At 55.9% G+C, this 1,136,253-nt stretch overlaps 8 protein-coding genes and 4 long non-coding RNA genes across 35 annotated transcripts; 7 read left to right on the forward strand and 5 right to left on the reverse strand.

Moving 5' to 3' along the window:
- Positions 1-323: 323 nt before the first annotated feature.
- Positions 324-37,262, reverse strand: OSBPL2 (oxysterol binding protein like 2). 6 transcript variants are annotated; one of them, XR_006215331.1, is made up of 15 exons: positions 37,181-37,260; positions 24,141-24,313; positions 20,706-20,850; positions 18,898-18,973; positions 15,231-15,365; positions 14,693-14,790; positions 11,798-11,980; positions 10,085-10,192; positions 9,388-9,477; positions 6,901-7,024; positions 5,369-5,497; positions 4,227-4,350; positions 3,293-3,383; positions 1,139-1,530; positions 324-491 (listed from the first exon to the last, which is right to left on the reverse strand). XR_006215331.1 is itself a non-coding variant. In XM_042979982.1 (14 exons), the coding sequence occupies exons 2-14, from the start codon at positions 24,175-24,177 to the stop codon at positions 1,428-1,430; spliced, it is 1,407 nt and encodes a 468-aa protein (XP_042835916.1). In that variant the 5' UTR covers positions 24,178-24,313; positions 37,181-37,262; the 3' UTR covers positions 324-1,427. The 6 variants fall into 6 exon arrangements, 5 of the variants coding, with proteins under 5 accessions (XP_042835916.1, XP_042835913.1, XP_042835914.1 ...); XM_042979982.1 differs by having other exon boundaries at positions 324-1,530; positions 20,706-20,814; positions 37,181-37,262; XM_042979979.1 differs by having other exon boundaries at positions 324-1,530.
- A 17,511-nt stretch (positions 37,263-54,773) lies between these two features.
- Positions 54,774-59,354, forward strand: HRH3 (histamine receptor H3). 2 transcript variants are annotated; one of them, XM_042979685.1, is made up of 4 exons: positions 54,774-55,023; positions 56,096-56,262; positions 57,382-58,298; positions 58,939-59,354. In XM_042979685.1, exons 1-4 carry the CDS (start codon positions 54,774-54,776, stop codon positions 58,964-58,966), a joined length of 1,362 nt encoding a protein of 453 aa, XP_042835619.1. In that variant the 3' UTR covers positions 58,967-59,354. The 2 variants fall into 2 exon arrangements, with proteins under 2 accessions (XP_042835619.1, XP_042835620.1); XM_042979686.1 differs by lacking the exon at positions 58,939-59,354 and having other exon boundaries at positions 57,382-58,302.
- A 10,588-nt stretch (positions 59,355-69,942) lies between these two features.
- Positions 69,943-84,607, reverse strand: MTG2 (mitochondrial ribosome associated GTPase 2). Of its 3 annotated transcripts, none has more exons than XM_042979995.1 (7): positions 83,627-84,607; positions 76,319-76,509; positions 74,252-74,399; positions 73,250-73,365; positions 72,298-72,516; positions 72,035-72,173; positions 69,943-71,442 (listed from the first exon to the last, which is right to left on the reverse strand). In XM_042979995.1, exons 2-7 carry the CDS (start codon positions 76,502-76,504, stop codon positions 71,048-71,050), a joined length of 1,203 nt encoding a protein of 400 aa, XP_042835929.1. In that variant the 5' UTR covers positions 76,505-76,509; positions 83,627-84,607; the 3' UTR covers positions 69,943-71,047. The 3 variants fall into 3 exon arrangements, with proteins under 3 accessions (XP_042835929.1, XP_042835931.1, XP_042835930.1); XM_042979997.1 differs by lacking the exon at positions 83,627-84,607 and adding an exon at positions 83,422-83,436; XM_042979996.1 differs by lacking the exon at positions 83,627-84,607 and adding an exon at positions 82,734-82,764.
- A 597-nt stretch (positions 84,608-85,204) lies between these two features.
- Positions 85,205-117,797, reverse strand: SS18L1 (SS18L1 subunit of BAF chromatin remodeling complex). 10 transcript variants are annotated; one of them, XM_042979989.1, is made up of 13 exons: positions 117,664-117,797; positions 105,458-105,534; positions 104,859-104,948; positions 104,671-104,755; positions 103,203-103,347; positions 102,504-102,701; positions 101,183-101,347; positions 100,746-100,850; positions 99,725-99,814; positions 91,650-91,769; positions 88,610-88,737; positions 88,043-88,065; positions 85,205-87,927 (listed from the first exon to the last, which is right to left on the reverse strand). In XM_042979989.1, exons 1-13 carry the CDS (start codon positions 117,730-117,732, stop codon positions 87,915-87,917), a joined length of 1,308 nt encoding a protein of 435 aa, XP_042835923.1. In that variant the 5' UTR covers positions 117,733-117,797; the 3' UTR covers positions 85,205-87,914. The 10 variants fall into 10 exon arrangements, with proteins under 10 accessions (XP_042835923.1, XP_042835925.1, XP_042835924.1 ...); XM_042979991.1 differs by having other exon boundaries at positions 88,023-88,065; XM_042979990.1 differs by having other exon boundaries at positions 85,205-88,065.
- A 325-nt stretch (positions 117,798-118,122) lies between these two features.
- PSMA7 (proteasome 20S subunit alpha 7) lies at positions 118,123-123,951 on the forward strand. The gene is made up of 7 exons (XM_042979998.1): positions 118,123-118,348; positions 120,525-120,651; positions 121,204-121,328; positions 122,001-122,123; positions 122,583-122,702; positions 123,264-123,326; positions 123,736-123,951. The coding sequence occupies exons 1-7, from the start codon at positions 118,253-118,255 to the stop codon at positions 123,826-123,828; spliced, it is 747 nt and encodes a 248-aa protein (XP_042835932.1). The 5' UTR covers positions 118,123-118,252; the 3' UTR covers positions 123,829-123,951.
- Positions 123,952-126,188: 2,237 nt separating this feature from the next.
- LSM14B (LSM family member 14B) lies at positions 126,189-136,883 on the reverse strand. Of its 3 annotated transcripts, XM_042979999.1 has the most exons (10): positions 136,609-136,883; positions 134,716-134,879; positions 133,479-133,614; positions 132,603-132,719; positions 130,469-130,636; positions 130,142-130,219; positions 129,758-129,919; positions 129,285-129,435; positions 127,352-127,537; positions 126,190-126,770 (listed from the first exon to the last, which is right to left on the reverse strand). In XM_042979999.1, the coding sequence occupies exons 1-9, from the start codon at positions 136,733-136,735 to the stop codon at positions 127,366-127,368; spliced, it is 1,275 nt and encodes a 424-aa protein (XP_042835933.1). In that variant the 5' UTR covers positions 136,736-136,883; the 3' UTR covers positions 126,190-126,770; positions 127,352-127,365. The 3 variants fall into 3 exon arrangements, with proteins under 3 accessions (XP_042835934.1, XP_042835933.1, XP_042835935.1); XM_042980000.1 differs by lacking the exon at positions 130,142-130,219 and having other exon boundaries at positions 126,189-126,770; XM_042980001.1 differs by lacking the exon at positions 132,603-132,719.
- Positions 136,611-140,472, forward strand: LOC122237133. Of its 2 annotated transcripts, none has more exons than XR_006215333.1 (3): positions 136,611-136,708; positions 138,404-138,797; positions 139,565-140,472. It is a non-coding gene; the product is annotated as an uncharacterized LOC122237133 (long non-coding RNA). The 2 variants fall into 2 exon arrangements; XR_006215332.1 differs by lacking the exon at positions 136,611-136,708 and adding an exon at positions 137,298-137,373.
- A 22,855-nt stretch (positions 140,473-163,327) lies between these two features.
- On the forward strand, positions 163,328-228,882 carry TAF4 (TATA-box binding protein associated factor 4). Its single transcript, XM_042980002.1, has 15 exons — positions 163,328-164,701; positions 199,629-199,795; positions 201,005-201,124; positions 204,175-204,294; positions 205,060-205,182; positions 206,601-206,690; positions 207,260-207,505; positions 209,750-209,897; positions 210,286-210,400; positions 212,527-212,696; positions 213,020-213,150; positions 213,816-213,941; positions 214,377-214,433; positions 214,858-214,977; positions 227,511-228,882. The coding sequence occupies exons 1-15, from the start codon at positions 163,381-163,383 to the stop codon at positions 227,676-227,678; spliced, it is 3,222 nt and encodes a 1,073-aa protein (XP_042835936.1). The 5' UTR covers positions 163,328-163,380; the 3' UTR covers positions 227,679-228,882.
- A 12,622-nt stretch (positions 228,883-241,504) lies between these two features.
- CDH4 (cadherin 4) lies at positions 241,505-777,593 on the reverse strand. Of its 4 annotated transcripts, none has more exons than XM_042980003.1 (17): positions 777,537-777,593; positions 774,907-775,018; positions 395,353-395,579; positions 374,058-374,231; positions 310,247-310,402; positions 302,694-302,838; positions 292,292-292,464; positions 273,084-273,221; positions 260,342-260,527; positions 252,870-253,123; positions 252,261-252,403; positions 248,954-249,187; positions 247,629-247,862; positions 247,406-247,545; positions 246,649-246,813; positions 245,049-245,230; positions 241,505-244,259 (listed from the first exon to the last, which is right to left on the reverse strand). In XM_042980003.1, the coding sequence occupies exons 1-17, from the start codon at positions 777,591-777,593 to the stop codon at positions 244,067-244,069; spliced, it is 2,913 nt and encodes a 970-aa protein (XP_042835937.1). In that variant the 3' UTR covers positions 241,505-244,066. The 4 variants fall into 4 exon arrangements, 3 of the variants coding, with proteins under 3 accessions (XP_042835937.1, XP_042835938.1, XP_042835939.1); XR_006215334.1 differs by having other exon boundaries at positions 244,185-244,259; positions 244,961-245,230; XM_042980004.1 differs by lacking the exon at positions 246,649-246,813.
- On the forward strand, positions 270,699-271,542 carry LOC122237134. Its single transcript, XR_006215335.1, has 3 exons — positions 270,699-270,775; positions 270,926-271,140; positions 271,388-271,542. It is a non-coding gene; the product is annotated as an uncharacterized LOC122237134 (long non-coding RNA).
- Positions 777,594-998,164: 220,571 nt separating the features above from the next.
- LOC122236926 lies at positions 998,165-1,000,984 on the forward strand. The gene is made up of 3 exons (XR_006215103.1): positions 998,165-998,276; positions 999,388-999,508; positions 1,000,896-1,000,984. It is a non-coding gene; the product is annotated as an uncharacterized LOC122236926 (long non-coding RNA).
- A 26,414-nt stretch (positions 1,000,985-1,027,398) lies between these two features.
- LOC122236927 lies at positions 1,027,399-1,030,352 on the forward strand. The gene is made up of 3 exons (XR_006215104.1): positions 1,027,399-1,027,572; positions 1,029,240-1,029,336; positions 1,029,706-1,030,352. It is a non-coding gene; the product is annotated as an uncharacterized LOC122236927 (long non-coding RNA).
- The last annotated feature ends 105,901 nt before the right edge of the window (positions 1,030,353-1,136,253 follow it).

Here is a 1,136,253-nt window from a genome sequence, read left to right on the forward strand (position 1 = left end):
GGATTCATCTGCAAGAAGCTCTTAAACTGCCCGAAATACTGTCCTTTTAAACGTGTCCTAGGACTGTGCCCTTCGACGTTTTCAGCTCGCCCGCCCTCGTGGACAGCGAACCCGCCTACGGCCACAGGTGCATGAGGTCCCCATTCGGACGACCAGATGCGCCACGACCCCGTCTCAGAACAGCGTCAGAACCGTAAAGCCTCGCACACCTCTGCCCGTGGCCAGTGGCTCCGCTCCCGTCTCCGTGGGGCAGACGCTCGGTTCCACCCAACACCTTGACTTCCGGTTTCCAAAGCTACAGAATCAAGGCTGCAGAACAAGTATTCGCTTTTAAAAGTGTTTTAATGACAGATGTGACGTCGAAGCCCGGACACACAATGACGGCAGCCTGCCACCGAGAGCCCAGCACTCCATACGGCCGCGTGAGTGCGTGCACGCTCAGCAGACGCTCTCCGTTCAGAGCTCCGCTGAGGCCTGCGGTGTTGACACTTCTACAGAAAGACAAGAGCCACCAGAAGGGATGTTTCTAGGATGGACACGCACCTATTTTTTGTTAAGTAACTTTAATGACACGGCCGTAGCGGCTGCTGCTTCGGAGCCTCCCGCAGGGCGCACCTGCCGTAGGCACGGCGACCCTCTGTGACGTGGGCCTGGCCTGCAGAGGCCACGAAGCCCCGGTGACAGAGGCGGGGCCCCTTTCGAGGCTGGCAGCAGCCTGGGGAGGTCCGTCATGAGTCTCGAGGTTTCCGGCCACCCCAGGCTGTCACGGTAATGCTTCGTTTCGGACAGTATACGATTGGTGATTAATGCAAACCTTGCTCTCCGGCAAAATACTATTCAAGTAGTTTTAACTTAAATATTTTAAAAGAAATCTTTACATTATTGAAGACTGGTAAAAAATACAGAATCTGACAGCTTTCATTTCATTCCATCTGGCGCTCTGAAAGTCTTCACTTTTGCATTACCGTAATCTAGGAAGCAACCCCTGGCCCCGTAAAGCTCCTCGAAGGGTTACTTTCAAGATCCGTCTTCCCCTGTTACTGGTTCAAATGCACAACAGTCTCAGAAACCCTTTGCCACTGAGTTAAGAGGAGGGACACGGGGGGACTTAGAACTAAGACCCTTCCTGGTTACTTACTTCCGTTATGAACTTTACAATGAAGAGGGCGCTGTAACAAGCCGGGCTGATTCCCGTCACGTGAAGGGACGGCAGAGGATTGTCCTTTTCCGCCCTTAATGAAAACATGATGATCCCATGTGAAGCTTGATGAACAGTAGTAAAATGTTTGGCGATCAGAAGTTAATTAGCATCAGATCCTTGACCGGGGATGGTGCTGTCTCCACGGACACAGTCGCTGGAAAAGCTGGTTTCTGCCGTGACCACTTGACGGAGTCCGGTCTCCGGTCCTGGGGGCCACTCCGGCCCCTCAGTAGATATCTGGGCAGCGGGAGAAATTCCGCTCAAAGTAGCCCCCCGCATACAACCAGTCGGGAGCCCCCGTGTGTGGGTTGCTGCCTTGATGAAACCACCTGGAACACAGAGGACATGGTCAGGAAGCACGTGGACACAACCTGGCTCGTGTTCCCTGCAGGGAGGCCTCACCGCATCAGCACGCGGCTTTAGATGCAGCCCAGGGCAGCAGCCGCGGCTGAGAGTTATCGACCACATTTTCTCTCGAATGCTGTCCCCGCGAACAGCCCAGAGTGGGCTTCGCCAGCAGACCCTCAAGGCCTTCACGGAAACACGCTAGGCTGTTAGCGGAGAACGGCCACTATCCCTTCCGAGGGAAGGACGGGCACAGTGCTGGTTCCTTCCCTGGAAGTAGGCCCGGCGTGTCTAACTGGGGAAGGGGACGACCTGTGGGCAGGGAGGCAACGGGGCCGCCACCGCGGGCACGTGTGTGGGCACGTGCCCTGGGAAGCCCCCCGGGACCCTCGACTGCTGGCGCACATCCTGAAGACAACTAAGGACCTGGGGCTCACAAAGTAGAAGGAGTCATCTGAGGACCAAATACCGCTACTTCTGCAATGTATTTTTTAAATCGATTCCTTAAAGACAATGAAGGAGGGTGGATGCTTTTCAAGCTTTTTCTGGAATGAAGCCAGTTCCAAATATCGGAAAGACTGAAAGCGCAAACTTAAATCAGGTCGGAAGCCCGAGCACAAAGAAATGGTTTTAAAAATGTTAGTCACAAAACAGCCACAGGAGGCGATCGTGACCAGGCCTAGAAAACAATGCCTACAGCGCATCAAGCTTGATTGGAAAAAACACTCAGTGAACAGCTCAAGGCCACCCCAAGATTTTTTTTAATTGTTTATGGTTTTTTTTAAATTTATTTTTGAGACAGAGAGAGACAGAGCATGAGTGGGGATGGGGCAGAGAGAGGGGGAGACACAGAGTCAGAAGCAGGTTCCAGGCTCTGAGCTGGCAGCACAGAGCCCGACGTGGGGCTTGAACTCAGAGTGTGAGATCATGACCTGGGCCGAAGTCAGATGCTCCACCGACTGAGCCACCCAGGTGCCCCATGCACCCCAAGATTTTGCTAGGACTAACATTTTAACGGACATATGTTTTTAATTATGCTCAAGTATTACGGTACTTACCCGACTGAATCCTCACCGAATGGGCTGTTTTCACGTAATTACGACCACTGACAAACCAACCGCGCTTTTCCGGTGAGACAGCAGGAGGCCCCGGGCCCACAGGGTCTGCTCCCTGTCTCTATCTGTCTCTATCTATCTGTCTCTGTGTGTCTGTGACCCTCTCACCTGGTCTGAACACAGGTGTGTCCCCACCTGCGATGCCCCTGGGCACCGCTCTCCACACCCTCCCTCCTATCCACACTACCACGTGGGGCCGGCCGGGACCTATCCGGCCACCTGTGCCACGTGGCAGGTGACGTGGACAAGAGCAGCCTGCAGCAATGTCAAAGGGCGATGGCTGAACACACCATTCCTTCCAAAGCACTGCCTTTCCACAAGCTGTGTCGTCCTCCAGCTGGTGGCCTGGTTCAGACTACGGTTTGTTTTAAACTGTGTCCTATTTGAGAGGGATGCTCAGGGTCAGATGCGCTGTGGGCAGGACTGCCAGGCCCGGGTCGGAGGGGACCTGTCCCTGCACTGGCAGGGTACCTACTCACCTTCGGGGACGCTCGGCCCGTCTGTGTCCCGGGACCCACGCCAGACCCGGGGCTGCGGCCCCGCGTTAATGGGACCCCAAAATAGCTTCTGCTCAGCCACAGGTGCACGTGGGGCCCTGGCCACTGCCCTCTCCCAGCCACCGAGGCCTCACCTGGTCTGCCACTCGGCCTCCTGCTTGGCCCGTTCCCTCCGGGCCTCCCGCTGCTTCTCTTCCAGCCGCTCCTTCTCCTGGCTCGCCAGATCTGGGGGCCAAGCACACGGCGTGGGTAAGGACTCAGAGTCGACGGTGAGGCTCCCGGCTTACAACCAACGGAGGCGAGGGTGGAAGGAAGCAGACAGACGCGGCAGCGCCCCCACCCCCAGACCCTAGGTGAGAAGTCACGCTGGTCAGAAACGTCGTCGTCTGCAAACCACACCCGGTCACGAGGCTACAGCAGCGCCCCGACCCCAGTGTGGCTGCGGGGAGAGGCAGGCCTTTCCCCCGTACCGCAGGAGGGCGCAGCAGGGCTCGGCCGGGGCCAGCGGGGGCTGCTTCCCACAGAGGACCGTCCCGCGTAACCTGACCCTCGGGCTCTGCGGCCCGGTCCCGGGTGCGGGTGCAGACACTGGTCCTGGAGAGTGAGGGTCTCCCTGCCCCGTGCAGTCCCTCCACTCGACAACGACTGTGTCCACAAAACCCAGGACCGCTTGGGACGGCCCTCTGGCCAGCGGCCCACCGCACGGCCGACGTGGATGGGTGAGCCGGCGTGCGGCCGCTCCCTCGTCACGCGGAGACACCCACGGTGCGCGAGCAGCCTGGGCCCGGGATGCGGTCCTACACTGACTTTGGATGGAGAACACGTCCAACCTTGGAAACGTTACCCCAATTTCGCTGATAAGAACTGGGGGACTCGTGTTCCGCACCCGTTGTCCTTCATTTTTCTAGTAACTTAATCGTATCCTATCCACAAGGGGACTGGTCTGCAGCAGGCTGGGATTTCTAAACCTCTTCCACCACGGAGAGTGCGAGAGGCACTGTCCTCAGTCTCCCTGTCTGTCCACCTGCAGCACGGGCGCCCCCCGCCCCCACCGGCCCGCGAGCGCACCCATGTCGCCGTTCTCCATGCCGCGGATGTCGGGGCGCAGGCGGCAGTCCGTGGGAGCCAGGGTCTTCTCCATGCCGCTCTGCAGCTCGTTGAGACTGACGGTGAAGCTGGTAAAATTGTACATCTGGGGGGAGAGGCGCGGAAACCCGTCACCACGCTGGCATGTTTCCGCGCTCCGCTCGGCTAGGCCGCTCGGGGCGGCCGGGTCCTGGCCACTCCTGCCGGTCCACGCTCTGCCCCACAGTCCGTGCGGACGCAGCCCCACAGCTGCCCCGCCCGCCCCCCCCCCGCCCCCCCGGCCGGTCCTGGGAAGGCCCCCAGCACCTCCTCACTGTCCCGCACCTGCCGGCCCTCCAGCTCCACTCCTGGGTCCACAGACACGAACCACAGGGAGGAGGAACAAGTGTTGTTTTTAAGAGGAATTCCTGGCAAGAAGTACACCTTTGCCCTGTTGGGTCGAACTATTTTACACTCTGCTGGGAGCCAGCAGTGGCTGTGTCGAGGTGACGTCCGTGTAGGTGGGGGTTCTGTCTCCTTTTTACTGTGGTCTGGTAGGGTGATAGGAGTGAAGTAGACTTCACATGTAGTCCGTATGTTTTACGTATGAACGAGATAAGTAATGATAGATACTAAAATAACAGTTACTACACAAAATTATTACATTTATACAGTCACCCTCTATACTGCACCCTATCATACGGATGTAATAAGCTTATCATGTGCAATATAAATTATAAGCGTGATTTTCAAACATAAGTACCAAAATGCATTTAAGCATCTAAACCGACAAGTCGGGAAAATAATCTCTCAAAAGCAGTCTGGAAGCCCCTTTCAGTGAGACCCAGTCGGTGCAGGCCGCCTAGAGAAGGCACCGTGTGCACGCGGGGCACCTGTCTCACCGCGTGTCAGGGGCACGGCAGCACACCCACGCGACATGTTGGCGGAGCACTGCCTTTGCCCCGGGGAGGCCAGGCCGTGGCCGAGGCTTGACTGGGGCTCCGGGAGGGCGGGGAGCCCTCGGAGGCTCACTCTGAGGAAGCAAGGTCCTAGGCGGTGTGGACACGGGGCCGGGGAACGGCTGAGGGGTCTGGCCTGGCCAGGGGTCAGGGGTGCGGAGAGGGGCGGGGGTCGGGGGTACGGACCTGGGCAGAGTTGGGGGGCCGAGTGTTGACCCTCCAGAGTAGCTTGCTGCCTGGAATGACCTGCACAGTCTCCTGAACCTCGGGCACGGCATCCGCCACATCGCCGTCAGCTTTCTGGGAGCTGTCGTCCTGAAACACAGAACACTGTGGGCCGGCCGGCCGGGTGGGACAGCTACTCTCGGAGCGACTGTCAGGCAGGGCAAGATGGGCTCTCTGGTAAGGGAGAAGATGCCGTGATGTTCTCTTTGCAGGGGCTCCCCGTGCTGGGGCTCCCCCAGAGGGCAGGAAGTCAGCAGCACAGGAGTGCACCACCCCCCCGCCCTCCCGGGGAGACCACACACCAACACCTAGGGAGCCACCGGCTGGCAGGTGGGGCTGGGGGGCTGGGGGGCTGGGCCTTCTACAGCAGCGGCCAGGCGGGGTGCGGCCCTCCCCGGCCGGAGCCAGTCCCCACACGCCGCAGCTCGGCCCTCCGCCAGAACCGCTCACGCCGGGCGACCTCATGGACCCTTAGCACCTCTAGACTGAACCCCGCCTGCAAACCACATCTGAAGACAAAACGCAACCACCCTCACATTTCCCAAGCAGCGGGACCCGGAGAAGGAAGCAGTGGCCACCCCCGCGGCTGCTGCGGGAGAACGCGGGGACATGACGACGCGGCCTCGGGACCCTCCCGGCCGACGTCCAACGGGGCTCGGTACCGCTGGCTGCGGGCCACGGGGTTCGGTGCCAGGAGCTACAGAAGGCTGCTCCCGGGCAAGTGCTCACACAAGTCTGTCTCATGTCGAGTCACCCAGAGGACAGCGAAGCTAAACTAAGGCACCAAAAGCCACCCCTTCGGGCATTTCACATTCCAAGTCTGTGTGGTCTTCACATGGAACGTTCCTTTTGCGTTTTAAAGTCAAAGAGCACGTTGGAAGGTGTCCAGCAGCACTCAGGCGATGCCACAGGGTCGGACCACTGAAACCCTGGGGGAGGCTGAACGCCTTGGGCCTGGCCCCCTCTCTCTTCTTACCTCGAACAACCTGACCCTTCCTTTGAGCTACCCCTTCTAGTTTTAGCCCTGAGATCATCAGTATTCCAAAGCTCTGGGGGGAGAGTATCCTTGCCAAAACTTCCCAACTGTGGAATATATTACCTGGTGCTCAGAACTGAAAACACAGACATGACAGTCTTGATTTTTTAATAGGTCTAAGCTAACGAGGTGCTGGGAGACAGGAGGTTTACAAAGAAGAACCCGGAGCACGGCGTTCCCAGAAAGAAACGTAGGTGCACTTGGGCTCTGCCAGGCTTGGGGGACATGGCGTACCAAGTGGCCCCCGAGCCCGGCTGACGGCAGCAGCCTCTGCACACAGAGATGCAGGTAAACCGAGGCCCCGAGCAGCACACAGACGGACGGGCGGATTCCAGGCCTTCATCCTCTCCAGCTGGGACCCCACAGGCCCAGCAGAGGGAAGGCAGACTCCCCCCGCACTCGACTCTGAAGCCCTCCCCCCCTCGCGCCCCCCCCCCCCCCGGGGGCAGCACCTTACCGGCTGTGGCTTGCTCAGGTGGTCGCCTCTCCTCTCCCGCTTCTTGAAGGACTCGTACGCAGCAGGGTCTATTCCCCACAAACACTCTGTCCATTTTCCATAGATCATAAAGAGCTTCTTTTTGCTGTAGTCAAAGGGAATTTTAATTTTGCTTAAGTTTATTTATTTATCTTTAGTAATCTCTACACCCAACGTGGGCTCAGACTCACGACCTGGAGATTAAGAGCCGTGTGCTCTTCTGAGCCAGCCAGGCGCCCCATCAAAGGGAATTTTTAAAACCGTGTTTATAGCAATTATAAACCCTTCATCTAAACAGGCAGCACCTCGATTGTGACCGTGACCGTGGAGTACATTCCCATTCTGGTTTGTCTCCTTGTAAATTTGAGAACCTCTCTGGACAGAGGTGCGAAGAGGAAAATCTGCCTTTGAGGGTCCCCCCTCGGGCCTAATTTGCCAAAGCAGAAAGAAGATAAGGGCACAAGCCCCCACGAGTGTGGACAAGAAAAGGTGAGAAAAAGGGAAGGTTTCGCTGGAACCCACGTGCTGGTCTGGCCACTGCCCTTGAAATACATGAACCTCCAAGACTGTGTCCTTCCCTTTCCTACAAATCACATCAACAGCCCTCGCAATTTCAGCTGGCATTGTCTGCTTTATCTTCATATCCACAGATCGGATGCCCACATCAGTACCCGTCTGCTTGCTTCATTTCCTAACGACCTCTGGAAACTGTCCAGATCAACCACCAGAGCGCTTTGCCGGACTCCAAAAGGAACAACGCCAACAGCGCTGGACTGTTTTTTGTTTTTTCTTTTTGTCTTTTTTGTGTCTTCCTGCAGGGAAAGCACGGTGGCCACGCACCGCCTGGAGATGCTGTTCTGCCAGGCGTGTGACATTTCTGGGAGGGCGGGCACCCCTGCCTCGGGCTCAGCCCGGAAAGTGGCCACGCGGGGACTGGTGGGGGACACTCGGCCAGTCCTCACTCAGGACTTAGTCACCTTGGCCGACATATTCTGTCCCCAAGAGGCACGGCGTTAGGCAAGAGCTCACTCCAGTTTGGGATGGAAAATCAAAAAATCAGAACAGGGTTTGCAGACCCTCCAGGACGGTGCGCGTGGCAGTGAGGAGTGGCCCGTTTCTGCAGGCCCGTTTCACGCTGACCACGGTCTCTCTCTGGGTTGTTTCCACCACCAGGGACAGGCTACTCGGGGCAATGGCCGGTGCCCTTGTCCTGAAGAGGGCTGCTGTCCTGCAAGGTCTCTGAGCTGAGCCCCGGCTCACTTCAGTGGGCACGGCGGTCAGAGTCTAAAGTCTAAAAGCATCTGACAGGCTGTTTGAACAGGTGACTTTCTGGTACTCAGCAGCAGAAGAAACAGCACCCACCGTTTTACCCTGGAAACTTGTTTCTAATTAAAACATAGGTGGGGCACCTGACTAGCTCAGTGGGTGGGGCACCTGACTCTCGATGTCAGGGTGGTGAGTTCAAGCCCCATGTTCGCATGGAGGCTACTTCAAAAAAAGGAAAAAAAGAAGAAAGAAAAGAAAGAAAAGAAAGAAAAAGAAAGAAAGAAAGAAAGAAAGAAAGAAAGAAAGAAAGAAAGAAAGAAAGAAAGAAAGAAAGAAAGAAAAAGAAAATGTCTAGTTTTTAGGAGGTGGAAGGGGTTTCATGACATTATACAAATCCCAATTTCCTGACTGCGGAATAAAAAGTGAGAAATCGGAGGCCAAAAACATAAGATAAAATAACCCAAAGGTCGGGGCGCCTGGGCGGCTCGGTCAGTCAAGCGTCCAACTTCGGCTCAGGTCACGGTCTCGCAGCCCCGAGTCGGGCTCTGTGCTGACAGCTCGCAGCCTGGAGCCTGCTTCGAATTCTGTGTCCCCGCCCGACCCTCCGCCTCTCTCTGCCCCTCCCCTACTCACGCTCTGTCTCTCTCTCTCAAAAATAAGTAAACATTACAAAAAATGTTTTTTTAAATAACCCAAAGGAGAGAGAACCCCGGGAAATCTATTGGGAACTTCTGACCGTTTCTCTGGTCCAACATGTAAAAAGTCTCTAACTCCCAGAGTGCCACGAGCCGGCCCGTGGAACTGAGGCTCCCACTACGGTCTGAGTTGTGCCCGGCAACACGTGGCAGACACCGCTCCGGAGGAGACGCGTGGTCACGTCTTCAACCTCAGCTCTGTTCGCAAAAACGCAGCGTTTCCTCTCAGTGAGAGCACCTCATCTCCTCACGTCCATTTGATCAAAAGGAGTCAGACCCAGACCTCTCCTCCTCAGGAGAGGGCGAGACAGACCCCGGTCACTCACCGCCCGGAAACGACACTTAAAACTAACCCTTCGTCTCTCTGTAGACCCAGTGAGGGAGTGTCTTCTCTAGACCAAACAGAGTCATAATCTTTTCTAGCGTGAGCGAACGTCACTGGCACGCCCACATCGCCATCAAGGGGCGCACGCGCCGCCCACGGTGAGCCACCCGGACGCAGACCTACTTTTTGTCCTGGATGTGCCCCTCCACTTTGTGAAGTTCTTTTCCAAACAGTCCACACGGTTTAAAATGAAGCACACACTTATCTCCAGTTCTGCGGGAAAAACAAACACAGGCTTCCGTTGTACGACGCGAAATGTCTGGGAAAGGTGAACCGAGACACCCGGGTGGCCGGGGCTGGGGCGTCGGGCAGTGACCGCGATGGGCGCGGGGCACCTTTCTGGGGTGACGGAGATGCTCTGACACTGCCTGGTGGCAACGGTACAGTTCAGTAGATACGCCGAAACTCACTTAAATGCGTGAATTTTACGGTATGCAAACTGTATCTCAATAAAGCTGCTGAAAGACAAAGCCGCTATGTCACGAACTTCCAGGAGGAAGGTTCGCGGGTGGACAGAGGTCAGTATTTGAGGATGTTTCACGTGGGAATCCCATCATTCTTTAGTGTCATTTAAAATCTCAAAATCAATTCGCTACTGCGAGTGAAACCAAAACAAGAGGTGAGCAGGGGCACGAAGATGATGCCACCACCGAGCAGCACCATGGCGGCCACCCCCAGGCCTGGCTCTTCCCGCAGGCGCGCCGAACCCCGACGGCCTGAATGGCAGCCGGGAGCAGGCCGGAAGCGTGTCCCCGAGCTCACGGCAAGCGCGTCTGGGGCTCGGCGCGGTCTCCGACTGGCGCGCGACCGGTGCCATTACCTGTGGTTCAGAATCTCCACCGTCCCGTACTGCTCTATCCAGAGCTTCCCGATAATCACGTTGTGCACACAGCAGGTAGGGTTGGTCCAGGTGTAAGCCTCATTGTGTCTGTGAAAGATGCCAGAAAACACGCGAGTCAGACGCCAGCAAACAAAAGACACTGCGTGACCCTAAAAAGCAAAATACCAGACAGAATTAAGCCATAATTGCCTTAAAACCTGTGCCAGGGTAGAATACCGCTTTGAACTCCCTCAAACGGCGGCTATTTATTTAGCATTTGTTTGAAATTTATTTCTGCTTTCCTTTGTAGCATCAACAAAGCTTTCTACTTAAATGTCGAGACAAGTTAATAAGCAACAGGAGACCACCGAGACAAAGAGAAAAGGCCGTCCCGGGAAGCTGTCCACACGACGGCCTCTTCAGCCGGCGCCTGCGGGAGCCGCACGGCCCACACCCCGCCCGAGGTCCAGGGAGCAGCTCCGTGTGGAGCGCCTTCCCAGACGCCTTTGCTCGTATCCCTCATCCTCCCCCAGTGGCCTGACCCAAGGAGAAAAGAACCCCCACGGATGTGATGCAAGTTCGTGAGACCCGTGTCTGGAGGGAGGCCGTGTCAAAGAGCCATGATCAAGGGCAGAGACTAGCTCAAAGCAGAAGTATTTCAGGACAAGTATTCGGGGCCCCTCAAATTTCCAGGGGAAACTCAAATGCGTTCATCAGTAAGATTTGCCACTTTTCAGTTCTGCATGCCCCGCCCCAAGAAAGCACGGACCGCCGCAAGACGCACATGCTTCCCAGAAGTGGGGTGCCCTCACTGCACCTGGTGACCCCATCAGCCCTGGGTACACGGGGGTCAGGGGCTGGTATTCTCCGGCAACCAGCCAGGCTGGGCCAACGTGAAACAAAAATCATACCCCATGCTTCATCACGGCGGGCCACGGTTAGCAAGACGCGCATCTCAGGGAGCCTGCGGCACGCCGTGGCCTAGACTGGGTCTACGCTGGTTTTGCAACGTCCACGCGACTGCTAGAGATGGGCTTTTGCTTTGCGAGGTGTCCGAACAAACACCGGGGAGCGTTTGGACTGAGATTTCATGGGTGTGCGGGCAGCCTCCACGACGCCCCTCAAAGTCCCCCACCTCCCAGGTTTCATCCGTGTCTCCCTCCCACCCTCAAGCAGCGTGGTCCTCGTGACCAACGAGGGTTTAAGGTCAGGGTGAGGCCACCTCTGCGATGAGGTCCTAAGAGACACCGTGGCTCCATCCCCCTTGGGTCCCCAGCTCTGGTGGATGCCAGCACCCCGCTGTGAGCACCCCCCGGCCTCCCGCCAACGGCCACGGAAGGGGGCCTACAAGCAGATGTCCCACCAGCCGCCTTCGGCCCGCGTCCTGCCCGCCACCTCACGGGACCCCGAGCCAGAGCGCCTGCCACGCTGCCCCCCCCACCCCGGCCCTAGCCCTCAGAAACCACGTGGCAGAGGAGAGAGCGGCTGTTGTAAGGTGCTACGTGCGGCTCATCACCAAGCGGAAGGACTACCACAGGCAGTGACTAAAGCCATCCAGGTCCTCGGTGGGCTGTCCCAGACGCCCACATCACACCCAGTCCCGATGAGGGGTCTGGGGGGCGTTGCCTGTTCGAAGGAGTGTCTGCCGGGGGAAAGACCCTTCCGCTGGAACTCAAGAAAGGCGCCCGCCCGGCCCCCGGCCCCCGCACTCACTTGAGCAGCTCCAGCGTGATGGTGCCCCGGGGCTCGGCCTCCACGCTCTTGCCCCAGAACTTCAGCTTCGGGTAGATGGAGCCGTGAAACAAGAAGTCCTGGTGGAGGCCTTCTGAATAAAATGCACTGATGGGGGGGTGGTGGCTCACCTGCTCGGATATGAATCTGAATCCTAAATCCTCCCTAGGCACAAAAACAAGAGGGAGAGAGCACATCAGTGACAGCGAAATCCGACAAAGGTTGGCTCGGCACACCTCTTGGGGGAGCCCCGCAGCCCCTGGCCACCCTGAGTGACAGAAATATTCAACACTCGCTCTCTGACGCCACCCTTGGCCTGACACTGACCGCCCCCCCGCCCCCCCGACACTTGCACGTGCGCCCACCGCCTCTGGGCAAATCTGAACCCCGCATGGAAGGAGAAAGAGTGTGAGGGGCCTCCACCCACGCTGCCCCCAGCACGTGCAGGTCTAGAAGAAAACTCCTAGAGCCGGTGATTTAGACGCGGCCACCTCAGCCCTCGAGGGGCACCCAGCGCCCAAGAACCGCAAGAGCGGGGAGCTCGCGGCCTTCCCGAAGGGGGCCCTCCTCTAGTCCCTGCTAGGGCTCCTGGAAGTTCTGTGACGTGCCATGTCTGATGCCCCAAGATACTCCTGGGCCAGGAAATGGGATTTTCAGTACATGCTCTTTTTCAATAAAAATGTCAGTTTTTAATTGTTCCGGAACTGTGAATACACCTACAGTTGTAGTCGTTAAAAATTATAAAAGCTAAACCACATAATTACTAACTTAACTGGAATCAGAATTTCCAATCGTTACAGAGGAAGGAAAGTTGAAAAATTAGATTTTAAAAGGTTGCCAACCAAGGTATGTAATTTACAAAATGAATACTTGTCTAAGAAAAGAAAGTGCTATTTTTAGCCGCTGAGGAGCAATCTGTAGGGAAGAAGACACTGGAGAACGACTCGGTTTAGTTACAAAGCTCCTCAGACCGGAAGGGCCCTCGGGGCCCCGCGTGCAGCAGACGCGGCCGCAGTGCGACCTGGACCCGAAGACGGGCCTGCACGCCCAGGAAGATGCTCGTTTCTCGGTCAGTCCGGGGCTTCGCCTCAACCCCTCAGCCGAATCCTGGAAGTGACTGATGATCAGGGGTGGCCGTCAGCACCACGGGTCGTGGATAGTGGGTCATGCTGTCTCTGAACCCACGTGCTCACTTCCCGTCGTCTGGAACTTCTTTCGTATCAGCTTTAATTCCTCTTTTCAAGATATGTTAATGGTGCTTTTTAATAACGAAAACGCCAATAATTTCCTGGTGGCTAGACAAGGTCAGAGCCACCCACCCGGGCACCAGGACACATGCACCGTGGGGAGGCAGCAGAGGCGTGGCTGATAAAGAAAGCGCTCTCTGGGAACTCACAACAAAAGTTCCTCTGAACAGTGAGTCTCGGGGCGGGTCTTTCCCTCACCTGGGCCTCAGGTCCCCCGTTTCTGGACTGAAGAAGCAGGGACTTGCCACGGTCACCCAGGGTCGCCTGCACAGACCCCCACGGCAGCACCGTGCCTCTAACACGCCCGGCTGCCTCCAAGGCAGCGGGGTTCCGAAAGCAGGTGCCCGCGCACCGAGCGGCAGCCAACATCTCCGTCCGTGAGAAAACCAGGCCAGCGGCACGCAGAGGGGCCAGCGGCACGCAGAGGGGCCAGCGGCAGGGCCGCCCCGGGTGGCCAGAAACGGGTCAGAGCCTGGACCCGGACATCTGTGCCACCGTCCGAGTGGGAGGTGATTTATGCCTGTGTTGCTAACACTGCCGACTCCTCCCGCAAAGGTGTGAAAGCAGTGCTGACACACACACACCCTGGCACACGCTTCCCTGAGCCGCACGCGCCCGGAGCGCCGACTCAAGCAGACCCACCCCCCACCGCCCGTCCACAGCCACTTACTCACCTTTGAGAAACTCTCATCATGAACAACTCGGCCATTAAGGGCAATAAACGGCCCGAGAAGCACAACCCGCAGGGCTCCCTGAGATCTAGACGCCGTGACGACACAGCGCGCCGCCACGACTCCGCGGCGCAAGGGGGCGGTGCGTGCGTCAAGCTGGGGCGCACGCAGACGCCAGACACAAAACGTGGCAGCGTAACTTAGCAAAAGCCTGTGACACCGTGGGGAAATGACGATGGCACGATGCTAAATGACAGACCACACACGTGCTCGCACTCAAGGAAATCGACCACAACCTTCACGGTTTCCTGTGGGATGACGTCTCCCTTTTCGCTTTTCTCAACTCACGCGTCTTCTAAAAAGGGTGTGCTCTTATCGTTGAAGTTACGCTTTCATTCACTAAGACACCCCCACAGACTCTCTACAGGACCCGGAGGGAGCCCCAAACGGCCCCACAGAGGAGCCCCAGCCGGGCTGAGCAGATGGCGGGGAGCACAGCGCCACCGTCCGCTGATTTACTTGCTGGTCTGGGTGGGCACCTCACGCGGGCAGCGGGGTCGGGAAAGAGCACCCCAAACAGGCCCGGTCCACCCTCGTGGGGCCCCCGCCAGGACCGCCACAGGCCGTGCCGTTTCTGGGGCGTGCGCCTGGCTCAAAGACCAGGTCAGAAGACCAGGTCGGGGGGGCGGCATGGGGAGCCACCCGGCGGGGAGCCACCCGGCAGAGACCCCACCCGGCCCCTGGCCAGCACACGGGAGCTACTGCCCGCAGCTGCACCTGCCCTGGTGACAGTCACCAGATGCCCTGCTGACGTGGGCCGGGCCCGTGTCCACGTCGGTTCCAGGCGAGCCAGCGCCCCTCCGTCGCCTGTCGCCTCCCCTCCTCTCTGGAGCCCGGCGCTCCGCTTCACCCCCGCGCAGCCGTGCCGGGCGCCCGCGGCCCCGGCCCCGACCCCTTACCTGATCAGCTCGTACGTCTCTCCCAGGAGCGGGTTGAAGGGCTTGCCGGTCCTCTCCCACTGGGAAGCCACCGCCGACACCGCGAAGGCAGCAACGCACTGGGAACAGTGCACAGGACGGTGAGTGGGGGGCCACGGGGGGGACGCGCAGCCTCTCCGCGCCAGATGTGCTCCCGCTGGCACGGGTCTCCCTCGTCACGTGTTTTGAGATTACGGAACTTCCGGGGAAACGCCCGTCAGCGCGAGCACTTCCTCAAACCACACAGGCAGGAATCGTGTGCCCCCCTCCCCCAGCCCGGGCGGCCCTGAGGCCCCGTGCCAGGTCGGCGGGGTGGCCGCACCCACACACGGTGGCGGGGGGGGGGGGGGGGGGGGCCCAGTCCCGAGCGGACCCAGGAGGAGCCGAGGTGCAGGGCAGGACGGCACCCGGGAGCCAGCGGGAGCCACGCGGGCCGACCACCGCGGGGCCACTCACGTGGCGTCACACTCACTGGACACCAGGCTCGTGGCTGGCGCCCCCGGAGGGGCCCACCGCCCACCTGCATCCTTTCCAGGGCCTGGGACTGGCAGGAGGCTCTGTGAATGAGGTCCACGTGCTCCATGTACTCCGTGATCCGCTGGAGGAAACTCAGAGGCTCATTGAAGGCGATGGGCATGGTGATCTTGGACAGCTCCTGGAAGGAGCCGGTGAAGACCCGTCACCACGGGACGGTCCCCAGGAACCCGAGCCCACGCCCGCCCCGCTCTGAGCGCGGGGAAGATGCCCATCCAGCTCGTCAGGAGAAAGGAAGTCAACCCCGTGGAGACCCGGCCTGCTCGCCTGCTCGAGCAGCAGCGCCGCCCACGGGCCACGGGCAGGGCAGGGCAGGGCAGGGCAGGACGGAGAGAGGCCCCCACGGCCAGTGGGGGTGCAGAACGGGGCCGCCTGGAGACGGGGCACCGCGGCAGAAGCGCGGGCGCACCTGCCCTTCGGTCCCGCGGCCGTTTCCGGGAGCCCGCCCCACAGATGCTCTGGCAAACACACAGCAGACATGTGACAGGGATAGGCGGCCAGAAGGCACGGCACCGCGGGGTGACCGTAAGCCTAAGCAGTGGCTCTACGTGGCTGTGGCACCACGCAGCGAAACAGAGGCGGAAAAGCCTCTAGTTCATCTGAAGAAGGAGGGAGGATGTGACACACGGTCCCCTCACGAGGCACGGGAAGACAGACCACGGAGGGTGGAAACGGTCTCCTCGAGGGGAAGGGCCAGTGCAGCGCGAGGGCAGGGACAGGAAGGGAAATTCTTGGAACCTCAGCCCAGATATCGGACTTTAAGGTTTACGATTTTGAACAAAAGTGATTTAGAAAAGCAACGTCCAAACATCGAGAACAAAAGAAGCAGATGAGCGCACGCAAGCTCTGGGGGCCCAGCCACGTGGACGGGGACCACGGCAGGTAACTCCAAGCACGGTGACCGGAGACACGCCCTCCGGACAAAACGACCCACAAAAGGCAACCAACACCCACGTGTCAGCACACACGCTGGTGGCGGCAGAAGTGGTCCTGTCCTCCGGAACTGTCGTGTGTGTGGGATAGAGCAGGTGAGTCATTAATTGAGTGCTGGTCTAAATCGGTCACCTGCACTGTGGTTAGAAACTGGGATCGTTGGTGTGGGGGGACGAGGCGCAGACATTCGACCGAGGGGGCTGGAGTAATCCCGTCATCCCAGATTTCAACCGTCGTTGAAACAAATCCAAACAGCTCCTAGCTCTCCCCCTGGAAAGACCTAGAACAGCAATTCATAGCCCACCCCCCTACCCCTAGGGCCCAGCTGTGGTCCTGAGTCCTCTCTCTCCCTGCACAAGCGGCTGACTCCAGATCCTGGACGAGAAAGGGACAGAATGAGCCAGAGCTTCGTCTATAAGGGATCACGGCCAAGCCGAAGAGGCTATTAACAGCCAAAGAGGGAGTGGCTCGGGGGCTGGAATGGACCGGGGAGGTCTGACTCCGTGAGTTTGAAAAAAAACAAACACAGACAAGCTAGTTGGTTACACTGGCCATGCTGGGTCATGCTAGTGAACCACATCACGTGGCGACCGTGATAAAGTGAGAATCACTCACTGACCCTGACTTTCTTCTGCAAACCGCACTGGCGGCCGCAGAAGGGCACGTTCTCGGCACAAAAACGTCCCAGGAAATAAAGGAAGAGTGACAGCACCGGCCCGAGCGCCAGGAGCTCTTAGTCGGGAGGGAGGTAACACCACAGACGGCAGAAGCACAGACAGAACGGTGCTCCGACAGCCGGGGACCGGACCCGGCGGGTAGCGGACGGTGTTAACGCGTGGCCTTCTGAAGTGTGAGGGTGGCCGTGCTGGTGGTAAAGAGAATCTGTATCCTTCAGCAACACGAAAGCATTCACAAGTGGGGTCTGCTTCAAAATACGAGGAGAGGCGGGAAGCGGCGAGGCGTGGCGGTGTTCCCCGGCCCTGCCTGCCTCGGCGGCCCGTTGGCCAGCCTGGGGCCGCCGTCCCAGTGGGCGAAGGAGGAAGGGGGCCGTGTGCCACCCCAGAGGCGAAGCCCGTGGGTGCTGAGCCGGTGTAGCCCGGGGACGCGCCGACCCACGCGTTAATCCGATCCATCCTACGGTGGGTCCCTGGGGAATGCAACGTGATGGTGTCGCTTTATGACAAGAAGCTGCAGGACCAAGGAGCTAGTCAGTGTTTCTTATTTATTTTTGAGAGAGAAAGACAGACAGACAGACAGAACCCGAGCCGGGGAGGGGCAGAGACAGAGGGAGGCACAGAATCTGAAGAAGGCTCCGGGCTCCGAGCTGTCAGCACAGAGCCCGACGCGGGGCTCGAACCCACAGACCATGAGATCGTGACCTGAGCCGAGGTCGGACGCTTCGCCGACAGAGCCCCCCCAGGTGCCCGACCAAGGAGCTAGTCAAGTTCAACACCTATCTTCAGACACATATACCCACCTAGACCTGACCTGCTCACACAGCCAGAAACATAGGGGAAAACACCGCTAAGAGAAAAGAATCCCAAGCGTGCCATTTTAGAAGACAAGGGACGTGCGGGGCGCCTAACTGGAGTGACTCTTAGTCTCGGGTTGTGAGTTGGAGCCCCATTGCTGGGTACAGAGGTTACTTGAAAATAAAAATCTTAAAAAATTAAAACATAAAAAAAGCCAAACAGGTGCCTACACAAATACGTGTGTGCAGAAGCAGGGTCAGAAGGCACGCCTGGGTTTTCCAGCTCTGTCTGCCGAGAGGCCTGGGGCAGGGTCACCCCAGGAGCGTCAAGCACATCCCGCGCCAGCCCTTGGTGCCCAAACACCAGCCGCCAGTACGAAGACAGCAGGGGGTACTAGGAAAGCCAAGTCAAGTGCGTGGTGAGCAGTGACGCTCCGACAGGAACGCTGGCATCTCGCTCACCGAGCCCCGGCTGCTACATGAGACGTCACCACGACGGGAAGCCGGGTGAAGGGCAAACGGCTCAATGTACCACCCGCAACCGTCTAGAAGTCCAAGGTTACTTCAAAATAAAAAGTGGGAGAAAAGAAGCAGTTTCCTCTGGGAAAGGGGCTGAAAGAGACGAGGGCAGAAATAAACGGCGGTGGCAGCACGCGTGGGAGGCACGGGGGACAGGGCCGCATGCCTGTCGGTACAACGCTGTTGGTACAACCCATGGCCTGCGGTGCGCCCTGCCCTCCCGGGGGGGGGCACAGCTCACATTCCCACAGACGGTGACAGTCCCGTCATGCAGGACCACGAGAAAAGAAGCCTGCGGCCCCGGGACACCGATTATCCAACCACCTCCTCTGAGCAAACCCTGAGCATCTGAGCTGTGCCCCAGGTCCCGTACTTCTGCCCGTGGCTCGCCCTCAGCCTGTGTCGAGCAGCCCACAGAAGCTCCCCACGTCGTGCGGACTGTCCAAAGCCGACTGTGAGCCCGTCACAGAACGTCAGGGTCAACGTAAACCGCTGTGATGCGTCTCACATCAGGAGGCTTGCCTGTGGGATCACGTTCCCGCTGGCTGTGAACACCTTAGCCTTCGCGCCTTTTCTCTCCCCCACCCCACGTCCGTCCCTGTCCTATCTTATCGTCCTCGTGCTACAAATGTGCAGAGCACGTCTCCCTAAACTATCAGCAGTGCAACAGATACCCAGGAATTGAAAACGTTTCAGCTTCAGGCCCTGAAATGAGTCCCCCTGAACTTACCAGGCCGATGCATTTCTTTAATATACTCCACACGCTGAAGTCGCTTCTGGTAAACATCGGGGCAGGCAATGACGTCCTATGAAGGAACGACCAGAGTGACGCGGGTTGGTCCCTCCAGCACCAGGTTCACTTACAACTGATGATTTTGCCCAGTGACCATTTCTTTTTTAGTCTTTAGATGCAAACACCGGCAATGTGTCTGCTCTGGCAGCCCGAGTGCTGTTACGTCCTAAAGAAAGGTCTCTGCACAGGCATCCTGGAGGGTCTCCCGGGAAAGGACGGGGACCACGGCAGAGGCCGGGCCAGGAAGGCACAAGACAGAGCCGCGTTAACAAAACCTTTCGGAAGTCTGCCGGGAGCCTGCCGGGAGTCCCTTTCAAACACAAGTTTGTTCTCCCGAGGCTCATTCCTTTCTAGGCTCTCTTCCTGCCAGCTTCCCGGGGAGGCCTGGCAGTCTCCCTCCCACGAATCGGGCTGGGATGAGACACTATTCCACCTGGGAAAGAGGGGTGCCTGAGCGGGCTGTGAAGCTAGAGTTGGGGGGAGGTGTGCTGGACCCATTGGCAAGGGTCAGGAGGGAAGAGCAGGAGGAGGGGGCCGGGGGCCAAGGTAGCAGGGCAGATGGGGCTCTGCTGTGGGAACGGGCTGGCTGCACCTGAGGACTCCAAAGAGGCCCCTGTCGGCTGGGACCAGTGACAACGGGCCCGGGGCCGGAGCCAGAGGAACACAGAGGGCCGGCCCTCATCCCAAGAGGAGAGTGACCCTGCGGTCCCCTCTCCCAGCCAAGGCGCTCTGTTCACCATCGCTGGGGACCACGCAGACACTGGCCAAGAGGCAGAGGCAGTGCATTCAGATCTGTCTAGTGCCCGCAGGGTGGAGAGGAGACGGGAGGGTGTGGAGGCAGTTACGGGCGCTACAGGGGCACAGGAGAGGCGGCCGGACTGGGATGTGACACAGGAGCCGGGAGGGCTGAGGAGCCCAGACGTGCGTAACGGGACCACGTGTCAGAGCTGGGTGACAATGCGCGGGGGCAGGAGGACGGTGTTAGGCCGACGCGCGAACCAGATTCATGGGGCGCTGAGCGGAGGACAGCAGAGCATGACCCACTCTAGGACCGGCCATTGGAGCACACGTGCAGAGGTGCTCCGACGCCTGCCGGGAGAACGAGCCGACAGGCAGGGGCGGGACGCCCGAGTCCCCTCCTGCATGCATCTAGCAGGCGCTGGGGTCTAGGGCCCAGAGCAGGGGCTGCGGTGAGGCTGCAGGGCTCCCTCAAGCTGCAAAGCAAGTCAGCGTGGGGGGGGACAGAGGCCGCCTGCCCACCGCCACTGCCTCGCGGGGCCTGTCTTGCCCTTGTCCTCGCTTCTGCTGGGGAAGACTTAGGTCACCGTCTCCAGAATCTAACTCGGAAGGAAAAGGAAATGTGGGGAAAAGGAAAGGGGGACTTGCTGCTCTAAACACCCATTTCCAAACTGTAGGGCAGACAGGCAGTGCAGCATTGAGAGGCAGGCGGTCTGCAGGGGGCAGCAGGAGGGCGGCCCTCCCGCCGGTCCACCCCGCAAGTCCTGGGGCGGGGACCGCAATCAGCAGTCAAGGAAGTGCCATCACTGACCTCCGGGAGCCAAGGACAGTGGCGTCGGGTCTCAGAATCTGTGGCTGAACAGGGCACCAGGGGATGCTGTCCGGGGGCACCATGGCTGGGTCACCCCTGCGCTCGGGACTCAGGAGAGCTGAAGGAGCGCCCTGTGGCACGGCCAGGGCGTCACAGATACAGCGGAAGATTCTAAAACGCGCGCACGATGACGTACCTGTGCTTCTGAATTCCATTTTCTCGAGGGGGCCTCTCCCCGGCCTTTCCGACCCCATTACTTCTGCCGGAGTCCACACACATCACCGCAGCAACTCTCTGACTTGCCTCTGAAAATCCCCCGGAAGAGCTCTCAGAATCAAAGCCTGCACACAAGCAGAGTGGTAGTTTTTGCGGGGCCGGGGGGACACGGAAGCCCAGCTCCGAGAGCTCTGACCGCGGAATACCGGAAGCTCTACTTCATTCGTAACGGGCGCATCTTGCCACAATTCGCTCTGGTCCCCAAGAACCCGAGGCAGAGGCAGACGTAGGAACGCTTCTGGGGGCTTCCCCAGGAGCTCAGACAGCACGGGTGCCCTGTGCACCCGGTGCAGCCTGGCCGCCACCTGAGGTCTGGCTGGGAGGCCGGGGAGCGCGGTGTGCCCGTGTCTCAGGCCGGGCTCACGCCCTTCGGGGCAGGTGACCTCTCCAGCACTCAGACCCGCCTCTAGGCTGCAGAATGTCCTGTCTCTGCACAAGGTCTGCAGTCAGCCCCGCCTCTTCTAAATGCAAGCCGTGGGGGCGCCTGAGGGGCTCAGTTGGTTAAATGTCCCACTCTTGATTTCAGATCAGGTCACGATCTCATGGTTCCGTTCATGAGATCGAGCCTCCCACGGGACTCCATCCTGGCAGTGCAGAGCCCGCTTGGGATTCTCTCTCCCTCTTCCTCTGCCCTTGTCCAGCTTGTGAGCCACCGCCCCCCGCCAAAATAAATTAAAAATAAAATAAAATACAAGCCACAGCACTGATGCTACAAGAACCTGCACCACACAAACACAGCGCCAGACTCTCATACCCATGAGCAAGAGCCCAAGCACGGAACCAGCCGGAGCTCAGAGCACACGCCACGTCCACAAAGAGCCACAAAGAGCCACAAAGAGCTCGGGGAGCCGCAGCCACCAGGGAGGGGCTCCCGGACCACGGCGCTTGGCCATGACAGTGACCGTTTCCGGGAGGACGCGGGCTCACAGGGAGCTCGGCGCTCGCGCTGGCCCCTCACTTCACAGACCAGGGGAGGCCCAGGGCATAAGGCCAGGCGGGTTGAGCGCGCCGTCAGGCCCGAAAAATAAAGAAACCTGCTGTGACACTTTCTTGAGGATACACAAAAAAGTCCTGTCTCGTACTTTTCCATATTGACAGGTTCCCAAGATGGAGTGTCCACACTTATCACATGGCGGCTTTGAGAGGATACGTTAAAAACAAGCCTCTTTAACGATCAACATTTTCTGAAACAGCCGGTCACCTCTGATCTCACTGAGACAAAAGCAACATCTACTTAATCCCCAGTCCAAACTTGGCTTCCTAAGGAGACCCCCGTGCTGCAGGGCCTGCCCGCCCTCCTCTGTGTGTCCCTGTCCCCACGGACCCCCCGTCAACGCTAAGAGGCTGCAGGCGGCAGCTGTGAAGGAAAACGTTCACCTAAATCACTGCCCGAACCTGCGCCCGGGAAAACAGGGCGACACATCACTGAGAACCCTGCTGAAGTCTTTTCTCACATTAAGCCGGCGCAACATAAACGGTTTAAACATTTTAACGTACAACACGTGTTTATTACAGAAAAAAATACAGATAAACAAAGGAGAAACTTGAAATCACCTGTAATCTGATCACTCAGAGGTACACGCTGTTAACAGGTCTGTTTCCGTAGCCCTTAATCTGTACAAGTTTTTCATGTACTTTGAAAACTTTCCTGTTAATAGTGCCGGTTCTCGGAGGAAGTAACTGCCCACGAAGCCATTCCTCTAATAACTGCTGGGCGTAGACACTTCCCCTTAGATTACACAGGAAGGTGAGTCCCGTGGCGAAGTGATCGGGATTCTGCGTCCTCCACGGTGCCTCCCTGGGGCCCTGCTGCTTGTCTCCCACTATTTGGTTTAGACCAAAGAGCTGAGGTGAGCCATCATTTCCGTGGACAGCTGCGTCCCGGGTCTCAGAGACGTGCAGAGAAGTGCAGCCGTGCGGGGAGGCGGGGGCAGGGGGAGGGGGGGCGCTTCTCTAAACGGCGGGCTACACAAAGCTCAGGTCCCATCCGAGGAAAAGTCTCCAGGCAGAGTCTGGAGACACTCAGGGGTCCAGGTCCACTGGTCCCAAGCAGAAGGAAGCTGCCCACAAGAGTCCTAAGGGAAGGGCACGCCAAGGCCGGCTCTCTTGGTTAGAGGCCTGGTCGCCCCGCAAGGGCCGGGAGGTCCACAGAGCACGTCTCGAACGACGCACGCGGTCACTGAGGACCATGCAGGTTAGGCGGGCAAGCGCACAGTCGCAAGGAAGACCGCAGCTACGAGACCAGGAAAGACGACTCAAGTAACTGAGCTCAGCCCCTCCTGCTGCCTGCACCTCAAACAAGAATAAGTCAACAGTCGGGCTGTCGGTCCATCAACCTGGTCTGGGAGGAGGGGCCGGTCTGGCCGGTGAGTGACGAACGCCCCGGGCACACTGACCGGGCTCCAGGAGACAGACATTCACACAGCAAAGCGTGTCCAGAGGGGACAGTCACAGCAGTCACTACGGAAGTAGCCCCTTTGGCCACACCTGAAAGACCATCACTAAAAACCTGGTCTGGAGAAATATTTCAAAGTTGCTATTTTTATACTCCTCCACCTAAGGAGGAGGGAATTGGACTAGAATAGTTTCTCGAGGTCCCTTTCCACCAGTAAGAGTCCTCAACAGATGACAAAGGACGTTCCAATTGTTGACCACAGAGAATGGAGGGCCGTCTTGAACTTGAAGAGTCTTCGGGCCCATACGGCTACTTGTCACTTTCCTGCAGGTGCTCAGGGCTCCTTCCCGGGGATGGCGAGCAGCCAAGCTGAGCCAGTGCGGGCTGACCCAGCCCAGCCTCCCCTCCCCTGCCCCTCCCGCCCCCCGCACCCGCACAGATCCCCATGCCCTCAACACACTGTTTTCCGTCAGGCATACACTATCGTCTTTCGGACTACAGGCTGCGCAGCAGTCCTTAAAATGGTCACAGGAAAAGCGAAACGTAGCTGAACTCTGAAACGGTAAGAGGCGTCGCGGAAGCACACACACTCACGAACCTTGGAACACTTTACGCAGCACTAAACAAGATCCGGTTAGAACAGAGGACAGCGAGGCTTTGATCGTGACGTCTAAATAACATAAGAGAACTGCCCGTCTCGCTTAGGATCCAAATAACAGTATTTACGCTCCAGGGCAACTCTTTTAAAGACTAAAACCCAGTTGCCCCTTCTTGTTATCACCTGTGGCCCAAAGCTGAGCTTCTCCCCCGCAGCTGGGATAGGGTACATGCGAGTCAACGCCGGGGGACACGTCGCGTCTCTCTCCTGCATGGCCTCGCCTCCCAAGGCCAAGTCCAGGACCCGGACCCAAGCTCCTGCGCCCACACCGTGGCCTCTGAGTCACTTTCTGCCCCGCTCACCTGTGACAGCATCAAAGAATTCCTCCTCGCCGTTCATCCTGCCGTAGCCCGGCTCCCTCGCCACCCAGTCTTGGCTCTTCTACTGAACCATTGTACTGGACCTACATCGACAGCGTAAGTAATCGTGCGCCGTGAACTTTCCTTCTGGTAAAAACCCAACAGGCACTGGAAATCTAAGGGGAGAAAACATTTCAGTACACTTAGCTTTCAGAAGTTTTATGGTTCAGAAACATTTAGAAAATACCCATTCACCATTCTTGAAATCAATCTCAATTACAACGTAAGCAAAGAAAATGAGTGATCTAACAAATGCAGGATTTCAAAAAGTATGAAAACATCCATAATATAAATATCCATCAATGAATAATAGATCAAGAAGTAATCATTATTTGAAGTTATTAGTGTTTTTTTAATGTTTATTTATTTTTGAGAGAGAGACAGAGTAAGAGCGGGCAGGGGAGGGGCAGAGAGAGAGGGAGACGCAGGATCCGAAGCAGGCTCCAGGCTCCGAGCTGTCAGCCCAGAGCCTGACATGGGGCTCGAACTCACGAACTGTGAGATCGTGACCTGAGCCGAGATCAAGAGTCACACACTTAACCAACTGAGCCACCCAGGCGCCCTTATACAGTACTTCCATTTTTTAAAGATAATTACAAATTTTTAAAAAGAAAACAATGAAATGATAGATTCGGAGAGAGTTACTGTACAGGTGGAAAGGCGGGTCAGTTTCAGTGGGTGTTCACTCACATGTCTGGGGCTCAAACCTGCCCCCAGACGTCCCACTGAAGGTCACCACATACCCACACGGAAGCTACAACAGGTGGTTGTAGGCAAATGTGCAGAATAATTTTCAAGTATTTGTTTCATGCCAACTTAAACAATTTTTTTAATGTTTATTTATTTTTGAGAGGAGGGGGAGGGGCAGAGAGAGAGGGAGACACAGAATCCGGAGCAGGCTCCAGGCTCCGAGCTGTCAGCACAGAGCCCGACGCGAGGCTGGAACTCACGAACCGCGAGATCGTGACCTGAGCCGAAGTCAGACGCTCAACTGACTGAGCCCCCCAGGCGCCCGGAAGAACAGGATTTTATAAATGGAAGAGACTGAGCAAAAGATTAGCCTTGTCCCAGAAGGTTTGACTTTTTACAAAAACAAGCTGAGTCTATCTCACTGTGTTAGTAACACAGATCTGGGCCCCCAGAGCCCTCCTGCGAGTCCTGAGGGTGGTGAAGGAGCAGCCGGTCCCGAGGGAGGGACGTGCCCTCTGTCCTTGGAGTGGAGACACAGCACTGGGTGACGTCCCCAGAGCGACTCATCTCTGGCTCCGTCCGGTGCTACATGAGCTCCCACACTAGAAAACAAACTGGCATTAAGTTCCTCCATTCTTCCTGCCTTGAAAGGCTCTCTCAGAGACGCCTTTTCCCTTCCCACCGGCGGAACCAGGCACCAGGCGGCTTCTGGAAACACCCATACAAAGCCTCGCTCACAAGTCCGGGATTCGTTGCCTGTGCACATTAGAGAAGTTATTACTTACTTCCAGTTCCTCGGGGACACAATGTGTCCCCTCTACAACACGTAGCAACTTGCTCTGCCCCGCTAGAAGCCACCCAAAGGACCCAGGGTCCCTGGAGGAGAAATGGCTGAATCCAGGACTGGGAACCAACCCTCCAGGGCAGCAAGAAGCTGGGGGTCCCGGCACAAGATGCAGGATGGGCCTGCAGAGGCTCCCTCTGCAACAGGAGAACCGTCTGAGCACCAGGATGCTGCAAGACACTGAGACACATCGGGTACAGCTGGGTCCTCGCTCGCAAAGATGCCGGAAGGAGACGGGGCGGCCGTCCCGGATGATGCCGGCACACCCGGTCGTCCTGGAGCAGCGGCCACGCCGATCTCCTCGGTGTCGCTCTGATGTCGTGCCCGTGCTGCCGCAGCGAGCACAGCCGACTTGCTCTGAAAAACCAGTCAACGACGGGAGCACCAGGAGTCCTCCTGTCTCCTCTTGGGCGCAGCCTCTCTGCACCGCTGGCGGGGGGGGGGGGGGGGGCAGGTAACCAGGGTGGGCGCTGCTTCAGAGCAGTTTCCGGCGGGTCCATGGGATGGGATGAGGGTGTGTGAGAGGCGAAGGGGCCGGGAGTCCTGACCCGTCCGTGCGGCGATCCCCCACCACAGGCTGCAGTGGATACTCACTCCCGGCCTCTCCGGGGGGACACCAGCCCAGGAGACACCGCCAGTCCTCCCGGCTTGCCACAAAACGCCTCCCCTCATTGAGAGGAGTCTCATCCAGCTCTCTCCGAGGGGTGCCCTCTGACTGCCGTCCGTGCGTCCAGGACCCCGGCTCAAAACGCAAAGTGTTCCTCCACCACTTGTACAAGTACCTGTGCCTAAGCCTTACACATCCATCTGTACGATTCTCTCAGAAAAACAGATCTACTCGTCTAGGACTGAGTGAGTGGCTAAGGGACCCTGGAGGTTACTCTCCAGGGTCGACTCAAGAGGAGAACTGTGAGTTATCTCTCTTTATAAACACCAGGCAAGGCCACCCAGAGGTGATCTTCACGAGGAAAGACAGGGACACGAGTAAATGAAAGTGTTGAATCTACTTTTGCAGTTAAATTACCAATTCTGGATTTTTAGATTGTTCAAACTAACATAAATCCTATCTAACACTTTAAAAACGGGCTGGCAGGCACCAACCAGATGGAAGGGAAGGAAGGAAACAGAGGACCTGCCTGACACAGTAAACCAAGCAAAAATACGGCACACACCTGGAACACGCCCCAACAGCAGCAACAGGACACGCGGTCTCCAGCAGCGACCGGATGTCAGGCCACAGATTACATCTCAACAGATTTTACCAAAAACTCTCGCGCAAATCACCTCCTCTGCCCATAAGGCAACGAGTTAGAAATCAATAACAGAAGGAAAACTGGAATACTCACAAACTGTGGAAATCCAACAGCAGGCTCTTAAGCAAGCAACGGGTCAAAGAAGAAATCTCAAGGGAAATGAGAAAATACTTAGAAACAAACGAAGATGAAGACACAATATACCCACACGTAGGAGACTCCGTGAAAGCAAATGCTGAGGTGAGGGAAACCTACAGCTACCAACACCAGCATCAAAACTCAACCTAACTCACATCAACAACCCGACTTTACAAGATGAGGAAAAAGAACAAATACCAGGGTTAGCAGAAAGAAGGAAATAAGGACAGAAAAACAGAGAAAATCAATGAAACTAAAAGTTGGTTCCCTGACAACATCAACAAAATGATCACCTTCAGCTGGGTAGACTAAGAAAAAGAGAGAGAATACGCAACTAAGATTGGACATTCTTACCGACTCGATATAAATACAAAGGACTCGTAAGAGCCTGCGAACTATGAGCAATGATCCACCAACCACCTGGATACCCTAGATTGAAACGGACAAATTCCCAGAAACACAAGACTCACCAAGACGAACTCACAAAGAAACAGAAAATCTCTGACTAGTAAGGAGACTGAACCAAGGATCGACTCTCACAGCAGGGGCGCCTGGGTGGCTCAGTCAGTCAGTCGTGCGTCCAACTCTTGATTTTGGCCCAGGTGACGATCTCACGGTTCGTGAGATCAAGGCCCGCATCAGGCTCCTCACGGACAGCATGGAGGCTGCTCGGGATTCTCTCTCTCTCTGCCCCTCTCCCTGCTCACATTCTCTGTCTCTCTCAAAATAAACAAAAAAATTTCACTTAAAAAAATCTCACAGCCAAGAAAAGCCCTGGGCCTGGTGTATTGTACCAAACATCCAAGGAAGAACTAAGACCAATTCTTCTCAAACTTTTCCAAAAACTGAAGAGGAGGGAGCATTTCCTAACTCATTCTATGAGGTCAGCATGACCCTGAACCAAGGCCAAACAAAGACACTGCAAGGAGAAAACTACACTGCAATGTCCCTTAAGAACACAGAGGCAAAAGTCCTCAACAAAATAACGGTAAAATAAACACATTAAAACACGTTCAGCAACACATTAAACGGACCATACACAACGACCAGATGGGATTTCTTCCTGGAGCGCAAGGATGGTTCAACATATGAAAACTGATTGATACAACAGGTCACATCAACAGAATCATGGGGAAAACGCACATGACCTTCTCGGTCGATGCATAAAAATCATCTGAGAAAATTCAACACATTTTCGTGATAAAAACTCTAAAAGCTAGCAATAGAAGGACAGTACCACCCCCTAGGCAGAGCCAAATATGAAAAACAACGGCAAATACAGTCAAAGGCGAAAGACTGAAAGCTTTTCCTCTAAGATCAGGAACAAGGCAAGGATAGCAGTTTCTCAAAAATTAAACACAGAATTATCACATGACCCAGCAATCCCACCTACAGGCATTTGCCCAAAAGGATGGAACGCAAGGTCCTGGAGAGATGTTTGCACACCCAGGCTGACAGCAGAATTATGCACAACAGCTAAAACGTGGAAGCGAGCCGGTACTCGCTGGCGGGTGAACAGAGAGACCAAACGTGGTTTATACGTGCAGTGGACCATCCCGGCCTCGGAAAGGAGGGAAAGGCTGATACCCGCCACCATGTGGAGGGACCTTGAGGACACTGTGCTCAGTGAAGTGAGCCAGGCACAAAAAGACAAATACTGTCTGATTCCACTTACATGAGGACTTAAGGAGTGGTTACATTCATAGACACAGATGATGGCTGCCAGGAGCCGGGGGCAGGGGAATGGGGATTAGTGTTTAATGGGGACAGAGTTTCAATTTTACAAGATAACAACGGTGGCAGCGAGGGGTGACAATCAGGGTTCCACACGGTTATGAATGATTTACTACCACTGAAACGCACACTTAAAAACGGTTAAGATGGGGGCGCCTGGCTGGCTCAGTCAGTGGGACGCGTGACTTTTAATCTTGGGGTTGTGAGTTCCAGCCCCACCGTGGGTACAGAGATTATTTTTTTTAATGGTTAGGATGGTAAATTTTATGTTATTCTACCACAACTGTAAAAATTGGAAAAAGTACATAAGCACTGCAAACAAAAAATAAACGATTACGGACAGAGCTCAAACGCACTGGCTGCTAAGCTTACTCAGCTTTACGCTGAAAGGGAAAAGCTGCCATTATCACCAGTGATGGGATTGTTGCTAAGGAGGGACCCCAAAACCTCATCTCACACTCCAACCTCGGGGAATGTTTCTCCTTCTGACGGCTCAGAGTGGTGGCTCATTCTCACCAGGAAACCGTGTGGCCGTGTGAAATCGGGGACCTGCAGAGCAAGGTCGGGCGCTGGCACGGGGAGGGAGGCGGACGCGGACCCCAGGACGGAACGCAGGGCGGTCCCAGAAGAAGCGGGCCCAGGGCGATCGCCAGGGCGACTCAGGAGGCCCTGCACGGAGAGCAGCCTCGGGAACTGGGCCCGCGCTCAAGGCGCCGACTGCCTACGGCTGGGTTTCCATCCAGCACAAGTCCGAAGCTGTACCTTCTAGAGCACAGTTCGTGGCAAGGCTCTCATGGCCCCAGCTCTTAAGGTCAAGGCCAAACGATCTAGAAACAGATGCCCCGTCCACAGTGCAGAGAACTCGGTGAGCCTCAGGCTAGGGAGGCGACAAACCAAAGCCCCCCCCCCCCCGGGTCCCCGCGGGCACGAGACCCCTGGAGAGACGTTACAGTAACACTGAAAGTTACCAGAGTGCTCGGCGGTTCCCCAGGAGCCCCGGAGCAGGAAACACCGCCACTTCGGAGCGTGGAAGCCGCACGGCTCAGCACACGCTGGACAATGAGCCGTGGGCGGGAAGTGAAGAACACGATGGCAGAGATGGGAGCGAGAAATCAGGAACAGGGAAGCCGAGGCTTCTCGGTGACGCTGACGCGTGGCAAGGGGGACGCTGGCCCTGACGGAGGGGCGGCCCCCGGCTCGCGGGCTCTCTCCACCGGGCAGCTCCACAGGCTCGAGTGAGGGGCCCCGAGCCACCCCGTCCTGTGCCTCTGGAGACCTCGCCCCTGCGGGGGGACACCGTGCTTGGGGCCGCCCTTACTTTTTGTGCCTCGAAGCCCACTTTGTGCACGAGGCCCACCTGTCACCGGATGCCTGCAGACCCTTGCCCTACGGATGCCCACTATGCCACAGCCCCGCTTCCCTCCTTCGTAAAGCCTCAAAAATTCATGCAGGCACACACCCCACCCGCACAGGCTCCAGCCCGCCAGAAACGCACTCGCGGGCTCCGTCGGGCGCGGGGCCGCTGGCTGCCGGGGACTCTGAGCCCCCGGAATGGGGCTGAGACCACGGGGCGGGGGCCTTTCCCGCTGCCCACCCGGCAGCCCTGGCCAGCTCCCGGGATCCCGCCACACACAAGGAGGCGTTCGGCAGAGCGGGGAGGCGCCGAAGCACCGGGGCCGGTCGGAGCGGCAGGACCTTCCCAAGACCCAGCCGCCGGGTGCGACCCAGTAAGGATATCAGGCCAAGCCCGCCGTTCGCTCTCCTTTCCAAAACCGCCTGCACTTGCTCAACTCGCAGTCACGGAAACACGCCTCGGGCCACCCGCTGAGGGACCCTCCGGCCCGCCCGTTCCCACAGCCGCACGGCCGGGGCGGTCAGCGACCTGCTCGGGCGCACACAGCCTGTGTCACAAGGTGAGCCGCACGGACTGTCTGCCTCCCTCCCGGAGAGCACCGCGCACTCGGGCCTCCGGGACCAGGGGCGGGAGCAGGGACTGACCGCTGGGCTCTGCGTCCTTCCACCCGTGCGGGATGTGATGCCATCCGGTTGTACGCGACGCTCCATCGAGTGCCGTTTCCAGGCCACGGCGGGTGAGCCGTGTCTCCCTGTGTGTGTCCCTGCCCGGGTCTGCGTCATCTTCATCGCAAAAACCGGCCTCCTGACACTGCAGAATTTACAGCTTCTCCCCCGACGGGCAGCTGTGGGCTCTTTCCAACACACTGGCGCTGACGCCGCGCCACCCTCAGAAGGCACCACCTCGCTTCCAGACCGGCCAAGCCGGTTTACCAGCCACTGTGCAAAGGCTGGTGGGTGGGGTTAGGAGTCCACTCAAGAAACGGAGGGCTTCTGGGCTTGAGGAAGGGACACGAACCTCTCATGCTCTGTCAGTCGCTACTGTTTACCACTCTCTGGGCCAACAGGGTGGCCTTGAAAGGCAGGCAGAGGGTGAAGCTCCCTGGCCCGCAGGAGGAGAGCGGGGGAGCCACACTTCCTGGTGGGACTGGGCCGGCCGGCTGGCTCGGCAAGTGGGAGTGAAGCACTCCACCACCCAGGCCCACCTCCTTCTAGCTCCCTGTGCCCCCTCCAGCTCCCTGTGTCCCCTCCAGCTCCCTGTGTCCCCTCCAGCTCCCTGTGTCCCCTCCAGCTCCCCGCCTCCATTGAACCAAACTCCTTCTCATTCAAAGAGTGCCAGGAATACATCACACACTTCAAGGAACAAGAGCTTAGAACCCAGCACCAAGTGTTTCCAAACATGCGCGAGATGAACGCAAGCTTTTTCACGTACACACGTTTGTTTTAATCGACCTCGTCACTGCAAAACAGAAAAAAGCGGTTCCAACGCAGCTCGAGAGAATGCGTGAGAACACTCGGGAATTCTGTCCACGGCCTGTGGTCTGTGTTCACAGAAGACCGCCGAGCAGCCACCACGCCAGAGGGTGCCGTGCAGAGCCCTGAGAGTCCGCAGGGCCAGCCCCCCGCGCTGCCTGGTAGCCTTTGATGAGCAGAACCAAATGCCGCGGACCAGCAAGCAGCGACCGGGGCAGCTGGGATGCGGGGTGCGGTGCGGGAGCAGCGAAAGGGGGTGCCCCGGCCACCCTCAGGGCACCCCACTCCCACGGAGCCTGCTGCCAGCCTCCGTCCGGCAGGATGCTTCAGATGCCATCTCCGTCACGGCACAGAGGCCCGTCTGCCATACCTGCCCTTCCGTCTGCCTGCTGCCCTTCCCTGTCCCACGTCCTTCCCGCTCATCTCCAGGTACGCCCTTCTCACTGCGCGAATATCAGACCTGCTGGTTACTCCCAGCTACACTTCCTGAACACTGATGGTGGGGACGGGCGGTGTCAGGGATGAACTTGTAACCAACGTCCCAAATACGAGAGAGAAACAAAAAGGGGAAAAATCCTAAAACTCTGTATTCGTTGTTTTTCTTCAGGAAGGTAACTAGGTTCTCCACTAAGTTCTCCAAAGGGCTCTGGATCCAAAACTGGGCTATGACCCCACGTGTGGGCCCCACGTGCCAGTGAGCACACCAGGCACCTGAGAACAATGGGAGCGGGCCACACACACATCCCGGAAGCCCAGATCCAGTAGATCTGGGGCTGGGCCTGGAACCTGCACTTCTCAGAAAATTCCCCAGGTTTTTCTGATGAGAAGCCAGGGTTAAAATCCCTCCGTCGCTAACCGAAGAGCCTTCCGCCCTGACAGGCATCGGCATCCAACCCAAAGCACAGCTAGCGCAGACAAGCACCTACAGCACCACTGAGAGGCTGGCTCCCCGCACGGGGACCCCTCGCACCCTGCTCTGTCCTGGGGACCTGCCCCGCTCCCCCACCCCGGTCAAGGACTCTGGAAGACAGGTCCTTGGTCCTAACTTATACAGGATTATACAGCATGGCTCCGGCCCTTCTCTCCGCTGTCCAGTGTGTGACAGTGTGGCATCTGTCACCACTGTCCTTTTTCCTGGTGCTTCTCTACACACCAAAGGGTTCCAGTGTGGACATCAAATCATACGGTCACCCTGGTTTTAAGGCAATGGCGGAAGTCACTTTCTGGCCAACACAGTGGCTCAACGTGTCAGACTTCAGCTGATCTTTTCTCGCGATCAGCCTTTTGTTTGTCCAATAAAACTCACAGCCTTCCCTGCCCCGTGGCTGCCACAGTTTTTTCCAGAATCTGGATTCAGTACAGTTTCCCTACAGACCATTCTTGTGTATGTCATGCTCTCTCCCAAGAACCTCTGCACCAGCCTGGACCAAGATTTTCTCCGGGCACCTTTTAAGGCCAGTGCCCGTCCACCGCTCACCATCAGACAGGCCTGGCCACCCAGGAGCGGCCCAGATGGTTTCCACCGCTGACAGGCCTCAACCCTGGGGACAGCCCCAGACCCTAGCACCCAGGCACCCAGGGTTTCTTGAACAGACTCCCAGGCACGGTGGGATGAGGCCCAGAAGAGCGCCACGCACATGCCCACCCCCCACCCCCATCAGGCCCCAAGGCTGTGGAGCCAGGGGCCGCTCAGCCAGGATTGATCCCAAAGTCTGGGTCTCCAAACAGCGTCTGCAGGCAGTGCCGCCCGGATCTCAGACGTCTGCTTCTTCAAGACAATCCTTGTTATTTTTTTACTTGTAAGTCTTCTCCACCCCCAATGTGGGGCTCAAACTTACAACCCAAGATGAAGAGTCGCACGCCCTACTGGCTGGCTCAGTCCAGCCGGGCGCCCCAAGACAGCCCTCTGTAAAGGCTTACTTCTACTCTGGCTCAACACAAAGATCACGACATTTGCATAACCTGAAGGTCCAGGTGAAAGACCTGGTTTGGGGTTCTGCCCAACGGCCCCAAGTTCTTTTCTGAGTTTGGGAGGGAGAGGAAGAAATGCCATCAAGTTCACAGGCCTGTCCGAGTGACCATTGATCACACAGTCCCCAAGGAGAGCTGCGGGTACGGGCCGCACTCCACACCGCGTCTCCCAGTCCGGGCTCGACCCAACCCGGGTGTGACGCGGCTGTCACACCAAGCACTTTGAGAAAAAGAAATGACGGCAGGGACACAAGTTAATCACCGCGCGCGGAAAGCACATTTAAAGTATCCAAGTGCGACCCAAGATACTAATGCTTTTTATTGATCAGTCAAGTTCACATACTAACTTCCTTTCGGTCTCACTCCGCTACGACTCAACTGTAAAGTGCGCCAAGCTCAGGGGGAAGCTGCACACGTGACAGCGTGCCGAGCACTAAGTCAGGAGTCAGCCTCCACCGGGAGGACACGGCGGTGGCCCGGACCACGCGCTGGCTGTCCCCGCGCCCAGGGCCCTCGGCTGAGGTACGGTGTGTCCGTAAGCACCGGACAACCCCATGCGAACGGTCGGAACTTGAAGGCATCCCCGTGACTCATCTCAGCAGAAGGCAGAGCTGCCCACCAAAGATGTCCTGGCTTCGCTTCGAAGCCGCATCTGCGCCTGTGTGTGTCACGGCCAACTTCAACGCTCTCTGGCCGGGACGGAAGGGGCAGCCGAGGGGCACCCGGCACCCGTCATGATACTGGACCCTCTCCGTTACATTTTCACAGACAGTCCTCCCAGGAGCCTGTGCTGCAGCCACAGACCCCGGAAGCGAGAAGAGAGAAGTAACTCTGCCCCCATCGAAGTCAAGGGGCTGCGGCCCGCGCTCTCCCTGCTGCCCCCACCGCCTGCCTGCGGAATGATTCTTCAACTCTGGAGCACCTCAGCCACCTGGAGCACCGTCCTCCCGGCTCTCACTCCATGTAAGCCCTACGTGCCTCATATCCGCCGCAGCCAAACTCCCAGGAAAAGACGAGGCCGTGGCTTTTCAAAGAAATACTAAAGAGACAACTAGCCCCGTTTGAAGACAGTACTGAGTGCCTAAAAGGTTGGAAAACTTCCCCACTAAAAAACCAAATGTCCTTTTGTAATCAGCTGAATGTAACAAAATGTTAAAAGTCCAGCCAGCTTTAAGTGCACGTCCAAGCCTCATTTGCTCGCATTTCCTGGAGGGCATGGCTGAGGGCACTAGCGTGAAAGTCAAGTGGCACTTTTTAAACACTACAATAACCCCGTTGGTCAAAACGCTAGACAAAACGGGAGTCTGATGCCCCGAAACGCCTCTGAGACAAGGAATGCCCTGGGCGTGCTTCGCGGTAATGCAGCGAGTCTGCTCAGAACTGAATTGCGAGCCACAACGTCAGACCTGCATGGACCTCCATCATCGCCCCGCTCCTACAATTCAGCCTTCCGCACAGTGAACGTCAACCACCTTGCTGCCAACGAAGCAACTGGACAGCAGGTGGGATATTTCAGGAAAAGCTGGGATAGCCAGATGGAGAATTCCTTTATTTCAGTAGGAATAAAATGGTTCTATAAACACCATGCTCACAAAAAAATGAAAATCTCTCAGGTGCCTATGCTGTAAGAAATACAATTCTGACACATTACGATGTGTTACTACATGTGATACAGCACATGTAGAATGTTCCAGAAGAAAACGTTAAGGGGCTATTGTAAACAATAATTTTGGTTATAAAAGGCCATAGGGAGGGGCGCCTGGGTGGCTCAGTCGTTTGAGCGTCCGACTTCGGCTCAGGTCATGATCTCACGGTTGATGAGTTCGAGCCCGAGTCAGGCTCTGTGCTGACAGCTCAGAGCCTGGAGCCTGTTTCAGATTCTGTGTGTGCCTCTCTGTCTGCCCCTCCCCTGCTCATGCTCTGTCTCTCTGTCAAAAATAAACATTAAAAAAAATTTTTTTTTTCAAAAGGCCATAGGGAGAGGCACTTTAAGAGTGTAAACTCTGAAGCCAGCCTACTTGGGTTCAAATCCCTGCTCTATCATCCACTACTGTGTGACTCAGAGTAAGTTCCCCACCTCTCCGCTCCTCGGCTCACTCATGAACACATTAAGGATGTCAAACACAGGAATAAAGTGAATATAATAGGCTCGCTGCAGTCCTGGGAAGACAACTGTTACACAGTATCACCACCCGGGGTAGGAGCTGTTATTAACATTAAGGGCATGTGACGCAGACAGGAAAAGCAAATCTACCCAGGAGAGTCAGTCCATGCGTGGTCATGTTTTCAGTGACAACACCATGCCAGGCCCCGCGCTGGACAAGGAGGAAGTGGAGCCGGTAAGGTTCCTGTTCTCAACAAGAGGAAAGGGAACTAATAATCCGGAGCACCTACTATGTGCCGGGGACTTGGGGGTGATGGGGTCGTCTGCTCCTCAGCCCTGCAGGTAAATGACATATGGCACAGAGGAAGGAGCTGAGGCTGGGGGAGATGGGAAAACACCACCCAGCAGACGGTCAGCAAGAGCCTTCTACTTGCAGGGACGCCCTCGGGGACACCGTCCTTGCACCAGCCCCCAGGGCTGTGTCCCTCCCGCATCCCCAGTGGGTTGGAGGGGTCAGGCAGCTTGCTGCCTGAATTCCAGAAATGAACGAAGCGAGCGAGGCCAGGTCTCCAGATGTGCCCAAGCAGGCAGTCCCAGAAAAGGGGGCTAATGCTGCCGCAGCTGCGGGCCCAGGTGGGCAGCTGGTCCCGGACTGACACTCAGGATACAGACCCGGGACATGAGCACGGCTTCCCGGGAGGTGACCCTCACACTCAGGAGCACCGGGAACACGGGCCAGCACCTGGTTTCTCCTCCCGCACACGTGGGGGTACCGACTGGAGACCGCCCCAGGCCCCGTTCTGCGAGGCTGCGCTCGGTAAGTCCGACGGCTTGCGCGGGAGCGGGGAAAGAGGAAACACGTCCGACCTGTGCGACATCAGAGTCCGGTCCAGGGCGCCCCACGGCACGACGGGCAGCGAAGGCTGACACACGGACGGCGAGCCAGGCGCGGGCGCACCAGCCCTCCCACAGGTGGTCGCCCGGGGCGGCCGGGTCCCCGGCGGGGACGCTGCCCCTCCGCGCGGCCCGCGTGTGCGACCCCGGGCCGCAGCCCAGCCCGCCCCGGCCCGCAGCCCGCGCCCCCGGCCCTCCCGCCGCCCGGCGGGGCGGGCAGGCGAGCCCAGGCCTCCCAGCCCACCCGACTTCCGGCGCCGCGGTTGCCCGGCGACGCGGGGCCTCCGCCGCCGCCCCCCGCCCGCCGCCGCCAACTTTCCTCCCAAGTTTCCCCGGGGCCGCAGGGCTGACGGGCGGGCGGGCGGGCGGCGGGGGTCGGGCCGGGGTCGGGCCGGGTCCAGGCCTGGCCGGCGGGTCGGTGAGCACGGGGCTCCCGCTCCCCACCAACACCCCGCCCCGCCGGGCCTCCCGCCCGCCCGACGCCCGCCCGAGCCCCCGGCGACGCGGGGCCGGGGTCCGGGCCGCTCACCTGGACCGCGGTCGCTCCGGCGCCGGCCGAGCCTCGCCGCCCACCCCGCCCCCGCCCCACAGGCCCGCGACCCGCTGACACCGAGGCGGAAGTGCGGCCGGCCGCCAGGCAGACTGACAGCCGGCGCTCTCCACTCGCCGCGCCCGGCGCCGGAGCGTCAGCGGCCGTCCGCCCAATCCGCGCCCGGCCCGAGGGCCGCGCCGGGAGGCGGGACTATGCTAATCATTTGCGGGAGCGGCAACCCCCGTTGCCCCTCGGGAGTCCCGCCCGCGCGGAGGAGTGACGCCACGGACAGCCAGTCACAGCAGGTAGAGGCGGGGTTATGCAGATATTGACCCTAGGTGGGTGGGAGAGAGGGAGGAAGGGGCGTGGCTGGACGGGTTGAGTTTACAAACAGCGAGTCAGGTGGCGGGGGTGCTGGGCGGTTGGTGGCTCTGCGCTCCGCTGTTCCCGACCCCCAGGGGACGGGCGGCGGCTGGAGTCCTCCTCTCAAAGCTGTCTTCCTCAGTTCAAACATGTTGCGGGCTCCCCCTTGTCCACCCTCCTTGGCATACCATTGATCGCTCACCAGAATCCTGCGCCAATTTACCCTCCGGCCGTATCCCTGGCAGTTAATTCCCCTGTTTAAAACTCACTGATCTGGGGGCGCCTGGGTGGCTCAGTCGGTTAAGTGTCCAACTTCAGCTCAGGTCACGATCTCGCGGTCCGTGAGTTCGAGCCCCGCGTCGGGCTCTAGGCTGACCGCTCAGAGCCTGGAACCTGCTTCAGATTCTGTGTCTCCCTCTCTCTCTGCCTCTCCTCATTCATGCTCGCTCTCTCTCTCTCTCTCTCTCTCTCTGTCTCAAAAATAAATAAAACGTTTAAAAATAAATAAATAAAACTCACTGATCTGTAGTGGCTCCGCGATTGAGCCCAGAAGCTCTGGAGTCAGACCCCGAGCTTGCATCCTTATCAGCTGTGTGGCCCTGGGCAAGTCAACTAACCTCTCTGAGCCTATGAGCACCCAGATGTCCCTTTGCAAACTAGGTTTCTCCCACCCTCATCCCATTTGAATCGCAGGGCCGGGTTTGGGTTTGGGTGAGTGGAGTAACAGGAACCAGGCTGGTTGCTCAGAAAGTGATTGATTCAGGAGTGAGCAAGTGACCCTGTCCTGGCCAATGAGGGTCCGCCCTGAGACTTCCGCTGGGGGTCGGAGAGCTCAGGCGAGAGCGAGAGGGAAAGGCCGAGGCCAAATGACTCTCCCATCTGCCCACAGACCTCTCCAGAACTGGGCCGGCTGAGAGAAAGACGCTGTCTGGAGCTACTTACCGGGCGTCTCGCCACCGTGAGGGCTGTGGCGCCCGGGAATGAGGCCAGCCCGGAGGGAAGCAAGAGCACACGTCCTGGGTCTCCTGGAACAGCTACACCCTAAGCAAGCTCTGTCCTAGACTTTTCGGTTACAGGAGCTACTGTATTTTCTTTTCTGCTGAAGCCAGTTTGAGTACAAAGGAATACTGGGTCTTGCACCCCCAACAGTACTGACAGAGTAGTCGTGGCCACATGGCACATGGAGACAGTCCCGCTCAGGGCCGCCTCTTCCACAAAGCCGGACACCGCCCCCACCGTGCCCCACCCGGCCTCCTGTCCCCCAAGGCTGGTCTCCGCGCTGCCGCCTCAGAATGTGATTCCCCATCTCTAGCAAGGAGGAGGTACTGATAGGTCACCCCCAGCAGGACTAAGGGTGCCTTGAGGGCAGGGGCCGGCCTCGACTGAGTGGATGGGGTCTCCGGCAGGGGTGGGGCCCAGAGATCCCGTCATCCCCCATCCTAGAGACTGGCCCAGCTCACTGGTGGGCCCTGTCACTGCAGCCCGCCGACGTGCTGGGACTGAAAAGGAGCTCTCCCAACCTCTGCTGTAGAGAGAAACCAGGAGGGGGTGGGGCCAAGCCTCCGAAACAAAGGCGTTGCCATGGTTACCCCTGAAGAAACCGACCCCAGCAGAAGAGGGAGGTGTGTGCAGGCCCCCAAGCCAGGACAAGGACAAGGCCTGTTGCCATGGAGATGCTCCAAAGCTTCCCTTGTGGGCCTGGCCAAAGTCCGGTGCAGGGTCCCCAAACCACCACCCCTCATTCTGACGGGGTTTTGCGATTCTGACCTAGGGCAAAGGACACGCCCCGAGGGATTCAACCTACCGGCCCACCCCGTGGCCATGACCTCTGCGGTGAACGCGGTATCGGGGAGCTAGGGCCAGAGGAGAGGCTGGAGTGGACAGAGTCTCCTGTCTGCCCACGGGCCACACCAGGGCTGAGCTTGACCACCTCTGCCCTGGCCTTGGAGTGGGGTAGGGTCTGACCCCAGTTGGGCCCTGCGGCTGGGATATCAGTTTACCCCCTTTTAACAGATGCAATAAACTGAGTTCCAAGGATCAGGTGCTGGTCCTTCCTGGTCCCCGAGGCCAGGACTGAGTGAGAATCCCCTCTTGGCTGATGGCTGGGAGGACGGCACCTGGGACCCAACGCAGGAGCATTTTTCCTGATCTTCAGTAGGTCAAGAGGCCGATTCCAGAGGCAAAATTCTCTAAGAATGGGACAGAAGATGGGAGCGGAAAAGGAGACAGAGGGGTTGGGGCCATGCGATGATGGTGGTGGTGGCCGACATCATCCAGTGGGTGACATGTCTTGTCCAGTTTCATGCCTGCGACGGCCAACCGAGTAGATACTATGTGTGATTCCCACTGTGCAGATGAGCAGACTGAGCCTGTGCTGAGTCAGCGGCCCAGGAACTTGTCAGAAAGACAGAGACCTGCCCAGACCTCTCCACCGGGTCTGCCCCTGAACCAGATGCCCAGCTGTTCCTGGGTGGCTGGGGCCCTGTGGGACTCCATATGGGTCACCATATCAACTACTGATGACCTACCCACTGGCGGGGGATTGTCACAGAGTGTCCTCCATCCCGAGCGCTCAGGCCTGGCTTGGCTCCCAGAGTCCCCTCGGGATCCCGGGGGTCCATCCACGTGTGCTGGGCTGGTACGTAACTTTCAGGGTGCCTGCTCCTGCAGGAACTGCTCTCCGACCGAGCCAACCCCAAGAGTGTCTGTGTGTCCCTCACCGCCCCAGAATTAGAACCTCCCTGTCCCACGTCCCGCACGAGGCTCAGTTGATATCGTGACCCAGCAGCCCTGTGGGTGGCTGCCCGGCCTCCCCTCAGCAGCTGGCCGACCTGTGGGCCCGGTGCCCGGAAGCCCCAAATGTGTGGGAACGCGTGCCCTTGCCGTGCCGTCAGGAGGCACATTCACACGTACTACCCTCCCGGCTGTCTCCCCGTGAGGACGCAGAACACGGATGATGCCTCCTTCAGATGGGGAAACTGAGGCTCAGGCAGCAGAGCAGGCTGTCTGCTCGCTGCAGAGCCGGCCGGCAGCCAGAGCCACCCCGTAAGCCCAACAGGGCTGGGCGTCCAGGAGTGCCGATGCCCACACTGCTGGCCTCGCCTTTGCCTTGGAAGGGGGCGGGGCGGGGCCCGAGGCTCAGCCCTCTCCCTGCCACCCACAGGCCTTTGCAGAGACACTTTCCGCTCTCTTCTGTGGGATGCTGGGGCGTCTCCTCTGAGGATGCCACCTGGGTGGCCGGAGAGCGCTGGCCACCGCGGCCTGGCCCTGGCCCTCACGTGGCCCAAGCGGATCCTTCCCCATGCAACCTTCTCGTCTCCTCTGCAACGTGACAGCGCTCGGCTTCCCCGTCGTCGGAGGAGGGTATTTTTAGTTTTGAACCCACCACGTGAAGAGAGACAAGTTATCAATAGCAGCGGCAAAGGGCTTTTTCTTTTTTTTCCCCATGGCTTTGGGGCCTGAGCAATCTGCACCCGTTAAATTCTGCCAAAGAAAAAGCAGTGCCTTCCTCTTACCCACTTTCCACCCCGCTGCGGCTCTGCCAGCCAGCTCCTCCCGGCGCGACCCCGCCTGACTCAGCGGCACCCCCATCCCTGGGGGAGGGAGTTGACCCTGAGGTCAGTGTGTCCCCTGAAGGAACGGGCGGGGGTGAGCCGACCCCGGGGGCCGAGAGAGAGGGCAAGGCAGGCACGCGGGGGTTGGCGGGGCCCCGCCTTCCACGCCCACAGAGGTCACTTAGGCCCCACTTCTAGCTTCAGTAGCAGCCCTAGCATTTATTGAGCACTTACTGTGTACCCAGCAGTGGGCTGAGCATCTTTGAGGGCACTTTCCCAAACCAGGTGCCATGCAATCCCCAGTCCCTTGTGGCTGTTATTAGGTGTTTCTGGAAGAAAGGGTTTCGTGGCCAAGTAGGTTTGGGAAAGCCACGTAAATGAAGCCGACGAGGGGGCACCCAGGTGGCTCAGTCAGTTAAGCGTCTTGATCTCTGCTCAGGTCATGATCTCACGGTCCGTGAGCCCTAAGACCCATGTGGAGTTCAGTGCAGAGAGCAGAGCACAGAGCGTGGAGCCTGCTGGGAACTCTCTCTCTCTCCCTCCCTCCCTCTCTCTGCCCCTCCCCCGCTCGTTCGTGCGTGCGTGCGCACACACGCGCTCTCTCTCTCTCAAAATAAATAAATAAATGAAATCATAACTAAATAAATAAACTAGGCCAACAAGTGTCCTCTCCGATGCAGGGCTTCCTAGCACCCTGCTCACTCTGGTATATGTGGGAGCCTCTGGGATACGGAGGACCCACCTGCAGAGCCAGGATTTGCTGCAACTGGGAGCTTTTCTTCCATGGAGTGTCCTGCAAGGTGCTGGAGGGACCCCTACCTTGCTGGGGGCAGGGACGTTCGGACCAATGCAGCTGCCTTCCCTTCAGGGTCAGCTGAAGCTGCATATATAGAAACTCAGAACAACAGAGCCTTCTGCAAGGCAGAAGTGTCCTATCTCACGGGACACAACCCGAGCTGTCCAGGGCTGGCGGGGAGCCGTGGGTCATCGAGGACCACGCCCCAGCCTATCGTGTCGCCGTTCTAGAGTCAGCCTCCATTCTCAGGTTCACCTCATGGCCCAAGATGGCTGCTGCTACTCCAGGCATCTCATGCATATCTGGCCAGGAAGAAGGAGGCAGAGAAGGGCAGAAGTGCTGCCCCACAGTGAGTCGGCCCCATTTGAGGATCGGCCCCTGAAAGTTCCAGGCACTTCTGCTCACTCTTCACTGGCCAGAACTGCGTCCCACGCCATTCTTGGTGGGACAGCAGCATTTTAGCGGAGGGCATGGCCAGCCTGAACGAAACAGAGGACCCATGGCCTGTGCCTGTGCCTGGCGGGATGCTCGGCGTCCCCGGACACTGACGCGCTCAGCGTGGGCCTGTGGGTTCCCCCTTCCTGGCCGTGCCCTGACTTCAGGCCGGTGGTTCCTTGTGGTACCTGTCGACCACCTGCTGTGCTGGCTGGTGCCACTGGGAGGCCCTGATTCCAGGAGGCCAGAGGGGACCGCGGGCAAGGGGAGGGGCGGCTGGGCCCTGCCCCTTCTCTCTCCACCCCTCCTAGGGGCCCACGTGGGGCAGGAGGGGTGTGGTGCGTCTGCGTGCGGGCCATCAGCAGGGTGGGCAGAAGCAGGAGAAAGGGGCACCAGCAGCAGGTGGGGTGGGGGTGTTGGGTAGGAAGCACTGGGGCATTTGAGGTTCTTCTGGGGGTCAGCGTGCCCCCTCCATGCCATCCCGGGAGGTGAAGGCAGGGGAGGGGAGAGGAGGGGACAGCTGGCCACAGTGTGCCAGGCACGCCCCAGGCCTGCCTTCGTGGCTCATGGAGGACTGTGCCCTGTGCGACCTGTGCAGTCAGGCGAGGCTCCGTGCTCAGTTCACTGCCCCGCTGTTGCCGCCTTGAAATTCTTCATTGCTGGGGAGGGGCCCGCATTTTTCTCTTGCGCGAGGCCCCACAAATTCTGCAGCTGCCCTAGATAAGGTACAGGCATCAGGGCCCACAGGTGCTGTCTCTCCAGGCCATGCACAGCAGGCTGGGTGGCTCTGTCCCCTCCAGGCAGGGTGGCAGGCTGGGTGAGCAGGTCGGGCTTGTTCTGGGGAGGAGGCAAAGGCGCTGAGAAGAGGCTTCATGCTGGGGACTTAGCCAGACCTGCCCCAGCTCCGGGAAGGCGATCTGCCCGCGAGTCCCACAGCCGGAGCACCACCAGAGACGAAGCCATCGGGCACCTCCAGCCACTCACTGGCTACAGGAGTAACATTGCTTTCTGGGCTCCTAGCCGAGCTACACACAGTAGGTGCTCAATAAATGCCCCTGGATGCTGGCAGGAGGTGGGTGCAGGTGGTCTTGGCAGGCAGCCAGGGTTGCGATGGAGCCTGGAGCCCCCCGCAGTTTGCAAACAGGGGTTCTTTCCAAGCCCGCTTCCCCAGGGCTGGGTGGAGCCCAGAGGAGACAGAATCGTGGGAAAAGCACCTGTGAAGGCAGGACACAGGCGTGGCCCCAGAGCCGAGCAGCCAGCGCTCTCCCCAGCGGCCACCCCTCCCTCCTAGGAGTGGCCAGATTCTCCTGAGGGACCTCCACCCCGAGGCTGGCCCCATCCGTGGCAGGGCACGGGATGGGACCTGGGGCATCACTGCATCACTCTGGGGTAATCAGGCAGGCGGGGGGCTTGGTCTCAAGGGCATACATTGTGCCACGGGGAGGGGAGCAGAGCCGAACCTGGGGCGGGGAACGCGGGTTCTGATGAGAAGCCTCCAAGCCCACTTCTCCACACGGAGAGTCCAGGCCTCTGGAGCGCGCCTCTCCCCATCAGGGCATCGCAGGCTGGAACCACCCTTCCGGATGGTGCACTGGTGAGTCAGTCAAGACAGACCCCAAGGAGCTCCAAATGTTTCCGGGGGCATTTAGCCACTGGCTTCTCCAATACTGCACCATTGTACAGATGGGAAAACAGAGCCCAGGGAAGGGATCATTACTTGTCATATGGGTGTTTCCGGCTCTGCATGAGTCAGCAGAGCAAATCTGGAAATGTGAGAGGACTATGTGATGCCAGGGAAAGGTAGATCCAGGCTGAATCTGGCAGGGGCATGGGGAGAGGGCAGGGGCATGGGGGAGAGGGCAGGGACTGTGGAATGGGCAGGGGTATGGGGGAGAGGACAGGAGCATGGGGAGAGGGCAGGGTGTGGGGGAGAGGGCAGGGGCGTGGTGGAGAGAGCAGGGGCGTGGTGGAGAGGGCAGGGGCATGGGAAGAGGGCAGGGGCATGGGGAGAGAGCAGGGGCTGGGGGAGAGGGCAGGGGCTGGGGGAGAGGGCAGGGGTATGGGGGAGAGGGCAGGGACTGTGGAATGGGCAGGCATATAGGGGAGAGGGCAGGAGCATGGGGAGAGGGCAAGGGCTGGGGGAGAGGGCAGGGTGTGGGGGAGAAGGCAGGGGCGTGGTGGAGAGAGCAGGGGCGTGGGGGAGAGGGCAGGGGCATGGGGAAAGGGCAGGGGCATGGGGGAGAGGGCAGGGGCGTGGGGGAGAGGGCAGGGGCATGGGGAGAGGGCAGGAGCATGGGGGAGAGGGCAGGGGCTGGGGGAGAGGGCAGGGGCATGGGGAAAGGGCAGGGGCATGGGGGAGAGGGCAAGAGCATGGGGGAGAGGGCAGGGGCTGGGGGAGAGGGCAGGGGCATGGGGAGAGGGCAGGAGCATGGGGGAGAGGGCAGGGTGTGGGGGAGAGGGCAGGGGCATGGTGGAGAGAGCAGGGGCGTGGTGGAAAGGGCAGGGGCATGGGAAGAGGGCAGGGGCATGGGGGAGAGGGCAGGGACTGTGGAATGGGCAGGGGTGTGGGGGAGAGGACAGGAGCATGGGGGAGAGGGCAGGGTGTGGGGGAGAGGGCAGGGGCATGGTGGAGAGAGCAGGGGCGTGGTGGAGAGGGCAGGGGCATGGGGAGAGGGCAGGGGCATGGGGGAGAGGGCAGGGACTGTGGAATGGGCAGGGGTATGGGGGAGAGGGCAGGAACATGGGGGAGAGGGCAGGGTGTGGGGGAGAGGGCAGGGGCGTGGTGGAGAGAGCAGGGGCGTGGTGGAGAGGGCAGGGGCATGGGGAGAGGGCAGGGGCATGGGGGAGAGGGCAGGGACTGTGGAATGGGCAGGGGTATGGGGGAGAGGGCAGGAACATGGGGGAGAGGGCAGGGTGTGGGGGAGAGGGCAGGGGCGTGGTGGAGAGAGCAGGGGCGTGGTGGAGAGGGCAGGGGCATGGGGAGAGGGCAGGGGCATGGGGGAGAGGGCAGGGACTGTGGAATGGGCAGGCATATAGGGGAGAGGGCAGGAGCATGGGGAGAGGGCAGGGGCTGGCGGAGAGGGCAGGGCATCTCCCCGGGTAAGAAGCAGCCCTTCCCCCAGGGCCCTGGGGAGAACCCAGGTGCCCCGTGTGTCCCTGCAGAAGGCAAGTCTCTGGTCTGGGTCTGGGCACTGGGACTTCATTGTCCTCAGTCAAAGCTGAGCCGGCCTCTTTCTGCTGTAGCCTGGGTCACGCCGCTGTTGGAAGCAATCTCCCTCAAGGACTTGGGGACGTCTCCCTTATTGGGTCCGGCGCCCCGGCACTGAAGGGACATTGCTGTTATTGGGTCCAGCGCCCCCAGCACCGCAGTTGGCTCGCTGGCTATCTTCCTGACAGACACAGGCCCCACAAGGAGCCCCCCTGAGCCCCGGGGTTCCCAGAGCACACAGAGGCGCCTCGCCAGGGCCGGGCCCCGTCTCCTCCTGCAGGAGGCAGCTCCGGGCGGTGCGGGCCCCGCGTGCAGGCCCCGTGGGGCCCCCCTGAAGCCCGGCCACCTCAGGGGGGAAGCGGGGCCCGGGGCTGCAGGCAGGGGCAGGGTGACGCTGGTGTGCCGGGGGCTGGGACCGGGCTCACGCGTGCTTGCACCCTCGGGGCCCAGCACCCGCATAGGCAAGATGAGGGCTTCGGGGTGGGGAGGGGGGCACGGGGACCCGTGGGGGAAGGTGATGGGTCAGGTGTGGGGGTAGGAACAGAAGTTCAGCCAGGCTTCAGGCTCCAGGGCCAGGGCTCGGCCTTGGGGGCCCTCACGAGGCCCGAGGCCCGAGATGGGGACCGTTGACCTCTCGGCCTCACCCCTGGAGCAGAGCAGGGCAGCAGCCAGTCAGGGGGAGTGGCCTGCACACGGCAATCAATGTCCCAGGACAGCCCCCGGTGTGCCCAGCCCAGAGGTCACCCCGTCCCCTACCCTCGACAGACTCCTCTACCTGTACCGTGCTGACCTCAATGGTGCCGTCCAGGGGCAAGGGCACTGTCGGCCCGTGTGCGGAGCACGTGGCCCCTGCCCAGCCTCAAACCCCAGGCCTGGGGGTCTGCAAATGGACTGCGGTCACCAGGCCCACCCCGCCTGATCATCATAGGAGGGGCCCAGTGGGGGACAGGCACATCGAAGGGAGGGGAAGGTCAGCCCCGGATGACGCACTGGGGAGCTAAGGCGCTGTGGCCGTGCTGCTGCTGGGCAGAGGGCACCAAGCAGAAACACGCTCCGGTCAGGGCAGGGCCTCCAAGGGCAGGCAGCAACTGGCCAGCTGCCAGCCAGGAGTCCAGACAAAGGAGCGGCTCAGGGCAGGGAGTGTTGGGGCCGGAGCGCGGCTTTCAGCGTGGGACAGGACCCTGGGCACCGCCCCCCGCTCACGCAGGCCCACCCCTCCCCACTAGCCCACTGCCACAAGCCCTGGGACTGGGCCCCGGGTCAGCGTGGCCTGTCCCCACCTCTGTCCGGGCTGACGACCCCCCAAGTTTTGACATTTACAGGAAAGAGGGAGCTCTGGTCGGTCCGAAGGCCCCAGAGCAGTGGCGGCTGGGGAACCGCGGAGTATGCTCAGCCCAGGTCCCCAGGCCCAGGTGACCTGTGGCAGGGCTGGGTCACCCAACCAAATACTCTTGGGGATGGCCGGGTCCCGTCCCCCACAAGCCGGATTCAGGTTCAGAGCCCTCCAGCCTCTCACCAGGCCCCGCGACAGCCCCCACGCAGCCTGACCCAGGGCCCTGGAGGAGACACAGCGGATGAGAGCAGAGTTCTCAGTTTTCTCCATGGAGCGTCCAGGCTTTGCCCACGGGGGGAAGCTGCACAGATAAAACACGCCCCATTCTGGGGCGACTGGGGGCTCAGTCGGCTGAGCGTCCGACTTCGGCTCAGGTCGTGATCTCACGGTTTGTGGGTTCGAGCCCCGTGTCAGGCTCTGTGCTGACAGCTCGGAGCCCGGAGCCTGCTTCCGAATCTGTGTCTCCTTTTCTCTCTGCCCCTCCCCTGCTACCGTTCTGTCCGTCTCTCTCAAAAATAAACATTAAAAAAATTAAAAAACAGGCCTCGTTCACTCAGGGAGTACTCGCCAGCCAGCCGGGGGGTGGGCACAACCAGAGAGAGAGCCTGGGTCTTGCAGAGGGACTTTCTGGAGGTACAGCTGCCTCTTTCCTCAGAGAAGGGCATTTGTTACCCCTCTGGCCCCTCAGCTGTCCCCGCCCCTCCCCCAGGCAGCTGTCCCCATGCCCCTCAGACCACACCTCTCCCAGGCTGCGCCTCTTCCGGGGAGCCCACCAGAGATTACCCTTCTTTTGTGTTTGATAACTGCGCCCAGCCCCACCCTTGGGGGAAAGAACCCAAGGTGAGGACATTTCAGACCCAAGTCAGGTGCCGACTCCCTCTCCACACTCACCGTGCTCTTGGCAGCCTCAGCCTCTGCCCTCGGCCTCTCGTTCCCCCCAGTGGAGACCAAGGCCCCGGAGGGGGTCTCTCCAGCAGGGACGAGGCGGGAGGGGCTGAAGTGGGGTGTGAGCTTTCCTGGGGCCCGCCGACCGGGCTGTGGGCCGGGCTGACCCAGCCTCCGAGCCTGCAGCACCGGCTCCCGGCAAGCAAGAAGTAGGCCAGGAAGGGCTGCGGGCTTCCTTCCCGCCGGGCGGGCCCGAGGCGGCCTCCAGAGCCGCCCTGCCCGGGCTCTTTGCGGTCTGCCGGGCCTGCCGTGGGACAGAGCCGCCCTCGCCCCTCACGCCCCTGCACGCTCTTCTCCCTCTGTGCCCCGTGCTCGCAGCGGACGCTCGGGAAGAAGGCGGTCTCGCAGTCCCAGCTGCCCCCAGGGACCCCCACCCAGGGGCTTTGTCCCAGGGGCCTCCCACCGAGCTCTCGGGGCCCAGGCCCACCCCCAGGAGCGTGCCCGGGCTCCCTGGGCCCTGCCGACGAAGGCCGTGCTGGGGGAAGGGCCAGGGGCCCCCCACGGGACCCCCCACCACCCCGTGGCGGGTGCGGGGGGCGACCTCGGCTTCCCCCCTACCGCCCTTCCCCCTCCATCCTTCCTCTACCCTCCACAGGGGTGGGGTTCTAAGGATGTCAGCCCACGCTGCCGCAAGCTCAGGCACGGCTGCCAGCCACCAGGATTAGGTCTGAGCCAGGCCAGTGGCGCTAATTCTGGGTTTCTGTTGGCAGCCCCTCCTTCCTCCCGGGGAGTGAATGAGAGCACAGGAGGGCAGCCCAGCCGTAGGCAGCGATCTCAGGGACACATCCCCTGCTGGGAATGGTGAATACAGGGAAAAGACAGATGGCAAGAAGCTGCTGTTCTTTGAGCTCCTGGATACAGCCGTGTCTGAAACCTACCCCCTGGACCTTTCAGCCACAGGCCACAATCAGTACCCCCTCCCTTAGGGGTATCGAGTCGGTTTTGTCATTTGCAGCCACACTACAGCCACTATATCCCTGGTCCTCCCGTCCCCTCTCTCCTTCCTGCCACCTGGGCCCTGGGCCCAATTCAGCTCTGTCCCTAAAGGCAGGGAAATCAGACCCAGCTTTTATTCCAAATTGGTGGCGTCCAGAGCCATTCTGGTCACACCCGGACCCTGAACTCATCAGGACGCACCAGGAGCTGGCTCAGAATGTCACCAAGAGAAAAAAAAAAAAAAAAAAAGACAAGGAACAAAAAAAGAAAACTCTGCATTCCCGTATTCAAATGAGCTCCTGCAGAAAGAGAGAAAGCAAACAGCAGTGGTTCCTCTGAAGAAGTGTCACCGTGCTGGACCCAGAGGCCTGACGAGTGCTCTGGCAAATGTGCCGGGGCCGTCACCAGCAGGACAATCGCCCCGCAGCTGGGCCTGGGCAGTTCCACGCCTCCATTATTCCTCATTAGTGGGCACGTCCCACGCGGCAGGGCAGCGCGCTGCGGGAACAGCCGCGGGCACGCGGTTGGTTGAAGGAGAAAGGTTTTTCCAGCACAACGCGGGTGGCTAATGGCAGAGCCTGGTGACAGCGTAGGACGCAAGGGACGGCGGCCTGCTGGTCTGACACGGGCAACACCCAACTTTGTTTCTCCAGCGCGGAGCTCCTCTAACCCAGGACCCAGGAGGAATGGGGCGGGCTGCCGCGGGGCCCGGCTTCTGATCCCAGAGCTGGGGCTGGGCCCTGGGGGCTTGTCGACGTCTGTTCCAGAACGTCCAACGGGCAGTTGAATCTCAGGCACCCCATTGGCCCCAGTCTGCCCCTCCTGCATGCTCCCTGCCCACCCGTGCCACACCCTCCTCCGAGCCACTTGAACCCAAAGCCTGAAGTCAGCCTTGACCTCTGCCTTTGTGTCACACGCCTCACGGGTCAGCTTCAAAAGACACCCAGAATCCGGCCAGGTCTTCCGCCCGCACTGCCATGCAGGGCGGGGCCACATCACCCTCACCGGGGGCACCTCCCCCGGCCCTGGGCCTCTGCCCTCCACCCCGCCAGACTCTGTGCACCGAGGAGGGGGGCCCGGCACAGCCCACAGCCCTGCGGGGCCTCCCCCTCCAGGCAGCACGTCTGCCCTCTCCCACGCCGTCCCCTTGCTCTGTGCCCCAGCCACAGACACACGCTCCCACGTCCTGGTCCTCTGCTCCCGCAGTTCCCCCTCCCTCCAGACACCAACCGGGCTGCCCCCTCCCTCCTCAGTCCTCGGTGGGAGGGACAGCTGAGCCCCTCTGAGTGCTGCAGGTGCTGTCCCCTGCACGTGGGGCCCCCCCCGGGGCTGCCCCAGCCTCTCTCCTGGGGGGACAATTGGAGGACAGGGATGGCGGGCGAGCCCCTTTGCTACGGCCGGTCTCGGGGCTCAGCTGGGGCTCAGCCCCTCCCTCCTCCACCGTCCAGCCTACCCGGCCAGCCTCATCCCACCTCGATGTCACTCTGCAGGTCTTGGGGGCCTGCCTGGGAGGGTGACCCACACCCTCACCCCTGAGGGTCTGAGTCCCTGGTTGCTGTGCCTTCTCAGGCAGGGACAGCTGCACTGTCCACGCACGTGATAGTCACACGGGGGCCCCACGGTGCCAGGAGGGCCCTGCACTCCACACGTCTCCCCACGGCCGCTTTAGGTCCCAGCAGCCCCACCCCTCCTGCTGATGGAGCCCTGACTGCTCCTCCTGTCTGGGCCCAAGGGGCTCGAAATGCCGGGGAGGCAGTCGAGGCTGAGTTCACCAGGCCCTTGCCCGTGTGTCCGGGTGCCAGTGTGCCTGTGGGAGGGGGCCTGTGACCCTGCAGAGCCCCGGGGGCGGGGGTAAAATTCCTCCGTGGGCCACGGCGTCCGGGGCGTTCGTTCTCCTCCCGCCGGGCATGCAGTGCCGCGTACAGACCGGTTCGTTCCGCTGGGTCCCATGGGGCGGCGCCCGCCCTCTCGGCCATTGCCCTGCTGTGGTGCCTTGGAAGGCTGTCCCCGTCTGCGTCCTGCGAAGCGACCCAGTCCAGCTGGTGCGGCAGGCCGAGCAGGCAGCGGACTCCACGCTGATGGGCCCTGACAGGGCGCCGCCCGGCATGGGTTTCCCTGTCCTCGGGTCAGGCTTCCATGAGGCCCTGGGTCACGGTGCCGCGCCCACACCCGAGCCCGTGTGTGAAGACCGGCCAGTGTGGAAGGGGCCCAACGTATCCAATTCGCCACCAGGTGGCGATTTGTTCTCCAGAAGAATGTGCCATTTTGGGGACTCGGCGTTTGGTCTCTGTTGCCGGCGGGTCGGACGTTCAGAGGAGGCGGTAGCCAGGTCGTCCTGGGCAGGTGGGAGCCCGTGCTCCTGGCTCACGCGTGGCCCCTGGCGTGACCGCTCTGTGCCATCACGCCATTCCCGGGGAACACCGGGGCCCATAGTCACACGTCCATCCACACGGCCCCAGCCCAGAGTCCTTGTCCCCACCTCTGACCTGACGGGTCAGGCCCCCGGACCAGCCCCGCAGGCTTTGGACCCTGCCCCTGAACCCACGGATGTTGTCACCTGGGCCGTGTTCTGACTCACGCGGCACCTGCCACCAGGGGCTGGGAGTCGCCTCAGCTCCAGTTCAGCAGCAGACCCCTGTGCCCCACTCTCCTGAAAGGAGAGCTGAGTGGCACACGCCGTGGCTACCCCAGGCCTGTGCCCTGACACCGTCTGTCCCCTGCTTTGCTTCATTTCCTACAACCGTCGGACGGAGGCATTTACTCAGTCACGGCCTTATGCCGGCCTCCCTCCGTTAGGAGAACTTGGCGCGATGCCTGATATGTAGTAGGTGCTCAGGAAAACCTTGTTGCATGGATGAATGAACGAACCGATCGATCCGTCGGTGGGTGAATGATCTCCTCTGTGTGGGGTTTGCAGGAGATTCTGGCTGGAGTTTGTGTGAATGGGGTGCTTGCTCTACGGCCCCTTTATGAGACTGGACGTTTGGCACACCAAATGGAGAAACTGGGGCACGAGCCACTCTGCGAGGGTCTCGGTGAGCCAGAGTAGGGCCCTGCTCCTGTCCCCCAACCATCAACCCGACTGTCCCAGGGTCTTGGAGGGTCCATGCCATCCAGAGACCTGGATACTCACTTCTTGGGACAGAACCCCCAGGGCAAGATGTCCTGTGCACAGCCATATGAGGACCTGCCTCATTCACCCCAAATTGCCTTGGCCCAGTTGGGCCCAGCCCAGCGGACATCAGGCTTCTGTCCAACCAAGGTCAAAACTGGCCTCAAGGGCCTTGAGGTCAGAGCCGGGCCAAGAGTGTGGCTGTTAAATGAGGGGCCTCTGGCCTCGTGTGACCTTGGGCAGGTGGCTTTCCCACTCTGCACAGGGACCTTCGGTCCTATCCACCTTTGAGGGCAAATGGGAGTTAATGAGGTCATGCATGTAAATGCCAGGAGGAGGTGCTCACCAGTCTTGGCCATGGTCACCCTCAAACTTGTGGGTCAGCCCTGGCCCTCCCTCTCCTGATGGCCTCAACTTACAGAGGCCATCTCCACCTCAGGAAAACACATGACTCCTTTGAGTCATATAGCTGGCCCCCCAGTGCCAGGGTCTAACTGAGTCCATGACCCCTCCAGCTGCTGTGGGGACAAAGACTGCCAGGGAAGGCTCCAGAATATTGATAGCCACAAGGACAACCACGGCCAGCTTCACCGAGACTTCAGAGTTGCTGCCCTCTACACAGACTTCCCCTTGACTTGTCCCTCCATCCCATACAGTAAGCAACACGTAGTCCTCATCCCAGGGGGGACACCGAGGCTGGAAAAGGGGCTCCCAGCTAGTGAGAGAGAGCCAAAGCCCCCCTCCAGTCCCCCATCAAACTCCATCTCCCAAGGCCAGGGGTGAAGGGCACCCACACAGCACCATCCGGCCAAGGCCAGCCTTGGGCGACTGGGAAAGAGCAGGGCCTGGGGGACCCGCTCAGCAGGGAGCTGCTGGCAGACAGAGCGTGGGGCGCAGAGTCCCGACCCAGGACCAAAGGTGCAGGACAACTTGGGGGATGGCAGTGATGGGGTCCAGCGGCTCTCTGCTGCTCCAGAAACTCTCTGCGTGGCTCGCCTCACCACCAACTAGCTGCCTGGTCCTGGCAAAGCCCTGCCCACCAGGCACACTGGGGTACGGTGAGGAGAAGCCGGGGAGCCTGCAAGAGGGACAGGGCTCGCTGGTGGAGGGGAGTATAGCCAGGTGCTCAGAGAGGGCTTCTGGGAGCAGGAGCTGGAGCCCCGCCCTCCTCCTCCAGCACGGGCCCGGCCGCGAGAGGCCACGGAACAGTGGGCCCCCTGGGGCGAAGGTCCGGGGTCTCCTGCTGCACAGCCAGCTCCGAGGAAGGGTTAGAGGGAGCCTAGCCTCCTCCACTTCCCAAAGTTTCTGAAGTGTCTCTTGGGGCTAGGGCAAGAGACGGTCCCCGCGTGCTGAGGAAGCCACGGCAAGTGTGGGAGCGCCTGTGTGTGCCGGCGGGACAGCAGCCCCTCCCCCCAGCCTCGCTGCCCCCACCCCCCACATGCAGACTCGCCCATTTCTGTCCTCCTGGAGGCTTCCGCAGATGCGCGCCGCTGGAGACAGAGCAGAGAGAGTCGCTGCTTTTCTCTCCCTCGGGCGCTGTTCCCTGGCTGTCTGCTGTCTGCTGTGTGTGTGTCTAACTGCCGTTCGTGGGTCCCCAGCCTGACGCTGGGTGGCTGTTTCCTTGGTCTGTGGGTGTCTGTGTGTCTGAGTGTGGGCGCATCTGTCTGTCTCGCTGTGTCTCCTGCCGAATCTGTCCTTGACCCTGTCTATCTGAGCATGTGTGTCTGGGGGGGAGGGGGTGCTCCTTCCCGCCGCCTCTCCTCCCCACCCCCCCCCTCCTGCAGGCGCTAACGCAGCCGCGGCAGCTGCTGCCTTGGCTGCGCCCTAAGCGCAGTGACCTCGCCTGTCCCTGCAGCGGTGACCGCCTCACTCTGCTGTCAGCAGGGGGAGGGGGCCATGGCCAGGCTCTGAACCTCTGGCCTCTCCCTGCTCAACCTGGGGCCGCCGGAGCCCCGGGGGGGTGTGCTCCCTTCCCGGCTGGGCCCACTGGCCCCCCATCTTCCCTTATGTAACTCCACAACCGTCTGCGCCTTGCAGGTCACCCTAGACCCTGCGCTGGGCTCTGCCCAGAGTCCCACGCATATGGGGGCTGGAGCGGACCCCCGGTCGGGGCCCCTGCTCTCGGAGACCCCTCCCCCTCCTTTCTCCTTGGGACGTTCCTTCCCCTGAGACCCGCCTGCCTGAAGCATGACAGGAGGAGGGGTCCCGCGGGGCAAGTTCCCCTGGGCGCAGGAGCAGTTGCACCCCTCCCCGCATTTCAGGTCCCCACAATCGTCCCGACTCCCGACGAGGGCCCGCCAGGGTCGCCGGGGAGCCCGGCGGCGCAGGTACCGGCTCCTGTGCGCGCGGGCCGGCTGGCAGCAGGCGCGCCCCCGCCCCGGCGCCCGCCTGCTCGGGCCGGGCTCTCCGCCAGCCGCCGAGCGCTCCTGGCTGGGGCTCCGGCGGCCCGGCGGGCACGCGGCGCTGTCCGTGGTGCTGCCGGCGCCGGGCGGGGCGGGGGCGGGGCGGGGGCGGGGCGCGGGCGGCAGCCAATGGCGGGGGCGCTGCGCGGGGCGCGGGGGGCGGCGGGCTGCGCGCGGGGCGCACTCGGCTGCGCGCTGCACTCGGGGCGCACCGGCGCTCTGGCGGCGGCTCGGGCTCCCGCTCCGCTCCGGGTCCGCCCGGGCTGCAGCGGTCGTGCCGCTGGCCCCATTCGGCTCGGATTCCGGCCCGAGCCCCCTCGGCGCCGCCAGCCCCGGCCCCGTCCCGGGTCTCGGCGCCCGCGGACCATGCGCCGGGCACCCCCCGGGGAAGCCGGCCGGGCCGAGAGCCCGCAGACACCAGGCTCCCGGGCCGGGGCCCCTCCCGGCCGCCCGGCCGGCGGTCCGCGCCCTGCCCCGCGCCCCGGCGCCGCCTGAGCCGGCGGGTCATGGAGCGCACGCCGCCCGACGGGCCGCTGAACGCGTCGGGGGCGCTGGCGGGCGAGGCGGCGGCTGCGGGCGGGGCGCGCGGCTTCTCCGCCGCCTGGACCGCGGTGCTGGCCGCGCTCATGGCGCTGCTTATCGTGGCCACGGTGCTCGGCAACGCGCTGGTCATGCTCGCCTTCGTGGCCGACTCGAGCCTCCGCACCCAGAACAACTTCTTTCTGCTCAACCTCGCCATCTCCGACTTCCTCGTGGGTAAAGCCCCCAGCCCCCGCCCGAGCCCAGGAGTGTCCAGCCTGGCCCGGCCAGCAGGGATTGGAGCGTGGACCTAGGGCGCCTTTCTGTTCGGGCACACGGCCCCGCCAGGGAGCCCTGTTTGGGGAGGGGGCGTCCGGGACCCGGGGGGGGGGCGGGGGGGCGCGGGCGAAGTTCCTTGCCTCCCCCACCCGGGACCGGGGCTGGGGGTGGGGGGGGATGTTCCTCGGGAAGGGGCCCCGGCGGGCGGGCGGGCGCTTGGCCAGGCGCAAGGCGCAGCGGCCGCGAGTGCACCGCTGGCTCCTGCGCCGTAGCCAAACAAAGGCTGCTGGCGGACTCAGGACGTGCGGAGGGCGCTGGGAGAGGTTTGGGGGAGGGGACATGGAAGGGAGTTTTTAGAGCCCTGTTGGGGGAGGGGGGCGTGGGGGAAGCGGGGTGGGGGTGGGGGAGATGCTCGGAGGAGCGCGCTCTCACGTGTCCGTGCACTGCTGCCGGCTTGGGGGCGGGGCGCGCGGAGGGGGCCCGAGCGCCAGACACCTGTTGGGGCTGCTAAGTGCGTCTGCCAGACCCTGGGCCGTGGGAGCGGCTGGCGTGGTGGCAGCCAATGCCCTTTGGGTCGGGAGAAAGGCGTTCTCTCTTTCTGAGCTGAGGAGGAAGGCTGTCCAAAGGCTGGGTTAGGGGCTGGGGTCCAGCAGGTGGAAGAGGGGGGAGGAAATTTTCCTGCCTCCCTCTGGGGCCTGGGAGGACTGCACAGAAATGTGGACGTACCGAATCAAGGCTTGGGGGGGGGGGGTCTCATCATGCCCGGAGGTCCCCACCCCTGGATCTTCCCTCCTACCTCCAAGTCCAGGGGACGCCAGTAGGACTGGAAGCTAGGCAGGGGCTGAAGGCCAGTCGCAGGGTAGAGGGTGTGCCTAAGAGACAGGGCGGAGGCAAGGGCAAGGTCAGGGTTGCCGGTCCCGGTAAAGCGGCCGTTGCGCCACCCCCAGGTCCTGCCTGTCTCTCCACTGTGGTGGGTTTGACCCCAGGCCCCTGTCCAGCCATGGCCCACCGTGGCCCTACTCTCCTACAGGGGCCTTCTGCATCCCACTATATGTGCCCTATGTGCTGACTGGCCGCTGGCCCTTTAGCCGTGGTCTCTGCAAGCTGTGGCTGGTGGTGGACTACCTACTCTGCACCTCGTCCGTTTTCAACATCGTGCTCATCAGCTATGACCGCTTCCTGTCAGTCACCCGCGCCGTGAGTCTGGGAAGCCGGTGCCCCATGTTCGCTCCTGGGAGGGGGTGGTCAGGACGTGGCCACAGCAGAGGATGGCCACTTCCAAGCTGTGGGCAGTACCGGGTGGGCTTGGTCTCTGCTGGCCTCACCCCTGACGTACTGGGTACCCTATGGCCAGCCGCCCACTCAGTAGCCATTTGCTGCCAGTAGGACGGGTCCTGGGACAGGCAGGAGGCACGTCTGGACCCGGCATCGGGTATTCCTGAAGGAACGGGGGCAGTTCAGCCTCCGCCCTGGAGCAGGTGCAAAGTCTGGAGGGCTGAGGGAGGATCTGGGCCAGAGGTCGTCGGTGGTACCCTCCCCACCGTGCGCTCGTGTGTGTGTGTGTGTGTGTGTGTGTATGTGCGCACAAGCGTGCGTGCATGTGTGCACGAGTGTGCCCCCAGAAGTCAGTCATCAGCTTCTGGCTCCACAAGCTTTTCCTGGTGTGAGTAGTCACCGTGAGCCAGGGACGCTGGACGCTGGCCCGCATCAGGGCCAGGCGGGCACAGGGGCAGCAGCCGGAGTCCCGGTTGGCCCTCTTCTTTGAGATGACTCTGCCAGTCACTCTGAGCGCCCTCTGCTGGGGGCCCCACGTGTCCCCGCCTGGAGAGGCCACGAGACAGTGCAGAGCAGGGGCTCAGGGTCCCCTTGAGCCAATCCACCTGTGGTCTCCGCCGCTCTCCCTGAGCCACCAGGGAAGGGAGGACAACTTCCACCGTGAAGATTGCACGAGACACCCAGCAGGTGCCGGGCACGGAGCCCGGCACGGGGGACGCCTGGTGGCCAGGGGAGGGTGACAGGACCTCCCCCACCCCCTGGGTGCCCACGGCCAGCAGGGGTGGCACGCAAGCAGCCTGGCACGAAGTTAGCGTTTGGGGTCGATCTGAGGGAGGTTGCATGACCGCGGGAGAGTGTGCTGGGGCCTCAGCCGGCCAGACCCACGTGGGGAGCGGGCAGGGGAGGGAGGCCACGCGCAGAGGCCCCAGAGGCTGCGGCGGTGGCGGCGGGGGGGGGGGGCGCGGGGTGTTGGGGGAGCTCCCAGTCCCCTGTTGCTGCTGCCCGGGCCCCTTCCCTCCTGACCCGGCGTGTCCCGGGCAGGTCTCCTACCGGGCCCAGCAGGGCGACACGCGGCGGGCGGTGCAGAAGATGGTGATGGTGTGGGTGCTGGCCTTCCTCCTGTACGGGCCGGCCATCCTGAGCTGGGAGTACCTGTCCGGCGGCAGCTCCATCCCGGAGGGCCACTGCTACGCCGAGTTCTTCTACAACTGGTACTTCCTCATCACGGCCTCCACACTCGAGTTCTTCACGCCCTTCCTCAGCGTCACCTTCTTCAACCTCAGCATCTACCTGAACATCCAGAGGCGCACCCGCGTCCGGCTGGACGGGGCGCGTGACCCCGAGCCCCCGCCCGAGGCCCAGCCCTCCCCGCCGCCCGCCGCGCCCGGCTGCTGGGGCTGCCGGCAGAAGGGGCGCGGGGAGGCCGTGCCGCTGCACAGGTACGGGGTCGGGGTGGGCGAGGCGGCCCCGGGCGCCGAGGCGGGGGAGGCGGCCCTCGCGGGCGGCAGCGGCGGGGGCGCCGCGGCCTCGCCCACCTCCAGCTCCGGCAGCTCCTCGCGGGGCACCGAGCGGCCTCGCTCGCTCAAGCGGGGCTCCAAGCCCTCGGCGTCCTCCGCGTCGCTGGAGAAGCGCATGAAGATGGCGTCCCAGAGCATCACCCAGCGCTTCCGGCTGTCTCGGGACAAGAAGGTGGCCAAGTCGCTGGCCGTCATCGTGAGCATCTTCGGGCTCTGCTGGGCCCCGTACACACTCTTGATGATCATCCGGGCCGCCTGCCACGGCCACTGCGTCCCTGACTACTGGTACGAGACGTCCTTCTGGCTGCTGTGGGCCAACTCGGCCGTCAACCCCGTCCTGTACCCGCTGTGCCACTACAGTTTCCGCCGAGCCTTCACCAAGCTGCTCTGCCCCCAGAAGCTCAAGATCCAGCCGCACAGCTCCCTGGAGCACTGCTGGAAGTGAGCCGGCCCTTGGCGGGCACCCGGGGTGCCGGGGGGGGGGGGGGCCTCCCACCGCCGCCCCCGCCAGGCTCCGGTTTCCTGGGCAGCCGGCCACACCGCCCCCGACCTGGCCGCCCCCGGGGCGTGAGCCACGCCTCGTCTCCAGCCCGCCCAAAATGCCATGGCAGAATCTCTCAGACCGTCCGCCTGCCGCGGGGGCAGCTCGCTGGGCCGGCCAGAGCGGCCCCTGCTGCCTGAACCGGAGCCTGGTCGCCCACCCCGCCGCTCAAACCCTAGCTTCACCCCGGGAGGAACAATCCCAGCCACGCCGCCCGCGCCCCACAGACGGTCCGGTGGCCGGTGGTGTCCACCCTTTTGCACAAGTGCTGCTTGGTGTCCTTCCCAAAGCGAGTGATCGGCGTGCGCTCCGGGCCTCGTGAGCAGTCTGCCCTGCACGTGCACACATCTGCGCACACCTGCACACGCCCCCCCGCCCCTCCCCCGCCCTCCCCACAAGCCAGGGCCATGGGCTCTGCTGCTGTCTGTCCCCTGCTTGAGCCCAGGCCCCGGCCCCCTCCAAGTCCCTACGCCCCCAAAGTGCCAAGTGCCCCCCAGGAACCCGCGGCCGTCCTCTGCCCTTCCATTCTGGGTGTTTCAGGAAGACGAAGAAGAAAACACGTCCGTGAACTCCATGTTCCTTGGCTGTTTAATCAAGAGAGACAAAATTGCTGAGGAGCTCAGGGCTGGATTGGCAGGTGTGGGCTCCCACGCCCTCCTTCCTCGCGCTGCTGCTTCCGGCTGAGCTGCGCCAGCTGCTTCTGCCCACCCCGCCCCCGGGCTCGGGGTGCTGGGCCCTGCCTGGCGGCTCCGAGCGCGGCCGGGGCCCCGGACGCCTGCTCGTCGGGAAGGCCGCCTCTCTTGCTTCATCCGCTCCGGCTGAGGGGCGGGAGGGGGCCCCCGGGGCTCGCAGGGGCAGCCCCAGGACACCGGGGCCGTCGGCCACGTCCCGTGCACCCCGTCGGCGCTGTGCATGCCCCGCTCCCCGCCTGCCCACTGCCCTGCAGAGTTCGAGGTCCACAGTAAAGTGTATTTTTTTATTGGTGCTGATTCCTGAGGCCTTCCTGGGGGCGGGCTGAGCCACCGTACTTTGGTCGGGACCCCAGGGAGACACAAGGCCACTCAGCAGGGGATGAGGGTCAGGGGGGAGATAAGGCTGGTCTGGCCTGTCCTACAGGTCCGATCCCGATCAGAGACACCGTGCCCTCAGCCACGCACCCCTGTTCAGGAAGGCGGCATGGAGCTAGGAGGGCCTCACTCCAGCCTCAAGAATATGACCCACAGCCCCGCCCCCTGTGCCACCTGCCCACCACCCAGGACCGGAGTTCTCCTGTGTCACAGGATCTTCCACCTGGGGAGCTGCCAGGGGACCAGCTGAACTCCAGGGGTGGAGGGGAAGGGATGGGCCTGAGGAGGGGAGCCACCTTGGATAGAAGAGGGGTCCCGGGCAAAGGCGTGGAGGCGGGACTGAGGGTGGCAGATGGGGACGGGGAGAAGAAGAGGGTGGTGCTGGGTGAGCCTGGGTCCAATGAACAATCAGTCCCTGCGTGCTCCACGGAGGGGGCAGGCCTTGTTCCCGCCCCAGGGGCTCAGAGTCCACTGGGAAAGGGGGCGAGGCCAGCACAGCTTAGGGGAGATACAAACTTGGGCGGTCGGAAGCCACCTCCTCCAGGAAGCCTGCCTTCCTTTCCAGCCACTAGAGCGCTCCCTCCCCTGACCTCATGCTCTCTCCCCGCCACGTGGGTTCTACTTGCACAGCACTTCTGACCCCTTCCTTCCTTCCCCACTGCAGACACAGCCTGTCTCTTACGGCCACATGCCACCGGGCCCTCGGCACCGGTCAGCAAGCTCTGATTCTCTCCACTGCAGAGCGAGGTTTTTCATAGCAACATTTCAAAGCCTTCCTCCCCCAGACACCTCTCACCCCACAGCTATACCTGCAACTTCATTTCCCAAATGCCCCAGAAAACTTTCCCAGAGCCCTAAGCTGGCGCCCCTTTCCTCCACACTCTCAAGAGACCCCCTCCGCCCAGGCAGGATGCTCTTCTTTCGCCCCCTCCTTGGTGCCAGAGGGAGGGCCGAGCCTGGGGGCTGGGCGTTGTCTTGAGCAGAGGTCGCAGCAGGGGCTGCAGGGGGAGGGGTGGCAGAGACGGTAGGCGCCACCCTCTGCGGGGCCCGGAGCTCAGGGAAGCCCTCGTGCTCTGGGGGCCCCGTGCACTGCCAGCCAAGTGGCCTCCCTGCTGGCCCCGCGGGACCTGCCTGCCAACCCCCCACGGCGGGGGTCTGTCCCTGCAGCCCAGAGCCGTCCAGGGAAAGACAAAGAACCTGTCCTCTGCAGCGGTGGGCGCCTCCGTGCCAGCAGCACAGCCAGAGCCCTCGCTGCCCCTCCGCCCAGCCCTGCTAAATGGCTACAAATTGGAGGATAAAAGCGCAGGCTTTCAAGCAATTTTGTCTTCAATCTCTGGAAACTGCTGCTCCCCGAGCTCCTGCGTGAGGCTGGAGGAGGAGAGAAGAAAGACACCGACTTTATTGGGCCTGAGTCCCGCAGCAAACAAACACGCCAAGGGGGCCTTTCTCCTTGGAAGCAGGCGCGCCGGGAGGGGACACAAAGCCGGCGGGCCCGGGGCGGGAGCGGCAGCCTCTGCAGGGGCTCGCCCACGCCAGCAGCTGTTGTTTATTGAGTACCTACTGTGTGCCAGGCACCGTAAGGGGTGCTGGTCAGCTGGGAGGCGGACAACCAACTAATGGCCATTTCCACGGGGACTGAGGACTGCAGGGGACATCAACAGGGCAGGGGCTGGACAGGAGGGGCCGCCAGCTCACTAGCCAGGGGCTGGGAGCCTGTGTGAAGGGTGGCGGTTCACGCGCTCACAACATTGACCCCGGTGGCGGGGCGCTCCAAGACGCCGCAGGGGCCAAGCCTGGGGCCCGAAAGAAGGGCGTGCAGGCAAAGGGGTGCCCCTGGGAACAGGTTCCAGGCACCGTGCCGGGGGAGGGTCCCTCCCAGGCTGGTGCGGACCCTATGTTTTCAGGGTGCCACGCGGGCACCCCCCACCTTTCTACAAAAGGGCAAGTTACCCAGTGTTTCCTCTGGGGAGCCGGGGCCACGGCAGGGACGGCTGGGGCCTCTCCGGCTCTGGAGCCCTGCCGTTTGGGGGAGCCACGTGGCCGTCTGTCCTCCGCCCCCACCCATCCTCGCACCCACGGCTGGACTTGTGGGTGCAAAGAACCTTTGCCAGCAACACAGCCAGCCCACGAGGGGTGCTCACACTCTCCACTCTGCAGATGAGGGAGCCAGGGCTCTGGGTTCTGGGAGACTCACCCCACATCACAAACCCAGTACACATCGGGGGCCAGGACTCCACCCTCCCATTCCACTGGGGTCTCCCCTGTGCTCCCCTGAGCACCAGGGGCCTCCGTGTTGTCCAGGAGGGGGCTCCGGGGAGCTTTGGAACCGGAGCTCAGCGCTGTTGATCTTAACACAAGCACGTGTTGAGTATCGGCTGCTTGTGCTCTGTTGTGTTGCGACAAGGAGCCGGGAAAACTCACCCCTCCTGAGCCAGCAAGTGGAGGAGAGAAGGGGGAAGAGGCAAGGTGGGCTATGGAGTGGGAAGCCCCAATATCCGATGCCCAGGTCAGGCAGGGAGTGTGTTTGGAGAGGAAACTGAGGCCTGGGAGAGGGGACTGCCCCACCTGCCCAGCGGGTCTGTGGGGAGGCTGCGACTGAAGCCAGGTATCCTAAGGGAACATCTAGCCCTTTCTGCTTCCTGTCCCAGTAAGTCTCAGGGGCCAGCCAGGGGCTCCTGGGCCTCAGTTTCTTCCTCCACAGAATGCGGTCCTGGCTCGGCAGGGTGATGCGGGGGCAGGGATCCCTGAGGCTCTCTCCTGGGCCCCCAGGGGCCAGGGGGCTCTGGCTCTGCCCGCCCATCATTACAGAAATGGCCCCATCGTCCATGCTGTCTGCCCTGTACCCAGCGGGTAGCTCTGTGCTGACCTGTGCCTCCCGCCTGGCAGCAGGCAGGCTGGCTGGAGGGGCTCCACGAGTCCCCTCTGCACTGGCACCTAGAGGGCTCACCTCTGCCCCCTGCTTTCCTTCCTTTCTGTGGAAATGAGCACGGGATCTGGGCGTGGCTGGACGGGCAGGTGGTCTGGGCTGTGCCACCTTCCAGCCTGGGCCCCTGCAGATCTAACAGCGTCCTCCTCACAGGGGCTGCGGGTGGCAAAGGACACCTTGTGCCTGATACTTGGGGGACCGGGCCCGGCCCTCCAGTCCTCAGGGCACATCCGGTGATGGTGACCCACACTGGCGGGGGCCATCCGGGAGCTGGGGATCCTACAGGAGGGGTCGGGGGCAGGGCTCAGGGTCAAGCCCCACAGGAAGAAGGCAGGGACTCGGGTCCAGCAGGTCAGGACCAGGGAAGGGGCGAGGAAGCATGGCCGTGGAACCTGGCACAGGGAATGCTCCCCGGGCGGGAACAGCTCCCGGTGTCTAACACTCACTGAGCCCCAGGCCCCATCGTGAACCCGCTTCCCATCTACGCTCATCTGGTCGTCAGACAGATGAGGTGCTTCTGTTCCGTTTGACAGGTGAGGACACTGAGGCACAGAGGTTGAATAATGACCTGCTCAAGGTCCCACAGCTAATGAGTGGCTGAATTGGTGCTGGTTCCTCCTGTGACCACTTTCCCAGCACCCCAGCCCCCAGGGGCCACCTTCTCCGTCTGGTCCCGAGCCCGACAGCCCGGGCACCTGGAGCCCCTCGGAAATGCACACAGGCGTCTGGCCCCCCTGCCCCTTCTTTGGGGAACCACTCCCCCTTCACTCCAGCGGGTCCCGGGGGCCGGCCCCACCCACAGGCTTCAGGACCGGTGCGGGTCCCAGGCGTGGCTGGCCAGAATCCCCGTGACAGGTTGGGGTAGCGCACACCCCGGGCCCAGCCGGAGAGCAGCAGTGCTGGGACCTTGGCTGGGACTCTGGGAAGCCCGTGTTGCCCTGCAACTGGTGGCCCCCAGCGCCGTCCTCACTGAGGCTGCCCCCTGGCGGGAGCACAGCTCTGAGGCCAAGGCAGAGGAAGGCCTGTCAAACCCTGGGAAGAGGCAGCTTCCTGGTGCCATTGTCCGAGCGCCTGGATGCAGCCCTGCCTAAAGCTAGCGTCTGGATCTTTCTGTTTCATGAGTCACCAAATACCCTTTTCTTCCTACAGCTGACACAAGATGGGGTTTTGCAGTGTGAGGTGCTGAAAATGTCCTATCCAGCAATACTTGGCCTGGGCTGGCATCCCTCTGTCTCGGGGGGCAACAGAGCCTTCCTGCCCATGGGAGGTCTGTGTCTTTGATTAAGAAAAAATGGGGAAGTGAATCAGTTATTTAGTAAAATAATAATTAGCTGTTTGTAATGGTCATGGGTAGGAAAGCAATCTTTTCTTTTTTTTTTCTTTTTGGGGAGAGAGAGAGAGAGAGAGGGCGCACAAGTGGAAAGAAGGGCAGACAGAGAGTGAGAATCCCAAGCCCTGACTTGGGGCTCAATCCCATGTCCGTGGGATCATGACCCGAGCTGAAATCAAGAGTCTGATGCTCAACCGACCACCCGAGCCACCCAGGCAGGCGCTCCAGAAAGCAATCTTTTAACGCATTAGACTCTGAGGGTAGAAAAGTCAGGAGGCTGAGGCCACATGCCTGTGACATCTGTCCTGTCCACAGGGTGCCATGGAGGGACCTGACCAGGGCATCCAGTCCATCCCCCCCCCCCCAGGGAAACAGGCAGCTTGCTGTGAAATCTGCTCAGAAGGGCCCCAAAATACAAGAGCCCCCCCTTACCTGTGGGGACCCCGCTTCAAGACCCCCACGGAAGCCCGAAGGCGTGGGGGCACCCAGCCCTACACGCACCAAGTGTTTTCCTCGACACACACCCCGCCCTTGGTCGAGCGAGGTTTATAAACCCTAACCGGGCGCAGCGGGAGATTAACAATAACGGTGAAACAGAACGGTTGTGACAATGTGCTGTGACACACGTCGTGTGACTGTGGTCTCTCTCCGGGGCACCTTCTTGTCCTGGACTCACCCTCCTCGTGCCCAGGTGACGGGACGAGATGCCCGCGCCAGGGGATGGACGTCCCGTGAAGGACGCGGCACGTGACGCAGCGCCAGGCTGCACCTGACCTTCCGGCCTCGAGTCAAGGGGAGGGTCCTCTGCTTCCCATGGGGAGCCCGACGGTGGGTTAGGAGGGACTACTGTCTCCTTCAAAAGAAAAAGAGAAGGGAGAGAGGAGATGCTTTTGGGCGTAAGGAGGGGAGGTGACGAACTGGGCTGGGCTGCAAACGCATCTGTGACACACCAAAGTCACACCAGTTTCCAAATTCAAACATGACAAATTTCATGATCTTTAAATGCTTCTACTTTAAATGCTGATGATCTTTAAAGAGTCCAGCAAACCCTGGTTCCTAGCTGCGGTGTAGGAGTTGGGGCAACTCAGTGCATGGGGAAGAGCCTGCCTTTTGCCCTCCTTCCCAGGCCCCCGGCCTCGGCTGGCTCCCCAGCTTGGCAGAACCCCGTGCTCCTGGGAAGCCAGGGGGCTGGGCAGGTGGGCAAGCTCCCCCTGGTGCCCCCAGGGCCCACAGGCTTTCTTTGTCAGCTGAGGTTCTGCTCGGTCCTGCTCCTAGGCCCACCAATCTATTAATGCATGCTAAAGTGTGATGGACTACTCAGGGAAAGATGGAGATTTCCACTTGAACAGAGGGCATTCTTTAAGTCCAAGTGAGTCACAGTCTAATGCAGGGATTTCAGAGAGGGACATACCATGAGTGGATGCTGGGATGGCATCAGTGAACCTTCTCGAGCCCCTGCTACCTGCTGGGCCTTATGCTACACACCGATTTGGTCAAGGGTTCCAGATCTATCCAGCTGGGAGGTCAGAGCCCTTGGACAAAGCTCCTCTGGTGGTGCAGTGGTTCTGTGGGGTCACCAGGCTACGGGAACCTACCGGGGTCACAAGGATATTTCCTGGGATCAGAACTGGGCCTTTTGAGATGCCCCCTTTGGTCATCTGTGGATCCCAGACATTCCTCAGTGGTCCCCGTGAGCCAGCTGGCACTGGGGCAGGCCCAGGCTGGCTCCTCTGAGTCACTTGGGAAGGCGTCCACTATTTCTGGGAGGGGGTGGCTTCTGCTGGGGCCACCCCGAGTACACCAGGGGGAAGCTGGTTAGAAGTGGTCAGTTAGGGCTGTCCTAACACAGGTGGAGTGCGGAAGTGACTTAGAACACGCGCTTTTGGGGTGGGGGTCCGGGCTGCTGGGGGAATTTTCTGACGCTACCCTCCCAACCGGGGGGCCTCCCCTGGACTTTGTCAGCTGAAGGCCTGCCCCCGGGGCTGCAGGGGGCCTCCCTGGAGGACAGTGGGACAGCAGGGTGTGAGCCAGGCAGGCCTGGGGCAGCATGGGAGGGGCAGAGGCCCGGGGCAGGGTGGGTGGGGGTGGAGTAGGTGGGGGAATCACATGGGGGCGTGGGGTTTGCACCTGCCTCTGGCCCTGGCTGCAAGCCTGTAGCCTCCCTCCGCCTGCCAGGGGCTTCCCTCTAAGGGGTTGGAAGAAGGCGGTGCCCTAGGCCAGAGGGTGCCCCCGCTCCCCTCCAGCCCTCCCTCCAGGCACTGAGCTTTGTGTTTCCCCGACCCCTCTTCCCACACCTCCTCACTTGAGGCAGGCAGATAAAAGAAGGAGCCCATGCTATCTGGATTTCAGATTTGCAACAGCTAATGCTTTAGCGTAAGTGTGCAGAGCTCTTTGTTGTGGATCTGAAATTCAAATCAACACATCCGGCAACCCTCCCTGTCCCTTCTCAGGGACATGACTCTGTGGGGGAGGGGGTCCAGGGGAGGGCCCAGCGCTAAGAAGCCACCCAGCTGTGTGGAAAGGACAGGGTGGCTGGGTGGGGGCGCTGGAGGGGTGTCGGCCCGAGGCCTGGACCGCTGGGTGTGCTCCCTGGAGTATCCTGGGTGGGGCCGACGTGAACAAGCGTAAGACGCCCGGGCCAGGCCAGGGGTGACCCTGCTCCCCCGGCCTTACCGTCCCCACCGTACAGATGACGGAGACCAGGCTGGAGGCGGGGTTAGCACAACTCCCAGTGCTGAATGTAACAGGCATAGCATACGGGTGTAGTAATGGACCATGGCCAAGGCAGAAATCGGAATGATTTCCCGGCTCTGGGGGAAATGTTGAGCCATTGGTACCCATCAATTTTTTGCAAAGACTTTTTCTTTAAGGAACCAAATGATCACAGGACGGACACTACCCCTCAGTGCCCCATCTGTGGCCCCCATGGCCCCCAGGCAGCCCTGGCTGTGCCCCGGAAGTTTAGAGGCCTGTGGACTGTGGGAATCACTAGGTACCGCGACTCCCCTTAGCCTGTGTGGCACTGTGCACTCTGGGCCAGGTGGCCTGGGGGTCCCCCTGCCCCATCTGGCCTTTCAGAAGCCTGGAGCGATGCTGACATCAGAGCCCCAGTGCAGGCCGTGAGGAGCAGACCGTGCCCGGCGGGTCTCGAGGAATTTCTGCCCACACCCATTCACCCCCATGGTGCCCTGGACTCAGGAAGGATATTCCCTGCAGAAGCCTGATGCCCAGGGGTTGCTTTGTGTCCTTTCAACCTTATGTGTCTGCTTTTAACATTTATCAGGAACGCCAGGCTCGGTGACAGAGGGGACGACGCAGGCCCGATCTCCCCGTCTCCACGGAGGTCATCCCAGAGCAGCGGCTTCTCCGGTGTCTTTTCTGCTTTTCTTTCTCTTTGGAGGCTGTCATGGATTCACACGCAATCGTAAGAGACAACGCGGACCCCACGCTCCTCACCCAGTTTCCCCGTGGGAGCCGCGTACAGGACCGCCCAGCGGGACCACAGCACGAGGGCCGCCTGCACTCGCGTGCGAGCGTGGGGCGGGTGCCTAGCTAACGCTCTCATCGCAGTCAAATACACAGAATCTCCCCTTTGACCTTAAGTGACACCAGGCACGGTCACGCTGTGCACCTGTCACTGCCGTCCAGCTCCACCCCTTCACCTTCCCAAACTGAGCTGTGCAACCCGAGAAACACGAAGTTCTAGGAGATTTTACCACCTGTGCAGATCGTGTCACCACAGTCAAGACACAGGACAGCTGTCACGGGGGCCCCTCGTGATGCCCCCAGAGCCCTGAGCACCACACATCCACCACGCATCTGGGCAGGTCTTCAGGAGTACCGTTGAAACGCAACCCCACGTGTGGCCTCGGGGGTGGGGTGCGGTGTCCGGTCCGCTCCCGCGTGTCGCTGAGCAGAGCTCTCGGCTCGGTGGCCTTCCGTGGTACGCCCCGACACACATACGTGGTCCTCAAGGGCACCGTCCTGGCACAGCGCACATCACAGGTGCCTGTTGTCAGCGAACCCCGTGGGGGCAGGAGTCGCTGCACAAGCCAGGTGGCCGCAGGAGCCGAGACAGGCTGACAAGGCCCACGGTGGGCCCCGCGGGGAGGCCTCCCCAATTTCACGGGGTACCTGGGGAAGGGCACGCGGACCACAGGGAGCGCTTGGTGTGGCCCAGAAACAGCTGGCGCGGGGGAGGGGCAGCGCGAGCGGCCAGGCCAGGGGAGGAGGGGCCTTTGCTCCAAGGCAGCAGGTGGCCCGGAGCGGGGAGGGAGGATCTGGGATGTGCAGGGGCCACACCACGCGTGCTGCTGGCTGGAGAGAGGAGGGGACTGGCACCCTGCAACACATACATGATGTCGAGGTAAAAAGGGGGCTATCCTGGCTTGACTGGCCACTCCCCCGTTCATATACAGCAGAACCTCAGGATGTGACCTTGTTTCGATTTGGAAATAGGTCCTTTGCAGATAGAATTAAAGATCTCAGAATGAGGTCGTCCTGGCTCAGCGTGGGCCCGAAGTCCAGTGACTGGTGTCCTCGTAGGATGAGGGGATGCACAGAGAAGCCACGTGACCGTGGAGGCAGACCGGAGGGGCATGGTGCGAGCCCAGGACCCCTGGGGGGGGCACAGGATCCCCCGGCGCCTCCCGAGGGAGCACTGCCCTGCCCGCGCCGTGATGCTGGACTTGGGGCCTCCAGAGCTGGGACGGAATGAGGTTCTCGTTGTAAGCCCCCAGCGTATGGACTTTGTCACGGGAACCAACTCCCCCCACCACGTCCTTGGCCTGCTCCCCTCAGGAGGGCGCTCGTGTCCGGGTGGAGCAGGTCTGCTGTGCGGCTGCAGGGCCACAGGGAGGGCCTCCGGGCCCCACCACACCTGGGCTGCCTGCCAAGGAGCCCGAGGCCGTTGTCCCCAGATAGCTGAGCTGGGCGCACGGGAGAGATCAGGGTCTCAAGGCGCCCGGATGGAGAAGCCCCACCCCCAGCTCACTCTGCACCTGAGCTACACACCGATGTGGACCCCAGCCTCACATTCCTGGCTTGAACCCACGGTGTGGCCCGGACCCCGTGCGGACAGCGTGGACAGCGTGTTTTTGCCTCACCCAGGCCTGGGGAGCTGCAGGCCGGAGGCCTGTCGGTCCCCACCCTACATTCTGCAGGTTAGGACAGGTCACCGGTCAGCCCGGGCTAAAGGCAGGGACAGAGTCACCTCTAGCGGGACAGGACGGGACAGGACAGGCAGCACAAAGCTGTGGTCATCTGCAGTTACCCTCGCATCTCGGGGCAGGTGGCCGACCTCCCCATCCTTCTCCTGGAACTGCCACGTCCACTCGCACCCACCAGGCTGGGAAAGGCGTGGGGGACAGACGGGCCTCTGCAAAGACAAAGGGAGGGCAGCCAGCTTCCCCAGAGGCCAGCAGAGCAGGGCAACCTCTTGGGGTCGGGTGGGGACAGAGCCGAGGGCAGGGGTGCTGAAGGCACCCTCAGGAGCCATGCCGGAGCCTGGAGGTTTGTTCTTGGGAGCCAGTGGGTGCAGGCGCTCTGGAAATGGGGGTGCCAGGCCTTAGGGCCCAAAGTGGGCGGATTTGGGGAGCGCAGCATCCTGAGGCTCAGGCCCCCGTTGTCACAGCCACTTCCAGAAAGGCCATGAGGAACCAAGTGACAGCCACCTCGACGGGAGGGACTGAAGCAAGGGGCAGAGCCTGGGGGGCAGCTTGCACAGGCCACATGGGAACCGCAGGCGGAGAGCACGGGAGAGGGAATCCTCAGGGCAGAGGAGGACCGGGGGCTAGAGCATCTGGGGAAAGAACCGACAGGGAGGGACAGGAATTAGTTAGGACAGACAAGGGCAAGTGGCCCAAGGCAGAGGTCAGCTCCAAGGAAAGGATGGGCCACACAGAGGGCTGGACGCCTCGTGTAGGTCCCAGACGGCACGCATGTCCCCTATCCACAATCATGAGAGGTGGCCCTGGTGTGGGGCTGGGACGGGAGGGGGGGTGGCACCGGGGCCTTGGCCACTCAGCGAGTCCTCCCGCCAACCACGTGTCTTTACAAGATCTATTTTTCTTAAACGTCCATTTATTTTGAGAGTGTGCGCACATGGGAAGGGGAGGGGCAGAGACAGAAGGAGAGAGAACCTCGAGCAGGCTCCTTGCTGTCAATGCAGAGCCCGATGCTAGGCTCGATCTCGTGACTGTGAGATCGTGACCTGAGCCGAGATCAAGTCAGATGCTCAACCCATCGAGCCACCCAGGAGCCCCTCAAGATATTTTCAAACTAAAAGAAACTGAAATGTACCTATCAGACACCATTCCTTTCTTCGTTCCATAAATATTTATCAGAGCGTCTTCTGGGTCAGGCCCTGAGGCTGCCGGGGGCCCGGCCGAGAGCAGGGCAGAAGCGGGGAGGCAGCCAGTGTCGCCCCTGTGCAGAGTACCGCGTGCCGGGGCCCAGCCAGAGATGAAAGGCCACGATAATTAATGCCACTCTACCAAAGCCTTTGTGGTGGCCCCAGAGAGAGCAAAGAGATCGCAAAACCCATCTGTGTTTCCAGAACACAAGGACCTCGGAAATTATCAGACATTAAAATAAAGCTGCAGGCAAAGGACTCTGGTTCCAGCGCAGATGTGACGGTAGTTCAGAACGGAGCTGTTCCTGAGGGCTCAGGTCAAGTTTATCATCTGAGGGGACGCCCGGCACCCAGCCCCCCAGCGCCCAGCAGCGGGGACCCCCGTGGCTAGTCCCCACAGGATCCAGGGCCCCCCGCTCCCCATCCACTTTGTCCCTAAAGGGCCCTCAGGGCCGTGCCCCCAGCGTCGGACTTTATCTGGGGGGCACACAAGTCTGCGCCCTGAGTTAATAAGCCGCACGCGGCCGGGAGCCAGCCGTCCCCGGGTCGGATATTGGGTGCATTGAGTCGTGACGCAAGCGGCTCCGCGCAGCGCCGCTCCGTCTGGGAACAACCGGGGAGGCGTCGCCCTTCCTGCTTCTCTCAGACGGGGGCATTCGAGAAGAGCCTCGCGCCTGCGGGCGCACCCGGTCCCCGCGGGCGGCTGCCGGCACTGACGGTTCCGGTGTGGGGGCTCCTGGGCCCGCGCCTCCCGCTCGGCTCATCCAAGTCCGGGCCGCTCGGCCGCATGTGACGGCCGCGGGGCCCTCGCCGATGAGGGCGCCGAGCGACACGGACGAGACCCCCTCCGCCCGCCGGCGGGTACGGGAGGCGCGGAGTCTGCCGGAGGGGGAGCCCCGGCTGGCGGCGGAGGGCGCGGCACCCACGCTGCCGATCTTCGTAAGCGACTCGTCTCCGCGCCGAGGGGGGGGGGGCTACCACCTGAGCGGCTGGCGGCCGCGCTGCAGCTCGGTGGCCACGTGCTGGCGGTGCAGCTCCTGCAGACGCAGCAGCAGCGCCTCCACGTTCTCCCCGGTGGCCGCCGACAGGGCGACGGCGCTCGGGCCCAGGCGCGCCCGCAGCCGGGGCACGGCAGCCCTGGCCTCGGGGAGGTCGACCTTATTTGCCACGACCACGTGGGGTCGCCGGGACAGGCCGGCCTCGTGCTGCTCCAGCTCCCACTTCAGGTCCTCAAGCTGAGTCCACGGCTCTGGCTCCGAGAGATCCACCACGAACAGGAGGAGGCGGCAGCGCTCGATGTGCCTGAGGAAGGCGCTCCCCAGGCCCCTGTTCCGGTGCGCGCCCCGGACGATGCCCGGGATGTCCGCCACTGCAGGGGGAGACAGAGCAGGGGGGCTGCCTGCGGAACCCCGGACACGGATGCCGCCGGATTTCCCGCCGGAGCGACCCATCGGGCCGGCTGCCGTCCCGGGCACCGTGGCTCTGAGCTGCCAGAGGCTGAGGTATGCGGGGGGGCTGCCCAGTAAGGAACAGTGAACACAAGCCAGCCTCTGGCTGTAAAAATGATTCAGAAAAGGGGAAAACGGCCTCCTGTAAACTGTTAGGAACCGGATTGCCGACAGAAATTATTATAGAGCACTCTGCAAACGCAAAGTGCTATACAAGTAACGTGAGCGGCAGGCTCACTGCTTTTAACGGGTACCTTCCCTCCCGGGGAAAAAGTTTTCTTCCCTCGAAATGGCACGGGGAAAGCTCTGAGGTCACGTGTCACCTCTGCGACAAGTGCTGAGGGGGGGAGGCAGGCCTTCCTCGGGCCCGAAAGGAGCACACGACTCCCGAGCGCACTTCGACGGGGGCTGCAGCAAGGCCGCATCTGGGGGGGCGGCTCTGAAGGCCGACAGAAGCACGGCTCCGAAGGACACTGTCTACACCCAACCTCGGAGAGGACTATGAAGTTCCACCTGCTATCTGTTGGTGATCGTCACAGCGAACAATCCCAACGTGGGGCTTTAAGGTGGTGAACGGGTAGGACGCCACGGCAGGCCTCGCGTTCGAAATGGCCCGGAGAAGCGAGGACTTCCCGGCATTGGGGAACCCGACCTGGAAGAGAGGCAGAGATGGGGTGTCACCGCGGGGCGCCTGTGGCAGCACCGGGGACAGAGCGTCTATCGGTCGGCAGTGCCCACACCCCCTCCTCCTGTCTGGGGCCCCACACGATACTCACCATCCCGGCGTGGGCCACCGTCTTGAGCTCCAGGAAGAGGACACGTTCCTGACCGGGCTGCCCGGGGGTACAGGTCACCGGTGCACGGTTGTCATTGGCCAGGAAAAAGCGGTTGCCTTTTCCTCCCGCACCTCCCCGAGCGGCGACATACTCCGCGCCCGGGCAGGACAGGTCAGCCACGACTTCACTGCCCTCCTTCACTAAGGTGCCCACAGGGACCTGAAAATAATGAAGCACTTGCGGGGCTGGAGGGCAGACACGTGAGTGGACAGACCCCATGCATCTGTCCGTGTCTAGAAAAGGGGGGTGTAGCAGAGGGAGGGGGCACCACTAGGTCCCCCTTCACAGAGCTACGAAGCACCAAGAGAAAGGTCCCAACCTTCACAGGGACTTTATGGGGCTGTCATAATCCCTGCATGGCATTCAGATAGCTTCTTCAAACAGTGTTTCTAAAACATTAGGGTGGATGGAAGCATCTGGAAAACACTGGGATAATCTGAGAGAGAGATGGCTTGAGAGGGTCAGGACAGAGGAAGAGCGGACCCCTGGAGTCCCGCTTTTTATTAAAAAAAAAAAAAAAAAATTTTTTTTTTAACGTTTATTTATTTTTGAGACAGAGAGAGACAGAGCATGAACGGGGGAGGGTCAGAGAGAGGGAGACACAGAATCCAAAACAGGCTCCAGGCTCCAAGCTGTTAGCACAGAGCGCGACACGGGGCTCGAACTCATGGACTGTGAGATCATGACCTGAGCCGAAGTCGGCCGCTCAACCGACTGAGCCACCCAGGCGCCCCTGGAGTCCCGCTTTTTAAATACAATTATTTTGTGATTTTTGAAAACGGGTCATACACACGTGTGGGATAAAATTAGGACCAAGTCTCGGTCTGGGACAGCTGTGTGTCCGAGCCAAGGGGACCCCTGTGAGGCACCCCTGAGGCCACGACAGGCTTACCCGGATGTAGAGGACAGCGCCGCCTCGCCCGGAGCAGTTCTTCCGGCCGCCGGCTTGCCCATGGAAACCCTGGTACCGCGACAACACAGAGGACAGCGACTTGACTTGCTGGTCAGCTACAAGTTAGAGCAACGACCTTCACCATTGTTGGCTTAAAAGCAGAATTCTGTGCACACTGTCCACTTCCTCTGGTTGGGTTTAAGGACATTAAAAATGCTCGCGCACAGAAACATGGAATGAAGTCATGGCACAAGTTACCGAGCGAGCAATGGGATATTTTAATTTTTTTTTTTAAACGTTTCTTTTTGAGAGACAGAGTGCAAGCAGGGGAGGGGCAGAGAGAGACAGAGACACAGAATCGGAAGCAGGCTCCAGGCTCTGAGCTGTCAGCACAGAGCCCGATGTAGGGCTTGAACTCACGAACCGTGAGATCATGACCTGAGCCGAAGTTGGACGCCCAACCGACTGAGCCACCCAGGCGCCCGGCAATGTGACATTTTAAAAAGCTAAATTCTCACTTCCTTTCAAAAAAATACAATTTCTGAAAATTCAAAATCACCTATAATACCATCATCAATGTAAAAATAGTTCCACTTTCGGGTTTGCCTGGGCGGCTCCGTCAGTTAAGTGTCTGACCCTTGGTATCGGCTCAGGTCACGATCTCAAGGATTCATGAGCTCGAGCCCCACAATGTGGTCAACGTAGTCCACAGCCTTCCGGCACGTACCGAGACAGCAACACCGACCTTGTTGTTACGTGCTGGACTAGAACGTTACACTCCCTGAGAGTAAACGCACTTTGTACTCCTCAAATTTAGAAAAACCCACCACTGAAGTTGGTTCAGGGGCATTAAGTACGAACACACATATAATTTAATAAAAATGATGTCCATACGTCAACATTTGAATTCAAATTCCCACGCGGATAAGAAGCTGGAGACGCTCCACCCCAAAGAGGAGCAGACACCCCGATCCTTCCCACACGGCTCCCGGGGACACGTGCCTTTCAGGATGACATGGCCACCGTCACCTCCATCACCACCGTCGGGGCCTCCGAACTCCTTCCGGGGCTCACTGTGGAAACAGCTCACCCCGTCGCCTCCACATCCCCCTCGGATGAGCACTCGGCGATGGTCCACAAAATGCCTCTTCTGCAGAGAGCACAGCGAGCCCACTCGTTACTCCCTCCGCGATCCTCGCGAGGACCAGGCAGCCATGTGGAATGTGCCTTTTGTATCTATGACAGGTTTTAAGACTAGAGGTAAATGACGCTAAGGTTACTAATCTCGCCCCCAGTGCAAAAATAGGAAAAGGTTCCCACGAGCCCCTACTACTTGTAGGCCCACGTCAGTCAACAAGGCACATGTAAAAAGTGGTCAGCACGGAACTCAGTTGGATAACGAAGTCAACATTCCCAAACTAAAAAAAATGAGAGTTGTTTAGAGAACATTCCTTAAACAAAGCATCTTTCCATGTTTTTTCAAATAGAAATACGTTACTGAAATAATAGGTCTTTACTAATGGAAAGACACCATAATGAATGCGAGAGTCCTTGGTGGATTACCAGGCTTCTAACTTTAAAGAAAGAATGTTTTCTGCAGCCCAACTGAAAAGGGCTTATGTTTGTTTATTTATTTTTTAATTTTTAAAAAAAAATCTTTATTTTTGAGAGAGAGAGAGAGAGAGAGAGACAGAGACAGAGTGCGAGCGGGGGAGAAAGAGAGAGAGGGAGACACAGAATCTGAAGCAGGCTCCAGGCTGTCAGCACAGAGCCCGATGCGGGGCTCGAACTCAAGGACTGCAAGATCATGGCGTGAGCTGATGTCGGACACTTGACCGACTGAGCCACCCAGGCGCCCCTGAAGAGGGCTTAGGTTTAAATGTAGCAATACAAACAGAACTCCTGACCTGAGAGTAAGTGTTGCTCTAGGCCCCTAAGGGAGGCACAATCTAGGAGAAGAACTAGAACTAACTAGGTTCACATTTGATAAACATTAGCTCATCCTGGCCAGCTCTCCGAGGTGCCAGGGCACAGTGCCAGTGTCCCGCTAGCGGGGAACCCGCCGCCCTCCTGCACGCGTGTGCAGGTGGACGTGGCCATCCACAAGGCCCCTCCACCAGGACCCAGGGCATCTGCATTTCTGTCCACTACTGCATAAGCAGATCTTTTTTTTTTTTTTTTTTTTTTTTAATACCCAAGTATTTTAAGATTCTCTGGCACCACCACGTGGAAAAACCACGAATTACTATTTCAAAAACTTTGCTGTAGGCCAACATAATCAAGATCAACATGATGGGAAAAAAGCACAACTGATGAACGTTCTAGGGAAAATAAAACTTAGATTCGATTTGTACGTTCAGCTAAGACCATGCAAAGCTGAGGCACGTGGTAAGTTGTCCACAGAAAACACTCTTGGCCCAGGTGATGCTTATCTGCCCACACCCATTTAGGAGGAATGATAGATAGGGTCGGAAGCACCTATCTGCTTAAATTTAATCAAAGGTCATTCACGTTCTTAGTAGGTCTTGGTGAATTTAGAACAAAAACCAGGTAAGGCTTAAAGAAGTATAAAGCTAAAGGCAGGCCCCTTCCCCCCACAGATGTTTTAAATGAAGAACGACTCGTACATACTTAAGAACATACCTAGTACACACGTCCCAGGGGCGCCTGGGGGCCCAGTCTGTGGAGCGTCCGACTCTTGACTTCGGCTCAGGTATTGAGCTCACGGTGGGGGAGTTTGAGCCCCACGTCGGGCTCCGTGCTGGCCTGCCTGGAATTCTCTCTCCCTCTCTCTGCCCCTCCCCTGCTAGTGTGCACCCTCCCTCCCGGCTGCAGGGAAGGAGCACGGCGCTCCGGCGGCACCCACGCGCCTTCCCCGCTCTTCGTAGTTTCCACGAGCACAGGACTCGGCACACAGACCTTCTTTCCATCTCATCGCGTTCAAGATGCCACACGTGTAGCATCACACACATCAGAATGAATGAACAGGAAAATGAGATCTCAAAACAGTGTGCCTTGCTTCTGAGAGAGGGAACTGCAGGCAACCTCCTTCAAGGTCAGAAATCTCACCAGCTTCTTCTCGGAGAGCGGTTTCTTTCCGGGGGGCTCCTGGTGCTTGGAGAGGTCCGCACAGCTGGCCGAGAGCAGCCTGGGGGCAGCGTGCCATGGGAGCTGGCCGGGCGCGACCCGAGTCCAGCGCCCCATGCCCCCAAACACGGTCCGCGGTCCTACTGAGAGAAGCCTCGAAGGCACCATGGCTCCTTAACAAAAATCAAATTGGCAAAATCAGACGCCTGGTTTAAACCTGCAAACCGAGGGGCGCCCGGGGGGCTCAGTCGGTTAAGCATCTGACTCTTGATTTCGGTCATGGTCTCATACTTGTGGGATGGAGCCCCAAGTCGGGTTCTGCGCGGACAGAGTGGAGCCTGCTTGGGACTCTCTCTCTCAAAATAAATAAACTTAAAAAAAAAAAAAAAAACAACCCACAACCCTGCAAACTGAAACTAAAGAAAAGGCCTGTGCACAGCAGTATCTCCATGTGTGGTTTTGAAACATGTAAACAAACTCACTAACAGGACTGTCTTCCATCACCACTCTCAGCTCCGAGCCAGGAAGGGTCACCTGCCCTTCTCAGCCTCTGTCTTACTTGGGAGCAAGATGTGTGTACAAAGGATTTAAATCGTTAAACCTCCCGCAGCACTGGATGCACTCCTCTACAGGTTATCAAATATCTGCTCAGTGAGAACATTAAGAAGAAAACCCGAGCCTCAAAAAAAAGTTCTTAAAACACCCAGGGGGGCCTGGGTGGCTCAGTCAGTTGATTTCAGCTCAGGTCACAGTGTCACGGTTTGTGGGATCGAGCCCTACGTCAGCACGGGGTCTGCTTGGGACTCTCTCTTCCTGCCCCTTCCCCACTTGTGTGTGCACCCTCTCAAAATAAATATTAAAAAATACATTAAAACACTCAATTACTCAAATATTAGTGGGTTATCCTGTGCAGTACAAAAATAGCCAAACTGGACCAGTGAGAATACGGGCTATGGAGCGCGGTGGTTACGCCCCCAGACTGGAAGCAAATGTCCCCTCTGCCCCTTGTCCCCAGTGTGGACCCGGAAGCACTCTTCCCTGTGCGGCCTCACTCTGTGCATCTGTCAATGGGACGGGGCTGGCAGGACAGGCCGAGTTAATCCCCGTGAACAGGCCGCCCACGTTCGTGCTCAGTGTGAGCCACCTGTCCCTAACTGGGGGCTGCTCACACCCTTACCAGTGCCCACACATCTGTAGGCGCCAAGGCCACATGTGAGGCAGCCTGGGACCTGGCACTCTAGGGGTGACAGCCCCTTCTCCCTTTGCTGTGAGGGCCTGATACCCACCCACTCTCAGATGTCCCTGATGCGTGGGCACACGTGTGCCACGTAAAAGAAAACTCAGAAAGTTTCCCTCCCGTTTCTAAGTATGAAATATACACGCAAATAGGAAAAGAAACGTACACGTAATGTTTAAAATATAATTAGAGGGGCGCCTGGGGGGCTCAGTCGGTTAAGCATCCGACTTCAGCTCAGGTCATGATCTCACAGCTCGTGGGTTCTAGCCCCGCGTCGGGCTCTGTGCTGACAGCTCAGAGCCTGGAGCCTGCTTGGGATTCTGTGTCTTCCTCTCTCTCTGCCCCTCCCCTGCTCACTCTCTGTCTCAAAACTAAATAAATATTAAAAAAAAAAAAAAAAAAATTAGAAAGCCACCAAGTGTGTAACACAGCAGGAGAGGAGACAGAATTTGCTTGGACCTTAGAAGCCCCTCCCGTGAGCCTCCAGCTCCACATTCGGGTTCCACAGGGAAGGGATACATTCTTTGTGGGAATTCTTCTCCTAGCAAGGCACTGAAGAGTTTTGCTTCTCATTTGGAAACTGTCACAGTCATGGAAAAGGCAGAGTCGGGGGTGAAGGACCCTTTCCTTCCTGAATCGCCTGCGGGGAAGCTGCCGACCTGACGCCCCACGCCCCGGATCACCCCACGCGTGCCCCCCCCCGTGGAGCCGGCGTCCCCCGCGAGCAGGCCTCCGGCCACACGCACGGCCCTCCCTTCAGCCTCCCTAGCCTGGGACGCTCCTCAGCCTCGCCTTGGCTCTCGTGCCAGTGACGCTTCGAGGCCACGGGCCAGGTGTCCTGCAGCAGGTGTGTGTCCCCCGTCTGACGTCCCCTCCCCTCGTGACAAGAATGTCACACAAGCCCCGCAGAGGGCCGGGTCTCCTTGGTCCTTTCCTGATGCACTCTGAGCTCCAGCCCTCTGGGGTCCCTGCCGGCTTCCCCCTCCTCATCAGCTCCCCATTTATTCACCGTCGTGGGCTCGTGCTTTTCTGTTTTAGTGAGCTACACTTGGATATGCATGCGTTTAGTTATTTATGATCTATTTACATATTTATTTATCTATCTACATATCTATCTATCATGTTCAAACGGTCCCCAGTTTGGCCAGTGGCGGCCCATCAATCTTTGAGGACTTCCCTGCTTCTGGGTACAAAATGTTCCGGGCTCACTTCGTATTCTCCCCAGACGACCCTGAGATCAGCCTTTACTCAAGAAGCCCCAGTTGCTGTGAGTGGAGAATGGGATTCAGAAGCCCCTGTGCCCGCTGGGCAGGCTGGGGTTTCGCAGCTTGCGGGCTCTCAGGGGGGGCCCGGAGGGCAGACAGAGGTACGCACACCCACCTGTGCGTCACTGCTACGCCTGTCCACCCACAGCCAGCGAGCCAGGAATTCACACCTACGTGCCCAATTGCACACCGCAGGACGCACGCTCATCTCCTCTTTCTGTCTCGACAACTCCACTCTCTGACTGCCAGGTCCCCGCTTCCAGCGTCCTGGACATGTTTGTTCACTGGCTCAATCCTCATAGCAGCCAAACCCTCCCCTCCTCCACCCCCCGTGCTGGGCTGAACCCCAATCCCCCCGCCCCGGGGATACCCTCCCGTTACCTTTCTGTAAGTGCATACTGTTTCTACAAGGAACTTTTATTTGGGAATGATTTTAGACTTACAAAAAAAAGGTGAAAGATATTCCCAAATACCTCTTGGCCGGTCTCCCCTAACGTTAGCGTCTTACGTGACCGGGATACGTTTGCCAAAACTAAGAACCCGACTTGGGTTAAACTCCAGATGGCATTCGGAGTGCACCAGTTTTTCCACCAACAGCTCTCTCTCTCTTCCAGGGCCAGAGCCAGGGTCCCACACCGCGTTAAGCCATCCTGGAGTGCTATCTCTAAGACAAGGGCTGTCCGCCCAGCATCACAGGCCCGGCAAGGACGCCCTTCAGGAGGGGAGATGGAACGAGACGGTCTCAGACGGTGAAAAAGCATCTCTGCAAGAGATGCTCGAGAGTTCCCGAGGTGAAGGAAAACGGCCCCAGAGGGACACCCAGATCTTCAGCAACGGGAGGCAGCAACAGAAAAGGTAAATGACTTAAAAGCACTGCCAATTTTCCTGGTGAGATTAGACACGTAAGATCACAGCAAGAAAGACTTATTTATAATACCGTCCAGTGGGTTTTCGACGCAGGCAGAGGTCCTCCACCTGACAGCGTCAGATCGCGGGGAGATGAAAGGGACCGTGGGCGGCAAGCGGCCCGCACCAGCCTCAGCGCCGAGCAGGCGAGGACAGGCTGGGCATGTGCACCGTGTCCCCCAGAGCAGCCGCTGACACGCAACACAGAGACGGCCCAAGAGCCAACCGACAGGGACAGGGGACGCTTCAAAACACGCCAACGGTTCAGAAGAACAGGGCTAACGGAAGCAGAGAGGACACACAGAAAATAAACAATAGAAGAGTTTAGTTTAACCTAACCAGACGCGTAACTGAGGTAAGACAGACGTCCAGAAACAGCATCACCGGACGCGAGGGAAGACATCTGATAGTGACCCAAGGGCACCGAGCAGCTACAGATGTGCACAATGACAACTTCGAAACACATGAAGCAAAATCTGAAAGAACTGAAGGGAGAAACAGACCGCTGCACAGCCATCGCGGGGAATTTTAAAAATAAAAAAAAGTAGCTGAAGAGAAAACAAGCAAACAACCGAAAACAGCGACGAAGATGCAGAAAATCTGAGCCATCTTATCAACAGGGTCGATCTGACATGCACAGAGCAGTTCATCCAACGACTGCAGAGCAGATGCTATTTTCAGGCGTCTGGAACACTCACTAGACAGACCATCGGACGGGACGCAAAGCTTCGAGCATTGATTCAAGAGGATGGAAACCACGGAGGGTGTGGTGTGTTCTCTGGCTACAAGAAGACCGAAGTCAGTAAGCGTACAGTACTAAGGAAACCCCGATTACCCGGAAGTTATACGGCACGCTTCCATTTTGAAAGGAACGGCAAGGACAGCACAACATGCCCAGTTCAGGGGACCCTCGGGGCTCTGCGTGCTCACCCTGGCAAAGAAGAACAATCTAAAACCAGCTAAGATCAAGAAACCAGAAAGTGCAAAGTGGAAGGAAGGAAATAATAAAGAGTAGAAATAAACCCTAGCAGACGACAGAAAAACACCACAGCCACTGAAAAGATACACTGAAAAGATTCATGGTGCTAACAAAGCTCTCATCAGACTGATCAAGAGTGAACACAGATCCCCAATGTCAGGAATTTAAAAGGGGTTCTCAGCACCAACTGTCCAGATACGAAAAGGGTAAGAGAATGCTATGAACAAGTTTTTGCCAGCAAATTCAGCAACTTACGTGAAATGGACAATTTCTTGAAAAATGCAACTCACCCAACTAATACAACAAGTAGAAAATCTAAATAGCTGTGTCTACTAAAAAAAGTTAAACTGCTCATAAGAAACATCCCCCAAAAGACTCTAGACTCAGACGATTTTACTGGGAGATTCTAAAGAACATTCAAGGAAGACATAACAGCAATCTTACAGAAACTTTCTCAGAAAAAGGAAGTGAGATCACTACCTAACTCATTTTACAAGACCAGTGAAACTCTAGTACCAAAGCCTCGTATTACAGAGAAAATTACAGTCCAACATCCCTCATGAACATAGACACAAAGAATCCCTAACAACACAGGGTCCAGTTGAGCCTACCGCGTACCAGGGCCAAGCGGGATGACTCCTGGAACACAGGCTTTATTAGCAGTTACAACCCCACCCCCGCTTCCCACTGGCAATCACACACACCTGACCCAAGTCAACAGCCATGTGTGATCAGGAAAAGGAAACGCTGCAGCAAATGAGGAACGGGAGGGTACATCTCCAAGCTGACAAAAGGGCATCTGGCCCATCACACGGGATGGAGAAAGACTGGACTGTTACCCACGATGGAGAAAAAGCCGCTATGCTCACCACTTCTACGCAACACTGTGTTTCAAACGCTGCAATAAAGAATGAAAACAAGGGGCGCCTGGGTGGCGCAGTCGGTTAAGCGTCCGACTTCAGCCAGGTCACGATCTCGCGGTCCGTGAGTTCGAGCCCCGCTTCAGGCTCTGGGCTGATGGCTCGGAGCCTGGAGCCTGTTTCCGATTCTGTGTCTCCCTCTCTCTCTGCCCCTCCCCCGTTCATGCTCTGTCTCTTTCTGTCCCAAAAAAAAAAAAAAAAAAAAGAATGAAAACAAAACAAAAAAGGAGAGGTGACAGTGCAGAAGATATGATTGTTTCCACAGAGAGTCCCAGGAAAACCTATAAAACAATGACTAAAATTAATAAAACGATTAACCAAGTTTGCAGATTACAAGGTTAACGCACAAAAACCAATTGTACTCATACACTAGCGGCAAACAACTGGAAAATGAAGAAAACAGTCTCAGCCACGGTAGCGCCATACATAAAAAGTGCCTAGAAATAAGCGTAACTATCAACATTCAAGACGTCTACCGCGTTGCAAAATACTGAGCTGAGTATTTTTAAGGATCGCCTTATCTGGGCCTCTGTAAGCAAAGTACTTTCAGTCCCCCGACTGGCAGATGAAGAGGGAAAGTGGCTCACCCGAGGTCTGAGTGGTCGGGTGGCAGCAGCGGAGCGAGGAAACTGGTAAAGGGACAAGTCCTCCAGCATTGCTACCAGCACATCCACGGCAAAGCCCGCTGCAGGGCTGTACCGTGCACCCAGCCCCGGCCGACACCAGGTACAGGGCACCGGTGACACGAAACCCGGAGACCTGTCGCAGAGGTCAGCGGCTACAGGGCCAGCCAGAGAGCTGCGCTCTGAACCTTGCCTACTGGGCTTACTTCCTCCTTCCGGCCCTTCCAGCACCGGTTGGAAAAGCCTGCTGATTGCATGCCTGAGTGACAGGGCTTCCCTCGATAAGTAACAATTTCAACTTTGTGTCACGCTGCTGTTTGCTGTTTTCCTTCTAATGCCATCCCTGCACCGCCCAATGAGCCGACCACATGGGGCTATTCAATTTAAATTAGTTAAAAATTTAAAAACGGGGCACCTGGGTGGCTCGGTCAGCTGCACATCCGACTTTGACTCAGATCATGACTCACCCTTTGTGAGTTCAGGTCCTGCATCGGGCTCCGTGCTGACGGCGCAGAACCGGCTTCAGATCCTCTGTCCCCGTCTCTGCCCCTCCTTTGCTCTCTCTCTCAAAAACAACATTTAAAATAAATAAATAAAAATGTAAAAATACTGTCCCTCAGTTACACAAGGCACATTTCAAGTGCTGACAGCCACGTGTGGTCAGCGGGCCCCATACTGGACATCACACTTCCACTATTACAGAGAGTCCTTCTGGAGAGTGCTGGTCTCTACTGTGGGAACTCAGGAAGTGAGCTCAGATTCCTCCTGGGAGCATCTGTCTACTGGGCCCGTTCAGCAGGTAAAGGCCAGACAGTGATGAAACCCAGGGTCCGGAGTCCAGTCGATGTTATGATTACAGGATGGGGCTTTTACAATTGCTGGAAAGGTACTCAGCACATGGCAAGGGCTCCACTTTACTATTTTTTTAATATTTACTTTTGAGAGAGAAAGAGAGCGCGCACGCCGCAGGGTAGGAGGAGAGACAGAAAGGGAGACACGGAATCCGAAGCAGGCTCCAGGCTCTGAGCTACCAGCACAGAGCCCGACGTGGGGCTGGAACCCAGGAGCCTTGAGATCGTGACCTGGGCCGAAGTCGGACGCTCAACCGACTGAGCCACCCAGGCGTCCCTCCAGTTTGTTTCTTAAATTACTTACTATTGTTTTTCTTCAAGTAGGCTCCCCACCCCCAGATCAAGAGTCGGATCCTCTACCGACCAACCGAGCCAGCAGGGCCTTGGACACTATTACTTCGCTCTATAAAGCGTTAAGCTCAGTTGTACTGCTGCGCAGAAGTTATTCTTTGCCAGGAACCTCTTCTAAACCTTCCACAGAAATTTCAAAATTCATTCCTTACAACCACCTAAGAGCGTGCGTGCTGTTTGCAGAGCCGGCCCGGAGGCACTTGCTCTCCCTGCCGTCGAGGAAGCTGGTTCCGGGCCGCTCCCGTCTGGTTCTGGTGGCGGCACCCTCCCCACTAAATCCTCTGGGTCCAGGGGCAGAAGCAACTCCACCGTCGCAGCTCCAGGTCGGCGTCCCGACTGCACGGTCTCCGCACACGTTCGCTCCTCGACGGCGCCGTGGCGGTGCCGCCCGCCCCGGACCCGGGAGCACGCCCGCTCGGGGGCCGCAGAGACACCCGCCACACCGGGAGCGCCCGGCGCGGGAAAGCGGAGCAGGGAGCCGCGTTTGCAGCAGCGCTCCGTCTACACGCGCTCCGAAATGTTTCGCAGGACGTGTGAGCGCTCGCGCCCTTTCGCGCGGCCGTGCGTCCCCGGCGGTTACGCAGACACGCACGGAAGGACGCGGGGGCGCCCGGGACCCAAGGCCGCTCTCACGAGGCGTGCCCGCCGTCGCCGACCCCGCGCCCCGGTCCCCGGGGCCGCCCCGACGCCCGCCTGCGCCCGCACTCACCGCTCCGGGACACGTCACTTCCGGGGCCCGGACCCGGGCTGCAGATCACTTCCGGGGCCGGACCCGCCCCCGGCAGGCCGCGCCTGCGCAGGGCCTGCCCAGCGAGCGTGAGCGGAAGATAGGACCTACTCCGGCCCGCGTCCTTGGGCGCAGTCCGCGTTGGCTGTGTCGCGGTTGGAGGGGCGCCGGCTGGCGGGCACCCGGCCACCGCGTCAGACACCCGGAGCCCCGTCCGACTGACGCGGGTCATCCCCATCAGAGACCCGCCTCCTCCGTCAGGCACCGACTGCCCCCTTCGGACAGACATCTGTCTTCCCCGTCATGCAGACATCTGCCTCCGCCTTCAGACGCCGGCCACCCCCATCAGAGACCCGTCTCCCCCGTCAGACACCTGCCTCCCCCGACAGCCACGGGCCGCTCCTGTTAGACCCCTGCCTCCCCCGTCAGACATCTGCCTCCCCCGACAGCCCCGCCCCGCCCCCGGTGACACCTGGCAGTCCTGTCAGACACCGGCCTCCCCCGTCAGGCACCGGCTTCCCCGGTCAGACATCCGCCTCCCTCTTCAGACACTGGCTGCCCCCATCAGACACTGCCACCCCGTCCAACTGATGGCTGTCTGCATCAGAGACCTGCCTCCCCCACCAGACACCCGCTGCCTCTATCAGGCACCGGCTTCCCCGGTCAGACATCTGCCTGCCTCCCTCTTCAGACACTGGCTGCCCGTCAGACACCATCGCCCCGTCCAACTGACGTCAGCAGTCTGCATCAGAGATCCACCTCCCCCACCCGACACCAGCCTCCCCCGTCAGACACCCGCCGCCCCTGTCAGACACCTGCCGCCCCCAACGGCCATGGGCCGCTCCTGCCGGACAGACACTTGCCTCCCTCATCAGACACCAGCTAGCCGGGTCAGACGCCTGTTTCCCCTGTCAGACACACACCCGCCTCCCCCCGCAGTTACCCACTGCCCCTCCCCCACGACCAGGTGCTGGTCCACTGGGTCCGAACACAGAGAGAAACCGCCCTGTTAGGGTGGTTTTGAAGAACCAGTTTATTCATACATTACACCAAATCATAAGCAATTTATACGCGCCAAACTCCCGACTGGAAAAAACTGAACTGATAGGATGTTTTTCAGAAAATGTACCGTGCTCACAAATAAGACGAATTTGACCTGTTCCGTTACTAGAAATGAAGTAACAGCGCAACAAATCGAAAGGGGAACAGAAGCATCTTCCTCCTGTGCAGCTCTGAACAGACGCCCGCACTCAGACCACCTGTTCCCGCAAACACCGGCGGCCCTGAGGCTTGGGCCCTCGCAGCCCAGCGGTCCTGAGGCTGCCCCGCCCCCCGCCCCCGGAACCTTCCGGCAGCCCAGGTCCCCACCAGCCAGTGGCTGCACGGCAAACTCTGACGGGGGTGAGGTTCTGCGTGCCGCCGTGTCCACGTGCACTTCTGGACGCTGCGGGCGTCTCTCGGGTCCGAGACCTGCTGTGGCTCGGGGACAATTGGGAGGAAGAATGAGCGTCACGTTCCAAGCGTCCTTTGCATCGTCACTGGCCTTCTGTGGAAGGAGTCATAAAAAACAAAGCACCATCGACCACACTGCACGAACAACTCACTTTAGCCTAAGCTTTGCAAACATGTTACAGAAGAGAAGATGTAATACGTTTAATAAAAACAGAACTGCTGGCACCACCTCTTCCCCACAACAGCACATAAAAGCGGACGAGACATTAAATAAACGTTCCGTGATTAATCATTAAATATATTAATACCCCAAATCATGTATAAATTAGGAAATAAATGTACAAACTATTTCACAAAGTGCTTTTTAAAATATATACACAACATTCAAGAAATTCTTAATGTAAGACATTTCAGATTGAAGTTCTGGGATAAGTGTAAGTGTCCTTTCCTTTCAAAAAGTATTAACACGGCACTTAAAAAAACACACACACATAAAAGGCATATTCGCAGATTGGCAAGGAATAAAAATGGAACCACTTTCACAGTTCTCTAAAATGTGTCACGTTTTCAGTGGGAAATTTTAGTTCCCGATTGAGTTTGCAAATTAGTTCTATGAAAACCGTCAGGAAAGAACAGGACAAAATCGAGGGAGACACCTCCCTAAATGAAATTACTAATGTCTGTGTCATTTAGCAACTAAGAACTCTCTTTCAGTAATTTCATAGAGTACGTATCTTTAAGCCCTTACCAGCGTTAAGAGTTTTTAAAACCCATATGCCTATAAAAGAGACACTCCTATCCCAATGTACGTGTGATTCTGTCCCCACAGAAGAGGGGAAAATATGCTAGAACAGGACTGGTACTCATCTGGGGCAATCTTTAATCTGCACCTCAGTTCTTCATCCGTAAAACGGGAGCAGTAATTGCCTCCGTATTTCCCAGTGTGGACTGTCACGATTCATTCAAGCAACGAAACAAAAGAAAACAAAACAAAAACAGCATAAAATGCCTTGTAAACTGTAAGCCATTCAACACCTCCGGATGAAGGACTGTTGTCGACTTTTAAAATGCGAAACTTATCAATTTAAAAACACCATCTTCGGTAGGCCTGGTATGGAAAGAATTGGATATTTTTTTGGATTTTCTTGGTTGTTCTTGGAAGTATGTCAGCATTTATCCAAATATGGTTTTAAAGTATTCACGTGGATGCTATTATCCAGGTAAAAGCTGACAGAATGTTTGTATTACTAATTAGTGAAACAGAAGGTTTCCTTTTACTATGCTTTTCCAAGTGAGCTGTCTATAATGCTTGAGAACTTAAATGGGATTTGATGTTCTAGGAATGTAAAATTTACTCAAATTCCCCTATATAAATCCTTTTCCTTGGGAAGAACACAGTCAAATTTGTGGGGTTCTTTCTGAAAATAAGGTGTGAATTTCAGATATCTCTAAAAGAAAAGGAACACTTGCTTAGAGACCTGGAGAAGCAGGTCCTGGAAGAAAAGAATAGAAAAGAAAATACTTGCCAACTGTTTGGAAATTCTGGTATAAATATTTTAAATTCTCAATTCAGAATAGGGCAATACCAAATATCCAAATCCCAGAACTGACCGTCAGATAAATAAGGGCCAAGGCCGGTCATTTTAAAGAACTACCCTCTTTCCTTCCCTGGGTCAGGCTAATCGTACGTTTATCTGGAATATACTCGTTGATCCCTCTCTATTCTTTATACAAAAACATAAAACATTTTGGATAAACACAATTGGCGAGAGACACAGGGAGCGCACGAGCCTGGAAAGGACTATTCGCAGCCTCCCCAAACGAAGCATGTTTACACTTTCCGCCGTGTACCAGAAACTGACCCAAAACACAGAAGATGCCCTCCCCCGCCATCGAGGCACAGGGAGAGGCTGCCACCCAGGGGCTGTGCGCGCGTGTCCAGCTGCGGTGTGGCCAGTGAAAGACAAGTTTACAACCCACATTACGACAACTGCGTGAGGAGGAGCAGACCCGAGGCCTGCTTATGTGAACACGTGGACTATGGCATCTGATAGATGTGTCCCATCGCTGGGCACAGAATACTCTGGTGACAACAGGACCCCTAAAGCTAGCTAGAAACATCAAGGGGGAGAGGGACAAAAGAGACAACCTCCCCGTCGTATGGACGTACAATACTATACACAGCACCGAATATGTCACACCATCGAAGCGCCGTCTCTCGCCAGCGGTGCACCCTTGGCATCGTACCCAGATGAAATGTGCACGCTTCACATGCAGACACTGCGTGGGGCGGAGGGGCAGTCAAGAGGTCAGAGTTCACCAGAACTGCCACCGGCCCAACCATCCCCAGGGGACATGCCACCACAAGGCTCTACCAAGAACGCTTGTCCCTTACTGCTGGTAATTTCCATACTGGCCCTGTAAGAGACCGAGACACGTGTTACACTTCCGTAGTTGAGACAGACCTCCCACCCCGCGCCCCGCAGCCCACACCCAGGACTAGGGACGGAAACAGGGATGGGAAGCAGGCAAGCAAACAGCTCTCTGCCTAGATCTCGGGCGGGCAACACGATCCTGGCTTTCTGAAGGCCGTCCATCCAAGCCTGCGGCCAATGATTTAGATCAGAGGGTCAGCGAGGCTCACCCTTACCAGCTGCCCCCAGTAAGACCCCCCCAAGGGGCCAAGCTCCCACAGGGGACTGGTCAGCAGCAGGGCTGGCTGCAGACTTGGGCTGGGACCCTGACGCAGAGCCACTCGGCCAGCTGTGTCTGACCGAGTGAGGGTATGCTATGCGTACAGTAATTTGCAAAAGCCTTAGCGGATCAGAGAATTCACATTCTGGAAGAGACCCTGGCAGCCAATTCCTTCCTCTCCTTATTCCTCACGACCATAAGAGAAACCTTTGTCACGTTTCCACAGACACGACGGATCTGCGCGTCTGAAGGCATCCCCAAATCTTGCCTGCTCGTAGCCATAAGGCCGCTGCTGCTGGGCGGACGGGCCCGTCTGAGATGCCCTGTAGCTTCCGTACTGCTGGCCTTGTCCTTGCTGGTACCCGGAGTACTGCGAGGCGGCTCCCTGGGCAGGCCCTGTGAGGACACACACCCGAGCCATGAGAACGACCCAACACCCTCCCCAGCCCTCCGGAAGTGTCTGCCGCACCGCTGGACCCAGCGGTGGAAGCTCAGCCGAGTGCTCGAGCAAGGCTGCCGTCGGCTCCTGTGCGGCCCCCCCGCCAGGGCTAGCGGGCCGCTCCCCGGCGCACCTGCACCGGCTTCCCGGCAGCAGCGTGTCCGCCAGGGTGGTCGCCACAAACCCACGAATTAAGCACCACAGCAGCTGTTGAAGACTCGCGTGCGAGAGGAAGGAGGTAGGCGTTCCCGTGGAAACTAAGGCAAAAGCTTTGGAAAGAACCGATAAAGGCCAAGGGGGCACCTGGGTGGTTCAGTCCGTTAAGCGCCAACTTCGGCTCGGGTCATGATCTCTCAGTTCGTGAGTTTGAACCCTGAGTCAGGCTCTGTGCTTTCAGCAGGGAGCCCGCTTTGGATCTTCTGTCTCTGCCCCTCTCCCCACTCGCGTGTGCTCTCTCTCTCAAAGATAAACCCTTAACAAAAAAATAGATTTTAAGGCCAAATAATTTTTCAAAAAATTGTTTAGTCAGTCATGGCTATAAAAGGTTGAACAAAAATCTTGAACTGGGGCTTACCTTCCTCACCGTGTGCCACGGTCACCTGTGAGCTCAGGAAGACACCTCACGCAAGGGCCCCGCCTGGCAGGTGATCCTGAGGTGCAGTGAAGGCCGAGTCCCGCGGCCTGGACGGGTTCCCTCAGGGAGGCACACGGTTTATGGAGGGGACGGGGCCCAGCTCTGGCTGGATGAGCGAGTGGGGGCTCCTGACTACAGTAAACGAAGACATTTCGGAACAGACAGATGGAGGTTTTATAAAGACTCACAGACTCACTCTTAAGGAGATAATCACCCACTCATTCAGGTGGCAAGGCCGGCTTTCACTGTATTTTATCTCATTGTATGTATTTACTTATTTAAATGTTTATTTTTGAGAGAGACAGAGCGTGAGCAGGGGAGGGTCAGAGAGACAAGGAGACACAGGATGTGAAGCAGGCTCCAGGCTCCGAGCTGTCAGCACAGAGCCCGACACGGGGCTCGAACTCACGAACTGCGAGATCACGACCTGAGCCGAAGTCGGACGCCCAACCAACGCAGCCACCCAGGTGTCCCTCGCAGTGTATTTTAAATACTGACGGTTCGCCGGGCCATCATGTGGTGGCCACGTCAGGCAGCGGTCCTCCTGTGACAGCAGAACCTGGGCTCTGGGGAGGGTGGCCCAGATGCGCCTCGGGAGCAGGCGGGGACCCTGGGAGAGCGTCGTGCGGCCTCGGGCTCTTGGCAGACATGACCCGCAGGCAAGAGGCCAGGCCTGCCCTGTTTCAGGTGTACCTGCCTCAGGGGCCGAGGCCCATAGAGGGCTGGGCAGATGGGCAGGCTATGCTCCCGGCAGGACGCTCTGCTGTGCCGGACGGCCTGACCTCGGGGAGACTCCGCTGACCTCCAGTGGACGGGGTGTCTCCCCTTTGTGGCTGCTGCAGCTCAAAAAGCCCACGTTTCTGTCCGACGGGCCTGGAGACCAATGCTTGCCGGTGGGCTCCAAGGCAGAGCGCCCCACCCGGGCCTTCGCCGTCTGGGGAACGCTCGTGGGGCGAGCAAAAGCTGACGAACGGGCGAGCCCCTCCAGGAGCTGCTGCCGGACTGACCCACACGTGGAGAGGCCCAGAAGATGCCCATGTGCCCCTGGCTCTCAGTCCCTAACAACGTTCTCTCGTCAGGGAACCAGAGCTCCCGTGAGACCTGGCTACGTCTAGGGCTAGTGCAGGGAGAGCATCACGGTCCCAGAGAATAAGGAAATGCTCAGAAACAAAAGGACGGGGACGTGTCAAAGGGACTGGAAGAGCTCCCACGAGGCAAACTGGACATGCTGAACAAAACAGAGAAGTACTGGAATACAACCCAGCGTATAAAACGAATATCCACAGACACATACTAATAAATGATTAAAAGTGGAGTGCGCCTTATAGAGGAACTCCAAACAGTCTACGGTAGACAATCCCCCCCTTGAGTATGGGCTGGACTCAGGGGCTCGCTTCCAATGATTGGGGGAAGGAGAGGAAGATGGGACAGCTCGATGGTGGGGGCACCGGGTGGATGCCTCTAACCAAGCGACCACACGCTTGGCACATCACGAGGCACATCACGTTGATGTGGGATGAGAAGGGTCTTTCGCCCCTGCGAGCTTTCCGAATCCCACAGCCCACGGACATCCTGAGAAAAAGCTCAGACAAAGCCGACCAACGCTGTCCAACAAAGCGCCCGTCCAGTCTCCCTCACAACTGTCAAGGTCCAGAAAGACCGGGATTTCTGAGACTCTGTCCCAGCCCAGGGGAGCCTAAGGAGCCGTGAGACTCAATGTCCTGTGGGACCCCAGAGGGGTCCCGGGACAGAATAGGATACTGGGGGAAACCCCGTGAGATCTGGATAAGCCGGGAGTTCCGTCCACAGCAACGCGCCAGCGGAGTTTCTTAGTCGTGACGATCACGCTGTGCTCGGACGAGGTGAACAACAGAGGAACTCTGTGCGCTAGCCACACAGCTTCGCTGGAAATCTGAAACTATTCCAAAATGGGGGCGCCTGGGAGGCTCAGCCGGTTGAGCGTCAGCCTTCGGCTCAGGTCGTGATCTCACGGATCACGGGTCCGAGCCCCACATTGGGCTCTCTGCTGACAGCGTGGAGCCTGCTTTGGATCCCACGTTCCCCTCGTTCTCTGCCCCTCCCCTGCTTGCGCTCTCTCTCTCAGAAATAAATAAAACATTAAAACATAGATAAAACTATTCCCGAACGAGCGTACTAAGTGTCACCGAACGAACCGCAGCGTTACCGCGTGTGGGGCCCGGGTGGGAAGGCGTGCCCTCCCCCCGACCCCCTTACCGTAGCCCGGCTGCTGCCCGGGATAGCTCTGCTGGTTGGGGTACTGCTGCTGGTACCCGGCCTGCTGCTGGGCCGCGCCCTGCTGGTACCCCGCCTGCTGCTGGCTGTACTGCGAGTTCCCTGTGGGGGGAAGGAGACACGCGGTTCATTCCCAGGGACAAAGGCAGCCCTTCCCGCCACTCAGGACGTGGACGCCTCGGAAAACCCTGGGCCACCTCGACTACCTCGGGATCTTCTCTTTCCCACAAATCTTTTATGACATTTTCTCTTCTTGTTTTAGAAGATTACGAATCAACACCCAAAACGAAAGTGAACCGAAAGCAAAGGTTAATGCAAGTGTTTTGGGTTGAACCGCGTCCCCCCAAAAGGTACGTTGGAGTCCTTACCCACACACCTGTGCACGTGGTCTTATCTGGAATTAGGGTCTCTGCAGATGTGATCAGTGAGGGGCAGGCTGGCTGGACTAGAACGAGCCCTAATCCAAGGACGGGTGCTGTCGTAAGAGGGAGCGTGGACACAGACGCAGGGAGAGCCACGTGCTGACAGCACCGTGGAGTGACATGCCTACAAGCAAGGACACCCGGGACGGCCGGAGCCACCGCAAGCGGGGACCGAGGCCGGGGACACACCCCGCGTCGGCTCTCGGACCCCTGGCCCGTTTCGGCAGCACCTGGTCACGGCGGCCCTGGGCCACCACGACAGCCAGAGGCGGCGAGTCGGGACAGTCCATCCCGGCAGCCGCTCGGCTGTGGTGCCGGTCGTGGGAAGGACAAAGCGCGAGGACTCGCACAGGCAACTGAAAGCACCGCTGCCGACGCAGCCACACGGCGGCCAGTGGGGGAGGCAGCGGGGAAACTAACGGTCTTGGGCGGAGAATCAGTATCGGTCAGTGAGCCTTCGGAATGTTCTACACACGTCCCCCCCCTTGCTGTCTCTTCTCAGCAGTAAGAGTGGGACGGGGCCGCGGGCCAGAGTGGGTCCCAAGCAGGCTACACGGACTACCCCGCGTGCTTCCCGTGACACTGGGAGGGGGACACCACCACACCCCCATTTCACACACGGGGCGCAGAGAAGGGAGATCCGGAGACGGCCGGTCCTGCGGCTGATGGGAGACGCTGAGGTGAGCGGCAGCTCTAAGGCTGTGTCTCCACGCGGCTCGGAAGGAGCCCTGATGTTTCGGGACACCTTCAGCGTGGAGGCGCACGTGTAGGCAGAGTCCGCGGTGCTGGCTCAGACCCACGTCGGGTTTTTCCTTTGACGTTAGGAAATCAGTGCCACAGAGAATTTTTTTTAAGGCAAATATATACCTATATATATTTTTTTAACGTTTTTTTTATTTATTCTTGAGACAGAGAGCATGAAAGGGGGAGGGGCAGAGAGAGAGGGAGACACAGAATCTGAAACAGGATCCAGGCTCTGAGCTGTCAGCACAGAGCCCGACGCGGGGCTCGAACTCACGGACCGCGAGATCATGACCTGAGCCAAAGTCGGATGCTTAACTGACTGAGCCACCCAGGTACCCCAATATACCTATATATTTTTAAACGTTTATTTATTTAAGTAATCTACGCCCGATGTGGGGCTCGAAGTCACCGCCCCGAGATCACGAGCTGCACACTCCCCCGACCGAGCCGGCCTGTATGTTTTTATCTTCACGTTGGTAAAGTCCAACCACTATTTCAGATCCACTTTTTCTGTTTTTCAGAGAAAATGCCTTAACTCTCATTTTCAAGATCTCACCAGGCAGTGTCCACGCTAAAAGCCTCGTTTCAGAAGGAAGCTTGCAGTGAGAAAAGTGAGGGTCCCAGTGAGCGCCTCGCCGGACGTGGGCTAAGAGTTAGATGGAAATCTTCCTAGAGCCTTCCCACCGCAGGGTCTCCAGAGCTGCCCGTTCAGATTCAGGCTGGAGACGAAATTCCATTCACGGGTCTCCGAACGCTTTTATAAAAAGACCAGCATAAGCGCGGTTCTGTCGTGTTCTTTTGAGTTAGGGCTTCGCTCTTCAAAACCACGCAGAGCGTGCAGCCTTCGTAGTGCGTTCGGTCCTGAGTCTGCAGCGGGGGCTCAGGAGACCCCGGTCCTCACTCGCCAGTGACACCTGCCAGCAGACGAATGGCTGGCCCGGAGAGGATGTGGCAGCCCCCACCTACCCGTGGGGACCCCACTCCAAGACCCCCATGGAAGCCCGAAGGCGTGGGGGCGCCAAGCTCTACACACCCCAAGCGTTTTCCTCGACACACACCCCAAGTGCGGTTTATGAACTCGGCACAATGGGAGATTAACGGCAACGATGAAACAGACTGAGCATCAGGGAGGGGATCCTCTGCTTCCCTCGAGGGGCCCCGTCACTGAGACGGCAGGGAGACTGTGGGTGGGGGGAGGGAGGGACTACTGTAGTTGCCTGTTCTTTTCTTTATAAGCAAAACATGTCCCAGAAAGAAGAAAACAGAGGCCAGATTATGAAAACCCGTATTTGTCAAATCTTTTTTTCTACTTTATTTTCCCAATTAAAAGTAAGTTTTCCTTTTCTAGGAGCCGTAAAATACAAGTATTTAAAAACCAGATCCTGGGGCACCTGGGTGGCGCAGTCGGTTAAGCGTCCGACTTCAGCCAGGTCACGATCTCGCGGTCCGTGAGTTCGAGCCCCGCGTCGGGCTCTGGGCTGATGGCTCGGAGCCTGGAGCCTGTTTCCGATTCTGTGTCTCCCTCTCTCTCTGCCCCTCCCCCGTTCATGCTCTGTCTCTCTCTGTCCCAAAAATAAATTAAAAACGTTGAAAAAAAAAATTAAAAAAAAAAAAAAAAAATAAAATAAATAAATAAATAAATAAAAACCAGATCCTGGTGGCGTATTTTTCTAAGCAGCAGCTTTACCGAGAGCCAATTCACCCCGTGAGGGCGTAAAACTGTCCGCGGGGACGTCAACAGCAGCCACCAAAGCAGCGTGCTCCAACCCCAGGGCAAGTCCCCCCTACAGGGGCCCTGCAAACCCACCGCATCTGCTCTGACAGCTCCTACCCTGAGGCCGGCAGGCTGGACAGCCACGGGTGGGCAGCCACGGGGCAGATGCAGGGCAGGACGTGGGGCGGGACGTGGCGGGCTCCACACCTCGCCTCGCTCACCCTGGAAGCACATCTGAGACACGGCGGGTCCTCCTCAGGGCTTGAAGTTTTTGCTCAGTCTGCGTACCTCAGCCTCACAGCCCCTTCTTACTGGATGGTAACGGAGGAGCTCACTCACAGGCTATCTGGCTGCGGCCTGGCACCCAGTAGGTGCGCCACAAACGTTAGCAGGGACGCCTCTGGGAAGCACACATCCGCCCTCCCACGCCCGGAAAACCTTCCCTCCACCGGAGTCAAGCCCAGTAGGAAAGGGGCCTGGCTGAGCGTCATGGACACAAAACCACCACCAGGAATCAGTGACCCATCAGCTCAGTGACGCAGTCTATAAAAACTACGGAGCAGGGGCGCCTGGGTGGCTCAGTCGGTTAAGCGTCCGACCTCGGCTCAGGTCATGATCTCGCAGTCCCTGAGTTCGAGCCCCACGTCAGGCTCTGTGCTGACAGCTCGGAGCCCGGAGCCTGCTTCCGATTCTGTGTCTCCCTCTCTCTGACCCTCCCCTATTCATGCTGTCTCAAAAATAAATAAACATTAAAAGCAACAACAACAAAAACCAGGGAGCAAGGGTGTGCCTCGGGGACACGCATGGGCCACACTCCGGGTCTCCTCGGGGCAAGACCCTGAGGACACCCAGGATAACAGCGCCATGACCATGGGACCAGGGGTGCGATGGGTCTGGACGGCCACAGGGTCGGGCTGCTTTGATTTTAGGAGATAGTAACGTTTAATATTTGTAAATTTACCTTCCGCACAGGCAGATACGTTCGCGAGATCCACAAATGTGAACACGAAGCCAGCCCACCTTCAAGAGGTTCAGGGAAAAAGGACACCCGCAGCCTGCCCGGTCCCCACCCGGTCCCCTCGCAGCCACTTCTATCGGTGTCCTGACCGTCTTTCCAGAGTTTGTCCGTGGGGTGTGTGTGCATGTGCAAACACGTACCGTGTCCCGCAGAAGGCGGCACCCCAGACACCCTGGTCCTCGGCACCCGGCCTGAGCACCCGGCACCACCCGGATTTTCCACCACGGCAGCCACAGAGGCTTTGCTTCCTTTAACAGACACTGTTTAACAGACACATGGACCGGTCACAGGGCCACAGACCCCGGCTCTGTCTGCTCTCCGCCAGTGCAGGTCTCAGTGACAGGGTGCAGCAGGACTTCGAGGCTTCCGTGGACTGCTCGGCGGGGGCCCTGATGGCGCTGTGTCCACCTGGCTTGGCGGGTCCCACATCCCCTCATCCCGCTTGGCCCGGAACCAGCCCTCTGCACGTTAGCGCCCTCTCATTCTACGGGACCACCCGGGGCTCCTGTCCCATGCCACCTCCTGTGAACCCCAGGACCAGCTGCCGCGCCCCACAAGGCTCCCCATCACACTGTGGAATAACGTAATGACTGGAAGACTCTTTATTTTGGCTTCAACCTACCCCCTCCTTGCTTCCACTCGGTGCCCTCCGCCTGCACGGGGCCACGGGCCACTCACGCACATCCAGTCTCCTCAGAGCAGAACACCGCCTGCCTCTCACACCACACCCGGCACCGCCACCCACCGTGGGGTGACCTGGGCCCTGTGACACAAGTGCGGGTAGTGCCGGGTCGAGGTCCAGTTAACGAGACGGAACAAAACGCTTCCAGATTCAGGAGGAAACCATTCCGTCTGCCACACCTGCCTTAAAAAAAGTGACCGTTTTAGCAAACGTCCCGCGGGTTATGGGAGGCGAGAACGCGTGAGCCAAACGTAAGGGTATAAAAATGTGCGCTTCGAAGTTCCAAAGGCTGAGCGGCACGTCCTGAACTTGTCTTTGGAGCAGTCGTTTCTGCCGGAAGGTTCTTTCCTGAGCACTCTCACCGGGACGCCGCACAGCTGGCGGTGAGCAGAGGGCCCCCCCAGTGGAGAGGGCTGAGCGCCGGCGTCCCGGGAGGCGGACGGAGGGCCCACGGCTGCGGCCTCCGCGGACAGGCCCCAGTGCTGGCGGAGGAGCGCGTGCAGGGATGAGCCCCAGGTGGCCCCGAGAGCTCACCTCTTCCCGGCAGGCGGAGACCCAGCGGCGCAGACACCTGAGTGCGCCAAACTCGACTTTTTACGCGTCGGGTTGTTTCTATAATGGCGCAAACACGCAGAGTTTTAGCCGTGTAGAGCCCACCAGCTGGTGTACCCTGGGAAGTGTCACCAGCGGCTGCTGCCTGGAGGCAGGTCAGTGCTCCACAGCTGTCGGCCCCTGGCCCGGAGCCGTGCTGCTGGGCACAGGAACCCTCTCCCCGGGACCCCCGTCTGCAGTGTGGCCTCTGGCCGCGGCCTCTCGGCGGGTCTCCCGCTGCGAGGGGCTCCCCCTCCAGCACCCTGTCCAAGTGCCTCCCGGCGAGGCTGTGTGGGCGCGACTGCCCGGCGTGGGCCCATCTGTTCCCCCATCAGCCCGCGATCCCTCCACCCTCCCATACCCGTGCCAGTGACACGGGCCGGCCGCCACGGTCAGGAGCCCGCAGAGCTGTCGCTGGGCCAGCGTGCGTCTCGGAAACGTCCAAGGTGAGGGGCGTGTGGTGCGCCCCGAGAACGCTCGCTCACACCCGCCTTCAACTGGAAGCGAAGAGAAGCAGCTGAGCTTCCGCTGCAGAACAGCGCTTGGGGCGACCGTGTGGACGAGGGGACCGCCTCGGTGGTCTCGGGTGGCGAGTTTCCTGTGGTCGTAACGGAAGGCACGACCAAGCGCGACATAGGAACCACCTGAGTCGTGGTGAGGAGGCAGGATAAAGGTGTTGCCGCAGGCGCCCTGCGTGGCTCAGCCAGCTAAGCGTGCGGCTCAGGTTGGTGAGTTCGAGCCCTGCGTCAGGTCCGCTGCTGTCAGCGCAGAGCCTGCTTTGGATCCCGTCTCCCCCCTCTCTCGGCCCCTCCCCCATTCTCTCTCTCTCCCAAAAATAAACAAACATTAAAACAAATTTTTTTAAAAAAAAGCGTCACCCTTTCCCCATCAACGGCCAACACTCAATCACTTGACTGGTTCGTAAAAACAACGGGGAACATGAAGTTGTCCATAAATAATTTTACTTCAAGGTGGTTGGGATGTTTTGTTCTCTTGTTCTACACCCGTCATCAGGTTTCAGATCCAGCCAGGGGTGATGGCCAGGTCACGGCACCTGCTTTGGGAACAGGTGGGGCACCTGCCAGGGAAGGGGTGAGGACCTGCCTGGCTGCGTGACTGCACAGGCACGGGCCATCACGGGGCCTGGGGAGCCAGACTCGCCAGGACAAGAAGGCTGGGTCTGAGCCGTGTTCGCAAGCAACACCCAAACGTGGGGACAGGGGGAATCGCTGCGGGGAAGTCCTTCTAACTGGGCGATTCTCCCGTATTCTCCACATGTCCTATAATCTCCTACCGCCGTAACTAAGAAACAAGACCGCGCCACAGAAGACAGAATGCAGTTCTTCAAAAAATTAAACACAGAATTACCAGACCCCCCCCAATTCTACTTCTGGGTATAAATGCAAAGGAAACGAAAGCAGGGACTCGAAGAGACATCTGCACGCTGACGTTCACAGCAGCGTTATTCACGACAGCTGAGAGACAGAGACAACTCAAAAGTGTCCATCGATCGGGGCGTCTGGGGGGTCAGTCGGTTAAGTGGCTGATTTCGGCCCAGGTCACGATCTCACCGTCGGTGGGTTCGAGTCCCGCGTCGGGCTCTGGGCTGACAGCTCAGAGCCTGGAGCCCGCTTGGGATTCTGTGTCTCCCTCACTCTCCGCCCCTCCCCCACTCGTGTGGTGTCTTTCTCTCCCCCTCTCTCTCAAAAATAGATGTAAAAAAATTTTAAAACATCGACCGTGGAATGGACGAACAACATGCTGTGCCCACACTAGAAAACGATTCCGTCTTTAAAAGGAAGGACGCTCCGATAGCTGCTAACACACGTATGAACCCTGAGGACATTATGCTGACCGAAGCGAGCCAGTCACAGAAGGACGAGTGCTGTATGATCCTGCATGATGGACGCAGTCACACACAGAGACAGAAAGCGGGCGCCGGGGGCTGGGGGCAGGAGGTGGGAACCAGTGTCTGACGGGGGCAGAAAATCAGTCCGGAAAACGAACAAGTTCGGGGACGGACGGTCGGGACGGCCGCCCAATGTAAATGTGCTGAACGTCACTGAACTACGCTCAGAAATGGTTCAGGCGGTAAATGTTGTTGTGTTTCTAGCTTAATTCTTTTAAAAAGCCACCGTAAACACCTGGATTTGCAAACTGCCTGTTTCATGGTTCTATCTGTGTTTCCTTCCCCAGGGGCCCTGCTACGAAACCTCACGCTGTCTCCCCTTCTGATGTCCTGACCGGGAAGCCTAGGCTATAAACGGGCCGATGTCCCAGTGCCCTGTGGCCTCACGGTTTTCTCTTCTCCTGGGGTCTCGCAAGGGCAGCGAGGTACCTTCACTCTATAGGGGCCCCATCTGAGAGGTTAACGTGCACGTTTCTTCCTAGTGGTGTTTGGTGACATCACGTTGGTGGCTGGAAGTCAGTGTGAGTGCGAGTATTCACAGCAGGAAAACGGGTGCGTGCCGCTACTTGGCTCTGTGTTGTCAGTCTGCTTCTAGAACGTCACCGCCTCACCCCACCTCTGCGGACAGCTCCCGGCCCAAGCTGCACTTGATCTGGCCAGCAGGTGTTTCAAGAAACGCCCAGGCCAAACCCAAGGAAGCCACGCACCCCAGGAGCATCGCCTGCCTGGCTCGGGAGGGACACGGGGCGCCCGGACCCCCCCACCGAGTCGGGAACTCTTAAGGGAGCCCGTCTGAGCTCCCCCTGCACAGATGGGAGGGTCTGTGCCCCCACGACTCCAGAGCGGCCACTCCAACCACCCCGCCCGCGTCATGAGCGCAGCGCCCGCAGCGGCCACGGGGACCCATGGCCTCACGGAGTGCGGCGCCACCCGGCACAGCGCGTGTCTGACTGAAGCGTGGGCCCCGCGCGGCTTACCGCCCTCGTAGTAGTGCTGCGTGGACTCCTCGAAGGACCGGTCGTAGCTCTGCTCCGTGTACGACTGCTGGTAGGCATAGTCTCCGTGTCCTGCAGGAAAACCCACATGGACCACAGTCAGTGGGGGGGGGGGGGGGGGTCCAGGCCGCCTGGGCTCGGGGTTCAGTCGTGAACTGAACGGGCAACACGTGGGGTCAGGAGTGCCCGGAGTCAGGCCCGATCCGTCTTTTTCCCGCAGGTTAAGTCTGTGAAGCAGCTTCCCGCCACCTCCTGGCCTCCGTTCCCTTGAGACGCAGGCAGCCACCCTGCTTGGGGGTGAGCGTGAGGAGTCCGTCTGTCACAGTTGACAGAGGAGACCGTGTACTCAGTGCCCAACACGTGACAAGGCCCGGCGGCCCCTCATCCCGGGCACCGTGAGCCCTCAGGAGGCCTTGTCACCATCACGTGGCGGCGACACAGCTCGCCCTGCCCTGGCCTCGGCCGCCTCCCCACCGCCCACCCGACGCGTGCTCCGTGCAGGAGCACGCGTCCTTTGCGGGGTCCTTCCCCCTCCAAATCCCACCGATCCTAGGTGACCGCTTTCCACACCACCTCCACAGATCCTGAGACTGTTTAAAACGTGACCGAAAGGCGGCACCAAGGGAAAAGAATCCGCAGAAACTGAGCAGCAGATACAAACCGCCGCCTTCGGAAGGCATTTCATAAGGGCTCCCGTGTCCACCTTCCAAAACAGTTACGTGCCCTGACTCAGGGGACGGCACATCTCAGCCTCAACCCGCTGCTGCCGTTTGGGAAGGGAGAGAGGAGCCTCAAGTAGGTGAGTGGCTGTGGCCTGAACTGGAAGCTTCTCTCAGCAGAGACCAGACGTGCCCTCACCCCGTTCCCAAAGGCACAAGGGCGAGGGGGACTCCGGGTGCCCTGCCGGCAGAGGCCGGGGGCGACGGGTCTGCACTGGGGGCGACCGGAGCACGGCGGTGGGCAGCCACCCCACGGCCGGTGCTGGGGCGGGCGCGGGCCTCACCGTCAGGGTAGTACTGCTGGCTCATGGGCTCCGAGGCGGCCTGGCCGTGTCCGTACTGCTCGCCTCCGTAGTACTCCTCCTGGCCCAGGTACTGCTGGGACGAGCCTGGGGGCAGGACGGTAACTCAGCAACGGTTCTCCCGTGACGTGACAGCCTCCTCGATGGCCTGGTCGGGACCCCCTGCATCCAGCCCCCAGTCCCCGGGACCACACTTACAAACCTGACCGGCCCGGCACCTGCTGTGGACCCTGCGCCTGACTTAACCCCCTACAGCCCCTCAAGCCTGTCCGCCTCCAGGAGCGGCACCGGCCCTTGTCCTTCCGTATTTCGTTAGCCCCACGAGGCTCCGGACCATCCACGATCCTTGCTCAATACTAAAGAACTAAAGCCTCACGCCCCCCAGCTTCCCAGGCGGAAAGACGCGGTGCGGGCATTACCTTGCTGGGAGGGCCGGTAGGGCGCCAGGGGCCGCTGCCCCATCATGCTGCTCCCCTGCCCGCTCTGGCCCATCATGGCGATGGACGACTGGCCCTGGTAGTGCTGGCTCCCGCCCTGCGCCGAGTTGTAGTGGGACGAGGCCGCCTGCTGGTGCATCATGGACACTGGGCGACACGACAGACCCGAATAACCCCAAGAAGCTCCCCAGGCGGGCGTCCTCACCCTCACCCCAGACCCCGGCCGCATCCCTGTCTGACTCCAGCTCCCGGGCCACCTCCACGCACAGAGAAACACGAGTCCTGTCCTGTCATCCCTCGTCCCCCAGGCTGGTTGCGAAGGAGCCACGCCCGTGCCCCCGGATGCTCAGGCCTGTGCCCTCTGGCCTGTCCAGTCGTGCCGCCCCTGCTCAGAGCCCGCTAGAGCAGCACTGCCCAGGAGGACGGGAAGTGAGCCATGCCATGACAGTAAAACAAACAGGTGAGATCTATTTTAGTAATATATCTTGGCTCGATATGTCTAGAATATCCTCATCTTGGGGCACCTGGGTGGCTCAGTTAAGTGTCTGTTGATTTTGGCTCCGATCATGATCTCACCGTTTGTAGGTCCGAGCCCCGTGTTGGGCTCCGCGCTGACAGCGTGGAGCCTGCTTAGGTTTCTCTTTCTCTGCCCCTCCCCTGCTTGCTCATTCTCTCTCGCAAAAAAAAAAAAAAAAAAAAAAGGTGCCCGGATGGCTCAGTTGGTTGAGCATCTGACCGGCTCAGGTCGTGATCTCACGGTTTGTGAATTTGAGCCCTGCGTCGGGCTCTGCTCCCCCACCCCCACCCCTCCCCCTGCTCATGCTCTCTCCCTCCCAAAAAAGCCAGACATTACAAGACGTAAAAGTAAACTAGGGAGAGAGCTCATGATCTCCCTGTCCGTACCAAGCCTCTGAAATTCAGTGTCTGACACTCTGGGACGGCTCGATGGGGACCCGACGTTTCCCAGTGCTTGGCACCCCGCTCCCAGCCCACAGGGCTCCCTTGGCCCAGCGTCTGTGGCCCTGCACGCTGCCCACTTCTGCGCTCTGGCCACACCACCCCCGACCCCGCGTGAGCCTGGCCCCGTCCTCAGATAGGGCACGGACCGCCCCTCGGCACGGCCTCGCCTGACGCTCCCGCGGGGACTGGTGGAAACCCCCTCTCCACAGAGCCAGACCTCACGTGGTCTGTTCCCACGGCCCCCACCCCTTCAGAAGCCCCACAGGACCGCGTGCACGGTCTGCACATATTTCGAAGGGTCACGGGGGCCGGCAGGGCGTCCCAGGGCCGAGCAGGGCGGTACCTGGGTTGGACTGCATGTTGATGTTGGCCCGGGACACGTAGTTGCCGATGGCGCCCTGGCCCTGCAGGGGCACGCTCTGAGAGGCAGGTCCCGAGTGGCTGTAGCCGGGCCCCGTGCCGTGGCCGCTGCCCGACATACTCATGGAGGTGGTGGGCAGCGTGCTCTGCGCCGTCTGCTGCATGGACACGTGGTTCGGACCTGCCAGGAGCACAGGGAGGGGGCCTTAAACCCACCAGAGACCGCGTCCGATGGCAGGCCTGGCCCTGCCGCTAGACACCCCACGTTTCCTTCGAGCGATCGCGCGGAGGGAGGCCAGCCCGTGGTCGGCAGCGCCACCGATGAAGGAAACGAACCGAGCGCGGGAATCGCACGTTCGCTGTGACAGGGACGGTTCCCGGTGGCTAGAGATCTAGCTCTTGATCCGAAGATAACCTTTTTGCTCTTGTTTAAAAAACCCACCCGGAACCCCACGCGTGGATGTGAAGTCAAAGCAGAGCAGGGGACCTGAAGCGCTTTATCCCCTTTGCACGTTACCCCTGCGCACGTGCGCCCGGGCACAGCAGCGCCCCCGCAGCCGGGGCCTCTGGGAGGAGGGACGCCCCACGCTCAGCTCTGCAGGGCACGGGGTGCTCTGCCGAGACAGCCAGGCACCGGGGAGCCCGAGGCGGTGACCCTGTCGCCAGTGCTCCGGGTACTCACCGTTGCCGATCTGGCCCTGCATGAGGGAGGACGGGGGCAGGCCCGTGCCGATGGCATCACTGAGGCTGCCCTGGGAGTGCAGGCCCTGGCTGGAGCCGCTCTGGGACAGCGCTCCGGGGCCCAGGTTCATGTTCTGGGTGGGCGGCTGCAGGCGACAAGAAAGTAACGGGAGGCTGGTTAACCCAGAGACGAAGCACCCGAAGCCCTCCGGGGACTCGGAGGTTCGAGAGAGCTACCTCGACGGCTCACGGCCACCTGGCAGATGTCTGTGACCAACTGCCGCTCACACACGTGATCGCTGACTGCGGACTACGAGGCCCAAACGCCTCAGGCCAGGAGACGGTACACCGAGCATTCTTGTGAGCGTTCAGACCTTAAGCGAGTACCAAGCTAACCAGCACATACCAGAGGTTCAAAGATGGGCCCTCCTCACTGGGGATGCAAGGGACCACCTCACCGGTCCACCGCACTGCCCCTGCCCCTGCACCCTGGCCTCAGCTGGCCAGGATTCGCTGTGTCCCTCATCCACACCACCCCATGCCCCGGGGCCTTTGCACAGACTGCCCTGTGCCCTAGCCCTGGCCCTCTCATTGCTCCTCCCGTGCGTGTGCCCTGCCCTGCAGCAAGCCCAACCGTGATCAGGATGTAGAAGGCGACGGGACGCACGAGGGACCCCTGCACCCTCACCTCCCGGATCCAGACCAAACAGCAGCTCCGAAGGTTCGGAGGCAGATGCTGTCTACACCTGGCCAAGAAAATGAAGTTCCCCGCAGGATCCTCTGCTGTCTCCATTGCAAGGAATCCCGATTTCATAGGCCAATCAATGTCCGTTTAACAATTTCGTCGGCAAGACACCTTGGCACCTATGACATCACTTTCCAGGGCACCAGGGGGCATCGCGTGTGTCCCAGAACGTCCCTGCCCACCACGGTCTACACGGGCCGGTCCTTCTCGCGGCTCTGCCTTCCGGTCCACCTGCGGGAGGCGGCCACTGCTGGACCTTGCCTTGGCAGCAATTATTTGATTTGGGGAAAACGGATTTTAAAAAGTTAAGCAGAAAACAAAGTATGTTGACACTTAAAACTTCACTGCACCGGTGGCATCTCACAGTCCTGTTGCCGAATCGGAGCGCCGTTTATTCCCGGGCAGCATCTTCAGACTCGCTCAGAAGGGCTCGCGATAAAGAGCGAGAATCCCCTGCACCACCTCCTGTTCCCCGCGGAGACCTGCCGCCCACCGTTTCTAGGTTTGCTTCCTCGGGGTCTCCTCCCTTTGCTACAGAAACTGATGTCATGATTCTGACCGGTCCACTTCCGACTCGGGCCGACTGGCCTCCTGCCCCCTTTGCGGGCTCCTGTCTGTTCCTTGGCACGTAACACGCTCCGACGGCTGCTCCCCGGATCGCACCGGGCAACTGCACTGGGCGAGGGTGGCCCACTGTCCCCCCCTGCCCCCCGCGGGCACTCACGGCGGGCAGCAGGGACTGCATGTTCTGGTTAGAATCCGCGATCGTGGCCAGGTAGACCAGGTTCCGGTGCAGGATCTGCTGGTACCTGCAGGGGAGGGGCACACAGTGAGGCAGCGCCCCCGGGCCAGTCGGAAGAAGCGAAGTCCACCCGGGACAGCCTCGCAGCCGGGCCCCAGGGGGACACTGACCTTCGGGGACGGGGCAGGCAACACAGCGCTCTGTGCTCTAGCACAGGGCCGGGCAGGGAACAGGACCCGGCCTGAGTCGTGAGCGGGATCCTGTCTGACGAAAACATGCTGAAAGGCCCCGAGGCGGTGGCCCGAAGGCACGCGCCACCAGGTCTGTTCAGAGCGGTGGGAGGAGGCAGAAGACTGAGGGAGACACCTGAGCGGACGCCAGAGGACAAGCCCTCCTCCATCTGACCGTGACACGCGGCGGACTCGATCTCTCTGCCCCCTGGAAGCGGCCCCCCCGGACAGGCCGGGAGGACGTGGGGAAGCCCGGTTCAACCCGGGAAAGCCCCCAGGCGCGTGGCGGCCGCTCACACACGCCAGGCCTCCGGGTGGCTCTGACAGCCAGCTCCTGCACCTACTCCGCGTCCAGCCCCGGGGGTCACGCGAGGTCCCGCCCGGGGGCGCTCATCGTCCCCTGGTGTGTCCCCCCAGCAGCCCCCTCCGCCCACACTTCATTTCCCTCCACATCGTCTCCCCCTCCTCGGGGAGCGCCCTGGGGTGGGGGGACGAGGCCGTCCTCTGAGGGCGACCTCCGCAGCCCGACGGCCACTTACTGGGTGCACTCGGCCGTCTTGCCCTTGCTCTGGTAGTCCAGGATACACTGGATCAGGTGGTGGTTCTCGTCCAGCATCTGAAGGGGAAGCGGATGTGAACAGGGACACAGATGCGTCTCCGGCACCCGGCTGGAGGGTCACGGGGCGGAGCCGGAGTCGCTCCATTAGGTGCGTGACAGTAACCGTCACCCGCGTGCAGGCGTTCTACACGCAGAACTGCCACTCTTGCTCATCGCGCCGCTCGGCAGAACCGAACACTCTCCACGTCCCTGTGCTAAGCATGTGGCCCTCCATGTGCCAGGGTCAACCCCGCGCCCCCCCGCCCACCAAACCCAGGGGCGGGTCCCAGGACCTCTCACCCGGCAGATGAAGACCCACAGCCGCCAGCTCACCATTTTCTAGGGCCCGTGACCACAGCGCATCTGTCCAGCTAGGGCGGGCCCAGAGTCTACGTTAGGGATGCTGGGCCGCCGGGTCTCTGTCTGGAGAGGCCAGGCAGGCAGTCCCGCCCGGGCGGGGCAGCTCGCAGCCCTGCGGGGCACCACAAAGGCCTACCGGAGCCAGCTTTTCAGGACGGCCACGTCGGGGGCAGCGCCCGGCAGGGTCTGGGGAGACCCGGGAGGAGGCGATGGAAGGGAGCACAAGGGGGAGGAGGGCCTAGTGGGAGCAGGGAGGGGTGAGCCGGAGCCGCTGGGGAGGGGAGGGCAGGGCAATGTGCACGGGGCGGTGCCCACCAAGGTGAGCCCTCCTCCAGCCAGCTGTGAAGAGAAGATCCCGGCTCATTCACCACCCGTGCCCGCGAGCACCCTCTGGAAGGAGGGGCAGGACCGCGCCCAAGGCCAACGCTGCTTTCCACGGAAAGGTCTTTACTCGGAAACTCGGGCCGAAAGAAAGCTCTGTGACTTTTGTCCTCAACGACTACCGGTCACCACGGTGCGGGCTCTTCTGGGAGGGCTCAGCGCCACAGGCCCCTGAGCCAGAGGAGGCGCCCCCTGATCGCCACCGCCCAGAAGGCAGCTCACCCTTCCTCCCTGTGCAACGTGGGCTCCTCCCTGCACTCTGACCACGGAGTCCTCCTCCAGAGCTCGGGGCCCGAGCCCGTCCACGGAGGGGAGGCCAAGGCGGCACAAAGGGCCTGACTGGGCCACGCCACAAGGCCGAGTCTGCCCCGCGGCCCTGCGGCCCTGCAGGCGACCGTCCCCCAGCCTCTGCGACCTCGGGGTCGGTCTCTCCTGCTCGGCCTTAGTTCACAGCTCTGTCCTGTCTACACTCCGCCGTTTTCTCCCACGTGGGGGCAGTGGAGGCAGGCACTGCGGGCCCAGGAGCCGCCGGGGGGCTTGCTGAGGGCAGGTGGCAGCGGCTGGGCCCACCCTGAGGGCAATCGGGACTCGGCGTCCAGGTTGATTAAGGTAAACGACTAGAATGACCTTCCTCTCCCTCTGCGAGCCACCCCTCTACGGCTTCAGCTTCCTGCCTGAAACTGCCGGGCAGGGATTCTCTCCCAAGGACACACGCCACAGAGCTGAAGTGCTATCAGGAGGTCCGTTTTAGCCTCGTCCTTTTTTTTAAATTTACTTCTTTTGAGACAGGCAGTGACGGAGAGAATACCCCAAGAAGGCTACGTGCTGACAGTGCAGAGCCCGACGCAGAACCCGATGTGGGACTTGAGCTGACGAACCGGGAGATCGTGACCTGAGCCGAAACCAAGAGTCGGAGGCTTAGCCGACTGAGCCGCCCAGGTGCCCCACCACATCGTCCTTAACGTTCCAAAAGGGACAGAAGCTAAAGAGTCAAGGCCAGCAACACTTCAGCAGACCGTAGCGTAAGCAGCCATCGCGAACAGTTCGCAGTTTTCCTGCGCACGAGGAAACGTACCTACCGTAAGGGGATCGAGGAAAAGGACACGAAATGGAGCACCATCTCAGTTAAGTTATGAACACTTGGGAAAAAAGGCCAGGCCGGAGTGGGTGCCAGATGGCGGACTGGAGGCCCCTGACCTCTAAACCCGGACGACCCGGTGAGCACGGGACGTGAACAGAGCAGAGCTGAGACAGCAGTGCCAGAGTTCTAGAACCGGAGGGCAGATCCTGGGGTGCCGGATGCGACACAGCCACACCGGGAGCCCAGAGAGCAGGAAGGCGGAGGCCCCAGGACCTTCCCCACTGCTCACCGGTAGGCTGGGAGGCGGAGAAGGAGGGCGAGGCAGAGGGGTAGCACCAGGGCACCGGAGGCAGGGGCGCACCCCCCAGTGTCACCACAGACCAACCCGTCCCGGGCCCTGGCCCTGAGCAAGAGTACTCCCGGGAAGCCTGCCACCTAGAAAGATCTGGACGATCTAGACAATCTAGACAAGCCGAGGCCAGCTGCAGACGCCGAACCTGGGGGAGACGAACACCATGCAAAAAGGAAGCTTGGAAAAACAAAAGGAGAGAAAAGCGCAACTGTTACTCATATCCCCAAAAGACAAAAAAAACGTATCCGTTAAAATATTTTTTTATGTTTGTTTATTTTTGAAAGAGACAAAGCACGAGCAGGGGAGGGGCAGAGAGAGGGAGACAGAATCTGAAGCAGGCTCCAGGCTCTGAGCTGTCAGCACAGAATCCGACGTGGGGCTCAACCTCACAGACTGCAAAATCACGACCTGAGCCGAAGTCGGATGCTCGACCGACTGAGCCACCCACGTGCCCCAAAAGACTGTACTCGTTAATAAAAGATGCCCTTAAACAAAGCAAAACGAGCTCTGGAATATTTCTGTATTGACCAGAGCAAAAAACAATTAACACAAGGTTGGAACATAAAGTTGAGAAAAACTCCTAGAAAGCAGATTAAAAACACCAAGGTAGAAAACAGAAAAGATGACAAAATTAGAAAAATGATCTGACTGGCAAGAAACAATTCTTCAAGGACTTCCAGAAAGAACACACAGGGAGAAAAATCATCTAAAAATTTGTTCAAAGTATTTTCTCAGAATTGAAGGATGTGAATTTCCATATCAGAAGGTTCTCCAAGGGGCCAACTTGCCAAAAACATCAAGGACAACACAGAGATCCTAAAAATGAACCAACTGAAAAACTACGGCATTGAGTTTCTCCACACAGGCCAGAAGTTGGTGGACAGTGGAGAACAACTACCTGATCCCGAGTGAGGCTTCCTGAGGCGGGGCGACCGGATCCCGAGTGAGGCTGAAGAGGGATGACCAGATCCGGAGACTTTCTGAGGAGGGACGACCGGATCCCGAGTGAGACTTTCTGAGGAGAGATGATCGGATCCTGAGGGGAGACTTCCGGAGGAGGGACAACCGGATCCTGAGTGAGACTTTTTGAGGAGAGATGATCAGATCCTGAGGGGAGACTTCCTGAGGAGAGACGACCTTATCCCGAGTGAGACTTTCCGAGGAGAGATGATCGGATCCTGAGGGGAGACTTCCTGAGGAGGGACGACCGGATCCCAAGTGAGACTTTCCGAGGAGAGATGATCGGATCCTGAGGGGAGACTTCCTGAGGAGGGACGACCGGATCCCGAGTGAGACTTTCTGAGGAGAGATGATCGGATCCTGAGGGAAGACTTCCTGAGGAGGGACAACCAGATCCCAAGTGAGACTTTCCGAGGAGAGATGATCGGATCCTGAGGGGAGACTTCCTGAGGAGGGACGACCGGATCCCGAGTGAGACTTTCTGAGGAGAGATGATCAGATCCTGAGGGGAGACTTCCTGAGGAGGGACAACCAGATCCCAAGTGAGACTTTTCGAGGAGAGATGATCGGATCCTGAGGGGAGACTTCCTGAGGAGGGACGACCGGATCCCGAGTGAGACTTTCTGAGGAGAGATGATCGGATCCTGAGGGAAGACTTCCTGAGGCGGGGTGACCGGGTCCCGAGTGAGGCTGAAGAGGGATGACCAGATCTGGAGACTTTCTGAGGAGGGACGACCAGATTCCCAAGTGAGGCTTCCTGAGGAGAAATGACCAGATCCCGAGTGAGGCTTCCTGAGGAGGGATGACGAGATCTGGAGACTTCCTGAGGAGGGACGACCGGATCCCGAGTGAGACTTTCTGAGGAGAGATGATCGGATCCTGAGGGGAGACTTCCTGAGGAGGGACGACCGGATCCCAAGTGAGACTTTCTGAGGAGAGATGATCGGATCCTGAGGGGAGACTTCCTGAGGAGGGACGACCGGATCCCGAGTGAGACTTTCTGAGGAGACATGATCGGATCCTGAGGGGAGACTTCCGGAGGAGAAACGACTAGATCTGAAGACTTCCTGAGGAGGGATGACCAGATCCAAGTGAGACTTTCTGAAGGGGGATGATTGGATCCCGAGGGGAGGCTTCCCGAGGAGGGATGACCGGATCCCGAGTGAGACTTTTTGAGGAGAGATGATCGGATCCTGAGGGGAGACTTCCTGAGGCGGGGTGACCGGATCCCAAGTGAGGCTGAAGAGGGATGACCAGATCCGGAGACTTTCTGAGGAGGGACGACCAGATCCCAAGTGAGGCTTCCTGAGGAGGAATGACCAGATCCCGAGTGAGGCTTCCTAAGGAGGGGGTGACCGGATCCCGAGTGAGGCTTCCCGAGGAGGGACAACCAGATCCGAAGACTTCCTGAGGAGGGATGACCAGATCCAAGTGAGACTTTCTGAGGAGAGATGATCGGATCCTGAGGGGAGACTTCCTGAGGAGGGACGACCGGATCCCGAGTGAGACTTTCCGAGGAGAGATGATCGGATCCTGAGGGGAGACTTCCTGAGGAGGGACAACCGGATCCCGAGTGAGACTTTCCGAGGAGAGATGATCGGATCCTGAGGGGAGACTTCCTGAGGAGGGAGGACTGGATCCGGAGTGAGACTTTCCGAGGAGAGATGATCGGATCCTGAGGGGAGACTTCCTGAGGAGGGACGACCGGATCCGGAGTGAGACTTTCCGAGGAGAGATGATCGGATCCTGAGGGGAGACTTCCTGAGGAGGGACGACCGGATCCCGAGTGAGACTTTCTGAGGAGAGATGATCGGATCCTGAGGGGAGACTTCCTGAGGAGGGACGACCGGATCCCGAGTGAGACTTTCTGAGGAGAGATGATCGGATCCTGAGGGAAGACTTCCTGAGGCGGGGCGACCGGATCCCGAGTGAGGCTGAAGAGGGAGGACCAGATCCGGAGACTTTCTGAGGAGGGACGACCAGATTCCCAAGTGAGGCTTCCTAAGGAGGGGTGACCGGATCCCAAGTGAGGCTTCCCGAGGAGGGACAACCAGAAATGAAGACTTCCTGAGGAGGGACGACCAGATCCCGAGTGAGACTTTCTGAGGAGAGATGATCGGATCCTGAGGGGAGACTTCCTGAGGAGGGACGACCGGATCCCGAGTGAGGCTGAAGAGGGAGGACCAGATCCGGAGACTTTCTGAGGAGGGACGACCAGATTCCCAAGTGAGGCTTCCTAAGGAGGGGTGACCGGATCCCAAGTGAGGCTTCCCGAGGAGGGACAACCAGAAATGAAGACTTCCTGAGGAGGGACGACCGGATCCCGAGTGAGACTTTCCAAGGAGAGATGATCGGATCCTGAGTGAGACTTTCTGAGGAGAGATGATCGGATCCTGAGGGGAGACTTCCTGAGGAGGAACGACTAGATCTGAAGACTTCCTGAGGAGGGATGACCAGATCCAAGTGAGACTTTCTGAAGGGGGATGATCGGATCCCGAGGGGAGGCTTCCCGAGGAGGGACGACCGGATCCCGAGTGAGACTTTCTGAGGAGAGATGATCAGATCCTGAGGGGAGACTTCCTGAGGAGGGACGACCGGATCCCGAGTGAGACTTTCCAAGGAGAGATGATCGGATCCTGAGTGAGACTTTCTGAGGAGAGATGATCGGATCCTGAGGGGAGACTTCCTGAGGAGGAACGACTAGATCTGAAGACTTCCTGAGGAGGGATGACCAGATCCAAGTGAGACTTTCTGAAGGGGGATGATCGGATCCGAGGGGAGGCTTCCCGAGGAGGGACGACCGGATCCCGAGTGAGACTTTCCGAGGAGAGATGATCGGATCCTGAGGGGAGACTTCCTGAGGAGGGACAACCGGATCCCGAGTGAGACTTTCCGAGGAGAGATGATCGGATCCTGAGGGGAGACTTCCTGAGGAGGATGACCGGATCCCGAGTGAGACTTTCCGAGGAGAGATGATCGGATCCTGAGGGGAGACTTCCTGAGGAGGGAGGACTGGATCCGGAGTGAGACTTTCCGAGGAGAGATGATCGGATCCTGAGGGGAGACTTCCTGAGGAGGGACGACCGGATCCCGAGTGAGACTTTCCGAGGAGAGATGATCGGATCCTGAGGGGAGACTTCCTGAGGCGGGGTGACCGGGTCCCGAGTGAGGCTGAAGAGGGATGACCAGATCCGGAGACTTTCTATGGAGGGACGACCAGATTCCCAAGTGAGGCTTCCTGAGGAGAAATGACCTGATCCCGAGTGAGGCTTCCTGAGGAGGGACGACGAGATCTGGAGACTTCCTGAGGAGGGACGACCAGATCCCGAGTGAGGCTTCCTAAGGAGGGGTAACCGGATCCCGAGTGAGGCTTCCCGAGGAGGGACAACCAGATCCGAAGACTTCCTGAGGAGGGACGACCGGATCCCGAGTGAGACTTTCTGAGGAGAGATGATCGGATCCTGAGGGAAGACTTCCTGAGGCGGGGTGACCGGGTCCCGAGTGAGGCTGAAGAGGGATGACCAGATCTGGAGACTTTCTGAGGAGGGACGACCAGATTCCCAAGTGAGGCTTCCTGAGGAGAAATGACCAGATCCCGAGTGAGGCTTCCTGAGGAGGGATGACGAGATCTGGAGACTTCCTGAGGAGGGACGACCGGATCCCGAGTGAGACTTTCTGAGGAGAGATGATCGGATCCTGAGGGGAGACTTCCTGAGGAGGGACGACCGGATCCCAAGTGAGACTTTCTGAGGAGAGATGATCGGATCCTGAGGGGAGACTTCCTGAGGAGGGACGACCGGATCCCGAGTGAGACTTTCTGAGGAGACATGATCGGATCCTGAGGGGAGACTTCCGGAGGAGAAACGACTAGATCTGAAGACTTCCTGAGGAGGGATGACCAGATCCAAGTGAGACTTTCTGAAGGGGGATGATTGGATCCCGAGGGGAGGCTTCCCGAGGAGGGATGACCGGATCCCGAGTGAGACTTTTTGAGGAGAGATGATCGGATCCTGAGGGGAGACTTCCTGAGGCGGGGTGACCGGATCCCAAGTGAGGCTGAAGAGGGATGACCAGATCCGGAGACTTTCTGAGGAGGGACGACCAGATTCCCAAGTGAGGCTTCCTGAGGAGGAATGACCAGATCCCGAGTGAGGCTTCCTAAGGAGGGGGTGACCGGATCCCGAGTGAGGCTTCCCGAGGAGGGACAACCAGATCCGAAGACTTCCTGAGGAGGGATGACCAGATCCAAGTGAGACTTTCTGAGGAGAGATGATCGGATCCTGAGGGGAGACTTCCTGAGGAGGGACGACCGGATCCCGAGTGAGACTTTCCGAGGAGAGATGATCGGATCCTGAGGGGAGACTTCCTGAGGAGGGACGACCGGATCCCAAGTGAGACTTTCCGAGGAGAGATGATCGGATCCTGAGGCGAAGCTTCCTGAGGAGGGACGACCAGACCCAAGCGAGGCTTCCCCAGGAGGGACGACTCGAAAGGCTGGCAATACCATCGGGACGAGCCAGAGGTCAAGGTGGAGCCGTGGCGGGCGAGTCGTGGCGAGACCCTCCCGAGCCGCTCTCCACCCCCCCTCCCCACCCCCGAGGCCAGCAGGGTGACCGGCCCCCCGCTGTGCGCGCACGGGGGGACACCCGCCTCCTGCCGGCCTCCGCGGTCCCTCCGCACCCCTCTCCGCGGCTCCCGGCTTCCTGAGGCCTCCGCCGGAGCCGCAGCCGGGCCCGCACGCACCGAGCGCCCGCAGCAGGCCGGCCCGTTGTGGGGGAAGGGCCCTGGCTCCCCGGACGGGAGCCGAGCCGGTGCCCGGTCCGCCGCCGCCTCCCGCTCCGGCCTCGGGGGGGGGGGGGGGGGGGGGGGGGCCGCCGGGGAGCGCGGTCACTCTCCGCACCGACATCCGTCACCTCCTCCCCGGAGCCTCTGGCTTCTGTCACGTCGGCGCCGCAAACGTCACGGTGCCCGCCGCGGCTCGGGCGGGAAAAGACCGGCCCGATCTCTTCACGGGCCCTGAGGGACTCGGGGACATCAGCGCCGGGTCCCCCCGCTCCCGCACCTCGGGCGGGGGGCGGCGCTGCCTCGGTCACAGCCCGGGGATCCCGGGACAACCGGCCTCTGACTCCACGCACGCGGGCCAGGTGCTCGGGCCCCGGCCCGCCGGCCGGGGGACAGGTCAGGGGCACAGGGCCAGGGCCACCAGAACGTCAGTGGAGACACCTGTTGGTGTCACGTGGCAGACCCCGGCTGCTGCCCCGTCCCCGGGTCCCGGGCTGCACCGCGAGGGTGGGAGGCCGGCGCGTGCCGGGGGAGCGCCCGGATGCTTCCTCGAGGACCCTCCGGCCCGAGGGGGCCCCGTGGCCTCGTGTCACGGGGCAGAGGGCCCGGGCCCGGCTCTTCCCTCCGGAGACGGTGCTTCCTCACACTTCCCCCACGGGGGCGGCACTCAGGGCCTCACGAGCAGACCCACGGCACCCCGCGCCCCGGCCGCCCGCAGCCCCCCGGGGTCCACCGGCCCCAGGACCGGCCCCCCCGGGACCAGAGGCGGGAGGCATCGCCCCCTCCCGTCCCCGGGGATGGAAAGAGAGACAGGTTCGGTGCCTCCCTTGCCTGGGACCGTGCTCACCGGGGAGAAGGCTTTCGGTGACAACTGCCCAAGACAGTCAATTAGGCAAGTTGGGGGTGGGGGGCTCGGCATCCGCAAGCCGCTGGCGGCGGTAGGACGGCGAATTGTTGAAAAGAGCAGTTTTACCTTCTTCACCGAGTCAGCTCGCGTTCTTGAAGACGAGTTCCGGGCCTGAGAACGTACGGCACCCGCCCCCAGCCCAGACGGCCGTCCTTCACCTCTGTGCCCCTGCCCCCCAGCCCCCGGGGCACGAAGGGCGGTGGCGCAGGGCTGGTCTGATGCCGCCCCCTCCCTGACGCGCAGATCCCGAGCCCGGCACCTGCCCTCGGGGGTCTCGCTCGTCTGCACTGGACCCGCGCTGGCAGACACGCCAGGTGCCCAGCTCCCGCAGAGCCTGTCTCCCCCCGGACAACGTGCCGGGGGCACACGGGGACAAGACCCCGTTCCCACCCTCCGGCCAAGAAAACGAATTAAGGAGAACGACACCAGCAGGGACGGTAAAACTCACGTTTATTAAGCGACTACCGTGTGCCAAGAAACTAAGAGGTGCCTGGCCAGCAGCCAAGGCCTGGTGTCCGGGGCCCCCTCCGATGTGCCCAAGCCCAGCCACACGGCCCACGGACGCGACCGCCACGCCACCCTGCGAGCGCAGTGGGAGCGCGGCACTGGGCGGCGGGGATCCCCTGGTCCCGAACCAGCAGAGAGCAGCCCACGCAGGTCCCAGCCTGCAGGCCAGCTAGCCAGCTGCGGGGACACTGCCCGTCTCCACCTCAGGGTCCCTGGCAAAGTCACATTCCCTACGGTCCCCCCCAAGTGCCGTGCTGCCCTCTGCCCCGGCACCGAAACGGTTTGGTCACCACCGGAGAAACCTCCCGAGCGCTCAGCGCAGGCTTCCCCCAGGCTGGCTCTCCCCGCCCTTCCGGTTTGGGACCACCGGCAGGACCACCCTCGACTCCTTCAATCTCCCGCATCCTTCTGTGCAGACCACGTGCGGGACCGCCGCAACTCCCTGGATCTTCCAGAGCCTTCCTAGCCTCGCTCCTTGGTTTTCCTTGTCTGGAATCTCTCTCCCAGACACGTCTTCTGTTACGAGTTAAACCGTGTTCCTCAAAATAGTAGGTTCGAGTCCCAACCCCCGGAGACTGCCAACGCGGCCAGGTTTGAAAACGACGTCTTTACAGCGTATTCGAGTCCAGGCGAGGTCAGACTGAGGTCGAGGGAGCCCTAAATCCTACGAACGGCGTCCTTAAGAGAAAAGGGCGATTTGGACACAAAGATACACGCGGAGAAGAACACCCCGGGAAGGCTGAGGCAGGGGTGGGGTGAGGCGTCGACAAGCCCGCAGCAGCAGCAGCTCAGAGAAAAACAGCAGAGCCTCCCCGAGAGCCCCCAGAAAGTCACCAGCCCTGCCCACGGCTTCATTTTGGACCTTCTGGCCTCCAGAGGATGAAAAGTAAATTTCTACCGAGTCTACGACAACGTCACGGCAGCCACAGGAAATGAACACGTCTGCTTCTCCCCGATGCTTCCACTGGTGGAACCAGGGTCACAGACGCTCTAGTACGTACCGAGCAGTAGCTGTGCCAGGCAGCGTGCCAGGCTAGGGACACAGCGAAGAATAATTCGGTAACGTGCAAACTCAGGAGCCCCAGCAACCTGTCAAAGCGCTGCAGTTACCACAGGACTGCCAAGAGAGAATGGGGGAGGGGATGTCTGAGTGGGCCTTGAAGGCCGAGCAGAAGTTTGCCGGGCAAAGTCCTGCTCAAATAGATGCTGAGGACAAGCCGTGTACTTCCTGCTCTCTCGCCTCCCTCAACGCTCCGAGCGTGGGTGTAAGACCCGCACCTCTCAGCCCCTCGCAGCCAGCCAGCAAGACGCCCACCTGTTCCCTGCCACAGCGCCAAGGTAATACGCGGACTGCCAATCCCGTCAGTACAAATCAGGCGAGGGCCTAAACGGAAGGCCCGTTTTCCACGGTCAGCGAGTTTCCCTCTTTGCGACCTGATGCCTGGGGACATCGGGCGCTCCGGCACGCGGTTTTGCCCAAAGACTTCCGGGAGCTTTAACGGGGCGTGAGCGCAAAGTGCAGATAGCTAGATGGGTGCTGAGCCAAAAGAGGCTTTGGAAACAGTGTCTGCGCTCATCACATTCGAGCTCCAAAAAGGCAAGGTGCCAGGAAACCCCCCTGGATTGCCCGAGGGTGCCTCTGAGCCAATCGTTTGACCCTGTGTTTAGCCAGGCGCTCCCAGGGCGACAATCACTGGCGACAGGTGACCCTAGAGCCACTGTGCGGGTCTGTCTCCCCGCAAGCCTCTTAACAGCAACCACGCTTGTCTTCACTATGCCTCAGTTTCCCTATCTGTAAAACGAACACAGTACCTGCCTGCCACAAAGAGTTAAGATCCGCAAAGCCCGGCGAGCAGAGCCAGGCAATGCAGAAAGTGCTCGGTGTTTACTAAACAAACGCAAACGTCGCACTTCTGCGCACTTCTGCCCCTTCTCGGGTGCTCTCTTTCCCGTTCGCAGCTCGCTGACGTCCACTCGCCAAAACCGGCCGCAGCAAAGGCAGTCTGCAGACAGGCAAGAGGCAGAGGACAAGGTCCACAAGGTCCTGGCGAGCCCCTAAGCAAGAGGGGCCGCGGTCGTGAAGGCCAACCCCGCCGGCGAGAAGCAGCTAGTGGGGAACCGAGGCGCACCGCTGACCCGAGACTCCCCAGGGCGAAAAAGAAACCAGGGCAGCTGCCACAGACGCCGAGAAAATGCAAACGGGAATGGCTAACACCGATTTTCTTCTGAACTTGCCTTCTACGGAGAAACAGAAGTCTTAAAATCCCAGACCCAAAGCGCAAGGCTTCTGGTAAAGGTGCCCCCACACCCACGTGAGCGTGATCTCGGTAAAACCACAAGGCCAAACTTACAGGACGCGGGGAAAGGCTGTAAAGCGAATCGGTAAAGTTTCTGTTAGGTGAGGAGGCTGGCCGGGGTGTCAGGCTGAAAAACAATGTGACACGCGAGTAAGGGCCGCGGCGCGCGGCGGGCGGGTCGGCCCCGGGGCTGCCGCGCTCCGGGCCGGGCTCCGGGCCGGGCTCCGGGGCCGCGCGGGCTCGGCGCCCCGCGCTCCACGCGCCCCCCGCGGGCCTCGCAGGGCCGGGCCCCCGTGCGCCCGGGGCCCCGCCGCCGCCCGCGCCGCCCCGGCCGCCGCCGGCCCGGCCCAGCCGGGCGGGCCCGGGCCCCCGTCCCCCCGCCGAGCGGGGCGCGGGCGGCGCGGGGGGCGGCGGGGTCGCGGCCGTCGGCTGCGCCCCGGCTTTGTTCGCGCCCCGCGCCCGCCGGCAGCCCGCGCCTCGGCCCCGCGCGCCCCGGCCCCGCGCGCCCGCCCCGGCCCACCTTCTGGATGGTTTGCTGCGTGACCTCCCCTTTGCCGCGCGGCCGGGCGGACGCGAAGGCCACCGACATGGTCGCGCGCGGGATCTGCCCGAGCTCCTCGGGGCTTCTGCTCCGGCGGCGCTCGGCGGCCCCGGGCGCTCATTCTCCGCAGTCGCTGGGGGGGGGGGGGGGGGGGGGGGCGGGGGCCGCGGGGGGCGCCGCGCCGTGGACTCGCCCGCCCCGCCGGCCCCTGCGTCGCCCCCGGGCCCGCCGCGCCGCCGCCCCCGCGCGCCGTCCGCCCCCCCAGGCCGAGCCCCCGGCGGCGCCCCGCGTCGGCCGCTCTGCGCCCCGCGCCCGGCCCTCCACCACCGGGCCGCCCCCCGCTCTCGGTCGCCGGTGGTTCGGCCCGGCCCCGCCCCGACGCGCGCGCACGTCAGCCCGACGCCGCCTGACGCCGCCCGACGCCGCCGTAAGGCGCCGGACGCCAGCAGCGCAGTGCGCGGCGGCGGGGGCGGGCAGGCGCGCGACGCGGGAGCAGAGGCGTCGTGAATCGCGGGCCGCGCGGCCGTGAGTGTGCGCTTTTCCCCGGCTCCGCCGCCGCGCCGCCGGCATGAGCTACGACCGCGCCATCACCGTCTTCTCGCCCGACGGCCACCTTTTCCAAGTGGAGTACGCGCAGGAGGCCGTGAAGAAGGGCTCGACCGCGGTGAGCGGCGGCCGGCGGGGCCTGGCGTGCGGGGCGGGTGGCGAGAGCGGGGCGGCGGACGCTGGTGCGCGCCGGGCTCCCGGGGTCGGCCCGGGTTCGCCCCGGGTTCGCCCGTGCTCACGGCCTCCGCCGTAGGGATGCGCTTTGTTCGGGCGGCTCTCGTGGAGCCCCGGGATCGTTGGTGTCGCTGAAGGAAGCGGGGCGGGGGCCCGTTTGGGACCTGCGGATGCTGGGACGGCCGCGCAGGCGGGCGCAGGAGAGTCTGGGGCCACTGCCCTCCTGCCGGTGGGTTCTCACCGAAGGGTGGCAGTGCTACCTGTGTGCCAGTGACTGCGCACGGGCGCTCGCGAGGCCGGCGCGCTCGGTGTGAGCGCTGAGCCTTGGAGTACCGGTTTCTCTTTCCCTCGGGCGTCTCCAGGGTGTGTGAGCGGCCGTGGGACGGCCATTTTGGCGGGTCACCCTTGCAGGGCCCTGCTTGGGCCCTGGGCCGTGGGCGCGGGCACCTAGCAGCAGGGCTGGGTCGTTGTTGGCTCGGTGACTCCCTCACGTCCGTGAGCAACTTAGGTGAGCCGCACCCCTGCGGTCCCGGCCAGGGGACTTCCCCACGGGGGACGGCAGTGGTCCTGGAAGCCCAGGTGCGCTTCAGGAACAAAGGGAAGCAGGCTCTCCGGGGCGGCGGTGCCACCGGGAGCCCTCCACCGGGTCGGGCAGCGTGGCGATCATTCTCCTGCTGCCATCTGAGCACAGATCTGAAGTTTGGGCCACCATTTGAATTTTGGATGGGGGATGCGTTTGAGACGCCTGTGGGTCTTTCCTGGTGTTACTGGTTTTCCTCTTACCTGCTGCCTGTCTCGGAGGTTCGCGCGCACAGAGAAAAAGGACACAGCTCTGGGCGATGAAGTGCTTTCGTTTCCTGAATCTCTTCTGAAATTGAGGTCCAAAATCCATTTTCTGGCCCAACTCGGGTTAAAGAGCACTGGGAGAGGAGCTGCTTGGACACTCCCCGGCCCCCGTACTCCCTCGGGCCAGCCAGGGTGACTTTGCTTAATCCTCCCAGCATCTCTGAGCCTGGCTCCCTTTTCCCAGGGGAACCTGGAGGGCCACCTAAGAGCATGAAGAGCCTTGAAGTCAGAAACACAGATCAGTGTTTTTCCACCATGGCCTGGGGCTGGGGGTGGGGGTGGGGGGCGCGGGCTGCAATTTTGCGCCCCAAGGGGTGTTTGCCAACGGGTGCAGACCTGTTTCTTTGCCTGTGAAGTGCTGCCCGCTGACATCTAGGGGTAGAGGTGGGCAGGGCAGCCCCAGGGCCGGCAGTGCCTCGGCTGAGAGATCTCTGGGCTGAGACGTGTTGCTCCTTGGAGCGTTGCCCCATTTCTATCCGCTCCTGCCCTGACGGGGTGGAGGGATCACTTGGCCAGTGGGAGATTTTTCCATGTTTCCGATACGCCCTCCTCCCCTCTACGGTATCTGCTATATGCAGAGAGCAAGCTAATTCCCGGGAATAGTTGTTAAGAGTTGTCCTTCCACTTGAGGGCAAACCAGGCCTTCCCCAGAGCTGTGCACAGGTGTGCCGCGGGGGGGGGGGGGGGGGGGGGGGGGGTTGATATTGTTGTTTCAATGTTTTTTTACTTTGAGAGAGAGGGAGTGTGTGCACACGTGAGCAGGGCAAGGGCAGAATCTCAAGCAGGCTCTGCACTGCCAGCGCAGAGCCCGACTCGGGGGCTCGATCTCACAAGCCACTGGGAGATCATGACCTGAGTGGAAACCAAGAACTGGATGCTTGACTGACCGAGCCACCCAGGTGCCCCCAGCATGGGTTTGAATATGTTTCACAACTACAGAAACAGTGCTCTCGGGGCACTTGTCTCAAATGTCAGGATCTCAGGCTTCAAAGCCTTGCATGTGTCTGATTCTCCCGGTTGAAGCCGTATACACAACAGTTATTGTGTTGTAATTGAGACTTCGTATCAGTACGTTCAGTGCACAGGAGTGGGCGCCCAGGTCGTGACACTTGGGCCAGCTCTGCCAGAAATGGGTCAGTATCTGTGATCTGCGAAGCGTGGGGCCCCCACCCCCAGGGTGTTCGCAGGTCCCGGTTACCATCTGCTAAGCGCCCTGAGCCTGATGGCAAAACCTCTCGTTGCTTTCTTAAGCACCGTGTTGATTTTTATCGAAGGTCGGTGTGCGAGGGAAGGACATCGTTGTTCTGGGCGTGGAGAAGAAATCAGTGGCCAAACTGCAGGATGAGAGAACCGTCCGCAAGATCTGCGCGTTGGATGACAACGTCTGCATGGCGTTCGCAGGTGAGTGGGGCCGGTGCCCTGGTCCTCAGAGGCCCTTATTAGCACTTTGGAGGCCGTCTCAGTGGGTTGGCTCTTGGAAGATCTAGAAAGTGGGGAAACTAAAGTCATTGAAAAGGAGTCGATTGGGACCTTTGCCAGCCTCACCAAAGCTTTCGGGGGTGGGAGGCTTTGCTGTTGCTGGCGCATGACTGGATCACAGTTACAGTCTGGAGACGGGCCTGGCGAGCCTGGTTTTCCCCGACCACAGTTCCCTGCTGTGGGGCATGCTGTGTGCCCCGGGCACTCTCGTGGCTTCCCGAGCTCCTGCGTGCAGGTCCACTCTAGCAAGATCCCAATTTACGTAAACTAACCTAGGGACTGACGTGTCTTGTCCGAGGCCTCTGTGCACAGCCAGGGGATGATCACCCCGGCGTCCATCACCCAGATGACCTGAGAGCTGGGTTTCAGAGGACTGGCTGGAGTATGTAACTGCCGTGTGGTCGTGTGACCCGTGCCATCCCCGATGGGAGCCGATGAGGCGTGGCTCCGGTGGCAGTCTTTCTGCTGTTGCAGGGCTCACTGCGGACGCGAGGATAGTCATCAACAGGGCTCGGGTGGAGTGCCAGAGCCACCGGCTGACCGTGGAGGACCCAGTCACCGTGGAGTACATCACCCGCTACATCGCCAGTCTGAAGCAGGTGGGCATCCCGCCACAGTAGTTCATGGTACCTGTGTGTACCTGTTTGCAGAGGTCCCTTCAGGGGAATCAGAAAACTGCTCTAATTCCACGCACAGTCCCGATCTTTGTGCAAATGTAACTTACCGTAGGTTATCCACTTTGGTGGCATCGTTTGCGTTTAGTGGCGTGGGACGGTCCACGTTCACGTTTCTGAAGGGACATGATAGTCTCTGTCTTGATGTCCTGAATGGTTGGGTTCCAAGCATTTGGGAGGAGCTGAGAGCGACCTCCACCCTCTGGTGACGTGCCGGTCATTTTAAAGTCAAGTGTGTAGCCAAAGCGCGTGTGTTGTCAGAGTGGTTCCAGCGGCCTCGGTTGTGCTCTACGATGCGTTCGGTCGTGGGCAGGTCTTGCACACCTTTCTGAGCCAAACTGCACAAGAGAAGGAGGACCGCTGAGCAGTCCGGGCTCACGTCCCTCATCGTTGGAACTGCAGATAACTTGAATGTCTCCATCCCTTCAGCGAAGGCTCAGCTGTTGAGAACGCTGTGTGCGTGTGCGTGTGTGTGTGTGAGAGAGAGAGAGAGAGAGAGAGAGAGAGAGAGAGAGAGAGAGAGGGAGAGAGAGGACTTAGGGTGGGTTCCCCGGGGCCTTTCGTGCTGAGGCATTAACATGTTCCTTCTCCCGCCAGCGCTACACGCAGAGCAATGGGCGCAGGCCGTTCGGCATCTCCGCCCTCATTGTGGGTTTCGACTTTGACGGCACCCCCAGACTCTATCAGACGGACCCCTCGGGGACGTACCATGCCTGGAAGGTGAGGCCCTGACAAAACAGAGGGTCTTCGGGCGGTCTTGCCAGTAAAAACTTGCAGAGGCCACTGGAAGGTACCGGGTCTCCTGCTGGTGTAAGGAGGCCGTGTCCTGCTGGTGCGCGTGCACGCGTACTCACTACCCGTTTGTTCTGTGACGCTCCTGCCGATAGAGCGAAGAAGTCATTAGACGTTGCTGTTCGAGACCATGTCCAAGGATAGGGAGCGATGGGGGTATGTGGCACGCAGTACAGTCACCCACGTGTCTTTCAGTAACAAAGAAGAATCCCACTCGTGGCTAAGGATCAGCACCGGTTCCAAGTAGCTCTTGGGGAAAGGAGTCCATAGGGCAGGACCAAGGGGCCAGGCTGCCTCTGACACGGCCGGCCCAGGCAGCTGCGGTCTTGTCCTCGGGCTGGTTCTGGGTTGTCGTGCCCTGCACCGTAGAACACGTTCCTCTTTCAGGCTAATGCTATAGGCCGGGGCGCCAAGTCCGTGCGTGAGTTTCTGGAGAAGAATTACACTGACGAAGCCATCGAGACAGACGACCTGACCATTAAGTTGGTTATCAAGGCCCTCCTGGAAGTACGTTTGCATTTGAAATCTGGTGCTTGGGCTGGGCGGAATGGACAGCACAGAAGTGGGTGGCTGTGTGCAGGCAGCGGGAGCGGGGGCGGTGAGGCCGCCGGCGGTAATGCTGGGCGCCCCAGGGCTTGCTCGGCCGGGCCCTGCCCCGCTGCTGTCAGCTCCCTCATGCGGCTGGGGCAATCAAGGACCGAGTGGCTGGTCCGGGGGCACGCTCAGGTGAGGAGCGGCAGAGGCAGGACGAGAGCCAGCAGGTGTGGAACTTTCCACTCAGAGCACACCGCTGCTAAGATTGGGGGATGAGAATGGGGACTAGTGGCTGGGAGCTGTGGCCTTGGGCTTCGTCAGCACTTGGGAGATGCTGGCAGGTAAAGCCAAAGAGGCAGGGGAGTGGCCAGAAGGCCAGGCTGGCGTCCAGCTGTTGGGCTTGGGCGGGGGGGGGAGGGGGGGGGAGGGCCAAGGGGGCTGGGAGCCTAGCTGCTGTGTGGAAGCGGGGGTGGCGGGGCGGGTGGTGCTGGTGCCATGCAGGTAGGCGCCTGGCCTTATTCTTCGCTTTCCAAGGTGGTTCAGTCTGGCGGCAAAAACATTGAATTGGCTGTCATGAGACGTGATCAACCCCTCAAGGTAATCACCGAGGTCGTCTGGTGTCCTTCGCTCTGGAGCATCCCCAGGGATGGTGCGGGGGCGGGGGGGAGGCGGTGGTGGGAACGGGGACCCTACTCCTGTGGCGCTTGTGCTCCAGGAGATTTCTTCCCGAGGCTCCCCACAAACAAGTGGAAGAGTAAGCATCATCGCGTGGGTCTCCGGGGGAGGCTGGGGCTCGCGTGGCTGCTGGGCACGTTGAAAAGCTGCCGCGGGCCTGCGGCAAGCTGACTGGCGTCACCCGGATCAGGCGCGCACACCCTAGTTTTTCTGTTAGAAGCTGCTGTGAGGTGCACGTGGCCGGAGCCCCAGAGCTTTCCTCCCCGGAGGGGGTGCTGGTTCCCTGGTGCCTTGTGTGCTTTGGAGGCTAACCGTAAACTTTCTTTGGTAGATTTTAAATCCCGAAGAAATTGAGAAGTATGTTGCTGAAATCGAGAAAGAGAAGGAGGAAAACGAAAAGAAGAAACAGAAGAAAGCATCATGATGATGAAATCTTGAATTGATTTTTAAATTCAAATCATGGATTTTCAAAGTGATACATAGGCATTTCCCAACACTCATCTACTGTCCAAGCGTCCTGCAATAAACTTCCTATTTGTTAACCTTTTCTTCAGAGCGTGTGTCTCTTGGGTGCAATCAGGACGGCTCTGTAGAAAGGGGGTCTTCCCCTCGCCGCGTCCGAGCGCTCTCCTTAGTGTGCGCTCTCGTCTGTGCTCTTGTCGCCAGTCTCGAAGTCGCCAGGCTACTGGTGGCGGGCCAGGGGCGTCCAGCTTTCTGGTTTGGGAGTCCAGCAGTGCTAGGAGCGCACGCCAAGCGTGACGGCTGCTGTAGACAGGCGCGCGGCATTAGAGACCGACGCCGAGACTCCCGAGTTTCTCTTCCCAGAGGGGCTAGCAGACGGACCTTGTTCCTTCCTGACGGACACACATCAGGGAACACGCGGCGCCCAGTTGGTTTTCACTCAGAATCCCACAGAGCAGCAGCCGTGTTCAGAACGAGTCGTTTCTGGTTTCCCTAGATCGAGTCTTCGCGCTTGTGTGCTCTCCCTTGAGTTCCTGGTGCTGATTGTCCCCTGTGCTTGCTCTCCAGCCAGAGATGGCCCTTCCAGGTTCCAGCCAGCAGCAGCCTCGCCCTCGCCCCCGCAGCTCCGCAGCTTCACAGGAAGCTCTGCCACCAGTCCCGGTGACAGGACCACCGTCGGGCGTCCCTGCCCCACCGGGCGATGGCACAAAGGGCTCTTTGAGTCCTTGGGCCGGCTGCCCTGCCGGCTGTGCCCTTGGGATTCCAGGGCGCTGCTCCCACCTCCGTCTACAGTTTCCCTCACTGGGTTCTCACTGAATGGCACGTATATATTCAATCTAGAAAGGAGTAAAAACGCCCAGATACGTTTTGAGCTCAGTGTAAAATGTAGAATTGTCAAAACGTCAGCATAGAGCGTCAGTAGCGAAGTTAGTCATTGTGGTAAACGGTGACGGGACTGTATCTAGATCGCCTGAAGGAAATACCTGCCTAGTGCGACCGCTGAGTCACCTACTTCGTGGAGTTTTCGTGTTACGGCTACCTGCACCTGACTATGGAAGATTTTAACTTTTTATTGGCCAAGGATGTTAGTTGTTTCCCCCAAAAAGGAAGGTTGCTGAGAGCTTGTTGAAATTGTGAAACTGACCGCGGTGCCGTGCCGTTGCAGGCCAGCCCCCTGCTGCTTGGGCCTGCTCCGGGCCCAGCGGAACCACAGGCAGGCACCGAGGGAGCGGTGACACGGTGGATGGGGCGGGCCTTTCAAAGACCCCCGGAAACCCATTTCAGTGATGCGGGGCGCTTTCGGTCCAAACAGCCACATCTGCTGTTCTGGATGGTGCGGGGTCCAGCCCTGGAACAGGCCACAGGGCACAGAGGACACGGGAGCTCCAGCCTGGGGTGGAGGGGCGGGGCGGGGCGGGCATCTCCCAAGCAGGTTTACTGCGGACAGAGCTTTTAGAACCAGCCCTTGTCCCACGTCTGGAGAGCAGAGCCCCTTGTTTTGGGAAGCTGGCCCGCTGCACACTCGGGCTGGCTCATGCCCTTTACCCAGACCAGCCGGGTCAATGTCACTCGAGAGCAGATGTCGCCAAGGAGCCTACTAGCGCGAGGCCTGAACAGCTCCTGCCTCGGGACGGGCACGGCAGACAGGATAGGACTCCAGCAGCACAACCGACAGATCGATTTTACTCTCAGAGCAGAGAAGAAAGTTTTAAAGGTTTGCACGTTTATTTATAATTACAATTTACATTACTCCAACAGAGCAACCCATTGCTAGGTTCTAATTCTTAGCCATTAAGTCCTACAAAAATAAACCCAAGCTTTTACGGTAACTGAATCAATACAGAACTAAAACCTTTATAGCTATTTAAAGGGGTTTAGTTACCAAGGTGCTTATGTTCAACACAATGCCCTGTCCATCAGAAGGGCGCATGCTTATACTAAAGGTCTGACCCATTTACTCATGCAACAAATTTATATTCCCCACCCTCCCTCCACCCACCTGTAAAACAAAAACACAGAACTATTTACAATCAAGAAGAAATATGTTCTCGGTCAACCGACCTTGCAAAAAAGACTGGCTCATTTCCAAGTGGATGAGACACTGAACGGTGGCCAGAGTCCAACAGTGACTGGCCTGGGTCAGGGGATGGCAGGGACGGGGCAGGAAGGGTGGGGACACCACAGGGCTTTGGTCCCCAACCCTGGTTCCTATGGAAGCCGGGCTCTGAGCAACAGTTCCTAGCTCACGTTCAGGACCCCTTCCTAAGCCTCCAGGACTTAGCCCCCCCACACCCCGCCCCCACCACCCACCAGCCCTCAACCTTGACATCACGGCTCTGGATGTAAGGGTTGTCTGGTTTGTTTCTACAACATGATCCGTGGGACACCCCCACTCTCCCTGCCCAGGCCCACCCACCCCCGCACGTCCCCAGGCTGGCCCTGCCTGACTCCTGAGACCCCAACCTACGGCACTGGGGGGTGCCAGGCCAGCAGCACCAGAGGCCAGTTGGGTTATAAAGATGCAACTGGCTGCCACATTTGCCAAATGAGATTTGGTTCCACTTTAAAAAAGTCAAAGCTGTCACACAAAAAAGTCACAAAGTGAGGATCAAGCTTTTGCTCTAGAAACCTTTTTCCAAAATACCAAAACCTTAGAATTAGGCTGTGTGCAACTAAAGAGGAAAGACAGGCCAAGATACCTCAAAGAGGTTACCCACGAATACTTCCCCCAAACAAGTGGTTCTAACTCAGACCACGTCCAAGTCCAATTAAGTCCAAAACATAAGTAGTAGTACGGGAATTTTCCAAACTCGGTAAACAAAGTGACCCACGTCTCCCAATTAAGTGCAGCGTTTTCCGATAACCTCAGACACAGCTTCGTTTCTGTGCTGCTTCCGCAGGCACCTGCAAGAAAGGGACAAGACACTACGTGAGCACGCTCAGCACGTCCCACTCGGCAGCCCCCGCCCCCCCCAGCAGGAGCCAGGCACACAGGGTCCTGGGGAGAACGAGGGTGCTCAACCTCCCTCCCACCCCAGTCAGGCCAGGGCTCCCCAGACTTTCCAGTCCCAATCAACGATGAAAATCACCTTTGTACACACTGGGCACACCTGCAGCCCACTGCCCGCCCAGACCCACGGGGCACACAGGTGGATGGGACCTTGTTCGTGCGCACCTGGGGGTCCCTGCGGGGCAGGGAGGCCAGCTGGTGACGGCAGTCCTTGCCGACCCCACTGCAGTAGCACGCGCCCGGCCCCCACACCCGGACCCGCACTTCGGGGGCCTGCCGTCCCTAGAGCCCCCCAGGTGATTCAGAGGGCCGGGGCCCGCATCTTGGCCCCAATTCCCGCAGGCTCCTCCTCTTGCTGGAAGCCAGGGCCGCCGGCTCCAGGGCTCCTAAGCTCTTCCCGAGGAGGGTGCCCACAGGCAGTGCCCCCCCAACGCCCTCCCACCACCGGATCCGGAAGCCCCCTTCCGTCACTCACCTGCGGCCCCATCCTTACACCCTGCCGGTCCCAGCTCTGTGGGAAGTTGGGTTGCGGCGGGTTGTACCGTTGCCCCTGCCCCCTCGAAATCCACCCCTGAAGCTACGGCCACGAAGAAACCTTCCCGATACCCCGAAAGTCTCCGTGTTGAGCTTCCGCTCTTCGGCCCACGTAGTCCGCCTAGAACTGGACCACAGACAGGTGCGTGAGACCGACTGCAGCCGGCATCTGCTCACAGCTTCCTGAGCCAGCACAGGGAGGGGGTGCGGGGGAAGGACCGGCAGGCGGAGCCATCAGAGGGGGTGACCCAGTCAGGACCCCGCAGCCGGAGAGCCCACCCTGCGGGTGCTCCCGGCCACACTGCCAACGGGGTCTGCTGCTCACCGGGCGGGGCTGCCCAGCATGAACTCTCCTGCCTTTATCGACAGGTGAGTGCGTGACACTAGGCAGTGCCCGTGCAGGTTCCGAGACCCGAAGCGTACCACAGACCCCTCCAGAGAAGTTTCTAGTATGTGAGGAGAGGGCTGGGCTAGATGGAGCGGGATCTCCAAGAATATGAGGCTTACACCCTGGGGACGGTGGGGCCATGGCAAGGACACCACATACCACCCAGCGCCCTTCGTACGGAGGATGCGGCCAGCACCCACCTGTGTCCCAGGTGAGGGCCCCACGTCCGCTTACAGGCACAGAGCTCCCGCTCCACTGACCCCCCGGCCTCGCTTAGAGAGCCAGCAGCTGCACCCTCCACCCGCCCAGCCCGACAACCCCGACGGTCGCCGTGGTTCCCCTCACAACCTGTCAGCAAACCCGGTCCGCACCCCCTGCAAAGCAGAGTCAGCAGCCGAGCTCTCCTCCGCCGCCGCCACCACCCGATTCCGAGGCCCCAGGACTGCTGCACAGGCCTCCGGGTGGGCCACCGGCCCCTCTGCCCGCCTTCGGCATCCTCAGCAGAGACGGGGGAGAGGTCAACCGGCACCGCCCCCGGCTCCAACCTGGACAGCCGCCCACAGCTCCCGGCACGCAAGCTGGTCGTCGCCGTGGCCTACTCGCCCTGCTCGCACGCGCCCCCTTCATCCCTGGCCGCCTCTCTTGGGGCTCTGCTCCGGCGTGCGGCGGACGCCTGGCAGGCGGCCCGTGTGCGGAAGCTTCCTCCGTCCACCCACGAGCGCTCCCAGCACCACACGGTGTGACACCTCCGTACTCGGTTTACCTTTACCTTCCCCCCGCCCCCAGGCCCTGCCCAGCCTCCTCCTGCCCGTGCCCGGACGCGTTTCTACCCTACTCACACACGTACTCTCTACTTTCCCTGCCGGGATAGAAACACGGGACGGCAGGGCCCCAGCGTGTGCTGTGCCCTCGATGCCCAGCAGCGTGTCTGGCACTCCGTTCGCAGAATGAGTGCGCACGGGTTTCTGTGCCTGTCCCTTCTATACCGTCTAGCTTGCTCGCAGGGTAACCTTTGAGCACCAGTCTCCAGGGGCTCTAACTGCACGCCCAGGTCCCCAGCCTCAAGCAGTCGGGAGCCGAACACGCAGGCCAGCTGCTGCAGGCAGCAAGGGCCTCAGGCCACCGGGTCGGCTGCCAGGACAAGGCGGCGTGTGACCGAACGACCCATCACTCAGCTGGGGAGCATGGCGCCGAACTCAGCCGCAGTGGACACGAGAGGAGCAGAGCCAAGATGGAAGCGGAGGCCGGACCTCGGTCCGACCCTCAGGCGCCTGTGACTGTCAGGGGTTCCGCGCTGCCACCTGCTGGCGCCACCGAGACCGAAACAGGAGGAGGATCTTAGGTTTGTCCTGAACTTAGACGGGAGTCTGGTCTTCAAGAGAGCATGGCCCAGGCTCCGGAGTTTTGAGGCAGAATGAGTGTCTTCCTGCCAGCTCATCCAGGCCTCGCCAGCCCCGAGCCCGGCCCCCTCACCAGGCCCCCTGACCTGGTCTTGAGCTCAGAAGAGATGTTGTCGAAGAAGGACTTGGACTTGTCATAGTAGCAGTTGGGCCCCAGGTGGTCTTCCTCAGCAGGAGCCTCGTCACTCTGGGTCACCACCGCTGGGTCCTTCTCGTCCCCCTTCTCAGCTTTGTCATCTGCAGAGAGAAGCAGAGTAAACGGTGATGCCTCCCTCTGCCAGGGCGGGCCCCTGGGCAGCTGTCCTCAGGCCAAGCACATGGGGTGGGGGATGGCTCGTCGTCGTCTGTGTCAGAAGAAGGGCCCCCCCCCCCCCCCCCAGCCGTGTAGCTTGCTCCTCACCCACGAGCAGTCTGCGCATTACCCCAAGCCTCGTCCTCACTCAGGAATTCCTTAGACGGCGCCGCTTCCACACCTTCCCCGCCCCCACCCATCTGTCTTGCACCTGCAGCTACAGACACTCCCTGGTGGGGAGGGCACCCTCTGCATAACGCCAAACACCTTTAAAATTCAGTTTCTTCTTAAACTCTTTGTCCAGCTCCTCTCTGTTGAACTGGGCGTTTGCACTCTCAAAATCAAAGTCGCCTTCAAACTTGATCGTGTTCTCTTTGACGTTAGTCGGGCGGTTTTGCCCTCTGGAGCGATTCCTCGTTCGTCTGTTCCCTGGGGGAAGGAAGGAAAGCCGTGACCGGTGAGCCGCCGAGCTGACATTACTCCAGTGAGATGGGTGACAAAGAGGGGACACGGCACACGGAAGCGGACACTGAGCCCCAGCACCCCAAAGCCGTCACCCACAGAGACCAAGCGGAGGGGCGAGCAGGGAAGCGGAGCACAGCCGGGTGGCCCGCGGCTCCCCGGAACTCAGGTGGCAACGACAGCGGTTACCTGATCTCCTCCTCTGAGGTCTTCTGTTCTCGTCGTTCACCTGCCCTTGACTCTGCACAGCTGTCGGCTGAACTACATCTAAGGCGCAAAAGGAAAGAGTAAGGCAAGCGCCCACCGAAGCAGAGCCCAGCGACGGAAGCGGGGTGGCGCGAGCACGGGGGCCACGCGGCAAGGGCAGGCCCTGCGAGAACACGCGGTGTTTACGATGGGGGGCAGGGGGTGCGGGCTTTTGAATGCAACAGAAAGAAGACAGAAAAGAGAACCCCAGGAAGCAGGGCGCCACTCTGAGGCGGTGAAGCGGACACCAGGACGGGAAGGGACAAGTACCGCTGGTGGCCTTGCCGCCTGGCTGGGCCGGGCGCCCGTTCAGCTGCATCCCCACGGTGGCCTTGCCAGGTAACAGCTTTTTGGCATTCAGGTTATCGACGGAACCAGTCTGGACGGCCTGCTCCACCATGGGGCTCTTGCCGACTGGGACGGACGGAAAACCAGCTCCTGAGACGGGAAGGGAAGGAGCGCTGAAGACCAGAGAGGAGAAAACCTCACGGCCCTCCAGCCCCTCCCTCGGGGTGGCGGGCCGGGCAGTTGAAGGCACCACCTCGAGACTCTCCCAAGTCTGGCAGAGCTTCCCGGACCATCCCCTCCCGTGACTAGCCCGCCGGCCACAAGGCCAGCTCACCAGGGAGCCCTGAGCCCCCGATCCCCAACCTAGGTAACCCCGAGGAGACAAAAACACTCTGCCAGAAACGAACACCTCCCAGGTGGTTTAGAAAACAGCTTTCCAAAAACCACACAAGGTCTAAGCCCGAGGGGGCTCCCTGGTTCCAAAGTGCTGGCAAATTCACGGTCGGGGAATTTGTTTTGTTCTGGTCCACGCTGGACAAGAACCATCCCAGTCTGGGATCTTCTAGTAAACGGTCATCCTTTAAAGTTAAGCTCTAGAACACGGTCGTTTCTGCTTGAGGCATTAACAAAACCAAAAAGAATGATGCGATAAGACCCGACTACAGAAAAGCAGCGCATCTTGAGGAGACCAAGGCTCCCAGGCTGCCCTTGGTGGTGGGGCCGCACCAGAGTCTGTCCCTACGACGCTGCAGTCTCAGCCCTCGGCGGAGGTCCCAGCTCCCGAGGTGTCCTCTGAGGCAGGAAGGGGGAGAGGGCACGCCACCCACACTGGTCCGTCCCCCTCCCCCCCTCCCCGTACCGTCTAAACAGGGCACTGTGGGGCTGGGCGGAGGCATACGGAGCTCTGAGGCACAAAACCTGGGCCCTGAGCGCGGAGGTCGCCTTCAGGAGAGACGGCCCATTACGCGTGAAAACTGGCTATTTCAGCTTTCTGGTTTTTCACGTGAGACAGAAACTAAGGCAGTTACTGTGAAACCTTCCTCACGACCAGATCAAGAGAAGAGCTCCCCAGGCAAGCCGGACGGCCTCGCACACTGGCGCGCGCAGGTGTCCTGTGACAGGACCACGCTGGAGCCCCCTCCCCGGCCTGCCACCTTGCCCAGCAGGGCCCTCCGGGAACGCAGCCCGCTGCTCCTGCCACACTCCAACTCGATGGGGGAGAGACTCAGGCTCACCCGTCCTTGATAAAACGAAAACCATCAACAAACTACCCTCCCCTGAGAGCAGCTTTACACCAACAGTTCAGAGAACAAACCGTCTAACGTAAACCCTAACTGGGCAAAAACACCACTGCTGCTACGTCAGGGACACGCTGGCATCCGTGCGGGAACGGAAAGCAACACGTGCAAAATAACAGACTGGCACGGATGCTCTGGGTGCGACCCTGGACTGAGCCTCCGCAGCGGGGAGGGCAGGGCATGGCGCTCTACCCAGACAGTCAGGCACGTGAACCTCGGCTCTCAGAGAAACGAGAAGAACATCGAGAAAGACCGAGAAGCCCCAACAGGTGCCACGGCCCAGCTGAGACAGGCAGTGCACCCCGGCATTAACAAGCTGGTCACTTGGCCCACGCCGTTCACCTGCTCGAGCGAGTCTCCCAACTCTAACGGGGCTTCACGTTAGAAAGACACCCGAGGCCTCTCGGAAGGGTGACGAATATGCCACGCGGCTCCCAGAACAGCATGTGAGTTTCTTAGGGACGCTCCCCTGCAGTGTCACCCGGCAATCTAGAACACATTCTGGGCCAGCTGAAACCCCAGGGAAAGGCTTTCTGTGCAAAGCTTCCCACATCTGGTAGTCTCGATCCAGGTCCAAGCGGACCCTGGACCCAGCGGGGAGTGAACAAGTTCCGGGTCAGTTCTTTCTAACGCCTTCTTTAAAACCGTGCGAGCTCGTTAGTAAGTCACGACTACGTATTGAACCACATGGAAGCAGCTGAACTGACCCTCGGGCTTGGCAAAGTATCTACTACAGCCCCTGTCGCTCTGGGCTACTGGTTTACCCCCTTGCTCTCAGGACGGCAAGACAGCATGCAGCTCTCCCCGACTGCGGTTACCCTTGGAGGTGAGCTGATGTGGCTCTGAGGACACGTCAAGCTCTGAGGCGGGCTGTGGAGACGGAGAAGAGCTAGGGCTGGAAGCTGCGGCCGAGGCTGGAGGGCTCACCAGCTTCTCTAAAGGAAGACAGAGGAGAGCAAAAGAGAAAGTACGCAAGTAAGTAACGAGACACCGGCCCCGTGGCCAGCAAGCTCGGAAGAGCCAAGCAACCTCTCAGGGGACACGTGGCTCACACAAACCTATTCTAGAAACACCGTGAGCCAGGCAGAGCAGCAGTCCGGACAGCGTGACTCAGGAGCGGCCCAAGAGCAGGTCTGCAGGGCCTGCCCACAGCCCCGGGCTGGGGTAGGAGCCTGCCGACTCCAGGGTTCGAACGCCTCGCAAAGCTGCGTCCGGGGCCAGGCAGACCGTCACGCTACACGTGCAGCAGAGAACCTCATTCCAGGATCGATCCACCTCGGGGGACGGAACTTTTGAGCAAAGCAGGGACAGCAAAATGCCTAACGGATGGGTATCGATTCAGCTTTTTGCGTTTACGGGCTTCCAAAGGTGTCAATAGTTAGAGCCCATCCGTAATCACAAAACCAGTTGTTTCTTATTGAAGCAAACATGCCGTGACTTCCACCCAGACCCAGGCTGACGTTTCAAATGAATTTTGATTTGACTCATCTGTCCCCAAAGTCAGACGAACTCTTTTACTCTCAATTGAAGAGTTAGCCGGCGTTCTAACTGGTTCAAGTTGCACTGAGTGCCGTGCTGAGCGTGCGGGAACAAGCAGAACAGGCCAGGAACAGGGTGTCCCCACGATCAGGGTCTGCGGCCCCGCCTCCTGGAGATCACAGCGTGAGTTTAGCAGACAGAAACAGGTTACTCACCTAGACCCAAGGAAGCGGCGTACTGCTGGCTGAGCAGAGAGCTGGCAGCCAGCTGGCTGTAGGGCGGCATCCCTCTGAAGGGGCTGTAAGGCACGTGTGGCTGGAAGGAGGAGGCCGAGCCCGAGCCCAGGGAAGACTGACCAACGAGACACACAGATGAGAGCAGCGCAGAGCAGTCAGACTTGTCTGCCTGTGTTCCTGGAGGCCCGGGGTCGCGGGGCAAAGCCTCCAGAACCACCTAAGGGAGCTCAGAGCTGCCTTGCCCACATCCCGTAGCCAGGTCCGCCCGTCCGGGTCACTCTAACCGGAATTTCCCCTAACTCAGTTAACCCCTCAGATGGCTCCCCACCGACTGTCGTTCCCTAGTTTAGCCTCTGTAAGAGGGCAGACTTGCCATCCGAGATTTGGCCCTGCCCCCAACACGCAGCAGCCCAGCCACACAGTTCCCACACGTGCGACACCTCTCCGGTCCCCATACCCTCAGGGACGCTGCTGCCTGTTGCTCCCCAAAGACCTCTTTGTGCCCCGAGGCCTGACTCAGGTACTTGCCTCTTCTGAAGTCTCTGAGAAGTCTCCCTCCAGACCTTTCATAGGTCTGGCCCGGGGCTTCTCCACATGTCCCCAGAGCCCCCCCAAGCATGCTACCTTCCAGGGAGCGCCCTCAGTCCCAGAGCCTCCCGCAGAAGCAGCCTCGGAGCGACCAATGAATGTTCACATGTGCAAGTCAAGAAAATATTAAGCTAGGCTCCCCCGTAATCCTGGGCAAATTCTGCCCTAACGCAGGAGGCACGTATACGGCCTAAGAACCGCAAGGTCCATGTCCCACGACACTGGGGTTTAAAATCCAGACGACGTCAGGAGAGCAAGTCCTGCTGTCTCGACCCAACAGTAAGGACAAACGTGATTCCCCAAGCCTCCCCGGAAGACTAGAAGCACCACCCCCTTCTCTCTCTCTCTCTCTCTCTCTCTCTCTCTCTCTCTCTCTCACACACACACACACACACACACACACACACACACTCGCACACACGGAGAGCCTCTCTCTACAACACACGACACCGCAAGCTGAGGTTAAGACTTTCTGCAGCAACAGCCTGCGCAGAAATTAAACCACTTTTCATTGAAAGGCTATTCCTCGAGTCGAGCGCTCCCGCCAGACAGAGGACACCAAGTTCCACTTGGAAAGCGGCACCTCTCGGAAAGCGTGCCCACGTCGGGAGCAGGGCAGCACACTTACTTGGACGATAGCAGGGTCCTGCGGGAGCGTGTGCTGGGCTTTCGGAGGCTCACACACGGTGATATCTTTGATATCACTTCCCCGGAAAATGATGTACTCATAGATCTCCTCTCGCGGGGGGGCCGGCCTATCTGTGGGACGGTCTTCGGTACCGAAAGACCTCACTTGGGAGTTGAGAGAGAGAAGGGTTAGGTTGTCGTCCTCGGCCAAGGGCGTTCAATCATCCTCCTGCACTGCAGCCCTCGGGCACTCTGTGCCCGGCCCTGCCCTGCACACCACCCTCGGTCCACCTCCCAACGGCTACTCCACCCCCCAGTTTCCAGAGCACAATGCCTACAAGACCCCGGCTGGCAACGCTCCAGAAGGTTCTGGGGCCCAAAGACAAGTTAACAAGTTCTGAGGCCCACAGTCCCCCGAAGTTGACGGTTCTCAAGTGTGAGCACAGGAGGGCCAGCGCCCTGAGCAAACAGTCCACTTTGCAGAACACCCCTCTACACCCGACTTCTGAGATTAAACAGCCCGCCAGCTGCTTTTTGCCTGAAACCTCGCCGCACGTCACCCCTGGGAGTTTGTTTTGTTAGGCGAGAAGCCTGTGGGCTTGTTACCCGCACCCTCTCCGGGAGGGGCTCTCACAGAAACAACGGGAGAAGTGGGCTCAGAGCCTGGACCCACACCACCGCCAGCCTGGGTCTGCCCGAAGGCCTTCTTGGGGTATGCACCCTTCCCAGCAGGGTTCAGGCTCTGCGGGCAGAGCCGGGCTCGAAGCAGCCTCTATCTAATCTGAGCACAACTCCTGCTAAGGACCAGAGGCTCTGGGCCTCAGTTTCTCCAACGGGGATGGCATGCCAGATACACTCAAGTGCCAAGGGTATACGTCAACACATAACCTTGCAACTCTGGATTCTCTCCTGGAGCCACGCAATTGGTCTCTCCTAGAACTCGAGCGCCAGACTTTAGGAGGTATGCCCGGAGTTTGGAATGACTGCGTCCTGAAGGCCCAAGGCTCCCTCTGACGTGGGAAACAGGGACGCCGTGCCCTGACCCTCACAGGCCCAACGACACCCATCAAACACACACCCAGGGTTTCTGCAGCCCTGGCTGCACCCGGCACTCCTCTCCAAGAGGCAAGGGAAGGACACTCGCCATCTTCCCCCGGAGGATGAAGACAAAGAAACTTTGAGCCACCTCCTCCTGCCTCTACAAGCCTGGAAAAGATTCTGGACTCCCCTAGAGCCACATTCCAGCCTCCTGCCTCTACGTCTGGCGGGGGCTTCAGGGTGCTCACGGCGCCTCCAGGGAAGGGTCGGCCACAAAAGGGGAAAGCCACAGACTGAACGTCTGCATTAGGGCAGGAGAGCGCTTTAAGTGGGGGCACCTAGCAGTCGACCGATGCTCCTCTCCCGGCAGGAGGCTCCATTAAGACGTGGTGTTTGTTCAGGCTCAAGGCCCCAGCTGCTTAATAGGTTCCAGAAGGGCTCACAGGAGTAGCGTTCTGGGGAGGCCCCGGGGAGCCTCAGGCCCCTCGCCCCGCCCCTCCTCCGCAGGGACCGGGATCTCGGCGCCCGCCGCCCCCTCCGCCCAGCCCAGCAGCACCGGCCAGCCACCTGCAGAGGTGGGCTGCGCGGAGGAGGGGGCGGCGCAGTGGGAGCTGGACCCGCCCCCACCTCCCCTCCCCACCCTCGGGCTGGGCGGGCCGGCCGCGCACAATAACCCGCCGCCGGGGCCGGGGGAGACCATTGTGCCGGCCGAGCCCGGCGGGGGAGGGGGGGGCTTCGCGGGGGAGGAAGCGTCCGAGGAGGTGGGGGGCGCCCGGAGGGGATGGGGGGGCGACGGCGCCCACCGGCTGTTGGCGCCCGGGGGCCGGGGCGGTTGGGGCGGCCGCGGGGCCGCTACCTTTGGCGAGCGCCACGGTGGAGTTGTCCGTGTCGATGGTGTAGAGGATGCCCTCGTAGCGGATCTGCGCCTTGGAGATGAGGCTGATCTTGCTGCCCAGGTACGGGGTGCCCGAGGAGCCGCTCATGGCGGCGGCCGCCCGGCTGGGCCTGGCCCGCTCGCCTCCGCGCGGTCGCCTCGCCGCCGCCGCCCGCTCCTCCGCCTCGGCGCCCCCTCACCGTCGCCCGACGGGCCTGCGCGGGGACCAGCAAGCAAGCGGCGGCGCGCGGCCGGGGGCTCTGAGGGGAGCGCGGGGGAGGAGGGGCCGCAGCAGCCACATCCGGGGCCTCGCGCCGCCACGCCCCGCCCCCGCACGCTCGCCGCCCATTGGATAGCCGCGCCTGCCTCCCTTTAAATATGGCCGCGCCGCTTGCCTGGGGGCGGGCCCGCTCTCCGCGCCTGCGCAGCACGCGCCGTGAGCCCGGGCGGGCTTCCCCCGGCTCTCCGCCCCCTCCTCGGCCAACTCCCGGCGGGCCCCGCGCGGGGTGGGAGCACGAGACCTGGCTGGCAGGCTCGGGGGGAGGGGTGGGAATCGGGAGGGGCGGAGCGCGCGTGCGCAGGCAGGGGGCGGGGGGCCATGCTGGAGGGGCGGGGCCGGGGGGGCGGAGCGTGGCGCCGAAGCCCTGCGCGCCAGTTCCTGAGAGCAGTCCCCGAGCTCCATAGCGTCTCCGCGGAAGAGACCAGAAGAGCTTCCCCTGTGCTGGGCTGGAAGGCCGCCCGGCCGGGGTGTGTCCCGTTCCTCCCGTTCTAAAGCACCGGCGGGCCGGAGTCCCTGCCCGGGGCAGGGGGGGGGGGGCGGGCGGAGGCGAGGGCTGCGGGTTTCTGCCCGCGACGTGGAGGCGGGGTGCGGGGGCCGAGGTCCCCAACCGTGGCGTGGAGGCAGGGGCCAGGTCTCCCTGTCCAGCGAGGTGAAGGCGGGGTTCAGGGTCCCTGCCCGGGAGGCGAAGGCGAGGTTTGGGTCCCTGCCTACGAGTGGAGGCGGGGAGACGGGAGTCCCTGTCTCGGAAGGTGAAGGCGGAGTTCAGGGTGTCTGACCCGCGGGGTGAAGGGGGGGTTCGGGGTCCCTGCCTGCGACGTGGAGGCGGGGGCTCGGGAGTCCCTGCCCAGGGAGTTGAAGGCGGGGTTCGGGGTCCCTGCCTGCGACGTGGAGGCGGGGGCTCGGGAGTCCCTGCTCAGGGAGTTGAAGGCGGGGTTCGGGGTCCCTGCCCCAGACGCGGAGGCGGGGGCTGCCCTCTGGGCGCAGTGGCAGCTGCGGGTAACGAGCGCTTCCGGCGCGTCAGCCGCTAAATATAAAGTGCTGAGCGCATCTTCTCTTTTAATCCCTCCCCTCCCCCAAACCTGCGGTAGCTTCGTGTCCCTTAAAATAAATCCCAGCCCGCTACCAGCGCCTCAAAGCCCCGCCTGGCTTGGCCTGGCCCGCCCGGCTCCAGCCCGGAGGCCTCCTGGGCGTCCTCGGTGAGAGGCGGAGAGGGGGGCTCCGACTGTCCCTGCGTGGTCAGCCACTAAGAGCGCGCACGTGTGCGCTGGCTTTTTGTCCGTCTCTCCCTCTGGCCCGGCCCATCAGATCAGGGATTAGTGCTGGGCCCTGGAAGAAACTTGGTGCATGGTGACCAGTATTTTATAAAAATGAAACAGAATAAAACGGAAAATATCAGGGCATCCCACATAGTGAGAATATTGTTTTGCGTTGAGGCCGTTTATATGTGTGAATACTTACGTGGGTACTGGGTCAAATGTGGGATGTGTTTCTTACCAGAGTGCCAAACAAACGAATGAAAGCCACTGCAGGGAACAACTTGAGCCACCCCACAGACTAGGCGTTCTGACTCCCCTGGTCTTACAGAGGAGGACTGAGATCCAGCACAGGACAGAGGAGCTGCTGGCAGGACAGGTGCCTGCCCGTCACAGAACACTCTGGTCCCACCGGCACTCAGCCATGGCCAGTACCAGAATTTGAGAAAAGGGAGCAGAAGAGATGGAAAAGTCTTCAAGATGTATCTGCCAAGAGCTACCTGTACATTTTAGACCTGGTTCTTGACTCGTGGAAAATTGCAGTGGTGAGGAGAGCAAGGACAGGACGGCCATGGGATTGGTGTAGCCCCACTGAGAGAGATCTCTGGGGATCCGGGCATCCTGCTCCTGGAACAGAGGTAGGGCTCTCCCTCACTGTGGCACAGCCTTTCCCTGGGAGCGCACCTGTCTGGAGTAGCTGTCGTCCCCTGTCCCCTGATCATCTCTGCAACCATCTGGCCTGGTTGTCCCCCGTGCAGCCACAGCCCTCCTTCCCTCCACTTTCCAGCTCTAGAACATGACTTGCCCAATGTTACAGATTCTGTGCCTCCCAGATCCTGGTTTCTGGGCCACAGGCCTCTGTGTTGGAGGTGGGGAAGGACTCTTCACTAACAGGAGTTGGTTCTGTCTTGGAAAAGAGAATTAGACCCGAAGCCTCAGGACCAGGGTGTGGTGTCATTCCTGGAGACCTCCAAGAGCCTGCTAGGCTTCTTGGTGTGCAGCTAGGTGGTTCCCTGAGGACATTAGCCACGGGGCAAATGCCCAGGCAGGGCAGAGGCTAAAAATATATGGGGCACACAGGCCCAGGAATGCCAGTCCTACCACCCATTCCTTGGTGTCCTGCCCAGAGCGGAGGGTACTTTGCAAAAGGTTTGAGAAGGGGAACGGTTGTGGCAGTACCTAAACTTGACTCTGGAGGTCATCGGCGTGGTCTGTGTCCCAAGCTGGGGCACACCCATCCAGCACGTCCACCCTAGACAGCTCTTCACGGAGCCTATTGCCAAGCCTTAGACTCCTGGGGTGTGTGTGTGTGGGGGGGGGGGGGGTGGACGGAGAGACCGCTGAGGAGCTGGGAAACCCTGAGCAGTTCGGATTCCCTCTCTCAGTTTCTCCGTTTGTCCGACAGAGATTATAGCTGTGCTGCCCATCTCGTCAGTGCTGGTGAGGAGCCTGGAAGACCGTGCCCGTGGGGGCCTTGGCAGGGGCCAGGAGCCCACCGCCTGGGCCCACCCAATGGGAAGCTGGCTGTGCCGAGGACCACCCACTGCAGACGTGAGCCGCTTACCTAAGCACCTGCTGTGTGTATGGAGAAGAGTGAAGCGGGCCCTCATAAGGACAGGTGTGAATGTGTGGACGTGGGACGCCGCCCTGGGTCCCATCACAGGCTGGCAGCGTCACACGGCCAGCGTCCTGCAAGAGGAGGGCACGTTGCCGCAGCCTATCACTGTGACTCTGATGTCCCCCTGAGGAAGTATGGGCCATGGGTATGCTAGGTATCACTGCTTGCTGGGAGCAAAACGTAACAGGTGAGTTGATTCAAAGACACGTCAGTGATGGGTGATCTACAGAGCAAGTCAAGTCAGTGGCCTGAAGCGTGGGAGCATGCCAGCGGGGCAGGACCTCACCCGTCTCCTGAGGCTGGCACAAGGGAGGCGGGTGCTCGCCTCTGGGGAAGCCCTGGCCCCGCTGCAGGTAGCGCCGCCCGGAGGCAGCCGAGAGTACAGGCGGGCTGGGCGCGGAGATCAGGGCTGGCTTTGAAGGTGCCACCTACTAGGCCTTCCCAGCAGGGAAAGGGGCTGGAGGCCCGGGGTGTTCGGTGGCCGAGGAGCCGGGAGGGAAAAGACCGGAAGGGGATCTTGTTGTTCTTCCGGAGCCAAGAATTCTGAGGTCTGACCTGCTCTCTGTGAATCCTGTTGAAATCCATTTCCTCCTGCCCGGGGCCCTACAGGGCTGTTTTCCTTAGAGACACGAGGAGCACCAGTAGGTGAGGGCCTGAGGTTCACGCATCTTGTTCCCCCTCTCCCCTCCCCTCCCCCTGCCCTCTCCCCTCCCCTCCCTCTCCACCCTTTCCCAGTTAAGCACTCTGGTGTGAGGGAGCTAGGGAGTGAGAAGTCCAAGAAAAACATTAGGGCCCCGACCCCAGCAAGCCACAGCCACCTTTCCCGGCTTCCCGCTGGGCAGAGCGCTGAGCAGAGTTGGCTCCCCAAGGGGAGCTGCCCCTCAGAAGTTCAGAGGGAAACCGTTCGAGATTCTGGAAATAGGAGAGGGCACCAGAGGAGGCCCGAGAGGCTTCTCTCCTGATGGCGGTCAACTCCGCTGCTGCTCCCCAAGGCTTGAAGAGTGGCGACAGTGTGGGGGGACATGTTCCTGGGCCTCACTGCTGGAACCTGGCCCGGGGCCTCCTGGCTGTGGGCTCTCCCAGCGTCCGAGACATCTGGACCCCACCTCAGAGAGACGAGCACTGAATGTGCAAGGAGCTGCTCACGCGGGACTAGCGCACAGAAGAACCCAGTCATGCCCCGTCCCGGATCCCTGCCTGCGGGGCCCTGGCGGTGAGGGTGACAGCCTGGGTGGGGTACGGGCGGCCTCAGGACCGCCGCCGGAGCCATCCTCAGCCACAGGACCCTGCCACCTCTTCCCTCTGCCTGGGGCCCCTCTCGGCCTTTTCCAGGGAAGAAGAGACATCCAGGCCAAGAGGGGCCCGGAGGGACAGCCTCCCGGCAGGTGAGGGGGTGGTTGGGGGTGGCCTGCTGAGGACAGAGCTGGACAGCAAAGTGGAGATGGCCTGGGGGTGGCTCCTGGTTCCCCCTCCCCTGCTAGTTGGTGGGGGCCCCTGATGGTGCCACCCTGCCCCCCATCAGCCTGAGAGCCCTTGCACAGCCGGCCTGGCTCGAGGGGAGCGTGCCATTGTTGTCTGTCAGGCTCAGCTTACAGGGGCCGTGAGAGCGGCCAGCACGGCGAGTCGGTCTGGGCCGCCTGCCGGCCACCTGGACCTTGTCCCCTGACAGTTCCCGAGGGAAGAGGGAAAGGACGACCAAGTGACCAAGGCCACAGCTGAGGGTGAGGAGAGGGGATGTGACGAGCAGGGAAGGGGAGTGTATGGCCCCGTGCCCCTAAAAGATGGCTCTGAGGACCCAGCGACGGTGTGTCTGCTCACCAGTAGTTGTGCCCCAGAACGCTTTCGCAGTGAAACCGGAAACCCCCGGGCCCGCTGGCAGCAGATTGGACCTTTGATGGCAGCGTGTGCCCTGCTGGAAGATTCTGGGGCACTGAGTGTGAGTGGAACTCGGCTGCAGGGACAGGGTGGCAAGAGAAAGAGACGGAAAACGATGGCCTGACCCCCTGCACGTAGGCTCCCAGGGAAGCACGCCCGCGCTGTTACGGTGGCGGTCACTGGGAGCCTAAGGGCTCGAAGGAGCCCGCGTGGCTTTGGGAGCCAGCCATGCATGGGTACTGGTTACACAGGTGCATTACATTTGTGGATATCCGTGGAGCTGAACACACGTGACCTGAGCACTTTTGTGCGCATGTCTATCACACTTGGAAAGAAAGTAAACGGAGAGCCTGGTTCCAGGGCAACCCACCGTGCTTTTACTAAGTGCCCACAACGGCCAGTGTTTACTGAGCTGCTCCGTGCCGGCACCGGTGCCCGCCTGGTCGTGTGTTCCCCTCCCCTGACCCGGTCCCGGGCCTTGGAGGTGTGACACCGCACCTTCGGAGGGGAGGCGGCCAGCCAGGTGCTCGGCCAGAGCCACACAACCAGCAGATAGCGGGGCCGGGATTCCCTTTGGAGCGTCGGGCCGCTGGCCTGCGCGCCGTGCCCCACAGCCCTCAGCCCTGGGGGCCAGGGACCAGAAGTGACTTTTGTGCTCAAGGAGCTCACCCTTCAAAGGTGTCCCGGATGGGGGCTGCCCTGAGGCTGGAGCTGGGCATTTGGGGAAGCAGTTACTTCTTCAAGGCTCTGTCCTCACCACACATCCTCGGCAGTTGCCATGGAAACCCACAGGCTGACCCGGAGCGTCCTAGGATGCCTGCTCCAAGTCGACTCCAAGGCTGGGCCCTGTGTGCCGGTGGGGCAGGACTGCAGCCCCAAGAACGAAGTAAAGAGGGAGTGGGAGAGACCGCCCAGGCTCCCAAAGCCTGGACTCCGCTGACAGCGCTCCGTAAGCCAACCTGAGTGCCCCTTGTACACTTACTAAGACATTCTCACGGCCCAGTGAAAGGCTGGAGCACGCGGATGAGCCAGGCACACGGGTATTTTCGCTGCGTTAAGGTCTGGGGTGTTAACCCAATAAACCTTCCCTTCTGCTGCTGCCTTAAACATCCTGAACGCAAAGGCTGGATTCATGCACCGGGTGGAAAGAAATAATGTGCATGAGGAGCCTGTAGGTGCCCAGGTGGACACAAGGCAGCACGTGGGCCGGGCTGGGAAGAGGGCTCGTACCCCAGGAAGATGACTCCTCAGTACAAGACCGCTTCCAGCTTTTCCAGTGGGTACCAGCGGCTACACACAGAGGACGGCGCCCGAAACCACAGCCCGTGGCCCATCTTGTTCCTACAGGCCATCACAGACCTACGTGAATACATACTTGCCTTTCTCAAGCTCTGGGCCAGGAGAGCCACGTTTGCCTTGGGACTCTTGCTGGGTTTGGGGGCAGAGTGTTTTCACAGACAGCATTCAGCATGAACTGCGGGACCTCGGGATGATCACTCCAGAGTCTGGTGTCTCCACCATGGGCTGGACTGGAATTCATGCCTTATTCACTTCCTTATTTGTTTAAAAGTTTTATGGACGGGCATCTGGGTAGCTCAGTGGTTGAGCGTCCGTTTTGGCTCAGGTCATGATCTCACGGTTCGTGAGTTCAAGCCCCACATTGGGCTCGCTGCTGTCAGCACAGAGCGTGCTTGGGATCTTCTGTCCCTCTCTCTCTCTCTCTGCCCCTCCCCTGCGTGTGCATGCACGTGTGCTCGCTCGCTCTCAAAATAAATCAACTTTAAAAAAATGAAACTATAAAAATAAATAAAAATTTTGAGATATTACATATCATAATATTCACCCATTTACAGCATACAGTTTAGGGGCGCTCGGGTGGCTCAGTCGGTTAAGAGTCTGACTTAGGCTCAGGTCATGATCTCACAGTTTGTGAATTCTACTCCCATGTTGGATTCTGTGCTGACAGCTCAGAGCCTGGCACCCGCTTTGGATTGTGTCTTCCTCTCTACCCTCCCCCACTTGTTCTCTCTTTCTCTCTCTCTCTCAAAAATAAACAAACATAAAAAAAATTTTTTTAACGTACAGTTTAGGGACACGAGGGTGGCTCAGTCAGTTAAGCATCCAACTTCAACCTGGGTTGTGATCTCACGGTCCATGGATTTGAGCCCCACGTCTGGCTCTGTGCTGACAGCTCGGAGCCTGGAGCCTGCTTCGGATTCTGTGTCTCCCTCCCTCTCTGCCCCTCCCCCACTCATGCTCTGTCTCTCTCTCAAAAATAAATAAACGTTAAGAAAATTCAAAGCGTACAGTTTAGTGGGGTTTAGCATAGCACCAGAGGCGTAAAGCCACCTCCAGTGAATTCCTGGATCACTTCATCCAAAACCTGTAGCCACTAGTAATCACTCTACGCTCCACTCTCCCTGAGACTTAGGCAACTACTGTGGGTTTGCCTGTTCTAGAAATTTCACTGCAATGAGATTCTATACTATGTGGTCCTTTTTTTTTGTTTTGTTTTTGGCTTTTATTTCAGAGAGCGAGAGAGAGAGAGAGCATGCACGTGTGCATGAGCGGGGGAGGGGAGAAAGAATATCAAGCAGGCTCCGTGTTCAGCATAGACCCCAATGCAGGGCTCGATCCCACAACCCTAGGATCATGACCTGAGCCAAAATCAAGAGTTGGACTCTCAACCGACTGAGCCAACTGGGTGCCCCTACACTACGTGGTCTTATGTGACGGCTTCTTTCACCTGGCATCCTTTATACACGTTTTCAAGGCTTATCCACATTGCAGTGTTGATTGGTGCTTCCTTGTTATGGCTGAGTCACATTCCACTGTACGAAGTTGCTTGTGTTTTCTCAGGTGATGGCCGTTTGGGTCGTTTCTAATTTTCAGCTACCACGAATGACACGGCTGTGAACATTTGTGTGCAAGTTTTTGTGTGGACTTACGTTTTTATCTCTCCCAGGTATATACCTAGGAGTAGAATTGCCTGGGCACGTCGTCATTCCATATTTAACATTGTGAGAAACGGCCAGACTGTTTTCCAAAGTGGCCGTCCCACGCTATATTCCCACAGCAGCATGTGAGGTCAACCGGCCCCGGCCCGATGTTATCTGGGGACAGGGTGTCCGCGTGTCAGTGGTGCTGCTGCTCCATCCGGGAAGGAGACTCACTTCCCTGCTTGGGCGAGTGCCTCGGCACCAAGTGTCCACTCCCTGCCAGCATTTGCCCGAGGGGCAGACTTCTGTGCTCAGATGAGCAGGGCAGATAGAACTGTCTTCAAAGCTTGGCATTGGGAGGGGACTGGCCACCCCTGGGAGGAGCCTCTTAGCCTGGCTGGTCACGCAGCACAGTGGACGCGGGCATGCAGCCCAGAGACCCTGATCTCCAGTTCCAGGCCTTCAAGCCTGTTGTTTCCATCCCCATCCTGATGCACGCAGACCACGCGTTTTCATTTCTCGGAAAAATAAGGCCCACACGGTAAATACTTTGCAGCGAGTGCTCGAAGGAGAAACCATAGCAGTTGAGATTTGTAATTGTTGAGCGTGTTCCGGGCATCGTGCTAAGCAGCCTGACGGGCACGGCAACGCTCCAGAGTGGTCTCACAAACAGGAGACTGAGGACAAGGACAGGTGGGGAGCGTGCCCACCGTCCGAGCAGAGCCCGAGTGCACACCCAGGCTGGGAAAGCCACGGTCTCCAGTGTGCCGTTACACATCCACCCCACACGTTTGCTGAGTGAATAGATGAGCTGTCCCGGCTGCCCTGCCTGTCATCACACAAAGTCCAAGCGAGAGGGTCCCAGGCTGGCTTCTCCGGCAAGCAGGTGCCGAGACGAGGGATGGTATGGATTATTGGGAGTAACACCCATGGGGGAGGTCGGGGAAGTCAGGCTGGGCTGGGAGCTGTCAGCCACTCTGCAGGCCTGGCCAAGTCTCTGCCCACCCAGCGGGAGCTGCTGCTGAGGAGAGAAAGTCTGGGGGAGGAGCCCCACACGGGGCAGAAATGGCCAGGCCCTGGTGCCACTGCCTCCCACCATCTCTGCTGGGCTCAACAAAGGCTGAGTCAGAGCCTCAGGCCACAGGTGCTCAGCCTCTCACAGTTGGACTGCAAGTCCCTTTAGGAAAGGAGATCTGTGTGGCCGCAGTTCCCTCCTTGTGCCCACAGGTGCCGTCCCCTTGCACGTGGCCGTTCCTCCAGGGCTGCCCCAGCCTCTCTTCCTGGAGGGAGGTCTCATAGAGGAGGTAGGCAAACCAGCCTAGTTGGTACATCTGGTCTCGGGGCTCAGCTGGTGCTCACCCCCTCCCTCCTCCGCTGTCCAGCCTTCCCGGCCAGGCCAGCCTCACCCCACCTCTGCTGTCACCTCTGCAGGTCTTGGGGGCCTACCTGGGGCTGTGACCCACATCCTCATTCCTGAGGGGCTCGAAATGCCAGGGAGGTCGGTCTTCCACTTCCTTGATGCTCTTCCTCTGGGCTTCCTATGGGCCAGCCCTCCCTTCTCTTTCTGATGTCATCCAAACAGATGGGCCACCTGCAGCCACCAGCCACCCTGTGAAAATGGCCAAGCAGCCCCGCCCCGCATCCCCTGCATCCCTCCCTACTTTACCCCCCACATCCTATCCCTATAGGTGCCCTTGGCTCTGCCCCCTAGGATGCCAGCCCTGTGAGGGCAGCCTTGGTCCCCAGTGCCTGCAGCAGGTGTGAGCACCTAGTCCAGATGTGCAGGGCAGACTGCTGCCAGGTGGGTGGAGGAGACAGGCCAAGGCCCTGGTCCCGCCCACTGCTGCCCTACTCTCCAGGCCCGGGGCTCGCACACTCACTGGTGGGGAGAGCTGTGTCGTGGCGGGCGGGGTTTGGACGTCATGTTTCTTGGGGGGGAGGGACGGCCATCGCCCCAGGTGGTTTGTCAGAAGTTTAAAGTCAATTTTTATTTGACAGATAAATACATAGAAACTCAGGAAAATTAAGTGGCCTGTCAAGCACACTTGGCTTTAAGTGCCCGACGCAGTGCTGTCTCCAGAGCTTCCAGGCCCGCCGGTTTTCAAGAGGAGTTAGAAATCTAGATTTTTAAAAATGTTTGTTTATTTTTGAGAGAGAGGGAGCGTGCGAGCAGGGTCGGAGGTCAGAAAGATGGGGGAGAGAGAATCCCTCCCTCCAGCAGGGCTGGAACTCACAAACCGTGAGATCATGACCTGAGCTGAGATCAAGAGTCAGATGCTTCATCGACTGAGCCACCCAGGCACCCCTAGAAATCTGGATTTCATGAGAAACCTGGTTTTATTTATCAGCAACTCATGTAATTGTCCTATGACACTGTGCCCAGATTCTTCCTGAAGCGGTGGGGGTGGGGGGACCTGGCAGGTGCTCTTGGCCCCTTCACCACAACCCCCCAGCTTTCAGCCCTTGGGTCAGACACAGCTTTTCTTCCTTCTCTTGCAGACAGGCATTCAAGTGACATTTCTTGATGTTTCCAGAAGACTTCCCCCGCCCTCCCCACCTCTGGCCAGTGTTTCTACTGAGTAGTTGGAGGTACGTATGGTGGTAGCGGGAGATGAGGGACAGCAACAGTGAGAGCTTCCAAAAGTGCCTTTCAGACAAATCCAAATGTAAGGGGGTGACTTCCGGTTCAACCTAGCTTAGCGGGCACACGTACTGCTATCCCCTCCCAGGACCCAGCAGGGACCACAGAGGGACGCTGTGGCACCTCCTCTCCCTCATTTGGAAGACAGGTGCCGCGGAGGCCCTGGCAGTCGGACCAGGGGAAACCACAGAGGCTCCAGCACGCCAGGGGGCTCTGAGGGTGGGGCGTGGAGGGGGGTTTAGAACAAGCACGAGCAGTTATGACCCCAGACCCAGGCTGCAGAGGCTGGCAGAAGACTGGAGGCCCCGGGTTCTCTCTCGGGGCTCAGGGGGGCCCAGGCACAACCACATGCACCGGCCAGGGAGGAACAGGGAGATGAGTTCACAGGCACATCTTGAGAGGCGACCTTGGCCCTGACTCTGCTAATTCCCAGAGTTCTGGCAGCCAGGCTTGCCTCCCGTGCAGGAGATGGGGGGATTCTGCAGAATTGGCCTGGCTTCCCAAGACTTCTGGCCGAGTGTCTGGACCCTGCTGCTTAACTTTAGTAGTCTACCCTCACCCCACCCAGCCACACTGCTCGTATTAACACCTAGTGCCTCTCATGAAGACCAGCAAACCTCCAGGATCACCACCAGCCCCTCGAGGTAAGAGCATCTAACACGAAAGACAGATTCCATACCTACCAAAATAAAGGAGCCCTAAGGAAACAGAAACAATAAGAGTAGCAAAAGATCATATAAAAAAGAAAAAAATCTCTAAGAGAAAATACCACACCCATGACCTGAGAACAAGATGTTATGAAAAAGGAACAGGCAGAGAATAAGTAAGAGCTCATTTGGGGGGCACCTGGGTGGCTCAGTTGGTTAAGTGTCCAGCTTTTGATTTCAGCTCACGTTGTGATCTCAGGGTTTGTGAGATCGAGCCCTGAATTGGGCTCTGTGCTGACACCATGGAGCCTGCTTGGGAGTCTCTCTCTCCCTCTCTGCCCTTTCCCTGCTTGTGCATGTGTGCTCTCTTTCTCTCTCTCAAAATAAATAAATTTTTAAAAAGAGCTCTTTTTTTAATTAAAATATAAATAGCAAAAGTGAAAACTCAAGATAAGTTTCCCACAAATTAGAAAAAAGCAATATGAAAAAATACAAGAGAAAATATAAAATTAGACCACTGGTTTAGGCACAATCTAACGTATAATTAGTGAATTAGGAGAACACAGAAGGGAGAGCTTCATCAAGGCAGTCATCCACCAGAAAATGTCCTAGAACAGGAGGACGTGAGGCTCTAGGCCAAAGGAATGAAAACCCACCCCAGCCAGGGTGTTGCAACATTTCTAGAACCAGGGCACATCAAACTGACTCTTAAATCTTCCAGAGAGCAGGCCAGGTCCCCCGTGAAGAGCCCCGGATCTGACTGGCCCTGGATCTGGCGGCCATCACACGTGGGCCCAGGTGACAGCAGCACGGCCTTCGAAGTTCTGAAGAAGCTGCATTTGGAATCCCAGAAGCTCTACGCAGTGAATCTTGAAAGAGGGCTGCATAAGGCCACCTGCAGGTGACAAGGGGCCCCACGCACCTGTCCCAGGGACCTGCCAGAGGATGCACGAAGAGTGGGCAGGGGGCCCGTGGAGGGGTGCATGGAAGCCAAGCATGGCTCGCTGACACCGGGAGAGCTGGGGCATGGGGTCCCCTTCCAACATAGGGACATGCACCCCTGGGTGGCCAGTGGAGGAAATGGGGGGTGGAGGGCCCTGGAAAGGGGCAGAGCCCCCACACTCTTGTGTCGACTCCGTAAGTAGACGTTAGGAAATTGCCACAGGCAGGCCGCAGATGGGGGTTCTGCCGGGGTGGGAAGGAGGGGGAGGTGGGCTATGCTTCCTTAAGACCGACTTTGCTCCGATGCTAAGTCCGTCCTAAGAGAACTGGGAAGACGGCCTTCTGCCCGCGCCCTGCCCCCATCCAGGAGAGCAGTCAGTGCGTCTGAGGGGAGGCAGTGCTGACGGGACACGCAGGGATGGGTGGGCTGTGCCGTCCAGACATGGCCAGGTGGTGAGAATGGGCCCTCCCGAGGCTGTCACAACCGGTGGCCCTGGACCCTCGGGTCACCACACCATCCATTCTTTCATTAACTGCTTGATTGATTAATCCCCTGGTCACTGATGCATTTATGCCACCGACGTCCGCTGGGGGCCTTCCACATGTGAGACCCTTGCTGGGTGCCAGGATGGAGCCAGGATCGACACCGGACAGCCACAGGCTGGCCAGAAGGTGGCCTTGGGGGCAGAAGCTGGGAAGCGGGCCAGTGTCCCCAGCAGGGTGTCAGGTCGGTGAGGAAGCCCAGAGAGGCCTTGCGGCAACCGTGCTTTTTGCTCAGGCTCCGAGAGATGCCCATTGCTTCCCCTCCCCCGGGTGGCACGGGTGGGGACGCATGCCATGCCACCGCTGCCGGCGGGCCTGGGCCTAGCAGTGTCCTTGTTGCTGGGACGTTCTCGCCCTCCTGACAGGAGGGCGGATTGAGGGCCCTGCTGTCTGCCGGTCGGCCTGGGGGGCCCCGACTCCACACGCCGCTGGGACTGTGTGCCCCGAGGCACCTCGTCCTTGGCCGTGCCACCCAGGACATTTGCACAGCCGTCCCGCACAGGCTCTGTGTCTCTTTTCACGTGTCCCTCCCGCTCTGTGGATCAGGCCAGGCTGGCTCCTCCCCACGCCCTGGTCCTTGCACACAGAGTGAAGGGCACAGAGGTGACAAACTTGAGCCCCAGGCCAGCCTGAGGCCATGCAGCAGGAGGGGACAGAGGAGGGACCAAAGCCATTCTGGGTGACCATTACCTGCCTGGCCCTGTGTCTACACCACTAGTCAGTGGGACAGTGAGGAGACCAGCCCAGCACAGGTAATACCTAGTGCCCAGCTGCCCTGCCTTTGCAGGAGAACCCCTTGCTGGGCCCTCACCTTGCCATGCCTGAGTAGGCCTGCTCCCACGACACTGCCTCCTGGAAGCCCTCCTGGCTCCCTTCCAAAGCAACACTTCTGTATCACCCTGCTGACTGTCCTTGTGCTACTCTGGCTGTGACTCCCTGACTCACGGCCTTTCTGATTTCCTGTCACCCTCCCGTGCCGGCACGTGTCCCCGGAGCCCAGCACAGGCCTGGAGCACAGTGGTGTCCAGGAGGCGTCGGCCAAGGAATCGAGGAACACGCTCCCCTCCCCACATCGTGGAAGGAGATGCCTGCGTGTGGAGTCCCTGCCCTGTGGAAGTCTGTCCCTGGACCCATTTCTCTCCTCCCCCCACGTCTGCCTGGGAGGCCCCTGGTGGCCCCTGCCGCAGGCCCCCAGGGCACGGGCTGCGCGCCTGTGTGCCAACGTCCACAGCTAGCCGTGTTCCCGGGAGAAACGTGCGTTTCTGTCCCCGCTGTCCGGCAGGGAATGTTTGCGGCAGCTTTCTTCACTGTGGCCCTGCCACCTGAAGGGCGGGTACACAGGCAGCGGGTATCCAGCCGGTGGAGAACCGTCTGTGAGAGCTTGCCCGCGCACGCGGGCCTCACCTGCCCCGGGAAGGGTTCCCAACACAAAAGAGAAGTCTGGGGCTCCGTGAGCCTGGCCCAGCGTCGCCCCACGACCCCGGTGCTCCTCTCTGAGGGGGGTGCCCAAGACAGGCGACAACCTGTGTCCGCCCACAAGTACACACAGCAGCACCGTTCCAGAGATAGAACAACCCAACATCCGCCAACCAACGGACGGGTCCACCAAACGCGGTCTCTCCACCGGCGGAGTGTCACTCGGTCTCAATAAGGACCGAGGCATGGACACTGCCGCGTGGACGAGCCTTAAAAACACAGTGCAGGGGCGCCTGGGTGGCGCAGTCGGTTAAGCGTCCGACTTCAGCCAGGTCACGATCTCGCGGTCCATGAGTTCGAGCCCCGCGTCGGGCTCTGGGCTGATGGCTCAGAGCCTGGAGCCTGTTTCCGATTCTGTGTCTCCCTCTCTCTGCCCCTCCCCGTTCATGCTCTGTCTGTCTCTCTCTGTCCCCAAAATAAATAAAAAACGTTGAAAAAAAAAATTAAAAAAAAACAAAACACAGTGCAGAGTGAGAGAGGCCGGGCCCGGGAGGACACACGTCGTGTGATCCCATTTGCAGGAAAATCCGCAGGGACAGAAAGCGGCCTCATGGTTGCCAGAGACTGGGGAGACAGTGGGGTAAGGACTGACTTGTTTCCAAGTCTCCTTTGGAATGATGGAATGTTCCGGACTGAGAGGGGACAGCTGCACAACAGTGCCAATGTACTCACTGCCACTAAGTCGTATACTTTGACGTGGTTACGGTGGTGGATTTTATGTGGCGTGCGTTGTATCACAATACAAATCAACCCCTCACAAAAATAAAACATTGGGAGTGGAAGAGCGTGAACTCTGCCTAGTTCCACTGACGAAGTTTCTGTATGAACTCTAAAAACAGCATATGGGTTCTCAGGGCAGGACCTTAATTTTGCAAACTGTTTCCGAGTTGAACAACCCCCTTTGATAGACTGGGAATATCAAAACGCCTATTGGCATGGATTTGGGGAAAGGTTTTAACGTGTGAGAAGACAAGCCTTCTCCCCTAAAGAAGAGATCCACTGGCTTGTCCATGACTTCCAACCTCATACTTTGGACACATGCTACTCTCTTTGGCTTCCCGAGAGAAGGGCACGTGACTCATCCCAACCATTCCCCCACTTCAGGAATCCTGACGGAAAAGATCGGGAGTGTGGGCATCTCTTGTGTTAGAGCATAGAGTCTTAACCTCAGGGGATGGGCGACTCATCTGAATGAGCTTTTCAGAATGCAGGTAACTGGGTCCCTCTGAAACCTGTGGGTAGAACTCCGAGAGAGGCTGGGTGCACCTGCGTGCCTACCTGTGCGGGTACACACAGCACCTGAGTCTGTGTGTGTTTTTATTTGACTTCTTAGGTGCTTAATGTCTCATGTATATACAAGAATGTATACATCATGGTGTGCCTTTCATAATAAGGAAGCAGGAGCCCACGTGCCCACCTCCCAACCCAAGAAGTAGAGTTGAACCAGCACCTCCGAGCCCTAGAAACCTTCCTTAATGGTGTCCTTCAATGGAGAGACCATCGCTCAGTCCACTTCCACTGCCGCCTTGCTTGGCTCCTGCCGTTGAGTCTGGGTGTCTTTGGTTTATGCTCTCCAGGGGTGGGGGTAGTGTTGCCTGGCTGTGTGGGATGGGGCTTGGGTAGCAACACAGGGTCCAGGTACACTGGAGACTTCCAGTGCCTTCTTGGCCCGTACACCAAGGAAACTGGCAAATGTTATAAATCAAGGCTCCCCCACCCACTTAGGAAGACAGTTATCAAACATTCACCAACGCCTAACTGGGTAGTTGATCCCTGACTTCTAGGACCTCAAGTTCAGCGGAAGCGGTAAAACCTACAAGCATAAGATAACTTAAGAATGTTGACGAGAACCCCTCTGGGTATATCCCCTAAAGAACCGAGATCGGGGTCTCGAAGAGACATCTGCACACCCACGTTCACAGCAGCATTATTTACAATGGCCAAGAGAGGGGAGTAACCCAGGTACCCATTGACAGATGAATGGATAAATAAAATGTAGTCCATCCATACACTGGAGTATGATTCAGCCTTAAAAAGGAAGGACGTTCTGACACCTGCTACAACATGAATGAACTTGAGGACATTATGCTCAGTGAAGTAAGCCCGTCACAAAAAACACAAACCCTGTATGATTCTACTCACATGAGCGACGCAGAGTCAAGATCATGAAGACAGAACGCAGACTGGTGGTTGCTGGGGGCCAGGGGGAGGGGAAACGGGAAGCTGTTTAATGGGTGTAGAGTTTCAGTTTGAAAAGATGAAAAAGTTCTGGAGATCTGTTGCACAACAATGCAAATAATTCATTTTTTAATTTTAATGTTTATTTATTTTTGAGAGAGAGATAGAGAGAGAGGAAGGGAGGGAGGGAGGGTGAGCAGGGGAGGGGCAGAGAGAGAGGGAGACAGAGGATACGAAGCAGGCTCCAGGCTCTGAGCTGGCAGCACGGAGCCCGACACGGGGCTCGAACTCACCAGCAGTGAGATCATGACCCGAGCCCAAGCTGGATGCTTAACCGACTGAGCCACCCAGGCGCCCCAACAGTGCAAATAATTCTTAACAGCACTGAACGGTACAGTTAAAAATGGTGACGATGGCAAATTTTATGTTGTTGTCGTTGTTATTGTTTAACCACGACCAGAGAGGAGGAAAGAAGGCATTTTGATGGCAGCAGATTGCTGGTGGGGACAGCCCTGGCTGGGGACGCAGGACACTTGGGTTTGGGTCCGTGTTCTCCTATTTCCTGGTGGCCTTACGCAAGTCACTCACCATCTCCGAGCCCTGACGTCCTTGTCTTACGGGATGAGGGGTTTGTTTTAGGCTTTCCAGCTTAGAAAGCTGAGCATGCACAAATGAGTCTGACACGTTCCCTCATTGACTTTCACTCAAGTGTGACATTTACAAAAAAACTACACGCATCAACACATTCTCTCAAACCGAACACACCCGTTTAATGCCATTGTGTGAATAGACTGCCGTTTATTTACCCATTTTACTGTTGATGGAAATTTGGGTTGTTTCCAGCTTGGGGTGACCATGAACAGTGCCGCTTGGGCCCCTGCAGCACCTTCCGCTGGTGCACACGGGGCCCTGCTGTGGGGCACGTGTGCGGGAGGCCTGCTGGGGGGGCTGAGGCTGCTCAAAGCTCTGTAGAAGTTGCCCAGGATCTTCGCATCGGCCGTGCTCCTTCTCCTGGCCAACTAGGTGGCGTCAGCCCCTCCGAGTTTGGTCTCTCGGGGTGGGGGAGGTCTGTGGCGGGCCTAACTTGCATTTCCCTGGCGACCGATGAGGCTGAGCACCTCTCACGCCCCAGTTATCCTCTCTGTCTGTCAGAGGTGATGTCTTCTGTCCATTTTCCCGTGTTGTTCAGATCTTCTCCCATTCGGTGGGCCACTTCCCGTTCTTCTGGTGGTGCCTTTTCGTGAGAAATTCTTAATGTGGTCCAATTTATCATTTTTTTCCTTTATAGGGTTTAGTGCTTTTTGCACTTATTAAAAAAAACCAAAACCTTACTCCAAGATCATAAATATGTTTCCTTCTTTTTAGAATTAAAAGCAATATTTAGAGAGAGAGAGAGAGAGAGCGCACACATGAGCAGGGGAGGGGCGGAGAGAGAGGGACAGGATCCCAAGCAGGCTCCCAGCTGTCAGCACAGAGCACAACTGGGGGCTCGAACTCAGGAACCCTGAGATCGTGACCTTAGCCAAAGTTGGACACTTACCCGACTGAGCCCCTCAGGCGCCCCCTAAACATGTTTCATTCTAGAAGTTTTATTTTACCTTTTACATGTAGCTCTTCCAGTTCAGCTGGACTTGATTTTTCTGTATGGTGTGAGGTTTGGATCAAAATTTTTGGATCAAAATTTAAAAAAAAATTCATTTTTCTTGCTTGTGGGTAGCCAACTGACGAAGTGCTAATTATTGGAAACCAAAAACCATCGTTTCCTCACTGCAGGTGGTTGTCCATTTTGTTGTGAGTAGGCTGACTACGTGCGAGGGTTTTCCTGGACCGTCTGTTCCATTCAGTTGGCCTGTTCAGCCATTGTACCAATACCCCACTGTCTTAAATACTCCAGTTACAGTGGTTGAATATGTGGTGGGGTAACCCTCCAGCTTTGCTCTTTTTTTTATAATGATTTTTTTAATGTTTTTATTTATTTTTGAGACATAGACAGAGCATGAGCAGGGAAGGAGCAGAGAGAGAGGGAGACACAGAATCTGAAGCAGGCTCCAGGCCCTGAGCTGTCGGCACAGAGCCCGACGTGGGGCTCAAACTCACAGACTGTGAGATCATGACCTGAGCTGAAGTCGGATACTTAACCAACTGAGCCACCCAGGTGCCCCCCCCCGCCTTTTTTTTCAGCTTTTCTCTTTTTTGCAATTATCTTAGCTATGTTTGACCTTTTGCATTTCTGCATGAATTTTAGAACTAATGTGTCCGTTTCTTTTTTTTATGTTTATTTATTTATTTTTTGAGAGAGAGAGAGAGAGAGAGAGAGAGAGAGAGAGCGCGCAGGGGAGGGGCAGAGAGGACACAGAGGATCTGAGCCTGATGAGGGGCTCGAACTCATGCAAAGTCAGCCACTCAGGCAACTGAGCTACCCATATTTGAGAGAGAGAGAGAGAGAGTGAGAGAGAGAGACAGTGTCTGAGTGGAGGAAAGTCAGAGAGAGAGGGAGACAGAATCTGAAGCAGGCTCCAGGCTCTGAGCTGTCAGCACAGAGCCTGACACAGGACTCGGACTCACGAGCTGTGAGATCGTGACCTGAGCTGAACTGGGAGCTTAACCAACTGAGTCACCCAGGTGTCCCTAACGTGTCAATTTCTAATACGAGGATATTATAAATGAAAACCCCCTCTGTGCTTTGCTTTTGTTTGCAACCCACACACTTTGGTAGGTGGTATTTTCAGTAGCATTCAGTTCAAAATATTTTCAAATTTCCCTTGTGATTTTTTTTTTTTGACCCTGGGATTAGTTGGATATTTCCAAATATTTGGGGGTTTTATAGCTATCTTGTTGTTATTGGTTTTAATTTAATTCCAGTACAATCAGAGAACATATTCTGTATGATTTGAGTCCTTTTATATTTATTGAGACTTGTCTTATAGCTCAGCATTTGGTTTATCTTGCTAAACATACTGTATACACGAGAAAAGAATGTGTTAGGTGTGTTTGAAAAATACTAGCTCAAGATAGTTTATATAGTGTTCAGATCAGTTGTGTCCTTCACGAGTTTTTTAGTTCATTTGTTCTATGCAGTGCTGCGAGCCCCATGTTAAAATCTGCAACAACGATTGCTGAATTATCTGTTCTCTTCTTAATTTTGTCAATTTTTTCTTTATGTATTTTGAAGCTGTTATGAGGTACATACCGATTTATGATTTTTGTCTTTTTGATGAAGTAACCATTTTTCACGAGGCAGCCTCTCCGTTTATCTCTGACAGTATTCTGTGAAAGCCCATTTTATGTGATGTTAACACGGCTCCTCCAGAGTTGGCAGGCTTACCGTTGGCATGATAGATTTTTAAATTTATGCCTCCTGTGAAAATAGCATATGGTAGAGTCTTGCTTTTATATCCTTTTCATCGAGGTGCTTAATGCCTTACACTTAATATGATTGATTTGGTGGGCTTTAGGTCTCTAATCTATTTGTTTTGTTTGTTTCTTCTAAAATGTCCTCTTCTGCTTTCTTTTGGATGACCTGAATATTTTTTTTACCTTTCTGCTTTAGTTATTTGTTGGATTTCGAGGTGTACTCCTTTGTGGTTTGTTTGGTTTTTTTAGTAATGGCTTTGGCGATTGCAGTGCACAGTGTCTGGGAGCCGATATAGCAGAATGTACCCCAGATGTAGAGCCTTCCAATGTCACAGGCCCATTGTCTGCGGTCGTTGTGTGCCTCACAGCTACATACAGTAAGATCCCCACAATGCAATGTTACAATTGTTGCTTTACACAGACGTATGGATTTTAGAGGAATGAAGAGGAAAGTACTCTTGTATGTGTATTCAGTTATGTATCCTTTTCATTCTTTCCTGATGATCGAGTTTCTAGCTGGTATCATTTTCCTTCAGCCCGAAGAATTTCCTGTTTAGCATGTCCGGTAATACACGTCTGCTGGTGAGGATTTCTTTTAATATTCTTTTATGTTAAAATATATTTACGTACTCTCATTCTTGAAAGCTGGTTTGACGTCCTGCAAATGTGTTGACAGGCTTTCTTTCAGCTCTTTGTACATGTAGTTCCACTCTCTTCTGGCATCCATAGTTTCTGATGAGAAGTCATTAGACTCCACGTGTCGTTCCCTGGATGGCTGTGACCGCGTGGCTACTTGTAAGAGTTTTCTCTTTACATGTGCCTTCCAGCAATTTGGCTATGATGGGCCTGTGCATGGTTTTCTCTGTGTTTATCTTGGTTGGGGACCATGGAACTTCAAGTATGTAGATTCATGTCTTTTACCACGTATAGAAGATTCTAGAAATTATTTTTTTCAAATACTTTTTCCTGCCCCATTCTTTCTCTCCTCTCGTTTTGTAATTTCAATTACATGTACGTAGACCTTTTGAAATGGTCTCACAGATCCTTGGTCTCTTTTATTTATTCCCCACTCTTTCAGATTGAATAAAGTCTATGGATAGATCTTCAAGCTCACTGATTATTCCTCTGTCATTCACTCTTCTGTTAGGCCCATTTAGTTAACTTTATATTTATGATATTTTAATTTTCAGTTCTACAATTTCCATTTTCTAAAAATAGTTTCTAAGGGCACCAGGGAGGCTCAGTTGGTTAGGCGTCCAACTTTGGCTCAGGTCGTGATCTTGCAGTCTGTGGGTTCAAGCCCCGCGTCGGGCTCTGTGCTGACAGCTCAGAGCCTGGAGCCTGCTTCAGATTCTGTGTCACCCCCCTGCCCCTCCCCCACCCGCACTCGGTCTCTCTCTCACAAATAAACATTAAAACAAATAAAAATAAATAAACAAAAATATACATATAGTTTCTAGTTCTCACTTGTGGTTTTTAAAAAATATTTTCCCCCATTAAAAGCATATTTTTCTTTACATCAGTGATTACAGTTATAACAGTCACTTTAAAATCCTTGTTTGCTAATTCCGCAATACGGGTCACATCAGGGATCAATCTCCATTACTTACCCTTTTTGGTTTGAGAATGGTTCTGACATTCTCCTTTTCTTTGTATATCAAGTAAATTTGGATTGTATCCTAGACACATTGTTATTTTCTGTTGACTTTGGAGTCATACGTACACATCCCCAGAGTTGGTTTTATTTTGTGTTCGTGTTGTTGTGACGCTAAGACTCGGCAGTGCTCGGGCTACAAACAACGACCCGTGGACAGCAGCTCTGATCTCATGTTAGACCTCATCTTGGTTCTTTTGTTCTCAGCCTACCTGCCTGGAGTCGGCCCCATGCGTGTGGTCCAGTGTCACCTGGGGATTTAGGCCCTATTTATAAACAGAACTCAGGCCCCTGTTTCTCTTACTCCTTCCCTTCTGGGATGTCCCTGCATCTCCCAGAGGGTGTCATTGGCCCGGCTCCGTCTCCTAGCCCCTTAGGCAGAAGGACTATAGGTGTTTTGTTGGTGCTTTTTTTTTTTAATTTTTAATTTCTTAAAATTTACATCCAAATTAGTTAGTGTATAGTGCAACAGCGATTTCAGGAGTATGTTGGTGCTTTATCTGGTCGGTGTGCAGCCTGGCCTTAGGTCAGGAGTGTTGAGACAGGCAGCCCCCCTCCCCAGCATTTGCCTGCCTTTGCTCACTCTGGCGACTCCAGGAAAAGGTGTTTTGTATTTTGTCCCGAGCTCAGAGTGCCGTCTGTGGGAAGGTGAGTTCAATAGGAGGTTACTATTCTACCACACTGTAAATGGAAGCCCAGCTTTCAATTTCTGTGAAAAGAAACCCTGCTGGGATCTTAAAACCTGTTTTGTATTGAATCTGTAGATCACGTTGGGAAGAAAGGACAGGCTCCTAATTCTTCAACTTTGTATATCCCTCCACATACTTATTTTTTCTGTAATTTCTCTCAATCGTGTTTTACAGTTTCCTCTCGTTTTTTTGTTTGTTTTGTTTTGAGAGAGAGAGAGTGAAAGAGAGCGAGAGAGAGCACGTGTGCGTGCATGAGCGGAGGAGGGTCCAGGGGGAGGCGAAGAGAGAGAAAGAATCTTAAAACAGGCTCCAAACCCAGCTCGGAGCCTGACATGGGGCTTGATCTTACAACCGTGAGATCTCATAACCGTGATATCAAGACCTGAGCTGAAATCAAGAGTTGGATGCTGAACTGACTGAGTCACCCAGGTGCCCCCCCGTCAGTCTTTTGCTTTGTTTTGTTAGTTTTACGTTGAGGTGTTTGGTTGGTTGATGCTTTTGTAAATGGTCTAACTTTCAAAGTTTAAATTTTTACATTCTCACTGACATTTAATGGTCGGTGCCTAAAACCTTAGCTTTACGTATCTAGTGCAGTTAATGCTAATAACACAGGTTCCAGCGACAAAACCTACGGTTTGGTCTGTCTCCCAGAGCACCTGCAATGAAGTTTTCAAGAAGGTAACTTTTCAGGAATGGAGGCTGGGGCTTTACAAATTGAGCATTTAAGCTGAATGAGGGGCAAGCTGTGTTAGGAATTAACCAAAGCAATAGGCAGTTCTACCTGAAAAAACCCTCTGAGGGGCCTCATACTCAGAAAATGGAGTTCGGCAGCCTCACCTTTCCAGGGAACGGGGACTCAAGACACCAGCGGGCTCCTCGGACTTGATAGGAAGGCTGTTTCTTGCTCGTACTCTGACGTGGCAAGGGAGACGGCCCAGGAAGGCTGACCTATCGGAGTTCCCACCTAAACTTTGAAATAAGCCCCTCCCTGAGCTAAACTAGTAAAATCCATCCGTGACAGCTGTAGTTAGCTATTTGTGGGAGTCAGCCAAGACACCGTCGTAAATGAGTCACCCGAGAGCTTGTAGACAGCCTGCATCCAGCAGATCCAGGTCAAGCTCCGAGAGGAGGCAGGCCTGACTCTAACTTTGGAGCAGACATCTAATCAGTGTACCGAGGGCTCAGTCCACCTTGCCAGTCTAAAAGGAGCATTGCCGGTGTCTGTCAGCTCTGCGGTCCGAGTCCCAGGTTTCTGTCTCCACCGGGAGAGACCTTGGGCTACTAATGACATCCTTCCTGAGCGTCAGTCCCCTCATCTGCCACACAGGCTTGGCCTGGCGTGCAGGGAGGGCTCAGTGTGTCGGTGTCGCTTACCTGCGGCACCACACTTTGTTTCCGAGGCAGAACAGGGAGGGGTGGCCTTGGCTACTGGGTTCCACTCCAAATGCACCAACTCTCAGGCTACTGTTCTGGGGCAAAGGGGCCGATCGGGCTGATGACGGCCTTCTGATTGATCTGAAATTTCCATCTTCTTTCCATAAGCGAACAAACCAGTCATGTGTTATATTGGGTTGAAGTGTCCCCCCCAAATTCACACCCACCCAGAACCTCAGCACATGACAATCTGGAAATGGGGTCTTTGCATATGGAATTGCTTAACAGTGTTGAGATGAAACCATTTTGAATTTATGGTGGGCCCTAAATTCAGTTAGTAGTATCCTCTAAAGATGAAAGGAGGGGCACCTGGGTGGCTCAGTCAGTTGGGCGTCCAACTTTGACTCAGGTCACGAGCTCACGGTTTGTGAGTTCAAGCCCCGCGTTGGGCTCTGTGCTGACATCTTAGAGCCGGGAGTCTGCTTCGGATTCTGTCTCCCTCTCTCTCTGCTCCTCTCCTGCTCATGCTGTCTCTCTCAAAAATAAATAAAAATGTTAAAAAATTAAAAACTAAAAAAGATGAAAGAATACACAGGTGCCTGAATGGCTCAGTTGGGTGAGTGTCCAACTTTGGCTCAGGTCATAATCTCACGGTTTGTGAGTTTGAGCCCCACTTCTGGCTCTCCGCTGTCAGAACAGAGCCTGCTTAAGACCCTCTGACCCCCCCCCCAATCAAAAACAAATAAACATAAAAAAAAAAAAAAGATGAGAAGACACAGAGATGCAGAGAAGCCGTGTGACCACAGAGGCACAGATTGGTGCAAGCCCGGGGGCCACCAGAAGCAGGAGGTGGGAAGGACCCTGCGCACGTTAATGTTGGACTCCTGGCTTCTGGAACTGTGAGAATGAATTTCTGTCGTTTCTGTAAGTCCCTGTTTATGATGATGCTGACAGCCCTAAGAAGCGGATGTGTCTACATCTATGGATCAGTTAGGTGTTCCTGCACTCGACCCCGGGTCAGGGATCCATTCTTGATGACCGGCACACCCTGCCAGATCCACGGGGCTGAGGAGCACCATCCGCTGGGGTGGGGAGGTCCCCCAGGTGAATGGGACTCTGGTAGCCTAGGCCTGGGTCTTTAAAAAATGTTTTCTTATGTAGTATTGCAGGTAGACAACAGAAGCAAAGGGAATACAACCAACATGGCGTACCTTTCACACGGCCAGAGCAGGGCGGAAATGACTTACTCTTGGATTTGAGTGTGTCTGATGCTTTCTCTATTTTATTGAAGAGACACTGAAAAGGCGCACATGGTGGCCCCATGGCTTCCTCACTGCCCCTGTTCACTCTCAAGGTGGGCAGTGCTCCAGGGAGCACTGTGGCTCCCATCTTCCCTGGGGTGGGGGCAGGGGACGGGGACTCCCCTGGCAGGGAAATGGGACCACAGGGGGTGAGGTGGGGTGCAGACTTAACCGCCCACACTTCCTGCAGGACAGTGCCCTGGAGCAGTCTGCGGGTGAGATCGGCGCCCCTGCAGGGAGCAGGCCAGATGCAGAGGAGAGCAGCGATGCTGGCCTGCGTCCAAGAGTGCAGGCTGACCGGAGGCTGGGGGAGGGGGGTCCCCGTCAGAGAACGCAGGAAGCCACCGCTGTGTGGAGAAGCAGGGGTGCCCTGAGATGGCACCACCAACCTTCCTTCAGGGAAGACGACAGTAATGTAGCAGGGGCGACCTGAGAGTGGGGATCCCCCCTCCCCCGCAGTCACACCGGCCCTCCAGGGTGCAGCGGAACAGAACAGTGGGCTTCACTTTCTACCCCCACCCCAATCGCAATGCTTTGAGGGTGTGGACGATGGCTCACATCTGTTTCCCGGTACAGATGTCATCACACGGGGCCTGAAATCAGCCTGCCAATGCTGTTGCTTGGCCTAACTGTAAGCTTTTCTAATTATTTGTAAGCGTTTAGAGATTACGATTTTATACAGAATTCCACATTTCCGCTATTTGAAAGCCAGACCCCGGGCCGGGCTCCAGGGGCTGGAGGAGATGGGCACGGGAGCCGCGGGTCCCAGCCCCCCGCCCCCACACCCGGCGCGTCCCGTTCCTCCTGCGCGCGGAGGTGCAGGTGCACGGGTCCCCCGCCCCCAGGCGCGCGGGGCTGGGTCACGCTGCCCGGAGACCGCGGTTGTCCTCGCCAAGCGTCCCGGAACACCGTCTGGTGGTAAAAAGCAAACAAGCAAAACCCGGCACGAAGAGCACTGTACCTGAGCTAGTCAGTTCTACAGCGGAGATGCTCGTGCACAGTGTTTAGGTCACGCACTTTGTCAAAGAGAACAGAGCAAACAGGAAGAGGCCGTCCACACAGGACCGCTCCCGACTCGGGACTGCCGGTCGCCACCAGCGCTGTCGGCTCCCCCAGTGATTTATGGATACCCGTGTGCGGGAGCCGTGCCGCCCCAGGCCGGGCGCCACTCCCTCCGGGGAAGCTCGGGCCGCGGCGGGGGGACGGGGACGGGGACGGGGTCGGGGACGCGCGGGGCCCAGGACGCACCGCCTCGCCCGGCAGTCGCGCACCGACGCCGCGAGGCCAGTCCTCGGCCAGGCCCGGCCCGCCCGCAGCCGTGGCGCCGCCGCCGCCCGCCTGTCCCGGCTCCGGCCCCGCGAAGGCAGCGGCGGACGGGCCTCGGGAGCACGGCCTCCCTCCCATCCTCCCTCCCTCCCTCGACCGCCCGGCGCTCCCGTCAGCTCCGGCCGCAGCCATTTTGGAACGAGCGCAGACAAAGAGCGAGTCACCGTCGTTGCCCCCAGCAGGCCCGGGGTGCGGACCCCGCCTGCCGCGCCTAGCCGTCCGTCTGCCCCAGCCCGTGGCCCTCCCGGCCGCCCGCACCCCCACAGCCCGCCGGCCCGATGCCGCCCGCTCGCCCACCGAGCCCAGGCCGCCCGCCCGCGCCCCGGCCTCTGCCGCTAGCAGCCATTGGCCGCGCCTTTTAAGCGCGCGCCGCGGCCAATGACGAGGCGCCGAGCGGCCGGGCGGGGGGCGCCGTGACCAATGGCAACGCGCCGGGCGGCGGGCGGGGGCGGGCGCGCCGCCGCGCCTGCGCACCGCGCCGTCACCGCCCTCTACACCCCCCCTTACGCCGGCCGCCCCCCGCCCGCCCGGCCGCCGCCCCCGCCCCGCAGGCGCGCGCCGCCCCCCGCCCGCGCCTGCCCGCCCGCCCGCCCGCCCGCCCGCGCGGAGCCTCCTCCCCGCCCAGCGCCGGCGAGCGGCGGCGGCGGCGGGCCGAGGAGGAAAGATGGCGGCGGGCTCGGATCTGCTGGACGAGGTCTTCTTCAACAGCGAGGTGGACGAGAAAGTGGTGAGCGACCTGGTGGGCTCGCTCGAGTCGCAGCTGGCGGCCAGCGCGGCCCACCACCACCACCTCGCGCCCCGCGCGCCCGAGGCGCGGGCCGCGGCCGCCGGCGCGCTCGGGAACCATGTCGGAGCCGGAGCGGCCGTGCCGGCCGAGGGCGCGCCCGCAGCGGCGCCGGAGCCGCCCCCCGCAGGTAGAGCGCGGCGCGGCCTGAGCGCGGGCGGGCGCCGGCCGGGCCCGCGTCCTCACCGCGCCATCCCGCTTGTCCCCGCAGGGCCCGCCGCGAAGCTGAGCGCGCTCGAGGCCGGCGCCGGCGCCGGGGCCGGGCCCGGGGCCGGGGCCTGCGCGCCGGGGGCCGCGGCCGCGCCCGCCGCCCAGCCCGCCGCCCGCAACGGCCCGCCCGGCGGCCCCGGCGCCGCGCAAACTTTGAATGGGAGCGCCGCGCTGGGGACCTCGCTCCGCGCCGCCGCCGCACCTGCTGTCAGCCTGCTCCACAACGGGCCCGCGCCCGCGCCGCCGCCCAAGCCCGCCGCTGCCGCCGCCACTGTCATCCAGACGCCGCCCTTCCTCGGCGCCCCCGCCGCGCCCGCGCCCCGCGCCCCCTCGCCGCCCGCGCCCCCCGCGCCCGCCGCGCCCCCCGCCGCCGCCGCCGCCCCGCCGCCTCCGCCGCCGCCGGCCGCCGCCAGCCTGGCCCGGCCGCCCGGCCCCCCGGCCGGAGCCCCGGCGGCGGCGCAGAACGGGGGCAGCGCCGCGCCCGCGCCCGCCCTCGCGCCCGCCCCGGCCCCCGCGCCCGCCCCGGCCCCTGCCCCGGCCCCGGCCCCCGCGCCCGCCCCGACCCCTGCGCCCGCGCCCGCCCCGCCGCCCGCCGCCAACAGTCAGCCCGGGCCCGCCGCCGCCGCCGCCGCGCCCGCGCAGGTGGCCAAGGCCGACTCGCCCAAGACGGCGGTGCAGCCGGCGCCCGCGCCGCCGCAGGCCCTGGCGGCCAGCTGCCCGGCCGGCGCGGGGGCCGGCATGATCCTCGGGCCAACTATGCAAGGGGCGCTGCCCGCCGCCGCCGCCGCCGGACTGCCGCCGCCGCCGGCCCCCGGCACCCCCACCGGGCTGCCCAAAGGCTCGGCCAGCGCGGGGCCCCAGAGCCTGCCCAGGACGCCCTCGGCCACCACCGGCGGGATCCGGGCCACGCTGACGCCCACGGTCCTCGCCCCCCGCCTGCCGCAGCCGCCTCAGAACCCGACCAACATCCAGAACTTCCAGCTGCCCCCAGGTGAGTGGCCGCGCCGGGCGGGCCTGGCTGCCCCCGCGGGGAGTCCAGGAAGTTGTGGGGCTGGCAGGGCGCTGAGGTCACGGGTCTTGCGCGGGCCTGCAGCGAATGAGCCGGGGCGCTCCCCTGCCGGGTGCGGGAGAGCTCTCTGCCATGCGTGTGTGTGTTTGTGTGTGTGTGTATGTATGTGTGTGTGTGTGTCTGCGGGCACGGCCCGGGGTGCTGTGGCAGCAGGGGTTCCCTTTCCTGGGGCAGCGCTTGGCCTCAGCTCGCTGTTTGCATTGCAAAGTTTCTGGGCTCCCACCGTGCAGCAGCGGCTCTTCTGCTCTCCCGGCTCCCTGTGCCCCTGTCCCGCTCCTCCCCTCCCCCCGCCGTGCAGCGCTCTGGCTGCCGGCCTCCGCTGGAACGGCTTACTGGGTTATGCAGCCTGGGTCCATGGCTTTCCTGGGTCTGCTGCTTTCCCCTTCTGGTTTTGGGGATCGGTTGTGTTAGGGCCTGTGAACGGAACTCGTCTGCTCCTCTGTTACTCTGGGCTGTGATGGAGGGCTGGGCACTCCCCCCAGCTGGTGAGGTCAGGCAGAGTAGGGACGCCCCTTCCTTGTGGCCGGGCAAGCGTGCATGGAAAGCTTCCGCTTCCCTGCTAGCGGCAGGATGGCAGAGATCCCAGGTGAGCCCTGGAGGGATCCTTGGGCACACACACCCTTCCTGGTCCACGTCCCTGCCTCCCACTGTGTCGTGCACTGCTTCGGCCACGGCGTCCAGCAGTGCCGTGCTGCGGGTTAAAGGATGCTCAGCCGCTCTGGTTAGTGCCATCCGGTGAGATCAGCGGGTCTCTCAGAGGTGCAGACGGCGGTGCGTAGTGAGGGGGAGCAGTCGCGGCCACAGCCTGTGCGTTTCCCCGGTCTCTTGGGTCATCCCTGGCAGTCGGTTGGGGTTCTTCAGGTCTGACGGTGAAAGGTACCCCACAGCGTCCCAGGTCATGCTGCTGTGTTTTGGGATTCTTGAGCAGAGAGAAACTCGAGCACTGAGAAGCCCCGTCTCCTCTCGCATCCCCTCCGCCTCGCCCGCGGGGACCGGGAGCTTCTGGAGAGCTCCTCCCTGGCTGTGTAGTAACATGTGCTGCTGTAGCGGCCAACGCGGTGGCGGGAGCGGAAACAGCACCTCCCGTGTCCCCGCGTGCTTTCTGGGAAAGAGCCGTTGGTCACCTTGACAGAATTTCAGCGTCTTAACAAGGGAGGGTTTTCTTGTCAGAGCCCGTGAGGGTGTTCTTAGGCCGGCAGGGGCGGGGGAGGTGGGCAGCCCAGACCCACGTCTCCGGGGTGGGAGTGGGGCTTGCCGTGCTCGGAGGGGAAAAGGTGACGCAGAAGAAGTTGCTGGAGAGGTGTCGAGATGCCCCTTAGGACGCGTCTGGTTTGTTTTTTGAGTTTGTAGTGGGCGCTTTATTGAAGGTTCTGTTTTGCTCGTTATGTGTTTTGACCTTTCGGTGGAGAATAGGGCTGATCTTTTAGTAACTTTTGAAAAAGGGAATTCGGGGTTGTGGTACGTTATGTAAAACGTGGGAATATCCTTTCCCTGTGTATAAAACTCCCTTCCTGGGGGTCCTGCACAGCTCAGCACCTGCCTTACTCCTGCCAGAGAGCGTTCCCGTGCCGCACTCGTGTTGTTGGAAACTGGCGTGAGCTGGTCAGTAGTTGGCGAGGCAGGCGCTTGGCCTGACCGGCAGGGCCCGTGTGACGCCTGCAGGCGCGGTGGTCTGGGGGATGGCTGGGTCTCCTTGGTCTGCGCCTTAGCGCAGGTGAAACCCCTTCCTTATTTTTGTGCCGGGGGAGGAAGCCATGGTTGGGAAAGGGCGTCTCTGACATGTTTGTCACGAGTGACCCCGGGCTCACTTTCATCTTTGGTCTTAACGTCGCCGTCAGAGAGGTCTTCGCGTGCAAGTAGACCACTGCTTGAAAAAAGCTGTAAGAGTTGTCATGAGTGTTTGCGTTAAGTCCCCGGGATGTGAGAGCAGAGAGCAGCCCGTGTTGACATTGGGGTGACAGATGTCTTCTAGAATGTAAAAGACGTGTGTCCGTGTTTTCTTTGACGCTCCCCACACCCCGGCCCCCACCGATTGGGAACTCTGAATACTTACATCGCCTCCTTTTTACAACAGCGGGAGCAAAAAAAGTATTACCCCGAAACAAAGTTCTCGCACTTTTGTAAACCAAAATGACAGGTTATGAATATTCTAGTTACATAATCGATCAGGAAATACTAAACTCTCTTCCTTGACGTTCCTTCTTCATTGAAATTTCTCATCCCAAAGACGTATACAGCGGAGGTAGAAGTGACTTATAAAAATAACCGTGCTTGGCTAATAGCTCGTTCTTGCTACAACTCAGAGACGCAGACACTTGGGAAGGGATCAGGGGCGGGAGGCCTTTCCAGGCTGCACACAGGTGTCAGGTGAGCGCGTATGAACGAGGCCGGCCCCTCGGCTCCTCTCCTTCCTGCAGGTCGAGCTCCAGATGGGGAGAGGAGGTACGGGGGTCTCACCGGGGCCCCAGGCCTTCTCATCGTGCGCTGGAACCCATGTGGATTTTGGCTTTAGCGAGTTCCATTTTGATCTTCTTTGTTAGGACAATTCTGTAAAGAAACGCTTACGTTATTGTAACCGATTTGCTCGTTTGAAGGTACCAGAGTGTCAGTTGTGTCCGCTATGGGGAAAGCGAGAACAGATGAGAGATTTTTGCCGCAAAGGCACTTCTCCAAGAACTGCGAAAAGCGCTCGTTTCGTACAGCTTATTAGTAACATCCCGGTAATATTATGATCGTCACTGAGAGAAAAAAAAGTGACGTGACACCAAAATTAGCGTGTGCGTAAATGGTTTTAAAAGATCTTTTCAGGTAGATGCTACGTTAAAGATGCTCATTTCCAAAGGTTATCTCTTGGCGTGGCAAGTTACTGTTTTTTTTGCAGTGGACGTCTGTTTGTCCTGCTTTTGCAGAGAATGCTCTCCTGTCACCTGAAGGTTTGGCCAGGGCGTAGGTTCTCAGTCCGGGACGGAGCACCGTTTCCTCTGGATGGGCGTAGATGCCTTGGCCTGGGAACATTTGCATGCTCCTTATTGGAAGCGAATATTATCACTGTTAACATTCTTGCTCGTAAAAACATGGCTCCCACCATGATGAACGAAGTTATTTGCTGGTAGGCAAGGGAAGAACCCAGTGGTAGCCGACTGGGCTGTTGGGCCGGGTTATTTCCCGGAGGGCTGACCCTGAGCCGGGCAGTAGGGTGTGGAGAGCCCAGCACTGAAGTTTAAAGGAACTGGACATTCTGGTGGCCGGTCTTGCCAGCAAGTGCTGTGGCCCGAGGGGTGTGTTTGCACGTTTAGATTTTGTTACTTGAGGGCACTCTTGCCTTCTCTGCTTGGAGTCCCAGTTGCCCCAGCTAGAAAGTGCCGCTGACCATTTTGCAAAGCATTGTGGAATCCTGTCGGGACGAATGGGACGCACCTCTGTCGTGTAACGTCTGTTATTTACGTGCTGTCTCAGTGACGTTACGGTTTTCGCGGGTCTTAAGTGTTATGTTGCTGTAGATGGTGCCAGGTCTAAAGACAGCTTTGTTCTCATCAAAACCATAGCAGCCTTGGACGCGTTTTCAGTCACCGGGGAACCTGGTGCGATGGCTGACTCTGGTTGTGTGAGTGGGAAAGTTGCCGGGGCTGTCACAGGCCGGTCACAGACCCGGCGGACGTGTCCTGCTGCCATGGGGGCAGTGGGTGCGGCTGCCTGCTCGGCTTTGGCACGGGGTTTGCTTTAGCCCAAAGGCCTTGGGGTTTTGCTTTTGATGTACTTGTGTAATGGTGACGTTCATTAAGAGAAAGGGAAAAGAACTCCCGGAGAGCCACACACGGCCGGCACTGGACAGCTCTGCTTGGCGGGGACAGAGGTAGCTTCTCTGAGCTTCCACACCGTGGGCTTGGAGGGGAGGCCATCCTCTGTCCGCACCTCGCCCCTGACTGTCACCACTACCTTAAGGGAGGACAAAGCCGTCTTGGCGCCTGGGGGTGGGGTGGCGTTTCAGGCGTACGTGGGGGTCTTTTGGAGCTGGTGGTTCTCACCTTTTGGCAATAACCAGGAAAGGGGTCCCTTAGACCCTCCTGGGGTATCCGTTCTCTCCTGCTGCCTACTGTGCCGGAGGGCAACGCGTGCTGTGCGCATGTGGCACAATTACTGGAGTTTGGAAAGTCGAGACTTCCCGAGTCCTTTGTGTTTGCTGGTCCAGGGTAGATCCGTATTTCTTAGCGCCCCACGAGGAAGTGGTTAGCAAGCGGGATCTTGCTACCTGGGGGGCCGATGAACCCAGGGGCCAAAGGGCCCGACTCCCAGGAGTTCTGTCACCTCTGGGCCATGGCGAGTGAGTGCCCTCACTTGTGCTGTAGGAGTTGCTGACAAGTGGGCACTGGGTCCCCTCGGGCAGCGGTGTTTGATCAGAACGGGACTGACCCAGTTCAGACCCTGCCCTAGAAACGAAGCAGGTTGGTGGGGCAGAGCAGCCGGGCGCGCACGTGGCTGTTTCCTTGAAATCAAAATAAAGGTAGTTCCTGGTGTGCTCCTAACCCTGGCTCGCTTCGGTGTGTAAATGTAAGTTTCCTCATCTGAAATGACACATTTGAAGAAAGCTTTTCGAGAAATAGCTGGTCGTGTGTGAGTTGATCAAGACGTAATTAACAACTGGTTTTAAAAATCTTGAAGCAGAGATTTAAAAGGACTCTGGAGCAACTTGCCTTAGGTGTGGGGAGTTTGCAAAGTTCTCAAAAGCACTTTTACTTTTTCTCATGTTGATGATAAGCAGGAGTCTCAGGTTTTCTCGATCGTCCTGGGAAATAGTTACTGTTTAGGGCTCTCGTCTCTGGAACTTGTCTTCGACTGGAGGCTGGCAGTCTTTTTTGTGATCAGGTCTTTGATCGTAAGAAGACTGAAGGAGAGAGGTACTTTCTCGCCCCTGGAGCCTCTGTCCTGGGTGCTGTGCACCAGCGTGTGAGGGACAGTTGTTTCCAGCTGGGTGTGAGATTGCCACTGCGTGGGGCACTGTAAGTTACAAACATGCGGACTTCAGAGCCGTAGATTTACGACCAGTGCCTCTTAACGCCCTGAGTAGATCAAGTGCCGTAGCGTCGTTTGGAAATTGAGAACTTTGTTTCTATGCTAGAACCGGGAGCCCTTTCAAGTACAATTTTTGATTCTTACACATCCTTAGATGTCTGCACTAAGGGAATGAAATCTTCAAAACACAAAGAGGTATAAACATTGTCCACAATTTAGGCACCCACCCCCACATTTGAAAAGTGCATGGATACCCCCTCCTTTTTTTTTTTTTTTTAAGAGAGAGAGTGCAGATGAGCGAGGGGGGAGAGAGAGAGAGAGAGAGAAAGAGAAAGAGAGAAGCGGGGCTCACCTGAAGCAGGTCTTGAGCTCACCCGAAGCGGGGCTCAAACTCATGAACTGTGAGATCATGACTTGAGTCAGAGTCCGATGCTTCACCGACTGAGCCACCCAGCCGCCTGCCCCCTTCTTGTCCAGCTTTCCTCTGTGGCCACTTGCCTGGCCACATCCCCCTGCATGTGAGTGGATGGAGGCCCTCCCAGTGTGGGCGTCTGAGCGAGTGTAGATTGGGCTGGAGGCTCAGAGCCCCTCTGCAGGCCTTCTCAGCTGGGTCGTCTTTTTTTTTAGTTTTTTTTTTTTTTTTAACGTTTATTTATTTTTGAGACAGAGAGAGAGCATGAACGGGGGAGGGTCAGAGAAAGAGGGAGTCACAGAATCCGAAACAGGCTCCAGGCTCTGAGCCGCCAGCACAGAGCCCGATGCGGGGCTCGAACCCACGGACCGCGAGATCATGACCTGAGCCGAAGTCGGACGCTTAACCGACCGAGCCACCCAGGCGCCCCTCAGCTGGGTCTTTTATCCCGAAGTTGGAGTCTAATGGGACCTCTCTGCCTCTTGCATGTGGCCTGGGAAGGGGGTGATGGACGTGTGTGGTTCTTTGACCACTGAGCTCCTGAGGAGGGTGTGACCAGGTGGTATGGGACCTCCTCGCTGACATTGGGGAACTTGTATCCCGAGGGCATATTTTGAAATGTTTTCCAGCTCTTGAGGTTGGGGAAATCCTAAAACAGGTCTTTATGACCGCGTCGCATTGGACAGCAGATTTTAGCTAAGGAGCAAGCAGTGAGAAGGTTCTGTCGCTGTGCAGTGACTTGTTTTGGGCAGTCAGCGGTCAGAGTGGACACGGAGTGGACAGAGCAGGAGGACACTCGGAGCCAGAGCAGCAAGGCCCTCGTCCTCAGTGCTGCGCCCTCTGCACTCAGAGTGGCCGGCGTTGGCCTGGACGCTGCAGAGGGCAGAGAGGGGCCTTGTGGGGTCAGGGATGAGGCCCAGCGCTTTGGGGAGGGGGGAGGTGCTGGGGCGTGGGGTGGCCATACTGTGTGGACCGTCTTGTGTTGCCACCGCAGCTGGAAGGGGACGGAAGGCAGCGTTTCCACCTCAATCTTTGTGCCACGGTGTGGGGGGCAAGTGCGTCAGGGGAGCTCTCCAAGGGGCCGTCACGCCTTTCACAGAGGAGCTTTGTCGAGTGCTTTTTAATATAATCTGTGTACGGATATGTGTAGACCGACGCCGTGGGTTAGTGAACACAGCAGGTCACGGGCCAGGCCTGGCGTGGTTTGATCTTGTCAGGGCGCCCCCGGCGCCCCCACGTCGGGGAAGGGGAGAGGCGGCTGCTGCTGGTGGGTGTTGTAACAGAACCACAGCGTCGTAACACAACTAGTCCTTTGAAAGGGACGCCTTTCCCACGTTTTCCCTCCTGATACAAAGTTTTATTCATTATGGGAAGTGTGGGCAGAAAAGAAAACCGTGAGGGAGAAAATAAAGTTCCTCATAATCTCGCCTTGCCTGGCTGGTCACCACCTGTATCCGCCTGCATGAAGCACGTGCAGAGGGAGACCTTCGGTCACCGAGGTCCTGGTCACCGAGGTCCTGCCGCGCCTCCTGCCTTAGCCTGTGTGGGGAGTGCCCCCGCCCTGGTGGCCTTTGAAGTCCCCTCCTTCGGAGCTTCCCCACAGGCCCCTGGGAGGGGCTGCTGTGGCTCACGTCCCCTGGTCGGCTGTGAATGACCCTCAGGTGAATGTCTTTGTGCACAGCTCTGCGGGCGTCTGATGGGTCGAGCATTCATGAGTCTTTGATACAAATTGCCTTCTTGAGGACTCGACCATTTACGCTTTTAAAACCACGGTTTTGAGAGCCATGGCCAAAATGATGACTTTTTAGAAATTGCTACCATTCTACAGGTTTCGTTTAGAAGGTTGTGTCTGGTTCTAGGGTGTATTTCTTTGACCAAGCGAAGGTGAGCCTTTTCCCGTGGATGTGGATGGAGACCGAGGTCCTTTGCTCTAGGATGTACGTCGGCCGGGGAGCCGATCCACGGCGCTGCGAGGACAGGGCATCATGGGGTGGCTGAGACCGAGGACTGCAGTGAAGGGGGACGGGGGCTGAGGGCCGTGGGCCTGTCTGGAACGTGAAGCGTGTGGTGCCGTTTCTGAGGAGGCATCAGGGGTAGTTGAGCGTAAGGTGTGGGCTGGGGGCAGAGGCCGCGAGGGGTCAGAATTTGGGAGTCCCGTGGCATTTGATGGAAGTTTTGGCCGTGAGGGTGAGGCCGCCTCCTGGGGGACTGTCTTGGAGCAGGGGGAGGGCGGCCGGGAGAGCAGGCGGGCCCCCCTGCTGCAGGTAGGGGGGGCGGAGGAGGCCTAGGAAGGAGGGGCCACCCTGAACGCCACCTGCCTTTCACCTGCCCTTCGGGGAAGTGGACACGGGCAGTTGTTGTTTTAAGAGCTTTTTATGAAGTAGGAGTGTTTGTCATTAAGGCAGCAAATTCCTCCCGGCTTCTTTGCCTTTTTATGTGTGGAAATGGCTGGGGAGGGACATTAGCACTTCCGATGAGGTGACGAGGTGCTGCGGTCGAGCAGCCCACGTGGTTTTGCACTTGTGTGCCCGCCCCGGGCTTCCTGCCGTGTGCCGATGGACAGACTCGTGAGTCTGAGGATTCTAGAGCCGGGTGGTCCCAGTGAAGATGCTGAGACCCAAGGAGGTGAGTGGCTTTTCAGAGACTCCTCAGCCCCTTACCCGAGGGGCTGGGCCCAGAGAGAGGCCAGCCAGGTGGGAGGCCTGGGGCGATCACTCCTTCCTGCTGCATCTCTTGTCTTCGTGCCTACTTGAGGCAGCTGACACAGGGCCGGGCCTTCTCGCGAGAAGATCCGCAGCCCGGCGAGTCCCGAGCACACGGCAAGAGGGTGGCTGACCCCAGGGGCCGACACGCTGGTGCTGTCTGTTCCAGAGACCCGGCTGTAGGAAGGCAGGGGTGTGTCCAGCCGCCGCTGGACTCCTGGGGTCAGCGGGGGTTTGTGCCTCGTGCTACCAGACGGTCCCCCGGCCTCCTCTCCGAGTGGCTGCGGGCATTAAGGTTGGGGCCATCCCGACGGCAGGAAGGGGTGAGTGGTCGGGAGGTCCCCTGGTCTCCAGGTGCAAGGCCCTTTCTCCTGACTGCAGAGCTGTGCCCGGGCGGCCACCCATCAGCCCTGCTCGTGGCCTCGAAGGGCAGAGCCACGCTTTGTGAGTTTGATTAGTCGGTCGATGAGCAGACATTGGGCACCAACCAAATTCAGATCAGACTTGTGCTAGAGTAGGGCAGTCCCCGTCCTCAGGAATTACTTTCTGATGGGGCTGTTGGTGAGCCACGGAAGATGGGTTTGCAAGGGGAGGAGGTGGGGATAAATGCAGCATCGTTTCTGAAATGGAATCTCATTAGCCGCTCCTTTTCCTGCAGTAATTGCTGAAAATAAGCTTTCTGTCTGTTATAGTCCATTTTGGACACTCCAGCATTTTCTCTGCTGCTCTGGATTGATTAGATAACAAGTCAGGGTTGCTGCCACTTTGGTACGTATTTAACAGTTGAGAAACTTTGTTCAGAGCGTCTCCCAAGCTCTAGGTGACATAGTAAAGACAGCCTCCAAGTGGGCCGTGGGAGCCCGGCGCGGAGCTCACTGGGAGTCCTGCGAGTCTGGGCCAGGGTCCCGACCGCTCTGGGCCGGGTGCCCGGTGGGCCAGCCCTGGCTTGCGTTTCATGCCGAGTGGTTTGGACACCGCTCTCTGGGGTCCCGATCCTGGAACTGATGGTGGAGCCAGCCCCTCTCCGACTCCGGGGGCTCCACGGTCCAGACACACCTCCGTAGGGGTCTCTGACCGTACTTGGCTTGGTGACAGCCAGGACAGCTGGCTGTCTCCCGGCGCGGGTAGGGCTGCCGACCTGCTGGGGACACGCCACCCTCGAGGAGACCGTTGTGCCGTCAGCTCGGGGAGTTTGCTGGCCTGGCCTTCTTGAGACCGTCAGCCTCAGTCCCTCGGAGGCCCGGTCACGAGCAGCTGCGTGTGACCGTGTGCGGCGGGGGCAGAAGCACGCTCCGTGCTCAGTGCTGGCATGTTGGACGGCAGAGGTGCGCTGTGCACGGAAGGCAGGTTAGGGGTGGCGGAAGGGGGCGCACGCTCTTCAGGTCTGCGTGTCGCGGGCACGTGTGTGTCCAAGTGTGGGAGGTGGCCGGAGGGTGTCCCCTCGTTCCCTGCGGGTGGCTGCTTCTGGGGCGGTGGGGGTACGGGCCTGCGCCTGGGACCTCCACTTTTCTCTGTGATGTCGTATTTCTCTTAAAGAGACCTGAGGCCGCTATGAGAGTTTTTAGTAACTGTTCTGGGGGGTGGACCCCTAGAGCGTTTCCTCTTGCAGTTGTGTGTAGTTTAGAACTTTCCAGGCAGCTCCTGGATGTCCTCACCAGTAGATGCCCAGTGTGGGGTCGTGGGCAGGCGCCAGGTGGGGCTGCAGGCACGGGAGGGTGTAGTGTCGGTCACTTGGGTGCCTCACTGTCCCCGCCCCGTCGCACTGCCTGTCAGTCGCGCCTCGTCATTCCTCACTACGTCCCCTCTGCTTGGGCTGCTGCACACAAGGACCTCCACGGGTCCCTCGTTACTTCTAGAACAAAGCCGGACTCCTGACGGTGGTCTGGCCTTGGGGCGTTCACGACCTCCCCGCCTGCTCTGGCCTCCCCCCCCCCCCCCCCGGCTCGCTTCCACAGTGGGCAGCGTGCCAGGTCGCGGCTGCACCTCACAGTATTATTTTCTGGGTGCTTCTGCGTGTCGTTCAGGCCCAGGCTGCCGCAGTGCTTCTGGGCGCCGGCCTCATGGCCCCCGTGGTAGAGCGGGGCGCTTCCTCGGGACTGGCGTGTCCCACCGAGGCCCGTCTCCGCGGGGCCTGGCAGCGGGCGGGTGGCCGTGAGTCGGTCCAGGCGAGGCTCTACCTGCCGGCGAAGCGGGAGCACCTGAGGTCAGAGAGCGTGGCTTGTGCCGCGTTCATTTTTGAAGCTCGGCATCAGCGTGGCGCTCGTGTGGCGGGGATGCCTGTGGCGTGAGTCAGGGAGTCTTCTGGAGGCGTTTGTGGTCTGTCCGCTTGGTGGACGGGCCATGACTTTGAAAAGCCATTAACTGAGAAGACTAGTGCGGGACAGGATGTTTTGGATCTTAGACGCGCGGAGTTGAGTTAGTCACGGTCTCCAGTCCCCGCGTGACCTGCTGTATGTGACGAGCACCTGCAAACTCCACCCCACGGAACAGCTGGGAGCCTGCCAGCATCCCACGGGACCATCCAACCCCCGCCGCCCCCAGCCTGTGGCCGCCGTCGTCCTGACCCCACGGCCTCCACGCCTTTGCTTCTCTTTTCCTAACTGCCGTGGCCTCCCTGAGCATTGTTAAGTGTGTGGGGTTTTTCAGCTTCAAGCGTGTGGAAAGGGTACCGTGCTGTGAGGCGTCCTTTGGGACCTTGGCCGTAAGTGATGCTTCCGTCCTGTGCTGTGTGGTATTTTGTCACGTGGAGGCAAGCAGGACTCCTTCATCCCGTCTTGTGTTGTTTGTGAGAAGGGCCCTCACACGGCGCCTGGGTCTCCTGCCTGGGGAGGGGTGGCCAGCCCGGGGGGCACTGGCAGACTCTCGTCTACAGAGCCGCACACAGGAGAGATCTTGAGAACAGGCCGGGTCTCTTTACGGAGACCCACGTTCTTGGTTCTACATGTGTACGCGGGGGTCGTGCACCGGGTGTCCGGGAGGGGGTCAGGGAGACCTGAGATTTGCGTCTGAAATTCAGAGGTGGGTTCAGGGCTGGGGATCGGGGGCAGGGGCCCTGATGATATTTCAGGAGACGTGTCTGGCTCAGCTGGTGGGACTCTTGATCTCGGGGTCGTGAGTTCAAGCCCCACATTGGGTGTAGAGTTTACTTTGAAAAAAAAAAAAAAAAGAAAAAAGGACTGATGTCATGTTAAACCACGAGGGTGGTGTGCTCACTGGGTTTGGAGGAGGGACAGTACAGCCCAGAGAAGAGAAGACAGGCCAGAGACCTGTTGGGGGACATCTGACACCTAGAGGTGGAACAGAGGAGGAACCAGCAGAGGGGAGCAGGCCCAAGCAGGGGGCCCATGGGGGGCCCGCGGCGGGGTGGGGCACAGGGTGCCAGGTCATGGGGTCAGGGGCGTGTCAGGGCGGTGAGTGTCTGTACCTGTTGTGTGTCGGTGGCCAGCTTAGGAGGTTAAGGGACAGACCTGCTTTTGGATCTGCCCCTGGAGGCCGGGACAGGCCGGGCCCCGGGGGGGAAGGTGGGGAGGGGACAGCGTTTGGGGATGCTGGTTTCGGAGGGGGAACAGAGCCATGTGCTTGGAGTGTGGGGCCAGTTCCTTTTGTTGTTTCTGGACTTGTTTCCCGAAGACGGGAGATTGGGAGCCGTGCTCTCCAGGAGGAGTGTGATGCGGGCCACACGCAGAGTGTGAAGTTTCTGGTAGCGCCTTCAAAAGGACAAGGGATGTGAAAGCGCAACAAGGTGAGGAATGTTGATCCGTGTTAACGCATCGGGTTCGACCCCGCCTCCCAGGTGTTGCGGGGTCGACATGCTGCCCCCGTGCACGGTGTCCAGAGCCGCTGGCGTCCCGCCTCCTCTGGCTGCTGTGCCTGCGCGTTGGCTCGCTCAGGTGCCTGCTGGCCGCCCGGGGCTCGTGGCTGCTCTGTATGTACCTGCACACGGGTCAGCGGTTGCCACAGAGAGAGAAAGTGGGGGGCAGGGCCCAGGGGGCAGCCAGCAGGCTGCAGAGAAGGGGGCCGGTGCCAGCCGCTGGGGGATGCCAGGTGTCCGGTCAGGCATCCGGGGAGGTGGCCGAATGAGAGGACAGGAGCTGGGGAGGAGGGACGCTGAGCCAGCCTCTCGGATGAGGGAGGGTGAGGGGCTGAAGTGGCCCAGCCCCACCTCCACTGGGGGGTGAGAGGGAGAGCTTGCCCTGGTGGGGCAGCAGGTACAGGTGGGGGCCGCTGGGTGGCAGGGAGGGGACACGACAGAGGTGGCCTTCCTGCCTCCTTCCTCCGGAGGGCCGGGGGCGCGCGGGAGGTTGTCCCCGGGCTTTGTGCTGGGCGGTGTGCCCTGTGGCCCGACCGCCACACGGCACTGCGTGCTCCTGAGAAATCGGCGTCCCATATCAAACCAGAAGTGGAGTTCTCTTGGAAGAGGGGCACCCTGGCGGGAGGGTGGGTCGCCTGCAGGGCTGGAGGGTCAGGTGTACACTTGCCTGGGCTGAAGGTGGCTGATCGGCAGGGGTGGCTGGAGGGTGAAGGGCGGATGTGGGATCGCGGAGCCGGACGGCGTGTAAATGGCTTGTTCTGGCAGCGTGGCCCGGGGGCCAGAGAGTGCAGCCGGCAGGCTGGGGAGGCTTCCCGCGGCGCCCCCAAGCCTCCCGCGGCCTGCCTTCCGGGTGCCGACGTGTGCCTGAGCGCTGTCCGTGCGTGGCGAGCACGTGTCCCCATGCCCGAGACACCTGCACCGGCTGGAAAGGAGGCACCTGCGGAGCCCGGCGTTGCCGGGTCCGGTCTGTGCCAGAGGTCCTTTCCTCACCTGACGTTCCAGGTCCCCTCTGGGGGGGTTTCCTCCCTTCTAAGTAATGTCCTGCTGTTCTCTTTCTGAAATTCCTTTGAGTTTGTCAATTTTCTTGTGTCTGGGGGCTTGTTTGCATGCCCCCCCCCCCATCTTGGCACTTCAGCTCTTCCCCAGGCTGCTTCCTGAGGGAGGAGCCCCACGGATGCCTGGTGCCCAGGATGGGTGCCGGTCACACAGTAGTGTGCAGGTCTCTGTCTTGTTGGAGCCTGTTATGAAGGGTCTGCCATTTCTGGCTCATGTGAGCGCTGTACGGATGGAGAGCCTTCGTGGTGCCCTGGCTCCCCTCGTAGCGGTCAGGTGGGACTGGACAGGGGACCCTTGACGCAGGGATGTCCTCTGTTTCTGAGGAAAGGACCTCGTGGCCATAAATTCTTCTGCCTAGAGCGTGGACATCCTGCCCTGAGCCCTGGGGGTGCCAGAAAGACCCCTCCCGTTCTCTCAGAGTCTGCTGCTCTCTTTCTGCCTCTGCGGGCATCTCGTCCTTCTGTTGGCTCCTCCTGTCGGGGGCGTGGGGCCACGTCCATTCCTCGACTCTCGGCTTAGTGGGCTCTTGGCGGGGGAAGAGGTGTGGCAGATGGGAGAGTTCTGCTGGTCAGCCAGCTGTCCACAGGCCGCTTCTTAGGGGGTTTGGGGTACCGCCCTCCAGTGTCCAGGTACCAACAAAAGCAGATGACGTGTTTTTTGGGTTTCGTTTTGTTTTTGGTAAAGAGCTTAATTTTTTTTTTTTTTAGCGCAGTTTAAAGTTCACAGCAAAATTAGGAGGAAAGTACAGAGATTTCCCATATGTCCCCTCCTCCCCCCAGCACAGCCTCCCCACTGTGGCCATCTCCCACCGGAGGGTACCTTTGTCACAGGGCATGAGCCGCGCTGACACGCCATCCCTTAGGGAGCTTACATTCGCTTCATCTCCGAGGTTTGGACACACGGAGAAAGGCACGTATCCGCCTTTATAGTGTCAAACGGTATTTTCACTGCCCTTAGAATCTTTTGTGCTCCACCTGTTCACCCCTCCCCACCTCCCGACCCCATCTTTTTAATGTCTGTAGTCGTGCCTTTTCCAGAAGGCCCTACAGTTGGTATCACACAGTGCGGAGCCTTTCAGATTAGTGTCTCTCACTTAGTGATGTGCATTTATGATTCTCCTCCATCTTTTCATGGTTTGAGAGCTCGTTTCTTCCTATCACTGACTGACAGTCCATATTCTGGATCTACCACAGTTTATTTATCTGTCACCTTTGAGGGACGCCGTGGTCGCTTCCAAGTTCTGGCAGTCGCGAGCACAGCCGCTATACAAATCCGTGGGCAGGTTTTTGTGTGGACACGAGTTTTCGACTCGTGTAGATAAATCGCAAGGAACGCGATGGCCGGCTCGTCCGGTCAGAGTATGATTCGTTTTGTAGCCAAACACCAAACTCTCCTCCAAAGCGGCCGCGCCATCCTGCGTTCCCGCCGGCAACGGCCGAGCGCTCCTGCCGCTCCGCGCCCTCGCCAGCGTCTGGGGTCGTCAGGGTCGTGGGTTTGGGCCCTGGTGACAGGCGTGCGTGGTGCCTCGCTGTTGTGGTTTGCGTTTCCCTGACGACCTGTGATGCGGAGCGTCTGTCCCCGCGCCCGTCTGCATCTGTGCGTCTTCTCCGGTGAGGGGCCTGCTCGGGTCACCGGCCCGTTTCTAATCGGGTTGTTTTCTTACTGTGGAGTTTTAAGAGCTCTTTGTATATTTAGGACGACTGTCTTTTATCAAATGTCGTTTGTACCTATTTTCTCCAAGTCTGTGGCTCCTGACAGTCTTTCCGAGAGCAGACGTCTTTAATTCTACCGCAGTCCAGCTTGCCAGCTTTCCTTCTTGGATCCTGTCTGGGCGTTGTGTCTGAAAGCTCATTGCCATCCCCAGGGTCACCGAGACTTTCTCCTGGGTTGTCATCGAGGAGATCAGGGTTCGCATTTTACATTAAGTCTGTGACCCACTTTGAGTGAATTTTCGTGAAGAGGGTGAGGTCCGTGTCTAGATGCGTTCTTCTGCAGGTGGACGGCCGGGGGGTTCGGCCCCGGTTGTCGAAGAGACGGTCTCTGCTCCGTCGTGTCGCCTCCGCTCCTTTGTCAGACGTCCGTCGACTGGGTTTCTGGGGCCTGTTTCTGGGCTCTGTTCTGTCCCACGGTCTGTGCCTTCTTCCGCCGGGACACGGCGGCGTGATTGCTGTGGCTTCGCGGTGGGCTTGACGTCGGGTAGTCCCCCTCCGGCTCTCGCGTTGGCTCCTCTGGGTCCGTGGCCTCCCGTCCATTGTCAATATCCATGAAGTGACTTCCTGAGATTTGAGTGGGGTTGCAGTGAAGCTACTGACCAAACTGGCAAGAACTGACATCCCGACGATATCGAGTCTTCCTGTCTGTGAACATGGACTGTCCCTCCATTTATCTGGTTCTTTGATTTAATTCATCAGAGTTTTTAGTTGGTTTTATTTGGTCTTGTATTTTGTTAGATTTATAACTAAGTATTTCATGTTTTTTGGGTGTTAATGTAAATGATAACGTGTTTTAATTCTACTCGTTGTTGGTTTATGAGAAAGTGATTGGCTTTTGTAAGTTAACTTTATATCTGGCAACTTTATTGTAATCATTTTTAGTTCCAGGAGTTTATTTTGTCATTAAAAAGAAAAAGCTTACTTAGTTTTTGAGAGAGAGAGCGTGCGGGAGAGAGCAAGCACGTGCAAGTGGGGAGGTGCGGGGGGGGGGGGGGGCAGAGGATCTGAAGCAGGCTCCGCGCTGACAGCAGGATGCCCAGTGTGGGCTCGAACTCCCAAACCAGAAGATGGTGACCTGAGCCGAAGTCAGGTGCTCAACCAAGTGAGCCATCCAGGCGCCCCTTCTGTCATTTTGGGGGGGGGGGGTTCTACGTAGATGATCCTGTGAACAAAGACAGTTTTTTATTTTTTCCTTCCCAATCTGTGTACCTTTTATCTCGTCTTCTGTGTTGCACCAGCTGGGATGCCTGGTGCCGTGTTGACGTGCAGCAGTGAGAAGAGAGACCTCCTTGCCTTGTTCCTCTTTTTAGGGAAGCTTTGAGTCTCTCATCGTGAAGTAGGATGTTAGCTGTAGGTTTTTTGCGGACAGTCTTTATCGGGGTGGGGGAGTTGCCTTTATTCCTAGTTTACTAAGAGTTTTTCTCACGAATGGAGGTATTTTGGGAAGAGTTGTCAGTGAGCATCTTCCCTGGGAGGTCAAAGGGGGAGTCAGGCAGGGAGACCTTAGGAGGTTCCTGCCATAGCCCGGTCTCAGGAAATGCGTCTTGGTCTAGCCAGGTGGGAACGGGGGCAGTAAGAGACATTACCTTCGTGAGGGCAGGCGACAGACAAGGGGACAGGGCACAGGAGGAGGATAGGATCGACCCAGAAGGGCACCCATGAGTTCTCTGCCCACCGGGGGCGGGACGTAGAAGTCAGACACTGTGCACGTCTCCTGCACCCCCACTGCCCTCTTGCAGATGGGTGGCTGAGGCTCGGGTTGGTGAGGCACGCTGCCCGGGGCATCTCTGATCCTGAGCCCGCTTGCCCCTCCCTGGCCTGGGGACCGGTCATGATGGTGGCCCGGTGGGGGCATGCGTTAGCCCTGCTGTGTCCAGAGGAGCAGCAGCTGTGTCCGGCCTGGTGGGTGGCACAGGTGCGGAGGTGGAGGTCAGAACTGCCGTAGCGGGAGCCGGTGCGATGAGTGTGTGCGGGGCCGAAGAGCTGGCTGCCTGGGGAAGGGGCGTGCGGGAGGGGGACGAGCCCTGGGTGGGGGGAAGTCCCCTTTGACTCTGCAGGTGGTTCTGGATGTTGCTGTCCTCCTGAGCCAGGGTCAGACGGGCCCACACAGCGACAACCAGTAGTGGGACTCTGTGCAGCCAGGCTCCACTGCTGACTGGCTGTGCAGGTCCCCTCGACCCTTGAGTGCCAGCTCTCGGAGCCATGACACGGATGGTTAGCAGTGCCCCTCAGGGGGACAAGGAGGTGTGCCCCAGGGAGTCTTGGTACGGCAACAGATGTCACTCTGCTCAGCCCCCACGCACGATTCAGTGTTTCTACAAAAGCATTTTTGGTACATCAGACTTCTCAAAGGCAAGCCCCCTCTTTGGTCTGGGGTTCAGGTGAACAGGCCCCCATGTGCTCCAGTACCTGGGAGGAGTTGGCCATGTTACCGCAGGAGGGAACCCACTCAGCCCAAGACCTCCTGGGGCTTTAGGGGACTTTCAGGGGTGATTTTTCGTACTTGTGTTGGAAAGCAGCCTGCCGCAGTGAGGGGGCACCTTGGTGGTGGGACAGAGTGGGCGTGGTGATGAGTGCACGTCGGGGTGGACGGGAGACCAGCCTTGGCAGAAGGGCGCATGTAGGAGGGAAAAAGGTTTGGGGGCCGCCCTGGCCGTGGGGGATCCCGAGGGAACAGCGTCCTAGCTGATGCTTGCTCGCCAGGCAGCCCCTCTGTCTGAGTGTCCTGGCAGGGAGAGGTCTGGGAGCCGGCATTGACACAGGAGATCTCAGGCTCCCTCGGCTGTGTCGTCTTCTACATGATTGAAACGGGGCAGCGTGGGTTTGTAGGTTGTAGGGTACTGCGTTCGTACCGTGGGAACCAGGGGTCGCTTTTCTCACGGCGAAGCCGGACTTGTTCTAAAGCAGAGTGAAGCACTCTGGGGGCGGCTGGCGTGCTCCGTTTTCAGCACAGGATTTAAGATTTTACCCCCCACACTTGTGAGTCAGTTCCCTTAGAACGAGACTGGCCCCGGCGCTCTGTGGGTGTGGCTTCAGACCGAGTCCGGCAAAGACTTGGCCCTGCTTTGCTTTGGTTGGTCCTCACTGTTCTTGCTTCCAGCTTCCACCCGCCCCCTTGCGCTTGAAGGGCGCCCGTTTCGCGGGTGGCGGGGGAAGTAAGGCGAAGCACAGTGGGTCTCTGCCGAGCAGTCTCACAGACGGACTGTCAGGTGGGAGCGAATAGCGCCCAGCTTCCGTGCGCGCTCCATCACACCTGGTGTGCCGCTCCGGAGAGAAAGGATGTCAGCAGAAGTGGATCATGCATTCTGGGATCGTCCTCTGTCGGGTGCAGACGCTGGCCGCAGAGTTCCCAGAAGTGGCAGTGTGGCCCTCTGGCCGTGACACTGAAATCTCAGGTGGTGATCTTTATGACCGCGGGTTAATAAGTTAGTACGAGATTTCCTAGGACACAGGTAGCCCGAACCGCAGCGGGAAAGATCGATACACCAGACTTCAGAATCAGAAGGAAACTTTTGCTAGGTGATAGTCGTCGTTAATAAACTGGAAGGCAGGCTTTGGAGTGGGGTGATGCATCTGACGGAGAACTTATGTAGAGCACAGGGAGGCAGGTCAGAGCAGTGGTCAGAAGACCGTTAAGAATGGGCAGAAGAGGGGCGCCTGAGTGGCTCAGTCGGTTAAGCGTCCGACTTCAGCTCAGGTCACGATCTCACGGTTTGTGGGTTCAAGCCCTGCCATCGGGCTCCGTGCTGACAGCTCAGAGCCTGGAGCCTGCTTTAGATTCTGTGTCTCCCTCTCTCTCTGTCCCTCCCCCACTCGTGCTCTGTCTCTCTCTCAAAAATAAATAAAAATATTTAAAATAAAAAAAAAAGAATGGGCAGAAGGTCTGAACAGACACAATAGAAGGTATAAAAATGGCCCCGAAGCATATGAGAAGATGCTCACATCATTGGTTATCAGAGAAGGACGCGTTAGAGTCCAGTGGGTACCCCGTCGCTTCCACGCCCACTAACAGGCTGCACCCCAGCCGGTGGGTGTGGGGGTCACGGAGCCCGCAGGTTGCCGGGGGTGAGTGCCCAGTAGGAGGAAACAGCATGTGGCAGGTGCTCGAACAGCACTGGGTCCTTGCTGTGTCCAGCAGCCTGTCCAGGAGGAGTGAGGTGAACGTCCGCGAGGGACTCCCTGGCAGCGTTTGCAGCGGCCCTACTCACCAGAGGCCAACTTGGAAATGACCTAAATGTCCGTGAGGTGCACGGCGTGTGGCCCGTCCGCACTCGGTACTTGGTGACGTGGAGGAAAGGGTGCTGACACCTGCAGCCTTGTGGAGGGGCTCACAGCACTCTGCCGGGTGCAAGAAACCAGGCCCCGGGGACCGGCCGTTGCACCATCCCAGGTCTCTGAGACCCCAGGAGAAGCCGCGCGGTGCCCACAGCGGTGGCCTGCTCTGGGGAGCCTGCCACGTGGTGCCGGGGCGCTTTGTAACTTGATGGAAATGTTTCAGGTCTCGACTGCAGGAGTGACTACTCAAGTGTGTTTGTTTGCTCGAGCTCCCAGATTGTGCACTTCAAACAATTCTTTGTAAACTAGATTTCAGTAAAGCTGCACCTAAAAGGTTATGGTGCCTCTTCTTCTGTCTGCCTCGGTGCTGCATCATGTTCCGGAAGGGAGGGTAGTTGTCATTTGTGTGAAGTGCCAGCGTCTGCGGTCTCCTGAGGCCAAGAAGCTGGCACTGGTGTTCAGGGGCTTGTTTGAAATGGCTTCGTTAATGGTCGATCGGGTCTGATACGGGTATGCACTTTTCTTATGGCTAAAATAGAGCGCTTGGAAGCGTCTGCGTGCGGTGAGGAGAGGTTTGTTGGCTGTCCCTGGAGAAGGGCCACTGCCCCCCCCCGGGCACCTGCGTGAGCAGTCACGTGCTGGGGGCCGTGGGCACCACCCGAGTCGGGTCCACCTTGGCTTCGTTCAAACGGAAGCGTCGCCTGGTCTTCGTTAGAGAAAGTTGAGTGTCCGTCAGGGGCTGGCTGTGCACTGAACCCCACGGCTGCGTCTGGGGCTTCCCTCCAGGCCTGGCCGTTTCCGTAGTGGCCGCTAGAAGGTGCAGCTCCCTTGTCCGTAGTTACAAACAACATCTGGTTTTTAAACAGATGTAAATACAGCACGTATTTCCACGTAAATACAGCAGCCCCCTCCCCCCCTTATTTGCAGGGGGATCCGCTCCAAGACCCCCACGGAAGCCCGAAGGCGTGGGGGCACCCAGCCCTACACGCACCAAGTGTTTTCCTCGACACACACCTCGCCCTTGGTCGAGCGCGGTTTATAAACCCTAACCGGGCGCAGCGGGAGATTAACAATAACGGTGAAACAGAACGGTTGTGACAATGTGCTGTGACACACGTCGTGTGACTGTGGTCTCTCTCCGGGGCACCTTCTTGTCCTGGGCTCACCCTCCTCGTGCCCAGGTGACGGGACGAGATGCCCGCGCCAGGGGATGGACGTCCCGTGAAGGACGCGGCACGTGACGCAGCGCCAGGCTGCACCTGACCTTCCGGCCTTGAGTCAAGGGGAGGGTCCTCTGCTTCCCACGCGGAAGCGGCGGGAGCCCAGCGTGGATGAGGGGGTAACTGCCGTGATGTATGCTCATCCTGCAAGATTTGATAAGGACAAAAAAATACGGGAAAGACGTGAAGGGTGATCCCTATTCTTGTCCCCAGGCGATCATCGTGGCTGTCCCTGACGCACCGTTTCCTTTCTAAAAGTTCCCCGGTCCTCCACTACTGTGGGGAGTTACAGACTCCGTGGTTTTAATGGCCGTGTCCTTACCGAGTGCCAGCTCTGTGCCGGCACGTTACATGTGATGGGGGTCCTTCCGGAAGGGGTGACGGGCCGCGTGCGCCACCCGAAGTTCCAGCACGCGCACATCGGGGTCTGCTGCACAAGTGAGGCGGGGTAGGAGGTGCTGTTCAGACGGGTGCTCAGGGAGGCCACTCCGAGGAGGGACAGGACAGGGGGCCCCTAGAGTGCCTGCGGAACTTTCCAGACAGCGGGCTGAGCCTGCATTCTGGGAGCAGCCAGTGGGGAGTGGGGTCCCAGGGGTGTGGCTGTGGCAGGTGGCGGGCGCGAGCATGCGGGGTCGCTTGCACGGCGGGCTTACGTGTCGTCCGCGCTGCTCTGCGGTCTCTGTGCCTGTGTGGCTGGGCTTGGTCCCCGCCTGCCTGTCCCCAGGTGCTCTCTTGTGTCTTCCTCCGCGTGCCCCGAGCATCCTTTTCCTCCCGGCCTCTGCCTGAACCTGGAGTTAACTTCTGTGTGCCGGCGGCGTGGCTGTCAGCGTGCGGGGTTTGTGGACGTGGGAGGAGGCGTTGGGGGATGGCCCCGCGCTGTCGCTCTGTCCCCGTTGGCAGTGAGCGCCCCCTTCCTTCAGCCCGAGAAGTGTCAGCACGTGGCTTGGGCAGGGCCCCGCATCTGGGGTCAGGGAGCCAGCCACACGTACTTCCCATTCAGGTTGCTAACCCAGCAGGGGTCCCTTAAATTCTTTGAAATTGTGTTTGTAGCTCTTCCCTGGCTCGGAAAATCATGGGTCTGATAATGCAATCCTGTTTACTCACTTGGCGTATCCTACCATATACTTAGAGTTTCACAATTAAACAGTGAAAGTGGAGTTTAAGGTTTCTTGCAGTTCCTGTGTGTTCAAACTCCATTGAAATAATTCTTTTTTCCGTGTGTTTTGTTACCAGTTTGATGATACACGCTTTAGTTCTCTGCCCGCGGCAGGAGAGCTGGGTCTGCAGAAGCCTTTCCTCTGTCCCCTCTCTCTTGCCTGTCCCCAGAGACAGTTTAAAGTTTTTATTTTCATTGGTTTCTGGGCCATTCATTCAGTTTCTTTCTTTCTCTCTCTTTCTTTCTTTCTTTCTTTCTTTCTTTCTTTCTTTCTTTCTTTCTTTCTTTCTTCCTTTTTCAACCGGCTTTTTTATGGGGAAGGGACTGAAGAAAGGGAATTGGATGAGAACTGATTTATTTTTATTTATTTTACAGCTTTTTATTTTTATTTTGTTTTTTAATGTTTATTTATTTTTTGAGAGGCAGAGAGACACAGAGCATGAGCAGGGGAGGGACAGAGAGAGAGGGAGACACAGAATCCGAAGCAGGCTCCAGGCTCCGAGCGGTCAGCACAGAGAGTCCCGTGTGAGGCTTGAATCCACAAACTGCGAGATCATGACCTGAGCCAAAGTCAGACACTTAACTGACTGAGCCCCCCGGGCGCCCCCAGTATTTCTTTTTGTAAGAATAAGCATGTTCATGTTCACACCTGAAGTGCATGTGTGCGGAGTTGCACCCTGTTTTCCTTGATGATGTACCCTGGAGATCATCTTGTGCTGGCATTCTGTGTTAACTGAGAAACGGACTTTTATATCTGGTCCACTCAGAGAAAAATTACTTTTCCTAGCGACACCTTCCTGCACGGTGCAGGCACTAAAACCTTCAGAATACCTCTGGAAGGAATGGTCCAGAAGGACACCTGAGCTCCTCCTGCCACAGCGACGAGGCCCAGCAGCCCACGCCGGCCGAGCCGGGGAGCTCCGGGCTGCAGGTGGGGGCCTGCCGGGCGGTCCCGCCGGCCGAGGTGAGAGGCAGCTCCCCCCGGGCTGCTGTGCTGTCGCCAGCGGGTGACTCAGCCTTCTGGCCACGCGCCAGCCGGGTGTGAGGAGGCTCGCCTTTAAATAGAGCTCAGCACGCGTAAGGCTTTTCTTGGGGGTTAGACGCCCATAAGACACATGCAGCACAGTGCACCCGCTTTGAGAAGTGCGTGCATCTGTCCGGCCCCCTCACGCTCCGGACGCACATGCTCCGTTCACCCCCAAGGGCCTCTCCTGCCCTCTCGTTGACAGGCACGCGCCCCGCTTCGCGTCTCTGTAGTTTTGTTTGCCGTGTCACAATTCGCGGAAACGTACTTGCACGTCGTGATCGTGTCTGGCTGCTTCACGCGGGGTGTTCGGGGTTCGCCCCGGTCGCGCACACACTGTGTCCGTCAGTCCACCGGACGCCGGCGGTTCGGTTTCCTGGGCAGTAATGAATGGAGCGTCTCTGAGCGTTCGTGGACAGGGCTCGGTGTGGACGTACGCGTGCGTGTTCTTTTCTCCAGGGTAAATGCTGGGAGCGGAATTGCTGAGTCACTGGGGAAACCTGTGTTCAGGCTCCTCAGGCTCAGGCCAGGCTTTTCCTAAGTGGTTGTGGGAATGTGCTGTTCATCCAACAGGAGAGTTCCTGTCCCCGCACGCCTGTGCCAGCACGTGGCAGGGTCGGCCTCTTGCATTCTAACTGCCAGTGGGTGTGCTGTGGCGCCCCACCCATCTAGCTTCACGATCCTTTCTTGAGACTTAGTCTGCATATCGTGACGTCGACCCCGTTGAGCGTCTGACTTTGTGAGTTTTAACAAACACGTACGTTACGTGTGACTGCCACCACGGTCAAGGTGTGGACTCCTCCCCAGGCCTGTTGGCGGTTACCCCCGGCCCTGGCACCCCGTCACTATGATTTGCCTCGTCCGGAGTTCCGTAAACGTGAGCTTGCACAGTGGTGCTCTTGTGTGTCTGGCCTCCTGCACTTAGTGGGACGCTCCTGAGGCTTAGCGGGGTGTCGCACGCACCCCTTTCATCGTGGACGACTGTTCCATGCCGTGGATTTGCTGCATTCTAGCCGTGCTCTGAATCGTCTCTCTCTAATTTGTAAGAGTTAATCTCTATCCCGGTTACGATTCCTTGGAGGTCACGTATGTGGCCAGTGTGCTCCTCAGCTGACGGCCAGCCTTTGCACTTCTCTTCATGGCGACGAGTGGGTTTCTTGGTTTTCCCGTAGCAGCATTTGTCTGTCTTGTCTTTGTGGTAAACACCTTTGAGTCATGTTTAATACCTTCTTCCTAGCCCCAAGGTCCCAGGGATATTCTCCTCTATTTTCTTCTGACATCTTGACATTGGCTTCCGTCCCGCAGGTTCAGCTGTGTGTGTGTGTGTGGTGCAGTAGAGCTCGGGGTCACTCTCTCCTCTTTCTCCAGCAGACAGTTGCCCCAGCACTGTTTCTTTGAATGGGCCTTCCTTACCCCACTGGTCTGCACGTCCCTCTGCAGTATTTCAAGTTTGTATTACATAGGGGTCAGTTTCTGGGCTCTCGGTGGCTCTCGCTTGGTTTATCTGCCTTTTCCTCGGTAGCATCGTGTCCATAGTGTAGCTCTGTGCTGACACTGGGGCAGTACCTCACTCGCTTCTTCCAGAGAATTGTCTGTTTTTTGGTATTTTGATCTTGCTTATACATTTTTCAGCCAAATCTTTGAAGCTTGTGAAAGTCCCCATAGTTGCTTTGATTGGGATTGTATTGGTCCGTGGGTCAGTTCGGGGAGGATTGACATCTACGGTACGGTGCCTATGTATTCACGAATTTGGTTTATCACTCTATTTAGATCTTCTGTAAGATCTTTCATTCAAGTGTACGTATTTTTTTCCATGTAGGTCTTGTTAGATTCATTCTAGGATTCTCTAAATAGTAGTTTTTAAGAATTGCATTTTCTAATTTTTGGTGATGGTACATTGAATTGTAGTTGAGATTTGCACATTGACCTTATGTCTGCCAATCTTATCAAATGCTTTCATTAAAAAATGTGTGTGCCATTAAAAAAATGTATTTATTTTGAGATAGAGAGAGTGTGTGGAAGGATCAGAGAGAGAGAGAGGGGAAGAGAGAGAATCCCAAGCAGGCTCTGCTCTATCAGTGTGGCGCGTGATGTGGGGCTTGAACCCATGAGAACTGTGAGATCATGACCTGAGCCGAAGTCGGATGCTCAACCGACTGAGCCACACAGGCGCCCCTGTGGGTGCTGGGTTTTTTTGGGTGTTATATGTGAAGAATCCTGTTCTGTACAATTAATGACAATCTCATTTCATTCAGAGCCTTATGCTCCCACTCCCTGACCTGTCCTCTGGGCTGTCGGCTTGCTGGGACCTTGGGTACGGTGTTGGGTAAGAGAGGTGATGGCTGGCCTCTTTGAATTATTCCTGATTTCAAAGGAAATGCTTCTAAAGATCTGCAATTGGAGATGATAGTTTGTAGATTCCCTTCATCAAGTTAAGGAAGCTCCTTCCCACTGCTAATTCTCCGAAGTTGTTTGCTTTTTTTGGCGGGGATATTTATTCTGTAGTCATGAGTGGATGTTGAGTTTATCAGATGCTTTTTCTGCCAACTGTGGGAATTGCCTTCATGTTACTGAAAACTGAACAGTGTCTCTTGTCAGCACCTTCTTCCTCCCACCTGCGCTCTCCTTCCTCGTTCTCCGGCTTTTCCAGCCGCACCCCCACACCCACACTTCCGGAGAGTTCTGAAGCCACCAGCTAGGAGCCCCCGCCTTCTCCTTCCCGAGTGCCGGCCCCTCCTGCCTGGGCCCCTGGGGCCTCGCTCTCCTGTGCTTGGACCTCAGCCTCCTAGGTCCCCTCTCTGTGCCCTTCCCAGCTGACCCTCGTGGTGTCCTCGCCTGCGTCTCTGGGACAAGGTGTGTTCTCCCTCACCCTCCCGGCAGCGAGGCCCCACTCCTTCCCGCGTCTTTACCGTGTCGCTTCCTCCGTGAAGCCCGTTAGGCCCCTCAGATGAGGTGCGGAGGCCCCCTGGCTACGGGCTCCTGCAGTGCTGCGTGGCCCCCCTCCACGGCCTGGGTGGACGCGCGGGTCTGCTGCTCGGCTCGTGCCCTCCCCCCACCACGCGGGAGGCCCCAGGAGCGGGTGCCGCCTTGTGCTCCTGGTTTTCGTTGGTGCGTGTTGCGTGCTGGCACGTAGTAGGTCCTCCGTGGGTGAGTTGCTGGCTGACTGCGGGAAGGGATGGACTCGGGCCCCTGCTTTGCTTCCTCGACTCCAGTGTTCTGAGAAGCGGGGTTGCCTGGGGCTGACGTTCTGCCGTAAATCACGTAAAGTCACGGCCTCTGCCACCTGACCTCCATTTCCTTGAACTTGTGCAGTGTTTGCACGAAAACTTCCACAAGAGGCAGGGCGTCCAGTGTTCAGTGTAGCTGCTACGGCCCCAGGCGCTGGACGGGCCTGCAGCCTGGCTCCCCGAGTCCGGTCCTGCGGCACGGGCGGCTCTGACTGGCACGGCGCCTTTGACGCTTTGCGGTCAGTCCCTCTCCTGCGGCCTCTGTGGCTCACCAGCCAGCTGGACACGTGGGAGGGCACAGACGCTCACCTCAGGGTGGCCGAGTGTGCGGATTTGAGGGTACAGTAGATGATACTGACTGTGCGAGGACGTAGATGTTGCCGAGTAGAAGGCCATGGGGATGACCCTGCAAGGGAAAGTGCCTTTCTCTCTGCTTACTGATCCTGACAGAGACCCAGAATGTTCTTCCAGAGCATCCTGCGCATTCTCCGCCTCGGTGTTCGTGCGGAGCCACCTGTCCTATTTCCAGAGCTGCTCTTGGGACCCTGGACATCAGCACAGCTTCGTGAGAGAGGCGGTGCAGAGGCGGCTTCTTCGGCACCTGCCTGGGGCTGCTCTGCACGTCTGCTTTGGGACTGCGTTCCTGAGGCTTTGCCGGGAGCATGTGTGCGTTTACTCTTGTCTGCGCACGGTTTACGCCAGGAGGCACTTAGGGTGAAAAACAGCAGCATCCCTCACAGGAGAAGAGAAAGTCCAGAGAAAGGGGGTAGGGGGAACGAAGGAAAGGCAGGATGGACTGGGGGCGAGGGCACGAGGGGCCCCAGGCCGTTCCGCTGCTGTGGGTGCGCGGGGGGCACAGGTGGGGAGCAGAGCCTCCCCCCGGTCAAGGCTGAGGGAGCACCGGAGGAGCGAAGAGCGTGGTAACGTGTGTGTGCAGAGGCTCTCGGGTGGTGCAGGGCGTTCAGGATTTCAGCCTGAAGAGAAAGAGGTAACTGCGCTCCGTCTCGATCCTGAGAGTTCAGGGAGGTTGAGGGGTTGACCTGGGCCAGTGGGGGTGCTCGCTGCCCACACGGGGAGGCTGCCCGGAGCAGGAGCGCAGGCACGTCGCCGACGCCCCTGGATTTCAGGGGTTTTAGAGAAGTGAGAACACGAGAAGGTGGCGCTGGCCGAGCAGAGGAAGGGCCGGGGCGCAGAGCCCACGACTCCTCCGCCACGCGCCGTGCCCTCCCAGGCAGGGGCAGGGACGCCGGGTGAAGCGCGCTGGGCAGGTGCTTGTCCGCCGGCCGGGCAGGTCGGGCCGCCGGCCCCTTGAGAGCGGGGAGGCCTGGGGCCATGATGTTGGAGGGCAGCCTGGCCCTCGGTTAGGGAGGCTGTGTCCACCGTCCTGCCCTGTTGTCGGAGAGCCGGCCGTGTCTTTTCTGGGGACGGTGTCTTCTCTCCACCTTCCGGAAGAGCAGTGACACGTAGACACTGCTGGAGCCGCAGGGCGGGGCCGCCTGGACCCTGTGGCGCGTTGGTGTTTAGTAAGTGTCTGTTGAGTGCGAGGCCCCGGCCACCCCCGGACACGTGCAGCACGGAGCGTCCGGGACCGGGCTGGGCAGACGTCCATGGGAGAGAACGCCGTGGCTCCCAGGGTTGCGATGGGGCCACGGGGATGGGGACGGTGCGTGGGTCCCGGGGTGAAGTGGTGGTGGACCTTGAGGAGGAGCGGGGCAGAGGTGGCGGCAGGCAGCCCTCCTCACGGCCTGTCACCCAGCACTTGCTGGCCCTGTTTTTCTCGCTGTGGATTTAAGTGACGCGGGGACTGTAACACCGACGTAAAGGGCCGTAGACGGTGGGGCACCGTACAGACACCCTGAGCCGTGTGCAGACCGTGGTTTTCGGCTCTCAGCACACCGCTGAGCACGCCCGCGGCACTGTCACACGGGTCGGCCCCCTGTGTTGCCCCGCAGGTGTATTTTTACGTCACACATCAAGGACATGCGTCCCTCCCGGCACACAGTCGGAGCACATTCCTCTGGATGATGTGCGGTTCTCGGTGTGGACGTGGCCCGCTGGCTGCACCTGTGCCTCCCGGGCGAGGGACGCGCCTTCCAGCACTGGTGCTGTGAGAAGAGACCCTTGCCCAGAATTTAAGCCCCGCATCCACCCCAGGCTGTGGTAGATGTAGGTGAAGAGAGTCATCTAGTAATTTGCCCGTCTTCGTTAGTGAGGCTGAGCTCCTTGCTGCCTGGCCCTTTGTGTTGCTTTTGGGAATCACTTGATACGTTTTTTGGCCACTGATATTTACTTAAAAAATGTTTTTAGATTTTATTTTTAAGTAATCCCTATACCCACTGTGGGGCTCGAACTCACAACCCTAGATCAAGAGTCACATGCTGCATGGACTGAGCCAGCCAGGCGCCCCTTGGGCACTTTGTAAAGTAGATAAGACAGCTGTGATTACGACAACTTAGTCAAGATTTGGACAGAATTTTGTTTTCAGAAATTGTGCTTTAAACACATTCATTACAAAATTTCGACCTGTATGGAGATGTTTGATCCACCGCACCCCCCACCCACGGCCTCTTCCACCGGCCCAGCCCGTGGCAAATGGTTTTGCAGGGTGTGTGTGTGTGTGTCTGTGTGTGTGTGCACGCGCGTGTACACGTGTGTACATGTGGGTGAGGTCCCTAAAACACAGTGTCTGAAGAGTTCTGGGGACACGCTACTTTAAACCGTTAACGTCCTAAGTTTCATCAGGACTTGGAAAGTCCCAGGACGCTGTGAGGAGAGGGAAACGTGATGGGTTGTGGAGTCCTGACTCTGTCTCAGGCCGCCATCCGCTTTGAACCCTGAACTGGCGGGGGATCCACCTGCCCTGAGGCCTTTTTGTGTTTCTTTTTTATTGAAGTGCCGGGGACCCGCAGCGGTATGTTGGTTTCAGCGCACGATGCATGACGTACGACGTGGCGATTGGCATGTCTGTCACGGTCATCCCGAGTTTGGTGTTTTGTTTTCATCAAACATTTCAGATATTTTTTCTAATCTTTCGCATTTGAAAGCATTGACAGCATGGGAAAACGGTTCCCTTTTTTTTTAATATTTATTTTTGAGAGAGAGAGAGAGGGAGAGGGCATGAGCAGGGGAGGGGCAAAGAGAGAGGGGGACACAGAATCCGAAGCAGGCTCCAGGCTCCGAGCCGTCAGCACAGAGCCCGATGTGGGGCTTGAACCCATGGACCGCAAGACCATGACTTGAGCCGAAGTCGGAAACGTAACCCACTGAGCCACCCAGGTGCCCCAGGAAAACAGCTCTTCACATGCACGTCCACCAGATAGCACACTAGCCACTGGTTGTATTTTTCTTGGCTCATTGTCCTTACGATGGTTGGGCTTGTTTGCAGCTGGCCCGTGGAGTGCGGCTGGAGGTTGTGTTCGGTTTCTCTGCCTCTCCATGCAGATGTTTGAGGGTGTCAGTCCTGCCCCCAGGGAGCTTGTGCTGAGGGAGGCACCGTCCGGGAGCCACAGTCGCAGGATGTGGGCCTCGAGCTGGCTCTGGAGGCAGCAGAGCAGAAGGAATGTTCTAGAACAAGGCCCTATGGTAGGCGGGGGCTCTGTGGCTGGCATCTTCGAGGTGAGGCTGCAGAGGGAGGACCACCTTATCTCAAAAGCTGTGGGAAGCCCCTGCAAGCTCTTTGGTAGGAGGGTTTCCGAACCATCGCTCCATGGTGAAGGGAGGTTGACCATGCTGCTGGGTACCAGTAGCTCATCCCTGGTCATCTGTACTTTTCTGTTTTATGGATATTCCAGAGTCACTTGTCCTTTTACGTGCTGGTGTACTCTGGTTTGTTCCCACCTTGTTACACACAAAGCTGCTGCGGGTGATGTGTGTGTGGGTCTGCGTGTTGAGGTGTCGCCCTGGGGACCTGATGTGCGCTCTCTGATGACTGGTGTGGTACACCCTCACGTGTGCTCACTCGCCATCTGGTATCTTTGGTGAGTGGTCTCTTCAAATGTGTTGTTTCTTATGTGTTTTCTTGAATTCTGTATGTGTTGTGGATGCAGGCCTGTCCTTGGGTGTGGGCCCTGCGAGGACTCCATCCTGCGGCCTCTATTTTCATTCTGAGTGTGGTTTCCAAAGAGCAGAAGTGTTTAGTTTTGATAAAGTCCAGTTTACCAATTTGTTTTTATGGGCTGTGTTTCTGGTGTTGTATCTAGACTATCTTTGCCTAACTCAGGGTCACAAAGATTCCCCCTCTCCCCACATTGTCTTCCAGAAACTTAGAGTGTTAGGGCTCACGTTTAGGTCTGGGATCTGCTGGGAGTTGCTGTCGGTGTATGGTGTGAGGCATGGATCCAAGTCCATGCTTTTCGCGTGTGGATGTCCGCTGGTTCCCCATTTGTCGAAACGCTGCCCTTTTCCCATCCAGTTGCCTTTGTAGCCACCACCGGTCTGTGTTTGTGCAGGCCTGTTTCTGGACTGTTTTGTTCCTTGATCTGTTCGACTTTGCCTCAGTGACCGCGGCTTTCTGATGCCTTTGGAAACGGTCAGTGTTAGCCTCGACTCGGTCCTTACTCCCGCTTGTTTGGGTTACTCTAGGACCTTGTGTTTGTGGATCGTAGAATCAGCTTGTCTGTTTGCACACAAAAGCCTGCGGGGGTTCGGGTGGGTTTTGTGTTACATCTGCAGATGCGTTTGCGGGGAGTTGACATCCTAACCACGCTGGCCTGGCGAAGCTCTTCCCGTCACGTGTTCCTTAACGTTTCTCGGCCGTGTTTGTAGCTGGCGGTGTATGCTCAGATGAACTAAAGTTCATGATGATGGCATGTGTGTTGTGCAGGGAGCTGCACAAGCTGGAACACGAATCGGGTCAGAAGCTTCATCTCCAGCTAAATATTCGGAAATGCGGTAATGCCACTGCTCCCTGCCCCGGAGCAGCAGCGTCTCCTCCTGTGCTGCTCTTGGCTTCCAGCCTTGAACTGCCCCCCTGTGCAGGTGAAAAAGAAAATATTGAGCTTTGCAACAGTAAACAGGTCTTAAAAGAAAGGTGCCCTCGGTGCGCACTGTTAAACACCGATGCCCCCCGGAAGATGCAGGATGAGCCTTGACGAACAGGGCCCCGCGCTCTGGTGGGGACTTCTTCACCCCGAGCTGGCGCCCCAGCTCAGCTGGCCGGTGGGTCCTGCACCACTGTCTGCTGGCACTTCAGGAGCCCGGGGGGAGTTTTCCAGAAATGATTGTGCAGTTTATGGACGAGCGTGGTGAGATGTGACATTGACCAGCTGCTCGCGAAGGGGTGAAACCCTGGGACCAGGGCCACGTGTCTGGCCTCACGTGTGAGTCGGGTGTGGATTGGGCTCAGCAGCACCGTTTGGTACAGTTGGTGCGCTGTCCCCTCCCTGCTTAGGCCTGCGTGACGGGGTGTGGTGCCAGGACGCGGGAGCCCCGCCCACGCGCTTGTCTGACCCTGTGCCCCGAGTCCTCGTCCCTGTGCGTTTAAGAGGCGGACAGCCATGAGAGTAAAAGGAACACTTGGGCCTTAATTTCCACCAGCTTTCCCGGTGTCCCTGTTGGCATCTTGCTTGGTCTGCTGCTCCTCCCGGCGGGGCTGCGGGTGGCGGTGTGGTGGGAGGGCCCCAGGGACCGTCTCCCTTCTTCCCCGGCCCTCCCCCTCCGCGGTCTCCTCCTCTTGGCGCGGGAGCGTGGGGTGTGCGGCACTCAAGACTGAAGCGTCCAGCGAGGTGCAGACAGACTGCTCCCTTTTCTTGGGCACGTCCTGACTGCGGCTTCTTCAGCATCAGCGTCGGGGCTCGGGGCACGGTCTCATTCTGCACGTGTGTGATCGCGGACGGCTTTGCCTTTCCTGCCGCTGTCCGTGTTGACTCTCACCACGGCCCGGTGGAGACCTTGTGGCGGAAGTCTGGCCCCCCTGACCCCGGCTGCTGCTCCCTGCTCCTGTCACTCCAGCTCCCGCTGTTCCCTCGGGGAGGCGCCCCCGTCCCAGGCCCGCGTGTGAAGGGCCGTGGCCCGAGCCCCCTGGCTTCCCCAGAATTGAAACAGATTTGTTTTGCTTTTAAATTTCAGCATGGTTTATTATGAAAGGGACGTTTTGGAGGGAAGCTTACTTCATGGGCAGGTGGGGTTCCCGGCGGAATCCAAAAGTGCCTGTTTAATTTGTAGTGTAGCTTTGACCTACATTTTGGTTAAAAATACAATAAGGAATGTTGTAGGAGAGGGATCACGACAGCTAACATTGGGTGAAAACCTTGAGTTTATCCTGAACTCTGGTGCTCGAGGAGGGGTCGGATCCGTTCTCGGGAACTGGCGGTCCGCGCAATACTGGGATACTGTGTGTGCGCTCCGCTCTGCTGTGTGGGGCGCCCTGCCTCCCAGGGAGGGGCGGGGTCAGGGTCTCGTGCGGCGAGCACAGGGAGGCCGGTCACCGCTGCGTGGCACGGACCTTGGAAGTACCGGCAGGGTGTTCATGCCGTGCGCTGTCATTTTAAAATCCGAGCTTTCACAGCAGCAAAAGATAGAGAATAGTCCGGTATCCTCAATCATAAATACGTTTTGGATGGAATATTACGTAGCTGCTGAAAATTGTGTTTTTGAGGAATGTTCGATGACACGGAAACAACTTACGCTCCAACAGGTGAGAAGACGACGCGGGCTGAGCAGCAACGCCATAGCCTCAGTTGTGTTCGCAGTGGCCTTGGTGTGTTTTCCACGCACACGGTCACCAGAGGACGCGGGATTTCAGGAGATTTGTTTTCCGTGTGCGTCTCTGAGTTCCTCAAGTTTCCCGTACAAACTCTACTCTGGGAAAGATATTAAAATTGTTAAAGAAGAAAACCCAAGTTCTTTTCTGTCTGCCCGATCAGGGTTGTGGCTTCCGTGGACTGGCTGGTTTTGGCTTTAATGTGTCTGGAGTAGAGGGGAGGCGGCGGCTCCCGGGTGAGGGAGGGGCCGGGCTCCATCAGGAGGCCTGGAAGGCCGGTCCGGGGCTCCCGGCTTGCCTGGTGACTGCCTGTAGGGCTCGGCTGCACGGGCCAGACAGGCTCTGAAGGGTCTTCTGAAGTGGGCGTTGTGTTTTCCGTGTCAGGGCTTTGCCGGGTGGCCCGGGTGTGCAGGGGGCCTTTGGCGGCGTCTGGGGGTGGGGGAGGGGCCCACCTTGCACCTGCAGAGGGTGGGGAGGGGCGGCCTCCCGGTGTGACTGTGGGCCAGGCCTGTGTGTCTCAGCGTTGGCAGGAGTAGACGCTGTACAGCTGCTTATCTGTTTGAGATGAGTGGTCACAGCCAGAGTTGACAAGGTCCGGGGCTGCGGTAACGTCATTAAGACGGGGTGTTCGACGCAGCGGTCAGTGTGGTGACCGTCCTCGGGCTATTCTGCCTATTGCCCGATCAGTGACCATAGCTGGGGAGACCGGGCGTGAAGTGCGGCCCCAGGACAGCGCCTGCCCTCCTGTGCACGTAGCCTTCCCTCCGCCTCAGGAGCGAGTGGCTGTTCTCGGGTTCGCGGTCAGTGGGGGTCCTGGGGTCTACGAGCAGCCCGCCTCCCTCGTGTCCAGCTGTGTCCGTCAATCTCACTGCTCCATTTGCATACCCACTCGGACGTGTTTGCAATGCCCGAGTCCGGTTACGTTACCTGCTTAAAGTTACGTGGTCACTTCTCCAAATTTTGTTCAAACCACAGGCCTGCTGCGTGGCTCACGGCACCTTTTCTTACGGGTCTGTGGGGCCAGGGCACCACTTCTGTTTTGTTAGCATCTTAACCACGTCACTGGCTCATACATGTTTATCCTTTAAATATTCCTCTAAGTTTCTGTAGGTGTGATTTCTTAAGCAGAAAAGCAGCTGATACTCAAAGCACGTTCATGCACTGCCACGTTAACAGGCTTAAAGTTGGGGCACTAAGTCACGGGTGCTGCCGGGCCCTTTACGTGGCCGGGGGCCTGGCCATCCCCCCTCGCTGCTCGGCGACATCAGCAAGTGGCTTCCCAGAACCCTAAAGAGGGGGAGGGGGTCTCTGGTGACTAGTGACAGGGGATGGTGGGCTTGCGAGACTGGCATTGGGAGGAGGGCCAGGTTTCCTCTTTTGGGGTCCCCAGTGTGCTAACGGGCTCCGGGGTCTGGGAGAGTCCAGCAGAGTGTTATTTCAGCAGCCGGTTTTGGTTTTGTTTTTAAATTTCAGCATGGTTTATTATAACGGGGACGTTTTGGAAGGAAGCTTACTTAATGGGCATGGACGTGGTTCTTTTAAATGAGGGATTATAGCTGTGAGCCCGGGAGAGGCCTGTTACTTCTGGATGTCATGCTGGGTGTCGAAGGAGCCGGGACCCGGGGGTTCAGGGGCTCCTCTGGGAGTTACTGGGGTCGCTCGAGCTCCCGTTTGGTTCGGGAGGGAAAGCCCTGATGCTGCTCGTTGTGAGGCCGGCCGGCCATTTCTTCTCGGAGAGGCCACCTTGCGTGCAGCCTGGAAGAGGCCGGGCCGTGCCGGGGAGGCCTCCTGTCCCGGAGCGCCAGGCACCGGGCCTCGTGCGAAGCGGAGCGTTTCTTCCTTGCCCTGTCCCTCCAAGTGGGAGACTTATCCCCAGGTGGGGGTGGGCATAGGCTGCTGTTTTCTGGTGGAATCGACGACGTAGCTGCTTTGTGGTTCTTGAAGCTACAGTTAATGCCGCGTCTGGCTGATGGCACTTGCTTCCCGGTGATGGAGCTCTGGAGCTGCCAAGCGCGGGTGGCCGTCCCTGTCCCTGCGTGTGTGTCGCGGGCGTCCCAGGTTAGCCGCGGGCACGGCGTGGCCCCCGCACCCGAGAGCAGTCCCGGGAGTCGTGTTCCCGAGAGGAGTGCCTGCTTCGGGCCCCCAGGACCCCAGGCCTCCCTCCTCCGAGACGGCCGGTGGGGCTGGGGGCGGTGGCGAGCGCCGGGCCGCCTCGTGGGGCTGGCGTGTGGCCGTGCAGGCGGCCGCGAGGCAGGTGCTGTGGCCGCGGGAGCTTCGCCGCCTGGCTTCCTTCCCAAGACTCGGTTGCTGCTTGAATCCCACGAGGAAAAAACCTCGTACGTCTTTCTGTCCCGGACGCCGTCTTTCTGTCCCGGACGCCGTCTTCCCTGGCGAGCGTGCGACCCTGCACGTCTCGCAGCTTCTCCTTTTTCCTTCTCAGAGCCGACCGGCTCCCCTCTGGTAGGGTCAGCACCTTCCCCGGCTGTGGCGGAGGGGGGGCGGGGGCGGGCACGTCTCCTGACGCCAGGTCTCCTCTATCCCCAGGTATGGTCCTCGTGCGGAGCGAGAACGGGCAGTTGTTAATGATTCCTCAGCAGGCCTTGGCCCAGATGCAGGCCCAGGCCCACGTGCAGACCCAGCCTCAGACCACCATGGCGCCCCGCCCTGCAACCCCCACAAGTGCCCCTCCCGTCCAGATCTCTACCGTACAGGTGAGTGCACGCGCGCCAGGTGGCAGCAGCCCGAGGGACGTCCGTCCGGCAGGTGTCCTGCGAGGGCGGAGAGGGGCGGCCACGCGCGGCCACCCTCGGGAGGCTCAGGGGGGCCAGCTCCGCGTCCGTGCTCAGCGAAACTCTGCCTGGACTCCGTCCTGTCTGTTCCCTCCCCTCCCGTGACTCCACCCCCGGTGCCTCAGTCTCCTCTTCTGCAGAGTGAACCCTGCGTGCGTTAGTGTTATTGTCGGGGAGGCGCGTGAGAGCGTCAGGAGATTGCGTTGAACGGCACCCCCGCCCCACGTGCTTGGGGGTTAGCACCCTGGGCCCGGAGGTTGGGTGGAGGGGGGGCGGGACCCCCGTGCTGGCGTGTCTTGTCCGCCTCCTGACTTCCGTTCGGCGCGTGCCAGCCCGCTACCCGCGTCTTGTCTCCCGATGCCTTTCTGCCCGCTGCCGTGACCCTCCCGTCCTGACTGGCTGGCTGGTTAGTCACTCAAGTGGAGGCTGGAAGGGGCTTGAGGTCTCTTCCTCCTGTGATTTCAGCCGCGTTCCCTCGGGAGGTGAAGGCCTGCACTGTAGACGGAGGACTTGGCTGTGCAGGGAGACACCGTGCCCCTCATCGAATGTCCAGGGCGGCTCAGAGCGGTGTTGTCAAGGCCCGTGGGGCCGTGTGAAGCGAGACGCAGGCAGATGACACCCGTGCTGTCACTGTCACGTGTGTGTGTTACCGTCTGGCCGCCAGCGTGGCCGCTGTCAGCCCGCGTCTGCACCACTGCGCTCAGGACTGGCGCCGTCTTTCTATCCGGATTAGTGTCAGTGGGCCGCTTGGACCGCTGTCTCCTTTACTTCCTGTTCCGCAGCAACGTGACCCATCTTTAGACCCAGGGGACGCGCGCTTCTTACCGTTTTAGTGCTTACGAACAAGATGACTAGAAATCCACACAAGGACCGATTTCCCAGATACTCGCGTTCTTTAAAGTCCATGTTTGGTAGACTGGGGTGAAGGAGCCCGGTGGTGGTGTTACCACAGTACGCACAGATTCCGGTCACACGCTCCCCCCTTGAAGTGGGGTGGCTCTGTTGACTGTGGCTCGTGGCCCGATGCGCCCGAGCCCTCCCCTTCTGCAGTAGCGGGGCGATTCGGCTGTGCTGGGGCGGGGAACCGTGTCACTTGTTGCTCCTTTTAGATGATGCCTACTTACTTTTCAGGCACCTGGGACCCCTATTATTGCACGGCAGGTGACCCCAACAACCATAATCAAGCAAGTGTCTCAGGCCCAGACGACGGTACAGCCCGCCACGGCACTGCAGCGCTCGCCCGGAGTGCAGGTGAGGAGGCCGTGGGAGCAGCGCCCTCTGCGTGGAGGTCGGGCCTCGCGGGCTGGGAGGTCGGATGCAAAGGTGGGCTTCGGGAGGAAGTGTCCTGAGGACTGTTTTGTCTCTGATGGCCTACCCAGGCTAGGTCAGGCTTTTCTTTAAACCACATGGGATTGAACACCAGCGGTGGGTTTTTTGTTTTTTTTTTTTTAAATATTTATTTACTTTTGAGAGAGAAACAGAGCATGAGCAGGGGAGGAGCAGAGAGAGGGAGACACACACTCTGAAGCAGGCTCCAGGCTCTGAGCTCTCTGCACAGAGCCCGACGCGGGGCTCGAACTCGTCAATCGCGAAATCGTGACCTGAGCCGAAGTCGGTCGCTCAACCGAGCGAGCCGCTCAGGCGCCCCGACACCAGCAGTGTTTTTAAAATGTCCCCCTGGGGCGCCTGCCTGGGTAGCTCACTCGGCTGAGTGTCTGACTCTTGGTTTCAGCTTCGATTATGATCTTGTGGTTTACGGGATCGAGCCCTGTGTCGGGCTCTGTGTTGATAGTGTGGAGCCTACTTGGGATTCTCTCTCTCTCTTAAAATAAGTAAATAAACTTAAAAAAAAAAAAAAAAGCTTCTCTCTGTGCCAGAAGCATAATTACAAATAATCACCTTAATTAAAAAAAAAATTGTTTTTTAAATTGAGAGAGAGAGTGCATGTGAGCGGGGGAGGGCAGAGGGAGAGAGAGAATCCTACAACCTCTGGGATCACGACCTGAGCCGAAATCAAGAGTCAGAAGCTCAACCGACTGAACCACCCAGGTGCCCCCCCGCCTTGTTTTTTTAAAAAATGTTTATTTATTTTGGGGGAGGATGGGCAGAGAGAGAGAGGGAGAGAGAGAATCCCGAGCAGGCTCCGCACTGTCAGCACAGAGCCAGACACAGGCTCGAACTCACGATCTGTGAGATCATGACTTGAGCTGAAATTAAGAGTCAGCCGTTCGACTGACTGGGCCACACAGGCGCCCCAGAAACAACCGCCTTATTACTATTTGACCGTGAAGCAGAGGAATCTGTAGTGTGGACGGTTTGGGCGTGGTGCCCGCCGACCTGTAAGCGCAGGGGCGAGGAAGTGCGTCTCGTCTGGGAGCGGGGCTCCGGCTGCTCGTGTGTGCTGACGGGTGTGATCTCCACAACCCCCTCCTCCTGGTGAGGCACTGACAGGTGAGGGGTCGGGGGCTTCTGGAACGCACCCCTGGGCCCGTGTGCGGCTGCCCAGCCTCCCTGCGTCCCCGAGGCCCGTGCCCTTTGCCAGGAACCAAGCCCGGTCCCAGAAACGTTCCCCATCAGCCTGCTGGGGTTGGTGTGTGTGTGTGTTCTTTCCCGGGTGTCCGAGGCTGTGGCAGGGAGGGTGCCCTGGTGACCCTCCCCTGTCAGCCTGCCTCTGGTCAGTCAAGCCGAGGGCAGGCTGGCCCCTTCCGTCAGCCGGGAGGAGCCCCCCGGGCAGGGTGGCGGCTGGCGCTGGGCGGCCAGGCTGGGGAGCCCGAAGCGGAGGGGTTCAGGGCTGTTCGGTCCTGAGGTGTTCCGAGCGTCCGTCACGGTGCAGGTTGTGCGGCTTTGGCCACTTTGTGTCGGACGTCTGCCGCGTGCGGGGACCGCGCTTCGTCGTCGCTGGTTGTCGCGTGACTCCCCCCTGTGCCGCTGTGGGGCGGGCGCTGTTCCGGTTTCCCAGATGAGGAAGCCGAGGCAAGAGTGGTGTGGACGGTTGGCGGGGGGGGGGCCCAGGAGCCGCCTGGCGCCGGGCGCCCTGCCCTCTGGCTGTACCTCGTCGTCTTTCCTTCTGCGTCTGCGGCAGGGAGGTTGTTCCTCGAAGCAGCTGGACAGGTGGGAGCAGAGCGGCAGACTCGTGTCCTCGGAGCGCCCGTGAGAGGGTGGCTGTCCTGGGACTCACTCTCCGCCTGGGTTCAGTCCGGTGGGCGTGTTAGGGTTCTGCTCACAGTGAGCGGAGCTGTCCTGAGAAGGCCCTGAAGCTGGCGGGTCAGGTGGAAGGCAGACGCGGTGTCGGCACCACGGGGTGACCTATGCACGCGTCAGGCCCGCAGAAGGGAACGTGGGGAGTGTGGCTTGAGGTGCAGGGGACTTGCACGGGGTGACAAGTGCCCTGGCCGTTTCCGGGCGTCCGGAAGCCTCTGAGCGGTCCCCCCAGTGCCCCGAGACGGTGGCTCCGTGTGTCCGTCCCCGCGGCCTTCCTTCCAAGGGTGATGTGATGTTCTCAGTAATCCCTGCGAGCGAACCTTAGGAGTGAGCGAGACACTCGGGTTGTAAGGAGAGGGCCCGCCATGTCTAGCTCCGTCCCCTCGCGGGGTGGGGGGTGGGGGGTTGGGGGCTGAGCGAGCCACCGGCACAGCCGCAGGTGCTCAGGGCAGGCCTCCCGGCGCGCCGGGCCACAGACAGCAAGGTCTGGAAAACCGGAGAGGGAATGTCGAAGGCTAGACGCATCAACTGGGAGAATGTAATACACAGAGCGGTAACCGTTTGTCGTGACGGCTCGCGTGGAGCCAGGCTTCGGGAGCCCCCCGGGGCTGCCGTGGGGGTCGCCGGCCCCTCCCCACTCGCACCCACTCCCTATGGATTGCTCAAATCTGCTTGGAAAGCCCTCGTTTTGTGATGTTTCTCGATGAGGCTCGCTCGTGGAGAGCAGGGAGAGGCTGGCCTGGTGGCGGGGGCGTAGCTGGGGCCCCCGCCAGAGGTGATGTGGGTGGAGACCCGACCGGAGGACGGTCCTTTCCCGTCACTGGCTTCTGCACAAGCCAGGTGACACGTTTTCAGCTGTAGCTTCTCCGTTTTGCTTCTCATTTCTGGGAGGACAGATACTTCACACCGGTGGCCATGGGACTCCTGGCTCCGGCCTCCGTGGCCAGACTCTGCCCTGCCCGGGCTCCCTGTCCCGTTTTCGGCCAGGCTCGCTGTCCGCGGGGTCCAGGGCTCCGCCTGCTGTGGGTCTCGTTCTTTTTGGGGGATGTGAGGGCTGTCTCTGCAGACCCTCTGTTTACCTTGCCTTTGGACTCTCGTAGCCTCAGCTGGTTCTGGGTGGCGCTGCCCAGACCACTTCCCTCGGGACGGCCACGACTGTTCAGACGGGGACACCTCAGCGAACGGTGCCAGGGGCCACCACCACCTCCACGGCTGCCACGGTGAGTGCCACCTGTGGGTGGGAGACGGGAGCCTCGAGGGGCCCTCTGCCCGCCCGCAGCCCCCCTTCCTGCAGGGTAGAGCTGCGCGGGGCAAGCACGGCCCGGGGACCTCGGCCTCTCCCAGGCGGGCTGTGAGCCAGCGGGCTCTGCGGGGCGGCGGGAAGGCCCTGTCCCCCTGCTTGAGGCTCCAGGCCGCCCAGAGGTCCACGGTGACAGAAGCCCAAAAGGTGGCATTTGAGGCCGCGGCCCGTGCAGCATACAGGAGCGACTGTCCCCAGAGCGGAGCCACGTCCCTGCTAGGCTTCCAGTGGCTCCCTGCGCACGTGCGCATCGGTCACCTGCCGGGGTCCTGCTTTATTTAGACCCCCTCTCACGCTTCTCTGCTCAGGCTTTTCCGCACCTCTCGTAGCTGGGTCATAGTTTAATTCCTTTTGTCGCGTGTTTACGTAGACGCCAGCTTTTCTTTATGGTAAAGCCACGTCACGGGGGACGTGCCACAGGTTCCTCATGGTCATGCATATGGTTGTTCGCCCGGTTACGTCCCCGGGCGTTGAGCTGCTGGCTGAGTCAGGGTGAGCTCTGCTGTGCCCCTCGGTTGGCGTGGCCACGTGGCACACGTCCCGGCTTCCACCCCTCAGCAGCCCTGAGAGTCGCTGCATTTTCTGCAAAGGAGTTTCTTGTAGACGTTCCGGTGAACCCAGAGGCTCTGACAGAAACCTGCCTTTTTAAGACTTTTTCACTTGTATCTTTTTAACTTGAATCCAGGAAACCATGGAAAACGTGAAGAAATGTAAAAACTTTCTATCTACATTAATAAAACTGGCCTCATCTGGTAAACAGTCTACAGAGACAGCCGCTAACGTGAAAGAGCTGGTCCAGAACCTACTGGTAAGAGGATGCGGCTCTGAGCACTTGTTTGACACGCGGGGAGGCCGCACGCGCGGGGAGGTCCCGCCAGAGGCGCGCGCGGCCTGTGGCGGCCTCCTGGGGACTGACCTGCACCCGTCCTGCTTCCCACGGCACTCACACGAAGGCCACTTGAAAGTGTTCTGTCCACCTCAGGAGCATTTGTAAACACACCTGATTGAGAGCGTTTTCAAGGCTTTTTCTTGCACCTCTCTGCGGGCACGGCCGTCTTCTCTGTGTCTCCTTTGGTCTCAGGTCCCTCCTCCTTGCCCTTCGCTTTCCTTTTGGTTTCTTTGTTGACGAAGCCTGGTGGTCTGACATCTGGGCTTCTGGATGCTTTCCGTCTTTCTGCTGGAGGGATGTGTCTGCCCGGGGCCTCCGTTCTTGACTCAGGCAGCCGGGTGGGGGGTAGGGGGGGACCCCTCCCCCGGGGTGACGGGTGGCGGGACAGCCACTCTCAGAGCTGCCGTCTCCTCCCCAGGGGGCTGGCTCTTGCCCTGCCTGCAGGCCACCCTAGTTTTGGTCCGAAAAGGACACAAGTCGTGCTCCCGCAGGCGAGCAGTTGCTTGGACCACGCACTTAAGTATTTTCAGGGAGCGTAGAGATTGAAAAACGATCTCCCCTCTCACGGGAAGCAACAATTCCTAGCTTTTTGTTTTAATTGTAACAGTTCCGCCTTCTCGTGAAAATCGCCGACGAAGTAAATGCCTCTCCTGTCCATCCTTGTGGTCCCTTGTCTGTGGTCGGTCCCCTCTTGCCGAAGGAGCCACTCGGCACTACGTCCCTCGCTCCCCACGTGATCTGGCAATACCCCTGCCCCCACCTGGCTGTGCTCTCGGCAGGGCACCGGGGCCCCTGTTCCACCTTCTCATGGGCCCTCCTGGTACCCTGGACGCTGCTGCCGCTTCCTCCTTGAACCTGGCATTAGTTAGGGCCTGGCTGCTGGTAACGCCCCAAACAAGAGGGCACAGGTTGGACAGGTTGGGCGGAAGCTCGAGTTCCCCTGCGGGACCCCAGACGTCGGCAGCCCTGGCTGAGAGCGCTCCCTCTTAGGGCTTCCTCTCGAGGATGGCCCGTGACATCCCGTCCCTGCCCGCCTCTCTTAGCCTCCCCTACCCTGAGACCACACATGCTTCGGTTTCCAGAACAGGGTTGTGCCCGCCTCTTGTCTGGGTTCTCGCTTCCCACCCTGGGCTTCCTCCTGGAGGCTTGGGGGTCTCAATGTGGGTCGCCTCTTCTTGTAAAGGCGTCCCTGACTTGCCCCATGCTGTCACCTGTGCCCCATGCAAGACCTGGCGGAAAGGACGCTGATTCCCACGGGCACCAGAGCAGTGCTGAATAACCAGAGGAGTGTTAACTTGTGTTCACGAGAGAATTTTGTTGTGGTTTTCGTTTTTAAGGATGGAAAAATCGAAGCGGAAGATTTCACCAGTAGGTTATACCGAGAACTTAATTCTTCACCTCAACCTTACCTTGTGCCTTTCCTGAAGGTAAATGTGGAGACCCCCTGCGGCACTGCACGCCAGCAGCCTGCCGTGGGCCTGGGGGAGGGGAGAGGGGGGCGCCCAGGTGGCCCCGTGGGCTTGTGGGTTTCAGGTGCCCTGTGACGCTCCTCACGTTCCCCATCAGGGGGTTTTCTCTGAGCCCTGAGGCCCCTGGCCTGTGGCCTGGCCGCTGGCACAGAGCAGACAGAAGCACCGGCCGGAAGGCCGATGGGCGGGGCTCGCCCGTAGGCGGTGGAGTTCAAGGGCATCAGGCCGGCCCTCTTAAGTAACTTTTGCCGCCGTGACATTCTTAAGAGCCTTTCAGAAATACCGCCCTTTTCTTTTTTCTGAGCAAATTCTAGCCGGTTCTTTCGGAGAATCATCCTGCTCGGCGACGGTGGGGCTGCGGGTTAGTGCGCCCGGCTGCCCGCGCCGACGCCCAGAGGCGTGAAGGCGCTGAGACCCGCGCGGTTGAGCTTGAGGGGCTTGCTCCTCAGAGCGGGAGGTTTCTGGGTTTGTGAGGAGGGAGCCTGGCCGCGTGCCGCTGCCGACCCTGTGTCTGTCTTCCCGCCCAGAGAAGCTTGCCCGCCTTGAGACAGCTGACCCCCGACTCCGCGGCCTTCATCCAGCAGAGCCAGCAGCAGCCGCCGCCCGCCTCGCAGGCCACCACCGCGCTCACGGCCGTGGTGCTGAGCAGCTCGGTCCAGCGCACGGCCGGGAAGACGGCGGCCACCGTGACCAGCGCTCTCCAGCCCCCTGTCATCAGCCTCACGCAGCCCACACAGGTTGGCGTTGGCAAGCGGGGGCAGCCCACGCCGCTGGTATGAAGGCGAGAGCCTCGCCCGTCACCCCCGTGCCCACCTCTCACGCAGATCAGCCACGGCTCAGGGACGCGTCCCCGCAGGCAGGCGGCAGGGCTCCCGCCGGGGGAGGCCGGGGCACTAACAGAGTTCAGGCGTGAACTGGGGCCGAGGCCCCGCACGCGTGTTTCCTGGGAAGATGGGATAAGCCCGTTGGCTCTTACCCAGCGGCCTGTCCCTTCCCGGTATCGGCCGGGGGTGTTCGTGCCCCCAGTGAACACCGGGCATTTGTAGTGAATCTTCAGTGGGACGTTATCTTTGATCAGGAGCAGCGGCCCCGGGACAGGAAACCGTGTGCCTGGCGATGGACACATCAGGCAGGCGGTCGGTGGGCCTTTTGTCTCACGGCCTTGAGCCCAGCTCTGCAGCCCCAGTTTGGGTCTCGGTGACACAAAGCTGCAGGCTGCCGATTGTTGATTTAAGGTGTGGATCCAGTTTTCTGAGTTCCGTGGCTAGACGAGGGCTGTCTTTGCTGGGAAGGGTTGCATTTCAAATTTTTTTTTTTTCTTTAGTTAATTTTGAGAGTGAGACCACGTGAGCGGGAGAGGGGTAGAGAGGGAGAGAGAGAATCCCAAGCTGGCTCCGTGCTGTCAGTGCAGAGTCCGATGTGGGCTCAAACTCATGAACTGTGGGATCATGACCTGAGCTGAGATCATGAGTTGGACGCTTAACCGACTGAGTCACCCAGGCGCCCCAGGAGTTGCATTTTAAATGTGCTCCCCAAACCTGGAAGGGCAGTTGGCTTTTTTAATTTCAGAGGGATTTTGTTGCTTTACAGACCATTAAAGCTCCCCAACGGTGCAGGTTCCCTTGTCACCTGATAGCGGGTCGTAGAGTGTGTTTTGTCACAGCGGCCACATAGTAACTGAGTGAGCCACCGGTGAGCCACCAGAGTTCGTGGGGCTGTTTGCCCACCTGCTCAGGGAAGCCTTTGTCTCACGTTGACCGCCGGTGAGGAAGGTGTGCTGAGATGGTGGGTGAGAGCGTCTGGTCTTCCGGGCTGGGCGCTGTGCGGTGCTGCGGGCTGAGGGTGCGTGCGAGAGGAGGGCTTTTCGTGCCGAGGGTGCAGGTCTGTACGTACAGGGCCGTCCTACCCCCCTGGCCTAATTTGCGCTAAAGGGGCGTTCCCTTGAAGAGAACCTCGTGGGTTCCGGTCTTTCCTGGAAAGGTCTGACTTTTGGTGCGTAGTTGTGACCTGACCCGTGTTCCTGGTTTGTGGTCAGAGGCTGTGGTGACCCACGGGGTCACTTCTGCACTGCGTTTCCCAGTCCCGCCAGGGGTGGGGGATGTGTGGGGGAGCAGCAGTGGGGTTAGGCCTGAGTCCGGTCCATTCCTGGATCCTGGAAGCCTATGGAGATGAAAACCGTGGCTTTTCCCTTAGTTCGTGGCAAAACCTGACTCTGACTCTGACCACCCTGAGGCAGTTGTTGTCTTGACTCTTCCTTTAGAGGGTGAATTTTCATGGGTTTGTTGCAGAAACAGTTTGGTTGCAGGGCACCACCCCGTGTCCCCAGCAAGTGTCTCGTAATACCGGGCACGCCCATCAGGTCACCTACGTAATAACCTTCTGGGCCGGGCAGTGTGACTCTGGCATAGGGAGTGCCACTGTGCGTGGGGCGGGGCGCTGGGCTGGGCCCAGGGTTAGACGGGGCGGGGTGTGGGGGGCCCCTGGAGCAAAGGCAGAGGCAGGAGCTCGCTCTGGCTGATGGAGCTCCAGGCAGCACAGCCCCGAGCAGGCCTGGGGGCAGCAGGGGACACAGCTGGGGCTGGACTCAGCTCTGGGGTGTCTCCCCAGCTCAGCTTTGGGTGGTGGGCACGGGCAGGCCCCCACGGGGAGGCCGCAGGAGAGGCTCTTCCCTGAAGGCTGAGGGCTGAGTTCAGGGCAGGACGCGGGAAATCTGACCCCCCCCCCCCCCCCCCCACCCGGGGTAGAAGGCGGCCCATCTCTTAGAGACCCTGTGCGGGAGGGAAAACGGGGCCCTGCAGTGGCTAGCAGCCGTATCCCCTTCTGAGATTTGGGGGGAAGGCGCGTGTTCCAACGCCAGGCCGCCGGGTCAGCCTGCCTCGTCCTGGCACCGACCTCAGGCCCCACGTGCAGATCTGCCCCCAGAGCTCCCCTCTTTTGTGGCGCGGACGCGGGCGTCCAGGTCCCGGCAGGGCCCCCGGCTGGGCGTGGGTGCTCATGGGCCCGTGGCTCTGCCCCAGGTCATCCAGCAGCCGCCCAAGCCCGGAGCGCTGATCCGCCCGCCGCAGGTGACGTTGACGCAGACGCCCATGGTCGCTCTCCGGCAGCCTCACAGCCGCATCGTGCTCACCGCGCCTCAGCAGATCCAGCTGAACCAGCTGCAGCCAGGTGAGGGCCGTGGGCCGCACGCCCGGGGCTCCCCGCCACCGCCCCCCCAAACATCCGGTGCCCTTCGCTGCGTTCACAGCGCCGTGCGGCCATCGCCGCGTCGGGGTGATCTCGGGGGCAACGGGTCCAGTTGGCGCCGCTGGGTTCTCTGTCCCGAGCCCCTCCTGCACCTGACGGGTGCGCTCGTGCCTCTGCCCAGGATTTCGGGCGAGGGGTCCCCCGCGTGTTGACGGGCGTCACCGTGGTGGGTCGGCAGTGATGGCCTCCCCTCAGCCGCCAGGTTCCCGACCGTTTGGGCCCATGTGTGTGGCGGGGGAGCGGGGAGGGTGCGGTGGGGGGGCGCGGGGCACGCGTGCAGCGCGTGGACCTCTGCTGTCTTGTGTTGCAGTGCCCGTGGTGAAGCCCGCCGTGCTACCTGGAACCAAAGCGCTCTCTGCCGTCTCGGCTCAAGCAGCTGCCGCGCAGAAAAACAAACTCAAGGAGCCCGGGGGAGGCTCGTTTCGGTACGGGGCGCACTGTCCGCGCTGAGCAGGTGGCGGGGCCAAGGCCTGGGCCTGTGGCAGCCTCGCCCGCGGGGCACCGGCGCTGTGGTTTTGGGACCGCTTTCTTTCCGTGCCTTTGACCCCCGTGTACGCGTTTTCCCGCAAAGTTAGCGCAGGGAGATTTGCTGCAAACGCACAGCAGGAAGTAAATGAGCTGTATGCTCATTGAACTGTATGAACTGACGGAAAGGCCATCGTTGTGACGCTAGGTCTTGGTGTTGCGAGTGCGTCGTGACCATCACGTAGGACGCCTCACCTGCCCTTCTTTTAACTTCAAACTTTTGGAAACAAATGCCGTGGTTTGGGCTCTTGAGCAGCTGGGTAAAAAGCTGCGTGTCAGGGACGCGCAGCGGGAAGGCCGTGGCGCGGACGTGGATCACGATGAAGCAGCGGGGAAGGACACGCGTCCTCGGGGTGTTCACGGGCCCGCCCCCACCAGACTTCGTCCCTGACACCGTCGGCCGCTGGAGCAGGGCTGGCGTCAGCGGTGCCGAGCCGGGGTCGGCGCCCGAGCGGGGTGAGGAGGGCGCTGTGCCTGGATGGCCCGGTGTGGAGGGCCTGCACCCGGTGGGGGCGGGGAGGACCGCCCCGAGGGAGGGGTCCACCTGCACAGCAGAGAAGCGAGGGAATGAGGGCCACGGGGAATCCGGGTATGTCCCACGGAAGGAAATTTTAGTGCGGGCACGAGGCGAGCTAGAAAGGCCCCGTGGTGCCAGGTTAGCTCGTGGGGTCCGTGTCCGTGTCCACGCACAGATTGCGGGGGCTCCTTGCTGTGTGCACCAGAGGCACCTGGGAGTAGCGCCCGGATGGCAGGGAGCCCGCCCAGCGCTCGGACCACGGCTTTCAAAAACCGTTGTGGCGCCGTGACCCAGGTGCCTGAGAAAGGCTGGTTTCGGGGTCTTTGCAGGGCAAGCTAGCGCATCTCATCAGGTCAGAGAGCGGTGCTGGGGTGGATGGGCTCCCTCCCACTGTGCGTGTCTGTAGTGACAGGCTGTGTGCCCTGGGTGAGACAGGAACGCACGAGCCCGTGACGGTGAATAAATGGGGAGATAATGAGGAGGGGGAAGCCGGCAGGGACCCCAGAGGGCTGGAGCTCAGAGTGCATCAGGAAAGGACCAAGGAGACCCGGCCCTCTGCGGGGCTTGTGTGACATTCTTGTCACGAGGGGAGGGGACGTCAGTCAGACGGGGGACACACACCTGCTGCAGGACACCTGGCCCGTGGCCTCGAAGCGTCACTGGCACGAGAGCCAAGGCGAGGCTGAGGAGCGTCCCAGGCTAGGGAGGCTGAAGGGAGGGCCGTGCGTGTGGCCGGAGGCCTGCTCGCGGGGGACGCCGGCTCCACGGGGGGCACGCGTGGGGTGATCCGGGGCGTGGGGCGTCAGGTCGGCAGCTTCATTCGGGAAGGAAAGGGTCCTTCACCCCCGACTCTGCCTTTTCCACAATTGTGGGACCGTTTTAAGAAAAGAATGCTGTTTGATTTTCTTAGCCAAGTTTCACTGGGAACAGACTCCTTGAAGCTGTGGGTCCTGTGTGGCTGGGTTTGCTCTCTGAGCTTAGTCCTGACCGTGGGGGAGCCCTCTACATGCATCCTCGTGCTGGGACTCCTGTGCAGCTTTAACGCTTAGCTGGTCTTCCTTTAAAAGAACGGACTCCCAGGGCACCTGGGGGCTCAGTCGGTTGAGCGTCCTACTTTGGCTCCGGTCATGATCCACGGTTCATGGGTTCGAGCCCCGCTTCGGGCTCTGTGCTGACAGCTCGGAGCCTGGAGCCTGCTTCGGATTCCGTGTCTCCCTCTCTCTCTGCCCCTTCCCTGCTCGTGCTCTGTCTCTGTCTCTCTCAAAAAATAAACATTAAAAGAAATTAAAAGAAGAAAAAAAACCAGACTCTTTTTCAAAGAAGACCGCTGGGCTTCCTCGATCAGGTGACGGTGCAGGGCCGGAGGGCGCCGGCGGGACGCTCGCCTGGAGGGGCGTCCGTGCGCTCTCTGCACGGGGTCCCCTGCCCCGCTTGTGGACCGCTGGGTCAGGCCCCCCGAGCGTCTCCCGACGCGCCCCTCGCTCAGTCAGCTTATCTTCCTCTCTGAAGGGATGACGATGACATCAACGACGTGGCCTCGATGGCGGGAGTAAACCTGTCGGAAGAAAGTGCACGAATATTAGCCACGAACTCTGACTTAGTGGGCACCCTGACGCGATCCTGTAAGGATGAAACCTTTCTCCTACCAGCGCCTTTACAGAGAAGAATCCTAGAGATCGGTACGTGGGTGCCGCCGTCACTGGGGCCCCCGGTGCACATGCGACTCTAGCCCCGCATAGAGCCGTCTTCTGCCCAGCTCCCCGGCGGAGCGCACTCGGTACCTTGTCCTGCCTGTTACCGGTGCTGTACTTTCCCCGTGCTCGATGCCGGTGGTTCTCAGGTAGTTGCAGCGGGTGTAGACCGACCCCCCACCCCCACCCCTGCCCCGAGGGCCTGTCCAGGCCGCCCTCTGGTCGCTCTGAGCGGTGAGTCGAGGAAGACAGAACGGTGACTCGGAGAGGAGAGAAGGAGCTTCGGCGGCTAAAGCGTTGCCTACCCCCAGGTAAAAAACACGGCATCACGGAGTTGCATCCGGACGTTGTGAGTTACGTATCACATGCCACGCAGCAGAGGCTACAGAATCTCGTGGAGAAAATATCAGAGACGGCCCAGCAGAAGAACTTCTCGTACAAGGTAACACACTGCCGTCCTGAAGAGGCCGAGCTGGCCGTGGACTCCGGGTCGGTCCTGCCGGGAAGCCTCTTCCTGCACCGGGCGCGCGGGGCCGCATAGGCGTCGCGCTGGCTCCGAATTCTCCACGGAGCTGCCTCAGCGCCGTGCGCCCGGCCGGAGGAGGAGGGCAGGCCGGGCCTGCATGAGGCACGGGGCTGGGGCTGGGGTGGGGGTCCCGGAGCCCCTGCCAGTGCCACCGTGGCATGCCCACGGCCCCGAGCCAGCCCTGCTCCCGCGACTCGGGCCGCTGCCCCGTTTGTGTCGTGGAGGGTCACCTGCACCGAGGTCCTGCCTTCAGGGGCAGGTTGCAGGGTGGGATCTGCCTTCCTCTGTCCTCACGTGGGAGCTGTGCAGAGGGGCCCAGCCGCGTGAGGCCCGTGCCCTCGGAGTGGTAGTGAAAATCAAATGATACACGAGCGTTTGAGGTGGAAACCCCTCGTGAGCCCCAGCACGGCTCACCGAGACTCCGTCTGCCTGCTGGCCTGCAGACCCGTCCCACGCAGGCCATCCGGGCCGGGGGCGGGTGTGCGGGACTCCGTAGGACTCGCTTTGGGGAAGCGGGGTGTGCGCAGCCTGTCCAGCCCGGTCCCCAGGTTTATTATGACCGTGTTCTTGCCTTTCTGTAGGATGATGACAGATACGAGCAGGCAAGTGATGTCCGGGCTCAGCTCAAATTTTTTGAGCAGCTTGATCAAATTGAAAAGCAGAGGAAAGACGAGCAAGAGAGAGAGATCCTCATGCGGGCGGCCAAGGCAAGTGTGTGCGCTTCTCGCGGCCGGCCGCTCCCACCCCAGGCCCTGGGAGGCCAGCGTGCTGTTGGGGCCGGCCCGGGCCCGAAGGTGTGATGCATTTGATTTGGAAGGGGGCCTCGGGTGGGCTGCAGACCTGAGCCAGAGCCCCTTGGGCCGACCTGGCCCACCGTCTGTCAGAGCCCTTGACCGGCGGGCGTGGCGAAAGCCATGTGTGAGCTCTTCTCCAGGGGCACTGACCTTCATGGTGGCTGTTTTTTTCCCCATGGTGTGCAGCCTAAATTGTTACGTTTGGGCCGTAAAAAAGCATTGAAAAACGTAATATACGTCCCATCGTATGATCTGGATATTACTATATCATGAGTAAAATAGCGTGTTTGTTAGACGATGAACACTTAGGTCCGAGCTTATTTTTCTTTTTACCTCTTTAAAAAATAGTCTCGATCCAGACAAGAAGACCCAGAACAACTAAGGTTGAAACAGAAGGCAAAAGAGGTAAGCGTCTTTAGCCAGAAAATCTTTACTCTACACTTGAAAATAGACTCTCACGTAACCTGCTCGTGCCACACAAGAAAGGGTGAGGAAGGGGCGGTGTTTCTGTACGGTGGGCACCGACACAGCCGCCTGAGACGGCTGCAGACAGCCCGCGTCCCGCTCCCACATGTGGCGGCGTTTCCCCACTGGGTGCGCCGTAGTCTTTGTACTTTCAGTTCGTTACGTCCTCTGGGCTTTGAGAGGCGCGCATCTGCTTTTGCTTCGTGTTTCTGATTGTGGGATAAGCTTACCGTTGAAGCCAAACGTGAGAGAAGTTTCAACTTTGACGGTTTCCCAAGACCCGCAGCCGCCTCTGTTTGTTTCGTAGCAAAGCGAGAGCCACGCGTGTGACCTGACGGTCCTTGTTTTCCTTTTCTCAACAAAGATGCAGCAGCAGGAACTGGCGCAGATGAGGCAGCGGGACGCCAACCTCACCGCGCTCGCCGCCATCGGGCCCCGGAAGAAGCGGAAGGTGGACTCTCCGGGACCGGGGTCGGGGACCGAGGTACAGTACCGTGGCGGCGGCGGCGAGGAGGGCTGGAGGGGCCCCGGGGGCGTCTCCGCTCTGTGCCCCAGGTCGGGCAGGTGCCCAGGATCCTCGACCGCCCTGCGCGCGCCGCCCCCCCCCCGCGGGCCTCCCCGGAGTACTTGTGCGCCCCACACCTCACGCTCACGTCGGCTTGTCGTGGACGCTGCGGGAGCCCGGGTTCTCGCCGCACGGAGGCTTGGTCCGCGTGCGTGGACGCGGTGAGCGTCGGGCCGCCCGCGGAAGGAGCTGTTGGAAGAGGCCCGTGCGTGGGGCGGGCGAGGAGCCGGGCCGGGAGTCCGGGTGCCGGGGAGAGGGACCCGTGCCGCTTTCCGTGTGTCCAGATTTTGTTGGTTTCTCGTGTTGTTTGTTGTGATATCTTCACACACGGTTATAAACCCAGCCTTAGGGTTTTGTTATCTTGGTTTACCGTCCGTTGTGTTTTAAGTTACGGGAAGAAAGAGAGCCTGGCGTTTCCCGTTGGCGTGTGTAGTTTCTGCTTCTGGAGGCCGCGGTCCGGGCCTGCACGAGCAGCGTTTCCGTCGGCCCACAGGACCGTGTCCGGCATTTGTAGTGGGCGTTGCGCTGGTGGGGGCGGGGCAGGGCGGGGTTCGCTCAGCTTGTTTACTCGAAAGGGATGGCGTTCCCCCCCCTCAACTTTGAATAGTACTTTCTCTGAATGCAAAAGTCTGGGTTGACAGCCCTTTTTTTTGCATTGAAGATTTGGTCTCTTCTACGCTCCTGAAGGAGCTGAGCGTGTCCAGATGGGAGCTGTGTACTTTAGGTGAGGACGTGCTAAGAGGGATGTGGGAGCCCCACGACCAGGCACCCCTTATGCCCCTGCTCCCCGAGCCCCTCTGTTTCACGGCTGGAGTCCTTCACGCCGCGGAGGGCATCCCCGTCCCAATGCTGTGCTGTCTCGTTCCGGATCACAAAAAAGGTGGGAGGTTTCCTGGCGTGTTTTGCAAAATGGCAGAACCCTTTTTCCTAACCTGATCAGCAGCTGCGATGGATGTGTGACCGTCTCTCTCCCGTGGAAGACGTGGTTCCGGTGTCTTTGGGCCCCACGTGGTTTACGCTTGTGCCGCGCACCTGACGTATCTCCCTTCTCTGGCTGCTTTGACGTTTTCATTGTAAACTTGAGAAGTTTGTCTCGGTCCTTTTTAGACTTGGTTCTCTTGACATTTGGCCTGCTTGGGGTTCTTTGATCTGTAGAAGAAGTTCCTCAAATTGGGGACATGGTGGCCTTCAGTTCTTCAAAATTTTTTCTGGTTCCGGTTTGCTTTTCCTCTTGGACTTGCCAGCGACACGTACATGAGACCTGGTGACGTTGCCCTCAGGTGTCTGGCAGTGTTCATTTTTCTTTCGTCTTCAGGCAGGATGATTTCCCCTGTTTGTCCTCAGGTCCCCTGACCACACGGAGCCGTGTCACCCACAGGCAGCCGTGGAGCCCACGCACTGAAGCTCGCGCCCACCGATGTGTTCACAGTTCTGGGGTTTCCAGTCTTTCTTACGGTTTCTGATTCTTTGCTGAAGTTCCCTGTCTGCTCACGTGTTGAGAGAGATCACAGCCCCCGGGACATCCTGCCTTTGGCCTGTTCATAAAAGCTGCTTTATGGGGCTCCTGGGTGGCTCAGTCGGGTAAGCGTCCGACTTCGGCTCAGGTCACGATCTCGCGGTCCGTGAGTTCGAGCCCCGCGCCGGGCTCTGTGCTGACGGCTCAGGGCCTGGAGCCTGTTCGGATTCTGTGTCTCCCTCTCTCTGCCCCTCCCCCACTCGTGCTCTGTCTCTCTGTCTCAAAAGTAAATAAACGTTAAGAAAAAAAAAATTAAGAAAAAAAAAGGCTGCTTTAATGCCTGTGCGGGTCCAGGGTCTGGGCTCAGACCTTCTCTGCTGGCTGCTCTTCTCCTCACCTGCGGCTCCCACTTTCCTGTTTCTCTGCGTGTCTAGCGATTGCCACTCGGTGCTGGAGACTGTGGGCGGCAGATGGACTCCCTCCCAGGAGTGCGGGTTCTCGCTTAGCAGACGGTTCATCCTGACTCGGTCGGGCGCTTTGTTTTTCCCTTTGGCGTCAGTAAGGGTCTGTGGAACGCCCCTCTGACCTAGTGCGCCCCCCGTAGACACTGCCTCCCCCGTCCAGGTGGCTCCCGGGGAAGGGCAGGTGGCCTCGAGGCTGGGTGCTGGGGTGGGAGCAGGGTCTTCCCGCTCGGGCAGGCGGGGCTCTGGCCGGGAGCGTCCTGTCGTGCGTGTCGAGCATGTAGCGGCCTCGCTCGCTGCAGCAGTGCCTCGCCCCGCGGTCCCTCTCGTCCTCCCGCAGGGTTCCTCGAGGGACCGTGTGCGTCACGCGGATGATTCATCTTGATGTTGGTGTCTGTGTGGTCGTTTCGGTTTTCTGTGATTCCTCTGCCGGCTTGTTTTGGGATGGTTCGTGGGGAGGGCGTCTGCAGGTGCTTACACGCGGAAGCAGCTCGTGCCCTGTGTACTTGAAGGCCCGTTTGCGTAGCTGTGAAATCCTCGTCTCCCATTTGCTTCCCTCGAGAATCTTGAACGTGTTACTCCGGATATGTATTCCTGGCATAAAGTGTTGCTGTTCAGGCCTGATGATAGTCTAATTTTGTTTCTCTTATACGTCATGTGTTCTTTTAGCCCAAGTTCCCCAAAGAATTTGTTTTTTTTTCTTACGAGCCTTTAATTTTCCTTGGAACCGGTTGTCTGGGTTGGCGGTCTCGGGTATGGGTGGCGTTCACGCAGCTTCAAGTCTGTTTTCGTTCGGGAACATCTCTGGTGGCTTGTTTCCCCGGCTTCCTCCTTGGAGACCCCGACGGGGACCGTTGTGTCGTCCTTGCCTCTTGAACCCTCTGTCGGCCTCACTTGCGCTCACGTTCTTGTGCTCGCGGTTTCTTGAGTTTTCTGTCTAATGTTTTCCCAACTCTGGCGCCTCGTTTCTGAGTTTCGCTAATTCCGGCTTCTCTTGTTCTTTACGACTGTCGTCAGTGTCTCTTAGCTTGTTTTGAGGTAGACCGTTACAGTTTTGGTCTGTTTGTTGATTCTGTCTTCTCGGTGTTTTTCACTGTCTGCAAGGATGTTACCCGTCTTCGTTTTCTCTCTTCCCTGTAGCAACTTGGGGGGGAGGGGTTCAATCCTCGTGCCGTCCCGTTGGCTCTTTTCACGTGACTTTCGTTTCCTCGAACTCGATGGGCGTGTGTGTCTGAGGTAGCCTGCGAACCTGGCGGAGCCCCTCTCTCGTGGCCTTCGTGTGCTGGACGCTTGCTGTCAGCATGCACGGCTCCCCTCCCCGCCTCGCTCCTGGGCCGTCCCTGTCTCCACCGCCCCGTCCTGCCCACCTTGTTTCCTACCTCCCGATCTCGTCCGCGGGATGCTGCTCTGTGGCCGCTGCCCCCTGAGGCCTCCAGCCCGGCGGGAGCCCGTCCTGCACAGTTCTGGGGGTCCCGTTCGGGCTTGTGGCCGCCCGCGGCTCGTCTTCGCGGGGTTTGCTCTAAATAGCGGTTGCTGGTTTTGGGTTTGGCCGCTCAGTTGCCGTGAGTCATACACGGGCCTTTGGGAAGATGAAGAAACTGCTGCCCCCGTTGCTGTCTTCCCAGCAGACGGTGCTTATTTAAAAATACAGCTTTCTTTTCATTGAAAATAGTATCAAGCCTACAGAAGAGTTGTAGGAGTAGCGCGCACAGCTCTTTGTTGATGCTCTCAGTTCTGAGTGTTGCATGACCCCGACCCCGTCACGGTGTCTCGTGTGTGTGTGTGTGTGTGTGTGTGTGTGTGTGTTACACGTGTGTGTTACACGTGTGTGTGTATACGTTCCTCTGATGGAGCGTTTTGCACCCCTAGTGCTGCTACCTCCGGGCCCTGTCTGGCACGAGGCCGCACAGACTCCAGGCGGCATGTCTGCCTGTCCTCATGCCCCCGTGTCACCAGTGGCCCCAGTAGCATCTCCACGTCTGTGCAGGGACGTGGGGCATCCGGTTGGCTTGCACGTGAGCCTGTTACGAATCCCTCGTTCTCAACAGCGCTCAGGGGCCGGCACTTCCGTCCACGGGATGAGCCTCGGCCTGGGTCTGTGTGACTCTGGCAGAAATGCCTCCATCTCGATGGCACTGCGTCCAGTCTGTCACATGAGGAAGCACCCCGTGTGGTGACCTTCCTGCTGATACGGACCGTGGTCACCAGGTTTGGCCACACTGTCCGGCGTGTAGTCACCGCCGTTCGGTTAGTATTTGTTCGCCTTGAGCGAGGAGGTGTTCCAGGACTCCGCGGGCCACCCCAGCCTCCGCGCCATCGCGGCTGCAGGCCGTGACGTCTGTCCCCTTCACGCCTTCTGCTGCAGGAAGACCTTTCCCTCCGTCCTCCGTCCGCCCATTTGTTCGTGCGTTTGTGCGCCACCGTGGCCGGGGCCGTGGTCTCCCGTGGTATTCAGTGGGTTGTAATCAATCTCTCGTTATTTCTAGATTTGGGCAGTGGAAGCTCCTTCAAGCTGTTTCCATATCCTTTTGAAATGTCACCCTTGTTGACACGTCGCGGTTTTGCCGGCAGGAGAGGCATCCGGAGCCTCCGGTACTTCTGCGCCCTCGGGCTCCCGGCCAGGAGCCCCGGTCCCCCGCGGGGGGCGGCGTGTGGAGGCCGGTTCCGGGCCCCTCTGCAGTCCACGCGGGGGAAGGCGCGTGCAGGCACAGCCCTTCTGCGTCTGAAGCGGTCCCCGCGCTCCGGCGGGCACCCCGCTTCTGGGCCGCACCCAGGGGCGGCTTCCCGGCCTCCTCCCTGTCCTCGCCCGTGAGTCCGTCTCCGTGGGAGATCGAGTTCCGTCATTGCCGATGTGTTTGGTCTTTCGCTCAGCACACCCGGCCTCCCAGACGCTCTGGCTGCTGAGGCCCCGGCGCTGGGGGGAGGGGAGGGCAGGCGGGCAAGGCCCGTGGATGAAGGTCCGACTCGGTTCAGATGTGTCTGGAGGACAGGCCAAGGAGCGGGACGAGCGTGTGTTTCCAAACCCCACGGGGAGGGCCGGGCACGAGGTGGCTGCTTGCGGTGAGCGCGGGGACCCTGAGCGACACGGTGGAGAGACGCAGGTCGCCAAACACTGTTCTGGGAGGTTTTTCATGCGTTGTTGCTTTTGTCTGTTTTTGAACTTCAGAGGGAGGCTTATGTGTTACATATGTAACAATTAACATAAAATCCGTACTTTAAAAAGTTCTCCATATGCCTCTCCTCATCAGTGGTAATGCTTAGTTCTTTTTCTTTTTTAGTTTGGGATTATTTCCTTGGGATAGGTCTTTTTAAAGTAACTTTTTTTTAACTGATTTTGTTTATTCATTTATTTTAAATGTTTATTTTTGAGAGAGAGAGGGAGGGAGGGCAGGAGCATGTGAGCGGGGGAAGGGCAGAGGGAGAGCAGGACAGAGGCTCTGAGAGGGGCTCCACGCTGTCAGCACGAACTCACAAACCGTGAGATCATGACCTGAGCCGAAGTCAGATGCTTAACCGACTGAGCCCCACCGGCGCCCCTGAACTAATTTTAGACCCATGGAAAAGTTAGGTAAATATTGGAGTATTTCTATACACTCCTCACCCAGCTTCCTGTAGTGAGCCATCAGTGTGCTTAGATGGTTCATAAGACCTTATTTGATTTGGTTTTTCAGAATTTAATTTTTTAAATTATAATACAGCTTGTTTTTTGGAGGAGTTTTAGGTTCATAGCAAAACTGACTGAAAGTACAGAGATTTCCCGTGTGCCACCTGCCCCCGAACATGCACAGCCTCCCCACCGTCAATACCCACCGGAGGCTACATTTACGAAAACTGATGAGCCTCCACGGACGCGTCATCACCACCGAGTCCACGTGCGCCTTGGGGTCACTCTCGGCGTCGCGCGTTCTGCGGGTCTGGACAAACGTGCGGTGACGTGCGCCTACCTTCACAGCATCGCGCGCTCTAGTGTCACGGCCCCGAACCCCCCCGAGCTGCGCGTGTTCATCTCCCCGCTGCCGTCACCCCCACCTCCCGCCACCCCGACGGCCACTGACCCTTTACGTGTCCCCGGCTGTGCTTTTCCAGGAAGTCGTGTGGCCGGACTCACGTGTGGGGGCTCCTCAGATCGGCCTCCTGCCTCAGTGACGAGCGTCGGAGCCTCCTCCCTGCGTTTTCGCGACCGAGAGCTCGTTTCTCGCGAGCACAGAGTAATGGTCCACGTTGTGGATCTACCACAGTTTATCCGTCACCTTCTGAAGGACGCCGTGGTCGCTTCCAAGTTCTGGCAGTCGCGAGCACAGCCGCTATACAAATCCGTGGGCAGGTTTTTGTGTGGACACGAGTTTTCAACTCGTGGAGATAAATCGCAAGGAACGCGATGGCCGGCTCGTCCGGTCAGAGTATGATTCGTTTTGTAGCCAAACACCAAACTCTCCTCCAAAGCGGCCGCGCCATCCTGCGTTCCCGCCGGCAACGGCCGAGCGCTCCTGCCGCTCCGCGCCCTCGCCAGCGTCTGGGGTCGTCAGGGTCGTGGGTTTGGGCCCTGGTGACAGGCGAGCGTGGTGCCTCGCTGTTGTGATTTGCGTTTCCCTGACGACCTGTGATGCGGAGCGTCTGTCCCCGCGCCCGTCTGCATCTGTGCGTCTTCTCCGGTGAGGGGCCTGCTCGGGTCTCCGGCCCATTTTTCATTCAGGTTTATTGTTGAGTTTTGTGAGTTGTGTGCACAGTTTGTTTGGGGTGATGGTCCCTGACCAGATGTTTCTTTTGCAAATATTTTATCTGTGTTTGATTGTCCCCATCGTCCCCCTGGGGACCTTTTCCTGTTGTCACTCAGGACCCTCTTTGCTCCTTCCTCCGTCGCTCCTTGTTCCCTCCTGATCTCAATGCTCACAAAGTGTGGGGGTCACTTATTTGGTACAGAGTCCCTCAAGTTGGGTTCATCCTGGGTTTCCTCACGATTAAGTGCACGTTCCATAATTTTAGCTACAATTCACAAAAGGGATAAGGTGCCCTTCTGAGCGCGTCACGTTGTGGGGACTTGGATCCTCTGGCTAAAGTGGTGCCTGCCGGGCGATCACGCCGTGAGCTCCTGCTTTCTCATCAGGTGTCTCCCGCAGTGGCTGTGGTGCTGTCTGCCCTCCGTCCTCCCCCCCCCCCCCCCCCCGCTTATTCCTTCATTTAACGATGACTTGTGTGCCATTGTGCCACGCCAGATGACCTCGTGCCCGAGGGTCTTTGTGTTCTGGGGCGCACCGCTGAGGGTGCAGCAAAGTTGCCAGGAGGTCTTGTTAGGAACAGCCGGGCTCCCCTCCCGAAGATCGGGTCGCTTCGCCTTCCCCCGTCTCACCAGCACCGCGGGAGATTGTTCATGATTGTTTAAAATTGTGCCAGTCCGGTGGCGACACGGGGAATCTTGGTGACTGTGCTGTGGGTGCCTGAGAACGGGCCTATTTTCCCGAACGGCGTAGAGCTTAATAGATTTCCACAACACACACCTGCTGCTCATGCGGACCAGTCTTCTGAATCCTTGCTTATTCTTGTCCATTCGATGGGTCTCGTACGGACTGTGGCGATGTCAGTGGTGCGTTTCTGTCTTTATCTCCTGTGTCTTCTGCAGCTGATGCTTTGTAGCTGGGCTGTGTGTGCCACGTTGTTGGGTACGGAAGTATTCGGAAGTGTCACATCTTCTGTGAACTGGCACTTTTAGCGTTAAAAAATGTCTGCCGTTGTCCAGTGGGCTTGAGCTCTGCTGTGTCCTGAGTTAGGACCATCATTCACCCCGCTCTCTGCACTTCCCTCACCAGAGAGAATCTCTGTCCCTGCTTTGGTCTTATACTTCCTGATTTTAGGTGTGGCTCACATCTATAGCACGTGGCTACGTCTTGTTTTCTGAGCCGAATCGAAAAGCTTTCCCTCTATTAGGTGAATTGAGCCCATTCGCCTTCTTCTGATATGATCAACATGCTTGGTCTCTTCTGTCTCAGTGTTTTATAACTATGCCTATTTCTTACGTTTGCTATGATTCTCTTCCTCTGAAGTGCATATTCTTTGCTCTTTAATTAAAATGTTTGTATTCAGGAAGGCTTACGGTTGTATTCTGGTGGTTATTTTTGCACATAAACCTTGTTAAATGTCCCCTGGTTTTTCTTAGCTGTTCAGCTTCTTAGTTCCCATAGGGCTTGAGCCCCGCCCACTTTCTCTCAGCAGCCAGTGCACACGCCCCTTGCTCTCCGCCCTCCCGCCGGGCCCCTCCTCAGCTTCAGTAAGCGGTGTGGTTTCCTTACAAGTGCTTCCGCCCGCCCCAGCACTGCGCGTGTCCCTGCCCATTCCTGCCTTGGATGATGACTGCACTGTGGCCCAGCCTGCGGAGGCCTCCATGCAGAATCCCTGACACTTGCATGTTGCAAAAGGTCTTTCTGTGGCTTCGATAGGGAGGACGGTCTGGCTTGGATATAAGATCCTTGGCTCGCACTTTCAGTCCTTCTGTGAATGAGCATCCGTGGTCGTCCTGCTTTGGAAGCTGGTTTTGAAAAGCCCCGATGCCAGGCTGATTCACTTGCCTTTGTCATTTATTCTCTTTTACACGAGGCCTTGTCTTGATCTTTGAAAACTAGCAATTTCACGAGGAGATGTCAGAGTCGGTTTTCATGGGACCTTTCAGTGTGTAGATTTGGTCTTTCTGGTTCCTGGACTCTGGCTTCCGTGTCTGTTGTGTTCTGTCTGCTTCCTTCTTTGGAGGCTCTGTTAACACAGGCCTTTGCTTGCCCCCCACCTGCCCTTCCCCAGACCTTCCGTGGCTGCGCCCCTCACGAGCCTGCCTTTCCTCGCGGGTCTGCCCTCGGTGCCTTGCAGTTAATTTATGCACTTCTGAGAGATCTCTGTGTCTCCTTCCCATTTTTTTCTCGCATTTACTCCACTCTCATCCCTTCTGTTTTTTAATCTACTTCTCTTAACGTTAGGGATTTTTCATTCAGGGCACTTCTCATGTCGTCAAATGTTTCAGGACATCTTTTGGTTGTTGGAAGTGTTGTCTTAATGGTTTTCTTGTTTTTCCAGACAGTCTCTGATGTGCGTGGAATTCTGTTTTCTGATTTTTTGCGGTAGATCTTGACGGACTTGCTAATCTTGGGTCACTTTTGCCGGGTTTGGGTGTCTCATCAGACTTGCGGTCTGATGGTGCCCTCTTCTGACCGTGCTGAGCAGTCGGGTAGTGTGGCCGGTTTTCTGTTTGCGTTGCTTGTAGGAGGGTCCTGTGTCCTTGGCGGTGACGTCCCGGTCTTGCAGGAGCCTCAGTGTCCCTTTAGTTCCTTCCCTCGTCGGAGGCTCTGTGTTCTGAGGACTCTGCACGCTAGACTGGGGTGGACCGGCCATTCTGGGTGGCCTCTGTCAGACCGCGGCCCCTCGCTGTCTCCATCCTCTGCCTTTGCCACGTCACCTTGTGGGTTCAGGAGGACCTGCCAGGTGTCCTCATCTGGAGTCTTTCTGGAGCAGGGCGCTCCGTGCCGCCACGTCTGCCGATGGAGCGATGCCTGGGTAGATTGGTGCCTTCTTGTTCTGAGTTGGTTTTGGGGAGACGGAGGGAGGTGTCGGGGTGACTGGTATGTGTCCTCCTGAGGAGAGTACCTGCGTGTCTTTGCCGCCATGTGTACTCCCGGCCGCCTGTCTGCACCGGGTGCTCTGTTTCGTGGACAGGGAAGGCGCAGAGACGGGTGCAGGCGAGTTGGGGAACTGAGGGGAGCAGGGCGAGCCGGTCGGAGGCTGTGCCATTGGGTTCGCTGGAACCGGTTCGGCCCAGGCTCCTGGCTGTCCAGCTGAACGCGGGGCGGGGGCGCAGCCTTGAGGGGCCCCTCGCTCGGGAGCCGCTTGGCCGTGCTTCTGGGGGCCCGTGAGTGCAGGGCTCTTGGCTGCTGTGGCCCCGAGGTGGACATTTCCCTGAGACCGTGCCAAGGGCCCGTGGCACCGGGGCTCACGTGTCGGCACGCATGGCGAGCACCCGGCCATGCCGGGGGCTTCTCTCCCCGTGAGCATTGGCCCCCAACTGAGGTGGCCCCACGAGCCGGGATTTGGACGGAAAGTGGGGTTTTTCCCATTTGGTTTTACATCAGGTGCTCATTGCCTGTCAGATCGATTGTGGCATTTTGCCAATGGCAAGGTTGCCTTCAAAAGAAATAGCTCTTTTTTTTGTCTTGGACCAGCCCCGTGACCGGGCTGACAGGTGTGCGACGTGCTGTTTTCAGGGGAGGACCTGCTGTGTGCAAGCGATACATCCAGGGTCGCCTTGCTCTTAGCCCAGCGCCTGCAGAGACCGGGCAAGGCAGCCCTTTGATGGGGTGTGGGTGTCACCGCTCCCCCCGGGGGCCACCCCCCGCCCCCCCACCGGTTGTTCCGTGATTCTGGGCTGGGCGCGGTGTCGGTAGGCTGGGTGGTCACGGCTGTCCTCTCTCCCGGGCTCCGGGCCCCTGTGACCCCTCCCGCAGCCAGAATACCCGACGAGCAGTATGACCAGGACCCTGGCGGGGGGACGGTGAAGTGTGTCCTTCCGTTTTGGCGTGAGATGGGGAAACAGTGCTCGGCCCGTGTAATTAGGAGTAATGTGACTATTAAGTAGGATCTCTTTGAACATCGGCCTTTTACAACATGCAGAGAAACACCAGGAATTGAAGTTTCTCGCTGGCCCTCAGAGCATGCCGCCTGCACCTGGGGGCGGCCCTCCGCCGGCTCACTTGCCCGTTAACGCTTTGAGACCAGTTGTGGTTTCTAAGAAATATTGCAGTATTATTGCAGTAATATCGCCAAGTGTTATTTGTCTTGAGTTCTGACCCGGTAATTTCCACCTGAAGTGGGGGCCCTGTCCTTCCTGTTTTTGGCTGTTGGCTTTCTGTTTGGAAAGTAGAAACATCAGACGTGGTCCAGAATTGGTCACGCGTGTTGCAGAGATGTTTCGGTCCGTTAGGTAGGTAGTGCCTTTGCTCTCTGCGTGGCTGCGCCTGTCCCCATGAGTCTTGGCGTCTGCAGGGGAGGTGCAGAGGGCAGGCCACCGTCCGCGGGCAGCTGTCTTCCCAGAAACTGGCCTCTGGTTGGGCGTGCTGGGCTCTCCCCATGGTGTCTGGGGTGCAGAGCGGCGGGCCCCCGACGGGCCCCCAGGCTCCTGCCGCTCCAATGTCATCACAAGCCTCTGCGGGGGGAGGGGAGGGGGTGGGGTGGCGCGGTGTGTGTCTTGCACAAAATGCTCCTTTAGGGCTGTTACCGAGGCTCAGGAAAGCACGGAGAAACGAGAATTGTTCTTTCAAACAAGGAAAAGTAGCTGCCACGCCACCTGGCCTGGAGGAGGGACCTCAGCCGTGAAGGGTGGTGGAGGGGGTGCAAATTGTAATTGAGGTCAAAGACGGGTGCGTGTGCACAGGGACTCCCCTGGGGGAAAGGGCTCAGGTGGCAGAGGGACCTGGTGCTCGGAGCGTGCGTGGGCCTCGCCCGCCACCTGCTGGCCGGCTCCCGGAACTGCGGCCTGGTCAGAGCAGGGCTCTTCTTCAGCTGTCGGGGAACCCTTTCCTCCCACCTTCCTAAGCTGTGAGAACATGCGGTAAAAATACCCTGTGTTATGTTTGCACTTGAAATATGCACGAGCAACTTTAACCATCAGAACACAGATGCTTAGTTTTCATTCTGAACGGAGAACCAGGCACCACGCAGTTGGGAGTTGTGTGGTCGGACGGAGATGCGGTGCTGGAACCCCAGGACCCAACACGACGCATCCGGGAACACCGCCCCCAGTGACTCCTTGTCCACGTGCAGGCGTCAGAGACTCGCAGAAGCTCGGCTGTTCCCCAGCGGTGCAGGCCCTGAGCCCAGTTGCTGCTGTCGCCCGGAGGTGGCAGTGTCCCGCTGAGACTGGCTGGGAGCAGGGTGCCCCCTGTTGGCCGCGGACGACCGCGGTGACCCCAGAGCTCTGCGGTCCAGCCCGCTAACCGGCTGACCGCCCGCCCGCTCAGCCTGGGAGTTTAGACTTTGCAGCATTGGGAAAGTGCCTTTGCCGGCGACATGGGGACGACACGATTGCCCCGGGTGTGGCATCGGTCCCACCTGGCCGCCTGGACACATGGAGGTCGGGGACACCAGCTTCAAGCCCAGGAGCTGTCTTGCCATCCCCCTGGGGCAGGAGCCTCCGCCTGTGCCTTCTGCAGGCCCCGAGGGCCGGAGTCTGAGCCCTGGGAATTGCAGGGGTTAGTGCCCCTATGGGTGCTTGAGACCACCGGTCCCGGAGGTCAGCGTGGAGGCCGTGCCCCCTGCTCGCACCCCCTCCCTGTTAGGGACCCGTAAAGCACTTCAGCTCCAGGAGCAGGTCTGCAGGAAGGAGCCTGTCCCACACGTGGCTTCCTCCAGCTTCAGGGTTCCTTGGCACACCTGTAGGGACACTCGAGTGGCTGTGGGCACGTAGCCCTGGGGCCAGCACCTGGCCCTGCCCCTTCCTGCCAGCGCCTTGGGTCCCGCCCACCCGTGCACACCACTAACTCGGCTGTCTTCTTTCTCGTCACCAGGGGTCGGGCCCAGGCTCGGCGGTCCCAGGCAGCTCCGGCGTCGGAACCCCCAGACAGTTCACGCGACAAAGGATCACGCGGGTCAACCTCAGGGACCTCATATTTTGTTTAGAGAATGAGCGTGAGACAAGCCATTCACTGTTGCTCTACAAAGCATTCCTCAAGTAGCACAGGGCGGGCGCGGCGTCGCGGACGGAGACGCCTGGGACGCTTTTATATATTTGCAGATGACGCCTTTTGTAACAAGCAAATGGGATATTGTTTAAAAAACAGCCACCTCTTTACAACGGAACAGTTTTATATTCCTGTTTCTAAGTCAACTCTTCAGTGCGGAAGAAAACACGTTTCTGTAACAGAGAACACAGAGGCCCGTGGGCCCTCTTAAAGGACAATTAACTCTTAACTCATCTTTGATTGAGTGGCCTTCTTGCCAAACAAGCCATATATAAAAACTGATGGAATCGTTTAGCAAATAATTAGTTGCCCTCTGTCACCTCGTAGCGGTTTCTACATTATTTGTGCATTTTGGTTCATTCAACCCGACTTACTGCGTAGGTGTGTGTCTACAGCGATGACCTCATTTCATTTATTTTATTTTTGTATTAGTCAGTTGGCAAAGCAAACTGATTTTTTAGACTATTTATCTGCCCGTCCCCTCCCTCGCCAGAGTCCCCGAGGAGCCCGGAGCCCACGGCGCGCCCGCGCGGAGCGGAGCCACCTTCCTGCTCAGGAGAGGCCGTGCCGCCGGCTCCTCCCGAGCGCGTGGTCGGCACCTGTACAGACGCAGTTTATTTGCTGTAGTTTGTAAAGCTGTAAAGTTAAAAGAAATGAAAACCTTTTCAGCATAAATATATTTTACTTGCACTGTGTTTTTTAGCTAAAAGTGGAAACTTAGATGAAATAAAATCAAAGTTGAGAAGAATCATCAAAAGACTGTTTCTCAGTGTGAATCAAGTGTTGAAAAATGGTTGGTGTATTTTGTCAGTAATTGTACATAATTTTTGGCACATAACATAAAAATGGCTATGTAAACTATAATTATTTTGCTAAGAGACTGTAAGCAAGCTGTGGGCCAACTTTACAGATGTCCAGAGCGAAGCCCCTTCTTTGTACCTATTTTTTTATTACAAATATACTAATTGGTTCTTTATATTTTCAGAGGTTATTGTATTAAATTGTCTATTGATAGTACTTTTATGACTGTAAATACTTTGGCTTTCTCCGTGTGAATCCTCACGTCAGACTTTAATTCGCGCGAGTGTGAACCGAATGCTGATCAGTATTTTTTATCGACACCCGAAAACTGTTACGCCTTTTATTTTGTCTTTTAGGAAATCCCTGTCTTTCCATTTTTTCATGTAAATTTTGCACAGTTACTTGTTCATATGTAAATATTTTACTTTCAAAAATGAAGTTTTTAATTGCTATTGTTTTATATAGGATTGAAAGAAAATTAACTCCTTTATTAAAAACAAATTTATCTGTATCCGTTTTGCCCGTTCTTCCCGGTTTTCCAGTTTTAGATCTGCCGCCAGAGACTCAGCTCTGGTTCCGCGGAGGCGTTTGTTTAGGGGCTCCTTGTTAGAATCGGTGTGTAAACCCCAGCCACTCTGGGAGGAATAGCCTGACCTCCACAGACGGGACCTCCGCGCCGCACGGTGAGGCCTGGCGGGAGGGCCCGAAGCCGAGTTGCCTCCCCGCGTGCTCGGGCCGTCCGGGCCACCCCGCCTGCCTTCCGTTGCCGGACCGCCCCACCTTGACACAGGTACGCTGGGCACCTGTCCTCGCAGCTGGGGCACCTTGGGGAGAGGCGAGGCGAGGCCCTTGTGGGCCCGGGGGGGGGGGGGGGGGCGGTTCTGAGCACAGGCTCGTGCCCTGGAGAGCCTGGTGCGGACACAGAGTGGCGGAGCCGGATGGGGTCTCCAGGACGCCCGCCTCCTTTCTGCCAGCCAGCGTGGTGGACCGGCCAGCGCCCTGCCTCCCGAGCGCTGCTGGAGCTGGCCGTGGCGCACTCGGGGTTGGCGCCCAGTTTCCACGTCAAGTGTAACTAGTCTGACGACACGCAGCGACGTGTGGGCTTCCGTACAAGTTACGCTGGAGAACACCGCTCGCATCAGGGTGCCCGTTCCGTGGTCTCCGGGGGTTGCCAGCCGTGTCCCAGAGGCCCGTGTCCCCGTTCTGGAGGCCAGAAACGCGAGGTCAGGGTTCGGCAGTGTTGGGGTTCCCCCGAGGCCGCGAGGGAGTCCGTGCCGGGGCTCTCCCCCAGCTCTGGTCGTTGCTGGCACCTTGGCCGCCATCCCTTGTCGTTTGTGTGGCGGTTTCTCTGTGCGTGTCCCTCTTCGTGTCTGAGTCGCCCCTTGCCACGGGACCACGAGTGACCTCATTTTAACTTGACCTCCGTAAAGACCCTGCCTCCAAGTGAGGTCATGTTCTGAGGTGCCGGGGGTTAGCCTCCACTGATCTCTCTTGGGGGGACACACTTGCCCGTCACACCCGTGGTGGCCGAGGACAGAGCCTGTGCAGGAAGCACTTTCAGGGTTTCTAAGTCGCCCGCCCACGGGAACAGGCCCGAGGTGACTTAGCGGGCAGGTCACACTGGTACTTTCTAACCACGACCTCTTTGTTTTCGTGAAGCTGTTGGCCTGAAATAAATCCGGTCAGTCGGTGGAGGACGGTCGTGCTCAGATTTCTGTGGGTGTGACTGACTTCCAGCTTGTCTGCACGTCCTGCCGGGTCGGGGACGGTCGCAGCCACAGCCGTGACGCCAGCAGGAGGCCGCGCACGGCCGAGGTGCTGCCGGCAGCCACGAGGCACGGGTGTGCCCGTCATTTTCCCTCACCAGACCGGTAGCTGTGGGTCGGCGCCCACCATGACACGTTGTTAGTTGTCCGAGGTCGGGTTCGGGTACGTGGGCGGGCTCGGCCGCAGAGGGCTGGCTGGCGGCGTCTGGGACGCCGGCTCTCACCGCTCCGCTGCAGCAGAAAGGCAGGAAAAGGAAGTCAGGCATCACGTCTGGAAAGGAGGAAGATGGAGGAAGAATCCCAGATGGCGCCATTGTGCGCACGCAGAAAACTCGGGAAGCACGCTGCCCAGATTCGGATTTGGTGAGATTGTAGGAGGGGGGTCAGTGTCCTAAATGAACCGTGATTCTGCGTCCCAGCAACCGGCGGCCACCAACGACACGACCAAGGTCAGGATACCTAGGGATGCGTGCAAGGAACTACAGAGGAGACCCTCACACCCAGACGAGAGAGACGAAAGCAGGTCTGAGCGGAGAAAGTGCCACGTTTACGGAGCGCACGGGGTGTTGCGGGGAGGGCGGTGCTGCGGCGCTCAGAACCCCAGCGGATGGTCTGCCACGGGACGGTCTGAGTCTGGAGACCCGGACGGAGCTGTAGATGCCTTGGAATAGCCAAGGCGGTCTAGAGCGGAATCAAAATGCTCACGCTCCCAGGTCTCAAGACTTCGCGTGAAGCCGTGCTAATCGAGCCGGGGTGGTATTGGCGTGTGCGGGCAGACCCGGTCAGCGAACACCACAGGGTCCGGAAGTGGATCCGCGTGTTACAGCCACTGGGTTTTTGACAAAGACACCAACGCGGCGAAGGGAGGCCGGGCGTTAGTGCAACTGGGGGCCTGAGGGCGGAGGGTGAGTCTTGACCCCGTCCTCACGTGAGCACACGCAGCCTCATTTGAGATGGACCGTGGGCCTGAATGTGGAAGCTGAGACTCCAGAGCTTCTAGAAGACTGGAGTGGGCAAGGACCCTTACGGACACGGAAGGCACAAGCCATAAAGAGAAAAACGGCAAAGTGCACTTAAGTTCTGCCTGTCAGAAGATGCCCAGTGAAGGCAGACGGGAGGCCACAGGCCGGGAGAGAGCGTGCACGGGGTGTTAACCCGATAGGAACCCGCATGCAAAGTGTGTAAAGAGTTCCACAGCTCAGTAAGAAATGTACGAGACACTTGAATGGGTCCTTTATGAAAGACCTACAGGTGGCCGATGAGTGAAAGAAAAGTTGCCCGTCATGACCGGTCATCAGAGAAATGGAAACCAAAACCATGGCGAGACCTGCCACATGCCCACCGTGGTGGCTCAGACTGAAAGAGGCTGACACGAGGCCCCCCGGGGCCTCAGTCGGTTGAGCGTCGGAGACTTTGGCCAGGTCATGATCTCGCGGTTCGTGGGTTCGAGCCCTGCGTCGGGCTCTGTGCTGACAGCTCGGAGCCTGGATCCTGCTTTGTATTCTGTGTCTCCCTCTCTCTCTGCCCCTCCCCTGCTTGCACTCTCACTGTCTCAAAAATAAATAAATGTTAAAAAATTAAAACAAACAAATGGAATGGGGTGCCTGGGTGGCTCAGTCGGTTAAGCATCCGACTTCACAGTTCGTGAGTTCAAGCCCCGTGTAGGGCTCTGTACTGATGGCTCAGAGCCTGGAGCCTGCTTTGGATTCTGTGTCTCCCTCTCTCTCTGCCCCTCCCCCATCCACGCTCTGTCTCTGTGTCTCTCAAAAATGAATAAACATTAATAAAAGTTTTTTTTAAAAAGAAAGAGGCTGACAGAATCACGTTGAGGGGCAGGACGCCATTGTGAAACAGTCCAGCCACTTTGGAAAACTGTTGCCCATTTTTTTTTTAATGTTTATTTTTGAGAGAGCGAGCGTGAGTGGGGGAGGGGCAGAGATGGGTGGACAGAGGATGTGAAGCAGGCTCCGTGCTGTGAGGGCAGAGCCCCACGCGGGGCTCGAAGTCACCAACTGCGAGATAAGACCTGAGCCGAAATCAAGCGTCGGATGCTGATGTGACTGAGCCACAAATGGAGCGCGTGTCTCCCTGTGATCTCGCGGTTCCTGCCTCCGTCACATCTGTTTGAGAGAACTGAATGCCTTTGTCTGTCAGAGACCGAAGGCGAACGTTCATCGTGGCGCCGCTCGCTCACGGACTGAGGTGGAAACAAGCCGCCGTCCGTCAGGTGGTGAGTGGATCCCAACTGTAGTGTGATTGTCGATGCGATACTGCCCCGGAGGAAAGAGGGACAAACCGCTGATGCTCTCAGCAGTGGAGCTGAATCTCCAAAGAATCATGAAGAAAGAGGCCAGTCCCTCTGGTTCCACTCGTGGGAAGCTCAAGGCCAGGAGAATCCCCGAGGTGACAGGCGTCCGCGCGGTTACCCCTGGTGGCTGGCGCGAGGGGCACCGGGACCCTCTGGGCTGGTGGGAATGTTCTGTCTCCACCCGGGTAGCGGTCACGTAGGGGTGCGCAGATGTAAAAGGCTGACAGGTGAGGTCTGTGCGTCTTGGCACATGCAAAGTGCACCTCAGTGAAGCCTGGGGAAACCCCCCTGGGCCGGACCTCAGCTCCACCTGGACGGGTGACCTGGCCCCACGTGATCTGGTGCCGAGTGAAGAGGAAGGTGTGTGGATGTCTCGGGACAGGTGACGACTTGTGATCTTGTGGTTGTCCATAGTCATTGATCGACTAGTTGATCGTTAACTAGTTTATCCTCTCAGACTGTGCTCTCCAAATGTAAGTTTTATCTTAAAAAAAAAAAAAGTCTACCCGGCCTCCCCCCGTCCCCGAGCTCAGGGCCCCAGCTTGCCCCGAGCCTGAGCCTGCCCCTGCCCACGTCGCACAGGCGAGGCCGCCAGGCTGTTCTGGTCTCCTGCTGCGTCTGAGCTGCTTTGGGGACCCACCTGCCACCCGAAGCCTCTGTATCCTTCGTGCCTCGCATACAGCAAGCACACCACCAGTGCACGCTCTCAGGGTGGAGGCTATGCAGTTAGAAAGACCACAGTCCGCGGGGAGCCTTTCCAAACCCTCCTGTTCCAGCAACGGGCTGGCAGCCTCCTCTGGGCCGTTCTGGGCCATGCCCAGGGCGCGTTTGCCCCAGGAAGACCAGCCCAGGGAACCTGTCCCTTCTCCTTAAGAGATAAATGACGCCTATTTTCCAGGAATCTAATTGTCGGCGCAGGTTGCTTTATCGGGCTTTGTTGTAACTGCAGGATTTCTGTATTTTTGAGAATGGGCACTCACTTAACCTTTATTTCCTAAAACGTATTTAGCAAAGGGGAGCCTGGGTGGCTGAGGTCATGATCTCACGGTTGGTGGGTTTGAGCCCCACATAGAGGTCACTGCTGGGATTCTGTCTTCCTGTCTCCCTCCCTCTCTGACCCCCCCCCCCCCGTGTCTCTCTCAAAAATAAATAAATATTAAGAACAGAATAAAATGCGTTTGGCAGGTATCGAGCACGTCTCCCGCAAGGACGGCTTTTGCAGGGACTGGGGGGTGTGGTCGAGGCCCAGCCCGCAGGGGCGCTCACACAGGGCTCTGGCTGGGAGAAGTGGCCTGGGCACTGGTGGCCACCGAGCGCCATGGAGGAGTGGGGCTCTCTCCTGGACATGTCGGGGGAGGAAGGTGGGAGCGACTTTTCAGGCGCTTGCTTGGAAGTTAAGGCAGGAAGATGCCCGCACACGGCGTCGAACGGGGCGCACCTGCCCCCCCGCAGCAGGTCCCTGAGAGTGTGGGCGCCTCATCCTGTCCAGCCCCGTCATCCACGCGCTCCCGTACACACTCCTCCGGGAGACACGGGAGATTCGGCCACGCAAAGACGCGTGCACAGGTATTCACAGCCGTTTTACCTGAAGTCGCCAAGACCTGGAAAAGCCCCCGTCGTCCGAGTGCAGGTGACGGACACACCTCGGTCCGCTCGGCCTGCTCGCACGGCGCTCCCGGTGGCTGCGAGAAGCGCCGTACGTGGGCGCCCTGGGCACCGTGAGGGGGTCTCCGCGTGAGTGCGACAAGTCTGCGGACTGCGCCTGCGCAGGGGCGAGGAAGCTCGGGGTTATCTTGGTTGTGGGGACGGCTTCGTGCGCGCGTACCAATGCCGGAAGTTTCCAGATGGCACGCTGTAAGCATGTGCGGGGTGCCCGACATCAACGATAGCTCAGAGATGCCAAAATGAGTGGATGAGAATAAAAAGCAAATTGGCGTCCCAGTGCAGACTGGCTTGGCCAGGAAGTGGCCCAGAGGAAGGCGCAGGTGGGCGGCGGGTGGCCTTGGAGGGGGGAGTGGAGGTGGTCGAGCCTGGACGACAGGATGTGAGGCCGAGGGGCCCCCGTTCTGGGCCGGATGTGGGGGGGGGGCGAGGCAGAGGGGCTCCCCGCTTCCGGACCGGATGTGAGGCCGAGGGGCCCCTGGTTCTGGGCCGGATGTGGGGCGGGGGGGGGTGAGGCAGAGGGGCTCCCCGCTTCCGGACCGGATGTGAGGCCGAGGGGCCCCTGGTTCTGGGCCGGATGTGGGGGGGGTGAGGCAGAGGGGCTCCCCGGTTCCAGACCGGATGTGAGGCCGAGGGGCCCCTGGTTCTGGGCCGGATGTGGGGCGGGGGGGGGGTGAGGCAGAGGGGCTCCCCGGTTCCAGACCGGATGTGAGGCCAAGAGGCCCCTGATTCTGGGCTGGGTGTGTGTGGGGGGGTGGGGGGTGAGGCAGAGGGGCTCCCCGGTTCCAGACCGGATGTGAGGCCGAGGGGCCCCTGATTCTGGGCCGGATGTGGGGGGGGGGTGAGGCAGAGGGGCTCCCCGGTTCCAGACCGGATGTGAGGCCGAGGGGCCCCTGGTTCTGGGCCGGATGTGGGGCGGGGGGGGGGGGGTGAGGCAGAGGGGCTCCCCGGTTCCAGACCGGATGTGAGGCCAAGAGGCCCCTGATTCTGGGCTGGGTGTGTGTGTGTGTGGGGGGGGGGGTGAGGCAGAGGGGCTCTCTGGCTGTGGACCGGATGTGAGGGGGTGATGCGGAATGGTCCCCGGTTCTGGCGTTGGCACAGGGCGAACAAAAGGGGGTCTGTGGACTGAAGGGGGAGGTCTGCGGGGGAGGGAAGGTCCAGGCTGGGGCTGTGGCCATGGGGGTCTTTGGGGGTGCCAGGCAACAGGCAAGGGCCAGGACAAGGACTAATGGTGACAGATGGGGACCAGGAACCTGAGAGGTGGGAGGGAATCTGGGGGGCAGCTGCCCGGGGAAGCCAGGGGCACTAGGGTGTGGGAGGGTGGTGGGCGCGGCCAGGGCCTGAGGTTGTGGGCTGGGATGTGCCCCTGGTGAGGACCCAGTGGGCTGTTTGGAGGTGGAGATGCCGGAGTCCGTTTGCATCTCGGGGGACAGATCCCGGGATGTGGCAGGGAGTGGTAGCAGGGCAGGTGTGCTAGGAAGGAGCGCCGTGCGGGGCAGAGAGGGGGTGCAGGCATGGCTCAGAGGGAGCGCCTCATGGTTGGGGCTGGTAGGACCGGCTGTCTTGTGGGGAGCTGGACCGCGACTCAGCCGGTGCAGAGGCAGAGTGAAGAGTCTTTCTTGCTGGTGTTACTGGAGCACCTGACTGCAGCTGTGCCTGCAGGCCCAGCACTGATCCTTTTCTGGAGGCGCGGGGGCAGGCGGTGACTAGATTTTCATTTGTCATTTCACTTGGGCCTGCACATCCAGCCCAGTCCCGAGAGCCGGCCCCTAGCAGTTCCTCCACATGGCTCCCCCACATCCCTCTCTCTGGGAAGGGAACCTGCCCGAGTCCTGCTCACTGCCACCCCGGAAGAGCAGGGCCGATGCAGCCAGGCGGGCGGACCGCCACCGTGCGGGGAGGGCAGAGGGCAGGGCGCTGTCAGACATAAGAGACCGCGGGGAAGGAGGGAGATGCCGGGCCGTGCGGTCCGCGGCTGAGGTTACGTCTGCACGGCCCTGGGGGTGCCTGGGCTGAGGGGGACATGACCGGACTGAGGCCCCTCTTCTGGGCACCGGCAGGTGGGGAGGGGACCCTCAGCCTGCACCTACCCCTAAACACCTTGCCGGGTTCCTGCCCAGCTGCCCAGGGTCCCCTGTGCACCCAGGGCCGAATCAGGGCTCACACCCCCTCCTCTGGGCACGCGTGACCTCACCCTCGGAGCCTGTTTCCTCGTGTCTGAAACGGGGACAATGGCATCATCCCCCTCCCCAAACCCCACCGTGGCTTACAGGTTAACCAGAGCCTGCGCAGGGAGTCTGGCCCCGCCCACACTTGGGTGTCAGCCCGGGGATACGAGTGTGGGACTTGTGGCTTCCAGATCTGTGAGAAAATCAACCTGATGTCAGCCACCCAGTCTGTGGTCCTCTGTTACGGCAGCCACGGGACACTGGTGCGTCAGTTGAGCATTTTACAGCAAGCCGTGCGGGTCAAACCACGTCTGAAGCTGGGTCGACCTGGGTCTCAGTGCGGACCCTCCAGAGAAGGGGCTCGGGGGTCCTCACCACTGCCGGAGCCCCACTGCCCGAGCTGGCGTTTCCTCTCCGACACAGCCCCTCCCTCGCAGTGACCTCGGCTACAGGGACTTCCAAGGCCACCAAGGAGCAGGGCTTTGTGTGGCTGGTCGTGGCGCAGGCAGCCGGGACAGCAGAGGGGCGGGTGCCGAGAAGGATGTCCGCCGGTCTGTGACTGTCCCCACCTGACCCTCCCCGCAGGCCCCATGACCTGTGCCCCCGGCCTCTTCCGCCTGCTCCAGACCTGCTCCTGACCGCCAGCCTCTTGGTTTCCATGACAACCATCCCAGAGATTGAAAGGGAGGGAAAAGCAGGGTGGCGGCTGGCACAGGAGCCTGCTCCGGGTTCGGGGAGCTCACCCCTGCCTGGTCACTTGGCATGCTGCGCTGCCACACCCCTTCCTCGGGGGTCTGCCCTGCCCCTCCCTGGGGGCTGCTCTTCCAGGGCCCCTACCAGCTCCGGGTGGGTGTCCCCTCCAAGGGGGCCCGTCAGTCTTGCGCAGTGGGGGGGGGGGGGGGAGGCAAGGTCACTCTCCGTGGGGTGCGGGTCCGGGGGCCTTGGTGGCCGTACGAAGAGGGAGGGACGGTTTGGGTGGGTGGGTGTGGGCCGGCCGGGCTCAACACCGTGGGCAGAAGTCAACGCCAGCCTGCCCTCTGCTGAGCCAACGAAAGCCCTAACCATCCGAGCCAGTCGATGTGGCTTCTCTGCCTCCACCTCAGCCAGTTTCTGCCCCCGGAGAGCGGAGATCGATGCCTCCTTCCCGGTGGTGGTGGGTGGAGGTCTCGGCAAAGGAGACCAGCCCCTCCGCAGCTGCGCCCCGTGGCCCAGGAGCGACATGCCCGCTGGCTACCTGGGGGCTGGGGGCTGCGTGCCGTCTGCACACACACCTCACGCCGCGCACATGCTCTGCTCCTTTGGTAACAGGAGCACACGGCCCTGGACGACGGGCCATGCGGCTGGGCTCCCCGCCCCCACATACTCCCTGGGCTGTCCTGAGTGCTCGCGGGCGCTTGGCCTCTGTCGCATCTCACTTCGTCTCCCCACCTGCCCACAGTGCAGCTGGTGTGGCCCCGGAGACCTTCAGGGACCCGCCCAGGGTCACGAGCTTCAGGAAGGACAGAACTGGACGAAACCCCGGGTCTTAACTCCAGCCGGGCTCTGGCCACACTCCCGCTGCTGCCCCTGGGACTTCTCAGCTGGGCGGGGGGGGGGGGGGGGCGGGGGGGGGCTCCTCCCAGCCACGCCCTGACAGGTGCTGGGAACTTCGCAGGGACAGCCAGGGAGGTCGCTGCCCTGCTAACGTGGGGGGACAGACCACAGCATGTAAATGTTAAGTCACTAAGTTGTTGTAAAGACAGAAATACAGACCGTGAGGAGAGACTGAGGGCACAGGAGGAGGGTCCCGCGTGGGAGAGCTTTTCCCACAGAGAAGTCTGAAGATTCAGGGCCACGTGGGCCTTCCCGGGAGGCTGTGCAGACGGAGCCCCCGGGAGCCCACTGCCCGGCGCAGCAGTGTCCCTGTGGCTGCAGCCCAGGGGGCCGGACCTCACCCCTCCCTGTCCCCACGGTGGTCTCTGAGGTAAATGTCCAAGCAGACAGTTCGTTCCTAGAATGCGGAATTTCCTATGGACATTTCCAGAAGCCACGCAGCAGGAGCGCCGCCAGTCGGAGGGTCAGCACTGCGGACAGCGGACAGCGCCCTGCGGGACCCCGGGGGACGTGCCTATGCAGGTGAGGGTGTGAGCCTGGGGGCTCGGCCGGTGAGCTGGTGGGCGTTTGGGGGTGTATGAGGGAGAGTGCGTGTCGGGAGGGTGGAAGGAGAAGCCGGCGACTCAGGCCTGCATGAGCGACCCCTGCCACCCGGCCACATACCACTCCCTCTGCCCTTCAGTGGGCACCCAGAGCCCATGCTCCCTGTCGGTCCCGAGGACCCATATTTGGTGGGGCCTGATGCTGCTGTCCTGATGGCTCACGTGCCCCCCATTCCGATGTGACCCCTGAGGGTCAGGACCTCAGTCAGGACAAGGTTACTGCCACCCCAGCCTCAGGAGTCCACTGGTCAGGACAGCAGGTGCGGAGCTGTGGGCATTGTGGGACGGGCCCTCTGTGGGAGCCTCTGGGCCTAGGTCCCACTTAAGGAGGGACCCTGCCCCCCCCCCCCCCCCAGTGGCTGAGGCCCCTTCCGTCTCTGGTGAGGCTGCTGAAAGCCGCAGACTGGAGGGTGTTGAGCCACCACCGTTTGTGCCCACGCACTGGCCCTGGGTCTCAGGTGCCGCAGGGCTGTGCGCAGAGAGGGGCCCTGGGCGCCGAGGGGCGAGGCCCGGGTTAGCTGGCCAGCACTCCCGCTCACGGGGAGGTACCCGAGAAGGCAGTCGCCCAAGCCTTGGTGGCATGTGGGAGCAGGGCTCACAGCCCTTCAGGGCCGTTGTGGGGGCACAGGGGGCAGTGGGGTCTGTGCTCTGTATGTTCTTTGCTAACGGTAACAGGACTGAAGTGGCCTCATAAGTCAGCCATTGTCGTCCTCCCTGGAGTTGCGTGTCAGAGCGTTGCCTGCACTTCTCACCGTGAGACCCTGTGTCGAGGCATCTGGTGCCTTGTGAGAGCCCAGCGCCTTCCTCCCACCCCCAGCCTGGCCTTGGGCTGTCAGGGCACAGGGCAGCTCCTGGGGACACCAGCTTGGGCAGCATCAGGTGGGCGGATCGGGGGAGGAATGTGTGGGCGGAGAGAAGGGTGACCTTTCCCCGGGCTACTCAGGGTCTGGGGTCAGAGGGGAGAGGAGGTGGGGACACCTGCTCTGCACTCCCACGAGGCAGAGCCCAGTCTGTGTTTGTCTGTTAAAATCAGGTTCAGATTAGACGTCTATTTCTCAGGTAAAACAGCTCTAAGGTGGACGTTCCGGGACAGAGGTAATGGCGCCATCGGCCACTGGTCTGTCCATCAGTGGTATTGTCACTGGGAGGCGGGCAATGGCTTGTGGCACCTTGACCTGGAACGTGAGGGCTTCTCGTTTTGTCCTGCATCTCACGGGCTCTCCCTTCCCCCTTAGAACACACGCCCCGGGGTCCACTCGCAGCCCTGATTACACCCTAGACCCACTCCTGCTGGCCTCATCTTGAGCTCTAGGCTGTCCACGTGTGGCTGTGCCACGGGCACAGCCAGCAACATGGCCAGAGCCGAGAGCAAGTCCTCCCCACGCCTGGGGCAGATCCGGGATAGGGGCCCCCACGAGCCTTAGGCTCCTCAGTCCACCATCTGCTCCTGCCCCTCCCCCCCCCCCCCCCCCCCCCCCCCGCGTCCATCCTCAAGCCCTGGCCCTAATCGGATCAAGGAGCGTTTCTGCTGCCCTCCCCCAGGCCACAGCATTGACCTCTTGCCAGGAGGGCGGGCTTCGGGTCGGTGGCTGACCTGCCCCTGAGGCCGTGGCCCTGTGATGTCCTGGGGGAGGGGGCCTCTCATGGGGCCTCTGGGCAGCTGCCTGCGGCCCCTCTGCCCGTCCCAGGGTCCCCGGCCCTCAGGGTGGGTTGTCAGCGGGGGAGCCAAGACCCCTGGGGCTCTGCCAGTGCACCGTGTGAAGTGACCGAATGCCCCTCCTGGGCCTCCAGGGAAGGGGCCTCCTGGCTTCCCAGAGGCCCCAAGCTGGACTCCTCCGGGATGACCAGCCCTGTGCTGGGGAGCCGGGTGTGGGAGGCTGTTCTTTAGCACAGTCTCCCCCACCCCCACCCCCCAGGGCCTCACTCCGGGGGTCTGATGATAAGGAGTTTGTGCCCTCCCGCCCCCCACTGCCTGTCCCAGGCCCAAAACACTAGCCTAATTATGCATGTAATTAGCTGCTTGCTTGGCACCCTCAAAATTAGCAAGTGGCTAATTGTGCCTGTAATTATGAACTGCACCCGTAATTAACCGTGTGACTTTTTGTTATGCATGTTATTGTGGATGCAAATTTGTGCCTAAGTAAAGGCCGGAGGGAGGTCGGGAGAGTCAGCTCTGCGGGGGGCTGGGGTGCAGGGAGCAGCCCCCTTGGCTCAGGTCTGGCTGGACCACTTGGCAGCAGGCGAGCAGGGTGGCCCCTCGGGCTTTCTGAACTCCGTTTCCTTGAGGAGGGCGGGGCGTCTGCCGGCCCAGCCTGGTCGGGCTGGGGTGCGCGGCCTCTGCCAGCCAGCACTGCGCTAGAGGCCCGGCTGCGGGGCAGGGGAGGTGTGAGCCACCCCTGGGGCAGTGGCAAGCCAGGAGGCAAGGGGCAGGTCATGTGACTGAGCTGGGCCAATCAGAGCGCTTCTGAGGCCCACCCGGCCTGGCTGGGTTTCCAGCAGATGGAGAGCCTCCACGGCGGGGAGGTGGCCCGGGCCTTGAGACGACCCGTGGGGCATGAGGACTCTCAAGGTGACCCTGGCCGTCCGTGGCATCACGAAGGCAGGAGAACCTGCGGGCTCGACGTAGAACTTCTAGAACCTGGAAACGCTGGCACCTGCGGCCTGTGGGCTTTCGTTTGTATGCTTTTCCCGGCCTCACAGATGGGAGGATCGTGCCTGGTTTCGTTCACGCGCGTGCTCCCGGAGCCCAGAACCGTGCCTGGGACACAGCAGGGGCCCCAGAAACGTCTGCCGGATGAACAGACCCCGCTCTCGACACCGAAGCCCCGTATCCGGCCACCTGCTGTCCGGGGGCACCACTGGCTTCTCGAATGCTCGGAGAAACACAAGCCAGGTTGAGCCGACTATTTAAAACGGGGACTTTATTTACTCGTCTGGAGCAGTGCGCCAGGGCCCCGACTCCGCTCCAGCACAGGGCGGCTCCGCAAAGCCGCTCCTCAGTTTGGAACCAAGACTGCCGGGCACTAAAAACACATTGAGAAAACATCGACGCTCTTCCCTTTTTTTTTTTTTTTTTCCCTTGGCTTTTTTTGTTTTTGTTTTTGCTTTTTTGGTACAAAATGATACAAACAACAATACAAAATAGTTGTGCTGTTGACGGTTACAAAAAAAGTTGGGGCGTCTGCCTAACTCCACGGTGCTCAGAGTTGCAGTGGGGACACGTCATACTCCGGTATCTTTCCCCAAAACAACCACAGTCATGCGGGCTGCTACACATTTTGTCCATTTTCAAAAAGAAACATGCAAAAAACAAAAATCAGAATGGAAAAAGGAGAGAAAAGGAAAAGCAAAACGCGTTCCAATTATACACAGAGGAGGCTCCCCGCTGGGCAGAACCTGTCTTACGTGCGTGCCGTGCGTGCGGTGCGAGCGCTTCCGCAGGACGCGCTGGGTGTGGCGCTGCGTATGCGAGACCTTGCGGGTTTTTTGGTGCTTTTTCTAGCACTGACAGAGACTCCCCTCCCCTAACTTTGTACCTTGGAGAGGACAGAGGCGCCCCGTGCGTCAGCCGGTGCTCACGCTAGGGAAACTGAGGCATCGCGAGGCCCTGACGTTTGGCTGTCTGTCTGGGAGGCCCAGACTGACGCGGGGGTCCTCGGCCGGGGTGCCCGCCGACCACGGCCGCGTTCTCGCCTCCACCCTACGGTGCAGGTGTGTCCTGTTCCCAGAACGAAATTCCCTACAGAAACGAAACTATGCCCTGGCGCTTTGCCAGTGCCGAGTCTGGGCCTCCGTGGCCCCGATCACGGGCACGTGTTGTCTACAAGCCACGTGAGAGAGGCGTCTGACGCTGCTTGCACACTTAGCTAACGCTAGCTTGACCTCGGAACCTGTTCCGAGGCGGATGTGGGAGGGCATGGGAACCCCATCTTTCTCTGGCCCCCGAGGACTGCAGGGGCGAGCGAGAGGGGCAGCTGTCTAGACATTTGGAAGCAGGGATGGGTGTGAGAAGTCCCCCGTCAACACCCGCCCAGCTGGCGGCCACAGCCTCGGCCTGTAGGATTTAGGCAAACTGCATCAGGGGCCGGGCGGCAGTGAGGGGCAGGGGTGTGGGGCGAGGAGGCAGGGGAGACAGGCACCTGTGCTGGGGTCCACGGGATCGGTGTGCAGGAGGCCGGGTCCTGGGCCAGGCCTGGCACGTCCGTCCCTGAGGAAGCCCAGGGCCCCGGAAACCCGAGAGAGTCGGGATTTCAGAGGAGAATCCACAGCTGCCTCAGTGCCCGGACCGTGTTCACACTTAGAAGTTCAACAGGTGGATGAACTTTCCAAAAACAACAAAACACACAAGATTCCAACTCGCCTCCATCAGTCCTGACCCCACCAGCAATCCCTCGAATGGCCACGTCCGCAGACACAGGGACAGTCCTCGCCTGGCCCCGAGGCATCTGCATAGGTCGGCTTTGGACAGGGGTCCTAGTCCCCCTTTACAGCCCTCCCACCCCCCCCGAGATTGCCCCACGTCTGCATAGACGGGGCTTCCAGCGTGTGACACGGTGGCTGTCTTTGTCCCTCCCTTCCTCCCCAGGCAGGGGGAGGGGGTCAGGGGCAGAACCCACTTCAGCCTCACCAGCAGCCGGCCACACACCTGTGCTCACGGCCCCAGCTCAGCTCTGGGAGAACGGCGGAGTTGGCAAGGAGGTTGGCACGCGGAGGAAGCCTGCCGTCCGGTGGGGACAAACCCAGACCCACTGCACACACACACACACACACGTGCCCCACGTACACCTCTGAGGCCAAAGCTGTTTGGAAAAGAGGGTGACCACAGGCAGGGGGACAGGCCACAGGCTGAGACTGCATCAAAGACAACCAGACGGACAGCACGGACAGCAAGCTGAGCCCTAGCCCTCCCCACCTCCCCAAGCCCTTGAAGCTTTTCCTCAAGGCTCCAGGGCGGGAAACCGAGGCAAGCCAGCTTCCCCGAGGGCACCCCAGCGCCAAGTCCCGCCCACAGCCAGTGCACCCTTCGGCCCCTTTCTTGGGGAGCCTGTGAATAGACCAGGGTTCTCCTGCGAGGCTGTCTTCTCCCGCCGGGGACCAAGGAGCCTCTTCTCACCCAGAGAACAAACGCGGTGGGGTCTTCCCAGTGGGCCCCGGGGACACGGCGCCTTTCACGTCCTGCGGAACGGACTCTCGAGTCTGGTGTATGCGTCGGACCTGCCTGTGCAAAGGGCTGTTGCAACTCTCGGAGTCTGAGCAGCTGCTCGGGGCTGAGCTGGGTCCAAAGGAAAGGAGATGGGCTGCTGTTTCAGGTGGGTGCCGTCCAGACACATCTGTGGGACCCATGGCACAGCAACGTCAGGGCAGCCTGGCCACTTGGAGCAGGTCTTTGCTGCGCACGTGAACTCAGGAGCATCGGAGACTCCGATGCAGAAGGGCTGTGGCTTGTGCGGGTTCCCGGCCCTGCCTGCCGTCCGCACGGCCCTCACGGATGTGTCCGGTTCTCGGGGGCCGGGCCTCTGACGGGGTCCTTCGGGAATCCAGTCGCGAGGGGCGGAGGGCTCACGGCAGGGTTTTCGGGGATGCTGGCTGGTTCGGGCTGTGGCTTCTTGGGACGCTGTATTCTTCCGGACCAAAGGCAACGGGGACTTGGGTGGAGTTTGGGGTGACAGTTGTCTCTGGGGAGGGACCCGGGGACAGCCGAGGGAAGAGATGGTGAGCATCAGAGAAGCCCCTGGGAACCCCACCCGCCCCAGCTATTTACAGCGTCTAGAGTCGGAGGGCAGCCAAAGACGCGTTGAAAGCCAAGTGCACACAGCAGTGCGTCTGGTGGACAGGCCTGGCCCGCCCCCGGGGAGCTTTCTGCGGCTGGGTCTCCTGCAGCCCTCCAGCCTCAAGGACACCTGAGGGCCCAGGAGACCCCCACCGTGTAGAGCAACGCTGGAGGGCTCGGAAGGGCCGTTGGGATTTGGACCCCAAACTGGGCTTTCTTTGTAAATTTTGTGAAGCAAATCACCCACTTTAAAAAAAAAAAAAAAAAAAAAAAAAAAAAAAAAAAGGACACTTTCTCCCCGATTCCTTAATTGGTGCCTTCAGAGCTGGGACTGGCTGGGGCTGGGGGGGGGGGCGCTCAGGACTGGGGTTGGGGGGCCGTACGTGGTCTGTCTGCTTGCTTTTAGTCACTCCTGAGTTTGAGGGAATCTGATACATGTACCAAAAGGCACTTTTCTTTTTTTGTTTTTAAAAACAGTGCTTCTGTTCTAGGAAATTCAAGTTAAGACAGAGTGCCTCGCGCTCTCCTCCAGCGCCAGCCAGCTACTGCGGTGGGCGACGCGCGCCTGTTGGGGGGGCTGGGGCGGGGAGGGACCCCCTAACACACCACTAAAGGACACGTCCGCAGGGAGCCGGGCGGCCCGGCGCCTCCCACAGGCCCCTCTGCGGCTCAATCCTCCTCGCCGCCTCCGTACATGTCCGCCAGCTTCTTGAACCTGGGCCCCCAGTCGTTCAGGTAATCGTAGTCTTGGTCCCCGGAGCTGGACGAGTTGAGGGAGCTGACGGAGCCCGCGGTGGAGCCGCTGCCTTCGTAGTCGAAGACCAGCAGGGAGTCGTAGGGGGGAGCTGTGGGGTCATTGTCCGCGGCTCGGAGGCCCTGGGTCACAGAGACACGGGGTGAGGGGTGGGGGACACGGGGGCGCCCGGGAGCGTGGGGGGGGGCAGGCCAGGAGGCTGAGCTTTGCATACAGTAGGTTCTCCGTTAAGTGCGGCCTTGTCTAACCGAGGGGCCTCAGAGAACGGAGTAGGGCTGGGGTGTAGGGAAGGGGGAACAGGTGGCACACCAGATGCTGGAGGCCACACCGATACCGTGAGGCGAGAGGGCTGGGCGGGGCCTGCGCCTGGGAGCAGCCCCTCCCCAGGGGGCAGACGGGTCGCGATCCCGTGTCTCTGCCACTTGGAATGTGACCCTGAGGTGGCCACAAGTCAGAAGTCTCAAGTTGCCCCACGGTCACCGTCCCGTGAACAAAACCGGGGACGCAGCAGGTGTTGCCAGAGCCCCTCCCCGTGCGCCCTGGCCCTCTCTCCTCCCGCCAGCAGCTGCGCTCTCCGCCCGAGGGGTCCTGTGGCCTCCTCCGGGACCGTGGGGGTGGTGGGTGCACACCCCTGCTCCTGAGCCCGTGGGGAGGGGCTCCCGCTGGCCCCGGGGCGGTCCCCGTGGGGAGGGGCTCCCGCTGGCCCCGGGCTGTCCCCTCCCTATGGGGAGGGGCTCCCGCTGGCCCCGCCCCGGGCCGTCCCCGTGGGGAGGGGCTCCCGCTGGCCCCGGGCTGTCCCCTCCCCATGGGGAGGGGCTCCCACTGGCCCCGCCCCGGGCCGTCCCCGTGGGGAGGGGCTCCCGCTGGCCCCGCCCTGGGCCGTCCCCGTGGGGAGGGGCTCCCGCTGGCCCCGGGGCGGTCACTGCGGGGTGGCCTGGGTGCCCACAGCGACCGCTGGCTGCGACACACCTCACTGCCCAGCCCTGCCCTGGGAAGGGCACCCGTATCACCCCTCCGTAAGAATGGTTTGAAGTTTCCATGTTTACTTTTCTCTAAGAATTATCCGAAATGGGCTTTGAATCCCAGATTAAGGGTTTTGAAATTTCATCACGTCCCGGGGAGTAAGTGCCGCCTGAGGCAGATCAGCTCTGGGGCAGTTGAAGAACTCTGACCTGCGGCTGGTGACGCGTCTCAGGAGCGTCCTGAGACACCTTTGTGTCTCTGCGGAACCACCCCCTGGGCTGCGATCTGTGTAAGTCAGTTATTTTACGGTTAGATTCTGACACGGGCGGGGTACACACGTCGCCAGCCCCCCTTGAGGCGTCAGCGTTAGAGAGCAGACGGGGGGACACGCGGGGCCCCTGCGGTCACAGGGGCGCTGAGGACAGGGTGACCCCTGAGCCCCGGTCTGGATCTGTCCCCGCAGCCCGGCCTGGCCGCCCCACGCGGGGAGGGGCTGCGGCCTGTGCGCGGTACCGGGGCCTTTTGCTCAGCGGAGCGGCCCTGCTCGGGCGGCCTCGCCCCCGTGCGGAGCACCCACCTCGGTGATGAAGTCCCCGATGTCTCCCGGGTGCGGCACCACGGGCCTGACCGGGTACTGAGGCTCGGCGCCCACGGGCCGCTCGTCCACCCGCCGCACCCCCGGGGCCTTGCTCAGCACGTGCTCCATGGACTCCGGCTGCTGCAGCTGGCTGAGGTCGTAGTCCTGGGGAGGGGCCGGGCGGGGGTACCAGCGGGGGCCGCGGGCAGGGGCGCCCAGCGCGCCTGCCGCCCCGTCCCGTCACCCGGTCCGCCCTCCCCGCAAAGCCCAGTCCTGCCCGTGACCCCAGGCTGCCCTCGCCGGTCTGACGCTCCCCCAGGGCCCCGGGGACCGCACCCCGCCCCTGCCAGGACGCGCCTCCTTTGTTCCCGGGAACAGCCCGGGGCTGGGGCTCCCGTTCACCTGTCTTAAGCGGGCACTGAGCTCTAGTGGGGTGCACAGCCGCCCCAAGTCCCCCACGGCCACCTCAGACCCAGAGTCCAGCCAGGCAGCTCCCTGGAGTCCACGCTCCCAGGCGCCCCGTGCACGTCCCCGTTGTGCGCGCGGGCCGGGGGGGGGGACAGGGCTGGGGTCCCGGCTAAGGGGGGAGAGCGGGATGGGGGGCGCCGTGCCAGCCCCCGGGTGCGGGCGAGGGCGGGCAGGGAGGCCACGCCCATCTCTGCTGCCCTGGCAGGTGCGTGGGCCCCTCCGCACCGAGACGAAGGACAAAACGCCCTCCAGCTGCGAGCCTGGAGGGGGCCGCGGCCACGCGCCTCACCTGGTCCTCCTCGCCGCCCCCTTCCTCGTCGTACTTGAGGATGTTGTCACGCACGTCGTCCTCGGGGTCGATGAGCAGCTGCTTGGTGTGGCGCTCCTTCTCCCTCCGCTTCATCCACACCACGAACAGCAGGACCATGGCTGTGGGGGCAGGGGCCGCGCCGTGAGCAGCGGCGCATGCGCGTGTGAGCACGGGTGCGCATGCGTGGCTCAGCCGTACTCACTGAGCAGGATGACGACGCAGATGAGAATGGCCACGATGGCGCTGGTGCCCAGACCAGCCGCCGCCACGGCGCCAACCGTGGTGCAGTCGCCGTTCTCGTCGCACGGGCACACCTTGACCTTGATAACGGACGTGTTGGACAGCGGAGGGTTCCCGGAGTCTGTGACGATGATGGGGACATCGTACATTCCAGCCTCCAGGTAGAGGATACGCAGGCTCAGCTGAGCATAGTCACCTGGCAGAGGGGCAGGACAGGCTTCGTTCAGTCTGCAGCCAGCACTCCTTTACCCCAGGACTTCGAGGGGACAGAGAGTCTGACAGCACGAAAATCTAAACTATATTTGGTCCATGCACGCACGCACACACGCACGCGCTAGATCGTTCCGTAAAGTGAAAAGATACTGTCAGTTCAAGAAAAGAGCAATTGCAACGTGTAGGATGAAGAAGTCACTTCCTTAATATATAAAGAGTTCTGCCAAATCAATTACAAAAAAACCTCAAAGAAAATTAGGCAAGGGCATTGAACAATTAACGGAAGAAACAGCAAATGGCCAATGAATAGATGAAAAGAGGGCACTGGTAGTTAAGAGATGAAAATGGAGACAGTGATTTTGGCTAATATTGGGAAAATGCTCTTTAAAACTGACATTCAGGGCTCCTGGGCGGCTCAGTCAGTTAAGCGTTCGACTCTTGATTTCGGCTCAGGTCGTGATCTCATGGTTCGTGGGATTGAGCCCTGGATTGGGGTCCTTGCTGACAGCATGGAGCCTGCTTGGGATTCTCTCTCTCTCTCTCTCTCTCTCTCTGCCCCTCTCCCTATTCACACGCTCTCTCTTTCAAAATAAACATAAAACATTTTCTAAAAACCAGAAAATAATGACATTCAGTGTTGGTGAGGGCTTGGGTAAGCAGGTGTTCTCTTGTACTCCTGGTCAAACTACAAATTGGTGTGACCTTTCCGGATGCATCCTCGGTGCTAGAAAATTTCAGAATCTGGATGCCCTTTTATACAACAAATCCACACCTAGGAAACTGCCCTCAGAAATAGATTGGTCAGGGTCCCGCCAGTCAGTGCCGCGTGCAGGAAGCAGTCACAGACATGAGTGGCTGGGGCTGCAGGATGTTGATGGCCGTGCTCGTTCTAAGAGTGGGACTGCCTTCATGGCCCCCTCAGGGACGGACTGGAGCACGGCCAGCGTCCCCTGCCTCGTGGGGGTCCGGTGGGGGGGAAAGGGCTCCCGTCCCCACCGCTCACTCTTCCGTGGGCCCCCTCGGGGTGCTGCGCCCCAGACGTGTCCACTCTGCTGGTGCCGGAGGCGGGCTCACCGTTCAGGCGGGTGATGGTCCAGTTCTTCCGCACGGCGGCCGGGGCAAAGGGCAGCTCGAAGACGTAGGGGCCAATGTTGGGGTCAACGTCGGCATCGGCCGCGGTGATGTTGATGGCGTTCAGGCTGGGCTTCTCACAGATCTGTGCCTCCTTGGGCAGCAGCTCGGGGGCGTTGTCATTGATGTCGATTAGATAGATCTGGAGGGTTCCGGTGCCACTAGCCGGGGGGATCCCTGTGGGACAGGCACAGGGTGACTGTGCGGGGTTGCTCCTGATTCTCCACGACCACGGGCACACGATGATGCACGTGGGACCCGCCCCAGCCCCACCGCCCTACCCAGGGATGGATCCCCGGCCACGTCCACAGCCCTGAGCCTGCACCAACACCTGCTGTACAACACACACAACCACTCAGCTGTGGAGCTGCCAGTGTGTGCGCGCACACACGCATGCACACATGCAACACGTGTGTGCATGCACACACACGTGTGCACACATGCATGTGCACAGTCGCCCACAGCACACACGCGCACGCAACACAACGTGTACACATGCACACGCACACATGCGCACATGCACGCACGCACGTGCACACATGCAAACACACCCGTGCACACGCGCAACACGCACGCGCACACACGTGCACACATGCATGTGCACAGTCGCCCACAGCACACACGTGCACGCAACACACGTACACATGCACACATGCATGCACGTGCACACAGCAAACACACCGGTGCACACGTGCACGCACACATGCAACACGCATGCGCACACACACGTGTGCATGCATGCATGTGCAGTCTCCCACAGCACACAGGTGCATGCACACGCATCCATGCACGCAACACAATGTGTACACATGTGCACACACACGCATACACGTGCACTCATGGATGCGCACACATGCAAACACACGTGCCCATGCACACGTGCATGCATGCACACACACACATGCACACGCACACATGCACGCACACACACATGCACACATGTGCATGTACGCGCACACAAGTTGCCCACAGCACTCACGCGCACGCACATGTCTGCACGCGCACGCGTGCACGCACAGTTGCCCACGGCACTCACACAGTTGTCCACAGCACTCAACACGCATGCACACGCACACGCACAATGTGCACACACGCACATGCCCACCGTTGCCCACAGCACTCACGCAGAGCTCTACTGATGCACGGCTGCAGACGGCGCTCACCAGCCGGGACCCACCCCTTCCGGGCCCCGTGCCGCCGGCACCCGCCTTCCCTTTCCCGAGCCTGGGCTCCTTGCGGCAAAGCCCGTCCTCCGATCCTAGGAGGCTGGGTGCAGCCTCCCCTTTTCGGGCGGCCCTCTACCTTCTGCTGCTTGGGCACGGGTTCATTTAAAACCACTTTCTAATCCGGCAGCTTGAGCTGCTGGAGGAGGGGCACCACCCCCACCAGCGGGGCTGGCGCACCTCACGTCAGCTTCCAGGGCCGGGCTTTTGCAGACCCCGAGGGTCAGGGAAGCCAGGAGGGAGGCCAGCAGGTGGTGACCGGGCCCCAGCTTTCACTTGCTGTGGGACGAGCCTTTGTGCGAGGGCTACTCTTGCTCCTGAAGCCTCAGCGGCACCACTGTCCTAGAACCCACCGGGCGTAGGTCTGCCTCAGGACCTTTGCACATGCTGCTGCCTAACTCTGGGACTCCCCTGAGACCCCATCTTCCCTTGGCTTGTTCCTTCTGGTCCCACAGGTCTTGGCCGCACGGCTCGGGAGCACAGTGGAAGCCCCGGCCCCTCCCTCCCATGCCCTGCTTTGTTTTCTTCCAGACCTTGCTCCCTGAAATTATCTGGTTGACTTGTTTCTCATTCGTCTCGTGGGGCCAAGAGACTGCTAAGTTGTCCATTGATATCCATTTCCCTGTTTGTCTTTAAAAGACCTGGAGCCCCAGATTTTATCTGGGATCATCACTGCCCAGCCAGAAGACATATTTCTCAACATCCCTTGCAATGAAACGTGGCTTCGTGGCTAAGTCCTGGCCTTTACGAGCTGGGGGTGGAAGTCCTTAGAAGGGCAGAAATGTGTCCCTGCCCTTCTTGGTCTTCCTCCTGTCTGCCGGCATGTGGTCGTGACGGCTGGAGCACCGGCAGCCATTGTGGACCGTGCTGTAGCTCGCTGAAGACACACAGGTGGCCAGAGTGAGCCTGCTTTCTCAAACCAGACCCCAGACCCACGGCTGCCGGCCTGCCTCCAGTCTTCTTTCGCGTGGGAGAAAAGAAACCTCACTCACGCTGCGATTTCTATCACCGTTACGCGGCTGGACCTGGTTCTAGCTGACACACGGGCCCCTGGAATGTCAGCCTTGTCTTTTCGGTCGGCTGATGAGCGCCTGGCACACAGCAGGAGCTCGTGGCAATGACAGCACTCGCAGTGGCGCTGACCTGGGCTGGGCCCTGTTCCCAGTGCTTCAGGGGGCACTAGCTCATCAATTCTCAAAGCCCCAGGGGAGGCGGTAGGGTTATCCCCACTTTGCAGAGGAGGAAACTGGGGCACGGAGCGGTCAGGTCTCTCCCCACCACTAAGTGGTGCCGGGACTGATTCCTGGCTCTGGGATCTTTCCTCTCCCCTCCTGTGCAGAGTTGGGTAGACACCCTGGGCTCTGGGCCTTGCCGGCTCCTGGGTGCCCTGGATCCGGGGCGGGGTGGCCGTGGGGCCTGGAGTCCCAGCACCCATCTGTCCACATCCCTGGGAGGCCCCAGTGCGCGTGAACTTTCTTCCTGCCCCATCCTGGCTCCACTGCTGCCGCCTTTGCTCAGCCCTCCCTCCCTCATCCCTGCCCAGTTCACCTTCACCCCTACCCGAGGCTCCTTGGGGTTCCCCGGTCTGGCTCGGGGGCCTCGCCGTCACCCTCTCCGGGCTCCCAGGGCTCATGTGGTTGGCACGTGGCTTCTCACGGGTGTCTGCCCTGCCTCTGGGGCCCCTCGTGGGCCCCTGCTCGGACTGAGGCTGCCGGGGTCCGGGTCAGGGGTGGTCAGTCACAAGGGGTGGCAGCCCCAGCGCTGCTTGGAGGAGTCCCTTCCCCAGCCCCCTCTGGTGGTCAGGCAGCCCAGAGCTCTGAACGCGTGCAGAGAGGGGCCTGCCCGAGGGCACTGAAGGACGATGAGGTCCCCTCGCGGCTCCGCACAGGACACCTGGCGTGGCGGGTGCCCCCCTGCTCCCCTCCTCCACCTTCTCCGGGTGCTGGACGGGCCTCACTCGGTCTCCCTGCCATAAAGCGCACGGCAGGGGTGAGCACCCGACAGTCGCCCCCTGGAGTGGGACGCACCGTTGTCAGCTGCCAGGAAGGTGGCCTCGTAGACGTTGTTTTTGATGTAGAGGGATTCGCGGTCAAGGACGGCTGCCGTGGTGATCTGACCGTTGGTGGCATTAATGTGCAGCCAGTTTGCTGGGTCCGACAGTTTGGAGTATCTGAGGAGGGAGGAGGTGAGGAGGTGAAGGGGGAGTGACCCCGAGCCCCCGGCCTGCCCTGGCCACCGGACCCGCCAGCCTGCACTTGGCAGGACGCGGCCCTCGCGGGGCGCCCGCCTGGACCCCGGGGCTTTCCCTGCCGCCCCGGATGGGGTCCTCCCTCAACAGCGGCTCACGGTCGCCGTGGCGGACGGGTTCCCGATCCTCACAAGGACCCCAGGAGGCAGATACTCTCATTGCCCCCTCTTTACAGACGGGGAGACTGAGGAGCTAAGACGGAGAGGCCAAGGGACTCGCAGCGACCTGGACCAGGACCGACCTGACTCGAGATACTGCTGAACGTGTGGAAAACTTTCCACCTTCTTGGGTGAGCGCCTGTATCACACGGGCCGGGTGGTCCCCGCCGTCCCCAGCCCGGAGCTCCTGGTGCCCCCTGCCCGGACGCACAAGACGGGTCGGGACCCACCTCACGGCCTGCTGCATGAACCGGTCGGGGTCCACTGCCGAAAACGTGGTCAGTACGGTGCCGGTGGGCACGCCCTCCTCCAGGCGGATCAGCTTGTGGTTCGAGGGGAAGTAGGGCGCCTCGTTGATGTCCACGACGGAGATGGTCACCCCTGCCGTAGACTGGAAGGACATCTGGATCCCACTGGCCAGGGGCGCCTGGTTGGACACCATCACGGTCAGCATGAACGCTCTGTTCAGCTCGTAGTCGACTGCCTGGAACAAGGGAGGCCCCAGGGGGTGAGCCGGCACGGGCACCCACGCGGCCGGCTCAGAGGGTGGGGGCCGTGGGCTGGTTGGTCTGCACCCGCCGCCCCAGTCTGTGCCTGCGCCTCCCGCCCGCTCTGTGCCCAGGAGGCCGGTCCCTAGGGAGGCCGGCCCCTTGTCTCTGGCTTCCCGTGGAGTTTGCCAGAGGGGGGAGAAAGAGTTTGGGGAAAAGGGCCCCCGCCGCGCCTTCCCGTCATGCCGTGCGACGTCAGTGGCAGGGCTCCCGGGGGCTCCGGCTCCCGGTGGCGGCACCCCTCTGCGGCTCCCTCGTCAGGTGCCGCTCCCTCCAGCCTGGCTCGCTCAAGGCCCCCACTGCTGCCTGTCTAGGGGTGCCCTACTAGGTGCCACGGGGGGGGGGTCCTCTTCTGTTGTTCTGACCCGCCCAGCAGCCTCAGGACACTCACGCATCAGGTCTGTGGGTTCCCTTCCCTCTGGCGTGGCCCCTGCGCTAACATGATTTCCGGTTACGCCCTGTTGGGGCACCGGGAGCCTGACTGATAAATGCCAGAGCTCAGGGAGGGAGGGAGGCTGTACGGAGGCGCTGGGGCCCCGGCACACGTCACTGCACGTAACGGCTCAAAGGCGGGCTGCGGCAGTCTCACAGGAAGCAACGCGACACGACATGACACGACAGCCCAGGACGCGACGGGACCCCCTGTAGCAGCACCTCAGACTTCTGTTCAGACCCTTGCGGGGTAACCTACGCACGGACGGGTCCCCCCCCCCCCCCCCGCGGTATCTGGGTGGTTCACGGAGGGCGCGCGCCCGAGGCAGCCCGGATGCCCAGAGCGCCGGCTGGGCGAGCCGAGCGGACCGCACGGGCGCAGCGGGAGGTGTGGGGAATGAGGAAGACAGTGAACCGAGGCGGACGGAGCTCCGGGATCTGCCGGGGAGCAGGAGCAGGTGCACAGGAGGGGGAGGAGCTCGGGGTCGTGTGTGTAGCTGTTCGCATCTGTGGAAAGGAAGACCGCAGGGGTGAATCGCAAGAACGCGTGAAAGTGGTCCCCTGCCAGCTGGGGGACGGAACAGGGTGGAGGGAAGGGCCGGGGGCATGAGTTTGCTGGGCACACGCCGTCACAGAGCTTTGGCTCTGGAGCCGTATGGCACCTTACACAGCCACTGGTAAGACAGTACGAGTAATGTTAGGCGTGTAAAGCGATCCCCGAAAATTGCAAGCAAACTGAAATAAATGAAGTCAACTATATATCAACATGACTCTCAAGAGAATAATGATTTCAGGTGACCAGGGCAATATGTAGATGGTAGTTCTCTCTCTCTCTCTCTCTCTCTTTTTTAATGTTTACTTACTTTTGAGAGAGACAGAGGGAGAGAGAGAGAGAGAGGACAGTGAGGGAGGGGCAGAGAGGGAGGGAGACACAGAATCCAAAGCAGGCTCCAGGCTCCCAGCTGTCAGCACAGAGCCCGACACGGGCTTGAACCCATGAACCGTGAGATCATGACCTGAGCCGAAGTCAGACGCTCAACCGACTGAGACACCCAGGTGGCCCCTGGGCTTATTTTAAAAAAAATAAAGAGGCTTTTAAAAAAAAGCCTCTGATGCATATTCCAGGATAAGGTAAATAAACGCGTGTAATAACGTGGTTTAGGAAATAAGATTTTCCGGGTACGAGAAAGGAAAGACGAGTATGAAGTCACTGAAGTTAAGTAAAAATCCTCCAGTGTTAAATTCGAATAAAACGGCCATCTGAGTCAGTGAAGTGAATGGAGCCGGGCAGGGTGGGCACGTGAAGGGTTGCTTCCTCGCTCTGCCCCCTGGAACCCCGAGGAGAAACGGCAGGCAGGCAGCAGCGAGCCCCTCCGCCGTCTGGATGCTGGCTTCTAAGTACCCTTCTCACTAGACAAATGGCCGACCCAGACGGGAGGCAGGCCGGGCCTCGAGATGAACTGGGGGCATCCGGTTGGGCCACAGTGCAAGGAAGCACTCAGGAAGGGACCCAGGAACCAGCCAGGGGAGTTCCCACCGGCCAGAACCGATCATGACTGCAGCTGACCGAAGCACGGTGAATACATAAAAATCCACGCATTCTTAACCGTAGTGAGAAAATGAACACATGTGCGTACACACACACACACACACACATTTTGTTTATTGCTCTGGTGGGATGATGAGTGGTCTCCAAAGACGTCCAGGTCCTGATGTCTGGAATCTGTGACCACGTCGCCCCCCGTGGCACAGAGACTTTGTGGACATGATGAAGTTAGGGGTCTTGCGGTGAGAGATGGCCCAGGACTCCCCAGGGGGCCTGAAATGCCATCCGAGGGTCTTTACAAGGGGAGACAGAGGGACACAGCATCAGCTGTGTGAGCACCGAGGTTCTGGCTCTGAGGAGGCAGGAAGGGCCACAGTGTAGGGATGTGGTTTCCAAACTGGAAAAAGCAAATGGAATCCCCAGGGGGAGCCCAGCCTTGCCGGCTCCTTGGTTCCGGCCCAGTGGAGCTGATTTTGGACATCCGACTACCAGACGTGGGAGAGAATAGTGTGTGTGTTGAGCGCCTCCCTCAGGCTGGATGTGATTTGTTACGGCAGCAGCAGAAACTCGGAGGGACCGCGGCCAGCCGCCAGGCTGAGAACGGACGAAGAGAAGTAACGCGTACAGGATCGATCTCGCGTGTCCTGTCGGGCCCCGTCCTGGTTTCGTGTTCCTATTTAGTGGCTCAGGGCAACACAATTTGTTATCTTACAGTTCTGGAGGTCGGAAGTCAAAACTCAGCGTCGCCGGGCTGAGGTCAAGGTGTGGGCGGGGCCGCACCCTCCCGGACACTTGCCTTCTGCAGCCCCCGGGGCCCCCGTGCTCCTGGCCCCTCCTCCCCCTTCCGAGCAGCATCCTGCCCCGTGTGGTGCTGTCTGAGCTCTGCCTCTTCCCCACGGCTCCTCTGACACTCACCTCCTGCCCCTGTCTCGCAAAGAGGCTGAGTCCACGGGGCCCACCCGGACTTCCCGGGGTAGCGTCCTCTCCCAGAGCCCCTAGCTGACTGCTATGCACTGGCAGGTTCCGGGGACTCGGGCCCGGGCATCTCTGGGGGGCCGCTGCTCTGACCACCGCGACCTGCCTTTCACTTAAGTGCACAGCCCTTGCTGCCGAGGGCAAGCTCTTTAGTACTGACTCATCGCAGCCAGGGAACGACTGATTCTTAAAAGCACCGATTTGTACGAGTGGAGACACGTATCCGGACAAGGGCCACCAGCAGATGATAAGACCAGCGGAGGCGGACCGACGGAGGACTGCACGTTTGCGGGTACGAAGCGTCACGCCGCAGCCTGCGTGCTGGTCATAAGGGGGCGGGGGGAGTCAGGTCTACAAGGACGGAAGGGGCTGTCAGCGCCCGAGCTCAGTGGGCAGGCTTACGTGGCCAGAGAGGGACGGCCAGGGGCTTCCTGATGGGACTCCTCCGCTCCAGCCGCAAAGCTCGTCCCCACGGAGGGACCCTGCAGGTCTAAGTCCCAGGGCACGGGAATTGTGGGAGAAGAGGAGCAAGACACATCGTGACGAGGTGACTGGACAAATCCGGCACGTGGGGCCAGATTCCGTCGGCCATCTGCCGCTGTGTCTACGACAGGTGGATGGTGGACGGGACGGTGGGATCCTCTAGAGTACGAGAGGTTCGAGAGATGCTACGACCAAAGGGATGCAGGGACCCCGTTCAGATCCAGGTCTGAAAAACCACCGCAGACAGACACTTTCAGGAAGGTTAAGGGGAATGGAGCACAGATTTGGACCGGAGACTCTGAAGGAAACACGGCCCGGGTCCGGTACGTGGTTACGTAAGCGGAACGCGTGTCTGAGGGCGATGCATCCTGACATACTTAGGGGTGGAGAATCACGAGGCCGGGGACTGAAAAACGCATTTCAGGCACAAGTGTGGATGGCGGGGGATACGGAACAGGCTCACGGCCGTCCGACTCCTGCCAGTTTCCACGGAAAGTAGTCGAACGTGCTTCTGCTTGGAGAGGAATGTATCTGCTGTGTCAGTTTTCGCTGTGGACCCCCGACTTGCTGGTGGCGGGGCCGCCCCGCTGATCCGACCTGAGCCCCCTTTCCCCCCCACCCAGGTCCATCCCCAGCAGCTCGTCTGTGAGCATTAGAAACCTTACACGCACTGCATCAAAGCCACGCCTTCTCAGCTACCGCGACAGAGGGGGTATTAAGTAGGACACGAAGGAATGTAAGAGCAGTGAATAATATTAGGGGGTGGGCGCGGGGCTTCACGAGACCCCGGGGCCGGCCCCACGGCAGAGACCGGGGCTCTGGCCTGATGTCCCCATCGCCCTCTCCAGGCGTGGTCCCCGCGGGCCTCCGGGAGCCCCGCCCCACCCCCACCACGAGACGCCACGTCCTTCCGTGGCACAGGCCGTGTCACGACTGCCGTCTTCCCCTGCCCCTCACAGCCCTTTGAGGAGGGGCTTCACCTTGTGTCTCCGCACAGAGCCAGCGTGGGTCGGCCTGGGGCGGCGGGGGATGGTCTGACGCCTCCCTGGTCGCCCACCGCTGCCCATCACCTGGCACGCGATGCCGGGTGCTGCGAGGCGCGTGTTTGCGGGAGGGCCTTGATGTCACCCGGGCAGGACCCTCACCGGCCCCAGCGGGCGGCCAGTGTGGTGAGGCACGCTGGCCCGAACCATACCGGGGGACTTCAGGCCAGAGGCCACGAGCCCCTGTCCCTCCCAGGTGTGGGCTCGGTTCCTCTGTCCTGATGTCCGATCGCCTCCAGGCCCACAGCACACACCTGCACCCACGCTGTGTCCAGGGTCCCCCGGGGCCAAACGGCGGCTGGTGTCCCAGTGCCTCCCCCAGGACCCCCCGAGAGCCGGCTGGGGACGGGGCGACGCCACTTAAGTGTCATGGTTTTGTCCGCGAACCAGCCACCACAGGAAGTAATCTTTCTCCCTGTTTCTTGGTTCAAGTCCCCGGGGGACACGGACTAACGCTGCGTGTAATGCATTAAGATAGTGTCACCGGTCTGAGTGAGAACGCCTTCCAGAAACACTGTTACTGCCAGTAACCGTCTGTCGGAGGGCAAAATAAAACACGCTTGTAATGGGGAAATCGATAGGTAATCTGCCCCTCCAGCTTCCATCAGGGCGGCTGTGTGTGCTCCCTGGTCTCACCGTGGCTGCCTCCCCGGACGTGGCCAAGACCTTTCGCTGAGAGGCGAGGGGCTGGGGGCACCCTGCTGAGGGGGGATTCGGTTCTGGGTGGGAGCTGTCACCTGCAGGGCTGCGGGGCTGGTGGAGGGAGGGGCTTGTGGGGGCCGCATGCCCTGTTCCCCCCCGACCCCTGGTCCCCTGCCCCCCTGCGACCCCGCTTCGGCCTCTGGGAGCCTTACTGCTGCCGAGGGGGGGGGACAGAAGAGGCCAATTGTTGGCTTTTCTGCTTCAAAAGCTGAGGTCCAGGTGAGGCAGGAGAAAGGGCCTGTGATTGGTCTGCGCCTGTGGTTTTCTCCTTGGGAGAGATTGTGGTTTTGGGGTTGGAGGAGAGACAGGAGGGGGACGTGTGGGGAGAGGCAGGGGGCTCTCGAGGAGGCTGGGGATGGTGACAGATGCCCACCGGGGCTGGGGGCCTGGGAGCAGAGCGGCTGTGCCCCAGCTTGGCTAGAGCCTGAGAGATAGCAGGCCCAGTGGGGCTGGGGAGGAGGGGGCCGGGGGCGTGGGGGGCAGGGCAAGACCTGCCCGAGGGGACTGTGTATTTCCTCAGACTTCAGGGCCGAGGGACAACGCAGCCAGCCTGGGCCAGGGGGCCGAGGGCCAGGCTGGCCACACACATCTCTGCAGTGGCCCAGAGATGCTCTCCTCCCCTACCCGGCACCTGGTCAGCCCCGAAGGCAGAGGAGGTCCCAGGACTCTGGGGGGCACAGGGGCTGGAGACAGCAGCCGGGTGGTGTGACAGAAGGCAGGCACACCTCACGCACGCCTGCGGCGAGAACGTCTCCGTGGCTCCTTCTCACGCCCCCCTGCAGACTGTCAACTCCTGCAGGCCGGGCAGTGATGTGTACCCAACACAGGGCCCGATGCCTCCAAGGGACCTGGGGACCCTGGTGGGATTGAGGTGACCTTCCTTGAACACTGGGGGACGGGTGGGGAGGCAGCCAGTTGGTGTCATGACAGCAGCTGTTCCTGTCACGTGAGCTCTCACTGCCTTCCAGGCGCGGTTCCAGGCGCCGCCCTGCCCTTCTCTGTCCAGGATCTACTGCGGTGTCAGCGACAGCCCTGCGCGTCCGGGGCACAGCGAGGGCGACTGGCCCGTGCCCGCGGTAAGGGAGCCAAGAGCCGGCCGCCTCCCCGGACTGCCCCCCACCGCCCGTGCCCCCTCCTGGCCACCCTCCTCTGCAAGACAACGTCTGAAAGGATGCTGTCTTTACCAAAGAGCGCAAAATTAACCCGAACGTGCTTTCCAACACCCATCTTGCCTTAAAAAGACTTTGAACCGAGAGTCTGGAGGAAAGCCCCGGGTGGGTAACAACGCAAAGAAGGAAAAACGGAGAAGCGCGGTGCAGGTGACGGATGCCATCTGCACACGCGGTCCGGGCTCCGTGGGGAGGGTGTGGCCGCCTGTGCGCCCAGCGTTAAGGGCCGTGAAACTCAGTCTTAGGTGCACGTGTGGTAGGACTCACTTGTGACTTCTGACGAGCGCGCAGTCCTGTCTCCCGGACCGCGCTGGGGACGCAGGAGTCCCCCCAAGCCCCTCACCCTGTCCCCCCGTCATCACACCCCCATCCCCAACACCGTTCTTGACATTTGTCTATAAATTGCGACACCAAATCCTGGATCAACACAGCACCGGGAAGGGAAGGCACAGGCCTCAGCTGTTCAGAAAGGTACATGACAAATCTTCAGACGTTAGACAAACAAGTCCCGCCATGCCGGATGAGGAAACACTCCTTCGTGGCTGAGCTGGATTTATCTCCGGGATCCAGGGATGGGGTTCACCCATTCCTGGACTGAGGCAGCGATGTGGCCTTCAGGGAGGGGACAGGAGAGTGGTCTCTGGGGGGCGGGGGGGGGGGTGTGTGGCAGGTCAGGCCGCCCAGTCCCTGGAGGTCACACGGCCACGTCCTCGGGAGCCCGCCTCCGGTCCAGCAGGTGGGTCCCAGGGTCGCGGCCCGGGGCGGAGCTCGCCACGGCTGGCGGGAAGTGAGGAGGGCACCCACCTTAACCACGGTGACCATGCCCTCGTTGGTGACGGGGTCCGTGCGGATGCTGAAGTGCCCCGAGGGGTCCCCGCTGATGATGCGGTAGAAGGCGTTCCAGTTTGGCGAGTGGGGCTGATCTCGGTCCATCACGGTCAGGTTTGCAACCACCACCTCCACCTGGTTTTCGGGTACCTCCCCTGCGTACTGCAGAACACAAGGAGAGAGTGTTCTCACCCTGTGGGCCCCTCGACCAGCCCCAGGGATGCACCCCCTGTCGCCCGCAAGTGGGCCCATTTGGCGCGCACGGTGGCTGCTGAGAGCCCTCCGGGCCCTCCCCCACCGCCCCCGGCCGGCCCGGGGCTCAGAACCGTACCCACCACCTTCAGACCAAGGCTCACGGGCACCTGCACACACGTGCGTACCGGCCTCCCTCCTGAACCCCCTTCAGACCTTCCCCGTGTGCCCGGAAGCCCGTGTGACAGCTGGGCACACGAGACACCACAGCACGTGCTCGCAGCGTGCAGGGCTTCCCGGGAGAATCCTGCCCGGGCTCCCTGCCCCCCACCCCCGGTCCCGGCACCGTGCCGGGCGCTGCCCATGCCGTCTCCTCAGGGTAACCCTGTTCTCACCCCCATTTTACAGATGAAGCAAGAGAGGTTAAGAGACCCTGGGGCACCACAAAGTGGGGGGCAGAGTGCCAGTCCTGAGGACCAGCCCCCTGTCACCGTGGGCCGGGCCACCGGCCGGGCAGGAAGGAATCCAGAGACAGTCTTGGGAGTGGCCCCAGGCAGCCTGGCTCCCAGCCCTCGTCCTCCCGGGCCCCCTCCGTGCCTGCCTAGTTTCAGCAGAAGTGGCGCCCGAGCCTCACAGGACTCCCCGTCACCACCACCCGCGGCGCACAAGGCCTCCCAGTCACGCTGCCCTGTGCCCACCCGGGGGCCGCGGCCCCAAAACGCCCTTTCGCCCCCCAGGACAGGCATGGCGTTGCTTTACGCGGAGGACGGTCTTCCTGTGCACCCAGGGAGCGGCGGGCCTTGGCTTCTGCTCCAGAACGAACTCACCACCCCTGAGTGCGTTTCGAAACGCCCGGCGGGGGGTGTCAGGCAGCCGGTCATGCGTCCTCCACCACCGTGGAACCAGCCGTGCGTTCACGGCTCGGACGCTGCGGCTGCCATCTGGGTTCTTCGACACTCTGCGTCCGGGGCTGACGGCAGCCCAAGGGCCAGGCCCCTACACACGGGGCCCCCGTGCGGGGCTGGCTGGCTGGCTGGCTCTGAGGGGACCCCTCCCCCCGGGCGATGGACGCCAGCTGGTGGGTGTGGCATCCGGCCTCCGGTTCTCTCCCTCGGGAGCTTGGGTCATCCTGGGAGAGACCAGATCCCTCCAGCCCGGCTCTGGGCCTGGATTGCCGCACCGGTTTCTGCCCCGGGGCACTCGAAGATTCGGGCCTCAGCTGGTCGTTGGCGAGGGGGTTCTGGGTGCAAAGAACAGAAAATTGGGCCACGGTGGCTTGAACACAGGAGTTGACTTCCCAGAACCGGGAGCCTGAAGGCCGAGGGTGGCCATCGGTGGTTCTGTGGGTCAGTGACGTCGGGGCTGGTGGCTCTGCTCTTTCTGGCTTCCTGGAGGTCAGAACCCTGCAGCTCGGCCAGTGTGTGCTTGGTGTGCGGCTCCGGGGACCTGGGGCCTCAGGCCCAGCGAAGGAGGAACCCGAGCCCCGGCAAGGTCGGCTGCCTCCGGGGCTGCAAAGGGCTCTGTTCAACCCAAGGCAAGAGCACAGACCTTCACCTGCACTTCACAGGCTCAGGACAGGCTCCTGTGTCAGCCTCCTGGACTTTGGGCATCGACGTCCTGCCGGGAACACCACAGCCCAGCCGCTCAGGCGCGCACAAAGGGCCCTCGTCACCTGGACCTCGCAAGTCTTCAAACCCTGATAGCATCACCTGGTCAGCAAGAACAATCGTGAATTTATCCAAGAAGGATCTCTCCCACCAGGCCCTCAGACGCCGTCCCACGCAGCAGCACGAGATCCTATCGTGGGATTCGGGGGTGCTGGAGCCGGTGACCGTTCCGAGCTAATGGCCTGCGGCCGCTCCCGTTCCTCCAGCAGGTCCCGGTCGCCGCTGTCCTCCCGAGCCTGCCTCCACCAGCGGGAGCTGCGGCCCCAGAGGCCAGCCTCCGGGAGGCGCACTGGTGGGCGTTCTTCCCTCCATCCCCAGGGCCCCGGGGACTCAGCCGGGAGCAAGGGGGCCGGCCCCTACCCTCGTGGGACTGTGGGGTGCCACAGTGCACAGCATCAAGGTCCTGGCAAGGGACAGCAGGGCTATTCAGCCCAGTGGCCAGAGACCCAACGTGGAGGGGGGAGGCGGAGCCCTGCCTGACTGTGATCCCAGGCACTTGTTGTCGGGGAGGGAGCGGCCCTGCCATCGCTGTGGGTGGGGCGGGGTCCTGGGGCGGAGAGGCCTCAGGTAGAGGACCATGGGGGCAGGGCATTCAGAGGGCACTTTGCCGAGCCTTGGCCACGAGGCCTGGAGAGTACAAGGGAGGGTTGGGGGGCTGGGGGCCAGGAGGCGGGTCATCCTGGGGGGGGCACAGGGCTGCTTCGGACAGTGTGTGCGTGCGTGTATGCATGCGGGGTGCCCCGGTCCCTGGAGCTCTCGGGAGGAGCGCAGGTGTGGGGTGACGCCCCCCAGTGGTCCTCAGGGAGGTGGGAGCCGGGCAGAGGAAGCAGCGGAAGGCCTGGAGCCGGCACAGCGGCCCCCCTGCATTCGTGGGGGGGGCGGTGGGGGAAGGGAGACTCAGGGCCCCCTGTTGGAGCCAGTCTGCTAACCGCACTGAGCCAGCAAGCCTAGGTCCCACCGCCTGGTGTCGCTTGAGCCTCCGGGAGACACACCTCCTGCTGGTGGACGCTCGCCCGGGCCTCCCTGCCGCACCCAGGGCCACGCCCTCTGCCAGACGTCACCGTGTCCCCAGTGCCGGAGGTGCTCTTGGAAGCTGTGACCACCCGGGGGGCTGCTGACCTGGGCTGAATGAGAACCGAGTTTGTCATCCACAAAACGGGCACGCCGCCTCCCCCGAGGCTCGGGGATGGAGAATGGGCACGAAGGGCCTGGCACACTGCCCGGCCCGGCTCTGGGCCCTGAGCACAGCTCCCTGGCCGCAGAGGGAGGGCCCAGCTCCCCGGGAGCGGAAAAGAGCACCTACCACACCGGGCGAAGCCACCTGCCCGAGGGAGCCCGTCCAGGTGGGCGCAGGCCTGGCTTGGCCTCAAGCAGCCGTGGAAGCTTAAGGGGGTCCCTCGGCCCCTCTGAGCGGGTTTCCTCAACTGAAGACCAGGGCCAGGGACGCCCGCTGCCCACCTCCCAGGCGGCAGGGGGGAAGCCGGCGAGCAACGTGTGCCCTCCCCAGACCGTCTAGGAATTCAGAGGTAGGGATGACCCAGAGCATCTGTGGTCCTGGGGCCTCGGCGCCCGGACTCTCGTGAGGGGCTTGGTGGGAATGGAGGCCTGGCAAACGACAGGGCCAAGTTCAGGCCATAGCCCGTCTTGTTAATAAAGTTTGATCGGCACACAGCCACGTCCCTTCATTTACACGTTGCCTGTGGCGGAGTTCACTGATTGTGACCTGGAGCTCCCAGACTTGGAAGTGATGGCTTTACGCCCTTTACAGAAAAGATCGCGGACCCCTCTCCAGGCCGCGATGCTCCCCACCTCGGTGATTCAGAAATGGCACGTGGCCTCCACCAGCCAGCCGGGGCTCACCGAGTTCTGGTGCTGTCTCTGGCCTGGGTGTTGCACCCACACCTGCCTGAAAGCGTTGGGTGCGGTGGGGCCGCCATCCGAAGCCTGAGGATGCCAAGCCCAGAGGAGGCGTGTCCCGAGGGAGGCTCCCGGCGGCTCGTGGGGCCTGGGTCCAGCGGTGCCTGAAGTCAGTGCTTGGTTTTTGGCTTCTGAGACCCGAGGAGTTTTCTTTTTGGTTAAGTCGCCAGAGTCAGTAACTTTCTGGTTAAGTTTCTTTTTGGTTAAGACTGTTAGGCTGCCTGGCTGTCTGGCGCCTTCCGAATCCCTTTCTTTATTTTCTACAAACTTGCTTTCGCAGCTTCCTCTACGGCCACGAGCTGGTCAGGTGGCCTAGGACCTGCCGGTCGCATGCGCCTGCCTGATTCCGAAGCAAGACGGAGAGGCTCCGTGCTCTGGCCCCTACGGGGATGGCACCCAGTTCAGCGTGGGCAACAGGAGGGGCTGCTCCGGCTGGAGCCTCCATGCCCGACACGGCGGGCCCTCGGGTCTTGTGACCGCTCACAGCCTCTGGCAGCTTTCCTCCCTGTTTAGATGACTGGGGTGGGTCCGGGCAGTGTCACCTAAGAGCCGGGCTTTGGGTGTGCCCCCGTGGGTCACCACAGCTGGCCCGATGGGCACCTCTGTCTGCTCTGCTCTGTCTCTGTCTCCGGGGTGTGGGGTCCGTCCCAGAGCTTCACGGCACAGGCGAGACCTGTGTGTCCCGGAGCCCGATTCCTCCCAGACTCTGGGTGAAGTTTATTCCAAGAGTCTATTTTAATTCATGCGAGTTTAATAAAGGTTCACAAAGAAGGGCCTTAAGCTGATAAATCTGGCTTAGGATTTTCTTATTAACCTTCCCCTAGCCATAATGAGTTTTTAATTTAATTTTTTCAGGTTTTCGGGCACAGGGAAAGCCTCTCCCATGCCTCATGGGATGCGAAGGCAGATATTTGGGAAAGAAGGAATTTTAAGATCACCAGAACACAGTGTCTCGCCTAGATGGTAATCCAGAATTCAAATGTAGCCCCATCCCCGGGGGCAGGGAGGATTTCATCTAGCACAAACACAGCTCCGAGGCAGAAATCTGCAGGGCTCCCAGGGGAAGGTCACATTAGCATAGAGGAGGATTTGGGTGGGGACAGTGAAGCCCAGCAGGATTCAGAGAGGACGGAGAACGCCAGCCTGTCCACACCCCACAGCATAACCCGTGAGGCTGTGTTTTTGTTTCTGTTCCGATCACTTGGAACCATGGCTGGTCCTAAAAGTCCTAAAAGACGCGTGCGTGGGCCGGAGGACTTGACCCTCCCCCAGCTGCCTCTTGGGATGTAGGACACCCCCTCCTCTCCAGTCTGCACCCCCTCCTCTCCAGTCTGCACCCCCTGCACTGGTGGGGCATCTAACCGGGAAGGAGGGGTGCCCTCCCTGACCTGGAACTCAGGGACGTGCCACAGTCATTAGCAGAGCCTGGAGAGCCGGCCCCGGGAGTCCCCGTCTGGCCAGGATGGGGCTGTGGTGCTGGGTGGGCACCTGGGGAGGGGTCTCCGTGGAGCCCCCCCCCCCCCCCCCGGGCACACACCAGCACTGCCCCTCCATTTGTCCTTGGCTTCTGCTGGCATATGTAACTACAGATGCGCCTCTGGACATTCCAGTGGTTTTATTGTTTAGAATTTACTTTTGTATCTAGTAAAATCATGATGGTTTCTGCTGGGTTCTGAGTTCAGATCAGAATCAGATTGGAGGACCAGTGGCCCTGATCCAGAAGCAACCTGAAGGCTGTCTTTATTCACCCTGCACATCACAGGGGAGGGACTGAGGTCTGGGGGCCAGGATGCCCCCCTGAGCCTCTGTCCCCACCCCGAGGAGCTGTCCCCCACCTCACAGGTGAGGAAACAGGCACGGGGCCTCCCAGACTTGCCTGAGGTTAGCGACTGGTCTGTGTGGGAGACCGGTTAGCAGCCGGGACTCTGGCTCCAGCCTCTGACCCCCATGTCTGCCTGCAGTCCGGCTGGGTGGGGACCCAGGGGGTCGAAGAACGTGTCATCTTTGGGAAGTGGACACCGGCATGGCAGGAAGGGCTTGTGGTGGGATGTGATGTCGGGCGGGGACTGGCGCTCCGGCCTGCCGTCTCTCGGTGCTCGGAGGAGATCCGAGTAACTATTTATGGCAGAAGTTTGCACCGAGTGTCCGTGCGCAGTTAAGGGTGTTCAGTCCGTGCCCGTTTTGAGATGCCAAATTCTTATTCTCAGGAACTCATGCTGAGTTCAAATCTCTCCCTTCTCCTGGGTTTGTGGACGTTAAGTCGAAAAGCTGAGGAGACCTGGGATTCACAGGACCTGGGGGGCCAGAGCGGGCCCACTTTCAGGCGCTGCGGGCCCAGCCAGCCCCGGGGAGGGCTGAGTTCGCTGGGGGCCAAGTGCTGGCCTCCACACTCACTGTCGTCCTGTCCCATTTCCAGAGAACGGGGTGGGGGGGGGGGGCACCATGATCACATGCCCTTTTGTCTTTAACACTGACTTGAATTTAACTAAATTACTTAATTTAACCACATTAATTGTTTCCACATGTAATCTCATCCATGCTTCTCTGGGGACGGGAAGCAGGCCATGCGGTCACCACATACAGCGGGGGCGCCGGGGGGGCTCAGTCGGTTGAGCATCCGACTCCTGACTTCGGCTCAGGTCATGATATCCCAGGGTCATGGGATCGAGCCCCGAGTCAGGCTCTGTGCCAAGAATGTGGAGTCTGCTCAGGATTCTCTGTCTCTCCCGCTCTCTCTGCCCCTCTGCTGCTCTCTCTCTCAAAGAGACAAGAGGAAACGCGTCTTATCAGCTGCCAAGTTTTAAACTGCCATAATAATGCATCTTGATGGCTTCTATCCACCCCCCCCTCCCCCGCCAACAGATGAGGAAACTGGGCTGACAGGGAGAGTTCTAGTGACTTCGCTGTGAGTCCCTCGCCTGCAGAGTGAGAGCTGGGGCAGGACTCCAGTGTGTGAAGGCGGGGGCCTGCTTGTGCTGCTGCGACGGGCTGGCCGCCGCCCGTGGCACGTTCAGAGTGCAGCACGGTTCCAGGCGTAAACCTTCACGGACACCAGTGGACCCTCCTGACATCCCCTTGGGACCGATGACACTTTTGTGTAAAGTGGGGACATTGAGAGAGGTCCGGCTATCAGCCCAGGTTACAGGGCTAGGAGGGACCAGGCGGGGGGCTCGTGAGGGGCCTCCTGACTCCAGGCGAGTCAGAGGGAGGGTGGCTGAGCTGGTGGCAGGGGCCTGGGACCCCGGCTATCCAGGCTTCACTCCGGGACCCGAGGACGAAGCCAGCAGGAGGTCCTCGGGGCTGAGTGCGTCCTGGGGGCCACCAGCCCCCCCCCACCCAGCTGACCCCCACGTTCACCCTCGAGGGGTGCTGAGTGTCCAATGGCCGTACAACCCGCCAGCCCTGCGGCGGGGGCACCTCGCGGCAGCACACGCACAGGGGAAATGACTTTTAATTAACATTTAAGGGTAGGAATTGGATCATGCAAATCCCCCCATCTCCTCAGCTTCTGCTGATTGTTCTTGATTAAGCTCGATAAAAATAGCCTGGCTGTGCGGGGAGGCGGCCGGCCCTCGGCCCCGCCCACCACCCCTGTGCCAAGCAGCCTCCTGGGCCCCGCCTGTCACCCGTCTCCAGGGACACACCATGGGCCACCCTGACCCCCGAATCTAACCCACGACTGCCATGTGACTCAGTTACCAGGACGTTAGCACATGGGTGGGGGGGGCGCGCACACTCCTGCCCGGAAACTGGTCTCCCCCCCACCCCCCGCCGCAGCGGCCTTCGGGTCTGACCGTAGCGAGGCCGCCTCCCTGAGCGCTGTCCTGGCGGACGTCAGGATCCGAGGTACCGCCGAAGCACTCCTCCTTGACTCTCGGACCCTGAGCCCACTCCAGGCCTGGGGCCTGCCCGAGGCCGGCCGGGGCACAGGAGGAGCAGGCGGGACGTTCCAGGGAGCCAGGCTGTGCCCACCTGCCCTTTGCCTGGACGGGGGTCACGTCTGGGGTCAGATGCACCTTCTCTCCAGGATCTCCGTGCGCTTCTGTGGCGCCCGCTTCTCAGAGGTGTGTGCGGATCAAGGGTGCCCTCCTCCTGGTGCGTCCCCCCTCCTGGTGCCCCACACAGCGCTCCCTCCCCTCGCTCCCTCCCCGGCCCTCCCAGGACTGGCACTTGGGGGAGCCCGCGGGGGTTTCAGTGCGGCTGCGTGCGGAGGGGAAGACGGGGTTCGGGCTGGCAGAGCTGGGCTGGGGCTGGGCCGGGGGGCAGAGGTGGTCCCCCCGCAGGCCTGCCCGCAGGAGCGGGTGTGGGCAGCCGGGGGCCCTCGCTGTGGCTGCTGAACGTGCTCCGCCTCAGGAGGGGACAGGACAGCCACGTGGCAGAGGCGGGGCCCGAGGCAGCAGGCGCTCTGGGTTTGACAGTCTCGCTGTGTGACCTCGGGCAGCCCGGAACTAGCCCTCTGGGCCTCAGTCGTCTCTGGTGGAAAAAGGGGCAGTGGCCATGTATGTGATGACCACCGTGGCCACGTCAGGGAAAACCTCTCAGGAAACACAGAAGCTTCTAGGCGTGACCACCAAGGCCACATCGGGGGGAAAGTCCTCTTAGGAAACACAGAAGCTTCTAGGTGTGACCACCAAGGCCACGTCGGGGGGAAAAGTCCTCTTAGGAAACACAGAAGCTTCTAGGCGTGACCACCAAGGCCACATCGGGGGGAAAGTCCTCTTAGGAAACACAGAAGCTTCTAGGCGTGACCACTAAGGCCACGTCGGGGGGAAAAGTCCTCTTAGGAAACACAGAAGCTTCTAGGCGTGACCACCAAGGCCACATCGGGGGGAAAGTCCTCTTAGGAAACACAGAAGCTTCTAGGCGTGACCACCATGGCCACATCGGGGGCGGGGGGGAATCCTCTTAGGAAACACACAGAAGCTTCTAGGCGTGACAGCCATGATGCTACGGCTCCGTCCCCGGTCCGGGCGGCCATCTGCAGACACAGCAGTGGCACGGGGACACGGAGGACACGCGATGGTGGCCAGTGCACGTGGCTGTTCCGTTTCTCCTTCCCGCTCCGACGACTCTGTGTGAGCCTGACGTTATTCCCAAACGAGCACTGAAAACATCCCAAGGCCACTCAGAATCTACGGACACGGGAGGGTCTCAGACACATCGTGAGTGAAAGAACCCAAGTCGGAGAACACCAGGTACAGAGCGGGGCGCGAGGTGGAGGCGGCGTGGGGCGGAAGGGGACGCCTTCGTCACGGTGGCTCCCTTGGTACCTTTTCAGTTACGCTACCGTGTGTGCGAACTACCTGGTTGGAAGCTCAGCCGGGTCTCCACTCTGCCTAGAACTCGTCCGTGGGCCTTGTGCGTAGAGCCGCACACGCGGTCATGGCGGCTTGCTTGGCTCACGCTCCGTATCTGGACTTGGGATCAGAACGGGCCCCTCCGTTCCTGACGCCAAGAGGGATTAACTGGCTCACCCCCTGGAGCCGGACCGGGCTGGCCGCCTGGACTGCATCAGGGAGGGAAGAAGGATACCCAGCCGCCCAGGTTCCTGGGATAGTGATGCCGTGAGAGAAGCAGAGAAGACCCAGCTGGCTGGGGACGGCACCGAGACAAACTTCATGAGCAACCGGGGACCACACACGGGCGGTGTATCCGTCGCCCGGGCGGGAAGAGCTAGCTGGAAGCCTCCCCCGAGGGGAGGACGCTCTGCCCAGGACCCTCAATCGGGACCCCACCCGGGCCGTTCACCGTGGGGCCTCCCCAGCCGGGAGGCTGGATGTGGTGAGCGCCCGATCTGATGCATGAACCCTTCTCTCTCCTTCTCCGTACTCTCTCCCCCTTTATGTTTACTCTGTTTACTTCCATACATTCCTTTTCCCTTATAATCAATACAGTTTTCCTCTATGAAACAAAGTTTAGCTATCGTGAACTACTGTCATTCAGAACAATCTTTAAAACAGAGAAAGTGATTAAACGAAGGAGGGCATGCACGGACGGGGTGCTCACAGATGGTCCAAAGATCTGAGCTGGCCACGGGGGACCCCCAGGAACGCGGGAGATTGTCCGACCGCGCGGGTGCAACCACAGACGTGGGCTCCACGGGCGTTCTGTTGGATGAGAGAAGCCTGGCTCCGCAGAACTGTGCGGCCCGCGTGACTCCATCCACGTGATGTCGTAGGACAAGCAAAGGTCACCTTGGCGATGGACGCAGGGGTGGGGGCTGCCTCTGGGGACGGGCACGGGCTTGTGCTCCTGGCCGGTGGGAACGTTTCCCGGAAGGTCCGTGCGTTATGCCGCATTCCCGTCACACCTCAACAGCATCGGCAAGATCTCCATCCGACTCGAAGCCGGAGACCAAGAGGTCTCTCTGGGAGCTCTTGTCTGGAGCCGATGGGCTGTGTCTACTTTGGCTCCTGGTGTATTAGGCAGCGGCCGACCATCTTGGGCGTAAAAGAATCAGGCTGTTTGGGGGCAGGAGGGTGGGTGCAGGCTCTGGTCTGCCCCATGCCGGAGCCCTCTGCCTTTCCGCCTGTCGCTGCAGCCACCGGGGTCTGTGCCATCGCCTGCCCTCCCTGGGTGGCCACACCTTCTCCAGGGCACCTGGGTGCAAGTGCGGACCAGGATCTTGAGGCAGGTGGGGGCTCTGAGCATCCTGTCCGGTCTCTGGGAGCTTTTGCCAAACCCCGTGGTGGCTGGAGGTGACCAGGAGGGCTGGGCTGAGTCCTTGACTCCCCGGGTTGCTATGGTGGCCCATGCCCGGAAGCATATCCTTCACTACCAACAGGGACAGCTGGCTTGGTTTCCTTCTGCTCTGTTCCCGTGGCGACAGTGGAGGTCCCGAGGCTGTTTCCTGGGGATCCTGGCGGTCACGAGGGCTGGTGCCACCGCCCCAGCACACAAGGGCTCGCAGTTGGCACCAGGACACGAGCGTATCCCTGGGAACAGTGTCCTCTTGCCTGGGCACCCGCCCGAGACCACCTGAGACCCCTGAGGCGGAAGGTGGGTTCTGAGTGTCCAAGGTGCCCACCCACTCAGCGCAACCGCCAGGGTCGATGTCAGATGCCTGGCGTGGTGCTGGCTCCGCTCCTCACTGCAAGGTCACCTCTGGGAGGCGTCCTGCTCCCGAGGGTACTGTGGTCAGGCGCTAGCGCGGGCCTGGCGTGTCCGGAAGACAGCCAGGTCTGCCCGGCCAGGTGTGCGCCAGGCCCTGCTGGGGCCTGCAGCCTGGGCATTATTCTCCTTCCAGGGTCGCTCGGGGCCGCTTCACCCATGTCCAGACTCCCCGGGACATTGGCCCAGGGCCTTTCCTGCCATTGCCCACTGGCCCAGGAGAGCAGGTGGCCGCGGAAGCCAGCCCGCTCCTCGCCAGGTGGGCTGTGGATCAGCAGCTCCGCCCGCGTGCAAGCTACCGTCCGCCCGCTAGATGGCGCTGCGCCCCCACAGGCAAGGCCACCCCGCCGGGTTCCGGGATGTGGGAAGTTGGGGAGGGGGGTGGAGGTACAGGGCTGTGGGGTCTGGGGACTCTGTGATTCGGGGACAGGAGCGCTCGGGGCGTGGGGCGTGGGGAAGCAGGAGGAGAGGATGCTTGGACCCCAGGGAGGCTCTCGTCTCCCAGACTCTGGCCTGTGAGATGTCTTCCTGGCGCTGACCGGCCTTCTCGGGGAGAAGGAGGGGTCTCCTCTCTGTTTCCCCACCGCCTTCCCCTCCCCCCTCCCCCTTCCCCCCTCGCTGCACAGCAGGTGCAGCTTCTGGGCTCCAATCCCAGCCGCTGCCACTTACGGGCTAGCAGTGAGAGTCTGGGCAAGTGACTTCGTGTCTCTGAGCCTCTGTCACTGAGGGACTGTCGGGCGAGGGCCCTGACCCTCACAAGGTTGGGGGGACCAGAGCCTGGCAGGGGAAGGCTCCCAGCGCGGCTTGTGCTGTCGCCATTACTGTCACTGTTATTGCCGTGGCCCCCTCACCCAGTCGGCCCTCCGGGAGCCTGGACCCCAGCAGAGGCGGTGGCTCTGAGAGGCCATCCCGAGACCTTGGGGTGGCAGCCGCCAGCCAGCACCACTCCGGGGGCCCTTGCTGACCTGACCCTCCTCCGCCCATCCTGGCCCCTGCACCCGCCACACCTGAGGACAGGCGCCTGCCCTGGCGGGGGGGCACAGCGCTGCTCGCCAAGGACCTGGGCAGTCATCCGGGGAGGGTGTGGACCAGTGAGTGGGGAGAGAGCAGGGCCGGCCCCCCGAAGACGGCTGGGTGGCGCAGGAGGGGGTCACCAAACGTGCCGGGCACTGAGTGGGCCGTGAGGATTTCCTGGGGAGGGGCTCCTGGCGGGGCAGCGCTGTTGAATCTGTGACCCCGGGGCCCTGCCCCTGGGATGTGCCGGCATGAGCGCAGCTGGTCTCTGTGACTCGTGGGCTCTAGACTCAGAACGGAGGCGCATGAATGCCCACCAAGCGCACTTGGTCACTCCGGCCGGGAGCAGCCTGGTGTGGGCAGCTCTGCCTGAGGGGGAGGAACGCCCGGCGTGTCCCCACCCTCCACGACGTTCTGCTCACGGCAACGTTCTGCTCCTGCAGGAGCCCCCTCCCCCCACCCCCCCAGGAGGTCGCGTTGCACACACGGCCACACGCAGCCACACGCGTGCCTCCCAAAGCGACCGGGCCCCCAAACCACGGGTCAACTCCGGAGAGAGTGTCCAGCCCAGTCTGTCCCGGGCACTTCTCAGAGCGTCAGCTGCGGCTCAGCATCGGGCCTCGCGGTGCCGGACTGGAGCACACGTCCCCCCGCACCCACCCCCGGAGGCAGAGCCTTGGCAGGCCCTCCCGCCTGTCTCCCGCAGACCCCGGGGAGGCCCCCTCCGCGTCAGCCTCCCGCTGCCCGTCCCTCCATCACACTCAGGGAGGGGAGAAGCGGCACGAGCCGCACCCGACGGCCGTGAGCTGCGTACTCACCGTGCTCGTGGTGAACTCCGGCGGGTTGTCGTTCACGTCCGTCACCGAGATGATGGCCGTGGCCGTGTTCGACAGGCCGTAGTTGAGGTTCCCTTCCATGTCTGTGGCCTGGACAATGACTGTGTACTGCTGCACTTTCTGGAGGGACAGGGGCGGGAGGGAACAGGCATCAGTTTGGGTCTCGGCCCGTCCTTTCCATCAACACGCACGCTCCCCGCGGCCAGAGAGCACGGGGGGCCGAGAGCACCGTGTTGCGTGGGGTTCGGGAAACCAGGATGGACACTTTGCAGAGACAGGGGCAATCCCACGGACACGCCAGGGCTCCATGAGCCGCCCGCAGACCGGCCTCCACATCCGCGGCTCAGAACAGGGTTCTGAGTTTACGGTTTTGTGCCATCGTTTCCTCGTTGTCTGTGCTCACCAAACGGAGCTCCGGGAGGCCACGGCTGTCTTACTCACCACCGTGTCCCCAAAGCCGACTGCAGTGCCCAACACATAGAGCATTAAATGTTCCTAAGTGACCGTCGGTGACAACAGAGATGCTGAGGAATAGCGAGCTTGTCCACTGAGGTCCCTTGGTGCCCGATAAGGCGTCTGGATATTTGTGGACAGCTGGGAGCCGCTGAGGGGCCTGGAGAGAAATCATGTGACCCAACAAGCGTATACAAGGGGTCAGCAAACTACGGGCCTCGGGCCAAATCTCCCTACCACTGGTTCTTTAATCTGTAAATAAAGTTGTACTGACACAGGGCCACGTCCACTCATTAGCGTGCTGTCTGTGGCTTGTTTCTGCACGACAACAGCTGAGTGGCTGTGACAGAGATCACGTGGCCGGAAAAGCCTACAACGGTCACTGTCTGGCCCTTGACAGAAGACGTGCGTCAGCCCTGGGCTCTGACACCAGACAGCATGAGCCGGGTACCCCCGGGGCAGGCTGGGCAGGGACACCACAAGCTTCTCCGGGAGCCAGGGCGGGGGAAACCGGGGGAGGCTTCTGGAAGAGGAGGGATGTGCTGCCCGGAGGTGACAGCGTGGCAGCCCCTCCCCAAGCTGGGAGGAGCGTGTCTGGGCTCACGAAGTCCATCTGGCTGGGCCCTGGACTGGGGTGGGGGCCCTGGGGGCTCGGGAGCGTCCACACACTGTTTCCTAGAACCTGCCCTGTCCTCCCACCAGTCAAGGCCACTGTCCCATGTGACCGTGGCCCGGGGGCCCGGTGCAGCCCACTCCAGGGTCAGGACGCGTGTGGGGGTGGGGGGTGTGCTGGCTCCTGGCCCCCATCCTCCCCCCTCTTCCTCCCCCTGGCTGTCACTCCAGGCGGTGACAGGAGCCCCTGGAGGAGCAGGAAACCGCTCCTCTGTGCACGCCTGGGTCACTCCTTCTAGGGGACTGACTGATCCGCTGGATGGGGGGTGGGGAGGCACAGTCAGGGCTCCTCAACAGGCCTTCCAGGGCGACAGGCACGAGGGGAGGGGCCGAGAGGCGCGGCGGCACGGGGGCCGGCCTGCCAGGCTTCAGTCCCCATCTGTGAGAGGCTGTGTGCCTGGACTCCAGCCTAGTGCCTGGTACACAGTAGACCCTCGATCAGTGTTTGTTAAGTGAATTGAGTAAATGCCTAAAACAGCTGACACTTGTGAAAATGGATAGAACTTGCAACCAAGGAGACGTAAAAAAATAATAGAAATAGCTTCACTCTGGTGCTGTGCCACGTTCAAAAGTTTTCTCACAAAAGATAAACCTTTACTTCCTTCCCTTCTTCCTCTCTGTCATCCATTTACCCATCCATCCACCCACCCATCTCTCCATCATCCATCCACATATCCATCATCCATCCCTCCCTTCCTCCCTCCGTCCACCCATTCATCCCTCCATCCCCCTGTCCCTCTATCCACCTACCCATCCAGCCTTCCACCCATCTACTCACCCATCCATCCATCCACCCACCCATCCACCCACCCATCCCTCCATCCACCCACCCATCCCTCCATCATCCATCCCTCCCTCCCTCCCTCCCTCCCTCCATCCACATACCCCATCCTTCCATCCCCCTGTCCCTCTATCCTCCTATCCATCCAGCCTTCCACCCATCTACTCACCCATCCATCCATCCACCCACCCATCCACCCACCCATCCCTCCATCCACCCACCCATCCCTCCATCATCCATCCATCCATCCCTCCATCCCTCCCTCCCTCCCTCCCTCCATCCACATACCCCATCCCTCCATCCCCCTGTCCCACCATCCACCTATCCATCCAGCCCTCCACCCATCTACTCACCCATCCATCCATCTACTCATCCGTCCATCCACACCCCCATTCATCCCTCCACCCACCCATCCATCGATTCCCCATCATCCATCCTGCCTCCTTCCCTCTCTCCTGCTAACCACCCGTCATTTATGTCAGGAGAACCACAACCACCCCATGAGGTGGCTGACATCTTCTCCTCTGTGCCGGGCACAAGGGAACTCAGAAGGAGGTAGAGGCTTCCCCTTGGAGGTGCATCAGAGATGGCTCTTGAACGAGGAGTGTAGGGCTCACCGGAGAGGGAAGCTCGGACAGGCAGTGTGAACAGCAAATCAGCCCAGCACGTGGCCCTGCCCACGTGGCCCTGCGTCTTCTCACACCGGGACCACCGAGCGCACCAGGGGCAGGTGGTCGTGCCGGTGGGGATTCCGGACACCCGTCGTTCTTTCTGGCTTTTGTCGTGGACAAAATGCATATGGAGCCAACGGTGCCCACACGGCAACATCAGTGAAGACACCTAGCGGGTCTCTTTCCGAGCAGACGGTACACGGAGAGCGTGGCCGGCACCATCCTCGACGGACTGCCCGCGACAGCAGCACGGTCAGGATTCACCTTCACCAGCGCGGACAAGGCACACGCAGAAACCCGCCAGGCCTGGCCTCGTGGCCCTGCCCGCGGCAGAGGCCGCTTCCCCAGGGCAGAAGGAAGACGCCCTTCCTTCCCGTCCATCAGAGGGGCCACCTGTCTCAGGTCACAGCTCTGCCTTGGCGAGGACTAGGGCGCTGGTGCTGGAGGTGGTGCCCGTGCCGGGGGAAGACCGATCCTGAATCCCCACACGCCTGAGCCTCGGTCCCTCTGCACCCCACCCCGCGTGCGCCCTGCCCCACCAGGACGCGGGCGCAAAATCCGGTTTCCCGCAGCCTCGCTTTGGAAGGTTCTCTGGTTTAATCGGACTTTCTCCTCCCCCCGCCCCCGCAGGACCGACTTCCAAGCCGCACAGAATCCCGGCGGAATCCACCCGTGATGGGCAGGGGACACCTCGGGCCTTCCTGCACGCCGGTGTCCCTCATCACGGGGCACCCCGGCCACCCGGCTGGGTCGGCGTCCCTCTGCCAGTCCTGCCATGTGGCCACACGTGCCCAGGCTGGTGCACACTGACTGTCACATCGCCCCCCACGGCTGGCCTGGCGCTCGGGCTCCGTGGCGAGCACCCTGTGGGCGCCATCGGGGGGAGCAGTGAACGAGTAAGTGGGGCCTGGCAAGCCAGCGCCCGGCGCACGAGTGGGCAAGTGACGTGATGCCTGCAGGATGCGGGTGTGCAGGACCACACCCACCCCGCTCCCGGGTTGCTGGCTGCACTCTTCCCCTGGCGCATCACGGAGCCCTGGACTGTGAGACAGCCGGCACGTCCCCGCCCCTGTGCTGGCCTTGCTCAGGGCACACGGCAGCGTCCCCTTCAGTGAGGCTTCCCGCACGACCTCTGCCACTGGGGCTTTGACTGTCTGACCCCCGGGGTGGGAGGGAAGGGGGCCCGGTGGAGCAGACACGGAGCGACCAAACCTCCTGCCCCACCTTGCCTCCCAGGGCCACCACCACAAGGGGCCAGAGCAGAGGACCCGAGAGGGCACAGGCTGGAGGCCGAGGGACAGATCTGGCCAGAGAAGAGAGGAAAAAAGTCTGATTGGAATGTGAAGTCTCTTCCACACCGTCCTGTGTCCTCAGTCGTTGACTCACAAGCGACACGGGACCATCTGGGCTACTGGCCTCAGAGACACATGCATGTGCACGTACGTGTGTACGTGAACGTGTGTGCCTGGTACCTGTATGCGGACATATGTATGCACGTATATAGGTATGCGAATGTGTACAGTTGTGTGCAAGTGTATTTGTGTGTGCACGTGTGCACGTATCCATGTGTACATCCGTGTGTGCATATTTGTATATGCACATGCACACACACATATAGGTACATGTACACATATGTGCACACGTGCATGTATCCACGTGTACATCCATGTATGTTTGTGCACGCACACATGTGCACACACACAAGTATATGTATATGAGTATGCATGATGCACGTATCCACGTGTACATCTGCGTGTATGCACACACACGCATAGAGGTATGTGTACACGTATGTGCACACACGCATGTATCCACGTGTACATCCATGTGCGCACGTTTGTGTCTGCACACGCGTGCGCATATAGATATATGTGCACGCGTGTGCACGCGTGAAGGTATCCATGTGTACATCCACGTGTGTGTGCACGTGTGTGCAGCCCACCACCACTAGAGGGTGTGCTGGTCTTGCTTCTGGAGGGTGGGTGGGGGACTCTCTGGGCCCTGAGTGGGTGGGGGGGAAGACCACCCCCCACCAGGAAGAAATGTGGGCAAGGCCCCAGCAGAACTGGGCCTCGCCGTGGGCGGGGCTCTGAGACCCGGGCCAGCTCGGCCCTGATCAGGGTTTGCATCGCTGTGAGGCTCCCCGGCTTGCGGGGGGGTGGGAGGCGCTCAGCTCCCGTGCTGCTGCTTACACTTTAGAAAGTACATTCTCAGACCCAGGAATGTCATCTTTTTGCGGCACCAAATCCCCTTCTGGAACGGCATTCAGAGGCTGAGGAAGGCGGCCAGTCACCTGGCGTCCTTGGACAAGATGCCCTTACATAACCGTCCCATCGTTACTTACGGGAAGGCTCTGGCATGGTTAGCGGGTTGATGTATTCATTAAGTAAGGCTTCGTGTCATCGTTTCCGTGAGGCCTGGTGTGGGAGCCCTGACACGGCAAGGGACGTTTCTCAGGGCTGTTCTAGTGCCTCCGGCTGGCGACCCCACAGACCACATTTGCCGCGAGGCGCCTACATTCCAGCGGCCCTGGGGAGCAGGGGTGAAACCCTCCCTACTTTGCAGTGGATCAAACTGAGTCCCGGGAGGGGGGCGCACATGGCTGGTGGATGGTGTGTCCGGGGTCTGGCCGTCTGGAGCCCCCAAAACCTGCCGCCTGGGTCTCCTGGGACAAAGAGATGACCCTGGACCCACAGTGGTCCTTCTCCACGGGCTGAGCTGTGCAGCGGGCCTCTGATCTCCATATCAGCCCCTGATGGAGCTGCAGGGAGGTGGCCGGTGGGGAGTGGGCGGGCCTGGGCCTCCTGAGTCTCCCACCAACACCCTCCCCCCCCACTGCTGCCCAGGGGGACCCCTCCTCCTCCGGTGCAGTGAATTCGCTGAAATGTGATCTGGCCATTTTCAAGTTCGAGAGGAGGTAAGAAAATCGAAAGTGGGTGGTCCCGGGGGTTTTTGCTTAAGATCCCCATAGCTCAGCATTTAAATTTTGCAGAACATCCGTCAATAGTGCAGCTGGCTGACCTGCCCGAGAAACGCATCAAAGCTTCCTGCGGGCCCCGTGTTACCCACTCCCCGTGCCGGCCACCAGGACTGCACCCTGACCCACGTCAGGCCTTGGCTTGGACCCCCACGTGCCGGAGGGGCCCGGGCCGCCCCCGACCCGAGAATGGCCCGTGTCACCCCCCACGCTCGTGTCTGCTGCAGGTGCTTTGCAACGGGCTGGCAGCCGGGACGCAGGTGTAAGTCCAGGCTGAGAGCCCGGCGTCCACCGGGCAAGCCACAGACCCTCCCAGCATCCCTCCTCCCTGAATGAGGCTGGGGTTCTCCTGCTGTCTGGTCACCGCTGGTGCCCCGATGCTCCCACCCTGGGCCATAGGCCCCCTCGTGCTTCCCTGCCTATCACTGCAGTCACTGCTGGAACCGCCATCCCTCAGACGCTGACCTACAAGTACACTGGGGGCTTGGCCTCCCCCCTGCGCCTGGGGCTTACGTTGCTTAGCACCTGGGTGTCGGATCAGGCCCTGAGAACCAGGCAGGAGAGCTCACGGGACGGACACTGTGGGAGGAGGGCTCACGGGAGGGACACCGTGGGAGGAAGGCACACGGGAGGGACGCCGGGGAGGAGGGGACACGGGAGGGACGCCGGGGGAGGAGGGGACACGGGAGGGACGCCGGGGGAGAAGGGGACATGGAGGGACGCCGGGGGAGGAGGGGACACGGGAGGGACGCTGGGGGAGGAGGGGACATGGGAGGGACGCTGCAGGAGGTGGCACGGGAGGGACACCACGGGAGGAGGGGACACAGGAGGGACACTGCAGGAAGAGGGGGCACAGGAGGCGGGGGAGGGGGCACGGGCTGCTGCTCCTGTTCACTGGGACTCGTCCCAAGGGGTGTGGGGAGCGTGACCGCCAAGGAACATGGTCTACGGGTCCTTGAAAGCTCCGTTACCCCACGAGCAGCGATCTTGCGCCTCGGCACGTGCCCGGGGGGCTGGGAAAAGAGTCCAACACAAACGCTTGTCCAGGACTCGCAGCTGCACTGGCCACGCGGCCCCAGGTGGAAACAACCCGGACGCCCGTCCACCCGTGATGAATGACCGGCTGCGGTCCACGCACAGGCTGCAGTACGACTTGGCGGCTCCAGGAGGAACGGAGCGCGGACACGTGCTGCCCCAGGGGCGAACCTTGACGGCACGGCACTGGGCGAAGGGAGCAGACCCAGAGGCCACCTGCTCTCGGGCCCCGCTGACGTGACACGTCCTGCCAGGGCCAGCCAGTTGAGACAGACATCGGAAGAGTGGCCGCTCGGGGCTGGGGGGCAGGAGGGGCTGCCGGCGGGGACAGCGTTTTGGGGGGGATGACCAGGTGGGGGGGGGCGTCTCCACTGCCCTCCGCACCCTCGGGGTGTGTGGGGCCGGCCGCCTCCCCCCAGGGCTGCGGCGATGCTGCGGCCGCGACAAGCCTCACCCGGCCCCCATCTCCTCCCTCTGCACCGCCAGGTTACTCTCTGCAAACGAGAGAACGTTCCAGCACCTCAGGGACGGCGTCCTCCCTCGGCCGCATGGGGAGTGGCCGCGCAGTCCCCAGCAGCGGATGAGCAGGGTGCCTGGCTGTGTCCCCATCTCCCTCTGTGGGACCGAGGGGAGATGAGCTCTCAGGAACGACCACCGAGGATTTCGGGGGTCTGAGACCCTGGGAAGACACAAGCCAGTGGCAGGGGGCGGGGGGGGGGGCTGTCCCATCCTAGGAGATGCCTTGGTCCCTGAGTCCTGGAGTTTCTCCTCCTCGGGGCCCCTCCCGGCCACCCGCCTGGGTCACAGACACAAGCACCTGCACTGGCGGGAGGTGGGGCAGCCACGGCCACGCACGCACAGCTCACACCTGATCACGGAGGGGCCACGTGCCCTAGTTCCGCAAGTCCAGGATTCCGCGGGGCCCGCAGGGCCCGTGCCCTCCTGCACGGATGCTCTGGGCGTTTCCCGCTTGGTGTTGCTGCCCTCTGGGGCCACATCATTCTCTGAGGGGGGCCGTCCCCAAGTCGCGACGATCAGAACTGTTCGCAGACGTGGGGGAGGGAATCACCCTGGCTGGGAACCATCACTCCAGGGGAGGAGACAGCCGATACGTGAGCAAAACGTGCCACGTCAGGTAGTGACAAGGGCTGTAGGAGAATGAAGGAGAAGTGGGCCGAGAGTGGTGGGGTTCGTGGGGTGCTAGTTTACACGGGCTGGCCAGACAGGGCTTCTTTGTGAAGCAGTCACTCGATTGGCCAACTGGTGGGCATCCTGGGGAGGGATGTTTTAGGCAGCGGGAACAGCCAGTGCAAAGGCCCTGAGGCAGGCACTCTGGCGTGGCCGGGAAGGGAGGCCAGCGAGCAGGGGCAAGGTGGACCAGAGGGTGCAGAGGATACAGAAGCTACATTTGGATTTTACTCTGGGGGAGACAGGAAGCCACAGGAGGGTCTGAGAAGGCAGCGGTGGTCGGATCCGGTGTGGACTGGATCCCCTGGCTGTTGAGTGAGGACAGAAGGAGGGCAGGAGCAGAGGCCAGGAGACCAGCTGGGAAGGTGCCGTCGAGGTCTGGCGGGCGGAGCAAGCAGGGGTGGGTGAGACAGACTGGAGGGGCCGTGGGGGCAGGGGCCCTGGCGGCCGAGGGCGTGGGGACGCAGGCCAGGTGGGGGCGGGGAGGGGGCCGACATGCGTGACCACGTAGGGACATCCCTCCCTCTGCCTGGAGACGCTGGCTCTTCCCCCCTCTCGCTTGGGACGGGGTCGCTCTCCCTTCTGCCCCTCACCCTTGCTGGCGGCTTCGTGTGAGAGAACACAGGCGCCTGCCTGGGGCCTGTGGCTGCCGGACGATGGGGCTGCAGGGACCCCCGGGGCAGAGGCCAGCCTCCCGGCGCCTCGGGAGAGCAGGACCCAGGATCCAGAGCCTCCCAATTTTCAGAGAATCCAGAAACTGGGACTTTTGTACAAAACCCCCCCGCTTCAATGCCGTTTTAAAACAACAAACCCTCACTTCTGTGGCCGAACCTGTCTCTGGGCTGCTCGAGACCCTGGATTGGCTGACAAGGTGCCTCGAAGCCGAGGGCACGGGTGAGATCCCTGTTCCACCCCAAGGAACGCGCCAGCTAGGGTCACCTGAGGTGGGAGCAGCTTTGGGGCCGCCCGGAGTCTGCCATCGTCCTGGGAGGGCAGCCGCCTACGTAGACGAGTGAGCACGGCTGCCACGCCGGTGGAACTTCAATTACAAAGTTGGATTTATTCACAGGCTGGGTCTGGCCGAGCCCCCGCCAGCACCGCCCTGACATCGCCCTCCTCCGGAGCCCGGGCGAGGGCGGGCCCTGCCCCACCCCCCATTGCCATCCTGTCAAGCCGCACACCTACAGGAAGAGGGTGGCCTCCCTGCGCCCCTGCCCTCCAGCCAGCCTCTGAGGAGGAGGCAGAGATGGGAGACGCCGGTCAGGGCTGAGAAGGCGGGGAGGGCTTCCTGGAGGAGCTGGCAGGTGGTCCTGCCACGACTCCCCTCCCAGGGCTGGGACACGGGGCCCGGGCTGTTCCCGTGGGAGGCCCGGGTCCTTGACCTGCCTCCTCTTGCCCTGCACTCACATCTCGGCTCAACAGAAAGATCGAAACCAAGGAAAGGTCCACAGCGGGGGACAAGCCGCGCAGATCCCAACGACGGAAAGCGGGGAGGCCGTGGCGGTGACGCACCGCCAGGCGCCACCGGGGGCCACACCCTTCGACCCTCAGGACGGCTTCGCTGCAACTGAGGACACAGCGGCCATGGCGAGCGCAGGGAAGGGCACGCGGGTGTGCCCTGGAGTTCGCGTCTCTCCCAGAGCGAGGATAGCGGACCCCTCTTTTCTTCTTGGTGCTTCTTTGTGTTTCTTTAAAAACATGTTTCTAGGGGCGCCCGGTGGCTCCGTCGGTGGAGCGTCCGACTTCGGCTCAGGTCACGATCTCGCGGTCCGTGAGTTCGAGCCCCGCGTCGGGCCCTGGGCTGATGGCTCGGAGGCTGGAGCCTGCTTCCGATTCTGTGTCTCCCTCTCTCTCTGACCCTCCCCCGTTCATGCTCTGTGTCTCTCTGTCTCAAAAATAAATACACGTTAAAAAAAAAGTTTCTAAATACTTATTCATTTTGAGAGAGAGCGTGGGTGGGGAGGAGCAGAGAGCGAGGGAGAGAGAATCCCAAGCGGGCTCTGAGCTGCCAACAGAGAGCCGGACATGGGGCTCAAGCTCACAAACCGTCAGATCACGACCTGAGCCGAAAGCAAGAGTGGGACACATAACCGACTGGGCCCCCAGGGGCCCCCTTACTTGCGTTTTCTACCACGGACATGTTGCTTTTGTGATAAGAGAGACCACGAGGCATTATCGTGGAGAAAGGCTCCAAAGGCTCCAGCCTGGGCTCTGGGGCAGGAGTGGCTGTGACGTCCGGCGCTGGACCCCGTGGCTAGAAACACGGCTCTGAGGGTTCACAGCATGCGTGGACGGGCCACCGTGTAAGGAGCGGGCAGGGGCGGGCGGCAGGGTCTGGGGTGCAGATCAAAAGCCCCATGACGAGAGCACCTTTGGGTCTCCTCTCCTCCCCTTTCCGGCGAGGAGACTGGGAGGACTTCCCGGGGGACAACCAGGCCACACGTGGTGAACTTACACAGGGCTCCATAAACATGCCTGAACACCGGCCGGCGAGGAACGCCCACCTCCACCCTGCCCGGCCCCGCCACTGCCTCCCCTGCAGTGGGCGTCTTTGGAAGGCTTACAAGGGGCTCATTTTCTAGGAAAACACAGTTTTGGAATTTTCCGTGTGGCCTGCCGCTAGGCTTGTCATGAAGCAAAGGGACACGCCGACCCTGTGACCACAGGATGCTCCCCCCCGAATCCGAGTAACGGGACGGCGTGGACTGCGGTCGATGGCGGTGATCCACGAGGGTCATCACGCTGGAGCAAAGCTGCGTGGACCCTCCTCCATGAAATCTCTTCGTGGGCCGACAACGCAGGTGCGGCATCCCGGGAACCCCGGGCAGGCGCTGGCTTCGCGTCCCTGCAAGTCCCGTGAGGCCACGAGAGGACTTCCTGGGCCCACCCTCGTGCGGGGAGACACCGCGAATCGATGAAGGTGACCGGCGAGGGTCAGCACGCGTGGGGACGGAGAGCCTGGGTGGGGTCCGTGGTGACCGAGTGACCTCGCCCAGGGGTAGGTGAAAGCGAGTCCCAGGACGTCCGGGGCTCGGCACCAGCCGCACGACACAGCCGTCAGAACAGAAAGCCACCCTCGCCTTCGGAACGGGGCCCGAGTGTCACGTTCGCCGTCCCGTCCGGCCACGGACACTCTAACCGGGGAGGTTCAGGTGAGCGGTGCCTCCCGCTGGGCACAAGGGAGACGCTGGGGCCTCTCACACCTTACGAGGCCTCTGCTGACATTTTAATCATGTAAAAACGCTCAATTTACATAGCTCTGCCTAATTAGACACGGTGGCAATTATGTTTGTGGATTTTCCCGTCCATAAAGATGGCTCGCTCTGCCAGACGGGAAGCTGGCTCCGAGCAGCGTCTGTGGGGTTCTCTCCCCAGGATGCTGCCGTTCCCGGGGTGGGGGGACCAATACCCTCACGGAGAGAGAAGGAAAAGGCAGATTTGTGTAGGTGTCTCGTGGAGAAACCACGTCATGTGGCCCGCGTGCCGCCCAAGGGGCAGGGGGAGGGCGCCCTGGCCGGGCAGGGGCTCGGGAGTCACCTGGGGTCTCCGGCCCCTGCCAGCAGCTGCCCTCCGCTTTTACAAAAGCCTGGAAATGGAGCTGTGTTACTGTTTGCCACCGAGCGGCCCGGACCAGGGCGTCCGCTCGACCGCGGGCCTTTATTCACACTCTCCCGGAGGCCAGCGGGGGAAGCTCAGGGCAGCTGGGACCGAAGCACAAGCAGGAGCTGGGAACATCAGTGAGGGGAGGACCCTCCCGCGGCCACCCCCACCGCGTCCTCTACCCGGAGGCAAAGGCAGACCCCGCGGGGAGCGCCCGTGGGCAAAGCGGGAATGGGGATCTGGTGCGGGATCCGTAGCGGGTCACCTGCCACGTCTTGCCAAGCGGCTGACGGGAGCCAGGCAGAGCCACAGTCCTGGCATCTCCCCGGGGCACAGAGTCACAAACTCAGAGTGAGCTCCCCCAGGGGGACAGACACGGCGCCCTGAACCCTGACGGCTGGTATCTCACGGTCATCCTTGGAGCGTCCCTCTCTCGGCTCCAGGCCCTACTCTCTGATGAAGTGCAAATGCCACCTTGTCCTGCCTCTTATCAACCATTCCCACTTTAGTATAAAGCTCTGGGTACCATCTCTTGTGGACCGAGTCCGGTAAAAGAGGCCCCAAAGAGCGAGGACACTTAGGTTGGAGCGCTTGGTAGCTGAGAAACAAAAAAGTCCAGGCAAGTACTGATCTCCCCGAGCTTCAGTCAGAGGCAACAGGTAAGAGAGATGGGCTCGCACAGATCCAAGGTCTGACAGCAGGCAGGGATAAGGGTGGGCTGGCTGCAGCCCTGAGGGGTATGGGGCAGGCCGCACAGGGCTCAGGTGGCAGGGGTGACAGATTTCTCAGACCGAGTCGCCGTGGGTCTGCCTCCCTGCTGGTCCCGCCCTCGCCACGTCCACCCTGCTGATGCTTCTACACGTTTCTTGAGCAACCTCAGTGCCCGAGGCATCCAGCCGATCGCCAGGCGGTCAGACCGGGTCTGCCATCCAGAGCTCGTCGGGCAGGGGACTCGCTGTAAAGGAGCCAACAAGCTTGCACAGTCTCCCTCGGCGGGGGGGGGGGGGGGGGGGGGGGGGGGGGCCGCGAAGGAAACGCCTGGTTCAGGGGGAGGCAGAGGACGGGCGCCAGCCCTGTGCAGACTGGTCAGAGACGCCTCCCTGGGGGCGACGTCTGTGGAGACAGGAAGAACCGGGGCCTCAGGTCCCCAGGGACAGGGGAGGGCGTGGTGGGGGGTGAGCCATGAGGCGGCGGCGGCGGAGGGGTGGGCCAGCCCTCAGCACCTGGGGAGTGGGAAGCTAGGCGGGGGCTGTGGGCAGCATGGGCACAGAGGCGGCTCCTGGCACGTCTCAGGCACCGGCTCCTTCCTCCAGACCCCCTGACGTCCCTTCTGTCCGGGGACCTCCCCCTTTCCCCTACAGAGCTCCCGGGCTTGCCTGGCATCACCACGACGCCTCTCCCCGCGACGCTGAAGGAGGCAGGGAGTGTCCACCGGCCGCCTCAGGAGCATGGCAGCCTGCGGTCTGTGGATGTGCTAATCAGTGCAGACAGCTTGTGTCGAATTATTTCACTTGACTCACTTAAGATTCAGAGACCACCTGCCCTGGGCGGGAGGATGGGAAGGGCAGCCGGAGAGGGGCGCTCGGCCGCTGAGCGGACACCCGAGGTGGCCTCCCCAAAGGAGAGGCCCAGCCTCCCGGTGGGACAGGGCCGAGGGGCAGCGGAGGCCGGCGGACCCGGCACGGCCACACCCTATCCAGGCCGAGCGATGTGCGGGCTGGTGCGTTCCCAGCGTCTCCGAGAACACAGGGCAGAGGCCGGACGGCAGCGCCCTTGGCGGTCCCTACGCCAGGGGCACAGTGCCGGCAGCAGGCGCACGGCAAGGGTGTGGAGGACGGGGCCCACGCGGTGCAGGGGCTCAGACAGGACAGGAGGGTTCCTGGGTGGGCCGTCTCCACTCGGGTGCAGGGGCTCTCCCCGCTGGACAACACAGCCTTTCTGGGGGGACCTTTGAGGGGGCTTTGCATCTGCAAAGTCGGCTTGAAGGTCTGAAGCGTGAGGTCAGGTGGGGGAGGACTTGACTGCAGGGCTTTGTGCCGAAGGCCAGACGACCGTCCAGCACAGGATGTGGACGTGGCTGTAGTGTGTGGGGGTGGGGGGGTCAGGCCAGCACGTCACCGCACAGGACGCTTGTGGGAAGAGCTCGGCTGAGTGAACGGTGAAGACAGAGGGGCCCGGAGACCCTGGGAAAGACTGGATTTTGTCCCGAGAAAGGAGGCCATGGAGGGTGTTCATCTGGGCGACGGGTGACTGGAGACTCGGGGCAGAGGGTCACAGGGCACGGAGGCCATTGTGCTTCACGGTGTTGGGTCACCGGTCACTCTCTCACCAGGCCCCCTGCTCTGCACCCCTCGGCCGTGTCTGTCAAAGGGTGCCCTCCCGGCCTCTGGGCCCCGCGTACAAGGAGCCACCCCCGGTTCGGCCGGTGTCCCTTTAAGGGCAGGCGTGGGCTGTCACCGGCCGACGGACGGGGCATCTCACGTCTCCCAGGCCGCGGCGGTCTGCGGAGCTGGGAAGGCCCTGAGCCGCGGGGCACACGTCCAGCCCCACTCGAGGGTGCGTCCTGCCACCGGGCTGCCTGTGCCCTCAGAGGTCATGTCCTCTTCCTGTCCCGCCTCTCCTGATCGGCCAAACCCGACTCTCGAGGACCCTGTCGCCTGTCACGGCCGCTCCAGTTCCCCCTCTGTCAGATGTCACCGTGGTGCCCACTGAGGGGGGCAGGTGCGTGAGTGGGCTTCTCAGAGAGCCCTTCCCACGGACTCAACACCGGCCTGTTCAGCCCCCCACCTTGGGCCCAGAACAGGGGTTCGAGGGGGGATGGCCGGTTACTTCAGGGTGGGGTTGTTAGAAAAAGCAAATAAAAATACGGACACACCACCCACTTAAATTGGAACTTCAGACAAATGACTAACTTAGCATAAGTATGTCCCATGCGGTATTTGGGACATACTTACACTAAAAAGGACTTGTTTTTCTGGAGCTCAGGTCTAACTGGGTGTCCTGTGCTCCGTCTGGCAGGGTGGAGCACAGCCCCTCCGCTTGGCTCAGGAACGTCCCCTGGAAGGGCTGGGGGCCAGGCTGGGGTGGGCAGGCACCAGACAAAGACACGCACTTCAGGGGTACCGTCCTCCTTCAAGGCAGCACGAGCCCCCGCCCAGGGAGCCCTCACGTTCCCGTTTCTCAGGGGAGGAAAGCAAGGTCCTTGTGACCGGCAGCGCTGGCCGTCATGGAGCTGGGGTGCCCAGAGCTGCCCTAAGGCTGGACGTGGCCCGTACACGTGTTCCGTCTGCCTCGCCTGGGATTTTGAAAAAGGTCGAACCTGCGGCACCTGGTGGCTCCGCCCGTTAAGCGGCCGACTTCGGCTCAGGTCATGATCTCGCTGTTTGTGGGCTCGAGCCCCGCGTCGGGCTCTGTGCTGACAGCCCGGAGCCTGGCGCCTCCTTCGGATTCTGTGTCTCCCTCGCTCTCTGCCCCTCCCCCGCTTGCCATCTGTCTCTCAAAAATAAACATTAAAAAGCAAAAAGAAAAAAATCAAACCTGGAGCCTTCCCTGCTCGAGGTTCCAGTAAGGTCTGGGGTGTGGCAGGTCGTCCCCAGGCCTCTGGCACCCTCCCCCATGCCCCGTGTGACCTTCCAGCCCCCTGGGGCAGAGCCTGTCTCCTGCTCTTTGACCTGCGACCTGAGACCTCCCCCCCGGCCCCCAGGAACCGTGAGCCGCTCTAGCCTCGCCTCCCTCACTTGGGAAGAAGCACGACTGCTAGCACCCCTCCTTCTGCACCCCCACCCCAGGCTGTTTTGAGGACGAAGCGGTGCTGTGTGCACTGCCCGGCCGCATGCAGCTTCCGTGGGGCCCCCGGAGGGGCCCTGGTGTCCACAGCAGGTGCCGGGTATCTGTTTTCTGGAAGCAAGGACAGGGCCGGAAACGCCCACGCGTCTGCAGTTATCCCTAACTCCCGCCGTCAGGGGGCCTGGCCAGCGTGTCCTCTGTCCCTCCCTCCCCGAGCGGGCCTGTTGGTCCACACACAAATTAAAGCCGGGAACAGAGGCCCCGTTCCTCCAGCACGGCAAGGCTGGCCTGGGGAAACGGCAGCACGGTATCCAGAGCCTTCCTCGCACGGCCTCCGGGAAGGGTCCTCTGGAAAGAGGCTCCGTAGATGCCTCTTTCCTTCCAGAAGAGCCGACCCCACCAGCCGGAGCTCCCGGTAGGGCCTGTGGTGAGCAGCTCTTATTATCTGAGAAGGAGCTGAGGGCAGCTGGCTGACGCTCGGCTGGCTGGAAGGGCACCAGCCCTCCCGCCCCTCTGTCCCCTGTGCCTCAAGCCCACACCCATCAAATACTGAACAGAACTCCGTGGAGAAGGTCGTGGGACGGCGGGGCCGGGGTCTGCCCGTGTGAGAAACCGACGTGCCCCAGAGCGGGCGCCCCTCTGCCCCGTCGCGGTGGGGGTCTGGGGCGGGGGAGCGGATAGGGTCACCTGCACAGGAACCTGGGGAAAGCTCGCAGCAGCAGGGCTGAGGCCGTGCGGCCCGGAGCTCTGAGACACAGGGCTGGTGAGAGAGCCCACCCCCACCTCCCGCCCCCTGCAGGCCACGGACAACACCGAGATGGGGAGCGGGCCTCCTTCGGCCTCTGCGCCGTGGTTTAGGTCAGCTGACGGACGCCCATGTCTCTGGGGGACTGGATGAGGCAGAGGGGCCACGGTGTCTGCCCATGGACACAGGGAGGTCACGGGCGGGCATGAGGGCGGAGCCCGAGATGGGGCTGGCAGCAGTAAGGACCCGGATGCTGCATTCTATTTGGCGTTAAGGATGTCAGTTTCAACGCTGCATGTGGCTGGTGGCTACCTGCAGCCCGCCCTTGGAGGGCCACTTCCTTCCCGTCCTTGAGTTCAAAGGACACCTGTTAGGATTTAGGAATCCCAAGAAGAGCAGGTCAGGCCTCAAGAGTCTCTCCCCCAAATTCCTGTCCACCTGGAGGCTCAGAATGTGACCTTATTAGGAAGGAGGGTCTTTGTGGGTGTAACTGGTTCAGATGAGGTCACACTGGATTAGGGTGGGCCTCAAATCCAATGACGGTGTCCTCGTAAGAAGAGGAGACACAGAGAGGCACACACAGAAGCCATGTGACCCGGAGGCAGAGCCTGGAGCGATGGGGCCACCAGCCAAGCAGTGTCCGCGGCTGCCAGGGGCTGTGACAGGCAGGAAGGGTCCTCCCCTCGGGCCTCCAGAGGGGGCCATGGCCTGTCCACACTGTGGCCGTGGGCTCCTGGCCCCTAGAAGTGTGACACGGGAGTTTTCGGAACTTTGTTACAACATCCCTGGGAGACTCCTCCGATGCCCTTCCCGGAGGCAGCGATGGGGCAGGCCCTGGGGGGGCTTCCTGCCCTCGGCGGAGGCACATGGGGTTCTCCCTCTATAACCCGTGCCGCTTCCCGGACGTATTTGTTCACTTGGTGATTTCTTCCTGGCCGGCTTCTCCTTCCCGCAAAGCGAGCCCCACACGTGCTGGGAGGCCGCCTGCCCTGGTCACGGCTGTCTCCCCAGCGTCTCTGATAGTTTTTAGCACATACGAGGTACTCAAAGTTTTTGACCGAATGAAGGAACGTGCCTAGTGGGATCTATGATTTCTTGAGGCAAGTTAGCTGTGTGATGCGTAGCATTCAGGAGAAGTGAGTGCTGGTCATTTGTCCCAGAGAGCAGAAAATGTGATCGGTTCTACCAGACCCCAGGGTCCGAGCAAGGTCACCTCCTCTGAGAAGCCTCCCGGATTTCTCCATTGTGAGAGCACCTCATCCATACAAGATACTTTGTGCATGCGATCCCCGGCACCCCCCTGCAGCATACTCATTTATTTAGTCCCCCACTCCGCAACTCCCCCCCCCCCCCGCACACCTTTGGGGACAGGCCTAATGAGCTCTCCATCCCCTGCGCCTCACCCAGCACCTCTGTCCAAATCTGCTACACAAGAAAGGAAAAGACGGTGTGAATCTCTCCAATGGCCTTCCCATCGGGAACCACTGTCACAGCCTGAGGCTCCACCTCCCCGGCTAATGACAGCAGCCTCCTGGGGGCCGGGGAGCAGTCCCTCCTCCCGGTCCCTGACTCCAGGGCCTGGTGTGGACGGAGCCGGCGCCTGTCTTGGTCCCTGGGAGGGTGGTGGGGTCTTGACGGGTCCCCCAGTGCACACATCTCCGCCGACGCCGGGACAAGAAAACTCTGAACCCGTGCCTCTGCAGCCCCACGAGTCTCCCTGCCAGTTCTCGTCCTGCCGCCACGGCCCGCGCCTCCCCTCCCTGCCCACCAGGCTGGCGTCACTGTGTCCGTGTCTCAGAGGGAGGGCACTGTGGCTGGCGCTCAGGGCTGTCCGCTAACACGCTCACGGCCATGCGGCTGCGAGGGCCACCCTGCGTCCTGCTGAGCCCCGATGTTGCACAAATGACCTCTCGCGTGACCTCTCCGCCCCAGTCCCGCAACCCCACTACGAGTTAGGAATTCCAAGGAAAGCGCCTCATGCCTTCCCGGGAGAGGCGGGGGGCGCTTTCCATGCTACAACCTGGCGTTCACTGATTAGGAAGGCGCAGGTGGGGCTGCCCGGCTGGACAGGTTCTGGTAGCTTTGTCGGGAGGAGGTCTATCCTCTAGGTGTTAGGTGTCCCCTCTCCAAACCTGCAGGGGGTCAGTCTGGGATGGGAGAACCTGCTGGGAGAAGCTTGGCCCTGAAAATTGACACTTGGCAGGGCCCCGGCTCACTGTCCCAGTTCAAGATGAGGTCCCCCGGACCCAGAGAACAGGCCCGTGACACTTCCGGGGAGGGGGAGCCGTTGGCCACCGAGATGGATGTGGCCAGGAAGCCGTTGCTACAGGCAGCGAGCCAGGACCGAGGAGCACAGCCCTGTTTGCTCTGAGCTCAGCCAGGGTCTCCTCCCAGTCCTGGGAGCCGAATGCTTTAGAGGATAAACTGAGTCACGTATCCTTTAGAGGGCATGCCGGCCTGTGGTCACAGAGCGAACAGGAGGTTGTCATCGAGCCCAGAGGCGGGACAAGCAGGTGACGCTCCTCCGAGAAGCTTGGAGTACCCGCGGCTGCCACCTGGGGACTTTCAGCCAGGAGCAGCTGCCGAATCTGCCAGGGGCCCCAGAGCCAGGTGACTGGGGCAGTGCCGTCTGTCCACACGGGAACGTGCGGCCCAGCGCCTGCAGACGCACCCGAGTGTGGTGGGAAAATGCCTCTCCGGCGGCAGCAGCAGAGGCTCCTTTTCCCACCCTGTCCTGAGGTGGCCCCCCTCCGGGGTCCGGCCCTGGGTGGGGTCCACACAATGGGGTGAGGGAGTCTGGGTGTAACCCAGGTGCCAGCCTCGCGGGGTCCCGGGAGGGGCGGGGAAGGTGAGAAGTACCCAGCATCGGCTCTGATTGTGCCTGGCCTGCACGAAGGGTGCCGCCCCCTCTGTGCCCTCACTTCATCGCGGGGTACGGCGGATGGCCTGCCACCTGGACGCCAGGGTCAGACGCAAGAGGGAGTTCCAGGTGTGTACGTGCCAGTCCCCAGACCCGGGGACCCGCTGTGCGGCATCCTGAGACCCACAGAGCTTCGCCCCGCTTTTTGGAGCCTGGGCCCCTCGGCCCCACACATCCAGCTGGGCCTGTTCTGGAAACCGCACGTGGGACCAGCTCCGCGATCTACTGGAACTGCTTTGTGGAGACCCCGGTCCTCCCACCCCCCCACTGGGCACAGTAGGAGATGAGTCTTCTGGGGACACGACCTGGGCCAGGGCGGCCTCTCCCACACGGGCTCCCCAGCCCCGCGACGCCCATCTCACCTCTCGGTCCAGGCCAGCTGCCACCGTCACAATGTCCCCCGTCTCGCTGTTGATGGTGAACATGTTCTGGGATGGGCTTTGTGGGGTCTGGGTCACGATCCGGTACCGCACCATCCCGTTGGCCGTGGTGCTGTCGTCAGCGTCATTGGCCGTGACCGTCATCACGTAGGTGCCTGCGACAGAGAAAGCATCTCAGGTGGAAATTGCTGGCGACACGTGCGGATGCGCCCTCGCACACACCCAGGGCAGACATCACCAGCCGATCGCAGATCCGCGCGGAGGCCTCCGGAGCCGCCCATCCCCCCCGCCCCCGCCACGTGCCGGACGCCGGCCAATCGCGGGAGATGGTGCTAGAAGGAAACCTGCTCCCGCACTTCCGCACAGAGACCCTCTGCAGGATTTCTGCTCGAGCTCGGGGCTCAGCCCTTCCTTTTCTCAGCTGCGGGAGGGCCGGGGCCCAGAGACCACGCTTCTCATGCTCCGAGCCCAGCGCCCTCCGCCCGCTCGGCTCTCAGCCTCGCAGGGGCGCGGGGCGCGGTGCAGCGGGACGTGGGGGCGCAGAGTGGCGGGGACGGGGGCGCGGCGGGGACCTGCGGCACATAGAGAAGGAACGGGGTCTGGGCGGTCTGCGGAAGGCACGGAAAAGCGCTTGTGGGGCGCAGGGAAAGCGAGCCGAGGGGAGACCCCGCGGGGGGCTGTGCACACGGGGGTGGAGGTGGGGTGTACGTGCAGGGGTGCCTGCGGGACACGCGGCTGTCTGCGTTTCGGATCCAAGCGGCTGGGGAGCCGCCCCCGCGGCCCCGCGTCTCAGTGCTGGCGGGGGGGTGGCCCGACCCTGCCTCGTGACTGCAGGTCCTTTTGGTGTCCACCCTTCCCCGGGTTGGATCAGCGCATCCCGCCCCCTGGCCACTGCGATGGGTTCAGCCGTGGGCACCTTACCCATCAGAGCCAAAGGCAATAGTTTCCTTTGCTGGGGTTTCGGGGAAACCAAAAGTTGTCCCTGACCCTGGAGCTGCTGGCTCAGTGAGTGAGGTTGGGGGCTATGGGCACTTTGTGGCCACAGAAGGCCAGGGCCATCTCGGGTGACAACTCCTCCCTAGGAAGCCCCTGGATCAAGCTGCACCTGAACCTATCACCCAAAGACTTTTTAGACATCAAGACGTTAAGGAACAGTAGTTTTAGGTTCATAGCAAGACCTGACTAGAAGTACTCTCGTGTCACTGAGCACATGCATTTCCATTCTTGTGCCATTTCAGTTTGAGTCTGTGTCACGTGCAGCTGAGTTCTGAGTAGCACCACCCCCAGCCTCGTGCCTGCCACCGGAGCCCTGGGCCCGGTGGCCTCTGTCCTGAGCTGCACGTGTTGACTTCAGTTCCTCGCTCCCAGGTTGGGAACAGCGTGCTGTCCAGGGCCCTGCAGGGGTGCAGGGAGTGTGGGCACCTTCTTTGACAGGATCCTTTCTTGGGGGTTGTTGTCTTAAGCTGGGGCTGAACCGGGCTTGGGGTTTCAAGCTGTGCAGCTAGGCCTCCAGGCCTGAGGAAGGGCAAGGAGGAGGGGGGGAAGGGCAAGGAGAGAGGGGCTCTACACCCAGAAGCCCCGTCAGCCGGGCCTCCGTTTCCTCATGAGCTCCTTGACGAGGTCCCCGCTCCCAACACGGCCCCTGACTGGTGACCCGGGGAATCCGTTTCAGGGACCAAGGCGTTCCCAAACCTTTAAAATCCCAGGCTCAGAGTCAAATTTGGTGCCTCGTGAGAGAGAGTTCTGGAGGCAGAGTGTGTGCGGGCCGGATGCTGCTAAGGCTCTCGCTGTCTGGGACCCGCCCGGTCAGTCCGTGCCCTCTGGCTGCGCCCCGGCAGCCGCTGGGTGTGGAGCACCCGGTCTGGCTTGTCAGTAGCAAGAGCTGCCCTTCAGTTTGGGCTCGTTATAACACTGTGTTAATTCAGCAGCCGCATGTTTGCTAAACGCAGGAGCCTGCTCTTTAAACAGATGATCTGCTTCTGACAATTCTTCTCTGATTGCAGAAGGAAAGCCCATCCGGTAACCAGTGCATGTTCTCTGGAAGAGATCAGATGGTTCAAGGTAGGAAAAGCACACCCGTGACCCAGTCCCCGACACAACTGCCTACACCTGGCTTAGCGTGTCAGGTCAAGGAGCCTGAATTTCACATCTTCACCACCGAGAGCCTTTCTGCCCTTCCTTTTTTTTTTTTTTTTTTTTTTAAAGCAACTTTATTACTGATTAAAGAAATGAAAGGAAGGCATTTTTCACATACCAAAAAGGCAAACACTATTTAAAAATAACGATGATACAGGGACGCCTGGGTGGCTCAGTGGGTTAAGCGTCCGACTTCAGCTCAGGATCTCACGGTTTGTGAGTTTGAGCCCCGCCTTGGGCTCTGTGCCAACAGCTCCGAGCCTGGAGCCTGTTTTGGATTCTGTGTCTCCCTCTCTCTCTCTCTCTTCCAAAAATAAGTAAACATAAAAAAAATATAACGATGATACAGAATAGCAGTGATATATAGAGGACCTGGGACTCCTGCGTCCCCTTCTCTCCAGGGAGCAGACGGCCTCAGCTTCCAGCCTCAGCTTCCGGAGGCAGTTCCACTGTCTGTATGTATCCAAATGCCTTTAAAATGTGTCCAGTCAAGAAATCCACTGGTAGGAATTTGTTCCAAGGGAAAAATCACAGATGTACAAGAGATGATTGATCCGTGCCCTCGGCTGTCCGTGCGGACATGGCTCCTGATGGCCAAGTGTGAAAATCCTTGACAAAGACTTACCAAACACCCACTACATGCCAAGCACCGTTTTGGCATTGCATGTTAGTGAGCAAAACGGGACAAAATCCCTGATGCACAGGGGTGGGTGTGACTATCAAATCCCCCACATGAGGACCCTCATAGGGATGCAGTGTTCCATACCTTGACTGTATGGACCCCCAAGTCCTGGCTGTGATATTGTGCTGAGGTTCTGTGAGACTGAACACACAAGCATATGCCAGCCGACCAGACATGAAAATAGAGCTCTAACCCGCCACCTGCAGGGACCAGCGGGGTGTGGGGGACATGACCCGCCACCTGCAGGGACCAGCCCTGCAAGCACAGCTCTCTACAGGTCAGCTTGGAGGAGGTGAGACCCTCTATCTCTGGTGACAATCCAGGAAGCCACACATGAGCCCAGCAGCAAAGAGCCCAGAACGGCCGGGACTTGATCAATACCTGACAGCTTCCCCGTTTAAGTCCCCCTGCCTCTGACTCAGGGCTGACCAGGGTGTGTCCCCAGTGACACGGACCCCCCCCCCCCCATCCCCAGGCCCGCAGTCCCATCAGGGACACGCGGACGCTCTCTTAGGTGCACGTTGCACGTGGCTCTACAGCGATCTCCAGTAAAAGTCCAAGTGGAAAGACCCCTGACCCGTGAAGCTCACGTCCAGTGGTGCAGACAAGCAAAGAGCGTAATCGATACGTAAATGATATTAGCTGTAGGACAGCGGGGTGCTGGTTAAATAAATCATGATGTTCTTATAATAACATTCCTACGATGGACTAGCTCAGAGCCATTAAAATGTTGTAGAAGAATATTTAATGATATCTGAAATTTTCATGATACACGTACGGCTCCCTGGAGAAGAATGAGGTTTCTCAACTGTTCAGTACGACCCCGGTCTTTAAAATCTCGTGTTTACGCAAAGGAGGGAAGGCCAGAGGGCGTATGTCAAATGCTCTCGACAGCAATCTCTGAGTGCGGGACTGCATGCGTAATTTGATTTTTGCTTCCTGAGTTTCTCCGTATCTTCCAAGTTTCCTTCAAAGAGTTGATTATCAGAAAATAAAATGTTACTAAAAAAAGCAAAACAGAAAAAGAAATACTCAGCCGAGAAACAGAATATGGGACTTCTTTTTTTTTAAACCTAAATCACAATTTGGTTTCTCTCAAAAAAGAGAGATTCTGAAAATCTGCTGGGTCTGTGGTCACCACCGCACAGTCAGGTGACAGGCGCGTCACCGGAGAACCCTGTCAAAGGTCGGAAAGGGGCAGGGTCGCTGGGGAACAGAGGAGATGGGGGCCGCGGAGCTGAGCAGGGTCCAGGAGGTGGGAAGAGGCAGGAGGAAACCCTTTTCGACAGCTTGGAGGGCCCTCTGGGGGAGGCGGCCTCCCTCCCTGTCTGGGCGTGTTCTCCACCCCAGGTGAGCTTGCCCACCCGGTGGGCACCGGGACTCTGCTGACCCGGGGGCAGGCTCTGATCTGCTGGGTCCCTGTGCCACCGTCTACTCCCGACACACGAGGGCTTCTCCTTCCAAACCCTGCCTCCTACCTTGGTCTCGGCTTTCTTTCCCCGAGGCCTGCAGTGAACGCTGTGGCCTGTGGCCTCCTCCGTGTCCTTCTGTCCTGGGGTTTGGAGGGGTGAGCCCGACAGGCAGTGGCTAGTGGCCATGACCTCGCTCCTTCCTGCAAGCCTCTGGCAAGGTGGGTGGTCTGGCAAACCTCCGCCAGGCAGCTCGAGGCCTTTCCTCGGGCACAGACAAGGTGCTGGGGGGTGGGGGGCTGAGACAGTGCTCCGGCAAACTGGACGGTTTGAAGCAAGAGAACTTTATTATCCCCCAGAAGTGCAAAAACAAAGTGTCGGCAGGGCGGTGCCCCCTCTGAAGGTGCTGGGAGCGGAGGGGGTCCTTCCTGCCTCTGCCGGCTCTGGGGGCCGCCAGCCACCCTTGGCGTTGCTTGGCTCCAAGCTCTGGCCTGCCGTCACGTGGCCTCCTCCTCTGTGCCTCAGTCCTAATCTCCCCTTCTTACAAGGGACTCCAGCCCCAGTGGATCAGGACGCATCCTAATGAATTATGTCTGCAAAGATCGTGTTTCCCAATAAGGCCACATTCCGAGCTTCCGGGGTGACCCCGGTTTGGGGGGACACCATTCCATCCGGTGCAGGGACTGGGGTGGGGCTGAGGCGGGCAGTTAAGCCAGGCAGTCGGGCTGACCCCTGGGTAACAAGGCACTAGAAGAGAGACCTTTCCAACCAAACGCCTGTGGCCTCGGGCCAAGCTGGGCTCAGGGTCAGACTGTACTCCATCCGGATCAGACCCCGGCCCTGCCGCTCCCGGGGCCTGGTTCTGAACCTCACTGAGCCTCTTGGAGCCTGGGGGTCCTCTTCTGGAAGCTGGACATCCCTCGTGGGGTCCCGAGGGCATGCGCCGTGCCTGGGGCGTGAGCAGGGCCGTCCCCATGCGTCTGGAGGCTGTGGCTGCTGGCCTCCAGCCGGGCGGGCCTGAGTCCACGCACAACCACGAGCCCCAGCTACCCCAAGGACAGGCCACGGCCCCGGACATGCTCTCCGCTAAGGAAGCGCTTACACCAGCAGCATCTATGGTAACACGGGGAGATGGTGCATCCTTGTTCCCGGGGCCCAGAGGATGAGAAACGAAACATCCTTCCAGGATTTTCTGGGCGCCTCCTTGGGCCTCTCTCCCCAGTAGAAAGGCTTCCATTTTTCTTGGCGAATGAAACAGAACAACGGGATTATATTTTCATCTACATGGGACCGCTGCCTGCTGCCGGGGTGGGGAGCATCTCTTACTGATCGCACCGGCAGGGAAAGGGGAGAAAGCAGAGGGTCGGTTCTTGCAAGAAATTCGTGTACAAACGCGGCTGTCCGCCTTAAAGGATTAATTTCACAAGCCTTAAATTGAAGTTTAATTTGAAAACTAATTCAGCCCCATAATTGGCTTTCTGCTCAAATCACTGAGGCTAAAGATTTAAATTCTTAATATTCAGATGACTTTCAAGTATCTGGTACCATCTGTGCATTAGTCCATGGCATTAATCTCAGGGAGCCCTCCGCCGGCACAGAAATAAAATAAATAAATAAACGGGCCACTAATAGAATAATCTATTTAAGCAAAAACGCTGCGTTATCAAGATGAGGGTTTCTTTGACTTCATTGGCAGCATATAGATTTCTCTGCTATTTAATATTTTAAGGCGACATTAATTTCAAAATTTATAATATAGGCCTTCACACAGTTACGAGGGGTTAGGGAAATCAGGAATTCCAATTAAAGCCTTTTTTAGTTAAAAGATAATCACCGCGGAGGCATCTTTTCTTGTGAGGGTCTCGAAGCCTGCCTCACAGAACTGTCAGCCGAGCAGCTCCGAGCTCCAGGAAGGAGGCCCCGGGCGTGTCCTGAGCCCTGGGTAGCCTCCAGGGCTCCCGGGTAGGGGGGCTGTCGGGCTGGGGCTGGGGTTCACGGAGTCCCGCCCTCACCTGGGTGCACAGCGGTGAAGAGAACAGACAGGATCTCTGCCCAGCGCTGTAAGCTAGCAACAAACTAAGTAACTCCATGAGTAATGGAGTATTAATGGAAAGCAGGGGGGCAGACAAGCCCCCTCACGTGGGCTGAAGAGGCGCCATGTGAGCTGAGGGAGGAAAAGGGGCCAGTGTCACAGCGACTGGGGGCAGGACACCCAGGCTGAGGGCACAGCAGGTGCAAAGGCCCCGAGGGAGGAAAATGCTTCCTTTTCCCGAAGGCCTCGGCCCAGGTGAGCATCTCGTACCACTCATTAGCACGTACGTAGCATATAGATTTCGGGGTTCCTCAGCTGGACAATGGACACCTTGAGGGTGGGGTTTATATTTTCCTCTCCTGGAGAAAGGCGCTCTCACGTACAACATGTGTTTTCAGCAGGAGGTGGTGGGGTAGGGGGGTGGGTGGGGAAACTGCCCACGCTACATCCTGCCGTTCTCTTGTTTCTTTCTCGTCTTTTTGCCTGATAGTGGATGTGATGCTTAGAGGCATGGCAGCCATTTTGTGACCACGTGGCAAGAAACAAGAAGGGGAGGCAAATACTGTGTGCACGGATGGGTTCAAGCTCTCCCCCAAACCCCCACTGGTCCAAGCTGGGTTTTCTGTGACCTGTGGCCAAATGCGTTCCTGACAGAGACCTGGGGAGGGGAAGCAGTTTGTACAATGGTTAGCACTGTGGCTCAGGAGTCAGACTGCGTGGGTTTAAATCTTGCCTCTGCCCGCACTAGCTGTGTGTCCTTATTCACCTCATCTCAAAAGTGGGGAAAACGAAAGTGCCTGTCCCGTAGGGCTGTTGTGGGGAGGTCTTGGAGAGCTGCACGGAAACACGCACACGTTAGCCTGCGGACATGTGCGTGAGGTCCGTGCACTGCACAAGCGTCAACATCCTGGAGTGATCTCGCACGACAGTTCTGTGAACCGTTCCCCTGGGGGAGACGGCTGGAGGGTTTGTGGGGTGTCTCTGTATCCTTACAGCTGCGTAAACCATCTGTTTTTCCTTCGGGGATTCACGCCCGCCACCTGCTCAGACTCTATGACTTGAGGGCTCCAGAACCAGACCCTTCTGTGCCTGCAACACGCTCTCAGTGCACGCCCTGGCCGCGGGGGCTGCCTCAGGCCCGGCACACGACCCCAGCCAGGGCATGGGGATCTGCTGGGGCTCCTGCTGGACTCCCTCTCCCGGGGCTGCCCGAAGCTCAGAGACACCTGCAGCTGCTGGGGTGGCTTGTCCACAGGAAGACAGAGCCTCCCTGGGAGCACCGGGGAGGGGACAGTCGGACAGTGGCCAGCGGGGCTCTGGCCGGTCCCACTCTGGACACAGTACCTCGGCATCTGAGGCTGCTGCCCGTCTCTGGACTCTGCAGTTAGATGAGCTGGCGAATCCCCTTTTCCAGGGGGGCCTCTGAGGTGGGCTTTGGATACCCAGAGATCTAACAGCTGTGATCAGAGCAGAGGACCCTCTTGACCCCAAACCACGATAAGCGCTGCTCCAGCCTGCAGGACGGGCCATCCCAAGACCTCCACGCCCTCCCAGCCTGTCTGACCCAGCGATTCCAGGGAGCATTTCATGAATCGAGGGGGCGCCGGGGCTGGGGAAAGAACGCGGGGTGAACGTGGGGCCCGGCTGGGACCCTGGTCCGGAGTCAGCTTGCTAACGTCCCCAAGTGAACTACCCAAACCTTAAAAGGTTTTTACCTAGCTGAGTCAATATTTCATACATCCTTCCGTTTGTTTTCCCTGGCACGTACACCTGAAGCCCTTCATTAGCCCATCACGGCAGAGAATCGTGACTAATTTCCGGTGGTGGTTTTCCTTACCCCACAAAGGCACCGTGGGAAACCTGCCTGTCACCGTGATTCCCTGACGTAAGGGGAGGCATCGCAGAGGCCGTTTCCAAGTTCCGCCCGCCTCGGCGATGCCACGGCTTTGTTTGGTGTCAGCCTGCCCTTGACCAGGCGCGTGAGGGCGTCAAGCTGGTCCTTCGCATCGCGGCACCGCTCCGTCCCGGGCTTCGCTCTGGGACGCGGTGTCCCCGCTCCCCTCTGAGGGCTGTTCTGGGGTCAGGGACAGACGCTGGGTCCCCCAGGGACTCTGAAAGTCAGTCAACACCTCGTGTAGACAGACTGAGAGGCACCGGAGTGGCCAAAGAGGACCAGTCTTGGGATCCACACCGGCCTCCGGTCTTCCCGGCCACGCTGGGCACGCCACGTGGCCCCGTGGGGCTGGGCTGATGGAGGGGCTGCTCCAGTCTCCAGGCTTAAAGGGTTATTGCTCGTTTGTTACCCTAATGAGTAAAGCCGGTCACACGTTTGGGAAGAGACTGTCTCTATCGATTTAAAAGATGGCACGGGAGGTTTGAGCTGTGATATCCAGGCGCCTTTACAGAGCGTTCTGGGTCTTGGGGCGAGAGGCCCACCGTGTCTGTGGTAACGAGGAAGCCCCCCAAGCCCGGCACCCAGTCCCCTGCCTCCGGCTGCATAAGGAGCAGGCGGCTGGCGGCTTCCGTCCAGTCTCTCTGGCTGCTTGGAGCTGATGTGCCCGTCGGCCGCCTTCCCCTGCCTCTCCAGGGACTGTCCCCTGCCTCTCCAGGGGAGGAGCCGCCCCGGGTGCCGGCAGAAATGACGTCACACCCCGTCCCCTTCACTGACACCAGGCTGGCCTGCGTCTTGAGGTTCTGAGACAATCAATCGAAAATGGCATTCGCCTTGTGGAAACAGCAGCCCCCGGAGACGGAGCTACGACAACGTCCTCGGGCGGGGAAGGGATGATAAATGCTCGCCCTCGCCGCCCCGTGGTGGCATGCCACCGGCCCCTCCCGGGAGGCCGCCTCCGCTCCGGGCTCCTTGTGCCCGGGCTTCCGCTTGCCCAGGGCCAGGGGCCCCGGAAGGGCCCGGAAGCCCTCCCGGGACGGGGCGTCGCCCACTAACTTACAGACGCCAGTCACGCTGAAGTTCAGATGGGCAAGGCGGCCTCTGGCCCTGGAAGCATGTTCCGACGTTGCGTGGGGCGCACGCGTGACAATGGCTACCCTCACATGCAGCGGGGCGTCCTGTGTTTTCGTGGCTACTCCCGGCTCAGCTCCACCCGCCCCGACCCCGCAGGCAGGTGTCCCGGGGACGACACTCCATCCTCGGAGGAGGCAGCGGTTTAGGGCCCCGCCTCTCAAACTTGGGCCTGCGCACAAACCACCGGGGGGCGGGGCATCGTGCCCGGACTCCAGGCCCCACCTCCAGAGCCTGAATCAGGGGTGCGCGCTGAGAGGTTCTGCATTGCCAGCGTGTTCCCAGCGATGCCGCTGGTCCCCGGGCAAGGTTCCGGAGTCGGCTGGGGATTCCGGCCGGCTACGCTCAGGAGGGCTGCTCGCTTCACCTCCTCGGACCCTGAGCCGTGTCTTTGCTAAAGGGGAGCGGGAGGGCGCCCGCTTCCTGGGGGATGCGGATCCAGAGACATATCACGTGCTTCGCCAGGGGCCCGGCCCAGGATGAAGTCAACATCATTTACGCCAAACTGAAGTCTGTGGGAAGACCGGCTCTTGGGTCAACTCTGAGGGGTGCTGGGCCTCGGGCACGCAGGCTCACCTCTCGGGGCTGGGGGCGTCTGGCCTTCTCGTGGGTTTCCCGGGGGGCTTGGAATAAAATGCAAAGTGTGGTGTGGGAGACCTCGAATGGCAGGTCTCCTCTCTGAGCTCGCCTCCTGCCCCGGGACCTCTGCCCGTGCCTTTTCCCTCCCCAGGCCCCCTTTGCCCACACACAGACCGCAGACCTCCTGTCCAGGCGGCTCCTGCTCCTGCTTCAGCTCTCAGCCTGTAAGTCACCTCCACAGAGGGGCCCTCCCTGATCTGCAGCCACCTCCAGGACTCTCAGCGCCCCACGGCTTCCTTCTGAGCCTTATCATCGGTGCAGTGGCCATATTCACCTGTGGTAGCCTGTCTTGTCTGCACCCCTCTCTGGACCGCTCCCAGACGCACTGTGGGACACGCAGGAGGTGGTAAACGAACGCATCAGCAGAAGGGTCCCGTGGGCGCCGGACGGCCTCCCCGGAGCGCGGGGCCTCCTTGCCCACCGGCTCCTGCTGGCCCGCCGGTCGTCAGGGGCTGGGGGCTCACCTGGCTTGGAGCCTTCGTCCACAGAGCCGTTGTAGACCTGGTTGACGAACTCGGGACGGTTGTCATTCATGTCGATGACGTAGATGTACAGGTCGATGGGGTTCTCCACCTTGTTGCCGTTCATGTCCACGGCGTGGGCTCTGAGCTGGAAAGCAACACAGACACCGTCAGCCGTGGGGAACGGCCGGGAGCAGGTTCCCGCGGGCCCTCGGCAGCAGGCTGGGGGTGATGTGAGGGCCTGGGCCCCTCAAGGGAGGGTCTTGGCAGGGGTGTGAGATTGGGACGCGTCATGGAACTTCTCTGAGCCTCGGCTCTCGCCTCCGTGGAAACGGGGAAGGGTTGTCACCAACCCTTAGTTTTTGGATGAGTTCATTCATTCATTCACCGTTCACTCATTAATTTATTCACTCAACCAGTATCTGTCACGGGCCTCTGTGCACCAGGCACTGGCTGGACCCGAGATTATTGCCCAGTGGAACGGACGTGGCCCAGCCCCGGGGCTTCTCATCTGGAAGGGAGAGGGACGTCAAGAAGGAAGAGAAGACAGGTAACTTGGGTGTATGGTAGCAGCCGGCTGGGGTTGGGAGGAGGCCGGGCAGGCCTCCCAGAGGAGGTGACGTTGGAGCTGAGGCCTGACGAAGGAGATGGAGAGGAGAGCAAGGGTGGAGGTCCCCACGGGGGTCCCAGAGTGGCTGAGGCCAGCCGAGGGGGCTGGAGAGGGGCCGTGTGGGGCCTGGGATGTGGGGGAGAACCGGGTCTGCCCAAGGTCTCTCTTCACCAAGGCTGTGAGTGTCACACGTGTCTCTGTGGAAACCGCATCACCCTGCAAGCTGGACACGTCGGACCCCAACACCTTTGCAACAGGACAGCTCCAGGCCAAGGGCACGAGAAGAGCCGTGCTGGAAGCCTGTTGGGAGTGTGGGGGGGGTGTCCCCGAGCTGGGCGGGGGGCACACGATCCTCTCCACGGCCTCCTTGGGGCCCCGCGCCAGCTTCTGGGAAGGAGGAGGCCGTGTGCGTTCCACACCTGCCCCACGGAGGCTCGGTTCATCGCGACGGCCCCGAGTGGAATTTCACCCTTGAAGTGTTTAAGGAGCCGGGCGGTGGCCGCAGCCTCTGGGGCGGATGTGAGTCCCCAGCACCCTGGTTAAGGGACGTGAAGCCCCCTCGCCGTGTTAGCCCCTGGCCGGCCCATCCTGCTGCGGAAGCTCTGGGCGGCGGCCAGGTGACCCTCCGCCTCGTCGAACGTGGCCCTGAGCAGTGCAAGGGGTCAAGGGTCAGGAAGCCTCTGGACAAGGTAATCCTGAGCTCCGGTTAACGCTGGCATCTCCCAACGGAAGTGGCGGTGCCCGCTTTGGCGCGGCCCTGTAGCAGAAGTGGCCCCCGGCTATGAGGCCCGGGGTCCTCCTGGTCTCCCCCCATCCCGCCCCCCAAATGTCCGTCGCATCGCTAGCTTCTGCGGGGGTGTCCAAGGCCCCCTCACCGCTCGGGGGGCCCATCCTCCTGCGGAGACAGGGAAGCCGTCCGCGCCTTCGGCAACCTGCAACCCCAAGCGTCTTGTCTCGCGTGAAGGGAAGGTCCTGCTCCTGCGATGTCGTGTGCAGGACGTGTGTCTCTTCTCGCCATGGGAGGGGGACAGGGAGACGCCAACTTGTGAGCTTGGTCTTGGGCCCCAGAGGGGACGGGACGAGAGCACTGGGTATGACGGGCGCATGCTGCCTCTCCGGGGCTTGCGCTGCGTCTCCGGCTGGAGCACGGACCTTGGAGCACCCCACGTGGGCCCTGAGGCCGCCTGCGGGTGGGCGCTGGGGTGGCACTGGCCGCGCGCCTGCTCAGGGCCGGGCAGGGCCCCAGGAGCCCCACACGGGTCACTCACGCCTCGGGTTTCACAAGAACCCGAGAGACCACCTGGTTCCGACCTCTACTCGGGGAAAGCGGGGACGGGGAAAGCGAGGCTCAGGAAGATGGCGGTAGTGGCGGGACTCAGCAGTGGGTCTTACGTGCGGAGCCCTCGAAGGAATCTTCTGGAGAACCATCTTGCAAAGCAAACACGACCGCTCTTCGTTTCGTGCTCTTGAACGCTCGTGTCAGTGACCCGTGGCCATGGACGATCAGCGGCTCTCAGGTGGGAGGTGTGGCCGAAGGTGCCCGAGGATGGGGCGTGTGGATCCCCAGATGAGGGAGCGATGGCGGGTCGCCCCCCGACGGGGCGACATTTTGTGGCACGGCTGACCGCTACGAAGGGATGCCGTCTGGGCGGGACGTGGTGGCCTCATGGCTCTGGGATCACGGTGCTTCCCCGGCCGGTGGCCGCAAGGGAGCCGGACGCTAGACAGCGGGCGGATTCCGTGCACAGCTTGAAAGCGGAGGGGGCCACGTGCCGAGGGATGCAGGGGCCTTTAGAGGGCGAGAGGGGCCCCGGCTGCCAGCCAGAAGGAAGTGGGGACCTGGGCCCGGCACGGCCTGAACGGGCAGGAAGCAGACACTTGTAGGCCGGCTTCACCTCGACCTGCACCTGGTGAGACCCTGGGGCACAGCTGCCGACTTCTGACCTCCAGATTGTGAGCCAGGAAGCGGGTGTTATTTGAAGCCACCGAGTTTGTGCTCGCGCTGGGGGGCGCCCCGTAAGGTAGGAGTGCCGGGAGGGGCTCGTGCTGGAGCCTTATGGGGGTGTGAGGGCCGCCAGGGCCCTGACCTTGGGGGGGGACGGCAGAGGGCTTCACACGGTGGGACAGAGAGTTGAAAAACGAGACGTGAGGGTTCAGTCCAGAATTTGGCAAATGGATCTGGCCGCCCTCCGGTCCAGGTCCCGTTGTCTCCGGCCGACTTGTCACCCCGCAGGGGGCAGGGCCGACACTGCTGGAGGTGGCTGCCAGGGGTGGCCCTGGGAGCCCCAGGGCGAGGGCCCACATTGCCCACTTGTGAGATGGGGTCTGAGGAGACCGAAGTGAGCAGCCCCGTGGGGCACATTTCCTAGTTGATGACGAGCGGGAAACAATCATTTCTCCGTCTCCCAAGACGGGACGTCAGGGCCGTGGCAGGGGACGGAAGAGAATGTGGGCAAAGTGTCTGGAGGCGAGTGAGTCACCCAGAGACCCGGACACCGAGCCGAGTGTGCGGGGACGGGTGGATGGTGTCCCCCCAGAGCTGCCGGCTGCTCTCGGCCGGCTTCAGAGAGGAGGGGGTGTGGCCTGCCTGCAGGTGTCCTTGGAAAGGACCAGGGGCCCTCGGGGGCATCTCTGCTTCCTCTCGCCCAGCAGCCATCCCGGGGGCCCCGTGGCCGCAGGCAGTGGCACCAGCCACTGGGGCAGCAGCAGGAGGGCTGTGAACCGCAGGGGAGAAACGGTGAGCTGGAAACACCAAGAGCAGGTCTTCACTTTGAGCTCAAGGTTTCCAAAGTAATTAAAATAAAATGCAAGGGAGAGCCTCCCCGCACGGCGTGCGTTCTCCCAGGAGCGGCTGTGCAGTCAGCAGGCGCTGGGGCCCGCGTCCTCCGGAGCGGGCTTGGCGGACAGCCCCCGGCACAGTCCCCAAACCCCGCCCACTGCACCTGCTGGCCGAGCTGTGGTGAGAATCTGAGAGAGAGACGCGAGCTGTGCCCACGTTTGCATCTGCGGGGCTGGGGCTCTGCTGCTGGCAGGTCGCGCCCACCCCCCCCCCCCCGTCTCTCCCTCTCCCCCTTGTCTCTCTATTTCTGTGTCTCTGTTTCTCCCTCTTGCTCTGTCTCTGGGTCTAGCTGCGTTGTCGGCACGTGAGGGGAGCTGACTCTCCATCTCGAGTCGGGCCACAGATGTGTGTGGACGGCCCGTGCAGCCCGTGGGGGAGCCCACAGGCGCATGAAGGGGATGCGTCTCGGGCAGCATGGCTGCGTGAGCGCCCGTGCTGGCCGAGTGTCGGTTGGCGCTGAGGACCAGCGCGTAGCGAGCGGTGCACCAAGAACTCGAGAGGAGGTCCCAGGCCGTCGTCGGTCCACCTCCTTTCCCAGATCCCGCCGTCCCAGGGCCCGGCCTGGGGTGTCCACATGGGGGAGTGCGTGGGCTAAGGTGCTGGCAACACTCGGCCGCGGGAGAAACAGATGTCAACATGCAGGGGCTCTGGGGGCAGCTTGCACTGGGGCTGACAGGGCTCGGGAGGCCCAGACAACGACGGGCTGTGAGACCCACCCCTCACAAGCCTCAGTCTCCGTGAAATGGCCTCGCCGTCGATCCCGCCTCAGACAGGACCCCAAGCCTGTGGGCTGGCCACGCGGGGTGGGCTCCGTGGCCTGAGACCACGCAGCCCACGGGCCCCGAGCTCAGGAGGGCCCGCGGGCCGCTGAACGCCCTGCCATCACTGTCTTGAAATCCTTAGTCCAGATGAGGGTCCCCCATTTCATTCTGCACTGGGACCCGGAATGTGTGCCCATCCTGGACGTCAGAGCTGAGCAGGACCTTGCCCGGGGCGGCCCCTCCCCACCAGGCCAGCCAGGGCTGTGGTCACAGAGCAGCCGTGGGGGGCAGCCCGGCCCAGGGCCTATGACAAAGGCTTTCTTTCAGCGGTCTGGACGGTCCGGAAGAAACAGCCAGAGAAGACACCTGCACTGGGGACAGCAGGGGTCGCTGGAGCCCCAAGGAAGGCAGGAGAGGTGCCCCACCGGGAGCTCCCCCTCCCCAAACCACGAAGCAACCGCGGCCGATGGCTGCAGTACAGAGAGAGGAGTGACGTTTCAGGGGACACTGAAGAGCCACGTGGCGCCAGCCCTACGGTCAGGAGAGGGGTCGCCTGGGGCCAACCCTACCGTCAGGCCTCAAGAGAAGGGTCTGGCACCTCAGGCCCGGGGGAGGGGCTTTCTCTAAGCAACCGTGATAATGAAAGACCAATCTGTCTAATCTTGAAGGAGGTCAGCATGATCACCAGCACGTGGCCTCTTTGTGGGGCTGTTTGGAGACAAAGCTCTCCCATGTCGGCCGAGGCTCTGGATGTCATTGGCCAATCAGGGGCGAGGGCCGCAGGGCAGAGGGACACCTGACCAGGTGGGCGACGTAGCGAGCAAGCAGCAACCCCCTGCCTTCTCTTCTCACTCACTGGGAACGCTCAGCGGTCCCCGGCCACTGGCTGCACATCCCTTTAGACTCGGGGGCACAGACGCCTGGAACAGCGCATTCAGAAGGGCATGTGCCTCTGGGAGGGTGGACAGACCACAAGGGAGGTGGGAGGGGGGCAGGGAGGAGGGGTGGCACATCCCCAGTGTCCGGCCCCCGCTGAGTGTTGGGTGTGGGAACAACCACGCCTTATTTTACCAGGGCCTCGGGGAAGCCCCCTGCAAGCCCCTCCCGGGGGGAAGGCACCCCTGAAACGGCCTGCCTAGACGCCAGCAGCAAAATGGGCCCGAGTGTCAGCGGCCACCTGCTTCAGGGTTTTCAAGTCTGTGTTTCTCCCTCCACATTCCCTAGCCCTGGGAACGGAATCACCGGTCTGGCTCAGAAAAGATGTAGTGATTTTCCTTGTACCTGCTTCTTCTCCCTGACCCTGGCCCCCACCGTCCGAGGGGCAGTCAGGATGACACCCGGATGCCCATTTCCAGTGGCATCTCCAGGCAGGACACACCCACTCCGTCAAGACCTGTGGTCTGATTGCTGAAGAATCTGGGCACATGGTCTTTCTTAGGGGTTTCAGGCCAAAAGGCTTTGATGCCTTTTAATCCCAGTGGTATAAGCTCCCCCTGACCGGGGCCATGTTTGTTCATGTTATCACTGTAGGCCCACTGTCAACCACAAGGCCTAACATGTACTAGGCACTTGAGAACTGTTCCCTGGATGGATAGATGGATGGATGGAACGTATGTATATATGGATGGATGGATGGATGGATGGATGGATGGACAGATGGGTGGATGGATGGATGGATCAGTGGATAGATGGAAAGATGGATGGATGGATGGATGGATGGATGGATGGATATATCAGTGGATGGTTGGGTGGCTGAGTGGGTGTGTAGATGGATGGATGGGTGGATGGACAGATGCGTGGATGGATGGATGGATCAGTGGATAGATGAAAAGATGGATGGATGGATGGATGGATGGATGGATGGGGGATGAAGTGGTATACCCAAAGGGAAGAGTCTGGAAGTATGAGCCAAGGTTTCTCTTGGAAGCTTCTCTGAAAAGGGATGTCTGGGTCTAGTGAACTGGGGATTTCTGGAGCCAGGAGCCTGACTTTGATTCCACACCTGTCTCTACTCATGGGCGAAGACCCATGAGTAGAGAGGAACTTTCTCTTCCATGTTGACTAGCTCTGTGAAGCTGAACCCACCTGGGACTTGGGCAGCCAGTCTGAGACCGTGGCTAAGAAGGATGGACCAACCTCCCAACCCGGCTTCCCCAGGTCCAGTCAGCCTCGCACCCTACTTCTCATGGGGCGTCAGGGGTCCCTCGCGGGAGGCCACCATTGTCAACGGCAGAGTTAACCTCTCCCACCAATTCCTTCTCTCTGCAAATGGTTCCTGTGCATCCCCTGAGGGCCAGGCTCTGTTCTCGGGCCTGGCGACGTGGTGTGGATAGCTTGATGGCTCTTTGCCACGTGGAGCCTTCCTGCTAGTGCCAGGAGGTGGACAGTGGGCCCCAAGCAGATAACCAGAGAGTGGCGGCGGTGTTTGGCCATATTCGGCACTGGGGGCTGAAGCCAAGTGAAATCTGGGCTGATTACTTCCACATCAGGGCAAAAGGCTGAGAATACGATGCTCTCCAACGATGGTCTTCATTTCCAAGTTACAAGCGAGGACCTGGACATTCAGACATCGTTATGACAACTACAATGTGCACACCGGCCGTATCGTGCGTGGGGCTCTGTTCTCCGGGCTTCGCACATGTGAACCCTGCATCCTCCCACCTGGTGAGGGGCCTGGGGTCCTCACCTCTGCCTCTAGCTCACACTGCCTCCAGCTGGTGCAAACCTGCATCTTGCAGATGAGGAGGGGGTCCGGACGGGGGACTGGCCGTTAGGGTGGAGGCCACGAGATGCTGCTGCTTTCACCTGAGCTTCGGGGTCCCTCCCCTGAGCTACCACGTCAGGGAGGCCAAGCAGGAGAGGAGCCAACAGCCCCCAGAAGCCCGAGCCCTGCAACGTTTGTGGTCACGTCCGTTTCCCCTCTGCGTGCCCCGCTCCGAGGTGGCACCAGCACGGCACTCATCCCGGACCCGCTGCCGGCTCTCAGAGAAGCAGGTGTGTTATTCTAGGGCTGGACAGGATGGAGCTGCTCACAGGGGCGCTCCAGAAAAAGGGCCCCACGGTGCCCAGCAGCCACGTGTCCCCTCCCTCCACCAGAACTAATGAGCTCCTGGGAGCACACGTGGATCCAGAGCTTCTAGACCAGGGGTCCTTCCAAGGTGGTCCCAGACCTTCCTGTCTTCCCCCGGGAATGTGGCAGAGGTGTCCATCCCGGGCCCACTGAATGAGAAACCCCAGGGTGGTGCCCAGCGCCGTGGGCTTTACACAGCCCTGCGGGCAATTCCAGCACAGGCTCAGGCTGACATTCTCCTTCCCAAGTTAGGAACCCAAGGCCCGAGGTACTCACGTGGTAGGAGGCTCGCTCCTCCCGGTCCATGGGCCTAGTGACATACATGCGTCCAGACATGGAGTCGATGCTGAAGACCTCCATGGGGGGCTGGTCGGCACCCACCCCCGTGATGCTGTACCGGATGGGGATGTCGTTGTCTTTGTCGGACCGGATCTGGAAACAGGAGCAAAAGCAGAGGAGAGTCAGCCTGCGGCGGGGGGCAGGGGCCACGCTTCTTAAACGTCCGCTCATCCCACCCCTGATTTGCTTGCACTTGGCCAACTCGGGGAACATCAGGTATCCACTCTGGGAACTGGAAGGGCAGCCAGTGATGAGGGGGTCATGGAGTGCCACCGACCACACGTCCGGTGGCCCAGCGGGTGACGGGGAAAGACGAGACCACGGAGCAGCCGCTACAGAGTCCAGAGGGGAGAAAGGCTGGGACACAGCACACACACCCGCTACGTGTTCGTCCGTGTCCCAGTATCTTGCGCCTTTGACGGGGGCACCAGAGAACAGGGTCCGGTCCCCGAAGGTGGGAGGCTGTGAGGATGGGTCGGGGCAGAGAGGACCCGCAACCGGGAGGTAGACACAGATTTCACACTGAGGACTGTTGTCACAACGGCTACAGGCCTACATGTGAACGTGAAAGTATTTTCACGGAGAACTGTGAACTCTTTTATTTCGAGGACGCAAAAGCTCACCTGACGGAACGGGGGTGCCCACTGGAAGGTAACTGGTTTCTCTGAGCCCCCGAGACTGAAAAGGTATCATTGATAAGGTCAAAGTAACAGATTGGAATTCAACTTTGAATACAGTTGACTCTCGACCACGGGGTTGAACTGTGCTGGTCCATTTATATAGGGAATTCTTTTGGATAAATACAGTACAGGACTGTAGACGTATTTTCTGTTCCTACGGTTTTCCTAATAACGTTGTCTTTTTTCTGGCTTACTTTATTGTAAGCACACGGCACATAATACACTCAACATAGAAAATATGTGTTAACGGACTGTTTATGTTGTTGGTAAGGCTGCTGGTGGACGGTAGGCTATGAGTAGTTAAGTTTTTGGAGGTCAGAAGTTATATGTGGATTCCAGGCGGTGCCGGGGTGGGTGCTCCAATAACGCTTCATCGTTCACGGGTCCCCAGTATACCTTTACAAAATGCAGTTTTTTCCCTGTAAATCAAAGCTCAGGGATCATGACAACATTTTATAACGAAACAGACACGATGGAAACCTCCAGTTCTACAGAGCAGGGTCGGCTTTATTGCAAGACTGCAAATAAAATTCAATGCAGAAAAAAAACCAACCCCTGAGCTCATGGACACAGAGGACAGGCAGGTAGCTGCCAGAGGCGGGGGCGTAGGGCGGGCGGCATGAGCGAAGGCGTCCAGGGTGCACACTTCCTGGTCTAGAATAAGGCAGTCACGGGATGGGGCGGTAGTTAACGGTCCTCTCCCACCCTTGTGCCAGCTGCTATGTCTCCAAGTCCTCACGACAAGAGTCGTTTTTGTACCAGGTAGCGACAGATGTTAAGTAGATTTCTTGGGTGGTTGTTTGGGAATGTACCCCCCGCCCCAAATAGTCCTGTCCTCCACCCTGTACCCTCCCCCCTCCTCCACTCGCCTCCCCAGCCCCTCCCCCCTCCACAAACCCCTCCCCGACACCCCGCTCCTTCCCCCTCCACATACCTCTCCCCACCCCTCTCCTCTCCACATATCTCTCCCCCACCCTGCCCTCCCCTCCTCCCCTCCCCAAACCCCTATCCCACCCCCACTCCCATTCCTCCCCTCAGTCTACGAGGACTGTTTTTGTTTCCATCTCCCACCTCCTGGCTCTGCCCTGAGCAGCACACACCCAGCAGGGCTCAGGCCAGGCCACGGAAAGAACGGCTGGGGCCAGGGCTGGGGACGCATGTCACCCTGTGCCGTCCTTTGGGCCGTGGGGGTGTCGGAGCTCTGCTGTGCTCATCTTGGCCATAGCCACCCCTGCCTCCCTCCAGGGATGAACACATTGGGTCCCGGGCCTGCCGTCTTCTCCCCGCTCATCGCTCACAGCGCTGGGTGCCCCAGGACACGTGTGTACCCTGTGTTCATCATGGGCCCTCTGCCGCCCACCGAGTAACGTCCTTCAGCCAGGACAGCCGTGTGCGAGCAGCCCAGCGCGCAGCCGCGTCCAGGGAGATGAGTCTGTACGGAGGACAGAGGACGGGTGCCTTCCTGGCCACCTGGCTCCTTCCCCAGGGCTCCCTTCACAGGACAGCGGCCCTGGCCCTCCGTGGCCGTGAGCCACCTCTTCTCCCCTGAGGGAGTTTTCGCCAGGGAAATGGGGCGGCAGTTGCCAGTCTGGGTCCCAGAGAGGAAGACCCCTCTGGCCATCTGCACCTGCGCTGTTTGTCCACGTGTGGGGAACCCGTTAGAGCAGATCAGACCCCGTTTGGGAACTGTGTGATTAATGTAGAAAGCCCCAGGCTGGCTGCTTATGAAGCACAAGCTCTGTCTTCTGGGAGCCCGGAAAGTTCTAGAAAGTTCGGTGAGTTCGGCACTTGAGCACACAGAGGGCCCCAGAGAAGCGGCCGAGCTGCGCTGGATGGAGGGGTCGCTGGGTTCGGGCCAGGCAGTCCTCCAGAGGCAGGGGCTCTGGCAGCCGGCCGGCGAGCACAGCGGACGGCCTGGCACGCTTCTACCGCGTTCTCTGGGCCAGACTGCCCATCCTTCATGGGGAAATTTAATTATAAAACCACTGAAAAGAACCCACCACATATTTAAAGAGGTTTTATTTTTTGCAAAGGAATCTCATTACAGTTTGACCACTGGGTGCCTTTGCTTAATTCCCCAGCTGCTGCTCTGTGCGCGCGCCCGGGACTCAGTGCCGGCTCGGGGATGCTCCGCACAGTTTACCACATTAAGAAGAAATACTGTACGAATGAATTCACCAGATCAGGGGAGAGCAGTTTCCCCTTGATTTGTGTCTGGAAAATGAGAAAAACATCACGGCAGCATACGATAGGGCCATGAATAAAGAACACAGACAGGCGTTTCTATCACCCACCTCACTTTTACGACGCCACGGAGAATTAGGCTCTTTTGCATTTGTTATTAAAGGACAGAACAGATGGTAAAAGGTTAGTTTAAAGTGACGTCTACATTAAAATAACTTATGGTGCCGGGCGATTGTTTTCACCCAGGGACTTGTGCGTGGAAGGCCGGCTCGCGTCCTTAGGAAAGGCCGGATGAAATGAAGGATTCTGGCAGAATCTTCCCCAAGGAGGAGGTATTTGCCTAATCTCAAATGAACTTGAAACCGGAGAAAAGTCACCATGTGTGGGTTTGAATCGCAAACACCTCGGAGTTTATTCCCAAAGCATCGAACCGGAGAGAATCACGTCCAGACTTCAGCAGAGAAAGCCTCACCCCAGGAGAGGACGACACCCCAGCAAGGAGAGAGGACCTTCAGCTTCAGGCTGGTCCCCTGCTCCCGCCCCGCGTCACTTCAACACCTTCACGTGCCGTGGGCCGGGCCCTGCTCTGGGCGGACCCTGCCCTGCCCTCACGTGGCTCGCGTGCCCGGGGAATCAGACACACCTGAAAAAGTGACACCCTCTTAGTCCACAATTAAAAAGCGTGGTAACGACTGGCAGGGAAGGAACAGGGTCCTTGAGAGGCCCCAGGGGAAGAGCTCGGGGACAGGTTTGAACTCCACTGCCTTATATAGTTTCCCCACACGCACCACGCACGCTCGCACACACACGCACACACACGGCTGGATCTCCCCTCCCCTTTTGCACTCAGCGTCCTGGAAGGTGCGGGTTCCGTGTCCTCAGGGTTTCCTTGCCCACTGTGAGGTGTCCCTGGGACCTCCTGCCCTGACATTTGCAAGCTGCTCTCAGGTTCTGAGGACCAAGTTCTTCTGCGAGGACGTAAATAATTCTTCTGTGGCGCCTTCCGGGTGTTCCTCCTCGCCGGGTATTAAGCCTGGAGACCTTCCCAGCAAACAGACTACACACCCTCGTTTTTGTTGCCTCCTGGGACTGCTGAGGTGCAGCGGCCGCCGCTCGCCCCCCGCCCGGCCCGGGACCATCGGGACGCAGGAGGCGGGTGGACACGCGGCCGTGGCTGCAGCCGGCCAAGAGAGGCAATTTTCTTTCAAACCCTTGACTCCCAGCAGAGCCCAGAGGTAAGAGAAGGGTTTCACCGGACACATTTGTAGCTCCCCCGTGGCCGCAGCGGGGCCCCAGCTCTGACCGCTGGGGCTTCTTGGTTTTCTTAGGGTCACCTCAGGCTTTCTCTGTCTGCTGTCCTATCTGCGCGAATGCCCGCCTGTCCTCCCTTCTCCCTCCCGTGTGAGCACTAACATGCTCAGCTCCCTTTTCTGGGCCCCAGGAGCACAAGCACCACAGGCTGTGTCTGCAGGGATGGCAGTGCAGCTGTGGGTGAACACAGGAACCATGGACACATGGCCTGGGGACGGGAACCACGGACACACCGCCTGGGGACGGGAACCAAGGACACTCGGCCTGGGGAGAGGAGCCACGGACACACCGCCTGGGGACAGGAGCCACGGACACACCGCCTGGGGACGGGAACCAAGGACACTCGGCCTGGGGATGGGAACCACGGACACTTGGCCTGGGGACAGGAGCCACGGACACACCGCCTTGGGACGGGAGCCACGGACACATGGCCTGGGGACGGGAGCCACGGACACTCGGCCTGGGGACGGGAGCCACGGACACATGGCCTGGGGACGGGAGCCACGGACACTCGGCCTGGGGACGGGAGCCACGGACACATGGCCTGGGGACGGGAACCAAGGACACTCGGCCTGGGGACAGGAACCACGGACACACTGCCTGGGGATGGGAACCAAGGACACTCGGCCTGGGGACGGGAGCCATGGACACTCGGCCTGGGGACGGGAACCACGGACACACTGCCTGGGGACGGGAACCAAGGACACTCGGCCTGGGGACGGGAGCCACGGACACACGGCCTGGGGACGGGAGCCACGGACACTCGGCCTGGGGATGGGAACCACGGACACACCGCCGGAGGACGGGAACCAAGGACACTTGGCCTGGGGACAGGAGCCACGGACACACCGCCTGGGGATGGGAGCCATGGACACACAGCCTGGAGACGGGAACCACGGACACTCGGCCTGGGGCCGGAACGGGGGGCGGGGCAGGCAGACAGCAAGCAGATGGCCAGTGTCACTTCCACAGCCGCAGGGAAGCCTAAGGCAGCGGGGCTGGGGGGGGTGGGCGGCACCAAGCGCTTCTCTGAGCCCTGTGGGAGGAGGAAGTACACAGGGAGAGAAATGTGGGGAGCAGCCAGAGGTGGGAGGAAGCAGGTGCACTCAGAGCCTCACGGGCTGCTGTGTGAGTGAGGAAGTGAACAGAGAAATGAGAAAGGGGAGGGGAGTCAGGGAGAGAAGCAAGGTCTGGTCACCCCTCACCTCCCCCGACGTGGATCCCACAGCAGGAGAGGGGGAGGGGCTCCTGGGAAGTTCTGCTCCCACCTTTCCTGCCCTTGCAGAGACCTCTGAGGGTCAGAGTAAGGGAGTGGCCTTTGGCAGGAGAGGAAGGGACCGCGGAGGCTGGTGGGCCCTCTCCTCACACGCCAGCAGGCCGGACGGGACCCCCCCCGCCCCCCACGCACCGGACGGGGCTGGCAAAGGGAAGGCCGGTCCCCCACCCGTTCCGCCCCTGTTGGTCTTGGGCCTCTTTGTCCAAATTGGGGTTTCCTCCTATGTGTCCTCATGCCTCAGAAGCCTCTGTTAGCTCTGAAGGAATCTCCACCCCGTCCCGGAACTCCTTGGGGACCACTAAAGGGGAGCCCCAGAATGTCCAGCCCCACCCCACCACCTTGTCCAGTCCATCTGTATATACGGGCGTGGGGACCAGAGGGGCAAGGAGGGGACAAGTTGTACAAGTAACTGGGGACCGAGAGTGGAGTCACCTGTCTTCCCAAGAAGGCTTTTATACACAGACAGGGAGGCCGAGGACACGGGGCCCCTTGCACAGTCACACCGGGGACAGCCCAGAGGGTCTCTGTGTCCCCCAGAGCGGCTCCCTGGTCGCCACTGTCACTCGGTGTGCGGGGACTGTGGAAGCGCCATGTTTTAAAAAGCCACCACGACTCTGAGCTCTGGGACCAGAGCTTCAGTTCAGCTGCTTTTGAGAGCAGCTGTGACATCGTGACCAGTGTCTGCGTGCGTCCCTTCCCGCTTGCCGCACTCTGAGAGCCCTTTGCCACCGTGCTGAGAACAGCGAGACCCGGTGATGATCAAACTGCTCTCATCGAATTAACGGGCCCAAGTTGGGGCCGCGGGCGAGCCAGGGTTCTTCCCTCCCCCAACCCTCGCTGCTCTCTCCCACATCACCGCGAGGGGCTTGACGATGTTTGCCCGTCTTGCATTTTATCCCGTATTTTCCATGTGATAAAATCCAGCCCTCAATTATTTTCAATTAGGTTCTTGTAATGAACAGGAAACCCCAGAATGTGATAGGAAGAGGCATTTGTTGTGTAACATTGACAGTTACACATTACCATTCACAATTACTTTGAGTTTTAGAAATCATGAAAAAATCCTCAAAGTCCTATGAATACTAATGAAAGCCATGAATATGTTCTTCCAGAATTTGGCTGGTGGGGAAGAGTGAATTAGAGGCTTCTCAGAAATGGCCTTCGGGCTGCACCAAATTAACAAAGACAGGTAGCTACTTAATTTGTGGTCTGGGATTACAGGCCGCACTGCGGCTGGCGGTGGGGGTGACTCAGCACCCGTTCCTGGCTCTTCCAGTAACGGAGGCCCGATTTCCTTTGGGGGGGTCATCGTTCTCCATCGCGAGTGGTCTTGGGGAGACAGTCCACACCCCCTGCACCCCCCGCACCCCTACCAGCCATCAGGCAGGCCCACCGGCCAGGCTGGGCCAATCAGCTTCTCTTTCCCAAACGTGGATCTTGAATCAAGAATGAGTCAGGGCCTCAGCCGCAGCAATTTCTTACTCGACCCGGCTCCATAGGCAAGGGAATTAAAAGCAAAGATGAACTATTGGGACCTCATCGAGATAAAAAGCTTCTGCACTGCAAAGGAAACAATCAACAAAACTAAAAGGCGACCGACGGAACGGGAAAAGATATTTGCAACTGACATATCGGACAAAGGGCCAGTATCCAAAACTTATAAAGAACTCACCAAACTCCACACCCGATAAACAAATAATCCAGTGAAGAAATGGGCAGAAGACATGAATAGACACTTCTCCAAAGAAGACATCCAGATGGCCAACAGACACATGAAAAGATGCTCAACATCACTCCTCATCAGGGAAACACAAATCAAAACCACACCGAGGTACCACCTCACGCCGGTCAGAGTGGCCAAAACGAACAAATCAGGAGACTCTAGATGCTGGCGAGGATGTGGAGAAACGGGAACCCTCTCGCACTGCTGGTGGGAATGCAAACTGGTGCAGCCGCTCTGGAAAGCAGTGTGGAGGTTCCTCAAAAAATTAAAAATAGAACTACCCTACAACCTAGCAATAGCACTGCTAGGAATTGACCCAAGGGATACAGGAGTGCTGATGCATAGGGGTCCTTGTATCCCAACGTTTATAGCAGCACTTTCAACAATAGCCAAATTATGGAAAGAGCCTAAATGTCCATTGACTGATGAATGGATAAAGAAATTGTGGCTTATATACACAATGGAATACTACTTGGCAATGAGAAATCTGGCCATTTGTAGCAACGTGGATGGAACTGGAGGGTATTATGCTAAGTGAAATAAGTCAGAGAAAGATACCGCGTGTTTTCGCTCATATGTGGATCCTGAGAAACTTAACAGAAGACCATGGGGGAGGGGGAGGGGGAGGGGAGAAAACAGTTCCAGAGAGGGAGAGAGGCAAACCATGAGACTCTTAAATACCGAGAGCACACTGAGGGTTGATGGGGGTGGGGGAGAGGGGAAAGTGGGTGACGGGCACTGAGGAGGGCGCCTGTTGGGTTGAGCACTGGGTGTTGTATGGAAGCCGATTTGACAATAAATTATGTTACAAAAAGAAAAAGACTGAGTCAGGGTGGAAAGTCTGGCTGGGGTCCCTCCACTAGTACAGAGCCACCTCCTGGGCAAGACCCGGAGCCTGGGGGCACCCCCCCCTCTGGCTGGCCTGCCCTCCCCTTCCCGTCCGTGGGAGCCCAGGACCCTCCTGGGCAAGTTCTTTCCGCTTCAGTAGCTGGACAGCTTCCCACGGCCTTAGGTCAAACCTCCTGACCCCGTGCGGTCCGCAGAGCCCTAGCACAGCGCTGGGCAGGCACATGCTAAGCACAGGAGAGGTCACTGGGGTGCTCACGTATCAGCACCTGGCACCTCCCCGCAGAGGCCCCACCCCGACCTCTGGATCCCGGGGTCAGAGTGGCGCTCCCTGTGAGCAGAGCCCGACACAAAGATGCTTCTGGGGGGCGGGGCGGCTGAGTGGGAAAAGGAGAAGACACAAGAGGGAAAAGAGACGTGGTGCCCGGGGTCTGGCTTTAGTCTCATCCCACGGTGGCGGGGGGAGTCCTGGGGTGTGACCTGTGGCAGAGAAGTCCGGCCTTGGGGCGAGGAGGCTGGTTTTTGTGGGCCAGCCCAGGGCGAGGGGGGTCCTCCCGGGCACCTGCCACTGGGGCACGGTCAGCCCTCTGCGGGGGTGTCCGACTCTGAACCGCCAGCAAGACCCCGAGTGGGCGGGGATGGTGCGCCGGCCCCTGGGGATCTGACGGTACCAACGGCACCGGCTGCACCCCGCTTGTCTCCACGGTCCTTGTCACTGCCAGCTTTTTCTGGCTTTTTCTGTGTCGACTGCCTTCTTTCCATCCCCCACTGGGCTGCGCGCTCAGGAGAGAGGGGCACACGGTCACTCACACAGCACGCGGCCTCGAGCGGTGCTCGCTCGGCAGTAGGTGCCCGGGCAGCCTGCTGGAGGGACACGGGACCCTGAGCAGAGCAGCCTGGGGCAGCTGCGAGAACGTGGTCGCTAACGAGGGCCGTCGTCCGCAGACAAGCCAGAGCGGGTCCACTTCCCCTGTCCGGGACTCTAGCTAGGAATACCCGTGTCCCTCAGGGAGCCCCAGACGGGAAGCCGAGTCCACGGGTGCACTTCCTGCCTCGGTCTGATCAGGTAGGGATCAACGGACTGGATGACGTGACACGGGAGCTTGTGGGCTGAGCGTTCCCTCAGGGTTGTCGTCCACACCCTGGTGGCTGGCATCCTGCTCCTCCAGACGAACAGCGGGGGTCTGGCCGGGAGCTCTGCCTCGTCGGTGTTCGACACGCGTTCCCTGCCTGTGTCTGGAAGGCCCTGCCCACACGGCCTCGGTTTTAACACAACAGCTCGAGTCTGCCATTGCCGTGTGCTGGCCCGGGCTGGGGGTGAGGGATGACACCGGACGGGATCCAGTCCTTGGGAACGTGGAGCAGGGTGGGGGAGACAGAGGCTGTGGTGGCCAGGCCATAGCTCGGGCTGGGGGGGAGGCCGCGGGAGGGAGCCCCGAGGGGCAGGACCCGGCGCTGGGATGAGCCCCCAGCCCCTGAGGGACAGGAATGGTGGGGGTGAGGCTGCGAGCAGGCCGAAATGGGGCACCCAGGCAGCCACCAGCCCTGTGTCTGCTGAGGGCCCCCCACCCCGCCCACCTTCAGAAACCACTGCCCACCATGCTTTGCACGGGCCGGTGGGGAGGACCGTCCGTGGGCACCAGGAGCACGTCCCCCAGCCCAGTGACTGGCTCAGGGAGGGGCATGTGACCCAAGCTGGGCCCACGGGGGTGTTTCCTTTTGGGATGAAGGTCTCCTCCTCATTCTCTTGGGAAGGGCACCCCAGGGACTCAGGATAGGTGCCCTCACCTCCTCCTAGCTCCCCTCCTGTGTCAGGTCACCTGCCGTCATGCTTCCTCGTCACCACCTGGAAATGGGATCTAATGCCAGTCCCTCAGAGCTGTTGTCAAGAGCGTGGGACAGACTGCAGTGGATGGTCTGCAACATGTCTGAGGGCGGAGTCTTTGGTTTAGTCAGTACCAAGGGCTGAGCACTGTGCTTAGTCAGTACCGAGTACCGTGTTAGTACCAAGGAGTGAGTACTATGCTGAGTCAGTAATGAGTACTGTGCTTAGTACTATGCTGAGTACGTTGCTTAGTCAGCAACGAGGGATAAGTGCTGTGCTTTCTCAGTACTGAGTACTGTGCTTCGTCAGTATAAAGCAGTATGTTTAGTCAGTACTGAGGGATGAATAGCGAACTTTTTCAGTAAATGATAGCTGAGTATTGCGCTTTGTGAACTGCGGGCTGAGTATGACTTAGCGAGGGCCAAGGACTGAGCCTTGCTGAGTTTATGCATTGCCAATAGTGGGGACCGAATACTTTGCTTTGTCGTAAGTCTGAGCAGAGTATTCGACTCTGCAGTAACGATGCCTGGGTGCTTTGCTTTGACGTCTCCTCCAGAGAGCCCAGTGTTCCAGTAGATGCACGGAAAATGCTCTGCAAACCAGACGTGGATGACTGAACAAACCAAGGGACAGGAGGACACAGAAATACCAGATGAGGCTGAGGTTCCGGGCCACAGTGCAGGGGATACAGTCTGCCCCCTCGCTACCACAGGGCATTTGAACCCTGTCCTTTGTCAAGTGTCAGAAATCACGCTACCTGGCTCGAGCAAAGAGGCAACGTACCGGCTCTCGTGTGGGAACGGTGTGGGTTTCAGGCACAGCTGGATCATGGCTCAGGTGACGCGCTCAGCACGTGTTCTCTCCCTCTGTGGCCCTTCTCACTTCCGTGGTTACACCCTATCTGCCTAGCAACCCAGCAGCCACGGGGACAGACCGACAGTCACCGCAGCGCAGCAGTCACACAGCCGCTGTATCCGTGGCACGGACACAGGGGCAACGCAAATGTAATCACGGCCACGACAGCTCACGCATCTGTACCTGGTCTGCTGGTGCCACAGGTGTTATCGGCCCCCCGCACAGGCTCAGTTACCGCTCAAACTCTACAAGCAGCGTCAAAGCCCCATTACAGGCAAAGGAACCGAGGCACAGGGAATGCAGCCACTTTGCCAGGCCAGCTGGTTCCCAAGCACCCGAGCGGGGTCCACACCTAGGCGTCCTCCCCAGAGCCGGCGCTGGCGCCCTACGCGTTCCGACCCGGGAGGTGCCGCCCTCCCGGGGGCTCCAGGCAGCTGCCATCCCGTCCTGGACCCAGCAGCCGCGGCTGGAGACCGAACAGGTAGATTCGCTGGGTGCGGGGATGGTGGCCGAGCGCGGCCTCTCCGTCCGTGCCGCCGAGAGTGGGTGAGGAGGTCCCCCCAGCGAGGTCGAGGTGGGCGGAGGAGAGGGGTGCCAGGCGTGTTCCGGCCCCTGCTGCCAGGCCGGCGGCTCCCAGGCCGGCCCTGCCTGTCGGGGGCTGCATCTCAGTGACCGTCTGGAAGCCACCGCACCCCCAGCCTTCGTGGGGATCGTGATGGCAGAAGCCTGAGGGGCCACAGGGCTCGGAACGGGTGGCACCGTGCGCGTCGACACTCTGCTCCCGTTACTGGTGGAGTCCCAGCTACCGCTGTGGCACAGCAAAAGGATGGTTCTCCTTAGTTTTGCTTTGCTCCAGGAGTCTGGAGAGGGGCCATGCTGGGGAGCAGGGATGGGTGCCGGGTGAGCAGGTGGTCCTGAGGAGGGGGAGGGGAGAGGTGCGGAGTGGGCTGGGGTCCCGAGGAGGGAGGGAAGGTGGGGTGGGATATGGGTTGGGCTGGGGTCCCAAGGAGGGAGGGAAGGTGGGGGGTGCAGGGGTGGGCTGGGGTCCCGAGGAGGGAGGGAAGGTGGGGGGTGCAGGGGTGGGCTGGGGTCCCGAGGAGGGAGGGAAGGTGGGGGGTGCAGGGGTGGGCTGGGGTCCTGAGGAGGGAGGGGAGGTGGGGGGTGCAGGGGTGGGCTGGGGTCCCGAGGAGGGAGGGGAGGTGGGGGGTGCAGGGGTGGGCTGGGGTCCCGAGGAGGGAGGGGAGGTGGGGGGTGCAGGGGTGGGCTGGGGTCCCGAGGAGGGAGGGAAGGTGGGGGGTGCAGGGGTGGGCTGGGGTCCCGAGGAGGGAGGGAAGGTGGGGGGTGCAGGGGTGGGCTGGGGTCCCGAGGAGGGAGGGAAGGTGGGGGGTGCAGGGGTGGGCTGGGGTCCCGAGGAGGGAGGGAAGGTGGGGGGTGCAGGGGTGGGCTGGGGTCCCGAGGAGGGAGGGAAGGTGGGGGGCGATATGGGGTGGGCTGGGGTCCAGAGGCGGGGAGCCCGCTGCTGTGGGAGCCCCAGGGACGCCTGCTGTGCGGATGCCCCCAGTGTAAGCAGCAGTGACACGTGAGGTCATCGAGGCACAGGCTGGTAGGATGGGGGAGCAGGCGAGAAGCTGGTATCAGTAAAAGTTGCCACGCCGGGAGCCCTGCGACTCGGCTGGCACAGCCCGTTCGGGAGCGTCGGCCTGGCTGCAGGAATGGGGGCGGCCGTTTCTAGAAAGGGGGGGCGGCCTCCTCAGATCCAGGGATTTGAGCACGGGTGCTGGAAACAGGTGCCCTGGGACTCCACCCCCCCCCCCCGCAAGTTTTTCCTGCCCCCTGAGAGCTGCCAGCCTTTAAAAGAGATGCTTGTTACTGGGAATTCAGCCTGAAACGGACGCCAGATCTCCACTGTTCCTACAAGGGATCCATCACCACGATGCATCCTTTCAACTAAGTCCCACTTTCTCTCTACGTTCGGTTACAAGAGGGCAAACATTCCTTGGGGCCGCTGGGGCAGGCGATCAGGCCACGGGAAAGAAGTGGCCGGCAGACAGGTTTGTTCGGCGACGTGAGGCCCTGGCAGGGACGGGGAGGATGGGTGTGAAGCGAACCCCATCCACAGAGAGGTCCCCAGAAGAGTGACAGCTGCGTCTCTGGAAAGCTCGAGCCTCGATGTCCTTCCCAAGGCTCCTCCCCTCCTGCCCTTCGAAGCCTTCGGGTCTCCCATCAACGCCTTCTCCCCAAGCAGCCCTCCAGGACTGCCCTGCCTGAGTGGCCCTATTCAAGGACCGCTTTCAAAGTCCTCTCTCGACGCTCGCGTATGAGCTGGGGTGTGTGTTGGCACCGATGGCCGGTCTCCCCTCCGCTGGTGCCCAACGCGGCCTGGGCCGCAGCCCCTGGGGGAGCTCCCGAGGCAGCCGGAGCTCGGGGAACGCGCGCGGGCTGGGTGGGTGGGCAGTGCCGCAGAGACCCCCTTCCTCCCTCCTCTGGTCCCCAGAGACCCACTCTGTGGGCAGGAGCAGGTGCCGGTCCCCAAGGTGATCCTCCGTCCGCATATGCTGGTGCACCTGGGGTGGCGACTCTGTGCCCGGCCCCGCCCTGAGCACCCGGCCTCCCTGACTCCCGCTACAGCCCCCAGGGGGCCGGTGCCAGCCCCGTGTCAGGTGACGACACCGAGGGTCAGGGAGGCGGGGCTGGGCTGCGGGTCCAGGGCCAACCCCTTCTCCGCTTCGTCTCCACCTGACAACGCCTGGGCTCTCTGGGGCGCTGGACGAACGGGAAGCAATGACACTGGGTCTCGGGGATCCCGGGAAGGCTTTGTTCTACAGGCAGTTTCCAGGGCTTCGTCTCCTTGGGGCCGCACCCCGTAAGCAGACACGGGTTCTCTGATGTGTGCTCAGCAGGACCAACAGCGAGGAACCTGAGGGCCCCCAGGCGGGACGGCCGGGGTGGGTGACACAAACGGGCCCGTGCCCAGAGGAACACGTGGCCGAGAGCTCCTGGGGAACCGTCCTTCCTGCCGGAAGGGGCCCCCGGGAGCGTGGGAGTCTCCATCCTAGAGCAAAGGAGCCCCGTGTCCAAACACATTCTCAGGAGCAAGTGGCCTGCACGTTGGTGGCTGAGGAGTGGGGGTCCCCCAAGCCCCGGGGGACGCTTGTTCCTCTCTGGCCCAGTTAACGCTGCCGTGAGTCCCTGATCCACGTTCCGAGCCAGGGCCCATTAGGCATCTTTGTACGCCGTTCCCTGCACCGTGGGCCCTAGATCTGCTGATTCCTGCCAGCACACAGGAGAGGCTCAGGGGAGCACACGGGAGCTCAGGGGGAGCACACAGGAGAGGCTCAGGGGAGCACACGGGAGCTCAGGGGGAGCACACAGGAGAGGCTCAGGGGAGCACACGGGAGCTCAGGGGGAGCACACAGGAGAGGCTCAGGGGAGCACACAGGAGAGGCTCAGGGGAGCACACAGGAGCTCAGGGGGAGCACACAGGAGAGGCTCAGGGGAGCACACAGGAGCTCAGGGGGAGCACACAGGAGAGGCTCAGGGGAGCACACAGGAGCTCAGGGGGAGCACACAGGAGAGGCTCAGGGGAGCACACGGGAGCTCAGGGGGAGCACACAGGAGAGGCTCAGGGGAGCACACGGGAGCTCAGGGGGAGCACACAGGAGAGGCTCAGGGGAGCACACAGGAGAGGCTCAGGGGAGCACACAGGAGCTCAGGGGGAGCACACAGGAGAGGCTCAGGGGAGCACACAGGAGCTCAGGGGGAGCACACAGGAGAGGCTCAGGGGAGCACACAGGAGCTCAGGGGGAGCACACAGGAGAGGCTCAGGGGAGCACACGGGAGCTCAGGGGGAGCACACAGGAGAGGCTCAGGGGAGCACACGGGAGCTCAGGGGGAGCACACAGGAGAGGCTCAGGGGAGCACACGGGAGTGGCCCTCCTCCTGCCCTGCATGTGTGGGACAGAAGCTTTAGAGCCCAGGACTCAGGGCACCCAGGAGCATGTAGTGGGACTTGTGGTCTGTTTGCCCACCACATGGATCGCCCGGGTGCTTGCCACACCCCTGCCTCGTAGTCCAGGGCGCCCTGTCTCCCCCTCCCCAGCTGGAGCCTGCAGAGAAGGTGGGTTCTGCCCCTGGCCCGACAGAACCGGGTGCAGGGAGAAGGTCATGCTGAGCCCCTGAAGGGCAGAGCCATCAGTCCCCAAACCCGTGAGCATGGCCACTCTCACGGCAGGAGCAAGGCGCCCCTCTCATCCCGCAGCGCATCTGCCGATGGCTGTCCACACGGAGCCCGAGCCCTGCCCCGGCGGTTGGTTCACAGAACACGCTTGGTGGGGAAGCACTGACTCAAGTGCCATCTCAAGGGGATGCCCACGGACCACCTCCTCAAATGTGACGGTCACCATGGGACCCAGACTGCACTGGGCACGTGCCCCAGGGACCTAAAAACAGGTGGTCAAGGAGCACTTGGACACGGATGCTCACGGCAGCACCGTGCCCCGTGGCCCAGCAGACACAGCCCTGCTGCCCAAGCGCTGACGACAAGATTAACGAGGTGTGGCCTCCCCACACAAGGAATATTATTTGGCCATAGCAAGGAAGGACACGATTCCCGCTGTAACGCGATGAACCGCACAACCGTGGGGCTCAGGGGAAGACGCCAGACACGGGAGCCCACGTGCTGTGTGTGTCCGCTTCCACGAAACGTCCCGAATAGGCGAATCCATAGACACGGAAAGAGGCTTTGTGGTTCCCAGGGACTGGGGGAGGGGAGCGGGGACCGAGTGCTTGAAGAGCGATGGAATGTTCTGGAACTAGGTAGAGTGATGCCTGCATGACATTGTGAACGTGTGAGGGCCAGAGAGACCGTTAATGATTCAGAAGCGCTAGCACGGCTCCCTGATTATGTACAAGTCCCCAAACTTCGGGACACCCGGTGGCCTGAGAGCGGGACGGGGGAGGCCGACCTGTGAGGAAACCTCCTGTTCACGTACTGAGGGCCAGGGAGGCAGCACGGCCCGTGTCACCTGCCACGCCGTTGGCTGTGAGCACCTGGCGGATGATGGTGACAGGGACCCAGATTCCGGCTCGGCATCTCTAGGTTTAAGGCAAAGAGCAGAAGCTGTGCCTTGCCCCTCCAGGGACTGGGTGGTGAAAACTAAGGACCGTCCTGAGGTGCCCGCAGGACCTCCCATTTGGACCAGGACCTACCACCCAGGCACTGGATCATTCTCCATCGCAGGGCGGGGTGGGGGTGCGTCCTGGGCACTCAGGGTGCCGAGCAGCATCCCTGGCTTCCACCCACTAGATGCCGGTACCCACTCCCCCTCCCCCCTGAGGTGTGACAACCAAATGTGCCTCCAGATACAGCTCCGTGTCCCGGGGGACAGATCTGCCCCTGGTTAGCTCCTGACTTAGCTCATTTTGCACGAGGCTGTCCCACCCCTGAGCTCCCCTGCTCTGCCTGGAGGGGGAGAAGGAAGGGCTCAGGAGCGTCCCCTTTCTCATGTGAGTCGGGGACCCTGATGAGCTGGAGGTGAGGACCGGAGCTATCCCAAAGCCACCTCCGGAAGCCCTGAGAATGGCTTCTCTGTTCAGGGTGACACGGGGCGGAGACCAGGGTGTGAGCCAGGCTGAGCTCTTGTCTGGATGCTCTGGGAGAGTCGGCTTCCGAGCTCCTATTTTGCTGGTGGGACTCAGTTTCCCGAGGCTGGAGGACGGAGGTTCCCTTTCCCGGCTGACCATCCACCAGGGAAGCTGTCAGCTCCTGGGGGGCACTCGCACGCCCTCCCACCTGGCCGTCCCCATCTGTAAGCCAGCCGCCACATGTCCCGCCCCTCCCGCGCTCCGATTCTCGGACCTCCTCTCCTGCTGGAGAAGGGGCCCTCCTACCCGGTCTCCCTGTCCTAAAGCCGCTGGGCCGCGCAGAGTAACGTGACCAGGACGGTAAGTCACTATATTCACAGCAGTGTGCACAGCAGGGGGCAGGATCCCAGGTCACCTTAGCAGTCTGTCTACACCCACCTTTCACACACGTGTGATGGGCTGAAGGGTGACGGGTACTGATGCGGGAGGCAGCAGGGGCCGTACTGGGTGGACCCTGGGGCGGGGTAAATAGCAGAGGTTCTGAGGGCCCCAGCCTGAGGGCTACTTCAGCCCCAGGGCAGGCGACCCGGGGGACGGTCGTCCCAGGGCTCCACGTGGGGATGCAGCCCTTGCTGGGGAAGGACGGGAGTGGAGGGTAAGGCTTTGTGTTGAAGAAAAACTGGGCCAAGCTATCGTCACCTCGACAAGGGAGCCCAGTGAAGAAACCTGTCAGGGGACAAGAAAGAAAGGACAGATGTTCCCTTGAGGCGTAGGGGCCCGCACCCCCACAGCATCACCCGAGGGGGAGGTGTGTCCCCCAAGAAAGGACACTGCTGAGGTCCGCCACCCGTGAAGGGGCCCTAGAGCTGGGTGGGCATGATTTGGGAAGGGGGCAGGGCCGCGGTTTTCTGGCTGCTGGCTGCCAGGCACCGGCCCGCCCACGTGCGAGGGACAGATGGCCCGGGTGGCCGAGCTCAGGCCCTGGGGGTGCTCCCCTTCTGCAGACTAGTAAGCGGACAGCCCTTCTCTGTTCTCTTGATTCTCTTGCTTGAAGAATGCTAAGAAAGCAAAACAGAACTAAAGGATCCACAATGTCACCTGTACAAGGGTCCATGAACAGGGTGACTTCAAACAACGGTCATTTATCTTCTCACAGATCCGGAGGCCTGAAGTCCCCAACCAGCCCCGCTGGGCTCAGGTCAAGGTGCCGGCGGCTCATGGGGGTAGCTCTTCCTCACCTCCGCCTCTGCTGCCTGTGGCCACGAGGCCACGGGAGTGTCACCACCTTCCCTCCTGCTCTGCTCTGTAGCAAATCTCCTTCCTCCTCCCCCTGCTGAGGTGACAGCTGTGTTGAGGGCCCGCCCGGTGATGCTCTCATTCGTCCACATGGTCCCTCGTCACCGTGAAGGTGACCCTTTTGGGTCGGGGGATTGGGACAGGGAGGTTGTCTGGGGCACTCTTCTGGAGCCCATCGCGCCATCATTTATAAACAAGAAGCCAAAGTTTCCCTTTTACAATAAAAACTGTGTCTCCATTGTGGAAAAAAATCTTTAATGGCAAAGCCTGCCTTTTCCTGTCTGTCTTAAGCTGAAAAACCTACCCATGTTCATGGAAAACCTTAAAGCCGTGGGATCGGGACCAAGGCGAGTGGCGAAGAGTGCTTTGACTCCCTTTTTCCCTCTTAGCCCCTCTCCCAGAGACAGGTACAGGTACAGGTGTGAGCACACAGACAGGATGGGATGGGTACAGGTGTAAGTATATTACGGGCCGGGTATAGGCGAGGTGCGAGTGCACATACGGGTGGGGGTGTAGGTGGCCTCATTCTTTCAAGAGGCACACAGCATTTCATCGCACGATTACACTCTGATGTACGTAACCAGGCCGAGAGAACTTCTAAATACATTCTCTTCACGCCTTTCAGGAGACGTTTTGCCAGGTGAGAGGCAGGCATTCTGGCGGTGCCTTGTTTCCCACAGGGAGAAGCCCTGGCGGGGAGGGGCTGCTGCGACTCAGAGTTGGGGTCAGAGGGGGGGACATCAAAGTGCCTGGGAGGACTGGCACGCCGGATTTCACTGCGGAGCCCTCCGGGTGTTTCCCCCTTACTCTGAGTTTATTCTGAGCTCGGAAACAACCGTGGGCGATCAACAGAGGATTATTCTTAGTAGTGATAACGGCCTTGACCCAAATCGGGAGGAGGGAACGAAGTTCTAGAGAGTAACTGTCCTATTTCTGGATGGCTTCACAGGGTCTGCTAGGCCATGGAGAGGATGCTGACTCTGCCAGGAACCCGCCTGTGCTGCCCTTGCAGCGGGCCGGCCACCGCACTCAGGCCAGGACAGGACACGCCGGCTGTCCCCTGCCCCTGCAGGCACAGGGCAGTGCCCCTCACTGGCTGCCTCGGGCCAGCTTTGGCTCTAGGACTGGCCCCTGGCCCCGGCCAGGGGAGCTTGCGTCTTTCTCCGGGACTCTTGTTGGCTGTGAGAACCTAGTGCTGGCTGGGAGGAGGTGGGCAGACCTGAGATTGTCAACAAAGGTTTTCTCGCCCTGAACCTGACGCCAACCTGGTTCCGCTTCCTGGACTTGCCGTCCAGCCCGCACCGAGTAACTCTGCTCCCCGGCCTCTGCAGATGCCCCGCCAGGCCCTCTCGCCTCAGCCTTTCCCACACTCGCCTCCTTCACTCTTTCCGGACACACATCTCAGAGACGCACACTAGGCGGGGGCACGCTACAGGCCTGGAGAAGTCCCACGGGAGGGAGGCCGGCTTCACCGTGGTCAACCCGGCATCTGCCAAAGCCCTCTGACCAGCCAACATCCTGCCGACCCCACAAAAGCGCCAGTACCGTACCGAGCACTGGTGAGATACGCTTTCATAGAAAGTGGTCTGTTAGAAATCAGCACGATGCAGTCCCAAATCAAATGTCTACAAGCTGAGAATTGCTTGTACTTCCGTTCTACATAAGCTATTTTAAAAATTTTAATCTTTGTGCTGGCGGTTGTGCATGAAACAAGAAGGTAGACCAATTCCTTTTCCTCCAGACCATAAGAAGACTCATAGAAATGGTGCCTTGTTAAGCCTGTTTATTACTTATGGTGGTGATGACGGTGGTGAGGGTGAAAATCGTGGTGATGCTGGTCATGATGATGGTAATTGTGATGGCGGTGATGTTGGTGACGTTGGTGATGGTGCTGGTGATGGTGGGGACAGTGATAATGGTGGTGGTGATGATGGAGATAGTGGTACATCAGTATCACGATGATAGAAAAGGTATGTTTGAAAACCAAGTGGGCAGCTGACAATATAATGGGGATGCCACAGAGCGAGTTGGCTAAGAGTCAATTCTGGGTCCAGACCACTTGGGGTTAATTCCTGGGCCTACTATTTCCTCCCTTCTGATCTCGGCCTCGGTTTCCCCATTGGTAAAACAGAGATCCATGTAGTACCTACCACCAAAGTTTGGGTAAATTTTAAATGAGGTCTTGTATGTGAAGCACTGTGTCTCGTCCACAGTAAGTGCTCAATAAAATTCTTATGAGTGAGCCCGGAGTTGAGGTGAGAGTCAGAGGCTGGGTTCTACAAATTTTAATGTCCGTGTCATCAAAGAGAGAATTTGGGGGGTAAGTCATGGGGTAAAGGAATGAAAGAAGGAAGAAAGGAAAAAGGATTCACCAACTCTAGGATCTGCAGGTCAAGTGATAAAAATCAGCTGTTATGCCATAAACTCAAACATTGTAACTGTGGCTCCTGGGTAAGAAAATGGCCATGGGGTTCAAGGAGAGTGTGGGGCTTGGAGAGACCCAACCTTTATTTTTTTTCAATTTTTTTTTAACGTTTATTTATTTTTGAGACAGAGAGAGACAGAGCATGAACGGGGGAGGGTCAGAGAGAGGAGACACAGAATCTGAAACAGGCTCCAGGCTCCGAGCTGTCAGCACAGAGCCCGACGCGGGGCTCGAACTCACGGACCGCGAGATCATGACCCGGGCCGAAGTCGGCCGCTTAACCGACTGAGCCACCCAGGCGCCCCGAGACCCAACCTTTAAATGTCCTGTTCGAAGGAGCCTCATGGTTCAACTGCCAACACTCAGAAAATTTAACTCCGTCTTGTCACCTTAGGAGGACTAGGCCTGTTTTTATAACGCACGCGGTCCCAGTGACATCAGACGATGTAATGGTTCCTTTACAGAGTAAGTGGGAAAAAGGCGGCAGATGAAAGAAGTCTTCAAATGAAAGGGTTCTTTCCCCCTTCGAAATCTCCCTACGATTGGATTAAACATGACCTGATCCCTTGTTTGGCACTGGCTTACTATTTCTCATCAAGACCTCTTTTCTCCCAAGTTTTCATGCTGGCTAATTCCAAACACATTAACGAGGTCAGTATTAGAAATACGAACACGTGCACACACAGGCTCTCACAGCGGAGGCAGATAGCTCAGCGTCCGGAAGAAAACGATGGGACTTTCCCCTCCTCAGGTAGGACCTGTGGTCTATAATGATATTCCCCAGGAGTCTCTCTGTTTTAATGCCATCTGGCCTCTCCACCATCATCAATTCACTTAATGCACACGGTGGGAGGCGGGGGGGAGACGTCTTTTCTGTGTCTTTAGCCATCTCTGTAGGATTCAATGGCCACTACTCATGTCAAGCCGTACACGTTATGCACGAATCCAGTTACCCGCCAGCACCCGGTGTTTAGCAAGCTAGTAGCAGACATGCCTTTGGAGAGCCGGACTTGATGAGACCACCCTGAGGTCTGACGGAAAGCTGGTGTGGAGTAGAGCCGCGATCTTAGAGCCACGGAGGCCGGTGAGATTCTCTCCCTGGGGGAGTTGTTGCTCTAGATATCTGGTGGGAAATTACAATGAAAAGAGAAAAGGAGCCGATGTGTTTAACTATGGCAAACACAAGAGTGGTCCTTAGAGACTCGCCTTCCTCCAGCAATTTCTTCCCTACCCTAAAGACATTGTCTTTTGCAATCTTCTCAACAAAACACCCTTTTTACACCTAAGAAAGCTGGCCCACTACATGGCTTTACTGCAAAGTATTTATCGATTGAGCCATGCTCTGGTGTAAAATTTACTTAGCGGAGAAAAGCATGCCTTACTTTTAAAGACCTTACGTGAACTGGCAACGTAAGTGTGTTACGTTCATTTATTCTTTGCTGCCAAATATTTCAGTGGACAAGGGGTTTAGCAATTCAGTTGAGCGCAAACACACAAATGCACGGTGAAGATACCATGTCAGTGACCATGAGCATAGGTCTGGGAAGCAGACAGTTCTGGCTTCAAACCCTCCCCCTGTCACGTGTTAGTACACCATTGGATAACCTTGACCTGTCTAGCTCTCAGTCCCCTCGTCTATAAAGGGACGGTGACTCCTGCTGCATAAAAACCGTCAAGAGGATCGAAGCAAAGATGCTTGTAACTCGGAAGACTCGTAGAAAGTGCTCAAGACAGGGTGATTACACCTTCCTCCTCCTCTATGACCATCACTGTCACCATCATCATCAAGCTCACCACTGTCATCACCACCACGTTCCTCACTGCCGTCATTATCGTCACCGTCACCGTCACCACCACCACCGTCGCCATGAACACCGTCCCCAGCATCACCGCCGTCATCATCGCTTTCGTTAACACTGTCAGCGGTTGCATCGACATCACCATCAGATTCATCACTGCCATGGTCACCATCACGGTCACCGTCATCATTAGTCCACTGCCATCAGCACGGTCCAAGGGGCTCACTTGCCCAGAAGGAGGGAGAGCAAGAGACACGAAACACATGTCATGTACCCACACTGAAGAGACGGACGAACCCCGACACAGACACACCCAAGGGTACTTGCGGGGCAGCTCAGAGCATCTGCCCATTTCCAGGGCTTCAGCCGTTGCATCTCTCAAGGATTCTAGACGTCGTGCCTGACATCACAGGGGGTGCATGTGTGACCCTCCTGTGGTGAATTAAAATTTCCTTTATTTAGTACCCTGGGGCCAGCGTGTGTGCAACTAGGGGAGTGTCAGGTGGTCCAGAGGAGGACTCCCCCGGGTGCTCGGGGGGTCGGTTCAGCCAACTGGACTGGACGCCCAGCAGCTCCCTCTCACTTCACTAGGGTCTCACACAAGTGGCAACGGGCCCCAGGACGTGTCCCTGGATCCATCAGGAGGCCGCGTGGGCTGGGGTCCAAGGCCACGATGCTCACCCACTGACACCTGCCGGTGGCCTGGGCTCACCTTCCTGGCCCCTTCATTTCCTGGCCTGTAAAAGGAGGGTTTGGACCAAACAACCTCTGAACCGCCTCTCCTGCCTCGAAAGCCTGCTTTTATGACGACACAAAGTGCAAACGGCAAGTGCGTGTTTCTGAAGCAGGAAGTTTAAGACCTGCTTTATTTCTCCCGGTGTCCGAGTGACAGCGTAATCGGGAGTGACCTTCATCGGCTTTAACTCAGACGGCCCGGTCGTAAACCACGTGTGTCACAGAGAGAGACTCCACTCACCCTCTGGGGAGGTGGTGAGAAACAGGCCTCCTCGGGGAGGCGGAGGGACCGAAACCCTACAGAGGACGGCGGTGCGACCGTGCCGGGCTCTCGGCGCCTGCTGAGGGGAAGCTGGGCAGACGCTGGCTTCGGAGTCGGGGCGGGTCCGAGGGGAACGCGGTGCCGTGACTGTCCCGAGTGTGTGCCCTGTCTCCTGCCTCCAGGGGGGCAGAGCCGTGAAGGTCTCAACAGACCCAGCACTTGGGATGCTCCCGTTCCCTGTGGAGGGAAGCCCGGCGCAACACGGGGCCTTCCCACGGGTCTGGCTGCCCACCGCTTTCACCGAAGAATCCGGATTTTCAGCGCCTCTTTAAAAAACTGGGACATCCGGTCATGCCGGGCTCATGGTGACATTCAGGGGGCCTGAGACGGTACTCTCTTTATGGGGGCACCTGCTGTCTTGTCCACTGTGGTCCCCACCACGCGCTCTTGTCTCCTACCCTCACGTGACCTCACGACAGGAAGCCCGCAGCCACCTCGGAGCCCCCACGGCACCCGCTCAGGGTCTCGGGTCTTATGGTTCCATCCCAGACCGGTGGCTGCTTCTGTGTGGGAGGAGGGCCTTGCAGGAACTCGTCACACGGGGCCGGTTCCCCGCAAACGCAAAACCACCTCTGACCCAGCTCCGCTCCCTCTCAAGTTTGGAGGAGCCGTGGGACACCCCCCCACCCCCGCCCCCGGTGCTCTCGGCTGTGATGCGTCTGAGCCTCAGATGGGGAGGCAGAGAGTGTCTGCGCGGGGCGTCAGGATGGCCGGGTCGCGGCGGCCTTGGCAGGTGCGTCCGACCCCCTGCCCTGCACGCACACCCGTGGACGCTGTCCCTGCCCAGGGTGGCCTGCGTGCCCCACTTGGTCCCTAGAGACAGCCCTTTGCTTCTGCAGACAGCCCGGCCGTCAGGGCCTTGGTCTCCACTTCCTTCCTGCTGATAGCTTGTCAGATGGCGCAGGCGACACCCCGTGACCCCGCCTCCCTTCCACTTGGACCAGCGGCCTCTTTGGGGCTGTGCTGTCACGTTGACTCCATCCTGCCCGAGCCCTTCCAGACAGACACCCTCAGCTCACCAGGATCCCCCGACTTGGGCCGCACTTGTGTAGAGCCGGGCAGGCCAGGCCAGTCGTGGGCTGTCGGGCCAGACGAGGAGGGACGCTCGCCTCCCTCGTTCTAGACCTCATGCCTTTATTAAGGCGGTCTCTGGCGATGTTCCGTTTCCCCAGTACACCGCAGAGCTCGGGGTCAACCGAAACCTCGCGTGTGTTTTACGCCAAACTGGCAGGGCAGGGGTGAGCGACCCAGGGCGGGCTGCTGGAGCCAGCTTCCCGGAGCCTGGGACTCTGCTCCCCACCTGTGACGGTTGATTTCGTGCGTCAGCTGGCCTGGGCCACGGGGTGCCCAGTTACGTGGCCCCACATTCTTCTGGGTGAGACTGCCGTTTAAGTCAGTGGACTTCGGGCCGAGCAGACCGTCCTCCCTGAAGCGGGAGCCTTCCTCAAGCCAGCTGATCTCTGAATAGAGCAAAAGGGCCGGCCTTCCCCAGGCAAGGCAGAGTCCCCGCAGGTGGCCCTCAGACCGTGTCTGTGCCATGGAGTCCCCACCCTGCAGTCCTTATAATCCTGCTGTTTCTCTGGAGAAGCCCTGAAGGGGCACCGGAGTCTCTTCCCGCCCCCGTCCCCCCCCCCCCCCCCCCCCCCCACGGACGGTACATCGCACGGCGGTGCCGGCTGCCACGAGTGACATCCTCTGTGGGGGACTCAGGGGACACAACCTCTAGTGCTTCCTCAGAGATGTTTCCACTGACCAGCTCCTTCCTCGGGCCCCGCACAGAGGAGGCGCCACTGAATACCTCGGCGATGGCTGGCTGGGTCAGACCCCGGCAACTCCAGGGGCGTCAGCGACGTGCCCCCCTTATCAGTTTTCATTTTAGCACCCTAATAAAAATGCTGATAATCTAAACATGGCAATAACTCTGCTCTATAAAAATGACTGTCTCCTCGTGTTACCGCTGTCATCGGAGGCTCCATAACCCTCGCCACACGAGACAAGATGGTTATTGTATTAGAATGAATAAATGACAAAGGTTTTTATTACATGAGTGATTTTTCTAGGCATCAAGATGCTTTTTATGTTGTACTCGGGTAATGAACACATAATTCACCAACACATTAGAGGGCCGACCTTAGAGTCTGAAGGCACAGTCACTGCAAAGAAGTAAATTATTAATGAGATGATATCTAAAAATACAATCGCAAAGTCCCACCTTCCTCCCTAAAGAAAGAAAACCATCTAGTAACTACTGAAGCCCAAGGAGCTAGGAAGGGACCAACCCCCCCCCCCCCCCGCCCCCCAGGAGCTTCCTTTGTGGCATGATGGATGCCACGGCCAGTTCGAGCTCCCTTCTCCTGTCTCCCCCGACAGAGGCTAGAATTACGCCTCCCTTGGAGCTGGGGGAGGCCCGTGACCAACCTCTAAGGATGAGGCAAAAGGGAAAGTCTGTGGCAGCGAAGGGATCCTGGTGTGTTTTTGCGTTCCCGACAAGCATGAAAAGATAGTTACTACTGTCACTTCTTGAGGTGGGCAAGATGGCAGGAGCATCAGCAGCCCTCTTGCAACCATGAGGACCCAAAGCCAACCCTTAACAGTGCTGGGGTCAGGAAATAAAGTGTTCGAGTCCTTGAGCGTTGCCGAACCCCTGACCCGTCACCGACTTTCCCTTCTCTTCTCAGACGTGGAATAAAGAGCCGGTGCTCAGGCTGCTGTAGGCTGGGTGCTCTGTTTGCAAGGAAAGCGGCCTCAGGGATGCAGACCATGGGGTGTTCTTGCCACGAGGCGGGGGGCTCCCAAAGGGAAAGCAGGGGCTAGCCGGCCACAGGGCCTGCTTCCATGGCGGACAAGTGTCCCTGTGTAAGGAGACCCCCACGGGTCCCCTCAGAAAGCAAGAAGAGTGAGACTGAGCAGGGGGGTGAAGGGACGCGTCTGCTCCCATCTTGGGTGTGGGACTCGACGCGGGTGCCTTGGTGCCGCAGGCCCCGGGCGCTGGGACCTGGGGGTGCTGTGGGGAGCCCTCTAACACCTCGTGGCTGGAAACAGCCGTCTCCCACCTACAGCCTCTGGCCAACCCCACGCGACTTTTGCCGCGTCTTCTCCCAGCCCCCACACAAGCGTGGCTGGTGTGACAGAGGCGGCGGGGGTGGGGGTGCTGCAGAGGGCGGTGCTCACAGACCCCCCTTTCTCATCTCTCCCTCGCGGCACACAGGTGTGTGCATCCCCACCAGCCACTTCTTTTGTGCAAGAAATCAGAAAGGTTACAAGCAGGTGGATGGAGGGAGGTCTCCACGTTCCGTTTTGTACAACTTTACAGAAAATCGGAAGATCTTCTAGGTGTGTTCCTGTATCCTGCCTAATATAAAAGGCCAATGATGGTGATGTGGGTGAGGGTCTTTTCTTTGTTTTCTTTTTCCTTTCCTTTCCTCTCCTTCCCTTAGTTTGTTTTCCTGTATTTAAAAAGACCTAAGAAACCTGTCTATTTTTAGAAACACAACCCCTTTGCCAATAGCCTTGCCCCCCCCCCCCCCCCCCCACACACACTAGAGGCTCCGTGAGCTTCTCCCTCGTCAGCTTGAAGGTCAGGGGCCTGTAGCTTCAGGCAAACGTGCAGAGATTCGAGGGCAGTTGTGTTCACAGCATTCGAATCCAGTTCAGGCCAATCGAACAGGCACGCAAGTCAGGATGTGTGGGCTCTGTTTCCAGCCGTGTCATTAAGTGTGGCTCCAAGCAGTTCCAGGTGGGGTGGGCTTCGTCTGTCCCCTGGGCTGCGTCCGGGACCCCCGAGCTGAGCCCGGCCTACTCTGGGCAGCGTCCAGCCACCTTTATATCATGACCTCGGCTGTCCCCTGTCTGACCCTTGTGGGGACTGAGGCCAGTGTCACCTGCCCTCCATGCTGCTGTTGTGAGGACAGCACACGCTCTGTGCGGTGGCCCTATCCGCGTGAGGAGAGAACGAGGGTTGATGTGCGTAAGTCATCGGGCACACGGCCGATGAAGAGCCCAGGGCCACGTAGGTCTGGCCACCTTCCTCCACGTAGTCAGTCTGGCCCGGGACACTGGGCTTTGGCTCAAGGCACCATGGCTGGGGATAAATGCCCAACAACAGTTGGTGGAACCATTCCCTGGGGTGACCAAGGGGACAGGGGCAGGACGGGGGAGGCCAGAGACGGTCCCTCGAGAACGAGAGCAGGTTCCATAAGGACAAAGGAGAGGCGACCCCAGATTCCAAGAGGCTGTGCCTGAGGAGTCTGACCCGAGGCCTTTGAAAGCAACCTAGCTCAAGGTCACAGAGTGAAATCAGTCACTGGCTCCTCTGCCCTTCCCCCCACCCCCCTCTGTCTGGCCCGGCTTGTCCAGTCCCCGAGAACCTGGTCTGCCGCCCAATAACCGCTAAATACCCGAGTCCCCACCCCACCAAATGAATATGCATTTCATCCGTACAAGTAAAATAGCTCCTTTAGAAACGTCTTCCCTCCTCCCGGCACACAAAGCTAGAAGGGAGGGCTGGTAATTATACGGGTAATGCAGGTGGTCCCAGCCTGGCTGGGGGCTTAGAGCCTTCCTATAAATTATACCAATCGGCAGCACAGGGGAAAAACCCCACTAGGATATCGAAAGTGATGCTTTCTCCTGATGTACACAAGTCCTGGGTTGTGGCAAAACAGCATGTGTGTGTGTGTGTGTGGGGGGGGCAGACAGCACGTGGGGGGTGTCGTCGTAAAGTGAGTGTGGGGCCCCAGCTCAGCCGCCTTCACAAACACGTATGATCGTCTCGATGATGTATCGGGAGGAGACGTGATAAATCACAGAGTTAAGGGGTCTGCAGAATACAAATGCATCTGGAATTTTCCTCAGGAGAAATGAATGATGTGTTGTAAATGAATCTGAAAACCATCTGCGGATGCAAATATCGATATGCTCCCATCCTGACTCTGGGTCCCCCTCTCTTGGAAGGGGACAGTTTCAAGACCAACGCTGCTTCTGTTGCCCGGGAGTTGCCTCTGACGCTTCTTCATGTCTGTTTCTCTTAGTGCCTTCCCAGCCTGGCCACGATGCTCTCCCAAGCCAGGTGTCCCGGGAGACAGAGGATAAGGCATTGAGGGTCCAAGGTCCCTGGACCTTGGGGATGGGGCTGAGAACAGAGGAGAGAGCCCAGAGACCACCGGCTGGCGCCTCCTTTCTGACGAGGGTGTCCGGGGGCATCAGGCACAGCCATGGGGTTCCTGCCGCGAAGCTAATCTCAGAAAAACCCAGTGGGCCCCCCAATAAGCTCTGTGTCGCTTTGTAAGCAGCCCCCCAGGCCGGGGCCTGGAGAGTGACCAGAAGTTTACAGAACCCACTACAAGTTTGCATCGTTGATTTGAGTGACATGCAAAGCTTCTGTTGGATTTTTGGGGGTGGAGACGGGCAGGGAAGCTGCCCAGAGAGCCAGTGGTCCCCAAGAGACACCCCCAGGTCCACGCAGGACCTGCAGGCAACTTCCCAGAGCTTGCAATTCAGACCTGGGGCCCTGGAGGGTGGTCCTCACAGACTAAAGCCGGGAGATGGGGAGGGCTGGGGAAGGACAGGGGCCCTGGCCCCCCGGGGAAAGGCAGGCTACTTGGCTCTGGCCCGAGCCTGGAGTCAGGCAAGCCCTCCTCGCCATCTGAGTGAAGTTGGAAGGTGTTTGCAAATTATATAAAAATAATTATATAATGGTCAAACCTCCAATGGTTGAAGGCTGTGGGCTAAAGTCTGTGGGTTCCTGAAGGTCGTGAGTCCTGACCGGGAGCTCAGGTGAGCTCTTCGGCAGCTCAAGAGCCCTCGCTGGCTCCTTACGGCCCATTGGGAGATCGTCTGGGCATCCACGGCCGTGTCTCCCCTTTTGAACCTGACTTGCACTTCAAGCTCTCACTCTGAGTGGCCTTTTTTTTGTGGTCGAGCATGGACTGTCCAGCCAGGCAGCTCTGCCCGTGGCCATGGGTTGGGGCCTGATGAACTCTGTGGGTGGGTCTGTGACCTCTGAGAGCTCACCACCCAGCACAGGAGATAGTGAAAGAGGAAGTGACCAGCTGGGCACAGATGGCTGGTGACAGGCAGGTCGGGACGGGGACATGCCCAGACGGGCCCACTGATACAGGCAGGGGCTGGGGAGGCTTCCTGGATGCTGCTCAGCCCCAGTGGCAGCACCAGCAAAAGGTCTGGTGAGCAAAGTGGAGAGGGCACCCCAGGCAGAGGGATGGGCCCCTGACATGGCCGGAGGCACATGCGGGGGCCCTGGGGTGGGGAGGCGGGGCCCTGGGGTGTGGAGGCGGGGCCCTGCGGGTGTGGAGGTGGGGCCCCGGAGTATAGAGGCAGGGCCCTGTGGGTGGGGAGGCGGGGCCCCGGGGTATGGAGGCGGGGCCCTGTGGGTGGGGAGGCGGGGCCCCGGGGGCTCCGTACAGGCCCGCTGGTGATGTCTGCCCAGGACTTAGGCCTATTCTGGTTGAGGAGGGCTCACACGGTTCTGCCCCTAAGAGCAGCCTCCCCAGAGGACAGGCCATCCCGAGGGGGCTCATTACAGACCCTGGTATCTGCATCACCTACATTTTCCCTAAAATCCCTGGCACAGAACCTTTTGTTGAATAACACCCGTTGACATGTGGGGGGCACCTGCCTGCCCTGGGGTCCTAATCTTGCTCCCTCAAGAACTCACATGAATGAGAAATTCAGGGCTCAGAGTCAAGACTCAGGCTGCCTGGTCCCTCGCCACCTGTTTCGTGACCTCTCTGGGCCAACTTCCTCCCTCCCTGGAAGATCGGGAGAGTGACGGTCCTGACTGTCCAGGCTTCTTGTGAGGAGCGGAGGGCGTGACTCAGGAAACACACTCAGCGCAGGACCAGGGCAAGGACTGTCCACTCCTTTGGTTTTTGTTTTCATACTGCCTCTAGAGCCCTCCTCCCTCAAGAAGCCCACCCTGCTTGCTGTGCCCACACCAAGTTCTCCCCTTCCTAGCAACGCAGGCACCTGCACGGTTCTCTCCTTCTCGTTCCCATTGAACCACTGGCTCCCAGGGACACAGATAAGCCTCTCCATTTTTAAGGGTCTCCCAGGGCTTGGCAGGGGAGGAGGCCACTGCGGGCACGGGTGTCAACAGACTCCGCAGAAGCCTGGAAGGTGGCTGGTGAAACAACGGTCCAGGTGAAGAATCACCCGTGTGACTCAGCAGACCGCGAGCACCGCATTTTAACGCAGGACAGATGCTCTGCCGATGCACAGCAGCCTTTTCTTTAGGCACGAGCTGCAGTGTGGCGTTCTCTGTTCCTTTCTGGGACAAGCGGCTGCCAGAGCGTTGAAGTCAATATGGAAGCAGGTGCACGCGGCAGAAACGGGGCCGGGAGTGGGCACACGTGACCGCCGAGTGCCCAGACTCGGTGCGGGGACAGAGGGGCAGGGGAATCGCAGGGCAGCCTGTGGCTGGCGTGTCCCCCAGGAGACGGAGCGCACCTGCTGGTCCGCCGGGTGACCAAGTGCCGTCTGTTAGGAGAACTTCTGTCCCGGGGGCGAGCTGACGTGACCACAATCGTGCCTGAGATCCTTCCGGACTCCATCGGCCCCCATCGTCATTCCCACCCGCCTGGGGACAGATGGCCGGTTTCACCAACGGCTCACCAGTTGCAAGAAGCCAAGAGGTCCTGTTTGGGGCCCTGCACTCATCTGCCCCTAAGATAGGCAGCTACTTGCCATAACCAGTTTACGCCTCAGGTTGGCAAAACCACGGCCTCTCTTATTACAAAAGTGAACATCTCACAAGATAAGAGAAAAAAAATTTGGTGTTTAAAGAAGTGGAAAATAGAATTTTCCATGCTTTTTCCATAAGAATCTCGGCGGAACTCTGCCACCAGAGTCGTTACTTTTGTATTTAGAAGAATCAGGGAGCCGTTGAGAAAGCTGTTCAGTGTGAAAGCCCACAGCAGCGTGGGGTTTTAGGTTGGGACGGGTGGCCGCCCCTCCCCAAACGACCCCTCGTCTCCCTTGTTTCCTTTTGCCCGAGGCTGCTGCAAGGACAGGCGTCCAGCTCACAGCCAGGAACCCTGAGGGCCCTTTCGTGGCACATTCGCTCCAGAGCAGAGCCAGCATCTTGGGGGCCCCGCACAAGGGAGCCGCCTTCTAACGCCCCCAGTTTGCTCCCAGATGCAAGAGCCTGAGTTTAGGTGAGTTTAAGCTTCTCAGTGCCAAGTGAGATTGCTTCCTTAAGCCTCTTTTTGTAAACGGAGAGAAGTGGAGGGTTAATAAATAAATACAGGCATCTGAAGCAGCCGGGACAGCCAAGGACAGATAACCCAGCTCCTGGCCCCAAACCTCAGCTTGTCCTGAGCTTTTCATTTCTGGCTGGGGTGTATTTTGCATTTGATAATCTAGGATTAACAGTTTCTAAGATTTAACATCAGAAAACTGGTGTTCCCTGTGTTTATTTCCATTCTAGCTTGGAATTCCCCGGCTGTGGCCTCTGGGGGCCTGAGAACATAATCCCTACACTTTTAGGAGGTTCCCCTGCTGCCCGCCCCCTTGACAGGAAAGGTGGGTTATAGTCAAGTAGGTTTCCACTTCGGGGGGCAGCGGGGGGGGGGGGAGGCCCGAAGGGAATCTTCAGGGCTCCTGGGGGCCAAGGAGTTTAATTGCAGGCGGGTTAACCCTCCGGAGGTCTGAGTGCAAGGCTGTACCTTCCTGTGGTATCTCAGAGCCTTCCTGGACAAAGGCCGTCAAGGGTCAAGGCTACGCACGGCGCTCATACCGTTTGGAAGACAGCAAAAGGGCCACCCACCCTCCCAGCTCATGAGTACAGAAGTTGCCGCAACTCCCAAGCCATTACTGGGCTGGGACAAACGCTTCGTGGTCACAAAGCACAGGGACTGCGGTCCCAAGTGCCACGGCCCTGTGGCCTCTCCTGGGTAGACGTGGGCATCATGGTGCTTGGGTTAGGACTTCATGGGTCGCAGGGCACAGCCCCTCCTGGCCCGAGTCGTCCTCCCCACGCACGATACGTGCTTTAGCCATTCCAGGGAACTCAAGTGCACTCGGGGCGCAGAATTTTCCAGCATCCTCGTCAGTACTTTCTGAGGTCCTGGGTTCCTGCAAAGCCAGGCAGGGAACCCTCGGTTTACAGAGCGGAAGAAACGGAATTGCAGAAGCTTCCCCCCGGTGTCCACAAGGGAGCTTGAACAGGCACTAGAAAGCCTCGTGCACTGAGCAGAGCAAAGGGTCGGTGGGCCGCTGGGCTGGCGGGGGGCTGGGCAGGCGGGATTCCTGCCTGGGGGCCTAAGGGAGCATTGACCTTCATGGGGGGGGGGGATGGGCAGACTTAATGCAAAGAAAGGGCATTGTTAATACTGCCCCAACCCACCCCAGGGCTCCCGAGGTGGGAAGGTGCTCCCTTCTCAGTGCTCACGCCACAGCAGGTGCCTGGCAGCGAGGACGCTCGGAAGCTACCTTCTTAAACGCTCCCCGCCCTGACGTACGGGCAGTGTCAGTGCGGGGACGTGAAGGGCCAAGAGTTTATGAAGGTGCCAATTACAAACACTCCAGCATCTTAAATCTGTATTTACTGGATGCAGTCTTCTCGCGAGGGCTCGTCTTTGTATCACCACAAAGCAGGGTTTAACCGTGTGCTAGAAGCGTTTTCTCCGAACAGGAGCCCCGCATTTTGTCTCTTGCGCAAGTGAGTTTTCTGTGTGTTAGTCCAGGGCCTCCAGGGTGAGAGGTGAGGCAGGTTCCAGCTCACTGGCTGCGAGGAAGCGGCTTCCAGGGCGGACCAGCCAGCCTCGTTCCCCTGGGGTGGGACACCAGGACCTTTCAGACGGCTCGGGACCCAATCCTGCTCCTACATCCTAGCTGTGTGACCTCAGGCAAGTTACTTACAGTCTCTGTGCCTCACTTCGCTTGTCTATACAGTGAAGCGTAAGAGGGTGGGAATGAGAGGAGATCACTCCTGGGATGTTCTCCGGGGGTGTCAGTCATTACACCATCTACGAGGGGGGGCTGTATCATCCCCGACTCGGGTGAGGAAGTGGACCGCGGGAGGGACACAGTCACACAGCTGGGAGACAGGGGCCCGATCTGAACCCACAGCTCGGGCTCCCAAGGGTGGGCTCTTCTCGGCCGTGTGGCCCTGGCCCAGGTGCCAGAGTGTGTGGGGTCTGGAGCCCTGACAGGCACAGCTGCTCCTAACCTCTGTCGGGTCTATGTAGAGTCTAGGCCCTCTTGAGCCCACGTGGGCTCCTGCTTGAGCCTAGAGCCGTGGTCTGCGTGCTGGGAGTATGGACGGACCACACGTGCACTGAGCCCCGGCCACAGGCTGGCTTGGGTCCCGGGGCCGGGGAGGTGACTCACAGCCACGCCCGCGTGCACGTGCGGCAGGGGCTGTGACAGAGTGTCAGAAGTGACCGTCATCTGCCGTACTGGAGAGGGCAGTCAGCGAGGCTGTGGGGCCCCCAGGCAGCCGGGGCAGCTCCCCGGGGGCAGAGGAAGTCACACTGCTGTCCGGGTGGAGGGAACGAAACACGTGAAGGCCGGCAGCAGCTGCCAGAGGCCGAGCTCACCCATTCACCATTCTGGGGGTCCCACCAGAGTCTGGGCTGCCCTGTGCTGCCGGGGTGAGGGCGCTGGGTGCTCCCGAGGCCGTGTTCACACTAAACCTTTGGAAGCAGACAGGCCTGGGTCTGAGGCTGCTGCCTTCCGGCTGTGTGGCCTTGGGCCAGTGACTGAGCCTCTCTGAGCCTCCGTGTCCTCATCTGTGAAAAAAGGAAGATCACAGGGTCTGTGTAGAGATGCTCACTCGGCCCAACCTGGGGCGAGGGGGACGAGGCCAGAGGTACAGGTGAGGCCCAGCTCTAGCCACCTCGGTGCCCAGCCAAGGGCACTGTCGTCACCAACAAAGCTCCCTGGCTGAGAGAGGAACGCGGACTCCTGAGGGCACCTGGCCTGGGTGGCCAGGGAAGAATCCTGGCTCGTTAGCGGATGGGCGGGAACGAGGCGGGGGGCCTCGAAAGTGCTGGAGGGAGCTGGAACCACGTGTTAAACATCCCCTTGCAATGTTGTTTACACTGTTAATGCTCACAACTAAAGGGGTTTGCCAAGGACGTTAGAAATTCTGTTTGAAATCTGCGCAGGAATAATTTACGAGCTACTCTCTGGGAAGGCGGGAGGCAGCATGTGGGTCTCTGTGGCTCTCTGACTGCACGGGGACTTCCTGCCCTCGGGCCCGGCGCCGGCAGCCGTGGGCGGGTGTCCTCACTCCGGGTTGGGGCCTCAGAGCCGTCCCGCTGGGTCAGACCCCGGGTTCTGCTCGTGACCAGGAGGCTGTAATTTTTCCTGACCTGTTTCTGTGACTGAAGTCGACCGGTTCCAAGAGGCCCCTGTCTGTTGTCGCCGTCCGGGGAGCAAAGCAGCTGCTTAGAGATGAATCGCTCTTCCGAGATATTTGGGGGTACGCTAGTCGGGGTGGGTGCGGGAGGCTGCAGGCACCTGGCACAAATCCAAGTCCTGGAAAGTGCTCACATCCGAGTCCTAACTGCCTCGCCTCTCCCCAAGGGCCCGGGTCAGTAATGAGCCATTTTCTACATGAATTCACTCAGTATCTGTCGGTTGGTGACTGAACTGGGCACCAGGGCGGGACCATGTGGTCAAATTTCAAGGCTACGTTTGGGATGGTGTGACTTAAAATCTAGGCTACGTGGGGTCCGGCAAGGTCAGAGGACAAGGGGAGAGGCAGCCGGTGTCCTGCCCAGACCCGCTTCCCTGGGCAGTGAACCCTCGTCCAGCTGCCCCCTTCTTCGAGAGCTGCCCTCGGCCAGCGGGAGCCCCGCCACGTGGGAAGCCAGGCCCCACAGCCAGTGACTGTTAGGGGCACGAAGCGGGGCCACGACTCGGCCCCCAGCTCCGGGGACGAGCTGAGACCACATGCTTGCTTACCCTCTTCTTTTTCCTGCCCGCCCCCTCCCTCCCCTGACCCCAATCACAGCCACTGAAATCCCGGTCTCAGTTCTGCTTTCTGGAAAGGGGCGACATGCGGAGACAGCGACCCTTGAGAGCAGATGAACGTGTGGCCCCTGGTCCGAGATCCCCGGAAAATACAAAGGTGGGGTGGGTGCCTCGGGGTGACAGACCTCGGGCCCCACGGCTGCAGGGGAACGGCCCCTCGCGGGCTTGCAGTCGTGACCGTGGGCGCCGGCCAGCAAGGCCGGCGAGCGCGGGCACCAGAGACCCCAGCACCTCTCGGGCTGTGCAATGTCCAGCCCTCAGTTTGCTCTTGCATTGGCGAGCTTCCCTTTCCCATCGCAAAGGCACACAAGCGATTTACTGAGTTTTCCTCGCTTTGCGTCCTCAAACGTTTCCATCTTTCTTACGGGACAGTCACGGTCACCGCCCCCCCTGCGGAGGGCGTCGTGCGAGCCGAGCGGGCCGCGCAGTGCACAGCCTGGGTCGGGGCAAGCCTGAGACGCCAGCGTCTGGATCCGGTGTCTCGGGAGAATCTCGTTTCTTGAGCCCGAGTCACTTGGACCTTGCCCCAGCACTCTCTGGCCTCCACCTGGATCACGTCCACAGCGGAGCGTGTTTTTTCTCCTCCCTAAGAGCTTGGGATGCTTGTGTTTGTTAAAGATGTGGTTTCTGTTGTGTTCTTTCCAGAACAGCACGCCTGACAGGCGGCAACGAGGCTGCTGATGAAGCAGCTGTCAGCACATCCCGCCACGTCTGCAGGGGTGAGGCGCTGAGCTCACACGACGGACCCCCTTCTAGCTCCCGCTACAACCGCGCCTGGTTTGCAACAGCAGCATAATGTCAGGATGGCCCAGAGACTGCAAGGGCCACACCCTCGCCCCGCTCCTGCCCGGAGAAGCCCGTGGAAGGGTAGCCGCTCTGCCGAGAAGCTCCGAGACCCTGAGGGTGACCCAGGCACCCGGCGGGTCGGGACCTTCTCAAGGACGGTGGCCCCCCACTTGGTTCTGCCCTGGCTGCAGAGGACCGATTCTTTCGGATATGCTTATAGTTTTTGGTGTTGGCCTTGGCTTGTTGGGGGGCTGGTGGGGGCTTGGTGGAGGGGAAGGAGCGGGGGGGGCCACGGGGACCAGGCTGGGGGCACCCAGAGTCTCATCTCGGGTGGCTGTGGCTCAGTCTTTAGGATTCCAGATAAACCCCACACGGAGTGAGCAAAATGAGGGCTCCAAAACAGAAATGCAGCCAGCAACATGCCCCAGGGCAGGTTTTTTTTTGGGGGGGGGGGGGAAACAGGATAAAAAAATATTTATTAAATGTCTACTGGATTACAACCTCAACTAGCAGGATTGCGTCGTATGCCACTTTATCGTTTTCATTTAAAAAAATAGGTCCAGAGTAAAGGAAAGGCCGTCCGTCACTGAGCCACTATAATTCGGAGTCAGGGTGAGAGATACGTGCCAGATAAACTTGCAAGTTACAGAGAAAGCTTCGCGTCTGGCTCAGTGTTCCCTATTTAAGAGACAAATTCTTTTTTTTTTTAAATAAAGGGTTTTAGGTTTTATTTTGAGGCTAGCTAGCTTTGCATAGCAATGCTTTTTTTATTGTGCTAAAAAACATATAGTGTTAAATTTACCATGTTAACCATTTTTATGAGCACAGTTCAGCGGTGAGTGCATTTGCGTTTTGTGCAGTACAGCTCCAGAACTTTTTCATCTTGCAAAACTGGGCACGAACGAGCCACCCCCCCCCCAGCCCCCACTCTCGGCCGGGGCCAGGCCTGGCTGGAAGAGTGCCGTGAGCCGCGTGCCAGGAGAACCACACGACACACGCGGAGGGGCAGCAGTGGTGCTATTAACAGCAACGGCAGCTGCGACACGACCCAGTCCCCCACGCTGCAGGCCGGCGGTGAGATTCTGCGGACGCCCGAGACCCCTCCCTGCAGCCCCTGCCCTCCCCCCTTCCTCGGGGCCAGCGGTGCCTTGCGTGGCCGGGGGGATCGGCGTGACCGCCTTGCCTGCCCTCGTGGGTCTCTGCCTCCGTCTGGAAAAAAGCCTGGTTCCTGCGGGAGAACCTTCCTGCTGTGAGGTCCTTCGCTCAGGCCACGCCCGCCAAATCCCCGCGCACGGGCAATAAACCCCAGCATTTCGAGGTGTCTGTCCTCCAGGGCGGCCTCAGCAACGGACACGGTGCCCTTTCCAAAGGAGACCCAGGTCTCCTCCAGCAGCCCCGTCAGACTCAGAACGGCATCCCCACACCCCTGTGGCCGCCAGGCCCCGCACGCTCCGGCCCTGCCCAGGGCTCCCCATCACCACCTTTGCTGCCCTCGACCCTGGACACCTGTCCCGTCCTAGGTGTCTGTCAGTTGTAACACTGACGTGTGTCCCAGCTTCTGTCCGGTTCCCCAGCCGGCCGGCGACGAGCAATGTCCCCCAGGTTAGAGACCACGAGTTCTGGCTTTGGTTTCCTCATCCATCATCTGGAGCGGGATCCGGAGACTCCTCCCCACACGGCCTCCCCAAGTGCAAACGCTAATTAGGCCGGGTGTCACCTACGTGTGGGCACAATCGCACTTAATCACCGGCTTGCCGGCACCTCAATGTTTTAACGAGGTGTCACTTGTTTTCAGGTTCCTCGGAACTCGGGATTGGTTCTGGGAAGACGGCAGGTGGGTCCGCCTTCCTGGGTGTCATTTGCGAGTTGCGACAACATTAAACAGCACGGATTAACTTGATCTCTGAGTGCACTGAGGCTCCCAGCCGGCCTCCCCAGAAGCCCCGGGGCTGGTTAGGACAGCACTGGTCCCTAGAGACGCTTCTGCACAGTAACAGGTGGGAGGACCCGCCTCCCCCTGGGAGGAAGGCATCAGGGACGGATCAGTTCCGAGCGAAGGTCTCCAGCCCCCGGGACCACTCACCACACCGCTGCCATCACGGGCATTTTCCGATCTGTGACAGGTGCCTCCTTGCTGGGACCGGAGATGGTTTTCGGAGGTGGATGGATACACGGTTCCTTTAAACAATAACATCAGTTCTGCTGCCATTCGGGGCAGTTCCATTCTCTGTAGGTCTAGTCACCGGGTTTGTTTTTTATTAAACAAAGGTTACGTGGACTATGCTTTAAAATACACGTACTTAGTTTCAAAAGCGAGTTGACTTAACTAACACCATCGGGGAAAGAAACAGCAACATATGTGGTGTCCGAGCAGAGGCAGGAAGGGTAAAGGTGGGGCGGCAGGGGACTCGCCCCGGCGGCCTGACCCCGTCAGCGTGCAGACAGTAAACAGCGAGCGTGTACGGCCGCAGCTCACACATTTGAGAGGCAAACAGGAGGCTGAAAGCATCAGGAGGGAGAAGTGACAATTGCAGAAGCTGCTTGGAGGTGTTGGATCACTCTTCTGTTTCAAATCACATTAGGAATGAATTTTGCATATATTTCCCTTAATGTTCTGAGACGCCGTGAGATCGAGGAGGGAGGGGTAAAGCCGGGACTGGAGAAAAACCCTACGCATCATTAAGATCTAGAGTTGGCCCTTAATGTGTCCATAGCCTCAAAATGAGGTCTAAATGGAGGCTTTTTTTCCCCCTGACTGTAGGGTGTAGCGGTTATAAATGTGTCTTTGCACGGAGCCTTAGCTCTATTTTTTTGGCAGCTGGCATTGCTACATTTGAAACAAGTCCAAGAAAACAGATGATGTGTCCATTAGGTTCCAAATCAAAGTCCAGATTCTCGAAGTGCAGATTCCTCGGCGACTGGCAGAGGCAGTGTTCTCGCACCCAGAGCGTCGTGGTGAGAACCTTGCAGCTGGGTCCCCCGAGTTCCCGGCGTCGGCAGCTGTCTCCTCGCTCAGACGCGGGTTCTGGCCACTGCGGCTCACAGCCCGGCTGCAGACCCGGCGGCATGAAATCCGTGCGTCCCAAACACGGTGGGAGGACATCTCCCGGCACCCGCCAGGCTCGAGTTCACCAGGCCGGGACTGGGGTGTGCTGGCTTTCTGGCCATTTCCACGCCGGAGACGCGCCCAGGACAGGCTCGCTGCCTCCGTGGCAGGCTTGCCCGAGGCGGTCGGTGCCTGGCCCGAGCCCGCCCAGCCAGGCTCTGGAGCGCACCCTGGCCAGCCCGCGAGCCCACCCCTGGGTGGATGTGACTTAACATAATGACGGATGACGCCGCTGGCTGTGAGCTTTCCGGCTTTGCCGAGCAGCTCGAGACGTGCAGACAAGACTCCCTGTCACCTCCCTTCCTTCCTGTATCTCACAATCCCAGAGGTATGTGGCCACCCTCTCGACACCAGACGTCTCCCCAGGGCGTTTGCTCCGTTGCATCGTTGGAACCTGAAGAGCCATCGGTGGCTTCTCAGCTTGTCCTCTGGTGCCTGTTTATTTTCTCGAATGCTACTCGGTCCTTACTCTGTGGCTGCTTCACACAAATGATCCCAGCATGTGAGACCTGCCCGCAGCCGCCTCCCCCTGCCCCCCAGATGGCAGCATCGCCATGGCCAGACCTCAGACAGGGGACAGGGGACCGCGGACTCCCCAAGGGAGGACCGGGAGCAGACTGGGGAGGGCGAGGTCTGGATCCAATGGATTTAGCTCCAATAGCCTCACACACAGACGCCTGTCATCAGATGCTACGAGACTGGTCCACAGCCCACGTTAAGTCCGCCTGAAGACACCGGCTGGGCCTCCAGCAGCAGCCACTCTCTCGTCTAATGTCACTGACACATCCCCAGGGCTCGCCCCACCAGCTACTCCGCAGCCCTGCCGGCCGACCCCCCCAGACACCCCGTGAGCCCCTCCCAGGACGCCCCTCCCCCATCGGCGCTTCTGCTCCGGGCGGGTGGCGGGTGGTTTCCATGGCCCCGGGAACTCTTACACCGGGGACGAACGAGACGTTTTCAGAATCATCTACTGTGGCTGTTTCTTAGCAACCCATTATTAGAGGGCCTCTCCGTAGTTAAAAAAAGATCTCCCTCTCTTGAAAGTGGGGCTGTGGTTTCGAGAAGCCCAAATCGTTTCTGTGCCGGGCGTCGGGTTCACCAGGACAAAGACGGCTCTTCACCAGGTCCTTGGGGCCAGTGTGGTTGCCGCCCAGCCTGGCCTCGTTGAGCACGGGCTGACAAGGCGCTGGGCACACGCCTGGGACGGCACACGCGTGTCACGGATGATGGCCCCTCCCAGCGGCCTGCGCTGGACTAAGGTTTCCACCTGCATTTCCACACCTCTCGCCCCAGGAAATGAATGTCCTCCTGAGCAAAACGTGAAGGTGTTTTTCTACAGCAGCCCCCAAGTCTGATTTATATCCCAATGCTGTTACGGCATCGGACCCCCCACGGGAGCGCCCCGCGGCTCTGATGGCGTGTGTGTGCGTGTGTGTTTCTCTGGGGAGGGTGTCTGGAACTTTGCTCGGACTCTCGCCTCTCCCTGCACCCCTGTACCACAGCAGAGCACCCCCTGACCCTGTGGTGCCCCTTCTTCAGGGCAGCGTCCTCCTCCGGCTTTTCTAAACCTGTGGGAGGTGCTGGAACCTGGCTGGAGCTGGGCGTGAGATCTGGGGTGCCTTCCCTTGGCGTGGAAACCTCTGTCCTCATCTCTGGAACGGGAACAGGGATGCACCCCTCCTGGGGTCTTTGAAAGAACAAAGGGGGCCACCCCTGCAGAGGGGCCCGCATCACGCTGGTCCCCGAGGCACTCAGGACCCCGAGCCCACCTATCCCTTCAACAGAACCGCGGGCTGAGGACGGCAGAGGCAGGCGTGTGGAGCACCGGCCCCGGCCGGTTTATTTATTGAGCCGGATGGAGCCACAGCCCATCTGGCTGCTTCTCAGAAAAATATTGTCCAAGATATCCAAGCTTTCTTCTCCGATATGAAAAAAGAAACGAAACAGGGCTCAGTGGTTCCACATGGGCACCTGCTGGTTTCCGGTGGGAACGTCTTCTCATCCCACATGGGGTGGGTCCTGGCACATCTCGGCGGGGGGGCCCGGCCGTTGGCACACCTGCTCATTCACTCTCAGCCCCCTGGATGGCACGGGTCCGAGCCCTGACTACTCACGGCCACAGGTGGTCAGGGTGGGTGGGGAGCTTGCCCCGGCATCTATGCCTCCATACGGGGATCACACGGGCTTGGCGGGCACCGGGGGGCCCTACTCTCCAGGCCGGCGGTTCTCAAGCATGGCTGCACAATTAGAATCGCCTGGGCCGCTTCTAGGGGCCACCGGTGCTCGGGCCACCCTGAGACCCTGAGAGCAGCATGTATGGGGCAGGGCTCCAGGGTCTCCCCGAGGGGTTAGAGCAGGCAAGCGCACACCCCTCCCGCTGCCTTCACCGTCAACCCGCAGCTCCCAAAAGTGGCCTGAACCCGTGGGGTCTCCCCGTCCCGGCCCAGCCCCCTCAGCCCACCTGACGGCTCCCCTCCCCAGCACACGTGCCCTAGCGGGGCTCGTCCGCAGGTGCCTGTGCCTGGGGGGCTTCCTCGTGTCCTCCAGCCTCCCCGCCCGGTGGGACCTCTTCCTCCAAGTCCCGAAGATGCCCCCCCCCCCCCCATGCTCACACGCCCACCCGCCTGCTTGTTTTCCTGTGCGGTGTCTTCAGGGGCGAGATTCGAAAGACACAGGCGAGTACAAGGCTGCAAGATGAGCCCTCGCACTCCCGTCTCCGGGAAGGAAGCCTCTTGTCTGCCTGGCCGTGTCCCGCGGCTCCCAAGGGCCACAGGGGAGCTGCGCAGACAGGCTCCCTGGACGCCTCGTGTCGCCCCGTCCTCGTGTGCCCACGGTGTGGCGGGAACTGCCCGCCTGGCCGGGCCCCGGGAGGAGCCGCGTCCGGCTGCGCTGACACCCGCGTAAGGCAGCTGGGCGGAGAGCCAAGGCTCTGGCGTCTGGGAAGGTTCAGGGGCACTTCCGGCTCTGGAGGCCAGAGCTGCCCCGTCCCACACGTCAGCCCGTCGCACAGGACACAGGCCTGCACGTGGACGTCTTCCCCAAAGCAGCGGCGTCCCAGCCAGCCTAAATGCGCCCCACAGCCCCTGCCGCGTGCGCACCCGTGGCGCAGCCGAGGCGGGCCCCGAAGCAGGCTTCCTGCCTTCCCCGCCCCGGGCCGCCACGGCCCCCCTCCCAGCTCAGGGCAGCAGGAACTGCGGCAGACCCCTGGCGAACACGAGTGGCTTCGTCGTGGGCGTGCGCCCGCATAACCAGCCTCCCTGCACACTTTCCCACACGACCACCGAGCTGGAGCCTCTCTCCACACACCTGTTCATACGCCCAGGCCCGCCGGGTGGGGTTTAAACACACGACGACCCGCTGGTTGAGCGGCACTGGGCCCTGAAGCTCCCCCGGTGATTCTGGTGCACAGCTGGGTTCTCCCACGCTCCTCACGGGACGGCAGGTGCCTGGGTGCTGGGAGGAGGAGGCGGGTGCCTCCCAGGACCCTGGGACGGCCGTGCCTTCGGGGACGCTGGAGGATGGCTCCACGTGTGGCCCCGGTCCTTGCTGACCTCCCCACGCTTCCTATGCCCAGAGGACGTGGCCCACCTCCAGCCACCCCGTCCACAGACCGCCCATCCTGGTCACTTTGAAAGCACCCGTCTGTTTTGCTTGCCTATCACCTGTTTCCCTTCTGCTGGGGAGAGCGTCAGATCTGTCCTTCCACGCCGACCGGTTCTCCCGCTCGCGGGCACTCGTTCAGTTCCGTTCACTGCCGGCCTCCCAGCGTCAGCACAGACCCACGGTCAGGGGGCTCAGTCCCACGAGCCTGCCCGCACTTCACACACCAGTCGCCAGTCCCAGCTTGTCACCTGAGCTTCTCAACGAGGGCCATAAATCAGGGGTTCCCACAAACCCCCCTCATGTTTTACAGCTTGCTGCCCCAAGCTCAGATAACTTGGGGAAACGCTTTACTTAGGATCGCGGTTTACGGTGACGGTACACGTGGCTGAGCAGCCAGACCGCGTTGCACAGGGTGAGCTCCGGAAAGGTCCTGAGCGCGGGGGCTTCTGTCCCCACGGAGCTGGGGCGAGCCACCCTTCCCGCGAGTGTACTGGAAAGGTCCATGAACCCCGTCATATAGGGGTGTTTACGGAAGTTTCCTTATGTAGCCGCAGGTGATTAAATCATTGGTCCTTGATGACCCTGATGTCAAAGCTACGACCCACAAGTCACGTGGTTGGTCCTTCTGGTGACGGCCCTTCCTGAAGCTGTCAAGGGGGCGGGTGTGAGCGATGACCCTTCAGGGGCAGCGCCTGCCTCTGGATTCGCTGCTGCCTGCCTGGGTCCCGTCTCCTCGCCTGCACAGCACAGCTGGCCGGGACCAGACGGGACAAGGCGCGAGAGGCATCTTGGCAGGGCCATACCGCGGTCCCATCCTGTCCTCAGCATTGCCCTTGGGGCGGCTCGCACTCACACGCGGTTCGCAAGCCGTGGCTTTCACCTCCCGAACGACCCCCCCACCCCCTTGGTATCTGTTCCATCATCACCCCTGACGAAAATCGAATCTGTTTGGAGAGCACGTGCCTCTGTTTCAGCCAGATAATTCACAAGTCTGGCAACCTCCCTGGATGAGAGGCTTGTGTTACAGACAAAAGGTGTCAGTTGTTTGTAACCCCACGGACCCGGCTGCCTGTGTGACGTCTGCTGGAGACACAGGGCAGAGCGAAGCCCGCGGGCCCTTCCTCGTGGACACTGTCCCCACCGCATGCGGCCCTTTCTCTGGGCTTCCAGCTTTGAGCGCTCGCTAAGCTGCAGGGCCACTGGAAACGGAAGCTTTTCTTACAGTGGATTTTCGTTTTGACAGTTTAATAACCGAGGATTGGACAGAGGCTGGGACATTTGAGATGCACCTTCCTCGGGGACAAAGCAAGGGGCTGGCACGTCCCCCCATCTGGGGAAACCACGGCTGACAGGGCAGCGAAGCCGTGTTGTCGCCGGAGGATGTCGCCCCCCCCGGGAACGAGCAGAGCCAGCGCGGAGGGCGCCCCTGATTTGGGGGGATTCCATCCCCAGGGACAAGCGCCCTCTCGGAGGCAGAGATCACAGCCGCCACCTCCGGCCAAAGCTACTTCCTGTGTATCAAGTTGCGTTTCATGTTCCAAGTACCGTTGAACAGTTGGACGAAAAGGTCTCATTTGGGAATCGAACTTACATTAAAATACTGCCTGCCTCCCGGAATTAGGGGTTTTTAGACTCGGAAATAACCAGCCCAGGGAAACCGGTTTGGACGGAGGCATTGGCTGGGTGCGTCTGTCTGGGGCCCCATTAACTGCTGGCTTGGCTGGGTGCCCGTGAGCCAAGTGCCCATTGGCTCCTCGCTGGTCTAAAAGCATCGGGACGGAGGCCGGACGGGGCCTGTGCGGGGCCACCCGGAGGGGACCCGGAAGCCCTTCGTGGGCATGGGGTGAGGCCCGCGCCGACGGCTGCCTCACGGAGGAGCCGGGATGGCTCTCCCACAGGCAGCCACGTCGCGGATGGACGCGTGAGGCGTGTGCGGGGTGGGGGCGGAGGGCGTGGGCAGTGGAGGCAAGAGGAGGCTCTTTGCTGTCCGGGGACTTGGATTCCAGCCGTGACGACACAGCCCCTCCTCCCCAGCTGCCACACGCGAGGATGTCAGACTCAGACAGCCGGGGTGATGAAAAAATGCCTCTCGGCTGGAATTGGCCAGAATGTTACACAAAGATGACAACCGGGAGGGGACAGAGTGGGTGAGGAGGGCGCTCAGTGGCCCCCAGCCGCCCCCAGTGCTGGTGCTCGGAGCCCGGATGAGGGCAGGCCTGGGAGGTGGGCAGTGCAGTCACCAGTCCCGTCCCCCCTCCCCCCAGCAAGGCGGTATCTCTGTCCAGCCAGCTTCTCTCCCCCCACGCTGTCCCGGGTGCGAGGCGCCTCCGTGGACTTCACTTCACTCGTTCTCCGTCTCTGTCTCATTGGCAGCCGCTCTTGGAGCCGCCGTGGCCGATTAGCTTCGGGCAGCAAATGAAAGGCAGGAGCAGATTGCCAGTTCTCCTTCCCGGTCTTCTCCCCCAGGTAAGTTCTCATTCCCTCCCAAAGAGAAGGCTGGTCTTCTCCCCCAAGTAAGTTTTCTTTCAAATCAATCTTCTGCAGAAGAAATTAATTTCTTTCTTTTTTTTTAAAGCTTATTGAATTTGAGAGAGAGAGAACAAGTGGGGGAGGGACCGAGAGAGAGAGAGAGAGAGAGAGAGAGAGAGAATCCCAAGCAGGCTCTGAACTGCCAGCCCAGAGCCTGATGCGGGGGCTGGAACTCACGAACATGAGGTCACCACTGAGCTACCCAAGGGCCCAGAAATTCATCTCTTTATAACTAACTTGGAGACAGTAGAAGCAGGAATAATGGGGCCACACCCACGAATTTGGGGGACTTCGGTTCCCCCCCACAGTTAGCCAGGCATGACCAACCTGTATGAGGTTCTCGGTTACACTCAGAGGGGTGGCTGCAGGGTGGTTGTTTTTTTTTTTTAAGTTTATTTCTTTTGGGGGAGCAAACAGAGAGAGAGAACCCCGAGCAGGGTCAGCACTGTCAGTACAGACCCCGATGGGGGGCTCGATCCCATGAACCGTGAGATCATGACCTGAGTTGAAACCGAGAGCCAGATGCTTAATCGACTGAGCCCCCCAGGCGTCTCGGGGTTGGAAGCCCAGCTCTGTGCTTTGCGAGGGAAACTTGGGCTCTCTGGGCCGCTGCGGGGATCACAGGCAGGTCAGAGGGTGCCCCTCCTTCCGCAGGGGCTTGAACAGAGCAGGGGTGTGTCGGCAGGGGTCTGGCTCCTCAGAGGGCTAACAGACCTTAGCTCTTGTCGGCATCCTTCTTTTGGGAGGCAGGGTGAAGGGCGTCACCGGTGGGAACGGGGCAGAGACCAAATCTGAGCCTCTGTCTCGTTCCACTCAGAGGGGTCCCGCGGCATTCCGCTCTGGGCATTTGACGAGCCGCCTGTGGCCCTCACCCAGGCCCTAATCCCTGCCGGTCGCGAATGTCACCTTACATGGCAGAAACCAGTTTGCAGACAAGACACAGTTTAGGACCTTGAGAGAGGAGGTCATGCTGGGTCACCCGGTGGCCCCAGACGCAATCACAGGTCCTACAAAACAGGAAGAGGCAGGTCTGGCTCCAGCGGTGGGGAGATGTGGGGACCAAGCAGAGAAGGGAAGATGGCCTTGACCATGGAGGAGAGGCCACGAGTCGAGGCTCGACGGCGCCTCTAGAGGCTGGAGAAGATAGGGAAACAATTCCTCGAGACCCTGCAGGCACCCTGATTTTCACCCTTAGAGACGGGGTTCGGACTCCGACCTCCAGAGCTGCCAGAGGGTAAATGTGGGCTGTTTTAAGTCACTGATTTTGTGGTGGTTACAGCATCCATAGGAAACCAAGGCAGCCAGGGGGGGCCTCTTCTGTGTTTCAGAACCATGGGGGGGGGGTGGGCAGGGGAACAGGGTTAAGTCGTCAGGCCTCCGAGGGCCGTGGCTCTGACCGCACCCGCCATGGGTCGCAGCAGACACCCCCAACCCTCTACCAGGAGGATTGTCTGCCCGCTCCCCAATCTCTGGGTGCAGGGGTTCTGCTCTGCTCTCTGCCAGCACCTAGGCTGCAGCCTCTGGGGACTCAGAGCCCCAGAGAGCAAGGCCCTTGGCAGCCGCCATCTCCCCGGGGCAGGGGCTCCGAGGCCCGACCTCACACGGCAACGTGGGCTTTCCCAGCCCCCACGGACGACCAGGCCTAGCCCCACGATGCCCAAGTGCCTGGGTGAGAAGACACGGTCAGTGGCCCTCCCGGGTGTTCCAGCAACGATGCGTGGGGGCCGGAGCCGGGGCTGTGCTTACACCCAGGCACATGCAGGCCGGAGGCACAGATGGGCCCTGGAGAGGCCGCAGAGGGGACACTGGTGGTTCCCACCTGTGAGCAGTGAGGCCCCCACATGCCAGAAGGTTCTGAGGCCTGGGGTCCCTAAAGCGCTCATTGATCAGGCAAGGTGAGACAGGAAATTCCAGCAGACCTGTGCCCCGTGGGCACACCATGAAACTGTCCACACCCTCGGCCTGCTGAGCCCTTGCCTGGAGGCCCAAGGCTCTGCCAGAACCTTCCGAGCCCCTGCCCACAGGCTCCACTTACACCACAGCCCCAGATGTTCCGCTCGGATGGATGTGTGCTGGCCGGCCACCCTCCCGAAACCACAAAGGGCCACACACACCAAATGGAGATGCCGGATGGGGTCGCCGGGAGCCGGAAGGGAAATCCCCACAAGCCTCCAGAGAATTCTGACTCAGGAACACTGTAGTTCGCTCGAATCCTCCTGATATTCGTGGGAGTATTGAAAATAATCCTTTTACATTTGGACACAGATTTAACTCCACCCCCCACTCCTGAGTGAAACAGCTGTGGATGTCAACCGAATCCACGTGGAAACCAGCCCCGCACACGGACCTGCCTCTGTAAAGTTCCCCAGTCTGTAGCTATTTAAATGTGATTTCCAGATCAGAGCAACAAGGCCGTTACTGAGTTTATTTAAGGTATTCGAATATTATCTGATTATTTAGAAACATTTATAGGAGCTAAATATAAAGTAACAGTTGATCATAAATGTAGCAACTCTAAAATTAACCCTCAATCCCACAGCTCTGACAAGACGCTAGTATGCATGGAACATAAGGGAAAAACTTTAAAAATCTCCATTAAGAGGGCCTGGAGCCCGGCGGGATCCCCGGGGAGGGCCTGGAGCTTCAGTGCGATCTTAGGGGACCCTTGATTGTGATGGAGCGGTTGTCAGCTCTTGGCCTCTGGTTCCAAATGAGACAGGGTCAGCGGGGCTAATTGTCATTGGCTGCGGGCTTCACAAGGAAACGCTGACAGCAGTCAATGACACACAGAGCTGGGCCAGAGGGGGCGGCCCCAGCGCTGTGCAGCGGCCAGACCTGGGAAACACGGCCACTGCCCTGGGAGACTGCGGCCGGCACCCCAGGCCACAGGGGCCTTGCCTCCCTGTCCGGCTCAAGCCTGTCCTCTCCAGGGTCGTCCAGGGCCCCTGGTGTCCGGGCGGCTTACCCGGCCTGCTGTCCAGCCTGCCGGCATCCGCGAACACCCGCCCCCCGGAGCAAGGGGCCCGAGTCTGATTTCCAGGTGGTTCCCCTGAGCACCGCCACGCCAACATTGTCTGATGAGTCACTTTCTGTCCGGGGAACCCGCAGAGGGTCTCAGCACAGGGGATACTGGGAGCCTGGAGCCCTGTGACCTGTTGCTGTGGAATAGCACCGAGGCACCGGAGAAGGAGCCGTGGGGTCTGAGCAGGAGGAGCACCACCCCATTCCTGGCTGTCTGTGGTGAGAGGTGCTGGGACCCACGCATCCAGGGGAGGCTGAGGCCAGGGAGGGATGCGCCCCAGAGCAGGTGGCGGAGGGCGAGGGAGAGGCAGGATCACCTCAAGCGGAGGTGGAGGTTGGGCCGGTGCGGGAGGCGCCCGCGGGGCCCAGACTCTGGGCCGGCAGGTGCGTGCGGCTCGGCTGGTCCCAGCGGCCGGCCGGGAGCAGTGCTGCTTGAGCTCAGATCACAGGGGACATTTATGAACCATGTGTCCTGGGCATTCCAAGGGATAAAGGGGCGCTTTGCAGAGGACTCTGGCCGCGGCTGGCTGGGGACCGGCTGCTGGGGAGAACAGGGGAGCGGAGACACGGGCCGTGGACTCCCAAACGCTTTGTCCCCTCCGGCCTCCCGGGTGGACTGACACCCGCAGGGGACGAAGGCAGAGTGGGAGCCCCAGCGTCACCCGCATTCCTCCAGCACAGCCGCGGGGAGGGCACACCGTCCGTCTGGGAGCGAGGGGCCCGCCCGACCTTCCTGATCAGCCGGGGCTCTGTGAGGCCAGCACCTTTTCCTTCTTGTCCGGCCCCCGGCCTTTGGTTTTCAGTGCAGTCACAGCTCCGCAGAACTTGCTGGACTGAGAACCGGGCTGTGGAGAAGCAGCACAGACATGTACCTTCTGCCGCAAGGGTCAGACCTCTTTCCTGACCGCCCCCTGCCCCGGGCAACGGCCACACTCCGCGGGAAGAACCCCGTGTGCCGTGAACCCTTCTAATTGTCACGGTCATTGGCGGCCTTCCAGCGCATGGAGAAGGGACTCGTGTGGCCAACGGTCCGCCAGGGTGGCCGGGCCCTCGGGTCAGCCCTGCACAGGACACACGGGTGGCCCCCGCGGGCCCCTGCTGGGGCCCCACCCCCCCTGCAGCCGGGAGGGAGGGTGGCCCTCCCGTTGGGGACACGCGTTGAGTCGCAAAGCGGGTACCATATGGCGCTCTTGTGGCAAGCCGGAACAGGCGTGAGGCTCGTCACCGTTGGGAAAGCAGTGTGAAACTCAATTTCTCGGCGAGGCGGAACAGTTTCCACTTTAGCACAAGCCCCTGCAAACGGCGTCTGCTCGGCGGCCCTTTGTTCTCCCGTCCTGACTCAGCTCAGCAGTGGCTGCTGAGCCCCTGTGCAGCCCCCACACCCAGCCTGTAACTCAAGCGGTGCCCTCAAGGTCAGCGGCCCCGCCCGGGTTTGACCACCCAGGACTGAGGTTCCCCCCTGTGCCTCCCGACATGTTCCCTTCCCCCAAGCAGGGGCTGCGCGGGGCCCAGGGAGAGGGGGACCTGGTCTGTTCCTGCGGGATTTCCCTTCCAGGGCAACAGGAGGCAAGAATCTGGTGCAGGACGGGGAGCCGAGTGGAGAGCCCACACCAGGAGTCCTCCGGGGCAGCCCCAAGCTGCAGGCAAAGCATCAGGTGACAGTCGGCCGGGCCACCAACAGGGCCTTGTCCACAGGCCGGGACGGGGCGGCTTTGAGCTGTCAGTCAGTGCACAGGGGTGGGGCGGGTAGGCGTCCTGCTCTGTTGTCTCATGGCTGTGTGACCTTGGATGAGTCACTCAACCTCTCTGAGCCTCAGTCCCTGCCTCTGGGAGTAAATGGTATTGCTGCTTACTGCATGGTCTGAGGGTCACGTCATCGACGGCATCCCCTGGGGCAAAGTGGAAATCCAGGAGCGCCCGCGTGTATGCATGGACACGCCCACAAGTGCACTCGAGCGTGTGCACAGCAGGGCTTTGCTGGACACTTGGGGAGGCTCGTGACTGGAGTCAGGTCGGGGGGGGGCCGGGCTCAGCAGAGCTGGCGGGGTCCCGTCTTGGGGGCAGTCACCATTCACACCCGCTGGCCGGGTCCACCTAGGGAGGGAGGGGCCCGGAGGCCAAGTCCCATCAGGCCCATGGCCACCACTCCTTAGGAACAGGAGAAAACCAAAGTAGGGGACCCAGGCAGCCGCCAGGGCCTCAGTGCTCCAGGGCCTGAGCATGGGCTGAGTTAGGATGCGACAAGGGAATGTACCACCCACAGGGCATCCCGGGGCCCTCAGCTGCCCACTCAGAGCTTCGAGGCCCCTTGGGCCTGGGAGGGATGTAGGGGCAGCTCGTGGTGCTGGACTGCTGAGCCCCTGGTCTGGGTCTGTCTAACTGCTGGTCCTCGTAGGCACAGACCCCACCTGACATGCTCGGGAGTGCAGAGGCCTGAGCGGCTCACATTTCTTCCAGAACAGTGAGGACAGCGGGCCCGGGAGACTGCATGTAACACCCCCACCCCTTCCCCTGCCAAGTGACAGGGGTGTGCCCGGGTGGCTCAGCCTGAAACCCTGGGAACCAGAGAGTGTCCCTGTCTCCACCCCCAGTTCCTAATCAAGTCGTGTGGAGTCTTTCTTCCGGCCTGTCTGGGCTCCCTGGCTCCCCACTCCTCCCCAGGCACCTCCCCTGCCCTGCCTGGCCCACACCACCGCTCCCCTAGGCCGGCTCCCTCCTCCCGAGGCTCCGCTGCAGCTCTTGTCCTTAACCTTCCATCCCCCACCCAAAGGCACTTCCCAGACCACCGCGGGTGGGTTTTTACAGGCTTCTCAACATGTGGGGCAAGGGCTGGATCTCCTGCCTGGTCCAGAGGGCCCGAGGGGCTGCTGGGCTCCTGCTCTCCTCCCGGTCTGCCCTCCCACCTCTCCTCACTCACCATTCTAGCTGTAAAGACTTTTCCAGTCCTTGGGTATACCGGGCTTGTTCCTACCGCAGGACCTTTGCACTTGCTGTTTTCCCTGCCTGAGCTTGCCACAGCTGGCTCCTAGTCTTGCAGGAGCTCAACAGCGGCTTCTTGGAGAGGTGTTCACCAACGTGCCCCACCTAAAGCACCTGCTTCCTCCCCACCTTGCATGTCCCCACCTGTCTCATCCCTGCGTTTGATCTTCTCTGTGGTTCCGTCCATCTTCTGGCAGTTTCCTCTCCTCTTGTCTGTCTCCACCACCAGTGTGTTAGCTCTCGAGGACAGGACAGAACCATGACCATGGAGCTGCCGCTGTACCTCAGTGCTGACCAGAGCCGGTGCTCAGTGAATGCCCCCGTGTCCTCATGACGCGCTATGGGGAAAGGTGATCAGCACACGGTGGGGCGAGGCGGAGGGACCCTCCCTTCTCCAGCCTGGAGGGCCTGGAAGGCTCCGGACTCTTCTGAGATGCTGGCTAGTTGTCTGCTTAATTTTGCTTTTAACAGACCGAGGACGTAGTCCTTTTCTCGTCTTCATCACCTCACATTTTTGGGAAAATGAGATCAGCCTCTCAACTTGAGAATTACAGCCCGTGAAGCCTCTAAAAGCCAAAACCAAACAGGTAACTCAATCGAATAGCAGCCTGGAGGCCCAAAAACTTTGTGCAGGTGCTCAGAATGTGAGGCCTCTTCCGACGGCTGGTACGGAGATGTCCCTGAGTCCCGGGTGTGCGGCCGGAGACCCAGCCGCTGTGGGAAGGGACTGTCAGCCAGAGGCAAACAAAGCACAGAGGAATTGTGTCACAGCTGACTCGCCAGCACTGGCTCTTCCTCCGGCGTCATTTGGGGGCAGACGCTGTCTGCTCCGGCGTCATTTGGGGGCTGTCCCAGCGTCACTGGGGAGGCCAGAAAGCAGCGCACGGTTTTCCGTCGTCTTCTGTGGCCTGGAGTGGGTCTGGTTTCCCAAACACCACCCGTCCTTGGACCCTATCCGTTCCGACTGGCTTGGCTTTCGAGCCTGTGTCCCCACACCCTCCTTTCTGTGGGTGGCAGTTGGGTCTTTAAGCCGAGAGCTTGGTGAGGGCAGCTGTCTCCATGCTGGTTGTGTACAAGCCAGAGGAAGTTGCCAGGAAACACCAACAATCATCATGAGCGTGGGCGGGTCTCCCGCGGGAGAGAATGGCCCGGACCCCCAGGAGGGCACACGTGGCCTTCAGCCCGTCTCCTCCTTGGCTCTAGGGAGCACCTGTTCCAGGCACCCAGGCAGCTCCTGACCCCATGTCTGGGTGGCGCCTGGGACGCGGGAGAAGGATCCGGGGCCCGTGTTTTCACCTGCAGCCGTGCTCCTGTGCTGTCTGTTCCCTTCCGAGCACGTAGCCATCTTTGAAAGCAAAGCCTGTGTGCTACGCTGTCCCAGCTCCGTCCCTGCAAGGCCCATCCCTGGGGGCTTGGGCTTCTGGAGGGTGCTCTGCGGCTGCCTCCCAACCATGAGCACCGGGGCCCGAAGCCCCACGGCCCTGAGGCCACCGAGTGGACCCCGAGGCCCAAGGGAGGCTCTCACCCTTGTGGGTCACGAGTGTCTGGGCCAAGGCCCCCACTCCCACCCCCGCATCACCCCTGACATAGGGCCACTCGAGGAGCAGACGTGCCTTGCAGGCACTGGTCCCAAGGTGACTTTCAGGGAGCCAGCGGGGTGGGCCCCGAGCCGCCTTGGCCGAGCCGCCCTGCAGGGCAGACCACACAGCGTGAAGAGCCTGGCCTGTCTTGCACGCCCTGCCCAGAAGCAGGGGTCCCTGTGGGACCCTCCAGAACAGTCTCCTCTCCAGGCCCCGTCCTCACCCCTGCCCCCGCCCCCCCCCCCAAACCTAAAGCAGGGGTGCCTCGCCCCTGCTCGCCGGCCTCAGCCCCTCACGCTTCCCATTGTGCTATCCTCGTGCCCTGACCCCGGAGCCAGGCTCACCACATGGCCACGCGGGCCAATCCGCGGCTTGGTGGGGACGTCACTCCCTGGTGTTCGCAGGCGCTGGCCTGCCCAGGATGGGGGAGCGGCCCGGAGCCCCGGGTCAGACACAGAGCGGGTTGTTTCTCCTGCGGCTGCCGGGCGCTCCTGCCCACATCCCTGCCCCCCCCCCCACCCCAGCAGGAAGCAGAGCTGGGATCCACCCCGATGTGCTGGCTGGCCAGGGCCCCTGCCCACTTGTGTCCCGCCCGCACCTGCATGTCGCTCCGTGCCCACGGGCCTGCCCTGTCTTTCCCAGGAATGTGCTGGCTCCATCGGAGCTGCTCGGTGCACTCTGGCTTGGGGGACGCGACCCAGATGCTCACAGGGGCCCCACGGGACTGTCGGTGAGCCAAGCAGGGGCAGAGGCTCCCGGTCCCGCTGACGTTTGCACCCAGGACGGGCTCGTGGACGGCGGCTGTCCCGAGCGTTCAAGGAAATACTCTCACATGTGGTTTTTCTCTAGGGAACGGAAGCCCTACGTTCCACGGCGTAAATGCTGGGAACGAATTCACGTTTCCGCGGAACTCCGCTTACATCACACTACACGCATCTGCAAGGTGACCGGGTTCCGGCTGCTGGTCCACCCACCGTGGGCCAGGCCGGGGGCGCCCTCCGCTGCTCTGGGATCTCAGGGAAGGATGGGCGGGGGGTGGAGAGTCACACAGGGGTGGCCTCCTTCCCTTCAAGCCCAGGCTCAGATCGGGGAGAGCCCAAGGGTCTCGCTAGTCCCACAGCAGCAGCAGATCCCAAATCTTGAATTTCACTGAGATGGAAACGTAACAAAGAGGTTTTGTCGAGGTTTTCAACTCCGTTACCGTGCCAAGCAAGGGCAGTGGAACAACGCCCTTCGGTGCTGGCCGTTGCAGGGGCCCCCTCACCAGGCAGTCTCCTTCGGCCGCTGCCACTCTGCCTGGTCCCTGAGCGGCAGCCGGAGGGGTCTTGGCCAATCTAAGCCTCGTCCCATCACCCCTTGGGTCTCAGAGTAAAACAAGTCCCCCCCACAGTCACACGCCCCACTCAGGACCCGGACCTCTGGTTCTCCAAGCTGGCTGCTCACCCTCCCCCTGTCTCTGGCTGTCTCCGTTCAGCCACTCTGACCTCCTGGCTCTTCCTCTAAGACTTTGCTGTTCCCCCTGCTCAAATCTCTTCCCTTCTGCAGCACCATGGTTCTTCTGCTACCGTACCCCACACCCTCTGGCCCCTAATAGTTGGTTTACTTATCTCTCTCCCCTGAACATAGAGTCCCCTGGACTCTGTCCCATCCATTCTCTGTGTACCGTCTACACCTGAACAGCACAGAACGGGCGTTCAGGTTGTACGTAAAAGCTTAATGAGCGTGTGATGGATGAACAGACAACCTTCCCCACGACCTACTGTCACCATTTCACACCAGAATGAAGGACACCCTTTTCCAGGAGAGGGCCGCCAGCAGCCTTACCCCAATATACTCTGAGGACTCGACCCCCTCTTGGCACTTGTGGGAGGACCAGCCCCACCCTACGGTAGCCCCAGGGCAGCCAGAGGGGACAGGGGAGTTTCCCTGGTAACAACTAAATTGTCCTGGAGGTAAGTGAGAACAGGAACAGTGAACCAGACCCGCCAGCCAGGTGGGATGCAGCCCTCACCTGCCCAGCCACCTCCTCCCACCACTGCCGGACACTGCTCCTTGAGTTCCAGAATATTCTGAGCCCTGATCGGCCCGACCTCCTCTTTGGCCTCCACGGTGAGGCCCAACGGAACTCCCAGCTCGTGCCCACACTTGCAGATGATGTCTGGTCTGCAGACTCGAGCCTGGTGGCCATGGCAAAAGTCCTACTCGGCGGGAGCCCCGCTGTGACTATCCATTTGTGGCAGGTGCTCAGAGCGCCTGCCCTAAACAGCCACCCGCACAAGGCGCTACAGCAATTCAATGACTAAATCAAATCTCTGAATATTAAATTAATGGTGGAAGTCTAAAATATTAATATATTCTAATTAAATATTCTCCAATAAATTATCGGAGCATCTGCAGTGATTTGACTCTACTTTCGTTTCGTCAAGATCTTTCAGCTGCATAAATATAGCCATTAAAGCAATTCAAGAAAGGGAACGTTTTCTGCTCCGACGAGGGAACGGGAGACACAAAGGATCTGCACGGTTCTGTCGCGCGATTGATTAAATCACAGAACCCAAGGCCGCCGAGTCGGTGAACGGCTGCTTTCTTCACGTCCCTCGGGCTTTAGCAAGGACAGTGTGAATTCCCTTCAGGTCTCCACACGATGTGTAATTACAGGGAGGCTGGACGGCGGCTGCAGAAGGGTCTCGAGTGGTGTGTTTGTGTTGGGGCCGTGTTGTTGGAACCCGGGCTGGGCGGGGGGCAGGGCCTGAGCCCCCCCACGGGGTCCTGAGCCCCCCCACGTGAGTCCACCAGGACTCACGGCGGGACGAGTCACAGAGTTTCCAGGAGAACGTCACTCCAGGTCATTAAGAACTCCCCTGGAGTCACTTCTTTGGTCAACGGCTCCTTCCCTTCCGGGGACAAAGCAGTGGACGCCACTGTCTCTTTCGCTCTTACGAATTATAAACCCACAATACAGCACCACACCTGTGCTTTAAACAGTCAGCTGTCTTTTCAGTAAAATATTATCCCCCAAGTGTATCTTTTCCTGTTCTCCCCATCCCTTCCTGCAGATCTAAAAAATTTCCAGCCTTGTCCTTTCTTTTCAGCCTAAAGAACATTCTTTACCACTTCTCGTGGGTCTGCTGGTAATGAATTCCCTCAGTTTGCTTATCAGAAATGTCTTTATTCCACCTTTAACTTTGAAGGGCATTTTTTTTTTTCTGGATACAGAATTCTTGGTTGATAGTTTTCTTCATTCAGCATCTTGAAAATGGCCTCCCATTGCCCAGTGGCCTCCGAAAGAGAAGCCAACCTTCGCTGCCCCTGCCCTCTGACAGACTGTGTCTCTTCCTCTGCTTTCAAGATTTCTCTCGAGTTTTTGAATTTCATCAGTTTGACTATGATCAAGATTGGGTTTTCTCTGTATTCATCCTACCTGTGGTTCAATGGATTTCTTGGATCTGTAAGTTTGCTTCTCTTATCCAGCTGAAATTTTGTGTTTCAGTTTTCTACCATTCTTCAGATTAGGTGATTTTTACTGATCTATCTTTAATTATTTAATTATTTAAAATGTTTTATTTATTTTTGAGAAAGAGAGAGACTGCGAGTGGGGAGGGGCATAGTGAGACAGGGACAGAGGATCTGAAGCGGGCTGCACGTGGTGACAGCAGAAGGCCACATGTGGGCCTTAAACTCACAAACTGCGAGATCACGACCTGAGCCGAAGTTGGACGCTCAACCAATTGAGCCACCCAAGACCCCCTGGTGTATCTTTAAATGTAGTGACCCTTCTGCCATCTATGATCCACTTGGAAGCCCATCCAGCAAGTTTTTATTAGAGATGTTGTACTTTTCAGCTTTACCACTTCGATTTGGTTCTGTTTTTAGTTTTCATTTTTTCTGCTATGGTTCCACATGTATTCATTCGTCCTGACTGTGTTTTCCTTTGAGTCCTTGAACGTATCTGTACAAGATATTTCAAAAGTCTTGTTGGTAATTTTAACATAGTAATCCCAGAGTTAGATTCTGTGGGCAGTTTTCCCCTCTTAATTATGGGTTACATTTTGTCTTCTTTCTCTCTTTTCTTTCTATTTCCTGGGGATATGTCTAGTAATTTTTGTTTGCGTATTGGTCATTGTCGATGATACATTGTACAGACTGGTTCTGTTATCTTTCTCTGAAGGGTGTTCATTTCTGTTAAGGCAGGGAGTTAACTTGGCTGGACCTAAATCTAAATCTGTTTCCCTTGCAGGAGACAGCAGTTGAAACTTCTGCTCAGTTCTTTCAATCTTCTTGCTGTTGCTTTTTGCTGGGTTCTTTGGAGTCTCCCTCCCACACGCACAGCTCCCTGGCTAGGCAGAAGTTATAAGCAGATGTGAGAGTCTCCATCCGTGGCTACACGTCTTACAGGATTGATCCCCTCACATTCTGCTGCTTTGTCAGTTCTAAACCCCATCTTCCGACCCCTCTGACCAGCGAGATTGGTTTTCTGTGTGAGAGCTAGCTGCCTGTTGATGGCAGGATGAGAAGTGATCTCAGAGGGAAAGTCACAAAAACAAGATCTCGCCCAGTGCTGTTTCCTCCTTTCAGTTCCTGTCGCCTACTGACCACTGTCCAGCAACTTCAAATAGTTGCAGACTTTTTTTTGCCGAGTTTATAATTGTTATTTCAGAAGTGTTAGTCTGACATACGCTACTTTACCATCACCAGAAGCGGAACTTCCGAAGTAATTACTTTCAAGGATTGTATATTAAACCTAACAGTCTTCAAAATGATCATGAAAGGCTAACCAGTAGAGATGGGCACAACAGCTGTGTCATTCACTCATTTGATAAGTACTTAATGACACCTACTTTGTCCCCAAGGTTGTGCTTGACAGGCGGACTGTCCCTCAAGGACCTTTATGTCTAGTGGGAAAGACAGATCAATAATCATGACAAAACAGTGTCAAAAACTCTGCCACGGTGGCAGGCAATGGGGCTGCCATGCCCCCTGTGGGAGGGCCTGTGCCGGTCCTGGGAAGCGGGGTATTCTCAGAGGAGGCAGGGAGGGGCCAGGCTGGGGAGCGTCAGGTGCAGTGAGAAAGCCCTCCAGGCTGAGGGAAGGGCTCGTACGCAGGAGTCCAGGTAACCAAGGGTGTGACCAACCTGCACGTAGCCCAGCGTGGCTGTAGTTGGGTGTTCCAAGGAGCAGAGTCAGACCATGAGGTCCTGTGAGACATGCTAAGGAGTGAGACCCTGTCTTGGAGACTGAGGGAACAGAAGAAGGGGGTAAACACACACATGCCACATTTTAAAGGGCCACCTGACTTTCGTGAGACGGTGAATAATGATCTCTTGGTCATTCACACATGAACGGATGCCTTCCAAGAGCCAGAAACTAGGTTCCTAGGCGAACGCAGTGATGACCACACCACAAGGTTACCCAGCGGACGTTTCGCAGGATAACACGGAGTCAGACCTCAGCCGGTCCCATCAAATGCATTCATGCGTCTGATCAACATTTATGGAGGGTCTACCCTGGGTCAGATACGGGGTGACTCTCCGTGTCCCTGTCTCACACGTTCACAGTGCCGACCCCGGCCCAGGGCACATCGCTCACTGAGCTCCGCAGAGACCCCACCCATCTGCATCCACACAGGTCAGCAAATGTTTGTGGTTGGGTATGAAGCAATGTGGCACCTGTGCACAGAACGGGAGCCAAACTTATCCTGGAAAATGCGAACCGGTCCGGTCTGCTCAGCTCTCTTGGGCTGGTAGGTGGGAAGCGGATTCTGGCAGTCCTTCTGAGTCCCCTGCGGCCGTGCTCTCGTGAGCTCCCTGCTCTAGAAACGGCCTCCCGCTCATCTCTCACCTTCGCCACGTGGCTACCCTTTGTGCTAAGCGATTATGTGACGATCTCCTTTCCAGGCCTTGCTCCGAGGACAGGTTTGCACGAGCTGCTGTCTGTTAAAATACCGACTTCTGAAATTGAAGGACCCGTCTCCCGGTAGCACAGCCTTCTTCCTCATCATCTTGAGCGGGTTCCTACAGTTGCCCCGGACAACCTCTCAAGTTAACAAGTTCTGAATTTTTATTAGACTTCTTAGAAGTCTGATTTTATCCTCATTCCGAATCTTGCCAGAAGTCAAACCTAACACACAGGCTAGAAAAGCAAGTGGCTTTTCAGAACCCTCCACGAAGGTACACATGAAGGAATCCCAACCGTGGTAGCGAAGGGACCAAATTCTGAATGACGGGCAGCAGGCGGCCTGCCCGCAGGCCCTCGGAGCTGGAAAGCGCTCTAGTCCTCTCCCTCTGAATCTCCGGTGCCTGCACGGTGCTGGGCACCTCAGCTGGCCCCAAACCGTCCCTTCCAGAGCCGGGATACAGGAGCAGGGAAAATCCCCTCCTGCCCCTTCCCAGAACACAGGGTCTCCGGCTTCCCAGGGGATCAGCCGGCCTGCGAGTGTCTCGCCCCCTCGGCTCTGAAGCAGGGACAGCCCGGAGCTTCCGAGTGCTGCCTCTGTGATGTGGCTGCTCTCCCCTCCCCACTTAAATTTAGACGGCGGCCTAATTCCGGTGGGCACGCCCGCAGGAGCGCTTCCATACTGTGCCGCAGACACTCCCCGCTCCTGGCGGCCCAGCCCATCGTGGCCAGCCTTCCCTTTTCAGGGTTCTCCTCCACCCAAGTCGCTTATTCATTCTCCCTGCGTCGCAGAACTAATGCTAGTCCTTCCAAGGAAAAAGCCTGTAATTAACAGAGGCTTTGGGGAAGAACGTTCTGCCTGCTTCTCTCCTGCCCAGTTTTTCATTTAGCATATTTTATCAGAATGAAATGCCTTAATGAGCACACAACTGCAGCTGATCCCAGCTGAACCTCAAAGTGCTCCTCGCTTGGCTTCCCGGCCCCATCAAGCTGTATTCACATTTGCTGGGACTCGGGCTTCTTTCTGGAGCAGCTTCCCCCAAAACAGGGACAGGAAACTCATCAACGTCCTGCAGACAGAGAGGGGGGCAGGAAGCCTCCCCAAACCCCTGCCTGGGCTAGGTAAGAGCTGAACGGGGGGAAGGGAGGGAGCGAGAGGAGGAGGGAGGCAGGAAGTGAGCACATGAGAGTGTGGGGGTCGTACGCGTGGGCTATCACGTGGGATGGCACGGGTGCACACGTGTGTGCGTGCTTCTGCCCCGAGTTCTGACATGATCACTGGGCGTGCACTTGGGAAAGACAAATCTCTTACAGAAACTGTAAGGAGATTCTGTTTTCCATCTGCTGAGGATGCATCTCCCCATAAGATCCCAGCTCGGCTTGGGATTCCGTTCCACGGAAAGTACTCCACCATCGGGCAAGAAACTCTGAAGGCCCACCAGGAGGGGCCGAGATCTCTGCCGGGACCCTGGTGCCCCGGCCTCCAGGGTGTGTGAGCCGCTGGGCGCCCAGGCAGCGCCCCCCACTGGGCTTTGCTTCCATCACTCACTCAATGAACGTAATGCCTGCTGTTTACAACAGTAGAGGCGCGGGAGGCCTGTGCTTTGATGCGTCAGTAGCGATCATGAAGTCACGTGGTGCTAAGTGCTGTGGAGAAAGCAAAGGGGGCCGTGGGGCGAAGACCAGGCTTGGAGGGTCAGGTCTGACCTCTCGTCAGGCCACCCCTCGCCCCATCTCCCTGGCACAGGGGAGCCGTCACAGACGAAAGGACACACACGCTCTCACAGGGGAGCCTTCCGGGGGCAGAGACACACATCCCCTTCCCTCCCTGCACGGCTGGCCCACGTTTCTCCGTGTCCCTCGCGGTAAGGCACGGCCACACACCTGGTTTCGGCCAGTGGACCTCGGGCAAAATCAGTGCATGCCACGGCCAGGCCTAGCCAGTCCTGCAGCCCTCATTCTGGGGCCCCGAGTGACCGTGGTACAGAGCCCCCCTCCCCCAAACCACCTTCACAGGAGCAGGAAATAACCCGTCTTGTGTTCAGTTCTGAAATTCCGGGAATGCCCTTGATAGCAGTCAGCTAACACTAACCCACACCCTATCCTTCAGCTCCTGGCCTGTTTTGGAGTGGCCGCGCCCAGCATGGAGGTGGCCCTCCCTATGGGGGCTGCTGGACACGCCAGGGCGTCTGCGGAGCGGAGGACAAATTTGTTCAAAAGCACAGCCACGGGGCGGGCCAGGGGACAGCGAGGTTGAGCTGGTGGCACCGGTTCCCTGCTTTCCTCGGCGGACACCTGAGGCCCCGTTCCCGTTTCCTTCCTCGAGGTCCAGGTTAGACGTGTCAGCGGCAAGGGGGTCCTCGGGATGCTGCGTCCGCAGGGGCTCTGCAGCAACCGGAACTGCTCTGCGAAGCCAGCTCTGTAGCTGTGCAGTTGGAAGGCGGCACGGCCCCCATCGGAGCACACAGATGTCCTTGTGACCACCCACCTCCCCCATCAATGCATCCACGGGCCGTGTGGGAGCCGAAGGCTCGGCCGGCGGGGGAGACTTGGCTATTCTTGCCTCCAGCTACGACTGACTGGCCCCCGAGACCACGGCGGGTCCCTCGGGTAGAAAGTACAGAAGTGTCTTCTTCTCCATCATCCAGGAGGGGACAGGCCCTGGGAGTCCTCGCGGGTCGGGGGCTCCACCTACGGTACCTTTCACAGCCTGTGTAAGGATGGGCGCGGAGGAGGAAAGATTCGTGTGTCCCTACTAGGACCACTAACCTGAGAAACTCTGAAAGCCAGGGCAGCAGAACATTCCAGAAGTGCCAGGATGCACGCACAACACCACGCGTGCACCTGCGGTGCGTGAGCAGACCAGAGCCCTCGGTACCCATCACAAGGTCGCGCACTCACTACAATGTTCCCGCCAAGTGCCGGGGAGGTGGGCCAGGGTGCTTCCCAGATGCTGGGAGGTAAGCTGGATGTGCGCTTGGCAAACTGGGCTACATCTGGCCCAGTGCCTGTTTCTGTAAATAAGGTTTCATTGGAAGACGGACACGGGGATAGTTTACGCGTTGCCTACAGCAGCTTTCGTACCGCAAAGAGTTGAGTATTTGAACCCGAACCTGGTTGGCTGCTTAAAATGGCTACTATGTGGCCTTTACAGAAAAAGTCTGGCGACCCCTGAGTCACGGCAACTGCTTCCGACTAAGCGGAGTTTTGAGTAGTGCGAAGCCCGAGGCCCTAAGTAAGGCTGAACCCCCCCTTCCACTTGGCTTTGCATCCTGATGCCATTCAAGAGGAAGCTGCTGGTACTACCGCCTCTTCGGAAGGCTGATATTTGCTCTTCGCCTCCCTTAGAAACGAGTCCCAGGCAGCCTTCAGGCTCTGAGGGTGACAGTTACACAGCCAGACACCAACAGCTGTGTTTTCTCTGCCTCCTGCGAGTCTCGCGGTCAGCCTTCCTCGCAGCCAACAATGCCAGCTTTCCAACTGTGACCGCAAATAAAGTCTCCTCTTAGCCTAATTTACATTAGAAATGAATCCCTGACAAAAAACACCAGGTAGGCACATGACGAGTGCTAGTCAGATGCGGGTCCCTGAGGGCAGAGAGGGCGGAGAGGGCGCACACACGTGGGGGCCACAGAGCTACGTCATCAGCACCCTCATCCTGTCGGCGGCCGGGGGTTGGCACACTGACCTTGAACACGGGGTCCTGGGACTCTACCCCCAGGTTGGGGTTCACGTCTTGAGTGTTTCGCTCAAGCCTGTGCCTGCATCACAGGGACCTCCCAACAGTCAGGACACTCAAGGGCAGGAGGGGCTCTGGAAAGCACGAGCTCCCCGTCTCACGGGGGAGGGGGAACTGAGGTCAGAGGGTGGCTTCTCCCCACGAGTGGAGAGACTGTCCCGCGTCCCTCCTGCGCCCTCACGCGCCTGCAACACAGGCCACACTTCTGACCCCCGAGGGTGGGGGGCTCCCCCACCAAGCAATCCTGTGACACCGGCTGGGTGTCTGCAGTTTAAGAGACACAGTTTATTCTGACGCGGGCTGCGAAACAGCAGGTGTCCGTCCCACGGGAGGGGCTCAGTCCCGCATCGCGGCTCCCACCCAGAGGGCCTGCCACGACCCCCCCTCGTAGCCCAGAGCAAGTCTACTCGCTAGATTGTCATAACGAGTGTAACTCAGGAACCCCCGATGGGTAAGATGCGGACATGCCAGGCTCCCTGCCCCTCCCCGGGCCGCCAACAGGAGGCTCTCCACCCCCTGTCCCTCGGGGTTTTTATGGAAGCTGCATTACAGACTTGGTTGATTAAGTCACTGGCCACTGGCAACAGACTTGACCTCCAGCCCCTCCCCGTCCCAGGCTTTTTGGGGGGCAGGGCTGAAAGTAAGGTCTCCCCTCTCGGAGTCGGTTCCCCTGGCAATCGGCAATCAGTCCCCAGTCCTTAGGGGACTCTCCAAAAGTCACCATTAACATAACAAAAGACAGCCCCAGCGCTTTCAAGGGGCAGGAAATTCCGAGGGTTTTAGGGGCTTGGTGCTTGGGGGTGAACAAGGTTCTGTGGCCGGGGCACCGCGGCCGTGGCGTGTGTGGAGGGGCATCGGCTGCGGGGCCCGCTGCCTCGCTCTGCTCCGTGTCTGCATTTGAAACGCACAGCCCAGCTCCCTCCGTGGGTGCAGCGGAGACAGGACAGGCTCAGCAGCCCCCGGAAGGAAGGCCACCCGTGGCAACACCCCGCCCAGTGGGGTGAGGCGCTCCCCAACGATGGGGCGCTAAACGGGATCCTCGCCGTCGTTTTACCAAAGTATTGGCCGCACTGGGTTGCAATTTTCTCCAAAGGGAAGGAGGAAGTGCTAGTTGATGGCCTTGATTTTGAAACACAGATCTGTAGAACCGATTCTTCCCTTCTCCCAGGGAAACACCTTTGGGGAGGGGGCCGGGAGCTCGTGCACTGCAGGAGCCCCACCCCCCTCCAGGGATGCAAAAGCCCCGAATTTGGGGTCACGGTCTCCGTCCCAAGTTCCGGAACTTCCCACCGCCACCGTCATCCCCAGCACGGACACGCCGTCTTTCCACCGTCCAGTGTCTTAGTCGTCATTGGAAAAGAGTGTGAGCAAAGAAGCGTGTCAGAGGACAAAGGGCAAGTCGCCACCCCGCCTCCTTCCATCAGCAGAGGCGAGCCGACCCAAGTCCGGCCGGACCCCCCTTCCCTGGAGGACGAGGCTGCCCTTCTGATCTCTGTCTCGTGCAGTCTCATTACCATCTTGACCTTGGACACCGAGTGCAGCCCATCCCGTGCTCCCGCTCCAGGACAAGCCCGCCAGACTCACCTGCAAGATCCCGGAGGAGAGGACGCACTGAGCTAAGACCCTCCCCAGCCAGCAGGAGGGGTCTCCACTTACCCGCACCAGCTGCTGTGGGAAGGGCCCGCGGGAATTTTCCGGCACGTTGATGGGTGGGATGACCCAGTCTCGTTTCTGTCTCCTCAGCCCGTTGGCATTCTGGTGCTGGGGCCACGGCAACAGCGTGTCATTCGGAGGCTGAGAGGCGTCCAGACCGGCACTCGGCTTCCCTTTCTGCAGCATTAGTCGGAGGGGGGAGAGAAGAGTCAAAGAAGTCTGGTTAAGTTCTGCGCAGAGGAAAAGGCATCTGTTCAGAGAATCTGTTCTGTCCTAGATCAACACAGAGAGACTGGATGATGCTTGGGAAAGTGGCTAAGTGTTAGGGGGAAAAAATCAAGCAACGGAAGAATGGGGAAAAAAAATCACAAGGGAAAACACAGTTTATTTATTTATTTTTATTTTTTTAATATTATTTAATGTGTATTCATTTTTGAGAGAGAGAGAGACAGAGTTGGACCAGGGAAAGGGCAGACAGAGAGGGAGACCCAGAGTCGGAAGCAGGCTCCAGGCTCCGAGCTGTCAGCACAGAGCCCAGCATGGGGCTCCAATTCACAAACCGTGAGATAGTGACCTGAGTGAAGTTGGACGCTTACCTGACTGAGCCACCCAGGCGTCCTGGAAAACACAGTTTAATTTAAAGTTCTTGTTTATGAAAACACCCCCTAAACACAGTTGATAACCCCGGTAAACATGATTTACAACAAATCTGTCAAAGGATGGAGAGTCTCACTATATAAAGAGTTCCTACAAATCAATAAAAAATTTAAATCTTTTTGGTAACAGGAAAGGACATGAATAGAAAGTCATGGCAAAATAAAAAATCAGTAAGCTTATTAAAAATGTTCACATCTTCCGTTAATCAAATGAATGCAAACTGAAGTGACATACTCTCTTCACCTGTCAAACTGACAAGATTAAATGAATGGATCTTCAGTCCTGTGCACTGTGCCGTGTTAGTCGGCTCAAGCGATGTTTGAGGGTGTAGGAGGCGGCGTTAGGCAGACCCGGTGTCTCGTGTCGATGTGCATCCTAAGGTCCACTGACTCTGGGCGGGTCGCTCTGTCCCTCCAAACTCCAGCTGCTTTTATAAAACGGGGCTGGCAATAACAACACTGATTTCAGAGGGTTGCTATGGCAACTAAAGCCATCAGAGCCCCTGCCTATGGGGCAGCCACTGGGACTGGATGGTGGCTGAGCCCTGACCGGATGCTGCTGGGGGCTAACCACAGCCTTCTGCTGCTTTGTGCCAGTCCAACAACAGCCTCAAAAATGCTCCTTGCTGTCAGCTGTACATCAATTAAAAAAAATTAGGAAAAAAACCCCCAGTAGCTCCACAGCTGGAAATCTGTCCCCAAAACACTACATGCAAACAAACGTCTCCATATAAAATGTTCACTGCAGATGTTTTTGTAATAATATTATGGATATTATGTATACATCAAGTAATGAAAATAATCGGAAAAAAACCTCTGGAGATCTGATAGCCGCAAATAATAGGCAAAAAGATTTTTTTAATGTGTATTTATTTTTGAGAGAGAAAGAGAGAGACAGAGACAGAGCGCGTGTGGGGGAGGGGCAGAGAGAGGGGGAGAGAGAATCTGAAGCAGGCTCCAGGCTCCAAGCTGTGAGCACAGAGCCCGGCGCGGGGCTCGAACCCACATACCGTGAGATCATGAGCTGAGCCGAAGTTGGATGCTTAACCGACTGAGCCCCCCAGGCGCCCCTAAATTGTAGTTAAATGCAGAATGCTATGTTTGTATCTTGGGATATTACAGAGTCATTAAAAGCTACCCTTTGGAGACGGGGACATGATGAATGTCCATCAAATAATGTAAGTGGAGAATGGCAACAGAGTATACACGTAGCACAAGTCCCTATTTGTGTGTGTGTGTGTGTGTGTAAGGACACAGAGAAGACTGGAAGGAAACATCAAAATGTAAACTTGTTTTCTCTGCTCACCAGTGAGCTTTACCCAATTTTACTCTATTCCTTTTACCTTTCTGTATTTCTGAATATTGCAACATGTATGACTTTCTATAATTAAAGGAGCCACAGCAGAGCTTCGCATACACACGCGGTGTCCGCAGACCCTCACGCACGCGCCCGGCGTCTGTGCGGAGCTTCGAGTACGCACGGTGTCTGTGTGTGTGCCGCCTCCTTGCTCCTTTTCAAGGTGCCCCAGCACTGTTTTCATGGCTGCTGCTCGTTTGACTCTGCTTTGGAGCCAGCTGCACATCACGGCTCACGAGGCAAATACAGACCTGGAATAGGACAGCCCACGGCACCTGGCCACAGTCCACCCGCCTCTAGCCACGGCGGGTCCCACCCTCTGCCAGCAAGATGGGCCTGGGTGGTCTGAGCACGGCCGTCTGAGGACCCAGGACCTTGCCCACTTTTTTTTTTTTTTTCAAAAGAACTTCATAGAAATAAGTTAAGTACACGTGGACGAAACTGCCTACTTGATGAAAAGGTAAACTCTTCCCGCATCCACGGGCAATGCCACGTGGACAAGCCACAGGGGAAGGAGAGACCCCCTCTGGGACGCCCCCCAGGCCCCAGCGGACTCCCGGCCCGAGCTCCTGCAGTCGAGCGTTTGAGGCAACTAAAACCACAAGCCTTTCGTCCACCACTCCCCACCTTCATCGGAAAGGGGCCACGCGAGGTGTGCACGTCCCCGGGGGCCTTGACTTCTGTTCACGTCAAACCAATGGCTGCTGTGACTCATCTTCCGGCTCTCAGGATGACACAGCGATGGGGTCGCATCCTTACTTTCCTCCGTGAGCTTCACAGAGAACCACAGAAACGCTTTCAGAACGGTCCTGGCCACACACGGTCCCCTCACAGCCCGGGCACAGACAACTACCTTCCCTGCCCACATGAGTAGCTGACGCCTCGTGGGCCGTGAGCGTCCCCCGCGGTCTCTGCCTGAACTCCCCTCGCCGACTCAGCAGGACGTGTCCTCAAGCCCACTTTCCTAGGGAGGCACAGAGGGGGCCTCAGAGAGGCCGGGTCACTTCAGAAGGTCACACAGCTCAGTGGGCAGGGACAGGATCTGAACCTGGGAGTCAGACCTCAAGACCGGAGTCCCTGGATGAGTGCCACCCCTCACTCGTGGGTCTCGTTGCCTGGAGGTCACATCCCCTTTACCCGTCCTCAAGTCATGTGTGCGGAGGCCCGGCAGGAGTCAGCGTTCCCGGAGAACTGCCTGCAGTCTGTGTTAAGGAGCCCCCAGGTGACGGATGCGTTCCACAGCCCGGTCTGGGGGCTCCTCAGCTCGCAGCTAAATAGTTCGCCTGTCCCCGGGCACCTGCCCCGGGAGGAGGGACAGGGTGAGTGTTTGTTCTTAAGCGTGTCTGCTTGAGGGCAGCCTGCCGGACTTGGGAGCCTTGCACGAGATGCCAGGGAGCCCCGGCCACAAGCACAGCCCCGGGGGGGGGGGGATGCTGGCCATCTGTGGCTCCCCCGATGTCTCCCCCAGTGACGGTGCGGAGAACACAGGTCTGCCCCACCGGCAAGGCTTGGGCGCCAGCAGGCAGAACGCTCACCTGAGTCCTTTGTATTTCAGGCTCGGGGTTTTAAAGAGTTTTCATAAAGCTGCTTTTTTTTTTTTTTTTTTTTTTTGAACTGCTTTATCTTCATTTGCTGAGGACGAGCTTGCATGGCGTTAATTTCCCTAGTGTTGTTTAAATAAATTGCACATATTTGCTACTATTTTAAAGCTGTGAGACACATATAATAACAAAATCTGGCGAAAATCGATGCCAGACCCGTGCAGCCTCAGCCTGGAAGACACGCCCACGTCTCCGGGCAGAAACGTTAGTGCAGATGATCGGTTGCCCCCCTGGAACGAGCGTGCCGTTCTGACACGCGGTCACCCTGGGCCCACTGGGAACACGGCGCCTAAACACCGGTGCACAATTGCGCTAGTTATAAATAATGCTTCCAGTTACTCTCAAAAATATTTCCTAACGGATGACACCCGCGGATTTTCCCAACGTGCTCCCGAATTCTGTATTTCTGAGTAAATGATGGCCGGGTGTCGGACAGCGGAATGAACGTGACCTCTGTGCCACTGTTACTAGAAATTATACACGTGCGTGTGCACGTACAGGTGTCTATAGGTGCGTGCGTGTGTGTGCGTGTGTGTGCAATGCACGCAGGTACGTATGTGTGTGCACGAGTACGTGCATACACGTGTACGTGCGTGTGTGTTTGTATGCTGTGTGTGTGTCTATAACACTATAATTTTCCCCAAACCGACAGCCCGGCATCATGATAGGCTGGCCACACCCCATCACTGGGTCTTTACAGTCTCATCCAAGCTAGAAGGGTCATTACTGGCGGGGATGGGCGGGGGGTCCTCGCTGCTGAACTGACCTTTGGATCCGGCCAAGCTCACACCTGCACATCCAGAGAACAAAGAGCCCTGAGGAAATCACTTGGTCCTGCTGTCCTCTTACTGGATGCCCAAGAAGGTGTGGTGAAGAGGTTAACTTCCTGGAGGTGCGGACAGCTTGTGGACGCACCCCGCCCGCAGGGGGCCGAGGCATTATTTTGGCCCCACGCTGTGGGTGCTGCCCTGCCTGGGAGGTCGTTGGGCTTCACGGCCACTCACCCGGCACAGAGCAAACTCAGTGGACAGATGTAAACGTGGGGTTCCCCATGCTTCCTGAGCGCCGAGTAAGTGACCCTCAACCTCCACCCTCAAGTGCTCGTGTGGAGTGGCAGGCCAGGAGCCCTGATGACAGTGATGGCTGTCACGGGTCATGGGGGCGCCACGGGCCCCGGTAATCTCCGACTTAGTCCTCAGGACAGCCACACTCTCCATGGGACAGTGATCAGCACGGAGCCAGGAACAGGCGGGTTCGAGCTGGCACTGCAATTCAGGCCATCTTGGGAAGGCACAGATGCTTCAGGGGGATATTCTACCTGAGTGGGGTACTGAGGGGTGAATAGGAGTTTGTTGTCGGGAGAATGAACAGCCAAGAAAGGGGCAGGTGTGGAAGCAGGACGGTGTGGGTGCCTCAAAAATCAGGCAGATGCCCTCATGAAATTCAAGGGCTGTTTGGGGCCTAGAAATAAAGTAGAATGGGGGGGTGATGTTGCAGGCTTTCAGGGTCACAGGGCTGGTCTGACACGGGCTGCTCTTCACTGGCCCTGCCGGTATTTGTTTTGACCCCTGCACCCCCAAGCCTTGGTTCCTCTCCTGTGAAACGAGGAGGCCCTTACCGGGGGCAGTGTAGGTGACAAGGTGATACCGAGGGCATAGGGCAGATGGCGGGGTTTCAGCCCTACTGTCAGGCTCACGGTGGGGAGAAGAAACCCAAGAAGGGTCACGCCGGAGGGGGCTCTGCAGGCTGGACTGGACTCCCAGGGGTGCAGAGAGAACAGGGTAGGGGGGCTTTAGCCTGGACACCTGGGGGTGGTGGCTTGGCCTGGAATGAGCCCTGAGTGTTCAGAGGGGCAGGTGGGCTTAGGACTGTCCCATAACCTTACATCCCAGTTAAGGAAACTGAGGCACAAGGAGGAGAAGGAATGCGTCCAAATTGCCTAGTACTGAGGGCGGGGCTGAGCCAGGGGGCGGTGGTGGGAGGGGAGGGGGGGACAGCCCAGGGAGACTTCCTGGATGCTGGAGGCAGGGTTTGGTGTCCCTGGATGGGCCCATCCCAGAGCCCTGTCCGGACATGGGCAGGCGTGAGTGTCCACCTTGGCATCGAGCTTGGCACGCCATCTGCCACGGTGGCCTCCCCCCAGGCGGGCAGGGCACTACCCCCGGCTGCAGGATGGATGGGCTCCCTGCCCTGAATTAGGGTACGACGCGGGGGGGGGACCCCCCCACCCCTCACTACCTGGGCTGCTGGTCTCCCTGGCCACACGGGTAGAGCCCCACCTGCCTCCCGCCCCACCCTCCCCTCCCCTCCCCTCCAAACACCCCAGCCACACCCCTGCTCAAGGCTGCACACTCTTTGGTGCCCAGGTGCCCCAGGCACAGCCCACCCCGCCCCGAGCACGTACGGGCATTTCCCAGAAGGGGCAGATGAAGGGTGTGGAGCCCGGCCACCTGGGGAGACGTGTCTCGCGGTGCAGACACACAGAGCCACACTCTCACTCGTGAAACCCTAAATCCGCTATTTCTTAATTAGCTTTATTCACAAAGTGTTTCCCGTTTCCGATCGCCTCTCCCCGCGGAGTCTGAATCAGCAGTGCTCTGTACTGGATTCGTTCTGCTGACGTTGCTCTGGGACCGGGATTTAGGGGGACTTTCTCAGGCGGGCGTCCCAGTGCCGGGAGTGGGGCCTCGGGGGGGTCGCTTACAGCCTCTGGGCCTTGGTCTCCAGGCTCATGGGGCTGGATGAGCTCTGTGCTTTGGGGCCACCTGGACAGCTGGGGTGCAGGGTGTGGGCTGAGACCCTGACCTGGGGGGGTCAGCCTCACTCCTCGACTTGGGGAGGGGTCATCCCCCGCTGGGCTGGAGTCTGGACTCCCTGTGTCAGTGGACACCGACTTCAAGGAGACAGAATGCCATCCTGTGTTTGCACAGGCTGTGGGGCTGGTCCCTTTGCAGATGGTCTGTGGCACCTGGGGGCCTGGGGGACCCAGGACTGGTGGCCTTAAGGTCCCTCCAGGCCAACCTGTGTGGCCCTGGCAGGTCCCTCCCGGCAGGCTCTCTGGGCAAGTCCCAAAGGCAGGTGTCCTCTCTCCCTAGGGATAATGTGACCTGGCCCTTGCACTCAGCACCACGGTTGTTATTTTAGGGAGAGAGGTGGGAGGTAATGGACCTGAGAACAGAAGGACGGCCCGCCCAGGACAGCAGCCTTCCATTTCAGCGAGGCCGAGGCCCCCGAGTTCACGGGCAAGCTGCATGTTAGAAGAAACCATCCTTTCCAGCCCCGAGCCCTGCCCGTCCAAACCTGCACCCCAACAGCCACCTGCGAGGCCCTCTCCCCAGGCGGGCTTTCCCCCCACCGGCCCCTCAATCGGCACATTATTCTCCCACGCTCCCGGCAGCTCTGTGCCGCCCGGTCCTGCTCTCCGTGCACCACAGGGCTGTTCTCTGTGTCTGACTGTGAGTGTAATTGAGTGTGACCTCCAGGTGAAGTCTTCAGGGATTCCTCAATATGAGGAAGAAGCTGGGTCGTTTCCCTCCATCATCAATTCACCAGCGAAAGGTGAATAATGCAAAACTGACCTGAGGCAGGATTTAAATTATTGCCTTTTTTTTTTTTGAAAAAGGAGAAAAAAAAAAAAGAAAGAAAAATAGTGCCAGGGGAAGGCTATAATCATCCATACCTCCAATCGACATGCAAAAGGTTATAATTCATCACATTCTTCTATTATCTAACCATTCACCTGTTAGGGGCATAGAATTATTAAGCCGAGCGTGAGCACTGGCTGTAAGTAAACGGGCTGACTCATAACACATCAGAGGTGAAGGTAAACAGGGGGGATAAATAATCAAGCGTCCGCCTCCGGGACAGAATCTCCAGGTGTCTCCCTGGGGTGACTTCCCCGCCATCTTGGCTGGAGGTGGGCATTAAGTGGTGTAACAGCGTCCCTCTTTCCTTGCGACAGGGACGCAGACGGCAGGTCCCGCCACACCCCCTCCTGACCCAACACAGTGGGCTCTGCAGGGTGGGGTCCAGGGGTCTGCACGGTGGACACGCTCGGCAGGGGGAGGGGGGCATCGGAGCCAAGCACCAGCCCCACAGGGCGTAGACGTGATGCCCAGGGACACTAGAGAAACAGCAGTGTGTGGGCGAGGCCAAGAGAAGAGCCTCTTGAACAGACAGGCGGGGTGGGAGGAGCCCAGTGCAAAGCCCGGGCTCTGGAGCACAGCCGGGACTGCGCTCCCACGCACGGTCCTCAGGCGGGGACACTTGGCGCTTTTGCAAAGTGCGATGGGTACAGAGAGCGTGGGCCACTCTCCGGAGCCGTGGCTCAGAAGTCACTCCTCCCAGGAGGCGGCACAAACCCGGGAACGGCTTCAACATTCCCACATGCCAGATCCCAAGGGCTGTGTTTCTAAGGGGCGCCCAGCAGCCCCGACCCCTGAGCGTGGGGTCACAGACGACAGACAGCCTGACGTCCCTGACAGCCCAGCCCACCCCGTCCTCAGGTCCAGGCTGGATGCTCCCTTCACACCTCAAATTCCTTCCACTTTGAGACAAGAGCATGAGCACAAGTCCATCTGATTCGATGAAAGAATCCATGGAAACATTTTCAAGTTAGTTCCCTGTGGGACATGCCACGTGGGTGCAGTGTCTGATGTCCTAGAGACGTCTTCTTAACCAAGGGCGTCCTGGTCGGCATCCCGAGGCGTGCCCGCCCCCTCCCCCTTGGTCTGCATTCCCCGAGTCGGTGCCTCCTGGGGAAGGTCCCCGGGCCACCTGATGTCTCTGACCGGCAGTGCAGCCCTGCAGACAGACCCCTGTCACCCCCAGCCTCCCGGGACAGGAACATCTGCACTCACGGGACGGAAGGCTCTGGGGGCCCTGGTGAGGCCGCGAGCTTCTCTTTTTCCAAAAATAAACCAGCCCTTCCCTCCCATGACACTGAGCAGTCTCCAGAGAACGCAGCTGGTACGTCTTTCCTTTTAGCCAAGCTGCCTCCGCCGGGGTCCAGTATGGGCCCCCGGGGCACCTGTGACCTCTCACGCACACACAGAGTGACCACACGCCTCTTTGCACAAGCTCATCCGACCGCTCTCGGGTGGCCCTACTGTTTGGTAAACACGTGGCCAATCTCAGCCATAAACACGAGACTCAGGGGCAGGGGTTCCAAGGTGGCCGGTTACACAGGGGTCGGCGGTCGGGGGCTGAGTGGGGTGTGACATGCCATCCTGCGCCGTGAACTGGCCCTACCTCTGACGGCACGAGGGCGGTGAGGGTCTATCCCCTGAACCCGAGCGTCGTTTCTGCCTCTGCCTCTGGCTCACCGCCCCTCCTGATTTCACTGCCTCCCTGCGGCTCTGGGTTACAGGTGCGTCCATAAATAGCGTGCCCCCCACCCAAGTGTCACACGTGGCACTGACTTTCACTGAGAGCAATGAGATTCCTAACGAAAGAGGCACTTGAGTCTACACCAATCGTTCACTCCTCTCTTCCTACTCCCCTTTCGACGTGCATTTGAAAACCGGTACATGTCTGCCTGCAAGCGTGTATGTTTAAAATATTTAGGGTAGTGTCGGCACCCTTCTGGCTGGTTTCCATGGTAGCTGAGGATGGACAAAGTAAAGTGGTATTTACCAAACACAAAATGAAACAAGGGAGACGCATCCCCGTTCTCCAGCAAAGAGAACACGCAAGCCATTCTAAACACACATTTGCATGAGGTTGGTTCCGAGAGGTGCTTAGTGGAGTCTCTTTCCGCGACACTGCTGCGTGGAAGAAGGCGCTGTCTCCCCCATGCACCGCTATGGTATTTCTTACTTCCGATCTCTTCTAGGAAGGGGAGGGAGGTCGTTTTGAAAACTCCCACGGAGAGCGTACAAAGAGAGGTCTCCTGAACAGAACAGCATGGTTGCGCCTTCAAGTGTCTATTTGGGAGGAGAGTCTTAGTGACGGTGACAGTGGGGGGCCCCCTGGCCTCGCTCAGGCACGCCCAGGCCACTTAGGGAGGGAGGGGCTGGTGCGGCCCTCGCTCACACCTGGCCAGGTGGGGGTCCTGGCAGGTGCAGTGACCGGTCCCGTCATGCAGCTGCAGCTGGGCCTGGCCCTTGGCCCCTCTCTGCCCTGTGGCCGGTAGGGCGAGTGCAGACACCGAGGGCGGTCCTGACACCCCCTCCCACCGGGGTCAAGCAGGCCGCCGAGGTCGGGGAGTTGTGAGCGGCCCTGCGGGAAAGAGTTCAGTCACCGCTGCTCAGGGACTTTTCCCGTCGGCGCCATTTTGTTGGGAAGGTGTCATGTGAGATGGGCAGTCTGTGTGCAGACGTCATGCTCGCGGACCATGATGAGGATCCCCATCCGAGCACAGAAGAGCAGGACAGGAGACCCCACAACGTCCAGACAGGCCCCTGCGTGCGGGCGTGTGCGTGCGTGCCCTCGGCTCACTGCCGTGTGCCCGGCCAGCCGCTCACGGTCCCCGCCTCCCCAGCTGGCCCACGGCCCCCAGCGCCCGTCTCCAGACCGGGGCCTGCACACCTCGGCACTGCCGCCATCTGGAACTGGGTCATTCTCTGGGGTGTGGCCGTCCTGTGCATTTGTAGGGCGCTGGGTGGCAATCCTGCCCCACCCACTCGATGCCAGAAACACCCCCGTCCTCCCGCTGTGACAACCCAAAATGCCTCGAGTCTTCTCTGAACGCCCTGGTAGAGAACTTGCTCTAGAGAATCACGAAAAATGTTTGGTTACAAACATCTTACATGGGATTATTCTTCTGTTTATAGGAAAAAATACGATCGCGGTAAAAAAACCAAATGAAATTAAATCATCAAGTTAAGCCAAACTGTGTCACTTTTTCTGGGAGCTGTTAGCGGTGGAACCGAATGGACTCTCGCACACGGGCGTCAATTGGTGAGAAAAACGGTCAGTTTCGCCAGCGTCGATGATTCTGGAAGGCTTCGGTGAGGACCTGGGAAGGGTCTGACGGAGAGCCTTAACTCAAGCCGACTTCCCGTTATGTCCCCCCCGAAAGGCGCCTGGGGACTCTGGGCCTCCAGTCTATTCCCAGCGTCTACCGCGGACGTGGGGCCCACGGGACGGGCTCCAGGCCACGTCAGCGCCCCGCCGGCGGGTTTCAGGTTCACAGGTGTCCCTGTCCGTGCTGGGGGCTCTTGTCGTGGCGGAAGGTGCCCGTGACCCCGTCGCTGTTGTTTTCACAAACAACTTCAGGAGTAAGGATTGTGTATTTAACCAAATACCAAATGGGAGCCCAGGCCTTGGAAGGAACCAGAAACCTGTGCTGGTCTGGAAACCCGGTTCGATTTTCATCTGAAACAGCTACAGGAGGGCAGCGTGGACACCTCACGCCCCATACTTCCTGGGCGGGGATTCTCTGCAAGGCCCCCAACACGCTCACGCACGCACACTGGCCCCATCAAGAGCCACAGGCCCCGGGGTGAGGGTGAGCAGGGCACACACGGGCACACGCGTGTCTGCAGGGCTCACGGTCGCAGGCGTGCACGCCGTCTCCGCCCACCTGGTCCCCGGGGAGGCAGCGTGCGGAGAAGCGCCCCGAGTGCCGGCGGCCCCGCAGCCCAGGCCTGGTGGGGCCGAGACGGGATTCTGCCAGAGGACGGAGAAGCCGGGGTGGGAGGAGGCCTCGGTCTGGAGCGCCGGCTTCTTCTCGTGTTTTAGGGCTCAGCTCAGACGTCACCTTCCTGAGCCCCGGACACCGCAGCGGCCCCTGCCTGCTGCTCAGCCCCCACCCCCCCAATTCCCGGTGGTGTCCCCGCCTCACAGAACAGAGCCTGCGGCAGGGTGCTGTCTGGTGGGGACGCGGCAGCACTCCGTCGTCCTTCCCCCGGGAAGGGACGTGACCTGGGACCTTTCTGACTGCCTCCCAGGAAGCCTCCTTGCCTGGCCTGGCAGTGGCCCTCCGTGTGGGGTCCACGGTGCCGTGCGGATCAGCAGCGAGCCACCCGGACTTCTCCGGCTCACTCCCCATCAAGTCTCGTTGACACGGTGCCTGGGGCAGTGTCCCTGCTGGGTCTGGCCGGGCACATCATGGGGGTTCTCGCTGGCTCTGCGGAGGCCCTGTCACGACCGCCCCGCCCCCCCCCCCCCCACCCCTCTGCAAAAGGAAGGGTTGACTCGGGCACCTGTTCAGGGCCGTTCACAGCCTGAAACATCATCTACGTTTGACCTTCTCCCTGGTGCCTCCCGCTCACCGCAGGCTGGGAGAGGCAGGGTCGGGGACAAGTCACACTTGCCCCAAGGGCCCTTCTCCGAGACCACAGACAGACCAGGAAGCCGAGAGGCACCTTCCACCAATGAGAACAGTCGCTGCGTGCTTCATGCCAACAAACAGTTAAAATGCCATGAGTTTGAGAAGTTTTGCTCACCCCTGGAGACCCACGGGCGTGGGGGCGCTGACCGGGCTGTGGCCGCCAGCTCCGGCTCTGGACGGGGACCAGCCCAGCGGTTTGTGCGGGTCTCGGGTGTGGCGATACACGAGAATCTGCACGTGTGGCTTCCCCGGGGCGGTCCCGCCAGGAGCAGGCCCCGCGTGCGGCGACGTGGGCTGAACCCACGGGAGCGCGGGGCGCGTGAGCACTCGGCTCCCCACGGAGAACCGCGGACCCTGTCTGCACCTCGCTGACCACTGAGGCATCTCCTGGAAGGTTCTTTCTGAAGACACACACTCCATTCCCTGGGTGCTTTCCCAAGGCGACACCTTGCACGGAAAGCCTCATGTGGGCCCCCCTTCGGTTGAAACCGCCGAATCTGGGTGTCAGGGTTCAGGCAGGGGCACGACAGCCCTGTGGCGCTCACCTGGGGGCTCTCCTGACCCGGCCGGCCTTACCATCTCTCGGGTGGACGGCGGGAACCGGTTCTCCCCTCCACTCCACTGGGGACCAACCTGGGTGCCCTTGGTGATGCCGGTAATGGGTTCTGGCCCGCACTCAGGATGCAGGGGTGACAGACTGTGGGTCTGGGGGGCAGACCCTGAGACGGAGAAGTGATGGACCACAGAGAGGAAGGCTGCTGGACCGTGAGGCCTAAAGCACCAAGATCTTGGCCACACTTGTCCTCACTGTACTGGGGACCCAGGCGGCTGTATGAAGGGGACTGGAGGGCATCCGGAGCCCTGGGGGGTTACACGGGGTCTGTCTGCCCTCCGCTCGGCTGGCGGATGAGGCCACACACCTGCTGAAAGCCACTGAACCATGGCCTGGGGGGTGTCGACAGCAGACATTTACCGTCTGGGTTCTGGAGGCCGGTGGTCCGAGGTCAAAGTATCAGCAGGGGTTAGTTCTTCCCAGGGCCGAGGGGGAGAACGCGTCCGGGCCTCGCTCCTGGACTCTGACGCTCTGCCGGCGACCTCTGGCCCTCCTCGGCTCACAGAAACGTACTTGCTGTCCGTCTCCACCTCCAGAGAGCTCTGCCTGCGTGCGCATCTGTGTCCAGACGTCCCCTTTTCCCAAGGACGCCGGTCACTGGATTGGGGCCCCCTTGAAGGACCTCACCCCAACATACACTCCTCAGGGGGACGCTTTCAGCCCACACGCGTGGGGAAGCAGATACCTCGCGGCAAGATCCGCGCCAGCCTCTGGGCCCGGCTGGGTGTGGGCGCCGCTCGGCTGAGCGTGGCTTTCATAAACGCTGACGTGCGCGTTAAGAGCCAGGATTAGTTTCATAAACAACACTTTCTTTTTTGCAAACTATACCCACAGGTCCCATATTGCCGCCTCGAAGCGCCACCGCAGCCAGTCCGCTGACAGCCGCACGCGAAACTTTATCTTCAGTATTTACTGTTAGGCCAGAATATTGCTCTGGTTCCTCAGGGGCGATTCGGCACTCCGGTGGGAAATATGTGACCTCATTTGCATTTTCTAATTGAATTGCTATCAGCTTTCCTGCAAGACTGCACAGAAAAAAGTTCTTCCAGATTCCAGCACTGCTGGTATTACCCATAAAAAGGCCGCCTTTGAATAGTTGCTAAGAGAGGAGAGGAAAGGAGGAGAAGTGTTGCCAAATTCGTACGGTTCACGTAGCCGTCCGTGCTGTCCAGCCCCACCGAATCGCTCAGACACCGGGCACAGAGGGCGGGGCTCGGAGAGAGCGGGACGCGAGAGACTCGGGATTCACAGAACCGGGAAATTAGGGGGTCCCTGAGGGATGTGCTTCGGAGCTTTTGCAAGAGCTTCTCGGGACTTTGCAGCCTGTAGACTGCTCCCGGATAAAGGCGCTTTGTGTCTCTAGAACCTTCTGCCGGCCGCACCCCCCATTCACCTTGTCCCCATCCGAACTCCCCGCTGTACCCAAAACCGGGCAGGAAGCCCTCGGCACGCGCTGAAAACGTTCCACCTAGAGCTGGTTTTGGGGTGTGGGGTGGGGTAGGGGCCAGTTCACCTTTTTTCCTGAAGGGCACCCCATCAGTCCAGCATCATCTACTGGAAAGATGGTCCTTCCTCCATTACCCTAGGGAGGGCTTGGCAAACTTTGTGCTAAGGGGTCAGACAGTGACATATTTTAGACACTGCAGGCCAAGAAGTGAAATTGAAGGTATTAATATAGATACTCATACAACCATTTAAAAACACAGAAACCATTCTTAGCCTGCAGGCCATCAAAAGGCAGGCGGCAGGTCAGCTCTGGCCGCGGGCTGTGGTGCGCTGACCTTGGCCACAGAGCATTACTCTGCACCGTGCGCATATGACAAGGTTTATCAAGCTGGATACGTGAAGTGGGAGAATTCCGTTGCACGAAAGTGATACCTCCACGAGGATGAATTTTAAAAAAACATTACCTCTTTTTTTCTGTGCTATTCTGCTCCATTTGTGCATCTGATTGTTTTTGCTCCCAAACTACCCATTTTGATTACTGTAGTTTAGTGGTTCTCAAGTGGGGGCGATTAAAAAAAATTTTTTTTTAAGGTTTATTTATTTCTGAGGCAGACAGAGACAGAGCATGAGCGGGGAAGGAGCAGAGAGAGAGAGGGAGAGACAGAATCCGAAGCAGGCTCCGGGCTCCGAACTGCCAGCACAGAGCCCGACGCGGGGCTCGAACCCACGAACTGGGAGATCATGACCTGAGCTGTAGTCGGACGCTGAGCCGCCTGAGCCACCCTGGCGCCCCAGGTGTTTCTTCATCTATTTACGAGCAGCCTGGCATACAGCGACCCGCCCTTTCTGCTCCTCCGGGGTTCCGGCTGGTTTGGACGGGGTGCCTGCTTGGCTCTCTGGACAAGTTTATAGGGGTGAACTTCAACGCGTCCTTACGGCGGGTAGAACTTCCTGTGTGGCCACCGCGTGTGCGCGTGCCCTTGGGGTTAGGATTTGAGTGGAAATTGGCTTGTATTAACGAAACAGCTCAGATTTTCTTCTTACTTCAGTTTTGCTAAGCTGTGCACTTCTGTCATTTCAGGAAGATTCTCAAATATGTTGGTATAAACTGTAGGCAAGACACTGAAATGCTGGGCGAGATCGGTCGTGAGGCCGAGTTTTCACTTCTGACGTGGACTGCTCTGTCTGGTCAGCTGGGAGTCTGGAGTCAGCTGCTGTCTGGATTAATTCTACCATTTTCATTTCATCACTTTCTCCTCTTGCTTTGTTTCCTCCTTTCTATTTTGTTCCATTTCACTTCTTTGTCTAATTTCTTTTTTTTATTTTTTTATTTTTTTATTTTTATTTTTATTTTTTTTCAACGTTTTTTATTTATTTTTGGGACAGAGAGAGACAGAGCATGAACGGGGGAGGGGCAGAGAGAGAGGGAGACACAGAATCGGAAACAGGCTCCAGGCTCCGAGCCATCAGCCCAGAGCCTGACGCGGGGCTCGAACTCAGCCCAGAGCCTGACGCGGGGCTCGAACTCACGGACCGCGAGATCGTGACCTGGCTGAAGTCAGACGCTCAACCGACTGCGCCACCCAGGCGCCCCTTTGTCTAATTTCTTGAGATGAAGGTTCAGACTGCCGGCTTCCTCCCTCTTTCCGCTCTCACGGGCATGTCAGGCTGGACCCTGCATCCCGCGTGGCTGTGGCTCCAGCTGCCGCTTCCCGGGCTCAGCTCCAAATACTCTGTAACCGGCACGGGATTCCTTTCCTACCCGAGGCTCAGTCAGAAGTTCTGACTCAACTTCCACACCCGTGGGGACTTTTCCTTTCTTTCCTCGTGACGGATTTCTAGCTTCGCTGCTCGGATTTTCTACCTCTGGAGTGTGGGGCGACCTGGTTGGAGGTTCGGCCTCCGGCCACGTTTCACGCAGGTTTTACGTGTATTTGAAGGTCATGTGCACGCAGCCGTGGTTGGTTTCTGTTTCAGACCTGTCTCAGGGAGGTCAGGCTTGTTGAATCTGTGCGTCTAATCCTCTAGTTCCTTGCTGGCATTCTGTCTGCTTGCTCTAAATGTTCTCAGAGGTGTTCGCTGAATTTTGCCGTTAATTGAGTATTTGTTTACTTCTCCTTTCGGTGCCACTAACTTTTGCCTAAATATTTTGAAGCTGTATTATTAAGTGCACACAAATTTAGGATTCTTTTTTTAAAAGTTTATTTATTTTGAGAGAGACAATGGGGGAGGGGCAGAGAGAGAGAGGGAGAGAGAGAGAGAATCCCAAGCCCTCCGTGCAGAGCCCAATGCGGGGCTTGATCTCATGAACTTCGAGATCATGACCTGAGCCGAAATCAAGAGTCAGATGCTTAACCAGGCGCCCCTTTTTCTAAGTTAATTTATTTATTTTGAGAGAGAGAGAGAGAGAGCAAGAAAGAGGGTGAGCAGGGGAGGCAGACAGAGAGGGAGAGAGAGAGAATCCCAAGCAGGCTCTGTGTTTTCAGCGCAGAGCCAGATGCAGGGCTCCATCCCACGAATCACGAGATCATGACCTGAGCCGAAACCGACTGAGCCACCCAGGCGCCCCAGATTCGGGATTCTTATGTTAACAGAGCCCCCACTTTCCTCCTGATGAGTAACTCCAAGGCTTTTCCCCCACGTCTTTCCACTTGCAGCTTTTCTCCACCCTCACGCTTTTTAGATCTATCTTCTATGACCTGCATGTAGCTGGGGCTTTTCTTTAACCTGTCAATTTGTTTTCCTTTAATTACAGCAGCTTATCTATTTTCATTTGTTATAATGATCAACGTATCTGCAAACCCACCATTTTACTCACAGAGAAAAATGGGGTTCCTCTACTCTTTCCTTCCATTTCTTTGACGTTTTTTGGATTGATGTTTTAGTATTCCATTTTCCCATCTATTACGTTAGAACTTAAACTGTAGGACTCTTTTTTAAGAAAGACTTTTTAAAATTTATTGTTATTATTATTATTATTTTTTGAGAGAGTGCAAGTGAGCAAGGGGCAGAGAAAGAGGGAGAGACAGTGTGGAGCTAGATGTGGGGCTTGAACTCACAAACCGTGAGATCATGACCTGAGCCGAGGTCAGATATGTAACTGACTGAGCCACCCAGGCGCCCCAAGAAAGACCTTTATTTTTTTTAAAATTCACATTGATAATAGAGGTAAAGGACAAATTATATTTTTAAGGCATTTAAAAAAAGTGTTGCCTAAGTTTGCAGACTAGAAGAGGTGAAAATATATACACGGAAAATACCCAGGATGCTTTGCACAGAGCTGGTCATTAAGTTATCTGGCTACAGCCTAATGCTTTCATCTATAATCACGTTAGAATCCCATGAAAATCCCAAGGGAAAGTAACTATCTGTCACTACGATAGATATCTTTTTCTCAATTTGATACAAGGCAAGACTGACTCTACGTAGACTTTAGGTAACTCAAGTTAAGATATACTTTATGGCCCGAAATACTGTCTACCTTGGTCAGTGCCCCATGTGCCCACCACTGTGACCTTGCAGTGGTTTTCCCGGATCTTCTAACAGGGGTCTTTGTCTTATCCGAGTGTTGTATTAGTTTGATTTCCATCATCTTCCAGGATAGAGGGAGCATCCCAGACCCTCCAAGTCCGTGCACCCTGTCTGCAGGTTACCTGTCCTGTATCTTTCACCCCCGCGGTGTCACTCCCTCACTGCTCACAGCTATTTCCGCCTACTTAACCTCATGGCTTTTCATTCTGGGATTCCATCTCGAAGCGTCCTGTTTCTGCCTGTGTCAGAGTCTGTCGTGGCACTGCCTGAAAGGCAGTTTTCCTGGGTCACAGAATTGTCTCTGTTACCACCCGCCACCTTCCGGGCCCTACCGTCCCTGCGAGAAGCCAGCTTCTGTGTCACCACTCCACCTTCCATGGAGCTCTGTCTTCTGTCTGCTTTCGGATCTATGTGGCTCCAGTTTTCAGACATTTTACCATAAAATACCTGTTGGGACTGAAGGTGTGTGTCCCCCGAATTCATAGGCTGAATCCCGACCCTCAGGTGTGATGGCATCAGTAGGTGGGGCTCCCGGGGGGGGCTGTGATTAGGACCAGAGGAGGAGGTCATGAGGGCTGAGCCCCCGTGATGGGATTAGTGCCCATTAGTGACTTTCTAAAGGTCTTGAGCAAGGGTGTTTCCTCTATCCGCTCGCTGCCAGCTGAGGATACAAGATGTCCGGAGAAGCAGTCCAAGAGAGGGCCCTCCTGGGAACCTGAGCACGCAGCCACTCTGATCGCAGACCTCCAGCCTCCAGGACTGTGAGGAATACATCTCCGTTGTTTACGAGCTCCCCCGTCTACGCTCTTTCTTTACAGAGGCTTGAATGGACCAGGACTGTGCTAACCCACAATTTTCTTTGTGTTACCCCGCTTAGAGGTCACGGGGCTTCGAGTTGACGTGTGGATGTCTGCTGTCAGTTTTTGGAATATCTTCTGCCATTGTCTTTTCAAGTATTACTCCTGTTCCATTTTATCCCCCCTCGTATTCCGAGCGTGCACATGTCAGAACTCCGTGCTACCTCTCCCATGCCCATTACTGTTTACTCTCTTCCTTCTGATATTTTCTGCTTCACTAAACCTCTCTTCAGCTGTGTCTAATCTGCAGAAAGATGGACTCTTTGAACTCTTTCTTACATTTTTCAGTCATAAACGGCTCAGTTCTTTTTTATTCTTCTAATCCTCTGTCAAAAGCTTGTCTTCAATGTGCTTGAACACAGTGAGTGCAGTTATTATCATATCTGTCTGATAACTCCGTTACCTGGAGCCACTCTGTCACCTGGAGCCATTAAGGGTCATTACTGTCTTCTGTATCTGACTTTTGTGCACCTTGTCCTGTCCCCACGGGTGCCCAGTGACTTTTAGCCGAGCGCTAGACATTGCGTGTAAGAGAAGATGGGGATAATTTGAGGCTTACTGAGACACTTTTCACCAGAGAAGATTTACATTTGCTTCTTGCGGGTGGTGAGGGACATCAGCCACACGGCATGACCTTAATCCATGTATAGAGGGTGACCTTATTCAAAGGTTGGCATTGGTCTCTGTAGGGACTTACCAACTAAGTGACTCAGTGTCTCGCACAGACCCTCCTCCCTGCCCTAGGGCACCCCCCTGAGGAGGGTCCAGGGGCTGTGATGGGCACAGGACCACAGGACTCTGGGGGATGGGGCCATGCTGATGACAGCAATGAGCTCTGTCCTTGTGGCAGGGGCTCTCCAGAGTCTGCAATCTGCATGAACTCACATTATCTCACATAATACTCATGACAACCCTACTGTTATCCCATTTTCCAGAGTAGGAAACCTCACAGAGGTCATGTGACTCGTCCCAAAGCATCAGCCAGTAAGAGGAGCCTTGATTTAAACCTTAACCCAGGGCAGCCAGTCTCCTTATGATGCTGAGCTCAGCCGTGCCTAGGAAGCCAGTTTGCACTCCTTTCTGGAACATAATTCTCCCATGCAGCAAAGGGGCTGTGGTTGCACGGCTCTGCGTCCCTATCTGTAAAGTGGGGACAGTGACAGCACCTGCTTCCAGACGTTTTGAGGGTCAGAGGAGTGGCCACCTCTTAGGGCAGGGCCTGGGTAGGGTCCTAAAAAGTCAGGACAAGGTACCCTTGGTTTGAATGTGAGAGGAAGTGGGGCGCCATCAGGTGACGTGGAATAAATAGAGAAGGGCTGGGTTGGCTGAGCTGCAGGGACACTGCCTGCCACGTCTCACACACTCAGGGGTGCTGTCCCTACAGCACTTTGCAGCTGGACTCCCTAGGATGGTCTGAGCCTGGGACACGGATTCCCCGTCCCCCCTCTGGGCGCTTGTTGGGTGGGCCTGACGTGGGGCCGGAGGGGCTCTAGTGGCGGGGACTAATTGCAATCACCTTCCAAGAGGAATCGGGATTAATTGCATCAGAAATCGCTTCATTAACACGCCTAACAAAAGGTGTCATTATGTTTTCAATTAGCGCCTTTCATCTGAGGCCTTCCACAGGCTTTGAGGAACTCTACCCTCTGCTCACAGGCTCAGGGTTTCTGCACTGCGATCAGGGACGTGAACCTTGACCCTGCCAGCCCCTCGCCTAGAGGGAAGGGCCCCCCCCCCCGGGGCCCGCCTTGCTCACTCTTTTCTCATCGGCACTTTGTCATCATCACTCGGGAAAGAATGGAAAACCACGTCCGTCTGTCTTGGGGTCTGTAGCATCCACATGGCGAGGCTCGCGAGTCTCTAGGGCGCCTTTGTTAGAAACTCGTTTCCATGCCTGGTTCAGTATACCCATGAGGCATGAGGGCACCTGACCTCCTTCCCAGGCGGATCAGCCCATCACCGAGGAGGGAGAGCTATCTGCCCCGTCACCACTTTCTCTCTCGCTCTCTTTTAAGTTTATTTATTTTGAGAGAGACCGAGAGAGAGGGCGAGCAGGGGAGGGGCAGAGAGAGAGGGAGACAGAATCCGAAGCAGGCTCCAGGGTCCGAGCCGTCAGCACAGAGCCCGACGCGGGGCTCGAACCCACGGACCACGAGATCACGACCTGAACTGGAACCGAGTCAGACTCTTGACCGACAGACCACCCAGGTGCCCTGCCGCTTTCTCTTTTGAAACGTAAACCACCTCCAGTTTGTTTAAAAGCAGGATAAACAACACACAGGTCCCTGTTTTCCCAAAGTGGGTTCCTTGGCACACCCGTCTTGCAAGGTGTTCCAGGAAGAGGGTTCCCTGATCAGCCGGCCTGGGAAGCTCGAAGACCACCTGCCCCTGGGGCTCTGGGTAAATGTACAGAAAGTCATCTGACCAACTTGGTTTAACCCTCTGCTTCCCAGGGCCTTTTCCTGAGGGACTGCCTGGGAACGCAGTAGAAGGTATGTTCTTTTCTGCTAACCCGCCGCACACATTGACTGCATCAGGATAATTCGGGGGCCCTGTTAGCTGTGAGGGTCTCGGTCCACGTTCTCCCTCTGCTGGCTGATGCCTGGGTGTCACGGGCCTGTCCCAGGGGCCAAGCAAGCTGGAACTTCCCGCTCACCCAGCAGCCCCAGGCCTGAGGCCAATGCCGCGGGCAGGAGAATTTGGGGTGCCCGGCGAGACACGGAAATGTGGGGCCTCAGTTTTTAAGGCTGTCAGGAGGGCGAGAGCCACGTATCAAACCAGGCCTGTGCGCCTGCCCGCGAGGCCAGCGTCCCTCGGGAAGGCGGCCGTCCGATGGTCCTCTTGGGCAGACACAGCCGGCCGCGTGTCCCATGCTCAGGGGACTCTGCAGACGCTGTGCCACAGTGACCTCAAGGAGAGGAGGGAGGCCACTCGCCAAGCCCCGCGTGGGGCCACATCTTACCTTGTGTGCCGGGCGCGCAGACGAGGGCTGGGCCACCAACAGCCGCACCACGGCGTCCCATCGCTCGGCCGTCTGGCCGTCCCACGCGGTCACGGTGAAGGCCACCTGCTCGGAGGGGATCCGCAGCTCCCGGGTGGCAAAGACCGTCCCGTCCGCCCTCACTTTGAAGTCCACGCTGTTGGTCTCATACTGGGTCCCCTTGGTCCCCAGACAGCTGCTGAACGAGACTGCAAGCGGAAAGGAAGACAGGGTCAGGACCAGCCCGGTGCGCAGGGGGGCGTCACGGGCGCTCACGTGGCTGCACGTCAGCAGCGGGTCTCCTGATGTGCAACACGGGGAAAACAATGATTTAAAACCGACTTCTTGACCTTCAGGGAACGTGCTTTCTCTCTACCCCCAGGGAAGGGGCGGCCGGCCTCAGAAACACCACCTCCCCCGTCACCGTGTCTCAGTCCACCCCGAGTCCGGCCGTTAGAGGCGCCACGGGGATGCTCTGCCCGCAAACGCTCCCTCGTCCGACCCCACTCACTGCCTGCAAACCTCGTGCCCCCAGCACCCTCCGGAGCCCCGACGCGTCCGTCTCCTCAGCCCGAGGACTCTGGGTTTGGGGAAGGAGTGGGCCAAAGCGGTGTTCTGAGTGAGGCCGCGATCTGCTGTGGTCTCTGGTGCGTGTCTTTCCTCAGGGACCCCACCCGACCCCCGCGCGCTCTGTCAGGGCGGCTGGGCCGGGTCCGGGGCCGGCGGCGGCCTTCGGGTCACCCGGACGCCCGGCGGCTGAAGCAGCCGGCACGCTGACGCTGTGGCCCGTGCGCGGCTTTGCTTCCCGACCACGAATCAGGCACCGAGGTGCCCGCCCCTCCTAGTGACTCCGTTGCCGGTCATCGTAACTCCGCGCGGGAAAAGGCACCTCGGGAGCCGTGCGTTCGCTGGGACCACATCGGCGTGGTTTGTTTTTACACGACTGCTTCTGCCACCGCCACCACGGTAGGTAAGTTATGAGGCGCCAGCAGCCAGTGCCGCATTCTGCTGACAGAAACGATGGATAAAGTTACGTCGTATTTATAAAGATGTGGGTCTCTCAGCAGTTACGGCGGGAGAAGTGCTTTTTTAAGCAATCTCACTGTCACCGCTTACGTGATTTAATTACTATTTATTCCAGAAACTAAAAAAAGCATCTCACGGTTACGGTGGATAACGCGTTTCTCCCCTGCGTTCACCTTGTATTGTTGCTTTGCCTTGAAAGAATACATAACGTACTCGCTCCGTCATCTCACGTGCTTCACCTGAGACGTCCCCCCAGGCACCACACCTCCCACTTGTGGGGTGCGAATAAAGATGTTTTCAAACGGGAGGAAGCCAGGCGTTTGCACCCGGTCTGGCCCGAGGGCGGGAGGGTGTGCTTGGGCTCCGGGGGGGGGGGGGCACAGAAGGCGAGGGCGTCGGGGGCTTGGGTGGCTTGTGGCTCCCCGAAACATGTCCCCCAACGGGGGGGATAGCGGTATTTCATTCCAAATGACAAGAAAACTCCAGACTGCTCTTACGCTACCATTCGCAAGCAAATTAAAATCAGCCGCAAACTCGGCTGGATCAATCATTCCTGACACCCAATTGTCACTGACAAGGATACAAATGACAGCCCTGGGAATGTTGGGAGATTAGCACAAAATACATAAATAAGCCCCTTTGTTCTCTGAAAGCAGATTTGCAGCAACGCTAACGGAACTGGACAGCGACGGAGGGTCGGCATTTCTTCAAGACTGAAGGGCGACACCGTCAGAGAGTGTGGGTGAACTCAAGGGAGAGTTGGTGTGGCCCCAACGGGAAACGCAGAGTGCTGTCCCCAGGGGCCCTTCGGACGGCACGTGTCCCCAGGGGACGGGGGACCCTCCGGGACACCACAGGTGGCACCACACAAGGCCCTGTGACCTTATGCAGCTTGCCAGGGAGCAAGCCCGTGGGGTAAACGGAGGGCTGCCCCACACGGGCGGCCACGCGACGCTCGTGGGTGTTAAAAGCGGACGTGTTTCTGCTCTGACAGGGCCCCGGCCAGTCCCCACAGAGCGGTGCTGTGGGTCCTGGGGAGGGCGTCCCTTTCCCTGGGCACCCTTTTGGGCACACGGAGAAGCCTGGCTATAGCCATTCGTCACCTGGCTCGCCCTCTGGGAGGGGTCGCCCCCACGACCACGGTGCTTACGTGGGAAGGGGCACAGCCTGGAACCCCCGGACACCGGCACGCAGGGCCAGGAGCCGCAGGGGGTTCGGTCTCCAGACGTCAGGGTTCTGGAGAGGCAGCTCCTCGTGGCCCGGAGCATCTCTCCTGTCGACCCTCGGGTCAGGGTGCTGCCTGGCGCCTCGTGCCCGCGAGCTCCTGCGCAGGCCAGGCCAGCATGGGGGTCTGAGAATGGCCTCCACCCTGGCTGGGTTTCCAGGCTGGCTCGGGACAGACACCCAAGCCGCAGGTTTCTGGCGGGGTCCTCCCACACCCGCCCACCCCGAAGGCGCTGGACCCCAGGGCCGGGCCAGCCCTCGCCCACTGCCCCTTGCAGTGAACCACCCCACTCTGCCTGGGAGAAGCCTTGTGCTTCTTGCCTGTGTCCACCTGGACGGCCACGCATGTGAGGGCAGGGCCGCTGTCCTGGCTTCCCACTGTGTCCCTGGGGCTGAGGACAGTGCGGGCATAGAGTCGCTATGACAGGAGGCGAGGCCTCCCCACAACGCTCCCCGCCCCTGCCCCGGGCAGCGAGGGGAACGGCCAGGGTCAGTCCAGAAAAAATTTAAAGTCCCAGGAGATTCTGTCAGAAACGTTTCCCTCGATGTGGATACAACCAACAAACGCAGAGAAACTCCTGCTCGGAGTAGATTCGGGTTGCACGTCCATCCTGCTTCAGGCCGGGGCTTCCTGGGAAGGGCCCCCTGAGCTGGACGCCGAGTGGTCTGCTGGGCACGGCCGCTCCCGCTCCAGAGGAAGGCACGGCTGGCAGGCGGCATCGTCCCCATTCTGCAGATGGGGACACTGAGGCCCGGAGACGCTTCGCACCTTCTCGAAGCGGCAGGAGGGGGAGATGGGCTCTGTGGGCTCCCGGACGCCGCCCCAGGGAGACCCTCCTAGTCCGGCTCTGTGTGTATCTTGAGCACCAACTGTGCTGCTGGGGTGGTACCTGCACCTGTTCGCTGGGGCTGTGGCCCCCCAGGCCCCCAGGAGGCCTGGGATCTGCAGGTGGGAAGGGGGTCTACAGCACCAGCCCCTCTGGGACGGGCGGCCCAGCACTACCTGCGAGGGGAAAGTCGCCCCTGGGGAAAGGGCGCGTCCCCCCCCCCCCCGGAGCCCCCGGGACCCCTGGAGGAGGCCTGCTCTGGAGCTGCGTCCTCCTGTCCTGGGCGGCGACGCGGGATCGTCCTCCTCCAGCCCCGACCTGCTGCACGGGTCTCTCTAGGGCTTGTTAATTACTTCCATTAGTTTTAAACAAACCTGACAAGAGACAGGAGTCCTGAGAGACATGAAAACCAATAATCTAAGTACAGACAGCCACGGCCCCACGGCCGGCTCCCCCGGTGGCAGCCTGGCCTGCACAGCCAGCGTGGCGGGGGAGGCCGGGGAGTGGGCCCTGGGGGCAGGACTCGGGCGGGCTGCCTGCCCCTGGATCTTCCCCGGTGAGCGCCTGGCCGACCCTGTGCCACCAGAGATCACCAGTGCCACGTGTGCTGCAGAGAGGCTGTGTGCCACCGCCACGGCCACGCCCGTCCGGGCCCCTCTGGGGTAAGGGCCTGAACCCAGGTCTGTGCTTGACAAGCAGCGGCCTCTCTGAGCATCTGGCTCTGTCCCCGCTGTGGCCGGGATGCGCCTCACCAGGCACAGGACAGACCGGTAAGTGCCCGCTTGTCTTACGCGGTGGCCCAGGGGAGCAAAGGCTCTCAGCCAAGGACACGCAGGGTCGCCCATCCCATAAACATCCGTGGCCTCCTGGTGCCTGACACTGGGGCTACCCGGGCACAACAGAGCGGAGGCTCGTGCGCGGGTGGCCAGAAAATGACAGCTTGGCTGGTTGAGGCAACAGGCTGCTGTGCGGGCCACTAAGGGGGCCCCAGACCAGGCCGGGGGTCCCCAGGGTGCCGATGGGAGCCAGCAGGATGGGTGGGGTCAGCCAGCACTTGGGATTCTGACCCCGTGGATCTGCGTCCACACCCGGGGCCCCGCTGCCCCTCCCCAGCCGGAGGTGTGGACGCAGCAGCTCTTGGCGTCTGGCTGTGGAGGCAGGCGGGGCCTGGACAGGACGCATCTGCTCTTCAAGCCCATGTTCTGTCCCGGGAAGAGGCCCAGGGAAGAGCGTGAGCTGCTGCGTTCACCGCCCGCCAGCGTCCCCCCTGCTCCTGACGTGAGTGTCAACACTTAGCCGGCGGCAGCTGCGTCTGACCCCTGGCTGGACACCGGGGGCGGGCTGAGCACCAGAAAACGCACCGAGTGTCCTGAGGGATTTCATTGCTGTGGCCGCCTCCCTGCTCCCCTCCCCTCGCCAGGAGGTTGGCAACGCAGAGCGGAGTCCGATCGGCATTCCGGGCTCGTGGTCCCCCCGCTGGGACGCTGCCGGTCCACATAAAGGGCAGGGATGCACCTGCCCGGCCACCTGTCAGGGACGCAGGTTCCCGTGTGCCGTGGAAGTGTCTGTTTGAGTGGTTGGTGGAGGTTCCGTGGCCCCCCTGCCTGCCCTACCCTCCCAGGACCCGCGTGGAGTCTATGGGAAGGCGCCGCCCCACGCTAAAGGTGGCTCTGCGCACGCAGAGCTCACGACAGTAACCCCACTCACTCATTCTAGTACCAGAAACAATTCCCTTACAGATACAACAGGCACCAAAGCCAAACACAGTCGCTGCCAGGTAGAGGTTAGGGTGTGGGGTGGGTCAGAAACGAACCGAGTCATTACATCAGAAAGTTAACACTCCCAAGGGAAGCATGCCGGTGGAGAAGGAGAGCCTGACCCAGACTTGGTGGGGCGGGGAATGCTTCTCCTAAGATTTGAGGGATGAGACAGCTCCCGTGAGGCTTGGGCAGGCCACACCGGCAATATGTGCAAAGGTCCTGTGGCAGAGGCAGCGCGGGGTCTCGAGGACCCCAGAACTAGCATGACTGTAGCAGGGGCTGTTGCAGGGTGACCGGAATGAAAACAAGCGGGCAGAGACCAGCACAGGCTGAGGGAGGTGCTTGCAAAGGATGCCCAAAGCCTCTCAGAGTCGGCTGAACTAGGACACCCCCCCCCCCCCCGCCTCCATAATCCACGCAGGATCAGTAGAGCTCTGCCCCAGGAAGGAAGGGCCGCCTGCCACTCAGCAGCCTCTGGAGCTGAGGGAGTGTCCTGAGTGGACGAGACACCCCTTTTGGGGGCCAATGTGAAGACAGGGTCATAGTGTTTTCTGGCCATAAAAACGGCCCAGTGACTAGGCATCCGCCACTGTGACTTCAGAAGCATGTCCTCAAAATTTAGCCACAGAGTGGATCACAGGACCCCGAGCAGAAGGCCCCAGCACCCACTGCAGACACGAATGCTTGGGACAAGAACACCAAGAGCCAGGAACAGAAGGAGCGAAGGAAGAGGGAAAGAGCAAGGACTGTGGGCGAGGGTCCCTCCAGTGGGGACACACGAACCAGGGACACCGCGCAGGGAGGCGCCACAGGGGTGGGAAATGAGGTCGTCCCCACGGGACCTTAGGACCCACCCCACCCTGGTCCTGGGGCCCCCGAGGGGGCCTCTCATGGGTCATGCGACCAGCTTAAATAGCCTGCTGACTACGAGGCCACCTGGGGACCGTGACCACTGGCCTTGCCCGCGGAGGGCTGCCCGCAGAGCCAGAAGGCAGACTGGTGGCGCCCGGGGCTGGGGGAGGAGGGCGGGAGTGGCCGCTAACGGGAGCAGGGTCTCTTTCGGGGCGGTAGAAAGTGTTGGAACTACCTAGACGTGACGGCCACTCATCACCGTGACCATCCTGAGCGCCACTGTTCACTGTGAAATGGTGAGATTTATGGTCTATGAGTTCTGTGTCAATGAAAACCAGCTCCTGGGGCTCCCTGAGTCCCCAGGTCCTGGCTGCGGCACTGCCATGGAGAAAGACCTCCCTAGAGGGGCCCGTCCTTCTCCCACAGAGGCCTGAGGACCAGCCCGAGGCAGGTGGCCCTCGCCCACAGCCCTCCCCCTTCCTGGCCCCAGCTCTTACTTTCTTGGCCCCAGGGTGCTCATGGGGGTGCCGGGGGCAGGAGTGCTGAGAACTGTGCACGGTGTCACAACTGCACACAAAGTGCAGACACCCGGGTCCCAAGTGAGGGGCAGGGAGGGCACTCGGGGGTTCAGGGACGCTTCCCGAAGGAGGCCACGTCTGAGCTCGAGCTCCAGAAGCTCACTGGCATCGCTGCCTAAACAGACAGGAGTGAGCCGCGTGTGTCCGCGTGTGGGATGCCTGCACAACGCTGGGAGAGCTCAGGGCCCCAGGTGTTTCTAGAATTTCCTGGGAGTGTCACCGACCCACAGAATGTCCGCACCAGAAAAACGAACTACTCCGGGCCCTCACCGTAATGCGACGTGGCCTCTACGTGCCGGAAGACGGTTAATTATGTTTCAGAACGCATTCGTTTATTCGAGTGACCCCGCGAGCCCTACTGACCCCCTTACAAGATGCCCTTGTTCTGCACACGGGCCCCGGGCACTTTTAGTGCTCCGTTAATCGACGCCCCGACACTCGGTGTGCCGCCTCTCTCATCTCTCCAGGGAGGTGCAAAAACTTGAACGGCTCGTCCCGCCCCGGCCCCGGCCCCGCTGGCTCGCAGCAGACGTGTGCGGCCACGCTCGCCCGGCTGATGCAGGAAACGCGCCGGCGAAAGGAAGCCCGTCAGCCCCTCCTCGAGAGGCTCCACGTTTAACCCTTTACCCTCAACCCTTTTAACTGCTGCTCCGTGGGAAGAGGGGGGCACGCCGGGAACCGCGGGCGAGGGCGCGCGGTTCTGCCTCCTCTACGGCGGCGCCCGCCTGACATTTACGGAGAGGCCGTGGGCTGCGCCTCCACTGGAGAACTGCGTTGTGCTGATGAGACGGCCTTTTTGATTCTTCTTCTTGTTAGGTGAGCCGAGAGAGATCAAATGAGCCAGAGGCGAGCTCGTAGCTGGGACAGTGCTGAGGATAACTTCACCCGATAGAGTCGGCCTGCCTGCCTCCCTCCCTGCTCTCCTTCCCTCTGCCTACCCACCCACCCATCCTTCCGTCCCTCCATACCCCCTCTATCTATCCATCCCACACTCACTGCACCTCTATGGTCAGGTGCTGGGGAGCCAGAGGAGGTCAGGGCAGCCTGGGGCCACAGGAACTTGGAGGGGAAGATCAAGGTTGGAGAGGAGGTCGTGAGCAGGGGCCCTGGTGGGGGCCACTCTGTGTCGAGGGCCCCACGGATACCTCTTCTCCTGCCGATTCTCCCCAGCGAGCCCCCACCCCCCCCACCCAGAGACCCCTGCCTCAGGGATGTGAGCTGAGGCTGCAGCTAAGGGCTCGGCGAGGATGGCCAAGCAGTCACCCCCAGCCCCACTCGGGGCTCAGCTCCCACCACTTCCTCCAGGTGAAAGCCCTGCCCCACAGGTGCGGCACAGAGGTCAGCCGGCCGGATGCCCGGGGCTGTGCTCACCCCACCAGCCCCCCGGCCCCTGACAGAGGACCTCCTCCCTGCTGGCCAAACGCTCCAAGCACTGGGCCTTGGCACACAGGCTCCCCTTGCCCGGAACACCCTTCACCGCCACGTGAGCCTCCTCCAGGGAGTCTTCCCGGATTCATCTCAGCTGCTGACCCCTCTCTCTCAGAGCTTCATGCTCTCCAGTGGCTTCCCAGGGACAGAGGCCGTGCGATGTGCACCTGTCTGCCCCCACGGACATCTTTAGAGTTGCTGGGGCACAGGGATAGTAAAAAGCAGAGGGATGTTTGGTGGGTTTTGTTAATGTGGGTCATGCATGTTGGCGGTGCCCGAGCGGGACCCCCGCTAAGAAGGGGCTGCCTCACAGGCCTCACGTCTGCCGCTGCCCCTGCGGCCTCCGAACGCACGGGGGCCTCGCTGAAACCTCAGGCAACCGGGACCCTTGCACGTCCTTCCGGGCTGTTTTCTGACCCGTGTTTTTAAACACAGACACGATGCTGCACATGCCCCTTCCTCCGTGGGGCCTTCCGCTGGACACGGGCCCACGACCACGGTGCACAGCAGAAGCGGGGTTCCTGTTTGTGGGGTGCGGGAGGCCGGGTCGTGGAACCTGTGTGCCCACCACTTGCAGTCCGGGAAGCCTGCGCCCCACCGGGCTGACGCCCGGGAGCAATCGGCCTGCACGTGGCCACCCGCAGATGTCCCGGAAGCTGGCGAGGGTGCCTCGGGGCCAGGACGGAGTCCGGGGACTCGCGGCCGGTCGTCGTGTCCTCTGCCACCATCTTGCCCCGTCCAGATTCCCGAAGCAGCCATGCGTTCACAGAAATTGGAAAAGTGTCATTTGCAGCAAAGTGCGTGTGAACCTGCTGACCTTCTCCACAGCGGGTGCCCCGTGCCAAGCCCTGAACTGTGCGAGGGAGGAAGTGGGGAGACAGGCAGGCCCCCCGTGCAGGTGGCTGGCGCACGTCACCCGGGAGGACACGTTCTGGACACGTGAGCTAGGCGTTCATGGGCTAGGTCGTGCCCCTCTCCCTGCAGATGTCCTAGTGCCGGGAGTCCCCTGCTGCCCTCCACGATGCTACCTGCGACCTCACGAGCACCAGGAGAACCCACCCCTCGGAGGACACGTCCATGAGATGAGCACTGTTGGAATTTCGACGGGGCCTTTTGAACTTTAAAGTGATGTGAGGGGTGCCTGGGGGGCTCAGTCGGTTGAGCGTCCGACTTCGGCTCAGGTCATGATCTCACGATTCATGAGTTCAAGCCCCGCGTCGGGCTCTGTGCCGACCGCTCGGAGCCTGGACCCTGCTTCGGATTCTGTGCCTCCCTCTCTCTGCTCCTCCCCCGCTCACACTTTGTCTCTCTCTCTCTCTCTGTCTCTCGCTCATTCTCTCTCTCTCTCAAATACAAACAGAAACGTTATTTAAAAACAAAAACTTTGAATTCACGTGCCTTCAAACCAAGTGCGACCCTTCCTCCCTGGCCCTTGGCCGTCACAGCTGCAGGCCCCAGCTGGGTGACGCTCGACCCCTGCACCTGCCGCCCCGTCTGGGCTGCCCGCCCTCCGCTCCATTTGTAGGGTTCCGACGAGAGCCAGAGCCTCCGCCTGCTCAGAAGACCGTGGGCCCCTCCGCCCTCCCGACCCGTCTCGAAACCAGCAGCGTGACGACGCAAAGCCGAGCTGATTCATTCTAAACTGGCTCAGCGCGTTATTCGTGTCTGAGCGTGAAAAATAACAGCCAAGCTTCCTCCGGGCACAGGATGTGTACAAGCCTCTGCCTCCAGCTTCGTAGGGGGAAGTGGGGTGCGTGCTCTCAGGGGTCCTGTGTGGCGCAAGCGTCTCCACCATCGGCCACCCGAGCTGCCCCACCTGTCCCGCTCCGTGCCGTCCAGGGCTCGGCCACCCGGGCGTGTTTCTCCCCACAACACATACCACGTGTCTCCACACCGTACGCGGGGATGCTCCCTCCCGCCCAGCCTTGGCCACGCTCCCAGTCCCCCCCCCTCCCCTGCAGCTTGTGGGGGGCTGTCCTTTGTGTCCCCACAGCTGGCCACCCTGCTTGCTTCGTCTGGCTCCGGCCACGGCCGCCAGCCTGTGAGCTCGGGCTGCTGGGCACGGGGCCTGCACTCCTCACGGCGACCTCCAGGGCCGTGGCGCCCAGCAGGTGCTTGAGAGATGCTGGGGGATAAATGCACAAATCCCATTTCCAGGAGCTTCGGAAATGAATATCCAATGAACTAAGGAGCCAGGGGGAGACACATCACAAAGTGCAGGAAGCCAGCCGAACAGGCACCACGCCGTGTGACTCGGATTCCACGGCGTTCTGGAAGGGGCAAAATAAGGAGACCGTAAACAGATCAGCGGTTGCCAGGGCGGTGTGGAGGGTGGATTCGTGGCACTGTGCACTTGTCCAAACCCACGGCAAGTACAAGTTCAACCACGGGCTTCAGTTAACAATAACCCATCAACACTGCCTCACGCCCACTATAACGACACCCCCCACGAACGCAAGGTGTGAATCAGGGGGGACACTGTGCGGGGTGGGGGAGAGGGGTGGATGGGAACCCTCCGAGCTTTCTGCTCTATTTTCCCGTAAATCTAAAACTGCTTAAAAAAACCTATTAAAAATGGATATTCACTATCCATTAGACATACCTTCTCCAGAGAAAACACACCATCTCAGAAATGTTAAAAATCCCATTTGGAAGCAAAACACTGGAGCCTCTCATGCCGTTTCATTTACGGCTGGTAACATAAAACCTGCCTCTCCCGCTGGGTTTCCTCGTAATGAATCGAACGCCATGCCCCAGCCATCACTGACTGTGTCTCTTCTAGGACATTCTTTCTGCCCGAGAAAAACCAGCCAAAGTGGCCATGCACGTGTGCCCTAGTCCGAGTGACCTGTGTCCTCCAGCATGCCCCCAGGCTCCATATTGCCCTCAAGGACTCTTGACGACCTTATTTCGTATTTCTGGTGCCGCGTGGAAACTGGAGGCACTTTAGGGAGAGGCAGCAGGGTGTGCGTGCGGCCCTCGCGTGGGGACCCAGGGCGGGGGACCAGTCTCAGCACGGTCCTGAGCTCACGCACGGACAGCGAGTTCTCTAGGTCCAGGTACTAATTAACGGTCCTCTGTTCAAGAAAACAAAGGCGCAGGTGCGTTCGAGATGCCGAAACGGGGTGGCGGAGAAAGGTTCAAGGTCTCAGGGGGGTTATTTATGCCTCAGTGCTTTCCCGGGGAGCCGTCTGAGCTCCTCGTTAGTACCTCGCACTGATGCCCCGTCAGAACGAGCGTGGAGACGTCTCCAGCAAGGCGGCCCTCGCACCCTCGCAGGGGCCTGAGCAGAACGTGACGTCGGCCGGTCCCCCCACCCCCAGCCAAGCAGGGGACGCGACCGGGCCCCGTTAAAACACGCCGCAGGAGGCCCCCCGGAGGACATCGACCTTAATGGCTATGACCGCTGGTGGCGCCCAGCTAGGCAGGAGGGCTGGGGACGGGTGTTCTGTCCAGCGAGGGCCAGGACCGTTGCAGGGGCTCTGCCCAGGGTCACCGGAGGGAGGGAGGAGGGGCCGCTCGGTCCAAATCTCCACGTGCAGGGATGTGGGAGTCGTCCTAATGGCCCCAAATGTTGGGGGTGAGCTCCAGGAAATGGGGGTGCATCGAGAACCCGGGAGGGGTGGCTGTCCCCGTCTGGACCTCTGCTTTCTGGTCCAAGGTTCTGGGAGCCCATGTGGAGAAACAGCGGCAATGTTTTGACTATTAAGAAAAGAAGGGTATGTTTTATTGAACACGTGAAAGCAACGTTTCATGAACTGTCACGAAGGAACGTTTTGTGAATATTCATTCGTTCGTTCATTCACTCACTCAGGTCCCTGCCAGGCGCCAGGAGCACGTGACTTCGCCGAACCCTCACAAACCCGTAATGAGTCCTGGGATTTTCTGTTTCACAGGAGTGAAGCTCAGAAACACAGAGGTTCACTGGACCCCGAGGTCCACGGCCAGTGAGTGGCAGGGCCGGGGCTGAGGGGGGCCCCCGGCTTTGCTGCTCGCCTGACCCCCAGCCACCAGGAGCGCCCCTTCCCTGTCCTTCCGAACGTGATGGCGGTCATTACAACGTTAACGGCAGCTTCTGCCTACAGAGTTCTCACCACCTGCCAGGAAATGGGCCGAAGTCAACACCCAGACCACCCCCCTCACGCTGCAACTGCTGAGGCAGGGACAGTGGTCACCCCAGTTTACAGACAAGTTCCCCAGGGAACAGACACCGGTCATGGCGTCCGCCTTCAGGAGGCGTCCGCTGGGCTGGGTGTCCCGGGACGCGTGGCACAGCTGCCACAGCCCAGGCGGGGCTCGCCGGACAGCTTGGCCCCACCGACGGGAGCCCGGCACCCGGGGCCCACGCAGGCCTGCGGCTGTGAGAGGGGAGGGTTTGGGGCTGCACCCCTCCTCTGGGTTTACGAGCGCCCTTGTGCAGGGCCGGGGGCTGGGCTCTCGTCACACACCGAATGCCACATGCGTGAGGTGGTGAGGAAGACGCTGGAGTTGACAGCCAGGGCTCAGGGGAGCCAGGCCCGAGTTGACAGCCAGGGCTCAGGGGAGCCAGGCCCGGGGGTGCCCTTCACAGCCAGGAAACAGGACCGACTATTTTTAGAACCGGCAGCCTCCCTCTCATTAGCACCTTCACATCAGGACTGAGCTAATGAAATCACCCGGCCGCTAAGGCCCAGGTAGAGAGATGGCTCTCTTTCCTGTCCCCAGAGGCCACCTCCCCCGCCCCGCCCCGCCCCAAGTCCTCTGTGCAGAGGGGGGAGCCCGCCAGAGGGGGCGCAATTCCCGATGACCTCCAGACCCGCTTTATAATTTTACTGCCTTTCACCAAAAGGGCAGTTTGGGGCTGTGGGTTTTTTTTCTTTTTAATTTAAATTAAAAAAAAAAATTTTTAATGTTTATTTATTTGTGTGTGTGAGAGAGAGAGAATGTGTGCGTGAGCGGGGGAGGGGCAGAGACAGAGAGAGACCCAGAATCCGAAACAGGCTCCAGGCTCCGAGCTGTCAGCACAGAGCCCGACGCGGGGCTTGAACTCAAAAACCGCGAGATCAGGACCTGAGCCGAAGCCGGACACTGAACCGACTGAGCCACCCAGGCGCCCCTGGGGCTGCGTTTTAAAGGCATTCCTCTCTGGCTGACTCACCCATTCACAATTTAATTCCTTCTTCTTCTCAAAGCTCCCGCGGAGCTGTTCCAGACACCTGAGGAGGATGTGGTATCTGAGGCCACTGTGAGGTTTGGGGAGGTGGCCCCACTGACCAGTCATGAGGGGCTGTGATCCAGGGGAAAGTCCGGCTCTGAGTGTGGGGCCGGCGTCCTGCCAGGAAGGCCTGCGGCCACCACGGCCCCCGTGGGCCATCTGTGGGACGGGTCCTACCGTCTGTCCACCCTGCCCGTCTGCGTGCTGAGTGGCCTGGCTCGCCTTCCCATGCTGCCTCCTTCCAGGGCCTCTGTTCTCCAAAGTGGGGAGACAGTAGGCAAGGCCACGTCCGATCTCATAGTGCCCCCATTCTACTGGAGGGGACAGAAAACGGGATGTCGTGGGGCAGCTTAGGGGGCGCTCAGAGCTATAGAGAAGAGTAAGGCAGACAGGGCACCGAGGGGCGGGGACAGGCAGGAAGGCCCTGGGCTTGGAGACCAGGAGCGGGGGGCGGGGGGGCAGGGGGACACACACGCACAGGTGCACGTGCACACTTAGGGTTCACATGTGCATGCGTGTGCTCTCCCTGCAGACAGGGCCCCTCCCGAGCCGGATGTCTGCACGGGACGGATGGGACAGAAGAGAACACGGGACTACTCCCCAACTCATCCACACCCCAGATGCGCCAAAGAGCATTCTCTCCTGGGTCTCTTCACCCCTCTTTTTTTTACATTTATTTATTTGAGAGCAAGAGAGAGCGCGAGCAGGCTGGGCAGGGGCAGAGAGAGAGAGAGAGAGAGAGAGAGAGAGAGAGAATCCCAAGCAGGCTCTGGGCTGCCAGCGCAGAGCCCGATGCCTGGGCCTGAACCCACGAGCCATGAGATCATGACCTGAATCGAAATCAAGAGTCAAGAGTCAAGACAGTAAACAAAACGTGCTTAACCCTTTGCCCTTGGCTGCAGACGTTCACACCAGGAGGAGAATTTAGAGGCACAAGGGAACCCTCCAGGTCCTGGCCCCACTGTACACGGCACCAACCACACGCAGCCCCCGTGGCGTGGGATAAGCCCACTTGTTCGTCCTGTGATGTGTGGGACGCCGGACGTGTGCGTCAGGAAGGGCCACTGCGACTCAGAAACCAGGCTGTGAGGCTGCAGGGGGGCAAGGGCGTCCGGATTTCGCAGGGGTGCGCCCTCCCCCCACCGCCAAGAGCTGGAAGCCGGAGGACTTCTCCCAGTGGCTCTCAGCTCCCAAATCCTGAAGCCTTGGGGTTCCGAGCGGGGCCCCGACCGAGTCTGGGTGGGCCACGAGGGTCTGGGCTTCTCCGGGTGCTGGCGGCCGCACTTGCCCGGCACCTCCTGAGGTCGGGCTTGTCGGGGCTGAGTGTCACCATGGCCCTGAGCTTCACCGGCCTGCTCCCTCTATAAATACAGCTGGGCCGCTGGCCAACCATTTTCCTAAAGTAAATAAAAAGGAACTCAGGAAAGGCAAACACATTTCTCCCTTCTCTCAATCACGCAGACAGCCTAGACCTCCATCTCTGCGTCTCATGTCATCAGACCTTTGTGTCCCAGGTGTATTCACACCACGTGGGCTTTGACGCGTGTGGGGACCCCCTTGGGACGAGCACACCTTGGGGTGGCTGCAGGCCACGGGCGGAAACATCTGGTCTGTCCCCCGTGCCCATGCCTTCCGCGGGGCTGGGCAGGCCTTCAGAAAAGTGCCGACTTGCTCTCAGGAGCCTCAGGGTGCAGGGGAGGGAGCCGACCACCTCCCCTCAGGCCCACAAATACACTGAAAATGGTGGCCTGTTAGGGGTTCTGTGGTGCCAGGTACCAGGAGAGCCCCAGAAGGGGGCTGATGTCCTCATGGAGGGGGAGTCCGGACGGGAAAGCAGGAGCCAGTCCGACCCTGGGGCAGAGGGGGACAGCCCCGTAGAGGCCAAGGGTCCACCTTGCCCTGGGCCCATCTGGGGCCCCACCAGGCCCTGGGGGTGTCATGAAGGGGTTCTTCAGAAAAAATGGGGCTCCTTCCAGGATGGGCCTCTGACCACACCTGGGGCTCTGCGAGTGACTGGGACTTGGGGACATGTTCACCAGGCTCATGACCAGAACTGCTCAGTGGTGAGGGCTGAATTGCCCCCCAACACGGGCTCATGGAAGCATCCTCTTTGTCAGTCAAGAGTCACCCCCAAAGAAGCAAAGAGCTCGTGTAGCTCGTGGTCCTGATCCAAATCCTGTTTCTAAAGGAAGCAAAGGAAACTGCTGCACATTCTTTTTTTTTTTTTTTTTTTTTGCCTTTAAAAAAAAATATTTCTTTAAAGTAATCTCTACACCCAACGTGGGGCTGGAACTCAGGACCCCGAGATCAAGAGTCATACGCTCTACCGACTGAGCCAGCCGGGTGTCCGGCCACACACTTTTTATGTGTCACATCATTGCCCAAGGCAGGTCTGAGGAACATGGGCCCATGGCTAGTGGGGGAGGGGCAGGGACATAGTTTTGCATCTGTGACAGTGGTCACTCTGTGTCCGTCTGGGACATTTCCAGTGCAGGTTAGAGCAGGCGAGGGTCTGGGAAGTCCTGAAAGGCCAGGATATATGCATAATATGAGAGTTGGGGATTCGGGGTGCATCAGTCAGCAAGAGGCTCCGTTAAGCCGAAGTAACAAACATCTCCCAAATCACATGACATGGGCCATCTGGGAGGCCCCGCGCTGGGGAGTCCTCACTGGCTTTCAGGTCCCTACCAGGAGGGACGAACCTTCTTCTGCTCCCATCGCCACAGCAAATCCTGCGGCCGACCCCCACGCCAAAGTCACGAGGGAGTGAGACCCTGCCACGTGTCCTGAGGACCGAAGAGCAATGCCACGTTGGTAATATTTAATGTGGACACAGCAAGGTTGGCAACGGCTGCTCGTGTGACCGTCAGCTTTGACTGTGGTGCCTGCCACGACACGGAGAGGCATGGCTACTCTTTCCAATAAAGAAAATGGCGCTCGGGAAGATTAATGCCCAAAGGAAGTCCTGCATCTAAAGAAACGATTTTAGTGGCTGCCTCCAACTGCCTGCCACTCCATCCCAGCCAGGCGTCCACGCCTGTACGTGGCTCTCAAAGGCCCTCTAGGCTTCTCTGCCTTTCCAGTTCCTTCTCCCACGTTAGCTGCATGTTTCCCGAAGGGGGAGGTTCTGGTATTTCTCCTTTTCTATCCTCGAGCAGCAGTGACATTTGTGCAGCGGTGACCCACACTGTCACACACCCTGCTTCTCCGACAGGGGCCAGTTGGTAGCGATGGCCATTAAGTCCCACTGCCTGGGGAGACAGTCTTGCGCTGGGTGGGTCCCTGCCCATCTAAGCTCCACTTTGGTGACTTTATCCTGGCAGGAAAAACAGCCAGTTAACGAAGTCATTTTGGAGGTGATGGATCCTGGCCTCACACGGTCCTTGGCCCGATCCCCAGACCACATCTACGGTCCCTTACAGAGCAACACAGCAATGGCAGACCCTGTCCCTAAGGGAGCCCCGTGTGGAACGTCAGGCAAACGAAGAGTTTATCTCAAGGTAATTATCCCTTGTGCAAGTTCGACACGAAATCTTGATAAAGGATTGTTGTGTAATATGGTGGTGAGGCAGCTCAACCAGCTGCATAAAAATTATATGACATTTTACTCCTGAGTGTAAATTAAAATTTGCAGGAAGGTCAATGAAGCAGGAGTGATATTTTTCAGATGATTTAGGCAACAAGCACGGAGGAGGCTGGAGGCGGAGGGGAACCCCACCCACCTGGCCAAGCCGACCCGGCCCAAACTCAGTCTGTGCCCAGCGGGCCTCGCTCCCGCTGGGTGCACGCTCCAAGATGGCGAAAGAGGGTTTCCGGACTTTCCCTGGAAAGAAACGACAGCCTTTGGACCAGACTCTTCTGGCTGCTGAGAGAAGAGAGGTTTGTGCAGTCTGCCTCGCTGAGTCCCTACTATGTGATCAGCACCTACTACGTGCATCACAGTGCAAGAGCATGCAGCGTGCCGCCTTGCCAAGAGTTGAGGCCCGGAAGCCAGCAGGGCGAGCTGTGTGGCCTTGGAGAGCTTGCAAACGTCTCTGAGCATCGTATCTGACCCAGCGCCTGCACCCCAAAACCACGTGGCTTGAGCCCGGGGCCCACGGTCAGATTTCTGGACGCTCTGCCACGAAGAGGTTGCCAAGCTAATGGTTACTCTCTCAGAGCCAGCCCTGCCCGGCAGGACGTTTATTAATGATGATTAAATGAGATAAATCGGGAGAACAAGCCCAGCACAAAGCCCGGCATGCAGCCGGCTGCCTAGCCTGGAGGCAGCGGAAGCAAGTGGGGGGCGGGAATGTGGGGACTCACTGGGGGCAGGGGATGTGGGAGCACCTTCCAGCCCCCAGGGACCGCCCTGGCTCCCGGCCTCCTCCTCCTCGGCGACACAGGGAAGTGAAAAGAAGACGCTGACTTTCACGATAACAAGACGCAAAGTGGCAACGTGGATGTTTGAACTGCAAGTAAGCAACGTCTTATCACCTTCCTTCCTTTTAACAAAAGCAAGGTGCTCCCCCACCAGACGTGTCTTTATCTCAAGAGTCAGGGCTGCAAAGTGTAACTTAATTTAAAAAACAATTATGAGCGAAACACAAGCTCCCAGGAATTATCCATTCTTCAGAAGGAAAGAACAAAGGCGTCCACAGAAAGCCACGAGCCCCTCTTGTCTTACAACATTAGCACGGATGTTCACACGCTCTTCAGGGACGAGAGAACCCCGACTCCCTGCACCTTCCCGTGGTTTCTCTTCTGGGGGACCGGAGAGGGCGGCTTCGTAGGTGTGCACGGGCTAAATACAGCTCTGCGCGGTTTGCATTCACAACGCTCAAGGCTTTGTGATTTAAAGCAGCAATTACATAGGGAAAGAAGATAACGACTGGGAGAAATTATCTCTCTGCAAGGTTGGGAGGGAAGGAAGCGAAGGAAGGTTAATTCTTTGGTGAAACATTTCCAGTTTTTTCACGCGACCATTTTGCAATATCCCTAATGTTTTCGCACATTACATGCTCTTCCGGGGGAATAACAGCTTGTGTTTTTGAAAGCAGGGAATAAACACCTCACAGGCGTCCGTGGCTGAGTCGGACCCCGGAAGATTCTGCAGCCAGACTGCCCACCTTGGAGATGCACTTGTACATCCAGCCGCCAAACAGTGGGGCTGAGTCTTTCTCTGTGTCGGTAACGAAAAAAAACTGCCAAAGCTTAAAAAAAAATCTCTGATTAGAGCCCACCCAAGCTCACAATTACGCGCTGCTCTCAAATGCAAAGCCGTTGGCTGCAGGTAACGTCAGGGGGTTGGGTACGGTTTTGGTCACTCGCTCCTGCCAGTGCCCCCCGTGAGCACCGACACAGCGGGGAGGGTCCTCTCCGCACCAGGTTCCGAGGACTAAGAGCCACTCGTGACTGCCGAGTGCCGTGTTTCCGTGGCTCAGGGCAGCCAAGTCCCCGGGGCGGCTGTCACTTCACCTGCTGGCCAGTGCCCTGGGCATGGAGGTGTGTGAATGAGCAGGAGACGGCGTCCGTCATGGCGAATCACAAAGTCTGAGAGTTAGCCGCTGTTAACTGAGAGTTAACTGTTAGTCTGAGAGTTAGCATTCAGGGGACAATGGCCTCCAAGGCCAGAGTGCGGGTCCGAGTGTGGGGGCAGCAGGCCGTGTGGACTCACGGGCTTCACCAGGACTGTCCGCTGACCCTGGCAGTGGAGGGCATGCTGCTTGGCATTTTGCCACCCTTTGCACGAATGTAAACGCTCTGCTGGGGTCCTCGCATCTGGCTGTGCCCAGGGCAGGCTGCCGTGAGCGGTGGGGGGTGGGGCTTCCCACACGGCAGAGCAGGATGGGGGGGGGGGGTGAGGCAGCCGGGGCGCCACCCCCAACACGGGGTCTGGGTGTGGCGGAGATGTGCCACTTGCGACACTTGGTGTGACCCGAGTCCTGCCCTCCAACACCCAGAGGGGCCCCGTTTCACCGACCCTGCCTTGTAGGAAAGAACAAGGACAAGACTGTGGCTTGGTCTTAGGGAAGGGGACACACGAGGGATCTGGGGAAGGTGCCCCTTCCCCCTGCGCCCCAGACAGGGCAGCAGGACCTAGTGATTCTGCTCAGGCAGCACCTTCTTCTCTGTGACAGGTCAGTGGCCCCAGCTCTGAGAACCCCGCGAACGTCCAGGGGCAGGGACATGGGCCGTTCTGTCAGGTTGAGCACATGGAAAGCATCAGTTTTGCGTGTGCATATTTTGTTTATTTGCCCAGATAGTGTAAAGATCGGGCGCTTCTGAAATGTCGGGGTGAGAAAGGCTGGCTCCGAGAAAACAACTCTGTTCAACCGACCCTGGCTGCATGGAAGCTTCTAGAGCCTTCTCTCAGCCTTCACTGCCCAGTCTCAAGTCCCAGGGCCGTCCCTGGTGAGTCAGGGACAGTTCTGCTATTTGTTCCCACTGGCTCGTTAACAGGAATACATACAACTTCTGGGGCGCCCGGGTGGCTCAGGCGGTTGAGCATCTGACTCTTGATATCGGCTCAGGTCATGATCTCACCTTTCACGAGATCGAGCCTCACGTCACATTCTGTGCTGACAGTGTGGAGCCAGCTTGGAATTCTCTCTCTCTCCCTGTCTCTCTGCCCCTCCCAAGCTTATTGTCTCTCTCAAAATAAACGACATTAAAAAAACCATGACTTCCTACCCATTCAAGAAGGAACTCTGGCCACAGCCAAGCGGCTCACTCTGTTGGCGGCCTGGGGACGGATGCCTCGGGCAGCTGGTTATGGGTCGTCCCTGGGAGTGGACGCTCCTGCAGAGCCAGGGATATGCCGGCAGGATTGTTTTCCCCATACACGGATGTGTGACACAGGCTTTAGGCTGGTGAGGAGGGCGGGTGGGGAGAAGGGCGTGAGGAGTAGGGGCTGGGGAACTTGCCAGACACGAGGCCAGACACCCTGCACACAACCCCGGCTGCCATCCCGCCCTGTCCGGGCTGCCCTGGATCACTGCTGCCCTAGCCCGGGCCTGTGTGTGCTGCCAAGCACCCTCTCCCAGCACCCACCGCACCTCTCACCTACTCGCTGCCCTCCCACCAAGGCCGGGCAGACCCCCACCGTCCCCTGCCCCCCGGGCTCCAGGCTGATCCTCACTCCCCAAGGTCCAGGGTCCTTCTCAAACCTCAAGGCTCCCTCCCCTGCCCCTTGCCCTGTAGGCCCCTCGCCCTGGGACCAAGGTCGTACAGGCCACTCGGTCTCATCATCGGCCTCGCCCAGCCTCCCAGCCTGCTGTGCACCAAAGCCCCCTCCACCTTGTGCCTGCACCCCTGCAGCACCTCCTTTTGGCCTGCAGTGTCAGCCCTGTCTGGGCCTCGCCTGCCCTCCTGTGCACGCCCCTCACTGTGGGGCAGGTGTCTCTGTCGCTCATCTCGGTGTGTAAGTATCCACCTTGAGCATCCAGGACGTTGGCACTGGCCGGTCCCCACGTGTCCAAGGCTGGCTGTCTCTTTCCCCGAAGGTGGGATGTCGCTTCTGCAGAGACGCCTCTCCTCATCCTCCCTGCCATACCTCGCTGCGCTTTCTGGCCCAGCACACACGGGCTTTACCCAGGGCTCCACAAACCTGCGGGACGGTAGCTGTCTCCCTCCACGGGGGGGGGGGGGGCAGAACGATGGCCCCTCAAAGTGGTCCATCGGGACGTGGCAGATGTGACTCCATTACATGTCCTGAGATGGGGCCCTCGCGGTAGTCACAAGGGTCCTACAAGGGGGAGGCAGGCGGTCAGAGCTGGAGGCTCGGCGAGGGGAGCAGGTCAGAGAGAGGCGGGCAGGTGCCGAGCTGTGCAGGGGCCTCCAGGAGCTGGACGAGGCCGGGCGAAGACTCTCCCCCAGAGCCTCCCTTGGGAGCCAGCTCTGCCCACACCTTGGCTGTGGCCTCACTGTGGACTTCTGACCTCAGGACTGTAAGGTAATACGTTTCTATTCTTTGAAGCCACTAAAATCGTGGCTCTTTGCTCCAGCAGCCCAGGATACCCCCTCCCTGGCAGGCACACCCCCTGAGGGTGGGCCTGCCCTCCGGCTCTCCTAGGACGGGGCCCAGCACGTGCTGAGCGAACGAATGGGTGTGAGCCACAGCGGGTCACCTCGCCTGCAGCGCTGCGAGAAGGCGGCCCGCGCTGGTTCTGCACAGGGCCTGCCCCGTCCTCACCAGGGCCCGCCACCCCCCTACTCAGGCTGCCACCTCAGCAGCCTGCCGGGCCCAGAGTGGGGGGCTGTTCGGTTCACTGAGCAAGGTCCCTGCTCATCGATTTGCATCGCTTTAATTACGGATTGCATAAATACACACTTGAAGCTTGCCACGAGGGGTGTTCTGCCACGGAGAGATGACTCAGAAGCAGCATGAAGACGGAGGGCCTGTTGTGGCTGCAGACTCACCGTGCTGTGTGGTTCATCCTCCAGAACCTTCCATCAAAGCTAAGTGCCCTCATCATCGCTCCCTAGGACAGGGCGCCCTGAGAGCCCACGAGCCGAGCCGCAACTTCTCCAGGATGCTGGGGCTCAGAGAGGCGAGCTCACTTGCCTGAGGCTGCATAGCCAGCTGGCAGCAGAGCGGTTTCTGGCTACCAATTTTTCTGGAAAGTTCTCTGGCTTGGTTATCACGAGTCTGGGCTGGGGGAACCCGCTGAGTGGAGGGGAGCCAGCCGAGAAGCTCTGAGGCCCAGCCAGCAATGCCTTCTGCATCCCCCAGCCCCTCCCCCACCAACAGGCAGCCAGCAGACAGGTGAAACCCGCCCCCTCAGCTATTGTCTCAAAGTTCTAAACTCGCGGCTGGTGGCAAACTTTTCACTAAATACACAGATGGTCCTGCCCGATCCTGTTAATGAAAATCTCTCACATGGCTACAAAAACAGACGTGATCATCTGTTTTCCAACATTTTGAAAAGAATCTACAGAGGTGTAAGGTGCTACACAAATGAGAATAATTAGCTTGTGCCATCTGTGAAAAAGAGGAAAGGAGAAGCCGTCCCTGCCTGCTGCAGCCCCTATTTCTGGCTTTGTGGGCACGGAGAGCCGCCTCGGGGGTCCAGGGGCAACGACGGCTCTGTCCACGGCGTTCTCGTGCTCTCGCTTCCCCAGGAAGCGCACGGTGGCCCCCCCACCTCCCGGGGGCCCTGCTGGCCTGGGCCCAGGTCCACACGTTTGCTCATACGCTCCGGGCGGGAGGAGCAGGTGGTCTCTGGGCTCACTATCTGGGCAGCCGGCCACGTGGTCTGGTGCAGGGGTGGCGGGAGGTGGGGAGGCGGGGATCGGGGCCCTGGGGCTTCTCTGTGAACTCACTCCCGTGTCTACGCACTTGCTGGGCACCGACCACCAGGCAGGTGCGGTCCTGGGAGGGGTGCCAGCCCAGGCCCATCTGTCCCGTGGAGCCTGCGTTCGTGGAGGGGGCAGGCCCTGAGCTGTCCAGTCCATCCCCTGAAAGATGAGCATTTTACTTTTTAACCAAATCTCCATCATGCACGGATACTTTTTAAAAAATTTTTTTTCTTTTTAATATTTGTTTATTTTTGAGACAGAGAGGGAAAAAGAGAAAGAGAGAGAGAGCATGCAGGGGAGGGGCAGAGAGAGAGGGAGGCACAGAATCCGAAGCAGGCTCCAGGCTCTGAGCTGTCAGCACAGAGCCCGACGCGGGGCTGGAACTCACGAACCGCGAGATCATGACCTGGGTCGAAGTGCGACGCTTAACCGACTGAGCCAACCAGGCGCCCCAAATCCAATAATGTATTTAAAAACATATACCATGACTAAGTGGGTTTATCCCACGTATGTGTGGCTGGCTCAACATTTGAAAGTCAATGAATGTAACCCATCACCTCAACAGACTAACAAAGGAAAATCACAGGATCACACCAACAGGTGCAGAAAAAGCATTTAGCAAAATCCAACACCCGTTCATGATAACAACTCTCAGGAAACTAGGAGTGGAGATTATACTCTCAACTTGATAAAGACTATCCACAGAAGCCGTAAAGCTAACATCACACTTAATGGTAAGAAACTCAGAACTTTCCTCCTCAGACCAGGACCAAGGCAGGGATATCTCTTCTTGCCACTGCTTTTCAACAATACACATGAGGTCCTTGCTAATGCAATAAGGCAAGAAAATGAAGCAAAAGATACACTGATTGGGAAGGAAGAAAGAAGACTGTCTTTGCAAAACTAGAAGAAGTGATTATGGCAAAGTTACAGGATACAAAGTTAATACACAAAAGCTTATTGCTTTCCTATACACCGGGAACAAGTGGAATTTGAAATTAAAAACAGTACCATTGACATTAGTACCTCCCAAAGTGAATACTCAAGTACAAATCTAACACAGTACATTTCAGATCTCTACGAGGAGAACTCCCAAACTCTGATGAGTGAAATCACAGAAGAACTACATAATGTGGAGATAGTCCATGTTCATGGATAGGGAGGCTCAATATTGTCAGGATGTCGGTTCTTTGCAGCTTGATCTATAGATCCACTGCAGTCCCACTCAAAATCCCAGGAAGCTCCTCTGGGGATTTGCCCAAACTGATTCTAAAAAGTGTATATGGAAAGGAGGCAAAGGAGCCAGCATAACCACCACAGTATTAAAGAAGGACAAAGTCGGAGGGCTGATGCTACCTGACTACAGACTTGCTAGAAAGCTGCAGTAATCCAGACGGAGTGGACGGGCTCCCCTGGGCAGCAGCCAGTGCAAACCCCGCTGTCCACTCCCCAGGCCAGGGCCTGGGTCCATTACACAGCCAGCTTCGGTGCTGAGGCCCTCATCCAGGCGTCCTTTTGCATGATGTCAGGGGTCACCGTTGTGGAAGTCAACAGGGCCAACATGTCCTTGAACTGAGATCAGGGCGTGCGAGGTGATGGGGAGGGGGACTGAGGAGCGTGGATGGGACCCCCAGAGGAGGCGTGAAGGCAAAAGGGAACCTCCTACCTCACCGGTCCCCAGGACTGCTGGCAGACACATCCTTGGTTGCCTTCTCCTGATTCTCCTGCCCCACTGTAGCAGCCAATCCTGCAATGGCGGCCACTTCTCCCACACTGAGTAGGGCTGACCTGTGTAGCCACTAGGGATGTGGCAGAAATGAACACGTGGGACTTCTGAGGCTGGGCCATAAGCAGGCTGGCGCTTTCCTTCTGCTCTCTCTCTGGAGGCTACGTCTGGGGAACAGCAGCCATGTTGTAGGGATGCCCAAGCATCTGCCTGGAGTCCTGGAGGGAGTCCGCCTGGCAGGGAACGGAGCGCCAGCCAGCCCCACTGCAAGTGGGTCCCAGAACCCCACCAAGCCCCTGGAGACCAGCTTGGCTACAACCACACAAGGCATCTTGAGCTGGAACCACCCAATTAAGCTGCTCTCAAGTTCATGAGCCGACAAACCACACGGTGATCAGCATTCATTCACTCTTTTGGAAGCCACTAAGTTTGGAGCTGATTGGTTACTTTTGTTACGACACCACAGCACTACCCCACGGTCACTTCCCATGGAAAGGAGGAACGATGGCTGAGAAGGGGCCTTGTTGGGTCTGAGTAAGAGAGAGTAGGAAGCAGCCCCTCTACCTACTAGGGAAGGAGCTTTAATTCTCTGCTAAGGTGCTTGAAATACTCCATTCTGGGACCCTTTCTCCACCCAGACAGCACACCCCCTGCCTCTGACCTGGGCATCTGGGGCCAGACCCCTCCTCTACCCAGACAGCACGCCGCCTGCCTCTGACCTGGGCCTCTGGGGCAGGTGGAATGGGTCTTGGCATCCCTGAGGACTGTGCTGTGGGCCTGGCATGCAGCAGGCAGCAAGGGAGCATCCACAGAGCAGCGTGATGAGATGGCTTGACAAGCCCGGGTCTTATCCAAGACAGGCAGCACCCGCCAGTAGAGTCTGGGGGAGCAATCAGCCCCCCGACATCACCCGCGACAGTCCCAGAGCCACAGTCCCACTGAAGCACATCCTCTTCTCAACTTCTCCCTGGAAATCACCTCTGTTTAAGTCATTTCCATCTGTATTTTGGAGAAAGTTGCCAGAGCTGGGTGTGGGGGTGCTGTGGCCACCATCGAAGACGTGGTGGGGGCCCTGGGGACAGATCTGGCCACTGTGACCCTCAGAGGAAGAAGGGGAGTGTCCCCAGGGACAAGCCAGGCAGAGAAGTGCAACCACCCCAGGCAGGCTCATCCTCCCTGCACCCCCACAACCGAGGCCAACCCCAGGCCTGACGTTAGGGTCTCCTGCAGCCTGACCCCCTTCTGGACTCCCAACGCGCCCCTTCACAGACCACCTTCCACTGGGTGCTCCATAATGCAGTGACCTGTCTCACCCACATCTCCACATTGCCAGCATTTGAACACAAGTGTAGCCACTGCTAAACGGAACTATCTGGAATCTTACAGTGGTGAGCAGACCCTCTGACTTGAGGTGATACCATTTCAAGTGTTATCCATTAAAAACAACCACTCCTGGGGGAATAATCCATCTGTTCTATCAACCATTAACATCTTAGTGAGAATTAGTTTGCCTGATGAATGAAATCATCATTGTTACGCCTTCCTACTAGGCACAAGCGTGGCATTCCAGAAAGGTTAGAACCTTCTGTTATACACATGTCGTTTTCACTGGATTTACCTTTTCCCAGCTTCTGTGTACATAAGAATTACATGTTTAACTTCTGACTCTCCCGTAGAAAAGAACCAGGGCAGAGACCACACCTGTTCATCTGTGGCTGCATCCAGTATGCAGCCGTCAGGAGAACCTCTGCAGACGGGCCAGAGGAGCGAGCAGGAGGAGTGTTCCGGGCTGTGCTAATTCATCATTGTGACTTCCTCAGGGCGGCTGGCTGAAATGAAGACAGCGCTCGAGGAAGTCTTGGAAAAGACAAGAGAAGGTGGGGGAGGAGAACACGGTGCAGGGGGTTCAGCGCAGGGGGGGAGCTGTGTGCACGGGTGGAGGGTGGGGACCGTCGGGGCTCGGGTCTGGGGGCGGGTGCTGCTGAAGACAGGCCCGGACCCGTGTCCCGGGAGCCTGGTGGGGCCTGACCCCACGAACTACAGACAGCTGCACGCGCTTCACCTGAGAGGAGCCCAGTCCCTGCCCCACCCCCATGCCCCGGGATGCCCGCAGCTCTCAGGAACTGGGGGGCCCCGGGCAGTGTGCCCGCAGACAGAGTGGCAGAAGCAGGTGTTGTGAGGGAAGGCCTCGGCTTTTCCAAGGGAGCTGCCAGAGAGGGAGAGGGCCTTCCCACTCCTGGGGGGCTGGCTGGGGGCCACGGTGGTCTAGGAGCAGGAAGGCCACAACGGTCCCTGAACCCGTCCTGGGAGCTGACCAGGTCAGGCTGCCTTCTCCCCAGCCTTTTCTGCAATCCGAGTTCTAGGGTTTCAAAGCAGAGGCAGGTGATCTCTTGGGGTCCTCTCCCAGGGCCGATACCCCCTATGTGCCTGAAGGAGCACCCCAAGGGCAGCAGAAACACAGGAGAGCAGAACAGGTGCGCAGGAAACGCTGCCATGTCCCGAATGCGGCCGCAGAGCTGGGCACCCTGGGCTTGGGCCGGGCCTGGGTTCTGCCGCCTGCGGGGGCCACCCTGGCACCCCAGGGGAGCCGCCCGAGCTGACGTCGCTGTCGGAGCGAGGCTAGGCTTCGGGCGGGCGTGGGCGCGAAGAAGCCTCCACAGACGCTGACGAGGAACGTGGGCCGCTATTTCTGGATTCTGCGTCTGTCTCCTCGGGAGGAAGCGCGCACAGCCTGGCCTCCTCTCCACGGGCCGGCGCTGCCGGACTCACCGCCGGGCTCTTGGAGCCGCAGTGCGGATGTGCGCCAGGAAGGCTCCCCGCAGCCCTGCCAGACGGACGCCCTGAGAGGGGGCTGCCTTCCGCAAAGCCCCCAGCCCGGCACCCCGTGCGGCTGGACTCCATCCCGGCTCTGTCTGCTTGGTGGGTCCTAACCCCTCCCAGCACTGATCGGATGTTACCGACCCCTGCCTCCGGGTCCCCCTTTTACGAGGCCACCTTTTCACAACCCATCAGGATAGGATGCTGTGAGTGACAGGCTCAGGGGCGCCTGGGTGGCTCGGTCAGTTAAGCGTCCGACTCTTGATTTCGATTCAGGTCATGATCTCATGGTTTGTCCCTTCCCGATTTAATACTGTCCTATGGGGTGCCAGGCACATTCCAGCACGGCAGGAGCGCGCCGTGGCACAGGGCCGTGAGAGCTGCACGCGGCCCACCGTCTGGGTTCTGATGGCCTCTCTCTTTGTAAAAGGCCAGGCCGGGCTCCCTTTACCACCATTGAGCATGTGGCTCCAGGGATTGTCTGAGGCCGAGGGCCGAGATTTCTCTCCGAGGCTGAGTCTCGCCATTAACATCCTTCCGGAAGCCCGTTCGCTGAAGCTCACTGCTCAGGCCAAACCAAAAGCGTGGTGCACTGAGAAATCAGCCTTGTGCTTTCCAAACGTCAGGAAGTGTGCGGTTTATGTGGGATCGGAGGGAGAATGTGTCCCCCAGCCGATTTGACTGTGGAAACCCAGCTTCCGGCTGGGCCTGTCTTTCTGTTCGTCCTTCCTCCCTCAGGGTCTGCCTGTGGCCCAACTTTCTCTGCTCCTGAGACACCTTCCCCCTCGTCACATCTGTAAAACCCGAGTCCACATGTGTGGCTCTCTCACAAGCGAGGCCACCTGTCGGAGCCTCCGGTGTGGCGCCCCGGCGGCGGGCAGGGTCTCTGGGTCCCTCGTGATGCCCCTGGAATGTGCGGAGCCTCCTCGGTCAGCGGCCCACCTGCCTGTCTCCTTCCAGAGCCGTCGGCTCCATTGACGTATCCGTTTCTGTGCTGGTACCGTACCGTCCTGATGACTGCAGCTTTGTGATACAGCTTCAAGTCCGGGACTGTGATGCCTCCAGCTCTGGTTTTCTTTTTCAGGATTGCTTTGGCTGTTCGGGGGTCTTTTCTGGTTCCGTACAAATTTTAGGATTGCTCGTTCTAGCTCTGTGGAGAATGGCGGTGGCTAAATGGGCAAGGGGCCCTGAGGAAGACACTTGCTGGGATGATCGCTGGGTGTTATACGCAGGGGCTGAATCGCTGGAATCTACTCCCGAGATCATTCTAGCACTAGATGCTAACTTGGACGTAAATAAAAAAAAAAAAAGCGGTCTGCCTGGCTCCCTGGACACTGGGCCTCCCCCCCTCCCCCTCTCCCCATCACCCCCAGCTGTGAGCGGGGGTGGGGCACTCGGGCACTGCCCGAGCGGGAGGGGACTCTCAGACCTCAGCTGGGGGTGGGGGTGGGGGCCATCCAGCGCCTTTAAGGGGAGGAGGCGACACTACGGGTTTACGAGGAGCTCTGAGCTCTGCACATCACGTCTGGGAAACCTGACACAATGAGGGTATTTGATTTGGCCGTTAGTGATGCGATTTTTCACTGTTGACACGTGTGTGCAGAAGAACCCAGCAAACCCCTTGCAAATGGAGCCTCCGGGCCGTTCTGCAGGCTTCTGCCTAATTTACAGCTTCACTGAAGCCTCTGCGGTCAGAGGGGACCAGATGCCGGCCTCTGAGCCTGGTCGGGGTGGACAGCCGGGCGACACCATTACTCCTGCTCTCCCCGTCTTGACCCATGGGGGTCGGAGCAAGCCCCACGATGCTGTCTCCCGACGGAGGGTCCCTTTGAAGTGGCAGGAAAAGGACACGCCGTTGCTTCTATGAACGGCCACTGGCCCCAGGCACCGAGACTGGCAGAGGTGGTGCCAGGGAACATCTTCTGAGTGCCACAGTCCTTGCCTCGCCACAGGGTCAGCCCCGGGGTAGGATCCTTTTGCACACCTTAACCCAAATCTGAGGCCGGAGCTTCAGGGCTTAACGTTCTCCCCGTGGGGTGGGGTAAGCCTGGTCCTGCAGATGGCCGGTACCCACCATGTCCCCTGCTGGACTCCCTGGGGGCCGGATGACATTCTGTTCCTTTCAGGTAATTGGTTAACCCTCCTCCCCCCACGACCGTCTGCGGTGAGCTCAGGCCGGAGGCCGTCACAAAGATGAGAGCAAACATTTCCAAATGAAGCCACTTCCCAAAGCTTGCCGGCCAGTGTGGTTTACAGGGAGCTGGCATGGACCCATGTGGCACTGAGGAGGGGACGGGCCTTCAGGTGGCTGAGATGTGACCCAGGCAAAGGGGACAGAAACCCCAGGTGCTTAAGGGAGGCTGTGAGCCCCGCACGCACTTCTGGGCTTAGCTACTAACTCATCGCGGGTCTTCTGGACCTATTGCAAAACTCCCCAAACGAAGGCTCAGGGTCCAGATCCGAATTCTCACCCAGGGGTCACTGAGACCCCCCCAGGGGCGCCTGGCACTGTCTGGAGACACCTTCAGTTGTCACGCCGTGGGAGAAGAGCTACTGACTGGCATCTCGTGGGCGGAGGCCAGGAGGTTGCTCAACATCCTTCGACACCCAGGACAGGCCCTCGCCACGAGCCATTGACTGGGCCACACGCCAGCAGTGTGGAGACTCGGAACCCCCTGTCTAGGCTGTAGATACTACATATTGGCCAGTTTCACATTTAAAAAAATCCAGATTTTTAGCTTGTCAGGAAGATTCAGGAGATCTGGCGACATACAGCCCTCTTTATGGCAGCCGTCGGCGGGAGGTCGCATCTGCCCGGACGGCCGTGCGTTCACGGCCATGCCTGCTGCTGCCTGCTGCCTGCCGCCTGCCTCCCCACTTGACCTCACGAGCCCCGAACCCGAGGCTGCTGACCCCACGTGCCCTCGCCTTGTGTTCAGGTTGGCTGTGTCTGAGGGCAAGCTGCTACACTCTCGTGAGACGCATCAGCCAGGCATCCAGGAAGGTTGGCCCGGCTCTGGGATGGACGGGCATCCCAGCTTTAACAGAGGCATCCCATATGGCTGGTGGGCATGGTGGACACAGGGACCCTTCCTTGCAAACCCCCCCAGGAGTGAGGAAGCCCCCACTGAGACTCCTGTTGGAAAGGAGATTGGATCTTGTAGACTTAATACCCTTCCTGGCACCTGTCCAGGCCCGAAGGTGGCCCCAGGGAGAAGCCGAGGCCCAGGGACACCGTTCAAACGCTTCTGACCCCATGAAAATGAATTTCAGCCACTGACTCCTGTTCCCAGCTGGTTAATTCTCTTGCTTCCAGTGGGCTGAGCTGGGAGGGCTCACAGCTTGGCTTTGCAGGAGGCTGGGGGGAAGGGCCCCGGACTCTAGCCTTGCCATCCAAGGGCCGTCTTTTCTCCCCACTCGTGGCGGAGGCTGGGCTTCCCTGAGGTCAGAGCGTGGCCGCCTGCCTGGCCCCTCCCAGAGGCAGCGGCCCCCTGCTTCTGTCCCCACAGACATGCCCCGGCTCCGCCCAGATCTTCAACCTTTTCATTTTATTGGCAAAGTTTACTTGGGAGTTCTGAAAGGTCACAATTAATATTTCCAAATGAAAAATACAAGGTAAAGAGCTCTGAGTAAATACTGTTTAAACCCACAGCCAATCAGTGTGCTTAGAATCAAAACAAAGAGGACGAGACGAAGGGGAAGGGAGGCCATCGAGGACCCCACCTGCGGGAGGGAAGAAAGACCCCCCCCCAGAGCCTAGCGGAGCCCCATCTGGGGTCCAGAGGGGATGCTCTCTCGAGGTGGACCGGATGGACGTGCCTGCCGTGCTCTCTGCAGGTTCATGGGGACCCCAGGAAGAGGCGGCGTGGACGGAGAGGACGTAGGGGCTTTGATTCCCACGCCCCAACCTCGCTCCTTCCCCACCACTTCGTGGGTGCGGACAGATGACACCTTTTCAGGATTAGGTTAGTTAGCACTCCGCACAGCCGCGTCATAGCGCACTGCCCCCGCCGGCCGCAGCCCCTCCTTTATGGGATTCCCGGCCACGGACGCCCCCGTCGCGCTCAGACAGCGACCACGCCCACGCGTGCCACGTTCATCTCCGTCAACACCGCTGCCACCTTGCATCTGGCCTCCGTGCTTGGGTGTAGGGTCTCCCCCAACCAGGAAGGACACTCTGGTGCTGGGGTCCCCGCGTCTGCATGAAGGAGGGGCTCGTGCATGGGAAGGAGACAGGGGACCGAAGGCTGCCGCGCTCAGCTTGCTCAGGGGGCCCTGCTTCTGATCATCAGCTTGGCCTCTGCAGCGTTTATGGCGCCCGAGGGCCCCGGCAGTTCTGAGCCCTCGGCGCCATGTGACCGTGAATTCGGCAGAAGGGGTGACCTCCACCGTGTTCGTGCTCTACCCCCAAACAGGGCACCGCCACGGGACGAGGCACGTGACACACGCTGGTCTGCCGAGGGAGGACACTGAACACCGTCCTCACGGAACACGCGCACGCCTTCCCGTCTAGCACACATCTGTGGGACCCCCCTCCCTCACCACGGGGCAAGCAGGTGGCCGGGCACACCAGGCCCTGCTGGCTTTGTTGGAAAGTGACAGGTGTAGATGAAGAAATCTAAGTTTCCATCGAACGGAACAGCAGATGAGTTGCAAAGTCCTTTGAATCGCTTTGCAAAAACCAATCCGCTAAACCAGGCCCATACACCCTGTGCGTTTTCTACACCCTGTGCTGCCTGGGACTGGGTTGACAGAGCACTTGGGAGCCCGCAGCTCACGTACGAGGTCGTTGTGATTTTAAGATGCACACTCAGAGAAATAAAAAGCATATATTATTAGCAGTCGTTCGGACTTGCTTTAACTCCCACGGCCCTGAATCAAGGTCGCGATCAATTCCACGGACATGAGAGCCGTGAGCCGCATCAGTGAGATGCCCGCAAGGACTCGTAGCAAAACACAAAATGCAGAAACACTCTCACCCGCGTTGGCTTCTTCGCCTGCACGGGGGAGGGTGGCCCTTGCTTTCCCTTTGCAAGGCAAGCTCCCGTGGGCTTCTGTCTGGTACATTCCCGGAGGACAGAGCCGTCCATGTGCCCCCTTCCTGCCCTGCTAAATGCAGAGCCCCCGCCCTGGGCTGTGATCCCGCGAGGGTTACAGGAAGGGAATTACAAGCCACTCCGATGTGCCGTCTTTGCGTGGTTCTCCGTAAAACCTACGTTTCCAGGATCGGTGCCCACAAGAAGGCCACGGGGATTTTGCGGGAAGTGGCAGACGATTACGTGCTCCGTGGCAAACTCTCAGATCAGTGACGTCCAGACAGAGCCGAAGGGACAGGAGATGACAATAACAAGGACCGTTTCTTCCTGCTGTCCGACTCGTGTCCGGCAGAATTTGCCTCGCTCGGTGAAGACGGGATTTCTCCAGGCCTCGCCGTGGCCCGGTGCCACCTTCTGGCCGTCCACTGACCGGCCAACCCAGGCTGGAGGAGTTTCTGTTTCGCCTGAGCAACACTCATTCCCTTGGGATAGAGTCAAGCTTGCAGCCCAGGAAAGCAGGTTCCTTCCAGGTTCACTGACATATTCCCCATCTGGAAAAGCCTCGCCAGGCAGGGGTGGCCTGTCTGCATCTGCCAGGACAAGGCCAGCTCTGAGAAGGGCGATCCTTGGGTCGTGCAGGACCTGGGGTCCGTGTGCAGGAGGCCCGGCTTGTCTGTTCGCACATTCTGCTTCCGTTCTGTTTCTCCAGCTGAGCACGGCCGGAACGCGGCCGCCACGTGGGACCGCCGGAGAGGGCCCCACGTCGGATTCTCGACCGACCTGCCGGTGGGCCGGAGCTTACTGGTTTATCCGCACTCCGGCCTGAAACCGCTCCCTCCGGGACAGCCAGAGCGACGACACGCATCAGCTCCACGGACCCCTTTGTCATGGGCTGAGTTGGAGGAGGGTGGGTCCCAAATCCAATGCCACCGGGGTCCTTCGCGAACACAGGGGTGGACGTGCACAGAGGGAGCCTCGGGGAGAGCACTGCCTGCAGGCAGGTGGAGGACGGGCCGGAGCACGCGCCCCTCATGCCCTCAGAGGGAACCGACTCTGGGCCACAGCGGGACCTTGGACCTGCAGCCTCCAGAACCCAGACGGCGTAGTTCCGTTTAAGCCACTTGGGGTTCTTTGTTAGAGCAGATGCTTCCTCTGCCCAAGACGCTGGATCTCCCTCCGGCCACGCCAAGACAAGGAGCGTGTGGTGTGGCACGCATTCAGTGAGCGCCCGTGGCGCGGACACATGTGCTGCGCTGGGTCCAGGCACTACATCCACGGACGTGATGCCTGTGACCCCAGCAAGCGGAGCTCGCCGGGGCTGTGACGCTCTCATTCACACGCGCGTGGCGGGACCGTCCGCGGGGCAGGTCCTGTGCCGGCTGACAGCACTGAGCCCTCGGGAGCTCACGTTCCAGCAAGGGGCTCGGCTGGCAGACAGGAGTCAGGACCGGGGTCCCTGATCCCCGCTGTCATTTCCAGCAACACCTGACCCCAAGAGCCGAGGAGAAGCCCCGGGGCCAGACTGGGAGTGTGTTCCGGCCTCAGGAAGAGGTCGGAGAGCGCACGTCCTACGGGGAATTAGAATCCTTGCGGTAAAACTGCTTCCCTGCAGGTGCTGGGTGGTCTGGCGGGGGGCAGAGCGGGGCCCCTCCCGTCTGTGGGCGGAAACGGGGGCACGCAGCCCTGCGACTCGGACACCTGGCCAGGTGGAGCCTGGTGCTCAGGTCTGGGGGGAGCTCAGGTTTAACACGGCCCTTGGTGCGGCCAGAAGAAGAAAAGCCTCTGTGACCTCTTGGCGGAAGGACACGTCCTTCTCCCCAGGAAGGAGAGGGATGAGCGTCGGGCTCAGAACACTCGTCCCGCGGCAGGGGCTTTATCCCAAGGCCTCCCTCGTGCTGCCAGCCTGTGCTGGCTCCTTCCGCAGGGAGAAGGTGCGAGCCGGCCCTTCCGGGGCGCGTTCGGCAACGGTGCTCGTCCTCTGGATGCGAGGATCTTGTGACTTCACGAGAGACCCAGCAGGGAACCTCTCTGCAAGAGGAAGAGAAGTAAAAGCCCAGAAAGTAATTCTCAGGGCGGAGCTCAGCAGGAGCACCGGGTGATGGGATGGCTTCCCGTGGACTTGGTGCAGCGGCATCTCTGGGTCCCCGGCTCCGCCCCCTCGATGGCCTGGTGGCTGCGGGCTGAGCCGCTGGGCGATGCGCGGACGGATGTTTCTTTCTCCCCCAAGCACTGTAGTCAGTGAGAGCTGCCAGGCGAGTGCACATGGCCCCCAGCTTCCACGTGGCCTTGTGGCCTAGGACGCCGTGCCCACGTGTCGGGCGTGGTTCCTCAGCACCCCCACATCCACGTGGTTCTGCTCTCAGAGCAAACACTGGCTGCAGAGAAGTCCACGCAGTGGGCTGGTGGCGTGGGGACATCGGTCTAAATGACCGACGCTGGGCTAGCAGCCTCGCCCTTGGGCCTCCTCAGGACCAGGACGGACGCCGTGGGACCTCCTGGGCGCCATCACGTGGGACAAGAAGGGCCGAGCATCCTCGATCTGTCCAGCTGAGGGGCTCCTCCTCGGGGCGGCACTTGGGGGCCAACTATGACCCCCTGTCCACTTTAGCCTCCCTCCCTCCGCCCGCCCTCCCTCTGCCCCCCACCCGCCCTCCATCGCTCCTGCCTGTGTACTCCAGCCTTTCCCCGCAGGAATTTCCACAGGCTTCCTGCCTGCTCCCACGCGGTCTGCCTTCCGGAACCTTCTCTTCCACGCTAGTTTTTCAGCTCTGTGCTCACTGTGACGCCCAACGACGCGGTGACCTGCACTAAGCAAGTGGCATCGGTGACTTGGGATCTGTGGAAAGAACCCCTTCGTGAGGGGACAAAAGCGCCATGGAAGGCGGCCGTGTTATCCTAATTGGCTGCACGGGGCTTCTGAGTGGGGCGCGTGTCGCTCGTGGGCAGGCTGCGGCCAGACCCCCCGCGGTGTGTGTGACCCACACACAGGCTGTGTGTGTGAGGCACCGTCAGCCTCCGTGCCCCACCCCTCCCCGGGCCGGGCTGTGCTGCCCTGCGCGGGGCGTGCGGTGCTCGGGGACGCCGGTCTCAGCCATGGTGGCGGGGCTTGTGCGCAAACACGTTGTCCCCAGCAGGCATCTCCAGCCACGATGACCTTTACGCGAGGACGGCACGACCGGCCAACTAAACGGCAAAGAAGTTCAGAGCACCTGAAGGTCACCACGTGTTTCACAGTGAGGCTCTAATAAGTCATGCCCGTGGCCCAGGCTGCCATCTTCCTCCAGGTAAGGACCACGTCAACACGTGTTCCACGGTGGGGCGTGGTGGCCATTGTGCATAATGCGAAGTGGCCCTGGAAACCTCCAGAAAAACCAAAAGAAAAAAAATTTTACATAAACCGGACCACACTAGAACAAACGCGGGAAACCTCAACTCTCCGTCTTCAGTCGTACCCGCCAGAGCCGGGAGCAGAAGCTGGCCTGGCGGGGGTGTCAGCGCGGGCTCACCTGGCCTTGTGCTCGGCTCCCAGGGCAGCAGCGAGGGCCCCCGAGACACACGGGGGGAGTGCGAGAGAGGCTGAGGACGTCCAGACCCGCACCGCCCAGCACGGCAGCCACGGGCCACTTGTGATGTGGAGTGTAGCACCTGAATTGCCACATGTGGCTGAGGCCACGTCTTGGGCGGTGTGGCTCTAGACAACCCTGGTCATTTCACAGGAGGGAAACCGAGGCCGGGAGAGTGGCTGACTCGCACAAGGCCGCATAACCAGTCCACGGCGGGCCGGGCACCACCCTTGTCTCCCGGCGTGGTCTCGTGGCTCAGCTGCCCATCGCTGCCTCCCCAGGGAAGGCGCTCATTCGGCGAAAGAGAAAACCGACCTGGGCCCCGGGGAGGCGTGTCCCAGGCGGGTGGGCAGCAGGACCTCCCAGCCTGGGGCAGGGACGCAGCCTCGGACGTCCTGCGGGGACAGCGCAGGAGCTTAGTTTTCAGACGGCGGGTGGCAGGGTGCTGCGTGGGCTCCAGGACACAGGGAGGCTGCGACGGAAGCTCCTGCCAATGTTGGTGCCACCGGGCGTCCCTGGGGTGAGGCTCCCAGCCCCGACCCGGCTGTGAACCGGCGAACTGAGCTCTTCACCATCACACTGTGCCCTCCCCTCCCGGCCCCAGGAACCACCTGGAAGCCTTCAGCCACATGCCAGTGAATCTGAAATCAGGTATCACCCTGCATTTCACTCCTGTGGTTCCTGTGACAGATGACCCCAGACCCGTGGTTTACCACAACAGAGATTCATTCTCTCGACCTCCGGGAGACCAGAATCCGGAATCCAGGCGGGGCAGGGCCGCACCCCTGCGGGGGGCCCCAGGGAGGTGGCTGCGGGGGCTCCTGGGCTCGGGGCTGCCTCCCTCCCTCTCTGCCTCCGTGCGCGTCTGCAGGAGTCCCGGGTGCACCTGGCTCCTACACCGGCAGAGTAACCCCAGGACCACGCTGTCTCCCGCGACGCAGGCTCCCGTGGTCTCTGCAGGCTGGAGGCCCGTGTGTGTCTACAGCTAATCCTCTCCCTGCCGGCGACCCCCGTGCCTGTGGCGCACAGTGCTAATTACTCTAAGTAGGTATTAGTTCTGTATCAACATTCCCAATCTGGAGGCGTGGCTTCCGAGCATTAGAATTCTGCTCTCAGAAAACACGGCTGTTTTGATCTTTCTACGCAGCCAGGCAGGAAAAACGCTGCGCAGATTTTCTGCACCTATCCGAAGAAATCTATCTTTAACACCCTGCTTCATGCCATGTCAGTCTCTGAAGGCACGGGGGGGCCTGCTTCTGCCCCTCCGCGGTGCGGCGGATCTGAAAATATGACATTTCACTCCAGCTCCTGTCAGCACTACCCGCGGGTGTCGCTGTGCACGGCGGGGCCCTCTGTCGGGGGCTCCCGTGCAGAGGGGAAGACCGCGGGCTAATGTCCTCTTTACAGCGTCTCGGGTGGGGGTGGCTCACGGTCTGCAAGGGACGCAGACGACTGGAGGCGCAGGCGCGGGGCTCCCCGGGGGGCACGTCTCGGGGCTCCCCAGGGCGCTGCTCCGAGGGCCTCCGCCTGTGTCCCAGGGCTCCGGCTGAGTCCCTGCCCGGCAGCTCACCATCTCGGGGGCCCTTGGTGCCCCCGAGGAGCACAGCTGGTGGACAACATTCCCGGTCTCCACTTTGAAATCCCAATTCACATTTCATCCGGCAAGGGGGATTCAAACGCGTGTACCGCCTCATCTCCTTCCAAGGGTCATCTTCGTATTTTTACCTCGTCCTAAATAAGAACTGCGTTCTCCTCTGTGTCAAAGCTGGGGGGGTGAACAGGCAGGCAGGCTTGACACGGAGCAGACACGTTTAGCTCCCCGCTGAAGGAGACAGCGAAAGCCAGCATGACAGTCTCCAAAAATGCGAAACAAATGAGGCCGCCCCTCACTCTTGCCATCACAGCCGGCGAGTCTTTCCGACATCTTGCGGGCTCACAGAAGAATGTCGCCGTGGGTGTCGCGGAAGGGTTCTCGGTGGGAGGGTGACTTGGAGAAGCCGAGGCAATGCTGGCGTCTCGAGAACGGCAGCGGACCCCGCGTCCGCGTGCAGTTGGGGGACACCCGCCAGCGCGTGACTCCACCCGTGATCTGGAGGGCACCTCTGCCTGTCCGCCAGGCTCTAGGTGTGGCGGTACTGACACACAGGCAGAGCCGTTGCTCTAGAACATTCTAACTGGAGATACTGAAAATCCCAAGTAAAGAAACGACTGTGCAGTCCCGGGGAGTGGCATGCTATAAGAGAATGCAGGCGTGTGGACAGACGTGGCAGGTGTGACGTGGCAGGTGGCCGGGCCGGGGGTTTGCCACGGGGCAGGTGCTCTGAGGGGCAGAGAAGGAAAGTGATAGAGGCCTTCACGCTCGGGGGACCTGGGGACTTTGCGCGCGGCTTCTCGCCACCCTAGCGTCGTGACCCTTGCTCCAAGGGTCCCAAGCAGCTTCATCAGGACACCCAGAGAGCTTCCCTGAGCGCGGGGCGAGCCCCCCGCTTTGGCTGCCCCCTCCTGCTCACCCTCTGGGCCTCTGGCGAGTTTCCCCCCGTGTCCAGCATGTGACAGGCAATCGATGAAACGTGGGAACACAAGAATGATGGGGTGACAGACCCTGGTGGCCCGTGTGACCTGCCTTCCCTGTGGGAAACCTCCCACGACACTCGGCTGAGCCAGCACAGGACTCGCCCATCTGGGAGCGACCAGGTTAACAGCGGCTGGTCCATCGGGGGAAGGGTTAATAGAGTTCTTCGGGATCCCAAACCAGCCATTCAAAACCCCAGCTGCCATTCCTCCCAGGCTCCATCCTGTGGCCGGCTGTCCCCGTGGGTCATTTTAATTGGATAACTGAAAAAAAAAAAAAAAAATCCCTTCTTTCGTAACCCTCCTGACAATATTACCTTCAAGGCTTTCAGGAAAACGTGCTAACTTCTGACCAGTATCCCCAGAGGCATTTCTGAGGCCCCATCTAGCATTTGCAAGACAAAAGACAAAAAAAAGCAACAACGACAACAAAAAAAACCCCACTCCCTTGCTCGTAGAAAATGGAGCATTAAAATAGAAGCTAAATCCATTTTTCTGATCGATTGTTGCTGAAATGTGTAAAAGTGGCAGCAAATTGAGTCACACGGAGCACAGGTGGGCTCTTGCGATGGTGCGCACTTGTTAGAAATGTGCCCCCTGCCCCAGCCCAGCCCGGCGCTCGGGGATTTGCTGGCGCGGGTGCGTATCTGAGAAAATTTCCCGGTGCAGTCAATAGATGTGTACTAGGGAACGCGGCATAAAACACACCCACAGTGAGCCAATCTGTGTGATGTGGCACAGAGCGTCTCCCCCTCTTCTGGCTTTTCTCTCAAGCCTAAAGGGAGATTAGTGTGAGGTCGGTCTATCCATTTAAAACAGATCCTTTCAGGAATACGTTGACCAGAAGGAAAGGAAAATGCCTTTGATGCTTCTGGAAATAAATAAATATTCCTCTGATGAACTCCTGGATTAAACTTGAGGACACAGGTGGTGCAAACAAATGTAAGAAGTTTCACAGACACGTGCACACACGGGCACATCCTTATCCCCCCGTGGCCCTCATTTTCCCTCATGCCTAGAAATTTCTTTGCACCGAGACAAGGTGGAGAATTTTCCTTTCTTGGCAGAAACAAAGGGGCTTATTTCTTTGCAGATTCTCATGCTACTTAGAAATGTTAGGAAGGCCGTAATGGATGCAAATTTATTTTAATGATTCAAGAATTTCTATATTCACACACACACACACACACACACACTTCTCTTTCCTCTCTCTGACCTGGAGTGGTGGCAAAGCAGGCACTGGTGAGGTCGCAGGGCAGAGGGCAGAGGTGACGCTGCAGAGGGAGAGGAAGCCTGTGGGCCAGTCGGGACCTGGTCCCTTAAACCCCCCCCCGCAGCCGATGCAGGTGGAGTCGTCCTTGGGAGGAGAGGGTCACTCAGGAAGTTCATCTCGGGGGAGGGAGGGCTGGATTCCGGAAAGCCCGAGAGGTGGGGCCTGCACTGTGCAGAGCCAGCCGGGAAGGCCCTGGGAACCGTGTCCACTCCCAGAATGTGGGCAAACGCCGCCCCTGGGTCCCGGCTGCTCCCTGAGCCTCACAGACCCTGGGAGACCCGCAGCCAATTCTCTGGTCTCTCCTGCCAGACCAGACCTGACCCCGGGGCTCTGGCTGCAGCCATTCACCGCGGGAGCGGGGCCTGGGGACGGGTGGTCCCCTGGGGACGGGTGGCCTGTGGGGGTGATGTTGCTGTTATTCTCTCTGTGCACAGGTGCACCCGGGAACCCTGCCAGGCTCAGGCCCCAAGGTCTGGAACAAGTATAGGGAGCAATGGATACGCTCACTGAGACAGAGTGAGAGCCACTCAGAAAACCGGCTCAGGCATGTGGACGTGAGCAGCCAAGTGGACGCAGTGGTCCCTCCTCGGCCCTCCGCTGTCCCCACCTCTGTCCCTGGGGCTGATGCCACATGCTGGGAACCACTCCCCAGCAAGCCCGATCACACACAGCAGCACCTCCTCCAGGAAGCCTCCCAGGAATCAGCCATTACTGAGGCCCGGCCCCTGCACTGACCCACCCGCTCTCACGCTGCTCGCGCAGCCACCGGCCGCCGCCCTCGTCCAGTGGGGTTAGCACCACACCCCGCTGCCCCGAGCAGCTGTGCGGGTCAGCCATGGCCCCTTGCACGTGGGCCACCACACACGGGCTGGACTCAGGGAACACGGAGCGTGGGCGTCTGTCCAGACACCCCGGGGAGAAGCTCGTGGCAGAGTATGTCCCGTCGGGTTTTAATTTTGAGAGAATGAACGCGTCATCTTTATGTGTTTTTACCCTGTGCAAAAGCTAAGGTCTCAGAGGAACATCACTTAACTCATGGTGATTCTACTAAGTGGTTAAGGTTACAGGGACCTTCCCCACTGATGGCACACAGGCTCAGGTCTGAACTTCTGTGCAGCAGAAATGCAAGAGCAAGGACTCATTGATTCTTCGTGGAAGCCCATGGTCCTGTGGTCACTGCTAAGTTCTAGCTCACAACGGAGGCCCTTGGAAGGCATTTTGGGAGGAAGCAGAGCCGTGCAGTGGTTAGGTCGTGGGCCTGAAGCCAGGCAGTATGGGGCGGGGAGCAAATGAGAGGGAGAGAAGGGGCAGGGGGAGACAAGGAGGCTGGATGGAGAGGGAGGGAGGACAGAGAGGGGGAGACAAGGAGGCTGGGTGGAGAGGGAGGGAGGACAGGAGGGGGAGACAGGGAGGCTGGATGGAGAGGGAGGGAGGACAGGGAGGGGGGGAGGAGGGTCCAGTCAGCATAACTTGATTTGGTGACTATTTGCACAACAACACTTCACCTGGTGCCAGTGGAGACACAATGCACAGAATAAGGATACTCCAGACCATGTCAACCCTACAGGTTAAAGCAACGGTCCAGCTTAGGAGAGGGCATCACAGCTCCCAGGGCAGGTGCCGGGAGGGTGCAGGGTGGGAGGAGGGAAGGTACAGGGCGGGTGGAGATGGGTGCAGGGAGGGGGCATGGAGAGAGGAAGGAGGGTGCGGGGCCGGTACAGGGAGGGGGCCCCTGGGCTGCAGACCAGACCCCTGAGACTCGGGTCCACCTCAGAGGACCCTGGCCTGTTGAATTTAAATATTATGTAAGCAAACTGTTAACAATATCACGACTAAAATAATAGCCACACTAACAAATGGGATTTGATTTCCTCCTAGGAAGGGACTTAACACTGAAACCAAAAGACAAAGACCCCCCACCCCAGGACCCAAAAGCCTCACACCCCTGGGGTCTCTCCAGGAGCGCCAGGTTCCCTCCTGGAAAACACCTCTATGCTCTAGACACACGATAACCACAAGCCACATTTCCATTTTTTAAAATAAATGCGCGCCCCATCAGGTGCTTACTGACGAGCAGGTGCTCCTGGAGATAAATGCTACCTGTCAGGACCTCCCTCCGATCAGACTGTGAGGGAGAAAGGGTTTCCAAGTCACTGACTTGGGAACTTAAGAAAGCTGAAGTGAGTTTGCCCCGAAGGAAGCCTTTGCCTCCTCTGTCCTCAAACCGATTTCTGAAGAGTTCTTCTTTGTGCTTAAACGGCTCCTGCCTCGGTCTGTAGAATCAGAGCAAACTCACTGACGACAGGGACGCCTGAGTCGCGAGGACAGGACGCAGGTGCCTCGGGGACGTTCGCCGCACCTGCGCACCTGGGGGTCACGCCCACGGTTCTCGTGGCACGAGGGCCGCCTCCACGTGCGCACAATCACCCTGGGTTTTGGGAGAAACTATCTTTAAGGACTCACATCCGCAGGGGAAAAGCAGGGGAACAGCCGCTGTCCGGTGAATGGGCCGGGGGCAGGCAGGGGACCCTGTGTGTCCACCGTAGGGGTGGACCCTCTGAACAGGGGCTCCCGTGGAGGGCTTTGCCCCGCTGTGCGCTTGGGTCACAGGACTGTAGGACCAAGGGCGCCCTTGCTGGCGAGGGGGCAGAATGGCTGGTGGACCAGCTCTACGGAGCTTCAGGGTGACTTGAGGGGCATAGGGAGTGAACCACCCCTTGGTGTGAGCACACACGCACTCACGCTCACTGACCATCTCCTCCCTAAACCATTGGAACCCACGCTCTGTCTGGGTCTGTTCCGGCCGCTAGAGCTAATATTTCAGGCTGTGTGGCCTGTTTCTTGCAACTCAGAGGTGACGCCTTCCCACTGGGTCCTCACAGGACGGGGAGGGTGAGGGAGCTTTCTGGGGTCTCCTTCCACGGGGGCCCCGCTCTCAGGACCCCATCGCCTCCCAGGGTCCCCCTCCTAACACCGTCTCCCTGGGGGTTAGAATTCAGCACGCACATTCCGGGGGGCGGGGGAATGCTGTCTAGAGTGAGCTGGCGGGCGTCCTGGGCCAAGCAGGCGTAGGACAGGGGAACACTTAGCCGGGGACGGGGCCACGGCTCTGCGGCAAACCTACTGCCATCAAATTCACCAACGGTTTGTGCAGATCCAGGACTTTCACAGAAATCCCGATTCTTTTAGGAAAAGCTGGCAAGACCTCCATTCTCTTGGCAGAAAAATATGCAAAATGATGGGTACAGACGCCACTGGTCTATTTTCACTGGGAAAAAAAAAAAAAATCCCACCACCTCGGGTAGTGCTAGAACGGATCTTATTTTTGCCTTCTGTATTTATCAGAATTTTCAAGAACTGCAAAATGTCCTCCAGTAAAGGAGGGAGAGGGGTCTGGAAGGGAGAGCCTTTCCTTCCTGAATGTTGCCACCCAGAATGTCAAAGGCATGTGGGTGCCGTCCTGGAGGGATCCGTGGGCTGGTCTGTGCCGCCCGCGGTAACGTGTAGGTTCATGCACCGGGCACTTTCCGGTGGGTGGGGGAAGATATGGGATGAGGGTGTGGGACCCCTCTGAGGGCTGGGACCCTGGAACTCTGAGAGGTGCCCCAGGTGCCCAACGTCAGGACAGTGGAAGGGGCCCGAGGGCCAGCTGGCCTCATGCTAAGCGTGGAGAGCCCGAGCTAGGAAGGGAAGCAGACGATGTGCAGGGCACCATCAGGGCAGGTGCAGGGCTAAGGAGCGTCCTCTACAACGTGGAGATCTCCGGGGCCGGCAGAGGGGGCCTAGTTTGCCAGGAGAGCTAACACGTCCCCAGGTTTGTCTCCGGGCAGGCAGGTGAGACGGGGTGGGGAGGGGGGTGGTATCCAGACTTGTCATTCAATCCCCGTATTGCGCCAGCCGGAGATGGACCCCCAGTTCACCCACGGGGTGACCGAAGCTTTAACAGATGAGTAAGGGGAAGCAGGTTTGAAGCCGGGCCATATATGAATGGCTCTCAAGAAATGATAGAAGCTAAAAAATAGATTAAAACCCGTTGTACTGAGTGAAAGAAGCCAGGGATAACAGCCACGTGGCGGATGAGTCCGTTCATGTGAACCGTGCAGAGCGGGCGAAGCCACGGGAGAGAAAGACAGGGGGCATATTAGCGATGGTCACATCCCCTTTTGGGGTGATGAAATGTCTTGTATAAACTGTATTCTACGAACAGGTCTGAGACCCTGCCCTCCCCACCCAGCTCCACCCCTGCACCACACACATCATATCTGACCTACTTGATCCGCGTGAGTAAGACAGGGAGGCTCAGAGCCACAAGCTCTGGGTCCGCTCTTCCCCTAACTAGAAAGTTCCATCAGGCAGAGCCCTGTGGCCATATCTGTGGTGCTGCCTCCCTGGCCCCGCTTCTGGGCAATCCCCACCCTCACTGGCAGCATTCCTGATGGTATCCTTTTTTTCCAAAGCCAGTGGTTTCATTCATTTGTTTGGTGGTTTCTGGAATGTTCTGTGCCCTCAGGGCAGGGCCTCCTCTAGATGAACTCTACATCCCTGCCACCCAGTGGGTGCCAATCACCCTGGTTAAACAAATCCACAGACAGGGCCTGAAGCGTAAACATCCTGCTCTGGCCCCCACCTCCCCAGAGGTCCACCACCAGGAAAAACCTGTCTCCTGTCTGTCTGTCTGTCTCCACTGTCGATGGCTGAAAACAGGGCTTTAGATCAGGATGGTTCATGACCACAGGGCCTGGCTCAGAGCAAGAGGAGCTGGGACCACGTGATCAGTCTTCCCAAGACAGATTTATGGTGCGCAAGGAAACGCATTTAAATATTTGATCTGAAGATGAAATTTCATTCCGTAAAGCATGTGTTTCACTCCACCGGCAGCCGGTAAGCTACAAGCAAAGGTTCAGAACTGCTGGCCCATCTGCAGAGAAAGCTGACAGAGCTCATCGCGTGGGCCATCGTCCTGCTTGCTGGAAGCCAGGTGTCTGCCCCTCCCCAGCTGGCCCTCCCTCCTGAGGCACCTGCCCACTGGCTTCCCCTGGTGGGGTCCCAGGATGCGTGGGGAGAACCCCGAGAAAGCCAGCACACGCTGGTCATCACGGGGCCCGAGAGGAGATCTGCCAGGCCCGTCTTCTGTGTTGCGGAAACAGTGTCTGGAGCGGATTATTTCCTCTTGTCCTGGAGTCCCCTCCGCTGTCCTAGTGTCTACTGCTTACTACTTTCAAAGACCGGGATTTTATAAGACAAACATATGGATCTCAAGATTTATCATACGCCTTCCACCACATAGACGTGGGAAATACAGCTGTGTGTACTTATTCATATTCTGAACATTTATACGCGGCATATAAATTCACATAAACACATTCCGGGGAGAAAACAGCGTCAAAATCGTGTGAGGTGAGTCCAGCTGCCAGGCCTGAATGGCATGGTGACTTTGTATTTATTTTAATGGACTCTTGTCTGTCATTTCCAGCTTCATAAAAATACAGCCGATTTTTAGGAAACCAGCCAAGAGAGAACCATTCGCAATTTGTTCTTACGCATCTTTTCACTCGATGCATTTTCCTAAAGCAAGAGTAACGCTAGCTGAGTGAGCAGGTAATATACCTACTTGTAGTACGTTTGTTTATGGACATATTGCCTCACAGGTAAAAAAAGTTCCCACAACAAATGCCATAATCCTACAAACTTGAGAGGAATACAGTGCTACACAGATTAGAATCATCTGGAATTTTGCAAGATGCCTCTTCACTATACCAAAAATGTCAGGTGTTCCCTCGGGGGCTCAAATCCACACTTCTTTGAGCCATTGTTTTATCCTTAATGAAATTTTAATGCCTGATTCTCTCTTTTTCCTTCCATCCATTCAATCACTATCTATCCATCCATCCATCCATCATGTATCCATCACCCATCCATTCACCATCCATCCATCCATCCATCCATCCATCCAACCAACCATCCATCATGTATCCATCACACATCCATTCGCCATCCATCCATCCATACACCACCATCCATCATTATCCATCACCCATTCATTCATCCATCCACCCACCCACCCTTCCCTCCATCCACACATCCATCCATCCATCCATCCATGTATCCATCATCTATCCATCCACCATCCAACCATCCATCTATCCAACCATCCATCATGTATCCATCACCCATCCATTCACCATCCATTCACCATCCATCCATCCATCCATCCATCCATCCATCCAACCATCCATCATGTATCCATCACCCATCCATTCACCATCCATCCATCTATCCAACTATCTACCCATCCCTCCATCCATCCCTCTGTCCATCCATCCATCCATCCATCCACACATCCATCCATCCATCACCATCCATCATGTATCCATCACCCATCCATTCACCATCCATCCACCCACCACCCACCTATCCATCCATCCATCCAGCCACCTTCTTCTGCTCCCTGAAGGTAAGTGCTGTAAAGGTAGGGATGCCTGGCTGTCAGAGTGGAGGCAGATGCCCAGAAGTTGCATGTTTACTGGCAGTGCTGAAGCCACCAGTACTCTAGGAGCATCTCCGACGCACTGGACCACTTCCTGCCTCCCTATCCCCACTGTGCCTTTCATGCTCTGCTTTGAAACTGCCCTGATCCCTCATCTCTCCAGTGGGATTACACTGGATGACATGGGATTTGCTGAGGAGATGCCTCGGGATTTGAATCGCACTGGGAACCCTGAAGTGACAGAGACCCAGGAGGGTCGGGTTGGCTCAGGGACGTGCTCAAACCGGGAAGGGCACTGAGTGGTGCCATCAAAGCACAGGGTTAGGAGTGTGACCGACACCTTTCCATTCTGTACCCTTTGACCCGCCTTTGTCTTGCTGGGGGCTGGGGCATCCTCGCTTTCCTGCCGTGTGGGGGCCTGTGGCTCAGAGAGCGTTAGGGGTGGACCTGTTTGTGGCTGTCCTAATAATCTGGGCAGTCCCACACTGCTGCTGGTATGGTAAACACACCCCAGCACAGAGCCTTATCCAGAGACAGCACTGGCCTGGGGCAGCCAGAGCAGAATGCACCGCCTTATACCCCAAGGCCACAGAGTCTGTGTCTCAAGTGGATGAAAACAGCCCCTGGAGAGAAGGTGAGTGCCAAGGAAGAAGCAACTGTAGAGTCCCTGCTTCAGAGAGGGGGCCGACCGTGAACTTCTGGTGGTGGGAGGGGCCTGGATGCCCCGTTCGCATGGCCACCTGACCAGTGAACTGCACCACCCAGGATGGGACCAGTATCACATCAAGGGAATGTGACCTGAGTTTAGGTCCTCCTGATTCAGGAGCTCAATGTGTCCCCAGACCGGCAGCAGCAGCACCTGTTGGTGGGAGTGGCGGAATCCACAGGCCCTACAGAAATGTCAATGTTCTGAACCCCCAAACCTGTAAATCTATCGCCATCCACGGCCAGAGGGACTTCGGGGATGTGGTTGGTTAAGGGTCTGGAGATGGTCCTGGAGTATCAGGACGGCCCAATGTCATCATAGGGTTCTTCCAGGTGGAAGGAGGAGGTCAGAGTCAGAGAGATGGGCAGGTGCTAGCTTTGGAGGGGGAGGAAGGGCCAGGAGCCAAGGCATGCAGGGGCCTCTGGAAGCTGGGAGAGGCCGGGCAGAGCCTCCAGAACGAACACGTCCCTGCCGACAGGCTGACCTCAGCCCCGTGAGACCCGCTGTGGACTCCTGACCTCCAGCACTGTAAGAGGACGGCCTCTTAAGTCCCTGGTTTGTCATAGCAGCCACGGAAGGCTAACCCACCAGGGACTGTTTACAGGGAGAGTTCCCAGGCTCTACCTCAGACCTGCTAGACTGGCAACTGTAGGGACGGTGCCCCCAAATCTGTGTGCCCAGTGACCCTCATGCCCTTTCTCTGTCCCAGAACCCCACTGAGGCACGGCTGGCCAGATGGTTTCAGACAGGAACTCTGCCTCTCTCTCTCTCGTTTACCTATGGTTTGAGCCCCTGGGGTGGGTGGGTGCTGGTGGGGATTTGCAGGCCTGGTCCTCAGCCCCTCCATGCAGGGCACTGCAAACAGCTCACGGAGCTGGGGATGCTGAGTCGCCCCAAACAGCGGGGACACGAAGGACCCCTGTCACGCGGGGTCACTGGTGGCTCACACAGGGACATAGCCGTAGGCTTAATTAAGCATCACATTTTCTACTCCTGCCCCAATGCACCACATACACCCTGAAAAGACAAACTGTGAAGCACTGTGCCCGCTCCCTAACCAGGAAACCAAAGGTATCTTAACTCAGCAACCATTTGCAAACTCAGACACGGAGCTTGGTCCTGCGGGAGCTCCAAATGCACCCCTATGCCCAGCTGCAGAGGGCACCCCGACTTTCCATGTGCCCGGGAAGCTCTCTTTGGGGGTCTGCAAAGGCAACCACAGCCCTGTGCCTGGGCCTGATCTCTCCAGAAGGACTATGATTTCCTCCCGACCACTGGCTGGTGCCCCATTTTCTCACCGCCCCCTGGGAGCGAGGGCCGGGGGGAATAACAGATTCCTTCAAATGTATACGTAGTTATACAGTTCCAAGAATTTTCGAATGCATTTTTGTCGCCTTTTGGGTGATTTAAGCCTTATTTTTATGCATGGCAAAAAATCTTAACAATTCACAAAGAGTATTTTGTAGGATTTGGACAAAAGAGAAAATTCATACTGAGCCCTGCAAAAAGCTCCTTAGTGGCGAGGTACTGTGTACAATTTGCAGGTAATTCACATCAAATTACGTCTCCAATTTGCCGGTGTGTGGTTGGAAGACGCAGAGTCCTGAATGATGTTAGCGGGTCCACATCCTCTCCCTCTCGTCACACCGTCAAATCATTTGCTTAACAGATGCACAGACTGAGTGGGTGTCAGAGAAGCCACTTCACTGTGCACACAGTTTTTCCTTCTGGAAAGTGACCCGTCTGTCTTCCCAAAGAAGTGGGGTCAGACACAGAGGGCAGGAGAAAGGTCACCGTCCCTACTCCTCGCTTCCCAGCAGGCGAGGCCCCTCAGAAGTATCTGAACGGCCCCCGGGAGAGAGGTGACCTCCCCCCAGCTGGCCTGCAGAGGGTGCAGGGTAGTGAGGAGCTAGAGACAGGGCAGGGGCCCCAGGGCCTTTGCTGGCAGTGTCGGACACCCGGTGCGGGGCTGGGGGGGGGGGGGAGGATGGCCTCACCGGGGTGGTCGACGTCCTGCGACCCCACCAGGGATGCACTGACCACTGTTTTAGAAGCGAGACACTGCCACCATTTCTGGTGCCCTGACCGTCGCAGGCGTGAGCAGGCCTGGCGTGGGCTAGCGCTTCTCCATGCCTGCCCCCCCGGCCGCCTGCCCGTCCTCCCTCTCTGCCTTTCCTCCTGATTTCACGGCCTCCGCCTTCGGGGAGGCGATCTCCCCACAGCTGGCCTGCTCCAGCAGCCTGGAGTGACGGTCGCCGCTCTCCCCACACCCGGACCCGGGAGGTGGCTCCTGTGGGTGTTCCCTCCCATCCCCGGCCTTTGTCAGAGGAGGCCCTGACTTAGCTCAGTGCAGGACCGGGCACTGGCCTTGGCCTCACCAGGCCCCCACGTCTCCGGCCGAAGGAGGCCCCCAGCCCCGTTAGGTGCCCACGTCCCTCAGCCTGGCTCATGCACACGCCTGCACCCAGCACCCCTGCAGCCCCTTGGTCCATCTTGCTGTCAGCCTGGCCAGGCCCACCGCCCTCCCTCAAAGTCCAGGTCAAGGTCTGGCTCTGGCTATGCCACCTGACATTCCGTGGGCCCAGGAGGGGCCACGACCGGCCTGTGATGGGGAGGCCCCTCCTCCAGCCTCAGGCAGGGTAGGGGTGGCGGGGGCCTCCGGGAGGTGGCACTGAGCTCCCTGGGGGCCAGCTCAGCGTGGTGCTCCACAGCCAGCGTGACACAGTGCTGTCACCTGCTCACTCTCGGGGGCGGCCCTCGAGGGCAGGGGTCCTGCTTCTGTTTCCCTCCTCCCTCCGCCTCTCAGACGGGCACCGTGCGGTGCCCCAGCCAGGAGGGGGCTCCTCAGTGTCTTTCCTTCCCGCTCTTTTAGGGGCCCTACCCAGGGCCTCCCCCTGCTGTGCTTCCCTCCCGGCCACAGTATCGGCCTCCCCTGAGATCTGGATCTAAGTTGTTCAAACACCTGGGCTCTGCCCCCCGCAGGGGTCCCAGCAGCGTCTGTGAGGCACCCTCCCATCTGAGACGTGCCGGGGATGCACTTGGGGGGTGGAGAACGGCGTGTGGGTGGGGGGCGCCCCGAGGGGGCAGGAGTGCGAATCCAGCCCCTCCAGGGCGAGCACCAGGCAGGGGGCCCTCCCCTTAGGAGTCTTCAAGGACGCGTGTTCAACCCACAGGACAAGAGTTACGGACATGTGGGCTTGCTCCCTTGGGCACCAGCGTGGGCTGAATGGTGTCCCCCAGATTCGAGCCCGTGTGGAGCCTCAGAATGTGACCTTATTTGGAAACGGGACTTCGCAGGGCAGAATTAAGGTGGGGACAAACGTGTGCTTGCACTGGGACGCACCCGAGTGGCTCAGTCGGTTAAGCGTCCGACTCTTGATTTTGGCTCCAGGTCATGATCTCACGGCTCGTGGGTTCGGGCCGGCATCAGGCTCCGGGCTGACAGCCCGGAGCCCTCTTGGGGTTCTGTCTTTCTCTCTCTGCCCCTCCCCACTCATGCTCTCTCTGTCTCTCAAAATAAATAAATAAACTCAGAATTAAAAAAGAAAAAAGATGGGCTCCTACAGGATTAGGGTGGGCCCTAAAACCAACGGCAGGTCGCTCACGGGAGACAGTGAGCCCACACAGGGCTACGGAGAAGAGGCCACACGGCGGTGGAGAAGGAATCGGTGGCGTCCACGAGCTGAGGAACACAGAGGACCACTGGCCACCCCGGGAGGGGGGAGGGAGGAGCCGAGCGGACTCCCCCACAGAGCCCGCGAAGCAACCAGCCGCGCGGCACCTCGGTCCCAGACTTCCGGCCTCCAGAGCTGTGGCAGAAGAAACCTCTGCTGTGCAAGCATGACATCTGCAGTAATCTGCACGGCAGCCCAGAAACTCCTACGGACCCCAGACAAGCGCCCGGCTGAGCAGCTGGCTGTTGTGGCTCCTGACGTCCAGGCGCCTGCTGGCCACACTTCACTCCTGGGTGCTCACCTGCATTGTTTATGGCTCTGGTATCTACTTACTTTTTTTTTTTTTTTTAATTTTTTTTAATGTTTATTCATCTTTGAGAGATAGAGTGCAAGCATGGGAGGGGCAGAGAGAGAGGGAGAGAGAGACACAGAAGAGGAAGCAGGCTCCAGGCTCTGAGTTGTCAGCACAGAGCCCGACGCAGGGCTCGAACCCATGGACCGCGAGATCATGACCTGAGCCGAAGTCGGACGCTCCGCCGACCGAGCCACCCAGGCGCCCTACTTAACTTCTCATTTGAAGATTCTGAACTAATTAACCAGTTAACATCTTTAGAAAATACTGTGTCCGTCTGCCTGTCCGTCCATCTGTCGGTCCGTCGTCTTCCTCTGTTCTTAGGTGGTATCGAGCTAAGCCCGCTTCACTGAGGTCTGGCCGGGAGGGGATCCGTCAGGAAAGGAGGGTCCCACCTAGCGAAAGAGTGTGAAGCATGAAGTCCTGTTGATTTTTTTGGAACTAGATGGTTTTATTTCTTTCGAGTCTGAGCGTTCACGCGGACGGGAGCACGTTAGCGAGGACTGCAGTGAACTGGGCTCATCAAGCAGAGGCCGGGCTGGAAGCGTCCTAATGAGGGGGCACCCGTGTTTCTCTCTGCGCTTCGTGTCCGTGTCGTGCATTTAGCACGTCTGCTGCCCGCCAGTGGCGAGTGGTGCCGCTAACGTGTCTGATGTCGGTTGTCAGCCTCGGCAGGTTAAGTGCCGTCCCCGTAATTGATTCTCTCCCGGAGGTCGGCCCTCTTCCCCAGGCTCTGTGCCAGCGGCCTGATGGGCAGCCTGTCCCGCCCAGCAGCCGGGCCCCACCACACCGAGGGAGTCCGCAGTCCACCCTGGGGACAGAGCCGTGGGTGTGATGTGCCCCGTCAATGCCCCTCCTGTCCCAGGTCCCCCGGTCACCTGGTCTTGCTCTCCTCCTCCAACGGTGGGAGCTGGCACGAGGCTCCGCTCGGCTCCCGGGGGGCACAGGGGCACATTTGCTTGTCGTCTCAGGGTACGTGGAAGGATCTAGAATGCTGCCGGGCACGCTCCCTGCATCCCTTTAGAAGAACAGGCGGACTGCTGAGGACAGCGCAGCCCGAGCCTCCCGGCAGACCTTGGGGCTCAAGCGTCCTCTGCTTGCTTGTCTGCCCCCACCCCATGCCCTGCTCTGAAAGGGAGCCCATCCTGGGCTGGGGGAGCCCCAGGACCCCCACCATTTGTACTGCCCGCCCCACCCTCCTTCCGGGCCTCTGTGCGCCCTCCTTCTCAGGTGACGGGGGATTCCCCAGCAGACTCGAGTCAGAATGAGCTCCGCCTCCTTTCAGGGCCACATTAGCCCACGGCCTGCTTCCCGAGCCGACCCCACGGCCCCGCTTCTCCATCTGAGTTCTTGTACCGAGACTGTCTTGTGGTCGGCGAACGGACCGCGGTGAGGTACAGCCCAGCACCCCTGACTCCGGGCGACATGAGCCACACCAGCACCCCTGTGCTCGAGGGAGCCGTCACCCCCACCCACCCTGCCTGCACGGTACTGCGGCCTCCACCGTGTCCTGACACACGGGGGGCCGGTGCTTCTGGGTTCTGTGCGTGGGGAGGGGCAGGTGAGAGCCGGGCCAGCCCGGGTGTGCAGGGGGGCGGCATGCAAGGCACCGGCTCTGGGCCTTGTGGCACTGGGCCTGTCGTGAAGCGCTCTGATCTCAAACCCCGCGGGGCTCAGGCCTGTCCCCTCCCCCCCGAAGTGGGAGGGGGCCCGCTGCTGCCCGAACCTGTGTCAGAGCGGGCCCCCGGCCAGACCCCACACACAGCCCACGCGGCAGCCACAAGGATCCTGGCAAAGAGGCAGCAGGCCCCTCACGCTCAGACCCCTCACGGCCCCGCCTTTGCCCTTAGAGAGACCATCTCCGTCAGGAGCCAGTCAGCAACGTTTTCCACAAGGGGCTGCACAGCAAATCCTGGGCTTGGTGGGACGTACGGTCCCCTTTGACCACTCCCCTGGGTCATCCAAGTGCAAAAGCAGACACAGGCGATACATCAATGACGGGCGTGTGTACCAAGAAAACTTCACTTACAAACACAGGCAGGGGGCCCAGGTCTGGCTCAAGGACCCCAGTGCGCTGACCCGGGCCTAGGGTCCAGGGCCTCGCCGTCTGGTGAGACAGCCACCAGCCATGTGTGGCCGCAGCGCCCGCGAATCCCGGCCAGTGTTAACTGAGCTGAGCGGTCAATGTAAAATGCACACCGGACTTCGAAGCATTGGCGTGAAAAGAGAGAACGAAGTTTCTCATGAATAAACTCTTCCGCTGACCACGAGTTGAAATGCTAGTTTGGGTACATCGGGTGGAATAAAATACCGATTAAAATTCATTTCACTTGCTTATTTCTACTTTTTAAATGTAGCTCCTCGAAACTTAAAAACTTCAGAGACAACCTGCCTGTGCGGCTCTGGTTTGCTTCCAGTTCTGATGCCCCCGCCCCGAGGCCCCGAGGGGAGGGCTCCTCCCTGAGGATGGCTTCTCCTGTGCCCTGTGACTGTCACACGCTCCTCCCTGGCCGAAACGCGTGTCTGCCCCGTGTCTCCAGCTTCCTACTTGGCATCACTCTCTTTAGCTCAGCTCACTCTTCTGGAAGGCGGCCGTGTGGCTGCCCACTGAACGGCACAGCTGCCCTGCCACTCTTGCCCCTTGTGCTACACACCTCCCTTCTGCGCCCTTCTGCTTCCACGGGGTCCCCGAGCTCACGTGCGTCTGTCCCCAGCTGACCCTGGACAGCCCGAGGGTGGGGACCCTGTGCCAGGCCCGGAAAGAACGCCTGGGGAATCTCTGTGGGACAGATTCGGAGTCTGCAGAGGACAGCGCGAGAATCGGGCAGCGCTCACGTGCCCACCCGTGCTGGACGGTCCTTTCTAGGGGCTGGAGACACAGCTCTGTCCCTTTATCAAGCCCCTCCGAGGTCTTCCTTTCGTTCCTACTACGATAAACGTTACATTCGGAGCATGGGATCTTTCGGCCCGTGCCATTTGGAAGGGGACCCTCACATGACACAGAACGTAAGCACCTTCACTTCTTGAAGGACATCCTCCCTGACCGCTGTCTCATTCTGTCACATTGTCTGGAAGAGACACGAGACTTTGATTTCCCCCTTAGCAGCAAGGTAATTTGCGCATGTTATTTGCTCTGTGGGCATCTCCATAACCCGTTTGGAATTTATTTCATGATGTCTCTTGAAACCACTGTGGACCCAAGACACGCGGAATCAAACTAATGACCTCCGTGCGGACCGGCGGCCTCCCCCCTCCCGCGAGAGGCTGGGGGAAGACGGGTAAATATTAAGGAGCAGGGTTCTTCTGGGCCCTGGCCACGTGTTCTCGAGACAAAGAGGCCTTAACAGAGTTGCAGATGTTCGCATGCACTATGGGATTTGCCATTTCATCGGAGGCAGAATCGTCAAGCTCCGTAAGAGCCTCTTCTCTCCAGCTACACGGGGTAAAGAGACCCACGCGCTCAATCTCAGGTTTGCACGGTGGCGTTCAGGGTCCCCCACCCCCCTTCACTGGGGAGTTTTAAAAGGATATGGTGGAAAGATGGCTGGAGAAAGGGAGGCCGGTTTTGAGCTGTCTGTGCTCCTTTCTGCAAGGTTAGAGACCCCATCTGGAGCTGCGGGCCCGTGGCTGACAGGCGCGGAGGCCCCGGGGTGGCCGTGATCGACCACATCGTCCACAGCATTGTCCTACAGTTGTCCGGGGTGGGCAGGGCTGCATCCCCTCTGGACTCTCGGGAGGCTGCCTGCCTTCCTCGGCTCCTGGCCCCTCCCTCCATTTTCAAGGTCGGCAGCACGGCACCCGCCTCTCTGACCTCTGTCTCCTCTGCCTCTTTTTCCCATCCAGACCCTCCTGCCCCCCCCACCCCCGTACAAGGACATGTGCGGTTGCATTTAGGGCTCACCCAGGTCATCCCAGTCACTCCCCCCTCAGCGTCCTTTGCTCACGTCAGCAAAGTCCCCTTTACCATGTTAAGGTGACACTTCACAAACACTGGGGAGTGGGACGTGGATGTCTTTGAGGGCCACCCTTCTGTTCCCCACGTGTGGTTTCTCAGACCTGAAGAGTCTGGGTGCCATACTGAGGTGTCCCAACAGGGAAGCCCGTGTGCTCTGCAAAGTGGAGGACGGTAACCTCCCACTCTCTCAGAGCCCCCTGTGTTTCCCAAGCCCCTCCCTCCTCCTTCAGCACTGATGGCTGGCTGCAGACTCACAAGGGCCCCACCACACCTGAGCTTCCTCATTTCCCTTCTCGGCTCCCCTGCAAGGGCTGCTGTGTCCAGCTGGAGAAGACGGCCGGCTTGGTGGGGTCACTGGGCACCGTCTCTGAGCCGACCGGATTCTCAGGGGGCCCTGCCATCTTCTCGCTTGTCCTCCACTGGATCCTCTCCAGTTCCGCTCAAAAAATACCCCAGTCTTCACCACTGACCCCAGAGACCTGCTCTGGGCCACCCTCATCCTTGGCAGCTGGCCTTGCCGTTCACCTCCAGAGACCATCAGCTCTGAGCTTTCACCCCTCCCATAGTCTCATATGTTGCCTTGCCTATGGCTATTTTGAGCCATGACTCATTTTTTCCACAGAGCCCCTACTGCGGCGGGCATGGTACTAGATGCTGAAGTGACACCTGTGAAGACACTATGTAGATGTGTGTCACCCTCATGCAAAGTACAGATGCCTGACTGGGGACTGTGTCTGACTTGGAGAAGGGTGCATAAGGAACGGGCCTTTAATTCATCCTGGAATCCCAGTTCAGACACAGAGCATGGTACACATTCTTAGTACATACAGAGCACTTGGGAGGCTCTGGGATGGATATTCCACCCATCCTTCATCCATCCACCCAAGCCATATACCTATCCATCAATGTATCCATCATCCATCCATCCACTCATCCACCCACCTAACCAATCATCCACTACCCACCCATATACCTATCCATCAATCTACCCATCATCAACCCATCCATCCATCCATCCATCCATCATCCACTCATTCATCCACTGACCCACCCACCCATTCATTCACTGATTCATTCATCCATGCATCATTCATCCAGCCACCATCCATCCATCCATCCATCATCCATCCATCCATCCATCCACCCAAGCCATATACCTATCCATTAATGTATCCATCATCCATCCATCCACCTATCCAACTCTCCACTACCACCCATATACCTATCCATCAATCTACCCATCATCAATCTATCCATCCATACATTCACTTATCCACCCATCCATCATCCACTCATTCATCCATTGACCCACCCAACCATCCATCCATCCATCCATCCATCCATCATCCAGCCAGCCACCACATATCCACCCACCCATCCATCCATTCACCCATCCATCCACCCGCCATGCATCCATCCATCCATCCATCCACCCACTGTCCATCCATCCACCATCCACCCACCATCCATCCATCCACCCACCATCCATCCATCCATCCACACACCCACACACCCACACACCATCCATCATCCATCCATCATCCATTCACTAATCCATTAATCCATGTATTCATCCCTTCCTTAATTGAGTACTGACTGTGGGTCAGGATTTGATAAGTATACGTAATTCTTTAAGGGCAAGGACCACAGCTTAAACTTGGACCATCACAGGATTTTTCAGACTGGTCCATTTACTTCTGTCTAACCTTCCAGAGGCCCTTTGTTTGGTGGAGAGGGTCCCAGAGCTCAGTTGCTGTAAAACCCGCTTATAGGCCATTATCCTACTGACCCTCATCCCTTGTCCACTTTCTTTGTCCTCACTGGCACCCTGGGTCCACCTATTGGGAGTGGCTGAGAAGTCCTGGGAATCCCGACAAGCCATGCAGTTTTGTTCTTCCTGAGTGGATCCAGCAGCCTCCAAGTACTAAAGCAACCGTTTCCTTGGATAAACGTTCCCCCACCTTCTAGCAACAGTGCCTTGTTGTGCAGGGAATCACCCCTCCCTCTCCTGGTCCATTTCCGTGGTGGGAGTAACGGCCTCACCATAGGTCCAAAAGAGGGCATGTGATCCTGGTCCAACCCCACCGCTACATGTTCACGGCCTGGGTCAGGGACGGACACACCGCTGAGGCTGAGTCAATGACAGTCATTCCCAATATTTTCTTGGAAACACAGAGGGAAGGAGAAAGTCTGTCTCTTTATGCTGAAAACTTCCATCCTGAGCTACAAAGACGGAGACCCGGAGGGCGGCAGCCAGCCTGGGTGGGAACCTGCGTCGGGACGGAGGTCACCAAGAGAGAAGCACCAGTGAACACACGTCTAGCCGTTCCTGCGGCCGGATCTGCCCGATGTTGCTGCGGGAGCCACACTGTTTTGCCGCGTGCAGTTGAGCAGCCCTGCCTCCCGCCCGCGCCGTGTTCCGGCCACGCGCTCCTATCGTTAGGTCCGTTCCTTCTAGAAAGGGTGTTGCTGCGGTGGGGTGGGCAGAGTCCCCCCGAGCCTTCCCACGCTGAGCGGCGCTGGCCTCTTGAGTGCACAAGCCTGGCTCAGGCCACTCTGCTCCCGCTGCTCAGGTGCACCGGCGGCCTTGCCGTAGTGGGGCCCGGAGCCCCTGTTCTGCAGCCAGAGCCGCGTCCTGCATGCATTCATACGCTTTATTTATACTAAGATGTCACAACCATCCTACAGCAGGCGCTGGTAAACACAGCTGCCAGAAATTATTTTCATTAAAGCCTTTTGTGGCTGAGGGGGAAGGAGAGAGGGAGAACACTCTTTGCCATGCAAAAGGAAGGCCATTTAATGGGAAAATGATCACTTTGGCTAGCAGCGGATTCGAATTCCGGCAAAGAGCTTTTCTCCGGGAACCTGAGGCACACGGGGTGACTTTCTGGTGGGGACTTGGGGCTTCTGCTCTGCACTTTCTCACTGCTCTTTGATTCCTCTGGGCTTGAGAAGAGGCGCTACAGCATAGGACACTCAAGTTCTACCCAATCTATGTCCCAGCCTCCTGCTAGAGCCCTCAGTGGCTCCCCAGTGGCCTTGGAGTCAAACCGAAGTCTGCACCACGGCCTCTAAGGCCGGCGGTGGCCTGTGGCTCAACCGTGATTCTTGCTGAATGTCTCCTGCCATGGTGCCACCGGCCCCTCAGTGTGGGGACACGCCAAGCCTTGTCCTTCACTGGCCTCTGCACTCGCTGCACCTTCCACAAGAGCCACCAGCACGGCAGGGATCCACACGACCGGCTGACTCTCTGGCCTCCAGCCACACGTCCTGGGGATGCCTGTCCTAGGGCTATGGGGGGGGGGGGACTTGTCTGTGCTCCTTACCTTGTTGCCTGAGAACATGGGCTCTATGAGGCAGGGCCTGTGGCCGGTGCATAATTACCCCAGAACGAAGGAAGGGCCCGCCTGACGGTGTTGCCGGCTCTGGGGACCCGGGGGCGGCCCTGGACCTCGCAGGATAGGGCTCTTCCTGGAGCACCTACCCCAGCTTCCCAGCACGGCCTGCAGGGCAGGTGGGGGGAAGGGCTCGTGCGCAGTGCCGACGGGTCCGGGGGGGCTGCCGGCAGAAGGGACCCAGGTGTGCCGGTGGGCGACCCACATTCTGATTATGTGTTTTCCTCGAAGCCTTTACTTTCTCTCTGGAAGAAACGGCAATCGCAGCAGGCAGTTAGGGAGGGAAAAGTGGTCTGTTGAGGGCCAGCTTGGCCCGGAGACCAGTATCCTGCCTGGGGTATCCTGCCAGTATCGAGCCAGTGGGAGCTTCTCCGAAGCCCCGGGTTTTAACTGGGGCAGTGACACCTGCTTGACTGGGCCTCTCTGACCCCCGCTCTTCTCCCCGCTGTGGTGGGGAGACCGCACACGGCCTCGGGGGAGATTCCCCTGGACGCGGAGCCCTCAGTGTGCCGGCGGCCGGGGTACCCTGACATGATGCACATCACAGGACACGGGTGTGCCGGTGTGAGCCTGGCCCCGTGACAACCTCCAGGGCGGGGGTGCACGTTCCACATGGTGCCTCTGCTTCCAGAAGGTGAAGGCCCTCCCTGCCTCCCATGGCCACTTTCTGAGGATTATGTACTTTTCTTTCCAGGCTAGCACATCGTCCGCAGCTCCTGGGGCTTCCCGGGGCTGAACTCCACACGCCCGTACACACGTGTGCGTGGCTGTCTGTCGACACTGGGACAGACACGCACCTGCACGTCCACAGCCATTTGCACACTCGCACTGACAGCTGCTCTCCCTGCACACTCACACGCACGGCCCAGAAGTGAGGCTTCCCCAGGATGACAGCCAGCGCACAGCATCTTGAAGGACACGGGGCTTCCCCTCCCCCAGGGCTGGAGAACGTGAACACGGCAAGGACCCACCAGCCCAGGAACGCTGCTCTGGTCAGCACCTGTCTGGCACTAGAAGTTTCCCGTAAACCACCCGAGGCGATCAGCCGGCCGGTGCGCAAGGCAGAGGTGCTCCCGGTGCAGCCTCCAGAGAGCACACGGGGTGCACGGCAGCCCCCCCAGGCGGCGTCCCCCCTGCCCCCAGCCCTGCTCACCGCCGGGGCCTCCCTCCCGAGACACAGCTTCCTCCCACCGCCTTCCCACGCTCCTGCTCCTCACATGCCCTTTGAAGCACCTGCTTGGCCAGCAAACGTGTTCAGGACCCAGGGGGGTGAGGCCATGGGGCTGAGGGCAGGGGTACAGGGACGTAGAGCCGGCCCAGAGTCTCGTGCGTCATCCCGACCGTGTCACCCCTGAGCCTGGGCACGTTAGGTGCTGTGGCGGCCACCCCTGCTCCATTGGAGCCGACGGGCATCTCGGCGGAAGTCACGGGACCATGGCTCGCACACCCCAAACGTGACAGGTTGTACGTCTGAGGACAGAAGAGTTCCTCGGGGCTCATGCGGTGAGGCCCCCCCCCCGCCTGGGTGCGCTGGCTGCAGCCGCTGGTGCTCAGACAGTTGGCCCCCTCGGATGGATTCCAGGTCGGTCCGTGAAGTAGCCGCCAGCTCCCAGCCTCTGGTCCTCACCGGGGCACCGACTTCTGGGGACCGTGTGCCACCGCGACTGCCTTCTTTTTGGCCAAGGGCACCAAGAACAGCTTGGCTAGGAGGGCGGGAAGCTGGCCAGCCAGCCGAGGTTAGGAGAGGGCTCCTGGCTCCTGTCTGCACGGTTCGGGAAAAGGCGCCTGGTACGTAGGCCTGGCATCCACCTCGGACGGGCGGGTGCGGCTCCTGGACTAACAAGACTCCCCAGCCCTTCTGCCGTCTCAGCCTCCGCCCTGACTTGCGCGAACCGGCCTTGCAGGGTGCCACCTCAGTACGAGGCCACCGGGGACCCCTCACTGCCGTGTTCTCTGCTCCCCGCCGTCAGCCGAGACCAAGTAGATGTTCAGACAGTCCAGGGGAGCGGGGCCGCGGTCCGCGTCGGGAGGACTGTGTAAACCTTGCCCGCGGCTGTCGCCAGGCTGTTGCACATCAGACGCTCAAAGGTCAGGGATAAATGTGATGTTATGTGACCCGGGTGGACCATCGGAGAGCCCGGCTGCCCTCGGCTCCGCCCACACCTCATCAAAAACGAATACACAGGAAGCCGCCCGGGAGTGCCCGCTCGCTTCCTTACAACCGTGAGGAACTGTTTGCGGATCTTTCCAGACCCCCTCAGCCCTTGGAATGCACACTTCACGGGGGCATTTGTCACTCGGTGAGCAGACCCAACAGGGATCCTGCATCGCAGAGGACGGGGAGGCAGAGCCTGGGGGAAGGGGCCCACCGTACGCGCGCCGGCCAACACGCAACGTGAAATCGCCCTGGGCCGCTTGAGGACCGGCTTGTCGTTCAGACTCAGACCTAAAGACCCAGGCTGGGTTTTGGTCGGTTTTCCTTTAGCATCATCTAGCCGATCACAGATCAGATAGGCGCGTGCGCCATTTGGGGAGTGAGCATTCCCGCTCGGGCCCGGCCAGAAACAGCTGCCGGATCACAGGCGGTGATGCTGGCACTTGCTGGGCTTGGAGTCCAAGCCCACCACAAGCCATTGGGACGGCTCCTGCCTTCTTCACGATGTGCGAGCAAGACATTGTCATCAGCTCCACAGAGCACATGCCCCTCGGGCGCTCACACGGGCTGATTCCAGCACTCGGACCCCGCCAGGACTACCCCGAATGCGTTCCACCCCCCGACAGACTTGGCGAACGGCCACCCCCCTACGTCGGCGGCGTCTCTGCCTGGCGGTCCCCATCTCTTAGCAACCAGAGATTTGTATTTACTCAACCCCAGACTGATGGGCTGGCAGAAATAATTTCAATTATTGGGCTTGTTTTCTGGGGAGGAGTTCCGTTCACATATGATGGCGACTGTTAATCTCAAGAAACTTCATTTGACTCACGCTGCTGTGGTCTTCCGACCGAGTGCTGAAACGATGAGTCTTAATTGTGGAATCCAATATCCAATGTTGCAACAACAAAGATTCTGAGTTCATGGGTGTCTGCTGATCTCCTGGAAGGCAGTGCCCCCTGGAATGAAGGGACAGGAACCCGGATGTGGAGCTGAAAGCCTGGCCCCCGAGCAGATACCTTGTGGATCTCATGGGAAGATCCGAGGGAGATGCCCTTTCCCATCCGTGCACCAGGGTTGATCTGGGCAGGTATATTTCGGGGAGGGGTGTGCCAGTCAGATACAGGAAAAGCTGCTCTCTGGTTTCCTGCCTGGTGTGGCTTGGGGTTTAGCCACTCTCCACCTACACTCGCTGGCTTCCTGAATCACCTGGGCCTGGCCCTCTGCTCGTGCAGGCAGCTGCATGTTTAACAAGCTGGTTAGGGGAGACGCACAGACATGTGACATTCAGCCAGCACGGGGCGGCAGGTCAGCTCACCCTGTGGCTGTGGCCGGAGCTGTGGTCTCTGCCTCCCGGCTCCGTGCCCCGGCCTGGTGGACCCCTGGCCGCTCTCATCCTGCTTTTGACTCATCCAACAGGAATAAACACCTGGGATCAAGTCAATGGCCCAAGTGCCTGCTGGATCAAGAGGCAAGAGGAACACAGCTCCGGGAGGGAAGGCAGACAGATGAGGGTCCTTCCTGGGCCCTGCTCTCCCTAACGTGCGTCTGTGCGGGGAAGGCACCTCCATCGGGCAGAGGCCCCGTGCTGTGAGGCTGGGAGAAACCACTGCTCGGGCTCCGCACGGGCCCCTGCCGGCTCCCCGTCATCCGTGCCAGTTCACCAGGTGGGCACCACACCAGCACTCTGTGTCCACTGTCCCGCCTTGTCTCATGCATGGTGCGCCCCTGTGGTCTGTGCTCTGATAGGCCCGGTTCGCAGGTGAGGGCTGGCGATGCAGGGGGGCAGGGGCTTCCTGAGTCAGCAGTCACCCGGCAGAGCCCGGTCCTGGCTGTTAGGTCGGGAGGGGCCCCAAGGAGTCAAGGGGGAGCGTGTAGGGCTAAATTGCAAACTGGAGGCTCCAGGCGAGTGGGACTGGCCTCTCGGAAAAGGGGCTGGAGGGGAGGTCAGGGCCCCGTGGGCAGGGGGTGGGACCGCGGTTTCTGGGCCTCCCTGGCGTCAGTACCCCACTTTCCTGAGGCGGCGTCCTCCTGCCCTGGCCTTGGTGGAGGCGACACGGACCAGCCGGGCACAGGAAAGTGACAGTGTGTGGTCAGCAGTGAGGCAGGAGGGGGCGGGAGGGCTCAGGGTGGGAGTGATGTGTTTGCTCCTGGGTTCAGTGGCATACCGGCGCCCAGACGCTCAGCCGGGAGGGGTCCTCGCCTGACCCGACCCCCCCCGCCCCCGGGCCGTCAGCACGTCCTTCCAGCCTCACCATCTCCAGAGACACCAGCTTCGTCCAGGCCACCGTCGCCTCTGGCCTGGACGAAGGCCAGTCTCCCTGTTGGTCTCCCGGGGCGGCCAAGACAGCTCCCGACAAACATAAGCCTGGCCGGGCACCAGACACTTCCCCATTTGTGACACGTCCCCATAGTGACAGTTGGTCTGAGCCTCGTCTGCCTCTTCGGGCCGCACGTCCCCCGTTGTCCGGAGCCGGCCCTCCGGCTGGCCCGGTGGCCCCGCCTCTCGGGGTCTTAGTTCCCACGTGGCTCCTTCGTTAACTTTCGGTGCAATGTCACCTCCTTGGAGAGGCTGCCTCTGACCCCTGCGCCGGGAACCTCATTCCCCCCACGAGTTCACTCACTGTGTGTGCTGTCGTGCCCTCCCTGGAGACAGAGCCGGCCACGCGGCATTCACCCGTGCCTCATGGATGGAGGGTGGCATCCAGCGTCCCTTTGTCCCGAGTACACACTTCAGTAGCGAACCCGCCGTGTGTCTGTGGCATCTGTGCTGGCCTGTAGCAGTCAGTGTCACGTGAGCATGATAGGGGACAGGCTTCAACCGCAGGCTGGCTGGTGGCAGGCTTCCTGGAGGAGGAGGAGGATGGCAGGGCCCTGAAGGATGAGCAGAACCCCCAGACAGGTGGGTGTTTCTGGCTGAACATGGGAGGCGGAGAGGAGGCCTGAGGGGCTGCATGAGCATGTGATCCGGGGTGGCCACTGGAGAAAGCTGACACGCCTGAATCACAACACTGTCCCCCTCCCTCCGCACAGTTACGTGGTGGATGAACGGATGTTCTGCACAGGGAACGGCACCCTGTTCCCCCCCTCGTGCCCCCGCTAGGCCAGCCCCGGCCTGACTGTGCTCCCCTCCCTGTTGACCCTCCCCCAGGCCCCTCCGCGTGTGCATCTCTGTGTCACTTCACTGCGCTGGCTTCTGTCCCCAAGTCTTTGTGCAGCCCCAGCCCCAGTCGTCGGCCTCTCTTCCGAGCGTGAGGCCCACACTCGATGCTACGAACGTGGGCGACAGATTGTTTCATAATTAATTGAATAGCACAGCCTGGACGTTTTCAATCACCTGCTGACAACAGTTACTTTGTGCGGCTCCAGGACGCCGGCAGTGAGCTCCGGAAGGTTCCAGCGCACGCCTTAACCACCTGTCATTTCCACGTGCTCTAAACATGCAATTTGAATCAGGTCTGATTTGGAAGAACCGTTTCCACAGCTTCCCTAAAGGTGAGTGATGACAGTCGTAGGGTGGAAAGCAGCAGTTAGGTTGGCAGACGCACAGCGTGACGCCTGCCCGTGTGACCTCCTCCCACGGACGGCATGTGGCACGGACGCCTGGGGCCGGAGAGTGCCCGTCACCGGTCCCGGGGCCGAGAGAGACTCACTAGGACGTGGTCCGCCTGACCCAGCAGGAGCCCCGCCTCCGTACTTTCCCGATGGCCCACAGAAACAGGGGTGGCCACAGAAGTTTCTGGAAGGGTTTCCTGACCCCTCAGACGGCTCAGCTTTTTCTGCCGCCCTCAGCACTTCACCGTGCCAACACATCCAATGCCACCTGGGTGCTATTTTTCTTTAAACTGACCCACTTTATTATTGTCTACGCATATAGACACGTGACCCACGTGTGCACACACGTGTCTATACACGTGTGCATGTTTACACATCTGTGCACCCCCCCCACACAACCCTTTCCGTCACTTCCCCCCTTTCCACACCCCCCCTTTCCATCACTTCCTTAAATCTCCCTTAGGTGGAAAACCAGTCTCATCACTTGCTATGAAAAACAGGCCATTTTAGAAAGAAGAGAATGTCATACTGTTCTGGCCAGAGGGGCTCGGAGGCAGGGCGGCGTGACGGTCACACACAGCAGCTCCGGGGACAGACAGCCTGGCTGAAATTCCACTCTGGAGATTTGCTGCTGTGTGACCTTGTGCAAGTTACTTAACCTGTCTGAGTCTTGGTTTCGTCGTCTGTAATGAAAAAAAAAAACCCCGGGTCATCGAGTCCTGCAAATACATGGGTTTGTCCCCAAAGGACAGACAGTAAGGACATAAAAGTGTTGCTGATTATTTGAACTGCCCCCCCCCCCCATCATCTCCGGGCTGGAGCTCTGTGCCCGAGGCCGTCTTGAGAGGTGCCACGGGCATGTTTGTCAACAGCTGGCATTTTCTCCTTGAGGTTGTCAGAAAAGGCGGAGAGCCTTAAACAGAAAGCATTTTCTTCCCGGCGTGATTTGGCTTTTTCACGCAGCGTCCCTGTGCTGCTGTGTGCCCCGGAGTCCCCTCGGGTCCTTGTCCCTCCCCCTTCCCGCCCCCCACTGGGGGGCCATCTGCCTGGAGCCTGATGGCCGTGAGCTTCCTCGTGGGTCGGGGGAGGGGGGGTTCCAGAACTTCTGCCATTCTTGGAGCGCCTAGCAGTCAGCGCTCCCTGGACAGGGGCGGGCGGGGAAAGGCCCCTGCGCCTTGCCTTCCAGGCCCTGGTGCAGACGTGGGAGCCCGCAAATGGGGTTCTGCCTCCAGATGGTAATTCTCGCAGGGGCTGGAGCTCCAGCTTCAGGAGCCCCTGTGCGATGTCACGCGGAACGAAACGCCCAACGGGGTGGCTGTTGCAGGTGGGAGGTTCCACGACCTCGCCGTCGTCGGGTATTGTTCCCTGGGAGCCCGGGCGCTCGGTCTACCCAGAGGGAGGGGACCCTTTGCCCCAGCCTGGGGACCAAGGCTGCCTGGCCAAAAGGCCAGGATACAAAGACAGCTCAAGACTTAAGTTTTTTTTTTTTTTTTTGTTTAAGGTCTGTGACGGCTGCTTTTCATGCCTGCGTCCGGGGACCCCGCGGCAGAGTACGCGGAAGGAAACAAATTAAAACGGCTCGAACCGAGCAGGCGTCTCCTGAATGAAACATCAAAGCCAGCCCCGGGCGGGAGGCGGGTGCTGTTTTATTTATGGTGAGGCCCTATTTACAGACTCTGAGAACTTCCTCAGGCCATGGGCGTCCTCTCTGCGCGTGCACCCGCCGTGCCCTGCACCGAGCCCTCCGGTGTCTCCACACCGGCAGAGGGTGGATGTAGCCGCCCCTCCCTGGACCTGCTCAAGCCCCCGTTGGATGGGCAGTCACCGCAGTGGCAGACTTGGGAGGGGGGTGAGACGGGAATGCTGAGCACCTCTAAGTACTTGGACATGCCTGGGTACTAAGCACCGAGCACCCTAGCAAAGGACATAGGCACCCTTAAGTACTAAGTACTGAGCACCTATGCTAGTACTCAAGCACCCTAAGTACTAAGAACCACACACCTCTTCTCAGTACTCAGGCACCTCGAAGTGCCAAGTACAGATGGTCCCTGACCTACGATGGTTCAACTTACGATTTTTTGACTTTACGATGGTGCAAAAGCCATGTGCATTCAGTAGAAACTACTCTGAAGTTTGACTTTGGATCTTTTTGCGGGTCAGTGCTATGCGATCTGATGGTTTCTCATGACGCCAGGCAGCGGCAGCTCCCAGTCAGCCACGTGACCAGGAGGGGGAGCGGCCACCAGGGTACCTATGACCACCCTGCACCCAGACATCCCGTCTGCTTCTCACTCCAGGACGGTATTCAGTACGCTACACAGTCAGCACTTTATTATAACACAGGCCTGGTGTGAGAGGGTCCTGCCCAGCCATGGGCTCAGCTCACACGAGTGTTCTTGCACGGGGAAGGCAGGCAGGGCTGAGCTCTGACGTGCAGGAGGCCAGGCGTATGCCTGCATTTTCGACTGGACGATGTTTTCCACTTAGGACGGGTTTATCAGGACATCTCCCCATCGTGAGTCCGGGAAGATCTGTGCCAAGCATCTCTGTGAAGCGCTCAGGCTCCTGAGCAGACAGGTGGTCGGCAACCCGGCAGGACCCCGTTTCACCTCTGGGTGTGACTAATTGTCAGTGGTTGGCCCCAATCTCACTCCACGTGGCTCTGTGGGATGACCTTCCTTCCCCTTCAGACGTCTGTCCCCAGCTCCTGACGCGTGTGCGGACTCAGTCAACGGCCATCTGCCAGCATGGACCACAGCGGACTTAGGGTAAGGGTGGCGAATGGCCGGGGTCCTCCCGGGAGCTCTTGGTAGAAGACGCACAGAGACAGGGCACACAGACACGGCTCTGCACCGAGCAAGACGGGGAACAGGGGGACGTGGGAGAAGCAGGCTACGTGTGTGTGTGCTTGTGCCTGTGTGTATGTGCCCGTGCGTGTGTGTCGTGGGGGGGCTGTTCATGGAAGAAAATTTCCTGGAGGTAAGTCCCAGGGAACCAGCTTGGCGAGACAGGTAGGGTGGGACCTTCCAGCACACCTGGGTTTATCAGATTCAGTCTTATTTTTAAAAAGTTTTAATTTTGAAATAATTGTAGATTCACAGGAAGTTGCAAAGACAGTAGAGAGAGGTCCCAAGTGCCATTCACCCAATTTCCTACAAGAGTCGATCTTAGGGAACAGCGGGACAGTAGCAGACAAATCAGATCTGTTACGTGGGAATGACTACGAGGTGTATTTCCCCCCCTCGGTGCCTCGCCAAAGACCTGGCCTCTCCTAAGGGCTAAATCCGTGTCCCGTGAACAGCCTGCCGACGTCACACACGGTCAGTGCAGACGAGTTCTGTGACTGGGACGTCTCTGCCCTAACTTGCTGCAAGATCACTATCACAGAAGGCTCCCGAGACCCCTTTCGAAATAGGACATTGAGGGGCACCTGGGTGGCTCGTCGGGTAAGTGTCCAACTCTTGGTTTCAGCCCAGGTCATGATCTCACGGTTCATGGGTTCGAGCCTCGTGTCGGGCTCTGTGCTGCCAGCTCAGAGCTTGGAGCCTGCTTCGGCTTCTGTGTGTCTCTCTCTGCCCCTCCCCCACTCACGCTCTGTCTGTCTCTCAAAAATGAATAAATGTCAAAAAAAAATTAAGGAAAGACTCTGTCTCTCTCAAATAAATAAACTTAAAAAAATAAATTGGAAATTGATTTGGGGGCACATGTGGGACCACACTCCGTGATGTAGATGGTGCCACCCTGGTCCTTCTCTCCAGCTATTGAAAGAGAATTTCTTCCTAGACCCAACTCTAACATTCATGAAGGTATCACAGCACATCAGAAGCCAAGGTGATGTAAGGTCCCATGAAAGTGCGTCCTTTTGTCCTAAAACAGAACTTGGCTTTGTGTGGTGAATCTTTTTCTCCCTCTGGTTTGTGGGGCATGGCGGTGTCCTTGCTCCCACACACCGAACGGAAAACACGAGGCTTGTGAAGTCAGGCGTTCCTGCCCAGCTGCCCTGGCCCCCCAGAGGTGGCTCCCTGACCCCTGGGCCAGCCTGGACCCGGCCACCGAACCCTGGCTGTCCCTCTCCTCGGCTCCCCCCCAGCCCCGTCTTCTCTTTGGCAGCGGTCTCATAAAAAACACTCTCAGAGTTTTTAGAACTCACCTTCAGATTTTAGGAATCTGCTCTCAGGCAGTCTGAGGAGGACAGGACGGGGGGCCTACCAGGGCACTCACTGGTCTGGAGCGGGGTCACGAGGCCTTCCGGGCCCCGCACAGGGGCCTCCTGTGGTTGCCGCTGGCGAAAATCCAGGGGTTTTGTGAGACCCCTGATTCTTAAATGTTGGCGACTAGTTAAAAAAAACCAACTTTTCCAGGCAATCAAGAGTTACTGGTTGCTATTAATATTTTAAACAAAGTTTTCTCTTAAATCAGTCAAAACTGAGAACAGTCAGGGACTTTATTTGACCTTCATCGGTTCCTTCTCTGATCCGAGTCTCCGACCTACAAACCCTCTTCCTTTGCCGTGAAGAACTCGCCAGGCAGGCCTACCGCTGACAGGTTCTCCGGTTTTGTTCGAGAAAGTCTTCAATTTTCTTCACTCTCCAAGGATCCTTGTGCTGGATACAGAATGCCGGGGGTGGATTTCTCTTTCAAACCTCCAGTGCTGGCCCGGTTCCTGAGGGGATGGCCACTGTGGCTCTCACCTCATGCCTCTGTCCAGAAGGTGCGGACTTTCTCTCTACGGCTCTTCTGTCGCTCCTGATTCCTGTCCCAGGGGCCCCGTCGGCCCCTTCCTGGCTCGGCAGGTCCCACCCTGGGGGGCCACCCTGTCCCCGGGACTCTGCACGTGGAACCAGGACTCCAAGTGCCGTGCCGGAAGCTTCCGTGTGTTACCGTGCTCACCCTTCACTTGGCAAAGAGAGTCACACGCTCGTCCTCAAGGCAACGCCAAGGCCGGCCGCAGCCCCTGGGAACTTGTCACATGTGACACCTGCAGACTCAGAGGCCCGGGCGCGGGTGGGCGGGTGTCTCTCCCCTCGGCATGCCTGGAGATCACACGGGGCAAGCCACAGATGGGCACATCGGCATGATCTTTATAGCATTCGGGGCTCCGACCAGCACGGATTTCACACTATTGATTTTTGGTCTGTCTCAAATCCCACTCGGCGCCCCGTTTCACTACGAGGTGAATGCTGTGTTTACATTATTAAGTGTTCTGCAAATATCTTCATTTTGAGACCCTCTCTCTGATCAATGTTCCTCAGCAAAACCCAGAGCGTCAAGTAACCAGCCCGAGACGAGGTGGAGAAATCTTCCTGTGGTTCCCTCCCAGGAGTGGCTTCTGTTTCCTGTTTTCTGTGACCTTGAACAAGTCACAGAGTCCCTGCCCTGCGTGTTCCTAATCTGGGGACCTGGAAACCACCTCAACCTGCACCTGGTCACAGGTGCTTGAGAGGAGCTTTTTGATAAATAAGAAGAAAGGTCCTAAAACGGTAGTGTGAGACAGGCACTCACGAGCCACTTAAAAATGGTCTCGTGGGTGTGTGTTTATAGCCCCAACCCCCAGAAGCCACTGAAACGCACCCACGGGAAGTGCACCCATGGGGAACTTCCTTCTCATGGCTCAGGGCCTGCACGGGCACCGGCCTCGCGTTGGCAGCGCTGAGGTTGCGTTCACGCATCAAACACTCACACGGTCCGAGACAGAGACCGGAGGCCCTCCAGTTGGAGGCACGGACGCTCTCCCTACTCAGCCTGCTCGGATCCCCATGGACAACTCGCAGGTGAGACACGGGCCCTGTCATCAGATCCACGCAGACGCAGTCAGGTCCTGCTCGGGCCCGAGAACGTTCTAGGTGCTGGCGGCCTCAGCCACGGGCTCAGGAGAGGGGCTGCGGGCTCCCAAAGCCCTTGGAGGTCCAGGCTGGACAAACGTACCAGCACATAGGCCCAGCGCATGTGAGAGGAACCCACTCCCCGAGCCTGCCCGTCACCCGTGTTCGGCCGGGGGGTGACACCAGCAAGTTCTTCCTTCACGCACCTGCTCTCTCCCAACCTCCCAGACTCGTGTTCTCCGCGGCAGGGCTGAGCTCTGAGGGCTCACTCCTCCGGGCAGTCCGCCTTCCCGTCTTCTGTGACTGCCCATGAGGGCTGAAGCCTCGCCCTCGTCTCTCCACGCTTCCACAGCAGGGTCACCTCGAGGCTGCGTCTTGCCATCCTCAATGCCTGGTGGCTCTTCACCAGCCGACGGCATTCACCTGGGCAGTGCTGCGTACCCACTGCGTGCCGGGACTGAACCCGAGGCTGAACCCACTGTGCATCGAGACTGAGGCCGCGTACCCACTGTGCGCCAGGACTGAGCCCGTGTACCTGCTGTGTGCTGGGACTGAGCCAGCGTACCCACTGTGTGCCGGGACTGAACCCGAGGCTGAACCCCCTGTGCGTCGAGACTGAGTCCATGTACCTGCTGTGTGCTGGGACTGAGCCAGTGTACCCACTATGTGCTGGGACTGGACCCGAGACTGAACCCACTGTGCGTCGAGACTGAGGCCACGTACCCACTGTGCGCCAGGACTGAGCCCGTGTACCTGTTTTGCTGGGACTGAACTGGGGTGCGGGCCCCAGGGACCCGGGCTCCCTGTCGGGCGAGGCGCTCCAGTGTCTAGGACGAAGGCTGGTGCGTGAACGAGTGAGTGCACGAGTGAATGAGCACACGTGACCTGCCTTCGGAGCCGACGCGCTAGTGGAAAGGCCGTGATCTGCTTGGCTAGGGCGTTCCCATCTGCCAAAGCTGGGCCAGCGGGACGTGGCCTCCTCCCCAGAGAGGGGGACGAGCCCCTGGTCAGAGGAGCCGGGCGGGGCCTGGAACAGCGGCCGTGTCTCTGAACTGGATCCCATCTGCCATTTCATCCTCCAAAAGGCCAGACAAAAGAGGTGTGCGTGCGTGCATGCTTTTAAAACCGGTCACACGTATACATTTCTTCTGCTAGGGAAGTAACGTATCTATTAAGAAATGAAGGGCACATCCAGCTGTAAAGCAGACCAACCCCAGGAAGGAGCCTCAGGCGTATTTTCACATTTGCTTCCAACCCTTCCTCTGCGTTCATACACACGTAAGAACCTGCACGGGTCCGTATGCACACGGTTTCAACCAACTACAAATACAATCTATGGAATAAAAGTGACAGTCCCTCCTGGTGTCCCTGTCCCCTGCCTCCCCCCCCCCCCCCAACCGCCATCTTTCCCAAGGAGGCGGGGGGCGTATCTCTACACGGACCACGGCTGGGACGGCCCCCGTGGCGTGACCACCACTCTGCACATCCAGAGCCCCGTCCTCCGTGTGATGACCCCTCTTCTCAAGGTTCACCAAATGGTGAGATTGTGCCCCCCCAAACCGCACATACTGCTTTTAGTCTAACCCAATTTCACACCATTTCACGGCATTTCACTCTTCTGTAAACATTTTCAGTGTTATTAATGCCAAATGAACCTGAGAAATGGATTAAGACACATCCAGGGGCAGCTGGGTGGCTCAGTCGGTTAAGCATCCGACTTCGGCTCAGGTCATGATCTCACAGCTCGTGAGTTCGAGCCCCGCGTCGGGCTCTGTGCTGACAGCTTGGAGCCTGGAGCCTGTTCGGATTCTGTGCCTCCCTCTCTCTCTACCCCTCCCCTGCTTGCACTCTCTCTCTCTAAAAAAAATAAACATTAAAAAAAAAATTAAAAAAAAAACCAGAAATGGAGTGGAGAGCCTGGGTGGCTCAGTCGGTTAAGCATCAGAGTTCGGCTCAGGTCGTTCATGGGTTCGAGCCCCATGTCGGGCTCTGTGCTGACAGCTCAGAGTCTGGAGCCTGCTTCCGATTCTGTGTCTCCCTCTCTCTCTGTGCCCTGCCTCCTCCCCTCACCCCCCTGCTCACGCGCTCTCTCTCTCTCAAAATAATAAACATGAATAAAATAAAAAAATATTAAGAAGACCCATCCAATAAATAAAATGAAATAAATTATAAAAGTCAAAGTGAAAACATAAAACAATATTGCATATGGCTGTTTTGTTAAAAATTTACAGTTTCCCATACAATGTAAATACACAACTAATGAACAATTAAAGTTTCTTTTAAATTCTTGACACTTTCTCTGGCATAATTATAGGAAACGGAATTTTTTCCCAAATGAAAAATCACCCCACGAATTAATGTCCCAAGCATTACCCTGGGGGCCACAATCAGGTATAACTGTATTTCAAGGTTTTATGAATTTGAATGGATTTTGGATTTTTCCCAAATGCTAATGGTGGGGAAGCATATAGCGAACGTTTTTCTGAAGGATAATACAGCAGTATTTAATAAAAGCAGTACAGGTGACCCCCCACCCCATCATGACCTGATAACTCTGTTGTTTTACAGCGTATCCTAAGTAGTAAGCGAATGCAAAAATGATGAAGCGTGCTCATTACCATGCGGTTTATAACTTTGAAAATCGGAAGTGACCCAAACATCAGTCGTAAGTGCTGCTTAAATCACGGTTTCCCCATAATTGTGGAGTTACTCACTTAAAATGATGTAATTTACAACAGGGAGGGACGTGCGTGGTTTTGTAAGTAACCAGGCACCCTGCCCTTGACTGAGGGCAGCACAATCCCGCTGTGGTGAACGAGTCCGTCCACCGTGTGCACAGGTGTGAACAGGAGCGTGCACGGCGGGACCGTGTGAACTAGCATGGAATTCTGTGCGGATACTGCGGTTATGGAGTTTGCTTTTCTGCATTTTGTACTGTTTTCTACCACGAAGGTGTATTGTGTACCTCGAAAAGGTTGAAGAGATGTGACGTCGATTCGAACCCCGTCCTGTCCAGCCCGCTTTCCCTCCTTCCCATGACTACAGCTCTGGTCCCAGGCAGGGACGTCCTCGAAGGGCATCCAGGAGGACCAGCGGCTGTCTTTGCCCCCCAGAGCCCACCGCTCCTCCTTATGAGGGGTGTCCTCTCTCCGCACGGCGTCCTCTAGGCAGCAGGAGCTGCCTAGAGCTTCGGTAGAGCTATCGTGCTAGCCGTGCATAGAAATCAGTATGAGGACCATTTAAGAACATCATCATGTGGACAACCTACGTGTGGATGTGTTCATTAAAACCCTTGCCGATGTCTGAATCAAATGCATTTCACGCCAGTGAGGGAGGCTTAGCTAATTGTTAGGTCTCGGAAAAACTAACAAAGTACTACCGATTTCTGGATTAACAGCACTGAAGACCTGTAATTATTATTACCGTTGAGTATGGAAATAAATCACTTAAAATACAGTACAAATACACCATATAAGGGCTCATATGTTGATGCTAAAAGATAGTTTTCCTAAAGGTGAGAACTTGTCTTATTCAAAACTATATCCTGTTGCTTAGTACAGAGCCTGACATACGGTAGACGCTCGGTAAGTATTTTTGGGGGGTGAAAAGATGACATTTAATCATAGATAAGAAACACAGCATTCATTCGGCAAGTGTATATTGTATACATTGGCCGCTGAGTGTGTGCAAGGCGTCCTGGTGAGCGTTAGGAATTCAGCTTGAGCCAAACAGTCCCTATCCTCGTGTGGTGCACACTCTCCTGGGGAAATTCGTCTTGAATAAGTGTATAATTACAGAACAGGAAAGGGCCTGGAGAGAGAAGGACCAGGCTGCAAGAGAATAATGGATGTGAGGGGTCTCATCCCCACTGAGTGATGGGGCAAGGCTCTCAGAGGAGGTGAGCTCCCCAAAGGTAGGAGAGGACCTTTCCAGGTGAGGGACAGTGGCACTCGAGCAGCAAGGAGCTCTAGACTCTGAGGCTGGAGAGCACATGGCCCAGGGACACCAGGGAAGGTCTCCTGAGGCCCAGACGCGGGGCCCCAGTGGGAACGTAGCCCCAGGCGCAGAGGTCAGCAGCTGCCTGCTGACAGGGGGTCTCGGGGCCACGCCGAAGAGTTCTGATCATGCTACATGTGGCCTGTGATGGGTTCTAAGCAAAGCAGCAGCATGATCTAATTTTTGAGCAACCCAAGAGGACAGTGCTGGGGGGACCACTTCCTCTGGAACTAGTGGCCCCAAAGACCTGTGGCCGTTACTACCTGGAGTCTGGAGACAAACCCTGGGACTCTGCTGCCCCAGCACAGACAAGGAAGGAAACCGTCCCCCGCGGAGAGCTTCATGGGTGCAACTCAAAGAGCTTCCCCCGGATGCTGTGTGCCCTCCCTCAGCCCCACCGGCCGTCGCTCAGCATGTGGGGGATGAGGCCACCAAGCCAAGGTCCTCAGTCATCCAGGTGTCAAGGCTCCAGACGTAACAACAAGCGAGTCCGAAGCCAAGGGAGCGTCAAGGGAACAAGGGATCACAGCGGCTGCTTACGGCCTGCGTGCCTTCCCCGTAAACAAATCACAGACCCAGGTGCTTCCTTCGAGTGACCCTACATGTCGTTTCCAGATATCCAGTCTCCCCGCATCGACAGCGAGGCCCCCGTTCAGAGGCGCTGGCGGGGAGCTGAAGCCTGAGCCCTTCCTGGCAGGTGCCAAGCCAGCACGTCGCCTCTGCTGGCAGGAAGCAAAGCTTTGTCATGAATGCCGAACTCCCTGGTTCCTGGTTCCACTGCCGCAGAAAGTGTCAGCTCTTCACCTCCAAGGGAGGTTTTGTGACAACTTACACACTGGGACCCGGATGTACAACTTCTAGAATCTCAAAAATGAGTTCAATGAAGCGGCATGTGGGAGGAAGATTTTTACACAAGAAGTTAGAAAGGGAGCCAAAAATACAGAATGAAGTCTAGGCTGCACACCTCGCCTACAGGGCCGCGTCTCGGCCTCACCTCCCACCCGCCCCTGACCTTGGGCTCCGGCCGCGAGACGGAACGGCCAGTGCAACAGGTGAGCGCACGTGTCCTGTGGACTCTGCCAACAGCCAGTCTCGGGGACAGAAGGCTGCAGGTCCCAACGGCAGACAGACGCGTGTGAGCAGGGGGGCTACCTGGGGCGGGACCAGCCACGTCTGTGACTCTGGTTACAATGGGGCCGTCCTGGGGGGGAGGCGGGTTCCACACCCCAGTGTGAGCTCCTTCCGGGAAGACCCCTGAGTGGTAACACAGTGAACAGCAAATACGGGTCCGGCAATTACGGGGCAGGCAGGATGCAAGCACTTCGCACGTGAACTCGCCGGCCCTTCCCAACTCGTACGATCCCTCTTTGACACAGGTAGGAGCTGAGACACCGGTGCTGTGACCTTGGACCCTGGGAGCGTGGCCTGTAGCTACCTTTGTACAGGTGCTACAGGGGCCCTGCCCCTGGTTCCCTAGTTGTAAAGGGAAAATGAGATACTCGCCCGAATGGAGACTAAAGAAGGACTGGAAAACGTGAGCTTCTAGCAGCCCCCACGACACCCCCGCCTGGTGGGCGTCACCCTGTCTCTACCCTACAGACCAGGGAGCAGAGCGTCAGTGCTGGGATTCGAATGCAGGTCCGCCAGCCCGGGGGCCCGGGTCCTCAGGTTAGTGCCACATCGTGTCTGCAGAGGAGGGTCCTGTTATCACAGTGCCACCAGAGCAGGCTGTGACAATGCAGAGCGGTGGGCAGCCTGCTGACCCTGCTCCTCCCGCCCAGCGCCCATGGTTGGGGGGGGGCGGCACCTCCGTTCTGAAAGCCCACTCCTGCTCCCACACTGTCAGAAAGACCCAGATAATGAACAAGCACGTGGAACGTATCATCTCCCCTCTGTGCCACGTGAGCTGCTCAGCTAACAGGTGGTGTGGAGGTGGCCGGCGCTTCCCGTCCTCGTGTCCTCAGAAGGGATTACGGCGTCGGCTGGAGCCTGCAGAGCCTCGGCCGCCGTGAACGCAGGCTAATCGGGGTGCTTGTCCTCTGTACCCCGGTGGCCACCAACAGGCTTCCTGCTGGCCAACCTGTGCCCCTCCCGTGCACGCCCAGCAGGTGGCAGGGCCAGCACCCTCTGCGGGGGAGCTCGAGCGAAGCCCAGTGGGTGGTGCGGCCGAGGCAGTGACGGGGACATCCCTGGTTTCCCGTTTAACGGTGCACCAGGGCACTCGCCGCGGTTCTGGCCACGTGGCCGAGGTGTGTTGAGCGAAAGCCTCTCCAGGAACAACAGGCGGGGGGGGGGGCACTGGTGGCAGATTCCCCATGAAGCCCCGAGCGACGCCCGGCACTGTGTGCGTGTGCGCGTGCGTGTGGATGTCCGCACACACAGATGTGTGTGCACGGGTGTGCGTGTGCACGGGTTAGATGCCTCCACTCTGTCCCGTCGAGGTAAGCAGACGGAGTGTGCCCTTCTGGCATTTGACAGTTTATTCACTTAGCAAATCACCCCTCGCACTTGACTTTTCACAGTACCGGGTGAGTCATGTTTTCGGAGCCCTTGCTCTGCTGACACAGTGGATTTGGAATAAATATCTTGTGCTGGAGAAGGGAAGCTGTATTAGGGCTCAGCACAAGGACGTGGGTCGGCTGGGTGACCAAGGTGCCACTTGAAGCCAAGGGCACTACCAGGGCTGCTCTGGTGGCTCAGGATCTCGTCGCATGTGGAATCGAACCCTGGCCCTGCACCCCAAGGCTGAGCTGGACCAGCAGGGAGTTTATCGGGGCCCCTGCTTACAGGGGCGACACCCTGTAAGGGGGGACATATACCGGGGCTCTGCCAGAACTGGATGAAGCCCCTCCCTACCCACCCACCCCAGGGGACAGCAAGGGCAGGCTGGGCCGCAGCTGGAGTGTCATCCGCTGTCCCTCTCAGCCTCTCCGTGCCCAGTTTTGCATCGTCACCTAGATCAACAGGACGCTGCGGGAACTCATGGGAGGTCACAGCACGTGGGAGTCCTCATTTCCCAGGTTCCTTCAGTCACACCCGCAGTTTTGAGCCGGCATGAGTTAATACGCATTCCAGCGATTCAGAATCAGAGAACGTTCTAGCATCATGTGTAAGGCTGGATATGCCTTGAAATCTGTAGAAACGCATTTCTTCCTTAATTTAATTCACGGCCCTTGGCTGAAGCGCTGCTGCAGAATTTTATGATGCTCTGGGCCTTGGCGAATCCAGGGAGACCTGCCCGGGGACAGGCGGCGGCTGCCTCCCCCACCTTGGTGGGGCGGAGTAGGGAGGGGCCTCGCAGAGTGGGGACACTGAGGCTGGGCACACGCCTGCCGCCCTTGCCTGTGTGCACGTAGCGAGTGAACGGGCTCAGACGCCACCCCATTCCTCCGCTAGCCCCACGGTGAGACGCGGACAGACTGGGCGACTCTGCCTGTGGGCACAGCCGGGTGAGCCCAGGGGGGCCTGGTGCCCACGCCTGCACCCGTGAAGCACAGCCCGGCCCGCCGCATGGTGGCCTCACGGGATGGCCCGGCCATGGTGTGCAGACGCCTGACCAGGGCCCCACACGGGATGCTGAGTCCCTGCAGGCTGGCTGGACACACACACCCGGAGGGCCCTGTGGCCTGGGGACCCGAACGACCAGGGGGTTCAATCCCATCCGGGGCCAGGTGGGGGTGCAGCAGCGTGAGGACGACCCTGCCTTGGGTGACAGTTTCTCGAATGAGCCGACTTCTCAGCGCAAACACTGCAACTGTGCTGGGCCCTCTGGGGTCCTGAAAAGAAAGAAGATACAATCTGACCTTCCCAGGGGCGACGACACGGCCGCGGGAGGAGGTCCCGGCGCAGGGAAGGCCTGCCGTAGAACAGAGCTCCTCTGCCCAGCCTTGCCAGGACGGCCAAGCCGGCCTGGCAGCATTGCTTGAGAGGGGGAAAGAGGTACCCGTGCCATAAATACCAACCAGAAAGCACCAGTCACAAAATGGGAAAAAGCCAGAAATCTCCCCACAGCCATGGGTGGCGGGTTCCAGTGGGGCTCTGCCCTTCCCTGCCCCCGCGTCAAGCCACGTCCTTCTCAGGCGTCCCTTCTGATCCCAAAGAAGTCCCTGACCCCATGTAGGGCCTCGGACACAGAGAAGAGGCAGGCCTCCTGCTACGGCCTGTGCCCCGGGCATTTCTCTGGTCCTGACATCGCACCCGGGGCAAGAGGAGGGGCCTGGACCACGGGTGCAGAGCTAGGACAGCCATGGGTGGGGTTGGTCACCAACAACCTTCCTGTGGACACGGAGACACAGCCCAGACGCACTGCTGACTGCTCTGCCCGGCACCCAGCCTGGACGGTCGCTTGCGTCCCCCACGTCAGAGCTGAGCCTCACAGCCCTGAGGGGTTGTTGGTAGAAAGGGACCGAGAGTCACCCAGACATAGACCAACAGCGTAGCGCAAACTCCCACGTCGCTTCGAACATTAATCAGCGCCTCATGTTTAATTAATCTTTGCTGAGTTTGCTGAGTGATGAAACTAGAATTTTCCATCGGCAGGAACAACACGTATGTATTCAGGGCCCTTCTATCATTCTCTGCCAGAGAATTTCTGCCAACTCTTAAAGATCCATCTCCAATCTCCCCCTCTTTAATTTTTTTAAGTTTTATTTTAGACAGAGAGAGAGAGGGTGGGAGAGAAAAGCAGAGGAAGAGAGAGAATCTTTAAAAAAAATTTTTTTTTAATGTTTGTTTATTTTTGAGACAGAGAGAGACAGAGCATGAACGGGGGGAGGGTCAGAGAGAGGGAGACACAGAATCCGAAACAGGCTCCAGGCTCTGAGCTGTCAGCACAGAGCCCGACGCGGGGCTTGAACTCAGGGACTGCGAGATCGTGACCTGAGCCGAAGTCGGCCGCTTAACCGACGGAGCCACCCAGGTGCCCCGAGAGAGAGAATCGTAAGTAGGTCCCACAGTCAGGGTGGAGCCTGACTCAGGGCTCGGTCCCAAGACTTGAGCTGAAATCCAGAGTTGGACGCTCAACTGACTGAGCCACCCAGGTGCCCCATCCAATGCCACCCACCCCCACTTTTTTTTTATGTTTATTTTTGAGAGAGACGGACCCTGAGTGGGTACGGGCAGAGAGAGAGGGAGACACAGAATCTGAAGCAGGCTCCAGGCTGAGCTGTCAGCACAGAGCCCGACGCGGGGCTCAAACTCACGAACCGTGATATCATGACCTGAGCCGAAGTCGGATGCTTAACCGACTGAGCCCCCCAGGCACCCCAAACCCTCCCACTCTCGATGCCTCTCGCCTCGTCCCCATGGGGCGTGACCGGGACTCACAGGTAGAGACTTACTTTCATCTTTTGGCCATAGCAGCACCCCTGTGTTATACTGGCCAATACACCTGTCTACACTCACAGACAGGCCCCCTGGATGGTGACAGGTCTGCCCCACCAGTCAGGTCTGCCCCCAGTAAACACCTGGCTGACCGCATACTTGTCTTCTGAGTTGTATCTGCACCTGCCCAGGGCACGCTCCCACGCCACCCCCAGAGGCAGGCCCCCACGCACCCTGGACGGGAGCAGGGCCACGTGGGTCACGGGTGCTCGGCCACAGACACACGCACGAAGCCACTCTTGGTGCCCTCGATGAGCTGGTGTAAACTCTTCCGTGCAGGAAGGCTGACCTGGCTGTACTGTCTGAGCGTCACAAAAACCCAGCAGAGCAAACGATCTTGAGCACACGGCTTCCTTCAGCTAGAGAGAGATCTTGCTATTTTCTCTGGGATTCTCTCTCTGGATGTGCCACTAAACATCAAAGCGGCAAAGTTTCACGAGGAAGTGCGATCTCTGGCCTTCTTCCTCCCATCAGTTCTCCCCAGTGGACCATCCACGGAGAGAAAACAGTAAGACAGCCTAGAAGAAAGTAATCGCTTCAAAACAGAACAGAAGGCAACTGTGACAAAACAGAGCTGCGTCTGGGTTCAGCCTCTGCCAAAACAGTTCCGAGGTGACAAAGATGGGCATTTTCACTGCCAGAGAGCCAGACCGTTCTCTGCTCACGACGGTATTCTTAATGGAAAAAAAGGACATAAAATAATTGGCCATCTGACCTGAAGTCCACCAAGAAATAAAGACGCGGCTCACAGCCCTGAGAGTTACTGAAGCTCGTGCCTTCAGCTCTGCGTTCAGAATATAAATTGCCAGAGGAGACGGAGATGGATCTTTCCGGAAAACAGCCCTTCCTTTTAGAACTTTGCAGGGTCGTGACCCATTTGTGGACAAGCACAACCTTGATTTACCCTGGACTCCCAACCGCCATGTGAAAGTCCAGCACTAATCAGGGTGACCTATCGCTCAATGCCTCTCTCATGTCTTCAACGAGGTCATGTGTTGAAATTACTATCGTGAACGGTTTCTATTTCAGGTGGAGAAGAGCGGGCATGGTAGGAACAGTGAGCGAGCGCACGACAGAAACGACAGGGCAGCAACGCGACACGATCAGAGAAAGACGTCAATCAATTCAATGGCACTTGCCATGCTGAACGGCTGAGCTGGGGGAGGGGGGAAGCCCGACGCTGGCCCCCTCCGGAGCACGACAGAGGGGAATGCTCTGGGAGGCGGGCGAGAACTGTGGGCGCTTAACCACACAGACCGTAATTGCACTCATTACCACAATTGAAGCGGGTCAGGTACCTGCATTAGAAACTCATTCTCCCTGAGCATTTTCAGTTTACTGCCTGGCACGAGCTTCAGACGGCTGCCAAATACTGTAGAACATCACCTATCCTGGCCAGACACGTTTTCCAGGTGGACGCAGCTGTTTTCCTTCTCACCGTCATTCATTCATGATTGCGCTCATTCATTGGTTCCCGCGGCGGTAGGGACAGCGGCTGGTGTTTGACGAACACCATGCCATGTGCTGGGCTCCGCACGAGAGGCCATCCTACTGCCATGACAATGCCACGAGGCGCTTCCTGTCTCATGAACGTGAGGCATCTCTACGCGTCCCCCCGTCCTTCAGCCAACACCGTGGGAGCTACCAGGAGCCCTTCTCCCCGGACAGCCCACATCACCCCTGGCACCCCTCTCTGGCTCTCCATCACCACCTCCCTTCCAAATGCCCTCAAAGCTCAAACACTTCGTCATCTCACGGGCCCCAGTGGTTCCCCTGGCTTCTCACGCCAGGCCCACCCGCCATATGCAAACCCACTGGGTGCTCCACAGAATTCAAGGCTTCCTGTGTGCACGGACGCACTCTCCTTAGAAAGCATATCACAGACCGTGGGTCCTCACCGTGTAGTGGGGACTAAATATTCGGCACAGCACCGGGCACCGTGAGGTCAGCAGGCAGTCTGCACACCAACACCTTATACGGGAGGCTTGACCTTTCTATTCATCCGCGGGGGACATCGTTCTCTCCTCATGTCTCTGGCTGCCTTGCAAGCCCCCCAGCCTTGAGCCTCTGGCGGGACCCCCTCCCCTGTCCTTCCACCCATCCATCCCTACGTTCACGGTCTTTCTCCTTGCTCCACGGAGAGCTCCACGAGAGCGCCACGGAAGGGTCTTTGAGGCCATCAGTGATTAAGGCTCATGCAACCTCCACGGGTTCCTCTCTGTAACTGTGCCCTCCTGAAGGCTCTGGGTGTACCCAGCACACGCACCCAGACACCTTCTGCCCTGTCACCTGACTTCCAGTCCACTTTCCAAGAAGCCAGAGACACCCCACTCCCAGCTGGGACGCAGTAAGCTGTCTTCTGGAAGTTTCTGGAACCTTGATGCTCTCACACCCGTCTGAGGTCAGGCCTCCACGTGCCAACTTTCTGAGTGAAACCTCTTTGGGGTTTTTTTTTTTTGCTGCACTTGACCGTGCATCTTGAAGATCCTACTCAAATGCTGGCTACTAAGATGGCCATGCAGGGAGACGAGGAAGTTAGGGGAAAACCAAACACGACTGCCGCTGGCAGGGGGAGGCTGGCCCCCACGGGATGGAGGCAAGAGCTGCTGATGGGCACGTTCCAGAACTGTCTTCATAACCCAGCGAGCGGCGAGCTGAGTGGTTGGACAGCACTGTTACTTGGGCAACCGAGCCGCACGTACACGGAGCCGGCCAAGTCTGCGCGACAACGCTCCCATCGCCAAGTTGGCCTGTGAGCTCGGGCGCCTGGCTGGGAGCGCGATGGCGGGTCCGCGGTGAGCAGAGAGGGTGTGGCCAGAGCTGAAGCCACCCCACTGACAGCCTGAGAAACGATCCTCTCTCTGGGCCCCCCGCGTTTTCACGTGCCCTGTGGCCCCGAGGACTTACCAGAGGATAAACCAGAGAAGCACCTTACGGAGCCTTCCTAACTGTGCAAAGCAAACTTGATCCAGAATCCGTTTCAATGGCGAGCCTCAGAGGAAGCCAGGAAAGGCACGGACGGAGTGGGCCTGGAATTATAAACGGGTGGCAGAGTCCGGATCCTCAGCAGGACTCCCAGCTCCGAGGTGGGAAGGCTGTTCTGGCCAGACTTACAGAAACCAGTTTTAAGGGAAAAAACAAGCAAACAAAACTCTTCACGGTTCACACAGGGAAAAACAAACCTAACTGAAGCCAGATCCGCTGACGCTCAGCCTGAGACATCATTCTTGCCATGTACACGTTACAGGGGATTCAGGGTCAGCGAGGGACACGGCGGGGAGTTCGGAGACTCGGAGAAACGGTGAAGTGGACCACGCACTCCCGGGTTTTATAGCCCCAAATCCGGAGGGGACTACTCCCCCAGGGTCCGCCCCGTGTCCCCGTGCACAGGGCAGCCGACTTCTGCAACAGTGCAGGTCTCATCAACACGCAGGTTATTCTTATAAAGCCACAGATGCCTTGTGCTGGAGAACAAGGCTAATATTGTACAAGGCTGGCATGAGGGTGGAAAGGAGAAGGACGAGAAAACGAGGACAGGAAGACAAGTCCACACACAGCTGCGAGGGGGCAGGGTCTGAGTCACCACAAACCACTGAGAGTCAGGGCCGGGGAACCTCCGGGGACAGCCCAGCAGGGGCTTCCCCAGGGGACGAATCAGAGGCTGTGTGCCCACCACCCGCATGGCCCGCGTCAGCCCTGGGACGGAGCTGAGGCCCTGAGCTGAGCGGGAGGCCCCGGAACGGTCCAACGACCGGAGTCGAGATGAAGCTTCCGTTTCAGCTGGCAAAGGAGCAAACTGATTATTCAAACTAAGATCCTCCTTTAAAACCTCCTGCACTTGCCTTGTTAACGTAACATGAGTCCTAGCAAATCTCTCTTAAAAAGAAACTTTCTCATTTATTTCTGATGCTTGGAGTCAAATTCTCCTAGATTAAACAGAACTCTAGTTACTGCCTTTTCGCTAAGGTTCTGACTTCCCCACGTTTAATTTTGGGGCTTCCGGGGGCCATTTCTTACTTAGGGGACACACAACGCGAGGTCTAAAGAGAAGTGTGCAGGGGGAGTCTGAACGCCTGAAGAATCCTGCCACAACCACCAGCACGAGCTCTGCGAGGGGCCGCCGAGCTCCTCGTGCTGGGAACAGACGGGGCAAGACTCACGAGAGACACGGGGGTGCACGCCCACGGGCGAGAACGCAGCGCTGACCAGCGGGGACGGCGGGGGTCTTGTGGGCACGTCGGCCGCGCCGGGTCCGCCCACGGGAGCAGAGGGCTCCAGAGGGGGCTTCTCAGAGTGGGGGCCACCTGGGAGCACCCCCGAATGCAGACTCCCCTTGAAGCAGGCACCACACGCTACGGAACTTGGAAGCGGTTTCTTCCCCACACAGGGTCCGTCCCAGGTGCCAAAGCGCGGGTGGACGTCGATGCAAACGCCTGAACACCGTCACTACGGGAGAACCACGGGCGAGGGGCTGTCTTATGTGTCTGCTCATCCCCAGTCCCTGGCTGAGGGTCTTACACACAGCGGGTGTACAAGACAGAACTCCCACGACGTCAGAGCTCCTTCTCACTACTTGCTGTGGCTTGAATGTCACCTCCTCAGGGAGGGCTTCCGGGCTCTCCTGACCTCTGCCCCTCTCCCATTCCTGCTCATTTCCTTCTTAGCCCTGTCAACCTCACTGTGGGGCTCATGTGCCTGCCGCCCCACGGGCACGGACGTGTGAGAGGGACCAGTTCGGTGCTGTAGCCCCAACACCCGGCTCAATGCCCACCTGCTGGGGGAGCAGGCAGTGTTTTCTAGGAGAATAATGGGGCTTGGTTTTCCAGCCACTGCCACCCAGTCGTGCTTTAGCTGGGCTTCCAGGAGTACTCGGACCCGGCCACAGAACTGGGATCAAGAAGTGGGTTCTTGCCCATGCTAACCGGAGATCCTGGGAAGTGTCGTGGGGTCTCGAGGAACTTTAAATCAGAAAATAAACTTGTTTCCAGCCAAATGTGAATCCTCGCGCACGGAGATGGGAGAGCATTAAAGGCCCCATTAAGGGTAATGCCAAACGGAGGGCTTTGGGACCCACAGGCGGACACCCCGAGGTGTGAGCGGGGGCATCTTCGGGGACGTGAGGATCACCTCGAGGGCCAACACGAATCCACACCCGCCCTGACCGCATGGAGTTTCCCGTCTATGGATCCAGGCTGCCCAGTACTTTCCCTTCAACGGCAGCTCTGCTCACGGCGAGTCCGGAGCACAGCGGCTGGGTGGGTGGGCGTCTGGGCAAAGTGTCCAAGTTCCAACCTGCTCGGTGTACCGGTCACGGCCGCGATGCCCAAGCACATTAGGAGAACCCAGGGCACACCGCACCAATGCTGAGGTGTGACTGTGGCCAGCGGGGGCTGGAGAAAGTTCCGGGCTGGGGTTGGTGGCCAGGGTTCTCCAGGGTCTGTGGTGAATCCACCTTCAGAGCTCAGTTCTGGGGGGATGTCCCAGGGCTGGGGCTGCCCCCTTCTAGGCCTCTGGGGGCACCAGGAACTTTGCCAGAGCCTCTCACCCGCCTCAGAGCCCATATCCCTGATCCCGTGTCCCTGATTCCATGCCAGGGCAACCACTGGTGCCCCTGACCCTTACCCCCTGCCTCCGTCTGCCCAATAAGAGAGGCAGCGTCCCATCTAAAGACCTGAGGCCATCTAACAGAGAAGCTCGGGGGGCCCACTCGGCTGTGATGAGGAAGGGGACGCGGGGACACAGCACCTTCACCGGGCAGGGCCTGGGGGGTGGGCAGTGTGGCAGATTTTGGCAAGGCCGCGGCCCCCCGGTGCTCCCCCACGGCTCCCGCGGCCACCTCCAGTGATCATTATTAACAGGGCTCCCTGTAATTGGAAGATAAACCTTCCAAGTTCATAGCTGTCTCAAATTCATCTTTAACTTAAAAAGAAACATCAATAATTAAAGCCAACCGCATGTGCTGCGGCAGCACGTGTGGGGGACAGATAAGGACCCGCCAAGCCTTTGATTATGGCTCCTTCTGCCTCAGGGGATTTAGACCCTGGAGTCCAAGCTCTGAATTATTTGTTTTAATTTCATTTCTGGCATCGGTGAGTGCCTAGAGCCTCCTCTTTCCTATGCCCCCGGCGGCTGCTGGGAGGGACTCGGGCCAGAGGTCAGAGCCTCGGCCAGGCCGGGTGGCCGCAGCCAGAGGGTTCGTCACCTCTTGGTGGCCGCTGCTGTCCCGCTTCCCACGCTCCTGGGTACCGCACGTCTGCAAAGGAGCCCCGTGCCCCAGCATCTGCAGAGAAGCCGTTGGGGCCCCGAGGGACTCTGCCCACTGGGTCAGGAGCAGAGGCGCCCCAGACGGAGCCCCGACTCGTCTGTGAGATGCCTGAGCTGAGAAGCGCACGCAGGTGCACGCTCATTAAGCATTTATCAAGCCCCACTGTATGCAGTGCACCACCAGAGACAAGGCTGGGAGATGAAGGAAATCCCACCGCCCTGCCCTGCCGGACCGCGAGAGGGGAGCAGGGCCCCGCCGTCCGCTCAGCGGATGCCGTTACGGGCCAGCACCGAGGGTCAGGGCGTCTCTCCCAGCGTGCTCACTTGCCCCTGTGCTGTCAGGCGTGAGTGTGCTCAGTGTGGAGGTGGGGCCGGCCCTGCTGCCCCACGGACGGCTTCCCCTGTACGTGACGACTGGCCAGGCCCCAGGCAGGAGCACTCGCTGGAACTTTCCGCCGTAGCGAGCGCCACGACGCAGGAATTCCTGAAGGCCGCCTGATGCGTGGACGCACCCAGGCCTGATGTCCCAGGGAAGGCAGAACGCAGATGAGCCAGTCCCCAGGGCTCCGTGGTTGGGGGCGGGGCCCAATCTGGAGCACACCAGGGGCCCAGAACCTGCGGCATTTTCCGCCTGACACGTGGTCAGGGGTCACGGGCAGAGGGCACAGAGAGGGGCTGGGGGCCTGTGGGAGGGTCCTCGGCAGTATGGGAAGGAAGTCAGCCCCCCAGGGCTAGTGCCACGAGTCCCTGAACTACATACCAGCTGAGGACCATGGAAGGGTCCTGAAAATATCCAGTGACCTTGTGCTGCATGAGGAGGGGGGACTGAGACTCCTGGATGGGTGGGGTGAGGAGAAGCCTGGGAGGCTGTGGGCCTAAAGGTGACATGAGGGGAGAGGCGAGTCCACTGGGCGGGGCACTGATGGAAAAGGGAGAAAACTAGAATATCTTCCCCCACCCCCGCTCCCCGGCCGGCGGGGCTGCCCCAGTGTTCCCCTCCCCCCAGGGCCGGCGGGGCTGCCCCCACATTGGCTCCAAGAGCTGCTGTCCACACCTCTGTGTGACCACAGACACCTGGCTGCAAGCGTGGGCTCCATGGTCGACAGCCTGGGTGTTCCCCAAAGGCCACCACCCACAGATGACCTTCACGGGGTGGTGGCCCTCACGGATGTCAGCTTTCCCACTTGTAAAAAAACAAAGACAGCCGGAGGCGCCTGGTGCTCGCTGGGTTGGGCATCCAATCCTTGATCTCGGCTCAGGGCACGATCTCACGGTTCATGGGTTCAACCCCCACGCTGGGCTCTGTGCTGGTGGTATGGAACCTACTTGGGATTCTCTCTCCCCCTCTCTCTCCCCCTCCCCTGCTCTCTCTCTCTCTCAAAATAAATAAACATTAAAAAACACACAATAAAGAGAGATGGACATTATCTACCAATAGTTCTCCTCCACGGGGGAGATTCTGTCCCGGGAACATGTGCCAATGTTTGGGTACATTTGTGGTGTCACAGCTGGGAGAGGGCATAACTGGAATTTGGTGGGTGGAGGAGGGGAGGCTGTTGCACGCGCCCCCCCCCCCCCAGCCGCCCCCCATACTGCACCATGCCCAGGGCAGCCCACAGCTGTCAACGGTCCCCGGGCTGGAGGCCTAAGTGTTCCCCGAGGACCAGCACACCTGCTCACAGCACCAAGTCAGCGGGACCAGAGGGGGCCCAGCAGGTGCACGGGGCACAGGAACGACCCCACACCTTGGGCTCAGGGACACAGTGCACAGGAGCCACCATCAGCCTAGAGAGAGACGACCACCACGGCCACGCTTACAGGGGTCACGGCCCTGCTGTCCCCCTGGCGCGCGTCCTGAGGGAGGCGGTCACCCCCAGACCACAGAGTCAGCCTCTCCGAAGCTCCGTGACCGCCGGGCCAACGGGTGGGGGAAAGCGGCCCCGCTCCCGTCTCTGCTCCCGCCCTGGAGGCCGAGGACTTGGCTCTCACCCTTGTCTGAGATACACTTGCCTCTGAGCGGTCATGCCGCCCCCCAAACCCTCTGCTCACGTCATCGGGGGCTGTGTCAGCCTTGGCCCTTGCTGTGGGACGCTTTCCTCTCTGCTCCTCAGGCCAGTCAGGCCTCAGTGACCTTCGGAATGTTCACCACCCTCAGGGCACTCCGGCATCAATCCAATCTCCTCTGAAGGGCTCTGTAGGGGTTTACCGGGCTCCCCAAGGACCCACTAGAATTCCTGATGAACTCCTGGATGAAGAGCCCTCGTCGCCCCCACCCCCACCTCAGCGAGCAGCGTGTCCTCGGAACGGAGTCTGGGGCGAGAGGGAGGGGAGGCTCCCGACCAGGGCAACGGCATCGCCCCTGCACCCCTGCACCACACCATGGACTCTGCCCCTCGGCACCCAGGTGGGCAGCTGTCTCAGTGTCTCAGGGCAGTCGCAGACCTGATGCCCCAGGATCCCTGGAGGCTAAAGAAACAAGTGGGCAGAGCAGGGGACGCCCTGCTGGGATGGGGCAGCATCCGCGTCACCTGCGAGATGTGGGCTTGCGGGGCCCAGGCACGCCACAAACCTTGTGTGAGGGAGGCGGGGCGGAAGGAGGTGGGGAGGCAGGGAGCAGGAAGGAGGGGGCGCTGATAATTAATAAGGAAACCTCTGGGATCCTAAGAAGGAACCAGAATCCCAGAGGCCGGGCAAATCTCGAAACGGGGTCCAGACAGGACGTTCAAGTAACAAGACGTTACCCCTTCCCTGGGACTGGATCTGAAGCCAGCTCCCACAGGAGCAGGAGGTGGCATGGGGGGCTGTGGGACGCTTCGAAGTCTTGGGATACAAGGTGTCTAGATCGACTTGTTTCTCTTTTTAAAATTCGCTGCAGCAAATGAGGCAGTGTCGAACGGACGCCGGCAAGAGGAGGCAGGGAAAGGGAGTCGTCACAAAGCAGCAGAGGTTGGGAGGCACCGGGCAGACCCGGGCGCACAGTCGGGTTCTCCAGCCCAGCACATTCCCCCAGGTGTGCACCACCCTGAGAGGACACAGCCCTGTCACGGGCGCCGTGCCTGGCATCTTGGCAGAGTCAGTCCCCCTCCCTAACCGTGAGGGGCCGCCGCGTGGTGAGGCATCTCTTAGGAGCCGCTGACCCTCTGCCCGAAGCAACGAGCCGATCCGAACCGCTTTCCCCTGAGGTGTCCAGTTATGCCCACCGGTGCCGAGTCCCCCTGTGTGAGCCGCTGTAGGGGTGCAGTGACTTCTCTCCCCACGGGGTCATGAAGACGATTCAGAATCTGACTTCAGGGTTATCACCCACCCGTCTAGGAAGAGAGGTTTGCAAACGGCGTGTTTTTCTACTCATTTCCCGGCCTGCATTTAATTTTTCTGAACTGTTTTTCTTTTTTTAAAAATTAAAAAAAAATGTTTATTTATTACTGAGAGACAGACAGAGACAGAGCATGAGCATGGGAGGGGCAGAATCTGAAGCAGGCTCCAGGCTCTGAGCTGTCAGCACAGAGCCTGACGCGGGGCTGGAACTCACGAACCGTGAGATCATGAACTGAGCCGAACTCGGACGCTTAACCGACTGAGCCCCCCAGGCGCCCCTAATTTTTCTGAACTTTTAAATTTTTCTTCAAGTGCCCTTAAAAGAATTCAGGATGCTCTGAAAATACCTGACTCCCTATAGTTCTACACACAGGATAAGGGCAACGGGTTACACATTCTTTCCCACTCTCTGAATGAGAGCAACCAAAACGTCTATGGTTCACAGAGCCACCTGGGGGCGGGGCTAGCTTGGAGTCCCCTCCTTCCTGACCACACGGGGCGGGGCGGGGGGGGGGTGGATAGTCCAGCTGGCGAAGAACTGGAATGGCAGAGCTCTCAGCCAATCAGAATGGAGGGGCGTGGCCAGACACCTGCAAACCCCGGGAGCATCAGTCCTGGGGTTCCGGCTCCCCAGGGAGAGGGCGCTTCCCCGGTTCCATCACTGAGTGTTCAACCATGTGCACACGCCTCCAGAAAGCCCCTGTCCCCCTTCACTTTCCACACCTACGTGCTGACTTTGGGGACACGAGGGTTTCTCCTTCCCGTTAGTGAAACTCACCTGTGTGGTGCTCGCACCTGCTCATGAGCCCAGGTCGAATGTCAGTAATGCTCTCATGTCAAAGCAAAACAAAAAAAACATGAAGAGTGCGCTGAGTGAAGGCAGCTGGCATCTTCCAACCGAGATGGGCTTGAAAGGGAGCAGAGTTTTTCTCCTCTACTCCCACCTCTCCATTTAAAATTGAACCCCTCCCTGACCCACGCTACTTCCCACGGCCCTGCTTCCCTGAAACCCTAAGGTTTACTGATTGTGTCCAGCCCTCCCACCTCTACAATGGCCACTTCCTAAGGGGAGGGATCATCGGCTCCTTCTGTCTCCTGCCCCCCCCCCCCCACCTGCCACATGGCAAGTGCTCAAAACACAAGCTGAACGAAGGAATGTCCCTCAGGGTGCAGAGGCTCTGCAAGACCATCCTGCCCCCAGACAGCGTGTCGCCGGGCAGCGAATGGTTGACCCATGCGTAGCAGGTACACAAACACGTCACAGTGCTTTCTGGCCAGCCAAGCGCATTCACACACACAGTCCTCTGAATCCTCGCTACAAGGTGGGGACAGACATCAGGACCATGCGACTTAGGATCAGAAAACTTGGGGCCAAGACACGGCTCAGCCCCGGGACCACACAGGTCACGAGTCTCCTCTGAGAGGTGGGGGTGATGATCCGGAAGCCTCCCTACTCCGGGGAGGCTCACGAGGCACTCTGCAGTCTGTGACATCATCTGTTCTGAGGTACAAAGGCCCTGAGCCTCTCAACAGTGTCTGCCTCTGTGGCCAAGTCTAAAAAAAAAAATCCCCGAAAAGCAAACAAAATCCTTGTTTTTTTCCTCTTTAAAATGATGTTGTTTTCACTGCTTTCAGATTTGTTTTCGTTGATCTGCTGATACTTGGTTCTCACAATGAGTAGATGATCATTATTTCTGACCTTAATATAGCCTTGTGTTTCTCATGCTTCCTCCTCCCACACGGTCTTTTTGGAACAAACTATCACACAGGCTGCTCAAAACTGTGGACGCCTCACACACAAATCCTTAATAAAGATGCCAAGTTGGTTCAGCAAATGTCAGAGATTTCTGATGTCATGGGGGAGGAAAAAGTTCTCATTAAATATTTGAAAGTGGAATGAATGTATTAATTAAATACTCAGAGAAATGCGATCTTGTTCAAAATGGTCCTTTCCTCCCCACCACGGAGGGAGCAGAACATCACCACACCACCCCCGCCCGGTGTAGACGCCTGGGGTCCTGGGCACCATCACAGGAATCCTGACAGAGGCTCTGGGCGCCACTCGGGAGAGACACGCCCCCTGGCCCCGTCCCCGTGGGTCCCCTTACCGGCATTCGCGCTTCCTGTCAAGGACCTGCCACCCTCAAAAGGCAACGTGAGCGGCCCGGGAAGGCCTCCACGACTCAGGAACAAAAGCTCCCTCAACGTGGGTTCTGAGCCTCACAGCTGATTTACGATTACGGGGAGCGGGACTCAACTCGTCCACTCGGTCGTCGTGTGGCCCCGGCCACCGGGTCGACCCCCTGGGCCTCAGACGCGCGGGCTTGGCTCGCCCCCATCTTGCAGATGAGGAAATGCAGCCCCAGGAAGAACAGGCCGTGTCCCAGGACGCGGAGGAGGAGGCGTGGAGTCCGGGTGTGAGCCCTGGCCGTCCGCGCTGCGGTGGGGATGCCTTGGCGCCAGTCCCCCGGGGCCGGGTTTCTCCCAAGAGGGCGCAGGTGTCTCCGTCTCCGCTCAGATGCTGCGTGCGTGTTGTTTCCTGTTCGCAAAAATAACTTTATGCTCAGTGACTTGCTCAAACAGCACTTACTGTTGATGGCTGGTCCCCAGGGCCACACAGTGACAGGCCAGGGCCTCCGTAAAGATCAGCGCTGACGCACTCTCAACAAGTGACGCGGATGCCTGGCCGCTGGGGGTGCCCCTCGGATGGCGGAAGTAGGGCGCAGCCGCCTTGTTTTAGGTGTTTGCTTTGTTCTAAACCTGCTTCCGTTGAGGTGGTATTTCTGCAAGTTCTCACGGAGGCGTGGTCTGAACCGAGAAGACACAGGTGAACCCGGCACCTTCACTATCTGCCCCACAAGGTGTCTCCACCTGGGACAGGAGCACAAAATGGCCAGGTTTCTCCACGGCGGCGGCCGCAGAACACAGCTGCTGCCTGCTGACCGCAGGACATCCCCAGCGTCCCACTGCCCGCGGGACCACGTGGGCTCGGACAGACATGCTCCCACTGATCCCCACGTCGACTCGGCGAGGGGCTGCTCTCACCTCCATCCGACAGACGGAGAAACCGAGTCTCAGAAGGATGTTCACTCCCCTCCCCAGGGCCACCCAGCGGGCGCACCGTAGGCTCAGAGCTGGAGCACGGACCCATTTCACCCCGAGTCCAAGCTCTGACCTCGTCCTCCCCGCCCCTGCACTGTCATCACCTCGCGTGACGGTTGGCGTCAAAGGCTTCCCCAGGCTGTTTGACTGATTTCCTGAGTCACGCGCTGTGGTCCAGGTTCATCATGCAGGTTCATCCCAGGGGTTCACTGTGACAGCTTCCTGGGCCGAGGGGCACCGGCCCTGACGAACCCCACCCCCGCCGCTCGGCCCCTCATTTCTCCGACTTGCGGCGTCTGTGCAAGCAGCCGAGCCGACCGTCATGTCTGGGGCCCGTGTGTGAGACTGAGCAGGACCCACGCCTGAGACTGGTGGTTGCAGAACATGCTTTCCTTCCTGGCTTGGGAGGGGGGGGGTGGTGGAGCTTTGATGGGAAGCTGGTTTCAGTAATTACTAGTTTAAACACTTAACCTATTTTTATTTTTAAATTAAACACCTGTGTGTATTAGGGATCTTTAGACAGAAGCACACACATTTCATTTCAAAGTGGGTTTTCATCTGTGGCAAATTCAATAAAATATGAAATTAACAAATGTAAATAATATCAACAGTCCAAATTAAATATCAAAGCCATCTTGTACCTCAGTGACTAAATGTTACTTCCAAAACAAAGTCCCTGAACTATCAACCACCCGTACCAGTGCGACGCCCAGCTGTTGGGCGCTCCGCACTGGAATGACGTTGCCCCACGCGGCCGCCGGCGCGTGTGAGCCGGGGGAGGGCCGGGATGGAACCCCGTTTGACAGATGCGGGCGTCAACAACTTTGTTACTCTGATTGACTGCATGGTATTTTAGGCAAATTAACCTGTCCAAAAAAAATTCTTTATTACTGCGCTCATGCACAGATGGAAATATGAACTTGACAATTCTGGGTACCAGCTTAGCAATTAACTGAAATGTTTCAATAGACTAATGAACTTTCATTCGAGGCATGTTCCCTGTCAGCAGAGGAGACAGGCTGTTGTCTGGGCAGGAGCTGCGGAATGTCAAACAGAGCCCAGAAACCACGCTCTGCACAGAGGGGCAGGTGGGGCAAGTGCAGGAGGACCTGATGGGTAGGAGGTTCCGGAAGGCCCGGGAACCGAGCACCCCAGCCTGGGATGTGGTCATGTTCCAACTCCACCTGATGGTTGGGTTTTCTACAGAAACCTAGGTTCACGATGCTGACCTTTGATGGAAGAATGTGGATGGTGCCATTTTAAGAAACGCACAGGAGCAAATATTAACAGTATGGCTGGAAAACAGGAACAGAAGCTAAGGATTCCTTGAACTCTTGCAAACAAGTACATTTACAGATGTGATGGAGTGACCACCCTGAGCTGAGATGAACCCAGGGACGCAGGGAATGAACCCTCCTCTGTGGGACAAGGGCCTCCCACCAGCACATGGTTGGGGAACAGGTGTGAGGTTCCTGTTTGCTAAATCAAGACGGCACACCCAGGAAGGTGCTTTAATTTTGTATCTGGTCCTTATTACAACACTTAAGGCCACTCTCTGCAAAAGATAAACAAACACCTCTCTCCAGGGGGCCTAACAGAAAAGGAAAGAAGTTGGTATCAATTAAATGGACTAAAATTAAAATAACTTAAACATTTTTGTTAACAAATTATGGAACACATTGGTAAATAGCAACCTCATCTGTAGTCTTCCAGCTATACTTTGTGTGTGTACAAATCTTCAACAGATAAATCTGTGATAGATGCTGTATATGTGTTGAAGATTTGTACATCTGTCTATCCATCCGTCCATCTGTCCGTCCATCCATGTATCCATCCATCCACCCACCCACCTATCCACGTATTCATGTATTCATCCATCCGTCATCTATCTACCTATCATCTATCCATCCATCCGTCTGTGCATCCATCTGTCTATCCATCCATCCATCCACCCACCCACCCATGTATCCATCCATCTATCTATCCACCCGTCTGTCCATCCATTCATCCATCCGTCCATCTATCCATCCGTCCATTCATCTGTCTATCTATCCGTCCATCCATCCACCCACCCATGTATCCATCTATGTATCTATCTGTCCATCCATTCATCCATCTGTCATCCATCCATCCATCCATCCACATATCCATCCATTCACTCATCCGTTCATCTATCCATTCATCTATCTATCCATCCATCCATCCATCCACCCACCCATGTATCCATCTATCTATCTATCTGTCCATCCATTCATCCATCTGTCATCCATCTATCTATCCATCCATCCATCCACGTATCCATCCATCCACCCATCCATTCTAATGTGATCATGGCACAAAGCACTACATGCCCAAGCCCATGAGGATGCTCTACCTCTTGAGTATGCCCTCTTGACCCCACCTCTGAGTTGACTCAGCCACGAGGAAGCCCAGGAAGACACACACTGACAGCAGCTGGGATTCCCAGGCTGTCCCCTCTAGGATTCTGGACTAGAGATGCCACCCCCTGCAGTCTCCCTTCTACAGGCATCTCCCAGAAGCTCAGGGGCTGATGTACCCCACTTGGGAGCTGCCAGCAGGCTCCCCAGCAGCCACACCCCAGCACCTCACTGCCTGCTGTCATCCAGCACCTACAGCAGTGTCCTCCCTGGACACAGTCCTTGAGTGTCACTTGTTCTCCCTTGCCTGTGTGACATCAATGCCCTCGCGACATGCCTGAGCACTTTCCCATCCCGTGCACACTTGGAAACTCACGTGCAAGATCCCACCCTGTGCACCAATGCCCCAGTTGTGACACAGGTCGCAAATAGTGGACATGTTCACGGTAAAGACTAAAACCCGATGTGGGACTCTACGCCCTCTGAGATTCAAAGAGCCCCCGCAGGCTTCACGTGGATACCACCATGTTCTGGGGACCAGGGCAGAGCGCCACCCGAGTAGGTGTGAAGCGTGGTCCGGGACTGACAGTGAGTCGTCAGCATTCGGTAGAGCTTTTGCTCTGGGGTGAACCCGGAGTTACAATCATCATTTTGTTTTTAGAGACAGTTTTGGTAACGAAAAATAGCTCCGGGTTTGTACAAAAATAGATGGTACAAGCTGGACACAACTTCAAGAAAGCATTTACTTGACAGATACCGTCCTACTTTGGGAGAGTCCAAAGGCTACAGCAGGGAGTACGGCAGCCAGGGAGGTGCTGGGGGGGATGTGGAGGGGGAGGGAAAGGGGATCCTGGGGGGGGTCCGTTCTTGTCCCACGAGTGACGCTGCGGGTTAACCAGTACACATCTCCCCTCCTGCTCGGCAACAGCGCGAAGGCACAGACGTTTGTGTGCAGAAGTGTCAGTGACCACGCCTCGCACACGCTCGGCCAGGCCTGCTGGCTTGAGCCCACCGTAAGCCGAGGAGGGGCCACGGTGTGCACTTGCTACTCAGAAAGAAGAAGGTGTGTGAATCTGATCCCCCACCCTAACCTATGCTGTCCTCTGTTGAGTTAGCCCCACTCCTGCCTTGGTGATGTGTGTGCACTCCGAGCCCAGACCTCAGGGATGAAGGGAGGCTGGCATGCTATCTGGTCCCCTGGTCTCTGTCCCCTCCCTGCAGTTCACCACGTGCCCTCAAGCCTCAGTCCTCAGGAGAGAATGGACAATTTGCCCCAGTGGTGCCGGTCTAGTTGGGGCACCAGCAACTGCCCAGCACCCAGGATGCTCCCAGCACCCCAGATGCTCCCAGCTGCCCTGCCCCGGCCCTCCGCTGCAGCCAGCGCCTTCCCGTCCCTCCCGCCACCCGCCCTAAAGCCCCCTCCGTCCCAGGTGGACATTCCATTGCATGAGTGGGGCACGAGTGCCCCAGGACGAAGGTGGGTCACCACACGTGTGGGGAGGGAGCCCCTTCCGGGAGTTGCTAAGGCACACAGTGTGCACGGGTACAGACACACCCACCCTGGGTCACAGCAGTGGGAAACCGCAGTCCCCACTGGAGAGGTGGCAGGGCAGGATGACACCATCCAAGCCCTGAAGCCTCGTCTCAGGGCGGCTGGTGGGCTTGGTTTGAAGAAAATGAAGAAACAGATAGGTGTTAAGTCCTGAAGTTCACCTTCTCTGCTCTTGAGAAACGTAACAGTTTGCTAGTTCTGAGTCGCAGGTGGGGGGTTATCCAGCCTGCAGATGGCGGGAGGGCTCTGATGCACACACGTACCTCCCCCTGAAATGTCTTCACCTTGCTCCTTCTGTCCGCTCAGCCACTGGACACGGTCTGTTCCCTGCCCTCCGGCAGCTTCCCGAGGCCCACTGTGCCCCAAAGACAGGGAGGCATGTGGAGGATGCACAGTGGGGTCCCCACCCGCTCCGGATGCATGGCTTAGGCCGTCACAGAGGTGGGTTTCGGGTCTGGGTCTTTGTGCAGAGGCCCCCCAAAGGTCAGCCCCTCAACTGAGCACACTCCGGGCTGCGGGCGAGGACCACATGATCACCGTAGTTTTGGTCGCAAACACGCCGCGGCAGAACAGCAGGGGGAAGGAGCCCCCCGCGGGTCTGCACAGACGCCACCGGATGCTCTCTCTGTAACAGGGACATTTCTCTCATGTAACCTGCACACCTGCCTGTTGCTTTCTCTTACGCCGGAGGAAAACAGAGTTAAATACTCCTGATGACTATCTGGCCACCCCACCCCAAACCCCCGCAAGGTGGGTTTCTTCTGGGGAGATCCGAGAGCGGAAGCCACTCTCCTGTTACACGGTCTCTCTTCCAGCCTGGTTCATACTGGGGTTCCAAGACTCGCCCAAAGACAGGTGTGCCCGACTTCACGACACCGAGGGACTGAAGACGTGGGCTCACAGATAAAGTGTCCCACCCCTCGCCCGCCCAGCTGGCACAAAGGCAGGGTGGGGCACATGGCTACCTCCTCGTCCCACCTGATGGAAGGCTGCAAGTGACCAGCTGTCATTTTGGGGATGTTGAAGCCAGGGGGACTGCCCTCTCCTCCCAACCCATTACCTTCCCCATCAGAGATGACCGTGCAGACCCTTGGTGGCCAGGGAGGAAGTTCGTGGGCTCTGTGGCCTCTCTTGCCCTAGCTTTTCCTACTTTTAGGTTCGGCCCTGCACCTACTGGCTCAAGCCCATACGGCTAGAGGGTCCTCATCTGTACAGCAGGGTTGGTGTGAGTCCCCACCCGAAAGACCAGCAGGGCAGTGTGTGCGGGGCCGTGGCCGTGGGGGCAGTGTGTGCAGGGCCGTGGCCATGGAGAAGTGCGTGCAGGGCCGTGGCCCGGCAGTGTGTGCAGGGCCGTGGCCATGGGGCAGTGTGTGCAGGGCCGTGGCCGTGGGGGCAGTGTGTGCAGGGCCGTGGCCGTGGGGCAGTGTGGGCAGTGTGTTCAGGGCTGTGGCCGTGGGGCGGTGTGTGGTGGGCTCCCTTCCTCCCCGGTGGATGTGCACCAGAGACCAGCTCTGCATGGGTTCTTGAGAACTCCAATTCATCTGGAGAAGGGGGGGGGATTACCATGGAAACCGTGATACCAGCAGAAGAACTTACACAACCTGGTGAACTGTCCCTGTCTGCAATTGCCCTCGCCAGCGGCCTACATCTAGAAATGCAAGATTCAGTTGGCCCTGTTTTCGTACATGCTGGTTTTTACAGAAATTGCTAATTCTGCTCTGTCAAATCCCTCCATTAATAAATAATTATGAGGTCTGTTGGGAAACACAGAGCTAGCTGGGCCCAGATACATACGTTTTCCTTAAGACACTACAAAGAGAGAAGAGAAAAATGCCGAATCGCGAATCGTCAGAGTCAACAAGCAGAGTACTTAACACGAAGTTTCCAACCACCCGCTCTCTGTTAATTTATTTTTCTCTACCTGTTATTAAGGCCAAAGACTTAAAAGTTCGTAACTAACTTACACGGGATCACTTTGAGGTTTAACTGATTACAAATGTTTTTCATTATGGGAAGCTCAAGTTGGTCACTCAAAAAAAAAAAAAAAAAAAACAACCCAACAACAAAAACTCACATGAACTACAAGTCTACGTTTCAAGGGCGTAAATTCCAACACAGCTAGAAACGCAATCTTGCCGTGAGGGATGACCGCCGGTGCAACTTCTGGTCTTCTCTGGGTGGGCAGAGTCCACTGTTCTCCCGCCATGGGTGTCGTGCACACGAGGGGCTGCCGTGGTTCCTGCGGAAGGGCTGGGCTGGGGGCGGGATTGCGCCACGAGCTCCCTCGCTGACATGTGAGGGAGTAGGGGTTCGGCTCTGGTCACCCACAGAAACAAGAGGCACTCATTTTCCCGGTGCTCTTTGCTCACATCCTCTGGGGTGTTTTCTCTGGCACCGACCAGTTCTCGAATTCTCCGACACCCGGGTGTCCACCAGCTGGACCAAGGACACCAACCACGTGGAGTTGGTGCAGGCCCCACGGGTTAGGGGCTCAGTCCCACGAGACTGCGCCCACGTCAGACACCAGTCACCAGTCCCGGGTCGTCTCTGCCCTCCCTGCATGCCACCCCCACCCCCGTCCCCCAGCCCCGTACTTCTCATTGGCTGGGGTTTCCCACGATCCCCTCCTCGGGCTCAATAATTTGCCAGAATGGCTCACAGAACTCAGAGAACAGTCAGTTCACTTATGCTTATGGTTTATTATGACGGACAGAACTCGGGAACAGCCAGATGGAAGCTATGTGTGGGGTGAGGCTTCCTCGCCCTCCCTGGGTGCACGGTCGTCCAGCACCTCCTGTGCTCACAGCCCGGAAGCTCCCGGAATCTCACCGTCCAAGAGGGTTTATAGAGTTCCATCTGTAGCCCCATCATCTCCTCTTCCCAGAGGAGGGCAGGTGGGGCTGAAAGTTCCAGTCCTGCAGTCACTACATTGTTCTGGTGACCAGCAGCATCCCCAGGCTGCCGGGGGACCCAGGGGACCTCACTAGCTCAGGGGGGTGGCAGAGGCTCACGATGGGTAAGGGACACACAGGAAATTCCTGTCACACAGGAAATTTCAAGAGCGTTAGGAGCCCTGTGCCAGGAGACAGGGACAAAGACCAGATACATTTCTTACGGTACTGCCCATCCCTTCAGGCCACCTCAGCTGCCTCCACCTCCCTGCGCGTCCCGCCTCTGCAGGCTGAACAGCTGCACGGGAGGCTTGGTCACCTTGGCAATCACAGGGACCCTAGAACAGGCACACGCTTAAGCCGCGGCGCATCTGGAAACGCAAGCACCAGCAACTGCCGTGGGGAAACAAACGAGCTCCTGAAACCGCGAATCTGAGCTTCAAGGATGTTGGAAACAAACATCCTTGTACAGAGGGCACAAGGCTGCGGAGTCCGCTGCTCCCAGGAGCCCGCTGACCGCCAGCCCCAGGATGAGGCCCAAGATACACAGAGAGAAAGGGATGAAGGCAGACGCAGACGCCCCTCGTACAAGCTTTCCTCTCCTTCATTTAATCTCCTGGAGTTAATTATTTCCCTGGGGGTTTAGGTATCCAGCTCACTAGATTTATTTTCTTTTGAAGCCCTTTCTCCCAGACTTTTTTTTTAGTATCACATCCTGGATTCTGCTCAGAGAAGGACAGTTTATAAATGACTATTACCAACACCAATGTGGAGGTGATGAAAAGCAATGTGTGTTTAACACGGAGGCGAGCGTGTTTCTAGGGAATATTAAGGGGTGAGAACATCGCCACGTGGCACTGGAGGTTGCTCCCGCTGGCTGACACATGCAAACGGGTGTCTGGTCGGATCCGTCACGAAGGAGGAGGTCTGCACCACTCCTAGATGAGCTGCTCTGGAATAAAGCCTCTGGCTTGCTCTGCCTGGAGGCAAGTACAGGCTCCCTCTGCAGGCGCCTGTGTGCTTTCTGAAGCAGCGGGGCGGAGACAGGGGAGACAGAAAGAAGGAAAACCCCATTTTTTCCCCCAAGGAAGCACTGGGAGCTGAAGTGAGATGATAAAGAGATGTGAGAAGCTCCTCTCCCTGGGCCAGCAGGACCGGGAGCCACACCTTTACTCGCCCTCCTAGAGGTGTGACTGGCTGTTTCCAGGTCATTTTCCGCTCTACACACAACACAGAGATACAGGTAAAGCTCCTGGAGAACCGAGTTCTCTGCAGTAGCAATTAGGCAGAAAAGATGGCCCAGGGCCGGAGACTGAGGGGGAGAAGTGAGGCTCCAGAAACAGACCCATGTGGGTATAGTCCCTACCTCACACCAAATGCGAAAGCAGGGTTCTCACAAGTTACAGAGCTCTGTGAAACATGTAAAACCACAGCATTAACGGAAAATGTAGGGGGCTGTTAGTGATCTGGAGGTAGTGGGAGATTCCTTAAATAAGACCCAAGAGTCTAAACCATGGCATGAGAATGAAGGATTTCCCTTCCACTAAGTCTGTAACTGACAGAGTCAACCAACGAGTGCCCGCTTGGAGACATCTCACTTTGCAAAATCAGCAATGGGTATGATATCCCAAAAAACCTTTGCAAAACCACCAGAAAAAGTCAGGAAAAAAAATATATTTTTTAAAGACTGCAAAGGATATGTGTGGGCAGAATTCACGGGTGAGGCAACTCAAATGGCACTGAGGTATGTGAAAAGATGCGAACTCAGGAAAATGCTCAACAAAGCACAAAGAAGCCAACTTTAAGCCCGCTGGATTCGAGAACACAAGAGGTAACCAGCATGCCCACTGGTTTGCTTATTTCACATCCTGTTTGAACAGTAATCATTAAGACAGACAAAACGACACGTCATCCCTGTGAAGGCTCGATGCCACTGACGTTAAGTATGTTTGCCTGCCCCAGACACATGCCCTGAAGCCTGAGAAAGGAAGCCGGCCTGGGATTCAGGCTGGACACGGCTCTTGGGATTCAGCACTGCCCTGAGACATGTGCGGCACAGCCTGGCCCCACAGGAGCATCTTCATGGAGGGGCCACGGCGCAAATGCCACAGTGGTGGCCTGCGAGGAACGTGGACATCTGCTCTCTGAAGCAGGGGGTCATGCCTGTATCCCAGTTTGGTTGGGGGCATGACGACTTCATTGGCTAGTACTTCCAGGGGTAATCCTGGGACCTGCTGACCACACCCAGCAGCCACAGAACGATGATGATTAAGGGAACATGTTGGACCAGTGACTGGGAGAGCAGCTCATCTGGCACCCAGGTCTGCAGAATCAACTCTCCGAATAAAATAAGGGGAAGTGAGGAAAGCTTCAATGGACCATGTCAGTGGCTGGGTGGAACATTCCTAGACCACAAAGCAAAACTGTGAGCATAAAAGGCAAAGAACAATGTGCTCCAGAGTCAGGCCACAGCTCCAGTGCTGGGTGGGAGGGCAGGGGTTCTCCAGACAGGAGTCCAGAGACCCTGGCTCCAGGCCGGGGGCTCTGTCCAGGGTGCTGCTGGCTCCAGGCCGGGGGCTCTGTCCAGGGTGCTGCTGGTGACCACTGACCAGGGTTCATGGCAGCCCCATCTGGATGATCAAAGAGCCAGCATATTGGCCAGGGAGGGTGCCCCATGGGTTGCGTCCACTGACAGGCTTTCTCTGTTCTCAAAATGACAGCTGCAACTTCCCATTTGACAGAAACCACTGGGTAAATTTACTGTTAGCACTTTCCAGACGTGATCAAGACACCGCCCTGTCAACACGCGTGGCTTAAAAATAAACCCGCCCTCACCCAAATTATGTGTGCTTGTGGGACTGAGCATCCAGTGTTCTAGAAAGCTGAACACATCTGGGCTGGATGCCTGCAGCCCAGGACCCGGCCAGAACATAACACCCCACACTCCGGGGGTGGGGGGTGGGGGTGGACTGGGCCAGTGTGGGGGCAGGGGGACAGAGAGGTGCAGGAGGACAAGGCTCATTTTTGGGAAACTCAGTTTCAAGGTGGAGCTCAAAAACTTGCAAGGGAGGAAGACTTCCCTGAATGAGGAGCAGTAGGAGGAAAGGAAGGAAGGAGCAGGTGTCAATCCAGGTCTGGAGTTGACAGAGGGGGAGAGACCCAGCACGTCAGACCCAGGACAGAACCAGCCAGACTGTGGTCTCCGAGGTGAGATGAAAACTCGGCCAGGGGCTGCCTGGGTTCGAGGGCAACCTGTCCAGGTGAGGAGAACTCTGACCCCAGAGAGGGCCCATATGCTGATGTTCCCGTACCTCTAGCCTCACAGAGGCTGACAGGAGCCCACATGCCAGAAAAAGCCCTTTAAAAAAAGTCACACATTTCCGCTTGATCTTATTACATTAGCACCGACTTCACGGTTGCCAACCATTTTGTGTGTTCGCCCGCTTTTTCGCACTGCTGGGCTAGGTTTTATGTCCATTTTTAAAAAGTCCACAAGAAAAATAATTTATGAGAAAATCATAAATAATGGGTGTGGGCCATGAAATGTGTTTTCAAAATAGAGCTTTTTCTTCTTAAATGGAATCAAAAAGCTTTTTGGATTAAAAAAAAAATCTTTTCGCATTCCAGAAGGTCATGGTATTACTTAGCGCTTTTATGAAAGGAAAAAAAAAAAGCAAACAAACATTAAAAAGAAAACTATCTCAGTTCATGCATCCGGGGCCCAGGAGAAAATTCCACCTTTATATATGTGTGTATTAAAAGCCCATTTGGCCCTCACTTGAGGGGTGTGTTTGTTTTCCATCACGCTCGTATATTTAGCCGAGCATCTGGGTTTCAGTTCATGCGGTGGAGGCAGATTCAAACAGCAACGGCGTTAAGACAAGACCGCGAAGGTTAACAGACCAGGAAATGGACAAATCACTCCCGTGGCCACGCTAGGTTTCTGGCTCCACCTGGTCCTGGTCCCGCCTCGCGTGAGACCTCTGGCCCAGTTTCCCGTGGGCCAGTTAGTGGTTTCTGGACGCTGTGGCCCCCACAGAATCACAGCTGGGACCCTCAAGGCAATTTGGGGATGATGGCATCCGGGCGTGCCCTCTTTCCCACACAGCTCTTCAAATAAGGTCACCCGGGGTCACTCCACTGCAGTCCATTAGAAATCCATTTCTCCCCCTTCATGACGCGTGGGGCACAGGCATGACACTGGACACGTGCACGTGCGACGGGAGAGGAGGGGAAGCCCCCGGAGACAGCGGGCCCTCCCGCTCCTCGGTGCATCACGTCTCCTCCTCAGTAACAACCGTGAAGATACACAGGAGACTCAAAGGAGCAGAGACCCCTCAGCGAACACCCAGGACAGGATGCCTGTGAACTCCGTGAGCCGTGGAGGGAGAGCGTCAGGCTTTGCAAGAGGAGGTGAGCTCGGTGGAGAGGCTTGGATCCTGACTCAGACTTTTGCTGCTGTGTGACTCTGGGGGAACTGCTCAGTGTCTCTGTGTCACGGCCCCGCACAGGGTTGCTGAGGCAGCGTGCAGGCCGAGTAGCCACTCTCCACCCTCCATCTGCCCTGTGGTTGCATCACCTGGGCTTGTTTCTTCGTCTGTCAAGTGTCTGTGCAGGACCCTCACAGGGAGACACCACGTGGACGGGCTCTGGGCCAGGGAGGGCCACGCAGAGCTTTGGCAGTGCGTCGGATGTGAGGCTGGCCTCAGCCATCGGGGTCTCAGCTTTGGCTGGGGCGGGGGATGGGGCCATTCCTACCTTGCACATAGTGGCACCGGCCTCAGCGGGTTCCAAACAGCCCTCCTGTCCTGGTGCCAGCCCCCCTCCCCTAACAAGAGGTGCGTTTGGTCCCATACATGGTTCATCCTGGACGGACGGCAGATCATGCCCAAGTCCTCGGCAGCACTGGCTCCCTCTCCCCTCCCTGCACTTGCTGCTTCGTCTCCACAGAGTGGGGCGTGTGTTTTCACCTCCTGTGCTGACTCCCTCTGTACAGGGATCGTCAAGCTGTTACAACGATGCTTTATCTGTGTGCAAAAGCTGCATCCTGTGTGCAGAACCTGCCAGGTAATAGGTTCTAATGGCATCCTGCTGTTCCATGGGGCAGAGAAGTAAGGAGAAGGCAGCTGGGAGAGAAGTGTGCACATGTGTGTGCGTGTGTGCATCACTGTGCATGTTTGTATGTGTGTTCGTGTGTGCATGCATGGGTGGATGTGCGTGTGTGCACTGTGCATCTGTGTATGTGTTCGTGTGTGCATGTGTTCATGTGTGCATGTATGTGTGCACTGTGCATGTGTGTATGTGTTCATGTGTGCATGCATGGGAATGCACATGTGTGTGTGCGTGTGGGTCAGAGGGAGGGAGAGAGACAGAGAGAGGGAAGGAGAGGAGGAGCACACAGGAAGACAGGGACAAAGACGGAGAATTAACAACACAGTGCACCATCCAGGTGGCAGCAGAGGTTTGTGCCTTGCTTTGTGGAGGGGCCTTTGTGACCTGAGCCCCAGGGGCCTCCATCAAAAGCTGAATTTGCTCAGTAGCCAGCGCCTGGCTGCCTACCCATGCCCAGTGGCGGGCAGGACTCATTACTTCCAATAACAGTAACTCAAGCTCATCACCTGACCTGAAGGCTGACATCTTCCCGACCGTGTGGAATTGCATTTCACGGAGAAGTGCAAATAGGCAGGCACGCCCCGGCCTTCCACACGGTTCACACCAGAATTTCTAGCACAAAGCACTCTGGAACCTCACTCGGAACCGACAGGCCCGAGCCTGGCTCTGATTCACAGAAGTGAGGGTGCTGGGGAGCAGGACCTGCCCTGCCAGGGCCAGACCTCTCTCTTCCACTGCCCATTTCCCCCAAATTACCCAAGGACCCCTTGTTTATTTCCATTTCTCCCCAAGTGATGCCCAGAGCAACGCTCGCCAGGAGCTTGGTAATTAGGCCATTACTGCAAGCTGCTGGATTGAGAAGCAGCACATTTGTGAAATGCCTCATCTAGAAAAATGATAGTAAGGGACGCACACGTGTGCGCTGGGGGGTGGGGGGCGCACACGCGCTCTCAAGTACGCGCACTGTGGCTCCTCCCCCGCCACATGTACCCCAGGGCAGGGGGACGCTATTTCTACGGGACCCGAAGGCTGGCGATGCTGCACGAGAACCGTCACCGCTCCCGGCTGGCCTTTGGCCTGGGAGCGTGTCCACAGGAGAGGCCACAAAAGCACTTCTTCAGCTGCCAAATGTTCCCCATCCCAGGTCCTGTGCTCTCCCCACAGTTACTTAGGCTGCGTCGACGTCCAGGAAGGCTCATTAGGCACCAAGAGGAGCCGCCGCCGCCTGGGGAGACGCTACCATTAAGTCTGCATCGCATCCTCCACGCAGGGGCCTCTCTCCGAGTCTCAGGATGCTGCCTCCCGGCCCTACACATGCTGTGTTCTTGGCTTCAGACACAGAGGGCATTGGGAAGACAAGACATCAGCACAGGGCCTGGGAGTTAATTCTGTCTAAACATACAGTCTAGAATGTGCAGGTGCGGGGGGGGGGGGGTGGGGGGAGGGGTGCAACGGGACGTGTCCTGTCGGTTGTGGCTGGGTTTCAGGAAAGATTCTGACACACGTACGTGTGCACATACACATATGCACACGCGCACTGCACGCCCACAGGGATATATGAACATGTCCCGGGGCTTATTATGGGCCCAGTGCTTTTCCCGTGTTGTCTGTGGTCTGATTCAAGCGTCCAGGCAGTTAGGGAGCTGAGTTCTTCACTTCTCCCTCTGGAGAACTCGGCAGGCCTCCTGGCCCAGCTCAAATGTCCCCTGGACATTTGGGAAGTCTCATGGCGTCCTCTGCACCTTGCACTCAGAACTGCTCTGGGGGCATGGGGACATAGAGGGATCGTGGAGGGGAGAGGGAGGACAAACCCTGGGGGGCGTGGCCTCCTTGGGGAGGGGCTGGGGGAGGGATTTCTTGGAGGGAGGGGTGGGAGGCGGGACCTCCTGGGGGGAGGGAGCTGGTGGTTGGGACTTCTTGGGGGTAGGCGGTAGGACCTCCTGGGGGAGGGGCTGAGGGGATGGGAACTTCTGGGGGGAGGAACTGGGAAGGCCTTTCAGCTTGCAGTCCTTGGAGGCTCCCCCTTGTGTCCCTGCAGACACACATGTTCCCAGGACGGCCCTGCCGCCTCTTCGGTGCACGGCTGGCTTCTCTTGGCTCTTGCAACACCTGCCTCGGGGTTCTCCATATCCAACCGTGCCTCCCTCTCCGTGGGCTTCCTCGCCCAGGACTGGGCGTGGCCATTCCCTCCGGTGACCTCAGAGAGGGACCATCAGGAGTGGTGTGGGGCCTGGGGCTGCCTCACTCCAGGACTCTCTGCCCCTTTCTGTGGCTTGATTTTTTTCCCTGGCGCTCTTCACCACGGGATGGAAACACTTCCACGGCTGCCCGTGGTTTCCTCTTCTCTCTGTGCTCAATCCCAGACCCGTGGAATCAGGCGCTTGCCTGTCCCATTCAAGGTCACATCCAGTGCCCGGCAGGGTCTCAGGCACAGGAGGGCTCAGACAGTTCTCTGTTGCCTCAAAGAACGAAGAGGTGGATAGACCACACTGAGCTTTTAACTTATCTGTCCTTCACACCAGACAGGACTTCCCAGGAGCCCCGCTGGGCGCTTCTGGTCCCCGGTAACCACACAACCTGTGGTGAAAAATGGTTGGTCCGTCCAGAGCTTCCCTAGTGTCCATGCCCAAGGATCACCTGGGATGTGCAGGACCAGGGCGGGGCCCCGGAGTCTGCATTCCCAACAGGCCCCAGCTGCTGCTAAATCTGGGAACTGTACTTGGGCCTTGGAGGCTTCACATGTGCTGTTAAGTCAGTGAGCCCGCAGGGTCGGCGGGGGCCCCAGCAGCTCTCTGCACAAGTGCTCACCATGCCGGGCACAGTTTACCATCTGAACGCCGCCCCTGCCCCACCTCCGCACCCCAAATTTTCTGAATGACCGTATGAACGACACAGAGAATGGGGTGCTGCGCACCTCGGGGGATTTTCGTGTTAAAGCACGGGAACGAATCTCCCCTCCCCTCCTTCCTGCTCACCCAGAACGTCCATGAACACTGAAGCTTGCAAAGTCCAAAGGGTGGCTTCTGTTACCATTGGTGTTCATACTACTCACTTCGTTTTTTGCTAGGCCCCTTCCCCTGAGCATCTGTCCTGCCTGTCTGTCCATCCTCTGTCCGAGCCCAGGACCCAAGGTTCCGGGCTTCCTTCAGAGGACCCCGACATCCGCCCAGAGCGAGCTGCTTCTGGACAAGCGGGAACGTCCATTTTCCACTGGGGGCGGATCAGGGGTCTGTCTCTTGCTGCACAGGGGCCGTGCTTGAAAGGCAGCGAGGAGAAACCCTGTGATCCAACCAGTGCTTCAGCGTGTCACTGATGCCACTGGCCGCGTCCACAGCAACCTGCTTCTCCGCTAACCGGGAGGACTGCGGTCAGATGGCACCGGGAGTCACGGCCGTGATCCGGGCCCAAGGCTGTCAGGCGTGTTTACTCAGAGGCACCCCGTGTGGGCCGGGTGGCCGGGCCTGTGCCGTCTGCCTGCCGGGGAACCTCATTCTGGGGAGACGCGGTGAGGTGGGACAGGCAGGGCAGTCAGATGTCCTGCCACTGTCCCTCCCTTGACGCGCTCTTGTATCTAGTATTTAAGAAAGAGCTTTCTCGACAACTGTGCTTCCAGCCCAGGTTATGTGGCTGCTGTGGGCTTAGTGTGCACCGGGGCCGTGCCGCTGAACTTGGGCGTAGGCTCACCGAAAGGTGGGGGCGTCTGCCTCCTGCAAAGACTCAGTGGCCGTGAGTGGGACACCGGCAACACACCGGCGAAAATCAGCTACTGCCGGCGAGGTGCTCCGATGTCTGCTTTCAGCCCCGCCCCTGGCTTGGCTGGCTTTGTCGTGGGGACAGGCGTGGAGGGGGTGCCTGGGGAGGCACAGGGAGGCAGACAGCAGCGGGGGTGCCTCTGAACAGGCCACAGGAAGGGCACAGCCGAGGTGCTTCCCCTTCTGCACCGTTAGCACCAGGGGCCAGGCCACAGGCCCCGGGGGTGCGTCAGGAGGGCGAGACAGAGATCAGGGCCGCGTCAGGGCTGCGCAGGTACAGGGGCAGCAGAGCAGAGGGGGTCGGGAGACCTGCCTTGAGGAGGGACAAACGAGCAAGGTGTTGAAGGTAAGCGTCGGCTGACCGGAGAGCAAGCGGGGCTGAAAGAACAAAGCCCAGGACGTTATGCTGACTAACGGCTGAAGCTGGCCAAGTGCTTCTTCCGGGGGAACACCACGCCGGGGGCTTCCTGGCATTTGTGTGGCGGATTCTCACTGCAGCTCAGTGGTTCCCGTGACAGAGGCAGGGGAACGGAGGCTCAGCCCCGGCCCTGCAGCGAAGAGGCAGAAGATCTCTGCCTGGCGCCAGAGTCCTTCCTGCCCTAAGACACGCTGAGCCTTTGCAGTGTGGAAGCTGGCATCCAGGCACTGCCCGTCAAACCTGTCAGCTGCCTGCACCCTAACATCCTTCCCCAAAATTAAACGCCGTAATGCCTGTGGCTTCGAGCAACTCCTGCCTCTCACCACGCCCTCTGCTGTGCATGTCGGCTGTGCGTCCCCGGGCCTGGGCCGAATTCTACATCTTGTCCAATCGTTTTCTTCGTGGCATTCTGGGAGCCAGCCGGTTCTGAGAAGCATCTCGGCACAGTCAGACAGTCTGTTCACACAGAAAGCATTCTTAAATTATAATAAACCCTTCACGCTTTCCCCGTCATTAAAACGGTGTACCTGTCACTTCGACTCAGGAACCGGTGGCATCTCCTCGGAAAGGCTGCTTCTCTATCCTGTGGCTAAGACTCCTTCCTTTCTTTATTTTTGAAGCAAGAGCACAGCAGTGCAAGACTGCTCCTGTGTTATGCATGGTGAACTGAAGCAGGTTTCTGCTTCAACCAGGATCAGGGAAAGGAAGTGTCATCGACAGAAAAGGAGAAGACAGTGGCGGTGAGAGGGAGAGACAGAGCGCCTTTAGGAGCAAGACAAGCACAGAGAGGTTTCTAGATGCTTCTCCACTGCCATATTTGTCACCAGGACGGGGCGCACGTTCACAGAAGTCTATGGTCTTGCAGGGACACGTGGTCAGTAGTCATGCCCCGTGTGTCCTGTGGGCGCCTGGGTGAGGCTGCACCCCCGGTTTCCAGAAGCCCCTGCCCCGCGTGGGGGTGGAGGGGGCTGCAGGCTCTGGTCGTTTCCCAGTTAACACAGTGCAGCTCTCCACGGAAGAATCAGGAGGGGAGGCCTTTCAAAAGCACTCATCAAACACCTGTGGGGTGCACAGGGCAGGGCACTGATGCATTAACTCAAACGGTGGGTCTGCACAGTACCGGAGACAAGGGCAGAGCCCAGGGCCCGGCAGATATGCTCGCCCTCTGCCCCCTCTGCAGCGTGCGGGGCCCCCCAAGAGAAACGGAAGCCACAGCTCCACACGCAGCACCTCGGGCCCCTCACCGGGCACGTGAGGCTTCCCGGCCTTCCTCCAGCAGCCCCTGCCCCGGGCTCAGGAAGTGGCATCATCTCACGCTCCTGCTGGAGCTGGGGGACGTCCGAATACCCGACTCCGAAGTCTGTGGCTACTGCCGGGCGAGAACCCGGCGTAAGTGACGGCACGGGCCGCTAAGGTCCCCCCCTCCCTGGAAACACCTCAGCTCTTCCAACAGAAGACAGGAGCGAAGCTGGTCTCCGCACAGTACCTCTGAGGGCGCCAGGGGGTGGGTCACACTGGCCCGGAGGGTGGGTGCAGACAGAAAGAAAGGGGCTTCAGGTGATGCCACGCCGAACATGTCGGCACGGTCGCGTCGGCTGAAGTGGACACGGGGACACTGGGGCATCCCTCAGCTTCTCCTGTCCCCAGCCGCCTCTGAACGTGTGCTCAGTGGCCCCAAGATGCTTCGTAGCCTTTCCTGACGGCAACAGATGCTGGAACCACAGGTGCAGGGTCCCCCAGGAACAGCTGGTGCCAGGAGCTGGTATTAGCTGGTGACGCCAGAACCAATCCACCCAGCCGGGAAGGTGATGGCCACAGACAACCGGCTCAGGCCACTTTGCATCAGAGGTCATTGCGGGCCGGCACAGGACCCCCAGGGAACCAAGTACACATTGGGGCGAGTGGGGAAGAAATGCAGGAATGTGCCCAGATGTTCTGAGCTCCCCAGCCCCCTGCTCAGAGCAGCTCCTGTGCACCCGAGTCACGGATGTACAGACCCCACCCCAGGCTACGTGAAACCGAAGGCAGGGGCCAGCTGGGAGCCCCATGTCCTCCTGACCCAGGTTTCTGCATGAAAGCCCTTCTCACCCCACTGCCCAGTGGCTGCAGGGGCCATCCCACCCTTCGTGGCCACTCAGCTCACCCCTTCCCCTCTGAGGGGGTACGGGTCCAGCAGAAGGGAGATACGGAGGCTTCAGACAGGAGGCAGCCCGAGGTGGGAGGAATGGGGTCCTGGGGTGGGAGAGTCTTAGGGGTGCATGACCTCCAGAGGAGCTCCTGAGGGGACGGTGCCACATGTCAGTCGTGCGGGCACAAGGGGAGCCACGTGGCACAGCCCGTGATTCCCCATGGCACACCGCGGTTGAAGACCATCCGAAAGAGCATTGTGTCAGCGCCCCTGGGAGATCCAGCATTTCCTGGCCCACCGCCGGGTCTTGTTACTTGACCCGCTAATGAAAACATGCTTCTACGTCACAGATTTTTTTTCACGTGTCGATAACTACCTGCCAGTGTGATCGCTGGCCTTGTGATGCTGGCCTCAGGTTTTGCATGTGAAGGCACGGCTCCGCTGGGGGGAGAGGCACAGGCTGCACTAGCCGTCCAACAGGGTCAAGGGCAGAAAACGGCCTCAGAACGAGAGGCGCCGAGGCCGGAGAGCGTTGGCGATGCGGGCGGTGGGGGGCTGGGAGGGGGAAGCCTGGGTGGCCCCACGGAGAGTCACCGTCCCCGTCCACAGGGCCATTCTGCGTCACTATTACTAAGCATGGGAGGTCCTGGCACCTGCTCCATCCAGGTCACAACTGCGTCCCCAAACCCTGACCAGAGCTGGTGCTCGAGGCCCAAGAAATGTTTGTGACTTTAATGCTCTCAAGTTAAATGCTAAATGACTTTAATTAAATGTTAGCCACTGTTTTTATCACAGCAGCACTATTATGCTCTCTCCTCCTCCTCCCACCCCCTTCCCTGCTGACACTTGGGCAGAGTCGATCGATCAGCCCTCCTTCCCTTGATGAGACCCCGCCCGCAGCTCCCGAGACCGGTCGCTTCAACCCGCACCTCCCCGCACACCCCTCCTCTCTTCAGGCCAGGGGTCGGGGCCTGAAACCTCTCTGTCCTAGGCATAGGTGTCAGGCACCGTCGTAGCGAAGCGCCCCCCACCCCCACCCCACCTCCAGGAACGCATGAGCGCAGCACGTGCCCTGGACAAGCACCGAGCGCACTCTGCCCCCTGCTCCTGGGAAGCCCGCTCTCACGTGTCAGCACACAACCCTCTCTTTGCTTACGGTGCTGGAAGTAGTCCCAGGGGAAAAAACAAACAAACAAACAAAAAAAACCCATCATGGGGGCCGAGGTCAAAACTACTTTGTCCCGGTGCTTAATGCCATCTGTTCCCCAGAGACTGCCCAGCGCCACCCACTCAGACTTTCCCGTGCACACTGCAGGATTCGTTTGCTCTGGGGCTGAACTCTGTAATGGAGAGGCCATGGGCTCCCGGAGGACCATTCCCCTGCAAGCTCACACATTCCGGTCGGGAGCGCATGGCCTCTCCTTGCCCTGGGCCAGTGGAGATTGGATTTTTATGGGCAGACGTTATATGGGGGAGGGTTTTATGGGAAGCCATTATGGGGACATTCATAACAACCAAGCCCACGGTCGACTTCTCAAGTCAGAGGCTGGGCCAGGTCCTCGCACGTTCAATCTTTCTCACCAACGCGCTCCTCAAATGCAGTCCCCGGAGTTAATCCACATGGCGTGGTTTTGCTGTGTATAATACACCACGTAGGTTGGACGGACAGGGACGTCTTTGACATCTAAATGAGCCCCCGCGTCTTCCATTCTCCACGGTGCCTCTTCTAATGTTTTTAAACACTAAAGAAGAATCGACAGAAACATCTTCCTGAGAAAGAAAGGCTAACTCTCGGGTGGCCCCCATCATTTGCTCTACGGGAGATGCAAAGGAGGACTGGAGTTCCCACCACTCGGCAGGGTCACCATGGAGCCCCTTTATCCCTCCTACAGGCTTCTCTGTGGGGAAGGGGATCTGGACTCAATGCAGGCAGCGTGAGAAGCCTTGGGAAAGGCAGCCCGGCGCACACTCAATGTGAGCGCACCTGCTCGGGGAACCTCCTGGGGCTTTAAGGAGACCCAACACTGGGGTCTGGGCTGAGGCTACCCCTGAAGGCCGCCCCGAGTCTTGTCCTTCCCATGTGCATGGCGTGGAGGGCAGGTGAGCTTGTGGCACACAGCTGGGGGCACAGCCGGGTGGACGCTGGCACCAGGGTCAGTGAACACAGGAATGCTTTAAGGTTGATCATGACGTTGGGTCTAGGTGTGGCCAAGGTTCAGGGTGGTGGGCGGGCTCTCCCTGGAGAGGCAGGTGGGGCTCCAGCATCTCTCTCACACACCACCCCCCGTGCTCTGTGCTGCATCCGTGCTGTTCCAGGCCAGAGCGGCCGTAGGTGTGGGCTCCCTCCTCGCCACCATGCGGGGCACAGAAAGAAAATATCTGCACATGACGTATCTGATAAGGGATGTGTATCTAGAATGTACAAAGAATTCTTACAACCCAATAAGAAAAGATAAATAACCCAATTAAAACAGGGCCAAGGACTTGAATAGATATTTCTGCAAAGAAGAGATCCAAATGGCCACTAAGCACATGAAAAGATGCTCACTGTCCTTAGTCATTATGGATCCATCCAGAGCAAAGCAAATCAAAACCCGAGATACTATTCATACCTGTGAGGAATGGGTATGGTCATAATAACAATAAAAAACCCAGAAAATAACAAGTGTTGGTGACTGTGTGGAAGAGTTAGAATGCTCATATGTCCCTGGTGGGCTATAAAATGGTGCAGCTGGTTTGGAAAATATTTGGCAGTTCTTTGAAATGTTAAACACGGAGTTGCCATACACACCAGCAATTTCACTCCCAGGTATCTACCCCCAAGAGCTGAAAATGTATGCCCACACAAACACTTTGTACACGAATGTTCCTAATAGCACTACTCATAGTAGCCAAAAAATGGGAGCAACTTAAATGCTCATCCCCGGAATGGATTGGCAGGATGGGGTATATTCGTTCTGAATGGCTGTGTAACAAACGACCAGAAACTTATGGTTCTGTAGGTCAGAAGTCTGAACTAGGTCAGCAGATTCCTCATGGAGGCTCCAGGGGAGAATGTTTCCTTGCTTTCCCAGCTTCTAGGGGTCACCTGTGTCCATTAGCTTGTGGCCCTACATCCCTCTGGCCTCTGCTTCCAATGTCCTATTTCTCTCTCTGACTCTGACCTTCAGCTTCCTTCTTATATGAGGACACCTGTGGTCACACTGGCCCCACCTGGCTAGTCCCAGATAATCTCCCCATCTCAAGGCCCTCACTTGAATCTCATCTCTAAAGTCCCTTTCACCATGTAAGGTGACATAGACACAGCTCTGGGTGTTAGGCCGTGGACCTCACGGGGGGGCCGTTATTCTGTTTACTACACCATCCAATGAGTGTACAATGAAATACTCGTCTTCAGTAAAAAAACAATGAAGTATGGACACACTCTTCAATACACATGGACCTTGACAACAGTATGCTAACTGAAAGAAGCCAATCACAAAAGACCACATATTTTATGATTCTATTTACATAAGACATCCAGACTAGGCAAATATACCGAGACAGAAAATATACTGGTGGTTGTGTAGAGCGTGTGTGTGTGTGTGTGTGTGTGTGTGTGAACGGGCAGTGAGAGGGTGGTTAGAAGGAGGATGGGCAGTGGCTGCTAACAGGTGTGGGGTCTGCTTTGGGGTGATCAAAAGGTTCTGAAGTTATATTGATGATGATTGCCCAACTCTGCATACACCAAAAACTGTGAATTTTACATTTTGAAAAGGTAAATTTTTTGGTATGTGAATTTTATTATAACAAAGCTGACAAAAAAGAGGTTATTTGTCTTTTTCACCATGATGCCTTTGCACTGATGGTAGAATGGTGGATGCCATGGCAAAACCCAGGCTAGGGGCTCCAAACAGTAATCGGCACTCAGTATGTTCTTCATCACCGAGTCTTTACTGGGTTGGGGGGGGGGGCGGTGGATCATTTCACTAAAGAATGTCCTGGATGAAATAGACCAGCAGAAATTAGTTTTGTTAAATCTTGACTCAAACACATTCCTTTCCATTATTTACTGAGATGAATGGGGAAGCAGAGGTGAAGGACATACCAAAGTGTGGTGGGTCAAGGTGCAAAGCACTTGTGTGACTTTTGAGTTACAAGCTGAACTAGCCACTCTTCTCGCAGAAAATTATTTTTACTTAAAAGAACAACTGACAGACAAACCATAGTTAGTCACATTTGAATGTTTGGCAGACATTTGCTTGGAAATTAACAAAGTGAGTCTGTCACTTCAAGGAAAACAACTGACAATATTTATTGCCAATGATAAAATTAGAGCTTTCAAGCAAAAATGAGAGTTTTGGAAAACTGGTGTCTGCCATTGTGAGCCTGAACAGCTTCCCGGCAATTAAATATTTTTCTCATGATACTGATGGTGATATTAATGAGTGAATTTTAAAATATTATAAGATGGAAGATATGAGAACTCAGAAAACCAACAATTTCAGAAGACTAATCCATGATGTTATAAAATTATGCATGCCTTAGAGATCCATTCAAAGTACCAGATAAAACAAAGTAGGAAAAGTACTGTGTGATGGTTTTAGCTTCCATATTGTAGCTAAGCTTTAGGAAACTAACACTTGTTAACTTTTGGTGTAATATCAAAGAAAAGAACCCATCGTTATCTGAAAAGGGCATTAAAATACCTCTCCTTTTACACTTACGCATCTAAGGAAAGCTGCTGGTTTTTTTTTTTCCCCAACCCAAACAACATACCACAACAGAGTGGATACAGAAGCCAGACATTAAAGAGATTTGCAAAAATGTAAAATACTGCCACTTTTCTCACTAAAATGGTTTTGTTTTTCACAAAATGTGGTTAGTTTTCATAAAATACGCTGTTTATGTTAGCATATATGTGGTTTATTCTATGTTTAAAAAAATTTTTCATGTTTATTTAGATGGGAAGGGGCAGAGAGAGGGAGACACAGAATCCGAAGCAGGCTCCAGGCTCCGAGCTGTCAGCACAGAGTCTGACACAGGGCTTGAACCCACGAACCGCAAGATCATGACCTGAGCTGAAGTCGGATGCTTAACTGACTGAGCCACCCAGGCACCCCTATTCTTCTTACCTTTAAATGAATTAATTAATAACTATTTTTCAAATGTCTTAGTCTTAATGTCTACTATGGTAAATACCAAAAAATGTCACCCATATATGCAAAAGCTCTTTGGGCCTTCAATAATTTTTAAGACTATAAAGGAGCCCAGAGAACATGATGCTGGGGAGGCGCTGGCACGTCCTGCGGGATGTCAGCAGAGACGGAGCCAAGCAGGAAAGAGTAGAAGGAGAGCATCCGGAGCACCGGGCTGAGGAGATGGGCTGCCAGCCAAACGGGAGGTCAGCGTGGGCCTCAGAGGGAGTGCTGTGGGCTGAAGCGTGTCCCTCAAATCTGTACGTTAAAGCCCCGACCTCCAGCACACAGGACATGACTGTGTTTGGAAACGGGCCCTTTACAGAGGTGATTGAGGTTAAATGAGGTCATATGAGTCAGCCCTAGTCCAAATGACTGGTGTCCTCATAAGAAGCAGATATTAGGACACAGGTACACACACACAGAAGGATGACCACGTGAGGACACAGGGAGAAGATGGCTGTCTATATGCCAAGGAGAGGGGCCAGGAGGAACCAACCTGCTCACACCTTGATCTTGGACTTCCAGCCTCCTGACCATGAGAGAACTCCCCTCTGTCATTTAAGAACCCCATCTGTTAAGGGGACCTGAGCAGAGTGATATGGGGAGAGTCACAGAGTGTTCAAAGGGACTGAAGAAGTTAAGCAGGTAGATAGGAGGAGGAACGGTGTCTCAAGTGCTGGGAACAGTGAAGGCAAAGACCTTAACATGGGAACAGCACATGTGACTAAGCTCCAGAGAGGCGGTGGAACAGAGTGGTGGCAAGAGCAAGGGGCAGACTATGAGGTGAGTGGGAGCCGCTACAAAGACCACACTCTGCTTTGAGTTAAATGTGGACCCTCTGCATGACTGGAGCTGACCAGTGAGGTAACCTGGCTTGAGCTTTGGTAGGATCCCTCAGTCTGCCATGCTGGGCAAGGACCAGGTCAGCAAACTTCAGCATGCCCACCACCATCTGATTTTGTAAAGTTTTATTGGAACACAGCCACACCATTCATTTACATGTTGTCTGTGGGTGCTTCACACTCCAATGGCAGACCTGAGCAGCTGCAACGGAGCCTTATGGGCACCAAAGCTGAATATATTTATTATGGGCCTTTGATGGGACAAGTCTGCTGATCCCTGGTATTGACCATGGGGATGAGTGTGGAGTCTGGGAGATCTGTCAGAAGATGACTTTATCCCCCACGCATAGCGTGCTAAGAACTGCTTTTGGGGAGTGACCGCAGCAAAGTGGTAGAATAGGAAGCCCCACGTCCTTCTTTTCCTATGGTGACAATGACTTTACAACAGTACATAGATAAATCTCCTTTGAGAAAAATCCAAACACCAGTAGGGTAAGAGGTTCTTGCATCCCAGACGAGCCAAGAAGAACTACATCAAAAGTGGTAGGAAAATTCATGGTATTTATTCTTCACAATCCCTCTCCTAGCACAGAGCAATGTGATGGAGAGAAAACTGCCAACTCCTGGGTTGGGAGGGGAGAAGAAGAATGGAACATAATTCAAGATTCTGACTTTGGGGTGTGTGTGTGGCCGAGAGAATGGTTTTTGTCTTCCCTGAATCTAAACGCTGACATGTATGGGAGCCAGGTTGGAAGGCACTGAGAAGAAAAGAGATCCCAAGGCAGTCTGGCGCCAGAGAGGCTTAAGTGCTACAGACAGAATGTGTGTGTGTGTGGGGGGGGGGGGGGGCGCATGCTGAGTAGAAATAGACAAACCTCAACTAGGAAATTACATATAGCAGCCCAGAGAAGATGCCCTCCCAGAAAAGGCTTGAGAGGCCTCCAGAATCTCTCTAGCAACCTACACTGGTGAAAGTCTTCTATGTACTAAACAAGATTGCAAAGACTGAGGAAGGTGGTTTTTTCTCCAAATGCTGAAGTTCCAACAAATGATAACAAAATAAACAACAGAGGGAGGGAGGGAGGGAGGGAGGGAGGGAGGGAGAGAGGGAGAGAGAGAGAAATGTGGCTCAATAAAAGGAACAAGTTAAATCTCAGAAAATTAGCCTTAAAGAACTGAAAATACATAAATTACCAAAGAATGCAAGAAAAAAAAACCATCGTTATCAAGAACAGTCAACAAAGCAGAAGATAGTACAGAACAACAACTAAATGGAAGCAGGAAAATGATGCATGAGTAAAATGAAATATCAACAAAGAGACGAAAACAGGGAAGAAACAAACAGAAATTCTGGAGCTGAAGAATATGATAACCAAACTGGAAAATTCAATCGAGGAGTTCAGCATCAAACTTGAGAAGGACAGAAGAGTCAGTCAGTGAACTTAAAGACAGGGTATATTCAAAACTATCAACCAGGAGAATGGAAATAAAGCAGAATGCAGAAAAGTGAAGAAACCCAAAAAACTTGACACCATCAAGTGGACGATGACTTATGAGAGCCAGGAGGAGAAGCAAGAGGAAAAGGGTTAGAGAGCCGATCTGAAGAGACAATGTCTGAAAATCGTGAGGGGAGAAATGGACAGGCAAATTCAAGAAACTGAAAGAACTCCAACTAGGATGAATCCTGAAGAGCCCTACACTGAGGCACATTGTAATCAAACTCAAAAGCCACAAAGAATCTTGAAAGTAGCAAGAGAAAAGTGACTTGTTGCCTACAAGGGAGCTCCCATAAGATTACCAGTGATTTCTCCGCAGAAACCTTGCAGACTGGAAGGGAGGGATGTGATATATGTGAAGTGATAAAGGAAAGAACCTGCCAGTTTAATCAAGAAAACTGTTATTTGGCAAAACTGTCCTTCAACTATGAAGCAAAAACTAAGACTTTATCAGATAAAATTAAGCCTTTAGCAGATAAACAAAAGCTGAGGGAGTTCATCCCCACTGCAAGAAACACTAAAGGGAGTCTTTCCAATTAAAATAAAAAGATACAGTGATACAAATTCACACGAAAATACACAACTACCTGGTAACGGTGCATGTATAGACAAATGAAGAAACCCATATACTGTAACGTAGGAGCACAATTCTAGCATATTATTAAAAAAACCGAAAAGCATACAAGGTAACTATAAATCTATGTCAATGGGTATGCAATATTGAAAAGGGTAATTTGGGCCATGGTCACATAAATTGGGGGGTAGAGATTAAAAGAGCTTTTATATGTGGCTGAACTGTTAAGCTCTTATCAGTTTAAATTAGATTGTTACAACTTTGTGTTGTTTTATGCAATTGAGATAGTAACCACAAAGAAAACACCTATAGAATGAACCAACAGGCAAAGAAGAAGGCAATTTAAGCAGGTCACCACAAAAAACAGGCCCACGGGTGTCTCAGGTCCTATGTGAGTCTCCTAGGGACGGCATGCAGCTGGATTCTGGTGTTTTCTCTGGTTTCCTCACTCAGCCCATCTGTGTGTTCTCACTGGGGAGTTCCCACCTGATGTGGCTACTGATGGGAAAGGACTGATTAGCGCCATTTTGTGAACTGTTTTCTGAACATCTTGGAGCTTTTTTGTCTCGCCTTTCCTCCCTTGCTGCCTTCTTTTGTGTTTTCCTGATTTTTCTGTAGTGACACATCCTTAGCTAGGCCAAGAATAAAATGAGAAAAGACTCACATAACTAAAATTAGAAGTGGGAGGGGGCGTTACCACTCATGTGGCAGGATTGAAAAGGATAGTGAGAGAACATGATGAACAGCAAAGCGGATTACCTGGAGGAAATGAGCGTCTTCCTAGAAACAGCCAACCTACCGAAGCTGAATCACGAAGAGATCTTACGAGGCTCTGAACCGACCTACGACTAGTAAGCACAGATGTACTCAGGAGCGAGGCGGACCCCCGGCGCCGGCCCGAGGATCCCACTTGAACGCCGCCTTCTTCGAGCTGTTACTCTGACAGAGGAATGATCCCTCATCTCCCAGAGAAGGGCTGTGGGCACAGGTCTGTGCTCAGTCAGAAGGCATCACGTGATGCCAGCCTCCTCCAGGAGCCGGCTGTTGCCGGCGGCCCTGTGCCGTCTGGACGCACGCGCAGCAGTGAGGGGAGATCAAGTTTAGTGTGCTCCTCTCAGGGACTAGGTCTCCAGGCTGCAAGATCCATCCTTCCAGAACATTCCCTGCTCTGACACCGCCGGGGCCACCTGCTGCCAAGAGAATGACGCGACGGCTGCCCTCACTCTGACCCTGGGTTCTGGCCAGCGTGGGTACTTGCTGTCCCCTCCTGGCCTGCCCCCTTCAGCCCCTGAATTATAAGTGTTGGCTCAGACTCAGTTCCCCGTGGAGCTCCAGGGAATCTAAATGTGTAGCTTCCTGCTTCTGCCCCCTCCCCCCCAGCCACCCTCTCCCCTGGTTGCACCCCATCTCCCCCCCTCCCCCTGCAGCCCTGCTCTCTGGCTCCCACCTTCTGCCACAGAGAGAGTTCTCACTTCTTGGGTTTCCAGCCAGCTCCCTACTGGCACCCAGGGGCTCTGTCTGGTTCTTTCTGCTCCTGGAACCGGCCCCCTGCCTAAGTCAGTCCTCCCTCCAGGCTGTTTTCCTGGACGTGGAATGCTTTTTGCTTTGCGAAAGCCTCCCCTTCCTTCTGGTCTCAAATTCAATGCTGCTTCCCGTGGGTGCCTCCCCAGGACAGTCACCCCTTCGTCATGCCCTCCTTGCACTAATTTTCCCTGGAATTTGTCGAGTGGAGCCATTTGCTGAACAACCATCACAAGCGGCAGGCTCTGGGAAGGCAGGGAGCCACAGCAGAGTCCCGTACTGTGACCACCCCCCTCCCCCCAGCACCAGCACAGCAGCACAGGAAGACCCCACGTGGCCAACTGCTCCGACGGATTCTTCAGTGAGCAAGTGCTGGGTGCCGGGCAACCCCCTGGGGATAGGACACACAGCACACCCTCTTGCGGAAGGAGGGGCCAACCGCAAACACACAGGGTCGTCTAAACCTTCAGATCGTGCTGGGCAACACGAGACAGAGCAGGCTGGCGCAGGGGAGGGGGCACCCCCAGGACACAGCCCGGGGGCCCCGGGAGGACTCCAGCTTTTGTCCTCAGCAGAGGGAGATGCCGTGGAACCCTGGTCAGAGCCGGGCTTTCCGAGCGGACACCCTGCCCCACCTGCTCTGATGCGCACAGATGTGAACACACATCACGTGGGAGCAGGGCCACGGACGCGGCCCGGTGGAAAGGCAGAGGGGAACAGGGTCCCGGAAGGGCTGGGAGCAGGTCCGCTGAGTGTGTGAGTGTGGCGGGGTAAGTGAGGGACGGTCCCCCCAGAGCAGAAGGGCTGTGTCCCTGGGACTCTGGAGGACGCTGTCCAGGAGCACTTCTGTGTTCAACAGGGGCAGGGCAGACCTCGACGTTGGGGCGTCACAGAGCCGTGACCGGCCTCATTTCTCAGACTGGGGCCTGGAGACCCTGAGACCCTCAGCCGTCAGGCCTCGGACAGGCTCAGCACACACGGATTTGTTTAAAATGCCACATTTTTAAAGACAAAATACTGGAGACGTATCCCAACAACGTGACAGGACACCATCCGGACGGCGGATGGCGTGTTAACCAGAGTCTGCCCCTGACTCCGGCCCACTGAGCGGAATGTGGAACACGCTTCCCCGGCCCCTCCCCCATATATTAATGTGAACAGAGTCCCTTGGGTAAACGGTGGAGGGGCCGCCCCGAGTCGGCATGGGTCCGAACGACGCTGAGGAGCCTCTCCTCGGGGTGTGAGTGGATGTCCCTCGCCTTTCTGCCTGCACCCTCCTGCCCTGGGTGCTGGAAGGCCTGTGGGAACCAACCGCACTCCCCTGCCCATGGGCCGCACCCCTCCTGCCATCACACACAAAGCCAACCTAAACCAGCCTGCAGGACACCCCGCTCGGGACCACCTTCTGGCCTCCATGTTCGCCGTCGTGTCTGCCCACGTCCTTGAACATCGGCCGGCCTCCTCACTCCCCCCTAGTCCCCCCACACCAGTCTCCCGCAGCAGTCAGATGACCACAGTCACCAAAACCATCAGATCACCAAATTAAGTGTGCTCAAAGCCCCCACGCCTGTGCCTCACCCCGCTGTCCTCTGTCCATGGAGCCCACCGAGCTCCCGCCCGCCCCACTGCACCTGCCTCTCCCCTGCCTGACGCCCACGTTCTCAGCCCGCACGGCCAGCTCTCCCACCTGTAGGAATGTCTGGCCTCCCCTTCAGGGAGCCCTGTTCACCCCACTGGCCGTCTCAGCTCCCGGGAGCCCTCGGTGCCGTGGACCGAAGTTCCTGTTCATGGAGCTGGCTGGCCTGTGGCCCATTTCTCTCCCCCAAAGTTGTGGAGTCCCCAGGGCTGGAAGTTCCGTCTTTCCACTTGACCCCTGAATTCTTATGATCTAGCACTTGACCTGGCATCCCACAGACAGCCGTGAAAGAACAAAGTAAGTTCTGGATCATTCTGGTGGGCTCACCTCTGTTCCTGTACATTACCTACTGAATTACATACGCCACAGGCATATTGTCACCAAGAGAAATTTCCCAGCAGCACAAAAAGAATCTGAGAGTTTCTACATTGGAAACAGTTCAACGAACAGGATGAAAGGAGGCCAGCTACGTACGTCCCTTCCCCAAACATTTGAAAACTCAGATGAAGAAATCACTTTGGATTCTTAAATCCAACTTGAACCTCTTTGTTTTAACGTCCCTTGCTGCTCGGGCAGGAGGCTTTGTTCCTAAGACACGATTTGAGTCTTATGTATGCCTCCATGTGAGTACAGGTAACTCCAGGAAGCCTGTTCGGCAAAAGTTAATCGGAAATCGGAGATCACGTTTCCCTTTATGTTATGCACACATTTAAAGTCATGAAGGAAAATTCTAAGCAAATAAATCATGTTTTACAAATTACTAATACCCAAGGAACAGATTAAGATGTGCAATGAAATTACGTTCAAGTCTCAGACGTACCGGTACACACACATCTCTGATCTATTGTCAAACGCTCGAAATAAAACAATTATAGATGTTCGCGTATATTCATCTTCTCCTGTGTTTTCAGAGCCGAATGCCAAGAGTCTGCTCAGAGCCGCACAAAAGATGAAACAGGACGAGGTCTCAGCCCTCGGGGCGCACAATCAAAGTGAGACAGATAAAACAATTCAGACATGAAATACATCAGCTGAAAAGCCTGTTAAAATTTATGAGGTGCAAGGTTTTGTTGGCTTTTCCAGGGAAAGGCAGACCCGCGAGGGGAGCCAAATGACGGAAAGCCGCCGTGGACCAGGGTGATGCAGGGGAGGGCCTAGTGAGGGACGCCGGGCGCCTGGGGCCGTGGCAGAGAAAGGGCGCTGGGCCAGCGTGCGGGGCGGCCCGTGTCTGGAAGAGTGGGGACCCCAGGTCAGAGCGGATGACTCAGTTTCCCCGTGGGGAACGTGCCTTGCTCAGATTTATACACAGAGCCACTTGTACCTGGAACTGGCCGCTCCACGCTGAGTTAACGCTCTCCGCTCCTCGTGTCCCCTCCACAGGGCCTGAGTACAGGCTGGTGCTCCGCGTGGGTGCAGATGAACAGGGAAAGAGTCCCTGCTGCCTGGCCCCTCACCCTCACTCTCTGCCCAGACTCTGCTTCTGGCATTCCCGATCGTGGGGCCTGAGACCAAGGCGGCCGTAGGAAGAGGTCTGTCCTCCTCCCAATGGGTCAGCGTCAACGAGTTTAGACCATCTCCGAAAGCCACCTAAAAATCTGGAGTTTTCCCAGTTTCCTGGGTCAGCATCTCCCCCGATTGTGGCTGCAATTAATAGGAATAAAAGGCAGCACTTGCAGAACGGCCACGGCACGCACGACGCGTGGCAAAGCGCTTCCCCGTGCGTGTCCCGGAAGGATGCCCGGCGCGTACCGCCATGGACAAGCAAGTTCTGCGTGACAGCAGCACTTGGGTTTCTAAAATGAAAAACAAATCTGCACACTTTCACGTGTGTTTGTACCTGTACAGGAAAGCGAGCACACGAGACTGAAAACACCGGCCGACTCCAGGAGCAATCGATCGTGGGTTGGGTGGGTGTGTGGCGGGGCTTGTGGGTTGCTCAACAATGGGAAATCACTCATGTGTTACTTGTGCAATTAAAAACGAATTTAAAACAATAAATATCAATGAAAGCAGCTGCTTTCTGCTGCTTAATCTTCCTTCAGAAAAGGCGCTGAGCACCAGGTGGGCGGTAAGGCCGGGTCTCCCACGCCAGGCCCTGCTGGCAGGGGGGGAGGGGGGGGTCACAGAACCACCGCCCCCGCTGGCCCCCCCCCCCCCCCCCCCCCCCCCCGCTCTCTGCCAGCACTCACTTCTGACAAGATGACTTAAGACCAAGGGCTCGATGGGAAGACGGGAGCCCTCTTCCCAGGTCTCAGAGTCAGTGTTATCTTGGTTAAGCTGATTTGGAAATCAATACAAAACTCCAGCAGAGGAAGCACTGTGCCCAGTGGGGCAGGCGTCCCCGGGCCTCTGCAGGCGGGGACGTGAGCAGGAATGAAAGGGGCAGAGTTAGGTGCACCGGCCTGGGCTCTGCCGGTCGTTTGGTGCCCCCACTTCAGGCTGCCTGGCCTCCCTCACCTTCCCGGAGGATTGCTCACTCTGCCCTCGTCGGGGGACCTGCGTCCAGGTCTCCCCAGGGGCGCCTCTCCTCCCTGTCCCCCCTCCGCCCTCTCCCAATCTCAGTCTTCCTTCAGCAATCAGATGAAGACCCCTGATGCCCGGAAGCTGAGAAGCCATGTCTGCCTTCTCCAGTCCCCGGGGACACCCCTCCCTGCGCCTCCTTCCTTGGTCATGGGGCACGTGGAACGGAGGGAGAGTGGATTCTCCCTCCTGCACTCGAGTTCCTCGGAGGATGCCTGCTTTGTCCACTCTTATCCCTAGGGTTATTAGCACACAGTAGGCACTCAGGTCTGTTCAACAAATAAACTACTGCAGCACAGCAGATGATTTTAGAAGTAGTATTTAATCGCTTTGTCTGTTTCTTGTCTCCCATAACCTGGTGAGTTTCCCCGCGGTGGGGTGGTGGGGGACGGAACATGACCTGTGGTCCCAGGCAGCCTGGGTTCAGATTCCGGTGCTGCCCCTCACTGGCTGGGCAACTCTGGAAAAGTCACTCCGACTTCCCGTGCCCCTGGTTCCCTATCTCAGAAGGAAGATGCTTCATAGGGCTCATCTGTGAGGATCAAGCACATTCACGTGTGGGAAGGGCTTTGGATTGTGCCAAGGGACCCATCAGTTCTGAAGAGTGTTCGCTGTAGTCTTCATCACCGTCAATGCCATCATCAACATCGGCATCGTCACCGTCTTCCTCATCACCACCACCACCACCATCACCACCATCATCATCACCATCCCTAATGTTCCACCAAGTTCCAGAAGGACCCCACAGTTGATCTTCAATAAAATCCTATTGAGTTGAATTTGACCAATCAGAAAGACAAAACTTCCTCCGACTATGAAAACTGAAAATTAAGGAGGAAGCGATACCTAACTAACATATACTTTGCAAAATATAAATGACCTCGTATCAAAAAAGAAGCCGGCACCAAAACGAGACCCTGAAAAACAGAGGTGATTGACTGCTGGGTTTATCATCGAGACGACAGACAAAGAAGAAGCGGAGGGAAGGCAAGGGCAAGGGGTCTTTCTGCAAGGTCGAAGGCGAGCCGGCTAAAGGCACTCAGACCCGCGATCTGGGCCTCAGCTGCCCCACACAGCATTGGCTCGGGCAGACGGTGTTTTCCAGCAGAATCATTTTGTTGGAATGTTTCAGAGCAGACCCGTGGCTGGGTTCCAGCCCTGCTGCTTACCACACCGGTCACCCTGGGCCAAGATTCCCGAGCTCGGGGCCGTTTTCCTTATCTGAGCCGTGCAGGCAGAGCAGTGGAGGGAGCCCAGTGCCGGCACGTGACGAGCTCTCAGCTCTGGCACTGCTGTCCGCAGGTGAGGGAGGGGACAGAGGGCACTCAGAGGTGACCCCCCAGGGAGACACCATCACTCCTTCCAGGGAAGCTCTGGCCTCACTCAGTGCTCTTCTCACCAAATCTCGCGGTGACCCAAGGGCAGGCAAGTGCGAGAGCCGGAGGCTGGGACATAGCACCTCTGTGCCATTTGCCTTGGGACGCGGGGCCGTCTGGGGGCACGGCGGCCTGTACGGGCTCTGGGTCACTGCTGCCACTGTCTTGGGGTTGTGTTCCCAAACCCCTTCCCGCGGGCCCTGTCCCGATCCAAGAGGCCCACCTCTGCCCCCACACACATTCCCACAGGCATCTGTCTGGCTTAGCCCACGTTTCACTACTGTCTTAGTGAAAATCTACGAGTGCGTCTGTTTAAACGCAACACCTCACCACCTTCCCCTTACAGCGGCCAGGCCACGTGCTATCGCCGGAGACAGAACCACAGGTGACATAGGACCTGTCATTCCCCGAGTGGCCATTCTAGCAGGGGAAACAGACTATATCAATCTGCTAACAGGCCAGACAATTAGTGTGAGAAGAGCCTGGGACAAAACGGATGGTGTGACGGGGCCGGGGTGGGCCAGCAGGCATTCCAGCCTAGACCTGCAGGGTCTGGTGCAGCTTGGGTGCCCGGAGCCCAGGACAGAACATTCCAGGCCCCGGGAAGCCTAGCTAGAGGGCTGGCTGAGGCTGGACCATTTAGAGCCCTGACAAGGAGTTCACGGCTTTATACTGGGAGCACGGAGGACGCTGCTGGGAGGGCTGAAGCAGGGGCATGTTGTGAGCTGGTGCATATTTAAAAGGTCGCTCTATTATCCTGAAGGCCTCTGTGGTCATATGGTCATTCTGTGCTGCATGTGGGTCTGGAAAAACAAGGAGGGGGCGGACGTGTAAGGTGGGTATCACGGCAAGGAGGGGTCGGGCCACCAGGGAGGCAGAACCCCTCGAAAACCAATCCTCGTCTGCTCGTGTTGTTTGAGCGGAGGCTGTGGGTGCAGGCACCAGACCGGAAACGTGACGTGAGCATAAGGCCAGAGGACTAGGCCTGTGGGAGGGAGTGGCCCTGCGTCAGGCGAACCGCCCTGATTTGGACAGTAAAGTGCCAGGAGGGTCCGGGGGTCCCTGGGGGTCGGGTGTGGCCACGTTCCACTTGGGTATTTTTAAGGAACCCCAGAGCGTGCAAGACAAAGCCTGTACATGGGCAGATGTTTAAAGAAAGGAAACCGGATGCGAACAGCAGCCCCAGAGTTGATGCTGGCTGCAGGAAGATTCTAGAATACGTCACTGGCCAGATGGGATGGCCCAGAATGGAGACGCATTTGTTTGAAAAGAAAAATACTACACCATTCTACATACTTTTTGTTCTCTGTGAGATGTTTCCACTGACCTCCCCAGAGTCCCTGGAGACCAGGGTCCCGCAGGTGTGTGGGTTGGAAGCTGCCGCGTTAACATAAATGTCATGGGAGAAGGTCTGCGTCCCCAAGTGACCCCCGTACATGCAGACGTGCCCACAAGGGTCTTCCCCAGAGGGACCTCAGCGCTTTTTTTTTTAAGTTTACGTATTTGTTTTTAGATAGAGAGGGAGCACAGTGGGAGAGGCAGAGAGAGAACCCCAAGCAGGCTCCGTACTGTCAGCACAGAGCCTGATGTGGGGCTCAAACCCACCAACCGTGAGATCACGACCTGAGTGGAAATCAGGAGTCTGACGCCTAACTGACTGAGCCACCCAGGCGCTCCTGGTCTCAGCTTTTAATCCTGAGATCAGGAAGGTCCACAGAAAGGTTATCAGAGGGATGGTAAGGAGTCCAACATGATTCCCAAAGTAAGGAGTCACTGAAGCTCCGGGTCTCCTGCCCCAAGCTCGTTCCCCTGTCCTGCCAGGGTGCCCACGGGCCCAGCCTCCCAGCAGATGTCCACGGTGCTGCTGAACCCTACAGGGCAGGGCGGGGCGGGGCGGGGCAGGGCAGGGTGGGAATGAGGTCCGGACGGGGCACCTGCTGACTACTGCCCTGGGAAAGCTGACGTGCCCCGTCCTGATTTTCCAGGGAACAGGTATCATTTGTCACATGAGAGGCACCCTTCCCTCTTTGCAGGGATTTTTTTTTTACAGCAGGTGCGGTGGCCCACGTGCCCGTCACTCAGGTGCCACGCCTACTCATGAAGCGGTAACAACGCATGCAGGGTTTTTTTGTTTGCTTGTTTGTTTTTTTAATAGCATTTGCCTTGACTTCATACAGATTCCTTTCTTGCCGACATAAGAGGGCGTAAATCAAGGCCTTTACCCTGGGTCGTGTTCTAGCCCAAAAGGGTGCACTCCAGCAAATCAGCTGCTTTCTAGCTGATAACGACGCCGCGAGCACGGAAATTGCGGGATGAACGTCAAGAGCACAGATGCTCATTTCACAGTTTTCTTTATAATGAAAGTACATACAATTTAATTAGCCATTTTATTTTACCAAAAAAAAAAAAAAAGTACATTTTGGCTCTAAGAGCTTCTGAAGGTCTCCTAACGAGGAGGGACGCTTGCATTCAGGACGAGCCGCCAGCCTCACATCCAAATTTCCCCGTGAAGGCAAACGCCACCAGCTCGGCACCGAGGTCTGCAGCCCGGCCAGGCCGGCATCTCCAGGGGCCTGAGCTCTGCCTTGGGCACCCGGGGAGGAGGGTGTGGGGAGTAGGCCACACGCAGGGGACCTCGCACCTCTGGAAGGGTGGAGGTTACCACGTGATCCGGAAGACAAGGGAGGCAACGCCCGGCGCAGCTGGCCAGCCGTGGGTCCTCCCGGTGGGTCCGGTGGCCCGGGGTGGGGGTCCCGTAAGCATGAGCCTGAGGCCAGAAGGAGCGTGCTTTTCTCATTTTGTGGCCTCGCACCCCCTCTGGGAAGCCCCCACCCCTATTCTCAGGTGTGGGGTTTGAGCAGGAAAGACCCCTGTGTGGTTGGGCGGGGGGCTCAGACTGGTTCAGGGACCGGGCTCAGGCCTGGTCGGGGGATTCGGGGAAAGAGAACCAGCTGCTGGAGGTGATGTCCTGTCATCCCCTGTGTGGGCGGGACCACCACCTGCCCGGGGACAGGTGTGCGGAAGCCCAAACCCACGACCGGAAACCCACTATAACGGGGAGGATGAGGGAGACCGTGTCTGGTGACATCACCTGTTGTGCACGGACTTTGAGTTTGGTCTTGTGTCCCTCACACCGCAGACTTCCAGCTGCACGGCAAGTGCGAGCAGGGTGTGCAGAGAGAGGGGTCCCCGCAGGACCCTGGGACGGCCGGCACCGCCTCCTCGGGTCCTGGGCTGTGGTGGCAGGTCCAGAGCCACAGAAACGTCCTGCCCTCGATGAGCTACGTTCGCTCACTGCGCAAAGTTCAACCAGTGGGAAACGCGCAAATCCCCGGGTAGTTTGCATTAATTTACAGGGAGAGGGGCGCCCGGGTGGCTCAGTCGGTTAAGCGGCCGACTTCCGCTCAGGTCATGATCTCGCGGTCCGTGGGTTCGAGCCCCGCGTCGGGCTCTGGGCTGACAGCTCAGAGCCTGGAGCCTGCTTCAGATTCTGTGTCTCCCTCTCTCTCTACCCCTCCCCCTTTCATGCTCTGTCTCTCTCTGTCTCAAAAATAAATAAACGTTAAAAAAAATTAAAAAAAAAATTTACAGGGAGAGCTCGCGGCTACACCCAGTGCGCTCTCAGAATGCTGTGGCACAGAGAGCGTCTCACAAAGCCCAGCCTCAGATCATGTAGAAAACCCGGATCTGCTCGTTTCCGCACAGCGCCCACATTCACCCCGCCCGGACCGGCGCCCAGGACAGTGGGGACACGGTGTCTGTCTGGGGATGGGACCTCGGTCCTCCCCTGCGTGGGGTGTTCCATGTGGGGCGTCAGACTGGGAGTCGCTCGGCGGAGGGGCCGGGATGCGGAGGGAGGACCGGGGTCGCCGGGCTGGACAGGATGCCCCACGGTCCAGAGGGGCCCGTGCAGGGGGAGGCCCTGGGAGGACAAGAGCCGGAAGGGAGAGAGGCTGGAGGGAGGAAGGGAAATTACAGGGGAGGAGACGGGAGAGGAAGGAGGGCCTGCTTTGCAGGCTCCCAGCTTCGCCTCAGGCTAGCTTGCTGCTAAGACGATACTGGGAGGGAAGCCAGTGATCAGAAATGTTAATTATGTCAGGACGCAGGCCTCCTGTAGAGCAACTTCTCCTTCTCCTGGGGGCCGCCCAGAGCTACCACCAGGACGGTTTAATCAACCACGGTGGGCGCCTCCTCCCACCGACGTTGTAGGCTTCCCGAACCCGCTAGAACAATAGAACAATAGGCTGCTTTTTGGAAGGCTGCCTGCTGATTCTGTCCGCCCTCCCTGGGGACCCAGACCCCAGGCCCGTGGCTGCGTCCTAGGAGGCGAGAGTCCTCTCAGCTCCTGTAGACGATGGTAAAGTATTTTCCCGGCACAGGTCCGTCCACACCCAGGACACGGGTGTGGACGGCACAGGTAATGGTGTGCACCTGCTTCTCACGGCATCCACTGCATTTTTCGTGATGACTTTTAATTTCCTACCTCACTTTATGGCTCTTGCAATGATGTCCTTGTCTGGCATTAAAAGTAAATACACCTCAGGGTGCCTGGGTGGCTCAGTCGGTTAAGCGTCCGACTTCAGCTCAGGTCATGATCTCACGGTGCGTGGGTTCGAGCCCCGCGTCAGGCTCTGTGCGGACAGCTCGGAGCCTGGAGCCTGGAGCCTGCTTGGGATTCTGTGTCTCCCTCTCTCTCTGCCTCTCCCGTGCTCACACTCCGTCTCCGTCTCAAAATAAATAAACATTAACAAAAAAATACACCTCCCAAGACCCTAGAGTCCCCAGGCTGAACGAAGTTCATTGTGGATGCACATTTTCAAGCTTCCAGAGGGAGTGCTGAGGGGCACACTTGCTTCTACAGAGAAGTGGGTCCCCTCGGCACAAGCCGCCCTGTGCAGCCGGTCCTGGGGAGGCCCGTGGCCAGCGGGGTTCTCCTGGGTGCCGATGCTGGCTGCACTCCCCCGGCAGGGATGGATTAGTGATGCCTGCCTCAGGTGAGGGCTGGGGAGACGGCTTCCCCACTCGCAGCTCTGTCCAGGAGCCCGGCTGGTCCGCAGGAAGTAGGGAAGCCCAGAATGGGGGATTATGGTGGATGGCTGATGCGTTCTGGGCTCAGTACTGTCAGCACCGAGGGGTTCTTTATTCTCTCCCGACCCTGACCTGCCAGCTATGAACACTATCAGCCAGAAGAAGGACTGGGGTGGACAGAGTTAACACCACGGGCACACGACCCAGTGAGGACGAATCTGAGGCGCTGTCTTGTGGGAAGAAGCTGTGTTTTATGTCCACACACAAAATAAAAGCCAAAATAAAACCCACACCGAGGAGCCCAGCTCCCTCCGCAGCTTTGGTCGAGAGCCCGCACCCACCCACCCACCCTGGGCTGGGACCCACCAATCCTGGGGGTCCGCCTTTTATCTTCTCTCCCACTGTCGCTTCTCCTTCTGCCCTCCCTCCCTTTCTAGTCCTGACGGTGGTCCCAACACGGGCACCAATTCTCAGAGCCAAAACCCCTCACCAGAAGGGCGGGCCGCCCAGGGGTGGTGGCCCCCACCTGTCCTCCCAGCCCTGCCCCATGCCACCACCCCGCCCCTGCCCCACCTCTTTGTGGGAGTAAACCCCATTCCTTCCTGAGATCTCGGGTCAGGAGCCCCAGGGACGTGTGTACCAGTCTCCCGTCGGGGTCACTTCCTTTACCATATGCTCTACGGGAATCAGCAAACGCTTCCTGTAAAGGGCCAGACCGTACAGAGGGGCACGCGGTCACTATGGCAATCACTCCACTGTTGTCCTGTGAAGGCAGCTTAGCCAATGAGACCTGCACAAAACAGGCAGAGGAGCGTGATGTGCAGACCCCCTGCTCTGTAAAATCCATGGGGCTCTGTTCCTTCATTCCAACATTTTATTAATGGCAGAGTCTCTCAAAAACAGATTTAAACCCATGAGAACAAATTCATGTCTTTCTACCACCATTACAGTCCATCTGATAAATGCTGGTGCCATGTGGCCCTGAGCCTGGCACTAGAGCAGTGTGCAACCCAGAAGCATGTATGCTGGTTAACACTACCAGGGAAAACCTTTCTCCTTCGCCCTCTACTTAAAACTTGGGAATATGTAGGCTTGAATTGATCACTGCCAGCTTGCTTCCATGAGGGGAGAGACTGACTGAAAGGAGCCAACCTGGAGGTGGTGGACATAATCACGAGGACCGCTTCAGTCCCTGGATCAAGCCGTACCTGAAGCCGTCCCCAGGATTTCTCTGTTATACTTAAGATTTTGTGCCAGCCATTTGAGTGTGGCCACTTAAAATGGAAAGAGCCCTAAATGAAGAACTTGATTAGTAAAACACAGATCTTTGACCCCACTTCAATGCTTTTCCAGGGCCTCATTTTTTAACTTGTAGAACTCTCCATGAGCTCATTATTATGTTACAAGCTGCGAAGGTTGTCCCTACTCTGTCCTGAGAAGATCTTTGCCCAACAAACTCTCCGCCACGTTAGTTTATCCCTCGCTGGAAGGCTGCCCAGGGCGTTTAAGTAGCTACTGTTCGGGCATATGGCAGTTGACGCATCTATAAGAACCCTGGACTTGGTCCAAGGCCTTTATGGGTGAGGCCAGAGCCCGCAGAGAAGAGCATACAATCCAGTTCTAGAACAGGGATGTGAATACACCCCCCCAGGGGACAGCTGGGCCTTCATTCACAGATTCCTGGCCCCGGGAAAAACGAATGAGACTTTCTCACCTGACCAGAACTGACCGCTTCTCTTGTCTGGTTCAATGATTGGAGCTCTCGGAAATGCTTTTTTTTTGTTTTTTTACTTAAACTGAAAATTATTTTTCTCTCTAATTAAATAAGATGCACAGATTTCGGTGGCATTCTCAACTGGGAAGAAAGGCAGGAGAAGGGAAGGAGGGGGCGGTGGGGCCGGGCTGAACGCGACAGCGTGAACTGTGTATAAAATTTATCTCCCGGCAGCGATTTACCGGCTGTGGCTGCCGCTCCCGATGTGCTCCGTGGTTTCCCCCATTACATGAAAATACCTCCATCCATTTTCATTTCATTTGCTCCTCGGGGCTCACGTGCCTTCTCCCCAGCACATCCTCGCGTGCAGAAAGGCAGGCACATGCGTTTGCCGACTCAGAGGGTGAGCGCACAAGATCCCCACTGAAAATATTGACCTTGGCGTGGTTACAAGTGAGGAGATGCTCTTTTGAATCTAACGTGTGGGCTGGGCTCCTGCCACGAGGAGCAGGGCAGGCACCTTCGCGGCCGCTGCCAGGGCTCCGAGCCGGCGGGCGGCCGGCACGGGGCACCGGGCTGGAGAGAGGCGGATCCTGGAGCGCGGGCCCAGGGCGGTGGTGCTAATGGGCTGCGGGTCCAGCTGTAGCCGGCCGGCTCCCCGGGCCCCCCGACCCGTCAGGAGCTGCGGCAATTAAAGCCACGCCTGCTGCTTCTGCAGAGCGAGGGCGAGGCGGGGAGGCGGGCAGAGCAGCCGCGGGAGGGGAAGGGCTCCTGGCAGTGCGCGAGATGCTATGGGCACACAGCCTTCCCTCCCATCTGTGCGGGATGTGAGTTCCCCGAGATTGTGTCTGTGTGCAGTCTACCTACGTGCACAGCCGTGGTTGTGCTGTGAGGGGGCCTCTGCCTTACGAGGGCCCAGAACACACAGGCGGCTGCCGCTCCCCCTTTGCTAGTAACACAGGAATCGCACTAACGGCAGCGAACGAACGTGGGGCGTGCGGAGGGCTGGCTCCCGGCTGCCGGCTTGGGCTCATGCCGCTCAGCGAACACCAGCGGCCGGGGGGCCCCTTGAACAGTGCCCGCCAGAGGCTCCCTGCCTGGCCGTGGGGGTGCTCACCGCTGCTCACAGCGCCCGGGGCCCCACCCACCTGGCTCCGCATCTGTGATACGCGGGCCTGCGGGGTCGGGCTCGCATCCCGAGGACCCCTCGAGTGTGCCCACACGCTCTCCAGACCGAAGCCCCGGCCCTCCTCAGTGGTGTCGGGTCCAGCAGCAGCGATGACCTTCCTCTCCCAGAAGTGCCACGCCAGGGGACATGTCTTTGCACAGGGGTCTCCAGATGCTCAAACTTTTTTTGGTTTCTGAAATGAGCCAATCCCAAGGCAAATGGCAAAATGAGTCACGAGCACCGCCTGGGGTCAGGGGCTGCAGCGACGGGGACTTCTCACCCCTCCTCCGGGAGGCTAACAGGTGATGCTCCGTGGGCTCCTCTCTGGTGGTTTCCTGCTTCCTGGGGCCCAGGGCTCAGCTGGAACCGGAAACCCTCCCCTGGAGCAGCTCGCTCTCCCTGATTTCGCACAAAGTCAGGACCCGCAAAGGGCTCCCCCAGCGTGCTGTCTGCCCTGCCTGCCGACCTTCCTTCCTCCTCGGGGCTCTTTAGAAGGTGGTACCCCAGGCAGCGGCCCTCCACACTCACCGTGTTCAACTGCACGGGACTGTTGTGCTAACCGACGCGCACTGGTCTTCTAGCACCTTCTACTGTGCAAAACTGGGACTCGGTGCCCACCGGGCACTCCCACCCCACCTCCCAGGGCCTGGCACCCGCTCTGTTCTCTGTCGCTGTGGTTTGGGCTCCTCCGGGGACCTCGGACGAGTGGAATCACACGGTATTTGTCCTTCGATGTCTGGCTCATCTCGCTGAGCATAACATGAGCAAGGTTCACGTGTGTCGCAGCCCCTGTCAGAATCCCCTAACTTCTTAAGGCCGGGTAATACCACGTCGCGTGGAAACACCACACTTGGTCGATCTACTCGGTGGCCGACAGAGCAGCACTGTGCGTTTCTCTGCGAGGGATTTTCACCAGACCCACCCCTCCGGTTCACACGTGGTTTAGGCTCGATCTTCCCCGAGCTCCCGTTCGTGTCATGCACAGAAATGATTGCTCTTGGCTGTGTGATGCAGACTGAATAGGGACAAGGGACATACGCAGCCTTTACAGCTAAGAGCTGCCCCCCCCCCCCACCAGGCATCGTGTGTGAGAGGGGAGGGGCAGCACCCGCCAGGAACCGGCCACGAGTGGATGGATGCTTCCAACGGAGGCGGGCAGGACCCGGGGAGCCTCCTGCCCAGGGAGTGGGGGACAGGCTCACTCGGCCGCCCCTTCCGCCACAGCCCTCAGGCCGGGTCAGCGGCACCCATCCAGCCCAGGTGCCCATTCCCAGGTGTGCCCTGGAGGTGAGCCAGGTGCCCGCTCCCAGGTGCTCACTCCCAGGCACTTGCTTTTTCAGTCCCACGACAGCAATGCTAACACACGCTCCCATCTGAGAGGCTCAGCGTTACTCCACGTGGAGGAGACCCACAGATTTACCACTGCCCACCGTCCCCTTTACCTCTGGGGACTTGACTGTTTAATTCCAGGAGGGGCGCTGTGTCTGCCCTGGGCCTGCCTTCGATGCCTTTCTGGATCGCTCCGAGGGTCTCAAAGGTGAGTGTGCTTGCAGGGGGCTGCACACGGAAGGACGTGCGCTGTGCTCAACGGGCCTAAGGGGTGAAGAGTCCCCAGACTGTGTGCACATTTGGAACCTCAGAACGTGACTGGGGTAAGGGTCTTTGCAGAGGGACTTGAACCAAGGATCTCAGGACGAGGTCGCCTGGATCAGAACGGCCCTAAACCCAACGTCTGGAAAGTGGAGATCTGGAGCAGACACGGGCGCCCTCCTCCGAGGGCACTGGGGACAGGTGGCCACGCAAGGTGGGGGAATGGGATGTAGAAGGTGAGGGCAGAAGGAACGTCACCTTGGGCAGGTGGGGGGGCTGTGGAAGGAGCTGAGCTCGGTCCCCAACAGGTCGGGCTGCATGCAGGACCCGCATCGTCTTGACAGGTGCTGAACCTGTCTGGCTTCAGCTTCACATCTGCCCGATGCTACGACTGCAAAGTGCCTTAGACAGAGGACATTATGGGGCAGGAGCACACGATTCCACGGCGCCGAGGTGCCTGGGACACAGCTGGGGCTCGGCGAGTGCACTGCCATCGCTCCCCGAAGGAGAGCACTGCATTTGCTCTCAGGCGGGGGCGGCCTGGGCTGGGAACCACGGACATCCAGGTTCGTGGCAGTGAGACCGGGCCACGGTTACTCGACCCGCCAGGGCAGGGAGAGGACCTGTTTCGCGGGACGGATGTGAGGATGGAGTGTGGTGGCGCCCCTAAGGCCCCAGAGCAGACCCTCCAGCCTGCCCCGCTGTGCCCGAAAGGCAGAGAGCAACCAGGAGCGGATGTGTCCTAAGTGCTGACGGCAAGATCCGGGACAAGGCAGGGAGAGGCAGGAGGTACCGGCTGGAGCCTGGAGTCTGCAGACTTGCCCCTGTGGCCTCCCGCGCCCACGGGGACCCCCTTCCTACAGCGTGCCAAGGAACCGGAAGCTGACCCGTAACTCCACAAGCGTCTGCGTTTTGAATACGGCTGCTTCCCTGGAAGGAGCAAGGGGGCGTCGGGGGTAAAAACAGCTCCACGAGGCCACTAGACAGTGCCAGCCTTGGGTGCCCACAAGGTCACGCCCAGATGTCACAGGTAAGGAGAGGCTGTGCCTGGGGCAAGGGGGGCAGGGCTCTCAGCAAAGCAGGCTGGGCCTGGCCACCCCAGGGAAGGCATCACCGCCCGGAGCTGAGATGCCCACGCGTGGAGTTACGGCATCGGGCCACGGGGATTCGGCGACTGGGGTCCTGCCGGGAGAGTGTTATCTCCTCAGAACCTGCATCGGCCACTGTGTGATAACTCGCTCTGCCGCAATTTACATACAAAGACAGCTTATTTAACTTTTTAAATGAAAGCTTAAAAGCCCTTAATTAAAATAATAAATCACAGAACCATTCCCATGGCAAGGTGGGAGTAGCTGGGTGGATTCTAGATTTCTCTCATCAACCACGCAAGGTCTGGATCGCAGCATCATGTGGCCACTCTCCCCGCCCTGCAGGCTGGACCCCGAGTGCTGATCTGAGCTCAGGTCCCGCCGGGATGCCCCTGCTACACAGGGCGCACGTGGCCGGCTCCCCTCTGCCCCTCCGGGTTTCTCGGACAGCCACTGTCCTAATAGTCAAGAAGCCGCAGGACACTGCCCACGGCCAGGCACACCCGGTCTCTCTCCCCCGGCAGCCGGTGGGCCAGCACCTCGGGAGACGGCATTGCCACCACCCTGGTCCCGGCCACTTCCCAGAAAGAGGGAGCTTCAGCAGCCAGAACCCGGAGAAGGGCTGATTCTGGAGCACAGGGAAGGCAGTGTAAGCGTTTGTGGGGTTCTGTGTGTCTGCTCCTCTCTTCCCGCCCACGTTATACACAGGGCAGGCCCTAAAGTCTGTGTCACGATTCACCTCTGCTGTACTCGTGGCAGAGACGATGAGGACAGTCTGCTGTGCTCCAAGACCATTTTGTTTGTAAGAACAGACAGCAGGGCAGGTCTGGCTCCCGGGCCGCAGCCAGTGGGCAGAGCCCATCAGGATAAGGTGCACCTGCCCACCATTCGGTTTCGTGGGAAACACCCAAGGAACGGACCCCCTTCCATAATTCTGCTGCACACAGGACACGGGGGGATGGGGGTGTGTGGGGGCACCGGAGCCTGAAGCTCTGGGTTTGCGGCCCGGGGCAATTGCACACCTGAGCTGTGACTTAGCTTCTCAGCTGTAAGATGTGGGGCTGCGGAGGGGACCCCAGCGGGCTAAGCCCAGGGGAGCGCTTAGCATAGCTTCGGCTCAATCCCCACCGTACAGGAGTGGTTTCCGTACCGTCTCCGGGTCTTTCTCTCTGGTGTCACAGTACATACGGGGGATCAGGATGGGGAAGGGGATTGGTACGATTCCCCATATGTACTGTGACACCAGAGACAGAGAATTATTCGCTTATGAGTCCGAACGCACCCAGGGTCTCAGGGCAGAGGAACAACTGTGTCTGGAAGCAAAGGACAGTATTAGTCTTGAAATGCTCGGATCCTTCCAGCGACGAACCCCTCGGGGATCTGGGGAAGGGGACGGACAAGTGCCCACAAGTCCCACGGTCCCACAGGTGGGTGGCCTTGCCGTCCCCACCTTCCAAACCAGAAAGTTAAAGCACAGAAGCATTAGGACCGGCTAGCCAGGGGTGGGCAGCAGCGTGGACCCAGGCAGCGGGGGCTACCCCTTCTGGACCACTTGGACGGGCGACATCTAGAAACATCCACGGAACAACTTTTACTACAACGGCTACGTGCACTTACACATTTAAAAAAATGCCTGCATTGATTAAGCGTTGCTCCCAAAATACTATATTTTTTTTAAAAAGGCACCCGCTCTTAAAATTTTGTTTTTAGTTTACTTATTTTGAGAGAAAGACGGAGAGAGCGAGTGGGGGAGGGGTAGAGAGAAACAGAGAGAGAATCCCAAGCAGGCTCCGCACTGTCATCCGGGAGCCCAGGACGGGGCTCGAACCTACGAATTACAAGATCATGACCTGAGCCAAAACCAAGAGTCGATGCCTAACCGACTGAGCCCCCCACAGGTGCCCCAGGCACCTGTCCTTTAAACCTGTTACCCCAGACTTGGTAAAGCACCCGGGGGAGAAGGGGCCCTGTCTGCTGTGTGGATGCCCGTGGGCTCCCAGGCTGCAGCCACATGGAGGTCTTCTGCCGTCTGGGTGATGGGGTCACAAGCACACGGTGTGTGGGGCCGGGCACCTGTTCCCTCAGGCACCGCCGGGGGCTCGGCTGCCAACAGGTGACGGCAGTGCAGGTGAGTCAGGCTGGGAAGCCAGTCAGAAGACACCACCAGACGACAGGTGCGCTGGTTCAGATGTGCGGGGCCTGAGGGTCTCGGCACCTCCCAGGCGGGCCAGCATGTGCCCATCAGCACTGCTCTGGCAGGCGGGAGGATCCCAGGAGGCCAGCTACGCGGCCCACGCACGGCACGGATGACTATGGGGATCTTTAACTGTCCCGTGGGACAGCGACCACACCCCCCCCCCACACATGCTCCCTTGTGCCGGTGACACACAGGGGTCCTCCCTCCTCTCAGCTCAGGCTGTCAGTGCCCCAGTGCACAACCATGTTTTGTTTCCCTCTTGTTTCCAGGCTGCCCAACAGGGAGAAAAGGATTTAATCTTTAAAGCCACTTAGCACAGCTGGTGACTCATCAGTGAGAGGACTTGAGGCTGGGCCAGCTGGCAGCTGACACACCCATCCAGGCTGCGGCCACCCCCTCCACGGGTCCCCACGCCCCGTCCACATGCACCCCCGCCCTCTTCATGGGGACTCCCGTCCTCTCCACGGGTCCCCCACCCCGTCCACAGGGACCCCCACCCTCTCCACTGGGACCATCACCTTCTCCACAGGGGCCTCCGCTCCCCCCATGGGGACCCCCACCTTCTCCACGGGACCCCTGCCTTCTTCCCCGCCCCCATGGGGACCCTCCCACCCCCTTCATGGGGACCCCTGCCAGCAGGAGACCCTAGAGGTTAGAGGGCCGCTGCTGTGCGTGTGACAGGGAACCTCTATGGGGTGCAGGTCAGTGTGAGTTTCTCTAACCACCTTTACATAGTCAATACTGACTCCAGCTTTCTTCATGGTGGTCTTCCTTCTTTGTGCCTCAGTTTCCTCATTTGTGAAAGGGGAACAGTAATAGTATCTGCCTCCCAGGTGAGGTGAGGATTTGATGAGTTAATGCCACTCGTAGAATCATGAAAGACATTCAGCGCCGGCTGGCAATGACCTTTCATCATGAGGGAGTATTGACATCTGGTGAGGGAAGTGGGAGGGGGGCGTGACTCTGGGCCTGTGGCCATGGCACGCTCAGGGCTCCCCAGCGCACAAACGACGCAGGACCTTCATTCATCTGGCACAAGTTCCCGGACCACCTACCACACGGTGCACGGCACGGAGGGTGGAACAGACCAATCCCGGGGTTACAGCAATGAGGCCTCAGGGGACGGTCGTCCGGTCACAGAGCATACAGTGCCTGGTCCTGTGCCTTCGGCCTCAGAGCAAGAGAGAGGATCTAAGGGGGAACCTGATTCCCACACTCTGTCCCCCCCAGGGCCCTGTTTGCACTGAAAATGGGTACGGGGAACAGAAATCGGGCTTTGGGAGCAGGGCACGGCCAGTGTGACCACCTCTGAGAGATGGTCCTGGATTCGGGTCAACTCTTCTCAGGGACACGATTCCTGGCGGGAGTTACTGAGCATCCCTGTGAATCCTGGACACCGCGGAGAACTGGGTAATCGTATGTCAGAAACCACCACCAGCTAGACGGAGTGAGAGAGATTCCGTTTTGTTATTAGCCGATCATCACAGGTGGCCTGAGTATGCTATTACCACACTGGTAAAATTCTGTTCCGAATTTCACAAAAACAAAGATTCCAACCTGGAAACATAACTGTTCTCATCGAACCGGCAATTTCCGAACAAGCCCCAACCCACTGCAAGAGCCACTTTATGGTCACGGCTTGAAATCTGGTTGGAATTACCTTGATAATAATACAGCCATTCGTTTAGCAATGGTGCACCACGCAGCTAATGGATCTCGGAGGCCTAATTTCTAGAATCCGGTGCCGCACCGTTATCGTACGGCGGGAATTAGCGACGCTTCGCCAGAACGGAACGGCCCGAGTTTGTCTCTGCATGATTAAAACACAGGTAGTCGCGCATTAGTGTTGTTAACAAGACCGTCCATTCCAGCCGGGTGATCCGTCCAGGAAGGGCAATCCGCAAGAGCCCAGCGCTTCCCGCCACCTGGAAATCCACGCGCGTCCAGACGTGGGGAGGCTCGATCTGGAATAAGTCTCTACGCGGCGGCTGTCTGGCCCACGAATCCCCGCGAATGTGCCCTCTCCTGTGCTCCCGTGAGCTGCCGAGAAGCTCACCTCCAGCACCGAGCCGAAGTCTAGCGTAAGCAGGCCGCAGTCGCGGAGCACGTGAGCCTTGCATGACCCAGGGCCATCGTGCCGAAGTCACACAGGACCAAGGGGCTCGTAGACCAAACGTCGAACTGTAGCCCTCGAGCTGCATCAGACCGCCGCCCGGCCAGGGGGAAGGGGTCACGCCCGCTTGCGCGCTGCTGTCCCCGGCTGCCTCTGTGCCACAGGCCTGAAGTGCTTCCTGTCCGGCCCCTTTCAGAAAACATGCCTCGTCCCCTGTCTCAGACCGCAGGGCCCCCCCAGGGAGAGCTGCCTGGTGAAGGCAGAGCCGGGAAGGAAGGAGGGAAGGGCCTTCGCCGGCCCATCCGCTTGCCCTGTGAAGGCACAACTGTGACTTTTACGGATATTAGCTCACGGAGGGTGTCCGCTCACCCGTGAACACGACACCCAGAGACAGCCAACAGGAAGGTTGAGACTTGATAAAAATTCTCACCAACTCATCAAAGGACGACCTTACATTTGGAAAGACCCAGAAATAAATTTTGATTAAATGGAAAATGAATTTCCAGTGACATTTCTGTTCATCAGGCCCCAAATTGAGGCAGAGGGCATGAGGAGGGTGTGGCTGCCTGGTCGGGCCGGCCACGACTACCCCCCCCCCCCCCCACACACCGCTGCTCCGTGTCTGTGACCCCTGGCCGGCCGCGTGGAGCCACCACCCACCGTCCCAGGGCAGACGCACCCGAGGCACGTGCAACCGCGAAGACCGGTGCTCTGATGGGCAAGCTGCAGACTGCTTGTTCTCAGAGGGGGTGCTACCCACACGCGGGCCTGTCAGATGGCGGCAATGCCGTGTGCCGGACCAGGGGGCTCCCACGCCCGTTGGCTCGCAGTCGTGGCTCAGCTGAGAGAACATTCAAGTTCACGCTTGGACTCCGGCCGTTTCGCTGTAGGGGCCCTGCTCGTATCGAACAGAAGTCTGTGGGAGGAGTGCCCAGGTGCACTGGTGATGATGACGACAGTCTCCGCACGGAGGACTGCATCACACCCTGCCGCCCAGAGCCCCTCTCCAGGGCACCTTTCTTCCCCACCCTAAAAACATTTGGGTGATTCTCCACCTCCTTCTGGATCCTGCTGTCACAGGAACCTCTAAGAGACCAGGGCTGGCATCTGCCCAGATCTTTCTACACGTATTTATGGAAGAGACCCAGATTTCAAAGACTCAGTGATCCCCCAATACACGTTCTTGACCCCAAAGCTCAAGCCATCCCTGGTGACCCGCTGTGGTCCCCCGTCGAAAAGAGAGGGAGGAACATGCACTTCCCTCCGGGCAGGGGGGCCGGGGCGAACCCACCGCGGGCGGGACATCCGAGCGAGGGAGCGGGGGCCGCACGCAGAGCCACAGGCAGGAAGAGACACAGGCTGTGTCCCTCTCTAATACCATTTGTAATGTGTAATCAATCTTTACGGGCTGTCCCCACGGGGAAGGAATAATGGAATCAACTCACCACGCAACCGCAAGCCATGTGCATCCCGTTAAAATCGGGATTGGATCACATTTCCTGGAGCGGTACTGACGATTCCTTGAGGTGGGTGGGAATTGTTGCTAAAAACGAACGCTCTGTGTGATTTACAGAAACGTAATAGGATAAAGGGATGTGCCCTGCCACTCTAACGAGCCCATAACTCATCGTGCGGGCCCAATCCATCCCAAACGGCATGGCCGTTTATGTGGAGTTTTTGAATAAAGGGTGTGATTTTGTGATTCATCACATCAAACCCGCTTAAGTCTCTGCACAAATGGCTCCAGAGGTGAACATAATAGAGAGGTGGAGAGTGACAGGCTGCTGCCCCTCCAGGTGTGGGGCGGGGGTGGGCCCCGGAGGACCAGCCGAGCAGCCAGGGCGTCTGTTTGCCAGCAGCAGGGGCTCGTGCTGCCGGAGGTCACCGGGCAGGGGCGTGCCCAGCTACCTGCCCCAGGACCCGCAGCCAGGAGGGCGAGGCTCGCGTCACGTGCCCCATCGCTCTGGCTCCTACAGAAGGCAAAGCGGACTCAAGGCCCCGAGTTCCTCACCCCATGGAACATACGTACAGCTTCGTGGACTGACCCCCATTCATACTCATGGAGTCACTCGCCTGGGGACTGCCTGGGGCTGGGGAAACAGAGGAAGGAGCTGCTCACAATGTGCTCCGTGAGAGCCCTCCCCCATGCACGTGCCCTGTGCACACACACATGCACACACGCACAGCCCCCTCCATGTGTACGTCGCACGCACACGTGCACACACACGCATACACTCACAGCGCATGTTCGTACACCTGCATGTGAACCCACGTACATGTGTTTGCACACACAACTGCTCTTGGAAGAACAGCCCATGTGCATTGCTACACGCACACATTCTCACTTACACTTACACACACACACACACACACACACACACACACACACACACACACACTTCAGGCCCATGGTGGCTCCTCTGCTCTGCTGGGGGGCAGGTGCAGGACGGGTGACAGCTTCCAAGCCTCCCGCTTTCCAGGCAGTCGCGGCGGGAAGCTGGTTGGTCACCTGTTACCAGCCAGGGCTGGGTTCTTGCAAAATTCCCTGTTTTTTTTTGGCTGAGCATCCCCCCCCCCCTTCCGACGGCTGACCTCCGCACAGAAAGGTTCCTTCTGGGTCCATCTGACTTTAGGGGGAAGTCAGGACTGATTGGCAGTGGTGATGAGCACTGAGGTGCTGCCCTGTGGCTCTGTGTTCCTCACCACGCCATGCCCGTGTGACAGGGGTCACAGGACAGCTCATCCACTGGCCGCCATGGAAGGCGGGTGTCCAGCCAAGACGTGTGTCCGAAGGAGATGCAGGTCGGGGTTTCGTCCCGAGTAAACAGAGGACACCAGAAACGGGCAGGGGTGTGGTCTGGGGACAGACTCCAGTCTCTCCTGAAGGCCAAGCGGATACAGAGGATTCCATTCCTGGGACCCAAACGGAGATGGGCCGGGCTGCTCCGAGCGACGGACAGGGGAGAGCCCACCCTTGCGCTGGGGAGGGGACCCCTGGCCTGGGCGCGTGCAGGAGCGGCTTCAAAGACACAAGGCAACTGACCCCCCCAGCTGGCTGCCCCGGGACGGGGTTCCCTACACGCCGTGTCCGAGTCTGGCACTCATCTCGGAGGAACGCGTCTTGGGGCCCCGGCCGCCAGCACTGGCTGCACGTGTCCACACAGTGTGATGTGGCAACGGCAGCTCAGCCTGGGGGGCTGTGGCGAGGAGGGGGAGAGAATGTGAGAAATTCAGTCTCCGCCACAGTGGTTACAACGGAAAGGGAGGTGACACCGAGGGCTAGCGACGCTGTGAAGCAAGCAGGACGTGGATGGCGCTTGAGAACGTCCCTCCGGAGCCTGAGCGCGTCAGCCTCCGAGGAAGGGGCGCTTGTTACAGATGAGGGGCCGGGGTTCAGACAGGCTAGGCCACCGGCCCAGAACCACGCAGCAAATACGCAGAAAAGCCGTGACTTGAAGGTCCTCAGTGAACCAAGAGAGACCCGTGTGCGCCCTCCGTGTCCCCCGACACCATCCAGATGCCAGGGACGCGGACGACGTCTTTCCAGTGAGAAGGACGAAGGCGGGAATCAAAAGGCTGCCTTAAAATACACGATGGGAGTTCGGGATTTATAAGTTTGGGAAGAAATCAAGCTGCATTCGGCGTCTCCCTGGGAGCCTGCTGCACCCTCCCCCCCTCCTTCCTTCAAAGCACTGTAGCATTTTTGAAAAAGAATTGCCCACGTTTGCATTTCCAAAGGTTTTCAAAGAGCATTGCTTGAGCTGGGAGCTGGTTCTTGGAGGGACGCCAGGAAGAAGCCTGTGGTTTCAGAGAGTCTTCCTGACTCCTTTCCAGCCACCCAAGGCTGGAGATCCCCTGCCTGTGGTGGGGCGTTTGTGATGGGACAGGTGGGAGGGGTGCCGGGGCCCCGTCTGTCACCGACCGCCCTGCCCATTGGCTCAGCCTTGGGGTCCGAAACATGTTTTTCAAGACGGAAGGGAAACGACCTCCCATCGGGACCCTGGAAAGCAGGGAAGGACAGAGCTCATCTCTGAGCTGAGATGTCTCTGCAGAGTCGGGATCCGGCATAACCAAGGATGCTGCCTGAGCATATCTGTGAGCCTCGCTCTGGCCCCCAAATCTCCATCTGGCCATCGTGACCCCACGAAACGAGGCACGCAGCACCCTCCCGCGGTTTCAGCCCCGTGCTCTTACCAAAGAGCCGTCTCTTCCCGCCAGGTTGAGGATATTCCAACCACCTGCCCGTGGCTCCCCTCACCTCCTCATTGTGATGCTTCTCCCCAGAACAGGCTTCATGGGGTAAATCTTGCAGTCGGGCTGGGTAATCAGAAGGCACTAACTCTGCCCTTTGAATTGCTTAAAAACAGGCGCAATTTATTTGCTATACCGTAAGAATTTATTTTTTTTCCACCCTAAGAATTTAAATTTATGTAATCATGCTTTAATTTTTTTTAATAGACATTTCAAGCCACTAAAATGGAACCAATCTGAATAAAATGATGCCCCAAGAAGTTGGCCCAGCGGTTAAAAAAAATTAAATTTGAAAACATCCTAGAGCGGGTGACGGGGTGGGAATGATGTCAACATCTTAGGCAAACACCTTCGCCCCTCTCCTGGGGTCTCCTGGTGATTTATATACCGTTTCTCCTCCTCAGCCTGGAGCCTCGGCCTGTGGCCCTCCAGGAGCCCCCCACACCGAGTCCTCACGCTGTACCTCTGGCCGTCCACCCAGTGCACACCTGTCTCCCACCATTTTCTAACTTTACAAGTGCACGGGAGATCCGACCTGGCCTCCTCAGAAAATACGACTTTGCTACAAAACAAACGGTCTGTGAACCCGGCCAGAACAAAGCTGATCTGGGTCCCCTCCCCACGCCGGCCACGTCGGGGAGAGGAGCCCATCCAACCCCAGCCGGGTACCAGGTGCAAATCCGGGTGGGGGCCTTCGGGTCCGACCACCGTTTTCTGGCCAGCAAACCAGAGAAACAAAACAAGGGAAACCCACAGGTCAGCAGACCGGCCTGTAAGCATCCTCAAGGGGCCGAGACAGGAGAGACGCGAACCGGATGCTCTTTTGTTCCCACTGGGCCCCCTCTGGGCTCATCCTGTCTTGTCAGGGAGGGAGGGGGCAGTGCCCGGTGCCCCTCGTGTCGGCCCCCCTGCGTCTGAAGTCCAGCCAAGCAACAAGTTACCCCGGAGAGCTGAGTGTGACCTTCGAGGGGCCACGGTTTCTGGGTGCCAGCGTCGGGCCCGGGGCCCCTCACCCCGCCAAAGCCCAGCTGTTAACCGCAGTCTGGCTGGTCTCCTGCCAGTCTCGTTCGCAGATGCAATTCATCCACAAGCTGCATTCAAAGCCTTCGTCCTGTGTCCTGTATCTTCCCCGAGCGGCCCAGAGACGCCACTCTGCCAGCGCTGACACGGCCCCCCAGCCACACTCCAACAGCTTCCCTCCACGGCCACTGCCATCAGCCTGTGATACGGTTCTCGCCGCTCACCTGGCCGCGTGGGCCCGACCACAGGCTCCGCGAGGGGTGGCCGCCCTTGCCGTCTGCAGGCGCGTGAGCTGGGGTGCTCCTCTCACCTCCAGCGGCCTCTTCATCCCTGACGGCGGCCCCAGGACACAGACACAGGGGGGCTGTCCGACCCCAGGCCCCACAGCCGACACACACAGCCACACCATGTCCACTGGGTACATGCAGCGTGCGAGGAACTAACAGAATTCGGGCTGTCGGCGCTGGGGGTTCAGGATCTGGGGCGTCCGTCACCTACCCCGGCAGGGTCAGGGCTTGGGGCGGCGAGCACGTCTGTCCTGCCATGTCTGTGGCCAGGAGCCTCGGAGACGCCCGCCCACAGTGTCCGTGCAGTGAATCCATGAAAGAGTAAATGACAACACGGCCAAGCTAGGATGTGTGGGTGTGTTGGGGGGAGGGGCGGGGGGGACAGCTGGTTTCCCAGCAGCATCGCAGCAGGTGCCCGTCTGCCGTCCCCCAGGCCCGCCCCACCCGCCCCGTGTGCCCTGAGCTGGGACTGGGAAACGCCCGGCTCCGAGCTTCGGGGCGCGTCTCCGGCCCCCGAGCGCTCCCTGAGGGATGCCCGGCCAGCCCTCCCGTGGCACCTCTTCCTGCAGGGGCGCCTCCTCCGGAGAGGAAAGGCCTGGGTCCCGCAGTGGATTCATCGTCGGAGTTTCAGTCTTCTCGACAGGCCGACTTGTCACGTCCGGGACGGGTCTCCAGGCGGCACGCAAATCGCTCCCCCAGCTCGGCTTGCACACAGTTGGCGTCCTCCTCTTGGAGCCAAGAGAAACACACCGCCGCCCATTAGACTCCAGTGGGGAACATCACCCACGAAAGGAGGGGACCCGGAGCCCTCTACGGAACCGCCGAGCGGGTACTGGCCGAGACTGGAAAATGCCGCACACGTGGCAGGTCACGTGTGCTGGCGGCACTGGGAGGCCGAGGTTCTCTGGCATCTGGGCAGTGAGGGCTGATGGGAAAGGAGTTCGCACCGTGACTGCACAAAGCAAACCCTGGTCGCCAGCTGGGTCTTTCCGGAAAGCGGGGGCGGGGGAAAGCGTGGCCCCAGGAAGCCGGGGTGGGGAGTCCGTGTGGCGGTCGTCATCCCTCCCGTGCCGTGCCCGTGACAGACCAACGCCCGTGACCCCGAGGCGAGAGGACACTTCCCTGGCACCGGCTGTCACAGTTTAGGACACTTCCGGCAGCGTTCTGAAATGTTCATTGGCCTTTCGCGGAATTTACCGCCACTTCCCAAATGTACACTTTTTGGACACGGCCTCACTTTTCGCATTTTAAAGGTAATTTTCAACGTAACTTAAGGGAGAACTGCTTGGCCTTTCAGAAAGGCTGCGTTTGTCCCCAGGGTGGTCGGCAAAGTGTGAGGCTCGCGGGGGCGGGGCCTTCCACCTGGTGGCCCCGGGTGCCGCCCGCCAAGACGGGCCCTCAGAGGCGGGCCCGGGGTGGGGCAGGGGGCCCCGTGTCCCCCAAGCCCACCCAGGCACAAATCATTTCCTAAGGGCCCCGCCTCGCTCACCTGCACGTTGAATTCCTTCTTCACGTAAATGTGACTTTACCCAGCGAGCGTATTTGCCAAATTCCAAGATCCCAGTACTAAGTCCTTCCCTAAATGTGAAATTCGGTTTTATAATTCATAAAAACTCTCCTTCCTCAGGAGCAGGGAGACTGACCAGCTCCCGCAGGTGAGCTTTCGGGGAGTAGGGAAGACGGCCCACGGCCCACGCCTCAACCACCCAGGCTGCACTCCAGCGTCCAAAACGTTCCCACACTGGCATCTGCCCAGAACCGGTCAGAGTTCGGTCGGGTACCGGCCGAGAGGAGCTCGGCAGTCTGGGGTCCCAGGGCCAGCCTGTCCCCACTGAGTCCCGTGAGTCCCAGCACCATCAACACAGAGAGACACTGTGCCGCCCATCACACCTCCTGCCTGGATGGACACGCATCCCATACGCTTCCCTGTGGGGATCCGATGCCCTGTTTCCCAGACAGTGGCAGAGTGCTCACGGAGCCCACAGCAGAAGGCGGCACACGCCCCCTGTCCCGGCAGGCCGGCCAACAGCAGCCTTTCTCTTCTGGGGGGCTATGGACACCTGGGGCTGGGTCCTTCTCTGCTGGGGACATGGGGCAGCGTCCCCCCGGGGGGAGGTCCCACCGTCTGCAGAGACGCAGGCCAGCTGTGGGTCTTGGAGGAAGAGGCCACCTCGACGACGTGGCACCTGCCACATTCTTTTTAGCTCAACTGAAATGGCTTCTTGCTGGCGACAAAAAGAACCCAGGTCAGAATCTCAGCACCTTCCAGAGCACCTTCCAGAACGCCGAGGGGGCGAAGGTTACTGGAAAGCTGTTCCGTCAGCAGCTCCAGCCAGATAAACAGATTTCTAGTCGCCCCCTCCCCCCGCCCTGCCCCCTGGGCAGCGTTAGGGCAAGGAAGGTACCAACCCTGTCAAATAAACATTACAAAAGGCCCATTTACCCTTGCAGAGTCACTTGTAACGGGCACCATTCAGGAGGGGGGCCGCAGCTGTGGTCTGGGAGTGGACGCCTCAGCCCCTCTAGTGTGACCACACCCGACCACGGCCACACCACATCACATCTCAGCACCAACACGCCCAGGTGCGCCCTCCGCGTTTTGCTTTTTACACATTCTTATAACCAAAGTTAGAAAGAAAATATTGCTCAGTTTGGCAATGTCGTAAGTGACAAACGAAACCCATTACGGCTGAGAAATTAGCAGAGCTAAGTGACATTTGCGAATTTAGCAACAGTTTTATTGCTCGACCAAACTTTTACTAACAAAAGAAACTGTCGCTTCTCCAAATCACGGGCACCTGGAAGATGGTTTCTGGAGTCCATCAGAAGCATCCGAGGGGCCCCTGCCAGGTGCTGATGAGTATCCTGGAACCCCCAGTGCACACCCTTCCTGATGCCAGAGCTGTTTACCAAAAGGAACAGAAAAGCCCTTTTAAGATGTTGTGCTTACATAATACCCCTCATGTGTTTCCAAAAATCCACACGGTTGGCGGTTGGTGAGGGCTTTTTTTCCTCTTATGCCAACATGGAAAATTCCCCAATATTGTGCAAAATATGGATTTTCCATGAAAAGGATTGTTACTTGCGTGATCATGGAAAATAATACTTTGGAGCCTCATAACTAACTCTGCATCGTAAAGAGGGTACCTACTGCAAATTAAAGCAATGAGATAATTAACTTCGTGCTCCTCCGTCTGGCAAATGTGCAACATCTCAAAAGCGCTGGGGGTGGAGGGAAGGACTCTCCCACCACGGCTGGGACGGCAGGCTGGAACAGGCTTTCTGGAGAGTAAGCGAGCGACAGCACGGAAATTAAAAACACAACCGCCCTCTGATGCGCAAATCCGGGTTCTTCCGGAGTCACACATGATGCTCTGCGTCGCCACACTGTTCGTAATGACACAGAGTCAGAACCAGCTTCTGTCAGTCAGGACCGGGTGTATTTTGCCGCACTAACAACCAGCCCACAAACCTCAGGACCTTAACCCCAAACGATTCCATTTCCAGCTGGGGCAGCCCTCCGACCGGCTGCCCTGTGGGTGTTGGCTCGGCGTCCCAAGCTGCTTTGAGTTGATGAATTTCCATTCGGGAAAGGGCCCCGAATGGTCTCAGGTGGGCAGCTGGATGTTTTGACATTTGGTGGTAGACACCATTGCCACTCAGATTCCATCGCCCAAAGCGAGCAGCGTGGCCACACCTGATCTAAGGGGCACCCCCGCCAGGCGCCCTGCAGGGGAGCAGAGGTGGGAAACTGGGGAGAAGCAGCCACGGCCCTGCACGCCACCTCCCCGGGAGAATGGGGAGTGTCTTGTGGCATGTTGGTGGGTGGGCAGCGGCTAAAGGGCACTGGGTTACTACGTGCCAACGAAGAGAGATCTCCAAACAATATTACGTAAAACAGGTCCCCTTCTAGTATGACGTGGCACGGTCCCATTCACACACTTTTTAGATAAGTCTGTGCAAAATTTAGCATGGCTTCTGTACCGTACGTCATGGAGAACAGAGAAGGTACAAAAACACGGATGGAGAGACGCCACAGGCAAAAGTGTTGCTTCTGGTAAAGAAGATGTCACTTATCGTGTAGTGATCTTCTTTCCGTAGAAGTCTATTAACGTCTGCTGATTCTGAATGGCGGCCACCCCAGTGTTTACTAGGTCACTGGCACTTTTCAGTGCTTTATGGAGTTTTTAAAGGTACAAAACTGGGGGCACCTGGGTGGCCGGTCGATGGAGCGTCCTGCTCTTGACTTTGGCTCAGGTCATGATCTCATCGTGTGTGGGATCGAGCCCCGAGTCAGGCTCTGTGCTGACAGCATGGAGCCTGCTTGGGATTCTCTCTCCCCCTCTCTCTCTCTGCCCCTCTCTTGTTCACACGCATACACACTCTCTCTCTCAGAAAAATAAAAATGAAAATAAATAAAGATACAAAAAGTAGGCAGTACGTGCACTGAAAAGAGGAACGCACCCCATACGGTGGCACGCAAGTGAAGAAACAGCAGAGAGCAATGGCGGCCAGGACCCTCCGATGCTGGTGAGTCCCCGACGGCTCGGTCGCTGGTCTGAGGGGTGGCCTCTGGGGCCCAGCTTTCCTCCCAGTGTTCCATTGATACACATTCAGTGCACGTTAACTCACTTGCACGAGGTATCGACTCCACTGCTATGGCAGCAGATGATGGAGAATTCCACATTTTGATTAATAACCTGAGCAAATACATACAGAATTCATGATGACTGCAGTGTTTAATTATTTTCTGGAGAGGGAGGGAAAGACATTAAGTTTCCCTGAGACACCTTCCGGGCACACGGGGAAAATGGCAGTGAATACGCTATTTTAGGCAGCAACGGGGAACCGTCAAATTTGTCCTCCCACCCATCCTTCCGCTTTTGACAGTCTGTGATGAACACATTGAGAGAGAAACCTGAGGGTGTGCCGAGCCGGTGTGCCGAGCCTCAGCACCAGGGAGGGCTGGTTCCAACTGCACACACCTTTGTGCCATGACCGCCTTAGTGGAACAGGTCAGGGTCAACCGCGTCACAGGAAGCCACCAAATTCTAGTGCTGCCGAGGGAATCAGGATTCCTAACGCTGCCTCCGGCCAGCCTCGAAGTCGCCTAAATAAGCCGGCACCCAGCCGTACCACACGATTCCATCGAGGTTCTGGAAAACACCCCAGAGTCAGACACAGGAGTGGGAAGCACCTACTGAGAGCTGTGGCACTCTGAGCTCATCTGTCATTACGGGGGACTTGTAAGGTCCTCCTGCCCGTTCCCCTTGTTACAGCCACAGCACCCAGCACTTGGGAGGGTGCACTGAGCACCGCCTGATATGAGCTTGTGAAGACTCAAAGCCCAGGACCAGAAGCTGACATTATGTGTCCCAAAGCACATTCTCCTGTCTCACCCATTACAGGGGTGGGAATTTTCCATGATTAGATATCAACATCTGGGGTATTCGTTCTTCTGTGTTCTTTTTTCTTTTAAATGTTTATTTTGGATACATATATATGTCTATATCTATCTATATCTATATCTGTCTATTTATATATATACATGTATATATATATATATATATATATATAGAGAGAGAGAGAGAGAGAGAGAGAGAGAGAGAGAGAGGGGGAGAGGGAGAGAGAGAGAGAGGGAGAGAGAAAGCATGAGCAGGGGAGGGGCAGACAGAGAGGGAGACACAGAATCCGAAGCAGGCTCCAGGCTCTGAGCTGTCAGCACAGAGCCTGACATGGGGCTCAAACTCATCAACTGCGAGATCATGACCTGAGCCGAAGTGGGATGCTTAACTGACTTAGCCACCCAGGTGTCCGTCACCTTCTTTTAAAATTTTTTTAAAAATATTTATTTATTTTTGGGAGAGACAGAGAGAGACAGAGCATGAGCAGGGGAGGGGCAGAGAGAGAGGAAGACAGAATCCGAAGCAGGCTCCAGGCTCCGAGCTGTCAGCACAGAGCCTGACGCGGGGCTCGAACCCACGAACCGTGAGATCATGACCTGAGCCAAAGTCGGACGCTCAACCCACTGAGCCCCCAGGCGCCCCTCCTATATTCTGTTTCAAACGTGGCTCTTGGTGGTTTTGTGACTATTTCTTGGTGCTTCCCAATTTCCAGAGCACAAGCACCGTATTAACTGGTATTTTTTGCTGGGTTTTATACATCTTTTCATAGAACTCTTTGCCTTTCAATAAAGTCAATTTCTTAAATGTGCTACCACATGCAGGATCTTTCTAACTGCAGTTTCTAAAGCTGGATAAGCAATATGTCGCTGTTCATTCGTGTTCCGCCCACTTCCTGAGCACCTGCCCCGTGAGGCCATGTTTGAGGCGCCAGCACGGCAGGGGTGCCAGACCCACACACGTGTGTCAACTTGGCCTCTGAGGTCCCGCTCGGTCTGTAACCTGCCCTTCCTCTGTCCTCACATCCTCATCTGACCACAAGCCCATCGGTCTCCCATCCTGGCCAAGGTTGCTGGGCAGCAGGGGAGGAGAGGGAGGGAAGGAAACGGCAGGGGATGAGCTGAGCCTATGGCTGCTCTTGGGGTGTCGTTCCCCTTGGCCCCCTAGGGCACGGACGGCCCCCCCCACCACCCGGCCCCTGGAAGGAGGTGTGGCACGGGAGCAGCTCCGGCCAATGGGATGTGTGCAGAGGAGGCTGTGGCTGGGAGCAGGTGTGGTCTGCTCCCTCCTTCCCTGCGGGACAATCACAGGCACAGGTGACAGGGGGTGGGGGCCGTGGGATGGAACCCACCGAGAACCAGGAGCCAACTCAAGACCCACAGTGGCCTGGGATAGTTTTCTGCACTTCTGGGCGGAATTGTGTCCCCCCCCAGATTCACGTGTTGGAGTCGTGACCCCCAGCCCCTCAGAAAGTGACCGCACTTGGAGACAGAATCTTTAAGGAGGTGATTACGTTAATGGGGTCATGGAGTGGCCCTGATCCAATAGGACTGGTGTCCTCACAAGAGGAGGAGATGGGGACACAGAGGAAGACCATGTGAGGACAGGGGAGAGGACGACATCTACATGCTCAGGAGGGAGGCCCCCGGAGGAACCCACCCATGACACCTGATCCTGGACCCCCAACCTCCTGATCGCAAGAGAGAAAACTGGGCTGTGCCCGGTGCCCGGATACCTGGCCCGGCAGCCACCGAGGCCCACGTGGGGAGTGAGCTGCGGCCTGGAGCTTGGACGTGGGGAGAAAGGCGAGCGGCAGACATGGGGAAGGAGGTGGCGGGCGCTCGCAGGGCCTGGGGTGCAGGGCTCAGGAGCCCGGACTGCATCCCGCCTGGGGGGCTGTGGCACGGAGACCAGGACCCTTCCCTGGTCCTCCCCGCACCCCAACAGCATTTGGACGGGAGCAAGCTTCACGACGCCGAGGGCCAAGCACCCCGTGCCCAGGCAGGAAGCCGAAGCATCACGGCCCTCGGCATGGGGCAAGTTCAGGGCCTCTTGTGGGCCAGACCCTGTGTTCCAGCCCAGCCCAGCCCAGAGCCCCCGCTCAGCAAATACATGCTGGGTCAATGAGAAGTGGTGCGTCTGCACGGGGGGCTGCCCCCAGTCACGGTTTGACCCAGGCCTGGTGAGTCACTCGTGGTGGGTATCAGGGCAACTGCAGTCCTTGTCAGGGCGTGCCAGTGCAGCGGAGGAGGGCCTTTGGTTCCCTGCACACAGGCAGACAGGGGTCGTGTTCACTCTCCCAGCGACGGGCTGGGGCTGACCCGGTGCCCCGAGGACGGCAGGAGGAGCCAGGGACCCAGAAATCCTAGCTGGCCTGGGTGCACCACACGCAGGGGTCCTGCCCGAGGGGCACGGACAGGGGTGCCCTGGGGGTGAGCTGTCTCCCTGGCTCCCAGGAGGTCAGGGCCACTGAGAACCAAGGGGCAAGAGGGAGAAGGGACGGGGCCAGAGCTGGGCTGGGCCGGGTTTGGCCTCCAGGTTGGAGCTCGGACTATTAATTCTATCCTTTGATATCCATGCAGAACAAAACTCTGTCTGTCTGTGAAAACACCTCTCAACTCGGTTGCTTGGGGGCCTCCCCGGAGGCGGCTGGGTGCACTTGGAGGGTGTCGTCCTCCCAGACGAGCAGGCACGGCCGTAGGTTGGCGGCGGTGAAGGTAACGAGACTAAACCCTCCGCCAGAGAAAAGACTGCTCCAACAAGAGATCCGAAGGAAAATTTGCAGAAAAGCACGCACGGTGCCCGCCGGATGCCTTGATACATGGATGTGCCAGTTCTCCCGACACATGGGCCCCGGGTTTATCTTGGCCCACTTGGCCACCACCCCCCGCCCCCGCTGACACGGCCCCCGCAGCCCTCAGCTGGGCGCCAGCTGGGTGCCCAGCTGAGGGCTGCCTCTGTGTCCGTGACCGTGGCCAGCGGCAGGGAGGCACTCGCTGCTGCTTCGGCGGTGGGGCAGGGGGGTGGGCAGCGAGTTCAGTCTTCAGAGCAAAGCAGTGAGGGGCGCGACCCCGAAAGACCTGGTGGCGGTGACTGGGGCACAGACGCTGGCTCCGAAGGGCTGGTAAGAACAGGCAGGTCTGACAAAAACTCTGCCCCTTTCACGGCCCGCGATGTCCGCGTCGCTCACGGGGACGTTCTCCTCGAGTCCAAGTCCAGGGCTGTCCGGCTTCTACCCGGTGAGGCCCTGTTTCATCCTTTGCTTTGACAGGCCGGGCTCACTGTTCCCCACGAGGCTCTGGCTTTTGAGTTTCCGTGCAGAGGAGAGGGGTCTGCGGATACACGGGGGGGACGCCTCACGGAGGGGAGGGCGCGTGGCTGTGCAAAGCCCATCGGCCTCTGCTCCCCTCAGTTCTGGAGAATTCTCTGTTGCTCCAGCCTTCCGTCCTCGGGCTGGCTGGCTCTGCTTAGCAGCGTCCCTGACGTCCACCCACGTGGTGCCGGGGGACCCTCCCGGATGCTGCAAGTGTCTACAGGTGCGGGTATGACACACACCTACAATCACCCGCACATATACACAGAAGTTTGCGGTTGGATATTTTAATTACGCTGTTACTTGTTTTTTAATGGCGTTCACCAGGGAGGTCTGGTGTTTCCCTACTGCACTTAGGCACAGGCCTCGGGGAGGCAGGAGGAGACAGTATTTGAGGGGCGAGGGCCAGTCCTGATTTTTGTGGACCGTCAATGCACATGAGCCCTTCCTCCCCCCTGTGGGAGCCGCCCTGTCAGTGAAGCCGTGTCCTGGCCTCAGGACAGTCACCCCCACCCCCACCGGAGGAGGGCCCCGTGCTGCGGGGGGAGGGGCGGCGCTGTGGCTGCGGGGGTCCTCTCCCCGGGGAGGCTACATCCCTTGAGTGAGTGAATGAAGACTGGCACGAATGCTGCCCTGAGCAGGACTCCCCTCGGGTCCAGTTCTAGCTCTGGCCGGACTGGCGGTCTGCACCTGTGGGGAGCCCCGGCCGCTTGCTGAGACACGGCTGCGATTTTCCAGGCTCGTGTGGGATGGAAGGTTGCTGTATCTTCTCTCAACAAAACAAGGAGAAAGTGGGAGCATTCACGGGGTCGGGGGGGCGTCCTTTGAGGCAGAAATACCCTGATCCTTCAGGATGCGGCTCAAAGTCCTGGCAGGGATCAGCCTGCTTCCCAGCCTTGAACCCACAGAGGGGCAGGGGTTCTCTGACCAGCAGCAGGTGCAAGGGAAGTTCAAGTGGCCATGTGCAGGGCTCCCAGGAACTCCTTCTCAAGTGCCCCAAGCACTTCACCTGGGCCCACTCAGCCGCAGCTGAGGTCTGTGCACCGGGTCGGTCGGTGCTCAGAAGGGCTTCATAATGTGTCCACCGCTCTCTGTCACTGTCCTGAAATTCTCAACTCTTTGTGAACAAGGGACTCTGCGTTTTAGTTTGCACTGGGCCCCACAAACTATGTCACTAGTTTTAGACTTTCCTCACATATAATTTATTTCTACAACGTTTTACTTAAAAGTTTTTGTGGACAACTATGCATTGATCTTTTTTCTAAGCCTGATATTACGACCATTAGTGCAAATCCAGTTCTGTTTTCTCTGTATCAGCAGAGATGAGCAAACGCACCTGTGGTCCTGTTTCATGGGCCCGTGGATGCAATTTGTACACATGAGGTCGAGCCATGTGGGCCCCTCCAGGGGTGTCCCCGTGGCCAGCGCCCCCACCTGACTCTGCTTACTTCTCTACAGGTTGCTGGAGACCCAGGTGAGTCTACCGGACCCATTTCTTGTCTAACTGGCACTAATTTGCCCCTCAGGTCAGTAAACCGTTAGATCATGCTTCTGAGCCTCAGCTTCCTCATCTGTGAAATGGGAATAATTATAACCGCCCAGCCTGGGTCACGAGGTTTCTGGGAGATCAACTAGGGTTGGGGCTTAAGCCATGTGAGCGACGGATGACCCTTCCTTGGAGGAAATTCTCAGACTTGAAGGGCAGGAGCTCTGTGTGTATACGGCTGTGGTTGTCGGCATCCAAGGGGCGGATGGGATTCATGTCTTCGATTGGCCAACTTCTGGATGAATCCGGGATAAATGCTCCCTTCCTGCCACGGCCACGGTGGAGGCTGCCACATGCGTCCTCTATGGTATTTCGACGACAGAGGCTAGAAAAGGCCCAAGTGTAGGGAAGGACCTCAAAAGCAGCAGAACCTGATCAGTGTGGAAGCACAGGGCTGCTTCCCCAGCTCCAGACCCCAAGCCCAACCGAACAACAGCCTTGGGGGCTCCCCTCGCTCGCCTGCAGACAGATGGCCAGGAGCTTGGCGGGGTGCCTGGCCTTGGGGTAAGTCTGAGAGCCTGATGTTTGCTATTTACCAGCTTTTAAACAACCATATTAACATAGAACACATATGCCAAAACACACACATGGTCACAGAAACCAAGCAAGCAAACACAATTTTCTCCCCGCCTCTCCCGTGGGCCACAGTCCAGCCCCACGTGGTTTTCATTCGGCCCCTTTTGCTCCCAGATCTACAGCAAAGTCCCTTAGTGCCCCTGTCTGTACAAGATACAAGAGGAAAATGAGAAAAAAAAAATGGAACAATCTCACTAATATTTTAAGCCACAAAGTAATATTTCTATAGCAGAGTGCAAATAGAATTTTACATAATGCACAGAATAAATGCCTCTGAAAATCAATATTTCCAGCTGGATGTACAAATTAAATGATGATATTCAAGTGCAAGATTAAAACAATGATTTAAGATAGAAATTGAGTTATATTATCTCATGCCTGCCTACTGCTGAATATGTTAATAGAACAAATTTGTTAGCATTCAGTCAATTTATCTCCCTAAACAGGAGGAGGTGGGGATTCCTGTCTGAAAAGCAAAAAGCATGGGGAGAAACACCTCCCAGAGTACATTCTGGAGAAAATACTGCCCAACCAGAGGCTTATTTGGGAATTGGGAGGCTGGATGTGGCTTGTCCTCCCCTGTCAGGGAGACTCGGGGTTAATTTTCCAGAAGCATCCTTGGTTCCATCCCTGCAGGTCCAAAGGCCTCGTGAGGCTCCTGCCTCTCCACTAATGCGGAGGGTAATTAGGCCTGGCACATTCGAGGTCTGCAGGGCCCACGCTCCCCACAGTTAACACCCACGGTCACGTCCTCACCCTATTTATTCCCTTTGAAGAGTGGGAGCTGGCTCCGGCCCCTCGGGATGTCTGCTCAATAATGCAGCAGGAGGCACAGCGTTAATGGTCCCTGCACACGAGGCATCTCTAATTGCAGAGAAAGGCGGCAGAAACGAGGGAGCGGCCAGGAGCCCCCCGCCTGGCGTCGGCCCTCTCAGGTCCCTAGGTCTTCTAACACCTGCGGGACAACGGGCCACTTAGTCGGGGCACAGCTTGCCCAGCTGTCCATGCTGCAGGGTCCTGGCACTCTTGGCGATGACGTTGCTGACGACGGCTGAAGCAGCAGGCATACCTGCTCAACCCAGGACCCCCGTGACCGGACCTCACGTTCTTCAGCTGCTTTGCAGAGTTTGCTGTCATGGGGCCTTCTTCCTCCTTAAAACTCCCTTCCCCTTGAGCTCAGTGACAGAGGGTCCCCACTCATCCCCCTGCTGTCTGACCGCTCCTCCTTCGAGCTCCTCCTCTTCCGCAGCCGCCCGCTCTCCACAATCTCCAGGGTCCTCACCCTGGGGCTGTCTTTCCCTCGCCCCACCTTGCCTGGGTGGCCTTCCTTGTGGAAGAAGCTACGTGGAAGGTGTGAGAAGGAACTTGGTTCTGCTGCACCAGGAGAGCCTGGGTGAGAACAGGGTGCAGCCCCAGCCGGCACCTGGCTTCACTAACAGAACGCCAACACGGGAGCAGACTGCACTGGCATTCCCACGAGCACCGTGCTGCGGGACCCCGTGTCCCCAGAGCCTTGACAGTGACAGCAAACTTTTGGATTTCAATAGATTGGCAAGTGTGGCCCTCTGGTTTGCTTTAAACGGACTGCAGGTCTTTCTAGAGATGAGTTGCATTTGACACGAGGTTGAGGGAAGTCTGAGGTTTAGGGACCCACTGTAATTCCTGGCTCAGACTACGTGCATCTAGCTTGGCGTTTGCTCTCATGCTGGTCAGGGCTCAAGGGCCCCTCAGGACAACTTATGGAGCATCCCTTAAGTGTTAAGTCCCAGGAAGAGCAGAGAAAGCGGCACATGGTTTAGTCAGGGCACCATCCTTCCTGGAGTGGTGGTGGTGGTGGTGGTGGTGGGGGGGGGCACAGAGAGAAAAGCCCACCATGCTGTGGCGCTGGTGGAATTGGATTGCCCGTGTGGAACCTTCTACGGGGTCTGGGCTCTGTGAGCCGTCCAAGGGGGCAGAGGGTTTTCTGTGACAAGGGATCAGAGTTGGCGAAGTGTCTTCGGTTTGCTCACACACATTTTTATCAGCATTTCCGCCCCGGATGGCAGCAAGCCTCAGGACCAGCGGCAGGTGACACTTCTGAGAATCCATCTGACGTTTTTATGGCTGAAGATCCCAGCCAGGGGCCGAAATCCCCTCAAGTTCCCACACTTGAGCAGTGAGGAAGATAAGACCAAACTTTTAAATCCTGGATAATCCTCACTTTACTAATAAGCAGTTTTTATCTAAATCCTGCATTTAAAATTGTGCTTTCCCAACTGATGCTGGTAAAATCAAGTTTCCACATCCAATTTCCAGTCTGCACTCAGAAAGCGCTAACCCCTCCAAAGCTTTGTTGCCGTGCCTCCTCTCAAACAGATCCTTGGTCCCCATGAGCTGGGACTCAGCCAGTGCCACCTCCACTGTCCACATGCCTAGAAGAACCATGAGGTCCCTCAGTTTCTTGTGGATGGAATTCACTCTTGTCCTCCCACCACCCCACCCTCAAGGACGGCCCATGAATCCCTTTTAAAAGATCTATTTAATTTGATTTCGAAAATATTCTTTACAGCACACATCGTTGTGTGCCAGACGCTTAGATCTTTAATATTGATTCTTTCATCCCTGTTAAAACATCAAGGTAGATCCTTTGCCAGGCCCATTTTACAGAATGGGAAAGTGAAGCAAGAAGGAGGCCACCGAGATGGTCAGTTTGGGAACCTGAACTCAGACACGGCAGTCTGGGTCAGGGTCTTCCTACGTAGCAGCTGTGGGTAGTGAATCCCAATGATGTTAAAATAGGTCGGTCCTATTTCTTCCTTGACCCACACAGGTGGGGTTCTAGAAATGCACCTTGAGAGGGACTATGTGCCAGCCTGGTGCTGTCCACCAAGGGAGGTGCTGAATATCTGTCTGAAAGATGGAGCTGCTCCAACGTCGTTCAAAGGCAGATTCAGCACCCCTCGGTGGACAGCACCAGGCCAACGCCGAAGGATCCAAAAGAAGAAAAAGTTGCAAGATGCTTCCACTGTCTCTACCTGTTAGATCAAGCTGAGTCTTGTTCTTAGCCCAGGCGCATATGCTCCTGGGCTCTGCCTTCCGGATATGGTGGAACAGATCTGACTATTTCGTGACATTAGACACTCCCAGTGCATTTTCTTCCCATCCAAAAGCATCCTCATTGCCAGTCTGTTTTCAGAGAGGCTCCCCGCCTTCCCCTTGATCGTTCTTGCTGTCTTGTTTTTGGCTCTTGTCCAGTCTTCAAAGATCTTTCTGGAGATGCCAGGGCAAAAGGACTGCTTTGCCGGTTCCCAGCTGTGTGGGTTCCAGTCAGTAAATGGCTGTGTCCTCCACCGCACGGACGGTGTTCACTCAGCTCTACTCCACCCGCCACGGGCAGCCTTAATCAGCACAAGAAGACCCCAGATGCTGTCAGAATGAGATTCCAAGAAAAGGGCCACTTGGGGGCAACTTCCACAGCAGCTAACGATGAAAAATGATGCTATGAACATATTCCACCCAGCAAACATTTCTTCTACTGAAAGAATCTAGAATAAGAACCAGAAGTTCTGAAAGTAAGCTACAAATTATCAAGGAATCATGCTATAGATTTCCTGTAGATGGGTCCCATGTCATGTTATAACACATTTGTATGAGATTATAAAAACCAATATTCACCCCGGGATTGCGCAATAAATAGAATTTATTAAAGTACTTGTGAAATGCCTCCAGTGAGAAATTCATCTTTGATCCAGATTTTAATAAGGATTATATAATCATAATGAGACTGTAATAAAACAGCATTACCTGAATAATCCATTTTATTACCAATTTTATTATGAGTTCTCATTTATTACAATTCACTGGATATTTAAAGCATATGTAAATGATGTGATATAAAATATATGAAGAACCAGAATTATGGTATGTGTCCATGTAAATTTATTTTCCTGATATCTAAGATCTCCAGATTTCCAAAGATTATATAATCAGAAAGGCTCTCAATAAAAGGTTAAAAATGTGGCTTTGGGTCTCAGGAATCAAATATGAATGCCTCACCATGGAAATGGCCATTCCATCCCACGGATATGAAATCCAAAGTCTGCAGGATTAAATCTTTATTAGGAGCAGAATACTCTAGCTAACAGATACTGAAAACGTCACTAGAAAACTCCTTTTACTTTACTCCTGCATTATAAGTATAATATGTGGACATATGTAATCTTCAATAACCAAGATCAAGATCATGCATTTGTAAAAACAAAACAAATAAAAAAACAAGGCCAACACCAACTCCCTTTCCAGAAACAAGGAGATTAGGGTAAAAACGACACCTGCCTCGCCCACATCACATGTCCCGATTGCATTCTGGCTTTGATTGTCTACATAACCTGCCTTCCATCTCTCCATCTCCTGGCTCTGGCCTCCTCTTCTCTCCCACATTTGGTACTTAGCTCCTCCTGCCCTCCCTGATCCTTGCTTTTTGGGTGTGTCCTGTTCCCAGCTAATCAATAAAACCCTTAAGAAAGGGGCAACTCCAGGCTCCACTGTGTCCAACTCCCAGAATAACACCCCGGAGACTGCCAGCATGCCTGATGGCCCAGAGAGGCGTCATCCCTCTCTACAAAATCCAAGGTGCCACAAAGCAAAAGCAAGATGGCGACGGAACACGTTTGCTGAGCCGGTTCTAGTGAGTAGCTAATGATGCTCTTCTGCCTTGTTCCACGCCCATGATAAAATGCCACATCCTACTGATGCGGCCCTCAAGTGTCCAGCACACAGAACGGAATGCCTTCTGTAAGAGAGGGAGCCAGGAACCACGGTGATATATCCTCAGAGCTCTCTCTCACTCACTGGAGACAATGGGGCCAGGAGTCTCTCCCTGTTCTTTCACAGACACACGCAGAGCACCACGGGGATGCTGGGACAGGAGAGGAGACACGCAGATGTCACAGTGCCTCTCCGCTCACTGCACATATGCGCCTGTCCTCCGGGAAGGGAAGAACGGATCCCCGCCCAAAAAGCTCTGATTCCTCTTCTGTGGACGGAAGGACGTCAAGGATGTGGAACTAGACAGAACGTACACAGTCACAGTGTACCCCAGAGGCCTGCCTGCAACATGGGGCCTAGAGTTCATTATAAGGTTTCGCAGACTTTAAAAGTCTTTGCGAGGGTAGAGCTCATGTTAGTGTTCTCGCCACAGTCACAGACACACAAAACAACAACAAAGGGGCAGAGGGAAGCGTTTGGAGGTGAAGGGCATTCACTTCACGATGGATATCGTGATGAAGGTAACACGAGCGTGTACACATGGGCCAGAACTGAGCAGACCACACGTTAATTGTGTGCAACAGTCTTTACACCAATTGCACAGTAAGGCTCTGGCGGGGGTGGGGGGGGCAGAGCCAAGATCCTGTGCTTTCAAAAGTCGACTCGGGAGGGGCACTAGGGGGGCATCTGCATGCTGGGCACGTGGTTGTGACTCCCGTGAAAATTCAGAGAGATGTACAGTTTGTCTGCTTTTCTGTTCGTATGTTGTCCTTTCCGCCGAGTCTGAGAAAATGAGCAGAGGGCTCCGAAATTTGGAAATACTGTCAAGGGCAAAGAGCCCCCCCTGAGTGCCCGGGGGCCCCACACACTGTGGCTGTGGCCTTGGTGGCAGGCACTTGACAATCAAACTTGAGTCAATTTTCAAAGAGCTTTCTGGAAGAACATAATTAGATTAGAACATCACATTTGTTAATTTTTCAATTGCTCATTAAAATTGACACGTCATTTGATTTTGACAGAAACCTTTTTATCTTGATGTAAAGCTGTAGGCATTTTTTTTAAAAAATAAAGCTATATTTAGGAAGTTCTGAAATACGACAACCACAATCATGAAATCGAACCGCTCTCTCCATCACTCACATCCGAGAATCACAAAATAAATCATTTGCCCCCATAACATTGGAAAAGAAAAACAAACAGGGCTGCAGCCTTTATTTAAACTTTTGCAGAGACGAGTCCATTACGGGGCGGGGGTGGGGGCACGTTCCTGACTCGGGGGAGCCGTTCAGGGTGCCAATGGTTAGCCCGCTCCGCAGACGAGTGCCGGGGAATTCAGACCACAGGACGTGGGTTCTAGAAAGGTCTTCGCTTTCTGTGTCACAACACGGCCCTGCTAGGCCCTCCCTAACACGGAAGCTGAGAGAAGAGAAAGATCCTCCTGCCTGTGTTCAGTGAGGATTCCTGACGAGTCGGAGCACAACCACCAGAGTCAGCAACTTCCAGAAAGAGGGGGTGGGTGGCAGGAGGCACGGAAGCCTTTGGGGAGAGGCAGGCGTGGGTCCAGTCCCCCCTCCCACAGGTGAGCCACGTGCTCATGGACCTTCTGGTCCCGCATCAATAAAGTGGGACTAATAAAAGCACTAACCCTGTGGCAAAGCCAGGAAGCTGACCACCAACGCAGGTGCCTGTCCATGGGAACAGGTGGCTGCTGGGGGGGCAGATGCCCAAGGGGGGAGGCTTTCGCCTGAGCGGCGCCTTGGGACTCCCCACTGCGTGTGTGAGGGGGACAGATGTGCCTTCCCTCATCTCTCGCAAGCCCGCTGCCAGGTGGACGGGGCTCCCAGGACTCAGAGACACTGGAGGCTGACACAGGGTTCTTCATCTCTGAGCGAGGGTGGGACACCTGCAGTGGTCTGTGACTCAGAGCGAGAAAGGGACGTGTGGAGACCCCGGGAACCACGGAGGCCACAGCGCAGAGAAGGTGAGATGCGGGTCTGGCCATTGCATGGAGCCAAGCACAGAGCACAAATGTTTGTTTCCTCCCTCGTTCTTCCTTCTAAGCAAGTCGCCGGCTCCTGCACAGGGAGAGGCTTTAGCTGAAGCCCGCGGACCCTTGCGATGCATCTCGGAACGTCCCCGAGGAGTCGGCTGGGGGTGGCCAGATCCTGGCGTTCGGGGCCGCACGCCAGCCCGGGATGCACCAGGAGAGCCCGAATGGGGCAAAGGAAGCAAGCCCTCCACCCTTCTCACTCCCACGAGACTCCCTAAATCTCCCACGGAAGCTCGGCTCAAAACGCAGCTGCGGCCGCCCCACCCCGCCCCCCAAACGTCTGCTGTTCCAGTTTGGTCTCCAGTCGCTGGAAACTTCCAACTGCGTTAAATTACACGGGAGATGGCTGAGCAAATGGGCACAGGATGAAACCAGGGAATTCACCCCCTGTGAGGTCTGTCCAAGGTACCACTTGAGCTTTAGGACGACAGAGCTATCATTCAGAGACTGACACGCCCTAAGTCACTTCTGACCCGGAATAAAAGGATAAAAAGCTGGCTCTGAAAGCAGCCTTGTCATTTCAACGTACATTTCAACGCTCCCATTAGAAAGAAGGATTTTTTGTTTGTTTGGTTTTTACGAAGGATGCCGGGGGTGGAGAGGATAAGGAGAGGCAGTCGCTTCGTGTGCAAGATTGTGGTTTCTCTTGTTAAAGAATAGACTGGACAATCTGTTTACAGATACTCCTGTAACGGAATGCGCTATGAATATGGCTGTTTTAATTTTAATTTTGAAATTATTTATGACTGACAGCAGTTGCAAGATCAGTGCAGAGTCCCTGAGGATTCCTCCCCCAGACTCCCTGCGGACAGCACCTTACAGAACCCACGTCCTGGACCGCGAGTGGGGATGCGACGTCGGCGCGATGCTGGGGACACGGCGCAGTCGTTCAGTCAACACCGTTTCACACACGCTCCTTTAGACCTTGCTGTGAACGTATTCCTCCACCGGCAGGCGTGCGAGGTGGGGACACGGTGACACTCCCACCCCAGCAGCGTCAACAGAAGCAGCACGGCGACCACAAGGAGGCACTGGATGTGTGTTTTCTCCGCAGCCGTAGTAAACGTGCTCAGAGTGGCGGGAGGGGTGTTTAGAGACGGGCTGGTGCGCGGTCGCTGGGCTCTGGGGAAGTCCCAGGCTCCTCACTGCAGGGCACATGATGCCCCATGCTGTCACTCAGGAGGGACAGACGGAACGCCCCCAGCACGGCGGATCCACGCAGCCCCCTGGCGCCAGCCTCCCAGGGACCGTCCCCTACGGCAGGGCCCGGGAGACCCTCAGGGAAGCCGACAGCACCTTCTCACTAAACTGCTCAGCTGCACGGATCCCCAGCCTTTCCGGCCTCCCCACCCTGCTTCTCAGAGCTTTGTCTTTTTGAGGCAAGGAGCCGCCTATGGGAATGCTGCCCACTTCGGGGGTGTGGGTGGGAAGAAAAGCTCTCCCAAACTTAAAACTTTGGTGCTAGTTCTGGAAAACCGGTAAAACCACGCAATCCACACACGGTAACCGCGATCCCGCTGTACTTGCTGCCCCTGTGCACAGTGGTCTGTGCCTGCACCCCTCTGCCCTCCAGGTCTCAGCAGCTCCGCTGGCCGCAGGGGGTCCGCAGGGGTCTTTCCGGGCTCTCGGTGAGGCAGACGCCCGTCCCTGCCTGGCCCTTCAGCCTCTGAACACAGTTCACCATCTGGAATGGAACGATTCCACACCTTGCAGGATCTGACAAAAAACCTGCCAGCAGACTTCTGTGTGTGTGTGTGTGTGTGTGTGTGTGTGTGCACCGTGTGCACGTGTGAGTGCACCATGTGTGCATCTGTGCGAGTGAATGTGTGTGGAGCACGTATGTGCTCCTGCGTGCACACCACACGCACCTTTGTGTGCAGGTCCGCGTACGTACACGTGCGTGCATTTATGCATACTAGCGCACACGCGTGTGAGCACACCGTATGCACGTGTGTGAGTGCACTCTGTGTGTGGGCATGTGCGTGTCCACAACCCTTTGCACCAGAGTTCTGGAGACGCTCTCGGGTCGACCTGCTCTTGTAAGGTGGACAAGTCGGGTGCAGGCAGAACCGATGGCCCCCTCCCTCTGGCCCAGGGCCCTAAGGTGGGAATTCTTGAGGCCGCTGCCATCGCTCGGAGTGCGGACTGGAAGGTCGAGTCTCCATCAGCTGCACTTAGGCTCTGAGAAGCTCCTGCCGCACCAGTGAACATCTCTGAGCTTCCCTGGGACTGTGCACGGGACACGCCTCCTTGCTCAGGGCTGCAGCACCGGGAGGGAGGGCTCTTTCTGCCCCCCGGGCCTCCACCTGAAGGAAGTGCCCTTGCCTCAGGTCCCGCCTCTCAGGGGGGCATTTCATTTAAAATGGCTAAAAGTCACCCCCCGCCCCAGGCACAAGAAACAGAGGGGGAGGCTGAGCTCACCAGCCCTGAGAGCTCAACGTCAGGGGCCCCGGGGCCTGTAGAGCTACTTCCTGAATGGAGGAGGGGCCGGTGGGGGCGGGGAGCTGGCAGACAAACCTCCGAGAAGCAAGCAAGTTCTAGATGATGCTCCTCGGACGCTGGAACTTTTGGAAAATGAAGGCCTGCGGGGACCGGGGCGTTGTCCCTGCCCCTGGGACCACCAGCCCTGTTTCCCCTGCTGAAAACGGGGGTGGCCATCAAGGGTCACGAGGGGCAGGGGGCGGGAGCTGACGTGAAGATCCAGGTGACGGCCGCTGCTCCGACCCAAGGATGTGGGTCCTGCGGACTCTGTGCCTGCTTCCCGGACCTGCGTGCGGCGCCTTCCTATGGACGGGTCAGATGCTTCACAGCCATGCTGCCCCTTCGTGAACCGTTCTCACCCGGGGACGGTTTGTCTAGCCCGCTCGCACCCCAGGGGTGCTGGGCAGTCATGTCCGGGGACATTTCTGGATGTCACAACCGCGGGGGCTGCTCCTGCATCGAGCAGGCAGAGCCCCGGACGCTGCATCCTACGATGCACGGTCCACCGCAAAGATGCTCAGCTCCAATGTCGGCGATGCTCGGGCGAGAAATGCTGACCTATGCCTTCTGCCTCAGACTCTCCTGTGCAAAGATTTCTTAAAAAAATTTTTTTTTAACACTTATTTTTTGAGAGACAGAGAGAGAGAGAGAGAGAGCATGAGCAGGGGAGGGGCAGAGAGAGAGAGGGAGACAGAATCTGAAGCAGGCTCCAGGCTCCGAGCTGTTAACATGGCGGAGCCTGATGCGGGGCTTGAACCCACAAATGGCAAGATCATGACCTGAGCTGAAGTAGGCCGCTCAACCGACGGAGCCACCCAGGAGCCCCATCTATGCAAAGATGTCTTATCATTACAGCTTCTCACAAAAAATTCCTATTGCAAAACTTTTAGAAATATCTATTTTTTGAGTCGTGGTGGTGGGAGGGTCAGAGAAAAGAAGGAAAACAATGAACATGTGTTTCACCTCAAATATTTCCTATTACAGTATGAATCCAATTTCTTTCCAGTTTTTTTTTTTCATTTCTGAAACAGGGAGGGGTGTAGACTATATTTCCCCCCCTTATTTTCTCCCCACGTTTTTTAATAGGGACCCACAAACCCACTGTGACCCAGCTGTGTTTCTCTCCCCTCCTGCCCCCACAAAAGGGTGGGATTTAATTAATTTCTCAATGTGCTTTTTTGTTCCAATTCAAGTTCAATTAGTTGGATGAAATGACATAATGGGTCTGAAACAGCTCCGAGAAGAGTTTAAGGCCCTACACACATAGAAAGTGTCATCACCGAAACCATGGAAAACAATTTGTCCCCATTGTAATTATGTGGCATTTGCACGGGTAAGTAACAACAGCCCGCGTGTTCGTACAACGCCTCAGACGTCGCGGACCCCTTGAGTGCGCGGAGAGAGGAGCAGCGAGTGGTACGCAGACCTGCGGCCCTCCAGAGGCACCATGTCTCAAAATGCTTCTCCGTCAGCAGGGAGACTGAGTGCAATGAATCAAGCACCTTCCCCTCTCTCCGTGAGAAAATCCAAGCACAGTGGCTGGTGTCGTCCTGGCACGTGTTCATCGGTGGCAATCAGGTATCAATGCTTCCCCCCAACACTAACCATCTTCAATTTTATTTTTTAAAATGTTTATGTATTTTGAGAGAGAGAGAGAGAGAGAGAGCGAGCGAGCGAGCAGGGGAGGAGCAGAGGCAGAGGGAGAGAGAGAATCCCAAGCAGGCTCCACACTGTCAGCCCAGAGCCCAACACAGAGCTCAAAACTCACGAACTGCGAGATCACGACCTGGGCTGAAATCAAGAGTCGGAAGCTCAACTGACTGAGCCCCCCGGGGGCCCCTGATTTTACTTCCGGCACGAAGGTTCCCAGTGACGAAAGGAACCCGCTGCTCACAGGTGATGAGAGTGCTCAGACGCTCTTACCCCAGTGGATGGCAGAACCTTGCCCGTCCTGAACGCCAGGTGACGGGTGGCCTTGGGGCCCAAGGTGGGGGGGCAACTGCTCTGCACGCGTCCCCCCCAGGGTCCCCACAGCCTGCCTGACCAGAGGGGGGAAAATGAATCAATTAATAAAAGCAAATTACCTTTTACCAAGTTAAATAAAAGCTAATATAAATGAAACACTGTGTGTGTGACAGATTTATACGCGCTATAACCATTCCATTCCAGGATGGAAACGTTTTAATGTGATATTAAAAAAGATCAAATTAAACTTTAATGCACGCAACCCTTGGTGTCAGAAGCGGCAAGACGCCTCTCTCACGTTTTCACGGAGCCCACGGACCGCGGGTCCACTCGCACCAACTTTCCAGAGGTGGGGAGGGGTGTCTGGCCTGCAGCCCAGCGCACTTGCTACCTCCTCCCCCAGTCTGGGAGCAGAGACCCCAGGTCTGCCCCAGCGCCCCGTTACTGGTACATGAGGGCTCAGGTTGGGACGGGAGGTGGCACTGAGGCGGAGCTCGGCCAGAGCTCAAGGAGGACTGCAGGGGACGCAGGTAAACGGGCAGGGAGCACGCATGCTGAGGAGCAGGACAGGCTCTCCCAGCAGGAGACCCCGGCTGGCATTCGGGGGGAAAGGCGTGGAACTCCTTCCACTCCTGGGACTCAGGTCAAATCCCCCCACAGGCCCGGGAAGCCCACCGCGCACCGCAAAACACAGGCCTTGGTGCTCTTTCGGGAAAAGGATCACAACTGACGAACTGTCCTCGAACCAGTTGTACCAAGATCTGTGCTCTCCCTTCCCAGGAAGACAAACTTCCCGGATGCTTGAGGGGCCACAGTGCTGCAATGTTCCCGCTGGAGAAGGTCCGGGCCCGGCTCCGGGCGGCTCCGCATCGCTCTCTGGGACCTGGGTGGGGTCAGCCCAGTAAACTGCATCTAGTGGGTAGAGATGCCGTTAAGGTCTGGGCTCAGGAACTAGGTACTCCCGGTTCGCGTCCTGGCCCCCCGAGACCTGGTGACTTTGCCTGCTGAGTGTGCCTCATGTCCCCCCTCTGTGACACGGGAAGGTACCCGTTTTCTCAGAAGCCCACCGGAGATCAATGAGCGAGTGCACGCCACGTGCTCACCGACACTGCTCACAGGGACGCGTCTGCCAGAAACTCCACTCGGACAGTCTCAGGACAAGGAGCCGCGGGGGGCTGATGCCCCCCACGTCTTCGCTGTCCCACAGACTCACGGTCTCTTCCCTCCCAAGTGCGGATCCTGAAAGACGCATCTGGTCATGCTTTAGAGAACCCCGGTTGTTTTCCGGTCGGGTGGGGGTACCGAGGACACGCAGATGGGCCAGGCTGTCCTTGTCCAGCAGGAACGCAGCCGGGCAGGACGTGCGGGCACACGCGGGCGGCCCCCGCACACACGGTGCTGACCGCAGAGGGCAGGGAATGAGCCCAACTCCGCTGGATCGCAAGTCCTTCCCGGCGACAAGCACTGCGAGGGCACCATCCTGAAAAGCGTCAGTGAGGGTCACGTTTAATTCCCAATGATGGCACCGGCCCTTCTCTGCCCTGAGAGATCCGCCCACGTCGCCAGCACAGTATCTGCCCAACGCGCCCCGCGAGGCCCTGTGGGAGCTGTGCCCTCGCGGATCCTTGCTGACCCCCAGCGCAGATGAGTATCCCCAGCCCACGTGAACACTTCATTACCCTCGTCATTTTCGTGCCACAGTTTCGGTGATTATAATCCTATTTTCCCAATGAGGCCGAAAGCTCTTTCAAGTCAACGAGTTCGAACATGCACAACAGCAGAGTCACTAAGCCTTCGGGATCCGGGGCCGGGAGGCCCGCTGGTGCATTCTGTCTCACAGCTCAGCTCCTGGGCCGGAGAAGGTGGCAAAGATCCACGTCCCCCCCAGGGCCACTCAGAGGATCGAAGAAGTAAACGCAGGTCGAACACCCATCTCTCGGTGCCTGACCCACGGGAAGGGCCCTGCCGACCGGTCAACTTTACCAGGAGGAGTGGGGACGGGCGGCATATACGTGGTGCCCATTCCCCGCTGGGCGTCGTCCTGAGCGCTTTGCCTCAAGGCGTCTACGCGGAAGGAGCCGTTATTGCCTCCATGTCGCAGCCGAGGACACTGAGCCCAGAGAGGTGAGCTAACTTCCTGAGGCCACACAGACAGCAAGGGACGGACGTGTGGGCTCTGGAGCCAGGCTCCTAACCCTCACTGGGGGCTGATCCCACCCAACCGCCCCGGGAGACACCCCACTCTACAGATGGGAAGAGTGAGACCAGGCGGTCGTGTCTCCACTGACGTGGGCATTTCTGTGGGTGACTGTCACCCGCCAGCTCCCGGCAGGACTATGGAGAAGATCCTTGGCAGAAATGTGTGGCTGGACTGGTGGACGTGCACGCGCGTCTTGAGAGCCAATAGTGTAAAACTGTGCTGCATGGGTCTCTGCTGTCAGGGCCGCGGGATCTCACAGAATGGATGTGGATCTTCCAGGGAAAGGTGGTGGGCGGCACAGCCAGCTGCTGGGCAGGTGGGGCAGGCGCTGCTGGTGTGCATCAGGGGCCTCTAAAATGGGATCTCGAAGCCCTTTGGAGGCGCCTGCTCAGGGGGCGTGAGCACAGCTGGGACCGGCCGCATCAGCTCCTGGGTCAAAGAGGCGCCTGCAAAGAATGGCCATCAGCCTGCTGTGACCTGCGCGTCTTCCAGCAGCAGCCGCTGGACTGTTGGCCAGGGGAGTGGATTCAAAGCTCCGGAGGCTAGAAACAGGGGTGGGAGTGCCCAGAGGCAATGGCTTTGTGTCGAGAACGGAGGCATCCCATTTCCCCAAGAGTCACGAAGTGTTAGGAGGGGTGAGGTCAGCTTTCGAAGAAGAGAAAGGTGCCACCCTATGACAGTCCCAGATGCCACTAAACGTGAAGCCCTGTCCACTAAGGAATGTGAGAGAAAGTCCAAGAGCCCAGAATCTTGCAGTGGAAACCTCCAGTCCAGCATCACACCTGCAGGGTGATGCCCACACTCAGCCACTTCAGGAAGGTCCAGTGGGAGGCAGTGGGGTTCTAGGAGCATGTGTGCCATGAATGGGTGGATGGTTGGATGGATGGATAGATGGATGGATGGATGGATGGATGGATGGATGGATGGATGGATAGATGGATGGATGGATGGATGGATGGCCCCATTATAATGAACGATGGGTGAACGTGGATGAATGGATACATAGGTAGGTGGACAGGTGGCTGGATGGTCCCATCCAACATAGAATCTAGCTCTGTCCAGATTCCAGTCTGTCCTCCAAGGGTACTTTTCCTACTGGGGGGAGCAGAATTAGCAGAGGGAGTGGTTAGGGACTGTCCTCTGCACCTCAGACCGCTCTGATATAATAACACCAGCCACGCGGCTGGCTGTGGAGGCTCCATGGGCTTCCTGGGCTTGGGAACTAGGGATGGTTAATAAAGGGACGATGGTGGTCTGAGCACCTGCCCGGTGCCTGGGACACGTGAGTGAAGAATGAGCACTAGACGCTCGGAGTGACAATCGTTACTTCTTGGAACCCAAAGGCCATATCTGATGGTCCCTGAGAGTGAACAGGTGACAGGTGACATGGGCCACGCCCTCCTGGTGACGGAGAGGTGCCTCAGGCCCCCATCACTGGGGGGCCTGGCCACAGGAAGCCCCACCCTTGAAGCTGTGGTGGCCACGCCTGTGCATTCATGGGGAGGAGACCCAGAAGGGTGCCCAGGCTTTCAACTCTGCACAGACCAGAAGTGAAGACATACGGAACAGGACTGTCCTGAGCCACGACGGTGGACACGCGGCCGGCAGCACGATGCTCAGGACCAGACACCGGGAGGGTCCTGTTCGAGCGCTTTGCTGTCATGGTCTTGTCTGTCCCATTCCCCCCACAGTCCTATGGGGGGGGGCATGTTCATTACCCGAGCTCTGTAGTCCAGGGGGCTTAGCCACTTGCCACATTCCAAGGTCAGGAGTGGCAAAGGAGCGAATCACTGTGGAGGCTCGTCCCCCTCCCGTGGGCTGCAAATAGGCAGCTCTGGGAAACTGTGTGCAGGCTTCCGCCAACACCGGGCACACACCTGCGCCAGGCCCCAGCTGTCCCAGCAGGTGTGCGGGCACAGAAACGCACCAACGCCTACGCCCACGGATGGCCGTTGCAGCCCTACCTCCTGACCCTGGAAATCTCCCCAGCGTCGTCAGCAGGCGGAGGGAAAAATGATCCTGTCTCTTTCTGCAGGGGACAAGCAAATGCACGGCGGACCGGCTACGGCACACAGGACACCGCGGATGGACTCAAAACCCCACGTCCCGCTAAAGGATCGGGCCACAAAAGATCCCGCGTACCTCAAGTTCAGAGTCAGGCAAACTAGTCCAGAGGGTTGGGCTTGGGCATCTGGTCACCCCTCGGGTAGCCCCGAGAGAGCTTCCCAGGGGGGTGGGAGATACACGTGATTGGCTCCACGTGCCGGCCGCACTGGGGTCTCGTTTGTGAAAAGTCATCCGGCCGCGTGCTTATCATTCATGAATATTTTAGGGAGGTGTATCCCAATATGTTGAAGATGTCCTGAATTATACCAATAGGACTTGCTGTAGGTGTTGAAAGGGTGACCAGCCTTGTGCCCCGGACGGGGAGGCAGGCACGCCCAGGGCAAACTTCTAAGCAGGAGCTGGGCGTGAGCGCGGCACTCACTCTTGGCGACCTGGGAACGGGGCCCAGGTGGGAAGACCGAGGTTTGACGTTCCATCCGAGGCCGCATTGGGCCCTGTGCCGTCACCATCCATCCAGTCTCTCCGCTATTCTGACGTTTTGCTTTAAAACAGCCCAGCCGACGGGGCACCTGGGTGGCTCAGTCAGTTGAGCGTCCGACTTTGGCTCAGGTCATGATCTCGCGGTTTGTGGGTTCGAGTCCCGCGTGGGGCTCTGTGCTGACGGCTCAGAGCCTGGACCCTGTTTTGGATTCTGTGTCTCCCTTTCTCTCTCTGCCCCTCCCCCCACTCACGCTCTGTGTCTGTCTCTCAAAAATGAATGTTAAAAAAAAAATTAAAAACAAAAAACAGCCCAGCTGCCGAGTTGTGTGCCAAATGACCTTGTAAACTATTTTCCGTGATGCCGGGACTCAGGGACACGCTGGGGGCAGATGCCCTTCCAGGGTGGCGAGAATGTAGATCCTGCCTGCCAAGTGCGGTGCAGCGTAGCCACTGTGCCTCGGTTTCCCCACCTGTAAAGTGGAGGCTGTTAGCGTACCTCCGGGGAGTTCAAGAGACGAGGGGCAGGACGTGATGCCCAGGTCGTGTCTGACGTGGGCTCCACAAACGACAGGTGTTGCCCTGGGGAGCGAGGGCGGTGGCAGAGAAGGGGCAGAGCGCTGAACGGGCTGCTTGGTCAGAGCAGGATGTGTGGGTCTGAGGGCCTGTCCCTGTTGCACTGAGGGCCCAGGGCTGTGGGAAGAGGAGGCCGGAGTCCACTGCCCAGCGCAGGGCCTGGCAGGCTGGCCGGGAGAGTGGGGACAGCATCCGGGCAAGAGAGCAGCTCTCGGAGGCATCACGTCAGGGAGGGCCAGGGGCCCCGCTGGCAGAGAAAGGGGCTCTGGGTCTCGCCCGGGAGCAGGTGGGAGGTGCACGGGTGGCGTCTCTGTGAAAACTGGACAAGCCAGAGGGAGGGAGGGGAAGGGAGGGAGGCTGTTCGCTTAGCCTTCCGAGAGGACGAATACGTCCGAGGCGATGATTCTGTCTGCATCTGTCACTGTGCGCGGTGCTCTCCGTCCCCGGCTGTGGTTCAAAGAGAGGTAGGGCCCTTCAGCGGGAGGATGGCAGCGTGGCACAGAACCCGGGATTTGCTGCACGTCTGTTCCTGGGGTCTCCATGCAGAGTGACGCTCCGTGTGATGGCAGCCACATCTCAACCACGTCCTCAGAAAGGACACCTGGGACGGAGCAGGGACCCCCCCCCCCCAACTCCTGACAGACAGCGCGTGCAGCTCGAAGAGAGGCCTTGTGAGGAGGGTCCCACCTGTTGGAAAAGCATAATCTAACTGGCTGGCTGTGTGGGGGCGGCCAGGGGGCTCCGTGGGCCTTCATGCGTCCCGAGTCCTTCTGTGCTGACCCTGCGGGCTTGAGGTGGGGGTCCCAGGCCACGTCATGAGAAGTGATCGCCCTGGACCCAGGAGGGGGACAGCAGGCTGGGCCACCCCACCTGAGACTTTAAACCTTTTCATTGGTTGCTGGATGTAAAACTAGGCAAATTCCACATTGAACAAAACCTCCTTTTTCTGTCGCCCGAACACGATTCTGAACCCTGCGCTGTGCCTGACACTTTGAGGGAAGCGTGGGGACAACGGTGTCTTGTTTCCAGGGGTAGGGTGGGGCCCAGGGTGTCCACCGGCCCCCTGTCCCCAAGGCTCAAGGCCACGCAGTGGACAAGGCAAGTTGTTGCGAGGCCTCCATAGGACCTGGCCCTTCCCACCAGCCCACAGCGGCCGCCTGTGGCCTCTCGTCCCCACGTCCAGAAAACAGCATATTTACGACCATCTAAATCCTCTGGGCCGCAATAGTCCAGACCTGCTCTTGAGATGATGAATATTTGGGCCAAAATTCCGTCTGTGTTTCCCGAGGCAAAATAAATCTACCTCTCTTAATTCAGCGAGGATCATGTCAATATATCACCAGTCAACCTCGGGCCCAGGAAATATGTGGCTTCAGTAAACGTCTGGTCACTCAATTAATGCCCTTGCCCCTGCTTGGACGGAAGCAGGTGGAGCCTGGGAGGGCACAGGGGTGAGCAGGATGGGGACAGCCATCTTATACCGGGGACGGCTGCTGCTGAGCAGCAGGGGCCTCATCCCAGCTGTACAGATGCCCACCGGTGCCGTTCTCAGAGCCTGCCTGGGGCCAGCTCCCAGGATCTGCCTTCTGCCTGGAGGGAGCCCACATCTAGGGAAGATTCATGCAAGAGGTCTGGACAACAGTCACTGTGATTCAAATGACACATGAGCCCTGAAAGAAGCGGCAAGAGCTGATCAGAGATTCAGCTATATGTGCGTGGGCAGAGGGGAGGGGGAGGTAATCAAGTATGGCTTCCTGGAGGAGGTGACATTCGAAGTGAGCTTTGAAGGGAGATGTGAGTGACAGGTGCTGGGGACAGGAAGGCAGGAGGTGGGACAGAGGGTGTAGGAGGCACTGGGGAGAGAAGGGGGGGTGGGGAGGGGGAAGGGCTGAGCGCTGGCCCCCGTGGTGTCACGTCTTGCACTTGAGAGGTAAGGACGTCCTATTGCCATTCACAGATGCTGATAGACAGCAAGTTTTTCACGCACAGCTGGTATCTCAGGATGTTATGGAGCGAGCATCATATTTTAGGGGTAAGAAAGGAGGGAGAGAGAGAAGGGGCGGGGGGATTTTTCCATATGGTGAAGGTTCTCATTAAAATCAATTGTAAACTTTGCTAATGGCTGGGTTAACATCATTTGGAAATCATTGTAAATATCAGCTGCATCTATATTCAGCATTTGAAATTTCCTTATTGAAAGCCTGGGTAGCTTTGTGTGTGGTTTTCAGCGGAGCGTTATTCATTTAAAGTTGTTTGAAAATCCGATCAGAAAGATCCTCAACCCAGAAATTTAGTGATTTGAAATATGCTGCCTTCTATACTCTCGGGTGCTCCTTTGAGGGGTGTTCAGAAAGAGGACAACTCCAGGAGCGGTATATGGGGTGCGTGTGGGGTTTCCGGACGGGTCTGGACCCTGTGCTCCGTGAGGCTCTGATCTGTCCTTGGGGATCCTGATTTAAGGCACGAGGGGCTGGTTCAGAGGGTTTGTAGGGACGCTGAGTTTCACCTCCATCAAAAGCGGGGGACGGGACGCTTACTACCTGAATGTCCTGATCTGCCGGGTGGGCTGGTGAGTCCCTCCTGGAGAGACAGGTCTGTCCCGCACAGGTCCCACTGCTGCCTGGTGTGAAGGCTGGCCACCCTGGTGCTACTCCCCATCATTGCCACGTGATCGGATACCCACTGCTGGATATCTGGGGGATTACGGCAGTGCTAGAAACGCGGGTCCTAAGCTATTTTCGGGAAGGTGGGTTCTAAGAGTGCGAGGCGGCCGAAGACACCGACGGGTGGAGCATGTTATCGAGTGAGCTAGAAGTTTCCTCCGTCTGGGACGATCACCGACCTACACCGCGGCTGGCGGGTGGGTGTACATCCGAATCGCCTGGGGGGCACAGAGACTCCCCGCCCTGGTCCACACCGCCAGCTGCGGTTTTCTGAGGCAGGGCCTGGAAATCCACATTTGGGGACCCCTGACCTAGATGACGTCCTATATTTTCTTCCATTCCCCTCCCTCCGTCTATTTCCACGCCTTTACTGGGATTCTGCACTGACACAGTAAGTGGTGAAGCTCGGGTGTTCTTTTTCTTTTTTTCATGGATATACTGTAGAGTAATATCTGGAAAATTCCTACATGCCTGATAAGATGCTCACAGAGAATGAGTTCCTTTTATCTGCTCTCGAGAACTGCCACGTGTGCCCGCTGGGATGCTGAAATTCACAAAGACACCCTTCGCCGGCACTGATTTATTCGTGTTCCCACCCGTCCAGAGTCTGCAATCAGGCCCACTGTGTTTGCTGACGCGGAGGGGAGGTCTCCGGTTTCTAAGGACGGCGAAGCACTAAATCAGAGCCAGACTCTGCCTCGCGGCCTGGCCGCGGGCCGCCACGGTCTGCTCGGCGGAGGCCAGTGCCCTCTCGCGTCTGCGATCACCGGGCCGCACCTCTCTCGTGCTCCCTCCGTGGTGGCTGGGCTTGTGCGTGCGTGTGAGCGTGTGAGAGCTCGGAAGGCCCCGTGGGCTTCTACGGCCAGGCCCGCCAAAGAGATTCTCAAACGCAGGGAGAAATGAGCCCCGATCACTTAAGTTGACCGTCCTCTGCTCCGAGCTGCTGCCTATTTGCAGTTTGAATAGTAAGCTTCCGCGCATCTCGGGCCCGCAGAACGGCAGGTAAAATGGCTGAGTCCGTGAAAACATACATCACGGAGCCTGCCTCCTATCCTGACCCAGTTCTGCCAGTGCTGGAAACGGAGACCAAAAGTAGGTCATCGGAAGGAGAGGACGTGGGTGAGGGGGAGAGCATTTCATGAGCGATCGCTGAAAAACGCTCCGGTGTTGGCTTCGCGAGAGTAACGCAACACCGGGGCCCTGTTTTCAAGACACGTCGGCTCCTCAATTAGCCGGAAGTGCTGTGCCCCCGTCCTGAGCCCTCGCGTCTGCGGTGGCTCCGGGACGCTCACGGTGCTCCCACACGGTGCTCCAGCCTCCCTCGAGTGGGCGCCAGCTCCTCGCCCGCCAGCGTGCAGGGACTCAGCGGCACGAGCACCGACTGGCCGGATGTGGCCGAGGACCAGCTCCCAACAGGTGAGGGCGGCTTCTCCAGGCCCGGGTCTCCGCCTCGGAGCACCAAGACCCCACGGCGGGGGCCCCTCAGGCTGCGCGGGGCGTGAGGCGTGTGCCACACCGAATCCATTTCTGAGCTCACTTCCGCTTTCAGGAGGAGGCGATGGTCTCCCAGAATGCATTTACGTACATACGGATCTCCCTATCGGTGGACTGATCGGCCACATCGTTTTTAGAGACGCGGGGACGATGCCGTGTTCCCACAGCAAGACGGGGAAACAGGATACGAACTTGTACCCCCCACATGGTTTCCCCTGGCGAACCCCGGGGCACAGAGATGGCAAATACACCAGAATATTGCACTGGCCGCGGTTTTGCTCCAGTGGTAGAAGCGGGTGTTCTAATTGATCTTGTTTATGAGTTTTTCAAACGGCCTTTGAAGTTTAGGAAAGTTTTGCATTCACAGAAAAGTTGCAAAGACGGGACAGAGAGGCCCCCCCACTGCACCTCACTGTGGCGCCTGCCGCTGTTATCACAGCAAGCAGATGCTGACCCACGGTTACAAACTGAAGTCTGTTCGCTATTCATTTTTTTAACTTTTTAAATGTTTATTACTTTTGAGAGAGAGAGAGTGCAAGCAGGGGAGGGGCGGAGAGAGAGGGAGACACAGAACTTGAAGCAGGCTCCAGGCTCTGAGCCGTCAGCACAGAGCCTGACGTGGGGCTCGAACTCAGGAGCTGTGAGATCATGACCTGAGCCAAGGTCGGACACTCAACCAACTGAGCCCCCCACGCGCCCCAAGTCTGTTCACTATTCTGACACCCTTGGGACCCCGCCCAGGACCCCACATGACACTTAATCCTCATGTCTCCTTGGGATCCACAGGGCTGGGCTGTCACAGTTTCTCAGACTTGCCTTGTTTTGGGTGACCTTGGCAATTTGAGAATCGCGGCCACATGTTTGCAGGCTGCGCTGTTTTCTGTGAGCGCGTCATTTCTTTTTCTTCGAGTGGAAGCTTGTCTCTGAGGCACAGCGCAGGCTGCCCGTGCTGATGGCTTTTCTTCAAACTTCCTCCCGGAAAGCACGGAGCTGCTCGGAGGCGCTGCCCTGCTAAGCCCCCGGGCACCGTCCCCATGGTCTCACAAGCTCGCTGAAACCCTTCTCCTCCATTTGGATTCCTGGCTTCAAATAAGAACTAAAAATAAACCAAATCTACTTACAAAATAGATGTTGAGTGAGCTAATTTAACAGCGCATTATCTGAAGACGGTTATTATAATCAAGATAGCTGTGCGTTGTTCTACAATCTCCTAATTAGATGTGGTACCAAAAGCTATTCTGGCTTTTACAAAAATTACCTTTGGAGAAAATGTCTGTATTTATAAACGTCTGTGTATGTGTGTGTATATATATTTATTTTTAGTTGTTGCATCTGACTTAAGAAACTATATTCTACTGAAAAACTCACACAACATGTTGCAAACTCACTCAGGCAGATAAGAAAACCCAACACCCTCGCAATGGGGTGCGTGTCACTGAAGCCGCGTCGTAGGGAAACCGCGTGGTTACAGGACAGAGTCGTGGTTACAGGTGACCTCGTGTCTGCGTGGTCGGACCTCGACGTTCTCTGCGTGTCCGGGGCTTTCCGGACACCGGTCGCCCTGCACCGGTTCCGCCCGAGTGAGAAGAGTGGCCCCTGATGGGTTGATGGGGGGACGGACGGATGGACATTCCTCACCCTGGGGACGCCGGGCAGGTGGTCGGTCGTGGGCCGCCGGCATCGCCACACGCGGGTCTGCCTTGTACCCTGTGCCCTTCCTTTCCCAGACCCTGCAGGCAGGTGCGTCTCCTTCCCCGAGAGCCATACACACGTTCCCGGATTAACACTTTGATTGGCCAAGTCGAGGAGCAGAAAGATGGAGGGTGTGTCCTCGAGGGGGAAGGAAGGAGTCACGTGGACACATTTAAGGCCTTGGCAGTTTTCCGCCACATTCCCTTCACTGAAAACACCCCCGCAGGCCCGCCACACTCCAGAACCCGGCCGGCAGTGGTAGGAAGTGTGGGGGGGGGAAACAGCCCTGCTACCCAGGGACTTCACTCTTCCCGCATTCGGAGGACCCGGAGGCAAAGGCACAGGTGCGGCGGTGACGGCGTGTTGGGAAGGACGGAGAGGGGCCGCGAGCTGTTTCTCACTTGCACCACGTGTGAGCTGCCTGGCCCCTCCGGGCCTCAGTTTCCCCATCTGCAAAGAGGGCTCGTCCACTGAAGGTGCAGGTTCCTCACTCAGGATTCCAGAAAAGACTCACGTCCGGGACAGCACGTCACACGCTGCGTGCTCCCTCCCACACTCGATTTGGACACTCAGCACCGACCGGAAGTCGTTCTCTCTTGGTTCTTATTCGCATTCAGGATGCTGACGGGGAGGGAGCAGGGAGCCCCACAGCCCGCCCTGCGGTGGGTCTTCGACACTCCACCCTCATCTGCCTCCGACCCCCCGTGTGGATGCCGCATCCGGTCCTCCGTGCATGATTCTTTCCCGACACGTCACTTGCTCGTTGGGAATACGTAACAACGAATGGAAAGGACAGACAGGGGAGCCCGTGTGGGGCCGCGGAGTGAGCAGCAGTCCCGCCACGTGCGAGCAGGCAGACGTGGAGCCTGGCCCCCCCGTGGCCCCCGACACCCCAGCCTGTGGGAGGGAAGATACACTCACGTGCTGTTCCTTCCATCTCGCTGTTCCCGCAACAGCTACTTAGCACCTATCCCGCACGGGCTGGATGCCAGGGTCGTGACTCAGGCAACAGCCCCGTCCCGGCCCCCAGCCCCGTTAGCACTGACCCTCGAGAGCCACGGACAAGTCAGAGTCAGCTGCCCAGACCCAAAGGCCGTGTTGGGCTCCTCCGGCCGTGGGGTTACCTTCTGTCCCTAGGGTCACAGGAACGAAGGCAGAAAGTGAGTCACGCCTGAGTTCCTGGCTCCCGGGACCGTGGACTGGATCCCAGAGCTGCTCCCCGCAGGGACAGTGCACTCCCGGCGAGCCAGGGGACGCGGGGCCAGTTCCTGCGTGTTCAGGACCGGCTTAGAGCCTCCCTCCCCCCGCCAGCCCGCCACCAGTCAGGGCAACAGCGGCCCCCGCCCCTTCCTGCCCAAATTCACCTCTTTCTCACCCTCACCTTGCGGCAGCCACTGGGACGCCCCCCACACCTCACATCACAGACCTTCCTTCCAGACGTGAATGAAAGCAGGCGCGAACTTAAGAGTAATTTCCTCAAGAAATATAGCCTCAAGCCCTACATCTTCAGCAAAACGTTGCCAGCAAAGCCGTGAGTGCTGAGCTGTTCTGGAACAGGAGCACTGTCCCCGCTCTGCGCTCTGAGCGCCCACCCTGTGCATCTCTCCCTCCTTAAACCAGATGCGTCTCCCAAATCCAGCCCTCGGTGGACCGGGAAAGCACTGAGCAGGCACCGTGCGGGGCTGAGGGGGGGCGTGCGCTTCCCTCCCGCTGACTCTGGGCCCAGATCAAGGACCACATTGCCACACACGACCATCAGGAAAGGAGTGATGTCACCGTGTTTCAGATCAGTCAGATTTACACGTGGCAAGGACACCTGGCTGCATCGTCCACGGCGCCCGGCACGCAGGTGAGCGCCTGCAGCCCGGGCCCCTGCCCCCCACGTGTCTGCCCGGGGAAGACCAGGCCCAGAAGCCCTGCACAGGCGGGTCAGGATGGCTCATCACCAGGTGCTGTGTGGTCCTGAATAGCTGCCCAGCCTCTCTGGGCCTCAGTTTCCCCATCTGCAGACAGCACGCAGGAACCACACAGACCTCCCAGAGTCGAGGCACTGAGCGCCAAGCCCCAGGGACTCCAGAGCGCCTCCAGACAACTGTAAGTAGTGAGGTCCCCGTTCCAAGGACAGCAGTGCCCTGATCCAGGGCGGCACACGAGGCCACAGGGAGCTGGACGCATCCGCCCCAGAGCCCAGGGCAAGGAAGGGGGATTTCCGTAAAAAGCACGCTGCCAGCCCTGGCGTCCTCGGTGGGCCCGCGGTATCTCCCTGCGGCGCGAGCCAAAGACACATGGGCTTTCACGGTGAGAATAAGTGGCGATACTCAAAGGGAAGTGGAAGGGTTGGGTCCATTTTCCACAGACCTACCTGACCTGTGGAATCACATCAAGCAGATGATACGGAAGAATTTCCCACTTTGTTCAGGATGTGGGTAGTTGGACCCTCGACTCAATCCCCCCACGGCCAAATGCCACACCGGGACTCCAGGTGAAGTGTGACCTATGCCCTCATATGACCCGTGACCTTTGTCCTTCTACAGATGCGGGGCGAGTCCCACCGACACGGAGCCTGCACAGCACAGTCCGGCGTTCACGATCCCGCGAACGTGCTCACCCGAGGAAACATCCGGGCCGCGTCTTCAAAACAGCCTTTACGTTCACTTTTACTGGAATCACTCTTTAGGACCTTTCGTTCTGTTTCTTTCATCCTCTTTTAAAAGAAAGTCCCTCACATTCACAATTAGGCCTGCACCCTGGGCCCGCCGGCTGCCCACGCTCCGTGAGATCTCCGGCCATGCCCTCCTCCTGGGTCCGCGATGGGCCCCTTCTCCCCAGAGGTCCTCCCCCCGACCGCGCGTCCCATTTCTCAGGCTGGTTACTCCACTCACAACCAACACCCCAGGCCACTGCGGCCCGGTCCAGCCTTTCCCTGTGCTTCCCAGGGCGCGTACCCCCCCGCGGTGATCCCAGGTTCTCCCTGGGATCCAATCAAGCCACTGCTGGAATGTTCATTCGGACAAATCATCTTTGGCCTACACGACATCAGTGAGTTGGATTCTATTGTTATTCCCGCTGTTTTATTAAGTGAATTGGCCAAACAACCACACAAAACCTGGGTCTTTTGTCTAGAAATATTCCAAATATTGTCCGAAAGGAACTAACTTCCGTAGAAGTCTTTTCCACTGGGAACAAAAAGGAAGGAAGAATGTTTCTGGCTCATGATGTCGCATTTCCCTGCACTCGCTGGACGCCAGGAAGTTCACAGCCAACGTGAGGCTCCCCGTAGCACTCAGGAAGACGTTCCCAGCACGCAGGACTGCACGAGCTCGGACAACGACAACCGTCACCTCCGGTGTGTTTCTACTTTGCGCTTGGCCTTGACCTCTTCCCCACTGCTGACACCCCCGCACGACGCGGGGTGGGTATGGACACAGGTCACCACAGGTGCGGGAGTGCCCACTGCCCAGCTTCGCTCTTTTCTTTCTAAAAACAGTAACGCGCGTAAACTTCCACGTAAGCTTAGAGAGAGCGATAAATCCCGCTCTAAGAGAGCGCACGGCTCAGGCGCAAAGAGAGCATCTCCTGACCACACCGATTCATGCCACACGCGCATCGGTCTGGATTCCAGGGAGCAGGAGACACCTTCAGCTATTTACCGTTAACATTTCCCGTAACCGAAAACACCTCTGATCTGGTTGCCACAAACAGAAGGACAACCTGAGCCTCGAAGAAGCAGCCCAAGGGGACCCCGCGAAGCAGAAAACGGGGTCCCAGCAGGAGCCCGTGCCTCCGGGTCACACAGAACAGACCAGACCGCCGGGCTGCTACGGTGCGAGTGGGTCTGATGCTCCCCCTGGAATCCTGCGCTCTCTTGTTTGGGCCTCGCGGGTTGCACCCTGGTGGAGTCTACCCGCTTTCTACACTGGCTTCTCAAGTCGGAGCGTCCACACCAACTGCTCATTGGTTCACGGCTTCGCTGCCTCCTCTGCACCCCTCCCCTACGCGCGCAAGTTAGCGACGCCCCCGCAGACTCGGACACGTGACCGGTGTCGCCCACGCACGGCCGCAGCGGCAGATCCGCTCACCGGTCTTCGCGGTCCACGCAGGACCTTCGCGCGGCACCCACGGGGGAGCCCCGGGAGCGGAGACACGTCCTCGCGGGCGAGGCGGGTGGGTATGGGCACGCGTGTCCAAGCGGGATCACTTACCTAGGAAGAAGAGAACAGAGAAGTTTCGTTAGTGGGGTCCGGCCGAGCTCCCCTGCGGTGCCCTAACGGAAGGCGGTAACACCCACAGGTGTCTCTGCTTGTCACGAGTATTCTGGAACCCCCGTTTAATCTGCATGGCACCCATGCTTTCCAGAACACGCTCCTCTCCAGCTGCCGAGCCCCTCTCGAGTCGGGCGGCCAGGGTGGCTCTCTGCGGCATGGAGAGCGGTGCGCACAGAGGCGGTGGGGTCAGCGGGTTGAAGGGGGCTCCTGACCTCTCAGCCAGGATTCTTCCCACCCACATTACAATTATTCCTAACTGACTCTCAGTGCCCGGACAGGGAGCTTGGTAAACAGCAATAATCAGCAGCATTTCCTTGGGGGGCGTTGACTCCATCTCAATTTCCCTGGGTCCCCCTATACCATCCATTTATAACGGCTCTTCTGCACAGAAGCCGGACAGAATAACGTATCTTCTACATTGTCCTAAGCTGCACGCTGGAAGGAGCCATGGACGCTGAAACTACGAAGCTTTAACATCAGATACGGAGAAACTTGAATCAAGACGCTGGACTGTGGTACCACCTCCCGACTCTGGCTTTCCTCTTGCCCCCAGCATGAGCACATACGACCCACCTAGGGCACCAAGAAAAACGCGGTTCTGGCACCGACCAGAAAAGACCTTGGAGATCATCCACTACCCACAGGAGAAGACAGTTCTTTCTCCCGATCGTGTTAGTGCCGCCCGCTGTGGACGCAGAGCCCGGCTCCTGGAGAGGCTCGCTCAGCACCCTACTGCAGACACAGTTAGCTGTTCCAGATGTGCAAACATAAGGAGTTTGCACTTCCTGTCTCCACGGCAAGAGGGTTCCAATGGACACCTGAACGTGCCCACGGCGGGGCCTGAAATTCCCAGGGCACCTCTTGCGCCCAGGACCTCTCAGGACCCCGGGCCATGAGGCCGTAGGAAGGGTGCTTGACTGGCTAATGGTTTTAACACAACTCGCAAAGATGAAACATGAACATTGACTTTAACAGGAAATGCTCCCGCCTAACCCCACAGAGAGCCTGCCAGAGGGTCAAACTTTTCACGGTAGGCGGGGGCAGGCGCCTCCTGGGGCAGGAACACAAGTTGCAAAATGCAGCCCCTTCTCTCGCTCTGTGCCTTCCACTCCTGTGCGAGCACACAGTCCTTGCTTCCCCCTGGGGACGTCGCGGTCTGAGGGCGAACCCGATGGCCGGGTGAGGTGGGAGACTCGGACAACACGTTTTCTTTCTTTTTTTAAGTTTATTTATTTATTTTGAAAGGGAGAGTGAGCACGAGCAGAGGAGAGGCGGAGAGGGAGAGAGAGAGAGAGAGAGGGAGAGAGAGAACCCCAAACGGGTTCTGTGCTGTCAGCATGGAGCCTGACGTGGGGCTCAAACCCACAAACTGCGAGATCATGACCTGAGCTGAAATCGAGAGTCGGATGCTTAACCGGCTGAGCCAGCCAGGTGCTCCTGACGCACGGTTGTTATGAGCGAGTCCCGCCTGTGGGCTCGCTCCCATGTGAGCATCTGAGCCCACTCTGGGTCCCCAAGGCAAGTGTGAGTAATGACTCCGTCATCTGTGGCCATCAAGCTGGGGCCTCCAGTGCCCTCCTGTCTTTGTAACTACCGGAGAGCCTATTAAAAATTTAATTTCCATTTCTGAGCGCAGCCCGTGCCGTGTCCGTTATCTGAGAAACACAACGGTAATGCAAATTACCGACCCCTCCCCCATGCTGCCGCCAAAGAGGTCCCATGCAGCTGGGAGACCCCACATCACCAAGGAGGACACCCTGGTGGCTCCCGGCAGGGAAGTGACGGTCCTCATGCTGACAGCCATCGTCACAGCAACAAGAGCCATCGTAAAACTAACAGTAATAGTCATAAGGGCCCAGTGATGACTCGGTGACACTTGAGATGGGCCGGTGCCCATCTAACAGCTCTGGATGGATTACCCTGCTGACCCTGCCAACCACCCTGGGGCAGACAGAACCGTCACCCACATTCTGGGGACAAGCACGTGACGTGCAGGGGTGCCGCGGGAGCCAGGATCAATCAGAGGCGTCTGGCCCTGGGCCCAGATGAATGGAAAGCAGCCCCTTACCCGGGATCTCACTCACAACCTCCGCTCCCTGGGGAAACTGAGGGGTGGGCTCTCAGCGCAACGTCTGGGGGTCCCTGCACAAGCGGCAGGGCTGTGGGATGGCGGGCCACCCTCCAGCCACGTTGGGCGACCCGAGGACCCTTTCCTGTGCAGCCTGAGACTTGGCTCCTGAGTCCGATCCTCGCTCACCCATACGCCCGACTCTGCAGTTCCCGGCCCGTGGCCCCCAGGCTTCCATCCACACGGGGAGGAGGTTCCTCCAGAGGAGTGGGGAGTCCTGGGGCCTTAGCTCAGCTGAACTCCACTCACAGAGGAGATACAGCCAGTGGGATGCGTAGGGCTTCCACAGATCCTGGGGAACAACTGGGTCAGTTTTGGGGGACGAGCTCCTGGGACTGTCCGAGACTCACCTGCAAAGTGGGGCAGGTGAGGAGGCTCGGAGTTTATCCTAACATTCAACGCTTTTTATATTAAGGGGATTCAAAAATTCAGCAGTTATTAAACTGAATTATTTCCAAAGAGCTAATAAAAATGGGAGCCATGCTGTCCCCCGAGTTTGCTTACCATTAATTACTGAAGTGTCGATATTTACACAGTAAGGAGAGTGAGAGTGTACATTTGTGTCACTTGAGCCAGAACACTCTGAAAGTCCTCTTTCACTGGGGTGTAGACGAGCCAACCAGTGTCTGCTGAGCCCTGACTCCCCGCCCCCTGTCCCCCCAAGGCTCTGCCTCAGCCTCCTTCTAAATGAAGCTTCAAGTAGACGGTGCTGTGCACTGTGATCCCTACAGCAGCCCGAAACATAACGTAAAGGGTAGAAGTAAGAATCCAATAAGTAACGTAAAATTCTAAAAAAAAAATAAATCAATTTATATAAGAGGGAAAAATGAGAAAAATAAAAGTCACAAAGGGAGACAGACGTTTGACTCCAAGCACATCAATAATAAAACTGAGAGGAGGCACACATCCCATCACGGGGTGCGAACTGTCAGAACACACAGAGAAACATCGGGACCCAGATCCGCGCCATCCACGGAGACGCACTGAACACAGAGAGAGGCGGGTGGAGGGGAGACTGAAACACGCCCGCCCCACGGACGGTAAGCGCACGGAGGCCTGGGCCGCTGTCTTGATGTCACATAAAGAGACAACGACCGGGGCACCTGGGTGGCTCAGTCGGTGGAGCGTCCGACTTTGGCTCAGGTCGTGATCTCGCGGTTCGTGGGTTCGAGCCCCGCGTCGGGCTCTGTGCTGACAGCTTGGAGCCTGGAGCCCGCTTCTGATTCTGTGTCTCCCGCTCTCTGCCCCTCCCCCGCTTGCACTCTGTCTGTCTCTCTCTCAAAAATAAAACAAAAGACAAAGACAAGACCAAGAGTGCTCACCAGGGAAACGCAGAAAACACCTGCCCACAGCAGGATGTCTGAACGGCCCCAAACGGCCAGCAGCTTCCCGCTGCTAAAAGGCAGAACCCAAACCGAGCCTGAGGTGCACCCCAAACAGGTGCGCTAATGGTGGACGCACCACGGGCAAGCGGTAGTGAGGAGTCAGAGCAGCGATCGCCTCTGGGGCCGGGTGGGGAGGGGCGACCGGGCACAAGAGGACTTTCTGGAACGTTCTGTGCCTCGATGGCAGTTTTGGTTTGTCACACTTGCCACGTGTGCATTTTTCTCTCTGGGAACGTCTGCCTCAAAACCGCCAACAAATACTGACGTCTGTTCCGTGAGGTGCACGTGGAGTGTCAGGGCTGTGGCCCCCGTTCATCGGTTCTGGGGTCCAGACAGGGACGGGAGGGAGGGCTGGGTGTGCGAAGGAGCCCGCGCGGCGACACGTTAGGCGCGGGACTTACGCGGGGGCCGTACGGGTGTTCCTGGCTCGGCCGCTCCGTAAGTTTGAAAGATTTCACAGCAAACACCCGGGAAAGTCCCGCGGTGGGTTTCCCTCACGCGCCAGGCGTCTGCAGCGCTCTCTTCCTCTGCCTCCTGCTCTCCGCCCCTGGTTCCCTCGAGTCCCTCTCACCTCCTTTCAGCTTCTAAGTGGCCGTTCCCACCTGAATGAGAGTGTCTCTGTGCATTAAAACAGCGAGTGTAGGGGCGCCTGGGTGGCGCAGTCGGTTAAGCATCCGACTTCAGCCAGGTCACGATCTCGCGGTCCGTGAGTTCGAGCCCCGCGTCGGGCTCTGGGCTGACGGCTCGGAGCCTGGAGCCTGCTTCCGATTCTGTGTCTCCCTCTCTCTCTGCCCCTCCCCCGTTCATGCTCTGTCTCTCTCTGTCCCAAAAATAAATAAAAAACGTTGAAAAAAAAAAAATTAAAAAAAAAAAAAAAAAAAAACAAACCAGCGAGTGTACCCCCGTGTGGGCCTCCTCACCCCACCGTGGGCCTCCGCCCCTTGAATTCGAGTCTCTGCTTGCTGCTCCTGCTGTTCAAGGCCGGCTACCCGAGGACAGCCTCTCAGTGCCTCGGTTTCCCCAGTGCAGACACTCCGCTGGCAGGCACACCCCCCCAGAGAACGTGGATTAAGTGAATACACGCTGACTCCCTTACTTGCGGCTTATCGTGTTAGCTGCGCACAAGACGTCCCATGCTTGAACCACGGCCTAGAGCGCTCCACCTTCTAGAAGGAAACAGTAGCCCCAGAGCAGGTAACGAACCCCCCACGAAGGGAAGAATGCCCGTTTTCAGTAAGTCCCTTCCTCTCCCGTGCCTTGTTACCCAAGATTGATGCCTTTGACTAGATGTCTCCAGAAAAATTCTTAACTGCTATGTAATAAAATCTATTAGTGGATAATTCAGGTTCTCCCACATATAGATTTTTGTAGATACAGAATGTTTTAGGAGAATTATTCTCTCGCACATGTTTTATTAAAAAGCCTGGCACTAAACATCGTTCTTCTTAAAACAAAATTACTACCTGCAAGGAAATAGCTGTTTTTGAGAGAAAGGAAGGGGAAAAAAGCCCTTTCCCATTGTGCCTTCCTGTGTTTCATTACGAGCTGTTTATTAAGTATTGAAGGGATAATGGATAACAATGCATTTGTTAAATGACAAAACTTCAAATACAAAGACTCATTTATGGGTCTCTTTCATAGCAGCGTATGATTTTCTAAATCTATTCAAGGCTTATAGATTTTAGTGATTTGCACACAGCATGTGAGGGCAGAGACGGGATTTCGTTATCCAGTTTAGAAAAAGTAAGGAAGACGAAGGCAGCAATTTATGCAAATCTCTCAACTTTCAGGATGAAACGGAAGCAATAATTTTTAAAACAACCGGGAGCGGGGATGAACCTCTGGGCCCCCGGGGCTTCGTGTGCAGAGTCCCGGGAGACCATCCCCGAGGCGGTGGGCTCCCGGGGGCCCTGCCCCAGTGACAGGCTCCTCGGTGCAGCTGCGGGGAGGGAGCTCGGTCAAATGCCCGTTTTCCTGCCACCCGCTGTGATGCCCGGGGAATTTTGCCGGTGGCCTATCACAGCGACAGGAGCCCGGAATCTCACTTGGCTGGTTTTTAGGTCTTGCTTCCGGGGGACACCGAGGGCCACAGGGCGGGACCGGAGGGGCCACCCCCACCTCCACAGCCCACCTGAGCCGGCTCACCTGTAGAGGAGCACAGGCCAGATCTGCTCTCTCCCCGGAGTGGGGTTCAACCTCCCGGGCAGGAGTGGGGCGGGAGGGGCCGCGAACAAGGAGACGGGCTTAGTGGAGCGGGGGCGGGGGTGGGGGGCAGACAGAGCCGGCTAGACTAGTGGTTTGCCACCCGGCTCCGTGGACGGGGTGGGGAGCCAGCCTCTACACTGCCGTGTGTGTGCGGGCCCACTGCTCGCGGGAGGCACAGACACGCTCGTGCTGTTCCGTCTGTGCTGGCCGCCTCTGCCGTCGCCAACGAGAACAGATGACGGGGCGCACAGGCTTGCGGCCACGGAGGCACTTTCTGGGGCCGTTCATCGGCTCTCGGTATCCAGCTTGTTTTTCCAAAAAAATATTTTCATGGGGGGCAGCAGAGGCCATGACCCTCAGAAGGGAAGATTGCTCTGTGAGAAGCACAGACTTCAGAGAACCACAAGGTAACCTCTGGGAATCACCCAGGAGTGGGGAGGACACATCTATAACCTGAGCAGGGTGCAGCCCGTCTGGGGACCGTGGGCTCCGGAAGGGTCCACGTGGAGTGTGTGCTGCTGGTTTGGAGTGGATCGTAATCAGCTTCCTCTAGAGAAAGGTCAAGAGCCGGGAAGATCCATTCTGGTGAATTTCCAGGAAAGATCTCGAGCTAGAAGTAAATGGGTTTCAACGATCTGCTTGTGTCTCTGGGTGAATTCACATACTTCATCCAATCCTGCGGGGCCCAGGGCTGAATCCAAGCCCCTGGACGACCTCCCAGCTGACGACTGCCAGCGCTCAATGCCGGAAATGATGCTCCATTCCTGTGCATCACACCCCGACGCTCTCCTGCCCCCGCACTCAGCGAGGGGGTCTGTCCTGATGCAGCCGCCAGCCGCTTCGCTCATCCGTGCGCTCTGATGACCTTCCCTGTCGCTCACCGTAACGTAGCCCAGCTCTGTACCAATCTACCGATGGTTATCACTTTTATTGTGTCCACACACTCCCTGCTTTCTGATACCGTCTCTGTGTGGGGACTTGTCCGCCACATGGGTGCCCTGCTCAGATGGGGAGTGGCCTGCACGAGGAGAGGCATCTCAGGGGACCTCTTCGCCACGGCATCTCCGATCCCAGTGACACTTGGCATCCGGTAGACAGCAGTCTCTCCGACAGAGCCTTCCACTGGGAAAACGAGAACTCACAAAGAAGCCCACCCACACCACCACCACCTCCGGTGTCACCACCAGTATATCAAGACCACATCACCAACACTGCCACCACCAATCCTGATACCATCATCACTACCACCGGCACCACCACACCAACATTACCAACATCATCGCCACCACCACCAACACCACCAACGTCACCAACATCACCGGCACCAACACCAACGTCGACACTACCACCATCAACACCACCACACCAACATTACCAACATCATCGCCACCACCATCAACACCACCAACGTCACCAACATCACCGGCACCAACACCACCAACACCAACGTTACCAACATCATCACCACCACCGTCAACGCATCACCAACACCACATCACCAACATCACCAACATCACCGGCACCAACACCACCAACACCAATGTCGACACTACCACCATCAACACCACCACACCAATATTACCAACATCATCACCACCACCATCAATGCATCACCAACACCACCAACACAATCAACACTACCAATGTCAACACCACCACACCGACACGACTGTCAGCAGCAAAACTAACACCACCGACACCAACATCCCAATACTACTGTTGCCAACATGAACACCACCAATACGAACACCAACATGAACGCCAGCATCAACACCACCAGCATCGACGCCATCATCACTGACAGAAACGCTGCCAATATCATACCATCAACACCACCATCACCGACATTAACCACACCCCTGCCAGCAGCACCACAGCAACCAGTATCAACATCACCATCACCAACACCAACACTACCACCACCGACATCAACACCGCCAACAAAACAGAGGAAGGACACGCCCACGGGGCCGAAACAACAGAGAAAGTAGCACACTTGTCTTAAAATTGCCCCCAAAGAAGTTCTTTCTCTCTTCTTTAAGATCAAATCACAGTTTTTAACATCTTTAACCTTCCGTCCACTACTCAAACTCCATATGTCACTCTGTGCTGTCCCTGTCCCGTCCCTCTTTTTTGCATTTTCTGTTTTTCACCAGCCCATGGTGGTGGAGTGTGCCAGTGTCAGGAGAGTCACAAACACCCGTCCCGTGAGAGGGCTGGGGCAGGAGCTCTACAAACGCGACAAACGTGAGGGTCAGGCCCTGCAGGAAACCACACAGGACGGGGCTGCTGGGTCTCAGCTGCCACGGTCCGCCCTGTTGCACAGCAAACCCTCCTGGCAGCTGCTGTGCTACCTGCGGGCTTATTCACAGGACGCACACACGGTGGTTGGGAGACTCGGCGCAAAACCGCTGTGAGGTAACACGCATCTGGTTACAGCCTGTGCCATATGTTGTACGACAAGGAGTCAGCAATAAAATTATGCTACTCTTCTCCAAGACACTCCATTCCCGAAGACTTGAGGCCGACGGAGTTTGGTAAATAGTCATCCAGTGCAGGCAAGGATTTCTGCCTAGTCCGATGTACCTTGAATGTGACTGTACAAATCTTACGCGAAATGCCCATTACTGGGCGATTAAAGTACAGTCAACCATTCCTGTTGGCGCTGTGATCATCCTGAGTGTCGTTTTAGATTTCTTTAACAGTCAGGGGTATTTTAAGATCCCTGCATTCGACCAGTCACCTGACCAACTGTGCACAGTAGCAGGAAAAGGCCCACTTAGTCCAGAAACACGTGAGAGTGTGATCTCATCATCGCAAGTATAAACACGTGTAGATTCGGGTCACAGGTACAGAAACAATACCGAAAACGTTGAAAATAAATATACCAGAATTTTCGTTGTGCTCATCCCCGGGTGATGACATCCAGCCAATGGCTCCTTCCAGATGGGACGGCCGCAGCCACAGACAGCCCTGTGTTCCTGCTCAGACAAGCAAAGAACGTTCTCCTAAAGACTTGTCTCCCAGAACACAATGCCCCCTGATGTCACCTAGTGGCTCTCCTGAAGTGCCATCAGGGAGTGAGCCTACATCAGATACGCCTCGCGGACCGCGGGGATGCGGCGAGTCGGGCGCTCCTTGAGCGTCCGGCACGGGAGAGTCACCTGGGCCCAGGTTAAAGTGGGCAATGGTGCCCGTTCTACCCGGAGGCAGGTGTGCTCTGTGTGTGGGGGCATGCAAATGCCCCCGAGCAGGTTATAGGACAAGCACAGGGGAACCGGCCAGCAGGCATCCTCACTCTACAGTTACCTAGTCACACGAAACCGCACTTGGCCTCGCCATCCGTGAAAACTGCTACAGTGACAACATGGCGAGCAGCAACTTGCACGAGCTCAATGGACCCAAACCGCACTCATGAGAGTTGTTGTCTGAGCCAGGGCACTGGAGTCCTGGGGTCACCCAGCCCCGCCCCCGCCATCTGTTGTTGTTGTTGTTAAAACAGTTGTATTCACGCCCCAGCGTACGCCTCACGGAAGCCCGAGTCACGGCCAGTCTTTGTGGGACGGTCTGTGAGGACTTCCCTCCACCCAGGAATAAGCCGCTTTGGAGGTAACTTCTGTAGCAAGGACTGGGGCTGAAGTGCCCCGCTGGCAGGCCTCAACCGGGAGAGGAGAAGTGAGCCATTCACCGGGTTCTCGCTGGGGCCCGTTCGCTGCCCCGAACCAGCCAGATGAACCTAAGGCCCCCGTGGCCTCCTAGGACAGCACCTGCCTCTTGGATCTGGGAGAATTCCAGCTGGCAGCCTCCCGCCCGCACCCACGTCTAGACTCCACAGGGAAGGCAGGGGGCCCCGATTTCCAGTCCGGCCTCACGGGTGACGAAGCGGCCAGTCTGATCCCCGCCGGGCTCCTGTATCCCAGCGATGGCTGGAAACCTCAGAAGATGGCTCTGGTGCACGGGCACCCGTCAGACTTCTGGCAAGCGGGTGACCATAAGTGACCACCTTGCATCACGGGGCAGCCGACACCTCCCGAATCACAGCCTGTGTTGTTTTACCACGTCTCTACCCATCCCTCCGCTCCTCCACAAGTCCATGTGACTTTGGGGGAACCAAAGCGAGCCACAGACCCGAGAATAATCCACCCACAAATAGGTCACCCTGCACATCAGTAACAAGAGCTCAATATTCGCTCAGGGTTTTTCCTTTTGCTGTGAAGATGTATGTGGAGGGAAACGCAAAGATCTCAGGTGTGACACCGGCATATCCTCTAGGACGGTCCCGTCAAGGTCGTGAAAGTTGTCCTTGCCCCCAAAGTCCCCTCGCCTCCTGCCCTGACCCCGACCCTCACTGCCACCAGAAGCACATGCAATGACGGTGTTTTCAAACCATTGACTCATGTGGCTTCTGGAAAGAACGTCACACAAATGGAATCGGACGCCAAGCATTCCGTGCGAGCCTTTTTCCACTTCACGTGCTTCTGGGATGCATCCCCGTGGCCCACAGGTGTTAGCAGTTTGCTCCTTCCGGTCGCTGAACAGAGCAGAGCTGCCCAGACACGCCTGTGGGTGGCCGGTCGCCTGGGCTGTTTCCGGTTTCCGGACTATTGTCAACGAAGCTGCTTCAAACCCTCGGGTACGTGTCTCTCGTTTCCCTTAGATAACATCTGGGGGAGCAAAACAGCTGGAGGGGGTGTACATTTGATTTTCTTCCTTGAAGACAAATCATGTGGCTGTTGACAGTGAGGAGTTGGTGAGGGAGAGCGGCAGGCCCGTTGTTACAATCTGGAGAGAATGCTTTATTATTTTTTTAAAAAATTTTTAAAGTTTATTTATTTTGAGAGAGAGAGAGAGAAAGTGTATGTGTGGGAGGGGAGAGAGGGCACAGAGAAGGGAGACAGAACCCCAAGCAGGCTCCATACTGTCAGCACGGACCCTAAGGCGGGGCTCGAACTCCCGCATCGTGAGATCATGACCTGAGCTGAAACCGAGAGTCAGACGCTTAACCAACTGAGCCACCCAGGCACCCACCCCCGAAGAGAGTACTTTAAATGCATGCTCCTGGGCCCCGCTGACTAAGAATCTCCCTGTGGGGGCCCAGGGAGCTGTATTTTTCAGCAGTTTCCCCAAATAATGCTGCCGAGGGGCTGCCTTCGGAGACCACTGGGTTCTGACTCCCAGCCCTGGCGGATTAGGTTCCAAAAGTCAGTTGCTCAACCGCCTGCACAGTGTGCTAACCTCTAAATGGAAGTCACGGCGGCAGCCACGTCCCAGGGTTGCCGAGAAAGTAAAAGAGCTTAACGCACATGTGGCGCTTAGTGCCCAACCCTGAAGCACAGGACACACGTTAGCTGCCGGCAGCAGAATCAACTGGCCCGTCGAATGGACGCTGGTGGAGAGCCCCGCTCACCCTTGGCTGTGACTCTTGGCACTGGAGCTCAGCCCTGGGGGAGCAGGGACGGACAAGTCAGGCCGCTTCAAGTTCAACGCCACTCTGTCCCAACTCTGTCCGTGGCGCAGTCAGTGTGCTGAGCCCGGTCTCGCCCCGTGTCCATCACGGGCGATGTCGGGGGTTCCGCCGAGTATGGCGGGCAAGCCCCCGGAGACGTGCACGAGGGGCGATCACAGCACACAAGACCCCTTTCTCAGTTCTCCTGACCAGGGTGGCCCGTGTTAGCGAGACAGGAAGGGAAGGACAGGAGAGGGAGGGATGCCCAGAAGCTTTCAGGCCGGGAGCTGGGAAGTCCCGATTCCACGTGGTGGAGACGGCCAGGGATGATGTCAGGCGACACATAAAAGCACGGAGTGAGGACGGACACTGGTTTTCCAAACTGATGGATGAATAAAAAATAAATAAACTTGACTGCTATAGAACAGCTAGACCCACCGATTCCCTGTCTTTGCATCTCTGGACATGAGAAACGCTTTCAGGTCATGCTGGACCCAGGACATGCTGTGGAAGGCAACGCCCATGGTCCGTGTTCTGTGTGCACCTACAAATGCTCACGGTCTTTTAGAAAACGCTCCAGGGACAGAGGACAGCGGCAGGAGAACGGCCTCGAATTTCTAACGACGTTAAAAACCACTTTCGGCCTTAAGACTCAGGAGACCAAGGAACAGGGTCGAGGAGCGACAGCGCCTGAACCCAATTTTTATTTCTGCCTTCGTCACTCAGCCCTCCAGCTGCCACTCAGGCCCCAGGACGCTTTTTACAGACTAGGCACTTCTTGTGCTTTAGAACTTATCCTGCAATTTAAAATAAATCAGCCCCGTACAGATCCTAGCACAGGCATAATTCACTCCAATGGAAACAATTGCAGAGCAATGACCACCGCGGGATGCCTTTTAGCCAAAGCCACTCAGAAGGATCATTCCACGGGGACCCTTGGGAACTCTAGGTGTTTGTTTACGGAGGCTCTCGACAAACGAGTTAATCTGGAATGCTCTCTTAAGAAATTAGAAATGGCTCTGTTCTGTTAAACAGGCAGGTGTCTCTGTGACAGAGACTGGCGTTGCCTGTCCCCCCGAGGCTCGTCCACACGGGAGCTGACCCCCTGAAACCTCACTACCACGTGTTCCAGGGCTGGAGCCTGGGATGTGTGTGGACGCAGAGGAGGCCCCACTGCTAAGGCCGAGGAAATGCAGACGAGGGCTGGACTCACAAGGATTCGTCAGCGGTCACACGCAAACGTGGGGGAAAGTCCTGCCCCGGCCCCGTGCCTCCCGCCACATCCAGGCCAGGAGTGATCCAAGCCCTTCCCGATGCCATGAGTCCCTACACCCGGCAGGTGATGCAGCCCAGAACTCCCCCCCCACCCACTTCTCTCCTTATTGGTCAGAGGGCATATCGTGGCTTCCTGGCACTCCGAATCCATGAAAATAATCGTTCAAGTGCGTGAGCGATGCATCCATGGGTTTGTTGGTCTCCACTCAGAGGCGGGTGTAGGAGAGGAAATGTGCTGGAGGGAAAACCGGGAGGAGCCGGGGACCGGGACCAGAGTGAAGGGACTCAGTGTCTGCTCCCGGGCGCCCCGCCGGCAGGAGGCGGTGTGTCAGCTGAAGCCTGTACTGGGCACCACGGCAGAGACAGCTCTGTGTCCGGCCACCGTCTGGGCAGCGGCCCGCAGCCTGTGCTCACTCATTCCACGGTCACTCTGCCTTTTGCCGGCGAGCAGGGGCGTCCCTGACCGTTGCCGCAAGGGCGCTTCACTGAGGCCACGGGGGTGGCCAGCGAGCCCTCCCGCTGCCACCCTGCATGTCCCCAGGGGCCCACCTGGATTGCGTCTGGCGGCCTGTCATGGGGTCTCCCCCAAATGTGGCCACTCTGCAAAGCCGGAGGTCTGTCCCCCGCAGCTGCGCGGCCCCAGGACCTCCCGCCGTCGTCGCCGAGTGGACGGGCTCAGTGCACATTTGCTGACGGGATCCCCGAATCCCCGTTCGTGATGTGGAAGGCTCTGGGGGAGAGTGTGCTGCTGGGGTCCACACGAGCCGCTCGACACCCGGCCAGAGAGGGTGGAGTGAAGCAGGAGTCTGCACTTCCATTAAGAAGGTAAACGGAGCACAGTCCTCTGTCAGGGAGACGCGTCGAAGCCCGTGGCTGCCAAGCCCGTCCCACGAGGAAGCAGGGGCGCTGACCTCAGTTCTGAAGGGCCCAACGCGCTTGGCCTAGAGCATTGACACGAAGCGTGGTGTGCCCGTTCATCCCGGGGGCCGCGGGCAGCTGGGGGGCCGCCTTCCCGCCTCTCGGCAGGGAATCTGCACCACACCCAAGTCCTCGTCCCCAACGCACCGGTGCTCCCCGCCGGTGCCTCCTTCCCGGCCCCGGGGGAAGGCCTGGACCACTTCAGGCTCCAGTCTTATCATGCCTGCTCCCTAGACAGAGGGGGATAAACACGCGCACGAGGGGGCAGTGGGGTAGCGGTCAGGGGAGGTCGGGAGCTGGCCTCACACACTCATGATGCAGGTTCAAACCCGGCTGGGCTATTCGGGAAGTCACGTCACCTCTCTGCGCTCCAGGCGAACGGGGTCGCGACGGCTCTCCCGCGCCGTTCGTGTGACGAGAACAGACACACAAGTTCCCGGGATGCCCGCCAGGGTGGGCGCACTCCGCAAACAGCTTCCGAAGCACAGCGAGGACAGCAATCACCTGGGAAGCTGTTGGGGCTCTCGGGCTGCTTGTCACCTGCTCGTGGTGACAAAAGGGCAGAGAGCCAGACGGCTTCCGGGCATCTAACGTGGCCCGTTAGCGGAAGACCGGCGGTACCGACGCGGCGGTGAGCAGGATGGAGGGACGGGGACGCACCTGGCCACCGTGCCCTCTCATGGCAGACGCTCCACCAGAAAACACGCCGCCCAGCAGCGTGGCCTTTGGAGGCTTCGTGGAGAAGCCAGGAGTGGAACCTCAGGACGGACAGAAGCGCACAATTCTGAGGAGTGTTAGGGGCACGAGAGTGAGGCCTGGGGATGTAGCCGGCACAGTGGCAAGTCTTTGTTCTGGGGGAGGATGGAAAATGGGGGCCTGGCACGTGGCAAGTCTGGGAGGCCGGGCGAGACCGGGCTTTGGGACCTCAAGAGTGTTCTGGGCATCTGCCTCGTGTCCCTGAGGCCCGGGGGACCTACAGGGTAGGACAAGGTGAAGGCTGTGTTTTAGGAACGTGGGTCTGCAGCAGAGAAGGGGGAGAAACATCCCGAAGCAGGTCTGGAACACGGAGGATGCCAGGGGAGGGAAGTGCCTGAACACGAGCAGCCAGGAGGCGAGCGGGGCATCAGAACGAACGAACGAGGGAGTAAAGACGAGACGCGGCAGGACGAAAGCAGGGCTCAGATGCTTTGGTTTGCGTGGGCTGCTCCCCTGGACCCTCGTGGGCCAGAAACCCCGAGGGACCTTCAGCAGCTCTTGCCTGGGGCCACCTGAGAAGCAGTCAGACACCCGGTCGCTCGGCCGCACGCACCCAGCGATGAGCTGTTGGGGGGCGGCCAGGGTTCTCCTTCGCGAGGCTTCCGATCGGCTTGGGCTCCTTAACACCCCGATCTTAGGCCCCAACCACAGTCAAGGAGCTCCCAAGCTCAGCCCGCTCTTAGCCTCAGCTCACGGTGTGTGCACTGACGTCCCACTGGCTGAGGCCACCCTTGGAGGGAGCAGCATCATCACAGTCAATAGGGTGCATGGGGTGGGAGATTTCTTGTAACCGTCTCTGAAAGCAGCTGGCAAGATGGAGACAGAGGTAACGACAGGTGGGGACAAAGCCGTGGTCTTGTGCTTCTTGATTAGATTTGAACCGTTTGCTAGGAAAGTCACAAATGCAGTGTGAATGGCTTCAGCTACGTTATTGAAGGGGGCAGTAATGTCTGGGGGTACCTTCAGGTACAGCTGGATCCAGGCACGCAACTATTCCATCAAAGATCCAGCTCTCACTTTGTACCTCTCAGCTCTGCCTTCTTCTGCCTGAGCTTCACTTCCTGTTCCACCTTCCTACCCGGCTGGCCCCCAGCAGTGGGCTCCCAGATCCAGAGGAAAGAAGGCTACTCTCTCCCAAAAGTCTGTGGCGGCAGGAAAGGAGCGCTTCGGAGCAGCTCGGTGTTGGGGCTGACTGACCGGTTTCAGATCCTGGCTCTACTGGTCCCTAGCTGTCTAAGTCCCGTGCCTCAGTTTCTTCACCTGGAAAATGGGGATGGTGATAGCATGACCCATCTCAGGGGGTGGACTTGGGGACAGTGTTTGGCATGGGATGGGTGCTGCATGGGCGGCTGCTGTTGTCCTCAAATCAACCACGTAGGCAATGGCCCATCCCTCCAGAGAGAGCTGTCAGTGCAATGGTCACGTGCACTGGATGGCTCCAGGTCACATGACATGTGCCCCCAGCGTCTAACCACATGGGGGGGGTAGTCAGCTGAGCAACGTCTAGGCCCTGTTTGCAGAAGGGCGGGGAGAGCGTGAGCGGCAGGCTGTGAAGAGAGCTCAGTCCTGGCCGAGAAACCAGCCGTGGCCCGCCGCCTGCCCCCAGAATGCACGAAGGCAGCGCTGACCGCAGTCCGTGCTGCTGAAACGGGCCGTTTGCTTCCAGAAGCATCTCCTTATGGATAACAGAAACGCACACTGGAGACAGACATTCCCAGCATCTTGAAGAACACGTACAAGTGCATTTCGGCATCATCCTGCCTCCAACTCTCTGATTACACCGGGCATTTTCGGGGCCCTGCAGAATCCTTCCTCTGGGAACCCGCATTTTGCAGAGAATTCCCGTACCTGGAATGAGCAGGAGCGATGGAGCCGAAGGAGAGGGAAGTCCCACGTGGCGGCTTCCAGAAGCAACAGGGCACATCTCTGCCCAGTGTGAACAGCGTGAACACACTCACACTTCATCCTGAAAGACGAAGCCGTGGGCCCCTTGCTCAGGACTGTCCAGCTGAGCCCGGCAGGGAGGAGGGGAGAGAAACAGGAGGGCCATGGATGTGACGTGGAAAACTTATCATAAGGGACATCGCATGAATAAAAACTTTGAAGCATTTTACTGTATTTGAAAATCATTTTCTGAAGAAGTTTCCTGGAAAAAAAAATCTCACGTATTCTGATGATCTTTTCTATGCAGAGAAGCACCAGGAGCTAGAGAACGAGAGACAGGGTGACTTCTAACTTGTTCTTGCATTTTTCACATCAAGTTAGCGCTGCCTGTGGGTCTGGTACTGGGCCCTGGAAGGAGAGGCACCTCGGGAGGGAGTGCTTGCTCACCCCAGCCCTGCACACCCTCGAGAAGTCTGTGCTGGGACTCACCTGTTTGAGTGCACAGGTGACAGAGGGGTTTAAAGGCATGCATTCTTCTTATACTCACAGAGACATAGGCAGGAATGAGACAACCAGCACACGGTCGTGCCCTGGGAGCGGACGGGCGGCCCTCCGGCGTTTCCAGACCCGTGCACGGACAAGGGCGGGCTAAAGGATTTCCACCTTGGGCCCATTTCCCTGACGTGTGTGGCCAGACTGTGCTTTGCTGCCGTGGGGCCACCCTGGGCACTGCAGGGTGTAAGCAGCATCCCTCGCCTCCAGCCGTCAGGGGTCAACAGCATTCTGTCCCCTCCCCAAGCTGTAACAAAGCATCTCCTGATCTTGCCTGGTGCTCCCAGGGGCAGCATTTCCCTGTAGGACGTCGAGTGCAGGGGAGAGGGGACTCAACCTGCCGTCGAGTGACTTGAATTCCAGACCAAGGATGGTCACTGCCCAGTTGTGCAGCCGATGGTAACGGTGCTGACTGTGTGCTCCACTCATTCATGTGTAGAACAGAGAAGATGCTCCCTGCTTCCCTCTCCTTTGCCTCTCCCAGAAGTCCTCTGAGAAACAGGCAGAAAGACCGATGTGAACACGCTCATGGTCCTCTGAGAAGCGAGCAGAGAAGTCAGTGTGAACACGCTCATGGTCCTCTGAGAACCGGGAGGGAAGATCGGGTGTGAACACGCTCACAGTCCTCTGAGAACCAGTGGGAAGGTTGGTGTGAACATGCTCACAGTCCTCTGAGAACTGGGCAGAGAGGTCAGTGTGAACACGCTCACGGTCCTCTGAGAACCAGGAGGGAAGATCGGGTGTGAACACGGTCACGGTCCTCTGAGAACCGGGAGGGAAGATCGGGTGTGAACACGGTCACGGTCCTCTGAGAACCGGGAGGGAAGATCAGTGTGAACACACTCACAGTCCTCTGAGAACCAGTGGGAAGGTTGGTGTGAACATGCTCACAGTCCTCTGAGAACTGGGCAGAGAGGTCAGTGTGAACATGCTCACAGTCCTCTGAGAACCAGGAGGGAAGATCAGTGTGAACACGCTCATAGTCCTCTGAGAACTGGGAGGGAAGATCGGGTGTGAACATGCTCATGGTCCTCTGAGAACCGGGCAGGAAGATCAGGTGTGAACATGCTCACGGTCCTCTGAGAACCGGGAGGGAAGATCGGGTGTGAACATGCTCATGGTCCTCTGAGAACCAGGCAGGAAGATCGGTGTGAACACGCTCACAGTCCTCTGAGAACCAGTGGGAAGGTTGGTGTGAACATGATCACAGTCCTCTGAGAACTGGGAGGGAAGATCGGGCGTGAACATGCTCATGGTCCTCTGAGAACCGGGAGGGAAGATCGGGTGTGAACACGCTCACAGTCCTCTGAGAACCGGGAGGGAAGATCGGGTGTGAACATGCTCATGGTCCTCTGAGAACCGGGCAGGAAGATCAGGTGTGAACACGCTCACAGTCCTCTGACAACTGGGTGGGAAGATCGGGTGTGAACACGCTCACGGTCCTCTGAGAACCGGTGGGAAGACTGGTGTGCACACGCTTACAGTCAGCAGCATCTGAGCTGCGTTCACTTTGCGACTCCATGTGTGCACAGAGTGTGCAGGATTTGCTCCAACATACAGGCCACCAAACTGAGGTTCAGAGAAGAGAGGCGTGACCTCCTTAAATTCAATAAGTTGGTGCCAGCACTAGACGACTGAGCTCACAGTGCTGTCCGTGGTCTTGGGGTGGTGCAGGGAAGAAATGGCAGGCGGGCAGACCTGATGTCCTTACGTGTCCCCATGGCACAGCCCGACACCCACACAGAACACTCCTGGGGACCCTGCCAGGGAGCAGCTCCTGCCTCCTCCCCTGCCAGGGGAGCTCTGTCTTCCCCACAACACGGCCCTGCCCCCTACACCTTCACCACCCTGGTGCCCAGTCAACCCCCAAGATCTGATCACTACACGGATCTCTTGCTCTTGGGGAGAGTATGGCAAGGCCCCCAAGGATCTAGAAGATGGGCACCAACTCTACACTTGCCTCTACATGGCACATCACTCCAATAGGGGTCTTCCCACTGAGATGGGGTCACAGGGCCCAGACTGACCCACCACCTAGCTCAGTGATCCATGGAGAGGAGGAGAAATACAGGGCAAGCCCAGGATTGCCCCCTGCTCACTGCCTGGAGAGAGTTTCCAGTATGGGGTTCTGGGTTCAAAAAGCCAGGGGTTCCCTGGGCTGAGAAGATGGAGTGAGGGTCTGGGAGGGGAAGGGGCTTAGAAGTAATGAGGCAGAATATACACCCGAGGGAGAGCTATAGAGCTGTGGGGGAATTCCTTCAATCTTGGGCTGAACATGATCAGAGGACACATGTGAGAAAGCACTGCGGTCTGGAAGCATCAGGGGAGCTCACCTAGGGCTGGAAATGGTGTGTGTCCCCACCAGCGGGGAGGGGCTTCAGGCTTCACGGCACACTGAGCAGACAGTCAAAACAGGAGCAAAAAGAAAAACTGACCCAGTCCTGGGACACACTTAGCCCTGGGCTGAATACTGCTCTGATCTTCCATTAACAACACAGAAGAGCGAGATCCAAATGCATCAGTTTCCAAGTAACTTCCCCATGTCCTAGAGCAGAGATCAAGAATATTAACAGGAATATAGAAGTGCTTACACACACAGAAGCAAAATTCACAGTATCTGGCACTGCATAAAAAATACCAGGCGCACAAAGAAGCAGAAAGATATGACTCATAATGAGAAAAAGTGATCAATAAAAAAGATCAGGAGGAGAGAATTAGCAGACAAGGACACTGGGAAATTATTACACCTCTATCCACATGTTCACGATGGCGGGGGAGCAGGATCGTGTGCTGCATCAAACTTGTGTGGGGGAAAGACACAGCATCCGAGATGCGGAGTGAACTGGGGTCGCTAGCAGACCAGCCACGGCAGGAGAAAAGAAACTACCAGACTGGCAGACACATCAACAGCAAGTGTCCAGATGAAGTACACAGAAAAAAAATAATTTGAAAGAACAAAGAATCGGTGAGTTGCTGGATGCCTTGAAGTGACCTATTAAATTTGTAATTAGAATTTCCACAGGGGATGGGGGCGGGGGAGCAAATGTGTTTGAAGTAATGGCTACAATTTTCCAAATGTGATGAAAACTATAAATCCAAAGACTCAAGAACCCAAACAAAAGAAACAACAAGAAAACCAGGCCAACACAGTTTATGATTAAATTGCTTAAAACCAGTGATAAAAAGAATTCAGGGGTGTCTGGGTGGCTCAGTCAGTTGAGAGTCTGACTCTTGACTTTGGCTCAGGTCATGATCTCATGGTTCACGAGTTCAAGCCCGGAGTCAGGCTCTTTGCTGAGAGCGCGGAACCTGTTTGGAATTCTCTCTCTCCTTCTCTCTCTGCCCCTCCCACATGCATGTACATGCATGCTCTCTCTCTCAGAATAAATAAATAAACTTAAAAAAAAGAAAGTCTTAAAACCAGCCAGAGTTGGTGGGCGGTGGGGGGTCCATTATGTACAGATGAACAAAGTTAAGGACAGCAGATTTCACCTCAGAAATGATGCAAACCAGGAAACGCTTGTGCCGTATTTTTAATCTTGAAAGACAAAACAAACAAACAAAACCCCCAAACCAAAAATTTTATACCCAGCAAAACTATCTCTCAAAAAATGTCAAAATAAAGACTTTCTCAGAACACAAAAGCTGAAAGAATTCATCACCAGCAGATCTGCCCAATAAGGCATGTTAAAGATCTTCCAGATAGAAGGAAAATACAACCAGATGGAAGTCTGGTTCTACACAAGGGAATTACAAACTTCGGAAATGGCTGAGGGAAGACAGAGCTTTCTCTTACATCATTTCTATGAAGTGGTAAATGAAACATAGCTAATCTCTGTTATGCATTTATCACATCATGACAGCTTGTTTCTCTGTCTTCTTTTTTTTTACATTTATTTATTTTTGAGAGACAGACAGAGACAGAGCACAAGTGGGGGAGGGGCAGAGATAGAAGGAAACACAGGCTCTGAGTAGGCTCCAGGCTCTGAGCTGTCAGCACAGAGCCCGATGTGGGGCTTAAACTCACAAACTGTGAGATCATGACCTGAGCCGAAGTTGGATACTTAACCAACTGAGCCACCCAGGTGCCCCTGTTTCTCTGTCTTCTATGTTCTGGTCTTTGACCTTGACAGATGGAAGTAATGCGTATTCACTTTGTATCCTCAGGACACACATGGCACTTAATAAATGCCTGACACATTAGCACACACTTGTTGTAGGCTACATGTACATCCTGGTGGCAATAGTAAGTTGTGTCACACCTGGGTCATCTGCTGGATGGAAACCAGATTCAGCTCTGGGTACTCATCAATCATGTTGTTATGGACCGAATGTGTGTGTCCCCCAAAATATACATGTTGAAGCCCTAACTCCCAATGTGATGGTATTTATAGGTGAGCCTTTGGGAGGTGATTAGGAATAGAGGAGGTCAAGATGGTGGAGCCCCCGTGACAGAATTAGTGTCCTTTTAACAAGAAGAAGAGACACCAGAGCTTCCTCAGTGCCATGTGAGGACGCAGCCAGAATGTGGCCACCTGTGAGCCGGGAAGACATCCCCCCTCAGGACCCAGATCTGCTGGTGCCTGGACCTTGGGCTTCCCAGCTTCCAGAACTATGAGGAACAAGTGTCTGTTATTTCAGCCCCCGAGTCTGTGATAGCAGCCCAAACAGACTCACACACAGGAAAGTAGGTCCGCTATTGTGAATCAGGATTGGGTCACTCTTAAAACACAGCAGAGTCCCCAAACTGCTCTGATGTGTCCACAGCTGTCCCCAAATCAGGGGCCACTAGGGAAGCTCGTTTTGAGGGTGAATGCCCATGCCTGGCCTGGCTGCCCACATTTTTCCATCCTGGCACTGATGCCAGCTGCTGGCACCCCTTCTCCTCCAGGCTGCACCCCTGGGCACACACATGCTTGTGGTCCAGCAGCGCGCACGGCATCTGGACCCAGGCTCTCTGGGTGAGCCCCCCTGTTGTCTGGGGTGCCAGTTACTGTTCCCGATTTAGAGGCATATTCTTGTGCTCAGAACAGCCACGATCCCTGCCAATAGATTGAAGGAAATGTCACCACTCACACAATTACCGCCAGCTCCAGCTCTCCTGTTACAGAAGTTCTATTTACATCTCATAAACTATGTTGGTGCCTTTTTTTAAACAACGAAGGCTCTATGTCTGTGTATAAGATTGGGAGGAAGGAATTATTTCCCAGCCTGTGAAACCTTCCACAGGACGGAAAGGTTCTGCTTCGGAATATGACCCCCTAAAGCGCTCACCCAGCAACAGGGTCGTGAACGGCTCCAGGAGGGGTCGTCCTTCCCCCAGGGGGAGACGCACGATCTTCTTAGGGAGCAACGGGCTGGAAGCAGGGACCGCCGCTCCTGGCAGTCCTGCTGGGGGAGAACCGAGTTTCCCCCCGGGCAGCTCGGGGCCGTCGTTCACCGTGTGTTAAATGCAGGGTAACAGGGGTCCCGCCAAGAAACACGGGAGCTCAATGTGAGGCTCCGTGTGAGCGCTCCAGTGCCTGGAGGTCTCTAAGTTCACCCCAAAAGTCGTAATCTGATTGTAAAAACTAGGTGAGGGTCATTTTGGAGAAGCACTGAACTGGAAATCCTTTTTTCTAACAGGCTATTTTTCAGAGCAGTTTTAGGTGCAGAGCAAAATGGAGGGGAAGGTGCAGAGGGTTCCGGAATGCCCCCTGCCTCCACCCATGCACCGTCTCCCCACCGTCGACACCCCTCCGGAGCTAAGCATTTGCCACAGTCCGTGAACCTACGTGGGCACGTCGTCAGCACCCCAAGTCCCTGCTTTATCTTAGGGCCACTCTCAGTGCCGGGCATCCCGTGGGGCTGGACACACGCCCCAGGACATGAAGCACCCACACAGCATCCCGCAGAAGAGTTTCACGCCCGGTAAGTCCCCCGCGCTCCACCTGCCCCTCCCCCTCCCCAGCCCCTGGCAAACACTGATCTTTTACGGTCTCCATAGTTTCATCTTTCGCAGAATGTCATATGGTTGGAATCACACAGTGCGTAGCCTTTCCAGACTGGTTTCTTTCACTTAGTAATTTGAACTGAAGTTCCCCCCATGCCTTTTTATGGTTTGGTAGCTCATTTCTCGTTAGTGCTGCCTGATATTCCGTTGTCTGGATGGACCAGACAATGACCCTCCCACCTGCCAAAGGACACCTTGGTTGCTTCCGAATTTTGACAACTACAGATAAAGCTGGTGTAAACATCGGTGCAGGTTGTTTCGTGCGGACATTAAGTTTTCCATTCCTGTGGGTAAATGCCAAGAAACATGATTGACGGAAATCCTGTTTTTATATCAGAAACTTCCTCCTAATTGAAAAGCATTGAATGTCACTATCAAAGGCACCTGCCCAGCACCCCTCCCGGGGCCAGCAAGAAGTAGAAGGGACATCTGAATGTTGTCCTGTCCAACAGAAACTTCTGCGGTGACAGGAATATTTTGTAGCTGCCTCGTCCAGGGTGGCAGCCAGCAGCCACATGTGGGTACTTGAAACGTGGCTGAGGAGTCAACAGTTTCCTCGTATTTGATTTTACTTTACTTAAACTTAAATGGCTACATGTGACGAGTGGTTGTGATGAGGGACGGAGGTGAGCTCAGGTGTGCTCGAGGTCTCCCGAGGCATCAGGCGTGGGTTCTGTCACCCAGGGATTCCTGCCTCCTGAGCATCGTGGCCATCACGTGGGCCTCTTCCCCTTTCCAGTGGTCTCAGGACACAGTGGGTTTCCCACACACTCTGAAGCTCCTCATCTGCCTGTCCTGTCCCTGACTCATACCCTGTCCTCTGCCCCTGACGTGCACTCTGTCCTCTGCCCCTGACCCGCACTCTTTCCTCTGCCCCTGAGCCGCACTCTGTCCTCTGCCCCTGACCCGCACTCTGTCCTCTGTCCCAGACCCGCATTCTGTCCTCTGCCCCTGACCCGCACTCTGTCCCCTGCCCCTGACCCGCACTCTGTCCTCTGCCCCTGACCCGCACTCACCCCCCTCGTGGCATGTGCAACCCCCATCTCCCTGGCACAGCTGCCCCCTGGACCATCGCCCTCTTGTCTCCTCTCCCTCTTTCTACTCAACCCCGTGAAGCCTGGTCCACGTCCCCTTCGTGGACAAAATCTGGCCAGAACTTCTTCCCGCTCCCTCGTGCCACGTCTCCCTGTCTGCCCTGCGGCCCCATCCCTGCCCTCTCTCGCCCTGGACCGTAGTGCAAGGAGCTGACGTTCCAAGCCCTCTCAGACTGACGGCCAACAAGACTTGGCCGGTGGAAGGAGGTGCAGGGGCAGCGGCCGGGGCACCTGTCCCTCACCGGGGCCCAGCACCCCGCCCTGCTTGGGCCCCGGCCTCCAGCTGAGAACAGGTATGTCTTCGGGCCTTCACTCACCTCTAGCTGCCCCTCCCCCTGCTTCCCTCGATGCTGCTCAGGTCTTCTAACACCTGGGTCCAGGTTCTGCATTCTCTCCTCTAGGAGGGCCCAGCTGTGTTTCTGTTCTGAGACTCAACTTGGCCCGTGACCTCACCTTAGTGGCCCTGAGCATGGTCCCGCCCGTGCCAGTGAGCAGACCCAATCTTGTCCCCAACGGCATCTCCTCAACCACCCTCTGAAATGTTGTTTTGTTTTGGAAAAAGCTTCCGAACACACGGTTTAAACTCACGGTCGGTCTCACCCTGCCTAGTACCTCACCGCGGAGCCTTCACCGCACACAGAGCCCTGAAGGGGGTGTTAGGGCAGCGCTGGTGCCCGGCGGGCGGGGTGGGGGTCGCGGTCACCACCGTGTCTCACTTCATCTCTGAGCCTCAGTTTCCTCGGCCGTGAGACGAGGAAAGTAAAGAGCCCACCCGGTAGTGTTGCTGCGAGAATTAAATCTGTACATGTAGGAATTTGCATATATACACGTATGCACAGGGTCCACGTCTAGAGGCACACACACACCTGTACGTTTAGGACACATGATCAGAGCACACACACACACACGCTCTCTCGACTGGTCTGGCAGGCAGGGACGTTCTGCAAATTGTGATTTTGACTTCCACCCTCCCACGCACAGGAACCAGCACTCCAACCCCCCTGCTTTTCTGGAGCTTTCCTATTTCAAGACTCAACTCAGGGCTGAGATTAACAAAACGTTTGTGGATTAAGAGCTTAAAGAAACTCCAACAAAATGTTGAGACCTGAGTCAAAATCACATCTGTTGTAAAAATTGTGTTTGGTCTTTAACTCCGATTACTAGTCCAGCAAAGAACATCAAGTGTCCTCATTAACCAGAATTAAGCATTTCGAGTTTTCTCACATTACTTCTAGGGGCTGTAGCACTGTCCACCCGGCAATGCTAATTATCACCAGTGTCACTGCCCCAGTGGTGATGACACCAGGCCCCCTCCTGCCCCTGAGGGGCTGGCTCTTCCTCACCTGGACCACATTCGGTGTCTGTTCTGAGGCTTGCATTACCTGGAATTCTGTCTCTGGCCATGACACCCACAGGCAGACGCAGAAGCCGTGCCAAAAGGAAGATTTCCTGCAAAGTCGGTAAGCCAACACGATGCAAATTTATCTCACAGTGGTGTTCGTTTGTAGTCCATGGCAAAATAGCAAGTGTGCAAACATTTCTAGACCGCCATGAAAGCAGAGGTGAGGTTTACTGTGAAGCATGAAGCTTCAGGGGAGGAAGAGGAAGGGAGGGAGGGAGGGAGGGGAAGGGAGAAAGGTGAAAGGAGGGGGAAGGAGGGGAGAGAGAGGGAGGGGAAGGGAGGGAGGAAGGGAGAAAGGGGAAGGGAGGGGAAGGGAGGGAGAGAGGGAGGGAGAGGGAGAGAGGGAGAAAGGGGAAGGGGAAGGGGGGAAGGGAGGAAGGGAGAGAGGGGAAGGGAGGGGGAGGGAGGGGGAGGGAGAGAAGTCCTACAGCAAAGAAGGGGAAGGCAGGAGGGGCTGGGGGCACCGACCCAGAACACCATGTTTCCGGGAACATCCCCTTTTGGTGGAATGGGATTTCAGATTTCAGATGTGGGTGTCTGAGGGTGTGCAAGTCCGAGGGAGGCTCGGGACATGTCTAATTTCTCCCCAGACGCTCCGCATCTTCCCTGGCACTCTTTAGCACTGTGCTCACAGTAGTCGGGGTGGGGGGGGGGTGGCTGTGCATTACCGACCTCATAACACACCCATCCCCTGTCCGGTGAGTTTCGTAGGTGGTTCATATTTGCAGGCTTTGCAAACGGAGCGCCTCCTGCAAGACGTGGGACGGCTCCAGTCGCACGCATCACAAATGACAGGGGGGAACGGGCAGATTCTCCTCGTGCGGTGTTTGCCTGGAGTATTTAATACTTTCAGAGATCCTGGCAACAAATGACACTAGGAAGCAGATTGCCTAGTGGCAATGAAAACCCCAAAGTTGACAAGCAAACCCTGCAGCCTGCACTCCAGATAGAATGTTCTGAAGTCCTCAATAATATGCTCTAAAACCTCATCCAAGGTGGAAACAACAGAGTGCTGGTGCCATCAGCCACAGCAGGAACTTTCTTAATAGAATATATAAAAATGCCCCAGGCAGTAAAAAAAAAAAAGAAAAAAAAAGAAAAAAAGAAAAAAAGGAGGATATTTCCAGAAAGAAGAGTGTTGAAAGCAATCATAATTATGTCTTAAAGAGAGGGTTTGATTGCTTCACCCACGTCACCCAGGGCATAGTGATTATAAAACTCATCTCTCTTCCCATCGGAGGTAAGAGAAGCCTTCTTAATAATCTAAAAAATATTGCAGTCTCTCTCCCAACCTGTGGGAATTGATGATATTTACGATCCCCAAGGCACTGCATTTCTTTCGTATCAAGGAACACCAATAATAATGTACTATTCCATTACAGAAGAATGTCTCACTGGGTGGATGTGTTCCAAGGATCCAGAAAATGGAGGAAGTTAAAAAGTCATCCTCTCTGACCCTCGACAAAGCAGCCTGGATCTATACAGAGAACCAGGGTGGTCCGATACTCTCCGATGCTTTTTCCAACAGAATCCAGAAGACGCGCCGTGAAAGCACGAACTGGTACACAGTGACGCAGATGAGAGAAAAAAAGGACACAGGTAGCAGCCATGCATTCAGAGCTGGGCACCAAAATCAGCAGCGTTCCCTCCTCCCGGCACGGGTGTGAGAGAACGTGTGTGCACGTGTGCAAGCCACTCGGTGCTCAGTGCCTTATTAAAGTTGCTTTAAGAAAACCATACAGACACGATGGGCTTTTTTACCCACAATGTATTTTATTACAAGTGCACAGAACCGAGAACCGTAAGCAATTTGCTAAGTGAACCGGAAATTCAACTCTCTGCTTATGAATTAAGTTATGGGGCCCGTTGGTTAAAACGCGAGCTCCTAAAATAGGTTATTTCTGCAAATAAAGACTTCGGAATGGAGAAAACAACATGCTGGCAGAGACGACGCGGGAGACGCTTGGCTTCTCAGGGGAGGGGCCGGCAACCGCTCCGATCACGGCCCTCTCGGCTGCGGTGGACTCCTATTGGCTCGATAGAGCCTGTTCTTAAATACCCAGAAAACGGGTCCTCCTGCTGTTAAACACAGACACTGTTAAAAACTACACAGTACAGGGGCGCCTGGGGGGCTCAGTCGGTTAAAGGTCCGACTTGGGCTCAGCTTATGATCTCACAGTTCATGGGTTTGAGCCCCACGTCGGGCTCCCTGCTGTCAGCACGGAGCCTGCTTGGAATCCTCTGTTCTCGCCTTTGTCTCTCTGTCCCTCCCCAGCTCTCTCTTGAGCACTCTCACTCTCCATGTATATAAATAAACTTAAAAAAAAAAAAACACTAAATGGATTACACTCACAATTAATATATTATATTAAAAACGTGCGTAATGAATACTCAAAATTTCTCACTTCCTAATTATTTCACTACGTTCTACTAACTTGAATGCTGTCGGGGTTATTCAGGCCTCTTGATGCCCAAAGGCAGAAATCCCATATGATGAGGTGCGACTTTCATCTCTCCCGAGCCCACGGTCAGTGCCGTCACGTTGCAGCTCGAAACAGGCCACGGGATGCAGCCCAGTAATCGGCAAACGCCAGGATCGAGGCTCTGCGCCCCCCACTCTGTGCCGCGAGGTCAAGGCCTGGCGTGAAGCTGCCGGGCACAGACCACCGGTTTCATACCGTGTCATACTTTCGTATTCGAAGAACGTTCAGTAAGAACAAAGTTTTACCACGTGACCTAATTGTGTGGGGAAGTAGCTACGTCCCTTTCCCAGCAAAAGGGAAACAGGGGATTCCCATTTGGTCACAAAGCAGACATGCGTTCAATTCTGCCTCCTGCAAAAATGTAGGCCAGCGGCAGTGTTTGCCGAAGAAACTCATCAGTAGATGCCGCGGACGTCACGGAACCGAACACGAGCTACCGAAATTACAACAGCTTCCCGCGAAGTGGTCGAAGGCAGACCACGGAAGTCTTGAACTCACTTGTGAAAGTCAAGCCGGCCTTGGCCCTCCGCCCCGGGAGGGGGGGGGGGCGTCCTGCCTGATGGTGCCTTTCTTTGCTGGGGCCTGGGGCCAGTGAGGAACTCTGCGATGTGGACTGGGGGCTCTGGGCCGTGCTGTCGGGTGGACCCCCAGAGGGGCTGCAGGCGGGGTCAGCCATGGGCTGGTCCACGGTGCCTCAGTGACAGAACTCACACCAAGATTCTGGATGCCTGAGGGAGCCCGTTTGGTGCCACTCTATGCACGCCGTCACACATGGGTGCTGCCGTGCCCAACAGGAGAGGACAGTGGACGCTACCCCGTGGCGGTACCTCCTGGGCTCCCCCCGTGCGTCTACCCACGCGGTCCCTCCTGGGCTCCCCCTTGACTGATTTTAATCTGGGTCCTTTCGCTGGAAGAAGACTTCTCCGTCACTCTGATGGGTTTTAGCGAGTTCTGGGAGTCTCCGCGAGTTATCGAACCCTGAGGGTGGTCCTGGGGACCCCTGAGCTCTGCAGCCGACCTCAGAAGGGAGGGTGGTCTTGAGGCCGGTCCTCGAACTTCAAGCCGCGTGTGCGCCAACGGCTGATATGCGTCTCCTGGCAGACACCCTGCGTCCTGCACACGCGTGGGCTGCGAGCGGTGAGGGCAAGCTCGTGGTTTCTCAGCGCACTCAAGACGAGGCCTCAGAGACTCGGCCACAAGAATGGCAAGTGGGGAGAGTCACCGGCGCATACACATAAGCTTTCAAAAAACAAGCAGCAGAAACGGAAGGCGGTCTTAGCGTTTAACAAATGTTGGCTTGGTAACAGCACACGAGACGTTCTTTGTTGGTCGTCAGCATCTCGGTCGGGCCTGATTTAGGTCAACTGGCCGTGGCCTCGAGAATGAAGAGAGCGTGGCCTTGGGTGGCAGGGCGCCTCCCGTCTCCCCCGCAAACCGGACAGGTGGCCCCCGCGTCCCCGCAGGCTGGGTGTGGGAGGCGGATGGAGAACTCACTAAAGAGCCCGCCACGCTGTAGGCACTTTCAGAATGGCAGGTATTATTAAAATCCCCGGAAACATCACTGCTTACGGGGAGAAGAGAGGTACAGATGAGAATGTCAATCTTGAATGAACGTCTTCAGCAACTTTAAGAAAGGACAGGGTGGGGGCGCCTGGGTGGCGCAGTCGGTTAAGCGTCCGACTTCAGCCAGGTCACGATCTCGCGGTCTGTGAGTTCGAGCCCCGCGTCAGGCTCTGGGCTGATGGCTCGGAGCCTGGAGCCTGTTTCCGATTCTGTGTCTCCCTCTCTCTCTGCCCCTCCCCCGTTCATGCTCTGTCTCTCTCTGTCCCAAAAAAAAAAAAAAAAAAAAAACCCCAAAAAACCAAAAAACGTTGGGAAAAAAAAAAAAAAAAGAAAGGACAGGGTGACTGGGGAGCCATCCGGGCCACTCTAACCAGGGAAGGACAGACCCTGAACTCATCGCCCTGTAGCTGGGACCTCATCTCATTTGGGGAGCAAGCGCGTCGGCCCCCACGGTGGTCCTGGGACCGGCCTGAGGCCTGCCTCCTGCACGGTTCTTCCTCCCCGTGGCTCTCTGCTCCCTACTACAGCCCAGGCTTCCCCTTTGTAGCCGTTTTTATAAAAGGAAAAAAAAACAAAACAGGGAGGAGAATGGTATCTAATAGGACTGCAGCAAAATCAACTATTTTGGTCAAGATAATACAGCTGTGTTCACATATTGTCAAACATCTGGAGAGAAGCTTAAAAAAAACCACTTGAATCTAGTCGTCTTATGCTGGGGCCTCGATGCGTATAGGCGGCCTGTTCTTAGCAAGTGTCCAATTTTCCCCCGTCAGTCGGCTGCTGTGGTGGCAGGAACGGTGGCCACGGCGGAGAGAAGGAAGTGGAAATTCAGGTCTCCTTTGGTGGATGATACGTAACTACATGCGATTCACGTGCTGAGCTAAATGTGATGAACTCAAAACACAAGCCCATCCCAGGGGAGGATTTGATTTGATTTCCCTGCCGTCCCACATAGACACTTCCTTCATCAGCGAGCTCACACAGGCGAAGTAATTTGGAAGGTAGTCTATGGAGAACACAGGAAAGTCCAAATTTGTCCTAAATAAATAAATAAATAAATAAATAAGGCTGTATTTTAGTCCCCATAAACTAGTACACCAGACTTGAGAATCTGTTTTTCTGCCTTACAGTTTTTTGTTTTTTTTTTAATGTCTCTTTATTTTTGAGACAGAGAGAGATAGAGCATGAGAGAGAGAGGGAGACACAGAATCCGAAGCAGGCTCCAGGTTCCAAGCTGTCAGCACAGAGTCCGACGCGGGGCTCGAACTCACGAACCGTGAGATCATGACCTGAGCCGAGGTGGGACACTTAACCGACTGAGCCACCCAGGTGCCCCATGGGAATAGGAGAGTGTAAAAAAAAAAAAAAAATCCCGGGTTTGATATCCACCAGCCCCTCCCCGTTATTGGGCCTCCCTGGAAAGTCTGTTTCTAGCGCATAATCCCACAGAAATCCCATTCTTCCTGGATGCTCGGATAAAGCAGCAGGTAAGCTATGCCCAAAAATCAAAATGCAGACCCTCCAGCAAATTCTATGATGAGCCCCTTCCTCGTTCCCAGAGGGACAGAAAACACACACCACGCTGCCCCTTCAAGAACTCCACACGCCTGACCCAAGTCCCCGCTGACAGTCACCGGGGATGTTCAGACACATCTTTTAAGTGTGTGGGCATATAAAACTCACACGCACTCTAAAGAAACTCGACATTTTCAGACTTTTAGCTTATTAAACAGGAAAAGATGTTAAGAAGCGTGACCTGGAAAGGAGAGTCCTCCTTCGCGCTGAGCCTCTGGTTTGCAAGCGGCCTCTTTGTTCTAGTGAAAATTAGTTTGGTAACAGCTCGGAGCCCACAGTGAGTGGCGAGCCCGTCCCCCACCAGCGGCGGGTACTGGCACGAGTGCCCACTCGCTCGGGAGAGGATCTGGGCTCAGCACGTGAAGGCTGAATTGCTTCTCACCCCAAGGACAGCAGAGACGTCCAAGTTAGTTATTGGACTGTTAATAAAGCCCATCCGAGGGACCCCTTGGTCCAGCTGACTCCTCCAACCCCCACTCCAGGATCCAGGGAAGCCATTTGTGTCCAAAATTGCCCAAATCAATTAACCTTCTCTGGTAGTACTCACCACTCAGGGACAGAATTCTGCGTGCAAAAGCAAAACGATGTCTTGGCCCATCATCAGGCCGGGCCCTCCGAGGTAATAACAAATGAGGATATTCTGGTCAACAGCCCAATGTCGGACTGTCATCTCTCAACTAAATTACAGGGGTGGCGTTAACTTCTTTTACTACAACCTGAAAACGGCCCAGAACATACTCCAAACACTCGCTCCTTATATTTGCTCCGGGTTCCAAGTGGAAGTTAGTAAGATCCCATCTATAATAATTACAGCTGGAAACAAGCCTACTGGGACTGTTTAAAAAACATAACACGCAGGGACAGCATTAACTGAATACTGCTTTTCTCTGTTTGACCGTAACAGGGCTTACCCGTCCTTCTGGGACTGTCTGACACCAGGCAAGGCCCCAACGTACCAAGTTCCCCAAAAAGTGACGTGTCGCAAAGGAACAAGTCTTATGAGAAGAGGCAGCGCTGACCCCTCTAAGCGCGTGGACAGGGGTGGCGTCAGCATGGAAATCAACCGCCAGGAGGAGGGCCACCTGTCCCGGCTTCCCGCCGGCCGGCTCGAGCTCCAACCACACTTTGCCATTCCCCGCTGACCACGGTCGCGCTCTGCTCAGCTCGGCAACTTTGGGGCAGGAGTGTCGTCCTGACTACGGGCCCGACCTCCCTTTCTTAGAGCATCTGTTTTGGAACGTCGCACTTGTGAATCCTGCCTCTACCTGACCAGGAATGACTCCCACCAGGCTCCACGGAGCAGGTGGGGCCCCCGCCTCCCGGTCTCTGTGGGCGGGTAGGAGCCTACCTTCGGTGACCATCGATCAACAAACGCCGGCGGCCCAACTCACAGCACCGCCCACCCCGCTTCTTCCAGTTCCTTCCTGGCGCTCACCCCCGTGTGAACGTCTTCGGTTCTAGCGGAGCTAGGCGCGCTGTGCTCTCTGGTCCCCGTTACGGGGATGTTAAGATCTTGCTTGCCTGCTTCGGGGTCTCTTTCACGGTTCTGGTGCCGTGACTCAGACAGCTTCATTGCTGGGCCCTCAGACTCCTCACCTGGGACCCCAGGTGTGCACGGTGGAAGCCTCTGTCTTCACTCCGGGCCGACTGGAGGGGTCCCCCGGTGAGCCTCACCCCGGAGCAGCCGCTTGAAGCTTGGTCGGGACACCTGGGCGCTTGGGTGCTGAGTGCAGACTCGGGCGGGGTTGGGGTCCCGGGCCGCCGTGTGGGCGAGGCGTCACTGGCGTCGAGCACGGGTTATGTTGCCGAGATCTCGCCGGGCGGGGCTCTGGCTCTCCAGTACTTGGCGTGTGCTTCCTTCGTGGACGTCTTGCTGCTGTGACCCCGGTGCCCGCGTCCCCCCAGGGATTTCTCACCCGTCTGACTCTCCTCCCCTGAAGACTCCTGCTCTGTCACCAGCTGTCCGCTTCCATCCCCAGTGGTGTGATTTCACTGAGCACGACCTGGAGCTTCAACAGAGAACGGAAGTTCTTTTCAACAGCAAAGAGGAGGCCTGTTCCGTCTGGGCTTTGGAAAGTCAGCCCACGACAAGGACGGTGGACAGAGCTGAAGCCGTGGTCCCGGCTGGTGCGGGGCTGCCTTCATGCAGTTCGGTCACCCGCCCAGGCAGGTGCCTCCGGCCGGTGGAGGGAGGGGTCTACGTGGCGCCCAGAGCCCTGGGCTCAGAGGGAGCAGGTGGAAGGTGTGGCAGTTGTCAGGATCTAGCTCTGCTTGGGAGCCAGGGACGAGCTCAACAGGGAGGAAATCTATGTAAGGATTTACTTAAAGTGAACTTATTACTGTCAGGGTCCTGGGGGGCTCAGTCGGTTAAGTGTCTGACTCTTGATTTCTGCTCAGGTCATGATCTCAAGGGTTTGTGGGACTGAGCCCCATGTCAGGCTCTGTGCTGAGTGTGGAGGCTGCTTGGGATTCTCTCTCCCTTCCTCTCTCTCTCTCTCTCAAAATAAATAAACTTAAAAAAAATGTGATTTTACTACCTTTAGAATATAGAAGCAGGAAAAGATTAAGGAATCCTTAGCCAGAACTGCAGGGCCCCCTTATTTAACAAACAGGTAAAGGGGCGCCTGGGTGGCTCAGCCAGTTGAGCATCCGACTTCGGCTCGGGTCATGATCTCACGGCTCGTGGGTTCTAACCCCACGTTGGGCTCTGTGCTGACAGCTCGGAGCCTGGACCCTGCTTTGGATTCTGTGTCTCCCTCTCTCTCTGCCCTTCCCCTGCTCATGCTCTGTCTCTCTCTCTCAAAAATAAAATAAAAATTACAAAAAACCTAAACAGGTAAGAAAAATTTTACTAAAAATACCAACTGTTTGCATAAAAATGACTCTCCTCCACCTTGGAAGACCCACAGCTACTTTGAGGAGTCCTTGGCCACGGAGGACACAGAGGAAACCCCAGCAGGTCATGTTTGCAATCAGGCAAAACCTTTGTGTGCTGCTCAGCAGGGATTCGGAGGGAGTGGTGTCCGAAGTACGGAGTCCTCAGGGTGTTTCTGTCCCAGAGGACCCAGTGAAGCGAGGCGCAATCCCCACAGAAAGTTCTAATCTGCAAGGAGGTTTCGGAAAGGCGAACACAGAGACGCCCAAACACTCTTCCCGTCACGGGTTTCATCAGCTGGTGCTGCAGGGCCATAGCACTTTCCGGTCCTGGGTTGATCTGGGGACTTGCTCATGAGTCCAGCTCACCCCTCCTCCTCGACAACTTCCTGGTCAAAGAGCCTCGCTGCCGCATCATGACCTCTCGTGCACACGGGTGCCACCCTGGGGCCTGAGCCGGGAGGGCCGGACGCACCAATCCTTTGTGTCAACTCAATGTTTAGCGGGCATCTTAATTTTTCATGGATTTGCCACCGGGTTTCACGTTGACCTCCGGCCCTGGGAGCTCACGCGGCTTCCAGCGCCTTGGGCAGCAGATGCCAGTCAAGTGCAAGGGCCTTGCGCTCGTTCCGTAAGATTCCTCTGCAAACGGTGCGCATCCCGGCGGGACGACTCCAGGTCGGTGCACAGGGTAAGCGAGCAAATGCAGAAACGACACAGGAGGACACGACACCAAGTGCAGGGGAGCAGGAGTTTAGGGAAAAAGCAGTCAAGCCCCCGCCCCCACGGCAGGCGCCTCCCCTCCCACCCGGGGTGGGGGGGGGGGTGCCTCTGTGCTTCCCAGGCCTCCACCCCTGCCCTCAGGAGCCGGCGCCTTCCCTCCGCCTGGAGCCAGCCACTCACGAAGACTGTCTGAAAAGATGCCTCGTCACCGGGCCTGCAGTCTCCCCATCCTTCCCGAGGCAGGGAAGTCACCTGCGATTTCTCCGAAGATCATCTACGAAGGCGCCTTCCCACCGCCGAGGCGTCAAGTCTTGACCGTCCGCATGTTGTGTTTCGGCGAAGGAATGTAGTTCATGAATCCCGCACAACTGACAATTAAGAGGCGGTGCTTGCCAAGTGCTGCTTTGCTTTGTGCCCCTTTTAACTGCGGGGGAAGTGGAGGGGCTGTAGCAAGGCTGTCTCCCTCCCCGCTGAAGTCCCGGCTTAGGGATTTTGTGCTTTTCTAATCCAATTTGCTCCTGACATTGCCAATATTCCCTTCCCAACAACTGGCACAAAACCGGGGGAAAGAGGGGAGATAACGACACTCACTGTTCAAAGTCGGGGGTCTACACAGTAGGCCCGGTTCTGCATTAGGAACCTGGTCCTCCGCCAGCGTGCACTGGTAACGTCTCGGGGAAAAGCTGCAAACAGATCGGGGCAGGACCACCGAGGCGCAGGGGCCCGTCCCCCGGGGGGTGTCGGGAGAGCCGAGGCAGCGGGCCCAGCTGCCAAGCAGGCCAGCAGGGAGCAACAAGGCTGGGTTTCATAGTAACAGGTGACCACTGCCATTTATCGAGTCGCTGGCGAAACAGAAGACCTCATCGGTCTCCCCAGCTCTGAGACGTGCACCGCCGCCTTGAAGCCAAGTTCGGCACCCCCTGCTCCCTTCCGCGGCGAGACCCCCTCTCTAGGAGAGACAGCCAGCTCAGCCACCGCTCAAGGGCCCCAGGGTCACCCACTCAACACGTTCCCCTCCCACAGGGGCCGCCTCACCACCTGCTCCTGGGAACAGCTCCATTCACACCCGGATCGGGGTGGCCTGGCCGCTTCCATCCCAGCCCCCACGTGCAGACACTGTAAAACCAGGTCCCCCAACGGCAGGTGAGTCTAGGGCTCTGAGCCCCCTACTGCACCCTGTCAGAGCAAAAAGCTGAGACCCAGATCTCCCAATCACGTCGTAAGGCCAAACATCAGAAGAACCGGCTGGCTCCCGGGCCCAAGTGAAGGAAGCACGTCTCACCTCCGATCGCCTGGGCTCACCTTGTTCCTTGCAGGACAAGACGCACCTCTTCTCTGCTCCAGAGCCTTGCTACATCGATCACAGGCTTCCCTTCCTTGGCAACGGAGCTGGGGTGCCAATGAGCAAAGACAGCGCTAACAGCAGGGCGTGTGGTCACTCAGTGCTTATTACACACCTGCGTGGGTGACGTGCTCCTGACCCCTCTTCTCCTTGAGGTTTGCGCCCATGCACATTCATCCAGCAAACGTTTATTGACTTCCTACTAATGGAGAATATCGACTGACTGGCACGGCGCCCTCTCGGGCCCTGGTGTCGGCCACCTGCCCGATACGTGGGCGGCTTCCTGACCTCCACTCGCCCAGCGCTTCTAGACTTTGCAGGTGGTTGCTGGCCTAGAGACCCCCAGAGGGAGGTCCCTGTGGGCCCTGGGGTCAGCGTGCGCCGAAAACCCAAAGTTGAAACTTTCGGCAGACCACTAAGGTTCTGTGTGTCCCTCTCCCCACCTCAGAGGCGTGACGTTCAAAGAGGTGATTTTAGACAAGGGCACAACACGGTCTCTGAATGCACACACATGCGAGAGTCAGGGACGTTATTTCTGCCTCACGGACAGAAACGAGAAGGGAGCTTTGACACGTTCTTGGTTCATAAACATAAAACACAGGCTCCATTGTGTGCCCCAAAAGGAGTCGCTGCTGAAATGAGATGGGCACCCCCAGGATGGGGTCCTGGGATTGCCGCTTCACGATGCCCATTCCTTGCTGGGGACCTAACAGCCCCTCAAACCCTGACCCCATCCTACAAGTACACACAAAACTCTGGTTCAGGGATTCTCAGTGGTGACTTCCCACTAGACCTGCACAGGCCAGGAACTAGGGGACAGCGATGCCTAGTGCCCATATCTGCTCTCACGTGGCTGACCTGGAGAGGGTGATGGCTGAACAGGCCAGAGAGAAGCTAAGCCTGTGCATCAGGCAATACAAGTGTAAAAGGACACTGAGATGGCGAAGGGGCACTGGGGAGGCTCCAGGGGACAGTTGGGCTGCAAACTGACCAAAAGGAGACAGCCAGAGGGAGATCTGGGTGAAAGACTTCCAGAGAGAATAAAAAAATGTGAAGTCCCAGGTGCTGGGCCAAGCTTGCTGGTCCCCAGGATGGATGGACTATGGGACTGGCCAGAGCTCAGAGGCAGGAGGTGCAGGGGAGGAGCAGGAGGAGCTGAGGCCAAGAGGTGTGTGAGATCACTGGTGGGAGGCAAGCAGGGCCAGAGGCCAGCTCTGCCGACACTGATATGGCTCCAGTCATCACCACCACCACCATCATCATCACCATCATCGCCATCACATCATCATCGTCACCTCCACTGTCACCACCATCATCACTACCGTCACCACTGCCACCTCCACTGACATCATCATCACCGTCACTGCTACCTCCATTGTCACCACCATCATCACCTCCATCGCCTCCATCACCATCGCTTCCACCTCCACTGTCACCATCATCGTCACCACCATCACCATCACCATCACCACCACCAACATCATCAACATCATCACCACCACCATCATAACTGCCAGTTTCATCATCAGACCACAGTCACCAACACCATTGTATCAATACCATCACCAAATTTTGGCTGCGTTGCTGGTCAACTTTCTCAGAATAACCGTATATCCTAATGTCTCCAGCTCTATGTTTGGGTTACCCTTACCAGAGTTACTTGAGGGAGGATAAAACAAGTCACTCCCTCACTCCGGAGATGTGCGGGGCGATGTGAAGCTCCAGTGAACAAAGAAACTAATCGGAGGTTTTGCCCACCTCTAAGGTACACAGAGAAACTGGCTGCGGCGGCCATAGCGGCAGATGTGGGCAACAACTAATTGTTTCCAAAATGGCCCGTGTGGTTACTGCAACAAGGCGGCTGTCTGTGAACTCCATGTAGGTCCTCATTGTTTTCAAATGGCTCTGTCCAACAGAGACAGTAAACACAGGTTCGCTCTCTTTTAAGGAAAATTCACGCTCTGAAAGGAGAGCTCTGGTACAAAGCACCTCCCGCCAGTCAGTAATTTTCTGACAAATTAAAACACCGATTTTTCTTTGTGCGGCAAGTTTCCATTTATTACCCATTGTGAATCCAGGCTTCTCGTTCTCTGTTAACTTGCTCACCCCCAGGAGAAGTTTTCCTATTATTCTCAGAAGCATCGCTGCATTTATAGAACATCTGTGTCTCCACGTAAGTATATATAATCACACTAATGACACATCTAACATACAGGGCGCACCCTCTGCTCTGAAGACACCCGGAGCAACGTCCTTACAGAGCTCAGCCCTGGAGCTCCTCCCCCAGGTCTCTCGTCTTCTGTAGGTGCTCTTTGTGCATCCATTTTGTTCAAGGCTGTCTTCAATATTCCAAAAATCAATTAATTCGCATTCCAGTAGCTTAAACGTAGTACAGCCGATCACCTGGGGCAGAGTTTCTCAATCCCAGCACTTTGACAGCCTGGCTGGATCCTTCTTTGTTACGGGGGCTGTCTTGGGCAGGTGGGATGTTTCCTGCACATGCAGGGCGTTTGGCAGCATCCCTGGCATCTACCCACTAGATGCCAGCACAATCTCTGAGGCTGTGACAACCAAAACTGTTCTCAGGAATTGCTAAATGAGCCCTAGAGAGAAAGCAAAACCAGCTTTGGGAACCACTGACCGACAGTAAAACCTCAGACGCTTGCATAACTTTAGTGTTCTCATGACAGCAAAATATGGTTTTTACTCACCAAGTTCCCAACACAGTCTACTTAGGGGTGGAGCGGTCCACTCATGCTAACGGCCAGAGATGGTGAGCTCAGCACATATGCTGGAGAGCAGGCTCCAGAGGGTACTTCAAGGACAGTGATATTTAAGAGCCATCCCCCTACCCATCTCTCCATTCATCCATCCATTCATCGATCTATCTGTATCAGCTATCTATCTATCCATCCACCCATCCATCCATCCACCCATTCATCTGTATCATCTTTCTACCTATCCTTCCTTCCTTCCTTCCTTCCTTCCTTCCTTCCTTCCTTCCTTCTTTCCTTCCATCCATCCATCCATCCATCCATCCATCCATCTATCCATCCATATTATCCATCTCTCTATCCATCCATCCATCCATCCATCCATCCATCTATCATGCTTCCTTCTTTCTTTCCTTCCTTCCTTCCATCCTTGCATCCATCCATCTATCCATCCATGCATCCATCCATGCATCCATCCATCCATCCATCCATGTTTATTTGGCTACTTCACACGAGCCAGGGCCCCTACTACAGATGAAGTGTAAGGACTAGCTACAGGGTCCATGAGGAACTCCTAGCCGATCACAGTGGCTCTCATGGGGATGGCACCATCCCAAGGAGTGGTTTTGACAACAAGCGGGGTACACTGTTGTTATCACCACGTCTGAGTGCCTTTAGCATCTGGTGGGCAAGGACTAGGGATGCCAAGTCGTCCTGCAAAGCATGAGAAGTTCCATGTGCACAGCTGATGTGGCTTGTCCTGTAAGCTTAGAATCATTTGGGCCCAGAACTTAATTGTGTCTTACATGTAAACATCACCTGATCTGGCAGGGATTCAATCTGCAGTGAATTTTCCCAGGAGGGACATTATCACATGAAGAGAGGGGGCGTCGTCCCTTGTGTTGTTCAGCACTTTCCAACAGCTCTTCATCGTTTCGGAGAGTCAGGTCCCCAACTGTCCCCAACCTCAATGCCCACCTGAGCCACTGAAGTCACCAACCTAGCTGCGTCCAACACAGCAGCTGCCACCCACCCAGGGGGCCCAGCGACGGGCCACAGGCCCCCGGCTGGGTCTTCTAGTGGAGTCCTGCCCGGGTGTGGGAACCCCGTGGGTGGCGCATGCCGTCCTTGTGACCCTCCTTCATGTCACAGGGATGCCAGAGAGTCATTTTAAGTGTATGCCTTGGGACACGAACCACTCTTCGGTTTTGATTGTGGTGGTAAAATAACCTACAGGAGATAAAACTACAGACAACCTTTGGGGGTGATGAAGTTGCCCTGAACCTGGACGGTGGTGGTGACCGCGTGAGTCTGAGAACACTAAACGCCACTGACCTGCGTTGAAAGGTGTGTGCGTTATATCACGGCGAAGCTGTTCTGTGTACGTGGTACGTATACAGCCCCAACTCCATCCAAGTCCGAGCTTCCTGCCCTGCCCGCAGCCTTCCTGACGTGGGCCCCGCCCCGGCACGCTCCTGAGCCACCACCCCACTCACACCGGGGGCACCCAACCAGCCTCGTTCAGGTTCTGACCGGGCCACAGACCTCTGGGCTCCGGGTGGCCTAAACGCCCCTCCCTCCCACCTGTGCCCAGCGAGCCTTGGCCTCCGCATCAAGGGGTTTTCACTAACACCCACCACGCCCGACTTCCACACAGGTGGCATCTGACCATTTCCTTGCCGGCTCCCGTTCTGGGCCACCAACTCCACGAGAACAGGAACCACCTCCACCTTGGTCACCTCTGTGTCCCCAGCAGCCAGCACAGAGGCCGGAAGAAAGGGCGGGCACTACCAGTGACCGCTGGTTGAGTGAGCGTTTGGGCGTATTTCTCATCAGAGGCAGAAGCTGATGTGAAGCCGTCAGGAGCTAGGTGAAGAGCAGGCTGGTCGGTTCACCTTGCACTAAACAAGCGATCACACACTTTAAAAACCGTGTGGAACCGCACACACGCACGCCCAGGTGCAGGACTGACGGCTGACGGGACGGGCTTGGGTGTGGTACCGACTGTGATACCCCATCAAGTGGATGAAGGGTGGACGGAACCTCTCTGTACGGAGCTGCGACTCTCTCTTAAGTGACAAAAACCTTTTGAGCACGTCCCACGGGTGCGCCCTGACCGCCCAATGGTGCTCGCAGTCTAGACATGTAGAAAGCGTCACACAAGATAGGAAGTCTGATACATGTGCAATTGGGCAGCGTGGGGGGTGCCACTGAGAACGGAGACCCCACCCCGGGGGGGACAGGCGAGTGGATGGAGGGTCCACAGCTCCCGAAGAAACAGCGGGATGCTCCCCACAGGGTGGCCCTCATTCTCTGCCCCACGGCCGCCACGCTCGGCGCCTTCTTGCACTCATCGTGCGAGAAGGCAGCGCCTTCCGCCCCCCAGATGTGAGCTCCGCGGACAGTCTGCCTGTTCGGCCCCCAGAGCAGCCGGTACATGGTTTTCATTTGATGGAAGCTCTTTTACAAACTTCTGAGGGATGGATGAGCGCTCTGCACGCGGCCACAGGCAACGCATTCCAGAACACTGGAGAGGCGCATGCAACCCTGGGGCCTGGCGATTAGGCATCTGCGGACAAAGATGGCTGGGATCACACAGGCCACCCAGCCCGGGCAGAGGGCCTGGCTGCCAGGTGTGGGACCCCTGAGGCAAGGTCAGGGGCCGCATGCAGGCCCAACGGCTCCCGGAAAAGGCCTCCCGCCATATACAGAGTTTCCTTGGGGCCTACGATGGTGATGGGAAAGCCTACGATGCACCTGCTGAGCCCATCGCCGCTCTGCCCTCTCCAGGTGTGTAAAATACATGTCCCCGGACATGACCAGGCTTGAGAGAGCAGCTGCCTCAGGGGCCAAACACCTGGCTGTGCCTCAGAGGTGCCCTCCACCCTCTGCCCCCCCCCCCCACTGGGGTGTCAGGTGGCCCCACAACAGAGACAGATTCTCTCGCCAAGGACCATGCATGGTGGTGACAGTGACTGTGTGGCCCTGGCTCCCAGAGAGCACGTGTCCTCTTACCCGCTGGTGAAGCCCAAAGTCTAGTTAAGGGTGGGGCTTAAACTCTAGTGCCCTGGAAGGAAGTCGCTGCTGATTCACATTTGGCGGGGACTCTGAACGGGGGGTCTGAGCCCCCCGAGGGTCCCCAGGGGACAGACGAGGAGGAAGGGAGCTGAGGCCCTGCACACATGCTTGCCACAGGCCAGGCCCGCAGAGGCGTCTGTGGCCCTGAAGACGGGATCTCTTCTGCAAGGGTGACTGGTCTGTGTGTGGGGAAGGGAAGCATTCCCTTGGTGTCATTAGCCCCACGCTGTAAACAGAGGCAGGACCATTCAGGGGAAGGTCGTGGGATCGCATGCAGGGCAGTGACGGACATTCGGTGTTCCAGATGGCACCCTGTGACTCTACTAGGGAAGATACGCCAAAGTTTGGGTTTTAAATAAATGAAAACAAACCTGCCACCCACACCACCTTTTCTGTGTGGTGCTGAGCGCCTCCCGAGACCCGGCCCCCACAGAACACATTCCACACTCTCCCGACGGCCTGGGAAGTGGGTGCCGTGGATACCTCTCTCTGCAGGGACCCCACACTGACCCGGGCTGACAGAGGTCCAGCCACTTGCCAGGGCCTGGTGGTGAGCCAGCGGGGGAGGTGTGTGGGCAGAGACCCCCGTGTGGGGCGCTCTCCCCTCCCCAACTGCATTTCCAGAAAGAAATTCAAGCTCCTTCCGGGAACACCTGGAGGCACCTGGATAGGAGTCATCAACACCACCACCCGCCACGTGTGACAGCGCTGAGACCCACACACTGTTGGTCTTCCCAGGTATCAAATGACGACTTTAAAATTACTTAATTGCTTCCCGGAAGTTCGATTTTCACTTTTACATGTTCTTTTTAAAAAAATTGTTTTACTTTAATGTTTATTTTTGAGAGAGGAGGGAGAGAGAGAGGAGGGGCAGAGAGAGAGGGAGACACAGAATCCAGGGTCCGAGCTGTCAGCACAGAGCCCGACGTGGGGCTCGAATTCACAAACCGAGCGATCATGACCTGAGCCGATGTCGGACGCTTAACCGACTGAGCCACCCAGGTGCCCCACATCTGCTTCTTATTAAAACCTTTTTCTATGCAGTGAGCTTGGGAGGAGACACGGCACTGGTCTTTCAAGAAGTTGCCAAGATTAAATGACACACTAGCTAGCTGTTTCCGAAGTGTGTTATTACAGGGTGGTGGGCGGGCGATGGGGGCGGGGAGGTGGGGGAGGCTGGGTGAAGACGGGCCTGGCGGGGTTGGCTGGGAAGAAAGGCAAGGGACAGAGGAACGGTCACTGTTTTTCTCTTTTCCTTGAACCTTGAACTCAACACCCACCTTGGCTGCCAGGGGCTGCCTGTTCATGGGGTTACCTCCCCCTGGGGCTTATCCACTACAAGGCCTTTGCTCGTATTAAAGAACGCGTCCAGAGGATTAACGGCAAAAAAATCAAATAACGTATCTCTTGCTTTCCCTGCCTTACTTCTTACAAAATGTAGGAAAACTCTCCAACAATCACGGAAATTTAAAAGCCGAATAACAAAACTCCAACAGCAAACCCACCAGATAAGACGCTTCAACAACCATCTGTACCTTTGAAATTCATTAACGAAGGCAATTTACTGAGCCTGCCCCGGAATGCATTATTCACGCGAGAACAGCGGCACTTGATAAATATGGAAGGCTTGACTGTTCTGCAGGGTCTGAATGCTTTTACATAAATTCCCACTGGGATTAGCAATCTTTCCAGAAATCAAACGACACCTATAAAGCTACTTAAAGTTGGCTTTTCTTCCCCATCAGGTGGGGTAAGGAAACCTTTAAGTGAAGGACGAAGATCCATTACGGGCGGAATCAGGCATCATCTCAAATAATTTTCTGACACATGACAGTGACTTTGAAGTTGCCGGGAGCGCCCCCTGTGAATCTGCCGCCCGACTGCAGGCGGGACCGGGAGGACGGAACGCTATTACCTGATCACAGCCCGAGCGCGACACACGACAGCCACGGAACTCGCGATCAACCGGCCAACCCACCAGCAAACAGACGGAGGCAGGTGCGGGAACGGCCGGTGCCAGGTTCTGAGGCGAGGGCCAAGGCCGTTTCCCACGAGCGGGGCTGACCGTCAAGCTGACGTTTTGTAAAGTGAACTTAAGTGGTAGGCAATTATCTGGATAATTAATTTTCAAATGGTTTCTGCCTGGACCATCTGAACGCCTGTGAATGAGGGAGCAGCCGGGGGAGAAGTCCAAATTCCCTCTGGATCTCAGCCGGGCGGGTTTGTTCCTCAGAAACAAATGGCAGCACGTGTCACCGTCCCCTGACCACGTGATCACCGTCCACTGACCACGTGATCACGGAGCCTAATCTGAAGACACACGTGGCCAGAAGCCCTTCACGCTCAAAAGTGAAGAGTGAACGTCTTTCTTCTTGGTCAGACCAGTGCCGGTGGCTCCGGTCGGCCGGGCCGGGGTGGGGGCCGCTCACTGTCACGGCCACGCCCCGGCGGGCAGACCAAGCTCACGGGGAGAAGGCGGCCCCGACCAGATCCTGCTTGTGAAGTGTCTTCGCTGTGCTGCGGGATCTTGGACAAGGGTCCTGTCTGTCCCTCCGATCCCCTTATTACCCATCTGCAAACTGGGGGTGGGACACTAACGTCTCCTACACGCAGCACAAGGACGGGGATTCACACGGAATCTACTCACTCCAGGTTCCTGTTATTTCTACTGATGGAGCAGAGCAACCTTGTTGGGGGGCCACCCAACCTCCTGACCAGCCCAGGGGCCGAGGAGCCCCCTTCTGTAGGCTCCCACCCCCATGTCGTCTGGGTCATCCTGTCCTGACACCCTCTTGCATCCTGCAGGTGTCTGCACCCCAGGCCTGGAGTGGGGGGGCCCTGTCAGGGGCCACGAGGGTACGTGTCTCAGAACCCCAGGTTCACCGGGCCTTGGGATTGGGGGGCATCGGGGAGGGTGAGAACCGAGTGGCCACGGTGCTGCTGTCACCCCTGTAAGGGGCCCTCCCTTCCCTGCTAGGCGACAGCCCAGACCCCCCGACTTCCAAACAGCGGGGGCGCCCAGATTTTGATGTGAAGTCTCGCGATGGTTAACGGCGGGCGGCCCGCTTTGTCCCACAGACGCTGCAGGAGTGGAGCAGAATCAACCCGGGGGAAGCTCCTGGTTCCTCTTACGTTCCCAGCCTCACACCCTTTGCCGCCACCTGTCCGCTCACCTGTCCAGGTGGACAGGTCAGGGACACGATGCAAAACCGGCCCTCAGGGCCAGGCCAGGAGCCACCCCGTCCACAGCCGCCTGGGTCCTGAGCCGACCTCGTGAGACCCCCCCCTCCAGGGCCTCTCGCTCTGGGACAGGGGTGGGGGCAGGCCCCGCCTCAGGCCTCACGGGTACGGTGACCCGACTCTGTGACTCTGTCTGTAAGTCGGGAAGTGACTGTGGTTTCGGGACTGCTTTACAACCAACAGCACAGAGCAGCGATGACCACGGTGTTGCGTCCAGGAGCTCGCTAACATGCCCGCCTCGGCCCTGTCCCCGCCTTGCCGTCCTCCATCTGGGGCTGAGCTCCCAGGACCCAGGCTCAGGTGATGACTGTCCCCGCCCAGTGGCAGCAGGGTGGGCAGGAAGGAAGGGGCTGTCTGGGCTCACCGCCCTCCTCTCTGCCTGGACACCACCCTCCCAGCCCCCCCCTCCCCTCCCCTCCCCTCCCCTCCCCTCCCCTCGGTGGAGCCCTACACCTCCCCCCCCTTCCGGATCCTTCCTCCAGGAAGCCCCCTCAGCCTCTCAGTGCTCGGGGCGACTCTCTTCGACTCAATACCCAGCTCGGGCCACCGGGTCCTGGGTTCTCCCTCCAGGCGAGCAGGAGCCCCCTGGGAGGGCAGGAGAGAGAAGTGTGAATGCAGGTGCGCATGCTCCCTGCTGCTAGCTCCCCTGTGTCCCAGGAGCCCTCACTACAGCTTTTGTGCAGGTCAGGACACCGGGGCTTTATAGGGATCATACGGTTTGGCTTCTACGGCATGGTCACACTGGGATCTTCACTATGTCGCGGGGCAGAGGCGGGTGAGACGCCGCGATGTGGCTCAGAGGGGCCCTTTCCACGGCTCCCACCCTGAATCTGTGGCCTCCAAAGGCAGGTGCCACACATGTCACCTGCCCGGCACGGAGCATGTGGGTGAAAGTGCACGGAGGGCCCAGGAAAAGGCAGGTGGGGTGGGGAGGAGAGGGGGGAGGGAAGAATCTCAGAAGACGTGCGGTGTCTCTTGATGCAAACCCGCTTCTCTGCTGACCACGCCAGTCCCCTCTCTGCGGGGGCTTGTGACCCTGATACACGGAACGTGTCCTAAGTGAGCTGCGTGGGATCGAATACAGATACAGGTCTGCCCGGCACTTCCCAGCGGCTGGGTGGCAGTCAGGACACTGGGGCGATGCCAGGGAGAACCCCACTGCCCTTCAGGGGTGGGGAGGCATTCATGCAGCCAAGGCCCGCTGCTCTGGACAACTGTGCCCAAATAACCTCCACCAAAGCACCTTCAGACACCGCCATGGTTTGCTTGGCACAATGATCAGGGCACTGAGATACTGACACTAACAGACCTGCTCACGTTCCGGCCGTGTTTTCACAACTAACTGTATTTCCGTGTAAAAGTTGGCCTTGAGTCTGAAGCCCCCCAAGCAAATCCTCTGTCGAGTGAAGAGTCAGCTGACGTGAATCGGGTCTCCAGATGTTAGAAGCCGGTGTGACCCACGTCGCATCCTGTCCCCACTGCAGGGAAAACTGACGTAGATGGACAGTCTGGGTGCAGATCCGGCCCTTGGTCCTTGGCCCAGGGTGGCAGGGGAGGGTGCTGCCACGGGCCCTGCACATGTGTGTGCCTCCTGCCTCCGGGTCCTGTTAGTCCCCCCTGGGAAACATCGTTCCCCAGCCCCAGCTGGCCCAGAGGCCTGCAGCTTGGGGTTCCCCCAAGGCCCCGTCCTGGGGGATGCCCCCCTGAAGGGGGCTCATCCCGAGACAGCCCTGACCCACAGACTGGGGTTTCACATCCACAAACAGGGCCCACGGAGGATCATCCAGGAAGACTTCCAAGTATCCGCCTAGACAGCTTTGATCATCACGCGCTCATCATCAACACCGTAGAAACAAACACGCCCTCACTTCCATTCCGGGTAAGGGTCCCGGTCAGTCACAGGTGCAGAGAGCTGCCTGGCTGCTGCGAGCTGCCCAGTCCCCTCACAGGTGACCCAAGCCTCCTGTTGGAACTGTCTTCCCTTTAACGACAAGAAAACTGAAATCAAGCACGCTCTGAACTGGCTACAAAAACTCCTGAATAAACAGAGTCCCGTGAGTCCGTGCACCTCTAAAAACAGCACAGAAAACTACATATGACACAGAAAGTAGCCACAGTCTATGGACGAGGCGGGGGCCAGCCAAAATTATTTGGCATAATTTCATTTTTGTAGGCTTAACAAGAAAGGGTAGAAGATACGCGTAGCTCAAAACACCTAGGGTGGCAATTTTACGTTCTTAATCTTTATCCACTTTCATTAAAATCTTCTATCAACGTACGCTGTGAAAATAATATTTAGAAAGCAATAAACGTTGAAATCCCTTCTTCTGGTCCTATTAGGGGACTGTGCAAAGCGATCATTTCTGCAAGATGGGCTGTACAATTGGTGAAAAAACGTCCTCTGTGTCTCGTGACAGGCAGTGCGTGCAAGACAAAGAGGACGGGAGGGCCTGGGGGACAGACAGGGCGTAAAGACCAGCCCTCCAGGAGCACAGGAGAACACGGGCAGCAGAGAATACGTAAGGAGCGGCTTTAATTCCCCCCCCCCCTCCCCCCCGCCTGGCCATCCACGTGGCCCTTGCTGCCAGGTCCTGCCCGGAGCGGACAGGGAGCCATGCTGCGGGCCTCCCCAGCCGGCCTTCGCCAGGTTGGTGCCGTGCCCTTGAAGCATCACTGTCCCCGGCCATGGGGCAATGCCACAGTTGACAGACGCGCCCCAGTCCCCATCCCCGCGCACCTCCTGGGGCCTGTGAGTGCAGTGACACAAGTAAATGTGAACCGGGTTTTTAAACCGGTGGAGAAATCCTCGCAGGCTGAAGACCTATAGCAGTGCCTGAAGCCACGTGACTGCTGCGTCCTCCTGATCAAACTTTAAATGCTTCAGGGCCTTTTGATTTTGTTTTTTGTGTGTGTGCCATTATTGGTATTTCTCCATCACTAAACTCGAAGATTGGCTCAAGAAAGAAAGACAGAATAGCCTTTTCAGAGCATCAGAAAGAAGTCGTCGGATGTGCAGGCCTATTTGTAGATTCAGCGTATGGAGCTGTGCGTCCACGCGCGGAGAAGCTCACCATCACCAGGCTCGACACAATTGCGATTTCTGAGGCTTGGTCTATTTCGGTCACTTCCTGCAGCGGGGCGCGATAACGCAGGCCGCGGAGTCCCTCCTGCGCCTATCGGAGCCCAGAGCTGGCGGAATCAGAGATGCCTTTGTCCGTTTAAAGGCGCCCATTATCTCTCCGGAGAACACAATATGTGTGTATTTTACAAAAACCCCCAACACGAATGGAAATTAAAAAAACACACACACAGTATGGAGGAGATTAGAGGGACCTGATTAACCACATTCCGTCAGGTGTGAGCAGCAAACATCGCTAAACAATCCAACTTTCTAGTATCTTTTTTCTCCATTAATTTCTACATTCTGCTCATAAAACGTTCGCAGAATACCTTTCTGGTCTGGCGGAGTGCGGGTTTGCTTAATAAAAATCTCTAATGGAAACTATAAAAAGTCCTTTCAGTCAACAGGAGGTAAAACAAATCACTCAGCACCCACGACTCCGGGGACACCGAAGGATCAGGTGCAGACTTGTCCAGGCGTGGCTGCTAGGGGCCCAGCCAGCTCGTCCCCGTGGCCACTTTTAAGATCCTTCCAGTCCCGGCCCTGAACTGCTCCAGGGGGGACGGGAGGGCCCCAGTGCAGGAAAGGGAGGTCACAGCAGGCCCGCACAGGGACCCGGGGAAGCCTGGGAGTTCACTCCAGCGGCGGCAGCAAAACCAGGGAGAAGAAAAAGGAAGGGAGAAAGGAATCGGGGAGATCCCACAGTGGGAGATGGTAAGGAGTCCGGGAAGAAGGTGGGTCACAGAGAAAGGCAGTGGGTCACGAAGGGAAAATAAGGGAAACGCATCGGGGGAAAGACAGACGTGGTAACAAAAACAAGGACGTCTTCGAGTCGGCCGGCACTGCGGACATCACCGAAAGGCAAGAGAAAAACGAGGGATATATCTGCAGAGAGAGCGGGGCAGGCAGAAAGCTTCACAAATGGCACGCAAGGAAGTCTTCCAAGCTGGAGAGCAGAATTTCAGCGGGAAGTAGGAAGCGAACGAGAAAACAAACCCCTGAAGATAACAAATTCAGCAAGAAAAAGCAAAGGGTCCATAAATTAGGGGCAAGAAAAGTTCAGCTTCACTGACTAAAAATGTAAACAGCCAACAACAGATTTTCCCCCAACAAGCTGTACTCATTAGCGCGTAATAGTGCGTAATATTAGACTCATAGTGCGTAAGCGTCTTCCAGTCCCACCTCCACGCCGGGTGACCTCACAGGTCCCCACGGTTCGTGAACATGCCACACGGCGGGGCTTCCGGGAGGGCGGAGGGGCGGTGCATCTACAAGCCTGAGACGTGCCCCGAATCTTCACTCCTGACTGGCCCTGCGGGCAGTGTCAGAAGGCGCAGGGGACACGCGCACACGAACGCCCCCTTCAGAGCCACCTCCTGCGACGAGAAATGGAAACCAGCTGACCTTTCAACATGAGACGTCACAGTTCAACAGTCGTCAGCCAGCCCTGTGATGGAACACTTACGTGGCCGTGAATGGCGGCCGTGACCGATGACGGAAAAGACTGTACGTGTGAGGGGCATATTCAAAGCGTTTGTTCAAAAGCACGGCCACCAATTTGGCTTAAAACTGTTTTCATCGAAGACACGGCTGATTGAAGCGCAACGTCTTTTTGGGTCGGAAAGTAACTTCCGTAGGCCGAACAATCAAACATACACTCGTGTAACATTAAAGTCTGTACTCCTACTTGGGGTGATGGGGGGAGGGGAAGTGGGTGATGGGCACTGAGGAGGGCACCTGTTGGGATGAGCACAGGGTACTGTAGGGAAGCGACGAATCACGGGAATCTACCCCCGAAACCGAGAGGCACGCTGTATGCCCTGTATGTTCGGCGACTTGACAATGCATTATATTAAAAAATAAATAAATATATAAGACACCAAAGTAAATTTATGGAAACAAGTTTTGTAGAAAAATAGTTGGCCGTTTGCTCTAAGAAGTGTATGTGAAATGATCATCTTTGGGGGCGCCTGGGTGCCTGAGCTGGTTGAGCGTCTGACTCTTGATTTCACCCTGTTTATCATGGTTCGTGAGTTTGAGCCCCGTGTCGGACTCTGTGCTGACGGTGCGGGATTCTCTCCCTTTCTCTCTCTGTGCCTCCCTTGTTCTCTCTCTCTCAAAATGAATAAACTTAAAATAATATATATGTTTAAATGATCATTAAAAATTTTTTTTTGATGTTTATTTATTTTTGAAGGAGAGAGAGATAGAGCATGAGCGGCGGAGGGGCAGTGAGAGAAGGAGACACAGAATCCGAAGCAGGCTCCACACTGTCAGGGTAGAGCCCAACTTGATCTCAGGGACCATGAGATCATGACTTGAGCTGAAACCAAGAGAATGTTCGACTATTTTTTTAAGTTCAAAAAATTAAAGCTAAATAATGTTTAGGGAGAAACACGAGGTAATATTTTAAAGCAAGGGAATGATAAACATTAATTCAGGGTAACGTATACAGGGAGAGCACAAGGTTATTGGTAATCTTCAAGCTTTTATTTTTTTATTTTTCATATTTATTTATTTATTTAAAAAAAATTTTTTTTTTTAACGTTTGTTTATTTTTGAGACAGAGAGAGACAGAGCATGAACGGGGGAGGGGCAGAGAGAGAGGGAGACACAGAATCGGAAGCAGGCTTCCAGGCTCTGAGCCATCAGCCCAGAGCCCGACGCGGGGCTCGAACCCACGGACCGCGAGATCGTGACCTGAGCTGAAGTCGGATGCTTAACCGACTGAGCCACCCAGGCGCCCCAATTTTTCATATTTATTTTTGAGAGACAGAGAGAGAGGGGGGCAGAGCATGAATGGGGGAGGGGCAGAGAGAGGATGACACAGAATCCGAAGCAGGATCCAGGCTCCGAGCTGTCAGCACAGCTGACTGACTGAGCTGTCAGCACAGCACCGACTGAGCCACCCGAGCGCCCCAAATGATCATCTTTGGCCGGTGGCACCGTCTTCTCAGCTAGACTAAAGAAGTCTGGGTTTCAGATAATCTCAGTAAAACTCACCCTTCTGAAGGATCACCCCCACATACCTCCGGTCTTTCTGGGAGTGCTGAACATTGCAAGCTTTGTGTTCTGCAAGCACATACCTGATTAATTGTTTTGCCTATGAAAATTACTTCCCCAGTCTAAAGACCTCTAAATGGTAATCGTCTTTATGTGGGCAAAAAGAGCTTCATCATTAAAAAAGTCTGAGAATTTGTGAGCTTTCATTTTATTACTAGTCTCTCTTTTTTATAATCCAGAATGCAATGACAAAACGGCATTAAATGTATCTGCCTCTTTCATATTTTATTTAGGTACATGGAGTTCACTGTTTTTATGTTATTTGTCTATTACCTTCTGTTAAAAGAATTTGAGAAGTAACTGGGAATAACTGACAAATTGTATATATTTAAGGAGTTAACAGTCCTTCTGAGAGCGGACTTATGACCCAGTGTGTTTAAATTAGGTGCCCGAGGTCCCCTCTGGTTTCAGTCCTCCTGCCCCTCTACTGCATCGAGAACGGTCACCGGAGCCCGTGGGGACCAGACACGTGATGTCAGGGTTCTTCTGGAGGAGAAGGATGCCAGCATTTGCCCAGACTCCCTCCGCGGGGGACGAGGGGCACAGGGGTCCACCCCACCCCCACGCCAAATTGGGAACGTGTGGCTTTAACACTGGACCCAGGGAACATAAACACTGCAAGGAAAGGAAACGTCCTGCAGTTCGCAGGAGCCGAATTCTGCAGTATCTCCCCACCCTGATTGGGAGCACAGGAGCTCAGCTAAATAGAACAGAACCAGGCGGATTTAAAGCTGGTGACAAAACCACATCTCTACAGCGAAAGGTAACACTGCCATGGTCCCTGAGCCCAGTGACTTGCAGGAGGCGGGGAAGAGGGAACGGAGGGCATTTTCGGCCCTCCTGAATTCTGCCCCTCCTGTTGTTAGCACTTACTCTGCCTTTTAGGGATCCCTCATTGCGTTCAGTCTTGGCATGGGGCCCACTTTGGGGGACATGCCCCCCCCCCCCCAACCCTTGCCCGGCAGCCGTGCAGAGCTCAACTCGGGCTTGGCCAACCGGACCCTTCCTGCAGAGACAGAGTCTTGCACACTGATGCTGGTCCCTGGTGGGGGCACGACGCGAGGCTCCAGACGGGCCCCCTTGCTTCCCGCCGGTTGTCCGACTGGGTCCTCCAACCCCATCGATACGGGGCCTCCTTGATGGGCTTTGCACATACGTTCCTGTGTGCCAGGGATGGCCGGAGTTGGGCTGTGACTGTCGCAGTCAGGAGCAGAGAAGGGACAGCAGGACGACCGTGGCGAGAAGCGCTCCCGATGCCTTCCGCACGCGCGCACGCACGCACACGCGGCCCAGTCCTGCCGCCAGCCCGTGATATAAATGAAATGAGTTGTAGCCTTCAGATCCGTTCATTTTAATAACTTAGCCGGCAGTCTTCTCTGGAAATGAATATCTGCTCCAACGGCTTCCAGCTTTCCTTGTAAAAATAATGGCAGTTAATAGGGAAAGGCTGTCATGTGTTCCAACTCCAGGTACCGCCGGCATGACAGCTGTGTGATCAGACAGAAGGTACGCTGAGACAAAAGGAATAATTAAAATGAGCCACCAGAACCAGCCCTGGATTTAAATGTTTAAATGTTTTAATTTAAAAGAACAATGGCACCGGGAAAGTCTCTTCGCATCCGGTACTGACAACCTGCCATTTATTAATCAGTGTTAAATACCAGCAGCTCTGGGTTTGACACCAAACAGCAGATGATGTGTGACGATCCCTAAAATAGCAGCCGTGTCTCAAAGCTGATTTCCCAATGACTCTGGCGTAACAAGAAGGCTCTGGAATATTTACTGTACCGATTAAACAGCATTAACCACCCCTGCGGCAAACTGAGAGTCCCGGGCACCGACACTAAGCGCGCAGAGCCCTCCGGGCAAACCGAGGTGCTTTTGCACGTGGCTCACGGGGTCAAGTCCGCTCAAAGAAAGCAAAAAGCCTATTACGAGGGCAGTGGCTGTCCACCAGGGGCCCCTTGGTCTGCGGGAGACACTTGGCAATGTCTGCAGACACGTCTGATGTGCATAACGGACACTCAGGGAGGCGGGTGCTACTGGCATCTCGTGGGCGTGGTCACGGCTGCTGCTGGACATCCTTGCACACAGGACGCGCCCCCCCTCCCCCCCGCAGAATGATCTGGCCCCGACGTCAACAGCACCGAGCTTTAGGGACCCTCGGAGTAAAAACATCTACTTCCGGGGAAGCAGGGCTCAAGTTGAAGAAATGTGTACTCACACACGTACATTGCTTTTCAATCAGCAAACAGAGGGTCAAAGATCTGCCTTGTTACTTATTTTATACAAGGAGCCGCATCTCGGGAGTCCGGGAGCCTTCCCGACTGGCTGACTTGACTTCCGTCTGGAGCCGAGGCCCCACCAAACGCGGGTCTGCGTCTAGCCTGTTGTATCTTACTCCCCGGAATGCAAACTCCCGCTCAGGACCGCGGGCGCCAGAGACAGAGTCTGACGTGTGACCCCCCCCGGGGCAGCCCCGACACACCCCAGCGGGCCGGTCAGAAACGCCACGTCTACTTAAAACGGTGGTTAGCTCTGCGCTTTCTTGGAGTTCCCCACACCTGCTACCATTTCTTTGACCACAAACATTTTCACAGCAGGATGGTAACCGTGGACATGGTTCGCTTCGATCCGACAACGGTGATGTTGGTTTAAAACTACGTCCTGGAGGTGATGTGCTCAAAGGTCCCCCTCTCGGGGAGACCCGGCCCCACCCCACACACTGGCTTTCAACCCCAGCCCAGCCAGCGCTCCCGGTGTCAGAGCGCCCCGACCTGCCTTTAGTGTGTCTGGGATGAACGATCGCGAACTCGCTCGGCTCAGCAGAGCCTGAGGAAAGCCGTCCTGCCGACTGCGGGCAGCGAAGACGACACTGACGGCCCTGGAAGGCGGCTTGGGGCTCTTTGGTCGGATTCAGGCTGGTTACTGTCACCAGGAGGACGCGCAGGTACACAAACGTGGTTTCTGAAACCCTGCGGGACTTTCTACCTCGGCGGGGCCTGAGCCCCGTCAGTCAAGAGAGGCGCCTGGGGGGGGGGGCCCTTGAACAAACACACCCTGCAAAGCGAGTAGTCAGTGCCACCTGCCTCTTCCTTCTCGTGGACCAGACGGTGATAAGAGGGCGTGGCTGGTGCCAGCGGCTGGAGTCCCAGCCCCAGCCGGCAGTGTGGCCCGGCTGGCTCTGTCCCGGTGCCCACTCTCGGGTCAAGAGGCTGGTGAGTGTGTGTGTGTGTGTGTGGGGGCGTCCCTTCCTTCAAAAACCCCCCTTTCTAACGCTTAGTCCTGTCACCTTTCAGTTGTCCCAGAGAATGGGCCCTTAGGCTCCCGTGGTGGGCAGGACACCGGAGGGGCTGAAGCTTCAACGTGGCATCACAAGTCTGAGACCGCGGGAGAGCCCCGCGGGAGCTGGCACAAAGCTTGCCAACTCCGAGTCGCTCCCGACTCGGAAACGTGTGAAGAACTGTGTCTTTGTCACCCTGAGAATGAAGCCAGAGAGAGGAGATGTCTTTGAAGTTCTACCTGAACTCAGCGGAAACTTCTACCTCAGACCCGGGTCTCAGTGCTGATCGTTCTGACGCCTTTGCCCACGGGCAGCCTGCCTGCAGATGTGCTCCTGGGGCCTCCCGGTGACTACGTCCCTGTGCGCAGCCGCGCTCAGGCTCCTGACAAGGATACCAGGCCTCTTCCGCTCCTCCCCCCGCGTCAGCACAGCACCGTGGCGGGCAGGGGCGCCGAGACACCTGCCAGAGGGTGCCCGCGTGAGGGCGTGCTCCCCGAGCTTGACAGGCGAGTGGGAAGCTGCACTCTCAACCCCACGCACCTGCGTTTAAGCCTCAGGAGATCCTTGTCAAAGCAGACGATCCAAACTCTCGGACAGACACAGAGTACAGCCGCCGAACACCGGAGCGAATGACGCGAGTCAAATATTTGATTAGCGCTGTATGTCGGGAAACAAAACCAGAATTTACTGAAGATACGTTTATTTTTCGTAGTGTTTAATAAAGTTTCGGTTCTAACGGTGACTGCGCGCTAGCGTTTAGAGCGAAAGACCGAGTCAAGCAGCCCGTATCTGCACACCATCTTACGAACCAAACACCCTGCAGCTCCGATGGATGTTCCTTTTACAGGCGACTTTAGAGCCCTTTTGTACGCAGTGATTTTTATAAAACATAGTCTAGAATTCCATGGATTCTCAGAAGGTGTTCTCTTAACTATCGGGCGTCTTAATAGTTCTCTCGGGTGAACGTACATTATCATCGGCGAAACGCTGATTTCTGCCTCTTTGATGACTGTCTGCCTGAGCCCCGCCCTGCTCTGCATCTGTCGGGACGCCTGGGCGGGACTCCTGCCATCGTCCAGCAAGGCGCTCATCGTCTGCACGGAATCCTGTGTTTGTGCACTATCTGCACCTCCACTTTGCAATCATTCGACACGGCATTCGGGGTTTACCGCGGGCCCGCGGCAACACTGGACGATCCGCGGAGAGTGAGCCAAAGAGGCGCGGTGTGCTGGGCTGAGATGCGCCAAGCAGTGAGCAGAGAGGCAGGGGCCACTGGGAACTCCGTGTATGGGTGGTCTGTGCACAGCCACGCAGTGGGGGTGATACCGAGAGTCACAGTGTGAGGAGCCACCCCCGGGGCTGCGGTGGGGGGGGGGGTGTCTCCAACGATGGTGTCACTGATTCCTTCTCCTCTTCCCACTAGAGGGAGATGCCAATCCCCTCCCCGTGAGTGTGGACTGGCTGATGACCACATTGACCAATAGACTGCAGTGGACAGATGTTCTGGGACTTCTACCGATGGGTCACACGACCCTCTGGCTTCCATCTGGGCCCTTGGAATGCTCTCTTTCGGGAGAGGCATGTGTTTTGGGACACATGCCTCAGAACTGGTCCCCGAGCTCTGGGAAGCCCAAACCACGTCTAGTCTGCAGTCTCGGCCAACCTCCTGGCTGATGGCCGCCATCCACTGCCAGCCACGACGTGCGCCATCTTGGATGTCCAGGCTGCTCATGGCCTGGGATGACTCCAACCCCAACCACTACCAGACCACAGGTGCATGGAAACCCCAAGACGAACCACCCAGCCGAGCCCATCTGTGTTTCCACAGAACTGAGCAGAAGTATCGTACCGGTGTCTTACTCCTCTCGGTGTTGGGGTTTGTCATACAGCGACAGGCAAGTGAAACATGCATGCCAACACCCTTCTTGGGGGCTGGCTTTTAAAAGACAGGCCCACATCTTCCAATAACACAACTTCCAACGCCGAGATTGTTTTGACCATTTTGACAAAAAGTCAAACTATTTTCCAGTTAAGAGACAAGTCTTTTAAAAGTTAAAAATACAATCAGTCAGATCAGTCAACAGAGAAGACATATGCCTCTCGGAGAGGAAAAATACAGGAAGTGATGACAAGCCACACCCGGTGATTTCAAGGCATACACGTAACAATGGGACTTGGCCGTTTTGATGTTTTTAAATGAGTTGAACCTTTTCACTAAGTTTTTACCATTTGGGATGCTGAAAACGCATTGGGCTTTTTCTCAAGGACTTCTGGGGACGTTATCGATTTAATAAAATGGCAAGACTTGGTTTCTGTCAAGGATCTATTTCAGGACACTCTGGGGGGTGCTTTCTGTGGGTAGAATCCTATCAATACAGCGTTGCAAAGTTTTTGCAGAAGTTTTTTGAAGCATATATATGCTTCTTTTTCATATATAATGTCTTCAGGGAAGCTTTTCCCCACCTTATCCACTTAAATAAAGTTCTGACATGCAAATAAATTTTGCATAAGCAGAGATATACGACACCCACAGTTAAGGACTATGGCCAACCAATTATACCCATGTGTCATTTTGTGCTTTTACAAACCCCTGATAAAAGAGAAAATCTTAAAGAAAGTACTTCACACATAAAATATTTCTTTTATAGCAAAATGTGTCTAATTGATTTATGAGGTCCTCTCAAGGAGAACAAAACACACACTATAAAACCGAAGCTCGCAGAAAGGTTTCTTGGCTTCTCTAGAAGAAACACTCAAATTGTACGGGGTACGGATTTTCATACTTCCTAATGTGAATTCTTCACGGAAGCCGCAGGGCCCTACTGGTGGGTGTGTTATTTTTATGATAGTAGACGTTTTTAAAAACAGTAGAGCTTCTCAAGCACTGGGCCTTTCATTCAGGACACAATTGGTCAAATTTGGTCCATGGGTTAGGGAGACGTGGGGTACAGCCTGCCTGGTTTAGGACTTTGAACCAAGACTGTCGAAGGGGATGAGCTCGGTGTTGGCACACTGGTGCCCACCGGCCAGGTGTGGCCCCGCCGTGGAGAGATGTCGTCGGGGTCCAGACGGCTCATCGTGGCGGCTCTCCTGCTGTGAAGGCAGAGCCGTATGGGTGCAATGGAAGGACGGAGCACAAAGCCGAGGACGTTCGGCGTCTGGCCCTCAACGGAGCCAGTGTGGTGACTTCAGGACTGGCAGAAAATGGCCAGTCCCTTTGGGATGATCAGTGTGGTTTTGCAGGGGCTGAGGGCAGGTCACCGGAGATGGCCGCTTTGGCGTGAAGGTTATTCTCAGCGGAAGGCAGCTGAGACCCCGCGGGCTCAGAAGGAACATCTGCCCCTCCCTTAACTCCATCAAAGAATCTAAATTGCGGGTTTTTCCCAAAAGAAAGGTTACTGGCAGAGATGCATTTTATTTGAGCGACCCATCTGTGTGGCAGGACCGATATCTAGTTCCCTGCTCTTCTTATCTCCGTGTGAAGGGCACTCCTTCCCTCTCAAGTCCCAGACCCCGTCCCCCTAGTTCAGGTCACGTATGCCTCATTTTGCCTGTCTTTGGAGTTTCTGTCTGCGTGGATTCCCGGTACGCACGCCATTAAATGTGATTTTCTCCTGTTACTCTGCCTCGTGTCAATTCGATTCTTACTCCAGCTAGAACAACCTTTGAAGGGGACCGGAGTCCTTGGTCCCTGACGGCTTCTGCTAAGGAGACGGGTGCAGGGCTGGAGGACCCCCTACTGGCCTCGTGGGGCCATCAACCCTGCACCTGTCCCTAGAAGATCCCGGTGACCTCCCGCCTCTTAAATGCAGCGCAAAGGACCTGAGTTACACAGTAGAAGCCGCCGGGCAGTGATGCTCAGGAGCGACAGGAAATCCCTCGTTTCCTTGCAGCCTGAGCACGTGGATGGCCTGCTTGTAAGGGCACCGTGGGGTCACGGGACGGGCTGTTCGGGAGGAAGGAACCCGAGAGCCCAGCTCTGCCATCGGCACCCGCACCCCCGCTGGCTGAGAACGCCAGGCTTCCAGCTTCCGGAAGGAAGCGAGCGGCCACTTGACCGGCTAAGTGCCACGGTTTGACACACATTCCACAGGAGACAGGGATCCGACCGGAGAGAGTAACACACACCGAGGGGGAGAAGCACATCAAGGTCAAGAGATTCCTCCCGCGAGCCCAGGATGTGCCGCGAGAGCCATGGCTGCAGAAGCCGGTGGACGGAGCCAGGGTCAGAGCGGGGCCGGGAAAGGCATGGGGCCCCTGCTCCTCACACGCACAGACGGGCCGGGGCCTGGCTCTCCTCCAGCCTCCTCCAAGCCCAGCCTCGCTCACATGACTCCCTCCTCCAAGCATGGCTACTGCGGGAGCCCCCACCCTGAGTTCCAGGCACGGTGCTGGGCGCTGGGCAGGCGGGGCCCCCCCAGGCGGGCTGGGAACGACCTCGCTATTGTACTGTGAGAATCGGGTCTTTGTCCCTGGCCCCCGACACCGGGCATCTAAGAGCCCTCAGGGTTTCCTGAATGTGGGGAGTTTCTGTCATGCTCGTGAGGCCCCTCGTTTTGGGGGGGGGTGGCCGTCACTTGAAGCCTCAACTGCATACCTGGAGAGTTGGGGATTGACCCAGCCTGACCTCCAGGGGCCAGGGACAGGAGGGGCGGTGACACAGCCAGTGCCCGAACCAGCCGTGCCTAGTGACGGGCGCTCAGGGAAAACAGCACGCAGAAGCACAATGGCGCGTCCCAATGCCACTCTGCTGCCCCTGGGGACAGGAGCCCCGCCCCGCTGCCCAGGCCTCTAGGGACACTAATCAGAACTGGGCCTTTTGGGGCCCTGTGGGTCCTTCTCCCAAAGTATCGAATCTGAGGGGGTCACGGGAAATCCGGAGCCTGTAACCCGTTGGTCAGAAGTACGGCAGTAGTTTGGAGAAATTTGCCTGTAGCCTGTGGGGCCTGAGCTAACACTGGGCAGCCAGTGTCCGAGTGGAACAGCAGAAGCCTCGGCTGGTGTGGGACGGGGTTGAGGGGAAGTGGAATCCACGGGGACCTGTGTGAAGGGCACGTTGCCTATCGCCGTGTTTAACAGAGGGACGGGGTGGGTCAAGGCTGACGCTAGGAGGGCCTGATGCGGCCGGGGAGGTCAGGGGCAGCTTCCTCGAGGATCTAACCAGGCCACGAAAGGCTGAGGAAGAGCACGTGCAAAGGCCATGTGGGGAGACCAAGTGTGGCCAGAGAACAGAGAGCTCGGGGAGGCCTTATCACAGTGGCTTCGTGGTCACGGAGGACCTGTGGTCCAAAGCCCTGGGAGCCCCCTTACCAGCACCACGGGCCCAGAAGGCCCCTCCTGACATGACAGCGGCTGGGGCTCTCATCCCCACCATTAGAGCCTGCAGCCGGTCCCTGGGACTCATCAGAGAGCACAAGGCTCTGCCAGCCCCTCCTGGGCACACCTGCAGGGGCTGCCGAGGGCTGTGAACACATCCCTGGGGTGGAAGCCTCTAGAACCAAAGTGGCAGATCCATTTAAATGACTGGGCTCAGCATCTAAGGCCCTGCCAGGGGTGAGGAAGCCATCAGTCACCGGGATAACAGAATGGCTAGTTCAGAGCAAGACGGACAGAGGCCAGGTGCGGCCTAGGCAGCGGATGCCCCCGTGTCCCGTGGGTTGAGCCGCAGGAGGTCGCCTGGGCAGCGTCAGGCTCCACACCCGGCACCTGGGTCTCCCGGGCGTAAGAGGGCCCAGGGGGCATGTATGGTGAGGGCTCGGCCCTGCGTCAGCTGCACACAACTCGGGGCACCCCTCCTCGCGGCGCCTGGTCCCGGGTCCCTCGGTCTCCCCTCCCCTGCCCACTCGGTTGAGAGCTCCGTTGTGGGCTGCACCTTCTGCAGCCTTCCGCGCACCCAGGTGGGGCCGCCAGAAGAGGCTGTGTATCCCCAGAGCCGGTGGGCCCCCAGGGTCTGCTGGGGTCTCTGCCCCAGTGAGAGCCTCACAAACAAATTCCCTGGAACAGCTCGGGCAGGACGCAATCCTCTTTGCTACACTTCTGCCTGCCTGTCGAGGGGCAGCCTCGGTTTCCTGTCAATGAGCCCAACACGGAATCCAAACCCGCAGGCATTCTGCAGATTCACAGATCACGCACACGCAGTAAGTCACGGCAACTACGAGGCCGATCGCCGTGAATTTGTGGCTTAACGGTCTCAGAAGGAAAGCCAGGTTTGCCCACACAACCCGGCCTGAGCACAGAGCCAGTGACTTCAGCTTCCTATGCGTGGGTGGAGCTGGCTAAGGCTGCAGATCTGAGATCCAGGTGCTAGGAAAGAGAGAGAAAGGAAAACACAAGGGGTTCCACCTACTTTACGTCGCGGTGGGGGTCCGTAAAGGTAGAAGGATCAAGTGCCAGAGTCACTAACAATCAAGGCTTAGGAAGAAAGGGACGGGGGAGAGAGCGGGGGGGGGGGGGGGGGGAGGACCCCGGGGCAAAACGGGCGGTGGGCAGCTGGGGGGAGCACCGGCCCGCACAGCACACGCTGATCACAAGCTGCCACTGGCCCGGCGCTGCCCTCCTGCCCGTCAGTCCGGGGAGACTGTGCTTTCTGGTGGCCTCCGTGTGACAGCGGAGGAGGTGGGGCTGGGCCTGGAAATTAAGCACACTGGGAGGCACTTTAGTCCTTATGAAGTTCCCTGATGCGCCTACAGGAGCAAGAAGCAGGCGCTCACTCCCAGGACCACTGCGACGGAAGCAATTTCCACTGTGGCTTCTCATACTTAGCACTCAGTAAAGCTTGCGTTCTCTCCCCAAAGGAGAGCCAGATTAGGTACGGAAGAGCCTGACGTCTCTAATGCAACCTGATCTGGCCTCGCCGTGCGCAGGGAACGTGCAATCTATCTCATAAATGCATCGCAATGTTCCACAAATCACCCACGTTTATCCCCCGAGACGTCTTTAACTCGGGGCTTAGAGTTACAAATGAATTCTCCTATGGATCTATTATTCTCTCAAATAGCAGAGAGAGAGGGGATGGGGTTGCACAGCGCTTTCACAGAGCTGGGCTAAATTAGATCATGCAAAACCTAATGAGGATCATTCAGAAAAACGATGGAACTAGGGCAGCCATGAACTGCAAGCCGACTCCTAATTGGGCACTTAGCCAAGGATCAGATGTCACTGGTGTGTCAGCTCCGTGGGCCACGTGCCGATCTGATCCCTGACACTCGGAGGCGGAAGTCACTGAAGAGTGGTCGTGTGGCATCAGCCCCTACTTGGAAGTGCCTGGCGAGTGCCATGTTCCAGCGGGTACAACCTCCTCTCCAGAAGACACCGCACCTCCCACAGGGTGGGACAGCCATGGCCAGGGCAGGAGAAAGCCGCTGCCGGAAACACCCACTCAGACAGGTGGGTGGGTGGGTCAACAGCCGGGCGGAGATTTAAACCCACCAGCACTGCAGCCCGTGTGCTAGGTGCCATGGTTCGTTCCAACCCCTCAACAATCAACAGCTCTTTCTACACGTATCAAAGTTGACGAGGCCACCAACAACGTTGTGCTACCTGCCCTGCAGGATCATCCCGGACCCCCTCCATCCACGGCTCACTCCTGGCCAGCTACAGCCGTGGACAGAGGTGTGCACGGCCGTGGCCGGTGTCGAGATTTCCTGCAAGGGCATGGGCATCAGGGCACGGTGTGCAGGCAGAGGAACAGAATCTGACAAACAGAACCACACACAGGGGGTCAACTAGTATTTGACAAAACAGAGCAATTTAACAGGAAACGGAAAGGCTTTCCAAGAAACGGTGCCGGAATAACTGGACTCCCGCGTGGAAAACACACTGATCCCAACCTCACTCCACACACAGAGGTTAACTCAAAACCGCACACAGGTATGAGTACAGAAATGAAACTCTAAAACATGCCAAAGACCCGGGGGAAACCACTGCTGGGGCTCTGGACTAAGAAGAGGTTTTGGAGACAGAACGTAAAAAGCGTGACCTGTAAAAGGAAACATCGACGAACTAGCTTCTTGCTCTTTGAATGATATTTGCACGAAAACAAGGCAAAAGCCACTGGATGGCAGAGAACGTTTTCATTATAGGTATCTGACGAAAACCTGCATGCAGAATATACCAAGATCACTTGCAACTCAACAGTAAGATAAACAACAACAATATCCCAGAATCAATAAAAGATTTAAACAGCGGCTTTGCAAAAGAAGACGCACCAATGAGCAATGAGAGTGTCCAATGCCATCAGCCTGTAGGGAATGGATATTAAACCACAGTGAGGTTTACACACTCACCCAGGGGCCACAGTTCCAAGCACTGGGCACACCACCTGCAGGAAAGGAAGTGGGGTTCTCACACGGCTGGTTTGGAAAGCTGTCCAGCAATGTCTAGGAAGTTAAGCACCTGCGTCCCAGCCGCTCATGCCAGACAGCTGACACATGAAGGACGCGGGCACAAACGTTACGGCAGCTTATTCACAGCAGCAAAAACCTAGAGAAGATCCAGAATGCCCACCAGCGGGGGCACAGAATGCATGTCTCCGTTCAGGGGAATACCAGCAGGCATCAGTATAGTGACACATACACAATAACGCGGACGATCTCTGAAACGTTCAACAGGGCAACCGAAGAGTATGTGCCCCTTGACCCCGTTTCTTCAGAGCTGCAGAAAATGCCAAGTGATCCACGGTGATGGTAGTCTGATCACTGGTGCCAGGGGTCAGCAGGAGGAGGGTCCACTGCAGAGAAGCAGAAAAAGCTTTCCAGGGGAGACGGGATACTCGGCATCTTGCCCTGGTGCAGGTGTCATGAGCGTATGTATCTGTCAAAACTCACGGAGGGGCGCCAGGGTGGCTCAGTTGGTTAGGCCTCTGACTCTTGGTTTTAGCTCAGGTCATGGTCTCATGGTTCGGGGGACTGAGCCCCAAGTCGGATTCTGTGCTGACAGTGCAGAGCCTGCTTGGGATTCTCTCTCTCTCTCTCTCTCTGCCCCTCCCTGACTTGTGCGCTCTCCCACTCTAAATAAACATTACAAAATATTTTAAGAGCTCATGGAAGTATACACTTTAAAGGGGGTACAGCGTATTGTATGTAAATTTTACCTGATAAATTTGATTTAAAAAAAAAAAAAACAAACAGTAATCTTGACCAAGCGAGATTTTCTCCTACACGGGAACTTCAGAAGCCAAGATTCGTTGAACCGATCTTCCCCATAGAATGTTTATGATTTGAAATGGGGGCGGGGTGAGGGGAGTTTTGTTTGCTTGGGTAAAAGAAATGATTTCAGCGACGCTTTAAATCCAAGGTCCCCTCTATCCCTCACTGACGCGCTCCCCCTGGGTCGGTGGGGCCCAGCACGTGTCCAACATGGCCTCGGTCCACGGAGGCAGCGCACTCCGGCCGAGCAGGGAAACCCACCCCAGAGCACTGCTCGATCCACGCCGAGGGCAGTGCCTCTTCAGGAGGTGGCGTCTCGGGCGCCGTGGAGCGTGGGCAGCCCACATCACCCAGCTGCCAAGGCGGCTTAAAACCCAGTTCCGCAGGGGGGGCTGGGGCCGGGGGCCGTAAGCACAAATGAATACCCGGGCTTCCTTCTCTGTCTCTCGGCCAGTAGGAAATAAAGAATACACCTTCAGCTAAATGAGAGCTGAAGTGTACTGGAGGAGTGCTATAAATTATATGCAGGCCACCAAATAAAATTCAATTTTCAGGTAATGTGAAGGTGTAATGCGTCTGGAGAAGCTGTTTTGCATATCACACCAGACAGCAGGTAATAAGGAGGGAGGCAGGGTTTGCGACTGATCTGTCACAGGGCCGCCGCGATTGTCCCAGTCCCTCCCTCCTCTAATCACACCATTGCAGTGTTGATTCAGAACACCGCGGCCCATGAAAAATGTCACCGTTCTGTCGATGGCGCGGATCTGCTGGCAATTCCGGAGAGCAGCCGCTGCACATGAAGGTGATAAGGCGCTCTATCCTGCCATGCTCAGCAGGTTTCTCGTTTCCTCCTGCAATTACACATCAAACTGTTTTAGCTTCACACGCTCTGGCACTATAAATGGCCTCGAGGCAGAAGGCCGCCTGGCGCACTGAGGAGCGGGCTTCAAAGCCGAGTGCAGACTCCCGTTCCGGGGAGGCTCTCCACACCCTCTCGGCCCCTTCCCTGCGTGCACACACCCACTCTGCAGAGCCCTGAAGACATGCCCCAGAAATCATTCTCTCATTATCTCTGTGTAGTCCAATTAACAGAGGGCTCGGGGAAACATTATTAAGTGTCAGTGCAGGAGACACGGCCCCAACGGAACTGGAGCGCACTTCATGCCCTGGCCTCTCCAGCGTGGTCCACGGTCTAGCAGAGCAGCACGTCCTGGGAGCCTGTTAGAAACCCAGCGTCCCAAGATCCCTCGGCGACCTGCTGACTCATAATCTCTAGAGGTGGGGCCAGGAATCTATATTGATGGGGCATCTCCAGGTACGAAGTCCAGCCCCAAGCTATAATCATTCAAGCCTGACTGTATTCCTGGTGCTTTTCTCAGGAATCACTTACCTGGTCTCTGATCAGACACCAGACAGGCTCAGAGGGGGTCTTCATAGGGCATACTTTTTGGAAATTCTATTCATCTACCCACCCATTCATTCATCCATCCATCCATCCAGACATCCACTCACCCATCAATTCACGCATCTATCTATCCATCCACCCATCCATCCATCCATCCATCCATCCATCCACCCATCCAAACATCCATCCATCCATCCATCCATCCACCCATCCAAACATCCATCCATCCATCCATCCATCCATCCATCCATCCATCCATCCATCCACCCACCCATGCAAACAAACATCCATCCATCCATCCATCCATCCATCCATCCATCCATCCACCCAACAAACAGATACTGGGCACTGCCTCATACTGGAAACACAGGGATGAGCTGTCCCGGGTGCTGAGCTCTGTATGTATCAAGCACATAGCTGGCCTTAAACAAACTGACACCTTCATCACTAGGAGAGGCAAGAGAGCCTGATGGCTGGAGTACATGTGGGTGCTAGAGGCTGGGAATGCTGCTTCTGCCCCTGACCAGCTGTGTGACTCTGGGAAGCAGGATAGTCTCTCCGAGGCTCAACTGTGTTGGATCTGTGAGATGGAGATAATAATGGTCTCTGCCTTGAGGGCTGTTTGTAAAGATTAAATGAGTTAATAAATGGAGACCAGCATCTGGAAAGAGGAGTCAAACATAAGTGGCCACTATTATCATCATGTTATTGTCACCCCCGAGAACAAGGAACCCACAATCTGGAAAATGCAAACAAGTACATTATAATTTCTTTCAAAGGGATAGAAAAATACAGACTGAGAACAGGGGGAGGAATAGACCCGTCTATGTAGGACTGTCCCCAGGACATAGTAAACAATCTTCCTCATTCATTCACTCTCTGTCTCTCTCTCTCTCTGTCCCCACCTACCCTCCTGCCCATCCATCATCCACCTACTCAGCTAAGATTAATATTACAGTATACATATGGCAACACGTACAAATCACAAGTGCACAGCTTGATGGATTTTCAAAGTGAGCACCCCCAGCATGTGGCCAGTGTCCAGATTGGACTGAGAACATCGCCAGGACCAGAGAAACCGCTCTCATGCCCCAACCCAACGCCCACCTCCAAAGGCGACCACTCCTCTGCCTTCAGTCGACATCCGATCTGTGATGGTCACCTTTGGTGTGCATTCTTCAGGAGGCTGGATAGTATTCTGCTGTACAGATATCTCATGATCTACTTATATATTCTATTATTGATGTCTCGATGGTTTCCATCGACAGGCTCCCAGGACATAACGGGTGACGTGGCTAAGATATTCCTGCGTTTGTCTCCTGGTGCCCATCTGTATGCATCCCGTTAGGGATCTGTCTCACGGTGGAGCTACCGGGACACAGGACACGCCCACATTCAGCTTTGGCGGGAACTGCTGACAGTTTTCCTAACGGTTGGGCCAGTGTCCATCCTGCCACCAGCACCCCAGGAGCTGCTCCATGGCTCCCCTTCAGGGGACTTGGAATAGCCTGTCTTCTCAGCGTTGAGAATCAACGCACCACAGGCCTTCCCACTCCGTGCCCGTTCTCAGCCCCCACAGGTGCTTTCTGCCCAGTGTCTCCTCTCGCCCAAGTGTCTCCTCCATCACGGCCCGGATGTCAGCACCCACTCCAGCGACCGTGCCCCCCCATGAGACACCGGCCTCTGTGCCCTGTAGGTCTCTTTTCTCTGGGATTTTGGCCTCTCAAGTCCTAGCTGCCTTGGGTGTTTTCTGGTGTTTTCGAGTCTTTCCTTCTTCCTCTGTTTTTCCCTTGTCCCTCCCCCCTCCCTCCTATCTACGTAGGGCAGCCATTGGTTCCAGACCAGTCTGAAACCACCCACTCTGCCCCACTGGAACTAGAGGTTCCGATCGGCATGTGTCGACAGATAGGTGGCCTGGCAGGGCCATCCTGGAGGGGGACAGCTGCTAGCAGAGACGTGAATAATGACTGTCATGAAAATTGGGGGTCTGGAGGTGGCATTGTGGGCAGAAGACAGAGCAGGGGCTCCAGGTCCCCCGGGCTCCAAGTACGTGCTCCTGCTCGGGAAACGGGAAGAAGGCGCTTTGTTGTGGTAGAGAATGAATGATGTGCAGGGGAGGAAAGGGTGGGGGAAGGTGACACGGCCAGAACGACCTCGGCTGGGGGACAGTTCTGATGAATGCAGGGTGGCGGGAGGCGGGGACTCAGAGAAGATGGCGTTCTGGTTTCTCAAAACAGAACCTGAAGCCCCTGCAGGAAAACGACTCATGCTCCTGGCCTTGGATGTGTCTGTGCTAGAACTGAAACACAGCCTCCACCCTGGCCCACCGAGAAACGGGCCGCTGAGTCCCATCCGCGCGCGACAGGGCCCTGCCGATCAGGGTCAGCCGTCCGCGCACAGGACGGCGCCCCTCACACGCTCAGAGCCCGTGGTCTCTGCAGCGCTGGGGACACGGAGCCACAAGGAAGGGCTCAGCAAACACGCGTGTGTCAGCCTCCGTGTTTAAACACGCAGCGGGGGAGGGAGGGGAGGGTGGGTGACAGGTATTGAGGAGGGCACCTTTTGGGATGAGCACTGGGTGCTGTATGGAAACCAGTTTGACAATAAATTTCATATACTGAAAAAAATAAAATAAAATAAAATAAACACGCAGCAGGGAGCCACGCTCTTGGCTTCAAGGTTGTTTTTAATTAACTGCTTGTTCCAAAGACGCCAGCCTGCGAATCACTTTGTGACTCTTCTCCTCCCTCATTAGACCCTGAGTTGCTGTCCTACACACGCTGCTCACTTGAGTGGTAAGTGAGTGACACAAACATTGCGAAAGAAAACACCACCTACCGGGAACACGATACACGATTACAGAAAAATTAGCAACAATTAGCCCGGACTCCACACTGGTTTTCCACAAAAGGTCACAAGCAAGAAGTTCGTTTAGAAGAACATCCTGAGCGTCCAAATGGAGCCCATACACCCCGTGCTCCTGAGACAACCTGCAAAGACAGCACAGAGGGAAACACGGCTTTGGCCTCAAGGGTCTCTGGGAGTTGCTGTGACCGGTGCCCTCCGCCACGTGCACTGGCACCCACGGTCCAGGTCCCCTTGACCACGAGGCACCGCTGTGGTCTCAGTGTCCAGGACCCTCCTGCCCCGCACGCCCACGCCACGGCACCACCAGCATTTCTACAGCAATCACGACTGGGGGCTATGAGTCACACACACACAGACCAGGGACGCACGGGAGGGGGCGACGGGGGCGGCCAGAAGGCCAACGATTCCTGCAGCCTTTGACGCTCAGAGCCGAGAACCCGACCCGCGATTCCGCCGTTCTCCACGAAGAACAGCGGACTCCACCCTGCCCCCCATCCTACCAACGCCGTGTGAACGTGCACTCCCTGAACTTAGCCACATGACAACGTGCGTGTGGGTCCCAGATAACACGCTACAGCACGTTAACGCCACTCGCTGTAACTTTCCTGCGTTTCTCATCTTTCATATACGAAGCCAGGGTATTTTCCAAGCAAAACTGCTATTGTAATCAGCCCGATTAAAACACCTGCTGTCAAAAACTGAGATTATTCCTTCACCTGCCAGATTAAAAAAAAAAAAAAACCAAAACGAGCCATCTCCACTAAATACATTATGCATTCCTCTGTCCTATTTATTTCATTGCTTTTCCCCCCATAACATGAACACCTCTTCATCACTTTTTAAACAGCAAAGACTGCAGAGTAAACCCCGCAGGGTCTCTCTCCAGATGGACCGTTGCTAATTGCGCTGTGGTTTCGCCGCATTAGCGGAGAGCGGATGTGCACAGGCTTTGGTTCTAGGGATGGCCCAAGGCCACCGATGACATCAGCGGCTGACGTCTCCCCCTGGGCAGTGCCCCTGCGCTGGAACAGGGAGGCTTCCTGAGGCTCGTTGGACGGCCTTTCTGGAAGGCATGGACCCCCACCTCACCTCTCAGCCATCACCGCAGCGTCGACCCTGGTCAGCCGGTCCCTCCTCCCTGGCTTGGCCTCGAGGACCACGTCCCACTCAGGTGCTGGCTGCAGATCTGGATTCTGCTTCCTGCCCTGTGTTCACCCGGGAGCCCCCATCCCCTGTCCTGAGGCTCCCTGAGCTGCTCCCTGCCCCGTCCTGGGTGCTCCACCCAGGCCCTCACTGACCCTCCCTCGGCAGACCCCCCCGAGTGCCCGAAGCGGGCTGCTCGGGGTTCAGGGCGTGCTGTTTTCCCAGCCGCCCTCCTCCAGCCCCTCACCTGCCCGCAGTGAGCGTGGCGCTCAAGGCACAGGTGTGCCGCCCGTCCGCGGGGGCTGGCGCGAGCTCCGCTCTGTGGTCCAGGCGTTGCAGACCTCACTGTAAGACGGGGCTGCCTGCAGGACCACAGGGGCGGCTGAGGGTCCGGCCGAACCGTGTGCTGGGTGTCCCCTCCCGGCCAGCCCTCCGGAAAAGCAAGACGGCAACGGCTCCCATCACGGTAGACCGCTTCTGAGCTCCGGATGATGGGAAGACGGGGCCGTACTCTTGCTGGTGGCGGCTCTCGGGGATGCTGTGCTCACATCCGTCCACACCTCGGGCTGGGGCAGCACAATCGCCCTTCATCCTTGCTGTATGCACACCTCACGTGTGTGAACGTGCCCTGATTCGTCTCCCCATCCCACTGCGGATGGACATCCGGGTCGTTCCCAACTCTGGATCGCCGCGAACCTTCTAGAACATGGCTTTGAGGTACACCGTGCCCTTCTGTAGGGTGTAATCCTACAAGGGGAGCAGCTGGGCCACAGGGGATGCATGAGCAGCTCTAAAAGACCTGCCGTGTGGTCTCCTGAAATGCTTGGGGCTGTTTATTTCATCTTTGGTGGCCCCCCCGCCCCCGGCAAAAATCACTGTAAACAGAAGTAGTGGTGAGACTTTCGTCGTCTCATCACGTCCCACGCGGGGCCGGCTGCCCTGCACTCTGGTGCTGTCGGGACAGAGGTGACACCTCTCCCTGCTGAGACCTCTCATTCCACAGTTCTGGGGAGGACGTCGCGCCTCCAGAGCGAGGGGGCACCTGCACACAGTCACGGCCTCCCCTCTGGCTCTCACCCCCTTTCAGCTCCAGCCCCACCAGGCCTGGTCCTGACCCTGCCCTGCCGCCCCACAAGGCCTCCGTGCAGGGGGAGGGGCTGACTGCAGAGGGAGGCTTCTTCTCAGAGACCGGGATTCCCGTGGCCGCCCGTGCTCCTGTGACCCGCGCTGGCCGAGGCTGGTGTTCCTGGACTGGGCGTCAGACACTCCTGGGTTAGTGCCCGGAACCTCCTCTCCAGCAGTGGGTCTGACAACTCTTCACCTGTCTACACGCTCTGGTAAAATGGGGCCCACCGACACCCCCTCGGAGGGCCATGGTTAGAATGTGAGAACACACAGGCTTTGCAAACAGCCTTCAGCCTGTACCTCCTGCACGGGTGCCTGTCGTGAAGCTGTGGACAGTCATGTCCTCACCATGGGGACGGGTGACACCGTGGCCGTGTAATTCAGACCCTGACGACAGCATGTGTGTGGAGAACACACATTAGGGCATCGGTCAGGCACAGGGTGCTGGGCAGACCTCCACAGGGTGACCCTTCAGCTGAACCAGCCAGAAAAGGGAAAGTGCTCATGCATAGAAGGAACAGGATGGCAAGGGCCCAGAGGGGTGAGCCTTGGCGCAGGAGGAGAGGGACAGCCAGGACGGCCCAAGTGAAGCAGAAGCAAGGACAGCAGGAGGGGAGCCCAGGGGTCAGCAGGGCCACACGTGTGTGCCTGGGAACCGTCGATATCCCTGGGCTGAGCGCGCCCCTCCCTTAGCGCTGTGCTGGGCCCGGTGAACAGCCATCCGCCGATGCGCAGTCTGGGATGTCTCCTTCATCTCAACGGCCGCCGGGTCTTCACATCCCCCGGATTTGGGCTCCAAGGCACCGCTGACCAGTCTAGGTTGTACCAGTTATGAGGCAGGAGGCCCTAAGGGCCCCAGTGAGGACCGTCGGGGAGGCCATCACCAGGGCACAAGACAAATCAGAGGTCGACAGGTGAGGGCAAGAGCCGACCCACAAGGTGCTGCCCTCTGGGCACAAGGTGGCCTCGGCTGTACCTGCCACGGGGGACAGTGGTCCAAGCTCAAGGCACTTCTGTACTGAGCCCTCGCTGTGGCCAGCAGCCCCGCCAAGCTGCATGCGAGGTCCTTCTCCGGCGACAAAGTGTGGATCCACTGCGGGGGACTGAATGGTGCTCCCCCCAAAACACAGGTCCCCTGGGACTGTGAGCGTGACCTCGTTCGTTAAAAGGGTCTTGGCAGATGTATTTAAGGATATGGGCCCTTGATGAAATAGGGCCCTGGATCCAGGGACAGGAGAAGAGACAGGGAGGAGGCACACACGACCCACAGAGAGGCCACGTGATGGCTGAGCAGAGACGGGGCGTTAGGACACTGAGGGTGCTGGCGGGGCAGAGAGCAGAACACGGCCTCTCCCTCGCCACCCGTATGAGGAGCCAGCCCACCGACACCACGACCCCAGCCTCCCGGCTCCCAGACCGTGAGGAACCACATTCGGTTGCTCTGAGCCTCCGGCGGCCCATCCTTACAGCAACGGGGACAGTGACGCACACATACATGGTCTCACTTGGCTGTCACACGCGTGCTGTTCTTGGCCCACTTTACAGACGGGAAACCAGAGGTTCAGGGAACCTGACCGGGGTCATCTAATAACCTCTCCTAGTTAAAAAAGAAAAAAAAGCCAGGGGGGCACCTGGGGGGGCTCAGTCGTTGAGCGTCTGACTTTGGTTCAGGTCATGATCTCATGGTTTTGAGTTCAAGCCCCACGTCGGGCTCTGTGCCGACAGCTCGGAGCCTAGAGTCTGTTTCAGATTCTGTGTCTTCCTCTCTCTCTGCCTCTCCCCTGCTTGCACTCTGCCTCTCTCTCTCTCAAAAGTAAATAAACGTTAATAAAATTTTAAATGCCAGGGTTTAAACTTGAACCATAATGTTCACTTCAATCTGATGCCTACGATATGCCTCGAGACCAAACGGTCATTAAGAAGCCAAAGGCATCTTCATTTTCCTGATCAGCATTTACTATTTCACAGCAAAACAGCAAAAGCAGGTGAGTTCTCCGTGTGCTCTGTGAGCGGACGCGGCTCCCTTCTGCACACGTCTCGAGGGCCAAGTACAGCCCCGTGAACAGACAGACGTGTGTGGACAGGAAACCTAATGGATTGACGGCGTTCTTCCCCACACGTTTTGACCGTGAAGACGGCCTGGCTGCCAGGCTGCTGACCAGAAGCTCTGTGCACATGAAGGGAACACCCCCGACCTGGGTCTGGCCTCTGGGGCCAGTCAGCTGGATGCCGGTGCCACTGTCCTGCCCCTGCCCTCCCTGGACAGCTCTGGTTGTTTACTGGGGTCTGCAGATCGGTCATTCTGAGCCACAAACAGCTAGAGAGTTCTCCCAAATTTCCGCGCTACTTATCAATATATAAACACACTCCAGCCGGAGATGGGCTGGGGTGTGTTGACAGTTGTTGATGATAATCAACTCAGGAGGGAAAATGTTCTGCTGGCCTGACTCCTTGCACTGGAAGGTGCTATGCACACTGGTGATATTTTTAGAGGTAGCACCTGGCACTTCGACGTGGGGCCCACACCCCACAGCTGGCTCAAGGTGGAAGAAACAACCTCAGCAGATTTGCAGGTACAGAGAGAGGGAAGGAGGGAGGGAGGGAGGGGGGAGAGGTAGAGACAGAGAGGGAGGGAGAGAGGGAGGAGAAAGGGGAGGGGTAGGAGGAGAGGGGATGGGGAGAGAAATAGAGAGGGAGGGCGAGTGAGGGAGGGGAGAGGAGGAGGGGGGAAGAAGGGGGAGAGATAGGGAGAGAGATAAAGAGGGAGGGGGAGAGGGAGGGAAGAGCAAGACAGGGGAAGGGGAGGGGTGAAAGACAGGGAGGGAGATAGAGGGAGGGGGAGGCAGGGGAGGAGGTGAAGGGAGGCAGGGGACGAGGCGGAGAGAGGAGAACACAGGAGACTTAGGGTCTTTGGACACCTGGACGGTGTGGCCCCTGACAGGCTTTTCCTATAAAGGAGACAGGCCACAGGATCTGGGTCTCATCTGAAAGGCCCCTGGTCAGCTCCGAGGGCCACCCTGTTTACCGAGAACTGAGGTCAGGCCCGTCCTGCTGTATCCTGAGTGAGTGTTTGCACACACCTCCCCAGAGCAGCCCCTCCTTGGGTCCATGGTCATGTCCATCCAACACCTGGGCCAACCACCCCCCACACGCACCCCTGTGATTGTGTACAGACATCCGACGCTTCCCAAGGGCAGGGAGTCAGGAAAATACTGTCCAAAGACTTTACCGCTTCAAAAAGACTGCCTTTTATTAAAAAGCATAAGCCCCCAGTCCCCAAAATGGCACTCGGTAAACTTTCCGTCCGACATCCACTCATGATAAAAACTCTCCAGGAAGTGGGTGTAGACAGGATGCACTTGAACGCAATAGAGGCCACGGCCACCATCACGCTCGCTGCTGGCAGACGGGGAGCGCTCCCCGAAGACCAGGAACGAGACAAGGTGCCCACTCCCCCCCATTCCCCTCCACACAGCGCCCCAAGTCCTCGCCCGAGCAAGCAGGCAAGAGGAAGAAATAACAGGCATCCACAGCGGAAAAGAGGATGTAAAACTGTCTCTGTTAGCACATGACACGAAATTATACCTGGAAACACTAAAGGCTCCATGAGAAAACTTCGAATAAATGAGTCCAGTCAAGTTGCAGAACACAGAATCGATACGCAAAAATATCTGTTGTGTTTCTACATACTGATAACGAACCATCGGAAAGAGAAATTAAGGAAACTATCCCATTCACGATTGCATCAAAACGAATAAAACACCTGCTAATAAAAAAACACTGAAAATCACGAGGTATCTGTGAAAGAAATGGAAGACGACACACACGAATGGAGAGACGCTCCGTGCTCCTGGACTGGAAGAATAAAGACCGTCAAAATGTCCATCCCGCCCAAAGCAATCCACAGGTCAGTACAGTCCTTCTCAAAGCCCAATGGCATTTTTCACAGAACTAGCAAAAGCAATCCTAAAGTTTGTATGAAACCAAAAAGGACCCCAAACACATGGTGTGGACAAGTCTGGACGGCCTCATGCAAAAGAATGAAACTGGTCCCCTATCTTACACCACCCACAAAAATCAACTCAAAAGAGATTACAGACTTGAACATAAGACTTGAAAACACGAAACTCCTAGAACTCAACACGGTAAGCTCTCTGACATCAGTTTTAGCAATAATTTTTTTGATTTGTCAGCAAAAGCGAAAATGAACAAGTGGGGGGCTCAGTCGGTTAAGTGTCCAACCCTTGATTTCGGCTCAGGTCATGATCTCCCTGGACATGGGATCAAGCCCCACATCGGGCTCTGTGCGGACGGCACGGAGCCTGCTTTGGGTTCTCTCTCTCTATCCCTCTCTTCCTGCCCCTTTCCCCAATAAATAAACTTAAACAAATAAGCAAGTGGGAGCACATCGAACTAAGAAGCTTCTGCACAGCAAAGGAAACCATTAACAACACGAAAAGACAACCTGCAGAATAGGACAGAATATCTGCAAACCATCTGATAAGGGGCTAAGATCCAAAATATGTAAAGAACTCCTGCAACTCAATCGCAGAAAACCACAAACAATCCAATTAAAAAATGGGCAGAGGAAGGGGGCGCCTGGGTGGCTCAGCTGGTTAAGCGTCTGACTCCGGGTTTTGGCTCAGCTCATGACCTCACAGGTCATGGGTTCAAGCCCCACATCAGGCTGTCCACCAGCAGTGCAGAGCCTGCTTGAGATTCTCTCGCTCTTCCTGTCTCTCTGCCCCTCCCCTGCTCATGCTCACTTTCTCTTCCTTTCAAAATAAATAAACTTAAAAAAAAATTAAAAGGTGGGCAGAGGCTCTGAATCGATGTTTTTCTAAGGAAGATATGTAGGTGGCTAACAGGTATACGAAAATATGCTCCACACCGCCCCTCATCAGAAATGCAAATCATGACCACGACGAGATCCCGCCTCACCCCTGTCACAAGGACCATCAAGAAGAAGACAGCACGTAACTAATGCTGGGGAGGATGTGGAGAGAAGGGAGCCCCATTCCCGCTGGTGGGAATGCAAGTTGTTGTGGCCGCGACAGAGAGCAGGACGGCAGTTCCTTAAAAGATTAAAGATGTAATGACCGTATGATCCGGCAATCCCACTTCTTGGTATACTTCCAAAAGAATGAAAACAGAATCTCAGAGAAATACCTGCTCTCCCATGTTCGGTGTGGCCTTACTCACAACCGCCTGGCGCCCCGCATCACATAAATGGGTCTGACCACGCGATAGAGTAAGATTCAGCCTGAAAAAGGAAGGGCGTGCCGACAGCTGCTACCACGGGGGTGAACCCTGAGGACACTACTCGGAGGGAAGTGAGCCAGTCCCGAAAGAAGAAATACTGCGTGAGCCCAGTTACACAAGGGACCTAGAGCCGTCACATTCACAGGGACAGAAGGTCGGATGGTGGCTGCCGGTGGGGGTGGGGGAGGGAGGGAGAACTGGTGTCTCGTGGGGACAGAATTTCATCTTGGGAAGATGAAGAGGCTCTGGAGATGGACGGTGGGGACGGCTGCCCAAGAGTGTGAATGTTCTCCATGCCACAGAGCCTACCCCGAAAAACGGTTAAGATGGAAAATTCTATGTCATGTGCATTGACCGCATTAAAGATCATCCTCCACTTTTTCTTTATACCTTTTCTAATATGTTTTTTTAAATTTATTTAAGAGAGACAGAGACAGCACGAGAGGGGGAGGAACAGAGAGAGAAGTAGAGAGAGAGAATCCCAAGCAGGCTCCACACTGTCAGCGCAGAGCCCGACGTGGGGCTTGAACCCATGAAGCCATTAGATCACGACCTCAGCTGAAACCCAGAGTCAGACACTCAACTGACCGAGCCGCCCAGGCGCCCCTCGCCTGATCGGACAGTTCTGCAGGCCTACGTGACGCACACCTCCGTGCCCCGGGGGTTCTGATTCAGCAGGTCTGGGGGTGGGCTGACCGTGTGTCTCCAACACTTTCTGGGGACATGTGGATGCCACTGGCCTGGGGATTCGGGGGCCTGGAGTAGCCCCCACTTCCAGACGGAAGTCCTGAAACCTGTGGATGGCAGAGGGCCCAGCCTCTCCCTGGCTGAGCTGGCAGAGCTCGAGGAGGGACACAGGACATCAGTCCCCACCTGGTCTCGGCTGCTGGGAGACACCTGAGCACTGGGTGCAGGTGCGATGGGCGTGGTCTCTCGCCGGGAGACCTTCGCTGAGGGGGCGTTGGGTCCAGCCCGGCCGCCCAGCCTCATTTCCACAAGGAGGCGAGTGGACTTCAGCAGGAGGCCAGCAACCGGCTTTCCGAAGGGCTTCAAATTCCTCTCCCACTGGGGAAACCACCCGACTGCGGCTCCGGTCGGAATTCCGATCCTGGGAACCGACACTCCCTTCTGCCGCTCGCTCCCGCGCTTGCAAGGGGACCGTCATCAACAGTGCCTCCAGGAGGACCACGAAGAAGCACAAGGACGCCGTGGGGCTCCGTTCGCTACAGCTTGCTGGCCCCGCGGCAGGACCGGCCTCTGCAGGAGCGCGGGCTACACAGGCAGCCGCAGGCTGGCCGCCCTCCGGAGACGGCCCGGCCCGAGCAGCCTGGGTCGACCGAGGGCGGGGGAGGCGCACCGGCCCTGCCTCTGGCGTGCCCACGGCCCGCTGGCATCAGGGCCTGCCTCCCCCGCCCCCCCCCCCCCCGCCCCGCCACCCGGGGCGCGGTGCCTTCACACGCAGGTGACATGTCTGCATTAAGCCGGCCGCTGGGGAGCGTATGCCAGACTTCTGGCCCCAGGACCTCAGGATGTGGCTGTACGTGGAGACGGCGTCTTTCGGGAGGTGAGTACATTTGACGAGGTCACCCGATCCGACAGGCACCTTCACAAGAGATTAGGACAGAGACGGAGGGACAAACACATGAAGACACCGTCCACAAGCCAAGGAGAGAGGCCCCAGGAGAAGGCCTGCCCCCACCTTGACCTCTGACCGTGAGAAATCTCCCAGCTGGAGCCCAGCAGCACAGGAAGGGCTCCCGGGAAGACCCACTTGGACCTGGGGCGCTCACATGGACGTGGGGACCAGGGGACAACACCTGTCACAAACGAGGGGCCTCGGTGAGAACCTGTGGCAGACAGGCCCTGGCGCCGGGACGCGCTCAATCAGTGACGACTGGAGCGCCGCAACATCACGGCAGTGACAGCCACGACGGGGGCTGTGCTGTGGCGCGGGCGTGGGGCAGCCTCCATCCGATCCCTGCCGTGGTGCGGTTATGTCCCCAACCTCCAGGTGAGGACACAGCCTGCCCACAGACCCAGGTTGCTGAGACAGTGAGGAGAGGCCAGCCCCCTCCCAGCCCAGGTGCTCCCCCCCCCCACCCGGAGCACGGAGGTCAGGTGCTGTGCTCCCTCTCTTGCTCACCCCTTGCCCCAGGACCACGGCCTGCGCTGGCAGCTGAGGGGCAGGTTGAACAACTCCGCAGTCACCTGCAGCCTGGCAGAAGGGAGGCAGGGGGGAGGATGCTGGCAGTGGGGGTGCAGGGCAGGTGGGAGGGGCAGGGGGTCAGCTGCAAAGGAAGGAGGGGGAAGGTGCTTGAGAATGATGGCTTAAAACCACGGTCAACACAGAGGGCACCCTGCATGGAAGTCACGTACAGACAAACAGCCAGGAGCACCAAACTGAGAAGGGGTGGGTTCAACACAGTCATTCTTAGAGGCAGAGGGGCCCTGCCAGCACGCATGCCCTGTCCTTGGGGATCATGCCCCAGCGTCCCTCTGCCCTGGCTCCCGAGGTTTGGGGAGGCTGCCTCTGCCCCTCCAGCTCAAAGGATGTCACAGGGCCCAGGCCTGACCAACCAGAACGTTCTATTTATTTTCTTCTTCTCTTTTCTTTTTATTTTTCTTAAGAGAGAGAGAGTACGTGAGCAGCCAGGAGGGGCAGAGGGAGAGAGAGAGTATCCAAAGCAGGTTCCATGCCCAGTGTGGAGCCTGATGTGGGACTTGATCCCACAACGCCAGGGTCATGACCTGAGCCGAAATCAAGAGTCAGATGCTTAACCAACTGAGCCACCCAGGTGTCCCACAGAACATTCCATTTAGAGCCACTGCTTCAAGGGGAAAAGAAGAGGTAGATTAAGCCAACCAGATGCAACCCAAAGCTCTTGCTAGAGCTCCTAGCTAAGAAAAGCTGTTTTGCTGGGTTTGCTGATTCCATGGACCCTGTCGGAGCTGATAAGGCGGCGGGAGAGGGAACCAGCCTAGTTCGAGGACACAGTCCTCAGTCCCTGGACATATCTCTACCAAGACATGCCATGGAAACTTAAGTTATATGAGCCAGTCAATCCCCGCCCCAGCCTTCTCTCTTGTTCTGAAGCCACTTTGAGCTGAGTTGGGAAAACAGGAGGGGCCTCGAATGCCGTGCTAAGGAATCTAGACTTCAGGATTCCAAGCCAGTGGGGCGCCGGTAAACGCTGAAAACTGGCTCTCTGGGAAGGACACTAATCTGTAGCATTTGCCAAGTTCCAAGGCCACTCTCAAGCTCCCACACGCCAAGACTGACGATGCCACTGGGGGCAGACCGCTCAGTTGGCTTGGGCAGCAGTCAGGAGCCAGTTCCAGCCATCCTGGGTCACGCCTGGGGGCCCAGATCTTAGCAACATTCACTGAGATTCCCCTTGGTTTGCCTCGGTGTAGATTAGACTGAGACAGAGACATTCATCTACCTACCAGGACTCAGTAATGAACCAGATACGGGGCAGTCCCAGAGGAGGACATGGCTGCTGCCTGCAGGGGACAGCAGATTGTATCAGTGGCCAAAAGGCATCCTTCATCGCTCTCAAGGGCCTGCCATAGCCAGGCACCCTGGCTTTAAGGGTGGGGAGACTGCATTCACCTCTTTCTAGAGGAGGCGGCTCAGTACTCACGGTCCTGCACTGACACGTGGCATGGCCCCCATCGTGGCCCCCCTACAGGACCACGCTAAGGAGTGAGCATGGTGACAGGCGCACATCCTGCGGGCACCAGCAGATGCCTGGGCTGAGGCTTTTCTGTCCAGCCTGTCCACACCAGCGGGCCGCCTGCCACGCTCTGCCCACGGTGCTGACACATCTCCACCCCCACGCATCCCCCAATGCACACACAGTCCTTCCTTTCTGGCACACATTTGCTCCCTTTATTTTTATTTTTTTTTGAGCTCAAAACTTGCTCTGTATCAGACAGAGCTCAATGAAATGAGCTGTTCAATGTAGCTGCTGAGCATATGGTGGGCCACATCTAAGGCATGACTGTGGTGGTGTCTTTGAAGTGGGTGACACAGTGCAGTCCAGCTGGTGGCTGAGCCTCCATGTTGATGCTCGGCTGTCTGGCCCTGTGGGACGCTGCCCACTTGAAAACTAATACAAGAAAGGCAAGGAAGTCTTACTTGAGGTTGTGCCAGCCAATCATCCAGGCACTGTCTCTGCTGAGGTTGTTACATTGAGAATGCAGCTTTTCCTTGTGTGAGGGAGTGATTAATGCAGTTCTGAAATCAGACCCCCTAGATGGGCCCCAAGGCGGATGCTTGGGGTGGGGAACTCCTGAGGACACAACATGGTTCCTCATTTTGATGACAGTGTGGGACGGTGAAGAAGAATATCTGATCCATGAAAGCAGGGACCTCATCAGCTTCATTGGTCATGGAATCCCCAATATCTAGGAAGGAGGGATGCATGCATGGGTAGGTAGGTGGACATAAGGATGAGTGGGTGAATGAACAGGTGAGTGCATGCGTGTGTGAGTGGGTAGGTGAATGGATGGGTGGGTGATGGATGGACGGACAGGTGGATGGATTAACGGGTGGATGGATTAACGGATGGATGGATGGATAGATGAGTGGAAGGACAGATGGATGGACGGATGGATGGATGGATGGATGAGTGGGTGGATGGATGGATGGATGGATGAGTGGATGGACAGAGGGATGGATGGATGAGTGGAAGGACAGAGGGATAGACGGATGGATGGATAGATGGATGGATGGATGGATGGACGGACAGATGAGTGGATGGACAGAGGGATGGATGGGTGAGTGAATGGATGGATGAAAAATGGATGGACAAGTGGATGGACGGGTGAGTGGGTGGATGGATGGATGGATGGATGGACGGATGAGTGGATGGACAGATGGATGGATGGATGGATGGATGGACAGATGAGTGGATGGACAGAGGGATGGATGGGTGAGTGAATGGATGGATGAAAAATGGATGGACAAGTGGATGGATGGGTGAGTGGGTGGACGGATGGATGGATGGATGGATGGACGGATGAGTGGATGGACAGATGGATGGATGGATGGATGGATGGACGGACGGACGGATGGATGGATGGATGGATGGACGGACAGATGAGTGGATGGACAGAGGGATGGATGGGTGAGTGAATGGATGGATGAAAAATGGATGGACAAGTGGATGGACGGGTGAGTGGGTGGATGGATGGATGGATGGATGGACAGATGAGTGGATGGACAGAGGGATGGATGGATGAGTGGATGGACAGAGGGATGGATGGATGAGTGGATGGATGGATGAAAAATGGATGGACAAGTGGATGGATGGGTGAGTGGATACAGGATCACAAGATATTCTTCTTTTCCTTAATAACTTACAGGAAAGGCATTAAAGTGTCACTGGACTTTCCTACAACTCCAGCCTGTCCGGTCTCAGTATAAAAGCCAACACTCCTGAGGTGCAGCTGGCTGTTCTCAGGACTTTGGTTTGGATCCCTGCTGAACCCTGAGCTGTGTGCCCTCGGGCAAGTCCCTTCCCTCCCCTGAGCTCATTAGCTCTCATCTGGGAAAAGAAGTGAAACTACATTCACTATCGGGTCTGGTCAAGGATGCCCCGTGGCGCTGCAGGCCCCCCGACGTTAAGTATGACGATCAGGTTTCTAAAACTTTGAGTATTCTCAGCCACCAAACGGTGTATTGTTAGTAGCTGTGACTGAGCCTCTTTCAAAGTTTCCACGCTGGGAATATTAAGAAATGAGTGACATTTCAGGGTGACAGTGAGGATGCAGGGTTAAAGGCTTGCCCACATCTTCCTGGAATGATCCTGGGGACTTACTTCTCTCACTTACAGCAGCTTCGACCTGCTTAAGATATGCTTAGTAGTTCTTATCCTATTTCCTCTTTAAAATAATTCTAAACCACACAAAGTGAGACAACAATACAGAGTCAGATTCCCTGCCTATTGGTAGGGACTGTGGGCCCGATTTCCAACCATGCACCAGCTCTAAAGAGCATCCAAGCCGCTCCTGGCGGCCCCAGTGAACCCTCGCGTTTTGATGTTTAATTTTCAATTTGCATCTTTAAAAAGGTAACATTTGATCCAGATGAGTTGGTCTGGTCTGAAATGTTTATCTATGAAGAACACATTTTAGTTCCTTCTGGAGAGGGAGGAAACCCCTTTTCACGTCATAGTTATTTAAAGAGTGTTAGGGAGGCGTAGTATGTCTGTCTCTGAGGCCCAGCTGTGTTGATGTGTCTTTGGCGGTTCTGATTCTGGTACCAAATGAGGGAGAAGCTCAAGGTCAGGGACGCCGCCTTGCTGGCCGCGAGCCCTCACCACTGCTCCAGGGGTTAGGAGGCAATTCCGAGCCCAGGAACGGGGGGCGGGGCGGGGTGGGGGGCTGAGCAGGCCTCTGTATCTGTGCCAGCCCACGCGGGGCCTTGGAAGGCAAGAGCGTCTTGAAAATGTTGCTGCTTTCCTTTTGGCAAAATTACTGGCAGCTTCCCGAACTGCTCAGTTTCCAGAGCCTTCAAGTGAATAAGCCTGCAAGAGCCAGACACATACTGACAGCACCCGAGGACAGAGCGACCTGGGGCCACAGCAAGGAGTGTGGGCGCCCCCAGAAACCGGGAACAGCCAGGAGACAGATCCCCCAGAGCCCCCCCGGGGGACACGACCCTGCTGAGAATACACCTACGCTGTTTAGGCCACTAAGTGTGTGTTGATTTGCCACAGCGGCCGTAAGAAACCGGTGTTCGTCTGGCCTGTTCGCAAACCTCACAGAAACGCAAACGAAGAAATGGAATGACGCGGCGTGCGGCCTTTGCAGTCCGGCTTCTCGTGCTCAACAGAACGTGTGTGACCGTCATCTACGTCGTGCTGGCTCCTTCCCACTGTCACCATGTGTCACCCTGCAGGGCCGAGCGGCGGCCCTCTTCACCCATCTTCCCGGGCGTGTGGGCTCAGGAAGCTGCCATGTGGAACAGGTCAGCATGAAGCTTCTAGGAAGAACATTCCTGAACATTTTTTTTATTATTTTTATTGTGACATGTGTCTCGGGAATATACCCGGGGGCAGAGTTTCTGGAGAAACGTCAGAAAGAAGTTTCTGTCTAGCTTTGTGAAGAGACAGAAAGTTGTGCAAAGCGGTGAAATGCAGCCCACCGCTGTCCACGAGCCACGGAGATGAGATCAGTGGCTCCCCACCTTCCCCGTGGCCTCCCCGTGCTTCATTACAATTCTACCGCCAGCCCCCTGAAAATGGTGTATCTGAACAGTAGCCAACTGCTGGGGTCCGGGTGCTGGGATTCAGGGCCCTCGCGGGTCCGCCGGCCACCAGGTGAAAGGGCCCCGCCACACAGGCCACCGATGGTGAGCACAGGAAACTGTGCACGTGGGGAGGGGACGTGCGTTCCCATCGCAGGGTCGCAACAGGGGGTGGCCTCTCAAGGGAGCTGCCGTTAGGGTGGAGTACTGAGTAGTGGAACGGGGCCTGCTGTGTGAGGCAAGGGGGGGAAGAACCTTCTAGAAGGAGGGAGAAGTAACTGGTGACGGCAACTACTTTTTGTTGTAGGCGTGTTCACGAGGGTCTCGGGAGCCGGGGAGGGACGCCCCTCTGGGAGTGAGCGCCATGGACGGTGTATCCAGGCAGAGGGCAGGGGCCCCGGGATGAAGCCGGATATTACTGGGGAACCGGGGCCGGGGGAGCGGGGACATCTGACCCTGGAGGCTGAGGACAGAACCGCCCTGCTGAACCCCAGTGATGGTAACGCAGGTGGGGCCTCTGGGAGATGATTAATAGTAGACGAGGTCATGGGGCCCATGACCCCATGATGGGATTCGCGCCCTTAAGAACAGAGGAAGACCCTACCTTCCCCCATGGGAGAACGCAGCCGGGGCAGGGAGGGGGCAGGGCGGGGCAGGGACAGGTGCTCACCAGGATCCAAAGCTGTCAGCTCCCTCACCTGGCACTTCCAGCCCCTGTAAACGTCTGATGCTCGACCGCATCTTTGTACAGCAGCTGGAGTGAACACTGCCTTCAACACGCCTTCCCGCCCCTTTGCTGGAATATTCCGTCGCTGTCTCCTCCAGGCTGGCTCCTGGATGCTGTCCAGCCTCAGCTCAAATTTCTCCCGGTCAGAGAGGCTGGCGGTGGCCCCTCAACATACAGTGACACCCCCTCCTGTCAACGTCCCCAGCCCCCCCCCCCCAAATACATCACCTTCTGACAGCAAAGGGTGTGTTCCCCCAGATCAGCCCCGGCACGAATCCACAAGCCAACCGTCTCCTGTGCTCTCCACACTGCCAAACACCAAACCACCTAAGATCCTCCCCGAGAACTTGGAGCCCTGGAGGCAAAGTGCACTGTGTTTTCTCCAGATGAGGATTTGGGAGATTTGCTGCAAGCCCGCGGTTAAGTGATGAGGGACAAGTGCTCGCAGTGCAACCTCATGTTCATCACAGAGAAGATCTGTTGGAGAGACCCTTGGATTAAATCCACGTTTCAGCCTCGGCTTTATTTCCCCCTCGGTGCAGACGTGAGGACACTGACCAGTTAAACAACGTGAACGCGGGGGATTGGGGCCGTGGCTGAACCGTGTGTGGTCCTGCCACACGGACTCCGTGAGCGGCTCTCGTTTCCTGTTCTTTACCAGTGTGGGGGAGTCCCGGCCCCGAGGTCGGACGTGGGCACCAGGGTCCATCTCATAGACCAGGGGCTGCCCCCACACCTGAAGCATCGGTGCCACGGGGACGAGCAGTTTCTAGAGTGTCTCCCAGCACAGGCACAGTGTGGACGCGGCATGGTGTCTCATGGGGAATTGCCAGCCCCCGGGGGGCGGGGAGGAGGCCGGCTGTGGCTTCCGAGCGGTGGGAAGGCTGAGGCGAGACGACAGGGTGATGGACAGCTTTCAGTGTAATCTCGAGGCCCCCCCAAAGTCAGCAAGGTCATGACACTGACATCAGCCAAAAGAACGTACGGTCTTCTTAACAATGTTCGTCCTACAAAGAACAAAACAGCCATCTCACCTCCAAATCCCGGGAGCCCCTGGGAAATTGGCATCGTCCCCAAGAAATGACTCCGATTCAGGGGAGGTGTGACTGAAAGAAAACGGTGCCGTGTCCCCTCGCCGGCCCTGCCGTGCGGTCCCCGTCCCACCAGCTGAGCCACGCCGGGAACACCACGCCCCCTCGGCCGTCACCATCCCAGTTAAGTCCCGCAGCCCCGGGTCTGAGCCAGGTGCGTGGGCCGCTTTCAACGCCACGGGCAGTTTCAGGGAAGGCAAGAAGCATGAAATCTACCTGACGCTCTGACGCGAAAGCGCTCCACCGCGGGGAGCAGAGTGAAAGGTGTAAAATCAGACAAATTAACCCAACTTCCCAGAGAAGCACGGTGTTCAGGACTGGAGCAGCTGTTGCCGCTGTTTCTGGAAATTCAAACAAAGACAAGGAAGCCGAGGGATGTGCCGAGGGGCCTCCTTTCCCTGGCGGGAGGGGCACTGTGCGCGCACAGGTGGCAGCTGGCGGGGGGCGGGGAACGGCTCCGACTTCGCCCACCCGTCTGCCCACCGCCCCCCCCCCCCCCAATGCCGTGCCTTCCCGGTGCCAGCCCCCGGGACGCCCGGCCACCCCGTCTGATCAGTAGCACGTAAAAAGACACGGTCTTCTCGTTATCACTTAACTGAGGTTGTCAGTCTCCTAATTGCTTCAATAAAATATAATTAATTAAGAATAACATGTGGAGATACTTACATGAGCTGGAGATTGCACACGGCAATTTCTCGATTTTTCCTGATACTCTGTGTCCTGCTGCTGCTTTCAGACAAAGGGGGAAGCTCTCCAAGATCAGAGATGGTGCTTTCCCGTTTGCCCTTTGGGTTTAGGAATAAAGGCAACTGAAACGGCATCCCGTGAGGCATGGGGAGCGTGAGCTCGAGTTGCTGGTGGGAAGATGCAGACACGGGAAGGTGTCAACTCGGCCCAAGTGGCTGCACGGCCACAGCAGAATAGCTCAGAAGACGACACACCCTGGGGTGCAGGCGGAACCGAGTGGTGTGGACGGGGACCCCTTCTCTTTCTCTGGGTCCAACTTACATGTTTCCCGTGAGATGCAGTGTTTGGAGCCACTGCCCCCACGTGGAAGTAGGGGTACAAAGTGGTCACTTTCCAGAGTGTCCTGACTTCTAGGGAGGTAGCCACATACCTCAGAGTATGACAGCAGCCGATGAGTGAGGCCACACCTGGGGGCACCCCCCCCCCCAACACACACACTCGTCATGTCTCTGGTCTGTGTACCCGTGGCTTCTACCTTCAAGGTCACCTCGTGGACCCAAGGTAGCTGCTGGACCTCCAGCCATCACTTCTGTGTTCCACATAGGAAAAAGGAGGAAGGAAGAAAGCCGAGGGGGAGGCAGAAGGGAAAGTTTGCAAAAAGAAAAAAAAATGTCCAGAAGTCCCCCAAATAATTCCATGTATTTGCACTGGGTCAGAACTTAGTCATGTGGTAACACCTAGCAGCAAGGGAGCCTGGGAAACAAGCCTTTTGTTGAGGAGATTACTTATCCCGAGTAAACGTGTGGATCTGTGAGGAAGGAAGAAAGCGGGGAACAGGACTTTCTCCAACAGATTCCACTGTGGTGACCAGTGGGAACATCGCTAACCCTTCCGTTTTCTCATCTGTAAATTGGCCTAACACTTCCGGTCAGACACGCATGTGCTTTAAGAGTAAAGCTCCACGCAAATATTCATTAGGATGAAAATGCATTCTGCGCTAAAGAGCTAAACAACTGGGCAGATGTTAGGGCAGGTTTCCAGCCGCGCAGGCGAGCAGGGCCCCCAGCTAACCCTCGCTCCACCCCTCACGCGTGGAAGGCCGACGAGGAGCCACGTGAGAACCACGGGCTCAGGGGACACTGGGTGCACTCGCTGCTCCCGCACCCTGAGCGACACCAGGTGAGCCTGGCCCCCAGCCCCTGCCTGGAAGGTCCACGCACCCTGGAGGGCAGGGTCAGTCTCTCCAAGACAACAGCACGCACGTGAGACCAGCTAAAACATCAACTTACAAGCTGGCGATGCTTAGGGACGATGTCAGATGTGAGCCAGGGGCACGCTGGCCTGTGCCAGTGCCCACAGCGATGCCCCCCAGAAAATGATGACCAGTCTGATGCCCTGTGCTGCTTCTACAAGGAAGACAGGCTGTTTTGGGGACAGATGCAAAGAACCCATGTTGGTGGATAGAAGCTGGTGGGGGGAGATCTGGAGGGGTTGGGATTCAAAAGTTCTCTCTACTTTTGAATATGTTTGGCATTTTCCATTAATAATCTCTTTATTTTTTTTAAAAAAAGGTTTATTTATTTATTTTGAGAGAGAGAATGAATGAATGAATGAATGAGTGGGAGAGGAGTAGAGAGAATCCCAAGCAGGCTCTGCACGGTTAGCGCAGAGCCTGATGCAGGGCTCAAACTCAGGAACCGTGAGATCATGACCTGAGCCGAGATCGAGAGGCGGACACTTCACCGACTGAGCCACCCAGGAGCCCCAAACTTCCATTTTTTAAAAAAGATCATTAATGAGGGTGCCTGGGTGGCTCAGTCGGTCAAGTGTCCTCCTCTCGATCTCGGTTCAGGTCATGATCTCCCGGTTCCCGAGTTCGAGCCCCGCGTTGGGTCCAGACTGACATCACCAGAGCCTCCTTGGGGTTCTCTCTCTCTGCTCCTCCCCTGCTCACGCTCTCTGTCTCTCTTCCTCAAAATAAATAAACATAAAAAAACCGCAACAAGCTCTGTTTTGCTTTTAAATAATTGAAGACACTGTTTGAAGAGTCTGGTGTTTGAAGAGGTTAGTGTGCATAAAGATTTGGGGTTCAGTTTACAGCAAACTCAGCCCAGCCAAGCCCAGTGTGATGCCCTCACAAGAGGCCGCACGACCTAGAAATGCCAGCTCCCGGGAGGCAGCCTCACCAGGCCGGGCCCTGCTCGGTCACAGTGTGAGGGCTGCTCTGTTGTGGGGTCTGCAGGCGCGTGTTCCAATCTGGGCGCTCTGCTTACAACTGCGGGCTTGACTGAAGGGACCCCCAATGGCTGATGCAAGCCGATTAGTTTTCCCAGACACGAGGAAGTCATGGAGTGGAGGGGAAGGTTTTCCCCGTTGCACAAGGCTAGCCCGACTGAGATACAAACACGGCCCCTCTTCCCTGTTCAGAAAAAAGGCCGGTGGGTGGGCGGGAAGGGGAAGGGGTTGGGGCTCAAAGTCCAGCAGTGGACCCCGTTTTCCTGCCGTTCCTGGTTCGGGGTGGGCGGGGTTGGGGGGGGGCAGCCGAGCTGGGGCGGTCTGGTTAGGACCCAGAGTGAGTGAGAAACCATCTCGAACGTCCTCGCCGTGTGACTCAGAGGACCTGACTTCACCACCCAAACCCATCGCGCTCGGGAACCGGCCGCGGATCCAGGGCTCACTCACAAACACAAGCGTGTGCAACAAGTTCATGACAAGAGAACCAAACAAGGAAATGGACGGCTTCCAAGCCTGTCCAAGAGCCGGACGTCACACGGCAGGAATGGTCATCAGGAACATGTCCAAACCCAGTGTTTTCCTGGAACCTGTGTCTGAGTTCATCGGGACAGAATGTACGATGCCCAAGAAATACGTCAAAATAAATCCCCACTCAGCTGGGTTCCACTGGCCCAAGGCACAGTGCCCAGCCCGCGTGGGGCATGTCTCTCCCGTGTGCGTCACCGGGGTCACCGCTTGGGGGCATGGCGACACTCCTTGGTGCCAACCCTCCTTTGGGAGGCTCAGAGTGCTTGAGTCCCAAGAGGAAGCAGGGCAGAGGAGGAAGGACATGCGCATGTTTCTAATTTCTTGCTTACTCCCCACGGAGAAACTACGGGGCGGACGGTAACAAATGGCGAGTGCCACTCTCCCCCGACCCAGCGGGTAAGATTCATTCCACTAAATCCAGTCGCAGTGGCTCACGTAGAACACCACTGCCTGCTTCTCTCAAGAGGGAGGTGGTTCCCCCAATGGTGCCCATCAGCGAAGCCATGGAATGACCCCACGGAGCCCACGGGACCCAGATACTTGCTCAAATACCAATCTACAGGTGCCTAAAGGCCCTTGAGTGATAAAGTTAGTATTTAGATGAGTAGACTTTCAGTAAAGGAGATCGCCTTTCATGATGTGGTGGGCCTCGCCTAATCACTTGAAGTCACAACAGAAAAAAGTCCGAGGTGCCCCGAAGGAGAGGAGATTCTGCCAGCAGGCTTTCTTCCTACTCAACTGCGATATCCACTCCTCCCCGAGCCTCCAGCCGGCCGCCCGCCCTGCAGATTTCAGACCTGCCAGCCGCACAAAGTGTGGGGGCCCGTTCCTTCCGGTGCATCAGTCTCTGTAAGCCCACAACCGATGGGTTCTGTTTCTCCGGACAGCCGGGGCCAACACAAGGTCCCTCCCGCTCCCCTTCCCCTTATAGGTGATAAGTCTCAAATGGCGTTATTCTGTTCTTGTTCTTATTCTTTTGTGTGCAAGCATCACCCCTAAGAACCTCATCTCTTGACTACATAAGTCGTAGAGACCCAGCGTGCAAACCTATCCTCATGCAAAGTCAGGCCTCCGCAAATATTTAACGCTCAAAATCTTTCAAGCTACGTCATCAATGCCAAGATAAATAACCAGGACTGATAATACTTCAATGTTCACTCAACGCTCACGTGAGAATGTAAGTGAACGAACGCAGAAGGGGAGTCCCACAGAAATACGGTCAGCTCGTGCCCGGACGACCTTCCTTCCCTTCTGCAGTAAGCAGCATACACAGCTCGCCATGTGCTCCCCACGCTCGCGGCTCAGCGCCTGGGTCTCTAGCACACAAGTGAGCCCTGCCCCCCGGCAAACGTCCATCCTGTGGACGGGGTGTGCTTAAGAGACAGTCATGCAGAACAAGCAGGTATTTAAGGCCAAGTCGCAGAAACGCTGGTGGTTCCTGGACTCGTGGGGAGAATCACATCTGTTCATCTGTTCACTCCACAGGCCCTTCCCCTCCCCACGTACAGGTGCTTTGCTAGGAGTGGGCACCCCAGACACCAATAAGAAGTGGGGTCCCTACCCAAGCGGAAATTGTTTATTTTTCTAACAAAAACTCTGACATAACTTAAATGTTTATATCTCATTTGCCAACACTTTATTTTAAATTTATTTCTAATGTTTATTTTTGAGAGAGAGAGAGAGTGAGAGCATAAGCAGGGGAGGGGCAGAGAGAGAGAGAGACACGGAATCCGAAGCAGGCTCCAGGCTCCGAGCTGTCAGCACGGAGCCCGACGTAGGACTTGAACCCACGAACCGCGAGATCATGACCTGAGCCGAAGTCAGATGCTCAACCGACCGAGCCGCCCAGGCGCCCCAACAACATGACTGCGTCATTCTGAAGAAAACGACAGGATTTACCAAAGTACTGATGCACACACAGCAGGGGCCTCCCCCAGGAACGGGACACAGGTTTCAAGTTCCATCTTGTCAGCTTTTCAAGGTGACTCTGGGTCACCTGGGTCCACCCTCAAAAGCCAATGCTTAAAAATATACGTGTTTAGGGAATCATACAATCCCTGCAGAAAAGCTGAGAAGTCACAGGCATACAGTCTGATGGATTTTCACAAAGCGAACCCCCCCCCCCCCCGGAAACCTCCACCTGGACAGAGGAAAGGACGCTGACAGCCTCCTAGGACCACCCCTCCTCCTCCTCCCTCTTCCCAAAGCAAACACCCCGGGAGAGGCCTCGTTTTCACAGACTTCTTCGTTGTTCCCTATTTGAGTAAGTATTTTTATCAAAATAATTTTCCCGTAAGGATTTAAGTAGTACTAAAAAGTATATCACAAAACCCACCAGGCGTCTGTCACACCTTCCCTCTCTGTAGGAGCGTCCAGTCTGATCCCAGGGCTGACACAGGGTTACAGGTGCCTCCGTGTGGACCTCAGGGCTCTGAGCCTGGAAAACTGGGAAGGGCCGGGGCTCAGGTGTCAGAGGAGTGAGAAGGCAGGCCGTTCCAAGTGGGTGGTGTGGACACTCGGGCCTCGGCCGCAAAGGTCTGAGTGCACACTGGCCGTTACCACGGTCAGCGGGATGCCACCACGAGACCAGAGCAGTTTCTAGATTCGTCCTAAACCTGCTCTTGGCCATCACAGTGACCCAAGGAGCTCATTAAAATACAGACTGGGTCCCTGCCTGCCAGATTTCCAAAGGAGGAGTTAGCCTCTGGATCCTCAAAAAAGTCCCCTGGTGGTTCTGGGATGGGGCATCCTGTGTTTGAGAACGATTACTGTTTCTAGAAAGGTCCGGTTGATGAATATTTTAGGCTTTGAGGACCCCATGGTTTCTGTGTCAACTACTAAACTCTGCTTTTATATGAAAGCGGCCACAAAGGATACCTCAGGAACAGGTAAGGAACAGGTGTGGCCGCGTGAGGATAAAATCCTATTTACAAAACGAGCAGAGGGCCAGATACGGAGGCCCCGCCTCTAGTCCTAATCCGAACGGTCTGTCAGACACCTTATGAGATTAAAGACCATGGGGGCCCTAAATCGCTCTGATGAAATCATCCAGCACATCTGATGTTCCTGAGGCTGCGCGAAATGTGGGTCTGTCCACACTCTCACTAGTGATGGAGCTCATTCTACGTGATCACTGTGCCTTGAGATCGCAGCACAGTGAGAGAGAGTTAGCGAGGCCTTTAAAAATTAAGTGTTTAGGGTATGAATAACGTTATTAATAACACCAGATGTGTATTAGTAATGCCACATATATGAGCACGAAAGCTCTTTTACTGCTAATAAATTAACTAAACATTTATTTGTTTCACCTCCTAACACACCCACGTATGTTCACTGTGTGTCCTCACTCAGTCGCAGCAAGACGGGGGCCCCTGTGCATAATTTAAAGGATAACAAATGTCCGCCTCTGGGATTAAGCGGTCAAATCTTTTTTCTCTGGGGTTTGGAACCACTGATGGAGGGATGGGGTCCCCAGAAACTTCTCTCCTCTCACAAAGCCTGGAGATTTCCGGCCTCGGAAGGGGTGAGGGCCTGAGAAGCGGAAGGAGGACGCCAGGGCCCCCCAAAGGCCTGGCCTCCCGAGAGGAGGGCCAGCGTCCGATCAGGGGCTGCCGCGCCTAGCGCTCTGGGGTGTCTGCCCTCTGGCCTTGGGGCTCATGGCTGGGCGGCCAGGCAGATGGCTCGGGCCTAGCGGGCAGATCTTCGTGCCGGGCATGGAAGCTTCTAGAACATGGTGGGCGTGCAGGAAGGCTGGACGTGGGCGTGCGGGCACTCACGGTCTGATGGCTGTGGAGACGTCCTAACTGCACACGTGCCTGATTTGGCCTACGTGCCGGCTGAGGAGCTCTCTTTGTGTTTTAACATGACGCTTCTGACGTGTAAAAATGGAAAGATTTCACATAAAAGTCTGGGTTTGACTCCTTTTGGGAAGTTGGCAGGTGTGGCCTCTCTGGCTCAACAGGCCGAGGGCCGGGAGCGGCCTGACTGCTGCGGGGGGAGCCCGGTCACCACTTTGACGTGTCCTCACCCCTCCCCGCTGCCCAGCACCCGACCCCTCCTCACGGCAGCGTCCGGAGGGACCTCGTCCCTCGTCCCTCCGCATCTCCATCAAGGTGCAGGCGCGGAGAATATGCTCTTCCTTATGGAGGTGACGTAGTTCCCAGAATGGGGCTCTGTCCCTCCCCATCCTGAGAGACGATGGGGGCGGGACGGCCTTCCGGGGGGAGAAAACGCCGGAGCAGAGACTTAACACGGGGAAGCCGTCAGGGAGGAAGGACACGTCTGAGATGGAGGGGGACGGAGGTCAAGGGCAGGGGTGGGTGGGGGGCCCAGAGGAGGGAACACCCTCCAGGAAGTGTGGCTCCTCCGGAGACGCAAAACCGAGGTGACCTGGGTGTCCCTCGGGCGAGACGACCCCCGTCCTCTCCCCCGTGAAACAACAGCCAACTGTCCCAGGCGGTCGGCACGATGACAGTGCAGTACCTGCGGGAGGGCTTCACATGACGCGTGTGAGGGACTAAGGCCACCAGGTCACACGGACACAGTCCAACAGGTGCAACCGCTGTTACCAGCGAGGACGCCGATGACGACGGACCCATTTTCCGGGAGAAGTGAGCTCCGTGAGGCTTGGCAGCAACGGTGGAAGCCGCGGGTGCTGCGGCACGACGGTTCTCGGCACAATCCACAGGTTTAGACAGGCTGGTTTTGAATCCCAGCGCGGCTGCCCCTTAGCTGTGGAACCCTTGGGCAAGTCACCTCGCTTCTCCGGGCCCAACGTTCTCCTGTTTCGGGTACCGTGCGAGCACCTACGATGCTCTGGACGCGGTACGTGCTGATAACAGAGAAGCGTTGCTCGGATCCCTGCCTGGCACGTGCAAGGATTTAATAACCCTTGGCATTTGCCGTTGGTGGCGGTGATGATGATTATTAATTATCGAGCACTTATCCCTGCCATGACGCTCAGCTCAATACGTGCGGTATCTCATTTAATCCTCAAAAGAACGCAGCAAGCTGCACACTCTTATTCCCCTGATACCACGGAGGAGTTTGAGGCCTGGAGTGATCGGGCACACGGCCAGGAAGTCCCCTGAAATCCACGCCGGCACGGTGATGCCGTGGGTCTCTGCTGCTCGCAGCTGGACGGCCGAGCCCCGACACGGGGCTCGGCGGTAGAAGCAGCAAACGTCTACTAAGTGACAGAGGAGCTCGACAAAGACTTCCGGGCCGGGCAGTAACGCAGAATGACTTTCGCGAGGACAGCTTGTTTCAGGATGTTCCTCGACCCTGCCAATTAAAGCATCCCGGTTCGATCGTGCCAACGCCTGGGGGTCCTCAACATCAGAGGGCCGGTGGCCGTTTATCTGTGCATCAGACACTCAGGAAGGAAGGCTTCTCCCAGGCCCCCCACACTGACGGAAGACCGAAGGCTTGCCCCGCGTTTCTTTCCAGAAACACGGGGTCCACCATCGGACTTCTTCGCGGTGAAGGGAAGACAGGGCTCCACCCCCGCCCAGGCCAGCCTGCGTGAGGACCCATTAACAGCACGGTCACTGCCACCAGGACTGTGCTGCAGAATCCGGCAAAGGCCCTCAGTCAAATCAGGTGACAGAAAGGATATTCCTATAGAGATTCAGAAGGAAATGAGAAGTGGAAAAGAAGCAGCTTTGATCACAGACCGGGCCAGCAGGTGGCACACGGGCCGCTGTCCCCACGCTCCCTGCCCGGTGGGTCCTGTGCCGGGGGGCCGGAGAGCGTGGGGCCCCCCCACAAGCTCCTGCTCCACTGGGGAGCCTTTGTGTCGGTCAGCTGGTTATTGGAAGTCAGGTGACACGGGAAAACAGCGTGGGGAGAAAGGAGGGCTAATGCATTTGACATTTCTAGAGAACCGTGGGGGGCAAGCGTTCCTCCCCCAGGAAATAAATGTGCCGTACCGGGCTTCTGGCAAGTGCTGCGAACAACGGTCCGAGGTCCTTTGAAAATGTCAAATTTAACAGCACGGAAAATGTCTTTTGATTTGGAAGATGAGAACTCAGGGGAGTTGAATTAACAACGGAGCAAACATTTTACCAAGTAATAGGGCCTTAGTGCCCTGGCACGGGGCACCGCAAGGGGCAGCCTTTAATCTCTGGAGTTTAATGAACTTTGAAAACTACTCAGTAAATACTCCAGGCCTGGCAAGCGCCCTGGCAAGATAACGCCAGCCCCACTTCAACGGCCTGTGTCGTTTTTGTTATTAAAGAAGGTTAATTTTCATATGCAAGGAACTCAGTTCCCTGGAAAGGAACGTCAGGGCGGCACGTTCCGTCCCAGAGGCCCCTGTGCTGCCTGTGCCTCGCGGAACCGGGTTCTAGAGACAGTTCTGGGTGAGCACCTGCCTGCACGCGGGGTGGACCCGGGAGCAGCGGCCACGTTCCGCAGAGGCAGCGGCCCCGGCTCACTGGGCCCGCCAACCGCAGGGGGCACGCCCGGCCCGTCCTGGGGGCGTCAGGCTCCCCCCCGAACACAGGGAAGGGGGCCTTGGAGACGCGTCGCTGTTTCCACCCGGCAGCCCCGCCCCCCACCGCGTCCACGTCCTGCAGCACGACCTGGTCACCACCCGGAGTAAACGGGCATTTGTCAAAGCCCAGCACGAGTTTACGGTGGCGCTCTCCCGAGCCTTGCACCGGGCTCCCGCGCACGAGAGAAGGTCGCACGACAGCTTCCTCGCCATCCAGGCCTGGACAAGGCCACCCAGCCGCTCGCCCCGATCTCGTCCCCGCCCCGGTCACCGAGAGCTGCTGCCCCCCACACGCTCGTCGCTAGCTCTCTGCTCGGTGCCGGGAGGGGAAGGGTGCCCGACAGACCCGATGCGGCGGCCGATGCCCTCCTCCCGCACCGCCAGGGCCGTGCACCCACGGGGTGCCTTAGGAGCGCTGCCCAGCGAGGGCAGATTGGAGGCACGGCCATAATTAGGGACAGACGGCGTCCTCAGAGGACAACGTGCTAATGCAAAAATACGCTTTCCCTAGTTTTTTTTTTTTTTTTTCCTAAGGGTCATTCTGCTTCTACTCCCCGAGGCAGAGAGGAAGAGAGTCGGACCAACCACTCTTACGGCCCAAGCACAGACACGCCAGACGCAGGGAGCGTCCCCGGAAGGAACGCGGGTGGGAATGAAACACACCTCTTTGCTGCTCAGGAATGAGCCTCTGCTCAGGTAACCCCAGAGCCCTCACGCCAAATGGGGAGTCCCCCAAAAGGCTGTGGGAATGGCGTTCAGAGGGACAGGGGCACAGGTGCAGTCCAGACGGCGTTCCTCTGCCCATAAAGCGCTTCAGCGGGGTGCATGGGCCACGACAGGAACTGCTGACGGGACACCAGCGAAGAGCGGCTGTCCTAGACCTCTGTCCGCTGTCAGGGTCACGTCTAGGGTGACCCCAGGCCCGACCCAGTCCCAGCCAATGGCTTCCCGGCCCCCCGACACAGCAACACGGCGGCTCAACCCCTCTGTCCCTAAATGATGCTGAGTCTGTCCGTTTGGGTAAATTGTTCCTTTCCTGGGCTCACCTGCCTGGCAGATCACAGAGTGGACACATCCCAAGGGCGTTTTCTAGAACACCCCCTGAGCGTCCGAGGATTCTGAGGCCTGAGGGCATGGGCAGCTACTCAAGCCGGCACCAGAAGTTTCCCCAGGGACAAAAACTAGCAGGGAGGAACGGCGTGCTGTGGCCACGCCACTCCCACGAGCCACACTGCCTCTTCATCCCCAGTCTGCGCTAATTAAAAACACCTCTTTAACCAGCGATTTTTAATTACAAAATTACATCAGAGAATTTGCAAAACTGATACGGGGAAAAGGAAGGATCTCCCGAACGCGACCAGGGTTTCTCACACTTGGCACTCCCAACGGGAGGACCATTCTCGGCCGCGGGGGCCGTCCCGTGTCTTGCAGGATTGTTCGGCAGGGTCCCTGGCCCCCAGCAGATGCCAACAGCACCGCCCCCCCCCAACCTGTGGGAAACCAGAATGTCTCCAGACGCCGCTGAGTGTCCCCTGAGCCCAGGTGAGAAGTCCGGACCACAACCCCATGCGGACACTCTGCCCACGCTCTTTCTACACACGCATCAAGTCAGGTATTCATCCCACGGGTACTTGCGAGGCACCTACTATGCGCCGGGCATCGGGATGAGGGGAGACGGATGTTGTGGTGAATAAGAACGGCAAGGTCACATTTTTAAGGGAACAAACAGATGCTTACAAGTTGTGCAAAGCCCTCAGCGCTCATCCGACACAGACGGGGCCATGTGATCACGAGGGGCTGGGACGGGCCAGCCTGGTGACCGGACGGAGAAGCCCAGCACTGAGGGAACGAGGCTTGCACCTCCACCGTCCCGCCAAACGCCACCCTCGCAAGCCATGGCGTGTGCATGGGACCTGGGGCTGACCGCTCTGCCCTCCTCCGAATGATCTCTGTGGCTGTTTTCTTCCTCAGGAAACAAAACAAATGTGGGGGAGAGGGGAGCACGCCGTTTTCTCACGTTAGTCCTTCCCTTCGGAAACTAAAAATTCTCACTAAGTGGATGTTTTCGTTTATCGTAAACTGCTGGGTTGAGTGCGATGGGCTAATTATTTCCGCACGGTCTAAAAGAGGCCCAGAATAATTGTCTACAATTTTCTGCATTTGCTTTCTCCCAAAGAACGTATTTTTCTTCCTTAAATCTCAGAGCCCGAGTTCCTGATTGGGCCCTGGTGATATCATCTGTAAAATAAGGAGGCGCTCGAATCAAACGTCAATCACAAGATGTCCCAGCGATCCTTCAGGGCACAAGCCGGCGGCCTCTGGGACAGACAGATCAGGGAGGGCACCGGCCTCCAAAACCTCGCGCCGGCCCTGGCGTGAGCAGGGCTCTCGTCTCCCTTCCCTCCACATCTGAGATGCCGCCTGCCGAGTCCCACCTAAGCCTCCCCTTGCAAAGTACCCTTCTGAGTCCCCATCTGCTGCACTCAGATGGTGACTGTGTCACCCGGTGCGGCTTGTCGTTTTCAAGAACTTGCGAGATTGTAGAGGATGACCCTCCAGCATTTCCACCGCGTCGCGTTTGCGCCCGTCTTTCCCTCGTCGGGGGAGGCCTCTCGAGCAGGTACAGGGCGCTCAATTCTGAGGTCACAGAGCCCAGATGCCGCAGGTCTTTGCAGAACCCCAACCTTTCCCTTTGCCAAAGCAGTAGCAGGCCCCACACCCCCTTCTCTCACCGCTAAAAATCTCCAAGTGGTAATAACCATGCGGGCTGCCCATATTGAGCCGCTTAACAGTTCATATGGTCTTTAAAATGCATATCGTGTGACAGGCGATCTGGATTTGTGAATGACAGCTTTTTATTAGAACTGCCTTGCATCCTCAGGAAAGATATTATCTTCCTGTCTTTGCAACTTGCCAACAACATCTTGAAGGATTCAGGGAGGGGCACAAATTGCGGGGGGGGGGGGTGGGGGGAGAGGAGGCTTTGCAGGCTCCCGCGGTTGTGGGCGGGAGAAGGGGAGGGCAGCCAAGAGGGCGGCAGCCGAATTGCTGGAGTTTCTGCGAAACGGGACGCGCACCTGTCCACAGATTCCCCGTCGGGGCGGTGATCGCGACGCTACCGAGAGGTGACCCGGGACCGGGACGAAAGGGAGACGGGTGCGATCAAAGCACGCACGGTGTCCAATCCACCACGGAGGCGGTAACAAAGGCATTAATTTAGCTGCAAACATTAAATGTGTACAGTCAGATAGATTTTCTCAACAGTTCGGCGCGGCACAACCCTAACGCAGCACATTAAAATCGTTCATTACAATGAGCGAATAGCTTGATGAGACTGGAGGAACGAGCCGTCTCCGTGTAAACGGGTGATGAAGTAAGGCAGGTGATAGCTGTCACCGAGCATAAATTGTGCAAAAATAATGCCCTTAATATCATCCCCCCAGCGCATTGTCGCTTTTGTTGAATATTCAAAGGGACGGCTTCCCAGGACAATATCAAATTAGTCTGTGTAATTAAAAAAAAAAAAAAAAAGTCCGCAACAAAATTATTTACCCAACCCGCATCACACTCCACCTTAAACACCGGCCAATTACCGTCTGATTTTCTCTGAACGATCTGTCCGGGCTCCACGCACACACCACCCAACTCCGGGTGAGTTTCTTTTTGTTTCGAATTCCTGAAGTTAACATTTCCCTTCTGAAACTTGCAACGGGAATTTAAACAAAGAACGTTCAGGCACAGAGGTGGTTCGGCAGCGGGAACGGGAGGAAACGGCACCATGATTTCTCGCTTGCCCTTCAAAGGGTTCTTACTCGACTCAGTGCCTTTACAGGACACATTCCAATAGCCCCCCTCCCTTCTGCTTTAGGTTACAAAATGTGACGGCCATCCCGTAAAACGGGGGCGGCGGGGTCGACACACAAGAACCAGTACTCAAAGCACTACCACTGCTCTCAATCAGGAGGATGAGGTTCCAAATTTCCTCAGTGACCCGTGCAGGATTTTGCTACACAGGCTCCCATGCTGAATGATCTTCCATAACTATAAAAACCACGGCTCTAACCGTTCCCTCCTGTTTGGCACTGGTGGTGAGGAGCGCAGCGTGACCTTGCACGGCTGACTGCCGATGAAGGCCGCTGCATATGCTGTGGGCTCACCCATCGGTGCCCGAGCGCACAGCGCTCCGCCCGGACCCCACCGAGACCCGCCAAGGGGCTCACTCCAAGCCCTTTGCGTGTTCCGCGTCTGATCTCCAGACCCTTCCCAGGAGCGGACCCAGCAGCTTATCCTGTGCCCGAGCCCCAGCTTGAATCTATTAAAAGGAGCAGCACTCACCACGCGGGGGGGAACGTGCCAGGTGCGCCAAGTACTCACTGTCGCGGCCACCATGTCTGTGGTTCTCAAGCTTCCCTTTCCGTGGTGGAAGGCGGAACCCTGGGCGGATGGTGAAATCCGGCCTGAATCAAACGGCTTTGAAGGGGGCCTGTGCTGTATGCACACCTCTCCGACTTGAAATCAGACCCTCAAAAGACAATTATGCCTAAAATCTGTGGACTGTATCGAGGTCAGTTTGCTGGGGGTAACTTCTGGGAGTTAGACCAGGAGGGGATGGGGTCGGGGGGCCTTTCTGTACTATGTTGCAACTTCTTTGCAAATCTGTGTTTCAAACTAAAAAGTTCGTAAATTATGCTAAACCATACAGAACGGCACAAGGAGGGTTGAATGGTGACCCCCAAGAAGAGAAGTTCATGTCAAATCCCTGGAACCTGTGTGCATCACTCTATTTGGAAAAAGGATGTTTGCAGAACATCTGCACCTGTAACCAGGTGGAGATCTTGAGATAAACAGACCAATCATCCTGTTGGATGGTCTGCTGGGTCCCTAAATCCAGTGACCAAGGTCCCTAGAAGAAAAGGAGAGAAGCACGGGAGAAGGGCAGGTGATGTGTAAGCGGACAGAGACGAGGGACGTGGCCCCCAGCCAGGGAGCACCCACAGTGTCGGGACCGGGAGGAGGCCGAAGGGTCCTCTCGCTAGAGCGTCCTGAGTGAGCACAGCCCTGCCCACACTTTGATCGCAGACCGAGTTGTTTAAGCAGCCACAAGATCCCAATATGCTATCCTTTCAAACTTTTCAAGGAACAAAACCTGTATCCCAAGGAAACCATTAGAACTGCTTTTCCGGAATATGTTTATTCAGATAAAACAAAATCAACACCACGTTAAAAAATCTAAGAGGACAAAGTGGGCACGTTATTCCTTATAACTGGGGGACGCGAGAAGATGCTGGGACTGCCCGCCCGCTCATCACAGGGGCCGCGTGGGTCTGCTGTTCAGCCCGTCACAGGAGTTGACCTTACAAGGTCCAAAAAGCCTACGACGTCAACACGGGGGAAGACGGGGAGCCCCTCACCTGGCGCTGAGGCCCATCCCATCACTTTGAACCGTGATTCTGACGTCGTAGCGGCCCGGGACAGCCTGGTTCTGAAGGGCACTTGACCTGAGCCTAACGCTGACGTTCTCCCTGGGATGCAGTTCACGCCCTTCGGACCACGTTGAAGACACGGAGGCCGCCTCCCCGCTAACGTGGTTGGTGGACTTCAGAAAGCCACGGTACAGGGGGTCTGTGTTTCACATCTGAGAGGCAGAAGACCCGCTTCTCTCCATTCCCGACCGAAGGGTTCAGACGCTCTCAGAATCTGCGGGATGTCAGGTTTTCCCAAACCGTCACGGGGCCTCGGGGCTCTCGGATGCGGATGGAGTCAGTCCCCGCACGTGCTGGAGGACCAGAACGACAGGCTCTCTGTGCAGGGCATGGAGTGCGCGGCCCGCGGTGTGGACGGGACGGCTCGGAGCTGGGAAGGGGCCCCCGGGCCGCATACCAGCTCAGCGTCCCCCAACCCCCCCCCCCCCAGTCTTGGTGACACTCGAAGGTCACCTAGCAACCAGTTCTCGTGTGGGCCGTGCGCGGCAGGCCTGGCCCCCGGAGGGTTTCGCACTCAGGCCAGGGACAGGAGTGGAAAAGAGAGGGTGGCAGAGTGGAGCCCAGGAGGGGAGGCCCCACAGAAACCCTCAGCCACGCAGCCACACGACGCCTCGGCCACTGGCTGATGCTCACACGTGGCACACGATCCTCTAGATCTGTCACGGGCCAGGAGCCCCCAGAGTGGCATTTTCCAAGGGGACCAGAGCTCCTCGCCCGTCACGCCATGAGACGCGGCCACATTCCCTGGAGCCCCTCCAGCTCCCGACCTCCGTCGTTCTAGACTGAGCCACAAAGTCTTCCGTGATTGCAGAGTACTGCTGGCAAAATGTGTCACTGGGCGGTCCATTCCGAATCCCCCGTTACCGTGGCAACGCAGACATGCAGGACAGCCTCCCATCACGTTTCGGTGGCGGGAACGCATTCGTAGTTTGATCCTCCTGCAAATCCCAGCTCGTCTCACCGGTGCTCGCGGCCTGGGATGAGAGAGGTGTCCCCGATGGCGCACAGAGTGGGCTTTTGCCCCAAGAGAGACGCCCGTCCTGTCGGAACTAAGAAAGACTGTCAACGGGATCTTGGCCCAGGCAACTTCCAGCGAGGAGAGGCGGTGTGAGCGGGGCCTCACACTGCGTGGGATCCTGGACGCCCTCGCCTGGGAGGCTCCAAGCGGTCCCGCCACAACCCATGTCCTTCACCCGTGAAATGGAGATATGAGTGTCCCTCCCGGGACTTCCCTGTGGGCTCTGTGCTGAGACACGTGGTAGGAAGGGCAACAGTCCTAGAAGAGGCCAGAAGGAGGGGCTCGTACCAGCCACACGCCATGGGGAAGAACACAGAGGAAGTGGCAGGTTCCGAGGCTGGCCTTGGCCCCACTCCCCCGCTGATCTAACCTCTGCTCTGGGTATGGCTCTCCCAGGACCAGAACGTCCCACGTGCAAGCGTCCACTCGAACCCCATGTTCTCGCTCCCTGCCCTTGCCCCAGGTTTCTCCCGCCTCCACTGCTGTGAAGTTGCCATTCCTCCAACCTGGGAAAGCTGGTCCGAGGCTGGCTTCCTCCAAAAGGGTCCCAGCTACCCATGAGCTCCCTCTCCTGGGACCTTTTCCAGTAGCACTCACATTCCGCACCACAGCACCCTGGGGTGATCCACTCCGTGGCCACTTTCTCACGTCACACAGTCCATGCTCAGGTTGCCGACACCATTGGGGCCCAGGTGACAGACGTCATCACCACCCTCTCTGCTGTCAATGCGGGAGGTTTCACTGCTGATACCACCGTCACCACCACCACCGTCACCACCACCACCGTCACTACCTTTTCCATCACCACCGTCTCACCGTCACCACCATCATCACCACCACCAGCTAACTGTACTGAGCACCTAGTGGGTGCCAAGCACTCTTCTAAGCACCAGCCTTAAAAGGCCCCTCTGAGCTAGGCACTGCTGTTATCCCACTTTACAGCTGAGAGAACTGAGGCCCACACAACATAAGCAATTTGTCCGAGGCCACAGGGAAAGCGCACGGAGGAGCCAGCACCCGAGCCCAGGCAGTGTGACTCGCGTCGGCTCTCCTAACCCCACCCCAGACTGTCCCCCGACCCTTCCCAGGACCCCCTGGGAACTCAGTAGGCACACCACACACGCCATACATGAAGGGATGCCCCAGTTGACCTGCTCTCTCACCCCCTCCCTACCCTGGCCATCTCTTCCCCTGTGCAGCCTTCCTGGATTCTGTGTAGGGGTGGGGGTGGGGGGGGGGGTCCCGCATCCCCACCACATCACACGCACCGCGCTCACGTTCCCACATCTTCGTCCCCTGTGAACACGGGATCCCCTAAGGAGTGACCACGTTTCACCACTGTCACCCCACCGGCACCAAGCTCCGTGCCTGATCCCTGACGGCTGTTTGACAAGCGTTTAAAAACTCAGGGTCGCTGATCTGCCAAAGCTTGTTGACTCAGTACCGTCAAGGAGCCCGCGCCCTCTGTAGCTGTAAACTCTCCCCGAGCCGCATGTGAGCCACCTCCCGCACCCCGGCCACCCTCCCGCTCCGTGTGTGGCAGCTTCCGCGCCACTCTGCGTCACTTCTGAAGAGGACGGAGCGTCCCAGACGCTGAAGGTGAGCGAGTCCAGAGTTCACGCGGCCACGCACGTGCTTCCGTTTTCACGTCACCACACACCCGAACGAGTCACGCTTCGCGTTCGCGCGACCCTCAGCGCTTTCGGGTCACTTTACGGTGTGTTCGACAGCTGATCCAACGGTGTCCAGAAGCGAAGCATGAGTACACGAGGTCACAGTTCACAAAATGGCCCAGCGCCCGCACGCACCAGGCCGCGGTGGCAGGACGATTCGGGGTGGATCTGGTACCGGGTTTCAGGGTTTTTTGGGGCGGGGGGTCAGACACGGCGAGGGACGTCTACAGCTCTCCCTGCTGCTCTCCCTCCGCTAAGCCCCAGCGTCCTGAGAGGCCCCGGACGGCATTCGTCACAAGAAATGCAGCGGGAGAGCGCGCGTCACGTTATCTGCAATGAACACAGAAGATGATCGCTGGTTTCAGAATAAAATGCGCCTCAAGCGAGGCGCCGGGCACCGAGAGCGAGCAGTCAGAGGGCACAGCCCACTGCACTCGGGTCTTGCGGGACCACAAAACCTGCCTCCCGCTCGCGGACCTGAGCGGCTGTGGGGCCGGGAGCTCGGAACTGTCTGGGGCCCCGGCGGGACTGCAGGAAGGCACGCGATTCTCTCTCGGGCTTCGGGGCCAGACGGGAAAGTCGGGTGCAGAGTCCCCGGCAGGAGAATGTGCCAGAAGGAATGGGCTCCGGGCAGCCAGAGCCTTCGGTTTGTTAGGAATCAAGGCGGAAATCACGATTTTTAGGCAAGATAGGAGCGAGCAGTGACGCGTAAAGAAGACAGAAGCGGGAAGCATCGTGTGGGACGGATAAGAGACGTGTGGCCGGCGTCTGGGCTGCAGGCTGGTTTATGACGGCCCCCGCGGCTGCAGGTTCGACGCCGTTAACCCCACTCCCCGGCATCACCAGCACGCACGTCCGGCCTTCCCGTGGATGTGGAATCAAACTTTCCGATCCGGCGAACACGTTCTGTCACCACCGAGGTGGCCATCCTTCCACCTGGGTGAGCGTGACCGTCACCTGGCTGGCTCATGGGTGGGGGGGGGGGGCGGTCTGGCCGGGGCTCCCCAGGGGTGGTCACCACCCCATACCCCCCCCCCCCCCCGGTGCCACCCCGGGTGTGTGAGAGCGCCGGCGAGGCTTGGGAGCTGCTCCTGGGCGCCGCTTCTTCATTGACGAGGATACCCCGGCGCACCTGCAAACAGGTGTCCAGAGCTAAGGCAGCACCACGGAGCCCTGCAGCCCAGCACGGACGCGCTGGGTGGGGGTGACGGGCAAGCGTGCGCTCAGAGACGGTGCCTCGCTGGTTTTCTCCGGTCGTCACACCGGGTGGGAAGGGCTGGGGTACCGCTCTTCACGCCGCCGTCCCCGCGTCTGCGTGTGACACGGGCCGCGGCGCCACTGCGTGACTTCAGGACCAGCGGCCGGGTCGCACGTGCGGGGCAGGCCAGGGACGGTCGGGCATCCGAGGTGGTCACGTGCTTACTCCGGGGCCAAGACGGCCGCCCGGCAAGAGGGGGCAGAGGGCGAGACGGGGTCCCGGACGTGGGACAGACGTGCTGAATTCCAACAGGAGAGCACGCGGATTCACTTCAGCGGTATTTCCTGGAACCCGAAATGGGCAGCGTCTGCAAACACAAGCTGCCCGCCTGTCGTGCGACCAAACCCCACTTCTGAGTCATCCTCACGCGGCCGGGCTTGGTATGAGCTCCCCAGACGACAGCAACACGTGTCTGGCCGGGGCGAGGGGCGGAGGGGTGCGGGGGCGAGGGGCGCAGGGGGGCCAACAGGAGCAGATGACAGATCCGCCCTGCGGAAGGGCCCGCCCCCTGCTCTCCCGGCTCTTCAGCCAGGCTCGGCTCAGGGCTGCCCTGGGCAGGACCGGGGGGTCCCATGGGAACGCGGCAGGCCCTCTCCTGGGCCAAACGCGGTGACAGAGCTGGACCCAAGGGGCGACAAAGGTCTGCCCGGCCCTCTGGCGGTGGGGGCAGGGGGCGACGGGGTGCTGTTGTTGAAGTACAGAATGAGCCGGGGGCTGGGAGCCCCAGGGAGAAAAGTGTGGTTTGGGGAACAACCAGATGGGCCTGCCCACACGACCACCAGCTTGATGGCCTTTCCCGCCTGGCCCAGAGCCGACAGGATGAACGCACATCCACGGGGTCTCCCGGTTCCTGGGTGGAAGGGAACAGCCTTTACTGAGTGCCTCCTGGACACCAGGGGCCATCCCAGGAGGAGCCCCCGCGTCTCCAGCTGCCCCCAGGACCACAGGGCCCCAACGCGGTCTGCCTGGAAGACGCCGCGGGACCACAGACGACTGCCATGACCTCACGCCCAGAGTGGAGGCCCGCCGGTGCCCAGGGCGCCTGCCTCCTCTCCCACTTTCCCACCCTCTGCTGCCTCACTTCTGCCAAGCCCTGTGCAGCCCGGGGCCAAACCAATCAGGGCAGCTCCAGAGGCTTCTGCGGGGCTCAGAGCACAGGCTGCAATCAGATTACACGCTCCAGCGCCCAGCCCTGCTCGCTCCCAGCAGAACGGAGCCATTCATCAACACTGAGGCCAATTAAAAAGTAGGCAGGCTCCCAGATAAAACCGTCCCCAAGCTGTGCGTTCCCACCACCCCAAGAATCCCACGGGGTGACCACTGCCCGTGCAGCTTGCGCCCTCGAGGGATGGACCGGACACAGGACAGGGAGGAAGGACCGAGGCGCCACTGGCTTCCCACGCTGCCAGGAGGGTCGTCCCTCGGGGGCTGGAGCCCCTCGACTTGAACACAGCGCTGAGCCCACCGCAGCCTGCTCCACATTTTGTGTGCTTTTCATGGAGTCATTTTGTGTACTTCCATTAAAGACCTTAATATCCAAGTGACGGGGGGGGGAAAAAAACCCAGCCTTCTCATTATAGTCTCTGTAAAAACAATATTGTAAAAATTTACCACTGAGTTATTTACAAAGCAAGAGATGTAATCAGTATTTAAGCACCCGCTGGAACGATGGGTCTTTCGCTGAGAGTCGCAAGCCCTGGCTGGCAGCGAGTGTTTGAATCCTTTTCCGGGACTTAGAACCGAGCGATGGTCTGTCCTTTGAGGCAGACACATGCCTGTTCGTGGTGGAAACCACGACCCATACGAGGCCCTGGCTTTGGAGAAGGCCTCTGCGTATGCCACGGGCATCACCATGCCTACTTATCCCAGAGCCAGGAGCCCCCTGGGGGCACGGAGAGGCGTCCGGCCCGGCCCTCCACCCGCCTGAATCCGGTGACACCACAGCCACCCAGGTGCTCAAGGTGGAAGAACCGGGCCACCTTTGAGCTCCCCAGGTCCCGCCAGGTCCGCCACTCCCCTCCATGCCCGCGTCCCTGCTGGAGGCTGTCTCCACGGACGGAACGGTACCTCTAGCTGCACAGTGGCAATGGCCTCGGCTGGGGGGGCACCTCCAGCCCTGCGTCATCAGCAGCGGGGAGGTGACAGACCAGCGCACACAGAGCTGGCTGCGGGCTGTGCTGCTCGGGAACCTTCCCACAGGCTCCCGAGACCTAGAATGGCCTCCACGCCCTCGCTGCCCTACAAGCCCCCGGTGTCCCGTCCCTGCCCCCTTCCCACGGCTCCCCCCGCTCCTGCGTGCAGCCCCACGACGCTGAAGGCTTCCTGCTGTGGCATCCGCACCTCTGCTCTCACTGACCCCACTGTGCGCGGCCAGCTCCTTCTCTTCCTCCATGTCTCAACTCAAATGACATCTCTGCAGGGGTCTTCTCTGACCACCTGATCTCGGCAAAGCGCTCCCTGGACTCCCACCTCTCTGGGCTTGCACTGCTCACTCGTTCTGTAATTCTTGTTTTAATAGCCTCTCAGACTCACAGAGAAGTTGCAAGACCATGCATGACCAGTCATGCCTGCAGGTGGATTTCCTCGACCCCACGTGCTTGACTGCTAACACATCCCCCAATATGTATGTCCTAAAGCCAAGGACATCCTCCTTCGTATCCCAGCTCAAACATCAAGATCAGGGCGGGAACAACTGACACAATGCTACGATCTCATCTACAGACTTTTCCCAGATTTTTCTAACCACCCCAGGAACGTCTTTTAGCAAAAGAAATTCCCAGATCAGGCACAGAACTCCGCTGTCCCCACTCAGGTTTTCTTTCATCAGGTTTGTGACCTGCGCATTATTTCTTAAGTTTATTTATTTACTTTGAGAAAGAGAGAGCAGGATAGGAGCAGAGAGAGGGGCAGAGAGAAAGAATCCCAAGCAGGACCCACATTATTAGCATAGAGCCCGTCGTGGGGCTCGAACCCAAGAACCGTGAGATCGTGACCTGAGCTGAGATCAAGAGTGGGATGCTGAACTGACTGAGCCCCCCCCCCTTTTTTTATACAGTTTACTTATTTCGTGACTTGAGCATCTTTGAGGAGCGCAGGCTAGTTGCTGCAGACTGTTCCTCGGTGTGGGTTTGTCTGAGGTCTCTCGGGAACAGATCCGGGATCCCTGGGGATCAAGGGCTGTGTGCCAGCAGGCACGCAGTTTCCACGTGTCCCGCTACCACAGGTGCCGTGGCTGTGACGGCTTCACAAGCACGCATCTGCCCCACGCCCCACGTGGAAACTCACCTTTATTTTCCCCTTTATAACCGTTAGGAATCTTTAGGAAGATGTTTTGGGTCCGTCTGCCTCTCTACCCTCCTTAACTCTCGCCGACCAGACTCACCACCTACGGACGCTTCTCGCCTGCGTCACCTGCCGTCAACGCTGCGTCGAACGGCGCATTCCTGGTTCCGTCGGTCACGCCTCACGTGCCGGCTGCCTTTCTTTCTGCTGCAAGGATGCCCCGCCCCTTCCTCACCCCCAGTCTTGTCTGCTTTCTGTCAACGTGGACTCCCACATTCTTGCTCTACTCCCCAGGCTACGAGCCCCACCGTCTTACTTATTTCTGACTCCCGCACTTCCCCAGATCGGGCTGGCGGGGGCCAGTCAGGCTGCTTCCTGGGTCTCTCTGCCATGTCCCCACCGTGGCTGGGCACTCCCTTTCCACAGTGTTCTTCTCCTCACCGTCTTCACTCCGAACTCGCTCAAATTCTGAGGCTTCCTCGTGCGTCGGTCTCACTCACTCACCCCTGTCCTGCTGTTGGGCTCATCACCGCTGTCTCTTCGGCTCCAGAATGCGTCTGGCACAGGGCAAGCCCTTAGCCAGAGACAAACACCAGACGCGTCAGGACACGGTGAGCCCGGGGGAGCAGGTGTCCGAAGGAACCCAGTGGACACGCTGGTGCCCTGCCCACGGCCCCTCGGCCTCCGGTGGGGCTGGCGTCTTTGATGGCCAGTTCCTGCCTATGTGGCTCCCCCGGCCACGAGCAGTTACCAGCCGGCCCCGGGCAGTGAGAGGCGGGCACTGATGGGTGAATGCCTGCCTCCTCCTTCCTGTGGTGGGTTCCCCGTGGTCTTGCAGGGGGTCCCCAGAGGGACTGAGCTACACTTGCCCGAGGCCGTGACCTCCTTCACAGGCCCTTTTCTGGGTTTCCTCCTTAGACTGTCTCCCCTCGTCAGCTTTCCTGGCATCATTTTCTCAACGAGCTGCTTGCAGCCCTTCCTGGCAGGGTCAACTGTTAGGGCACTCGGAGCTAAGACAGGAACCTCGTCCTGGGATGAGCCCCCAGGGCTGCAGAGGCCAGCTGGAAGCGAACTAAATGCAGGCGCTCGGGAACATCTCTTTGGAGGTTCAGCCTTCAAACCTGGAGGAGCGCAAAATGCAGACGCAGGCATTTCCCCAGCAAAGCCCGAGCTGCAGCTCTGACAATCTGTCCCCACAGGGAGCCCACACTCGCCCTCCATGCTGAGACGCCAGGGAAGCCGGGAACGGCGAGAAACCCTCCTGTCCGGATCTCTGACGCCCGGGCTCGTGCCCGCGTGCCCACCCGAATCCTGCACGAAGGCAGCTTGCCGGTTTTTTCGCAGCTCATGTCTGCGTGGTCGTTAGAAAACAGCATCTAATCCCTCCCAGCCCAGTAGAATTTGGTCTCGTTTAGTTATTTGGGGCCTGCCTTGGATCTGTTAAATAAAAATTATGCTGACACTTGTTAGAGGTGGTAAGGAGGACGTCATTAAAGGGGGACCACTGGAGTGGGGCTCTGCAGGGGGAGGGAAGGGGTTCAAATCTCTGAATGCAAGGACAAGCGGGTACCTGTAGCCAAGGGGCAGGGATATGTTGCCCGCCAGTCCCCAGGGCTCAGTTCTGATCTGATGGCTCTCAAAAGCCACCTGCAGGCACCTGACAACTGTCTTTCCAAAAGTGGATGCAGGCACGCCCTCAACGCAGCACAGTCGATGAGCCTCAGTCTCCCTGACGCTCTGAACATCGCTGCGTCAGGTCGCGTTCATCTTCAAAGACACACAGGCCTTGATGGGGTCCAGGCGCTGCTTTCGTCCCAGCGACGGCCCCTTCCTGCTCCCCCGCCCCCAGCCCACCCTCCAGACTCAGCTCCGCCCCCCCCCCCCCCCCCCCCCCCCCCCGACTCCAGCCAGGAAGACTTTCCACTCATCGGACCAAGGGGGTGCTGTCTCTACGACCCCGCGGCCCTTGCGCTCCTCCACAGCGTGGAGCTCATCGCCATCTGCCTCTTGTCGAACAGGAGCGGCTCGTGAGCAGGGTCTGTCCGCTTCCTGGCAGGCCCCGCCACCGTCCCGCACTTGACGGCTTCCTAGCAGGTGCCTGCAAGTTCCAGAGAGACGCTGAGCCCTGGAAAAGACCCTGTTGGGATGACGATTATTTGCAAGAACTCACAGAAAAGTTGGGAATCCTACCCAAAGGATACAGAGACGAAGAGACAGTCCCCAGACTGGAGGACGCCGTTGTGCAGAGGCTATCTACGTGAATGAGGAGGACAGACGCACAGCCCCCAGTGGAAGCTGTGACAACCGCCATCACCAAATTCCCCAGGCGGCCCCAGACGGTCCCCCAGTTCTCACTGGCCACGCTGTCCTGGAAGAACCCCCGGAGGTGGGGACGGTACTCAGACTTGGAGACCACACGTGGCCATGCCAGGACTGGAGCCCAGGGACACTGCTGCCTTTCAGGACACCAGGGGACCCGCCCTAGGGGCTTACCACAGTCACAGTGAGCTAGAACTCAGGAAAGGGACTTGCCAGCTGGAGGGGCGGGACAGGGTGTCTAAGCGGGGAGAACAGAAGGATCCTGGGGCACTTCCTCACAAGCCACATCCAGGGCCGGGCCGGGACCTCGAGCTTCTGGGGCTGCTGGCAGATCTGAGGGAGACGCTCAGCAGAACAAGTGCCTCCGAGGCATTCCTTGGTCATTCCAAGACGCTCACTGAGCCAGAGCGAGCGAGCCCGTGAGTCACGTTTCGGCACTGGTACACTCTGGTGGGGAAGATAAAGGAATGAAATCCCGACCGACTGGGACGGTGCTCGGCCAGAAACCAGCAAAACGCAAAAGTGGAGACCCTAGTGGCGGGGGCGGGGGAACCTCCCACGAGCAGGTGGTCAGTGCAGGTCTGTCTGAAGAAGTGACGTTTTTACCAAAGCTGAGGGACGAGAAGGTCTTGGCATGCAAATAGAGGACAATGTCGTGGGCGGCCACAACTACGTGCAAAGGTCCTGGGGCAGGAAAGCGGTCCACGGATTTAAAAGTTAAAGGCTGTGAAGCTGAGGCTTAGTGGACACTGTGATTAGCAGAGGCCAGGCCCTCCTCTAGCCTGGGTTTCAGAAGAAAGGTCTCAAGCAATCGTGACCTGGTTTGTATTTTCTCACATCCCTCAGGCTGGTGAGTGAGCAAGGGAGAGTCTGGGATCATTAAGAGGTGACTGCAATCGTCGAGGTCTAATTGCTTATTATCTGGGGCTCAGCACAGTGGATTTACCTAAGTTGCTGGGAAAAAAAGTCACAATGAAGGAGACTTTAGCTCTAACAAGGTGGATGAGAATATCTTCCTGGATCATCACAGGGTTTAACAACAACAACAACAACAACAACAACAACAACAACAACAACAACAACAGGAAACCCACGCTTGCCCGTAGCCCACAGGTGAGTTGCCCGTTGTATACTGCTCATCCTGGAAGATTTAGTTCTGCATAGTTCCTGAGCAGCAACTCCCTGCGTGGTCACGTACGCGTCCGAGACAAGGTGAATGCCTCACAAATAAAGACTGTTTCTGCGTGGAGCGGAGGGCTTGCCGTCACAAACCACAAATGTCACCCAAGAAGAGGGATGTTCAGGGGAAGAAATCCCCGTGGTGTAGATGACCTTATAAAAAGTAAAGATTTCTCTTTTATTTTTTAAATATAATTTATGGTCAAACTGGCTTACATACAACACCCAGTGCTCAGCCCAAGAAGTGCCCTCCTCAATGCCCATCCCCCATTTTCCCCTCCCCCCCATCCACCCTCAGTTTGTTCTCTGTATTTAAGAGTCTTCTGTGGTTTGCCTCCCTCCCTCTCTGTTTGTAACTCTTTTCCCCCTCCCCTTCCCCCTCCCCCTCCCCCATGGTCTTCTGTTCAGTTTCTCAAGATCCACATAGGAGTGAAAACATACGATATCTGTCCTCTGACTGACTTCACTCAGCTTTTAAAAAGTACGTAAATAGTCAAAATCAACTTGGTAATAAGTAGGACACCCTATGGTTCTCTAATCATCTAAGAAAACAGTGTACTTCATGCTCATACATACACACACACACACACACACACACACACACACACACACACACACGGCCTGGGAGATGTACAGGTAAGTTCCACCCAACAGTCGACAGAAGATTTTCATTTTGTACAATTTCTCCCAGAGATTAGAACAAGAAGGGCCAACCCCCGTCCCCATTTGGTTTTATGAAGCTAGTGTAACCTCAATGCCAAAATCAAGCCAGAAAAGTACAAGGAAAAATTATAGGTAATCTTACTTTGGAAGATATAAAAATTACTAATTATAAAAATCAGTAAAATAAATCCAGCAAGGCATACTAAGGTTGTGTCTCACGACCCAGCAAAGTTTATCTCAACAACGCAAGTTTGTTTATTAATGCAATTTCCTATGTGAACAGATTAAAGAGAAAAATTATGAGACTGTCTCAATAGAAGAAAAAAATTGCAAAACAAAGTCATGGTAAACTAAGAATGAAAGAGAACTTTCTAAACCTCATAAAGAATATCTTTTAAATCTACAGCAAACATCGTACTTAATGACGAATTGTTAGAGCCACTGCCTTTTAAATCAGAAACAAGACAAAGTTATCTGATATTAACATCTCTATTTAACACTGACTAATTAGCAAGAAAAAAGAACCCAAGGTACAAAGAAATAATTAAAAATAGCATTATTCATAGATGACAGGATTATCTACATGCTAGAACCCCAAAGAATCTATAATTTATTAGAAATCAGAAACTGAACAGATTGCTAGATACAAGATAAATTTACGAATGTGCATGGCACTCCGATCCTCTAGAATGTGTGGAACATGTAGTTTAATAAAAGACGGCATTACTGATCATGCACAAAATATCAAGTACTGTAAGTAACTCTAACAAGAAGTGTGCAAAAATTTATGGAGAAAATTGTGTATTACATCATCTGTTTGCTCAATGGAGAAATCAATCTTAGGGGTAAATATATCAGGTTCTCTCCCCATTGGGCAATAGGTTGAAAAGAATTCTAATGAAAATTCCAGAATATTTTTGTGTTTTCTGGAAGGCGTTTCCAAATTTCTATGGAGGAACAAAGGATAAAGGACAGGCAAGGAAGTCTTGGTGAGAACCAGGTGGGAAACTGCCCCGTCTACACCCCAGGCTTAGAACAAGGCCGAATCAGCATAGGGTACTCCTACAGGTTTTGACAAACAGAAATCCAGAAACACACTTGCACGCGTGAGAAATTTCTATATGAAGGACTTAACTGGAAATCAGCAGAGACCTGAGGCACCATCTCAAACAGTCAGCCCTCCACACGGAATGAATGAAGTGAAACTATTTGTATCCCACTCCATTTACAAAATCAGCTCCCAGAGGTTGGAGGACTCAAATGTGAACTTCTAGAAACATCTGAGAAGCAAATGTACCAGAGTGGCTTAAGGAGGTGCTTCCTAATGCACACGAACAATCCAGAGTTGCAGGAAACAAGCGGTAAGCTCCCAGCACTCAGAAACTTGTGTTTACCAACGACGGCACGAAGAAAGCTGAAAGAAAAATGCTAATTGGGAGAAGATATCTGCTCCCTTCAAATCTAATAAGGAATTCACAGCTAAGGTACCTAAGTAACTTTTACAGATCAGTAAGAAATGACAACTTAACAGAAAACTGAGTGAAAGACCCAAGCTGAAGTTTAACAATAGAAAACCAAAAAAAAAAAAAAAAAAACAAGAATGTCAAACACATGAAAAGACGTTCCGTGTCATTAAGAATTTTGGAAATGGAAGTAAAATCCTATCTGCAAGCCAAAAGTTTTTTTGTTTGTTTCTTGTTTTTTTTTTTTTTTTTTAAATCTGCTCCAAACCTTTGAAAAGCATTTGAAGCCATAGAAATTCTCAGACGTCGCTCACAGGAAGGTGAACTTTTCCAAGCACTTAGAGGAGCACGAGATGTTTCCCCTTAAAAGGGGAAACAGTCCTATTCCACCAGGCAGCAACTGCACGTGGACCTGTGCACCGGGGACACCCTTGCACACGGAATCAACAAGTTCGCAGAGGTCGCATCCGTAACAGGAGAAAACGGGAAACAAGTCCACGTCCGTCCGTGGCAGGGGCACAAATTCTGCTACGTCCCTCCGACAGAACCGTGTGCGCCGGGGAAGGAACACACGGCAGCCACGGGGCAGCCCCACGAACGGAGCCCAGAAACACAACGCGTTCGTGAATGTGAGAGACTGCGCGCCCAGCCAGAGGCACAGCACTGTCCCCGACACCGCGGAAACTCACCAGGGAAGGAGGCCGTACAGGCAGGGAAGCTCGGGCACAAAGGGTTTCACGGGCTCGCTCCGGACCGCGGGCTCAGGGCCGGGTCTCGAACCCGACAGCCGGCTCCGGGGTCGACATCGCTAGCCCTGCCGGTGCCGGTTCTCGGTTCAGAGGGCGCATCGTAGGACTTCCCGTTTCCAAAAAGCTCAGGCAACACGCAGACACCAAACAGCGCGTTGGAGGAAATGACGGAGACACAATTCAGCGGAGCGCCTGCCTCTGGGGGGGGGGGGGGGGGCGGGGGGGGCTGCGATGGGCGGGGTAGCCGGGGCTTCCCCCGCCTGGATGGGGAAGGTGCGGTCTTTGTGTTGGGAGCTCCTTTTCTTAGGTCTTGAAACATAACTGTGTGTGTTAATATTTCACCTATTGTTTAGAAACTATCGCAGGGAAGATAAAAAAAAAAAACCTAAAGTAAAAACACAAACCACAACAAATCGAAGGAGACAAGACCCCAGCCGGCTCCCTGATCTACGTGGACTGCAGCCCTGGAAGGTACAGTAAAAAGCACCCCAGCCGAGGCGGAGGACGTGGCAGGTCTGGTGCGAGGGGTCATGTGGCTCCTTGCCTTACTGGGCATCAGAAACCCCTGGAGGCCTAGGAAAGACATGACCTCCAGTGTCTGTACCCCAAGAGTTCCGGATTCAGCAGGTCCTACCCAAGAATCTGAGTTTCCAACGGGCGGTGCTGATGACGGTGGTCTGGGGCCACGCTCTGAGAACCACTGGGGATCACAGAAGCCCCTGCTCCTCACGATCTCCATGGAAACAGGCTCACTGTGGCCTGGGGTTGAATGGGAGATGTGTCCCTCATTCAAAGTCACTCAACTGGAAGCAAGACAGAGGCTACGTCTTCATCCGGGGATTCTAGAAAAGCAACTTTTTTTAAACTTATTTTTTTTATTTTAAAAACAGCGGCGGGGCGGGGGAGGGACAGAAAGAGAGAGAGAGGGGGAGGGAGAGAGAGAATCCCAAGCAGGTTCCACACTGTCGGCACAGAGCCTGACATGGGGCTCGATTCCACGACCCTGAGAGCACGACCTGAGCCAAAATCAGAGGTCGGACACGTAACCGACTGAGCCGCTGAGGCGTCCCAACAACTCCCACTCTGGGGCCTGAGCACGTGTTCACGGCGGGCATGTGCCCCACGTGGATGTGCACACGGGCCTGGAAGCCGGGGAGAGGGTGGGCCCCAAGCCCCCCCGGGAGCCCCTTCTGAGTGTAGAACACGGTCGTGCGAGCTCGGGCTGAGCTCCGCATGGGCAGCCTCCCCGCAGAAGCAGCCACGTGAGCCTCCTGGAGGCCAGGCCACGAGGCGCCTGGAGCTTCAGTGGCCTGTGAACGAAGTCACGCACCTTGTGGAAGGTGGGGGGGCCCACCGCCGCTGGCTGGGTCCACGGGAGCTGCTGCGTGACGTCCTGGGATGCACCACTTGGGGGGGGCCCGCCACCAACAGAAAGCCTCCGCGAACCAGGCGGAAGGGGTACAGTCAGAACCCTTCTTTCCCAGGCCCTGCTCCAGGGGGGTAATCCACGGTGAGTGTGGAAGGTCACGTGGAAAGGCCGGCCACGGGCAACTCAGAAGTCACGGTTCCAGATCTGGTTGTTCTAATTCACTCACCTGAGAAACATTCACATTCTGAGCTCCGGCCACGTGGTCCCCATGCGGCTCAGGAGCTGCCTCGGGCACCAGCATGGAGCTGCTCTGCCCTCGGGCCCCGCCTGGCCACCGGCTTGGCCACGAACCCCCGAATTACCCGCCTGTGGGCCCGGGATCTCTTCATTACATTTGTCAGGATTTTACTTCTGCGGCTGCGTGTGTGCGTGGGCACGTGTGGGTGAGCACGCGTGCGAGAGGGGGTCTCTGATGCTTCTTGAAAGACTGAAGCCCCACAGGCGGAGGGGCCGTCTGTCCTTGGCCAGCGCGTCCCCGTCACCCAGCTCAGCACTTGGCAAACGCCAGACGCTGGGCGAGACATGTCTCGTGCACGAATGAATGAGCGAGCTAAATGAACGTACGAGCGGGTCGGGGGAGTGAGGAAACGCAGGTCACACCGGCTGGAGGAGTGGGCGCCCGGAGCCCCAGGGACCCCAGGAAGGAATTGGGGGCCCCGCACCCCCTCACTTCATGGATGAGACCATCAGAGCCCCCAGCCACTCCTGCACTCAGGCAGGCCACGGATCCAACGCGTGACCAGCAAAGGGACACGTGAGGCAGGTCAAAAGCTTCCTGATCAGTTTTGAAAACTTCCCGGCGAGGCCCTTCCAGTCTGTTCCGTTGGCCAGTCGCGCACAGTCTCGGTAACTTCCTCCTGCTTGACGGCATCTTGAGCCAGCACAACCTCGTGATCCCGCCCCTCCTGCCCCAGAGCTGTCCCGGGCACCCCTCGGGGCGGGCCCCACAGCCAGCCGGGCTCCACCGTCCAGACCCACGCTGAGCCCGCGGACCAGGGTCCCCTTCCCCACCGGCAGCTTTCCTCGCTCCAGCCCGCGGCCCGCGTACCCAGCGCATCCCTGCCAGGCCCTGCACCCGCCGTGCCCTCGACCGGGACGCTCCCCTCCCGACACACTGCCTGCCTGGCTCCTTCCTGCCTCTCAGGACTCGGCCCAAATGGCTCCTCCTCGCGGACCCTGCTTCCCTAGCACCCGCCCTACTGGGCTCCGAGCTGCTCCTACTGGTCAGAGCACTGTAACCCTCACTGCTTGCTGCTGGTGCCCTCACCGGCCCCTGCAGACTGCGCCCGTGCTGTGCGGGAATCCCCCGTGCCCGGGCCATGACGGGCAGCCGGATGCTGGGCTGACCTCGCTGAGGGTAGATGCCACCAGTGACACGTCACGGTGTCCCTCCGGGTGCCCCGGGCACATGGACGAGTGGACGGTCGGAAGCCCCTGCCCCCTGACCTCATGCCTGCTCTGCTCCCCGGTCCTGGACATTGGCTCCCTGTCCCCGCACCCTGTGCTGTGTGGGCTCGTCACTGCTGTTTAGCAGATGTCCGTTCGAGGAAGGAATCGGAGCTCGCCCCCTGCACACACGATCGTCAGAAACCAAATCACAAGGGGAGCCTTCTCCTTCTCGGAGTGACAGACGCCGTGCAGATTAGAAGGAGGTCCAAGCGGCGGCGTGTCCGACTCACGTGCTGTGCTCGCGGCAGCTGCGTGGCCTGCCCCCGGAAAACCACAAACACTCCCAAGGACTCAGCAGCCCCGATCACCTGCGCTTGTCCCCGGGCTCGCTTTTCTCTTTTTGACACGCATCGTCACGAAAGCTAAGGAGTGATTTTTCTCCTCCTTCGCCCAGACCCACCAAGGTCACGTGAGCACGTGTCTTGGCAAAGGGAGGCGTCCACTGTTGTGGCTGGAAGAGTCTAGAAGGTCTAGAAGGGTCTCCGGAGCCCAGGCGGGCCCCACGCTGCACACAGATGGAGATGTAAACTCTCAGTGGCCTCCTGTCTGTAATTTATCAGCAGGACAAACACCCCGCGAGCTCCTGGACAGAGCTTCTCCACTGCTACCTCCTGAACTCTGACGCTGGTCGCTCCCCAGCCTGTGTTCTCGGAGCAGCCAGCCCACAACGGTGGAGCAGAGGTCCTGTTCCTGGGATCCGAGTTCCCTGGGTCTTTCCCCTAACTCCTCCTGCTGCATTTTTAAAAATTATTTTTATTTTTGGAGAGAGAGAGAGAGAGAGAATGCAGTGGAGAGACAGAGGAAAGGAGGGGGGGAGGGAGAGAGGGAGGGAGAGAGAGGGAGAGAGGGATACAAGGAGGGAGGGAGGGAGGGAGGGAGGGAGGGAGGGAGAGAGGGAGAGAGAGAGAGAGAGAGAGAGAGAGAGAGAGAGAGAGAGAGACAATCTCAAGCAGTCTCCGTGAACAGTGCAGAGCCGGACATGGGGCTCGATCCCACGACCCTGGGATCATGACCTGAGCCAAAATCAAGAGAGGGACGCTCAACCGAGGCGCCCCCTGCTGCACCAACCTGCTGTGCCTTTGCCCAGCCTTCTGCCGAGATGGGAGGAGCCAGCCTGCGCTCTGCTTGGGTGCAGGCTTGGAGCCTCAGTTCACGTGTCCACAGCCCTTACCGATCAAAACCATCTTCCCAAAGTTGGGGTTTACATGCCTCTGAGTATTCTGGCCGTTTGTCAACAGATTCTGTAAAGTGGTGGTGGTGGTGGTGGGGTTTTTTTTTTTCTATTTCGTGCTAAGTGTAGAAACCCTCATGATTCCCAGGGCCCGATATCTGGTCCAGAACTGAGCCCTAAGGTCTATCTTTGTGCCCTGACTTCCGTCTTCCTGGAAACCCTCCGCAGGTGGCCTCTTTCTGCCCCAGTGACATCCCGCCTGGACCTTCCTCACTGTGGTCACCATCCCCTGCATTGGAATCACGGCACCCTTGACCGTGAGCTCCTGGGCAGGGCCCTGTGCCTGGCTCACGGTGAACAGGAATAAACGGCAACCACTGGGAATGGGCGGCTGGCGGAAGGACTCATAACTGAGACGCAGCCCTGAGCTCCCTCCAGCCCCACTGGCATCTTCTGCTTCCTGTTTCTGCCTCCCACCCAGCACCCTTCTCTCTGAAAGCCCCTCAAGGGTAAGGAGCTCACTCGTTCCCCAGAGCACAGCCCCGGGGGCGCCTGGCAGCACACTCGGGGTACACGTGAGCATCGTCCGCTCTTCCCAAGCCTAGAGCCCGTCCGCCTGGCTGTGGCCGCTTCTGCAAGGTACTGACATACAGAGACGGCCTCACAGGCAGCCCGGCTCGGGCTTTAACGATGCCAGTTATAATGTGGGTTCAATGAGAAGAGAAAGCTGTGTGTGGCAATTACTTCTATTTAGAACCAGGATCTTGCCAAGAGTCCCAGATTTCAGCTTGTGGATGTTATTTGTTATTCCTTCCAGAAAGTCATCGTCTCTGTTCACTTTCCTTCCGAGGATTTGTTTGATCTGTTGTCTTATCTGAGCTTATTATGGCTAATTACTCAATAAAGAACTTCCTTCCTAGGCCTTTCCCTTTAAAGTGTCATCTCGTGGGGGCGAAGTCACTGTCTGCCTCTTTTCATTTCGCTCCATCAGAACCTGGCTTTCATCAAGACGCTCCAGAGACTCTGATGGGAGCAGTTAGTGCAAAACGCAGCCTTTAGATTCCTCCTTCCCTCTCGCCTCTCTCTCTAACGCTGAGAGATGAAACGTGGGAACGGAGAGGGTGGCTCTAAATCCCCCCCCCACTGAAGGCACCGAGGGCTTGCACTGCTGGGGACGCATGCCTCATTGACTACTTTGTGGGACAGAACAAAGACCCCAGCCCAGCCCCCTGGAGCCCTTCGAACCCCCCGCGCTGGGGCGGCGACAACAAATCAGCCTCCGTTCACGGGCCATCCGTGCGCCGGGAACCAGGCACTTTCAAAGCAGATGTTCCTAGAGCGAACGTCGCCTGCGTGCATTTAACTGCAGAATTTCCCAGGAAAGGGAAGGGGGGGAGCGCACGCACACGGACCCTCAGACACACGTAAACACGGACGCACGCGTGGAACACAGGATTCTGGGGGCAGGTGCGGAAGTGACCCTCGTGACGAGCCTCCTCTCATCCCACAGAAAGGGCTCATAAGACACAGAGTAAGGAACTCACCAGGCTTAAGAGGGCCCTTCCCAGGGTGGTGATGTGTGAGTTCATTGTTTCTTTACGAAAAGAAAGCCAAGATGAGAAGTCACTGACCCAGAAACTTCCCTTGGAATTAATGAACTCAGGCTGCCAGCAAGTAAAATACGGGCACGTCTCCTTGCTGGCTGATTTCTGGGCACCTTTGCCTTGCTGCCTCCACATCCCGACTTCCCCTCCTGACCTTGACGGGTTTAAGGACGTCCATGTGGTGAACACTCTCATTAGAAACGCCCCCCCCCACCACGTTTCCATGTGGGGTGTCCCGTAGCCCGGGGCTGGGTGCACCACAGAGGAAACGTTCTCCCTCCCGCCGACCCCGGGCGGAGATTTATGGGGAGCACTTGGTGGCACAACTCCCTGCCGGGCAAATGGTTTTATGTGGTTTTATGTGTCTTCCTCTCCTTCAGCTCCCGCATTAATGGGATTGTTCCCTCTGGTAAGAATTACTGTCTTCGGCCCCAGGCCAGGCTCGCTGTTGCCTTAAGCCTCCAGCTCCCGGCCCTCCAAACCCCCAGCGAATGTGTTCTCAAGAGAGAGTCTAGGCAAGCGAGGGTTCCAAGGGGAAACAGAGTCTGACCCTCTCCCAGAGGAACACTGGTGCATCTGTTCACAAGGGACTGGACGGACTTCAGATCTCGCTAATTGACAGTATAATGCTGCGGATTGAGAATGCCCTCGCTCAGGCGGCGGAGAAACGGGAAGGGAGCTGTTGAGAAAGCCATAGTTGGCTCTGCCTTCATTCACGGAGTATTCATGGGGCGCCTGCTCTGAACGGCCCTTCGGGAGGCCTTAGAGCAGGGAAATCGCGGGTTCCCGCCGCCCTCCTGGAGGGCACAGTGAACAGGAAACACCTGTGGGCTGTGGGGACAGCCTGACCGGTTTCCTGGTGCGGCGGGCGCAGGCCTGGGGCTGCGGGAACAAAAAGGCAGCAGGATCGAGTCCCCGGGAGCCCTATTTGGTGGATTGTGAAGATGGCAGCAGCCACCCCTTATCGTCCCAGCTGATCGTCCAAGGAGAGACTTCAGCCATGGTTTTGAGGCCTTCGCGCGGGAAACACTGGCCCTGGCTCGGCTCACGGCCCATCTGTCACCCCAGTGGAAGACAAGAGGACAATTCCCAGGCATTGACATTAGCACGTCTTATGGTAACTGGCAGTTAAAGCACATACGTTTGGGAAAAACCAAGCACGAGGTAGAACTGTTCTAAATTTTGAACCTAACAAAAACAAACACCTTTTTCTTTCCAAAAAAAAAAAAAAAAAAAAAAAAAAGATTTATAAGCAACTACCAAGTGGCCAGTTATGTCCGTGTCGCAGGGGGGTTCCAGGGAACAAAAACTCGAAACAAGGAATCATAGGTCCTGCCCTTGGGGACCATAAGATCAAGGTTGGAAACGACTCAGTGGCTTGTAGTCCTCGTTGGTTGTTGGAGAGGGATCTGCGCTGCGGGGCCCGCACTGCGTGTCAGCAAAACATTTTAATTAGCTGCCGATATTTGAAAATGGGAGATTGCACGTTTCATTCCGGCTTCCTGGCTTCTTATGGAAAATCTGAAGGTCTGGCCACACTGGGCCTTCATTCTGAGCTGCCGTGAGCTCGCGCTGGTCCCCTACTCTGGGTCACGAGCTGCCCGCTTTGTCTGGTTCCTCCCAGGGGACTGTCCGGCCCCTGTACGGATGGGAACACGGGGCCATGACAAGTGGGTAAGAAGAGACGTGAAGAGATCATCACCACCGGGGTGGAGAAGAACCCACACAGGAGGCCCCGCGGAGGGGAGGGACGGCTGTGGGGATCGGAGAAGCCGAGGGGTTTCCTAACCATCCACCTGTGTGGTGGCAACATGGCAAGACTTAGCTTTAGACCTTAGCCAGCCACCTCCCGTCCTTCTGTCTCACTCAAGCTCTCGGACAAAGCCACGAGAGACGCTCAATGTCCAAGAGGAGGCACGACGTGAGGGGATGAGGCGAGCGGGCAGGTCACAGCTCAGCACAGGGAGGATTTCTAATGGAGCGGCCCAACATGGCAGTCTCGGCCATGTCTCCAGCCGCGGGGGGTGCGCAACCTGGGGATGAGGGCCGCGTGCTGAAAAGGCACCCCAGCATCTCCCCGGGCGGAGAGCCCTTCGCCTCTATGGAGGGTCCTAAGTCAAGACACCTTGAGGAATCTGGACCTGCCAGCAACCTCCTTCCTTTCTTAGAAACACGTGGTCCTGTCAGAACTGTCTCTCCCTTCCAAGCAGCTGCCAAAGGGAAGAGTGAAAACCCGAACAACCTCTTTGAACTAAATTTCACATTTTTCAAATGTGTACAGTTAATCCCAACCGAGATCCAATCTGCTGACTTTAAAGAAGTATCCCAAACTGGCTGATTTTCAGTTGGTTTGGCTTGATTTTTTTTTTTTTAAGGGATATTTTCTAATAAATGAAAAAAATTCCTTTTCATGCTTCACTAATGCAAAAACAGCTGAACCAATTTAGCTCAAAGTTTCTCAATAGCTTGTTACAATCCTAATTAAAATATTCACATACGGCACAAGCTTTGGGGAACATAAGATTGCACTGTCAGTCAAATTCTGGCTGAATATTTACAACCAGCCGAACAGAAGCAACTGCTTGGATTTTACTCTTTGTTACCTCTTGAAGAAAATGCAGCCAGACAATTAATGGTGAGGGGATTAAAGCGAGTGAGGGGCACTGCATTTCTCCGCTTGGCCGGACTCGTAAACAATTGGGTATAAAGACTCTCAGGGCTCTTGGCTGAGCTGGGGTGGGGTCAATGCCAAAGACCTCATTTCCCCAAGTCTCCTGGGAGACGGTGGCTCTCAGCTCAGGGAATGGCCGTGATGGTAGGCGGGAGGGTGTAAGTGCCCGAAGAGAACAGAACAGAACACATTAGCACCCAGATGTACCACCTTCCAGCTGCAGGACCCCAGGCAAAATGCTAAACCCTCTACCTAGATAGGTTCCCCATCAGTTCAGTGGGAAGGATGATACCCCCAGGGCGAGAACGCATGCAGAAGTCTTAGCTCACCATTGGGCACACAAGGGATGCTCTATAAATGCCGTTGCTATGTTTTATCAATCTGCCTCTCAGCAGCGCGCCCAGGCAAAGACAAATTCTTCAAGTACAAAATTCTGAGAAAAAAAAAAAAAAGGTATAGCCATCCTGGAAACAAACTTTTAGCAAGTGCATGATAAGCTTCATTCCTTCCGAAACACCAGGATGCTCTCCTGACAACCCGATCATTTCCAGAACAATCCATCAACGTCTTATTCCATAGACGTCAATGTCCTTTTGGGCTGTGAAGAACACAGGGGATTTCCCAAACTCCCTAACACTTTCCAGTTCTTATGAATGCTGTGTATGCGTGTGTCTGTGTATGTACGGATGCATACGTAGATGGATGGATGGATGGATGGATGATGTGTAGATCACAGACACACAGATGCATGGATGGATACATAGGTGCATAGATGGATGGATGGATGGATGGATGGATGGATGGATGGATGGACCGACAGAGGTGGAAGATGATACATACATACACACATACATATACACATACACATACATATACATAACACACACGGGTAGATGGGTAGATAGAAGACACATGTGCAGACAATGTGTGTGCTCGCACACATATGTACATGTCTAGGGGATTTTTCCCCATCTTAGCTATCAGCTACTCCTCCTCAGTGTCCTCTATAGGCCTGTCTCCACCAGTCCCCATGTTTCTTCTCTTAAACCAGAGCAGATGGCTGACGTGTGTGCAAGACAACAGTCTTGAGAAGGCCCGTGTAAGAGCTCAGGCTGGACTCTGTCATTCCCACTCTGGAGGCACCTGTTCTTTTGCTCCGCTCTTTGTGTGTGTCTTAGATCCAGAAGCCTCCACAAGAGGAACACTTATGTGCACCCTGCCCCACCCGCCTTGGTCCTGCTGGGGTCACTGCGGAGCCCCGAGGGTAAGGAAAGGAAAGCTCGGGGATAAGCCCCCAGAATGGCTGAAGGTACCTCGGTTCCATCCAAACACCCACTTTTCATGTTGGCAAAGGCAGAACGGAGTCCAGCCCCCACTCCAGCCTTCCGAACTTCCCCTGTGTTGGCCATCTCCTGACTCAGAGCTCCGTTCAGGGCCTTCAGTCCTCCAGGGAAGGTTTGTTCACTCTTTATTGCCTGGACATTAAAGGATTTGGGGGTCTTTCCTCAACGAACTGAAATGGAGCGTTTTCCTCGCTACTCGATGATACGGCAACATTTGGGGAATTTTATCCCCACAGTGGCTGCGTCAGATGTGCTGAGCGTGAAGCCAAAACCCCAAAGCCAGCAAGAATTACGTTGGCTTTGCTTTTCTTTATGAGAAAATGGCCTATAAAATGTTAACGTGCGACTCCCGATGTGGCCAACGACGCCTAATTAACAGGGCCTCCGTAGGTAAGGGAGCCAGGCACGGACAGCCAGTGGGGGACGGAGGCTCTGTTGTCCCCACAAAGGCCCGTCCTCACCTCCACAGCATACTTCTGGCCAGCTTCACGGAGACGAGGAGCGGGGTGGTCAAGTGGGGACAACGGGTTGACCGAGGCCGGAAAAGCCCGGCGCTGGCTGGAGTCAAGGTCAGCTGTCCCGGCTGCCCCCGCTTGTAGCCAGGCCAGAAAGGAGGGTCTAGCAGAGGGCAGACGGGGATGAGCAGCAGGCTGGGATAGACGATGTGTCACATCTGGGCCCCGGGGCAGGCAGAGGTCGGAAAGCCGCCCTCTCTTCTCCCTGAATTCTGATCTTTGACTTATATCAACAGCAGCAGCGTTGGCAACTGCCTCCTGGGCCCCGGCCACTTGCAGGCATCTGCTGAACTCAACCACGCATTCTGATGACGTTCGCAAAGACCCAGCTTGGTGGGTACTCCTCTCCAGCTGGGGTACCAGGGAGCAGGCTCAGGTGCTGATGTGACGGAGGCTTGGAACTCAAGCGACAAGGGTGTGGCCCCCTGGAGCCCCTTCCGGCCAAGCTCGTGCTCTCCCCCGCCCACCACTATCTGGAGAACACCCCAGTTCCACGGAGCAGCGGGGTGCCCACGCCCCGTCCTGCTGACCTCGGGGCCTCGGCTGGGGGGTGGGGGGCTTCCCCAGCCCTGGAAAATGTTCACCAGCACCCCTGGCCTGTGTGCACTTGATGCTGGTGGTGACAGCCAAAAACGTCCCCAGACACGGCCAAACGTCCCTTGAGGGCACGATCACCCCTGGTCAGAAACCAGCATCACAGAATCTTCGGTTACCACCGTCGCCGTGAATTCTTTACTCCCCACACCCAAACGCAGGAAGACAAAGTCTTCCAACAGTAAAACTGAAAATAAGCCCCCTAAACACACGGCGGGGCTGACGGGGTGAAGACATCACTGTTCTCTATCGTCCTCAAAGAGAAGTTCCCCAAAAGCAGCCGAGCTAAGTCGCAACCTCCTTTTCAGATGTTTCTGAAGTGGCCCGTCCCGCGCGAGGCGAATCAGGACACAGCATCAGCTTTTACAGGACAATCAAAAGTTCTTTTAAGAAATGAGGAGGAGGAGAAGAAGAAGGTGGAACGGCCCTGAACGCAAAGCCGGACGGCAGGAGGAGTGGCTGGTGGGAACGGCGTCCACTCTCACCCCGGGGAACAGCATCCAGCTTCATGTGAAGACTAGTCCGTGAGGCCCCAGCGTGCGGAATTAATTTTACCGGAGGAAGCGATGCTCGCTTCAGGGAGAAAGCCAGTGGCTGCGTGGTCCAGGCCTGGGTGCCTTCAAACCCCCAGGGGCCACACCCCAACTGTGAGCAAGCCCCTCCCACCAGCTGACCAGGCTTTGCTTCCACTCGTAGGAGAAGCGGGTTTGTCATTTATGGGCTGGAGAAACCCACCGAGAATGAGGGCAAAGTCCAGACGTAGAGCTCGGTGGGGCAGAAAACCAGAGAGACCCAAGCAGGTTGAGAAGCAGGGGAGCTCCGAACGTCTGGCCCTTCATTTACTCAGAGTTGGGTGAGAAAAGGCAGTGCTCTGTCCCAGAAGTGGTGGGAGAGCATGAAAACACAGTCGGGGTCCCCAGGGGCCCGAGTCGAGCCTGAGCACCTGGCAGTCCAGCAGGACACAGGGAGACAGCTCATCTCCTTGGCAGGTTGCTCTGTGAAGTTTCGAGGTTTCCAGGGTCCTCCAACCTGTGTGTCTGAGTGGAAAATAGGCCCCGTTTCTTGCCCTCAGCATTTCACACATTCATAGGGTGTCAGGTTACTTGCTGAGCTGTTCAGAAGAACGGAGAAGACCAGAAAAAAGCCAGGCAACTGACTGCCAGAAAACAAACATAACATGTGTAACAAATAAGGAATCGACGTCTAGCATATAGAAAGAGCTCCTACGAATCAATAAGAAAAAGCCAAACCGCCCCAAGGAATATATTCACCTATGCAGAATTACAAATGGGCCATATAAAACGTGACATGTTCAAACCTACTAGTTATCAGGGAACCAGAAATTTTAAATAATATAATGCTCTAGTTACCAGATGGTCAGAAACGAAAAGGGCCGAAAGTACCAAGTACTGGAGAGGCTTCCCAGAATGAACACATTCATGTATTCTCAGTGGGCATTTAAATGAGTGAAGCCATTTTTAAGGGCAATTTAGCTATGTGTGTCCCATTTTTAGAGGAGTTCACCACAATGGAGAAAGACATCAGTCTAATAAGGAACAAGGAAGGCAACAACCTCGATGTCCTCAATACTAGCTAAATAAATTAGTAGGATACTCAACCTATGGGATACCCTGCAATTTTTAAAAGAAAGTAAACCCGTATGTTCTGATAACGCATGTTCTCCAAGGAGATTTAAAAAGCAGCTTGCGGAAACGCATGTATAACAAATTCCATTTGCGCTAAAATATTTACCTAGGGTGATGTACCTGTGGAAATACCCTGGAAGGGTGCCAAGGGGAGCCGATGGGGGACACGGGGAGCCCTTAGGGTCTGCCTGACTGCATGTCTGACAATGACGATTCAGTCTTCTACTACTCATGGGGTGCACCAGCAAGAGAACAGAATTATTCCATATCCTACAGGTCAAACCCCTGTGGGGGGGGGGTCACATGTCTTCATCCTGGGACGGGAACCCCCTGAAAGCACACGTACCGTGCCCAGACACCGGCCAGGGACATGTCACCGAACTGAGGCCACAAACGGCCGATGTACACCCTTCTCAGGTCTCATTTCAACTGCGTGCTGTTTCTTTGTTTTTAAAGAAGCTGTAGTCACACTTTGGATAAAGTGGGGGAGACGTCACTTCTCACAGTGTCCAGAAACTCCCAGACAGGCCTGCTCCACATCTGTCTGCTTCTTCAGAGTTTAGCGACTGTGCGTGGTTTTACAGCAAGCCTTCGAGAGGTGGCTGTTCAGCCCGCGGCCCTGAGGACGACCAGGAGGCTGAGCCCACGCCGGCGACCCAGGTGGCGGGCAGACAGGGCAGCTCGAGCCCAGATTCTGCCCGCGTGTGGCCTGGCCCCTCCAGTGTCTGAAACAGACGTGACCACCTGGTCACGGTGTGACCACCACGTGACAGTCCCTGTCATGGGACTGCCTGGGGGACGGAGGGGACGGGAGGCGGCAGGCTTACTCGCGTCGGACCCCCAGAGCCCCTCCACCAGCAGGGCCACCACCACGGCCACCACAGCCACCACGGCAGGCCTGGCCCAGGTGTACCGATGTCTCTCGAGGGAACAGGGTCTATGCAGGGACCACCTCCGGCTTGAAGCGTGTTCTCTGCCTTCTGTGACTCACTCCCCGGTTCGAACAGAGTTTCCTGTCAAAGCTACTTCTAGAAAATACAGAAGACCAACAGGCAGGTTCCCAGCGTCACATCTCCTATGAGGACCACAGGTTTGTGCACTCGAGACAGGGCCTCTCCTGAGGCCACATGAAGGGAGCCCCTCAGCAGAGGGCGAGGGCAGTGGCCTGGGGCAGGGCTCCGCTGACCTCGGGTGGAGACAGCACGGGGCACAACTGTCCCGGCTCAGAGGTCCCCAACTCCTCTCTTAGACGACGGTCCCCAGACAGGGCAGACAGGTGGTCAGGTCGACTCCCAGCATGGGGGGCGTCCCACGCGGGGCCGGGTCAGGGCTCTGCCGGGCCGAGTGTGCTGTGTCCCTCTGCAAAGTGCCCTGATGCGGTGGCCCTGTCCTTAGCACGTGCTTCATTTTGCTTTTCCCAGTTCCAAAGGGAACGTTTATTAGAACAACAGGCTCCAGAGTAACCGTCAAGCCGATCTTTCTCAAGCTTAGCACGCGTAAACTACTACGACGAGGATATCAGCCACATTCTAACAGAACTCGCCAGAACAAGTTCTGATGTAGGCAAGCCCGCCACCTGGGACACATCTGCTGTTTGCTCTTTTAGACAGGATACTCGTCAACTGCCGTGTTACCAACACGCGTCTCTAAGTTTCAGTTCTCACCTGGATTCCAGAACAACGATAAAATAATGCCGTTACTTCAATTACAAACATTAAGAAACACGTTTATCGACGGTTACCACTCGTGAAGATCAGAATGCGCTTCGCCGAGAAAGAAAAGGAGAAGAAAGTCCAGATAGGCGACGATGGGGAAACCGACTCTACCGTTGGGCAGCGGGAGCGAGAGGCCAAAAAAGTCACAAGGTTCCGTGATGTCAGTCAGCTAAAGGGGAGGCAGACCTCAGTTCACTGCCTGCAGTAGAATTACATCACAGAAGAGGTGACCCGAAGAGGCCTCCTACGCTGGCTTTTATTCCAGCACGTGCTTCATGTTGGAGGGTCTCACCGCACAGTCCGGTCGGCAAGGCTGCCCCCACTGAGCCGTGCACGAACGTGACTGCGGTGCTCCCCCAGACGGGGCTCCCCGTCGTGGAGCTCGGAGAGCCGCAGCTCCTCGCCCCGCACCCCCCTGGCGGAGGTGTCTGCACCCCGAGTCTGCCAGCCAGCCAGCCAGCCAGCCCAGCACCCAGCCAACACCGCGTCTCCCCACGGCCAACGGAGGGGTGCGACGGCCTGGAGGGATCTGTCCTCACCCACTGTGTAAATTAACTGGCTCACACCTCAAGAGGGTGTCTCGTCCCTGCGACTCAGTTCACAGCAACCGTGAGCCAGCGATCAAGGTGGTGCCACCTCGGGACACGGTACGTCCCACGCGTGGCGGGAGCCTGCGAGGCGCTGCTCTGAAGACAGGCAGAATGGGTGCGTGCTTAGTTCTTTGTCCCCAGAGCCACCAACTGCACCCGTCACTGTCTGCGATGACAACACTTTGGCCCTTTGGACCCAGGCAGCTTCCAGGGAGGTGGTGCATGTTCCGTGCAAGAGGCGCCCTGCCCCGTGACCCAGTATGACTTTTTATGCACAAAATCCTGGAAATCCTGGATCCTGCATGCCAGGGTTATACCACATGAACGAAATATGTAACGGAAAGACTGTGATAAAGTGTGGCCCTCCTTCTCCCCTCCTCATTCACGGAAGGGTCTGGGCAGCCAGGCCCTGTCGTCCCAGGGAGGCGTGGGCCCCACATCTCTGTGCCTTTTCTCCAAAAATGCCGCTTGAAAACAAAAAGTAAAAACAAAAAAACAGGAGTTTTTAAGACCCTGTGTCAATTATATAAAAAAATCCAAACGGTTTGCCCTTCCGCACCGGAAACGGGAGGCAGTTACTAGCTGTCGTCCGCCGGCTTATTTGAAAGCTGGGACTGTCACCTCTGACATGACACGTCCTTCTGTATTTCCTGAAGTCTCACCCCACACTCGTCCACCCTGCCCCAGGGGAGTCAGTCTCCAACCAAAAAACAAACAAACAAAAAAACCCCAAAAAACCAAAAACCACCATGAGGTGCAAACGGATTCTGGATCATTTAAATACAGGAGGTAAAAGGAAACAAAAGAGAACCAAAATGATGCTGTTACCGGAAGGTCTGTTACAGAAAGTCTGGGCAGAATTCAATCTTCCTACATTTGGCAAGAGAGGACAGTTGTTAGTAACTCCTCTGTGGTGAGGACAACCAGCTTCCTGCTCTCTCCAGACTCAGTCGATTCAGATGCACGAATATTTAGCATTACGGTGGAAAAATGGGGCAGTGGGAGGTCACCATACCAGACAGAGGGTCAGCCGTACACGGAGGAAGGTTCTCCACAATAAGCACGTACGTGGGCGTCCAGACTCCTCTTTAACCACGTGAGGGGTGACCTCTAGTTACGGGATAGCCGCGGGATAATCTGATGACCGTGTGCACAACATGAACACCCGTGCTCACACACCGCAGATACCTAGGTCCCAGCTCCCAATCAGACAAGTCAGCCGCAGCGGAGGAGACCGACGGCTTCTTCCCAAACCAAGAGGCTTTCTTGGGTCCCAGGGCTACACGGCATAAAGCAAATACCTAACAGAAAGGCTGTGATAAGGCATGAGCCCTCCCTTCTCCCCAAGAGACTTTCTCAGTTTGGAACAGGCCCCCATTCGCCTGTGTTTGCACAGCGTATACCACTGTGCTAAGACAAAGCAAGGTGAGCAGATGCTTCACGGACACCCAAGCAGGGTTCGCCTTGCCCTGTGAGCACCTGTGAGTCTCATCTTGGACGAGCGGCGGACTGGCAGGTGTATGACCGGTGGGAGCAACCCTCAGGGCCTCTCTCAGAGCTCATACCGCAGGAGACGGCAAAGCTCTAGTTCATCTTAAATAACACTGACAGCTGCCATTAACACTCCCCTCTGAGATTTGTCATCATCCTGAGTCACCACAGGAAAAATCGTGGGAGTAGATATCCTGTTACATTTTTTTCCTCTTTGGTAAAGTATGGAAAAGGAAAAATGTGTTGATAGTTTGTGTTTTTTCCTTCTTTTAAGCAAAATCCAAGTAAGAACATTTAGAACAATCTGAAAAAGGTGGCTGCTCACCTGATCACACATATACTGCTAAAAACAGGTAAGCCGTCACACACAGACCCCGCTGGCACCACTGAGGTGGGCCCACTGAGCTGCGAGGTCACGACTGGTTTGCCAAAGGGCCCTTCTACACTAAAGAGAGGGTGCTGGGGCCACGCAGGGGATGAAGCTTTGGGGTTGGCCCCAATAATGTCGGGGTCCAATAACCAGAGTCAGTGAGTCAGGGGTGCTGTGGGTTCCTACCACGAGGCCAGGACGAAACGGGGTCCTGGAAGATGAAATGTTAGGTAAACAACCGTGTGATATGTGTTTTTTTTACATGCACGTGCCGTGCCCATCTTTGGGGCAACAAGAAAAGCTGGTGAATTACTCCGTCTGGGATGTGTGATGGAGAGGAGGGGGGCAGACTGGCCAGCCACCTGGCTATGGAATGAACAGGACTTCTGTCCTCTCCCAATGCAGTCACCATGCCTCCCACCTGCACGAGACTCTGCTAGTGAGCCTGGATCCCTGCTCCACTCCCGCTCCTACAACCCAATTCTCTGCAGGCAGTGGAGGCGTTGACATGCCTCCCAACTAAGCATGGACCCCAAACTCCTTGTCGGTCTCCCTATCTGCGGACAGCCTCCTTCCTCTGACTCACTGTGCCCAGCCGCTGGGACCGCCTTGCCCCTCTAGGACTTCTGGTACACCCTCTGCCTCTGTTCCCTCCTCCAGAAACGCTCAGCCCCAAGGCCTGACCCTGCCCCCCAGGACCTGTCCGGAGCTCAGTCTTCTGCAGCAAAGCAGTCCCCATCATACCGTCCTGCTTTATTTTCTGCATAGCGCTCTCCTACATGAAATCATCTTGCCTGTGTATTTACTTGAGGGCTTTTGCCTCTCCTTCCGGAAGGTGACTCCACGAGCAAAGGAGAATACAAGCAGAAAAGCCTAGGGAAGTCCTGGGTCCAAAGCAGGAGCTCAGTAAACTTTTGTTGGATGGAAGCTCAAAGCTTGCTGAACGGTGACCCTGAAGAAACAAGTACCTTGGAGAGCACTTCGCTCAGTTCCCAGGTCTTTCCTTCCAGCCTGGAGCCCACCCTTCCCTACACACAGAGCTGACTCAGAGTGCAGGGGCCCCTCCTCCAGAAGGAGACGCCAATGTTTGACGCTCTGGCGGCCGTCTTTCTTGCTCTCCAGTTAACTCCCAAGCATACGGACGACTACTCAAACCCTTCATGTAACTGCAGTTCAAGCTGAAAGTAAATCGGGCAGAGTGGGCTCTCGGTCGAATGAGATGTGTGAATTATCAGCAGTGTCCCAGTGAGGATGCCTTACGCTGCTGTTACAGATCTGACACCTGGGGACTCCATCAGTAATGGCTTCTTCGACGACGCAGACTTCTTTCAGCCCGTACTACATTAAGCTGAGTAAAAATTAAACGCTGACCGTCCAGTGACACTTTATATTCCCAAGGAAACATGGCTAGTGAATTGTAGGGGCTAACACTGTGTTTAAAAACTGGAGACTTCGGGTTTCACTATGTTAGAAATCACAAGGTGGTGTCATTGGCGGTGTTAAAGCTAGAAACAAAAGAAGAAAATGATGCACCTGTCGTCCACTGTTCGTTTCACTGGGGTAGAAATGCCACCTGGATGGACGAATGCATCCACTAATATGTCAACAAGAAGGGGAACAAATTAGGACCGGTACAAAATGCACGCACAAATCTACTTATGTTTCTCATCAGGAGAATGTTAATTCCTAGAAGAATTTGCTTGTTCACCAAGACATGGGTAGGAATCAGGACAGAGAAAGCATTTCTGCTCCCAGCATCACTAGGCCAAAGGCGTTCTACCCTCGACCCTTAGTACAGTCTTTCTCATTACCCAGCAGAATCTTACACTGACTCATGCTGGGTCCCTGTTCTACCCGTAAATTAGTAGTGATTACTACCAGTGATTAAGTGTCCCATAATTCCCGATTTTGTCCCTGACTTCGTATTACCAATTTTAAACTTACAGAAAGCCTTATTCTGAGCGTGCGTCTATGAATTTGTGTTAGCACTGTAGACATAACCAAGAAATTAAAATATTAAAATTGAACACAAGACGCTAGGAAGCAAGGACTCAGCCAAAAACGACAATGAAAACCTAACACGAGAAATGTCAGGACATATAAAACTTTATAAATTAATGAGCCACAGGAGAAGCAACCCCTTCCTTCTTCGTGAATCGGCAGAGTGGCCCCTGGCTACCTTGTCACCGGGAAAAATGGCAAACCTAAAACCAAGAACACTGGAGGACATTCACAAGAAAGGAACAGACACAGAATTTCCCTGAGTTGTGTCTCCTCTCCTCTCCTCTCCTCTCTCTCTCCATCTCTCTCTCTCTCTCTCTCTCCATTTTAACAACCTCAACATATATCTGTGTTTTATAGCAAATTACATCAAATCCTTTTGGAATGTGGACAGAAGAATGACAAACAAATATGGAAACCCGACAGACTAGCTAAGCAATTCCCAAAGCAGGACAGACGTGCACATTGAGAGCGTAATCAGTGGGCTCTCCCTCGCTGTGATCCTGGGGAGGGGGGCAACCCTGAGAGCAGGACCCTTCAAAGAAGAGCACAAAACACGGACAAAGAGCAAGGCACCATTTGGTGGGTGCACCCCCTGTCCTACGAGGCCAGCATGATCTCCTCTCCCTCTGTCGGGCCCTCCCTCTGCCTCCCATTTCTGCTCTCACAGAACTTTGGGGAAGTCCTTGGCACCCGCTAAGGTCTGTCGTGTGTCCATGGCTTCGTCCAGAGTCGTTCTTCCTCCCGGACTCTGCTGTCTTCACTCTCCACACAGACACACTGCTTTACGTCTGAGTCGAGTCTGTGTCTCAGGGAGCCTCTCGCCGTTGGGGTATTTTTCATCTCCGCCCCTGCAGAGTCTAGCCTTGGGCACTCTTCCAGCCAGCGTGACTGTCACGGCAGTGATGGGCACTCTGCCACGTGACGTGGACACAATGGCACATGCCATCTTGGGTCATAAAGCCTAGGGAATCATGCATCCAAAATCAATCCTCGGCAAGTCATAGTTACAAGAAGACAATTAACAACTTTGGCCAGGATGCCACAGTGGAGACGACACGAAGTAGACCCACAACAAGTCTGCGAGCCAGACAGACACCTTCTCCTCGGGACCGAGTGGGGTCACGTGGTGGTCAGCCCCAACTCACTGACGCGGAGCGATACGGGAGCGATCGAAGGTTTTTATGCTGGAGTGGGGCGCAGAGGGCAGGGAGACTGGGGAATAATTATGCAAGCTCCTGCCGCAGGGTCTTACACGCACGTACTAGCTTCCTGAACATGTCCCACCTGTTGGATGCGATCGGTCTAGGTTCTCACACGGACACACGGCATCCGCGCGCGCACACCTGCACACGCATTTTCCCGCAGAACCGTTCAAGAGTTCTAGTTAAATATTGCTCTTCTCATGTTCTTGGCTCCCAGCCAAGCTCTTGATACAATCTGCATGAAGATTCGTTTTTGGCAAGGACGGCTAACCTGAAGTTTCTTTTACCTTAATTCATAACCATTTTGGGTCTCACGTTCCAGCCTAGACCAGACACTCAGCTACTTTTCCACGTTACACGTGCCGACAGAAAACACTCCTCGAGAGCACCGTGCCTTCCAAACAGGCACAGTCCGCCCCCGCCCCCCAGCAGAGCCCTACGATGACCCCACACCCCAGTCTGTGTGCCCCCCAAGGAAGCAGGCAGGGCAGCACTCCCGTTTTCTGAGGGGTCAGTGAGGTCCTTTGTGAGGGCCAGAGAAAACGCAAATCTGACAGCGTTGGGTCAAGGAGGGAGGATTTCAAATATTCAGGATCCTTAAATTCCTTTTTAAAAAAAAAAAAAAAGGCTAACTGTACAGTTGGGTAAATTTCACTTTACATCTGGCCAGGAATGCCAGGCAGAATTTATCCACCCGGGAATTTATCTGCTGCTCCTAACCAGGTGCCCACAGGCCCCGTGGTTGTGAGGGAAGTGCTTTCAAGTTCAGAGATGACCGGAGGGGTGGTCGTGCGGGGCCGTCCTCCCTCCCCGTCCATCCTTCCACCACGGCAGAGCAAACAGTCTGAACCGTACTGCCCGATGGTTACAATCCGCGTTCTCCCGGGAAGCTGAGGCTCGCCGTCCTTCAGACCCGAGGCGCCTAGCTGACAGTAATCCGTAATCCTACACAACGTCACCACTGCCAGCAGGCCTCACAGACGGCGGCCTTATGCACTTTGAAGAGTTTTATGAATTCCAGATCCTTGGATTAAGCAATCAGGCTTCAGTGTGCACCCTGCCATCCACCAGCGCCCCAGGCAGGAAAAGGCACCGCTCGTCCCTAGAAAATACTTACCCTGGAGCCTGCTCGGATGAGGCTGGCGTGTCCCAGCCTTGCACACTCGGTCTCCGGTCCATCGCTATACAGCCTTCTCCCTCTCGCCTTGAAGACGCCGTGCATGAAAAATGGCTCTGAACACGCGAGCAACGTATGGGTTTACGAGACCTCTGCCAGCCACTTCCGATTACTCAGCCTCCTGTTAATAGCACACAGCCATCAGCCCACAACCGTGTTCACCATCGAAGAAAGCGCGTCGGCTGTGGAATGATGTATTTGCCAGCGGACTCATCAGCCAGTGTCCAAGACGGCTGAGAGTCCCGATCTCCTTCCTTAACCTAAGTTTACGTTCGATAAGCTACATCGCACGCAAGCGCGTGCAGCCTTCTCCTGGCAGGTCAGCAAACAGCAGTGAGGCCATGTTTTGGCTGTTCCCCAGCTCTCTGATTTGGTCAGTATTTCACCGGAAGATCGTTTTCTCGGTCACCGGGGTCATGGATGTCTCCAGTTATACAGCTGAAGTTATAGCTCGATAAAAACAGTGACAATGACTGACATTTACGGGGCAAAGTGATGTGCCCCATTTCGTGCTGAGCGCTGCCCCCCACCGATCAATGACTGCCAACGGCAGCACCTCCACCAGCGAGGTCCTTCCTCGGAAACGTGGGAACTTGCACAGAGGCGCCCGTAATACCGGCCACTCAACGGGGAGCCTCCGCCTGGTGCTTCCCCCGCATCACCCTGAGCACAGAAGCGTGTCAAGGGATCCTGCCTTTCCGGAGAAGGGGGCAGACAGACCCGGGGTTTATCTCACTCCCTTTCACGGGACCACCTCAGGCTGCTGCCGCCCGATGGGAAACTGTCTGGTCCCATGGAAGACACAAGAAGCATCTCAGAGTTCACAGACTAAACCCGAACACGCAGCTTTGGCCAGTGCAGCCCTCACAGGGCCACGCACTAGACAGGATGATTTGTACCCAGCGTGCAGGGCTTTATAAGGAAACGGCAGCAAACATAACCAAAAAGGGCAAGGAACCATGGTTTCCTTGATGGCATATTCTAAATTCCTGGCCCAGCAGTTACCGAAGGATGAGTAACTTCAATACACAAGTCTGCGTAGAATCAGTTCTAGAAAATCCAAAATGCCATCCCGCGGACAGACCCCTCTCACGATATCCCCAACAGACGGGCGCCCGGCCTTGGCTCACTAGCCCAAGTGAGTTCCTTGGTTCCTTGTGCAGTCGACTGGAGCGTTGGCGTGTGGCCCACACCGGAAGGCTCTGGTGTGAGTGACTTCTCTGTACGTTCGTGGAAAACCATCTCCTGGACATCGACGGCTGGCTTCCACGACCTCGGGGCCAGAATGAGTCTGTGCCAACCCCCAACCCTCCTCCACAAGCGGCTGGCCTCCCTCCCTCGCTCACTCTTCCTCCCTGCCCCTGGACCCTCTCGTTGGGATTCCTCGTATCGTACAGTCACATAGTATTTTCCAGTCTCCCATTCAATTTCAGGTTTTAATGATGGGATTACACTTACCTGGGATTTTAAATTATGTCAAAGAGGCTTTCTGGGAATTATGATTTCTTAATTAACTCATCTTCTTAAACTCGGTTAATACTCTTTATATTCATAAAATGAACTCGGAAGCAATGAGATGGCATTTAAAATCTGCAAGCAAATAACTCTTTAAAGGTTGTGACTAATTCAGAGGGCTTTTCCCCTCAAACATCCTGCATTGGTTGCTCTAGATTCACTGCTCTGATCCAGCCTGGGGAGGAGCCCTTCTCAAATGCTGCATCAGATGATAAATCCCCGAGCCGTACGATGCCCAGCTATGCCTGGCAGGGAAGGGGTCTGAGCTCGAGGAAGCCCCAGGGTGTCCACGTAACAGGTGTGGGGAGAGGCAAGGACCCGCAACGCGTGTGTCCCAATCTGCTTTGGAATCCTTTGCGAATTCCCACAGTCTGCCTCGCGGAGTCCAACATGAGCCAGTTTTTATCTAGACCACTTCTTCTGAGAGGGCCTCTTGTTCAAGACCAATTACATAAAATCTCTTCAAGTCCGTATCGTTTAACGACGAAACGCTTCAAAACCAAAAAAAAGTGTAAGAAATAATCACACACACGCACACACACTCACCCCACCTAATTGAACAAATGAGGGCACACGCCATACGCACTTCAGATCTCCAGGAACGACCACACATCCCAGTGGGAGCTCCCTGGGCCCACCCTCCTCCGTCCTGGCCTCTTCTGGCAAGGCAGAAACCACCACTTGGAAATTGGTTTGTGTCTCCTCTCTTCATTCCCATGCTTTTGTTCCGCATGGACATATAATCCGAATATATTTGATCGAATAGATCAAATATATTTGAGGGTATTTCAAAACATCATCTAAATGGTACCATTTAGTCAATATCATTCTGCAATTTTTGTATACCATTATATTAGACATTTATCCATGGGGACACGGATACACAGTTTATCACAGAATCACACTGTTTGAATATATCACAGTTTACATATTTATTCTCCTATCATCAGACATTTTGGTTTTCTTCTGTTTGCTTTTGTTCCTCCCCCCCCCACCCCATTTTGAACAATACAGCAGTAAATGCCCCGTGTGTTCTCCATGGGGATGTGTTCAAGAATGTCTCCAGGGGATACACCTAGAAGCAGCGAATTCGCTTTAGGACTTCCATGCACATAAAGCGAAGGATGAGATTTCCTCTAAGATGCTCAGTCTTCCGATGCTGTTATTTTGGCCCCAAGGATAGTTTAATGATTAAAGAACAAACACTTTCTGGAGAACCATTAGTATAATTAAAAGGTCTCCCTCCAATTTCAACTAAAATCTTTGGTGTTGTGCAACTCTTGAAACGATTATTGAAAATGAACAGTAATGGTCAGTGAGTGTGGAGAGGCACAGATGACTCAGAAATGGGCAGACGCGCCAGGGTCTGAGGGGGAGGAAGAGCCCAGCCCCGAAGCCCTGTGGTGGCCTGGCCAATTCTCTGGTCCCCATGCTTCAGGAGGACACGAATTCACGGTGAGAAGACTTATCATCCTCGTCCTCCTACTCTATTTCTTGCCCGAGCCTTACAACCATTCCATCCGTCAAGACGGAATGTTCCCCTCTGAGGTCCTAGGTGCACAAACAGACTTTTCTGGTTCTAAACCTCTGTTTTCTTCTCCTCGACCTTTCCCCAACATCTCTCCTTAAAGTATCTCGATAGCTTGAACTTTTGAATGAGTTTTGAAGCAAAGTGCATAGAAAGGCAAAGGTTGAACCACTGCTCTGCAAAACGGCTGGTGTTCTTCTCCTTGGTCAAACCAAAAGGGTGAACCTAGCCCCATGGCGTTCTTGGGGACAGCCAGAGGTGATTCCAACGATCAAATCTCTCCTAGTCCGTGGCTGCCCTGCAAGCCCACCACCCGCTCGCCCAGCCCTGTGACCAAAACCTTGCAAAAGACCCCAACGAAGAATAGGAGTCCTTGGATATTTGCCCAGTTAATAAGAAAACTATAATGGCATTATGAGATAACCAAACTAATTAACCCCCTGCAGTTTGAGAAAACTAAAAACTCCGGGGCAGAAACTCACACACTGCAAAATTACCAGAGGAAGGAAGGAAGAAGGAAGTGCCACTCCTACCCTCACAGCAGTGCAAATCATCGATGCAGCATGGGTTGAGAGAGTAGGAGAAAGCACACACAGGAAGGGAAAACTCACAGCTCAAAGAAACAGAAATATCAAAGATGACAGAAGTCATGGAATGGGACGTCAGGCCTTCCAAACGGGGAGCACATGGTGTGAAAGAGTGGAAGGGACACCCTTCTATCTAAACACTGTCATCCCCATCCCCATCGTTATCATTACCATCTTCTTTATCATTGTTACCATTATTTTCTTCGTCACCCTCCTCATTATCATTTTCCTTCTCATCCTCACCTATATCATCATCACCATCATCACCACCACCCGACAAAGCAGTGTGCCAGCCATAGCCAGGAAACGACTCATCAGCCTCTCAGGCATCCCTGGGAGGCATTTTCCTGGACCACCCCCCCCTCACAGTGGAGCCCTGGCCGCTCAGAGAGCAACGGTGGCTCACCCAGGGCAAGGAGAGCGGAGCCGGGATTCCACCCCTCACCCGTTTTCTCAAGCTGTCAGCCTCAGAGACCGAAGGGGCGTGGCTGTTTCCCATCGGCCCGACTGAGGCCAGAATCTCCGTGCCCCCCAGACCGCTTGCCCTCACCTCCACGTGTGAGTGGATTCACCGCTACAGGGTTTTGTTGCCATGGGAGGAAGGGAAGAGAGACCTTTACCTACAAGGTCTCATAGTGAACACAGGGCAATCAGGCCCTGGGACCTCAGAGTCAGCTGAGTGTCAGTGACTCGGGGCCACCTGCCCTCTGCAGGAAGGAGTGGAGATTCCACACCGGCAGCCTCCCCTGGTTCCTGTTAAAAAAGAAGCCGGTCTCCGCATGGACAGAATCCCGGGAGGCACTCCCTCCTCCCCCGCAATACTCAGTGAGGACCTACCAGGCACGCGGGATGGGCACGACCAAGGGAGACGGGAAGAGGCCCGTGCAAAGGCCTTCCTGGGAGGGGACCAAGAAGGGACCGAAGGAAGACCACGTGCTGTGCTGGGGAACAGGTGCCAGGAGGTAACAGACCCCGAAGGAGACAGGGTGGGGCATTCGGATTTCGCCACAGCACTGCTGATGCCGGAGGAGGCAGGGGAGGAAGCACACCTACCGTGTGCCGGGCACGGCACCATGTGTGACGCACACGTCACCACACCGCATCCGCAAGCTGGCCAGTGAGTGAGGCGGGTCCTGCTCGGACCCCCACCGGAGAGAGAAGACAAGGCTCGGTGAGCTGACACGATCCTCTGGACCTCACAGCAGGGAGGTGGGTCCGTTTGGGTCTCGTGGGATTGAGGCAGGCGGGGACGGGGGGAGGCGCCCCGGAAAGGAGATGCCCCCAGTGGGGGTGATCGACAGAGCAGGACCTCCTCCCAGGACGGCATCAGAACTGGGCCAGATAACGAGGAAAAGGCAGACGTCCTCACTGGCAGGCAAGTCGCTCGGGGGCGACCGTGCTGGGGGCGGGATGGAGTGGCTGCTTTTATCAGAAGACAGACCGACAGACTGAGTCGGGGCCGTCTGTCCACAGACACCTGCATCTACCTCGAGGACTCTAACCAGATCGGAGAGGCAGAGACAGAGTCACCAGCAGGGAGAGACAGTGGCCGGTGGCCAGCCACTACCAAGGTCGCCCTTGAAGGAACCAGACGCAAGAGCACTTTACAGCTTTACCCCAGACGCTGCCAGGAGCAAGCCGTGAGCCCCTGGCTCCGGGCCCGGGAGGAGGCGCAGGGGAGACTCACTGTGCCCTCCAGGAACCACACCTTGTACATCACCGAGAAACTGCGATTAAAATTTCTCAATATCAAACCAATCGATTCGTCTGGCATCTTAAAGAGCTTCGTACGCGCCTTACTCCTAAGTTTTCGAACAAAGCGAACGTAATTACCTTCGATCTCCCTTGGACCAGACAGCGGCAACTCAACCGTCACGTGGACCGCAGACAAAATCGCTGACCCGGCCCCGCTCGTCTTCGCACGCTGGCTGGGCCGCTGGGGGGAGAATCGATAGAAATACGTCGACATCTGTCCACAGCCACGCGGCCTCTGCTCTCGGCCCTCGCGGAGGTGTCACCCCCACGCCAGAGGGCATCTTCAGATATGCTTGATCTCATCAGCTTCCCGCGGCAGCACTGTCGCGGCCACCGTGCTTATTAAGAAGACGCGGAACGCCTCTCGCCTCTCTTGACAGGTCTTTGACACTTAACGGCGACTGAAGGCTCGGGCAGCCCCTGAGCGGACTTCACGTGGGGAGGGCGGTCCGGGGGACCCTCCTCCTTGTCCTCCGGGAGTGTTTCCTGGACGCCGTGTGGTCTTTCGCCCTGCACCAGGAAGGCACGTCTCCTGTCCACACCACGAGGTGCGCACCCCGTGGGCAGCCTCAGAATCCTGTCCGAGGCGAGACAGGCACGTCCAATGCTGCCACTCAATGCCCATTCATCCAGCACGGTTTGGGTACCTGCTGTGCGCCAGGCGCTGGGTGCAGAGCCGCAAGCCAACAGATGCCTGTCTGCTACAGAGTGTCCCCTCCCGTGGAGGGCAGCAGACAGCAAACACGTCAACGAAGGGGGCAGTTTCAGAGGCTATCTGTGCAGGGAGCAGAGCAGGGTGATCGCTTGAGACAACTGATACCCGGAGAGGTGGCTCCTGAGCTGAGACCCGAGAGGACGCCAGCTTGGAGGGGGCGGGGGCCAAGGGGGAGGGCACACAGGCGCCGTGCAGAATCACCGGGCAGGGCGCCAGGGGAGGAGAGCAGGGGCGAGACGGGCAGGGGTGTGAACGTGAAGGGGCCGGGGGGTCCCCTCCTCATGCAGTGGGAGCTGGGGGCCTGGACACCAGGCTTTCTTCCCAATAGCTTAATCGAAATATAATTTATATACCAAACAGCCCACCCATTGCAAGCACAAGCCACGGTGGTTTTTAGTTCATTTCTAGAGCTATGCCACCATCACCCCCACCTAATTCCAGAACATTCCACCATCACAGTCACTCGCCATCTCCCCACACCCCAGCACTGGAGACCACTGAGCTGCCTTCTATCTCTACACGTCACCTGTCCCGGACCTTTCGCAGGAACGGGACCCTGAACTGCTGTGACGGCCGCCCGCACTGAGCCTAGTGTTCTCAACTGCACCTGTGCTGGGGCGTCTATCGGGACTCATCCTTCTTATGACCAAATCACGTCCCCCTGTATGGACTTGCCACCTGTTGTCCACCCGTTCACCTGCTGACAGGCGTCTGGGTGGTTTGCACTTGAGCTGATGTGACCACCGTGCCCAAGTCTTTGCCCGCCCTTGGGCCTCCTCCCCTCGGGAGCACACAGGGGTCACGGGGGCTCCGGATCTGCCCTTACGAAGCCACGTTGGAACAGGAGCTCTGGCTGCTGGGTGGAGACCAGCTGTGGGCAGCGCACGGGGTGGGGGTGGGGGGGGCAGAGCCCTGCTGAGAGGGTGTGGCTCTCAAACGCATTCTGGGTGTGACGCAGTTTGCCGGGGGGATGAGGGAGAGTGAGGGCTTCGGGACCATCCTCATGTGTGAGCCAGCGGGTCCTGGAGGCTGTCCCACCTCCTGCTTCTCTAGTCCAGATGGGCAATTCCAGGGGGCATCCAGGGTGTATGTGTGTGTGCACACACATACACACACACGCACATTTATACACACACGTGATGGACACGTGCACACACTTATACACACATGTGCATATACACAAATAGACAGCATATAACACACATACACATAGATATCCACGTACACATATACACGTGCACACACACACGTTTACACACACACACGCGATGGACACGTGCACACACACACACACAGACGCATAAAGATGTCCATATCCACAAGCATACACACGCACACAGAACACACACGCACACAAACACACACGTGCACACACGCACCCAGATCCATCCCTAAAGATCTCGGACCCGGAGGCTGTGTGAGCGTCCTGAAGTACACGCCGTTGGCTTGCGAAGCCCAGCCCCGCATGGGAGTCACGTGCCATCTCTCAGGTAAGGACACTGATGCTCTGGGGCCATGGGACATCCCCAGACCGCCCCCGTCCCTGTGACGTGCTAGGTGAATGGGCCGTCCAGTCAGCAGAGCCTTTCCCTAACGAGCCCACAGCCTTTAGGACATTACAGCTGGCAGCTTGGCCACAGAGCCAGGCGGGGTGAGCACACGGCGTGTCATCGGGCAGGGGGCGTGTAGAGGCACGGGGGCATCCCGAGGAGCGGAGGGGGAAACTGAGGGAGACGGCAGCGAAGGGGGGCTCCCGCCGGGCTCATCTGCCTGAGGCTCTGGGAGAGAGGTCACCCCCGCAGCCACGCGAGGCAGGCCTCCCGGTCACGGGACACACGGTCACACTCACGAATGGAGCCGCCGGCCCCCGGCCCATCAGGCGGGAGCAGCCGGCCGGGGGCTCTGTCAGCAGAGAGCGCAAGCCTTGAGCACAATCTTAAATGCGTTCGCGCCAGTCAAAAAATAGTGGAAGTCAAGAGGTAGGACTGATTTTACTAGAGTGTTTTATTTAGCCCAACGCAGCCAACGTGGTACTGTTCACACACGTCCTGTATACAGTGCTGTTAGTGGAGGCCCTTCCCTCTCTCCTGCTGCGTCTCAGATGCCAGCCTGCACGGCGCTGACCCGGTGCTCCGGGAGTGTCCCTGGAGGCTGGGCCCCCTGGTCCGGGAAGACGAAAGTTTCGAGCTCGGGTGCAGAAGACTCTACCCTCTAAGCGAGCCCTCTAAGCAAACGAGGGAGGGGAGAGTAGCCCTTCTCGGCAAATCTGAGCATTATCGGTCCCGGTGCCTCCCCGGAGCTGCAGGAAGGGGGCTGAGGGCACAAAACGCGAACGCCGATGCCCGTTACCGGCCGTAAGGAGCGCACGCATCATGCTTTGCCCGAGCAAGGGCAGGAACGTGCCACTGTGTGGCCTCGCGTGGGGATTTGACCCTCGGAGCCTGAACGTCACCTGCAAAGTAGGGATGACAGCTGTGCCCGTCTCTCAGGGTGGTAAGGCTCACGTAAGATTACCTGTGACACAGCCAGGGCCAGACGGGCTTTGATAATGAGCAGGATGCGGTTTCAGGAAGGGAGGGCAACAGGAGGGAGGCTGGGCTGGCTGGACAAAGGCTCGGGGGGGTGGCCCCGAAGGGCGCAGCCCAGAGCACGTCTTGGGGTCAGGCCCATCCTGGGGGAGTTTTGCCTCCCCTGCCCCTACCTTCCCTCTGGAGCCCACCTGTGCCCTGAGCTGTGGCCGGAGCCCCACCCCCAACCCAGGCTGCCCCACCCCCTGGCCAGGTGGGGCAGGCTGAGTCCTCCAGAAGGGGCACGTCCTGGGGCAGCGGCAAGGAGGCTGCCCTCCCACCTAGCAAGGGGCCCCGCATCCAGCCACTCATTCCCAAACGGCAACCCTGCAGCCTCTAGACTCTGAGACCACCCCCAGACACAGCAGGCAAGGTGCCTGCCCCCGGCACTTACCATCTAGGGGAAGAGGACCCCAGAGAGGAAACGGTGACCACAGCAACTGCTCTAGGGCCGAGGACGGCGCCCTGCCTGCAGGTGCCAGTGTCTGGGGATGAGGGGGGCCAGCCGGAGGGCACGGCTGTGGGCGGCATTCCAGAAGAAGGGAACAGGGAATAGAGCAGGTGCAACGGCAGCAAAGGCGGGAACGTTCCACGTGCAAGGGAGGGGTGGGAGGCCTCCCCCTCGCAAAGCTCCCCCAAACGCAACCAGAGGACAAGCAACCCAAGGGCCTGTGGAAGGGCAAGGGCCCCCGAGCTGGGCGCAGTGAACCCAAGCCCCATTGGGTCTCTTCAGGTTTCAGGGGCCGCACGTGCTGAGCGGTGGTTCAGGAGCCGCGTGGAGTTATGTTTGTTTTCGCAGCAGGCCGTCCAGACAGCACAGACTTTAATTCTGAGCCACTCCGACTCAGGGGCAATAAACCACGTTATTATACGCCTCGCCTGAAATGTCAACCCAGGGCTTTGGCAGACACACCAGGCATCTGAGCCACGGAAGGTGGCTCTGCTCACTGCAGTGCCACGCAGTGGCCCCCTTCCCGTCCCACCACGGACCCCGGACACCCCAGGCCGCCTCTACCTGCACACAGGCCCACGTACACGGGCAGGGCCACTTTGGGCCACGCTGATCTCCTCCCTAACCGGCCGCAAGCGGCCTGGCCCGGCTGTCTGGCCACCTGTGCAGTAAAAAAAGCCACTGCTGGGGTCTCCTGAAGCCAGAGTCTCAGGAGCGCCCCTTACGGCCGCACCCCTGCAACGCCCACCCTGGGGGACCACAACTTTGACTCTGCGAACGTTCAGTGTGCGAATGCAAATGGTGGCCACGCCCGTGCCCGTTTCTCTTCATCAGAGTTGTGCGACACCCCTAAAAATAACCCCCGCTCTCGGAGGGCCGGCCAGCAGTCTCTGCCCCGGGAGGCTCGTGGGAGTGAAGCACCAACGCCCTTTACAAGTACATGTCCGGCCTGGGCCAAAAATAAAGACACCCCAGCACGCAGAGGGAGAGGCTGAGGCCTTGTTTCAGGATAACGCTGGGCAGGATCGAGGCCTGTGAAGGGAAGAAAATCTCAGATCTGTGTGGCAAAGAGCACTGAGATCGCAGGCTCGTCACGAAGTAGCTGGGTGTCTGAGAGCACGGGTTGGGGGGGGGGCGGCCCAGGAGGGCTGGGGCCACTGGGGGAGGGGGAGGGACAGCCCCCGAGACAGGGCATCTCTCACCGCAAGATGCACAAGAGCAGAGCCCAGAGCATACAAGAGGCACGCGTGGGGGGGCGACAGGTCAGAGTGCCCAAGTTAGCCACAGACGGAGCCTGCGCGGGTGAAGAGCCTCTGGGGGCGGCCCCCACCCGGCGGCCTGAGGGTACGCAGCCTGGGCAGACAACGCAAAGACACACGGACCACTGGTGGCCCAAGGGACCCACCAGGAATCGCCCCGTTGCCGGCGAGACGGGAAGGAGACCCAGGGGTGGTGCCCCGCTCATGGCTCAGGGAGGTGCACCGTGCTGCGGCCACGACGGGGACATCTGACCCCCACGCAGGTGCTCTGGGTACTCTGCTGTCTTCCCTGCCCAGGGCACAGGAGGGAGCACCTGGCATCGGGAACCCCGCCTGGCAGGCCAGCATCGCGGGAGGGGTCTCGGATCCTGTACGGACACAGCTGGACCTGATGGCTCCCAAGCCACGACCACGGTGGGAACCTGGAGCCGCCCCGCAAACACGGGGTCCCCCTTGGCCACCAGACGTGCATTTCCCAGGCCTCTCGCCAGAGAAGCCCTAAGACAAGCCCACCTTCCGTCGGGCTCTGCTGGGATGAGAACAGTTACGGAAACAGGGCCGGTGGAGGGGGGTGCGGTCGGAAAGGGCTTGTGCCTGTTCAGCGCGTGTCCATCTTACCACCCAGGACTGGCCCCTGCCACCGGTCACGAGCTTCTCGGGGCCGGCCCGCGCCCGGGCCTGGCCTTGGTGCTGCAGACGCGCGGCAGGGAAGCGGACGGATAGCAGCACCTTCCCACGTGGGGCTTCTAGTCTCGCTTCTCTCGGAAGAGTCTCTTCGGGCCCTCCACAAATGCTTACCAAGGGCTCCTGGCGCCGGGCACCATTCAGCGCCAAGGACGACAGCCAGGGCTCAGGGTCCAGGGGGATGAGAGAAACAATTAAGCCAGACGGTTTCTGGCAGGGATTACTGTCAGAAATGAAAACACGTGGCGAGCCAACGCCTGCTGTCATCTGCGGCTGGGGCGTCGGCCGAGACACGAACAACAAGGGCCACCCGTGGCCAGAGTGGCGGGGGGGGGGGCATTCCAGTTCTTGAGGACAAGCTGGACAAGTGTGGGGAACAGACAGGACCAGGTGGCGGGCACGCAGCGGCTGCGGGGAAATGTGCCAGGGCCGGGCCAGGTGGTAAATGTGTGCACGTGTTTGCCAAGCACAGTGGGGCTGGGCAGGGCAGGAACAGGAGGGGATTCAGGCTTTTTAAATGACCCCTCAGACCAGTGTGGGCAATGGATTCGGGGGGGCAAGACGGGATGTGCTGAGGGCCGTGTGGTCGTCCCAGGGGAGGGGAAGCGGAGACGGTGTAGAAGTGGCCACGGCAGGATGCAGCCTCCCAGCGGTAAGCCGGGAGGGACGGGGGCACGGAGCCCTCCCCACGGCCCCGCTGGCACAGATCTCTCCTGCAGCGAGCCTCTGGAGGCTGCGGGGAGATCGGCCCTTACACACGTTGCTGACGGCGTAAACCACACAGTACGGCCACGGACAACATCCACCCAGGCGTAAAAGGCACAGGCCCTGGGACTCAGCCGTTCCAATTCTGGGGACTGACTCTGTGAGATGTTCCTGGATGCGCAGGATTATTTCTACTAGGAAACTGGTAATAAACGACTCCCTGTCTGGCAGGAGCTGCCTCAGGCACGGGCAGAGCACCCACAGGACCGGATGCCAGGCAGCTACTGAAGAGAACGAGGCGGAGGGGCGCCTGGGGGGCTCAGTCAGTTAAGTGTCAGACCAGCTCAGGTCACGATCTCGCGGTTCGTGAGTTCAAGCCCCACGTCGGGCTCTGTGCTGACAGCTCGAAGCCTGCAGCTGGCTTCCAATTCTGTCTCCCTCCCTCTCTGCCCCTCCCCCGCTCGCACGTGCGTGCGCGCTCTCTCAAAAATAAATAAATATTTTTTAAAAATTAAAAAAAAATTTTTTTTAATTAATTTTTTAAAAATTAAAAAAACAAAGAATGAGGGATAATTGTATGAACGGCCGTGGAACTCTGATCAATAACTCATCTTAAGTGAAAACGGCAAATTCACAAGATGACGCATGTCGTGACCCCGACTGTGGGGACGGGGGGGGGGGGGGGGTTCTGCCGGAGGGTGTTTGTCCCGTCCACACAGGGGTTTGTCCAGGCAGCACCACGCGGCTACAGCATAACCACGGGACCCCACCCCAGGCAGGCAGGCAGGCTGGACTGAGCGATCGGGCATTCTTCCCGCTCTGGTGACAATCAAATGGTCACAAGTGACGGTCCGGGGTGTGTGGAGTGTGAGTGGATGATTTCCAGGAGGTTCTGACGCCTCAGGAAGAGCTGCCATTGGAAGAGGGACAGTGGGTGCAGGGGACAGAGGGGCCTCACTGTCCCCTACACGGAGGCCGTGCATGCACGGGGTGCCAGGAAGCACTGTGACCACTCACCCCACAAGCTCTAGGCCACGGAGGGCGTTTGGGAGCAGCACGCTGTGACACGTGGACGCGCTGGAAGCAGAACACACGAGGTACGCGGAGATTTTTATTACGTACAAAGTATAACAGGAATTCTGTTCGTTTGCACCTGACAGAAAAGGCTAACTTCCCCTTTAAGCAAAGTGTCGTTTAAATCAGCAATTTTATTAAAAAGCAATTTAAGGCCACCATAGATATCTCCTGACAAGAAGTAAAAACCTCACACTGCTCCCCGCCCCCAAGCCAGAGGCAATGTCACCTTTCCCCACATCCCCCTAAAAATGCTCCATGAGGGGCGCCTGGGGGCTCAGTCGGTTAGGTGTCTGACTCGGGCTCAGGTCATGATCTCACGGTTCGTGGGTTCGAGCCCCGCGTCGGGCTCTGTGCTGACAGCTCGGAGCCTGGAGCTGCTTCGGATTCTGTGCCTCCCTCTCTCTCTGCCCCTTCCCGGCTCATGCTTGTTCTCTCTCTTTCTCTAAAATAAGAAAGTGGGGGCACTCGGGTGGCTCAGTTGGTTAAGCGTCCAACTTCAGCTCAGGTCATGATCTCACGGTTCGTGGGTTCGAGCCCCGCGTCGGGCTCTGTGCTGACAGCTCGGAGCCTGGAGCTGCTTCGGATTCTGTGCCTCCCTCTCTGTCTCTGCCCCTGCCCCATTCCCTTTTCTCTCTCTCTCTCTCTCTCTCTCTCTCTCAAAAATAAACATAAAAATTTTTTAAAATGTTCTATGAATATATATAAGCACAAATATTACCTAACATAGAATCCCCAACAGATATGTTATCTCGCAAACTTGCTTTTTCACCTAAGAGTAACTATTACTCAAAATTCTGTGGCCATTCGTAGAATTACACCTTATGCTTTGTAAAGGCTGCCTGGTTTCCTGTTCCGCACTTGGCTGAGACAGTTCTCGGCCGATCGACAGGGGTGGTGTCTCATTATGAATAACCGTCCGGTGAGCGCACGTGTGCACCCGGGAGCAAACGCCAGAGTGAGTTTCTAGACATGGAAATGCTGGATGGAGGGGTGAGTGCACGTTGTCAAATGACCGTCCAGAATGTCGGCTAGAAATCCCACCCCCCCACCCCCTCCGGCCACATGCACGAGCGTGGATTTCGCCGCACATCCCAACCCCGAGCGTCACACCTCTTCACACCTGCCAACCTGATTAATAAGAGAGTTTTATTTTCCATCAAAGTGAGTGTGAGCACCTTGAAATGCCTCTCCGGCACCTACAATCCTTCTCCTGTCAACTACGTGTTCACCAAATGTGGCCACTGTTTCTTCACACCCCCCGCCGTCCACGCCAATTTGAGCTCCTCTCATTGATTTCCAAAAACTCTTTACTTATTAAAAGAACTGTCAAATGTAATAAAAAAGTTTTCCCCAGGTGTCTATTTTTCCTGTGAAGTTTAAACCGTCTGCTTTTGACAGGAACTTTAATTGTTACGCCCTCAGACATGATTGTCTTTCCTACGTGGCTTTCGGGCACACGAATTTCTCGGATGAAATAGGAGGCTTCCTGGGGACCATGCCAGGCGGCACCCACAGAACCGCTCGGGGAGAGGGGAGGGGCACGGCAACCCCCTTTCGCCTGGCCGAAACGAGCCCTAAACCTTCCGGCCAATAAAAACGTACCCGACCGGCCAGCTGTTTGGAAATGACCCCCAGGAAGGCAATGGCAGAAACGGTTATGTCCCGCGCCTCGAGACACCGCGAGGCCGGGCCCGTCTCGGTCCTTCAGATGCTCTCGGATGACCGAGATGAAAAGTCCTAAGAAGGGCGTGCCTTGCATTTAGGGCTGCCTTCTCACCGCCGGAAGTCAAGTAAAAGTTTCCTCCAGGGAAACGAGAAGTAACTCCTCTTTGGCTGCCAGTTGACAGAAAAGGCCGTCCTGTGGATCCTCGCCCTGAAGCGCTCCCAGGAAGCCCGCCGCCCACCCCACAGGCAGCAACCCCTGCCCCCCTGCGCCGGAGGCTTCCAGAATGCCCATGAGGCCTCGGGATCAGAAACTTCGCTTCATACGGTGCAACCTGAACGTGAGTTCTGCTTTCTCATACGGAACCTTAGAAAGATGGTCACTGATGGCTCAGGACATGCTCGTCCCCCCCAGCCCCCCCCCCCCGCCCCGAGCAGCTGAAACCCCACACCCTCCAGGCTGGCCACACAACAAACACACCTGCATTTCCGCGGGCTTCCGAAGCCACACAGCACACGAGAGAGGTAAGTGTGTATTTCACAAGAATAACCCTTTTTCTCCCTCCGCCGGCTTCCTGCGATGCGAGGAATTTCCTACGAGTGAGCCGAAATAGCTCAAAACCTGCCACTCACTCACTCACTCATTCAGTATGTATTCATGGAAGCCTTCCATGAGCTCAACTTTGGGCTAAGCCCTTTCTAAAACAAGTCACGTAAGTGAGGCGTCTGCAAGGGGACTGCTAATTACCTGCCTAAGTAGAGACTCCTACAAAGAAACGCTAAGGGGAAACACCACAGAAGCACTATATTTGTCACCTAAAGTTAGTGTCTGGAGACAGAAGGGGACAGGAGGGGACAGCCTAATTGTGGCAAGTTTCCTTCAACTCCTTTTCTCTCCAGGATCTGTCCACTCAGAACGGCAGCCTCTGCTTTCCTGATGGGTTTGCAATGGCGTCACCGGCACAGGGGGAGTGGGACGTGTGGGGACCGGCACTGTGTTTGGGAAGAGGAGACCCGGCCCATTCGATTAAGCAGCCGCCACAGCGGCACAGATCTTGTCCGTGTTTTCCGGTAACCCCCTGACCAAGACGGCTGACGTTCTGGGAGGCAGCTGGCCACGGAACGCTCTCCGGAAGGAACCACGTGGACAAGAGAAGACCAGCACCGATGACACCCTGCGGGCACTGATGACACCCGCCTTCCTGGGCACGCACCCCTCCCCCAGCCCGAGCCAGCCGGCCTGGGCGTCTGCCTTTACTGCACGGAGCACAGACTCCGTCCATAACTGCCTCTTCTCTCCCAGCCCCAGCTGGTGTGAAAGGCTGCGTCCCACCTGCAGCGTCCTCTCCCTCCCAAAATGCACGCCTCCCCGGGGCGCCTGGGTGGCTCAGTCGGTTAAGCGTCCAATTCTTGATTTCGGCTCAGGTCACGATCTCGCAGGTCGTGGGATCGAGCCCCGCGACGGGCTCTGAGCTGACGGTGCGGAGCCTGCTTGGGATTCTCTGTCTCCCTCTCTCTCTCTGCCCCTCCCCCGCTCAGTCTGTCTCTCAAAAATAAATAAATATTTTTAAAAAACACACACCTCCCATGCTGACACAGCTCAGGAAAGACACAGGTCCTAGTTTTCTTCCACCTTTTGTTGGAAAAATGAGAAATTTCGAGGCCCTGCTCTCTACAGATAAGGGAACATTAACGGAATTTAAAATAGCAAATTCACACCTGAAGGGGAGGATACCTTGGAGACCTAAGATTTCTATTTTCAGCCAACACTTACTTACGACCCACACAGGACAGCAGGGTTACAGAAGCCAAACACAAACCCGCTATCCTCTCTTTGCTGACAGTTGACTCTGGGCCAGGCACCAGGCGAAGCCCCGGCCAAGAACGACTCCTTTAACGGTGGGGTGGGGTGGGGGGGAGGGACGGTGTTCCTGCGGCTGCACCCCTGCCCTGTACCGCGTGAGCAGGTGGGGGGAGCCAGCACTCACCACCGTGACCCCAGGGACTTCCTCCAAGTTTAAGAGAAAAGCTCCGTGATGCTCCTGCCTGCCTGTGCCCACCTGCTGGCCTCCGGAGAGTTTTCCGCCCCAGAGCCCTGCCCGCAGGAGCAGCCTCGACAACGAATGCGTAGACCCCGTCTGGGCGCGAGCCCTGCTCCCTCCGCCCCTCTTCTGCCTGCCCCGAGGATCAGGGCACAGGGTTAACAACGCCCCCCTGAGTTCACGTCTGCCTGGAAACTCAGGACGTCTCTCATCTGTAAACACAGCCTTTGGAGACGTCATAAGTGACGATCAGGCCACACCAGATCAGGGTGAGCCTGAATCTGGAGACAGAGGGAGATGTGGACGCAGGGTCCCCTCAGACACACAGGGAGGAGGCCGCGTGATGAGGGAGGCAGGGACTGGAGTCGTGGTCACCAGCCCAGGGCCTCCTCCGACAGCACAGGAAGCCAGAAGAGGCAGAAAGGACCCTCCCGTGCAGCTCCGGGAGTGTGGCCCTGCACACACCTTGATTTCGGATGTCTGGCCTCCAGAGCCCTGAGACAGAACACGTTGGTCGTCTGAAGCTACCCAATTCGTAGGGATTTGTTACGGCAGCCCGAGGACACTCATGTGATCAGTTCCAATTTAGCACCCAGACTCCTCCAGGAAGGCCTCCTGGGTCGACAGCACAGACAGAGCCCCCATCAGGTTCCCAGCAAGGCTCGGTGCACAACCGCCCCTCCGTATCCATCCCCCGGGACTGGCACCTGGAGGTCAGGGTCACGTGGGGACATCCTAGAGCCTCGCGCGGTCTCACAGGTACCTGGCACCCAGCATGGATTTCCGTGCAAAGGTAAACGGAACCGCTTCCAGGTCAAGTCCCAGAGTCCCGGAAATGACCTCTGTGATCTCCCCTCAATGCGCTGACATCAGAGCAAATACTGTCCTGTAATCTCAGGAACGAGGGCCTCGTCTGGGGGCAAGTCACACCCTAACCTCCTCTCTCTGCCTCAACATCACAGAGCCTTGAGTTCATCATTTCCCCAGCAAGGAGGAATCAATTCCAACAAGCCTCTTCGATGCTCCGAAGATCTACAACAGCCACAGTGCGCGTGCAGCAAAGGTCACCACGTCTCGTTACCAAGTGACGGGCAGACCGCGCCTTCCCGCCAGAGCCTCTTTCTGGGACGGGGACCCCACGACCTCACCGTATCAACGCAGCCATCCAGAACGTGCTCGGATCGCTTCCCGGAGTTGGCAGCTTGGCCGCCTGCACACCGGCTACTTCAGCAAAGCACAGCACCAGGCGCGGGGGGCGTCGGGGCCCCGGGAGATGGGACCGATGTCGACGGGAGCCAAGCACCGCTGGCCCGCACTCGGAAACGTTGCGGTATGGTGCCTTCCAGGTGTCATCTTCCCCGCGTGGGCTCGGACGGCTGGACAGACCTCTCCTGGCCGAGTCCGCAAGAACAGAGGGTGTGGGTATCACGGCTGTCGCTGCGCGAGGAGCCCCCGTGGCGTCAGGCTGACGAGTTCAAGCGGAGGCCAAGCTGGGGAGGGGGGCTGACCTTGCCGTCCGCTCGGGTCCCCAGACCTGTGGCCAGGGATCCCGCAGGAGACCCGGGGATCGCAGTCTATCCTCAGACAACCCAGTGTTGCCGGGAACCTTCGCCCAGTCCTGGCACCTGCTTCCACTGCCGACTGTTGTTGACATTTGAATTCGGGGAGGCGAGGGGCACACCGGGCGGCAGGCGGGGGCAGACGAGCTGGGCTCCACGACAGGGCTTTCAACCCCACCCCCCGCACTCGCAGGATGGCCATGAGGGCCCCAAACGCCAGAGCTCCGTCCCCCGCTCTGTGAGCCGAACAACATGAGGAGACCTCCCGGCAGCCCGGGGGGCGCAGAGGGGGTGACGTCCACTTCCCGGTGCATGGAGCACACTCAGGAAACACTCTGAGTGCTTACAAGCCTCACCGTCATGCCCGCCAACGGCCTTCCCAGCCTCCTGTGGGCACGTGCACTGGGAGCTCACCGGGGCAACCCCCCTCCTCGTGCTGTCCTGTCTCTCTCTGCAGGTGAGTGCTCTGTTCCAGAACCCTACCCTGGGTAGCTGGGGGGGCGAAGGCAGCATCCTGTGTGGCTGGCGCACCGCCACGTCTGGAAGGGATGTGGGGACTCTGGGGACCAAAGCCACTCCGTGCACAGCTCCGTGCTGCCTCAGCACACACCAGCATCTTACCTACTGCAGGGACACGCGGGGGGAAGCCAGGTGTGCAGCGGCGGGGGGGGGGGGGTCCAGCATGCACCCCAGGACTCACCCTGAGGCTGCAAAGGAGAGGAGGGAACCCTCCCTTTCCCATCCAAGCAAAGAAGGGAGAGAAGGGAGGGGAAGGGAGAACGGGTAGGTGGGCAGGGGGAGAAAGGAACGAGAGGAGGGGGAGGAGAGAGAGGAGAAGTGGGAGAGGAGGAGGGAGAGGAGGAGGGAGGGGAGGGGAAGGGGGAGGGGAAGGGGGAGGGGAAGGGGGAGGGGAAGGGGGAGGGGAAAAGGGAGGGGAAGGGGGAGGGGGAAGGGAAAAGGGAGGGGAAGGGGGAGGAGGAGGGGAGAAAGGAAAGGGAGGAGGCGGAGGAGGAAGGAGGCAGAGGAGAGGGAGAGGAAGGGAAGGGGGAGGGGAAAGAGGGGAGGGGGAAGAGGGGAGGGGGAAGAGGGGAGGGGGAAGAGGGGAGGGGAAAGAGGGGGAAGAGGAGGAAGAGGGGAAGAGGGGAAGAGGGGAAGAGAGAAAGAGGGGAAGAGGGGAAGAGGGGAGGGGAAGGGAAAGCAAGTGAAATGTCCCATGTGTAATAAACATCCGGCCTTTCTCTGTCCTGTGTGTCCTTGCGGTCCGTGGAGGTGAGGCCTGGACCTGGAGAGCGGGAACACAGCAGGTGCCGACTGCACGCACCTGGGAGGACCACACGCCGTCCCGTACCTGAGGGAGTTCAAGGACCCAGAGGAGGTCCTGGCTCGACCTCTGACTAGCCAGGAACCTCAGGCCAGTGACTTGCTTCTCTGTGCCTCGGTTTCCCCATCTGTAAAGTGGGGGGACTGCTGCTGCTGCTGACAGACCCCCACCAGGTCACAGAGAGGACTGTGTGAGTACCACAGGGGGAGCCTCCCTGCCGGTGCAGACCGCTGTAACCGAGGTCATGACAAGTCCCCGGCACATCGAGTCACCAGGGCGTATTGCACGTGGACCAGCATTTGCCAGGGGCCACCAGGGAGGGGGCTCTGCCATCAGACAGTGGCGACGGCTGGACGCAGCAGAGCCAGGGGGCCCCAGCTTGCAGCTCCGCAAATGCCCAGGAGGGAGATGACGTCACGCACGGTCTCCCGAATCTACTCACCCTCTACTCACATTCACAGACACACACGCACACACATGCATGCACGCACACACACGTGCACACACACTCGGACACACGCATGCACACACACACGTGCACACACATACAACTATTCGTGTTTTTAAAGCATTAGCATTCCAAAGCCCCCATCTCAGAAGACGTGGGAAACAGCCACAAAAGCAGCGATGATCGTGGAGCTTCTGGGTCAAAAGGTGCCCTCACCTTCAGAATTCACAATATCGGCTCTGCTTCCTCTCTGCGCTCCTCGGGGAAGGCGCGGTTCCCTAGATCGACGAGCAGACTGTATTCATTTCCCAGGGAACTAACTGGTCCAATTTGCAGAGTTAGCTAAATATTGGAGCTCTCTGACCTCGATCAACTGCTAATGAGACCACAGAGCCCCCCCACCCCCACTCCTCTCTCTTTCTCCCAAAATATGCAGGGTGGCTAGTTTTGTTTTCTTGACCACTGGCCAAAGGTGAGACCAGCCGGGTCACACTGCCCTGTGGACAGCCTTCATGTCCGATTATCTTGGAGGACCCAGTGGCCAGAAAGCTGGAGGCACACAAGACGAGCTCGCTGGGCAGACCACAGGCCACGGCCCCAGAGGCGGGCAGGAACAAGCCCCCCACCCCCGCGCCTTTCTCAAACCACAGTCTGCCCACCCCTCCAGCCACCTGGCCGTTTCTCCTGTTCCCGTTCAGCCACGTTCCCCTGACCACAGGACCTTTGCACAGGTTGCTCCCTTTTCCAAGATACTTGCTTCCTTCTTCACTTGGTTGGCTCCACTCATCTCTTGGATCTCAGCTAACGCCAGGCTTTCTGAACCCCATGAACACTTTGTGCTGGATAGTTCTGTGTTGAGGGGCATCCCGGCGCTGTAGGATGTCTACCAGCAATGCTGGCTTCCACCCACAAGATGCTCACAGCCACCCTCCCCCACTTTGACCAATAAATGTCTCCAGGTGTTGCCAAGTGTCCCCGGGGGCAGGCCAGGCCCTGAGCCCCTGGAAGAGGCCACACCCTCCAGGTCCACTCTTCCTCCCATCTGTTCCAGCCCCAAGGTCTCCATGGTCCACTCGCCAAGCTCGAATCTACCTTCAGCTGGTGGTAGGTGATCAGTGCTCACCCAGCCTCTGGGCCGTGAGCTCCCAGGACAAGAACCACCCAGTTAGTCCCTGCGCCGAGCACAGTCTGACTCGTAGGAGCTCAGAAATGCTGGCTGAACGAATACACGAACGACCACAAAACAGAACAAAACAACAACACAAAATACAGGGAACCAGAAGGACACCTGTGCCGGCCCCCAAGAGGCTCAGGAGCTGTCTCAGGGCCCCTTCTGGAGCCCTCCGGTGCTGCCCCATCAGCTACACAGGGGTCCCAACCCAATCCAGGGATTCCCCTTGCCCCATCCCGGGGCGCCCCCAAATCACCCCAAAACATTCAGCATGAGGCCTACTCTCCCACCGGTTTGTAAGCGGATAACAGTGCTGACCACAGGCACAACGCTGTGCGGCAGAGTTCCAGAATATCACCGTCCTGCGCAACTGTGCTCTCTACCTGCGGACAAGGGCTCTGCCCCTGTGGACAGGAGCTCCTCACTTCGCCTCTCCCCCGCCCCTGCGAGCACCTACCGTACGATCCAGCAACCCCACGTCTGGGTATGCATCCAAAAGAACTGAAGTCAGGATCTCAGAAGACATCCACACTCCCAACGTCCCCTGCTGCCTTATTCACAACAGCCAAGACCTGAGCACCACCCAAGTCTGGCCCTGGATGGATGGCGAGGGCAGTTTAAAGGCTGCCGCCGTGACACCAATATTGAGATTGCAATCTAGCCCTACCTCCCGGCCGGGCATGGGGAAAAACCTGGAACGGCAGAACTCCCCAACTCAGATCATCCTCGACCCTGCGCATGTGTCCATATGTGCATGCAGGTCCGGCTGTGGCTAAATGAATGACCGTGACCTGGAAGGGCTCTCCTGCTCTGCCCTCCACCTTCCTGCCCGCGTCCAGGGGCAGGCACACGGACAGGCAGACATTTGCTGAGTGAACGACAGCAAACACTGCGTGGGGTAAATTCAGTTCAGTCGATGAACATCCAGTGTTTTCTTCCCTATCCCAAGTGCCCACCAGTAATTGAGGGTATAGAGGAAAACAGGTCGGACACATTTCTGGACCTTAGGGGGCTCACAGGTTCCCGATCAGGGGCTAAGCACTGAGTAGCACCCTAACTCAGTCATCACGGATCCCAATTCCCCCTGGGCTCGGGCAAGTCTCCGGAGGGAGGACCCTCGTCCAGGCCCCGTGGGCGTGGCGGCCGTGACCTTCCCGCTTGACAGTGGCCGTGGGAGACGCGGGCGGCGGTGCCCGGGCCCAGCAGCAGCTCAGAGAGCCACCCGCGTGTGGAGTGGAGCCAGGGCGCTCCAGCGACAGCGGCTCTCCCATCCCCTTCTACGCGGTCGGCGCCCGCTCGGCTCCCATTAGCCCATCTGTCTGATCAAGCCCCACTCCCGGCAGGCAGCCACGTTTGTGGCCTACTAAATTAATTGCACTGAAAAGCATCCACTCTCCCTTTAACAGACAAAGCGATCCCGCTCAGAGGACGCGGCATATGGCAGACGGGCAAGGGCGAGGGGCGGAAACCCGATAAGGCGGTGCTGACAGCTCTACTGCCCCTCGAAGCCCAAGGTTCATCCTGCCCCCTGGAACAGCACGTGTGTTTCGCTGCCTGAACCTGATTTAGGGGGACAAGTGGACTTTTTCAAACTCCTCCGAGCCTCCAAATTATAAACTTGGTGAAGCACGGACTCCATCTGCAAGGGGCAAGGTCTTTTCCATCGCCGATGTTCCAGAAAATTAGATTTTCCCGTTCTTAACCTCTCCCGATGGAATGGATTTTGAAAAACGCACATGCGTCAAAAAGCCTATCTGAAAACACCTTCCATTTGGAAGCTGAGCCCCGTTTCGTTTCACGGCTTTCCTGAAACCCGCCAGCCCCCACCCACCAAAACCCGCTGGCAGGAGGGAGAGGGCGTGAGGGCGGGAGGGAGAGGGTGTGAGGACGGGAGCGGCGTGACCTTCGCCGCCTCCGATAACCCCCCGCTGTCCGTGGCCTCTCTCCTGAAAGCGTCCCGCCTTTCCCAAGCACTGACGACAGCAAACTAGAACAGGCCCAGCACGCGGCTCCTTCGGCCGGACCCCCGCCGCCTGGCCCCCCGGGAAGCTGCGGGCATCCTTCGCTGTCCACCCCCTCACATCTGTTTCTGCAGCAGGAACGGAAAAACCAGACTCCGGCTAGCTTCGCGGGGCCGGTGTGCTTCTGCGAGCCCGGAGTCAGGCTGCTTCCGTCTGAGGTGGCCACCTGTCCCCAGGGCCAGCTTTCTCTGTCAGCTGGAGCTCTGTGCTCCCCGAAAGCACCTGTTCCCGGGGCTTCTCTTCTGCCTGGCGTCCGGCAAGAGCTTCTTACCCAGGAATCCAGAAGCTGGAGCCCCTCAACGGTCCTGTCCCATCACAGGCCCACCCCCACACCACCCCGTGGCCCCAGGCAGACAGACACTGCTGCACGCGGGCACATCCCATCGGCCCCGTGAGCACCCGAGCTGGGGGGACCCTCCACAGAGCACATGGGCCGGGCCTGGGGGCTTCCCTCAGACAGAAGCCGAGGCTCTGTGACCAAAGACTGGCAAATGGGCCAGGGACAAACAAACCAGGTCCCCCCGGTCCCCAAGGAGCACTCAAATTCCTTGTGGTCCAAGAGCTAAGTTCATTGCCCTCCACGGAGCACGGCCGCTACAGCCAGGGCATCGGTACCTCCTGGCTCCCTCCCTCTGCGGTCTTTCCGGAGAAAACCAGGGACTGTTAGGTTTTCAAGAGCGTCCTCTGGGGCCCTCAGAATAAACGCCCTCCTCCCACACACAAGCGGTCAGCTGGCACTCATCACCTGTTGTGTCTGGAAGGAAGAGACTCATCTACTTAAACACCACCTCCCAGACCTGCCACGGCCCGACGGGGGGCGGGGGGGGGGGGATCTCACATGGCTGCAATGGTCCTCCCTCGATTTGCATGCGGAATTAACAGCTCCCTCTGTCTGGTTCTAAAAACATAATTACATAGAGGTTTATGCCCGTGACAAGTGACTGGTGGCGGCCCAGCAGGGTCTGTCTGTACGAAGCACGGCGTGCCAGGGGCAATCCGGCAGCAAACTAACAAATCCAAGCGAAGGGCACCCCTCGATGAAGGGACTCAGGCGGCTGTGCAACCACCTGGGACTGTCCCTTCAACCCCCTCCCCAGCCCAGCCCCCAGCCTCCGGGCCCTGAGCCCTCGCTGGTGCCCCAGGTGGTGGGGGCTGAGTCACCGCCAGGCACCAGGAACAGGGACGCCTTGGCAGGCCTCTTATCTGACCCTTGGGCTGAGCCAGGCCCCATGCAGGACACGGGATTAAGAAGGATGAAACGAACAGACTTTAGCCACGACTGGGCCTCGATAGGCCACAACACAAAAGGCATCCTGGGCAGGGCCAAGCCTGGAACGTGGATTTCCTCCTCACGTGATTAGGGTCCCGTCCCTTGAGCGTGGGCCCTGTGTTCCGTCCTCCCCAGGTCTCAGTGTGGCTGGAGGGGAGACAGGAGAACAGACGTAGAACGCAGGGGACCCAAAGGAACACCAGGCGTCCCTCGGGCCACGCTGGGGTAGGGTCAGGTGCAGGAGAGGCCGCGGTGAGCACAGAAGTCCTGCGCCGTGCAGTGCCTACTCCCCTGCCTGGTCGGGGGGGGGGGGGGGGGAGGCGCATCCTACCCACACCCCCGATGTCTCTCTTTAGGACTGACTTGATCCGGAGTTGCTGAGTAGAAGCGCATGACCATTTCCCCGGAGCTTGACGGATTCTGTCACTTTCCTTTGTATCTCAATTTAACATCTCTCGCGACCGTGTAAAAACGCCAACTCAACAGGTGATTGGCTGGTTTTAGGTAACACCGCTCTAAAGGGGAAGGAAAAGTTTATCTAATTGGTAGGACAAAAGTGGAAAATTCCCATTTTCAGGTCATTTCCTTGGTTACCAGCAGGAGCGCACATTCTCCCCGCGTTAGTCGATAGGGGCTGCTTACGCTCAACGCTTTGCCACCAACCTGCATCACCTCTTTGTATTCAAAGGTGAGAAATTCTCCACCACATGTATCACAATTCCTTCTCTCAATCTGTCTGCCTTTCCACGTGAAAACATTTCCTTAATAAAAGGATTTTTTTAATCTTTTTTTTTCTGACCCAACGCTCTTTTCCTTTCTGGTTCCATCCCAGGCTTTTCTGTTCGGCAGGGATATGTCCCACCCTATTCAGACAAACACGCGCCCCTCATATTTCCTGGGTGTTGGTTTTTTCAGGGGCCAACTTGAAGTGTCTAACGGTCCATCTACAACTCAAATAAACATTCATCTGATCGGGGGCATCATCTGGCCCTGAGCCCCCGCAAAGCTGCTTCGCCGTGAGTCTGACGGACACAGGACAGGGGCCCAGACCCCGGCTGTGAAGTCGAGACACTCTCTCCCATCCCTGTCGGGCAGTACCTCGGGAGAGCCATCGCAAGCTGAACCGTCCTTCCCCCTGAAAAACTGAAGCGCTACCCCTCAGCACCTATGACTATCTTTACGTGTAGAACCTTTAAAAAGTAACATAGGTAAAGTGAGGCCCTAGAAACGGCCTTCATGCAATGATGGCAGGTGTCCTTGTAAGAAGAGATCAGGACACAGACACGCACAGAGGGAAGACACGGGGAGAAGACGGCTGTCTACACACCAAGGGGAGAGGCTCGGAAGAAACCAGCCTGCCCACACCGTGGTTTTCAACTCCTAGCCTCCGGACTGCGAGAGAAAAGGTTTCTGTCGTGTGAGCCCCCGGCCTGTGGTCCTTCGTGGCGGCCGCTGAGCAGACTCCCCACCTGGCTTGCAGGACGTGAACCTCGCTCCCTAGCAAAGAGCCCGGACTGCCAGCAGGCTCGGGGCTACCCCACCGCTCTGGGCCCTGCTGGTTCAAGGATGGGGCCGTCCTGCAGGCTGAGCTCCATGAACAGTCGGGGTTTGGAGGTGGGCAGGTGGCCTAAGCCATCCGGCTGGCATGAGCCTTAGGGTCTTTGCACAGCTGGTCCCGGACAGTGACCGCGGCCCCTCAGGGGACCTCCCTTACACACCTCAGCCCCACTCTTCTCTCCAGGGGACGCCAAAAAGCTGGTCTGTAGTCATCACACTCAACCCCAGGATTGCCACGTGGAGTACTCGTCACGGGCAAATACCAGAGATCTTTCTTGGATTTGTTTTTTGTTTTTAACGTTTACTTATTTTTGAGAGAGACAGAGAGAGAGAAAGAGCGAGAGGCAGGCGCAGAGAGAGAGGGGGACACAGAATCCGAAGCAGGCTCCAGGCTCCGAGCCGTCAGCACAGAGCCCGTCGCGGGGCTCGAACCCACGAACCGCGAGATCGTGACCTGCGCTGAAGTCAGACGCTCAACCGACTGAGCCACCCTGGCACCCCCTCTGTGTTTTTAAACAGTAAAGACTATAGGCTTTTGCCCTAAATGCATTTCAGGTGAGTCGGATGCTTAACCGACCGAGCCACCCAGGGGTCCTGAAGCTTTTCCTCATTTTCCAACCAGGGACCCCAAGTTTGTTACCAGGCCCACAGATTCGCAGCCAATCCTGGGCCAGCAAGGGCTGTCAGAAGGGAGCAGTCTGGGCGTCCGCTCACCCACCGGAATCCAGATCCAGCAGGCATCGGTTCTCCTGCCACCGGTGGGCTGCAAGCCGGCTCCCGTGGCCCGCTCCCGTGGCCCAGCCTCCGGCCGGGTTCTGAGCAGCTTCCGATGTACGGAGGGCCTATTTCAGGCCTGGGGACAGGAGTCTGGCAGCGAAGTCTCACCTCCACACGTCGAAGGGCTGGCCTCTCCTTCACCAACAATCATCAAATTCACTTTCAAGTCAAGACCCCGGGGAGCTGCCTGACCTGGTCCCCGTTAGGCAATGACAACCAGGCACTGGGTAACTGGAGGCGCGGCACACTCTGTCCGCCTCGCACCACGCGGAGAGCCCTGGCCCTCCCCGCTGCCGCCTGCCCGCCCCCGCCCTGGCAATTATTCCAGTGAACAAAAGCGGCAGCCGCTTCCCCAGAAAAATCTCGGAGGCTGTTGGCGTGTCTGGCTTTTGCCAGGATGTACAGGTGGACAAAGATCAGCCGCGCAGCTTTCCTGCAAAACGGGGCGGGAAGGGGGGTGTCAGGGACGCCACCGCTCCCCGCCCCCTCCTCCCCACAAGGACACTGGATCCCACTAGTTCAGCCCGCCCACCCACCCCTGCGGCTCAGAGCGGTTCTGTGACAGCTTTGCTTGAGCGTGTGCACACATAGGAGTGTTGAACATTAAAGAACCTGTCTGCAGCGTCCTTGAACGTCACACGCCCCTGGCGGGGTCCGCACCTGTGGAAAACATGCCACACACACTTAAAACCAAGAGGCTCGTGAAACACCAGCTGAAAGGTGCAGAAGATGTTGGCATTTCGTTCCCCCCGGGCACCGAAGTTCAACCCCGACACACTCCACTGTCTCAACCCGTATCGTGCTCCCAAAATTCCGGTCATCCCACCAGCACAAGGGACGTGTTCCCAAAGGCCAAAGGCCACCACAGAGATGCGGCACGAGCCGTTCAGGGGGCACCAGCAGTGTAGACAGGGCGCGAGCACCTGCGGGGAGCAGGCTGCCTGTCGATGGGAAGGAAATCAGAGCGCACACAGACGACCATCCAAATGACTCAGAGGTGGACCAGAGAAGCAGATCCAAGAGCTTAGAGGCCACAGGTTTCCACTGACCTGAAGTTCACCATCAGGCAAAACGGGGGTGGGGCAGACGCCTGCCGGAGCGGTAATCCTAGCAGAGGGCCCAGAGGAGGCTTCTCACTCTGCCCCTCCGTGAGCTGGTTCTACGGCAGGCTCAACTTGAGAGGCTTTGTCATTTGCACACACTCAGGACTCACGTCCTTTGTTTTTTGGTTTTTTTTTTTTACCTTTACACGGCAATCAAACATTTTAAAAGCGTAATGGTGGGGCGCCTGGGTGGCTCAGTTGGTTGAGAGACCGACTTCGGCTCAGGTCATGATCTCATGGTTTGTGAGTTCGAGCCCCGCGTCGGGCTCTGTGCTGACAGCTCAGAGCCTGGAGCCTGCTTCTGATTCTGTGTCTCCCTCTCTCTCTGCCCCTCCCTCACTCATGCTCTGTCTCTCCCTGTCTCAGAAATAAATAAACATTAAAAAAAAATTTAAAAATAAATAAATAAAATAAAAGTGTAATGGTGTCACAGCAACAGAGCAAATGAAACCCTTCCTGTAAATTGCAGTTTTGAAGGAACCTAGGACGTTTTGCCTACAGTATTCTACGGCAACTTGCTTCGTCCAGATGCACAATAATCATCCTTCCCGATAACTCTGAGAGACTCTTAAAATCAACAGGTGGAAGGAAACCTAAGCAATGAAGGAAAGAACAGAAGCTTTCAGACTCTTTCAGAGTGACAGCCAGGGACGGAACAGACACACAGCCGCCCGCCTTGGGCCTGGAGTCGTATCAGACTGGTGGCTGTGTCACAAAACCATCAAACGGCTAGAGAAACAGAAGGGGTGCCATTAGATACGGCTCAGCGGTAATTACAGGCGGGTCTATTTCTTGCCCCGTGGGACCGGTCTGTGGCCCCAGTTTCCACACCTGAGGCCAGACGTAGACGCACATCTTCAGCTCTGGTCTCCAGGCATCTCCCTGCTGGAACGTTTGCCAAACCTACGTGGGATGGGGACGCACCCTTCATTTGTTTGTTTCCGTCTTCCTGACAAGCGGAAATGACGACGCCAGACCGTAGCGGCTTGTTCCAATCCTGACGTGACATCAGCCACACCGTTGGTTCTGAGAATTCCAACGGCCATTCAAAGCGGGTGCAAACACATGCCCACCAACACCCTGAGACGTTCACCGGCCAAAGGGAAGAGAAAAACTGGTAAACAGGAGGCAGGAGAATTGGAGGGAACCGAAGGGTTTAGTCACAAGCTCCTAGAAACCGCCGTGGGGCTCGGGATGACACAAGGAGGTTCGCGTGCGGGATCCTTGCTCCACACAGTGTGGTCCTGAGTCCGTTAGCTACAGTGTGGGGGCCCGCAGACCCTCGGGCCCCAGCCAAGACCCTCGCAATCAGAATCAACACTTTACACAGGGTTCTCATGTGATCCGTGGGCACACGACCTCCGAGAAGCCTGAAGAAAGTACGGTTGTGGCACTGGATGTCCACACTCAACAAGGGTCACGGATACAATGCTCCTCTCCCCCCGGGACGAAGGGGAAGCCTCGCGAATGAAAAGACAAGTTCACGTGCAAAACGCGCAACGCATACTCATGGGCGGTCAGGCTCAACGGCACACGTTGCTGGAAAACACACACATACGAACCACGCCCATTTAACACGCGCACCCCTGAGCACACACACAGATCGCCTCCTGCCCTCCAGGGGCTCGTGGTTCAGAGGGGAGACAGGCAGTAAAAAGACGTAAATCTAAGGTAATAAAGTGTCACAGGCTCAGTTCCGGAGCGATTTAAGGGGAAGGAGGAGACTGCACAGGTCACAGTCACGACCTGGGGAAGCTGTCACACAAGCACCCTCGCTGAAGGCAGACTGAGCTGTGTGCTCCACTCCGTCCCAAATCCCGACTTGTAAGAGATGGGGCCGGGGCTTCCAGGGAAAGAAGTCAAACACGAAATACGCATTAAAGGAAGGGCGGGGCTGACCAGATAGTTCCCGACCGACCTGCAGCTGACCTGCAGCTGACTCGTTGCTGGAGAGACTCGCGTTCCCTGAGTGGCTCCCACGACGGGGGTGGGGGTGGGGGGGGCGGCACCCTGCTCGGAAACAGAGCAGGGCCCTGGCTGAAGGCCTCCAGGACCAGCAGGGAGCCAGGGTTCTCTGGAAGGGCAATTCTGGAAGGGCAGCCAATCAGCTCGGTGCCAGAGCGGCCTCTTTGTTACTGAAGGCGGATGAACAGCCGCCCAGGTTAACAGAACAGAAACGGCAGCGCGTCCATCTGAACTCGCGAGATCAGGACCGCCTCCTCCAGGCAGGCGCCCTGAACACCCGCGTCGCACCGTGCCACTCCCGAGAACCTCCGCCCGGCCCCTCGACACCCCCGTAGGCAGCTGCGGAGCCGGGGTCAGGGGGACGGGGGACAGACGGAACTGGCGAGGGAAAGGAGGGACGTCAGGTGACCGATGCCTGGCACAGCTGGCTCGCCGTCCCCGCCGCTGCCCAGGCCCTGGGAAGGAGCCCGAGCCCCTCTCACAGGACAGCTAGCCGGGCTCTCCTCCTGCCCGGGTGTCCGGCCAGGCAACCCCCCCCTTCCCGGAACGCAGGAAGAAGCAGCAGGGTGAGGACTCGGGCAGAAGGAGGAGGGAAGGGTGCGGCCAGAGACGCGGAGAGACGTGAGCCTGAGCAGAGATGCCTCCCCTGGCTCCCCCAGGGCCCTGCGGCAGCTCGCAGGGAAGGGGCCTGCATCACCTCAGCGGACCCTCCTCCCCCGCGCCCATTTCACAGGCGAGGACACAGGTCTCAGAGAGGCACAGCGGCTTGGTCGAGGCCACACAGCTGCCCGGCTCCCCGTGACTGCGTCACACACGCTGTGGCCGTAGGCGACACACACAAACTACCCTGTCCATCGGGGCTCCCGGGGAGATGCTGTTCCTGGCCTCTTCCAGCCTCTGGAGGCGCCTACACCCCGCCTCCGTCACCTCGACCTCTGCTGTCAGCCCCTACCCCCCACCGCGGACACCGCCTCCCTCAGCGTCTCACCTCCGCCTTCTTGACCGAGTCCCATCCGCCCTGTGGGTGGAGAAGCAGGTGTGTCCCACATGCAGCCCGAATCGTAGGCTGATCCCTCAGGGTGCACAGGGCACGACACGGGGGCGCGTTAGTAACGCAGATGCCTGGTCCCTGCCCCACGCTCAATCAGACCCTCCCAATGGGGACGGAGGGATCCTCCCACGCTTGGGGGAAGAACAGGGCTGGTGACACCCCCGGGTCAAGGGAACACACGCACGTGAACATCCTGCCCCCGTCGTGCCTAATCTGAAGTCATGCCTGAAGCTGCCTCATCACTCTGGCTGGCTTAGTTTCAGAAGGGCCTGCTCGCAAAGTCGGGAAAATGCGTAATGAACCCACAGGCCGCAAGCACATCACATGTGACGATCAGCCGTGAGCCGCACGTGCACTTACAAGTCGCCAGAGCAAGTCGTGTGCTCCTTAACTGAACCCGTCCCGTGGCCGAGGGTCCCCGGGCTGGGGGGCGCCCAGCCAGCGGCCCCCTCTGCACCCCTCTCCCCCCCCCCCCCGAAAGGTGCGCTGACTTGGGTGGGCTCTACTTCTGTCAATTGGATCTGACGGGAAAAACGAACCGAATCTTCTCTTCCCTCTGCGTTATCCTCTAAGTACTTAAGTTTTAATTATACCTAAATCTACCTGAAGACGTTCGGTGAAACTTCCAATCCTGGGCATCAGCAGTGGAACGCGGTGTAAAAGCACATGTAATTTCCGAACCCCTCGTTGTTAATGAAATCCCAAACATTCAGATTTTAATTGAACTAGATAAAGATTAAGCAGCTTAGCCCAGCTGGCATCACGAGTTAGTTCTCAGCAGAGTTTTATGTTGTACGCTAAATCATTGCTTTTGTAATCGTCCTAAATTGTCCTTTATCTTGCTAATGCAGATATGATTCTCAGGGAGCATCAGGCTTCCCTGTGTCCCCGCCGCCTGAAATATTTTGATGTGTAAAGTCTTAATAGTAATTTTAATAATATTGTGATCTATACGTGTGATGTATATTCAATAAATTCTTACACTAATTAGAAAAATACTCGAGCCTTTTATGTGACCTATTTTTAGAGACGAGGTTTATAGTCTGAGAATAATCCCTGGAAAGAAGGGGCCAGAACTCTCGGGGGGGTCGCGTGTCCAAGGTGAGGGGCGCGTCCGGAGTCGCAGGGATCAGCCGCCAGGTCTGCCCCCGGCGTCAGCGTCGTGCACACCCCTGGGCAGAGGCCACCCGCGGTCCCACTTGAACGAAGCTGGCAAGTGTTTCCGGACGTCGCTGCTGTTCTCGCACGTGGCCCGGTCAGTGCGCTGCGGGCGCGCGGACGCTGTAAAGGCGCCACTTTCTCCCCATTCCCACGCACCCCTGACCCGAAGCACTTGCAGGACCATCGGCAGAGACGGGCAGGCTCGGTGTCGTTCCGTCACAGTCTAGCGGTCACAGAACCCCGTCCGTAAAGTGGGCTGGGGGCGGTGGGCTTGGGACCCTCCGGTGACACACCACAAGTGTCGCCCTGGGTGCCACGGCCACGATGAGGCCACGGTGGCCGGCTGCCATCACCTTCCTCCTCCCCGTGGAAACCTTCCAGGGAGGTTAGCGGGGTTAAGAGCTGCAGGAAGTCTGTGGCTTCCCAGTGGCGTATGTGTGCAGGTGGGAGGGCCCTGCCATCAGTCAGCCAGAAAATGTTCTAGAAAGGCGGGCACGAAGAGGGGGGGTTGTTTCCCTGGGGAACCCGCCTTCCCGGAGGTCCAGCCAGAAAACCAGGGCTTTTCCGCCTGAACGAAATGGTATGTAGGTACCGGAGGACGGCCTGCCTCACCCCTGCAGGGGTCCGTGGGTCTTGGGGGAGAGAGGCAGGGGCCCTGAACCAGGCCAAGAGCTGGGCATTCTCCCCATCCAGGTAGGCACTGCTGCAGAGAGAACCCACAGGGGCCGGAACCCAGGCGTGGCCCATTCAGCCAAGGCCCCTGCTCTTAGGCACCGAGGGCTCTTGGCTGCGGACTGAGGGAGAGCTGGGTCTGGGGCAGAGGAGGCCTTTGGCTCAGCGCTCCCCACCTGCATGGGTCCACCGTAAGAGTCTCTCTGCCTGTCCCCTCTCCTCTTATAACTCCTTTTGTCCTGACCACTTGTGGCTTCCTTCTGTTCCTGGAACATGCCCAGCTCAGGCCTGCCTCAGGGCCTTTGCACGTGCAACTCTCTCTGCCCAGGACAATCTCCCCTTAGATCCTCATGTGGCTGGCTCCTCTCCTCCTCATCACTCAGTTGTCTCCCCCCCCCCCCCGCCTTTTTTTAATGTTTATTTTTTGAGAGAGAGAGAGAAAGAAACAGAGAGGGACAGAGAATGAGTGGGGGAGGGGCAGAGAGAGAGGAAGACACAGAATCCGAAGCAGGCTCCAGGCTCCAAGCCGTCAGCACACAGCCAGACGCGGGGCTCGAACCCATGAACCGTGAGATCATGACCTGAGCTCAAGTCAGACACTTAACCGAATGAGCCACCTAGGTGCCCCTCAGTTGTCCCCTTAATGTCACTTCCTCTGACAGGTGCCCCCTACCTCCAACCTCCCCGGTTGTCTGGCTTTGGAGCACCAGACTCTCTCCCTGAAGCTTTTTTTTTTTTTTTCTTTCTTCCATATTGAGATGTTATTATTAGGGCAAGTGTGTCCATGGTCTGTAACTGATTTCACCCACAAGCATGACTTCCCTCTCACGGATTCGTGTCATTGTCAGCCCTGCCCTTCTGCACTCCGTGTGCGCTCCGAGCAGGCAGGAACAGAACATCCCCGTCACCAACTGTCCGCGCCTGGACCCGCCCACGCTTGTTTGGTGCTTGAATACACACGCGTTTCCCTAAAACAAATGATTTTTAGTAACGTCCCTTCGTAAGAACCAGTCCCAAACCCGGTCATCCTTCTCAAACTTCATCTCGAACATTCACACGGATGCTCGCTACAAGCCAAGCCCCAGGGGGACGATGCTGGCCGATGTACTGCTGATTGACACTTTCCATCGGCCGTTTTTGTCTTTACCCCTCGCTCCTAGAGCACGGTTTTACGAGCCTCCCGCAAGGCAGGGTAAGAAGGTACAAAGCTGAGGAGGGCAGGGTGGGGTGCTGTGGGTGTCTGAGGGGCTTTGGGGAATAACCTGCATCTCGTTGGGACGCTGGGAAAACCCCGCGCAGGTCCTGGACGGTAACCCTGCGGCTCTGGGCTGGGCAACCGCTGTGTCCTCACGGGAGCTGGTGACAGACGGTCACCCAGGGTCGCTGTGGGACTTGCTGAGGAGGCAAGTCAGCAGTGCACATGGGGACCAACACCCTTGTTCCTGGCTTTCCCCAACCGCCACGTTCCTCAGCGTCTCGGCGCCCCGGCACCGTGTAACCAAATACCACCGCGAACACGGCAGCTTAAAACAACAGAAAGCCACCCTCTCCCAGCTCCGGAGGCCCGAAGCCCGTATCCGCCCACGTCCCCTCTGACGCCCGGAGCGCGGTCCCTCCTGCCCCTGCTGGGGCTCCCGGGGTTCCCTGGTTTGCGGACACCTCACTCTGGTCTCAGCGTCCACTCCGACCTGCCCTTTCCCTGTGGGTCTCTTCCAACCAGACTGAGCGTCCCCTTCCCCTCTCATCGGGGCACCACTCACAGATCCAGGGCCCATCCAAATCCAATATGACTTCATCTTAACTTGAATAAGTTTGCAAAGATCCTTCTCCCCCCGGATAAACCTCGCTCACAGGGGGTTAAGACGGACACAGCTTTCTGGAAGCCTGGGTTCGACCCACCGTCCTCGGGGACGCTCATTCAAATTTCCGCCAGCATGACTAAGATTCTGCTGTTGTCAGAACCAACTCTGTCCTTCCCGAGCATTTTTAGTCCCAGAATTTCAGCAGGCTGTCATGTTAGCACATGCTCTTCCTGTCGTTACCATGAACACAGGGGACTCTCACCACCTATAATCTCGGACTCCTTTGCAGCTTGACTTGTTAACAATTTTCTTTAGTGCAGGTTCTTGTAAATGTGTTTAAAAACAATTTTTTTTTTAGCATTTATTTTTGAGAGAGGGAGAGAGACAGAGTGTGAGCAGGGGAGGGGCAGAGAGAGAGGGAGACATAGAATCCAAAGCAGGTTCTAGATTCTGAGATGTCAGCACAGAGCCAGACGCGGGGCTCGAACCTAAGAACTGTGAGATCATGACCTGAGCCGAAGTCGGACACTCAAACAACTGAGCCACCCAGGTGCTCCATAAATGTTTTTTTTAATTAATACTTTTTGTTTTGTTTTTTGGCAAGAGACAAGGATGATGTTTACTGCAGGATTTGAGGGCAAGGTGGCTGCCAGAGGCTCACGGTGTCTGTCATAAGTAATATGTGATTTTTCAAAGAAGTGATGAACACCAGAACCTGACCCCCAGACGGTCTGCAGCAGGCAGGTCTGTAAGGCTCATGAGGGCAGAGAGGGACCTGCTGGATGAGGGTGTTCCAGAAACACAGTCCGGGGGGGGGGGGGTGGCAAGGAAGGGGCAAGCCCAGGGAAGGGGAGGGTGGTGGGGAAGGGGCGAGTCCAGGGATGGGGAGGGTGGTGGGGAAGGGGCGAGTCCGGGGAAGGGGAGGGTGGTGGGGAAGGGGCGAGTCCGGGGAAGGGGAGGGTGGTGGGGAAGGGGTGAGTCTAGGGAAGGGGGGGTGAGAAAGGGGCGAGTCCAGGGAAGGGGAGGGTGGTGGGGAAGGGGCAAGTCCGGGGAAGGGGAGGGTGGTGGGGAAGGGGCGAGTCCAGGGAAGGGGAGGGTGGTGGGGAAGGGGTGAGTCTAGGGAAGGGGGGGTGAGAAAGGGGCGAGTCCAGGGAAGGGGAGGGTGGTGGGGAAGGGGCGAGTCCAGGGACGGGGAGGGTGGTGGGGAAGGGGTGAGTCTAGGGAAGGGGGGTGAGAAAGGGGCGAGTCCAGGGAAGGGGAGGGTGGTGGGGAAGGGGAGGGTGGTGGGGAAGGGGTGAGTCTGGGGAAGGGGATGGTGGTGGGGAAGGGGCGAGTCCAGGGAAGGGGAGGGTGGTGGGGAAGGGGAGGGTGGTGGGGAAGGGGAGGGTGGTGGGGAAGGGGCGAGTCCAGGGAAGGGGAGGGTGGTGGGGAAGGGGTGAGTCTAGGGAAGGGGGGGTGAGAAAGGGGCGAGTCCAGGGAAGGGGAGGGTGGTGGGGAAGCGGTGAGTCCGGGGAAGGGGAGGGTGGTGGGAAGGGGTGAGTCCGGGGAAGGGGAGGGTGGTGGGGAAGGGGTGAGTCTAGGGGAGGGGGGGTGAGAAAGGGGTGAGTCCAGGGAAGGGGGAGGTGGGGAAAGGGGCGAGTCCAGGGAAAGGGAGGGCGGCAGGGAAGGGGCGAGGGAGGGAGGGGATCCAGGCCTCGGGCTGGGCCGTGGATCCATGGTTCTCCGGGGGGGAGCTGACTGTCTAGGGCAACTGATCAATGAAGCCACGGGCTTCAGTCTAATCCTTGTAACTCACACACAGTCAACTTAATTGATCTCGCTGCCCAATCAGGGCCGGCAGCGGGGAGGCCTGCGGTGGCCCGGGGCTGAGATGCCGCTGTGCTGCTGTCCCAGGCCAGGCCGCCGCCCAGCACGGGCCGGGAGCGCGGCTCTCGGCCAGACCGCCCTGCTCCGGGCCGCCTTCTTCCACTTCTCCGAGCTCCAGCGAGGACCGGAGTTCCTGGCCTCCCCTCGGGAGAGCCAAAGCCGTCGGGGATTCCCGCACGGGCATCTCTGTGCCCCCGGCGCTGGCCTGACACCCCAAGCCCGGAAAACCCAGAAGGAGGCGGGGCACTCTGCCAGAGCCAAGACCCTCACAGCCACGAGTAGCACCCCCTGATTGTCATTCCAAGCGCAGCACCGCAAAACCCTCCCCGGTCTCCCCACAGACTCATCAAAGTCCAGCCGGGGGCACGCACTTACTGGATTAAAGGAACATTCTAAAACAATAGGAGAGCCCTGGCAAAGGGTCTGACGTGCACTAACGTCTCCATCACACGCGAGAAGGAGGGAAGGGAGCACGTACCGGAGGGCTTCCGGAATCTAGCCTTCACCGGGGGGGGCAGGGAAGACACGTTCCTTCACCGGATGGACAAATACTCAAGTGTGTGCTGGGCGCCAGGCGCTGACCTTGGCACCGGGAATATCAGCCACCAAGGCTGACAAACCCCTGTCCTCAGGGGCTGGCCTGTCCGGGGATGCCACGCATCTGCCCAGTGACCCAACCTGATCACTGAAGATCACCTTCTAAGTGATGCTTTACGGTGAGCAAGGCCTCCGTCCACAGGGCTATTTGTTTGACGTGCACACAGGACACCCTCCACGGTACAAGGTCAGTGCTTCTCTGAGTTTTTCAAGAGAAGGACCCCCGTCAGGAGCCCCACAGCGCACCGCACGTGAACAGAGAGGAAGATGCTTCAGCTGACGCTCGGGGGGCTTTCTGGTCCTGCCCACCTGACTCAGTACCCCAACGTGCCATCCCAGCAGCTCCAGAAAAATCTGAATAACCATCAGGAAGAAGCTCAAATTAATCCATCCCACCCTCCCTTCCTCTACCCATCCCTCCACCTCCTCACCCATCTATCCATCCATGCATGTACCCATCCATCTACCCACCTGTCCCCCATCCTTCTTTCCTTCCCTCCTTCCTTCCTTCCTACCCACCCACTCATCCTTCTATCCACCCATCTTTCCTTCCTTCCTCCCTCCCTTCCTCCTACCTATACCCACTCATGCACCCATCCACCTGCCCATCCCCCCATCCATCCACTCACCCACCCATCCCTCCACTTCTCCACCCTTCCTTCTTCCACTTACCCACTTATCGTCCATTTCATATACCCATCCTTCCACCTCCTCACCCATCTATCCATCCATGCATGTACCCATCCATCTACCCACCTGTCCCCCATCCTTCCTTCCTTCCTTCCTTCTACCCACCTACCCTTCCTTCCTTCCATCCATCCATCCTTCCTACCCACCCACTCACCCTTCCCTCCATCCATTCATTCATTCATCCATCCCTCCTCCCTCCCACCTACACCCACTCATCCACCCATCCACCTGCCCATCCCCCCACCCACCCACCATCCATTCATTTCATCCACTCATCCTTCCACCTGACTTAGCCTGAAACATCCTTCTGCGTGGAGTGGCCCAGGGAGAAGGAAGCATCTGGAGTGTGTGCACGAAGGTCCAGCCCCAAAGCAGACTTAGTCCTTCCTGGGCTGGGGGACCTTGGGCAAGGTTCTAGTGCCTCCCCAGACCATCTTACTCACTCACAGAAGGAGTGCAGCTGGCAGGGGAGGGGTATAAGGGCAGCGATTTCCCCCTGGAGCACTTGGAAAGATGCGCCAAGCGGGCTGTGGAGGGTACAGGGCCGTGCGGGACTCTGCTGGCTACGGGGATATCCCAGTGCCACTTCTGGCCCCACAGGACATCACCAAGCAAGTCTCAGACATCTGTTAAGGCAAACGCCGAGAACGCACAGGTCCCTCTCCAGGCACCCTCAGCCCCCCAGCGCCACCCCCGCACCCCAAAGTGCTGCTAGCTGGTGAGACCCTTGTGCCCTGTGCTGTAGGCGTGCACGGGCAAAGCAGCAGGCAAAAGAGGCCGAGAATCAGCCTGCCCCCGAGGAGAGCGAGGCCTGCGGGGGGTGCAGAGCTCAGCCAGAGTCACCCCAGGGACTGGAGTCCCCGCCCCCAGCGCCCTGAGCTGCGTGGAGGAAATGAGAAGGCAGCCCTGGGCACGCTCACGGCTCAGTATGTTCCAGACCCCACTGGGACCAGCCGCTGCTAGGACTGGACAGGGCCGGGCAGGCAGGACAGGGTGCAGGGGGTCACCCCTCCTCCTCCCTTCCCCCCATCACCCCAACACTGCTGGGGCCTCCGTGAATTCTCCATTTGGCCTGGGAGCAAAAACCAACCCCCCCCAGAAAGGGGCTGTCCATAAACCCCGCTCCCACTACAATGGCTGGGAGAAAGGAGTTCCCCGCTTTTTAAATGTTTTTTGTCCTTTCCTAATAGGATCTGGATAAGCCATTTTCCTTTTAAGCCCAGTTTGCTTGCAAGGAGCCAGAGTCTGTGACTTTCGCCGCAGAACCTGACGATTTTATTATCGCCTGAAGACCGTGAATCCCCTTGAACGGCCGACACAGATAAAAGCCGTGTGTTGTGGGGGCCGCGCTGCGTCCCGCGAGGGGCAGCCCCTAATGTCAGCGCCAGGCGGGCGTGCTCCAGTCGTCAGCGCCTTCACCCGCGGTGGCCACCGAGTCCTGCTTCCGCGTCACCTGTCCCTGCCGCCCGGGCCCGCGGTAACCACAGCTGCACCTGTCGCCGGGCCGAGGGCAGCAGGGGGTTGCTGGACCAGCAGGATCATTAATTAGGAGCCGCTAGGCGCCCGCCCCCTTTTGCAGGGGCTCCTGGCCGCTCTGGGTGGATGATGTGATCAGCGGGCAGCTCGCCTCCCCCCACCCAGGCCCCTGTGAGACCTGCCTAAGTGCCTGAGGGTCACCCAGGTCACCCCACAGTGCATGGCCACAACCTCCGACACCGGTGGGCAAGAGAATTAGGCTGCCAGTCAAGGGGGACAAATGTGATTTTTTCCGCTAAAAGAGGTTACACAGTTCAACTCTGGGGGCCTGAACCAAAGATCAGGAAAATCCCATTTTCACGGATCAGCTAGGAACTGTGGCCACTCCACGCAAGGGGGTTTTTGTGGGAACACGTAACCAGAGAACTCCACCGAGGAACGCATTCTATTTGGGAAAAACAAAATCACGAGAATAAAAATATGCCTGAGGCTTCTCTCAACAAATGGATTTGGATAAATAGATTTTTTTTTTTTAAAGGCTGATCACTGTCCTTCCAAATCCTATTGGCTGCGATTTTCTTTCATCCTGTGAAACCCGATCTCATTGAAAACATGTGGCGTCCAAATGGTGTTTCCCTGTGGCTGGAGGAACAAATGTGCACTCGTTTCCGGACAGACACCGCTCAGTGCCAAGTCACCTGCCCGTCCGGGCACCTGGGCATCTCAGCACAGCTCAGCTGCTGGACCGAGCAGGTCGGGAAACCAAGGTCTGTCCCACGGTCATGCTTTCCTTGTGGGCTGCTGTGGGGGGGGGGGGGGGGTTTACCCAGTAAGCCTCACCCGCCGGGGCAGGGGGGGTGCCGGACGCAAGGACAGACACGCAGGCCCAGAGGCACGCCCGGGTACCCAACGCACAGTTCTGGAAGCCGCCCCAGCGAGCGTGGGGAGGATGTGCAGGGAAGGCAGCTTCTCAAGCAACCTGGGAACCAAGCCCGTGGCGTCCACCCAACTCCAAGCTCTGACACGCACCAGATGCCCCGCAAGGGGGGGATTGCGCTGGGCGTCCCGAGACTGCAGGCTGCTGTGGGAAACGAGCACAGCTCACAGGCTCACAACCCCCATCAGTCCCCTCAAGTGTCTTCGTTTTCACGAGCTACCGGGGGCTGAGCGACGACCATCCACCAGCAGGTGCATGGCGAGGGCACACCTTTGACTTCTGGACACCGAGGCCACCGTGGCTGTCCCCCCAGGGTGCAGCTGAGAAGGCAGACTCCCAGAGGGTACACGGCATCAGGGCCACGGAGCGGGGGGGGGCGGAGGACCCCGGCATCCACGGCACGTGTGGAGATTCTGTGTCCCATCTAAAGTGGCCGTTTTACCACACATCCGGTGTTCCGAGAGGCAGCGTGGAGAAGTCTGACGTCAGCCGTGTTTAAAATGACAGGGCTGAACTTTCCCATCCTCCCAACTGGGCTGGCGGACGGTAAGCCTTGGGCAGATGTCAGTCACAGAGTGCAAGAAAACAAGCCCAGAGGACGTCTGTGTGTTCACAAAGCAGTAACAGATGCAGTTCTGAAACTTGCCCGTAAACCAGTGAGAATGAACCCGTCAGATCCTTCCCCGCAAGCTGGCACACACATCCTTTCTCATTGTTTTATTTTAGGGTTTCAGTGTCTTGTGAACCAGACCAATATGCAGGGCTGTTAAGAAGCGTTTATACTGTCATATGTTTGTTTTCACAAAGTTGCCGAGCAGAAGTGTTTGCTCATAATTTCCCTCCTTGAGGAAAAGCATTAGCTACCAACCGCTCTTGGCTTGTGAACTGTAACCAGCAGCCCCTCCCACCTCAAGTGGGAAGGTTCTATCCGGTCCGGAAGGTTCTATCAAGTCGTGCGCAGAATGGCTGGAAAGCCTGGCCTCGTAAAGTACCGCCGCGGGATGTCCAAGCGTCATTGGCCGCTGCACCCCTGCAGCAGGGCTGGAGGCCTGGGGGGAGGGGCCCTGGGGCAACAGAACCCAGGCGGCTCCCACCCCCTGCTCTCCACGCAAAAGCCCTGGGAAGGAGACCACGGGCCACACGCACACAATCTGGTCAACATGCCATCAACCTGAACACCGGTCTCTAATCTCTCAGCGCCCTGCCGGGATGGTGGGCGGGTAAGGCGCCCACATCCCTGCCAGGAATGGCTCCCTCGGGCTCTGTACGGCCGCCCCACTCTGCTCCCAGGCACGTGCGACCCCACCGACCGGGATGCACTGGCTGTGCAAGTTCACGGCCTCGGGGGAAGGGGTGAGGGCGCGGGAGGGGAGCAGGCTTCCAGCCCCGGGGACGCCCTCCCCGTGAGGGCGCACCTCCCGAGCAGGTGAGCTGAACAACAGCACCCCAGCCGTGCAGGCTTTCAGGGGAGTCGCGCCCGTTTCTCTAATGAGGCAGAACATTGACATTTGGATTCCACGTCTCTGGAGTAATCCTGTCCTTTCCTTATCTGGGATGAACAGAGCAAAAAGGAAGTGGGAAATTGGTTCATTCTTAACCCTAGATTTGCAGTTACAGGTCATTAAATTGGAAACTGAATACACTATCCATCAGCGGTTAATAATGTTTCATTTCCTTTATCTTTCACCGTTACGGCCGTCGTTACGGGTGTCATTATCATCTGCCCAGCAGCGAGCGCTGGGCGGCAGGGCTGAGGGGGCAGGCCGGGCTCTCCACAGCTGTGTCCCCGTGTCCTCTGCGTCCCCTCCAGCCGCCCGGGTCTTGGGGGCTGTGGCTTGCAGGCACGCGCCCCAGCCTCTGGCCCCATCGCCGGACCCGCGCCGAACTGCCCTTACGTGGGCAGCCGTGCGTTCAGCGTGACCTTGGCGACGCCGTCTCCGCTTGTTGGCCTCGGTTTCCTCATCTGTCCAGTGGGTGGACAACACCATGCGTCACGTGCTTGCATGAACGCTACGGATCGATGCATTGGGAGCAAGAGGTCTCACCCAGGGCCCGTTCTCTCCCACACGTTACAGAGAAGGGCAAAGCGGAAGCGGGGGGATCTGGCAGAGGAGTAGAAGGTGGGGCTGTGTGCCACGTGGAATCCGGCCCACAGCCTGGAGTTGGGGCACACAGCACCCCTCTCCTCACCAACTGTCCATGGCTGCTTTTGTGCGACAAGGGCAGAGTCCGGCACGTCCCGCCGTCCTCTGCCTACGCAGCCTCGATGATGACTGTGTCAGGCCCTCTACAGGTGGACGCCCTGGCTCCCCAGGCCGTTTAAACCCTGGACCCAGGCCTTAGAAAGTTCCCCTGACTTTCAAAGAACCCGTGTGGGGGCTTCAGCCAATTTGGATGGGTTCTGCTCGCTCGTTAATACAAACAAATGGCCCCTGGACAGACCGCATTCCAGCAGCCACGCACCTCAGCACCCGGGCAGGGCACACATTAGGGACACGTTAGCACCTGCTAAGCACTTAGGGATGACGATCACCGGGTGCTGGGAGGAAGTGATGAATCACCAGATTCGGCTCTGCTGTATGCTAATGAACTAGAATTTAAATAAGAATTAAAAAAAAAAAAAAAAGAATGCACCAAAACTACCTGAAGAAAAAAAAAAAAAAAAATCACAAAACTCCCCAGAGGGTTGTCAGCAGCAAGTGGGCTCGCAGAAGTGCACGGCCCTGTCGGCTGAAGACAGATGTCGGATTTCCCTGATGAATCTGCGGTTTGCGTAGACCACACCTATCGCCCCTGCTAGGAACGCTAACAGGCGCCAACGTGCAGTTTGCAAGAGAAAAAGAGGAGGGAAAGGCAGATTTTTTGAGCACCCAGCCTCTCGCCGGATGACGCCGGTCACCCCGGGACATGGCTTTAAAGGAACGGCCGCGGAAGGGCCCCTGGGCGTGAGGCGCAGGGACACGCGCACACCCAGCGTCGTCACCGGGATGCAAATCAGCGCCACCTCCTAAACGAGCGGATCCCGAGCCGCACAAGGAACACGGCCTCTGAATCAGCAGTTCTGAGTTCCGCCCCTAGGGATTCGTCGTGAGGAAGTAACGAGAGACGGTCCGTAAGCCGGGTTCACAAAGACTCATCACGGCACGGATTCCAGCAGCTAAGATCCAGGGAAGTCCTGTCCCCGCACACGCACGTCACGCCCACACGTGTGCAAACACATAAGCACACCACACAACCACATGCTTGGGCACCTGCACACGGACACGTCGCATGTGGACACCCACTTACACACCCACACAAAGCACGCGTGTGCACATACGAACACAAGCTACAGGTCTGCATTAGATCGCACCCACGTGTGTGCTTGTGCACACACACAGGAGTCCCATGCACACTCACACACACTGCATACATGCACATGCACCTGGTAGAAACAAAAACCTTTTAAAGGTCACGTGAAGTCAACAGTAAGTATATCTAGGGGTGCCTGGGGGGTCAGTCAGTTAAGCCTCTGACTTCAGCTCAGGTCATGATCTCACTGTTCATGGGTTCGAGCCCCGCGTCGGGCTCTGTGCTGACAGCTCGGAGCCTGGAGCCTGCTTCGGATTCTGTGTCTCCCTCTCTCTCTCTCTGCCCCTCCCCTGCTCAAGCTCTGTCTCTGTCTCTCTCTCTCTCTCAAAATAAACAAAAAAATAAAAAAAGAAACCACCTTGTCTAAAGTGTGTTTGCAGAGGTGAATCCTTGCTCTGTTTCATCACTAATTATGCTCCCAAGTGGCCCCCACGCCAACCGTCTCGATTCCTCTGAAGCCTCTCTGCAGAGCAGCTGGGATTCTCGAAGGAACAAACACCAGAAGCGTGGCCGGAACCTGCTCAATCAACAGATGCAGCACATGTGCTGTGTTTATCGTGTCGGCAGTCCGCCTGGCAGAGCTGATGGGGGGCAGGGGGGCCCGTGGCGGGTGCACAGGTCCGGGGTCAGTTCCCTTACGTGGGCTCCGAGCACACGGCCCCTTCGGCTTCGGCGCTGGCTGCACGGACGCCCCTCCCCCACACGATTTATGGGGCCCACTTCCCGGAGGGGGTGACCGGGCACCTGAGGCCGCACACCACTGCCTGGAACCCAGGGCGTGAGGGAGAGCCCTGCCCGCCACAAACCCGGAGCAGGGAGGCCGACGGCTCGGAGCCACGTGTCCGAGGGGTGAGGACAGCGTGCGTCCTGGGTCTGCCCCATCTGCAGACCCTCGGGACCATCGTCACTTTTCTTGAAAACTCATGACTTGAGCGGGAAACGTTTCATCAGCACGGGACAGGCAGCCAGTGGCACTCACCGTCCAGAGCGATGGAACCACAGCAGCGTGAGACGGGGCCCGGACGCCGCTGCCCCCCACCCCTCGCTCAGGGGAAGGGAGAGGAGGTCGCACACTCGGGAAGGTCGTCCAGGCCCCCGGCCGCAGCCAGAGCGACGGGCGCACGCCTCACGCACGGACGCCACGCGCTGTGGTCTCCCCCCGGCCCCCTCGCGAGTCAGACCTCCGCTTCTGTTTTAATGGACTCCTTGATTTTACGGAAGCACGTGTACTTAACAGGCAAATTTATATCAATGCCCAACATGGCGCTTATAAATAAGCACAGTAAAAGCAAAGCAACGCCACTAAATCTCTGCTCATACCTGCTGCTTGCTTTCTCGGTGAAAAATCGAGATTTGCAAGAATCGGGGCGTCCTGGTTCCGTCCTGAGGCCTGGGAGACAGCATAACAGGGTCTCTGTCGCTGCAGGACCCCCGGCCCAAACGCCGCGTGGGCCCTGGGAACCCCGACGCCCTCCAGACCTACCGCAGACGCCATACCTCAGGAGACCATGCGGGGCCTGACTCCCTGGTCCTCAGGCGCCAACAGCCCGCGTTTGGACAAAGTGCCGTTAAAACCCACTTGCCCACCTTCGTGGGCATTCCGCCTCCAAGTAAGGTTCCTTCTGCCCTGCTCACCTGCACCTTCCCCCCACGCCCCCTTCTCACACCCAGCCCCAGGGAACGGCCACCCCACCCCACCCAGCCCCAGCCCCAGCAGTCAAGGCTCATGGCCAGTGGGAGGGTGGGGCCGTCGCCAGACCTGCCTCGCCGGTGGCTACCGACAGGCGATAGGTGTGGAGGTCTATTCTTTCACACCAGGCCCAGCCTTGACCTCCTGGAGTTTCGTCCTTGCAGCCACGGGCCCTGACTAGGATGTCCCCCTTCCTTCCAACTACCTGTCTGCAAGGAGTGTCTGAACCTCCTGTTAGCGTGAGCCTCCACACAGCCGCTCTGTTACTGGAAACGGCATTAACCCGCCATCGAGCTCGGAGTCCGGCCCGGCAACCGGGGTGCTGGACTCACAGAAGGTCACAAAACTGGAGGTTTTCACATCAGGGTTTGCACTGCTCACGTTTCTTGGGCACTAGGGGTGCAGGCCGAGTCTGCGTCCCCACAGGGCTTAGGCGAAGGCACCGCCCTCGCAGGACGCAGGCTCCCCGGTTCTCAGACCCCTCCCACAGTCTCCCTCCACCATCAGGGCACCCCGGTCTAGTCTCAGGGGCAGGCTCTTTCTTCCACCCAGGAATCCAGCAACCGTGGGTGCCTGGCCCCTGCAGGTGCACGGGGAGGAGGGGAGGAGATCCAGCCACTGACCTTCCCAGGCTGAGTCCCAAGGCAGCCCCATGGCAGCCGAAGCACCCTCCCCACGGGCAAGGGATCCTAGCCTCCGGTGGGGGCTCTGGAGAAGACCAGCCACCAGGGGTGAGGGGAGGTGGGAACCACTCAGGGAAGGAAAGCAGAGAAGAGGGATGAAGGGCTGAGCAGTACTGGCCGAGAGGGAAAGAGGGAGAGAGGGAGGGAAGGTGGGACAGTCACACAGGCCCCACTGGGCAGGACACGCCCCATCACCTGCTCAGCGACCAGCCCCAACTGGTCCCTCTGGGCCCAGCCTGCTCCAGGCCTGGGGGCACACCAAGAAGCAGGTCTGGGAGCCCACGGGGCGGTGAAGGGAGGGCGACAGGCAAGAAAACACTGCCGTCGGCTCTGGACAGCAGGGGAGAAGCAGAGGGGCGAGAGCACAGCTGGTAGCAGAGGCAGGGTGCCCAGCCCAGGAGGCGGCCCCGCAGAGGCCCCAGCACAACGGGAAGCGGGAGGCACCGGGCGCTCGCTTTTGCAGAGTCTCGGGCAGGGCAGGGTGAGGAGTGCGTGGGGCTTTGTGGCAGCCGCAGAGCACTGGGCCCTCCAGCTCGGCTTCCGAAGCTGGTTGTGGTGTTTCAGCAAAGGGTGCGTTTGAGAACGACAGCTGAGAGGCAACAAGGCCCTGGGAGGACACGCCCACCCGTGCCAGCCCCTGCCCACCTCCTGGAATGTTCCCGGACCTGCTCCTGGCCACAGTGCCTTAACTTTGGAGGGACGGCTCTTGGGAACAGCAGTCACGGCCTCGTGACTTCTCACCCTAGACGTAAAGGAACACGGGGCAGTCCTCCGAGGGAGGCAGGGGGCCAGAAAAGAGATCCCTGCCCGGGCCTCGACCCCGGGCTTTTGCAAGTCACGGCATATCCACTGGCTTCGGCTGCTCCCAGGAAAGCTGCCGGTCGATCTTGAACCTCCACCAGGAAGGGTCCCGGCCGCCGGGATCTGAAGCCAACCCCCACTTGGGAAGTGAAGTTCATCCCATCAGCACCTCCTTGATCACTGACCATGAGACTCTGGGGTACCGCTCTTTCCCGGAGGCCTCTGGCTCCCCACAGGCCCATCATCAGAGACCCCGCAAAGCCTCAACTCCATGCTTCTGAAGGAGACAGAACATGCTTCGCGGCCCGTCCCCACTCCCTCCCAAATTCCCTTCCCAACTGCCTCCGTCTCTGATTCTGAACTTCTCCTCTGGAAACAACGATTACGCCTTGCGTGTTTCCCTGAGGGCTGGGCATCCCCTGCCCAGGAGCCGCCACCCTCGAGTAACTGGCCCACGAGGAACACGTCGTATCATCTCAACATCTACAGCGAGAACCTCCACAGCGCCAAAATACTGCAGCATCACCACCTCATCTGGGGAGCCCTCCAGCTCGCCAAGCCCGGGAGAAGAGTTGAATCAATAAAATGTTATCAGCCAAGCAGCTTGACTCCTGCACATTGAGGCACGCAGACACCTCCAGATCCCCGTTCCCTGAGGTCAACATAACTCTACAGACCTACCCAAAGCTCAGCAGCGGAAGGATCCTGGCAGACAGGGCGCCCTGGTGAAGGGTGGTGGTGGCAGGGAGGGACACAAAGTCAAGTCATTTAGAAAATGAAGCCCCCTGGCCCCCAGGTGAGAGACCACCACCACCGCGTGCCTTGCCCATGCCGGGACCAGCCAAACAAACCGGGAGTTAAAATTTACCAAAGGGCAGAGCCCATGTGCCTTTCTGCCGGGGGGTAACACAGGCCCTGAGTCAGAGAGGGGCACCAGGGGCTGAAATGTGCGGACCAGAGCTGGAGGTGTCATTCACCCCTGCCCCTCGTCCGCCAAGACTCTCGTGAGCCGTGCCGTGCACACAGCACCCAAAGAGAGAGGCTGTCCGGCCCTAATGCTCCCGATGCGATAATCACCACCGCCACCCAATTGTGCTCTGGGCACCTGAAGCTAATGCGGTGCACAGAGGGGCGATTTCATTAGACTGAGACCCACTTGCCTTGCTTTGCTTTGATAACGCCTTAATGAATACACCGAGCGAGCCCCAATACAGATGAAAATACTTTGACTCTTCGTTTTATGTCCGTTCTTCTCTGGTTTTCATGCTTTCAAATTCCCATGCTTGTCAGTTCCAGCCTCTGCCCTTCCAAGAGGTGGGAGAAAGCTCATCTCCTTTCCCTGCAAAGATTCCTTGCCGGGAGGGAGGCTTCGCGGGTGACCCGGGCGTCGGCCTCGCCCTCCAGCTCCCTAGCACACATGCTGCCCCACCTCTGGCTGGAACGCCACGCACACGCACACGCACACGCACACAGTGCAACCACACTCGGGCAGACGTGGAGGAGAGCACAATACACACTACATCATCACACACTTTAATAAAGCGGTGAGACAATGGAAGCAATTAACCTCACTTAGCTCAGGCAAAGGGATGGGAGTAGGCAGCGGAAGGGGGCTCCACAAAGAAACAGCACTTGAGGCGGGAGGCCCTGGAAGGTTCCCACCGATCACAGGGCAGCTGGAGGGGCAGCCAAAACAAAGGGGCAGCGGGAGGAAGGAAGGGCTGGCAAGTACCACTCGTGTCGGCACGTGGCTCAGTGCCCGCCCGAGGAAGGGGTGGGCGTGGCATGGGGGAAAAGGGAAAAGGGCACTGGGGACGTGCCATGGAGGGCTTAAGGCCCTCTGGGATTCGTGGCCGATGGGCCAAACAAAGAGTGCCGCAGCCACTCTGGTATCTAGGAATCCCAAGATTGACAAGCGCTTCCGAAGCAAGGCGTCACCACCAAGCGCTAAACAATTAACGGCTGTCTTAACGCAGCGTGGCGTCGGGCTGGACCCCACGACTTTCTCTGTCCAACAGCCCCTGACCCCACTGCCGTCTCAGAGACGCTGTGACAGAGTATTAGGCCCAGTCTCCGTTATCCAGCATCCTGGGCCTCCACGGACGCCCACCCCATCAAAACAGACGTGGCCACGAGGGAAACGGCGGTGAGCGAGAGGGCGGGCGTGGACAGCAGCCCCGTCACTGTCCGGCTGGCGAGAGGAAGATGACAGATTACGGGATCACTCCGATCCACGGCGCAAGTGTGGCCTCTGGTTCTCCCTCCCTCAGTTCCCAGGCAGGACACCAGGATTAGCGCCTGGATCAGGAAAGCTCCCTACAGCGGAAGCTACTGACGCCGAGTCTAACCAAACACGTCCAATCTCAAAATCTGAGATCCTTGAAAAGCAAAAGGCAGGAAGCACCTTGTCGGTACAGAGCGTCTGGAAATACGTTTAGTGCCCAACTGCACACACACACCTCTGCCCCACGGTCCGGCCTAAGAGTTCAAACAGAAACGAGGCTTTGATTCACGCTCAGGAAAATAAAAAATGCGTTAACAGGAGGCGAGGCAAGCCGCTGGGAGAGGTTGGCTTTTCCGTGCCAAAAGACAGACACTGCGAGTTTCCCTGAACAGGTTATCATTTTAACATTGCAAAGCACTAGACTTCGTTTTTAAATAGCAGAACTACAATTATCTCCGCACGCCCGTATCGCCGCTCTGCAGAGCTCCTATGTAACGAAGCAACTGTCAGCGATACGGGCAGGACGCACATGTCTGTGCCACGCTAGACGGCCAGCCTTATCAAAACCCAACTGCATTAATCCTTTCCTTACATCAAAAATCAAATAACTTTCTGGAGAGAGGCTCCAGTCTCACAAAGAGCGGTTCCACTGGGAGACGGTGAGTGGAGATTAACCGCACAATATGGTCGGAAATACATAGATAAGTGCCTGCCTCCTCAGCGCCTGCTGAACACTCGGAACCCGGGACTCTTTCAGAAAGACACACACAAGTGTCCAGAGCCACACGCGGCCTCCCCGTCCCATCGGTCCTCCTTGAGACCGACCAAGAACTCTGGCAATAAACGAGACACCCGTCCGTGGCGCCATTTCCAACAACAGCAGTTTTAACCCGCGTGGCATTTAAGCACGAAGGAAGGAAATAATATTATTTCAAAACTGATAAGGGAGAAACGCAATAAAACAATTCCTAGATAACCGCGGGGAGGGGATGCCTTCCTGATAAAATACCTTTCAGAGTGAGGGAACAATGTGCTTTTCTGCCTGCACAGAGGAGCAAATACCCAGAGGGCACACTTCTGTCCTCCTCATCTTGGGAGTCGCCCCTGCTCCCCTGTGCTCACAGGAAGTGATTAATTAGAGCCTCCTTGAAGCGGCAACCTTCGAAAGCCACTGGGGAACTTCACCTGCACGTCACAGAATGCCATCCTCCCAGAATCCTCCTTTTAGAGCCCGACAACGGGGCCTGTCTCCAGCAGGCCTGGGCACCCGCGCCAGGGCTCCCAGAGGACAGAGGCCTGGCTTAGAAAGGCCTCTCCTCTCGGTGCCTCTTCCGTAAAGGGAGGAGATGCCACCCGTGACACAATTCCAAGCACAAGTGTGGCGTCCTCATCCCAAGTCCCGTGCTCTCAGGCCGCTGCCGTCTTCCGCCCGCCCCCGGCCGTCAGCTCACGCAAAGAAACCCAGGACGGTCGGTCCCACAGTCCCCACCCGCCTCGACCCAAATCCTGGCGAGACCCCAGCTCCCCTTCACTGTGATGTTTCCACTGGGGACAGAGCCGTCCAGTTCGCATGGCACCTTCGCTCAGGCCCCTGGGGGGTGCGGGGAGCGGACGACCTCCAGGCCGAGGGTGCCGGAAAGTCACATCCCCATTTTAGGTTCGCGTGGCTTCATGCACCGGACGAGGGTGACAGGTGAGAGGCACTGATGCAACATCGGGTGAGCAGGGGAGACTTTCAGAATCTACATGCAGGCACGTGAGCCTCTTTGCTGCAGCCCGTTGTTATGAGATGCCAGAGCCAAGCCCGCGGCCCTGTGCCAGCCCCAAGGGGAATTTAACCCTGCTCACAAAGAAATTAGGAAGGCAGCCCGCTGGCCCCTCCATCACGCTGATTCAGCGTAGCTGGACGTAAGGACTGTCTTCTGTCACTTAGGAGGAAGGGGTGCCCTTGTCAAGGGGCTCGGCTTAACACAGAAGGTGCAGGATCCAAAGGGCACGGGGACAGTAACACACCAGGAGCACTTGTTTCCCAGGCCGGCCCTACGGGTTTTCTCTAACTGCTCGGTCATCTGCTCTGCACACTCAGACTCCTCGCATCCAAGGAAGGCAAGCAGGACGGGAGAGGCGGGCAGACTAACATGAGGAGGCCCTTGTTTTCCAGTCCCCCAATTTATCCCTGTGGAGCTCTAGAAAGTTCCAGAGTCTCTGTGCCCTGGAATTCCTACCTAAAAAGCGGAGACAAGCCCATCCTAGTTTTAGGGGCTGCCACAAAAGGCTGCCACTGTCACCGTGTTTAAAACCCAGAGACTCGTAGGCAATACCACGTTACAGCATTTTCCAATGCAAATCCCCAGAGCAGGGCCAGCTCAATGACCCACAAACACAGGGCAGGTTTAGCCTGGACTGAACTACCGCAGTAAAAATTCACCTGCAGTTTCCGGGACTAGGAGTCCGGAGCATTTGTTCAACGTTTGAGCCAAAAATACCCGGGAGAAAGACTCCCCCTCTCTGGAGAAGCTCGTACCTGGCTTCTCCATCGTTCAACCACCAAGGAAAACACTTGAAGCTCCCACTACACTCCCCCCACCCCCATTTTCAAAGGATCCGAGACTTTAAATGGATTTCAAAGGCCCCTGTAATTCTGCCAGCATGACATTTTATGTCTTATAAGGTACTTTTATTAGCCAGGATTGTAGAAAATTGTCGTTTACCAGCCATTAACCTTTCAAGCATGTAACTATTTTTTTTCCCCACGTGGAAGTCTAGCTTACACTTCTCTGCAGATCAATCCTGAAGCCGTCCAGCTCCTTTAAGGAAAAAAAAAAAGTCATCGAAAAGCCTCCCTGTTCTGAAGAAAACATTAAGTTCTGTAATTTTACAGACGTCTGATCGCAATTTTATCACCTTCAGCCCTTCCTAGCATTCTGTGTTTTATCTTAAGATATTAAGAGCTAGTTAAGACAAGTGATCTAACCCCTCCTTTGTACTGAGGGAAGGTGGGAAAGAACGACAGAGGGAAAAGCGTCCAGCTGTACAGAGGGAGAACTGGCACCACGGCCACACTCGAGTTAGCCTCTGACCCCGCGGGTGCGTCCCTGCTCCAGCGTTAAATACGACCTGACACGATCCCATCACCCCACAGCCCTGTTCCTAAACAACCACGGCGAATAACTCACATTCTCACTTGCCTCTCCATGAGCCCACAGAGCTTGAAGGAAGCCACGCCGTTACTGACTGCTTCTGAGACACACGCCCTCCGCCAACAGGTCTCTGGCCACACGTGAGAACGTCGAGAAGTCCCCACACAAAACCGTAAAAACCTATCGGATGCAGCTGCCATCTCACAGAAAAGCTCCCACCTCGAAGGCCGGCTGCCCACGTCTCGGGGCTCGACACTCAAGGGGAGCGTCCGAGGTCCTCCGCCACCGACCGAGGCGCCTGGAGAAGACAGGTGCCCCCCCCCCCCCCGGTCACGCATCGGGAATGAGTCCGCTTCCTGCTGGGGCCTGGACGTGGGCTGCAGCCCCCCAGCCTGGGGAAGGGAGAGAAGCAGGGCAGGGGGGGTACCGCGGGGCTGAGCAGGGCCAGCTGCACTGGCTGAGGCAGTAGCACCCGTGACCCGGTGACCCGGGACAGCTCAGCGGCGCCCTCAACAGGCCGGGTCTGCCTCCCGCTCGTTGTACGTCCGCCTGCAGGGCCACCCAGACTCCCCCGCGAGCCCAGGGCTCCCATTCGTCTCCTCCCACGGCCAGTGCGACTGAAGGTCACGCAGGTCACGACATGCACCTGGGGTCACACAGCCGCCGACGGGGCACTGGGTCTGGACACCCCGAAGCCGAACAGTCCCGGCCCTACACCCAGAAAATCCGGGACCGCGGTGATGGTCGGGGCAGGGGGACGGCGTCAGGCGCCAGCGGGGGAGCGTGGGCGCGGGACCCTGAAGCGTCACGCGTCAGCAGCCCTTGCTTGGTAAAGGGGGGCCAGTGACACGCCTGCCTCCCGGGGTCGGTTGCGCAGATGCACGCGATTGGCCCCGGGGAGGCGCCCAGCACAGAGCCCAGCTCAGAAAAGCCGCGGTCACCACACGAGAACGACCGTCCCACCGTGACGTGCCGGTGCTCGCCGAAGGGGGCTGCACGCGTGGCCCATCCTGTTCACGGCGCTCAGTAATCAAACGCCCGCGGGCGTCCCTCCGACGGGCCAGCCCAGGCCCGCTCTCAGTACCTCGCTGAAGAATAAAAAAGAAAGGAAGAAGGGGGTCTTTCTCCCGGAAATCCCCTCCGACTACAAAGCAGCCCGAGCGTCAGGACCGAGCCACCAAGTGGCTTACCCAGCAGCTCCGCCACCAGAGGCAAACGCGGCCCCAGGGCCCAGCTGGGGCGCGACTTGGGGACCCCAGGCATCCTGCGTCGTCCCCTGGCGGGAACAGGCTGCCCACCCAGACCCTGGAGGAGTCAGGACGGCCGGGCTGTGGGACCTGCGGCAGCAGACTTCCCGCGAGGTACCCGGGGCTCCCCGGCAACCGCTCAGGGTACCCTGCGACCATCCCCGGGGAAACGGAGGCCGCCCCCAACGCAGCTGCAAAGGAGCAACGGCGACAGGGGCTGGGCCCTTGCAAACCGCCCAGCGGCTGCTCCAGGGCAAGCCGGCTCCCTCTGCTTTCGGAGGAGCCGAGCAGCCGGGCGGGAACACCCTCGGAACACGAGGAACGAGACACTCGGAGACGGAACTCACGCCTTTTTGCACCGGCTCGGCAAAGCAGCCCTGGGGGGAGGAGAGGCGCCTTGTACCCACGCCTCCCTGCCGGAGAGCAGGGGGAGCGAGCGCAGACATGCGCCACTCCCAAATGCACACCTGGAGATTAACACGATATTTACGACACATCTACGCAACATCACCTGAGCTATCATCCTTGTTAAGATGGCATCTGAAAGGAAAGATGACGGGAGGAGAGCCAACGTCCCATATACATTTTAATTCCGATGGAACCCTCTGTCACGCTCTGGAACACGGAATGCTGTGTCACCGTGCTGAGGGGCCTCATCTGCCGTCCTGGAGACACGGATGCTCACGGCCTTGTTCCAACCACCCCACCCCCGAGGCACGCCTTCCAATGCGGGCTACCCCCCCCCGCACCCCCACACACACACCCTCAGGGAGAACACGGTTCCTCACGAAGGATGCTGACCCCTGGGGTCCTGAACCCTCTAGACCCAAGGCCCTCAGGCTTTACTGAACATCCGCTTCCCCACGAGACACATCAAACAGGCAGAGGCCCAGGCCGCATCCCCAGGATTTCTGATGCGGTGGGTGTGGCAGTGTCCCAGGGCACCTGTAACAAATGATCACCAACTCGGTGGCTTCAAGTGACAAAAATTTATTCTCTTGGAGTTCTAGAAGCTAGAGTCCAAAGTCAAGGTGTGGGAAGGGTCCTTCCTGCCTCCCCTCCTGTGGCTTCTCCCCTGTGTCTCCTCTTCTAAGGACGCCTGTCACTGGATATAGCCCCCCTCCCCCTGGATCATCCAGGATAATCTCATCTCAAGATCCTTACTTAATTATACCTGCAAGAGCTTTTCTCCAAACAAAATCAGCCACAGGTTCCAGGGACATGTAGCTTGTGGGCCCCCACCATTCAACCCAGGCCGGAGGGTCTGGGAGGGGACCCGGGGTCTGCCAGGTTTCACAAGTGCCCCCCAGGCAGGTGGTTCCTCGGCCACAGGTGGACGTGCTAGGTCTCTGCTCTCCAGGTAAGGAAACTGAGGCCCAGGGAAGGGAGGGCACCCCAGCTCAGCCCCCCTCCCAAGAATGCCCCTGACTCTGAGCCTGCGCTCTTCTATGAGCCCTGCTATAAGCAGGAGCCCGGGGCCATGTGTTCAGCAAACGAGGGGTCCCCCCTCAGCTTTCCAGGCAGGTCAGTGTCAACAGTGTTCAAACTCACACTTGGGTGGAAAAACCAAAGCAAGACAAAAACCCGACTTTCTTCCAAGTCAGGTGCACAGGCACACGCACGCGGTCCTGAGGGAAGACCCAGAAGGTAAGCCTCTCTCCGTCTGGTTCTGGTCCGGAGACAGAGAGAGAAGGATCCTTCCCGGCAGACACAGGTCTGCACACGCCCCACCCCGGGGCTGGAACTCAACTGAACTGTATCCAGACCAGGCCAGGAATGCCTCCCTCCGCACCTGTGGCTCCTGCTGGTCCCCTCCCATCCTCCGGGAGGACCGTCCTCCTAGAGACAAGGCGGGGACTGGCACTCTTCCGCCCGTGGATGTTTATCTGTCGCTGAAGGCTTACCTTAATCCTTCCCAAATCCCCACATACTGTCAGCGAGAAAACAGTGAAACCAAACAAGGCAACGTTGGCAGCAGCCAGACCGGAAGCTGCTCTGGGCTTGGGAGCCTCCGCTTACCCTTCACGCCCTCGAGTGGCAAATCACATCTCGGGACCCACGAGGAAGCTGCCAAACAGGGTCCCAACTACGGACACAGCTACGGCAGGTGGGGGCCCCTGCCAAGAGGCGGGACTGGATGAGGGCTGCGTGGGGCGTCCAAGAGCCGGGTTTCCTCGGTCACCCTGGGCCCCCGCTTCCCCCGCGGTGAACTGCTGAGGACCCCTCGGAACCGCACGAAGGGACATGAGGAGGGGATACACGTGGGAGCAGGAAGCGACCGTGTGTCCCTCCTTCATAACGCCTGCGGGAGGCCCCAGGGATGCCTGGAGTGTTGCCTCACATGCACACGGGTCTGCGCAGAAGCAGCCTGGGGATGATTATGGATCTTGGGTCATTTTACGGGTGAGCCCAAAGCCGTCACGAGGGTCCTCCTGAGCGGAGGCGGGAGGCAGCCAGGTCAGAGGTGGTGATGGGAGCACAGGGGAAGGTACGGGCAGAGGTACCAGCGTGGCCGTGAGGTCAGAGCCTCCAGAAGGAATCAGCCCTGCCCAACCGCCCCCCTGCAGACTGAAGCCCAGAGGACCGGCCCCTGTTGGAGTTCTGGTGTCCAGAACAGCGAGAGGATAAATTTGTGTGCGTTAAGCCACCAAATACGCGGATCACTGGGCTACGCTAAACTAACACAGTCCATGACCTAAGCGTACTCCTCCCTGGAGAAGTCGTGCGGGGAATGGAAAGTCACAGAGACCCCTGCACAGAACCAGGTGGGCCGGGGCGTGACCTACCAACACCCTGAGCCCACAGGTGTCTCGAGGGCATTAAGTGAGAGGGCAGGTTAGCACTCGGGGGGGACACCCGGTTGAGGATAATCAACTAGGTTTGCTTTGTTTTGTCTTCTTTCCTGTAAGAATGGAAGTCAGGGAGCCAACCTGAAACAGTGCCAGAGGCCACCAGGAGAGGGCAGCCTAGAGCGCGGGCAAAAAGTCACCCAAATTCTGAGCCTTCTGACAAAAGCAAAGGGTTTCACCACCCCCGCTTGCAACAGGCCAGGCCCCCCTCTGAGGACGAAAACTCAGAGGCAAGTGCCCTGAGGTTTCACAAGAACACACGCGGGAGAACTTTGGACTCTCGACGCAAAGAAACTCACATGAGGGTATTTTTTTTTTATGGTGAAATCCATTTTAAGTAAAGATTGTTCCTTCAGAAAGTCAGAAAAATCAGGACATTCGAATGCTTGCTTGTTCACTTGTTCTCAAGTTCTCAAGTCATGATTAGTTCTGGCATCTACTTCAGTATGCTGCAAAGAAAGGTGGGGGAGGAGGAGGAGAGGGGGAGGGGAAGGGGGAGAGAAGAGAAGAGGCGAGGGGGAGGTGAGGGAGAGAGAGGGGAAGGGGATGGGATGAGGGGAGGGGAGGGGAGGGGAGGGGGAGAGAGGGAAGAGGAAGGGGGAGAGAACAGAAGAGGCGAGGGGGAGGTGAGGGAGAGAGGGGAAGGGGATGGGATAGGGGGAGGGGAGGGGAGAGGCCTGGAAACCTAAAATGGGAGGCCCCTGCAAACACCTGGGACCCCAGACCCAGGGTAGAAAGGACCACGGCAGATGGAAGGCACACACAGCCGGCCAGGAGAAAGTGCCAGAAACCTCCTTCAAGCCACGGTCTGTGGCCCCCCTGGCGGTCCACGATCGTAGGCCTCCTCACTGTCCCCAGTGCCCGGGTCACCCATGTCCAGCTTCCAGGCTGCAGGCCTCGCCTGGGGGGGGGGGGTCTCTCCCGGCCTCCCCCAGCGCTGGCAGGGCTCAGAGCCCCCTGAGCACATGCCCTGGACCGTCTGCTACATGCCCAGAATTGAAGACTCCTGTTGGCCTCACGGAACCCTGGCTCTGCTGATCCTGGGGCCGGTTCCGCAAACCCAAGGTGTCCACAGAGTTTGGACCCACTTCAGATGAGCCCTCGCACATCAGTGCCGCCCGTCCAGCACCTCCTGATACACTGGGCTTCTGTTTGTTGCAAACGTCCAAAACGGGAAACAATTAGCACGTCTGAATGCTTGATAATTACTAATTTTCTGACGGTGCCCGGAACATCTGGGCTATCCTATGTGCACGTGACCTTGGCGCTCCGGAACCATCTTTGCGCACGGTACGTGAGGGATCTAAATGAGCTACAAGCGTGGGTCTGGACAGACAGGGAAGGCACAGCAGATCGGCGCATTCTAGCCAAGCTCCCGACTGGGGTCACGGGCTTCTGATCCACGAAACGGGACCAGTGCTACTCATGGGCAGAGCTTTCGCAAGGATCACAAGGGCGGTGTCCGCGGAGGCTGGCAGGCAGCGTGGCCCGAACTCCGTGTTGTCACGGGACAATCACACAAGGCCTCCCGTTTCCTCATCTCGAGAGGCCGCTAGAACACGCGGTTCTGAACCGCAAAACCTTCACCTTCAGGCCACAGCTTCCACGCGTGCATCATCCTCACGTGTAACTGGCGTGTGAGCTTTCGGCACTGAGGGTTTTGATTTGGTGACAGGTGATTATACACACGGGGCAGAAGTCAGAAGACGGGAACTCCCGACACACTGCCTCAGGGACCCGGTGCGCAGCACCCAGTCGGGCCACGAGGGCCGCGTCCACGGGGGTGGAGCTCACCGTCGGGGCGCGGTCCTGCTCTGCGCCCACTCACCTCCACCTAGTGGAGACCGAGGTTCCCCAGAGCCGGTCGATATTGCGGACAGAGACGAAGTCCCAATGCCCGCCCTCCTGGATGAGGACAGCTAAGAGAGCCCACGGAGACTGTGCACTCCACGATGGGAGGGGCAGACACGTAAGGACTCATCCACATCCTGGCCGCGGACTCGAACGTGGTGCCCGTTCATTTCATCTGCCCAGCAAATACTTACTGAGTGCCCACGGCATGCTCTCAGCTAGGCATGGGTACTAGCCAGGCCACTAAAGAGAGACGGAAATCAGGGCCCAAGGAACAAAAACTGAGAAGGACCCCAAAACCTGGGCACAAGTCAGAGGATGAAATGTACTCCAAGCTTCCAGAGACAAGGACAGGCACTAGCTAGGGTGCACAGCACTGTTTCCCTAAATCAGAAACTGCGTTGGGTCACGTACGGCAAGAAACTCAACTGCGGTGTGTTAGCCTCGTTCTTCTCACCTCTTGGGGGACAACGAGCCCACGGGTTATCTGGATGCCCTTCAAGGACGCCACCTAGGATCCAGTTCCCGCTCTACCGTCCTCACAGTCACAAGATGGTTGCTCTGCCTCAGACATCACATCTGTCTTCCAGGCAGGAGAAGGAGGTAAAAAGCGAAAGGCAGAAGCCGTGGCCAGCCGAATCTGTTCCTCTTTACCAGGAAGAAAAGCGAACAGAGCCACGCAAAACCCCCTTCCCAGAAGCGTCATCTAGCAGCACACCCTAATGAGGCCCCACGGCTTGAACCGCCACCTTGGTGTGAGGGCGTCCACCTGCTGGGTGAGCCTCTTAAACAGGACTCCGCGTAGGCCAGGCGGGTGGGTACAGAAGGGGCGTCGCCGAGGAAGAGGGCGAGGCGGTGCTGGCCGGGGGGTCACCAGTGCCATTTACCCGCTCGCTCACGGCAGCTCCCGCTCCCCCGCGACTTAACCAGGGCGCCCCAGACGTGCCAGGGCGTCGGCGCTCTCGGGCTCCTTCGTTACGTCTTCATCTGAGATGAAAGCCCGCACGCGGCCCGCACACACGCCGGGCACGAAGCCGGGGGCTGGGTAGGCGGGAGGGCTCGCTTACCTTCTTGCGCGCGCGCCTGGGGCTGCCTTCTGCCCCGGCAGGAGCGACCTGTCCACACAGAGGGGGCAGGGTGGCTATTTTCCACGTCCTCGTCCAGAGGAGATAAGGGTACTCGTGGCCGCGCCGATCACATCGTGGCAAATGCTCGCTTGCTGACCGCAAACACCTGCACTTGGACGGTCTGGGACCGTCCCGCCCCCTCCCGCCTGGTACGCAAAGGAGTCGCTCATCCCACGACGCGGCAGGTAGGGCGCTGGAAGCGGATGTCGCTGCTTGTCTCCCTGCGTCCACCCCTCCCTTCCTCCTTCCGAAAACAGGATCCCACTCGCTTCGAGGACACGGCTCTACCAGGTCGGGGATCGTAACAGCTCTACCCCAGATACGGCGACACAGCCCTCTCCTTCCCAGCGTCCCCACCCCTCGCGGCTGGGAGCGGCGGGTGACCAAGCTCCAGCCGACCAGAACAGCGAGCCACCCGACGAAGTGCTTGCTTTCCCGGTACAGGGAAGGGATGCGGACGGTGCTACCCCCTCCTCGCTTCATCCTGCTCCAACCTCATGTGCGATGCCCGGAGCCGCAGCAGCCAGTTTACAACGATGAGGCAATAAACCGAACTGACAAAGTAAAGACGGCAGGGTTAAACCAGGCAAGTGATGATGCCGCTGATAAGCCACCGCCCCAGCCCTCGACCATCTCTCTCCTCCTTCTGAACATCCTGAAATGATCTAAAATAGTAAACCAGAGTGACAGGCTGCGGCCCTCATGAAATTTCCGGTTTAGGTAAGAGAGATGACCGAGCAGAGAACGGAAGTCCTCCGATGAGGGAGCAGAGTGTGGCCCAGGGTGCACACTGCGGCCCCACGCTCACGCAGGAGGGGAACACAACGGCTCGTCATCGAAGCAGACTCCTCTTTTCCGTGTCACTTGAGCCCGCTTCCCCTAGGTAAGGCCCAGACCCCTCCGAACGTTTCTACTCACACGCTGCCTCTTTTCCAGCACCCGGAGGAGACAGGACCCGTGCGACGTGGGTCCCCACCACACATCCTGTCACCCTCCCATCCTCGGGCGGAGCCGCTCTGGGTTTTCCAGAACTCTGCCCGCCACAACAGAGCAATGCAGGTCACCGCATCAGCTGCGGCCTCCTCAGCAGGGCTGACCGTTAATTATTAACAAAGCAGAGAAAAAGACACCGGCTGGGCAACCGGCCCCCGCTCAACCAGGGCTCCCAGAACGTTCCATTTGGGCCCAGGGAGAAACCGCTTAACCAACCTACTTTGGGTATTACCATGCACCGGTGATCGGGGCCGTAGTGAACTACCTTGAAAACAAAACCACAGCTAAGAGTCCATGGGACCACACGCACGTGCTTGCCAGAAAAAGCAGACACAGGAGACAGAACTCGGAGGGGATCTAGGAATCTAGGAACCAGGGGCACTCGTCCCACAGAACGCTCCGCTGGTCCAAAGGTCCACAGTACCATAGTATTTGCTGTCCTATTGGGGAAAACTATTTTAAGCCTAATTAGCATGAAATTTTTAGAACGGAAATGCTTTTCATTCAGACATAAAACAAAATGCCACGACATTTCTTCCATCCACTTATCATAAATAAGTTAATTACCATGTAACAAATCGCTCCTTCTGGAATCTGGAGGTTCGGGGCTGCTGGTAAGCTGACTCAGGCAGAGAAGGAGCCACTGAGCAGTCGTTAATGGCTTACGGCGTACTTACAATAAAATGGGGACGCCGTGAAGCTTTGCTCATCAAATGAAGGTTAAGCTCTCTCCGTTGGAGTAACTCAATTATAAGGAGTCATTATCAGCTTAACCTGATTCCTACCAGAATAACAGAAGTGTTGTGCCAATATCTTATCTTGGACCCACACATCTTCACTGCAGTCTTGTCACTTGCAAAGTTTGTACACAGAGACATTTTTATCTGTCCTGGTTTGAATGTATGTCAGCGTTGGCTTTTGCTTCCGTATCTGCAACAATTATTTCTGAGATAGAAAACATCTCTCTGTCCCTGAGAACGGCGTGGTGGAGGGGGACGGAGGCAGGTGCAGGAGAAGCAGTGGGGCTCCAGCCTACCCCAGAGGAGGCGGGGAGCAGGCCCCAGTGACTGGGACACAGCTCCCCTCAACCTGGGCTGTGCTAGGCCACATCTCAGGTACAAGTAAGGGCCCAGAAAATGAGTCCCGCATCCACAAAGCCTGTCTGCTGGTCCCAGTTTGCCTGCCATGGTGGGCTCTTCACCCCATGCTGGGTAAAAACCATCTGGGCTCACGGGGCAGGCCAACATTCAGCCAGCGATCGTGACTTCCCCACCACGCGGGCCAAGAGCGGAGGGGCCAGCTCTCCACCGGCGGGTGGGCGGGGGGAGACCAGACGCCTGTTAGAAATCCCACGTTTCATCATAAGAGGTCTGAGATTCTGCCATGCTCTTCTGCGGTAGGTAGTACTTATTACTAAAACAGAGGCCTTCTTTCTGAAATTCCTGGGTAAAAGCGAAACTCCAAGATCCCATCAGGTGTGGCTCCTTGCCCAGAGAGGCACAAGAAGCCAGCTTCCAGATCAGCACACGGGGGCACCACAGCGTCCCTGTTGTGTGCAACAGTACAACGCACTGAGAGTAGAAGAATGTTCCAGGCCTTCCCTGAGGGCACACAGGGACGCTCCGGAGACCAATCCATCCTGAAAGAGGGTCTACCCTCTCGAATTCTGAAATGACACGCACAGCACATTCACAGAGCATCTCCTAAGGCTCTCACCACATATGCCTACTCATGCAACACGCCCAGGGAGGGTGGGTAATCCACGAAAAGGCTCCACAGATGATGCCCTTAGCAGGTCAACGCAGATGACAACAAACAGGTGAGGGAAGCCGCACTCAGCCCCAAATAAAAATCCCGTTCACGTAACCGAGAACAAACAGGATAAGTGACCGAGCTCTGTCCCCGAGGAAGAGAATCCGAAAAACCCCCACCACCGCCCCCCTAAGGAGCTGCTGTCAGCTCTTGAGAATCTGAGATTCCCTGAAACCCAAAGCTGGGGAGAAAGTCAGCGCTATGAGGATTATTTAGTCGTGAGTGCTGAAATTTAGCTCTGAAGCCTTATCCAAAGTTTGCTCCCTCCGTCACTCCGAAACCGGCTAAAAGCTGCTGCTTCTGGGAAGGCGCTCAGCCACGGTGTTCGCGGTAGGACTTGGAAACCTCACAAGGAAGGCCTGATTGATCTCCCCTCCCGTACACATGGGAAGTTTAATTAGTTTGTCTCGAAAGGGAAACGGATCAACATACAGAATGATCTCCTGTCTCTTGACTTTTGAAGCTGCCTCTGACGTTCCCATCACAAACGTGGATATAATCCTACAATTACGATAAAGCTAATTGGTAGTTCCCTCCTGCATGTGTGTTTTTGTGTTATCAGTGGGGTAGTAATGAAAATGAATACCACATTTGTGAACAGAACGTCTGTGGGTTTATTTACCGCATTTCCAACAACATCGTCTGCTTTATCATGCATTTCAAAGCAGGGATAATTTAAGAATCCAGAATTTCATACATAAAAATACTTAGCAAGAAAGTCTCTCTCTCTGCACATTATTTGGGTGACGTTACATCCGAATTCCAATTTGTTGCCCAGGAAATGATTCACCTCACTCAAAAATGACAGGCACTCTGAATCATTCACCTGGGATGCAAAACGCCTTTGAGGTCCACGGAGGGACACCTCATTGACCTCACAACCGTCATTTGGCAGACAGCCTGCCTCAAAGACAGCCCCGACCCGCCTTTTCCACGGAAAGGTCTCCCCAGTCCAGAACACAGTGTGCGATTTCTTCCCACCCCCCACGCCCCCCCTACCTTTGAGAAGCTTCTCTCCTTCCAGAATATTCTCCGAGATTAGTGCCGTGTAGTCTTCTTCGGAGAATCCAGCCTTGCAGGTCTCCCGGGCTGTAAGATCCCCATTATGGGCCTGAGAACAGAAAGAAAAGAGGTCGGGACAAACGTGAAGTTGGCAGAAATTTAATCCAACCCCTTGTCTCTCAGTGGCTGCCGCAGGCAGGGTCTGGCCTCTGGCTATGACAGAACCACCTGAGCCACAGCCTTCCCCCCAAGCTCCCCTGCTTCCGTGCTCTCAGGGACTCACCTGGTCCAACAGCACCCTCCTGGGGGGATTCCGTCCCAGACCCCACGGAAGCCCGGAACCGCCCAGCACCCAACCCCGTATAAACTCGGTATAAACCGTTTTTTCCTCGACACACACCCTCCGGTCGAGCGCGGTTTATAAACCCGGCGCAGTGGGAGATTAACAATAACGATGAAACAGAACACTTGTGACGTGTCCTGTGACTGTGGTCTCTCTCCCGGGCACCTTCTTGTCCTGGGCTCACCCTCCTCGTGCCCAGGTGACGGGACGAGATGCCCGCGCCAGGGGATGGACGTCCCGTGAAGGACGCGGCACGTGACGCAGCGCCAGGCTGCACCTGACCTTCTGACCTCGAGTCAAGGGGAGGGTCCTCTGCTTCCCGCGCGGAAGCGGCGGGAGCCCAGCGCGGGTGAGGGGGTAACTGCTGGCTCGGCCTGGGCACGGGGGTGCAGGCGGGGAGGAGGGCCGGCGGATGGCAGGGCTGCGGGCCTCGGAGGGCCTCTCTGTCCCCGCAGAAAGCAACGTCTGAGGAGTGTCCGAAGACAGCCGAGGAAGCCACAGAGAGGAGGGAGGTGCAGCCAGCCGAGGCCCTCTCGGCCACCGCCCCCCGGGGCCCCAGAGCTGGGCTTCTGTCTTCTCTGTGGGTCCCCAGGGAGGGAGGCGGCGGCAGAGCGAGAGAGGAGGTCCTCCCTGAGGCGGCTCAGCGCTGGGCAAGGAGGGAGGCTCCCGGCGACGCGGCTCCACCCTCCAGCCCTGGCACCTCCACTCGGCTGGACGCTTGTCCGCCCGTGGAGCCCCCATCTCTGGCCCAAACGGGCGAGACAGCTGCCCTGACTGACCTGAAAGGGTGGGTGTCCTCGGGTCTTGCCCAGCGGGAGGGGCTGGGGGGCGGGCGGGGAGCCCCCCGGCCAGGCTGCGGGGGACAGCAGCTACAGGTCAGCCTCGAGCGGAGGGGAACCGTCGGAGAGACGGCGCGCGCGGCGGGACGCTGGGCCGAGACGTCGGAGCGCAGCGGCCCCGCTCCCCGCGGCCAGCGCTCGCCGGCAGCAGGGGCGCAGCCCGCGGTCGTGGCTTCGCGGGGCCGCCGAGCGGAACGCGCCTCCCGCCGCGGCGCCCGCTCCAGCCCCGCGCGCCGCCGCCGCCCGCCCGCCGGGCCCCGGCTCCGGCACCGCGCCGCCGGCCCGGACGCGGACGCCCTCCCCACAAAGCGCCACGGGGAGAGCGAGGGGCGCGGGCTCGTTCCTTGGGAAAGCTCCAAGCCGCGGCTCCGCTCCTCGGGAACCGAGCTCCACAGAGGACCGGAACCCCGGGGGCGAACTCGCCCGGGAAAGTTTCGCCCCGCCCGGGCGAGTGGCGAACGCAGCCGGAGCGCCCCGCAGCCTCCGAGCGGGCCTGGGGGCGCCGCACTTGTTTATTTCGGAGGCTGCAACCGCGCTGCCCGGAGGAGCAGCGAGGCCGATCGGCCACGAGAGGGGGTTCCTGCAACTCCCGCGGCCCCGCCGCCTCCCCAGGGCCGCCACCCGGCGCAGCCCCGCACGCCGCCCCCGGGGCCTGCACCCGCCGCGCACAGCCGGTCTGGGGGCCGAGCTCGCGGACTCGGAGGGAAGGAGGCGGGCGCCCGGACCGCGCTCCCGGGCACGCTCACCCCGCGCCCGCCTGACTTCCCGGCCCCGCTCCGAGCGGCGAGGGCCCCGCCGGACACCGGCTCCAGCCGCGCCTGGGGGACTCCGCGGCGAAGGTGCCCCGCGGTCCACATCCGCCGCCCACCCGCAGCCGCGGTCTGGGTCAGCACCCGGAAGCCCAGCACGGAGGAGGCGCCGCGCCGCGCCGCGAGACCCCGGCCCCCGGCACGGGGCGGCGAGACCGGGTGTCCCCAGCACCCTGGTTCTTCGCCTGCTGCCGCCGGCTCCCCCGCCCGCAGTCCCGGCCCGGGCTGGGCTCGCCAACTCCGGAGGCGCGCGGCTCCCGGGCGATGGAGGGCGCGCCGGCTCCGCCAGCGGGCAGCCTGCCCAGGCGCGGGAGAGCCGAGCTCCGAGCGGCGGCCGCGGACCTGGGGCGGCCGAGGGATGCTTGGCGGGTCCCGCTTCGGGCAGAGCTCTCTGGGCCCTCCACCCACCCGCACCGCACCCCGCTCCGCACCACGGCTCGCCTCTGCCCCGGCGGCTCCCCGCTCCTGCCGACCGCGGGCGGCTTCGCGGAGCGCGGGAGCCTCTGGATGCAGCGGTGCGCGCGGCGGGGGCGCCCGGGAGAGCCCCTCCGGGCGAGTGCGCGCCCCGCCGGCTCCGGGGGCGGCCCCGCGGTGCCCGGGGCTTCCGAGCGGCCGGGACGCCAGGCGGCAACTTACCCGGAGCGCGCCGGAGAGCGAGAGCAGCACGAGGAGCACGCCGGAGCCCGCGGTCATCTTCCCGCCGCGCCGCGCCCCGGCGCCCGCCCGGAGCCCGGCGCCCGGAGCCCGCTCCCGGCCGCCGCCGCCGCTGCCGCCGCCGCCGCCGCCGCCGCCCCGATCGCGCAGCTCCGATGGCCGCCGCCGCCGCCGCCGCTCGATCGGGCCCCGCGCCTCCAGCCCGGCCGCGCCGCCGCGATCGCCGCCCGGCTCCGGGAGCCAGGCCAAGTCGGCCGGCGGCGCGCTCCCTCGGGCCGGTGCGTCCGCCGGCCTCGCAGCCGCCCGCGCCTCTGTTCCGCGCGCTCCGAACTGCAGGTGAAGCCGCGCGGCCGCCCCGCCGAGGCCCCGCCCCGAGCCCGGCCCCTGCGCTCGCTCGGCCTGACGCGGGCCTTAAAGGCGCCGCGCCCCCCGCGCCGCGCCCGCGCCCGGCGCCTCCTCCCCGCGCCCCCGCCCCCCACGGCGGGGCGTCCGAGCCCGGGTCGGGGGAGGGGAGGAGGGCGGGGACCTGAGGACTGAAGGAGGCACAGAGTCTCCCCTCGCCCCACCCCCACATACCCTGGGCGCCCCCTCTGGATGGGGAGCCCCTGCTGCTCAGGCCAACTTCCTGCCCGGCCCACGGTGGGAGGGCGCTCCCCTTCTGTTCTCCCCGTTTAGGGTGTCTTCGCACCGACTCCCGCGGCCCGGGCCCACCTCACGAGGGGCCTTGCACCCACGCTCGGCGGGCAGGAGTCAGCCCCGAGAGACCAGGCGGGCCGTAGCGCGGGCGCAGCGCGGACGGGCTGTGGTTCCGCCTGCAGGCTGTGCTGACCCTCCAGCGCAGTGCAGAGTCCTGGCCGCGCTGCGCCCCTAAGGACTGGGGAAGGGACTGATTCCTGGTTGTGCATCAAAACACACTGCTAGGCCTGAGAAGCCGGGAAAGAAATGAGAGGCCCCGGGAAAGAAAAGGAAGAAATTTTCCGACAGGAGAGCTGTGTCAGGAATGTCCGCTCCGCCTGTCCAGGCCGGCTGCGTTTGCTCTGCTCGGGTGATCTGCGAACCGGGGGGACACTTCTTTCAGGGATCCTCGAGTGAAAATATGCGCGGCTTGGAAAGTGAGTAAATGCTTCCTGCACGTTTCCTTTTGGCTTGGAGATTGAGAGAAAGTGGTTTTGTTTGCTCAGATATTTGAAATTTCTTTGTCTTGGTTTGGAGAAGCTCTGTGTCCAGAATACATTAGTTCTGGTTTAAGAAATGCGCCGCAAAGGAGGGAGAAGAGGACTGAGTGCAAGTGCGGAGCCCCAAGGTCAGAGCCAACTTGGGCAGGTGCGCGAAGAGCCGCAGAACCGCCTTTTCTTCTCCCCCAGGGGCCCTCCCACCTGGGCAGGGCGGTCCGTTGGTTAGTGCGATGCACGCTTCAGACCCCAGGTGATCGATAAGCCAGGAGGAGCCGGGTTAGGCGTAGATGCAGCCCCACAAGGTGACGTGCGTTTTCTCGCCCTGCAAGCCTGTGCAGCTAGTCCAGGGCACGGCACATCTGTACCAGCCTGCCGCTGTACCTCGCCCTGCATCTGGGCACATTCCTAACCTGATGGGGAACTAACATCCCCGAACGTGCCTGGCTTATCAGGGTCACGCTTGCACAGAGGTCCTGCGTCACCAGTGAGGTTTCAGGGATAAATGTACCGGAAATCCACACGGCCTGTGGGGGGGGGATTGCATTCCTTGGCCATGTGCTCACACCTCTGAAAGACCCCTGCTCCTGCCCCCCCCTTAATGTACCCCGTCACTGCCTAGAGAGCCCACACAGGCCGTCCTGAAATGTGCATCCCGGGCCCTGCCTTTGTCTCCGGAAGACCAGAGCTTGATACCAAGTGTTCCTCAGGGGACGAGTTCCAGAGCAGAGCATTTGCTCTCCTGGCTCTGTAACCCGCTGGACTGCAAACAGGCATGGCCACTTGAACTGCAAAAATGGGGTGTTGGGTGGGGGTCCCGAGGCCCAAACACTGGAGGACACGCCGGCCGCTGAGCGCCTGGGAGTCATGAGCCACCAGAGCTGCCTCCACTTGCAGACGGGGTACGCGCATCCTGAGAATATCCGCCTTGAGTCAGGCGCAGACGGACGAGCTTCGTGGCAATTAACTCCTGGGGTTGTCCTCACTCCGTAACTGGGCTCTGTTCACACCCCCATCACACGGCGGGGCGAGGGGACTCAGAGAGATGCTTCCGGCTAGCCCAGGCCCCGCAACCCCCACAGCACTTCCACAACTCGTTTGATGGAGGCAGCCCTTTCACACGGCGTCTGATGTCTTATGGGAACTCACATTTTCAGGAAGACGGCTTCAGAGGCCCTGCAGTAGCTGATGTGAGTCCAGTAGAGAGCATTGGTTTATCAGGCTTGCCGCGAACGAAGCAGGGAGGATACATTAAGAGAGGAAGGAAAACTGTGATCTAAGACACACGGCAGTGGAGTGAGTCTAAAGGATGGTCTCCAGCCAGGTCGCCTGAAGTGTGACCCCAGACCAGCAGCATCAACAGCCCTTGGGAGCTCGTTTGAAATGCAGAACCTTGGGCCACGCTCCAGATCCACCACCTAGGGATCCGCGTGGTAACCACCTCCCCTTTCTTTCCGCCTCGGCCCTCAGATCATCCGCTTCAGAATCCGAGAGAGGCTCGTGAGAAGTTCAGCTCCTGGGCCCCACCTCCCAGCTGGGGCTTTGGGGATTGGGGCCTGGGACCCGGCCCCTTGCCAGCCTCTTGGGTCAGTGTTCATGTACCCTAGCATTTGAGAACCACTGGCCGATCCCGCAGGTGAATAAGCTTGTCCTGGGAGCCTCATAAAAATGCTGCTTCCTGGGCCCTGCCTTGGATCTACTGAAGCCGGACAGCTGGGGGGGGCAGAGCCTGGGAATCAGCAGGAGGAAGTTGGCCAAACCCTGTCCCAGGGGCCCTGAGGGAGGACTGCAGCCAGCCCTGCTCTGCCTGACCTCCAACCTTCCTCCGGGGGCTCCAGCCCACCTGCAGGAGAAGCTGTGCTCTCTACCTGCCAGATAAAGAACCCTAGAGAAAAGTGGGCTTTTGTTTCCAAGAGAGATTAAGAAAGCTCATTTGGGGGGGTAGCATGTGAGTGACTGTTTCCTCTCGACACCTGTAAACTGTCGACTGTAATTGGTCCACAGATGTTTGCTGAGCACACTTGCTGAGGTGGGTCTGGGAAGGGGCTCATCTCTAGAAGCAAATCAGATGCTTGTGTGTCAGGGCCGCGTTTCCCTGCGTTTTTGTCTGCTGCTGATTTGCTTTTCCCCACTTACCATTATTGTTTAGACACGTCAGTGTTAGATAGAAGCTGTTTTGTAAAGAAAGCAGGGAGAATCCAGTAAAAGGTGTGTTCCTAGAATAGAACGGAATCCTTGTGGGCAGCTGAAGGTATTCAAGGCACAGTAGAAGTGAATGAAATAATCCCGACACCCAGCCCGAGAAACCCTTCCTGCGAGGAGCGGAGAACAATCCTGAGGGGAAAAGCAGACGAGAGACGGGCTGGCACACAAAGCTCTGTGCTTCAGTTCCACTGACGCTCAGCCACGAAGCCCATTGACTGTCCCTGTTGTCACCAACATCATCATGGCTCCCTTTTAACATTTTCTGATATTTACTGTGTACCAGACCTTGCCTCAAAGGTTTTGAATCATCATCTCACGTCCAAAAGAGGCAGTGGTTCCCGCGGACGGAAGGCGGGCCCGAGCTGGCGGGTGGCCAGGCTGTGAGGCCGCACTGGGCAGCGTGACTGAGAACCTGGGGGCCACCTCCAGACTCTGGTGCAAACGCCTAGGAGGAAAGCTACAACTGCCCCTGCCCAGCCCGCACCCACCTCCTTCCTTTTCCAGCCTTCCCCGGTCAGGCCGGCCCACCCCCCCCCCCCAGGAGCCTGACCTCCGACCCCACCAGGCTGGCACATCCCTCCCGGCTCCTGTGTGTCTGCCCACCTGCCCTCTGCCAGGACATCGTCAGCCTTGGGGGAGGTGGTGCTGCTCTGTCACTCACATCTCCCTCTCTTCAGGGTCAGCACCCGGCTTTGGCTGCTCTGGGACTTCCTGCACACGTCCGTCTTCTCACTGTCACACCGTCCTGGCACTGTTCTCTGCACGCCTTCCCTGGGACACTCGGAGAGCCTTGCGGGCACCGGTGTAGTATTCACCCCCCTCCACGGAGCCCGGTGTCCAGTGGGCGGACGGGCAGGGCCACGGCAACAGTGGTGGCCGCCAGGGCAGATTCCGTGACCGTCTGGGCTGCACCCCACACTCCTCCCGGACCCAGGGCAGAACACTGAGGATCCTGACCCGGAACCCGGGGCTGCCTGAGTCCGGACCCACACCCTCGCCTGAGCCAGTGCCCTGAAGCACGGGTCCCGCCTCCTGTATTTGGAGGAAGACGCGGCCCCGTTGGGTACGGCTCTCAGGGCCACTGCTCCTCTGGGGCTGGGGTTGGGGACAGGGGCTTTGCCACTTAGGAGACTTCTGTAAAGTAGGAGAGCAGCTGGGAAGGGAAAGGGATCAGGACAGCACAGTGTAAGGGCGCAGCTGTCCGCGGCCTGGGACCTGCTGGAGGAAGAGGTGCGTCCCGGCCACGGGAGGGGAAGGGCTGCCTCGGGACCCCAGCAGTTCTTTTCTGTGCTCATTTGTTTCCTGTCTGCTGTGGGAAGAGGGGGAGCTCCGGTGCTGGGAGCAGGGACACATGTCACCAGTAACAGAGTGCTCACTCACGACCTTGCATGGTGTCGACTTGTCGGCTGGTTTTTAGAAGCATCTGACAAAGGAGGAAGGGAGGTCAGGTGACCTCGGCTGACGCGGGCAGGCTGGTGAATGTCAGCGACAGAGCCGCTACGCACCCGTCCGTGCGTCCCCGGGATGCCCGGGAACGTGGGCACCCCGTGCCCCTGCTCCCTGGCACCTCCTAAGCTGGGACGGAGCTGTGCCCGTCTGTCTCTTGGGTGCCCTGCATCCCCAGGTGGGATCAGGGAAGTGAGTGCATTTTTTATCCTTTTACTTTCTTCCTTGTCTGGTGGTCCTTCTCCCAAATCGTATTGCACATGTGTCTTCTTCCCTCTATCCGGGGACTGAGGCCTGTCACCTCTCACCCCTACAGCCACCTCCTCCCCTCTGCTCTCCCTGCAAACCAGGCCCTGCAGGGCCCCCGCTGGAAACGTGAATCCGAGAATATCACATCACGCCCCTGCTTCAAGCCCTCACGTTGGACCCTCGATGATGTGTCTGTGGCTCACCAGGACCTATGCCGTCTGGTCCCCGGCCCGACTCCACTCCTCAGAGCTGCTTCTTGCATCCAGGTCTCTGTGCTTTCCGTTTGGAACATTCTACCCCTGTGCCTCTGCATGGCTGACTTCCGCTCAGGGGAGAGGCCGTGCAGACCCCTGCCCCCCACAGGCCTGCTCACGCACCTCCCACTCATCCAGGACACCTCGCTCCTGTTACTCTGATTCTCGGCTTGTCTAAGGTGTGTGTGCAGTGGGACAGGGGCAGCCCACTGTGCCCCTGCTGTCTCCCAGTGCCAGGGACAGTGCGTGCCCCGCCCAGCACTGAGCAGACGAACAAGAAAGGTGGGGATAAGGCGGGTCTCCTGAAACTTAACCTTGGAAGAGTGAAGAGGGCCCCTCGATGCTGCACCCACCTGAACCCTTGCCTACACCTGGAAGAGGCTTTTCTTGTCTCTTCTGGAAAACTCCAGGACAGAAGCACAAGAACTGGGGCCAGAGGAGGCAGCTTGAGCAGAACAAGCTGATGACAGGAGGTTCCAGAAGGCAGGGGCTGGGGGGGTGGGGGTGGGTTGGAAGCAGGACGATGCAAACAAATGTCTGAGGAGAAGGAAAGAGATGATACAGAATTTAAGGGAGGGAGAGTGGGCGGGGGGACATTGGAAATCTGAGCAGACCAAGAGCGGTGATAAAACACAAGAGACCAGGAACACGGAAAGCAGGTGAACGCAGGCTTTAGGTGTCAGGTCAGCGCCCAGGCTGTGACACTGCGCTGGGACGACACCCCGCGGCTTCAGCGCCCCGCCGCCCCCACGCCTGGCGTCCCCGGGGCCTCGGCTGCCACCTGCTGAGTGGCTGGCTGGATCCTTTCAGGTCACGGTCACCCGGGTTTTGTTATCCAGCTTTGGGGGATTAGTGCCCATCAACTCCCCCCAGGGCACAGGACGCAGGCCCCGGGGCTGCTGGGAGGTGGCTGGACTCCTTGGGCAGTGGCAGGAGATCCCAGCCCCGTCCACTCTGCTCGGGTACAGCTATGCAATGGGCAGCGAAAGCTTGAGCGTGGCGCTGTGCTGAGTGTGGGGGCCAGAGACGCGCGTCCTTCAAGAAGCAAGCCCTCGTGTTGCTTCCGAGCAGCGCCTCTGTCTCCTTCCCCTTTCCGGGTCTGTGGTTGAATGAAGCTTTACCCGGAACAAGCCTCAGAGGCAGATGGAGGAAGCCTCCTCCCTAAAAACATGACGCCCCACCTGTTAGAGATTCACTTCTTTGGGATAAGGATGCTTGGACCCCAGCCCAGCCCCGTAGATTCAGGTACAGCGAATATCAGTTAGTGCCTGATCAATATGTTCTCAGGGTTTCCTGGGTGACTCAGAATGCACACCAGGGGCCAAGGCATTAAGTCACCCCCAAACCCTTCCATCTTGAATGTCCTGTTGTGGCTTAACGTTTGATACTTCTCCAGTAAGCGGGCTGCCTTGGGTTGAGCGAACAAATTCCTTGTTTGACGGACGAAACCGTGGCAGGTGGCCAGAGTGGCGGTGATATCCCGTGTCCCGGTGGAGCAGGAGAGTGGGATTCTCGGGACCGCTGGCAGGGCCCTCGAGGCTGCTGGGCGCTGTGTGTGGAAAGGAGAGCCTTGTAGAAAGGAAGCGGGGAGGGGACGTGGTCGTCCAGTCTGCTCGACAGGCCGTCCAGCTCTCAAGCTAACACTTGTGGAATTGATGATTCCTACGAACAGGACTCCCCCCCTCCCTCCCACACACACATAGCAAATGGCCTAGACCTGGGTCTCCAGCTGCAGAAGAGGTGAGTCCTGGTGAACGAGTAGAAGCAGGTGCTGGGGCATCAAGAAGGAGGCAGGAGGGCGCGAAATAACCCAGTGGGTGCAGAGCCCTCTGCCCCCAAGGCCGCAGAAAGGATCGCCCCCGGGGCCCCCACGGAACGTCTCCAGCCAAGGCTGGGTGCCATAGAGCAGCTTTGAGCTGCTTGCTGGGGGCACCGCGTGGACACTCGGGCAGCACCCTTGTCTCCCGAGCAGGGTCTCAGGCACCACCCCATCCGCTTGCTGCAGCTGCGTTTCACTGGGGCTCCAGGAGGGACGTGGCTTGCTTCACATTGTGAAGCTCACCCAGAACAGAACTGGGAGGTGAGCACAGGTCTGTCCATAGGTCCTGGGGCCTCTCTGGGGAGCATTTTAATTTAAAAAATTTTTTTTTAGTGTTTATTTTTGAGAGAGAGAGAGACAGAGCATGAGTAGGAGAGGGGCAGAGAGAGAGGGAGACACAGAATCCGAAGCAGGCTCCAGGCTCCGAGCTGTCAGCACAGAGCCCAACGCAGGGCTCGAACCCACAAACCTCGGGATCATGACCTGAGCGGAGGTCGGATGCTTAACCGACTGAGCCCCCCAGGGGCCCCTCTCTGGGGGGCATTTTAGCTCCATGGCTACGGCACAGAAAGCAGCTCCTTCCGGAGCGTTCCCAAACTGAGGAAGAAGAAGAGAGACAGCGGGAGGTCTAATCCTGATCACAGCTGTTTCCGGGAGACCGTGTGGGTGGTGCTCCCGGACCGCAGGTGGCCACCCCCTGAGACAGGGGTGAGGAAGGCCTGTTCGCTCCAGCAGCCGGGGTCCTCGCTTAACGAGCTTGGGCTCAGCGCACGGACTCCCTGACTGATTCGGGTTGAACAGGTACTGTGCTGCGTCCCAGGAGACCCGCCCCTGTCCCCGCGGGTCTCACCGTCCCACGGGGAGGTTAGGTCTCACACCAGGGCCGGGCCAAGGCCGGGGGGCTCCATGAGGCGCGCACAGCAGCAGTGCCTCACCCCTGTACACCTGCCGTTCCAGCTCGTCCTGGCCGCCTCCCTGCTCCGGAAGTGGGACTGGCAGCATCGGCCTCCATTTACAGGCGAGAAAACGCAAACGCTTCCCTGGGTTTAGGACACAGGTGCCATCCTCCTCCCAGAGCCCCTGTATTCGGGGTTCTGGGGGCTGTTGTTCCAGGACGGAGCCAACTGGGGCTTGTCGTGCCAAATGCATCCACCGTCACACGTCGTACGAGCACTCGTGCTGCCCTCAGATCCCCCCGTGCCCTGCCTGCCTGTCCTCGGCTCCCCAAGCCCCTGGCAGCCACCGGTCTTTGAGTCTCCATAGTTTTGCCTTTTCCAGAACATCATACAGTTAGAACCGTGTAGTGTGGAGTCTGTTCAGACCGGCTTCTCTCAGCAGCGCACACTGAAGATTCCCATGTCTGTTTAGCACCGAATGACGTTCCATCGTCTGGATGGACCACGGTGTATTTGTCCATCCACCTATTTAAGGACTTCCTGTTTGCTTCCAACATGCCTGTTTTATTTATGTTTATTTATTTTTAATTATTTTTAATTTTTTCAATGTTTATTTTTGAGAGAGAGAGAGAGAGCACTTGGGGGAGGGGCAGAGAGAGAGAGGGAGACACAGAAGGGAAGCAGGCTCCAGGCTCTGAGCTGTCAGCACAGAGCCCGACACAGGGCTCGAACTCACGAACTGTGAGATCATGACCTGAGCCGGAGTCAGACGCTTAACCGACTGAGCCCCCCAGGCACCCCCTGTGCCTGTGTTTTTAAACAGTAAAGACTACAGGCTCTTGCCCTAAATGAATTTCAGGTAAGTTGATGGCCTCTCTCCCGACTTCCATGGTTCTTCTTCTTCTTTGTCTTCTTCTTAATAGAATTTATTGTCAGGTTGGCTAAATACAGCGTATACAGTGTGCTCTAGGTTTCGGGAGTAGATTCCTGTGATTCATGACTTATGTACAACACCCAGTGCTCATCCCAACAGGTGCCCTCCTCAATGCCCATCCCCCATTTTCCCCTCTCCCCCACCCCTCCATCCACTCTCAGTTTGTTCTCTGTATTTAAGAGTCTCTTATGGTTCGCCTCCCTCCCTCTCTGTTTGAAACTATTTTTTCCCCTTCCCTTCCCCCACGGTTTTCTGTTAAGTTTCTCAAGATGCACACATGAGTGAAAACATATGATATCTGTCCTTCTCTGACTGACTTATTTCACTCAGCATAATACCCTCCAGTTCCATCCTGCAAATGGCAGGATTTCATTCTTGCTCGTTACCAAGTGGCCCGGGATCCCAATCTCGGAGCCTCCGACCCAGGCCCCGTCAGGTGGGTTGGGTTAGTGCCCCAGCCTCTGGCTGTGAGGCACTGCTCAGGGCGTCTCCCCCCACCACTGCTGCCTCCGTGCCGACAGCCCCCCCCCACCCCTTCCCCGCTGTCCTGGAGCCGAGCTGGCCGCCTTCCTGGCCTCTTCTGAGTCCTGGGGAACACCTTTCACAACAGGATTGTTAGATGCCAATTAACCAAGTTGCCCTCACTCTCTCCCACTTAGGTACTCAGGATTCTGGAACTGGCAAGGATGAAGCACTCTGCATTTATAAATAGTCTCCTGCTTTTTGGGATTTCAATGACTATTATGATTGTTCTCCCTCATTTATAAATTATTGCCGGGAAAGGCACATTCTCAAATACTCATTGCTCTTAAGAGATAATGATCTGCGCTGAGCGCCGCAGCCTTCCCCGTGCAGGAGCCACTTTATTGCACTCGAGAGTCAGCGTTGAGAGGAATGTGGTGGAAGGTGCCAGAGAGATACGGCAGCTGGAAGAGGGCGGCCTGGCGTCGCCGGGTGGCTCTGGCCCACGTGCTCTGGAAGCGCCTCTCCAGGTTGGACCAAGGGAGAAACAGCCACCTTCCCCACTGACCTGTTCAAGGGACGGAGACGCAGCTTTGGGGCGTGGTCCCACTTTATTCTCGGGCCCGTTTTCAAAAGTGGGGCCCATTACTATCGCCATCGGCTCAGGAAGAATCGAGACTTGGGCAAGAGGTAGCAGCCGGGCCTGCAGCAGAGTGAGGATGGCTGAAGATCCTTTGTGCCTCTTCCCACGGGGCGCTGAGGCTCCTTGTCCTCCCGGAGTCCAGGCTGGCCTCAGCGACTCGCTTGGCCAGATGTGACAGAAATGACGTCTGGGGAGACGTACCAGGTCACGGGAGGCCGTGCAGCATACTCTCGCAGCATACTCACCGGACCCCTGAGTGGCCAGGTGCACAGTCTCACCACGCTGAGGCCACCACGCGGGAGTGGCCGGGCACAGGGTGCCTTCCGCTGTCATTGTGCACGTCCACCTTGAGAGTGAAGGTCTCCAGGACCCTCCAGACCACTGAGTCACCTTCACTGGCGTCTGTGGAACAGAAGAATCACCCAGCTGAGTCCTGTCCAAATTCCTGAGCCACAAAACTGTGAGATACGATTGGAAGTGGATGTTTTAGACACCAGGCTGTGGGACAGTTTGGTACACAGATAACTGTTACCTTGCCCGGCTTAGGAGGCAAGAGCAGACTCAGACCCGCACGACTGTCTCTGCAGCCTGCTCGCGTAGCTAGTCATGGCTAAGACACAGGACAGAAACCCCTTCTCACTTCCGTGGTGCCTTTGATACTGACGAGCTGTTCTGGGCAGCCCCGGGTTTTGCAGGGGTGAGAGGAGGTGTGTTCCCGCGGGTGCCCCCGGGGGAACCAGCCAACCCCCGGCAGCTGGCTTGGCCCAACATCTAGTTGATTTCAGCCCTAAACACAGAGCTTGGGGCTGGAAATCCCAACCGTGTCCTGACAGGTTTGCCTCTCACGCAGCTGGAAGGCAGGGGCGTCCCCAGGAGGCCCCGGCTCAGCGTGCAAGGCCCTTCCACGCCCTCCCTTCACACACGGAATGCGTTATTCTGCTCACACTCCCAGTTTGCAGGGGAAAGCAAGACAGGAATCGGGCATCTCAACTCATGTTTTCTCCAACGCCAGAAGGAGGCAGGGGGAAGGGAAAGAGAACAAAACCAGAAGAGTGCAATAATGCATCTCCGGGGACGTCCTTCCTCGGGCTGCGTGGCCTGGGCTGCCGCGGGAGGGCTCCTGGCAGACGCGGTCGGCTGCGCGTGCGTTAGGTTCACCGCCGTCACGCGAAGGGATGGTGCCTGGCGCCGCGCATGCGTACACGGAGCTCCGCAGGGGGAGTCGGCGGGGAAAGGGAGGGGAACTGAGGCCAGACACGATGACGCCGGCCCCGGGCCTCTGCCGAGTGACACTGCATTGCAGGGGTGGCCTCTGCGAGGCTTGCTCCTGGATGGTCCAGATGTACACGGAGAGCCCTCTCCCCCTCCCCGCCCCCGCAAGGGGGGTGAGGACAGAAAGAAAGAACCAACCTTCCAAGTCTTCTTGGTGGAGGGGACTTGCCACCCTCACCCCCCAGCAGGAAGCTTCCCGGTCTGGCCCTGCTCCACAAGCTCATCTTGCAAATGGTTTGGGATGTGCGATTTGCTAAACGCAGCCCCAGAGCCCGGAGGGGTAGCTGAGGCACCTCTCCAGCCCAGGCCAGGGCCCCCTGGTGGCCCCAGGGCGGGTTCTGCTCTGAGGTGGTGGCTCCCGCTGGGTCACGTCTCTAGCAGGCACTGAGCACTCAGGTGGCTGCCTGCCTCAAGCCCTGGAGGTCCCTCCTTCTGCCTCCAGGGCATCCTCCACCCCTGCACAGGCTGAACCCAAAGCACATGTGTGCGTGTGCGCAGGGAGGGAGGTCAGGGTGCGGATCTCGCCTGGGGTCAGCCTGCCTCCGGTGGTGGGTGGGAGTTAGCGGGTTAGTACCCCGGCTCCTTACTCTGGTAAAGCCAATCTCTTAGGTTGTCAGAGTGCAAAAGTTTCCGCTTGTATGGCAGAAATCTGTCGTTTAAAAGCGAACGGAGGGCGGCACTTTTCTGGGCCGAACCCCAGGTGCCCGGTCAGTAACCAGCTGGTAAGTCACCCTCCAGCCTCCCTGTCTCCCACCTCCTGAGCACATCTGTATGGTTTTATGAGTGAGAATGCCTTCATTCATTTATTCTTTTACTCTGTCTGGTAAGAACGGTTGACATGAGATCTACCCGAGTCACAAAGCTGTAGGCGTGCAGTTCAGGATCGTTAACTCTGGGCTCTAAGCGGTACGGCACATCTCTAGAACTTACAAAACTTTACACCCGTTGAAGGACAGCTCCCCATCCCCCCTGCCGCAGCCCTTGGAAACCACCATTCTGCTCTCGTTTCTAACTCTATTTTAGCTACCTCACATAACAGGAATTACACATTTTTCATCCTGCTGTGTCTGGCTTGTTCACTCAGCACAATGTCCTTCAGGTTCATCCCTGTTGTTGCAAATGGCAGATTTTCCTCCTTAAAGCAGAACAATGTCATGTTGTTTACATACACCACGCTGTCTCCATCCACCATCAATGGACGTTGAGATGTTTTCCCACCTCTTGGCTATTGTGAATAACACAGCAACGAGAGGGGACTGTGTGTGCCTTGTTCGGAAGCACATGGACTGTTCCTCAAGACAGATCCCATCTTAGGTGACAGAACTAGTCTTAGCACATTTAAGAAGAATTTAGATTGTATCGAGTATCTTTTCCCATCACAACCAAAAGGAACCACAGGTAAAATAGCAGAAAGAATAGGAGAAAATTCACAAATACGTGGAAATTAACCCACTCTTGCACAACCAACAGGTCAAAAGAGAAACCAAAAGGGATTTTAGAAAATGTCTTGAGACACATGAAATAAAAAACACACCATAAAATTTACAGGATGCAGCCAAGGCAGTTTATAGTGATGCAGCCAAGAGGGAGGTTTATAGTGATAAGATGCCTACATTAGGAAGGAAGAAAGATTGCAAACAAACAACCTGATGTTACACCTCCAGGAACCAGAAGAACAAACTAAACTCGAAGTTAGCGGCAGTCTTGAAGTTAGCGGAGGGAAGGCTTGGAGTTAGCAGAAGGAAGGAAATAGTAATGATTAGAGCAGAAATAAACGAAGTAGAGAATTCAAAAAAATAGAAAAAAATCAACAAAACTGAGCTGATTTTCTGAAATATAAAAAGATTGACACGACTTTAGACAGACTAAGAAAAATCTAAGAAAAAGATCTTGACTCAAATCAGAAAGAGAAGGCGTTACAACTGATTCCACAGAAAACAAAGGATCTTAAGAGGCTGTGGACAATTTTATGCCAACAAATTGGACAACCCCAAAAAAATGAATAAATTCCTAGAAACACACAACCCACTGAGACTGAATCACGAGCAAAGAGAAAATATGGACGGACCAATCATGACTAAGGAGAGTGATCAATCAAAATCCCTCCCAAGGAAGACTATTCCAGGACCAGATGGCTTCCCTGGCGAATTCTACCAAAACTTAAAGGAAAATCTGCACACCCGTCCTTCTCAAACCTTTCCAAAAAATTAAAGAGATCAGAACCCTCATTTTATGAGGCCAGCGTTACCTTGACACCAAAACCAGAGAAAGACACAGGAAAATTACCTTCACCGGGTGATATCCCTGATGAACGTGGATTAGCAGACTGAACGCGACACCACAACCAGGTGGGGTTTATCCCTGGGAGGCAAGGTGGTTCAGCAAACACACATCAAGGAGTGTGACACCACATTAACAGAACAGAGGGTAAAAAGTCGTAGGATCATCTCAATAGATTTGGAAAGAGCATTTGACAAAATTCAAGTGTCTTCATCAGAAAACACTCTCAACACGCTCGAAATAGAAAGAAACACACCTCAACACAACAGAGACCACACAGGACAGGCGTCCAGCTCACATCACACTCAGTGGTGGACAGCTGAGGGCTTTTCCGTTAAGATCAGGAACAAGATGGGGACGATCGCTGTTGCTGCTTCTACTCAACGTAGCACTGGGAGTCAAAGTCAGAGCGATTGGGCAAAACACAAAAAGATAAAGTCATCCAAATTGGAAGAAAAGAAGTAAATTATCTCCCTGTGCATATGACATCATCTCCTATGAAGAAAGCCCCAAGGACTTTACACACACGCACACACACACACACACGTAAAAGTTGCAGGATAAAAAAAAAATCCACATGCAGAAATCAGTTGAGATATCTTTAAATACACTGTCGCACCCAAGGCCCCGTCTCATGCTCTACTTTCAGTAAGTCCATCTGAGACCAGAGGACCCGTGGACTTTCAGACGGGACCTCCTCCCAGAAGCACGCCTGCATCAGGAGAGACGGGCCGGGGTCTTGCATAACCACGTGGAGGGGCTCCGGAAAACCATGTGTGCTGGCTGCCCTGGGAGTCACTGGAACACGGCACCGGGGCAGGAGGCAGACAGAAAGTTTTAGCCACATTTATATACAATCAGAAACCAAGTCCTGGCTTCAGACCTTGCCGCTGACACTGGGCTTTTCCCTTCCAGCATCGTCCGAATCGAGGAAAGGTCCCGTGCAAAGGGGAGTCCCGGGGTCTCCAGCCCAGACAGTGTTTTCCACTGTGAGCAGAAATCCAAGGATCTTCAGAGCGTTGGCTGTTTTCCCGAGGTCTAGAACAAAGTCAGGGCTCGGGTCACCCGCGTTACACGATTCAGTGGGGTCCGGCCACATCGAGGGGGACAGGTTTGCATAGCCTTCTCGATAATTGTGTGTATTCATTTACATAGATTTTCGTGTTGCGTTCAAAATGCCATTGACTCCAGCTGTGCAAAATAAAGTAACGTTAATAGTTCAACGTAAGTCAAGTGCATGCACACATGTTACTCAGGGCCACTAGGAGAGGGGGCCTGTGGCCGCCCAGCTGGGAAGAGGGCTCAGCCATCTGCCCCATGTCTGAATCCAGGGGCGGGAGTCGGAATAGCTGGGACTAACGGCTGGCTGGAAGCCGGAGGAATCTCTGGCTGCCTCTAAAGCAGTAAAAATGTGGGCTGGGGGCACCACAAATGCTGGAGCGGGCGACACGCAGTTTCAAAGAAAAGACCTTGGAGAAAACCCGCCTTTCCGTTTTCATTTTAAAATGATACATTTCCTCCATACAATCGGATCACTTCGCACTCTGACAACCTGAGAGATTGCTTTTACAAAGGATAGCACTTGAAGGAATTCAAAGACTACTATTAACTTAGAATCCGACTCTTGTGGTTGCAGGGAAAGGCGAACAATTGCAGAAAGCGATGGGGAGACTGGCTCTTAGTATTTGGGGTCTAAGTTGTATTATCAGGAAATTGTTTTCCACTTATTAGAGGGTGAATTCCAACTCGTACTGGCTTATGTTAAAAAAAATAGAGTACTGTATATTGGCTCAGGTAACCCCAAAGCCAGGACCTACGTTGGCTTCAGGCACGGCTGGACCCAGGTGCCGAACAGATTTCTCTTGGCCGCTGGCCTGGGTCCCCTTCTGTATTGCACATGTCAGCTTCGTTCTGAAGTAGCTTTCTCCTTCTACTAGCGAGATGGCTGCTAGACCTGCCTTGTCAGTAACACAAGTGATAGGAGACTTGACCTTACTGGTCATCCGAGTAGAAGGCCTGGAAGGAGCCTCATCGGGCCAACCTGGTCCCTGCAGCCTTCTGAACTAGTGGCTGTGCCAGGATGATTCAGTGCTCCGACTGGCCATGCCTGGGTCACATGACCACACAGGCATGGAGTCCATGAACTAGCGTCTCACTGAGGAGGGAGTGGAATCCCCCAGTGGGAACCGAGGGTCTGTTACCAGGAGAAGGGGCTGGGATGGGTTCCAGGAAGGCAGAAGCCACAGAGATCCATGAAACGGGTACCGCTGAGCCTAGCACTGCAGCCTGGGCCTGGGGTCTTTCCCTCAGAGGCAGGGCGCTCCTTCCCTTGAACGGATGTCATCGCTGAGTGCGTAAGCAGGTACACCTGCAGGATCATCTTCGGGAAACGGTGCCGTTGTCAAAGGGTCGGTGTATTTGTACTGTTCCTGTGTTCCGCTTTCCCTTCTTTAGATGCAGCCTTAAAGAGAAATAAAGGGTTTGCTCTACGCGAGCAGCTTGCCTCTTTAATTATCCAGACTGTCATGACCCCAGGTCACCTTGGGGCGCAGCGTGGGAGTGGGGTGCCTCCTGTCCGGGGCTGCCGCCGGGGCCCCCTCCGGGGGTAGCCCTGCCTCTGTTGACTCACCTTGCGTGGGGTGAAGCGGGCCCTCCCCACGTCGCCGAGCAGGACCCCACAGGAGCCAGAGGCTTACAGACGACGCTTCTAAATCAATGTGACAATGACGCGGTGACATTTCACCTTCACGCGGCGCGGCTCCAACAGAGCCGGCTTTGAGCAGTAAGATTGAAACTAAATGGAATTTCAGGGGTGATGGTGGCAGGGGCCGGGGGTGGCGAGGCTGTCTTTGTGGCGTAAATTCATATGCATTCTAAAAAATATTGCCCGAATCGAAAGAACTCGGCACGGGTCCAGGAGACGAGCAGACACCAGATTCGTGTTTACCCAGCATGCTTCAGTAAACTTCCAATCTATTTACAGGTATGCATGACAAAGTGCCTTGAATGTATGAGTTATTGGTTCTGCTATAAATGAAATTAATAATATGAGGTGATGGAACGGTAGTAATAACACATCACTGAAGCCGCCTAAGCTCGGAGACCAGAGATCAGCTTTCAAGTGAGAGGGGCCTCCAGCCAACTGTGGTGCATCGACAATTGACCTGGACACCCGTGGGTTATCTAAGCGGGACGAAAAGGCACTGTCTCGCACAGGTGATTAGCTAGTAAATAAATCCGGGAGGATGGGGGGGAGGTTGTAAAACAGAATCACATCCCTCCATCGCAGTGCCGTCGGAGGTCCTCCATGCCCCGTCCTCTTGCCAAGGGGGCTCTCGCAAAGCCAGGAGGTCGCCTGTGATTTACAGACAGACAGTCACAGAGACGCTGGCGGTGGGACGCGGGCCCGCCCGGTCTTGCCCCGTATTGCAGATCGTCTCCCGGCCGCGCCACAGTCGGGGCTTGGTCCGCGACTGAGCGAACCGCGCATCGTGGTCTGACCAGCCCTTGAGAGCAGGCAGATCTCCGCCCCCCACGCTCAGGGCAGGCGGTGTTATCATGACCGTCTGTTACTGACACTGATGATACGGATGAGGCTCGGAGAGATGGGCAGGTGTCTCCCGGGGAGCTGGGTCCCGCCACCCGGCGCTCTGCCCCGCGCACGGAAGGCCTGCAGGAGATTCTGTACAGGAAGTACAAGTGGGGATTAGCAAAGGGGATGTGTGTTTTCCTGAAACACAAACACACACACGTAGTTCTGTGTTCTCCACAGGCATTTTTTCCCCCATTCATCAAAACGCGAAAGCTGAATAATTCACCCCAAACTCACATCCAATAATGTAAAACCTCACCGAGATTGACGGGGCTGGAAAGTGAGTAACAGCCTGCCAGCCTCTGGATTTCCCATCGCTCTGGGCAAACACAAATTAGGAAGAGCAGAACCCACCAGGGAGGGCGAGGCCCGGCTCTGATGCCATTCTCTTTCCCGGCTCTGTCGGCACGTGGGAAGGCTTTCCGTTCATTTGTCAGAGGCCAGGGAGCTTTATAATCATTGGAATAGAGCCGTGGTTTGAAAGTGATGGGGAGTAGTGAGGCCTTGGCCTCACCACCTGCTGTTAGCCGAGCTGCGTGCGCCCTGGGCACAGCTTTTGTCCGGGCGGCTCCTGGGTGCCGGAACGGGCGGTGTGCCTCTCACGAGCCTCCAGAGGCCCCGGGATAGGAGAGGGCTGGGCCGAAGCTGCAGCTCGTGTGTCTGGACATCAGCAACCCATTTCCCAGACGGCAGCGTGGCCGACGCCCCGGCAGGGTGCGCTGAACCAGGTGTGGCCGGATGTGGCCTGGGCTGGTCTGGGGTGACCTGGGCTGGCCTGGCTTTGACTGCTCGCCCTGGCCTAGCCTCCCTCGACAAGGTGGCTCGGAGGATGAGCCAAGGACTGGCCAGGGGGCCACACACCCTTCTCTGAACACACCTCGAAAAGCTTTTTGGGTGTGCATGGGAGACTTTGGGGGGTCAAGCATGGCCACTGGCATAAATATGAATCTGGGGGCTGTAGGGGCAAGGCTCAGAGTGAGGGCTGGGACCAGCTGGGGCACAGGAGGTGCCCCGGGGAGGCGTGGGGGGAGGGAAGGGGGCACCCAGGGCGCACACGTGGAGCGGCCTCACTCTCGAGCCTGGACGAGCAGGGGCTTGGCCCTCAGCGGGTCAAGAGCACCCTTAGGTGCCTGGCCTGCCTCACCCTCTTCTCGGGCCACCCAACACCTGCCTCACAACTCATGAGAAATGACGAGCGGTATGGCCGTGCGGCAACCCTCCCCTCCCCTCTGCAAATCTTCGATTACTCCAGAAGGAGGTTCTAGGTGGACCCGAGCCAGGCTCGAAGCCCCTCACCAGCGACTCACGTGCTCGCCTGCTGACCTGGGCCAGCGTCACGGCTTTTCTCAGCATCAGGGTCCCTTCCCATCTGCACTTGGACACATCCTGACTGGGTGTGGGTCCTCCCAGTTCTTGCGGTCGAGATGCTGACGGCTTCAGTGAGTGTTGTCCACAGGAGGGGAGGCACGTATTTGTCCTTCTGGAGACTTCCAGAAAGGCTAAGGCATGAGTTCAGTTTTCTGCCCCTTGGCTTACTGGCTGTGTGACCTTGAGCAAGTGTGTTAACCTCTCTGAGCTCAGCTTCCCGTTCTGTAAAGAGATAACGATGGCCCCCCTCGCGGGCGGATGGTGAGGAATGGAGAATTTGATACATAGGAGGCAGTGGTGAGTGTGCCCCAGGGGACATTTGGCGAAGTCGGGGGCTATTTCTGTTGCCGCAACTGTGGTGAGGGTGGGGACGGGTGGGGACACTACTGGTATCTTGTGACTAGAAGCCAGAGGTGTCGCCGGACATCCCACGGTCCCCAGGACGCGGCCCAACCGGAGACGCTGGCTGGGCTCCAAACGCCAAAGCGTCGAAGCGCGGGGGTTGGGGACCACTGCTGAACAGCACACGTGTGGGCGTCACCCTCGCGGGCAGAGGTGATTGGAGCTGGAATAGCTGCCTCGCCGCCAGCTAAGGGCCCAGGGTGATGGGACGTGCCCAGCCCGGAAGGGAGTGGTCCGCAGCCACTGGACAGGGGGGACTACGCTAAGAGCCCCCTTTCCCCAGTTCAACACAGGCCACTCAGGCCTGCGATGTATCTGGCGTGTAGGGAGGCAGCAGATAAGGCCCGGGGGCATCACTGGGAGCTCTGTTCCAGGGAGGACGCAGCGCAGGCGGGGGCACACGCGCCTGGCGGTTTCCTAGTCGGAGTGCCCACGGAGTGCAGAGAGGACGGGACTGCGGGTGCAGATGGGAAAGGAGGAGACTCAGAGCATCTCAGGCACAAGGAGCGCCCAGGGCCAAGGCCCGCACGGACCGCACGAGGAGACGGGAGCCCGCTCCTCTGACCATGTGACCCGCAGGCACAGTCCCATGGGCCGGGAGCAGCCGTCGCTGTCCTGTCAGGGGCTGGAACGAGACCGGCCTCAGCGGCTGGAAGCCAGCAGGGCACGTGACGGGCATGGGGCAGAGATCTGTCCCGTCTGGACCAGGGGTGACCAGGGAGGAAGCAGATGTGAGCCAGCGGAGAGAGCAGGGACCTGACACTGAAGAGAGAGGAGAAGCGTGGGTGTGACGGTCAAATCGGGGGCTGGAGAGAAGACAGCGGTCCAGCGCCTCGTGAGAAGGGGGATGGCCGCCGTCGGCCCGCCGTTCACAGCCAACCGCTTCCAGGCCCACTGGACCACCTGCCTGGGAAGAGGTGAGTCTCTGTCCCCACGGCTCGGGGACGTTCCCCACCCCCATCCTTGTCAATGCCTCGGGTTGTCTCCGGACTCTGAGGCTCTCCACACCCACTCTGCCAAAGCGTCCTAAATGGAAACTTCACGCAGCTAGACTCTGAATGTGATACACACTCTGGGATAAGTTCAAGAGAGTGAGGTTTTACTTTTTCTCAAATACGTGATCGGTATTTCTGTGAAGCGTGTGCATGTGTGAATACGGACAGGGACAGACAGACAGATGATAGACAATAGCTAGGTGGACAGAAGATAGACAGGTGATGCCACACGGATCTTACTTCCGCCCCCAGGTCCCCACGCACAAATATTAGGTTGAACACCAGACCATTTCATCCCGTCATATGGCTCCGTTGAATGCATCGATACACGTACGCATCCCTTAATTCACTCATAGATTGCTGCTTTCTGCAAATTCCAACAGAGCTCTCAGATCCAGAGAGCTCTCGGGACAAAGCGGAAACGTGACTTCTGTAAAACCCCGTTTTTTCCTTATCACCCAAACTCCTGCGGACTCCCAGCAGGGCGCGCCTGTGGCTCACGGCCACTAAGTGGCGCTGTGTGGCAGCTTGGCTTCCGGCCCGCGGGGCTCAGAGGGGCCACCACGCCCGCCCTCAGGGGGATGACAGGTCCAGTGGGCAGCGGTCCATCCGGCCCTTCCCCAGGCCAGGCCAGCAAGGAGCAGGGGGCATGCCCTCCAAGAGGACACCGAGACACCACGAGACGCACACGGGCAGCGGACGGCCCGGAATCTGAAAAGAGGCAGGAATTTTCTTGCACAAACAGTGAAGGCTAAATCAAGTATTGAGATTGTGCGGCGTGAATAAAAAGCCTTTGGTTTTCTCCCTGGGAAGCAAGAAGGAAATGGAACAGTTCACATTTCAGAAGGCTCGGGCGTGTGGGAATGAAACCTCTTTCCGGCGGGGGTGACAGAAGAATGCCACCGTTCCCAGCACCGTCAAGGGACGGCACGGGGCAAAGCGGGACCAGAGGTCCAAGACTGTCTTGTCATTTGGTTGCTCCCTACACTCAGCTTCTCCTCCGTCAGCAGAGCCCCTGCCAGCGTGACCTGCGTGCCACTCACCAAGATGCCTCCCCGGGGTCTAAGCCGGTGCAGCCTCCGGGGCTCACGAGGCTGACAGAGCTCTGGGGTCACGAAGAAGGGGCACCTGGAAACCGTCCGGTCCACTTGCACGCAGACGCTCTAACCTGCAGGCCCGTAACTCTGACGAATACTCTGTAGTAAAGCCTTCCGCCTGCACGGCCACGCTTTGTGTCCTTGCCGCCCTCGTGAATTCTCCATTGTGCATCGCGTGGCACATGGCCCCTTCCTTCCTCTCATCCAACCGTGGCTCACGCACGTCGGGTACCAGCAAGGAGCCGGTATTTCTCTGTGCAGGACCTCATTTAACCCCTAAAGCAATGGTGTGGAGCAGACTCACCGGTGCCCCCGGCCGCAGGGCTCGGGGAGTAGGCGTGGGGGGCAGCGGGGACTCCAGAATGGTCTGCGCTTCCTGCGGCCGCTGTAGCAAATCAGCACGGACTTGGTGGCTTAACACAAGCGTACCCCCTCACAGTTCTGGAGGTCAGAAGTCTGAATCGGGTGTCACCGGGCTCCCCGCGGCCGTGTTCCCTTTGGAGGCCCCAGGGGAGAGCGCCTTTCGCGCCTTTCCCGGCGTCTGGAGGTGCCCCACTGCTCGATTCAAAGCCAGCGACAGCGGGTGAGGCCTTTCTCGCGTCCGTCTCTCTGACATGCCCTCCAACTTTCCGTGCCTCTTTCTGACCACAGCTGGGGAAGGCTCTCTGCTTGTAAGGACTCATGGGATCAAAGTGGCCTGACCCAGACGATCAAGGGAGACCTCTCCTCTCAAGATTCTAAGCATAGTCACAGCTGCAAAGTCGCTTTTGCCGCGGAAGGTCATGTGTTCGAGGTTTGGGGCACTGGGAGGTGGAGGTCCCGGGGGCGTTATTCTACCGACCACAGGAGCCCACAGCCGCCCTGCGTTGTCTGCGCAAGCCCTCCCACCATCATTTCCGGTGGCAATGTCCCTTCCTTTCCTCTTTGCCCAGTGTGCCCCTCACCCCCTCCCACCGGCATCCGAGTGTCTTCTAACTTCCGGCTACAAAACAGATGCCTCCAAACACTGCACACATTTTTCATATTCTGAACAGACAGCATCCTAAACCCATCCGCTCGTTCAGTCTCTTGCCGTTCTTGAACTGCTTTGGTGAGCGGCTCGTCTCTATCATGAACTGAAATCCAGAGCGATAAGGTGAGTGGGACTTCTCAGGGCCAGTTCTGAGAAGACAGCCCAGGGGCCACCGGCTTCCTCAGTGATCTGACCCAGACGACAGGTTACGTGTGGCTGAGCCAGTTAGCGTGGCTACTTGAAGCAGGAATTTACTTACGATGTTAACTCCCTTTAAGGCAATTTCTGCTTGATCTGATTTAATTTGCTCTGAGTATGCGCGAGATAGATTTTTAAACAGAAATTGCCGCATGGATCCTGAACGCGTTCTGAGCGGTAGACGGCACGGCCTGGGAGTGGAGGGGAAGGGGGCCTGGTGACGTGAAAAGGGACCCGCTTCTGCTAGGACCTGGTACTCCCCTCTGAAGGTGGATGCTGAAATGAGAGGTTGTCTGAAACGCTGCCCCAGGGGATCGGGGCAGACGTCGTTGTGGGCAGGAAAGAGCTTGGGCTGGATTCTGTCTGCAGGCAGTTCTGGCGGAATGTACCAGCAGGTCAGCGGTACAGGTAAGAGGGAGCCTTTGTTAGGGATGCGGATTCCTGGGCCTCTCCCTCCAGGGGCGTGGCTTCCAGCTGGGTGGTGCCCAGGTGGTTCTGATGAGCGGGAGACCAGATGGCCTTCACCTCCTGGTCAGGCTCATGCTCAGTGCTTTCAGCCAACCTACTACGATGCTGAATCCTGCAGGCGGCTGCCCAGTGCCCGATCTGCCAGGAGCACTGGGTTCTGGGAGTATGAAGGTTCTGGGCATGAGGGCCGCAGGAAAGGCTGGTCCTGCAGAGAGAGATGCAAAAAAAGATACGGAGGATCGTCCTCTCTCTCCCCCCCACGGACACACACACACAGTAATGAATCCTTTGTCCCCTGAACACCAACACATGTGCACACACAGACACAGTCTCATGAATGAATTGTTTTGGCTTTAAGAGCGTAACATCTTGCAGAAGAAAAAAAGGAAAAAGGTAGTTCCTTGCAATAATGAAAGTGATTGGACTTACTGTTTCCACATATTTATTTAACATTTGTCCAGTTGTTAGACCTTGTGTCAGCATGAAGGATGTGTCAGTAATCAAAATGGACACGTCTGCTCACCTCCTGGCACCTTGTGAGTTCATTAATTTAATTAACCCTCCCAGGCAGCCCGCGATGTGCAAACCGCCCCATCTCCTAGGTGAGATTCCTCTGCACTGAGACAACAGGTGTGTAAATAGGCCTAGAACCCAGGCCAGCTGGACTCGTTTCTCCCCTCCCCCAGAAGCTCATCACTGAGCAGCGTGCACATGAATTGCCCCACAACGTACCCTGACCTTGGCTGTACCCAAAAACGAAGCCACAAGTTCTAACAGTGAACGAGGTCACCCACCAACTTCAAGAGACAGAGGAGCCCGGGTGGGAACGGCCGCTGTCCTGGCCACAGCCCTGGGGAGATGGGCGGATGCCCTGGGGCGCTCCGGGACGCACCCGCCCTCCTGGGCTCCTGGTGTCTTGGGCGGGGCTTGGCTATGGCACACCTTCTATAAACAACGATTGAATGAACGAGATTTGTGGTTTCCTGGTGATGGAGAGACTCAAATTGGAACTCTAGCAAGGGGTGGCTGCAGCCTTTATTTCTCTCCGTCTTTCATGCCCACCCCTTCCACGCCAGGAAGGATCGCGAAACAGCAGTGATCACCGGCACCGGATGGTGTGCCAGTCCCCAGGCTCAGTCTCTGCGGACACGGACTGTCCCATCATACCACAGTCCTGGGAAGAGGTCCCACAACACCACGGTCCCGGGAAGTGCTCCCACTGGCCATGGCCCCGGGAAGTGCTCCCACTACACCACGGTCCCGGGAAGAGTTCCCACGGCACCACTGTCCCGGGAAGTGCTTACCTTCCCATTTAAAGGTGAGCCAAGCGAGGCCCAGAGGAATTAAGTGACCTGTCTCAGGATACACGGCTGGCATGTGGTCAAGGCAGGCTGGACCCCAGACTGAGACCCGATCCCACCTCTCAACCCTATGCCCCTGTGCCTACCTTGCACGCATCGTCCACATTTCAGACCAGCTCCGTCCAATCAAAATGTAATGAGAGCCACGTGTGAAATTTAAGCTTCGCTAACAGACGCATTGAAAACAACAGGTGAGCACTGACGTGGTAAGTAAGTGATGAATCACTAAATTCTACACCTGAAACCAATTTTACCATATATGTTGACTAGAATTTAGATAAAAACTTGAAGTCAAAAAATACATAATTATTTATAAATTTAAAAAGGTGAAATTGACTTTAATGATATATACGCAAAACATTATCATTTCGGGGCACCTGGGTGGCTCAGTCAGCTAAGCATCTCAGTCTCGATAATCGGCTCGCGGTTCATGAGTTCAAGCTCAGCGCCAGGCTCTGTGGTGACAGTGTGGAGTCTGTTTGGGCTGTCTCTCCCTTTCTCTCTGCTCCTGCCCTCTCTCTCTCTTTCTCTCTCTCCCTCCCTCCCCCTCTCTCTCCAAATAAATAACCTTGTAAAAACATCCTCATTTCAACATATTATCGATACAAATACCATCCAGTAGGCATTTCTGTGCCTTTTCTGACACAAAGTCTGTGAACTGGTGTGTGTTGTGCCCTTGAGGCCCAGCTGGGCTCGGACCTGCCACGCTTCAGGGGCTCCCCAGCTCTGTGTGGCCCGAGTCTGTGCAGGACGGGCACAGGTATTTTCCTGGTCTGCACAGGCGATGACACAGGCCACCAAGAGATGCATCTCTCTTTTCCCAAAAGGCTTAAATGAGGCCAAGGAAGGGCTTTAAAACGGAGCAGAGTAAGCGAATGCTTTTTGTTATCACCAAGGCTACCAAAACATCAGGCCGCCAGGCACAGACAAAGGTCCTGTGGTCTCTGAGCCCCGGGAGACGTAATTTTGTCTGCAGAGCATCTCCCCTTGTGCCCGGCCCACATCTGGGGCTTTTTCTCCTGGCCCCACACAAGGGTCTCCTCTGGGAAATCAGCCCACGCCCAATCCTGGGTAATGTGGGGCTGAGAACACCCTGATTTTGGGAAAGCACATGCCAGGTCAGCCCTGTGACCACCAGGGAAGTGTCAGTGACACTCAGGGCCTTGGGGCCGAGGGGAACACAGGACCCTGTAGATAGTCGTGTAAAGTGTGCTTGATCTGTTTTCTTTTTTTTAATTAAAAATAATTTTAATGTTTATTTATTTATGAGAGAGAAAGAGAGAGAGTGTGTGAGCTGGGGAGGGGCAGAGAGAGAGGGAGACACAGAATCCGAAGCAGGCTCCAGGCTCAGAGCTGTCAGCACAGAGCCTGACGTGGGGCTCAAACTCACAAATAGGGAGATCGTGACCTGAGCCGAAGTCGGGCGCTCAACCGACTGAGCCACCCAGGGGCCCTACTTGGTCTGTTTTCTTATCTCCAGCTCTGGAAAACCGGCAGGTAGCCCCTGCCAGATGCTCCTCTTAGGAAAACATTCCGTCCACACGTGTGGACATACCACACGTGTGCATCCGTGGAAGGGCAAACGCGGACATGGCTACACCCTGGAAACACCACAAAAACATGATGCTGAGTGAGGGAAGGCAGACGCAAAGGCCAGGCGTGGAGGTTTCCCTTGACAGGAAGCGTCCAGGGCAGGCCAGTCCTCAGAGACAGAAGCAGACTAGTGGGGGCTGGGGGCTGGGGGCCGGGGGGCAGGGGGTGGGCCCACGGGCTGTGGGATTTCCCTCTGGGTGACCCACACATTTTGGGACTAGATGGAGGTGCTGTTGCAGAACATCCTATATGCCGAATGCCACTGAGTTGCATTTTTAAAAATGATGAAAACGGTAATGAGAAAAGAAACCATGGTGGGGAGACTGGCTTTGTGGTTATAAAACATACTTTGGAAAAAGTGAAGTATATCTTCTCCTGCATTCAAAGAGGTTGCGTATTTTTTCTAACCCGTAGACTTTTGACTAATATCCATTATTTTCATTCTGTAGCACACACCTGTCGCTCGCCAGAGAAGACAGCGGTTCGGGTCATTCTGGGTCCTTCCTCCGGCTTCCTTCCAGGGAACCCGCCTGGCCTCGTGTGGAGCAGTGGCTGGAGGGAGCGTCAGCGCCTGTCTCCTTCGAGAAGTTGGGCAGAGGAGGGCAGCTCCCCCCTCCCTGCCCCGCTCCTCCGTACCGCCAGCCCGCTCTCTGGGAATTCTGACCTTCCAGCCTGTGGCTTGAAGGTGGCAGAGACCGGGCGTCTCTTCATCCCCTCGGACGGACCTGGCTGTGGACCATCCTCACGGCTCTCAGGGGCTCCCTTGTCTAAGCTGCTTCCCCAGCCACCTCCGACACGGAACTTTCTAGACCCACAGTCATTGGTGTCCAGCCCTCGTACCTGATTCCCATAACCTCACACCCAGAAAGTATTATATAATTGAATCTGTGATCCAGGTGGTGGAATTTTTTTTTTTTTTTTTTTAAAAGCACAATGTGGGGCTTGAACTCATGACCCTGAGGTCAAGACCTGAGCTGAGATCAAAAGTTGAATGCTCAGGGCATCTGGGTGGCTCATTCCATTAAGTGTCCAACTTCAGCTCAGGTCATGATCTCAGGGTTTGTGAGTTTGAGCCCTGCGTCGGGCTCTGTGCTGACAGCTCGGAGCCTGGAGCCTGTTCGGATTCTGTGTCTCCCTCTCTCTCTGCCCCTCCCCTGCTCATACTCTGTCTGTCTCTCAAAAAGAAATAAACATAAAAAAAATTTAAATAATAATAAAAGGGCATAAGATTTGAATAGTTAACCACACCATAGAAAATATATGAATATTTTCAGGGTGGCTCAGTCAGTTGAGCATCCAACTCTTTTTTTTTTGTTTGTTTACTTTTGAGAGAGAGAGAGAGAGAGACAGAGGGAACGTGAGCAGGGGAGGGGCAGAGTGAGGGGGAGACACAGAATCCGAAGCAGGCTCCAGGCTCTGAGCTGTCAGCACAGACCCCGATGTGGGACTTGAACTCACGGACCGTGAGATCATGACCTGAGCCGAGGTCGGATGCTTAACTGACTGACACACCCAGGCGCCTCCGGGCACTGGGATTTTTAAAAAATTTCCACAGTGTTTCTAACATACAGCGAGGGTTGAGACTACTCCAAAAAACTTCTCCCCCACCCCTTCCTTTTTTTTTTTTTTTTTTTTAAACATCGTTGGAATCAGCGTCTGTTGACTTGTGAACGAAGAACCATCGGGCTTGGAGCCCAGGAACACACAGTGGAAACCCTCATTGTGCCTAAATGCGTGCACCTTGGAAAGCGCTGGTGCCTTCTTGTTTCTTTGTTTTCCCTTGGGAGCGACCAATGTTGACTTACTCATGCCCGTAAGTCACAGCGAGTGGCCTCCTGTGCCTGTGCAGGGCCCCTGGTTGCCTTCCGCAGTCTCGGGGAGCCCGTGTGACGGGCCGCAGTGTTTGCTCTGTGCCCTTTAACTGGCTTTAAGAGCAGAGGCGGCTTTAGCCAAACAAACATTTAAGAGCTGCATATGCTGCGTGTGCAGGGGCTCGCTCTGAGAGATCACGTTTCACCAGGACCTCCAGTCCCCAGTGATCGATGAAATAACTTCCTAGCAAGTACGCGGACGGGCATAGGAGCTCTGGAGGAGAAAAGGCGATATTCCCCCATGATTTCGGGCGGCTAATTTCGGCGATCCGGTAGCTGGGACAGGATCCCGCCGGCTGTCATTTTCCCGGGAAGCCCAATCAGCCAGCATTCCTACATAGCACTTGTCAAATGCACAGTTCTTAGTACGAGGATCAAAATGCTGAAACTGGCAAGTTAATCTATAAATCTTGTTTTCCTCGTTTAAAAATGTCACTCAATCTGGATTATGGTCTGGGAGTTCTGAGGCATCTGGAGGTGTCTGTGACTGCTGAAGGGAAGTTGGAAAATGTGCATCTCGAATGGTCTTTATCGGGCCCGAACGGCAGGGCTACGAGGATCTTTCGTCAGCGGATTCTGAGAGTGGGCCGTGAGGACCAGTCCTCCCAGAGCACCCGTCCGGACAGCAACACCCAGGACCGTCCTTCCTCAGCAAGACAGGTGTCTACGTGTGGTTTTGTTAACTCCAAAAAGTTCAAGGGCATTGTTTTGATTGTGCACTACATTTTTCATTGGTGGCTACAATGAGCCCTTTATTAATTTTGCATGTGCAGTAAAAAAGCACCAAGAGCGGGCCACCCCAGGGCATGCACTTCGGTTGAGGGACAACGTGTAACTTAAATTGACAGGTACAGTAACCAAAGAAGTAGATACAAGGCATGCAGACTAGAGGTCTTTTTCAGAAATGGCAGGTTGATGGATGAGCGAGCATGGCTTTTCAGGGAAGGACTGTATTTCTAGATTCTGGAGGCTGGGATGCGCCTGTCGGCAAGGCTGCCCATTCCAAAGCCAATGGCTGCCAGAATGTCATAGACACATGGACACGTTCACAAATGTGTCTTCAGTTCTCTACCATCCGAGACAAGAGCCACTAGCCAGATGAGAGTATTTAAATTTCTTGAAATGAACTAAACGTAGATATTCAGTCGCCCAGTTGCACGAGCCACATTACACGTGCCCGGTAGCTGCCTGTCCCTAGAGGCTGCCGTATTGCACAGAAAGTTCTGTGCTGCTTCCAGCATCACAGAAAGTTCTACTGGACGGTGAGAGCTAACTGCCCCCTCCGTGCCATCATGCCCTTTTATCTTCCCTTTGAATCTTTGTCCTTTTACCTTCCCCCAGGGTAATAAAATGGGCAACCGCCGACACAGGGGAGAATTTCTCATATGTACATACCACCGTTTTGGGTATGCTCAAGACCCGACCGGAGACTCCCGGCGAGCTAGGAGCCGTGGGCCACTGGGTAATGAGTGGGTTGCACAGTCGTTTGCACCGGAAAGGCTGCTTTAACAACCGAGACCCCCTCTCAGCTTTACCGCATTAGTAACTCTTTGCGACCATGAGCCTGGCAAAGTGATACAGAGGCCTCGTGTTTATTCTTCTGTCCCAGAGATGGATTTTTGATATAAATTCCAGATCTCCTTTGTAAGAGCCGTTAACAGGGATGGTGCGAGAAGCAAACCACAAGTCGAGATGGATGCTCGCCACACAGAAGGCTGATCTTCAGTCGCTTTGCAGCTTAACTGGCAATCCGGGACTCCTGGGACTGCGGGACAGTGGGCAGAATGTGGCTTTGGGTTCGCACCCTGCTCTCGAGGGCCCTCACGAGGAAGGGCTCTGAGCCTGTATTTAACCCGCTAAGTACCCATTTTCTCAGCTCTAAAGTCAGGCGAAACCTTCCTCAAAATCAAGCCGGGGCGAGGAGAGAGAGATGGTCTGTGAGAGGGCCCAGGAACACGCCCTGCACCTACAGTGTTGGCCTCTGCTCCTGACTCTTTTTCTCTGACACGGACCTCCCCCTTCTGCCTCCTCCTTCCACTTCCCAGATCACGGTGATGACACCAGGGCAAGCTCCTTATCTTAGGGTCAGCGATTAGCCACCTCTGTGCCACCTGTGACCTTAGTTTCCAGGGCCACGTGGCCTCATCTTCATGGGCTCGGGGGACCTGGGTGGCCATGTTTTAGGAGAGCGTAACCCCACTGGTCACCACTGAGAACAGCATAGCGAAAGTCAGGAAACGATTGCACCGTTTCCCTTTACGGTGCTGCACCTTCGACTGCTAACGTAGAGCGTCCTGACAGGGAAAGGGAGAATCGTCGAGATACTCCCTTGCGTTTTCCATGGTTTCCTACGACGAGGGAGGAAGGACAACTGGTAAACCTCCCTTCCCCCTTCTCTCCCCAACAGCACATCAGGGTGATGCCTCTCCCAGAGTTCACGTCCCTCCCCCTGCCTGAAGGATCCAAGGTGGGTGCTTATGGGTGTCTCCTCTTTCTGCTTTACTTGGCTTCTGAATTCTCTCTCCTGAGGTATCTTCCAGACCTGTTCACTCTCGACTTCGCACCCTTTAGGGGCACCGTATATGTGGTGCCTTGTTTATCAATTAATTCCTTCTGTGACAATTACATCATGGCCGATGACAAACCACATTTGTTTAATGATCGTTTTCCAGTATGATAGTTAAGGAGATGATTTAATGAGGCTGAAGTCAATGGTACTTACCATTGCATTACTTACCATAACATTACAGCGTTATTTAATAAAACAAATTTTAAAACGATGCTGGGGAATTAGGTGCATAACTCTCATTATTGTTAATGGTTGTTGCATACCTAATTCCCTGCTCGGTGCGCTAAAATCTTGGCTTCGGCTCCTCCTCCTATGGAAATGAGCTGACGAGCATCTGCACAGAACATACCGGCCCCAGGTATAAATAAACTGCAGTGATGTTTCTTGGTGTGTGCAGAAATTAGCCCTGACCCCAATAGAGGCAGAGCCCGCATATGGATTCAGTTCAACAATCAGTGCCATGGAAGGGTCATTACCAAGGAAATGAGGTAAACATCTAATTAGTTTTTATTGACTTACACACTCAGAATGTAAATCTTGGGAATAGGTAGGACTCACTGCCTTCTGGGGTCTTAGTACTGGCATTTATGCAATTTAACAAGACGGTTTGTTCACTGAGTGGGCAGCTGGAGAACGGGCAGGCTCGTGGGTGGTGCCGGAGGACGATGAAAGTGGGCAGGGGCCTGGGGAAATGTGGCCGGGTTCTCTCTAACAGACCAAGGGCATGGCCGTGTGCCCTGCCCTCTGAAGAGACAGCTACGGAGGCCGCCCGAAGAACTGGCTCGTTGGGATTCAGACCTTAGGTAGGAGCATGTCTGGATCAGAGCACAGCTTTGTGAACGTTCCCCCAGACCGGGCAGCACAGGATGGCCGTGGCGGGCTGAATTTGACCAATTAAAATCATCCCTGTGGGAACAGGGGGCATGCTTACCTTGTCTGTGCTGGGGCTCTGTGCTGGCTATATGGCCAGAATATAGCAAGTGCTCAATAAATAACCGTCAAACTTCTGTCCAGGACAGTTTTCCAAAGATTGAAGTTGAGGGGTTCCTGGGTGGCTCAGTAGGTCGAGTGTCCGACTCTTGATCTCGGCTCAGCTCATGACCTCGCGGTTCGTGAGTTTGAGCCCCATGTCACACTCTGTGCCGACAGCACGCAGAGCCTGCTTGGGATTCCTCTTCTCCTCCTCCCTGCCCCTCTCTCCCTCAAAAATAAATAAATGATCTTTGAAAATAAAGATTGAAATTTAAATGTGGAAGCAGGTGTTCAGACCCCTTTTGTTGGCAAGTGGCAGAGAGATACAACTAAAACCGGGTTGAGCAAAAACAGTGTGCATCGGTTCACGTACAACTGTGGAGGCCCTTAGACTTCAGGCGCGGCGGTTTAGGTATTCAAGTTACTTTTTGGGATTCGCTTCCTCTTTCTCTCTTTCCTTTCTTTCCTTTATGATGGCTTACCAAACTGGAACTGCCCCAAACAGAGTTCTCTTTCCCAGTGATTCATTTCCAGCCAAAGTCCTGTGATCGTGTCTCATGGGTCTGTCTTAGGTGTGCAAGGAGCTAGTACGGCCAGAGTCTCCCTGCTGGGGTCTGGGACCAGGCTCACCCGAACACATGGACCCAGGATGGGGGGGAAGTACCTTCCCAAAGGAAAAGCAGTGTCCCAGTGAAGCAGGCATGAGTTGCCTTCTTCTGTGGGAAGGGTCGCCTATCCCACAGCAAAGCCATGGACACGGGTAAAGTCAAAGCCTTTAAGGACGGGTAGGAGCTTGGTCAAAGTTTTGCCACCGGATGTTATGATTTTTTTTTTTAAACCGTCTTCATTTCAATGCAGCTGATGACATTTGCTCTGCCTACATCAGCGGGCTTCTGGGAGGAGTAAGGGGGCTGATGTTGTCCAAGATGGTATTTTTCACAGCAGGACACAAGTGACACAAAATGCGCAGGCGGGCCCCATAAACAAAGCAAATTTGAATTTCAGATAAACGATGAGTGATTTTCTAATACAATTATGTTTCCTGTAATATTTGGGACATGTTAACACGAAAAAATTATTTATCACATGAGACACACATGTGCCAACGCTTCCTGTGATTATCTGACATTCAAGTAACTAGCTTGTTTTTTTGTTTTGTTTTGGTTTGTTTGCTGAACCTGACAACCTTCCTATAGTCATTACATAAGACCAACACATTTAATTTTTTTAGTGTTTATTTATTTTTGAGAGATAGAGAGAGAGCGTGAGTGCGGGAGGGGCAGAGAGAGGAAGACACAGAATCCAAAGCAGGTTCCAGGCTCTGAGCTGGCTGAGCCCTGATGTGGGGCTCGAACTCATGAACTGGGAGATCGTGACCTGAGCCGAAGTCGGATGCTTAACCGACTGAGCCACCCAGGCACCCCCCCAACATTTAATTCTTATGCACGATGAGCCTTTGTCTCCTTTCTTGTCCTAGTGTCCAAGAGGGTGTGGTCTGTACATCTGGACGCTGTCTGCAGTGCTGGCCCCCAGGGCCCAGGGAATCCGCAAAGCCATTACCCCAAAAGGGAGCAGAGAGAGGGCCGCTGCAAGATATGGGCCCAAGGGATGAGTCACTTTCCAAATGAAAAGGTCAAGGGGACATGAACTAAATGTATTTAGTCAGGAAGCAGATGGAGAGGAGGGAGAAAGGAGAGTTTGTTTTCAAAATCCCAATCCCCAAATTCAGGACGTATTTTTGTGCAATCTCAAGAAAATTGTCTTAGATTAAATAAAGGAAGTATGATTTTATGCAATTGGAGTTAGACGTGTGGAAGCCATTTCTTAAGGGCCCCAAACACACATATGTGCGCGGAGAATTCCAACTCACTGGTGTGTTCATAAATATTTATTGAGTGCTTCAGGCGTATCCCTGTGTGGCTGGACCCGGGGAGGTAGACGCTTCCTGGCCTGTTGAGGACGCCACTGAGTTCCAGGTAGGGAGGAAGGTGTGGAATGCCAGGGACACTTGGCTGATGCTGTCTGAGACCCGTGAGGACTGAGGTTACATCTACACCTGTCTGCACCTTCACCTCCACCTCCACCTGCACCTGTACCTAATCTGCACTGACACCCACACCCACATACACTGGTACACGTCTACTTCTGCACTTATATCTACGGCGACATCTACGTCCACACCTACACCCATACCTGCACCTACTTTACGGCACGCCTTCCTTATGCACGTAAATAGATATCAAAGCATAAAGACCCGAAAGAGAGAACTTCTTCTGACGAATACATGCTTGCAACCGTATCTGTACAGACGCAGAACATGATCGGCACCCAGAAGCCTCTCCTCTCTTAGGAGGACAATCGACTTATAGATCGAAGGCTTGGTCGAAATTGACCACTAAAGATGAATCAAAAAGGGCGCGCTTGGGGAAGGAAACAACGAATCTTTGAGCAATTATGGAAGTTGATGAAGGCCTTGCAGCTAATTCTAAGGGCAGCTGGAGGCTCGTCCCCACGGGGATGTGCTGTGTGTTGTCAGGGGCTGGGGTAGCTGCTAAGAGAAATACCCTCCCCCTACCCAGGAGCAGTGGTTCCAAAGGGGTCAAAGTCGGAATCTCCCAGGTAGAAGCCTGGAGGGAGGCATCCGGGGTGTGGTGGAAAATAGTTCCATAGGGTCGTCTGGGATTCTGGCTCCCATCTTTCCGCCCATCAACCCAGCACAGGGTTTTCATCTCCCAGATCAGCTCCTGGTCCAGAATGATGCTGAAGCAGCCACTGCCAGACCGAGCTGGGGGCTGGAGGAAAGGGAAGGCCCTCAGGCACCGGCTGTCATCAAAGTCCCACATCACACCTTTGTTCCTCTCATTAGTGAGAACACAGCCAGGTGCGGGGTGGGGGGGTTGCTGACAGCCATCAGGTTTTCCCCAGGAAGGAGGTGGGCAATGGCCGCCTCGTCCTCTTGGGGGAGTAATTCTGGCGTAAGAAGTCGGCGGGTGGGAAGAATCGTGGAGTGGGAGACAGCTCAGCGAGAGTGGACGTTCACACAGCAGGGAGGGCGAAGGGAAGAATGCAGTGTATAAGGCATCTCTGGGGTCGACTGGGCAGAATCCGGTGACCAGAGACACTGGGTGACCGAGAAAGCAGGTGGCACGTTCGAGTCTGGGAAGCGGGTGGCGCTGACGTCTTCAAGTAAAGGGGTGGATGCACCACGTCCGCGGGGCTGGGAGGGTGGCAGTGTCTCCAGGCGTCAGCGGTGGGGCCGGAGCTCAGGAGACAGGCTAGCAAGGGAGGTGCTGGCGTGGAACTGAGAGTAGGGATGACCACTGGAGCCTTGGGAGCGGGTGAAGTCATCCACGGAGACGCTGGAGGAGAATTGCGTTGGCGTCCCGGGAAGGACCAACATCAAGGGACGCATTCAACACAAGCTCAGAGGCGGGAGCAGAGGTGGGGGAAGTGGCGGGAAGTCAAGGGGGCAGAGTGTTTCAGAGAGTGAGGGCAGGCTCCAGATCGCATCCTGGTAAGTGGAACCGGCCCGTGGGACCCCGTGGACCGGAGGGCTGGGCTGCAAACCTCCTCCTCGTGTGTCCACACTCAGCATCTTTGCTGAGACGGAGCCAAAGAGCCCTGTGGCTTGAGGGCACCACTGGCCAGGCCCAGGGAAACCTTGGCATCAAGGTGAAAATGACAGGGACGGGTTACAGCACATCAAGCATAAGAACCCATGAATCCACACTCCCATAAATGACAGAATGAATGATGGTTTCAAAAGTTAGGGTACACGAGAAAGCTATTCTTTACAGAAAAATGTCAATTACTCAATGTAGAGAAATAAAATGGGGAAACCATCACTTTACAGCCTCTGTAGTAATGACTGATTCAGGCGGGAACCATCAACGGTCACTAACATCACTGGATAAAAGGCCGTTGGTAAAGAGGGTGTCCACATTGTCTCAAAGTCTAGGATCGCTTATGAATCGCTGTGGGCACATGATAGCTTAACGAGACGGAAACCGGCAGACACATCTCAACCAAAAGCTCAAACCTAACAAAGTGAAGGGTGGGGCAAAGCGACTCCGTGTAACCCCCCAATGTGATGCACCCGGAAGGAAACATTTCCTCCGGAGTGGTTTGGCCAGAAGTGATTATCCTGAACCAAATCAGGAGGGAATGATCAGATAAACACATCGGAGGGATTCTGTGCGAAATAACGGCCCAGCATTCATCGGAAGATCCACGCCACGAAAGACAAAAATAAAAATAAAGTCAGGGGAACTGTTCCAGATTAAGAAGGGATTAAGGGAATTTTAGGAAACACACACTGATACGTTTAGTAATGAAGTGTCCTGACGGCTGCATGATTCACACGGTTCAGTCAGTACATACTGTAAATATATAGATCACTGTCCCTTGGTGTGTGTGTGTGTGTGTGTGTGTGTGTGTGTGTGTGTCTGAGGGCACACGATCACCTTACTAGTTTGCAACTATTTATTTTCCAAAGTAAAAAGTCAGGGGGAAAAAGAAGGGGCAAATGTCCCCACTATGAGACGTGGCAGGTGTGTTTGTGAGTCCAACTGCCTGCGTGTCTATGAACACACACACACACACACGTGAACACAGCCGTTCTGATATTTTGAACCCATCCTGCAGAAATGAGAGCACACTCATAAAGATGCACACTTAAGGAGTCTTTCTACACCAGAAACAAACAAAAACATTCAAAACTGACTATCCATCCATTAATGATTTAAAAGTGGGACATTTATAATGTGGGATTTTATGCAACTATTAAAAAGAATGCCTTCTGGCAGAGTGGTACGATGGATATACAAACTCCCCCAGTGACACAAAAAATGCTGAATTAAAAAAAAAGCTTTAAAATGCATGATGTGCTGGCAAGAAAGCAAATCCTCCTTGGCGGCCAGCAATTGATTATTACTGGGAGCCCCGAGAGGTGATCGAGCAGGGAAGCGGGTCCTCCCTTGAGGGTGCCTGACCGCCACGCGTGTCTGAGCTTCAGTGTTACGGCCTGCGGATGCAGGGACCCAAAGCCAAGCTCATGATCCGTCCACGGAGCCAAGCCTGCTACTGCTCCCCCTCTTAAAGCTGGGCCCGTGCTCCCCGATATAAGGGGAAAGAAACAGATCCCCCCTGAGGGGCTGCACGGACACTGTCCTCTCAAACCTTGAGGCAGATTTGAGACCTGAAACTGATACTCCGAGAGTTCAGAGTCGTGGCCTGAGTTTCCATCAGCCTGCAAAACCCGAAGCCTAGTTGAAGGCAGGCCTCGCTGGTCATGTTCTTGGAAGCCTGCAGAAGCAGAAGAAATAGTCTCCCCTTCAACAAAGGCTGAAAGGAATTTCAAAGATGAAGTTCCAAGCAGACAGAAGTTTCATTCAAAAATCATAAACTCACTGGGGCTCCTGGGGGGGGGGGCTCCGTCGGTTAAGTGTCCGACTTTGGCTCAGGTCATGATCTCACGGTTGGTGGGTTCGAGCCCCGCCTCGGGCTCTGTGCTGACAGCTCGGAGCCTGGAGCCTGTGTCTCCCTCTCTCTCTGCCCCTCCCCCACTCACGCTCTGTCCCTCTCTCTCTCAAAAATAAATAAACACTAAAAAAAAAAAAAGATGTAAACTCACAAGGACACATGTCCTTCTAGCCCAAAGGCTAGAATTTTCCAGAACCGATGAAAGACTCCAGTTCATGGATTCAGAAAGTGCAGTTAATCTTAAGCAGAATAAAAATAAATCCATACATAATACATACCACCCTCCTCCCCCAACGAACTCACACATCTACACACATTTTGGTGAAACTACAGAAACTAAAAATAAGACACAGTCCTCAAGCAGAAGGAGAAGAGGGGCAGCTCGCAAGTTTATGACAATTAGATAAGCGATTAGTTGGCTTATCAATAGTGACGCCATAGTCTCCTCCACAATTTCCTACTTCTACAGAAGGAAGTGCCTCACACATTTCTCTCTGTGACCCACATCGAGCGGGTTGTTGCGAATGATGTGAGTTACACATGTAATTCTTTTTTCCTGCAGGAAAACCGGGTTGCCCGTCACCGTTTACTGAGAACTGCACCTGTCTCCCCTGGTCCGCTCTGCCCTGCCAGCTTGGTGGCAGATGAAGTGTCCACGGACATCCGGTTCTGGTTGTCTCCCCTTTCACTGGTCTATTGGGTGATTCTCGGGGCCCTTAATTACTGCAGGAAGAGCTCTCCCTCCTCACATCTTCTTCCCCGTGTAGACGAAGACGTCCGTGTCCTCCTGCGCGGCTGTTTACGTGGTGCAGGATCTTACCAGGTCACCCGCACACGTTGCTACATCGGGGTCTTGGCGTAACTGCTGTAGCAGCACAGACTCTCCACGTCGGTTTGGATTTAATTATATTGAAGCTTCAGATCCGTTGATATTGTGTATCTTTTTATTGACTTGAGTTTTCTTTGTGCATCAGTGAAATTTGATAATTCCGCGTCATACAGGTGTTGCAGAGCTCTTGTTAGATTATCCCTGGGTCTCAGCCTTTGGGTGCCTTTGTAATTAACGTGCACTCGACTTTCATTTCTGTTTGCGGCTTGTATGGCGATAGGAAATTAATTTCGTGGAGGTATATATTTTTTCCGGATCTCTTAATAAACTGTCTTATTATTTCAAATAATTTACCCGGAAATTCTATTCACAATTATGGGTAGTTTTTTGTTGTTGTTGTTGTTTTCAAACTTTTCATATGTACTATTTCTTCTCGTTTTAATACTTTCTGTTACATGATAGCATCCCGTTTTATTTATTTCATTAATTTCTGTTCTGACATGTATTATCTCTTCCTTCCTTCTCCTGAATTTCGATTGAACCTGTAATCTTTTGATAATGTGCCTGATCGCTTATTTATTGTCAGCCTTCCTTCCCTGCTAGCGTGACAATTTAAGACTACAGATTTTTCTCTAATGTAGCCTTGCTGCCTCCATCTTTTTGAGGTAGGATTTTTGTTACTATTCAGTTCTAAGTGGTTTTTAATTTTAAGGTTTAAAACTTTTGCTTTTTAATTTTTATCATGACTTATTCTTTGTCAAAGAAAGAATGAAAGTTTGTCAAAAATTCTTTGTCAGCGAATTACATTCAAAATATTATACATTCAAAAATATATAGGCATATGACATTTTAGTTATCTTTCAAAATTGCCGATTTCTATTTTAATTGAAGATAATTTGATGTGTGCAATACCCATCCTTTGAAATACATTAAGGATGTACCCTCAATGTATTTCATATCGCACCATGAAGTGTCCTCAGCAGAGCCATGGCTCAGTGTGTGGTCACTTCGTATAAATGTTCTTTGCGTCTCTGAAAAGACTACGTGTCTGTGACAGTTGCACACGGTGTGCCCAGGGAGGCACGAGGACATCTGGTTGATACGACATCCCCCGTGGATGGCGATGTGGACAGTGTTGGGAAACCCAATCGTACCAAACCGCCCCAAACAGCCTCAAAAGTGGGACACAGGACTCGCAACACATCAAACTGAAAGGTCCAGTGTTTAAGATATATAAATAACTCCCACAACACATTTTTCAATAAAATAAAGATAATCCAACACGACCTGAAAAGACATTACAGGAGAGGAATTCTGAATGGCCAATAAATACAAGGAAAGTATTGGGAGTTGTGAACCACAACCCACCAGACCGACTAGCATTCCAGCCGCGACAAAGCCTCTGACAAGAGTGCAGCCCTGTGTGGATGTGGACCCATGGGTGACCCGGGAATCCGATGGAGGCAGCATGAGCGGACACTAACACTCTGGGAAAGTACTTGGTGTTGCTCAGTAACTTCGGAGATGCACGTAGCCACGGGCCCAGAACTCCCCTCCCAGCCCCTCACCCCAGGGAAGCTCTGGGCCCACGGCAACAGGATGGGCCAGCACGTTCACGGCGGCGTTGTGTGTGACACAGAACAATGGTGGAAACAACCCAAATCCACCGAGGGTGGAACAGAATCAACGTGCGGGATGGAACATCACGCGACACTGGAAAGGACGACTTAGAACTGCATGCGATCAGACAGATAAAGCCCGGGAATAGACTGTTCAGTGGAAAGACAGGTGAGAGGAAAATGCATATGGTGTGTTTGGTTTAAAACGTGGAAAACTTAAAACACGGGAAAGCTGAGGATATATTGGTGGAGACGCAAACATTTACGCAAGAGCGCGAGAGCACAAATTAGGGGTGACTTCCGAGGGGAAGGGTTGGGGGGGCAGGCTGGCGGGATGCCTCCGGTGTCTTCAAAGTTCATGGGTTTTTTGGGAGGGGGGATGGGCTAAATGGGTAAGGGGCATTAAGGAATCTACTCCTGAAATCATTGTTGCACTAGATGCTAACTAATTTGGATGTAAATTAAAAAGAAAATTAAAAAGAAAAGTTCATGGGTTTTTTTTCTTAATCTGTTGCTGGGATCTGGAATAGTGGTTTTGCGATCCTTTACATCTTGTAATCACATTACAAATAACCTTTTGTAGATGCCTATAGACTCTCTCTTCCAAATCCATTCTCCAACAGCATCCAGAAAGTTCTTGCCAGCATGAAGATTTGATCAGAACATGCCTGTGAAGGTTAATTTTATGTGTCAACTTGATGGGCCGCAGGCACCCAGCTATTTGGTCAAACATTTTTCTGGGTGCTTCTGTGAGGGGGGTTTTGGAAGAGGCTACCATTTTAATTGGTAGGGTAGAGGAGATTGTTCTCCCCAGTGTGGGTGGGCCTCACCCAATCAGTTGAAGGCCTACAAAGAACAGAAAGACCCTCTCCCAAGCAAGAGAAAATTTCTCCAGCAGGCGGCCTGCAGCCCTCCCCCAGTGCCTCTCCTGGGTCTGGAGCCCACCTGCTCTTAGAAGAATCTCTTTCCGTGTGTATATACACCCTATTGGTCCTGTTTCTCTGGAAAATCCTAAAACAACCCCTTTTAAGAAAATCTTCCTTTGGCACCACTTTATCTCCGGATAACTGTCGGTCCCCGACACGTCACACAGGTGCTTAGGTAGACTCATCTCTGCCACCTCTTGCTAGGACCCGGCTCTACTCTGAGCTACAGCCCTGCCAAGGCCTAACACTGATCTGATCTGATCTTTCTGCTTGAAGGCTATGTCCCCCATCCCCAAGACTCCGTCCTCAAGATTCACCTCCAACGTGTCACCTTTGTGAAGCCTTCCTCTCTCCTCCAGGCCACACGATGTATATCTCATGCCTTGTAAGTTTTACCATCATATCATGTTTTACTTCCGTGAAGACCTGTGTACGATAATGTCTTTGGAGCCAGACAGACCAAGACTTGAACCTTAGCCTTGCATCTTCCAACTTTGTGAGTCTGGCAGCCAGTAGTAGCCTGAGGGAACCAGACAGACATTATTGAATTGGAGAAAGACACCACTGTTGGGGCATCTGGGTGACTCAGTCGGTTAAAAGTCCGGCTTCAGCTCAGGTCATGATCTCACGGTTCATGGGTTCGGGCCCCGCGTCGGGCTCTGTGCTGACGGCTCGGAGCCTGGAGCCCGCTTCGGATTCTGCGTCTCCCTCTCTCTCTGCCCCTCCCCTGTTCATGCTCTGTCTCTCTCTGTCTCAAAAATAAATAAAAATATTTTAAAAATTTTTTAAAAAATACGGGCTCCTAGATGGCTCAGTTGGTTAAGCATCTGACTCTTGGTTTCAGCTCAGATCACAATCTCATGGTTCACGAGATCGAGCCCTGCGTCGGGCTCTGTGCCGACAGCTTGGAGCCTGGAGCCCGCTTCGGATTCTGCGTCTCCCTCTCTCTCTGCCCCTCCCCTGCTCACACTCTGTCTGTCTCTCAAAAAGAAATAAATATTAAAAGCATTTAAAAAAAATAAAGGAAAAAGACCCTACTGTCCTCTCAGGCTGGAGCCGGACGGCCACATGTCAAAGGGACACATCAACAGAACGAACCGATACTGAGCTGTGGCTTTATCCACAGTAGTGGAAGGACTGGATGAAATCCACTGTAATTTAACAGCCACACCTGTGGCACCAGAATTAGCGCCCATGTGTGCCTTCTGATGTTGGCCGAAACCCGGGGATGAGGATGTGCCATGGCCTTTCCCAAGCGGTCTGACTTCACGGGTGTGGGTGGGCCCAGCACTGGGGTGTTTTCAGAGCTCCACGCCGAGGACCCCCTCTAGGTACCCACCCGTGCCGGTAATTTTGCGTACGTAGGCGATCGTGACAGAAACTAGCTCAGTTTAGACAACTCCCCAGGGATCACCCGTTTTACATCCTGCAGCAAGTGTCACTTCAATGTCTGCTGGTGACAGCCCCGAGTCCCCCCAGGTGCTCAGCAGGTGAGGGAATGAGCTCTCCAGCAAGAAGTGAACAGAGATGGCATCTGTGGGGTTTTCTGAAGCGTGGAATTTTCTCATCGTGCACGCCTTACAGATCCAGAGCCCAGTCACTGCCCACTTTTCTCCAGAACCTGGGGTTTGTTTTTTTTGCTTCATTCTGCTGTGGTTGGGGACTGTCATTTTGCTAACTTTTCTCTTATGACGTGTCGGGGGGCTGTGTGGGGGGGATTCCTATAGGCCACGAGTCCCCTTCCCTCCTAAAGGAGGCCCACTAAAGTGGCACCTTGGCCAATGAATTCATAACTAGAGTGTTCTGTGGCTTCCTGGAGGTAAATGAGAGGCTTTTCCAAGGCTGGGAGTCTTTGGGGGTGTGTTAGGCTTTTGTGAGAACACTGCCTCTCAGCTCAAGTCCCGAGGGTAGCTTTCAAAAATAGACTCACGTGTGGGCCTGTCCCTGGAGATTCGGGTTTGGTTATTCCATGTGGTATTTCCACAAGCTTCCAGGTCGCTCTTACATTGTCCACCCCTCTACCTCATGGTTTGAACACACGAAACATAGTTAAATAACTATATTCATGTCTTTTTCTGGTACTTAATGAATTGCTTTTCATGTGTATTCTTGTGGTTGAACTGAATCGTAGGCTCGGCAAACAGGCACGCACTGATTTTCGCCCCCTCTCCAAAATGTGATGCTGCCTTGAAATCAACAGGTGCTTATTACGGTGTCTGTGGTTCTTGACCAAGGGAGAAATGTGACATCAGAACATAGGGACACATGGATTCTCTTCCTAGCTTTTGAATTTCTTTTTCTTTTTTTTTTTAATGTTTATTTATTTTTGACAGAGAGAGAGAGAGAGAGAGAGAGAGAGAGAGCGCATGAGCAGGGGAGGGGTAGAGAGAGAGGGAGACACAAAATCTGAAGCAGGCTCCAGGCTCTGAGCTGTCAGCACAGACCCTGACGCGGGGCTCAAACTCACGAACCGCAAGATTATGACCAGAGCTGAAGTTGGACACTCAACCGACTGAGCCACCCAGGTGCCCCCCTAGCTTTTAAATTTCAATTGCATAGATCCCTGGGCAAACAAAAGACCTGGGAATAGTCTGTAGACTTGGGAGGAAGCCAAGGGCAGACTCTGTTACCCTTGGACGAGGCAGGCATCCTTGGGCAGATGGGGAGTGGGTGGTGGATGGTCTGAGGGCCTAGTCACTAGCGGGGATTGTGGAAATGGACCCTGCTTCCTGAACTAAGCACCAGGGAAGGAAGCCAAGCCCAGAGAGGCATGTTGGGTCTCAGAATACAGAGAAACGATGCCTTTCTTCTGGGGATAACTTAGAAAGAATGTGGCTGTTCTAGGGAGTGGGGAAGTTCCGAGAGAACCTTACAGCATGTCTGTGGTCCTAGCCCATGGCAGAAACTAAAGAACATCCCCATGTGATGGGCCTGGTGGTGCAAAGGAGGGTGTCTCCAGGGTGGCCGCTGGGGCCAGGACGAGGGACGTCTCAGTATCAGGCTGTCGGCCCGGGGTCGAGAAGCATGTGAGTCCTTGCCTTCTCTCTGTCTTCCCACTTGGTAGATTTGTAGGACTCGCATCCACGGGGCGAAGGAGGTGTTCAGAGTTACGCAGGCTGAGACTGAATTTCGCCCACCTCTGTGGAATGGAGCTTGGGGGGTGGGCTGAGTTGTAAATAAATGAAGAAAGTTTCATGTTAAAATATATGTATCGGTTGGCTGATTTTCATACCTGCCCCACTCATTTTACTACATGCCACGGATCGCCATGTGAGACCACGAAATCTCAGCTGCATGTACAATAAGCATTGGTTTCTCATGCGTCTGTGTGTGGACCGGTGGGGGGGGGCGGTTCGTGGACCCTCGTGGGCTTGGCTTGGCGGCTGGAAGCTCCCGTCCACGGCCTGACACCAGCAACCCTGTCCCTCCTGCCCACGTTGCATCGGCCGGAAGGAGTGTCCCGCCCACACAGCAGCCTCGGCTTATGCCAGTCGCCTCTCTGTTAGTGAGAGGAGCTGACGAGCTACTGGGCACGGGCACAGATTTGGGACAGGTGGGAAGGAGGCCAATTTGTCCACCGGCCACGGAGGGCCACGGGCAGAGAGAAGTCCATGCACACGGAAGTCTGGAAAGACATTCACAAAGTCGAGCAAGACTGGACATTGAGGACAGAACAGAGAGAGCTGCACGGAATGGCGTCCCGCGTGAGGGGGTGGCCCCGACAAAGTGTCGGCGTGAGACACCTCAAAGCCACGCGTGAGCAGCAGCGACTGTGGCTGCACCCTTGTTGTTCTAGAAGTGATGGGCAGAACCTGAGCTCTGTGGACCCAATGGCAATTGGCACTTTTCCATCAGGACAGATGGAAATGGCTGCTTGATCTCTAAGCGAATATAATTTTCAAGAGCCCATAAGGTATTATTGGTTAAACAGAATAAAGGAGCAGTAAATTTCCCAGCAGGAAGCACTACACTTATTCTGTTCGGTGGGAAATAAACACCAATCCTAAGTGGTATTTTCGGATGCATCCCTTGAGAAGCTAAGTCAGCTATCCTCCCTCCACTGTGTCTCGCGTGGCTGATAGACAAGTGCTGGGTGACCGTGTGCCACGGGTCATTTGGCCACCCACAGCCTCACTCTGCTCGTTGAGCATTAGGAAATCTGCACACTTTTGCAAATGACTTAGAATCTTGGCGTGCGTGTCTCGGCCCCTTGAACACTGTGGAGGTCATGGAAAGAAATCTTTGTTAAAACTGAGCTTCTGAGGAGCCCTGAGCGAGGAGCTCCAGAACGAAGGGAAGACACGCCAAGTAACCAGCGCAGAAAACTAGCGCGGGCCTGTTCGTCCGGGTGCAGCCAGTCTGGCATCGCACAGCTGGACGCAGGTCTGGAGATAATGACGTCATGCCCTCGCTCCCTCGTAGCGGACAACACTGCGTCATCATTGGGATATGTGATGCCACCATCTCCACCAATGGTTCCAATGCAAGTCCAGCGGAATTCATGGCAATGTGACCAAGATAGTGACAGATGCCACTGGTCCTGCACACTGTTCCATCCCAAATGACACATGACCTTGTGCCAGCCGGTTTAGGGTTTGAGAAGTGAGGTAACAGCCTGAGAACCGGCCAAGGAGGGCTGGAAAGGAACACACAGAATTCTGAGGCTGAGATCCCAGACGCGTTCCTCAAGAATGTTAGAGAATGGGAAACCTGGCTGGAAGGTAGCCGAGACAAAAGGAAGGAAGACCCAATGGCCAACAGCGTCCCCTCCTGTGCAGTCCTGCCCCGGACCACAATGGCTGCTCCTCCCCCCCCCCCTCCCAGCTGGTTTCCTCTCTCTGTGGATAAAGCCAACTGGAGACACAGCTCCATGTTTGCTAAAGGCACAGACAATCCAGCTCCCTTAGGCAGATTTTGGTCATGGTTCCAGGAGACGGAGGTTCTCGGAGTTTGCTCACTGACCAGGAAGATGGGAGGATGACCTTTCTCTGGAGTCCCCAGTCATGTATTGGGGTCTTTAGTTACTTGCTGAGTCTTAACCTCTTTCACACGAAAAATCAACTCAAACTGGGTTAAACAATAAAGGAAATATGTCGGCTCGTAACTGAGAAGTCTGAATGAGGCGCTGACTTCTGGGAGAGGGTGATCCTCCCATGACATTCTCTCCTATTAACCAGCAACCGTCTGGGGGGTCACAACATGGCACCACCAGTCTTCCACACCTCGTCAATCTTTCACAGAAGGCTTCGAAGACTTCCGCCGTTTTGAGGGTCATTCTGGGCCAGTGGTTTTCCGTTGAATTGGCTGGTTCCCATTACCTATAATGATCACTTTCTCGGTGATGGTTACCTGTCAGTGTCTACCAACACCCCCTTTGGTTAGCTTTCAGTTTTTGTCCTTTTAATACTATTATCAAACTTTTAAAGAAAGGATTCTTGCTTTCTGGCAACAAGATGTTCCAGGATCATCTGTACTTTGCCCTTCCCTGGACATCAAATCAATTGCTCTGCGAGGAGCTAACATTCCTTGTAGGGGAGACTGGTTTTCAGAATCAAAACCTAGATGTGCCAGGATGCCTCACATGAATCCCCAGGGCTCCTTTGCTGACGTGGGGAAAGTACTTATTGTTTAAAACGTAAGTTCACAGTTTAATAATCCCATCTATTAAACGCATTATATCCTAATGTGGAAAAGGGTGGGTGTTTTTGCTGACATATGCCCTATAACTGTACTTATAATTCTTATGTGGGCCATCGGCCCCCGTGCTGTGGTCACCGTGTTGACCTGGTCTGCTCCTTTCTCGTTGGCCCAAAGCTTGCTCATTGTTTCTTCTGGAAGCCCTTTGTTGCCGGCATAGAGCTACATCCTGGGAACAAACGCTGAACAAGACAGACACAGGCTGGACGTTGCAGAGTTTATCATTCAGAGGGGGACGCACAAAAAAGTGCTTACGGAGAACCGCGAGTAGCACAATGACAGGTGGCTGGATCCTGGCTCTGAGCAGAAGTAGGAAGTCAGGAAACAGAGCCATTCCTCAGGCTCCCTGAGACCCCACTGTCACCCACACAGGTACTGCTTTCTGAACCCCCGGTTCTGTCACCTATGGTGAGTGTGAAGTCCAGCGTTATGTGGGTGGCCCTTCAGGGCTGAACGGAGACAGGTTCTCTAAGACAGGACTGTGGTGGCTGAGGAGCCGATGGCTTGTGCGTCCACCATGACCCCGCCAGGGGTGCCGTGGTCTGCAGTCACAGGTGCTCGGGAAGACCGCCCGTGTTTTTCCGTCTGCCGCCCATTCACGCCCCAGCCCGATCGAGGCCTCCTGGTTGTGTTAGGACAGTGCCCTGATCTCACACAGGGGACCCTTCTTTAAGAGGGGCCCATTCCCCCACAAAGACGGTTAGAAGCTGGGGGACCTCGAGGAAAGCCCCGGGAATCAGGTGAGATGACAGAAATGTCCCTAGACATTTTCAAGAGGGCAACAGCTACCTCCCAGACACTTTTAGTGATGGACTAAATATGTATAAGAGTATGAAATGTAGCCCCTGGAGTCCATGGAACTGATTGACACATGGTTCCAGAGCTTTAAAATTTTTTTTAAATGTTTATTTATTTTTGAGACAGAGCGAGACAGAGCATGAACGGGGGAGGGGCAGAGAGAGAGGGAGACACAGAATCTGAAACAGGCTCCAAGCCGTCAGCACAGAGCCCGACGCGGGGCTCGAACTCACAGACCGTGAGATCATGACCTGAGCCGAAGTCAGACGCTTAACCGACGGAGCCACCCAGGCGCCCCGACACGGCTCCAGAGCTATTAAAGGTGGTCTTCAAATATTTGAGACAGATTGGCTTCTCTCTGAAACATAGGCTTTGTCAGTTAATGGACTCATGTCAATTTTTCAGGATGTTTTATTGACATGTTACATTTTAAAGTAAGTTTAAGACAAAACTTTCTTATACTATTTGTCAGGAATACAAGAAAGCAAAAAATAACTCTCCCCCAAAAAATCTTAAAGCGCACAACCCGCCCCCCCAAACTGAGGGAACCAAACAACACAGAACCACAGTAAAAGGAGAGAAAGAAGTCAAGCCATAAATATGCCAGGCAGTAGATGGTATTCTAACAACTGGGTGGCTACAGCTGCAGAGACGAAGAAACAAGATGTTTGTCGGGAACAATTACCCTTCAAGCAACTTGATTCTGGAGGATTTGCTCAAAGAGAGTCAATCAGAAATGAAACAGCTGCTTTCAATGGCGGGGGGAGGGCGTCGTTGCCTCGTGGAATAAGTCATGTAGCGGGAGGGGACCAGAGAGGGGACCAGAGGAGAGCAGAAGGAGCGGGGATGCTCAGTGAGGCGCAGGGCCCCGGGCGGCCCGACCACACTCCAGGGAAGCAGCTGGCAAGCTCCCCACCTTCTGATGCGACAACAGACTCCGGATAATGTATTTTCCGGAAGGTGTTAAGTCTAAGTGTACACACGGAAAGCTTTCCCATGAGTACCCTTGACTTTCCTTCAGAAGCTCCTGCTAGGAACAGGATTCCAGAGAGTTTGAATTATCTGGGGCATTTCTTTTTTTTCCCGTTTCTTTCCTTTTTTTTTTTTTTTTTTTTTTTTTGAGGGGGGGAGGACAAGAAGGACAGAGAGAGAATCTTTTTTTTTTTTTAGTTCATTTATTTATTTTGAGAGAGAAAGTGCATGAGTGGGGGAGGAGCAGAGAGAGGGGGAGAGAGAGAATCCCAAGCAGGCTCTGTGCTGCATGGGGCTCATACTCACGAACGGTGAGATCATGACCTGAGCCGAAATCAAGAGTCGGGTAGATGCTCAACCGACTGAGCCCCCCGGGGGCCCCATGCTGGGGCGTTTCTTAATTTGGCAATGGGAGGCTGAATCCCATTGAATACATACTATTTTGATTGAAGGTGACCTATTAATTTCTGCTTCATTCCAGAAAGGCCTGACTGTTTGATGGGATCTGAGCATCTAAGCGCCAAATGTCACCGCGGGAGCCACATCCTTGATTTTCAGCGAGCACCGATGTGTCGGGCACTTTGCTAATCTCGTTTTATCTTCAACCCCAGGAGGGAGCCCTCCACGTTGCAGGGGTGAGGAGATCAGAGCTCAGGAAGGTCACAAACCCCGTTAGGATTCAGAGCAAGTCAGCGGCAGAGGAGGGATGGAGTGAGAGGGTCTGATCCGGAGCCATCTTCCCAAGCCGGGGGCTCCCAGGCCGTCTGAACCCCTCCCCCGGAGCGTGAGTGTTTGCTCACACTGGCCAGCGTCTCTGAATTCGCGGCTGCTCCCTGTATGGCAGTTAACTTGCTCAGCGCGCTGGATTTTTTCCTCCGGGTAAAAACAGTCCGTGCCAAATCCTCTGGAGAAGTGAGTCTCCTCACCTGTGGGTGCCGCATCCCGGCCTGTTTGCCGGAGCGCACACATCCCCAGTGGGACCCGCAGAGTCCGTTCAGCGGCTTCTGGAATGGGGGCGGGACTGTGGTGCTTCGCAGCCCCCACACCCAGGGGTTTGACGGCGGGGGGGGGGGTCCCATTTCCGTCCAGGAGACGTGGCGTGCGGGCTACGTGACGCGGGGTCCCTGGCGTTTCCTCACCTGGTCAATGACCTGCTTCTTCAGATGGTGCACTCGCCAAGTTCCGGTATTAACTACGCGCAGGTTCCTTTCGGGCCACAGGGTAATTTTATCTGTTTAGAATTTATCACCGTTGTTTCGACGACGCTCGTCTCCCGTTAAGTGTTTTGCCTTGAGCATAAAGAAGCTAAACAATGAATTTCAAAATGTTGGCAAGAGGCCCCCGGCTAAGAACATATGATACGAAAACCATAATGTCGGCGTGCGCGGTGCTCACGCTCCTTCTCACGGCACTTGGAGGGAGCTGTCTGTCTGTCTGTCAGGTCCCATGCCAGGTGGCAGTGATGGAGGTCGGGGAACCGGCCCGACCCGCTGTTCTGTCTGGGTCTTACGGGGCTCTCACAGCAGATGTGACGGCCCCGATGGGCTCTCGGGGGGCCCGCTGGACCCGGGCTCCTCACGTGACGGAAGAGGGTGTTAACAGAATCTGTCGAAGGCAGAGTGAGCCCCTCCAGGTTAAAGGGCAACAAGTGTTCCTTGGGATGCCCGGGGGGCTCAGTTGGTTGAGCATCCGACTCTTGACTTTGTGCGTGTGCAGGAACAGGTGTGAGTTCGTGCACCGGTGCGTGGCTGGGGAATGCTGCCCTTGGAGCTTGGCCTTGGTGAGGGTCAGCGGGAGGCCGGGAGCGGCCGGAGGGCCGGGTGCAGGGGAGGGACCTCACATCAGCCCCGCGGCCTGCGAGCTGCGACCGTGGACGTGGGAGGAAGGGGTCCTGCCTCCTGCAGGACGCAGCATGGGGCCGCTGCGGGTGGTGACGCACGTCCTTGCCTTGTCCCCAGGCTTAGGGGGTAGCACCAAGTGTGTCCCTGTCAGCGCGGGGTTGGCGGGAAGTCCCGTTCGGCGTGGATAGATGTCCTCCGTCCTTTAGAGACGTCCCTTCTATTTCCTGGTCTGCCAAGACCTTTCATCATGAATCGGGGCTGAGTTTCATCTGACTGATTTTTCGGCATCTATTAAAGTAGCCTTGTCTTTTTCTTGTTTATACCATTAATATGGTGAATGATATTATTTTACTTGGACGGTTGAACCAGACTCGCATCCCTTGGATAAACCCCGTCTAATCATGATGGACGAGCTGCCTCACACACTGCTGGGTTCACACTGCATCATTTTGTCGAGAAGTTTTGCAGAGATGTTTATAAGGCATAGTGGTCCGTTTCTTCCTTTCTTTTCTTCCTTTTTCTCTTTCTTTCTCTCTGTCTTTCTGTCTCTGTTTCTCTCTCCCTCTCTCTATCTCTCTTTCTTTCTCTCTGTCTTTCTGTCTCTGTTTCTCTCTCCCTCTCTCTATCTCTCTTTCTTTCTCTCTGTCTTTCTCTCTCTGTTTCTCTCTCCCTCTCTCTTTCTCTCTTTCTTTCTCTCTGTCTTTCTCTCTCTGTTTCTCTCTCCCTCTCTCTTTCTCTCTCTCCTCCCCCCTCCTTCTCTCTCCCCCCGCCTTTCTCTCTCTCTTCCTTTCTTGTAATGTCTTTATTTGGTAGTGGTATTAAAATAAACCTGGCCTCTACATAAATTGAGAAGCATTGTCTTTTCCTATATTCCCTAGAGGATATTGTGAACATTTGACATGCTTCTTTCTTACATGTTTCATACAATTTGCCAGTAAAGTTGCCTGGGCCGGGAAGTTTCTCTTCTGGAAGGTTTTTAACTAACAACCTCTTTAATATATGTGACACCATTCAGGTTACCTACTCAGAGTACCTTTCAGGGGCTTGTGCCTTCCAAGGAGTTGGTGCAGCTCATTTATGTTGTTGCATTTATCAGCATGGCGTCGTTCGCAAAATCTCCTTATTGTCCTCGATATTTGGAGGTACCAGAAGTGATGACACTGTCATTGTTGATGCTGGTAAACTGTGATTCACTCTTGTTTCTGGATCTGCCTGGCTACAGCTTTATGAATTTTACTGATCTTCTGTAAGAACCAGATTTGGGTTTCTTTGGGTTTCTTTGGGTTTGTCTACTATTGTTCTGTTTCCAATTTTATTGATTTTCTACCCTCAACTTTATTATTTCCTCCCTTCTGCTTGCCTTGGGATTAAGCGACTTCCCTGCTTTAATTCCTCAGGGTGGAATTTTATTCTGTTTATTATTATTATTAGCATGTCATATTACAAATTGTCCTATAAACTGTTTTATCTGCATTCCACACATTTTGATACATTGTACTTTTATTGTCGTTGAGCTCAGAATCATTTTAATTTCCGCAGAAAATTCCTTTCTATCCATGCCTAATGGAGAAGTATATTATTTAATTCCCAAATATGTAGAGGTTTTCTGGATATTTTTATTATCTGGATAGATATCTGGATAAACATCCCTCTTTATCTCTGATGATATTCTTTGTTTCAAATTCTGCTCTGCCTAAAGTTGATATATTTCTTGCAGCTTTCTATCATTTGTGTTTGCGTGGTGTAGAGATTTCACTAGCTTCCGACCTTCAATGCATGTGTGTCTTTGTGTTTAAAATCGATATCCCCTGGACCACATGTAGCTGTCTTCCTTTCTCTGAACCCAACCTGACAATCTCTGCCTTTTAACTGTTGTATTGAGACCATCCACATTTAAAATGATTATTGATGTAACTGGATTAAAACACATCATTTTGTGCGGCACCTGGGTGGCTCAGTCGGCTAAGCGTCCGACTTCGTCTCAGATCGTGATCTCTTGGTCTGTGAGTTCGAGCCCCGCGTCGGGCTCCGTGCTGACAGCTCAGAGCCTGGAGCCTGCTTCGGATTCTGCGTCTCCCTCCCTTTCTGCCCCTTCCCTGCTCATGCTTTGTCTCCCTTTCTCTCAAAAATAAACATTAAAAAACATAATACATTAAAAAATTAATTAATTAAAAATCCCGCCATCATTTTGTTACTTGTTTTCTAGTTTCTAAAAACTCCCCTCTTTCTGCTGTGCCTTCTTTAGGTATGAGGGACCACTGTATGATTCTACTTTATTTCTTCTGCTACCTATGCCTCTTAATTTTGTGAGTGTTTTCCGTAGCATGTACAACGCACATTTGAAAAAACCTAAGTTCACCTTCGGATGGCATTGCCCCACCTCGACGCAGGGTAAGGGACTTACAAGTATGTCGCTAATTCCCTCCCATCCTTTATGCCACGGTTGACGTGCATCCCAGCAGCACATGTGATACGCACAACACGTGGTGTGTTTGACGAGGACGCACCCCCCACCTGGGGGGTAGGAGCCCCCATGCACTTGACTCTCCTGTTGCCCTTGCTTGGCCTTTGTTAACCAGGTAACAGTTTACAGATGAGATTCCTACCAGTGCCAGTGAAATCAGGCAACATCTGCCCTGTGTCAGCGAATGCTTGGGTTTTCTTCTTCCCTGCAAGCATCTGTTTCTCCCCAGGTTTGGGTGCTTTTTTTTGCCTGCTCTGCAGCCTTGGTTCTTCGGTGGGTTCAGAAAAAGCCCGTGGCTTGCAGTTTGTCCAATTCTTCACTCGCGGTAAAGGCGGAAGCAATGATCTGTCCAGGACTCTCCGACACGACACCGAAGGAACGTGTGAAGTGTCTGACTCCACTTTGCTTAAACTGTATCGCAGCCTCTCTCAAAGCACAAAGTTGCATTATAGAAACTTGATCGTATCTGCCTATCTGGCTGGTGCATCTTCTACCAACGTGTCCACGTGCCTGCCAAGGCTTGTGGACACCTGCCCGTTGTATCTCACGCTGGAAATCTGCAAGGCGTTATCTCATGTTTTCATCACTTGCAACATTTCTTTCTTTTAATCTCCACAGAGGAGCTCTCAGGGAATCTTGCAAGGTGCCCTTCGAGTGGCAAAAACACCTGGAACCAGGCGGACCTGGGTTCGAATCATGTTCCTCCACTTCTGGTTGCCCCAAAAAGGCAACTTTCTCAATCTCTCTAGGTCATCTCTTTTTTTTTAAGTTGATTTATTTATTTTGAGAGAGAGAGAGAGAGCACAAGGAGGGGAGGGGCAGAGAGGGAGAAAGAGAATCCCAAGCAGCCTCTGCACTATCAGCACAGAGCCTGATATGGACTCGAACCCACGAACCGTGAGATCGTGACCTGGACCGAAACCAAGAGTCGGACGCTAAACTGACTGAGCCACCCAGGTGCCCGGTCCAAAACTTATCTTCCTGTCTCCTGAGTTACTGCCCTTCCTTCCAAAACTTCCATCAGCCGTTTGTTGGGAATATGCTCCACCTGGGAACCGCTGCTTCCTGCTCTCTTCTACTCCGCTGCTGAACACTGTTTCTGGAACGCAGTCCTGGCTCACCGCGGCCCCAGGCCATTGCTGGTTCCCCTGGGAGTGGTTCTCTTGGGGAGCGCTCCACGCCGTCTGCACCTCCACGTCGCCCCTCTCTGCTCCCCGACTCAAGTCTGCTCTGTTCATTGCAACTAGCTGAGGTCCTGCCATCGGCTTATAGCCGCACTCAGTAAATATTGGTCCCAGAGATGAATGAATGGAGTTTTATATTGTGAAAAAGCAGGGGTGGGGGCGTCTGGATGGCTCAGTCGGTTAAGCATCCGACTTCGGCTCAGGCCATGATCTCACAGTTCATTGGTTCAAGCCCCACGTCGGGCTCTGTGCTGAAAGCTCGGAGCCTGGAGCCTGTTTCAGATTCTGGGTCTCCCTCTGTCTCTGCCCCTCCCCAGCTCACACTCTGTCTCTGTCTCTGTCTCTCTCTCTCTCAAAAATAAATAAATATTAAAAAAATTATTATATTCTGGAAAAGGGCATCAAGCTTGAGAGAGAAATTATACAGTCCCCACGGCCATGTGATCAGCAGTTTCCAACAGTGATTTCATACATGCCAAGCCCACAGGAGTATTGAGGTGCAGAGATGCACACAGGGTATTCCATTGTACGGATGCCCCCAAATCAAACAGATCCCTCCAGGTAAGTATTAGGTTCATGACGCCCCACTGTGCGTCTTTCTTCATTTGTGCTGTTATTTTTACAGATAGATTTAGAAATGAAATCGGGTCAATGGTCATGCACATTTTAATTTCTAAATGATACTGTGCAACTGCCCTCCAAAATTAAAAAAAAGAAATCAAACAAAACGAACAAGAAATGACGTAAAGATGTTCGTAGATACGCTCTCTCATCAGCAGCGGGCGGGGGGGGGGCTCATTTCCCCACACCTTCGGCAAACACTGCAGTCAGATGACGGGGCTGACGGCCCTCTAGATCTGCGAGGATCACGGGATGGCTGACCCATCATCCTAAGAAGACAAGCTGCCGTGTGGACAGGTCCCGGGGGATCCATGCAGAGAAGGGGAGGGTGGCGACATCGTGCATTTAAAAAGTAGCTCGATTTATAAAGGCACAAGTAGGAATTACCACCGTCAAGGAGGGTCTATTTGCAGATTGACACGCACACGGTCGGGCAGGGGGCCCGCGTCTGCTCCAAAGCTGCACACGCCAGGGTGCTGAGCGTCAGAGGCGACGGTGGCCCGAGATGCTGGGCTGCGTGACTCTGTGGCCATACCTGCCCTTTGACTCAAACTCCTGAGATGTAAATTTGTAGACGCAGCCGCTCACGCTTGGATTACAGCTCATCAAAGACCCAGCTCGTCCCCATTCGTAGCCAGGTCTCTTCCTCTCTCTCTCTCCCCCCCATTCTCTCTCTGCCTCTCTGTTCTCTCTCCCCCTCTCCCCTCTCCCCTGCACGCACCCCCATAACAAAACCCAGGCTCCTCTCCCTTCCGCTATCCACCGAGCCCTTTGGTTCTGCTCTTCAAGGCAAAACCCGAGGCAAAGGGCGAAGCTGGCCGCTGTGCCCGTGGGCGGAGTAAGTCAGGCCTTGCGAGGCCCCGGGGTCAACAGCTGCAAACGCTCGCGATTCGAGGTTTATTACGTGTTTACATCCCTCTTCTACATGTTTACATTTTGCCATTATTCTTAGTTTAGAAAATGATTTTCAGGCAGATATTCTAGAATTTTGCTTATGTTTTGAATTGGAATTTTTTAAAGTTTATTTATCTTGAGAGAGAGAGAGAGAGAGAGAGTGCACGTGCGGGTGCGAGTGGGGGGAGGGGTGGAGAGAGAGAGAGGGAGAGAGAGAATCCCAAGCAGCCTCCAGGTGTTGTCAGTGCAGAGCCCGACGTGAGGCTCGAATTCACAACCCCGAGACCATGACCTGAGCCGAAATCAAGAGTCGGGCACTTAACCAACTGAGCCGCCCAAGCGCCCCTTGAATGGAAGTTTTTAAGCCTGCAGGGAGGTCTTCTGTCAAATGTCCGAGCTGGGTGTGCGGGCTCTTAAAATCTACTTCATTAGGCGGTAGGGTGGGCATTTCCAAATCCTGGCAAAGACTTCCGAGAGCAACAGAGGCTCCTGAGCACTTGGGAGAGAGACTCTTTTCTGTCCCTCTCGCAGGGTCTGGCAGCTGGAGATGGGACCCGTCTTCCACGGAAGGAGGGAAGAAAGACAAAGCTGTCAGGCAAGCCCGCAGGGTCAGGCAGCAGCCCGGCCTTCTTCAGAAGCCCACCCCCTCCCCAAGTTCACTCTGGGGACATCACGCTGTGGCTCGCACTCGGCTACGGTGAGTGTTTACCCCGTGGAACTTGGCAGGTGCTATATACACCCTTTTCATCTGAAAGCTGGTTGCTAACCACTTGCCAACCTGTCTCCGGCTCCTCTGCCCCTGATGGATGGAGCTGCTGGCTGACGGGGGTCTGGCCTTCCAGTTGAGACCAGGCGGGTGGTCCCCCTACGTGTCTACAGGTGCCCCGGCAGCTGGGTGCCATCCACGGCCACCTTCTCAGGGAGCATAGGGCTCCCACCGACCCCTCCAGGCAGAGCAAGCGGAGGAAGCCGGGGTGGGGGGTGGGAACGAGGACACCTGCAGAGAGGGGCCCATCCGGGCTGTTCTCAGGCGGGCGCTTGCCTGGGGTACACGGCCCGTGGCACCGGAGAGAGACGTGTCTGCTCTGCCTCCAGAGCAGCCCCAGGAAAGAAACAGACACCCAGACAACGAAGGAGGATTGGTCCAAGTACTGGGGGAGAGGAGTCCAATGTCTCCCGGGTACATAGTGATGGGGGAGGGGATTTGAAAATCTTAACGGGTGGAATAAAAGGAGAATAAGGGAAGAATATGGAAGTTAATGAACACGAAGTAACTTGGAGTCGAAGAAGCAGTGGCTTATGGGAAGAATAAGAAAAACAGCTTGACTAAAGCGCTTATTTATTTTTAGGCTTCGCAGAGTTTGCAAAGTAAGACATCGATTGATTGATTCACTCATTCATTCAATCAGAAGCTTAGGGCATACTGTGTGCTGGGCAAAACGTGCACGGGGGTTTGATAGCGAACAGATTAGGTAAGGCGGCTAACTGACTGCCTATCTGGAGACACACGTTAATCCAGTGATGACATAAATAATTAGATAATTACAAAGGATGGCATGTGTGAGTGTGAGGGTTATAGAGTGCAGCATGTGCAAAAGTCCTGAGGTGTACGTGGGACCGGAAATCAAGGCGTGCCAAGGAGGCACGTCGTGCGGAGGCCCGCCGGCCCTCACCTTGTTGCTGTTGGTGCTGATGACAGGGCGACAGGCGGGCCCTGAAGGTGTAAAGCCAGGCAGGTGTGTGCTCGGATGTGCCGTTTTAAGGCCCACTCGCCAGAACGCCGTATGGAGGACAGACTGGCCGGCGGCAGGGCCTCTCGGGAAGGAACGGAAGTGTGGCCGTGGGCACGAAGCTTTTCCTCCCCCCGCACTTCCTGATTCTGCACGTGTTTCCCACGGCTTAGGATGGAGACACAATGGCACCTGTTTCCCGTGCTTACTTTTTGATTTTCATAAATGCAAATTAAAATACTTATCTGCTCTGTAAAGACTTGACATGTTTAAATAACCATTATCCCTTCAATGTATTCCAGGCCTGTCGGAGTCATTATTCTCAGGATAGAATAGGCATTAAACCCACAGGGGAGTCATTAAAACATGGCTCTCTCTCTCCGTTTGACCGAAACGGCAGTTGTAATGTATTTATTCAGGATTTAGAAAATGGAATTCAATTAACACTGAAACGGGGTTAAATTAAGTAATTCCTATTGTATTTGTCTGACAGACAGGGGTGGCCTGACCTGGGAGGGAAGGGACCCCTCCCACGGCCCGGGTTCCCTTGTGCTGGGAGACAGATGTCACTAACGGGGTGGATCCCGCTTAACCCCTTAATCGCCCACTTAGCTCTGTTGGTGACATCTGAGAACCAGGCAGGTCTGCGGGTCCGACGCGATACCTTAACAGGAACCCTCCTGATTCACGGTGTCTGGTAAGGGCTTCACTTCTGCAGTCTCAGCGTCGGGTACCAGTCATGTGGCCTGATTGTGCTCCCTTTAAGTAACAAGGTATAATGAGAGTGTAAAACAGATGGAAATGAATATGCCAGTTACTTTGTATTTTACTCTTTTGCGGTGATAGAGTTTGAGATTTCGATGACAAGGAGACTTCAAGCTGTCTGGGAAGGAGCTGTTCTGACACTTGCCTGGTTGCAGCAAGATTCCCGATGGCTTCTACCCGCGAGGGAGGGAGGACTTCAGACGATTATTATGGACCCGAAGACAGAACTTTCTAGCTGGCGGAGAAGCAAAATGAGAACGAATAATGATGGACAAAGAACAAAACGCCCCAAGAGAGAAAGAGAACCCACGGATCTTAGGTTTGAAACCAAGCAACCTTCTCACGTCGCTATTCGGTCGCCCCCCTTGGCCGCACGTGCCCCGGGTGACATGCATCTCTGGACATCGCCCTGGGGCAGACCGCCAGGGTGGGACCTGCATTGCAACTACCGTAACAATCCAAATGCATTTTCGGAAGACGCAAAGGGCATCGTGGAGAGCAGACCGCCCTTTGAGGTTATAGCCGCAAGGGCTGCGGTAAACTTCCCCTGGCAAAAATGGTGCCCCGTCCCCCCAGGTTGCACAATCCTTTCTCGAGACTCAGAGCCAACGCGGCGACAGTCTTTTCTGTTCTTACAAAGTACACGCCGGACCGTTTGGCTTGGGGAAGAAAGGGGAGGAGGACGCGGGGCTTAAAGCAACAGCGACTGTAGGTTTCCGAGATGGGTGTTGGAATTCAAGCATGAATTGAGACAAATCGGAGGAAATTCTTCGCGTCTCTCGACGAGCAGCAGCGTCAGTGAATTTTTCGCACCTGCAGAATGAGGAAGGTAGATGTGGCAACTTGCAAGGAACTTGCCCTCACGGAAGCGGCTAACGTGATAAACAGCCCAGAGGACATGGGCTGTCCCTCTGGACCGTCTGGAAGCAGACGCTGCGTCTTTGTGGGAATGAGGAAAAGTCACGAAGGAGCTTAGGCGGGGGGCCGGGGGGGGGGCGGCCTCGGAGCGTTCGGCTCAGCAGGATGCTCTTTACCCAGAAGCCCGACGCCGACTCTGCTGATCAGGAGAAAAATTCTGGAGTTCAAACGAAAGGTTACTTCTCAAATACACCGAGGAAGCAATAACTCATGACATGAACTTTTGTTGCTCTAACATACATGTTCTCACTTTCCACTTCAGGCAACTTCCAGAAAAGCTCAAAGCAGTTAGTGTTCACTCTGGAGGAATGAAGTCATCAGCTGGAAAATCGGATCAAAACCTCATTGTGCCGAACAACCGGAGGAAAGCCTCAGCGCTTGTGGATGAGATGCAGAACGGCAAGGACAAAACTCAGCATCCGGCACGCCCGGCTTGGGTGGGTGGCCGTTCGCCTGGACGCGTGTGAGTACCGAGTCCCGCGGGGTTGACTGCGTGCGATGCGTTCAGAATATACAGCCGGGGCGCTCAGCGGAGTGAGTATCTCATTTCATGAGAGACGGATCTTGGCTTCCTGAGGGATGCTGTATGCCTTGAATCCCAAACAGAAAGCCACGGCTCCCTCCCCTCTCCGGAGTCACCTGCGAGCCCCCATGCACGTCCCTCCACGGCTCAGCGTCCCTGGAGCTCCCCTGACTTTATGACCATTCGGTGCACTTGATATCCCTGTTCGTGGCCTGTGGTCTGTTCCAAAGAAAACCCCAATAGCTCCAGCTGTCCTTGCACTGAATCGCGGGCCTGCCCGAAATGGGGTGCAAGTTCACGACCGTGTGGTCAAGCAGGTGCAAGGACTCCAGGCTGCAGCACTGTGGATCTCGGTGGGAAATACCAAGAAGACGCACGCCTTAATTGTGTCCTCGCAGCATTATCTCCAAGGGGCTTTCTTAACTTGGTTAAATCTGCATGACTCTCTTCAAGAGTGAGGATGATGACAAATAGCCAAGTCTACGCATGAACCATGGAACACGTCACTTCACCGGCCAGAAGCAAAGGGCGCTTGTGGCAAGAGTGTGCAATAAGCCATTTGTCCTCTGGAATCATGGCAGGCACACCTTGGGACAAGGACTGGACTTCGTGTTCCTGTTGCCAGCACACCGAGTGGACACTCGGAAGCAGCCGATGCAGGGGGCAGACAGTGGATACTTTGCAGGACGTTTCTGAATCACTGTTTGAGAAATGTTGTTCTCAGTCATCGGTGCAAGTTCCGGTAGCTGTCCAAATCATCTGGCCTCGTCCGATCAGTTCCTGAAATACGGGTCCTAGCAAAGCATAGGTGCTACAGAATAGTATCTAATAATGCGTTTGTTTGCCTCGAGCTGTATTTTCAATGTCGCCTTGTGGAGTTCTTACAAAGTAGGAGTTATTATTCTACCTTCAGAGATGAAGCTTAGCAGCCAGATAACTTCCCCAGACAGCAAAAGGGGACACCACCTTGTGGGGGGACACCGGGGTTCGGGCTCCCCCCACCCCTTAACTGTCAGCGTGTACACCAGCCTCTCAGCCCCCGTAGCCAGTACGCGTGCGTCATTTGCTCCGCGGGCACCGTGTTGAGCACGTTGTGTGCGTTGCCACCGCACCCGAATGTTCGGCATGACCTGGGTGTGTTGTGTCCGTCGCACATGAATGACCTAGAGTGACCATGGCTGCAAGGTGGTTTCTGAAGCCCGTCTTGTCCTGGATGTAGGCGAACCTTGAGGGGGGCTCGTTGGAGCAGAGAGGGGCTCCGGGCTACCGTGGGACGCTATCCTCGGCTTCCAGCGTAAGGACTTTGCACCTCTCGCCCAGGAACACCTTCCGTATTCTGCCCTAGGTCTATACCCGGGGGGGACAGAAGGCTTGTTTCCATGACCTTGGCAAGCCCAAGGTCACTCATTCCCTTCTCTGTTGCTTTACCTGCCCTGCGATGAGATAGTCAGACTCAGGAGCAAATGCTGGGTCGGCTGTACTTTTCAAGGAAAATAAATGGAAAAAAAAAAAAAATCACATCTTCCCAGTCACTAGGCTTCAATCTTTCACCAGTGATTTAAATTTCAAACTGTCTCTATTATAAAGCCGGAAGCATGGTTTCTGCAAGGTTCATCGTGAAGTCGCCCTGTAACCATCCCATCCCTGGAAAAAAATCAGTCAAACTTAGATAATAATAGGAGAGTTGAAATAGAATGATAAAGTCTTTTTCTAACACCTCCCCCCTCCCCCCCCCCCCGCATTCAAGGGGGATGACAATTCTGTTTACTCGGTTCTGGTAAATTCCAGTCACATCGTGAGCTTTTTAGGAGAATGAGAAATTGATTTTCTCCCTGGACAGCACGGAGCACAGACTCTTATCATCTTTGCATGATCTTTGCGGCGATCTATGAAGAAGGCCATCGCCGAACTTGAACCCAGGTGGGCCAGGGCGGCCTGCACTTCCCAGCTCCCGGACCGAGTGAGACCGGACATCCGATGGGTCTGTTAGGGGAGGGGACTTGGCTCACACTTGCGTGGCCGGGGCGTGGGCCACGTGGCAGGTGCGTGGCAGGGGTGCGTGGGTGCGTGTGACACTGGTGTGCACAGTGGGGAGAGGGGTTCCTCCCTCCCTGTAGCTAGAGTGCGTTCTGTCCCACGGGAAGGTGGCCACGGTGCGGTCGGGTCTCGATTTTCCATGAAAAGCCGGGAATCAGACTTTTTATGTGAAATTTCCCAAGTCTGACATATCGGCGGTCGTTCCAAAGGCAAAGTAAAAAGCACCGCAAAAGCCAAAGGAAACAAACCCACGGCCCGCGCACACCGGCCAAGGGCAGCCTGGCCGTGGCCTCGGTCCCAAGGGCAGGTCGGGTCCACGCGCTGCGGTGAGCTGCGCCCCTGACAGGTTAATTACTCTGAGCGCCTGTTCCGGACATCACGGCTTTTACGTTGACGCGTTTTCCCCATGTTTCTATTAATACGTCTAATTACGCAGTTTATGGCTTTTCCTCGGGGTCCATTATCGCTCGCACATTTCTGTCAGCAGCCTGATCGCACAGGTTCCCTCAGTTTAGAGCCCACGTTACCATTCTACTCAATTTTTTTTTTTTTTCTATTTCCCGTTTTGCTCTGCTTTACACATCCATGAAGACATATTGGGAGCTTCAAACGCGTTCAGCACCGACCGGTTTATTTAATAGAGTGATTGCTTAGTGCCCGTTGCCACAATTGCATTTAAAATGTATCGTTCTTTTATTTACTGGTCTGGTCGGCCCTCTCTACTTGACGCCTAACATTACTTGACTTCTCCCTCAATCAATAATGCCAGAGAGCAATTGGTTTCCCTGAGCGCCTTCACAAACGTCCTTAATTACCTGGCTGTAATTCCCAGAGTCGTGTGTATTCACTCTCCTGTCCAGTGGGGCTGCAGCTATGTGGCATCCCACGGTGGTTGAGGGGGACCCGTTCGAAACGCTAGCGATGATCCAAGCCTGGGTTTTTCCAGTAGGTCTGTGGCTCCTTCTCCTTCTGCCTTTCATTTTTAATCCTTTAGCACACGTTATCTAATTTATGCACCCCAAAGTAACCTCATTTTAAATTCACATGGGTTGTCACTTAAAAAAAATAATCAAGTCACGTAGGTATCTAAATGTATGATAAACACCCGTACTACACAGGCCATGGAGAAATTTAGAAACTGTTTCCTATAAATTTTCCATGAAGATTCGTGCTGGAGCTAGAAACACAGGATGCCAGTGGCAATTGCTTTTTCTGGCAATTTGCTTTTACAAATAAAAGATGTGCTCTCGAAATTGGATATTAACAGTGGTACACTGGAAATTGACATGAGCAGTGTTTTCGCAGTGCTGTTAGGCATCTCTGTGCCAGAGAGAAGTTGGCTCAGGGAAAATCGATGATTTTATTAATATATACAGGACCCAGATCCTCATCCTGCTTACAGGCTTTTTAATGAGGTCGATGCTGCAAACATGGGGTTTTGAAAAAAGTTGGGAAAAATGGCATGTCAGTTCTGTTAAGGCACGGCTGGTTACGTATTTTTTCCTTTTTCTTCTCAAACGTAGCGGGCTAAATGACCACAGCGCGTGGACGCCGTGTGGTCTTGTTAAAACCGGCTGCTGGCTCCCGAATTAAGTCGCAGGAACAAGGCAGGGGCAAAGCTGTATCCCGAAGCCACGCGAGTGTCTGGATCCCCAGTCCCTGCCGAGACCCTTGTCTCCATCACTCCCAAGATCACAGAGCTCATTAGTGTCACAATTGGTGTGATATTAATTTTCAGAGCTACTGAAGATCTAATTAAATGGAATGACTGATTTTCAAACACTTCAGGCTGTGGATGACACTCACTTCACAAAATACATCAAGCTTCCCCATGATCGCGCCTGGGCCTAGCGGGTTGGAAGACAGAGTGCCATCCTGTCTTCTGAGCGGGAGCAACGCTCACCACTAAGGGTCCGGGTGCATATCGGTGTCGTAAAGGGTGAGCTCACGTATCGTTGCTCAGGCAATGCTACTTAGTTGCCAAGTCTTAACACTTTTTTTTAAATGCTTATTCATTTTTGAGAGACAGAGAGAGAGAGAGAGACAGAACCCGCGCGGGGGAGGGGCAGAGGAGAGAGAGAGAGAGACACGGAATCCGAAGCTGGCTCCAGGCTCCGAGCTGTCGGCACAGAGCCCGACGCGGGGCTCAAACCCACAAACCTCGAGATCACGACCTGAGCCGAAGTCAGATGCTCAACCGACTGAGCCACCCGGGCGCCCCGGTTGCCAAGTCTTAATTGGAATATTTTATTCCTTAGAGGAGGAAGAATCATCTACCTTTTGGGAAATCCAGCTTTAATGCCCTTCTCTCTGTACTTCTAACTGGATTTTTTTTTTTTTTTTTGAATATGAAATTTATTGTCAGATTGGTTTCCATACAACACCCGGGGCTCATGCCAACAGGTGCTCTCCTCAATGCCCATCCCCCACCCTCCCCTCCCTCCAAGCCCTCCTAACTGGATATTTCAAAGGCAGGACGTGTCACACTGTTCACAAAGGCAGCGAGGTGGGAAGGAACGTGGTTTAGCGTCTTCCTTAAAACTGCAGCCACACCCGACGAGAGCGATCTGTCTCCGGCAGAGACGGTGCCGTGTGCGGGGCTTCGGCGTGGCTGGGAACTCGCGACCTTCGGCGTGCACTGGTTATTAAGATTTCATAGGTGTTACAGTACATTGTCACAATATTATGTCACCTCCTCCCAAAGTATCGAGGAAACGATGGCAACATGTGGCTTGTCAAACAATTATCCGTTGAGGCTGATTACTGCAGACAGCCTGTGGGGATATTTCAGGTAAATGCTGGCACTGGGAGGAGAAGCAGGAGGGCATTCTGTGCTGGTTCCCTCGGAAGAATTTAGGCAGAGAGAAGAGAACACTTTGTTTCTCCCACGGCAGATTTTCCCACGTTCCTTCTTATCCCGTGGCCATTCCTCACCTTCCGGGATCGGTTCCATTCTGCAGAAACAGCTGCGTGAGTGTGCAACGTTGTATTAAAAAGAAGGTTCAGCGCAGCGTGCTTGGTGCTAGGCAATCATTGGGAGTCACCTGCACGTGTGCGGGGGTGGCGACACCATTCAGTCCACTGTGGTGCATTCGGGGGCGGAGTAGGATGCGGCCCTGGGAACAAGGTGGTTCATCTGTGCTGACGTGGGAAGGGCCAGAGTATAGTAAGTGCAGAACACAAGTTGTAGAATCCCGATTTTGTTACGAAACAGTACGAAAACTGAAATTTCTACGTGAGCGTGTGTGTACGCCTCTCTCTGTGTGCAAGTGCGTGTGTGTGTACGTGCGTGTTTGTGCACACGCGTGTTTCTCTGCGTGCGCACGTGTGCATTTATGTTTGTGCACCTCTGTGTGCACACACATATGCATGCTTGTGCGTGTGTCTCTGTGTGTACGTAGGACCGTGTGCACTCACGCGTGTATGTGTGCACACACATCGCAGAACGTAACATACCCAGAAGACCACACGTGCGTCAGTTTTCCCTGCTTCTGTAGACAGTATTCCCTGCAGGTGAGTTTTCCTTTCCATACGTCTATCGTATCTATTGTATCTGATCTGCCTTCATCGCAGCTGACGTGGGCTACTTTGTATTAACTCCGAACCCGGAGAGCCTAGAGCAGGAAAAAGAAACGGTCGTCTGGACTGGACGCAAACTCTACACGACGCGGGCCAGGAGGGAAAGCCAGCAACCTGGGAGTGACTGTGACATCCAGTTCCGTCATGAAGTGTGCCCGGAGGAAGTGGAGGGATCTTTCTGGAAGGCAGTGACAGTGCTCTGCCGGACTCCCTTGGGCGATGACCCTCCTACACGCGTAGTGGCCCACAGGCGCAGAAACCAAAGGAGAAAACAGGCCGGGCACGACTCCTGCAGAAATGCCCCCTTCCCTTAAGTTTGCAAAGCAGAGGACGGCAATTCAGACTCTGTAATGCAATTAATAACGACGATGATCGATGATCGTCTTAACAACAGTCGTGGGTCTTTTCTAAGTACTCCCCAAGTAGTATCTCATTCAATCTTCAAAGCAACGGTTTGAGGGAGATATTATTATTAGGAATCTGTGGATGAGAGCAGCAGCAAGGACCAGTTCATGAAAACTAGTTTATTTGTAGGTAATTTTGGGGGAGGGGACACCTGTCAGTCTCCTTCTGCCCTTTGGAAGGAGTTTAGCAGCAGGAAAAGCTGGCCTAGGGCCCGGCCCCGCCCCCCCTCCGGGGCTTTGGTCTTGTCTCTTAAACGCCCAGCTTTGTTTCCTGCCCTGTTGAGTGGGGACAATGACACTGGCCTCACGGGGCTCTGGGCAGCCTCGAGGAGTGGAGAATCGAGTGGAAACGCTGGGTGCAGTGAAAGACTGTGTCCCCCGTGGCTGCTGACTACTCCCTCAGAGTCCGGAGATGAGCACAGAGCTGGGCCCGCTCACAGCTTTCCTACTTGTCACAGCCTCAGGGGAGGGATCTGGGCCCTGGAGCCCCTAGCTCTCTGCCCTCCCCCCATGCGCGTCACAGCTGTCTGCGGAGAAGTTCCCAGGCTCAGGCTTGCACCGGGGACCGGGTGGGTTGGAAGCCTGGAGCCCAGGAGCCCAGACACGTAGCTTGTTTGCAGGGGCAGAGGTGTCCTCCCCGGGGGAGAGGGGGCCGGGCCGGGCAGAGCAGAAAGGGAGTCTCCACCTGACCCTCCCAGGACGAATGGCTGACTTACCTTGCGCCCCGCTCCGATGAGGCTGTGGCCTTGCTGGCCCAGGGCACGAGGTCGGATGAGTTCCAGCCCAAGGGGGGTTTCTATGAAGCGTTCATGTTCTGCTGGGACATCCATCTGTCATTCCGACCCTGTGGGGAAACTTGACCTGACACCTGGCCCCAGGTCGGGGGAATCAGACTGAATCGTTAACCTGCGGCTGCCTTCTGCCCTGGGGGACAGGTAGCATGCGGGGCTGAGTCCCTGCGGCCCCCAAGGGCGTCCCAGTGTGCAGTGACAATGCCCTGTGCTGTCCCCACACACAAGGATGTCCCCTTCCTGAGAGAAGGAAGGGGGGGGGGCTCTGCAGGACTGTCCTGAGCTCTCAGAATCATCCGTGTCACTTGCCTGCTGCTCTAGGCCACATTTCCCTTGGGTGGAAAAGGTTTGTCAGGACGAGGGTGGGGTCTTACGGCACATTCAGAGACTGACAGAGCCTCTCAAGCACAGGAGGACCATTATGATGTGAGTTGGGGGTATGGGAAACATAACAATCCTTTCTTTGGTATTATTGGTGAAAATTGTCTTGAATTTCACAAGTAACTACATGCTTATTTAAAAAAAAATTCAAGGGGCGCCTGGGTAGCTCAGTTGTTTGAATGTCTGACATCGGCATGGGTCATGATCCCGCAATTGGTGGGTTCGAGCCCCACACTGGGCTCACGGCTGTCAGTGTAGAGCCTGCTTCGGATCTTCTGTTCCCCTCTCTCTCTGTCCCTCCCCCACTCCCGCTCGTGCTCTCTCTCAAAAATAAATACAACATAAAAAAATAAAATGAAAATAAGAAAATGAAAACGAAAGATGAGGCAGAGTTCCTTGGACTCTCAGGCAAACCCACTTCAGAGGTAACAGCTGTCGATGGCTTTGCGTCTGTCCAGACTTCTCTGTGCTCATAAGCAGATACGCACGTGAAGAAATCGTGGTTTCAGGGTGTCCGGGTGGCTCAGTCGGTTAAGCGTCTGATCTTGGTTTCAGCTCAGGTCGTGATCTTGTGTTTCGTGGGACCGACCCTGGGTCGGGCTCTGTGCTGACAGCCGGGAACCTACTTGGGATTCTCTCTCCCTCTCCCTCTGCTCCTCCCCCAGCTGTGTTCTCTCTCTCTCTCTCTCAAAACAAACAAACAAAAAAGATACACTTTGTTTTTTAAGGTTTGTTTATTCATTTTGAGAGAGAAAGGACAAGTGGGGGAAGGGCAGAGAGAGAGAAGGAGGCAGAGCATCAGAAGCTGGCTCCACGCCGACAGCACAGAGCCTGAGGTGAGCCTCAAACCTATGAACCGTGAGATCATGACCTGAGCCAAAGTCGGATACTTAACCGACTGAGCCACCCAGGTGCCTGTCACCTTCTTTTAAAAATTTTTTTTTAATATTTATTTATTTTTGGGAGAGACAGAAAGAGACAGAGCACGAGCAGGGCGGGGAGCAGACAGAGAGGGAGACAGAATCTGAAGCAGGCTCCAGGCTCCGAGCTGTCAGCACATGGCCGACACGGGGCTCGAACTCACAAACCTCAAGAATATGACCTGAGCCAAAGTCAGACGCTTAACCGACTGAGCCACCCAGAAGCCCAGAAACACGTGGTTTTGTTTTTCCGTAGACATAATCATACCACACTATCTCGCTTTGCAAATTGTTTCTATTGTAACACATTTTGAAATCTCTCAGTGCTAATAAAATAAAATAAAAGTAGTTATTTCCTTGTAAAGTACGTAATGTTTATGTTCGTAGCAAAGACCGGAGGTTCAGCAACCTGCAGCCCAGAGGCCGAACTTGGCCCGCGGCCCGTTTTGCACAGCCTGTAAGCTGAGAATGGTGTTTACAATTCATGTGGTTGTAAAAAAAAAACAAAAACAAGAGGAACAGGAGACCAAAACTGAATGGCCCACGAAACCTCATGTGTGTTACCCGACCCTCCACGGAAAGTGCCTGCTGACTCTGGTCCAGACACACCGGAACTTAGCAACAGACTCCCTCCTTGTAGACTTTCTGGGCAGTTTGAGCACCTTTTGTTTATTGTGTTAAATGCATAACGCAGAGCTTGCCATGGTCACCAATTCAAGTGCACATTTCAGGGTATTAAGCACACTCACAGAGTGGGGTGACCATCCCACTATTTCCAGAACTTTCTCATCTTCCGAGGCATAGGCTCTGTGCCCTATAAACCGTGACTCCCCGTGGCGCCCCTGTGGCGCCCCCATTCCCGCCCCGTAGGCTCTCTCCCACTCGCTTCCTGTCTCAGAATTTCCTTATTCCAGGCACTTCCTGTAAGCCAGTCCCACGGTGTTTGTACCTTGTGTCTGGTTTCTGTCTCTCAGCGCGTCCTAGGTCCCTCCGCGGTAGCAGGTGTCGGGACGCCGTTGCCTTCAATGGCTGAATCACATCACACTGTACGGGTAGACCCCGTTTTGTTTATCCGCTCGCCTGTCGATGGACACTGGGGCTGTTCCGTGGTTTGGCAGTTGTGACGAAGGCTGCAGGAACATTCGTGTGCGACGTCTGGGTTCCGGTTTTCGATTCTTTGGGGCACATACCCCCCGAGGGCCCGACCCGTGCCCTGCGGTATGTGGGTTCTGCAGGCCCCCACGCGGCTAACAGAGCTGGGGCAGGTGTCTGTGTGGTCCGGAAGCTTCCGCTGGACGTCAAGATGCCGGGTCTGTGGCGGCTCAAACTCCTGAAGGCAGGGGTGGAGGAAACGGACGGTCGAAATCAGTGCGTAGTTGCTGTGGACGTCCTTTGACTTTTCCAAAGGTGTTGTAGCCCTGGAGGCCTCTCCGGGGAGGCGGCGCCTCTGAGGTCCCAGGGAGCCCCGACGGGTCAGCGCACCCCTTTCCAAGGGTCCGGGTCTGTTTTGCGACCACCTCTGAGTTTGGAGGCGCTTCTGCTGACGGGGAGTCCGAGTCTATTGTGGCGTTAAGACAAGGCGCCGTGACCATCCTTACCCCCATCCCCGACTTCCTCCTGAGCCCCAGCCCAGCAGCTGGGAGGAGGGGCGGGAGGATGGCCCACGAGGCTCCCGCGGGATCCCTGGTTCCGGCACAAACCGCGGAGGCCCAGATGTTGTGACTCTCCGGCCCCTCCCGACTGTTCCTTCGTCCTGCAGCGTCAGCACGTTTGTAAGGGAAGCAGAACTGGCCTCTGGGTGTGCAGCTGGGGATCCGCTCTTCTGGCTCCGGGGCCTGCCCGGAGGGCTGGGCGCGGCCCGGAGAAGCCTCGCTCATCCATCAAGGCCTCTGGGGGCGCTGGGGGAGTGGAGTGAGGCTGCTTCTGCCTCCCCTGGTGTGGAGAGAACACACTCCTCCCGAGACCTTCGGTCCCAGAAGGGGGGGCCTGTCTCCACTCCAGCCCTGCGCTGAGCAGCTGCTTACAAGGAGGCCCGCCTGCCCGCGGGCCACCGCCCTGCCTCTCTGTTTAAAGGAGAGCACGCCACCCCAGGCCCCTGCACGCACAGAGCCGGGGTGGGGACCGCAGGGGTGCTGACACCCTGTGATCCTGCCTCTCCCAGCCATGCTGACCAGTGCAGGGTGAGCCCCTGACTCAGGAGCATCCAGTCCTTGGCGGGGTCTGGGACAAACCCCGTGTGGTCCGGGCTGAGACATAAACAGAGCCAGCAAGGCTCCTGATTACACATTTGAATCAGAGACACGGACGGATCTGCCGGTGTAGGCGCTGTGGCAGAAACCAGGGGCCTGTCTGCACCTGCTTCTGGGGCTGCGTGTGGGGATGAGCCCTCCGGATGCAAGGCTAACCTCCCTGAGCCTTGGCACCTCAGTCTCCCTGGGATTCCTCCTGTGGCTTTCTGTGCAATTTCCCTACCAGGACCCTATGCCCAGAGCGGCCGGGGCGGAGTCTCTGATCCTCCCACCGAAAAACTAGACTAAAACAGGATGCTTTTAAGTGCCTGGTCGTAGTAATGGGTGGCCATGATCTGAGTGCTTAGTTGTGATAATGGGGTGGCCCTGAGCTCTGATAGGGCGCTGAGCACTCCACTCAAACCTTCACTCGAATCAACTCACTGAGGACACCGTCCTGGGCACACACTCATGCGCACATCACACATTTGGGCACCAAGTGCAGGTGCGACGACCTCCAAGGGCAGGCTGCCTGGCCTTGGCAGCGTGCAGCACAGGGTGAGCATGCGGGTAAAGCGAGAATCTCTGGGGTGGCCCGGAGTCTTCAGTCTGTGACACAGGACAGACGGATGGGGTGGGGGGTCCAGGATGAGTGTGGGAGCTTTAGAAAGGGTCATTTGCACCAGGACCTCCATGCCGAGGGGGAGGAACACCGGGGGATGGTTGCTTGTAATGGTCGTACATCATGGGGAGTGTCTGTGACGCCACTGAATCATGCCCTTCAAAAATGGTCAAAACGGTAAGTTCTATGTTGTCTGTATTTCACCACTGTATGTATCAATATAGTGCCTATTTCGTGTATTATACATGGTTACATGTGACATGACCTACGTGTGTGTGTGTTTGTATAACGTCCCTGCAGGTGTGCATGTAACGTATAATACAGACAGCACATTGTGCGTTTACACCTGGGTGGGTGTGAAAGTCCCGTGCAGCCCAGAGGGGCAGAAGCACCTTCATTGTTGCCTGTGGGTTTTCTAAAGCAAAGCAAGGACAGAGAGTGGAAACAAGAAAGGGAAAAAGGGACTTTCTACAAGGTCATTTTGGCGGGTGGAAGTCTTGGTGCTCCGAATTCACGTGCCCACGTCCACATGCCTGGAACCCGTGGCTGTGACCTTATTGGGAAAAGGGTCTTGGCAGCTGTGACTGAGTCAGGAGCCTGAGATGAGGGGTCATCCTGGATGACCCGGGTGGGCCCTGACCCCACACCAAGTGCCCTGTGGGAGGGAAGTGGAGAGGTCCGATGGACGGGGGAGGGGGTGGTGGGACCTCAGCGGTTAGAGATGGGAGTGCCAGAGGCCCCCAGAGCTGCACGGGCAGGCCAGGACGGATTCCTCCAGAGCCTCCGGAGGGAATGAAGCTGCCAACACCTCCATTCGGATCTCTAGCATCTACACGGTGAGAGAGGAAGACACAGAGAGGGAGAAAAGGGAATGCGGTTTCCCAAAGGAAGTCCGGGCACCGCCATCCCCAGAGGGACACAGGTGGAGAATGACCTTGGGGCCCTTTCAGCTCGGCAGCTTGCCCCCTGGATGGACCCACTCTTGGCTCCCAAAGGCACGTGCTATCCAGGAACTGGAGACCCCAGGGCCGGTTTCTTTCCGCCCCCAAACATGGTGGCCTCCCCAGGCACCTGCGGTGGGGAGCTGGCTCACTCCCCCCGCCCCCGCCCCCTGCCAGACGGTAGTGCGAAGACACCTCTGTCACCGATCTGCAGCGTGTTTAAGACACTTTGGACGTTGGTCCAGCCAAAGCGCACACTTTAATTAGGATCCCTTTTTGTGAATCATGCTAATCATTGTCCCTGTGGTGATTTATCGGCCGTTCAGGGCCTTGCCTCAGCAAGGTGCTCAGACCTGCTCCGACAGCCCGAGCAGGGCCTGCCAGACAGCCCGGGACACTGTTTCATTTTAATTACGGAGGAAAACAATGTTTACGAAGGAGACAGCTTCATTTCCTCCCTCGGTAGATGAAGAGGTTCTGTGCTCAGACCAAGAGCGTCCCGTGCAGAAGCTGGGAATTAGGTGTCGGCTAAAGGAGGGCAAAGCGGTTTTAATGTCCCCAGCGGAGGGCTGGATCTGCCCAAGCTCCGGCCTGGAGTCTGTGCTTGTGGCCAACGGGGAAAATGTGTATCCCAGCCACCTGCAGCCTGGCCCCTGGCCCCGAGCTTGGTTGAAGGGAGCAGTGGCTTGGGAGGAAGTGTGTTTTTAGGAGTGGCCTGGTTCCCTTTTACTGCATCCTGCTCAAAAACTCCACCCCCAACAGTGTTGCACGTAAGCTGAGCTGGCTTTTCGCAGAAACGCCATCGGGCAGGTATTTCCTTGTACAGATGGATGCGTTCAAAGCATCCCCAGGTTCACGGCTGCTGAGGGCGTGACACAGGCCACACACTGCTCAGAGGGGGCCCAGGCTTCGGGATGTCCTGGTGGGGGCACGGCAATGAGTTAGGACACCCACAGTCTCTTTGGGGAACGCTTCGTCTTGTGAAACCGCGACCCTGTGCGCACGCTGGGAAGGACCACCCCGAAGTCACTTTTGGGGATCCCAGTTACTGAAAGGCCCGAGGTCCGTCTCCTGCAAGGACAGGAAAGCAGCAGGAGGCAGAAGGACGAAACCGGCGGCCACTCCGTTGCAACGTGTCACGTGGACCCGGGGAAGGAGCGGCTGCCACTCAGGACTTGTGACCAAACCGCTCTGGGAGCAAGTGTGGATGACGGACCGTCCGTGTTGTGGGGGCCCGGGTCGCGGGCGGGGCTGCCTTTCATGGGTTGGACACATGAGGAGAAGGGCTGAAGACCCTGGGGGCTCAGCGTACGGGCCCCTGGGCCCCAGATCCACGCAGGTGGCTGGCACCATGGTCCCCGTAGACACTGGCGGCAAGAACAGACCCCACCATTTCTTGCAATTGTCTGGAGCTCTGACCGTGGACCAGGGCCTGCTCTTTGGGAGGCAGGGTTTCAGTCCAGAGGCCTCGTGGACACCTGGTCTTCCCACTCCACTCGAGTCCTGTGAGCCCACGCCAGGCCCCGGGGGTTCTAGATGCATCGGGGCGGGACCCCGGGGCTGCAGGGAGGAGAGATGGGACTCCAGCATCCGGACTTGGCGGAGCTCCTGGCGGGATCGAGGGGACACGGGAAGGGGACAGGACACCGGGCCCACTGTCATTAGCTCCCAGGGAGACAGACATTTCTGCTTTTGTTCAACTCGCCTGGTGCTAGGAGCATGTCTATGACTGAACGGTCACTGAATAAACGAAAGACTTCATAAGTGGGTGGGTGGACATGATCCCACACAGCTCCCTGGGCCCGTCCTTCCTAGACCCACTCCGGGGCCCTGCAGAGAGCATCTGAAAATGAAAGAGAAGCCTCTGGCCATTCATCAGGCTGGCTCAGCGCCCTGCCGCTAATGGTCGTCAGCAGAGAGTGATCCAGGACTCCGGCAGGCAGCTCCGACCCACTCCACAAGCAGCCTTGTGTCATGCTTACGATTCTTACAAAGAGCAAATGATCTAGCATCAGAATTTTATCTAGCTGGGGGCTAAACACTCCCACAGCATCCTGGGCCTGGTGGTTCGCAAAGCGCAAGGCTGTTTTTGGGACTGCCGTCTTCTCGCACAGGAAAGCGGGTCCCGGGGAGTGGATCGTACAAGGGACAGCCTGGAGGAGGAGGGGGCAGGCACACGCAGGAGGGAGGAGGGGCGCAGATTCCACCTTTGGTGACGTGTGAGGAAGCTGGCCGCTGCTCCCCTACACCCGCTCGCTGCTGTGAAAGGGCTCATCCTCCTTTGCAAATGAAGGCGGGTGAGATACAGCACGTCCTTTACTGGACACAGGAGATTATTCATGGGCTCTGTGGTGGTTCATCTTATGTGTCAACTTGATGGGCCACGGAATGCCCAGAGGTCTGGTGAAAACGTGATTCTGGGTGTGTCTTTGAGGATGTTTCTGTGTGAGATGGACATTGGTGGACGGGGGAAGGCAGGTGATCTCCCCAGTGGGGTGGGCCTTGTCTAAGCAGTTGAAGGCCTGAACGAACAGAAGGGCTGAGTTGAAGCATGCTCCTGCCTGACTGTGGACCTGGGACCCTGGTTTATCCTGCTTCCAGATTTGAACCGAAACATCAGCTCTTCGGGGTCTCCAGCTTGCCAACTGTCGATCTTGGGACTTTTCAGCCTCCCTTATCATGTGAGTCAATTCCCTGTAATAAATCTCTCTCTATCCTACTGGGTCCGTTTCTCGGGGGAACCACGAGGAACACAAGCCCCCATCGTGGGAAACTCGGTGGCGTCACTGCAGAGGCTCCCCCTCTATGCTGAGTCACTGCTCAGGCGTGAGTGCGGTGGGGGGCCTACAGTGCCCGACCTGGGCGCTGCCTCCTGACCTTGGCCTCCATCAGTCACTGTGGAGGCACCCTTGTCTGGGGGCCACAGTCCCTGGAACGGAGGCTCTCTGAACTCCCACCCCAAGCTCAGGTGCACGCATGCCAGCTCATGAGCTCCGTGGCTCCCGTGACGTCGCTAAGGTGCGGAAGGGCTCCGTGGCAGAGCACGGTCTGGTGGACAACCGCCCCCGATCCCAAGTTCTGAATTAGTGAATATTTATTGTAAGGCAGCCATATTACTTCCAAGTTGACCTCAGTTTGAGTTCAGCCAACGGGAAAGTGCCCATTGGAACCTACTTATTAAAAACAGGTGTGGACAGTGGCAAGGCATGTTCACCATCCGAGAAGCACAACGAGAGAACATTTCACGTTTTATTTTATATACTTTGGAGCCAGTTTCCTATTGTAAGAAGCCATATTATTTCATAATAAAAATTAAGCACAGGTTAATATGGTTTATAATTAGCATATAATAAGAATTCGCAGGGAAACAAAGGTCCCAAGCCTCTCAGAAGCAGCACGTGCTCGTAAGCATGCTGTGCATGTCCCTCGTATTTGTATTTACATGAAGGCTTATCTACTAAATAGATTTTTCCCCCATAAAGATTATAGGGATATTTAACCACATTTTTTAATGTTTATTTTATTTTTGAGAGTGAGACAGAGTGTGAGTGGGGGGGAGGGGCAGAGAGAGAGGGAGACACAGAACCCGAAGCAGGCTCCGAGCTGTCAGCACAGAGCCCGACGCGGGGCTCGAACCCATGAACCGTGAGATCATGACCTAAGCCGAAGTCGGACGCTCCACCGACTGAGCCACCCAGGTGCCCCTATTTTGTAAGTTTTTAAAATGTTTATTTATTATTTTTGAGACACAGAGCATAAGCAGGGGAGGGGCAGAGAGAGAGGGAGACCCAGAATCCGAAGCAGGCTCTGAGCTGTCAGCACAGAGCCCGACGCGGGGCTCGAACCCACGAACCGAGAGATCATGACCCGAGCTGAAGTCGGATGCTTAACCGACTGAACCACCCAGCTGCTTCTATAAAGATGTTTTCAAGCAGAGCCTTCCTGCATCACAAGTTCTAAAGTAGCAGAGTCCAAATTCATGAAATTTCCTACAATCAGCGTTGTTACCGGTCAACCAACCAGTCACGATTGCTGGCTGTGTCCTGTGTGCTGCAAATAGGGGAACATTCTTGTTGCCGAATACGCAGGTACAATGCTTCGTGAGCACTGACTTCTATTTTCCCTTAGGCTTATAATATCCTGTTCTGCGTCTATGCAGAAAGGAAAAAACCACATTTTTGTCTTTTGATTCATAATTCATACGCTTGGTACATAGGTCTGCTTATGATCTCAATTGTTAATGTTTTCCCTTTGTAAGACAGGGTTGGAGCAAAGTCAATATTTTAGTGTTGACAGTTCATGCCTGCTTGACGTTATTTGTGTATTACTTTCTTTAGAAACAGAAAAGTGAAGAAAACACCCCTCCCAGAATAAAGTTTTCGGGCACGAACGAGACTGCCACATTCAACATTCAGAACCCGTGTATCTTAGGATTTTTAAAGAAATATTAGCAATATTCTCAGCGGCAAGATATCCCTAGAGCAGTCCACAAGATAAATTAGAAACGGGGGTATCTTGCTTTTGATTTATTACACAGAAAATGTAAATGCGATCCTATGAATATTACTCACAGAGAGAAAAATGCCAAGGGTGGTTTATTGTGATCCTTCGACGCTGGAATCCCGTCCAGCTGTTCTACCAGCAGACGGGTTGCTAGGGACTGGAGTCTGTGTGACATCCTTCTGGGGAAGAGTGCTGGACGTTATCCCTTCTCTCTGGCAGCGGTGAGGGGCCAGGGCTCTATGCCTACGCGCTCGACTGCCAACGGGAGGCTAAGATTTCTTGGCTGCGTGGCTTTGCAAGGCAAGCGACTGCCACGGCGGCACAGATTATGATAAAATGTTGGGCGCCTCACCCAAGCTCAGTCCTCACCGTGACGGTGTTTACCTGGGTGGTGAGCTTTGTTATGCTTCTATTGCTTGATGCACGTACCCCCCCCCACCCCCCCCCACCCCCCCGCCGCGGACTCGCGCTCCCCTTGTCGAACGTGAGGCTTGGGCTCCAGGACACTCACTCTGTCAGCAATTATCACGACTTTGGCTGGAGAGGCCAACCGGAGTGAGTGCCTTGTGTGCAAAAGTAAAGATTTTACAAGAAAGGTCAGGGTGTCAGTGCCTGCTCAGCGGTGGGTCGTGAAATCCCGCACCGCCTGCACCACAGAGGCTCATCACGTCCACAGGCTGCCGACGACTCACGATGTGTCACTGCGGGCGAGGGCGCCCCAGCCCTGCTCCTCAATGCTCCCAGAAATGTCTGGCAGGGAGAACCTGAGGTTTAAAAGCTTGGAACCACTGGTCTGACGTCACAGCTCCAAAGTCAGGGGCTAGAACAGGTGCAGAGTGGAGGACCAGGTACACATCAATGACGCACCTGCAGTGTTCTGGGCGGGTGTAAACACGGGTGAAATCCATCGGGTCCTGAGTTCCACTTCTGAGATGTAATTATCATCAGCTCCATGTTAGGACATGGAATCTGAGGACCCGAGAGGTGGCCCACTTGTCCACGGTGCCACCCACTTGTCCACGGTGCCATAGCTGCTGAGGCAGATGCCCACACCGCCCCCAAGCCTTGGAGGGGGTTGGCTTTTCCAGCTGTGTCACAGCAGGAGGCACGGCTCGGGTCACTCCATCCTGGCCAGTCACCCTAGACCGTAAATGTTCCTTCACAAGGAAGTAGCTGGTGAGTCTGCCCCTTTCTGAAGCCTGCCACGTTCTCGCTAATTCCTAAAACGAGCTTCACCTGCGTGCCCGTGGCCCTCGGCTGGCTGCGTGACCAGCCCATGGCTCTGACCTGTCCTCTCCAGCTGGCCTGGGTCCCTTGGCTTTTCTTTCTCAGCTGCCTTAGGAGGCCATGATGAAATACCGAGAAGCAGCAAGGAAGAGCCCTGATCCGACACGAGAGAGAACGGCACCCAGTCCAGCAGCGTTGAGTCGGCAGCCTTTGAAAACAGACCAAGAAAGATAAATAAGGATACACATCTCCTAAAGCCATAAAGAAAACTTTGACATTTTAGAGCCAATCTGGTATCAGAAATAGATTTTTTATCTCTATTTTTCATGTGCCCTTTAGTCTATAAATCACAATTCGGTAAAGCAAATAAAAGGACTGATGTTACTGGCTCTGTATTTTACGCATGATGAAGACATCACGGTAAAGCCTTCTCTTATACGTCGGTAAATAAAAGAATACTATTACAAGGGGTAATCAAAGAAATAAGAAATATAATCGCCATTGAGGAAACAGACTGCCACTCTGGGCATTCTCTCAGGAAAGAATAGATATCAGCACAGGATGAATTTATATTTTCCTCTCCCTGGTTTGTTATGTCTCTTGCTGACATAAATAGAAACCCAGTGCTCTGTGTCCATGGGACCGAGTGCAGCACAAATCACAGAACACAGCGTGGTTTCTGCTCCGCTGTTGCATAATAAAAATGCCGACTCCTGGGACTGTCAGCCAGAGCCCCCTCTCGGGCTTTCGGAGCGTCCAGGGACAGGTGATGACCAGCACCTAGCGGGAGAGAACGTCAGGGCCGGGACTTGCGGAAGCAGAGCGGGGGGTGGGGGGGAGAGGGGAGTGACGAAGGCAGATGTGCGTTCGTGGCGACCTACTTAGTGAAATGAATCCGTGTTGGATGAACACTAGCAGGAAGCACCTGTTCGGCCTCCACTCCAGGGTGGCGGCTGGATCCTTGGTTTCTAGAGCACTCCTCACACGTTACCTCCTTGGCTACCTCCCTGCGCACGATGGCCTAGATACATCAGGGAGCTGCTCTTTGCTTCTTTTCTGGTAACCCACGATTACCCTCCCACTTCATCCATCCCCCAGATTAATCTACCCGGTGCAGTTCAAAGGGGCACGTCATCGTCTTGTGCTGTTACCCTTTGGGGGCCGAAATTCTTGGGGACTCAGGACCTGTTCGGATCCAGCCTCACGTGGAAAAGAGGCTGAGCTGCCGTGGCCTCCCACTTCCTTCTTCTGAAATGTACACTGGGTTCTCCTTGGCTGTTGGAATCCAGCCTCTGGCACAATGGAATTCAGAATGGCAGGATATAGACGCCGTGATTTGGTGACAATTAAGAGACCAACAAAGGAGCAGCGGACGTTCAAGGAGTCACCCCTCAGAGAAGGGCTTGCTTCTTGCCAGGTGTGGAAGGCTGGGTTTAAGATGAGCGTTTGGGACGCCGCCCCTTCCCCTCGCGGCTCCGTCCATGACGGTCTGCGTTCCGGCTCGTTCTGTCGGGTAGGTGGCCTGGTGGTTTTGCCGCAGCTTTCCTAAATCTCAATATGTTGTGCAGAAGTAAAGGCTGGCATAATTTATCACAGTTGAACATGTGCTTTGTTCAATGACAGGGTAATTAGACATTCTTTCAGCAGACACATTAAATATATACTTATGCATTAAAGCTCTGTGTCTCAGATCAGCTCTGTTGATTTATTCTTTATGCTTGGATCTTTGCCTGTTGATAGCCATATAAAACTAAACTTCCATGCCAAAAAATAAAAGTGGCAGGAAAAAAGAAATGGCTTCCATATGCTCACTCAGTCAAGTGGGGGGTGGGAGGTGGTGGGGGGGGACCGGGAAATGCACGCACGCACACGTGCGCACACACACAAGTATACACACGCACGCGCTTAGCGCTCCGGGACAGGCCGGGGCTCGATTCTCCGTTCCCTAGCCCGGTAAACATTAATTATGCAGTGATGACAATAATTTTGCATGCATAATGCTGACCTCTTTCACTAGAGGGCAACAGAAGCCCAGCTTAAGGAACCTCTACCTTCTGCTGCCAGTGACAAGAAACGTTAATAAGATGCCGGGTGGATTTTATAATGAACACCCTATTAATTTTGCATAAGAGTAACGTTACTTTTGAAAATCCAGTTACGCTCCTGAATATACACGATCCAGCCTTCTCAACAGGTGGCATGGAGCGGTCTGCGAGTTCCTGTCACTGCCGCGCAGGGTGCCGCCGGGCTTTCATGTGGGTGGCGTCTTTGTGAGGGTGGAGGTTCTCCAAGCAGGTACGCTTAGAATCACTCCAGAGCTGAGCGCCAAGTGGGCAGGAAACAACTCCGCGGACTGACCTGCAGACCCAACAGCCCCTGCAGGGCGGCCACGTGTCGTGAGTGTCTCTTGGTCCCCAGACGAGGCTTGCTTCCGGAGCATGTGCCTGGCTTCCGGAGGCATCCTCCCCTCCCTCCTGCCTGAGGAGGGATGTTGGGGTGGGGGCTGCAGGTCACGAGGGGCATCCGTCTCTGGGTCTCTTTCACGAGGCTCAGAGCTTGAGCTGCGACGAGTGGAGCCGATTTTCATCTCTGCCCCCAAATGTTGAATGTAACTCGTCCACCACCAGAGCCTGTATCCTCTGTGCTGATTTAATGTTTTAAAGCCCACTCGCCTTAACAAACGGGGTTCCTGGGTCTTCTTTCCACCTTGTGAGTGGGAAGGACCCATTGGATGCCGTGCTCTGTTGCTGAGGAGGGAGAATCTTTAAACAGCCCGAGAAATTGATGGCACAGATTCGGCCAATTGAAAGCTAATTACATAAATCTGTCGTTTGTGCCTAAATATGTTGAAAATATTAGGAATCATTAGGGAAATGCAACGAAGCTTCAAGTTTCGAGAGTCTCTGGACCAATTATCGCGTATGAAAACAACACTGAACTTCTTCTAGGAGAAGCGTTTCAGGCCAAGATGTATAATGAGGGACCACCTTCCCTCTGGAGGGGAAGCATGACATTCTATAAACACCCTGACTCAGCATTTACAGGTTTTGCTTCCAAAAATAACCATGGCCTTTTCTTTGAAATGAGGTCTTTGAAATCGGTGCTCGGCCGGCTCTCCAGAGTGGCTTAATTTCCACAGGAGGGTGGATGTGTGTGTTGTGCGGGCTGGGGGGCGAGGAGGGGTAAAAACATACAAATCTATTTTTCACCGTATAGCTGACAGCCCTTTGGGAACCAGGGGGTGGGGGTGGGGAGATGTAGCCAAGAACTGCTCAGAGCATCCAGGGTGTTTTCATGGTGAACTTGGCATCCTACGTTCTGAGTCCTTAATCCTGGGTGGCAGGGGCTGAAAGTCTTTTTCAGAAGCCTCCTTGGTGCCCTTCACGTTGTCCCGTCTGGTGGGGAAGTTCTGCTGCGGTCCAGCCAAGCCTGGGGCTGGGAGGGAAGTCACTGGCGTGGTGCCTCGATCTCCCATTTGCCGGGCTCCAACGCGGCTCGGCCGTGCCGCAGTGTTCCACAATTTCCTTTGAAATGTAACTCATTATACAAAAGCAGAACTAAATAAAAAATACTCCAGAGAGGGAACAGATTGTTAGCTATAGATTAGAAGAGCAGCCTAATCCTTCACAAGCATTAAATATTTAACATAATCACACCACAGGTGCCAAGAAGATGTCGGCGTTGTTTAATTAGACTTAATTAAACATAAGGAAAAATCTAATACTAATTCAGGTCGAGTTTCTTAATCGATTACAACCCCCACTCCCCCTTAGAGGTCCCCATGTATTAGCCGTATCGTTCCTTACCTTCTTATTAACCGGAAACCTCGCCTGGGTAAGAGTTGAAAAGTCATGCAGAAAGGAAGGAGGTGCTGTCTATGAGCAACCAGACTGTATAAATGGATCACGGAAAAGAATATTTCTGTGGCCAGGAAATGGCATGAACACATGGTCACTTCCAACATCTGTAAGGTGGGCACAGGACTTTTATGTGACCCACATTGCTTTATTGATGTGAAATGTCTTAGCCGGGAACGCACCCACTCAAAGCTTTGATCCGTTCATATATACGTGCGTGTGTGTGTGTGTGTGTGTGTGTGTGTACAGGATAGCCTTCAGACTGTAATGTCCACAACAGAAAGCAAACACAAAATTATACCTTGGCCACGTGTTTGCAATACAAACTCCAAGACCCATTAAAGCACAGGCAAATACATTTGCTGCACATACGGAATGTTTGAACATCGAGTTTTTATCGTTGAAATAATAACCTTTCTTGATACTGACACTGGGTGTGAAATTGCTGTTTCAGTTTCCCGTACTCTGGGTCTCCAAAATGAAGATAGAACACAGGTGCTGGCATGTAGCCGTGAGAAACACTATGTTTAACAAATCAACATTTTTTTGAAAAACTTTTACTGCTGCTCATAGAATTAATAAATGTGCACTCTTCACGGGCACGTATGTTGGCTACAGGAACGCTGGGGGCCGTGTCCCGGTTAACGACGCAAGGTGTGCGACACAGAACAAAAGAACACTTGGGTTTTTGTAACACGGTGGGTCCAGACACTGAGAATTTTATCTTAAAGAAACAATCACAGATGTGCCCAACAATTTAACGATGTAGCGAGACAGATGTTCCTTGCAGTGTTGACTAAAATAACAGCAACAACAGAGAAAATAGAAATGACCTAAATGTTGCATCTCCTGGAGGAATTTAGAGAAATTTACATTGTAGAGACACCTAGCTCTTTCAACTGCTGTCTGGTCTTTTACGCCGGTGGAGGACCTTACTGGAATCCTGAGCAGGGGAACGGCAGGGGTGCGGAGAGGTGAGAGGCTCCTTCCCCATCCTGGCTGAGCGAGCCAGCCCCGCGTGGGGGGAAAGCCAGGGAGAGTGGACTCCAGGCAGAGACAGTGATGGCACGGGGTCTGTTACAGGGGGTCTGGGGCAGCTGCCAGGAGGGACAGAAGCCCCTGGAGTGAGGGTCCCGGGGCGCCAGTTCTGGCGCTGGGTTCGGGGCACTTGTGTGGCCAGGCCTTGTCTGCGCAGAGGCTGGTTCTGCAGAGCGCCAGGCGACTTTGCAAGCCCTTTTGGGAGACGCCCGTGTTAGTTTTCTGTCTTGCTGTAACAAACCATCACAACCTAGTGCCTTAATGTAACATAAACATGTCATCGCAGAGTTATGGGGGTCAGAAGTCCAAAATGGGTTTCATGGGCTAAAGCCAAGGTGTTCGCAGGGCTGGTTTCTTTGGGACATCCTGGGGCACGGTTGGGGGGGGCCCATCTCCTGGCCTTTCCAGCTTCAAGGCCCATGTGCATTCCTTGGCCCGACCCCTGCCTCTCTTGTTGCCTCTGGCCTCCTGCCTCCCTCCTATAGGACCTTTGTGATGACATCACAGATCATCTCCCATCTGAAAATCCCTAACGTGATCCTGTCCATTTGCCATGTAAAGTGACACACTCATAGGTTATGGGCATTAGAACGGGGTGTCCTTGGGGGCAAGGATCCCGTCATCCACAATGCCTTTCCTGCTAAGGTTAGCTTTTTGTAACCAAGCATCGTGACGAGCTGGTCAGTTTCCCGATTATGGTGCTCACAATGGTCCCCTTCGTGGGCGTGGGGGCATAAATACTCCATCCTTGTGTGTGAGTGTGCGACTCTGAGTGTGTGCACGTAAGTATTAACAGAGACACAACACTGGAATTGAAAATGTTGGAATCTGAACGTGGTTATGCTGGCTGAGAGATTACCAGTGACTTAATTTTCTTTTTCCTTTTAGAGAGAGAGAGAGTGAGAAAGAGGGTGCCTGTGTGGGCAAGAGAGGCAGAGAAGGGGGGGGGAGGAGAGAGCACAAGGGAGGGGCAGAGAGAGAGGGAGAGAGAGAGAATCCCAAGTAGGCTCCACCCTCACCACGACCCTGGGATTGTGACCTGAGCTGAAATCAAGAGTCGGACACTCACCTGCTGAGCCCCCAGGTGCCCCTGAGTGACCTATTTTCTTCTCTTTGTTCACGTCTACCTTCCACGCTTCCTACTTTTGTGTATGTTTACATTTTGTGTCACTTGTGTCGCAAATTTTAAAATCCTATCAACCACAAAGTCAAGTACGCGAACGGGATTAACCTATTCGTCTCCGCAGGAAACCGCCCAATGTGGAAATGAACGTTACATTCATCTTTGGCAAAATGCTCTAGAACTTTCAACTTAATTACCAAAAGTCAAGACATTTTCCTGTCTACAATGTCATTAGATACTTCTCCCTACGCTGGCAATATTATTTGTAAAAACTGCAGAAATTGTGGTTTCGTCTAAAAGCTAAGATGGCTATTTTTTGGAAAGTTGAACTTCCTCTGACAGCTTCTCGACCCTGTCGAACACCAGAATCTCTTGTCCAAGCATTAGAAGTTCCATCTCCTCCTGCCCCACTGTCACCTTTTCTGGGAGACAGGCCTGGATATTATGGTTAAAAACAGTCCCAGGGTGATTGCAGGGTGGACACTTCACTTTTTGTCTTTGGACAATGGTTTGGAAGGCACTGCTCTCGTCTGTAGAGATGATGCTTCCATTTGTGGCCAGCCCACAGGATCCACATCTGTCCAAGGCCACAGACCAGCCGGGAAATGGCGTCTGTGTTCACGCCGTGCTGGTAGGAGAAGCTAACAAGCGTGCTTTTTCCTGGACGGACTTCCCAGTGCTTCCTTTACCCGTCTGTCCCCACTCTTGTTCAATGGCCTCAGGATGGGCTCTTTTTTTTTTTTTTTAATGTTTATTTATTTATTTTGAGAGAGCGAGCGAGCAGGGGAGGGGCAGACAGAGGGAGGGAGAGAATCCCAAGCACATTTCATGATGTCAGCCCAGAGCCCGATATGGGGATCAATCCCACGAACCAAGAGACCATGACCAGACCCGAAATCAAGAGTCAGGCACTTAACTGACTGAGTCGCTCAGGCGCCCCTGGATCAGCTTTTACAGCAGTAACATGGGGAACAAGGAAGGGGGGAAACCGGATGGCTGAGCTTCAGGGCAGACCTTGGAAACCCACGACAGAGCTCACAGGCTGCTGGAGAAGCCATCTTGAACCCAAGAATAGACACTCCGGCTTGACAAATAGGCACAGAGAAACTCATCACCAACTGGGTGGAACTGCTTTTCCCCAATTGCCCAGACTAGACAAGCCCTCCCCATGCTTGGAGGTGGGAGAGAGTCTAAGAGGGAAGCTATATGACGCTGGATGGACCCCCTCAAGGGTGGTCCTGCGCTCTGCCTGCTGTTGAGCCCCGGTGGAATGCTCCAGCAGCTTGGGGATGGAGACGGAAGGGCGGTCTCCTCCTTCCCACCCAGAGCTCTGGGAGGCAACAGGGTCCATCGAGTTGCTGTTAGCCAGCAGGGCGTGTTAAGGGAGGCAGGATGCGGGCCAGGCACCTGAATTCCTCTCAGCTCCAGACTTCGGTGGAGGAGTGTGGAACCTGGGTAATCCCAGGATGCACAGTGACCAGTAGAGGCCGATGGCCAGAGGAGGAGCCAGAGCCATGCTCACCTGGGTGTGCCCACGCACAGAAGGGACCAGAAACCAGCCCGTGTGCCATGGAGAGAGATGTCAGTGACTTCTGCCGCATCATGTCCCCCATCCGCCCCCCCAAAGCTGTGGCACTGGGTTCCCTAAAAGCCAGTGGCAGCTCCTGGGAGAAACAGGGAGGGAGAACCCTGTACCCTTTGAGACAAAGGTGGGTGGGTGAGCCCTGGAGCGAGTGACGTGGTCATTTACTAGGAGTTTAAATGTCTCAGGGGGGCCACAGGGCACAGGACAGCTCCCATTAGTTCTTCATTCATTAAGCTGAGAGATTACCAGCCAGGTCCTCCCGTCACCCAATTATTTGGATTCACCTAAACGTTTCGCACACTTAAAAAAATTAAACAAAACACAGATTAAGACCCTCCTGAAACCTATGAAGGCATTAGTCTCTACCCCTAGCTCAGAGTGTCACCTCCAGGATGTGGTTCATTTTCCTCTTTCTGTCCCCTGCCTGGGGTTGTGGCCCCACCTGCCCCCTGGGGGGGGGCCGTCCTGGGGGGTCTGGGGTCTGGGGTCTCAGCACGTGATCCTCTGATAAAAGACAACTGACCTTCCCGAGGTGACGGTGGCCCAGGCTGGCCAGTGATAGGCTGGGTGTCCCCCTGGCCATTCCAGTGGGATGTCCCATGGGCTTGGTCAATCTCACACATCTTCCTTTCTTGCTACACTGTGTTATCTTCTGAGAATCACTGTGCCTTCCGTTCTTGTTTTGACGGCTTTACATGACTTTACACAACTCTTCACCCCTTATACCTACCAGTCTGGTCTTTTAGGTGTAACTTTTAAATATGATGTTATGGAATCTTTCCACTATTTTCTAGGGCTCTACAACCACCTAGAATTGTCAGTGGTGGTGTAGGTTCTGGGAGATAAGTCCCCTTCCTTGACACCTGCCTGGGGGTATTGGGATGTGTACCCTCAGTGATGCTGCCCCTTTACCGGGCACCTTGTACAAAGATGAGGTCTTGTATGCAGTGGTCCCCTGCAGTGTATTCACCCACTTCAAGTGTCTCCAGGTTATCGGCGGGGAAACTGAGGTCACTCAGCTGGTGAGAGGTGAATTCAAGAACTGACCTGTCTCTGACCAAGTCTGTCTTCTCTTGGCATCCTTATCCGCTTTCATTCAGGAGCCCAGCCCGTGCACCTCTCTTTGTGCTCCCCCCCCCCCCATGCCTTCTCTCCCTCCACCTGCTGGCCACCCGCCCAGCTCCCTGGCTCCCGGGACAGGCCTCCCATCAGCACCCTGGAGAGCTCCACTCCACCCTCCCCAGGCAGTGCCAGATTCTCAGCCTTCACATCACTTCCCTCCCCTAACATCCGCCCACAGAGCTTCTCTGGCTGCAGGATGAAGTTCTAACACCTACTGTGGGATGGAAACTTGAAAACCCAATGCAGCCCAAGCCAGCGAGAATCAGCTTCTGTATTCATCCTCTGGATCATCAAGCATCCCAGCAGCGTCTGCCCAGAAGAGATCAGCCTCATTTTCATCTCCGAGCCTTTCCCGTCATGTTCCTCTTCCCGGAGACACTGATCTTTCTTCTCTGTCTGCGTCCTTTATAACAGGCCCGGGCTGTTCCCCTTCACGGAAGACGTCCCTGCCCTGTCTTGTCCACACTGGTTGCCCCTTCTCCGAGGTCCCGCCCCAGGGCAGTTCTCTGTGAACCACTCACTTGTATGCCATCTACCCCCGTCAAGACCTATTTCCCTGAGTATCTGGTCCTCCCCCACTGGGCTGAAGTTCTTGCTGGGCCAAGGTTAATTTACCTCCTTGCGTCCCCCACCCCCACATGCTAGCACAGCACCTTGAAATACAGCAACTGACGGACATTTGTGGGGTGAACAAACTTGCTACAGACCCAACACTGTGGCACTGACACCAATTGTAGCTCCTGGGATGGGATCCTAAGAGAAACAGACAAAGTCAAAATAAGTCACACAGCCAAGCATAGGGAAACATACAAACACAACACGCACAACAAGATGATGTTCTCCACTGCCCTTGACATGGATTTGCTTGTCGCTGGGGTGTGATGGTCTGGGAGAGAGACACACACGGACAGCCAGAGGGAAGCGTGGCTTTGCGGGTCGGGGCTCAGGCTCCAACTCTGGCCCCACAGTCTGTGCACTGGCTGACCCACGTCTGGACGTGTGCTGTCCCCTCCGTGGTTCTCATCTACTCCTCCCACCTCACAAAGTCTCTGCAGCCAAATTAAGGTAAAACTCAAGAAGCAGCTTTGGGATTATTCAAGGATCTCTCCAACGTGTTAATGAAACATGTTGAAGTGATGCTCTTTCCGGTACATTCCTTAGGATTGATTCAAAGATCCACACCTTTTTATGTTTTCCTGAAATTGGGCTGAGTCATAAAAGTAAAAATGTACAATAAGTACGGTGCCCCTCCCCCGAGGTTGGTTTGAATTTACAATTTCTTGTTTGCAGTTCTTGGTGGCAGAGGGCCGAGGAGGTACCAAGCAGTTACAGTCACTTCAATGTTTAGCACGATAGTGGGAAAGCACCCTGTGACTCTGGACAGCCCAGGTGTGGCACACGGTGCCGTCTGCCGTCACCCCAGTGACAGCTTCCGGGGGGAGGCAGGAAACAATGGTGTTCTCCCTCTTTTTAATGAGGATAGGCGCCCCCAAGAGAAGGGAGTATGAATAGCCAGCCTCAGGGGGATCTGGCTGCAAAGGTTGGGGATCCGTCCCCTGGCCTGTGGGACGTGCCAGAGCCCCCGACATAAGGGGTTCCATAGCCGTCTCGTTTCTGCTTTCTATCAAGCGTGTGGGCTCATCTCCCAAGTAAATTTCTTCAGCTTTTCTGGAAATACAGATGTTAGCCACAATTGCAGGAAATAGCCTAATAGTAAGGACAAGGAGGCTGTCGGAAGGGACGCTGTCTGGCAAGACTCCCTTCTCAGAGCCAGGGGAACTCTTGTTCGTGTGTGCACTTGAAGGAGGCACAGGGTGTGGCCACCTCCAGCATCACTGGGGTCGCTGAGGACCGGCAGCCTTCAGCAGCCGCGGGGGTGGGGAGGGGAGTGGAGCAGGGTGGTTGTGGGACGTGAGGATGTGCTCAGCTGCCAGAGCTGGTGACCTGTCCCTGCCGGCCGCCTCCCCACAGCCCAGAGGCCCACTCTGCCCGGCCCGGCTGCTGGCTCACCAGCCTCGGATTCGGGACAGGGCCTCTCTGATGGAGCTCTGTGACCAGAGAAGTTCCTTTCGTTCATATTAAGAATGTCCTGCCCTCCTCCAGTCGCTTCCGGTCTTGCCCACCCGTGAGCATAGATTTGAAGAAGCTCGCGGGACCTGGGATGTCGCAGGAGACAACGCTGTCAGAATCACCTGCCTCTTAACTCCCGATTCATGCAGGTCTGGCACCATGAGCCGCTCTCCAGGGCTGGGAAAATTGCTGAATTTCTGAGTCCTGGCCCATCATCTGTGAAACGTGCAGGGACGCCCTTGTGCTCCGAAGTCGCCGTCTGCATGCATCTCTTAGGAGCTTAAGAGGCTGGTCGGTATTCCCGGCTCAGCAATCCTGGGTTCAAAACCCTGCTCTGCCCAAATAGCTGGATGGCGTGAGGCAAATGTTCAAACTCTGATACTTAGTATTCTCGCGAAAGGCAGGCAATCACATCTATCTTGCAGGTTGTTTTGAAGATTAAATTAAATGAGACTTTGTAGATGAAGCCTTTGGCATCGTGCCTAAGCAAACTATCAACCATAGATCTTAGGAGAGTCATTTTGTATGCTCCCCAAACCCCAAATGAGTTATTTTTAACATCATTTTTAAAGATGGAGAAACTGATTTGACACATTAATTTTTATAGAAGCCTCGAGAAAACTGCCAGCTGTCCCCACCCCAGCCTAGAGGGTGAAGTTTCTAAGTGTTAAATCTGATCACGGCAGCTGGTGTTGGATTCCCACCACCTTTGGAAGAGAGTCCAAGAGCTTTAACCCGAGAAACACGTGGCCACAGGATCAGAGCTCAGCACTCCTCCAGCCGCGGGACATCTCGGGGTTTCCCCCTCTGGCCACACCGTGCACCCCGACCGCTGAGCCCTGACAGGCACACACGTCTGTTCCTTGTGGAACGTCCTCACCTCCATCACCCCGTCTGCTCAAGGATCTGCACCACCACGTCCCCATCAGCTCACGCAATCATCCGTTCGAAGATGTGTGTGACCTGATTGCCCCCAGCACACCCCCTGCTCTCCGGGTCTTCCGGACGCAGCCAGACCACCTGGCATCTAGTGAGTGCCCAGCACCCGTGGCCCCGGTGTGCTCACCATCATCACCGCGGCCTGGCCGAGCCCAGTTCTGGCACATGCGAGGGATTGTGCTCTGAGATGCTCCCAGTGCAGTAGGAAGGGGTGCAAGCCCCAGGAAGCATTTCCAGTCTTGGGGTCTGTGGGTCTCCATCCTGCGAGGGAGGCTGTCCCCCTCTATAGGTGCTGAGGATTAAGAGTGCAGCAGGCTCTAGGCTGGCAGCTTAGAATCACAAAGGACACCACCCACAGAGGGGGGATGTGACCCCCGGGGCCACTGACCAAGGCTGTGGGATCTTGGCAACCCCAGGTTCCCTCCCCAGGAGAGGATGCCACGCCCAGGACTTCCTGGAACCTTCTCAGAAAAGGCACTTGGGAAGACTGGCCTTGTTCATCATGACAGAGGATTCTTGAAATGTAGGTAACACACACACACATACACACGCACGCGTGCACACACACGCACACACTTAATAAGGAAGAACCAGAATCCACGGGCCGCAGAGACGCGGGCACTGGTGGCCTCCTGTTCTGGAGACAGTAACTTTCCACAGCGAAGAGCTGTGTCTGTGAGATCCCCTTGAACTTGTCACACAGACCACGTGGGGAAATGCACTTACCCTGCGGTGGCTGATGTACTCTGGAGGTGATGTTGTCGAAGAAGTTTTCTTTATGTGCCAACACTTTAGCATTTCCTTGAATCATTAGTGAGGCCAGCAGATGCCTGGCGAGCGAGACATCATGACGGGCCACGTGGCGTGGGGCGGAGCCACGGCGGGAGCCACCTGGGGAGCCTGGGTCCTCAGGTGCTCACCGTCATCTCCTTTATCTTTTTACCCACTGATGTGCTTTTGGTTAAAAACAAATGTTTTCTGGGGCGCCTGGGTGGATCAGTCGGTTGAGCGTCTGACTTCGGCTCAGGTCATGATCTCACGGTCTGTGAGTTCGAGCCCCGCGTCGGGTTCGGTGCTGACAGCTCAGAGCCCGGAGCCTACTTCCGATTCTGTGCCTCCCTCTCTCTGTCCCTGCCCCGCTTGTGCTCTGTCTCTCTCTCTCTCTCTCTCTCTCAAAAATAAATAAACATTAAAAAAAATGTATCTTAAAAGAGAAGGTAGATTCTGTTCTGGCAGCTCTAATTAAATACCCAGGCTGAGTCGCTCAAGAAGCAGACAGCCCCACACCAAGCGGGCAGATGCAGGGAGCCAGGCCCCGGGACACCCCAGGGTGGGCAAACCGCCCTCCCCGTCCACGGACCGAGTTCTCCCCTCTCAGCCCTGTTGCTTTTGTGCAGGTTTCTGCTCCTTTTATGGGGGACGGTCCCACCTGTTCAACCGGGCACCTCAGGGAAAGGCTGGGCTGTGCTCCCCAACCATAACCGTGCTTTGGGGAATTGATACGGAGTCATAATTTCTTTACCTTTTTTCTTTTCTTTCTTTTTTTTTTTTTCCGCAGCATTGGTATTATACATAATACATACTGCTGTTATACTTCGTAGCCTGTGGCTCATTCATCAAAGTCTCGTCCTATTAGGAAATGCTCTCTGAAATTGTGTTTTTAAATGGCTGGATGCTATTCTATCATATCAATGCACCGCACTTAACTAAATTTTAATATTTAAATTATTTAAAGCATTTTGCAACTATAGGTAGTGCTGTGATGGATTTCCTTAGAAACAAATTTTTGTGTGACTCTGATCATTTCTCGTGAATAAATTCCCAGAAGAGCTTCAGACGTTCTAACTGGTTTTAAGTATTTACATCCACGTTGACAAATTCCCTCGAGAAATCTTCACCAATTTACATTCTTGATACTGGTGTCAGAAAATAACCATTTCTCTTGTTTCCTCCTAAACCGATATGATCGATTATTGGATATTTGCCAATGTGTCAGGCAAGGAAACGGAGAGGATCTCATTGTCATTTAAATCTAATTGGTTATTGGTGACATTAAATACCTATACATTTTTCCTTTGAGTATCCGTTGGGCCCCATCTCTCCTTTGTTTAGAATATTTTAGATGTTTAAACCCATTGCTCTTGAACTGAAATCGGGGAGACTCCCTGTGATCTCTGATGCCCTGGGGGACCCAACCCTGCCTCCTGTTTCTGGCCGCACCTGATGCCACCCTCCGCTCCCCAGCCCCTCGGCCTCTCCTGTCCTGGGAGCAGCTGTCACCCAGCCCTCTCTGGCAGAGCCTCCGGGACCATGTGAGGCTCCCTCCTTATCTCCGCAGAATATCTCTGCCACCTGCAATTCTCTTATTGATTTAATTTTCTTCTTCCCGAAATGGGTGCTTCTTGACCCCGGGGCTCACGGGATGGTTCCCAGAGGACAGCAGATGCCCTCACACGAGGGGTGCTCCACATAGTTGTTGATTGGACACGTACCCGCCAGAGTGGAAGGTGATGGATTTGGGAAGCACGTGGATCGCAGTGGTAACGCCCACTCAAGGCCACAGCATTTCGGAACTGGCAGGAACCAGCTGTGCTCCCAGGAGAACCGGGAGTTTTCCTAGCTTTGTGCCAAGTCCCCGTAAAGGACGCCCAGGTCGGGTGGATTGGGGCGCATCTGTGGACACGATGGGAGTGTGGAGGGTGCTGCCTGGTAGAGCTGCAGGGGGAGGTGGCCAAGCCCATGGAGGCGCTGACACTGCCTCTCCCTCCTTTCCAGGTGAATGACTGTGGCCTCGGGGAGAAGCAGATCTGGCTCCCGAGGAGGTGGTGGGTGGCCCGGGGAGGACCACCGGTGTCTGTGCTCAGTCAGTGCTCACCGATTCCCACAGGACTTCTCCCTGTTTGTTCTACAATTTTTTTCTTTTAAAACACATGTTTGAAAATTAACAAAGAATGCAAAATTCTAGGTAAATTTAACGTGATTTGGGGGGTCATTCTTCCTTGTACAATTTACCACTTGTTTAATGGACTGTGTACTTTAAAAAAAATTTTTTTTAATGTTTTATTTATTTTTGAGACAGACAGAGACAGAGCATGAGTGGGGGAGGGGCAGAGAGAGAGGGAGACACATAATCAGAAGCAGGCTCCAGGCTCCGAGCCGTCAGTACAGAGCCTGACCCGGGGCTCGAACTCACGAGGTGTGAGATCATGACCTGAGCCAAAGTCTAACGCTCAACTGACAGCCACCCAGGCGCCCTGCTGTTTGCTTATTTTTGAGAGAGAAAGAGAGAAAGAGAGAGAGACACAGAGTGTGAGTGGGGGAGGGGCAGAGAGAGAGGGAGACAGAATCCGAAGCAGGCTCCAGGCTCTGAGCTGTTGGCACAGAGCCTGACGTGGGGCTCGAACTCACAGACCTTGAAATCATGACCTGAGCTGAAGCCGGATGCTCAACTGACTGAGCCACCCAGGTGCCCCTAATGGGCTATGTACTTTTTTAAAAATTCAGGCAAAATGCACATAAAATTACCCGTTTTTTAAGTGAATAAATAATTCAGTGGCATTTAGTACATTTTTCGTGCTGTGCAACCACCACCTCCATCCTGGTCTAGAACATTTTCATCACCCAAAAGGAGGCTTCATATCCAACAAAGAGCTTCTGTCTGTCCCCACCCCCCCCTCAGCTTCCCACCAACCACCAGTCTGTTTTCTTTCCTATGGATTTGCCTGTTTGGGGCATTCTGTATAAATGGAATCATGCGATATGTGGTCTTTGGCGTCCAGCTTCTCTCATTTAGCATATGGTGTGTTTGAGGTTCGTCCATATCAGAACCTCCTTCTTTTTCATGGCCAAGTAATAGTCCATCATATATATACATACATATATATATATATATATATATGTCCTCCATCCATCTGTTGGGGACATTTGGGTTGTTTCTACTTTTTGACTACCATGAACAGTGCTGTTATGATTAGGCCTGTTCATGTATTTGAGTCCTTGTTTTCAATTCTTTGGGGTATGTATCTAGGAGCGGCATTTCTGGATCATACAGTAATTGTGTATGTAACTTCTTCTTGGAACCACCAAACTTTTTTCCACACTGACCGAACCACTTTCCATTCCCACCAGCAATGCACAAAGGTTCTGATTTCTTAATATCCTTGTCAACACTTATTTTCCAATTTTTAAAAATTATAGCCATCCCAGTGGGTGTGAAGTGGCCTCTCATTGTGTTTTGATTTGCATTTGCCTCAAGACCAATGATTCTGAGTACCTTTCATGTCTTCTACACATACGTGTCTATTCAAGTCCCTTGCACATTCTCTGGTTGGGTTGTTCGGGTTGTTGTTGTTACATTGTAGGAACTCTTTGTCTATTCTAGGTAGAAGACTCATATCAGATAGATGATTTACAAATATTTTCCCTCATTCTGTGGGCTGCCATTTCACATCCTTGATACTGTCCTTCAATACACAAAATTATTAATTTTGATTAAATCCAATTTATCTATTTTTTCCTTTGTTGCTCATTTTTGGTGTCATAGTAAAGATACCAGTGCTAAATCCTAGGGTTTTAAGATTTATCCCTATGTTTTCTTCAAAGATATTTATGAGTTTTAGCTCTTTTATTTAGATCTTTGATTCATTTTTGAGTCAATCATTGTATATGGTGTGAGGTAGGGGTTCAACTTTACTCTTTTGCACATGGACATCCAGTCATCCCAACACCATTTGTTGAAGGTGTGCTATGCACTTTTGCACCAATATTTATTTGTCTCTGCAATAAGCAGTCATTTGCTGGGCAGTGGACAAGGTAAAACAACCAGATCCAGTTTCCAATGGGGTAGGACCCTTGTGTCACCAAATACCCTGAGTGTGGACGTCTTCCTATACACACATCTCATTGATGTCAACAATCCGTGTACATGTCTGGCTGTCATGAAAGTTGAGCTCATACGCAGCTTTCTTATATGTACACATATCCTTAAATAAAAAGGAAGAGTTTTACAGTGGTCAAATTTTCTATAGGGATGGTGTCAGTGGGTGATGGAAAACAGGAAGAAAAGTTTTAGATGATTCTAGTGTATGTTTTCTAAAAAGAGTCAATGAAACACACACACACACACATTGCAGATCACCTTGTTCTGTACCAGCTTTCAAAAGGAGTTTCAAGCCTCTGCCTGTCCACACACACTTCTTTACTAAGTACAAAATGATCACCTGTATCCACCGATCAAGCCTGTGGTGACCATGTGTACCTGCCGATCAGGCATGAGATGACCCCATGTACCCTCTCCCTATCAGGCATGAGGTGACCCTGTGTACACCTCAATAAGGCACGAGGTGACCACATGTACCCACCAATATTGCACAAGGTGACCCTGTGTACGTGTCCCCCCACCCCATCAAGCATGAGGTGACCCCATGTACCTGCTGGTCAGGTACAAGGTGACCACGGTGATCAGTCAAGTCTCCGAGGTTTCATATACATCTGTATTCCCTTAACATCCATCAGTCTGGGCACTGTAGTCAGCAAAGTGGTCACGGCTGTAGTGGGACACCCTCACTGTGATCACATCCAGTGCGCCTGTGTCCTCTCATGGCAGCTGTGAACCCCAGCTTCAGACTCAGGGTCACTCACAGCCGAGCCTGTCCTAAACGGACAGTGTTTCACTTTTGCTTTTCTTGCAGTTTGGTGACCTCTCTGAGCCTCAGTGTGACGCATCTGTAACTCCTCCCTCGTGGGGCTACCGAGAGGCATGGGGTGCACATGGTCATGGGTTCACGGGAAGTGCTGTGCACAGTCCCGGTCCTCAGTTTGAGCCCAACAGGTAAGCCCAAGCTGTCCCTTCTCAGTCACCATTTGGAAATTGGATTATGTGAGAGGATGAGAGCGGGTTTTCAGAGGAAACATTCTTACTGAGTCTGAAGGATGTAAGTCTGTCTGCCAACCCATACTGCTCAGAACTGGGAATCGTATTTAGGGAGGATTGAGTGTGTGGTCCCATAAACACCTTCCAAATGTCATCAGATGCACGGACAGAAGGTCTGAGTGTCACTCTGTTGGAGGTATGGTGTCTTCCTAACTTTCTTTTATTTTTAAGTAGGCTTCATGCCTAGTGCATAGCCTAATGTGGGGCTTAAACTCGTGACCCTGAGGTCAAGACCTGAGCTGAGATCAAGAGTCAGATGCTTAACTGACTGAGCCACCCAGGTGCCCTGTGTCTTCTTAACTTTGAAATAAAAGATAGGAGAAACTAAGTGGAAAAAAATCAATTACAAGTTAAAAGTTCACATTCGATAAGAAACAACTGAAACAAAAGTTAAAGGAACATTCTGGAAAACATTTCAGACACATGTGAAGGGCCGTGGCACTGACAGCATTTGTAAAGTGACCAAGACCAGCGTCGAGGGGGTGACACTTGGTTGCCTACCTGGGACCTGGGACAGCACCTGGTACATGGAAAATCTGCCATAGATACTCTCTTAGGTGGGGTTGGCAAATGAAATACAGGAAGCCCAGTGAAATTTGAGTTCCTGAAGGACAACAAATAGCTCTTCAGTATAAGTATGTCCCAAATATTGCACAGGACATACTAATCTAAAAATTTATGTGCTGTTTATGTGAAATCCCAATTTAACTGGGTGCCTGGTATTATCACATGCAACACTGGACAGCTCTCTTGTATTTATTTATTTTAATTTTTTAAAGTTTCTTTATTTATTTTGGGAGAGAAAGAGAGAGGGAAAGAGAAAATCCCAAGCAGGCTCTGCTCTGTCTGCCCTGAGCCCCACATGGGGCTCGAATCCATGAACCAGATCATGTCCTGAGCCAAAGTTGGAGGCTTAATCGATTCAACCACCCAGGTGCCCCAATTTGTTTTAGAGAAAGAGCACACGAGCAGGGGAGATGAGAAGAGGGAGAGAGAGAAAGAATCTTTTTTTTAATTAAAGTTGATTTATTTATTTTGAGAGACACACAGAGAGAGAAAGGAGAGGTGGAGAGAGAGAGAGAGAGAGAGAGAGAGAGAATACCAAGCAGGCTCTAAGCTGTCAGCATGGAGCCCCACGCAGGGCTCTATCCCACGAACTTTGAGATCATGACCTGAGCCAAAATCAAGAGTTGGATGCTTCACCAACTGAGCCACCCAGGTGCCCCAAGAGAGAAAGCATCTTAAGCAGGCTCCATGCTGAGCATGGCTCCAATGCAAGGCTCGATCCCACACCCCTGGGATCATGACCTGAGCTGAAATCAAGAGTCAGACACTCATCCGACTGAGGCACTGGTGCGTCCTTGGACAATCCTCTTTTAAATAAGTGAACTGATGATAGTTCAAGGAATTGGAGAAGAATTGTGAATGGCTGGGTGACACGATACCGTAATGTGGGTAAGGATGGGAAAATGTTCAGTCTCCTGAATGTCGAGCAAAATAATAACGAGGAGCAGTACTGAAGTCTGGTCAATTAACATCGTAAGGAAACCGTAATCATTAGCACTGTTGGGTGTCCTGTGTGTCGCCATCACAAGTTGCTGAGGGCAGCACGGGCTGGGAATAATCGGACTGCATGTAAAAATAGCCGTACAAATGTAAACAGCCTCAGACACGATGAATGTCGCTCCCCGGAATCTACCCCGAGGAAGAAGCTGCATCACTAACAGAAATTAGGAGTGACCCGCTGTCCGTTGTCTACAACGGCAGGAAGACCGAGTTGTAACAGGATCTCCACAGAGCCCGTGCTGCTTCCCAGATAAAGGCGGGAGCAGGGAATGACAGAGTCAGGAGAGGGAAAGGAACACGAACTCCTACCTGAGCCAGCAATGTGCCTGAGTGTCGTTATTTATCCTCACAAATCAGGGTCAAAAGGAAACCCCAGAAAGGGGGTAGTAGTCGTGAAATTGTCAGCGATCAAAAATGAAAAGAACAAGTTAATGTTGTCCTGTCGTTAATTTTGTTTGAAGTGTAAGTTTAAAACGTAACGGGGGAGGAAACAGGCCTTCAAGCAGATAGAAACAATAACCGACCCGGACAGGGCCTCCCAAGGAAGCTCTGGGTGGCAGGGTTATTGTGAACCAAAGCCCCTCCAGAGCTGCGTTGGCGCCCCCTAAGACATTTGAACAGGGGCGCCCGGGGGGCTCAGTCGGTCAAGCGTCTGGCTCTTGATTTCGGCTCAGGTCATGATCTCACCGTGTCATGAGTTCGAGCCCCACATCGGGCTCTGCGCCGACAGCGTGCAGCCTGCTTAGGATTCTCTCTCCCTGCCCCTCTGCCCCTCCCCCCTTCTCTTTCTCTCAAAATGCGTGAGCTTTAAAATAAAATACAATATTTGAACAGATTGTATTCCTCCCAGCGGCCGCCTCACGCTGGGCTCTCAGTCGCCCAGTCCCGTCCGGAGGTCGGTGGGCTCGTGCTCAGCTGGGTCTGAGGCTTTCCTCCCTCCCCAGCCTCAGCACTGCCGTGTCGCCAGCCGCGAGCACTGACTCTTCCGAAGCATTTCACTGTTGGGATTCTTTGAGCCCAAAAGGTGTCACACGGACCCAAATTGCCTTCTTCCCGTTTTATAAAACGTCTTCTGATTTCCCCGTCACTCCCCTCTGAAGGAACACAATGAACGCATTCAAGCCCTCTCCACGTGGACTCCCGCGTAAATATATCGTAAACGGCGTGCTTTGTTCGAAAGAGTTGACAGCTATCTTGTGGGGAACGTAACCGGGAAAGATTCATGCTGACTGAATATCCCCTAAGTCAGGCTTCAAGGAGCCGATCCTTTCAAAGGCAGACAAGCATCCGATCCTTTTGTGAGAGCCCTGGTCTAATAGCTGCTGCACTTATTATGGGCATTTAACTATTGCGTTTAAGAATTACGCACCGCTTGGGTTTTCACTTCAATTCTGCCTCCTGGCTTCCTTTGACTGTGGAAGAAGAGGAGTGAAATGGGGAAACACAGCCACTGAATCTCTGATTCTGCTTCCACGTTCCGCACCAACACTCATCAGCTTCGTACTACGCCCTCCGACGCCCAATAAAAGACTGGAATTGCCAAGAGCTCAGAATAAGGCGGCTAATAAAAACCAACCCTCCTGGTAGCCCGAGTTCTGAGCGAAGTCTTTAGAGACACGAGGACAGTTCATTAATTTGCCGTCCCTGAGAACAAGCTTGGAATCAAGTTCTGATTTTTTGTAAGCGGATTCAAAGAAGTCAGCCAGAGAAAGCTGCCTTTGAAATTCCTTTTCATCCACAGCAGTGCTGAATTACACCTTTGATGGCACGGCTGTGTTAATCACAGGGTTCAGGGTGAGCGCCAGCCCCGCACTTTTTGTGGGGCTCTATTATTGGGTGTGAGTGTCCGTTCCTAAGGTGGGTAACAGAGCCCCCGAGGGGACCCTCAGGTAAGGCGGGGATCTCAGAGACAAAGGGACCGTGCGCGGCCTCCCGGGGACAAGTCAGAAGCCATCTTCATGGCTCAGCCACACGTGGACCGCTGTGCAGGCCAGGGATGCCTAGGTTTTCACTTCCTTGGTGAGGACAGGCTCTGGGACCAACGGCCACGGTTCACGTCCGGCGTGACTGTGTCCCTCGTGGATAAGTGGCTTCCGGTGTCCGTGTGTGAGCCATCAGCTATGGATTGCCCAGTGGTGACTCGAAGGTCTACGGAGCCCTCGTCCACACTCGCAGTGACCTAACCGTGTGCATGCACTGGCCTCAGGTGAAGTTGGGGTGGGGGGAAGGGCAGGGGGACAGAAAACGGGCCCCAGGAATTGAAACATGGCAAAAAGATGTCGAGATTGTTTCCCCGATGATCCAGAGCCACGCAGCAGAGCCCGTGCAAAGCCCACTGAGGCCACGTTGCCACCTCCAAGCCTGGGGGCACAGCCAGGGTGCACCCCGTTCAGCACGAGGGGGGAGCCCTCTCCCTGCACAGGCTGGCGCGGGTCCTTATGTTCTAGAATAGCATGTCTTTGGAAACAAAAGCCTTACAATAGGTGCCCAGGTCCTGAAAAGAGTGGGAAACACTGGATCTTGTCACACGGCCCCCCGAGTGCCCCGAGCAGGAGCTGGCAGGGTGCCCGGGAGACAAGGGGATGACCGCAAAGGGAGGCCGACCTTGGAACCCATGAGGTCCTTGAGGAACAAAGCAGGTACTAACGGGACAGATGCCTGGGGACATCACAAGACATTTACGGTAGCCAGTCAGCTGTGTCACTGAGGAGAAAACGCTCGCCCTGAGGAGAATCAGTGACAAGAGGTGAAGTGACGCTCCTGTCCTGGAGATGTGTGTGGGGTGAGTTCCAGATCATACGGGGAGCCAGAAACAGCCAGGCAGCGGAGGGCATCTGGAGAGCAGGGTTGTGGGCACCGCTAGCCAAGGACTCAGTCGCTGGGACTGAGGTGGGCTACCTGGGTGGGCTCCTCGGGGGCTGACCTCTCCTCCGCGGGCTCCCCTCCTGGACTCAAGATTGCTGCCACAGCACCGGCCATTCTCCTGGTCCCCCCGGGGCAGGGCCTGAAGGACCGATCCTGGGGATCCTCTGGCCTGTGAAGCCCCATCTGGCTGGAACACTGCACCTGTCCTGGGTTAATTACTAATCAATTCTCTGACCCCCAAGGCCTCCAGGCCATGAGCCCCAACTCCGATGGGTCAAGGGGCAGGCACACGGAGTGCGGCTTGTGGGTTCAGGCCACTTGAGACCGGGGCAAGGCCCGCATCCTTCCCAGGTCGCAAGGCGCTGTGAGTCCCCCTGTCGGGAGGCTGAAGGATACGGAGCAAGGATGTGGCCCGTGAGTCCCGGGGAAGGCACTGTGAGGCTGTCCTACACCTCTGTCCTGACAGTGGGGCTGGCAGAACTGGGTCAGTGGGAGGTTCGTCTCAGCCATGACTGAGGATGGTTCCAGAAGTCATGGCCAGGCTCCCATAGTCCTCTTAGTGATTTCACAGGCTCTTAAGTCGTTCTCTACAAATTACTTTGCTCGGTGACCATTTCCGCCATTCCCACAAATAGAAGGGTACCAGGAGAACCCCCACACCCGTCTCCCAGAGTCAATGACCACGGTCACCGGCCCCTCTTCTTGCCCCCTCCTCCACCAGCCCTCCCTCCTTGGATCCACCAGGAGGAACGTCGGATGCTGGATTCTGTCTTGACTTTTTTAAATACCAACATTTTAGCCTCTGAGAATTAGTGGATATTATTTTCCCTCTGGCCTGTGAACTTTAGAATTCTACGTGCTAACGTTATAGTTTATAGCTTCTATGTAAGCTTATTAATGGGCACTGGTTTATTCTCTCTCTGGGCAGCCCTGCCCGCCTGCTCTGTAGGGAGAGAAACCTGGTGTGAGGGAAGCAGAGTTTGTCTGCGACACCCGTGCATTTAGACCGAGTGCCCCCTGAATCAGTCAGCCGTCCCCTCCTCACCACGCGGCTGCTCTCCATCTGGCGGCACGGAGGTCCCCACTCGTGTCTCGCGTCCTCTGACGGGTGTAGCGGGGCGGCTTCCCGAGCAAGGCCTGAGACGCTGTCAGCCTCCAAGGGCGGCGGAAGCCAGGTGAACACGGGGCCTCCGTGCCCGGCGTGATGAGCCAAAGCTACCAGGGCCCAGCCTGCTCCAGGCCCAGAGGGAAAGGTGCTGTGGGCTCGGTCCAGTCCCGGGGCGGGGAAGCGAGGTGCCCGTGGAGCACGCGGTTTCCATTGGCAGCTGTGTGGGCTCCCAGCACCTCCCCCCGCTCCGTGGCTCCGGAGGGATGTGTCTGCTGTGGCATTACGTCTCGCCACTACGGCCGGGCCCTGAGCTGCAGAACGGGGAGTGACCTCCGACCGGTGGCCCAGCACAGACGGTGGGCCTGGGGCCCCGAGTGGCAGCTGGCCGGCCTCCCTCACTTCGAGGCAGGGCTCTCCCACCACCCGAAGCCCCATTTTGCTGGCCAGGTCTTCTTGTTTGGACCAGAGACAGAATTATCCCAACGACTGTTCTCTTCTGGGTAAATGTTTTCTTTGTACTTCCTGTCTGTGGGGACCTGCTGAAGTCTCAAGAAACAGAAAGGGATATTTAAAAAAAAAATTTTTTTTTAACGTTTATTCATTTTTGAGAGACAGAGAGAGATAGAGCACGAGCAGGGAAGGGGCAGGGAGAGGGAGACACAGAATCCGAAGCAGGCTCCAGGCTCCGAGCTGTCAGCACAAAGCCCGACGCGGGGCTCTAACTCACGAGCTGTGAGATCATGACCTGACTCAAAGTCAGATGCTCAACCGACTGAGCCACCCAGGCGCCCCATACAAAGGGATATTTAAAGGGGGGGATGTGGCTACTGGAGAGAAGCAGCCACGGAGAAGGAACGTGGCTTGGAATCTGGCTGTGCGGAGCGCTGCCCAGGTCCGTCACTCAGATGCTTTCCCAGCACAGAGGAGGCCCACGGAAGGCGCCCGAATGATTTCCAGCCTTCCACGGATCCCCACGGGGGTTTGGCAGAGAGTGCTGGGGGCTGATGGCAGGGAAGCGGGCACAGAGAGACAGATTTGCTTTTGCCGATTTCCCTTTGCCCGGCCATCGGAGAGGCTTCCCTCCCGTTCCGGAGCGTGTGAATGGGTGGGCACGGATGCACACTCGGGACTCCGTAGCCACTCAGTCCCAGGAACTCAGCTTTGCAGAAGCCCAGAGAGGAGGGGGCGCCCCGCGCGCCCTCACGCTCCCGGGGCAAATCCGTGCAGCCGTGGGGCTGGGCCTTGCACACTTCTCACTGCTCTATTTCCGCTGCAGGCCGCTCTCAGGGCCACGTCCCCGGGGCTCATGCCTGAGGGAGGCTGGTTGACAATGACTTGCGAGTTCCTTCTCTCCCGGCTTACAGCTGTATGACCCCCTGTCCTCTTTCAGAAGGATTGGGTGGCCACAACTGTGCTCATTCCAGAGCGTTCTCAAAAGCAGCTGTTTATTAAAGTGCCAACAGCAGTGATTAATCTCCGGTGCTCTGCAGGACATCTGTTTGCTGCCTGACACGTCCCGCTCGAGCTGGAGCCCGGGTTCCCTCGGAGCCCCCACCCACGCTGCTCCCGAAGACGTATTTGTTTTATTCAAGGAAGGCCTGTCCGTAAGCCCAGTGCCCACGTATTTGGTCCAGTGTTTGGCATCTTCACAGACAACTGGCACCTTCTTAAAAAACAAACCGAAAAACAGCCCAAGAGAGGTGGGGGTTAACAGTCTGCATTAGAATCTCTAAAGAGGACATCTGTTAGCTAGAATTCCAAAAGTGGTGATGGATTCACGATGCCCTAAATCGCATCTGTATGGGCACAGAGGGTGGATGGGCTGTGAACTCTGGCGGAAAACAGCTGTCAGCAGCCAAACGCCGATCCGAGTTTACGCAGCGCGGCATGAAAAACCACGTCTGAGGGCGAGTCTCAGGGGTGTGAGGTGGGGGAGGGCAGAGCAGCAGGCTTCACGTCTCATCGGGCAAGGAGGCAGAACGGGCTCCTCGACCACATCTTTCTCGACCCTGGCGTGCTGGCAACAGTGGTTCGCGGTGGTTCACGCGGCCAGCCCCTGGATCCGTCAAATCGAAGCAGCGAGATGAGGTTCAGAAGAGAACGCTGCGTGTCTGCAGACAGCGGAAGGCAAGCTCCTTGCAGAAGGGTACTCTCGAGAGCGTCTACGGCTGAGCGGGGGGCAAGCTCTGGACCTAAAAGCTTGGTTGGCAGAACTCACTCGTGGTCGCTCAGTTCACCAGATGAACGCTTGGCTGTGGGATGAAATGCCTCAGATCTAACACAGTTCCACCCGCTGCAATCAATCTGCAAACGTGTCGACTGGGTGAACGACGTAGGCGCTAAAAACGTGCTTCTATTAACTGCTGATAAGACGCGTGGCAATTCCAGTCGCTACCAGTTGCTGGCCTTTGAGGATGTTGCCAAAAGATCGCGGAGAATGGCAACACGCCGAGCATTTTGGGTGTCCGGCGTGGTGCGTGCCAGGAACGCACACACTGTGAGTGTGGGGAGGATCCCCCTCCCCGTGCGTTTTCCCCTGGACTTTGGTCTTAATTTGCGGATTTGATTCTCGGAAGGGAAGAGAAAGTTTCGCAGCACTGGAAGGGCGGCCTGGGAAAATGCTACACATTCGGAAGGCCCGTGCATATTTCGTTGGATTATCCTGGGAATCAGGAGGGACCGTGTGCCAGAGGGCCCAGCATACAGTGGGAGCTCGGTCTGCGTCCGCGCATTCCTACTTCAGCGGGGTGTTCAGCAACACCGTCCAAGGTCTCCTGGCTTCGCTACCAACATTGTCCTGAATTTTCCGTGCTCTGCATTTGGCCTTCACGGAGCATTCCAGGCCTGCTGTTTATCACTTGTGGAAACCATGCGCCCTCTCTTTGAAATATGATCGGGGCACCCGGGGGGCCCAGTTGGTTGAGCATCCGACTCTTGGTTTTGGCTCAGGTTATGATCTCATGGTTCGTGAGATCAAGCCCCGAGCTGGGCTCTTTGCTGACGGCACAAAGCCTGCTTAGGGTTCTCTCCTCTCTCTCCTCTTCCCCTGTGCACACATTCACGTGCTCTTTCTCTCTCTCAAAATAAATAAACATGCAAAAGCAAAACAAGAAATAAAATAATGAGGATCACAGGAATCAGACTGGAGGGCAGGCCAGACTTTGACCCCCCGGGCCTTGGTCTCTGGGTCAGCATACGCTTAGGGGGGCCTTGGGGATCCGAAGCCTGCTCTGGAGCAATGAATCAACCACGGCTGATGCTGGGCCACGGGGAACAGGACCAGGGCTCTCCCTGGAAGGTGCTCAGTTCCCCAGGACACCCCCTTTCTCCTGTATCGAGTCCCCAGTAGAGTTGCGGTACTCGTGTTCTCATCTCCTGTGCGCATCCACGGAGCTCTCTGTGCGCGTTAGCGCTGCACCGGGAGGAGGGGGCAGGAGAGACACTTCACGGTTGCTCCCCGTGTGGACCCAATGTCGCCGTGTTGGTGAGCAGTCCAGATGGACAACACACACATCAGCCAACAGAGGAGTCTCTTCCAAATCAGCTTGAGGGACAAAAGAGAAACAAAGACCCCACGCAGAGTCCAGTGCTCCTGGCTCTGAGAGTCAGGTGGCTGCTGTGGCCAGGCGCTCCGTGAGACATCCCTGGGACACTGGCCTTGGGGTGCGTCCCAGCTGACAGGAGCCCAGCCACGCAAAACCGCCGTGGGACAGAAAGAAGTGATGCCGAGGAGGCTGTGACGCGTGGCAAGGTGGACCCTACAGGGCCTTTGAGACAAGCATTTGAATCGTATCTTAAGGCAAGATTTGTGTGTGGACACAACGGGGAGCTAGCTCAAAGCCTGTCCCCTCCCTGGCATGCATCTGCTTCTCAGGGGGCACTTCACGTCGGCCAGCCTGTCCCTGGCAGCTCCCTGAGACTGGGGCCAAGATCCAGTGAGTACGGAGGGAAGGGGGGACAGTGCCCACGGGGTAGGAGGCACAGGGTTTGGAGACACTCCCGTCCAGGGCCGACCTCAAGGACCCTGCTCTTCCCCAGAGGGCCAGCTGTGAGCGATGGCATTGGCTGCGAACAATCCTATGAGCTGGTTTCCTCGATGGCTCCTTGTCGTCCTCCACGGGTGTTTTCTTCAGACGCGGTGTAGTTATCCGCAGAGCGTCCTGTGGCATCCACAAACAAACCCACGGATGCGGTAACGAGCTGGAAGATGTGTCTCTGTTTAGAAAGTCTCCCTCCAGCACCTGGCTGTCTTCCACGGCTGCACGTAGTTTAGTTGAACACTTTTTTGAAGATGAAACGAGCACACAGTAGACTTTACATCAGTAATCTGCACATTCGCCTGGGCAGCTACGCGTTCGCAGGAGGTCACCGGGAAAACTGTGAGTGGTTAGAATATGGAAGTTCCTACTGGAGGGAATATTCCAGGTCCCAGCTGGGGTATCGGCCAGGCGAGAACTGAGCATTTATCTCCCTCATGCGGAGTGTGGTGGGGGGTGTCCCTGGAGAACACTTTGTGGTCTGTATCATCTAAGCCATTCGGCTAATATCACTGCAGGGAGAGGAGTTGGTGTCATTTGAAGATGTCCTTGGGTGGCTTTAAGTTTCACACTGTTTTTATTGCTTCATTAGGAGAGTGTCTTACGATGCCATCAGAAGACGACACGGGCAGAGCTGAGAAATGCCAGCGAGCTCCCTTCCTGCCGCCGTATTTTCAATGTGCAAATTGGGCTTCCTAGATAATTAGACTGGCTGGTTTGGGATCTGCCTACGCCGTCCCCAGGCCACCGTTGGTCCTGTAGGGCCGGACCTCGGGGTGCGGGGGCTTTGGGTTGGGAGGCACTGGTGGGGTAGGGAACACATGCCTGGGGCTGCTTTCCTTTTGCAAATTTAGTGGAAGCTATTAGCTTCTGCTAAACCGTGAAGGTCGTGGAAAGGCTGCTCTCGGGGCTGTGTTCCTGGTCAGGGTTTGTGCGGTGGCTAAAACGTGGCCCTATTTTCACATATGTATTTCTAAAAATGTAGGGCTCATCACTGACAGCCGTGTGTGAATTCCTCAGGTCACCACGACGTTCTCAGGGTCCGGAGGAAGGACGGAACACAGGTGGATTCCTGCCTGTGGCCTGGGATTGTGGCAGGTGCTGGTTCTGCCACCTCCGAGCGCACAAAGGCCGCCTTCAAGGGCCCCGGCCCACGTGTCTGTGCGAGGTCACCTGCTGAGGTACGCACGTGTGATGGGGGCGCTCCAGCGCTCGGGGCTGCTGACTGTCTGTCCCCATCAGGAGCCCCATCCCAGAGGGCCCTCAGGGGCCTGAATCAGCCCTGCTGTGTTCACAGCGCGGACCCAGAGCCTGGCCCAACGTGTGACATTGAATGTGGCCCCCAAGAGGTTCTGAATGATTGCATGAATACAGCATTTAGGAATGAACGTGTATATGCAAGCAGAGGCCCGCCGTCTAACTCAGCCTGGGTCGTGGTGTCCGCACGGAGGCCTCAGGACGCCTGGGAATGTGGCTCTGGTCAGTCTCGCGTGGCTTCTGCAACAAAGCACCGGAAAGTGGAGGCTTATATCAGAGATGAACTCGCTCTCAGTTCTGGAACCGGAAGTCTGGGAACCAGGGATGGCTCCAGGGGAGGGTCCTTCCTGCCTCTCCCAGATTCTGGGGGCTCCACTTTTTGTGGGCTCGTGGCCTCGTCCCTCCACCCTCTTCCTCCCCCTTCACGTGGCCTCTCCCTGCCCAAGTGTCTCTCTGTTCTTTTTTTAGGGTCACCCTAAACCCAGGATGATCTTTCTTTGAGATCTTTGATTGGATCACAACGGCAAAGATGCTATTTTCACATAAAGTCACATCCATAGGCTCTCGGGTTAGGATTTGGACATACTTTTCAGGGTGCACTCTTGGCCCCTAACCTGGGAGGGGGCTGCCGGCCATGGGATGTCCACTCAGGGGGTGCACAGTGCCAGGACCTGCCACGGAGGAGTCCAGGAAGGAGGTGGGTCAGCGACCTGGGCACGTGGGGCCAGCACGTGGGGCTGACCCTACTTGGCAGAGCGTGTCCTCTCACTGGGGACTGGTGTCCGGGAAGGTCGGAACCAGGAAGGTCGAGTGGTCTTAATAAGCGTGATTTCTTGTTACCTCATCTACTGCACACGGATGACCGATTGGCAAGGAGTTAGAATAAAATACACTTAACACTAATGCTATTTTAAACTTAATTACAATTAAGTTCCTCATGAATATCAATTATCACCGTGTTGTATGATCGCTAGTTAATAGGGATTTCTGAACGGTAAAATGCCAGATTAAGCGACTTTACTGCACGCGGGGCTGGGCCACACTGAAAGGCCTGCTACTCCTTGTTTTTACCTGAAGGTCACTGGACAAAGATCCAGGAGTGGCTTCCAGCTGAGGGCTGGCCACAAACTCCGGTTGGGGGCCTCAGGGCAAGCCTCCGCCTGCCCCCGGGCCTCAGTTTCTTTTTTTTTTTCAACGTTTTTTTTTTTTTTTATTTTTTTATTTTTGGGACAGAGAGAGACAGAGCATGAACGGGGGAGGGGCAGAGAGAGAGGGAGACACAGAATCGGAAACAGGCTCCAGGCTCCGAGCCATCAGCCCAGAGCCTGACGCGGGGCTCGAACTCACAGACCGCGAGATCGTGACCTGGCTGAAGTCGGACGCTTAACCGACTGCGCCACCCAGGCGCCCCTCTCAGTTTCTTCATCTGGAACCCAGGGAAGTGGTGACAGCCACGCCAGACAAGGCAGAGGTCACGATCAAACATTATGTGGCAACATTAGCTAATGCTCACATAGTGCTTCCCATGGGCTGGCCCACGATGCGTTCTTCCTGTTCCCAAATTTATAGGTGCAGCATCTCTGAGGTGTCAGGAGGTAGGGGCCCCAGGATGCAGCAGAAGCCAGCTCTCATGCACAGCCTGGGGCGGGGTCGGGCGGCCCCGTGTCCCCAGCTCTCTGTGGTGTTTCTCTAGCCGGAGGCGCACGTGGGGCCCCACCTCCACGCCTGCCCAGGGCACAGACCTTCGAGGTTTGAGCAAAGCGTCCTGCACAACATGCACAACACTGGGTCCTCGCTCAGGGGACCCGGCCCTCACAGGCGGCCCCTCAACCCCAGCCCTCCCCCCCCCCGGGGACATCACCTGGGCCCGTCACCGGTGAAGACCGGGAGGCCACAGGGAGCTCGCCGGCTGCCTCACCTGCCTGCTGTTTCCACCTTTTCCACGGCCAAGGTTCTGAGTCGTGAACTGAGAACCTTTATTTCAGAGGTCCTGCTTTCTGCTCTTTATGCTTGTATCTCTTTGATTTTGTTCTTAAGAAACAGGGGCGCCTGGGTGGCGCAGTCGGTTAGGCGTCCGACTTCAGCCGGGTCACGATCTCGCGGTCCGTGAGTTCGAGCCCCGCGTCGGGCTCTGGGCTGATGGCTCGGAGCCTGGAGCCTGTTTCCGATTCTGTGTCTCCCTCTTGCTGCCCCTCCCCCGTTCATGCTCTGTCTGTCTCTCTCTGTCCCAGAAAAAATAAATAAAAAAGGTTGGAAAAAAAAAAATTAAAAAAAATTAAAAAAAAAAGAAACAAACATTTTGTGGTTTTATGGAACAAGCTGACTTTTGAAATTCTATTTCAATATTTCTTCTAGGGTTGGGGCGGGGCCCAAGGACATCGCTGGGGACCCAGGACCCTGAGGACGGACCCGGCTGTGTCAGGGGAGGGCCAGTGGGGCAGCCTGCGCAGGGGGGGGGGGGGAGGGACGTGCAGAGTGTGGACGCCCCCTCCCAACATAAGGGAGATTTTACAGGTCAACTCTGACTTATGCTTTTCTATTTTATTATTTCTCTTCTTTTTCAGTCACTGCTTCTTCCACCTTTTGGGTTTAGGTGTTGTGTTGGGGAGGGGTCCTGGGGCAAGGTTGTGGACACAGGCCTGGACGCACAGCCGGGGGGCCCTGGCACCCTCACTCAGGCCGAGAAGCCCTGGGCAGGTCACCTGTGACCCCGAGCCGGGCCCCCCGTGGCTACAAATGAGGGTGACGAGCCCCCAAGTCCAAGCAGTCACTGTGAAGTCTGCAGGAAACAACGCCTGGCAGGGAGTGAGAGCATTTTAGGCCTGATTTTTCTGAGTTAAAAGCTTAATTCTTTGCTTTTTAAAAAAAAAGTACTTTATATTTTAGATCAGTTTTAGGTTCACAACAACGTGGGGGGGGGCACAGAGGTTCCCCGCAGCCGCCGCCCCTGCACACGCACAGCCTCCTGATGTCCACATCGCTCACCAGGACGGTGTGTATCATACCAAGGATGAGCCTCCACGGACGCGTCATCACCACCGAGTCCACGTGCGCCTTGGGGTCACTCTCGGCGTCGTGCGTTCTGTGGGTCTGGACAAACGTGCGGTGACGTGCGCCTACCTTCACAGCATCGCGCGCTCTAGTGTCAAGGCCCCGAGCCCCCCCGAGCTGCGCGTGTTCATCTCCCCGCTGCCGTCACCCCCACCTCCCGCCACCCGACGGCCACTGACCCTTTGCGTGTCCCCGGCTGTGCTTTTCCAGGAAGTCATGTGGCCGGACTCACGTGTGGGGGCTCCTCAGATCGGCCTCCTGCCTTAGTGACGAGCGTCGGAGCCTCCTCCCTGCGTTTTCGCGACCGAGAGCTCGTTTCTCGTGAGCACAGAGTAATGGTCCACGTTGTGGATCTACCACAGTTTATCCGTCACCTTCTGAAGGATGCCGTGGTCGCTTCCAAGTTCTGGCAGTCGCGAGCACAGCCGCTATACAAATCCGTGGACAGGTTTTTGTGTGGACACGAGTTTTTGACTCGTGGAGATAAATCGCAAGGAACGCGATGGCCGGCTCGTCCGGTGAGAGTATGATTCGTTTTGTAGCCAAACACCAAACTCTCCTCCAAAGCGGCCGCGCCATCCTGCGTTCCCGCCGGCAACGGCCGAGCGCTCCTGCCGCTCCGCGCCCTCGCCAGCGTCTGGGGTCGTCAGGGTCGTGGGTTTGGGCCCTGGTGACAGGCGTGCGTGGTGCCTCGCTGTTGTGGTTTGCGTTTCCCTGACGACCTGTGATGCGGAGCGTCTGTCCCCGCGCCCGTCTGCATCTGTGCGTCTTCTCCGGTGAGGGGCCTGCTCGGGTCTCCGGCCCGTTTCTAATCGGGTTGTTTTCTTACTGTGGAGTTTTAAGAGCTCTTTGTATATTTAGGACGACTGTCTTTTATCAAATGTCGTTTGTACCTATTTTCTCCAAGTCTGTGGCTCCTGACAGTCTTTCCGAGAGCAGACGTCTTTAATTCTACCGCAGTCCAGCTTGCCAGCTTTCCTTCTTGGATCCTGTCTGGGCGTTGTGTCTGAAAGCTCATCGCCATCCCCAGGGTCACCGAGACTTTCTCCTGGGTTGTCATCGAGGAGATCAGGGTTCGCATTTTACTTTAAGTCTGTGACCCACTTTGAGTGAATTTTCGTGAAGGGGGTGAGGTCCGTGTCTAGATGCGTTCTTCTGCAGGTGGACGGCCGGGGGGTTCGGCCCCGGTTGTCGAAGAGACGGTCTCTGCTCCGTCGTGTCGCCTCCGCTCCTTTGTCAGACGTCCGTCGACTGGGTTTCTGGGGCCTGTTTCTGGGCTCTGTTCTGTCCCACGGTCTGTGCCTTCTTCCGCCGGGACACGGCGGCGTGATTGCTGTGGCTTTGCGGTGGGCTTGACGTCGGGTAGTCCCCCTCCGGCTCTCGCGTTGGCTCCTCTGGGTCCGTGGCCTCCCGTCCATTGTCAATATCCATGAAGTGACTTCCTGAGATTTGAGTGGGGTTGCAGTGAAGCTACCGACCAAACTGGCAAGAACTGACATCCCGACGACATCGAGTCAACTAATTTAGGTCCACTTTTTAATAACACTATCCTGCTTCATGGGCAGTGTGGGTACCTCCTAATAACAAAACGATCGTAATTCTTCCCTCCTATCCCTGTGTCTCCTGCCTGTCTGTCTCCAGTCTTCGGGGCAGTAGCTTGCCCTGGGTGCCCCTCTCCTATGAAGCCGAGAAGAGTTGCTGAGTCTTTCAGTCTGTTCAGCTTTCACTTGTTAGGTATGTGCAGCAACTTCCACATGTTATGCCCGAAGTTCTGAAACCTCCCACAAAAGACCACCAGAGTCTTAAGTCAAAGCCAAGCGGCAAGGGTCGTTTATTGCAGGTTCGAACCTGGACCTCCGCGCACTCGTTGCTGGTGTCGCTAAGAGGCAAGGCTGACCGATCGGGACCAACACTCTTGATAAGAGTGTGGCCGACCGATCGGGACCAACACTCCTGTCAAGAGTGTGGCCGACCGATCGGGACCAACACTCCTGTCAAGAGTGTGGCCGACCGATCGGGACCAACACTCCTGTCAAGAGCGTGGCCTCGAACAGCCGGGGTACCGAGTTTTTAAAGCCGATCACATCGTTTTATCATTATCTGGGAACAGAACAGAGAAACAGTTTCTAGATGAGTTAGAAATAGTTGCCAGATGAATCAGAAACAGTTATCCAATGAGGTGATTATTTTAGACTTTCTGCCGCTAAGTTGCAACCAGTGGATCTCTTTGACCTTGTCTCTGACGCTCTTTTTTGAGCTTTTGTTTCTTTCATTGGTAAAGCCTGATTCACAAGAGTATGAAGTATGATTTACAAGAGTAAAAGCAAGGTTGTTATCTTTTGACCTTCATTGTCAGAACAAAGTTGTTATCTTTCAAGCTAAGCGTTAGCTTTACAGTACAATTTAACCCTTACACAAAGTCCTTACATGTGGAATCAGAAAATGACAAGCTGTTTGGTTTTACATTTTTTTCCCTGATAAATGCATGTGAAGCTGTGTCCTTGACCCTGGGCACCATGTAGACAAATCCATGGGTCCTGGGGGGACCACGCTCCCTTTGCTGTTTACTGTGTGTTGTGAGTAGCTGCTGTCCTCCATCTCTGACCCTCCAGAGGCTCCCTCTGTCTCTGCACCGTGTAAAACATGTAGAGTCACCCGTGAGCGAACTACTGTGTTCTCAGTTTCCAGAGGAGCAAACTGAGCCTCAGAGAAGCTTCTGGACTCGTCAAGGTCACCTGGAGCTCACACCAGGCTGTGCACAAGTTCACAGCTTGAGCAGGGACCCTGAGCCCTGACTGACCCCCTTCCTGCAGCAGCCACCTGGTGTGGTGTAGGGGATGCCCAGCTGCCCGGGGCCAGCAAAGCTGACCTGCCTGTGGGGAAGCATGGGCAAAAATCGAGGTATTTCTAATGTGGCATTTCATCATCTAATCTATGAAGGGCTGCGTACGCAAGTTTCCAGAGTAACAGTTTAGATGTCTTGTTTGGAATTAATATCTTGCAGCTCTTAAAGCCCTGGAAAAATGGAATATTAGTCAGGTATTTAGTTGCTAAGAAACCAGTACAGAAGCAGGAGGCCCCATTTAGAGCCGACCGCGGAGCCTGAAAAGCTTGATTTGTGGAAAGCATAGCTCCTCCCACACCCGGTTTCCTGTTTAAACAAAGCAGATGTCTACAAATTCTTACCGCGGTCCCCTTATATCTAAACCCAGTCCCTGGAAAAATGAAAACCAAGCCCGGACTTTCTCGCGTTGGCCCACGGGGAGGAAGGCTCTCTGGGGAGTCTTTGCTCATGGCACGTGTCCCTCCACCCACCCTTCCCGGGTACCCAGGCTGGCCCCAGATCCATACCGCGTGACCTTGCTTCTGGCCACAGCTGGATGCACCATGATGTGGACCCTTGCACTGAGATGGGCAGTCAGAGTATGTGTCCTGGGAATTTGGACCCTGGAGATTCTTTTTTTTTTTTTTTTTTTTTTTTTACTCCGCACCCAGCACAAAGTCCAAAGTGGCACTTGAACCCACGACCCTGAGATCAAGAGCTGAGCCGAGATCAAGAGTCAGACGCTTAACTGGCTGAGCCACACAGGTGTCCCTGGACCTGGGAGGGTTTGGGGTGAGTGTCTCCAATGCAAAAAGACATAAACTGGGGCCCAGCGGTGACTGTGTGCACTGCCATTGGTGGGGGCAGCAGGAGGTGTGCAGAAACCCAGAGCACTTGGGGGTGTTGCCGTTCTGGCCTCAGCCCTGCATGGGCCTGCCTGCCCCTCGGTCCGGGCCTCGGGAGACCTGGGATTCTCAGCCAGTCCTTTCTCTTCTGGCTTATGTGAGATCAGGTTCCTCTCCATTTCTTGCGACCAAAAAAATCCTAATTAATCCCCTTCCGCTGTTGGACCACATTCAGAACCACATTTACATCTCCCGCGCTCTCCCTGAGGACTTTGATATTTGCAGTCTTTGTTTTCAACCATTTTCTGAGTCTTAAGTCTTGGACACGCGGCCTCGACGCTGCTGGGCTGCAGGGCTCCCGAATCCAGGGCGATCCCCCGGCTTCTCCAGTCACCTGGCACCCCTGTCCCGGCCGCCCCACAAAGCGTGAAGGTGGGGTGCACTGTCCTCACCCCACCAAAGACAGGATGCACCTGCTGTTCTCCACGCACGCGGGGTGACTATAACCCCGTGTTCTGATGTTAAGGGGAGTCGAGTGAGAGTTTAAGAATACGTTGGCGACGAGCTGGCTGGGGCTGAGTCCCAGTTCTCTGTTTACAAGGCCTGTGGCCTTGGGCAGATTATTTAAGCCTTTTAAGCCTCACTTGCAACATTTGTAGGTTGGAGAAACTGATGCTATGTGGTTTTGAGAATCAAATAAGATTTTGTTCATTATCTTCCGGAGTTGAATTGTGTCCCCCACCCATTTCATACATTGGGAGTTCTGCCCCCTAGTACCAAGAATGTGACCTTATTTGAAGATGGGTCGTCTTTACAGAGGAGATGATGCTTTACACGGCTCATGGCCTGGGGGGGCCCTGATCCAGTATGTCCTGGTCCAAAAGGGGGACCTGGACACAGAGGGGCACGGAGCGAGAAGGGCACGTGGAGTGGAGGCAGAGAGCGGGACGCGCACCCACGAGTCCCGGCCCAGCGAAGATGCCCCCGGAACCCAGCGGGAGAGGCTGGGGCGGATTCCGCCTCTGGGTCCTCAGAAGACGCCAGACCTGCTGACATGTCCATCTCAGACGTCCAGCCTCCAGACTGGAGAGAGCCCGTTTCTGTTGTTGAGGCCCTGGGTCCCAGTTGCAGTGGTCTGGGCAGACCCGGGCCTGGGGGGGAAGCGTCCTGCAGGGAGGCACGGAGCCAGGCCCACCGTGTGCTCCTGGCTGTCATTCCCTGATTTGCACGGGCCTCGAAGGCCGCCTTCTCAGTCAGATCCCCGTGGCTGATCTGGGCTCTGCCAGGAACTGGTCTTTCCTTCCTGGGGAAGTGATTCATGGAGCCCGCAAGCCCCGGGGCCAGGAGACACCCCTCATTTAGCTCAGGGGCACTGAGCTCTCTGCACCTGCACAGACAGAATTACCAAATCCCTGGGGCGCCTGGGGGGCTCGGTCGGTTGGGCGTCCGACTTGGGATCGGGTCACGATCTCATGGTTTGTGAGTTCGAGCCCCGCGTCAGGCTCTGTGCTGACAGCTCGGAGCCCGGAGCCTGCTTCGTATTCTGTGTCTCCCTCTCTCTCTGCCCCTCCCCTGTGCGCGATCTTTCTCTCTCAAAAATAAATAAACATTAAAAGAAAAAAAAAGAATCACCAAATCCTCAAATAAGGCTGTCAGAGGACAGTCTGGGCCAGAGACCAAAAGAATGAGGTCACCTCTGGAGGCCGCAGGACATAGGACGACAGGAGAGAAACCCGGCCCCCTGACAGCCTGGTGACCAAAGAGAAACAGACAAGTGACAAAACCACCCTCTGGACACCGGGTCTGCTCATCTGGTCCCGAGACTCACTCCTGCTTTGCCCGACAATGGATTAACCTTTTCAGCCTTTCCGGTCTGGGCGGCCACAGGGAGGCTTGCTGGGGGGAAGCCTGTCCCCAGCTCACATGGGACTTCGAGAGTCCACGGGGAGAGGTCAGGGAGGAGGAGCAGACAGCTCCTGGTGGGACGCATGCCCCCTGTGGCCTGCCGTGGGGGCAGGACCACGGGGCACCCTTGCGGGTCTGAGGTCCGAACCACACAGTCTCCTGGGTCCAATGCATCTTGGCTCAAGTCTCCCTGCTGACCAGCAAGGGACACGAGGCTCAGCATTGCAGGGCCTGCAAACCGTCTCTGCCCCCGGGTTAGGGAGGGTCAGCCCAGTGTCCTCCACCCTGGCCTTGACCCGTCACCTGAGGTCTCAGGGGCTCCTGAGGTCTCTGGGTCATCAGGTGCACCCCAGATGGCCTGCTCTGCACTCACTGTAGACAGACGTCGCTGCGGCCGGTGATGGCTGCTCTGGTGAAGGCGGAGGGAGCTGGCGGGACACGTGCCACCTTGGCCCGTCGGGCCTGGACCGGTTCTTCTTTTCAAAACTTGTCACTTGGGCCACGTGGGTGCAGTGACATGACGGACTGAAGGGCTCCCTGGGGGCCCGTCCAGTCCCTCCTTCCCCTTCCCAGCCAGCTCCCAGCTGCTCGTTTCCAGCAGAGAAAGCTGTGGCCCCTTCACCCGCCTCCCTGCTTCCCTTCTCTCCATCCCTGCGGCCCGGCAGCTGCTGCTTTCCCCCTCGCGCCACACACGGAGTGGCGAACAGGTTAAGATGCTTTGTGAAAATGTTTCCCATTCCTGAGAGTCAACACCGCGGCGCGCAGGCTGTTCCCATGGAGACGGCATAAACAAGGTGGGCTCTCTAGGTGATCAGTGTTGATCAATGATGCACGCAGAGTGAACCCACACACATCCTCCCCCCTCGACCCGTGCGGGTGGCCCTTGTCTAAGCAGTCTGTTTCAGAAACCTTCCTGGAGAGAGGACTCTAGAAAGTTCTAAACCCAAAAGGATTCACCGGCTTCAAAAAGAGCAAAACTGAGTGCCACCATGTCAAAGTATCCAGTCTCCCTGTTGTGAAAACAAGCAGATCCTGAGCCATTGCGTTTTTTTTTTTTTTAACTTTTTAGCAAGATGAACAACAAAACTCCTGAGTAATGTGTTTCTTCCTGCCACGGGGTGGGGGGAGAGGGGCAGAAACGTGTGCACGTCATGATATTTGCAGATGTGAAATCTCAGTTAATTGGAGAGGACCCTCTTTGCTGTGTGGTTGGCTGAGTCACGGCCCCCTGAAGACGCCCACATCCTCACCCCCGGAACCCGGGCCTCGGTCACCTCCTAGAGGGATTCCACAGATGGAATGTCAGGGTCCTTGAGGGGGGTTGTTCCCCGGGTCGGCAGGCAGACCAGAGGGTCATGAGGGGCAGGCAGGGGGGTCGGAGCCACAGGGACATGGGAAGGCGCTCTGAGTGGCTCTGAAGACGGGGCGGTCCTTGGAAGCTGGAGGAAGTGACTCTCCCCTGGAGCCTCCAACCGCACGCACCCGTGTGCACCCCCACTTTGGGCTTCTGGCCACCAGAGCCAGGAGAGCAGAAGTTCGTGTTGATCTCAGGCACGAGGTTTGTGGTCGTTGCTTGTGGGGCCCCGGGAGGTGGTGTCCTCCCCAGTCCTCCTGTCCCTCACGCCCCCTAGAACGCCCTGGGGCAGACTTAGGGCTGCAGGCGAGGGGGCAGATGGCGGGATGCGGAGCCAGGCCAGGTGACAGCCCCCGTGCTGGTCCCCACCGGCTTCACGGTCCCCGAGGCACACTGAGCCATGTGCCAGACCAGGCATTTGTGCTGGGCTTTCCGGAAGCACGCAAGCTCTGTGAGAGCAGAGACTCGGTCTGTTTGCTGCAGAACGCACCCCTGCCCGGCCCGGCCCTGCCCTGTGCACTCCTGCCGAGAACATAGCAATCGCTCAGTAAATATTTGTCGATGAGGACACAGCATCTGCCAAGTCTCCAAGGAGAGCCAGACTCCTGGCCGTGTCGGGTCAACAGTTTTGTTTGCATCTGGATCAAAGAGAAATAAAATGAACGGGAGTAAAACACCTCCTGTGCCCGCCCCTCCCCCCCCCCCCCAGGATGCCAGACTCCTGCCCACCCCCTCTCGCCCCGTGTTTTCCTTCTGCAGCCCCCAGCACAGTGGGACCTGCTGTCCTGCGGGTGCCCAGGCTGAACCCCACAACCCAAACATTTTCATCAAGGGCATTCGCTCAGCTACCCATTATCACCCCTGGTAGCAAGTGCAGGGTTTCTCCGGCGTGAATTGCTGTGGTTAGCTCCCGGGATCTCCACGGCCTTGAGCACTGTTCAAATCATTTCGGGCACTGGGAGAGGCCTGGGCCTCCGGAGTCCCCCAGGGCTTTCACTCAGCATGAGCCGGTGGGCCTGGGCCTTGATCGGAGACACAGCAGCCTGCCCGGGGGGGGCTCGTGGTGTTGCTGTTCAATAGAAGCGGCTTATAGACCCTCCCTGGCGACAGTGTAGACCGTGGTGGTGGCGTTCTAAATCCCCACAAGCAATGGTCTGGATTTAGCCAAAACGTGATCAGGAAAATGTTGAGAAGGTGTGTTGATGCTCATGCCTCGTGCTGAACCACAGCAGCATTGTTCTTTTCTCAGAACCTGACTCCCCCCGGGGAAGGCTCTTCTCTGATGCTCAGCCAGTGCTGGGTCTAACTGGCTCCACCTCTGGTTCAACAGTAGGTGCTGAGAAGCACACTCCATCCCCACAGACACAAGAACAGTTAGAAAATTCGCATGCCAGGATGTGAGGTCCACAGCTACGCGGTCTGAGTGGGCTGGGGTCATTCTGTTGCCACCAGTGAGCACCAGCTGGGGGATATGCCCAGTGCACAGGTGGCCATGAGCTGAGGGACGCCAGAACCAGAGGCAGAGCCCTGGGGGCGTCCTTTGTGTCCTGGATCAAACCGGACCTGAAAGCGGACCCACCCCTGTAAGCCAAGACCTTGCCTTTGTTTCACCTAACACAAAGGATCTAAACTGATATGACACTTCCACCATCAAACTTTCTCCGCTACTCCGTGAGGAGATGGGAACTGAGGCAGGTAGAATGTGTTCCCCCCATTCCAGCTAGCTGCCGCAAGCTGCCTCGACCCCGCACGCTGAGGCTTCAAGGTTTCAGCTCCAGCTATGCCTTTTCCTCCTACGTGTCACCAGAGAGTTTATAGATGTAAACTCAACACAGAGAAAATCTTGCCTCAGATGGGGCAGCATGCTCTGTTAGGTAGTGAGTTCCAGGTCTGTAGAGGCATTCAAGTGGGGGGTGGACGAAATGCCTTTGTCAGTAAGCAGATGCCCTGCACCCTGGAGCAGGTGTTTTGATTTCGGGCTGTCGGAGTCAATGACATGATCTGAAATAGCAAAGGAGTGTCTTACGGAAAAACTGTGGTGTAGACTGAGCCCAGTTTCAGGGTTCCCCACCTACTTTCCTGCTTCTCCCAATCTCCCCACGTGTGCACAGGGCCTTCATTAAACACTGCGGCCCTCACCGTCTCCTTGACTCCCGTGGCGGCTCTGAGACGTGGCAGAACGGACGGCACTTCTCTGTCTCTGCGCTCGGGGGAGGACGCTGAGGCTCAGGAGGGCCCGGGAGTTGCACAGACGGCAAGTGGTGGTGTGGGAACCACAACGGAACTGGTGCTGTCTGGGTGCGAAGCCCTGAGGAGGCGGCTGCCCCGCGCGGTCCTGCTCACATTCCGTGATCGCACAGCCAGCGGAGCACGTGGTCCTGGGCACCCACGGCCGTGCGTCCGGCGGGCTTTCTCTCCCCCTGGGCAGAACGGTGCCATTCTGCGACAAGCCGGCTGTGGCCCCTCTGTCCTTCAGAACCAGGCCCTGTCATGTGGGGCCTTCCAGGAGCACCTGAGAGGGGCTGCGGGGGAGGCTGGGAAGGCTCTTCTCCCAGACGTGCGTCCCCGGAAATGCCCCCGGTGAGCCCGGGGTCCTCGACGGACACCTGCACCCTCAGTGACCGAGTGCACTCTCCGTCGGCAGCCGGAGGCCTCGAGGTGCCGGGAAGACGCTGAGGATGTGTTACGAAAGGTGCATTTTGATTGGAAGAGGAGGCCGGGTTTTTGGAGGAAATGCGGGCAGCCTGGCCGTCTGTCCTCACGCCTGTGTCCCCTTGGCTGAGCTGGGGACGTGGGTCAGTCCTCGGGAAGCAGAGGGGAAGGGGCTCTCTCCGGGGCAGCTCTGCCCAGTGGGACGGTGTTGGGGCCCCGGCAGGAGCGCACTGGCCCTTTCTACTGAAAGTCTCTGGGGACTGCCCAGACGATGGTGGTGGGCTAACCCCTCCCCGAGGGGCCCCCGGGACTAGGCTCCGGCCTCCTCTCTTCCAGGAGCACAGAATTCGGCCATCGTGGCCAAGCCTGTGTCCTCTGGGAGAAGTCCTTCCCACCTCCCCACCAGAACAGCACAGTTACCAGGGATCAAAATCATTTCCAAAGTGCTCTTTCCCCAGCTCTGGGGAGAGGGCACCGGAGGGATTCGGGCTGACAGCTCGTCCTTCTAGATCGTTCACCGGTATCTGAGGGTCCCAGCGGTCCGGGATCGACGCGGTCGGGCTGGGCCACATCCACCGGAGCAGGTGTGCGCGGGGCCACTCTCTGGAGACCCCGGGGCCTTCAGCAGCCTGGCTTGCACAGTGGTGCTCCGGGACCGGCTGCGGTGGCTGTGCCTGCAGAGGCCGGGACGCAGAGGGGCCTTTGGCAGAGTCAGAAAGGTGGAGATCCGAGCACAGTGTGGCCGACGGCGGGAAACAGGGCAGTGGAAGGTTGGCAGCCTGGGTGAAAATACTTCTGGAAAGTCGTGTCCCGGTCTGGAAGAGCCCACGGAGCTGGAACGGTCTGCATTAAGTTGCGCAGGACAACAGAGAGCGGGCGCCCGTTCCTTCATCAGGCAGGCATTTCTTGAGCACCGTGTGGTGCTGGGGCCCATGACACCCTGGGAGCAACAAGAGAAATTCATGTGCCTAAACGGGACTTGGGGATGATGAGCGGAGTGGATGATAGAATAGAGATCACGTCGGGAGCCCCGTGGACGACAGTCTCCTGCGAGAAGGAAAGCCTCAGCGCATCCTTGGGCAGCTCCCCCTTATCTACAGACACAGGGGTGCGGGGACAGTGCTGGGGTCCGCCGTGAGGTCAGCAGGATGGCAAACACTTGGCCAGTGCCTGGCATACGGGAAACGCTCACACTCTACCCCACCCGGTTATCACCCACCCGTGTTTCGTCCCTGCCACCTTCGCGGCACACACATAGACCATGCATTTCGCGCTGGATGATGGCAAAGTAATAAAGCACGGTGTTTGTTTCTCAGCAGAGGGGACAAGCGCACCCCTCGACCAATTTCCGTGCTTCTGGCATCTGTGAGTAGCATCTGGCGAGCCATTCTAAATATATCCCACCTTTCCACGTTGACTGCAGAGAGGGGACCCTGCGTCATTCCAAAGCTCCAGGGGGGGGGTGACGTGTCTCAGGCTCCTCTTATACTGGGGGGCGGGGGTCTGCCCCATATTCCGAAGATGCTGGCCCACGTCTAACACCATTCGTGTGTGCTGAGGATGGGGAGATACGCGGTTACTTTCGAAAATGGGAAATCAGACGGGGTGGTTTCATAATTATCCAATTAGTGTTACCCCATCCCCAGCAAACTGCATGTATAACTCCAAAATTAAAGCAGGAATGTAAAACAAGGAAATACATTATTTTGCTCCCTTAAGCACCCACTGCCATATGTACATGTTTGCAAAGATTTTGCTTCACCGAGCTTTCCTGGCAACCCATCGTTTCTCGGATCCTGTGGGTTCCCCAGAGGAGCCCTTGGGGGTTGCTGTTTAAATGAGGAGAAAATTGGTTATAAATCAAGTTAATTTTCAAAGATATTAATCCAAGGAGAACCCGATTTTGTGTGAGACGGTGGCTCCATTAAGGGGTACCAGAACTCGTAAGAAAAAGAAAGAAATGTGTCTCTTCAGTCGGAGTCAGAGAAACATTTTAAATCGTGGCAATATTACATTTTTAAAACTGTTTTCCCCAAACCCACTCCCTTCTTGGTTTTCATTTATTATATCAGCTTGGCATCCCAAAGTATTGCACACTGGAGGAATATGGCAGAAGCAGCGTTTATGTGTCACCCAAACCTTGAATGCCTCTGATCCTCTGCCCAGGGGAGGCTGCCATCCCCAGGGTGGGCTCTCGGGCAGAGGGCACGTGACGAGTCATGGTCACCCTGAGTGGGCTCCCACACTGTCCTGGAGGCACTTTTACCGCCTGACCTTGCCTCGTGGTGGAGACTCTGAGGCCCCCATGTTCCTCCCCCCAGGGAGCTGTGGGGTGGCCACCTGGGCCCCCCTCCTGATGGATGAGCCCCGTCCTGGGTGGGGGCAGGGGGCCATGCGCAGCGGGAAAGTGAGAAGCATGTTGGGGGCATGACCTCTGATCCGAGGTTTTATTTGAGTCTGAAATTTGTTAATTATGCACACGGCTTTCCAAGATGTGGTTTCGGTGTCTGCTCTGAGCTCTTCATGGCAACCCCAAGGCAAGTCCCAATGTCTGGATAGCCTGGCCTTTCCTATTGTTTAATTTACTGGTAAGAATATGACCTTTCTTCTAATTACAAACGAAATTCACCCTTGTGCAGACATTTTGGAAAATGCAGGAAGTTCTTTGGAGGAAAAGTAAAGTCTCTGACGATCCCAGCCTTCCCGCACGCCTCCTTTCAGCGACGCCCACCAGGCGTTGGGTCACTCGTGTGTGTCTGTGAGTGTGCGACACAACCCTTTACTCACAGATTTCTGTCTGGCTCTTCCCCTTGTGTTCATACAGCACGAGCATTTCCTGCATCCTCAAAATATTTGTTGAGAATGAAGTCGCTAATTGTTTCATATTTCATCACGTGGCTGTTGTATTCGTGGCTTACAACTGGCGTCTTGTGGTAGAACATGTCGGCTGCATGGAACTTTCCACTGTAATTAACCCGTGTTGTAATGCACATCCTTGTACGTCCACCCCTGGCCATGTCCTTTGGGTCAATCCATTGACACTTCAGAAGGAGGGACATTGGCTGTGACTCTGGGCTCAGGGGCTGGGCTCTGGCAGACGCTGCCCGAACTCTCAGCTTTGGCAGATGTCATCCCCCTCTGAGTGGGGTCTCACTCCTGACAGAAGGTGGGCGCCATGGCTTAGCCCACGAATGAGGCTGGGTGGAGAGAGGGGAGATTTCTGAAAGGGTCCCGGCGGCCTTTGGTTTTAGACAGTCCAAGCAGGAGGAGTACAGTGCTGGCTTCCAGGTCAACAGAAGTATTCTCGGAGACGTAACACCAGACAGAACAGGTTAGGAAGGGCACCGTCCACTTTTAACCGAAAGGGGAGAAAATGATCCAGGATAGTATGTATATCATTCAAAACGCTAGTTTTCTCTTCTGGCTTCGTGCTGTGTCCTAGTGTTTGCACTGAGAGATTTCGGGACAGAGGGTCGGGAAAGTCTCATTAAAATCACTTAAAATCCATCATGAGAGGCAAAGGCCCCAGTGTGGCCAAGCCTCAAGCCCCGCGGGCGCCTGGCTCAGCGATGTGTGATGGGAGGGTGGGATCCTAGCCCCTCCAGACCTGCCCAAGGAACACTGGCCGTTCAGGGGCGGACGAGGCAAATAGTCGGGCAGAACGGACCCTGAAGCTAAGGGCAGAGGATCTTGGTTAGCAGGGGTGGGCATTTCTGGAAGGTGTGTTTCCCGGGACTGGATTTTGAAAGAGCGCTTTCCCGGGACCCACGGCTGGCGTCACAAGGACGGGTCTCTGAGGTTGGGGTCCGATGTTTGCCAACGGCTCAGGAAAGAAGGTTGAATTCGTGATAGGGACCCAAGGAGACACGATGAATCCCAAAATTGGCAGTGCTAGTGTCTCGTGGGGGTGAAGCCAGGAGTGGGGCTCACGGGGCGGGGCCCCAAGCTTCTACCCCTCCTTCCCTCTCTCCAATGTCCGATGCTTTGCTCCTCCCGTGTGTGGGGCCAACACGGCTCCCTCCAAGTTCTTCTCACTATCTGCCATCAGATTAAGCTGCTGGCAGGGATGAACTTCCTTTGTCTCAGTTACAGGTTCTGCAGAGGGACACGCAGAGGGCTCAGCTTGGAAGGGGATCACCTGTGCTCCCGTGTCCTGTGGCCAGGACCATGGGCCCAAACCCTGCCGCTCCTCTGTGTCTCTCGAGACCTGCTCACCCCACAGTTCTCATCTGCAGGATGCATGGGAGTCACCGAGACGCCTGCTGGCCTGGTGGCCTTGGTCTCCGCTTCCTGCGTGCCTTCCCCTCCCCCAGTGCCCAGCAGCCAGAGCGGAAAATGAGGACCGTAGGAGGCTTCGGAATCCACAGGGCCCACTTGAAGCATCGGCCGTGACAGTTACCTGCCCTCTTCGTTCCGGCTCTAACTGCAAGAGACGATGCTGCTTTTCTTGGAACCTTGCCTGACGATATGGCCCCTTGGCCCCTCCACCCCCTCCCCGCCTGTGTCCCTCCACCTGTGATGGCCTCTTTGAACACGTTGGCCTCTCTGGGTGTGAGTTGCACAAAAGGTGTCATTAAGTGTGATTGAAAATCAAACTGCTATTTCATTAATGGACCATTATCAGGAAATACAGTGGCGTTCGAATTCCCGCATGCTGGTACCACGCACGCTCCTTTTCCTTCGTGCACTTCAAGACAAATAGTCTGCTCAGTGCTCCCTGGGCCTTGTGCACTGGTGAGTGTTCTCTGATAGACGTAATTATCCCGGGTGTGCTGGATGATCTTTATTTAAATTCTTTGAATTGATGAAACATGCTGTAAATGCAGATTGTAGAAGGGAAAAAAAGAACAGTGCAATTCATATCCTACCAGGTAATATTATTCCTTGAAAATTAAAATCAACTGTACATTATCCGTCCCTGACTCACAGAGGTGGCATGGTGTCATGAGGAAGGAGCTCCACAGAGAGGCTGGACTCGCTTCCCTGAAAATGCCAGGGGTCGAGACACCCTGGGACGGGCGGGCAGTGCCCTGGGAGTAACCAGGGCGGTGCAGGCACCGAACGAGGCCGAGTGCACGATGGGGAACAAAATGCCCCAAACAAGAAGCTGAAGGTACAGAGCTGGACTAATGTAAAATATTTATGGAATAAATTACTTCTTAATGTTCTCTCTTTCCAAGTCTGCAGAAAAGAAGCCAAGTCAGGCCCAGAAATGTAGATGAGGAGGTCCCGCCGTGATGGGACACAAAGGCAATTATCCACAAAGCCTGTCCCCAGAGTTCCACCTCTGACTGAGTTGTGTGGAACTGGGGGCTCTGCTCTCTCACACTGGCGGGGAATACTGGGCCAGTGTCCTTCTCCCTATCGAGTTTTAAAGTCAAAGTTGCACGTCCACAGAGGAGCTTGTTCCGTGGCTCACGCGGACCCCACAGGTGGCAGGTGGTTCTAACGGGAGGCGAGGAGGACCCTCTGTGGGCCGGTGGCGATGGTGGTCCCCTGACAATGGTGTACCAGGAGTGACCTCTGAACTGGGCACACAGAATATGGTGCTAATGGCTTGGTGTCTCCCCCCCGCCCCCGCCCCCATGCCCACCAGAGAGCACGTGGGATGACTCGAACTCACATTAAATGTATTCTGATGACCTGAAGTTTAGCATAAATAACCAGGAGATCAGCAACCAGCCGATGTGTTGGCCTCCCCGAGTAGAGAACTTGAATATTTTACTTCTGACAGCTTTGGGGCCCCCAGTCGTGGGCTGTGATGCACAGGCTCCAGTCTGTGAAAATGGGGGGAAGACACAGAACCTTTGAACTGCCCCTGGGACAGCATTATGTGGAGGGAGTGGGGCGACAGCTAACGGGAGGGACCCCAGGAAATGTGGACACCAGTACAGGTCCTGAAGTCTCAAGAACCTGCTGAAACAGGAGCTCTTTTCTAATGTTTATTTATTTTTGAGAGAGAGAGAGAGAGAGAGAGAGAGGGAGCACAAGCAGGGGAGGGGCAGAGAGACAGGGAGACCCAGAATTCCAAGCAGGCTCCAGGCTCCGAGCTATCAGCACAGAGCCTGGCACGGGGCTCGAACCCACGAGATGTGAGATCATGACCTGAGCCGAAGTCAGACTCTCAACCGACTGAGCCCCCCAGGCGCCCCCGAAGTGGGAACTTTTGCAGCTTGTGTTGGGACCGGCGGCTTCTCTTCTGCTCTGGGTTCAGGACGGCCCAGCGATGGCCTCAAGTCCGCCGTGCCGGGGGCCCCGACAGCTCTGTGATTGGCGAACGCTGCAAATGAGAGCTAGTTCCCGACGGCCCAGAGCTGTCGCCGTTGACCCTTCACCGGCACACTGCTGACCGTGGGGACCGAGCGACGTCTGAAACTACTCTTCTGGGGAGTGAGTGCTCTACAGGCAGGCACTGTGCTTGCTTTTCACAAACTGCTCCCCTTAATCCCGACGCTGGCTGCAGTCCGAGAGGCACGTGTGAGCGTCTCCACGTGTCGGGCGAGGAAGCTGAGGCTCGGAGGAGGCGGGTCAGCTGTGTGGGCTGCGGCCGGGAGGACTCAGGGTCGGAACGAAGGCCTGGTGGTGAGCCTGGGCAGGGGGACCCTCCGCTGCAGCCTGAGGGCTCTTTCCAGGGGTTCCCCCCTGCACTGCCACTTCGGGGGTCCTCGCTGTCTCCCCACTGGCTCACGGTTGTGCCTGGACGTTAGCTTCAGCACAACAGCTTCTTCCGCTCTCAGTGTTCTTTGCCGGTCTATCAATGTTCACCTGCGGCCGACTTTCCCCCTAAAGGACCAGATAGCACACGTTTTCAGATTTGCGGCCCAGAGGCCCGTGTTGCAACGGGTCCACCCCATCCCAGCGTGAGAGCAGCCGTAGCTGTAAACAAACACGTGCCAAAAAACTTACAATTTGCGAAACCCCAGGGCAGCTGAATTTCACTTGCAGGCCCTGAATCGCCAAATCCTCTTTTCGTCAAAAATGTAGGCTGCCAAAACTTGAAAGTGTACGTTGAGTGCATGGAGTGCTTGTTCAATAAAGTTTCTAATTTTTTTTTTTTTCATTTTGAATGAAAGCGAGGGACGTGTGAATCATTTTTTTCTTGAAATTTCTTCCCCTTTCCGTCAAATGCCGAAATCAATGATGCTGAAAGTGATGTCTCCTCTAATGTATGGAGTTGATTGGGACTTTTTCAATCATTTATTCGGCAAACATGGGCTCAGGGCCCATGCTGTGCTAGGCTCTGTGCTGGGCCCAGAGGACAAGGGCGCAAACAGGACTCAGAGCAGAGGCTGGGATGGGGTGCAGGTGCCATCTGGTGACCCTGGGAGATGCCCGTGCAGGCTAATTCTCTCTGCGGGTGTGAATACCCAGCGTCCCCCACACACGGGCTGCAGAAACACAGGGACGCTCGCGGGTTCCAGCTCTAGACCCCAGCTCTGCCCGGGTTTCTGTTCTGGGACCTGAGTGTTGGCTCTTCTCCTCCATCACTCTCTGAGCGAGCACACAGCCTCTTGGTCCATTCCATCCGTCTTCCCATATTTTTGGATGACAGCGGGCAGCTTTTACTTCCACGGTTTGCATGACCACCAGGGAGCCCCACGCGGAACGAGGGACCGCCTTCCAGACCCTTCATTCCAGCTGCACTGAGCACGTTAAGACTTGCTCGCCCAATTCTTGTGCAGTGACTGAAGGGTACTAAGTAAGGATTTTCAGGAGCAGGAGAAAGTCACCAAAGTGACGCACCAACCCCTGGCTCCCTGACTACTGCACGCGGTGCTGTTGCCTTTTTATCGTGTCTCCCAGTACAAAACGAGGACCGCAGTGTGGCTTCCGTGGTAGGCGGGCCCGTGGCATCTCAGGGGTGGCCGGCCGGTTCGGGGCCGGTTCGGGGCATGAGCTCACACCCCTGGTGAACTGCTGGCTTCTCTGGTGTGGGGGAGCACGTGGGGGTATTTCTCTGATAGATGCAGGGATGGGAACGAAAACGTGCCATTGGCCCCGCTTCCCGAAGCCCTGGAGGTTGAACTTCGGCGGCGGAGAAGGGGAAAGACAATAACACCATGTTCGGAACAGAGTTGCTAGGCTGGATCCTGCTCCAACTGTCATTTTAAAAATAAAGTTGGTGTCTGGGAGGTGAGTTTGGCTGAGATCGAGCTGGCAGCTGCCTTTGAGAGTCAGAGAACACTCGGGGAAGGCAGATTAGCAGCTAAGCCTCGGCGTCAGATGGCTGTTTTTTAAGGAAGGTGTGGAGTGGAGTTTTCGGTCTCATCTGTGGCGTCAGCTCTGTCCTCCTCTTACAGAGCGGCCTGGGTCCCCAGCGCGCAGGTGCCCAGCTGCACGGCCAGGCCCATCACACTGGCTGGCCGCCCTTCTCCCTCACTTTCCCAAACGGTGCCGGGATCCTGTCTTTTCAGGCTCAGCTAACGCCTACAGCTCAGAAAACGATACCACCAATGGATTTGACTGATCTTCCCCCCAAAGTCACCAGCGCCCAGCAGCCCTCAGCCCCCCATCGTCCAGTCGTCTCCGGAGCTCTCACCACAGCCACCTACCTGCCTCCTTGATTCCACGCTGCCCCTCACACAACACCCAGAGGGTGCTTCCAAGCACCAAATTGACCGTATCGCTCTTTCTTAAAATTCCTCCCCAGCACCCCCTGTTGGTTGTGGGCCCCCCCCCCCATGTCGGGACCCCGGCGCTCTGGTCTGCCTCATCTCCCTCTCTACCGTGGCCCTGGGGAGACCCCACTCCCTGTGGGCTTGTGAGGCCACCTCTGTCTATATTCCTCCTGGGCCCATGCAGTGCAGCCCTCCTCCGTGGACAGCACTGACCCACTTTCCAGGCTCAGCCCAGACATCCCTTCCCTTCACTAGGAAACCTCCTGGCTCTGCCCTGACGGTGTCCCAACTCCTGGCCCCCCTTGGAGACCAGAGTGGATATTGTTGGTGCTGCACCCACATCTCCTCCTTGCCTGCACCAGCACCTGTAGCCCTTTGTCCAGGCCCTTCTCTGGCCGCACAGCTCCCGCCTTTGGGCCCAGCAGACCCAAAGTGCCGGAGAATTAAAGCTGCCCAGGACAGCGCCCCATCAGTCGGTCTTGGGACACCGTTCAGAAATACTCCCTCAGGCGGGAATGCTCCGAGGGGCACCCTCTCTGCTGGCTCTTGGGGGTCCCCTTGTGGGATTAGCTCCCGTGTCCCACAGTGGCAGCTGGCTTAATGACTCACTTTGCCTTCCTTCCCCTCCCTGTCTCACTTCTCCACTCCCCTGCTGGGCTTTCTTGGGCTTCCCTCCTAACTAAACCTCTTATGCTTGAATCCTTGCTTCAGGCTCTGCGCCTGGGGAAACTAACCGAAGGCAGAATCCCTTGCCCTATTGTTGTGGTTCCCATGCTAATCCTCACCAGGCGGGCGGGTTCCACCCGGGCTCTGCCAGGCTCTCGCCTACCAAGTTAACGTTGCATCCTCGAGTGTGCTGCCTGGCACGCGGCAAAGCTTCGGTAACAACGCGGTGAACGGGAGGAAGGCAGGCACGGTCACCCACATCATTGTTCAGCCAACCAGAGTGTGGAAAAGTGTTGGTTGTCTTCTGGGGGCCCCAACGCGCCTGATGGTTTGACTCTCGGGGAAACAGCAGCCACTGAGGAGGTGGCTGTGTCATCTTCTCTTCCCTCAGGACTGTGTGTGATGTGCTGAGCCTTTCACAGGACTTACAAACGGTAGAAGGTGGATGGGGCAAAACACACTTGCTTTGTCTTGAAAACACACGGCTGATCTTTCCCCTCCTCTGCTAGAGAAATTCACAAGCTCCTTGACATTTGGGATTGCTGCTGGTAATATAGCCTTGTTGTATATTCCTCCTGACTTTAATTAAATAGGGAATGATATCTCACCTGCAAGATAAAAGAGAGAGAGAGAGAAAGAGAGAGAGAGACTATGAGATGCTCTTTACTTGTTTCTTTCTGCTTCAGATCTCTATTGTGAGCACTTTTTTTAAAAAAAGAAAAAAAATTAAGGCTCTTTCTTGACTGAAATCCATAGCACAACTTTCTTCCTTTATTAATAATTACTTTTATTACTATAGAAACGGTACCCAAACAAACAGAAATTACCCACAATTTTCTGCTGTCAAAGTTCACTCATAAGATTGGGCAGTTGAAGTGAGTCCCCAGGAATTCTCGAAAAATTATATAATTATGTACAAAGTGTACTAATGATGCTGAAGCAAATGGCTTTTCATTTCTCTTGCCATCTCCTTGACCTCTTCGCACAAATAATTCCAGAGAGGGAGGCAGCGGCCACTCTCTCACTAATGGGTGGGGGTCACTGCCGTGAGGTCTGAGGCTATTTCTGGCAAGTCCAGATAATTAATTTCTTGCAACAGAAAAGAGTGGCACCATGTAGAAGGAGGGTGGGTGGATAAACTGTAACAGATAATGGTTGCCGTCTACATTCAGCTGAGGGAGGAACATTTATCGGGGCGGGTGCAAGGGCCCCAAATGCAGGGGTGTCTCCTTTTTCTTCCTGGGGAAGCTGGCTGGAGGTGTAGTTGCTGATGGCAGGTTCTGGGAGGGGACTCTGCCTGGAAGGCTGTGTGACTGGGTGGGACCCAGAAAGTGCCAGCAACCAGAGGCCACCCTCAGCGAGCACAATTTGGGGGAGAAATGAGTTCAGTGGGGCATAATGGGAGAATTCGTGCACACTGAAGACAGAAAAGGAAAGAAAAAGACAACGTTCTCCATTGATAAATCTGTATTTAAGAACACCTCCCCACTCACAACTCCATCTGTAACTCATGCTGAGTTAAGTGATCTCCATGGTCAGCTGGGTGATTACGATGTTCCAGAAGCTGGAAGTTAATGGGTATCATTTCAGGTTGTTAGTAATGGTGATGGGGGTGATAACAATCACCATCGACGTGGGCCCATCCAGCCCGCGAGGCACCCCCGTGTCCTCTGGCACCCCGTTGTCAGTGAGGAAGCTCATTCTAGAGGCGACGAGTGGAGTAATGGCCTGAAGATAATTCAGCCTTTAATCTATTGTCATCAATCAAAACTTGATACTCTATTATTCATAGCTAGGAAGTCTCTTTTCACATCACACGACGTTCTTACTAATTTCTATACCAATTTTGGATCATTTTCAAATTTGGGAAGTATTTTATCAAGTTGATTTCATATACGAACTATACGATTCAGAAGAACTTTCCACAGACCCGCTCCCGGCTCCTTGAAGCTCCCCACCGTTGGCGCTAGGCTTCTGACGTCCAGTGCCAGAGCGGCTGTTCCTATCACAGTCCAACTTCTGGACGTGCTGTGTTGTGTCCCAATGTCGGATGCCTTGATGTGGGGGAGGACAGAAGTATTCCTGAAAGACAACCTGCGCTAGAATGGCTGGTGGTAACTGTGGGGTGCCTGGGTGGCTCAGTCGGTGAAGCGTCTGACTTTGGCTCACGTCATGATCTCGAGGTTCACAAGTTCGAGGCCCGCGTCGGGCTCTGTGCTGACAGCTGGAGCCTGGAGCCCGCTTCGGATTCTGCGTCTCCCTCTCTCTCTGCCCCTCCCCTGCTTATGCTCTGTCTCTGTCTCTCTCTCTCTCTCAAAAAAAAAAAAAAAAAAAAAAAAATGGCTTGCAGTAACTTAATGGGAAGGGAAGACTGTCAAACTATATTATTTTTGTCACTTCTACAAAATTGTTTGAGTGTCCAGACATATTGCTAGGGTTCCTCGTGGGGCTCTGGAAGTGGTCTGTGCGAGTGAGGGTCCTCAGCCCCCCACCGCCAGACCCACGGACACCCCCTTCTCCGGGGATGGTCGTGGTTCCGGAAAGGAGAAGGGGAGGCAGGCCTGGCCTGCAGCCAAGCGAGGCATATTGTTCCTTCTTGAGTGCAGGTAGGTGGATTTGAAGGAAAACAGATCATTATTGCCCCTTGCCTAAGAAATGGCAGCAATTTTTGGCTGCTCATAAGAAACCAGGTGCAATCTGCTGCCCCTCAAGGACGTACGTATCAACTGTGATTTTTCCATTTCAAGAATTTGAGGAGATGTCTGGGTCTGGGGGTGGAAATGGGGAATAATTACAAAAGGGCTCACGGGCTCTTTCTGGAGGAGGATGGAAATGCTCGAAAGCTGCTTTGGATTGATGTTCGCACAACTCTGTGTGTTCGGTCGAAGTCACGCAGTCAGACATTTAACACGGGTGAGCCGTATGGTGAATCTTACCCCAATAAAGCTGTTCCAAATAATCTGAGGGAAGATAATGCTGGACATTCCAACCCCTCATCATTTCTCCAAGTTTGCAGGGACCCCCAGGGTGTTCTGCCTCTGTGTCCTGCCCCCGCCCTGGCTCGCTGAGCAGAGGTGTGGAGCCAGGCTCTGGGTGGTTTCCCACTGCCTGAGACCATACGGGTTTGCACCAACGTGTGCTGGCTGGCTCTGCTCCCGTCCGTCGGCCCAGGTGGCTGCAACCCGCAGCCGATGCCAAGTCCCCCACCCAGCTTTGTCACCTGTCGTCTCTCCAGCCTTGTCACCTGTTACCTCTCCAGCTCTGGGGCAGGAGGGGCTCCTTCTGAAGGTCACCTGCGCTTGGACCATCTTGTGAGCACCTCCACAAGCTTTGGGCCCTTGGGCACCATCTGTATATGGCCCGAGGACGACTCCCCGTGCCTGTCCCTACTCCTCAAGTCCTAGAAGACGCTGCTCTTAACTGGATGCTTCTTTGGCAACTTGGACCCCAAATCAAGGAATTGTTGTATTTTAACAGGCGTTGCCAATTTCCTGGGAGAAACATGTTCCTTTCAAAGTGAGCCAAGAGGAGGAGGGAGCACCAGTGGAAGGGTTTCGGGACTTTCCTGCAGACGCACGGGGCCGCAAACCCCTGCCGAGAGGCCCAGGTCGGTTGTGACGGGCTGGACACCTTACAGTAAACAGCTCGGACAAGTTGGAGAGGAAGCTCGCTTCTCCTGCTGCTGGAGCGCTGTGCCAGCCTGGGGGCTCCTTTTCTCTCACGCCCCTGGGAAGCGGGAGGGGGCAGAAGCAGGAGGCCTTCATGAGGGCCCCGCGGCGGGTGGGGTCCTCTGCGCCCAGAGGGATGGAAGGAGTCCATGTGGCAGGGCACCGTCTTGCCACGTACCCCGCAGCAATCCTATGTGGCAGATGGCTCTGTTTTATCTCCCATTTCTCTGCTGGCTCGAAATTCTGGGTACTTAGCGGGCGAGTGAGATTTTGCGGGGCGTTAGGTACAAGAGGGAAATGAGGTGGGACCCGGGGAGGTGGGGCACAGCAGGCGTTTCTCCGTCTGGGGTCTCGGGCAGCTGCTGGGACGAAGCTGCTGGCCTCTGGGGCCAAGGGGACGTAGGATGGGCTCGGGATGGCCTCGGAGCTGGTTGGAGCATGCATCCGGGCACCCGGCCTCCCTCAGGCCCCCCAGTGCTCTGGTTCCGCCTTCAGATAACCCTGGCAGTGTGGTCCAGCTTGTTCTTTCCTCTCCTGACAAACAAGGAGAGTTTGCCCCGGGGCTTTGTGAGCAGGAGTCAGAAGAAACTCCCAACGCGCTGAGCCTGGTGCTGGCCCAAGGGCGGTGCAGGATGCAAGGTCTGGATCATGACTATTACTTGTGTTATTATTACTATGATTATTACCAGTGCATTCTAGTTCTTAACAGGTAGCGAGCCCTCCGTCAATGTCGGATGTTAGCGTTCTCACTAATTAGCATTTCCCTGCAGTCAAGCACGCAGGAGCTGTGGGAGGCGGGTGAGGCCAGCGCTGCAAGAACGGGGCTGGTCCTGGGGGAGTGAGCGCACAGAAGACACAATGCAGGCCTCACTGCTCTCGCCCTTACCTGGATTCAAACCCCTCTCTGTCTCCAGGAGGCAGAGCAGCCTTTAATACGCTCCTCAGTGGTTCTCCAAGTGTGGGCTGGCATTGCCAGTGACTTCTTAGAAATGCAAGTCATCAGACCCCACTCCAGACCCCGTGAATCAGAAACTCTGGAAACCCTCCTGGGGATTCGGGTGTTCGCTGAGTCTGGGACCCTGTGCTCTGTGTCCACCTGGGCCCCTGATAAGCACACGCCTGGGGGATCGTCTCCGAGACGGCCCGGGGAGGGAGGACAGGAGGACAGGAGGACGAAGACGCCTTCGCATCGCAGGTGGTGACTTCAGTTACATAAAGAATAGTTAGATCTTCCAGGAGATGGTGAGAATGAGCAAAGAAGCAGAAAGGCCCCCGCCCAGTGTTCGATGACTCACGAATCGATGGCAGGTCCGTGCTGCTTTGCCGGGAGGCAGCACGGGCATCGCAGGAGGTGACGCGGGGAAGCGGAGTTTGCCCAGCGAGCGTCGGACTCCAGGTGGGAGAGCGTGACTTCCTCCTCGCCTTTTCTTCTCCTTTCTTTTGTTCATTCTTTTCTTTCTTTATTCCTAAAAAAAAAAAAAAAATCTCTGATGGTTTGTTTACTTTTCTTTTTGCCATGTGAAAGAGTGGGGAACCAGCCTGTAAGTATGGCAGAAACGGATTTCTTCGATTTTCAGCCTCCGATCTTTGTCAATTAACCCGGCCTCGAACACAAAGACTGAGTTATGGGAGAAAAAAAACCCAAAGCAGTCACTAGACACACTTCTGCCATTTGTCAAGTATATGTTTCTTGGGGCTTGGGGGAGGGGTGCGGGCCAGCAGACACCCTCCCCCCTTCCCCTCCCCCGCCCTTCCCCCTCCCCCCCCTCGCCCAGGGCGATCTTATCAGTATTCAGAGATCAGTGAAAAATCAGGACACTGTACTACACTAGAATTTAGGGAAATACCACGTCAGCAAAAAAAAAAAAAAAAAAAAAAAAAAAAAAAAAAGGATCACCATTTCATACCAATCACACTTGCAAAAAGCGAAGAAAAAGTCTGAATGCTTCGCATGATGCCAAGGATGTGAGGAGGCAGGAAGTCACACAGCGGGCGGGGCGTTTACCCCTTGGAGAGAATTTGCAATTTGAGCACCTAAGACAGCTGGAGAAACAAATCTGTTCCCAACGGCTCTGCACCTAACACCTACCCTACTGGGGAGTTTATGCCTCTCCCCCTGGAGTGTGGCCAAGGCTGTCTGCCCACGGCTGCCTGGTCAGCGGGAGGGAGATGGTGGGAAAATGAAGTATCCTCACAAGCGGAGGGAACAGAGTCCGGTCTCACACGAGCGGAGGGAACAGAGTCTGGTCTACCAGACAACCCTTGACGCGGGTGAGGCAGTGTGCGTAGCTCCACAAACTGCATAGTGCACTGACTCAAGATACAGACAGATTCCCACGGTACAATGTACTTTGTGCGAATCTCAGCACGCCCCGTAGAAGGCATGGGCCTCGGCATAGTTCTACAGTCTTGCTGGGTGCAGTTTGAGCCAAAGAGAAGCCTGGAAATGGGGTGGGGGATTTTTAATATCAAACTGGGACGCCCCCATCTTTCTGCAAGTTTGAATCTGTCGCCAAAACATCCCGTTTTACAGGTTGAAATTAATCAGAGTTATGACCCACCTCTGCATGGGAACCAGCCTGTCATGAGCAGAGGGGGCATTTACTGAGAATGCTTTATGGGCAGAAGACTTCCCAGGGCTTCATGAAGAGGGAATAAGTCCCCACTGTTGCTGCCCCTGGGGAGTTGTGACTAGCCGTGGATGGTCATGTGTGGACCGGCCCATCAGCATGTTAGCAGGTGCTGGCTGGTAGCTAGCCCACAGGGGCAGGTGCCGGGCGAGGCAGGCAGGGCTGCGGTCCCTCCTTGGGGCTGCGGTCCCTCCTTGGGGCTGTGGTCTGTGTGTGTGCGTGTGGGATGGCTGCCTCCCGCTCTCCACCAGCTCTGAAGCCGAGGGCAAGTCCAAAGCCAGTTGGAAGGGAGCTGCTGTCCTCGGTGACTGCCGTCCCTTCTGCGAAGATGCTCGGGGGTGCTGGGTGTGGAGCCGTGCTGGGTGGAGCGGGAAACCCGCTTAAAGAACAATAAAACTACTGACTGAATGGGAGGCTCGCGTGTGTTGGTGTCTGAGATGAAAGCAGTGGTCTGGCTTCCCTGTAATTGCTGTCAGGTTTTAAGCGCTCCTCTGTTCAGAACTCTCCTTTTAACGCAGCCGTGAAAATTGTTACCAGGCAACGGAGCGGTCCGAGCGCCGAGAATCCAGGAGTAGCTGGTGCGGGGAAGGAGTGGCTGGTGCCGGGAGCCCCCAGCCAGAGCTGCGGCCACCGGGCCCCCAAAGCCCGTGTGGGCTCGCCTGCGCCACTGGCCAGCTGCCGGGGTGGTGTGAGGGCCGGGGGAGCCTGCGGGGTCAAGCATGAAGAGGTGGACAGATGTGTCCGGGTGCCACGGCGCCCCGTGGGGCTCACCTGCTGCAGGGCGAGGGCGTGGGAGGCTGTGTGTGCGCTCCGCTGGGAGAAATGTGAGTGCGCCAGCCTCGCCACCAGGAAGAAGTCCTGTCCTGGGGCTCCCCAGACTCATTCACCCACGGTGGACCCAAACCTCCAATTCAAGCCCGGCAGAGAACCCACCACTGGGGACCTTGGCCCAGCTAAGCCGCCCTTAACCATCCCTGCAAAGTCAATCAGCTGGTCAGGTTTCCTCACATCAGCTTGTCCTCTCTCAGCTCCGTGGTTCTGACTTGAACATCTCTGCACCTTTAAGGTCCTAGCAGGTGCGATTTACCTCCTGGACAGCACTGGTGTCTGTCTGGGGGAGTTTATGGACCCCTTCTTGGTCTCAGTCAGTCTCATACGTATATACATATATATATATGTAAAATTTTAATGACTGAGTTTTATATATAAAATACATCATATATGTAAAATATTTTAATGACTGTCAATATATGATTTAGATTATGCTATGTATCTATATATGCAAAAATTTTAACAACTGTTTTATAGATAGATACATAGATAAGTAGATGATAGATATATAGACAGATCTATGGATGGAAGGAAGGAAGGATGGATGGATGGATATATAGACAGGTAGGTCAGTAGATTAGATGATGATGATAGATAGATAGATAACGTTTATTTATTTAGTTACAGAGAGAGAGGGAGAGAGAGACAGCAAGGGAGGGTCAGAGACAGAGGGAGAAAGAGAATCCCAAGCAGGCTCTCAGCCCAGAGCCCGACCCGGGGCTTGATTTCACAACTGTGAAATTTTGACTGACCTGAAATCAGAAGTTGGCCAGTTAACCAACTGAACCACCCAGGCACCCCAAGATAGATAGATGATACAGATAATCAACGAATGGATGGATAGATAGGTAGGTAGGTAGATAGAGATAGATAGATAGATAGATAGAGATAAATGATATAAATAGATCAATGACTGGATGGATGGATGGATGGATGGATGGATAGATGATACAGATAGATGAGTGGATGGATAGATAGATAGATAGATACATACATACATACATACAAACATACACACATGATATAGGTAGATTAATGAATGGATGGATGGGTCAAAGAATGGGTGGTTGGATGCATAGTTAGCAAGCTAGCTAGCTAAAATTGAAGAAAGGCCCATAGAGGCACACATGATTGATTAGAGCCCATGACAGACCTGCATCTCTGACTGCAACTGACCTGGCCAAGGGTGATGGGGGCCTGGGACTAGGAAGTGATGGGACAAGTGGGGAGAGGGCTCGGATTCCCCATATATTTTGCAGACAGCGCTGACCAGTTTGGAGGTGATTGTGGAGAAAGGACTGCCAGTGCTGACTTCCAGAGCTTTGCTGGGCAGTGGGGACCCATTCCTTTTCATCCAGCATCATGTGCCTCAGAGATTCCAAACCCGCTGGGCACAGCTGTCCCCAGACAGACAGAGAGAAAGAGAGATAGAGAGAGAGAGAGAGCTCCTGGAGACTGGAACGAGCAGACAGGCAGGCGAGCTCAGGGCGAGGGAGGCCGTCTCACGTTTCTAAGGGGAGCTGTTACAATTCAAGCTGTCCCTTGGGGATAGAGATCATGCCCCCTGGATGCTGCCAATGTGTAAAGGTGGCCCTTCTGACACCGGTTCTCTGCAGCAGCTGCAGGGAGGAGGGGGTGGGGGGGCCCGTTCTGAGGCGGGGGTTGTCTTTCCCGGCATCAGCTTCTCGGGAGCATTGACACCAGGGCGCTGCTTGCAGAGAGCCTTGATTGAGATCAAAGTGTGTGTGTGCATCATGTTATCGGGGCCTGTTTCCCTCCTGCCACTTTGAACCAGATTCCTGGCTGTTCCGGGCACCTTCAGAGGAAGCATCCCTCTCGCTCTGGCTGCCTTGTTCGGAGCAGCTCAAAGAGAAGTTACTTAAAAAGCCTCCTCGCCTGTGCACTGCTTCTGTGAGTGCATCTTGCTTCCCTGGGCTCCTGGCTCTGGCCTGCGACTCTCTGAGGCGTCTCGTTCCCAAGCCCTTTGTGGAGACTTCCAGCAGCCAGCTCGAACAGGAGCAATTAGCTCCGACGGGTAATTAGGCTTGTTTGCTTGTGCTGGGCTTGGGCTCTGGAGCGTGACCGGCTTTTATTTCAAGTCCACTCCGCATTGCCCCCTCCGAGCGTGAGGCAGACGAGATGGCAAGGTGTTTAGAAAACACAATTATGTTCCACTGGCTTCCAAAATGTTCACGGCATGTTTGCTTTCAAGATGACTCTCTTTCCCATCTTTGGTATTCAACGTCTGCCTGGTTGTAAGAAAACAGTGTCTCTGGGCCTACCTGTCTCCCAGCACAGGTGGGCTGCAAGGTGACATCTTTGGTACCTCGTGTGTGTGCGTCTACAGCGCAACGAGTGCAGATGAGGAAGATTATTCCAAAAAGTCTGCTCCACCGGTGACCACTGGGACTGCGCTGCAAGTGGTCCTAGGGGTCAAGGAAGAGGAGTGTGGAAGGATCTCATGACATCAGTACCAAGATTCCGCCTCCTGGAGAGGTCACGGCAGCCCCCTCCTGAACCGTCAGGTGGTCCAGACCCCCCTCCTCCCCCGGCCACCTCCAGAGACAGGGGCCCTGCCAGTTTCAGAGGAGGGACTTTGCCGAGGGCTTGAATAACGCCTCCTGTCTGTCTCCCAGACGCTTTGCACTGATGGCTCCTACCTCTGGTCTCTACGACACTCGGGCTAGGAGTGAGCTCTCTGCCAGAGCCAGTGTTTGGGGTCATGATCCTCACTTGATCCTGACCTTCCATGACCTTGGGAAGCCTTCTTGTTGCCAGTCGTACACCCTCAGGACCCCCCAAAAGACCCAGTTCACACCCGCATCCCCAGCTTGGACAGGGCTGCCCCTGGCTGAGACCGTCGGTGCCTTGGTGCCAAGTAGAGGAAAGCGTCTGCCTGGACGAATGAAGTTGGAGAAGGTCACTTCCTCCGGGAGAGCACAGACCCAGGAGTCTCAGGCTGAGCTAAAGGATGACATTTCTGTGCAAAGAAAGAAGGGAAGCGAGGGAGGGTAGGGATCTTTCAACCCCCATTCTCCCCACTGGTCAGGGTCTTTGGACGGTCCCTGATCTGGCCAGTAATAGGCACTCACGTTTTGGAAATTGGCAAGTTGATGAGCTGGTTGTCAGGGTTTTTTTACCCACTGGGCGGAGCATTCGAGCGCCGTGGGAGCGGATTTGAGAGAACGGTCTAATGGACATTTTCACCTTGCAGTTTGTGTTTGTAGAAAGCGGAGACTTCGAGTGTGCTGGAATTCAGCAAGTCACAAGCACAGGAAATCGTAGGAAAATGCCATCATGCGGAAGGAAGGACTAAAGCTGGTGCAGAGTCTGGATGGAGTCCTGGCTCCGCCCCTGTGACACCGCCTGGGTCTCAGCTTCCTCATCTATAAGATGTGACAGGTTGGGGGCGTACCTGCCTCAGAGAGTTGCTGTGAGGTGTGAAGGAAATTATTTCCGTGGCGTAGGTTGCTACACCGCAAGGCCCCGTACGTGCTTGAGGTAGGATTATGTCGTCTAACTCGTGTTTGGCCAAGATGCAAAGCATCTTGAATTCGCACGCAGCAGAAGCATGCGGGCACACGGCAAGAAAACTGAAGGACTTTCTTCTCTTTCCAGGAAACGATCCAGATGCCAGGTGGATCTGTGAGGGCTCAGTGCAGGAAACAGAAACCCCTCAAAGTGGTAAAAGCGGAAAGTGACCTCATACGGGGAATGGGATCTGGCGAAAGCTCCGGGTGGGCAGGAGCCGTGGGCGCTGGAGAGTCGCAGACGGGCCAGCCTGCACAGATGACATGTTCTGCAGCAATGGCCCGCCAGGCAGAGACCACTTCGACCCTCGAGGAGGTGGGAAGTCAGGAGACCACCACAGAACTGTTGATCCCAACGACATGTGGAGACTGTGATCCTTTGGTTGGGCATTGGGGCTCAAGAACGTGCTGCCTCCGTCGTAACTAAGACACTCAGACTATGTCCTGACCGCCCGCGTTGTCGCAGCCGCAAGCCGGCTATCTGACACGGGCTCCCGCTGACACCAGCCGAGGGAAGCCTGCAGAAGGCCCCCCTCCTGTCTTCCCCCTCTGGACGAGAACATCTAACTGGCAACTCTGGGTGCAAGGTGAATTCGTTCTCCGTCGCTGCTTAACAAATTACCACGTGGGTCCTGTGGGGCAACGGTCCATTCCAGGTGGGTGTGGCTTGGCTCCCGACTAGGGCGGGGTCTCAGGGACAGGCTCACCTGTGGAAGGACCTGCTTCCAAACGTACTTAATCGCCGGTGGAATTCATTCCCCCAGGCGGTTGGGCTGAGGTCCTGGTTCCTCGAAGACTTTCACACCCTCAAGGGGGTCACTGGAGGCCACTTAGCATCAACTCACTGCGCGACGGATTCCAGAAAATGTAGTTTTCAGCTTGTCAACCTTGGCAGGACAGGAGGCACTCAAGGAGGAATGGATAGAGGCTAAGTGCCAGTTGACCACATCCAGGGGTCGAGAGGAAATTAAAGACACGCGGTGTCTCGAGAAAGACCCTGGATGTGGTAAAGGCCGTGATGGTCTGTCCACGTGTGTCTGCTGACAGGCAGGCCTTTGTGGGCTGGGAGACAGCTCAGACGATACTTTCTACAAATGTCGCCCAAGAGGAGCCATCAATAGTGAGAGGTTATGAAGTGACAGACTGTCAACCTCGGAGCCATAGCATCCTATAGCGGGAAGGGTCTTCGGCTTTCGGACGGAGGCAGAATGATGGAGTCATGAACAATCCTTCGGGCCTGGAAGTCTCCACTGGCACATTGCATAGATCACTTCTCTGACCCCAGTGCCCTAATCTGATAAATGGGGTAATGATAGTCCTTACCTTCTAGTGTTGTGAGGGATTGATAATTGCTTTTATCCATGAAATGCTTTCCAAATAACCACTCACATGGCATGTTGCTCAAAGACGTGGGATGTTTGCAGCCCCATACCTTCTTTTCCCAGATGGCTAATGTGACACAGATTTTCAACGACCCAACGGTCCTGTAAGAAGTTTGTGGCAACGGTGGGCCTAGAAGCTGGGTCCCTCGGCACCTAATCGAGAAAGAGGAAGAGATTTCCAGTAAAACAGACAATCCTTTCTCCTATTTAGGCTGAAACGTGAAATTGCTATTTTATAGTTTAAAACGGCTGCTTGTTGACTGGTTCCGTGTCGGAGCCGGGCCCCCACCTGAAGGCGGATTTGCCTGGGCACAGGTGGGGTCGGCCACCCCGGGTCCACAGATGCCTGTGGCCTCTTGGTCAGGGATACAGCTATGCATCTAGGTCAGGCCAAGTGTCCGCTGATTTCACATTATGAGTCTGCACTAGCCACTGGTTCTGGTTTCCTGATTTACATGAAGTTCATGCTTCAAAGCAGGGTTTGGCTTGGCCTCTCTACCCTGCCTGCTGCTGTTTGTCTGACAGACGAAAGCTGGCATGACTTGCATGCTTCATTAACCGGGCTGGAAGGGACAGCGTTCACCGTCTACGCACTGTCAGAGGCAGATACGTCCCGCCGGCTGTGGCTCTGCTCCGAGACCAACAGTCCTGCAAGCTTGCTGAGGCCCGCTGGGCTGGGTCAGTGGCCCTTGTGTTTGGGGGTCTGCAAGCCAGCCCCGTGAGGTGTGCTTTGGGGTCGGTGAGAACCCAAGTCAAGGTGTGAGCTGCTGGGGAATGCGCTCCGGCTGAGAGGTGGGTTTGGAACCCCCCTCCTCGAGCCCGGCTCACCTGTCACCCGAAAGTCCTTATGTGTGGGAACAGCTGCAGGGAAAACAAGATTCAGCTCAGTGGTTGGCAGGTGTGGATCGGGGTTCACTTCTACTCACAGGACGTTGCTGGATCCTCTTGTGGGGACACCATACAAGACCTCCCCGGGGAGATGACATCACACCACGAGCGTCAGGAAAGAGCTGGCTGAAACTCCCTGTTTAACCTGAAACCATAGGACGGGGCACCTGGGTGGCTCAGTCGGTTAAGAGCGTCCGACTTCAGCTCAGGTCATGATCTCATGGTTCGTGAGTTCGAGCCCCGCGTCGGGCTCTGTGCTGCCGGCTCAGAGCCTGGAGCCTGCTTCCGATTCTGTGTCTCCCTCTCTCTCTCCCCCTCCCCTGCTCTGTCTGTCTGTCTCTCTCTCTCTCAAAAATAAAATAAACATTAAAAAAATTTTTTTTAAACTGAAATCATAGGGGAAGGGATGTCAATTCTGGCTGCACATTCAGTTCACCCAGACCTCATCCTGGATGATGGTCCTGGATGGGGCCTGGTCATGTGTGTTTTTCTGAACACCCCGGATGATTCCAATGTGCAGCCAAAGTGAGGAAGCACTGATATATGCAAATACGTGCATGCCTGGAAAATCTCCCTGCACGGACAAGTTTTTATTCATTCATCAACCCATATTCACTTACCGTATTTGTCACCATGCCTGATGTGGTGACAGGGAACACTGCCCAGCCTCTGGCCCTGGCGTGGGTGGCTTCCAGGCCATTGTCATGCTGGGAAACATATCCTTGCTCAGCTCAAAGTGGCCGGACTCTGCCTGGGAAGCTGTTTTGAACAAAAGGAACTGGGTGAACCTGACCCATCAGAGGCACACTGTGGACTCCACAAGGCGGGTGATCTCAGCTTGGAGACTTGCAGTGGAGGGTGACAGCCACTCCCCCACAGTCGGGGATCCTGTAATCCCCAAGGATGCGCGGGGGGTGGAATTTGGTATCTGATGCGTGGGGTTGTTTGGAGAGATCCCATCACATGGTGGAAGATGAGCCAAGATGATGAAACATGGGCGGGAGGCTACAAATAGCTTAGCCCGTGTGTCTGCTTTTAGACACTCAAAGTGCATTTTGTTCATAGAGCATTTCCAGGGAATGTTTCCAGGGAGTGACGTGGTGATAGTTTGGAGGCATGGCTCGGAGCCTGTGGAGTTGAATGGGTAGGGATTGGCCGGTCTGCGTGTGCTCAGAGTGAGTGCCTGTCTGTGTGGAGGCCGGTGGCTGGGGAGGAAGGTCTTTGGTGACAGACTGCTCTGGGTTCACACCTAGCTCCCCTATTTGTGGGCTCTACCGTGCAAGGCACACACCCTCGTCCATGAAAATGGGGCAATGACACCTGCATGTTGGCATTCCTGGGAAGACCAGAGCTGAGCCAGTAAAGAACCAGGCACCACGCTGACACACGACAGGCGCCTAAGGAGCGGTCACCGTGTTGGGTTTGTACCGGCTGCAACCTTGACACTGGGTAACAGACCAGCCCAACGCCTAAGGGCTGGAGGGAAGTAATGTGAGTCATGAGTGTGGGCTGTGGGACTGTTACGCTGATCCCAGGCAGGCTCAGCTGTCTCCAGTGGGGGCTCCTGTCTGCAGCCAGCTGAGGGGCGTCCACTCTCCTCTAGGGGTCGCTCACATGGTTCCCCTGGTAGGCAACTCCGCATATCTATGCAAGGCGCTGGTAGGGGTCACAGAGTGAAGGGAAATGCTCGACACCCTTCAAGTTTTCACTGGAGTCACAGTTGCTGACATCCTGCCGGCCGACGCAAGTGACCTGGCTGAGCCCCGAGTCAGGCGGTGGGACCACCGAATTGTGGGCAGAGGATGGGAAGGGGCACCAGGAGGCCACCAAGGGGGCTATCAGGGCAACCACGTTACCGCGCATTCTTGGGAAAAAGGACTCGGAATTGGAAGATATTCTGCAAATTCCGCTTGTCATTTCTCGTCCAGCTTTGCTACCTGACTTGGTGACGGTGGACAGTGGGGCAGGACCTCACTGCACTGGCAATAAAGCAGCTGCTCAGACCAGACGGGCGGGACCTGTGGGGAGGGTCTGCAGGGGCAGAAACGAAAATGAGACACCACCTCCAGTGGGTTGCAACCATGAACAAACAGCATGATGGGACGTGCCTTCGATGGCGGAATGGCGGAGAAGCCTCACGTTTATAAGACTTTTCAGAATGTGTCTGTTGACTGCACGCTTTCGCTTGCAGATTTCGCAACAGTAAACACTGAAATAATTGAATGTTTGCTGTTCAGAGATGCCCTTTGTGTGAACTGATAAATGTCTTCCAGCCTCGCATTTGGGGAGAAGTTAAATAAAAATGGTCACGCGTGGTTGATTCTGCCCACTGCCGAGACGTTAACTGCCTCTCTCTCCCCCATTTCGGAGTCTGAACAACGGGTCCTTGTGAGCAGCGCCTCCCTCGCTGGGGAGAGTGGTGGATGAGGGAATGCGTGGGGCGGAGGGGCACGCGCTTGGAGGGGAGGACCCTCCGCTGGAGATTGGGATGCTGAGGAGGGGGGCCCTCCAGCTCATCCGGACCCCCAAGCCTCCCTCCATCTGGAGACTCTCCAGATGGAGGCGTCTGGAGGCGTCTCTAACCTGCAGGCCATTTTTGGGGGGCAATGCGTTTTCTGTTCCCCATAAATCAGCCCCACTGATCACTTCGGGCATCGTTAGGCTTTATTGTGACGCATTGCCGCCTTTGAGGGAATAATTGCCCAGTTTGGCCAACATGGGACCTGCGTCCTTTATCTTTATTTCCTCTCTGGGGATGCCCTAATTAGTATTTACTTTCACTTAAAAGAGGGAAATTTCTTCTGATGAAATCAACAGTTTCCTCTGCGTGCCAAGCTTGTTTTATGATATTAAGCATTTAAATAAAAAATTATAAACGTAGCATGAAATGCTGATGGGGGTGATTAATTTATTTTTATTTTGCACATTTTAAGGCAGTGGGGATTGCTGTTTTGACGCAGACCCAATTACAGTCTTTGAGTTCCGCATAGACGCGAGAGAATTAGCCCCGACAGCGGCTGTGAGTGGGCGGCTGGGCGTCCCGAGCAGGCGGGGCCCACAGGCTGAGCCGCTGTGGCCCCTGGAGATAGCAAAGAAAGACATTGGGGACAGAAGGAGATTTTCAGTGCAAGCAGGGGGCTGGGCGGAAGGGAATCACCTTCCCTGTTCCTCCCTCTTCTTCAGTCAATGAGCCTCCCAGGCCCGGCCACTTCCTTCCAACCCCCACCTGTACCATCCGTCAAGGTCAGCTGACGCTGTGGCCACTCTGAGTCAGGAGGCCTGGGTCTGAGCTGTTACCCTGCTGCTCCTGGTCGCTTCTAGCTGAGTGACGCGGAGCTTCATGCAAACCCCGTGAGCCTCAGTTTCAGCATGTGTGAAACGGACAGCTCCCCTGCCTAACCTGCTGGGGATGCTTGGAAGACCAGACAGTGACCCCGAGAACGTGAGGGCATCTGTGGACTCCGTGAGCACTTAACACCCATCAGCGTGGGCCCATGCCAACTTCCCTGCCCGGGGCCCCCTTCGCCGGGCTTCCGAATATGCTGAGTGGTTCCATGGCAACACTAAAGGAGCAAGAATTCCTTTACGGTGGCCAAAGCTGAGGCTCTCGTCAGTGAAGCCCCTTGTCAAAGGTCAAAGGCAAAAGTTGAAAGCGAGCTGGTCAAAGGCCGGATTTAGGGCTTGTGTGCAGACTTTTAGCCCACGTGGTGGTCCGCTGAGCCTGGCTGGGCTTACCCTTGAAGCAGGCCAGTGGGCCCATCGTTTCTTCCCCGGATGTTGACAGATCGCCCACCCAGCCCGCCAGCCACCTGAGAAATGCCAACCTGTGGTTTAAACGACAGCTCCTCACGTGCGGGGAGGGTGGGCAACACAACAAAACGCAGGTGAACACAACCCAAAACAGTCTATTTTGCTTCGTGTGTGATGCTGTAGACCAGTATCAGGTTCGGGCTTCGCCACGATGTTCCCCGACACCTGGCTCTCAGCCCGGAAGCCCATCCCGCGGTCCCCCGGCACCCCTTCCCCGCGATGTGGGCAGCGGGGCTGACACAGGTGCCAGGACTCGCGTGGTGGGTAAAAGATACAGAGCTGGGTCCTGGAAGTCATATTCCTGTTTGGTTGCTGTGTGATGAGTGTGTTCTCAGAGGATTATCACTTTGTGTGAGGAACAGACCCAAAGACCAGCCCATCCTCGGAGTAATGAGACCTTGTTCATAAACAATCATTCTGAAAAATTAAAACAAAACGTAAGAAGTAACACATTAGCCAACAAATGTGTGACACTATAGATTCTTTTATTCCAAACAACATGGTTTTCAGGTTTTTCAGTTCAAAGCTTGTGTTAGGGGGAAAAAAATGAAAGCCATCGTAACAAAAGAACAAAAAGGGGAAATTTAATGAGAAACATGACAGAAGAGCAGAGAAAACACAAAAGTTGAAATATAGCAGATAACAGAGCAGAAAAACATTAAATGGCTTTTAATGAAAGGATTACCCTGCAAAAATTGCAAGTGTGGAGCAAAAAGTGTTTTAATGATTGTATTACAAGGAGAAAGCAGATTAGCTGTCACCCCTAAACAAAATTAATCCGTACAATAAACTCAATTTGGAAAGAAAAGTTTTCAGTGGAGACTGCCTTGGACAGAAGCGCCGTGGGTGCGAGCCGATTTGCAGGAAAGAAAGTTGAATATTCCTCACCGACCGTATCAGATTCTTAAGGGATGTGAATGATCTAACCTCAGTTAAGCATCTGGTATAAACAAAAGCCTTTTAAAGGTCATGTAAAGTCAAGAGTAAGTATATCTAGGGGCGCTTGGGGGGCTCAGTCGGTTGAGCGTCTGACTTCGGCTCAGGTCATGATCTCACGGTTCATGAGTTCGAGCCCCGTGTCGGGTTCTGTGCTGACAGCTTGGACCCTGGAGCTGCTTCGGATTCTGTGTCTCCCTCTTTCTCTCTGCCCCTCCCTGCTCGTGCTCTCTCTCTCTCTCTCTCTCTCAAAAATAAATAAAAAAGATTAAAAAAAAAAAAAAAGAACAGCAACTTCATCATAGAGCTCTTCTGATTATTACATGAAAAAATATATATATAAGGAACAGTCTCTGGGGCGCTCAGGTGGCTCAGTCGGTTAAGCATCTGACTTCCACTCAGGTCACGGTCTCACAGTTCATGGGTTCCAGCCCTGAGTCAGGCTCTGTGCTGACCGCTGGGAGCCTGGAGCCTGCTTCCAATTCTGTGTCTCCCTTTCTCTCTGTCCCTCCCCCACTCATGCTCTGTCTCTCTCTTTCTCTCAGAAATAAATAACAAACATTAAAAAAATTAAAAAAAAGAACAAGCATATTTGCATTCGCTCTGGTGTCATGTGCCGTGTGGGAGACTCTATTTCATCTTTCGCGCCTTCTCAAATTTGAATGTCTCTAAGTCTTTTGTAAATTTTTTTTAATGTTTATCTATTTTTGAGAGAGACAGAGACAGAATGCGGGTGGGTTAGGGGCAGAGAGAGAGGGAGACACAGAATCTGAAGCAGCTCCAGGCTCTGAGCTGTCAGCACAGAGCCCGACACGGGGCTCGAACCCATGAACCGCGAGATCCTGAGCCGAAGTCAGATGCTCAAGCAACTGAGCCCCCCAGGTGCCCCCTTGAATGTCTCTTTAAACTGTAAAGAGCTGGCTTGAGTATTGATTTCTAGTTGGCCTTGAGCCATCTATTGGGGATTTCCCGTCGCACTCTCTTTCCGGATCCGACAGCGTCCTTCCATTCTCGGCACTCTCGAGGAATATTCCATATTTGTTAACCGTCTGAGCTGAGACCTGTCTGTGCCAGTCAGCTGCTGCTGGAATAATGCTGATTAACAAACTGCCCTCAAACCCAGAGCCTTGGAACAAGAAGACTTTCTTTCCTGAGTCAGCAGATCAGCCTCTGCTTATGTCCCTTCAACCTAAACGAGCAACATGCTCAAGCTTCAGCAGGGCCCAGGTGCGACCTGGCCCCAAGGGGCACAGGGGTGGGGGGATGTCTGTGGAACTGCCACCTGCCGTTTGGTGCCATCTGACCCCGAGGTTGTCCGGGTGCCTCGAGCCCCTCAGGAGGCAGCAGCTCCGAAGAGCCTGGATGACAAGTAATGGGATTTAAGCTCTGCGTCCGCTGCTTGTCAGCCGTGGGCCCTGGGCGGGCACGAGCCTCGGCCCCCTTGTTTCCAGAGTGGCTCCAGTGGGAAGGAGCAGGGCCTGGGAGCCATGCAGATGTGGGTCATGTGTTACTTGTCCGGATGAAAACAGCAAAAAGAACTGTTACAGGACACCTGGAGGAACCCCCTCGCTGATTTCATCTTCCCTCGCCACTTCAGGAAAGAAGGGGTGACGGGCTCCTGGGGGGCTCTGTCAGGTGAGCATCTGACTCTTGATTTTGGCTCAGGTCATGATCCCAGGGTAATGGGTTCGAGCCCCGTGTCAGGCTCTGTGCTGAGTGTGGAACCTGCTTAAGATTCTCCCCATCTCTCTCTCTCTCTCTCTCTCTGTCTCTCTCTCTGTCTCTTCTTCCCCACTCTCACTCTCTCTTCTCTCAAAATAAAGAAATAAGTATTTTTTAAAAAGGAAAAAAAAAAAAAAAGAAACACGGGGCAGGTGAGACATACATGAAAGTCCTACTGACTTCTGACCACAGCAGGCCGTGGTGGGGGTTACTGTCACCCTCGTGTTCTTGGTGCCAGAATGGAGGCTCCAAGAGGCTCTGCACCTTGTCAGAGTTCACCAGACTACCAGGTGTTGCTTGCAGAGAATTCTGTCTTTTCCAGGCAGGTATCTGGCCTGCTCAGGGTAAGGTACCACCCAAGAGATGCTCAGCTGGCAAGAGATGCTCAGGGGCACTTGGTTCCTATGGCCAGTGGCAGGGCAGTGAGGGGGACTCGCTTTGACAAACCCAAGCTGGTATCTTGCTGACCAACCACTTTTTCAACTCAGCCACAGGTTGCTCATGAACGCCAAACAGAAGGGAAGGATGTGATCACACAGCACCTGTCTTCTCCAAGTGGTGGCTCCCCTGTGGCTCCCCTGTGGCTCCTCTGTGGCTCCCCTTGTGGCTCCTCTGTGGCTTCCCTGTGACTCCCCTGTGACTCCTCTGTGGCTCCTCTGTGGCTCCTCTGTGGCTCCCCTGTGGCTCCCCTGTGCCTCCCCTGTGGCTCCTGTGTGGCTCCCCTTGTGGCTCCTGTGTGGCTCCCCTTGTGGCTCCTCTGTGGCTCCCCTGTGGCTTCCCTGTGACTCCTGTGTGGCTCCTGTGTGGCTCCCCTGTGGCTCCTCTGTGGCTTCCCTGTGACTCCTGTGTGGCCCCTCTGTGGCTCCCCTGTGGTTTCCCTGTGACTCCCCTTGTGGCTCCCCTGTGGCTCCCTGTGACTCTTCTGTGGCTCCCCTTGTGGCTCCTCTGTGGCTCCCCTGTGGCTCTTCTGTGGCTCCCCTTGTGGCTCCTCTGTGGCTCCTCTGTGGCTCCCCTGTGGCTCCCCTGTGGCTCCTCTGTGGCTTCCCTGTGACTCCTGTGTGGCTCCCCTGTGGCTTCCCTGTGACTCCTCTGTGGCTCCCCTTGTGGCTCCTCTGTGGCTCCCCTGTGGCTCTTCTGTGGCTCCCCTGTGGCTCTTCTGTGGCTCCCCTGTGGCTCCTGTGTGGCTCCTGTGTGGCTCCTCTGTGGCTTCCCTGTGACTCCTGTGTGGCTCCCCTTGTGGCTCCTCTGTGGCTCCCCTGTGGCTCTTCTGTGGCTCTTCTGTGGCTCCCCTGTGGCTCCTGTGTGGCTCCTGTGTGGCTCCTCTGTGGCTTCCCTGTGACTCCTGTGTGGCTCCCCTTGTGGCTCCTCTGTGGCTCCCCTGTGGCTCTTCTGTGGCTCCCCTGTGGCTCCTGTGTGGCTCCTGTGTGGCTCCCCTGTGGCTCCTCTGTGGCTTCCCTGTGACTCCTCTGTGGCTTCCCTGTGACTCCTGTGTGGCTCCTGTGTGGCTCCCCTGTGGCTCCTCTGTGGCTTCCCTGTGACTCCTCTGTGGCTCCCCTTGTGGCTCCTCTGTGGTTCCCCTGCGGCTCCTCTGTGGCTCCCCTGTGGCTTCCCTGTGACTCCTCTGTGGCTCCCCTTGTGGCTCCCCTGTGGCTCTTCTGTGACTCCTCTGTGGCTCCTCTGTGGTCCCAGCGTCTTCAGTAGGAAGCTGTGTCACATGAAGTTGCAAGTACAGAGGCCTCTTTACTAGGGTGCCCTCCACGCTAGCCCAACATCCATCGGCCTCAGAGCCATGCTTTCACACCCAGACAGAGTCAGACATCAACAGGACTTGCCACTTAAGCCACAGACTGTCCCTGTATTTGGCGACGTGGGGCTACATGTGGAGGCAGGCTCCCGTCCCAAACCCAAGTTGTTGAGGACTTCGCAGTTTCAAAGGGATATTGGAAAAGTCGAACATTTAGCCCGGCCGGGCTGCCCTTTCCAGGGCCCGTGGACCTGGCATCACAAACAACAGGAGTGTGCTTCTCACGCTCTGGAGGCTGGAGGTCCAAGGTCAGGGTCCCTTTCCAGCAAATCCTCCAGAACACGTCCTCTGCTTCCCGGGCTCCCGGGGATCTACAGGATTGCATCTGGGACAACCGCTGTGGTCTGAGGCCTGGGGTTTGCCGCCAGGCTCACCTGGCCAACGCTGCCCACGGAGCTCAGAGCGCGGCTGTGACAGGCTGCTTTCCCGGGGAAGCATGGGTAGTGCGGCTGGGGAACGGGGAAGGTTGCTGAAGAGAAAGCAGCCCACACATCACGCTCTGCGGGAGACAAGCGAGCGAAGGCACCGGGGAGCAGGGTCCGAGCACACGAGCTCTAAGTGGCCTTCCGACGCCACAGTGATTACATGGTAATTATTTATGAAGGCTCGACTGTAATTCGGGGACAGGGATGGGGTGCCGTGAGCCTTTTGGCACAAACTGTGCTGTGGGTGCTCGTGGAATCTCAGAGAGGTTTAGGAACTTGCCTCGGGTCACACAGCAAAGAGAGCAGGAGAACCCAGGAACCGAACCCTGATCTTTCTGATGCTCTTAACCACTGTCCCGTGCTGTCAGGCTGCTAGGGGGACAGACGGAGAGGAATGGGCCGTCCTGGCGCTCCCTGTGGTTGTCATCGTGATGGCTTCCCAAAGATGCCCACGTCCCAGTGCCGGAACAGTGACCCTCCTACGTTACAGTCACGAAGGCGAAGGGGAAGGCTGGAGGCGGAGCAGAGGCTGCTGGTCAGCTGACCTTGAGACGGAGAGGTGGTCCTGGAGCCTACAGGCAGGCGGGCAGACTCATCAGCTCCCTCGGAAGCCAGGAGGGTGGCAGGAGGGTCAGTGTGAGGGGCGTCGGGGACACGTGCCCATGGAGAACGGCACCGTGAGGTCAACCAGCACTTCAGCTTCAATGACGATGACGGCCTCCGAGCTGAGAGGGGTCCCCCCTCGCCAGACCCTCCAGATGGAACACCTGCACACCTGACCTCTGCGAGGGGACAGGGCAGACTTCTGACCCCCCTGCACTGTGGGGTCACGAATCTGCGCTGTTGGCACTCAGGTTTGTGGTTATTTGTCAAGGATGCCACGGGAGGGATTCAGCCCCGCCCCTGTCCACAGATGGCTCACGTCTGCCAGTGAGAGAGACACATGGGACCGCGGACTTTGGGAGACGGGATGGGCACACGCCTGCCCCAGGGGCTCCCTGCCTGGAAACGCTGGAAGGTCACACACAGACCTGGCGTATCCTCTCTCTCTCTGGACCTCCAGAACCCCCTCTTGTAGTTCCCTGGGCCGCCTCCCGCCGTCTGAGGGTTCCAGGCCTGCCGTGGGGTTTCTGAACCAGCCGACCTGGAGTGTGGCCCGGGAATATGCGTTTCTAGCTGCTGGTCGCCCTCAAGAACCGGTTATCAGAACTTCTCTTTGCGGCTTGAATGCATCCCTACTCTGTTGGCTGGGGTCATTTGTGGGCCCGTCTTCCTTAATTAACTCAGCATTTATTGAGCACGTATTCTGGAGGCAAGGTGCTGGACTGGGCTTTTCATGTGCGAGATGATCTCCTGGGGTCGACACAACCACGAGAGCCACAGAATGGCCCTTTCCCCATCTCACAGATGAAGAAACTGAGGCTCGGATGCCCTGTCCAGATGCAAGGACAGTGAGTTGCATTCGAGAAGGTTCCGTATCCACTGTCTTATCAGTTGAACGGCTCCCCTGGGATCTTCCCCAGCTCCAGCCCCTGCGGCCTCTCCTGCCGCTCTGTGCATACTGAGCACTTACGGAAAGAGAAAATCCTACCTGAGTTTCAGTGGATCTCCCCATTTTGTTTCCAAGGAGTATTCCTACAACATAAGACGGAGCTACATCCAAGGGACATGTAACCCAGGAGGCACAGCTGAAGCAGCAATGTTTGGGGAAGATCTGGTGCCTCGAAACGCAGGCCTCCCTCCTCCTCTGCCTACCCGGCCATTGAGATTTGACTCTGGTCCTTCCTCTGGGGTCCAGGAAACCCGCTCCCACGAGCAGGCAGTCCGATACAAGACCTTTCCTTCTTGGCTGAGGCCACCCGAGTGCAGGAGGCCCGTCTAGAAAGCGGCCTCCGAGATCACCACGGCAGAGCTCTCCCTCTGTGCGTCGGATTCTGGGGGAAGGCGCCACGGCGGATCCCGGTTCCTCTTCTGGAGCCCGAGGTCTCTGCATTGGCAGGGAGGCCTGCAGCCCAGCCTGCTGAGATCTGGCGCCGAAGCAACACCCGCCCCCAACCCCCCCAGAGGAGATCTACTCAGGTGCGCCGTGAAAGTCATTTCGTTCATCGTCTAATCGACTGTAATGAACTGAGGACGAGAAACGGGCCCAGAGGAAGAAGAGACACAAGGGACACAGACATGGATTGCCAGGCGGAGCGCTGCGGGAGGCCGTGCGGACATCCCATTTCCCTTTTCTAAGGAGCTTCGTTAGCGTGCAGCGATCACTCACGCCATCACCGGCATTTTTAGCTCGCCAGCTTATCGATACGGGGTGGTTCCGTGTCGATGGGCTGACGTGTTCCCGATACAGCCTGGAGAGGGGACGGTGGATATTCATCTCTGCGTGCCTGTGACCGTGACGGCAGATCGATGTGTGTCCGCATACCCCCGTCCTCTGCGAAACCACACTCTGATGACAGTAATTAAGCTGTGAGAGGTGGTCTGGCTGAACCCGGCACCGCTCTGCTGCAAACCTTGCTCGTTGATCAAACATATTCTATTTTTAATATCCACGGATTAGCCACACTCTCAAAACACTGCACTGCCACGGGCATGTGAAATGAGCCCTCGTCGCGATCCCAGGACTGTGCTCCTTCGGATCTGCTGCTGGACCGGGAGGGAGGGAGGGGTCCCGTGCAGGGAGGACTGCGGGCCGGAGGGGCCCCGCGTGTGGAGGTGCAGCCCTGAGACACAAGAGGGGCTTGGCCGGGGGCGCGGGGGGCTCCCGGCTGTGGTCCCGACCCCGCCCTCTCCTGTGAGAGCCAGACCCGGGGTGGAGGAAGGCCGCTTCCGCGTGGGGACCGCGTGGCGACACCTGAGAGGCTCTGCACTGTCTTCCGCTCACACCTGCTCCATCCACACGGACCCGTCAGCCTCTGGAGCAGAGCATCTAAGTAGTGATGAGAGGGGGGTGGGTGCCCCGGGGTCTCTGCCCCCTGCACCCCTTCCTCTTCTGGAGCAGGGGACCAGGACAGCCCCTGGACGCTGCGACGGCTCAGGATGATGGTGGGACCTCACCCTCCCAGCTTTGCTTGGATCCTGGAAAGAGGGGCAGTCGCTTTGAGCTTTGTAGGCTTTCATAGGTGGGTTCACCTGGGGCAGATGACTCTGGAGCTGCAGACCCCCAGGTGTGCCCCCAGGCCCGTCGGCATCTCTGGGGCCCCGGACCCACCGCGCGGAGCCCAGCCGGCCAGCGGGCCCCCAGAGCCCCTCGGTGACCAGGGCCGGCGGCCCCCACCCACCCTCCTGTTTCCCCGTGAGCTGGTGTTGGGTTCTCTTGCCACAGGCAGTGGAGCCACCCGTGGACCGCGATGCCCACCAGGGTCTGCGCTGAGAGGAGGGACTGGGAGGCCGTCCCGGGCCCCGAGGTCCAGATTTTCATGCGTGATAAACGAGAGTCACCCTGGTGACTGCGGGGTTTGGGGCCCGTGGAGCCTGGTGTCAGGACTGGACTTGCCTGTGTGCCCGCTGGTGTGGCCGGAGGAGCTGGGCCCTGGGGGTTCTGTGGCCGGCCAGCCACGAGCTCTGGGTGGGGCTGGATCCGTGAAAATGCGTCAGAGCGTTCTGGAATGGCAGGATGTGGGGTGGGGGGGAGGGGATTTTGGCAAACTGTCCCCGTCATTCGCGAGGAATGCCACTGTGTGCTGCTTGTCACTTTCTTTCTTAAAAGGTTTATCATTTATTTTGAGAGAGAGAGAGCACAAGCAGGGAGCAGGGGAGAGGCAGAGAGAGGGAGAGACAGAATCCGAAGCAGGCTCCAGGCTCTGAACTGTCAGCACAGAGCCCGACACGGGGCTCGAACCCACGAACCGCGAGATCATGACCTGAGCTGAAGTCGGACGCTCAACCAACTGAGCCATCCAGGCACCCCCATAACACAAATTTTTTAACAGTTCTATGGATTTTTTGTAAAGAACAATTAAAAATTTTTTTTTTTACTTATTTGACAGAGAGAGAAAGCATGAGTGGGGGAGGGCAGAGAGAGAGGGAGAGAGAGAATCCCAAGCAGGCTCTGAGCTGTCAGCACAGAGCCCGATGCAGAACTCAAACTCAGGAGCCGTGAGATCATGACCTGAGCCGAAGCCTGGGATTTAACCGACTGAGTCACCCAGGCACCCCTGTTGATTGATTGATTGATTGATTGATTTTGAGAGAGAGAGAGAGAGAGTGAGCACAAGCAGGGGAGGGCAGAGAGGGGGGGAAGAGAATCCCAGGCAAGCTCCACACTCTCAGTACAAAGCCTGACATGAGGCTTGAACCCACAAACCGTGAGATCCTGACCCGAGCAGAAATCAGGAGTCAGAGGCTAAACTGACTGAGCCACCCAGGCGCCCGCTTCTTGCCATTTTCTGAGATATTTGTGCCATTAGGTGTGATGTCCTGTGTCACTGTGATGGAGTCACCATTACCCTCATCCTTGGGGAGCAGCTGGCCGGGCAGGGGTGCATCCCGAGGCCAGGGTGCCGACTCCACAGAAGTCTGCGTGTCCTCGCAGGGTGAGGACAGAAAGGCCCCCCCGCCCCCCAGTGGCTCTGAGGCTGTCTGTCCCCAGGGGCCCCAGCTCCAGCCCTGGTCACCAAATCAACCCAGTGGTACCTGATGGGGTCCCTTAAAAACACGTCTGCTCTCCGAACACTACGGCTCGGGGCTGCCCTGTCGGGAGATTTCAAACCGCATTCTTGTCTGCGGAGATTAGAAACGTGTACCTTTGTATATCTTACTCGCTGAGAACTGCCTGGTCATCTAACACTGAGATTGATTTCCAAAATCTCAGTTGGAAAAATTAGAGAGATTATTTCTTGGGGAAATAACACAAATTACAATGTGAGAGCATTTTATTTCAAAGAAGCTCTTCTTTTTCATTTGCTCTGCCTTTAAAGTACACCCCCCCCCCCCCCCGACACATCTGGGATCGTGCCCGACAACCCTCATCAGTTCGGTCTCCGCCAGCCACGTAGGCTGTCAGGCGCCATAAATCACTGCGCGTCTGCAAGACGCGGCCGGCTGCAGGGGGACACGCCCCCTTTTCCCTCAGACGGAAGCGTGGCGTTGGGGTGTGGCCGTGGATGTGCAGGGGGCGTGTGCGTGTGTGCAAATATGTGTATGTCTTTTTTTTTTTTTTTTTTTTTTACCGTTTATTTATTACTGAGAGACAGAGAGAGACAGAGCACGAGCAGGGGAGGGGCAGAGGGAGAGGGAGACACAGAATCCGAAGCGGGCTCCAGGCTCCGAGCTGTCAGCACCGAGCCCGACGCGGGGTTGGAACTCACCGGCCGTGAGAGCATGACCTGAGCCGAAGCCGGACGCTCAACCGACAGAGCCACCCAGGCGCCCCAATGTGTGTATGTCTTCACATGTGCACACGCGTGTGAGTTTGTGTGTGTGCACACGCCTGTGTGTGCAGGGGGTGGCAGTGCGCTCGGGGCAAAATGTCTTTGGCTCCAGGACAAATGCAGGAGCACTTGGCCCCCCAGCTCCTTCCTCTGAGCCCCTGGCCCCCTCCGCTGTGCCACCCAGGGTCGTCCTGGCACCACGAAAAGAACGAGCAACGTGGAGCCACCAGGCACCTGACCTGGTGTCCTGGCGCAGCCCCTCCTGCTTGGGAGGTGGACAAGGGCCCTCGGTTGTCACTTGTGACGTGGCGCTCAGGTCCTGTGCTGCCGGGGGGCGTGTAAGGGCTTCAGGAAGGGCCCGAACGCAAGCGTCTACAGTGATGGTAAGGAGGTGCTGTCCAGAGCGGCTCTGAGTCGTTACTCATTCACACAAGAGGCCTGTTTGGGAGGAGCTAGTGTCCCCTGGAGGGGCCTGGGGGCGTGGAGAGGACAAGGCTGGTTCAGGGACTCTGAGGGCACAGAGCCACTGGGAACGGGTCCACTGCCGTGGTGATGTGGCCAAGCCCCTACCCTCTGCAGCCGCCCTCTGCCTCCATCCCCAGGACACACTCTAGCCTCCCGCCCACCTCCCGCCTGCCGGGCGGTCCCGGATCGTGGTGGACTCCTAAACCGGGCTGGCCAGCAGTCACATCCTGTCCGCACCTCTGCTCACGTCTAAACCCCGTCCCCCGCGCTCCGGCCCCAACGGCCTGTAACCACCACACTGTCCCCCCCAAGCTCGTGCACAGGCCGCTCACGCCCGTTCTCGAAATGCCATAACCAGAGCCTGGTCACTGTGGTCAGTTCGGGACCCCGCGGCCCTCAGCATGGCCCAGGGAATCGGCGCACCGCGGTCCAGCCGCCACACGTCCCGGCCTCGACTCCATCCCGGTGCATTCCACCCGCCTCTCCCTGCAGCCCGATCTGGCCTGTGCTGTTGGGCTCCTGCCCGTCGAGACCCTTCTCCTGCCTTCACTTTCTCTTGGGCTCTGGGACACACACACACATTGTCAGCGGCCAAGAGGCCTCAACCTTGACGGCCTCTCGGGCTCAACGTGACTCCACGTGTCTCAGCCTCTCCATGGAGATGGCCCTGGGGCCTTTCCTTCCACAGCTAAAAGGTCCATTTACAACACATCCTAAATTAAAAAAAATCTACAGTGGAGATTAATTCATCCACTTTCTAAAATGAATAAGCAGATGTAATCAGCTTTATTATTTTTTTGAAATTGCATTTTTCCCCACCGTGCAGGGAATAAGCGTTCCTCAAGCCAAAGCGATTTGGCAAAAGCTTACGAGGGTTGAAAAAAACAAAACAGCAACAAAGCTTCTCCCACAGCAACCTTATCACAGCGGCCTCTCGGGGCCGACTTCCCACTGCTGTGACAACCTCAATCCCTTATTCCACGACCGGCGGTGGGCGAGGCAGCCCGTGGAACCCACCCCCCCCAAACTGGGGATGTTTGCCTGTGCCGGTGTCTGGGGTCACCGGCGATCTCGTCCTCTCCTGTGCTCTCTCGGTTCTTGCCGTTTACAGCACCTGCTACCACAGTGGAGAAATTTCCAGAGATCTCTTCTGCTGAACCAGAGTTTGTCACTGAGCTCTGCATGTGTCATCCCTGGCAGCCAACTGTCGAACAGAGGCATGGAAAACTTACAGGCATCCTGCCTAAGCCCTTGGTTAAAACGGGAGCCTGAGCGCCAGGTCCCAGAGAATTCCGATCTCCAGCAGGTCCCAGAGAATTCCGATCTCCAGCAGGGACTCTAGTTCCAGGCGAGGGAACGAAGGGCGTTCGAGGACGACGAGAGGGTCGAAGTTACTGCGTGGCCATTTGAACAGACACGCCGGGAGAGACCATAGAAGGTGAAAGCACACGACAAGATGCTTGGTATCACAAACCAGGAAGGAAAAGCAAATCAGGGCTGTGCTTGCACACCGTTAAAACCATCTATTGGAGTGGAGAAAATGCAAAAGACCGGTCACACCAAGCGTTGGTGAGGATGTGCGGCACCCGGGACGCCCACTTGTTGCTGATGGGAGGGCAGAACGGTGCAGCCAGTCTGGAAAGCAGCTCGAAGCTTTCGTAAAAGCGTTACCCAGACAATTGCCACGGGATCCAGGGTTCCTACTTCTTGGCATTGCCCGAGACAAATAAACACTCACGTTCACGGAAAAGCTGCACGTGAATGTTTGTAGCAGTATCGTTCATGATCACGCCAGACTAGAAAGAGCCCAAAAACTCTCCAGGGAGCGCCGACTGGATGAACGCATACGAGCAGCAGAAAGGCTCCACTCCTGATGCACGTGACGACGTGAGTGAATCTCAGACGTGTCATGGGGAGTGAAGGCAGCCAGACACAAAAGGCTCCGTACCCTATCAGCCACCTATGTGGCCTTCTTGGCAACGCAGGACTTTAGGAAGGAAATGTATGCAGTGGTCGCCGTAGAACGAGTGCCCCTGAGTGTGGAGGGGGCTGAGGCTGCCCCACACCCAGACTGTGGGGGTGGCTATGAGCGGCCCATCGAAGTGCACACCTAAAAATGTGAATTTTACTGTATGTAAATTTAAAACATTACCTAGAGGACAGCGGGGAAGGAAAAATTTCTTATGGTTTGTTTCTTACAGTTTGTCCAACTCCTTCCGCTTAAGCAGCACGACCAGTAGAGAATTCCACACTTGGGTACGAGCCTCCTCGTGGGTGGGCGTAACCATCCTGCTAGGTTGTTGAGCAACTGAGATTGTTCAGAGGATTGTGGTCAGCAAGGAGTGACGACTCATGATGAAAGCAGAGGTCTGGGCGGACGGATGTCCTTGCACAGGGTCAAGGCGTGAGCTTCTAACACGGACCTCTCAGCGCGGGGGTTCTAGGGATGAGAAAACAGTGTGTGGGTTCCTACAGGTTAGGAATCAGGGCTGCAACATTCCCCTATAAAATAAAACAGATGTTAAAAATATAAGATAAAATTATGACTCACTAGGACCAGGCTATATAGAATGTCTAATTAACCAGACTGTGTTTTTCCTCTTTATTTTCTGCTGTCCTCTCCTTGGAGACCAGAAAGTGGTAAAGAGTTTTACAAATCAGTTAAGGTTTCAGCCCTAAGTCGCGGAACAACTGACCTAACAACTGAAACAAAATGGAACATTAGAAGTTTCAGGATCACTGATCTAGCGATCAGTGACACACTTAAGACTCTCACATTTTCTGTTCCCCCATCCTGTTGGCGTTAGTTCCCTCATGGTCACAAGGTGGTTGCGACAGCACCGAACATCTCACTCTTAGACATCATCCCAGGGCAGAGAGAGACGACAGTGTTGTGTCTCCTTTTAAGAGGTAGGAAGCCTTCTCCAGGAGCCCCTCGGCAGACTGTCCATGCCTCAGTCCCGATTTGTGTGGTCGACATGCCAATTGTTTTAGGAATATCTAAACTGATCACTGTCCAGAGGACTGGGTTCAACTAATCAAGATTTCTTGCCCTCCTGTGGCTGGAGAGTGGCCCCAGCTCCTCTAAATTACATGGTTACTTGATGCGTGGACGAAATAGGTGTTTGTTCTCTAAGCAAGGGGGAAGAGAGGGGGGTGTGTTTGCATCCACGGTACCTGCCAGCTTCTTTTGGGGGTTTCTTACAAAGTCAATTCCATAGACTTTTTTTGGTCTTTAGTGTGGCACCCGACTCTACATTGTCACAGAGCTTCGGATTCAAGTGGGGAAGTGACTGTTGACTTACACGTAGGATGAAAAGTGCCTGACAGCCATACGATGTTTAGGAGACGATTGCAGGAGGTGGGTGCTGATGACATTGGGGTGGGGGGGGCAGGGCAGCCTGGAGAGCCTACCTGTCAGGAGAAATCAAGATCATATAACGATCTCTAACCAACAAGAAGTCCGGTTATGTTCATTGTATGATGGTTCCTAAGACAGATGGGCACTTCTATATTTAGCAATATGTTCGACAATAGGGATTTCAGAGCAACGAGAAAAATGTTTGCTGATTACTCTTCAGTTAACTTTAATCATTCATTCATTTGGTTAACTAGAATATCTTGGCCAAGCCCAGCCGTTAATTGAGACTTTCTGCCGTGGTTCTTGCAAAGCCAGTAAAGAAAATGAGAGACGGGATGGGAAAGAGGGAGTCCACGCAGCCCGAGAGGCTCAGACTGAACTGATTACAGGGTGGGGGCCATGCCCGCAGGGATAGCTACTCAATGCCTCCGATTCATTCTTTCAACAAATGGTTTTGAAATTCTCCTTTGCTTAGGGCTGTGTGCTGGGTACTTCTGGGAGACAGGAAGAAAAATCTAATCTAGGGGCGCCTGGGTGTCTCAGTCAGTTGAGCCTCGAGTCTCGGTTTCGGCTCAAGAAGCGATCTCACGGTTTTGTGAGTTTGAGCCCCGCGTCAGGCTCTGTGCCGACAACACGGAGCCTGCTCGGGATTCTCTCTCTCCCTCCCTCTCTCTCTCTGCCCTTCCCCTGCTCAGGCTGTTTCTGTCTTTCCCAAAATAAAAACAAATAAACTTTAAAAATTTTAAAAATCGAATCTAGCTGGAGGGCTAATAGAAGCACGCGCAAAATTATGACGCACGATATTTGTGCTACGTGGCTGAAAAGGTTGGGAAAGCACGACTGGCAGGTTCAAAGAACTGAGGACACGTCCCTGCTGGGGCTGGGGCTCCGGGGTCAGCTCGGTGCACACCGCTCTGACTGACGCCCCACGGCTGATGTGTGAGTTTCTGGACATTTCCCGGATGGAGGGAATGGAGACACAAGTTACCTGCAAGAAGCAAGACGTGAACCGTTTGTGGCCTCTTATAATTCAGGCTGGGTTCTATAATGACACAGGCCGTTCACAAATTTGATGGCCAACTGGTGACCAGCCGGTCATCATGGTGAAATGCGCCCGCTCTAGCTCACCTGGGGTTGCTCTTCCCCAGGAAGTAGAGGTGGCTTAACAGACTGTGATGGTGACGTGTGTGGGCTTTGCCATCACAAACCAGGCAAGATCGAGGTCAAGCCTGAAGGTTGAGGGGGGGCATCATCCAGCAGGAGTACTTTCTGCTTTTCTGGAAAATTCTTTAGCTAGTAGGCCATCACAACTGACATGTTGCTTGACCCCACACCTGGGAACGAGCTGGTCCAGATCAACCCAGGATTGGCCGGTGGGAGGAGGGGCCCACGTACTCACCTTGTCTGGTCTTCCGTGCTCCTGATTGCTTTCGACTAGCTGGCCACATAAAACTCTCACATCCTTGAATTTCACTTTGGGTTTAATTAAAAACACCAAGGTCATTCACTGACTATTCCAGCTTGTTCTGATGTCTGTTCAATTTTTATGGAATCCCATTAAAGTTCACTGCAGACATGTTAAAAACGTTAAGTGTTCTACAGAAAGTTTTAAACCACTTTATAATGACTTTTGCCTGAGGAACAAAGGGCATCGGAACCTTCCTCTGTGACCCAAACCGAAGAGGGAACAGTGAGTCTGGGGTGGGGTCCCAGGTCACTTGCATGAGGTAGGCAATTCCTACGGGAGACCCAGCCCCTCGGGCCCCTGTAGCCGCAGCCCCACGCTCAGCCCGTGTGCCTTTCCTTGCAGGCAGGTGGGGTCCAGGGAGCTGTGCCCACCTGTGCTGCCTAGATGGTGGCCAACGGTCACGGGTGACCACGGAAGTGGCACATTTGGGTTGAGAGATGCTGTAAGTATAAAGCACACACCAGATATTGAAGGCTTAGCCCAGAAAAGAGCATGCAAAGTATCTCATTAATAGTTTTGCATTGATTACGTGTTGAAGTACTTGAGCATTTGGATATAGCGGGCTAGATACAATACATTATTAAAATTAATGTTGCCTGTTTCTTTTTCCTGTTATATTTTTAAAAATTTTTTAATGTTTATTCATTTTTGAGAGACAGAGAGAGACAGAATGTGAGCAGGGGAAGGGCAGAGAGAGAGAGAGACACACAGAATCCGAAGCAGGCTCCAGGCTCTGAGCTGTCAGCACAGAGCCCGACAGGGGGCTCGAACTCACGAACCGTGAGGCCATGACCTGAACTGAGCTCGACCAAGTGAGCCCCCCAGGGGCCCCTCTTTTTCCTGTTTTAATGTGGCCACTGAAAAATTAATCTCACGTGGCGTTGCTGTTCTGTGGGTGGGGGGTGGGGTCTCACCTTCTCCCATGACCCCCTGTCTCCCTTCCTCTCTCCAGCCCAGACTTTCCTGGTTGGAATGGGCTGGAAGGTGCTTATCTGGGACTCCTCTGTGCCCCTCTGTGGGGGCCTCGGGAAACAATGGGACAGAAGCTCCCAGCCCCACATGTTTGTGTCTCCCCATGGATGGTGCCCTTAGCTCCTTCAAGCGGACAGTGGGCCTGGCCCTTCCAAGCAGGGCGAGGTCCGCCTCCACCCTGCCACACTGCTCTATCAGCATCATTAATTCCCCTGCACAGATGACCAGGGACACAGACACAGGAGATGAGACCGTCAGCCCAGTGTCTCAGAGTCTGAACCCAAGCCGATCTCTTGAGTGTTAGGAAGACGGTATTAGAGACTGCCTCACTGATGAGCCCGGTTAGTTGTGTTTTCCTTGCGTTCCCGATGAATTCCCAGCCCCTGGGACAGGGGCCAAGCCGGTGGCCTCCTCTGAGCACCAGGCCCCGTGGGGAATGACAGCAGCCCCTTATTCACGTCCCCTGTTGCCCTTCGCCCCTTCTTTCCTTTTCTGTCCTTTTCAAGATGACAAATGACGGCTGCACATCAGTGCCCCCCAAATCTCTAAGGGTTCATGTCTCCCAGGCCCTCTCAGGCTCTCTTCTGTCCCTGCCCTGCTTCTGCACGTGGGCTTGGGGCAGCCGTGCTCACGGCTGGTGGCCTCCGATCCTGCCTGCAGCCCAGCACCTGCTGGCCCAGCAGGCCCTTCCGCAGCACTTTCTGGACGGAGCCGAACAGCTGGGTCCCTCGGTGCCGCTCCTCGTGACCGGGTAGTGGTGCTGCTTCCGGGCGGGTGGAGAAGGAGGCCCTGCACCAGGGGAAAGCACATACCACCAGGCGAGGGCCTGATGACAGAGCAGGTGGGTCTGGGACTCAGCTCCCATTTCCGGCATCTGGCTCCCTGTGCCGTGAGCTGGCCACCAGGGCAAGACGGCGGGGGGGGGGGGGGGGGGGAGTGTTGGTTGATCCAGCAACCCTCTGCGGCCACCACGTTCTGGTGGCTCCTAGTCTCCTGCTCTGCAGAGTCCAGGCCTGGCTGTGGTGCCTGCGGCCAAAGCAGCTCTGGCTGGAGCCCCTGAAGGGTGGCCCTTGCTTGGGACGCCCCGACCACAGTCCGCCGAGGGCCCTCCTGTTCTGGCAAGGTGGCCATCGGCCAGGCCCCTGAGGGTCCTGAGTGCAAAGCATGTCTTCCTGGCTCTGCGGGGCTTGGCGTCCGTTCTGCTGGTGGCTGTGCCCCAGGGGTGAGCTCGGCTGGGGAAGGGTCCCGGTGTGGGTTCAGTGCCTGTCCCTGCCGCCGCGTCCCCGGCTCTAAAACCGCTCCGCTGTGCTGACCAATGACTGATGCTCCCGGCTCCAGCCATGCTCGGGATATTTTTGGAGATGCCCTGCAGTGGGCATCTGAGGACCTGAGAAGCCAGGGTGGGAGGCGTGAAAAGCCGTGGGGAGGGAGCATGAAGCTGGGGTGGGGGGCGTCGGAAGCCGGGGTGTGTGTGTGTGTGAGAGGAGCCAGGGAGAGGGTGTGAGAAGCCGGGAGGGGGGCGTGAGAAGCCGGGGGGGGGGGGAATGGGAAAAGTGGGGGGGGGGATGTGAGAAGCCGGTGGGGGGGGGCAATGCTTTAGCTCTGCTCTGGTTCTCCATCTGAGATGTGGGAGGGACCAGTCTCTTCCAGGTTTGTGCAGGGATCCAGGGATGGACAGCTGAGCCTGCGGGCTTCCGATGTGCACAGAGGTTCAAGTTCCAGGTACTTAGTCCTAGTACCTGCCTGATCCCGGACAAGCGGTGGGGCCACACTAGGCTTCAGTTTCCACTGTGAGGTGGTGACTGTCCTCACCCCAGAGGGACATCCAGAGGGGTAGATGAGTAGTGAGAGCAGGGTCCACACTAAGCCAGGGTGGGTGTGGAACTCACGGCAGAGCTCACGGACAGTGTCACAGCCCCGTGTCACACCCTCATAACCACAATACGCAGTGGGGTTTCCGAGAACAGCCACCTAAGTTCTTGATTGCCCCCTGTGTTCTAGAACATCGCTCCCCAAACCTTTCCAGTCGTGCTGTGGACAGACCGTGACAACCCTTCTTTGACTCACTTAATTGAAAGGCTGAGTCTGCTGGGAGCCGTCATGATCTGCCCGGGAGCTCCAACCTCCCAGCCCTGGCTGGCCCCCCGGGGGCCCAGGAGCTCGGTGGGTCAGCCACCGTCACCCGCTGGGGGTCCACCTCTATACTGGGCTCTCCAGGGCGGTTTCCCCATCTTGGCACATTTGGCATGGGGGAGGGGGCTGTCCTGCCCGTGCCTGTAGGCGGTTTCGCAGCAACCCCAGCCTCCGTCCAGCTGTGACAACCACGTGAATACAGCTACATGTGCCCTGGGGGGCAAACCACCCCCCTGAGGAGTGCCCGTCAGGCTGATTCATGGGTATCATCCTTTCTCAGTCCGGAGCAATCAGCCGCGGGGCGGGGAGGCCCACTCATTCTACATTTCCGACTGGGTCCCAGCAAGGCAACCAGGGCCGCTGGGCTCGGGCCACCCCTGGGGGGCTGTGGTCTCACCCCGCCCCGTGCCTCCCTCCGGGCAGGTGTCTGCAAAGACCTCTGCTGTCTCTTCTGTCCCCAGCACGATGTCCTGGATCCCACCGTGGGAGATAAGCCTCATCATCTCCCAATAAATGACCCAAGATCCCTGTTATCGATGGGAGAGACGGCCAGGTGCAGCCGGGGGCACCAGGCAGGAGCAGGGGGAGGCGCCAGCCAGTGCCATCCACGGCACAGCCTCTCCCGTTCCCGTCCCATCTGGATTTCCTTTTAACTCCATTGCAGTCTGGGGGCCAAAGTAAAACATCTTGCTTCCCTAAAAATAACTAAGGCTTGGTAATCCTGAAAAGAGCTATTTGCATGTTTACTGTTGAGACCACATGGAAATTAAAGTTCTATCAATTATAACATAGAGGCTCTCCTTCAACGTAAACACCCACATGCAATTTACTCTGTCTGGGCGTGTGTGCCCACAACGGGTACCAAACAGTATTAAATGATCATTAGCGACAGAACGCCAGGGCTTTCAGGCTGGGGCCTCTTCTTCAGGCTGAACCGTCAAAATAACCTGGCACCGAGTTCCACGCCCGCTCACGCTGCGTCTGGATCCGCATGGTTGGCCAGAAGTGAGTTGGAGTGACCGGCTGGCAGAGGAGGCCCTGGTCAGCCTGACGGGAAGCGCCCTGGCCACACCCGGCGGAGCCCCGGGACTGTTCCCCGCAGACCCGAAGCTCCCGCTTCCTGAAGCACCAGGCTCCCCCCCCCCCACCTGTCTGGCCGCCTCTCCAACCCTGAGCGCCTCCAGGCTGGGGTTCCCCTGCATCCGCCCCTGTGATCTCAATCAGACCCTGACCTTCCCCTTTGTCACATGCACCGTAGTTCTAGACTTAGACATTTTCCTGTAGCCACGTCCCCAGCGTGTGGTCTGACACAGGGTTTCCATCGCTCGTGCATTCATTCATTCATTCATTCAACAAGTGCTTCCAATACACCCGTCGTTGGTCTGCCAGCTTCTGTCACTCGTTAAAACTGAACTGAGTGGGGGAGGTAGACAGGGAACAACGGAAAATGAAAGCGTCTGTGAAAAGCAGCACGAATAGAGGAGCGGGGTCCTGGTGTGGGTTCCGGCTCAGGGATGGGCCTGGCTACTTCCCAGGCTGGTCAGCGAAGGCCCGTCTGAGCAGTGGGTGAGGCCGGGCTGCGGGAGGCTGGGGGAGGGCTCCGGGGCCTGCTGAGACCCCCAGGGACGCACGCTCTCGACTGCTCACGTCCAAGCGTGCGTTTCTGTGCCTCCTTCTCTGTCTGGGGAGCCCTGCCGGCCTGGCTGCAGGGAGGCCGCCAGTGCTGGTGGAGGCAGGTGAACCCACTCAAGATGGCCCGATCCTGCCGTCCACGCTCGGGGCGGGCTCAGGGCTCGGCCCCGGTTTCTTCGTCAAAACGGCCCCATGCACGATGGCCTGGGTGAAGAAATAGTGTCCCTACTGCCCACAGCAAGGGGTGAGGGAGGTGTCCCCGGGGGGACACGGGGTCTCAGGTTTTTTGCATCAGATGCGTGTCATGCTATCACTCCAAGAATTTTCTATGAAAACTTGGTGAAATGATGATAAGGTGGAGCCTCCGGAAATACAACCAAAGACAGAGTCCAGGATGGCTGCTTAGGAAAGTGCACACCTGTTTTGTTTTTTTAAAATCATTTATTTATTTTTGAGAAACAGAGAGAGACAGAGTGTGAGTGGGGGAGGGGCAGAGAGAGGAGGAGACACAGAATCCAAGGTAGGCTCCAGGCTCTGACCTGTCAGCACAGGGCCTGATGCAGGGCTCGAACCCGTGAACCGTGAGATTATGCTGAGCTGAAGTCAGTCACTCAAGCGACTGAGCCACACAGGCGCCCCTTTAATGTTTATTTTTGAGAGAGAGAGAGAGAGAGAGAGCACAAGTGGGGGAGGGGCAGAGAGAGAGGGAGACACAGAATCTGAAGCAGCTCCAGGCTCTGAGCTGTCAGCACAGAGCCTGACATGGGGCTCGAACCCACAGACCGCAAGACCATGACCTGAGCCGAAGTCGGACACCCAACCGACTGAGCCCTGCGGGGAACCCCTACCTATTTGGTTTTTGAAGCATCAGGGCGGGGGGAGGGGTGCAGGCTCCCAGCTGCTGCACGTCCAAGGGCCGACGTGCGCCTCCCAGTGGCCGTGGCCCGCACCCCCGTGGAGCAGGAGAAGGCCCTGTGGTTGTCACTCCCTCCCTGCAGGCTGGCGGGTGGAGGGGACGCACCCATCTTTTATATTTTAATTTGAGGGAGCCGTATCCACTTCCGTGCCTTCCCCGACCTGCCTTCTAGGGGGTCATCATTCTTTTCTTGAGCATTATTTTGATAAACAAACAAAAACAATAAAAAAGGCCATTCCAGACAAGCAATTCCCCCTTTTATTGATTTGCCCTGTCAGGTCCTTTTATGCAGACATACATTTTATGATAAAACTTCAGTCTTGCCTTTTATGACAATAAATAATGCATTGCCTTTTGAGCGTTCCTGTGTCCACGTGAGTTCTGCGCCGGCCCGCAGCCTGGCGTCCCCCTGCAGGCCCCAATCCTTTATGTCACCTGCTTCCACGGTTACTGTCAGCTTTCTCTTCCTGAAAGACGGTATCCAGACGGCCAGCCGGAAGCCACCATCTCTAATTGCCAATTAAATTCCACCGGGTGCTGTTTGTATCGTCTCCTCTCTCGGTTTAAGGAGCCCCGTCCTCTGGGTAGAGCAGCCGATGCCTTGACCGGAAGGTTGCACACGCTCTCCAGCTCGGAACGCCCTTCCTCCCACCTCCAATGGCCCTCAGACCGGAGGCGATGGTCCCTGCAAGGGCAGGTCATGCCCCTCGAGCTTCCCGGAGGGAGAAACTACGACAGAGCAGAGGACACACAGGCACAGCGCACTCCGCCGTCTGCGTCCCCGTGAGGCGCTGGGGTTCTGGAACGGACGGTTCTTTTCCTGCCCGGCCCAGCAGCACTGCCTCCGGCAGAGACCCGGATGCCTGTGTGTCTCCCATCATGAGGTGTGGAGAACCCACATGTGGGTCCCTTGGGGAGGAAGGCGGGAGGGGGTGGCTGCGGGCTGGACCTACCCAGCATCCTGTGCAGGGTCCATGCACACAGGGGCGGGCAGGAGAGGGGCGGAGGGAGGGACACGCATAACTGGACGGGACAGCCTTTCTCTCCCGGGCCACCGCCTCCCTCCAGAAGGCATTCACATCGACCACGAGGGACTACAAAGCCCCAATCAGTCTACACTGCCGCGTAGCAGTGACACTATTAAAGCTAATGATGACTCCCTGGAGAAGCTGGTCCCACCCCAAGGCCAGGGAAGATAGGATCGGGTCTTGACCCCTTGGTGGACTAGGCATGGGGCTGGGGGTCACCGCTGCGGGGATGGCTGAGCAGCCGCTGAGAACCCTCTTGGCCGAGAGCGAGTTCTTTGTCAATGGTCACGACCCGGGTGGCTCCCTGGATGGACTGATCACTTGCTGTGGTAGTAAAATGAGTAGTTCATCGTAGATTATTTGAAGGCAAATTACTTTAAGTGTAAGAAATAAAAAGACAAATTGGCAGTTGGGTTTTGTGTGAGGACTTAAGTGAATAATTGGCATTGGCCAGAGCATTAGGAAGGCAGCGTCCTGGGGAGAAAACGATGAAGCGGGGCTGGGCGGACACACTCATCTGGGGGCCTCTAAGCTTAACCCCAGAAGACCCCGGGCCAGAGGTCTGGGCTCCTTTGCCGAGCGGTTTGCCAGAGAGAATGACCGGGTTTCCTAACCGGATTAGCCTGGGAGGGACCTGAAAAGCATTGTCAACAACGCAACTGATTTTTAGGCTACACTTTTTAATGGGACAAATATCGATGTTGTCCGGAATAAGTCTTTCTTGGATTGTATCCAGGTCCCCAGAGCTCCCTCAATGGAGACCATGGCTCTATTAGTTCCAAGTTTGCAGGGTGAGCCCAAGAAGCAATTGCTTCTTTAAATTGTCAAGGTCTCCTGGGACAGGACGTGCGCGGCAGAGCTCTGTCGGAAAACATTCACGGACAGCCAGCCCCATCCACAGCGGGGGACGCTCCTCTATGATATTCCACCGTACGGAAAAGAGGCTCTGGGAACCAGGGATGGAGCTGCTCCCTTGTCTCCCCATTCTTTCTTCAACACACATTTTCTTAATTTTACACTCGGCTTGGTGCTGGAGGGTTAGCTACGTTCACCAGCCTTGTGCGGTTTATGGTTGAGCAGGAGAGGTATGCTTACTGGATGTGCGCATCTGGAGGGAGGGTTGAGATGGGGAGACGCTGGACGTGAGGACGGCTAGGAGGTGACGGGCCGGTCATGCTCAGTCCCTGCAAACACTGCATTCCATGGGGCGCCTGGGGGACTCAGTCGGTTAAGCGTCCGACTTCGGCTCAGGTCATGATCTCACGGTTTGTGGGTTCAGGTCCCACGTCGGGCTCTGTGCTGTCAGTTCAGAGCCTGGAGCCTGCTTCGGATTCTGTGTCTCGCTCTCTCTCTCTGCCCCTCCCTCACTCGTGCTTTGACTCTCAAAAATAAATAAACGTTAAAAGAAACACTGCGTCGCAAATGGATATTGCAATCACCAGTGCTTTGAGATGGAAAGAGAGAGTCCATCTTTTTTTAAAAAAGTGTTTTGGTCAAATATATTTGGGAGCGTAAACTGAGGAAGGCAGGTGTGTTGATCGCAGGACTTTCCAGAGCCTTTCTCAAGGTGCTAATCTTCCAGGGCGGGCACAGGAGGTAGCGTTTCCCAGGGATGTCACTTACCAGGAAGCCCATTTTTCGCGCACGTTCACGAACACCTGCGATAGTCGATCTGTGACACACAAACACAAATGCACGAGTGCACACAGCCCTCTTCTGATGCTCCCTGGTGGCCCCCACCTCTGGTGACAGGGCACACACCATTTGCCAATGTCACCCAGGGCCACTTTCCATGCTTCCCTCTCTATACATCACCCTAAACACCGTCTCCCTGAAGCTTCTTGCACCCAGCCCCGCCTGCCTCCTGCCTCCTGAAGAGCTGTCCTACTTTTTCTGCAGAATCTCTCTTGCAGAGCACAGGAACTTTCTTTTACTGCCCTCATATCACATGGCCCAAGTCCCCACGCTGCCCCAGTCATGCCACTTAGGACACTGGCCAGCTTGTTGCACCATCACGGGGATCATCCCACACGGACATTTGCGGAGTGTTCTAGGGGGATTTAGCAAGCACTCCGCACCATTGGCCCATCATCTCCAGCTCCCCCAAGCTTATGCTTCTGTTAATGCAGCCCAACATCCATTAAATAATTTTCTGGCATCTGTATCATGTTGATGACTTGAATAAAACTCAGAAGGTGCTTCTCAAACGCCGATCCTTGGCCACGAATTCTTGTGTCTGCTCTTGGCTGGCCGGGATTTCTCAGGCTCGGACTCAGGCTCTTCCAGCCTATTTCTGTTCGCCACTGACCTGCAAGGATGATGTGCTTGCTGTGGTCCTGAGCTGCCATCCCGCTCACCCGTGCTTTGCTCGCAAACTTGACAGGCGCTCTTTCGGAGTCCACGCCCAGGCAAGCGACAGGGAACGGGACGGGCTGGTGGCGCCTCGGAGCATTCTCTAGAGACACAGCCTTTGGCGAGTAGGAAGGCCACCGAGGCCCCATGGAACGCAGCTGCTGTCATCCAGGAGCATCAGGGTGAGTGTAGGCACCTCGCCCCCCCCCCCCACGCCAAACACGATCTGCAGACGGTTACAGCTCCAGCGCTGAGGCCCCGCCCAGAGAAGACCGACCGCCAGCCTGTGCGTGACACCACCCGTGGTCCTCACCTTGCCCACGAGGCTACCTGGGGCATCTCTGCAATCCCGGGCTGGGACCCCGGTCCCACACGAAGAGGGTATTTACCGCGGGCGCCTCCGGGCCAAGCACCGGGCTGGGAGCCTGGCGATGTGCACGGCCCTCCCTGGGAGGTGCGACGGGAGAGCCCTTTCTGAGAGGGGACAGGTTTGAGCTCTGACAGGTCTGAACGGAAACTCAGTTAACTGCATTCCAAGACACGCCCATTCATGTTTTCCAACCCGTCGCTGCTCGCTGCTCGGGTGTAGTGTGTCAGCTGCCCCTGGGGGTGGGGGCGGGGGGCTGGGGACGCAGAGGCGCTCTGTGCCCAAGGAGCGCATGACCGGACAGCCAAGTCTTAGGAACTCTGTCCCCCAGGCCCCCGGCAGAGGTGGAATGACTCTGCTAAGTGAGCCGGCATCTCCGGACGGGCTCTCAGATCCAGAGTGCTGACGTGAGGCCACAGGGCGCGTCGCGGTCGAGGCCGGCAGGCCAGAGACTGGGGTCGAGAAGACTCTCCACGAACAGAAGATGGTGCATCCTTCATTCACTCCTTCATTCATTCACGCTGCATTTGCCAGGTGCCCAGAGCCCTCACGGCACCTCCCCTCCCTGGTGCCACGTCTCTGTCTTCAGATCTTCCTGCCGCAACAAATTTTGGAGAACGTGACATAGCGCCTGCCCCCGCTGACAGCGGAGACGATGAGGAATCTGGGGGAAGAGATCTGCCTTGCGACACAAAAGTGGGTGCTTACGCGTGGAATAAAAAAACCAGAAAACAGCTCATAGTCTTTGTGTCAGAAGTGGGCTGGGCTGCTCGCAGACCCGGAATCTGTTCAGACACCGGGGGCCCAGGGGTTCGCAGGGTCTTGACCCGGTTCCAGGTCTCCCGCTGGGGCCTCCCCGGCTCAGGCTCGACTCTCCAGCAGACTCTCCCCTCAGTTTGGGCAAGGTGTCCGGACAGGTCGCGGCTCCCGGCCAGCCCGCTCTTCAGGTCTCCCTGGGACCTCAGACGGGCCACCGAGGTCCAGGCGCCTGCCCCGGCCCCCACCCAGGACGGGTCAGCCCCTCAGCAGCACGGACATGGTGTGTCCGTGGGGCCGGGGGGCGGGTTTCTCAGTGAAAAACCGGGCTGTTGTCACCCATCGAGTCCTCAGACCGCCCCTGCGGGTCGAAGGCACAGTGTTACCCCTTGGCGATGAGCAGTCAGAGCCAGTCGATGCCCAGACCCAGCCGGCCTGCGGGGTGGGGCAGGTGGGGCACGGGCTGCCGTCCTTTGCGTCGGGCGTTCTTGGGGAGCCACGCCGACAGCTGCATTTCATTAGGGAGCATCGTCCTCGCCGAGACCCGCGGGTGAAGCAGAGGGACGACCGGGTTATTCAGAGATTCCCACGCAGGCGTGACCTCGGCGATCCACCTGAGACACACAGACGGTGACATCTCCGTGATCCCTCGGGACTCCAGTGAGGTGCACACGTCGCCAGGCTGGGGACAGTGCTGGGCCAGCCCAGGTGACAGCGGAGTGAGTCAGGGGCCTCTGTGCCTGTCACAGAGGCAATGGGAAGCAGCACGCGGCAGCCCAGCGGGTGCTGTCTCCTGGCCCCTTAGTCTCACGTAGGACAAAGGACCACGGTCTACGGTCTACGGACGGAGTTGATCTACGCAGAAGAACACAACTGTGGTGTCACCTGCGGTCATGCTGGCTGGTGCTGGGCCCTTTAACATAGATTCACTCCAAGAAATATTTTCCAGAGACCTTGCAGGTGGCAGGAGTTGCCTGTGGGTGGGACGACAGGGGAGCAGCTGAAATTCGTTTCCTGAGGAGCCAGGGGACCGTCTCATTGACGGCAAATCCAGGGGCGTCCCTCCCCCAGGCAGGCTGTGTGCTGGGCCCTGCCCCCACCCGGGGGCTCTGCTGTATCCAGCCTGGCCCCACCCCATGTCGGCAACAGCCCTGCTTCGGTGCCGAGGCTCCGGGAGCCTCTTCCCTCTCCCCGCCCGCCCCCTCCTCCCGGAGTTCACCTGGGAGCCTTTTTGAGATGCACACACAGATGGTCCCCACGGGTGTCTGGATGTCTTCTGTCCCCAAGTCCCCCAGCGTGTCTGGTTGTCTTCTGTCCCCAACACCTAACAGCATGTGCTTTAGAAAAGGCATCCCGATGGGTCGTCAGTGCACGTAGTACAGTGGTTCCCACTATCGCAACTGGGTCCCCAGGGGACATCTGGACATGTCAGGAGACATTTTTAGTTGTCACAACCGAGGGGTGTGGTGGGTCTGCAGTGGGGACCGGGGTGCTGCTAAACATTGGATAGCGTCCAGGGCAGCCCCACGACGAACTCCTGTCCCCAAACGCCGCAGTGTGGAGGTGAAGAAAGTCGGCTGCCCTGACCCGTGGGCGCATCTGCGTCCGCGAGACCCTGCCCGTGTGTCTGAACAGCAGGGAGCTGGGGCAGTGAAGGGAGAGGGGAGGCTGCGGGGGACCAGGGCAGGGGGCAGCACTGGGGGCGGGGCAGAGCCGGTCAAAGGCGAGGCTCTGGGGCGGGAGCCCGACGGTGCAAGCGAGTGGGTGCGGGCGAGTGGGCCGATCCAGGGAGGCCTGGCTGCCGGGGGGCCTTGGGGGCTTGGGCAGCGGCTTCTACCCCCTTGTAGGACGGTGGATGCTGGCTGCCCATCCGTCCAGGCAGCAGCCGGAGGGCGCAGGGGCTCCTGGTACTCTGCCGTCCGTGCACACCTGCCTGCACCTGCCGTGATCCCCTCCCCGCAGTCAGGGCTGCCTTCCACCTCCTTTGAGATGCCAGGGAGTCCAGGGCTGAGCAGTGCGGCCCCTCGGGACGGGCAGGGGTCCTTTCCAATCGTGCCAAGGGATTTGAATGAGCAGAGAAGCGGTACTCGGGGCGCGCGTGTGCGGCAGCTCTCGCGGGGCTGGGGGCCAGCCCGTGCCTGCAGCGGGTGGCGGCTGCTCCTGTGTCCCCTGGTTGGTTTTCCTTCCACCAGGCACTGGGGGCTTTGATGGTTCTGGGCCCTCGCCGCCCTCCCGGCCCCCGCGTCACCGCCCGCCACTTCACAGGCTTTTCAGGAGCAAGTTTTTGATCAGATCTTGTGCAAGCTTCACACAGAAGCGAGGACGGACCCTGCTGGGCCCCCCAGACCTTGGTGCTGGTGCCACGGACAGAGCAGGCGATTCGCTGTCTCTGTGATCCGCAGCCAGGGAGAAAGGCTTTGAATCTCTGTTGGTCTCAGGCGGCCCTGCAGCGAAAGCCCCAAAAAAGAAGTGGCCGGGTCCCAGGCACCGTGCTCATTAGGGGAGGGGAGCGAGCGTGCGGTCTCCCCAGCTGACATCTGCCGGGCGCGTGTGCAACCGGCTTCTTATCACAGCCCTACAGCCAAGTTCAAACCTGCCCCTGCCCGCCATCCCCGGAGTCCCCGGTGGGGCTGGTTCCTCCAGGTTTCCTGATCCGCAGCGAATGTGCGGGGGCTCCCGCAGCCCCGACCTCCCCAGCACAGCCCTCCCCGTGCCCCATTGTGGCTCCCTCCTTCCTCGGTCTGCACTGAGCTCCAGGAGGGTGGCCGATGTCCGTCCCGATGAGGCTGCATTTCCTGCTTCAAGTCCGGCAGGTCGGAGGAGGCCATCCACACAAGTGCAGAGAACTCGTGCAGCTAACGCCCTAACGTGCTGGCGGCCGGCCCCTCCTCCCCGCACGTGGGCCGTCTCGGCGAGGCCTCGGTTGTGGTCACTCTGTAAGCTGGGTGCTCACCGCCACCCTTGACCCAGCCCCCGCAGCCACAGGCATGATTCGTGTGCGATCTACACTCCCCATCAGCTCCGAAAAAGGCCTTGAGTGGATGACAGCTGGACCCAGGGCGAGAAGAGAGGAGACAGGGCCGAGCACAGGGAAGGAGGCAGTAATGGCCGCGGGCCGGCCCCTGAGCTGATCGGAGGACACGGGAGAGCACAGGCCGCCTAGTTTCTGGCAGCTACAGCACATGGTTTTTGTTTTCAGACAAGAGAAAGCATTTGTGGAGGCGAAGTGCTCCCAGGCCTCAGCTCCTACAAGAGGGGCTCCTCCTGTCTGCAAGGGATCGGGGCCCCACGGGAAAACCAGCGCCCTGGCAGGTGCATGTCCGGCTGCAGAGCTGGGCCAGCGAGGCTTGTCCATTTTGTGAGCAGGGGGTCCTTTTCACTCAGCGGCAGGTGTCCTGGGCCCCGGAGCACCTCAAGGCACTGGCTAGGTGCTCAGCAAACATCTCCTGAGTGAATAACATGAAAAGCGCCAGCCTTGACTTCGAGAACTGACCATGTGACTCTGTCCACAGAGGATAGTTGGTGAATGTGGAAGGATGCCAGCAGCCGTGGCCAGTTGTGTGATGTTCTGCTGTGGAACCTGGTGCCTGTGCCGGCTCTGGCCGCGGTGACACAGAGGGGGCAGAGTCAGCAGCAGACGCCCATCTCTCGTGGTCTGGAGGCCGGAAGTCCGCGATCAAGGTGTCAGCCGAGTTATTTCTCCCGAGGGCTCTCTCCTCGGTGCGTAGACGGCCGTCTTCTCCCCATGTCTTCGTGTGGTCGTCCTTCTGCTCATGTCTGGGTCCTGATCTCCTCTTCTTGTAAGGGTACCTGTCGTATTAGGTCGAGACCCACACTAGTGACCTCATCTGACTTAATCACCTCTCTGAAGACCATCTCCACATCCGGCCCAGCCCTATGGCACAGGAGGCTAGCATTGCCACATGTGGATTTGGGGGCACACGTCGGCTCACAGCTGTGCTCTATGGGAACCATCACATCCAGTCCTCCAGCCACGGCTCCGTGGCAGGCCCTGCTACGGCTGATGGAATTAATGTGTGTCGTGTCACGGTGTCAGAGTGAGGCTCAGACTCAAATGTGCACAGCTCGGGTGTGCCACACACGCAGTGAAGACACGGCCAGTGGACCAGCCCGCTCTCCAGCCATAGGACCCCCCTCCTCCCTCTTTGCGTCCCTGCATCCTGACCTTTGGGACGGACGATGTGCTGAGCCAGGGGTGGGCTATGCCCCTCGGGAGGGTGGCCACCCTTCCCCAGACTCCAGCCGACCGGACCTGCCGCTGAATTGTGGGTTTGGGCTCCTGGGGGGTCCCGCAGGGGAGGCTGTAGCCTGGCCGGGTGACTGTGAGGACAGCCAAGATTCCTTTCAGGATGTGCAAAGCCTGCGTCCCCACTGGGCGCTGAGCTAGGCTTCGCAGGGTGTCTGAAACACTGACACACGGGGGCCAGCTCATCTGCCCGTGTCGGGTGAGCTGGGCTGAACCAAGCAGAGGCAGATGCTCTGCCTTCCTCCATATAATGCGTGCATGCAGGCACTTTCTCCTTTCAGACTCCGGGTTTGCTTTATTGACCTGGAGCTTGCCCAGCCGGGAGGACTGTGTACATATAAATGTGCTGCTCGATGCAGTCTCTTATTATCGAGGAATAAATCAACTCTGATTTGGCTGTTTTCCCGACCGGGTTTAAACAAATAACCACATAGCTCAACCCCAGTGTTTTCGACCGATGACTCCAAACTGATTCTGGGGGCGCTGGCTCACCTGGGCGTCATGCTGTCCCCAAGGAGCTCAGGTCTCCATCGGACGATGGTGCTCGAGAGTGGACTTGTCCTGTCACTGCCGGGAAGGGTGGCCGGCCCACCACACCCGGGGAGATGGAGTTGCCTCCCTTGGGGGAGTTTGTGGCCCTGTAAGCCCGTGCTGGAAAAGAAGGAAGATTGGAAATCAATCAGACGTTTCCATCTTAAGAAACGAGACCAAAAGAGCAATTTAAGCTTAAAGCAAGCAGGAGAAAGCAAATAATAGCTAGAGTAGATATTAATACAATTTAAAACAGAAAAACAATAGAGAAAATCAAGGAAACCCAAAGCCGTTTCTTTGGAAGGATTACTAAAGCAGATGAATCTGTAACCAGCCTACCCTGGTGGACGTAAACTCACAAATGACCGACCTCAGGGAGAAGTGAGGGGCCATCATTACTGAGCCTACGGCCAATAAGCAAATACTACAAACAGCTCTGTCCACAAATTTGATAGTTCAGATGAAATGGACCAGTTTCTCAGGACACACAACCACCCAAACTCACACAAGGAGGGAGAGAAAATATGAATAGGCCTACATTTATAAAAGAAAGTGAATTAATAATTAGTTTTCCAAGAAAACAAGCACCGAGATGGGTTCATTAGTGCGTGCTACCGAATATTTATGGAAGAATGGTACCAATTCTCCCCAATCTCTTGTGGAAGCAGAGAGAACAGTTCCTAACTCATCCTGTGTGGCCAGCATTATCCTAATACCAAAACCAGATAAAGACATTACACAAAAGGAAAACTCTAGGCCAATATCTGTCGTGAACATAGACACAACAATTCTCAGCAAAATATTAGCAAACAGAATCCAACAATGTATCAAAAGAACCCTACACCATGACCAAGTGGGATTTATCTCAGGTATGCAGGAGTTCAGCATTCAAAACCAATTAATGGAAGCCATCCCATCAACAGGCTAAAGAAGAAAACATGCAGAAAAAAACATTTGACAAAATCCTGCATCCATTGGTGTAAATAAAGCCTGGCCTAGAGTAATCCATCGCCCAAAGGCCATTTAAAGTTGTGATTTTAAATGTATAGTACATGGCCTTCTATTTTAAAAGTCCACTGAGAATCTACCCGGTTAATACTCCGGTGGGTTTAAAATTCCGCTGAGTGATGCGTAGACCGCTTCCCGCAGCCCCACAGAGCTCGCTGTCACTCCTGGACCCACCTGTGCACGCTGGGGTGGGGTGGGTCTGGGGGTGAGTGCATGGGCGTCAGGGCCCGGGCGAGTCTCATGATCGGTCCCAGTTGGGACGCACAAGAACGCAGAGGGAATGAAGTCCGGATCAAAACCACGTCAAGAACAAAGGTGCAAAGAGGCATCCAGATAAAGGTGCACGGATGTGAGACAGAAAAGCAAAAGCAAAAGCAGGTTCTCAGCACTCACCCACCATCACCTGTAATGACGGGTCTGGGGCGCGTTCGCGTTGTAATTGTCACATGGGTAAAGCAGCAGGGTAACACCACAGGTGAATCCGTTGTCCTGACACCAAAGACCTTCCCTGTTTCCAGTCATTCTGAAACTTCCACTCCTTGAGCATCCATTGAGTGCCATTGGTGTCCGCGGTGCCCACTCGGAGAGGGGACAAAAACGAGGATGCCAGCCTGGGCTGGCCAGGTTCTCACGGCAGTGACCATATACTATTACACGGATTGCAACAGTTACGACTGTCCGTCCCGGCGGCAGAAGTGTGGCAATAGATAGACTGTCTCTCTGATTAGACGGACAAGCACAGGCCTGGTTCGGAATTTCCCTGGGCACTTTTGACTTTGTTTCCTCCCGAGTAGAATGGGTGCCCTGGGCCCAAGGGGGCGCGGCATGCGCTCTGCAGGGTCCCCGTGGACGCATCTGAGTCTGTGGACGGTCCTGGCCCTCCCGGAGGGGCCGCGGGGCCATCGTTGATGCGAGCACACATCTCCCCTCACTTCCAACAGCAGATTAATGACCCGAAGTCGGAGGAAGCTTCCTCCCCTGAGCTCACATCTAGTTGATCTCGTCGTTCAAAACGACTTTCTCTGTCTCTGTCCCTGTCTCCCCTCCCCCTGAACCTCCTTCTTCCTCCCTCCCTTCTCCCTATATTTGTGCCTACACGTCTATACATGATTTTGTCTTTCTGTCTGTCTTTCTCAGGCCTTATTGGCATTTTCGAAGAAAGGTCCAGAAAAAGAGAGTCAGGCAGAGGTTGCCATTGTGGATCCCTGGCCCACGGCTGGCCTTGCTGCCCACGGTCGCTGCTGCAGGATAGCCGGGTCCTGGGTCCCCGACGTTCCATTCTGAAGGTGGTGCTGGCAGTGCGGGAGCCGGGGTCCTGCCCGGGCCCATGCTCAACCTGTGGGGATGAAGGACTGAGGCCACGGGCCTTGGGCAGACCCGGACGCTCATGGGAGACCCCAGTTCTCCCCACTCTCAGGCTCCCAGGATCCTTGTCCTTTATAGGTAACGAGCAGCTTTCTTTTCCTGCTCTGGAACATTCTGCTGCATAAAAACAAGTATGGGGACTTAACAGGATCACTGCTCACTTGTCCTCAACAGACGAAGTGGTTAATAGAGTAGACGCATCAGGAAATCTCAGTGAGATGTTAATGTGTGTTTTAGTTTTTGAAAATTTCCTTCTTGCATCTGAAAAAGGAAAACAGCAGCTGCTGAGGTCCCGGGGCTGATCTGACCTCAATGTTATGACAAACTGTTGCGATGCTCACAGAGAAGCCGCGTTGCTCTCTGTCGACCATGAACATAAACAACCTGGGGCCAGGTCCACGGCCCACACAGGCGCTGTGCATCCATAAGCAGCCCCCCCCCCCCCCAGGCGCTGCCTTGCTGGTGAAGCTCTATTCCCCTCCTCTCCTTCCCGCCCATGGACATGACTGCCGGCTGCCCCCAGACAGAGAACCGCCCCCCTTTCCGACCACACCCAGGCCTGAGCAAGACTCCTTCCTCAGGCCCCCCTCGAGCCCCCAGCCCCACAGTGGTTCTTTCTGTCCCCTTCTCATGGAGGTGTCCTGACTCCCCAGGGTGGCCGTGTCCCTCGCAACCTGCTCGCAACCTTGCTTGTCTGGGTCCTTGGCTGGTTGGACGTGGACATCACCTGGACATCACATGGACGGGGCCAAGGACAGAGCTGGGCCCTTGTGTCTCCTTCCCCAGCAACCCCTGCAGGGCTGGGGCAAATAGAGATAGTCTGAGGATGATTTTGTTTCTGATTCAGCATCAAAGTCTAAGCAGCTTATCAGCTTCTGTGGTGGTGACCCAGAAAGAAGGGGACAGAGAGACCATCTGAGGGCAGAGGGGAAGGGAGACAGAAAGAAGGGAGGAAGAGACAAGGAGATAGGAGAGAGAAAGACATAGAGGCAGGGAAGAAGGGTTGCAGGCCTGGGGTCCTGGGCCATAGTTCCTGGACAGCAGAGGCACTGGGGCCTCTAGGGGACGTGGGAGCTCCCTGGCTTGGTGGCTCCCATCCTGGGCCAACGTACCGTGCGTCCATGTGGCCCAGAGGCAGTGGTGCCCAGGATTTGATTTACCTGCTTAGACAGAGAGCACACCAGCTGTGGGTGGCAAATCTGAAGACCAGGGGTGTGTCTCTGCTATTTGGTTTGCTTTTCCTAAGATCCCCCGTGTTCTTTGCAGGACCCTGGGGATTGGAGAGAGACCCGGAAAAGGCTGGGCTTTAACTTGATTACATGTCACACACATCCGAGTTTGCAAGTGCACGGCGTTTACTGCTGCCCACGGCTGGGCCTTGCGAGCAGCTTCAGCGGGAGAGGGACCCCGTCATCCCCACAGCTAGCGTCTTGCAGAATAGAAACCCTGGCTCTCCATCGCAGAGTGGGCAAGACTGACTCTTCCTGACTTGTGGAAGCTGTCTTGACTCGATCATTAAATCTCACAATGAGCGCATCTTCTGAGCAAACATTTTGTGCCAGCTGCAAATTGTCTGTTGCTGGGAGCGAGACGCCTATGGCTGCGGCATGGCCAGTGGTGGTACTCTTCACGCAGAAGGAAACCGGTCCATCATTGGTTGTTCAACAAGCCTTCCCTGTCAGCGAGAGCCCTGCCTTGTTAAAAAGAGGCACACAGCTGGCTCTCATACCCCCAAACCCTTTGAAAGCTGCAAATTCATAAATAAAGCCCAAAATAGAATTTGAACATGAACTGCCTTACCCAAGGTGTGAAACACTTAGCACTAAACAAATCCGCTCTCTCCTAACTGTTGCATAAACAATGGGATTAAATATAAGACCGGATACATCGGGCCCCGGGAAACAGTTGCAGGGATTTGTTAATGCAAAGCACTTACGGTTCCTGCTCAACCACTCGTGTCCGTGGACAATCACCTTCGTATTTCGGGTGTGAGTTTTCTCCTCATTGCCTGAATTTACAAAGCAGCGATGGCAAATGTAATTTGATGGGTGGATTTAGGGGGATCCAGTCTAAGCTCGCGGTGCCTTCAGCGTGAGTGGGAAAGGGGGCAGCAGGATCCGAGCGTGGCTCAGTGGTTTGAGAGATACACCGCACGCCCCCGGAGGTGCTGTCGGCGACCGACAGTGGCAGGAGGGCTGGAAGGTCTCTGTCCCTGACGCAGGGTAACACCAGCAAAACGAACTAACGAGAGCCCTTGTAAATCATTCCACCATACAGCTATACGTAGAATCAAATCCTGAAAAGCACAAGCATGTTTATTATTTTGGGGGGATGGAGGGAGAGGGAGAGAGAGAGAGAAGAAGGGGCGTCAGCTGAGTCCCAAAGGCCTGACTTAGATTAGAATTCCCTTAGTTCCCCATAAATAACTTACATGCAAGTCACATTTTTTTTTTTTTTATAGCAAAGGAATAAATTTACAGCTCGGCTTTCGGGTTCTCCCTGGAAATTCATCTCCATAAAAAGAGTAAGCATGTGTATAATATTAAACATGTCGTTAAAAGGTATTTAGAATTGCCATTTTGAATCCAAAGGCTTGCCAGAACATTTTGCCCATGCTCGCCCTCACCGGGAGCCTGAAAAGCAGGCGTCCCTTTATCTCTCCCACCCCCGCCCCTGCGGCGGCGCGCCCGGCCCATTGAGGATTTTATCACACGCCAAGTTAGAAAGCACAATTTGCTAACATTCGGTTCTTTTGTGTTGCGTCCAACTTTGCACCTCAGAAAAGCATTACTGGGTTTATGTGTCTGGAAGTGTTTTTCATTATTCATATTTAAATTATGTCCCTTTGAGAAGGAGATAAAGGCTGGAAATTTTTATCAAGAGACAAATGATGTAGGTAGGGAAGGATCTCAGCCTTTTATTGTCGACGGCATAAAGCGTTCCAAGAGTAACCAAAATACTTGAATAACTTGAGGTCTGAGTAAAACACATTTAATGATGGAAGTAAGTGCAGGGTTAGCTGGAAGAAGCCTGTTCTTTTAAAACTTTCTTACTTCATCAGGTGGACCAGATGGCCGGCTCTGACTCGGGAAGTGTTTTGCTCTAGGTCTTTTGGGGAAATTCTCAGGTGCACCTGTCTCTTAGGCACAGGGTGGGCCTCACCTGCCTGAAGGTCGCCCAAACCCAGAGCACACACATCAGAGACAGTGTGGCTTTTTTACACGGAAAAATTTCCCCTGGAGAAGGGAAAGAGAGTTCCAGCTAATGCATCCATTACTGACTAGGCACTTTCAACTCAGAAAGGATTTAATAAGGAATAAAAGCAAATAAACATATCTTTTTAATCCTTATAAAAGTCATAACTCAAAATAAGCTCTTCTTCTTTTATTAAAAGCTTTTTTTAAAAGTTTATTTATTTTTGAGAGAGAGAGAGGGAGAGAAAGCGGGGGGGGGGGCAGAGAGAGTGGGAGACAGAGAATCCCAAGCGGGCTCTGCACTGAGTAGAGCCCAATGAGGGGCTCGAACTCGCAAACCACAAGATCATGACCTGAGTGAAAGCAAGAGTCGGACGCTTAACCGACTGAGCCACACAGATGCCTCCAGAATAAGCTCTTCCTTAAGAGAAGTTTTAAAAGTAGTTGAGTTTGTTCTCCCCCCAAAAAATGACAGCCGTAGAAGAATCCATCCGGCAGCTCTGTGTGGAGACGGTGGCTTCATCGATTTGCTTTGGCTAAGTGGCGAATCTCCAGGATGACTAGAATCCTTTGTGGAAATGTCATAGGACAGAAGCCAGTGGTTTGAGTGTTCACTAGGTGCCTGGCCCGCTGTTCCCACATGTTGGGGTGCATCAGAGCCACCTGGCACCTTGTTAACATGGGGGTCCTGGGGGCGCCTGGGTGGCTCAGTCGGTTAAGCGTCCGACTTCGCCTCAGGCCATGATCTCACAGTTCGTGAGTTCGAGCCCCATGTCGGGCTCTGTGCTGACAGCTCGGTGCCTACAGCTGCTTCGGATTCGGGGTCTCCCTCTCTCTCTGCCTCTCTCCTGCTTGCACTCTGTCTCTGTCGCTCTCTCTCAAAAATAAACAAACGTTTTTTAAAAATGGGGGTTCTGATTCGGCACGTCTGGAGCTGGTTGAAGGCTGTCTTCCTACCAGGCTCCCAGTTGAGGCAGAACCTCCTTGTCTTCCAACCACACCCTGGAGAACGACGTTCTAATGCTTTACAAGCAAGATCTCTTACAGACTTTGGTAGACTCCGTGAGGAGAGCAACGTTACTGCTTCCGCTTTCAAAATGCAGAAACTGAGTCTCAGAGAGGTGAAGAAACCTTCTGCTGGGGGTGATGGCCCCCCTCCCTCAAAAGATAGGTTCACCTGGAAAAATAAGTCTTTGTGTATGTGATTTTTAAAAACATTTTAAAAAAATTTTATAACATTTATTTATTTTTGAGAGAGAGAGAGCGAGTGAGCATTGAGCGGGGGAGGGGCACAGAGAGAGGGAGACACAGAATCCGAATCGGGCTCCGGGCTCCGAGCTGTCAGCACAGAGCCTGACGCAGGGCTTGAACCCGTGAACGATGAGATCATGAGATCATGACCTGAGCCAAAGTCAGACGCTTAACCGACTGAGCCACCAGGGAGCCCCAACGTATGTGATTACATTAAAGATCTCAAGGTGAGACTATCCTGGACTAACCAGGTGGACCCTAAGTCCAATAACTGGTGACCTTGGAAAGACAGAAGAGGAGAGACACGTGGGGAAAAGCCACGTGGAGACAGAGGCAAGGGTGGGAGCTGAGAAACCCCAAGCCAACGAGCTCTGCAGCCGCCAGAAGCCGGAGGAGGCAGGAAGGAGCCTCCCCTGGAGCCTCTGGGGGGAAGCAGCTCTGGGACACCCTGATTTCTGACTTCTGCTCTCTATGCCATGAAAGAATCCGTTTCTACTCCTTTAAGCCACCTTGTCTCTGGTACTTTGGGTTGGCAGCTCCGGGAGACCAGCAGACCCCAGAGGTGCCAGCTTAGCAAACGCTGTCCCGGGTCCTGCCCTCCTGCCTGTGGGGGTGGGGCCCTCCTGGCCCTCCTGGGTCCCGCAGAAGCCCTCCCCGTGCTTCACAGGCACCCACGGCCTCACCGCACGCCCCTTCTGCAGGTAGCCCCCCCCCCCCCACCAGCCGCCTCCAGGCTCTCTCCAGCTGCCAGCCCTCCCGGCTCCCCTCCTGCAAGTCTGCTGGGCGGGGAGCAGAAAGGTGACGGTTCATCTCTGCACTGGGAGTGAGGTCACTGCCTCCTCTGATTGCTGAGATCTTGTTGTCTTCCTTCTAAAAGGCGATGCACCTCAGGTTTGAATCATCTGGGAGACCAGAGAGGTGGAAGTAGGGACAAAAGAGACGTTCAGCCAACTCCACGCCTTATCTGGCAGTCCCAGCCGAGGCTGTGACAGCGTGAGGCGGGGACGGAGGAAGGGCTCGTCCCTTCCCAGAGGCCTGCTGGTGGCTCTGGGCTGCAGAGCCCCCTCGACCAACCATCCCAGGCTTCCAGCCCGGAGCCTGCAAAGCGCCCAGAATTTCGGAGCGCACTCCCACCTTCTCTCTGGCGGTGAGGATCTTCCTTCTGTGGGCGGATGCCGCTGCATCCTGTGAAGCATGTGGGGAGCTCGCGGGACTCCTCAACCCGGGACTTTGCTATTTTCCAATCCCACTGCCCTGCAAAGCTGCGATGCCAACGGAAAGGCCGTGTCCGAGCGCCCGGTGATTCCTGTCGCATTCCGGCCACATCGCAGTCAGCCGCGTGAAGCAGGTGCTGTCCTATCACCCATTTCATAGATGCAGACACAGAGGCCCAGGGAGGTGAAGCCCGTCCTCCAAGTATTTCCCAGCCGGCACGAGGAAGCCTCCAGATACGCACCACGCTGGCCAACCGCTGAGCCTGTGGTCGGCCCCACATGACTCCCTCTGGGGCTTGATTCCAAACAGGAACTCGGGGGTTATTTACCGGTGATCGTTCAGGAACTGCAGGTGAAGAAAGAATTCTTCAGTGACATAAATAGACCAGACGTGTGCCTGTCAGAGGGGTTCAGGCCAGAGCCACTCGAGGGGACTCACTGATGAACCAACCGCCTGGATCAGCCAGATGCCTGGGGAGCTGGCTAACGGCGTCGCTCCCGGTATCACCCCAGACTTGCTTGGGCAAAGCGCCCCGTCTGCGGACAGGACCCAGTGACTGCCGTTTCGCCAGGGCCCCGGGACACTGAGCCCACTGCCTCGTCTCCGTCATTGCCTGGAGGTAGGGGCCCCGCTTCCCTCCGGGAAAGAAGTTACAGCCCAGGTACGCCAACGTTGGAGGACGGACGGTACGAGAAGCCCAGAAGATGAGTAAAATCTCTGGAGATGAAATGTGAAAAGCCAACATTTTTATGAAATAGCACTTAGCGGCAGCGTGAAAGACAAAATGCAAATTGCACGGGGGATGGGGTGGGGGCCGGGCTCCTTCTAGAAGGTACAGGCAGTTCCAGGCTGGCCTCCTTGGACCCTTCTCCCCTGAGAGAAGCCTCAGATAAATAACCCCTCCAAGGTAACGGATCAAAAGCACTTGAGTGCAGATAAAAGCACGAAATACACCTGCCATTCTTTGTTACGGGATTTTGCAGGGAGACTAAGAGCCCAAGGTTAAATTATTTGAAAAAAGCCAAAGGAGAGAAAAAGAAATGGATGATGGAAGCCCAGCAGTAAATGAAACTGTGGCCTCTGAGAACAGGCACTGTCGTGTGATGCGGTATCTTTCTGATTTTTACAACAACGCCTAGAACGGCGTTCAGGGTCACCGCGGGCGGTTTGACTTCTCCGTCAGCCGAGACGTGACATTTCCCGGAGCCTCCCACGTTGCCCACGTGAGAGCATGTGCCACCAGAGAGCGGTGGGCACCCAGGGCTGCCCGGGAACGCCCGCAGGCGAGGGGATGTCGCGGCCACTGAACTAGTGCCCAGAGAGAGGTGCCATTGGAAATCGAATCTTGTTCCTTGTTGGGAGATGATCAACTTCACCTTGATGCCACTGTCTGCCCCCCTCCCCCGCCCCAGCCACGTGGCTCACCATCCACCAAGATGGCCAGTGAGATGAGCGTCTCCGAGCTCTGCGTTTGAGCCTCTCCTCCGTGGGTTTGCCGGCTGGTTCTGTCGACTCAGGGACTCATGCCAAGGGGAGCTTCACGTCAGCTTAGGGCCACTGGCTCTTGCGAATCTGGCCTGCCTCAACAACAAAGGAAATTCTCACGCGCCCAGACTTTTCCTCTCTGCTGGGAGAGCTCCCGATTTTGTTGCCTCACATCCTTTATTTCCCACTGGCTGGGCAGGTGCACGTGGGATCCAGAAAAGCTGTCCCCATGAAGACAGATGGCCCAGGCTGTCCACTGTCCTCCAAGTGAACTGTTTTACTTGTCACGAATCTTTTCTCCAAGTCCTTTTTCTGCCTATTTCTGTCTGTAAATAAGGGTGGAAATGGAACTTGTTTGAGAATTAAATGGGATCAGTCAAGTTAAGGTTAACGGATAAGGTACAGGTCCAGCAAGTCTGATAGTGGAGGAGATGTTCTGTGTGTGCACCTGTGTCTGTGTTTCCAACCATCTGGATGTAGATTCCTCGTTCATAATCTGTCCTGGATAGATCATAGAAGGAGGCAATCAGTTGCTCTCAAAAACATCCTATTCTAATTTTAATTTCATTTAAAAAATCAGTTCACTGAAATAAAGCCTGAAATAAAGATTATGTGAATGAGCAAAGCAAGTCTTAAATTATGAAACATTTTCTATTTTCTATAGGAATCATAGTAAGACAACTTTGAAGTTAGACGAGGGTGGTGCCCCTTAGTCCTTCCGACCCTTTCTGCCTTCCCTTCCCTTCCGTCCCCTCCCTTGGTCACTTGGTCCTCATAGAGCATGGGGAAAGACACCCTGGCCTCCGGGTGACCATCTGTCTCTGGGCTCCTGCACCAGAGTGAGTGAGAAAGGGCATTGGTGGGTTTCCTTGTTCCCCGGGGCTGGATGTGAAGCCGAGGACTCTGTCCTACATTTTGTGCTAATTCTGTGTTTTGTTTTCTACCGTGTCTACCTCTCCAGAGCCTCCAAATAGATATGGGAAAGTGGACAAAGACGGCACCCACTTGAGGCCCATCCATCAGAGGGGTCGGCAGTCAATGAGCACATCAACAGAACTGGCTTTGTGAGTGTTTACAACACATGAGTAACGAAAAACCACTTGTCTCCCCCCTGAAAGGAAGCAGCCCAGACACCCCACGGAGCAGTCCGTTCTCAACCCTCTACCGACGTGCCGTCCTCTTTATATTAAACTTTGATTCTTCGGAACGCACTACTCATCGAAGACAAGCACATGTCAGAAGTGAACCAGTGGCTTCATCTGAAGGGAGGCATCATGGATGTGCTGGCAGGTGGAACCACTGGGATGTTCATCCCAACACCGCTTATAATGGAGACAAAGGGAACAATGTGGATAAGGTAACGGAAGGATGCTCTGACCCCATGATTCCAAAATAGTGTGTGCAATGTTTCATTTTATTTTTTTTTCAATATTCATCCTTCTATCTGAGAGAGGGGAGGGAAGCATGCAAGGTACCAACAATGAAAATCTTCTGGGTGATGGCTCATCACCCATTTTCACTTGACCCCATTTTGAAATCATTGTAGATTCAGGTGTACTACGAGATCCCATGGGCCCTTCACCTAAATTCCCCAACGGGAACATCTTGCAAAATGAGGTCACACCAGGATGTTGACGTTAAGCGATCCTTATTCAGATTTCACCACTTTTGCATGTACTGTGTGAGCACGTGCGTGCTCACTTTTCTGCAGTTTTATCACACATGAATCCCTTTGACCACAGTCAAGAAACAGAACCATCCATCACAGGGATCCCTGGTGCTGTTTTTTTATAGCCACACCTCCCTCCCTCTCACCCTCTCCCATAATCTCTGGCAACCACTAATCTGTTCTCGACCCCATACTTTTGTGATTTCAAGAAAGCTTTATAGACGGAATCGACATTAGCTAAACTTTGGGGACTGACATTTTTTTCCTTAGCATAATTCCCTTGAGCCCCATCCAAGTTGGTGACTGCATCAAGATTCCACTCCTTTTGATTGTTGAGTCACGTTCCACGGTGTGGATCTCTGTGCTTACGGTTTGCTCAACCATGTGCTCATGAAGGACCTTGAGGTGGTTTCAGTTTGGGGACATCGCATCCAAAATTCCTTTGGCAATTGATGTGTGGGTTTTGGTGTGAGCTTAAATTTCCATTTCTCTGGGATAAATGCCTAAGAGTGCCATTGTTGGGTCATATGTTAGAGCACATGGTTAGTTCTAGAAAACAAACAGATAGCAAAAACCCCACAAACTTTGTCCAGAGAGGCTGTACCATTTCACGTTTCCACCAGCAATAGGTAGGAGAGCCAGCTTCTCCACATCCTAACCGCCCTTGGCTTATCATCATTATTAGTTTTAAATCAGCCCTTCTGATAGGAACCTACTCCTTTCTCCCTGTGGCTGTATTCAGCATCTCCTTGATGGCCAGCCGTGCTGAACATGGTTCTGAGCGCCCTTCCCCATCTGAATGTCCTCTTCAGAGACAGCTTCTTCGTGTCTTTTGCTCACCTTCTAGCTGGTTTGTGTGTGAGGGTGTGTTCTACTGTTGAATTTTGAGTTGCTCGTACATTCTAGGCGGGAGTCCTCTCCCAGCTGTGCGGCTGGCACGTGGGGTTTTCCAGCCTGCAGCCTGTCACTCTGTCCTCTTCCTGGGGACTTTCTTAGAGCAAATTTTAATGGGAGGAGGTCCAATTCACAGTCTATCCCGTTGTGGAACGTGCTTTTGGTGTCAAGTCTAACCTCAGGTCCGACTTTCTCTCGCGCTGTTGTTTTCTTGTAGCTCATGTTGTACCCTGATGTTCCACACCGATGCCCACGACCCACTTGAGCTGAGTTGTGCACACGGTGGGGCTTCGGTCACGCCTGCGTGTCTGCCTGTGGCACCCACTTGTCCAGTCGCTGAGGCACCATTTGCTGGAAAGGTCATCCTCCCGCCATCAAATTACGTCTGTACGTTTTCCCAAAATCCGTTTGGGCATATTCGTGTGGATCTACTCTGGGCTTCCTTTTTCTGTTCTCTTGATCTGCATGCGTCTGTTCCCCGGCCGAATCCACAAGTCCTGGTCACCACAGCTCCGTAGTGGGTCTTAGTGAGTAGGGTGACTCCTCCCACTTTGCGCTTCTCTTATGAGATTGTTTTTAGCTCTTTTAGGTTCTGCATTTCATGTTTCTTAAGTGGTGAAAAGCTTTTGCTAGCATGAACCAGGTGTTATGGAAAAAAAAAAATCAAAGAAAGTATTCTATATCCAAAAAAACCTCTTCAGTGTATAAGGGTATTAGCTGGAACATGAAGGGTTGCTAGAAAGTCTGACAACAAATTAATCCTGAGAAGTAAGTGAGCCCCAAGCTGGTGTTTCCTCTAGGATTACACCTGCCGCTGAGGCCCAGAGCCCTGATGGAGAGTCCCCGGCAAAGGGGACAGGTGCCAATCTTGACCCCCCCCCCCAGAGTGGACATGTGAGCTGGGGGACTCAGCCTAACATCAGACTCTGGAGGGCAACCAGAGGAGACTAGGCGAGGACTCGCTTCATCCAGGGAGACACCTGTCCCGGCCTCAGCTCTGAGCAGAGGGGGTGCAAGGAAAGGGCCACCAAGAATCCTGGTCACACTCCATCCCCGGGTGCTCTCGGGGCTCAGCTGTGGCGCAAGGGGTCACTGCACTGCTTTCTTACTGTCTTTTCAATCTGCATTGTGCTTCTTGCTGTGTCTCTTGGTTAGCTAATTAATGTTAATGTTGTTAATGATCTCACTGTGGCCCCTTGTTCTTCATCAATCTTGCTGTCTTTCATACAGCAAATGTCTTTTTATCTTTTCGAAATTCTAAAGATCAGAAAAACGCCCGGGAAAAGGATCTATTACTAAAAAAATAACTCAAAAAGAAATGCAAAACGAGACTATAGAGAAATCCTATTTCACATCCTGTTCCCCAATTGTCGCTGGCCGTGACAGGTCATTTTGGCCAGGCTATGTGACAGCCTGTGTCCTCACATACAGCTGGCGGGCGTGTGAACAGAAACGACCCCTTTGGAAACAAGTCAGTGCTACCTGGTCAGGTAGAAGCACCCACGTGTGACCCTGTACTTTCACTCCCACGTGAGCACCTGGTGAAACACTCGTTCACGCGTGGCGGGAGAGGTACGACCCCCCTTGATAACCGTGCGGTGCGGAGAGCAGAAATCTGGGCACAACCCAGACGTTCAGCAGCGTCCGAATGGACATTTAAATCGTGGGGGTCACAGTGCAAACGAGTGAACACACCAGTCCCTGCACCACAGCTGACCGTCAGAAAGACACCGTTGAGGGCAACAAGTTACCCAGGATATGACGATGTTTTCTCAATAGATTGTTCAATGACGCACAAGACAAAATCAACATGGACAGATGCACATAGTTGTAGTAAAGCCAAAAAGTGGACTGTGTTTTATATTTTATTTATTTTTATATTATATTATTTTTCTTTTTTCTTATTGTTACTATTATTTATGTATTATTATTTACTGTTATTTATTATTGTTATTATTTATTACGTTCTTGGACATTAAGAGGAAGTGGATCCTTGCCTGTGTTTGACGGAGACACTAGGAGGGGGTAAGGCAGCTACGGTTCCCATGGACTCTCTCCACTTGCACGGGGTTCCCTGTGCCTTGACTCCGGGACAACCGCAGCTGGGACACACTGTCCCTGAAGAAGTCTTTGTTGTCCACTTGAAATTCAGATTTAACTGGGTGCCTCGTATTTTCGTTTGCTCATCCGGCAGGCTTAGTGCCAAGGCAGGTTCGTGGTGCCCCAACAAGCAGCTGGCAGGGTGGGGGGCACTCTTACCGCTTTCTCCAAAAGATAGACCCTCTCCCCCCCCCCCCCACTGTCCCCGCCTGACACCCCCCGCCCCCGCCTGACATCACACAGAGGGCAGGAGACCACCCTCAAGACGAAATATCCGGCTATGAACAGGTTACACCCTCCATGAAAGTCGGGCTGACGTGGGACAATCTGGGCTGGTTTTGGAGCTGTCGGGTGGCCGCTACTCAGTCTGTTCCGACTGAGTTATATTTTGCAACGAATCTTTTAGGGGCAGCGTCTGCCACCGAACTGTGGGCACAGGAGTGGCAGACGGGTCTGTGGGGATCTGCCGGGAGGCTGTCAGAACTGTAAAATGTTTAAAAGGCAGGTGCGATTCAAGGTTATCTCTCTGATAAGGAACATAGCTCATGGAAGACACAAATCACGAAGCCCTCGTAAAAATGACTCGGCCGGCGGGGGCGGGGGGGCGCTTTTGCCTTCTTGCTCAGCTGACCCTGGGGAAGCATGGGGTGCCCGGCTTCCGGAAGGCACCCCTGGCTGGCAAAGCCGGGCTGCACAGAGCTGGGGAGTGATTGCTGGGGCTGCAGGAAGCTCTCGGCTTGGTGCCGAGTGGGGAGAAACCCAGGACAGGTGCCGGGGTCGCCCCTCCAAAGGTGTGCGTGACAGAGAAGGCTCCTCGGCTTTCTGGGGATCAGCTTCCAAGGCTGTGGCAGCTGGGGGGCAAACGCCCGCACGCGTCCCACGGAAAGGTAAGCATGTTGCGCAGCAATGTTTGCAAGACCGTCCTCCTCGCTGCCTGCCCGCCATTCTCACCTGATTTTGCACAGAAGGTCGTTAACACCCGGCTGCTAGGGTGACCGGGACTGGCACTGGCAGTGTTTTGCAAGGCTGGCCAGGCGGCTTGTGAGGGTGCGTGTTCTTCCCAGAGAACGGAGCTGGTGCGCAAGTGTGCTTCGGATACAGGCAAGTGGACTCACCACGTGATTCGAGAGCTGGTTTATCGTATTTCCAGAACATACATAGACTCATTAGTCAGTTATCACCTTAAAAGACAAAAGACAAGATCAAGAAAAAAAAAATGGCACAGTAAAGTGGGAATATGTTTCTAAAAGATAAACGTGTTTGTCCTCAGCAGGGACCAGCATTGCCTTGTGGGTCTCACCCGGGGGTGGCACTCAGTCACTAGAGGGTGTTTGCAAATATCTTCGCGGTGGCTGGGGGGTGCTCTCTTTGACAGCAGGGAGGCTCGGCATTCCAGCCTGCAACCGAGAGAGAAACACCCTACCACAAAGCCCATAGGGCCCCCGCCGCAGAGCCCGGGAGGGCAGGGCAGAAATCTGCACACACACTCTATGGCTTTGCTGCCACCAGCCCCAGCAAGCTCTCTAACAAAAGCTGTAGCCCTGACCACAGGCAGCCAGTCGGTTAAAGTATGTCTGTGATTCTGATGTGTATTTTCCATTGGTTGATCCCACATTTCACAATTGAGAGGCAGACGCTCTGGAGAGGGTGGGAAATCTCATGTAAATAGTTATAAGCTAGAAACCCAGGTGTAGAGGGGAAGGGGGTTTGCTAATTAGACTTTCCTGCAGGGCTGACTGGGGACAAGGTGCCCTCCAAGCCGTGACTTTGGGGGACAATTCCCTGGTTCTTAGCCCAGCAGGTTTGAACGACTTCTCCCCCAGCGCATCGGTCGGCCACCTGTGCAGTCGATCATAGAAGCTGTCAAGGGCTAATCAGAGAAGAAGCAAAAAGCCGTGAACCAGTCAAGGAGGTCCATAACCACAAGGGAGGAGTGGAGCAGAGATTCCAAAGCAGCGCACTGATCTCTCCTAATCAAAGGGATTTTGGAAGGATAAGGAAAACTCAAAATCTAGTGGGGGATGCCAGTATCTCCCTGGTAGTAATATACAATAATAATGACAATCATAGCAAAAAACTACCATTTATGGAGCACCTGTTATGTGTGCAACATGATAGTGTTTTTTTTTTTTTAAATGAAGGCAACATCAGTTTTTCATTACACCAATCCACCCAACTCAGAATACATATCCTCATTTTAAGGTAAAGAAACTGAGGCTCGGAGAGGTCCGTACACTTACCCAAGGTCACACACTGCAAAGTGTGGAAGCAGGGATTCTAACCCAGAACCTCGGGAAGGCATAGCTCTTGTCTCATCCACACTCTTCACTGCCACCGTCCTGATGTGTTTGTGCTTCAAGAGAGAGCTCAGGCGCAGAGGCCCCAGGCTGCCAGGGTCAGAGTGTCTGGTGCCCCCTTTATAGGAATCGCAGGGTTTACAGCCTGGTTTATCATTTTCGTATTGTCAGCCATCAATGCATCAAAAACAAAAAAGTGATCAGAGAGAGCACAGCACTCCATCACCCTCCAAAGCCTCATCTGGTTTGACTACAGGGCTGGGGGGAACCTGGTGTGAGCTCTCCTTCCAGCAGATGGACGGGGAAGTCTCATTTCCTGTAATGTCTACCCACGAAGACGAGTGTCTGTCTCCACGGCGGCAGGCATAAACACACTTATCTTCATGGTAGAAGGGGCTTCACTGTGGCTGGCGTTTAGACATAGTAGAAGTGGGACGTACCGTTTACGCTCCTCGGCAGGGGGTCACGGCATGGAGAAAAGTCGTAGATGTCTCCTCTCAAGTGGAAAAAAAAAAAACAGAGAATTTGGAATGTTTGCAATATTTCTTTTTCATTTTTGTGCTCTAGAAACACAAGCTATCAAAGCTCCTAGTTGATAGATAACAAACACTAAACCCTCTGAGGGTGTTAACTGACAACTAGATAATTTGAAAAACATTTCATATCAGACCAAGATAACCTTAAGGTCGTTTATCCAGCACACATACTTTGAGTGTTTACTGTGGCTAGGCTTTGATCTAGGTTCTAGAGATATAATGATGAGCCAAAATTGGCATGGTTCCTGTGCTTCTGAGGCTATCAGCCTTGTGATCAGTTATTAATCAGATAGCCACACAGATGAATGTTGGACACTTTCCCTCTGTGATTGGGAACGAGGGTATGGTGTGCCGCCCTTACCACTTCTATTAACACTGGTCTGGAAGCCCTAGCCAGTGTTATAAGGCAAGAAAAAGAAATGCAAGGCACACAGAATGGAAACAAAGAAGCAAAGCTGTTGCTATTTGCAGCGGACATGATTGTGTACATACAAAACAGTACAACGTGTGCAAAAATAGCCATTAGAACTAATATGTGGTTTAATGAGGCTCAAGATACAAGGCCAACATGGGGACTTGTTCTTGCTGTGAGCTGTGGCCGCTAACAATGTCTTTTCTTCCCCATTGGTCCCGCTGAGAGGAAAGTCTATTGATCCCCATCCTTGAATCTAGGTTGGCCTTAGTGGTTAACTTGGCCAATAAAATTTGGAAGTGACATCCTAGAGCTGGGTCATAAGAAGAGCCCTTTCTCTGGGGGTGCAGGGGGTGTCCAACCACCATAGAAAGGCCAGACACCCTGAGACTGCTGTGCTATGAGAAGACTATACCACATGCAAAAGCACCAGAAGATGACACAGAGAAAGAGACAGAAGGGATGTCAAAGAGCCCCCAAACGCCAAACTGGGCCCAGGCGGATCAGAGCTGAGTCACCGAGGTAAGCCCTTCTTGAATTTGTGGTATACAAAACCAGGAGTAGAATGTAGCGGTTGTGTTAAGCCACTCAATTTGGAGCCCTACCTGTGGCTAGTGGCTGCCATGTTGGATAGCACAGCTCTAGAGAACACAGAGGAAAAAATCTCCAGGACGCCGTCAGGCAAAGATTCTTTAAGCAGGACACAACAAGCATTGGCCATAAAAGAAAAACTTGATTGTTAAAAAATTTCATCAAAGTGAGAAAAAAAATTGCCCACCAAAAGAGACCCTTAAGATGATAAATAGGTCACAAACAGAGAAAAAAACATTTGTAACATATACACTTGACAAAGGACGATTATCCGGGCTATACATAGAACTTTTATAGATCGACAACCACAAGGAGAACAGCTCAACACCAAAAGGGCATAATAGCGTCAAAGCAACTTCATGACAAAAACTGCATATATGGCCAATAAGCACAGAAGGAGGTGTTCAGTGTCATCAGCCATTGGGAAAATGCAAATTAAAACCACAATGAGATGTCATTTCACATTCATTGAAAGGGTTAAAGTTAAACATCAAGCCAACCCAAACCCTGATCTGGTGAATACAAATCAGACGGAAGTCTGCTGGTAGGAGAGCAAAATAACACAACCCTTTGGAGAATGGTTTGGCAGTTTCTTGTAAAGTTAAATATGTGTCAGCCCTATGACCCAGCGATTTCACTTTTAGACATTTGCCCACAAGGAATGAAATCATATGTCCAGAAAATGACTTGGACAGCAATTCCCAGAACTGTGCTGTTCCTGGTGGCCAGGGGTGAGGAACAAGGAACACCCCCGTTGGAGGACGGGTGCAGGGGTCCTGCTGCGCTCCTCCTGTGGGCCACCCCTCACGCACTCGCGAGGAGAAGCTGCTAGGACCTGCGGCAGCACGGGGACGGGTCCACGAATCAGAATGCATGCTGCGTGGTTCCGTGGAATTCGAGCGAAAGTAGGTAAAAGTGATCCGTGGTGATAGAAATCAAGAAGGTAACTACTGTTGGGCAGGGGTGGGGCCTGTCTTTCACAAAGAGGGAAATTTCTGGGGGATAAAGTCATTCCAAAGCTTGTTTGGGGGGGTGGTGGCTTTATGGGTTCGTGCAATGATCAGAAGTTAGTGAAGGAAACACACTTTAATGTGTTCAATGTATACCTTGATTAAAAAGAGAGTCACATGGGGAGGCTGGGTGGCTCAGTTGGTTGAGTGTCCGACTTTGGCTCAGGTCCTAATCTCATGGTTCGTGAGTTCGAGTCCACATTGGGCTCTGTGCTGACAGCTCGGAGCCTGGAGCCTGCTTCGGATTCTGTGTCTCCCTCTCTCTCTGCCCCTCCCCTGCTCATGCTCTGTCTGTCTGTCTCTCTCTCAAATTTTTTTTTTTTTAAAGAGTCATGTAAACGAATGGACCTGGCAGCACTGGGAAGGGAAAGAATGTGTTTCTGGAAGCCTACAGTGGGGAATCGGCCAGTGTTCCCTGAGCAGCAACCTGGTGCTGAGATGTCAGAAGGTTTGGGCAGCAGCTCAGACAGGTGCCCGGGGGAGGGGTTGCTGGGGAGGGGGGGGTTCCTGCCCCGGGAGGAGTAACACGTCTAAAGTCCTGCACAGGGGAGCTTGGTATGTTTGCTGGTGAGAATAGATGGCACAGGGCTGCCTTTGACCGTCCAGGGTTTTGGTGAAGATTCTGTTCCTAAGAGTACGGGAAGGCAACGCTTCTGGCACAGAGGGGCTGCGGCCAGCTTTATATTTTTAAAAGATCATCCTGGCTGCTGACAGCAGACCAGGCTTGGGAGACTCGTCCAGGGAGGAGGAGGTTCCTGTAGCCGGCAGGGTGGGAGGTGATGGGTGCTTCTGGATGGAGAGAGGCAGAAGTGGACCCGTGTAAGGGATGCACACAGGCAAGGGTACGAAAGATTTTTCCGGGATTTGTAATGGGGATTGAATGAGGGAGACAGAGGGATGACCTTGGCTTTCTGGCTTGTGGGAAGGAAGATGTCGCCTTTCTGAAGGAGGGAGCAAGCACAGAGGACCAGGTTTGGAAGAAATATACAAGGACTAAATCCTTTTTAAAATGTGTGGCCATCTGACTTGTTAATCTGAGGGAAAAAAATGCATTTCCCTCAAAGTATTAGAATTATTATTAGTTTTATCTTGTCAAAGAGTTGATATTTTGCCAAAAAAATGTGCATTGCTTCATACATACATTTTTAAATGTGTTCAGATGCAGAGTAAGAAATAACACCAAGATGAGGTGCTTGGATGGCTCAGTCGGTTGAGCGTCCGACTTCGGCTCAGGTCATGATCTCATGGCTCGTGGGGGTTTGAGCCCCGCGTCGGGCTCTGACAGCTGGGAGCCTGGAGCCTGCTTGGGATTCTGTGTCTCCCTCTCTCTCTGCCTGCCCCCCCTCCCCTGCTCATGCTCTCTCTCTCTCTCTCAAAAATAAATAAACATTAAGAAAAAAAATTAAAAAAAAATAACACCAAAAGATCCCCTATGTCCTCACTCGGTTTCCCCCATGGTACCATTTTGCACAATCATAGGACAAGATCGCAAGCAAGATGTCAGTGTGGATGTGATTCACCCATCTTTCCACATTCCCCCTGAGCTTACTCGCTCATTTGTGTGTGTATGTGTGTGTGTGTATTTGATCTATACAATTTTCTTCTTTATGCTTTTAAATGTTCTGTCTCTATTTGAGTTTTCCTCTTTTCCTAATAATTTTACAAATTAAAGGAGAGGGATCGACAAAGACATTGCAAGCGCATATAGGCCGTCCCGTTAAATTAATGATGTGGTACCCACCCATCGATCTATTGTAAAACTTGAAATTTCTTAATTGAAATGGGGACTAGGGGAAAAAATATAAAATCCCACCGTAAAAGCTAATGGTATAAATGGATTTCTAACGTCCAAATTATTTACGGCTGTAATTAAATGAACTCTGGAAGGATGAACTTTGCTGTCGCAAATGCGAAGCCACCACAAAAATGGCTTCCCCTGACGCAGAGGATCAGCACCCAAATTCCCTGTCTTAGCAAAGCCATTCATGTGGGCGATGCCTCCAGGGCTGGGAGGCTGGAGAGGGAGCCAGCACCTTATTTCAAGAACAATATGTCTTCTCTGGAGACACAATCCTAAGGTACAATATTTTCTCAGGAATAAAATTTCAACGGTGATATTGATGAAGATGTTTGACAATCTCCCTTTTTAGGGCCCCCACTGAGCACTCCGTGCTCACATAAGGAATCTTCTGTCACATCCAAACAACCTTATCATGAAGAAAACCAAGGCCAGTGAGGGGCAGTAATTCCCAGAGTGCCCGGTTGGGAACAGACAACGTCACATTTTAAACCCAAGTCCACTGAACTCTTGCGTCCGACTTTTTAGTTAATATGGCATTTACCTCTATTGTGTTAATGTAATTAATACGCAAATTAATTCAAGACTGTTTGGCCGCTGACGGCGTGGCTAACTGATGTCGAAATAATACCCCAAGTCTGAAGGTGGGTAAGTTCCTATGCCTGCATAAAATTTCCACGGAAAAATGTAAATCAAGAGGTGTTCTTTCTCTCACGCTGACTTTAAAAAAAATTTTTTAAAGTTTATTTATTTTGAGAGAGAGAACATGCGTGCCAGTGGGAGAGGGGCCGAGAGAGGGAGGGAGGGAGGGAGAGAATCCCAAGCAGGCCCCACGCTCAGCACAGAACCTGATGCGGAGCTCTATCCCATGACCCTGGGATCATGACTTGAGCTGAAAGCAAGAGTTGCACGCTTAACTGATGGAGACACCCAGACGCCTCTCTCTCACACTGACTTTCAATCCATAAATATATTGTGACAGGCATGGAACTGACTACTGTTTCCACCCACACTGCTGCAGAGACCCCTGGACTGGTCAGTGGCATCCACATTGTCCCTGTGTCTGCTCTCCGCAGCTGGCAGGGGGAGGCTCCCGGAGGCAGTCCACACACCCCTGCTCTCCAGACCCTGTGGCGGCCCCACCCCACTCAGAGTCAGAACTGGAGTCCTGGCCAGGGCGCACAAGGCCCTGAAGGGTCTGGCCTCCTCCCTGTGCCCTTGGCTGCCCCCTTCCCTCCTTCACGAAGCATCCGGCCTCTTGGCTCTTTCCCGCACAGGCAGGCACAAGGCTCTCCCAGGGCACTGGAGTCTGCCCTTCCCTCCGCTGGGAGCACTCCTTTCCAGACACCCCCTCAGGGCTCACCCTCTCACCTGTCCTGGGTTTCTACTTTGATATCACCTCCTGGACTTCGGAGAACACCCCTCCCGGGCCACTACTTCCCCACTCAGGCTGGTGCATTGGCTTCTGGACACCCTATCTTTCCACCCTATGGCACTGCCCGCTGGCTTTCAGGAGTCTGTTTCCTGGAGGCAAGCTGGGTTTTCCGTGGTGGTGGGGCTGTCACTCCTGCCCTCAGCAGCTCAGCGTCCAGGAGACCAGCTTGGAGAAGCAGGCGAAGCAGGCTGATTCATGTTCTTTTTGATCAGGGTCATCAGTACCGTCAGGCCTTCGTCACTGAGGTGCAGAAAGTCCCCTCAGAGAGGGCGGTGGTGATCAGCACAACTTTGCCTGCCGGGGTCCAGGGGCTGATACTGATAGAACATTCCAGTGGGACACGGGGATGCTGTGGACAGGCTTGCAGATGGCCTCCTCCCACTGTTAACTTTTCAGTAAAATTCAGAAAAAATGCAGGCCATCAGAGGAATCCTGACTCAACCTCTTGAGCTCCCATATTTATGGCCGACTGCTCCCACCCTCCTCTCCTCTTCTGCTTCCCAGGATTCACATGGGTCTTCTTGTCCAGGGTCAGGTCCCTGCCTTTGTGTGCAGAGCCTGGTTCCCTCCAAGGACCAGGGTCACCCTGTCTGCAAACCCCATCTCTACTGACTCTGTCTCAGCCAGAAACTGTGTCCCCTGCCCCACCGTGTGTGTGTGTGTGTGTGTGTGTGTGTGTGCATATGCAGGTGACCTGTGTATGCGTGTGCACCTGTGGGTGTGTGCAGGTGTGCATGAGTGTGTGGGGGTGTGCATATGTGTGCATGGGTGTGAGGCTAGGCATTGAAGCAGGTTCGACATCCCTAATTCTTAACCCATCTGCTGCATTGCACAGAGTCTCTTAAAAAGGTTAATTCTGCCCCAAACCCTCCCCTAGGAAACCACCCAGCGGCGGACACGGCCATGATTTCCTCCAAATTCTAAGATGACCGGGCTCCTGTTTAAAATCTTCTGGGGGTGCCTGGGTGGCTCGATTGGTTAAGCATCTGACTCTTGATCTCAGCTCAGGTCTTGATCTCAGGGTCTTGAATCAAGCCCCAAGTTGGGCTCCACACTGGGTGGGAAGCCTTCTTGAAAAATAAAAAACGAAAACTAACTAACTAAATAAATATAACCTTCTGATATTCCATGTAGCACAAAGCTCTGGTCCCAACATTTCTGTCTCAAGATCCAGGTACACTCTTGGGAATTATTTAAGACCCAGAGAGATTTTGTTTATATGGGTTATATCTTTTTCTCAGTTTATGTGGACTCTGTATTTTGGTATTTGTCATATTAGAAGTTAAAGCTGTGGCATTAATATTTATTTATTTAAAAATAAAAGTAAGAATCCCAGTACAGTTTAACACAACGTTTGTTTGGTTTTTTTCATGAAGAAAAAAGCCTAAGTTCTAAGACAAAACATAATGAGGATGTGTACTCAAGGGTTGAGGTTTAATAAAAGTAACATTTTTTTTCCGGCTACATCAAGGGCATTTCAAAGTGAAATTGGCATTTCTTTGCAAGTACGTGTGCTCACCTGCAGGGTTCGTCCAGGCCGCCTCCACACATACCACTGGTGTCTGGAAAGGCAAGTAAACACTGTTGCAGTAACTGTGCAAATAGCCTTGACTTCGGGGTCCAGGTTTCACATTTGGGGAACCATATTTGGAGACGGCTGGCCCAGAACGATAGCGTCTAAGCCATCATGGTATTTCTGGCCCGTGACCGCGCCGCTGCCAGATTCTGCCACCCCGTGGCCGGCGGGGTGACGTGGCGCTGAGGTCTTATGCACTTCCTGCCGTGGCTTCGTGCACGTGGCTGTTCCTACCCCAGCAGCCCCCCAAGCCCGTCCCTGTGCCTGGCTACCACTCCCCGTCTTCATCATCACCTCATTTGCCAGTCGCCCATTGCTGTGAAGCAAACCACCCATATCTTAGGGGCTTTAGGTGATACCAGTCATTTACTGTGTACATGAACTTTCTATGTGGGAGGACGCGTGGGGACAGTTTGTCCCTGCTGTATGTGACATCAGCAGAGGTGGCTTGGCCCGGGCTGGAGGGCTCACTTCTAATATGGCTTCTCATGTGGCAGGTGAGCAGGGCTGGCTGATGCCCCCTCACTCCAGCGTCTCCACGGGGCGACCTGGGTGCCTTCCCCCCATGGCGGCCGGGTGCCGAGAGGGGGCATCTCCAGAGACCTGTGTGGAGGCGGCCTCACGTTCTGGGGCCTGTCTCTGGAGTCATCCCTTCCTTGGCTGTCACCAGTCTGAGCAGATTCAGAGGGAGGAAACAGAGACCCTCCTCCTTGCTGGAAGGAGCCTGGAAGTCACCTTATAAGAAGAGCCTGTGGAGTATCGTTGCAGCCAATTTTGGAAAGTGCCATCTGCCACATTCCTCCGTGAAGCCTCACCCACCTCCACAGCCAGATGACTGCGCCTTCTCGGGGCTCCCGGGAGACCCGGCGCGTCTCCAGAGGACACCCACCACATGCCAATGAGATCCTCTCCACAGGTCAGCGCCTCACGCCCCGGCCTGCCCGCTCCCACCTGTGAGCAGCCCTGCCTGGCGGGACAGGTAAGCCACATGGTTTCTATCAGCGAGTGAGTACTTGAGTAAGTGAGTGACACACATCTTCTCTGTCTTCTTTTCTATTTGCCTCGTTTTGAGCAGGTTGTTCAATGGCTTTGGTTGGCAGCTTCCTCATATTATGCGCGAGAGTGATGAAGGAAGTGCCCAAGTCACGGGTGTGGCGAGAAGCCAACACCATGACCAACGGAAAGACAGATGGAACAGAGCAGAGACTCGATGGATGCGTCTGAACTTGAGGAGGTGGCGATGGGCGGAGAGTTTACTTGATGACAAAGAGGTCCAAAGAGCTGGATGAGGCACCGAAGGAGCCCCGTGGGGCTCCCTGGGAGCGACATCTGGACTTGAACCTTGGCCGGAAGAAAACGACGGAAGCTTTTTAGACAAGAATCACTTAGAAAGGACAGGAGCTACTTTATTTGAGATCTGAATACGCTTCCCATAATTAGTTCTCCGCTTAGCTCAATAATTCCCCTGTAAGCATGTAATTCATTATAAATAAATATTACCATGGAGATGCAATGATTATAATAATTTTAGAGTGTTTACTCTATATGAATGCTTTGTAACCATATGCACTTACCATTGTGGAGTAAAGCTCTGAGCCTTCTAATGAGCAGGCCATTTAATGTTTGTATTCTGACTATTTTCTTCATAAGCAAAGTCGTGCAGACCGGGGTGGACATCTGGGACAATGGACATTGGGATCGTGGGGACATCTGGGACAATGGTCCAGCTGATTCTTTGATTTCCATCTAGGCCACGGGTTCTCAGGATCGGTGAGGACAAACTTACTTTCACAACAAAACCAAAGGTCATCTACCTTTCTCTCATGTTTTAAATGAGTGCACAGTGGAGTTTTCTGGAGGCCTCGTCAGCTCGTATGACATTGTCACTCCGACGCTTAAGGGCAGGTGTGCTTGCAATTCTCTCAAGTTTTAAACTTTCCTCAGCTTTAATGTGGTAAATGTTGACAGACAAAAACAGAAGCTCTTTGGAGTTCTCCCTAATTGTGAGAGTGAAAACAGGTCCTGAGAACATGAGCCAAGTTGTATCTGCTGCGCTCTTGCCCAGATACCACCCATTCTCTCCCTGGAAGGGCAGCCGCAGACCAGGGCCTCCTTGGCTGGATTTAGGACACTGTGTGGAGAGATAGAGACAGAGAGTCAGAGATGAAGAAGGGGGAGATCGGGGGCTGTTATGGGGTCTTCCCTAGCTAACCCTTCCTGTATAACAAACCATTCCCACACTTCATGGCTTAAAACAACCACCTCAGACAATTGAAAAATGGGCAGAAGACACGAACAGACACTTCTCCAAAGAAGACATCCAGGTGGCCGACAGACCCATGAAAAGAAGTTCAACATCACTCATCATAAGGAAATGCAAATCAAAACTACAATGAGATACCACATCACACCTGTCATAATGGCTACAATCGACAACACAGGAAGCAACAGGCGCTGGCGAGGATGTGGGGGAAAAGGGAACCCACGTGCATCGTTGGCGAGAATGCAAACTGGTGCAGCCACTCTGGAGAACAGCGTGGAGGCTCCTCAAAAAGTTAAAAATAGAAACACCCAGGAGCCAGTAATTCCACTACTGGGTATTTACCCAAAGAATCTGAAGACACTAATTCAAAAAGGTACATGCACCCCCATGTTTATAGCAGCATTAGTTACAACAGCCAAGTTATGGAAACAGCCCAAGGGTCCATCGACTGATGAATGGGGAAGGACAGTGTGGTGGATATATTCACTGGAATACTGCTCAGCCACCAAAAGGAATGAAATTTTGCCACTCATAACAACACGGATGGATGCAGTGGGTATAATGCTAAGTGAAATAAATAAGACAAAGGCAAATACCGTATGATCTCACACATGTTTGGAATGTAGGAAACAAAACAAAAGAACAAAGAACAAAGAGACAAAGGAACCCAGCCTCTTAAATACAGAGAACAAATTGGTGGTTGCCAGAGGGGAGGTGAGTAGGGGTTGGATGAAATTATTTTTTTTTTCTTAAAGACAAAAGACACAGTTGCCTCAGATGCTTAAAAATGATTTATCTAACTCTTGATTCTGAGGCTTGGTGGTTGAACTTAGCTGGGTGGCTCGTGTGGTCGCAGCTGGGCTGTCTTCCCTCTGAGGTCCACCGCCGGGTCCTCGGCAGCTCTGTCCTCAGGGGTTGGCTGGCATTGGCCACGTACCTCGGCTCTCCTCCTCCAGCAGGGCAGCCAGGCTTACTCCCATGGACAGCGCTGGGGTCCAGGAGAGTGAGCAGAGTCTCTCAAGGCTCTTAAGGCTTCGGAGTCACCCCAGCCAGTCACAAGTCAGTCCACTGTCAAGGGCTGAGGGTGTAGACTCCACCTGACATGGCGGGGCTGCAAGTTCACACAGCAAAGAGCATCTTTATAGCACCCAGTGAAGCTATCTTTGCAGACTGTCTGCCTCCCTCAGAGCCACTGGCACACAGGCCCCTCTGTTTGTCACTCAGGTCTCACACCTGTCCTCCGCCCAAGAGGCACAGACCGGCGATCATCACCACTGATGGCCGTTTTCTGAGTAGAGCAATTGTTTTAGGCAAACATCAGACTTCATCTGCACAACATGAACTCTGTACTTCTCACTTAAGTGGTGTTATTTGTTAAGAAGCAGATGTTTGGAATTATAACCTATTTTTCTCGGAATCAAGGACAATTCAGGTTCTTTAGATTGCTCTCTGAGACGTGCGTCGTGCTGACAGAATTTGAACATTTCCCATATGTTCCAATTCATAACATTCTGCAGGAGGGTCCACAGAGCCCCAGCAGTGTTAAGTTTGACTGGCACCAGTCAGCTTCAAATAATTTTTGATGCATGGATGCACCTGTAAAAATGGTTAAGGAAAGGTAAAAGCTTTGAAAAGGAAGATAGCTCTTTTCTCAGGGACAAAGTGGGCATTTAACAGTAATGTCCATGTGGCCAGCTGCGTTTGTTCTAAACTAGATTGTTCTAAACTAGATTGTAAAACCCACAGTGCCGTGGTGATACCGTAGACAGGGAATATAGAATCTTGAGGAAAGAAAAGGCACTGATTTAATGGTCATTATTTTCATACATTCTTTTTGGAAATTGGAATGTTTGAGTTTAAAATAAATGTTAGTGTCTGTAAAGGTACCATATTGTCAGCTCTCACTAAACCGCTTTCCCCAATTCCAGAATTTCTGAGAGTCTAAATCTCAGAGCCGTTCTGCGTTCATTCGGTTAGCTCTGACACACACCCAGTGTGCCAATGATAGCAACCTCGATGCCAATTGCTGGAGTATCATTAGGAGAGTCCACACAAATATCCTGGAGATGAACCACTTCTCAAATCCGGGAGTCAAGGAAAATTCCCCAAAGGATGTTAGTGCCCAGAAATTACAAGTCTGTTCAAAAAGAGCATCATCATACCTGTGCTTTCCAGAAGGCTCTCCCGGACTCGTGAGTTATGCTGAGGTTAAGACAGATTAGCTGCATCAAGCTGGAAGTGGAATGAAATACGCTTTTGCACCTTCAGGAACCATCCATTTGACTTACCACTTGTCCGATCCATGGCTGTGGGTGAATTTATCACACCAGCATGGAATCCAGCAGGAGCCTGTCTCCCACTACCTGGCTTGTAATCAACAACCCACTCTTGGAGATTTTGGGCTGCCTCACCTGGTTATGCCAATAAATCTGGGTGTGTAGCTCCTTGATTTGTTATTGATTTTCCCACGGACGAATCTGAGGCTGCATTTTCAGTGATAGGTTTTCAGACCGGGAATGCGGTGCAAAGGGACCACTCTGCCAATATTGGGAGGCTCACGGGGTGACCTCCTCTTTGTGATCGAAGCTCACCATTGGGCTGAGCGAATGCTGTGGGTGCAACTCGCTGGCACTTAAGCGGAAGGACGGTGCGGAGCAGGCGGGCCAGAACGTGGTCATGCTTGACCATGGCGCTGGGAGCCTCAGGACACCAGTCAAAGACGGCGTCCATAAAGCTTTTTCTGTGTTATTCACGACTGTTATTGATTTTGCTTAAAAGTACTCCATTGCATACCAAAGACCCATTAGTGAAAAATTTCAACATGTAAACACTCTGTACGGTGTGGATTGAAAGGCTAGAATGTAAAGGCTTGAGTCAGCTTTTCTGGGATCCTGGCTTTGAGAAACACTCCGGTTGGAATTCTCAGACTGTTGTCAGGGGGTATTAGTCTTTAGATCCTGTTTGGAAATGGGTCGTGTTGTAAAATTGGAAGAGAATGAAACAGATCTGCCAACCGTAATAGAGACTCAGCGTCCTGCCAGCGGGTGCGTGGGCACAACACCATCAGTCAAAGCGAACCTCCCTCCTTCCAGGGAAAAACCAACCTGCCCACTCTGGCAGGTTTTGCTCAGCAAACCTTTCCACTCCCAATCATTGCTGTTTATCCGACTCGCACTGGCTTCCAACGCAGTTTTCTCTGTCTCCTCTATTTTTATTAAACAGATTCTCATGCCGTCTTCTAGTTCATACGTATAAAAGCAAATGTTCATTGGAAGAAGTTTGAACATGGGAACAGAGGGCTGAAGAATTGTTTAAAAAAAAAATCCTTTGAGCAGGGAGGTGTTGGAATTTCATGCCGAGTTTCTGAGGCCGCTTTACATGGTGTTGTTTATGGAGTGCACATGACCGGCCTCAGATTTCCGAGGCTCCCAGAGTGTGTGTGCTCCTCTGTGGTGCACATGTCCTCTGCCTGCTTCCTCTGCCCAGAGGTCCCCCTGGAAAACTCCTCTTATGGGTGATCTCGCCGAGTGCACTCTAAGAGCCCACTAGATCTAAGAGGAAACATTCGTGTAGTTGGAGTTTTTCAGATCTACTATTAGATACCCACGGGGTATTCTGGGAACATGTATTGAAAAGAATCACTGCTCAGACATCAGGGTTTCAGACGTGAGCTCCTAAGTTCTGGCAACGTGGAAGAAATGGGAATTTGAAGCTCGGTGGCCCCCTTGGCGAGTGCCCACGGAGGCAGCCTGTAACCCTTCTCAGCGCTAAGGAGTTTTTAGCAGCCAGCACGTGCTTCTAGAGGAAGTGCTCTACAAACCTCTCTCTCTGCAGAGCAACCTCACCAAAAGAACCTGCAGGAAGGAAGAGCCTGGTAAACCTTAATTCACCTGGTGGCGATTTCCAGGATTTCCCCCATATTATTAAGGAGCTCTCCAGCACAGGCCCTGGGAAGGAGAGCAGGGGAGGGGTGCAGAACCCACATTTGCATATCAAAGGAGCCACAGGAAGCTCAGTCATTTTTGCAAATCGCTTATTAGATGTTCTGTTTGTAAATAGTGGAGCCGGTCTTGTCTTTGATTTGGGTTGCTCGAGTAGTCTGAACACCCCTATTCTTTTGAAGATAAAACCTAGAGTTTTCTTTACTTATGTGCTAGATAATGTCTGCCTGGCACAGAGCAGCGTGAAAATATCACTCCCTGCCCCTCAGGGTACTATCCTCTCCAGTCCCCGTGCCAATCCTCTTTCTTTCGCAGAAATAAGCAAGCTCGGTCAAAATGTGTGGAAAGTCAATACTGAAGGTGGTTTTTAAAGTTTAAAGAAAAAGGTGTAGTGTCCACTACTCCCTTCACACGGACACAATGGCAGGAAAAGCATGGTTTTGAGAAGAGAACAAATCTCGTTTTGAAAGCCAACGATTCTGTGACCATCGGCAGCTGCTTCGAGCCCTGTGAGAGATGGGAGCCTTGGTTTTCTAGCCGGTTCTCTCGCGAGAGAGGACTGGGACTACACTGCAGGGCCACCGTGCAGGTTACGATGAGACCTGTCCTCCAACGAGCCAGTGACACAGAGAAAAGGCAGGCACTTTTCTCGAGCAAGAGATACTCAAGTGACCTGACGAACAGATGTGACTCGTGCGTGTTGTCTGACTTGGATGTGGACAGACCAGTGACAAGAAGACATTTTGGTGGGGGTGGGGGAAATTTGGACATGGATGTGCTTTGGATGAGATGAAGGAAGGATGTTGATTTTGTTAAGTCTAATAATAGCGTTGTGGTTTATGAGCAAACGTCTGTTTCTGTAAGGGATGTGCCCTGAGGGCTTCAAGTACAGCCGAAATGTCATCCTGTCAGTAATTCATTTCTTTAATCTAAATTTTAGTTAGTTAACGTAAGTGCAACATTGGAGAATTTAGTGATTGATCGCTTACATATGACGCCCAGTGCTCATCCCAACACGCGTCCTCCTCAATGCCCATCCCCCATTTAGCCCATCCCCCACCCCTCCCTCCATCAACCCTGAGTTTGTTCTCTGCATTTAAGGGTCTCTTATGGTTTGTTTCCCTTTCTTCTCTTTTGTGCTCCCCTTCCCATGTGTTCATCTGTTTTGTTTCTTAAATTACACATATGAGAGAAACCGTATGGTATTTGTCTTTCTCTGACTGACTTATTTTGCCTAGCATAATACATTCTAGCTCTATCCATGTAGTTGCAGATGGCAAGATTTCATTCTTTGTCATAGCTTATTAATATTCTGTGGTGTGTATGTGTGTGTGTGTGTGTGTGTGTGTGTGTGTGTATATATATATATAGTCTAGCTATTGGTGATAGTGCTGTTATAAACACGGGTGCATGTACCCCTTTGAGTCTGTAATTTTGATCTTTTGGGTAAATACCTAATAGTGCAATTGCTGGATTGTAGGGTGGTTCTACTTTTAGTTTTCTGAAGAACCTCCATACTGTGTTCCAGAGTGGCTGCCCCAGTTTACATTTCCACCATCATTGCACGAGGGTCCCCACCAACACCAGTTGTTTCTTGTGTTGTTAATTTTAGCCATTCTGACAGGTGTGAGGCGGTATCTCAATGTGGTTTTGATTTGCATTTCCCTGATGATGAGTGATGTGGAGCATCTTTTCATATGTCTGTTGGCCATCTGGATGTCTTCTTTGGAGAAGTGCCTGTTCATTTCTTCTGCCCATTTCTTAACGGGCTTTTTTATTTTTTTTTTTTGCTGTGGCGTTTGGTAAGTTCTTTATAGATTTTGGATACTAACCTTTTATCCTATATGTCGTTCGCAAATATCTTCTCCCTTTCCGTCGGTGGCCTTTTAGTTTAGTTGATTGTTTCCTTCGCTGTGCAGAAACTTTTTATCTTGATGAGGTCCCCATATGAGGCAGGAAACCATCAAACTCCTAGAGGAGAACACAGGCAGCAACCTCGTTGACCTCGGCCAGAGCGGCTCTTACTGGACACGTCACCGAGGGCAAGGGAAACCAAAGCAAAAATGTCAGTAAGTCATTTTTAAAATGCTTAAGCAAAAAGCAGTTGAGGAAACATGGCTGAATAGTAAGACTCAATCCGAGTGGCATATGGAGGTTCATCGTGCTACCCTCTCTTCTTCAGTGTTTGTTACCATCTTCACTGCGAACCTTGACATCATCCCAAAGGCCCTAGAATGGGCCTAGGACATGACAGGTGCTTAGGGTGCGGCATCCACCCGTTCTTCTGACAATCAGTGGGTGCATCTTGCCCTCTCTTCCCCTTGCTGAACAGAGGAAAATGGGCAGGATGGGCAGGCCTGTGCCCTCCAGGACTTAGCTCCTGTGTGGAAGGCAGGCATCCGTGCTGGAGTTGACAAACGGGATGGGGAGACACGCCCCTTGGCTAAACTCTCTGCAGTTTCCCCAAGAGCGAAGTGCATGTGGGTCTAATCAAGCGAGATGCAGGTTTGAAGTGAGTACAGGTTTTACCGAGCCTCCCTGCACATCAGGGCGGACAGAGTGGCTCCCGACTCCTGGTCCCTGCCGTGGCCTGACTCCCCACCTTGGATGGGTCACTTTGCAGTGCCCGGCCCGGACTCAGATCCAGAGAATGAGCCCAAAGCACGTGGAAGCTGGGAAGGGCACGGGGGGGGGGGGGGGGGCGGGGGCGGGCCTGCTGCGGATGGAGAGGCGTGGGGCAGACCTCGGCCACCTGCCGCTCCAGGCTGAAGCCGGCCATTGCCGGCAGACACCCAGCTCCAACCCACGCCTGAGTGTCTAGGCGGTCATTCCCGGCAGGTGGCTGGGGCTGGGAGGCCGTGGGTTCTGCTTCTTCCTACGAGTAACTTCACTACCTTCGTAACACACACATCCATTAAGGTACTAGAGATAAAGAGGCTCACAAGCCAATGAAAGGATGAGGATTTTACAGGCTGGGAGGCCTTCGGGAACTCTCCCCTAGGGCCTCCCGCTTGCTTTGGGCAGGGTGGTCTGAACGCCCCGGTGTCTGCGTGTAGCGGGGGCTCCCTCCTGGAGGTGGGTGAGCGAAAGGCCCGCGCGGGGGCCGTCTGTCCCACTGGTCCATCGCGAACAGTTTGGCTGAGCTTCAAGGACGGTTTCGCCTGCACAGGATTTTCGGCCTCGCAACCACCGCAAGTCAGAAGTAAGACCCCACCCCTGGCACACGAGACGGGGAGTGGGGCTGAGTCCTTTCCAAGGGGAACGTGACCGGGAGGAAACGGCCAGAGGCAGCGTCCCCTCCGGGCTGTATCTCTGCAGCGGTTATAGCTGAGCTGGTACCTCTTTGCTGAAAGCAAAGCCTCACTCGGGGACAAGTGGCCTGAGCTCACGGGGGACAAGGTGCCCCAGGTCTGTGCACGCCCCTTGGAACGCGAGTCCTCACGGGAGGCCTGCTGGAGCGGGCGCTGTGGGGTGGAAATGTGTTGTGAGGGCCAGTCCAGTGGCCCCTGTCCTGTCCCTTTGGTGACAGTCTCCACGTGTCCCAAGAAAGAGCCCCTGTCCCCATTCTCCGTGTGGGTTGGAAGGGGGCCTGACCCCAGAGTCGTCACAGCACAGGAGTGGGTGCGGCATGGGGACCTGGCCCTCGTCGGCCTGACTGAAGCCCGGGAAGACCCGGCGCCCGCTGGCCTCTCGGAGGAAAGCAGAGCCGCTCAGGCCCCCTCTGTCCTGATGGCCGCCTTGCCCAAGCCAGGCAGGTGGTGTGGAGAGACCAGAGGGAGGACGGCTGTCAGGGACCGGGCCTCTGCCACACCCCCTGCGTCTCAGAGGCCCCGGCCACAGCCTCTGTGCTGTGGTGTCTGTCACCGGCCCCTGGGTGCATTTGGACCCACCCCGAGGTTTTCCTTCTCCAGGGTGCAAATGGCAGGACTTCTGCTGCCTCAGAGACCAGCAGGGGTGCGGAGCTCAGACCAAGGCAGCATCCTATGTCCCTCAGCTACCCGCACGCACCAGCCAGCCAGCGCTGCGGCCGAGGGGCCCCTCGACATCCCTCCGTGTGTCTTAGAGCTCTCTCGGGTGGGGCAGTCTCATCGCCTCATCCCTGCAAAGACAACGTCTGAGGCCCGCTGGAGAGTCAGAGGCCGAACCTCCTTCCGCGGCTCTGTGGTCTGGGCAAACCCATGTGCCCCGGGCTCTGGCTTCTTTGTATCCACTGTCATTTATTCCTTCACCTACCCCCAACTTCCTGAGGGATGACACATCCTGGGCCCAGATGTGTGAGCAGACTCACCCTCTTGGTGGCTCCCGAGCAGCTCACAGCCTGGGGACAAGCGAGCAGATCAGTGCATGCAAGGGGGGGGGGGGGGGGGCGCAGGGGGTGGGGTTAGAACCAGGGCTGGGGGCTGTTTCTGGACGGGCCTAGAAGAGGGGGGTCTCCAGTGTGTGGCTCGCTCGGGACAGCAGGGCCAGGCAGAGGCTCAGGCCCTCTCTGGGAGCATTGGAGGAACCAGGGACCAGGGTGGCTGGAAGGCCCTGAGCAGGTGGGAGCGAGGTCCACCTGAGGGCAGGAGGTAGGCGGGGCTGGACCCAACAGGGCCTCACGAGTGAGGATTGGATTTCTGCTAAGTGCTCCAGGAAGCCTCTGGAAGCTGGTAAGAAGTGAAGCGTGTGTGCACTTGCGTGAGTGTGCACGCATGTGCACAGGTGTGTGAGTGTGTGCACTGTGTGTGTGTGCACGTGCGTGCCAGCACCTAGTGTTCCTGGGGCCTCTCTCGGCTCTACAATTCCACACTCTCCATGAAAGCATTTGCCACGTCACTGGGCTCCGTCCGCGTCCCCTGGCTTTGTGCAAAGGGGGGACGTGGGCAGCAGAGAGGGGAGTCTGAAGGCACCGGGGTGTGGATGGGTCTGTGTGTGTGTGGCTATGACTCCACAGAAGTAATTATTACACTTCCTGGATGTTAGTTCCATGCCGGGGCAATACTTTACATGGCTTTTGTCATCCAGCCACCCAAAATGGCCCTGAAGTTATCACCTGCCGATTTTACAAATGGGGAAACTGAGGTTCCAAGATACGAAGAAGCCTCCTCCAGGCTGCACGGACAGTGAGCCGTGGTGCCTGCGGTGGATCCGGGCCGCTATCCGCTCTTCTCGTTACTGTGCCTTCCGATTGGGGCCTTAAGTCTTCAGCCATTAAATTTCTTAAATCAGCTTTGCACTCCTGGAGAACCTGACGAAGGGGCTTCGTCACCACGTGTAGGGTAGCTGTGGAGGCCGCCGGAGATGTGAGGAGACCCGTCGCCTGTACCCCGCTCTGCGCCCCACGCCATGGGGAGGCCTCACGCCCAGAGGGTCACCTGGGAGCCCGCGTAGGTGGGAGGAAGGCCCTATGTTCTGCGTGGAGTTGCAATTGTGTATGCCGGTGAGAAAAGGCCACTTTCCTCCTTTCAAACCCTCCCCGAGGGGGTGGAAGCCACAGCTCATAGAAGGGGAAGGGGAACGAGACCCCCAGAACCTCCAGCCGCAGAGTCGCTGGGACACCCGACACTTGGCTGCACGGTCCCCCCATGAGCCCCGGTCCCGGGTGCTGACCCTGTGCCCCAGGGCGTCGGCTGGAAGGTGAAGAAGGAGAAACAAGTGACCCCAAGGCCGGAGGAGGAGGACTTCCTGGAGAAGGCATTTTCTTCACGTAGAAGAGAAGGTGAATGCTGGCGTTTGAATGCTCCGAGCTTCTGGCTGGAGCTGGAGACACGAAGAGCTGGAGGGATTTCCGAGTATCTCAGATCTTGAGCTTACAAGAGCATTTTTATTACGAAAAATTTCACACGTACAGAAGAGAAGAGAGGATAGTGTCGCGAACCGCGGCACAGGGGCCCCCATGTCCCCTGTCCCCGCCCCCTCCCCTGCTCCCTCCCTGCGGTGTATTGAGGTGTGCCACAGACACCTCGGCATTTTCTCTTTAAATGCTGCAGAAGTACGGGACGCTTCTACAATAAACGCAGTAACGTGTTCAGTCTACGGACCTACGGCCGCGTGAGGGCCGCTGGGTGACTGGCTAACACATCGCTTCCAGGGCCCCCGGCTGGACCCACCGAACCCGGATTTCTGTCGCCACAGTCCTGGAATGAACATTGAACGCATCGCCCCCAGAATCTGGGGCACCTTCTAGTTCAAGACCCCCGGAACCCCTTGCTCTCAGCCCCCGAGGGAGGAGCCCCCGTTCCCAGGACCTGCAGCCGTGTGTGGCTGGAAGCTGCTCGTCGCTTTGGAGCCTGAGAGATGGAGCTTGCAGCCGGGTGGTGGGACATTCGTGGCTGTGGTCGTCCCAAGCCCTAATGACCCTGCGTGTCATTAGTTAACATGTTTCCAAGCCTTGCCTGGGCCTGGGCCGCTCTCCTGGGAGGGGGTGAGGACGGCAGCTGGTGTCTCCCACCGCCCCGTGATCAGCAGGTGTCTTCAAGGAAGCCGGACCGAGCCACGGAGGCGGATGTGGGAAGAAGCAGCCTGCCGGACAGCGGGGAGCGGCCCGGAGAGCCCGTCTCCACTTTGTGTGCTTCTCCAGTAGCAGCCGGCACCTCCGGGGAGCATCACAGAGCCGCGGACAAGCGGCGGACGGCAGACCAGCTTGCAGCAGCCGCCGGGAGCCACAGACCTCAGGCTGAGACTCGTAACGTCCTCCGTGGTCAACTGTTACCACTAATGAGGGAAGAGGCTTGCGTGAGGCGAGCGCGAGTTAGTGTTTACTTAGTGCTTAATGAATGCCAGACACAGAACTCTGCTCCTTACATGATGTCTGTCGTTTAATCCTTCCAACAGCCCTGCGGGGTAGAACATTATAATTTCCGATTTCCAGATGAAGAAACTCAAGTTCAGAAAGGTTCAATAAATCTCTCAGAATCAGCCGGCCAGGAGGCGGGGAGGTACAGGTGCCCTGTCTGTAACCATTAGCAGGGAGCGTCCGCCGATGGGGCAGAGTGGGGTGATTTTCGGCCTACGATTATTTTCCTTTTCTAAAAAACCGTACATCGTGCGCACGGCAGAGCCGCTGACTTCAGAAAGCCGGCATTAGCTTCTGCAGCACAAGGTACAAAAATTTAAATCAGATTAGGAAGCACGGTTGCTATGGTACCAGGAAGGTACACTTTCATGCAAAGCAATTTAATGGATGTGGAAATGTGTCCCTTCTAACAGGAACACTATACTTTAGAGATAAAATCCTCCAGCAGGCAGAGGGCTGATAGACAGTCCTCTCCCTCGTCGGAGGCCCGGGCCTCGCCTGCCATCCCGGCTCCTGCCAGGGAGGGGCCCGGGGTCAACGGGAACGCCTTCCCGGGGCGCCTCCGTCTGCTTCCCAACAGGAGTCAAGAAAAAAGATGCTACGCTCACCCCGCCCATCTGCGTTATGTGTTTAGACTGGTGTCAGTCCGGCTCTCTGGGGCCCGAGGAACGAGCCATTCAACTGTGGAATCTTAACCACCTCCCTGCTGCCCTTTCCCCCCACTGCCCTGCCTGTACGGCCGCCTTGGGGGCTCTGAGAAGGAGCGTCACCTCTCACATCTCCGTCCCCGGCGGCATCGATGCCCGGGCATGTGAAATTGGGGCACCCAGTCTGTGATGGGGGCTTTCACTTGTGCCCAGAGTCGGCTACGTTCCGTCTGTGAAAACTTGGACGGGACACTCACCTTGGGTCTCCGTTCCCTCGTCTGTAAAATGAGTCCAATAATTAACGTGCCTTTGTTGGGATGTAATTGACATATAGAGTATAATTAACAGTTTTAGGTGCACGCCACGGCGGTTCGATATTTGTGTGTATTTCAAAACGATTGCCACAGTAAGTTTAGTTGATCCAAGATCTATCACCTCGTGTACATAGTTACATTTTTTTCCCCTTGTGATGAAAAGTTTCAGGATGTAATCTGTAAGCACCTTTCAAACACTTCAGTCGCCGTGCGGTGCCTGAATCTGCTGGTGAGACGGTTGAAAGACACCAAACTCTGGCCTCGGTGCCGGGTGCGTGGGACGGACTCACTGAAGGGCGACGTTGCAGTTTCGGTGCCCCGGGTGTGTTCGATGTTTGAGGAATAAAGGCAGCCACGCATCCGTCCTCTCTGCCGCCCCCCTCTGCTTGCCCAGCGCCATCTCTCTGGCTCCGTGGTTACTCCACGACACTCCGGCACAAGCCCGCCCACCCACCAGCTGTGTCCCCTGCCCAGAACCTCCCCCACCCCAGATGCCCACATGCCCGTCTCCCTCTCTTCCAGATGTTTGCTCCCCTGCTGCCTTCTTTTCAAAGAGGCCCCCTGGCCCCACCCACCGCCCATCCCGGACCCTCTCTGCCCCTCGCCCTGCCCTCCATCTACCACGTGGGTCTCCTTGCATTTCGGGGAGGCTTCTGACTGTGTCTATGGCTTTCTGTCTGTCCACACGGGAACTGTCTGCCCAGGCTGTGAGAGTCAGACATCTTTGCTTCGATGGATCTTAAGTACCCAAAACAAAGCAGATACTCAAGAAGTATTCCATTGAATGAATATCCAGCAGTTTGAATAAATTTCCTTCTCCAATAGCCTGAATGTGACTCTTGCTGGAAATCGCCCTATGTAGGGAAGAAATCCCAATGAACACACACTCACCTTCACAGGGAGGCCCTCCCTCCCCACCCAGCCCACCTGCTCGAGCTCCTACCTTGGACTTCCTGCCATCCTGGGGGCCGTGTATTTCACTTACGTGTTGAGTTTCTTGATGCGTCCCCTGAAATCATGATTTCCAAGAGAACAGGACTTTTTATGGGGTTTGTTGTCATCTGTATCTCCAGGGCCTACCACGTAGTCAGAGCACAGTAAATACTTGCCCAAGGAATGAGCTCCCAAGTGAATGGCTGGGCCAGCCTGGCAGTCGTGCCCACAGCCATGTGGAAAAGCTGAAGCCAGAGAAGGTGTCACTTCTCACCTGAGGCTCCAGAAGCCACGTGAAGCTGCACATTCCTGTTCAAGGCGCTCACTGTGACCCCAGGTCCACACGTGTCCCAGACACTCACTCATCTGCACGTTCATTGGCGGGGAACACCTGACAGTTACCTTTTCTGGAATTGTATATTCCATGCACGCCTTTGCAAGACCACAGGCTGGAATGATCAGGGAATTCGGAGGGATGACCCAGGCCGATGGGAGGAAACTGAAGGAGCAAACAGTGTGTGCAGTGAATGGTCTAGGTCACTAGACCATTGCTCCAGAAGGAAGCTCCCCTTCTAGCCACGGCCTTAGTCAGCCCCTCCTTTACTCCTGCCACAGAGCCTTTGAATAAGTGTTCCCTCAAGGAAATGTTCCTTCTTTTCTTCACCTGTTCAGGCCGACCAACTCTTCAAATCTCAACTCAAATGCCACTTCCTCCAGGAAGCCCTCCCTGACCTCCCTGACTAGGTCAAGTCCCCATTAAGTGTCCTCAGGGCTCGATGTCCCTCTCCTTGGTAGCTCTTGTCACAGTCATTGTGTCTTTTGCTTGTTAGACTCATGTTTGTCTTCCCCATCTAACTTGTCTGCTCTGTGAGTGCACAATTTGAGTCTGGTGTTTCTTCACGTTTTGTCTGCATCTCCTTGCAGAGTTGAGCACAACAGACAACCATGACTATTGCCGAATGGGTGGTTGGATGGTGGGATGGATGGATGGATGGATGGATGGACAGATAGAAGGAAAGCTGAATATAAGGTGAGGACTGTGTTTATCATGGTTCTCCAGAGAAACAGAGTCAATAGGATCTACTGATCTATCCGTCTATCTATCTATCTATCTATCTATCTATCTCTTTTCTATCTATCTATCTATCTATCTATCTAATCTATTTCTATCTATCTATCTTATCTATCTATCTATCTATCTATCTATCATCTATCAATCATCTATCTATCATCTAAGAGATTTATGATGAGGCATTGGCTCACATCACTGTGGGAGCTGGGAAGTCCCCACGGGCTGCTGTCTGTAAGCTGGGGCCCCAGGAGAGCCAGGGGGTCAGGTTCAGCCTGGGGGCAGCTCATGGTCAGACCGAAGGGATGGACCCCACCCCCCGCCGCCTCCTGGCCTACCCAGGCCCTCAGCTGAGTGGACGGGGCCCACTCACACAGGGGAGGGCCAGCTACTCTCCTGAGTCCACCAGTTCCAGGGCTAACCTCTGTGGGAGACACCCTCACAGACTCCCAGTACATTTAATCTGGGCACCCCGCGGCCAGTCAGGTGACATAGATATGAGATCAGCCGTCCGAGATATAGATTGCGAAGTGCTCTGCTGGTCCTCGAGGTCGTGAGCAGGAACAATATCAAACATGTGGACCTGAGCGCAGACAGCCAGTGTGGAGAATGTGTCCACTGTGAGTGGACGTGTCCCCGAGAGGCGATGGGCTGGCGGCCTCTGCAGAAATCTGCCATTTCTGCTGAACCCCTGCCCCTCACGCGCCTTTTCCAGGAATCGGGCTGCGGACTGTCCCTCTGACCTCGGGCTCCAGGGGCTCGTGAGGGAGGCCAGCCCATCCGGGCTCATCCAGGAGGGAGGTAACACCTGTTCCGGCTGGTGGACAGAGTCAGGACAGAAGTGCAATGTGCTTTCTCCCCCGGCTCTGACTGTCCCTGCGGGAGGCCTCGCAAACGCCCTGAAGAGGGCAGAGAGTAGAGTGAGGCTCCTCTCCCGCCCTGGAAGGATCAGTTAATTCTGCTTTGGTCCGTGGGAGTCTGTGTGACGGGGATACAAAGTGAGTTGGGTCACGCAAGGTCAGCCAACACCCCCAGGCCCAGATGGCTCATCTCTGACGGGAAAGCCACCCGTGCGCGGCTTCCAGAGCTCAGGACCCCGGCTCTGTGTGTAACGGCCTCTCTTACGGAGCAGACTCCACGGAGGCACCTGTCACTCGGGCGCTCTCTCTCACCAGGTAAACACGCCTCGGAACGGGTCAGCCCCGAATGGGCTCCACGCAAGGGACAGGAAGATAATAAACAACAAGGAGTAATGTCGTGTAAGCGGGTGCTCTGTGCCCGGCGATGTATGCTTTACCCTTTTAATTTTTATCGCAGCAATTTGTACCCACATCAGAAGGGTGGTTTCTCCAGCTTTTCCATTTCATAGATAAGGAAATGGAGTTTCAGAGGGACGCTGTTCCTAGCCCAAGGTCACCTATCTCAGACTTGTGACTGTGATGTCCCCAGGGCTCCCCGATGGATACGATCAGTCATGATGGGTCTGCAAGAGAATAAAGAACTACCAATGATGGGAGCTGCAGGCCGTCCTGAGCAGGCCTGTGGTCGCAGGCTGAACGCGGAGGAGAAAAGCAAAGGGCACATGGGGGACGGAGCCTGGCTTCTCTGGGGTGGGGTGGGGCGGGAGGCCACAGGCAGGGCCTTTCTGGCCAGGCTCCCTCTATAAAAGGGGATCCTAATAATAACATTGACCCGAGGGCCTGACCCGAGGAATACCACGGCTCTGGCACAAAGATACCTTCCAGGGAGCATGGGTTCGGCAAAAGGACGGACAAGACAACGGTGGGAAGTGATGAGCGGTTCCCACGGAGGTGGGGTACTGCTTATGCTTTAAGTGAAATTATTAAAAACAATTTTTTTAATGTTTATTCATTTTTGAGTCAAAAGCATGAGCAGCTGAGAGTCAGAGAGAGAGGGAGACACACAGAATCTGAAGTAGGCTCCAGGCTCTGAGCTGTCAGGACAGAGCCTGAAGTGGGGCTTGAACCCAGGAACCACGAGATCATGACCCAAGCCGAAGTCGGACGCTTAACCAATGGAGTCACCAGGCGCCCCATAAGCGAAATTAATTTCAGCATGAAATCACCATTTCTGATTGAATACACACGTATTGTGTGCTGCCTTTTGGTCTGTCCCATGCAGTATTTATTTTGTATGTGTTCTTTTAATTAAGATTAGAAAACAATCTAGGTGAAAAACTTGTAACATAAATACTTTCTGGCAAAAGCTAACACTTCCCGTCTAGCAGGAGTTAGAAGGCCAGCCAGCTGGTGGGTCTTTGGAGTGTTTGCAGGATTCCGGATGATAGAAAGGTCCACACGTGTCTGTGAGGCCTGTAGGCTGCGGGCTGGGATGGCTGGACCGTGATGCTGTGTGACTTTGGGCAGATTCTTCAACCTCTGGGCCTTGGCATCTTCATCTGTAAGATGGGAATGATACCAGCCCGTGTCTCAGTGTTGTAGGGTGACCATGAATGCAGTCCTTCCAATAGTTGTGGCATACAAGTTTTCGCTTTTGTTTTTGTTTTTGTTTTTCTCGTCATTGCTGATAAATGAGAAGCTTCTGATTTATTTGGGGCCGAAAACACATTTCTGTGGGTCTAAGAGTTCAGGGTTGAGGGTCAAAGAAAGCTTCTCGATTCAATGTCCCCATTTATCGGTTCTTCCCCTCCACTCTCTGTGGGTCAGCCCCATCAAGTGGATCTGGAATGTGAAATTATAAGATCTAAGTGTATTGGTTTTGTATGAAGTATTGTTTTTGACACTAGATAGAGGTTGCAATTCAGTTACATAGAATTGAAAAAAAAAAAAAGAAGAAGAGAAAGCCAGGCATTCTCTGGCAGGAGACAGAAAAGCGGGAGAAACGGCGGCACACAGAAGAAACAGGGTTTCTTGGGCTTGTGTCATCGAGGTCGCAAGACGGTGTCAGCACAGGGGGTAAGTCACACAAAGTGACAGGTGACAACAGACAAAGGGGTCCTGCTGGAGGAACTGGGGGTGACCCTGGAGCCCCGGGGCCGCAGGTGGAGCGAGGGTTGTGGAGTGTCGAGGGATGAGCATGGGCGGGGCCCCAGGGCGCACGTGTTAGGGGGAGACTGGACCCTTGCTCCATGATGAGCAAAGCAGGACCGTGAGCTCTTACCTGGAGGGTGAAGTCAGGCTCTTCTGCTGCCCCAGCAGGCTGCTTACTTGCACGTGGAGCCCCACAGAAGGTTCTGCAGGGTGAGGACACAGGTGTGGACGCTGACCCAAACCACCCCCACCCCCCCCCCCACCCCCCGGTGCAGCTGGTTCTCGTGACGGGCTCCTGTCCTGGGTGCTTGCTGTGGGGTCAGGTGCTGGGCACTAGGACACGTTCATCCACATTCTCTCCACAGGGACCCCGAGTCAGGGGCCCTGTTATCACCCCATTTGACAGATGGGGACTCTGAGGTCCAGAAGGCTTATAGGACTGGCTTGAGTGGAGACTTGCCTGAAAGTGACCCAGCCAGGGCTCAGACTGAGAATGTGTGCTCAGAACTTCGCACACTGTATGGACGTATGGGGCAAAGACACAAGCCACTGAGTTTGTATGACCCACTCAGCAGCTCCAGTCCTTGGTACCTGCTCAAGAGAAACAAAAACGAGCCTATCTATGCAAAGACTTGCTTACAAACCTACAGTAACCCCACACTGGAAACAACTGAGGTGGCCATCAACTGGTGAACGGGTAGACAAAATGTAGCATGTCCACGCCAGGGAACATGGTTCTTTCATAAACAGGAATGAAATTCTTTTTAAAAATTTTTTATTATTTTTTTTTAACATTTACTTACTTTTGAGAAACAGGAGAGACAGAGCACGAGTGGAGGGGGTGCAGAGAGACAGGGAGACACAGAATCAGAAGCAGGCTCCAAGCTCCGAGCTGTCAGCACAGAGCCCGATGTGGGCTCGAACCCACGAACCGTGAGATCATGACCTGAGCTGAAGTCAGATGCTTAACCGACTGAGCCACCTGAGCACCACCCTTTCTTATTTTAGAGAGAGAGGGAGAGAGAGAGAGAGAACAAGCATGAGTGGGGAAGAGGCAGAGAGAGAGGGAGGGAGAGAATCCCAAGCAATTTCCATGCTTAGCATGGAGCTTGATCCCATGACCCTGGAATCATGACCTGAGCCAAAATCAAGAGTCAGACGCTTAACCAATTGAGTCACTCAGGCACCCCCAGGAACCAAGTTCTAATACATGGGTGGACCCTCAAAAGTTGGGATGGATGAAAGAAGCCAGACACCAGGACCACACATCGTACGATTCTGTTGATAGGACGTGTCCAGAGAGGGCAAATCTACAGAGACACAAAGCACATTGTTGGCTGCCTGGAGGGTGGGGTTGACCACGAGGGTCTTCTGTGGGATGGACACGTCTGAAACTGATTCGGGGTGACGGTCCCACCACTTGCTAACATCACAGCCAATCACTGAATTGTACCCTTGAATGTTACAATATGTGAGATTCAGCTCAACAGCATCGTGTCGGGAAAATAAAAGCAACCCTGTGTGTTGCGTTGGACGATTCTCTCCCTTCATTCAAAAAACGAGGTGCGCTGGCTACTGGCACATCCCCGATGTTTCAGAGAATGTTCCAGAAAATGAATAAAACATAGCGTTCCCTTCACATGGTGTTCTCGGATGACATTTCCTGGGAAGCAGAGCGCCGGAGACCCACGCGACAAGACAGCCTGCAGAAGGAAGTGTGGCGTGGGTGCGGGCGGGCGCGAGGGGGTGCCCGCTGTTCTGTGTTCACGCTTGCTGACGTCAGGAGCCGCGACTCCAGCTTCAGGCGGGTCGGCCCCGTAGCTGGACGCACAGGCGTCGCGTTGGCCTGGTCTGAGTCTGTGTTCTCAGGACTGGCCCCCGGCCTGTTTATAGAGTGAGGGTGGCACTCGACTCCCGGCAGGTCTGGCTAACCGCCGTCTAGGTGTCGCTGCGCCTGTAGGCGGTCGCCTGAAATAGTCGGAGAGGCACAAATGAGGGAGCGCTCCAGCCGCACTTGGCTGAAATGGGTCAGCAGCTGCCTTCCTGCGCCCTCCTACCCCCGCCCGGCTCTCTGCCATGCCCACGGCCCTGGCAGGGGGGAGGGAGGAGGGCTGTGGGGTCCCCCAGGGCCGTGGGCATTGCCGGGGGTGCCGCTGCTCTGTCTGCATGATGCCGTCCCTCTGCAGGAAATGTCCAGACCGTGGACCTCACGTCCTCTCTTCTGCTCAGCTGGCAGGTCGCCGTGGTGACACCATTTACCACAAAACTGTCGGACAGCCAGGCCCGAAGACGGCCGCGTCCCCACTGATCGGACCAGACGGGGCTCTTCACAGGAGTTTGTAGACTCACATAACTGAAAAATCCAAACTGGAAAGCCCCCGGCCGCACGGTACCTGGGGGCTCCAAGATGTCACAGTGCCGCTAAGCTCTGTTTCCTGTCGGTGGACTTCGTCCTCAGTCACGCTGTCCCCCTGGGGCCACAGGCCGACGCACGATGCCAGGGCATGTGGAAAGGTGGGGAATCTTCTCTCGGAGACCGATGTCTGGTGCGGGTCGCAGGAGGCCCCTCTCTGGAGCCGGGGGGCTGCGGGCCCCAGAGGGCCAGGCCCAGAAGAGGGGAACAGGGTGTTCAGGTCCACCAGAATCAGCAGAGGCCACGAGAGCAAGCTGGGCAGTTCCTGCCGGGACCTTCCAGAAAGAAAGTGGAAGGGGTACCAGGCAGTGAAATACCACTAAGCCCACGGGGGGCCATCTTCCACGGACGGGCACGAGTCTCACGTGGCACCACGTGCAATGTCTTGGCGGGACCTCCTTTGGCCGAGTGTGGGTCCCCGGCCCCCTGGGATCCGCCGTGGCCTGGGGGTCAGGACCCGTGTTTGTCAGGGAGACGAGCTGATGGGCAGCGAGCCTCAGTCCTCCAGGAAGCACAGCACCTGGGGTGACCCCAGCACTTGGACATACCTCAATGGGGGTCAAGCTGACGGTCGCCATCCTGAAGCAGGAAGGACTCTGTTATATGGCACACGCTGAGTCTCTGTCCCTGTCCGCACGTCCCCACCCCTCCCTCCCACTCCCGGATCGAAATACCTTCACACTGGCTGGCAAGAGGCCTCTGCTGTGAGCCCCTCGCGTGCCCACACCCCACTCTGCTGCCCTCGTTCCCTCCGGACCCACAGTCACTTGGGATCCACAGCTAAGTGCCCAGATTCGATGCTGTTCTGGGTTCTAACAGGTGTTCCGTGTGACCTGCATTCGACCCCCGTTCCGGACATGAGCACGTGTGGTCCCTGCCCCACTGTCCCTGGATGCCGTGCACAGCCTCCGCTCATGGCTGGTCTCCCCACTGATGCCCTTTCCACACGCAGGATGCCCTCCCTGGAAAACACAGACCCATGAGAGTGCATCTCAATCACGAAGCAGAAGGTAAATCAAAACTCAGGTTGAGCTGATGTGAAGACAGACACGGGGGTGCAGGGCGGGGCCTCTCACCGGCTGGTGGGTCTGAGCGCCATTTCTGACCTTGACAAGGAGGTCGGGCTGGAGGGAGATTTTTCAGGGTGTTTGTTTCAACCAAAAACCGATGCAGAGAGGTATCTTTTGGCAGCTAGCTCCTTATTGTGTGTGGGTAGGGGGTGGTTTTTGTTTTTGTCTCGTTTTGCTTTTCCCTTTAAAAGATCTGGTAATGCTACCATTTGTTTCCAAGTGTGCCAGAGACATTTGGAAACATTTGGAGACCCGTCTTTCTGTTCTGCCTGTATCTCCAGCCCAAACAGCTGTTCTAGACTTCAGTTGCCTTTTGAAAAGCTATAAATCAAAGATGCAAACAATGATATGCTGAAGGTCTTTTGCTCAGACGAGTCGCCCTGGGCCTTGGGGCGCTCCACTCACTGGACATCTGTGCCCTCGTTACACGTAATCATTACGTTTTGAGGGCGAGTGGGGTCTCTGAAGTCGTCTGTGACATAGCCCTGTTTATTAGCTGAGGAAATCCGACTGAACGTGTACTTCTATCTGGCACAATTTAACTAGCCCTCACTGGGTAGATCCCTCACAGGGTGGCATCGCTGTGTTCAACCAACCGTGTCACAAAGGCTGCGACCAGGTTCTATTTGGGGGTCACTGAGGAGCAAGAAGAAAGTGTTCTTTGGCTATTTGTCTGCAACATTGAAAAGGATGTCCTGGCTCATCGAGAACTAACGGGCTTTCCTGGAGCCCAGGGCTACAGACTGGGGGATGGGAGGCACAGAGGTAGAGGGGGACGCGGCCCCCGTGTCCTGGGGCTCTTGGTTTTGAGTGGAGAACAGTTCTGTGAGCGTGGGTCAGGAAAGCAAAGTTGACCGGAGCTTAGACAGGCAAGACTCTGCCCTCTCTGTTCCGGGTGCATTCAGTTCATCGAGGACCCGGTCCCCCAGCCCCTGAGGACTGGACCCAGCTGCAGGCGGTGGTCTCTGTGGTCCGAGGTCACTGGATGGAGTCACACGGCCATGCCCGGGTGTGCCTGGGGGGCAGCCATGCCTACCCATTTACAGGTTGTCTGTGGCTGCTTTCAGAGTGAGCAGTCGTGACAGAAGTCCACAAAGATGAAAATATTCACTTCCTGGCCCTTGACACAAAAATGTTGTGTCAACTTCCACTTTTTTTTAATGTTTATTTTTTGAGAGAGAGAGCGCACATGAGAGAGAGAGAATGTGAGTGGGAGAAGGGCAGAGAGAGAGAGGGAGACACAGAATCCAAAGCAGGCTCCAGGCTCTGAGCTGTCAGCATGGAGCCAGATGCGGGGCTTGAACTCACGGACCGTGAGATCATGACCTGAGCCCAAGTCGGACGCTCAATGGACGGAACCACCCAGGTGCCCCTGCCAACCTCCATTCTAAATGAGCCCGCTCTCGCCCCTTCCTCTGGCGTCACATCATGTTACTCTCAGTTTGCCTGAGAGCTCAGTAAACCACACGGAGATGCCGATGTCTTGAGACAAGGGGTGCAACTCTCTGGACAAGGATGTTTAATCTGGAAGGAGCATTTGCCTATTAGGTAAATGTGATTGCTCTGTGCTCTTGGCTTATGAGAAAGTAAAGCGTCTGTTGAGCAAAGACAAGATAAGAGTTATGACATCCGTGTTTCAGAGAACTTCCAATTTATGGCCTGCACGTCAATTTGCTTCTAGCTTACTTAACACCCGTGGGTTGTCATTACTATTAATGTGAAAAGTCGAGTCCCAGGTTGTGATTCCCATAGGTTTTCCCAGTGGAAATACCGAGCAACAGCAGACAGCATCTGGGTGGAGAGAATACGGAGTCTTGAATGGGGAGTCCACACAGACTAACAGACCATTTTTCTTGCTCTCTCTACGTCTCGGTAGTGTCTCCCGTGGAAACCCCATCCCCGTCACCACCCAGACGCTGGGCATCCTGGCCGCAGCCGCCTCCCAGCCGCCTCCTGGAGCTGCGTGGGTGGCTGCTTCTCCCCAGCACAGCCAAGATGTGAGTCTACTCGCAGAGCCATACGGGCTTTGGGAGTGCAAGCAGGGGAGGGTTCGTACGTCATTCACCCTGTCTCTCTCAATGTGCACGCAGCTGGAGGCGCACAGAATGGTTTTAGGGAGTCCGTGAACACACAGCTGGGCTCTTTTCTCCCAATGATCAAATAATGACTCCTTAAATGTATCTTTAAAAAATATTTTTTTAACATTTATTTATTTTTGAGAGACAGAACATGAGCGGGGGAGGGGCAGAGAGAGAGAGGGAGACACAGAATCCCCCCACAGTGGGATCCAGGCTCCGAGCTGTCAACACAGAGCCTGAAAAAGGGCTTAAACCCACAAACCGTGAGATCATGACCTGAGCCGAAGTCAGAAGCTCAACTGACTGAGCCGGCCAGGCGCCCCCTCCTTAAATGTATCTTAGAAAAAACTTCTAATGAACAAATCAAACCCTTAATTTGATTCATATTATAATTTAGGATGAGGCTATATATATTCGAGTTAAAAAACACAAGTTGATTTAAAGGAAAATATTCAGCAAATAATAAGATATGTGCAGTGTGGACAAGGCAAAAATGGAGAAAGGGGTCCACGAAGAGTTGCAATTCGACCTCATTTGGCAGGTGGGGAAAAAGAGTCAAGGTACATAGCTTTCCTAAGCCTGCCTGATGGGCGGTTAGCAGAATTGAGGGTAGAGCCCCGGTCACCTGGCCCCAAGTTCATCGCTGTTCCTTTGAATCCTGCCGATGTGCTATTATAACATCAGCCTTCCGAAGGCCAACGGGGGAAGGGCACACAGACCACAGAATGTGCTTGGTCCCTGCTGAAGGTGCTTTACATGTATCAACACTTTGAATCCTTCAAGCAACCGTCTGTGAAGCAGGGATTGCCATCATACCCACTTTACAGATGAGGAAACTGGGGCAGGAGAACATTGAGTGACTTATCCATAGTTGCCAAGCTGATGAATGGTAAAGCCAGGGAAAGAACCCAGGGTCCCGAGTTCAAATCTTTAACGACTAGGAAATACCACGTCTTACTTGTGATGAACGCTTGTCTTGAAATGGTTATACTTTCATCAGCTTCATGGAGGTGTAATTTACGTTCCATAAAAGGCAGATTTCAAGTGAGTAGTTGTATGAGCTTCGGCAAACATACATACCCTGAACCAGACCCAGAACTTTTCCATCCATCCAGAATTTTCCCTCGTGCTCCTTGGCTGGCAGTCCCCGCCCCCCAGCCCCATAAGAAGTCAGGTCTGCTTCCGATTGTCCTGGCCCGGTGGTGTTCCTTCCAGACTCTCGCACACACGGAATCAGACAGAAGGTACTTCTTTGCGCCTGGCATCTTTCACACAGCTTGGTGCTGATTACTTCCTTTTGCTACAGGTACCAGAGGATGGGTCCCTTCTGCTGATGCGTCATATTCCATGGGTGGTACATTCACCTGTTGATGCTGGGGTTGTTTCCGGTTTTTGGCGATGAATAAAACAAGTCTGTTTGGGGGTATATTTTATTTTCAGTTCTCTTGGGTAAAACGGAAGAGTTGGGTGATGGGATAGCTTTTTTTAGACCTGCGCAAAACCGCCAATCTGTGTTTCGAGAGGTTTTGTCATTTTGTATTTCCATCCGCAGTGCAGGGAGTTCTGGTGACTCCATCCGTGGCCACCACGGACGAGCCACTCCAGTGGGGGGAACAGGCTTTTCTGCGTGGACCAGATGTGTTTTTCCCTGATCACTGACTACACTGAGCACCACCTCGTGTACTTACTTCTTAGCTATTTGTACACATCCTTTTGTAAAATGCCTAGTCAGGTCTTTACCTATAAAAGTTGCACTGTTTGTCTTTTTATGATTGATTTAGAGAAGATTTTTTTTTTTTTAATCCATACAGGCTTTTTCTCAGGTATGTGTGCTTGTGAATATTTCTGAAGCAGACTTTGGCTCATCTTTTCACTTTCTCAACAATCTCTTTTAGAAAGCAGACGTTTTTCACCCTGAGGAGGTCTGATTTATTAATTATTGTAGCTTTCAGATGATGTTGAGGAAATCGGCACTTCTCCCCAGCTCACGAAGCTAATCTCTGCTGTTTTCCTCTACAAGATTTATAGTTTTAGCGTTTATGATAGTGTATAATTGGCCTTGTGTGTATTTTTGTGTATGGTGTGAGGCGGGGGTTGAGATCATGGTGCCGATGATGATGGTGATGATGATGATGTCTCTACACCCAGTTATTCTGGCCCTGGCAGTGGAAGAGAATTTTTTCCCCAAGGAATTATCTTGACACTTTTGTGAGAAAAATAACCCATTCTCTCTACATGGGTGGGCCTCCTTCTGGTCTCTGTTCTCTTGCATCCACCAGTTTATCTCTTTATGCGCATACCACAGTCTTGGTTATTACAGGATAATAAATGATGAAGGGAGATAGACTGAGATCGCCAACATTTTCTCCCTCTTCTTCCTCTCCTCCTTCTCCTCCTCCTCCTTTTCCTCCTATTCTATTTCTTTGGCTAGTCCAAGTTCTTTGCATTTCCATATATATTTTAGAATCAGCTTCTCAGTTTCTACAAAATGGACGGCTAGGGTTTTATAAAGATTTCATGGGCTGTAATCAATCTAGGGGGACCTGTGGTCTTCACGGAATTGATCACAGCATATTCTCCCATTTACTTCAGGCTACCGTAGTCTCTCTGTAATGTTTTCTAGTTTGGGGGGGAGAGTTCTTGCACCTTAATTAAATTTATGCCTAAGCATTTCTGAAGCTATTATAAATGGTATTTTTAAAATATTTTGTCACGCCTGATTTGTTGCTCAGGCGTAGAAACGCCATTGATTTCTGCGTATCGACAGCAGCGGGTACGGCAGTGCACCACCCAGACCCTCCCCCGTGAATTAGGAGTAGAAGCACTGATCCCCTGGGTGCTGGAGTGTTTGCACCGAGAGCTCTCAGCCGGGTCTCTTGCCTTCACCTCCTTCTTCCCGCACCCAGAGGCCCAGCGTGGGTTCAGTCTGCTCGCGTTCATGTGGGAGAGCCTTGGGAGCCGCGTGTCCAGCCGCTCTGATCTCAGTGCATCTCCGCCCCTCCCTGGCCATGTCACCTGGAGGCAGAGCACGTCCCCTCGCTTTTCCTCAGCTGGAGAAGGGGTGAAGGACCTTCAGATGACTAAATGCAACCATCTGAAGAAAGCTGTGAACCAAGTACCTGGCAAACAGTGAGCCCTAGGTGAACAGCATTATTAACAGTAAGAGCCTCTCATGCAAAGAGACCCTGCACTTGACCCTGAAGAATGGGAGGAAGCAGAGGAGGATCTGGGCCCCAGAGCCCTTGGTGCCCAAGGCCCGACAGAGAATAGGCTTCCATGGGGAGCTCCCAGCCGCACCCTTGGGAAAGGTCACGGGAGCTCCCAGCCGCACCTTGGGAAAGGTCGTTTGTCTGGTTTGTCCTTTGGTGCCTTCTCTTTACCCTGCACGCATGGAGCTCAGAGGAAGCACCCATCCTTGATTGGAGGCACCATGCTGGAAACTTCCTGTCCAAGAAGGAATGCAGGCCACTGTCTCTATGCCTTGGACCACATTCTGTTTTTGAATCTCTGCTTAACTCCTCTTTTCCCCCCTGCTTAACTCTTTTGAATGTAAAGGCCCTTTAAAGCTATTTTTGAATCTAATTTTATATTAATCTTTAATGGGATCCAATTTAATCACAAGTCTTAAATCTCTCGCACTGAATGTGCGAGTGTCCATCAAATCCTACTCTGAAACGTCGTTAGGTGAGTTTAAAGAGACGTGCGTCTTTGTGCTCTGAGAACTGACCTTGTCAACCAGCTCCGGCCGTCACTCTCTGCCTGGCACCGAGCGGCTCGCACCCCGGCCAGCACCCGCCTCTGCGGGAAGGGGGAGCCTGCACCCTGACGCCACTGTGAAGGTGAGCAGGGGGACCGAGTGAGCGTGGGTCTCTGCACACAGGTGCTGAGAAGCCTTCCTGACCCGGAGCTGGGAAGTATCCAGAGCAGTATCCGTGGTGTCCCCGCTTGTCTCTAATGGCACATACGGCCCATTGTCCCCATTAAGCTGTGGCAAAATCAGAAGCCAGCCCTGCGTGGTTCGAGGTGCTCCCTTCTGAGCACGCGGTCCCACCTCCGCAGGGAGAGGTTTGTCTCTCAGGGGACACCTGTCAGTGCTGGTTGTCAAAACGGGGGGGACACCTAGCAGGGAGGCCAGGGATGCTGCTCAACACTCCACAGATCACAAGACACCCCACAACCGAGGGTCCTCTGCCCCGGAGTGTCACTGGTGCCACAGTGGAGGAGTGCTGACTTACATAAGTCACTGAGTTTGATTTTGATTTGATTTTTGAAAGAGAGTGAGAGTGAGAGCGGGGGAGGGGGCAGAGAGAGAGGGAGACACAGAATCCGAAGCAGGCTCCAGGCTCCGAGCTGACAGCACAGAGCCTGACATGGGGTTTGAACCCACAAGCCGTGAGATTAGGCTGAAGTTGGACGTTTAACCGACTGAGCCACCCAGGTGCCCCAAGTTGCATAGACTTCCATAGCAGGAAGCTTTTCGCTCCCATGGATACAGTCTGTGACTATAATTTTACGTGTTGGGACGGTTGAGCTTATGTGTCAACTTGACTGAGTCACAGGGTGCCCAGATATTTGTTGAACATGTCACCGGTTGTGTCTGTAAGGGGACTTCAGATAAGACTGAAGCAGATTGCCCTCCCCGTGTGGGTGGGCCTTGCCCAATCAGCTGAAGAGCTGGATGAGCAGAGCAGCTGAACTTCCCTTAGAAAGAGGTGGCTCCTCTCTTGCCTGACTCCTTTCAGACTCAGGCACCATTCTCCTGGCCTTCGGTCTCACACAGAATTGCCAGTTCTCCCTGGGCATCACACCGGCCGGCTGGCTCTCGGACCGGAGCCATGCCGTCCACTCTCCTGGGCCTCCAGCTGGCTGACTACAACCGTGGGACTTCGGCTTTTATAACCGTGGGAGCCAATTCCTTGTAATAGATCTCTTTCCGTATGTATTCATGTCCTGTAGGTTCTGTTTCTCTGTAGAACCCCGACGAATACACATGTATTGATTTTTTGAATCCACATTTATTTCTGAACACGCTTCTATTTTTTTCACGGCATTTTCTCTCTGACCATGTGTAGTAGGTGTGGCTTCCAGGGTGTGTTGTTGTTGTTTTGACAACCAGGATTCCGTCTGTGGGGGACCCAACCCCTGTCCACTCTCCGTGGTTTGGGGAGGGGGCTCGACCATTTCCCACCCACATCTCATCTGGGTCATGCCATGGCGATTAGTCAAGGGTATATGTTACTCCCCAAATGAAATACTAGAACCTACCTACACACATAATTTAATAAGAAATCAATTTTATGCCCTCGCTGTACCATAAAGGTCAACGGGAAGGAAAGTTATTTATAATAAAATACGTATTTTAAAATGTAAATGTTCGGGAACAGCCACCCGGGAACACTCAGAGAACACTCAGGGTCCTTCCCAGGGCAGACCCCAGGCAGAACGGATGCAGACTGGTTACCTGGGAACCCAAACCCGCCAGCCCTGCTGCTGCTGGAGATGCGAGTCCAAAACAGCGACGCCCCAGTGAAGCCCCACCGCCACGGGAACATTGTAGTCTTTCCCACATTCACCCAGAGGTTATGTTCCCGGAAAATTCTGCGTGTATCGCAGATGTTCTGTGTTATCTGAAAACCGGCATCAGGACACGAGGCTCAGACAATCATTAGCAAGCTGCTTCCTACACGATTGTCCGGCTGGATGTGTGAATGAGGCAGAAGGGTGCAGGGCTTGTGCAGGGCACCCCTGCACAGGGCCGGACAGCAGGTGTCCGTGAGTCCCCCACTCCTCTAGCCGATGCCAGAAGCACCTGCTGGTTATTGTGATGCAAGAGATGCGAAATGCTTCCAAGGGTCCAGACACCCAGCTGAAAACCAGAGTGGGTACCTTCCCTCAGCTGGAGGTGGAGGCTGCATTCCCTGCTGGGCCCATAAGCGGGAGGCTGCAGGGCTTGGGCTGCTGTCGCTTACTTTGTCCCACACGTTGGAAGTCTGAAAGCCTGCCGGGGTCACGACAGCAAGCTGAGACCTGAGCTGAGACACGCAGAGAGGAGAGCATACCAATATAGCAGCCCCTGGATCCAGCTGTACCTGAAGCTGGACCCACCCCTACACCTAGAGCTTTACGAGCCAAATGATTCCTTCCACTTCTGTCAGTGTAGCCAAAGGAGTTAACCAGTAGCAGCTTGACAATGAAATTCCTACCAACATAAAGAATATTAAGACATACGCATTTAGACCCTGGAACCAAAGCTTCCTCCTCTGAACCCCCCATTGCACACTCACACCTCCCCACACACACGTTTCAAATACAACTACCTGGCCACACTGAAAACTCCCATTTTGATCTTAGCGATTTGTTGTCATGCTTTCCCGGGGCCACATTTCCATCCCCAACACCAATTAGTCTTAACAGTTATTTTCACAAAACCTTCACGCATAAATCCAGGGGCAGGTGTGATCTAGGATCAGGCAGTTATTTTCGAAGTCATAAGGAATACCCATTTCATTCCGGAAGGTAGACATCATCCACCCTTCCTTCGGAGGATGTGCATTAATCTTTCAACGTGCAGAGGAGACACAGGGTCTGTGGTCTCTGCCTTGGGGTGGAAACATCCCCACGAGCAAATGGGCTCTGGAGCCGCGACAGCTGTTTGCAGGATGAAGAGGCGTCAGAGGGCCGAGGCAGCGGGGCGGCGGGCGTGCACCGTCACCGTGTCTGTTGGCACAGCGCTCGTGTTTGTTCCTCAGGAAGATTATTCTAAATCCCCAATACTCCCCTGCATCTCTGCATCGGAAAAAAAAAAAAAGGCGAATTCCTCTTTAAAGAAAATCAGCATTCTCGGTTTAACCTTCTAGCGTGATGTGCGTGCAGAAGCCACATCTGTCCCTCCCGAAAGAAGGCCGCGTTCTTCCCCATAACGCGGTAATGAGAGGTCGTGCCACAGAGTCGCTGGAAGCTGCAGGAGGGAAGGCTACGTTTTCTATTCCTTCCACCAGAACCAGGCAAAAGATGATGAGGATTTTCTCCAGGTTGTCTCTGCTGATAATTAACCACGGCACAGAAAACTGGAGGCAAGTGAGCATTTTGTAATTTTTGTTTGAAGTGAAATGCAATTTTCAAAACTACTCATGAGAAATCGGAGTCGTTAGTGTCCATGCATCATTTTGTACATACAATCAGCATCAGGAAGGAACAATACAATCAGACCGCTCGATTGTGTGTGTGTGTGTGTGTGTGTTGAAACTGGATTGAGAAGAGCTGCCTTTTCTTAGGAAATGTTCTAACATTTAAAAATCATAACGGCAAACCTCCCACGTACACAGGCAGACCGTAAGACACCTGGAAATCACACAACCCGTTTTCAGCAACGTAAATAGTACTTATGAATCTGTGTGCGTTGCTTAACAAGAAAAATGCAGTGGGTATATTTTAATTCTGTAATAAATGTCTCCGTAAGAGAAGGGTTCTCGATAAAGAATAATTCTCTCTCTCTTCCCAGGACCAGAATCCAAACATATCACCAGAACTGGGTAGGAAATTTTCATGGTGTCAACAAACTTGCAGGGAGACAATTTGCAGCTGAGAAAACGGCCCCAAGTTTTCCCAGAAAAGTTTAAACGGAAGCATTTGAATCAGGCGTTTTGTCGCTTTCCAGAGGACATTTTGGTTTTTTTTTAATTTTTTTTAACGTTTATTTATTTATTTATTTATTTATTTATTTTTTTTTTTTTAACGTTTATTTATTTTTGAGACAGAGAGAGACAGAGCATGAACGGGGGAGGGTCAAAGAGAGGGAGACACAGAACCTGAAACAGGCTCCAGGCTCTGAGCTGTCAGCCCAGAGCCCGACGCGGGGCTCGAACTCACATACCGCGAGATCATGACCTGAGCTGAAGTCAGACGCTTAACCGACTGAGCCACCTAGGCGCCCCACCAGAGGACGTTTTGGATGTGCTCCTTACAAATAAGTTGAATCCGGTATTTTTCCAGATGTCTCCATACCTGTTTGCTTACAGCAGAGCCCCTGCTTGACTTCTTGTTTTAAGGGTGTTTTTCGTTGGGTTTATCATGAACCAGTGGCTTTTCTCAACACTCCCACTTTCCGGCACGGCGTGGTATCTAAAAATATTTGAAGCTCCTTACTGTATCTGTCTTGAATACGTCTTTTTTTATACTGAGTCACTGGGTGCATTGCAGGGACGGGAGAGCCTAGGAAAAACTTTTTTTTTTCCTTGTTACTGGCTTTTAGGAAATGATGGTATCTGTAGAGAATCTGAGACCAAGGGAGGAAAAAGTCTTCTCCGGCCTTAAATTAGATCCTTTATCTTAACAAGTTACACAGAACTTGCTGACGCCTCAGTTTGGGGCCGCGCAGTAACCCCCCAGCCGCCGTGGCGTTAACTGACTTCGGTCCTCATGTTGCAAGTGAGTTACTCTCCCCAAATCTCACGTCCGCCCTTCCTTTGGAGAGCCCTCCTCAAACCTGCTCCAGAGAACCTCTTTATTATGAAAATCACCGGCTTCATTATGGAGGCTCCGTCCATCTCCGGAGCCCGGTGAGAGCCAGGCTTTGATTGATACGGCGGAGAGGCTGGTTTGGGGGCTGCTGCTGTTCCCACCCGGCTGCCCCTGGAAGGAGCCTCAGGCTCCCCCCCCCCCCCGCCCCCCAGCCCAAGGGAGCACCACTGGGATTCTGCGCCCAGGCTCCTGGATGCGGAAGGAGGAGGTCGTCTGCTCCCGGGAGGATGCGAGCAGCCCGGAGAGTGAGAGAAATGTTGGCGGAGGCCCCCGAAGCCGCACAGGGTTGGCTGGATGGGAAGGATGTTTGCCGGGGGATCACCTCGTCAGGTGAGGACTGGGAGCCTGGCCACTGTCCTTCCTGAGTTACAGCCCTCCATCCATGTAGATGACAAGGGGGCTGGACCGGGGCATGTGGAAGCCACTCTTCCCTGCATGCACTTTGTAATCCTGGACGAACTGACCAGACCGGATTTGAGCCCCTGCTCGCACACACCTGCTGGGGAACCCCAGCACGTTTCCTGATGCCCCCGGTCCTCAGTTTGCTCATCTGAGAAATGGGGATGACAAATACTGTTAGCTGCCAAGAGAGTGCCAGCAGTTTTTTTTTTCTCCTGTTGCCATCCACTCCCGCGGTTTCCTCTGATGCATCTCATGCCCTCCACTCTGTCCACATGGGTCTTGGTGAGCACCTGTCCTTACTCTAGCCGGTTGATCAATGAATGGCCCTGAGCACCTGGATCCAGCTGAGCCTGAAGCCAGACCCTCTCTGCATTTTTCTATTAGTCAAAGCGATGGACGCCCCATTGTGTGCCTAAGCAGGTATGGGTTTGGTTCTCATCACGTGCACTTTAGAGAGTGGTTCTCACACTTGAGCACGCCTCAGTGTCACCTGCAGGGTTTGCTAAAATACAGATTGCAGGCCCCAGATCCGGTGGTTCTGATTCAGCAGGTCTGGGGTGGGGCCTGCAAATTTTCATCTCGCAAAAGTTCCCTGGCGCTGCCGCTGTGGGTGGCCTGGGGACCGCACTTTGAGAACCACTGCATCGATCCAAGCTGTCTTGTGTGGCTGCTGGGAGGGTTAGATGACTGGGCTAGTTCTCCCCGACCCTCGAGGGCAGGGCCGACACGCTGGGTGTCACCTTGGGGTCCTCCGTCTGCTCTCGGTCGGCTCATAACAGCAGCGGGCGATAGGCGTCACCAGTAGCAATCAGGTTGGTGACAAAATCGTTCTAAGGCTTTGCTATTTGGGGAAGGGGGTCCAGCACAGAGAGCAGGGGACCCTGTAGGGCAGCCCCACCTTCTCACAGCTGCACCTGAGGAGCGCAGTGGAGGGTGGCCGGGGGTGCCACAGCCACAAGGCTCTCCAGAGGAACAGAACCGATAGGATACATATGTATATGTGTACTTTATGTGCAAATATATTTTAACACAAGTTTTTATGTGAGAGATTTATCTACAACACACACACATACATATACATATACACACACACACACACATATATATATGTATATATATATATATATATATATATATATATAGGAGATTTGTATCTAAAGGGATTTGTATATAAAGGAGTTTATCATGAGAAACTGGCTCACGTGATTATGGAAGCAGAGAAGCTGATTCTATGTCTTCTACGAGCTGGAGACCCAGGAGAGGCAGGGGGTCCTTAAGTCTGAGTCTGAAGGCCTGGGGCCTGGGGGAGCTGACGGGGTGCATCTCAGTCCTGGGGCAGGAGATGACCAACATCCCCGCTCAAGTCACACAGGGAGGTGACCTCCCCCTCCCCCCACCCTTTTGTTCTATCTGGGCCGCAAAGGGCTGGGGGAGGCGGCTCCACACTGGGGAAGGCTCATCTGCTTTACTCAGCCGCAGATTCAAATGCTGAAATAACTTTTAACCAGATACCTGGGCGCCTGGGAGCCCCTCCAAGTTGGCAGGTGAGCTGCGCCTTCATTCCTGCGGGTGAGGAGCCGGGTTGCCTCGTACGGAGACCAGGGGCGCCCCTGCCGGGGGGGGGGGGTCAGAGGTGTGGGCGCAGGGCCGGGGGCGGGGGCACTAGAGCAGCGGCTGAAGCCCGGTCCACGTGGCCGGATCGGGACGAGGATGGTGTTCTAGGGGAGGCAGAACAAAAGGCCAGTTTTTCAAATAATTCCTCACTTGAGGCCAAGTGCGATTGCTTGATAATAAGGGCATGAGGTGAGAAAGTAAGAGTCATACGCAGTCCTCCGCTTCCCTCTCTGTCCTTCCGTTTCTATGCAAGCAAGTTCCCAGAAGTTATTGATCATGTGACAAGCCGGGATATTTCCAGTCCCCTGCGTGGTTTCTGAGGCCACAGGAACGAACGTGTCCGATTGCACTTTTTTCTTCCTCTCCTTCTTAGGCGGCGATTTGCTAAAAAGCTCAGAGGTCGTTACTTCTCCCCCAGCGGAGCTAGCGACTAAAGGGTGGTCTCCCGGCAGCGGCCCCTCTGGGGGACCCGCTCCGTGCGCAGACGTGCACGACTGTGGCTCCTGGGTTCCAAGCGGCCTCTTCAGCTGGAGGACCCTGAGCGTGAGCAGGCTTAGTTCTGTTCGCGTTTGCAGATCAGAACGTCCACTCACATTCGGTGCCATTGTTCTTGGCCTTTCAAACCAGGTTGGAGACTCTAAGTGACTTAGAACCTTCCTGGTGAGCCGACCTAAGGAAACCCCTCACAGGGACGTGGCGTTGCCAGCTTTCCCGACGGACTGGCTTTCCCGCTAAATGTTATTCTTGTTGTTCCAGTTCACGAGCTGCTACATATGAGTGGGGCTGTGTTCTGTGCATCTGTATCCATCCACTCTCTATCCAGCTAACCTAGGCTATCACCAACGTGGCTATCCAACTCATAAAGCACTTTGTTACAATATGAAGATCTCCCTGGTGGGAAATTTGATTCGACCCCTTGCCTCATGTTGTTCAAAAATGACCACTTCTGGGCCATGAGCCCTTTCTCCCTTAACCCTCAACAACGATGTGAATTTGTTTAAACTATTATGTCCTACAACTAAAGTCTTTTCTTCTTTGCTGTACATTGTATCTCTCTTCAAAGTACTCGGCGCCCTCTGTGTCCATTTATCCAGCTGAGTGACCCAGGAAGGACAGTGAATAAATGCATTCTATTTTTGTGTCATGAAAGTAATCAAATTTCAGGGATGGGACCGCCAGCCTACTGCCCCCATTCTCTTATTTTCTCCTTGACACTCTCAGTGGAAAGGACGGGCTAAGAGTGTAGATGTTGGTTCTGGGAGGACCCGGTTTTGAACCTTGGCCGGTGATGGAGGAAAGTCCCTTTCTCTCTCTGGGACTCCCTCATCGCTTGGATGGAGTTGAAAGCAGTCCCTTACTGGTGGGGAACGTGAGTGACTGTTGGCCTTCAGGGTACTGCTCACGACAGCCGGTGCGCTGGGAGCCTGATGCTGCTGGAGAAGCGGCCTCCTTGACTGACACAGCTGCACACTGGTGGTTGCCGCCCCGACTCAGGAAACTCCACTCTTGTTCCAGTGGCGACGCGTCCAGGACGTGCCCCTGATCAACCAAGCCTCCCCATCTTCATACCACGGTTCCCCTTTGCCACATGTTGGCTTTTTGGAGGGCATGAAATGACTTGCAGCTGACAGTGCACAATGAGGAGAGAGATTCCAGGGAAGGTTGAAAGGGGTCTGCTCCCTGGTGGAGAAAGACTGAGACGCTGCACCCTGCTCCTCCCCATCTAAGCATGGTTGTGGGTGGATGGGTCACTCGAAGCTGTGAAAACACAGAGCAGCACAGCAGGACCAGCTGCCGACCCGCCGAACAAGGCAGAGAAAGAGCAGAGGAAGAGGCTGCGTCCTTGGTGGACCACTGCACCACACCCGGGACTCTCCTTGCAAACTTCTTGGTATAGGAGATGGTTACACGTCTTTTGTGTTTGACGACCTCTTAGTTGGCGATTCCGCTTCCCGCAACTGAATACATATCCCTAATGGATAGAACTACACAACCAGACTTTCATTCTCTAACCAGCCAGCCTTTTTTCCTTTCTGCCCTCTCTCTCCCAGAATTACTTGTATGCTCAGAGCCTGACAGGCATGACTGAGACTCCTCCAGAGCGGGTCCCTCTCCATCCACAGCGACAGGGCTTGGGAACACGAAAGAGTGAGTCAAGGGTGACAGAGTAAATTAAGAAGAGCTCGGCCATCCAGCTCCCTCAGGCAAGTTCTTCTCCTGCTGAGCTCCCTGCGTTCTTTTGATTTTTCCTTGGTTCTTAATGAAGTACTTACTTGGGCAAACTGCCTAGAAACTTCAGTTGGAAACTTGACCCTGGAAAATTCCTTAATCAGAAATAATGTGATTAATGACAGGGCTTGTGTTTGCTAATAAATAAACTCCGGCTTCAGATACAACTTTTGGATTCAGGGGAAAGGGTTAATGGCTTTGCTTGCCTGGGAAGGTCGGACACTCCCCTCCCTTCGGTCTGAAGAGGAAGAGACTAAACGTAAGTGGTCCAGGGCTTAGCTCCTGGGGGTGGGGGTGCTTAGTAAACGTTTCAGGGATTAGTAAATAACAAGGCAGACGACTTTTCACAATATGAAGCAATTAATAAAACACGGAAATGGAGGAGGACAGTAGGGTTTCCTGACTTGGGAGCCTGGGAGGTGGGATTGGCTCCTCTGGCGTGGACTCAGGGCCCAGAACAGGAAAGCAGTGGACATGGGGGGGCAGCTGGGGCCGAGCCGGGAGATGGGGGGCAGCAGGAATGTGGGGGGACAGCAGGCAGGTGGCCTGAGGCCTCTCCCACAGAGTCGGGAGTCAGGTTAACCTGGCCGGGAGGAAGTGAAGTGTTCACCTTGTAGCAATGGTTCTCCACGGGCGCCCCGCGGGCCTCTAAGGGGCCCCTGGTCTCTTTTGAGGGGTCCCTGAGGGCAACACTGTTTTCATAATCCTAGTGACACATGACTGGTCTTTCTCACGGGGCCGACCCGGGCGCCGATGGGCGGAAGCCTCCACGCTGACCCCACCAGTGCTTTCACGCGGATCCGGGGGGCGGGGGGGGCTGGCCGTGCTCTATTCTTCACGGTCGTGCGCGTGAGTGAAGCTAAAGCATGCCAAGTGCACTTAAGACTTTCCTTGCTGAAGGTGGTAAAACATGCTAATTTTATTAAGTCTTGACCTTTGCGCACTCTTGAACAAACGTTTTGAGCGGTGATACAGGAAACAGGCACAGAGCACTTCGACCTACCGCAGGGCGATTGTCTCCAGGAAGACTCGGTGGGGTTGTTCGAGTTGTGAGCCAAATCGTCCTGTTTCCAAACAGCACTTCTACGTTCAGAGGGTGTCTGACGGATAAACTATGGTTATTTAGACCTGGGTATTTTGCAGCGATCTTCCCCCACATGAACTAAGTCAAATCTCCTGTGCAAAAGAATTGTAAACCCCATACGCAGACGCCTGAGCCTCAAGAAGGCAGAACCTAATGCCCTGCGAGGTGTGGACCGTGTAGGGAGTTTCTTCCCAAGGACACAGTGTGGATGGAGGCAGAACACAGGGAAGGGGCTTGACAGTGAAGTTGACAAGTGCTCCTTCCGTCAGGTGATCAGAGTCAAGGCCCACAGGCGACACTCCGGACCCAGGATGTGATGCACTGGAGACGGGAATGTACCTCTGTGGTCTCCCTTCCAAACCCCCAGTCTGATCACGAGAAAAAAATATCAGACAGATACCGGCAGGAAGACATTCCATGAAGCACCTGACCGGTGCTCCTCACACCGTCAAGGTCACCAAACACAAGGAGAATCTGAGCATCAAGCAGACAGTACTGAAGGCTGGCAAGAGTGTGGCCTGTGAAGTGGAAAATGCCTCTGCGGACAACAGCTGGGAGTTTCTTGTGAGTTTCTCATAAGCCTATGGAGACAGGACAGCTAAATGCCACGTGGTATTCTGGGACAGCAAGAAGGGACATTAGGTAAAAAATTAAGGGCATTCAATAAAGCATAGGGACTTCAGTTAATAATAATGAGCCAATACCTGTCCGTGACGTGTAACAAAGTTACCACACGCGTGTAACGTATTCACAACAGGAAAACTGGGCGCAGGGTACGTGGGGACTCTGCACTCTGTAATTTTTCAGTCGATCTAAAACTCTTCTAAAATAAAAAGTTTCCTTACATATATGAACTAAGGAGCCTGTCACTTCAAGGAAAATAACTGATGGTCTTTGTTCCGATGATAAAATGTGAGCTCTTCCAAGTTCCGATTCGAATTTTGGAAAACTTGTATGGACGCCCCTAAATGGCTCCCTCCCAGAAACCTAACTTCTGATGACATCTGATGATATTCCCAAGTGAGACTTTTAAGAATGTTTAATTTTAATTTTTAAACATAATTTATTGTCAAATTGGCTTCCATACAACCCCCAGTGCTCACCCCAACAGGTGCCCTCCTCCATGCCCAGCACCCACTTTCCCCTCCCCCGCCCCCCATCAACCCTCAGTGTGTTCTCAGTACCCAAGAGTCTCTTATGGTTGGCCTCCCTCCCTCTCTGCAATTTTTTCCCCTCCCCCATGGTCTTCTGTTAAGTTTCTCAAGTTTCACATATGAGTGAGAACATACGATTATCTGTGTTTCTCTGACTGACTAATTTCACTCAGCATAATGCCCTCCAGTTCCATCCATGCTGCTGGAAATGGCAGAAATTCATCCTTCCTCATTGCCAAGTATTATTTGTCAGTTGATGGACATTTAGGCTCTTTCCATAATTTGGCTATTGCTGTAAGTGCTGTTATAAACATAGGGGTACATGTGCCCCTATGAATCAGCACTCCTGTGTCCCTTGGGTAAATTCCTAGCAGTGCTTTTGCTGGGTTGCAGAGTAAAAAAATAAATAAATAAAAGAATGTTTTATGATGAAAAACCTGCATAACATTTGGAAGTATTGTTTCCCCAAAGACCAATGGGGTGTTGCCAAATCACTCATCGGTAAGAGATTCACTGAAAGTCCAAGGTAGATGAGTGGATTTTTCTCTCTCTTTTTTTTTAAATTTTTTAAAATGTTTATTTTTGAGAGAGACAGACAGAGTGTGAGTGCAGGAGGAACAGAGAGAGAGGAAGACACAGAATCTGAAGCAGGCTCCAGGCTCTGAGCTGTCAGCACAGAGCCCCAGGTGGGGCTTGGACCCACGAACTGTGAGATCATGACCTGGGCCGAGTCAGACACTCAATTGACTGAGCCCCCAGGCGCCCTGACAAGTGGATTTTTCTAGAGTGTGAAAAGCTCTCTGATGTACCTTCAGATTTGCACCGTGTCTGACCTGTAAGGAACTACTGTGTGATGTCTTTGGTGTAATACCAAAAAAGAATGCTCACGATTTTCTGGAAAGACCATTCAACACAGCTCCCTCTTCCAAATGAATATCTACATGGGGCTACATTTGTTTCATATGCTTCCCACAAAGTAACATCTCACAACAAACAGAGTGCGGAGGCAATGGGAGAACCCAGGTTTCCTCTCTTATAAAGCTGTATTCCCCTCTCCCTGGCCTTTGAGTTGGGCCATCTTGGCTACAGTGGGTCTCCTTCTGGTAAGAGCTCTTTGGAAACCAGGAACGGAGGTGGAGGCCTCCCAACACATGATCTTTCCTACACAGTCACCTCAGGCTTAATTGTTTACAAGAGATACTCTCAGATTTGCAAAGTGTCAGGTGGACTGAGTAACAGTGTGTCACCTGTCCAGTTTGCACCTGGGATTGCAAAATTCAACGCTTCCAACTACGATGACTTAGATAAGCTCACCTTTGGGAGTCATTTGATTTCAAAGTAAAATTTCAGAATGGGGGCACTGGGGTGGCTCAGTCGGTTGAGCCTCTGACTTCGGCTCGGGTTCGTGAATTCAAGCCCCGCGTCGGGCTGTCTGCTGCTGGCACAGAGCCCACTTCGGATCCTCTGTTCCCCTCTCTCTGCCCCTCCCCCACTTGCTCTCTCTCAAAAATAAATACATTTAAAAAAAAAACTTTTCAGGATGGATTTAGGATCTATGCACATTTTCATAGCAATTTTCCTTCTACTGGAATTACTAATTTATGCGCCTGTCTTCAATGCAGGGAGATGATTAGTATTTCTGGCTCTGGAATAAGACAGCTAGAGTTCAATTTTGAGGCATTCGGTTATGTGCTCTCTGTTATGTGCTGCTCAAGTTACTTTATTTGGCCTCTCCGTGCCTCAGTCTCCTCTAAAAGGCGGCAGTGGTGGGACTGACCACAAAGTCCCGTTGCGTGGTTTCCGTGCCATGAAACTTGTAAATATTGGATGCATTTCTCTCTGTATAAATAATATGTGTAAATATATGTATAAACATAGGCAAATATTTACACAGGTTACATCTATTTGTGTATTTATGCACAGACTCGTGCGTGTGTTAGGTGTGTATGTGTTACATGTTACACACTTACATTTCTATCTTTGGTATTACAATTTCTACACCATTTCCCTGCGACGTTCTGGGAGGTGAGACCATGTCTTAGCTGTCCGGCACGGGGTCTGGCCCCAAGTGAGTCTTCAGTAAATGTTCATTCACTTGGATTGCTGTGAGAGGAGAGTTTCATTATGAACACTGGAAAACTATGCTCAGAACAAACCCCTTTCCCTTCCTACAGGGGTAGCTGCTGTTTCCACTGCCTTTGGGCGATTGTGGCTGCCAGTGCAGTGCAGGATGAGGGCCACCCAGACAGCAGCGGCCGTGGGGAGGGAGCAGGACTCCCCAGGAAGGCGAGGTCCGAGAACAGCAGCTCTCTGCAGGGCCTGGCGATTTTGTGCATGGCCGAGCACATCCACGGCTGTGGCCTCCTGATTAATTTCCATTTTGATCTGTCAGCTTAGCTATCGTGGGATGTGAAGAAAGCCAACGCTGGTGCTCCTCAGACCGACCAGGACAGACAGGCATATGTGCCTATGCATGTTCTCATGCGTGTGTGTGTGTGTATACGTGTGAGGCTGTGTGGACGCGGGGAGTGTCCGCATCAGCAGGAGAGCGCAGGACCCGCCGTGGCGGCCCCAAGAGGCAGGGGTGCTCTGCAAAGATCACAAAAGTGAGAGTCAGATCTGGCCTGGAACCCGCCACTTAGGACGATGCAGACTGGGGACAATCACTTCATGTCCCCCGGAAGGGAGTTATTCACAACCAAATAAAGAGACTGGACCTGGGGCGCCTAGGTGGTTCAGTCGGTTGAGCGTCCGACTTCGGCCCAGGTCAGGATCTCGCGGTCCGTGGGTTCGAGCCCCGCGTCGGGCTCTGTGCTGACAGCTCGGACCCTGGAGCCTGCTTCAGATTTTGTGTCTCCCTCTCTCTCTGCCCCTCCCCCACTCACGCTTTGTCTCACTCTGTTTCTCAAAAATAAATGAATGTAAAAAAAGAAAAAAGAGAGACTGGACTTATGACCTCTGATCACCTCTGAGCACCCTTATAGCTCAGTGGTGTCAGGGGCCTCGCTTTCTCCCTGTGCCTCTGTCTCCTCTGCTCAACAAAAACAAATCCGGACTTCAGTTAGGAGAGGTTTTATTTGAAAAGACGGTTGCAGTGCAGGGAGGGGGCTGACGTCCCAGACCAGTTCAGCTAGTCCTTCAAGAGGCCAAGGAACCTGGAAGGTGCGTATCTGAGCTGGTCACAGGCATACAGGGGGCCCCCGTGAGCCTTGACTAAGTCATATTGCAGGAAACCGTGTCCCGAGACACGAAAGCTGGGGGTTTCTTTTACTGCTGTTGTTTTCCAGGACACGGGGCTCAGGTACAACTGAACGTTTTCACCTCAAAGCCAAATCCGCTTTGAACTCGGTGGTGTGGGGTGACCCACCAGCTGCCCCGAGCACAGAAGGTTCCTGTGGGAACTGGATGCTGATGCTGGTTTACAGGGTGAAGATGAGTGCCTGTGGCCGAACCTTCTGCTCTGGAGGCCAGATCTGGGAGCTGCATCTCGGATCTCTCTCCACTGTCAGTAGGGGGAAATTCTACCTCTTAACCGAGTAAAGGTTTGCTTCTCTCGGGTTGAGCTGGAAGGTCGTGGGCTGGTGGGCCGAAGACATAAAAGACCAGGGCCCCTCCTGTCTTCCTACTTCTCCTTCCTGGTGTGTGATTTTCATCTTCACGGTAGAAGGACGGTTGTTACTCTTGTGGGCATCATTCTGCATTCTGGGCAGGATAGGGCTTTGCCGTTTTATTCAAAAAGTGATATCCTTTTTTATGGACCTCTGGGCAAAGCTCCCTGGCAAGAATTATGTCATATGGTCATGCCCAGCTCCATGCATTTGTGGAAAGTTAAATATAGCATGAAAATGCCCCATCTCGTGGTGAAATTCCTTGAATATGGAAGCTTTGTCTTAAAATATCTAGTGAATTTACTCTACAAGTCTATATTTGTCTTAATATAAAAATAATATTTTAAGTATTTATCAGTTCAATAAGCCTTTCCCCACCCCCCTCCTTCCCACACTGGACCAAAATTGAGGACAGGCCTTGTCCACTTGGTGACCTTGAGCACAGCAGGACACAAGCCAGCCCCCTTGGAGCAGTGCTCACTTGGGCCCTCCCAGGATGGCCAGCTAATTATCACTTTATGAACTCACAGTTAATTGGACTTTGTAGACTTGAAAACGTGGAACCCGGGAGGTCTGAATTCAGAAATTATGGATTTTCAGTCCAGAGAAAACACGTGTTTAGAGAAAACAGGTTAAGATTAGTCATGGCTGAAGCTGCCCTAAAGAGAGATATTGATTATCATTTGATGCATCAAATAATAACAAAATTGCCAGATATCTCAGGATTCTCCAAAACAAAAGCCATGATTGAACAGCATTGGTTTCTGAATCCCTGTCTGTGGCCTGGAGAACCGGCTCGGGCTTGGAAGCCTGGTGGAGAATCCGTGGTCTCCTCTGTGGGAGAGAATTGCTCCTTTTGTATGAAGGTAACACAGCCGGCCCTCCGATGTCCAGGTTGTGGGACAGAATTGCTCTGACATCACAGAGTGTCTTGTCCCTTTCATGTTGGTGCATTCACTTAAAATTGAATCGCTGAGACCCGTCCACACATCAGACGCTCTCCTAGGACTGGGGATATGAGGCATACAGCCCCCGTCCTCAGACAAGTGCACAAGTTACTCTTACAGAGGGACAAGCACCCACATTAAATAAAATCTGGTGATGATTACATCAGAGAGTGATTCTGGGGGTCAACCTCAGCCAGGGTGGTCAGGGAAGACTATCCCCAGCCAATGATATTCAAACCGGATCCAGCTCTAGCAAAGAAGAGGGCGTTTCTATGCAGGCCGTGGCAACTTTGGATTTTAGCTTGGACTTTGCATCCGTCCCTCTATGATATTTTTATCAATTACTCCGAGTTCTGTTCTCTGACATCACACAGAACTATTCTCTCCAACCTTACTGCTTTCAAGTAAACGAACACCTGTCCCTGTCAACAGCCTTCCTAATCACCCATTCAATAGTCCCTGCCTGTGTTTGGAGCTTCTCCAACCCTGATGGTTCCCTTCCAACTGGGGACCCTGTGCCCACAACCGGCACCACAGCTTTGGCCATGAGGCCTCAGGAGCCGTGTGGATGTGCCTGCCCCCACCCCCCGCCCGGGCCTTGCTGGTTACCCCCAGCACGTGGCTCTGTCCTGCCTTGCTCACGCACACTCACCGAACTCTTCCAGAGACGCTCATGTGTTGAGGACAAGCCTGTGCCTTTGAGCAGAGGCTCCAAGAATGCCTCAGGCTTTGTTCAGGCTGAACATTCAGATTTGCACAGTTATTCTCATCCTTTGTAATTCGACCCAATTCAAAAAAGAACAAAACTCATAAAAAGCATTGTAATAAAAAAAAAAGTGAAGGAAAATAATATGTCTCTACACTGAGCCACAGAGAGCTCGGCTTTAGTGAGATTTCCGTCTGGGAAAGGTTCAGGTAAGATCCCATTTTATCCAAACTAGGTCAATCTTTGCTTTTCTCTTTCTTGCTTAACCAGCCGCTTGCTGGCTCATGGCTTCTCCAGGTGCCTGTAATGAGAAATGTGTCCCAGTGTAATTACAAAGATAAAGGCTCCGTGAGCACGGGCCCGGAGAGCAGGCATTAGGAGGGACCGTGTGCTCAGGGGCTGGTCCCACTGCTCAGCTCCAAGAGCCCAAACTGAAGGTATGGAGCGTCTCATGGGCAGCTTGTCTCGAACCTCTTTGCCAGGGAAGCCAAGGATGGCCTTTCCTCCTGTAAAGAGGAAGCCCTGTCTGGGAAGTCAAGTGAATTTGCATTTGTTGTGGTGACTGGCCACAGGACACCTTTGAGGCATTTTAGCTGGAAGATAAAAGCTTTGGGTGAACAGCATTTGCCTCCTTCTGACTAGGCTGTCAGTGCCGCCATTAGCCCATCCATCAACCTATCCACCCATTCATCTATTAATCCATTCCCCCTCCCCTTCAGTCATCCAGCCACCCACCTCTCCAATCCATCCATCCATCTACCCACCGACCCGCCATCCATCCATCCACATGTCCGTCCGACCACACATGTAGGCCCACCAGCCTCCCTTTGCCCAGTTGTCACTTTCCCTAAAGTGCCTTTTCCAGGGTCCCTTCCCCCACTCATCTGGGGATCTAAGGTGCTCTCTGTGTTGGGGAAGGTAGGCGAGGTGTGCAGCCCACCTCAGCCGGGGTGGGGTCCGCGATTCCGATGACCCCAGTGGACACTGGTATATTATCATCATAACTATGCTTGACTCAGTGCTCTCCACGGGGCTGGACTCCCATCATGTGGAATCGTTTTGACACATTTACGAGGTAGGCACTGCAATCCACACTTTACTGAGACCAGCTTGGAGGACTTAAGTGCTTGCCCAGCGTCCCACAGCCACGAATGGGGGAGTCCGCAGTCAGACCCATGCAGTGTGGCTCTGAGGCCTGGGGTCTCTGGACCACAGCCGCTCTAATCTCTTCCCTCCAGGAATGAGTGAGGTCCCAGCTCACACCGCTTCACGGACCGCCCACCCACCCACCCAGACCCCATTACAAGCTCTCCAATTAGCCGGCTATCTGGAATAAGCCACGGCCACGGCCACGGCCACGGCTCGCCACCTGGCCGCCGGTGTACAAGGTGCTGAGGTCCTTTGCACACTGTTACCATGGATACCGCTCCGCTCCTCAGGTAGGGATATTGCCGTGCGCTGCCTGGAAAACAGAGATTCAGCCACACCAGCAGATGACTTTAAGACAAAGCTGTCCTTTGCTAGAGAGAAAACAAAAAATAAAATAAAATAAAATAAAATAAAATAAAATAAAATAAACCATCACAAATTCTGAGGTATCATATTCATTTGGCTTTTGGTTTTGTGCTTAGGATTCATTTTTGTGTTGAGCTGGTGCTGTTGTGGAGTAAGATATCTGAGCTCTGACTTCCAGAGACAGTGCAGCATCGGGGTGACATCTGTCATTATGGGTAGCCGTGGCCTCCTGGACAGGAAGCGGGATGAACTCAGTCACGTCCTTCCCTTCAGATTGGTGGCTGGCGGTGGTCCAGAGTTCATCTGCGCTGGGATCGCGTCCTGCAAAGCACCGGGCCCTGGCTGCCGAGTTGGCTTCTGGACATTCTATGTGCAAGCGGGTTTTCAGAGGTTCTGTGCCAGCCACCTGCTGGGAGGGTCCCAGACATGACTGGCAGCTGGGGATCAAGGAGGAGCCCGGTGAGCATCCGGCTTGTGGAATCCAAGCCGTGTCTGAGGGACCCCACCTTCTTTGGCAGTGGCTCGAACCTGCCTGGAGCAGCTCAGGGACACCTGGGAGTGACAGATCCCAAACCCGGCTGAAATCAGAGCTGCTGGCTTAAATTAGTTTTTAAGTTATTATTTAGATACAGTGAGGTTGTATCTTTCTAGTATGTAGTTCTGTAAGTTTTGGCAAATGCATACAGTCACGTAACCACAGCTACAGTAAAGTTATAGAACGTTCCTTTCCCCCCTCCCCAGCTCCTGGCAACCACTGATCTATTTCCTGTCCTTAGAGTTTTGACTTTTGGGAACGTCCTATAAACCGAATCATACAGTATGTGATGTTTAGAGTCTGGTTTCTTCCAAGGAGCATGATGCGTTTTTGATTTGTCCAAATTGTTGAGAGTAGGAGGAGTTCCTTCCTTTTGTAACTGATCATTTTCCATCAGTTTGTCTATCTACCCATTCCCCAATTAAGAGACATGTGCATTGTTTCTTTTTTGTTTTTTTTTGGTGAATTTTAAAATGAAGCTGCCATAAATATTTGAATACAGTTGTTGTGTGACAAAGATTTTTTTTAAATTTTTTTTAACGTTTATTTATTTTGAGACAGAGAGAGACAGAGCATGAACGGGGGAGGGGCAGAGAGAGAGGGAGACACAGAACCGGAAGCAGGCTCCAGGCTCTGAGCCATCAGCCCAGAGCCCGACGTGGGGCTCGAACTCACGGACCGTGAGATCATGACCTGAGCTGAGGTCGGACGCTTAACCGACTGAGCCACCCAGGCGCCCCCGATTTTTTTTTTTTTTAATTTTTACTCCGATAAGTTCCTAAGTCTAGGATTGCTGGTTGTTAGGTAAGTTTAAATTTGTAGGAAACTCCCAACTGTTGTCCATAGTGGCTGTGTCGTTTTCCATTTCGCTGGTAGTGAATGGGAATCCCCATATACCACACTCCTGCCAGCATTCAGTTCTGTCTGCTTGGTCGTGTTTAACTGGGCCATTCTTGTAGGGTGTGGCGAAATGCTGTTGTGGTTGTAGTCTGCATTTCCCTAATGACTGCAGATGTCGAGTGTCTATCATATGCCTATTTCCTGTCTGTACACCTTTGTGAGGGAAGTGTCCATTTACACTCTTATTTTGCTGCTTTTAGTTGTGTATGTATTGAAGTGGAGAGAAGAGAGAGTACAAGAGAAATTACACAGCCTGGGGGAGCCTGGGTGGCTCAGTCGGTTGAGCGTCCGACTTGGGCTCAGGTCATGATCTCACAGTTCGTGGGTTCGAGCCCCACGTCAGGCTCTGTGCTGATAACTCAGAGCCTGGGGCCTGCTCGGATTCTGTGTCTCCCTCTATCTCTGCCCCTCCCCTGCTCACACTCTGTCTTTCCCAATCTCTCAAAAATAAATAAACGCTAAAAAAAAGTTTTAGAAGTTACACAGCCTGATAAAAGCAGTTGGGAGTGCAAGTAGAAATGTGGTCTTCCAATGCTGCGTCTAGTACTTTGTCCAAAATTCCAGATGAAGGTCTACATCCGGTTTATTTTAGGATAATAACAACGGTGTGGCAGGCACCTCCCCAAACAAAGACCCTGTTCGTGGCCACTCTCAACTCCATCCTCCGCGTTATGTTTAGAGCAAGCCGTCAGTATCTGATCATCACTATTGGTGCACAAGACAGATGATAGAGCTTTAATTATACCAATAGATTTCATATTATTTACACTACCGGATAACGAACAGCTCATGTTAGTTACTCAATAAACACTCATGGAATACTTATAAAATCCGGTCCCTGCCACCTTGGACGGTGTATTTGGTTTGAAAAGCCAACACTGAAGTCATCAGAGAGAGAATTAAAGACATAATTGGTGACACTAACTGTTGAAAATGGGCACCAATAAGAAGGAGGGTGAATTTTATGCAGTTACGAGGGTCCACTTGGGAGAAATGGGGCTTGTGTCGGGTGTGGAAGGGAGACGGGCAGAGAAGATGGCGAAAGAGAATCCACCTGAAAAGGGCAGGTGTGAGCAAGGTATGATGGAGACGTTGGGGGGGATGGGATGATGGGAGATGGGATGATGGGAGATGGGATGATGGGAGATGGGATGATGGGAGATGGGATGATGGGAGGTGGGATGATGGGAGGTGGGATGATGGGAGATGGGATGACGGGAGATGGGATGACGGGAGATGGGATGACGGGAGATGGGATGACGGGAGATGGGATGACGGGAGATGGGATGACGGGAGATGGGATGATGGGAGATGGGATGATGGGAGATGGGATGATGGGAGATGGGATGATGGGAGATGGGATGATGGGAGGTGGGATGATGGGAGATGGGATGATGGGAGATGGGATGATGGGAGATGGGATGATGGGAGGTGGGATGATGGGAGGTGGGATGATGGGAGGTGGGATGATGGGAGATGGGATGATGGGAGATGGGATGATGGGAGATGGGATGATGGGAGATGGGATGATGGGAGATGGGATGATGGGAGATGGGATGGGATGATGGGAGATGGGATGATGGGAGGTGGGATGATGGGAGATGGGATGATGGGAGATGGGATGATGGGAGATGGGATGATGGGAGATGGGATGATGGGAGGTGGGATGATGGGAGGTGGGATGATGGGAGATGGGATGATGGGAGATGGGATGATGGGAGATGGGATGGGATGATGGGAGATGGGATGATGGGAGGTGGGATGATGGGAGATGGGATGATGGGAGATGGGATGATGGGAGATGGGATGATGGGAGATGGGATGATGGGAGATGGGATGATGGGAGATGGGATGATGGGAGATGGGATGGGATGATGGGAGATGGGATGATGGGAGGTGGGATGATGGGAGGTGGGATGATGGGAGATGGGATGATGGGAGATGGGATGATGGGAGATGGGATGATGGGAGATGGGATGATGGGAGGTGGGATGATGGGAGGTGGGATGATGGGAGATGGGATGATGGGAGATGGGATGATGGGAGATGGGATGATGGGAGATGGGATGGGATGATGGGAGATGGGATGATGGGAGATGGGATGATGGGAGATGGGATGATGGGAGGTGGGATGATGGGAGGTGGGATGATGGGAGATGGGATGATGGGAGATGGGATGATGGGAGATGGGATGGGATGATGGGAGATGGGATGATGGGAGATGGGATGATGGGAGGTGGGATGATGGGAGGTGGGATGATGGGAGATGGGATGATGGGAGATGGGATGATGGGAGATGGGATGATGGGAGATGGGATGATGGGAGGTGGGATGATGGGAGGTGGGATGATGGGAGATGGGATGATGGGAGATGGGATGATGGGAGATGGGATGATGGGAGATGGGATGATGGGAGGTGGGATGATGGGAGATGGGATGATAGGAGGATGGGAAGATGGGGGCTGGGGCCATAGGGGGTGGGGGACCCAGGCCACCTAGAGCCGAAGGCTCACACCAAAAGCAGCACATGGTTGTGGGGTGGGGGACGTGGAGGCTAAAGCTACAGAGGCCAAATGTAGCCTCATCCTCCCAGCTCCCACCCCCATCCCCCATCCACCCTGGTGTCTGTGTTGGATCAGGACTTACACTGTCCAAGTCCTCCATCCACTTTGGCCACAGACCAGCTGAATCACTGAACTCACCCAGGCGAACACACCTGCTGAATGAAATGCCACCCTGTTCGATTTCTACTAGCAGGGAGACATCACTCCAACAGGAAATGTCTAAAATTTCATCATATAAATCAGCTCAAACCAAGAGCTGTGTGACGCTGGTCAAGAAAAGAAGAAAAATCCTTAGGCTTCACCAGAAAAGAGGCTCAACATGGAGCTCTCATTCACCGAGATGACTACTGTAGAATTCCTCCTTAATCACGCGCCTCAAGACCTGCGCACCCGTGGGCTGCGGTAAATCACATTCGCCGCACAGTTCTGGCCATTTCTCTGGCCCCTTAAATATCGCCTCCTTGGTTGCTTTTATTGAACCAACAATCCATATGTACATTGATTAGACTGCAACAGGGACAGTGCTTTGTTCAGCTGATCGTGGAAACAAAATCTATTTGTCAAGACTAAGTCCACGGTCTAGACGATGACCAGATCTCCCAGGAGCACCCCAGTGAGGGGTGGCATGGATGCGTCCACGACTGGGCTTCTGACCCTCAAGGGCAAATGAGGCTGGGTATCGAGCTCCACTGGCCAAAGGGCTGGTTCCCCACCCCCCAGCCCTGGTTCATACAATCCCTCAGGGGTCCCACCCCATGCTCACAGCAATACGCTCCTTCTGCCTCAATTGCTCCTTCAGGATCGCTGGGCTCCTGGCCTCTGTGTACCTGTTCTGATGTCACCATGAAAGCTTTGCTTGCTGAGACCTGTAGAGGCACGAGGAGGAGATAGACCTTGATGGCTCACAAGGATGGGCCTGTGGTGAAATAATCGCTTCAGGTCCCAGAAAATAAAAGATAAAAAAAAAATCAACAGACACACGGGAGGCCCACAGCGCTGCACAGCCACAGAATCATGGTGCCAGGGATATGTCCGCAGCTCCTGAGACTCACCTTCCAGGAGAACACCCGACATCCACACCTCCACGGAACTCTCCCCGCAACCGATGCATCACCACCCTGTGGCCCTTCTGTACTTTGCAACGGTTCCTTCAGAGCTGCTGGTCGACCCCATGTGCAGCCCTCACAAGGTGGCCTTTGTCTCAGACACCAGCCTGGGTAGCGACTCCCTCACCTAGCCCCCAGATCCACTGGCGTTGCCTTTGGGATGTGTTTTTTTTTTTCAGTTTGACTCCACATCCCCCCGGGTGAATGTGGTCAAGGGTTTCTAAAACACTCTTCTAACGCTGATGCTCTTGAGACCAGATCTACCCAACACCTGTTTTTGTAAACAGAGTTTTATTAAAACACTCGTGTGTGTGTTACCTGTGGCTGCAGCACAGACATCCGGCCAGCAAAGCCTACAGTGTTGACTCCCTGGCCCTTTGCAGTACTAGCTTGCCGATTCTGGGTTTGATAGTTGTGAGCGTCTCACGGTAAGTGTTCAACAGCTCTACCCTCAGGAACGCCTTCGGTGCTCAGTAAATGCCCGCGGTGGGGTGGGGGTAGAGCCGGAGGGCCAATTTGCAGGGGCTCCGAGAACAGGGCAGGGTCCCGCTCTCATCTCCAAGAAGCCTCTTGACTCCTAAATGCATTTCAGTGATTTCTCCCGTTGCAGACGTTTGCTTGGTGGAGGTGATGGCTGAGGGCCTTTGGCATGTTCCCTGTGGTTTGAAGGAGCTTAGGAAGAACCAGAGACCTCTTGGCCCTCTGATGCCCTCCCCCAGAACTCACCCCCTCGGCTCCTGGCTTTCTCTTTATTTGCATCCTTGTGAGATTCATAATTGTGTGAAATTGCATGAAATGTGCACTGCATTTGATTAGCTCTGCCTGCGGCTAACGGTAGGTACAGTATATGTATATACAGTGATTTTGAATTTAATGATTTTTGCAGTTAAGCCCGCTAGAGCTGGAGGGAATGTACAGTCACCAAGGTGAAGGCAGCAATTTACGGGGCAGCCTCTCCTCCTTCTCGCGCCTGGTGATCCAGCAGCCTCCACGTACGGTTGCTTAATTGGGAAAGAAAGAGAAGGTTTTGAGCAACTCGTTTCTATTCCTGAAGCAGCCCTCATTTTCCTTCACCACTTCCCCTCCTCTGTCCATCGAGGTGAGTGAGGGGGCATGAGTGGGGAAGGCTTAGACCGCCCTGCTCGCGGGCACTTTCTGGGCACAGAACACAGGCTCCCAGTGGTTTTGAGCTCTGAAGGGCCAGGCCCGCCTACCCCGAACTTGCCTTATCGTGAGGCACCTTATTGCCGGCCCCTCTCTGGTGATTCTGATTCAGTGGTTCTGGGGTGGGGTCTAGAGCCTGCATTTGTTTGGGCATTTCTGGAAATCCTTGGCAGGTTTGGGGGACAATTGGATTTGTCCGTAAGCAGAGGATAACGCCAGCTGACATCTTTCCTGTGCTTCCCTCGTTCGTCTGTCCCTCTTCTTCTGAGCAGGTGGCTGTACCCCCGTGTCAGAGGGGAGCGAGTGGGGGCCGCTGAGTGGGTCACCTGTGCAAGGGTGGGCCTTCTGTGTCCCTGGAGCTCTCCTGGGGCTCACGGGAGGCATGACGGGTGTCCCGTGTGTCTATGGGGCCTCAGAGAACAAGGGTGCAGAGAAGCCCCACGGAAGGCACCCTGGATGTGATAAATGGGGCATCAGGGAGGCTTCTCTTCCTGAGTATAGGCTCAGGAAAGGGACTGCTGCCACGATAAAGTGCCCGCGAGGGACAGGCTGGATCAAAGGCCTTGCAGAGATCAGCATCACGAATGCCCGGGGACAAGGCGTGTGCCGGGGCCTCTCAGGCTCGGAGCTCAGACGGGGGTGTTCACAGCCCGGCAGGACACTTCTGGCTCTCGGCAAGGTCTTTGCAGAAGAGCCGGAAACGGACTGATTCCTGGCCTGCCCGCTGGGGTCGTCGACTTTTCTCCAGCCCGGCCACGTTGTGAGATGCTTCCGCTCACTGGGGCCGGGCCGGGGCCACATTGTCCCTTCATTGTGGGAGGTTTCCAGCAAGTGCAAAATGACGCATCTGGGTGGGTTTGGAGAGCACGTGTGAATTTAGGCTCATTCGCCTTGCGGGTATGTGACCCAGCAGCAGATCATCTGCACAACAGGTGTCATCGAATCCAGAATCCAGGGTGACGAGAATGCAGCACAGGGCCCTTAGTGAAAACGTAGTGGCCCAGGATGATGGCAATGTGGACGCTGTTGGAGGTAGGAGGGGAGGGGAGGAGCCGTGACCCCGGGGCCCGTTTGGCTCACTCAGAAGCTAACTGCCAAGCCCAGGAGTCTGTCTGTGGGCCCGTTAGAGTCCTGGATTTTTTTTCTTTTTAATTTTTTTAACGTTTATTTATTTTTGAGAGAGAGAGAGAGAGACAGAGAGTGAGCAGGGGAGGGGAAGAGAGAAAGGGAGGCACAGAATCAGAGCAAGGCTCCAGGCTCTGAGCTGTCAGCATAGAGCCCGACGCGGGGCTCAAACTCACGACCTGTGAGATCATGACCTGAGCTGAAGCCGGACGCTTAACCGACTGAGCCACCCCCAGGCGCCCTGAGTCCTGTTCTTAACGAACAAAGTTAGGACCAGACCTGACAGACACAACAAGAAATCAGCCCTACGTGCCGGGGAGTCTGCAAGGGGGCACAGGAGTCCTGACGGTCTCTTCCTTGGCCTCTTTTCAAAAGTTGGAGGTGGATGTGCCAGAGGATACCTCTTGGTATCCTTCTTGGATAATTACCCAAATTTGGATCTCGTTGCTTTAAGGTTTTTTTTTTTTTTTTTTTCAGGGAGCTCAGGAGAGAAGCAAGTGTCATAGACGTTTCTGTCATCGCAAAGCTGATGGTTTATATAATCTTGGGCGCTCCTGTGCGAGATCACTTGGAGGTGAGCTCTCGGGCGAGGAGGCGGGTACCTCGGGGGAGGGAAACGCAGAGAACACGGCCCCCTTCAGTCCTCTGCACCCTGGAAGGTTTCTTGAAGACATCATTGTCATGGTTTGCATTCTTGCCTCTGTTCCTGTTATATGTGTTCAAAATATTATGCCAATGCCCCCGATGGTCGTAGGCTTTCGTGTATTGTGGTTGCTCGTGATGGTGACACTCCCAGCCACCCTGCAGGGGGGAGGGGCGGGAGGTGGGAGGGGCGGCAGGTGGGAGGGGCCTTGAGCTTGGAGTCGGGAGTTCAATTAGGGAGTTTGGTCCCTGGCTCTGCAGGTGACCGGCCTGCGCTCACGTGGCCTCTCTGTCTTTGCAGGCTGGACACCCGCTTGCTCACCCCTCGGGGTTGTTGTGAGCCAGGATGTGTGCGGACAGTTTGGCGATCGGCTCTGACATGTCCAGCTTCCCAGGCCTGTTTGTTTCTGACCCTGTTCTGCAGACTGAAGAGAAAGGTGTGGGGAAGCAGGGGTGCGGGAGAGAGCACTGAGCACGGGTGTGGTCCCAGCTGAGACGGTCAGCCTGATCCCCACCGGAGCCCGGGAGCAGGACACGTGCCACAGCGCTGGCCCCACCGTGAGGTGTGGGTGTTTGTCAAGGGCCACTGTTGGGAGGCACAGAGGCCATCCTGAGAGCTGCTGCTTTGTCCAGAAAGGGGGCCTCTGGGGCCATTGGCCGCCAACGGCTCCAAGAGCTAGGCGTCTGCACCCAGTGCACTGACGGGTCCAGCTGGGCACCAACGGCATCTCCTGTGCCCCTGGATGAGTTGTCACCACAACACACAACCTAAACGTGAATTTCGTACGGTTTACAGTAATACTGAGCGCAGTGTATCATAATCCTTGTGCCAAAAAATAATTCACAGTGAGGGGAAAGACGACACCCTTTTTCCTGTTTGCTCATCGCTCCTTGATTGAAATCCGTTAATAAACTTTGTGGAGAGGAGAGTGTGGGACCGTATCTGGCTCCTTCCATACCCCGCCACCCACATCAATCCTTAACGTCCTGCGGTCCGATGCTATCTGGAGACCAGGGGGCCTCCTGACCTCTGCCTCGTGTGCAGGGCCCCCCAGACGGTCAAGGTCAACTGACTTGCTGAGTCTGCTTCCTAGTGCAGAGCGCCTGGCAGACGTGGAGCCCTGAGGTGGGCGCTCCCTCTGAGTGTGACCGGCACGTGGACATGTGAAGCCAGAGCTGCTGTCTACAGCTGCACTCCTATGTCCACCCCATTTCACAGATGAGCAAAGCGAGGCAGAGAGAGGTTCTGTCACCTCCCAAGGTGGCCCACTCAACAGCCTGTCCGCCCTTGTCCCAGATGGAGTCCAACCTACCTGTGCCCATTGCCTCACTTCCCCACGTTTCTAGCCATTTCTTTAAAATTTTTTTTAACATTTATTTGTTTTGTGAGAGAAAGAGAGAGAGAATGTGAGGGGGGTGGGCAGAGAGAGAGAGAGAGAGAGACAGAATCCGAAGCAGGCTCCAGGCTCCGAGCTGTCAGCACAGAGCCCGACGCGGGCTCGAACCCATGAACCATGAGATCATGACCTGAGCCGAAGTCAGACATTTGACTGACTGAGCCACCCAGGTGCCCCGATTCTAGCCATTTCTCACCTGGATCACCACACGTGCCTCCTACTCCCCCCTGCCTTGGTTTCCCCCATAAAACCCTCTCTCCTTAAGGTCACCAGATGGAGAATTCTAGAGTGTATCTCATGCTGTGCTTCTGTGCACGAAGTCCTTCAAGGGTCCCCTTCTGAGTTTCTCAGTGCGGGCGGCCATCCCAAAGTGCTGCAGATGGTGGGGCTTAAACAACACGTTTCCCACACTTCTGGAGGCTGGGAACCCAAGGCCAAGGTGTCGGTGGGGCTGGTTCTGCTGACGCCTCTTGTCCTGGCTTGCAGATAATGTCTTCTCACTGGTCCCCACATGGTTGCCCCTCTGTGCACACATCTCTACTTCTCCTCTTCTTTAGCGGACTCCAGTCCTCTGACTGGGGCCCCACCGATGTGACCTGGTTGAACCTTGGTTACCTCTTTGAAGGCCCATCCCCAGTCATGGCGGGGGTAAGGGTGCCTCTTGGGGAATTGGGGGAAGATAACCCAGTGTAAACACCTGATATGGGGGTAGAGTCTGCTTATTTCTCCAAATGCCGCTCTCCTGGCCCTTGACCACCCCCGCCTGTACCCCATGCCCAGCCATGCGAGGGTAGTTCAGACCCTAAAGGTTTCTCAACCTCACCAACTGTGCTTTTGCACAAGTGACCTACAGCCCATGACCCCCCACCCCCATCCCGGCCTGTTTTACTCTTGCCCCAGGCTCAGGGCTGTCACTCGGCATCGTCCACTCCTGGTCCCAGGATGGCACCCACACCCTTTCCTTTTGGCCCCACATCACAGTCACCAGTGGGCAGTCTCTTCCTCAGAGGCCATAACAATCCAGAGGCAGGAGTCTGGCTTGTTCCTCTTGTATCTTCAGATGCCAACCCTACAGCCCTGTGCCTGGGGTCTGGGGGACTCGGCAGAAAGTAACTGGGAAGTGCTGATGACTGGTGCTTCTGACCCCTCACTCCACGCACCCATTCTCGGCCCTGCAGGCTGCTTGGGGCCGTCGGCATCCACCACCGCCTGTGAGGTGTGAGGTTCGCTCTCTCTGCTTCACAGACGAGCGGTCTGACACTCAAGGATGTTACAGGGCTTTGCCGTGGCCACACAGCTGGGGGGCGGCAGAACGGGGGTGCCATCCAGGGCCACCAAGGATGAGAAAATCTACCGAATGACGGGAGGCTGTGCCAGGGCATGACCAGTGTGGACAGTGCACGGGTGGGGTCATGGGTGGGTGAAATTTCAGCAGGGAAAGCAGAGGTAAGTTGCAAGTGTCAGGGAAGGCAGTCACCACCTCCTTTCCGCCCATCCTCTATCAGGGGCTGGACACTGTGCCTGGGCCAGAGGAAGTCACTAGTAGCATCTGGGCAGTGGGCAGTGGCCCCAAAGCCATTCTAGATACTGCTCTGTTCCTTGCTACGAAAGCAACTTTGCAGGTTTAGCCAGTAGCATTTGAAGGTATCACTTCCCGTCCGTCCTCGTCTGTGCAATGTCGGCAAAGCACGTTCTCCCGAGTTCCTCATTCTGCACTGAGAGCAACAGTCAAGTGTTAGAGCCACGTGGCCAACGCAAACAATTCTGCTGCACACCTGTTGAGTCAGAGCCTCTGAAGGCGGCGTCGGGGCACAACTGGGAACCTCTGCTGGCCAGCTGTGGAAAGTGTTTCCTGGGTTGCATGGTAGGACTCCGGGCTCAAGGATAAACTAAACTATTATTCCTAGGAGTTGCTCATGGGAGGTTAATGAATTGGACTTCATGTAAGGGTACAGAAGTGAGGACCAGGTAGCAGGGAACGGTCACCAACAGCTAAGAACATCCTCCTAGCACCTACTACTTCCTCCTTCCTTTGACTTCTCTGACTTGGTTGTTAGAACTCCTTCATTCTCTGTTTTCCTGTTTTGTATCGACACTGAAGGATTGTTCTGTTCCATCAGAAAGCTCATGATTCACAATCCTTTTGAGAATATGGGCAAGAAGTACAATCTGATTAAAGACAAACCCAAAGCAACATCTTGTTCAAGCAGGTGGCCCCAAATATGTGCAGACGTATGGAGAAGACCACCCCCAGTGCTCTGCCCCACATCCTTGCATATCTTATCTGGCAAGATTTAGGAGTCCAAAGAAGAAGAAAAGGGGGTTTGTGTAGGAGAAAAGAAAATTTTCTAATTATGATTTGCTTTATGAGCGACACTTAGCACCTTCACCTGATGCACTTCTGGTGCCTTCCATCAGGACGGGAGTCGGATGATCAAGCCTCTACCTCACTCTAGATGCCCCGGGCCTCCTCCCCTCTGTGGGAGGGTCTGATGGGGCTGCCAGGAGTCTCACTGCCTCGGCTCAGCTTTGTCTCAGTACATCGGGTGGGGATGAGAGCCACTGCGAGGTTTCCTCATGGCGCCATTTTGGAGTGGGTGATGTGTAGACCCCGGAGCTGGGTTCCTTGTGCTCGGGAAAATGGTAATGGCAAACACACATTGCATGTCAGAAACTATTTTAAGTTGTATTTAGGTTCAATCTCCTGACTCTCCTAAAACCTTTGTGAAGTAGGAATCCCCGTGACCCCCAAACTGCATGCATGAGGAAACCGAAGACTGAGTCATGGCTGGTGAGTGGCAAAGCTGAATTAGGGCCGGGGCCATCGGCCCCAGGGGCCGTGCCTGCAATCATTGCACTACACTTAGCAGGAAATGGAAAGAGAGGGTTCCTAGAGCAACACTGCTTTCCTAAAGGCAACAGAAACAGGAGGCATTTTCAGGCTCCTGGAAGGAAGCAAGTTACTCATCTGCCTCCAATGTTGTATTCAGCCTCCTGAGCCTGGTGAGTCCCTCCTGCTTTTCGAGGAAAGAGAGCAGCGGAGACACAGTCAGGACAAGGGGGCAGGACCCGCAGACAGAGGAGGGACTCAAAGCTGAGTAGGCCTCAGGAGGCTGACCACCAGCTGCACGGAGAGGCTTGAGGGAAGGGCTGGCTTGTGAGGAGGGGCTCAGCCCACCCCCAGCCCTTCTCCCTCTGCCTTCGTTCCGGCGGCCTTCTGCACCTTCCTCTTGCTCATTTTTCTGCGGCACCAGACAGGCCCAGGCTAGCCTCTCCCACAGTCGTCAGGTTGTCCAAGGCGGGGCCCTTCCCCATGGAGACCTTGGCACCCTCCGGGCAGGGCCATGGTCGGAATGGCTCCTTTCCTTCTTGCAGGGCACAGCATGCTCTCACTCAAGGCTGCCCCTGTAGAGACCCTCTTACTGGTCCTGTGCCCTCTCTCCCTTTGGGGTCTGGCTAAGTCTACCTGGAGCCTGAGCCCCTATAAGAGCTCCTTCTCTGGAAGCGCTCATCAAATGTGCCATTACTCATTTGATTCTGTTCCCCTACAAGCTTGTCAGCAGCAAGAATGCAGGGCTGCACCGTTCGCTGGAATCTGCCCTGTCAGTCTTCGTGTCTGCATGCAACAGTTGCTCAGTAAATGATGCAGACTTTGCACAAGAGGATGAATTAGTGAGAGAAGGGCCTAGGGACAAACGCCAGCCAGACCATGCATCTTCTCCCAGTCCTGCAGACCTGGGGGACAGAGATTCTCCTGTGGAGCCCCAGTCACGGGCCCCAAGAAGGTGGAAGCTCCCTCTGCCTGAGTCCTGAATCTTCCAGCTCTCGCATGAAGCCCTCCCTGCCTCCTCATTGTCCCCTTGGCCCCTTGGCCTTGAAATGGGCCTTCTTTATTTCTGTTGCCTTCCTAAGTGTTCTGACTTAGCTGGTCTGAAGTGCACCCACACAGGGAATCTCTTCAAGCCCCGAGGCTAAGACCACCTGCTGAGTTCCTTGAGCAGAGAAGGGAGGGGTGTCCGGTATCCCCACTTCCACCCCTCCTCCTCACCCACTCCCACAGTCCCCATGGAAGAGGATGGGATTGTCCTTCTCTGTCTCCTTTGGTTTTCTCCACAGCCATTCCACAAGAAAGTACCTAGTGCCTCACATTTGCCAGGTCGTCTGAGCCCCGAGTGTGCAGGATGAAGGAGACAGCCCCTTCCTGGCTCCCTCTCAGCCAGCAGGCTAGCAAAGACCTGCTCCTCCGGGACTGGCCAACAGGCTGGTGTGCAACTCCCAGCGGCTTCTGCCAAGTCGTCCAAGTGCATAAGAAAGTCTCCTTGCCGGAGAACCCTCGCCATAGAGAGTCCCTGGCTTCCAATGTCTTATAGCCTTTCTAATATGAGGGAAATTTCAAGTGAACGTTGTCAGTAAATTCCACAATGGACAGAACCCTCCATTTATGCCTCTGTCTTCCACTCAGCTGGGAACATGATGAATAGACCTGCTGCAGGGGAATCTGAAAGGAAACTGAATTTAGTAGCCACACGGTTCATTATTGGAAGTGAGAGCTCTGAAGAGAGGAGAGGAAGGGGGTTAACTTCTCCCTTCTCTGATACCATTCCCCTGAACAGTCCTTGGAACCTGCCCTTGATAAGAACTTACCCCTTCACCACCAAGAGTGTTCAAGGTCAAGTCAACCCCAGATGCTGACTCTCAAAAAATGCCTCCAGCTTCCACACTTGAACCCATGAAGTCATGATGGGATTACAACATAGCCCAAACTACTACAAACTATTGCAAACTATAAGGAATCCAGTGTTGGTGAGTCCAACTTTGGAACCAGGCACAGTGGAAGGCTGTGACATGGTTGGTGATCTACGCAGCATGCTAAAAGTTCTCTAGAAAGGAAATTGTGTGACAGACAGTAGATTATTCAAAGTTGTCCTATAAGTATGGATTGAATCACATATTGCTTTTAATATTTGGTAGATCATCATGAATCACATTTTCACAAACCACAATGGAAGTTTAGTAAAGGCTTTCCGAATGTGTTGGGCTATTATTTTTTTCTTCACCAAAATTTTCCATTAAATAAAGCATGGAATCAGTTGTATTTTATTCTACTATATATATAAAAAAATCAAATGTCATCGAGCACTGATGCTGCTGGATTTAGTCCAAAGTACAAAGGACAACTTTAATTCATATATTACCAGAAGAACTCAAATCATGTCCCAAAAGAATCAAGTGCACATGCTCCTTCCCTCTTGATTTATTTTGTGATTTTAAAGAAAATTGGTTTGAAGGTTGATAATAAAATATGATATGACACAAGAAGAAGGTTTATATAGCAGAGTGCTCAAGGACCAGAATGGAAAATGGCTTGATGTCCTGTATATCAGGTCACATGCTTCCCTATCCATTAGCTTCCAGCCAACACAGGCATATTTTCAGCTGATCAAGTGTGTATAGTTGGGTCATGAGCTCCCAAAATATGTATGAATTTGAACCTTGTAATTCAACTTCAAGTCAGATTAGTGAGTCTACGTTTAGATTGATGAGTCAGATAGACACAAAGGAAGAAAACAATGTAGGACAGAATGACCAACCTGAGGAGCTCGTAATTTTTTTTAAGTTCAATTTAATTTAATTAAAAATGTTTATATATAATTTATTGTCAAGTTAGCTAACATACAGAGCATACAGTGTGGTCTTGGCTTTGGGGGTAGATTCCCATGATTCATCACTTACATACAAAGTGTATGCTCATCCCAACAAGCGCCCTCCTCAATGCCCATCATCCATTTTCCCTCAGCCTCCCATCAACCCTCAGTTTATTCTCTGTATTTAAGAGTCTCTTATGGCTTGCCTCCCTCTCTGTTTGTAACTATTTTTTCCCCTTCCCTCCCCCCATGGTCTTCTGTTAAGTTTCTTAAATTCTGCATATGAGTGAGAACATATGATATTTGCCTTTCTTTGATTGACTTATTTCACATGAGAGTCAAGATTAAATGGCACATGCACAATCTAAACAGAGATTCCAACAATTCCTGCCACTGAGGCTACTGTTCACCCACTAGGAGACCCGCTGATTCCAGTAAGCTCAAAGACAATCTCAGAATTTTCTACATAGTTCCTTGCACTGGATCAGAATTTCATCCCTGAATTAGAGGATTGTTGAGTACCAAGACTTTTGTGCTGAATGGACTCAGTAGAAGCTTGGAGGACAAGAATCACTGGGGAGGTTAGGCAAGGCTGCAGCTGAGCCTGGAGGAAAAGCAGGTGCCGTTGGGGGATGGGGAGGGCAGGGGGAGGGGCACTAAGGTGTGCAGTCACCGAGGGAGGAAGGAGAAAGGCACGTGGGAGCTAGCAGATAGAAGTCCAGATGTGCCCCGGATTGTGTAGTTCAGGGAGATTGTCTGTGAAGTTGGTTGTGATGAGGGACAACCTGGGAGCTCAGCAGAAGAATCAAGACGCAGTGAGGATGTCAGGAGCCACTTGCGGGTAACTCAGTATGGGGCTGATGCCAGTGGTATTCTGAAGGACTAATGTCCAAGGGAAGAAAGTGCATCATTGAAGGCTGCATCTGTGAAGCTGTAGCATGACCAAGTGACAGCCAAAGAGCCAACTGCACCCAAGGGAACCTGGCTCCCCTCCAAAACCCTGCTCCAACCAGCCTGCAAAGGCAGAGTGGGCCAAGAATAGAAGGGGGTCTAGAAATTACCCCAAGCCTGCAGATACATGGTCTTAAGATGGGCTTGGGGCTGGCCATTCTGAAACCGCTGCGCGTGTTCCCTGGAATTGCAGAAGTACCCACACGGACGGCAGATGGTGAAGCCAGGTTGCTCACTGTTGCGCTGGGAGGTTGTAGGTAAGCAAGGGGAGGAGGCTGGAATGACCCTTGTGGCAATGGATTACAGCAGAGACACCAGTGTGAGTTCACATTGAGTTCATATAGATGAAGATGTGCACCTAGAGAAGTACAGATGTGTGAACACACATCGATTCGTACACACACAAAAATCTCCTTGTGCTGTCAGCTGACTGAACCTAGGTGCAGTGACACCTCAGTAACAAGGGACACCTCTGGCACCTGTTACTGGTTCCTACTACCATTCTCTAGCAAAAAGAACTGGGATTCCTCAAGAGAAATGGTTGGTTCCAGGACCAGGACACAGAATATTCAAGATGAGCCTGGAACATCTTGAGGTGCTAGAAAGTAAGAAAGTGCTCAAAAAAACACCCCACATTAATGGGGATATGTCACAGGGACACAGGCACCAACTGGAAGAGTTTGAGCCAGAAAACATAACTTTGAGACAAAGTTGGTAGCTTTGTTTACCAACTTTGGTTGGAAGGGTTAGGTGAGCAGAGGTTTGGGGACCTTGCAGCGTGCACCATGAGCAAGTTGAAGACAGATGAAGTTAGAAAGATTAAAAGCGGGTCAGAAAGAGAGGATCTGGGGGAGTGGCTTTGGGGGACAGAGGACCAGGCTTGTGGATCATTTCTCAGATCAAGGAAGATTTCAGAGGGAAAGAAAGACTCGCTTGGTCTGAGGAATATGGCACTTCCATCCCGAAATTTCTCATTTTTCTGAGGATTAAAGTTTGCTTCCATTTTTCTTTCACAACCGTCACTTGACATTTTCCGGGGAACGAGGCTGTTCTCCCCACCGCAACCGTGTTCCCTAAAGAGTGGAAGGGTGCCCTTTTAACCACGGTCATGCTGCAATTTGCTCCAAAACAAGCCAGCCGGTTGTGCCCATGTAAGACATCAGTGTGACTGACACCGCACCTGCTCTCCACGCTGTATGTGCCTGTTGGGAAGCCAAGTGATAATTAGCGTGGGAAGTCCTGCTTGAGCCATAAACATGCCAAGTGGCCCCAGGACAGGGAGCCAGCTCCCGGGGCAGCGCCCCTATGCTGAAAGTCTCCCCCTCCCCAAGCCCCCAGCTGGGTGGGAGGGCCAGTTGTCTGCTATAGGGCACAAGAGTTCTTCCAAATTCCTGGAAGAAAGCTGAACATTATCATGACAATAAAGTTTCCATAAGACACAAACCTAGATGCAATTTGGGTCACCTTTTCTCTGCGTGCACTGCTTGAAAAGAAACAAAGACGCATATCTTCAGAAAATTCTTCCTGGTGGAGATTTCAGAAACGGCAGGGCTGTTCCGTAAGTGGGAAAGGAGGGGAGCGATCACAGAGGAGCCTGGACTCCTCCAGGTAAACAGGTGTCGAGAGGCTGAGCCCCATCCGTGAGCCTGCCACTCAGGGACAAGTCTTCTCTCCCAGCCCACATAAGGGGCAGGCTGCAGGTGCTGAGCAGCCCCAACCATGGACACATGTGACTGGAGAGAAATCCCCGGCCCCTCAGGTGTGAGGTCATCCTGAGGTGTGCTCACTGCTGCATCCTGGAGTTTGCAGTGGGATTGAGTCTCAGCTGCTCACACATTTCTTTTTAAGTAAACTCATTTTGTGATAGAATTATATTTACAGAAAAGTGACAAAGATACTTGGATGTTCCCATATATCCCATGCATTGTTAACATCTTACCTGTGTAGGTTACCTTTGTCACAACCAATGGACTGATATTGATGTATTATTAACTAAAGCCCATATTTCATCTGTGTTTTCTTCTTTTTTAAAGAATGTCCTTTCTTCTGCCTCAGGATCCCATCCAGGGTAACACCTTACATTTAGCCATCACGTGTTTTTTAAACTCCATTGGACAGATTGTTTCTCAGACTCTTCTGGATTCTGATTGACTTGACCGCGTTGAGAGGTACTGGTCGGTTACTTCACAGGATGTCCTCCAACTTGGGTCTGTCTGCTGGTTTTGTTTTCACGGGGTTACACTGGGGTCGTGGTTTTTGGAAGGAAGACCAACAGAGGTAAATTGCCATTCTTTTCCCATCACATCAAGCGTACATGCTATCAACCTGACCGATCGCCGTCTGTGTTAACCTTGATCACCTGGCTGAGGTGGTGTTTGTCAGGTTTCCGTAGATTGCTTTTCCCCCAGGTTTTCATGGTCTTGGGAAGAGAGTCATTCTGCACAGTTCACATCTAAGTGGTAGGGAGTTACATTTTACCTGCTTGAGGGTGGAGTATCTACATATATATTTAAACATTAAAAAATATATTTAAAAAATTCTTCTACACAGGACATTTGTCCTTCCTTCCTTCCTTTTCTTAGTAAATCACTAATTTACACTTCTTTATTTTGTAAAAATTGACAAACTGATTTTAAAGCTTATATGGAAAGCAAATGACTTAGAATAGCCAACATGAAACTGAAGAAAAACAAAGCAGGTGGCCTGACACTAGGCAACTTCAAGACTTACCATAAAGCTACAGTAATCAAGACAGAATAAAAGAGTAGATGTATGGACCAATGGGATAGAATAAAGAGCCAAGAAATAGATCCACAGAAATATGGTCAACTGACCTTTGGCAAAAATCAAGGCAATTTAATGGAGAAAGGATGGTCTTTTTCCAACAAATGGTGTTGGAACAGTTGGGTGCCCCCATGTGAGAAATCAATCAATCAGTCAGTCAATCAGTGCAGACACAGACCTTACAGTTTTTGCAAAAAAGTTAATCCAAGATGGATCATGGGTCTAAAATTAAAGTGGACTAAAAATAAAAATGAAACAAATTACTATAAATCTTACAAAAGTGGAAGAAAACGTAGGAGAAAACCCAGGTGCCATTGGGTTTGGCAATGAGTTTTTGACATGGCAACAACTTTCTTTAAAATCACACGCTCTGTGAAACCAGCTATGTAGAAAATGAACAGACAAGGCGCATCTTGGGAGAGATACTTGCAAACCATGTATCTGATAACCATATCTCTAAAATATGTATCCAGAATGTATAAAAATCTTAGAACAATAAGGCAATAGCCCAATCAAAAATGGGCAAAAGATTGTAACAGATACTTCACAAGCAAAGACACCCAGATGGCAAATAAGCATATAAAAAGATCATGCTCAGTGTCATTCTTCACCAGGGCATTTCTACACGCCTGTTAAGATGGCCAGACTCCAAAGATGTAACTGACACCAACCACGTGGTAAGGGTGCAGAGCCACTCATCCCTGGTAGGAATGCAAAATGTACGGTCACCTGGAGGACCCTGGGGCAGCCAGAGGAAGTCTTACTACACGACTCAGCAATCACACTCCTAGGTATTCACCTGATTGTTGGGAAACTGTGTTCAAGAGGAAACCTGTGCATAAATGTCTGCAGCAGCCTCATGCATAGTCATTGAAAACTGGACGCAACCCAGATGTCCCTCAGCAGGGGAATGGATAAACAAACTGTGGCATCCAGTGGAATATTATTCAGTAATAAAAAGAAATGAGGTGTCAAGCCATGGAAAGTCACAGAGGAAGCTTAAATGCAAAAGCTAAGTGAAAGGAGCCAGTCGGGAAAGGTTGCATGCTGTATGATTCCAATTACATGACATTTTGAAAAAAGGCAAAGTGCACATATCAACAGTCTATCCACCAGTGGTTGCCAGGGGTTAAAGAGGAGGGGGAAGGAAGAAATGACGTCAGGGTATTTTAGGGGAATACAACTGTAATGTTGGATACATGACATTACAAATTTGTCAAAGCCCATAAAAACTCAACAGAACAAGACCTTAATAGGTAACTGTTTAAAAATCATGTAAGTGGTTGAAAGATCCTGGGAAGGAATAAACTGTCCCAAGAGAAACTGCCTGTGTTGCAATGGTGTGGAATGACCTCACTGGAGGGGATGGGCCAAGGTGCTGAGCTCAGTAACCAGAGTCTGTAGGACTAAAGGCAGAGGATTTGGACATGATCTCTGTTCTCTAGTGAATTAAGTTGCCTCCCACAGGGGGTTGGGATCATACTCCCAGTACCACTATACATCTACACTGAAATTTAACAATGTAAATAAATGGGTGTCAGAGGGAAGGATCCCGGTTCTCGCTGCCAGGGTGGAGACTACCGAGAAGCGGGTTTCCGTGACCCATGTGGTTACGGATCAGGGTTGGAGACACAGTGTGAACTCGTGTCTGGCTTCACAGAGAGGCAGAGGTGGGCATTTAGAAATATTTGCAGATTGTGTGCAGACACACCACTTAGCATACAGACATCTATTTCTTTCTTGGTCTGTCAGCTGAGAAGACCTGGAAGCAGTTCACCCTGATAGAGACGGGCAAGCCTAGCCTCCAGATCTTAGTTTCCAGTACTGTTCTCCCTGGGAAAATGGTTTATTCCAGGAATGTGCCTGGAGCATCTAGGGGAGCCAGAAAGAAAGCAAGTGCTCAAGCAAACACACACAAAAAACAATACGTTGACAGACTATGTTGAAGGTCATAAGAACCAACAGAAAGGCTGCCAATGGCCAAAGCCGGAATGATATGAGCAACAAAACACATGAGGGAATATCAGATTATAACACAAGTTATAAAATAAATACCCATTAGTCCATATTGATATAAAATAATGATTAAATAAATAAAGGAGAAGAGACAAGTCCCCTGTGCAAATTCTCTGCCCCCATGACCTGGAGCACAACTCCCTACTCCTTAACTGGCAGCTGCACAAAGGACGTCCTTCCCAATAGCACAGTACAGAAAGGGGGAGAAAGAGTAGCTTTTCAGCAGAGAACCCTGACAAACATGGCCTCAGCAGGTGGTCAAGGTCAACACAGGTAGGGATAAGTCATGCTGACATATCAGACCCTTCATAGGATGTGATAGGAACAGAACTGAACTTCTGTGATCTTCCAAAAACCCATAACCCCAGTAAAACCAAGAGGAAAACATCACACAAATTTCAAGACAAGGCGTCTTACAATATGCCTGCCCAATACTCCTCAAAAGTGCCAAGGGCATTGAAAACAAGGGAAGTTGGAGATGCTCTCACAGCCAAGTGGAGCCTCAGGAGGCGAGATAAATAAATTCGGGTTTCTGGGATCTTGGAGCAGAAAAAAAAGGGATATTAGGTGAAAACTGGGGGGATATGAATAAAGCATAGACTTTAGGTAATGATGTATCAACATTGGTTCATTGATCAGGACAAATGTACTATAGTAATGTCAGATGTTCATAGTAAAGAAAACTGGATGAGAGGCATATGGGAACTCTGGTACTGTCTTCCCCATGTCTCTGTAAATATGAAACTATTCTAATAAATAAAGACTATTATGTAAAAAAAAAGTGTTCTCTATTTGAAGTAGTCAAGATAGACATTGCTCAATTCCAGGTAGGTTTTCCTGATAGGTGTAAATTTTGATTATTTTTCACATAATTAGAATTTATTGAATGCCTATGAACACACACACACACACACACACACACACACACACACTTTGCCCAGCTCTGAGAACAGAGCAGAGAACAATGAGACAAGTTTCTCACAATAGTTGTGGTCTGTCCTTTGGGACTGCCCTCCTGGTACATTTAAAAAAATTTTTTTTGAATGTTTATTTATTTTTGAGAGAGAGAGACATAGAGATAGAGCATGAGCAGGGGAGGGGCAGAGAGAGAAGGAGACACAGAATCCGAAGCAGGCTCTAGGCTCCGAGCTGTCAGCACAGAGCCCAACATGGGGCTCGAACTCACAAGCTGTGAGATCATGACCTGAGCTGAAGTTGGACGCTCAACCGACTGAGCCACCCAGGCGCCCCAAGGTACATATATATATATATATATATATATATATATATATATATATATAATTTATCATCATGTTAGCTAACACACAGTGTATACAGTGTGCTCTTGGTTTCAGGGGGTAGATCCCATGATTCATCAGTTACCTATAACACCCAGTGCTCATCTCAACAAGTGTCCTCCTCAATGCCCATCACCCATTTCCCCTCTTCCCCACCCTTCCCCATCAACCCTCAGTTTATTCTCTGTATTTAAGAGTCTCTTATGGTTCACCTCCCTCCTTCTCTGTTTGAAACTATTTTTTCCCCTTCCATTCCCCCATGGTCTTCTGTTAAGTTTCTCAAGTTCCACATATGAGTGAAAACATATGGTCTCTGTCTTTCTCTGACTGACTTACTTCACTCAGCATAATATCCTCCAGTTCCATCCACATTGCTACTAATGGCAGGATTTCATTCTTTCTCATTGCCAAGTAATATTCCATTGCATATATAAACCACATCTCCTTTATCCATCATTTGACGGACATTTAGGCTTTTTTCCACAATTTGGCTATTGTTGAAAGTACTGCTATAAACATTGGGGTACAAGGGCCCCTATGCATCAGCACACCTATGTCCCGTGGGTAAATTCCTAACAGTGCTATTGCTGGGTCAGAGGGTAGTTCTATTTTTAATGTTTTGAGGAACCTCCACACTGTTTTCCAGAGAGGCTGCACCAGTTTGCATTCCCACCAGCAGCGCAAGAGAGTTCCCGTTTCTCCACATCCACGCAAGCTTCTGTCTTTGCCTGAGTTGTTAATTTTAGCCACTCTGACTGGTGTGAGGTGGTATCTCAGTGTGGTTTTGATTTGTATTTCCCTGATGATGAGTACATTTTTGAGTGACACTTGGGTTGTTCACTTGCACATGTGTTTCTTTTGCCCTCTCCTACAAATGCACTACCCATTTTAAGGACTTCAACTGGCCAGACTCCAGTGTGCCAATGCCCAGTGAAGTGCCTGACAGACAACATGTACTTAATAAATTCCACTTTGCATTTCTCAAATGTTTGTTTAACATCTGTTCTGTGCTGGGCACTATACTAGGCCAGAGGTATAGCCAAAAAATATTATGTAGACAGCCTCTAATTCCTCCCTGTGGGACCATACGCATATACCCAGACAACCCATGAATTGATCACAACCAATGTGTGGCTTGTGCCAAGTGCCTCTGGAAACGACACCTATGCAGATGGTTTCCACGCAGGGAGAATTAGGCATTCAGTACATGCTATGCCCCCGAATGTAGTGAATTGTTTGGAGAATGACTTTGTTATAAATAACTTGCACTAATAAGAGAAAAGAAGGAACTAAATTATTGAAGATGCTCAGGGAGGCAGGAAGGGAAGGAGAGATACCACAAATTAACCTTTTTTTTTCATGTTCCTCCTGGTCAAGAAAGGGTCATATCTGAATGGGAAGAACTGTAGGATTAGGAAAGTTTTATTCCTGTACAATGCCCTTCCCCATTTTCCCCATTAATCAGCTGCCATGCCTTGATTTTGTGACTGATCTGTTTACCATAAATCGTTTAGGTTTCAGTGTATAGTCACATAATTCACACCTTTTACTTCCTCATTTGATAACTATTTATTGTGGTGGACCATGAGAGAATTGTCCTTGCTTTCATGGAGACTCCAGTCTCCTGGGAAAGATAGACAATGAACTAATAAGCAAATAAATGAGTATTTTTAAGATAGTTCTATGTGTTGGGATGCCTGGGTGGCTCAGTCAGTTGAGTGTTGACTCTTGATTTCGGCTCAGGTCATGCACTGAGTGTGGAGCCTATTTAAGATTCTCTCTCTCTCCCTCTGCCCCTCTCCCCTGCTCACACACTATTTCTCTCCCCAAAAAAATAAATAAATAAAAAATACAGGGCAACTGGGTGGCTCAGTTACGTGTCCATCTTCAGCTCAGGTCATGATCTCACTGTTCGTGGGTTCGAGCCCTGGGTTGGGCTCTTGCTGACGGCTCGGAGCCTGGAGGCTGCTTCATATTCTGTGTCTCCCTCTCTCTTTCTGCCCCTCCCCTGCTCCCTCTCTCTCTCTCTCTCTCTCAAGAATAAATAAGCATTAAAAAAATAAATCAAAATAGTTCTACATGTTAATAGTAATATTTCTTCCTGTGACCACTAACTTTGCACCTTTGATGAGGTAATTGCTCCTTCTCTTTTTGTATACATTCCCTCCCATGGATAGTCACTGTATGTCGCCGGCTCTCTACCACCCTCATGGCCTCCCCTCCTCCTGCCCACAGAGGCTGACCCACCATGGCTCCTTCTCAACCTGACATGCCATGCTGCCCCTCCCACACCACAGCATCCTCAGCGGTGGAGTTCACTGTGCCTGGAATCACCTTCAAAGCCCTGTCTCCTTCTCACCATTTTGGTGTTGTGATAGACATTGCTTCTTTGGTGAAGGCTTCTCTGATAATCTCTGTGTAGGCATTGACTCCTCCTGGCTTTGGAGGTGAGAAATCTGGGTTTCAGCCTTGAGTTGGGTACACTTGTGGGTGCAGCTCTGAGACATTTCCAGCTATATTAGAACTGTTCTGTGAATTAATTATCTGTACCAACTTCTGTGAGATTTGCATTTTATTTGAAGCTTGAATATGGGCCTGAGTTGGGACCAGAAAACTGGCGTGTGGAGAGCAAGTCTCAGCTGGGACGAGAGCCGGGTAGATAGCCAGACCCAGACTGTAGTTTATATGATCAGCCAGGACCAGGTGGAGCAGAGGCAGGAGAAGGGAACTGCATTTGTGCAGGTGAAGCCAGAAGGGCAAGGTTCAGGGCAAGTGGAATCTCCTCAAGAGCCACTGTTCTCACCACCATGGAAATCCACTTAGCACCTTGGACAGCTCCTGGGGGCCAAGAGCCCGGACAGATGGGAAAGGACAGCTCCCTCCACTTCTAAAGGAGCAGCGTCCACTGGTGGGATAAAATGCAGGCTCATTGCAGCCCACGCTGAGCTCTCAGTTTCTGACACAGGGAACAATTAATCATTCACTTTGCTGCATGTTGTTTGAGAGCCGGCCAATGCGCTAAGGACCCTCTCGCATGATGCAGGGCTCCATGGATGCTAATGTCTGCGGTGGAATATGGGGCATCCTGCCTGAGATATCACCTCATGGTGGGAGAAGCTTCTGGAGCCGGGGGGCTTGGCCTCATCTCCCAGCTCTCCCACCCACAAGCTGTATGGCTTTGAGACAGAAATAAAATAATAATTAATAAAAGCACAGTTAAAAGCGACTCCTCTGGTTTCAAGCTCGTCGTCCATCTGTAATGCTGGTTGTGGAAAGGACACGTAATGATGTTTGTGAAGGATCTGGCACCTGAGTGTCAGCCATTAAGTGTGCCTGTCAGAACTGGGGAGGGGGTTTCAGCTTCCCAAACCCTCCAGCCCATCTTGCCAAAACCACAACATACGTCATCTTGATGGTGCAACGCACAAAAGGAGAACGTAGGTTTGATTTTATTGCATGGGGTGCAACCACAGGCTCTGTCTGCCTCCAAACACAAAAACAAGCCCCCATTGTCTCCTGGCCTGCTACACAGCACTCAGCACGGCCCCTATGTGGGAATGACAGGTCCAGCTGGCCTCCCTTATCAACATCACATAATTAATACACAGAACCCATCTCACAACATTGCCTTCCCAGGGCTCTGTCCATCTTTGTAAAACAAGGTTGGCAGCTTCCCCGTGTGAAGCCCTGGGAGGTGTTCACCATGGTGGTTATTCCACCTTCACCACCGTCCACGGGGACCAGGAGGCTGCATTCTACGGAGCCGCTGCTCTGTTCCCTGTCATTTGCCTGTCACTGCTGAGTGTGTGTGAGGGCTATGGTGAAGAGCTCTAATTGTTTCCCGAAACAGGAGGGTTGCCTTAGAAAGCTAAAAGCCCCACCAGGTCCTCATTGAGAACACTTGTGGCTCATTCCCCTTAAAATATGTAAATATGTCACAGCCTCTGTGTAGAATGCACAGCCTGGAGCTCTCCAGGCTGAGTGTGCAGATTTGAGGATTTTCTGACAGTTTGAGCACTAGAAACGGTATGTGAGAGAGAGGCAGAGGGGGGGAGAAGAGCAGGAGAGAGAGAGAGGTAGTGGGGGGCAGACAGCACAGAGCATTGCATTTCTCTTCCTTAAAAGAGGCACCAAAGTTGACAGAACCATCCTTTTATTTCCGTATTAGGATCTCCAGAGCATTCTTATTTAGGTAGCAATCTTTCAGAAAAGATACCATTTTCAGCAAAACACACAAACACCTAATTCACTGGGGTGATATTTGCCATGGCGATTTTGTAGATGAAGAGCTATTTTGTAGTGTTTTGTGAACAAGCTATTTTTAATAGTGGTAGGCTGATTCTTTCTTGGAGGAAACAATCCCATGGCTCCTGGCAGATTCCTGAGCTTTTGTCCCTACTCCTCTGTAGAGCACGGGTCCCAGAACTCCTCCCTTAAATCCTAAATGGGGAGGTGTTGGGGCAGGGTGGTTAAATCCTTTTGGATATCTGACTTTCCTGAAATAGGTGCCCTGCCTGAAATGTCACGGGCTTGGGAAGTCCTGTCTCGGTGGGACCCAGGTCAGGTGTATGTCAACACAGCAAGAAGATATGACAGTTATAAACATCTACATACCCAACAACAGACCAGCAAAACTCATGAGGCGAAGACTTACAGAATGGAAGGGGGACGTGGGTCTATAATAATAGTTGGAGGTGTGAGCCCCCCAGTCTCAGGAATGGATGGAACAAGCAGACATGTGTGGAACATGCCTCTCGACAGCGAGAGCACACATGTTTTTCCCAGCACACACGACACTCTGCGCCACAGGTCACAGGTGAGGCCACAAGTGGAGTTTAAATATATTTTAACGGATAAATCTCATACAAAGTCTCTTCTCTGACCACAGCGTGATGAAGTTAGAAATCACCCACAGGAAGAAAGCTGGGAAACTGGCAGATTTGTGGAAATAAAGCAATGGACTCTTAAACAGCCAATCAATCAAAGAAGAAATACAGGGGAGATCAGAAAATGCCTAGAAACATGTGAAAATGAAAACACAACATGCAGAAACTCATGGGAGGCAGCAAAGCAGTGTTAAGAGGGAAATTTATAGCTATAAATGCTTGCACTAAAAGTAGCAGAGATCTCAAATCAACAACCTAACTTGATGTGAGGACCTGGAAAAAGAAGTACAAACTAAACCTAGAGCCAGCAGAAGAAAGGAAATAATGAAGATCCGATGAGACATCAATGAAACAGAGAAGAAAAACAATGGAGAAAATCAGTGCAACTGAAGGTTGGTTCTTTGTAAAGATCAACAAAATTGGCAAACTTTTGGACTAGACAAAAAAAAGAAAAGATCCAAATTACTGCAATCAGAGATGGAAATGAAGATGTTGCTACCAATTCTACAGAAATAAAGACTATTGTAAGAGATACTATGAATAACGGTATGCCAGCCAATTGGATACCCTATGTGAAATGAGCAATTCTTGGAAACACAAGACTCTCCCCCGCCCAGGACTAAACCATGAAGAAATAGAAAATCTGAATAGATCTACAACTCATTAGGAAGACTGAATCAATAATCAAAAATATCCCAACCAGAAATTTAAGAAATAAACAAGCAAACAAAAGAGACAAATGAAAAGCAGACTCTGAATACAGGGAGCACATTTGTGGTTGCTGGAGGGGAGGTGGGAGGGCGTTTGGGGAAAATAGGAGATGGGGATGAAGAGTACATCTACGGTGATGAGCAAGCACTGAGTCAGGTATGGAAGTGGTGACTCGCTGTGTGCAACACCTGAAATTCACAGCACGCTGTACATTAATTACACTTCACTTAAAAAAAGAAAGAAAAGCTTTTGACCAGATGGTGAATTCTACCAAATATTTAAAACACTACTTACCCATCCTTCTCAAAGTTTCCCAAAAGGTTGAAGAGGAGGGAGCACTTTCTAACTCATTTTACGAGATCAGAAAAGACACTAACAGGAAAAGAAAACTCCAGACCAATGCCCCTTATGGACGTTGATGCAAAAACACCCCACAAAACCCTGTCAAACCTAATTCGGCAGCATAGTAGAAGCATTATACACCACGACCAGGTGGGATTTATTCCTGGGTTGCAAGGATGCTTCAACGTATGAAAGTCAATCAGATTAATACACCACATTAAAAGAACAAATAAAAAAAATTCCACATGGTCATCAGAATTGATGCAGAAAAAGTATTTGACAAAAATTCAACATCCTTTCATGATTAAAAAAAAAAACATCAAGAAACTACGAACAGAAAGAAACAGACTCAACATAATAAAAGCCATGTGTGAAAACCCACGGGGAGCATGTTCAAGACTGAGGGCTCTCCCTCCAGGATCTCTGATCTAACTTAAAGGACAAACAACAATTATACAACTATGTTGATGGGTATGATGTATGAAAATGTAATTTGTGTGGCAATGATAGAAGAAGGAGGGGAAAGAAAAGAAAGTTGGCCTAGAGCAGTTTCAGACTACCATTGAAAGTAACTTGCTATTGGGGCGCCTGGGTGGCTCAGTCGGTTGAGCGTCCGACTTCAGCTCAGGTCACGATCTCACGGTCCATGAGTTCGAGCCCCGCGTCAGGCTCTGGGCTGATGGCTCAGAGCCTGGAGCCTGCTTCCAATTCTGTGTCTCCATCTCTCTCTGCCTCTCCCCCGTTCATGCTCTGTCTCTCTCTGTCTCAAAAATAGATAAATTTAAAAAAAAAAAAAAAAAAAAAAAGAAAGTAACTTGCTATTAATTCAAAAGAGATTATTTCAAGTTAGGATGCCAATTGTAATTCCCAGGGAAACCACTAAGAAAATAATTTAAATGAAATAATAGAGGAATTAAAATATTACACTAGGAAATATATATTTAGCTTTAAAGAAGGCCATAATGACAGAAGAGAGGCATAAAAAGACATAAGACATACAGAAAACAAATAGCAAAATAGCAGATGTAAATTCTACCTTATCAGTAGTTAGATTAAATCTAAGTAAATAGAACACTCCAAATCAAAAGGCAGAATAGAGCAAATCTGATCCAGTATACACTGTCTACAAGAGAGGCTTATGATTCAAAGACATAAACAGAATGAGAGCGACAAGATGGCAAATTATTAACACGCAAACAGTAATCAGAAGAGAGCTGGGGTGGCTAGACTAACATCAGACACAATTCACCCTAATGCAGAAGAAAACTGTTACTAGAGACAAAGAGGTATATTTTATAATGCTGAAAGAGTCAGTCCACCAGAAGGACATAATGATGGTACACATATATCCACTTAACAACGGAGTCTCAAAATACACCAAGGGCAGTGAGAATTGATGCAAGAAACAGACGATTCGACAATAGCTGCAGACTTTCAATAACAGATAGCCCACATCAGCAGAAGACCTGTAAGGAAACAGAAGACTTCTTAACGCTATAAACCATCCAGACTTTGTATAAATCTGCACAGCACATTCCAGAGAGAGAAGCAGAACACACATCCTTGTAAAGGCCACATGGAGCCTTCTCCAGGATAGACCATGTCATTGGCCAGAAACCAGGATTTAATAATTTTAAAAGGTTCAAAATCATTCGAGGTAGGTTTTCTGACCAGAACGGAGATAACCAAAATTAATAACAAAAGGAAATTTGGGAAATTCAGTAGTATATGGAAATTAAAACACATTCCCCCGTATAACCAGTGGGTCAAAGACGAAATTTCAAGGCAGATTAGAAAGTACTTTCAAATGAACGAAAGCAGGACACAACAAACACCACATGTCAAAGCTATGGGATCTGGCTAACGCAGTTCTGAGATGTTTTTAAGAAAAAGATCCTCGATTAACAACCTAAAGTTCTACCTTAAGAAGCTAGAAAAGGCAAAGCAAACCAACTCCAAAGTAAGTGGGGGTGGGGGGGGGGGAAGGGCATAGTAGAGATTAGACTGGAAATAAATGGAACAGAGAGTGGAAAAGCGGTGAGGAAGGTCACTCTGAAATTCCCACCAGAACAGCGGGGTGTGAGGTATAGGTTTGTTCCATGGAAATCCCTCGGAGAATGTGGTGGGAGAGGATGTGTGTGCACAGGGAGGCTCTCAGGAATTCAAAGGAAATCACTACAGAAGGAAGCCCCAAAGGGGTTCTTTGCATCTCTTCTTGTGCACATGTTGGAGACAAGCCTGTGTGTGCGGCGACAAGTACATACGGGAAGAGGAATTTTCTCTGGGCAAAGCAGTCGTCAGGGCCTGGAGAACCTTCGGATCAAAATGCAGCATGTTCTTTCAGATTGCTTCCACTCATTACTCTTACCTTCCATGTAGTTTTGGCCCCGTGATGGCCATGGATAGGAAAATGATGTAAATCATTGAGGGTTTTTAAACGTTGGTAACATTTGACAAAACTACATTCAAGGAAAGTTGCCGGCTTATTTTTATTCATTGTTAATTTTTCCAATCTGATGAGGGGAAGAAGGTTTCCTCTTTTGTTTGAAGTCACATTTTCTTGATTAATTCAGATCAGAGGATTGAATTTATTTCCTCTTTTGTCAAACAGATGTTTGAGATCATTGCCCATGTTTCTATTGGACAACATATGTTAAGGTTATTTCAGTGCTAAGGATATTATCCTGTTGTCATAAGTTCTGAATTTGCCTTTTAACTTGAAACCTTTAAAAAAATTTTTAATGTTTATTTATTTTTGAGAGAGAGAGAGAGAAAGGGAGAGAGAGCGTGCACAAGTGGAGGTGGGACAGAGAGAGAGGGAGACAGAGAATCCAAAGCAGGCTCCAGGCTCCAAGCTGTCAGCACAGAGCCCAACGTGGGGCTCAAACCCACAAAGTGTGAGATCACGACCTGAGCTGAAGTCGGACACTTAACCAACTGAGCCAGCCAGGTGTCCCAACTTGAAATCTTTATAATGCACGTGTGTGTGATACAGCACTTTGATTTGGTCAAATCTATCAGTACTTTTTATATAGGATTGCTATTGTCATGCTTGGGGTCTTCCGGCAAGATGCTTACTCTACAACTCAATGTTCTTCCAGCACTTTGAGAGTTCTTTTTTACATTAACCTTTAAATGTATCTGGAATTACTCAATTATCATAAGGAATGGAATTTTGAAATGATTTTGGTTTTTTCTCGAAAGATTCATTAATCCCATCATCATTTATGTGTTGATGCCTCCCGCGTTAACATGGCTGCAGAGTCATACACTAAATCCTTTCAATATGTCGGAAGGGGGTCGTGTTCCATACTTTGCCACAATTTTGTTTTTGTTGTGGCAAAACGCACACAATATTTACCACCTTCACCATCTTCAAACGTATAGTTGACTGGCATTAAGTACGTCACGATGAAGTACCGTCGTTATCACCAGGCATCTCCAGACTCTTCATCGGCAGAATCTTTCCCACACTTTCATGTTAGAATGCATCTGATAAGACACTTCTATTATTTTTCTCTTTCAGCATTTCCATTTCTGATGTTTCTTCTTCCCAATGAAACTTGAAAATATTTTATTAGATGTTCCCTCAAAAAAACCTATCTTAGGAATTTGGCTGGAAACGGATTATTGAGTAGAGTTCTCATTTCAAAAACAGTTGGCGTTCCCATTTCAAGATGTGGTATCCTACTATGTTCAGTGCCAGGTCACTGGTAACGTTTGTTGTGGATACTTATTTATTATTGTCTGCACTTGCTGAAAGGTCCCAGAGATGCTGGACACATCCATGTTGTTCTTTTTTGCATTTATAGTACTTGATGCTGGCTGGCACGTTATAGGAACTCAGTAGGCACCTAATACGTTAATGAATGATAGATGACATATTGTTATGTGTGATTTGTCCTTCTTATTTTATTTAATGGATATTTGGTGACTGGTGTTACTGCCGTGAATGAAGCATGATTTACTGGAGACTATACTCCACTAGATTTGTCAATGTTCTGAAAGGCCATCTGTTACAGATGGAATTTTGTGTCCCTGAAATTCATATGTTGGAATCCTAGCCCCTAGTACCTTGGAATATGACATTATTTGGGAACAATGTCGTTGCAGATGTATTTACTTAGGATGAGGCCATCATGGACCAGAGTGAGCCCCAATTCCAGTATGACTGGTGTCCTTATGAAAAGGGGAATTTGGACACAGGCATGCATGCAGAGAGAAAGCCATGTGATGCTGGAGGCAGGGATCCAGGAGGCATGTCTACACAACAAGGAACACTGAAGATCGCCAGAACGCTGGGGGCAGTCATAGAATAGATTCTTTCTCAAGCCCTCAGAAAGAATCCTCCCAGCCCACACCTTGATCTTGATGTCCAGCCTCCAGAACTCTGAGGCAATAGAGCCTCAGGGTCTGGTATTTTGTTATGGAAGTCTTATCACACAGATTCAGGTTTGGTAGGTTTGGTTTCTCCTGAGACATGTCTCCTTGCCTTGCAGATAGCCACCTTCCTGCTGCACTGTCATGTGTCACATGCCTTCTCTCTGTGCACATGTATCTTTGGTGTCTGTCTCTTTCCTTATAAAGACATCAGTCCCACTGGATTCGGGCCCCACTCTTATGGCCTCATTTAACTTTAATTTTCTCCATAACGGTCCCGTCTCCGAATACAGTCACATTGGTGGGTTGGGCTTCAACATATGAATCTGGGTGAGAGCGGAGTACGGGTACACAATTCAGTTCAGAACATACATCATCCTTCAGAATCTAAGTATGTGTCTGAAAGCGTCCTGGATTAGGCAGTGATGTTTTAGCTATTGCTTTCACCTACAAGGATCTTAGAGAATTGAAAATTGGAAACGTTCCTTTGGAATGGATATGGAGGCGAGAGCAGAGCTGGGAGGAGAGGCTTAGACACAGTGGGTTCTGTTTGTGGTGAGAGAGGCATTACGAAACCTGTTTCCATTTTCTCTGTTTTACTCAAGGCCAGCTTGCTGGCTGGCTTCTCTTCTCTGGATGCTGGTTTCTCCCCTAAAATGTGTCTGGTCATCTCACAGAGGTATCCAAGTGACTAAGCCACATCACATACTTGAAAGGGCAGGATGCCTCCTTCCTGCTTGTAAAGAGGAACCAGTTTACAGAAGAGGAGCATTTTCTAACAAATTTCTCTTGGCTACAGGTTTGGCACTTAACAAATTAATTATACAAGCAAAAGATGCATAAATTCTCTTGAGAGAAAGAGAGAGAGAGAGAGAGAGAGAGAGAAAGAAACTTCCAAATAAAAGTCTCTCTGTGTTTTTCTAAGCTTTAAAAATATTTTTGGGGTGCCTGGGTGGCTCAGTTGGCTAAGTGTCCAACTTCAGCTCAGGTCACGATCTCATGGTCTGTGAGTTCGAGCCCCGCGTCAGGCTTTGCGTTGACAGCTCGGAGCCTGGACCCTGCTTCGGATTCTGTGTCTCCCTCTCTCTCTGCCCCTCCCCCGCTCGCACTCTGTCTCTCTCTGTCTCAAAAATAAATAAAACATTAAAAAAATTTTTAAAAAAATAAAAAATAAAAATATTTTTATATACATTTATGTATTTGCGTAGAAAAATACATACTTTAGTCAATCTGAATCGATCTGAAAATCCTCCCTGTGCTCCATGTGTTGTTTAGAGATCCATCATGCTAATGGAAAAATGTTCTTTCATTTTGAAGTGTGTATGGTCTTACATTGAAAAAACATTGGCTACTCTTAATTTGGCCACTTTGCTGTCGACAAAGTCTCTCCTGCTTTTTTCCCTTTCCAAACCATGATGTGTGTGTCCTGAGAATATCTTGCCTTTAATGGGATTATGTAGTTGCAATACATATTAGCCTCATTTTGCTGTAGCCTTTAGGTGAAAGTTTGGTTTTGTTTTAATGTTTTGATCTTAGAGCAATTTCTATACGATTTCTTTATTATTCACTTCTATAAAATAACTGCATTACGTTTTTAATCCCAAAGTGTACTTGGGACAAAAATGAGTTGAGTTCCAAAACAGCCCCACCCATGTTGTCTAACACCTGCGTTTCTAGGAAGATCATTTCAGCAGGGTCCTGTGTGGCAGGGAAACCTAAATGTGCCCCTGACTGGGAAGGTAGGCTTGCTGTGAGGTGACTTCTGTGACAAAGGAGAACGAATTACCTTCAATAAATCAACGCCAAGATGTATGCAAGGAGCCAAACCAATAAGTCAAGCTCAACAGCTCTGGAGAGAAGCTTCAGGCTTACCCCTTCCTCCTCTAAGGTTCCGGCCGTGGCTTTTCTCCATGCCGGCCGCAGCAAGGACACCAACTGGAGATCGGTGGAGATGAGAGCTCAGGCTTGATGGTGTCCAACTGGCCAACCAAGTGCACGGTGGTCTCTATCCTTGAGAATCACAAGCTCCAGGGGTGCCTGGGTGGCTCAGTCGGTTGAGTGTCTGACTCTTGACTTTGGCTCATGGGTTCAAGCCCCACATTGGGCTCTGTGCTGACAGTGCAGAGCTTGCTTGGGATTCTCTCTCCCTCTCTCTCTCTCTCTCAAAATAAATAAATTCACATTAAAAACCATTACACCTTCCAGCCATACCACCCAAACACGGGTGTGGTACAAATATGTAAGGGTGCAGACTGTTCTCTCTACCTTGAGTGATGCCCTTCTTCCTTCTCTCTGCCTGGTGTGCTCTACCTGGCCTTCCCGGGCAAGGCCACCTGCTGCTTCTTCCTTGATGCAGGTGATGGAATCATTCTGGTTACACAGCACTTTGGACTGAGTAGAGACAATCACCGCCATCATCGTCACCATCGTCCTCAGGGCCATCACAACCGCCACCAACCCCCATCACCACGCTTGTCATCACGTCTTTCCCACTGATGGCCACCCTGTCAGCTTGGGTTCTTACTCTGGGTGAGACATTCTGCTCAGAGCTTACCTGGGTCATGTCATTTAGATCTCATACTCGTGGCACAAGGTAAATGCTATTATAGTCTCCATTTTGTACATGAAGAAACTGAGGCACAGAACGGTGAAGGAACTTGTTCAAGGTTATATGAGGATCTCAGCCTCTTGATTCATATTACAGTAAATCCATTGGATAAGGATGAATTTGTTTCTTGCTAACTTAATTTGAATATTCTCATCTCATTTGGACTCAGTTTTCATGGAAAGCTCAGCTATAATAATATTATCTCTGCTCTTGACTCTTAAAGTGTAGTCCCTGAACAGCAGCATCAGCATTATCTGAGGTCTTAGTGTAAATGCTGGTTCTCAGGCCCCACTCCAGACCTACGGAATCAGAATCTTCATTTTTAACAAAACACCCAGGTGATCTGAGAGTCCACTGACATTTGAGAAGCATTTCACAAATACACCCCCCTCTGTCCTTGTGCAGACGTAGATCTGAAACAGGCCTCTGGCTTGGTCCTACAGAGGTCGGGGGCACCTGCCAGCCTGGTCTTCCATTGTCCCAATCTCATAGGCAATATTCAGAATGTACTGGGAGGGTGTTACCAATTACTTGCATTTGCAAAACAAAGGAACATGTAGCCAGTGTCTCCAGGGCAGCAGGGAGGGCTACAGGGTAAAAATTCTCCTTGGAATTGGAGTAGGGGATGAGATGCCTGCTAGACCTAACCATAACCTCACCCAGTGAAAGACTCATTCACAGCTGCCTCCCTGCACAGACGCAAGTCTGCTGACCCGCCTCCTGCTGTATGCCATGCTGTCCATACAGACACTGAGCCTTTTGCCGACATCAAAGGAAAGTGGTCACGGGTCCCGTTTGTCGGGCTCTTTGGGGCCTTGGATTCTTCACACATAGGTTGGGGTAATAGAACGGCATCTGCCTTCATGACAGGATCGTGGCAAAGGCCAAGAACCAGTCAGAGTTCACGTAAGAGTGGGGACACCTGAATAGAATAAGGTCTGTAGTGTAGTTAATACTATCGCCCTAGTGTCAAGTTTTGGCTTTGACGTGGTGCCACAATGATATAAGATGCTTCCACTGGGGGAAGCCTTCAGGAGACTCCCTGTGCTAAAGTCTGAACTTACACACAGGCAATGGCATCATGTGGGGACTTGGCTTGTCAACCACACATCTCACTCGGGCTGAATCGAGCCAGGAGGGAAATCTTTGGGAGGATGTGGAGGAGCTTATGAGAGCCAAGGAAAAATCAGACCGCACAGGGCGACAGGGAAGGATGCCGGCCTTCTCTCCAGAAAGCCTTGCTGGCAGAAGCTAGTTAATAGTCCTGTCTGGGAGACCCTGCTAGAAAGCATGTGCCTTGTCCATTCCTTCCATTCTTTCCTCTGTTTGTAGCTAGCCTGGAAGCATACAAGTGGCCCAGCACTGGCTTCCTGCTGGACCTGTGGCCAGGGAAAGCAAGATACCCTGGCTGAGATCAGGAGGGTCTTCAAAAGGATCTGGAGGTATGGTCACCAGAATTTCATAGGCAGCCAGACACGTACCCAGACCATTTTGTGCCTATGGAATTGCGATCAATGACAGCTGAGCTTCTGTGTGGGGAGGGCCTTTCATGACCCCACCTGTCCCGGTCACAAGGACGTCCTGATGCAGGGATACAGGAGATTTGGTCTCAATAGTTGGGATCCACAGACGTCTGTTTATATGCGCCTGTGTTTATACTGTTACCACAAATTTTAGTATGCATGGATTGATCTTTTTCCCACTAAATGTTTATTTCTTTATTTTGAGAGAGAGAAAGAGAGAGAGAGAGAGAGAGAGAGAGAGAGAGAGAGAGAGAGTCTCAGGCAGGCTCCATGCTGTCAGCACAGAGCCTGACGCAGGGCTTGATCCCACAACCGTGAGATCATGACCCGAGCTGATATCAAGAGTCAGAGGCTCAACTGACAGAACCCCCCACATGGCCCTGGATTGACTTTTTTAAAGAGGAAGAACCAACAGCTATAATCCCTCCCTGCTCATATTAACACAGTTGTGTTTATATCCTCCTAGCTCTTTTTTATGCGCTAATATTTTCTCAAGCGTTTAAAGCAGACACGAGGAATTAGAACCTGCAAGTGCCTTCCCCGTCGATCACTTTATTTTGATTTTTAAATTCCCAATGGAAGCGATGTCGCTGTAATTTTCCAGCCCAGCATCCCCAGGGTGGACGTGGAAGGACCCCTCTGTCAGTTTACACCCGCACAATGACAGCTTTCAGAAAACTCAGATGCTTGTCTCACAAATAAAGTCTAATAATCGTGTGACACGTAGTCTCCTGGTGTCGGGAGTGACTGGAGCATCTCATTTTTGAAGAGTCGCAAGAAAACAAAATCTTTAGGAAGCATCCAGAGTTCTCACCCCTTGCCCCTGCCGACATGGTGATACCTATTACTGATGACAGCTGGGGCCCTTTGGAGACGGGGGATGCTAATGCAGGGGTGACGCAGCATCATTATGAGGTTCGTAAGAGCTAAGCCAATTGTCTGGGGGGCGAGGTAGCCAGGGACCCAGCATGGGCTGTGATTCCCCCGACTCAGTTCCGGAGCACAGGTGTTGAGTTCTGGGAAGAAATAAGCACTTGGTCAGCACTCCACTCTCGGGGAACCTGGGCTCCGGTTCTCAGAATAGCAGCCCCTGCCAGGTGACTTTCTGGGAACACCGCTCCAGGGCTGTGATGCCAGCGGAGAGCAATGTCGCTGCTTCTGCACATTCCCTCGGAGCCTGGCCTTTGGGTGGGCAATGCCAGCTACATCACTCAGAGGGGGCATCGGCACACCCACTGCTGCCAACCGTGGGGGAGTGGTCAGGAGCCAGACTGGACGAGCACACGTCCTCGGCCTGCCCTGGATCCCTGACTGCAGAATGACCACCTTGCAGGGCTGTCCTGAGGACTCAAGGAGCCAGTGCAGGCTAAGCACACACAGGCACCCGATGGAATGATGGAAGGAGCTACTGTGGTTGTTGGGCCCCGTTGAGCCATCCTGGGGCCGGAATACAGGCCTGTAGCTTCCGACTGGTCATGCGTGTGTGTGTGGATGCCACCAGGATGTGTCCCACCACTCCCTCCTGCCTACCGTCACCTCCCACCTCTCCTGGCTCACTCTGCCACTCGTCCTGGTCTCCCCTTTCTCTGGTCCTCAGATCCTTTACCCTTGGTCGTCCTTCTCCCTCTTCAAGTTCAAGCAGCTCGTTCTTACCATTCAGGTCCCAACCCCTTCCCTTCCCTGCCCCTGGGTCCCTGCCCCACCCAGAGATTCTCTATTGTGTTCATGTATAAAGGATTATAGCACCTACTATCATCTGAAGTAATCTCAGTCATTCGTTTCCTTGCGGACAGCTTTTCTCCTGCACGGGGACCATACGCTCCATGAAGCTGGTGTTTCTGTCCGTTTTGTTCATTCGTTGTGCCTCTAGCGCTAGGACAGAATCTGGCCCCCAGTGGGGAGTCCAGGTATATTTGTTAAATGAATGTGTGACTCTGAGATGCAGCTTCCTCATCTGCAAAGCGGAATGAACAATGGTACTTGTAGCTTGGAGGTTTCACGAGCACCGAATTGTGCAGGGTGTGGAGGCGTAGCAGCCAGACCAGAGCATGGTCATCCAGACCACCCAGCCTCCTGACTGTATCATTAATAACGTGGACAAGAGACACGCACAATTAACCATGATATATGGCAAAATGAGGAAAGTGACAAAGAAGGACACAGTACAATTGGGGCTCAAAGAAGAGGAGAGGCCAAGAGGGCAGGAGAGTGTGGGGACAGGATGGAGAGACCCAGCGGGAATGGGGTGGAGGTTCAGCTGCCTGGGAAGACACAGAGAAAAGCAGTGGTCGCGCTGGTGGGAATATGGAGGGCGTCTGTGTTTCGAAGTCTCCCTTTGGTGACTCCCTGAGACCAGACGCAGAATGGGGCCTGGGGGCAGGGTGTGAGCGCCAGAGAAGTCTGAGAACCCAGAATAGCCTCTCTCTTGGGGGTCAGACACTCAAGACAACCACCAGGAAACAAACACAGCTCCCTGCTGTGGGAAGCTGGGAAGGCCATAGACATTCGGCATTTCTCCGCACTGAAAGGTCTGGCAGATGAAGGGGCACAACGCAGCGTGAGGAACTTCATGAATGAGCTTCCCACGCACTCTGTCCTCGGAGCGGCTCCCCGCTTCAACAGGAATCACTGGCTAGTGCAGAGCAGTGTGATTTAAAGGGCTGTCTCTGGACTCGAGGTTTGCACCTGTGGATTCCGCGCACGGGGCGAGCTGCAGGTGCATAGACATAATTGCATGTCAGACGCTGGTGCCTGGTGGGCAATCCATCTTCCTTTTGGATGAAAATGCCTCATCACATAATGCGCGGCGAGGGCTGCTCCCCTCCTCCCACGCACACCTCCTTCCCACTTTCCCCCCAGTTAGTGCAGGTGTGCATTGGAAGGCCACCTTTGGAACAACTGAGGCTCAGTGATGTATTTCCAGCATGAAATCTGGGAAGGGATCCCCTGAGAGGTGAGTAAAAAATAACACAGACCTCAGGAAAGCTAGAGACGGACAGCGTTGAGGCTCTTGACAAGGACAGAGGTGGTAGGGGAGAGTGGGGGCACCCGACCCTGCAAGTGCCTCCCTTCCTGGTTTCCAGAGGAACAGAGCTGAGAGCTGTCTAGCAGCAGATGCCGTCTCATAAAGCAGATCTGGATTGCAGCCGCCTTGGCCACGGCCTACTCTCGATCCCGCTGCGAAACCACAGCAGATCCTACATAATCCATTTTTCAGCAAGTTACGGAGCAGGGGGAGCAGTCGCTCCTGGAGGCCCGGCCATGTGGTTCCCCGGGACTTGCTTTGCTAAAACCGTTATGACTGCCACGCTTTGTGTAGCCTCAGTAAAGTTACCGCGGCCTCGCCATAAATCAGGAGCATTTTAATGACCTCACTGTGAGAGCTGTTTGCAAGGGAGGAGAAAGGTGCTGGCTGGGGGTCTGTCGGGTGCCCCTAGGAGGGGACGCCTGTACTTCTGGCCCTCATGCTCACGCGCCTTCCTTGTCTCCGGCTCCCTGCCTTTGTCTGGGACGTGAGAGCAGAAAGTGCTTTCTCTCCCCCTCTCCAGGACACATGACCAACTGGAGAAATCCCAGTCCCCTGGGCTGATGGCTGAATGGGCTTCTCCCTTGCAGAGCGCCATTCTCCAGCCAGAAAAGGAAAATGCGGCTTGCAGTGCGAAACTTTCAATAATTTGTGATGAAATGGGGCACGGAAACTAATGTTCACATGCCCTAAGATGCAATGTGAAACTCGATGTGTGTGTGTGTGTGTTTGTGTGTGTGTGTGTGTGTGCGCGTGTTTGAAAGTAGAGTTGTTCTTAAATCCATTAGGGCACCTACATCCTTATAGCTAAGTTTATTTGAATCACTCTTTGGGTAACTTTTTTTTACAATGGAAAATTTTAAATATACATAAATTAGAGAAGATAGTTTAGTGATCCCCATGTGCCCATCATCCTGCTCCCATGCTGGCACTTGGGTCCTTTGGAAAGTCCTTAATTTTAGAGTTCTCAGTCTGCCTTCTAAACTCGGGTCAAACGGCACTGTGGACTGTTCCCTTCTGTGGGGGCTTCTGTGACTCCCTTAAATACAAGCTCACGCCACAGTCTAAAGCCTCAGTCACCTGAGCTCACCTAAAGCTCTTCTGCTTGGTTCTAAAGCTGAAACCCAGAGGGGAAATTGTCACCCCACACCGCTGCGTGGCATCTGCTTGGAGAACGGCCAGCACGTTGACAGGATGGAGGCCTGATCAGGAGAGCAGAGTCCCGGGTGCCTCCGGCTCCCGGTGGCCGCCAGATATCGCCCGCCGTGCGTCATGGGGAGTTCGGGAGACACACTGTGGCAGGCGAGTGGGAACCGAGGAATGCAGTCACCTGGACTGTGGTTTCACCTGCCAAAGTGTGACCTCGGCAAGCCATGTGACCCTCTGTCTGCAGACAGGCAGGCCCCGCTTGACTCAGCGTTGTGGGCGTGAACTTTTGCCTCAAGCACATGACGTTTCTCCTGAAACCTGCAGACAGGATCAAGTGGAAGGAGAGGCTTCAACAGGTAGAGGAACATCACAGGAGGTAAACTGAGGAAGAGCCGGAGCCCCCTTACCGTGCCTTGAATTGAAGGGATGTGCTGAAGACACGGGCCAGCCGGGCAGGATGGGGACTGACCAGCGTGGCGTCCTCCCTCATTGTACAGAAGCAGCGAGCCCGCACCTGGTGGTGGGGCTGGAAGGGGGGGCCCTGGAGGCAGCCTTCCGCTGACATGTTTGTCATAAGGAGAGGATGGGACAAAGGTTCCAAGTGCGCGTGTCAGGTGGCTCATCGGCGCTTTACTTACAAAAACAAAAAAACTTGGGAACCTCTTAAGCTTCCCAAATAAGCAATTGATTAATATAAATTAGACTTTGTTCATATAATGTCGCATCATGTTATCATTCAGGAAGGATCATGAAGGTCTATACTTAGTGATTAGAGACTATTTTCATGGGATATTGTTCAGATAAAAAGTAAATTGCTGAGAAGCACAGCACAAAATCCAATTTTGTGATCCGTGTGCGTCCCTATCTAGGTATCTATTTGTACACAGAAAACAGGAAAAAGGGTATGAAAAAAAGGAAGAGTTTACATGGTTATAGCTAGGTTTCAGGGTTTGGGGACCTATCTACTTTCTTTTTTATAACTTTCTATATTCTCTGAGTAAACACACACTCGTGACAAAAAACACCTAGGTTTTACACAGAAGTGGCATTTATTTTAAGTGAAAATAAATCTCCCAATCTTACTAGAAAGACTGAAGGCAACAAGACACTCTGATGGGCATTTTAGCAGAAGACAGAGCAAGCGAGCATTCTGGGAACCCCGATCCTCGCAGGTCACATCGTGTCTGTCTTCTCCAGTACTGAAGTCGTTTTCCACAAAGCTGCTTATCCGATCGAGGTATGTTTTCCACAAGCATGTCTGCCATTTTTTAACACCTGTCAACTCAGATAGAAGCATCAAAACACGCGTGTCTCAGTGTCTCTGCGTTTACTGCCGACTACTCCAAGAATGATCTTTCCCCTTTGCCTGTGGAGTTAGTGGTAAGAGAAGCCTGGAAAAGTGGAGATAGTGTAGCCTTCTTGGCCAAGCTTCCTCTTTCCCAGAGAATGGTGAGGGATTTCTGCCTAACACCTCCCCTCTCTCATTTAACATGCGGATCTGAAGCCATCACAGGTGGCTGGTGTTCGCTCCATGTATCTGCCTCATCTCATGAAAAGTCAGCTCAGACATCAGGGACATTATTTGGGGATCAGTGATATCTGTTTAAGGGGGAGCTCTGTCTTTCTGTGGCATGGGAAGAAGTTCAAATCCTGAGGGAGCAGATTCTGAAGCAAAGGAAACTATTACCTAAATTAAGCCCTTTAAGACCATTTTTAATGGTGATAAATTAGGCAAGTTGCTAAATTGGACTGAGACCATAATTCATGTTGGATGGTATGAAGAAGAATTTAATTTACCTTTATCTTCTTAGAAAAATACCGAAAAAAATACCCCACAAACTGAAAATAGTAGTTCTTAGAATGAGTTTCAGAATCAGTGCATCAGCTGCCTGAGACAATGGTGAGCACTGAAGCTCTCCCCAAAGTCACGGCAATAAATCACTTAAAGCAAAGCAAAATTTTCTCCAGTGGGCCTACTTACCAAGTGACAAACTTAAAAGGCCATATCGTGGTCTGTGCAAGAAGCTTGAAGACGTTTATTTGTTAGGGAGGATTGAACTGGCCTAATTCTGCTCAAATGTATGTGATGTTGAATCTTTACACTTTTTATCAGTGTACTTCCCAACACCTCCAGATCAAATATAATCCTCACTTAATAGACTAGAAGCTTAGAGATGCTTAAAGCTGTCTTAAAACCATGTCTGGTTTCGGAAGACCTGTATATGGACCCCATGAAGTGTTTATCAATGACTTGCCTACAGACCACCTGTCTAGGAGCCTGATCGTAAGGAGTCCCTTAAGTGGCTTACAAGTGTGCTGAGTTGAGGAACAGAGGACCAGTGAATACGTAGAGTTAACCTTTCTTCCTCTGCAACAGAAGTTGCCTTACTCCTTTTGCGAAGAGTCAAATAGTAAGTATTTTAGGCTTTGCAAGGCATACAGTCTCTATTGCAATTACTTGGCTGTTGCAGTGTGAAGGCAGAGAAAAACAATACATAAAAAAACACGGGCATGACTGTGTGCCAATAAAACTTTATTTGCAAAAACAAGAAGGGAGCCAGATTTGGCCCACCGGCCATCGTTTGCCAAAACCCATTCTATAGACAGGTTCTCATAGACTTTAGCTTCATATCTTCGTCAGCATCATTACAACATCATTGCCATCATCTTTATTGTCAACACCATCATTGTCATCGACAGCTTCATCACCACTATCACCGTCATCGCCCCCATCATCACCGTCACCATCATCACCATCATCATCGTCTACAGTTATCATCAGTGTTCAGTGATAACCCCAGCAGCAAATGGAGATAGCATGTTCTCAGGGCTCAGTGCTACTGTTCTTGCTTGGGATACTTCTCTAGGTCCTTTAGAATGTCATCTTCTTTTTATGATATTTAAATTATCCGCCCTCCATTGCTAATTGCAGTCAGCCACTCTGAGTAGCTGAGAAGACCCCCTTCAAGGCCATGAGATTCAACCTGGAAAAATAGACTGGTCTGACACAAAAATCTTAAGGAAATTATATTCATCATTATGTGGGGTATGCTCTGAGCCTACATGTCAAATTCCTTCTAACTCTGTTGTTTGCTGGGACTCCCTAAGTGTGATCTTCTTGTCTCCCATTTATGAACCCTCAGCTTCAGCCCCCATCCCATGCCAAGAGTTATTCTGACCTTTCTTTGAACGAACAAATAAACATATAATTCAAATAGCAGATTAGGCATTTCTCAGTGGATCAACCCCCACCCCCCGCCCCTATCCCCATCGCAAACAGCACATCTGAGCACTTTCAGATCTCCCGCCAGTCCATGGCCAGAGAAGATCCTCCTTCAGCTGAGATGATACAAAATCTGAGTTAAAGGTTTTCAAAGAGTTTCCTCTCAGGAATAATTCTTGAGGGCTAGAAGCTTTTGGTATCTTCAGTTGAAGAAATTGAAATCTTAAAACCCCACTAAAGTAGTCAACAAGCACTAACTGGGATCCTCGCCACAATATAACAATGCCTCACACGGTCTACACCAGCACCGAGCATTGGACTGAAAGCCCTTTGGCATTTTGCTGTTTTAACAGAATTAGTAACTTGCCTGACTGTGCACTTTTACATACTCATCATGCAGTTTTCCACATTCCATCTTTCTTTGGTGCCTGCTTAACGGTTCTCTTGCCATTGATTACCTTTTGCTCACAGCAATTTGAGCATCACTATGCACATATAACCCGACCCTTCAGCTCAATATTGCTCAATGGATATTGCTCCAAAAAGGTGCTTCTGGTTAATTTTACATACTCACCAAAGTTTGCTCGTGCATCTGTGGAGAGGACTATGGGACTCTCGGTTGCCATGACAACTGGAGGAGAATCAAGGATCTGAGGATTATTGGATCTCTGTTCCATGAGGTTTTCCTCATCACCCATGCCCGATTTCAGGATTCAGAGCTAGTTGCTTTGTAATGGATACAGATCCCTTAACATTCAATGCAAAATGTAAATGACTGTAATTAGATTCTTTGGAAGCCAACAGGAGAAAAGAAACCGTTGTTTCTTGACTACCCTCTGTGCCCGAAATTGTGTGGAGTATTTTCACAAATTTTGTCATGAGATGCACCTGTCTTCTATTGTTGTTCCCATTTTGTTGAGGCTGCACGAGGTTCCCCCAGCCAAGGCATAGGATGCAGTGGGGACCTTCAGCCAGAGCCCATGCCTTACCTCTGGGATGCCCATGGTTCCTTTCTTCACCAGCTCCTGGGACTCCAGCACACAGAAGGGACTGGACTGTTGAGCTCTAAGACCCCCTTGAGCTCTTACCCTGACGCTATCCCCAATGTTAGTGAAACAATTACTGAGTCTTCTCCTCTAATATGAGTCTTTTCCAGGCAAGAAAAAACCTGAGAGACAGAAGACACTGGATAAAAAAGAGGAGGGAGGAAAAGCTGATGGATATAGGCCATCTTTAGCATCCTCGTCTACCACATCCACAGTAGACGTTTCTAGAGTGTTCTCGGCTCCTTGGGCTCCACATTAGTCCTTTGAACCAGGGAGGGTGCACACCAGAGACGAGAGGCTCAGCCCAAGGGGTTCCCAGATCCCGCTCCAGCTGGGGCACGGGGTCTCCTAACCCCAACCTGGAGATCCACTGGAGCCTGGCGTGGGCACAGAGCTGCAGGGCAGAGGTTAGGGTGGGGTTTGGGGGAGAGGCCAACTTCGAGGTGAACCCTGGTTCTGCCGGCTGGCCAGGAGGCCGTTCTCCCGCCTTTCTGAGTTCCGTTCCTCGGCTGTGCAGTGGGAGAGCCAGCAGTTTTGCTCTGAGAGGGTTACCTGCAATCAGGAAGCTCTTAGGGTGGCACTCAGCATGGTGCCAGGCCTGAGGACAGCAGTGGCATCGATACATTTATTGATTGAATGATTGCAATTTCCTGTATGTTTTGGTGGCGGGAGGGAATACATTCATTTTGGGGGCTACACACCAGGGGTGGCTTAAAACAGCAGAAATTTCTTCTCTCACAGGCCAGAAGTCTAAAACCAAGATGGGAGCAGGGCCGCGCTCCCTCTGCAGGAGCTGGAGGAGGGTCCCTCCTGCCTCTTCCAGCCTCTAGTGGCTGCGGGTGTTCTCTGGTTTGGGCTCGCTTCACCCCCACCCTCTACCTCTGTCTTCTCCTCTTATAAGGACACATAGGATTGCATCCAGGGTCCCCCCAGATGATCCAGGACAATCTCCTCCTCTCTACACCCTTGACTCTTTTGCCGTAGGAATAGATGTTCACAGGCTCCAGGGCTTAGGACGTGGGCATACGTATTTGCGGGCTGACATTCAACCCACTACAGGGGGCAGGGAAAAGAGAGGGAGGGAAGCCAGAGGGCACACTTTGCCAAAGACCGAAGAGAACTCAAAACTAGGAGCTGCAGTTCTCTGGAGTAAGCATGCTGGGTCTCCCTCTGCCCCTGTGTGGGTTCTGCAGAGATTCATGGGAAGACAAGTGCGCCCCGAAGTCCTGGGCTCAGAGACCACGTGGAGACCACGCCCGTGAAGCCAGCACACATGAATCGCTTCTTACGAGCCCTCGTGTTCTTTCAGCAAGCTTCCCTTTCTCTCGATAGGCCCCTGTGGGCCCCAGCATTTGAGTGGGTGTAAATTGCACGGTCTCTTCTGGGGGTTGAGCTGGAGAATGAGGAAAATGATAGATCTTCTGAGGTTGGTCGATTTTGCTGATGGAAGCGTGTTTCCTACCTGAGGCATACCGGGGGTCCCCCGAGAACTATCAGTTACTTCTTAGGCCAGAAGACATATTTATGGCTGTGGAAACGGCCCCGCATCATCAGAGGATCCTCCCTGCTGACTCCCTGGGTGCTCATTAGTTCGGTATATCAGAAACTCCCCCACCCTTTGCAGAAATGAACAGTTCAGCATAAAACAAACTCATTTAATTCAAATTTAATTAAAGTTGGAGCAAATGTTTTTTATTCTTCAGTCCTAATTAGAAGAATGCTATTGCACGTGGTAACACTGAAAAACACGGGGGTTTCCAAGGAAGAAGAGCGTCTGGGACGGTGCTGGCTGATGCCGGAAGAATGAAGAAGAAGGAGGCTCATTTTCCAAGCCTCAGAAAGTTCTGGTAATCAAGGGTTTTCTAACAAAGCACCTGTGAAACACGGCAACAACAGATACCAAGGAATGAAGTTAACAAAAGAGTACGTGTGAAGGAAAACAAAGTTATAAAGCAGCACAAAGGAGCATCAAAGAATGAGTAGTCCTACTGAAGGCCGACTGTGTTCCCTAGTAAATCTCAGTGTCTTAACCCCATGAAAGTTACTTCTTACCCCACGAGTAAGGTAACTCAGCAGTCCAAGATTGTTCCTTATCGGGACGACACCTGTTGCAGGGTCCAGGTTGGACCACCGTAGCCTGAGAGCTGAGCCCCACCCACGGCGCGTCTGCACAAGGCACGTTGTGCGGGAACCAGTCTCACACATCCAGGTGCGTCCAGGTGTGTCCAAATGCATCCACGTGTGTCCAGTGGCCTTCGAGGGGGCCTGGACACCAATTCTACCTGCTCACCCCAGCTTCTGGGGAGAGAGGAGGGGAGGGGAGACAGGCAGGGAGGGGGGTGGAGTAGAGAGGAAGAAGGGTAGAGAAGTCCGTGGGTCGTCGGTGGTTGAGTGACTTGTGGGTGGCCTCCCGGGGCCCGGGGAGGAAGCAGCCCTGCTCCCCACAACAGCCTTGTCTGCCGTGGGGATGAAAGATAGTGGGCTTTGCCCCGAGGGCCCAGAGACCCAGCATTTCCCCCGTGTTACCTTCAGATAAGACACAGACCCTCAGGACCAGGAGCCAAGTTCAAGCTAGCTGACTACAGATGCTGAGAAGCAAGTTCTAGACCGTTCTCCACCACCCACTGGCCCTGGCTGCTTCCCGGCCTCCCCTCCCTGACTGCCTGGCCTTCTCCTCACTCTCAGATACCAGGATGCTTTCCAGTGTGTTGTGTAGGAGTCAGGCCTTCAACTTCAAGTCCAGGCTCTAGCCCCTACTAGCTGCGTGACGTTGGGCCAATTACTTACTTTTTCCAGCTTTGGCTCGTCTTTGACAGAATAGTGATAGGAAGGATTAAATACGAAAATTGTGTTTAGGGCACAGTGTTGGACACCCAGTAATGGCTCTGCAAGTGTTAACGATTTTTATTCTTCTCGGAAAACCACACCAGGGGGTTGCCTCGGCCGGGAAGGGCAGGGGACTCAGGACTCAGGACACCTCAGCCATTTGGGGCTTCTTTTTTCCTGACCGTAACAAGCTGGTTCCACCTCAGGGCCTTTGCACTTGCCGTTTTCTCTGCCTGAATCCACTTTCTCCCCTGCTTTAGCAAGTGTGGGTTCTTATCATCTGTGAGGCTCTAGTTCAGTTGTTTCTCACTAACAGAGGATGTGCCTGACCACCTGATCACAAACGTCTTCACTGACTTCTCGCTTCTTTTCTCCCAGCCGCTGCCACAGGTCACACAGCCTCCTTCATTCTCCTATGGCATTATTACTAATGATGATCATCTCCTTCACCAGTTAGTTCGGTTCGCCTTTGTGTCTCACCCTTCCCAGAGGTAAACACGAGAGAAGACCCCACGAAGGCTGCTGGATCCCCAAAGCCGTGAGCTGGCCCAAACACAGAGTGGAGACCCAGCGAGTCTTTGCGGAAGAGCTCAGGAAGTCATGAGTGGGTCGGCCGGGCCATGGTGGGGCAGTCACAGAGGGCTGGAGTGAAGGAAAGAGCTTGAATGAAGACCACAAGGCACTGGCGTGGGGACCGTGAATGAAGGACTCAGCCGTGGCTTGTCCACTCCTGGCCAGAGAAGAGAGTACTTGTGGGCTGCGTGCTGCTGGCCAGGTCCCCTCCCCACCACCCCCCCCCCCCCCGGCCCTTTCCTCGCAAAACCGATTCAGTGGCTGTTCTCATGAGTTCCCTCCTCAGCCAACCGAGCTGTTTGGAGCAGAAATGTTCCCGTGGCCGGCGGAGCTGCGTGGCGAGTGACTCATAGGGTAGTTTCAAGAGGACATTTAAGAAGAAGACATCGCACGGAAGGGGTTGCAGTGAATGTCCCGAGGTCAAAAGAATCGAGGAAATGACTTCATGATTTTTCTTTTATAAAAGCAACACAAATAATCAAATAACAGATGTGTGAAGCCCGAGCCCCTTTTCTGCTCTGTGTATTTTATGCAGCCTAAAAAACATGTCTTTGGGGGCGCCAGGGTGGCTCAGTCGGTTAAGCATCTGTCTTGACCCAGGTCATGATCTCACAGTTCACGAGTTTGAGCCCCACGTCGAGCCTGGAGGCTGCTTCGAATTCTGTGTCTCCCCCTCTCTCTGCTCCTCCCCCACTCATGCTCTGTCTCTCCCTCCTTCAAAAATAAATTTTAAAAAATATTTTAAAAAACCCCATGACTTTGGAGCTCCCTTTGAGTGATTTAAAAACCAGATGGAAGGCAGCAGACACATTGCATCGGCCCCAGTAATGCGGCCATTTGTTTCCTGGGTAAGTGAGTAGAAATGGCGTCCGTGTGCTTCTTGCCGAGCGCCGAGCATTTGGCCTCCAGCGGAAGCCTGAATAATTTCCATGCATGATGAATCCTTCCAATAACGAGGCCCTGCAAAGGCAGGATCCAATCATAGTCATTAGCTCCTGGAGCTCTTTTCAGACGGATGCCTCAGAGTCTTTGCAGCGAGCACCCCAACAGAAGGTGAGGGGCTACTTACAATTTCATCTGGCATTTACTACTCTTTCTTGTTCTTTTGGAAACGTGACAGGGTAAGTGGAAACGTCAAGCGCGATTGTTGAGAGAGGCAGAAGGATGTCAACTGAGCAGAATTCATCACCCAGGAGCAGGTGACGGGCCGGGACACCCCACCTGGGGTGACATCCCTGGGGCTGTTTGTTGTTGTCTGTGAAAGCAGACATAGCAGTGCAAGACTGGCCGAAGGAAGGGACACCCTCAGTGTCCCTGGCTGTGGCTGTGCCTCAGTTGCTCTCCACAAAAGGGACAACCAGCTTCACCCCCGCGCAGCTGAAAGAGGTCTTCCCTGTAAGCCCTGGTCACACGACTTCTCATTTCTGCCCGCTGGGTCTACGCGGGACCTTGTGCTGCCCTGACATTCCTTCCATGAGTCACGCGCGTGCAGCCCTTGTTAGCTAGGACGCAGGCTTCGCTGAAGAGTCTTCCCCAACGTTTGTCTGTTTCTTTATTGGTCTTCCTCCCTTTTGCTTGCTGATCTGCTAGTTTCCTCTGCATTCTAGATCCTAATACTGTGTCAGCTATTTACATTGTAAATTCTGGCGTCAAGTATTTATCCATTGAAAGATGAGATAAAAATAACTTGTAGGCAAAGCTTGAAGTTCAGGTACCTGTTGTGGCATATTCTGAGTGTGGGACGTAGGACGAACCCTCCGAACACCTTTCCTTCAGTGAGCAAACTGGATGAGTAGAAGAATACATGGAAAAGCAGAGTGGGCTCACGGGGAAAGCAGGAAGCAAAATGGACCTTTTTAAAATAAATCAACTCTACCTCAGCCACTGCCTGGCCATGTGATCCAGGGGAGGGTCCTCACCTATGCTGACCTCAGATTTCACTTTTGCCTCCCAGGGGGGGCGTAGGCTGGGGACACCCAGGGAGCAAAGAGCCAATATGCCACATGTGTAAGGACTTCTACACAGAAGGTGGGGCTTTTGTCTGTCTTTACCTCCAGCATGAGATGGAATATAATCGATATTTAAAATAAACCCTGGAGCCTGAACAAATTTAGACAGATGATATATAGAAAGAGAGATGATAGAAATAGACGTATAGATGACAGAAAAATGAATAGACAGAGGATAGATAGATAGTAGATAGATAGATAGATAATACAGATCAACGGATGGATGGATAGATAGATGGATGGATGAATGCATAGATAGATAGATAGATAGATAGATAGAGCAAATGAACCACTCCCTAATTCCTCATTTATTTTTTGTCTTTCCCTTATAGAAATGGAAGTGAACTTAGCCATTAGGTGAAAATCAACATTTAATGGCATTTTAATAGGATGAACATAGCATATGACTTATGGTTTCATTTTGCCATACAGCAAATACACAATGGTAAAACCATATCTACATCTGTGGATGTGTGCACGTGTGTGTGTGTGTGTGCGTGTGTGCATTAGCCTCCCCTCCATCCCATGCTAAATGAAACATGCAAAACCGATAATAGCATTGACTTTTAAGTGTTAGGATTATAATTCAATTGTATTTTTTCCTTCTGCTAAACATTTTCCTATTTTCTCTAGAGTTAATATGCAATTACGTGCAAAATAATAAAAAGATAGCACGTACTAAAATAATATTTATGGAGCATATAACATCTTAGAAAATGCTTGCAATAGGTTAATGAAAGAAACCTGTTGCAAAGTCGTATATCCCACGGTTATTAAACCAAACAAAATACAGACGGGTAGGGAAAACCCCCAAATGCTGGGAACCCTTCTAGCTGCATGCTGCTAGGTTTGCATTTCTCTTTCCATTGTTTCTCTCTCTCTTTTGTTCTTTTCTCTTCTCCTACCTTCTTGTCTTCTCCCATTTTTGTTCTTCTGAAATGTGTTCATTAACCACATGTTATTTTACCTTGTTTAAACCACCATAAAAGCCTGTAAAACTTTCAATAGTATGATGACCATGATTTCAAAGGGAATTCTTTAACCAGCAAATCCCATATCCCATTCCTCAAACTCCAGGTTCTGCAGGATATTAAAATAAAATTTGCTGACCTTTTCCAAAGCTGGAGGCCCTGTGAAAGCTCGAGCAGGGCCCCATTTGGGAAGCCACTTGTGTGTGGGCTAGGTCAGAAGACACATGCACATCGTGTGCACACACCAGTGCTTCCTCTGGTTCAAGCCACGTGGGCACCACTGTGTCACCTGGAGAACTGCCAAGGCAAACACCCCACTTTGTTCTGTCGGCCTTGGTCAGCACTGTGACCAGGCAGGATGGCTGCCATTGTTATGGACGCTCCCCCCTTTTCTCCTGTTCCTCCCGGTGGCTTCACCTGCCATTCCACTCTTAGACGGTCCGGCTCATCCCCTGGGCTATGGCGTGAGCTCTGTAATCTCCTTAGGGGCAAAGGGACTGGACCCCCAGAGGTGCAGGGAGCAGACAGCCACTACCCTGGACCTCCAGGATGCCTACTGCCTGTGAAGCCACAGAGCCTGTGTGGTCTCTGCCTAACCCTAAAGCAGAGCAACACTGATCTGGGTGCAGGGCCTTGTGGGAAAAACGAGTCAGCTTGGGCTTTATCAGGAAAGTCACTCACGGGAGCAGTGGGATGGAACAGCCTCCTTTCCATCCAGCAGCACTTGCCAGTCCTGCCCTGTTTAGCCCACAGTGTTCTTTGAGAGGCAGACATCACGGACCCCAGGTCCTTACTGCCAGGTGTGTGCTCCCCAAGTCCGGACCCTGTCTTCACCAGTTGGAAAAGTTCCTCTCAGGACCAGCCATTGTTTCATCCTTGTACCTTTTATCGTGATTTTTTTACATTGAGATATAACGGACACATAACATTGTGTAAGTTTAAGGTGTATCATGTGTTGACTGGATACATTTATATATCACAGTACAATTACCCCCACAGTGTGAGCTAACATCCCTATCACATCACGTAATTATCATCTCTTTTTTTGTAGTGAGAACAATTACAATTAAGGTCTAGTCTCTTAGCAACTTTGAAGTTTATGATACAGTATTTTTGACAGTGATCATTAGGCTGTACATTGGATGTCTGGGTCCATCTTCTTGTTCCAAGCTGTACCCTTAAACATCTTCCCGATTCCTCTGCCTACCACTCCCTGATAACCCCCACTCTGCAATCTCTTTCTATGAGTTACGAGTCCAGTTTTATGGATTTCACGTCTAAGTGATAGCATACAATATTTGTCTTTCTTCGTCTAACTTATCTCACTCAGCACGGTGTCCTCAAGTTCCATCCACATTGTCCAAAACGGCAGGATTTCCTTTTCTCATGGCTGAACAATATTCCATTGCACATATACACCACATTGTATATGAATTTACCCATTCATCCATGATGGACACTTGGGCTGTTCCCATGTCATGGCTGCTGTGAATAGTATTGCAGTTAATATGGGAGAACAGGTGTCTTCAATGTCCTGTATTAATTTCCTCTGGATGTATACCCAGAAGTGAAATTGCTAGATCATGTAGTCTATTTTTAAGTTTTAGAGGAACCCCCATACTGTTTTCCATAGTATCTGAACCGATTTATATTTCCATCAAAAGTGCACAAGTGTTCCCTTTTCTACACATCTTCTCCAACATTTGTTATATTATCTGTGTGTGTATGTGTGTGTGTGTATAATGTTTATTTACTTTATTTTTGAGAGAGAGCGTGAGTCAGGGAGGGTCAAAGAGAGGAAGAGAGAGAGAGAATCCCAAGCAGGCTCTGCACGCTCAGTGCAGGGCCCAGTGCGGGGCTTGAAGTCACCAACTGTGAGATCTTGACCTGAGCTGAAATCAAGAGTCAGACACTTAACTGACTGGGCCACCCAGGTGCCTATATCTTTTGTCTTCTTGATGACAGCCATTCTGAAAGTTATAAGATGATATCTCCTTGTGGTTTTGATTTGTGATTCCCTGATAACTAGTGATGCTGAGCACCTGTTTATGTACCTATTAGCCATCTGGATGTCTTCTTTGGAAAAATGTCTATTAAGATCCTCTGCCCTTTTTAAAAATTGGATCATACAGGTTTTTGCTGTTGGGTTGTATGAGTTCCTTATGTATTTTGGATAATAAGCCCTTATCCAATATCCGGTTTGCAAATATTGTCTCCCATTTTCTAGATCGCCTTTCTGTTTTATTGACTGTTTCTTTTGTTGTGCAGAAACTTTTCAGTTTGATGTGGTCCCACTTATCAATTTTGTTCTTTTGTTGTCTGTGCTTTGACGTCCTTTCCAAAAAATCATTGCCAAGGTCAATGTGAAAACACTCCTTCCCTATGTTTTTTTCTATCAAGGTGTTTTAAGTTTATTTTTTCTCCTGTCACTTGTTAGTGTATATTCAGATTATGAGATGGAATGTAGCACACCATTTGAACCAAGGATTGGAGCTAGACAGCCCCGGCGAGAATGCCTGCTCTGCCACTCACCAGTGTGCAAATGTGGCACGCTGTTGGAGCTCCGTGTCTCAGTTTCTTCATTTCTAATTGGGAGCAAATACAGGTCGCTATGAGGACTGAATGAATGATTACCTTCAAAGTGCTTAGAATGGGGCCCAACACAAAGTAAGTGCTTCATAGATATTAGCTACAACCGTCATCATTATCATTGCCACTACCAACATCACCATCACCATTGCCATCATCACTTCATCATCACCATCATCATCCACCATCACCATAATCAGCACGCCCATCATCATCACCATCACCATCAGCAGCACCATCATCATCAGCACCATCATCACCATCACCACCATCGTCATCATCACCATCACCATCATCACCATCACCATCACCATCAGCAGCACCATCATCATCAGCACCATCATCACCATCACCACCATCGTCATCATCACCATCACCATCATCACCATCATCACCATCACCATCATCATCATCATTACCACCATCACCATCAGCAGCACCATCATCATCAGCACCATCATCACCATCACCACCATCGTCATCATCACCATCACCATCATCACCATCACCATCACCATCAGCAGCACCATCATCATCAGCACCATCATCACCATCACCACCATCGTCATCATCACCATCACCATCATCACCATCATCACCATCACCATCATCATCATCATTACCACCATCACCATCAGCAACGCCATCATCACCATGACCATCATCACCATCGTCATCACCACCATCATCACCATCACCATCAGCAGCAGCACCACCACCATCATTACCATCACCATCATCACCATCATCATCACCATCACCACCATCATCATCATCACCACCATCACCACCATCACCACCATCAGCAGCAGCAGCACCTCCATCATCACCATCACCATCATCACCATCATCACCACCATCACCACCACCATCATCATCACCACCATCACCATCATCATCATCACCACCATCACCATCATCACCACCATCACCATCATCATCACCATCACCACCATCACCGTCACCATCATCACCATCATCACCATCACCATCATCAGCACCACCATCATCATCACCATCATTACCATCACCAGCAGCAGCATCACTAATATCACCATTACTGCCATTGTCCTCAGCGGAGTACCATTTTCATCACTGTCACTGTCATCACCATCGTACTGATGATAGTGTGGTTAAGAGTTAGGGCTTCAAACTCTGACAAATTCTGGTTTAAATCTCAGGTTCACTACACAGTAGTTATGAGATCCAAGGCAAGTTTCTCCATGAAAATAGCATATAACACCCTCCTGATGGGGGTTGTTATAATGACTAATGACCCTTATGTTCTGATCATAATACCAGGTACATGGCAAGTGCTTAGTAAATGATATATAACAGTAATGTACAATTACATGTAGTTATATTAATGATGTTAATATTATATTCATACATTAACACATAATATGTATTAGTAAGTTTACATTTGTGTATGTAAAATATATTTTATATGTTGAGCTTATATAATTATATTTATGTATTATATATAAGTTTATATATAGTGTATATAAATGTTATATATTAATATATTACTAAACATATTATAATAACATTTTATTATTGACATATAATTATTTGATAATTATGTTTATTCTGTATTATTTATTAATTACATTAATACTATATATTACATATAAACTCAATATATATCTCACGTATATATACAAAAACACATATTCATCTATACACAAACACATGTGTATGTGTATGTCCTGATCAGCTTTTCCTGTCATGCTTTAACACTGTGAAGTCTTATAATTATAAGCTGTTATTTTGCTGTTATTACTGTGTTTTGAAAACCCCTCACCCCCTTTTCTCATGGGCTCCCCTCCTACGTGATTAGTTCCAGACAGCCTGTGAGCTGTCTGTTGGAGGACGCAGGCTTCGTGGCTTTGGAGGACCAGCCTCTGGTGGAGGTGATATGAGCACGTTAGTAAGTACAGCTTCAGGGCGTCCGCGGCTTGGTGGCACAGCATCCCACTCTCAGCAAGAGTGAGGCCCTCTAGACCTTGGCTGGTATTTGTTCCTGGTACCTGGAGCCACCACACAGGCTCTGCCATTTTATCATGAGTCACTTACATTTCATTGTTTTTTTCTGCTAAGAATTCTGGGAGCCTTCTTGAAAGCACAGAATACCTCACTTGTTTTTAATTGTGAATGCTTGTTATTCTTTTCTTCTGCCGTGACGCATCTGCAAGTCACTTAACCATTTGGAGCTACAGTTTCCTCTGGAGAGCGCGGGCGTAGGGGTGAACTGGCTGAGCATCCCTGGAGAGCCACCCATTAACGCATGCATTTACTGTTCACTGGTCATCTATGTTGTCCCGGGTGCGGTGGGAGCTGCTGTGCGTGGACAAGGGAGAGGGATGGCTCCCATCTGGAGGAAACTCATTTTAATGGGAAATGTCACCTAAGTGGTAACATACCCAGTAAGTACAGAGGCAGCTTCTGTATCTCGGGAGCACGGAGGAGGCGTGAACCAAGTACAGTTAATAGGAATGAACGGAATACAGATAGAAATAGTGTGAAGATTAAAACACAGAGTGATACATATGGAGAAATATAAATAGATCCATGCTGCTGGACCGTAAATTGCGATTCATTAATTAATTCATTAAACACCTGTTATGTGTGGGAATACGGGGAGGAGTGAGAGATGTTGCAGAGAAGCAGCCCTGGGTCACCTCCTCCATCCTGTTGTTCCTCAAAAGGCATGGTGATGAAATTACCTGGGGCAGGGTAAAAACAAAACAAAACAAAACAAAACAAAAATCAGATTTCCAGACACCTTCCCTGGAGATTCTGATTCAGTAGATCTATGTTGAGACCAAAGACTCAGCACGGTTAATGAGCACCCCAGGGGATTTTCATTACCTAGAAGGTTTGGAAGCGTTTTCAGCCGGCAGCGACAAAGGTCATACATTTTTAGCTAACGTGACACCGGGCCTCAGGGGCTGGACGGGGGGCCTGGGGGGCACCCAAGAAGTAGAGCATGTCGGGGAATCCAGAAGGGACAGTGGATCTGAGACAGGGGCAGAGGCCGTGTTGGGTGGAAAGTGGTGGGCAACAATGGTGGGGGCGGGGCACACGTTCCAGCTTCTCCGATGGCGACCGTCAGCTCGGCACCGTCTGCTGAGAGAGAAATCAGGAGGAGGAGTAGACTATACAGGACCCTGGTGAGTGCATTTGTGGACATTTGGATTTTCAGTTGAGTTCTGGGATCTACTCAAACCCAGGAATGACCCCTACTCTGTCCTGTAGACCATTCTCTAGTTATTTTAAACACAACATACAAATGTTATCAGGAATTAAAAATGCATAAAGACATCCTACCCTGACTCCCTTTAAAATTTTTTTAATGTTTATTTATTTATTTATTTAGAGAGAGAGAAAAAACACGAGCAGGGGAGGGGCAGAGAGAGAGGGAGACACAGAATCCGAAGCAGGCTCCAGGCTCTGAGCTGTCAGCACAGAGCCCGACACGGGGCTCGAACTCACGAACCATGAGATCATGACCTGAGCAGAAGTTAGATGCTTAACTCACTGAGCCACCCAGGTGCTCTTATTTGACTCCTTTTTAAATGAACATCTGAGAATATTTAGATTCTGTCCACAGGGCCTCAGCCCTCTGTCCGGAGGTGGAAACTTCAGTTCCATGAGTGGTCTCATCTGCGTGAGGGGTTACCTGCAGAGGGTGTGAGGTCTTTCTTTCCCAGCTGATTGCCTTTCCCGCTCCTCATCCCTTCCACGTATTTCCAAGGACAGTGCTGGAGACAAAATTAACTCATAACTTCCTTAGAGTTCCCTTCTATTAGGACAATGGCTGTCAGCCCTCCTTATCCCTTGGTCACCTGAGAAACTTCTAAGCACACGGATGCCCAGAGGTTGCCTGCAGTGATGCTGGTTTAGTTGTTCTGGAATGAGTCCTTGGCATGCAAACCACACTAGTTGCCAGGTCATTTTAACGTGCAGCCAGGCTTGAGAGCCACCACAGTAGCCTGTACCCTGCCAATGTCTTTCCGGAGGCATATCCTATTAGTCCTACACTGGGAGACAGTACCCTCTTTAAATAAATCTGATTTCCAGGCTGAACTGGAAAGATTCCCCAACAAAAGCAAGGGCCTTCCATGCATGATGCTTTTTCCTTCGTGCAGACATGGCTTCACTTCAAAAGGGCGCAGTGACCTCTGGCGTACTTTCCTTGGAAACTAAAGACATACACGCATTTTGCGTATTTCTTGCCATTTATAGCATTATCATTAGGACTTAACTCTTAGTTGCTGTTCAGTAGAAACAAGATTGGTTCATCCTTTGCCCCTTGTGGGTCTATATGTTCGTTGAGTCTAGAGAGGATTTCCTAACGCTGAACAATGGTGAGGCTACCTTGAGAGGGGCTAAGGATGGACTGCGGATGGAGGGTGTGTTCTCGCACGCATGTGTACACCATCCGTCCAGCACGTCGTCACTGGGCAGCTACCTGCACTGGGCAAGGCGTGGTCCAGTCCTCATGGGCCCTGGGTTAGCGGGGCCGAACTCTGCAGTGACTCTAGCCTGCCTCAGGGAAACCACTATGGGGGAAGCATGATTATGACATGGTTTCTACAGTGCCACAGAGCCTTCCTTATCTTCGTCCTGGGTTGGTTCCACTCACGGAAATAAACCTGAGCCCCCCTCCTCCACGTTGGAGTCCCCGCTTCAAACACACACAGCTCCAGGAAGCCGCACCACTGGCGTGAGACTGTATCCGTCACTGCAGGCAGTGTATGGATTCCACAGGACACAGGTCCTGACGTCTGTCCTCTCTAGCCCCAAACAGGGCAGGGCAGGGCGCGGCCTCATTACCAGCTTAGTGCACACAGGACGGAAGGGATGTCCTCCAGGAGGCCATCGGAGCCGGTTAGGGCAGGGGCTGCTGAGTCGGGAGGTGCTGGCCTCTGTCTTGTTCATTTGCACCATCTCAAGGTAACAGGCTAACGGCTCTCTCACCCTAAAATCTTTGAAGATTTTGCATGTGGGGAATATTGGCCAGGAGTGGGGAGTAATCAACCCAAGTTGTTCCTACGGTCAAAGACACCAACTGGGTCAGTAAAGTTGCAGTAATGAAGACAGTGTTTTACATCAGTCCTAGTAGATGGCGCTTTTACTTGTAACCTGTTCCTTCTCTGAGAAAAGTTCCAAGTCATTGGCCAAGGCTCCATGTGACAGAGGCCATAGACCGCCGACGGTCTTGGTTGATTCTATGTGGGTCTATAGAACTCAGGAGAGCTCGGGGTGAGCATCCTGATGCTGTGACAATTCCCTCCAAGACACTAAAGAAGGCCATTCAAGTTCTTCCCTTTACGGCATAGCATTGACATAGAAAAACTCCACAACGGTGTTTGCAAGTCCCCAAAACATGTCTCCAGGCTTGGAATACTTGTCACCTTTTCTCTTTCCCGGTAGCTCCATTTAATATTTCTGTTCCTCGTGCTAATGCTTTGTGCGCTTTGTTTATAAGCCAGAGAATCCAAATGAAATAAGGAGAAGGGGATGATGTTCCTCAGGGAGACCAGCAGCTGCTCCCACAGAGCCAGATTTGTGCTGATTCCCTTCAACGCTCCAGCCAGAAAGCATTCACCACCACTGAAATGAGAAAGAACTTAAAATTCATAAACTGTTGTTGAAAATACTTGCATCTAAGCTCATCCCGTGGCTCTTAGAAGACTTCCCCGAGTCACTACTCACTACTGCAGTTGTAGGTAAGATGATACCTTTGGTCAGGGCTGTTGGCCAATCTCTTCCTCCAACTGGGTTGTTCTCCAATGGATGGGTTGCCATGTTGGAAAGCACTTTGAGGCCAAAGTGGCTTGTAAACATCATTTATCTTAATGGTCGCAGGGCCCATAGCCATTGTGTGAGCTGCCAGGAAATACCACCCTCTGCTTCCCTGTGTCCACAAAGTCTGCTCTGGACCGGAGACTAGACCTCTCAAACCCAGGCGGAAGGCCAGCTGGGCCTGAATGGAAGCTTTTTATCTTGAGCTCTGAACTTGTGCTCTGAGGTTCCGCTTTAACCCAGATTCTCATATGTTGGGGAATCAATCATTTGAAAAGAACATTTGTCAGAATCAGTGTGATTCCTAGAGAAAGGAGACTCAGCACCTCCAACCGCCCCCTCCCCCTCCCAGCAGGTGCTTGCACTTATTTTCCAGGAAATCTGGTCTGAAAGAAGAATCGCTTTGATCCTTATCCCAAAAATGTTGTGTCGGTTTCCCTGGGGGAATCCCTCACTTCTTGGTTGCCCTCGAACTTTCAAATACCTCAGGCCGAGGGTTTTGAAAATCTGCCGGTCTAGGTGGGTTTGTGGGTATGAATTTTACACAGAGTCAAAAACTTCATGGGACGTGTGTATGCAAAAGTGTAACTTTATTACCTTTTCCATAACGCAATTTGAGTCTATCATAGGCTCACATTTTCCTAATAACAGAAAATTAATGGAGTTGCTTATAAGTGGGTTCTAGCCAATAATGTATGTGTTGGTTAATTCAGGTTTAAAACCAGTCAAGGTTCCTGGCACCCCCTTGGGTTTTTCTCTCTTCCTCACCTCAGGGCTAATTTTTCTCCCCTGGGAACTCTGGAACATTCCCCCCAGGGATTCCAGTGGCTTCTTGCGCTCATCTGTGTTTGCCCTCTGTGCCTTCCCACTTCAGGTGTAGTTCAGCCTGCCATGGCTCTCAGTGTCCCTGTGCCCCACTGCATGTGGCTCCTGCCAGGCTGCCCTGTGCCTTCCACATGCTAACTTTAAGCTCCATGGGCTCAGTCGGCATCCCAGACAATCTGAGACCTTCTTTGGGTGATGGAAAGCCTTGTCTCTTCCCTTGAGTCTTTCCCGGTGTTCCTACCTGGAGGTTGCCCAGGCTGGAGGTGGCTTCTGGAGATGGAAATGGAGGTATTTGCATGAGCCCCCAAGAACACAAGGCTCTGAGCTGACATCAGGCTGCACGGATATGTCCCTAAGTCTCTGTTATGTCACTTTCTTCAGAGGTGTCAGACCACCTGGGACCAGGATCAGGGGTTACCTGGGCCTAAGGAAGGGGGTGGTGCATTGTAAGAAAACAAAGGCGTGGGGGTACCTGGGACCTGGGGGTGGGTAGCTGCTCACGGGCATTGGCTGGAAGGGAGGCACGTGGGTTGAACACCATGGAACTGGTCTGCGAGGCTGCCTTCAAGTTGGGCCTGAGCGTCGAGTCCATAACAAGTGCAGACGCAGGACCAGGGGAGGCCGTCCCTGATGGTGTGGGAAAAGGATCGAACCTCCAAAGCCCTGCTCTGTGAAGGAGCCCTTTGCTCCCAGCACGCGGGTCAGCAGGCATGTTCTTGGCCCAGGCCAGTCCCCACCATTTTCCTCAATGTCATGGTCAAAATACATAAACCAGCTTTTTAAATGTATTCCTGGAATTTGGAGACTGGCTTTCAGAAACAGGGAAAATGTGTATAAGAGGCAGGAGGGAGAACAATGTCTGTTTGAGAAAAGTGATTTTGAGCATCATAGCCCTGCATCTCTGTGTGCACAGACCCACTGCTGGAACTTGGCTGGGGACCGGGGATCTCTTAGCCTGCAGCCCGGCTGCCTGGAGTCCCACCGCGCAGACATCCCGTTGGCCACGCCAGTGATGGCAGAATCTCCCCACGCCTGGGGTGCCCACACCGGAGCCCTGGCCCCTGATGTCCAACGGTGGTGAGGTTCAGACTGCACCAGCTGGATGCTAATTGCGCATCAGAATTCCTATTGTTAAAGCATTATTTAAAATGCATATTTTAATAAAATTATGCAAATGATGTTGGTTGATTGGGATTTGTATTGAATCAGCAATATTTCTAGCAGCATTTCACTGAGGGACTTACAGGAATCTACGGCCTGGTAAAATGCTTTGTATGATCATCCCAAAGGAAGGAGACCTCCCCCTCTCCTTTCCTGGTCTCACAACAAAACATCTGAATTTCTATGGGTCCTCGAGGGCTTGGGGATGTTGACAAACTCTATTCTGATGATTTAAGTGTGGATTTTCTAACAACGATGGTCTTTATTTAATCCCTGTGCAATCACAACAATGTGTTCCTCTAAAGAAAAAGAAAAGTTTTAAAAAGAACAAGTGCTGGAAATTATTTTATTACTGTTTGCCTCAGTCCACAATGATCTAAACAATCATTCTAACTAGAAACATTTAAGAATATGTTTAAGTATAAAAACGATGAAACACTCAAAACAATTATGGCAAATGAGCAGAAAAGAAGCTCTTTAAATCACAGGAAGCGTCAGAGATATTAAAAGAAGAGACGTTCGGCGGATCAGGAGCGAAGTTGCCATGCACGCCTACAGAGCAGAGACTGTCGTGGAAACCCATTTCCGCCGCAGCAGGTACAACTTCTGGTTCTAGAAGTTATTCAGTGTTTGTTGAGTGAATACGTGGCAGATCCTGAGGAAGCAAAGAGCTTGGGAGAATGGGGTCAGGGCATCAGCAGCCAAAGGGAGCAGAGAGCGTCCCAGACGCTGCCGTCTGCCTCCAGGATATAGGGCTCAGTTTGGGAAGCTCTCAGGGGCCGGCTGTGTCCTGAAGTCTTGGTGTCATCATTGAACAGAGCGCTGCCCATGCGAACACCTTCCTTCTGCCTCCCTCCATTTGTCTCTCTGGACCAATTCTATCTTCTGGCCTTATTAGCTCCTGCTAAATGTCAGGGTGTGTTTCAGGAGAAGCAGAATGGCCCCTTGTGCCCTGGCTGTATTCTCCAAGTGGCCCCAAGGGAACAGGAGTCCCTGGCACTTGTCTCTGAGACCAGGAGGCACGCCGGCCTCAGACGGTGCACTCACAACACAGATGCCTCCCCTAGGTAGGTGTGGGGCAAGTTCTCACCTCTCCCCTCCCAGTTTACCCATCCCCCGAGATGAACCGGTAGTGGAGTCTTTGGCAAAATTAACTGGCAATTCAAGTCTGCAAATGCAGAGTTCGCACCAGATTCGCAGCTCATGCCGTCTGCTGACCTCTGCGCTCTTTGCTATGGAGAGGAAGCCCTATCAAGCTAACAGGAAGTGGGTCAGGGTCTTCCAAATTGTTGGCCCAAAGTCATGATTCAGGACATAAAATTGTTCTTAATGTCCAGCCCCAGAAGATCAACTGAATCCAAGATTATATAAATTCTAGTAAGAAATAAGCCTAAGGTGAAGAATGTCATCTCTGTCTCACTATCACTCACACATACACACACGCACGCACGCACCTCTAAAATACGCTCTGGTACAAGGATAACGGGCTCCCAATGATGCCCACACCCTAACGCACAGAACCTGTGAGCATGTTAACCTACCTGGCAATAGGGACCTTGCAGATTGCAGGTGGGATTCAGTTAAAGACCTTGAGGTGGGACACCGCCCTGGATCATCCAGGTGGGTCCAGGGTCACACGAGCATCCTTATAGGAGGGAGACAGAGGAAGAGGTCAAAGTGAGGCAGTGTGGGAAGGGTTCGATACATGTTGGCTTTGAAGATGGGGGACGGGCCTCGAGCCAGAGAGCGTGTGGGCACCTCCATGAACTGGAAAAGCAAGGAAACCTCATTGACCTCTAGGGCTTCCGGGAAAACACCTTGATGGGAGCCCACAGATACCCATTTCAGACTTTTGGCCGCCAGAACTGTAAGAGAACACATTTGTGTTGTTGAAGCCACTATATTTGTGGTCATTTCTTTCAGCAGCCACAGGAAATGAGCATGTGCCCTGAGAAAGGTAGCCAAAGGGCAGTGAGACTTTCTTTTCCTCCTCAACTGGGCTCTTGTAAATTCAGAATAGCCCTTGGGTAAAAGCCCAGATTTGTTTCCTTTGGAAGAATAAGCTCCAGAGACAAAAGTGCAAGAGAAGTGACAGAGGGTAACAAGGCTTGGGGCTAGAGGGCAGGGCACAGGAAGCCTACCTCAAGGACACCTGCATTCTCCCCCAGGGCACCCTGAGGACAGTTGAGTACCTGGCTTTGTCATTCTAACTAAGAGGTTTAACTGATCTTATTAACCAACAGGGCGTAAACCAGATTCCTTCTGTGGGACATTTGTAATTTTATGGCGAAGACTTTAAGACCAGACTGTCTTCAAGGCTCAACAGAATAAAGCTATCACAGGGGCGCCTGGGTGGCTTAGCTGGTTGAGTGTCCCACTCTTGATTTCAGCTCAGGTCGTGATCCCAGGGTCATGATCTCCAGCGAGCCCTCAGTGAGCGTGGAGTCTGTTTAAGATTCTCTTTCTCTCTCCCTCTGCCCCCCTCCCTGACTTGGTGTCTCTAAAATAATAATTAAAAAGAAGGATAAAGCTATCATAATGGAGTGGCAGGCAGATAGGCTCACATTTCTGAAAAAGAGTCTCTGAGACTCTAAATGACACACAGCCCTGCTGGTCTCCGCTGTTAGCACTGACCCTCTTGGAGTAAGGAATGACCCATCTAAGGCACAGTTTTATCTTAACCATATCTTCTGAACCAAACATGAGAACACCTGGCTCAACAATGGCCGGGGACATTTTACTCAGGCTGCCCTATGCAATCTGTAACTCACAGTTACTTTGAATGAACTTGAGGCTGATAAAAAAAATCTTCTTAAATGCTCCCCACTGTGTATTCTCTGCTTGCTTTCAGGGGCACACTGCATGCGACCCTAGGCTCCGATGTCCAGGGCACTGGGCTCAGACTCCGTGGCTATGGCTGCGGCCAAGGTCGGGAATCTCCTGTTTCCTGTCGGGAAGCCTCAGTTTCCTGGTGTAGACAATGCAGGTGATAACAGCACTGGCACATGTAAGTGTGTGAATCAGGGAAGTTAGTAAATGCCACGCCTCGGCACAGTGCTGGCTGCTGGACACACAAGGACCCAGTGCCTTTCCAGACAGTTCTCTCCCACCGAGTGCCCAGTGAGTATGAGATGCTGGTCTCCAGGCTGGCTACCCTCTGTCCAGGACACTCCTGTCCTCTACAACAGCTCCTGGCAAGTTCACCTGTCCTGGGAGAGCCCTATTTTCTGTTAACCTGGCCGTAAACTGGGGGTGTTAGGTTTTCATGTGGTGTGGGCGGTAAGAACGGGGTAAACCTCAGAGGGAGCCCTAGGTCCTCAGACAGACCCAAGGGGACACTCTGAGGCTGGTGGAACCACCTGGAGGTCTTGTGACCCTCTCCATCAGACCGACTCATTCACCTTTGTCTCTGGAAGCTGTCCTTAAGGAAACAAATCTGGGCTTTTACCCAAGGGCTATTCTGAACATCTGAGAGCCCTGTTGAGGAGAAAAAAAAATTAAGCGACTCTTCATGCTGTGAAAATCCTTCAGAGTTACTTTTCCCTGAGGTTTCCATAGCGACCCCTCTAGAGAAAATGAGCCCCTGGCCGTGGGCCGGGGTGGGCGAAACACACAGCAGGATCGGGGGACAGAGAGGCAGGTTAACCGCCAGGACCCTTCTGTTTTGTACGGAGATCAGAGGAGGAGAAACAAGGCTCAAGGGGCAGTGGCTGCCAGCTGTGGCACCCCAGCCTTCCGGGAGCTGTCCCCATCGTGCAGGCGTCAGGAATGACGGTCCAGGGGCATGCTGGCCCCCCGGGAAGCCCTCTGGGGCAGCGACCGTGTTTCTCCCACTCGAGCACGGGCCAGAGGACGGTTGAGCCTGAGGACCGCAGGCCTCATTCGAGGGTCCCGAGTCTGTGTCCACCTACTGTCAAAGCAGTGGTGTTTATAGAAGAGAATCACCAAAGTGAGGGCCGGGGCAACAATTTCCAATCCCTAGGAGGCCAGATGTGGGCAGCAGGCTCCGGAGGTGGGTGCCGGTGCGTCCCAGGGGGCACCCGGGATCCGAGGGCGGATTGTGTATCCAGGGGTCAGCGAGGGAGCGGCCAAGTCCTTAGAAGACACGGCGGCCCCTGGCGGTGCCCTCGGGGAAGGTACCTGCTTCTGGGGAAATGAGGCCCTGGGCGAGGGGCAGACGGCAGGTGCCGCAGGGGAGTGCCAGAGACGCTGGGGCTGGATGTGGGGCTGGAGACCTTCCAGCTAAGAGCTGCTGGGGGGCTGCCTTCGCCCGCAGCAGGTGCAGCGCAGCGGCTCCGGGACTGACCTGGCCTCTGCACATGGCCTGCGGTGGGGTCGCGGGAGCTCCTCTTCTCCCTCTGCGCCCCCACCCTCACGGCACAGCAGTCGCCCGGCCGGTGTAGACGGTGTGGACGCCCTCCCAGTCGTGGCCAGCAGCGCTCACCCTGCAGCGGGCCTGGAAGCCGGTCCCAGGGGAATCTATTCTGGAGAAGGTCTGCGTCCCCATGGCCCTCCAGCCAGGGCCAGACCGCCTCATGATGGTTAACACAGCGTCTCTCCTCTTGGGAGGATTGGGTGCTCCCGTTTTGAATGACACTCGTGGGTTCCCGAGCCCACACTTTCAGGGCACCCCGATCTGACTCCCTAGCAAGTACCCCCAGCGACGCTCATGCCGACGTGAAGCCTCTGTCTTGGCCACGATTCCTGCTCCGGAGGAGTGGGGGGGCGGTGGGGGGGCGGTTCGCTGGCCTGACACTTGGAGGAGGCTCAGAATACATTCGCTGAATCGGAATCAAAGTTTGCTTGTCGACACAGGGCTCCCTGCCACCTGCTCCTCCAGATCAGGGCTCTGTCAGCCGGGTGTCAATCAGCCCGAGGTGGCAGCCTCGGGCGAGTGATTCAGGACAAATGCGGTGAGCTCCCACGCAGCACAGAATCCCTCTCAGAGGCCGAGAGAAGAAACTGAATAATTTACCTCCAATTTTGTCACCTTCTGTTCTGTGTTACCGAAGGGGACGATTCCTGGGAACACGGCACGTTGCAGACTTCCTTTTCGATGCACTCAGAGGTCCAGAGTCACCGGTGTGAAGGCACATTAACGGAGGCAACCCCTTCTGCTGTCTTCTCTTGCCCTGCCACCTGGGGGACCGTCACAGGTGACTTGAGATGCAGGGCAAGCCTGAGGCTTGGGGGCGTCTGAGGTCACAGGACATGACGTGGCCGAAGAGAGGGCTCAGGCCCCGCACAAGGAGGGCAGTGGGAGTCACAGTCTAGTGGGGGAGAGACTCAGGAGGGGGGCCTGGGAGGCCGAGTCTCTCAGGACACCTCCACCTGGGAATGAGCTGGTGCACCTGTGACCAGGACCAGACCAGGCCTCCAAGAAAGCCCTGCTTCCAAAGAGTTGATGCCTGCTTCTCCCCCACCCCCCATGCACTGTCCCTGAGGGGCCACACCGCTGACTTCCTCACCACCTCCCTTGGTCTCTGAACCTCGTCTCGCTAATCAGAGTTCTGGAAGCTAGGCCTAGACTGTGTATATTAGAACACGGTCAGGTGTCCTTCCTCCAAACCCAGAGGGTTGTGGACAAGCCTGGCTTCTCGGCTTCATGGCATGGGTCCAGTGGTGGGTGCAGACTGACTTCTCCAGACTGCCCTGACTCACTCCTCAAGGTCGATGGCGGGTCCTCTCTGACCTGTTCTGCCGCCCGCAGAGGAGTGGCTGTCCTTACAGCTCAGACACACCCCTACCTACATGGAATGGCCATCACACTGTGACTCGTTTTTTGTTTTTTGTTTTTTTCTTTCAGAGAGATAGAGAGAGAGGGTGGGGGAGAGGTGCAGAGAGAGAGAGGGGGAGAGAAAGAGAAAGAGAATCTTAAGCAGGCTTCACGCTCAGCACACAGCCCGACACAGGGCTTGATCCCATGACCCTGGGATCAAGAGCCAGACGCTCAGCTGACTGAGCCACCCAGGCGCCCCACATGGTGACTTTTGAAGCTCTTTCTCTGTATACCACAAGACCCATAAGGGTGCACGCTGAATTATGACACTATGCCTGGCATATTGGAACCAATGAATTAACAAAACCAAGCGTGTACATATGTTTACTTGCTGGACCCAGAGTCAGTGTCAATGCTGTAGGCTGGCTGGCTCTTCTCTGACAACGGGCTTTAATTCTACCAGCTTCCTCTGCCCAGTGCTCTAGGCTTGCCCCCCACCCCCACCCCCACCCCCCCATGCAGAAGGAGACCATCACTCTTGAATTCTGGCCCTGGGCCCTCATCTTCCAGGAATAAAGGAAAATAACGTGTCCCTCATGAGCCCCTGGCAGGTGCAAAGCACTGGCCTGGAGTCTAAAAGTTCTAAAACGTGGGTGATTATATCCATTCCCCAACGCAATGTGGCTAGAAATATGGGAACTGGCCAGGTGTAAAACATGTGTCAGATTTACTGGAAAGGTGGCAGGTATACACACGGCATTTCAAAGACGGCTTTGTGGATTTAGGTAAATGGCTAGAAGCCTGGTATTTGTTCTCTAAAAACTGTTTTCTTCTCGTTTGTAGCATGCATCAGAGTAGGACTTTTATTTTTATTTATGTGATTATCTGATGATGTTTATATTCCCTGCTAGTCTGTATGATCCTCTAGGGCATGACTATCTACTTTTATTCAACCCGTATACCTGCTGCCCGTAAGAGGCAGGCACAGCATAGATGCTAGTTTATTTATTGAAAGAATGTCTATTATAAAAATCTTTATCAGCAGAACTATCTTATTCACCATACACGTCTACACTGGTAGTCTCCAGATTCACATTTGTTGTCTAATCGTAGGACAGTGATAAGAAGTGTCGTTCTATACGCAAGGCTGTTTGAAATTTGTTTTTAGAATTCCTTTCTCTAAAAAGAAGTTGGGATGGTTGCATTTTTCTTTCAGGGTATGAGACAGTTTATTTCCCAAGGAAAACCTATGAATCATCAAAATAATTTTTAAAGTTTGCTTTCCCCTAATCAAGTCTCTTTAAAAATATTTCTGTTTTTTTCCAGTCTATTGATGCCATATTATTGTAAAACTTAGGAAAAGAGAAACACAAGAGAGTTTAAAAAAGGAAAAACAAAGACAGATTACCTCTGATTCTCTCACTTGGACATTGTGGTGTTTTTTCAACATAGGAATTCTCCCGCATGGTTAAACCTTCTTCCTACCACTGTTTCTAACAGAAGGTTATATCCCATCATATATACACACTTGTATATATATACATATATATACACATGTATACATATACGTATATACACACACACACACACATATATATACATGTGTATATGTATATATATGTGTGTAGATAGAGATAGATAGATAGATAGATAGATACACACACACATACCAGCACTTACTTAATAATAGTCAAGTGCAGGACATCTAAGTTACTTCCCAGTTTTTCTATGTTATTTGATGTTGAAATAGTTACCTGTTTGTATAAAGCCTGGTGAGGACCTTGGATTGTGTCTCCACGATGGTTGCCTGGTAACACAACACAGGGAGGGGTCTCTTACTTTGTCCTTCCTTCCTTTTCTTCTTTGCTTCTGAAGTCTATTCTTAACATATAAACTAACAAATATTCCCCCATAATTTCTGCGGTGAACGTTTCAATGGAAGTTAACTGTGCATGCGGTGAAATGTGCCACCTTTGTATTCAGCGCCTGGTGAATTTGTTCAAATGAACACGTGGGTAGGCACCGCTCCATCAGAATATACGACATTACTGTCACCACAAAAGCCTGCCTTGTGCCCCCGCTGACTGACCGCCCCTCAGATGTGCCCTCCTCCTACTTCCACCACGAATGTGCACCGCCTGCTTTGAACTTCACATGGCGGACTCATGCACATCATTTCCTGAATCTGGCATTTCTCACGGAAGCCCACGTCTGTCTGATTTACCTGCACCGTTGTATGTAACATTTTGCTCTTTTCTATTACGCTGTAGCAGGTTTGGCAAACGATGGCCCAGGGGCCAAATCTGGCCCATCACCTGCTTCTGGATGGCCCACCAACTAAGAATGTTTTTATATTATTAAGTGATTCTTTTAGTAGCTATGTTATTCTTGGTTTTGCTTACTGGCTCGCCAAACCTAAAATTTGGTCATTTATGTTAGAAGGCTGATCACCCTGCACTATACTATTCCATACTGCGCATATGAACGTCTCTACTGACGACAATTCTTCAGATGGTTCCCAGCTTTTTATCATAATAAATAGTACTGACTTCAGCATCCTTATAAGTACCTATTGTTACAAACAGGTGTGTATGTTGGTTAGGACCCCAGACCATTGTGCCATTTCCAGCTTCAGTAGATACTTCCAGTTTTCAAAATGGTTGTACCAATTTATGCCCTCGCTTTAATACACCACGGGTAATGTGAATAATAATCACATTAATTAGTATTGCTAGCTTGTTCCTGATTTTGGCATTTCACCACCAAATATGATTTTGATATATATAGTTTTTTTAAAAAAGATACTTTTTTAAAAATCAGATTTAGGAAGTTCCCCTCTTTCCAGTTTACCGAAATGTTCATTATGAGTAGGTGGGGATACTTTTGGGACATTTTCTTTTCTTTAATGTTTATTTATTTACTTTGAGGGGGGGGCGGGGAGAGAGAGAGAGAGAGCAGAGGAGGGGCAGAGATAGAGGGGGACAGAGAATCCCAAGCTGGCTCCATGCTGCCAGCACAGAGCCTGACGTGGAGCTCGATCTCACCAACGGTAAGATCATGACCTGAGCTGAAGTCAAATGTTTAACTGACTGAGCCACCCAGGTGCCCCTTGAATACTTTCTTGATATCTGTTGAGATGATGACGTAGTTTCCCTCTCCTCCAATTTTGGCTGCTGGTAATTGATTTTTGAATGGGAAACCAAACTTTCTATTCCTGAAATAAATCCTGGATTTTATTAATGATTTGTTTAGAATGTTCATGAGACTAACTCATCTGTGATTTTCTTTTGTTGCAACGTCCTTGTCAAGTTTTGTATGAAGTCTGTGCCAGCCCATAATGAATTATCAAGAACTTTTTATGAGTGATGTGATCTCTTCCTTAAATATTTGGGAGAATAAACCAGTGAATACGTTTGGTTCTAGAGTTTTCTTTTACAGATGGTTTTAAATTATAGATTGTATTTGTTTAATATATTAAGGATTATTCAGATTTTCTATTTCTTCTTGTGTCAATTTTAGTTAAGTTGTGGTCTCTAAGGATTTTTTTCATATACATTTTCAAATTTATCATCCAGAAGTTGTTCAAACAATCTTGCCATATTTATTAGTGTCTGTAGGCACTCTGATAATGTCCCTCTTTTCAATTCTGGATTATTCTGGTTTTTTTCTTGAACTGCTTGGGTAATGATATATCCCTTTTATTAATCTTTTCAATTCATCAAATTTGACTTCATCAGGATTTTCTCTAACTTGATATTGACTCCTATTTTCACTTTTTCTTTTTTCATCTTATGTTAAATTGGTGTTTTTTCTAGCTTCTGTATATAGAAACTTAAATTCTTAATTTTCAGACTTTCTTATTTTTTTTAAAGTTTATCTATTTATTTTGAGAGAGAGAGAGAACAGGTGGGGAAGGAACAGAGAGTGGGGGGGACAGAGGATCCAAAGTAGGCTCTGTGCTGCCAGAAGCAAGCCCTATGTGGGGCTTGAACTCACGAACTGTGAGATTATGACCTGAGCCAAAGTAGGGAATTTAACTGACTGAGCCACCAAGGTGTCTCTGACCTTCTCCTTTTCTAAGACATATATCTAACATTAATAATTATCCTCTATGCATTTGCATTTGCAACTGGATTCAATTGCATTTCAGATTTGGTGTGCATATTTTCATCATGATTCAGGTCAAAATATTTTACAGTTTCTATTGTGATATCTTTGTGAGCAAACCACTTATTGAATTTATTTGTAATTGCTTTTTCACCAAATATTTGGTCATTTTCTATTGATCTCCTTGTTATTGGTTTGCAGCTGACTCTTCATCAACATCGGGATGTCCCACACCCTTACTGCAGTCTTCTGGCCCCTCCTCTCTTGGTGGCATCCAGATTCACGAGGGGGATGGAGACCCTGGGGACCGGCACCATTGGCTAACCCTCCTTTTGCCATCTCCATAAACAATAAGTAGTCTAAATGTACAGGTGGGTGGTTGTATTTTCACCAGACAGATTAGTCAGGCTGCAGTGTGTCTGTATCTGTGTGTGTGTATGTGTGTGTGTGTGTACATACATGCATATAGTGTATCATATCCATATAGGCATATCACAAATATGTCTTTGTGTGTGCTTGGCACAGTATAGCAGGGTCTGCAAACCATAGTGGACCCTGAATTTCCACCTCTTTTTCCCAGAGCTGTGGGACCGTCAGAAACTCTGCCTTGCTTGTTAGCCTCTGAACTGCTGCTTTCTGACTGGCTTCCAGGTGGATCAGCTCCTGCTTCCAGAAGGAATTGGTAAACATCTTGGAGGAAACTTGCAGGCAGAGTCCTCCAGTCTCAGTCTCTGTGGTCCCCTGCCCTGCAGAGTCCGTGGCTGGCAAAGGCTGGAGGGAGCAGCAGAGGCCGGTGCTGGGCTCCCTGCGGTGCGCGTCCAGCTGTCTTTGTGTTTTGAGTTCTGGTGTCTTCCCTTGCTGTCAAAGCCTTTTCTGTCCTCTCCTCCCTCCCTCCCTCCCTTCCTTCCTCCTTCCTTCTGTTTAAAAACTTCTATGCAGCATTTCCAGTTGCTTCCAGCGACACGGTTAGTCTGCTCGGAGCGTCCTGCTAGGGCTCAAAGGGGTGTGCGCGCCTCACGGTTTCTACCGCTGGGTCGTGGTTTTCTGCCTTTACTTTGAACTCCGCCTGGGCCGTCTTTGGTGAAAATGAGGATGTGCTGCATGTTGTTCCCTACAATTGGTCTTCTGTTCCAGACACCCTCTTCTGTACAGATTAGCAGTTACTCTTATCAAATAAAATAGTTTATGTTTACTGGGGTTTATACCTAAGTTATTTCTATTTTACGTTATTCTCCTAATGCCAGTACCAACCCTTGTAATCATTGTGTTTTTTACAACATGTAATCTAATCGTATCTGTTCATTCATCAGGTATTTATCGAGGGCCAGGCATTCTGCTAGGTGCTTTTCATGGATTCTATTTTCAGTCTTCACATCAGGCTGATATTGTCTTTTTTTTTTTTTTTTTTTTTTTAAATTACAAAACGGAAGCAGAGAAAGGTTTGCTAAGGTCCCCTGGCTGGTAATTCACAGAACTGGCATCCACCCATACTTGTGGCTGACTCCATGGGTGAGGTCCATGCAGGAGACGGGATCTGAGGCCAGGGATCCAACCGGAGGTGCAGAGAGTGGGCATTTGGGCTGTCGACTCGGTTCTCAGACTTAGATGCGGCCTGTGATGACGCAGCGCGCTCCCCGCAAGGAGCAGTCTCGAGCGCCCTTCCAGAGGCCAGGTTCAGGAGATCACAGCAGGGGATTCCTACTCAGGCCGGCGCGAGGACGCTCCTCTCAGCAACCCCGCTTCTCATGTCTGTTCAGCCGGGAGGTGGCACTCTGGAAGTAGGTGAGAGCCTCTGGAGACCGGTCGGAAGGCAGGTTAACAGCGTGTATTCCAAACAAAACACCACACTCGGGGGCTTCAGTGATGGAAATGTACTGCTGCTCCCTGTCCTGGAGGCTGACAGGTGTGGGCAGGTCTGGTTTCTTCTGGAGTCTCTGTGCTTGGCTTGCAGACGACTGCCTTCCCGATGTGTCCTCAGCGGCCGTTGCCACCCCAGCGTCTGTGTCCGAAGTATCTCTTCTTGTAAGGCCAGCAGTCAGACCCGATGGGGGCCCACCCTGACGGCCTCATTTCAACGTAACCCCCCTTTTAAAGACCTCATCTCCAAACACACGCCCATTCTGAGGTACTGGGGACTAGGGCTTCCACATATGAATCTGGTGGGGGGTACACAATCAGCCAGCAGAAAAGGGCCAGGCCGAGGCACAAAATGGCCAGGCAGCAACTTGCTGTTCACAGTCTCTTACTGGCCCCAAAGATGTGCTGGGTGTGGTGGTGCCCAGAGCGACGGGGCCTCCAGCGTGGCTGGAGGGCTGATTCGGGTCACCTGGAAAAATCCGAGATGGGGCACGTCTGGCAGCAGCCAGCCCGGCGGAGCGGGCACGGCAGGCCTGGGTTCTTCCCGCTCCAGCCTGCGTGGCGAGGACGGTCCGTGGAGACTCGGCGGTGAGTCTGCCCTTCGTTAACCGATCGGCAGCTGACCCCTCTGTCCTTCTCTCTGTCAACACGGGACGGGGCCCCACCTGGATGCCCACAGACGGCGGCCCACACTCCAGTTGTCCAGACCCTTCCCCTTCCTCCAGCAAAAGCGCCTGCTTCACAAGCTCCCCTGAGTTTGTTCTCAAATCACTTTATGCAACCGGGCATCTGATCACGATTATGTAATCTGACTAAATACCGTGTGAGCCAATGAAATGACAACGCAGAGAGAGGGTTGTTCCTATGAAAACTAAGGTAAATGTTTTGGAGAGCGAGTCACCCAAGAGAAAGTGCTGTCAAACCAGGCAAGGAAGCAAAAGCTGTCAAAGATTGGGGGACGTGCATTAGAAAGAAGGACGTGCCCTCTGGTTGATTTGCAAGTGATTTTAAGTTATCGACCCTGCCAGAAGGAGGCCGGATTGCACAGCATCGTCCAGCCATTACGCTGTTGGTTAGAGGCTTATGGAAGACGAGCACTAAATACAGTCAAAGGGACTTAAAGAAAAGGCTTTGGTCTTAATGTCGAAATATTGGCTAGAAAAACACGCGTTCGCATGTTGCAAGTTAAAAAAAAAATTTTTAGATTGTGTGATGTTTAATGAGCTCTCATTTTAACTGACATTTCTAATTAACCTACATGCAACTGTTCGGATTGGAGTCAGCTAAGAGGGCGAGCGCCGGGTGGGAGGGGAACCATATAAGGTGATGGACAACGAGCCCTGAGCCCAGCTGGTCAAGGCGAGTTCCTTCAACACCTTCCTGAAAAGGACGGGGCTTCCTGGGGGCTGAGTCCCTGGGGCAGGTTCTTGCCTCCTTAGTAAGTAAGAGCATCATCCACGATTGATTTTCTTCCTAGTAGTGGGTTCAAGGGGGCTTTGTGAACATTCTGCTTATAACCAAACTCACGTGCGAAGTAAGCCAAAAGCTTAAAACCAAATAAAAGCTGAAACCTAGGTAGGAGAAGAGGAGAAAAAGGCCAACACTGGATGGAATTAAGTGACCAATGGTGTGGCATGCACTGTGAGTTTTCGGAGGGGAGGCTGGATTTTCTTTCCCCAGGAAATTTTGTTTTTGTGCACTTTCTTCTTAGAAACAAAGAAGCAGATGCCAGTCTGAGTTTCCTATGGGGCCCATGGGGAGCACATGGGGGCACATAGCTTGCACCTTCCCTGTGCTACGTAAAGTCACCCAATGGCTGCTGCCCAGCCCTCCATGACTGGTTCCATGTCACTTGGCCGGACGCTGGAATTCTCTCTGAAAGGGAGCTGGTTAGCCTTCCTGTTTCCATGGAACCGAGCTGAGCGTTCAGGGTTCTGGCTTCACAGGAGAATAAGAAGGCGTCACTCTTCAAACCTCGATCTGTCACCTGCAGACAGCTGGGACTCTCCGCTCCTGGAAATGCTTCCTCCCGTGCCCTCCCAGCCTCTTCCTCAGAGAGACCCCCGGCCTGCAGCCTTAACTCTGCAGATGAAAACACACATCCCTGAATAGCACTGATAGATGCGGGTATGTTAGAAAAAATCATAACGTTCTTTGCAATATTTCACCCTTAAGCTTTACCAGAATAAATCCGAAAACACACGCACACGCACACACCCAATCTCTCATAACAATATTGCAGAAAACCCAAAGTGTTTCATTTCATGGTTAATTTATTTCGTAATTATAGATCTGTTGGTAAACAGTACAATAATATTTTTTAATTTTGCTTACTTATGCCATTTATGCTCTAAATGTTTCCACTATGGTGTGATAGTTGTTTGTGAAAGAAGCTTCTAACTACATTAATTCAAATAAAATTATCTGCACTTCACATGTACGCACAGACACTGTTTATGCATAATCTGAACTCCTAGGAAGGCTCTCTATTTTTTTTTAGGAGGGAAGACAATGCGTATAATCCATTTTTTATTTTAAATTAAAAATACAAGTTAAAAAGCAATATTAGATCTGCAATGCCCAATTTAAAAAAATTACATTAGCAAAAATATTTTCATTTCCAATCCTGGGATTTATAAGCCTGCATATTTTACAAGATAAATAGCACAAGATAAATAGCTATCAGATTTTTCTCACTGCAGTTTACTTTTTTTTTAATATTTTTTTATAATCATGGGCTTGATTCCGAGATAATTAAACAGAGAAAAGAACACACACACACACAGAGGAAGAAGAAAGAAGGGTGCCCACAACCCCATGTTATCAAGCCTCGTCTCTGGGACGTAGGACAGTGGCCGTGACTGTATGTGTGTGTGTGCATTTTTCTTACAAGAGGGGTGTGCACACGATCTTTCGGCCTGTTTTATTTCACCAGTGCTACGTGCTGAAACTGTTCTGCAATAAATATTGTTCTTTTATTCTTACAGGGTGCCTAGCCACCCATCCACCTGATGGATGGACACCTTGTTTTCAACTCTGCATACAGCAAATGTCTTCTTTTCCGAGCTGAAGTCAGTACAAGCATATGCTGTCCTGCATTTCTGCCTTTTGATAGTTTTTATACTGGTCGTGTTAACGGACAGGGTACATTCTCTCATTATGATGGATGTAGGTATTAACCCTAAAAATGCCAGCTATTTATAATTTTTACCTTTAAAGACAATGCTGCAGTGAATGATTTTGTGTCAATATACCTTTTTGTTCTTTGAATTATTTATTGTGTGTAATTTTTGAGAAGTGGAATTTCTGCCTCAAGGTTCTGATCGTCTTGAGGGTTGGTGGTTTGGGGAGCTCTTTCCTTTCCAAAATGGCTTATTCTATGTTTGCCACGAAGGAGTAAACTCATTTCACTGCAGCCTTCCTAGCGCTGGGGAGTGACCATTTTGTTATTTTTTTTCCATATAAGCTGTTTTCATGCAGTTGACTCTAAATTCAGGTCTTCAGAATTCAAATGACTTCCACACAGACGTTGGGATTAAACGCTTTCCCTGTGCCGTGAGCTACATGGCCCCACTCAGGGTTCAGGGTTCTCAAATGTGAAACGAAGGCTCACCTGGCTGTTTTTCCATAGTCTGAAGTTCTATCGGCAAAATGTTATTTTAAAACTTTTTCTAGTCTGAGGACAGGGACTTGCTCTGAGGCTAACGGGAAAAGGGTAGTGTAGGTTGTGCTGGGCTGGCTCTTCAGGCCAAGACCAGGTGAGCGGGTTTCTCTTCTGGTGGATGATACCCTGTGGGCCTGGGGGCTCCAGACGACAGCGCAGGGCAGCTCAGGGGGTCTGAGGAAGGCAGCTCAGGTCTGGACTCTGGGAGTCTGGAAGCCTGGGGATGAGGAGGTCAGGGGGCGTGCTGGGGGTGGGGGAGGACAGACTCTAACAGTTTAGAATGTGCTGCCTCCCAATCACCGCAGTAAACAAAGTCGCCTCTAGAAGCGGTAAAGCCACAAGGGGAGGTTTTACTTGTTCTGTTACAATGTAAACATCCTGACTTTTCATCCCAACAGACACTAAAAACAAAGGTGAACTCTGGCTCCTGTCATGTGTCCTGTGGTCTCCCTGCATCTAGGATATGGATTGCTAACTGTCCATCTTTTTTGGTTTTTATTTTTTGGGTTTTTATTGCAAGGGAGAGGTGGCACACGAGAAAACAATTTTTCATGAAGAGTTATGTGCCACTCACAATGTGTATTAGAAAAAATGTTTCACCGGGAGCCTGAGTGGCTCAGTTAGTTAAGAGTCTGACTTCGGCTCAGGTCATGATCTCGTGGTTCATGGGTTCGAGCCCTGCGTCTGGCTCTGAGCTGCTCTGTGCAGCTCAGAGCCTGGAGCCTGCTTCGTGGATTATGTCTCCCTCTCCCTCTGCCCCTCCCCTGCTTGTACTCTGTCTCTGTCACTCTCTCAAAAATAAACAAAAACATTAAAAAAACCTTTTTTTAAATGTTTTACCTATTACTACCAAATTCACCATTTTATGTCTATCATTTATCGAGACAAGGGTATTTTTAAAAACATCTTTAAAGAGTAAATATCCTTAAAAGAGCCAATGTAAGGTTGACTTAAGGAAAATGCTTCCGTAGCTGAGAATTTGTGGGGCATGCTGGCGTGGGGAGAACATGAGGGCAGGCGTGCCCTTGGGGAGACTTTGCTGACCGAGCCCTGATGCGTCCTGGAGGGCGCTGCCCACGTGTGCGCTGTGGTAGCCTGCGGTCGGCGATCACCGGTCAGGTTCGGGAAGGGAAGCTGACCAATGTGTAGGTCGTCATAAGCAGACCCACCCTGGAAAGCCGGGTGAAATGCTGAGTCATCTTGGGCCTTGGAGTCTTTGACTCTGAACCAAGGGGACCAAGCATCCACTTGTACCTTGTCTGTACCTCTCCGATGTCCTCCTTCCGTGCTGTCTGCCGCTCCCACCAAGGCCAGCCCGCCCTGCAACGCTGCACGCCTTCAGCTGCCTCGGCTCCCTCCCGGACTCACGTTTCCCGTCTGCCCTCCCTGCCGCCCATCTGTGCATCTCCTCGCCACCGAGCCCCCCTGCCCCCACCCCTGCCCTCCCTACGTGACGAGTAGCTCGAAGCTGGTCCAGCAGGAGAGATGCAGGCGGTGAGAAGCCCCCCACGCTGCACACTCCTCTCTGCCCCCGCTGCACTCCCACCGGGGACCAGCCCCCTTCCTGCTGGTGGAACAGGACCCTGTTCCCGTCCCCCCCCCCCACACCTGTCCCTCTCCAGCAGGACTGGTGTGAGGTTGTGAGAATGCAGAGGGAGCCGTGGGGGAGCTGTTTAGGTCAAGGGGGCTGCATTCCTCTTAAGCCTACACAGGGTGGGCCCGGGGGAAGCCAAGGTCCCGAGGGATTCTCCTGCCCCCAAATGCTCAGAGCCTTGGCTCAGAGCCCCCTTGGTGGTTCCAAGCCTCAGTCCCCTTGTTAGCACCCACCCTTCATGTTCTCCCCTCTGTCCCCCAGTGACACCTACCATTCTCACTCCTCTCTGTGCATTAGGCACAATCTCCCCCTTTTTCTCTGATTTAGTTACTCGGGCTCCCCAACTCCCCCGCCCCTCACTCCTGGAGGAATATTGCCTCCATTTGGTATTCATTCATACCTTCTTTGTGACATGTTGATGTTCTTGTTATGTTTATTTGTCTTCCTCTTCCCCCCCCCCCCAAAAAAAAAACAAACAACTTTGTATATTTGCTGAAGTTAAAGACTGTGTCATAAATGTCTGTGATTTCCTGTGCCTGCTCTGGAGCCTGGCACCTGTAACAAACCAAGTGTCTTTGTGTGAAAGATTTAACAACTGCAGTCACCACGATGGCAAGAAGGATGTGGTGCTGGGATGAGGTGGCCACCGTTCGTATTTTCCTGGGAAGCACTCTAACTTAATCTCCACGTGACTCTAAGAGGTGGGCTCCGAATTTGTAATCCGGATGACCTTCCAGAAAATCATGGATGCAAATTCAGGCTTTGCTGAAATTTCTCTTTGTGCCCTTGGGCGAAATGCCAGATCTTCTTGGTTGGCAAGATAAGCGAGACGCCACAAAGTTGTCTGACCAGCAGGAGCCATGCCAGCGAGCATACGTATTCCCCAGCTCTTCAACTGCTGCGGTTTGGGTGTCTCCTTCCTCTGAGGACGGAGCCCAGGGCCACTGCACCCCAGGTGCCCTCCCCTCCCCCCCCCCAAGTCACCTGCCCTCCCATCCAGGCCCCTCTTTGGGGCTGGTACAAGTCAGAGGGAACAGTGCCATCTGCTGGGACTCTGGCTGAAGTTTGCCCTTTCACTTGGGAACTTTCTGGAAAACCCATTTAGGGGACAGGGGAAGGATGTGTCATAGGGCAGGGACAGGGCTCCCTCCCACAGGAGCCATCATGAACTTCCCTACCTCAGAGAACTAATTCTCAACCACCAGTCCAAGAACGGGATGGAAGGCACTTGCCACCTGCTTGCCCCTCCCCCACTACCGGAAACCTCTTTATAAAGAAAGAGGACGGGAGAGTCTTTTTCAGGCGCCAGTTTACATGAAAGTAGGAGGTTGCCTCTCTCGCCTTGTAACAAACTATATTCTTTATGAGCTGTTCATTTGTTACATGTTTTATTAATGGCTGTGCACTTTGAGTTTATACGAACAAATGAACTGGCGCATTGAGTCGTGTATCCAGTCCTTCCCATTAAAATATCAAATGGCCTTTCACCAACTTTCGTCTCTCTCGCCTTGTCCAAGCAAAACGGTAAAAAAAAAAAAAAAAAAAAAAAAAGAGTATGCCGTAATTACTGACTTGGGAGCTTCTCAGTAAGCAATTGGACTTCAACTCTTCATATAACGAGTCATCGTTAGGGACAGAGACTGGACCTCTGACCCGGCCATGGCTTCGGGTCACCCTGTCACATCCAGGAGAAAAGAAAGACAAGCTAACACTCTCAATTTCACGCAGAGACCAGGCGACCTGAGCCCGGAGAACATGCTGATTGCAGGACGAGGAGCGGAACGGGCGGTGTCTGTGCTGAGAAGGGACGGGCACCTGACAGCCGTGTCCCCACCCGCAGGGACGCAAGGGAGCCGCCAGAGGAATCAGGTCACTTCTGCTCTGCCCGAGCCTCCTGTGGACAGAAACCGGGTCTGCCCTGGTCATTGTGGTAAAACCAGCTGGGTCTGGTTCCACAAATGGAGGAAAACACCAAACTTGCCTTTTTAGTAAGCAGCCATCCTTTCCGGGCTGTGGGGTGTGGTTATCTGTCAGGTTTTGGCCGGCATCTTTCCAAGGCCTGGAAGCCCTTTCTTCTGTGGAGTCCTCGTATCCACATTGATGGCGACTCGAAGAAGCGTCTGCGTTTGGTGCGAATCTGTCCCATGAGGCTGGTCTCTTCCTCCTGGTTCGCCTTCCTTTCCTCTGTGTCGGGACTGGGCTGGGACCACAGGCGTGGGATGGCCTGACTTCTCACGTCACACTTCCTACATCCGAAAGGGTCCTGCTACAGAAAGAGCTTACCGCACCCTGACTTGTCCCACCGATATTATGAGATGATGAATTTCTGTCCTGACGCTTTCCCTTCAATTAAATCGCTGCATTTTACCGAGCTTGACTTTAAAACCCTTGGGGCGCCTGGATGGCTCAGTCGGTTAAGCGCCCGACTTGGCTCAGGTCGTGATCTCACAGTTCATAGGTTTGTGCCCCACGTCCAGCTCTGTACTGACAGTTCAGGGCTTGGAACCTGCTTCGGTTTCTGTGTCTCCCCTCTCTCTGCTCCTCCCCCACTCATGCTCTGTCTCTCTCTCAAAAATAAATAGACATTAAAAAAAAAGTTAAAAAAAAAATAAAACCCTTGATTCAGGTCATGGTGATGACCATCGGTTATTGGACACCTACCTTACGCTAAGCACTGTGTTCAGCATCGTCTTTCTAAAGCTCTCAGCAACCCTACAAAATCAATATTTTAGTTAAGGCAGCTAACTGGATGTTGCATTGTTCCGCCTGAGTTGTTGAATCCAACTTTCCTTTGGTCAAATCACTGACACAGCATCACACGGGGGCTAAGAGCAGGGGCTTCAGTTAACAGCAGACTCAGTTTGGGTTTTGGCTCCAGTCCAATCTTGAGCCTTGACTTTCTCCTCTGTGTATTGGGCACATGAATATCTAATGCTCAGAGTTAGTGAGGGATGGAAACAACTTTATGTATGGAGTCCTGGGAGACTCTGTGCTCAGTAGATGGTAACGTTCATGATAATGTCATTCCCATTTTACAGATTAAAAAAAAAATGTCTTTGGCTCAGAAAGGGAAGGCAGCCTCTTTAGCATCACGTAACAAAATTAGAAGGAGGGCCGGGATTTGAGCCAGGGCTGGTCTGACTCTGACTTCTCGCACATTGGAGGCCCCTGTGCCACCTCCTATGATGCCACATGGCTCTTTGCCACGACCCAAGGTGCATCCCCGAGGGCTGGCTCATCATCTCTGTCTCACCTGCTTTCATGGCTTCAACCGCCCTCCATATACCGACGATTCTCAGATTTGTACTAGACTATTCATCTGTTGACAAGGCTCAAGTGTCTCAAACTTAGTGTTCCCGCGTCAAGCATAAAGCCAGCTCCCCCAGTCCTCCCCTCGCCCATGGTCCCACCATTCCTGCTCACTTATGCTGAAGCCAGAAATCTGGAAATCATCTTGGATGTGAATAGTGCCAGGCACTGAGTGAGTGCTCAGGAGGAATTAACTGTGGACGAGGAGGAGGGCGCAATGGCGATGATGATTTTACGGTCCTGCCATTGCCCTTGGGCTGTCTCCGGGACGGGCCCTTTCCCTACACCTTGTCCCCATGCCACTCCTGCCCAGCCCCCCAACATCCTAACATTTTGTGAATGGATGCAAGGGCTTCTGCACCGGCTTTCATGCATTTATCGCCATTTCTAGAAATCCTTTCTGCATATTTTGAGCACAATCATTGTTCTGAAATACATATCTGATCACATAACTCCTTTCACTCAGACTCTTCCTGGGCCCCACCGACATCCCGACAGAACCCACAGTCTTTCTCCGGTCCCAGGGCCCGTGTCCTCGTCTGCATTTCCAAATGCATATCCTGGTGGAGTCTCCGGGCTATCTTCCCTCGTGTATTTTGGTTCCTCCCAAAGTCTTCACTTCCTTACACATCAAGCCATTTGCCCGGAACATTTCCCGTTGACTCCCAGCGTTGCCCTCGAAGCCTCAGATGAGGCACCAAACTGCAGACGCTGGAACACAGACGACAGGCTCTGTCTTGCACCTGTTATCAAAACAGAAGGCACCCAGGTAAACGGTGAGCCATAAAATCCTGAGACAAACTCCACACTCCTGTGTGAAGGAGGAGCCTGGGAGCATTTTCAGGCTGAAGACTTTCAAGCTTTCCGCAGGCTGAATGAAAAATGTTCCAAGTGGTTTCGCAGGAGGACTTTGGAGGGACACTAACGTAATGGCTGAGAGCAGGTATGAGGGTCTCAGCTGCAGTTCAACTGCCCTCGGGTGCATCCTGTTTGTAAATGAGCACATTTCTTTAAACATCTGCAGGCCACCTCTGGGTGAGAAACAGCTTTTACTCTCCTCTCTTTTCTCATCTTTCACACTTTCTTCAATTCATGACTTGTTGTTTAGATAGCTCTTTGGAGAAAAATCATTCTTGGTGGATTTTGAACATGGGTTTGGACCGCCAACTGAATTTTAGCAGAATCTAATAAGTATCGGTGCTCATTGAGATTCTTTTGAGGGTGTTTCACGAGAGCTGGAAAAGGCAGAGGTCAGCGTAAAGTCAGTATGTTTTTAAAAAAATTTTTTTAAATGTTTATTTTTGAGAGAGAGAGGGGGAGACAGAAGATCTGAAGCGGGCTCTGTGCTGACAGCAGAGAGACCCATGAGGGGCTCGAACTCACGCATGGTGAGATCATGACCTGAGCCAAAGTCGAACGCTTAACTGACTGAGCCCCCCAGGTGCCCCAAGTCATTGTGTTTATTACACCTGGCGACAGCATCCTGAGCATATTTCTGGCGTTGAACTGGGGGAGGCAACTCGGCTTTGAGCAGGCAGGCCCTGTCCCTGAGCTGTCAATGAGAAGGAGAATCCATACTGCTCAGGTGTATAGAAAAGCCATCAGGAGGGTTCAGGGCCCTGGAGAGCTCAGGGCAAGGGGTTGTAAGTGCCCCAGAGAAGACCTGCCTCCCCCAGGAGGTGAGATTATGCTGGGATCCCAAGGATGAGTGGGAACGAAGGTTGTCACGAAAGGAACGCAATCATGGCTTTACTGGAGGAACTGGAAAAAGTGTCCAGTGTGCCAAGACAGACAGGTGGACAGGCAGGCCTGTGTGCCTGGGCGAGGACTTTAAACTTTGGAAATTTTTAAGGGGAGTTCATCGGAGGATCGCTTCCTCGGATTGACATGGTTGAGGTTGGAGGGAGGCAGGGCTGCGGGTGGCGGCCTCGCAGCACCAGGGAAGGAGGTGGAAAAGAAGGAACATTCAAGAGGGTAAAAGTCACGTGTGTGATGGGACGAAACCACAGAGGGGCACTCAAAGCCTTAGAGGAGGCGTGTCCACAGAGAGGAACCAGCAGAAGAGTGGACTGTGGTGCCTCCACTGAGGTTTCGATGCCTTTACTGGGGAATTCACTTCCATGGAAACTGAAAATTCCGAGTGTCAGAGAAATCCCTTCAAAGTTCTCTGGAGTGGAAAATAACCAAGTCCGTGCACATCCGCACGTTACGTTTCGGAGGTCTGGAGCATCTATATTGTCTGAGGATGAGTTTTCCTTGGTTTGAAGTAAAAGAAAAACGCTCTGAATTTGGGTTTCCGAAGGAAGTCCATGAAACGAAATCCACACCAACGGGTGTGTCTTCTGTACAGGAAGGGACTGACTTTGCTCCAGGCGGGACTCACCCCGCGCCCCGCCAGCCCAACCCGGGCTAAGCCTTCCGTGGTCTATTGTAAGGGTAAACGGTAAGAGGGATTTTTTTTTTAATGTTTATTTCTGAGACAGAGAGAGACAGAGCATGAGCGGGGGAGGGGCAGAGAGAGAGAGGGAGACACAGAATCGGAAGCAGGCTCCAGGCTCTGGGCTGTCAGCACAGAGCCTGACTCGGGGCTCGAACTCACGGACCGCGAGATCATGACCTGAGCTGAAGTCGGACGCTCCACCGACAGAGCCACCCAAGCCCCCCTCTGATTTGAATAAAACAAAATGTACTGCCAAACAAACAAACAAACAAACAAAAACCAAACCACATTTGTTACGATTGGCAAGCCTAAAAGACGCTCGAACACAGGTTCCAGTCACCAAACCCAAAGAATATACATATTACTGGTTCTGAGTTTATTCAAGATGATGAATTTAAAGCTGTCTCCTTTCCCCTCTACACTTTCATGAACAAGACTTTGGACTGGATAGGCAAATACCACCAGGTACAAGGCATGATCCTGCAACATACAATTCATTATTGGTGCCACCAAATACCAGTGCCTAGAGAAAACAAATGACGGGCCCCTCCTGCTGCAGCCATGAGAAAATGATCAATATTTCATTATATGGTGCTCTTCAGACATTTGAATGTCTCATCTGTCCTATTTATGCCAGTTAAAATGAATTCAACCTATCAGGGCCAAATGCATTTTTAATGTGTCTCGTTACCTTGCAGGGAAGTGGCAGCAAAAAGCCATCTCCCTGTTGGCCTTATCTTTCCTTCCATTATTCGCTGTACATAAACTGTTTGCGTGCAAGTGACCTTTCTTTTATTGGAAACAAAGCTTGTGTATGTTAAAAGAATAAACACATAAAAGGACCTGGGGTGGTCGCTTTGGTGAGCATGAAAATGGTGTGTCTTTTTTTGAGGGCTCGCGTGGGAATAGAAGGCAGTCTTTCCTGGAGAGAGAAAAATCCTCCCCAAAGCCTGACGGGCTCTTGCACGTGGAGAAGTGGCAAAGAGCATCAGGCATGACAGCTGACGCTTGGAGAGGACGCACCGGGTGCCAGGAACTGGGTGGTGGAGTTTTTTGTGCATTTGTTAACTTACCCCGGGAGGTGATAGGCTAAGCGGACACAGTCTTGAATTTTGCCAAGAGGTTACATAACATCCCCCCTTTCCCTACCAGGTGCCGCAGAGACAGGAAACGGATGTAACGTTCAGGCTGCAGGGCTCCCTGATTGGCCATTAGTCCCTTTGAATGATGATTATTTGTAGAGTGATTAATTCCTACGGGGGATGGCAGTTTCCCTGGGGACAAGCTTTCTCAGAGAGGATTTTGTCTTAATCAGAGTGATCCAAAGGAAGGGAGAGATGGGGATTAGCAGCCGGGGGCTGTTTGTTGCTCTGCCTTCCTTGCAGCTCTGGGCCGGGGAAAGCAGAGCCACAGCATCCTTCAGGAGCCCCCTTTTCCACGACGCTTACTCCTCGGCCACATATACCCGTGTCTGGTCCTGTGTTTCCATCTGATAGCACGACGCCATTCCATTACTTGTGACACTCACGTTTCCCTGATAGCGTGCGCTCTGATTTCTCTGATAGCTTGCGCAATAAGTGAATTTTGAAGACTTCAGAACTTTGTGTACAGATTGCAGAAACACATTTATTAATGTTTTTCCTTCCCCATTAATGGAAAAGGGACTCGCAAATGCAGGTGGGAAATGAGGAGAAGGGTGGTTATCTTGCATGGAAAGTTTTTCTCTATTCCTCAGAGCTAAATATATAGATTTAATGGCCCTGCTGTCTCCCCATTCATATCTGAGAGAGATTTCATTCTCCACTAGCTGCGGGAAATTAAGGCTTTACATCACACTTCATTGTCCAGGTGTGCCCTTATTTATTTTGAAGGCTGATTATAGTTTGTCAATAGGAAGAGACGATTTGGCACACAACTTAAAATTATCGTGTATCATGCTCAAAATAAATCTCAGATTATTCACCTTCTCAGCAAACATCTGAAAGGCAGTTATTCTGAAGACTAAGGAGTGGCAAAATAATTCTTTAACATGCACATAAAAGTGTGATAACAAATATGTCACCTTTAATAGAACATTTGCTGGAACCTTGAAACATGCGGCACGTGATCGATCCCAGAAGAGTCCTGGTTACCGTGCGCCACAGTGTTTGGTTACAGGGAATTCTTATCGTGAAGGCCAGGGGACATTGGAGGCCAACACGTGCACATCAGTGAAGTCACCAGTGACTCTGTTTTAGGCCCGGTGGAATGGGCGGGGCTGTGGACGTGTAATCTTGAGAAGGAACAGACCTCACCCTCTCCAGGTTTTACCCAACTCTAAACAGCACTGGGTTGAAATACATGGAGTCTTTAGAATTATTTGGGTGTCTTATGACACACCACAGCTCGGGACAACAGCATTTGGGGCCAGGCCACACGTCGATTCTCTTAACACTAATGAGAAGGAGCTTCAGAGCCCAAGACCCGTCAGAGATGATGTCGGCCCTTTGTTTCCCGTCCACACTAAACAGCACTCGGTATCGCCTCCATGTCTCCTTGACTGTCTACCAAAGTGGGATTCTGAGCCAGGGTGGCTCTTAGTTCTAGGACAGACAGAGGGCTTTCCTGTCCCTTAATGCCAAGTCCCACAGACATGGACCAGAGACAGCCAGGAGGGAAACTGTCCTCGCTTTATGAGTACAGAGATAGGAGCTCCCAGTGATGTATCAGGATTTCTTATGTGCTGGACACAAGCAAAGTTTGGCTTATTTTTCCTGTTCTGATAAGAGAAGGCAGATCATGTGATCCCTGAAGGGGTTCATGGATTTGGTCACAGTAAGTCCCTGGTTTATGATGGTTTGACTTACGATCTTATGACTTCATGATGGTGCAAAAGTGTCCTTCACTCAGTAGACAATGTACTTTGAATTTTGAGTTTGGATCTCTTCTCCGGGTTAGTGATGCAGCCCAATCCTCTCCTGATGCTGGCCAGCAGCAGCCCCAGTCAGCCACACAACCACGAGGGCCAATAACCCGTATGCTGACAACCACCCTGCACCCAGACATCCCTTCTGTCTGCCACTTTTAGGACAGTCTCCAACGAATTCCATGAAGCAGTTAATATTTTGTTAGCAAACGGGCTTTGCGTGATATGGTCCTGCCCAGCCGTGGGCTCACAGGAGTGCTCTGAGCATGTGTAAGGCAGGCCGGGCTAGGCTGTGACGTGCGGTAGGTCAGGTGTATTTATGCATTCAAACCTACAACATTTTCAACCTAGGACAGGTTTATTGGGAGGCAATCCCATCATAAGTGAAGAAAGATCTGTATTATTTTTTGGATTTCTGAGCAGAGGGCGGCCACGGACTGAGATGTCAGAAAGCCATCACCATTTGCAAGTCCCACCATTTGCATGAGAAAGTAAAAAAGATGATGAAATAGTGAACATCAGGGGACCTTTAGGCCCATGAATGGGGCCGGACGAATGGTCACAGAAGGGTGACCTGAGTGTAAAAGTCAGCAGATACGAAAATGTAAGTCTTAGCACTCTCAAGTGAACCCTCACCAGGAACCCAAACCATAGCGTTCCTCCGGACCGTTCTCTCTCTCTTCCAACTTCCAACAGGCCCCCATGCTCAGAGTTGATGACCTAGCTCCTTCTTCAAGGCAAAAATAGGAACAGGCAGAAGAGAAGTGATTTATCCCCACGGCTGGCCTGCCGCCCTGTGTCCGGGCACTCAAAGCCCCATGTGGGCGTCCTTGACCTCCCAACTGCTTAACAATGTTGTTTCTGTAATTATGTGCTTCTTTCCTGTCTCTTCATTTGTGTGCATGTCTGGGAACATCAGTAAACACCTTCCATTTCATCTCCTGCCTGAGAAACGAAATCCTCACCATCAGTCCTGAGCTGGACACAAAATATAAATCAATAGTCTGGAAACTGACATGCATATTTACAGAAATGGGACAGACGGGGAGGTGGGGATAGCGGTCAGAAGAAAAGAGGCCATGCAGCAGAGGGTAGGGGGCAGCTGGTTGTGCATAGGAGCAGAAGCTGGGTCAGAATATCCTGACCTCACATCCCTGCAAAAAGGAGCTGCAGGGGGATTGAAGACCTAACTCTTGGGAAGAGACTTGAAGTATTAGAGGAAGATATAGGAAAGTATCTTTTTGACATTGGGGGTAAGGAAATAGTTCTTAAACAATATGACAAAAATCAGATTCCATAGCTAAAAGATGGATAAATGAAAACATAAAACTTGAGGCCCCTGGGTGGCTCAGTCGGTTAAGCATCCGACTCTTGGTTTTGGCTCAGGTCGTGATCTCACGGTTCATGAATTCAAGGCCAGCTTCAGGCTCCATGTTGCCAGTGCAGAGCCTTCTTGAGATTCTCTGTCTACCTCTCTCTCTCTCTCTCTCTGCCCCTCCTCTGTTTGTGCTCTGTCTCTTTCTCTGAATTAAATAAATAAAAATAAACTTAAAAAATAAAATGTGTGCAAAAAGGGCAAAACAATCATAATTAACAATAATGATAAGCAAAATAGTACGCAAGCCAAAATTGAAAGAAAAACATTTCAATGAGCATACTAAAAAAAAAGATTAATACCCAGAATATGTAAAACAAACCAATATGAAATAGATCAAAGCGCATCAATTTCCCAAAAGGCCATTATTAGAAGTGTAAAAAAGATGCTCAAATTCTTCAGCCGTCAGTTTAATTGTTTATTTAAAATAATGAAAAGATCACATTTCATTTCTACCAGATTGATGCAGAAAGATGATTGGGTCTGATGATGCCCGATTCCGGTGAGATTAAAGAGTAAGAAAGCCTCTCTGCTCCGGCGGCGCTGAAGCGTGTGCCCGCAGCTTGGAGGGCTGTTCCTCACGTCTGCCCGAGGCAAGCTCGCACACGCCTGTGCCTCGGCAGCTCCGCTCCTAGACTCCCTCCTGGACACTCCTAGATGCCCAATGGGAACTCTCTGCACGTGCAAACGAGATGGTAACAGGGTGTTCACTGTGCCTTCTTTGTGATCGCGAATATTGGGAGGCAAGTCCATCAACTGGAAGATGGGACCACACTGTGGCATGTACTCATACTACGGAAGACTAAGGCACAAGGAAAATGAGCCCAGACTTAGTCCACATATAGCAACAGAGATGGTCCTTAAGAACATCATGATGAGTAAGGAGGGCAAGAAAGGGCGGAATATGCAGCGTGCTACCTACCGTCTATACACAAATTCAAGGCGCACGGAGCGATCCTATGAACTCCATAGAGACATGTATCTGTAGGCATAAATATAAAACCTGTGGCAGGAAAAGACAACTTCCGGTCAAGGCAGGAGAGTGGCTCCTTGCCGCTTTCCCTCTTCTGATTGGGGGAAGCTGCAGACCGTCCCCAGAGGTCATGGACCTGGGGGGCTGGGGGGCGGGGCTGGTGTACCAGCGAGGAGAAGCAGCAGATGGACGGAAGTGGTGGGTGTTTTGGGGAACGATGTTTTTCTCTGCGCAGGCAAACGCTAACAGTGATCAGGCTGAAGGTCAGCACTGCCTCTCTGTCTTTGCTTCTCCCAGTCACATCCACCGGGACTTAGCACGACCTAGCTGGAGGCGTGGGTCCAGCTCACACCCGAGAACCTCTTCTCTTTCATAACCAAGATTGCAATGGTTCTCTCTCTCCCTGGTTATTTAGTTTCACAGTACTAATCCCCTATCTCCTGCTTCCCTTTTCTCATTTCCTCAGTTATCTCTTTTTTCTAACACAATCTAGCTTCAATGACACAGCAAAAACAAGAATAACCAAACAGTGGGTGCTGACTCAGTGCTGGGAGTTTCTTGTGCACCTTCCCATTGAATTTCCACCAAAGTCTCATTTATCCCAGAAGAAACTCTGGATTCACAAACTCACTCAAAATGGAACAACAGTATTGACAACAAGAACCAAGGAGCAAGGAGAGGGATGTGTTGGTTTGGGTACCTGGGACGTCTCCAAGCCCTGAGCTGTGTCTCCCATTGCCCCGGACTCCTCCTACCTTTGTTGACTTCATTCTGCAGAGAGCTTCAGGCTCACACTGTCCAGTCTGCTCAGATTCCAGAGAAGGAGAGAGGGCTTCTCTTTCCCAGATTCCAGCGTAATGTTGGCAATGGTGATGATTTGACCACATTCTATCACATGACTGCTCCGGAATCCCAGGTGACTAAGAGGGGAATTGTCTCACCACCAGCCTGGAACATGCACATCACCTTGAGCCCAGGGCTGGTGGCTCAGAATCCTGATTGACAGCCAAGTAGGACCATGTGGAATTGGGGCAGCAGTTTCTTAACCAGAAGGCTGTGTTCTTTACAGAGGAAGAACAGGATACTAGGCGCACGGAAATCAGCTCCACGTTATTTAATGGCAGGGAAACGGGCTTACGAAAGGCCACTTGCTAACAGGCACACACGCTCACACATTGAGGAGGCAGAACTTGGACCTGGGTGTATCCGAGCCCAAAGAACTTGTTACAAAACTTGCAGTATACTTTCTTTATAATTGTGGGGAAAAACACACAACATTAAATTTACCACCTTAACTGTGTTTAAGTATACAGGTCCGGGGTGTTAACTACCTTCCCACTGTGGTGCGAGAGATCTACAGAACCTTCCGTCTGTAACACTGAGACTCTCTCCCCATTAGACGTTAGTCCGCTGCCCTGCCTCCAGCCTTTGCCAACCACCACTCTACCTTCGGTCCGTATGATTTTGACTACTTTAGATACTTCATATGAGTAGAATCTGTGCCTGTCTTTTCGTGTCTGGCTTATTTTACTGAGCACGATGTCCTCGAGGCTCGTCCGTGATGTTTTGTGTTCAGGATTTCCTCTTTTTTAAGGCTGCATGATATTCCACTGTATGGACGGACCACATTTTCCTTATCCATTCATCCGTCTGTGGACATTTGGGCTGTCTATTGGCTGTTACAACAATGTTTCTGCGAACTTGAGTGTGCAGGCATCTCTTCAAAAGTTTGCTTTCTCTCTTTTGGGGGTTTATACCCAGAGGTGGCATCACCAAACCATATGGTAATTCTGTTTTTAATGTTTTGAGGAACCCCCCCCTTTTGTTTTCCTCAATGGTGGCGCCATTTTCCATTCCCACCAACAGTGCACAAGATTTCTAATTTCTCCACATTCTCATCAAAACTTATTGTCTCTTTTTCTGACAGTGGTCATCCCTGATGGGTGTGAGGTGTGCAGTGGACTTCTTGAGGGACTTGGGGTTTATCTTATTTGACAATGGGTCAGATGAGGCTGAGGTGCAGAGAGGTAGCTGTTCCCAGCACAGCCAGAGCGTCCGAAGAAACGGTAGCTTCTGATCACGTGTGCGGGGTCCTGGAGCGAGGGCTCAGATGAAAGCTTTTGGATCAAAGCCACTGTGCCAATCCCAGGCTTAAGAATGCAGGGGACCGAGGTCGTTTACCAGGCCTGGCAATGAGTGGGCTTACTTCTCTTCCCTGTCCGTCTCTATCAGTTGGGATGTCAGTCTTTCTTCAGGCTTGGGGATCTTCCTAAAGGTTTTCTTTTCTCTTGGCTAAATATCCCTTTTTTTTTTTTTTTTTTTTGCCACAGAAAACTACTTCATGGGGTGCCTTGGTGGCTCAGTCGGTTAAATGTCCAACTCTTGGTTTCAGCTCAGGTCATGATCTCATGGTTTCATGGGTTTGAGCCCTGCATCGGGCTCTGTGCTGGTAGCGTGGAGCCTGCTTGGGATTCTCTCTCTCCCCCTCTCTCCGTCCCTCCCCCACTGGCACTGTCTCTGTCTCTCTCAAAATAAATAAATGAAACAAATTTTAAAAAGAAAAGAAAAGAACTACTACAATGCCCTTGTCATATCTCTCTAATGCTCTAATGATGCAGCAATCCTCAGCGTGGAGAAGGAGAAGGTGGATAGATTGCCAAGCCACACGGAGAAGGGAATCCATTTCCAGAGCTGCTGGATAAATTGCTCTCCGGTTCGCGCCCATAACATCCCGCGTTGGGGACGTCATAAAGAATGATTCCTGACACGTCTGCCAGAGTGCGGGGCACAGAGGAGCCGTGAGCAGAAACCTGTCACAAGACATGTTTCTTCTCATAAACCAAGAGCGGACAAAATGCGAAGGGTGTGTGCTGTCGTCATGTTTAATCACGAGTTGAGAAACACACACACATTACGAATTGGAGGCAACCAGGAAAATGAAGTCAGGACACAGGTCAAGGAAGGAAGATCTTTGAGGCGTGTTTTGTCTTTTTCCTCCTCGACCGTCTCTCCAGATCACATTTCTTTTGTGTTCCGTTCCTTGTTTCTTTTAGAATCTCGAGCCCTCGGAAGGGCCACCACAGCCATGGGACACACCAACTCCGGGAGGTCCCCTTCTTAACCACAGTCTGGGCTGATTTATGTTCTCTGAATATTAAATGCCTGTGTTATGAATAATTAATTGACAATTTCATTTGCAGCTCAAACTTCCAAATGGCTCGAGTCCAATGAGGCTTTACTGGGCACATTGAATTTGCAAACCAGCGGAGCCCCCTGGAACGTGGGATTCTCCGCAGCTCAGGGACATCAAAAGAACGTGGCCCCGGCCCCAGTGCGACAGACGCTGCTCTCAGTTGCTCTCGCATTTGGTCTATAACAAACTCATCAGAGGCAATGCCTGGGGAGTAAGTAGAGGGAGAAATTTCTGAGGGAAATTCCTGAATTTAAGCATTTTATTTAGTTATAAGACCTGTCTTCAACATATGCACTTTCTTTCATGTCTGATTTTCACATCTTATAGCCAAGGTCTTCATGTTCCTTGTGGAAAAGGAAAGCTGCCTTCGCATGCATCAGTTGGCGCATGCCGGATCATTCCATTTTGCTCTTTCACAGGTGGCGGGTTTCAAGCCAGGCCAGAAAGTGCAAGTTCACTTTGGACACTTTTCCCATCTGCCGCCACCATCGGTGTTGCTTGAGGGTGCGTGTTACTGGGCCTGGCTCAGGGCTGCCCTCGCTGTAGGTGACGCTGAGGCCAGCCGTCTCCAGTCTGATGAGCCTCAAATACCTCCTCACACAAAGGAAGGAAGGAGTATTTCCTCCCCCTTGGGTAGTTCCAGCCTTCTTCTCTGTCCAGAGTATGAGCGTCTCCTTCCTGCCACAGGTAAAGTCTGCCTGAGGCTCTCTGCACAGTGATGTAAGCCTCCGTGCTCTGGAGCCGGGCAGAGGCCGTCGCGTTCTGTTTTATTTATTTAAGGTGCGTTGCCGGGGAGCATTCTCTGCCTCCTTGATTGTTTTCCCATCTCTGTTTTCGAGGTTAGCCAGACTGAAGGGAAACCCACCTTTATTCTTTGGGGTTTACACATGATGTGACCCCCCCCCCCCAGCTGTGCTGTTCAGAGACATGCTCCTGCTTCCCCAGGGGGACAGCCCCTGCTTCACTCACACTTGCTTCACATTCACATCAAAGCCACAAGCGAACGTGGGGGGAGCCTGAAGTTCACCCACGAGCTCTCTCAGCGGAAGATGAATCTGAACTAATTGCCAAACAAACCCACATTAGGCAGGGGGTAGAAAAGCGGGGAAGATGCTTGAGTCCAAGGAATGGGGACTCCAGGGGGCGGCCAGATGAGACACAGGCTGAAGGGGAGGTCCCACACCTCCTCCAATGAGGCCTTCGCCCTCCTTTCTCTGGCTCTGAGTCTTTTTTTTGTTAATGTTAACTTATTTTTGAGAGAGAGAGAGAGAGATCGTGAGTAGGGGAGGGGCAGAGAGAGACAGAGACACAGAATCTGAAGCAGGCTCCAGGCTCCGAGATGTCAGCACAGAGCCCGACACGAGGCTCAAACCCACAAACTGTGAGATCTTGACCTGAGCCGAAGTCGGACGCTTAACCGACTGAGCCACCCAGTTGCTCCTATTTGACTCCCTTTTAAATGAACATCTGAGAATATTTAGATTGTGTCCACAGGGCCTCAGCCCTCTGTCCAGAGGTGGAAACTTCAGTTCCATGAGTGGTCTTATCTGCGTGAGGGGTTATCTGCGGAGGATGTGAGGTCTTTCTTTCCCAACTGATCGCCTTTCCCACCCCTCATCCATTCCACCATTTCCAAGGGCAGTGCTAGAGACAAAATTAACTCACAACTTCCTCAGAGTTCCCTTCTATTAGGACAATGGCTGTTGGCCCTCCCTATCCCTTGGTAGGAGCCCTGATATATACAGTGTATATACACATCTCAAACACAGGAAGACTCTGGAAAGTGGAGAGCGGAGGCAGACCACCCGGGGACCTCCAGTAACAATATGGTCATAAATGACTCTCTCGATCTTCTCTGGGCCTCATCTATCCCAGACCGAGCACCTAAGAACAAGTACACACAAAAACATTCCCACCAGAATGCATTCTCTCTATCTGGAGGGTCAGGAAAGCAGAAACCTAGCATGACAGAAAACCTAGAAGACAAGTACTCAAGCACTGGGTGCCGTAGGTAAGCAATGAATCATGGGACTCTACTCCAGAAGCCAAGAGCACACTGTATACACTGTATGTTAGCTAACTCGACAATAAATTATATTAAAAACTGAAATAGAACCATTAGCAAATAAATGACCGATAAAAAATTTTAAAAGAGATTAAAAGAAAGGAGACAAGTGCTCAACTGCAGACCACAGAAAACTCTTAGCAGTACCCCCACCCATGCCAGCAAAGGCTGCAGGGAAGTCTGGACTTTTGTCCCCAACAGGCAGTAATGAGGCAGCCCAAGACTGCTTTGCGATCTGAAAATCACTCACTGATCCACGCTATTGACAGGCTATAGGAGGAAAAACCACTAACCGCTGAAAAGAAAAGGCATTTGGCAAAACTCAACACCCAGTCATGGGGAAGAAAGGAGAAAAAAGCCCCTAAAAATAGGAATAGAGGGGAATTTCTCAACATGAAAAAGATAATGTACCAAAAAAACACCCCAACTATGGCCAACACGGTACTTGATGGTAAAAGAGTGCGTGTTTTCTACTTAATATTTGGAACAAGGCAAACATATCTACTCTCACTGCTTTTATTGAACATATTGCTAGAAGTTGTGCCCAATGCGATAAGGCAATAAAATGAAATACATACGCATAGGAAACAAAGAAATCAAACTGCCTCTCTTTGCAAAGGACATGATTGTTCACTGAGCAAATCTGAAAAGAATCTACAAAAAAATCTCCTAAAATGAATAAGTGAGTTCACGGAGGCTGCAGCATATGTGATAAGCATTCAAAAATCAGTTTAATTTCTATGTATAATACCAGTTACAATGCCAACAACACACACATGTGGGCATCAAAATTAAAGTACAATACCATTTGCAGCTGCTAAAATACGTAGGTAGGGATGTAACAACACATGTATGAGACTCGTATGCTGAAAAGTATAAACGCTGTTTATAAAATAAATAAATCAAAGAAGATCAAAATAAATGGAGAGACATAGCGTGTTCATGGATGGGAAGACTTACCTTGTCAATAGGTTAATTTTCCCCTCACCAATAGGCAGGTCTAACACAATTCTTATTAAACTCATAGCAAGATTTTTGTAGACACAGACCAGATCATTCCAAAATGCGTATGGAGAGGCAAAGGGAATAGAATAAGTAAAACAATTTTGAAAAAAATAAAGTGGGAGGAATCAGCCTACCTGGTTTCAAGATGTATTTGTAAAGCTGAAAACCAACAGAGCAGAACAGGGAACTCAGAAATAGACCCTGACAAATCTGCTTCTTGACACAGATGCAAAAGCTACTGAAAGAAGACAGCTAGACTTCCTTAAAAGAGAGACAGAGGGAGAGAGAGAGAACATAAAGAAACAAACAACTTTTGCTCTGAAAAGACCCTTTAAAGAGCATGAAAAGTTGAGAGTAGGGGCAATATTTTCCAACCACATCTCTGGACAAAGGCGAGTATCCAGAATATAGAATGAACTCTCAAAACTCAACTAAGAGACACAAAAGATCCCATTAGAAAATGGGAAAACGACCGGCAGAGACATCTATGCCAAGGGCACACATAGCGCATGACAAAGGTTCTTCCCGTCATAAGCCCATTAGGAAAAGGCAGGTTGAAGGCACCATGAGATCAGCATGAAGAGACATCACCCCACATCTATTAGAACTACATTAAATGCAGTGATGACAGCAGATGTGGAGGGACTGGCTCCCTCGGTGTTGCTCCTGGGGGTTGAAGATGGTTCAGATGCTCTTGGAAGAGTTTGCCGGGTTTTTCTTAATAAAACTAAACATGCAATTAGCATATGACCCAACAATTGCTGTCTTGGGCACTTATCCCAGGGAAGTATAAACTTATGTTCACACAAATCCTGTATGTGAATGGGCATCATGGCTTTATTCACAGGAACCAAACTGGAAGAAAAAAACCCCACATGTGCTTTCAAGGGTGAGTGTGAAACGAACTTCGGTGCCTCCATACTGTTACAAAACAAAATTCAACTGAGTCTATTTGAAGATCTAATTGGCTTTATTAAGCGATTCATGAATCAGCATCCCATCTAGCAAGTCGAGGGGGCTCCAAGGAGCTGGACAAAAATGAAAGGATTTCACGGGCAGAAACAGGTCAGGAGAGCTAACAGAAGGAAACAAAGGATTCTTTCAAGAAAAGCCATCTTCCCTCAGGGAGAAACCATGGGTCTTACGATGCAGATGAGCTCATCTTCCTCTGGGGGGATGGAAAGAACCCCTTGCAACAAGTTGCCTCATGGGTGTAGACCAGAAAATTCCTGACTGACCTGTTAACACCGAAGTCAGGTTGGGTATTAAGCCCTAGTTTGGTGAATTGGCTTTCACCATGTTGGGCCTGTGGTTTTCTTTTTAACAAGACTATGGAGGGGGGCCTGGGTGGCTCAGTTGGTTAAGCGTCCCCCTTCAGCTCATGTCATGATCTTACAGTTCGTTGGTTCAAGCCATGCGTCGGGCTCTGTGCTGACAGCTCGGAGCCTGGAGCCTGCTTCCTTTTTTCTCTCAAAAAATAAATAAACATTTAAAAAAACAGTTAAAAAACCAAGACTATGGAACACTATTCTGCAATAAAAATAAAATAATGAGCTATTGAACACTTAATAACGTAGATGAATCTCCAGAGATTCCTGCTGAATAAGAGCTCTCCAAAGTTAGGTACTAGGTTATACCACCTACACAAGCTTCTTGAAATGACAAAAAAAATTACAGAAGTGGAGAATAGATTAGTGGTGGCCAGGGGCTGAGGAGGGGTCGGGGTAGGTGGACAGGTGGTACAGCTCTGAAGCGCAACATGAGGTATTCTTGCCACCATGGAAACGCTCTGCATCGTCACTGCATCAATGTCAGTGTCCCGGGTGTGAGATTTACTGCAGTTCAGCGAGATGCTGCGTTTGAGGGCAAGTCGGCAAAGAGCACAGTGAACCTCTCTGCATTATTTCTTTTAACCTGGTGTCACCCCACCATTATGTCAAAATAGAACACTTAAGTTTGTAAAAAATCACTGATATGATGGGTTTTTATACGGCTGATATAAAAATCATTTCTGAACCCCAACCTCACTCGCATTAAGTGTAGGCAGAGGGTTTTCAGGGACAGAACTCAAGAAGAACTAAAACATGGTTTTTACATGGGACCAGCCAATATTCAAAATGTGCACTCCTGGTGAGGCTAAAATATGTCTTCAGGGAACCAGAAAAATGCAAATTCTGGTTTGTTTGTTTTTTTTAATTGTCTGGAGACCTAACCAGGAAAAAAAGAAAAAAAAAAGGTCCAAGAAATTAGAAAGGGCCATCTACCAAGTGAACATAAAAGCTAAGAGCTCTTTCTTTCTCTTTCTTTCTTTCTTTCTTTCTTCTTTTCTTTCTTTCTTTCTCTCTCTCTTTTTCTTTCTCTTTCTTTTTTTCCTTTCTTTCTCTTCCTTCCTTCCTTCTTTCCTTTTCTCCTTCTCCTCATTCTTATTCTCATTCTTGTTCTTGTTCTGATTCTATTTTAGAAAGACAGAGCATGTGAGTAGGTGGGTAGGGGCAGAAGGAGAGAGAGAGAGAGAGAGAGAGAGAGAGAGAGAGAGAATTTTAAGCATGTTCCACACTGAGCATGGATCCATCCCATGACTCTGAGATCATGACCTGAGCTGACAACAAGAGTTGGACACTCAACCGACTGAGCCACCCAGTCACCACCGGAGAGTTCTTTCCAATGTGTGACCTGGATGCATTTGAAAGAATAATCCAAACTTGTCCGGCTCACATGGAGAACGTTTCACTTAAAACATGGTTCGTTTCATCTGGATCAAAGTTCTCTCAATTATGTAGAAATGGTGGTGAATAATTGGATAAAAGCTTCTCCGTTTTATTGACTGAGACATCCTGGTGCTTAAGTATTTGGGGAGAAATCAGGTTTCTCTAATCAGTCAAGGAGGAACTGTTGTAATAGGATTGGCTCTGTGACTTTTCCTAAATGCGCTCACTCCACACGCATGTAACGCGTGAGCCGTCTGTCCTCATGGGGCTCCTAGTTCGTGGGGCAGTGTGCCTCATTTCCTTTCCATAACAGGCAGCTACTCTGATTATCTGTATTTTACAGCTCGGTGCTTTTAGACTGTCAGTGATTCTGTCCTTCTGGGCACAAGGGGTGATGTCTGGAGACATTCGTGGTTGTCCTGACTATGGAGATGTTACTAATACCTAATGGTGATCAGGGATGTTGCAGACCCCCCACCATGCACGGGGCGGCCCCACGAGAGGGAGTGACCCAGCCCTCCATGTCACTAGTGCCACAACAGAGGAACTCTGTCACAGTAGAAGAAACAGCTACTGGTAAGTCAAATCTTTTTCCAGAAGTGAGCCAGCTGGTCTGAGACAGAGCGCAGGTTTGAAGCCAGGTCTGTCTTGCTCTCTCGCTGTGTTCTCTCATGTGGGACTCAAAGCATCAGCAACCTTGATGGCCCTGCACAAAAAGCTTAACAGCTGACCACCTGCACAGTGCGTGGATATCAGAGGGGCAGGTCCAGATGTTGCAAAGTGCACCAGGATCCCAGGTGAGTGCACGGAGAAACTCTTGCAGGGTCACCTGCCGTTGACCTTTTCCTAGACTTTTACCACCTTCAGACATTGACTTCCTGCTGGTCAATGACCCCTTGCTGTGATCTTTAAGTCCGGCTTCCGCTTTTTGGGACACCTTGAGGGACAGAAGTGAGGTTGATATCATTCTAGCCCCCAGAAGGGAGTGGCTTGCCCACAAGATAGGTTATTTTTCTCCCTTCTCAAGTGGACTCCATCATCTTATATATATATTTTTTTCCCTGAGTCTGAGCACAAAGATGGGACAGACGGAACAAATTTAAAACTAATCTAATCATGAAAAACAGAGGTCACCACCACCTCCGCCCAGAGCAAACAGCACTTTATTACTTTTGTGTGTGTCTGCCATTGAACCTTAAATAGTTCAAAGGAAATAGAGGGTGCTTTCCTGTTTCTCTCTCCCTCGCTTAAACAAATAGTAGCATTCTCAGAAGAGAACTTGTACCACAGTGAATTACATTATTTTCAATAAATTCTAACAGTGCTGCTATAGTAACTGTCTTAGCCGTGATTAATGGAAGAAACATTAGGAAAGCGTGTTATTATTATTCTAAATTAGGTTTTGCTTGAATTAATTTTTATGCATGGTTACTAAGACGTAAAGGAGTTTCTGAATTGCTAATTGTAACATTCCTTCTTTGGAGATAAGATGAGATGGGGTACACAAGGGCTCCCCGCTGAAGGATTTTTACTTTGAATATTTGCCGAAGGGCCAACATATTATTTAGTCAGAGGCAGGCTAAGGAGCTATAGCTTGACACCCATGGAGCCTTTAGTTCAAGACTTGCTCTTAGCATCACCCACCTGAATCTACTTGCTGGAAAATGCACAATTGTTATTAATATCATATCATTTCCACAGTGTGGGGCGGGGGGAAGAGAGGGAAGGAGGCAGCCCCTGTAGAGCCAACGGTACTCTCTGCTCTCTTTTCAAGCCTCCTCCTCACCAGTGGTGATGGGGAGGTATAAACAGTAACATTAAGAAGCGTGGACTGAGTGTTCACTATGCTCCAGCTACACACGTGTTTCCCTCCCACTCACTTCATGAAGGCCAACTGTCCCCCTGTGCTGGACATGGGGGGTGCTGCTGATGGGCGGGAGCACACTGGCCTCTGTCCTCAGGGGATTTACATTTTAGGGGGACTGACATCAGGTGTGGGCAAGGGAGAATGTGCTTGGAGGTGAATCAGAGACAGGTAAGTATGTGGTCAGACATTGTAGGGCCTTGCGGGATGCTGGGGCATGAGTTCTTTCCAGGGCCACAGAAGGGACTTTGATAAACTTTCACACGTTTTTGTAAAATTTGCAAAAGGAACATATTTTAACCATAATTAATCAGTTAAGAGACCAGTTTCTTCCCATTTTGACTTTCTTTGCTCGGCCATACTTGCCATTTTGTTGGTGATATCTGAACAAGGTCGCGGGCCATCTGGGGATCTAGCTTCAGGGAGTTTGACTGGGGACACACGTATCTAGAGTTTAGTGGAAAATAGTTGTATGACAGAGCCACTTGCGTGAGGAGTGAAGTTACAGCTGGAGCTCCAGGGTGGGAGTGGTTTCCAGGTACGCTGCCTTCCCACCATGCCCACTCACACAGCGACCGTCCAAGGGAGAGCACCAGAGGCCATCCTTAATGAGAACCTGTTCTGTGGTACCCAGCACCAAAGGTGGTGGCAGAACAACCATCGAACATCTGGAAAGGGAAGCTGCACAGAATGTATTTGTAATATTCAGAAGCAAGCACGGAGCTCAGAGGCCGTGCGTGCACGGAAACTTAATGTACAATGAAGATGACAATGCAAATCGGTGGGGAATGCTTTATTTAGTAGATGGGGTGAGAGAAGCGGCTCGCATTCTGGAGAACACTAACATAATAATAATAAAAAAAGATCCCTATCTAACATCGCATTAAAAGGTTGACGCCAGATGGATTAAAGCCCAATGTGTGAAAAATAAACTATAAAGTTATAGGAAGAATGCTGGTTAATATCTTTGTGACTTTAGGGAAAGAAAAGTGGTTTTTCAACCACAGTGAAAACCACAGTCTGTAAGACAAACAAAGAGACGAGCATTGTGACATAAAGTTGAAGAAAAAAGGGGCTTGTCCGTGGACTGAAGGCCCCATGTGATAGAACAGGGATGGGAGGTGTTGTGATGTGTAGTGAGAGATTTCCATGCAGAACAGAAAGAGACGCCTGCAAAACAACTTGAACTGAAAAGCAGCTCTATTCGAAAAGTGGACAAAGGTTTGGAGAAGGTGACACACCGAAGTCCCTGTCACGCAAGTAATTAGCAAGTTGAGAAACAGGAAGTCCCATGAGGTAGCTGTGTGTTAGGAGGGGTCCCACCCATGAGGACAAGGATGTGGGGACCCCACTGGAACATCATCGGGAACCGTGGACACAACAATCCTGATGGGCAGGTGACAGAGACTCATCAAGCTAATTACGTGAATACGCTCAGAACCAGCCATCCCGCTCATGGCCGTGGATGACAGCAAACTCCTCACGTGGGCTCGCAGCAGGATACAGGATGAAAGGCAGGATGTGGTGGGCACATATCACAGAGGACAGAGGACCAGACCTCGTTCAAGATTAGATGCACATGGGTGCCTGGATGGCTCAGTCAGTTGAGCGTCAGGCTCTAGATCTTGACTGTCAGGTCATGTTCTCATGGTTTCATGGGATCGAGCCCCACATCAGGCTCTGCACTGACAGTGTGGAGACTACTTGGGATCCTCTCTCTCTCCCTCTCTGCCTCTCCCTTTGCTCATGTTCTCTCTGTCTCTAGCAAAATAAATAAATAAACTTAAAATATTTAAGGAAGAGAGAGATTAGATGCTTACCTCATGACATGGAAAGGTCTGTAAACGTAGGGCCAAGCCAAGTATGTCAGGAGGCAGACACGACCCAGGGACAGGTGTGAGCCACAATGCACCTCCACAGACTGACCCAAGACTCTTCACACAAATAGTTTGAAAAGTTTTCTCTTACTTTTAAGATTCTATGTGGTCTGGGACTTTGTCACTGGAAAGCTGGAAACAAGAATGTGAAGTCCTTAATAGCTCGGCCATGGCTACCTGGGAGCTGCTATAGTGTGGAAGCCAGAAAAGTGCCTGGAAGACAGAAGTTACTCAGTCGACATTTGAAAACAGCGATTAATATAAATGAATGAGAAAAGTAAGCATTTTCCTCATGGATGTGTCCTTAAAATCCCCAGATGGTTCTCCAAGCATTTCTGGCCTTTGGCCTTACTACATGCATGCGTACTGGCTTCCCCGCCATGAGCAATACTCTGTACTTAGAATGTTCCCTCTTCCCCTTGCTCTGGATAGTGTCCACACTCCTGCTAGTCCTGGGAGGTACTTGCTTCTTCCAGGAAGCCTTCCATGACCTCTGACCTCCAAACCAGGTTAAGCTCCCTGTTATGTTTCCTGTTCCCATCGCCCATTTTCTTTTTTTTTTTTTTTTTGCTGTTGACTTCTCACTACTATAATTAGGGAAGTTGTCTCCAGTTAGTTTTTAATATCTGTCTCTCCTGTTAGATCCCGGAGCCCAGAGATTCTCTCTGATGTTATTGGATCCCTGTACCAGACACCTCATATGCAATTTATAAATTTTATTGCTAGAATAATGAACTGTTTGAATAAAAAAAATGAGAAGTGGATCATTTTTCTTCTTTTGAGCATGTAAGTAAAAGGCTTTAAAAGGGCAGAGCGCTGAAATGGGAGAGCTGTCTTTCTGTGGATTTCGATTCATAGGCCAGTCCTTGACCCTCGTTAGTACCTTCAAGGGCAAGCTTGTTAGTGGGCCCTCTGAGCTAGCCCAGAAAAGCACTTTTCTCCCCTGAAGTCTTCCAATATCTAGATGAGGAGGGCAGACAAGTCTCTGTTTCAGATATTAGGGTCTATTCCCTTAAAGCCCATATAAAATTCTTGATCATGTGCCTCATTTAAAATAGAATAGTTTGATAACTACAAATTTAAACTCTCAGAAGGAAGAATATGATTTATTTTTTTTATTAAGTGACAGCTTATTTTTAATGTTTGCAGTGCAATGAGGATCTAAACAGTGGTGGGGTGTGTGTGTGCACATCGCACGTGTGTGCGTTATGCTTGTATTTTTCTAGTGTCCCAAGGAAATATTTAAATTCACTAGTCATTTGGCCTCCAGAGCACAGCCATTTTCCCAATTCTCCCGGGTCTAGGGAGCCTACACCTAGGATGAATGGCGAACCCCCAGGAGCCAGAGAAGCTCAAGTCTTCTGGTTCTAGATTTGCTGAGGTCCACTCTGTTCCCCCATCCACTCTTTCCAGCCTTAGCTCTGAGACAAGGGCCACAAGACATTGGCTTATTTGTCTCTGCTAATTAATTGCTTTCTATTATGTGCTGAATGGAATAATTATGTGCGCAATCCGCTAAATTCGGCTTTTATTATTAACACTTTATCTCAAGATGGTTTTCATTGAATGGGTTTTAGGAGTGACTGGTGTGTGCGTGTGCACGTGTCCAGCTTTATCTAGCAGTAACTGATCTGTTGCCAAAAATTAAGCATCATAAATTTGGGGATTGGGAACATCCGGTTTTCTAGTCCTGAACCCAATGACCTTCATTACCCTTTCAGATCTACTCTGTTTTCTTATATGTTTCTGTCAGCTTTTACATGGCCTTCGGGCAATTTTTCACTTTGAAAACATACTTTAAATTGAATGCTATTTTGGCAGTATACAAGCTATGTCTTCAATGTTAAGTGTGTATCCTCTCTTCAATACATGTTATATTGAGAGCTCGCTTGAATGTCTAGTGACCGGATATCATCCTTGAAGACAAATTTAAGAATGGATAGTTCCCTTTGCTTTTCTAAGCAGACATGATCTGGATGTTAGCCTTCCTCAGAAAAGACTGATCCAGCTAATGGCCCTTCTACTCTGTTTTCAGTTTAAAAAAAAACACGCAGCTGTCACTCAAGTGCATTTATCAAATTTTCTTTATCATCTTTAACCTTGCAAGTGGGTCACTGGTATAATAATGGTGTAGATTGTGGGGTATTGAAATAACTCTGGTTGGGGCACCTGGGTGACTCAGTCAGTTGAGCATCTGACTCTTGATTTCGTCTCAGGTCATGGTCCTGGGGTTGTGGGATCAAACCCTGTGTTGGACTCCATGCTGGGGTATGGAACCTACTTAAGATTCTCTCTCTCTCTCTCTCTCTCTCCATCTTCCCCTCTCCCTGCTAGCTCTTTCTCTCTCTAAAAAATAAAAAATAAAACAAAACAAAATAAAATAAACCTGTGTTCTATTAGTTAGGAAGGAAGGAAGGAGTTTCACCAAGTGAACCTAATACAGTCCCCATCCCCCACAGCTTTAATTTAAAACTCTAAGAAAAAAGCATAAATAGCAGCCATCAGAGGATTTGGAGAAGTAACCGACAGCAGGCAGATTGGTAGGGGAGAGTCGAGGCTGGATAAGATCCCGTTGTATGCATACAGCACATTGTCTTAATCTGTTCACCTGTTGATGGGCACTGAGACTGTTTCACAGGTTGGTTATTGTGAATAATGCAGCGATGAGCATGGGAGAGCAGATATCTCTTTGAGATCCTGATTTCAACTCTCTAAAGTAAATATCCAGAAGTGGGATTTTGGGGTCATAGGGTAGTTCTATTTTTAATTTTTGCAGATCCTCCATACTGCTTTCCAAAGCAGCTGCACCATTTTGCATTCCCACCAACAGTGCACGAGGGTTCCAGATTCTGCACATCTTCACCAACATTCGTTTCTTTTTGTTCTGTTTTTTTCTTTTTTTTGATAGTAGCTGTCCCAACAGGTGTTTGGTTGTACCTCACTGTGGTTTTGATTTGCATTTTCCTGCTGATGAGTGATGTTGAGCATCTTTTCATGTACCCAGTCTCCATTTGGATGTCTTCTTTGGAAAAATCTCTATACAAAACTTCAGTGTATTATTATTATTGTTGTTGTTGTTGCTATTGAGTTGTAGACATCCCTTATGTATTTTGGAAATGAAGCCCTTTTCTGATACATGGTTTGCAAATATTTTCTCGCATGCTGTAGGATGCCTTTTCACTCTCTTGATTATTTCCTTTGCTGTACAGAAGCTTTTTAGTTTGATGTAGTCCCATTTAATATTCTTGCTTTTGTTGCCTCTGAACAATATGATCGGTATCATATCCATGGGATCGTTGCCAAGACCAACATTGTGGAGCTCCTCACTTTTTAATGATCCCAGTTATCCAAAGGATGTGGCAAGCACAATGTGGGGAAGGGGTCTTACGGAAGCAGCAAGCTATGGAGGCAGAAGTGGGGAATGGTCAGTCTATGGAAGCCACGGGTGCTCTGAGCCCCGTTTCCATTTGCTCTTGAGGTCTCTGTGAAAGAAAGTCGGTGCATCAATGGAGAGCCCCCATCTGCCTAACCTGGAGTGGAGGACAGCCTGGACCAGGGGCAGAACCGGGGGATCATACATCTAGTACCTGTCTTGCTGATACAGACGGAGAGGCCATCAGGGGAGATCAATGTTGGAATACGGCCTGATTCTCAACCCTCCCGAGCGGTCCATGAATTTAAAAAATGAAAATCTTGCCATCACAAGCAATCAGAAGTGAGTTCACTCACTTTTATCATACCGAGGGGAGAGATCAAATTTGGTGATGTCCTTGGCATGTGGTGCTTTTAAAAACAGACCTCTATGGCAAATAGATTTGAATGAGTGTTTAATCTTCTGTCTCCCACTGTGGGCCCGGGAGCCAGGGCGGGGTCCAGAAAGGAATAGGCTATTTCTAACCCAGGCGAGCTCGAGCACAGGACACTTGATCCGCTTGGACGCCACTCAGCGAACATCCTGGATGCTTTGCACTGACAAGGGCCTTTCTCCGTAAACAGCAGAAAGGTCTGGGCAGCCTCAGAAGGAACAAGCGTGTTTTCACCAAACAGAAAAGCCAGAGGAAGAGAAAGGAAAGGCGACGAAATACTGGGATGAGATTTCTGTTCAAAGTGCCATGGTTGTTTTTAGTTCTGTTTCCCTGAATTACCTGGTGCATGTTAGTAATTGCTGTTTCAAAGGAAACCTTACTGGAGCAAAGTGCTACATCACTTGAGCTAGCCTAGCTTTTACCCTTTCCAGAAAGTGACTTTTATCTGGAAAAAGCTAATGGAACGGCAAATACCTGGGACGCACGGCAGGGAGGAGATCTGCCGGGCAGCTGCGGTGTGCAGATCGAAGCCCACGGAGAAGTTCAGTCCAAACCTCTACGTGGCCAATATCTGTAACGCCCATAATTGCTGCTAAAAGTTCAGGGTGGCATTTTGCTGATGTGCCTAAGATAGTCTTCTTGGGGCCGTTGGATGTCGTTTGACACTACTTAAGTCATAAGGGGCAGTGATCCAGCTGAAATCTTGTCCAATCATTTTGAGAAGTGAACTGCCATTGCAAAACCTCCTTAATTGCTCCCACATTCTTCAATAGTTCCGTTTAGCAGGGTCCTTTAAAAGGTCATTAATCAATCACTAAAGACGTGAAGGTTTTACATTTTGCTTGCTTAACAAAACACAGCCCTAACAAAATATCTCCCATCTAATTTCAGATTAGCTGATACCAGGGTGCCTCTACTAATAAGCCGTCAATCTCTTTAACTGTGCATTGGAGGATGTATCTGTTTAGCTCTGGGTCGATGGACAGAGGACCCGGAGTTTAAGGGCTGGGAAAGAAGTAGGTCTTTTATAAGGGCACTGGAGAGATCAGAAGGTGAATATCTAAACTTTAGGATGTGAGGTCATTTGATCTTAAGTTTGATGAGGAAAAAATCTTATGCATACCTTGAAAGACCAATAAGTCTGGACAATGTGACTTACACACAGCATAGAGGTATATTTGCAACTTGGTTCTGTTATGTTGTGGCAATATCCAATGACCTCCTTCCAGAAATAAGCCAACAACTAAGTTCAATCTTAACGTCATTGACCTGTTGGACTGGATAGCTCTCTGTCATGCGGGGGCTGTTCAGGGCATTCATTGTAGGATGTTTAACCACATCCCTGTCCTCTCCCTCAACCCATCATTAACAACCAAAAATGTCTGCAGACATTGGCGAATGTCTCCTGGGGGCAAATTTGGTCCTAATGTTGAAAGCCATTGGTCCAGATCACAGAAACATTCTTTGTCCATGTGTTCCTGGAAACAGTTAATTTATCAAGATAAAAATATAAAGTGTATTTCAATGTGTACTGTGTCTCCTGCACGTTGGTGAACCCTTTAGAACTTCCCTTTAGAACCAGCACAGATTTTTTAAAATTTATTTATTTTTTTATTTTATTTTTGAGAGAGACAGAGCGTGAGCAGGGAAGGGGCAGAGAGAGAGGGGGAGACAGAATCTGAAGCAGGTTCCAGTGTCTGAGCCGTCAGCACAGAGCATGACGCAGGGCTTGGACCCACAAACTGTGAGATCATGACCTGAGCCGAAGTCGGACGCTTATCTGGTGAGCCACCCAGGCTCCCCTACATACATCACAGGTATGTTTAAATGTGTGCACTTTCACATCTATGTACCAAAACCAACCTGTCTCTTGGTAGGCTCTTTATCAACTTTTCTTTGGGGAAGAAAAAAAAAGAACAGAGTAATTCATGCGGCTAACAGAGATGAAAACATAAGTTGGAATGGTGATGCAGCAAAGTATCCAGGGCAGAAGTCCAGCCCGAAGCGTGTGCTCTCAAATTAGGCAGATCAGGTTTCAAGAGCTGGCTTCCCCACCTGGCGACCCGGTGGCCTTGGGAAGGCCTCCTAAACTACCTGCCCTTGGTGTTCTCTTCTTTGCAAGGGGGGCGGGGGGTCGCAGTCTTGCCTCTGGGGATGTTGTCGGTCCCGGGTGGGGTGACACAGGTGGGGCTCTTGGGAGCAGGCATGGCTTGGAAGATGTGCCCAGGCACGCTGGTTGCTGTCACTATGGTGGTCATCCTCACGGCTGCCGCCTCAAGGCTCTGTGTTTCCATCCGTTTACTCATCTGCCTTCCATATCCACCTGCGAGTCTCGGGAGAGCAAGGTCCATGGGTTACCTGTCGCTGTCTGTCCAAAGCCTCACTCAATGCCTGGCCCAGGAGGCTCTCGATACGTGCTGATGCAGCAAATGCCAGACAGACAGACAAGGAGAAGGAACAAGCGATGGAGACTGAGGCACAGTTTGAGCAAGAGACAGTTGCTGGGCGAATGCAAGATGCTCCCATACCTGCTGGAGCCCAGGTGACACCACTCAGGTTCCAAACAAGGGACGACTCAGGTCACCCAGCACAGCTAGGGTCCCCCCGCCCCCCCCCAACTCTTGCCAGCCACACACTTCCTGGGCAGGAACAGCCTGGAAAGGACATAATCAGCCACCTAGGGTGTCCAACTGCTTATAGCACATAGTTCTCCTTGGAGAGCCACGATGCCTGGAAACATATGGGAAACTTTCGCGACTTGCTCTAAAAATAACAAATAGTAGGTTGATCTTCCAGGGGACATTAGGAAACTGAAGTCCTTTCAGATTAACAAGCAGATAGGGAGCACAGTAAATATTTTTCTGAGAACGTATTTGTTTTAAAGGAAGAGATAGGCTTCAGAGTGATTTTGCAGTATGTTTCCTTTTGTTCCCTTCACAAGTGGAAATTATAGTCATGGAGGTTTTGCATGCACTATTCTGTAGCTTGTAAAATTGTGAGGAACCGGGGAAAACCATGAGATACGGCAGGTTTTGCTCTGTTCTCCCGGAATCCAACACAAAACAGAATTTTCAATGTTAAAGCTTCAGCAAGGAGGGAGGCAAGAGGTAGGAGGGGAAGGACGTTGCCTTAAGTAGAAGCAGGAAAAGAAAGCTCCTTTGTAGCACTGATCCACGCAGAGAGCACTAATCACGGGGCCCCTCTCCTCCGAAGTCTGCCCGTTGCTTTCCTTTCCTGAAGAGGAGATGGAAGGTGGGTCACGTCCTAGGGTTTTCAAGAGTCCTGAGGTTATCTCTAACAATATAAATATTCCAGCAAGATCACGCACCTTCCTTTCTCCAGCTTTCATTCCAGCTCACTGCCACGGAAAGCAAACGCCCAGTGGTGTATATCGGGGTCCCTGCGATTCTTGAAAACAAGCAATTGTTTGGGAGAGAGACTCCCTTACCTGATGTTTGATCATGAATAAATGAAAAGTCTCAGGATCACAGAGGAATAAGACAGTGGTTTCTGTTTGGAAAATGGGAGAGGGTTTGAATCCTTTAGCTGCCCTTTGTGTGCGTGCGTGCCTGTGTGCCTGTGTGTGCCTGCGCGTGTGTGTGCGTGCGTGCGTGTGTATGTGGCAAAGGTTGCTGGTTAATAATGCATTCACTTCTCTGCTTTCAGTTCCAGATCCATTATTATCTAGAATCAGGTTCTGATTTAAGTGCAGGTAAATTGACGTTGACAAGCACTGTTGATAGCAGGCTATTTCTACAACTTAAGAGTGAAACAGGTAGTCCCATTTGCAAACAGATGCAGAGGCGGTAAACCAGAGACCGGAGATCACAACTGCGGGGGCTCCAAGATTGTCAGGACCCTTGGCCGCAGGCCCAGGTGCCCTCCAGACGACACTGAGGCCCCAAGTCCGTTTTCAGGAATACGTGTTAGAAATATTTTGTGCTGTTGCCTCATGTGGACTAGAGATGAACATTTTAGGGTCCACAGAGTAGCACGGATTTTCTTACTCACACTTTTATTATGAACGTGGTCAATCTGAGAACATAATGAATCAATAAGCATATTTTCACTCTAAGTGAAACAGTACCGAGCGTAGGTTGGGCCCACGTATTAAACATCGCCCTGTACTTATATAACAAAAACTCAGAACAATGAAGTGAGTTGCTTCAGCCCGAACAGCTATTTAGAGATAGAGCCAGGCCCAGGATGCAGGTCTCCGGAGACCATGTCTAATTATCTTTCTCTTGATCGAGAGGAGAATTTTATATCCACAAAAATAAAAGAAAAGCAGAAATTATGTCACTGTTTTGTTTTTGTTTTTGTTTTCCACATTACCCCCACGTAGTAACGGCTTCACATACAGAGAAAAATGGCACACGTTTGAAACACACACACACACACACACGTTTAAAATAAATGTGTCATTTCTTTTGTTAAAGTGTCCACGTTCTCATGGTTCTCACTGGCTGCAGTGCGTTTCTGTGTCTTCTGGGGACCCTCTTGAACTTGGACCGCTCTCCGGAGCTATGGGAGCTAACGGAAGAGAAGAACATTTTCATACAGCCCAAGAGCGCGAGATCAGATAATTTGATCATCGGGGGCCACCAGGCTCCTTCCCTGCAAGCTTTGAGGAAAAATGACATGAATAAGCCAGAATTTGATTTTCTTAATCACGCCCTGAAGGATGAACCTGGATGCCTCGGTGCTTTATTGCATGCCCTGAGGTACATTAAAAATGAGTTTATCTTTCTCTAGTTGGATCCCTGACGTACGGACAGAAGCAGGCCCATGTCTCTCACTGCACGCTGGGGGTGCACAGGTTACGGGCAGGGTCGGGGGGAGCCCGCAGCAGCCGATCCAGGACAAGGAGTGGCACGGGCGTCAGAGGGTCCCAGTAAATGCCAGGAGGGTTTGGATTGCTACCTGCAAATCAGACGGGGCGGCCCGGGCATCACGGGATGCTGAGTACAGCTCAAGTCCGCATTATTGCATGAGTAGCCACTGATGTGCCTGAACTGGGCTGTTTCCCTCGCTTGGTCTTCTGTTCCGCTCCAGGAGGAAAAATTGCAAAGATCACCGGTGTGAGTGTTTCTCTCGCTGGCAGGTCGTATACCCTCGCCATGTAGCTAAATTGAGGAATTCGGTGTTCAGTTACTCATTTATGTGTCTGAACGGAGCTGTTCTGAGCCTGGGGCTGGGCCACGCCTGGAACCGGCTGGGGGTGGGGAGACTCGGACGGTGGGTAGAAACTGGGCTGCAGGACCCTGAGCTGGGGCGCTGCGGTAGGGCAGGAGAAGGACACCTGGGAGGAGGTGCCAAACCCCAGGGGCTCGCGGGCCAGGCAGATGCACCATCTGTGCTGGGTTGGGGTGGGCTTGGTGGCCGAAGCTGGGAGCTGTCTCATGTCCACTTGCCCGCAGGTCTCCCTGCTAAGCTCCCTTCAGGTGGACAGGAGGCTGCAGGGGTGGGGGAGGGGGATTTCACCGGCTGTAACATCAAGGGAGCCTCTGAGGACATCACTTGGTGTTTGTTGTTTTTATCCCTATGGTTACCTTGTTATTACAAATGATAATGATTTTTAATTTATATGCATTTTTCTTTTAAAACAAATGTTACAAGTGATACAGGCATTTCAGCTAGAAAGTGAAGTACTCAGTAGTGGCTGTTTTGTGCATGTGATGAGCGCGTATATGACGCGGAGGCCCTCACCCCTTGTCTCCTGACTCCGGGGAGGTCCCAAGAGCAGGGGACACAGGTGTCCGGGCAGGGCCCAGGGGGCAGGGTGGGGACGCGAGGGTGACGCCGTCTGTCCGCAGGGAATGCGGGGCCGGGCAGAGATGCCAGCTAGTGCCGCGTCCAGCCAGAGAGCTCGGCAGGGGAAGGAGCAAATGCAGGGGCCAAGGGAAGGCCGTGGGTTTCCTGGTGCGAATGTTCTCGCAGGGCCACAAGTCCAGGATGTGGGCAGCCACTTACTGCTTAGTGGCACTTTCTAAACTAAAAAGCAAATCCTCTGAAACGCCCCATTAGTAATATAAACATCAGCTCACATGTCTTCTCATTTGAAAGACAAATATCAAAATGTCAAACGCTGCATTGTTTTCTAAATTCAAAATCCACACAAAACTCTCTCTGGGGGTAGAAAGGAAAGGGGGGCGTCTCAGGGAGAGGCAGGGGCCAGAGAGAAGGAAGAAGGCGCGAGGACAGGAGGGCCCCTGGGAGAGGGTCTGGGCTGGGGACACCCTGGGAGGCACAGTCCTCCTGGAGCAGGACCTCAGGGTGCCTCACCCCCACGGTGCATGACCTTCTAAACTCGCAGACCCACTGGCCTCCTCGCGCACGCGGCTGGGGTGCATGTGGAACACGCTCCGGATCTGGGGACAACTCGGGGCATCATAAATCACAGCTTCTAAAACATTCCAACCATTTGACACAACATTTCCATTTCTAGCAACTTTTCCCTTGGGAAATACTCAAGGAAGTGCAGAAAGGTGTATGTAGGAAGAGACTCCTCAGTGTTTTCATGACAGAAAAACAGGAAACGGAGACTCCTGATGAGGACATGGTTAAATAAGTTACATTTCTGTATTTTAAACTGGGCCGTGGAGCGCTTGGGCGGCTCAGTCGGTTGAGCGTCCGACTTCGGCTCAGGTCGTGATTTCAGGGTTCATGGGTTCAAGCCCCACGTCGGGCTCTGTGCTGACAGCTCGGAGCCTGGAGCCTGTTTCGGACTCTGGGTCTCCCTCTCTCTCTGCCCCTCCCCTGCTCGTGCTCTGTCTGTCTCTCTCTCTCAAAAATAAACATTAAAAAAATTAATAATAATAATTTTAAACTTTGGCCATTGGAGGCGCTATTTTGTTTCAACTATTTTTGTGGAATCTGAAAACCTCCCCAGTTATTTACTTAGGATTTTTTTTTCTTTAAATCTCTTTATTTTAACTTAAGTAGTGCTTAGATCTAATCCTAAAAATAATTCTATGCAATTATTGGCTTGATATGCTACTTCTATAATTTTTCAAGCCAAATTAAAATACATAATGATTAAAATAAAGACATTTTTATCCGCATACTACTGAAGATCACTCGGAAATTACCAGCAGTTAAAATATCCCATTTTGGGAAGTAATTAGGTATCACCCCGTGTGTCACTTTGCAGCCATTGACACAATGCTGTAGTTAATTGATGGGGACAAGCTTATCCCACAGCTATTACTGAGGGGTTGTTACATGGTGGCATGTTTTGTCCTGGAAACAGAGAGTGAAATTTCTGAAAAATTCCTGATGGAATAAAAACAACAGATTACAAAACAATGTACCATTATCTCATTGTTGTAAGAAACATGCTGTCTCTTTCTACACACACACGCACATAGATGCACACACATATGCACACACGTATGCACACACGTACACGTATGCACAGACACGCGCACACGCACACACATGCACACATATACACATAGATGCACACATGCATGCACACACAGGTTCACAAATACACACATGCACATACATACACACTTACGCACACTTATGTACACACATATGCACACACATGCACACACACATGCATAAGCACAGCCAAAGGCCTTGAAGGAGAGACCCCAGTGTTTAAGTGTGGTTTGCTGTGCACATCACAGGTGATGCTCTTCATATGTGGAGATGTTCCACTTTACCTAGGACAGATGACTACTCACACTAAAATGTGAAACACTAAACACAGTGAAATAGATGGATGCCTCTCTTCTCCCCGGCTTCCAGGAAAACCCTCTGCTTGAGTTCCTGTCACATTCAGTTGATGGCATGTGTGGGACCCTCCATGGTGACAGCTGGTTTTTGCCATTGACTCTGATCCTAGTTGGTGCTCTCTGTGTCTAGAGTCCCCAGTTACCAGAATGCCTCTACTTGTGGGGTACATGGGGGCAACACTTTATTTTTATTTTTTTTGAATTTTTTTATTACATTTATTTATTTTTGATAGAGAGAGACAGAGCACAAGTGGGCGAGGGGCAGAGAGAGAAGGAGACACAGAATCCGAAGCAGGCTCCAGGCTCCGAGCTGTCAGCACAGAGCACACGGGGCTTGAACTCATGAACCGTGAGATCATGACCTGAGCCAAAGTCAGACACTCAACCGACTGAGCCACCCAGGCCACATGGGATTCTTGTAGGTCAAGTTCCGGGTTGCCACAAACTTCAGTGTCCATGCTGCCTCACTCTGTTAGTGAGGAGAAAGGTCGGGGCTGGGAAGGCTCCAAGTTCTGGCCGATATTAGATTGAAGGCGGCTTCCCCATTTCACTGACCACCACATGAAACTATCCAGGGCACCCTTATGTCACTTTCTTTGCTTCCTAGTGCCAATTGGAGAACAGAGAATCCCAGTAAGACCTCCTCCTAGACTCTCAGCAGAACATCTAAAATCTGTCAAGGGCTTCTGTTATGTATTCTGCATTTAAAAAGTAAAAAACAAAATACAAAGGGAATTCTAGGAGCCAAAGAACCTGGGAAGAACATGATCATGAATTTTCCTCTTGTCCTAAACAGCCACCTTTGCCTTCCCAAGTGCACTTCGGCCCATTAACAACTGGGGGTTCTCATGAAGAGGAAAACAGGGCTGTGATGGAGGCCCCATTTGCTGTACC

This window comes from Panthera tigris, chromosome A3 (assembly GCF_018350195.1).
Source record: "Panthera tigris isolate Pti1 chromosome A3, P.tigris_Pti1_mat1.1, whole genome shotgun sequence".
NCBI classification, from domain to species: Eukaryota; Metazoa; Chordata; class Mammalia; order Carnivora; family Felidae; genus Panthera; species Panthera tigris.

Bases quoted from the DNA above. Each gene is read 5' to 3' on its own strand.
- TAF4 (XM_042980002.1), top strand. From the start codon at position 163,381: ATGGCGGCGGGCTCGGATCTGCTGGACGAGGTCTTCTTCAACAGCGAG. The intron at 204,295-205,059 runs GTGAGTGCCACC...ACTTGAATCCAG, and splicing joins CCACCTCCACGGCTGCCACG to GAAACCATGGAAAACGTGAA. The intron at 212,697-213,019 runs GTACGTGGGTGC...GCCTACCCCCAG, and splicing joins GAGAAGAATCCTAGAGATCG to GTAAAAAACACGGCATCACG.
- MTG2 (XM_042979995.1), bottom strand. From the start codon at position 76,504: ATGGTGCCTTCGAGGCTTCTCTCAGTAGGACCGCGGACCGTGTTTGGG. The intron at 72,517-73,249 runs GTAAGCCTGTCG...CATTATTTTCAG, and splicing joins GCGCTGTCCTCTACATCCGG to GTCCCTGTGGGCACCTTAGT. The intron at 71,443-72,034 runs GTGGAACTTCAT...CTCCCCCTGCAG, and splicing joins CGATCACCAACAGATAGCAG to TGGCGGACATCCCGGGCATC.
- CDH4 (XM_042980003.1), bottom strand. From the start codon at position 777,593: ATGACCGCGGGCTCCGGCGTGCTCCTCGTGCTGCTCTCGCTCTCCGGC. The intron at 247,863-248,953 runs GTGAGCCCGCCT...CCCCTCTGCCAG, and splicing joins GACCATCACCCGCCTGAACG to GTGACTATGCTCAGCTGAGC. The intron at 246,814-247,405 runs GTGAGGCGCGTG...GCCCCTCCCCAG, and splicing joins GGGGCGGCGAGGAGGACCAG to GACTACGACCTCAGCCAGCT.
- OSBPL2 (XM_042979979.1), bottom strand. From the start codon at position 24,177: ATGAACGGCGAGGAGGAATTCTTTGATGCTGTCACAG. The intron at 15,366-18,897 runs GTAAGTTCAGGG...GGCTCCTTCCAG, and splicing joins TAAAGAAATGCATCGGCCTG to GAGCTGTCCAAGATCACCAT. The intron at 9,478-10,084 runs GTAATGGCACCG...TTTTTCCCGCAG, and splicing joins GTGGAGATTCTGAACCACAG to AACTGGAGATAAGTGTGTGC.
- HRH3 (XM_042979685.1), top strand. From the start codon at position 54,774: ATGGAGCGCACGCCGCCCGACGGGCCGCTGAACGCGTCGGGGGCGCTG. The intron at 55,024-56,095 runs GTAAAGCCCCCA...ACTCTCCTACAG, and splicing joins CATCTCCGACTTCCTCGTGG to GGGCCTTCTGCATCCCACTA. The intron at 58,299-58,938 runs GTGAGCCGGCCC...TGGGTGTTTCAG, and splicing joins TCCCTGGAGCACTGCTGGAA to GAAGACGAAGAAGAAAACAC.
- SS18L1 (XM_042979985.1), bottom strand. From the start codon at position 117,732: ATGTCGGTGGCCTTCGCGTCCGCCCGGCCGCGCGGCAAAGGGGAGGTC. The intron at 102,702-103,202 runs GTGAGTACCCGG...TGCTCCTGGCAG, and splicing joins GCAGGGCCAGATCGGCAACG to GTCCGAACCACGTGTCCATG. The intron at 99,815-100,745 runs GTGAGGCCCGCG...GTTTTCCTGCAG, and splicing joins CCAGCAGTACTACCCTGACG to GACACGGAGACTATGCCTAC.
- LSM14B (XM_042979999.1), bottom strand. From the start codon at position 136,735: ATGAGCGGCTCCTCGGGCACCCCGTACCTGGGCAGCAAGATCAGCCTC. The intron at 134,880-136,608 runs GTAGCGGCCCCG...TCAACTCCCAAG, and splicing joins CACCGTGGCGCTCGCCAAAG to TGAGGTCTTTCGGTACCGAA. The intron at 132,720-133,478 runs GTGAGTAACCTG...GTCTTCCTTTAG, and splicing joins CGCCGCTTCCTTGGGTCTAG to AGAAGCTGGTGAGCCCTCCA.
- PSMA7 (XM_042979998.1), top strand. From the start codon at position 118,253: ATGAGCTACGACCGCGCCATCACCGTCTTCTCGCCCGACGGCCACCTT. The intron at 121,329-122,000 runs GTGGGCATCCCG...TTCTCCCGCCAG, and splicing joins ACATCGCCAGTCTGAAGCAG to CGCTACACGCAGAGCAATGG. The intron at 122,124-122,582 runs GTGAGGCCCTGA...TTCCTCTTTCAG, and splicing joins GGACGTACCATGCCTGGAAG to GCTAATGCTATAGGCCGGGG.